The sequence below is a fragment of the Manis javanica genome, chromosome 2 (genome assembly GCF_040802235.1).
Source record: "Manis javanica isolate MJ-LG chromosome 2, MJ_LKY, whole genome shotgun sequence".
Taxonomy (NCBI): Eukaryota; Metazoa; Chordata; class Mammalia; order Pholidota; family Manidae; genus Manis; species Manis javanica.
In genome coordinates, this window is record NC_133157.1 from 210804897 (window position 1) to 211650197 (window position 845301).

At 38.5% G+C, this 845301-nt stretch overlaps 6 protein-coding genes, 1 long non-coding RNA gene, 1 other non-coding gene and 2 pseudogenes across 10 annotated transcripts; 6 read left to right on the plus strand and 4 right to left on the minus strand.

Annotated features, from left to right (window-relative positions):
• Nucleotides 1–107622: 107622 nt before the first annotated feature.
• On the plus strand, nt 107623–160740 carry LOC140845722 (serine/threonine-protein kinase TAO1-like). Its single transcript, XM_073220557.1, has 18 exons — nt 107623–107760; nt 109751–109933; nt 115224–115295; nt 117909–118010; nt 119277–119322; nt 119946–120042; nt 121563–121676; nt 124117–124208; nt 131868–131961; nt 133528–133609; nt 136042–136209; nt 138062–138262; nt 141749–141985; nt 149968–150096; nt 152593–152796; nt 154786–155025; nt 159309–159491; nt 160414–160740. The coding sequence occupies exons 2-18, from the start codon at nt 109802–109804 to the stop codon at nt 160738–160740; spliced, it is 2520 nt and encodes an 839-aa protein (XP_073076658.1). The 5' UTR covers nt 107623–107760; nt 109751–109801.
• A 22373-nt stretch (nt 160741–183113) lies between these two features.
• Nucleotides 183114–190864, plus strand: LOC140848035 (cullin-3-like). Of its 2 annotated transcripts, XR_012128490.1 has the most exons (5): nt 183114–183283; nt 184489–184659; nt 185182–185289; nt 188839–188963; nt 189570–190864. XR_012128490.1 is itself a non-coding variant. In XM_073230113.1 (4 exons), exons 1-4 carry the CDS (start codon nt 183164–183166, stop codon nt 189760–189762), a joined length of 546 nt encoding a protein of 181 aa, XP_073086214.1. In that variant the 5' UTR covers nt 183114–183163; the 3' UTR covers nt 189763–190864. The 2 variants fall into 2 exon arrangements, 1 of the variants encoding a protein (XP_073086214.1); XM_073230113.1 differs by lacking the exon at nt 184489–184659.
• A 6589-nt stretch (nt 190865–197453) lies between these two features.
• LOC140848037 (beta-1-syntrophin-like) lies at nt 197454–328230 on the plus strand. The gene is made up of 3 exons (XM_073230115.1): nt 197454–198362; nt 300728–300944; nt 327132–328230. The coding sequence occupies exons 1-3, from the start codon at nt 197789–197791 to the stop codon at nt 327220–327222; spliced, it is 882 nt and encodes a 293-aa protein (XP_073086216.1). The 5' UTR covers nt 197454–197788; the 3' UTR covers nt 327223–328230.
• Nucleotides 268816–673578, minus strand: LOC140848036 (serine/threonine-protein kinase TAO1-like). Its single transcript, XM_073230114.1, has 28 exons — nt 673539–673578; nt 606516–606588; nt 555341–555413; nt 425777–425959; nt 420345–420416; nt 417630–417731; nt 416318–416363; nt 415597–415693; nt 413963–414076; nt 411432–411523; nt 403694–403787; nt 402043–402124; nt 399458–399625; nt 397403–397606; nt 393672–393908; nt 385516–385644; nt 382816–383019; nt 381104–381343; nt 376631–376813; nt 375506–375737; nt 353667–357248; nt 352910–353086; nt 351528–351698; nt 350898–351005; nt 347226–347350; nt 270403–271123; nt 269328–269434; nt 268816–268928 (listed from the first exon to the last, which is right to left on the minus strand). The coding sequence occupies exons 4-21, from the start codon at nt 425906–425908 to the stop codon at nt 357229–357231; spliced, it is 2448 nt and encodes an 815-aa protein (XP_073086215.1). The 5' UTR covers nt 425909–425959; nt 555341–555413; nt 606516–606588; nt 673539–673578; the 3' UTR covers nt 268816–268928; nt 269328–269434; nt 270403–271123; nt 347226–347350; nt 350898–351005; nt 351528–351698; nt 352910–353086; nt 353667–357228.
• On the minus strand, nt 618038–618206 carry LOC140848118 (U2 spliceosomal RNA; annotated as a pseudogene).
• Nucleotides 665726–665833, plus strand: LOC140848103 (U6 spliceosomal RNA). Its single transcript, XR_012128652.1, has one exon. It is a non-coding gene; the product is annotated as a U6 spliceosomal RNA (small nuclear RNA).
• A 16494-nt stretch (nt 673579–690072) lies between the features above and the next one.
• LOC140848041 (uncharacterized) lies at nt 690073–698963 on the plus strand. Of its 2 annotated transcripts, XR_012128495.1 has the most exons (4): nt 690073–691076; nt 692577–692709; nt 693287–693443; nt 698264–698963. It is a non-coding gene; the product is annotated as an uncharacterized lncRNA (long non-coding RNA). The 2 variants fall into 2 exon arrangements; XR_012128494.1 differs by having other exon boundaries at nt 693287–698963.
• A 43041-nt stretch (nt 698964–742004) lies between these two features.
• On the minus strand, nt 742005–744743 carry LOC140848039 (adrenodoxin, mitochondrial pseudogene; annotated as a pseudogene).
• A 9218-nt stretch (nt 744744–753961) lies between these two features.
• Nucleotides 753962–757084, minus strand: LOC140845461 (prostaglandin E synthase 3-like). The gene has a single exon (XM_073219602.1). The coding sequence runs from the start codon at nt 756800–756802 to the stop codon at nt 756341–756343; it is 462 nt and encodes a 153-aa protein (XP_073075703.1). The 5' UTR covers nt 756803–757084; the 3' UTR covers nt 753962–756340.
• Nucleotides 757085–765562: 8478 nt separating this feature from the next.
• On the plus strand, nt 765563–817396 carry LOC140845723 (serine/threonine-protein kinase TAO1-like). The gene is made up of 19 exons (XM_073220565.1): nt 765563–765694; nt 770976–771047; nt 773641–773742; nt 775010–775055; nt 775610–775706; nt 777226–777339; nt 779737–779828; nt 780758–780851; nt 782387–782468; nt 784882–785043; nt 786852–787100; nt 790551–790787; nt 798742–798870; nt 801366–801569; nt 803581–803820; nt 804606–804643; nt 807153–807243; nt 808132–808314; nt 813604–817396. Exons 1-19 carry the CDS (start codon nt 765563–765565, stop codon nt 813928–813930), a joined length of 2691 nt encoding a protein of 896 aa, XP_073076666.1. The 3' UTR covers nt 813931–817396.
• The last annotated feature ends 27905 nt before the right edge of the window (nt 817397–845301 follow it).

An 845301-nucleotide genomic window follows, 5' to 3' on the forward strand; every position in this document is an offset into this window, starting at 1 on the left:
AACCCTGTCAAGTGTCCATAGCAGCTGTCTCTGGAATTGTATGACCCTAAGTGATAGGGATAGATAGGGAAGACGGAAGTGGTGCTGAGCTATTTCCACCTATCACCCCTCTTGTCAGAGAAGAAAATTTCATTGGATGCCAAGTTCTGTGTACTTGATCTGTAATCTCTGTGGCAGGGAGGAGCCTGAATTAAAAACAGAGCCCCCCCCCATTGTTTATCACCGCAGACTTGGGCTTCCTTGGTGGAAGAAACCTTGGAGATCTTAAGAGTGGAGAGCCCTGTATAAAAAGTCACAGATGAAAGGGTAGAAACTTTTATAGTCATGAAAACTTTTAAGTAATCTATAAAGCAGCCTTTATATCATGCATGTTGCTTAGTTTGAACATCCGTTTTTGAGCCTATAAGAGGTCTGTGGGTTAAATGTGATGTGAATATTGGCAGTTGCAGTAGGCAGTGTTGTACTGGAAAGCAACTTGTAGTTGTGGAAGTAGTTATTTGGGGGCAGAGAGAAAAATATATAAAATAATTCTGAAACTATAAATTTGGTATAACTCAAAAGTAGGCCATCTCTAATTGCCCTCACAATGTAAGCTACCTTCTTTTAAATACTTTATGGAATTGTGACTCAGTGAATATGGAAGAACAACATGGGGAAGTAAAGCAAGTCTTAATTTTAGGAGCTGAAATTCTTGGTTTTCTCAATGTTTATTTGTTAATTCCTTCATTTTATCAAATAAACACTGAGTGTCCATAAGTATGACAAACATTCCAAATATTATAGATATATGATGATAGGTAAAGTGTGGTAGACATTCCAAATGTTAAAGATATATGATCCTAGACAAGGCATTTGAATTCTGAGAGTTATTCTCTTCTAATAGAGAAAATGCCATATTTCTCATAATAGAGAAATCACCTAAAAGATTATGTGCATGTATATGTGTGTTTATACACCAAGAAATTTAGATATTGTTTAGGATAACAACTTATAAAATGTTATATTGCATAATATACACTAGAAGCATAACTGTCTTAAATGAAAACATCATTTTCCCTAGACTACTTCCCTAAAGAAACATTAGGGTAATACTCAATAGTATGTGTTTGTGTTGTTTGGATTGATTTTGCCCTTGAAGTCAGTAAGCTTTCCATTGGTGTATCTAGAAGAAATGAAGCTTTTCATCGGTGCATCTAGAAGAAATGTTCTTCTTTCTTCTAAAATGGATTCTGACTGCCTTGACCATGGATTCCCATGGCTGTTCCATTCCTCTTACTTTATTGATTGGATTTTCACTAGTGGCTTAATTCACAATGGATACACTTTGACTAAAATGACATTACTGATATTGGGATTATGGTTACTGTTGCTGATGGATCCCTTATATTGCAGATCCATTTATACTTAATTTTGGCTACACAGTTTCCTTCTTAAATTTGAGAGTTTAGGTCAGTTATTAGTAACCCATTTTATAGATGATAGAATTGAGGCTGAGTGTCATAAACCAGTAATTTCAGGAAAGGAGCTCAACACTAAAATTTTTCAGTGTTTGTTCCACTACTTAGTGATTCCAAATGAGATACAGTATTTCATTATAATTGTGCATTAGAATCTCAGTGTGTGGCAGTATATGAACAGTTTGAAAATATGAATTACAGTTTGGTTCAAGTATTTTCATTTGCTTTTAGTTGTATTTTAATTTATTTGGAAATATTAGCATAGAATAAAATTCTTATGTTTGTTAAAGGAGTATAGATTAAGCCATTCATATGCCTCCTTCATAAGTTTGTTCATGTAAATCTCATGTCTATATTTCAAGTTACTTGATATTTTTCTTCAAATAAGATTCTCTGATTTTGTTTAAATATATTTTTAAAAGAAATTTTATATCATTGTTGTAAATGAAAAGCTGGGTAACTTGCCATAAAAAAATTAACAGAGGAATAACTATCAAAATGAAATACAGATGTGTTCAAACACCTCATACAATTATCATTTATTTGCTTTACCTGGAATGAACCATACTTTAAGAAACTCTGCGTTTAAGAAGTCTGAGAACTATTGTATTGTTATACACTCACTCTCCTAATAACTTTCTACAATTATCATTTATTTACTTTACCTGGAATGAACCATACTTTAAGAAACTCCAGGTTTAAGAAGTAGGAGAACTATTGTATTGTCATACACTGACTCTCCTAATAACTTTCACTATTTCCATACCTCATTAACACTGACTTTACTTTATGGAATCCACAATTTTATGTGTTCTGTAATTTGTGAAAATTCCTTCTTTATTTATACCTATTGTGTGATGTGCTGTTTTATAATTGTTCTCTAAAATCCATTCTTTTATGTTTTTAATATTAGATCCCTTGCCGTGCCACCAAATTTTAATTTGACACATGGCTGGCTAACCATAAATTATATTTCCTAGTCTTCATTGCAGTTAGTTAGATGTGGTCATGCCACAGAGTTATGTCTGGTGAGATATGAGCAGAAGTGATATACAGAAATTTCACATCATCAGCTCAAAAGGAAACTAGCCGTATTCTGCTTTTCCTTTCTCTTTCCCACAAGCTGGGATATGGGCATGTATAGAGAAAGTGCCCTAGATAATCAGAGAATAAAAAAAGGAACTAGTTGTGAGATGACCTTGTGAGGCAGACATTTTCTTCCGGATTGGCTACCAGAATATATTTTCAGGTGAAAAAAATTAAACATTTGCTTTCATTAAATACTGACTAAAAAATTAAACTAATGCTCTGACTAATAAACATAGTATTCTCATTTTATTTAGTGGGAAGATATTAATGATTCAAGTTATGGATTTTATTTCAAAATTATTTTCTGTAGTGATTCATTTCAAACCTCCAGGTCTAATAGTCTTTGCTCACTGATGGCATGCTTATCTACATAGAATATCTAAAAAAATAGACAAAAAAAAAAAACCCTCCTGGAACTAATAAACAATTATAATAAGTTTGCAGAATACAAGGATAATACACAGAAGTCAATGACTTTCCCATATACCAGCAATGAACACATGATATTTCGAATTAAAAACATTTTACCACTTGCTTTAGCACCCTCAAAAGAAATACTTTGGTATAATTCTAACAAGGGCTCATGATGGAGGTAAATAAGCAGCAGTGCTATGGAGTGAAAACATCTCTAACTCACCCTGGGGGCAAACAGGTAATTAAGGCAAGCTTTGAGAGGGAGGCAACATATACAACAATATAAACAGATTGAGTAGAAATCAACTATATGCAGGAGGTTGGTATAACGTTGAAGTCCAAGAGGATATACATACCATTATCAAAATATCTTAGCCTTCTAAAGATATGCCTTATCTAAATGAGACCTCAGTGTTAGACTCTGATTTTTAAACTGATGGTTTTACAGAAAAATATTTATATGAAGAATGTTCCTGCATGTGTTTCAAGATTGCCCTTATTATCTTTTAAATAAAAATAGGATTAATTTTTTCCCAGGAAAATTTGTCTCTCTTGGTAAACTATAATGTTCAGTTATTCAGACTCTGAGTACATTTTGCCTACAGTGGCAAGAAGCCTGGAGCCAGATTTAATGCTCACTCATGATAGCTCTAACCTATGTTTCCTATCAGTTTATTTTCTCTTTGAATGTATAGTTTTCTGTTTCTACTATTAAATAATCTGATTATGTGCTTCTCTTTTATGATAAGCCAACACAAAACCTTTTTGAAGTAAGTTGAAGATAAACTATATATAAATATGCACATAAATACTACACAGTCCAGATGGAAAGCAGGCATGATTTGATGCTTTTGAGATACAAAAGTCATGTACATGTTGAATTGTAATGCATCTTAAGGTTCATATTTATGCAACTGTTGAATCATGGAAAAGCCCACTTGGCATTGTTGCTTCTAGTTTATATAAGCGTTTTGTTATTTGCTAATTTTAACTTCCTTTTCCTCTTTCATTAAATCACCAGATGTCTATTCTGCACAAAGTACTTTCTTTTCTTCCTCTCTTCCATGTCACCTACCCTGATTCTAAGGAATTCCACTGGTACCTCTATCCCCCGTCTCCCCCTGTACGCTTCCAGCGGTGTGGTTTCTCCTGGAGCCATCATGTCAGTACACCCTGACTCCCTGGCTTCAGATCGCGGGTGCACGGGCAGCTACTTTCTCCCAGATGGGCAAATAAAAACCTTTATCAGATTTGGAATGAGGAGTTCTAGTTCAGTGTAACTGCTCCCTAGTGGAAATGCAAACTCAGAAATTGTTGGCCATGTTCTGTTATGTGACAGGAAAGGTGGAAAGAGGGAAATAGCTGCACAGGATGGGATAGAGATGAAGGTGGTCGTGGTGATGTATGAGATTTCTGAAGTAGGCTTGCTGGCCTCAGAAATGAGGGTAGTACCACCAGGGAACCTATAGCACACACAGTAACACGGAACTAGAAACCAAATTTCATATGCCATGTTGTCACATGGCCACTTTCATCATTTTGGCACAATCCTCAGAGGTAGGCCTTCTGTAGGTAGACTCTGGACTGTCTGCCTAGGAAAGAAGGATTCTGATTTAGGTCATGGAAATATACTCCAGTAACAATATATTGTGCAAAGGAACACTCATTTCCTGATAAATAAAAATTACCAAACCTTTGCAGAGCACCAAGACATAAAAGTGAAGTAGTGAACCTAACAGAAGTACTATCTCATGAAACAGATTTAGTAAAAAAGGCACAAGGAAATACAAAAATAGGTATAAATAATAGTCTGAAATATTTCAGAGAATAACCTATTCTTAAAAACAAACAAAAATGGCTTCTTGTAAAAGGTATCATCAGTCTTCATAATTGAAAACATAAGCAACAAAATAAAAATGTAATATATTAGCTGGGTAGCATAAAAGACAAAGAAGTTTAAATTAGTGAATTCAAGATTCTTCTATTAGGTAAACAAATTTATCAAGTTCAGATAATACTATTTACATGACAGGTATCCAGAAGAAAAATAAAACAACACAAAGTGAAAAATAAAGCGTATGCTTTGTGAAATGTTAACAGAGGGAATGGCTATGTATGTGACAGAGTAGAATTCAAGGTGAAAAATATTACATAATGATTTATATAAAATATTGGAATCCATGAGGAGCATTTGTGTGGCTTATTTAGAAGTACATATTAGAAATATAATAGAAGAAACACATGCACATGCACACAAATAATATATATAGTAAAAGCTATTAGGAATATAACCAATAGAAAAATCCACACATTATAGGACCACACTTACGTGAGAAACCAATGAATTATATAGGCAAAAATAGAACATCTAAAATATATTAAGAAGATGGATGAATCATACTGGAAAGTTGATTTTATTTTATTTTACCTATTAGAGAGAATATATTTGATTTTGAAACTCAAACCAATAGAATAAAGATACCCTTTATGAGATCACAAAGAAAACTGAAGTAAATTTTAAAAACATTGTATAATCCATTCATTCAAAAATTGAATGAAATACAGATTAGCAACAAAAGGTAACAAATCAAAAATAAAACTCAAATACTTAGAAATTTACAGCAGAAACATGTCAAGTTCTTCTAAACTTTTGAGCTTAAGAGGAAATTAAATCACAGGCTATTTAAAAATGAATAACTGGTAACTAAAAGGATGCAAAGTGATACTCAAGAAAATTAATGGTTTTAGTTGCATCTAATGAAAATGGATAATTAATAAATTAATCAAGCTTTTACTTTTAGAAACAGAGAAAAAATTAAATAAAATGCATGAAAATAATTATTACATATAACACCATAAAGCAACAATTTGAGAACAGAATTAGTTCTTTGAAGAAAAGGTAAAATATGAAAAAAATTAGCCTGTCTGAGAGAAGCAGGAATTGAAAGACTGAGAGGGAGAGACTGAAAATAGATGAGGAGGCATATGTACAGTTACATTTATAGAGAAGATATTTTAAAAGAAAACTCTGGAAGTTCAGACCCCCTCTTGAAACAGGCAGTGGCTTCTAGGCAGCCCAGTGAATAGGTCTAAGGATATTTCCAGATGAACTATTCTGTGGTGGAGTGTTAGCAGTGTTTGCATAGCCTATGGCAAAACAGTGAATATTACTGTTTCCTCTCTATGCAAAAGCAAAATGCTTTTATCCTTCCTAAATGTGGGTTTCAAGAAGAATGCAGTCACAGATCAGAAGGTGCATACCGTGTACCACATCCCCCACAGCTGCGGAGACGGGGACTACCACCTCATTAAGATCAGAATAATTGACCATCTTCTGTGATGATTCATACTGCTTTTGCAGAGATGGGACAGGTGAACTGAATGGGGATACAGTGGGGATCATGAATCCTTCATTTTGTATAATTCTCTGGAGAAGTCTTTGATGGTGGAATTAAGGACAACTCCTCTCAGGATGAAATATTCTTTCTGATTATCTATATGGACTACGGGTGAGAGAGCATTTTCAAAGCTTCCATTTAGTCCTTCCTACCATAATGCTTTAATCTACAGGGCAGAGAATTGAAGCAAAGGTTCTTCTCCTTACTAAATATATCTATCCTAGTTATATACCCGACCAGGGAAATAACCACAGGGTATGGTTCTGAAGACCCATTAGAACAGTGTAAAATACATTTGGATAAGACTCCACTTAACACCTGGCCTCTGTAATATCCCTTTTTAGCAAGGGGAGCATAGTGGTGTTTTGGTTCACCTGGAATCTGTGTCAGCCCAGACACTGCACCTAACAGTTACGGAAAATTCTGAGTACTGCTCTTCTCCAATACATAGTTACCTTGGTAAATGGACATAGGTCACTTTGGCAGAAGGATTAAGGGGATATTTGCCACATGTTATTCTGTGACATTTCCGGGTTCTTTTGCCCCCTTCAGTAATTGGCTCAGCCTGTTACTGACTTACACATGACAAAGTCCTTTGTCAAAATCTGAAAAGTCGTATGTTCAGAGAATCTGAAGAAATTACAGTTTTTCATTATGACTGCTGACAGATCTTTATTCATCTGACCTTGATTTTTGTTTTTTAATTGTGAAAGTTGAGTGACATAGTAGTTGTCCTCTCTTGCCCTTAGGAACGCTATGAAACAAACCATTGTCAGATTTCTACAGGATCCTGCAAACCAATCTGGTTTATTATACATTAATAAAACTCTATCGAGTAATATTAACTAAAGTTTAAGTGTGCTACCTGGCCTATGCTATTCTGGAATCCACTTATGCCCACTGTCAAGATCTCTCACTATCTACCCTGCCCTACAGAAGATGACCACTGTCAAGCTTCTCAGAGATGATGGTGTACCCTGCATTAATGAGTTTTAGTGCAAGTAATGTCCTCTGATGCCTTCTGGTTTCAAGAAATAAATCCTTTCTGATATCTCTACCTCTTAGATTTTCAACTCTTTCTCAAAATTGTGCCAAAGACTTGGCATCTACTTGACCATCACCATGTCAAATTTCAAGAAATGTTCCTGTGCGACTTGTAGGATAGACTTCAGAGAGCTCTGTCAGATTGGTGACTCCAGGTCATGTGTGAGTGCTTCAAAGTCACTACCTCCCCCAAATGGGCCTGGTTTTCTGCCCCACCTTTCATTCTAACATCCTCAGGACACACTTCTACACCTGTTCTTGATTCCTATTAGTGTACATGACACAGCATATTAGTTTTTATTGCTGCTGTGACTGCGACAATTTAGTTACTTAAACAACTTTATTCACCATTTTGTAGGTCAGAAGTCAGTAGAGTTCTTGTTGAACTAAAAATAAGTTGTCAGCAAGTTGAGTTCCTGTCTGGAGGCTGTTGGGGAAAATAGTTTTTCTGCTCACTTGGTTGGTCGAATTCAGCACTGAGGTCCCATTTTCTCATTGGCTGTACAATGAGAACTGTCACCCACTCTAGAGGCTGCCATGTTTCTTGGCCGGTGGCCCTGTTCCTCTCTTTTCACAGGCAGTGAAAGTGAGCTGAGTACTTCCCTGCTCACATCTGACCTTCCCTTCTGCCTTTTTCTCCCTCAGCAGATTAAATTGGGCCAATCTAGAAAAATCTCTCTATTTTAAGGTTCTTAATCACATCAGCCAAATCGCTTTTGGCATGTAATATTCACAGGTCTCGTGCACAGACTATGGTGTGTCTGGCTGCAGTGGGATGTGAATTCAGGCGGGTGCTCCTGATGTGTGAAACTCGGTGAGGCAACCACAGATTTTTACTGTCTCATATATTGTTTCCTGCTGTGTGTCTGCAACTGGTTCGCCCATGTAGCAGCATCCATTCTCATTTGCACAATTCATGCACATTTTGCAAGTTCAGAATTTACCATTTTTTAAGAAGATGTGAGGAAAAAGTTTGGACCAAAGTGCATCTGAAGTTTCACAAAAATTTTACACACTGCGCTTGTCAATTACATGAGAACAGGTCTGAGAATCTTGAAATGTAATTTCAACTGTAAACTTTCGACAGTAATGTAATTTCAACTGTAAACTTTAGAACAGTTATAAAATTGATTAAAATTTTATTACCTGCTTGGGTGAACAAAGTTTTTCATCAGTGTTGACTACCAGGACACTTATAATTAGAGAATCCTTGATCACGAATGGCGTAGATTCATTGTAATAAGCAGTCTGCAAGATGACCACCAGTGATCTTCACCTCCTGGCACATGAACATTTTGGGAGGCCATGATTATAACACACTCAGATTTTCTAATTCCTTTGGTGTGTGTGTTTACTTCTCCTAAAGCCGGGGCTATAATTCTCTGCTTGATCTGTATGGCCACTGAACAGTACAGTGTCCCCAGGTAAAGGGAAACTCTTCTTTGTCAGGAGGGAAGGGACTGCTATTGCTGTTATGGATGGTCTAGGTAAATCTGGGGGTTCAGGATTCTCAGACTCAGATGAATGCATCAACTAATTGTGATATACACAGCAGAATGCTGTTTAGCAATTAAAAGGAACAAACTTTTAATATGTTTAACAAAAAGAATGAATCTTAGAAGTATTATGATAAGTGAAAGAATATAGAAATAAAAATCTTAACACTGTATAATTCCATTTATATGACATTCTAGGAAAGGTGAAGTGTTAGAAAATGGTCAGTGGTTGCCGCAAGCTTGGGATGGGGGTAGGTAATTTACCATAAAGGACCATGGGGGAGCTTTTTAGGATGATAAAAATATTTTGTATCTTGAGTGTGGTGATGGTTGCATGGGTTTATGAATTTGTCAAAACTCACCGAACAGCACACTAAAAGGGGCAAATTTATTGTATGTAAATTGTACTTCCATGAATCTGATTTAGCAAAGAAATGGAGTCTTTTAATCTTATCCATTCAATGTCCCCCTCTAGGTCACACAGCTGCACTTTTTCCTACCAGCTCTCTGACTTTGACTTAAGAGAGCTGTTGAGGATTATATTGAATCTCCCTTAAAGCTCTGCCACCCCTACAGTTAGATCAGGGGCCTGATTTTCAGCACGGTCTGCCCTGTAGCTGCAGGACATTAGGGTCTTTTTCAAACTTCCATGGAGGACATATGGCTTTCACAACATTCCCTGAGTTAAAATTGGCTATTATGATCCTATTTGCTTTTTTCAAAACTTCAAATAAAACAGTCTGTTCTATAATTATTATAATTATCATTAGCTTCATATGCCAGTACTGTGCCACAGCTACCATATAACCCAATGTCTTACCTTCTACCAGTACCTTATCCAATATAACTACAGGTTTTATAATCCTACTTCTACTGAATTCCAGTGATAATCCTTACCCTGATGACTAGTAGCAGTAGGTATCTGAATGGTGAGTGATCAGTCTCCAAAATTCTACCTGGAGAGGGTATTGTCTAGGTCCACTATTGTTATTAAGTCAGTTATTACCAAGTTCCCCAGAAAGCTGATCCTGAGAGAAAGTCTTGTGTTAAGTGACATGTGTTAAGTATATTTTGGAGGTGTGTGGTCCTAGACAGGAGGAATAAGGAACAGAGCAGTGAAGTGGGGATGAAGGGAGAGCTGATACACAAAGATGTATTATTGAGTTGGCCATTGCTATATGCTACTTGTTACTTAATTCTGCAGTACTGTCTAAGAATCCCTATGAAAACCATTTTAAGAGGAAAAAATTAATCTACAGCTTCCAGTCCTCACTGTATAAAGATTTGCCTGGGGATTAATTCCTTTTTATCTCTGGGTTGCATAAATAGGCATTGAGTTAGTTTAGTTACCTTGATGTGCTGCTCTGGGGCATCAAAAGAAATCTTGGAGATGGAGACAAAAAACAAATGGATGGTGCAATGAATTGAACATCTGTGCCCCCACCCAAATTCATATGTTGACATCCTAACCCCCCAATGTATGGAATTAGGAGGTCAGGCCTTTGGGAGATGATTAGGTCATGAGGGTGGATCCCTTATGAATGGGATTTAGTGTCTTTATAAAAGAGATTCCTAGCTCTTTCCATTATAAGTAGACACAACAAGAAGATGGGTACCCATGAACCAGGAATCAGGCCTCACTACAGGGCCTTGATTGGACTTCCCAACCTCCAGGACTGTGAGAAATAAATTCCTGTCGTTTATAAGCTGCCCAGACTTTGCTATAACAGCCTGAACTAAGAGAGGTGTTCTGAAGCTAGATGATGCTGCCAATTGTACAACATGAAGCTAGCAGGAATCCAGGCAGAGCTGTTTAGTATGGTTGTGGTAGAACATTGGGTGGGAGAGACCAAGAGAATGTGAAGTGGCAATTAGAATATTGCCTGGCATGTTGCATACATAGTCAATAAATCATCATTTATATTCTACATCATAGTGGACCCGATCAGGATATAGAAATTTGCTGATATTCTTTGATCTTTTTCCTAGTCACTGATGCTAAGAGATAGTCCATAAACTTAAAGCATACAGATCAAAACCAGGGAGAGATAGGGGAAGGCTTCCTGCCTGAGGGTTCTTTCCATGTGGTCTGAGCTTCGGTAAAAGCCTGTTAAATTTACCACAACCCTTTCTTGTAAATTAGCTATTCTTTAAGATCTACAAATCTATAACTTAATTTGTTTTTAGCAAGAATCTCACTGCCCATTGTGGTCCTTAGTGTTGTGGTTTTGCAAAAGGATAGTGTTTCCTAGTCATGCCAACCTTGAGGAACATTTCTAGATATTTATTCCAAGACAGCCCATTTCTTCACTGTGTGAGATTATCCGAAAATAAAGAAATAGAATATCTGACACTGTGAATACTTATATGGGAAATACAGCAAATTTTAGCAAACAAGGTAGAAATAATTTGTTTAAGGAGGAAGAAAAGGAATTGTGTTACTGTAATGATAGCAAACATTATGAAGCACTTACTGTATTATAGACTGTGCTGAGTATATGACACCCAGTATGTCATTTAGTCCCTGTACAACTTACAAATAAGTCTGGCTTATATGGCTTATCCATTCTTCACGACCAACAAGCTTTCTGGTTTATCAATGCCTGCACTATATTGGTCATTAAATATTTTGAATATCAGTCATGGAAGTAGCTATGTGTTATAATTTCCATTTCAAAGAACAGAACATAGAGCAGAACAGAGGACTTTGTAGAGTCTATCACTTAATAGATTAGGCCACTTTGTTATTAAGTGGCAGGATAAATCCTTAAGTTCCTATTACTTGGCTTGCAGAGCTTCTACCATATTCTGTTGCCTATGACCTAAATAGATCATGCTACTGTACAGGTGGTTGGAGCATAAAAAACATTGCAGGGTGGGGTTAGCCATGCATATGGGTGAGAATTAGGCTAATAAAAATTCATTGGAAGTGTTTTGCCCTGAAGAAAGCAAGGTGCTGGCTAGTTTTTGGAGTTTATGTGTTGGCAGTGTAAAGAACTGGTACAAAGAAGGTTACCTTGCTTCCAACTTTATAGCTTCCATCTGGTCAGGAAAGGAGTAAATTGCCACATCTGCTGCAAATCTGTGGCTGTGCTATTGGGCCTTGCAGCTTTGTCCCCAGTTCTCACAGACTCTTCTCCAGATCCAGGACACTGTATTCTGTACAGAAGTGTGCCCATGTTCACACCTCTGTACTCCTCTCCAGCATTCTTCAAATTCTATTATCTTGGGCCTCCATTCGGGTAGTAGTAGTTGGTAAGCTTTTTAAAAGAAGAGACAAATATTAAATCTGTTAGGCTTTGTGGGCCAATAGGAAAAATTGAGGATAATATATATGATACTACAAAACACACTTCTACAAAATATTTAATGGTAAAAACTCAAAATATAGTAATAGCAACTCAGTACTTTTTTTGGTAATATAAGTCTATGAGTAAAAAGAATAGATTTTTTTGGGGGGGATAACATTTTTAATTCGAGTTCAAAGTTAGCATTGCCTACTAAAAAACTGATTACAGGTGCTATCTGTAAAAAACATTCTTAACTCAGAGGCTATACCCAAACAGGTGGGAAGCCATATGTGGCTCACAGGACATAGTTTGCCACCTCTTTGTTTAAGAAAAGCTGGAATTTCTATTGCGAGACAGGCAAAATTATGCATATTTAATAAACTGATGCAGGAAGCCATCATGAGAAGATTTCTGTAAAGATTTTTATCAGGGCTTTGTGTGTGTAAATGAAAAGGAAGAGGAGTGGCTACTTTGCGGATCCAGTGAGACCTGTCTCATAGATTGGTTTCCAAGTCCATCTCCATGCTCTTGTTGAGGAGCTTAGTGTTACTCAGGAAGTATAAGTGTTTTTCCTTCAGTGACAAAATGGAGCCCAGAGTGAGGAAGGAGAGCTATTTCCCCCACCTTTTCATAAACACTGGGTGGCGAAGAACAATGAGGATGTAGAAAATACACGTTTGGGGACAGTGAAAGGCAGTCGCCTTGACCCACATATCCGTGGTTTTTATGAAGGTACTAGCAATGTTGGCCAAGAGTGGTTCCATTCTCAGCTAGCTGTGGGATAATCAGCATTGTGAAAAGTCAAGAAAGTACTAGTACATTCTGCAAAGTCAACTGGGAATCTTTTCAGTGCAAGGGTACTACATAAGCATTCCAGACTAGTCCCTGAGGTTTAATACTCTTACTACCTTGGAGCAGTTAAAAAGTAGCACATTGGTGAGTTCCACTTGTCCATGACAGCATGCTTACCCCCATGGACCTACTCCCCACCAAACAAGCAGAGCTGGCAAAAACTACAGAGATACCCGACATCTAAAGTCTGTATAAAATGATCTAAGGCAGGAACATTTATTCAAGGAAATCTATGAACTCTCCAAACTGTGAGTGAGGGTCAGTGGTATTGGAGCTGCAGCCTGCTCCCTCCCTCCCACACCCCTCAAGTTCAGCTCAAAGGAAGCTCCACTGTAGGTGGATGAAGCCGAGGCCAGGGGGCTCCTACCCCCCTCAGCTCTGCATCAAGGCTTACAGTCTCTCAAGAGGAGAGTCAAGCTGCCAGCGTTTCTCATCCCCTCCACCTCCAAGTCCAAGAGACTAAATGCCTGGCTAGTGCAGCCAAGAGGCTGGGTGCCCCTCTCCTGCACCGAGAGCCTGCTTGTGGAACAGAGTCTCTATTCTGGTCTCTTGTCAAGATTCTCTCTTTGTCCTTGTCCTTTAACAATTTGATCATAACTTGCCTCACTGTGGGTCTATGTGTGGGTCTATTCTTGGAGTTCATTGATCCAGTATATGTAGGATAGTGTCTTTTATCAGATTTGGAGGTTTTCAGCTGTTATTTCTTCAAATATTTTTCTAGCCCTTTCTCTCACTCCTCTCCTGGAATTCCCATTGTGCTTATATTGCTGTGCTTGATGGTTTCCCAATTTCTCTGAGACTGTTTTCTTTATTATTTTTTATTTCTTCTCCTTAGACTAGCTCATATCTTCCTTTAAGTTTGCTGGGTTTTTTTCCTGCCTGCTCAAATCTGGTGTTTTACCCTTCAATGAATTTTTCATGTCTGTTGTTTTATTTTTCAGTGCCAGGATTTCTATTTGGTTCCTTTTTATAATTTACATTAATTGATATTCTCTGTCTCTTCATACATTATTCTCCTAGTTTACATTAGCTCTTTGTTGATGGTTTTCTTCAGTTATTTGAGCATATATGAACTCCCAGATTCTTCTGAGTCTTTTGGGCTAGCAGAAGTGACCTCCTCCCCTTTGTAAAGATAGCCTTCCATTTATGCAGAATCTCATCTTGGGTAAATGCCCTACAATATGATACTTGTTCTCAATATCTACCCCTGTCTCCCTGCTTTGCTTGCAGGCCAATATAGGGGTGATCTCAGTTTAGCATGTGCAGGGGAGAGTATAGTTCCTGTACTGGAAGGATATAGTTTTTCTTAGTAATAGAATTGTAGGACCTGGCAATGATATCAACATCAAACAGAGGTACAAATAAGGGAACAGACATTGATGATGTTGGACTAGGGTTGGGATAGAACCTTGTGGTTTGAATTGTGTCTTCTAAAAATATATGTTGAAATTCTAACCTCTGATACCTGTGAACGTGACCTTATTTGTCACTGGGGACTGCAGATAGAATCAAGTTATGATTATACTAGATCATAAGAGACCGTACTAGATACAATGACTTTGTTCCTAAAGGTGGTGATATGAAGTCACACAGGCACAGAGACACATAGGGAGAGTGCCATGTGAAAATGGAGGCAGAGATTGGAGTGATGTGTCCATAAGCTGCAGAATTCTGGAAGGAGAATTCAAGGAAGGAGCCTCCCCTAGAGCCTTTAGAAAGCATGCTATGCCAGGGTCTTAACTTCAGACTTCCAGCCTCCGGAGCCGTGAGAGAATAAATTTCTATTATTTTAAGCCAGCCAGTTTGTGGTACTTGTTACATCAGCGCTAGAAGCTAATACAAAGTGGATAGTATATAAGGCCAGACAGGTAAGAGCTTGTTGGCTTAGGAACATGTCCGCATGACAATGGCTGTAACATCTTGGCAAGAATGACTGGAGCTGGTCCTAATTATTTGCTACAATGTCTCTTTAAAGCGTGGACATGGCAATAACCTAGACCTACAGTGAATTAGTTGGAGATATTTGGCAGTGTTCTGTGGTATCACAAGGCTCAGAGAGTTGGGAGTGTTTGAGTATATTTACTATGTGAGATGAGACAACTTGCAGCCTGACTATGTTCCCTTGTGAATCCAAAATATTCTCTCATCCTCTTCATTCTCTCTCTCCTTTCTCTTTCTCTCTCAGTCACAGTTAGCCGTGCAGATGCTGCCTTGGAACTTGGCTTCCTGATAGAAATGCAGATGATAGGACTTGGGAAAAGTAGAGGCTAAGTGACAGTACTTCATATCAGGGGAAAGGTGGTGACACACAATGGTAAATAGATTGTGTCATTCTTGGGGACAAGTAATGGGTCGGATGAATGATTGACTTGTGTAACTGGAAAAATTGAAATCAAGCAAAGAGAAGGTTAATGTTCACCAGTAAAATGGAGAATGGTGATTTCTCACCTAGTTTCTAAATCCGAGCCAGTTCTCAGACTCAGAGCCATTAGTTCCAGAAAGCAACCTAGAATGTTACTGCCAGCATATAAAAATAAATATTCCACCCATCCTTCCTCAAATGTACCTGAACCATTTATCAGAGTAACTCTATCCTAGGGGAAGGGCAACACCCAGGCCACCTGAGGGCTGATGAGAGCTGATACCAAGAGCCCCAGAACACCTTCATGCCTTCCTGCCTGAGTGACTTATGTAAAGGGAGGCCAAATGATACATGGAATTTAGGACTTAGTACATCCTACAGTAGGTCCAATTAGTCCATAGGCTCAGCTTGTGCTTCTTTCCTTAGTGCCTGAGTACATAATTGGGATGCATATACTCAGAAGCTTGTAGATCCATGATATTGGTTGTCTCACCTCTAGAGTGAGAAATGTCATGGTAAAAAATGCTGCCCTCTCCCCCATGTCAGTATCCCAAAGAAATTCTCACACATCTACATAAAGGAACATAGTGTGAGGAAGACCATTGCAGAATTATATGTGATGGGAATTAGAGACAGCTTGAATTGATAAAGTGGATATAATGCAACAATCAGAGACAACGTGTAAGTTGTACACATAACAACATGGAGGGGTCTCCAACATACAGCCCTTGGTGAAAAAAACTCAGAAATGGAATACATAATATAAAATGAGCAGCATAAACTCTGTAGTTTAAAAATACATTCTTACAGAATGTATACATCTTGTATAATACATTAACAAAGATGATATTAAACAGCATATAACATTTGCTTTTGTAGAGAGATTTAGGAGTGAGAAAAGGGGAGAAAAGGACATACATAGTTATGTGAATGAATGAATGAACAAATAATAAATAAATGAATAGGACTTGCCTGTATCAAGTCTGATGAACAGAGGAAAATGATGAACTCAACCTTCAGCACCTGAGGTCCATTAAAAAAAAGAATCCCCTTCAGGAAGCCCTTGTAACTTATGACAAGATTAGACTGTCCATAAGTGGAACAGAAAATCTGAAATGTGTCAGCTGGCTGACTAACAGCAAGTGTCTGGGGGCCAGTCTCTCATTTCCAGGGAAAGGTATTCCAAGGAATAATTGGCAATGGTTCCCTACCAGAAGATCCCACATCCTTTTGGGGCCTTCTTTGCATGTGGATACTGATGACCACAAGATAGGGCTGCTGGTATTAGAGGATCTTTGGTTTCTTCAAACTCTGAGGGAGAGGGTACTTTTAGAGGTAACATCCTGTCTTCCTCTCTGACATTTTAAACCATTCTTCATTATTACTCAGGAGAGTAAGACAGGAAGAAAATTGCATATAGTAGCTCAAAATTTCAGCCCTATGTATCTTTGAATGAGCAAGAGTTTTTCGCGTACAATCTCCTGAGCCAAGGAGTGGAGAGAGGAGGGGGATGGATCCAGAGTGTATAGTACTCTTTTGTGTTTCTTAAATAGCTGCTGATATAGTTGAACCCAGAGGGAAAGAGCTACTAGTAATAGGAGCCAGAACAGTATGGCTCCACGGAGGCAGGGAGTGCTGTCCTGAGGATATGGTGATAAACAGAATGAAGTGTGAGGAACTGACACAAGCTGGGCTGAATCCCTGAGGCTCTGTGTTTAATAGGGAAGGAGAGGCTGGTGCAGGGAGAACAGGTGGGAACAGCACAGGCCAAATTCATGTGACAGAAATACTGCAACTGCCAAAAGAACAAGCTAGAGAATGAAAAAGTGAACAGGAAATGGGGAAATTCCATTTGTGCAAGTTGTCTCATTTGCCACTTCTGCTCTGGAAGGAAACCTCAGCATCTAAATCTGAATAGTGGAAATTTTTTATCACGCTTAATATCTTGGTCTCACTGCAAGATCAACTTGTTTTATATTTCATCTAAATCCTGTTAGTTTTTAAAAATTTATCTTGAGCTACACTGTCCACTATTGGTAGCCACAAGCCACATGCAGCTACTGAGTGCTTGAAATAGTGTTAGTGTAGCCCAAGAAGGGGATTTTTAATGTTATTTCATTTTAATTAATGTGATTTTAAATTTTAAAGTGGAAGCAGTATAAAATAGTTCTCTGTTACACACGACTTTATTTTTTGTTGGACTGTGTTACATGTTAACCAATGGAAATTTAGTATCCAAACTGAGATGTGCTATCAAGTATAAAAATATATGAGATTTTGAAGACTTAGTTCAACAAAATAATAAAAATCTAATAACTTTGTATGAAGTAGTGGAACAATACTATTTTGCATAAATTGGGTTAAATAAAATATATTATTAAAAATAATTTACTTTTTTTTTTTTTAATATGACTACCAGAGAACTTAAAATTACATGTGGCACTCATTGTTTGTATTAGATAATGCTAATCTAGAGCATAGATTATTCTAGAATTGCATTGTCTAGTACCAGAACCAGTAGCCATAAGAACATTGAAGTTTAAATCAATTAAAGGAAAAATTAAATAAAAAGTTCAGTTCCAAAAAAAAAAAAAAAGTTCAGTTCCTCACAACTAACCATTTCAAGCACCCAATAGCCATATGTGGCGATGGCCACCCTATTGGACCACACGATGACCTTGAGGTAGACGGGATTGTTGGCCCTTATTTTTGACCTCTTCTCCAGTTGTAGCCTTTGCCAGGTAACCTTTCTGTTTCCTCCACCAATATATTAAAGAGCATTTCCATCATTGCAGAAGGTTCCCCGGGAGAGTGCTGCTCAAGTCTCACTGGAAAAATTCATTTCACAATTACACCAAAGTATGAACAAGGGTTAGACTGCCAGCCCCAGAGTGAACTATAGCTCTTGAACAACTCTTCATTGACTGCTAAGCAACATCTAGAACCCTTGGTATGTCCTTGATAGTATGGCCCCAGTTCTGTTTTCATCTTCAAGGTCTACTTTGTCTCCTTGTGCCCAAGGATGGCTATGCTAGTATATTCTCTTATGGAAGCCTTCTCACCTGCATGGAAATGATAACTTTCCCCCAACATACAAAGACAGGTAACGTAGGGGCATAAAGATAAACTCCAGGGAGTTAGGGAAGGGATCTACATGACGGTAGGTCTGGCCCCACTGACATTTGAGTTCTTCCATCAAGTTTTCTTAAAACTGTATCCAACAAACTATGCATGTTCTCTGTGATAATTAGAAGGGGAAAATACACCTTCAATGAATAACTTTTAAAAAGCTGTAAGCAGTCATTAATAGTGTTTTGGCTTTATTTGGAGATAATAGGTCAGAGGAGTTAAGCAGGATTTTTTTTTCTATTTATACTTAATTCCTGGCCAGAGACAGTTCCTGCACATAAGTAAACACTTAATACATATTTACTATTGCTTTTCCTTGCAAGATAGATAAAACTCTGGGATCTGCAAAAGAGAAACAAAAGTGACAGGCACCTGGCCGAAGATGAAGAACCAGCCCTTGAGATGACCTGAAGGAGGTTCTTCTTACAACAATATTTATTGTATCATTTCCTACTACAATATTGATGAATTACTATATTCCAGGCATTTAAGATTAAAGGTAAATAAGACAACTCTGCCTTGAAGATATTTACATTTTAGAGTGAGTTTCAATTCATAGAATTACTGACATTTGGGGCCAGATAATTCTTTGTCGTGGGGGCTTGTCCTGGGCATTGAGTGATGTTTAGCAGCACCCCTGGCCTCTGCCCCCCAGATGCCAGTGTCATCCCCCCCGACCCTCCGCCCCTGCCAGCTGCAACAACCAAAAACATCTCCACGTATTGCTGAGTGTCTCCTTGTTGAGAATCACTGTTCTTGAGAAAGAATGAAGTCTATAAATAGGGAAGGGTTATGATATCATAGCAGCATGATAGAAATGCCAACAGGGTAAAATGAAGGCATTAAGAAAGAGTTTTCCTCCCTGCAAATGTAGTGGATCAAGACGGGTTTCATAAAGGTGTCGTCCGAAAGACTCCCAGCCTAGTGCTTTCCCTGTTTACCTGGAACCCTGCCCCAGGGCAAAGGCTAAGGGCATAAATGTATGTGCATGTTTTAAACAGTTGTAACTCCAGCCATGTAAAATCACATGTGTAATGTCTACCAATATGAAACTCACGTCATGAATTAATAGGAGCTTTAAGAAACTATTTTAAAAAGGTCAGAAGTCTCAAATCTAAAATTTGACACCGTAATCTATTACCTTTGAACAGATTTGACACTGTAATCTATGACTTTGAAAAAGTTTACTGTCTTACCAATCAGTATTTTTACCCATCTATTTTCTGTAGGTTCTGTTAGAGAAACCCAATGGCATAAGACTATTCTTAGCTAAGAGACATCCCATAATCTAGTTGTGAAGTGAAGCTATATATAAGTAGAGGAAAAAATTAATAGCCATATGGAATATAAGAAATGTAATGGGATTGGGTTTCACCTTTCTCCAGTCCCACCCAATTTCCAGAACTGAACTTTACATTGCCCATCTCTCCATGTCATTTCCTCGGAGTTAAGGTTTAAAAACCCACTTTTTATTTAGCTAAATAAGGTAGGAAATCGTTCCTTCTGGGCCATTTCTACAGCATCATGCAACAACTTTCCTACTGTCCTGGACCACTGACAGAGGGGTATGGTCAGTTCCAGTGGAGTTGAGGAAAGCCTCAGGGCCTGGTGGATTTCCTTTGTCTGGACGAATCATTGGCAACTAAAGAGGACAGTTGACAGGTGGTCCACACTTTTCTGCAATAAAGTCACTCTAATGTGGCTTCTCCCTTAGGGTAATAGGACAGTTCCTTGAATGACCAAAATTGTCCATGCATCACCTTGGCATGGGCCTCTCATGCTGGCTGGCTGTCCCCAGGTGCTCTTCCTACTGGCATGTCCACATAGGCCACCACCAATTTCCCTTGAGTATAGATGTGGGACTTGGGGAATGGATTATCTGGTTCTTCTGTCATTTCATTTCCAATTTATTTTCATAACCTATATTTTACTTGGTACATTCTTTGGACTCAGAAGCCTATTTTGAAAGGTGAAAATATGAACAAACATTAAGCCTTTTTTACATTCTTCTATTCTCGCTGTAAAATCCTACTTTCACTCAAAGCATTCTAGGCAGGGGGATATGTGTGAGGAAAGATCTGGAGGCAAACTGTGTTTGGCAAGAATAGACCAACCCAATTCTAATATGATGGAAGGGCCAGGATTACTCTTTCCAAAGAGGCCTAGTAGGCTTGTGGTCTGAAGTCCAGAGACATGGATGTGTGTGTATCTCAGTCTGGTGCTTCATAGCTTTGAGACTTTGGGTAAGCAGCATCAGGGTCTTCAGAAATGTTTAAATACATTCTGTTCTGCCCAGCCCACAAATCAAATGAGCTCCTGGCAAGAAAGGGCTCTGTGCCTTCTTAAGCCCTCTGAAGTGGGAGACATCAGTTTGCTACGCAATTACCATATTGTTAAAGGTGTTCAAATTATAGAACTCTTACGATATCTCCATTTGTGAAATGAAATTAAGAAATGAATTTTCTTTTTCAATGGCAACAAATAAGACTTGTAGAAAAACTTAATCTCAAGTATTCTTTGCCTTAGGTTCATTCTTCATTTGGGAACCCAAATTCTATGTCAGGCCCCCCAAGGTCCATTCAAGGCCCTGCCTAAGCTGCCCCTGCTTATAGTGTCATCTGTATCTGCCATCTCTTTTGCATGCAGGCCTTGCAGTCTAGCCATGGCAAACTATTTCAAATTGCTCCTTAATAAAAGTAGCTGGACCTTAGGAAAACACACCAGCATTCCAGTGTGTCTTTGTATCTATTGTTAATTTTGCTTCAAAGTCAGTTCTATTCCTAATCTACCTGAATAGTAAATCTTGAAGACCTTAAGTATTATGTCTACTAGTAAGCTTTATCTTAGAAGTCAGATATTTAAGCTCCTTCCCCATGTGTAAGTACTAGCCTAGTCTTTATTTAGTAACAGTCATGGCAATAGTACTACCCTTTATAAGATGCCTGTTATGTATCAGGCAGTGAGTCAGGTTCTTTATAAATGCTCTCAGTTATCCTCACAGCAGTCTCCTGAGGCATTACTTATACTTCTTTTACACTTGTATCTGGTTTTTTTTGCATTCTCATTTCAGCAATTATGGTCTTTTTTACAGCCATCTATACATTTAATATAGTGTCTCTTCCTTTACTACCTATTCTTAAACAGGGTTTTTTAAAATCAGTAATACTTCTAAATCAAGGTACTATCCTCTTGTCCCTATTTCCCAGATTGGAAAACCTATGTCTTAATTCTGTCTTCACTGTGGGTCTGAACACAGAGGACATAGAGGTGAATGAGGCTAAAATACTTCCACTTGAAAAATAAGCCAGTATTTTCAAAACAATGAGATTAATTACTAAATGGAAAAGTGTGAAATAGTGCTGGAAAAAGCATGGGCTTGGGAGTTTAATGTTAACTGGGTTCAGGTTCTTGGTTTGTCCCTTAAAAAAATAGGTGACTTGGGCAAGTTACTCTGTGTTAAAGTCGTATTTATTTCTTTAAAGTAATCAGTCTCATCCTTTCGAAAAACACTGGCTCATTTGTCCATTATCCCAAATACCCCAATGAACTGGACAAATGGAGGAACTGACCTTGCCCATCTCCGTTCTTTCTGTGCTAGCCCACAGACCCCTGATGGGCCCTGGACAAATATCTACTGAGTGAAGGAAGGGATTGTCTTCTGTCACTGTCTTTGTCACACTGTATGGGAAAAGCGTGAATAAAGCAGAAAACATTCCTTAGCACTCATTCCCCTCAGGAGAGCTAAGTAGCCAAAAAGTTGGTTGCTGAGTGTTCAGACCTCTTAAACAGAGGTAAAAGATGGAGGAAGGAATTTTCTTAAGAACAAGACTACTTACCATTTTGTTTTGAGTGTTCCAGGAACAGGAAAGGCAGGAAACGGTGCAAGACAGAACTTTCTCATAGTCTGCCCACCTCCTCCTGGGGCTTGAGACTGCAGACCTTTCTGGAACACCACCATATGAAAAACAGCTGCAGTTTAAATGTGGAAAAGCTAAGTCCAGTCTCGTTGGGAAGTAGTTTTGATTAACTGCAGAAAGAAACATCCAACTTAACTGCCATTATTAAATCTGCAGGAGAGAACAGAGTGGGTCCAAAGCTGCTTTCTCAAATAGGAACAAGTACACTTACATTGAAGCTAGAGTTCTCAGCCTATTACTGATGTATAATTGTCATAATTCTTAGCTCTATATGAACTTTACTGTGAAACCTAATGAATCAGAGAAACAGGAAATAAAAAATAAGTGAGCCTCACTGAATTAAGATCCAGCTACTTCTATTAAGGAGCAACAAAGAATCTAAGGGAAGTAGCAGTTGTTTTGAATTATCCACTCGTAGGAGAAACTCATATCAGAATAATGAGATGTTAGTTCATTACACAAGGCTTATGAAGCCATCTGTGGCTGCTTTTCCAACATAGGCTTTTTTTCATAATTCACTTTAAATAGAATTCAAACACCAAAACTCTGTCAACGAAGTCAAGGACTTCCTGTTTTGTCACTAAAGTAAAATGCAACTAATTTAAAGTTGTTAATGTCTTCATCATCCTTGTTCTCACACTGTAGCCCAAAGTGCACCGGCTGGAGGACACATGCCAACCGAAACTGTTCCCTGAGAAAATTAGGAATCATTGGCAAAATTGACTTGAAAGAGTCTACAAATAATTTTGTCCTGTATTTTTTTCTTAGCTAAAATTACCAGCCTTAGCAAATTTTCTAAAATTTACTAACTTTTTCTCAGACTACCAAACTAAAATATGGTGGTTCTGTGACATCTGTGTCAATAACGTGAGGCCTAAAAATTCTACAAATTCTACAAATTCAGAAATAAGTAGATATCTTGGCTTGTTGATTATCAGGCAGGAATGAGGCTGCAAACTATTATGTGCCCCATGATTCTTGCCATTCAGAGTGTTTACACGAAATTGATTCTCTAGCCCAAAGCTTTCCCAAAAGTGTGCCAGTCATATATGTACCGTAGATATAGATGTCTTTGGTCCTTGCGAAGGAGGTAGGGGCTAGGTGGCCCAGTCAGTTACCTTGAATGGCAAGCATCTTCCTCCAGTATGTAAAAAGAACTTGTGTGTGTGTGATTGAATAAGAAGTACTCCCAAGAGAAACCTGCAAGAGAGTGGGGGAAACAGCATAGAGAAGGGGAAGAAGCTGAGCTTTCCTACTCCGGCAATAGTCAGTCATTGGCTGCAGGCTGCCTCGGAAGGACATGAATGCTGAGCACTACTAGTTCATGGTAAGTGAGGGCAATGGGAGTGATCAGCAACAGTAGCTCCGGGGTAATCCTCTGAGTAAAGCTGCAGGAAGGATCCTAAGAAGCAGAGCCAATAAGAACAGGGATGGGAACAGAACCATAAAGAAGATCTGTGTTTCAAAATGGAATAGCAGTAGTCTCTGCTATATCCTCAGACTGTAGTCTTTGAAGAGTGGGATCTGGCAGTAATCTCCCAGTGTTCCCAGGCACAACAGAAAAGTTGGAGAGCAATATGTGGTTTTTAGTATTAAACTTTGTTTTAGAGGACTTGGATCAGCAGCATCAGCAGCATGTGGGAGCTGCACGAAAATGTAGAATCTTAGACCCTGTGCTTGATTTACTTAATCAGATACTGGATTTTAGCAAGATGCCTGGGCAATCTACATGCACAATAAAGTCAGAGAAACACTAGTGATGAATGTGCTCAAATAAGTGCTTTGCATCTTGGTTACATTCTAGCAGCAAGTTGTGAAGTAGTCGTGAATGAGAGGTTTTGGAGCTGCTGGAGAATTTTATGTCCTAGGTGCCCAAGGAAATCTGGTGCACAGACTATGGTGTGTCTGGTTGCAGTGGGATGTGAATTCAGGCAGGTGCTCCTGATGGGTGAAATTCGTGAGGCAACCACAGATTTTTACCTTTTCATATATTGTTTCCTGCTGTGTGTCTGCAACTGGTTCACCCATGTAGTAGCAGCATCCATTCTCATTTGCACAATTCATGCACATTTTGGAAGTTCAGAATTTACCATTTTTTTTTTTTTTTTTTTTTTTGAGAGGGCATCTCTCATATTTATTGATCAAATGGTTGTTAACAACAATAAAATTCAGTATAGGGGGGTCAATGCTCAATGTACAATCACTAATCCATCTCAAGCCTAATTCTCGTCAGTCTCCAATCTTCTGAAGCATAACGAACAAGTTCTTACATGGTGAACGAATTCTTACAGAGTGAATAAATTCTTACATGGTGAACAGTACAAGGGCAGTCATCACAGAAACTTTCGGTTTTGATCATGCAATATGACCTATAAACCATCAGGTCAAATATGAATATTCATTTGATTTTTGTACTTGATTTATATGTTGATCCCACATTTCTCCTATTATTATTATTATTTTTATTTTTAATAAAATGCTGAAGTGGTAGGTAGATGCAAGATAAAGGTAGAAAACATAGTTTAGTGCTGTAAGAAGGCAAATGTAGATGATCAGATGATCAGGTGTGTGCCTATGGACTAAGTATTAATCCAGGCTAGACAAGGGCAGCAAGACATCCACGGATGCAGAAGATTTCTCTCAAAGCAGGGGGGGTGAGGTTCTGAGCCTCACCTCTGTTGATCCCCAAATTCTCACCTGATGGCCCCCCTGCGACTGTGCCTGTCTTAGGTTGTTCCTCCCTTGAGGAATCTTACCCGTCTCTGGCTAACCAGTCATCTTCCGGGGCCATACAGGGAAATGTAAAGTTGGTAAGTGAGAGAGAAGCCATATTGTTTGCAAAGGTTAGCTTTTTACTTCTTTGCAGATTTATGCCCTGTGGCTTCTATGCCCAGCACTTGTCTCGAGGTATCTTTACCACCTGGAGGAATTATGATACTCGGTAAATTCGATATGAGGCACGAATTCTATTTAAAGTTTGTAATTAGGAAGGAAGAAGAAAAGCTATAGATGTAGCATATGAAGGAAACTTGGGAGGATTGATTATTTCTTTGACATATCTTCTTGTATAGTACCTTAAGTATGTATAGGTTTTAAACTACTAACTAATTTGCACACACATATTGACATAATAGGAATACGGTGACATAAACAAAGCAAATCTATAATCACCAGCCATCTCCAGTGAAGCCAAGAAAACCATTTAGGCACCCTAGGCATTTGTGAAAATTTATCTATGATATGATGGATATTTTCCAACTGTACTTGAACCATCAGATAAATTAAAGCAGCCCATTTCTGGGATCTGTTCACATCCCATATGTTCTTTTAACCATAGATAGTCTATAGTCATGAGATTTTGGGGTGCTACAACTTGCACCCCTCCCAACTCCTGGTTGAGTTCCAACAGTACAGATCCAGTCAAATTCGTTGTCTCACTGTATGCACATGCCAGCCTAGACATCTCCCTCCTCCTTCTCATGGCAAGTCCAGGAGACGGTGGGCTGGATGCAGCCACAACCGCAGCATCGTCCGGATCCCTGTGGAGGCTTTTTGATGATCATCCCCCGGCACGAGTCCTCCAGAGAGTGCTGATGCCGGAAGCTCCTCCTCATATCGTATCTTAGTTCATTTTCTGGGTATCCGAGCTAGGCCTTGATCTTCTGCGTAGAAACAAACAGACCCTTTGCCCACACTTTGACATGCCCTCTATACCACTGTGCAGAACTCATTGGAGGTCAGCACACAGTAACTGCTTTTTTTTTTTTTTTTTAATTAAGAGAAAGGAATATTATCAGAAAAGAGTACCTCCATAGCTGATCATCTGACACCCTTTAAGTGATCAACATTAAGGATATTTAAAGCATGCGTTGATCTTTGATTTACCAATAGTTTTATCCTGTTAAGGAGTAATCCCCCTTTTCTTTCTTTCTTTCTTTTTTTTTTTTTTAAATTTTTAATCTACACTTACCTGAAGAATACTATGTTTACTATGCTCTCCCCTATATCAGGTCCCCCCTAACAACCGCATTACGGTTACTGTCCATCAGCTTAGCAAAATGTTGTAGAGTCACTACTTGTCCTCTCTGTGTTGTGCAGCCCACCCTCCCCTTTCTCCCTCCCCCCCATGCATGCTAATCTTAATACCCCGCTTCTTCTTCCCCCCCCTTATCCCTCCCTGCCCACCCATCCTCCCCAGTTCCTTTCCCTTTGGTACCTGTTAGTCCATTTTTGGGTTCTGTAATTCTGCTGCTGTTTTGTTCCTTCAGTTTTTCCTTTGTTCCTATACTCCTCAGATGAGTGAAATCATTTGGTATTTCTCTTTCTCCGCTTGGCTTATTTCACTGAGCATAATACTCTCCAGCTCCATCCATGTTGCTGCAAATGGTTGGATTTTTCCACTTCTTATGGCTGAGTAGTATTCCATTGTGTATATGTACCACATCTTCTTTATCCATTCATCTACAGATGGACATTTAGGTTGCTTCCAATTCTTGGCTATTGTAAATAGTGCTGCGATAAACATAGGAGTGCATCTGTCTTTCTCAAACTTGATTGCTGCGTTCTTAGGGTAAATTCCTAGGAGTGGAATTCCTGGGTCAAATGGTAGGTCTGTTTTGAGCATTTTGATGCACCTCCATACTGCTTTCCACAATGGTTGAACTAATTTACATTCCCACCAGCAGTGTAGGAGGGTTCCCTTTTCTCCACAGCCTCGCCAACATTTGTTGTTGTTTGTCTTTTGGATGGCAGCTATCCTTACTGGTGTGAGGTGATACCTCATTGTAGTTTTAATTTGCATTTCTCTGATAATTAGCGATGTGGAGCATCTTTTCATGTGTCTCTTGGCCATCTGTATTTCTTTTTTGGAGAACTGTCTGTTCAGTTCCTCTGCCCATTTTTTAATTGGGTTATTTGTTTTTTGTTTGTTGAGGCGTGTGAGCTCTTTATATATTCTGGACGTCAAGCCTTTATCAGATCTGTCATTTTCAAATATATTCTCCCATACTGTAGGGTTCCTTTTTGTTCTATTGATGGTGTCTTTTGCTGTACAGAAGCTTTTCAGCTTAATGTAGTCCCACTTGCTCATTTTTGCTGTTGTTTTCCTTGCCCGGGGAGATATGTTCAAGAAGAGATCACTCATGTTTATGTCTAAGAGGTTTTTGCCTATGTTTTTTTCCAAGAGTTTAATGGTTTCGTGACTTACATTCAGGTCTTTGATCCATTTTGAGTTTACCTTTGTATATGGGGTTAGACAATGGTCCAGTTTCATTCTCCTACATGTAGCTGTCCAGTTTTGCCAGCACCATCTGTTGAAGAGACTGTCATTTTGCCATTGTATGTCCATGGCTCCTTTATCAAATATTAATTGACCATATATGTTTGGGTTAATTTCTGGGGTCTCTAATCTGTTCCACTGGTCTGTGGCTCTGTTCTTGTGCCAGTACCAAATTGTCTTGATTACTATGGCTTTGTAGTAGAGCTTGAAGTTGGGGAGTGAGATCCCCCCTACTTTATTCTTCTTTTTCAGGATTGCTTTGGCTATTCGGGGTCTTTGGTGTTTCCATATGAATTTTTGAATTATTTGTTCCAATTCATTGAAGAATGTTGCTGGTAATTTGAGAGGGATTGCATCAAATTTGTATATTGCTTTCGGCAGGATGGCCATTTTGACGATATTAATTCTTCCTAGCCATGAGCATGGGGTGAGTTTCCATTTATTAGTGTCCCCTTTAATTTCTCTTAAGAGTGACTTGTAGTTTTCAGAGTATAAGTCTTTCACTTCCTTGGTTAGGTTTATTCCTAGGTATTTTATTCTTTTTGATGCAATGGTGAATGGAATTGTTTTCCTGATTTCTCTTTCTATTGATTCGTTGTTAGTGTATAGGAAAGCTACAGATTTCTGTGTGTTGATTTTGTATCCTGCAACTTTGCTGTATTCCGATATCAGTTCTAGTAGTTTTGGAGTGGAGTCTTTAGGGTTTTTTATGTACAGTATCATATCATCTGCAAATAGTGACAGTTTAACTTCTTCTTTACCAATCTGGATTCCTTGTATTTCTTTGTTTTGTCTGATTGCCGTGGCTAGGACCTCCAGTACTATGTTAAATAACAGTGGGGAGAGTGGGCATCCCTGTCTGGTTCCCGATCTCAGTGGAAATGCTTTCAGCTTCTCGCTGTTCAGTATAATGCTGGCTGTGGGTTTATCATATATGGCCTTTATTATGTTGAGGTACTTGCCCTCTATTCCCATTTTGCTGAGAGTTTTTATCATGAATGGATGTTGAATTTTGTCAAATGCTTTTTCCGCATCTATGGAGATGATCATGTGGTTTTTGTCTTTCTTTTTGTTGATGTGGTGGATGATGTTGATGGATTTTCGAATGTTGTACCATCCTTGCATCCCTGGGATGAACCCCACTTGGTCATGGTGTATGATCCTTTTGATATACTGTTGAATTCTGTTTGCTAATATTTTATTGAGTATTTTTGCATCTACGTTCATCAGGGATATTGGTCTGTAATTTTCTTTTTTGGTGGGGTCTTTGCCTGGTTTTGGTATTAGGGTGATGTTGGCTTCATAGAATGAGTTTGGGAGTATTCCCTCTTCTTCTATTTTGTGAAACACTTTAAGGAGAATGGGTATTATGTCTTCTCTGTGTGTCTGATAAAATTCCGAGGTAAATCCGTCCGGCCCCGGGGTTTTGTTCTTGGGTAGTTTTTTGATTACTGTTTCAATTTCTTTGCTTGTAATTGGTTTGTTTAACTTTTGTGTTTCTTCCTTGGTCAGTCTTGGGAGGTTGTATTTTTCTAGGAAGTTGTCCATTTCTTCTAGGTTTTCCAGCTTGTTGGCATATAGGTTTTCATAGTAGTCTTTAATAATTCTTTGTATTTCTGTGGAGTCTGTCGTGATTTTTCCATTCTCATTTCTGATTATGTTGATTTGTGTTGACTCTCTTTTTCTCTTAATAAGTTGGGCTAGAGGCTTATCTATTTTGTTTATTTTCTCAAAGAACCAGCTCTTGGTTTCGTTGATTTTTGCTATTGTTTTATTCTTCTCAATTTTGTTTATTTCTTCTCTGATCTTTATTATGTCCCTCCTTCTGCTGACTTTAGGCCTCATTTGTTCTTCTTTTTCCAGTTTTAATAATTGTGATGTTAGACTATTCATTTGGGATTGTTCTTCCTTCTTCAAGTGTGCCTGGATTGCTATATACTTTCCTCTTAAGACTGCTTTCGCTGCATCCCACAGAAGTTGGGGCTTAGTGTTGTTGTTGTCATTTGTTTCTATATATTCCTTGATCTCTATTTTGATTTGTTCATTGATCCATTGATTATTTAGTAGCATGTTGTTAAGCCTCCATGTGTTTGTGAGCCTTTTTGTTTTCTTTGTAGAATTTATTTCTACTTTCATACCTTTGTGGTCTGAAAAATTGGTTGGTAGAATTTCAATATTGTGGAATTTACTGAGGCTCTTTTTGTGAGCTAGTATGTGGTCTATTCTGGAGAATGTTCCATGTGCACTTGAGAAGAATGTATATCCTGTTGCTTTTGGATGTAGAGTTCTATAGATGTCTATTAGGTCCATCTGTTCTAGTGTGTTGTTCAGTGCCTGTGTGTCTTTACTTATTTTCTGCCCGGTGGATCTATCCTTTGGGGTGAGTGGTGTGTTGAAGTCTCCTACAATGAATGCATTGCAGTCTATTTCCCTCTTTAGTTCTGTTAGTATTTGCTTCACATATGCTGGTGCTCCTGTATTGGGTGCATATATATTTAGAATGGTTATATCCTCTTGTTGGACTAAGCCCTTTATCATTATGTAGTGGCCTTCTTTATCTCTTGTTACTTTCTTTGTTTTGAAGTCTATTTTGTCTGATATTAGTACTGCAACCCCTGCTTTCTTCTCACTGTTGTTTGCCTGAAATATGTTTTTCCATCCCTTGACTTTTAGTCTATGCTTATCTTTGGGTTTAAGGTGAGTTTCTTGTAAGCAGCATATAGATGGGTCTTGCTTTTTTATCCATTCTATTACTCTATGTCTTTTGATTGGTGCATTAAGTCCATTTACATTTAGGGTGACTATTGAAAGATATGTACTTATTGCCATTGCAGGCTTTAGATTCGTGGTTACCAAAGGTTCAAGGTTAGCTTCTTTAGTATCTTACTGCCTAACTTAGCTCGCTTATTGAGCTGTTATATACACTGTCTGGAGAGTCTTTTCTTCTCTCCCTTCTTATTCCTCCTCCTCCCTTCTTCATATGTTGTGTGTTTTGTTCTGTGCTCTTTTTAGGGGTGCTCCCATCTAGAGCAGTCCCTGTAGGATGCCCTGTAGAGGTGGTTTGTGGGAAGCAAATTCCCTCAGCTTTTGCTTGTCTGGGAATTGTTTGATCCCACCATCATATTTAAATGATAGTCCTGCTGGATACAGTATCCTTGGTTCAAGGCCCTTCTGTTTCATTGCATTAAGTATATCATGCCATTCTCTTCTGGCCTGTAGGGTTTCTGTTGAGAAGTCTGATGTTAGCCTGATTGGTTTTCCTTTATAGGTGACCTTTTTCTCTCTAGCTGCCTTTAAAACTCTTTCCTTGTCCTTGATCCTTGCCATTTTAATTATTATGTGTCTTGGTGTTGTCCTCCTTGGATCCTTTCTGTTGGGGGTTCTGTATAATTCCATGGTCTGTTCGATTATTTCCTCCCCCAGTTTGGGGAAGTTTTCAGCAATTATTTCTTCAAAGACCCTTTCTATCCCTTTTCCTCTTTCTTCCTCTTCTGGTATCCCTATAATACGAATGTTTTTCCTTTTGTATTGGTCACATATTTCTCTTAGTGTTGTTTCATTCCTGGAGATCCTTTTATCTCTCTCTATGTCAGCTTCTATACGTTCCTGTTCTCTGGCTTCTATTCCTTCAATGGCCTCTTGCATCTTATCCATTCTGCTTATAAATCCTTCCAGGGATTGTTTCACTTCTGTGATCTCTTTCCTGACATCTGTGATCTCCTTCCGGACTTCATCCCACTGCTCTTGCATTTTTCTCTGCATCTCATCCCACTGCTCTTGCATTTTTCTCTGCATCTCATCCCATTGCTCTTGCATTTTTTTCTGCATCTCTGTCAGCATGTTCATGATTTTTATTTTGAATTCTTTTTCAGGAGGACTAGTTAGGTCTGTCTCCTTCTCAGGTGTTGTCTCTGTGATCTTTGTCTGCCTGTAGTTTTGCCTTTTCATGGTGATAGAGATAGTCTGCAGAGCTGGTACAAGTGACCGCTGGAAGAGCTTCCCTTCTTGTTGGTTTGTAGCCTTTTCCTGGGAGAATAGCGACCTCTAGTGGCTTGTGCTGGGCAGCTGTGCGCAGACAGGGCTTCTGCTTCCTGCCCAGTTGCTTTGGGGTTTATCTCCACTGTTGCTGTGGGCTTGGCCTGGCTGGGGCTGTTCCTCCAAAATGGTGGAGCCCCGTTAGAGGGGGAGCAGCCAGGAGACTATTTATCTCCGTAAGGGGCCTCTGTGCTCCCTGCTGCCCAGGGGGTTAGAGTGCCCAGAGATCCCCAGATTCCCTGCTTCTGGTCTAAGTGACCTGTCCTGCCCCTTTAAGATTTCCAAAAAGCACTCTCCAAACCAAAACAACAACAGCAACAATGAGAGAGGGAACAGAAAGGAAAAAAAAAAGAAAAAACACGCGATTTTTTTTTTTTTTCCTCAGGTGCCGGTCCCAGGCACCCGCGCACTGGTCCTGCTGCCCTGTCTCCCTAGCACCAGGGTCCCTGTCCTTTCAAGGCTTCCAAAAAGCACCCACCCACCGGTCCCGCAGGGAAGGAACGCTCAATATTCTTTGTCCTCAGGCACTGGTCCCACGCACCCGCTCACCAGTCCTGCCGCCCTGCCTCCCTAGCACCGGGGTCCCTGTCCCTTCAAGGCTTCCAAAAAGCACTTGGCAAAAAGAGAGAAAAAAAAGGGGAAAAACGCGCGATTTCTTCCGTCCTCAGGTGCTGGTCTCAGGCACCCACCCACTGGTCCCACAGGGAAAAATGCGGGATATTCTTTGTCCTCAGGTGCCGGTCCCAGGCACCCGCTCACCAGTCCCGCCGCCCTGCCTCCCTAGCACCGGGGTCCCTGTCCCTTTTAGGCTTCCAAAAAGCACTCGCAGAAAAGAGAAAAAAAAAAGGGGAAAAACGCGCGATTTCCTCTGTCCTCAAGTGCCGGTCTCAGGCACCCGCCCACCGGTCCCGCAGGGAAAAACGGGGGATATTCTTTGTCCTCAGGCGCCGGTCCCAGCCACCCGCTCACCAGACCCGCCACCGTGCCTCCCTAGCACTGGGGTCCCCGTCCCTTCAAGGCTTCCAAAAAGCGCTTGCCAAAAAGAGAAAAAAAAAAAAGGGGAAAAACGCGCGACCTCCTCCGTCCTCAGGCACTGGTCTCAGGCACCCGCCCCCAGGTCTCGCAGGGAGAAACGCGGGATATTCTTTGTCCTCCGGCGCTGTTCCCAGGCACCTCCTCACCGGTCCCGCCACCCTGCCTCCCCAGCAACGGGGGCCCGTCCCTCTAAGGCTTCCAAAAAGCGCTCGCCAAAAAAAAAAACTGCTCCGGTTTCTCTCCACCCGCCGGGAGCCGGGGGGAGGGGCGCTCGGGTCCCGCCGGGCTGGGGCTTGTATCTTACCCCCTTCACAAGGCGCTGGGTTCTTGCAGGTGTGGATGTGGTCTGGATGTTGTCCTGTGTCCTGTGGTCTCTATTTTAGGAAGATTTTTCTTTGTTATATTTTCATAGCTCTATGTGTTTTTGGGAGGAGATTTCCACTGCTCTACTCACGCCGCCATCTTGGCTCCCCTCCCAGAATTTACCATTTTTTAAGAAGATGTGAGGAAAAAGTTTGGAGCCAAAGTGCATCTGAAGTATCACAAAAATTTTAAACACTGCGCTTGTCAATTACATGAGAACAAGTCTGAGAATCTTGAAATGTAATTTCAATTGTAAACTTTTAAACAGTTATAAAATTGATTAAAATTTTATTACCTGCTTGGGTGGACAAAGTTTTCATCAGTGTTGACTACTAGGACACTTATAATTAGAGAGTCCTTGATCATGAATGGTGTAGATTCATTGTAATAAGCAGTCTGCAAGATGACCACCAGTGATCTTCACCTCCTGGCATTCACACCCTTCTCTACCCCTTCCACCAGAGTGTAGGCTGGACTTACTGACTCACTACTAAGTAACTGACTGCAGCCAATAGGAAAAGTTGTCATTTTTGAGATGAGGTTGCAAAAATACTGGTTTGCATCTTGGCCATCCTCTCCTGCTTTCTTGTTTGACTGCGCTGAGGGAAGATGGCTGTTTCATTGTGAGCTGCTCTATGGAGAAGCCCACCTGGAAAATAACTGAGGGAAGCTTTTTTCCAACAGCCATTGAAGAACTGAGGCTCTCAGACCAGCAACGTGAGAGGAACTATATCTTATCAAAAGTCACAAATGTGACCTTATAAGTGGATTTTCCCCCAGTTGACACTTCAGATGAGACTGCATCCCTGGGTGCTAGCTTGACAGCAACTTCATGAGAGACTTGAACCAGAGATGCAAACTTTGCTGAGACTTACCACAGAAACTGTGAGATAGTAATTAGTTAAGATGAGGTTAAAGGGGTGGGCCCCTAATCCAATATGTTTGGTGTCCTTATGAGCAGGGAGAGTTTGGGCACAGGGATTAATACAGGGAGAGTGCCATTTGAACATGAAGACGGCCATTTTATAAGCCAAGGAGAGAGGTCTGGAACAGATGGTTCACTCAGTCCTCAGAAGTTGCCAATCCTGCTGACATCTTGATTTCAGATAATTTTTGTTGCTTAAGTTGCCCAGTTTATAGTATTTTTTTATGACAGTCCTAGCAAACTAAAAACAGCCCTTTAGTTAAACACTAAGAACATAATGTCAAAAACAAAAGTTAGATCATGGAAGGTAGTCCAAATGGGATGTCTTTGTCATCTATTTATTTATTTATGCATGATTTTAACAAGCAATTATGAAGGCCTGGTAGGTACCAAAGGGTATGGCAAGCGTAGGAAATTCAAAGGGTGAATAGTCCCCAAAATCCATTCATCTCCAAAAGAAAAGAGCAGACCCCTAGCCAACCCACTAAGGACCCACACTGGGTGACAAATTAGAGTGACAAGTCTTTGTTTCACTGACCCCTAACATCTTCTTGTTACTGTTTTTTCTTACTGCAACAGAATCTAGCCCATCCTATAAGGCACTAATATATTTCGTTTATTTATTAGGCTATCATCATTCTTTGACATTGGACTGAAACACTTAGGTGGAGGGTAATGTCTGTTTTGTTTCACATGCAACAACTTGTGCTCAGCATGGTATGTGACATACAGCAGATTTTCAATAAACGTTTGTTGATGAAATGAATCTATAGGAAAACGGGTAAAAATAACTATAATTTAGCCTAATTTGAGCACATCTCTGTTTCTGCTATTTTTAAACCAGCTCACATACTATGCCAAATTTCCCCAAATATGTAAAATGCATTTCAGTTACATGGAGTCTTAGAAATCTCCATGTATATATTTGCATTAGAAGAAAAGCCTTCATCATAAGAAAGGGTGGAGCCAGTGCTGGCTACACCGCAAATACACTGGCAGAGGAAGTGGACTGGATTATACTTTAAAAATAACTAATGTAAAACAGCTTTTGAGATTTATGAATGAGAAGATGAAAGGAAATAAAGTGAAAGCTGAAGAGAATATTTTGCAGTAGATGATTGGCAAAAGGAAATCTATTGAAAACAGAAGGCCTTACACCCCACAAAGCAAAAATGGAATTCATTTAAAAAGGAAAAAAAAACCCCTAAATGTCAAAATAAAAGATAGCCTAGTACAACAGGTGTGGCGTTTGGAAGTCGGGGGCTGTGAGACTGGAGGGGGCTCCGATGGGCACGCTGGGGTTCGCCCGACCTCCAGCAGGGTTTGAAACATTCCTGTGTTCTGGAAGATGGGCTGCCCTGGGAGGAAGTTGGCAAGGCTCAGCCACTACGGGGTGGATGAGGTGTTCTTTTTGTCACGTGACCTGTTATCAGCATTGTTCTGAGACTTACTAGTAACAGCAGTTGTAGTGGAGGTAGCTCAGTAGAGGGCAAAAGTCCTGAAATATCAGTATGGAAATGAAGAGCAAGTGACGCCAAGGGCAGAAGTATAGGTACTTGTCTAAACTGGCTGCCAAATGCTTATCCTATTTTTCCTCAGACAAAACAGCACCATCTCTGTGGCCTTGTGTGTGAATCAGTTAGAGTTATCCACCTTGGTGAAAAGGGCATAGGGTGGAGGTGCCTGGAAATCTGAGGTTATGATACAATTGGAGGAGGATATGTTTACAAAAAAGAGAAAGAGATGAGAACACGTTCTCTGGCAATCTTGTGAGGGGGATGAAGGATAACTTGAGGTCCTGGAGGAAATCCTAGAAGATAATCCTGACAGCAATGGCTTGGGTCCCAGAAGGAAATGAAATGAATGAGCGTAATTACTGTGTGAGAACGGGTATTAAGGAGCAAGTTTAGGAAGAAGGAAAAGGAGGGGAGGTGTGGGAGTTGGGTAATCAAGACCTTGGATGGTAAGGCCAACAAGGATGATGGCATCAGTCCTGTTTATGTCATGAAAACAAGGATTATAGACATTTAACAACTGGTCCATGATGACAGAGCAACCAAGGAAACCCCTCTCTGCTTTCTTCTAGTCTTTTTCTATTTAAAATAGGTTTTTATTGATTAATTTACATTGTGAATTTCTTCTTTGACTATTAATATTACTACACCTGATTACCAATACTGAATATTTGTTGAGTCAATACTATATTCAAGGTATCTTTCTAAATACTTTACATGTGTTATTTCCTTTACTTTTTACAACAATCCCATGAGATATGCCCATGGTTACACAGTCGGTAAAGGGGTGACATAAAATTCTCAGTCTGGATTTGAGGCTGTAAAACTCTGCCAGTGTTTGGCCTTGGTGTTGACTCAGTCTAGCTCTGTGACTTTGGGTGAGTCGCTTTGACTTCTAAAGTCTCAATTTCCTCATACGTCAAATGAAGATAGTTTAAAATGCCATGGAGGATTTTATTTGAGCATTAAATGAGATAGTAAATGTGAAATTGCATTGTGAGCAATAATATGAATTATAAATGTCAGTTGTTCCTACCCTTATGATTATTCTATATTCAAATTAGAATACCCAAGGGGGGTTTGTCTTGATAAATTGGTTGTCAGAAAAAGGACTCTGTTATGATCATTAATGCTGATTGAGAATCATGAGAGATGCTTCAGTCAGGGCTTTATTAGAGAAACAGAACCATTGTGATTTATTAAAGGGTTTGCTTTTGACCTTAGGCAATCATGGGACCTGGTTGAGTAGTTTGTGTGTAAATACGTCTCTTACCCCAGTTTCAGAGGCTGCAGCCTGAAGTCACTGGGGGTAGGGATCAGGGAGTGGAGGTGGGAATGAGGTGTGGGAAGCTAATTTAACTGAAGCCTGTAAAGATGAGCTGGAACCCCTGAGGAGAGACTGGAACCTACTTTGGTGGCTCACCAACAACCAGCCTCCAGTTTCAAGAACTGGTAGAAGTTACCACACAGCTACACAGGAATCTGGTACAGGATTTGGAGAAACTACAGGAGGAGACCCAACAGAAGCTGGGCAGCTACAGTTCTGGCTGCTGCCCCGAGCCAGCGAGGTGGGCCAGCAGACCTCCTGTTGAGCTGCAGCAGTGCCTAATACCCACCTTCCAAATCTCATGCAAAATTCTCTATCGCCAAACCTTAACTCTGAAACATGTGGAAAAGGAATTGTGGGAATTATAGTTCCAGCTTAGCTAGATGGACGCAATACAAAGTTCCCACAATAGCAAAGGTGGAAAAATCAAATGCCTACAAGGGTCAAGTCATTAAAATTAGTAAATGAAGCAAGCTGTACTTAAGAAAGCAAGCACAGGCCTTTAAGAAAGGGACACACCATTTGGGGGAGGGGCTGGTAAAGTGATGTTTTCTCCTTGCTTTGTGGAAACTATGTATGTTTTGTGGAGATTAGACTCTTGCAAATGTATATATCCTTTTTTTCCCTCAGAATTTCTTGTATTTGTTTTTGACTTCTCTTTTTGCTAAAATTTTACTAATATTTGATCAGCTTTGTCAATATTTTCTTAATATGGCTTATGTTTTGTGTCATACTTAGAATAACTTCTCTAAGATAAAAAAAATTCTATGTTCTTTAAAGGGGAAGGAATGGTGATAACATAAGCCTCAGTTTATGTTAGATTCATTGGGTTTATTTTAGCTTTTTTGAGTACAGTGTCACAAATTGGAAATACAGATTTTCATGTGAAGTGTCCTAATTGTTCAATATTGGCAACTAATTCAAATCCACTTTTGAAACTAAGCAAAACAGATAAACCTTTGTGCTTACTTCCAGGGCACATCCCCTTACTCTTCCGATGTCTGTTACATGCTGTCTGTTTGTGAGGTGTGGGTTAGTAAACCAAGAATTCAGAAAGGAAAATGTGATTCCGTCTGGTCCTTCAGGACCTCACAAATGAGTGGGCAGATATTTAAACAAATAATTACCAGGTGCTAAATGTACACAGCATGACAGGAGCACAGGAGTGCAGGCCTCAGTGGGGGTGGGGAAGACTTCATGTGCCAGTCTCTGGAATTTCTTCTTTAGGGGAAGCAGCGGGGAAAAAAGAATGAGGGAATTTCAAGCACTGAGTACAAAACAGATTTTGAAGTGTTTTAAGTGTTCAGAGCTTCCTTTATGCTTTGTTTTCTAAGCTTAATATTTCCCTTCAGAAACCCTCCATGAGGCAGCAGAGAGTAAAATAGGTTGGATGGGGCCAGACAACATATATGTGACTTCAGATCCCTTAGTCAGAAATCCATAAACCTACTATTTACATCGGTCACTTGAGCTGATGGTTCTGTGGCAGCAGCTGCCTTGCTCTTTGAGGGGGAGAGCACTATGAAAACTACTTAATCCCCCCATCCCCTCTCCCCACCAGGGAATGATTTTACCATGTCCTTTCTGGAGAACAGTCTTAGATAGAAGTGGGGGAGACTAGGAGAACCCTGGGGCAAGAAGATTGGGGTAGCATGTATCATGCATGTGGGGAAAAGTACAAAACTTACGGACACTTTCCATTACACTCTTGAAGCGGTCTTAATGGTGAAACCTTTTCTCCATGATACATTACAAATTAACCCAGACTTTGCCTAGAATCCCCTTTGCCAGTGTTCCTGGTTCATTTCAACGTGGTTTTCTGAAATCTGTGGTCAGGATGGGATCATTGCCTCCTTCTCCATTTCAGGGTCAAAGACTTTGCGTATCCTCAGTCTTTTTCCAGATGCAGAGACAAGCCAACTGGTAGTGCAAACACGTGGGCTCAGTGCTTAAAGCCGCTTTGCTTCCCATTAAGTCCACAGATGTTGCCAGATGAGTCCTCCTTCCAGCACACCTTGACCAGAGTGAATCTCACCGAGTCCTGGAAAATGGCTGTAACATATTTTATCATCAGAGGGATACAGAAATTGGAAAATTTGATCAAAAGCATTTGTGTGCCCTGGTCTCATTAAGAGAGCTATCACATGTGTTTTAGGAGGCTGACATAAGGCATAGAGTCTATGGACCAACAAAGTGGAATTTTTACTTTGACACTTTGTTTTTGCCATGATCAGATTTTCAAAAAGTTATTGTCTGACAATCGAGGTCATACACGTGATTACCTTTGTCTAAATGCGTATATTGGTTCTTTTTTTATTTTTTCTATTTTATTTTGGCATCATTAATGTACAATTACATAAGCAACATTACGGATAAAAGACTCCCTCTATTATCAAGTCCCACCACATACCCCATTACAGTCACTGTCCATCAGCATATTAAGATGCTATAGAATCACTACTTATCTTCTCTGTGTTGTACTGCCTTCCCCATGTGCCCCCCTACATTGTGTGTGCTAATCATCATGCCCCTTATTCTCCTTATACCCCCCTTCCCACCCATCCTCCCCAGTCCCTTTCCCTTTGGTAACTGTTAGTCCATTCTTGGGTTCTGTGATTCTGCTGCTGTTTTGCTCCTTCAGTTTTCCTTTGTTCTTATACTCCACAGATGAGTGGAATCATTTGGTACTTGTCTTTCTCAGCCTGGCTTATTTCACTGAGCATAATACCCTCATGCTCCATCCATGTTGTTGCAAATGGTAGGATTTGTTTTCTTCTTATGGCTGTACTATATTCCATTGTGTATATGTACCACATCTTCTTTATCCATTCATCTACTGATGGACACTTAGGTGGCTTCCATATCTTGGCTATTGTAAATAGTGTTGTGATAAACATAGGGGTGCATATGTCTTTTTGAATCTGGGTTCCTGCATTCTTAGGGTAAATTACTAGGAGTGGAATTCCTGGGTCAAGTGGTATTTCTGTTTTTAGTTTTTTGAGGAATCTCCATACTGCTTTCCACAAAGGTTGAACTAATTCACATTCCCACCAGCAGTGTAGGAGGGTTCCCGTTTCTCCACAACCTCACCAACATTTGTTGTTGTTTGTCTTTTGGATGTTGGCCATCCTAACTGGTGTGAGGTGATACCTCATTGTGGTTTTAAATTGCATTTCTCTCTGATGATTAGTGATGTGGAGCATCTTTTCATGTGCCTGTTGGCCATCTGAATTTCTTCTTTGGAGAAGTATCTGTTCAGATCCTCTGCCCATTTTTTAATTGGATTATTTGCTTTTTGTTTGTTGAGGTGCATGAGCTCTTTATATGTTTTGGATGTCAACCTTTTATTAGATATGTCATTTATGAATATATTCTCCCATACTGTACGGTGGCTTTTTGTTCTACTGATGGTGTCCTTTGCTGTACAGAAGCTTTTTAGCTTGATATAGTCCTACTTGCTCATTTTTGCTTTTGTTTCCCTTGCCCAGGGAGATATGTTCATGAAGAAGTCACTCAAGATGTTTTTCTTCTAAGAGTTTTATGGTTTCCTGACGTACATTCAGGTCTTTCATCCATTTCGAGTTTACTTTTGTGTATGGGGTTAGACAGTAATCCAGTTTCATTCTCTTACATGTAGTTGTCCAGTTTTGCTAACAGCAGTTGTTGAAGAGGCTGTCATTTTTCCATTGTATATCCATGGTTCCTTTATCATATATTAGTTGACCATATATGCTTGGGTTAATATCTGGACTCTCTATTTTGTTCCACTGCTCTATGGGTCTGTCTGTTCTTATGCCAGTACCAAATTGTGTTGATTACTGTGGCTTTGTAGTAGAGCTTGAAGTTGGGGAGTGAGATTCCCCCCCCCCCCCTCCCCACTTTATTTTTCCTTCTCAGGATTGCTTTGGCTATTCTGGGTCTTTTGTCGTTCCATATGAATTTTAGAACTATTTGTTCCAGTTTGTTGAAGAACGCTGTTGGTATTTTGATAGGGATTGCACTGAATCTGTAATTGTTTTAGGCAGAATGGCCATTTTGACAATATTAATTCTTCCTAGTCAAGAGCATGGGATGAGTTTCCATTTATTAGTGTTCTCTTTAATTTCTCTTAAGAATGTCTTGTCGTTTTCAGGGTGAAGGTCTTTCATTTCCTTAGTTAGGTTTATTCCTAGGTATTTTATTCTTTTTGATGCAGTTGTGAATGGAATTGTTATCCTGATTTCTCTTTCTGCTAATGCATCATTAGTGTATAGTAACGCAACAGATTTCTGTGTATTAATTTTGTATTCTGCAAGTTTGCTGAATTCAGATATTAGTTCTAATCATTTTGGAGTAGATTCTTTGGGGTTTTTTATGTACAATATCATGTCATCTGCAAACAGTGACAGTTTAATTTTTTCCTTACCAGTCTGGATGCCTTGTATTTCTTTGTTTCATCTGATTGCCATGGCTGGGACCTCCTGTACTATGTTGAATAAAAGCAGGGAGAGTGGTCATTCTTGTCTTGTTCCTGATCTTAGGGTAAAAGCTTTCAGCTTCTCGCTGTTCAGTATGATGTTGGTTGTGGGTTTGTCATATATGACCTTTATTATGTTGAGGTATTTGCCCTGTATACCCGTTTTGTTGAGAGTTTTTATCATGAATGAATGTTGAGTTTTGTTGAATGCTTTTTCAGCATCTATGGAGATGATCATGTGGTTTTTGTCCTTCTTTTTGTTGATGTGGTGGATGATGTTGATGGATTTTCGAATGTTCTAACATCTCTGCATCCCTGGGTTAAATCCCACTTGGTCATGGTGTATAATTCTTTTGATGTATTTTTGAATTCGGTTTGCTAATATTTTGTTAAGTATTTTTGAATCTGTGTTCATCAGGGATATTGATCTGTAGTTTTCCTTTCTTGTGGTGTCTTTGCCTGGTTTTGGTATTAGAGTGCTGCTGGCTTCATAGAATGAGTTTGGAAGTATTCCCTCTTCTTCTATTTTTTGGAAAACTTTAAGGAGAATGGGTATTATGTCTTCTCTAAATGTCTGATAAAATTCAGTGGTTTTGTTCTTGGGTAGTTTTTTGATTACTGACTCAATTTCATTGCTGGTAATTGGTCTGTTTAGATTTTCTGTTTCTTTCTTGGTCAGTCTTGGAAGGTTGTATTTTTCTAGGAAGTTGTCCATTTCTTCTAGGTTATCCAGTTTGTTAGCATATAGAATTTCATAGTATTCTCTAATAATTCTTTGTATTTCTGTGGTGTCTGTCATGTTTTTTCCTTTCTCGTTTCTTCTTCTGTTCATGTGTGTAGATTCTCTTTTTCTTCTAATAAGTCTGGCTCGTGGTTTATCTATTTTGTTTATTTTCTCAAAGAACCAGCTCTTGGTTTCATTGATTTTTTTCTATTGTTCTATTCTTCTCAATTTTATTTATTTCTTTTCTGATCTTTATTATGTATCCCCTTCTGCTAAGTTTGGGCCTCATTTGTTCTTCTTTGTCTAATTTCAATAATTGTGACTTTAGACTATTCATTTGGAATGTTCTTCATTCTTTAGATAGGCCTGGATTGCTACATACTTTACTCCTAGAACTGAGTTTGCTGTGTCCTACAGAAGTTGGGGCATTGGCCTGTTGTTGTCATTTGTCTCCATATATTGCTTGATCTCTGTTTTAGTTTGGTCATTGATCCATTGATTATTTAGGAGCGTGTTGTTAAGCCTCCATGTGTTTGTGAGCCTTTTTGTTTTCTTTGTACAATTTATTTCTGGTTTTATACCTTTGTGATCTGAGAAGTTGGTTGGTAGGATTTTAATCTTTTGGAATTTACTGAGGCTCTTTTTGTGGCCTAGTAGATGGTCTATTCTGGAGAATATTCCATGGGCACTTGAGAAAATGTATATACTGCTGCTTTTGGGTGTAGAGTTCTGTAGATATCTGTTAGATTCATCTGTTCTAGTGTGTTGTTCAGTGCCTCTGTATCGTTGCTTATTTTCTGTCTGGTTGATCTGTCCTTTGGAGTGAGTGGTGCGTTCAAGTCTCCTAGAATGAATGCATTGCATTCTATTTCCTCCTTTAGTTCTGTTAGTATTTGTTTCACATATGTAGGTGCTGCTGTGTTGGCTGCATATATATTTATAATGGTTATATCCTCTTGTTGGATTTCCCCCTTTATCACTATGTAATGTCCTTCTTTGTTTGTCTCGTTACTTTCTTTGTTTTGAAGTCTATTTTGTCTGATACTATTACTGCAACACCTGTTTTTTTCTCCCTATTGTTTGTGTGAAGTATCTTTTTCCATCCCTTCACTTTTAGTCTGCGTATGTCTTTGGGTTTGAGGTGAGTGTCTTCTAGGCAGCATATAGATTACTCTGTATCTTTTGATAGGTGCATTCAGTCCATTCACATTTAGGATGATGTTGATAGATATGTACTTATTGCCATTTCAGGCTTTGGATTCATGGTTACCAAAGTTCAAGGGTAGCATGTTTACTATCAACCAGTCTGTTAACTCACTTATTAAGCTATTATAAACACAGTCTGATGATACTTTATTTCTCTCCCTTCTTTTTTTCCTCCTCCTCTCTTTATATGTTAGGTGTTTTATTCTGTACTCTTGTGTCTCCCTTGACTGATTTTGTGGATAGGTGACTTCATTTTGTATTTAGTTAGTATTTGGTTGGTCTGCTTTGCATGCTGTGGTTTTATTTTCTCTGGTGACATCTATTTAGCCTTAGGAGCCCTTCCGTTTAGAGCAGTCCCTTTAAAATACACTGTAGAGGTGGTTCATGAGAGGTAAATTCCCTCAGTTTTTGCTTATTTAGAAATTGTTTAATCCCTCCTTCAAATGTAAATGATAATCTTGCTGGATACAGTATTCTTGGTTCAAAGCCCTTCTGTTTCATTGCATTAAATATATCATGCCACTCTCTTCTGGCCTGGAAGGTTTCTGCTGAGAAGTCTGATGATAGCCTGATAGGTTTTCCTTTGTAAGTCATCTTTTTCCTCGTTCGCTGCTTTTAACACTCCATCCTTGTTTTTGCTCTTTGCCATTTTAATTATTATATGTCTTGATGTTGTCCTCCTTGGATCCCTTTTTTTGGGAGATCTGTGTAATTCCATGGTCTGAAAAAATATTTCCTTCTCCAGATGGGGGAGGTTTTCATCAATTATTTCTTAAAAGAGACTTTGTATCCATTTCTCTCACTCTTGTTGTTCTGGTACCCCTATAATGCAAATATTATTCTCTTTTGATTGGTCACACTGTTCTCAATATTCTTTCATTCCTAGAGATCCTTTTTATCTGTCTCTGCCTCAACTTCTCTGTATTCCTGTTCTCTGATATCTATTCCATTAACAGTCTCTTGCACCTCATCCAGTCTGCTCTTAAATCCTTCCATTGTTTGTTTCATTTGTTATCTCCCTCCGGAATTTGTCTCTTAGCTCTTGCACATTTCTATGTAGATCCATCAGCATGCTTATGACTTTTGTTTTGAATTCTTTTTCAGGAAGATTGGTGATTCTGGTTTCACTAGGCCCTCTCTCTGGTGTTGGATGGATTTTGGACTTAACAAGGTTCTTCTGCATTTTCATGGTAATACAAGTGATTGCTGGCGAGTGGCACATATGTCAGCTGGGAGAACAAAGTCCCTTCCTGCTCATTGGTTTCCTTGCCTGTCTCTGCTGCCTCTGCCAGTCAATCTCACACAGTGAGCAGCCTCTGGGTTAATCCCCTGAGCCACCATTGGCAGGGAGGCCCTTCAGGATGGCCAGGGCACTGGCAGTAGTTGCAGGTGAGCAGCATGTGTTTGCTGTGAGAACAGAGCCCCTATGTGCCTTCCGGACTCTGCGCTGGCTTCTTCTGCTTGTGTCAAGCAGCTGGGTGCCAGGGGGAGCCTCTGGGTGAATCCCCTGAGCTGCCATGGGCAGGTCGGCTCTCGGGATGGCTTAGGGCACTGGTGGGGGTTGCAGGCGAGCAGTGCGTGTTTGCCATAAGAATAATGTCCCTTTGTGCCTTCCGGATTCTGCATCAGTCTCTCCTGTCTGTGCCGGGCAGCTGCGCCTGGCCGACAGTCTCTGGGTCTGGCCTGGTTAGCTTCGTGCTGGGAGAAGACTCTGTGTAGTTGCTGTGGGTGGGGCTACTCCTCGGCTCCTCCACAGCAATGACCAGGCAGCCGGTTTGGTTTCAGTGCTGGAGGGGGGCAATGAATGGCAGGCTGCTTATTGCAGTGATGGGCTTCAGAGCTGCATTGCCACCCAGGGGGTTAGGGCGTGTGAATTCCTTAAAGTTTCCAGCCTGCTGGGCTGAGTGTGCCCAGACGATTCTGTGCACCTGTTGAACCCTTGTCCCTTTAAGACTTTGAAAGCACTAGCTTTTCTTTTGTCCCAGGGCAACCGGCTGTGGGGACCTGTTCGCAGTCTTAGTCTCAGATTATGATTTTCTCTTCCTCTAATATCCGGTACACCATACAGTGTGTGTCTGTGCTCCCAGTACAGATTAATAGGGCTAGTTATTTAGAAGTCCTGTGCTTCCACTCCTTCCCCACTCTTTCTTTTCCTCCTGCCAGTGAGCTGGACTTCGGGGAGTGCTCAGGTCCTGCAGGTTCATGGCTTTGTACCTTACCCTTTTCTGTGAGATGCTGTGTTCTTGCTGATGTAGATGTAGCTTAGCTGTTGTACTGTATCTTCCGGTCTTTTAGGAATAGTTGTATTTGCTTTATTTTCAAAATATGTATGGTTTTGTGAGAGATTTCTACCACCCTACTCAGGCTGCCATCTTGAGAATCCTCCATATATTGGTTCTTGAAAGTAAAATTGTTGGAGTTTTTATGTTCTTAGTACCTCTTCTTCTTTTTTATTAAGGTATTATTGATATATGCTCTTATGAAGGTTTCACATGAAAAACAATGTGTTCACTATATTCACCCATATTATTAAGTCCTCCCCACACCCCATTGCAGTTACTGTCCATCAGTGTAGTAAGATGCCACAGAGTCACTGCTTGTCTTCTCTGTGCTACACTGTTTTCCCCATGATTGCCCCCACGCCATGTGTACTAATCATAGTAAATCCCTAAATCCCTTTCTTCCACCCTCCGCCGCACCCCTTCCCCTTTGGTAACTGCTAGTTCCTTCTTGGAGTCTGTGAGTTTCTGCTGATTTGTTCCTTCAGTTTTGCTTTGTTGTTATACTCCACAAATGAGGAAAATCATTTGGCACATGTCTTTCTCTGTCTGGCTTATTTCACTGAGCATAATATCTTCCAGCTCCATCCATGTTGTTGCAAATGGTAGGATTTGTTTTCTTCTTATGGCTGAATAATATTCCATTATGTATGTGTACCACATCTTCTTTATCCATTCATCTACTGATGAACACTTAGGTTGCTTCCATTTCTTGGCTATTGTGTACCTCTTCTAATGTTTTACTAACTAGCTGAGTCCTAGAGTCAGAGTGATCTTGGATTGAACTCTAGTTCTGCCGAACTCCATTCATATGACCTTGGGTAAGGTGCTCTTTCACAGTCTCAGTTTCTTCCTCTGTAAAAGAGGAATATTTATGTTTTCTGTTCAATAGCATTGTGTGGGGGAAAATCAAGTAAGGATATAGAATATCTAGTAGAATTTTTGGTACATAATAAACCTCATACATGGTACCTATTGTCATGGTTAACATAAAAGGTTCTCTCGTAGCCTTATGTGTTAATTCAGTCCTACAAGGTAGGCAGAGGTGTTGTTACTGCCACTTTTAATGTTTTTAAATGAAGAAAAAGAAAATGGAAATAAGGACACTTGCCATGTATTGCATCCCAATTTGGTAGCAGACCTGAGGCTCCAACTTCTCGCTTTGAATTCCAGACCATCTCACTATACCACTGATCCAATTTGCCCATGAACACCAAAGCCTCAATTCAGGTGAACTTCAAAACCTTCGTTAAAAAGGAAGAGGTACTGAGTATGGTATTTCACTAACAGATATGAAAGTGTTTTGCAATTTCAACTACTGTCATGTAGTGTGGCCATCTAAATATCACTTTTACGTATATCATTTCTTATGATGAAGAGCTTCAGGAATTTTAGATAATTTCCATTTTCAAGATCTCTGAGTCTCTGGCAAAAGGGTTAATTTCAAGAAATTAACCTTTAGTACCAATGCATTATTGGAAAGTGGAAAATAAGACAAAACTAGAAGATTCTTTCCTTTTTCTTTTCATCAAGTTTGTCCCATAGAGTGAGTCACAGCCAACACTGTTATCCTTTAGTGCTCTAAGTCACCAACCTACAAAAAGGTATCTGTTCTTTATCTATATCCTGATGCAAAATAAATTTGTGGAGTGTTATTAACAACCTTTAAGCTTCTCAGAATCATCTGTTTGGATATTTGATGCTTTCACCATTCCTAGTTTTATAGGAAACTTTATAATATTTAGTCCTTAGATCATGTGAAATGGCTAAGAACGATTATGTTTTCTCATGGTGAAAGTAGGGCTCTGCTACTAATGGGGGTACTGGATAGGGATTCTAAGAAAAGGCAGAAAGAGAGAAATAGGGAACGCTATCCATGTTGGTATTGAAAATAGTTCAAATGTAACCATATGTTCTTCCATATTATTACTAAGATAAGTGGTGCGATTCCTTCCTGTCCTCTTTGTGTGGACTGCAAGCAAACCTTCTTTGGCTTGGTCCCCTGTCAGTCCCTCCTTTCTGTGATACTGTGATTTATAACAAGAAATACATATTTGATCTTTGTCCCCATTCCTGGCACAGGGCTCCTAAAACCCTTAGGATTTCCTAAATGATAAAAGTGATAAAATTGTCTTGATATTCAGAACAAGCACCTTTCAAGCGCACCTGAGTTTATGTTAATGAGGTGACTTTTGGAAAGCACTTAAGCTTGGGGGTTGGTTGCTGGGGGAATTAACCACATGATTAGAGGGTAGGAACTTTCAGTCTTACGTGCTCCCACTCTGCTCCCCCTCACCCCGGAACTCCAGGGTAGAGGGAAGGGCTGGAGGTTGAATGAATTGCCAATGGCCAATGATTTTATCAATCATGCCCACATAATGAAGTCTCCACAAAAACCCCCAAAAACAGCATTGGGAGAGCTTTGGGTTGGTGAACACGTGGAGCTCGGGGGAGTGGTGTCCTCTCAGAGAAAGCATGGATGCTCCAAGCCCTACCTCCACTGCTTGCCCTCTACCTTGCCCAGTTCATTGTATCCTTTATAATACTCTTTATAATAAACTGGCAAACATGAGTAAATGTTTTTCTGAGTTCTGTGAGCTGCTTTAACAAATGAATTCAACCCAAGGAGGAGTCCATGGGTAACCTCGGATTTGTGACCACTGGGTCAGAAGCATGGGTGACACCTAGATTCATGACTGGCATCTGAGGTGGGGGAATCTTGTGGTACTGAGCTTTGCATTGTGAGAACTGACACCAATGCCAGGTAGTTTGTATCAGAATTCAATTACTTGCTTGATGGTGTTGGAAAAAATATACATATAAGACTTTCACATAGGGGCTTTGAGGTTAAGGGTAGAATAATATAGGTTTAAGAGTAAGAGGAAATAGATACAGAGTCTTGGCCATAGCAACACTCAATAATTGCTGGAAAAGTATATGGATCAGATTTAAAGAAACTGCTCTCAAATACTGGTAAACACACAAATCTTGATATTTCGGTAGCCATTGAATTATCCTAAATCCACGTGTGAATTTTGAATGTCTTTGTTTAGTGCATGTAGCAGATCATACTATTGTTCCACATATTTATTGTACCTCTCTGGGATATTTTTTATCCCCACCAATTTCTACCTCATTGATGTTGAACTTGGCCATGAAACTTGTCTGGCCAAGCTACATTCCTTGTGTGAGTGGAAGTGATGTGAAACTCCTTGCGGAACATCTGAGAACCATTGATAGTTCAGCCTTCATTCAGCTTAGACCATGGGGTGAACAGAGCTGCTACCAAAGCATCACCAAAATGTAAGGCAGGAAATGAAATTTTGCCTTGATAAAGACTGTCATTTTGGAGCAGTTTGTTATTTTAGTGAAACCTAGTGAATGCTGACTAATACACTGAAAGCAACAATGAAATAAGAACTTGGAATGCTTCCATTTTTTTCCTGGACAGTTTTTTAAAGAAGACCTGCACTTTCACATCATCTCCTATCCAGACTGTTGCATAAATGATGAGACCAGTTTAAATTTATGGCCCTATGAGACTGGGTAGTCACTGAGCTTATTTCATGAACAAATGATTGGCCGTTTGTCTTATTTTCCCTTCTGTATGGATCCATACATAGTGCAGTAGAGTTATGAGAGCCATATTACTCAGGATATTAAGCCTTATTAATTGGGCTGTGATCTTGACTTTGATGGGACTTAGAACTTAACAGTTTGCAAATAACATAACCTCACTTAGCCTCAAGTTCATCCTCTGTAAGATAACTATAATTGTACATTTCCTACCTCAGCTCTTGGCAGAGGCTGTTCCTGTTGCTTGGCATGCTCTTATTTCAGTGCACCCCTGGCTGGCTTCTCACGCTCAGGTATCACCTTGAGGTCCCATCCTTGTCTGATTCTGACCACCTTATTTAACCTAGCTCGCCATGCCTCTTCTGGCTTTAATAGCCCTGTTTGGCTTCTTTACAGCACATATTTCATTTGTAAGAATTTTTTGTTTCCTTAGTTTGTCTGTTTTTCCAAGGCTTCATGCTCCTTGAGAATAGATGTGAATTTTATATTGTGTATTACTGTAATCGATGCTCAGACCAGAGTGCATGGCATAGAGCAGGCACTCAGATATTTTGAGTGCATAATTAATGACTCATAGTTATATCATACTTAACATATGTAGGCACTGGTCTTAGCATCTTATGTACATTACCATCTTTATTCTCAAAGCACCCCTATGAGGCAGCAGCTATTATTATCCTCATTTTAGAGATGGAAATAGAAGCCCAGAGATGTTATGTAACTTTCTTTCCTGAGATCACACAGCAGGACAGTGACAGAGTCAGGAATTAAATCCAGTAAGTTAGGTTCTGGAGCATGTGTGTGCCCATTGAATATATACTTCTTGTTTCACAGGACATTGTGAATTAAATTAAAGAAAGTAAGTATGTGAGAGTGGTTTGTATAAAGGCTAACACAAGTATCATAAAATACAGTTATTTGTAGCCAACTTACTTTTAGCTCCTTTACTGTACCCCAGCTAAAAGCAGAAGATGCTATCTAGAGCTCTTCTTTCAACAATTTGTTTTTAAACTTTCTGAATCAAAAATAAAAAAGCCAAGGTTTACTTTGAATGAAGTATGGAATTGTATTGATGCCAACACAGGAAGTAGTTTCTGGTAGCCCTGTTCAACATTTTTTAAAAAACGAATGCTAGATATGACACAGGATCAATTCATCTAAAATGTTTTTTTGTACATTAAGTGTGTTGGGTTCTAGAAATTCAGAGCTGAGGAAGTGATAGGGTCTAATGTTAAGGAGTTCACAGTTGAAAATGAAATATTCAAGAATAATACTCTTCTTACTCAAAATGTGATCCATGACCAGGATTATCATCATGACCTGGGAACTTACAGGAAATGCATATTTAGGTCTCACCATCCCAGGCCAAGTTAATCAGAGTCTGGATTTTACAAGATTCCTAAGCGATTTGTATGAACACTAGACTTTGACCAGCTCTGAGTTTTAACTGATCTGAGAAGTGGAGTATTAGGACATACATGTAAATTATCATGGATGCACAGAGAGTGGAAGACCAACCCACGTTGGGAGGTTGTGCATGTGGGTTTGTCCAGAGAAGGCTTCCCAGAGGAGCTACAGTGCGGCTGAGCTTGAAGGATGAAGAATGATTATCCAGGGAGACTGAAGAGAGAAGTGCATCCTCAAACGAACTGCAGAGCTAGGCCGCTTGGCAGTGGGTGTTCATGGAGTCGTCAGGACTTATGAATAGTTCAGTACATTTGGAGCTCAGGGAGGATGTCTGGTAGGAGCTGAAGAGGAAACAAACAAGGGGCAAATTGTGAGAGTCCCTGAGTTCCATGCTAGGCTACTTGTCCTGATGGCAAGCCATGTTTAAATTGTGTGTGGGTGGAGAATAAGATCAGATATTGATTTTAGAAAGATCACTGGTTGCCATGAGGTAGATGGATTGGATAGAGGCATACAGAAAGAGAGGATGTTTGTGAAATTTTCACATGACCTAAAGCTGGGTGGAGTAGTTGGAGTAATAGATGACAGAAGCAAAATTCATAATGATTTCACCAGATTTGAAGATTGAATCCAATAGGATGAAATTCAACAGGAAAACATCGTAAAGTTCAGCATTTGAGTTAAAAAAAATCAGTTGAGAGAGTGCAAGAGGGAGGCAGAATGGTTTTGACATAGTTTGTAAAAACTTCTCTAGAACTTTTGGAGGTTGATGTGGTAATGATTTAGTTGACCACAAGTTAAATCAGTGCCAGCAGTGTAACAAAGAGCTGAGTCTTTGGCTTTATGGCTAGAAACAAAATGTCTGGCCTTTGGGAAGTAACTGTTTCTCTTGCCTGACAACCTTCCCTCATTTGTGCCTTTTCCCACCCTCTATTCTACCACTTTCTCGAAAGGCAGATCTATTATACTCTGATGGTTAAGGAGCCAGCACAAGTTTACACTTGGACTGGGTGTCAGGAAAATGGAAGTTTTCCTCATAAAGACTTTTTTATGTATCAAAGTTCTATACAGGCTTGTCAAAATGCATCCTAATTACATGCTGTCTCTTGTCTGCCACCCCTGGAGAGAGAACAGAGAACCTTTTATAGAAATATATTCAATTCTTTCTGACATATCTAGTTCCCAGCATAGTGCCTGACACAGTCCACACTTTTAAGAACAATGAGGGAATGAATGAATGGATGAATAAATAAAATGAGTGAACAAGGAGAGTTAAACAGAACATTCATATGAAAGAGTTGAAGAGAAACCTGTAGATATACATTCCACGTAAGGGTCTGGAGAGCAATTGTATCATGACTTAAAGAGAAAGTGCACAACCTGTTACTGTCTTTTCTGAGAAGTAAATGGTTCATTAGCAACCCTTTACTTCTTTCTATAATCTCAAATCTTATGTGTACACCCAGGACAATTTCCTTACTGAGCTCCCTTGCATCCTTGGCTGCCTTTTTCTGGAGCCTTCCTCCCCAGGGATATGGGAGGGACTTGTGTCCCTCCTGGGGATTGTTCCCTCGGAGAGGTCACTAGAGCAATGCCTCCAGAGTCCATTCACCTGGTGTGGTTACAGCTAGGCATCAGGTGTCACAACTCCAGTATGGATAAACATGCGGTCTCTGTCTGTTCAGGTTAGAAAGCTGTGAGTGCTCCGCCTGGCAGCCAGAATAAGGGACTGTAAACCAAAAATACATGATGAAGGCTCTGGTTAAGGGATGAGCCCTGCGGTCCATCCTGAGAGTCAGTGGCATTGCTGTCTGAGAGGCCTTCTCTGCACAGCTTTGTATGGAAGACAAACGAGGCCTGGAACTGTCTGCTCTCCTGTGAGGGACAGCCATTCCTATATTCTACCATCCTGCCTGTAAAGTGCTTTAATACCAATCAGTCTCATTTCTTATGTTTACTTGATAACATAAAATGAAAGTAGGGAAACTAAATATATTTTATGTGACATTTTAAAAGCCATGCAAGCAAAATCATAGCCAAGCAAGAGAGAATCTCCCAGTGGACATGTAGTGAATTCCTGTTGGTCCAAGAACTGGTATAAAATTCCTTAATGTTTAAAATGATACCATTTGTGTAAGAGTGTTTTGACAGTAGAGTGTTCCTGCCTTTTTTGCATAGAGGATTAAGAGTGAGGCATTTCTTGGCTTTTAGAATAAGCCAAGCCCGTAGACACCAGTACCCCGGGAAGATGGGTTTACTTTGTCCTAAGAGAGGCTAGAAAAATCTAGAACTACATTTTGGGAGGATGAATAGACATAGCCACAAAATATATTCTCTACCCTTCAACACTGGAGATGTCCGGGAGTTTGTTTTCCTTTTTATTTTTCCACTTGGCCTTCATTTCATTATTTTTTACAGCCTGTTTTTGCTCATTAGAATAGTAAATATAACTGGTCTCAGTTACCATATTTGCTGTTGGCAGTAGTAGCAACAATTCCCTGTATTGGGTAGTTACTCTGTGTAAGCAATGTGCTGTGAAACTTAAAACAATCTCACATGATCTTACAAAAATCCTACACTTAGAATTTGACCTACTCATGATCAGACTTACATCATCACAGTACCTCAGTGTGAATATTTTCTACCATCATGTCCACCAGTAGCACAGCAACAGGAGTTTGAAATAATGGGTTTTGCTTGCATCTAAGTAGGATGACATATTGGTTCTGAGTCATCTCTAATTTCTTTAAAGGGACTATGTCAGACAACTGCCTGCTGGCAGTCAGCCTCAGAGCAACTTTACTTTACTCCCCTTTGTTCTTCTTGGGATGGAAGCCTGAAAAGTGCGTTTCCTAGATTCTCTTGCCAGTTAGGTATGAATAGTCACAGTTTGCCTGGGACTGAAGGTTTCCAGGGATGCCAAATCCTGAGAAGTATTTGTCATATGGGGATGAGTTGGTCACTTTATCTGACAACTGTATTGCCATGTGGTAGTAAGCTGTTGCATGGCATCAGAAGGTCTGAGGAAGATTGATGCTAATTCTACTACTGGTATTGGCATTGACACGTATATGGACTTGGGGTCTTCTGAGCCACAGCAGTATCCTGAGTGTTATTTGGCATGCCAGCTCCTGCTATCTGTAGTGAAAGCAGAGGCTCCCTGTAGTTACAGACATCTGGGTATCACTCACTTTCTTCTTGTATTTCTCAGTCCTTCTAAATATTTTATAAATGAACCCCTGTATTAAATTCCTCTCTGCCCAAAATAACTCAGCCGTTTCTGTTTCCCTGATTGAATACTGACTAATAGACAGCCCCAATGAAAGACTTCTCCTGGATGAAGGGGAAGACAAGTATAAGGAGGGAAGTGAAATGCTAATCAGAGAAACTGTAGTCCAATAAAATGGATTTCTCCCAGATGGCAGAATGTCAGGAAATAGGAATGATGTAACTAGGAGAAGACATGGAGAACCAGGTTCCAGCACTGTAGCAGCAATCTATTCCAGTCTTCTTAGGTCTTTAACATAAGCTTTGGGTGTCCTGAGATTGACCAGGAATCCAAAGGGTCTTAGACTGATTATTGGGACCCACTAACAATAAGAGGTGTGAGAGTAAAAAAGGAACATTAGATTGATTCCACATCTTTGCTTCTTCCACAGTTTAGATATCATTTACTCTGACAGGTCAGTGACCTTCTGAATTGCTCCCTGGAAATAGCCTTAACACAGATTCGTCATATGCAACAGTGTTTTGACAACATGCCTGTCTCCAATATTGGACTGTCTGCTCCTTAAGAATGCAGTGTTACATCTTCACGGCCAAATAGTGCCTGCCTGGCCTTCACGCCAATGGTATGGTGTTCAGTGGTTTCCCATTTCGTTCAGAGTAAAATTCCAAATTCTTACCAAAGGGCCCACATGGCGTGAAGTCTGACCACTGCTCTAAACTCATCTACTGTTTTTACATTTAATCACTTTGCTTCAGCCACACGGGTCTCATTGGTATTCCTCAACGATGCCAACCTTGCTTTTACTGTGTGTTCTGTGCACTTGTTTTGTGGTCTGTGCACTTGTTTTCTTTTTATCTGCCTGAAATACTTTTAAACCAGATGTTGAGATTTCTTCTTCCTTACTTCCTTCTGTACAAATGACATCTTTGTAATGGGTCCTCCCTGACCACCCAGTATAAAAACTAATTAACTAACAACTCAACCACAATAACACTTGCTCTGCTAACTCTCCTGGGGCTGTTTCATTTTTCTCCCTACCACTTTTCAGCATTCAACAGAATAGACATTAGTTACTATTGTTTCTTCCTTTTAGTAGCATATATTCTGCATCTGAATACAGGTAGGAGATAATTATGTAGGTTGGCACTTAGGGGTTAAAGGCAGCTAATTTCCAAACTGAATCTTGTTACAGATAAAAGCAATTATAACTAACCGCTTCTAAGTCATTTAGCACTCAAATACAGATTCCTGGAAAGGGCAGTTTAAACTTCAATTCTAAAGAAATCGTAAGTAGTCTTGATAAAATGCAGTTTTCCTTGACACACTAATACTCCTGGCCCCTTAGGTTTTACAGAAATGAGGTGGTATATCCATGCATTCATACATGCATTCTTTCATTCATTCCACAGGAATCTAGTGAGTGCATAGTGTGTTGTGGGCACTATACATGCTGAACAAGAATAGATACAATTCCAATTCCTGCCCATAAGTCTAGTAGGAGAGACTAGTGATCAAATCATCACATAGAGAAACAAGAAACTGATGTTCTGAGTACACTGATGGTGAAGTACGACATGACCTGGCAGTGGGAAAGGTGTCCCTAAGAGAGTGATACTAAAATACATGAATAAGAGATAACTAGATTGAAACAAATCTGACAGCCACTCTCTAAGACAGGAAACACTGACAGAAAACCAACTCATGTGAAATGATCATAATTTTAATGCTTTAGATATGTGGGGCAGGTTCTGAGCTGTATTAGTAGGGGTGAAAATTAGTGCTCAAATGTTTTAAAAAGCATAATGTGTTAACAAAGAACATGATGCTTTGAAAGAGAAAACAGTAGAACAAGACAAATATTTTGATAAGGTTTAGACTATGATGGTTGGAAAAAAATCCAGTTAGAGGGGTGTAATTTAAATCAATGAAATTTGCAAGACTATGGAGCAACAAAATAAACAAGGGATATATGAGAAAATATCAGAATGAATTAGTCTATATACCATAAATACAGGGTAAAGAAAATGGAAGTGAGACACTTATTTAAAAAAAACTCTGGAAGACCTTCACAGAATTCATATATTCTGATGCTCTTCTTCAAATGCCTAGCATCTTCTTCAGGACTATTAGGAGGGAACACTTCTCAAATTTTAATATTTCTTTCTAGGCTAAGAAAAATCCTTAATGTCACTTATTTATGTCTTCTTCGTATCTCTTCCTCAACTCCAGAGGACAGGGAGTGATTTACATCATCTATAACTTTGTAATGATAAAAGTCGCCAATAAGGTAGACTTGGGCTCTAGGACGCTAGTGGAATAGGCTGTCCCAGGGAAGTACTGCTGAGTAGGTCCTTCTGATTTTGGCTACAGAATTAAGAAGCTGTTTGACTGTGATATTAGAGTACATTCTCCAATGACTCCATAGTAGTGTGGCTGCTACATAGGCTTAAAAAAATTTCTGTGTCCTGAGAATCTGTATAAGAAGGTATGCTATTAATGAGCTTCCTATGAGACTGCCACTGTGTCGGACAAAATAAATTGAAAAAGGGTACACATACCTAGGCATATTCTCATTATTTATCAGAATTCCAAAAGTTAAGAGAAGCTCCTAAAATTTTCCAGACTAAAACAAATCACTACTTCCGCAGAACATTAATCAGACTAATATGGTTCTCATCAACAATACTGGATACAGAAATTAACAGAGCAATTTATTCAAATTTATGAGAAAAAAATATTTCAGTGTTGGCACTCTATGCCTATAAACTCTTAATCAAGTTGAAGAGTATAATAAAGGCATTCATGATTCATATAGCTTACTTCTCATGCATCCTGTCTTAGGAGGTTACTTCACAAAACATGAGAGAGAAAAAAAATATGATGAATGTCTGAAGTAAAAACTTTATGAAAGAGGGAGACAGGTTATTTTCAAAAAAAAATATGATGAATGTCTGAAGTAAAAAACTTTATGGAAAAAGGGAGACAGGTTATTTTCAGTTGAGGGCCTCGGAGAAAGTATCACGGACAAGGCAGGAACACTGGGCTATACCTGAAAGATATGCAGACAGAGGTTTGGATTGTGGCCAGACATTGTGAGTATGGAGAACAGTGTGGCAAAGGTGACACATGCTACTAGAAGGGGAGCGGGGAATGAAATGTTGAAAACATAGGCCTCACTCATAGATGAACTTAAGTAACAGGTAAAAGTCAGTGCTATTAAAAAGTTTGGACACAATCAGACATTGATGTGAGGAAAATAAATTCACCATGATGTGGAAGAAAATTTTCAGTAGGAAAACTAGTAGTGGGGCAAAGAAATGACTGGGTATGCTATTGCTCCAGCCGAGGTCAATGTATAGATCAGGCAAACAGAAAGGATATCCAGAAATATTTTATTATTTATGTAGGAAAGTACAAATATTTAACTTTGTTGAGAGATAGAAAATAGAAATTACCTTGAAAATCATTGAAAAGCAGTCACTCTAGAAGAGTAGGTGAGGATCTTAGAGTTCTTTGGGTCATCAGCCCTATTAAAATTATAAATCATCTTTGAAGGACTGAGAATGGCATCATCAGCATGATGGATGGGAGCATGACTAGGTCACTGAGAGTAATACCAGTCAGTGGTATGTGTTAGGTCATATTTCTCCTGTGTGTGTGTGTGTGTGTGTGTGTGTGTGTGTGTGTGTGTGTGTGTGTGTGTGTGTGTGTGTGTGTGAGTGGGGCAGAGGGAAGGTGGTGGGGTGGGGGAGAGATAGAGAGACTATATAAAAGAAAAAATGGCCAGATTCCAGAATCATGGGGGGAGGGCTAAGGGCAGGTAAGGGTACACAGTGGGGGTATATTAGTTTGTACTTAAGTGAGCTTTACTAACAAAAAGACTGCAAAATATGATTTCCTGGATGCCCGGAGATATCTGGGTCAGATAAGTATCTCTGCTCCGTGAGATCATCCAAGAGCCCAGATTGCCTCACCCATGCTGCCGTACTGTCCCCTATGATACCGTGCTCATCTGCATGGTTGAAGCTGGCTCACTGTCGTTTGCGTGGTCTAGTTTATGAGATGGGAAGGAGAGGAAGAGGACGAATGATTTCCTTTCCCAGCATGGATGCAGAGATTGCCAGTATCACTTGTGTTCATATTCCATTGGTGAGTACTTAGTCATAGGGCCACACAAAAAACCTGCAAAAAAGACTAGGAAATAGGTTCTCTCTCTGGGAGACATGTGCCTTTAAAAATCTCATTGTGTGCCACTATAGGAAAGGTGGCCAGGACTCTGGGTTCTTCAGGTGAGAGGCCTCTCTTGATACCCTGCTCTAGGCTGAATTCTGCCCAAGAGAGCCAGGGTCTATGGATTAAGGAGAGGACAGCTGTGAATGGGCACTGTGCAAGGTTTGGAAAGGTTAAGGGATAAAGAAACAAGCCAGCCCTGTTTCAACATAGGTCTTTCTCAGTTTAGCTGCTTTCTGCAATTTCATCCTTGCTCCTTCTATATTTGGTGACAGTATTGCTAACACTGCAGTGGTTGGTTATTGCAACATAGCGTGCCTCAGCAACACAGGAGGTGACCTTTGGACATTTGCATCCGAGGTCTATGCATCTCAGGAACTTGGGGTGGGGCATGCATAAGAGAGATGAATGGGACTAAACTGATATTTCAGATAGACAGAATTATAACTTCTTTTTATATAGGAAAAATTTGTATTTGGAAGAGCAATAACCAAAAGCAATGGGGAATAGAAGGGTTATGTTATATATTCATTAAGAAATTACAAACCACCATTTTTGAGGGGAAAATGAGCCAAAACTTACTATATTCTCTATTTAGTATTTATTTACTGTTCCTCTACTTGCAACTTTTCTAAATTGGGTAATATATTATAATAAATAGTGATTATGTTAATGATATTTATGTGATTATATTTAATTTATTCTAATAAATAATACTTATATTAAGTATATTCATTATTATGTTCATATTTATTATGTGTACATACATATAATTTTTAAAATCTTAGACCTACTAAATGTAGGTCTCTTGGGGTTGGTTCTGCCCATTGTTGTTCAGGAAAAAAACTCCACATATGATTCTCTGCATTTATGGAATATGACCACAGATACCTCAAAAAAGCTACAAATGGATTAAGGAGTTAAGTATAAAGTAAAATGAAATCATGGAGTAATTAGTAGAAAATAATTTTGAGTAGTTATTAGATCCCTGGTGAGGCAGCATTTTAAGGAATAAAGTAAAATAAAACAAAGGTCAAGTGATCCAGTCACAAAACTTTGAAACTTGGAAAGAACAAAAAGCAATACCTTGTAAATTTATGTAAAATTATAAAGGTTTTGGTTCTGCATTACACAAAACATTAATAAAATTGAATAGACTAAAAAACAGGAGTTTGATGTTTAAATAAAAAACATGTATGAGGAAAAAACTAACCTTTTCAAAGAATATTGCTTCTCTCTCACTTACTAACTTTACATTTCCCTGTATGGCCCCGGAAGATGGCTGGTTAGCCAGAGACGGGTAAGATTCCTCAAGGGAGGAACAACCTAAGACAGGCACAGTCGCAGGGGGGCCATCAGGTGAGAAATTGGGGATCAGCAGAGGTGAGGCTTAGAACCTCAACCCCCCCTGTTTTGAGAGAAATCTTCTGCATCTGTGGATGTTTTGTTGCCCTTTTCTAGCTTGTATTAATACTTAGTCTATAGGCACAGACCTGATCATCTGCATTTGCCCTCTTACAGCACTACATTATGTTTTCTACCTTTATCTTGCATCTACCTACCACTTCAGCATTTTATTTAAAAATAAATAAGTAAATAAGGGAGAAATGTGGGATTCACATATAAATGAAGTATAAAAATCAAATGAATAATCATATATCTGACTTGATTGTTTGTAGTTCATCATGTGTGATCAAAACCGAAAGTTTCTGTGATATGACTGCCCTTGCACTGTTCACCATGTAAGAACTTGTTCACCATGTAAGAACTTGTTCATTATGCTTCAGAAGATTGGAGACTGTTGAGAATTAGGCTTGGGGTTGATTAATGATTGTGCATTGAGTCCCCTATACAGAATTTTATTGTTGTTAACAACCATTTGATCAATAAATATGAGAGATGCCCTCTCAAAAAAAAAAAAGGGAGGCAGCCTGTAGGCTACAGTTTGCCTACCTGTGTTCTAATAGCCTAGGGACCTCATCATTTCACCCCTGTGTTCCTTGAGTTTAGCAAAAATAATGTACATATTGGAAACTCAACAGATGTTACTTTGTTTAAATGATTTAAGATCTCTCCCCTAGGATATAGATGGGCACATCCTCTCTGGAGGATGATTTGGCAATTGCTCTTAAAATTGGACCAAGCAATCGACTTCTAGGAATTTATGGTCCAGCTGTATTCTGTTGAATTGTCTAAGGAATGTAAACAAAGGTTTTCACTGCACCATTGTGGTCATAGCAAAACATTGGAAATCACCTTAATTTCTTTCACTAAGGGAGTAATTAAATAGTTTCTTAGTGCTTTGATCAAGGCGTGAAAACCGTATCTTAGTTGGGGTTTTTAAAGGATGTTGCATAGATATTTCTATGAACATTAGAATTCTGAAAAGCCATCTGAGTGATTGGTAAGGTTCACTATCTTTGGGTTATTGTTGTTGGTCAGGAATATGGAGTTATATTTTTCTGTATATTTCTCCCTAGGCCCATGTATTTTACAATGTAAAAAGAAAAGTTAAATTTCTCTCATGTAGAATTTTGTGCCATATGCTTATCTTCACTGTTGCATATGAACTTAAAATATCCACGCTCTTGGTTTCAGTAAGTCTACAGCTGGCACTCATAACTATTAGAGGCGATAGGAAAATGAATACTAGTATATTTATTTCAACATTATGATGATTAAAAATAAATAAAAACTTTAATGTTCAGGACTAGGAGAATAGCAAATAAACTGTACATCCATAAAAAGGGGACATTTTATCACTTAAAATTTTACAGTGGGAATCTTGTAATATGGAAAATACTTGTTACTGAAAGAAAATATACAAAATTATAAATATGGCATCATCAAAACCATATGAAAGAAAAATGTACCCAGAAAAAAGAACACAGAAATACATAACAAATCATGCAATGTAATATTTTTAAGGCATAAAAACAGAGGTGCCTTTATTCAGAAATGGATGATTGTGTGATATGTTTCTTCTTCCCTCTTTCACTTTGCTGCTCCTTTCTCTAATGAACATTCTGTCTCTAGTATGAGCTACAAGATTGTTTGTACATCCATTACAAGGTTCAGGTCAATGGATATGTTTATGATAAATGAGAGAGAAAACACTTAGTACATTTTATCCCTCATTAATTCACAGCCATCATGAAACAGGGCATTTTGGGTTGAAAGGAGAGTCACTGTGTTTTACTAATGAGTACCATGTTAAAAAAGAATAGATCTCACAGTTACTTTCTTTCAATTCCTACAAAACCACACTCTTTAGGGGTGTTTGTAAAACTGAGCATGTTTCAATCTCTTCCTCCAAAGTGTGTTTAAAATTTCCCAATTGAAGGGCAGTAGCAACTTGTCTTTGAAGCATGAAATTCAAGAGACAGATACCCTAGAGCAGGGGTGGCTCACACTGTGCTCACTGCCTGTTTTTGTGAATGCAGTTTTATTGGGCCATGGTCTGTTCATTTGTTAAGATATTGTTCATGACGTTTTTGGGGGCTTTAATGGCAGAGCCGAGTAGTTTTGTGGTCAACGAAACCAAAAATTCTTACTACCTTCCCTTCATAGAAAAATTTTTTCCAACCCCTATTCTAGAGATTTGGAGGGAGGAGTGAAAAAAAGCTCCAAAACAAACTAAACTCAGTGATACAGCGGAACAAAGTGACCGTGAACTCTTCTTTGTCATAAATGATTCTGCCCTACCTTAGTTTGGTTAGGTTTTAGCCAGATACTAGAAAATATTTGGAGTCCAAATCAAAGTCATCCTGTATAGAAGTAAGAAGAAGTGCAAATGGACAGTCACTGTTAAAAGATGTTTTTAATGGTAAAATAACCACCTTCATACATATATAAAATGAACATGGGTTACAGATTTTAATTAACTCATTATTTAATAAGATGTTATGACCTGTCCAGAGATGAATCCAAAGAGCACACAAATATAATAAACATCAAGAATACTGCAAAATAAAATTACAAACAGATAGAAAACTGGTAAAATTGTTCAGTATCCATGGGCAACAATCGATTGCATTCCACTGAATACAGTTTCTACTTCAATGGACAAAAACCCTTTGTCTTACTACCAGTTCTTTATCATTTATAGGATTGCAAAATAGCTCCAAGATAATGAAAGACTGAGATCATCTGCAAGCTGAGTAAGACAGGATATTCAATAATTTTTTTGATTCATTTCATACTTTTCTCCTATTATGTAAAGCTGAATATAAAATGCAACACTCAACCTAATTATATAAATGTGATGTCTTTCTTCAGGAATATGTGTTGAAAGTAGATAAGGCTTCTGATTGTCATATACCTGAGTGGTGGGGGCTTAGCTTAAGCCTGCCTTGTGAACCCTGCTAAGGACCTAGGGAAATATGGAGAACACAGTCGTACCAAAAATCTTATACTCAGGAACAACTGAAGGCTCTCGTGGAATGAACTCATCCTACGGAAAAAGTAAGCTAAGCAAGACTATAACAGAGAGGTAGGCATTGAAGTAGAGGGCTGATCCTGATTATGGGGAAAAAAGTCTGTTTCTCTAATTTGTTTCTGGCTTTTTCCAAAATTATATTCACTTTGGCCCTAATGATAGTGTTCTAAGTAAATTAAAACAAGGAATTTAGTATAAAACTTTGTGATACATGAGACCCAAGTTGTTGATGTTGAATGAAGTCTAACACAAAAAGGAAAAAGATACTCTGCCCACTTCAAATTTTCACGTTAAAGATTCCAGTGAATTGATAGCTGAGAAGATAAAACATGAGGAGAAGAAAATGTCATTGAATAAAGAAGAACAGTTTGAAGAAACTATCGGACGTTAGGATCCATAGCCATAGCATCCACTAAGTTGTCTAATATTTTAATTGAGGGAATATTGTATGTCAGAAATGCAGAAGAATGTGGAATATGATACTACATGAAATCAAGCTACCCAAATTGTGAAACACACACTATGGTTAGGTTGGACTCTAATATAAAAATTGCAAATTTAAATATTTCTCAAAATCACTCATTTCTTCCGACTTTCATCATAATCATCCTAGACCAAACCACCATCTTCTCCCACTGGTGCTATGAGGACAGGTCTCCTCAGAGTGAAAAGAACAAATCGCAATCTAAAAACTGCTTAAAATTTTCAGTGGCTTCCTATTGACTTATAAGTAAAGTTGTAACGTACTCTAGAAAACCACGCTTCATCTCACCCAGGCTTGCCTCTCTATTCTTAGCTCATACCACTTTCTCTCTCCCTTAATTCACTGTATGCATCTCTCAGTGACTGGGATCTGCCTTCATTTCTCCTTTCTGGATGACTGGTTTCTCTGGTTCATAGTGAGTAGGAGTTAGCCAACAAAAGAATGGGAAAGAATGTGCTAAGCTAACGCCCCACACCCAGGCTAGATTACATGGTCCCATGAAACTACACTTTGCAATCCAGGTATTATTTTTATAATTCAGTTTTCAGTGTCTGTCTCTCTAGACTTTATGTGTGTAAAGACAGGTAGGTATGCATGACATGTAATAGGCAGGAACTAAATAAAATACACATTAATCGAAAGCAAAGGAAATAATTGAGCACCATCTCTTAGAGATATCCACCATTCTCATATCTAATTATTATATCCCATCCAACCATTCTCTTATGGGGCAATATTCTGTTTGCTTTCACTTAGGTGTGACTTCCCTGCATTGGGTTATGTGAAAACTCCTTGAATCAGGTCAGGTGTGTGATGGATGCTCTGTAGTAATAAATTCTATTTCTTCATTCTTCAGTACTGTGCCATACCCTCACCCATTTCCGAACTAAAAGAAATGTTGTAAGTCATCCAATCCTAAAATTACAAACTGAGGTCATGTGAGCAGGGATCAGGCTTCCAGATGTGTTTTGTACGTCTCGTACAGTATTTTAAGCACTCCTCAGTCGCATGTAAGAATGTAGCCAGTCATTCTTTGAAAAATTAGATGAGCTCATATTGCCCCAAAACAGCAGTGGGGTGACTGGAGAGTAGTGGCGTCCCTTGCCCGGGTGCCTCACTCTGCTGAATACGTGGAACCCACATAGTTATTTTGTGATGCTTCCTCTAACCCTGTCATCTCATTTCACAATAAAGAAGCCATCTCTTTCTGGGGATGGTTTTGGGGATGAGAAGCAGGGTGAGATGACAGCAGAGTAGTGGCAGAGTTGGGACGAAATCCCAGCCCATTGCTCTTTCTACATCATACTGTGGGTATCTCCGCTAGGAATCCAGGGCCTTAGAGGGTAGAGTAGGCAGATGCTCCCACTCAAAGTTATCTCACCAGAGAGGTTAGTACCTGTCCCAAGGTCACACTGCTTATAAACAGATGAGACTGATTCATCCTGTGGTTATTTCTGCATCCCACAGAGTACCTAACAGTGCAAAATATCATACTTAGGAATTGAATTGAGTTAGATTGAATGGGTGCAAACAATAGTATTTTGGAATTGAATTGAGCTAAATCGAATATCCTCTGTGAAGATGTCTTATCACTGAATTTTCTGAATTTTCTTCCTCCTCTTTTTCATTTAGTTACATTGAATCCAGCTAAAGGCATTAACCAGATGAGCAGGGTTGCACATTGTTTTCACAGGAAATCCTCCCTTCCTCCTTTAGTTTACCTAAAAGGATGGGAAGTGGGGAGGGGAGTTTGCCAGTGTATACACACACATGCCGATGTATATATTTACACACCACACATATCCATACACACATATGTCTGTAAAACAATCTGTGCTCACTGCAGCATCTGGCTTTCTGTGAAGTCTTGACCTCTGCTCCCTCACAGCTGTGTTGGCTCAGAGTTTAGAGCGAGACTTGCAAGGCTCCCTGAAGAACAGATGTTTCTAAGCAGTTTCCTTGCTCTCTGTCCTTTTTTTCTTTTGCAGAGGGAGTCACGAAAGGTTACCACCTAGGACCTTGTTCTGGTAGCCCTGCTTTCCCCAAGGAATTCCTCATGGTTGTAGGAATCATCCACTCAGGAGAGAGTTGGTGTGAAAAATCATGCTCCATAATCTTCCCAGCTTTCCCACAAAAGAGTTGGTAGTGTTTTGCTTTTTAATTGCTTATGATCTTCCTGTTGACTGCTTTGTCAGGAAAAAGGAGTTGGCAATTTTGGACAAAAATTAGCGTCGTTGTTTCAAAGTAGCAGTGAAAGAATTGAGTGGCAATCCAAGATGGGCTGATTCTTCTGCAGCACCTTGGCCCTGTGACCTCTATAGGCGCTATCTGTGTAGACCTGAGTCTGGCTTGGTGAGTTTTGGGAGGTCCACCTTCATTTAAAATGGACTGCCATGTTACTTGGTGCAGCCCCTGCACGCAGGTGGGACGCAAACACCAGTGAACAAACAAGTGCTCTGATTTCTGTGGTGCTTTTGTTCGGGGGGAACATCATATATTTGATGTTTTAAATGGCTATGTGATAAAATAATTTTAATGAACTAAAAATATATTTAAGGCGGTGTGCTTTAGGAGGGCGCAGCTTGGCCTCCCGGGTTTTATAAACTAGGTGAGTTTACTTAACATTGCTTGAGACCTTTGGGTTCCACCAGCTGAGAACTAGGCATGACTGGAGGGGAGTGGAAGGAAGTACATCAGTTCTGTGTTCACAGCGTGCTGGATTCTGGACGCTCAACCCGCCTCCTTTCTCCACTCCCAAACATCTTCTCCTCTGGTCTTTCCTAGGTCAGTAAAACATTTGGAGGGTTCCTTGGTTTATCTTTCTCTTAGAAAGTGTATCAATTCATTAAAAATATCCAGTTGGCTTTATCTGCAAATTATAAACAGGGTAACTTCTTAACAACATTTTGATTTATATCTGCCTTTTATCACAGCTCAGGAGAGAGTAACAAAGGCATTAGAAGTCACGTATAGCTTGGAATTATTGCTGTCACATCCTAACTGATCTTGTTCCTAAATTACCCTCTTAAAACCTATTCTTCAAACGGTAGCCTCAGGGATCCTTTAAAAATGTAAGGCAGATCTTGCTTTCCTCTATTCTGAATCCTCCAGGGGTTTCACACACCATTCAGTGCAAAAGTCCAAGTCCCGGTTTACAAGGCTGTAGTTGATGAGCCCTCATCTCTTCTGTCACCTTACCTCCCAGGTGTCAGAATGACTTCATTCCTCTCTTGCTTAATCTAGGTCAATATTAAAATACCTTAACACTATGTGACATATGTTCAATTGCCTGTTTTTTTTTTTTTTAAAGAATGGTATTTATTTGTCAATCAAGTTACAAGATATCATGTTGCCTAAACATTTTTTCATTTTGTTATCATTAATTTACAATTACCTGAAGAACATTATGTTTACTAGACTCCCCCCTTCACCAAGTTCCTCCCACAAACCCCATTACAGTCACTGTCCATCAGCGTAGTAAGATGCTGTAGACTCAGTACTTGTCTTCTCTGTGTTGCACAGCCCTCCCCCTGCCCTCCCCCCGCATTATACATGCTAATCGTAAGGCCCCCTTTCTTTTTTGCCACCCTTATCCCTCCCTTCCCACCCCTCCTCCCCAGTCCCTTTCCCTTTCGTAACTATTAGTCCATTCTTGGGCTCTGTGATTCTGCTGCTGTTTTGTTCTTTCAGTTTTTCTTTGTTCTTACACTCCACATATGAGTGAAATCATTTGATACTTGTCTTTCTCTGCCTGGCTTATTTCACTGAGCTTAAGACCCTCTACTCCATCCATGCTGCTGCAAATGGTAGGATTTGTATTCTTCTTATAGCTGAATAATATTCCATTGTGTATATGCACCACATCTTCTTTATCCATTCATCTACTGATGGGCACTTAGGTTGCTTCCATTTCTTGGCTATTGTAAATAGTGCTGCGATAAACATAGGGGAGCATCTGTCTTTTTCAAGCTGGGCTACTGCATTCTTAGGGTAAATTCCTAGAAGTGGAATTCCCAGGTCAAATGGTATTTCTATTTTGAGCTTTTTGAGGAACCTCCATACTGCTTTCCACAATGGTTGAACAAATTTACATTCCCACGAGCAGTGTAGGAGGGTTCCCCTTTCTCCACAACCTTGCCAACATTTGTTTTTGTTTGTCTTTTGGATGGTGGCGATCCTTACTGGTGTGAGGTGATATCTCATTGTGGTTTTAATTTGCATTTCTCTGATGACAAGCGATGTGGAGCCTCTTTTCAAGTGTCTGTTGGCCATCCGAATTTCTTCTTTGGAGAACTGTCTGTTCAGCTCCTCTGCCCATTTTTTAATTGGATTATTTGCTTTTTGTTTGTTGAGGTGCATGAGCTCTTTATATATTTTGGATGTCAACCCTTTATCGGGTCTGTCATTTATGAATATGTTCTCCCATATTGTAGGGTACCTTTTTGTTCTATTGATGGTGTCCTTTTCAGCTTGATATAGCTTGATATAGTCCCACTTGTTCATTTTTGCTTTTGTTTCCCTTGCCCGGGGAGGTATGTTCATGAAGAAGTCGCTAATGTTTATGTCCAAGAGATTTTTGCCTATTTTTTTTTCTAAGCGTTTTATGGTTTCATAACTTACATTCAGGTCTTTGGTCCATTTTGAGTTAACTTTTATGTATGGTGTTACGCAGTGATCCAGTTTCATTCTCTTACATGTAGCTGTCCAGTTTTGCCTCTTTGTTGTTTTATATATATTTTATAAGGAGAGGGACTTTGATTCACTGCTTACACCCAGTTCATTATATAGTGACTGGCTCCAAATAATGTTCAGTTAACATATATTGAAATGGATGAATGAGTTGGATTGGCTGCATCACTAAGTGGGGACTCACAGAGGCCATGGCTGAGCTTCCTGGAGAATATATAGGATGCCCCTCATCCCAGGTCTGGAAGGTGGTTAAATGGATGAAATTGAGGCCCAGAGGGGTCAAGCTGGTAAAATTACAACCAAATTAAATTACCAATTCAAGGGAAGCAAAGGAGTCGCCAGAATATAGAGGAAACCCAGCCAATGCTGAGCTGACTGGCCCTGAGCACTTACTACACATTTGTATTGGTCTCCTAGGGCTGCTATAATGAAGTACCAGGAGTTCCGTGGCTTAAGACAACCAAATGTAGCTTCTCAGACTTCTGGAGGCTGGAAGTCTGAAATCAAAGTGTTGTCAGGGCCACGCTCCCTCTGAATGCTCTGGGAAAGAACTCTCCGTTGTTCTGTCCAGCTTCTGCTGGCACCAGGCATTGCTCGGCCTGTAGCACGGTAATTCCAATTTTCAGCTCTGTCTTCACATGGCCTTCTTCTGTCCATCCCTGTGTGTCCTCTTCTCTTCTTGTAAGAACAAGTGTTGAATTTAGCTCCTACCCTAATCCAGTGTGACCTCATCTTAACTCAATTATTTCTGCAAAGACCCTGTTTCCAAATAAGGTTTCATTCTGAGGTTCTAGGTGGGCATAAATTTTGGTGACACTATTTAAGTCCTTATAACACTCAAACCCTTTATTTGGTCTGTATCCCCACACTTCTGAGATAATATTATGGGCAACATTTTACTAACACAGAAACTGAGGCTCAGAGAACTTCAGTAAATTGCCTAAGGCCACATAGTTAGAAAGTAGATTCAAACCTAAATATCTGACTCCACAACCCATCTATTTTGATACTTTGACTATACTGTGTTGACTCCAATCCTTACCACAATAATATGTTTGGAATATATTTGATGGTTAGGAAGTACTGATTTTAGTAGCCCTGTATTTAAAACCGTGGAACTGGGCCACTTTGCAAATACAGCCAACACTTGCAACTGCTCACTGCACTTCTACAAGTCACTGAACAAAAGCCCACAGGTCAGGAAGGTGGGAGAGACCCAAACCCAGGATTCTCAGGCCTGAGATCACTGTCCAGGGAAGTGCTGGCTAGGGGTCTGGGACGAAGGAGAGTTAAAGCCATTCCCCAAAGAGACACTGAGGACTCAGTGCAAGAACAGACTTCAACTTTAGACAGAGTGTGAAGTCAAAGATGGTTATTAGGTGGACTAGGACCACCTTGGGACCTGCTTGAGGCTTGAATGCACACATCAGGAACTACAGCTCCTTACGGCATGGCAATCGTATCTGCTCAGAATGACATAGTCACTGTGGCTGGGTTTGTTAGTAGTAAGAAGACAGGAAATGATGTTTTTTTCCATGACTTTTATAAATAATGTGCATTGACACTACAAGCAAACTTTTTCATGATTTCTCCTGTGAAATACTCCACAACATTCCAGCCTGGGAATATATTTCCTTCTGTGATTTAAATCCTCACCCTGGTTTACGTTAGCTTTTACCAAACCTCTGGCCTAGAATTTATCATTGGTTGAAAACCAGCTGGTCAACGTGGACATTTAAGAGTTTTAGCCTGTGTTTAGTTTCCCCTTTCTAGGAATTTAAGCACAAAAGGAAACACTTCACACACTTCACTTTTCTGAATTGACATGTCTCTCTCTCCCTGCTGCTTTTCTCTGCTCCCTTACCCCTTCTTCCCCTAGGCTGCCTCCCTCTCCTCCTCTTCTATTATTTCTCTTCCCTCATCCCTGTCTTTTTCTCTTCTTTCTCTCCTTCCCACCCCTGCCCAAACCATCTTTCTTTATCTTTATCCCCTGTCTCCAGTCTTTCTTAATCATTTTGATACTTGTCAGATCCTTGTGGCTTTATTAAGTTAAGCAATTAGGATTTTTTTTTGTCTACTGTCTTAAAAAAATAATTTCTGCCAACTCCCTAGCTTCCAGTGTTCTTTGGTGCCAAGACCGTCCACAGTGTTTACAATGCTGAGAAAATTAATCTCGGCTTTCAGGCAGAAACATGCTCAACTTCCCTCCCAACTCCTCTGGACTTTTGTGTGGGTCCACACCCATCCCTTCTGTCCTCTCCAGTATTTCAGAGGCAGAGATGTTTATCTCTTTTTAGCTTCCTCAATCATCTCCTCTTTAAGGTTTTTTTCCTTCTACCTAGAAACATTTCTAATTGTCTCGTACAGTAAAAATATCTCTTAATAGAAAAGACCCTTCCTTTCCTTCCTTCCCTTCACTCCCATCCTTCTTGAAGTTGTAGACTTTACTCCCTGTCCTCTCTCTCCCACTTCCCTGTCAGTCCCTTATACACTAAATACTGATTTCTGCTATCCCTTCCCAACTCACCATTTTTCAAAATTTGCTTTTGCAAGATTAATCAAGTATCTGCTATCAATGAATCTGAAGGTCTTTGTTTTACATCCCCAAAGTAACACCACTTGAATATTCTGCAGTTTAATGCGTTTACTGAGCAATCATTTCAACTTTCTTAAAACTCTTTCCTCTCTCAGCTTGCATGACACAACCCTTTCCTGGTTCTTTGAACGCTATACTTCATAATTCTTGTTCTTCCTCAGGTTCCTACAAGTGCTTCAGTTAATCTGTTCCATTCCCTATGCTTTATTTCTGTTGATGCCGTCCTTGATAGCTTGTTTTCTCTTCTTTCCTTTTCTCCCCTCTTTTCTCCACCTGTCTCCTCCCACTAGTTCGTCCCAGGAGCTTCCAGAACTTCAGTTATTACCTTTGCACTCATGTTTCCTAAATACAAATCTGCCCCAAAGTCTGGGAACTTTTGGAAACAGAATTTTCATAGACACCATCTGCCACAGTGGCAATAGATTTCGGTTGTGGTTGGGTGATGGGAAATGAGGAACTTACGTACATTTCAGATATACATGTCACTTTCTAGCACACCCAATGAGAGGTGGGTAGGGATGGCAGGGAATTTTCAGGTGGCTGGAGGTATGTGTTATGCAGATTGGGGCAGGAAACTTAGAATACTGTGTAAAATATCATCTTACGCGGACCTGCAGTTTGGGTAAAATCAGGTCACACTGGAATTTTTACAGATATGTAAATCAGTGCCCTTGGAGGACTTTAGGCGGCATAAAAGCATCCTGGCTGCAAGCGCAGTGCACAGCTCATAAAGTCCTATAAGGAGAGCCGCTCATTTTCCAGCTGGAACTGCTACATCTAGAAGGCTTGAGACCGTACCAAATCTTAGATGGCAGGATTGTATTTTTCCAGGCCGGTTGAGCCTTGTCCACCATTGAGAGGGAGAGAATGTGGCATGGCGCCTCGGGCCTTCCTAGGAAGTCTGTGCCCAGGTGGATTTATCTGACCTGGACATATCTTCAATTCTGATTTTGTCTTTTTGTCAGTTATTTGTTTTCATCATGGTGGTCATTATTCATTTGATTCTGAATTTTTGTTTTATTTTAATTAGTTTTCTCACTGACACTGACTTGTATCACTAAATGCATTCAGACTTGGTGTCTTCTATAGCTACCTAAGTACACGTACTTTAACTTATACCTCAAATGATGATGCTGGAAGATGTTTTTCCAGCAAAAGAACCAGGACTTTGCAGTGTCTTACCACTTGTGATGCAATGTTCCTTATGATCTTATAACTTTAACTGAAATTTTTCTAGTCCAGTGAACTCAAACTTTAGGGTACATCAGAATCACCTGGAGGATCTGTCAAAACATACATTCTTTGGGTTCACCCTGGAATTTCTAAGTCAGTGCATCTCAGACAGTATGTGAAAACCTGCACCTCTAGCTGATTCCCAGGCGATGCTCATGCTGCAGGTATTGGGATCCCACTTTAAGGGGAAACTGCTTCAGTATATGATGTCCCTTTGAAGAATACTACATGTCATGTCATTGTTATCTCAAGTACTAGAGATTAAATATAAAAAAATTTTAAACAATTTTTCCTTACTTTTTTTTTTTTTTTCTGATTTTTTTTTTGTTCTGTTTTCCCCTCTTTCCCTCTGTCATCTCCTGCCTTCCTTCCTCTGTCCCCAGAGAACACTTTCCTGCTGTCCAGATAATGTCGGTTTTGGGTATGGAGGAATTAGTATCCATTCATTCCTGGGCTTTGGACCCAGAAATAGAAGACTCTTAGAACTCAGATAAATGATGGATCTGAGTGAAATTTCTGAGTTTTTTAGATCCCAAATGAATTAGTTTGCTTTTCAAAGTCAAAGTAACTGCATAATCTATAGGAGGGTTTTTGCAGTTGAGAACATTTACCCTGTTTCAAAACAACTCATTTCTAGGCTGGGAATCTGAACGTACTAAAATTCAGAATGGATCTCCCAAGTTAAAGCACATGTATTGACAGTGAACCATTTCTTGAAAATATTGCCCTTTGTCATCTATCTGTCAAGTATAGTAAAGCCTTGATTAATTATATGAAACCCACCAAACTGAACCATTAATTGCCTGGATTTTTTTCATAGCATGTGAAGAAAGTCAATCAGAGCAAACAAACTAATTTCAGACACTTATTAAAGATACAGGAAGACGGACTTTGGGGCCTTTTCACACTAAGCTCAAGCTCTTACATCTTCTTCATATATAATTTTGGGCAACATAATTCAGAATTACTAATACTCAGAAACACCAAATTAAAGCTTCAAGCATTAAAGAAAAAAAAAATGCATTGGAGTTCACTACTAAAGGCAGGAAGGAAGATGACTCATTGTTAGAACAAACAAACAAAAATAAGTATCTAAAACAAATGGGAAAAAGGGTTTTCCAGTTAATCCTTATCCAGGAAATATAATAACTGGAATTTAACATTTGAGAACATTTTGTTTAACTAAATCTTACTCTGTCATATGTCTTTCAGCTGCTTAGATTCAGATTTAGCTCCTAATTTAGGAGCATTGCTAATCTCAAATCCTGAGCGAGGTACTTTCAAATATATTACGTGTTCATCCTGAGAAGAATGCTGAGAGGCTTGGTTGCAGCCACTGGATGGCTCTTGGATATATTGCTGCATCTTCTTTCTAGCTTTGGATTTAATATCATTTGTGAAGTATTTTGAATATCAAAAAAGTATTGTTATTGATGACCCTTTATAAAATGTAAACACCATAAAATATTGTGATCTCACCTCCTTGCATTTATGCCATTGTCTAATTGTTTTCTCTTGTGTGAGCTAGACATAGTGACTGGCTTCTAATAAGTAGAGTATGACAAAGTGATAGGATATGCCAAATTAGGTTACAAAAGACTGTTACTTTTGTCATTCTTTCTCTCACTCTGCTCTTCATGCTTACTCACTGTGATGAAGCGAGCTGCTGTGGTGTAAGCTACCCAGGGAAGCGGCCCACGTGGCAAAGGCTGGCAGGCTTCTTCCAGCCAACCCCCAGCCGAGTCCTGAGGCCCTCAGTCACACAACTCATGAGATATTAAATCCTGCCAGCGACCACATGAGGGAGCATAAAAATTGAGCCTTGATTTGTCTAGCCGCATTGCAGTCTTGGGAGAGACTTGGTATTTGAGGCAAAGAACCCTTGAAATCCACACCCAGATGACTGATCTGCAGAAATTGTGAGACAATAAATGTGTGTTCTTTTAAACAACTGTGTTCTCAGGTAATTTGTTATGTAGTGATAGATAACCAGTTACAGAAATGAAAGGTGTTATCATTTGAAAATTTACATCTCCTTTTTGGAGAATAAGAAGGGACTAGAAAAGGAAATGAGTATTTACTCATTCTGTGCACACTCTGCAGTGAAGAAGTTTGCTAGATACTTAAAGCATTACTCTCTTAAGTCATATAGTTACATTACTGTCCTCATTCTTCAGACAAGAAACCGAAATACAGCATGTTGAAATCATTTGATCAAGTTACAGATGCAGGCAAGTAGCAGGGCCTTGAATTAACATTTGCACTGGGCTTTCAGATCCACGTGTTTTCTGCTACATTCTGTGCTGGAGACAAGTGTGTGTTTACCAAATGAGCTGGCATATCTATCATCTGTCTGTCTGTCTGTCTGTCTGTCTGTCTGTCTGTCTGTCTGTCTATCTATCTATCTATCTATCTATCTATCTATCTATCTATCTATCTATCTGTTTGTTTATTTTTAGGAGAGCAAGGCAGAGGCTTTTATTTAGAGATAAAGAGAGAGGACAGAGCTCCTGGCTCAGGCCAGGAGAGGACAAGAGAGTCCCAGGGTGGTGTGTTGTCTAGGGGTTTTATAGGCTGTTGAGAGACGAAGGGCTAGGGATGTACACCTAAGTGGTCCCAAAATGTTTATCTTTGAAAAGAGATTAAGTTTTGTATTAGTCGTCTGGTTATTTATAAGAAATTTACTGCTTTGATTTCCTCCCAGGATAGGAGCTTCCTGATCTGGGAGCATATCACTTATGAGCTGGGATCTTTAATGCAGTAATACAATGCATCTTTTTTTTCCTCCCACAAAAGGTGGGCTTCTCAATCAGTCATTCTGTCTTTTGTCTGGAACCAGTTTTGACTTGTCTGATGAGCTACTGAAGGCCACATGGATCAGTGATCCTCAGGGGTTATAAATATATATACAAGATATGCTTCCCTGCACGTTGCTCTCATTGCTGGTATGTAGTCAGTTATTTCACAATAGCAACTAGAACAAAGGTTATCCAAGGTTTGGGAGGGATTTACAAGGAAATATTATCCAATAGAGTAAAAAATGAGCCCCAATTTAAGCCAGAACACTGATAACTTCCTGGACGGCTTTAAAAATTGTGTACATCTGAAAACTGTAGAGGTGGAAGGGGACTCTATTTTCATTTGTTCCTATTCTGAAATTAAGGCAGGGATCTTCTCCCACAACAGTCCTGGAAAGACGTCCTTGAATATTTCTAGTGATAGGGAGTTCTCTGCTGAGCCATGATATCATTCAGTTTGTAGCTGTCTCTGATTGGTATGGGATGCCTTCTTTTTCAGAGCAGCACCTGATTTCTCTTACCAAAACAGCCCATTTGGCAGGTCTAAAAACTGGAGAACAGTAGCATAATCCAGAAGTATTAAGATATATATATATATAAATTGGTCCTGGTCATTTTTGTAGATAAACCTTTATGTCTTTGAGGAACAATTTATCTCAAAGGTTAAAAGCCTACTTTTTGTAATGAGAGTAATTTGGATTCAAGTCCTTATTTCAAAATTAACTTAGGTAAGTCATTTCTGAAAAGCTATTGAAGGAGACAATTTAGATAATACAAACTTTAACACTCCATGAAACAGTCTCTTTTTGGGGAACTGCAAAATGGGGTGAAATGCAGGAAGCTTTTTTAGGATAAAGAATGAAGAACAAGGGAGACAAAAATAGAAAATATCTGATTTGCTGGGGCTACATAGTCAACCTTTTTTGGGGTAAAAACGCCCCGTGTTGGCTTGGTGTTTGGGGATTAGCTGACTAGATATACTGTGTTTCTGGTCAAGCACAGGGTTTATTAGGACAGGAGAGTTATCTAAGTGTCATTTTGCTGGTCTGGCACCCTGGGCAGGGGCAGCTCTATCCTGAGCATAGGAATTAATTTCAACATTTCTAATATCACCATGAATTTCTTTTGTCATGTTTATAATGGGACAATCATAGCCACTCGGTTGGGTTGCTATTAATCTTAAATATAATACCAGTAGTCACACATCAGAAGGGATTACTGTAGTGCCAACCAGTAGTAAATGTTTAATGATATCCATACTTTACATGAATTCTCTCTGAAACCTCCTGCTTCAGTGGTGGTCCTCTTATAGATTCGTAGGCTGATGCAGGTCAGAGAGACTTTTGCTTTAAGATGGAGTGAAAAAGGGGTTTTGGGTGGGAATAAATTGTTGACTCTAGTGAGGCTGCTGATGCTTTGAGCCTCCCCTTGTGACCAGAGCGCTGTTTCTCAAAGTGGAGCACAGAAGAGCTACACTTGTTAACATGGAGGTTCTTCAACCTTCCCCCCTCTATATCCTCTACAGTGGTGTATATATACATGTACACACACACACACACACACACACACACACACACATATATTTGGTCAAAAGTAGTAAGCTTTATTTAAACTTCAAAAAATAAAATGACACACAGAGGCAGCTTTAGCTTTGTTCCTCCCAAGGGTCTGAGGTAACAACCCAGAGCAGGTACTGTTCCTAAAAGTTAAAATACCTTTTGTCCCAATGAAACCATAGGCAAGGAGGGATCCTCAATTTGGGGACAGGTCTGGGGTGGGTGGGGGTGGTAAGGAGAATGCCACAGCCATGTGTGTATATATATATATCTTAGTAGAAGGCAATGATTTCAACAGACATGCCATAAAAAATATATATATATGTGTATGTAATAAATATATATATTTGGTAAACATTTATATATAACATTAGTTTATAAATAAATATATAATATACAAAATATATGTAAGTGTATATGTGCTTATATATGAATTTTATATAAAATATAAATATATATATGGCTAAACACATGAAAAATACTCAACATCAGTATTTATCAGGACAAGACTAACTGAAATGACAGTGAGATACATACCGATTAGAAAGGCTAAAATGAGCAAGGCTAACCACACCACACCAGGGCTGTCATGGAGGTGGAGAACAGGAATTCTCATATATTGCTGAAGGAAAGATAGTATAAGTAATACTATGGAAAACTAAGTTTCTTAAAAACAGCAATTAACTTTAACAGTTTAACTTACATTTACGTTATGGTGTAGCAAATCAACTTGTAAGTATTGCTCCAAGAGAAGTAAACCATATGTCCACTTTGGCATAAGAATGTTCATAGCAGCTTTATGCATAATATTAAGAGTCCATCATTAGGAAAATGGATAAATAAACTGTAGAATATTCATATACTGTTTAGCAATAAAAAAAAGAATTTGTGATACAACGCACAACATGAATTTCAAACACAGTTGGCTGAGTGGAAGAAATGATAGGCAAAAACATTTCTTCTTTCCTTCCTTCCTTTTTATGTGATTACACTGAGATGAAATCCTAGAAGGTGAAACACTTGCATGGTGATAGAAACCAGAACGTGGCTGCTGTTTCATGTGAGTGGAAGGAAGGGTGGAATTGGTTGGGAAGGGGTGGGAAGTAAACTTCTGGGATGATGGACACATTCTGTATCTTAATAGAGATTTGGGACATGTGGGTGTCTGCATTTACCAAAACTGACAGAACTATACATTTAGGACCTGTTTATTTTACTTTATGTAATTTCTATCTAAATGTTAAAGATAATGAGTTTGAGTAAATGCAGGTTTGTGCGAGGTTTTGAGAGGGAAGAGGAGTGTGTGTATGGGGAGGGTGCTTATCTTACAAGCATGGGAGAAACATGATGATGATTATACAATAATGCCCAGTTGGGAGAAGAATCAAAAAAGAAGTCACTAAATAAAACATTCCCTTACTTTAAAATTTTCCCCAAATCCCTAAAAGCACAAAATGTTTTCACTAGGAACACATAAAGATAAGAATATTGCTTTTTACTTTGATCTAGATTCTTACTTGACAATCATCTATGTCAGGAGTACCAAACATGACCAGATTTCTCTACATTATAGAGATTGTTCAGCAATCATTTGAAAGTTTTAAACATCCCAAATGTTACCACTATAGGCAAGCCTAAGATGTAGGTGTTATCTTACTATCCTGTGACAGAAGAAAAAAATGCAAACTTTTATTTTTTACCTTTGACATTAATCTGGTCAGTTATGTAGAGATGCAAAAGAAGTTTTGCTCAATCTGCTTTAGTGGACTGTGTAGATGTAACACTGTTGGTTAAAACCCTATGTGTGAAAAAGTTACGTTTTGCTGATCCACTGATTTCTTCTCTTTATAATCCTAAAATGTAGCATTGGCTGTGGGGTTGTTGCTGTGCTTGCACTGATGCTGGTGGTTCACCATTAGTGGAAGCATTCAGATGTGTGTGGGTGGACTTGAGAGAGGATGGCAACAGAGAGCAAGTGGTCAGTAAAACAAAGCCAATATTGTGCAGTAAAAGCCCAAGCGCAACTAAAATAGATCTTTCCATGGAGAAAGTGGGTTTTTTGAGCCTCAGCTGTTATGTTTAGTCTGATTCTGCAAGATATCAAGGAACAAAGCTTGGATATATTCGACTGCGATGGGCATTTGTGGCTTTTGTTTTTTCTTGCTAAATAATTTTTTGGTATTTGCTTACTATTATTACAAGCTCAATTAACTGTGGATTCTGGCAGTAGAATCCAAATTCTAGTTGGATAGGAATTTTAAATGGAAAGCAATCAACCAAGTCAAATATTAGAATTCAGTAAGAAAGTTCATATATTTATTGCTGTTTTATTTTTAGTAGCCTTGAGACAGTGATCAATATTATTCATTGTTTGATTATTGTCCATTCATAGCATTATGGAATTTCGACCATGTCTGTACTGGGAAGTTGAAGAAAATAGAATTAGAGCTAACTCTGAGTGTATGGGTAGTATATCTGCAAAATGCTAACATAAATTCAGTGATCACTATTTCGCTAGCATTTGATCCTCCCCACAATATTCTCTACATTTTATAAACCATGTACATATAAGGAAATGAGAGCTTAATTGATTTATGCCATGTTCTGTATCTAGTAGGTGACAGATTTGGGATTTAATTCTAGGATTTGATTTTGAAAACTCATGATATAATAGAAAGCAACCACTGAAAATTGTAGCATGCCAATGATAATTTGCTCATTCAATCTGCACACTCACAACACTGATTAGACTCATATAGTTCTCATCAGAGAGTAAGTAGTTGGACTATAGGAGCTGAAATATGATTCAGTGAAAACATGAATTAACCATGAGTCTAGGTATGTCCTCTTTCCTTCATGGCTATTATTATTATTATTACATCAATTTACCTACACACAGCTTTTAAAAGTGTCTTCACAAACATAATATTCCTTTTTGAATGTACCAGCAACCATAGGCAGAAAATAGGATAGGCATTATTACTTGCATATGACTGTTCCTGTTTTACAGATGAGGAAACTGAGGTCCAGAGAGCTTCAGTAACTTCCCAAGATCAAACAACTAGTGAGTGGCAGTTAGAGGTGATACAGGTTAGATCCACTGTCCTCTTTCCACTATACCTCGTTGAGAAAGCCACTAGGTACAAATGCTGTAGCTGTTTCTTATAATCCCCACATTATTGCAGGTTAAGAGAGCTGTTTCAATAATTCCCATATTATTGCAGGTTAAGTAGCTCTAATGAGCTCTCGTCTCCCGAAAATGTTCATTTCTCATTGTCTGTTGTCATTCATAGTGACAAAATGGAACTGCTGCTTTCTTACATTCTTGGATTTGTGGCAGGGAAAGATCATTTTAGTTAAAATAAATGTTTATTTGGATATAGTTAGCTTAAAAAATACCCAAACATTTCGCTAAGTCCAGACATTTTTTTGAGGTAATTAAAATGAGTTTATAGTTGTACTTCAAAGAGAGTCAAGGTAGTAGACATCCTGGTAATGAAAATACTCAATGGGAGGTGTCCTTGGCATTGGGAAATTATTTAAAGCTATTTTCATCCCACCATTTCATTTGGTGTTTCTCTATTCAATGGACCGTTTAAAACTGTCAGTTTTGTGAAACCCATTAGGGACAGCCCTTAAGGAACTCTCAGTCATGTAATTACCATAGCTTGCCAGATAGCACAGTAATCTATTTTCCTTTAAATCCTCAGGTAAGAGGACCCATAATACAAAACCTTTGTCTCTCCCCTGCAAGAACTGCGATTTGTGTCTGAGGCTCATCTTTAATAAAGGTCCTTAGTTACCAACCACCAGCTGAATGAACTGAGCTTCTCCATCATACAAGCCAAATCAATCCCCAAAGCAAAGGTCCTATTTTTTCCTCTGATTTTTTTCTTCACTTTGTAACCTGTCTTGAAGTTCATATCATCATCATCATTATCAAAACCATATATTGCTGATGGGCAGTACAGTTACAAAGACAGGGAAATAGGAAACAGATTATTTGTAATGTAAAAGAACATTTGGTTGGCAAAACCTCTAATTGGTTTTCCCTGAAACACCACACCCTCCCCACCCCCTGCTTGCCCTGCCTTTTTCTAGGGAGCATTTATATGTCCTGATTTTGTTGATTAGTCATTCCCAAAAGGGGAACAATTAATGCCAGAGACTTGTTAGAGATGTGGTAGCACATTCAGGAATGAGCGATTTCTTCAATCAAAGAAATTGAAGTCATAGAGAGAGCCAAGGAGGAAGAACACAGCTGAATAATATGAGTTTCAAAGGAATCATCAAAGACCCAGGACAACAAATGGCTTGTGCACATAGATCAGATACGGTAGGCACAGTGCTGAGAAAGAATCTAAAATCTTCATAACTTTTGTGGCAGTCACTGTCTTGATTGATTTTTTTTTTTCTCCAGGAGGAAATGAACAGATTCTAAACACAAGGATTAATTACTCTAAATAATGTTACTTACTCCTTGGAAATTAGAATGTGCTGTTCTGCTTCCTCTAAAGCAGTGTTTCTTAATCTTGGCCCTATTGACATTTCAATCCAGATCATTCTTGGTTGTGGGGCCTGTCCTGTGCTCTGTAGAGGGTTCAGTAGCGTCCCTGGTCTCTACCTCCTAGATGCCCACATAGCTGCTCCCCAGCTGTAACAACAAAAAGTGTCCCCAGCATTGCCAAATGTTCCCTTGGAATGCAAAATTACCCCAGTAAAGATATAAAGGAAGAAAATACCAATTGCAAATTACACCAGACCATCTATTCTGTGTGTGACTCTGGGTTTTAAGTGGAGTACACCCGTGGTAATAATTGTTGGACAGTTTAATAATTTGCCCAATCACTGAACACATGTGTTGTTCAGGAATCTTTGGTTAAAAGCACAAAAACAATCCTTTGGCAAACATAAGCAAAAAGAAAACTTAGAAGTTCAGTCTTATGAAATGAATCATAGGATTGAAGAGAAAGCTAAGGAACCAGGTGTCAGAAAGGACAGGAATCAGTGAAACTCCTGTCCTTTATGAAGTTCTTATCTTGTAAGTCACAGGAAATGATGAATTATCTCAGGGATCATAATCAGGAAGTCATCGCCAACCTTATTTTCAGTCTGTTTTTGTCACTGGTTTTGAAATTCCAATTCGAAGAAGAAAGTCTGATGGGCCTAGACAGCGTGGCACAACACCCACTGCCCAGTGAGATGCTACCTTGATTATCAGTACGTGATGACCTTACCTAATGGGGCCAAGTTAAGTCCTATCACCCCAACAAGGTGCAAATGTATTCTGGAAAGAAAAAACAACCCAAATCTCCATATGGCATTGTTGGTATTCCCTTCACAAGGTTGGAGAGTAGGTATTAACACTGTTTACAGATAAGGAGATGGACATTCAGTGTGTAAGTAGCTCATACCTGCTCACCAAATTAGTAAATGGCCAAAACAAGATTGAAACCCAGATCCATTTGACTTTGACCTCTCTCCTCCTGCCTGCATAGCTGATTGTTTTTTGTTTTTGTGGAAATTCGTAGTCTCCCATTTATTTGATCAATCACAGTCAGTAAGTAGGTGTTTACTGAGGGCCAATGAGACCCAGCTTCATGATATGCAGGGAAAGTACTATGAACAAATTACTGAATAGTTGCAGCTCCACGTAACCTGCATCCTAGTTGGAGAGACAGAGTTAACCATGAGGAAAGATTGAATGCCAAATTTTGTAATACATATAGCTAAAACTCAAGGAATGTGTATATTAAGCTACTAGTTACACTGAAAAAGGAGTTGGAGGAAAACAAGGCTGATGTAAATTAGCTTTATTAGGCAAGATTAGAGAAGTGAAACTTGAGGTAATTAATAAATGAGTTAAATTTATATTTATATAGTTCCTAGGGCTATCACAACAAATTACAGAAAAATTATTCTCTCACAGTTCTGGAGTCCAGAAATCTGAAATCAAGATGTGAAGGGCCATGCTCCCTCCAGGCTCTAGGGAAGATTGTGTTCCTGGCATCTTCCAGCGGTGGTTAGTTGTCCTCCGCTGTGGCCCCTTCACGCTGGTCTCTGCCCCTGTCAGACGTCGCTTTCTCCTGTGTGTGTGTGTCAAATCTCCCTTCATCTCACTCTTATAATAGCTCTTATCCTTGGATTTTCAGACCACCCAGATAATCCAGGATCATTGCCTCATCTTAAAATCCTTAACATAAGTATATCTGCAAAGACCCCTTTTGCAAATAAGGTAACATTCCCACTTGTTGGAATTATGTATGAGCATATCATTTGGGGCCATTATTAACCTCCTACACACAATTTGGTACACTTGATGGCTCTACCCTTAGCTCTGGATTTGTTCCTTGGGGAGACAGAGCCCACAGACTTAGAGAAAAATATAATATAGTAATGAAGTTCACAAACCCTGGAAGTAGAGAGTGCCTGTTTGTAATTCTGACACATACAAGCTGCATATAATTGGGTTATTCCTGACTTCCCAAAGCCTCAGTGTCTCATACGTCATAGTCACCACAATGGTTATTGAATGTTCATTATGTGACATCACCTGTATGTACATTTCACACATCATACTAAATTTTAAATCTTTTGAAGGAGGTGTTACAAATATCCCACCTTACTGTTGAGGAAACTGAAGCCTTATCGATGTTAAGTAACATGCCCAGAGTCATAAGTTAGTAAATGGCATCAAACCCGTATCCATGTACTATAAATGTCTTAATATTCAGCTATAACAGTGCTTGACTAGAAGATAGCTGAAGGTGTACACAAGTGCCTTGACACATGGTCATTACTGAAGCTAGACTATAACGCCTTACCAAAGATTACATACAGATGTAAAACAAGCATATGAAAAGGCACTCCCTGTCGCATGTCCCCGGGGTCTTTGGCACACACAGTGCCCCTCAGAGCTGGTCTTCTTGGGAGCCTCGTGGTGTATCAGGTAGTCAGAGTTTGCAGGATAAGGGAATTAGATGGTGAACATGTAAGAAAGTGGCAGGCGAAGAGAGAAGGCAAGCAGGAGACCCTCTGTCATACTTATTTTAGTTCTTTTACACGTGCATTGAGTACTTTACACATTCCAGACTGTGCACTAAGTGTTTGCATACATTCTCTTTGTAGTCTTTGCATCAATCTCTGAGGGTGGGGATGTTTAGCTGTCATTTTCTGCTTGGACCCAGGCCCTACATTTCCAACAAATGAGCAGATGTCTCAAGAAAAAAGCAGTAGAGGATGTGGGTCTCTTTTTTTTTTTTTTTTTTTTTAGGAGAGCAAGGTACAGGCTTTTATTTAGAGATAAAGTGAGAGAATAGAGCTCCTAGAGAGTCCGTAGTGGTGCATTGTCTTGGGGGTTTTATAGGCAGCTGAGGATTCTTCGAGAACATGAAAAAACTTAGGGGTGTGGACTTGTTAAGTGGCCCTGAGTATTTAGAATTAACTTAACACAAGTAACTTCCTCTGATAATTTCTCTCTGACATACCAGCATCCTGGTCTGGGAGCATATGAAACAAGGCCACCTGCTCAGCCCCCAAGGTGGGCCGAGGTATTGTTTGCTAAAGAATAAGTTAAGAATTTCTAGCATCTTAACTTCTTGGGTATTAAAATGCAGTCTTATCTTTAAGGTGGAATCCTTCCTGCCTTTAACTGTGTTGTTTATGCCTGGGCTTACTTGCTAAATTAGTTGCCCAGTTTGCAAACTCACTTCATCAGATCTGAAGGAGGAAAGACAGCACATAGGCCTGGGCCTTTTAGTATGCTAAAGAGAACCTTACACATGATTATAAATGGTTAGCATAATAAAACATGTGCTTCTCTTCTTTATCTGGGGAACATTAACTGATTTCCCTGAAGAATGATTCTAGAGCTCAATGTTTAACATAGAGTTTAAGCAGGGGGTAGGTACATTGGTCTGACTGCAAATATCTCACCCTGCCCCCTCCGGAGGCCCTCACCCTACTGTGACTACATCCATGGTCCCTGTCTCATTCCCCCCTCTACAGATAGAGACCCTAGCTACTGCTAGGGAAAGGGGGCGATGATCGCTCTGGTTGCTTCATGCTGAGAGGAGGCGCAGTAAGGGGTGCAGCTAGGCCTCCATCAGTGGTCATTCAAGAGGGCCTCGGAAGATGGGCACTTTTATTCCAGGTTCTATTTCTATTTGCAGTTTTGTGGCTTCTAGGCAAGATAGAACAAATTGTGTTATTAGGTTAAGTAGCAATATCTGGAGTTGTATTTTCCATTCTGGAAGGACAAACTTGAGATTAAGAATGCATGGTTGAATATGAGAACTAGAAATAGTAAAACTTTAATTGCAATGATAGGAGAAAACTAAAACATCTAGAGAATCATAGCCAGATATTTTGAAGAAGCTAGAATTCTGGATCTAGTTTATGTCTCAATGACTATTACTAGGATTTAGTATGGACAAGGCTGCATTATTGAAACAGTACTTTTCTCCAAAATCACCCTCATTTTTATTAGAGGTAACCAGATTAATGTGGGGCCCATTTTAATGTCTTTCTCTTTGCTTGAAGGATGTGCCCCTCAAGTCTGGACTGTCTTGGTTTTTCTCTGATGTCTGCAGTTAATTTGTTTTTTGTATTTTATCCTATTCTGTAATTGTTTTCTGGTAGAAAGGTGAGTTTGATACAAACAACTCCAGTTTACAGAAAAAGGAACTGAGGCTCAGGTCATTACCCAAGGTGAAGCAGCTACTAAGCCACAAAGCTCACGTTGCAACCCAGAACACTGATTCCAGCGAGTACCCTCTTAACGCATTGGTTTCGCTGAACTCACTGGCTGCTTGCAAATCTCAGAATATAGTGGACATTCTATGTTCCAATTGGATATTTTTATGAAATAAGGAGTAGTTGATTCAGTTCTCCCATAAAATGTAAATACCACTGCAAAATAAGATCTGATGTTTAAATGACCTTTCTTTCTTCAAACGATTATCTTTTTCTTATTTGTTCTATTTTTAAATTAGATCAGCATAAAAATAATGCATATTCATTCAACATAGTAACCTATACTTAGTGATAAACATTTGGCAGTTCTTAAACAAACACAAGGAATTACTAGGACAACTGAAATAACATGAGCTTGCAACATGCCAAGAGGTCATATGCATTGAAAAAGATTGGGAAAAACGAGTCTGTATTGTTTACCCCCACCGTTGTTGGAGTAAACTCTGGATGAGCAATTTTTCCTATAAAGAACTGTGGTTTTGCTAGTGGTTTTTATGAATCTGGACAGCATATAATTGATGGTTTTTCAGTTATGAGGAGAATTAGTAATATGTACCCAAGCACACTTTATGAGGGTGAGAACATTTAAGCAAATAGAGTAGAAAATTAGGAAATCAGAAATATAATAAAGAGACTAGAGGAAGAATTTGCCTTCTTAACATTTAACTTATGCACAGTTTCTAGTATGCTTTAGTTTTTTTATAAGACTTGATTTTCTTTAGAGTACTTTTAGGTTCACCAAAAAAATCAAAAGGTACAGAGATTTCCCTTAAACCCAGAGCTTCCACCAATGCATAGCCTCCCCCATTACCAACATCCTTCACCAAAAGGGTACATTTGTTACCCTTGTGTAGCCTTTATTGACACATTATAATCATCCAAAATCCATAGTTTACATTAATAACTCTTCATGTACCTTATATAGGTTTGGTTAAATGCATAATGACATGTAGCCACCATTATAGCATCAAACAATGTTATTTTCATTGCCCTAAAAATCCCATGTTCCACCTATTCATCCTCCCTTCTCAACCTCTGGCAACCCCTGCTTGTTTTACTGTCATCATAGTTTTGCCTTTTCTAGAACATCATATACTTGGATCAAGGATCATTTGTAGCAGGGCTCAGCCACATTAAGCACTAGATTTGGGAGCAGGGTTAAGCAATCCACATGAATGTCTCTTAGAAGTTCTAAAACATGTTTGCAGTTTTTTGTACACTTCTGCAATTGAGAGAGAATTCCTTTCAATTTGGGCTGACCTAAGTGACTCACTTGTCCTAGCAAAATGTACCACAAATGACACTGTGTAACTCCCAAAGCTAGGTCATAAAAGGCTATAGTTTCCACATGGTTCTCTTGGAGCACACTCACCTTTGGAACCCCGAAACCTGCTGTAAGGAAGCTCAAGCAAGAGAGTCCACTTGTAGGTGCCCCAGCTGACAGCCCCAGCTGTGGTCCCACTTGACAGCATCAGACACCAGGGATGTGAATTATGATACCTCCTGATAATTCCTGCCCCAGTTGTCTGGTCATCCCTGGCCTTGAGTTTCTTCAACTGAGACCCCAGAGATCGTGGAACCCTCTCTGAATTCCTGACCTTAGGAAGCTTGAAGTTAATAAAATGGTTGTTCCATGTCAAACAGTTTTGGGGCAGTTCATTAAGGAACAATACCAATGGGAATGGTTGACAGACTCTCTTCCCTCCTGTTCCTAACTCTTGTGTTAGTGATAGGTTAGGTGCTTAGGGAAGTAATTAAATTAGTAGCACATCAAAGGGGGATCAGTGTACTCTTAGCAGTAGATATTCAATAAGGCTTTATTGAACTCCATAGATGCTATAGTGGATCATGGCTGACTTGGGATGTATCAAGTAAAAAGCAAGACTTTAATATTTGGGCCACAATTTCCTTCTCTACCACATATACTTCTGATATTCTCAGGGCTGAAGAATCAGTGCAAATGACCCATCCAGCTCTATTCTAAGGCATCTTTACTTACCCAATATTCCACTTACCATATCGTCATCAGGAATCAGTCCACACCAGTCTCTTCCAGGTTTCACAGCTACATGTTCTTCCACCTCAACCAACTATTCCTTGTCTTTCCATTTGTTTCTCTGTCTGTCCCCTCCTGCCTTCAGTTACTTTACTAGTCAGCCTAGACTTCATGGTTAATCATTGACACAGCTTGAATGCCAACTCTTGGACTCTTTTATTTCTAAAGCACTTGGTTTGCAAACTAGGACCCTAGATCAACCCATCATCTGCCTTCTCACCTCCTCCAACTGCGCTATAAAGAAAACTGCAGGAGAAGAATCACTATATTACATGAATTGGTGCCACTCTAAATGTATGCTTTTTCAACTGCTCCCAAACATTCATCTCAGCCAGTGAGTCCATCATTTCACTATCCTTAGTCATGCTCCATTTCTTTCCCTCCGCAAATGTTCTGAAGTTCACTTCTTTCCTAAACTTAGCACTTGCACTCCCTTCCTTAGATGTCTTCACCTTCTACACCTGATTTCTTTTTCTTCTATATAATAAGCCATTTTAATTCTACTGGCTCTTCCCCCTGTACTCTAGCTTATATTATCAAAAAAAATTTCATAAACCTTCCATTGATTCTATCCTAATACATTCTTTTTCTCTCCACAGTTCTTTTATTAAGATGTCACTGATATTCAATTTTATGAAGGTTTCACAGGAGCAACATTGTGGTTACTACATTCACACCTATTATCAAGTGCCCCTGCCACCCCATCACAGTCACTGTCCATCAGTGTAGTAAGATGTATAGAGTCACTACTTCTCCATGTCATGCTGCCTTCTCCTTGACCCCCCTACATTATGTGTGTTAATCATAATGCCTTTTAATCCCCTTCTCCATCCCTCCCTACCCACCCTCACCCACCCCTTCCCTTTGATAACTGCTAGTCTATTCTTGGAGTCTGTGAGTCTGCTGCTGTTCTGTTCCTTCAGTTTTGCTTTTTTGTTATACTCCACAAATGAGGGAAATCATTTGGCACTTGTCTTTCTCTGCCTGGCTTATTTCACTGAGCATAATACCCTTAAGCTCCATCCATGTTGCTGCAAACAGTAGGATTTGTTTTCTTCTTATGGCTGAATAGTATTCCATTGTGTATATGTACCACCTCTTCTTAATCCATTCATCTACTGATGGACACTTAGGTTGCTTCCATATCTTGGCTATTATAAATAGTGCTGCAATAAACATAGGGGTGCATATGTCGTTTTGAATCTGGGATCTTGTTTTCTTAGGGTAAATTCCTAGGAGTGGAATTCCTTTGTAAAATGGTATTTCTATTTTTAGTTTTTTGAGGAACCTCCAGGTTGCTTTCCACAGTGGCTGAACTAGTTTACATTCCCACCAACAATGTTGTGCCCCTTTCTCCACATCCTCGCCAGCATTTGTTGTTTCTTGTCTTTTGGATGTTGGCCACCCTAACTGGTGTGAGGTGGTAATCTCATTGTGGTTTTAATTTTCACTTGCCTGATAATTAGTGATGTATAACATTTTTTCATGTGTCTGTTAGCCATCTGAATTTCTTCTTTGTAGAAGTGTCTGTTCAGAACTTCCACCCATTTTTTAATTGGGTTATTTAGTTTTTGGGTGTTGAGGCATGTGAGCTCTTTACATTGTATGAATGTTAACCCCTTGTCAAATAGTTGCTTACAAATATATTCTCCCATACTGCAGGATGCCTTTTTGTTCTAGTGATGGTGTCCTTTGCTGTACAGAAGCTTTTTAGTTTAATGTAGTCCCATTTGTTCATTTTTGCTTTTTTCCTTGCCCTCAGGAGATGTGTTCAGGAAAAAGTTGCTCACGTTTATGAGCATTCTTTGCCTATGTTTTCTTCTAAGAGTTTTATGGCTTCATGACTTACATTTAGGTCTTTGATCTATTTTGAGTTTACTTTTGTGTATGGAGTTAGACAGTAATCCAGTTTCATTCTCTTAAATATAGCTGTCCAGTTTTGCCAACACCAATTGTTGAAGAGGCTGTAATTTCCCCTGTGTATATCCATGGCTCCTTTATCATATATTAATTGACCATATATGCTTGTGTTTATATCTGGGCTCTCTATTCTGTTCCATTGATCTATGGATCTGTTCTTGTGCCAGTCTCAAAGTTTCTCAGTTGCTGTTGCTTTGTAGTAGAATTTGAAGTTGGGAAGCATAATCCTCCCAGCTTTATTCTTTCTTCTCAGGATTGCTTTGGCTATTCAGGGTCTTTTGATCCTAGAACTTTCCATTCCCTGTAGATTAAGCTTCTTGGGAATGTCTTCTAACATCACTATCTCTGTTTCACTTACCATTCATTCCTCCACATTCATTCATTTACCCCATCTTAAAATATGAACAAACTTCTGTTTACCATATTTGCCCTGCAAACATGTCCAGTTTCTTTATGCCCATTTATATAAACATTCCTTGAAAGAGTTGTTTCCAGTGAGATTCTCATCACTACCATTCCAGTGAAACTTCTTTTGTCAGGTTCGCTAATTACTTCCATGTTGTAAAATCCAGTTGTCAATTTTCAGGCCACAGCCTGATGTCTTGATAGCATCTTACATATTGAAAATCATTCCTTCCCTCCTTCTACATATACTTTGTACATTCAGCTTATAGAGTTCCATGTTTTCTTGGTTTTCTGCCTTTCTGTGTCTTCATTCTGGCTTAGTAGTCCTCCTCTCATCTATTCTTTCTGTGTTATTGGTCTAAGCTAGTCTCATGGCTTAAGTACCTTCAATAGCCTCTGACTCCCAAGTTTATAGCTCCAGGCTTGGTCTGTCTCACAAACACCAGACTCATATTACAACCACCCTCCTGAAATGTCCTTTTGAATATCTAGGGTTTATCTCAATCTTAATGTATTCATTAAGTCCATGTATTCTGTACTCCCCCTAAAATCTGCCCCTTTTTCTGTAGCCTTTTCCATCTCAGATGATGGTCATTCCATTTTTCAAGTTTCTCTGGCTAAAACCACTCGAATCCTTGACTGTTATCTTTCTGTTACACCTGCATATAATTTATAAGGTGATCCTATTGGCTCTACCTTTAAAATATGTTAACAATTCAACCAATTCTTAATTCCTCCATTCTTACTACCCTAGTTTGAGCCAGCATTACCTTCTGCCTTAGTCAGGTTCTCACTGGTAACCCTGTGTCTGCTTTTGCCTGCCCTGTAGCCTCTTATTTCATTCCTCTGCTTAAAACTCTGCCCTGGCATCCCAGTTCACTCAGAGTGAAAGCCAGAGATAAGACAATGGCCTGTAAGCATCTACATGACCCTCTACTATCACTTCTTTGACCGTATTTCTCTCAGTCCCCCACGTTCCCACTCCATCCCAACTGCACTGACCTTTTAGTCCCTCAAACTTTTTTGGCATTTTCCAGGGGCTTTGTATGGTTATGTTTCTTAGGCCTGGAATAGCCTTCTCTCAGATACTCACATGGCTAACTCTTTAAATTCTTTAGGTCTTTATTCAATGTTCACCTCCTTAATGTGGCCTCATCTGACTATGCTGTTAAAAAGATTCTCTACTCTCTTGACATTTCTGGCTTATTTTATAGGCTCTTATGTTTTCCCCTCAAGTGTTGGAGCATCTCAGGACTTCATTCTTGCCCTATTTCTTTTTCCTCTCTTCATGCAGTTTCCTGATGCCTACCAGATGCACATATCTAGCCTGAACATCCTTCCTGTGATTTAATTATATGCTAAGCATATGGAAAGATCCTTAAGGAAAAGTTTGAATTAAATATCCTCCTATCTCCTCCCTCCCTTTCATCTGTATTTTCTACTGCTAGACCACTAATATCTATGATTCCTCCCTCCAATCAATTTGTATCTAGCTTATCTAGCTGAAGTCATCCTTCGTAATACAGAGAACCTCTCCTGAGAAGCACTTGACGCTGTGCATATCAAATGGGAGATCCTTATCCTTATGGATATGTGGTAATATTGGAGCTACAAAAAGCCAGAGCATGACCTTGACACATACTCATACAGCATACGTTATTCTCAGGTGCTGGTGAAAAAGAAGTCATTAAAATAGTATTTCTATATTAAAACAGACATAGCAGGTGAATATTGTGCCCAACAATCCTCTGAAAGAAAATATTATTTTCTTAGGAGTACTTCTCTGTAGAATTAAGAATAATGGAAGAAAAATGGGCTTGTGCTGTCATCCTAGCTGGAGTAATGTGCACAGTAACTTGGGATTGCTATAGAACAGTACACCATGGAAACAACATGAATAAATCTCCATGGTGAAAGAATTATAGGTGCCACAATTAGAAATGGGAGAGAAAAATTTAGTTGGAGTTTTTTCCACAAAATTTAGGACCCAATTCTTCCTCTGGGCATGTACGATTGACACGTAAAAATAAATAGCAATGAAATAAAGTCTTAGGAGTAATCCTAGAGCCCTCTTTCTCTTTCTCTTGTCTCTCTGCTATACTCTCATCCAATTCCATGTCTTTGGCGTCTTGTCCCTGTCCTCTCCTGTCTACCCCCATTGCTACAGTTTGCACCCAAGTTTCCTGGATTTTCCCTGAAACACTGCAATCGTCTCCAACCTCTTTTCTCCTTTTCCAGCATCATCTGCTCTAATTTATTCTCCACACTGATCCAAAATAGCTTTTCTAAAATGTCAATCTGACCATGTCGTGCTTCCTCGAAAGATCTCTCTACGTACAGCGTAGATGCAGTCATCAGTGTCACATACGTTTGCTGCGTGATCTTGTCTCTGCTGTCTCCTTCACACCTTCGACCTCAGCCACAGTGCTCTGCTTCATCCATCTGTTTTGCAGCCGGGCTTCTTCTCATTTGGTTGACTATTCACATCCTACTCATGATGTGTAGAGGGTCCTTTCTTCCTCAGTCCTGTCATTTAACCTGTACTTTTCAGGGCTCATATCAAGCATCCCCTTTTTGTGGCATTAACATCCCAACTGACTTGCTTTGTACCCTGACAGAATTGCATGTGTATCTTTATTATAGTAAATATTGCTCAATTCTATGGTATGTGATTTTATTTGTACTCTCCTGGACTAGAGCTGTCTGTATTTAGGAGCTACAGTTTTCAACTCTGTACTGGTAGAGCGTAGTGCTGTAATAGCCTAATAAATACAGAGGCCATATATAAAGGCAGGAAGGTAGGAAGGAATAAAGGAAAAAAAGAAGAGGAGGAAGAAAAAGAGGTAGGAAGGGGGGAAGGAAGGAGGGAACAAAGGTAGAGAAGAGGGGGGAAAGAACAGGGAAAAGTTTTATTGTAGAGATAATCATGAGAGTTAAATAACTATGTTCTCTGATCTGAGCTTTTCTGCAGATAATTCAGGCTCCTGTCACTTTACTACTGTGGCATAAGGATTTTTATCTGGACAGTAGAGAAGCTGCAAAGAATTCTTTGGCTTTGGGGGTTGTGGTCATTTCTTTCTAAACACATAAGAGAGGAATGTCAGCTGCTATACTGTTTGAAGTCCCCAGTGAGGGGATGCTGGATTCCACAGTGGCAATTTGGGGGCCACAAAGAATTGTTTGCTGAACTTGATGTTCTAGTTGGTAAGTTTAACACGTACTCTACTCCCACATAATTGGAATTGTTATGATCACATCATACCAGTAGCCCTGCCATTATTACAGAGGGCTTTTTTTCATGGTAAGAAGGCATGGGTAGCTTCCTTACAATTATAATTTGGGCTAGCTTCCCTTTTGCTTAGGCTCAAAGTAACAGTGACATGTTTGAGAAATTTATTTCACTAGGATTTTTTTCTAGGTTTGATATTACTAGCTGCATATCTGCTTAAAGGAGAAACATTGCTTCCCCACTTTCAGCTTCTTGCTGTTGGAAATTCAGTCGACTTATAATCATTTCATTGTCAGAAATATCTTATTGATATGAAACATGGAGATGTAACACTATTTCTTCTATTTAGAGTAAGAAAACTTAAAGAAATCCTGAACATTGCCTGGTTTAAGTTCCTCATATTACCTTTAAGGGATCCAGAAAGCAGAGCTGTTCAGTGACCTGCCTGTAGGCACACATTAATTAGCAGAGGAGCTGAGATTAAGTTTCCCAAATTATTGCTCTTTTCAGCTCTTTGTGTTACAGCCAAAACTTGTTTAAAGCACTCAGTGTTTTCTTTTTTTCCCAAAATAAGAATATTCCTTTATAATCCAGTGATGAAAATAATGCATGCCCATTGTAGAGAGATGTCAACATACCTAATGAATGATGATTGAAAGAATGAAGCCACTTTTGAAGATGGGTTCTAGTGATGTGAAACAGGGTTCCATCCTTAGCCTTGTTCTGTTTGACATCACTGGCATTATCTTGGATGAAAGCATGGAAGGTGTGCTTATCAAATATGCACAAGATATTAACCTGAGAAAGGGAGGCAATGCTATATGGTTTGCTGTAAATGAGAAGTCAATCAATAGGTAATGAGTAGCTATGATGAGCCAGGTATAAATTTAATCTCCAAAACAGCCGTATAAGGTAGGTATCCTGTATCAGTCATACTCCAGTCAGGAACCAGGACCAGAAAATTACATTAGGTATTTTGATGGGAAGAATATTGGGAATTGGGAGTCTGCAACAGCAAAAAAGGAAACTCTGAGGTCACATAAGAAGCAGCTTCCATCCCTGGCTAGGAGAAAAAGGGAAGAGGTTGGGGTTTTCAGAACCTAGAAACTCAAATGCGAAACTTTGCAGAGCCAGGATCTCCATCTCTGGGGAGAGGAAGCTAACTGGTTGGTACCACTTGCACTCAGGAGCTCACGGGAGTCCCTGTGGAGCTAAGGACTCAGGCCTCTGGGGAGGGGTACCACCTGGCTGATGTTGATTCCTCAAGGGCTTGGAGGAGAGGCCTCACAGATTTGGGGCTGCTGCTGTTGAGAGAAGGGTTGAATGGGATGGCAAGCTCAAGGAGGAGGTGCTCTCCCCTCTTCCCCCATCCAGCTCCCCCTAGTGTCCCCTACTGATAAAACCTGTATGAACCCAACAAGCAAAGGAAAAGGAAGCTTTCACAGTCTCATCTGCACAACACAGCATAAAATGTAGAAGGGAAAGGCGTTGTTGTTCACTTGGACTTTCAACACATTTTGGTGCCTACCATGTGCCAGGAATCACCCTTGGCCCTATACTACAACCTCAGTTTCCTATCTGTAAAATGGGAATAATCATGCCTGCCTCAGAGAGAGAAAGATTAAATGATAGAAAATATTTGAGGACTTTGCATGGTGCCTGATAACTATTTCTACTGCAGCACAGTGAAGTCCATCAAGTCCTTGATGTTCATCAAATATTGCTGATACTCAAGATACAGTAGACCTCTATTTAATTCCACCATGATGTTTAAATGCTGTAATTCTGAATTTCACTAAATGGAGAATACACTCTCCAGTCTCTGTGCCTCCATCTCTCCACATTGCTAACATCTTCCTGTTTCACACATTTAATTCTGGCTTTCAGAGGCTTTTGAGATTTGAGGATCTGCTCTAGAAAGTAATTCCGTACTTTGTCTCTTCCCTCTCAGGAAACTATTTCCATATTTGAACAGTGTTGGTTATCAATTTTTAAAATTCCTTCTTACTCCATGTATATATATCCTTTTCAACCAGTGAAAAATTAAGGAATTGCTCCTACTCTCTTCAGTAGAATAAACCAAAATCCATTGAGTAAAAATCCTGTCGGCATTGTTTTTTGTAAATTTAGAGGTAACAAAGAACTTTAGCATTTTACAGTGTATTTAAACATGAATTTTACATGATTAGATTTGAGTGTGGTAATAGCTCTAGGATTTTTTTTAGAAGTATACTCTTTTAATCTTTGCCATATTGTCAATTAATATTTAAATGCTGTCTTGTCAGTGGGTTTCAGCCCCTGGCAAGTTTGCTATGGATTCAATGTGACCAAAGAAATTGATAGCAAAACGTTCTTTGGGGTGAAAGGGTTTATTTATTACCCGGCTTGTTCTCCCAGCAGTAGGTCGAGTACTAGCATCTCTGCCTCCACCCAGAGCACTGGGCCGAGCCCTCTATATAGCGCAATAATAGCTTATTGCCTAAAGGTGTGGAAGCGGTAGCCTAGCAACAGGCCAGTTACATCATCTGGTGGTTTAAGTTCAGTGAGGATCCTGGCCATAGGAACCCCAACTTCCCCACAATACCCTGTGGCCCAAATATGTCATTCCTACATTGATTTATTTGGGAGCTGATCTCTAAATTCTTGGCCACTGAAATCATGCTAATAAAGGACTGTATTGAAATGTTCTGTTCTTGTATTTTTGAGGGTTTTTGTTAGTTATTTTTATTTAGGAAACATTTTCGAGAACAATGAACCATAGAATAATCAGGTGACCTGTAGTTTTCATGAAAAATAAAATGCTTCCAGATGGTGTTGGACACATGGAAAAAGATGTGTTATTCAGCCTACCCAAGAATGTTCTTAAAAAGCCAGTTCTGGTTTTTGTAAGGCAGTGTTTCCAAAGTTGCTACCTGTTCCAAGCATAAGGGGGACAGGCTTATAGGATATGAAGTGGCTAAGTATTGGAAACAGCTGGGACTAACTAGACACTATTAACGTAACAGATTAAGCAGATCTGTGTGAGAAGAATTCTGCTTTTAAAATAGGCTAACTGGTTCATAGATTAAATTGGGGGAAAGCAGGTGCAAACCTTGGTTTTGAGAGGTTTATGCCACAGTGGGTCTCTGTTTACCTTACAGAAGTGTCTACAATCTTGAGCCATTTCCTGGGTACCTGAAGCCATCTTGCTTCTGGTACTCTACTGGCCACAATATGCAAAAGTAACTTTTTAAGAAACAAAATGAAACTCTCATTATCAGGGATTGAAGAAACAGGCAAATCAAAGGTGCGAAATTCTCCAATTGTACATTAAGTCTTGTGCCTTTAGGTCAGTTGACCTGTTCCCATTCCTTAAAGCCCACACCCAGTTCAAGAGCAAACCCATGCACACCTGACTTTTTCCTCATTGTCTGTCTGCTAATCATTTGATTCCTTCCAACTGCCCCAATTTACTCTGATTCCAGAAGTTTCTGACTTTTTCAATGCCTTTTTCTAAAATATGTATTTTTTCAATCACAAGGTATTCATGGCAAGTATTGGTAGCAAGATGAACATACCTTATGCTTTTGTAACATTACAGTACTTGGAATTCAGGGTACTATCTATACAGATAGGATAAGAATGAGAGAAAAAGACTGAAGTAGAAAGTATTGAAAGAGATTAATTGAATAAGAGGTTGGCAAATGCTCAAATCAAAGTTGGCAAACACTTAAATTTTTCCAGATCTCTCTATCACTAGGATTCTTTTTGGCCATAGCCCTGACTTGGGATTTGTTGGAATAGATGATAGCTGTGGACAGAAAGCACTGCCATGTGCCCCAATCAGCTAGAGATGGTCTGAGATTCTCTGGGCGAGATCAGCCAAGATGCTTTGAAAAATAAATGAGAGAAATGGGAAAACAGTTTAACTATCCTTCTGTTAACTCTGGCAGAGGTTGCTTGTTACCCCTGTACACTGTTACACCCCAAACACTGCATACTTCCTATAGACTGTTTGGGGAAGAGAGTTTTTGTGTCTAATCATGCCACAGAGAGCTTCTCCGCTCTCACCTGGCTACCTACCACTAGCCTCTTGATCTCTGGATTGATGTACATTGTGGAAAGCTCCCAAAAGTACTTTTACTTAATATGCTACTTTATCAGCATGGTGGCCCTGGTAAGGGAAGTGTGGGGATGGCTGCATGACTGTCAGTGAAAGTGGTTAACAGTGAAGGTTCAGGTTCAAATTCCAGTTCAGCTCTTACTAGCTATGTAACCATGGTCAAAGCATGCAGTCTCTTTGGCCCTTAGTTTCCACAGGAAAAAACATGGACATAATAAAAGCACCTACCTTCTATGTTTGTTGTGAGAAATATGTTGTATGTATTCACGTATGCTTAGGTAACGTACATCGTAGCTGAGGACAGTGATCAGCGCAGCGTGAGCACCTGGTAAGTTTCAGGTATTAGAACTTGCTGACCTGTTCTATGTGTGGCCAGAGCTTGTGAAGCACGTCTGATATGTGTGATCGACTTGCTTTGAATTTGAGGATGGCGTAAGAACTTAACAAAATAGAAAAAACTTAAACGTCAGTATTATGTATCATCTCTTCCAAAGTGCAAGTCCCATTCCCTCATGTAGTCATGCAGGCCATCGTTGCCCCAGGCCTACTCATCTCAAACTTCGGACTCCTCTCTCTCCAAGTGTCCAATCAGTGATCCCAAGTTCTCTTTTTCTGCCTCTCTCTCCACTTAAAATATAGAGAAAACAAGAAAACAATTAATAATAGAATATCTCCATGCAAGTAAAACTCCAGTGTGCTTTATTAGGTGGATCAGTTTAGCCTTAAACTTCCCAACTCCATGTTAGGTTTCCATAATCTGAAAGCACATTGATGAATTTCCCCAAACCTAACAGGACTTTACTACCCTCAGGTAATGCTTTAATTATCCTAAATGAAAGAAACTGGCAGTTTTTATGATACCTATGATTGATCTTTCATCTCCTTAGAAACTGGAAAATATAATAAAGAAAAAGAATTTTAAAAATATTAAAATCATCCTTCAAACCTTAGAACACTATTCGTATTTTCCTGGCCTTGAGAGATTATTATGAGCTTTGGAGTTCGAGAGGCCAGGTATTGAAAAACTGGCTCAGTTATTTATGAGTCATGTGCTGTGGGGAAAAATCCTTTCCTCTTACCCTGCCTTTGTTTCTACTTCTGGGGATAGTAATTCTGACTTCACTGGCTTGTTTTGATCACCGAACAATATAAAATGTGTAATTGTCATGCAGTAGATACTCATAATCTTCCTTTCCCTCTAAAAGGGAGAATTGGTTTTATTTTCTGCCCCTCAAACCTACATGTTCATGAGATCATACTTGGGTGTGTCTCAAATTTAAATTACATTTATAGTCTGTGTGATCGAACCCAGTTGACATAATGACGGTTTGTTGTGTTAAAAACATATAAAAAAGAGAAACACTTCAGGGGATCAGACCCAAGATTCATCTAAATAACACTTCTGAATATTTGGATATTCAAGAGCATTCTCATTCTCCTTAAAACTCTTTCTGGGTGGTTTCCTTTACTTTGACCTCAGTAAAGTTTACGAGAAATGTCCCATAGTATAGATAATGATCATTAACTGGAGTATTTGGTAGAAATTCCATTCTGTACCTTTAATTTACCTCTCTTAATATTCAAAATTTTATTTAATTCTAGTTACGTGGCATGTAGCAAAAGTCCTGGAAATCATAAGTGGTTATTGAATGGATTAATTTTATTCAGATACTTCCACAGAACTCCTTCAGTATTAGAACACAGTGGAGAAGAAATGGAGCTCTTGGCAAAAAGAGAACTGAGTTGGCATCCCACCTCTACTGCTCACTGGCTATTGAACAAAGAACCATTTTTGTGGCCTTTCCACGCATTACTTTTTGTGACTATCAATTGGAGGGAATACTAGTGCCTACTTTTCAGGGTTGTTAGGATTATGTGAGCTATGCAGGAAGCAGAGAGCTCTGGGATGTTAAGTGTGTCTCCTCCTCCTCCTCCTCCTCCTCCTCCTCCTCTTCCTTCTTTTTCAGTCATCTTTCCAAATAGAAGGGCCGCGTTATATCTTTTGGCCCATACAATGGGCTCTCTATTTTGCTGATCATTTAAATTCTGATGATTTCTTTCTTGAAGGAAGTGGGTCTGGCCTATGTGTGGTATTCCAGAAGAAGTAATAGGGTGAGAGAATTTTATGCAAGGGGTAGATAATTTCTTGTGCTCTATTATGATCAGCTTCTCTATTAAAATGTATAATCTTGCCATTCCTTTCAGGGGGGCATCCTGTCACGTTGCGTTGATTTTAATGAGATCTGTCCTGAAGGTAGACCCTTTTGAGGGTTGTTTTATGAAACACCAACCCCAGCTGTTTTATATTCTGCAGGTGCTATGTAAATGTCAAATATTAATGTTTTACTATCTAGCCAAAGAGATGAAATAAGATTTCTTTGCTGCTTGTTTCATTGGCTGCAAATAAGACTGGGTCATTGTCCTTTTGGTTATTCAGCTGCAAAGTCTCTTGCTTTAAAAAAGCACAGTGAAAATAACTGGCAGGAATTATATTGTATTAATGCCAAGAGTTCACACAGTTAACTTTTAGGTACCAGGACCTATACTAAGGCCTCTGTGGATTGTATCTTCTCATCAATACAACACCCTATGGGATGAATAGGAATCCTAACTTCATGTTGAGAAAAAGAAACTCTTATTTTAAAACATAAAGGGATTTGTTTGTTAGTATGAGCCAGTGGGTGGCTAAGTGGAGATGTGAGTCCACATCTGTTTGATACCAACAGTCATAGGAAATGATGGAGTCCCTCAGGGAACTGGAGAGGGTCTGTGGATTATTGTTATTATTATTTGTTTTCTAATAACCTTTACAGGAGGAAATGGGACAAGAGATCATTAAGTTTTCATGGAAGCTGATAAAAGGATTGGGCAGGAGATCTTAGCAGAAAAGCACAGGGTGGGAGACTCCGTTTCTGAGCCTTTCGGTAGCCTTCATTAAAACCAGTGTCCAGGAGACTGGTCAAGGGTCTGTTCTGCAGAGTGACTAGAGCTTGTAAGTCTAATTCTTATCACAAATAAAGAAGGCAGAGTCAAGAAAAGTACTCTCTTTCAATTAAATAATCCATACAAAGTGTTACTGTAAATAAATGAAAATAATGATTCTTACATATTAAAAAAAAGTAAACATAACATGTATCTCTAAACAAGTGTCGTTAGGTACTTGAATCCTTTGGGGGCTGGTAGGAGACGAATGGTTCTCTCAAAGTGGATTATTTGATGAGGGTCTACAGGATATTTAGGGACACCACAAGTTAAGAGCATAATGTCTCTAGGATGGTAACATCAAAGAGCTGTTACCATCTTAACCTGTAGTCACAGAAATCTGGAATGAGTCACATGGGCAGGGCTACCTTGACAAGAGCTGTGGCTTTCAGCTGAGAGATACAGTCAACCCCTTGGCAATCATTCAAGAAAATGGTTCAGCCGGGGGGACTATGCCCTGATCTCAATTCCCTTCCAGTCCCTGTCGGTGTTCCCATCTGGAGCCGGAGGACGGAGCACCCATCAGTGTTATCCAGAGCAGGGAGGAGAAAATGGAATGCAGGTTTGGAAGGGCATATCAATTCAAGCTGGTCCTTCTACAACTGACTATGGAGTGGCTCGAGAGGATGCTATAGACTGAATGTTTGCGTTCCCCCCCAATTCATATGTTGAACCCTAATATCCAATGGGTGGAATTTGAGGTGAGGCCTTTGGGAGCTGGTTAGGTCATCAGTGTGGAGCCTTCATGACTGGGGTTAATACCATTTTAAAAGAGGCCCCAGAGAGCTCCCCTGCCGCTTCTAGCATGTGAGGTTACAGTGAAAAGACAACTGTCTGTGTACGAGGAAGCAAGCTCTCACCAGGCACTGAATCTGCCAGCACCTTGGTCTTAGACTGCCCAGTCTCCAGAGCTGTGAGAAATAAATGCTTGTTGTTTATAAGCCACCCATTCTGTGGTATTATGTGATAGCATTAACAAAGACGGGAGTGAACAGCTCCCCTTTAAAGTGAAAGTGCACTTATTGGGAATTCTGGTGTATTTTCTTTCCTTTGCCCTCCTAGTGCAGAGATTCAGAATAATGGCAAGTTGCTTTTCTTTCTACAACCCAACCTCCTCCCCATCACCAATTCTGTACCCACCCCTACTCGGCCAAATGTGAATTTCTGATACTTATTACCCAAGCCTAGTTGGCCAAGTTGGAATCCTTCCCTGGTATAAGTTGACATCATGTCCATATTTGCAGGGTACGTATCACCTACCGTTTCTCGTTTTGCTGCACATAGGTATTAGTTGAGGTAAAGAAAAATGATTATTAAATAAATCACTTAATAAATGGAGAGAATGTGATTTAACTATGTGGTCAGTCTTTAGGAATGCACTACATAGTAATAATACTATTTCATAGCATTTTAGAGTTTGTAAAATGCCCTTCATATTATTTTTGCTTCACTTCTAAAACGTGATGACCCAAACTCAAAGAGGTTAGGTGGCTGGCCTAATATCACAGACCTACTATGTAGAAGCATCAGGACTTGAAGTCACAAAACTATGCAAATGCATAACTGTGTCTACTACACCATATTGGTGTACATGGTGTGGACTGAGGATAGCTGAGCATCTTCTTTCAGTCTACAAAAGCTCTCACTTTCATGTGTCCACTTATATGTTTCTTTGAGATAAGGTCTTGAAGACTCCTATTAAATTGACCATGCTGTCAGAGAGTGGAGCTGTCTATGGATTATTGTTATTACTATTTGTTTTCTAATAACCTTTATAGGAGGAAATGGGACAAGAGATCATTACATTTGCATGGAGGCTGATAAAAGGATTGGGCAGGAGATCTTAGCAGCCATAGGATGACTTGGTACCCAGACATCTTGGGGGAGCTTTGATCAATGAAACCAAAGGGGACCGACTCATCCTCCTTTATCTGGTACCTTTGGATTTTAGCACTGAAAGTCCCACATCCCAGGAAAACCCTCAGACCTAGATAAACAGGGATGTTGGTCACCCTACAGCTAAGTTCTCTATAATTCGCTATTTGCAGAGCATTACTTTCATGAAGGAATCAGCACTTCTGTGTGCATTTCCCTGGACAAAGCATATCACGTGGACTCACATGGACACTCCTGGGTTCCATAACATAGAAATAACAAGATCATTCCACTGGGAACAGCAAAGGTGCATTTGGCCAAGGGTAATACAATTCACCATGGCTGGTAAGTTGTACATCTCACGATCCAACCAAGAGGGAGTAAGGAGAAAGCATGGGAAAAGCCTCAGAGCTCTAACTTCTACCTGTCACGGAGTCCCAGGTTATCAGTCACCTGCATCCTTTACCAGAGTTTAGATTTTGGTTTTAGAACTGAAAGGGACCACAGAGAACATCTGGTTCAACCCTGTCTTTGGACTGGTAAGGTGTGACTATCACTGTTTTAAAGGTGAGGCATCTAAGGCCCAAGCAGGTGGATCCTTGGGGTGTTCTTGACAGGGAGTGGTAGAGGTAAGGGGATGGCCCAGTCTTTCTGTTTTATAATCCCTCTTCCTTTTTCTCTATTTACTGTTCCATGGATTTGAATTTGGCTCAAGGTCCTTTTGTTATTTCTCCAATTTTTATTCAATAGTTTTCACATTTAAAGTGAGGCCAGCAATATCAAATCTCATAAAAGTAAATAGCCCAAATTATAGCATTCCAAGCAAAGCTGTTTTCTTGGCTTACTTTTCTTAATTATCCTAGAGATTTTACATGTGAAAACATGACATGATTATGTCATTGGGGTCATCTCCTAGTTAGTATAAGACACATTGCCCCCAAAGAAATGATACCAACTATTGCCCTGATATCATAATTGGCCTTGGACATAAAGTTAATTATTGGATATTGCATGAATGTTTTGTTTAGGTATCTCACTTTTTATTTTAAAAAATTCTCCAATTGTATTGCCTTGAATTAGATCCAGGGAAGTAATAGGAAACTCAGGTGGTCAGGACAGAAAGCTCTTGTGAATTCCTGAATCTAAGAGGTGAGGAGAGAGAAGAAAGGCCACTCTTCCATCCTCTGGGCTAGATCTTCAAGCCAAAATAGATGGCATGCTTACATATTTGGCCTTCAATGTCATCCAAGAACCATGGAAGATATTTTCAAAGATAATAGCTAAGAACTGTATCATTCTTAAATTATTTCCTTTTTGATCAATTTGGAAGCTAGAGTGACACAGTGGGAATAAATGACAAACTATGTACTAATAACAGCCCCCAAAGTCTTCTGCCTGCTTACATATTACTGGTTCTCATACCCTTCTACCTGCTCTAATTCCAATTCATTCATTATTTTTCTTAAAACATTCCCTTGCCAAAGAGCCTAATTGGCTCTTGATTTCATTGTACAATAAAAATAGTATCTATCCTTTGTGGGCTTTGAAACCCTCATAGCTTAATCTCACCCCTATTCATCTATCCTTTTTCTTGGTGTAGGTAGGAAAGTGTGTGTGTGTGTGTGCACGCCTGCGCTTGTTCCTGGTCTCTCTGTATCACTGCCCTCTACACTGGGAGAACATAGCCTTACCTTATTTAGTGAGGTTTTGGAGGGTCTGGCATTTATTGAGCTGAATTCCATGTGTGTTCACGGCCTCAAAGCCAGCATGGTTCAGGCAGTCTCCAGTCATTACATCTGGGAATAGAGATGTGGAATCCTCCAGCTGCAATCAGGAAGTCCACTAGAGGTGTGCTGAACACCGTTGGCCTCACTGCTCCATGGGCAGTGTTGAGCATCGGGTAAACTCCATTAGACAGGGCCCCCTCTGAGGATGCCGCACCGCCCAGTGACAGCTTCCCTGCTCAGCTCAGCCAGCTCTCCACCCTGCGCCGCCGTGCGTCCCATGCCCCCCATGCCCCCTGCTGCGCCTCCAGCCCCAGACACCCGTACTGTCATTGTGCCTTGTTCTTTTTGGCAGCAGTGCGCTGAGGGCCATGCTGTAGGGACTGAGGCCGTGGAAGCTGGTGCCTCCTTGAGGTCTGAGCCTGAGACCCTACAGTTTGTTATCTGGGTGGAGAGGCAGCTCTCCATTTCTTCTTGAGTGAGTTTTGGTATTTTATAAGTACCACTACCAAGTAATTTGCCTATTTCAGCTATTTTGTCAAATTTACAAGTTTAGAGCTGTTTATTGTATTTCCTTATCCTTTTGATGTCTTTAGGAATATAGTGATACGCCCTCTTTTGGGTAATTTGCTCTTGTTTTCTTTGGTTAGCTTGGCAGAGTTCTTTCAGGTTTATTGACATTTTTTTCCCTGCAAAGAACTAGCTTTCGATTTAACTGATTTTTTTGTCTAGTTTCATTGATTTCCATTCTGTTCTTTAGTATTTCCCTCTATACTTATCTTTGGTTTTATTTGCTTTTCTCTTTCTAGATTTTTAAGATGGGAGCTTAGATTATTCATTGGAGTTTTCTTTCTACTATGGTTTAGTGCTTTAATTTCTGTGTAAGAATCCTGTATATTTTGTTATATTTCTATTTTCACACAATTCATATTATTTTCTCTTTGCCCTTGAAATGTCTTTATCGACTCATGGGTTACCTCGAGGTGTATTTAATTTCCACACTTGAGGTCCTGTTTTTTTTTTTTTTAACTGTTTTGTTACTGATTTTAAGTTTATTACGCTCTTATCAGAAAACATTTTGTATGAATTGAAATTTTTTCCCTTGTTAAGTTTAGCTTTATGACCCGGTATATGATCTCATGGCGTATGTCATAATGCACTCTTGGGAAGAATGTTCATTCTGTGGCCAGGCTGCATACTGGAATGTCACTAGGACCTGTTGGTTGGTAGTGTTGGTCTGTGGTGGTGGTGTTCTAGTTACAGAATTTTCTCTTTTCAGTTGTGTCAGTTTTTCCTTCGTGTATTTCGAAGCTCTTTTGTCAGGTGAGTATACATTTAGAATTTGATGAAGGAAATCATAACATTATGTAATGTCCCTCTTTACTCCTTGTAATTTTCCTAGCTCTGAATATTTTGTGTGGTAGTAATTATAGCCTTTAGCTTTCTTTTGTTTAATATTTGATATATCTATTAATGGAGGTCAGATTCTCTTAACTTTCCATCATCTAAGTGTCTCTCTCTCTCTCTCTCTCTCTGTCTCTCTCTGTCTCTTTCTCTCTCTCTCTATTATTTTTGCATTCATTTCACAAAACTTTTGCTTAGATAAAGGATTCTTTTCTGGGTTGGCAGTTCTTTACTTTCCTCACTTTAAAGATACTAATGAACGTTCTGTGACCTCCATTGTATTTTATGAGAATTCTGTGATCATTCAAATTTTAGTTTATCTTTGCTTTTTAGCATTATGACATGTTTAGGCTTATCAGACCTAACTGTTCATTACCGATTTTGAGTTTCCGCCTTATTGGGCCTAAACTCTTTGAATTTGCCATGTTTGGGGCTTGTTGAGCATTTTGAATTTCTTAATTACATTTTTGTCAAAGCTGAGATATTTTCTGCTTTTAGTAAGAATTCTTTACATAAAAAATAAGATTTTGTTTTCTTTTATAGAACACCTATAATGTGAAATTTAGACAATTTGATACTGTCCCACAAGTTTCTAAGGATGTATTCATTTTTCCGATGTTTTTTCCTTTCTTTCCTTCAGTGTAGATAATTTCTGCTGCTCTGTTATCTTCAAGTTTACAGACCCTTCTATCATCTCTGTTCAGTGGTTGAGCCCATGCAATGTCTTTTGTAATTTTTGGTAATTATATTTTTCAGTTCTAAATTTCTTGACGTGTATCTTTTTTTGTAGTTTTTATCTTTCTGCTAGAAGTTTAGTCTTTCCAATTTTTAAGAGTATTAAGCACTACCATATTTAGTATGGTTATCGTAGCTGCTTTAAAGTCTTTATGTGATAATTACAACATGAGACATCTCAAAATAGGCATCTGTCCCCCTTTCCTTGAGATTTTGTCACATTCTTCAATGGCGTGTGTATGTGTGTGTTGTTTGTTTTAGCATGTGCAGTAAATTTTGGATTTTATTCTGGCTATTTTGAATATGATCATGTCATTTCTGAGTCATGTTTGTGTAGGTGCATTCAGAACATTTACATTTAGGCTGATTATGGATAGGTATGTACTTATTGCCATTGCAGGCTTTAGATTCGTGGTAACCAAATGTTCAAGGGTAACATCCTTACTATCTGAGAGTCTAATTTAACTCAATTAGTATGCTATTACAAACACAAGCTAAAGGTTCTTTTTTTTTCTCTCCTTTTCTTCCTCCTCCATTTTTTATATATTGGGTATCATATTCTGTACTCTTTCTCTGTACATTTTTATTACCTCTGGTGACAGCTAACCTTAGGAACACTTCCATCTATAGGAGTCCCTCCAGAATACACTGTAGAGACGGTTTGTGGGAGGTAAATTCTCTCAGCTTTTGCTTATCTGGAAATTGTTTAATCCCTCCTTCAAATTTAAATGATAACCTTGCCAGGTAGAGTATTCTTGTTTCGAGGCCCTTCTGCTCCATTGCATTAAATATATCATGCCACTCCCTTCTGGTCTGTAAGGATTCTGCTGGGAAGGCTGATGACAGCCTGATGGGCTTTCCTTTATGTGTGATCTGTTTACTCTCTCTGACTGCTTTTAATAGTCTGTCCTTATCCTTGATCTTTGCCATTTTAATTAGTACACGTTTTGGTGTGGTCTTCCTTGGGTCCCTTGTGTTCAGAGATCTGTGCACCTCCACGGCCTGAGAGACTATCTCCTTCCCCAGATTGGGGGAAGTTTTCAGCAATTACCTCCTCAAAGACATTTTGCCTTTTTCCCCTCTCTTCTTCTTCTGGTACCCCTCTACTATGAATATTCTTCCATTTGGATTGGTCACACAGTTCTCTCAATATTCTTCCATTCCTAGAGACCCTTCTTTCCTGTTGCTCTTTCAGGATTAGTTGTGTGTTAATTATATTCTCATACCATATGTGGTTTTGGGAGGAGGCCTCCGTCTCACCTCTCATGCCACCCTCTTCAAAGCAATTCTGTCAGTAGTGTGGCTTCTTTACACTGATGTCATACTCACTTGAGGGCAGGGGTCAACTCCTCCATGGTTAAGTGTACTCCCTTCATTTTGTGGTGCTGCAGAGCATCGGGGGCAATATCTGAGATGAATTTATGGGCAGCTAGGGAGATGAGCTGAATTCCATGTGTGTTCACGGCCTCAAAGCCAGCATGGTTCAGGCAGTCTCCAGTCATTACATCTGGGAATAGAGATGTGGAATCCTCCAGCTGCAATCAGGAAGTCTACTAGAGGTGTGCTGAACACCGTTGGCCTCACTGCTCCATGGGCAGTGTTGAGCATCGGGTAAACGCCGTTAGGCACGGCCCCCTCTGAGGATGCCACACCTCCCAGTGACAGCTTCCCCGCTCAGCTCAGCCAGCTCTCCAGCCTGTGCCACCGTGCGTCCCATGCCCCCTGCTGCGCCTCCAGCCCCAGACACCCGTACTGTCATTGTGCCTTGTTCTTTTTGGTAGCAGTGCGCTGCGGGCCGTCCTGCAGGGGCTGAGGCAGTGGAGGCCGGTGCCTCCTTGACGTCTGAGCCTGAACCGTTAGTTTGTTATCTGGGTGGGAGAGGCAGCTCTCTATTTCTTCTTGAGTGAGTTTTGGTATTTTATAAGTACCACTACCAAGTAATTTGCCTATTTCAGCTATTTTGTCAAATTTACAAGTTTAGAGCTGTTTATTGTATTTCCTTATCCTTTTAATGTCTTTAGGAATATAGTGATACGCCCTCTTTAGGGTAATTTACTCTTGTTTTCTTTGGTTAGCTTGGCAGAGTTCTTTCAGGTTTATTGACATTTTTTTCCCTGCAAAGAACTAGCTTTCGATTTAACTGATTTTTTTGTCTAGTTTCATTGATTTCCATTCTGTTCTTTAGTATTTCCCTCTATACTTATCTTTGGTTTTATTTGCTTTTCTCTTTCTGGATTTTTAAGATGGGAGCTTAGATTATTCATTGGAGTTTTCTTTCTACTATGGTTTAGTGCTTTAATTTCTGTGTAAGAATCCTGTATATTTTGTTATATTTCTATTTTCACACAATTCATATTATTTTCTCTTTGCCCTTGAAATGTCTTTATCGACTCATGGGTTACCTCGAGGTGTATTTAATGTCCACACTTGAGGTCCTGTTTTTTTTTTTTTTAACTGTTTTGTTACTGATTTTAAGTTTATTACGCTCTTATCAGAAAACATTTTGTATGAATTGAAATTTTTTCCCTTGTTAAGTTTAGCTTTATGACCTGGTATATGATCTCATGGCGTATGTCATAATGCACTCTTGGGAAGAATGTTCATTCTGTGGCCAGGCTGCATACTGGAATGTCACTAGGACCTGTTGGTTGGTAGTGTTGGTCTGTGGTGGTGGTGTTCTAGTTACAGAATTTTCTCTTTTCAGTTGTGTCAGTTTTTCCTTCGTGTATTTCGAAGCTCTTTTGTCAGGTGAGTATACATTTAGAATTTGATGAAGGAAATCATAACATTATGTAATGTCCCTCTTTACTCCTTGTAATTTTCCTAGCTCTGAATATTTTGTGTGGTAGTAATTATAGCCTTTAGCTTTCTTTTGTTTAATATTTGATATATCTATTAATGGAGGTCAGATTCTCTTAGCTTTCCATCATCTAAGTGTCTCTCTCTCTCTCTCTCTCTGTCTCTCTCTGTCTCTTTCTCTCTCTCTCTATTATTTTTGCATTCATTTCACAAAACTTTTGCTTAGATAAAGGATTCTTTTCTGGGTTGGCAGTTCTTTACTTTCCTCACTTTAAAGATATTATTGAATATGTTTTTTTCTCTCTTTTCAAAATTTTGACAAAATTTTATGTAAGGTAATGCTTGTAAAAAAGGTACTATAATTTGATAATTCAAAGTTCTTAAATAAGGTCTTAGGTACATTGAAGGCTTTTTGTTTTTCACAGGTGTATAAATTGAATGGGAACACTTTGTATAGAATTTAGTTTGATCTCCTCATTTTAGGAGTGATAAGTTAAATGACTTTTCTGTGGTCACATATTCTTAGAAGAATTGTAATTGAAGCATTGTTCCAGGGAACTATATTCCAGTGCAGAGTGATTGGTAAAAGTGAAGAATATGGTGCAGCCTTGAAAATCTTAGAAAAGGAATATAAACTCGTAGTTTGAATTTTTCTGCAATGTAGTATTAATTTAGGGAAGTGCAAAAGATATGTAAATGTGTTTTATGTAGTTATAAATTTAATAACAGGCATTATAATTGGTTCAGTTGAATTCACTAAAAATGAGATGAGACACAAATTCTCTTCTCATTTAAAAAATTTTTGAAATTAATAAAATTAAAAACATTCAAAAATTTTAAAAATATGCTTTGGGCATGGCGAAAACTGGCTAGAGCTTTATTTTCCCTTATTAGTTTAATGAAATCAAATTCAGGAGTTTTTAATTTTAAGTGGTAAATTTAAGGAGGTCATGATAACTAACATTTAATGTACTGCTTACTGCTCCTGAGTACTAGTCTACACTTAACATTCATTAACTCGTTAAACCCTCACAGATACTCTAGGAGGTAGGTTATTTCTTTCATTTTATAGATTTGGAAAATGAGGCTACCCAAGTTCATAGTTGGTAAATAATTGTTGTCAGGATTCCTATCTAGGCAGTGTCATTCTAGAACCAGATTCTGAAGCCTCTCATTTATAGCAGCCATTTTTGAAATTTGGTAATCTGATACAAAGGAACTGATACCAGAACCACCAGGGAATTCTGTAGTGTATCTACTTACATAATGAAGCAGATTTGGTAAGGCCATATTTTAGTGTGAATCAGGTTATGGAGGAAACAGTTGTCTATCTATGTTAAATTCATTATTTTCTCCCATTGCATTTGAGTATCTGTGTTAGAGTTGATTAAACGCTGCCAAGTAGTATCTGAAAGGAAAAGAAATCTTACTGAATTAAATCTATTATCTATTTTCTTGCATTTGAAGGTCATTAATAGATGGGAATCTTCCTGTTGTTAGAAACGTATTATGGGTACATTTTGAGTTGTTGGGCATGTTTTTAATGGTCTTCCTACTGTATTATCTCTTTTGCTGATGAGCTTATTGCATCAGAGTTAGATAAATCTTTAAGTACTGACACAGAAAGCCTTCCAGTACATGACGATTGATCTAATTTTTAGAAGTGTATATATAGTATGTATTTACATACTATGTATAGTGGGAATCTTTTTTTTTTTCTAAGCAGCACAGGTGATTGTGATGATGAGCTGGGTTTAAGAGTCCTGCACTAGTAGGCAACACTTTTTCAGTGGAATTCCACATCTAAGATAATTTTATATATGCAGTCAGAAAATGATATACTAATTATTCTTAGCAACTTTTTCTTTTCCTTTTTTCTTTTCTTATTTCTCTCCAATTGTTTATGCCAACGTGGCTTCATTCATACCAATTTCCCAAGGTTTGGGAGAGCAGCATAAAATTAGAGTCAGACAGCTGATTGCCCAGCAGGATGTCGTCAACTATCCCAGCACAGACCCTGAAGGACCCTGAGATTGCAAAACTCTTCTCCAAAGAAGATCCAGGGAAGCGCTTCAAAGATCTCATAAAAGTTGGCCAGGGAGGCTTTGGAGCAGTGTTCTTTGTAAGTGTTAAAGGCTTAATGTCAGTGACCAGCATTTATTTAATATCCAGTCCTGGCAGAGTAAAAATCAGCAATACAAAAAGACATAGGCAATAGTCTGTTTTACAGTCACTTGCATTAGGTGTATATAAAAAGAGATCATTTTATTTATTGAGCTTCTTAGATTATTGAAAAAATGGGAAAGATATTCGGTTTTAATTTCCATGTTGTTTACACTAATTTAGCAGTTTTATAACTTACATTGTAATTGAATCAAATATTGCAAAACACTGACTTACATAAAGTCCCATACACACATTTCATTATTATTCATTCATTATTTCTTCCTATTAAGATTGCTTTTTTTTTCTCAGCAACAAGTTTTGTATAGATGTTTAATATTTTGGTAATATTACAGATTTAGTTTTTTCATTTTAATGGGTACCTTAAGAATAAAAGAGAAAATGTGTTCCAAATTCTTAACAATTTGAACTTTTCACTTATTTCCTATTCATAAATTAGAGGTAAAAGTAAGGTAGTAGAAACTCCCTCTGCAATTTTCCTACCCAAAGGCAGCTGCTGTTAACATTTAAATAAACATCCTTGCAGAGTCTTTTTGTGTACACATGTTTTATGTGTGTGTGTGATGTAGGTTATGTTTGTTTGATTTCTGGATTGGACACAGAATAAGGGAAGAGGCACTCAGAAAACAGGTATTTCATAAACAACCTTTTTTTCTGTGTTACAGTTTTGTCTGAATGTAAGCTTCTCCCATTGTTCTCCTTAATACTACTCTGGAGAAATATAGAATAAAAGAGGAAAAAAATATACAGACTCTTAGAAATGGGCCCAATAAGAGAAGCTGTTGAAAATATCTCTGTCATGTAGCCATTCAATGTGTGTCAGTAGTATTTTTTAGTTGACTTGTTTTATTAAGTGTAATTTATATACAGTAAATGCAGATATGTTAAATGTACAGTTTGATGAAATTAGATAGTTATACGCCATACAACCAACAATTCAAGATACAGAATGGTGATAGTTGTGGGGAATAGAAAGAAGTAGAAAGAGGATAGAATGATAACTTGTTTTACCTCTTTTGATAATAAATATTTAGTATATTAAAAGTTAAAATTAAGTCATTATGTATGGGGGGGGGGAGCCGCTAATAGGCAAGCCAGAACAATGAATTCAACTGTATTTGGGCTATAACCACATTGGAGTAAAAACCAAAATTAATACGAGTAACTTTCATACACAGTATTTTAGCTGTATACCCTCTGTCTGGTTGGGAAGAGGAAAGTGCAAACAAATCTTGAACTCTTCTCCGTAAACTTGTTTCATATTGGTATGGGTGTGACAGTTCTGAAACTGTGTGTTAAAAGATTGAGCAGTGAATAATTTTGATGTCATTTTGGGCTCAGATCCTAACTGAAAAGAATGATAGAAATAGGAAATTGGCAAATGTAATGAAGAACCACGTGGGACTAGATAGGTATTGCATAGGAATTTGTGGCATTAATATGAACTAATTACATGACATATATATTTCCTAGCTCTCTCTTCTGTAAGATTCTAGTTGCGTTGATACCCTAGTAGCAACAAGCACACTTAGCACTCAGATCTTGGATTCCTCACTACATGGATCAAGAGCTCTTGCAGTAATGGTTCATTCTATTGTGGGGACAAGGATCATAAAAGATAAGCTTTATAACTTGAACCAGAAATGTAAAAAATGCTTTTAAATGAAAAATAGGACCTTTCAAGAGGATGCTAGAACCAGCTTGAAGATGCTCCCACTGGCCCCATCTGGAACAATTTGAGCATCAATGTAGACATCTACTGATTATAACCCATTGAATAAAATAGGAATTCCTAATTTCCATGACAGATATAGGATGGATAGATAGAAAGGGAGGGCTTTTCTTTATAATAGAATGCTGACTGGTAAATGTGAAGGGAATTGTAGAGTTGGGAAAAACCAGCATTTTGAAATCATCATTGCAAAGATTGCTCAGGGCTAGAATCTTCAGTGGTTGCTAAACCTAGGGGGAAAGTTTGATGAGCAGAATATTTATATAGTTTAAAAGTATCTCTGCACAGGTTGCTAGATACAAAGTAGGAAACAGTGGTTATAACTATATACATTGGAAAGAAACAGTTACACACCTTGAGTAGGTGATGAAAATTTGTAACCAGTGATAAACAGACATTGTATGCATCCAGATATGATACCCTGAAAAGGACACAATATTACTCATGTAGTATTTCAGCCAGAGATATGTAACCAGAATCTAATCTTGAAGAAGCTTCAGACAAACACAAATTTAGTAAGGTAAGTACTGCTGTGTAGTCTCAAAAAATGCCAGTGTCATAAAGGACAAGGAAGAGTTGAGGAAATTGTTCCAGATTAGAGGAGATGAAGGAGACATGGTAAGTAAGCACAACTCATAATCCTGAAGGGACAGAGAAACATGACTGTGGACATTAAATATTTTTCTGTTGGTTTTTGTGTGTGTGTGTGATAGGCAAAAGTAATCTCATCTCAATCTGATTTAATTTTAATGTAATCATCATTACTAATGAGTTTGGATTTTAATAAATTACAGTCACTTTAACTTACTATTTTAAAGTAATGCTAGAGCTACAGATTTTGCAATAATAGAGTTTGCCCTATAATGTTCACCCAGATCCTTTAAAGTTTACAAGTTTCATAACCACAGAACCTTTATCAAAACTAATAAATCAACATTGATACACTGATACTATTAACTAAACAACACACTTTATTCAGATTTTCCCAGTCTTTGTGCTCTTTTCTGTTCCGGAATCTACTCCAGGTGACCGCACTGCTACCCACTTTTGAACTTTATCTTGTGCTAATTAGAAATGCAGCTCTTTAGCAGAACAATGAAATTAGACCCTTACCTCATACCATATGTGAACATTAAAATTATAAAACTCTTAGGGTAAAACTGCATGACCTTGGTTTTGTCAAAGGATTCTTAGAAATGACAACAAAAGCATGAACAAAAGAAAAACATAGATATTGGATTTGATCAAAATGTAAAACTTCTATGCTTCAAAACTGAAAAGACAACAATAGAATAGGAGAAATTATTTGTAAATCATATGTCTGCTAAGGGACTTGTGTCTAGAATATATAAATAACTCTTACAACTTAATAAAAAAAAGGCAACCCAATTTTTAAACGGGCAAAGGATCTGAATTGACATTTCTCCGAAGATGTAGAAATGGCCAAAAAGCACATAAAAAGATGCTCAACATTCACTGGTCTCAAATCTTGAAAACATTACTAAGTGAAAGAAACCAGTCACAAAAGACCATATATTATATGGTTCCAAAGTGTACAGAATGGGCACATCTCCAGAGACACAGAAAGTAGATTAGTTGTTCCTTAGGGCTGAAGGGGTGAGGAATAGGGATAGGAGAGTGATAGCTAAAGGGTGTGGGGTTTCTTTTCTCTGTTTTTTTTAATGGGGAAAAAATTTGAGGTAAGGTACACATAATATAAAATTTACCATTTTAACCATTTTTAAATGAAACAATTTGGAGTTTCTCTTTAAGGTGATGAAAGTTCTAACATTGTAGTTATCGGTAAATTGCATATATCTGTCATATTGATCAGTATTGCCATACATCTGTTAGTGCACTAAAAGGTATAGAATTACAGACATTCAAATGGGTGAAATGTGTGCTATGTAAATTATATCTCATTAAAACTGTTAGAAAAGAATATAGCTGGTTAGACCTATTGACTAAAATCAAGGGGCTCACAAATTGATGAGTAGAGAACATTTTGGAAAAATAAATTCATATTCGAGATCTTATGCAGATAGATCCACTTCACCCATTATGTTAAGTGGTGCACGTTTTCCTAACTCTAGTCTGCTAGTAATTGAATTTGGAAGGTCATTAGTTGTTCCAAGGAACCACTTAAAAGAATATATATATATATATATATTTTTTTTTTAAGGAACTCTATTTACGTATACTTTACATACCTGCTTGTCTAACTTTTTAACAGCTTTTTTAAGATTTAAGTTACTCTCAGTTCACCAATTTTAAGTGTGCATTTCATAGATTTTTAGTAAGTTAGATTTTTGTAGCCATCACCATAATCTAATTTTAAAACATTTTATCTTTGGGAATTCATTAAAGACTGAATTGAAGATGAATTCTTCCACAGATGACTAGAGATGATTAACCCTTCTTACTGAACTCATATGAAATGTTTTGCAGCTATCCTCTTGTGCCTTCTTTATATATCATCTTTTTTTTTTAAACTCATAATGAGAATTTGGCTCTTACTTTCTAAAGGGTTAACTTTCATGTTTCTGCTTTTGCTTTTATTTTTTAATCAAAATTCCACAGCAGTGGTAAATAGTAATGGTGATACCATTTTAGCTGTCTTGTCTTAATTCTAGTTAATAGCTGTTTACAATAGACATGATTTATCATGTTGAGGAATTACCTTTCCTGTGTGGGTTTTCTAAGAGTTTGGTCTTCCCTGCATTAAATACATTTAGAGTTGGACTCTTTCTGCATTTTCAGCATTTATTAAGCATTTATATGTATAAGTATATATTTTCCCCTTTGATTTGTAAAAAAATATGGCAAATTATGAAATGTTTTCCTGTATCAAAATTTTGCATTTCTGTGGTAATATATTTTATCCAAATGAAATATTCTTTTAATGCCCGGTAATATTTGGTTTTAAAATTTTATTTAGAGTTCCCTTGTCTACATTTATAAGTCAGATTGGTACCTAACTTTCTATCTTGCGCTGCTTGTGAGGGTTTAGTTGTTGGGTTAGACTGCCTCCTTACAATTAATGGGGTAGCTTTCCTTTTTCTCCCCTTTTATCCTGGGAAGTTCCCCTAGAGAAACTGCTCCACTCACAACAATTTTAAAGACAATTAGTATTCTTTTCAATCTTCCACCACTGTTTTACTCAAATTATTCTCTAGATCAATTTTAGTAGTTCTTTCCTAGAGAATTGTCCATTTCATTGAAATTTTGACATTTACCGGCCTACCATAGATTGTACTAGTCATTTTGTTTATTTATAGTTCTATTCAAATTTCTATATTTTTCCTCTCAAGTAGCTCATTCAAAGATAAACATGCATTATTTTTATTTCTAAAGTACCAGCTCCTTGATAATTTGATATGCTTTTTGTTATCTATTTACTTATGTTTTTAATGTTCTTTAAAAGCAGTTTTGGTATCTTTTTGGACATGGTAGTTTATAAATGTTTATTTTTACAGTGGTCTTCTGTCTTTTTTAGGCACGAGATGTGCACACCAGTGACGTGGTGGCTATCAAGAGAATACCTTATAGTGGACAGAACGCTGTGGAGGTAGGTGAAATATATATGTTTGTATTGGCATGTTAAAGAAAGCCATACCGTTTTTAATTGGGGATAGGTGGGAATTTTTTCAAAAAATGTTGAAAAATATACAAATACTAAGGTTTATCTCAGGGAATTTTCTTCCACAGACTCAATGTGCCCATTTAACCTGTACCTAGAGCCATAAACAACATTCCTGACATCCCAGAAACCTCCCAACTGTATCCCTTCCTTTTAAGTTTCTTAGATATGTGCTGCTGACACGAGTTTAATGTTTTAAATTGTTGTTTAGCAGATTATTCTATAATAGAGGGATTATCATGTCTGAGAAAGTAAACTAGAATAAGGTACATTTGACAGTAAGTATACTGGATATAAATTTTTAATGGTTGAGAAATTATTTAACGGCTGTTTCAAATAATCATCGGCAGCTACATATCAAGTCTGAAAAATAAGGCAGTGGATAATAATCTGAAAAATAAAATTACTGATACTGTATTGCATGTACTTTAGTTCATCAGTATTCTGATTAGTTCTTCCTTAATTGTGTAAGGTTATAAAATTACTTTCTAAGTCTGTTCTCTTTGTCTTTCTTTAATTCTTTAAAAAATTTATTTACTTTTAATTGTGGTAAAGTAAACAAAACAAATTTACCATCTTAACCACTTTGTGTAAGTTCAGTGGTGTTAAGGACATTCACATTGCTGTGCAACTATCACCACCATTCATCTCCAGAATTCTTCAATTTGCAATAGTGATATTGTACACCCATCAAACAATAACACCTCATTCCCTCCTCCCCGCAGCCCTTGGAAATCACCTCTCCAATTTCTGTCTCTATCAATTTGACTACTTTAGGTATCTCATGTAATTGAAATTATGCACTATTTGTCATTTTGTGAAGACTGGCTTGTTTCACTTAATATAGTGTCCTCAAAGTTCATCTGTGTTGTAGTGTGACAGAATTACCTTTGTTTTTAAAGCTGAATAATATTCCTGTGTCTGTGTGTGTGTAAAAACACCACATTTTGTCCATCTACCATTTGTAAATGGACACTTAGTTGATTCTACCCCTTGGTTATTGTGAATAATGCTGTTATGCACATAGGTATACAAGTATTTCTTTGAGTCCCGGCTTTTAAACTTTAGGGTATATGCCCAGAGGTAGAATTGCTAGATCAGTCTTTAATTTTTAAAGGTTTTGGCTTTCTACATTTCTGTAATCTCTGTTTTGTGGTAAATATTGTTTTTTGTGATAATCATACTTATGGGTATGATAACACTGTTGTGATTGATCACTGTTCCATTATGTCGATACCTAAAAATCTCTTAATAGTTTCTAAAACCCCTAAAAAACCTCCGTTTTTTACAAGTTGAATTTTATTTGCCATTCTACAGTATAACATTAAAACCAGCTTTCATAGCAGACTTGTGCTGGAGTCTGTTTAATTAGTCATGCCTAGAACAAAAAGTTTCACCTAGGGCATCATCTTCTCTCATGTAATATTGTGTCCTTCCTGGAAGTTTTTTTTACATTGAAGAATACAGGTTTTAGCTTGGTTTTCTTTTGAGAGTTTGCCTCCCAGAGCACTCAAATTTGAAATGTAAAGCCCATAAAACACTTTCTGAAGTTAGCATCTTACAGCTTACACATTTTACACTGTGAATATCTTGCTCTATTTTCTTGAGGGCTTATGAAATAACATAGGAGATACAGGATCTTAAAATCCAGTGCAAAACATTTTTTAAAGTTCTGTATTCTAGTTCCCCTACCTTTAGAAATATGATACAAGCCAGCGGTAAAGCTTGGAAAAATGGAAACAAGAACAAAAAACAGATTCCAAGTTCCCATCCCACATCCACTAAGCCTCTAGAGTCTCTGGGTATGGACCCAAGTACCTGTATTTTCAGTTCCCTGATTGCTTCTGACAAGTCACCCTACTTAGGATATGGCCTAAGTTTCTGAAGTTGTCATAGAGTAGCTTTTATTGCTGAAGGTTTATCTGTTACTTACTAGTAGGCGTCAATGGGAAGGTTCTTCGGGAAATCCTGTAGGAAAATGTTTCCATGCTGCTTGGTTTTTCTGTGAACTTCCCTCTGTTATAACCTAAGTGTTCACTAGCATTTTAGAATATGTGCATTTAGGAATTTAGGTAATTACTTGATTTGAGTTTAAGCAGCAGAACAAACATAACATTTGGTAGACAATATAAGCCAAAAACACAACAGCTGAACTTTAAGGTATGTAAATTACACCACAATAAAGCTGCAAAAAAAGAAGGGGGAGGTTGAACTCTTGAAGAAAAACCACTAAATATAGTATATAGTTTTTAACCGGCTTGGTGTGTGGTTGTAAAATTTTTATAAGACTCATAGATAATAAATTTTATGAAAATAAAAATATGTCCTACCGGGAATGAATTTTATGTTATTGGGTTGTAAACTATATGAATGTAATTTCTTTAAAACATATTAGTTTGACATTTAAATGTTACAAATAAAGCAAAGTTGTATGTTCTTGTTAACTTTTTAATCTAATAATTACTTTTGTACTTATATAGTTTTCTAAGGAAAGGCAACTGTTCCTAATTCTTTCCTTTATTCTTTTTTTTCTCCCCACAGAGATGGCAGGATATTATTAAGGAAGTCAGGTGCCTACGAACATTAAAACATCCCAACATTGTTGAATACAAAGGCTGCTATTTACGTCAGCAGAGAGCATGGGTAGGTATCTGCTCTCCCCTTGCTGTAATTTTAGTAGGTTTAGTTTATAATTAAGTCAAAAATGTCTCAAAATAGTTGTGTAAAGCCACGCACAAACACCTTGAAATGTTAGCTCATACTGAGAAAAGAGGAGCAGCTTTTCCTGAAACTCTTAGGCAGTAAGAGATAACAGAACTTTTGCCGGTTGACTGCAGAGATTCAGCTGACCGTTACGTGCACGGGAAAATGTTCCGATGTATGTTAGCGGTGTCATTCTTCAAATGCTTTGTCAAACATTTGTTGAGAACAATCCTATCAAAGGATGAAAATCAGCATTTATTTTTGACATAAATGTATTGTAAGCTATTTAACCGCAAGGGTCTTGGTTGGAATATTGGTGGTGAATCCTGGTGAAATCTGAACTGATTGTGATTCTTTGGCTGAATAATACTGAAGGTAGAAAATTGGGACATTTTATTGTAGAAAATGGAGATTAATTTTGCCCCGTTGAAACTAAGATAAGGTAGTAATCTTACAATGGTATAGGCATAGTAATTATGTCTTTTCAGAGAAAGGCTAATTTTTCTTTAAACAGGAATGACCTTTTATTTTTAATAAGCTACAGCTGATTATCATTTTAGTATACAGAACTTAGATTTATTTAGATTTGTAATGTTTGGTTTAATTTGATGGTAATGGTACTCCTAAATTTGAGGCTGTGGTAAAAGAAAAAACAGTGGCAGAGAGGGTAGACTGCCTCTCTGTCTTCCAGGTTTCTGCATCTGTAAAACAAGGATGATAATAGGGTCTCCTTCCAGAGGCGGTTATGAGGATTAAATTAGTTAATATATATAAAATACCTGGCACGTAAGAGGTGCTCTGTGTTTGCTTTATAGGAAAGATTTAAACTGTAACCGAAACTTTGTATATATAGTACCAGAGGACGATTTTCTGCTTCCTAACAATACCAGTATTGCTACTATAGGTTAATATTAATGGAATATGTATATTCCTTTATAGCTTTAGTTAGTAATTATATGAAACACACATCTTCTACAAGCAGTTATATGTCGGCATTATAAAAGATTAATGTAGCATTGGTTTAACTTCATGTATGCATTTAACAAGTTCCAAAATGTATACTTATATTTAAAGGTAATTGATAACTAGAGTTTGTTTCACTTCAAACTATCTTCTTGATCTCCTTGGTGAATTTATTTTATCTCATATAGAATCTTTTTATTTTAATAGTGTATTTTAATGTTTTTATCATTTTTTCCCCTGTAGCTTGTAATGGAATATTGTTCAGGATCTGTTGTAGATTTGCTGGAAGGTAAGTTTCCTTTATTTATTAAGAAAAGAAAAGTATTTATATAATAAAATGAGAGTTCATTCCCTAATAGATTTTTTTAATAATGTTACAACTTTCCAGGAAGAGACAATCGTTTTTGCTCTTCCTGGAAAGTTGTAACATTATTAAAAAAATCTCTTAGGGAATGAACTCTCATTTTATTATACTAAATTCTAGAGTCTCAGCGTGGTATGCACTGTCCTCATTAAATACTATGTTTTAGCATAACAGATGAGTTTTCTTTCATTATGATTTAAGAGGCATTTTTCTGCATTCTTTATCATTTAACTTGATTTGTTCCTTCTGTTCAGAATGAAGATATGTAGGAATATAAAAAGGGAAAGCTCCTCTTTCATTGTTTTATAATCATGAAATAATTGTTAAATGTTAACTTAGAGGAAAATTAGCTGTGAACTATAATAACTAGGCACAACTGCGCACTTATTAAGTTCAATTGCTTTGTTTTATTATCTTGGAAAGCAAAAAATTCCTTCTTCTAAATGTTACTTTTTTTAAATTTGCCCATATATTAGATATGTGTATATATATTTTAAAATAGAAGTGTTCTATAGAATAATTATTTTCAAATAAAATCTTATTTTAAGTTCACAAAAAGCCATTACAAGAAATGGAAATAGCAGCAATTATACATGGTGCTCTTCGTGGATTAGCCTACTTACATTCTCGTTTCATGATCCATAGGTAAGTACTTTAAAAATTACCATATATTAATATGCAAATTTCTCAGACCTAGAATTTATTAATCCTGAAAGCTTTGTTGGTTTTTGCTACATAAAAGTATTCTGGAGTTTTGCAAACTCATATTTTTTTAGGTTATCCATGTCTTAAAATGAATATACTAATTTATTTGATCTCTCTGTTGAGAATAATTTTTATCTTTTTCTACACATGCTGCTGGACTTTCCGAAGTATGTGCACTTTATAGATTTGTGATAGAAATTTAATTATAGAAAAGTTTAATTTGTGAAGTGGAAAAGACGATAGGGATTATGTATTCTTACTTGTTTCATTTTACAAATGAAGAAACTGATGCCCCAATTTGTGACTCACTTCTCAAAGCTGATGAAGGAAGATAGATCAGACTAGAGCTAACCTAGACCTTTTGTCCTCCTGGTGACTCATAATGCCGGGTTTGTTCCATTGATACCATGACAGAGACAAGTAAAAGCTACTTAACACTCTATGCTTTTGAGATAATCCTTGATAATCCTTGATAATGGATAGTAATTTAAAGATTAAACCATCATAAACTACATTTTTAGCATTGGTACTGGTTTTGCCTGTTTTTAGAAGGAAGGTAGCATTTTAAAAATTATCTATGTGAACCAGACAATACATAGTAAACTTACATAATAGAGTCACTGCAAATTAATGGGTTATCAGTTTTTTAGATGAGGGTAGTAAGGTCCAAGAGAAATCCACATGCATAGTAAATAAGAGAATGAAAGAGTTGGAAGCAGAATCTAAGGTCTTCTCAACTTCAAAGAACCTTCCATTTTTAAAAAAAAACAAATGGAAGAAAATAGATTGACATAATATTATATCCATTATAATACTATATAGTATGAATTGACAAGTGCTTAGAAATTTTTTTCTTTTTGAATGTTATAGTGCCCATTGTGCATACAATACCATTATAATTTTCTTAGTTCACATATACATTGCTGATTTAGAAAAGAGTTTAAAAGTAAATTTGGGATCATTGATATTACCTTACCCATGTGTTTCAGTTTTCATTTCATATTTAGGTAGGAGAACTATGATAAAATTTGGAATGATATGAGTAATTTTAAAAAATTTGGGGCATCAGGTTCTTTTTTTTCCATTTTATTGTTAAGGCTATACTCAGAGATCTTACAGTCATATAAGAATGTTCAGCTAAATTTTTAAAACCATTATTTGTACCAATAAATAGGCACTCAAATATCGAGTATGTGCTATTAATTACCTAATTTTTTTCTTCTGTTTCTGCTATTTTATCTTCTCTTTTAGAAAACTGTTACTATATACTTATAGGAATTCTGTGTATCTCATTTCTTAGTTTGGATCTTAATTCTCATTATCCCAACTGAGAGATTATCCAAGGCCTTAATTATTCTGATTTCTCCTTCCCTATTTTATAAATTTTTATATGATTTTATCATTTTCAGTATAATCTTACAAAGGAAAGACAAATAATTTTCTGTGTTCCTTAAACCCAGAGACATCAAAGCAGGAAATATTCTTCTGACACCACGAGGCCGGGTGAAACTTGCTGACTTTGGATTTGTTTCCATGGCCTCTTCTGCCAAGTCTTTTGTGGGGACGCCATATTGGTAAGCGTAGTCCTATCTGGTATTGATCCTCATAATTGAAATGGGCAGTGTGTGGTTGTACTTTTATCAGGTGCTTTATGTTTCTCCTGGAAATTCAGTGCTGCTTTAGATATTACTCTAAGCACTGTAGTTTCAGATACAGATTTGGATTGCTGCCCTTGTATCTCCTATTGATTTATTTGTCCCTTATATGTTTCTTTCCTGTTATCATCCACATCATGTATTGAGGGTAGGAGTGAAAACATTTAAGTCTTTAAGAAGGGAGAAGATAGAAATGCTAAGTGGAAATTTTCTTTAGATTTATACTTACTGTGTGTCAGGATCTTCTTAATAAGAGTACCTGAAGACTGGTAGCTGATTAGGAACTTTTGTTTTCATTTTTTATTGTGGAGAATTTCAAGTATACAGGGAAATAGACAAAAATATAACGAAGGCTTACACAGCGGTCAGCTCAGCCTAACAGCACCTCCCCAGGGCCTGGCTGCCCTGTGTACTTGATCTTCTTGCCCTCCCTCCCACCTCCAGTTATTTGAAGTGACTTCTAGACATCATCTAATTTTTTTCATAAATAATTCCATATTAATGTCAGCAAGTCTGTAGGGAATTATTTTCCACATCTTCAACTTCCATAGATGTCCTCTCTCTGTATATGTTGAGAAGTGTCTTAGGTCTACTGCATCTTCTTTTCCACCTACCTTTCAAATCTCCCAACGCCCAGTTTGTTAAAGAAAGGCTTCTCACCCATCCTGACGAGTAGAGTGATGCATTGTTCTGAGAATTAAAAGCCTCAAACCGTCACCAGAGGGACAATCTGAGAACATGTAACATCTAGAATATATAGCATCAGAAATATTGAAGAGTTAGGACACCAAGTTTTGGCAAAGGGCCTTCTGCCTTCACAGTCATCTCTCTTCAGTTCCTTTTACTCCTTACTTTTTCTTTTCCCCAATTATCTTTCCACCCATCTTTTTTTTTAGTGAATCACAAATTATCTCATTTACAACGGGGACATTTGTCGTGAGGACACATTCACGTGTTATTTACAATGAAAAATGAAGTTTGGCATTTCCTGACAGAAAATAATTCTGATTTGAATTGTTGATATGACCGTGCAGACTGGGATTGCTAATCAGGATATTATACAGCAGTGTTTTTAATGAATGAGTGAGGTCCTCAGCTCCAAGTTGTAAATATCTGTAAAGCACATATACAAAATAATGTATATACATATGTGTGCATTATATCCTTTGCAATTATTAAGTTTATAAAATTGAGATACCAACTCAAAAATGTACAAGTGGATACATTTTTTTAATTAATTCATTGGAAGTAAGAAAATAAAAACTTTGAAGACTACTGTTCTGTATGACCAAATATTTCTTATGTAGAACCCTAGTTTAGATAGAATCCTCTTCCCCTGTATAAAAAAAGGGTTCTTTGGACAAATAATGCTTCTTAATGGTCCCCCTCTTTAAAAACCAGTGGTCAATATTAGATACTAGAAAGGAGCTAGAAAGTTGTGCGTTAAAAACAAAACTACTTTTTTAACTTTGTTGAACTTAGTGGCTCCCCAACCTTACTTCAACATCTTAACACATTGCAAGCCCTCTATTATTGGCAATTGAAACTTACATATGTACTAATTTGTATATGGTATATTAGGAACACAGCACTATGTACATATTTACATATTTTTACACACAGGAACACACATACGCCTGGTGAGAATCTTACTGAGCAGAAACTTCTAAATGTTTGTCTATGCTTAACAAGTACAAAGGAAGTATAAGGTGAAGCACCAGTGAGAACATTAGAGTCTAGCTGAAGATGCGAACTAGCGTTTCATTTTATAACCAAGACGCCTCCAGAGTTAATAATTGTATGATTTATTTAGTTATGGGTGGCGGTCCTAGCCACTTTTATCACAGAACACTACTCCTATTTGCAAAAAAGACTGACAAACTGCTTATTCATTGTTGGTTATTGTGGCAGATATTTTCTCAGCTAAATGTAGTGAGATTGTTTACTTCAAGAAAACAAGTGCCAGTGACAAAATGCCCTCTTTCGAGCAAAATTTAGACTTTTGTAATAAGATGCTGAAACCGAAATGTTTGAGAACCACTGGCATAAAGGATATACAATATTACAATCTGCAAACTTGAATTGATGCAGAATGCAACCCTGCTCTGGGGAGTCTTTCCTCCAGGATGCTGGTATGTGATCATGAGAAATGGTGAGAATAAGTCTAACACTGTATATGCAACGGTAAATATTTACCTCACAACCTGTAATGCATTTATTTCCCATTATAAGAATTCTTATGTCCAGGTATATCATCTGGAATTCACACAGGTATTCTCCATGTGGACGGTCATTACGTTTTTAAAGAATAGTATACTTTTCTTTTGTTTTTTAACTTAAGTAACATTTTATGTTTTAGGATGGCCCCAGAAATAATTTTACGCAAGAATGAAGAAAAATATGATAGGAAAGTAGATGTATGGTCTCTGGGAATAACATGTATTGAAATAGGTAAGCATTGCTCTTTATTACTGTATAGTAAGTTTGATCAATGTTTTACCTCAATTTCTGTACCAAATAACAGATTTTTATTTTTATGTCAGTGTTTAAGGGGAGCAATAAATCTATGAAGGTTGTCCCTTTGGTTATTTGGCAATTTGTGTGTGTGTGTATATATATAATATATATATATTATATATATATATGTTAGTTTAGGTATATTATATTTGCTGTATTTAATTAGGTCTAAAATAGTTTCTACTGTGGTATTAATTTTGTGGTATCTGTGTCTAATATTTAATGAGTATTTGTTAAACACCTAGAATATGTCTATGGTTATAGATTTACCATCTATGAAGGGTCTCTAAAGCATTCATGAATTACTTACTGCTACTATGGTTACCTAATACTTTGTGTTAGGTATGAGGATTAGATTATCAGGCTGCATACCTTATTGTACAGTTTGATTTTTTTTTTGGTATCATTAATCTCCAATTACATGAAGAACATTATGTTTACTAGGCTCCCCCCTTCACCATGTCCCCCACCTCATACCCCTTCACAGTCACTGTCCATCACCGTAGTAAGATGCTGTAAAATCACTACTTGTCTGCTCTGTGTTGCACAGCCCTTCCCGTGCCCACCCCACACTCTACATGCAATTGTAATGCCTCCTTTCTTTTACCCCACCCTTATCTCTCCCTTCTCACCCATCTTCCCCACTCCCTTTCCCTTTGTTAACTATTAGTCCATTCTTGGGTTCTGTGATTCTGCTGCTGTTTTGCTCCTTTAGTTTTCCTTTGTTCTTATACTCCACAGATGAGTGAAATCATTTGGTACTTGTCTTTCTCTGCCTGGCTTACTTCACTGAGCATAATACCCTCTAGCTCCATCCATGTTGTTGCAAATGGTAGGATATGTTTTTTCCTTATGGCTGAGTAATATTCCATTGTGTATATGTACCACATCTTCTTCATCCATTCATCTACTGATGGACATTTAGGGTGCTTCCATATCTTGGCTATTGTAAATAGTGCACTTATTAACATAGGGGTGCATCTGCCTTTTTCAAACTGGAGTGCTGCATTTTTAGGGTAAATTCGTAGAAGGAGAATTCCTGGTTTCAAATGATATTTCAATTTTGAGGATTTTGAGGAACCTACATATTGCTTTCCACAATGGTTGAAATAACTTACATTCCCACCAGCAGTGTAGGAGGGTTCCCCTTTCTCCACAACCTTGCCAACATTTGTTGTTGTTTATCTTTTTGATGATGGCGATCCTTACTGGTGTGAGGTGATATTGCATTGTGGTTTTAATTTGCATTTCTCTGATGACAAGCGATGTGGAGCATCTTTTCATGTGTCTGTTGGCCATCTGAATTTCTTCTTTGGGGAACTGTCTATTCAGCTCCTCTGTCTATTTTTAAATTGGATTAGTTGCTTTTTGTTTGTTGAGGTGTGTGTGAGCTCTTTACATATTTTGGATGTCAACCCTTTATTGGATATGTCACTTATGAATATATTGTCCCATACTGTAGGATAACTTTTTGTTCTGTTGATGGTGTCCTTTGCTGTTACAGAAGCTTTTTAGCTTGATATAGTCCCGCTTGTTCATTTTTGCTTTTGTGTCCCTTGCCCGGGGAGATATGTTCATGAAGAAGTCACTCATGTTTATGTCCATGAGATTTTTGCCTATGTTTTTCTCTAGGAGTTTTATGGTTTCATGACTTAATTCAGATCTTTCATCCATTTTGAATTTACTTTTGTGTATGGGGTTAGACAGTGATCCAGTTTCATTCTCTTACATGTAGCTGTCCAGTTTTGCCAGCACCATCTGTTGAAGAGACTGTCATTTCCCTGTTGTATGTCCATGGCTCCTTTATTGTATATTAATTGGCCATATATGTTTGGGTTAATGTTTGGAGTCTCTATTCTGTTCCACTGGTCTGTGGCTCTTTTCTTGAGCCAGTACCAAATTGTCTTGATTACTGTGGCTTTGTAGTAGAGCTTGAAGTTGGGGAGTGAGATCCCCCCCACTTTATTCTTCCTTCTCAGGATTGCTTTGGCTATTTGGGGTCTTTTGTGGTTCCATATGAATTTTTATACTATTTGTTCCAGTTCATTGAAGAATGCTGTTGGTAATTTGATAGGGATTGCATTGAATCTGTATATTGCTTTGGGCAGGATGGCCATTTTGACGATACTAATTCTTCCTAGCCAGGAGCATGGGATGAGTTTCCATTTGTTAGTGTCCTCTTTAATTTCTCTTAAGAGTGTCTTGTAGTTTTCAGGGTATAGGTCTTTCACTTCCTTGGTTAGGTTTATTCCTAGGTATTTCATTCTTTTTGATGCTATTGTGAATGGAATTGTTTTCCTGATTTCTCTTTCTATTAGTTCATTGTTAGTGTATAGGAAAGCTACAGATTTCTGTGTGTTAATTTTGTATCCTGCAAATTGGCTCAATTCCAATATTAGTTCTAGTAGTTTTGGAGTGGAGTGTTTAGTAGGGTTTTTTATGTACAATATCATGTCATCTGCAAATAATGACAGTTTAACTTCTTCTTTACCAATCTGTATTTCTCGTATTTCTTTGTTTTGTCTAATTGCCATGGCTAGGACCTCCAGTACTATGTTGAATAACAGTGGGGAGAGTGGACATCCCTGTCTTGTTCCCGATCTCAGAGGAAAAGCTTTCAGCCTCTCGCTATTTGGTATGATGTTAACTGTGGGTTTATCATATATGGCCTTTATTATGTTGAGGTACTTGCCCTCTATGCCCATTTTGTTCAGAGTTTTTATCATGAATGGATATTGAATTTTGTCGAATGCTTTTTCAGCATTTATGGAGATGATCATGGGTTTTTTCCTTCTTTTTGTTGATGTGGTGGATGATGTTGATGGATTTTCGACTGTCGTACCATCCTTGCATCCCTGGGATGAATTCCACTTGGTCATGGTGTATGATCGTATTTTGTTGAGTATTTTTGCATCTATGCATCAGGGATATTATTCTGTAGTTTTCTTTTTTGCCGGGGTCTTTGCCTGGTTTTGGTATTAGGGTGATTTTGGCTTCATAGAATGTGTTTGGGAGTATTCCCTCCTCTTCTAATTTTGGAAAACTTTAAGGAAAATGGGTATTATGTCTTCTCTGTATGTCTGATAAAATTCTGAGGTAAATCCATCTGGCCCAGGGGTTTTGTTCTTGGGTAGTTTTTTGATTAGCACTTCAATTTTGTTGCTGTTAATTGGTCTGTTTAGATTTTCTGTTTCTTTCTGGGTCAGTCTTGGAAGGCTGTATTTTTCTAGATAGTCCATTTCTCCTAGGTTTCCCAGCTTGTTAGCATATATGTTTCCATAGTATTCTCTAATAATTCTTTGTATTTTTGTGGGGTCTGTTGTGATTTTTCCTTTCTTGTTTCTGATTCTGTTGATGTGTGTTAACTCTCTTTCTCTCTTAAGAAGTCTGGCTAGAGGCTTATCTATTTTGTTTATTTTCTTGAAGAACCAGCTCTTGGTTTCATTGATTTATTTTCTATTGTTTAATTCTTCTCAATTTTATTTATTTCTTCTCTGATCTTTATTATGTCCTTCCGTCTGCTGACCTTAGGTCTCATTTGTTCTTCTTTTTCCAGTTTCAATAATTGTGACATTAGACTATTCATTTGGGATTGTTCTTCCTTCGTTAAATATGCCTGGATTGCTATATACTTGCCTCTTAAGACTGCTTTTGATGCGTCCCACAGAAGTTGAGGCTTTGTGTTGTTGTTGTCATGTTTCCATATATTGCTGGATCTCCATTTTGATTTGGTTGTTGATCCATTGATTATTTAGGACATGTTGTTAAGCCTCCATGTGTTTGTGAGCCTTTTTGCTTTCTTTGTACAATTTATTTCTAGTTTATACCTTTGTGGTCTGAAAAGTTGGTTGGTAGGATTTCTATCTTTTGAATTTACTGAGGCTCTTTTTGTGGTCTAGTATGTGGTCTATTCTGGAGAATATTCCATGTGCACGTGAGCAGAATGTGTATCCTGTTGCTTTTGGATGTAGATTTTTATGGATGTCTATTAGGTCCACCTGTTCTAGTGTGTTGTTCAGTGCCTCTGTGTCCTTACTTATTTTCTGTCTGGTGGATCTGTCCTTTGGAGTGAGTGGTGTGAATACATTGCATTCTATTTCCTCACTTAATTCTGTTAGTATTTGTTTCACATATATATGTGCTCCAATATTGGGTGCATATATATTTATAATGGTTATATCCTCTTGTTGGACTGAGTCCTTTATCATTATGTAGTGTCCTTCTTTACCTCTTGTTTCTTTCTTTGTTTTGAAGTCTATTTTGTCTGATACTAGTATTGCAACACCTGCTTTTTTCTTCCTGTTGTTTGTATCAAATATCTTTTTCCACCGCTTGACTTTTATTCTGTGCATGTCTTTGGGTTTGAGGTGAGTCTCTTGTAAGCAGCATATAGATGGGTCTTGCTTTTTTATCCATTCTGTTAATCTGTGTCTTTTGATTGGTGCATTCAGTTCATTTACATTTAGGGTGATTACTGAAAGATGTGTACTTATTGCCATTTCACGCTTTAGATTTGTGGTTACCAAAGGTTCAAGGTTCGCTTCTTTACTACCTTACTTTCTAACTCAACTCGCTTATGAAGCTATTATAAACACAGTCTGATGATTATTTCTCTCCCTTCTTATTCCTCCTCCATTCTTCATATGTTGGGTGTTTTCTTCTGTGCTCTTTTTAGGAGTGCTTCCATGTAGAGAAGTCCCTCTAAGATACCCTGTAGAGGTGGTTTGTGGGAGGCAAATTACCTCAACTTTTGCTTGTCTGGGAATTGTTTAATCCCTCCTTCATATTTAAATGATAATTGTGCTTGATACAGTACATATACACAATGGAATATTATTCAGCCATAAGAAGAAAAGAAATCCTGCCATTTGTAACAACATGGATCAACCTAAAGGGTATTATGCTAAGTGAAATAAGCCAGGCAGAGACAAAATACCATATGATTTCACTTATTTGTGGAATCTAAACACAAAACAAAAGGAACACAGTAGCAGTAGACTTATAGACACTGAGTAGTGACTGGTGGTTACTGTGGGGGAGGGATTGGGGTGAGTAGTTGAGGGTGAGGGCAATAAAAGGGCACTAAAATTTTCAGTTATAAGTTGGTCACCGGGATAGTAGTATCGCATGGAAAATATAAGCACTGCTTCTGTAACATTTTCCTATGTTGACGGTAACTGCTGTAGTGGGGGTGAGGATTTAATATGGGTGACTGTTGAACCACTGTGTTGTATACTTGAAACTAATATGAGGTTCAATATCAATGATACCTCAATTAAAAAAATATTTGAAATGAAAATATCCTTTGAATCCACTGAAGGCTACTGCAGTCTAAATTTAGTAAATCTCCATGGTTTTTAGCTAAGTTCAGTGTTCTTTGAGTAAATAGAGATGTTCAGCTTTATAGTAAATGACAGATCAAAAATCACACTCTGGTTTGACAGATCAATGGTACACCACTTAGAATTTTTGAATACTTTTATAAATCACAGTAGAAACACGAGTCATTTTATTAAGAATTTCTTCAGTAATCCCTTCCCTTTCCTGGATCAAACTACTCATTCTTAAAGCTGTTGGGAGGACAGTATAAAGTAGGTGTCCATGTCACCTGCTGAGCTATGGTAGCCCGGCATGGCGTGTCAGAGTCCTGTGAGGAGAGGAGGGAGTTCCCACAGACAGAATGCCTTGTATGTGGAAGCAGAACCTGTGCAGGGAGGGCGGCAGTCAAGTTTGGAGATTCAGAGTCCTGGTGGGGTAACCAAAGCATTCAGACCTGGAAGTAGCCCAGCATGGGGTGTCAGAGGCCAAGGAGCACGTCCATATTTGGGGTTGGGTCACGTGACACAGTGGCAGTGCCTGATTGAAAGGAAGGGGGCTTCCCTCCTGAGGGCTGATGAGGAGGGCCTCACTGCAGAAAGTGATCCAGTTTATATGGGGTGTCAGAAACTGAGGGGATGAAGTGGACATTCACACTGTAGACAGGCTTGGAATGGGGTTTGAAAACTTGAAGGGGTAAAAGGGAAAGGGTGGTGGCCAAGATGGGAGACTGGCTGTGTACAGGGGCGAGTCATCAAATATATTAAGGATAATGAGAGTGAGGTTTCTTACTGTCTGAGAAGGGTGCTACAAATAATGGAAAGAGAAGGCTTGAATAAATAGTACTATAGCATTGGATTTGAGATATTGTAGTGAACTCAGTTGTTTTCAATAAACAACTAAAGATATTTAATGTGCAAGTATGAATACAAATAGATGAGGGACGTGTGTGTTCCCTTCCTTTATCCACTGACAGGATCTAAGAGAAGTGACACGGGCAGTAGCAGTGAGCACACTGCCTGCCACAGCTCCTTGGAGCCGTGTCCACAGTAGGGAAAGCATAAGATGATTCTGGAACATCTTAGTGGGCCAGAGAGCAAGGAGCTGAGCAGGGAATGATGGAGCCATGCCGGAAAGGCAGAAGTCGGCTAAAAAGATTCTCAACTGCTCAAAAATGAAACAATTTCAACATCAAAATAAATGATAGTAGCAGGTTATAAATTATTAAATGAAGAATCTAAATCTATACAATAAGAGAATAAAATGATCTTTATGCAAAACAGAATATTTATATAGACTCAAGTATCTTTTCACAAATACTTAATAATTACAAAGGAAAAAAGTGAAACTTCACCATGATACCTTGTGGAATGGCCGTAAGTGATCAAAGTGATCACCAACAATGACAAGACGATCTGAAACCATGGACCTGTTCTATAGGATCATCGTAGAATACACTGAGAAAAGCGTGACACTTCTTCTGTGATATTCCTGCCAGAGATGTGGAAACTAAATTTAATGACAGCACAAAGCCAAACTGAGGGATATTCGAGAGTCAAAATTGTATACTTGTGAATTGTCAAGGTCATGACTTCAACTGTCACCTTTAGAGTAGAAAAAGAAGGGCAATTTCAATCCACAGTAAACAGAACAAAGAGACCCAAAAAGATCAAAACAGAAATCAATTAAATAGAAAATGAAAACAATAGAGAAAATCAATGAGATCACAAATTAGTTCTTTGGGAAAATTGATGAAATTAATAAACCTCTAGCTAGTTTGAACAGAAGGAAGACACAAACAACCAATATCAGGAATGACAGGTGACATCACTCCAGATTTTACACATATTGAAAGGATTATAGAAATAGTTTATGAACAATTCTGTGTAAGTTTAAAACTTAGAAAAAATGGAGAATTTCCTTTAAGCATGCAGATGATCAAAGGTCATTTTTGCTACAAAGGACATTATTGGGACATTTGATTGAAACTACAATAGAGCTTGAGATTAGATAATAGTGATGTGTTCATATTAATGGTCTGATTTAATGACTATTAGGTTCTCTTAGAATGTTCTTGTTTATTGGAAAATTACACTATTTAGAGATGTGCATCAGGGCTGCAATTTCCTCTCTATTGACTCACTTAACTAAGTTCTCTGAACGCTACTTGCAACTTTTTTCCTAAGTTGGGGTTTATTTGAAAAAAAAAACTAACAGTGCTTCCATGCTTCTGTATAACAGGCACATATATAACAGGAAGTTTTATTTCTTTTATAGCGGAAAGGGATCCTCCTTTATTTGATATAAGTGCAAGGCATGTCTTATATCACATTACCAGAAATAACCCCCCTACATTACAGTCTAATGAATGGTGAGTATGGTTGAGAGATATATTGTTCAACATGGTAAAATTTAAATACTTTTTCATAATGTTATCAAAATGATTTCATGTCAATGAGGTGAAGTGTATACAACCTGAAAAAATATTAAAATAGCTTTATTTTATCCTTACATCATGTTTATCCTTTGTTATCTCTACTTTTCATAGCATATATGTGACTCAGTTCAGAAATAAAAGATAGATGATGGTACATGGGAGCAAAAAGTATGGCTTTTGTATAAAAAGTAATATATTTTTTGTATCTTAGTGACACATACAACCCTGATTTTATAATAAATAGCATGATTTAAACATTCATATTTTAAAACTGCAATATATATATTGCCACAACATGTACAAATATTTGATTGGGGAAGGGTTTATGATTGATATGGTATAAAACTTAGGTAAAAATGATTTGATAATTTATCAGAATTACCAGATAATTCATAATTTTTGGATGATTCTAATTGTTATTATTTATTATTCCAAATGTGCTTTGATGTTGCATCTCCTAGTGCTTCTTTGATAATACTGTTATTCATGTAAAGAAGTTTATTGAGAACAGATGGACAATTTTAGGAAAGAAGGATTTTTATCAGTGATAGAAAATTTTAATGGGAAAGTCTTCAGGTGTATCTAGCATTTGAAACATTCCTGGGGGACTACCTACCGTACTTAACAAATACTTAACAAATACTTTAAAATTCACAAGTAAGATGCATAAATTAGGAATAATTCATTTTTTATCATTACATTATTAATGCAAGTTCACAGGTCTTTGCTGCTTCAGGTAGAGATATTTTGAAGAAATCTTGGCTCAGAGTTTATTATGGTACATCTGAATAATATATACACGAAACACAGGCTGTCTTTACACTGATACTTTGGGGATTCAAAACAGAATTCTTGTATAAAAGAATTAAATCTTATTTGAATATTGATGACAAACATTGATGAAATATTTTTTACTTACTGCCTTACTGAACTCTCATCAGTAACACTATACAATAGTATGTTACAAAATTCTAATTTTTAAAAAAAAATTTTTATTGTTTTCTGGAACTTTTGTCCATTTGCTCAAGGACACTAACTACTTATTTATTAAAAATTGTTCTCTCCAAACCAAATAGCGTGAAGTTCTGAAACATGATATATGGAAGATGTTCTAAGGGCCAATCAAGAACGAGATGTGTCTAGAGAAAAGAAAAAAAAATACTAAGAAGAATATTATCTTAGATTTGAATGAAAAAGGAAAATGACGACTTCCATAATTTACCGCAACGTAGAATGAGTTGTGATACTTAAGTATGTGAGAGCAGGATTTTAAAATAATGTGTGCAAAAATACCATTTTCTATCGAAAATGGTAAAGATTCATTAGTTGCTTTGCATAGCTTTTTATATACTTACATGATGAAATATATAGTGTATTGTGTCTGCTTTTTTTTTTTATGATTTCTATTCTCCCTCCCACCCATAGGGACATGCCTTGATTTGTGGATGTGTTTTTAAAGGAAATAGCAATATGTTCACTTAATACTTTCCTTTACAATAGGTCCAGTTCTTTTCGCAACTTTGTAGAGTCTTGCCTCCAGAAAAACCCTAAAGATCGCCCTACATCAAAGAAACTTTTAAAGGTCAGTTATACTCTGTTTTGTACACCTAAGAAATTATTTTAAAGAATGTGTTTTATTCTTCTTTGATTCAGAATCAATATTAAGTATGCTGTACTGGGCTTTGCTAAAATACTAATTTCATAATACCATTCTTTCTTGGAAATTTTCTTTGTTGCTAAGGTTTTCATTTGTTTTTCAAAATTAACTGCTTTTACCATGTCTGAATAGAATATATAGTTAAATATTCAGTATAGTAGTACTAAATGACTTAATTTTTATATGTGCAAGAATATATTCATGAGTTACAACTACAAATTTTAATTCATGTGGAACAATATCATTTCAGAGGTGGCAAAGCATAGTTTAACTTTGGATTTAATTTTTGTATCTACCATACTTTATATATCAATCTGTCCTATATAAAGTAATATGAAAGGAAGAGAAATGATGTGTAATAGATTTACATAAATACTGTGGGAGAAAAGAGATTTCAAAAGAACCGTAAAAAATGGATATCACATTTTTGTTTCCTTTTCAGAAATATGTTTTTCTAACTTAGCAATGAAAATATTTTAAAAGTAACGTGAATTCTATTCATTTCTCAATAGGTTTGGTTATCTAATTTAAATAAATTATTAGTATATGCTTTCTGTTCTCAAAAATGTTTTCATTTAGAGGTTGACATCTTATTAATAGGAATAATAGTATTGTTCGACTTAATATAGTTATTAAAACATCTAGATAAGGCATTAGTGAGTAGCAGTTGACTATCTTTTTGTGACCCTAAGGAATTTGGTGGATTTTTCACTAGAAAATTAGACTTTCAGCATGAATGTTTTAGAATTTCAAAGAAGTTCAGTTTATTTTCACCTACACACAGTTCAATATGCAAGGATATTGAAAGGATCCATGTACATATTCAGTAGGGTTATTTGTACCTACAGTATGTAGAAGAGCAGTATAAAGTTTCAGTAACACTTAGGGAATTCTAGGCCTTAAGCACACTTACAGTCTCAAATGAAAGCCAAAAAACTAGGTATTCACAATAGCAACAAAAGGTTTAGTATAGCTATGAATTATAGCTATACTATAGTAAGTGAAAAATAAGCAGGATCCATTTGTAGAAAACTATCAAATAACTTAGAATTACAAGATATATTATTTTTGGATAAAAAAGACCGAATATTATAAATAGTGGTACATACCAAGCTAAGGCTCAGGAAAAGGAAGAATGTGACTGGCTTCTTACATTTGCCTAATGAAGGCAAAAGAAGCTCTTTTGGTAATAACCCAACCCACCAGGAATGGATACTTGACCTTGGGTGATCCCAAACCTGCATATGTATTCATGTACCTGGTCCATTTTGTATATTGACATTATGGGAAGTGATAGGAAGAATCTGTCAAGTGCATCCTTCCCTTTGGCCTAATCACATTTCTGTTGCAGTCTGTCATAAGGAAAAAAAATAAAATGGAAAAAAGTGACTTACTGTGTGAAGGTATTTATCTCAGAATGAAAAATTGAGAATAATTATCCAGAATTAGAATAATGGTTATGTAATTTTGGCATGAACCTTTGATGAAATAGTCTGTAGGCATTATGAGTTGAAATAACATAATACTTATAGCAATAAAAAGAGAATAATATATAGTTACAACTCTTCAGAGAAGAAATAAATTTGAGCTAATAAAGGAGGTAAAAGTCTTAAAAGAGTTCAAGATCATCTCATGAACTCCAGTGCACAAGTCATCTTTCTGCAGTCTGTGTGCTAACTACAAAACAAAATCTATACACAGAAAATTTCTGAGAAGAAATAAATATCCAAAAAATACCAAATGTAACAATGATAATCTTATAGTAGAATTGTTCTTTCTACTTTTCTGTACTGAATAATCTTAAGCTTTATTAAATATTAATGGTAAAAATCACTAATACATAATGTCTTTTAATCAACTGCTAGTGTTTTATGAAGTTTCATTTAAGCAACATAAAGAACCCATTATACCCAAGTAGTATGTTATGTGATTCACCATCAGTAAATACATTCCTGTTGAAATCTAACGTAATTCAGAACTGATAGTGTCTCCTCTATGAGACCAGTTCTAAGAATTTGTAAGCGTTTACTTAGGGCTCTATTTGGACTTAATTCTTAATGTTTACTTAGACTCTGATTATTTCAACTCTGCCCTTTCATTTGGCCAACAAAGGTGTCATGTTCAAAGTTTTCATAAAAAGTACAGGGGAAGTTATGTAGGCACAGAGTGTATACATGTAAATTAAATTTTATGAATATAGGAAGTAAAAAGCATAGCAGAATTAGATAACTATAGATTACATGCATTGTCTATAACTATTTAGGATAGTAACTCTAGGGTCCAAGAAGGGATTCATTTGTTCTGAATGAAAAAATATATAGGTCTCAACCTGACTTTTGCCTTCTACTCTTAACCAGCACCCGTTTCTTCTTCGGGAGCGCCCTACAGCAGTGCTAAGAGATCTCCTTCGAAGGGCAAAGGAAGAGAAAAAAAGAGTGCTGGACAATCTGCGCAATCAAAAGACAAAGAAGGTCCTTTCCCAGGAGGCACATAAAGGGCCAGCAGCAGAAGCACAGGAAGAAAAGGTAATAACTTAGAAACGGCTCAAGTATTGGGGTCTCCTTATTGGCTTCTTTCCTTATGGAACTTTTCTTGCCAGGAATCTTTTATATCAGTGGTTTCCGGATTGTGTCTTCACAGTGATTCTCTAAGGTCCCAGGTGGAGAAAAAGGTTTTGCATTCTTTAAACCAACCTCTTGGTAGTGTACATTAGCTAGTAAAGCTCTGTGAAGTCTTTTATCAGAGAAACCTGTTCAACTTTTATTTAATCTAGTCCCTCCCTAAATTCTGGTCTACTGAACACTTTTTTGCCTGATTGTCTGATGGCATGGGACACGCTTTTGGATGTATTTGAAATTACAGGCTTTGGAAGTTGACGGTGCTCACAGAGAAGTCATTAGAATTACCACCTATTGTCCTTATCTTGTTTATTGTATAAACCTTTCCCCCAGTGCCTTTTGTGTAATGTTTGATATATGTTTATTAAATTGGAAATTTCTTGCTTTTTTAAAAATAAGTAAAAAAATAAATAAAATAAACATGTGACTTAGCTAAATTTATCCTGGGGGAAAAAAATTACCAAGCATTCTTATTCTGTTAGTAAGAACACTTCATTCTTTTCAGTTGTGTATAGGGATTCATTTCCCTACATGGTTCTAAAATACTCATTTTATAGGTGAGGAAAATAAGGCTCAGAGTGGTTAACTAACTTACTGTAGAAGCAGATGGGTTCGGATTCATATATTACTCTTGAGACCAAGTTGTTTCCAAGTTGCCATGTTTCCAAATTTGCAGTAGAAATGTTACAGAACTTCCTCAAAGGAAAATATAAAGCTTATGATTTGTGGAGCTATCTTTTTTAGTCTAAGTATTTTCTGTTTTCTTCTTTGCTCATGTCCCAATGCCAAAGCTTTGATTCTTTTTTATTGCTTTCTATTGAGAAAGATCCCTGCATTCTGAAAACAGGAGTAGTAGTTACTTTTCTTTTTAATAACACTACATAATTAATGAACTATAAAATAGAAGACTTTCTTACATACAGTTTTGGTATTTTTGATACTGTTTTTTACTTCTAAGAGTAGTCACTAGAAAATTGGGGCTATTTTAGGTATATGAAATGCTTTAGTAAAGTGAAATTAATAAAATTCTAATGTCATTAAACATTAGAATAACAGCAACTTTTTAAGGCTGTGGATGTAAGAAAAGATCCTCTATATACCATGGGTCTGTATTTATTATTCTGCATATCTTAAAGAGGTTTGGTATGGTAAGACTATAATATTGGTGCCCAAGTACCAAAGCTTGCTGGGTTTCTTGGGAAGAACAGTCTTCCAATTATGATTAAATATATATACAATATTTAATTTTACATAAAAATAGATAGGAATTAATATTAAATTACTTAGTGGAAGAAATTTAGGCTAAAGACTACATTCTGAGAAGAAAAGAAATATGAAAGGCTTCAATAGAAAATAACTAAAAGGGATGTTTATACGATTAAAAAAAAGGTTGGGGTTTGTTTTCACCATTGGAAGCATTGAGAAATGAGCGGCATCTCTGTGTATACCCCATGAGATGTGTAGGAGAAATGGATTTCAAGGTAATGTCAAAAATTTTAGAGAGAAGACTACACTTTGGAAATAACTCTGATTAACTTTTTCACAGACTTGGTTTGGCTTTTTGGTATTTACTAGTTGGTCACATTTTTAATCTGTCAACTAACAACTGATAAACTTTCTGGTCTTGGCAAATACAAGGAATTTCTCAAAATAGACCACTAACATTCTGAAGACTGTGTGTGCCAAGCGGTGTGCTAGGTGCTAATAATAAAAAATTCAGGAGATAAAGATACTTGAGTCTAATACTCTTTTCCCTCAGGACCAAGATCACGGTGTTGGACAGACAGCAGTGCACAATATTGGAAGTCATCAGTCTATTCCCTGTATGTCCAACAGGACCAGGAGTCAAAGTGGTAGGGTTAACATTCTTCAGGATGCCTCAGAAAGCAAGGATGAGCTACACGTGATGGAGCGAATCGAAACAATTATGACTAATAATTCTGCCATCCGTTCAAGACCTGTGAGTATTTGGATTTCAGTGAAAAAAATTTCACCTTTGGTAACTAATTTTCCTAGTCTGGTTAGTTTAAGAGTTTGGGGTTTTTTTCCTTTGATGTATCAGAAGTTTGGAACATAATTTAGGCAACTTATTTTAAAATGGCAAAAGGCTTTTTAATTCCCAGTTTAATGTCTGCATTTAGGAAACATGTTTTGAGAATGCAAAAAGAATATTTTAAAAATCTTACAATAAATAAATAAATAAATACCATATAATGTATTATTTGAAGTTACTTAGATGAAAACGAAGGTATTTTAAAATTGTAAGTATACAACATGATATTAGTGATAATGGTTGCCTTTGGGATGTGGAGAAAGGTTTAAGGTGGGTGATAATGAAAAGTGATTTTTGCATTTTCCGTAATGTTTACATTTTAAAAATAACACTGGGTGTAATTGTAGAAAATTACAACTTCTCAGTTTGGGAAATGTGGATGTTTGCTACACTTTCACATGTAAGATTTTAAATTTTCTTGAAAACATTGGAAGGTCAGGTAACTCCTTTTCACAATTGATAGGAATGCTTCCTTTTTAACTTCACTGCTTTCAGTATCACCAATACTAGGCACAATAGCTAAAAGATGGAAACAACCCAAGTGTTCATCAACACATGAATGGATAAACAAACCATAGTGTATGTGTATACACACACCACACACACACACACACACACACACACACACACACACAATGGAATATTATTCAGCTGTGAAAAGGAACGGTGTTCTAATATATGCTACAATGTTAGTGAACCTTGAGAAAATACTAAATGATATAAGTCAGACACAAAAGGAAAAATATTATTAGAATTCCACTTATACGAAATATCTAAAATAGGCAAATTCATAGAAAGTAGATTAGAGGTTGCTATGGGCAAGTGGAAGATGAAATCAATACTTTTATTTATTATTTTATCATTTTGGTGTCATTAATGTATAATTACATGAGCAACACTATGGTTACTAGACTCCCCCTATTACCAAGTCCCCACCACATACCCCAGCACAGTCACTGTCCATCAGCATACTAAGATGCTACAAACATGTATATGTCTTTGAACATGATGTTTTAATTTCTGTGACAAATACATAGGATAAAATGGCTGAGTCATAGGGCATATGTATGTTTGACTTTCATAAGAAAGATACAGGTATTTTATCTCAGATATGTCCTGCAAATATTTTTTCTCCGTCTGTGATAAATTAAAATTTTTAGTTTTAAAATCCAATTCAAACAACCCACTAAAAATGAGTAAAGGCCATGAAAAAGCTAAAAGCTTTTCCTCTAAAATCAGGAATAAGACAGGGATGCCTACTTACAACACTTTTATTCAACAGAGTATTGGAAGTCCTAGCTACATTATCAGGCAAGAAAAAGAAATAAAAGGCACCCACACTAGTAAGGAAGAAGTGAAATTGTCATTGTTTGGAGATGACCTGATACTACATAAAAAAGCCCTAAAGACTCCACCAAAAACCTATTCAAATTATTATATAAACTACACCCCAATTTTAAAAAAGGTGTTAAAGACTTGAATAGACACTTATCCAGAGAATATATACAAATGGCCAACAGCACATGAAAAAATACTCAATATAATTAGTCATTAGGGAAACGCAAATCAAAACTACAATGAGTACCACCTTACAGCCACTAGGATGGCCGGCTATTTTGTTGTTGTTGTTGGTAAGGTATCATTGATATACAATCTTATGAAGGTTTCACATGAGCAACACTGGTTACTACATTCACCCATACTATTGAGTTCCCACCTAACACCCCATTGAAGTCACTGTCCATCAGCATAGTAAGATGCTATAGAATCACTGCTTGTCTTCTCTGTGCTATTACTGCCTTCCCCGTCTCCCCCTCTACACTATGTGTACTAATCATAATGCCCCTTAGTCCTCTTCTCCCTCCCTTCCCACCCACCCTTCCCACCCCTTTCCCTTTGGTAACTGCTAGTTCCTTCTTGGACTCTGTGAGTCTGCTGCTGTTTTGTTACATGGCTAGCTATTAAAAGAGAAAAACAAAAACAAAGATGGAAAATAACAACTAGGGAGCACGTGGAGAAATTGGAACTCCTGCTGTATACTGCTACTAAAAATGTAAAATGTCAGCTGCTGTGGTAAACAGTTGATGGTTTCTCAAAAAGTTAAACATAGCGTTGCCCCATGACTCAGCAATTCTACTTCTAGATATATACCCAAAACAATTGAAAGCAGGTACTTAAACGAATGCATATACACAAATGTTCATAAAAGCAGTATTCACAATAGTCAAAAGGTGGAAACAACACAGAGGTCCAGTGACAAATAAATAGATAAACAAATGAGGGTATGTGCATACAGTGGAATATTATTCAGCTATAAAAAGAAACGAAGTAGTGTTACATCCTATACAAGATGGATGAACCTTGGAAACATGCTAGGTGAAAGAAGCCATACACAACAGGTCACATGTTATATGAAACATCCAAAATAGGTAAACCCATAGACAGAAAATAGATTGGTGGATACCAGAAGGGGAGATTAGGGAGCAACTGCTTAAAACATACACGGTTTTCTTCTGAAGTATTATATATGTTTTGTATCCAGATACAGGCAGTCTTGAAGAACATCATGAATATACTAAATATTACTGAATTGTTTACTTTAAATGATTAATCATACATTATGTGAATTTTGTCTCTAAGAATCCAGTTTGTACATTTTTTTCTTTACAATGGGGCAGTGGTTGCAGAATATCATGAATATACTAAATGCTACTGAATTGTTCACTTTAAATGATTAATCTTACATTATCTGAATTTTGCCTCTATTCCAGAATCCAGTTTGTACATTTTTTTCATTATACTCAGTGTTTTTTCTGTCATACCCAAGAAATATTTGCTGACCCCAAGGTCATGACAATATTCTGTGTTATCCTCTGCTCCATGATTCTGGATTTTAGGTTTAGGTCTAGTGACTCTTTTCAAATTAATTTCTGTGTATAGCATGATTAAGCATTTATTTATTTTGAATACAGAGAACCAGTTGTTAAAGCAGGATTTATTAAAAACACTTTCCTTTCCTCTTTGAATTAACTTGACATTTTGGTAGCAAACCAATTGACTGAATATATGTGGGTCTGTTTCCAGATTTTACTGTGTTCCTTTGCTCTATTCAGCCTGTCCTTATACCAATACCACACTGTTTTGATTACTGAAGTTTACATCTACCAACTTTTCATACCTCCTCAAAACTTTGGCTATCCCAGGTCCTTTACATTCCCACTTAAATTTTAGAACCAGCTAGCTTGTCTGCTTTTTCAGATAAAATTTTATTAGAAGCTGTTGAGTGGGATCTCCTACATGAGTTACCTACTTAGTTGATAGTAGACTGGTCTAAGATGGTTTTGAAATAAAAAAGTTATGCTTTAATTCATTCTTTCCTCTCCATTGTTGTAGGATACAAGGGAAATGCCAGAACATGAGCAGGAAAGTCAGCTCAGAGAACAAATGTCTGGCTGTAAGAGAATGACACAGCAACATCAGAAACAGCTCATGAATCTGGAAAAAAAGTTAAAGGCTAAGATGGATGAGCATCGCCTCAGATTAGAGAAAGACCTTGAAACTCAGCGTAACACCTTTGCTGCAAAAATGAAGAAGCTTCTCAAGAAACATCAGGTGGCAGTGGAAAAAGAGGTAGCTGACCAGTATTACTAATGTGTTTATTCTCCCTTGTGACGATTTCAGAATTAACCAAGATGGCATTGTGATGTTAGGGTATCTGTTCCCCAGAACCAGCAAGTCAATTGGGGAAAGGGAGAAATATTTATATAATAGGTAAAATATCAAGTGCTGAGTCGATATGGAATTATTTCCTGATAACTTGACAGTTTTATCATGTAACAGTGTTTAAAGTCAGGTAGATCAGATTGAAGATGACGATCTGAGAGGTGAGACAGAGGCCTCCTCCCAAAGCCACATATAATATGAAAATATTGTTAATGCAACTAACCTTAAAAGATCAACAGGAAAGAAGGCAGCACAAGACTGCTTACACCTGGAGAAAAGAACAGACCTCAAAAAATGTAACATACCAAAGCCATGATCTGGAGGTACCCACGCTCTTCTCCCACCCCAGCTCACTGGAAGAAGGAAGAGAAATGGAGTGGAGACGGGGTGGAGGCCTAGGACCGCTGAACACCCAGCCCTGGAGATCTGCTGTGGGAGCAAGATCCTATATTGCATGGTGCTCAAGATTAGTGGGGTTGGAAAGCTAAGACAGGAGGAATAGTTGGACAGACTGAGATTCCAGCTGTTGTGGAAAATGGATTCACATCCAGCTGCTCTGGGACAAAAGAAAGGCAGACAGTATGAGAGACTTCCTAACAGTGAGAGGGCTACTAAATGGGCAAGGATTGCACAGGGCTTGCAACTCAGAAGAAAGGACCAGTAGACAAAATTGTCCAGATGCACTCTGCGCACCAGGTTGGGAACTTTTCAAGAACTTCAGGTGCTCCATCCCCCTGGCTGGCTACACAGCTCCGAAGCCTTCCGCCATGATATGCAGCCTGCTGCACCTTCCAGCAGGTTGGCACTGGCTTACAAACCAGCTGCCCCTGCCCTGGTGTCAGTCCATCCAGAGGGAGGTCCTGCCTACAGCAGCTATAAATGCAAGGCATAGAGGGTTACACCTGTGTGCTCAGCTGACTAGTCTGGCTGTGGAGAGATGCAGGGTAGCCGGGAAGCAGGAAACAGCTCTTCCCAACCCCCAGTCACCAGTGTCGCTCTGGTGAGACCCTGACATCACTCCATCGGCTAAGTAACTCCAGGGAGTATGCCTTCAGGGTCCTAGAGGGTGTCACATACAAAATATGAAGTGCCAAAGGAACCTGGTTCAAACCAAAGTCCCCAAAACACCAGAAAAGAGGTCAAGTGAAAATGGACTCATCAATCTTCCTAAAAGAGATTTTTCAAAAATCATAAACACATCCATGTAGGTACAGAAAAATACTCAAGAATGCAGGAATGAATCCAGAACAGAGATCCATTCATTACAGAATACAATGTGGGGATTTAAAAGCAGATTAGATATGGTGGAGGAGACCATAAATGAAAAAAATTTGAAGAAGAGGAATGCAAAGAAGCTGAGGCACAGAAAAAAGATCTCTAGGAATGAAAGAATATTGAGAGAACTGTGTGACCATTCCAACCGGAGCAATATTCGTATTACAGGGGTATCAGAAGAAGAAGAAAGAGGAAAAGGGAAAGTGTCTTTGAGGAGGTAATTGCTGAAAACTTCCCCAATCTTGGGAAGGAGATAGTCTCTCAGGTCATTGAGGTGCACAGATCTCCCAACACAAGGGATCCAAGGAAGACAACACCAAAACATATAATAATTAAAATGGCAAAGATCAAGGATAAGGACAAAATATTAAAAGAAGCTAGAGAGAGAGAAAAGATCACATACAGAGGAAAACCCATCAGGCTATCATCAGACTTCTCAGCAGAAAACATACAGGCCAGAAAGGAGTGGCAGGATATATTTAATGCAATGAAGCAGAAGCAAGAATACACTACCTGGCAAGATTATCATTTAACATTGAAGGAGAGATCAAACAATTTCAAAATAAGCAAAAGCTGCGAGTATTTACCTCCCACAAACTGTCTCTGCAGTGTATCTTGAATGGACTGCTATAGATGGAAGTGTTCCTAAAGCTAAATAGCAGTTACCAGAGGTAATAAAACCACATTAAAGAAAGCAGAACAATTAATTACTAAGCAAATGCAAAATTAAATCAGCTATCCCAAAGTAGCTTAAGGGATAGACAAAGAGTACAGAATATGATACTTAATATATAAACAATGGAGGAGGAAGAAAAAGGAGGAGAAAAAAAAAGAATCTTTAGATTTTGTTTGTAATAGTACACTAAGTGAGCATAGACTCTTAGATAGTAAGGAAGTTTCCCTTGAACCTTTGGTAACCATGAATGTAAAACCTGCAATGGCAATAAGTACATACCTATTGATAATCACCCTAAATGTAAATGGACTGAATGTACCAATCAAAAGACACAGGGCAATAGAATGGATAAAAAAGCAAGACCTGTCTTTATGCCACTTAAAAGAGACTCACCTCAAACCCAAAGACATACACAGACTAAAAGTGAAGGGATGGAAAAAGATATTTCATGAAAACAATAGGGAGTAAAAAGCAGGAGTTACAGTACTTGTATCAGAGAAAGTAGACTTCAAAACAAAGAAAGCCACCAGAGCAAAGGAGGACATTACATAATGGTAAAGGGGTCAGTCCAACAAGAGGATATAACCATTATAAATATCTATGCACCCAACACAGGAGCACCTACATATGTGAAACAAATACTAACAGAATTAAAAGTGGAAATAGAATGCAATGCATTCATTTTAGGAGACTTCAACACACCACTCACTCCAAAGTACAGATCAACCAGACAGAGAATAAGTAAGGAAACAGAGGCACTGAACAACACATCACAACAGATGGACCTAACAGATATCTACAGAATGCTCCACCCAAAAGCCGCAGGATACACATTCTTCTCAGGTGCACATGGAACATTTTCAAGAATAGATTATATACTAGACTACAAAAAAGAACATCAGTAAATACAAAAATATTGAAGTTGAACCAACCAGCCTCTCAGACCACAAAGGTATGAAACTAGAAATAAGTTACTTAAAGAAAATGAAAAGACCCACAAACCCATGGAGGCTTAACAACATGCTCCTAAATAATCAATGGATCAATGACCAAATAAAAACAGATCAAGCAATGCAAAATCTGTGGTATGCAGCTAGGGCTGTGCTAAGAGTGAAGTATATGGCAATACAGGCCTGCCTCAGGAAAGAAGAAAAATCCGATATGAACAGTCTAAACTCACAATTAATAAAACTAGAAAAAGCAGAACAAATGAGGCCCAAAGTCAGTAGAAGAGGGACATAATAAAGATTAGAGCAGGCTTAAATAAAATCCAGAAGAATAAAACAATAGAATCAATGAGAGCAGGAGCTGGTTCTTTGAGAAAATAAGCAAAATAGAAAAAACCCTAGGCAGACTTATCAAGAAAAAAAGAGTGTCTAGAAATGAGAAAGAAAAAATCAGTATGGGCACTACGGAAATACAAAGAATTATTAGAGAATACAGTGAAAAATTGTATGCTGAAAAACTTGATAACCCAGAAGGAATGAACAACTTTCAAGAAAAGTACAACCTTCCTTGGCAGACCCTGAAGGGAACAGAAAATCTGAACAGATCAATTACCTCAAGCAAAACTGAATTGGTAATAAAAATCTACCTAAAATTAAAACTCTTGGACCAGATGGCTTCACTGCTGAATTTTATCAGACATTTAGTGAAGACTTAATACCCATCCTCCTTAAAGCTTTCCAAAAAGTAGACAAGGAGGGAATACTTCCACCCTCATTCTATGAGGCCAGCATCACTCTAATTCTAAAATTAGGCAAATACACCACAAAAAAAGAAAATTATAGACCAATATCTCTGGTGAACATAGACGCAAAAACACTCAACAAAATCATAGTAAAAAATATATCAAACAGATCGTCTATCATGATCAAGTACAATTTATTCCAAGGATGAAAGGATGGTACAACATTTTGAAATCCATCAGCATCATCCACCACATTAACTAAAATAAGGACAAAAAGCACATGATCATCTCCACAGAAGCAGAAAAAGCACTCGACAAAATTCAACATCCATTCATGGTAAAAACATACCAACAAACTGAGTATAGAGGGCAAGTACCTCAACATAGTAAAGGCCATATATGACAAGACCATAGCCAACATCATACTTAACAGTGAGAAGCTGAAAGCTTTTCCTCTAAGTGGGGAACAAGAGAAGGATGCCCACTGTTTCCACTTTTCTTCAACATAGTACTGGTGGTCCCAGCCACAGCAATCAGACAACACAAAGAAATAAAAGGCATCCAGATTGGTAAAGAAGAAGTTAAACTGTCACTGTTTGCAGATGACATGATATTATACATAAAAAATCTTAAAGAATCCACCCCTAAACTACTAGTACTAAGAACTGAATTTAGCGAAGTGGCAGAATACAAAATTAATACACAGAAATCTCTTGCATTCCTAAACACTAATGATGAACTAGCAGAAAGAGAAATCAGGAAAACAATTCCATTCCCAACTGCATCAAAAAGAATAAAATGCCTAGGGAGAAACCTAATGAAGGAAGTGAAAGACCTTTGCACTGAAAACTACAAGACATTTAAGAAAAAGAAGATACTAATAAATGGAAATAACATCCCTTGCTCATGGATAGGAAGAATTAATATTGTCAAAATGACCATCCTGCCTGAACCAATCTACCGATTCAGTGCAATCCCTATCAAAATGCCAACAGCATTTTTCAGTGAACTAGATCAAATAGTTCTAAAATTCATATGGAATCACGGAAGACCCCAAATAGCCAAAGCAATCATGAGAAGGAAAAATAAAGCAGGGGGTGGATTATGTTCCCCAACTTCAACCTCTACTGCAAAGGTAATTTGGTACTGGCACAAGAAAAGACCCAAAGACCAATAGAACAGGCTAGGGATCCCAGATATAAACCCAAGCAAATGTGTTTAATTAATATACAATAATGGAGCCATGGTCATATAATGGGGAAATGACAGTGTCTTCAACAACTGGTGTTGGCAAAACTGGACCGCTACATGCAAGAGAATGAAATTGGATTATTGTCTAACCCCATACACAAAAGTAAACTTGAAATGGATCAAAGACCTGAATGTAAGTCATGAAACCATAAAACTCTTAGAAGATAACATATGCAAAATCTCTTGAATATAAACATGAGCAACTTTTTCCTGGATGCATCTCCTTGGGCAAGGGAAACAAAAGCAAAAATGAACAAATGGGACTACATCAAGCTTCTGTACAGCAAAAGACACCATCAGCAGAACAAAAAGGCATCCTACAGTATAGGAGACTATATTTGTAAACAACATATCCGGCAAGTGATTAACATTCAAAATATGTAAAGCGTTCACATGCCTCAACACCCAAAAAGCAAATAACCCAATTAAAAAATAGTCACAGGATATGAACAGACGCTTCTCCAAAGAAGAAATTCAGATGGCCAAGAGGCACTTGAAAAGATGTTCCATATCACTAATTATCAGGGAAATGCAAATTAAAAGCACAATGAGATATCACCTCATACCATTTAGCATGGCCAACATCGAAAAGACTAGGAACAACAGATGGTGGCTAGAATGCAGAGGAAGGGGATCCCTCCTACACTGCCAGTGGAAATGTAAACTAGTTCAACCATTGTGGATAGCTATATGGAGGTTCCTCAAAAAACTAAAAATAGAAATTCCATTTGACCCGCGAATTCCACTCCTAGGAATTTACCCAGAGAAAAAAGTTGTGAGATATAAGAAGACATATGCACCCTATGTTTATCACAGCACTATTTACAATAGTCAAGATATGGAAGCAACCTAAGTTTCCCTCAGTAGATGGATGGATAAAGAAGAAGTGGTACATATGCACAATGGAATACTATTCAGCCATAAGAAAGAAACAAATCCTACCATTTGCAGCAACATGGATGTAGCTAGACAGTATTATGCTCAGTGAAATAAGTTAGGGAGAGAAACACAAGTACCAAATTATTTCTCATATTTGTGGAGTATAACAATGAAGCAAAACTGAAGGAACAAAGCAGCAGACTCACAAACTCCAAGAAGGGGAGGGGTGCGGGAGGACGGTTGAGGAGGGAGGGAGAAGGGCATTGAGGGCTATTACGATCAGTATACATGGTGTGGGGGTGATCATGGGGAAGACAGTGTCGCACAGAAAAGACATGTAGTGATGTGGCATCTTACAACACCGATGGGCAGTGACTGCAATGGGGTATGGGGGGAACTCAATGATATATGTGGATGAATGTAGTAATCACATTATTTTTCATTTGAAACCGTCATAAGAGTGTATATCAGTGAAAGCTTAATGAAAAATAAAGTCATTAAGTATTCTGTTCTAGGCCTTGGGTACTTTGGTTATCTGAGAAGTTTGATAAATCAGTTAGTAGGTGATTTAGGTGTCAAAAAACATTCATCATTCTCTATGTACTTTTTGGAAACCTTAAATTTTTAGTAGCATTTTTATATCAGAAGAATTGAAGAGTACTGTTATATACAGAGAATGTTAAATTAAGAGGAATTAAGAGGGTTTCAGATTCAGATTTAACCCATTTGTTTACTACAAATAAGTATCATTCTACTGTATGATAAAGGTGCATTTTTTAGGAGTCTTTTGTGAAAACTGGTTTCTAATTTCCCAGGTATCCCATTAGTTTCAACTTATTTTGATAATCACAGTTGTCAAATAAAATGTAAACTTCTCAGTAAATTTACACCATATCTTAAAATATGTCTGGCTAGTCTGCCCTGGGGCATTTATAGCTCAAAAAAAAGAAGAATCACTCTCTCACAGGAACAGAGAATTTAGCAAAATAATTTCTGTTGTAAATGAATATTTGATTTTGAAATAATTTGGTGAAAGAATGTAGAAATATTTAGAATCCTGTTTGGTGTTGTACTTTCTTGAATACTTTGTAAAGAGGTAGATACTAATATTTTTGGGAAAGGAATTCATGAAACAGGATGTACAATGTGATTTTAGATTTGTTTTATATATTTATATCAATATCTATACATGCCTAGAGAAAAATAGGAAGGGTATGCACCAAAATGTTTATATTGGTTATATCTGGGTGGTAAAATCATGCAAGGTTTTTCTTCTTTGTGTTTTTCTGTATTTCCTAAATGTTCTACAATGGATATGTATATTTCACCCTCGAATAACATAGGGTTGAACTGCACAGGCCCATTTATACACATTTTTTTTCAATAAAGGTCTTGGAAAATGTTTTGGGAGACAGTTTAAAAGATCATTTTCTTTTTTCTAGCTTTCCTTATTATAGAATACAGTATAGAATTTATACAACATACAGAATATGTGTGAATATCTGTTCATGTTGTTAGTAAGGCTGCCAGTCAGCAGTATGCTTTTAATAGTTAAGTTTTTGGGGAATGAAAAGTTATAGGAGGATTTTTTTTTACTCTGTTGGGAGTCAGCACCCCTAATCCCCACATTGTTTAAGGGTCAACTATTGCATGTATCATCAGAAATAAAATAATAATATACAAGTATTTAATATTTAACATTATTTAAGATACAAATTAAAAGTCAGGGTTTAATTTGAAGATGAACATATTACATTGTTTAATACACAAGTCAAGCTAGATAAAAGGTCATAACTTAATTACATTAGTTTTGTTTTATTAGTGGGGTGGGTCGGGCAGCATACTCCACTTAACTGGGGGAAATAAGGTGGAAACACTGAGCATGTAAAAGATCAGCATTTTAAAGATGAGTTCCATTTTAGTGGTTCTCTGAAATTCAAATCATAAGGATGCTGAGTAACACTTGTTAATAATTTATTGGATATTCTTGTTTTGGTAATGATTATATTGATTTTATATTCTTAGGTGGGAGGAAATATCCTTGCTAATGTGTATTAAACTGCTGCTTTGAAGCTTATCTAGTTAGCTAATTTGATCCATTTAAAAATTTTCCTATAGGCTAAAGTGATGTCCAACGAGGCGAAAAAATTTCAGCAACGTATTCAGGCTGAGCAGAAGAAAGAACTGAATAGCCTTTTGAAGACCCAGAAGAGAGAATACAAACTTCGAAAGGAACAGCTTAAGGAGGTATTTACTTTATAAAAATTTTCAAGCCACTTACCTGCTTACTGGTTATATCCAATATTGATCTACTCATAGAACCATTAAGATAAAATTTTCTTTTTTTGTGGCCACCAACAATATATCAGTTTAAGTGAGGATATTGATTATAACCTATTACTTTTCAATGGCTGAGATCCTCAGTTGAGTGGGATCTAAAAAGTGATCTCTTGAAAATGTGAATTATTTTATAAAGCTATTATTTAGTAGCTTTCTTAAGTAATTGAGTCACTGGAAATAAAAATATTTTAGCTGTGAAAAAGAGCCATACATCTCTTCCTTTAAAAGTAAATCATACGTTCTTACTTTGGGCTCAGATTACAATAATTTGTTCTTATTCTGATTTTAACACAGAAGAAGGATAAGAGGCATTTCTTCTCATCCCATTTTCTTTAATACGAAAGCATGCTAATTATGTCTTTATGGCTACAGGATTTCATGTGTGTTTGCCCTTTATGTGCTGCTTTCTTGAACTTATTTTTATCGCAGATCTAGTCTAACTGTGAGGAAAGCCATGTTGTCCTAACGCAATTTCTGAAAGGGGATTATTATTCAGGATAGTGGTCAGGACAGGAAAATGATATGTGTCAACTACAGCATATTTATTATCTTGCAGAGAATATAAATCAGCCATCTTTTGTAGGTATAAGATGATTTTTCAGAGACTATTGACCTTATGGTTCTTCACCTATTATTCAAGAAAGAAACCAATTCTTTATTACTTTTGTGGATAAGATACTCAAACACATAAATATAAAAAGCACATGAACTTGTAGTTCTCAACTGAAGGATGTCAATGAGAAGACAGAGAGAATACAGGCATATACACAAAGAATCATTTGACTATGTTTTCCAAAATCTTTTGCCAAGAAAATTCCCCACCCACCAAGACTTCCCCAGTTTACACCCTCTTTTACAGACTGATGGACTGAAATTTTTAGTCCATGTAATTAATTATTAGCACACAGATAAATTAATCTAGATAAAATAACCATAATCTCTTTGGTATAGTGCTTTTACGTGTGTAGGAACTTGACCTATATTTAGACAAATAAGTCTTATTAAGAACATTGGTGGCACAAAGCCTTGTTATATATACCCTGCTGAGTGAGGTTCATTGATAAGATTTTTCTAAGTTTGAAGAATATAACCTGCTATGTATTCCCATTACTGTAATCTAAAAGCTAAACTCAATACTAGAACATGGGATTTGAAAAGATGGTAAATAGGATTCCCAACTGTAAATAAATATCCAACAAAATGCAGTTCTATAGTTGCTTCCTAGTGAAACCAGGTTTTAGTTTTATAAATGAATATGTTGTTTTAGATAATCCTTTAAGCATATAATTCATAGTCTAACTAATAAGTCCATTTTCTTTTAGAAGGTAGTTTTGTGTCTGCGTATGTCTGTGTGTGTGTGTGTGTTCATTTAGAATGATTATTATCAGTGTAGAGGAAGAGACATACTATAGTCCTGTGGGTGGGAAATTTCCTTGGCAAAAGATTTTGAAAAACAGCCAAGTGATTCTGTATATGCCTGTATTATCCCTGTCTTCTCATTGACATCCTTAAGTTGAGAACTACAAACTTATGTGTTTTTTATTTTTATGTGCTTGAATATCTTATCAATGAAAGTAATGAATAATTGGTTTCTTTCTTGAACAACAGATGAAGAACCATAGGTTAACAGTCTCTAAAAATAATCATCTTAGACCTGGGAAAGATGGCTGATTTATATTCTCTGCAAGGTTCATGCATTTTAGGTTGAAATATACTAGTATTAATTAACATCCTCGGGTTTGCATCATTGAATGTATTGTCAATATTCTCATCTTGTCCAGTATAAATACATTCTTTTTAGGTAGTTTGTGAGATGATATTTGAAATGCTGTAGAAAAACATTGGTCTTGCCTTTTTCAGTGGTTATAGTGCTGAATCTATTCTAAAAGGTCTCTGTTTTCCTTTTGTTTTGTTGATTTTTCCATTTAATTTCCGGTCTTTTATACTGAACCCATCCTTAACTTTGCCAAAAACTTAGCATTTCTATTGTTGAAACCAAGAAGTGAGCCATAACTATATTTTAACCTTAATTTTAATTCATGTGTGATTTTAACTTGAAAGCACTGTCTTGTTCCCTTTTTTGGAGACCTTTAAATAAAGATGTTTTACTTCATTCACCAATCATTGTGTGCTTTCAAAGCTACGAGCCATCCTAAATATAGCTGTGCAAAGCTAAAAAGTATGCGTGTTTTCTAGTGTATGTTTTCTCTTTTCTTGTCCTACTTCATGGATAACTCCAGAAACAGAAAAATACTACCTACCTCCTTTAAGGTCATTGCCCTGCCTGCCCATGAGAGAGGGCACAAATTAAGTAGTTTAACTGAAGATTACCAGCCACCAAATAGTATATTCATGTAGTTAATTTTTATGTATTTTGATCTCAGTTGTTTTTTATCTTGCCAGGAGCTGAATGAAAACAAGAGCACCCCAAGAAAAGAAAAACAGGAATGGCTTTCAAAGCAGAAAGAGAACATACAGCATTTCCAAGAAGAGGAAAAGACCAATCTTCTTCAGCATCAGAGACGGTACCTAGAGCTACAATGCCGTCGCTTCGAAAGAAAGCTGTTACTCGGGTGCCATAACTTGGAGCAGGACCTTGTCAGGGAGGTATGTGTAAATGGTGTGAAATCAGAATCTTCCTGAAAATATGTCAGTCACATCCCACCCTCAGGGCCTTAGAGAGCCTCTGCTTGCCTTTGCCTAAGTCCTTCTTCCCTGAAACCCAGCCCACACGGTTCACCTTCTCCCTCACTTCATATCTCCTCAATTCTGATCTCCAAATCCTCCTCCCTTCTTTAAATATTCTTGCACTCCTCTCTCTCTCTCTCTCTCTCTCTCTCTCTCTCTCTCTCTCTCTCTCTCTCACACACACACACACACACACACACACCACACACATACACATGTACGTGCACACACTTTTTATGGGGATCTCTCTCTCCCCAAGTAGAATGGAAATTAGATGAAGTCCCAGGTTCTGTTCAGGGCTTTTATATCCAGTGGCTAGATATATCCAGGCCTTGTAGCTAGTGGCTGGCCCATAATAGGTATTCAATAAATATGTATTAAGTAAATATATAATAAATATTAATTCCATGAAAGAACTGTTAATTTTTAAATATGAGAAAATTAATTGGATAACTTATGCCTTTTCATCTGAAATGGGTGCCATGAAGGTATATACTACCATTTAACATAATTGTATAATCATGAAATTATTCATTGGGAATATGTAGAAACTTATGCCAATGAAAACAACAGTTCTCATTATCAAGTATACCTATGAGCATAGATCAATTTATTTCCAAGAGTGGCTTAAAATAAACTTCAAGTATAACATAATTATTCAAATTCACTAATAATTAAAGAAATTCAAATGAAAACAATTGCATCAATTAGATAAGATCGGTCTAAAAACTTGGTAAGTCCAAGTAGTGGCATGGTAAAGTGGTCAATGCCGGTAAGAATATAAATTGACACTGCCATTTTGGAGCATAATTCAGCAGCTTTAACCATTTAATTTGCATGTATCTTCTACCCATCGAATCCGCTTCTAGAATTCTATCCTAAAGAAATAGTAACATAATTATATGGTGTATTATGTGTAGATGTTTATTGAAAATTTGTCATAAAACAAGAAATAGAAAAACTATGGCATCAGAAAGCACAAGCTTCCTATAAAAAATTTTTTAAAAATCTGTATTTGTCCATTATATTTTTAGGTAAAGAAAGCATATTATATGCCTATAATATATATTGTTATACAATTGTAAAACTGTATGTTTTTGTGTAATAGTTGTGTCACGATAAGCGTGGGGATGCTTGGGAAACATGCACCAAATGTTGGCCCCTGGAGAAGGGGTAGCAGAGGCAAAGGGGGTACGTCTGACTTCCTTCTACATAGAAAAAGAGAGAGAATGTGTGTATGTGTGTGTGTTGTACATTTAATCTTTTAAACTGGAAAAAATTGTAGTAACATTTATTGATCATGAGGTAGGTATTCTGAGAGCTTTCCACTTATGAACTCATTTCACTCTCACGTTAATTTTATGAAACAGCTATGTTATGGTCTCCATTTGAGAAGTCATGAAATGGCAGCACAGAGAGTTTAAGTAATTAACCCAAGGACTCACTGCTTGTCAGTAGCAGAGCCAGGATTCAGAAAGCAGGCAGCCTAGCCCTAGAGTCTTGTGTTCTTAACCACTGCACTATACTGGGTATACTGCATGTAATAGAATTGAATGTATACTCTGAAGAAATTCAAAGGATGACTTAGAAATCCTGTTCAATACAAAATTAGGAAACATGAATGATGGAAAGAGAGTACAAAGGACATTAAGTCTCTTGGGACAGATTTGATATGTCTTAAGCTTATTGCTAAAAGCAATATAAATAGTAAATGAACAGATAAGGCAATTGTACTACTAATTGCCCATTTTCTACAGTTCCAGTAATTAAAGTCTAATATTCACTGTGCAGCCATTATTAAATCAGAGAATTACATCAATATATCCTGGTTATTCTGTTTCTTAGGATTTTTTTTCTCCTGGCATTGTACATCAGCAAATTACACCTTTGTCTTTTTTTATGGATTAGGAATTAAATAAAAGAAAGGCTCACAAGGACTTAGAGCATGCAATGCTGCTGCGACAGCATGAGTCCATGAAAGAACTGGAGTTCCGCCACCTCAACACAGTGCAGAAGATGCGCTGTGAATTGATGAGTCTGCAGCATCAAACCGAGCTCACTGACCAGCTGGAGCGTAATAAACGGAGAGAGCGAGAACTGAGGCGGAAGCATGTCATGCAGGTTCGACAGCAGCCTCAGAGTCTGAAGGTACATTTAGCCTAAGCTTCTTGGCAAAGGAGAACAGATAAAAGGCATCATGTAACCAGTAAAAGTCTAAGCCAGATGCCTGTCATCAAGAAATTAAATAAGCTTTTTTCTTTTCATTTTTAGCATGTTTGGTTAGTGTTGGTGTAGAGGGTCTATGGCTACAGACTTCTGCTTGTGTATTTCTCAGCAGAGTACCAAAAAATGGCCAGAACTTTTTAACTGTGGAAAGTGTCATGAATAAGATTCAAAATTCTCATTTTAAGTGTACTCAAGTGTCCAGTGTTGAAACTACAGTCTACATATCAACATACTAACCTGCTGGCTTCTCTCTGTTGTTCCAAGTTTTATAGTTTTGGAATCTTATTTCTCTGAATGTGATTTGTATCCAAAAGAGTCAGTAAGTTCTTAATTAGTACAGAAACCAGTGAATGAAAAATGCCTTTTTACCCCCTCTCCCTTCATTGTCAATACTCATCTTTAGAGGAATAGTGGAATTATCACACTGTTACTCCCATTCTTTCTGTGTTTGGTAACATAGGTAAGACCAGGGCATGTGTAGTTGGAGTGTATTTTTAATTAGTACATCAGAGTGAAGCAAGGTATTATATGCTGTCTTGTAGACAAATAAGGAAAGACAAGTGTTGGTGATATATAATATCAAAGGACTTTAAATTTTGTATTTGCTTTGATAGAGAAATTTATTTATATGATACAAAATTCAAAAGATGCCAAAGTGTATTTATTATAAAGTTAAAGGTTTCCCTCTCCTTGTTCTTTAGGCCACCTGGTCCGGCCCCCTCTACCAAAATCAACCAGAGTTAACAATTCCAAGGAATTTTCAAATTTTATAACTTGTAATGAATATGTGAAGTATAATCACATGAATCTTAATAAACAAAAAACCAAAATGACCCACTATATATGTTGTCACCCACAGTAGTACCTCAGTTAATCTGTACATGTCTGCACATTGTAAACTTGTGTTTACATCCAATAAAGCCCCGGTTCCACACTATCTTCTTTACCCCTTTTTCAAACTCTTTGACCATTTAACTATAAAACTATCAGGTAACAACACTTACCTGAATAACTCTCCTAAAGTGAAGTGAAATTCACTCACAGAAGTAATCTGTGTCCAAACCAGAAGCTAAACCACACCTAGTGGTGTCTCTGATTCCTATTCAACTCCATTCATACAAGTTGTCCTGAACAAAACACAGAACCAAAGCTAAGATTTGCCCTTTCCTTGTGAATCTAAGTCAAATTTTATACTTTGCTGTATCTTCAAAACAGCTAATGAACATTGTTTACAGAGTGGCTCGTACGTTGACTACCCTCATAACCGTCATTAGTTAATGCTTATCACAATCAGAATTCATAATGATTTTCCAGATTTACTTTGTCTTTGTAGTGGGTACATAGTAGGGTTTCCCACCAAAAGATATTTAAAGCATGTCTATAAAATGAATTACAGTTTTAAAGTGAGCAGCGCCCAGAAGTAAACCAACCTGAAAGCTTGTTTAGTTTTCTTTGGTCAGACCATAAATCTGATATGACTTCATTTCTCTGGGGCTTGGAAGAGGTTAGTTGTTTGCTGTTTAGCCCTTCCTTTTGGTTCCCTGCTGTGGCAGCCTTCTCAGTTTGAATGCTTGTAGACACTAGTCTGATTTTCACAGATACTGTTAAAAAATCGAGGGGAAAGATAACGTCTCACAATCGTAGTCAGACTTCAGATAGGAAGCGTCCCTCTCATGATACATAAGGTCAAGATTTTCCATAAAAGAGATTGTTCTGTTACTTTAGTCGGAAAGAAAATCACCATGTTCCTCTTAGTTGTATATATCTATATACTTGCACAATTTGAACAAAACAGACTATTTTTTTTAAATTAAGGTATCATTGATAAACAATCTTAAGAAGGTTTCACATGAACAACATTGTGGTTTCAACATTCATTCATACTATCCAGTCCCCCCCAACCCACTGCAGTCACTGTCCATCAGCATAGTAAGACACTATAGAGTCATTGCTGTCTTCTCCGTGCTGTGCTGCGTTCCCCGTGACCTCACTATATTGTGAGTGCTAATGATACTGCCCTTAATCCCCTTCTCCCTCCCTCCCCACCCACGTTCCCCAACCCCTTCCCTTTGGTAACCCTAGTCCCTTCTTGGAGAAAACAGACTCTATTTTAACATCATGTCATTTCATTTACGTAAGTAATAGTTGTAACCTTTTTAGGTAAATTTGTACTTACTAAGTAGTAGTTCAACTTCAATAGCTGCAACTATTCCAACTTTCTCCAAGACTTTAAGGGGGATAGGAGGACTTCAGTTTGCACACTTAGGTAAGCTGACAGTATTTGTAGACATTGGGGCACCATTTCTGAGGAATACCTTGGGTAAACACCTATTGTTTATCTGCCATTTCTTCAGCTGCCATCAGGTGATGTTTTGTCAGTATTAAGTGATTAAGAAACAACTGGAACATGTTTATCCTGCTTTCACTTGAGTGAAACATTGAGGAATATAGTTTGTTCTTGGTATAAGTATTAATCTTGTCGAAAAAATTTTCCAGGGCATTCCTTTTTGTCATTAGCTAGTGATATGGAGTATTTAAAAGGTTTTTAAAGAATGGAGGCTGTTACACAAAGTCAGAAGAGAATTCTAAATTTCATTGTTCCATTTCTGGCTAACTTGGAGGAATTTTATTAACCAAGGGCAGTATTTAAGAGCAGTGCTAAGAGTAACTAAACCAAGAGTTTGTCTTTCTTTCTAGACATTTCTTGACCCTTCACAGAATAAAGGCACATGACTATGACTTAGTACCTCAATTGGTGTAAAATGCAGAAAAGGATATATATTTGATTTTGTAGTAATGGAGCAAAGAGGGTGGACTAGTTTCCTGACAAGAGTGTTTGGTCATACATGCATTTGCAGACTTAGTCAACCATTCAATATCTGGCAGTATATATATTGAGGTAAATAATTTCAACTGTAGGTTCTGCCTTTGTGTAGCAAATGAGTGTTGTTACTTGTAGGCCTGATGGGTACACCTTATCAAATAGATCTCATCTTGCTAAGTTTTGTTCTATGAAACTTGAGTTCATAGAATAATTAACCTGTGATTTAAAGCCAGAGTTATTCTGTTTCTGAACTCAAATTATTTTATCTCAAAAATGTTTATGTAGTTCATGTCTGCTATCATTACCACAAGAAGGGTTGTCCCTTCCCTTGCCTTATAACTTTTCTTTGACCTTTGAAAGATTAGTTAGCTGACTTTCAGGTTTTTGTTCGTGGTGCTAAAGAGTAAACCCTAAGGAGAAGCAGACCCAAAACTTAGCCATCTTAACTGAGCGGTATGACCACAACATTAATGAAATGCTCTCCACTCGAGCTGTAAATTTATTTTACTTAGGCAAAACAAATTTAGTGCCCCTTTCCTTCCACCGCCTGAATATAATCCTAACAATTGAAATATTAAGTTGGAAATGAAAACTCTGCTGCACCTTGGGAAATAGTCATGGTGGCCCATATTCTTCTTGTTCTCAGCATTGCTTGGAAATATGCATGATGCATATGTAATTCTCCTTGATACATTTGGACATGAGGCTCCACATAGGCTCTCTGCTGGTGCCTTGCAGACGTTCAGTTCATATACCAACAGCGCATCAAGATTGGAGAAGCAACTTTGTTAAGCAGTGTTCAAAAAGTAGTACTTTATCGGGAATCCAGATGGTCACATTTGAGTGCAGCTACAAAATAGTTGCTATGTAAGTTTACACACTTTTTCTTAATGGGCCAGATAGTAAATATTTTAGGAGGAAAAGTTGAGGTTATTATGTGGGTATTTACATAGCCATTTAAAATGTGACCATTTCAGAATGTAAAAAACCATCCCTAATTAGTGGACTATTGAAAAACAAAAACAAAAAATCAGGTAGCTGTTCAGATTTGGCCCATAAGCTGTGGCGTGCTTGTCCCTGTTGTGTAGTTATTTCCATTGGAGAGAAGAGATTCACAGTCTTATATCAATCAGAGTCTTTGTTTTTCTTTAAAAAATAATGATTTTTTAGGCATCATCCAAATAGCTTATGATAGCTTTATCCTTATAACTCCGTCATTGGTTGCTGTGTTTTCCTTTTCCAGAGAGGTTTACTCCAAGATGTAAAAGAGAACAGTTGTGCCCTATGGAAGAGTAGTCTGTCTTCACTTACACCTCCTCCTTTCCATAGGTCATGAGAAGGTAGCTCACAGGAGGATATATGTTTTCTTTCTCTCTTTCAGCGGCATTTGGATGAAGCACAGGAGGCAGCGTGCCAGGCTTTGAAAACGCAGCTGCAGCAGGAACTGGAGCTGTTGACTGAACTTCAGAGCAAGATCAAAATGCAGGCTGAGGCACAACACGCCCAAGAGCTTCGGGAGCTTGAAGAGAGGGTCTCCCTCCGCAAGGGACTCTTAAAACAACAGGTATACTTAATAGGAAAAAGTAATTGTGCCAGTATTTGCTTTCATCAAAGTCATTTCATAAATATATTTTCATGATGACAGAGGTGGCATTAGATTGTCTTGACAATACCATATTTCCTTAATTCTAGTTTTGGTAGTGTTTTCTTTTTCTTTAAAATTACTGATTCAGTAATGAACCTTAAAATTAATGAGTGTGATATATTAAAGGAATATACTTAAGTAGTAATTGCTAGAGGAATGATGTGGAGTTATGCGAAGACAGTTGAATTGTAAAAGGATAGCTCTGGCTCCGGCTTCCTCACTTCTTTGTGTACCTAGTTGTACCTAAAGAAATTGGAGAGAAACTTGGATAGTGAAGGAAAAAACTTTAGTAATTGCTTGAGAGAGACAAGGAAAAAGGATCAGGAATATACTTTACTCATTCATCCCTGGTCTCAAACTGTACAGATTGATGCATTACTAGAAAAGAGAACGTAAAAGCAGTTTTACACAGATGAAGAGTCAGGCTGAAAATATTATTTCTAGATGTAGCTTTATTTATTTTACTTATTCTTTGTCATATATATTAGAACATGAATCCCTAAATTCACTTGTGTCCTTTAAGGTACTGAGGCTGTATGTATGTGTGTGTGTGTGTGTGTGTGTGTGTGTGTGTGTGTGTGTGTGTGTGTGCGTTGACTTATTGTTTCAATACATTATTACCTTTGCTTTTAAGAACTTGATTTTACACATTTTAGCAATATAAGTTATATATGATTTCTATAGTTGATCTCTTTGATTTTTAAATGTACATCCTTTAAAATAGCCAGTGTGGACATTTTTATGATTCACTTTAAACCGTAATAATTATTGTTTCTTTAGTTGATAGATTTTTTAAAATAAATGAGCTTTCTTTTTGCTTTCCCCCACCAACCCACAACAGATGGAAGAAGAGATATTGACATTTCAGAATGAGTGCACTGAAAGGATACGAAGCCTGCTGGAGCGTCGAGCAAAAGAGATGAAAGCTTTCAACTCTGAAAGCGAAGGACTAGGTTTTAGAAACGTCCTTTCTAACCTTGCCCCTGAGGCATTCAGCCACAGCTCCCCCGGAGCTCCTCACAGGGGGCATCCCATAGGTGGCCTATCACAAGCCTGGGGACATCCAGTGCAAGGTGAGTCCCCAGCCATGCAGGTCACCCTTCTCAGCCAATGCATGGGGTACCCCGAGGTAGCAGTATGGGAGTTCGCAATAGCCTTCGGATTCTGAGGCGACAGCTACCAAGGGATGGACAGAACAGGGCATGAACAGAAGCACCAGCGTCACTTGACAAATATCCAATGGGTCACACATGTCTTACATGTAATTTAATAATTGAGATTGGCAAGGAGGAGCCAAGAGAGCGTTGTGAGTAGGACAGCAGAAATCTCCTCCCAAAAACATATATATTTTTAAAAATACAACAAATACAACCATTCCTAAAACAGAGACCAGAAGATATAGTACAACAGCCAGGCTACATCTACATCTGTGAGAACCCAGTGCCTCGCAAAGGGGGTAAGATACAAGCTGTGGCCAGGAAGGACCAGGGCGACCCCCACCCCAGCTCCTGGTGGGAGGAGAGGAGTCAGAGCAGGGAGGGAGAGGGAGCCCAGGACTGCTAAATACCCAGCCCTAGCCATCTGCACCAGAGCACAGACACACAGTGCATGGTGTGCTGGATACTAGGGAAACTGAACAGTAAAACCTGCAAGCAGGTTCCTGCAGCCAGCGGACCTGGGACAAAAGAAAAGTGAGTGCTTTTTGAAGGTCTTGAAGGGACAGGGGCCTCACAGCTGGACGGAGGCATCCCATCACACTCAGCCTAGCAGCTGGGAATCCCGGGGAACTCCAGGCGCCCAGGGGGTTGACAACACAGCTCGGAGGTCCCTCACAGTGATAAACAGCCTCCCGCCCATTCCACCTCTGGCGTGGCTCCCCGACAGCAGAGCAGCAACCTAAAAGTGGCCACGCCAACAGCAACCACATGGAGCTTACTCCACAGTGGCAGGGCAAGATTCAAAGACCCCGTTTGCACGCAGCTGCCCAGTAAAAGCCGCTAGGGGTCACCGTTCTCCCAGTAAAGGAAGGCCAGGAGCAAGTGGAAAGGGACTTTGATTTCCCAGCTGACACATGCCCCAACTGCCTACAACTACCTCTATCATCATGAAAAGGTGGAAGAATTTGATACAGATCAGACTAACCCAGACATCCTCCCCAGAGAGGGAATCTGAGGAAATAAATTTAACCAATCTTCCTGAAAAAGAATTCAAAGTAAAGGTCATAACTATGCTGCTGGACTTGCAGAGAAATATGCAAGAGCTAAGGAGGGAGAATACAGAAATAAAACAATCTCTGGAAGGTCTTAAAAGCAGAATGGATGAGATGCAAGAGGCCATCAATGGAATAGAAATCAGTGAACAGGAACACTGAGAAGCTAATGCAGAGAGAGACAAAAGGATCTCCAGGAATGAAACAATATTAAGAGAACAGTGTGACCAATTGAAACAGAACAATATCCACATTATAGGGGTAGCAGAAGAAGATGAAGAGAGGAAAAGGGGATAGAAAGTATCTTAGAGGAAATAATTACTGAAAAACTTCCCCAAACTGGGGGAGGAAATAGCCTCTTAGACCATGGAAGCACACAGAACTCCCAACACAAGGGGACCCAAGGGAGGACAACACCAAGACACATAATAATTAAAATGGCAAAGACCGAAGACAAGGTATTAAAAGACAAAGTATTAAAGGCAGCCAGAGAGAGAAAAAAGGTCACCTACAAAGGAAAATCCATCAGGCTATCATCAGACTTCTCAACAGAAACCTTAAAGGCCAGAAGAGAATGGCATGATATATTTAATGCAATGAAACAGAAGAGCCTTGAATGAAGGATACTGTATCCAGCATGATTATCATTTAAATATGAAGGAGGGATTAAACAACTCCCAGATAAGCAAAAGTTGAGGGAATTTGCCTCCCACAAACCACCTCTACAGGGTATTTTAGAGGGACTGCTCCAGATGGAAGCACTCCTAAGGCTAAACAGATGTTACCAGAGAAAATAAAATCACAGCAAAGAAAGTGGAACAATCAAATATTAACTAAAGGCAAAAATTAAAATCAACTACCCTCAAAATCAGTCAAAGAAACACAAAAGAGCACACACACACACAAAAAAAAAATCTAACATACAAAGAATGGAGGAGGAGGAATAAGAAGAGACAGAAATAAAGAATCATCAGACTGTGTTTATAATAGCTTAAGAAGTGAGTGATGTTAGACAGTAAGGTAGTAAAGAAGCTAACCGTGAACCTTTGGTAAACAAAACCTAAAGCTTACAATGCAATAAGTTCATATCTTTCAATAATCATCCTAAATGTAAATGGACTGAATGCACCAATAAAAAGACACAGAGTAATAGAATGGATAAAAAGGCAAGACCCATCTATATGCTGCTTCCAAGAGACTCACCTCAAACCCAAAGACATGCACAGACTAAAAGTCAAGGGATGGAGAAAGATATTTCATGCAAAAAACAAGGAGAAAAAAGCAGGTGTTGCAGTACTAGTATCAGACCAAATAGACTTCAAAACAAAGAAAGTCACAAGAGATAAAGAAGGACATTATATAATGATAAAGGGCTCAATCCAACAAGAGGATATAACCATTATAAACAGATATGCACCCAGTACAGGAGCACCAACATATGTGAAACAAATACTAACAGAATGAAAGGAGGAAATAGAATGCAATGCATTCATTTTAGGAGACTTCAACACACCACTCACTCCAAAGGACAGATCCACCAGACAGAAAACAAGTAAGGACACAGAGGCACTGAACAACACACTAGAACGGATGGACCTAATAGACATCTATAGAACTCTACACCCAAAAGCAACAGGATACACATTCTTCTCAAGTGCACATGGAACATTTTCCAAAGTAGACCACATACTAGGCCACAAAAAGAGCCTCAGTAAATTCAAAAAGATTGAAATTCTACCAACCAACTTCTCAGACCACAAAGGCATAAAACTAGAAATAAATTGCGCAAAGAAAGCAAAAAGGCTCACAAACACATGGAGGCTTAACAACATGCTCCTAAATAATCAATGGATCAACAACCAAATCAAAATAATTGAGAATGGTCTTTTCACTGAACAGTCCACCAAAAGAAACTCCCTATAGACATCATCACAAGCAGCCTCCTCACTTGGGTACTACCATGTGGAGGCTGAGTACATATGGTATATTTTATTCATATTTGTAAAGCGTTCTGTTTTGTGTTTACTAATTGGGATGTCATAGTATTTAGCTGTCAGGTTTTGTGTTTTGTTTTGGTTTTAACTTTTGGGGAAATTTTATGTAAAGGGGAATTGGTGTGTATGTGTGTTTATCAAATACGCACACACGTGCACACATACAGTGCACATGGTAAAAAGAAACTGTTAGATGAGGGTATTTTCTGAAAACTGCAAAAACAATCCAGCAACGTGGCTTGAGTCATCACTTTTGGACAACTCTATCCTAAGAAATTTGTGAAAAGATCTAAAGCCTTTCTCTGTATACCCCAGGTTCTTATGAGCCGCTCACAGCAGGGAGCGTGTGCTAAAACAAGTTATTATGGAAGCACACCTGTATACCCACACCAATGTAGTTTGTTTATTAAATAAATGTATTTTGTCTGACTTTTGTTGATAAAATTGGCCTCATTTGGAGTAGGAAAAAAGTGGAAATCCATGAACACTAAAGGGTTGCATTGACTCTTTCAGAGAGTAGAAGACAACCTAATTCTTTTTCTGAATGCTGCAAGCTTGTCAGTGATTTTTTTTTTTTTTTGTCTATTCAATTGTGCCTTCTTTGTGGCATGGTGAGATGGAGGTGCTTCAGGAGACCACAGGTTTTGTGGAAATTGCATCATCAAACCTGTGAGCCTCCAACGGGGAAGAAAAAAAGGGTGAGAGGGGCCCCTGAATGCTCATATGATGGGTTTGTTCAGTAGCAGAGTGTGGAGATGAAGCCTATATATATGCTGACGTTTTGTTGCTTATGCTGTGATATGTCATCCTAGCTGAGCTAAGCTCTGTTAACTTCCAAGACCCCAAACAGTACTTTTACTTTGTTTATAGGAAAACAAACACATTTAGCCAATACAAATGAAATGCCGGAAGTATTTGAATGATGCCGTATTTACAGACCGCCATCTCCTGGAATTCTCATCACACTACTTAGACATAATTTGATTACCCCCTTTTGGTTTATGGGGTTTCCTGTTTACAAGTAGAATAGCCCATTATTTAAGTGCTTAGTTGCCATAGTGAGCCAGGAGTCTCTGAGCCTGTGACTTTACCAGCTGCTGACTAACCCTCAGCACCACTGTAGGTTTTGCTGTATGTGCAGGTCTTCTTCTTTTTTTTTTTAATTGCTTTTTTTGTTGCTGCAATACTTTACAAACTTCCAGTTCCTTGAGACTTAGTGATTGCTTGGCATCATGTGAACATCACATGACAGAAACACCACTTCCAGAAGTCTAAAGCCTCGGTGCTAAAGTACTACTGAAAAGGAACCAGCAAGTTTGGCAAATTGAAAAAAAAAGCAAAAACTAAAGTCAGTTATGGTGGTCAGGAAATCTCTTGACGAAAGCTAACTTTTTTTTTCCAGAGAGGGGTATGTTTTGTTTTATTTTGTTTTGTTTTGCAATGAAGGATACACCCGATGCTGACAGTCAGATGTGACTTGGGGTCCCACCGCTAGTGTGGAGACTGAGCTGCAGGCGGGTGGGGAGCCATGAATATGACTTGAAGGGAAAAAATGTCCTTCCTGGTGAGCACTCAAAGTTCCTTTCGGTCACTGTCCTGCCCTCTCCCCAGTTGTCTTGAAGAACCAGGAGCCCTGCTGCTGACAGATTCCTGCTTTTCACAGAGGGCTCCCAGGTCGAATTCTCCACGGCCTCTCAGTGATGCTCTCCGCCTAGACCAGACTAATCACCATTGAAATCTTGGTTTTCTCAACCAATGTAAGTCTTCTCCAGGCACGTCAGTCCAGTCTGCCTGAATCCACCCCTTTAGGAGTTTCTAGCTTTCCTTTAAAGAGAACTGGGAGAAAAATTAATATTTTAGTGTAAATATTTTTAAAACCAAGTCACAGTAGAATTCACACACAGTCATAGGCAGCGTTCCATGTAGCGCTCTGGTCCGTCGTCCTCTTGGCCACGGTTCAGATGACCAGTTTTTAGGTGGACATAACATGTACTTGATTCTACTGAAAGGGACTTTTAATTATTTCAATGCCTCTTCTGCATTCAAATATTGTACAGTATCTCCGACAAATTGAGATATCTACATGTTTAGAGGAAAATGAGAGGACCAAGCTTTAGAATTTATAAAATGTCCAAAAATATAATGGAATTTGATACCTTTTAAAAAATTCTTACTACATCTGGCTCCTTTACACTACTGAAGCAGACCAGTTTTGCATATAAAACTCTAAAATCGAAATGGACTTAAATCAGTCAAACTGAATTACTGAGTTCATGCAGACTATATATATGTACTTGTAACATCGTGATTGAATACTGAGTCCAAATGTCTGTCCAGTAGGGCTTTGTTTTTGCCACACAAATCTGATTGAATTGTGTGGCAACCAGTTTTACATCACTATACCTGGATTATTCCATTAAGTTAATTTGAATTAAATATATATAGTTTGCAAAAAGATTCAAATCAGTTCAGTTTAATCATTCAGATTGGTTTGTGTGTGTTTGTAAGATTAACTTCTGAGGAATCTCAATCATGGTAGGAATCATGAAAGAGTAAAAGCAGGAAAATTTGAAAGATTTTGAAAAGATCCTGAAGAAAGAAGCAGGCACTTTCTCAATCAGTGTACAAATGTCAACCTTTGTTTAAACTAATACTACCTCCTCCCCAGTGTTGGTGTTCACTTAATATATGTGTGTTTAAGAAAATAAAAAATATGGGAAATTTGTCCAGCATGTCAGAAATTTGTAAATGCTATATCTGGTATCCAGAACTTGGCAGTAAAAAGTTTCCTGTGTTCACTATCTCTCCCTTTTTTTAAGTTAACATTTTGAAAATGTAAAACCTCATACCTTGAGATATTCCTTAATTGGGTTCCCTTCCATTCATACATATTTTTCTCCCTTTATTAAAATCAGCTTTATCCCCAAATTACAGTATCTACAGGTATTTTCATTGGTACATAAGGTTAGCTGGAAAATGTACTTATATTATTTTTATTCAGAGCTGCCATTCACTTTTCGTAATTTCTACACCTGGAGATGAATAGCCCTGCATTTAAAGCCACACCCACAGGTATAATATGCTTAGTACTCTAAGCCAAGGATTTACCAGTAAATTGAACTGTTTAGCATAATCCTCATGATGTTCAGCTGCCTAGACATCAGGTAAACACCACTCAGCACACTAAGAAACTGTCCTTGACACTCCTTCCCACTCCCGCCTGTTTCCTCACCCCCTTTTCAAAAACCAAAAACTCTGTTATGAGTGTGTCTGAAAAAGACTTTAGCAACTTTCTGCTTGAAGTACGAAATGTCTGGCATTTTTAACTTTCATAGAGTACATTGTGTTGGACATTGGAATAATACTCTTTATTTTCATTTTCATCTGTGAAAAATGACTTTATTGTACTTGAAACATCTCTTTTGAATTTCTCCATTTGTGCCATTCACTAGTGGAAATAAATTGTATTATACCATGATCTACTGGCTTTTTAAAAAGCTGTTAAGTATGCACATTTTTGGTAGAGCTATTATCATTTGTATGTATATATTATATATACACATGAGTGCGTATATGTGTGTATAGATAGGTGGATGTATCTCATACTGTACACTTCCATCAGGGCACTTAAGGTTCTGTTACTTGGTTATTTCTGTCCTCAGTTAAGGCAAGAATGCATGTGTTTCTTAAGAGTGAGTACTCTGGGTTGTTATTTATGTAAAAGATGGTCATTAGATGCTATCTTTTCTTTTTTAATACCCTCTTAGCACTTGTGTGGGTGGAAAGAAAGTTGGGTAAAATGTGGATCCATAAGTTGCAATGCAGTAAAATAGTACTGGGGATGGAGCCAGTTAGTGTTTCCATGGGTCTGTATCATGATACAGTAAAAAATAAGTGATGCAGAGAGAAATGAACCATGGAAATTGAAAAACACTGCTGGCGATTCCTCTGTAAAGATGATAACCAATCACATAATCTTCATGTGCGCTATCTCTACAGTTTTCTTAGTGATGCCATTGATCCTTGTACTTCCTGTACTCCATTAATACTAATAACTATTAATTTTGCTGAGGACCAAAACAGGCAAGAAAGGAATTACTGCTCAGGCATCTAAGGGTCCCCTAAACTAAAATCAACAGGCAGTGGCCACTGGGAGAGGGATGTGGTGTTGGCAGGGGGTTTTCTCTCTCCAGCTGCCTCTTCCTGGTTGCTAATAGTTCTTCATGCACCCTCTGCCCCTTCTGAGCCACTACCGTATAAGCACAGGTTTGGCCTAAACAGCAGCCCTTTCCTAGGAATTTTACATGGTCCTGCATATTTTTGTCCCATTCTCCCAATGTAAAGTGTCTAGTGTGTATTCAATTCAGGAAATCATATGTTTAAGTATATAAGTGTGAATCTCTATTAGTGATGTAAGGAGGTTTCTGTTCTTTAGATAAACTTCTTCCTCTAAGGGGAAAATTCACATCTTGGGTTGCCATCTTTGACCTGCTTACCAAAATACAGATCATTATTAAAGGAAAACAAATTTGCTATTTTTCCTCATCTAACGTGATAGTGCTCCCACCAGTTTGTAGCATTGCCTTTGAAAAGGCCCTCTGAGTTGGGAAGAACTGGAAGTTTCTCAGGCTCAGATTCCTTAAAATGATGAAGAGTGTGCTGTACATTTAGCAGACTTGCCTCTAGTGCACAGGGATTACTGATTGAAGTCTATTTTACTGTGTGTCTGGTTTTGTTGTCTGAACTTTTATGAAATCACTACAATAGGTCTGCATTGGAAATGATTCTTTGTGAGAAACTCATTTTATTGAACACTGTCTAGAAAAAGAAACTGAAGCTGAGAACTCTTCCTTTATTGACATTTATAATTTCTACTGAATTCTGGTAGCCCTCTTTAAAGTCACATTGACTGATTTTTCCCTCATTTGTATTCAGATTTACAAAATCTCACTCATACAAGGGAAGAGAAACCATTTGGCCTCATGGTAGTCTTCAGATCACAAGTTACCAAGAAAGGACTTACAGTTACCAAAGGGAAAGGGACTGGGGAGGATGGGTGGGAAAGGAGGGATAAGGGGGAAAGGGGGCGTTATGATTACCACACATAATGTGTGTGGGGGGCCACGGGGAAGGCAGTATAGCAACCACAATGTTGTTCATGTAAGTGTATATTAATGATACCAAAAAATAATAAAAATAAAATAGATTTAAAAAATAAATGTGCGATGTAGGAAACTGAAACTCATTACATTGCTGATGGTAGTGTAAAACTGTACAACTATTTTGGAAAACTTTAAGAGATGCTTATCAAGTTAAATAAACATTTACTATGATAGAGCAAGTTTTAACTAGTTATCATTTACTCAAGAGAAATTATAACACTCGCACACAGGATCTAGTAGAGAGCAGCTTTATTCATAATTGCCCCAAACTGCAAATAATACAAATATCTATCAAAAAGTAAATGTATTATAGAATTATGGTATATTCACACAATGAAATACTATTCATTGTAATAAAAAGGTGTAGAGTACTGATACATGGCTGCAACACAGGTGACTATGGAAAGCATTATGTTCAGCCAAATCCAGAAACAAAATAGTACATACTATACAATTTCCCTAAATTCTCTAACAGGTAAAATTTGTCTAAAGTGATAGATCTATGGTTGCAGCTAGTAGGGGACAGAAAAGGGTATGTGAATACAAAAGTACCCACAGGAACTTCACAGGATGATAAAATATTCTATGTATTATTGGGATAGTGAATTATGCAAGTGTAGACTTTACAAAACTCCAACTGTACACTTGTGGATGCATTTACTGCATGTAAGTAATACCTCAGTTATATATATATATTGAAAACTTATGAACAAAGTATGGAAGGATCTGTATGAATTGCTAATATTGCTCTCTTAAAGTAAGTAGGGCTGTGAAGAGCATTACCTGTTAGCCCAGACATCTGTATTACCTAAATTTTTGTATCAATCACTTTCATAAATTTAAGAAATTTTGTTCTAAATTTGAGAAAAATAAAACAGAATATTTTTAAAACCCCAACACATACTCTGATTAGGGGGACTATCCAAATGGCTATTAGCAAAGTTTTTTAATCTACAAAAGACTAACACATTTAAAAAATTTCTATGTCAAAAAATTTGAATCAAACACAAGAATGCAAACATTCTGATTAAGGGTTAATTAAGGGTTAATATTCCTTAAATATATACATATCATTCAAATCACTCAGAAAGTACCTAATCCACCAATATATAAATGGCCAAGGGATATCAACATTCCATAAACAGGTAATATAAATAATTGGGAGGAGAAGTCAAAACCTGAAGCATAATGGGTGTAGTCATGAGTTTTCTGATTCTGTTTTCCTCTATCTCCTGGCTTTGGCCTAAGAGTTGCCTGAGTAACTATTTTGATAGTGCTGATGACAAGAAAACCCTTCAGAGGAGTCCCCTTCTTCTGTCCCAAAGGGGACCGACCCTGTGATCTGGAGATCATGAGGAAATATGCTAGTTTTTTTCCTGTTCTTTTACCTCTTAGCCCTAGACTTGCAGTGCCAGAGGAACAGGAAAAACCTTTCTCTCTGGCCAGAAAAGCTAGAAACAGGGCCTCTGTCATCCAAACACTATGAGGGGAATTGCCATTATGTTTTTTTTCCTTTTCTCTCTTCTTTCTGCACTTTATGCAAGGACAGCCCCAGTTATGGGGGAACTGTACAATGCAGAAGTCCAAAGGCATCTGTGTCTTTCTGATCAAAGTAACTGGGAAAAGACCACTGGAAACTGAAGAGAATGGGAGAAATCATGGAGAAGAAAGAACTTGAAAAGACATCCCTATTCTAGGTATAAAGTAATACAAATAACAACTTGTGTTTTTTAAATAGACTCATAAAGTATAGCAAAGGCTATGAGAAAGAGAACTAATAATGTATGATATATACTACTGCCTAAGTCCTAGACTATCACTGAGAGACATAGCACAGGGCAAATGCAAAGAGCACAGGGAAAGTTTTGAAAGTAGAACTGGTATTAGAACCACCACCCACAGGTGAGACAGAACGTGTCATCTACACTGGTTGGTGTCTGCTAAAACAAACAAATCAACCTTCTCCAGAAGATGCAAACATGACTCAGAAATGACAATATCATATTCAAAATGACCAGAATAAAATCCAAAATTTACTGCACATGCTAAAGCAAACAACACACACATACACCACTGGAGAATGTGACAAATTCCCAAGGGAAAGAAAGGACAGATGCCTATTTTGAGATGCCTAATGTTGGAATTATCTCATAAGACTTTAAAGCAGTTATTATAACCATAGTAAATGCGATAATGGTTAACACTCTTGAAATAATTGGAAAGACTGAAGTTCTTAGCAGAAAAATAAAAACTATAAAAGAAGATCCACATTGAGAAATTCAGAACTGAAAAATATGATTACCAGAAATTACAAAAGAAATTGCATGGGCTCAACCACTGAAAAGACATTATAGAAGGGTCTGGAAACTTGAAGACAATAGAGCAGCAGAAATTATCTACACTGAAGAAAATAGAGGAAAAAACATTGTAAAGAATGAATACATCCTTAGAAACTTGTGGGACAGTATCGAATTGTCTAAATTTCACATTATAGGTATTCTATAAAGGAAAAGATTTTATTTTTTAGAGAAAAGTATTCTTACTAAAAGCAGAAAAGACCCCAGATTTGATAAAAACATAAATTTAGAGATTCAGGATGCTCAGCAAGCCCCAAACAGAGAAATTTCAAAAGAATGTAGGCCTGATAAGGCGTAAACTCAAAATCAGTAACAAACAGCTAGGCCTGATAAGCCTAAACATGTCATAATGCTAAAAAGCAAAGATTCGCTAAAATTTGAATGATCACAGATTTCTCATAAAATACAATGTAGGCCACAGAATGTTGAATGATTAAAGTGAGGAAAGGAAAGAACTGCCAACCCAGAAGAGAATCCTTTACCTAAGCAAAGTCTTATAGAATGAATGCAAAACACGAGAGAGAGAGAGAGAGAGAGAGAAAGAAAGACTTAGATGAAGGGAAGCTAAGAGAATCTGACCTCCATTAGGGAAATGTAAAACATTAAACGAAAGACAGCTGAAGGCTATATTAATACTACATGAAATATTCAGGGCTTCAGAGCTAGGAAAATTACAAGGAGTAAAGAGACATTACATAATGTCATGATTCCATTCATAACATTATTTAGGCCAGCTCTAATCTTTATTATGTCCCTCCTTCTACTGATTTTGGGCCTCATTTGTTCTTTTTCTAGTTTTGTTCATTGTGAATTTAGACTGTTCATATCATATTTTTCTTCATTCCTGAGGCAGCCCCGTATTGCAATATACTTCCCTCTTAGCATGGCCTTTGCTGCTTCCCACAGATTTTGCAGTGTTGAATTAGTGTTATTATTTGTCTCCATATATTGCTTGATCTGTTTTTATTTGGTCTTTGATCCATTGATTACTTAGGAGCATGCTGTTAAGCCTCCAGGGGTTTGTAGGCTTTTTCATTTTCTTTGAGTAATTTATTTCTAGTTTCATATCTTGGTGGTCTGAGAAGCTGCTTCAATTTCAATATTTTTTAATTTACTGAGGCTCTTTTTTGTGGCCTAGTGTATTGTCTATTCTTGAAAACGTCCCATGTGCACCTGAGAAGAACATGTATTCTGTGGCTTTTGGGTGGAGCATTCTGCAGATACCTGTTAGGTCCATCTGTTCTAATGTGTTGTTCAGTGCCTCTGTCTCCTTACTTATTTTCTGTCTGGTTGATCTGTACTTTGGAGTGAGTGGTGTGTTGAAGTCTCCTAAAATGAATGCATTGCATTCTATTTCCATGTTCAATTCTGTTAGTATTTGTTTCACATATGTAGGTGCTCCTGTGTTGGGTGCATAGGTATTTATAATGGTTATATCTTCTTGTTGGACTGACCGCTTTATCATTATGTAATGTCCTTCTTTGTCTCTTGTGACTTTCTTTGTTTTGAAGTCTACTTTGTCTGATACAAGTACTTTAATTCATGCTTTTTTCTCCCTATTTGATGCATGAAATATCATTTTCCATCCATTTATTTTCAGTCTGTGTATGTCTTGGGTTTGAAGTGAGTCTCTTGTAGGCAGCATATAGAGGGGTCTCTATGTCTTTGGATTAGTACATTCAAACCATTTACATTTAGGGCGATTACCAATAGGTATGTACTTATTGACATTGCAGGCTTTAGATTCATGGTTACCAAAAGTTCAGGGGTAACTTCCTTACTATCTAAGAGTCTCACTAAACTCACTTAGCATGCTATTACAAACACAATCTAAAGATTGTATTTTTTTTCTCTTCTTTTTTCTTCCTCCTTCATTCTTTATATATTAGGTATCATATTCTGTACTCTTTGTCTATCCCTTAACCTACATTGGGGTAGTTGATTTAATTTTGCATTTACTTAGGAATTAATTGCTCTGCTTTCTTTAATATGGTTTTATTACCTCTTGTGACAGCTATTTAGCCTTAGGAATACTTCCATCTATACCAGTCCATCCAAGATACACTGCAGAGACAGTTTGTGGGAGGTAAATTCTCTCAGCTTTTGCTTATCTGGAAATTGATCTCTCCTTCAACGTTAAATGATAATCTTATTGGGTAGAGTATTCTTGCTTCTGCTTCATTGCATTAAATATATCATGCCACTCCCTTCTGGCATGGAAGGTTTATGCTGAGAAGTCTGATGATTGCCTGATGGGTTTTCCTTTGTATGTGATCTTTTTTCTCTCTCTGGCTTCTTTTAATACTCTGTCCTTACCCTTGATCTTTGCCATTTTAATTATTATATGTTTTGGTGTTGTCTTCCTTGGGTCCCTTGTGTTCGGAGATCTCTGCACCTCCAAGGCCTGAGAGACTATCTCCTTCCCCAGATTGGGGAGGTTTTCAGGGCTTACCTCCTCAAAGACACTGCCTTTTTCTCTCTCTTCTTCTTCTGTTACCCCTATAATACGAATATTATTCCATTTGGATTGGTCACACAATTCTCTCAATATTCTTTCGTTCCTAAAGATCCTTTTTTCTGAGCCTCAGCTTCTTTGTATTCCTCTTCTCCAATTTCTTTTTCATTTACCATCTCCTTCACTGTATCTAATACACTTTTAAATCCCCCAGTTGTACTCTCTAATGAATGGATCTCTGTCCTGAATTCATTCCTGAGTCCTTGAATGTTTTTTCTACGTCCATGGACATGTTTATGATTTTTTTTTGAAATCTCTTTCAGGAAGGTTGATGAGTTCATTTTCATTTGACCCTTTTTCTGGTGTTTTGAGGATTTGGGTTTGAACCAGTCTCCTTTGACATTTCATATTTGTATGTGGCACCCTCTAGTGCCCAGAAGGTCTACTCTATTCGGCTGCTTAGCCGATGGAGCAATGTCGGTGGTTGCTGGGTCTGGTGCTGGTGACTGGGGGTTGGTAAGAGCTGTTTCCTGCTTCTGAGCTACTGTGTCCCTCTCCACAGACAGACCAGTGGGCCAAGTACACAGGTGTAACCCTCTGTGCTTTGCCTTTGTAGCTGCTGTAGGCAGGGGCTCCCTTGGCTGGACTGATGCCAGGGAAGAGGCAACTGGTTTGTGAGCCAGTGCCAGCTGGCCAAAAGTTGCAGCAGGCTGCATATCATGGTGGAAGGCTTCAGAGCTGAAAAGTTCCCAACCTGCTGGGCAGAGTGCACCTGGACAATTTTGTCTACCTGTCCTTTTTCCTGGGCAGCAAGCCCTCTGCAATCCTTCCCATTTAGTAGCCCTCTCACTGTTAGGAAGTCTCTCATACTGCCTGCCTTTCTTTTGTCTCAGAGCAGCTGGATGTGGATCCCTGTTTTCCACAAGCGGCTGGAATCTCAGTCTCTCCAAATATTCCTCGTGTCTTAATTTTTGAACCCCACTAATCTCCAGAGCACAATGCAATATAGGTTTGTGCTCCCACAGCAGATCTCCAGGGCTGGGTGTTCAGTAGTCCTAGGCCTCCACCCCCTCCTCACTCCATTTCTCTTCCTTCTCCCAGTGAGCTGGGGTGGGAGAAGTGCATGGGTAGCCCCAGATCACAGCTTTGGTATGTTACCCTTTTTGAGGTCTGTTCTTTTCTCCAGGTGTAAGCAGTCTGGTGCTGCCTTCTTTCCTATTGATCTTTTAGAGTTAGTTGTATTAACTATAATTTCATATTATATGTGGTTTTGGGAGGAGGCCTCTGTCTCACCTCTCACATCATCATCTTTAATCTGATCTACCTGACTTAACCATTGTTACATGATAAAAGTATCAAGTTATCAGGACATAATTCCATATCTACTCATTCCTGACTCAGCACTTGATATTTTACCTGTTATATAAATATTTCTCCCTTTCCCCAATTGAGTTGCTGGTTCTGGAGAACAGATACCCTAACATCAAAATGCCATCTTGGTTAATTTTGAAATAGCCACAAGTTAGAATAAATACATTAGTAATATTGGTCAGCTACCTCTTTTTCCACAGCAGCCTGATGTTTCTTGATAAGTTTCTTCATTTTTGCTGCAAAGTTGTTATGCTCAGTTTCAGGATTTTTCTCTAATCTGTGATGATGCTCATCCATCTTAGCCTTTAGATTATTTTCCAGATTCACCAGCTGTTTCTGATGTTGCTGCGTCATTCTCTTACAGCCAGATATTTGTTCTCTGAGCTGTTTCCTGCTCATGTTCTGGCATTTCTCTTGTATCCTACAACAATGGAGAAGAAAGAATGAAATAAAGCAAAAACTTTTTCTTTCAAAACCATCTTAGACCAGTCTACTATCAACTAAGTAGGTAATTCATGTAGGAGATCCCACTCAACAGCATCTAATAAAATTTCATCTCAACAAGCAGACAAGGTAGTTGGTTATAAAATTTAAATGGGAATTTGAAAGACCTAGAATAGCCAAAATTTTGAGGGGGTTAAAAAGTTGGTAGATATAAATTTAGTGATCTAAACAGTGTGGTATTGGTATAAGTACAGGCTGAATAGAGCAAAGGAACACAGTAAAATCTGGAAACAGACCGACATATTTTCAGTCAATTGATTTGCTACCAAAAAGTCAAGTTAATTCAAAGAGGAAAGGAAAGTTTTTAACAAATCCTGCTGTAACAACTGGTTCTCTGTATGCAAAATAAATAAATGCTTAGTCATACTATATATAGAAATTAATTTGAAAAGAGTCACTTGACCTAAACCTAAAATCCAGAATCATACAGCAGAAGGAAACACAGAATATTGTGATGACCTTGGGTCACCAAATATTTCTTGGGTAAGACACAAAAAACACTGACTATAATTTTAAAAATGTACAAACTGGATTCTTAGAGACAAAGTTCACATAATATATGATTAATGATTTAAAGTAAACAAGTCAGTAGTAATTAGTATATTCGTGATGTTCTGCAAGACTTCCCGTATCTAGTTACAAAACATATATAGTATTTCAGAAGAAAACCCTCTATGTTTTAAGCAGTTGCTCCCCCATCTCCCCTTCTGGTAACCACCAGTCTATTTCCTGTCTATGGTTTATCTATTTTGGATGTTTCATGTAATATGTGACCTGTTGTATCTGGCTTCTTTCACCTAGCATGTTTCCAAGATTCATCCATATTGTATAGGATGTATCAGTACTACATTCCTTTTTATAGCTGAATAATATTCCATTGTATGCACATACCCTCATTTGTTCATCCATTTATTTGTTGCTGAACCTCTGTGTTGTTTCCATGTTTTGGCTATTGTGAATACTGCTGTTATCTTAAAGATACTGAAAACGGAGCCAGGTGTTGAAGCTTTGATTATTGCTTTTTTCTCCCCATACATTTACCTGTCCATGTGATTTTCTCCCATACTTTCTTCTGTGATTTCCCCACTCCAACTATGTGGACATTTTGCCACCATACCCCTCCCTTTTTATATGCCTCAGAAAAGTTAGTACACACACACAAAATTATAAACCAATCTCTTTGGAGAGCAAGAGTTAGATGAAATAATAACAGCTCCAATCAGTCAATATATAATAAGAATAACATGAATTATCAAGATGGATAAATTTCAAGAACACAGGGATAATGTAACATTAGAAAACTGGTTAATATTAATGAAGTATATTTCATAGATCAAAGGAGAAAAATAGGACCATCCTAGTTTTTCAAGTCTTAGTAAACTGAATCTTAAGGAATACTTCCTTTGCATCATAAAAATTTATATTTAATTAACACTTATTAAGAAAGAGCATATGCAAGGCATTGTATTATGTTTTAGTGATTCAAACATTAAATAAAGCAAATCCCTGCTCTGGAGAACCTAAAACGTGGTATTACTCACAAAACATTCACAGTCTCCTTTTCTGCAGCAGACTATCTCACACATGGGAGTTAATCCAAAGGAAGTAATTCAAATTAAGATACTTTCATAAGTTCATTGCAGTGTTATTTTTAGGAGCAAAATCTCTTAACCTTAATGTCCCACAATAGGGGAATAGTTGTGGAAATTTCTTCACATTAACTCAATGGACTATGATGCATCCATTAATAAGTTTCCTTCAGTACCCACAATGTGCCAGCAAGCTAGCACATAGACTAAATTAGTTCAAAGGCCCTGCAGTAATACTGAACTCTATATGTGAAGTAATATAAGTTGTACAAAGTATAACAGAGTTTTACAACTGCCGCGTCACTGACATTTTGGATCAGGTAATGCTTCCGTGGGGTCCAGGGGTTTGTCCTGCACACTGCAGGATATTTCACAGCCTCCCTGACCTTCACCAGTGGTCCAGCACACCCTCCTGCTTGGTTTTGGTAACTGAAACCATCCCACATGTTCCCACATGTCCCCTGGGGGGCAGGCTTGCTTTGGTCAAGTATATTGTGTATTTGACATATAACACAGTATTCTATATATAGTTTGACTACAACTATATAAAAACCAATATTGAAAAGAATAAAAGTTGGGAGAAACAATGAGGAAATATTGCTTCCTATAATTATTTGATGTAGGGCAGGGATATGGGACAAGCATCAAGATTAAATTTCCTAAAAATGCTGAGATAGAAATAGTATAGGAAGAACAGGAGGAACCTTTTAGTCCCATGAGATGGAAATCTGTGAAGTGGGTACCACGTGGGCTGTGCTGACCTAGGCAGGCAGCGGGCTCTGGGGAAGATGTATCGGGCAAGGATTTGGGGCTCATGCCTCATCTGTCTCTGATTATGTGATCTTGAGAGGATCACCGCCCCTCTGGGTTTCAGATTCTGTCTTTTGCTGGCATTTAGTGAAACCTGAACTCGTCTTAATAGTCCAGACTTTCTACTTTTTCCATAATTATCCAGCCTCTATACTCGCTGTCTCCTAACACCAATATACTGGGTGCTCACTTTATGCCCAGGAAAGCACCAAGTGTTTTAAAAGATGCAATTAGTGGAAAATGTAATCTTTGCTCTGGATGCATTTATAATTTGGAGAGGGAGAAAACAAGCCTTAGGAAAACAATTTAACACATTTTACATCTTACACTAACTGTTTCACATATGTTGGTCTTGTTGGCCCAATTATATGCTTGAAAAAAAAGACACCCCAGGATGGCAGAACACATACCCAAGGCTGAGAACCTCAGAGGAGGCTTCACTTTCTAGGGGTAACAGTCTTCACTACACTGGTCCCTTCAGTTACTAAACAAGTAAGCAAACAATAGCAAGCTCAGGAGAGGGGGGATTCCAGAATTTTTATGACATATTGCCCGAAATGCCTGGTTATTAACAAAGAAATATGAGACACATAAAGAAATAGGAAAGTGTGACCCATACCCAGGAAAAAGAGCTGGCAGCAGAAATAGTCTGTGAGAGGGACCAGATGTTAGATTTAACACAGACTTCAAAGTAGCCATTATTAACATGTTCAAAGAACTGAAGGAAATTGTGATAAAAGAGGTAAAGAAATGTGTGATATCAACATCACAACAAATAGAAACTATCACCAAAGAGCTAGAAATTTTAAATGAAATGGAAATTCTTGGGATGAAAAGTACAATCATTGAAATGTACCATTTATTAAAGGGGCTCAACACTATCTCTGAACTGAGAGAAGAAGAAACAGCAAGCTTGATGATAATTCAATAAAGAGTATGCAATCTGCAGAAGAGAGAGGAAAGGGAATGGACAAAGGTGAACAGAGCCTCAGATTACAAAAGGTTGAAGAGTAACTTGGAAGTTACTCCTAGTTCCCTGTTAGGAGAGGCCAGCAGATGCCACCCTGGTCAAGTGATCTAAGTGAACATCAGCAGGAGCAGGATCGACTGAAGTCGTGCCCCAGCCGATAGCAGCAATGAGAAGGACACAGCAATACTTCCATGGTATTTCCTCCCTAGATACCCCACCTGACTCACATCATGAGGAAACACATGAAACCAGATGATGAACACTCTGTGCACTAACTTGCCTGTAATCTTTAAGGATATCAAGGTCATGGAAGTCGAGAGAAGAACTGTTCCTCACAGAAGGAGAGTAAACGGCCTTGACAAGTAAATGCAATGTGTGCTTCTGAACTAGATCCTTTGGCTGGAATCACTAACAAAACTTGAATGAGTTCTGAGAATTAGGTAGTGGTAATTGCCACTGCCAGTTTCCTGATTTTAACATTTATATTTTGGTAATTGAACATAAGTAAATGCTTATAATTCTACCAGGTTCTCAGTAATTTTTTTTATTTTCCTATAATTAAAATTACTATAAATGCCCTATCATTAATTTCTCACTATTTTTACTTTGATAAGTTTTAAGAGTAAAACTTTATGTTTATGAGAATTTTAGGTATTTCTTGTGAATTGAATTGGTGCTATTTTTTCTTTTTTTCATCTTATATTCCCTCATTTTGCATTTTAATCCAGAGGCAAGTCTAGTATTGTTGGTGACGCCCATGAGCTCCTCATCTACTCCTGTACTCTGTTTTCATAGGCCATAGGGTTTGGGCTCCCTCCATTCCTGTATACGCTCCTATAATTTTTGTGATTCTTTGAAAATCTGAATTTCTAATCTCGACATTTTTTCTTTCTTTCCTTTGGGAGTTAGTTGTGATGAGATACCAAAAATGCTTCCATGTCAGTGTATTTAGATAAATTGGTGGATTGGTTTTGGGAACCCTGAAGAACTCTGAAGTCAAAGACTAAAAAAGGAGAAAAGAGAATTACATAAAAATAAACATTTGGAGTAACTGTAGCCTTTACTCTTTGGGAACATTTCCCTTTACTTTTCTGAAAAGAATATTTTTGTGGCAAGTACTTCAGAAGAAATTGTAACTAGAGTAATTAACAGTGATGTCTTCATTCTTAATTTTCTAAAGCTTTGTTTTAAAACTATGGCTCTTTAAATCACTGATGTATAGTATTAAAAAATAAACATGATACTCAAACTCATTTCCTGCTTCTTAATGAAGTGTTACTGTTTTAGCCACTCACTTCTTATAAATAAATATACCTAGGGAATGAAAATAAAAATTTTAAGTGAGAAAGAGAGAAGTATATAAGAGAAGGGAAAAGAAAACTTGTGGAGAGGTTGTACCTCTAGTGGAATCCTAGCTTTGTGTTTTGAAGAGTACTATTTATATATTTGTGTTAAGTTCCTGACAAGTTGTATACAAATTTGTTGCTTTATTAAAACAGAGAAAGTTACATTTTCAAAGACCCTTCTGCTGTTTTGTAAAGCAAACAAAAACAAAAATCAGTCATTTTTAAGTATGTTTGTCATGTTTTCTTGTAGATGTCTAAGGTCTAAGTTGGGTTGCACACAAGTTTTGCAAAGGGCCAGAGAGCAAATATTTTAGTCATGTGGGCCATATGGTAAACTACTCATCTCTCCTGTAATAGGAAAGAAAGGAGGCATACACAATAACACAAATGAATAAATCTCCACTATGTTCCTATGAAACATTATTTGATTTCTTCTTTCAACCACTCAAACATGTGAAAACTATTTTTAGTATGTGAGCTGTACAAAAACAGGCCGTGGGCATAGGTCCATGGGCTGCATAGTTGACCTCAGTCTAAGTGCTTGCTGGCAGACTAGGACTTTATGAAAAGCCATTTCCTCAAATTAAAGAATTAGAGATTGAGTAAATTTTCTAACATACTTTTTGGTAATTGAGTTAATGTTCCCTTACATACTTTAGAGAGCTGGGTGGGGAAAGATTAAATGGGTTGAAGATTAGGAAACTAGGTAATGTTTGATGGAGAGGTTGTTGGGCATGCCTGAATTTACAGCAAATCTGTAACCCTGCATGGAGACTTGTGGCAAAGGCACTGAGTTTGCCTAACACATGGCAAGCACTTAGTAAGTATGTAAATGTAGAGTTTGCCTACCCACATGGGAAGCACTTAGTAAGTACATAAATGTAGAAATAGCAGCATAGCTACTTACTGTAGTTCTCTATTTAGTACTAAATATTTTCAGCAAACTAACCAGTTGCCTGTGATTCTAAATTAAAGTTTTAAATCCTAGTTCCAGTTGTCCTAACTTTCCACTGGCAATCTAAGTGCAAAATGTCTTAGTTGTGCTAGGCCATGCTCTTGAGCAGTGTGTCAAGGTATTACTACCTAGTACTTTATAGAAAAAATCCTTGATCTGGTAACCACTGTTCTAACTCCCATTTTCAAAAGTTCCTGATTGTAAAACTTTTTTATATGATTGTCAAGTTCTGACACTATAGTCTCCCAGTAAGCTCTTACTTTAGAGAAACACTAAACATATAGAAAAGTATTTTAACTCCATATTTTAATCTTGTGAAAAATGATTTAAAAACATGGACAGAGTCCAGAGTTTTCATTTTAAATAAAAACAATATAGTGAGATAAACCATTTTTTAAAAAACAGATGTTACTGGCTTAGGTCATTACCTGGGAAATAACTAGGAATTACTCTGAGGAACATATTAAAGAATAGGAACTTATGCTTTAATTCATAATTTCATATAGACTTTACCATGATGTATAATGAAATAAACCTTTGTATATTTTTATTTGTTTGTTGTTCCTGGTTGGTGTTTGAACTTGTGAGATAGGAATGTTGAAAAATATCTGTAAGATTTTAATTTGGTTTTTAAATTCTTCCTTATTAGGTTGACTATCAGTTGTACCATAATTAAAGTTGTCTTTTTGATTGACATTTTGTAGAATAACCAGGTTCTAGATTAGAATTATATAGGATAAATTACATAGAAACTCAAAACAGTTTTCATTTATTTGTGGCTTTATTGTTTACAATCTTTTGGGCATCATCTTTGTCATGTAAATGAATTTAGTAATTTATGATATTTTATTGATATTTAAAAGCACTAATCTGAAAGCTGCATTTCATGAGTTGAAATAATAATCATTAGCCCTGATTTTTTTTTTCCCTTTCCAGTTTGGTGGAGGTTTTTTTCTTTCCTTTTAGTAGTGTTTTCCTGTGCCAAGGCCTCTTCAAGTATCACAGATCAACATGATGAGAGATTAACATATTTTTCTCCTAATCTTTAATATAGCTGGTTTTTTGTGTTTTCTGATTACAGACCTTGCTTGCATGTACAAGTTATTTAGTTGTGTGCCAAATGGTTTGAAGACCATGTGTGTGTGTGTGAGTTCCTGCTTGAGGGAACAAGGTAAAAGCCCTTGTTTCTGAGGAAGGAAACAGAAAGAACCCCATTGATTATATTCAGGTCAGTAAATATAGAAAATTCTCTATAAGTTTATGACAAAGTGGTTTTGACAAGTGCTAAAAAGGTCACTTTTATTAAGCTATATATTATGTATTTTTTTACTTTGTCCCAAGGGTAAATTAATATGTGTAAATTATCCTAAATATTTTAGAATTTTGCAAAGTAGGCCTATTTATATCAGGTAGCAGGACTCAGCTGCTCTTTTCACTTACTCAAATATTTGATGAAGCCCTTATATGCCTTAGTGTTCATACACCTCCTGTGTAGGAAGAAAAACTGTTTGTTACTGTTAGTTTCAAAATGGTTTTGCTTTCAATTAGTATTATGAATAAATTATGCTGCAGTTTTCCATTTTTTAAGTATAAATAAGAAGCTTTTTTTGAATATTTTTAAAGCTCTTGTTGGATTCACCCATTAGTTGAGACAATGAAATGAAAATAAGTTGAAAACAAAACAGAATCTATGAGTTTAACACTGAATACACACATGTATCAGCAAAATGATAATAATCATACATGATCACCAGTATATTGTTAATAGAAATATTATTAATAATATATACTAAATTTCTTTTGTTTTTTGAAAGGGCTTATTGGATCTGAAGAGTAGGTTTGATTGCTTCCTCCAGGAATCATTTAATAATGACCGGCTCTTTAAACAAACTATTGCAGGTGACTTGGAATATTTTCTCAACTGCAACTCCAGGTCCCCTGAGTTTATCATTATTTATTGATGATAAGCTAAAAAAGGGAGTAAAAGGGGTAAGTATAAATGTGTGTGAAAACACATTAAATTTTATTTGTAAATACAAAAACTGTATTTTGTAAGTCTGAAATTAAGCATTCATTATTCTTTGCTGTACTGTGTACTTCGCTTACATGTGTACTGTGATTTTTGAAAAGAATTGTTTAAGTATTTGATGCGGTAAGAAGAACTTTGCCATTTCTCTTAATGTGTAATTGACATAAAAACAAAGAACTACATAGCCATAGTTACTGACCAGTCTATAGACAGCAAGAGTCAGATATGCTATAGAGATGTAACTAGCAAACAGCTATCTGCAGCATAGAATGTTGTTTGCTGTCATCTGGTCTGGGGTCTGTGTATCAAACAATACCTGGATGCAGAAAATTTGAAGGCATAAACCAGAATGGCTATCAAAAAATAGTTTGAAAGCATATGTTGAAGCTCATTTTTAAGCCTTTATTATATATACTGGGACCTTGGAAGCTCACCACAGCATAGAAAATCATATTAAGCATATTGTGATCACACATAAAATTTATTATTTTTTTAAATTCATTTTGGAACTTATGAAGCAAAAAGGAAAAACAAATGTCTGTAGGTTCTCAGGCAGGCAGCTGCAACAAAGAAACAGGAAGAAGATGACCATGGACACAGAATAGAAAAGACACATCTGTTTGGTCTTCCATAAATTTTAATACAAGCTTTATACCAACTGCACCACTATCATCTTGTCTTTCCTTAAAAGATAAGGGCAACAGGCAAGGGGTCTTTTGACTCTTTTAATTAATAAGAAATTATTACCCTTCTTTGGGAAAATTTAGGTTTCAATTGAGTTTAAATGAAAATAAGCAGTCCTTTTGGTTGTGTAATTTTCTAAAGTTGTTGCAAGATTTTTGTGCTTAAAATTTCATTGCATCTGTTTAAGTCACCCTTTAATCCTGCTGCGTGTCACTGCATGCCTCCATCTCAGCGGAGCCCTGGGGCCTGGAGCTCCACTCTGCCCCCGGATGAGGGCTGTGCTGGGCGGGGATGTGGGAGCTGTGCTCGTGCTGTCTGAAGCAGGGGGCCCTCTCTCAGGCCGGTTCCCTCCTCCTTAGAGTTCTCAACCCGATGATTTGTTACCAAACAGTACTGGTTTTAAATATAGATGAACTATGGTGCTATTTTGGTAGAACTACAATGTTTTAATTGTTAAATCTTCTTTTCATTGATTTTTCAGCAAACAGAACAAGAAGTAGAAACAGTATTGGATAAGGCAATGGTCCTTTTAAGGTTGATGCAAGAAAAAGATATATTTGAATGTTATTATGAGCAACACTTGGCAAGGAGACTTCTCACAAATAAAAGTGTTTCTGATGACTCTGAAAAAAATATGATATCTAAGTGAAAGGTAAGCGGTACACAAGATGGAATGGAGTCTGTCCAACCAACTGATGTTTACCACATGATTAAACACTAGTAGCATATGATTAGAAAATACTTAATTTAGTTAAAATCTTTTTTAATTAGCAAAGGTAGATTTTTTTTTTTGAGCAGGTTATACTTTTGTACAGGTTCTGGGACATTCAGAGTTGGCTGGAATTTCTCTTGGTATGACAGGGCACTTTCATGGAAATGGGGAGTATCACCGTATAGTTCTGTTTCACAAAGTGTGGTCCATAGACTACCTTTACCCATTACCGCCTGAGATGCTTGTTAAAAACAGAGTTCTGGGCCCTACCATCAGGAAGGCATATCAGAATCTGAAAGAGTCTGGGAATCTACATTATAAAATAGAATCCTTGGGTTATTCATAGAGCAACTCTTGGAAAGATTTAGAAAAGATGGCAGTAGCTTGGAATAGTTTATTTCTTTGTACATTTTCTCATCCCAAAATCCCTCATTTATTTATGTTTGTGTTTTTCCTTCATAGACTGAATGTGGATGTCAGTTAACATCAGAACTGGAAGGAATGTTTAGGGATATGAGCATCTCAAGCATAACTATGGATGAATTCAGGCAACATCTACAGACAACTGGGGTAAGATTCTCCACTTATTTCTACTTTTAAATGAAATTCATTCATTTAAAGTCTTTTTGTTTTTAATTAAAGCATCGTTGATAACAATATTACATTGGTTTAAAGTATATGACACTGTTATTCATCAGCTCATGTAGTCTTCTGCAGTGGGCATTTTCATCCATTATGAGAATTGAATTGCTGGGGTTGGTTCCTTAAATGTCATGAGAGACAACATATGTATTGTCCGAGTGCTTTAAAAATCATTTTCCCCCAGATAAGCTCTTCTTCTAACTATCAATGTTAAAATACTTATTTCTTACTCTTCTAAAACTAAGTTTATCCTCCCTACATGAAGGAACGCACTGAACATTTAATGAACAGTGATTCTGCTGCTGTAACCATTCTAGATCACGGAAAGAATCATGGGCCGAGACAGGCGTCCTGAGTTTTAGTGCTCTTGCTTTCACTCGCCCTCAGCACCCAGCGCTGTGCTGTAGGAGACTTGTTTCCCCGCTATCCTGTGCCTCAGTCTCCTCATTCACATCTGTAAGATCAGCCTAAATGGGCCTGATGTCTGACGAACTGAATATTAAACACTGACACCAGTGCATTTTAAATGTGATTTTGTATTGTGACTCCCAAAAGGCAGTAAGCTAGAATCTATACAGCTTTGGAGTCCAGCGGGGGTTTTTGTGAGGATTCAGTGAAGTTCAGAATTTTGTTTCTTTCTTACTGTTTTTCAACTTCACCTTTAACCTTAAGTTTTAGAGAACTCCAGCTTTTCTTTGACATTTTCTCTCTCAAATAGTATATACTGCTTTGTAATTAAGACATGTCACACCCATGAAAGAAATTTGGAGATCTTTCTGCTGATATTTAAATATGAGATCACTTCTACTGGTTCCATAGTCTCTTCACAAGTAAAATAAATGAAAATACCTAATTCTATAGAAATGGGCATTTATATATATTAAGGCATTACTGGGACTTCTGGTCCCTCTCTATTTTAAATAGTTGTATAATTTGCCTCATATTTGTAGTGTAGATGAGCTGAGAGCAGAAAAGATAAAAGTCTACAGTAAATAGAAATTCGGTTGGGGAGAAACTGAATAATGTGATGATCCTAGATACTTTTGTCTTTTTTAGATTGTTTAGGGATTTGTAACTTTAATACATTGATACATATTTTCATGTGATTCAGTTTTTTTTTCTGTTCATTCTTATTCTTCGACTAACTTTACATATATTGAGAGCTACAGCGAGACAACTAGTTGGAATAAATACTCTGTTGAAACTACCTGTAAGGGAAGGTTCAACACCCTTACTGTTTTAGGTATTGTTGAAAATTACCTGGCCTGTGATCTTGAAGGCCCTTTGACAAGAAAATTAGGTTCTTTGCTCTTGACTACTTTGTTGGGGTTGTCTCATTTAAAAAGAGGGAGAGAATGATTATTCAACATAATGATTTCATCAGATCTGTTTGCCTTTCAGTTGTTTAAAGTTTGTGAGTTTTCCAGACTTAAATCTTGATTGTTCAGACATACCTCTCACTCTGGTAGAGTATTTGTTTAGTAATTTGTTAACTACAGTAAGGAGAGTACTTATCAAGATGCTCCATTTTTTCTGCTAATTTGATTGCAGCTTCTACTTAACTATAAAGCCACTATTTACAAGGAATTATTAGCTTTCTCATAATTGTTTATGCTAAGGACCTTAAGCTCTAAATTTCCTATACCTCAATCTGCATTAGACAAATTTGATGAAAAGTGACAGATTAATCAAAACAGATCTTGAGCTTTCTGAAATCTTCGAGCCCTTTTAAAATATCACCAATCCTGCAGCTGATGATTCTTTGTAACTTTCTTAAAGGTTCTCGGTCTGCTGAAATATACCAAGACACTGGCTCTTCACTTTCTTTTAGAAGTCATAAAATAAGTACTTTCTTGAAATTCTTATAATAATTGTGGTATATTTTACTTAGCTAAATCTTAAGCTGAAATAAATTTAAGTATTTGTCCATTTTTACCTCTGTTTTTATCTTTAAAACAGGGACATGTAAGGAAAACCATCTTACAATCATATTTCTGTTTATATCACAAATCACATCAGATCCTAACAAACTTTTCTGGTACCTCTGTCTGTGTATTTGCCCCTGTCATGTGCTATCTGAATATAGGCTAAGTGGCCTCAAATATTGCTAAGATAGTTAGAAAGAGACAATACAAACTTTTAGTAAAAGTTCTTTAAGGTTTTTTTTCCCTTCTATTTAACAAGTAATTCATCAAATGTTTTCTGTGCAAAGCATTGTTGTAGAAGTGGGTATACATAGCAGAACAAAATAGACACAAATCCTGCTATGATGGAGCTTACATTCTGATCTGGGAGACAGATAATGAACCAGATAAATAAACATAGCACCTTAGCTGCTGATAGGAGCTGCAGAGGAAATCTGCAGCAGGGAAACGTGGTTAGGGAAGGCCTCCTTTAGAAAAAATGACATTTTGAGCAAAGACTTGAATATTAAGGAATTGTGTGGATATATGGGAGAAAGATAAAAAGACTTCATTGTCTAGGATATATTGAATCAAGTTGTGACCCCCCACTCCCAGTCCCCAATTTCAACAAAAACAGTTATCCGACCTACTCTTTTCATCCTCTGAGAATCTCTGCTATGATCATCTCTCCTATGCATCATCTAAGATTTCTAGTTGCAGTTTTTCTAAAGTGGAGTAAACAATTAGTAGATATGTGGGGAGAAATCTGACTGTGGAAAACTTCTTTATATTATAGATTTAATTTCTCTCTTTTAAGAATCCGTTATCACCAAATCATGAAGGTTAGATAAAAATGGCGTAATGGTTTAGAACAAGCTGTGAATATCAATAATAAAGATAATACTTCACCCTTAAAAATTCCTATTGATACACTTTATTGTTTTCTTTAAAATTAAATTTGTTCAAAGAATAAATAATTGTGACAGTATTTCTAACGTATATTTTCTAGAGGTAGTCATACATTATACAAATATTTAGATCACCTACTATGTAGGACTGGATATACAGTGTCCCGTGGAGAGGTTGTTAAAATGTGAACTACATGTAAAAAACAAGTTTTGTCAATGTAGTTGAAATGTGAATGGTATACTAGAAATATGTTGTTTGTATGTTAAGATGGTTTAAAAGATTTAAAAGCTGAGATAAAAGATACTATCATAGAAATTTCTTTAAAATGATGGTGATATATGGTCCCTTGATATTTTATCTGTAAATCAGCTTACAAGCCATAATGTTACACTTCTCAGTGACACCAGTAAGACTTTGTTCACATGCATAGAGTTATCCTTTGATTAGTTTTTTATAAAGCCAACAACATAAGCAATAATTATAAATATTTCCCAAGATAGTTAAAATTTGGAATACACTGGGATAGGTCTAACCTTTAAGAAGAGTTATGTGCTAGATATTGGACATGGAGCTAACTACTTTGATAACTCTAACACAGTGTCAATGTGGAATGGGTAACAAATCCTAGTTAATTGGGGGGCATATGTCTTTCTCTTCTGCACAGGTATCTTTAGGTGGTGTTGACCTCACAATCCGGGTGCTAATGACAGGATACTGGCCCACTCCATCAGCCACACCAAAGTGCAACATCCCACCAGCCCCAAGACATGCTTTTGAGATATTCAGAAGGTAAACAGAAATACAACTTTGCTTTTCTGAGTGCAAATAATTGTCCAAAATTGAAATAAATTTGAGCATTGGTAGTGTCCCTGATTGAGGCTATACTCCATTTTTAACCTCATGTTCTAAAGGAGAAGTTATTATCCCTATGCTTTTCAACTTGTAAGAAAGAGCTGTATACATTCTTTTCAGAGGAATGTTTATTAATGTCTTTTCTTCAGCATTCAGTGCATGGTTAGGAGTATATTTTGTGTTGTTGATGTCTAACAGTGGCTTAGGGTGAATTGATTATGAAGAAAGGTAGTCTTCAGAACAGCAGTGACTGAGCAGAGGCCAGGGGCAAGTGTACCAGTAGAAATTTTTTAGTATGCTATGTTTGTCATTTAATACCTAGCGGAATCACTTAAGTCTTTTTCCCTCTATCTCCGTCTCCCTCCCCCCTCCTTTTATTGTTTCCTTTTCTGTAAGTTACTGGAGCTGAGCTTGATTCCTGAGATTTCCTTGAGCTTTCAAAGTCTCCCTTCCAGACACATTTGTTAAAGTTGTTATCCTGTGGTTATAGTTTCCCACGTATAAATTGCATGATTCTCTGAAACCTGATTTGATTTGCTGAAGGTTTTACTTAGCCAAACGCAGTGGCCGACAGCTCACGCTCCAGCATCATATGGGTTCTGCAGACCTCAATGCCACCTTTTATGGACGAGGTAAGAAGGTAAAAATTGATAGTTTGAACATATTTATATTAAGTAACTTAAAAGCAGTCTGTAGAAGTGATTTGTGGATTTTTTGGACATGCATAAATTATTAAAAATAATTTTTAGTAATTATTAAATAGGGTATATTTTTCTGTTTCAAATATTAAATGGGGGGAACATAGCTCTTTGATTTACTTCTATTCCTTCAGTTATTAACTTAATTTGACAGTATAAAGACTACACCAGCAATCTTCCTTAAGGAAAAAATAATAGATACTTACACATTTTATTTATGTGTAAATTATTAGACTTGAAATAGTATTGCATAAAATAAAATGGAAATTGATTTGATGGATACAAAACTATGAGTCTTTTTAAAATTTTCAGTATCCTGTAATCCTTATTGCCAATAAATAAAAATCAGGAAAGTTAACACTTGAGATTTGTGAGATGTACAAAATGTTACTAAAGTGAATATTTAAAAATTAACAATATTCTAGTGAATTGCCTTATTTTTACAATGTGATTGCTTTTTCATATCTAAAATCATGAGGTTTAGAGTAATAATTTACTTGTATTATTTGATGTAATCAGTCATTGACCTTCAAATAGAAAAATAGTAGCTTTAGCCTTGAAAAGATTTCAGAACTCACTGATTATAGTGGACTTTATGGGACAGAATCTAAGTTCACTCTAAGTAGGTTCTATTGAGCAAAATAAAATTCCCTCTTAAAAAAAAATAAGAAAAAGTAGGAAAGAAAAAAATGAAATCTCCAACAATCCCAAAATGAACTGATCAGTTTCTTGACTTTGTGGAAAATAAATGAATGGACATAAACTCTTTTTGCATTCGTGCAAAAATAGGACTCGCTTGCTCTGACTAATCTGAAGCTGCTTTTACTGCGGGGCATTGGTGTCGGGGACACTCAGAAGAATGGTCACGGTTTTTTAACCTTTCAGAAAGCCTGTGGGTGAGAGCTTAAAACACAGCAATGCTAAGGCTGCTAAAGACTCACTCTCTGGAAGAGAGGTTCATCCTCCTGGGGGCTTCCCTTTAAAAACAATTTTAAAGGCTCTCACTCAGAGGAGCACACATGTAAAATCTAAGTTTCAGTTAACTGAAGCCTAAAATGTGGCAAAGATGGCAGGGTGACCTAGAGGCAAAGGGACATGATGTGAAGTTTGTCAAACTCAAGTCTGAGTTCCTATCCTTCTCTCCATATTGATGTGACCTTGAACTGGGCTTTCTACAGAGTTGATTGAATATTGCACAGGAACCATAAAAATGGCTTTTTGTAAGCACTTTCAAATGTTAGTTTCTGATTCTCTTTTATGTTTATGTGTATATGTGTAATAGTGACAGCCACCATGAGACTGGAATGCTTACTGTTTTCCAGACCACTGCCCCTCAACCTGAATTCCTGTTTTCCCCTGCTTATAAGGTGACTCCAGTCCTTTTCCAAAATTTTATTTTATTTATTTTATTTTATTTTATATTTATTTATTTTATATTTATTATATTATGTATTTATTTTATATATTTATTATTTTCTTTTCTTTATTTTATTTTATTTTATTTTATTTTTTCTTTTCTTTCTTTCTTTCTTTATTTTATTTTATTTTTATTTTTTAATTTATTTTATTTTTATTTTTCATGTTTTATGCTCCTAGGGGTCATTCTGGTGAAAAACGTCATTTAGTTGTTCCTGGACCAGCTCGTTGGCTTCCAACAAACGCCGAGGCACCCAGGCGGGAGTCAGTCCCCGCCGGGTCGTCCAGCCGCACACGCCCAAACGTTCCGGCCGGCCGTTGGCCACGACTTTTTTTTTTTCAATAAGACAATTTTAAAATTAATTTTTATTTTTAAGATTAAAGCATCCTCATTGACAGTTCAGCAACAGTCCTTGCTTACACTAGAGCAGGGGTCCTTATCACTTGGTTTGGCCCAGCCCTCTTTGCTGCCTGCTTCTGGTAAATACATCCCTTTCTTTTGGTGAATTGCTTATCATCCCCATTCCAGCCATGGGGCTATTTTGGGGGCTGCCCATCATGGTATCTATGGCTACCAGTGTGGACATGTGATCCAGGCTGGGCCATCCATCTGAGCTCTTTCTTCCTTTGGATGTTTTTTCTTAAGCGAGATGAAGAGAAGCTGAGCTGGGCACCGTGAACTTGGAGCTGCCCGTGGCCATGGTTGGGCCTTGTGCGGTCTGAAAGACTGAGGTATGCTCGTGTCCGCTCCGGCTGTGCATGAGGCTAGCCTTTCTCTTGCCGTTGGCGGGTTGCTTATGTGACTCATGTGCTTCCCATTTGGTGTCTTTAGTGTCAGTTGGGAGTCTAGCATGTGCAGCCAAGCATTCTGATATTAATACTATTTTTTCATCAGATCCCTGTCTTATTTCTTTCCCGAATCCATCTGAGCTGATCAATCCCTTGCTCAATGAACATAATCTGCACATCCTTTGTTCCTGCCTCTGGCCCAATTGTTTTCCCTGCTAGGAATGTTTGTCCTGTCTTACCTCGTTCTCTAAAGCCTCACTTCCTTAAGTCACTCTTCCGTGAAACTTGGTTTGTCCTCCACAAGTTCAAGAGAGTATTTCTTTAGCTTAACATCTAAAGTTTAGATTCTAAAACCTGAAAATCACCCGATATTATTTACTAATTGGTATTCATCCTTGCTATGTATCTACCCAATTAGAATAAAAATTTCAAGCTCAACTTAAGTATAGAACTAAAGGGACTAGTTTCAAATTACAAACCCGGTGTGGGGTGGAATTCGTTGAAGTTTCTTTCCTTAAAGATACTCATGTCTGACTGATGGTAATAGAGGAATGCATTACAATGGAAAATGAGAGAGTTTAAGCCATTCCAAGTCTCTAGATTGTTAGGGGTTTTGGGGAAGAGACAGAAAGTAATTTAAAGAAAGTGTTGGAGTTTGCTAAATGATAAACAATGGAAAACCATAAGCATTCCATGATCTAGAAACATAAAAAATGTCACTAGAACCTTTGAGAGATTTCTGGAGCAAAGAAGATCATGCTGTAGCCAGGTAGTGCAGTAGGGTGGAGATGTGGTATTTGAGAAATAGCCCAAGTTTAAGCTAGAGTTCGGGAACAGAAGGGATAGATGGGAAATCAATCTAGGATCAAAGAGGGTCTTCACATAGCCACAGCGATGGACCGAGAGTTCAGTGCAGAGAGTTAACAGGGAGATTATCTAGGGGAAACTGTTACAGCACGAGGGAGTAAATTGGGTGATGAACAGAAGTGGGCTTTCAGGGTGTGCGGCAGAGTACACGAGGAAGTTTCTCATGAATCAGGGGAGTGTATATGGGAATGATTCACAAAAAAGAAGGTGGACATGTGTAAAAAAGAGTTAGAGTTTCCCTCACATACAGACAGACCTCTGATTCCAAAGGGTTTGAAAGTAATTTAATAACAAACCTCATTTGGAATTTGAAGGAGAAACTAGCAAGATCCTGAAATAGTTACTTGAAATTTGAAGTCTTTTTCATTTAAAATTATTCTAAAGATGCCTATGGAAGAAACTGGTTTCTTATTCCTCCTCCCCCTTGCACCAGGGCATCCCATATGCCTATTTAGGCCAACTTGCTCAAGTCCCCCGTATGTGGGAGGATACCTTGCCTATTAGGCTTTCAACATGTGTTTACTACGGAATCTAACCTGTCATTCTACAGTTCTGAAGAAGAGTCAAATGTGTATTACCTCAGGAAAAATGACTTAAATTGACATGACAGATATTAAAAGACTGGTATAAGATTTATTTGAACAGCAGGTTGTTAGGGAAGGGAGGCAGAGGGAGTACAACTCATAAGAGAAGGTGGAAGATAAACACCTAAGTACTTTAAATTCTGCCTTGGGCTAGCCTTGCTCCTAAAAAGTCCTTACCACAGCAATCTGAACGCAGTGAGCAACCAGATAATTCTCACCTGACCGGCTGGCTGGCTCCAAGTCTGGCTGGTGGTCTATCTAGTTTACCAAGGACCCGCCCAGGTACATGCAATAGAGGGTGTTTGCTAACCTTTTTAGAATTGATGATGCCCCTGTTAGCCAAATGGGGAACACCAGAGGAGAAAGACCCTACTCAGCCTTCTGTTCATGTGCCATCCCTGGTCTCAGTGCTTCATCTTTAAAATGAGAATCTTTAACCCAGCATTGTGATTTGGAGCCCAGAGGCTGGCTCCTTGCCCCGTTCTCCCTGTGTACTCTTTGTGAACATGCCTATGTCTGTCTTCCTCTCTTAATCATCTTTGCAGCCTTGGTGGGGAGGGGGGCCTGCTTCCAGCATTTTCTCAGTTCTTTACAAAAGCAGGTCCTCAAGGAGCGTTCAGTCCCACGTGTATTTCTGTGGCTAGGACTCACCTTAGGAATGTTGCATTTCAAGCACCCCTCCTGCACCTCTCTCCTCCTGTTCTCTAATTTTCCCACAGGTATCAAGGAGCTGTTTCCTCTTCCTCCCTCTCCACCTTGTACGCACATAAATCTATTCACCTTGTATCCTCACAAAAGCTTTCCTTAACAGCCACCTCTCCCATTGTCCCTGGCCCCTAGTCACTCTTGACCCCGTTGCTCTCCATTCTTCTCTTTTTAGCATTTACTTCTCCAGCAAACTGTCTTATGTGTTTGTAGTCTTTCTCCACCACCATCCTACCACCCACTACAATGTCAGCTTCACAGGGCACATCTGTGCTAGTTTATCTGCTCCCGTATCCCAGCACCTACAGCAGTGCCTGGGACTTAGCAGGTGCACAAAAACCTTTGTGCAATGACTGGATGAGCACAGTTCTGTCCGCCACTTGCAGCTGCCTGCTGCCAGATCCTCGGCTCGGTGGAGTTGAGGGTTGTGTGACCTGCTCCTGCAAACCTGAGTCCACCAAACTTGTGTAGGAAAAGGTACATCCCACAGGAAAGGGGCACACATGAGGATCCCAGTTTTGGCAGAATGGGAAATGGAAGTCAATAGTTTAGGACAAAAGGAGGAAATAGAACATGGGACAGAGCTAAGCAAAAAAAAAACCTGGTTTAAAACAAAATAGGGAGGGGAGCTCCAGGTGTAATTTCTGGAATATTTAAGTTGGACTGGTAGGCATAATTATTCAGTTGCAGCTTTCCACAAACACACTCTGTGGCCTTGGGTCCGTCATTGCTAAACTCTGAGCTTCCAATGTCAAACTTAAAAAATGAGGAAGCTGGATGTCTTTTCAGCCCTTTCCAGTGGCCCTTCTTTAAAAGAGGAGTCCCAGGAGAGTGTGATCTGTCCTAATGCTAAGTGTTAGGGATTAGAGTGCAGGAATCCCAAGTCGACCGAGACCTAAGAAATGAGATAAGTAAGGCTTACCTTGGAGTGTCAGCATTACTAATCAGAGCCCAGATACGCAGAGCTGTCTGAGGTATAAGATAAGGTTTCTAGGCCAGTAAGACCATGACAGTCACCAGTTTCACTATGTTAACATGTCTAAAGAAAAAAAAAGTGTCAATAGGGGAGGGCAGGGTGTTCTCTAACCTTGGAAAGACAGAGAGGCCAGAGGCAAAGACTGGCCCTGCCTTGTCATATGCATCTAGGAGAAGGGCCTTAACCCTCTGTGCTCCCCTCCCAGTAGAAAGGCTGGCGTCAGAGCGAGGTAACATGCAGCTAGTGGGCTCTGAGTATTTTCAGGAGACTGCAGGACAATGGTTAAGAATCCAGTCTCCATAGCTGATTTTAAATCCTGACTCTGTCATTTACTGGCCATGTGACCTGGGCAGAGTATTCAACTTGTATCTCTACTTTTTCACCTGTGAAATGGGAGTGATAATTATAGTAAATATTCCCAAGAATTGCCAGGAGGACAGAGTGTAAAGCACTTAGAATGGGGTTGTTATAATTCCATTGGCAAAACCATTTCCTGCTAGTATGCATGTCTCAGACGTAATGATAGTAGAAATTTGTCTCCCTTCTGTTGACACTTTCAAAAAGCAACCTATTCCTTCCCATGTAGGTTTGCTTACAGAGAAAAAAAAAATGTGTTTATCACAGGGATTCTGAGGAATTTCCATCCTAAAGCTTGTAACATCTTATGGCAAATTGATAAATTACTCCTAGTATACCTGGGACTCACAGATTGCCTGACCACGGAGACAAGATACAGGTGTGATGCAAATGGAGAATTTTGGTGCAGGGACAGGTGCTTGTTGAAATCTTAATCGCCACACTGGCATTCTGGTGCCTGTCTCCCTCATGTGAGTTTGGGTTTGCACACGGACACTCAGGCTCTGATTTCCCTGCAAAGTGATATGCACGAACCTGCAGCCTCCAAAGAAGAGGTCAGGTCCAGCTGGCTTTCCCACCCACCGTGGTACACCCACATCAGCTCCCTGTCTGATCCTGCAGCTGCTCTCCCTGCCGTGGGTACCTTTATATGACAGAATAATGAGCTTTTGGAAAATGGTGGGTTAAAAGTACAGGAAAGACAGGAGCTGCAAGCAGAAACACTGATCCAAGGGTGCCCACTGACCTGCCTGCAGTGACTTCCCCTCCTCAAAAAACCAAATGTTTTCATTTCATTCTGGGACCGTGGTTTTCAGGCATTCCTCTGGGCTTTCAGTTATTCTCAGTGAAAAGTATGAGTCATTCTGGAAGGGTTAGAGAACGTTCAGTGATGATTCCCACATCGGTTGGAATCTGTTCAGTAAGATTTCTTTCCTCCTGACACCTTGCTGTGTTGGGTTAACCTTTAGGAATTAACCGATTTGTGAGTTTTCTTTTGTGAGTTTTCTTTTGTTATTGAGAGGGGAAAGAGCTGAAAGGCGAGGTGCATGGGAAGCATAATACACTTAAAGAGGTCTATGAAAAATGGTGGGTGGATAACCTGAGGGGTTCAAGGACCAGGAGGACTCAGGGCGGCTCAGCTTTGTCATGGGTTCTGCTAGCATTTTCTAGACTGGCCTAGGAAGGTAACTCAAGATTATATTGCTCCCCTGGAAAAATGCAACTCGAGCTCCAAGTTAGTAACTTCTAACGGAACTTTTAAGACATGATCCATTGAAGCTGAGTTCTTAAATGGTGGACTTCCTATATTGGATCTTGGGAAAAAAGAAAGAGTCCCAGGAAGCACTGGGGAAAAAATGATTAAGTCAGAAGCACAGACATACCATGCGTTGGAGCTAGAACATGTGTCCCCGAGGTGTGGGGCAGGCCGTGACCTCCCGAAGACCCTGGCAGGACAGACACCTCTCCAGAGCCGCGGCAGAAAGATGCCCTGCATTTAAAGAAAGGAGGTTTGGGGCACTAGGGTTATGCTGACGTCTGCCTCCGGTTTCCTGGGACAGCCTCCCCTCCTGACTCTCAGAGAGCCCTGGGCCTCGGTCTGAGTCCACCAGAGAGTTCTTACGCCAAGGAGAGACCCGTAGGAACTCAGCAGGGGAAGCCAAGCCTTGGTGTGAGGAAGCCAGAGTGAGGAGACCTGGATCTAGACACCCCGTGGGGTTAGGCCTGAGGGACAGTCAGCGGGGGGTGTGAAAGGCAAGGGGGCTCCGGAGTATGAGTGAGGGGCCCAAGGCAGGCCGCCCCGACCCGGCAGGGGGGCGGTGTGGGCGCCGGCTGAGAAGGGAGTGGAGCAGAGCGGGCTGGGGCGGGGTGGGGAGAAGGCGCTAGGGGAGCTGCCCCCGCGGCGACGCGCGCTCCGCGGAGGGGGGAGGCCAGGGTCTGGGGTGGCGCGCGGCGGCCGCCGAGGCTGCGGCGGCCGGAACAGGTGAGCGGCGGCCGGGCGTTCGGTCCCCGCCCTTCCCCGCGCGAGTGTCTCCTCCTTCCGACGCTCCCCGGCGCTTGGCCGCGCCGCGGCCCCCCTTGGTTCGGGGTTTTGCAACCGGCCGCTGGCCTTTTTTCCTCCCCTGTTTCTGTCTCTCCTTCTTCTTTTACGTTGCTCCACCCCGCCCAGGATCAGGCGAGGGGAACCAGCCGGGCTGCGGCGGGCAACTCGCGCCCGGCGCGCCCGCGAACTCCGGGAGCCGAGCCCCGCGCCCAGCCTGCTCCCAGAGAGGCGCGCTCTCCTCGCTCCCCCAGGCCCCGCGTCCTCCCCCCGCAACCTTCCCCACTTTTCCCCCTTTTGCAATCACATGGCATTTTAAGAATGCCGGTAAGATGGCGGTAGCGGCGACGGCGGCGGCAGCGGCGGGGCCGGCCGGCGGGGAAGGCGGCCGGGCCCAGCGGAGCGGGCTGCTGGAAGTTTTGGTGCGGGATCGCTGGCACAACGTTCTGGTGAACTTGAGCGAGGACGCCCTGGTTCTGAGCTGCGAGGAGGGCGCTGCGGCGTACAACGGCATCGGGACCGCTACCAATGGCTCGTTCTGCAGGGGCGCTGGAGCCGGGCACCCGGGGGCCGGGGGCGCGCAGCCTCCGGACTCGCCCGCCGGGGTCCGCACCGCCTTCACCGACCTGCCCGAGCAGGTGCCCGAGTCCATCTCGAACCAGAAGCGTGGCGTGAAGGTGCTGAAGCCAGAGCTGGGCGGGTTGGGCATCAGCATCAAGGGGGGCAAGGAGAACAAGATGCCCATCCTTATCAGCAAGATCTTCAAGGGGCTGGCGGCAGACCAGACCCAAGCCCTGTACGTGGGCGACGCCATCCTGTCTGTGAACGGAGCCGACCTGCGGGACGCCACCCACGACGAGGGGGTGCAGGCGCTGAAGCGCGCTGGCAAGGAGGTGCTGCTGGAAGGTAAGGGGTTAACGCCGCGCGCGGCGCGCACACACCCACCCTCCGGCTCCCGCGGCCTCACACCCACCCGCCTTCACACCCCAGGAGGCCCGGGTGTGTGGGTGGCATGGAGTTATGACAACTCTTACACACCTGGGGGCAACTTGTCCCCACCCTATCGTCGTTACAGGCTCGGACCCAGCAGGGGTGTGTGAAAGGCTAGGCGAGCGGGGTTTCTTGAGCTCCTGCTGTGCGCCAAGCACGGGTCGAATGCTTCCTGTACGTTGCCTCATTTTTACCTGCGGATATCCAAGTGTAGCACAGAGGCTGGGACGTCCCCCTGGAAATGAAGGGCAGCCGCCCACGTTACCCGGCGAACTCCTTGACTAATCGCAACTCTGATAATCAGTTTTCTGCTTTGGCACAAGTTTCCCTTTACAAGCCTGGGCAACCCAGCCAAAAGGGTTGAATACTAAAGGGGCCAGAGAGGGGTGGCAATGTTTGAACGCCCCGGACTGCCGACCAGCCTTCCCAACTTCTCTCCGTGCAATTTGGAAACTGGGTTTGTAGCTGGGGCGTCGTGCCAAGGGCCAGGAAGTATGTTGCAGCTCTCGGCATAAGTTCGCTTCTGGTGCCAGGTGTTTGGCCGGTCAGTCTGGATTCCAGGTTGCTGTGGGTGGAGGGCTGGTGAAGGGCTTTCCTGCCTGCCTTTTCCGGGGATTTTTCCGGAGTGGTGTGGAAACAACTTTGCTTTGTAAACAGTTCCCACTGTGTGAGGCACCTTAGAAAGTACTCTCTTGAGAGCTACTGTCCCGGTCCCCTAATGATCGGGTAGGAATAGAATAGGTAGCAAGGTTTTTGTCCCCTTTTGTGGTTAGGTGGTGTGTGGGCGGGAGAAGGACAGTAGGGTATTAAGTGGATAATGTCTTCTCATTTCCCATTACGGCTGTGTTTTTCACTTGCTATCTACCTCTCTGCCCCTTAGCTTGCTTTGTGTATACCTCTGTCAGCACTAATGTCGTGCAATTATTTTGTCTATTTACCTGGCTTCCCCATAACTGTATATTGAGTGCTGAGTGAATTAATAAACCAGAATGTTTCAACTGAGACCTTGTAAACTGGTGGTTGATTTAAGTCCTAAATTAAGGACTTGTCAATTTCCTGCTCACCAGCTGTGATGCTGGTGTGTGAAACTGAGAAAGTTCAAAGTTGGGAAACCAAGTTTGTTACATGTGACAGCTGATGCCATTCTCTGGTACATGATGGCCCACCTCCTGGCCTAGAATGCAGTGGGTTTTTCCCCCTTCATTTGTCTAGAGGATTTGTGATGTCTTCATATTTAATTGCTACCCTGGATCCAGAAAATGGGAGGCTATTTGCTTTGGCTTGATGATTAACATAAGTAAATAGAAAAAAGTTTTCTTGACTCAAGTATGTGTTGGTTCCTGTGACAAGGGGCAGGTGAGATCTGGGGCAAGTGTAGTTTGGACTATAAACAGCTGGACACCTGCTCAGCTTGCAATATTTACCATAAATATCAGGGAGGACAAAAGGCAGATTATTTTATCTCAAGGCACTACTCTTCTTTACGTCTCTTCTTGGTTTCACTTTAATGTGAAACTTGAAAAGTTTTTTAAAAAGCCTCTTAAAATGTAATGACTTGGCAAGGAACTAAAATATATCTTTCACCCAAAAAGAGAAGAAATGGTGACTCCCTGTAGTGAAAACCACACACACACACACACACACACACACACACACACACACACACACACACACATATCAAGCAGTTATGTCTTCATTGATGCAGCAACTGAAAAGTGAGTTTTGTAGAAACCTCTAACATGACATTCTTACAACTGGGTTGTCCTGTATTGCAGGCAGGACCTCTGGGGGAGGAAGGCCTGCGGGACTCCTAGACACGAACCACTTAGGCTTGGGGTAGCAGTCTTATTCCCAATCTGAGTTTTCAGAAATTGACTACTATAGAGAATTATCCTAATAGAGAAGCAAGTGGAGTACCCCCCTGCCAACCCCTCACGCGCCCTGCAAAACAGTGTCTCTTAATTCTGAAGTGAAGTGTTGGTCCTAAGTGTGGTAGCAGTGATCATATACCATCAAATCAAGTATCACACATCTCGTCTTTTGCAGCGAGGCCTAGTACCTGGATTCTCCACTGAAGGGTCGCATTACCACCATCGGAAGGGCTTTATAAAATCACAAACACCCTGGCTCATATTCTGAGATGCAGTCTTTATCCAAAATTTCTACAAAGGAATGGTCTTGTAGGTGTAATCTGGTTGGACAAGAGGGCTAAGAAATGTCTTCAAGACATGTTTATATGGCAAATACACTTTTTAAATGGAGATTAGTCCCTCAACCATGGCCAATGCATACCCCTTACAGGGAATGCGCCCTCTAGTGGAGAGTCGCTTACCTCTACTAGTGTCACTACCTCAACATTGAATTGCAGTGTTCAACACCAAGTTTCATGCCTGTGTTCAAGCTGTGAATTCTGCCCCAGAATTATCTTAACATCCTTGAGCCCCAGTGTCTTCTTAAAAATAGGAATAGAGAAACTGGCTGACCATGCTTACTTTACAGGACTGCTGTATGGAAAAGCACTCTGAGAAGTTAAAATTAAAAAAGGCGTGTATCAAATGCCTGCTCTGATTAGTTATTTTTACAATTCAAATGCAGTGAAGATGAAATTGGCCTCTTAAGGGATAATCCTTTCCTCTTCCTTTACTAGAGTTTATATTCTCATTTTTATTCTACTTTTTTTTGTTACTATAAAATTATAATGTTAGAAGGCCGTTCCTCTGGGGAAAGAGAGTCATCACAATAGCTAACATTTCTTGAACAACTCAAGTGCCATGTTACTTGCATTTGTTCATGTGACACTTTCAGTAACTCCATGAGGCTAGTACTATTGTTCATTTCACTGATGAGAAAACTAAAGTTTACAGATGGTAGGTTATTTGCTCAAAGTAACATAGCTCGGAGACTTCCAGGTCTCTATGGCTTATGACTTAAAAGCTCATACTTGTAACCTCTGGGTGAAATTGATATTCTGAGCTGTTCCTTCAACTACATACATCAGTGGAAGCTTCATCAGTTATTGGGCTCAAGATGTTCTGCCCTGCTCCTCAAATATGCTGAAGTGCTTGGGACAACTTAGAATAGGAAACAGCAGTTTTGTAGGCTACTCAAAAGGAAGGGACAGGAAAGGGGACTGAGTCTTAAGACCCTAATGCACAAGTATCTGGCTACCAAGAGGGAGCTGCTGTGATATGGCCAACTTTACAATGAGACAGGGCCTCCATGGTAGGACACATGGCCAGCAAGGAGACTAAATTGTAATTCAAACTTAAATAGTGAATAAATGGTGCCAAGTTAGTGTTTAACCAAAGATGAGAACAGAAGTCTTCACACTTTGACCCATTTCCCATTTTAGGGAGTGGGAACAGGAACCCTGCTTTCAGCCATGCAGACATTGAACCCCATAATTCCCAGGGCACCATTCAGGTAGACTACAGTGTGAATGGCGCCCTCTGGAGTTGTGCAGGGCACACCTGCATAAATATCCTTAGTAGCTCTGGGCTGGAGGAGGGAGGAAATTTTTGTCCTTAGATTAATAGTAAAACAGTAATTTGAAATATATCAACTTTTTGTCCTTGAAGTTACACTAACATTAGTTTCTCTATAACTATGTTGAGATCAAGGAATGTAGCATGCTCTGGTCGTCTCATATTGGGATGTGGAAGTTGGGGTAGACTGATCACCTCTGGGTCCAAAAGGCCTCCTATGGAACTGGAGGGGAAAGAGTGAAAACACAAAGGTGAAAGTCAGAGAGGGTTGTTGATGTTAGCCCTGCTCATCAAAGCTCTTCCTCCCTCCACTCCCAGGAGTGCTTGACCATAGAGATCATGTAAAATGACACTTTCACAATCACTTGCTCCAGTGGTGGAAGTGGGGATGGTGTGGCTGGAGCTGGGGTCCAAGGGAAGGGAAAGTGATTTTGCTGGCAAAGAATCGCAGGATTAGAAGAGAATTTGAATTTTAAAGAATTTTACTTAATTTAGATGTTCAGATTCTAAAGAATACCCAAGAACTCTGGAATTAAAGTCTTGAAACTTGGGCTGTTATCTTTCAACTAACACTTTTTTAACAGAATGCTCTATCTAGTTGGGCCTTGATTTTCTTCAATGAGAAACTAGGAAGCTGGGTTAAGCTATCTCTAACCTTTTACACTTCAAATCCTATAAATTCAGACCCGACACACTTTTAATAACAAATCTAGTACCCCTTTATTATGAAACAAATTTCATAAATAATATAACCTAACTCTATACTTAGAAATCTATATAAAACTTTATTACATTAATAAAATGGAGATGTGAAGTCATTTAAAAAAAAAAGATTTCAATGGATAAATGCTTGGTACAGCCACACCAGAGGTCATGATGCAGGAGGCAGATGCTAGGACCTGTATGTAAAATTACCATCAACATGTAGCTACAAATGAAGATGGTGGGGAGGGGGTGGTATCATTTGGGATCTGGAAAAGTCTTGCCCAGTGGCAGACTACCTCCGAGGCTGCAAGAGGTCCAGGAGCCCTGGCTGCTATCACTAAACGCTTGTGCCCACCACTCCCCTTGACCTCTACAATGCCTCCATAAGTGCCCCAACTGGTATGGAGGAGGGGATCTATAAGAACCAGTGTTCTATAAGAATGCAAATTCTATTTTACCATTTTATCTAATCATCCCCAATGATCCAAGGTTTTGGGTTCACTTCCTGGAGTTTTAGCTACCCAGGGTCAACGGCTGCCATCTGGAAACATACTTACGGATTGTCAAAAGTCACTAGTAACCTAACGCCACACCACAACGCCTCTGTCATCACCTTACTCCTTCTCATCGCACATCATCACAAGAAGAATGAGTGCAGGACAATAAGATATTTTTGAGAGAGAGAGAGATAAACCACATTCATATCACTTTTATTGCAGTATATTATTACAATTGTTCTATTTTAGTATTAGTTTTTGTAGTTAATCTCTTACTTAGTTTAAAAATTAAACTTTTATCATGGGTATGTACTATAGGAAAATACATAATTCATAAGGTTTAGCATTATCTGAGGTTACACGCAACCACTGGGGGTATTGGAATCTATCTCCTGTGGATAAGGGAGCACTGCTGTAATGCCTGACCTTTTGCAAACTCTTTTTATATATGTAATGAACCGTAGAATATCTTTGTGATATACTATATATAAGAACATTATATTATATACAGCACTTATATATATCACTTATACATGTATATAAAACTTAGCTTGTGCCAGATGCTGTTCTGTGCACTTTCAGTCACTTGATTCTCACAATAACCCAATGCTATCAGTATGTCTATTTTACAGACAAGAACACTGAGGTACAGATTATTTGAGTCAATTGCCAAAGACACACAGTGAGGAGGCACTGAGGCCTTTCAGCTTCTGTTCCTCATTAACAGCTTTGTGAGATACGCAGATGGGGGACGCTTGTCCTCAGTTTGCCTATTAGGAAAGCGAGGCTTCAAGAGGAGGAATGACTTGTCTTAAGTAGGCCCTCTCCTTTCTTGTCTAGCATATTAGTGTCCTACTGCTGCTATAACAAATTACCAGAAACCGTAGTAAATGAAAACACAAAGTTATTATCTTACAGTTTCTTAAAGCCAGATGTCTGATAACAGAGGTCATCAAGCTAAAATCGAGGTGTCTGATTGCATTCCTTTCTGGAGGCCCTAGAAGAGAATCTATTCCCTTGCCTTTCTGGAAGCTTCTAGAGAACATTCATATGCCTTGGCTCATGGCTCCTTTCCATGTTCACGCTTGAATCTTCCTCACTTGGAAACATTCCAATCTCTGTTCTGCCTCCTCTTATATTTTTAAGGACCTGTGATTACACTGGCCGCAACCAGATAAACCAGGCTAATCTCCCTATTTTAAAGTCAGTTGAGTAGCAACCTTAATTCACTTTACGACCCTCATTTCTCTTTGCCATGTAAGATAACATATTCTCAGGATATAGAGACCAGGATGTGGGCTTTTGGGGGTGGGATGTTTTTCTGCCCACCACATCTAGTTTGCTGAAATTGTCATGGTAGAGTTCCCAAGTAGTATTTCAAGAATATACTGAGCCACAGTGAACAATCACTTCCTGGATCATTGCAAAGGAATTCCTCATTCATTCATTTATTTAGCCATCTAAGAGGTAATTTATTGAGTGTCTTCTGTGTGCCACATAGCACGGGCACTGCCCTCAAGACACAATATTCTAGTGACAGACACAGACACATAATGCCTGTCCATACAGGCAACTGCAGGATAGGGTAAAAAGTGCTGCATCAGAGGCATTATGGGATGCTGTGACAACCTGAAGGGGATCTGGCCCATTCTTGGACAGCCACAAAAGAGCTTGGGCATCATCTGTAGCTCAGTGTGGCTAAGCAGACAGCATGTGACCTTCAGACCTTGCTGAGGGTCAGGAATGAAAAAAAACAGAGAATTGAGCAGGGACCAAGACTTAGAGGTCTTGGGGCAGAGGTGGATTTCATCCTCAGGGTAAAATGTTTTTAAGCAGGGAAATGTCATGCTCAGTTTCATATTTCAAGAAGACACCTCTCTAGAGGCATGCTTCTAGCACGGGGTTGGCAGGGCTCTAGAGAAATGACCCAGCTGCCTGAACCTTCCCCGCAGCACTGGTGTTCTGACAGTTGACCCTGAAGTATGCTTAGGAACACCTTTCCAAGCAAGGCTTAGCTATGTAAAATGGCTTCCCTCACATTATGAGTTTGTCACCAACTCGAGCCTCTGTGGATGGTTGGACTGGTGTGATGATCCCCCTTTGGGCCAGGAGGAAATGGAAGGGACAGATGGGTGACTGGTCTGAGGTTGCCTTGTAAGTGAGACAGCTGGACATCAGATTAGCTAAAGCTCCATCAAGGCCTTCCTGCTACATGCTGCAGAAATCAAGATATTGTGCAGTGGACAGAAAGAGGTCTAAGAGGGATGAGGCAAGGCCTCTGCTTGCAGGGAGTTCACAGGAATTAAGGAGGGAGGGCATTTGTGGCTGATGGTGAAGGACTTGAGATGAGGAATACAAATAGTGTCATTTGTACCCTGGCATGTATAGCTAAGTACTTGGCCCACATTGGGCTTTTCACATGTGTTAGAAAAAAAAAACCCAGAAGGACAGACTGAAGGGAGGTGGGAGGGAAGGAATGAGGGAGGGAGAAAGGGAAGAAGGGAGGGAAGAACTGAAGAAAAGGAAGGGAGGGAAAGAAAGAAATTCAGGTATTTAGTGACCCATTTTGATGACTCCTGTCCTCCAGCACTCCATGGAGAGGAAATCTGGCATCTGTTAATGAGAACTAGACTTGGTTCTGTAGAGAAGAGAGACGAAGAGGAGGCTTTATAGCTCTAGGAAGCACTTACTTATAGCCCAGTCTTGAAAAGACAGTCGACGAAAGAGGAGCCAGACACGATTTTAAAAGTTATGGGAAAATGTAATTATCCTTTTAATGTTGTATTTATAACCACCTTTCTTTTGCCCCCTGTGGCTCAGGGGCCTACAAGTCTGAATATGTAAGAACACTTTCTACCTGAGGAGATGAAAACTCTTTGCTTAGATATTTTAATTGTTTCTTTTTTAAGCTTATGTATCAGCCTGAGGATTCAGACCACCCTCCGTAAATGAAGCCTGTGGATCCTTCAATTCCTTCTTTCTGCTGGGGAGGGGAATGCTCTTCATGCTCAGCAGGGCTTTGTAGCAGTCACCCCATGGAGAAGGCATTAAAAATAACTCCCAGCTCCACATCTGTGAAAGGCATCTGGCCGCAGCTACCACTGGTCTGTTTGGTGAAGGGAAATTATTCTCTGGCAGCTAGTGGCCTACTAAGAATTCTATTTCAAATGATGCATTTCAAAGCAGTTAGTGTTAAAGAAAAGCCAGAATTTCCCCTGCATTTATACCAAATGTTTTATATACCAAACCTCATTACCCACTTCACTGGCTTTGATCTGTAATAATGCAGCCTTGAGCTCTGGCCTGCAGAGTGAGACTTAAGAGAAAATATGTAATACACACCACGAAGTCAGCGTCCTAACAGACGTGTGCAAATGAGCCCTCCTCCCAAGGTGTGTTAGGCAAGATGGAAAAGTTCATGATTAGTAGTGTTATAGTGGAAATTAAAATGCTGACCCATGTTTTAGCTCAGTACTTTTTAAAACTACTCTTCCCTGTGCTTTGATGTGGGAACATTCTTAGCATGTAGTTAAATGTGGCGGCTCTATCTAAAATTTGACTGGCTGCCGAGTATCACTGCAGTTGACATACCGGCTTATTTGGTTTCTGTTCAAGCTGCCATCCTTTCTTCCTGTCAGAATTTCTCTTTTGAAGCAGTGTAGTGCAGTGGTTTACAAGGAGGGTCTTGGATGTACTCTGTCCGGGCTTACATTCTTGTGCTGCCTCTTTTTTTAGCTGTGTGATCCTTGGCAGGTGCTTAACTACAAGTCTCGGTTTCTTCATCAGTAGGTTCATTGTGAAGAGTAGAAGGATTATGTCTCTAAAGGGTTAGCTCATTGCTGGAACATAACACTAAATAATTCCTAACTATGTAATATGTCACATCTCATGCTTAGCTAAATAATATTTTCAGTTAGAGGGTTCAGTCATGTACGTTAAATGAAGGGTTCAATCATATGTTGTATAAAGCCTTTTGGGAGCACAGGGGACAGTTTGGGACTGTCCATGTTAGGGGACTGAAGGATGTAAGCAATGGCCTAAGAGACTTGTTAGAGGTGAACTATGATCCTGCAAGGGTATATACCTCATTGATGATTTTTAGTAGCATGCCATGTTTTCCGTCCACCAAACCACAGTAGGCTGCTGTGGTTTTGGTGGACCAATGTGCGCTATGTCTTCAAAGGCTGGTATGCAGGAACATGCGGAAAAGTGTTTCATAAGGGGAAAGTGGTCAAATGAGGATTTCACCTAGACAGCAAAATTCAAAATTCTTTGAAAAAGTTTCTCGTAATTCTAGGAATGTGGAGATCTTTTTAGCCGAAAGAAGCCCAAATGTTTCTTTTATTAAAAATCTGCATTATTTACCTAATTCTTACTGAGCTGGCCTTGTATTTTTGGTTTTTTTCTATTGCTTGTACTGTATTTCCTGGGATCCAAGAGACTATTCAGTAGATGATATATTATTTTTCTTAAGTAAGAAACAAATGTCTAAGATGGGGAGTCTAATATGATACCTGCTTGAAGGTGGAGCACTAAAGGGCTCTCCCTTCAATGCAGAGATAAATGAAATACAAACACATCATACAGGCAGAGACAACAAAGGAACCCACGTGTTTCAAACTAGGCACTAGTAGAAGAAACAACATCCCTTAAGATTTTGCATTGTACATCCATTCTAATAAATATTTAGGTCTGAATTTACAATGTCAGTGTGAGTGAAAAAAATACATAGGCAGAGAAGTGATCTCAAACCGGGAGGGCCCCTGGTAGGGGCAGTTGTAAGTACTCTTTGCAGGAACTCAGCTTCCATCCAGGCCTCCAGTGATTTTAAGGCACATCCCCCAAATCTGAGATGATGAAATGTGAAAAAAATAGGCAGTTTGAATTGAGGAGATATGCTGTATAATAATTAAATAACTAGTGACTGAAATAATTTTTCTTTTAATGTTCGTAAGGTGAGACCTTGATGATAGATTGAAGCAAAGAATCTAAAGAGGGCTAAGATGAAATTCCTTTTCTAAAATAGAACAGTCCAGAGGGGACCGATATAGAGTGATAAATTACATATATATAATTTCAATAATAATAATAAAGTATAAAGGAGTCAATGCTGTCACGGAACTTATGGAATAGCTGAAGGGACTAAGGATAGCTGAAGGAGAAAGGAGTGCTTCACACAAGAAGTGACTTATCCAGTAGGGTTAAATAGGCAAAGTAAGAAGTCGTTTACCATTCTCATTCTCTTTTATGTGCAACCTGTTTCTTCCTTCTGGAAACTTTTAGTACTTCTTTTTATCATTGGTACTCTCAGTTGTGTATGGTGATTTGCCTTAGTGTGGGATTTTGTTAGTTTTCTAAGCACTTGGTGAGCACTAATAGGCTAAGTCCATGGTTCTCAAACTGTGTTCCAAGGTGCACTAGGGTGCTCATGAACTCACAAGGGTGCCGTGAAACATTTTAAAATTTCAGGGAAAACATAGCACCATCTGTTGGACATCAGACAAACAAACCATTAACTCAGGAGTTTCAACATTAGATCGCTACATTCCTTTAATGATGTCAGTATCTTTACAAAGCTGCGTTGTCTTCAGCAGCTGGGACTAAAAATAAATAAATAACACAGGTGTCACCTAAATAAATAAATAACACACGTACTTTGGGACAGGAAGTGAGGGAGGCTGTGTCCCATATGAATCTAAGGTTTGAGAAGTTGTATAATGCCTAATAGGTGCTCAATTTCTAGGACATCAAGATACACTACATTCTTGGACTTAACAACTTAAAAAAACTGAATTGGTAGGTATTTCTTTGGGCCTAGAAGTGTCATAAAAAAAATAACTGAGACATTAAGGGTGCCATTTACTGAATAAATTGGTACCTGTATTTGACAACTGTTCCACTTCAGTTCTGGGGGATTTTCTTGTGTTAGTTCTTTGATAATTCCACTTCTCTATTTTCTTTGTTTTCTGTGTGTGGAAGTCTGATTAAATGGTTATTAGATCTGTGTATTGGTACATAATAAACTGATTTTTGTTGGTGTGTTGTTTTTTTCTCCATTGTCCTTTGTTTTTTATTTTTGTTCTTTTTCATGGAGAGTGACTAGATTTTTATCTACAACTCTTATATTGATTGTTTTTTTTTCATTTCATTTGTCATATCGCCAAGTTCCAAGAACATTTTCTTGTTTTCATTGTTCATTTTTAAAATAGCATACTCTTGTTTTATGGATACAATAACTTTGCTGATCTCTGAACAGATAAATAATAGCTTTTAAAGACCTTTTTCGCAACAGTATTGACTTAGATGTCTCCACATTCTTTCTCTCTGCTTAATTTCTCAGTGTGCTGTGCATATCTGATAGCTTCTTATATCTTGAGATTTGTTCCATTTTTGTGTTTCCCTAGAGGCAGACCCTGGGATGAGGATCACAGTGTAAGAAGTTTATTTGGGATATAATCCCTGGAAATACTTGTAGTTGGGTAGGAATGTGAGATAGTGATGGAAATGAACCCATAAAGGCCCCACTTTGAGTTGCTCTGCAGCTTAGCAAATGCCAATTGAGGGGTGAGGAGGTGGGAAAAACATATTAACCAATTCCCCACCCATCACTTTGTTCAAGGCTACTGCTGGGGGCATTACCTCTCTGGTACTTTCTGGCTGGCATCTCTATGAGGATCAGGAGTCCTCCCCTGCCAAAAAGCTGCCCTCAGGCAGAGAATTGCAGGTATTCGCTGTAAGCAGCCTTTTGCATGTAGAGTTGACTGCAGAGAGACATACGGTGCTAACTTAGACTTCACATTTCCTAATTTAAAAATGCTCAGAGGAGATTGTGGCGAAAGATGTACTGTGCTTAGGTCTGGACATACTTCTATCCCACATCTGTTGTAAGGGTGGTTCAGACATGATCAAGATGGAGTATGTTATCCTTGAAAAGTCTCACAAGACAACTGTTTGGCCTCCTATACCTGATTTTTAATTTCTTTAATGTGTGGCTAGCCGAGAGTCTTGCCAATCCAGTTAATTGAGTGCAAAGTTCCTGTGAGTAGGTTATGCACAAATTAGATTAATTGAACTGAAGGGGAATATTGTGTTTCTCTACCTCAGTGCTGTTGACATTTGGACTAGGTAAGCTCTAGGCATGAGCGAGATGGACAAACTAGCTTTGTGACCTTGGGCAGCAGCCTTATCTGCCTAGAATTCAGTTTTCTTATTGATAACATGGGGATAACAATAGTACTTTCTTTATAGGACTGACATGGGAGTTAAAAGAGTTAATACAGGACTGAATACCACGTCTAGTATGAAGAGTTCAAAGTGTATTGTTTATTACTCTGATATATTTGTCTTTTTCCTCCAGAGTTTTTGATTCTAAGAGCAGGGCTCAGGTCTTTTCTGTCTTAAAACTTCAGTGAAGGGAATAGAATTGACCCCCTGGTGGTTGTCTTTTGGTCATTAGCCATGGCCCTAACACAGCAGGATTGGGTAAAAGTAAGAAAGTAGTAGCTTTAGTTGGTATGATTTATTGACTGTAAAATAACGTACATGGCAGTGGGTCAACAGCTCAAGAGTGTCTCCCGGGCATAGGCCTTTATCATGGCAATGCCTGGTTGAAAGAGGGCCTGAATTAACTAAGCCAGCTATGTTATTCTGATCCTCATTTTGAAAACTTAGACAACAGAATTTTGAAATAGATTTCTTGGTTTTCAAATATTTTAAACACTTTAAAATTTTTATTCAGGTACATTTTATTTTGAATCATAACTCCTACTGCAGAATCATTATTTCTCATTTTGCCAGAACTTACTCACACTTTGCCGGAAAATTCATCTTTGCCTCAGTAATTAAGAAATGATAGGAAACCATGTTCTTCGTATGGTATGTTTAGCAATCTGTAGCAGGGAAAAAGTATGAATGTAACTTTATAACTCTTCCCAGTACTCAATGAAGTTGTGTATTCTTTGAAAATGCCCATAAAGCCTAGAAGAATTATCTGAAAGAAGAAACTTTTTAAAGAAGAAATCTGACACTGATTTGTAAAATTCCATTTTCACCTACTTATTTTTTTCACTGTTTGTATTTATATATTGTGAGCAGTGTAAAAACATGCATAGCAAATATACATTGGGAAAATCAGAAGTTTCCCTGATAGAGTTACAGAGACAGTGAAAATGTACATGACTTTATATGACAGCTTCGCTGAATGAATGTTACAGAGAGTAAATGCTACACATTACACATATAATGAAGGAGGGTTCCTGAAAGTTGGGGATGATAAAGGGGTGTATTTGCAGAGCCAGGGCCTGAACTGTAGGATAAAATATAGTTATGTGATGCAAATAATTTTCCTCAGTGTAAATATATCCCAGATAATCATTCTCGTCTGCCAGTGCCTCCTTCCACACAGTGGAGAACAGCATGTCTGCCTTGCGGAGCAGCTACTAAGTCTGTTACCAGCTTTTTCCCACCAGGGTGGAATAATTGGCTCCCAGGTCCCAGGAGTCTCCCCCTTCACACATTCTTTCTGTCAGTTTTCATATTCAGACCTGTTTTCTCCAGTCTTTCTAACACTTTTACAGATTTATCCCCGATCAGTTGAAGAATGTGTCCCCTCCGAATCTGTATGTTCAAATTCTAACCCCCAGTACCTCAGAATGTGACATTTGGGAAAAGGCCATTGCAGATGTAATTGGTTAATGTGAAGTCATAATGTAGTAGGGTAAGCCCTCGTCTCTATGACTTTCATCTTCATAAAAGAGAAATTTGGACACACACACACACACAGAATACCATATGAACCGGAAGCTGCAGTTGGCAGTGATGCGTCTGTAAGCTCAGCATCTCCAGAGGTTGCTGGGAAACCCGCAGAAGTTGGAGGAGGCCGGAACTGATGCTCCCTCACAGCTTCCTGACAGAAGACCCCCACCCAGTCTTCAGGCACCTTGTTTTCAGACTTCTGGCCTCCAGAATTGTGAGAGAATAGATGTCTGTTGTTTAAAACCACCCAGTTTGTGGTATTTTGTTATGGTAGGTAGCCCTAGCAAAAAAATTATACCTCCTATGGGAGGTTTTGGAATAAATTTCATAAAAATTTGGCAAGGAGTTTAAGGAATGAGTGAGTAAATAATTGACTTCTGGCACATTTGTTTTCTCTTTGTCAAGTGTCCAATGAGATCATCTGTCTTTATAAATTTCATATAAATTCCTTATCAGCTCTTAGTGTCTGAGGCAGCACAGAGAGGGCAGGGCTTGGTGGATGTTGACAGGCTGATCTGTGTTCACGAAATAGTGGGGACCAGCTCTCTCTGATGATGCTTACAGCACTGCTAGATTTTGCTCTCCCACATGTTAGTTCTTGCTATGAGTTAGTCTTGCCAACTTGGGTGCAATTTCTCTACTTTCTGTATGAGTCAAAACCTGATATCCGTGCTTCTGAAATCATTACTGTAGTTCCTAAAATATTCCCATGTAAGGTTGTAGGATAAAATACAGTTATTTGATAGAAATAATTTTCCTAAATATGTCCCATGTGTGACCTGGGACATACTTAACGCTAAAAAGTATGTGTTGTTTATCTGAAAGTCATATTTAGCTGGGCATCCTACATTTTTATTTACTAAAGCTGGCAACCCTATTTGCATGGCTTTTGAAATTGCAGCCTTGCAGCCAGCCAGTGCAAACTGGTGAGCACTAGAGATAGACTAGTTGGGTGGGTCAGTGGAGGATGGATTTGTAAAGATAAAAAGTAAATCAAGAAGCTGCTCAGAAGGTGTGGCTGCGGCTCTTTGGAGAAGACAAGAGCAGCAGGTGGAACGTGTAATTTCTTCTCTGAAGTTTTTGTTCCTTATCCCCAATTTTAGAGGGTCTGGAGTAGGGAGCAGCAATTGAGAAATGGCGACAGTGGCAAAGAATAAGGTGACTGTGAATCTAGAATCAACACTGACTGAATTACTAGTAAAAACTAGTGTTACCAACATGAGTGAAAGTATTTTCACCTGAAAAACCTAAGGACTGGTTGGCCTTTTGATGCTGTAGTTATAAAACAAAGTGACAAGATAGGTATTAATAATGGCTCCCCGTTATATAATTACTCTGCTCTCTTTCTAGCATATCATAGTACATATTTTTGCATATTCCAGTTTGTATGTGTATATTCAGTGTGTAGTGTATGTTTCACATATTGTTTATTGTCTCTCTCCCCCTGTACAAAGCTGTATTCCCAATGCCTTAGAGGATTACTTGGAACTCAGTAAGCACTGAATAAATACTAGTCGAATGAATGAATGAATAGCTTTCTTTAAGTAACCTAAGTCTTTACAGAAGACCCTATATTTAGACAAAGAAAGGGCTTACCCTCTGAGGTTTCAGCGTGAAATTCTGAGATATTTCTGCTCTTGCAAATTAACTTGGACTGGTGGGGGCTGAGAGCGGTCATGCAGGAAGTATAGAGAGGGAAGATCTTTAAAAAAAATTTCTGGCATTCTGTTCTCAATTACTGAGTCATGTTAGACTTCAGAACATGGTATGGCAGTCTAAAGGATTTCTCGAAATCTCTCGAGGTTCTTGCTAACTCGTAGTGAAGTTAACCTTCCTCATACTGAATTCACTAGCTGTTCGCTTGTCCCTCCGGTTTGATTCATGAAGGGGGTCAGAGACACATGGAAGAAACTTTCATTTCCTGAATCTTACCCCATTATGGTCCTAACTAAACCAGTTGCAGGATTTTTTCCTTCACATGGCATAAAAGTTTTTTTTATCATGCTTGACCTCTATTTAAAATAAGTTGAACCATGTATTTATCATTGAGAAAGACACTATGAGCTAGTCACACTTAACAAAAGTTCTTTCATGTGCTTCAAATAGCCCATTTAGGAAGATGAACAAATTAACTTCTTTTGTTCTTTGGCAGTAGCATTGAAATTCAGAGTAAATATTTGATTGTGATGTGTTCTAGAATCCTGTAAATAGGATATTTTTTTATCACCTTAGGAAAATACATATTTGACTAGTTGAAACAATGGAAGGGTTGAAGTTAAGCAGGCTGATCTGCAGTGCAGAGCTCCTTGGCCCCTAACTGCCCAAATGTTCAGAATTCCGGTCATCAGTTGCCCCAGGACTCTGGAAGAAAAAAAAAAGTTTTGAATTGGAATTGGTCCTGTGAGTGGCACACCTGGTAAACTGTATGCTGATACATTACATTTGGGAAGTTCTTTTTTTCGTGGGCAGACTGTGTCCTCTTAGCCCTCAACTTAACTTATCTTTGTAGCAGCATGATTAAAGTGCTTGCTGCAATTGCTGTGGAAAAATCTACCAGGAGGTTATTATATTTAATTTTTCAAAAAACTTCCTTTTGAAGGTGATAACAGTATTTCTTAATCACTGAGCTGTTGGGCAAGCACGGGTGTATTGCACACCATTAAATTACTCCATCCTTAAGACATAATGTGGTTCTTTGAAAGTGTCTGGCTCTCTCTCACTCCACTGCTTTTCCTCTCACGTCCTCATTATATCTAAGAAGGCACATTTCCCAGACTTACTCTCCACACCTAGCATGGTATCCTTCCAGATATTCTGAGTGATTTTTTTAAAAATTAATTCCACTCTAGTTCCATCTCCCAGCTCAGGACACATGTTTCTTATGGAGATCTGTTCTGCACACACTGGCCAAGCACCTCCCTTGTGCCGTGCATTGTAGCAGATGCCAGAGGAAGAAGCATTTTAACAGAGCACCAGTTCTCAAGGTGCTTATAGTCCACTGGGGGCAAGGACCTAGAGAGAGGCCAGGTTTCTTTTCTTTTCTTCCGGTAGATTTTGCCTTGCACTGAGTCAGGGAGAACTGACTCAATCCTAGATAGTTCAATCCTAGTAATGAAAAGGGTGGGTTGAAATTGTACTTCGGTCAGTTTGGTTACATTCAAACTATGAGTCTAGAAAAGCAAGTGATGGAAAAGCAGAGAACTTCTTGTTGTGAATCAATTAAACATTTTGTAGTACCAGCTTCCTTTTCATTTTGGCTGTGGGACAAGACCCAAATCTTTCATCTGCCATGAGAACCTGCTACAGTTTTAGCCTCAACCTACTTTTCTAACCTCTTACCTCCTGTAAACACTTTACAATATAAGACCGGCCACAGAATATGACTAGCGGCAGGCAGTCAGTAAATATTTGGAGAATGAATGAAGGAATGAGTACAAACATACGGATTTCCTTTTCCATGCTATTTTTAATACCATTTTTCAAGGGATTCTGCATCAAGGATATTTCAATTCTAGTCCTGAGAGAGGGACTCTGATTGGGGTAACATGGGTCACGTGTGGCTGCTTGGTCCAGGTGGTGTGTCCAGGCAATCAGACCATGTGGCCAGGTGCTCCCTCAGCAGGGATTTCCACACTCTCTGAGCATGACCTGCCCCACCTCCTTATTGGAACAGCTTGAGGAGCAATGTTCATTGAGAGATTTGCGGGATCAGGTTATCTGGCAGGAACAATAGAACAAGGCATTTGCTGATTTTTCTTTTTGCTTTTGAATTTGGGCAGAGGTTGAACGAGTGGTCAGACCTGGAAAGAGTTACGCAGGAAGTGGTATTCGCAGGGGAAAGCCAGGCTTCCGTTAGGGCAAGTACAAAGAGATGGAGGGAGTGTCTGAAAAAAGATTAAAGATAAGGAGAAATACTGTTTTTCATAGGAAACTATAATTCATTTTACTCTATGCCTTAATTGCAGGTATTGACATGTTTTTTTCCCATGATCTCATTATGATTAGGTAAGCATCTAGCATTTATCGAACGTGTAAGACCAAGTCTACGTGCATAACGTTGCTTTTATTTTAAGCATTGCATTCCAGTTCCAAACAGTAATATTATAAACTTAAGAAAAGTAACCCACTTTCAGACTTGGATTTACCAGTGATCATTGAATGACTACTCAGTGGTAGGTGAGTGGGGAAAAAACATAAACTAAGAGTGAGAAGTAGCTGTACTTGGAAAACTATCAGCTTTATGTCCTTTACTCTCATGAGAAATATTTGCAACTCCCTGTTAGTTTGCTGCCAGGACTCATTTTTAAAATTAAGCCAGAGTAGCTGTCCCAAGTTAGATAAACACATTTGCAAAAGCTTTTCAAGCAAATAGACAATTGCATTTTACAGCAGGATTGTTGATTAGATAGACCTAATAAGAAGAAACTTTTCCCCTTTTAAACTTCCTGTGGAGTGTCCTTGCTATAAAGACCTGTACAGGAAGAGTTGCCTGGAAATCAAAGGAAACCTATCATCCTTCTTTTTCTTTCTGAGTGAAAAGCAAAAGGTAAATATCATGGTTGAATGGAAAAGTAAATTTCATTTAAAATGTTTATGTGTGTTTCTGCAAGCTGAGGTGCTCAGACTTCATTCACTAAACAGTTATAATTGACAAGACCCCGTTATAGTGTGATATAGTCACTTGAGAGCAAACCTTTTTAATGTAGCTATTGGGTGAATGAATGCTTTTACATTATTGGCTGAGGACTTTGTCGTGTAATGCATATACATTTATAACCTAACATTATATATATGTGTGTGTGTGTGTGTGTGTGTGTGTGTGTATGTACACACACGTGTGTATAAATGTGCATGTGTCTTTTTATGATTTAAATTATTATTACTTCTTTTGATCCTAAAGCACTCTAGAGTATATATTCATTTTCAGGAGACAATGTTATGGTTAGCATTCTCTATTTTATTTAGCAGAGGACTTAAAAATATGTAAATGCAAAATGAATTTTTAACATCTCTTGTTTTCTGATTGATTTTAATTTTTAATCAATGCGGTATATTCCCAGGAAATGAAAACTTTCAGCAAACTCTAAATGTTTGTAGGTCCACTGCCTTAAAAGACGTCCTTATTGGAAACTGTGTTGTTGCAGATGTAAATACTGGAGTAGGGTGAGCCCACAATCTAGTATCACTGGTATTCTTATAAAAAGGGGACAGGCCATGTGAAGAGACACAGACAGAAGAGGGTTTTCTGCCAGCCATGAAGAGAGGCCCAGAACAGATCTTTCCCTCACAGCCCTCCCGGGGAACCAAGACTGCAGAGGCACCTGGACTCTGGGCATCTGGTCTCCAAAACTGGGAGACAGTAAATTTCTGTTGCTTAAGCCAGCCACTTTGTGACATTTTGTTATGGCAGCTCCAGCACCCTGATACGCCTGGCTAGCTAGTCACAGCAGTGGTGGCCACACTGGGTGCCATAGTTCCCCTCTCCCTAGAAGCTGACGTTCAGTTTAGAAATTCCAATTCCATAGCCCAGTTTCTGGTACTTTTCTTCTTCTTCTTCTTAACATTAGACATTTATAATGTCTGATTGAGGCCAAGCTGTGATAGAATAATATCCTAGGGGGACCTTTAGTATAGTCTGAAAATTCCCGAATAGGAATGAATCCATTACTATTTTGTGAAATTTGTTTAAAGAAATGACAGCCCATGAATGCGTGGGTGAAATAGAGACTTGGTGAAGAGGTGGGCTTCTTGCTTTGGCTGTACGCTCTGTGGCCTTAGGTAGCTCACTTAACTTATTTGGGTCTCAGCTTTTTAATAGTAAAATAGAAAATAATCTGTCTTTTTTTGTGACTTTGTGAACATAAATCCAAAAATCTATATTACAAAAGACAAATTAAGCATACATGTAGTAACAACATTTAATTGCTTTTTCCCACTTTGATATTATCCAAATAAAAATGCTGTTGGTTAAACAAATTGCAAAGTACACGTCTTATAATGAAAAGCACAGTCTCTTGCCTCAGCCAACTCCACCCTCTTCAACTCCCAGCCCACTTCCCAGAGGAAACCACTTTGCACAGTTTCCATATTTAGCTCTTTTAGTGCTTACCACCCTAATTTTAATAATATGCTTATGCGACATTTCCTTGATGATCAACTCTAGACATTATCTCTTCACTCCCTGCCACTTACTAGTTTTAAAGTGAAGAATCACTGATTCAGCAGACATTCGTGGTAGCCTGTAGGTCAATAGGCCCCTTTAGGGCTCTTACTCTCTGTGGATCTAATTTGAGAAAAGAGCTTTAGCTTCAGTCAAAGGGAAACCAGGGACGAGAAGATTTCCATGGGGCATAACACAAGACAGGAAGGAGTTTGGTTTGATTACTCAAGTTCATGTTAGCCTCGAGTTGTTATGTTTTTATTCTTTTATACTTTTTGGTCTGCATATATTTATTTTAAATGAAATAAAGTAAAACACCAACTGAACTGAAAATATCAGTGCATATTGCTTTTATAAAGAGGAAGAATGTCTATCCTGATAGCTCATCACTTAAAAAAATGCACAGATACTTAGCAGGTAAGATGCCTTATTCTTTGACCTTAAATACTAACCAAACTGCTAGGAGAGTGTCAGTTTGTTAATTGGTGGCTTTAGCTTGATTTGGTCTTGCAGTTTTCCTCTTCCAAGAAACTTGAATTTGGTTATTCAAAGAGTAAGACACAGAATCGAAGACACCATTACTGTTTCTTGGAAACATAGCATTTCTGCATTCAGAATTTTTTGGAAATGCTGTTAAGTAAATGACTGACTTATAATTTAGAAAACCTCTTTGTCATCCATGATGGCAATAAAATACATTTTACAGAGGTTTTCACATTGACCATATGGTGTTTCTTTGAGTCCATTCAAATAATCTGACACATGTCTGCTCCTCCTTTCTAACTCTTGATCACGTTGGATATCTCAGCAAAGGGGACACAGGAAACATCTGTGTTAATGGAATTTCAGGCTTAACTCATATGTGCCACAGTCACAGATACATATGAAGGCATAACCTAAATGGAGATGGAGGTATTAAAGTATGTGTCTGCAAATGAGACAAACAAATTTGGTGATGGAGTGAAAAGAAATATAGAAGGAATTATGTCTTTAGTGCTTTTTGCTACTTACCAGCCCTCTTTCTGGAAACTCTCTTGCTTTGCTGACTTCATAATAGCACACTTTCCTAGTTCTGCCACATATCTGTTTTCACTAGAACATCATCCCCCATGTTTCTAATAAGCTTGGTAAGATTCCTTCTGTAACTTACTTCTTTTTCCACTTCCACAGTTTCAGCTGTCTCCTGTTCGCATGTAACTATCAAAATCCCTTTCTCTAGTTGTTGCCTCTGTCCTGAACTTCAGGCATGCCCATTGGACAGTCCTGTGTGAGTGAACCAGAATTTTCCCAAAACTTGACATGCCCCAAGCCCAAATCATCGTCTTTCACTCCCCTGCTCTAACTTCCTTCCTCTCAGTGCCCCTCAGTTGAGTGGCAGACTCACCCCACTCTTTCCACTTACCTGAGGCAGGAAACTGAGACTCGGGCTGCGTACCTGCCGGTCTCTTAGAGGTCAGTTCATTCTTGTGCTACAGTCTGCAAATCCTTCTGCTTCTCTCTGTGCCCACTGCTCTTGTCCTATTCAGGTCTTGCCCTCCTGTTTCTAGGGTGTGGCAATGTCTTCATAGTTAGGCTGTCAGTTATCAGCTTCTCCCCTCCTCCATCTTTTCATTTTATTTTTGGCAGGAGCTATTTTACTTAATAGAAGGTGTGATCATGTCATTTGCCTGCTCTGAAATCCTTGGCTGGATCCCTAGCAACTATCAGAATATGACCGAAACTTTGCAGCCTGACAGCCACCACTTTTTCATCTCTCCACACTGGGCTTTACTCGGTATAACATACCTAGGGCCCCATGTGGAGTGCGGCACACAGTAGAGGCCTGATGCATAAATGAACAAGTGGCTCAACAGGTATTGTGTCTGCTAAACATGTGCACGTCTCACGCTACCAGGAAAGCTATTTCCTTTGAACATGGGTGAAATCCTCCTATTCAAGATGTCATTTTTGTGAAGTTTTTCATGACTGTCCAGTCTCAGTCAATTTCCTCTCAGTTTGTGGCTTGGGGACATTGTATGCATGCTGCAGCCATAGCAAGTAATACAAGTCATGGTTATGTATGCATGTGTTGGGTGCTCACACAGCTTGGGACCCTTTATGGCAGTGAAGACTCAGCTGCTAACACAAAGCCTGACAGACATAGCAAAGTGGTGCCCCTGTGAATTGCCACCACCACCAATTTCTCCTGAACTTCTCCGATGTCTTCATAAATGTTTCCCCACCTCCATTCTTTCATCCTAAAATCTACTCTTCATAGCCTTGGTAGGTTAATTCTTTGTCCTGAAAATGAAAATGCTAGAACAATGATTAAGTTAGGGGTCAAGACTCCTGAGTTGGAGGTCATGGACTTCTTAAAAAATATCTGGAGTTTTCCCCTTTTTGGTGACTCTGATCATTTGAAGGTTTTAGGCACTGTCAGTTGCAGAATAAATAGATTACATTTTGTGGGGTATGGGAAATCTTTCAGTATATTTTAGCAGCCTAACCATTTCACAGTGTTTGTGCTTTGAGAGTAAATATAGAATTAGGAAGAAATGTTCCTGGCAACAGGAAGGAGACATATTTAAGCCTAAAGTGAATTTAATAACTGTATTTTCCCTGCTAACAGGAGTCTTAGAAACCACCTGAGTTTCACCAAATAAATGCAATTATTGCAGGTTGACTAGATTATGTTCATGTGCACATAAAGTCTGGATGCGGTCAAGGTAAATGACCAGCCCCTGTTAACAGAGCTGTGGTTTACAAAACAGTACATAAGTTTTAGACTTGCGAAAGGCAGAGAGTTCAGAGAAATGTCAGTCTAACCAAAGCATTTCTGCTGCAGCTGCAGGTGCCACTGGTAATTGGAATTGCTTATCACTTCAGTTACCTCCACTAGTGCTTTGGGGGATACTATTCTCTTCATTTTGTCTAAATTTGTCCCATGGATGGACAACCTCCGGTATTTTAACAGGCAGCCTATTATCTGGTCGTAGGCATCTGGTTTCCTGTATTAGAAGTAGACATTGCTCCTGGGATTTGACCTTCTGTTCAAAGCCTGAACCACTGTAGTAGAAAAAAATGTGGTCCTAATAATGTTTGCCAGTCACCTGTGGCTTGCAAAGTACTTAATGCTTATTAATTCATTAATCCTCTCCGTGAACCCTGTAAGGAAGGTGGATGTCAAGTGATGTTTTCTTTCTTCCAAGGGCTGTGAATTTGTAGCAAAATTTGCACAGGCTCTTTGGATGCATCCATGGCAAATCCTGGGAAGTTACCTACCATAATGAGATGTCCGAAACCAACATTTAGCAGCTGATTTTTTTTCCCCCCTGTAATTCCAAGATGGTTCTCTACTTTATAGTTACCAACCAGAAGTTCTTTTTGGGCAAATCTAGCAGGAGATATTGGTTTAAAAACAAAACTTTGGGAGCAATAGGAACTGCTTGGTTGGGTGGGGAATAGATACTTGTAGCATCCAGGCCACAGTGATGCATGATCTAGAGTTTTTTCCAAATTCAACATGTTTGTCAGTCTTTTCAATCTTCCATTTAGCCATGGGGTAAGGGTTTGACTAGGCTGCTTAGCCAACTGTTTCTCCTAATCCCCTCAAAAACATTTATGAATAATACCATGGCACATGTTCTTTTCAAGGGACCCAATCTCTGGCTTCTGGAGAGTTCTGTCCTGCCTCATTCTAATTCTGTGAACAGTAGACATGTATCCTACTTGAAGATTGGTATTGGGTGCATTTAGCTGAAACCTGGTTATTATTCCCACTTCTAGATAAGAGTTGTATTTCTGTCCCTTAGATCTATAGACTAAGGGTGATTTCTGAGGATCTGCCCAGTCCTAGGGCCTGACTTTAATCAACATGCTTCTCGGATAACCGTATTGTCGTCTTATTATTTTCCTAATGAAGTATGCAGAGCCCAAGGACATGCAGACTGTTTATTCATCCATGTGTGCATTTATTCATTTAGCAAGTACTTCTTTATTATCCACCATGTGATGGTGATGTGCTAAGCTTCTGGCGGTACTCAAATGACCAGATTTATGAGGGAAGAACAGGTTGGCCATTTGGCCTTGGGCCTCATGTTTTATAAAAGGCCTCAATTGAGACTCTTGACATTGTTCCCAAATGGAGTTTTATCTTGGTTGTATATAAGGGTAATTGGTGAAATGCAAGCATTTTAGAATATATGAGCCTTTTGATAATCCTGCTTTGGCATTCCTTAACTTCATAGCATATTGGGAGTTTCACAAAGTGACCTGAGCCCCCTTACCACCTCTGAGAGTTTGTAGAATGGCTCAGATACCCTCCCTGGCTCTCATTACCCCCATAGGAGATCAGGCATCCTTCCTGCTAGGAAGGAAAGAAGGTGGGATGTGGGATAAAACAGCAGCTCCCGGAAGCAGCCATGGCATATGAATGTTAGAAACCCGGAAAGGGCTGGAGACAGGTTCTGGGGAATAGACCAGAGAAGGTGCAGGGCATTCTAAAGCCCCACAGCAGTTTATAGCACAGTGAGACTAGAATGAAGGATTCTGAATCCCATTTGCTCTGCTCTTTCCTCTGGAGAAGGGGACCCTCAACAGAAGATCTTTACCTTCCTACCGGTCCCCTGCATCACTGCTTGGATCATAGGCAGACATCACATTAGTTTCTTAATTTCTTTTCCTCCCTCCCTTCCCCCCTTCCCCCCTTCCTCCCTTCCTCCCCCCGTCTCTCTTTCATTCTCTCAATCTCTTTCTTTTTTAATCAAGTACATCCTAGTTTATACTTACTGGCAGTGTCGTCTAGCTACGCTGCTCCGCTGTTCCTACCAACAGTGGAGGTTGGCCCACATCAAAAGCAGAAAGTTTGGTTTTCATCAGAACAATATTGGCACTGTGTGCTTTGATCTTGACTCTCCTGCCCGAGGCCAGAGCAGGACGTCACCGCAACAGCGAACTCAGGCCCTGTGTTCTCTCTGGAGCTGGGATCACGCGGGTGCAGTTATCCTGTTGCAGAATGAGTATCACTTGGATTAAAAGCCTGCAACCAGTGTTTTTCAGTAAATCCTGACTATGTGAGGAAGAGGGGGAAAAACCCGCAAAAACAAGCAAGCAAACACACAGAAGCCAAACTAGGCCAGAGTAGCTATTTCCCTGCTGACCTTGTTCTTACTATTTTTTTTCCCTTTCGGGTGTTAGGCAAGTGCAATATGACAAAAGTTTAACTCCGTGTTTTCCCTGGAGTTCCAGAAGTATCTCTGAGCTGCCTCGTGGACCACACCACTCAACATGCCAAAAGCTTTTCAAACTCTACATGCCAAGACTGAATGTTCCATCTTCCCTAGAAACCTCTTTCTCTACAGTTTTTATAATCTGCCATCAAGCTCCCAGGCTAGATACCTTGAATTTGTCCTCTTCTCCTGTCTCTCAGTCACAGGTTCTGTCAATTCCTCTTAATAAATGTCTGTGAATCCAATTACTGCTCCTCTTCCAGGGAGATCTTTCTAAAATGCAAATCAGACTCTACCATCCTCCTTGAAAAGCTCCAAGGATTTCCCCAGACATAGAGCATCACATCCATTCCTTTAAACAAGGGATAGCCTCTGGGGCCTGCACCTCCGGGCTGCACCTTCTTCCCAAGGCAGCCTTTCCGGAGCCACACTGTGTAACCCTTTCAGGAGCCACATTGGATGTCTGACCGCGCCTTCAGGGGACGTGCTCTAAATTCCTCCATATCTTTGCTCCTCTTGGTATCACCACCGGGAATATTCTTTTATAGCTGCTCATATCCTGCTCTTTATTTCAGATTCAACTCAGCTCTCTCCCCTTGTATCAGGTCTCCCAAGGCCTCCCAGTGAGTTGGTGACTCCATCCTTTTGCCTGGAGTATGGCTTACTAGGTCGAGCGTGGACTTCAGAATCAGACCAAACAGATGCTGAGAACCAGCTGCAAACCGAACCTTAGTCATCTCATCCATCCCGTAGACACAGTGCCAACTTCATAGGGGCATTGATAGGATTAAACGAAATAGCACTGCTTCCAATAAACATTAGTTTCCTTCCCACAGCAAATTGTAGAGAACTGTAGTACAGTGGTTAAAAGAATCCAGAGAACATGTGGCTTTAAGACCCAGCCCCACCCACTTACTTATATCAGTGACCTTGAACATTTGCTTAAACAAATTCCTCTCCTTTTAGTGTCCTCAGCTGTATAGTCCTTACTTCACAGGGTGCTTGGGAATATTAAATGATATGAACCTAAAATGACTGTACTTAACATGAAGTAATCATGTGATAGACATAGGTTTTTTTCCTGCACTTGCTGTACTGGATGGTCATTATTTGTTTACATGGCTCTTTCCCTGTTAACTTGAGGATTCCTAAAGGGACCAGACTGTGTACCCTCAGCTACTACCATGAAACTCAGAATAAGCATTCAGAATAGATAAAGCCAGAAGCATTTCACCTCAAGTCCTGCTTCTGTGCTACAGTTAAATCTGGGCTTCTTCCAGGACGTGAGCCCATTCTCAGCCAAGTCAATTGCCCTTTAAGGTCCATTCAAAATAGGCTCCTCCAAGCAGCTTTCCCCCACATTACCCCAAGTCCATTCAGATCTTTCCTTTAGATCTTGGTTCTTGTTGCTTTATTGGTTTTTAAAGAATCTATTATTATTGTGGATCCTCTGTGGGACCATAGACTTGAAAATCTCAGGGACTGCCTTCTTCCCTGGTTTGCGAGCGGTGTTCGTGTGGCACCACTGTGGCACCTTGTTGGGGTGCTGTTAATGAAAGGTGTTACCTGTCAGGCTGCTTCTTCCAGCACCTTCTTTTGTCCCCATCCCCTTCTCTTCTTCTCTTCCCACTCCGTCCAAGGACCCCTCCAGCTTTGAGTGAATGTTGTTGATGGCTGCTGTAACCTGGAGAACTTCCATTCCTGCTCTGGACCCTGAGTCTCTCAGCTTAAGTCCCCTTCTCTCCTCTGTCGTGCTTGTGTCAGCCACACACACATTTGGGTATCCCTACCCTTCTCGTCTCAACTTACTTGACTCCAGTGGTATTGGACGCTAGGAGACATTTATCAGCCTTCTTTGTTATACTGTATATTTTTTAAAAAAAACCATTTCCTTAACCTCGTATCTGGGAGGCAATCCAGAAGATTCTTGACAGAACAGAAATATAACATGTATTGTAACACTGTTCCCAATAGAACTCCAGAGAACAACATATTTTGGAAGATCTCTGTTAATAGTGCCAAATTCTGTTTTAAAGGTACTCTGGGAGCTTGATTAAAGCACTGGTGTTTGGGGCTAAATTTCAAAGAAAAGCAAGCATGGTTTTATTTTGTTTGAAGCATGTTTTTCCATTGTTTTCAAGTTAGGCCCCCGAGTTGAAAAAGATTCGTGACTGGGAAGAAGACAGAAACCAATTAAAGGCTTCTCAAGTCCAAACTGCTTGACTGCTAGAAAGAAATGTAAGCATATGCCACTTGCATTTAAATAATCTTAGTCATATTCACTTCTTAGCAAAGAAATTTAAACTCATGTGATCTAATAGAATAGAACATACTTACATATTTTCCCCTAAATCTGTCCTTTTCTTTATTTTTATACAGAAACAGTTTTTTTCAGGTGCTTTTTTGTATAGAATAATTGTTTTTCCACTCTTCCGATAACACAAATAATGGAGACTGAAGGAGAATACCACCCATGTTTCCTTCCTTTCCATAAATCTGATCTTCTTTTATCTCATTCTCCAGATTCTAATTTTTGAATGGATTCCTGGACCTTGCTCTTTTCCCAAAACCTTGTTAACCTCCCTCTGGGACAGAGCAGTTTCCTCTCCTGGGGCTATGGGGCTGCTGGTTCCATTCTATTCCAGCCACAAATGCAGGGGCACTGAAGCCAGTCTGGTCTGCCCACCCTCCCCACATAATGACTTTACTCACCTTTCCATTGAGGGAACAGTCTGGAAACAGACAACCCAAAGTGACTCTTGCTGTTTGAATTCCAAGGTCATTGCTCTTCCCTACCTCTACTTGTCTTTTCTCTCTCCCAGATAAACTGAAACGTAGGTAAAGATTGGAACCAGCAATAAACTTCTTAAGAAAATAAGCACAGTCCATTAGATGATTCTATGGTTAAAGTCTGTATTTTAAGAGGTACATTTTGCACACAGGATTTATATTCTCCCTTTTAATATCGAAGGTTAAGTTGTTTGAAGGTCCAGTTTTTTCAAGAAACACTTGAAATCAGGCAAAGAAATGCCTTATGATTAGGCACAGCACATATCACGATGGCAGCGATGAAAGTTAGGGGGTGAGGTGAGGGAGGCTAAGGAAAGGATCTGTGCTGAGCTCACTTTCTGAAGAATGAATGGTAGTGGTTTTTTTTCTTGTCCCTTTGTGTGAAACCAGGATCAGTGTTTGTTGGGAGGAAAAGCCACCTGGCAATGTAGGTTTAATAGAAGGCATCCCAAGATGGTTCCTATAGGGTCAGATGTTGAAATGGTTATAGATATAAACTGGTAGGAAGAGATGCCTTTTGTGATCGAAAACACAGCTAGGGTGCATAGGAATGTTTGCTGCAAAATACAGCAGCTGATTATAAGCAGCAGAACACTGACTGGAGGGCCAACAACTACATGTAGGAAGAGAGCACTGTACGAGGAGTGCAGGCCTGCCTGGGCTCTAGACCTTCCCTGCAGCGGGTTTGCCAGGCGAGTTTGCATGCATCACTAATGATAAAGGCACCCCATGTTAGGAATAGACTGAGCATTCGGTCGGGCATTTTAAATGTGCTGGTTACCATCCAACACTTCGTAATTTAAAACAAAAATATTATCTCTAACAATTCAGGTGGTTGAGGTACTCAGCTGAGACGTTCTCTTTTGGGTGCTTCCTTACAATTGCAGTCAAATTTCTGAAGGCTTTAACCATGTCTGCAACTGAGGCAGAGATGGCTGGGTCATCTGAGGATTCCTCTAGCAGCTCTCCCTTGGCAGACTCCCTGTGCGGCTAGCTTATGCTTCCTCATGGCGTGGTGGGCTCAGAGTCGGACTTCTTAGCTGGCTGCTGGTGTCCCCCAGAGCGAGTTTCCCAAAGGACCATAAGTGGAAGCTGCCAGTCTCTTAGGTCTGGGCCCAGAAACTGGCACACCACCTCACTTCTGCCATACAGTCTATAGATCAAAGCAGCTCCCGAGCCCACCCAGATTAATGAGGGAGAGAAATTGACCCCTCCTCTCAATGCAAGAGTGACGCAGAAAGCAGCAGCTGCCATGTATCAGCCCCTCCTGGCTTTAGGGTACCCACACATGGCCAAGGGCTGTTTCTCTGGAACTTGAGCAGCATGAGGACAGTGTGTCCATGGGGGACTGTGGTGCAAACACACAGGTTAGGTAGTCTTGGTCCCAGGTGAATTGTGCTGGGCTTTGCTGCTCTTTTCTGTGGCAGATTTCCCAGGCAGGAACAACTGCTCTTATTTCTATCTTAGCACTTAGAACATCAAAGTGCCTTTTTGGCTCTTGGGAAGATCAACAAACCAATTGAATGCAATTGCACTTAAATGATGGACACCCTGGGAAGGTACCACTGCTTGGCTGGGGTAGGACCATCTTCCCTGAGTGATCCCAGCAGGACTCTGGGGAGAAGTAGAGAAGTGATTTCTCCTCGCATCCCTCACAGTCCTCACTTAACGCTTATAGGGAGCCGGAGTGGTTAGTGTCGGAAAGTGCAGAAAGGCACAAACTGCAGTTACCGCTGTATTGGTAACGCCACCGCGCTCAAGAAACAACAGATCCGGCTAAAACCCTACAAATGGAAGAAACATTTTATTGAGACATCCTGGAAGGGCTGTATATGTTTTATCAAATTGAAGGCTCAGAACAACGCTCTGTGGAGCTCTTCCCTATTTCGCAGATGAGAAGGTTGAGGCACAGAGATGATCAGTATTTAGCCCAAGGTCACACAGGAATAAGTGACAGAGCCCAGATTTGAAGCAACATAGTCCCATTGTAGAGCCTGTGTTCCAAGCATCTTTACCACTAGATCCTTCTACGACCTTTTGTTGTTATTGTGAACATTTTCAAGGTCTAAAGAGTGTATAAGCAAACCAAGTAATACATCTAAATATGCAAACTCTTTGTGTTACGGACTAGAAAGGCATGGTGTGCCTATGAACAATTTATATGCATTGTGTGCAGCTATAAAGTACCCTAGAGTGGGAAGGGATTTTAGAAGCAGCTTGTTCCAGCTTCCCACCCACCACAGGAATCTCCAGAGAGTCATCATTCAGCTTTGCCTGAACTTTAAGGTCAGGTGAATAAAAATGCTAACAACGGCCAGCATAAGAACCGATGCTAATAATTGCTGTAACTATGGAAACAAACTAGAATACAAAGAACAAAAAACGTTCTTAAAAAGGAATAACACACACACACACACACACACACACACACACACACACACAGTAATGACTAGGTTTGGAAACCCAGATAAATTAATAAATGCTGGGTAATAGAGGAGAGTGGGGCTGAAAGACGTATACCAGAAGTATATTTCTGGTAATCTATAAAACATCCTCAAATACTTTCTTGTTTATTTATTAGTTTTGATTAGATAAATGAGACATTTTTGTATTTGTGAAGAAACACTGTGATGACTGTTCATACACTTAGCAATAGGTTGTCTGACTTCTAAATGGACACAAGATAAAAAACAGCCTATACAGAAAAAAAAGTAGTTGGAAAGAAAAAGCAAGGAAACAAAAAAACAGCAATGCACCCCAAAGTGTAGGCCTTATGGCAAATGCGTAGGGTTAAATTCTTCTATTGAAACATGAGATATTTCAAAGTGGATGAAAAAGCAGTGTGACATCATTTGCATTCATTACCCAGTGAATAAACATAATCTAGCCCATTGTTGCATTATGCAGTATTTTTATTAATTAATAACTGCTCTAATTACCTTAGAGACAAACTTTATGCCTTACTTTGGTATTGCCAGTGTATAGTTAGTATATGGTTGATGCTCAATATGTGTTAAATGATTTAATAGTAAAAAAGATAATAAGTGGATGAAAGTAAGAGAAAAATAGTATTAATCAAAAAGTATTATACACAAGAGAGGGTGGTGATTTCACATTGCTAAATGATGTCATCAGTGGTGAAAATAGATTAGAAACTTCTGTGCCAAAAAGCTTTGCTATAAATGTATTGAGCAGAAACTGTTAGAAATACATAGATAAATTGGTGGTAAGAGCTTGGATTTTGTAATCAGTCACACCTGGATTTGCATTGTGGATCTGCTATGTATTATATTGGGTCAATTGTTTATCCCCATTTTCATCATCTGCAAAAAATGACGATAACCTCATGGTTGAGAGGATCATATGAGTGCAGGTAAAATACTGGTCCTTCCCTCTTAGCAGGTCCTTTAACTTTCAATGAAGAAGGGCAGAAAGGAAGGAAGGAAAGGGAGGTGGGAGGAGGAGCCTGTTCCCAGTAGTTGCAGAGCTCTTGGTCAGTAAATATCCTGGGCCAAGCACCACGTCCTTGTCATTTTCACAGTCTCCCAGTGCCAGTATAAAGCCTTACTAAAGCAGAAGTCAGATGTCTGCTGCATACTGAATAATTTTAAAAGAAATGCATCACTTAAACTCTATTTGCTTGGTAACAGAGATCTGACTATCGTAGCTTTAAAAAACCAGGGGTTTATTTTCTTACGTAAAGCGCAGACGTAGGCGGTCCAGGGGTAACTCCATGAAAGACTCCTGTCCTCTAGTCCCACCAACCTTAGCACTTTCCTTCCGTACAGAATGGCTGCTGAAATTCTAGCCATTATATCCACAATCCTAGTCAGAGGATGGGGAAGGGAACAGTAAAAGATACTTTTCCACCCCAAAGTTACCTGTCTTTGAAAGCGCTCCTGGAATTCCCACTCACAAATTCTGTTTATATCTCATCCTAGCCACCATTTCCTACAAGGAAGGCAAGGAATGTGTGTTTTTTAGTTGGGTACCTGGCCCCCCTAAATCAAATACAGGTTTTAGTGTTAGTGAAGAAAGGGAGAATTGATACTGGGAGGCAACAAACTATCCATCAAAAGGGTTATTGGTTTTCTTGGATGGGAACTTCCTGCATCACATATGAAACTCTATACTTACAAATGCATTGGTTTGCCTCCTGGTAGGTTTATTCCAAGTGGGCAGGGCCTGGGGTGAGGGTCAGAAGCGACCACGGTGCTTTTTGTGTGGGTTCAACTTGATGCACATTCTCTGAGTTTAGAGGTTTTAGGGCAGTGAAGGGTCGCTAGGGATTATTGAAGGATAAATATTAACTCAACTGTATAAAACATGTAAAAATTCAACAGGTACAACTGAAAAATAATTTCTCTCCCACCTTTGGCTTCCAGTCACTGAGCTCCTTCCCAAGAAGCAAACACTACTGCTAATGACTGTTAGGATTTTACAAAGATTTCTGGATGTAGTTTCTGCGTTTTCTTACACATATGGGTACATATTCCGGGTTACTTTTCTTAAACAAATGAGGCCATACCAGACACCCAACCCTACACATTATTTCACTAATCTGTGTTTCTTGAATATCTTTCCAAGTCATACTCAAGAAGCTGCCTTACTCTCTTTAACAGCTGCCTTGTATATTACTGCATAGATGTATCATTATTTATTCTCTCGATGAGATTCTGTGTACCATGATTTACTTAACCCCACCTTCAATAGGATGTTGGGTAGTTTCCATTATTCTGCTATCATAAACATGACTGTAATACATATTCTTTGAGGTATGTCCTGTGACATATTGTAAAAGTATTCCAAGAATTAGAATTTATCCTGAGTCAAAGGTTTTTGTAATCAAAGGCTTTGAGAACATTCCCAAATTAGTCTCTGTAGGTATTGTGAGTCTGCATTCCACAGCAGTGTATTGAGAGGGTGCTTCTCCTTGTACCCTTGCCCGTCACATTGTGTTATCAAGCTTTTTGGTCTTTGCTTATCTAATTGGTGAAAAAAACAACCTTGTAGCTATGATTTGTATTTCACTTATTTTGAGTGAGGTTGAATATCAGATTTTAGATTAAAGAGCCTTTTGATATATTTGCCTGTTCATATTCTTCATCCATTTTTTGTTGGGTTGATTAAGTCTTGTAAATGTTCTTTATAGTTTAAGAGAATTAGTCTCATATTAGTTCCAAGTATGTTTCCCATTTGTCTTTTGACTTCGTTTGACTGTGAATTTCATTTAGAAATTTTTTAGAGTTTTTATATAGTTAAGTTCATTAATCTTTTTTGAAATGGTATTTTATGTCATGTGGAAAGGGCTACTTCATTTTAAGATTGTTCTAAAGGTCATTTTTCTTCTAATATTTTATGATTCCATTACTTAAGTTTCTATCTTGATTCATCTGTAATTTATTTCATTTTGTTGAAGTTGCATTGTTTAAAAATGCCCTATAGATCTTATATACTAAGAACAAGTTTTACCATTAATACCTTGCTGTTTGGTGTCTAAAACAAGTAAAGGGAGATCAGCCAGAAGATTGTTGTAAAGGAGTAGGTCATTTGTGTTAGAACAAAGACCAGTGTAACTACGAGTTACCAGGAGCTGAAATCGGGGTGTCAGCTCCCCAGGAAGAAAGAACATTTCAAAGATTAGTCCAACAATGGAATTGACTTCTTGTTGAAGTTTTCTTTGTGGCCTAGTAAGCTAACCATTTTTCTGAGTATCCCAGGAAATCTGCATTCTTTTTTTCTGTAGCCCTCTGTCTGCTTTTCAAAACCAGCTCTGCATTTTACAATGGACATCATTACCAAGCAGTTCTTGGAATATAAGTACATAGAGTAATGAGATATGTAGGACTCATAATGTCTGAATATCAAAAGAAACTTTTTGATTTTTGTGAGCTCACAGTCATTGTACTAGATATAGAAGTTTCTGAGATAGTTCAGTGTAGGTAAGAGACTGGCTTCAGTGTCAGAGGGGCTATTTTAGTCCCCGCTGTGTGCCTGGGTGTGTACCTCTGCACCTCAGTCTCCACACCTATAAAATGGGGATATTAATACTGCCTACTACAAGGGCATTGTCGTCAGGCACTCTTGAAAGATAAAATGCATAATAAATATCATTTGTTTTTACTATTATTCTGCTTAGGTTAAATTCCATTGCTTAGGATTTTCCCAATTCAGCAGGCACTTACTGGATGCCCACTGTATACTTAAACACTGTATTGGATACTGGGGCACAAAAAAAGAACATTAAACAAGGACCTTGTTCACAGGCTTAGTTTGTACAGATGTATGGGTACAAAATACTAATAAAGTCCACTATTTGATCAATAAGGCCCAAAGCACTGTACATTATAATGTAAACCAGAGAATGAATGGCACATATGGCAGAGTAACTTAGGTGGGCAACAAGCCAGTGTATGAATAGCAGCTGGATTGGATCATCAAGTCGAAGCCGTCCTTCCCCCCTCCAAACCCAGACAATCCCCTCCTTTCATGCAGGTAACAAGAGATGACAGCCCGGGGATCATGTCCTAATGCACGGCCTTTCATGAGCCCCGTCCCTCTTTTCATCCTGATTAGGGGATAAAGGAAATGGGTTTCCTGGCTGGTCTCATCCTGGTAAACATTTTGCCTGCTTTGCAGAACCACCACACTTGTTAGCGCTGTTTGCTAGACCTGCAGATGGTTGAAAACAGCAGGGCCTTGGGTCAGTGAATAGAACTGCAGTGACAGGGAGGACATTTATAAAAATGCTGGTGTGTCTCATGCCCCGTGCCAGCTGGTGCTGGTAGTGCTTTTTTATGTGACTCTTGAAATCCACTATAATCAGTCCTTAAAGTCAACTCAGGGCATAATGTGTAATCAAATTCAGCTCTCGGCAATCCACACTTGTGGTAGCTTCTAAACGTGGATATGGTCCCACTGAAAGATGAAAACTTCTGAGAAGTTGAGAAAAACAGGTTGTTCTTGAAAATATGTCAGAGATATTTGTGTGAAGAATCACTAGGGTTCTTTTCCAGATGTTTTATTGTTTTTAGGAACCAGCAATCCATAAGCTGAAGGACATGCGTCTTAGTCTGTTCCAGCCACTATAACAAAATACCATAGACTGGGTACCCTATAAACACCAGACATTTATTTCTCACAGCTCTAGAGGCTGGAAGGCGGGTGCCGGTGTGATCAGACGCGGCCCTCTTCTGGGTTTGCAGACTTCTCATTTTATCCTCACATAGTGAGAGGACAAGAGAGCTCTTTGAGGTTTCTTTTATAAGGCACTAATCCCATTCCCGAGGGCTCCACCCTCATGACCTAAGCACCTCCCAAAGGCCCAACCTCCTATAATTATGACCTTGGGCATTAGAAGTTCAACAAATGAATTTTGTGGGGAGACGCAGTCAGGCCATTGCAAGATGGATAGCTGGAATCCAGCCTTGATGTGAATCCTACATCATAGTTTGAGTTATGATCTGGATAAAAAGAAACACATCTACTGAAAGTCTTTGTTCCACCGAATGTCCTATGCCCACTCAAAACTATGATTTTAAAGATTGTAGAGCTGCATAGAAGAATGTGTGGGTACTGATTACTAAAAAATGCCAACTCTGGCTATGTTTACCTCATGTTCATGGCTATACAGATGAAATCTAGAGGAGATCTCTTCAGTTAACAATACTTGACAGGTTTGGGTTGTGGAATGTGTTCAAAGTGTTCTCTCTTTTTAAATTTTGTGTGCTCTTAACAAACAATAAAATATGATTAGAAATAAGTAAACTAGGGTTGGGTAAGCCTACAGGCCAACTATCATTCTCCCTTGTGGGTAGAGTCTAGGCCAACTTTCCCATGTGGGCCTGAGATTCCTATTTGCTAATATAGAGATGTGTGGGATGTCTGGAGCAGCCGGGAGGCAGTGTGGTGGCTGTAAGGGTGTTGAAACCAATTTAGAATTTGGCACCCGGGTTGGTTCACCATGGCCTGTTGGCCGATTCTGGTATACCAACTCTTTTCTTGTTTAACTGCCGAGGAGTTAGGCTGTGTTTATTGCTTGCTGTACCTGTGAATTTTAAGAGGTGAAGTTTCTGCTGATGTCCTTGTTTTTGCCTTCCCTGTTGTCTTAGGTTTCCCTAAAGACTCCTTTGTAAATAGAATCTGAGACTCATGATTCTTTTCAGCTGTAATCCCCTATTATGATAGAAGAGCCCTAATGAGGTGGTGTTATGATATGAGGGGAGTGGAAGTACTCTGTCACCCAGAGATTAGGTCTCTGTCCTTAGTGGGTCTCTATCATTGTAGATTTAAGAGCTTTTAACTCTCTTTCCTGTTTATATTCTTTGCCCATGTTTCTGTTGAGTTAATTAACTTTGTAGGTATTCTTTATAGTTTAAGGAAATTAGCTTCCCATTAGTTGCAAATGTGTTTTCTGTTTGTCCTTTGACTTTATGATTTTTTTCTATCGGAAAATGAATGTAAGATTAATAAATTTGACTATGTAGAGTTCTTCACAAGTGCTTCTCAGAGTTTTTTTTCACCCCTTAGGTGAGACAGGAAGTCTAGAAGGGGCTGAAGTTGGATATTTCCCTTCCCCCAGATCAGTTAGGCTCTGATGAAACCTCAGCAGCTTAGGCTCTGGTGATACAGCTTCTCTTGAGGGCAGGTCTTGAACAGTCTGGGTATATTTAAAAATGGTTATGTTTCCTTCCCCTGCTGGAGCATGAGAGGATTTTCCTCCAGTCTTCATAGTGAAACCTGATGGGGCTACTGGAGATAAAACTCAGGAAAGTGAGGAGGCCCGCTCAAGGCCAGTCCCCCAGGAATCCGTAGTCTCTCAAGCCAGGCCAAGCCCAGAATCCAGTAGCTAGTAATTAAAAGATAATTAGCCAGTCACCCTTCCAGTATTCCTGCCCAGTGCTGACTCCAACAGGGTTTCTGCTCCAGGAAAGATGTGGTTCTCTGTCTGCCTGTCTCATCAGTTTTGGGGGTGTTGATTTGCTCTGTGACCTCAATTCTCTAGTGGACCTAAGACGAGTTGTTGATTCTCAGTTTTTCAGCTTTCTGTTGTGAGGATGGGAGTGACAACGTGTCAAATGAGAAACTGAAGTTCAACGGTTATTGTATTATTAAATGGTTGAAAAGAATAAAAAAAAGAATAGTATTTTGTGACGTGAAAATCATATCAAATTCAAATTTCATTATTCAGAAATAAAATTCTGTTGGAACATAATCACTCTTTGTTTATTTACCTATTGCCTGTGGCAGAATCGCGTAGTTGTGACTGAGACAGTATGGGCAGAAACACCTGACATGTTTACCATGTGACCTTTTACAGAAGAAGTTTGCTGACCCCTGGGTTAGCACACTCTGGACCCAGGTCTTGGTTAAGTCAAAATCCTTTGACACTGTGCTTGAGTGGAAAATCCATGGTTATTGAACTACGAAGTTTGAGAGGATCATTGCATTCAGAGATGAGTGAAGACAGAGGCCTGCCTCCCAGGAAAGCTCCTGTGCGGGCCTCTGCGGGATTTTGGCGGGTCAGCCAAATAAGCATTTACTGGGCTGGTTCAGAATGGAAGACATTGGAGTTAGTCTCAGACAAAAGAGAGTACTTGGAAGGCAGCCTGTTTGGTAGAACAGGAAGTACTGGCTGATGGGCCAAGGGCTGGATCTTGGTGCCAATGTCAGGAGGACATTGGTGCGCTGTGCTTTCTGACTCAGTAATGATCGTTGTCAGTTACATTCACCCGGTGACGGCCATGGCCACCTCAGTACTGCAGTGCCACTTTCAAATATGCACAACTGTGTTCAGTGTGATTTTCAGTTAGAAGTTACCAAGGAGTATGCCCCTCTGGGGAGGGAGTGGGCTCACTTATCAAAAAAATATTCCGAGAAGACCACCAACCTATCTCAGAAAGTAATGACCAGTGACCAGGAGGAGTTTCCTACACATTTATAAAATAACAGGTAGAAATGCTTGAATATTGCTGGATTGGTCTTAGCTTTGTTGCTAGTGTTTGCCACTCAGTCTGACCTCTGAAGCCTGCTTTGGATGTCATGTGGAAAGGAAGCTAAACAACAAACTGTGTGTGGAGCTCGTGTGTATCCTGTAATACACAGTGTTCTGGTATGATCTCCATAGAGAATAGGTACTTTAGAACTCTTGGCCACAACCTGTTGTAAGCTCTCTCAGCTGTAAGACATCAGGACCACTTCCTTAAGGGGGTTGGTTGATGCTGAGACTTACATAATAAGGTGGATGCAGGCAGCAAGTAGGTATACAATCTGGTTTTCCCTACTCCTTAGGGACAACTTCCCTGAGGTCCAGTGTCTTTAGGAGAGTGGAGTGGCTACACCAGCCCATGGAGTCCTCTTTGGAGACAGACCATCATATATAAGAGGTGGTGGTTATGATTGAGAAGCAGCTTTGAGTCTTTCTGACCATGTCCTCAAACTGCAACCCTGATTGCATTCTGTGCTGTGGTTTGGCATGGAAACAAAGGTAATTCTTAACCTTCTTATATTCTTTATCGGAGTGATTGTGAAATCTCCCCAGGAGGTCTTACAAGTGGGTTATCTGTAAATACATTGCATGTTAATGGAACTGGAGAAATAACGAAGCAAATGACCCATGCAGAAGTGACTGAGGCACAAATAAAGAGCATGTTCTTGACAGTCTTGCAGCAATCATATGACGTGACATGACAGGGACCTCCAGGTCACATGAAGATTACCTTACTAAAAACCTGTGTCTCATTATCATCATCCAGGCCCTCCTTAAATATGTCTGGAGGTGGGGCACTTAGGCCCTCGCCTGAATCCACGTATGTTAGACCTTGCTAATGACTGTGTTAGGGATCGTGTGTTCACAATGGCAGAATCCAAGCCAAACCAGTTTAAGAAAAAAAAATCAACAGTTTTTAGCTCTTGACAAAAGTTAGTAAGCACAGGTTTCAGGGATGAGTAGAAAGTAGGTTTGAACACTGGAAATCAATCGATTTCCTTTTCTCCTCTCTCCCTGTCTTCCTTACTTTCCTCTCATCTCTGATTTTCTCTGTTCTTCTCCTTCATTCTTTCAGGTTGGCTTTCTCCAGTTAACGGAAAACATGGCCACCAGTAACTTCCCAAGCTCACATATCCCTGCCTCACAGTGAGAAAGGGTTTGGTATGTGTTCTTTGTGTTTCCCACGTTCCCTGGGTGAGGGAGAGATCTGGTTAGCTCCCCTTTCATCTGGTGTCTATACCTATGTGGTCTGGACAGGAAGGCCACCCCCATGTTATGGTTACAGTTGAGGAAAGTTTTCCACAGAAGAAGGGAAGAGTGTTAGGCCTGGGAAACTAGGGATGGTCATAAGGGACATCTTTGGTGAGTGGGAATGCTTTCATGAGTGAATACTGAATGCTTGTACTTACTAATTTTGCCTTCTTTTGAAACATAAAATGAATCAGCTCTTTCTTCTTTGCTGACCTTTCAGATACTTAAGTACAGCTGCTGTGACGGGCCCCGTGGCCTATTATGACCATCTCCTGGCCGAGGTCTCCTGCTGCTGGGTTACCTGCACCCTCCCTTGCAACTGTCAGAGGGCCCTCTTAGACTCTCCCTGCTTCCTCTTTTTCGTTAGCCTCCTTAATCCCTGTCCTTCCACCTCACTCTGCTGAGTCCCCAGCATTCCCCTTAATCATTCATTGCTCACTGGCCTTGGTGGCTCCGGATCTGTTACCCAGGATCTATCTTGTAGGAATGCAGTCCTCTCGGTGGAAAACAGGTTTGGGAACCTGATAGATCTGTTTTGATTCCACCTCTCCTGCTGAGTAAACGGGGGACCTTAAGAAATTGACCTTTTGCAATGTTGTTGTAAGGATTACAGACCAATACCCAGCACCTTGTCTCCAGCTCAGCCTGGCATATGAATTGGCACTCACACCATAGCTGTGGTATTGTCTTCATTAGTATTATCTCAGTTCCTGACATGCCACAGGAAAGGGACATGTCGTTAGAGTCCTATGCCCATGGAGAAAAAGATGAGATTCCTCTGATCCTAGATAAGACGATCTGAAGATGTGACCTGACTGCACAGGCAGGCAAGAATTGGACTCTGAGACTCAGTTTCTCTCCCCCGCAGGGCTTCTAATCCAGTCTCAGAGCTTAGGTGTGGGAGGATAGCAGCTGATTTTCTCTTGTTTCCTACTTCAGGTCTTAAGCCAGTTGTCTTGAGAGACATGAAAGGCCCATTATCCCAAGCTAGGGAATTGGACAGAACTTGAATTCCATCTGGGTCAGCTAGTAGAGACCCTGCAGGTAGAGATGCCTCTTCTCTGGGCTTTCCTGGGCATGCCAGCTCAGCTTGTTCAACTCAGTTGACGAGTTACTACTCTGGCTAAATGTTTTGGCATCTGTGGCTCTCCAAATTTTGGCTCTAGCTTCCTTATCCAGTTTCAACTCTCTTTATTTTCCTACTCACCTTCTACCTTTTCAGAAAAGGTCAATTGACAGTCCCCAAAGCCTGCCCTGTGAAGATGCACCCTGAAATTTTCCTACATCTTTACCTAAGTGGGTGTCTTGCACCAAACTAAATCCATCTTTACCACTCTGTGCATCCATCCATCCATCCACATCCATCTGTCCATCCATTGAATAAATTAATATTTGTTCTATCATATTATTATTTTTCTTTTCCAGGCTTTAGGGATCCAGATGTGAACAACAAGTTCTTGGCCTCATGGAATTTACATCCTAGTGAAACAGAAAACAAGCACATAAATAGATACCTTGATGCTTTAACGCTAGATATGTTAAGTATTATGCTGGAAACTAGAGCAAAGTAATTAAATAGGAAATGATGTTGGGTGTGTGTAGGGTAGAGAATTGACTATGTTAGAAAAGCTCATTCAGGATCCTAGAATCAATGATTTGGAGGACAGGGAGGTGGAAGGTCATCTAGTCCAGAATACCACTTAATTCAGGGATGCCTTTGACAGTATCTCTGAAAGATGACTACTCACAGAGAAAATAAACCATTGCTCTCAAGAACATGGGCCTTGGAATTGGGTTAACTGGAATTTGAATTCTAGCTCAACCACTTGTTACCACTTTCTACCATCTCAGAGATGAGATTTTTAAATGACATGTATTCAATTTTTATTTAAAATTATGTGTAATATATACATAAACATATATGTGTGTGTGTGTGTGTGTATATATATATTTTTTCTAATGCCAGTGTTTATGGGAACTTCAACTTTGCCAAGCTGTCTGACCTGAGATCAGATTGGATTTTTCACTACCTTTTTGTCTAATGAACCAAATAAACCTGCCCTTCTTATTAAGCTTGGCTTTTGTTGATTATCTCTTTAAATCTGATGTTTTTCTTTTCTCTGTATGTATGCCATTTTTAATGAGACAAATACATGAGACAGTGTTTTGGAGAGGTTTACAGGCAAGAATAAAACAAGACCATCAACAACAATGAGTAGCAGGTTATCATGCCAAGATTGCCTGAAACAGTTGGCATGGCTTGGTGAGCTGTATACTCAATTGCACCAATTGTGTTTAACTGCTTTAAGCTAGAACAAATGGGCGTGGTAGGAGAAGCTACCTGATCATAATGGCTCATTTACTGAGCACCCATTGTGTGTGGACACTGAACTTAACCCTTACAAGGTATTTAGCTTTTAATCCTCATACTGTTCTTATCCCCATGTTACAGAAAAAGAAATGGAAACTATATAGAGTTTAAGTAGGTAGCTCAAGATGATGTAACTCATAACTGTTGGAGCTGCTTGGGTTGAGAATTTTCGTCTTTTTTATAAAGTAGTTCATTGGCTCCCAAAGGAAGAAAACTTTAATCATGAGCCAAATGCATAAGGGGAAAAGAAAAACTGGGGCTGACTGTATGACCAGACATTTTCTTCCAGTGCCAATAACAATATTACCACCACTGCAGGTAGAGACACAATTATGGGGAGAGACTTCTCGGACATGAAATCTAGCTTTTATGATTTAATCTGCATGGATATTTGAAGGGGCTGTATAAAAAAGAAGTGGGAATAAACACATAGAAGGGGCTACATAAAACCCTCCTGTCCCAGATTAACTCCTCTTCCCAGTTGTCATGTCTGAAATTGCTCCACTGGTGACTAATATCCTTGCATAGTTTTCTAGGTGTCACCTTAACATGGGCAGTACAGCCAGAGCCTATCAGATTTCATCGAAATTCTGAGTTTGTCGTTTCACATTGTCTCACCCCCGTTTCCTACCCTGAGATAACTTAGTGTCCTCACCGGCCTGTTGCTTCTATATTGAGTCTCACTTCGTTGCCCCTCCATCGGACCTCCATTCTGTGACTCTGTCCCTCACCCCTTTGTTGTCTAAAGCTGACAGTGGGTGATAATCCATCAGTTGTTAGGTGGAATCCCTTAGATAATGTGAATTCTCTCTTAGAAAACAGTGCCACGATATTTAAGCAACAGGCTGATTCTGTGAGTTTTCAGCGTTTGAATTGTAGTGTATGGGGTTAAAGGGCAGTTCAAGGAAGGGGGCAGAGATTTGTTTAATTTGCTAGGAGCGTTCCCACATTCTTAAGTCATGGTTCCTTCTGTATGTATAAAGCTGGTTCTGCTTATAAAATGGAAGCTGGCCCTTCATTTTCTGCCTGACACCTCATGACAGATGGAAATGTCCCATCCGCTTCTCATTCTTATGTCTCAGCATCCTTCCTCTCTGAACAAATGAGCATTCGTGACCCTTACTGAGTCAATTCCATTTAAACAGAAGGCCAGATACACCCCAGTGTATTCAATTATTTTATAATCAATTCCCTTTCCTGCCGCATCTTTCTTCCAAGGGTCAGGGAGCACTTTACAAACTGTATCGGCAGCAGTCACAAGTCAGAGCACAGTGACCAGCATCTGAGGACAGTGATTTAGGAGAGAGTGGATATGAAAAGACAATTTTGATTTTGATCAATGAATGATAAATACTTCGTGTGTTAGTTGCAGAGGTGGTGACGAGATTAACAAATAAATCACTAATGGAGGAATTTCAGCCTGCTGGTGTTGGGGGCAGTTAGCAGTCCAGCAACTCATTTCACAGTGCGGACACTTAGTAAATCTCTACTGAATGATTAATTATGTAAATGTATTCATTCAAAATATTGTGGAGCTCCTGCTGTGTGTCAGAGACTGGACTCAGCCGTGGGGACACAGAAATTTGGGGATGTTGCAAAAGGATGCAGTAGTGAATGAATATACCGCTGTACTTTGCCTTGAAGATGCTTACGTGGAAGCACATGAGATAAATAAACATAATAAAGATGATTAGGAGAGACAAGAGAACAAATACACCATGAGGATGAAACTTACCAAGCAGAGGTTACAAATTGGAATATTTATAATGGTGTGCTCAGAGTTTTAAAAGTAAATATTCTTTTGTGTCAGTATTGAAAAACTGTAGATCACAAATACACACACATACCCTCACAGATGCTCACATGCACACATCCCTCAGATTTTGAGCTTCTTTGGAGTAGTTCATATCTGTTAACATTAGGCTCGGATTCCCCCTGTAGCAACTAGTTGAAGCCGAGTAGCTTCCTAGGGCAGTCTGCCTCTCATAAGCCGTGGCTTCCCACCTGCACCCGTTCGCAGCAAAGATATGTTCACTTATACACAAGTGACCTTCTTTTGCACGTATGCCTCCTTGCCACTCTAAGCATTTAATCTTGACAATGCTGCTGTTAGGGTGCAGCGGGCAATGAAGAAGGAGGGTGTCAGTCCTATTTTGAGAGGTGTCAGAGAGAAAGTGACTCTTGAGTGTTGTTAAAAGCTGAAATGTTAATTAGGTAGAAAATGGTAGATGGGCCTTCCATGCAGAGGGGATTAGAAAACGAAAGGCAAGCAAGTGCATGAAGTCTTAGAGGAACTGTAAGGTTTTGCCTGAAGCCTAGTGCTGGGGAAGGGATGGGAGAGAGAAGGCACAGCCAGCTCATGCAGGACCTTGCTTGGCAAGCTAAGGGCTTTGTACTCCTTTACAGCCTCTTTCTTTCTGCAACACCCTCTACCCCAAATGACTAATACAGTCAATTACAGTTCTAAAAACAAGTTAAAGATATAAAGCCATTTAGTTACTAAGGCCAAAATCCTACGCTCATCCTTGATTCTACTGTCTCTACTCTTTCATGAATTTATTATAAAGTCCTGCCAATTCCGCCTTCTAAATATTCCTCGATTTCCACTCTTTCCTACCTTCATCCCATAACACTCTCTCTCTTGTTCACGGCCTCTTTTCCATGCCCTTCCCTCGGTCCCAGATGTTTCTCTTCTCCACTCAGGGCTTCCTATATGCGTCTCCCCACCTACATCTCAGTTTCCTTGTGACAAGCTCCCGCCCACTCCAGGTCCCAGCCTAGTTGTCACTAACTCAGGGTACCTTGCCCTGACCTTGTCCTACTCCCTGTTTCTTCTTGCACAAGATAAGGCCTCCTTACATATGTTCTTGAAACATCCTGACACTTCTCTACCTTAGAACTTCTAGCAATTTTATTGCCTGTATAATTATCTGTTCAATTATAATAGAGCTCCAAGAGAACAAGGGCAGGTCGTGTTTGTCTTGCCCATCTCACCTGCCCCAAACCAAGCAGTTAGCCCTGCGACTGACACACTCTATTGGTCACTTTATCACTGTGGAGTAATACTTATAAAAATAACTATAGAAAACCAGTGCTTTGCTTAGTAATAATACTGAGGAGTAATGACACAGGGCTGGCTGTATTAACAAAGGGACCTTGTTTATTCATTCCAACAGTGTATTTTGGAGGCTCATCAGGTACCTGCTGTCATTGAGGATCCAGGGGTAGGGCTCTCCCTGACTTTGTGGAGTACACGTGGAGGATTCATGAAGGAAAGAGGAAGGAAAGGATGAACAGAAGGGAAGGAAGGAGGGAAGGATAAAAGGAAGGAAAGAAGGAAGGAAAAGAAAGGAGGAAAGAATGAAAGTTGAAAAGAAAGAAGAATTATTAGCCTAAGTAATGAAATCATTTGCGTCCAGTAGAGAGGGCTGACCTTGAAAGACCAAAAGAACTTTCTTTATACTTCTTCATTATGAAAATAATCAGTATATGGTCGATTCAATTGAAAAACTGAAGGTGGAAATTTCTATTCACATCCCTTGATTGCTAGTAATTAATTAGGTGAAAACTTTGAAACTTGGAAAGAACCACACAAGGGGTTTGATACAAAGACCTAGACAGTCTGTTTACCCAAAGAAGAAACAGAATCTAGACTCATGAGGAGTAAGGTAAGTTCACAAATGGGCACTTAGCAGAGAAATCCCAAGACCAGCACAGAGCTTTCCATACTAATGTTCAAGCCAACCCAAATATTGCCACTGCTGAGCCACACCCTAGGCTTTCAGCGCAAATATAAAGACAGAAAAGATATTTGGCTCCTAACTTCCCCTAAGTCTATTTCAGTTTTCTTCTTTTTAACCCTTTATCAACACATTTTCACAAGACTTTCATAATAACCAAAACACTCAACAGTCAACCACGAGAGGACAACCACAAGATCCTACCAGAGAAATAGAACAAAGTGCACTAAGTGGATACACACAGGGGCTGTAGTGGTTTATGTAGAGTATATTGATCCAACTCTTAGATATGGAAAACAATCAATAAATTTAAGTAGTCTTAAAAAAAAAGAGTGGGCTTCTCAGTCAGCAGTCTGGACAGGTGCTAACATACAATGAAAGGAATCATTTAAAACTTGGCCTCAGTTGCAACCAGATTCTGCAAACACATAACGAAGAAAGAGAATGCATTTCCTTTCTCTTTTAATTCTTCCTGCAACCAGTGGACTATTGAAGGTTTGCCCCAGTTAATTTAGAAAGTTGGAGAAAACTAGCTAGAAATCAGATCTGATGCAGACTTCCTAACTAATTCCTGGAAGGCTGTTCTCTGCATTTCTTCAAATTCTTCAGATGCAGAATTTGAAAAATCAAGCAAACTAGAAGATTATATTATAAACAACCAATATTAGAAAGGATAATATTTTTTTCCTTATGCTTATGTAACTAGTAAAATAGTTAGCCTTTATTATTTCCTTTTTGGGTGCCAGCTACTTTACTACCCATTGCATATATAATAACTAGCAAGAACAAAATCACTTCAAGGTTGGTAGTAATATTTCTATTATTTTTACAAAAGGAAATTGAGGTCTAGTGAGAAGCAAATGACTTGACTCACAAAGTCCCACAGCTGTGAAGTTACCATGGCTGGGGACTTAAATGCTTGAGTTTGTCTGCCTCCAAAGCCTGGGCTATTTCCACTGTATCAGTCTTCATGGAACCAGAACACTGCCCTACACACTGAAACAAAGACATATCACTAGTGCCATTCTAGTCTTTTGCTGGGCACTGAACGATTAACAACATTGCCCCTGGAAGAAGTTGTCATATTTATTTTTACTTTGGCATTTTCCGCCTTGCAATTACATAGCAAATTCAAGAACTAACATGTTTCCCCTTCTCTGGGCTTCTCCAGAGTGGGGTCCTGCGGCCTCCTGATGCAGGAATTTGGTTTTCCCAGATAGCAAGTCACCTCACCACCCCCTTCCTCTCTCATCTTTACCAGTCCTGCTTCAGAAAACAGATTGTTTGTATTGAATTTCCAGACCACAATTCCCAGACCACGGAAGGATGAGGACCAAATTTTTTTTCTTCCATCATCTCTATTTCTGTGGGTAGATGTATTTTTAGAGCCAGTTACAAAGGAGGAGCAAAAACCCACTCCCAGACTACTCCCTAATCTAATACAGAGAATGCAGCATCTTCACGCTCAGCAGAAGGGACAGGATGTCAACTGTTGCTACAGCAGAGCTTTTTTTGAACCGAGTCAGAGTGTAATTTGTTCGAGAGAATGCCTGATTGCAGAGGAGAAAGGAGAGCAAGAATTTGGGTTAGTTAGAGAAGCCAGCAGTTGTCCTTCAGAAGGCATCAGTTAAAACTCTGGCAAACAAGTCCATTCAAGATCTCATCAAACAGAAAATGCCTATCAATGTGTAAAATGTATTTTTTGGTGGGGAAGAAATAGAGGGAGCAAAAAGGAAAAATAATTACTTCTTATTTCTCCACCCAGAGACAGACATGTTTAAAAATTGATAGGTTGTTCTAGATTATATTTGTTTATAGATATACATGTATGTACATGGGTATACCTATATACATATTTTTTAACAAAACTAGGGCCATACTACATAATCTTTATTTTCACATGTATTTTTTTTACTTGAAAACACACTATAGATAGTCTATCTGGTAAAAAAAAAGTTTTTTTTTTTACATTATTTCTCATTGCTTCAAAGTATTCCTTGAATGGATATGCAACAGTTATTGGCTATATATGTTGCTTTCTATTTACTTATGACAAACTAACCATGTTGACATCCTTGTAAGTAAAAATCCTAATCCAATACTTAACTAATTTCCTTAGGAAAAATTAATAAAAAGGGCATTAATGGGCTAAAAGCTCTGTACATATTCAAGATTAAACTGCCCTCAGAAAGGGCTACAGTCTGAATATAGAAAATATTCTTCACTAATACTGAATATCTATGAGTAATAAAAAAATAATCTTTAAAAGATGGCCACTTATTCATTTTGGTTGGTATCCTGAAAAATGTCAAAATTTATCTTAAGACTACAAATTTTATTTAGGAAAATAGCTGCTTGACTTTTTTTAGCTGTGAAAGGCCAGACTTGAGGTTGGCAAACTTTTTCTGCAAAGGTTCAGATAGTAAATATTTTAGGCTTTGTAGGCCATAAGGTCTCTGTCCCAACTACCCAACTCCACAGCAGCCAATGTGGCTGTGTTGCAACAAAACTTTATAAACACAGGTGGATTTGACCCACACGGCTGTGATTTGCCAACCCTTGGACTAGACCTTTGGGTATGGTCTTTAAAGAGAAGACTGAGATAATGACAGAGCAATAGTACCTTGCGAGATGGAGTAACTGATACTTGGGGAGCTCTTGGTAGGAGGGGCCGTGGTTAGAGGGGGCGAAGGCTTGGTGGAGGCAGGAGAGGCTCTGGGGCAGGAGAAGGAAGCTAGGAAGGCTGGAGAAGCCTGCCAGAGAGCAGCGCCCAATGGTGTGGGTGTCTGAATAGGCTTGGCTGAGGAATTTAGTCATGTCTAAGATTAATTTTAACATTTCCTGTTGGCCACAGGAGACAGGAGTCCCCTTGCATTTTTCTCAAGCCTTCCATGAGATTTTGCCATATTATGTGCTGTGGAAGAGTGAGGGAAGTGGGAACAGTTCCCTGGGTCGAGTAGGTGGTAGAATGAACCTGGGCAGGGGCACTGTGGTGAATGGAATGCTTGAGAATTAATCTGGGAGAAGGAATAAGACCAAGTGTAGCAAGAGAACATTATTCTGCTTGTCTCCTGGTGCCTTCTGAAGTCTGGGGAACGCTCTACTTGTCCCAGGCTGTGGGATGGGGCCGTATCATGCAGGGTCCTGCAGGCAACAGAGTGCTGGAGCAGGCACGTGGGCAGGGTTACAGGACATCCAAGATGAGGATGGGCCCTGGGACCAGCAACAGCAGAGCCATCAGTGCCCCTAGGCACGGGGAGGTAGGAGAGAGAGCCACGTCACCAGAGGCTGATGAGAGCCAGAGCCAGGGAAGAGGAACCTCCCCTTGCTGGTACCTGTGGCTGTGTGCAGCCAGGATCAGAACGGACACCTAGGTGGTCAGGGCTGTTAAAATAATCACTCAGATCTCTTTCTTCCCATCTTTATTCTCCTGCTTGGGTGCCCAGTGGCTGGACTAAATGGTACTAGGGGCAAAGAGACTGGGCAGTGAAATCCACAGAGGTCAGTCTGTAGGATCTGAAAAATCAAAAGTTAGCATAAGTGCATAAGTACAGCCATCTTAAAGGCTTAAACACCACCCTCTAACCTAGGAGAAAAAAAATTTTTAGAATCTTGAAAAACAAGTTAGTCAGCCAGTGTTAGTAGTGACCTTCAGTTAGCTAACCTCAAATCAGTTAATCATGAACACCAGGTGGTGGGCAGCTGCGGCCTTCAGACTGCTAACCTTGGTCAGATAGTCATGCATACCAAGCTTATCTTGCTAAAACACTGTGTAAGAAAATACTGTCTTTTTGAAAATGCTATGCTATAAAAACCTCTGGCTTTAACTGTTCAGGGTCCTTGTTGAGACCCGCTGCGTTGGGCTAACTTGGACCCCAGCTAGCTGGTTCCTGAATAAACTCCTCTTGCTTGTTGCATCAAGAGACGTCTTTCGTGAGTGATTTGGGGCGGCGTCCTCCTCTGGGAGAATCCAACAAGTCTCCCAGGACACCAAGGAGGGCAGAGTAGACTTGGGCCAATGAGTAGTAGTGGTGAATGACCAGCCATTTTATTTGGATTATAAGAGAAAGGACATCATCAGAGAAGTGGAAGACTTGGGATATCTGGGTTTAAGAAAATCTGCCAAATTATTTAATGAAAAATAATATTGTGTAATTTTAATTCTTTTTTTTTTAACATGGCAACAATACCAGGTGATTTGGACATAGAGATTGGCACAGCAAGTACGCATGCTGTTTGCGATTGCTGTTTACTCTAGTTTGGTTTCAGAAAGCTGAAATATGCCCCAGATTAATCTGTGTGTGGCATGTATTCAGTTTATTTTGTACAGAAAAACTCTACCAACACTATTCAATTAAAAGGAAAAAGGTATATCCATTGAGTCCTGTGTAATTACAACAATATGTTATATTTACTATTTAAAAAGGAACCTTAAATTTATGCCACATAAAACATATTAAGACTAACTGAAAAGTTTAGTTTTGTGTTCTGAAGGAGTGAGAATGATCCTTCATTTTCAGAAGAATCAGCCTCCAGGGCTGGTGGAGGAGCTGAGACAAATGACAGCTCAGAATCACCTTCTCGGGCAGCTCAGGGCACCTGTTCATCCTCCTATTGTGCATTGTTAACATCGATCTTTGCTTAAATGGATCCATCAGCTTTTAGAGGGAAGTGGGAGGTACTCGTAGAGTAAGAGATGTAGATGTGCCTTGCTCCACGGGTTGGTTTAATCAGCTTCTCTTCCTAATGAAACCAGAAATAAATGGAGATGAAGACATGAATTTCCCCAACACATTAGCTTTTTGTAGGAAGGATTTCCCAACCAAAAAAAAGTAAGCTATTTTTTTTGAGCCCTGTGGTATGACAGTAGTGTGCTCTGTGCTTTAGTCTGAGACACATAATTTCAGAAACATTTAATCTATTTCAGCACCACCTGCCAACAGAATAGTGATGACACTCACACAAGCCCTGCCCCTCCCAAAGTGCCTGAGCCCCTAGACTACCTGCTGTTAATTGAATGTTTTATTCATAGATTACAAGAGGGCCTTCCTTTATCAGGAGATAGGGAATTGTACTTGCACCTTTGCTGCAAATCAAACTCCATTTCCTTTGCTAATATACATCCTTTTAAAACACAGACCTTTGCCTGACCCTTCACTCAGCTTCCCGTTAATACAGTCTGATCACTCCTGCTTGCCTTGCCAGATATGCAGCTGCAGGGATGCTGGCCAGGCCTCAGGAACGTTGATCAAGGAAAGGATGTTGAGCATGTTTTTGTAACTACCTCTGTGTTAGGTGCAATTTCCAGACTCCAGGTGATAATGAAACACAGTCAGCCACTCAGGTCACTGTAAGATCCGTGTCCTTCCAAGATGAAGCATCTTTGGGATCGCCCTTGCATACTTTGCCCCTACTAATCAGAGGTTTCCTTGTAGTACAATTGAACAGCAAGACCCAAACAAAAAGAATTTCTGCTTCCATAGTACAGTCACTAACTCAGAACCCAAGGGTGCCAGAGCAAGTTGCCAACTCCATACCTTCTTTAATACAACAGAAAAGCAAGTCTATTAATTTATATTAGGGTTGTATTAATAGAATGACCAGAAACCCAGCAGGCAGGTAAGAACATTTTAGACTTTACCTCTCTTCGAAGAATAGCTAGAGTTTTGATAGTTATCACAAAGGAAGAATAGTTCTATTTTCCAGACATCTGCTTGTAGTTTTTGGCCTTTTCTTTAGGAGTTGTTGTTCCAACCACTTGCATGTGCATAAGAATGACTTAAGAATTTTGTATATACTTTGAGAAATTTTTCAGCCATAATTTTGGCCCTTCGGGATTTTTGCCTAATATTTTAGAATGCCAGCCCCTGCCGTCTGCCGAAGGTAAGCTTTCACCCTTGTTCAGCAGAGTGATTCTGTATCATGGCTGTGCGTATATTTGGGTCTCTAGTACCCTGATAAGTAACTATTGATTGTTCTCTTAGTCTGTTCAGGCTGCCGTAACAAGAAACCATAAACTAGGTGGCTTATAAACAACAAACATTTATTTCTCCCAGTTCTAGAAGCTGAGAAGCCCAAGATCAAAGTGCTGGTACATTCTGTGTCTCCTGAGAGCCCACATCCTGGTTCACACCAGTGTTTTCACTGTGTCCTCACGGAGCACAGGGGACAAGGGAGCTTTCTTGGTCTTCTTTTGTAAGAGCGCTGATCTTATTCATGAGGGCAGAGCACCTTCCGAAGGTCCCACCTCCTAATATCATCGCCTTGGGAGTTAGAAATTCAACGTACGAATTTGAAAGGGACACAAACATTCAGTCCACAGCAATTGTAAAAAAAAAAAACAAAAGGCTTTTTAGTGGTTTCCTTTTTTTTCCTTTATTTTGGTATCATTACTGTACAATTACATGAGCAACATATGGTTACTAGACTCTCCCCATTATCAAGTCCCCATCACATACCCCAATATAGTCACCGACCATCAGCGTAGTAAGACGCTATAGAATCACTACTTGTCTTCTCTGTGCTATGCTGCCTTCCCTGTGCCCCCACCCCTATGTTATGTATGCTAATCGTAATGCCCCTTTTCCCCCTTATCCCTCCCTTCCCGCCCATTCTTCCCAGTCCCTTTCCCTTTGGTAACTGTTGGTCCATTCTTGGGTTCTGTGAGTCTGCTGCTGTTTTGTTCCTTCAGTTTTTCTTTATTCTTATAGTCCACAGATGAGTGAAATCATTTGGTACTTATCTTTCTCCGCCTGGCTTATTTCACTGAGCATAATACCCTCTAGCTCCATCCATGTTAGTCGTTTCTTTTTAAACCACTTTAGTTATAGTATTTAATGGTTATAGCCTATAATAAGTATGACGTCTATGATGTGGAGACCAAAAACAAAACAAATTGTTTGCTAGGCTCACCTTTGTGCCCTTCTTAGGTGGTGCCTTTAGGATACAACTTCCTTGCTCCTTCCACGCTTTTCTGGGACCCTGGGGATGGCTCTCCATGAGGATGGCTCCTTAGCCCTTCTCTGCGGTTGTCCTTTTTCCCTAAATGAACTACTTTGCTTTGGGGAAGAGGCAGCCCCTCTGGCGACCCCCTGCAGGGCCTCAAGAGAGCTTCCTGTAGTTCACCCCCATCTCACTTTACATTCTGTCCCATGTCTTATTTTTTGTACACTTGAAAATCTCACCACATCCCCTCTTCCCATATGTTATTATAAATCTGAGGCTTGGCATAGGGCTGATCTCTGGGGCTCACTATTTGTTTTCACTGTAGCCCACCCACGAGATGTGAGTTGATCTGTCCTCCCTCCCTTTTACAAGAGCAACTAGAAAGCCCTCACTTGGTCTTGAGAAATTCATGCTGTGTTTGGGGCCTCCTCTGACATTTGTGCGGGGTTCCACTTCTAAAAAATACCTATCAGTCTGATAATTTCTAGAAAGAGGAAGGAAATTTCTTACTCTGAGAGGTAAATAATAATTTCTGGTCTTTGAGGGGATCATTTAAAGCTCCTGAATGTAACAGCCTAATGAAATGCCACCCATGTGGCTTGAAATAGTTAACAAATGTCTAAAAGGTGCAGAATTACTCTAGGAGTAAAGTATGCCTAGGAGTCCTGCAGCCGGAGAAGGATGCTAAAGGGCTGAAGGATGCTAAAGGGCTGTCCTGTCAATCAATCCCTCTGCCTCTTAGTAAAATAAATGGCCTCAGGTAAGTGTGATGGTTTCAGTTGAAGCCATTCTCAGGAAAATGGGAGCCTGTTGCTTCTCTCAATAATTTATCCCTTACTAAATAATTGTTGGTTGGTACATTTTCCTTATATCTCATGAAAATCCTTTCTATTGCTTTTCAAACCAATGTAATACAATGCCCAGGAGAAGACGAAAAATGTTTTTTAAAGTCACAGTTTTCTACCTCAGAATGTCTTCCCTTAAGCCAGGGGCCATAAATTGGCAGGTAGCATTTTATTGCAAGGCAGAGGACTTCCTTTTTTTAGGATTATTTTTAAAATTTGAATGCCTTTGATTTTGTTCTCTTGTTTCCACAGGCTCTGTCATTTCTCATGTTTATTTTTTTTATTCAGCCCATTCACATGCGTATTCTACTTGCCCAGCCCCTATGGATATTTGGGTTTGTGATTCTGGATTTAAACTCTTACTTTCTCAACTTTTTTTGTTGAAGATAATATTTATATGGTCACCTCTATCTCCTACACATACACACACCCTTCTTCATTTCTGACACTACGATGTTTGTGGAGATTAAGTTAATATGATGTATTTTTCTCCCATCTGGTTAGGTAGAATGTGGTAGTGTTTGCCAGTGTCCGTGGTGTAAATCCTCCCACCATGGCTGACTCCAGGCCACCAAGGTACGATCATCAGTGCTGATTTGGGAGGATGTGCACTTAATCAGCCATGCAAGCCAGCTCCGCACTCCACTGATTGTGGTGCCGTCAGACCCTATCATCTCCTTCTGATTTATTTCCTCAGGTATGAACTAATAAAATGAAAAGGATATCTGATTATGAAATGGACACAGCAAAATGCCCAGAAAAAATATAAAATGCATTTTTCTCATAAACTTTAGAAATTAAATAAAATATGAGAACAGCATTTTTTTCTATAAAAGACCAAGTAGTAAATAAGGTAGGCTTTGTAGGTCACATACACTCTTATCACATGCTTCCTTCCTCCTCTTCTTCTACCTACTTTCTTTTTCTTCTTTTCCTTCTTCTTCTCCTCTTCCTCCTCCTCTTTCTTCTTCTATTTTATTTTTACAACTTTAATAAACAGAAAAAGAAACCTGTTCTTAGCATGCAGGTCATACCATCCAAGATTCAGATTGGCCCATGGGCTGTGGCTTGTACACCCTTGATATAGAAGAGTAAAAGTAGGGAAGATGCTCAGATTCATATATTTAAAAATTAGGAGGGGCTAAAATACCATATTGCATAGTTAAAATTTTAACCACATATATCTGAGCACCAGTATGTAGAACATGAATCAATGTTAACTAAACATTTTTAATACAAAGATAAGACCAATGAGTAGTTGCCACCAAGGCCTGGTAGACTTGGACTTCCTTCTGGAATGTGGTCATGCAAGGATGATGCCTCATCCAAAAGGCAAAGAGCTGTAAGAAGTGCAGGTGGATGCACTGAACACCAAGATGAATTCCCTGTGTGCAGACCCACCGCCCAGCATTAGGGTTTGGACAGAAGGCTGTTAGGATGTTATTGTGCCTAGGGATTAAGAGCTTGATCTGTGGTTTCAAATCCTTGCTCCATAACTGACTAGCTGTGGTGTAACCAGTCTTAAACTCTCTGGGCTTCAGTTTCCACATCTGGTACTAACCATGGTGCTGTGAAGATTGAGTGAATAAATAGATTTAAAGTGCTTGAAATGTGTTCGGCACATGGTAAATGCTCTGTAACTATTAGCTGTTATTCCTGCTGTCATTATCATTGTTTGGCTGCAAAACCCAATACTAAAGGACGTGGATGATGTTTTCTTGAGAGATCATTCTAAGGAAGAAAGATATAGAAGTGATGGGAGAACCTGAACTTGAACACTTACTCTATGTAAAATAAAAATACAGCACAGACCTAGTTGCTGACTGTCACCGTTTAATGGTTGTGAATGTAGAGAGGGTCATCAGGGCAGCAGCCACTATGGACTTACTCTTGTCTTCAGCTGTATTTATAAGTGGTACATCACTTTCCTTCCCTTCTACCTCTCCTCATGTCACAAAAATTAAAGAATCTAAAAAGGAAAAAAACAAAAGAATCCAATGTCTTGCTTATGAAAAACACAGGTCAGAGAAATTTTCTGTATGTCTTTATATGGTGACATATGGTAACTACATTTACTTTTGTGAGCATTTAATAATGTATATAACTACCGAATCATTGTTGTATATCTGAAACCATTATGATATTGTATATCAGCTATATTTCAATAAGAAAAATTTTTTTAAATGAAAGGAAGCAGGCAACTGCTATCCTGTTGGATTCTTTTTTAGGACCATGGAATGATTTCCTCTGAGTCTGGACTGGTTACCCTAGGAATATGGGTTTATGCACGACTTTATCATTTTCACTCATGACAGCTCCAACTCTACCATTAACTTAGCTGTAAGTCACTTGGCATCTGTGATCCTCCACTGCCTCTCCAATGAAACAGTAGTAATAGCAGCGCTTCCCCATTGGGGCAGGAGAAAAAATTTGAAGAAGAATTAGAAAGCACTCTACAAGTCCAAGTGCTTTGTAAATATTTAATACTCAGTAGTCAAGGTAAATGTCAGGAGCGTGTAACACCCAACATTAACCTTTTCGTCATGACAGCTCTTTAGATGTGTTTAATGCCCCCAGTCCAAACACTGGAGACCCTGAACTTCTCTGACCTTTCACCTTTTCTTACTTTTTCTCTTCACTGTGCCCAAATACTTCCCGCCCAACATCCAATTACAATTCATTCTATTGCTCTGCAGAAGGTAATTTTAGCTCCTTAGGAGCCTCAGTGTGCTGCTCTCCATCTTGGGTTCCTGAGTGCCTGCATAGAAGAGCTTAGGCTTCCCGGGAACTTCCCGTTTAAGACAGAAGTGCCCCTGTGTGTTTGAACTGAACCGAATGCCTTTGTCCCAGAACAGTGTCCACTGTGGAAATCCTCTCTTCTCATTAGGCTATTCCACAGATAGGCTAAAGTAATTTCCCTTCAACTTCACAGCCCTGCTGAGTTCTGGTAACTAATGAGGCCCTATGTCTGCTGCTATTGGTAAGGCTTGCTGGTTGAAGATACAAAGGATGTGGGTAAACTGGGGAGGGAGAGGGATTATTTTAAAAATACTTCTAGTAATGCACGGAGCTCTCTCCAGGTTAACTCTATTCTTTCTCTTGAAGTTGTAAGAGCTTTTCAGTAAACATATTTTTAGACACAGTTTCACAGGGGAGATTTGCCACACTCGGAGAATGGCTGTGACTCCGTTGTTCATTGCTGTGCCTGTGTCACACCCACGTTAGCTGCCAAACAGCAAGACAGTTCTTATGAACAATGATTTGCAATCTTAGTTTAGTTTATTCCTAAATTGCAGAAGTGGTTGATGAGTGAAGTTGATGGAGCACAGATTCAGGAATTCTGAAGGCTGCCATGTGTTTGATGAAAAAAATGAACACTAAAATCCTTTTTGTTTCAAAAAAAAAAAACCTAAACTAAACTAAAGGTGACATGTGCAGTTACCTGAGACTGGCTTATATTTGTAGTGAGTTTTGTGATTTACATAGGACTTTTATATTCATGATCCTCTCAGCTTTAAAGCATAATTTTTGAGACTTTTGGTTGATGGTCAGAGAGACTGCTGTAGAGCAGCGAGCTGGATGAGTGATTGGGAGTTGTTGGGAGGAAGATTTCTGTAACATTTCAGAAGGAAGGAGAAGATGTGTGGAGAGAGAGAAGGAGAAAAGAAATCAGTCACTTAAGCCTCTCTAAGACTTGCTTTCCTTATTTGAAAAGTGAACATTATTATAGTCTTTATAATATTTATCTTATAAGGTCTTAGCTCACCCATGGTAGAATCACCCTGGAAGTCCTCCTTCATCCCCAAAGTGACTTAGAAGTTCTGGTTGGTATTGCTGCTTACATGATGGTGATTCTACCCAAAAACTGTTCCACCCAGAGTTGTTTTGCTTCCTGGCTGACTGCCCTGGGAAGTTCTGCTCTTCGGGTAACACAGTAACTCCATAGCCCTCATCAACACATCCGCTGGATTGGTTTAGCCACTTACGTGTTTGTCTTCTGAGGGGACTGAGTAGGGGTGCAAAGTGGGATTATACATTATGGTAAACAAGAAGGGGTTGAGAAAAGTTCTGAATCAGAGAATAACAAGGAGGAAATGCATTGTGTTGCTGGGTCGAGAGCATGTTGAAGCCATACTTGATGAAGACAGTCCTCGAACAGCTAGCCCTGAATCCACCCTCAGCAGTAAAAGGCTGTTCCCCTAAGTGACTTCAGAACTCTAGTGTCCCCCAAATCTCTGGATATTGTGTTAGATCTTTCTGAGTTTATTTTGGTTTCTATTTCTTCTATGAAATACTGCTTAGTTTATAGGAGATAATGTCAGGCATGGACACAAATTACCTTCCCTTCCCTTCTTAGTTCCAATAGGAGCATATCCTATACAAGTCATGAGATTAGCTTAAACTGAGAACAGCTTAAAATGAGAACAAACACTTCTTTGGTGCTTCATAGTTAACAAAATAGTTTTTACATGTTACATGATTTGTCTAGAGCATTAATTCTGTGATTTAGGTATCCTAGGTATTTTTTAAAAAAGGAAGGTAGTAATATATACCTGTCTCACAAGATTGAGAGGATTAAATGGGATGTTTGTAAAGGACTTTGCATAGTCCCCTGGAATACTAAAATCATTTATTTCTAATGCTTCTATTTTATGGATGAAGAAACAAATTCAGAAAAGTCATGTGATATGTTCAACGTCACCAGACGAGTTGAAGGTGATCCATCACTCAGACTGCCACTCCACCAGGCTCACATGTCAATGAACAAGTAAACCACTTGACACTTAAACTAGGATTCCATATTATAAACTATGGAGAAAGAGAGACAGACAGAAGAAAAGAGAGAAAGAGAGGGATATAGAAAAATAGGAGTGAGCACTATTCTCGTTCTGAATATTTGTGAACAAATAATGATAGTGAACAGATTCACTATCTGAATTCATATGTCCCCACCAAATCTGTCCCCACCAAACTCATATGCTGAAATCCTTATGCCCAGTGTGATGGTATCAGGAGGTGGGCCTTTTGGGCAACTGCTTGGGTCATGGGGATGGATTGCTCATGAATGGAATTAGTACTTTATAAAAGACCACACAGAGCTTCCTGGTTCCTTCCACCATGTGAGGACACAATGAGAAGTCTACGATCCAGCAGAGGGCCCACACCTGACCTTGCTGGTGCCCTGATCTTGGGCTTCCAGCCTCCAGAACTGTGAGAAACAAATTTCTGTTGTTCATAAGCTATCCAGTTCATGAACTTCATTACAGCAGCCTGAACAGACTAAGATGTGGAGATTTTAAAAGGTTGACTTGTTAGGACAGATGAGAGAGTATGAATATTTCACCCAGGTGTGATGTAGGATATCTTGTAAAAATTACATGTGCCTGGGCCTCAGGTATGGTAATGTAATCAAAAGGGCTTATGGGAATGAAGTGCATTGAATTTTCCTCCAGCTTCTGGTTTCCAAGGCTCCCATGTTTTAGCCCTGCCACATCAGTCCTTGCATGTTAACAGATGGTTGACATGGCAACCCCTGGGGGGCCAGGGCAAGGGAGCGGTCCTCTAATAAAATCCAAGCTGCTTCAGTTGAAGAAGTTTGTGAAGCCTTTTTATATCTTCTTTGCATCTTGACCTCACATCGTGCATCATGGAAATGTTATTTCCAGCCACAAAAGTTTCCGACTTAAATGAAACCATCCCTTGATAGAATTCTGAGGTGAGCAGATTCGTGTGCATTGGCCCCCTGCTTTTCCTTAGGGCCCCCCTACCATACTTTCGAGTGACACCTGCCTGCTGCAAAGCCTTATACTTATCTCAGTCTCTTCAGGTTATCTGGGGCCTTGGCCATTCTTTCTCTAATTCTCATGATCCACCAGGCTAAGGGCTACTTCAAAAGAGCATAGTTGGCAAGAAAAATCCTTGGAGGAATGTGAGCCGCCTTTGGAACTGCTTGAACCAACCTCATCCAACTTCTTGATGTTCTTCCACCTTCTGAGGAGAATGCCAGAGCGACTCATTTGTTCCCTTGTGTGTAAGTGTGCTAGGGCTGCATTAACAAAACCCCACAGACTAGATGGCTTAAATCCTACAATTCTAAGGTCGGTGCGCCTGTCTGGTTTCCCTGAGGCCTCTCTCTGTGCCTTGCCGGTATTCGGATGGCCACCTGCTTGCTGCCTCTGCCCCAGTAAGCACAGAGCCCTGCTCCCTGCCCCAGGTCTTTTGTGTGTGTCCTGATCTCTTTTCTTGTAAGGACACCAGTCACGTTGGCTTGGGCCCAGCCCAACAGCCTCGTTTTCACTTCATCACCTCTTTAACGGCCTTGAATCCAAATAGTCACATTCTGAGGTACTCGGGGTCAGGGCTTCAACATACAATTTTGAGGGGGACACAATCCAGCCCATCATACCTCGTCAGCCTTTAAACTTTATGCATCGCTGCCTCAGTTTTCTGTTGCTTTCGTATCTTGTGGTTTCCATTCCTCCAGCCGCACCTCGTCTTAGGGGTCGCCTCATGGCGGTGTTGAGGCTTCCTCCAAGCTCCCTTCAAGCTCTGGCTCCTGCAAAGTTTGCTGCGTTCCAAGCAACTCAGGGGTTTGTGGAAACCCTGTTGTACTGACCTCATGTTCACTACTGAGTTGGGCTCTGGTCCCTTCCGCCAGAAGACATAAGAATGGGCAGACTTGGATTTTCTTTCTTAAATGTTCCTGAGTATTATGACTGCTTTTCCTAACTCACTCCTTCTATTTTATATACTCTGTCTCTTAGAACTTCGCATGTTCTCTATATGCGAGATCACAAGATCTCTACTGGGATGTGTTTAGCTTCAAAGCTTCCCTGTCAGTTTACAGCCAGTCATCCTAGAATCATTGGGAAACTCCGGATCTCTTATGCCGGGGTGGAGGGTGGGGCTTTTTTCTCCCCCAACACTTTGTGGGCGGTTGAAAGGGCACCATTGTTCAATCTAGGGCTGGTCACAGGCTCCAAATATTCCAGTCACTCTCTTTTTTTGGACATTCCAACAACCTGTATTAGAGCATGTAGCAAGGGTTTCATCTCTCTGGCTCTAGCTGGAACCCTAGAATTGCCATCTGCTTGTTCGATAACCTAAGGAGTCTTATTTCCCAAAAGTCTCAATTTCTTCATCCAAAAAGTGGTGAAAATGAGAGCACCTAATTCCTAATGTTGTTGTCAGGCATTAAATAAAGTAGCATAAAGCCTTGTACATGGTAAGCACGCAATAAATATTAGCTTTCATGACTATTATGCAAATAAAACAGTGACAGTCTTGAATTTCTTAAGTTATAATCTTCCTTCCTCTTCTTTATGTGTCTCTTATTTTTATTCGACAAAATATTTATCAAGTATCTGCTGTGTTCTAAGCACTGTGCTAAGGTCTTTATGTGCATTGATCTTATTTCCTCACAGTAGACCTTGGAATTGGTATTAGTACTAACAGAACTTTGCAATCCTAGGGATATAGCCTTGAACAAGACAGATGTTGTGCCCTTCCTGCCAGAGCTTACAATATAGTGGGAAAGCCAGATGTTAGACTAGTAATCACAATAACGGAATCTTACCAGTGTTCTAGTCCTCAGGGCAGCACTGACTTCTCCATAGTGATTACTGGTCACAGGCTCCAAATACTTTTTTTTTTTTTTACACCAATGAGAGGACAGTATTTACTACAGCACTATGAGAATACAAAGGGTCTACAGCTCTCAGAGGAGTCACAAGTCATGGAGTGGCCTGTACCCACACCCATAATTACACCGTGTACTTCGGACATTGGGCAGCAGCGCCTGTCCTGAAATTTCCTGGCGTGGTGGCTGTCACGCCTGATCTACAGACAGAAAGTTCCAAATACTTTTAAGTACAGTTTGCCTTACTAAGTGCTGCGCATTGTGAAATTGTATCACCAAACTCTTGCGTCCCATAGGGGTCTTGTCAATGAAAGCTCTGAAAGCTTAGAGTTGGAAGAGAATGGAAAGCATATGATTGTTTGTATTTGGTAAGTTAGAGCTAATTATTTGTCATTACAAGAGACACAGACCCATGCTCCATTCCTTCTTTCAGAAGAGACCAAATAGCTTAGAATTCCCAGCCAGCATCCTCACGAAGGGGGTTGAAGAAGGACAAGGGTTACTTGGTTGGCTCAGTGGAAGTTTACAACAGACCTGTTGACTTGGAGATCCAGAGTCACTGAGCCCGGGCCCTGCAACTCTGCAAGCAGTGTGCTGCACACAGAACCTGTGTTTTAGGGTGAAAAATGATAGAGTTGCCTAGTATGTACCACCAAAGGCCAGCTCCAGATACCTTTCCTAGCCTCCGATTGAAAACCACAGCCAGACTTTTTACACGGATAGACCTTCTTATCTATACAAAGTCATCCCTCAGGTTCAAGGACTCACTCCAAGAAGAGGAAAGGTGTGGACCACTCAGGGATTCTGAAATCAGTTACTGTATTTTTTTTACCACTCTGTGAGTACTTCTCAGAGATGATATTTGTCTACCTAATACAATGCATGTATATATAATTTTACTCCCAGTGAGGGCCTATAGGGTAAACTTGGTTTTCTTTGTCACCTCTGTGATATTTGTCATGTGGACTAGCATTCTGGATATTGCCTAATAGCTCCAGTTCTAATTGCCCGTTGAAACGGATGTGTTTTACCTCGAAGTAGAACCTCCTGGAAGCATGAGCAGACAGAGTTGATTTATGCCTGTTGGTAAGCTGCCATGCCCTTTCAGTTGGCAGCCTACAAGTGTCTCAAATAAATGTTTTATGTGCTCCCTATTCATAGGATATTCCTTTGTTCAAAATGAAAAGGATCAACTGTGAACTGAAGTAAATGGCATAATGGTCTGAAAGGAAAAGAAAAACTTGTCATGCTCAAGAGCCCAGATAGAACCCACATCCTCAGGGTGAGGTTTCTACTTTTTTGGTTAAACATGAGGAGCAACTGGAAAAATCTACTTTAAGGGATGAGTTCTGCTAGAGACAGCAGGCATGCTTTTGGTTTGTCCTTGCTTTTTTAAAAAAAAGTCATAAACTGTACAGCTGTCTTCCTCTCAGTGGATCAAGGTTGCAGCAATGAGCCGAGTTAACATACAAGAAGTAGGAAGCTATTTGATAAATAAAGGAGAGGTGAAAAACATAGCTTGTATACCAAGAACTCATATGAGTGCTTTGAAGCACAGACACACTTTTAGTATCCTACTAAATGTGTCAGTAGTAAAAGTCTTTACAAAGGTTTTGAGCTTTTCAACTTTTAATTTTCATACCCTAAGGAGAGATAAACATCTTGAAAAGAGCCTAATTGCTTCCTATGGCTGTCAAAGGCAACTCCAGTTTTGAAACACTGCTTATGTAGTCCCCTCATTTCCATGAAATAAAATCATTACACCATTCGCCTCTGCAGAAATCATACAGCATTGGGGAGTGCTGAATGTTTTCAGCTGAAGTTCAATTTAGGGGAAGTTAAAAATTTAACAAGTCATAATCATTACCCAGAATTGAACCCATGGTGTCTAGTAACAGCTGGGGTGCTGACGGATAGAGAGCAAAGCTCTGCTGCTGGCAAATGCAGGGTTAGCTTCTGGTTCTGGGTTTGGTTCTTGCTTGCTAAACGAGTGAGGAAAATCTCGTGGGTTTCAGTTTCGTCCCCTGTGACATGAATCTGACGTCTGCATGCCCACCGAGGTCCTTTCCTGTGCTGACATTCTGGGGCTCCAGGTGAGGGAGCTAACCTCTAATGAAATTGTAAGCAGTCTGAGAAGTCTGAGAAGTTGTCTTTTCCAAACCCAGTCCACCCAGCATTTCATAAACTGGCCCAGAGAGATAGTATTGATCCTATTGATCCATTTCTAATGTTCTGCCACTGACCATCTTTCATTCTGGAGCTGAAAAGGAGTTGCTGCTCTCGTTTTATGGACTGTTGTATGGTTCCTTAATATTGCAATTGTGTGGTTTATTTACTCTAACTGGTGAGCAGAAAAAAAAAATGAGTTGAGCATTCTTGTTTTTCCCTCAAGCAAACTAAAATAGGGTGTAATTTGACTTGGATTTATAATTGCAATTTACTCATTTAACTGAAAACAATTGTACTTTTCTTCTTAGCTATTATTTATTAAGCTATCCCATGGTAAGCTAAGCTCACTTTCTCTACATATATACTATTTAAAATCCTTAAATCAGTGTGAAAGATCAATGTCATTATTCCCACTTTACAGAAGAAGAAATTGAGGTGCAAAGGTATTAAGTAACTTACTTAGAGTCATTCAATTTATGATGGCCTGAGATTCTGACTCAGCCCAGTGCTCTAACCATAATACACTATATGTACTAGGTATGTATGCCTGTATAAAACATTGAAGAGACATAACAAGGGGATAATATTATTGTTTGTCAAACAGTTTGTTGCAAAATGAAGCTCATTTTGAAGTCCTTTCTGACAAGCTCACTGCCCAGATTTAGAGTATTTATTAGAACAATCCCTGGTATATAGTAGGTTCTTGATTTGGTTGAACATTTACTTAGCTTTATAAAACTGGAATTTATGTATGGGACATCCCTATGGGGTTTGTGATGGAATTGGCAGTGCATTTATTCAGTGTTGAGTTGAGATCATTGATTTTACAGACTCCATGTTTGCACTCTGACCTGATGCCATAAGTCCTTGGCTCAGTGGCTGTGGGGCACGAGACATAGAGTCCCAGAACATTAACCTATACCCTCTGCTTAAAAATACAAAGGTGGAAAGACTTAATCCAACAACACTGGATTTCACTTGAGGTATGTTTTTCAGGAGCACCGTTATTTTATGAGGTTGACAATGAGTTAGGCATGGCCCTGTCCTGCTCTGTCAACCTGCTCCAAAAGTGACAGGGCTTTCATTATGATAAGGATGGAGCCTGTAGGCAGAACATGGATCTATTGACTGTAATCAATGATCATAGATACATAGGAAAATAGTACTTTAAAAATAATTTTGAATAATTAATGCATGCTTGGAGTAAACAATTCAACAAGTACCAAAACATTTCACCTCCAGCCCTCACTCTCATTCATCCAGTTCCCCTCCCAGGAATGACCATAAATATGAATCTCTTCTAGAATGTTCCAGAAATATTTTACACAAATACAAGAACCTCTGTATTTATGCATTTTTTTTCCACAATGCACAGCACATTTTGTACAATTCTGTACCTTGCTTGGGATATAGGGTTTTCGCAAAAACAAATTTTTAAAGTGTCCGAACGTATGGGTGAGTTAATAAATATTTTGTTAAACAAATTAATTCACCAAGGGAACAGATAAGAAGGAGGGGGTGCGAGAAAGAATATTTCTATGGTAATACCATCCCACAGTAAAGCTTAAAAAGATTTGCCCAGGAAGCTGACTTCACATCTCTATTTGTTCTCTGTGCTCCAGTAGGAAGCTATGAGATGTAGCTAAAAGACCACAAGGCTTGGAAGCAAACTCACACAGAATTTGTTAGCCATTTATTTGCCCAGTGATCAGTAAATTGAGAATTCTTCTAGGAAACCACCCATCCCAGTGCTGGGCACATGGTGAAATAGTAAAAACTTCTTCTCAGTCATATGAATCTCCTGTATGGTATTTCGGCTCTACTTCAACCTGGGTCTTGTTGCAGTATTCTACATACTGTGAGAAAAAATCTGGCAGTAGTTTTCCTCATCTCTGAAAGCTGTGGCCAGTATTTATTGAGTAATGCTCTGTGCTGGCTGCTGTATGAGCACTTTGGTGCACATGGTCACATTTAAGGCTCACAGCATCCCTACGAAGTAGTTACGGTTATTGCCATTATTTTTTCAAACCTGAAATTCAGCCGAAAAGTAACATAATTTTCCCAGAGTCACACTGCAGGTAAATGGCAGCTATAGACCTTGACCCCAGCATACATGCCCCTCATGCCCCTTGTCTGGACTGGTTTTTTTTACACTGTGTAGACACATCCCTTGAGCAACAAAGAGAAGAAATGAGCATGTTGCTACCTCAGCCTAGTTCTCGGCACACATCCCTGAGGATGTTTGCAGCTTTATAGAGCTTTTTAATCTATGGCAAATACAAATAACAAGACGAGGCACACTCTGCCCCCATGTGTCAGGGACCCCATATTAATCCTTCCTGTGTTGATCAGCACGTAAGGAATTCTACTGAGATGCATTTTCTGATGTCTCCCACTCCCATTTTCCAGCCCCCTATCCAGGAGACCCTTCCTGCCTTCTCATCTCTTGATCACAGCAGGCTCCGTACCATTCCTGCAGCGTAATGCTTTAAAAAGAAAGGCGGAAGAGCGTTGACTGCGAATTCTGGAAACGTTATTTAAGCTGAGGAGGAGCACTGCGGAGTGACTATGAGACTATCAGTGCCCTCAATGCCCAGACGCTTTCTTGTCGGCATTCCAGTTTCAGATCTTCATGACTGTTTAATTACACCACGATTTCACATTGCCAGGACGTGCCTCTTCAAAACACTAACGGAAGGAGGTTCAGTGCCGATCGCAGCCAGCTTCGTGCGCTGTCTATGCTGCGGATCTTTAATGGCTTTCCTCATTCTGTGGCTCCGTCACAAATAGTCCAGATAATGGCTCAAATTCTCCCTCTTAGAACTCCTATTTTTTTCCTTATGTACCATGGGGGGGAAAAAACGAATGGAACTGTTTTCTTTTTGTTGAAGAGTGATTTTCCTTATTGCCATTATTACACAAGAATTGCTTCAAATGTCCACCCTCATCTTACATGTAATCTGAAATTCATTCATAAATTTATTTAGATATTTTGAGTAATTCTGGGAATTACGCATTTGACATAGATGTTGAAAGAGGAGTTTAATTCATAGAGGGTGATTTTATCAACCACATAGTTTTGCTATGGAAATACAAGGTTCCTTTCTGTTACAGAGCAACAGATCAAATCCTTATCCAATAAAATTTACACTCATTGGTCAACAATGACTCTTAAGAAAATCTAAAAAACTAGAGAACGGATAATCTGAGGGTAAACAGTATTCAAGTTTTTAAGTGACAGCTAATGATTTTTTAAGGATTGTAGTTAAGAAACATATTTTCTAAAGTGAATAAACACAGAGTCCTTAAAAAAGGGTGTGCGAAATAGTTTTGCTTATGCCTCCCCAGTGAGCAAGGAGAACTTGAGTTGCTGCTGAATGCATAAACAGAAGCCCTATGTAAAGGAGAGAGCTGTAGATTCAGCATAGTGACCACTGACCTCACATGCGGACATCCCACACGATCATCGATCAAATTCATCAGACTGGTTTATAACAGGTTAACAGTAATTGACCACTTTTCTCAGGCTTTTGGTACCAGTGACCTCATCCATTATTAGTGATAATGATAATTCTTACCTTCATAGACTTTGGTGGTGATCTGGAGGGGTTTTCACATAGCAGCTTTTAAGAATGTCTCTCCTGTCTGACATAATGAAGTAGCCACCTTAAGGCAAGAAGACAGACTAGATGGTGTGTTAAGATTCTGTCTTACGTTACTATGATTAGTGTTGTGTGTCATAGGAAGCACACGGGCATAACATCTATTCTCTGTTGCGGCCGCTGCTGTCACCATCAACTCCTTCCTTCAATCCTCGTTTAGTTGGGGGTCCCCTGAAAGCAGAGTTTGAGACAAGGTGCAAGTAGTTTATTTGGGAGGCAATCTCAAGAAGCTGGAGTGAAAGCAGAGAGATTGATACTGAGAAGAATGGAAAGCCCTTAAAGAGCATAATGTTGAAATACTGAGCAGGTTGCCATGTTGGGCAACTGGGGCTAAATCTCACTGGCAACCTTTTGAGGAACAGTTCAGAATGCACCTAGAATAACTGTCTCCCTCCCTCCTGCAAAGATTTGAGGGCTGGAGCATTATTCACAGCGCCTCCGCCCGCCTCCTGCTCCCTCACCCCACCTCTCGCTTCCCTGCCTCACATCAGTTCCCCCAACACTGGGCTGAATGGCTCTGGCAGCTTTGGAGGAAGTTCTGAGTCAGAGCTGCTGAGAAGCCTGAAGGGGAGAAGGTCTCCGGTTCTGAAGCAACCGTCCACCACAGCCGGAGTGGAAGTCAGAAGTGGCTGGAGGGACGTGCCCTGGAACCCCGTTAGCAGCTGGCACAGTATTCTCCCTCTTTTTCCTCACCTGCTTTCATCTCCACCTCCCGGCCAGCTTCAGCACTGTTCACTCTCTGCCTCAGACCCCTCGTTCCATTGGCTTCAGTGGCCCCCAAGTCTCCTCGCTTCACTCCGCACCCCCATCTCTACTCCCACCTGTATTCTTCATTTGACTGTGTAATTCTGTCACCCCTGCTTTTCTCCCTGTCTAGCTGATAACATCCCTGTGTGTGGGCCTTGGCTTTCTTATCTGCTCACTCTTTAGTCAAAGCAACAAAACACCAAAAAAAAAAAAGTGTCTTTCAAAGCTCACACTTTATACTGGGCTAGAGATTATACAAGATATTGTGAGCTAATTTGCAGATATATCTTTAAAATCAAGTGCTTCCTTTCCATCAAATTACTCAGACCTCTTCCCTGTTCCACGTTCCCTAGAAGGGAACAGCTGCTGAAAATAGCTTTGTGAGTTTGAAAGGTGGAATGTGGTGTGGGTTGAGGAGTTCAGCTTGCTGGGTAGAGAACTTTGTTCTGAGATCTGCAGGAGACACGTATCCCTGCTTCACAGGTGACACAGATGATGGCACGCCACGTTCTGTAGCACCAGCGGGGAAATGTATGCCGACTACAATTAACTGACGTGGGCAGGCCTGGGCCCGGAGCTGTCACTCTATGCCCAGACCTTGTCAGGATGTCCAGAGCTCTGACTGGCCATGGTACTCACACATGTCTAACGTCCCCTGAAATGGGTGCCTTTGCAGGGCACCCAGACTGCGCCTTTAGCAGAAAGGCTGACCATCTCCAAAGCCTTCTGCTACATGCTGTTTTTCCATGGGTTACCTTTCCAGCTTCAGGGGCCCAAAAGATCTTGGCAGAGCCTGACATAGTCACTTGCCTTCACGGTGCATAGGCAAGCGTTTCAGATTTCCTGCCTCTAACCCCATCAAGCATGCCACCTTTGCATCCCCCAAACAGACTGTCCACCTTCTGTGGCAGTGATGATGGGGCTGTCACGTAATTTATCTGTTCATGTGTCTGTGCCATCCTCACTAGACTGGAAGCACCTGTGGCAGGAAACCGTCATTTATTGGACATGCAGTATTAATTAGCTAGGCATAGCACTAAGGCCATAGCACATTAAATTTTCTTTGCAATAGATAGTCCTGCTGGGTAGACATGATTATCTTCATTTAATGATGAGAAAATGTGAGGCTAAGGTAGGTCCAGAATGCAGGGATATATGGCATTTGAAGGATAGAATTAGAACCTAGACCCAATTACCTATACGTCTACCGGTGCACATGACCAGTGAGCTGTCTGAACTCACTGCTTATATACATGTGTCTTTTTGGCCAAGCAACCTACTAGGGGTGAATAAAGGAATACACAGAGTGGACTTAGCAAATGCCAGGCTCATTTTACACATTTATATGCTTTCTGCATTTGTGAGTAATGCCAATTGGACCCATCTCTCTACACCAAGAAAATGTCATGTTTCTTTGCTTTGCTTTCTAAAAATAATTTAAAATGGTTCTTTGTATAGTTTATAACATTGACCTATACACTTCAAGTCTTTGCTAAGCATATGTAATGTGTAGTGTATATGCATATATGTGTGTGTATGTATATAGATAGATATCTTGCTGTATATTCTCCTTTGAACTTCTTTTGTTCGTTTGACAACATAACACCATAAACATCTTCAGCATTAAAATTTCATTTCTCTGATATAGTTGGAACAAGTGGTGTGATGAAATAATCAGATTGGAAGGGATTTTTTTGAAGTTACCACCCGCCTTTATCTAAATCAGCATCTCAAACTTATTTTTAACCATGATGTATTTTTTCCCCAAATAGCATAAATAACAAATTTTCCTAAACACAGAACTAACATGGCATTCGTGTTATATTTGTATGAATTTATTTTGTAAGCATAGCTTGACAGAGTCACTTGTAGGAAGCCAGCCATTAGAATAATAAGGCTTGTTTCAGTTAGACACACTTTGGAATTGGACGTTAGAGCCGGTGGCTGCCGTTCCCTATTTGCCTCAGCAACTTGTTTTGATTGTGTGGTGATGGGAGGATCATGGCCTGCACAGGTAAGTGTTTGTAAGTGGTCATCATTATTTAGCAGATGCTGCTGCAATTAGCAGAGGGCGTGCTGCCAGAGAAGCTTGATTTCAGGGTCTGCACGCAAATGAACTGGCTTTGCCGTGGCAGGCCAAACCTTGACGTGCTCCAACATGTCAGACTTTCACATAAGACACAGTTGAATACATAAGCACCACTTTTTATCCCCATTTTTTAAATAGTGGAAAGAAACTCTCCTTTCAAAAAGTGAAATCTTAACCAGATACATGTGGAACCTCTTAAAACATGCTTTGTAGAAATGTGGGATCCCATGACAGTTCTCCGGAATTTAGCTAGCAAACCACTGATTTAGCATCCAAAGAAAGTCTTATAAAAATTATAAGAGCTGGGAAACAGGCAGGCTACCCAAGACTGCCTCAGAAATAAACCCAAGTAGTTAAATCCCCTAAAATTCTTCCTTTTGCCTGACTCAAGTCTCTGAAGCTGCAGCCTAAGCTTAGCACAGTGTAGGGAAGGCTCTTGGAAAATACTTGATGACTGATAGATGGAGGCTTCTATGGAGGGATAAAGTCTTTGGACCTTCTCACCAAATAAATATATTTATTCTCTTACCCACCCCTGACTGGCATTGTGATTACCCGTGCATAGGCAGCATCATTTTCTGATTAGCTTATGTCCTGATAAAGCAGTAATGACTTTTTAAAGTCATCTCTGCATAGAAGACATTTGACTCTATTTTTTCAGAATTTGGGTTTGTAAAGGATGCTGGTCAATGCCCTTCGTAGTCCTTATGTGTGTCTCTAAAACATCTTGACATAACTTAGTCTGGGACAGAGGTGATTTAAGTTGGTCAGGCAGAGAGGAAGAGCCAGTAATTTGCTTTGTGCACTTGAGCTGATTGTTTGGGAAGTTGGATTCACGTGGAACAGATGGGAATAGGATCTGGTAGCAGATCTGAGGAATAAAGGAAAGATCCAGTTGTCAGATGGGATCACAAGGTCAGAGAGCCATGGGGACTTGATACTGACTGGCTATGTGTTGTGCTGAAGTGCTTACATCTATCCTTTCTGACTCACGTCGGGCTTGTGTGAGAACCAGGCTGCTGGACCCTGGTTCAAGTGGGGAGCCGGGGGAGAGGAGAGCTTCCAAGTTTGGGTGCCAGGCAAGGTCTAAAATGCTTAGCATCTAATATGCTTACCCCAGAGGGCAAAGGGGGATTCACCTCCACAGTCTTCTGGTATAGGTGGCGTGGCACACCAGGAGGTGACTTAAATTCCCCAGCGAGCCCTTTCTTATCTTGCTGCCTGCTCCTTTGCCTTCACACATATATTTACTGCAACAACTACTGCCAGAAAGAGTGGGGGTGGCCCAGACTTCTAAGGGAATTTGCTGCTGTGTTCCAATCCTGTAATGAGTATAAAATTTTTATTGAAACATGTGGATAGTTTGAAATGGGTTTACAAACAGGAAGATGAGCTTCTGGCTGTCTGAGCCTTGGCCACTACTCGTGTAATTGGATTCCTGCAAGAGAAAGAAGAAAGGTCAGCACTTCCCACGGTAGAAGGAATGATGTGAACGCAGGTGAAAGCTGGGTGAGAAAGTAAGTTTGGCTTTCTCAAGCACACTGTGTCGGCTTTTCTCCCTCCCCTGCTTCTCTCTCCCCACATCCTCGTTTGTGCTTCTTGGAATCATGTCTCAAATAAGCCACCTGCACCCAAGTCCTTGTCTCAGGCTCTGCTTCTGGGGAGGAGCCAAACTAAGACAGTGAGTTCAACAACGAGACTATCTCCTTCCACCGGCTGTACCACAGCTTCGGGCAGCCAGGGTATGGAGAGTGACAGAGGGCAGGAGCGTCAGCCAGATCTGCCATCTCGGCCTGAGCAAACCAGAGAGAGACTAGACCCAGCCGGGTGTGCATACCTCCTGCAAAGGAGGAGTGTGCTGGGAGCAGGGCACTTGTCGGGGTGCAGGGAGGGAGGGTGAGGAATGGTCACTTGGGACCCAGTTGTCATATTTTCAAAGGAGCTCTGGAATACAGAAGTCAAGGCAGAAGAGAACATTCTTTTCCTTTGCTGTACAAAATTAGCACTCTTGCCTGAGTAACATTTAGAGTTTACAGAGAACCACAGGGGAAAAGGTGCTCTATGTTGATCTTTCTGGGGATTTTAATTTCCCTTAACTTCTTAATTCCTCCTAGTAGCTCCATAGTGTGTCCTACCCAGCCCCCCAACACCCTCACTTCCCACCTCCCAAATAATTCTTAGTCTTTCTTTCCCTTTCTCTCCCAGAAGTAGTCAGTGGGCAGGGGTGTGTCAGAACCAGGCCCACTCCAAGTATTTTTGCAGCCCTGGACAGAAGCACAAATGGAGGTCTATATTCTATAAGTCTAAATATCTTAACATAATCAACCAAACTTGTAAACATTAAATAAAATATATTCATTCAGCCACCTCCTGCACTGGGTTATATTTAGAATTCCCGACGCCTTGGAGTTCTACTCCAGAAGTAGGAGAGGGAAATCTGGGGGAAGGCCCGGGAGCAGGGGCTCTAGCCTGAAGCACATCTCTCCTCTTCCTACCCCGGGCTGCTCCACAGGCAGCACATGTGTGGACACCCCAGCTCACACAAGCTCTGTTCACACCCTGCCCCTGCAAACATGTGCCCTTTTGTCCCTCTTGAGCCTAAAGTTTGGCATATTGTGGCTCAATGACCCTCACAAGGATGGACAGGGAGGACAGATGCCCACATGCCCTGGAGCCAGCTTGGAGTCATTTAGACAGGAAATTCCAGGGTCCTGAGGGGGAACACAGACACCAACTGGGTACGTCCCCATGGCCTGGAGAATGCCTCACCCAGGGGAAGGGGTGTGGGCAGAGAAGGACCAGAGCAGAGCCCTCTAAGAGTGGAGCGGGGCAAAGGCCTCTCTTGCCTGGTTCAAAGAGCAGGACAGCTCTGGGCTGAGGGATGGACACATCTCGCACCTCTTTTCCCCTACCTTAGTCCAGTCTCCAGGCACCATGGAAGTGCTCTCTTCTTTGAGCCCTTTGAGGAAAGAGGGTTCTGTTTCCCATTTTAGTTTTGTTTTCTCTAAAATGTCCTGAAGATCCTCTCTCTAAAAGTACGGGGACTGAATAAGCAGCTTCGGACCCTGGCCCTGTTTCTGTGTTTGAAACAACATAAAAGACAGTTTACCTGGACCCTCCCTGGCTCCCCTGCACCCTGCACGTGTCAGCCACTTACTGTCTGCACCCGGGGAAGGACCCGTCCAGCAGCACACACCAACCATTGCAGACTCCTGCCCAGCCTCTGCAGCAAGGCTGGAAACCTCCCCATGGTGGAGGAGGCAAACCTTGGTGCTCTGGCAGCTTAGAGCATTTGCTAGCTGAGAATTTCCATCAGCAAAAGTGAAATCAGAGGGTGTGTTGTGGCAAAGTTGAGACAAAAATGCAGCTGATGAGCCGAAGTTTTAGTCCCATTCCCTGGGCCATTGGGGTCACCCAAGCATTATTTTGTATCACCTTTCTGTAAGGAATTGGTGTCTTCCCTCTCAAGTTGTGCCGAGAGAAAACAGTGCAAACGCCGAGCGGGCCTGTTTGAGCAGGGCTCAGTGGGCTGCATCCCGGGCTCTGAGATAGCAGGTAGTATTTCATGTGGTCCAGGCAGAAATGAAAGGAATATTAAACTGCATTTCCATTATCAGTGAGGTCCTTAGTGGCCTGAGGATCAGAACCAGAGCATTCTAATCAGTCTGCTTAATGTTTTCCTGGGCAGCTGCAGGCCTGTGATGAGTTTGCCAGGAAGGCTGAACCACCTTTCATAGGCGAAAAAGTGAGTACAGGAAAATCCAAAGTGTTGAGCCAGGAGAATATTCAGTGACAGGTTGAACGGCCTTGTACTATGAGCAAAAGCGTCCCTTCTGGGGAAACCTAAGGGTTTCTGCCCTGAGGATTGACTTCCTTGGCTAGAATATGAAAGTCTGTGAAAACCACTACGAGGGGGCAGTAAAGAAATTACTGTTCAGACCAGGCTCTGGTCCTCTTGGCCTTTGCCCTTGAGTGGATTATTTAGCAGTCCCCAAAACTACTTCATAGTATCCCCAAAACTGCTATTTCCATGTTAAATCTTCACATTTTCAAATTTCAGATTGAAGAAGTCAAAGGCATCTAAACTGAAATCGAATGTCAGTTTCTCTCCATGGTGGTGCCCAGCAGACTTCCAGCCTCCAGTGAGGGGGACTCAGCTTGTAGCTGTGGGCTTTCCGATTGCTGTAAGTTTTTCCTATTATTACCTATCAAAATCCTGAACATCAGCTGTCCGCAACCAGAGATCTCTATCTTAACCTCTAGCATCCTCCCCACGGGACAGACATGTATTTGTAAAGTCAGCTGCTAGAATAGATGATTAACTACAAGCGTGGACCTTCACAAAATAAAATAGTTTGCCTAGAAGAATCTTGGTGGAATCAGTTTTGTTTTGTATGAATGTGTGAAAAAAATAGCAATATTTGTGTGAATATCTTAAGTAGGGCTGTAAGGTAAGGCTACTAATATGTGAAAATTTAAAGTTACTACCAATATGTGAAAATATGTTGATTTTTCACTAATGTGAAAAATAAAAGATTACAGATATGGGAAAATATCAAGGTTACTAATATGTGAAATACACTTTGAAGTCTATTTCAAATGAAAATTCAAATGAGAATTCTGCACAGAGTATATTCTTTGTTCTCAGGCAGTCAGTCTGTGGCAGACAGGCTTGAGATAAGAAAGTTTATTCCTTTATTCATTCATTCATTCATTGATACATACATTCATCAAACATTTATTAGACCCCAACTATAAGCTCAGCCGTAAAACACCAGATGAAAAACCTAAGTTTTTTCCCCTATGAAGGATCCCATGTTCAGTGGGAGAGATGATGATTAAAACCACTCATTATGGTTCACTGAGGAGAGGACTCCCAGGATTCTTCCAGTACTGAGGACCTGTACCTGGATTAAATGAGAAGGAATTTCCCACAGTAAATGGGACCATCACAGATTGATGTTGCTGGCTCTTTCATTGCTGTCAGAAACCCTGGTTTCTTAATGAGTAGAGATTTTGCTTTTTGATTAGTCCAGTCTCTGATTAGTTTCTTAAAATATTTGCCTCACTGCTCAATGCAGCCAGGACAGCAGCATGAATACAGGGAGGGCTTAATAAATATGAAACCAGGAGGAGGAAGAGAAAGAAAGGAGAATGCCACCACCTCTCTGTTATTTCAGCCTCCAGTAATGGGACCCTCTGGTCTGTGTCAAGTCCCTCCATCTCAGGTCTAGACATCATATGAATTGGGCACAGATATTTCATCAAAGTTCATCCACCCTCTTTGTTTATCATACTTTCTAGGCATCTTGTTTTGTTTGTCACTCCTTTAAAGGGGACATCTTTAAATCACGGAACCCAGCTTTGTCTTTTTCTCTTTTTAACTCATCTTCTTCCCCAGATGCACAACTCATGTGATCCACACTAATTTGCTGGTGTTTCCTAGGCTCAGTTGAGTAACTGCCAACCTCACATTTTGATGAGAATCAGGAAACTTCAGCATTGGATAAAAATTAAATGTATGGAACCACAAAAGACCCCAAAGAGCCAAAGCAATCCTGAGCAGAAAGAATAAAGCTGGGGGGATTATGCTTCCTGACTTCAAGCTCTACTACAAAGCCATAGGAATCAAGACAATTTGGTACTGGCACAAGAACAGAACCATAGACCAATGGAACAGAGTAGACAGCCCAGATATAAACCCAAGTATATACGGTCAATTAATATACAATAAGGGAGACATGGACATAAAATAGGGAAATCACAGCCTCTTCAACAGATGGTGTTGGCCAAACTGGACAGCTACATGCAAGAGAATGAAACTGGATTATTGTCTATCCCCCTACACAAAAGTAAACTCAAAATGGATCAAAGACCTGAATGTAAGTCATGAAACCATAGAACTCATAGGAGACAACATAGGCAAAAATCTCCTGAATAGAAACATGAGCCACTTTTTCCTGAATGCATCTCCTCAAGCAAGGGAAACAAAATAAAAAATGAACACATGGGACTACATCAAGCTAAAAAGCTTTCTGTACAGCAAAGGACACCATCAGCAGAACAAAAAGGCAACCTACAGTATGGGAGAATATATTTGTAAATGACATATCTGACAAAGGGCTAACATCCAAAATATATAAAGAACTTACACACCTCAACAACCAAAAAGCAAATAACCTGATTAAAAAATGGGTGGAGGATATGAACAGACAATTCTCTAAAGAAGAAATTCAGATGGCCAACAGGCACGTGAAAAGATGCTCCACATCACTAATCATCAGGGAAATGCAAATCAAAGCCACAGTGAGATATCAGCTCATACCAGTAAGGATGGCCAGCATCGAAAAGACTAAAAACGACAAATGCTGGTAAGGGTGCAGAGAAAGGGGAACCCTCCTACACTGCTGGGGGGAATGTAAACTAGTTCAACCATTGTGGAAAGCAATATGAAGGTTCCTCAAAAAACTAAAAATAGAAATACCATTTGACCTAGGAATTCCACTTTTAGGAATTTACCCAAAGAATACAATTCTCAGGTTCAAAAAGACATATGCACCCCTATGTTTATTGCAGCACTTTACAGTAGCCAAGATATGGAAGCAACCTAAGTGTCCATTAGTAGATGAATGGGTAAAGTAGAGTGGTACATACACACAATGGAATACTATTCAGCCTTAAGAAACAAATCCTACCATTTGCAACAACATGAATGGAGCTAGAGGATATTATGCTCAGTGAAATAAGCCAGGCAGAGAAAGACAAGTACCAAATGATTTCTCTCATTTGTGGAGTGTAACAGTGAAGCAAAACTGAAGGAACAAAACAGCAGCAGACTCACAAACTCCAAGAAGGGACTAGCAGTTACCAAAGGAAGGGGTGGTGAGGGAGGAAGAAGGGGATTGAGGGGTATTATGATTAGTACACATGGTGTGGGGGTGATCATGGGGAAGACAGTGTAGCACACAGAAGACAAGTAGTGACTATGTGGCATCTTACTACACTGATGGACAGTGACTGAAATGGGGTATGTGGGGGGACTCAATAATATGCATGAATGTAGTAACCACATTTTTTTTTCATGAGAAACCTTCATAAGAGTGTATATCAATAGCACCTTAATAAAAAAAATTAAATGTAAGCCCCACTTAAATATAAGCCATTTATCCTTCATTAACAGGATAATGAGCCAAATTCCTGTTTCTCTTACAAAGATATTGCAAGCTTCCTGAGATCAAATACATGCTTTGACTTTCATATATTGAATCTAAACTTGTTTTGGAGAAGTGAATGGGTTAAGATGAGACTGAATGACCTTGAATATACATTATTAAAGGAAATGGACCTATGCATGTAGAGGAAAATGGACAGAAGATGGTAAGATGAAGGTTATATATATATATTTTTAGAGCGTCATGCTTGTGTATTGAAAGAGAATTTGACCATGATGGGGATTTATGTCTTCTGGGTACGTGATACTTCTCCAATTTCTGCTATTATGTAGCTCATCTTCTCAGCAAAATCCAAGACTTCTGACAGATCAAGAGGTGTAACATTTCAGATCCTTTAAGCTTTCAGCAAATGTAATGAATATCAGAGGTGGCTTGTGCTGAATGTAAGAACAGATTTTGTTTCTGCAGGAAGCAGGGTAGAAACTAACACCCACAGACTTGTGGTAACTTTAAGGAGTTTTCTTCCATATCTTGCTCTAAATGTGCTTGATAATTTTCATATACTTTGTATACCTTGAGGTTTCCCTGTAGGACATCCTTCTTGCCCAAGTTGCCATCTGAAAAATGGGTTATTTCCAAAGCTCTGTTTTTTCTATTAACAGGCTTCTGAGCTTTTTACTAGATTTCAGGACCATGCTTGTAGGGAAGAATGCCTCTGCTGGAAAAAGGGGATTTAAGATATGCATCTCACTGAGTCTGTCTCCTTCTTAAGTATGGATTTATTTATTGTGGCTCAATGACCTTCTGTGAAATGCAGTGTTAGTGTCATACTGGTGAGGCCCAGACTCCTGTTCCTTCAGGAAAACTGAATTAAACAGCTGACCAGAACTGAGAGCATAAGCTTTGGCTGCTGGTGAAGCCTAGTGTTATGGATGGCTTTGCACAGGCTGATCTCTCCAGTGTAATCTGAAGTAGATGGGCCTCCCATTTCCCTGGTGGGTAAAAGGGAATGTTCAGAAATACACTGGGAAGGGATTCTATCAAAATTGTCTCTGCACAGCAAAATATTAACTTCTGGTCTGGTAGGCTAAACTCAATCCAGAATTCCACCCAAATGCCAAATTATGTGTTCCTGGAATTGATGTCCTTACACATATAAAGAATGTGATTTGAGAGACACAAACAACAAACCCCTTTCTCCAAATATACTCCTGTCTGTGATAGATTTAGATATTTCTCCTCTTGGCTCTACTACTCTTCCATTCTTGGACTTCCTTTATTTGAATAGTAACAATAACAACTATTTTTTTGGTAGAGCCTTTAATAGGTAATAGTGTACATTGTCTTTTAATATGTTTAGATGAAATTATTATTATAAGGTATGAGTTATTATTACATAACATGGGGAGGGGAGAATCTCAAAAATATTTTGCTGAGTGAAAGAAGCCAGAGACACACAACAAAACTACTGTATGGTTCCATTATAGAAAATCCTTGAGGGAGCAAATCAGGCTGCTTTTCTTTGGAATGGGGGTGTGGGAGGATTGACTGGACAGAAGCATGAGGGAAATTCTAGGCCAATGGAAATGTTCTGCTTTAACGTGCATTTCTTAAAACAGACTGAGAAATACACTTAAGATCTGAGCACTCTACACCATGTAAATTATGCCTAAATTTTTAAAATCATGATTTCTTTTGGAATGCATAGATGAGGAGGCTAAGCTTTAGGAAGATTAAGTGAGTTGTCCATCGTCATGCAGCTGAAGGAGCTAGTGGAGCCTCAACCCAGGTGAGCTCTAACTCTTTAAGTCTGGGTTTTTTTCATTCTAAGACAATTTCCAAGAATGATAGCATTTTCATTACTCCACTATGGGGTCAATACATTTGCAGAGGCTTTTCTTTCTGGGAACAGAGATAGATGGGTTTCTAAAAGCACATGAGTGGGTACTGGAAAGAGCAAAGAGAAGGGGGCTAAGACCCAGGTCTGCAGCATGGATAATTGTTAATGGCTAGTGCTGGAATCTTAAAGCAGGTTCACATTTCCACTCTGCAACTCACAGTGCATGTGATGTTGGGCAGGTAAACCTGTCTGAGCTTCAGCTTTTTCATAAGTAAAATGGGTTGTTGTGAGGCATAAATGTGATCGTTCATAGAGAGTCTGTAAGTGTCAATGATTTATCGATGAATGCTTCTTTCCTATTACTATTCACAGTTCTGGTTAAAGAAGGCATCAATGACACAGTTTTACTGTGTCATTATGTCTTACAGTGTGGAATGTACTGTGCCTGTACTGCACCTTTCCAAGTGGCTACATAATTTACCATCATATTAGAGAAAAGAACGTGAAGCTAAAATCACTAGTTCCAGGACTTCTTTCACTGACCTTCTCATTTTGGCAGCAGGCATTGTTGAACAGTTTAGAATTGTATGCACTTCATTCCCTATGTGAAAATGTCATATATTTCTAAATTCCTTTAGAAAATTCATTCCAAGTGTAATTCACTTAGAAACCTACAATTCCATGAATTTTGGGTATGATTCACTGAGCTATATCTTAATGTTTGTAAATGATCATAGAACTAGAAGGAACTATTCTTGGAAGTGATTAGTATAGTATAGTTTAATGTGGGTGGACTTTCTTAAGCAGAATATCCATTTAAAATGTTTGGGCATTATCCAAGGATTTAAAAAGAAGAAAGAATCCCCTCCTCTCTTCCTCCCTCCCTCCCTTTCTTCCTTGACAAGCAGAATAAACTGCCTCAATGGAAAAATTTGTTTTTTGGGTTCTGCTTCTGTTATTATAGATAGCATATTAGACTGTAAATTTTTTATTATTATGTCTCAGAGCCCTCTTAAGCCTGCTTAGGTCACAGATCCTGCATGACATGTAGGCTTGTTCTAATGGTAATATATTTTACTATCTGTTAAGCAAAAAAAGAAAGAGGAGCAAAAACTTCAGAGCTTAATATAAAGTACTTATATTTTTCCATGTAGAAATACTTTGAACACTGGTTCAAGGTACCTGACCCCATGTGCAGCTACTGTTTCCATGGGAAGTTTGCATGGAGGGAAGCCTGGATGTCCAGGATGATGCATGATGGACAGTGAGAGTGCTCAGTTTGTAATTCACAGCCAGCATTTCTGATTTTGCAATACTGGAGGTGTTGGTTATATTAAACCAGACAACGTAAATATAGTGTCTGGTGTTTAAAAAAAGAAAAGAAGTGTACCATAAATGGTAACCCCCTTTGTCCTTTCCAGCCCAGGCAAACCTCTCCAAAACAAAGGGAACAAGGAAAGAGGGAGCTTGCAGGTGTGTAATTCCCTAGAATCATTTTAGGGGTTCCAACCTTCACGATATTTTCTTATGTTCTAAGTTATCCATATCTCCCTCCACCTATGAGCCAAGCAAAGGGCAAGAGGTAAAGGTCAAAGGGAAGTAGCTGTTGAACTGAACAGATGACTTAAACCCTTCCTCCTGTTTTCAAATACTGTGCCTGTTCTGTGATCTCATCTGGGAACAGGAATGAGGAGGGAGCAGGGTGTGGGTGTTGTGTAGGAAAAGCTCAAACGAAACAGGAAGCTTGATGGGTTATTCAAGCACCAGGATAGTTTAGCTAAAGGATGAGACTTCAGTCAGACCAGCCTGGCCTGTGCTCCTGGTTCCTTCACAGATGCCCCCTGGAATGCTTCTGCCCTCCTTAAGCCTGAGGATCTGCAACTCCTAAGTGGAGCTAAGAACAAATAACTCACATTTGCTATAAATATTCAACTGGATAATATTTAGCACATATTCAGAAATGTTCTAAAAGGCAACTTTCCCTAGATACTAACATGAATCTTAAAACAGTCACTAGAAAATGTTAAGATATATCTGCCTGCACTTAGAGAAGAATCTAAAACAAAAATCTTTTGGGTTTGAACAAGGGACAAACCATTGTGGTGGAATATTGGAACCCAGGTATTCATTGGCAGAGACTAAAACCAGAGTTTTAACAAGCCTGTGGCAAGCAGCCTGAAAAATATCTCAAGTGTTTTGTGATTTTGGATTCATGATGTAGCTTACAAACAAATGCTGCTATGGTGATACGGTTTACTGACTCTAGGCATGAAACCGAACAGTTTTCTATAGACTGAGAGAGTACTTGAACTGTATTAATGTAAATAACACCTTTAAATATTGTATAATTTAAAAAAGAATTTAAGAACATCTTCATATACTTTAAATTTTGTTGCCCTAAGGCAAAATCCACCCTACCCCCCTCTGACGCAAGGTCCCACAGCTGCCCAGACCAAAGCTGTACTGCTTTTGTATATAATGTTGGACTAGGTTAGCTAATATTTTGTTGAGAATTTGTGCACTTATATTTATGAATAAAATGGGTTGGCAGTTTTCCTTTCTGAAACTTTTTTTTGTCCAGTTTTGTTACTAATGTTTTATCAGCAACATAGAATAATTGGGGTGGCTCTTTGTCTATTTTATGAAATAGTTTGATAAGATTTTAATGACCTATTCTTTAGAAATATGGTAGAGTTCACTAATAAACTCTGATTCCGATGGCGTTTTTGTTTTTTTGTTTTTGTGTATGTATGTGGGGGGGTGCGGGGGAAGAATATTAACCAGTGTTTCCATTCTTTTAAGAGTTATACGACTAGCCATGCATCCTATTTCTACTTAGGTCAGTTTTATTAAGTTTATTTTTGTCTAGGAATTTGTGCATTTCATCCAAGTCTTCAAATTTCTTATCAGTAATATGTTAAAAGGGTTATTTTATTGCCTTCTTACCTCTTTTATATCCATTATTTCCAAATTCTGATTCTGTTACTCTATTTCATCAAATTCTTCAGGTGTCGGTTTTTTCAGTCTTTCCTATACCACCTTTAAATTTTTCCCTTATGACAAATGTGGAATTTTTTGATAATTCAAATTCTGATGTAACCATTACAGAGTTTCTTTATTAATTTAACCCCTCAGCCAATGTCCATAGACTTTCCCAGCATCAATTGCAACTGATTACTCATTAGCCTCAATAATCTAATCCATGTTTCCATGTCACATGAACCAGTTGTATTGTTACTGCTGTGGTCATTAGATTTATTTTTTTAATTATTTATTTGTTTAATTAAGGTATCATTGATATACCATCTTATGAAGCTTTCACATGAGCAACATTGGTATTAGATTTATTAGATTAGTGATTAGATTCAGACCATGAGGGATCAAATTCCAGGTCCACTGCTTACCTGTGGTAAGATATTCAAACTCTTTGGGCCTCAATTTGTCCACCTTTTGTATTGTTACATTTTCCTGTGGGTCTGTTTATTATAAAAAAAAAAGTTGTATGTCTTCAGTAATGCTCACCATCATTCCCTCTTTACCTCCTTAAAAGGCAAACAACAAAAATAAGCACCCTATCTTGGTGGCTGTTCAGAGTCCAGTGAACTCCTGAAGGTTTAGAGGAAAAACTTAGGAGGTTTTATCTTCTGACTCTGACAGGCCCAAGAAGCTTGCTCAGACCTCTTTTCCATCATCCTGATCTAATTCTTGTAGTTGTTGGCAATCAGTCTTCCAAGAGTCGTTAGCAAGGCCATGCTGGGTTTGGCCTTTAGAAGAAAATCCAATGCCTCAGGTGAGTCCTATAGGCATTAGTTCTGTTGAGCAAGACTTTGTGTGTGTGTGTGTGTGTGTGCACGCGCATTAGTTCTGTTGAGCAAGACTTTGTGTGTGTGTGTGTGTGTGTGTGTGTGTGCACGCGCATTAGTTCTGTTGAGCAAGATTGTGTGTGTGTGTGTGTGTGGCGCTTGGGAGGGAGTAGAATCTGGCGGGGAAATGAGGCTCTTCCTTCCTGAGCATGGAAGTTTCACCAGACTTCTGGTTCATGCATAGTTCAGAAGGAGGTGACAATAAGCATGAAATGGGATCGTGTACATGGACGTGTTTTAAACTGTAAAGCAGTTTTCAGAACAGCAGGTAATCATAACATTGTCTATTTTGATGGGCCCTGATGTTTCAAACCTCCCCCCCATCGCCCTCCACCCAACATCTCCCTTACATTCATATATCTCTGTGATTGCTTTGGGTCGGCAGCACATCCAAGCTAGGGTGAAAAAAATTTTCAAACCTGACCTGAGTCTGCCCTTGGTAATGATATTTGATTTATTTAATGTAGTTTCCTTTGGAAAAGCTTTATGACTCTGGGCTTCTGCCATTGAAAAGTAACTCCAAGTTTACTGAGTCCCACGTTTGACTTGCAGGATGTTATTGCTAAGCTACACCTGGAATAATTTTCCATAGATGGTTTATTTTCCATAGATACCTGTAAAGAGGAAGTGAGAACGTAACTTCCTGCCCTTTGACGTGAAGTCCTATTAACATACGATATTCTGTCTAGGAAAGAGTAAAAACAATATTAGGACTTGACTGTTCGGACATCCTTTCTGCTTGTTACTCACTTCCTGTCTTTAGATGTTAGGTTATAGCTGTTAAAATAGTTACTGGATTTTCCCAAGGAAGAGAAATTATGATTATTGGCAATGGTGAGGAGCCTGCTGGCAAAGTGTTGAGGGAGCAAATGTGTAGACATCATTCATCTGTGTCCTCTCAGCGCTTACTACTATCTGATGAATACACTTTGGGTTGTTTGTGTGTGCGTTGAGTTATATTCTATAGCAGTTCCCATGTTTTTAGTTTTCTCCAAGCAGGAACTTGTCCGTCCCACTGATTATGCATCTTGCAGTGCCTAGTCCTCCACCATGCACAAAGTAGGGGCTTAACTTATGTGCAATGAATGAGATAATACTTTCAAGCATTTATGATTTTGATGATTCCTTGAGTTAGAAAACTAAGATTGGTATTCTTGCATATCATTTTCCCTTTTAAATCTCATAATAGCAATAACAGCAATAACATAATACTAATAGCTAAGTCTGAGCACTAAGTATATGCCAGGCATTGTTCTAGGAGCTTTGTTAAAAAAATTATTTAACCCTTACAATAATTCTATGAGATAGGTCCTGTTATTATCAGGTGAGGAAACTGGGATACAGAGAGGTTACATACCTTGCTCAGAGAAGCCCAGCTTCTATGTGGGAGATTTAGGATTTGAGCCTGATCCTCTGATTCTGGAGCTCATTTATTAAACTACTACACAGTATTGCTTCTAAGTAATGCATTGTTTTCCTCACTGTGTGGATGGGGAGTCAAGGACTCAGCTTATCAAGCTGCCCCATTGTCACATAACTAATCTGTAGGTATAAGCATATTATAATAAAGAAATGTACAGCACAATTTGACATGGTATGCAACTGTGACCTCCTTTCACTATATTGGAGTCTTTGGATTAGGTATCTTAACCATATTCCAGAAGGAACATGGATCATGACAGTTTGAAGGGGTTTCAATCTTTTCATCCACAGAGTAGAAGTACCCTTTCTGCAGCGTGGCTGGGTGATTCCTCATCCAGTTTCTGCTTGAATGTCACTAGCAATAGGGAACTTATTATCTCATAGTGGTTTTTTATACTGAATCCAAATATTATCATTGTGATTTGTATCTACTAATATGGCTCTGCTCTGCAGAGATACACAAGATAAGTTTAGCCCAATTCTGCATTATTTAGTTCCCATAAATCTTCTCTTTTCTAGGTTAACTCCTAATAATGGTAACTGATCCTTATGTTTTTAACTACAAGTTCCTTATCAATTTTTTTACTTACATTAACTCATTTCATCCTCACAACAATCCTATGAAATAGATGAAAGAACTAATACATGCAGAAACTAAGTGCTTTGCTTAAGGCCACAGAGCTAGGTGATATGAAAGCAAGGAATTGGACCCCAGCAGTCAGAGTTTATGCTCTTTGCTACCATGCTCAAATGTTTTTCATTTAATTTGTTTATTCCTTGAAACTTTCAACAACCTGGTCACCCTCTCACCCTGATTTGAGCACTGTTATACTTACTTGGGCTTCAGGTATGGGCTGATCAAGGAGTCCTCTCCTTTTCTGAACATTATACTTCTCCTGGTGGAGCTTAATGTCCTACTGCTTTATGATGACAGCCACAGCCATGGAACACCCTAGAGCCTTTCTTCACACAAACTGCTTATCATATAGTTCCCCCTATCCTACATGTTACAGTGATTTTTATTTTGAATACACAGTGGCAGAACTTCCCATCTTTATTTTATTTCATCTTTTTAGTTTGGGCCTGTGTGAAACTCTTAAAATCTTAGTTTTGCCGTCTAAGGCCATTGGTGGCTCTCCCAGCAGCTGTCTAGGGGCCTGAAGTAGTAAAAGCAACATTCTATCATACCTGCCACACATTAGGTTCATCCATTATCGCCATCAGACTCTGAGAGAATGTGCAGCAGGAGCCCCATAACATCTGGTTGCCAAGTGAGCAAGGTACCCATAGTTCTCATCTCCTTTTAACCTGGCTTGTCTGTTTCTTTATGTAAAGCCCAACGTTTATGTTTTATCAGTTTATAAAGTGCTCAGGATGCTTTGTGTATCGCTGTAGAGTCCCAAGCAGTGAATACAAACTACAGGGGAAAGATTTGGTTCGATATAAGAAAAGGAACATGCAGAAACATTTCAGATAAGGAAGGTCTTTCTAAAATCACGATTTTTAATATTTTCCCGGTTAAACAAACAGGATTGAGACAGGTGGAGACAACATCCAGGGCACAGGAAAGAGCATGGAAAAGGAATTAGAACTGGAGACTTTGGAGCTGGACTGCCTCAGTTCAAACCCCAGCTCTGCCAATTTCTGCTCTGTGACCTTGGGCAAGTCACTTCTGTGCTCCATGTCACAGCCCCCTGGCTTTTAAGATAAGCATAATAATATTCCTACTTGATAGAGTTGCTTTTAAATGAACTACTATACTTCAGACATCTAGAGCAGGGCCCAATGCATTGTAAGTCGTCAATAATTGCTAGTTATTGTTATTGTTCTAACACCCACAGGTCAAATCCAGTTGGAGTTTGCTTTTGTAAGTAAAGGATGCAGCCATACTGATTTGTTGACATATCGTCTGTGGCTCTTTCATGTTTAGTGGCAGAGTATAGTAGCTGTGGCAGAGACTCTAAGGTCCACAAAGCCCCCTAAACTTTTCTGTCTGGCCCTATACAGAAAAAGCTTGCCAACCCTCAGAGAGGAAATGGATTTCTGACCTTCATCTGTTACTTCTTTGTCTTGAAACCTTGGACAAGTGACAGATACTCTCTAGCCTCTGCTGCTTCATTTGTAATACTTCTCCTGCTCAAGAGAAAAATCGGTGACAAATTTTATCTTGGCGATCCCATTAATACTGTCATTCATTTGCTCAACAATTCCTTATTTTATAGTCAGACATTTGTGTTAATTGCTTGGATGTAGATGTATTAATTTTTTTTTTTATTTTTCTAATACTAATGAGCACTCAGCATGTACTAGGCACAGTTCTAAGCCCTCTGTGTGTGTTAGCTCATTCAGTCCTCATAGCAACTTTATGAGGTAGACATTTCTATGCATCCCCATTTTATAGGTAGAGAAATGGAGGCATTAAAGGTTAAGGAAATTTAACCTAGCAGTTCACTGCTCCCATTGGCAGGTGGCTGAGGCAAGATTTGAAACTATGTAGTGTGATTTCAGAGTCTAGAGTTTCAAACTCTACTGGAAGTAATCACTCAACTTTGAGGACCTTATGATTCCACCAGAGAGACTTATGTGCAAATAAATAACCACATATGACATGTAAGTGTTTAAATGTTTGTAAGATGACCAGCACCTTGCATGGCATAAGCTATCATCACCATGTTTATGTCCTGACACTGTTGACATCTGTGGACATTGCCACAGGTATGGTTGGAGCTTAAGGGGAACATGCCTGGAGGACTGTAAGAAGGAGGTCTTACCTGAACTGAGACTTTGATCCAGCATGTAGAGAGGAGTTTCACAGAAAGGGTTGCATGCAGAAGAGATCACATGCTCAGAACAGAAGCAGGAGAGCACACGGCATGTTCAGAGAATTAAACAGTATTCCTCTGGCTGGCATTTGCACTGGCGAGTGGGGACTAAGAGGTAGTTAGCTGAGGTGAAGACAGGAGGTGGGCCCAGACCCAAGTCCTCTAGAGTGTGTCTCTTTGAGAGCAGTGCCCTATATTTGTGTATCGATTTATTTTTGTTTGTTTGTTTTTTGTCGATTTATATTTATTTTTGCCTGTCTCCTGCCTGGCCCCCAATATACTAGGCACCTGGAATGTGAGAGCACCTCAAGGGCAGGCACCCATGCTGTCTTGTTTACAGGGATAACCAACACTCAGGGTCTGGCCTGGAGCGGAAGCTCATGCAACGATTGTTGAATGAATAGATAACTAAACCAATCAGTTTGCTGCTGGGTTGGGTCGCTGGAGGCATCTCTGGGGGCAGTGAGCTTGCTTCATTGAAGAGTCACATCACATCAAATGACTGTACTATCTGAAGTAGGATAATTCTGAGGTAGTTTTTAAGTTGGAGGCCAAAGATTACTCAACAAATTCATACCCAGTGTAATTTGCGCGAGACTCCACGTAAAGCTCAGCCCCTTACCCAGAATGTCCTTATGATCTCATGAGAGCTTTTTGGTTATCCTTCAAATGTCTCTTAAATCCTACCTTCAAGGTCACTTGGCAGAATGGAAGAAGAGAAATAAATATTGGTAAGTGATTGAAAACAATAATTCTTCTAGACAATGCCGACAAACCAGAGAACGAGGAATTTGAGTACATAATCTCAGCGTAGGCTTATTTTCATTTTTGTCAGGTGCCTATGAGGCTTGGTTAAAAGTCAGAGGACACATCCTGCCTAAGGCCTAAGAATTTGGAACACATTTTAACTGAGCTATTTGTTGGCAATAACACAAACAGCAAGATGAGGTAAAAAATACTCTTCTTTTTAAGTTGTTAAAAGAGACAGCTTCCCAGGGAATCATAGAATGTTTGAAAGATAGGGGCCTTACTTCCCTCCCTTGACAGGTGAGGAAAATGAGGTCTGGGAGGTGAAGTGACTTTCCGAGGGCCGGAGAGCTAGTTAGCAACAGACCTGGAGCTGTAATCCGGGTCCCTGACTCCCAGGGCCAATTCTCTTTCCACCTCACCACTCAGCCTCCTGAGAAATTAGCTATAGTTTCCAAGAAGCTTATATTACCTCTTTCATCATTTCTTGGTCTTTTTTGAAACATTGATGATCTCCCTTTGCATCTTCACTCTCTGAGGTGACCTAGGAAAATGCCATTAAGGGAAGCCTTACCTTGCATTTGGTCAGCAAATCCCACTGTCAGCAATCTGTCCCAAACTTGAAAGTTTCACCAAAGGTTCAAATACCTAGGTTTCTTGCCTTCCCCTTAATCACAGTAGAAAATGCACGTGCTGCGTACACATCCCCTAGAGTAATCAAATATTTATTTTCCTTCCTGTAATTTGGCAATCCCTTTTTTGTTGTTTCTGTTATTTTTAAGAAGAAAACTTGTACATGTCAGATTGACTTGCTGGCTCCTCAGCAACCAAACCGGTAGGAGAATTGATTGGATTTGTCTAAAGCATTTCCTCATTAGTAGCCCAAGTGCGCTTTTCCTTTCAACTGTCATCTGGCCGCCTCGACAAAGATTTAATTGTGGCAACTCGGGGGCTCCACGAACTTGGGCTTTCCTGAATGTTCTTTTGAAATCTTCATAACAGCCTAGCCTTCAGATGCAAAACTAGAAACATATTGAAAGTGACTTGGTGGGTTATTGGTATGAAGACCACTTCTTGCTGCTCTCCTCCCCTTTTTCTGCAAATGAAGATTGGAATTTTAATTGCTCAAACACAATTCTAATTCATGATGCTCAGAAAGGGCATGGTTTATTAATTAGTCCTGATTAGGAGGCAGCCTGAGCTTAGGCTGGGCTGCTCCTTGATCAGTTTCAACAGCTCTTTGCCTGAAATTACTGTCTGTAAGCACATGGAGGTGTAATTATGCAGACACTAGCTGTTCAGTTCTGCCAGGTTAAACCCGCTATTATGAATACATATTACAGTGTTTTAAAAGACATTTATTGAAATGCCATAGTTTAATAGCTCAGGCTTACAAAATCAAGCTCTCTTTATGTTACAGGCAATAGCCATTTAATTGGGTGTTTTCTCCTAGCACATAAAAATATCGACTTAAATACACACACACACACACACACATACAAGTAATTTTATTTATTTATTTATTTATTTATTTATTTATTTTTTTTTTTTTTTGAGAGGGCATCTCTCATATTTATTGATCAAATGGTTGTTAACAACAATAAAATTCAGTATAGGGGGGTCAATGCTCAATGTACAATCATTAATCCATCTCAAGCCTAATTCTCGTCAGTCTCCAATCTTCTGAAGCATAACGAACAAGTTCTTACATGGTGAACGAATTCTTACAGAGTGAATAAATTCTTACATGGTGAACAGTACAAGGGCAGTCATCACAGAAACTTTCGGTTTTGATCATGCAATATGACCTATAAACCATCAGGTCAAATATGAATATTCATTTGATTTTTGTACTTGATTTATATGTTGATCCCACATTTCTCCTATTATTATTATTATTTTTATTTTTAATAAAATGCTGAAGTGGTAGGTAGATGCAAGATAAAGGTAGAAAACATAGTTTAGTGCTGTAAGAAGGCAAATGTAGATGATCAGATGATCAGGTGTGTGCCTATGGACTAAGTATTAATCCAGGCTAGACAAGGGCAGCAAGACATCCACGGATGCAGAAGATTTCTCTCAAAGCAGGGGGGGTGAGGTTCTGAGCCTCACCTCTGTTGATCCCCAAATTCTCACCTGATGGCCCCCCTGCGACTGTGCCTGTCTTAGGTTGTTCCTCCCTTGAGGAATCTTACCCGTCTCTGGCTAACCAGTCATCTTCCGGGGCCATACAGGGAAATGTAAAGTTGGTAAGTGAGAGAGAAGCCATATTGTTTGCAAAGGTTAGCTTTTTACTTCTTTGCAGATTTATGCCCTGTGGCTTCTATGCCCAGCACTTGTCTCGAGGTATCTTTACCACCTGGAGGAATTATGATACTCGGTAAATTCGATATGAGGCACGAATTCTATTTAAAGTTTGTAATTAGGAAGGAAGAAGAAAAGCTATAGATGTAGCATATGAAGGAAACTTGGGAGGATTGATTATTTCTTTGACATATCTTCTTGTATAGTACCTTAAGTATGTATAGGTTTTAAACTACTAAGTAATTTGCACACACATATTAACATAATAGGAATACGGTGACATAAACAAAGCAAATCTATAATTACCAGCCATCTCCAGTGAAGCCAAGAAAACCATTTAGGCACCCTAGGCATTTGTGAAAATTTATCTATGATATGATGGATATTTTCCAACTGTACTTGAACCATCAGACAAATTAAAGCAGCCCATTTCTGGGATCTGTTCACATCCCATATGTTCTTTTAACCATAGATAGTCTATAGTCATGAGATTTTGGGGTGCTACAACTTGCACCCCTCCCAACTCCTGGTTGAGTTCCAACAGTACAGATCCAGTCAAATTCGTTGTCTCACTGTATGCACATGCCAGCCTAGACATCTCCCTCCTCCTTCTCATGGCAAGTCCAGGAGATGGTGGGCTGGATGCAGCCACAACCGCAGCATCGTCCGGATCCCTGTGGAGGCTTTTTGATGATCATCCCCCGGCACGAGTCCTCCAGAGAGTGCTGATGCCGGAAGCTCCTCCTCATATCGTATCTTAGTTCATTTTCTGGGTATCCAAGCTAGGCCTTGATCTTCTGTGTAGAAACAAACAGACCCTTTGCCCACACTTTGACATGCCCTCTACACCACTGTGCAGAACTCATTGGAGGTCAGCACACAGTAACTGCTTTTTTTTTTTTTTTTTTTTTTAATTAAAAGAAAGGAATATTATCAGAAAAGAGTACCTCCATAGCTGATCATCTGACACCCTTTAAGTGATCAACATTAAGGATATTTAAAGCATGCGTTGATCTTTGATTTACCAATAGTTTTATCCTGTTAAGGAGTAATCCCCCTTTTCTTTCTTTCTTTCTTTTTTTTTTTTTTAAATTTTTAATCTACACTTACCTGAAGAATACTATGTTTACTATGCTCTCCCCTATATCAGGTCCCCCCTAACAACCACATTACGGTTACTGTCCATCAGCTTAGCAAAATGTTGTAGAGTCACTACTTGTCCTCTCTGTGTTGTGCAGCCCACCCTCCCCTATCTCCCTCCCCCCCATGCATGCTAATCTTAATACCCCCCTTCTTCTTCCCCCCCCTTATCCCTCCCTGCCCACCCATCCTCCCCAGTTCCTTTCCCTTTGGTACCTGTTAGTCCATTTTTGGGTTCTGTAATTCTGCTGCTGTTTTGTTCCTTCAGTTTTTCCTTTGTTCCTATACTCCTCAGATGAGTGAAATCATTTGGTATTTCTCTTTCTCCGCTTGGCTTATTTCACTGAGCATAATACTCTCCAGCTCCATCCATGTTGCTACAAATGGTTGGATTTTTCCACTTCTTATGGCTGAGTAGTATTCCATTGTGTATATGTACCACATCTTCTTTATCCATTCATCTACAGATGGACATTTAGGTTGCTTCCAATTCTTGGCTATTGTAAATAGTGCTGCGATAAACATAGGAGTGCATCTGTCTTTCTCAAACTTGATTGCTGCGTTCTTAGGGTAAATTCCTAGGAGTGGAATTCCTGGGTCAAATGGTAGGTCTGTTTTGAGCATTTTGATGCACCTCCATACTGCTTTCCACAATGGTTGAACTAATTTACATTCCCACCAGCAGTGTAGGAGGGTTCCCCTTTCTCCACAGCCTCGCCAACATTTGTTGTTGTTTGTCTTTTGGATGGCAGCTATCCTTACTGGTGTGAGGTGATACCTCATTGTAGTTTTAATTTGCATTTCTCTGATAATTAGCGATGTGGAGCATCTTTTCATGTGTCTCTTGGCCATCTGTATTTCTTTTTTGGAGAACTGTCTGTTCAGTTCCTCTGCCCATTTTTTAATTGGGTTATTTGTTTTTTGTTTGTTGAGGCGTGTGAGCTCTTTATATATTCTGGACGTCAAGCCTTTATCAGATCTGTCATTTTCAAATATATTCTCCCATACTGTAGGGTTCCTTTTTGTTCTATTGATGGTGTCTTTCGCTGTACAGAAGCTTTTCAGCTTAATGTAGTCCCACTTGCTCATTTTTGCTGTTGTTTTCCTTGCCCGGGGAGATATGTTCAAGAAGAGATCACTCATGTTTATGTCTAAGAGGTTTTTGCCTATGTTTTTTTCCAAGAGTTTAATGGTTTCGTGACTTACATTCAGGTCTTTGATCCATTTTGAGTTTACCTTTGTATATGGGGTTAGACAATGGTCCAGTTTCATTCTCCTACATGTAGCTGTCCAGTTTTGCCAGCACCATCTGTTGAAGAGACTGTCATTTTGCCATTGTATGTCCATGGCTCCTTTATCAAATATTAATTGACCATATATGTTTGGGTTAATTTCTGGGGTCTCTAATCTGTTCCACTGGTCTGTGGCTCTGTTCTTGTGCCAGTACCAAATTGTCTTGATTACTATGGCTTTGTAGTAGAGCTTGAAGTTGGGGAGTGAGATCCCCCCTACTTTATTCTTCTTTTTCAGGATTGCTTTGGCTATTCGGGGTCTTTGGTGTTTCCATATGAATTTTTGAATTATTTGTTCCAATTCATTGAAGAATGTTGCTGGTAATTTGAGAGGGATTGCATCAAATTTGTATATTGCTTTCGGCAGGATGGCCATTTTGACGATATTAATTCTTCCTAGCCATGAGCATGGGATGAGTTTCCATTTATTAGTGTCCCCTTTAATTTCTCTTAAGAGTGACTTGTAGTTTTCAGAGTATAAGTCTTTCACTTCCTTGGTTAGGTTTATTCCTAGGTATTTTATTCTTTTTGATGCAATGGTGAATGGAATTGTTTTCCTGATTTCTCTTTCTATTGATTCGTTGTTAGTGTATAGGAAAGCTACAGATTTCTGTGTGTTGATTTTGTATCCTGCAACTTTGCTGTATTCCGATATCAGTTCTAGTAGTTTTGGAGTGGAGTCTTTAGGGTTTTTTATGTACAGTATCATATCATCTGCAAATAGTGACAGTTTAACTTCTTCTTTACCAATCTGGATTCCTTGTATTTCTTTGTTTTGTCTGATTGCCGTGGCTAGGACCTCCAGTACTATGTTAAATAACAGTGGGGAGAGTGGGCATCCCTGTCTGGTTCCCGATCTCAGTGGAAATGCTTTCAGCTTCTCGCTGTTCAGTATAATGCTGGCTGTGGGTTTATCATATATGGCCTTTATTATGTTGAGGTACTTGCCCTCTATTCCCATTTTGCTGAGAGTTTTTATCATGAATGGATGTTGAATTTTGTCAAATGCTTTTTCAGCATCTATGGAGATGATCATGTGGTTTTTGTCTTTCTTTTTGTTGATGTGGTGGATGATGTTGATGGATTTTCGAATGTTGTACCATCCTTGCATCCCTGGGATGAACCCCACTTGGTCATGGTGTATGATCCTTTTGATATACTGTTGAATTCTGTTTGCTAATATTTTATTGAGTATTTTTGCATCTACGTTCATCAGGGATATTGGTCTGTAATTTTCTTTTTTGGTGGGGTCTTTGCCTGGTTTTGGTATTAGGGTGATGTTGGCTTCATAGAATGAGTTTGGGAGTATTCCCTCTTCTTCTATTTTGTGGAACACTTTAAGGAGAATGGGTATTATGTCTTCTCTGTGTGTCTGATAAAATTCAGAGGTAAATCCGTCCGGCCCCGGGGTTTTGTTCTTGGGTAGTTTTTTGATTACTGTTTCAATTTCTTTGCTTGTAATTGGTTTGTTTAACTTTTGTGTTTCTTCCTTGGTCAGTCTTGGGAGGTTGTATTTTTCTAGGAAGTTGTCCATTTCTTCTAGGTTTTCCAGCTTGTTGGCATATAGGTTTTCATAGTAGTCTTTAATAATTCTTTGTATTTCTGTGGAGTCTGTCGTGATTTTTCCATTCTCATTTCTGATTATGTTGATTTGTGTTGACTCTCTTTTTCTCTTAATAAGTTGGGCTAGAGGCTTATCTATTTTGTTTATTTTCTCAAAGAACCAGCTCTTGGTTTCGTTGATTTTTGCTATTGTTTTATTCTTCTCAATTTTGTTTATTTCTTCTCTGATCTTTATTATGTCCCTCCTTCTGCTGACTTTAGGCCTCATTTGTTCTTCTTTTTCCAGTTTTAATAATTGTGATGTTAGACTATTCATTTGGGATTGTTCTTCCTTCTTCAAGTGTGCCTGGATTGCTATATACTTTCCTCTTAAGACTGCTTTCGCTGCATCCCACAGAAGTTGGGGCTTAGTGTTGTTGTTGTCATTTGTTTCTATATATTCCTTGATCTCTATTTTGATTTGTTCATTGATCCATTGATTATTTAGTAGCATGTTGTTAAGCCTCCATGTGTTTGTGAGCCTTTTTGTTTTCTTTGTAGAATTTATTTCTACTTTCATACCTTTGTGGTCTGAAAAATTGGTTGGTAGAATTTCAATATTGTGGAATTTACTGAGGCTCTTTTTGTGAGCTAGTATGTGGTCTATTCTGGAGAATGTTCCATGTGCACTTGAGAAGAATGTATATCCTGTTGCTTTTGGATGTAAAGTTCTATAGATGTCTATTAGGTCCATCTGTTCTAGTGTGTTGTTCAGTGCCTGTGTGTCTTTACTTATTTTCTGCCCGGTGGATCTATCCTTTGGGGTGAGTGGTGTGTTGAAGTCTCCTAAAATGAATGCATTGCAGTCTATTTCCCTCTTTAGTTCTGTTAGTATTTGCTTCACATATGCTGGTGCTCCTGTATTGGGTGCATATATATTTAGAATGGTTATATCCTCTTGTTGGACTAAGCCCTTTATCATTATGTAGTGGCCTTCTTTATCTCTTGTTACTTTCTTTGTTTTGAAGTCTATTTTGTCTGATATTAGTACTGCAACCCCTGCTTTCTTCTCACTGTTGTTTGCCTGAAATATGTTTTTCCATCCCTTGACTTTTAGTCTATGCTTATCTTTGGGTTTAAGGTGAGTTTCTTGTAAGCAGCATATAGATGGGTCTTGCTTTTTTATCCATTCTATTACTCTATGTCTTTTGATTGGTGCATTAAGTCCATTTACATTTAGGGTGACTATTGAAAGATATGTACTTATTGCCATTGCAGGCTTTAGATTCGTGGTTACCAAAGGTTCAAGGTTAGCTTCTTTAGTATCTTACTGCCTAACTTAGCTCGCTTATTGAGCTGTTATATACACTGTCTGGAGAGTCTTTTCTTCTCTCCCTTCTTATTCCTCCTCCTCCATTCTTCATATGTTGTGTGTTTTGTTCTGTGCTCTTTTTAGGGGTGCTCCCATCTAGAGCAGTCCCTGTAGGATGCCCTGTAGAGGTGGTTTGTGGGAAGCAAATTCCCTCAGCTTTTGCTTGTCTGGGAATTGTTTGATCCCACCATCATATTTAAATGATAGTCGTGCTGGATACAGTATCCTTGGTTCAAGGCCCTTCTGTTTCATTGCATTAAGTATATCATGCCATTCTCTTCTGGCCTGTAGGGTTTCTGTTGAGAAGTCTGATGTTAGCCTGATTGGTTTTCCTTTATAGGTGACCTTTTTCTCTCTAGCTGCCTTTAAAACTCTTTCCTTGTCCTTGATCCTTGCCATTTTAATTATTATGTGTCTTGGTGTTGTCCTCCTTGGATCCTTTCTGTTGGGGGTTCTGTATAATTCCATGGTCTGTTCGATTATTTCCTCCCCCAGTTTGGGGAAGTTTTCAGCAATTATTTCTTCAAAGACACTTTCTATCCCTTTTCCTCTTTCTTCCTCTTCTGGTATCCCTATAATACGAATGTTTTTCCTTTTGTATTGGTCACATATTTCTCTTAGTGTTGTTTCATTCCTGGAGATCCTTTTATCTCTCTCTATGTCAGCTTCTATACGTTCCTGTTCTCTGGCTTCTATTCCTTCAATGGCCTCTTGCATCTTATCCATTCTGCTTATAAATCCTTCCAGGGATTGTTTCACTTCTGTGATCTCTTTCCTGACATCTGTGATCTCCTTCCGGACTTCATCCCACTGCTCTTGCATTTTTCTCTGCATCTCATCCCACTGCTCTTGCATTTTTCTCTGCATCTCATCCCATTGCTCTTGCATTTTTTTCTGCATCTCTGTCAGCATGTTCATGATTTTTATTTTGAATTCTATTTCAGGAGGACTAGTTAGGTCTGTCTCCTTCTCAGGTGTTGTCTCTGTGATCTTTGTCTGCCTGTAGTTTTGCCTTTTCATGGTGATAGAGATAGTCTGCAGAGCTGGTACAAGTGACCGCTGGAAGAGCTTCCCTTCTTGTTGGTTTGTAGCCTTTTCCTGGGAGAATAGCGACCTCTAGTGGCTTGTGCTGGGCAGCTGTGCGCAGACAGGGCTTCTGCTTCCTGCCCAGTTGCTTTGGGGTTTATCTCCACTGTTGCTGTGGGCTTGGCCTGGCTGGGGCTGTTCCTCCAAAATGGTGGAGCCCCGTTGGAGGGGGAGCAGCCAGGAGACTATTTATCTCCGTAAGGGGCCTCTGTGCTCCCTGCTGCCCAGGGGGTTAGAGTGCCCAGAGATCCCCAGATTCCCTGCTTCTGGTCTAAGTGACCTGTCCTGCCCCTTTAAGATTTCCAAAAAGCACTCTCCAAACCAAAACAACAACAGCAACAATGAGAGAGGGAACAGAAAGGAAAAAAAAAAGAAAAAACACGCGATTTTTTTTTTTTTTTTTCCTCAGGTGCCGGTCCCAGGCACCCGCGCACTGGTCCTGCTGCCCTGTCTCCCTAGCACCAGGGTCCCTGTCCTTTCAAGGCTTCCAAAAAGCACCCACCCACCGGTCCCGCAGGGAAGGAACGCTCAATATTCTTGGTCCTCAGGCACTGGTCCCACGCACCCGCTCACCAGTCCCGCCGCCCTGCCTCCCTAGCACCGGGGTCCCTGTCCCTTCAAGGCTTCCAAAAAGCACTTGGCAAAAAGAGAGAAAAAAAAGGGGAAAAACGCGCGATTTCTTCCGTCCTCAGGTGCTGGTCTCAGGCACCCACCCACCGGTCCCACAGGGAAAAATGCGGGATATTCTTTGTCCTCAGGTGCCGGTCCCAGGCACCCGCTCACCAGTCCCGCCGCCCTGCCTCCCTAGCACCGGGGTCCCTGTCCCTTTTAGGCTTCTAAAAAGCACTCGCAGAAAAGAGAAAAAAAAAGGGGAAAAACGCGCGATTTCCTCTGTCCTCAAGTGCCGGTCTCAGGCACCCGCCCACCGGTCCCGCAGGGAAAAATGGGGGATATTCTTTGTCCTCAGGCGCCGGTCCCAGCCACCCGCTCACCAGTCCCGCCACCGTGCCTCCCTAGCACTGGGGTCCCCGTCCCTTCAAGGCTTCCAAAAAGCGCTTGCCAAAAAGAGAAAAAAAAAAAAAAAGGGGAAAAACGCGCGACCTCTTCCGTCCTCAGGCACCGGTCTCAGGCACCCGCCCCCAGGTCTCGCAGGGAGAAACGCGGGATATTCTTTGTCCTCCGGCGCCGTTCCCAGGCACCTCCTCACCGGTCCCGCCACCCTGCCTCCCCAGCAACGGGGGCCCGTCCCTCTAAGGCTTCCAAAAAGCGCTCGCCAAAAAAAAAACTGCTCCGGTTTCTCTCCACCCGCCGGGAGCCGGGGGGAGGGGCGCTCGGGTCCCGCCGGGCTGGGGCTTGTATCTTACCCCCTTCACAAGGCGCTGGGTTCTTGCAGGTGTGGATGTGGTCTGGATGTTGTCCTGTGTCCTGTGGTCTCTATTTTAGGAAGATTTTTCTTTGTTATATTTTCATAGCTCTATGTGTTTTTGGGAGGAGATTTCCACTGCTCTACTCACGCCGCCATCTTGGCTCCCGCCCGCATTCTGTTTTTTGATTCATCTTATGTTCCTGGTTCTTAAGTTATTTTTAGCCAGTCATGTCCAGCCCCTGATCTGTGGGTCCCTGAGCTGCTCAGACAGGACCCCACTCAAGGCATCTTTCCTCTCATGTTTAGAAAATACAGAGATAAGATAAGTAATTTTATTTTTTAACTGTGAGAAACAGTATTGCTTCACGGTAAAAGTAAGGACTCTGGACCAGGCTGCCTGGATTTGACTCATGTTTCTGCCTTTTCTAGCGCTGTAACCTGGCATATGATATAACCCTTCCCTTTTGCAGTCGAGTAAAATGGTATGATTGAAGTCCTTGTATTGTAAGATTGTTGTGAGGATCTAATGAGTTAGTACATAAAAAACACTTAGCAAAGTTCACGGAATCTAGTTTTCGTGTCTTTTACTGACTGCTTCAACACATTGACTTGTAGTTATGTGTTACAAAATCTAGGTGTGTTTTAGCTAAAAGAATTAGGGATTGCTCTCTGTGGCAAAAGCTGAGAGTTGTTCCCTAATACGTATTCTTTTCTTCCACATTAATAGCCTCCTCTTCCCACTAGTTGGCACAGGGCCATCCAGAGTTAAGAGTAAATTTCTTTCCCATCTAGAAGTGGCCACGTGACTAAATTCTGGCTGATGGGCTATAAGCAGATATAGGGTGTTAACCTCTGAAGACTGTTGTGTCCTTTATTTCTTCCTCCTTTCTAGTGAAGGGAATTTGGTCATGATGGCTGGAACTCAAGCAGCCACCTTGGATCATTAGATGGCAGGTTAGGAATGAAGAACAGGAAGGGAGCAAGGGTGCCCGGGCAGCCCTTTTCTTTTACTATAGACATTTGGTAAAAGAAAAACAAACCTGTATATTATTTAAAACACGGTAATTTGGGGCACCTGTTGTGCAGTCAACTCTAGTCTTAGGTAATACCTTACCCTCCCTGAATTAGACCATTATTTTTATTGCAATATGTAGAAATTGCAGGATGCTAAGGCACAAAGAACCATGATAGGTTTCACACACTCTGTTTCCTATAGAGGCCCTGCCTTATCACTCCTAGACGGGGCTGCGCTGCTCTTCCTCCATGCCCAAGGCGAGAGGGGACTGAGCCTCAGGCAGCGGGTGATGACTGAAGAGGGACTGCTGCACAGGAGAATTATGCTCACAGCTGATGGTCAAGCCTTATAGCAAGAAGGGATATTCTGGCAATTCTATTACTTCCCCTGGACAAGAAATTGTGGGCTCTTGGAGAAGTCCAATGGCAATTTTCTTTTGCTTTCTTTGTTATTCACAAGAATAAGGTTTTCCATTTTCTATACATGTCAAAAAGGAACAAGACTCCCGAACAAAGGGTCTGTATGCAGGGACGTGTTGAGGTTGCTGGTCCATTCTCAGGATGAAAACTTGTTTTCTGATGGTGCTAGAGATCTCTGGACTCATTTATGGATTTTGCTGAGGCTTCGTCACCAAACAAGTAATGATTCGTGGGGACTTTTTGAAGCCTAGGAGGAAATTGCCTTTCTCAGGAAGGAGCTGCCTTTGATTCTGCCAGGCCTTTAGAGGCTTGTCCAGCTTGGAACCTCCCTAAATCAGGTTTAAGGTTTAACACAAGAACTCCTGTCATTTACTTGCTTCCCTTCCTCCTTTTCTAGACTTAAACTTCTTTTAAGGATGTACCATTTCTTATCATCTCTCTTAGACAGCACCACCCTCAGCACATGAAAAATGACAGATGAAGTTTGGCTGAATGAATGAATCTAAATGGTCATACCTGCCTTATTAACTTATTTTTTCTTTGTTTTCAGTTGGTCAGTTAAAGGAATTAGTCTGTGTTGAATACCATTTCTAAAAGGGTGTCCTTTCTTCAAGGCATTGCTGTCTTCTCTCATATGTAAATTCCCCAGTTTATACCACATAGGATGTGGTTACCTCTAAATATTTGCTTCCATCCTAAGACTTGTTGTACTCCCCATACTTCTGCCCATGATGGATCCAGCCACACATTTCTGGGGTTCCTCGCCCCTTATATGGGTATTTTGAATGTTGCTTAGGTTATCTCCCACAGTAACTCCCTCTGGTCATGTAAGGAGCGGATCTGCCTCTAATATCTTTTCCCTTTAGGACACCCAATTTCACCTCCCTGTCCCTGCTCCTATGAGGACACCGTGGCTGTCACCTCTGCCAATAGAATAAAGTCCAAACCTATAAGCTTATCATTTTGCATCCTTCGTCTAGGCAGGGGAGGCAGATTTCATGAAAGAATATGACCTTTGGGAAATCAAATTCCAGCTCCACCCTTTACTAGCCATCTGATGCCACATACGCTAAACTTCTGAGCATGGGTGTGCTGATGTGTAAAATAATAGTAGTCTTGCAACAAATAATGTATGTAAAGCTCCTAGTGTCCATCAGAATTAAAGGAATCCTACAAGACATTGCAGGGTCTGAAAGGGACAGCGATTTATTCTTTTATTGTGGATACATGGATTCTCAATAAATGAAAGATCCCTTACCCATCTTTTCTCTGAACCTTAGTTGTCTTTATATAGGGTGGTACCTTAAATGGTCATTCTGATGCTTAACTTTGGGAAGCTATGTAAAGCAGCTGGTTCCATAAATGGCACATTATTAGGTGTATAATAATGTTCCTTCTTTATCTGCCTTTAAGTTGAGGTCCAACTTTTCTTTCCTATGGACTTGCAACAAAAATTGTAAATCAGAGTACATCATATGAAAGGAATATTGTTACCCTTATGTCTACTTTTTAAAGTCCTATCTACCCTTTTAAGGCCAAGTTCAAATGACACCTACTCCATGAAGCATCCATAGATTCTCACTTCTACAACACCCATTTCCTACTCCAGCCAGAAAGATAATAATGCAATTAAAGGAGAATCTTCAAACCATCTCAGCCGTTATTTGAATTTCCTGTGTATCGGTAATTGTAATTCTACAGTGTACAAAGCTGAGCAATGTTCTCACTTTTATTAAAACATTTTTAGAGTTAAAAAATTCAGTGTCTTCAGAAAGGCCTGTTTAGTCTAGCTTTGGACAGTTTCAACCTGTCCCCCTGAATTGTTCTTAGGTATGTCTGTGTTATTTTTTAAGTATCTTGCCAACAAATAAAATAAACAGTATTCCTTAAGATACATTGCCTGCAAATACCGCTTCTTCTTCTGTAACTGTAGCTTGTGCTAACATGTTTGCTGCCACTCTGGAGCCATTTTCTCCTAACTGCACTTATATTCTGTTAAAGCCCTGAAATCTTTTCAAATAGATGTTGGTGCTAAATGACATCTCTGTCTTGAATTAATATGGCTGTTTTTGATATCTATGTCTATGATTGAGTTCCCTAATATATCCATATCACATGCAATTGGGTATGCTTATTAATTTGTTATGGACCTAATCCATCACTCCATGTTCCCAGATCCATTTTCCTCATGGGTTCTTCCAAGGTGCTCCATTCCTGTTATAAAACTTAACTAATTCTGCTTTGTGCCATAGTTTATACACTTTGTGTCACTGTCTTAGATGGGATCCCAAGAACAAGACCCTCTGCCTGGGGGATTGGGCAGCAAACTCTATAGCCTCCCAGGCTTAGTGCCCTCTTGGCCAAGAGTGGATTTCCAGATTAGGAAGGGTAGGGGGCAACTGAGAGTTATTCACAACTGTAGCAGCTAGGATCTGATGGGGCATGAGTGGCATAGATGACAGTTACCCATGACTTTGTAACTCTTTTGCATATGGAAACTATGTATTGTTTATTAGTACAGTCTCCGTAAACCCAGCTCTATGTCTTGCACAGTGAAGATGCTAATTTGTGGAACTGAATCATCAAAGATCTAGAGTAAATAAACGTCCCCTGGTTTGCACCTATTCCAGTCCACTGCCATTTGTAACAACAGATGGGCCTTAGCCAAATTCTCCCCAAACAGCAGGGAACCAGACTGTGTGAGTGATGGAGAGAAGGATATGGAAGTTTATATTGCGTGGTCCAATAGTCTAGTTGCCCTGTGAACTCAAAAGCCATCTAAGGATCAAATGCTTAAATTCAGGGTTGGCAAATAACTTTTTAAGACCAAGCAAATACAGCAAAGAGCAAAATTTCAGTCTGCTCCACTCAGCTCTTAAAACATTTTTATTTTTTTTAATTTGTAAAAGTAATATGTGCATATGGCTAGACATAAAAATGGTACAAATGAATAGTAAAGGTTTGTTTCTCCATCAACTTGACTTTTATTTCCATTCCTCAGAGCTAACTATTTTCTTGTGTTACTATCCAGAGATTGTTGTAGGTTTACAAACATTTATGATTTTATCCACAAAAAGATTAAAGTGTATGTACTTCTCTCTACTGTTTTTTTAAGCTAACAATAGATCTTTCAGGTCTTCCTACATCAACACATCTCTGTCTATCTCATTTTAAAAAATTGACTATATACATGTATTAAATGCATACATTTATCTATATACACTTATTTGTTTTGTCTTTTTTTTTCTAGTGGATATCTAGGTTGTTCTTAGTTTTTAGCTCTTACATATAGTATGTTTGCTCTTACAAATTTTTGTCATTATAAAATAAGTATTTGTCTTTGTATATATGTTCTTAGCACTATTAAATTGAAAAGCTTTTCTTTGCTTCTCAACAGAAAAATGGTGACATGGATAGTGAATATGGCTACCAGATTCTGTACTTATATACTGAATAATTGTATATCTTTTAGCCTGAGATAGGATTTCTTATTCTCTGCCCATTTGTTCTTTAACATCTTTCCCAACATGTAACTTATAATCAGAAAAGATAAAAGTTACTATAGTTGAAAAAACTGAAAATAATTCTCATATTCAGATCACCATAATATAATAGCAAGTTCTAAAGACCACGATGATACAGAATGTAATGCTTCGGTATAGAATTTAAATAACAGAATAACTATTTTGAGAGGAACGGAAATTCTGAATCTGGTTCAGAATTTACGAGGCTCAGTATTAAGAGCTTGTCTCATGCAGGTTTCAAAAATTCAATCGACTTGCCAGAAATTCCACCCTCATGTACTTAAAAGCACTTTTTGTCTTTCTGCTTGCAGTGAAGTACATGCAAGAAGCCACACCCTATGTGAAGAAAGGCTCCCCAGTATCCGAGATTGGATGGGAAACGCCTCCACCCGAGTCCCCTCGGTTAGGGGGCAGCTCCTCAGACCCTCTGTCATCACAGTCCATCTCCTTCCATAGAGATCGGAGAAGCATCCCTCTCAAGATGTGCTACATCACCCAGAATATGTCCTTGGCTGACCCTGAGAACAGGTAAAGAGGCCAGTGATCTCCTACATGTCTCAGCAGCTCTTCAGCCTCTGAGGTTAAAAGAGGACTTTGCTGGGGCTGTGCCCGTGTTCTGAAAGCACTCAACGGTTTCCAAAGAACAGGCTGAAAAGGCCCCACTGAGAGAACGTATGTGTTCAAGCCAGGCCTCCCTCCTCTCTTCTTCGTCCTCTGTTCCTTTCTTTTATGCTCAAGGAGAATCCGTATACTGGGCTCTGGTTCCGGAAAGAGTTGAAGAACTGGATGTGGGATCCTGAATGTCCTTCTTAGGTCTACCATTGCTACTTTTTGTGACTTTGGGCAGATTTCTAACACTGTTAATCCTCACTTTTGTTATCTGTAAAATGGGAATAATTGAAATGGATGCCTCATTGAGTTGTGAGGATTAAGTGAGGAAATCCATGTGCAGTGCTTAGCACAGGAAAACCTTCCATGAATATAAACTGCAAAAATATTTATTTTTAGTGTCAGTTAGTGATAAGCAAATCAGCCTCTCTGGCATTCGGTGCTCTCAGCAGTGTACTTAAACGGTTTGATGAGAGGATCCTTAATGCTATTTTCTGCTCTAAACCTCTCCTTATGCCCCAGAGAGGAAAAGGAGTGGCTTTGAAACCAACCTGGAATGCCATTTCCCAAAGTCTGTGCATGACTTCTCATGCCACTGGGTAGACATATCACCTAATCCAGGGTGATTATAAGGGATCCAGCCAAGACAAGCAAATATTTGGGGGTCCCCCTTCCCTCAAAACCTTACTGTAACTCATCTGACCAGAAAGCATGCATCTTGGAGGAAAACAAGAGATATAGAGATATAGGGAGGAGAGGAATTGAACCAGTGAATCTTGGTGACCTTAGCATCCACATTCAAATGCTAAAAATAGGAACCACTCCACTGGCTCTTATTTATAACATCTGTGGGGCAGCTGCAACCTACCCGAGTAGGAAGTATTTTGCTGGCTTCAGAGTTGCCACTGGGAAATGCCGAAGGGAATAGGGGCAGGGAGGAAGTTGCGGGGCAGGGAGGAAGTTGCCTCATTGGCTCACAGCTCCAAGAGTTTTCTGTTCTCTCCCAGTAAGCACGCTCTAAGGAAATTGCTAGCACTTCTGAATCCCACCAGCTGCAGGACCTGCCCCACTCCCCCTACACTTTCTGTGTCAGTTAAATCTGTATAGGGGTCAGAGCTTGGCAGTTGTAGAAGAAAGCCAGCGAGTATCAGCAAAAGATGAGTCAGCGCAGGCCAGCTGGCAAGAGTCAGGATTCTTCCATGAGCCACTCCAGCATCTCTGATTTGTCCCCCTTGAGTTCTGCCAATTTCCTGGGCCTACAGTGGCTGTCCTGGTTACTCTGAGCTTCCTCTTCCCTCTTACACACCCAGTCAAACAAGTATTTTCTCTCAGGAGACTGATGTCTTAAGTTTTCAAATCTGATGAATTCTTAGTATATCGAGTGCCTGTCTGGTGCTGGGCATGATGCCAATTGCTTCAGACCAGAGAATACAAAGTGACAGCCTGTGTGCCCAGCCCACAGGTATCTGTGTGTGTGTGTGTGTTTTAATGGTCTATCTACTGTTTTAAAGAAATTTGAATTAGTTGCCACATTGACAAGTTGGGAAATTTCACATTAAGAAAGCAGATTTCTGTTTTTCTAGAAAAGCTGGAAGATCTGGTGATATTTTTTAGGCCCAGGTTGCAGTAAGTAGGGCTCCAATGTATAGGAGTCAAGTGAAGGCATCTCCTTTGACAAGAGAATGAGCTCACCTCGACCTTCTGATTTGCTTCACAGTTTGGGTATTCAATTAATTGCCTGCCTGGCCCTTAACATTTCCTGCCTAGTCCTTGTATTTGTGACCCTGCTTTTTCTCATTAACAGCCCTCTGAGTTTCTAATTATTGTCCCCATTCTACAGATAAAAGGCTGAGGCTCATGCTTATATAAGTTGCAGACATCATACAGCCAACATATGGTATAGCTGGGCTTCAAACTCATACCTATAGAGCAGGCAACAGTATCAGTTTACTGTTACTAGAAAAACACAGAGACTAGAAAATCTGGGATATTATAGAAGCTATCAATGCACTACAGAGAGAATTTGAGTTAATGAAATAGTAACATACTAATTTTAGGTGATTAAACTAGTACTCTCAGGGAAAGTAAACAAAAGATAAATAGAGATGTGAGAGATCCAGACAACATAATTAATAAGGGGGATCTGGATACATCACAAATTTTGTACCCTGATAATGAAGAAAATGTTTTCTTTTCAAATCCACATAGAACGTTTGCAAAATTAACCACAGATTAGGTCACCTCCCAAAAAATGTGCTTAAGTTCCATAGGTAGAAATAATACAAGTAACAGCCCCTGACGATAGTGAAATAAAACTAAAAGATCCTTAACAAAACTACAAACAAAACCAAATACTACAAAATCAATAACAGAAAGGCACAGAAAGCCTTTCTTCATGGATTTTTAAAAGCTCTTTATGAAATAACTCTCAGGTCAAAGGGGAAATAGAAATTGAAATTGTAGCATTTGTAAAAAATATAATGAAAATAATACATCTATTAAATATAAAGGAGAAAGGGAGAATGTTAACTCTGGACAAAAAGTTTGTTTTAATGAGCTTAAAAAACGTTTTCATAGCCTTGTTATTTTTAAGAAAATCTATTTCCCAAAAGATGAACTTCAGTATTCATCCTCATTATCATACACTTTTAATCAGTGGGAGATGAATTAGTAAGGTTTCCCTGGCAGTGGTAATCTAGTTAAAGAAGGAATTTAACTGTCTTTGGTTTGCCTTGAGAAAAAGAGTTGAGGAGAGGGCTCATCAAGCCTGGTTCTGTGATTTCATCAATGTACAATAAAATGACTTCATTTTAGTCCATTCCCATGTCTCTCAGCACCATTTCAGGAAAATCTCAGTTTACCCTCTTAAGATCATTTCAAGAGGCTGAACTTGATCATCTGGCTGCTGAGAGATTTTTGCTAATATTGACTCTCAGTATTTAGGGCTTGATCCTTTGCTTTTGATATATTAATTGAACTCCATTTGGTTTGCCAAACCTGTCCAGGATTTTCCAGCTGAGATAATGAAACCTCTGAAAACAACTCCAAGACTGTCATATCGGCTTCCTCTATTCAAGCAGGCATCACCTATCCTGGGAAGGAGAGAAGGGGGCAGGGGGCTCACAGAGCAGTGTCTGCCTCACTTCCTTTGACACAGGCCTCGGATTTTATTTTCCTTAGTGAAGGATGGGTTTAGGACACAGAGAGCTGCAGGTACATTTAGAACATCTCCTTGGACATTCAGAGGCCCGTGTCTGTTGACAGATACTCCCTTTGCTCCTAGATTATACCGGAATAAGAATTTTGACATTGTTGCCCAGAAAACCTGGTTGAAATTTCTTTCCTTCTTTTAAATTTCAGTGGTTAAATAGTTTCGACCATGGAGGTTCTTTCCTAAGTGCTGAGGCTGAGCAGTGACCAGGTTCTTGCCCTGACGTAGCTTACTGTCAGGGAGGGACTGTATAAGCTGGTGATTACAAGAATACTGTAGGAAGGTGCTGAGGGAAATAAAGGATGCTGCAGAAGCTTCATCACAGGAAAACCACTGAATGCAAACTTTGTTTTTGGAGGCAGGTGGGTGGTGGCAACAGGAATGATTGTCAGAGGAGGTGATGTGTCTGCCAACACTTGAATGATAAAATAGAAGTTAGCCAGGAGGGAAGGGTAGGAAGACAGTGAAGGTGTCCACAGCAGAGGAGAGAGTATGAGTCTAGGAACCACGCTGGGGAAAGACAGAGTTCTGTTAAGGAACCGGAGGAAGCTCAGACTGGGAGGCAGGCTATAAAGAAGGGGGAGCGAGTCTGGAGAGGTTGTCACCATCAGAGCTACGCCATTTCATGGCTTGGACTCTATCCTACGAAGGGCCTAAAGCAGTGGGATGACGTAACAAAGAGCCTTTGGGTTTGGCTTAAAGCATGGACCGGAAGGAGGCAAGACTGGAGGCTAGGGAGGCAGCGGACAGTCGTTGCAGAAATTGAGATGAGAAACCATCCTGCCTTCTGCTAGAGTGGGACAGGAGCACGAAAGAAAAGTTGGGTGAAGTTGAGGGATTTTAAGAGATACAACCTGCAGGAGTTTGTGGTGAGATGGCATTGGAGGCGTGAGGCAAAGGAGTCCAGGACCAATTTTGCTGTCATCCGTGGACAGAGAGCCATGGTCTGCCACACACCTGGCCACTGTTTCCTAGATCATTACACTGGCCCTGTGTGAATGGGACCGAAGACCGGTATGTCTGGGTGGAGGGCAGGGTCACAGGACAAGTTTAGGTCTTGATATTGCCTTGATTGACAGAGTATGATGTGCTTTTGATGATTTTATGTCCCTGGCTAGATTCTCAAGCAGGGTAAGGACAGCAGTGTGTCTCATTTATCTTTCGTGTTTGCCACACTTCTCAGAACAGCGCATCAAGATCACTTACAAAACACCGAAGGGCAATTGCAGTGATGTCAGTTGGGGTCCTGGTGGGGCTCAGATGTCACCCTGGAAGGGCTCCTGAAGAGTGTTTAATGAAGGGCCTATTTACAGCAGAGCAGGGTGTGTTAAAGGAACTGGCATTGGATGGAGAGGCAGCCAGGGCTTAGTGGCAGTGCTGCCCCTGGGACGGAGGGGCAGAGGGAGAAAGTTCCTGCAGCCCAGTGAGGACAAGAGCCCTGGAAGAGGAAAAGTGGCCCAGAGACAGTCAGAGGCAGGTCAGTATCCGAGCCTCCCGCCCTCGGGCCTCTTGTCAGTGCTTCCGATTGGCTGCATGCACCCGGGAGCCAGCGGCCAGAGCGCCTGAGTCATGCCATTTAGTACACAGAGTTTGACATGTTGGAGCACAGAGCACGGCAGAGAAGGGAAGAGAATGAATCTGGAGACAGAAATAGAAAAAGCAATCACAAAAATGTATTGACATTGTCTCTTTGAAAATAAGTCTGGTATGTATATGACAGGTGAGAACTAATTATAAGAAAATGTGGTTAATCCAAACACGGCCATTTCCTGACCTTTGATGATCAGTTATTCTCTGCATAGAATTCAACTATTATTTAACATAAGCATGTTTGTGTATATGCACATAAACACATCTCATACAGGATCGTTTTTATATTTCTCAACCATATATCACTATGGCAAAAAGCAATGTGTTTTATTTTATAGGCAACATATAAAACCTTGAAACTCATCCAAACCTATAATTATCTGATAATCTCTTTTCCTCAATTCAGGATATGAAATATGTTCACATCTGTTGTAGATTCATTTATTGGACTTGATTCTTCATGTCTTTGCCATAAAGTTTTTATTCCTCTACAGGAGGAATATGCTTTCCTGCCCCTTCACTTTGAGATCAGCCATGTAACATCTTTGGTTAACAGGATGTTAGAAAACATGAGAGAGGCAAGGGCTTATGGTATACTTCTACATTTGAATATTTGCTCTGGCACCTCTACCACCACCATTCAAAAAACATGTACAGCTGGCCTGATGCTCCAAGAAAGATAAGACATAGAACACAGCTGCCGCAGCTGCCACAGACACCCACATTAGAAGCAGAGCGGCCTAGCAGAGCCAGCCAAACTCTAGTGAGCGCATAAATCTGTGAGGATGCTTATTACTAAGTGCTACTGAAATACCAAGATGGTTTGTTATAGACCATTACTGTCTATCAGTTCACTGATACAATGCATTTCGGTTGTAAACTTTTTTGTTCAAGATCTATGATCCCCACATTGTTACAAAAATCACTTTCTTTTTCTCCGGGAGGCATTCTCCCCTCTGAATTTTTCAAGAACATTTGGACTTTCGTGGTTTAAGTGGTGATGGATTAGTTGTCCTTTCAAATATAGGTAATAAGACTCTGTAGAGTGAGGTCTGCCCACTACAGCTGGTGCTGCCTGCTGCCATCAGTTGCTACTGAGGACAACCAGCACTATCCTGAAAATATCTGTGGTAGTATTTTTGGTGGAGATTCCTGTACTGACCATATGATTCTTGAGGTTTGGGTTTTAAGAGTATTCATTGTTCCTCACACTTCCCTCCTTAGCGTTGTTCCTCAAGCATACCTCCACCTCAGTGCAGCAATAACTTCAGCACATTATAGCTGGCATACTCCCAAAATCTTTGGGCCCATGCCTGATACATTGTCTACAATGAAGACTCATTGTGCTTTTTTTGGGCATTTTCTGCCAGTTAAATCCACTCCAAATCATCAGAGAGCTTCTAATAATGGGGGAGATCAATGTAAAGGAGATGCTGATATTCATCTTCCTTGAAGTCATTGCTCTTTGCACATTCTATCCAGCCTTCTCCAAATTCTCGCTCTTATGAGCAAAGAATAGTTTTGAGAATTTGTATTTTTTTTCAGGCCACAAAAGTTTTGTTATATCCTTCCTCCAGTGCATTTATGTACCTGCTCACTATATCTAACATTCTGTTTTAAATATTATTTAAGGGAAAATCATTCAGGAGAAAGAACTGTAATGTGGAAGGATTTAGGGTTAACAGTATATCAGGGCTTGTTATCATATTGCTTGCAAATTATCAGCCAAAGTCAGTCTTCAGCCAAGGAGCTTGCAGATAGATTTTCCTGAGCCAGAAAATGTCTTAGGTAGGAAATGGCTTCTTGATTTTAAATATCTGTCATGTCCAGTTGCTTTACAGCAGACAGCTTCTCTGTTTGGTCATTTCTCCCTTCCTCTATCTGTATGTATCTAAAGACATTTGAATTCAGGATCTCTGTTAGAGATTAGCCCTCTCTTTTTAAATTTGAAGAAAGTGACGTCCACCTAGGTGATGTGGTTTATTTGCTGACTGGTGGAGTCAAAGGTGGAATCTCAGCCTCTGAACTCTAAGCCTTGGACCTTGGGATTCAGAACTCAAGCATATTAAAAAATGAATTGACATGAGTTGAGCTCTGAAGCTATTATTCTCATTCCAAAGTAAAAGTCAGTGTGTCCAGGTGTCAGGCAGGAGGCTAGATTGCAGGGATGATGGAATAGCTATGGCCAGAATAAAGCCAAATAGGGCAACGGGAAGAGAAACAGGACTCTCCACTTTTTCCTCCAGGACTGAACAGATGCTGAGGGACAGTAAATGTTTCCTTTCTGGAGTTAACTCTGAATGAATGAACTAAAGGTGCCAAAAATATAGATGAAAGGAGAAACATGTAGACATTAAAACTGACTCTCTTTGCCCAAGTAAAACAGATGGCTGGAGAAAAGTCAAAGAAGCTGGGTTGAAAGCTAAATGGGGGATCCCACGGGACAGAGATGCTGTCTTCCTGACTAGTTTTGGAACATGGTCCACAATTTAAAAAATTGATTCAGATCATCCTTCCTGGGGTCTGCTATTAAACTGGCTGAATGAGGACGTAGGGAGACTGCCAGCGGAGCCAGTGAAAGGAAAAGAAAGCAAGAATAATAATAGATGCCAAGGGAAATGGGAACGAGAAACCAAGAATTCCTTGTATCAGTGATTCCTGTTTGATAAGAGAAAGAGGAAAAACAATTCAAAATCAGTGGCCACTCACCAAGTGGGAGAGGGAGAGAAAACAAGAAACAGTATTTACCCCAATTTACCCCAATATGTAAATACCATGTATTTTGGCATCTCAATGGGAGGTAGATTGGGAGATAGGAAGTACAGGGAATGGAAAGGCATATGGGTGAACAGGGCTTTCTTCTTCCACAGGAAAGGAGTGGTGATGGCCAGTGGTATCAGTCTTTGTGATTAAGGCTTCAGGGTCATTGATCCAGCAGGTCAGAGCTGGTGGAAGAGTCAAGACTACTGAGATCTCCAAGGAGCAGTACCTTTTGGAAGCTGGGGTGGGGGCAAGATTGAAGAAGAGTGCTAGTTCATAGCTGGGGAGAGAAGGAGGGTGAGGAGCACAGAGTCCAGGCTCTAGATAACAGAGAAGGTGCTAGAGAGGGATGATTGGGTGGTTGAAAGATCAGGAATCCACACTAGTTAGCTGAAGTAAAGACCAGGACTCCAGATAAGAACTAGATTCATCAGAAGGGATTGGGACAGAAACTCAGGTACTCACTCTGCCCCCAAACCATAGGGAGTAGAGTGTAAGTGCAAGCCTGGTGGCCTGTTGTAAAAACTGACCTACAGATGTATTTCATTTGGTACCTAAGATTTTTCAATATGTGGGGTCTTTACCAACATCTCAGAATCAGGATGTTTTCATACAAAAAAATTTGAACTTCTGGTTTCTCTTTAAAAAGTAGAAAATCAAGCAACACTGGTCATGCGATTTGTGGGGCTCCAATAAGTAACACTTCTTCCTTTCTTACTTGAGTTGACAAATAAATTGAAGAATGAAAACAATCAGGGCAGATGAAATCAAAATATCTCACTTACTACTGACAAAGTCTAAGATTGAAGATGTGGCTTAGTGAGCAGAAACAACAGGCTTCTTATTACCAAACTCCAAGAAATGTCAGGTCCCTCCCCCGTCACAGGCAGCACTGGACTGCTGCAGGCCTTCTCACCTGGGGCCTGACTGTAACACTTGGCATGTGGAGGAGCAAGTCAAAGCATGCACCTTCTCACACAGGCAAATGCCAGAGACACACGGCAAGAAAGAGGCTGGGCTGTCAAGTCCAGGTCCTCCTCCAAATTTAACTAACTTCATCAGTCACTTATCTCTGCATAGGAGTGGATGACAGCATGGAGAGAGGTCCGGAAGTCCCCCCACTTAGAAAAAGGGGAAAGAGGCTCCCTGTCTACCCATGGGCCTGTTCCTCATGTGGCAACAATAGCTCCCAAATCTGTGGTCATTGACCATGGGGTTTTTCACGTCATCATACATCCTGCTACTTGTTCCAATCATAGCCAGCTTGCTTCACTCATTTACATGACCTGCCTTGCTCCACTAATATTTGTTTGCAAACATAAGTACTGTGAGGTATCTATGTGGTCATCACACCACACAACTGGGTAGTGAAGTAAAATGGTTCCAGCTCCAACCTCTTGTGAGTAGGACCTAAAAACAAGAAAATAGAGGCTATAGGTTTGTCATCTTCAGCACAGGCAGCTGAAATGGACTGAGCTGAGCGGGTATATATGGCATAGCTATATTTTACACTCAGAATCTACGTACATGAGAATAATTAATGCTACTGGAAATGGGGCCACAAGTATATTGGGGAAACACAAAACTTTAGGCAGAAAGCAGAAGGCAGATGAGGAGGGGAAAAAGAAAATAGAAGGCCCTCTTTATACTTGCCTTCTCATGGCCCTTACCCTACTGCGTCCTAATGGCCTCCATGTTTATCTCACCTATGATTCCATTCTACATGGTGTGCACACGGGGAAATACATGAACATAAAAATCAAGGAAGATGACTTAAGGAAGAAGCTGTTTAGGATAAAAGGAAACATTTATCAATTAGGAGGTTATTGTTGGTCATGTATCGGAAGGGGAGAGAAAGAAGATAGAGGATAGCATCTTACACAAGCTACAATTTCTTTGCAAGACCTCCCTTGATCTTCCCACCATCCTAACCCAAAGCAAACTGAGCAAACCCTCATCTGTGGTCCACTGTTGCTTACGTCATACAAGTATTTATCACACAGTGTAATTTATTAAACAGAATAAAGTAAATGGTGTCTTACATATTAAAAATAGACACACTCCTCTTAAAAATTCACATTCAGGAGGAGGGATACAGGCAACACACAAATAACAGATGAACATAGCAGGTTGTTATAAATGCTTTGAGGCAAACTACAGGGAAACTTTTGAACACAGAAATAATATTCTTTGATGATGTTCTATTGCCCTTCTGATAACAGATGCTAGGAGGAAAGACTGGAAGCTGACAGACCAGTCAGGAAATGATTACAAAAGGTAATAGTGGCTCAAACCATGCTGACAGTCGTGGACATAATTAGAAGAGGTTGGATTTTTTTAAAAATATATTTTCTTGGAAGGATAATGGATTTGCTGACGGTTTAGACGAGGATTATAAGAAAAAGTCTTAGTCAAGGATCCTAAGATCCCAGGCGGGGCAGATGGTTGAACAGAGTGTCCAATTACTGAGCAAGGGAAGAATGTGACTGGAAGGATTTGGTAATTAACTGTTTTCTTGTCTACTTTCTGCACTATATATTGCAGACTCCTCGACGACAGAAGCTTTATCTTCTTTCTCTTCACATCCACAGCACCTAGCACAGTGTTTGATCCAAAGGGGGTGCTCATCCCTTTTCTTAATATTGAATGAATGAATGAATGAATGACTTGGAAATACACAATAATACTTTTTCATTCTTGAATTCTCAACACTCTAGGCTCCCTTGGGGGTGTAGATTTTATCACCACTGAATCCCCAGCATCTAAAATCAACCCAGCACAAGTGTTGCAGGATAGATTCTTATTCGGTTCTTACTAATGTGTCTGGTCTTTGTATCTGGTTCTGGTTAGTCTGAAGGAATTAAAAGAGTAAATGAATATGGGTTTTTGGTGTACATTTTTATCACTTAATTGATGAAAAGTTGCTTTGGAAAACAAAATCCATATTTCTTATTACCGACTGAAGTCCTGAATACTGGCAAACCTAACAGTTTCTAATATCAAAATTTCTCCTTGAACATTTGGTCCTTACATGTCCTTTTCCCATTTTATGAGAATTTCATTTAGAAAGTCACTAGAATGTCAAGGAATACTTCCAAGCACTGAAAACGTGTTCCTGTGGTTTAAAAGAACAGATAACTGGCTCTGCATTTAAATCTTATTAAGATGCTAAACAAATTATTTATTGAACTGATTCTAATTTTCTATAGTTTAAAAATCACTTTTAAACATCCATCTTTGTCCTGGACAGTTGCCAAAACTAGCAAATGCATCTCATCTGGGGAACAAGCTGCCACTTCTTTCTTCAGATCCCCTTTCAACCCCAGAGACTGGTTCCCACATGGTGAGGAACTAAAAGTCAGACCTGTCCTTGAATAGGCCTTTTATCATGGGGCAGATTTTCAAAATGGCCCGTTTCAGAGCACCACAATCTGTGTAAATGTTTTGGAACTGAGGTTTACTCTCTTTGAGAGACTAATAATGCATTAAAATACCCTGAGGTTAAAAGAAATCAACTTTAAATCCAGTGCTTCACAAACCCACATGACTACAGAATGCTTTTATAATGGGTCATCATTAACAGGTTGTGGGAACTGGGGGTTAGAAGGTCCAGCTCTGTGAGTGCTCTCCTAGAAGCAGGCTGAGCTAGACAGAAGGCCCTCTTTTCTCATAAGTTCAAATTCTCTGGACTCCTTCCCTTCAGGAACTCTTCCCTGGAGAAAATGAAAACTCTAGGCTAGGCGCTGGGGCCTGCCAGAATGGGACAGCAGGATAGTAGGAAAAATGGTTGATTTGAAATATACACCAAGCTTTTGTCTTGGCTCTGTCACTTGCTATTTATATGATTTTTTAGTAGTTCTTTTATATTATCTGACTCAGTTTTCACATTTAAAAACGAGGAATGATAAGATATACCCTACTCTGGGAAGGGAGGGATAAGGGGGAAAACGGGGCATTACGATTAACACACATAATGTACCAGAGGGGGGAACACAGGAAAGGTAGTATATACAGAGAAGACAAGTAGTGATTCTACAGCATCTTACTACACTGATGGACAGTGACTGTAATGGGGTATGTGCGGGGGACTTGATAATAGGGGGAGTCTAGTAACTATAATGTTCAAGTAATTGTAATTGTGCATTAACGATACCAAAATAAAAAAAATACCCTACTCATCACACAAGATTGCTAAGAGAATTAAGTTTACAGAATTACATAAGAGAAATGTAATAAAGTGCTACAGAGTATACAAATATAAAGCATAATTGTAAAATTCCCAGAGGGTTTCTCTTTATCAACACTGTTCAATAGAGATATAATGTGAGCCACATATGTAACTTTAATTTCCAAGTATCTACATTTGATAGGTAAAAAGAGGTGAAATTCATTCTAACAATAAATGTCATTTAACCCGACATATCCAAAATATTAATATAAGCTAAGCAATATAGTCAGTTTAAAAATAATGAGATATTTTACATTCTGATTTTTTTGTAGCAGGTCTTTGATATCCACTGTGAGTACAGTACATCTCAATTCAGACTAGCACATTTCAAGTGCTCAATAGTACATTTTGCAAGTGTGACTAATAGCACTCTATACAAAATCTTTGCAGACAGCCAGTGCACTTATTCTAGCAGATATTAAAAAGCACCACCATGAATATTTTCACCACTCCTAACTGATAATCAATTTTAACTTCTCCTACCTCCCCAGTTAGTCCTGACACAGGGCTGGAAATCACATAGTTTCCAGTTTCTTGGTAATTTTAAAAAGTATCCCTACCCATGAATATTTTCACCACTCTTAACAGATAGTCAATTTTAATCACTCCTATCTCCCCAGTTAGTCCTACCACAGGCCTGGAAAACTGGAGTCTGGGTAGGGAGGCAGGTGTGTTAAATAGAAAAATAGATATGAGCAGGGCCCAGCACAGCCCGTGTCTTCATTGTGTCAATGAGATCATGCCATTGTAAGATTTACCTTAGCCTGCTACAACGAAGGCCCAGCCTGTTCTTTAACTTAACTTATGTGCTGTTTTATTCCTCCTCCTCCAGCCCCTAATCAAGTAATTTGCAACCTGGGCAGGAGACAAGTATTATGATTAATTTTCCAGAGAAGCCCAGATACAAACATCATAGTAAAAACAGGAAAGATTCCATCTGAAAGCTAAGATTGCATTTTAAAACCCAGGAAGTTAAGAAGTAAGATTCTTCACATATTCTTTAACAAACAGAAAATAACTCAGCTCACCATGCGGGCAGGGCAGGCAGTCTTGATTGATATGCTCCCAGAGGGAAGCTGCTATCCTGGGAAGGAACCGGATCAGTAAATTTCTTGTCTTAAGTTAATTTTGCAGAATTACCTGGAGGACTGGTAATAGAAGAGACGAGACGTAATGTCTCTCATCAAAGATAAAACATCTTGGGACCACTTGACAAGTCCACACCCCTAGCCCTTTGTCACATTCCTGAAAAATCCTTGAGAGGGGGAACCCCCAATCTTCCAGCACTCCTCTTGGGTAGCGTACACTCCCCTTTCTCTGAGTGTGCACCTTTTTGCCTTAAATAAAACTTTCTCTCAATCTTTCAGGGCACGCCTCCTCTCTGAAGTCGCCCACACTTTTCCTCTTTAACTTTGTGTGGCAGGGACAAGAAACCAGGAAAATAAACAATGTCCCCCCAAACAGGTATATGGTTAATTTCAACTTGCTTTTGTTACTACCTCTTCCCACACCAATAGCTGCTATTGCCCATCTCACCAGGCTCACGGAGGAAGAGCACTATTTTATGGGCTTGAACCTCTGCCATGGTGCCCTTTCGGGCCAGATGCAATTACTGGCTCTTTCTTTCATTGGCTACTTGTGAGGGCTCCCTGAAGATCCCCCACCAGGAACCTCCACCTGTAGTCTCCATGACATAGTCAGTGCCCCCCCTCAAGTAGCTGCTACAACTCCCCTCGCAGTCCTGGGGATCCAGCATTCCTCCCCTCTGTTGGGGTCACAAGGGTCCTCCAGGCAGTGAAACTGGACAGTTGATCCCAGGTTAGTTCCTTTCCATGGTGGAAATGCAGTTTGCTCTCCAGGCTGCCCTTAGAGCAATGCAGTCACGGTTTAAGACATGAAGACTTTCTAAGCCTGACTCATTAATACTTAAGTTCACCAAACTCCAACTGTGTGAACCATTCTAAGTGATCTCCTTAAATTCTTTCCATTGGCTTAAGAATAGATAAAAGAACACTTTCCCCTGGGAGGATATAGAGCAGCAAGAAAGCATAAAAGTACCACTTTTCAAAAGAGTCACATTGCTGCTTCATACCAGCCTAGACTTGGATAGTGGGATAAGATTGAGCAGAACTTGGGTTGCAATCTAGTTTTATGGCACGAAGAGGCAGTCAAGCACTCGGCTTTAGGAATGGCTCTTGGCACCTATTGAATTGCTCTTGGTCTTTGGTGATTCGGGTGGAAAGTGAGATATACCGGTATCTATGTATTAAAATTCTTTATAGTCATGCAAGGATAACAGAGCATTTAAACAAATTTCTAGTGTAGAGAGCTCCACCCCATGATCTTATTTTAAACCACTGAAATACATAAACCTTTCATTTTACAACCAAGGGAAGAGGAGGAATCTGAGTAGGGGGCCATGTTGGAGGAAGAGTAAATAAGGATAATGAGAAGTATGAATACTTTCCATCCCATTCTAATCCCTTGTGCTCCCATCCTTCTTCCCTGGTATGTACAAGGGTGTGGACCAACACATGGGTGAGATATTCTGTTGAAGACCCTGGTCACAAACAATGCACACCTGGAACCAAGTTGACAAATCTTACTACACAGTGGAAGAAAAGACAACTTTCTCACCCTGCTTAGGACCTAGGACCACTCTGCCGTTCATTCTAAGAACTGGTGGCCTCAAAACTGAGAGATGGCACCCCAGACATAGACACTGTTATTCTCACATGGGCATGAAAAGCAGTGGCAATGGGTCAAGGAGCCCACACCAAATCTAAATTAAAGAGAAAGATTAAGTAGCTCCTGCCTGCTGACTACATGCTAAGGAATAAGTAAATTCTACATGCTAAGGTAGGAAGCTGAGTGGTGTGGACTAAGTTAGGAAACTTTGGGTTGTTAATATTAACATGACTACATGTGAATCCAAAACTGGAAAGGGTAGGGACATTTAGGGTATGTAGGATTTTATAGTTTGCCATTAATAATAATATTAATGCAAGTAACTAAAGAATAGGTAGAGTGTTAATCAAGTTAGATAAAAGACAAATTATAAAACTATCACTTTTAGGCATAAAATTTTGCCAAGCCTTTATCTCACTGAAGTGACCATGTAAGATTTCTTTCTTATTTTAAATGACTTATAACACAGAAAAACTTTTCTAGATACAGGATTGCGTTTTTCAGTTTTTCTCCAGATATTCAACACAACACAGCAGAGCTCTGTTCTGAATCATTATGGGCAGGGATCACTAGACTCAGACACACATACATTACCCATCTATTCTAACCTTGCCTTTGATAACATTTAGATCATCTGCCTACCACCCAGGAACCGAAGGACTTGGCAGAGAACAGAGAATGCATAGGGCACTAAACACCCTATGTGTTTGAGGAATAGGGAGAAAGAACATGAAAAAAGAAGAAAATATAGAAAGAAAGAAAGAGGAGGGACTGGCACATTTTCAGCATTAATAAACATTTTGAATAGACTACCTTTTTCTTTTTTTCTATTCAAGTATCATTGATATACAATCTTATGAAGGTTTCACGTGAACAACACTATGGTTTCAATATTCACCCATATTATCAAGTCCTCTCCCCTCCATTGCGGTCACTGCCTATCTGTGTAGTAAAATGCTATAGACAGACTACCTTTCTCTTAACGATTATTAAATGTTCCTAAAACTGTAACTGTTCACCTCTTGTTTCTTTTGTATTGTGTATTTCTCTGTATCTCTGAATCCCCAAACAAAAAAATGTGCATAATGTCTTAAATCCTTCTGAGCTTATGTCCTTCTTTTCATGTTGAATATCCTATTAGCACACAAATAAGTAATAATGAGACCAACAATTACATTTATTGAGCACTTACTATTAGCAGTACTATTCTAACAGTGTGCCATTTTTTAAGTCACGAATTCTCATTCAAACCTCTGAGGCAGGTAGCATGAAACCCATTTTATAGATGAGAACACTGAGGCACAGAGTGAGTGGTTAAGTACCTTACCCAAAGTCACATGGTTGACACACTTTCATTGAATACAAGCATTTCATTTGATTATAAAAGCAATGTTATGAAGTAGGTATTATTACATAAATGTCACAGGAAACTGGGGTTTATAGAGGTCTGCCTCCAAAATCTTTGTTATTTGCATAATACAATGCTTCCTCTCATCTATGGGTAAAAACACAAGCTTTTTTGTTAGACTGAAATTTGGGGGCTCTCACACTTAATTTAGTATTATTTTCTCTTGTATTTTTATGGTGTTTTTAGTGGGCTGGCCAAATGATGACACTATGCAGGCTTAGGTTACACATTTTGTGATGTGCCTGTTGCAGTACAATGAGCCAAGGTAAATGGGTTTGTAAGAACAACTAAATTATCAATCAGTTTGTGACATCCAACTAGCATAGTTCTGACAGCATCATTGGCTGCAATAAATTTTATATGATATCCAGTCTATGGACACATAGACAGTTTCTAATCTTTAGGTAATGTTTCCAGCTATGCTTTGAGAATCAATACCTGAAACATTGTTTAGAGCAACTGATTTCACATTTTAGTTCTCCTATTTTTAACATTTTCTTCTGAGTAAACAAGTGTTTGTCTATGAACACGGACATTTTGGCCATAGCGCTAATAAGAGGTATTTCCCCCAGTCCTGCAGGAGGCTGCTCTTGCCGCTTCTAGTGCATCAGCTGAAGAAATCAACCACTCAGACTTGACACAAACATACTCACTTTTCTAAGCTGGTCACTTTTTTCTAGGTAACTAAAGATGACATTTTGCAGCTCAGTGTTAAAGATCAAAACAAGAAAGTGAAATCCCTGCTCAGATATTGCTTTATGTAAAATTGTAAGGCTACAGATTCACCAACAATGTCCTGTGTTTTAGTCAAAGGCCAAAAATGAAATAATATATTCAGCAAAAAAGGAAAGAAAAGCCAACTATGAAAGTTTTCTAAGAGGTTATAGATAACTTGAAAGTTTAGCAAGTGCCTCTTTCAAGCATTATTGTTTGAGAACGATGCTAGTGAGGGCCAATGGGCTGTGTGCACTTCAGTTAACTCCCATGGTAATTACTGGCAGATGTATCATAGGATTTCTAGACCAAATTTCAAAGCAGGAATATTTAGTTCAGTTCTGTGGATAACAATGAACTTGGGCAGCAACCATACTTGTAGATACTGGTTTGTATTGGTGAGAGGTGAAAAGGTCCATTAAACCACAGCAGAGACCACAGCTACCTCTATACCAGGCCTTTGTCTTTAAGAAGTCCTATTTCTGGTGAATGGTGCTTCTATTCTCCCATCAGTGTGCTCTAATCTTCATTCACCTTTGAACCCTTCTGCCCCTCCCTACACATTCACCATACAAGTCTTACCCAGTCTCTTTCTGTCACTCTCGTTCCCTCTCCCTGCTCCAAGATTAGGATTTCATTATATTTTTTAATAGACTTTCCTTTTTGCAGTTTTTAAAAAGGTAGCTGGATTACAGTCCTAATATTCACGATTGAACAAATATCTCTAGCTATTTTTCTGGCTTTCTAACAAAACTATAACAATCATAAAATATTTTAAGGAGGAAAATCTATCTCTATCTTACTGTCCAAACATCTCAGCACTCATACAAGACCTCTACCAATTCTAATGTATATTCACAACTGTATATCTATATAATTAGCTCATACACATCAAACTATTTTTCTACATTTTGACTAGATATTTTTATACAAAATGGTATGTAATATAAAAATTATATTAGGCATTGCCATGTATGACTGCATGGTATTTATAATTTTCATTTTTAATGGTAGTATGCTATTCATAAGGTTAAGGTATCCTTTTTTATTTAACCTGCTTTCTTACTATTGGATAATTAAATTGTTTTAAGTTTTTGTTACTAAAAATAACAGACCATAATTTTTCATGACTCTTTTTTCAATAGTAGTAGGTCAGAGGACAGGATTTGTCATATAAATTGCCAAACTGCATGTCAGACTGTTGCATCAATGTATGCATTTCAAATGTGTGAGTACATGAGCTATATTAAAAAAATCAAAAGCATGACATATTTACAGTGAAATTTTTAAATTGTATATACTCCTTATAAATTCCTCATACATGTTTGTTATTTAACCATTGAAATTCTGTATTTTAGTCTAATGAATTTTATTGATGTTTTGTGTAATGCAGAACCAAAACCTTTATAATTTTACATTAATTTACATGGTATTGCTTTTTGTTTCTTGCAAGTTTAAAAGTTTTGTGACTGGATCACTTGATCTTTGTTTTATTTTACTTTATTGCTTAAAATGCTGCCTCACCAGGGATCTAATAACTACTCAAAATTATTTTCTACTAATTACTCCATGATTTCATTTTACTTTATACTTAACTCTTTAATCCATTTGTAGCTTTTTTGAGGTATCTGTGGTCATATTCCATAAATGCAGAGAATCATATGTGGTTTTTTTTTCCTGAACAAAAGTGTACAGAACCAACCCTAAGAGAACTACATTTAGTAGGCCTAAGATTTTAAAAATTCTATGTATGTACATATAATAAATATGAATGTAATAATGAATATACTTAATATAAGTATTATTTATTAGAATAAATTAAATATAATCACATAAATATCATTAACATAATCACTATTTATTATAATATATTACCCAATTTAGAAAAGTTGCAAGTTGAGGAACAGTAAATAAATACTAAATAGAGAATATTGTAAGTTTTGGCTCATTTTCCCCTCAAAAGTGGTGGTTTGTAATTTCTTAATGAATATATAACATAACTCTTCTATTCCCCATTGCTTTTGGTTATTGCTCGTCCAGATACAAATATTTCCTATATAAAAAGGTTATAATTCTGTCTATCTGGAATGTCAGTTTAGTTTCATTCATCTCTCTTATGCATGCACCACCCCAAGTTCCTGAGATGCATAGACCTCAGATGCAAATGTCCAAAGGTCACCTCTGTGTTGCTGAGGTATGTTATGTTGCAATAACCAACCATTGGAGTGTTAGCAATACTGTCTCCAAATATAGAAGGAGCAAGGATGAAACTGCAGAAAGCAGCTAAACTGAGAAAGACCTATGTTGAAACAGGGCTGGCTTGTTTCTTTATCCCTTAACCTTTCCAAACCTTGCACAGTGCCCATTCACAGCTGTCCTCTCCTTAATCCATAGACCCCGGCTCTTGGGCAGAATTCAGCCTAGAGCAGGGTGTCAAGAGAGGCCTCTCACCTGAAGAACCCAGAGTCCAGGCCACCTTTCCTATAGTGGCACACAATGAGATTTCTAAAGGCACATGTCTCCCAGATAGAGAACCTATTTCCTAGTCTTTTTTGCAGTTTTGTATGGCCCTATGACGAAGTTCTCACCAGTGGAATATGAACACAAGTGATACTGGCAATCTCTGCATCCATGCTGGGAAAGGAAATCATTCGTCCTCTTCCTCTCCTTCCCATCTCATAAACTAGACCACGCAAACGACAGTGAGCCAGCTTCAACCATGCAGATGAGCACGGTATCATAGGGGACAGTACAGCAGCATGGGTGAGGCAATCTGGGCTCTTGGATGATCTCACGGAGCAGAGATACTTATCTGACCGAGATGTCTCCTAGCATCCAGGAAATCATATTTTGCAGTCTTTTTGTTAGAAAAGCTCACTTAAGTACAAACTAATATACCCCCACTGTGTACCCTTACCTGCCCTTAGCCCTCCCCCTATGATTCTCGAATCTGGCCATTTTTTCTTTTATATAGTCTCTCTATCTCTCCCCCACCCCACCACCTTCCCTCTGCCCCACTCACACACACACACACACACACACACACACACACACACACACACACACACAGGAGAAATATGACCTAACACATACCACTGACTGGTATTACTCTCAGTGACCTAGTCATGCTCCCATCCATCATGCTGATGATGCCATTCTCAGTCCTTCAAAGATGATTTATAATTTAATAGGGCTGATGACCCAAAGAACTCTAAGATCCTCACCTACTCTTCTAGAGTGACTGCTTTCAATGATTTTCAAGGTAATTTCTATTTTCTATCTCTCAACAAAGTTAAATATTTGTACTTTCCTACATAAATAAGAAAATATTTCTGGATATCCTTTCTGTTTGACTGATCCATACATTGATCTCGCTGGAGCAATAGCATACCCAGTCATTTCTTTGCCCCACTACTAGTTTTCCTACTGAAATTTTCTTCCACATCATGGTGAATTTATTTTCCTCACATCAATGTCTGATTGTGTCAAACTTTTTAATAGCACTGACTTTACCTGTTACTTAAGTTCATCTATGAGTGAGGCCTATGTTTCCAACATTTCATTCCCCGCTCCCTTCTAGTAGCATGTGTCACCTTTGCCACACTGTTCTCCATACTCACAATGTCTGGCCACAATCCAAACCTCTGTCTGCATATCTTTCAGGTATAGCCCACTGTTCCTGCGCTGTCCATGATACTTTCTCTGAGGCCCTCAACTGAAAATAACCTATCTCCCTTTTTCATAGAGTTTTTATTTCAGACATTCATCATATTTTTTTCCCTCTCATGTTTGTGAAGTAACCTCCTAAGACAGGATGCATGAGAAATAAGCTATATGAATCATGAATGCCTTTATTATACTCTTCAACTTGATTAAGAGTTTATAGGCATAGAGTGCCAACACTGAAATATTTTTTCTCATAAATTTGAAAAAATTGCTCTGTTAATTTCTGTATCCAGTATTGTTGATGAGAACCATATTAGTCTGATTAATGTTCTGCGGAAGTAGTGATTTGTTTTAGTCTGGAAAATTTTAGGAGCTTCTCTTAACTTTCAGAATTCTGATAAATAATGAGAATATGCCTAGGTATGTGTACCTTTTTTCAATTTATTTTGCCCGACACAGTGGCAGTCTCATAGGAAGCTCATTAATAGCATACCTTCTTATACAGATTCTCAGGACACAGAAATTTTTTTAAGTCTATGTAGAAGCCACACTACTATGGAGTCATTGGAGAATGTACTCTAATATCACAGTCAAACAGCTTCTTAATTCTGTAGCCAAAATCAGAAGGACCTACTCAGCAGGACTTCCCTGGGACAGCCAATTCCACTAGCATCCTAGAGCCCAAGTCTACCTTATTGGCGACTTTTATCATTACAAAGTTATAGATGATGTAAATCACTCCATGTCCTCCAGAGCAGAGGAAGAGATACGAAGAAGACATAAATAAGTAACATTAAGGATTTTTCTTTGCCTAGAAAGAAATATCAAAAATTGAGAAGTGTTCCTTCCTAATAGTCCTGAAGTAGATGGTAGGCATTTGAAGAAGAGCATCATAATATATTAACTCTGGGAAAGTCTTCCAGAGTTGTTTTTAATAAAGTGTCTCACTTCCATTTTCTTTACACTATATTTATGGTATGTAGACTAATTCAGTCTGATATTTTCTCATACATCCCTTGTCTATTTTGTTGCTCCATAGTCTTGCAAATTTCATTGATTTAAATTACTCCTCTCTAACTGGATTTTTTTCCAACCATCATAGTCTAAATCTTATATTTGTCTTGTTGTAGTATTTTCTCTTTCAAAGCATCATGTTCTTTGTTAACACATTATGCTTTTTAAAACATTTGAGCACTAATTTTCACCTCCAGTAATATAGCTCACAACCTGCCCCACATACCTAAAGCATTAAACTTATGATCATTCCCCATGACTAGGTTTTCTGCCAGTGTTTCCTGTCTTAAGAGAGTGGCTGTCAGATTCGTTTCAATCTAGTTTTCCCTTACTCATCTCTTGGAATGTCACTCTCTTAGGGACACCTTTCCTACTTCGGTGTCATAGCCTATTTCACCATCAGTGTACTTCTTAGAACATCAGTTGCTTGTTTATCTGTATGATGATTTGATCAGTAGTCTCTCCTACTAGACTTATGGGCAGGAATTGCATCTATTCTTGTTCAGCATGTATAGTGCCCACAGCACACTATGCACTCACTAGATTCCTGTGGAATGAATGAAAGAATGCTTGTATGAATGCATGGATATACCACCTCATTTCTGTAAAACCTAAGGGACCAGGAGTATTAGTGTGTCAAGGAAAACTGCATTTTATCTAGAGTACTTAATGATTTCTTTAGAATTTAAGTTTAAACTGCCCTTTCCAGAAATCTGTATTTGAGTGCTAAATGACTTAGAAGTGGTTAGTTATAATTGCTTTTATCTGTAACAAGATTCAGTTTTGGAAATTAGCTGCCTTTAACCCCCCAGTGCCAACCTATATAATTATCTCCTACCTGTTTTCAGAGGCAGAATATATGCTACTAAAAGGAAGAAACAATAGTAACTAATGTCTATTCTGTTGAATGCTGAAAAGTGGTAGGGAGGAAAAAAAATGAAACAGCCCAAGGAAAGTTAGCAGGGCAAGTGTTATTGTGATTAAGTTGGTTAGTTAATTAGTTTTTATACTGGGTGCTCAGGGAAGACCCATTACAGAGATGTCATTTGTACAGAAGGAAGTAAGCAAGAAGCAATGTCAACATCTGGTTTAAAAGTATTTCAGGCAGATAAAAAGATAACAAGTGCACAGACTACAAAACAAGTGCACAGAACACACAGTAAAAGCAAGGTTGGCATCGTTGAGGAATACCAATGAGACCCGTGTGGCTGAAGCAAAGTGATTAAACGTAAAAATAGTAGATGAGTTTACAGCAGTGGTCAGACTTCACGCCATGTGCGCCCTTTGGTAAGAATTTGGAATTTTACTCTGAATGAAATGGGAAACCACTGAACACCATACCATTAGTGTGAAGGCCAGGCAGGCACTATTTGGTCATGAAGATGTAACACTGCATTCTTAAGGAGCAGACAGTCCAATATTGGAGACAGGCATGTTGTCAAAACACTGTTGCATATGACGAATCTGTGTTAAGGCTATTTCCAGGGAGCAATTCAGAAGGTCACTGACCTGTCAGAGTAAATGATATCTAAACTGTGGAAGAAGCAGAGATGTGGAAACAATCTAATATTCCTTTTTTACTCTCACACCTCTAATTGTTAGTGGGCCCGAATAATCAGTCTAAGACCCTTTGGATTCCTGGTCAATCTCAGGACACCCAAAGCTTATGTTAGAAACCTAAGAAGACTGGAATAGATTGGTGCTACAGTGCTGGAACCTAGTTCTCCATGTCTTCTCCTAGTTACATCATTCCTATTTCCTGACTTTCTGCCATTTTGGAGAAATCCATTTTATTGGGCTACAGTTTCTCTGATTAGCATTTCACTTCCCTCCTTATACTTGTCTTCCCCTTCATCCAGGAGAAGTCTTTCATTGGGGCTGTCTATTAGTCAGTATTCAATCAGGGAAACAGAAACGGCTGAGTTATTTTGGGCAGAGAGGAATTTAATACAGGGGTTCATTTATAAAATATTTAGAAGGACTGAGAAATACAAGAAGAAAGTGAGTGATACCCAGATGTCTGTAACTGCAGGGAGCCTCTGCTTTCACTACAGATTGCAGGAGCTGGCATGCCAAATAACACTCAGGATACTGCTGTGGCTCAGAAGACCCCAAGTCCATATACGTGTCAATGCCAATACCAGTAGTAGAATTAGCATCAATCTTCCTCAGGCCTTCTGATGCCATGCAACAGCTTACTACCACATGGCAATACAGTTGTCAGATAAAGTGACCAACTCATCCACATATGACAAATACTTCTCAGGATTTGGCATCCCTGGAAACCTTCAGTCTCAGGCAAACTGTGACTATTGATACCTAACTGGCAAGAGAATCTAGGAAATGTAGTTTTCAGGCTTCCATTCCAGGAAGAACAAAGGGGAGTAAAGTAAAGTTGCTCTGAGGCTGACTGCCAGCAGGCAGTTGTCTGACATAGTCCCTTTAAAGAAAATAGAGATGACTCAGAACCAATATGTCATCCTACTTAGATGCAAGCAAAACCCATTATTTCAAACTCCTGTTGCTGTGCTACTGGTGGACATGATGGTAGAAAATATTCACACTGAGGTACTGTGATGATGTAAGTCTGATCATGAGTAGGTCAAATTCTAAGTGTAGGATTTTTGTAAGATCATGTGAGATTGTTTTAAGTTTCACAGCACATTGCTTACACAGAGTAACTACCCAATACAGGGAATTGTTGCTACTACTGCCAACAGCAAATATGGTAACTGAGACCAGTTATATTTACTATTCTAATGAGCAAAAACAGCCTGTAAAACATAATGAAATGAAGGCCAAGTGGAAAAATAAAAAGGAAAACAAACTCCCTGACATCTCCAATGTCAAAGGGTAGAGAATATATTTTGTGACTATGTCTATTCATCCTCCCAAAATGTAGTTCTAGATTTTTCTAGCCTCTCTTAGGACAAAGTAAACCCATCTTCCCGGGGTACTGGTGTCTACGGGCTTGGCTTATTCTAAAAGCCAAGAAATGCCTCACTCTTAATCCTCTATGCAAAAAAGGCAGAGACACTCTACTGTCAAAACACTCATAAACAAATGGTATCATTTTAAACATTAAGGAATTTTATACCAGTTCTTGGTACCAACAGGAATTCACTGCATGTCCACTGGGAGATTCTCTCTTGCTTGGCTATGATTTTGCTTGCATGGCTTTTAAAATGTCACATAAAATATATTTAGTTTCCCTACTTTCATTTTATGTTATCAAGTAAACACAAGAAATTAGACTGATTGGTATTAAAGCACTTTTCAGACAAGATGGTAGAATGCAGCAATGGCTGTCCCTGCACAGGAGAGCAGACAGTTCCAGGCCTCTTTTGTCTTCCATACAAAACTGTGCAGAGAAGGCCTCTCAGACAGCAATGCCACTGACTCTCAGGATGGACCGCAGGGCTCATCCCTTAACCAGAGCCTTCATCATGTATTTTTGGTTTACAGTCCCTTATTCTGGCTGCCAGACAGGACACTCACAGCTTTCTAACCTGAACAGACAGAGACTGCATGTTTATCCATCCTGGAGTTGTGACATCTGATGCCTAGCTGTAACCACACCAGGTGAATGGACTCCGGAGTCATTGCTCTAGTGACCTCTCCGAGGGAACAGTCCCCAGGAGGGACACAAGTCCCTCCCATATCCCAGGGGAGGGAGGCTCCAGAGAAGGGCAGCCAAGGCTGCAAGGGAGCTCAGTAAGGAAATTGTCCTGGGTGTACACATAAGATTTGAGATTATAGAAAGAACTTAAGGGTTGCTAATGAACCATTCACTTCTCAGAAAAGACAATAACAGGTTGTTCACTTTCTCTTTAAGACATGTTACAATTGCTCTCCATACGCTTATGTGGAATGTATATCTACAGGTTTCTCTTCAACTCTTTCATATGAATGTTCTGTTTAACTCCCCTTGTTCACTCATTCCAATTATTCATCCATTCATTGATTCCCTCATTGGTCTTAAAGTGTGGACTGTGTCAGGCACTATGCTGGGAACTAGGTATGTAAGAAAGAATTGAATATATTTCTTAAGAGGTTCTCTGTTCTCTCTCTAGTGGTGGCAGACAATAGCCAGAATGTTATTAGTATGCATTTGACAAGCTTGTATACAACTCTGATATATAAAAAAGTCTTTATGAGGAAAACTTCCACTTTCCTGACACCCAGTCCAAGTGTAAACTAATGCTGGCTCCTTGACCGTCAGAGGCTAATAGATCTGCCTTTTGAGAAAGTGGTAGAATAGAGGGTGGGAAAAGGCACAAATGAGGGAAGGTTGTCAGGCAAGATAAACAGTTACTTCCCAAAGGCCAGACAAAGACTCAGCTCTTTGTTACGCTGCTGGCGCTGATTTAACTTGTGGTCAACTAAATCACGACCACATCAACCTCCAAAAGTTCTAGAGAAGTTTTTACAAACTATGTCAAAACCATTCTGCCTCCCTCTTGCACTCTCTCAACTGATTTTTTCTAACTCAAATACTGAACTTTATGATTTTTTCCTGTTGAATTTCATCGTATTGGAGTCAATCTCCAAATCTGGTAAAATCATTATGAATTTTGCTTCTGTCATCTATTACTCCAACTACTCCACCCAGCTTTAGGTCATGTGAAAATTTCACAAACATCCTCTCTTTCTGTATGCCTCTATCCAACCCATCTACCACATGGCAACCAGTGATCTTTCTAAAATCAATATCTGATCTTATTCTCCACCCACACACAATTTAAACATGGCTTGCCATCAGGACAAGTAGCCTAGCATGGAACTCAGGGACTCTCACAATTTGCCCCTTGTTTGTTTCCTCTTCAGCTCCTACCAGACATCCTCCCTGAGCTCCAAATGTACTGAACTATTCATAAGTCCTGACGACTCCATGAACACCCACTGCCAAGCGGCCTAGCTCTGCAGTTCGTTTGAGGATGCACTTCTCTCTTCAGTCTCCCTGGATAATCACTCTTCATCCTTCAAGCTCAGCCGCACTGTAGCTCCTCTGGGAAGCCTTCCCTGGACAAACCCACATGCACAACCTCTCAACCTGGGTTGGTTTTCCAATCTCTGTGCTTCCATGACAATTTACATATATGTCCTAATACTCCACTTCTCAGATCAGTTAAAACTCAGAGCTGGTCAAAGTCTAATGTTCATACAAATCGCTTAGGAATCTTGTAAAATCCAGACTCTGATTAACTTGGCCTGGGATGGTGAGACCTAAATATGCATTTCCTGTAAGTTCCCAGGTCATGATGATAATGCTGGTCATGGACCACACTTTGAGTAAGAAGAGTATTATTCTTAAATATTTCATTTTCAACTGTGAACTCCTTAACATTAGACCCTATCACTTCCTCAGCTCTGAATTTCTAGAACCCAACACACTTAATGTACAAAAAACTATTTTAGATGAATTGACCCTGTGTCGTATCTAGCATTCGTTTTTTAAAAATGTTGAACAGGGCTACCAGAAACTACTTCCTGTGTTGGCATCAATACAATTCCATACTTCATTCAAAGTAAACCTTGGCTTTTTTATTTTTAACTCACAAATTTTAAAAAATTGTTGAAAGAAGAGCGCTAGATAGCATCTTCTGCTTTTAGCTGGGGTACAGTAAAGGAGCTAAAAGTAAGTTGGCTACAAGTAACTATTTTATGATACTTGCATTAGCCTTTAATCAAACCACTCTCACATACTTATTTTCTTTAATGTTAATTCACAATGTCCTGTGAAACAAGGAGTATATATTCAATGGGCACTCACATGCTCCAGAACCTAACTTACTGGATTTAATTCCTGACTCTGCGACTGCCCTGCTCTGTGATCTCAGGAAAAATAACATCTCTGGGCTTCTGTTTCCATCTCTAAAATGAGGATAATAACAGCTGCTGCCTCATAGGGGTGCTTTGAGAATAAAGATGGTAATGTACATAAGATGCTTAGAGCAGTGCCTACATGTGTTAAGCATGATATAACTATGAGTCATTAATTATGCACTCAAAATATCTGAGTGCCTGCTCTATGCCATGCACTCTGGTCTGAGCATCGATTACAGTAATACACAATATAAAATTCACATCTATTCTCAAGGAGCATGAAGCCTTGGAAAAACAGACAAACTATGGAAACAAAAAATACTTACAAATGAAATATGTGCTGTAAAGAAGCCAAACAGGGCTATTAAAGCCAGAAGAGTCATGGGGAACTAGGTTAAATAAGGTGGTCAGAATCAGACAAGGATGGGACCTCAAGGTGATGCCTGAGCGAGAGAAGCCAGCCAGGGGTGCACTGAAATAACAGCATGCCAGGCAACAGGAACAGCCTCTGCCAAGAGCTGAGGTAGGAAATGTATAATTATAGTTATCTTACAGAGGATGAACTTGAGGCTAAGTGAGGTTATGTTATTTGCAAATTGTTAAGTTCTAAGTCCCATCAAAGTCAAGATCACAGCCCAATTAATAAGGCTTAATATCCTGAGTAATATGGCTCTCATAACTTTACTGCACCATGTGTGGATCCATACAGAAGGGAAAATAAGACAAATGGCCAATCACTTGTTCATGAAATAAGCTCAGTGACTGCCCAGTCTCAGAGGGCCATAAATTTAAACTGTTCTCATCATTTATGCAACAGTCTGGATAGGAGATGATGTGAAAGCACAGGTCTTCTTTAAAAAACTGTCCAGGAAAAAAATGGAAGCATTTCAAGTTTTTATTTCATTGTTACTTTCAGTGTTTTAGTCAGCATTCACTAGGTTTCACTGAAATAACAAACTGCTCCAAAATGACAGTCTTTATCAAGGCAAAATTTTATTTCTTGCCTTACATTTTGGTGATGCTTTGGTAGCAGCTCTGTTCACCCCATGGTCTAAGCTGAATGAAGGCTGAACTATCAATGGTTCTCAGATGTTCCGCAAGGAGTTTCACATCACTTCCACTCACACAAGGAATGTAGCTTGGCCAGACAAGTTTCATGGCCAAGTTCAACATCAATGAGGTAGAAATTGGTGGGGATAAAAAATATCCCAGAGAGGTACAATAAATATGTGGAACAATAGTATGATCTGCTACATGCACTAAACAAAGACATTCAAAATTCACACGTGGATTTAGGATAATTCAATGGCTACTGAAATATCAAGATTTGTGTGTTTACCAGTATTTGAGAGCAGTTTCTTTAAATCTGATCCATATACTTTTCCAGCAATTATTGAGTGTTGCTATGGCCAAGACTCTGTATCTATTTCCTCTTACTCTTAAACCTATATTATTCTACCCTTAACCTCAAAGCCCCTATGTGAAAGTCTTATATGTATGTTTTTTCCAACACCATCAAGCAAGTAATTGAATTCTGATACAAACTACCTGGCATTGGTGTCAGTTCTCACAATGTAAAGCTCAGTACCACAAGACTCCCCCACGTCAGATGCCAGTCACGAATCTAGGTGTCACCCATGCTTCTGACCAGTGGTTACAAATCCGAGGTTACCCATGGCCTCCTCCTCGGGTTGAATTCATTTGTTAAAGCAGCTCACAGAACTCAGAAAAACATTTACTCATGTTTGCCAGTTTATTATAAAGAATGTTATAAAGGATACAATGAAAAGGGCAAGGTAGAGGGCAAGCAATGGAGGTACGGCTTGGAGCATCCATGCTTTCTCTGAGAGAACACCACTCCCCCAAGCTCCACGTGTTCACCAACCAAAAGCTCTCCCAATGCTGTTTTTGGGGGTTTTTGTGGAGGCTTCATTATGTGGGCATGATTGATAAAATCATTGGCCATTGGCAATTCATTTAACCTCCAGCCCTTCCCTCTACCCTGGAGTTCCGGGGTGGGGGAGAGCAGAGTGGGAGCACGTAAGACTGAAAGTTCCTACCCTCTAATCACGTGGTTAATTCCCCCAGCAATCAACCCCCAAGCTTAAGTGCTTCCCAAAAGTCACCTCATTAACATAAACTCAGGTGCGCTTGAAAGGTGCTTGTTATGAATATCAAGACACTTTTATCATTTTTATCATTTAGGAAATCCTAAGGGTTTTAGGAGCTCTGTGCCAGGAATGGGGACAAAGATCAAATATGTATTTCTTGTTATAAATCACAGTATCACAGAAAGGAAGGGCTGACAGGGGACCAAGCCAAAGAAGGTTTCCTTGCTGTCCACACAAAGAGGAAAGGAAGGAATCACACCACTTATCTTAGTAAAAATATGGAAGAACATACAGTTACATTTGAACTATTTTTAATACCAACATGGATAGCCTTCCCTATTTCTCTCTTTCTGCTTTTATTTAGAATCCCTATCCAGTACCCCCATTAGTAGCAGAGCCCTACTTTCACCATGAGAAAACATAATAGTTCTTAGCCATTTCACATGATCTAAGGGCTAAATATTATAAAATTTACTATAAAACTAGGAATGGTGAAAGCATCAAATATCCAAACAGATGATTCTGAGAAGTTTAAAGTTTGTTAGTAACACTCCACAAATTTATTTTGCATCAGGGTATAGACAAAGAACGGATACCTTTTGTAGGTTGGTGACTTAGAGCCCTAGAGGATAGCAGTGTTGGCTGTGACTCACTCTATGGGACAAACTTGATGAAAAGAAAAAGGAAAGAATCTTCTGGTTTTGTCTTAATTTCCACTTTCCAATAATGCATTGGTACTAAAGGTTAATTTCTTGAAATTAACCCTTTTGCCAGAGACTCAGAGATCTTGAAAATGGAAATTATCTAAAATTCCTGAAGCTCTTCATCAAAAATGATATAAGTAAAAGTGATATTTAGATGGCCACACTACATGGCAGTAGTTAAAATTGCAAAACACTTTCATATTTGTTAGTGAAATACCATACTCAGTACCTCTTTCTTATTAATGAAGGTTTTGAAATTCACCTGAATTGAGGCTTTGTTTTTCATGGGCAAGTTGGATCAGTGGTATAGTGAGATGGTCTGGAGTTCAACGCGAGAGGTTGGAGCCTCAGGTCTGCTACCAAATTGGGATACAATATGTGGCAAGTCACTTTATTTCCATTTTCTTTTTTTTTCATTTAAAAACATTAAAAGTGGCAGTAACAACACCTCTGCCTACCTTGTAGGACTGAATTAACAAATAAGGTTATGTGAGAACCTTTTATGTTAACCATGACAATAGGTACCATGTATGAGGTTTATTATGTACCGAAAATTCTACTAGATAGTCTATATCCTTACTTGATTTTCCCCCACACAATGCTATTGGACAGAAAACAAAAGTATTCCTATTTTACAGAGGAAGAAACTGAGACTGTGAAAGAGCACCTTACCTAAGGTCATATGAATGGAGATCTGCAGAACTGGAGTTCAATCCAAGATCACTCTGACTCTAGGACTCAGCTAGTTAGTAAAACATTAGAAGAGGTACACAATAGGCAAGAAATGGAAACAACCTAAGTGTCCATCAGTAGATGAATGGATAAGGAAGATGTAGTACATATACACAATGGAATATTATTCAGCCATAAGAAGAAAACAAATCCTACCATTTGCAACAACATGGATGGAGTTGGAATATATTATGCTCACTGAAATAAGCCAGACAGAGAAAGACAAGTGCCAAATGATTTTCCTCATTTGTGGAGTATAACAACAAAGCAAAACTGAAGGAACAAATCAGCAGAAACTCACAGACTCCAAGAAGGAACTAGCGGTTACCAAAAGGGAGGGGAGGAGGGTGGGGTAGAGGGAGGAAGAAAGGGATTGAGGGGTATTATGATTAGTACACATGGTGTGGGGGTGATCATGGGGAAGACAGTGTAGCACAGAGAAGACAAGCGGTGACTCTGTGGCATCTTACTACACTGATGGACAGTAACTGCAATGGGGTGTGGGCAGGACATAATAATATGGGTGAATGTAGTAAACACATTATTTTTCATGTGAAACCTTCATAAGAGCATATATCAATAATACCTTAATAAAAAAAGAAGAAGAGGCACTAAGAATATAAAAACTCCAAAATTTTACTTTCAAGAAAAAATATATGGAGGATTCTCAAGATGGCAGCGTGAGTAGGGTGGCAGAAATCTCTCCCAAAACCATACATATTTTGAAAATAAAGCAAATACAACTACTCCTAAAAGACCAGAAGATACAGTACAAGAACTAGGCTACATCTACATCGGCAAGAACACAGCATCTCACAGAAAAGGGTAAGGTACAAAGCCATGAACCTGCAGGACCTGAGCACTCCCCCAAGTCCAGCTCACTGGCAGGAGGAAAAGAAAGAGTGGGGAAGGAGTGGAAGCACAGGACTTCTAAATAACTAGCCCTATTAATCTGTACTGGGAGCACAGACACACACTGCATGGTGTACGGGATATTAGAGGAAGTGAAAATCATGATCTGAGACTAAGACTGCAAACAGGTCCCCAACAGCCAGTTGCCGTGGGACAAAAGAAAAGTGGGTGCTTTCAAAGTCTTAAAGGGACAAGGGTTCAACAGGTGAACAAAATCGTCTGGGCACACTCAGCCCAGCAGGCAGGAAACATTAAGGAATTCAGGCACCCTAAGCCCCTGGGTGGCAACACAGCTCTGAAGCCCCTCATGGTGAAAAGCAGACTGCCATTCATTCTCCACCCCCAGCACTGGGAGCAAACTGGCTGCGTGGCCATTGCTGTGGAGGAGTTGAGGAGTAGCCCCACCCACAGCAACCACACAGAGACTTCTCCCATCACGAAACTAACCAGGCCAGATCCAGAGACTGTCTGCCACGTGCAGCTGTCCGGCACAGACAGGGGAGACTGATGCAGAATCCGGAAGGCACAAAGGGGCATTATTCTCATGGCAAACACGTGCACTCACCTGCAAACCCCACCAGTGCCCTAGGCCATCCCAAGAGTTGACCTGCCCATGGCAGCTCAGGGGATGCACCCAGAGGCTGCCCCTGGCACCAGTTTTTTGATACAAGCAGAAGAAGGCAGCACAGAATCCGGAAGGCACATAGGGGCTCTGTTCTCACAGCAAACACACGCTGCTTGCCTGCAACTACCACCAGTGCCGTAGGCCATCCTGAGGGCCTCCTTGCCAGTGGTAGCTCAGGGGATTAACCCAGAGGCTGCTTCCTGTGTGCAGTTGCCGAGCAAATGCAGCAGAGATGGGCTCAGAGTTCAGAAAGCAGAAAGGGGCATCGTTCTCATGAGAGAACACACGCCACTTGCCTGCAACCCCTGCCAATGCCCTTGGGCATCCCAGTAGCCACCCCACCCACAGCAGCTCAGGGGGTCAACCCAGAGGCTGCTCACTGTGTGAGACTGACTGGCACAGGCAGCAGAGATGGGTGAGGCAACCAACAAGCAGGAAGGGACTTTGTTCTCCCAGCTGACATATGCACCACTCGCCGGCAATTGCTTGTATCACCATGAAAATGCAGAAGAACCTTGTTAAGTTCAAAATCCATCAAACAGCAGAGAGAGGGTCTGGTGAAACCAAAATCACCAATCTTCCTGAAGAAGAATTCAAAACAAAAGTCATAAGCATGCTGTTGGATCTACAGAGAAATATGCAGGAGCTAAGAGATGAATTCCAGAGGGAGATAACAAATGAAATAAACAATGGAAGGATTTAAGAACAGACTGGATGAGGTAAAAGAGACTGTTAATGGAATAGAAATCAGAGAACAGGAATACAGAGAAGCTGAGGCAGAGCGAGATAAAAGGATCTCTAGGAATGAAAGAATATTGGGAGAACAGTGTGACCAATTCAAACAGAATAATATTTGCATTATAGGGGTACCAGAACAACAAGAGTGAGAGAAATGGATACAAAGTGTCTTTGAAGAAATAATTGATGAAAACTTCCCCAATCTGGAGAAGGAAATATTTTTTCAGACCATGGAATTACACAGATCTCCCCAAAAAAGGGACCCAAGGAGGACAATCTCAAGACATATAATAATTAAAATGGCAAAGAGCAAAGACAAGGATGGAGTGTTAAAAGCAGCGAACAAGAGGAAAAAGATGACTTACAAAGGAAAACCTATCAGGCTATCATCAGACTTCTGAGAAGAAACCGTATAGGCCAGAAGGGAGTGGCATGATATATTTAATGCAATGAAACAGAAGGGCTTTGAACCAAGAATACTGTATACAGCAAGATTATCATTTACATTTGAAGGAGGGATTAAACAATTTCTAAATAAGCAAAAGTTGAGGTAATTTACCTCCCACAAACCACCTATACAGTGTATTTTAAAGGGACTGCTCTAAATGGAAGGGCTCCGAAGGCTAACTAGATGTCACCAGAGAAAATAAAACCACAGCACAAAAAGCAGACCAACAAAATACTAACTAAATGCAAAATGAAGTCACCTATCCACAAAATCAGTCAACAAAAACACAAAGAGTACAGAATAAAACACCTAACATATAAAGAGAGGAGAAGGAAAAAAAGAAGGGAGAGAAATAAAGTATCATCAGATTGTATTTATAATAGCTTAATAAGTGAGTTAACTTAGATGGATACATAGTAAAGATGCTACCCTTGAACCTTCGGCAACCATGAATGCAAAGCCTGCAATGGCAATAAGTACATATCTATCAATATCATCCTAAATGTAAATGGACTGAATGCACCTATCAAAAGATACAGAGTAATAGAATGGATATTAAAGCAAGATCCATCTATATGCTGCCTACAAGACACTCACCTCAAACCCAAAGACATACACAGACTAAAAGTGAAGGGATGGAAAAAGATATTTCACACAAACAATAGGGAGAAAAAAGCAGGTGTTGCAGTAATAGACAAAATAGACTTCAAAACAAAGTAACAAGAGACAAACAAAGAATGACATTACATAATGATAAAGGGGGCAGTCCAACAAGAGGATATAACCATTATAAATATATATGCATCCAACACAGGAGCACCTACATATGTGAAACAAATACTAACAGAATTAAAGGAGGAAATAGAATGCAATGCATTCATTCTAGGAGACTTCAACACACCACTCACTCCAAAGTACAGATCAACCAGACAGAAAATAACTAAGTATACAGAGGCACTGAACAACACACTAGAACAGATGGATCTAATAGATATCTACAGAACTCTACACCCAAAAGCAGCAGGATACACATTCTTCTCAAGTGCCAATGGAATATTCTCCAGAACAGACCATATAGTAGGCCACAAACAGAGCCTCAGTAAATTAAAAAAGACTGAAATTCTACCAACCAACTTCTCAGATCACAAAGGTATAAAACCAGAAATAAATTGTACAAAGAAAACAAAAAGCCTCACAAACACATGGAGTTGTAACAACATGCTCCTAAATAATCAATGGATCAATGACCAAATTAAAACAGAGATTGAGCAATATATGGAGACAAATGACAACAGCACAATGCCCCAACTTCTGTGGGATGCAGAGAATGCAGTTCTAAGAGGGAAGTATATAGCAGTCCAGGATTGTTTAAAGAAGGAAGAACAATCCCAAATGAATAGTCTAAATTCACAATTACTGAAAGTGAAGAAGGAAAAATAAATGAGGCCCAAAGTCAGTAAAAGGAGGGACATAATAAAGATCAGAGAAGAAATACATAAAATTGAGAAGAATGAGAGAGGCGGAGCCAGAATGGCGGCATGAGTAGAGCAGTGGAAATCTCCTCCCAAAAACACATAGAGCTATGAAAATATAACAAAGAAAAATCTTCCTAAAATAGAGACCACAGGACACAGGACAACATCCAGACCACATCCACACCTGCAAGAACCCAGCGCCTTGTGAAGGGGGTAAGATACAAGCCCCGGCCCGGCGGGACCCGAGCGCCCCTCCCCCCGGCTCCCGGCGGGTGGAAAGAAACTGGAGCGGTTTTTTTTTTTTTGGCGAGTGCTTTTTGGAAGCCTTAAAGGGACAGGGATCCCGTTGCTAGGGAGGCAGGGTGTCGGGACCGGTGAGCGGGTGCCTGGGACCGGCGCCTGAGGACAAAGAATATCCTGCATTTTTCCCTGTGGGACCGGTGGGCGGGTGCCTGAGACTGGCGCCTAAGGACGGAGGAAATCACGCATTTTTCCCCCTTTTTTTTTTTTTCTCTTTTTGGCGAGTGCTTTTTGGAAGCCTTAAAGGGACAGGGACCCCGGTGCTAGGGAGGCAGGGCGGCGGGACTGGTGAGCGGGTGCCTGGGACCGGCGCCTGAGGACAAAGAATATCCCACGTTTTTCCCTGCGGGACCGGTGGGCGGGTGCCTGAGACCGGCACCTGAGGACGGAGGAAATCGCACGTTTTTCCCCTTTTTTTCTCTCTTTTTGGCGAGTGCTTTTTGGAAGCCTTAAAGGGACAGGGACCCCGGTGCTAGGGAGGCAGGGCGGCGGGACTGGTGAGCGGGTGCCTGGGACCAGCGCCTGAGGACAAAGAATATCAAGCGTTCTTTCCCTGCGGGACCGGTGGGTAGGTGCTTTTTGGAAGCCTTGAAAGGACAGGGACCCTGGTGCTAGGGAGACAGGGCAGCAGGACCAGTGAGCGGGTGCCTGGGACCGGCACCTGAGGACAAAAAAAAAATCGCGTGTTTTTTCCTTTTTTTTTCTTTCTGTTCCCTCTCTCATTGTTGCTGTTGTTGTTTTGGTTTGGAGAGTGCTTTTTGGAAGTCTTAAAGGGGCAGGACAGGTCACTTAGGCCAGAGGCATGGAATCTGGGGATCTCTGGGCACTCTAACCCCCTGGGCAGCAGGGAGCACAGAGGCCCCTTACGGAGATAAATACCCTCCCGGCCGCTCCCCCTCCAACGGGGCTCCACCATTTTGGAGGAACAGCCCCAGCCAGGCCAAGCCCACAGCAACAGTGGAGATAAACCCTATAGCAACTGTGCAGGAAGCAGAAGCCCTGTCTGAGAACAGCTGCCCAGCAAAAGCCACTAGAGGTCGCTATTCTCCCAGGAGAAGGCCACAAAACAACAAGAAGGGAAGCTCTTCCAGCGGTCACTTGTACCAGCTCTGCAAACTATCTCTATCACCATGAAAAGGCAAAACTACAGGCAGACAAAGATCACAGAGACAACACCTGAGAGGGAGACAGACCTAACTAGTCCTCCTGAAAAAGAATTCAAAATAAAAATCATGAACATGCTGACAGAGATGCAGAGAAAAATGCAAGAGCAATGGGATGAGATGCAGAGAAAAATGCAAGAGCAGTGGGATGAGATGCAGAGAAAAATGCAAGAGCAGTGGGATGAAGTCCGGAAGGAGATCACAGATGTCAGGAAGGAGATCACAGAAGTGAAACAATCCCTGGAAGGATTTATAAGCAGAATGGATAAGATGCAAGAGGCCATTGAAGGAATAGAAGCCAGAGAACAGGAACGTATAGAAGCTGACATAGAGAGAGATAAAAGGATCTCCAGGAATGAAACAACACTAAGAGAACTATGTGACCAAGCCAAAAGGAATAATATTCGTATTATAGGGATACCAGAAGAAGAAGAAAGAGGAAAAGGGATAGAAAGTCTCTTTGAAGAAATAATTGCTGAAAACTTCCCCAAACTGGGGGAGGAAATAATCGAACAGACCATGGAATTACACAGAACCCCCAACAGAAAGGATCCAAGGAGGACAACACCAAGACACATAGTAATTAAAATGGCAAGGATCAAGGACAAGGAAAGAGTTTTAAAGGCAGCTAGAGAGAAAAAGGTCACCTATAAAGGAAAACCCATCAGGCTAACATCAGACTTCTCGACAGAAACCCTACAGGCCAGAAGAGAATGGCATGATATACTTAATGCAATGAAACAGAAGGGCCTTGAACCAAGGATACTGTATCCAGCACGACTATCATTTAAATATGATGGAGGGATTAAACAATTCCCAGACAAGCAAAAGCTGAGGGAATTTGCTTCCCACAAACCACCTCTACAGGGCATCCTACAGGGACTGCTCTAGATGGGAGCACCCCTAAAAAGAGCACAGAACAAAACACACAACATATGAAGAATGGAAGAGGAGGAATAAGAAGGGAGAGAAGAATCTACAGACAGTGTATATAACAGCTCAATAAGCGAGATAAGTTAGGCAGTAAGATATTAAAGAAGCTAACCTTGAACCTTTGGTAACCACGAATCTAAAGCCTGCAATGGCAATAAGTACATATCTCTCAATAGTCACCCTAAATGTAAATGGACTTAATGCACCAATGAAAAGACATAGAGTAATAGAATGGATAAAAAAGCAAGACCCATCTATCTGCTGCTTACAAGAAACTCACCTTAAACCCAAAGATAAGCATAGACTAAAAGTCAAGGGATAGAAAAACATATTTCAGGCAAACAACAGTGAGACGAAAGCAGGGGTTGCAGTACTAATATCAGACAAAATAGACTTCAAAACAAAGAAAGTAACAAGAGATAAAGAAGGATACTACATAATAATAAAGGTCTCAGTCCAACAAGAGGATATAACCATTCTAAATATATATGCATCCAATACAGGAGCACCAGCATATGTGAAGCAAATACTAACAGAACTAAAGAGGGAAATAGACTGCAATGCATTCATTGTAGGAGACATCAACACACCACTCACCCCAAAGGATAGATCCACCGGGCAGAAAATAAGTAAGGACACACAGACACTGAACAACACACTAGAACAGATGGACCTAATAGACATCTATAGAACTCTACATCCAAAAGAAACAGGATATACATTCTTCTCAAGTGCACATGGAAAATTCTCCAGAATAGACCACATACTAGATCACAAAAAGAGCCTCAGTAAATTCCAAAATATTGAAATTCTCCCAACCAATTTTTCAGACCACAAAGGTATAAAAGTAGAAATAAATTCTACAAAGAAAACAAAAAGGCTCACAAACACATGGAGGCTTAACAACATGCTTCTAAATAATCAAGGGATCAATGAACAAATCAAAATAGAGATCAAGGAATATATAGAAACAAATCACAACAACACTAAGCCCCAACTTCTGTGGGACGCAGTGAAAGCAGTCTTAAGAGGAAAGTATATAGCAATCCAGGCACACTTGAAGAAGGAAGAACAATCCCAAATGAATAGTCTAACATCACAATTATCAAAACTGGAAAAAGAAGAACAAATGAGGCCTAAACTCAGCAGAAGGAGGGATATAATAAAGATCAGAGAAGAAATAAACAAAATTGAGAAGAATAAAACAATAGCAAAAATCAATGAAACCAAGAGCTGGTTCTTCGAGAAAATAAACAAAATAGATAAGCCTCTAGCCAAACTTATTAAGAGAAAAAGAAAATCAACACAAATCAACATAATCAGAAATGAGAATGGAAAAATCATGACAGACTCCACAGAAACACAAAGAATTATTAAAGACTACTATGAAAACCTATATGCCAACAAGCTGGAAAACGTAGAAGAAATGGACAACTTCCTAGAAAAATACAACCTCCCAAGACTGACCAAGGAAGAAACACAAAAGTTAAACAAACCAATTATGAGCAAAGAAATTGAAACGGTAATCAAAAAACTACCCAAGAACAAAACCCCGGGGCCGGACGGATTTACCTCGGAATTTTATCAGACACACAGAGAAGACATAATACCCATTCTCCTTAAAGTGTTCCATAAAATAGAAGAAGAGGGAATACTCCCAAACTTATTCTATGAAGCCAACATCACTCTAATACCAAAACCAGGCAAATACCCCACCAAAAAAGGAAATTACAGACCAATATCCCTGATGAATGTAGATGCAAAAATACTCAATAAAATATTAGCAAACAGAATTCAACAGGATATCAAAAGGATCATACACCATGACCAAGTGGGGTTCATCCCAGGGATGCAAGGATGGTACAACATTCGAAAATCCATCAACATCATCTACCACATCAACAAAAAGAAAGACAGAAACCACAAGATCATCTCCATAGAAGCTGAAAAAGCATTTGACAAAATTCAACAACCATTCATGATAAAAACTCTCAGCAAAATGGGAATAGAGGGCAAGTACCTCAACATAATAAAGGCCATATATGATAAACCCACAGCCAGCATTATACTGAACAGCGAGAAGCTGAAAGCATTTCCTATGAGATCGGGAACAAGACAGGGATGCCCACTCTCCCCACTGTTATTTAACATAGTACTGGAGGTCCTAGCCACGGCAATCAGACAAAACAAAGAAATACAAGGAATCCAGATTGGTAAAGAAGAAGTTAAACTGTCACTATCTGCAGATGGTATGATACTGTACATAAAAAACCCTAAAGACTCCACTCCAAAACTACTAGAACTGATATCGGAATACAGCAAAGTTGCAGGATACAAAATTAACACACAGAAATCTGTAGCTTTCCTATACACTAACAATGAATCAATAGAAAGAGTAATCAGGAAAACAATTCCATTCACCATTGCATCAAAAAGAATGAAATACCTAGGAATAAACCTAACCAAAGAGGTGAAAGACATATACTCTGAAAACTACAAGTCACTCTTAAGAGAAATTAAAGGGGACACTAATAAATGGAAACTCATCCCATGCTCATGGCTAGGAAGAATTAATATCGTCAAAATGGCCATCCTGCCCAAAGCAATATACAGATTTGATGCAATCCCTCTCAAATTACCAGCAACATTCTTCAATGAATTGGAACAAATAATTCAAAAATTCATATGGAAACACCTAAGACCCCGAATAGCCAAAGCAATCCTGAAAAAGAAGAATAAAGTAGGGGGATCTCACTCCCCAACTTCAAGCTCTACTACAAAGCCATACCAATCAAGACAATTTGGTACTGGCACAAGAACAGAGCCACAGACCAGTGGAACAGATTAGAGACTCCAGAAATTAACCCAAACATATATGGTCAATTAATATTTGATAAAGGAGCCATGGACATACAATGGCAAAATGACAGTCTCTTCAACAGATGGTGCTGGCAAAACTGGACAGCTACATGTAGGAGAATGAAACTGGACCATTGTCTAACCCCATATACAAAGGTAAACTCAAAATGGATCAAAGACCTGAATGTAAGTCATGAAACCATTAAACTCTTGGAAAAAAAATAGGCAAAAACCTCTTAGACATAAACATGAGTGACCTCTTCTTGAACATATCTCCCCGGGCAAGGAAAACAACAGCAAAAATGAGCAAGTGGGACTACATTAGGCTGAAAAGCTTCTGTACAGCGAAAGACACCATCAATAGAACAAAAAGGAACCCTACAGTAAGGGAGATTATATTTGAAAATGACAGATCTGATAAAGGCTTGATGTCCAGAATATATAAAGAGCTCACATGCCTCAACAAACAAAAAACAAATAACCCAATTAAAAAATGGGCAGAGGAACTGAACAGACAGTTCTCTAAAAAAGAAATACAGATGGCCAAGAGACACATGAAAAGATGCTCCACATCGCTAATTATCAGAGAAATGCAAATTAAAACTACAATGAGGTATCACCTCACACCAGTAAGGATAGCTGCCATCCAAAAGACAAACAACAACAAATGGTGGCGAGGCTGTGGAGAAAGGGGAACCCTCCTACACTGCTGGTGGGAATGTAAATTAGTTCAACCATTGTGGAAAGCAGTATGGAGGTTCATCAAAATGCTCAAAACAGACCTACCATTTGACCCAGGAATTCCACTCCTAGGAATTTACCCTAAGAACGCAGCAATCAAGTTTGAGAAAGACAGATGCACCCCTATGTTTATCGCAGCACTATTTACAATAGCCAAGAATTGGAAGCAACCCAAATGTCCATCGGTAGATGAATGGATAAAGAAGATGTGGTACATATACACAATGGAATACTACTCAGCCATAAGAAGTGGAAAAATCCAACCATTTGCAGCAACATGGATGGAGCTGGAGAGTATTATGCTCAGTGAAATAAGCCAAGCGGAGAAAGAGAAATACCAAATGATTTCACTCATCTGAGGAGTATAGGAACAAAGGAAAAACTGAAGGAACAAAACAGCAGCAGAATTACAGAACCCAAAAATGGACTAACAGGTACCAAAGGGAAAGGAACTGGGGAGGATGGGTGGGCAGGGGGGGATAAGGGGGGGGGAAGAAGGGGGGTATTAAGATTAGCATGCATGGGGGGGAGGGAGAAGGGGGGTGGTCTGCACAACACAGAGAGGACAAGTAGTGACTCTACAACATTTTGCTAAGCTGATGGACAGTAACCGTAATGTGGTTGTTAGGGGGGACCTGATATAGGGGAGAGCATAGTAAACATAGTATTCTTCATGTAAGTGTAGATTAAAAATTAAAAAAAAAAAAGAAAGAAAGAAAGAAAAGGGGGATTACTCCTTGATGGGATAAAACTATTGGTAAATCAAAGATCAACGCATGCTTTAAATATCCTTAATGTTGATCACTTAAAGGGTGTCAGATGATCAGCTATGGAGGTACTCTTTTCTGATAATATTCCTTTCTCTTAATAAAAAAAAAAAAAGCAGTTACTGTGTGCTGACCTCTAATGAGTTCTGCACAGTGGTATAGAGGGCATGTCAAAGTGTGGGGAAAGGGTCTGTTTGTTTCTATGCAGAAGATCAAGGCCTAGCTTGGATACCCAGAAAATGAACTAAGATACGATATGAGGAGGAGCTTCCGGCATCAGCACTCTCTGGAAGACTCGTGCCGAGGGATGATCATCAAAAAGCCTCCACAGGGATCCAGGCGATGCTGTGGTTGTGGCTGCGTCCACCCCACCGTTTCCTGGACTTGCCATTGGAATGAGGAGGGAGATAGCTAGGCTGGCATGTGCATACAGTGAGACAACGAATTTGACTGGATCTGTACTGTTGGAAATCAACCAGGAGTTGGGAGGGGTGCAAGTTGTAGCACTCCAAAATCTTATGACTATAGACTATCTACGGTTAAAAGAACATATGGGAGGTGAACAGATCCCAGAAATGGGCTGCTTTAATTTGTCTGATTTTTCTCAGACTGTTCAAGTACAGTTGTACAATATCCATTATATCATAGACAAATTTTCACAAATGCCTAGGGTGCCTAAATGGTTTTCTTGGCTTCACTGGAGATGGATGGTAATTATAGATTTGCTTTGTTTATGTCACCATATTCCTATTATGTTAATATGTGTGCGCAAATTAGTTAGTAGTTTAAAACCTATACATACTTAAGGTACTCTACAAGAAGATATGTCAAAGAAATAATCAATCCTCCCATGTTTTCTTCCATATGCTACCTCTATAGCTTTTCTTCTTCCTTCCTAATTACAACCCTTAAATAGAATTCGTGCCTCATATCGAAGTTACCGAGTATCATAATTCCTCCAGGTGGTAAAGATAGCTCGAGACAAGTGCTGGGCATAGAAGCCACAGGGCATAAATCTGCAAAGAAGCAAAAAGCTAACCTTTTCAAACAATATGGCTTCTCTCTCACTTACCAACTTTACATTTCCCTGTATGGCCCCGGAAGATGACTGGTTAGCCAGAGACAGGTAAGATTCCTCAAGGGAGGAACAACCTAAGACAGGCACAGTCGCAGGGGGGCCATCAGGTGAGAAATTGGGGATCAACAGAGGTGAGGCTCAGAACCTCACCCCCCCCCCCCTGCTTTGAGAGAAATCTTCTGCATCCGTGGATGTTTTGCTGCCCTTGTCTAGCTTGGATTAATACTTAGTCCATAGGCACACACCTGATCATCTACATTTGCCCTCTTACAGCACTAAACTATGTTTTCTACCTTTATCTTGCATCTACCTACCACTTCAGCATTTTATTAAAAATAAAAATAATAATAATAATAGAGGGAGAAATGTGGGATCAACATATAAATCAAGTACAAAAATCAAATGAATATTCATATTTGACCTGATTGTTTATAGGTCATAATGCGTGACCAAAACCGAAAGTTTCTGTTATGAATGCCCTTGTACTGTTCACCATGTAAGAATTTATTCACTATGTAAGAATTCGTTCACCATGTAAGAACTTGTTCGTTATGCTTCAGAAGATTGGACACTGACAAGAATTAGGCTTGAGATGGATTAATGATTGTACATTGAGCATTGACCCCCCTATACTGAATTTTATTGTTGTTAACAACCATTTGATCAATAGATATGAGAGATGTCCTCTCAAAAAAAAAATTGAGAAGAATAAAACAACAGAATAAATCAATGAAATGAAGAGCTGGCTTCTTTGAGAAAATAAACAAAATAGAGAAACTCTTACCCAGGCTTATTAAGCAAAAAAGAGAATCTATACACATAAACACTATCAGAAATGAGAACGAAAAAAATGACAATGGACACCACACAAATACAAAGAATTATTGGAGATTATTATAAAGATCTATATGCTAATAAACTGTATAACCTAGAAGAAATGGACAACTTTCTAGAAAAATATAACCTTCTAAGACAGACCCAGGAAGAAACAAAATCTAAACAGACCAATTACTAGCAATGAAATTGAATTGGTAATCAAAAACTACCCAAGAACAAAACCCGTGGTCCAGGTGGGTTCACTGCTGAATTTTCTCAGACATTTAGAGAACTCATAATACCCATTCTCCTTAAAGTTTTCCAAAAAATAGAAGAGGAGGTAATACATCCAAACTCATTCTATGAAGCCAGCATCACTCCAGTACCAAAACCAGGCAAAGACACCACAAAAAAAGAAAACTACAGACCAATATCCCTGATGAACATAGATGCACAAATACTCAAGAAAATATTAGCAGACAAATTCAAAAATACATCAGGAGGATCATACACCATGATCAAGTGGGATTCATCTCAGGGATGCAAGGATGTTACAACATTCAAAAATCCATCAACATCATCCACCACATCAATAAAAAGGACAAAAACTACATGATTGTCTCCATAGATGCTGAAAAAGTATTTGACAAAATTCAACATCCATTCATGATAAAAACTCTCAACAAAATGGGTATAGACGGCAAGTACCTCAACATAATAAAGGCCATATATGACTGACCCACATCCAACATCATACTTAACAGTGAGAAGCTGAAAGCTTTTCCTCTAAGATTAGGAACAAGACAAGGATGCCCTCTCTCCCCGCTTTTATTCAACATAGTGCTGGATGTCTTAGCCACGGCAATTAGACAACAAAAAGAAATAAAAGGCATCCAGATTGGTAAGGAAGAAGTCAAACTGTCACTGTTTGCCGATGACATGATATTGCACATAAAACAAACAGGATGAGATCAAATAACCACAGAAGACAGGGGAAATAAAAAAAACTGTCCTCTTTAAAGTCTGTTTCTGCTCTATAGTTCATGAAGTAGAAAGTAGAAATTTACATCTTCAATAATTAACAATTTAATTGTTTTTAAGACCCTGTGATCTGTTATTAAAATTTCCAAAAATAACATGATTGTTTAGGAAAAAAACCTCTCCTTTAAAACAAAAACAAGCAATAATTGAAAGCTAAGTTCTTCAGTATGAACTTCCCATTTACACTTGAATATATAATATTGTCAAACATTATTCACCTGAATGAATTTTTAGGAATATTTTCCATTTTCATTAAATATAAAAATTAGAATATATATATAGACATTTCCAATAATGTCATGTAAAAGTTTTTCTTTAATGTTTTAATAGTTTTTTTTATTTTTCTATTTTTATGGTCAATGACTGATTACATCAAATAATACAAGTAAATCATTACTCTAAATCTCATGATTTTAGATATGAAAAAGCAATCACATTGTAAAAATAAGGCAATTCAATTCACTAGAATATTGTTAATTTTTAAATATTCACTTTAGTAACATTTTGTACATCTCACAAATCTCAAGTATTAACTTTCCTGATTTTTATTTATTGGCAGTAAGGATTACAGGGTACTGAGAATTTAAAAAAGACTCACAGTTTTGTATCCATCAAATCAATTTTCATTTTATTTTATGCAATACTATTTCAAGTCTAATAATTTACACATAAATAAAATGTGTAAGTATCTATTATTTTTTCCTTAAGGAAGATTGCTGGTGTAGGCTTTATACTGTCAAATTAAGTTAACAACTAAAGGAATAGAAGTAAATAAATCAAGGAGCTATGTTCCCCCCATTTAATATTTGAAACAGAAAAATATACCCTATTTAATAATTACTAAAAATTATTTTTAATAATTTATGCATGTCCAAAAAATCCACAAATCACTTCTACAGACTACTTTTAAGTTACTTAATATAAATATGTTCAAACTATCAATTTTTATCCTCTTACCTCATCCATAAAAGGTGGCATTGAGGTCTGCAGAAACCATATGATGCTGGAGCGTGAGCTGTCGGCCACTGCGTTTGTCTAAGTAAAACCTTCAGCAAATCAAATAAGGTTCCAGAGAATCATGCAATTTATACGTGAGAAATTATAACCACAGGATAACAACTTTAACAAATGTGTCTGGAAGGGAGACTTTGAAAGCTCAAGGAAATCTCAGGAATCAAGCTCAGCTCCAGTAACTTACAGAAAAGGAAACAATAAAAGGAGGGGGGAGGGAGATGGAGATAGAGGGAAAAAGACCTAAGTGATTCCACTAGGTATTAAATGATAAACATAGCATACTAAATAATTTCTACTGGTACACTTGCCCCTGGCCTCTGCTCTGTCACTGCTGTTCTAAAGACCACCTTTCTTCATAATCAATTCACCCTAAGCCACTGGCCGACATCAACAACACAAAATATACTCCTAACCATGCACTGAATGCTGAAGAAAAGACATTAAGAAACATTCCTCTGAAAAGAATGTATACAGCTCTTTCTTACAAGTTGAAAAGCATAGGGATAATAACTTCTCCTTTAGAACATGAGGTTAAAAATGGAGTATAGACTCAATCAGGGAAACTACCAATCCTCAAATTTATTTAAATTTTGAACAATTATTTGCACTCAGAAAAGCAAAGTTGTATTTCTGTTTACCTTCTGAATATCTCAAAAGCATGTCTTGGGGCTGGTGGGATGTTGCACTTTGGTGTGGCTGATGGAGTGGGCCAGTATCCTGTCATTAGCACCCGGACTGTGAGGTCAACATCACCTAAAGATACCTGTGCAGAAAGAAAGACATATGCCCCCCCAGTGAACTAGGATTTGTTACTCATTCCACATTGACACTGTTAGAGTTATCAAAGTAGTTAGCTACATGTCCAATATCTAGCACATAACTCTTCTTAAAGGTTAAACCCATCCCCGTGTAGTCTAAATTTTAACTATCTTGGCAAATATTTATAATTATTGCTTACATTGTTGGCCTTATAAAATACTAATCAAAGGATAACTATGCATGTGAACAAAGTCTTACTGGTGTCACTGAGAAGTGTAAAATTTTGGCTTGTAAGCTAATTTACAGATAAAATATCAAGGGACCATATATCATCGTCATTTTAAAGAAATTTCTATGATAGTATCTTTTATCGCAGCTTTTAAATCTTTTAAACCACTTTAACATACAAACAAACTTATTTCTAATATCCCATTCACATTTCAACTACATTGACAAAACTTGTTTTTTACATGGAGTTCACATTTTAACAACCTCTCCATGGGACACTGTATATCCAGTCCTACATAGTAGGTGATCTAAATATTTGTATAATGTATGACTACCTCTAGAAAATGTATGTTAGAAATACTGTCACAATTATTTATTCTTTGAACAAATTTAATTTTTAAGAAAACAATAAAGTGTATCAATAGGAATTTTTAAGGGTGAAATATTATCTTTATTATTGATATTCACAGCTTGTTCTAAACCATTACTCCATTTTTATCTAACCTTCATGATTTGTTGATAACAGATCCTTAAAAGAGAGGAATTGAACAATATAAACAAGTATTCCGTGGTCAGATTTCTCCCCACATATCTACTAATTGTTTACTCCACTTTAGAAAAACTGCAACTAGAAATCTTAGATGATGTATAGGAGAGATGATCATAGCAGAGATTCTCAGAGGATGAAAAGAGAAGGTTGGACAACTGTCTGTATTTGTCAAAATTGGGGATTTAGAGTAGGGGGTCACAACTTGATTCGATACATCCTAGACAATGAAGTCTTTTAATCTTTCTCCCATATATCCACACAATTTCTTAACATTCAAGTCTTTGCTCAAAAATGTCATTTTTTCTAAAGGAGGCCTTTCCTAACCACATTTCCCTGCTGCAGATTTCCTCTGCAGCTCCTATCAGCAGCTAAGGTGCTATGTTTATTTATCTGGTTCATTATCGGTCTCCCAGATCAGAATGTAAGCTCCATCATAGCAGGATTTGTGTCTATTTTGTTCTGCTATGTATACCCACTTCTACAACAATGCTTTGCACAGAAAACACTTGATGAATTACTTGTTAAATAGAAGGAATAAGAAACCTTAAAGAACTATTACTAGAAGTTTGTATCATCTCTTTCTAACTATCTCAGCAATAGTTTGAGGCCACTCAGCCTATATTCAGATAGCACATGACAGGGGCAAATACACAGACAGAGGTACCAGAAACGTCTGTAAGGATATGACGTGATTTGTGATATAAACAAAAAATGATTGTAAGATGGTTTTCCTTACCCTGTCCCTGTTTTAAAATTAAAAACAGAGGAAAAAATGGACAAATACTTAAATTTATTTCAGCTTAAGGTTTAGCTAAATAAAATATACCACAATTATTATTAGAATTTCAAGAAAGTACTTATTTTATGACTTCTAAATGAAAGTGAAGAGCCAGTGTCTTGGGATATTTCAACAGACCAAGAACCTTTAAGAAAGTTACAAAGAATCATCAGCTGCCAGATTGGTGATATTTTAAAAGGGCTCAAAGATTTCAGAAAGCTCAAGATCTGTTTTGATTAATCTGTCACTTTTCATCAAATCTGTCTAATGCAGATTAAGGCTTAGGAAATTTAGAGCTTAAGGTTCTTAGGATAAACAATTATAAAAAAGCCAATAATTCCTTATAAATAGTGGCCTTATATTTAAGTGGAATCTGCAATCAAATTAGCAGAAAAATGGAGCATCTTGACAAGTACTCTTCTTACTGTAGTTAACAAATTACTAAATACTCTACCAGAGTGAAAAATATGTCTGAACAATCAAGATTTATGTCTGGAAAACTCACAAACTTTAAACAACTGAAAGGCAAACAGATCTGATGAAATCATTATGTTGAATAATCATTCTCTCCCTCTTTTTAAATGAGACAACCCCAACAAAGTAGTCAAGAGCAAAGAATCTAATTTTCTTGTTAAAGGGCCTTCAAGATCACAGCCCAGGTAATTTTCAACAATACCTAAAACAGTAAGGGTGTTGAACCTTTCCTTACAGGTAGTTTCAACAGAGTATTTATTCTGACTAGTTGTCCCCCTGGAGCTCTCCATATATGTAAAGTTAGTCATAGAATAAGAATGAACAGTAATAAAAACTGAATCATATGAAAATATGTATCAATGTATTAGAATAAAGTTACAAATCCCTGAACAATCTTAAAAAGACAAAAGTATCTAGGATGATCACATTATTCAGGTTCTCCCCACCCAAATTTCTATTTACCATAGACTTTTATCTTTCCTGCTTTCAACCCTTCTACACTACAAATATGAGGCAAATCATACAACTATTTAAAATGGAGAGGGACCAGAAGTCCCAGTAATGCCTTAATATATATAAATGCCCATTTCTATAGAATTAGGTATTTTCATTTATTTTACTTGTGAAGAGACTGTGGAACCAGTAGAAGTGATCTCATATTTAAATATCAGAGGAAAGATCTCCAAATTTCTTTCATGGGTGTGACATATCTTAATTACAAAGCAGTACATATTACTTGAGAGAGAAAATGTCAAAGAAAAGCTGGAGTTCTCTAAAACTTATGGTTAAAGGTGAAGTTGAAAAACAGTTAGAAAGAAACAAAATTCTGAACTTCACTGAATCCTCACAAAACCCCCGCTGGACTCCAAAGCTGTATAGATTCTAGCTTACTGCCTTTTGGGAGTCACAATACAAAATCACATTTAAAATGCACTGGTGTCAGTGTTTAATATTCAGTTCGTCAGACATCAGGCCCATTTAGGCTGATCTTACAGATGTGAATGAGGAGACTGAGGCACAGGATAGCGGGGAAACAAGTCTCCTACAGCACAGCGCTGGGTGCTGAGGGCGAGTGAAAGCAAGAGCACTAAAACTCAGGACGCCTGTCTCGGCCCATGATTCTTTCCGTGATCTAGAATGGTTACAGCAGCAGAATCACTGTTCATTAAATGTTCAGTGCGTTCCTTCATGTAGGGAGGATAAACTTAGTTTTAGAAGAGTAAGAAATAAGTATTTTAACATTGATAGTTAGAAGAAGAGCTTATCTGGGGGAAAATGATTTTTAAAGCACTCGGACAATACATATGTTGTCTCTCATGACATTTAAGGAACCAACCCCAGCAATTCAGTTCTGATAATGGATGAAAATGCCCACTGCAGAAGACTACATGAGCTGATGAATAACAGTGTCATATACTTTAAACCAATGTAATATTGTTATCAACGATGCTTTAATTAAAAACAAAAAGACTTTACATGAATGAATTTCATTTAAAAGTAGAAATAAGTGGAGAATCTTACCCCAGTTGTCTGTAGATGTTGCCTGAATTCATCCATAGTTATGCTTGAGATGCTCATATCCCTAAACATTCCTTCCAGTTCTGATGTTAACTGACATCCACATTCAGTCTATGGAGGAAAAACACAAACATAAATAAATGAGGGATTTTTGGATGAGAAAATGTACAAAGAAATAAACTATTCCAAGCTACTGCCATCTTTTCTAAATCTTTCCAAGAGTTGCTCTATGAATAACCCAAGGATTCTATTTTATAATGTAGATTCCCAGACTCTTTCAGATTCTGATATGCCTTCCTGATGGTAGGGCCCAGAACTCTGTTTTTAACAAGCATCTCAGGCGGTAATGGGTACAGGTAGTCTACGGACCACACTTTGTGAAACAGAACTATATGGTGATACTCCCCATTTCCATGAACGTGCCCTGTCATACCAAGAGAATTTCCAGCCAACTGTGCATGCCCCAGAACCTGAACTACAGTATAGCCTGCTCAAAAAAAAAAATCTACCTTTGCTAATTAAAAAAGATTTTAACTAAATTAAGTATTTTCTAATCATATGCTACTAGTGTTTAATCATGTGGTAAACATCAGTTGGTTGGACAGACTCCATTCCATCTTGTGTACCGCTTACCTTTCACTTAGATATCACATTTTTTTCAGAGTCATCAGAAACACTTTTATTTTTGAGAAGTCTCCTTGCCAAGTGTTGCTCATAATAACATTCAAATATATCTTTTTCTTGCATCAACCTTAAAAGGACCATTGCCTTATCCAATACTGTTTCTACTTCTTGTTCTGTTTGCTGAAAAATCAATGAAAAGAAGATTTAACAATTAAAACATTTAAGTTCTACCAAAATAGCACCATAGTTCATCTGTAATTAAAACCAGTACTGTTTGGTAACAAATCATCGGGTTGGGAACTCTAAGGAGGAGGGAACCGGCCTGAGAGAGGGCCCCCTGCTTCAGACAGCACGAGCACAGCTCCCACATCCCCGCCCAGCACAGCCCTCATCCGGGGGCAGAGTGGAGCTCCAGGCCCCAGGGCTCCGCTGAGATGGAGGCATGCAGTGACACGCAGCAGGATTAAAGGGTGACTTAAACAGATGCAATGAAATTTTAAGCACAAAAATCTTGCAGTGACTTTGCATAATACTTGGGTAGAAACTTTCATAGCCAAAAAGACTGCTTATTTTCATATAAGCTCAATAAAAACCTAAATTTTGCCAAAGGGTAATAATTTGTTATTAATTAAAAGAGAAGACCCCTTGCCTGTTGCTCTTCTCTTTTAAGGAAGGGCAAGATGATACTGGTGCAGGTGGTATAAAACTTGTATTAAAAATTATGGAAGACCAAACAGATGTGTCTTTTCTATTCTGTGTCCATGGTCGTCTTCTTCCTGTTTCTTTGTTGCAGCTGCCTGCCTGAGGACCTACAGACTATTGTTTTTCCTTTTTGCTGCATAAGTTCCAAAATGAAGTTTAAAATAAAATTTTATGTGTGATCACAATATGCTTAATATGATTTTCAATGCTGTGGTGAGCTTCCAAGTTCCCAGTATATATAATAAAGGCTTAAAGATGAGCTTCACTATATGCTTTCAAATTATTTTTTGATAGCTATTCTAGTTTATGTCTGCAAATTCTCTGCATCCAGGTATTGTTTGATATACAGACCCCAGAACAAGATGACAGCAAACAACATTCTGTGCTGCAGGTAGCTGTTTTCTAGTTACATCTCTATAGCATATCTGATGCTTTCTGTCTGTGGACTGGTCAGTAACTATGGCTATCTAGTTCTTTATTTTTATGTCAATTACACATTAAGGGAAATGTCAAAGTTCTTCTTACCACTTCAAATACTTAAACAATTCTTTTCAAAGATCACATTACACATGTAAGGGAAGTACATAGTACAGCAAAGAATAATGTATGCTTAATTTCAGACTTAGAAAATACAGTAATTTTGTATTTACAAATAAAATTTAATGTGTTTCACACACATTTATACTTACCCCTTTTACTCCCTTTTTCAGCTTATCATCAATAAATAATGAGACGTATTCAGGGGACCTGGAGTTGCGGTTGCAAAAATACTCCAAGTCACCTGCAATAGTTTGTTTAAAGAGCCAGTCATTATTAAATGATTCCTGGAGGAAGCGATCAAACCCACTCTTCAGATCCAATAAGCCCTTTCAAAAAACAAAATAAATTTAGGATATATTATTAATAAAATTTCTATTAATAATATACTTGTGATCATGTACGATTATTATCATTTTGCTGATAAATGTGTGCATTCAGTGTTAAACTCAGATTCTATGTTTTGTTTTCAACTTCTTTTCATTTCATTGTCTCAACTAATGGGTGACACGAACAAGAGCTTTAAAAATATTCAAAAAAACTTCTTATTTATACTTAAAACATGGAAAAACTGCAGCATAATTTATTCATAATACTAACTGAAAGCAAAACCATTTTGAAACAAACAGTAACAAACAGTTTTTCTTCCTACACAGGAGGTGTATGAACACTAAGGCATATAAGGGCTTCATCAAATAGGTTAGTAAGTGAAAAGAGCAGCTGAGTCCTGCTACCTGATATAAATAGGCCTACTTTGCAAAATTCTAAAATATTTAGGATAATGTACACATATTAATTTACCATTGGGACAAAGTAAAAAATACAAAATATATAGCTTAGTAAAAGTGACCTTTTAGCAGTTGTCAAAACCACTTTGTCATAAACTTATAATCTTCTATATTTACTGACCTGAATATAATCAATGGGGTTCTTTCCTTCTCCTTCCTCAGAAACAAGGGCTTTACCTTGTTCCCTCAAGCAGGAACTCACACACACACACATGGTCTTCAAACCATTTGGCACACGACTAAATAACTTGTACATGCAAGCAAGATCTGTAATCAGAAAACACAAAAACCAGCTACATTAAAGATTAGGAAAAATATGTTAATCTCTCATCATGCTGATCTGTGATACTTGAAGAGGCCTTGGCACAGGAAAAACTACTAAAAGGAAAGAAAAAACCTTTACCAAACTGGAAAGGGAAAAAAAAATCAGGGCTAATGATTATTATTTCAACTCATGAAATGCAGCTTTCAGATTAGTGCTTTGAAATATCAATAAAATATCGTTAACAAATTTGTTTACATGGAAAAGATGATGCCCAAAGACTGTAAACAATAAAGCCACAAATAAATGAAAACTGTTTTGAGTTTCTATGTAATTTATCCTATATAATTCTAATCTAGAACCTGGTTATTCTACAAAATGTCAGTCAAAAAAACAACTTTAATTATGGTACAACTGGTAGTCAACCTAATAAGGAAGAAATTTAAAAACCAACTTAAAATCTTACAGATATTTTTCAACATTCCTATCTCACAAATTCAAACACCAACCAGGACAACAAACAAATAAAAATAAACAAAGGTTTATTCCATTATACATCATGGTGAAGTCTATATGAAATTACAAATTAAAGCATAAGTTCCTATTCTTTAATATATTCTTCAGAGCAATTCCTAGTTATTTCCCAGGTAATGGCCTAAGCCAGTAACATCTGTTTTTTAAAAAATGGTTTATCTCACTATATTGTTTTTATTTAAAATGAAAACCCTGGACTCTGTTCATGTTTTTAAATCATTTTTCACAAGATTAAAATATGGAGTTAAAATACTTTTCTATATGTCTAGTGTTTCTCTAAAGTAATTGCTTACTGGGAGACTATAGTGTCAGAACTTGACAATCATATAAAAAAGTTTTACAATCAGGAACTTTTGAAAATGGGAGTTAGAACAGTGGTTACCAGATCCAGGATTTTTTCTATAAAGTACTAGGTAGTAATACCTTGACACACTGCTCAAGAGCATGGCCTAGCACAACTAAGACATTTTGCGCTTAGATTGCTAGTGGAAAGTTAGGACAACTGGAACTAGGATTTAAAACTTTAATTTAGAATCACAGGCAACTGGTTAGTTGCTGAAAATATTTAGTACTAAATAGAGAACTACAGTAAGTAGCTATGCTGCTATTTCTACATTTATGTACTTACTAAGTGCTTGCCATGTGTTAGGCAAACTCAGTGCCTTTGCCACAAGTCTCCATGCAGGTTACAGAGATGCTGTAAATTCAGGCATGCCCAACAACCTCTCCATCAAACATTACCTAGTTTCCTAATCTTCAACCCATTTAATCTTTCCCCACCCAGCTCTCTAAAGTATGTAAGAGAACATTAACTGAATAACCAAAAAGTATGTTAGAAAACTTATTGATTCTCTAATTCTTTAATTGGAGGAAATGGCTTTTCATAAAGTCCTAGTCTACCAGCAAGCACTTAGACTGAGGTCAACTATGCAGCCCATGGACCTATGCCCACGGCCTGTTTTTGTACAGCTCACATACTAAAAATAGTTTACACATGTTTAAGTGGTTGAAAGAAGAAATCAAATAATGTTTCATAGGAACATAGTGAAGATTTATTCATTTGTGTTACTGTGTATGCCTACTTTCTTTCCTATTACAGCAGAGATGAGTAGTTTACCATATGGCCCACATGACTAAAATATTTACGATCTGGCCCTTTGCAAAAATTGTGTGCTAACCCAAATTAGACCTTAGACATCTAGAAAACATGACAAACAGACTTAAAAATGACTGATTTTTGTTTTTGTTTGCTTTTACAAACAGCAGAAGGGTCTTTGAAAATGTATATTTCTCTGTTTTAAGAAAGCAACAAATTTACATACAACTTGTCAGGAACTTAACACAAATATATAAATAGTACTCTTCAAAACACAAAGCTAGGATTCCACTAGTAGTACAACCTCTCCACAATTTTTCTTTTCCCTTCTCTTATTTATATACTTCTCTCTTTCTCACTTAAAATTTTTATTTTCATTCCCTAGGTATATTTCTTTTACAAGAAGTGAGTGGCTAAAACAGTAACACTTCATTAAGAAGCAGGAGATGAGTTTAAGAGTATCATGTTTATTTTTTAACACTATACATCAGTGATTTAAAGAGCCATAGTTTTAAAACAAAGCTTTAGAAAATTAAGAATGAAGACATCACTGTTAATTATACTGCTTGCAATTTCTTCTGAAATACTTGTCACAAAAGTATTGTTTTCAGGAAAGTAAAGGGAAATACCCCAAAAGAGTAAAGGCTACAGTTACTCCAAATGTTTATTTTTATGTAATTCTCTTTCCTCCTTTTTTAGTCTTTGACTTCAGAGTTCTTCTTCAGGGTTCCCAAAACCAATCCACCAATTTATCTAAATACACTGACATGGAAGCATTTTTGGTATCTCATCACAACTAACTCCCAAAGGAAAGAAAACAAAAATGTTAAGATTAGAAATTCAGATTTTCAGAGAATCACAAAAATTACAGGAGCGTATACAGGAATGGAGGGAGCCCAAACCCTATGGCCTATGAAAACAGAGTACAGGAGTAGATGAGGAGCTCATGGGCCTCACCAAGAATACTAGACTTGCCTCTGGATTAAAATGCAAAATGAGGGAATATAAGATGAAAAAAAAGAAAAAAATAGCACCAATTCAATTCACAAGAAATATCTAAAATTCTCATAAATATAAAGTTTTGCTGTTAAAACTTATCAAAGTGACAATAGTGAGAAATTAATGATAGGGCATTTACAGTAATTTTATTTTTATAGGAAAATAAAAAAAATTACTGAGAACCTGGTAGAATTATAAGGATTTACTTATGTTCAATTGCCAAAATATAAATGTTAAAATCAGGAAACTGGCAGTGACAATTACCACTACCTAATTCTCAGAACTCATTCAAGTTTTGTCAGTGATTCCAACCAAAGGATCTAGTTCAGAAGCACACACTGCATTTACTTGTCAAGGCCCTTTACTCTCCTTCAGTGAGGAACAGTTCTTCTCTCGACTTCCATGACCTTGATATCCTTAAAGATTACAGGCAAGTTAGCGCACAGGATGTTCATCATCTGGTTTCATGTGTTTCCTCATGATGTGAGTCAGGTGGGGTATCTAGGGAGGAAATACCATGGAAGTATTGCTGTGTCCTTCTCATTGCTGCTATCGGCTGGGGCACGACTTCAGTCGATCCTGCTCCTGCTGATGTTCACTTAGATCACTTGGCCAGGGTGGCATCTGCTGGCCTCTCCTAACAGGGAACTAGGAGTAACTTCCAAGTTACTCTTCAACCTTTTGTAATCTGAGGCTCTGTTCACCTTTGTTCATTCCCTTTCCTCTCTCTTCTGCAGATTGCATACTCTTTATTGAATTATCTTCAAGTTTGCTGTTTCTTCTTCTCTCAATTCAGAGATAGTGTTGAGCCCCTTTAATAAATGATACATTTCAATGATTATACTTTTTATCCCCAGAATTTCCATTTCATTTATAATTTCTAGCTCTTTATTGATAGTTTCTATTTGTTGTGATGTTGACATCACACCTTCCTTTACCTCTTTTATCATAATTTCCTTCAGTTCTTTGAACATGTTAATAATGGCTACTTTGAAGTCTGTGTTAAATCTAACATCTGGTCCCTCTCACAGACTATTTCTGCTGCCAGCTCTTTTTCCTGGGTATGGGTCACACTTTCCTATTTCTTTATGTGTCTCATATTTCTTTGTTAGTAACTGGGCATTTCGGGCAATGTGTTATAAAAATTCTGGAGTCCCCCCTCTCCTGAGCTTGCTATTGTTTGCTTACTTGTTTAGTAACTGAAGGGACCACTGTAGTGAAGACTGTTACCCCTAGAAAGTGAAGCCTCCTCTGAGGTTCTCAGCCTTGGGTATGTATGTGTTCTGCCATCCTGGGGTGTCTGTTTTTTTTCAAGCATATAATTGGACCAACAAGACCAACACATGTGAAACAGTTAGTGTAAGATGTAAAATGTGTTAAATTGTTTTCCTAAGGCTTGTTTTCTCCCTCTCCAAATTATAAATGCATCCAGAGCAAAGATTACATTTTCCACTAATTGTATCTTTTAAAACACTTGGTGCTTTCCTGTGCATAAAGTGAGCACCCAGTATATTGGTGTTAGGAGACAGCGAGTATAGAGGCTGGATAATTATGGAAAAAGTAGAAAGTCTGGACTATTAAGACGAGTTCAGGTTTCACTAAATGCCAGAAAAAGACAGAATCTGAAACCCAGAGGGGCGGTGATCCTCTCAAGATCACATAATCAGAGACAGATGAGGCAGGAGCCCCAAATCCTTGCCCCATACATCTTCCCCAGAGCCCGCTGCCTGCCTAGGTCAGCACAGCCCACGTGGTACCCACTTCACAGATTTCCATCTCATGGGACTAAAAGGTTCCTCCTGTTCTTCCTATACTATTTCTATCTCAGCATTTTTAGGAAATTTAATCTTGATGCTTGTCCCATATCCCTGCCCTACCTCAAATAATTATAGAAAGCAATACTTCCTCATTGTTTCTCCCAACTTTTATTCTTTTCAATATTGGTTTTTATATAGTTGTAGTCAAACTATATATAGAATACTGTGTTATATGTCAAATACACAATATACTTGACCAAAGCAAGCCTGCCCCCCAGGGGACATGTGGGAACATGTGGGATGGTTTCAGTTACCAAAACCAAGCAGGAGGGTGTGCTGGACCACTGGTGAAGGTCAGGGAGGCTGTGAAATATCCTGCAGTGTGCAGGACAAACCCCTGGACCCCACGGAAGCATTACCTGATCCAAAATGTCAGTGACACGGCAGTTGAAAAACTCTGTTATACTTTTTGCAACTTATTTTACTTAACATATAGAGTTCAGTATTACTGAAGGGCCTTTGAACTAATTTAGTCTATGTGCTAGCTTGCTGGCACATTGTGGGTACTGAAGGAAACTTATTAATGGATGCATCATAGTCCATTGAGTTAATGTGAAGAAATTTCCACAACTATTCCCCTATTGTGGGACATTAAGGTTAAGAGATTTTGCTCCTAAAAATAACACTGCAATGAACTTATGAAAGTATCTTAATTTGAATTACTTCCTTTGGATTAACTCCCATGTGTGAGATAGTCTGCTGCAGAAAAGGAGACTGTGAATGTTTTGTGAGTAATACCACGTTTTAGGTTCTCCAGAGCAGGGATTTGCTTTATTTAATGTTTGAATCACTAAAACATAATACAATGCCTTGCATATGCTCTTTCTTAATAAGTGTTAATTAAATATAAATTTTTATGATGCAAAGGAAGTATTCCTTAAGATTCAGTTTACTAAGACTTGAAAAACTAGGATGGTCCTATTTTTCTCCTTTGATCTATGAAATATACTTCATTAATATTAACCAGTTTTCTAATGTTACATTATCCCTGTGTTCTTGAAATTTATCCATCTTGATAATTCATGTTATTCTTATTATATATTGACTGATTGGAGCTGTTATTATTTCATCTAACTCTTGCTCTCCAAAGAGATTGGTTTATAATTTTGTGTGTGTGTACTAACTTTTCTGAGGCATATAAAAAGGGAGGGGTATGGTGGCAAAATGTCCACATAGTTGGAGTGGGGAAATCACAGAAGAAAGTATGGGAGAAAATCACATGGACAGGTAAATGTATGGGGAGAAAAAAGCAATAATCAAAGCTTCAACACCTGGCTCCGTTTTCAGTATCTTTAAGATAACAGCAGTATTCACAATAGCCAAAACATGGAAACAACACAGAGGTTCAGCAACAAATAAATGGATGAACAAATGAGGGTATGTGCATACAATGGAATATTATTCAGCTATAAAAAGGAATGTAGTACTGATACATCCTATACAATATGGATGAATCTTGGAAACATGCTAGGTGAAAGAAGCCAGATACAACAGGTCACATATTACATGAAACATCCAAAATAGATAAACCATAGACAGGAAATAGACTGGTGGTTACCAGAAGGGGAGATGGGGGAGCAACTGCTTAAAACATAGAGGGTTTTCTTCTGAAATACTATATATGTTTTGTAACTAGATACGGGAAGTCTTGCAGAACATCACGAATATACTAATTACTACTGACTTGTTTACTTTAAATCATTAATCATATATTATGTGAACTTTGTCTCTAAGAATCCAGTTTGTACATTTTTAAAATTATAGTCAGTGTTTTTTGTGTCTTACCCAAGAAATATTTGGTGACCCAAGGTCATCACAATATTCTGTGTTTCCTTCTGCTGTATGATTCTGGATTTTAGGTTTAGGTCAAGTGACTCTTTTCAAATTAATTTCTATATATAGTATGACTAAGCATTTATTTATTTTGCATACAGAGAACCAGTTGTTACAGCAGGATTTGTTAAAAACTTTCCTTTCCTCTTTGAATTAACTTGACTTTTTGGTAGCAAATCAATTGACTGAAAATATGTCGGTCTGTTTCCAGATTTTACTGTGTTCCTTTGCTCTATTCAGCCTGTACTTATACCAATACCACACTGTTTAGATCACTAAATTTATATCTACCAACTTTTTAACCCCCTCAAAATTTTGGCTATTCTAGGTCTTTCAAATTCCCATTTAAATTTTATAACCAACTACCTTGTCTGCTTGTTGAGATGAAATTTTATTAGATGCTGTTGAGTGGGATCTCCTACATGAATTACCTACTTAGTTGATAGTAGACTGGTCTAAGATGGTTTTGAAAGAAAAAGTTTTTGCTTTATTTCATTCTTTCTTCTCCATTGTTGTAGGATACAAGAGAAATGCCAGAACATGAGCAGGAAACAGCTCAGAGAACAAATATCTGGCTGTAAGAGAATGACGCAGCAACATCAGAAACAGCTGGTGAATCTGGAAAATAATCTAAAGGCTAAGATGGATGAGCATCATCACAGATTAGAGAAAAATCCTGAAACTGAGCATAACAACTTTGCAGCAAAAATGAAGAAACTTATCAAGAAACATCAGGCTGCGGTGGAAAAAGAGGTAGCTGACCAATATTACTAATGTATTTATTCTAACTTGTGGCTATTTCAAAATTAACCAAGATGGCATTTTGATGTTAGGGTATCTGTTCTCCAGAACCAGCAACTCAATTGGGGAAAGGGAGAAATATTTATATAACAGGTAAAATATCAAGTGCTGAGTCAGGAATGAGTAGATATGGAATTATGTCCTGATAACTTGATACTTTTATCATGTAACAATGGTTAAGTCAGGTAGATCAGATTAAAGATGATGATGTGAGAGGTGAGACAGAGGCCTCCTCCCAAAACCACATATAATATGAAATTATAGTTAATACAACTAACTCTAAAAGATCAATAGGAAAGAAGGCAGCACCAGACTGCTTACACCTGGAGAAAAGAACAGACCTCAAAAAGGGTAACATACCAAAGCTGTGATCTGGGGCTACCCATGCACTTCTCCCACCCCAGCTCACTGGGAGAAGGAAGAGAAATGGAGTGAGGAGGGGGTGGAGGCCTAGGACTACTGAACACCCAGCCCTGGAGATCTGCTGTGGGAGCACAAACCTATATTGCATTGTGCTCTGGAGATTAGTGGGGTTCAAAAATTAAGACACGAGGAATATTTGGAGAGACTGAGATTCCAGCCGCTTGTGGAAAACAGGGATCCACATCCAGCTGCTCTGAGACAAAAGAAAGGCAGGCAGTATGAGAGACTTCCTAACAGTGAGAGGGCTACTAAATGGGAAGGATTGCAGAGGGCTTGCTGCTGAGGAAAAAGGACAGGTAGACAAAATTGTCCAGGTGCACTCTGCCCAGCAGGTTGGGAACTTTTCAGCTCTGAAGCCTTCCACCATGATATGCAGCCTGCTGCAACTTTTGGCCAGCTGGCACTGGCTCACAAACCAGTTGCCTCTTCCCTGGCATCAGTCCAGCCAAGGGAGCCCCTGCCTACAGCAGCTACAAAGGCAAAGCACAGCGGGTTACACCTGTGTACTTGGCCCACTGGTCTGTCTGTGGAGAGGGACACAGTAGCTCAGAAGCAGGAAACAGCTCTTACCAACCCCCAGTCACCAGCACCACACCCAGCAACCACCGACATTGCTCCATCGGCTAAGCAGCCCCATAGAGTAGACCTTCTGGGCACTAGAGGGTGCCACATACAAATATGAAATGTCAAAGGAGACTGGTTCAAACCCAAATCCTCAAAACACCAGAAAAAGGGTCAAATGAAAATGAACTCATCAACCTTCCTGAAAGAGATTTCAAAAAAAAATCATAAACATGTCCATGGACGTAGAAAAAACATTCAAGGACTCAGGAATGAATTCAAGACAGAGATCCATTCATTAGAGAGTACAACTGGGGGATTTAAAAGTGTATTAGATACAGTGAAGGAGATGGTAAATGAAAAAGAAATTGGAGAAGAGGAATACAAAGAAGCTGAGGCTCAGAAAAAAGGATCTTTAGGAACGAAAGAATATTGAGAGAATTGTGTGACCAATCCAAATGGAATAATATTCGTATTATAGGGGTAACAGAAGAAGAAGAGAGAGAAAAAGGCAGTGTCTTTGAGGAGGTAAACCCTGAAAACCTCCCCAATCTGGGGAAGGAGATAGTCTCTCAGGCCTTGGAGGTGCAGAGATCTCCGAACACAAGGGACCCAAGGAAGACAACACCAAAACATATAATAATTAAAATGGCAAAGATCAAGGGTAAGGACAGAGTATTAAAAGAAGCCAGAGAGAGAAAAAAGATCACATACAAAGGAAAACCCATCAGGCAATCATCAGACTTCTCATCATAAACCTTCCATGCCAGAAGGGAGTGGCATGATATATTTAATGCAATGAAGCAGAAGCAAGAATACTCTACCCAATAAGATTATCATTTAACGTTGAAGGAGAGATCAATTTCCAGATAAGCAAAAGCCGAGAGAATTTACCTCCCACAAACTGTCTCTGCAGTGTATCTTGGATGGACTGGTATAGATGGAAGTATTCCTAAGGCTAAATAACTGTCACAAGAGGTAATAAAACCATATTAAAGAAAGCAGAGCAATTAATTCCTAAGTAAATGCAAAATTAAATCAACTACCCCAATGTAGGTTAAGGGATAGACAAAGAGTACAGAATATGATACCTAATATATAAAGAATGAAGGAGGAAGAAAAAAGAAGAGAAAAAAAATACAATCTTTAGATTGTGTTTGTAATAGCATGCTAAGTGAGTTTAGTGAGACTCTTAGATAGTAAGGAAGTTACCCCTGAACTTTTGGTAACCATGAATCTAAAGCCTGCAATGTCAATAAGTACATACCTATTGGTAATCGCCCTAAATGTAAATGGTTTGAATGTACTAATCCAAAGACATAGAGACCCCTCTATATGCTGCGTACAAGAGACTCACTTCAAACCCAAGACATACATAGACTGAAAATAAATGGATGGAAAATGATATTTCATGCATCAAATAGGGAGAAAAAAGCATGAATTAAAGTACTTGTATCAGACAAAATAGACTTCAAAACAAAGAAAGTCACAAGAGACAAAGAAGGACATTACATAATGATAAAGCGGTCAGTCCAACAAGAAGATATAACCATTATAAATACCTATGCACCCAACACAGGAGCACCTACATATGTGAAACAAATACTAACAGAATTGAACATGGAAATAGAATGCAATGCATTCATTTTAGGAGACTTCAACACACCACTCACTCCAAAGTACAGATCAACCAGACAGAAAATAAGTAAGGAGACAGAGGCACTGAACAACACATTAGAACAGATGGACCTAACAGGTATCTGCAGAATGCTCCACCCAAAAGCCACAGGATACATGTTCTTCTCAGGTGCACATGGAACATTTTCAAGAATAGACAATACACTAGGCCACAAAAAAGAGCTTCAGTAAATTAAAAAATATTGAAATAGAACCAGCTTCTCAGACCACCAAGGTATAACACTAGAAACAAATTACTCAAAGAAAATGAAAAAGCCTACAAACCCCTGGAGGCTTAACAGCATGCTCCTAAGTAATCAAGGGATCAAAGACCAAATAAAAACAGATCAAGCAATATATGGAGACAAATAACAACACTAATTCAACACTGCAAAATCTGCGGGAAGCAGCAAAGGCCATGCTAAGAGGGAAGTATATTGCAATATGGGGCTGCCTCAGGAAAGAAGAAAAATATGATATGAACAGTCTAAATTCACAATGAACAAAACCAGAATAAGAACAAATGAGGCCCAAAATCAGTAGAAGGAGGGACATAATAAAGATTAGAGCTGGCCTAAATAATGTTATGAATGGAATCATGACATTATGTAATGTCTCTCTTTACTCCTTGTAATTTTCCTAGCTCTGAAGCCCTGAATATTTCATGTATTATTAATATAGCCTTCAGCTGTCTTTCGTTTAATGTTTTACATTTCCCTAATGGAGGTCAGATTCTCTTAGCTTCCCTTCATCTAAGTCTTTCTCTCTCTCTCTCTCTCTCTCTCTCTCTCGTGTTTTGCATTCATTCTATAAGACTTTGCTTAGGTAAAGGATTCTCTTCTGGGTTGGCAGTTCTTTCCTTTCCTCACTTTAATCATTCAACATTCTGTGGCCTACATTGTATTTTATGAGAAATCTGTGATCATTCAAATTTTAGCAAATCTTTGCTTTTTAGCATTATGACATGTTTAGGCTTATCAGGCCTAGCTGTTTGTTACTGATTTTGAGTTTACGCCTTATCAGGCCTACACTCTTTTGAAATTTCTCTGTTTGGGGCTTGCTGAGCATCTTGAATCTCTAAATTTATGTTTTTATCAAATCTGGGGTCTTTTCTGCTTTTAGTAAGAATACTTTTCTCTAAAACATAAAATCTTTTCCTTTATAGAATACCTATAATGTGAAATTTAGACAATTCGATACTGTCCCACAAGTTTCTAAGGATGTATTCATTCTTTACAATGTTTTTTCCTCTATTTTCTTCAGTGTAGATAATTTCTGCTGCTCTATTGTCTTCAAGTTTCCAGACCCTTCTATAATGTCTTTTCAGTGGTTGAGCCCATGCAATTTCTTTTGTAATTTCTGGTAATCATATTTTTCAGTTCTGAATTTCTCAATGTGGGTCTTCTTTTATAGTTTTTATTTTTCTGCTAAGAACTTCAGTCTTTCCAATTATTTCAAGAGTGTTAACCATTATCGCATTTACTATGGTTATAATAACTGCTTTAAAGTCTTATGTGATAATTCCAACATTAGGCATCTCAAAATAGGCATCTGTCCTTTCTTTCCCTTGAGAATTTGTCACATTCTCCAGTGGTGTATGTGTGTGTTGTTTGCTTTAGCATGTGCAGTAAATTTTGGATTTTATTCTGGTCATTTTGAATATGATATTGTCATTTCTGAGTCATGTTTGCATCTTCTGGAGAAGGTTGATTTGTTTGTTTTAGCAGACACCAACCAGTGTAGATGACACGTTCTGTCTCACCTTCTGTGGGTGGTGGTTCTAATACCAGTTCTACTTTCAAAACTTTCCCTGTGCTCTTTGCATTTGCCCTGTGCTTTGTCTCTCGGTGATAGTCTAGGACTTAGGCAGTAGTATATATCATACATTATTAGTTCTCTTTCTCATAGCCTTTGCTATACTTTATGAGTCTATTTTAAACAAGCACAAGTTGTTATTTGTATTACTTTATACCTAGAATAGGGATGTCTTTTCCAGTTCTTTCTTCCCCATGATTTCTCCCATTCTCTTCAGTTTCCAGTGGCCTTTTCCCAGTTACTTTGATCAGAAAGACACAGATGCCTTTGGACTTCTGCATTGTACAGTTCCCCCATAACTGGGGCTGTCCTTGCATAAAGTGCAGAAAGAAGAGAGAAAAGGAAAAAAAACATAATGGCAATTCCCCTCATAGTGTTTGGATGACAGAGGCCCTGTTTCTAGCTTTTCTGGCCAGAGAGAAAGGTTTTTCCTGTTCCTCTGGCACTGCAAGTCTAGGGCTAAGAGGTAAAAGAACAGGAAAAAAACTAGCATATTTCCTCATGATCTCCAGATCACAGGGTCGGTCCCCTTTGGGACAGAAGAAGGGGACTCCTTTTAAGTGTTTTCTTGTCATCAGCACTATCAAAATAGTTACTCAGGCAACTCTTAGGCCAAAGCCAGGAGATAGAGGATAACAGAATCAGAAAACTCATGACTACACCCATTATGCTTCAGGTTTTGACTTCTCCTCCCAATTATTTATATTACCTGTTTATGGAATGTTGATATCCCTTGGCCATTTATATATTGGTGGATTAGGTACTTTCTGAGTGATTTGAATGATATGTATATATTTAAGGAATATTAACCCTTAATTAACCCTTAATCAGAATGTTTGCATTCTTGTGTTTGATTCAAACTTTTTGACATAGAAATTTTTTAAATGTGTTAGTCTTTTGTAGATTAAAAAACTTTGCTAATAGCCATTTGGATAGTCCCCCTAATCAGAGTATGTGTTGGGGTTTTAAAAATATTCTGTTTTATTTTTCTCAAATTTAGAACAAAATTTATTAAATTTATGAAAGTGATTGATACAAAAATTTAGGTAATACAGATGTCTGGGCTAACAGGTAATGCTCTTCACAGCCCTACTTACTTTAAGAGAGCAATATTAGCAATTCATACAGATCCTTCCATACTTTGTTCATAAGTTTTCAATATATATATATAACTGAGGTATTACTTACATGCAGTAAATGCATCCACAAGTGTACAGTTGGAGTTTTGTAAAGTCTACACTTGCATAATTCACTATCCCAATAATACATAGAATATTTTATCATCCTGTGAAGTTCCTGTGGGTACTTTTGAATTCACATACCCTTTTCTGTCCCCTACTAGCTGCAACCATAGATCTATCACTTTAGACAAATTTTACCTGTTAGAGAATTTAGGGAAATTGTATAGTATGTACTATTTTGTTTCTGGATTTGGCTGAACATAATGCTTTCCATAGTCACCTGTGTTGCAGCCATGTATCAGTACTCTACACCTTTTTATTACAATGAATAGTATTTCATTGTGTGAATATACCATAATTCTATAATACATTTACTTTTTGATAGATATTTGTATTATTTGCAGTTTGGGGCAATTATGAATAAAGCTGCTCTCTACTAGATCCTGTGTGCGAGGGTTATAATTTCTCTTGAGTAAATGATAACTAGTTAAAACTTGCTCTATCATAGTAAATGTTTATTTAACTTGATAAGCATCTCTTAAAGTTTTCCAAAATAGTTGTACAGTTTTACACTACCATCAGCAATGTAATGAGTTTCAGTTCCCTACATCGCACATTTATTTTTTAAATCTATTTTATTTTTATTATTTTTTGGTATCATTAATATACACTTACATGAACAACATTGTGGTTGCTATACTGCCTTCCCCGTGGCCCCCCACACACATTATGTGTGGTAATCATAACGCCCCCTTTCCCCCTTATCCCTCCTTTCCCACCCATCCTCCCCAGTCCCTTTCCCTTTGGTAACTGTAAGTCCTTTCTTGGTAACTTGTGATCTGAAGACTACCATGAGGCCAAATGGTTTCTCTTCCCTTGTATGAGTGAGATTTTGTAAATCTGAATACAAATGAGGGAAAAATCAATCAATGTGACTTTAAAGAGGGCTACCAGAATTCAGTAGAAATTATAAATGTCAATAAAGGAAGAGTTCTCAGCTTCAGTTTCTTTTTCTAGACAGTGTTCAATAAAATGAGTTTCTCACAAAGAATCATTTCCAATGCAGACCTATTGTAGTGATTTCATAAAAGTTCAGACAACAAAACCAGACACACAGTAAAATAGACTTCAATCAGTAATCCCTGTGCACTAGAGGCAAGTCTGCTAAATGTACAGCACACTCTTCATCATTTTAAGGAATCTGAGCCTGAGAAACTTCCAGTTCTTCCCAACTCAGAGGGCCTTTTCAAAGGCAATGCTACAAACTGGTGGGAGCACTATCACGTTAGATGAGGAAAAATAGCAAATTTGTTTTCCTTTAATAATGATCTGTATTTTGGTAAGCAGCTCAAATATGGCAACCCAAGATGTGAATTTTCCCCTTAGAGGAAGAAGTTTATCTAAAGAACAGAAACCTCCTTACATCACTAATAGAGATTCACACTTATATACTTAAACATATGATTTCCTGAATTGAATACACACTAGACACTTTACATTGGGAGAATGGGACAAAAATATGCAGGACCATGTAAAATTCCTAGGAAAGGGCTGCTGTTTAGGCCAAACCTGTGCTTATACGGTAGCGGCTCAGAAGGGGCAGAGGGTGCATGAAGAACTATTAGCAACCAGGAAGAGGCAGCTGGAGAGAGAAAACCCCATGCCAACACCACATCCCTCTCCCAGTGGCCACTGCCTGTTGATTTTAGTTTAGGGGACCCTTAGATGCCTTAGCAGTAATTCCTTTCTTGGCTGTTTTGATCCTCAGCAAAATTAATAGTTATTAGTATTAATGGAGTACAGGAAGTACAAGGATCAATGGCATCACTAAGAAAACTGTAGAGATAGCGCACATGAAGATTATGTGATTGGTTATCATCTTTACAGAGGAATCGCCAGCAGTGTTTTTCAATTTCCATGGTTCATTTCTCTCTGCATCACTTATTTTTTACTGTATCATGATACAGACCCATGGAAACACTAACTGGCTCCATCCCCAGTACTATTTTACTGCATTGCAACTTATGGATCCACATTTTACCCAACTTTCTTTCCACCCACACAAGTGCTAAGAGGGTATTAAAAAAGAAAAGATAGCATCTAATGACCATCTTTTTCATAAATAACAACCCAGAGTACTCACTCTTAAGAAACACATGCATTCTTGCCTTAACTGAGGACAGAAATAACCAAGTAACAGAACCTTAAGTGCCCTGATGGAAGTGTACAGTATGAGATACATCCACCTATCTATACACACATATACGCACTCATGTGTATATATAATATATACATACAAATGATAATAGCTCTACCAAAAATGTGCATACTTAACAGCTTTTTAAACAGCCAGTAGATCATGGCATAATACAATTTATTTCCACTAGTGAATGGCACAAATGGAGAAATTCAAAAGAGATGTTTCAAGTACAATAAAGTCATTTTTCACAGATGAAAATGAAAATAAAGAGTATTATTCCAGTGTCCTACACAATGTACTCTATGAAAGTTTAAAATGCTAGACATTTCGTACTTCAAGCAGAAAGTTGCTAAAGTCTTTTTCAGACACACTCATAACAGAGTTTTTGGTTTTTGAAAAGGGGGTGAGGAAACAGGCGGGAGTGGGAAGGAGTGTCAAGGACAGTTTCTTAGTGTGCTGAGTGGTGTTTACCTGATGTCTAGGCAGCTGAACATCATGAGGATTATGCTAAACAGTTCAATTTACTGGTAAGTCCTTGGCTTAGAGTACTAAGCATATTATACCTGTGGGTGTGGCTTTAAATGCAGGGCTATTCATCTCCAGGTGTAGAAATTACGAAAAGTGAATGGCAGCTCTGAATAAAAATAATATAAGTACATTTTCCAGCTAACCTTATGTACCAATGAAAATACCTGTAGATACTGTAATTTGGGGATAAAGCTGATTTTAATAAAGGGAGAAAAATATGTATGAATGGAAGGGAACCCAATTAAGGAATATCTCAAGGTATGAGGTTTTACATTTTCAAAATGTTAACTTAAAAAAAGGGAGAGATAGTGAACACAGGAAACTTTTTACTGCCAAGTTCTGGATACCAGATATAGCATTTACAAATTTCTGACATGCTGGACAAATTTCCCATATTTTTTATTTTCTTAAACACACATATATTAAGTGAACACCAACACTGGGGAGGAGGTAGTATTAGTTTAAACAAAGGTTGACATTTGTACACTGATTGAGAAAGTGCCTGCTTCTTTCTTCAGGATCTTTTAAAATCTTTCAAATTTTCCTGCTTTTACTCTTTCATGATTCCTACCATGATTGAGATTCCTCAGAAGTTAATCTTACAAACACACACAAACCAATCTGAATGATTAAACTGAACTGATTTGAATCTTTTTGCAAACTATATATATTTAATTCAAATTAACTTAATGGAATAATCCAGGTATAGTGATGTAAAACTGGTTGCCACACAATTCAATCAGATTTGTGTGGCAAAAACAAAGCCCTACTGGACAGACATTTGGACTCAGTATTCAATCACGATGTTACAAGTACATATATATAGTCTGCATGAACTCAGTAATTCAGTTTGACTGATTTAAGTCCATTTCGATTTTAGAGTTTTATATGCAAAACTGGTCTGCTTCAGTAGTGTAAAGGAGCCAGATCTAGTAAGAATTTTTTAAAAGGTATCAAATTCCATTATATTTTTGGACATTTTATAAATTCTAAAGCTTGGTCCTCTCATTTTCCTCTAAACATGTAGATATCTCAATTTGTCAGAGATACTGTACAATATTTGAATGCAGAAGAGACATTGAAATAATTAAAAGTCCCTTTCAGTAGAATCAAGTACATGTTATGTCCACCTAAAAACTGGTCATCTGAACCGTGGCCAAGAGGACGACGGACCAGAGCGCTACATGGAACACTGCCTATGACTGTGTGTGAATTCTACTGTGACTTGGTTTTAAAAATATTTACACTAAAATATTAATTTTTCTCCCAGTTCTCTTTAAAGGAATGCTAGAAACTCCTAAAGGGGTGGATTCAGGCAGACTGGACTGATGTGCCTGGAGAAGACTTACATTGGTTGAGAAAACCAAGATTTCAATGGTGATTAGTCTGCTCTAGGTGGAGAGTATCACTGAGAGGGCCTTGGAGAATTCGACCTGGGAGCCCTCTGTGAAAAGCAGGAATCTGTCAGCAGCAGGGCTCCTGGTTCTTCAAGACAACTGGGGAGAAGGCAGGACAGTGACCTAAAGGAACTTTGAGTGCTCACCAGGAAGGACATTTTTTCCCTTCAAGTCATATTCATGGCTCCCCACCCGCCTGCAGCTCAGTCTCCACACTAGCGGTGGGACCCCAAGTCACATCTGACTGTCAGCATCGGGTGTATCCTTCATTGCAAAACAAAACAAAATAAAACAAAACATACCCCTCTCTGGAAAAGAAAAGTTAGCTTTCGTCAAGAGATTTCCTGACCACCATAACTGACTTTAGTTTTTGCTTTTTTTTTTAATTTGCCAAACTTGCTGGTTCCTTTTCAGTAGTACTTTAGCACCGAGGCTTTAGACTTCTGGAAGTGGTGTTTCTGTCATGTGATGTTCACATGATGCCAAGCAATCACTAAGTCTCAAGGAACTGGAAGTTTGTAAAGTATTGCAGCAACAAAAAAAGCAATTAAAAAAAAAAAGAAGAAGACCTGCACATACAGCAAAACCTACAGTGGTGCTGAGGGTTAGTCAGCAGCTGGTAAAGTCACAGGCTCAGAGACTCCTGGCTCACTATGGCAACTAAGCACTTAAATAATGGGCTATTCTACTTGTAAACAGGAAACCCCATAAACCAAAAGGGGGTAATCAAATTATGTCTAAGTAGTGTGATGAGAATTCCAGGAGATGGCGGTCTGTAAATACGGCATCATTCAAATACTTCCGGCATTTCATTTGTATTGGCTATATGTGTTTGTTTTCCTATAAACAAAGTAAAAGTACTGTTTGGGGTCTTGGAAGTTAACAGAGCTTAGCTCAGCTAGGATGACATATCACAGCATAAGCAACAAAACGTCAGCATATATATAGGCTTCATCTCCACACTCTGCTACTGAACAAACCCATCATATGAGCATTCAGGGGCCCCTCTCACCCTTTTTTTCTTCCCCGTTGGAGGCTCACAGGTTTGATGATGCAATTTCCACAAAACCTGTGGTCTCCTGAAGCACCTCCATCTCACCATGCCACAAAGAAGGCACAATTGAATGGACAAAAAAAAAAAAAAAAAATCACTGACAAGCTTGCAGCATTCAGAAAAAGAATTAGGTTGTCTTCTACTCTCTGAAAGAGTCAATGCAACCCTTTAGTGTTCATGGATTTCCACTTTTTTCCTACTCCAAATGAGGCCAATTTTATCAACAAAAGTCAGACAAAATACATTTATTTAATAAACAAAATACATTGGTGAGGGTATACAGGTGTGCTTCCATAATAACTTGTTTTAGCACACGCTCCCTGCTGTGAGCGGCTCATAAGAACCTGGGGTATACAGAGAAAGGCTTTAGATCTTTTCACAAATTTCTTAGGATAGAGTTGTCCAAAAGTGATGACTCAAGCCACGTTGCTGGATTGTTTTTGCAGTTTTCAGAAAATACCCCCATCTAACAGTTTCTTTTTACCATGTGCACTGTATGTGTGCACGTGTGTGCGTATTTGATAAACACACATACACACCAATTCCCCTTTACATAAAATTTCCCCAAAAGTTAAAACCAAAACAAAACACAAAACCTGACAGCTAAATACTATGACATCCCAATTAGTAAACACAAAACAGAACGCTTTACAAATATGAATAAAATATACCATATGTACTCAGCCTCCACATGGTAGTACCCAAGTGAGGAGGCTGCTTGTGATGATGTCTATAGGGAGTTTCTTTTGGTGGACTGTTCAGCGGAAAGACCATTCTCAATTATTTTGATTTGGTTGTTGATCCATTGATTATTTAGGAGCATGTTGTTAAGCCTCCATGTGTTTGTGAGCCTTTTTGCTTTCTTTGCGCAATTTATTTCTAGTTTTATGCCTTTGTGGTCTGAGAAGTTGGTTGGTAGAATTTCAATCTTTTTGAATTTACTGAGGCTCTTTTTGTGGCCTAGTATGTGGTCTATTTTGGAAAATGTTCATGTGCACTTGAGAAGAATGTGTATCCTGTTGCTTTTGGGTGTAGAGTTGTATAGATGTCTATTAGGTCCATCTGTTCTAGTGTGTTGTTCAGTGCCTCTGTGTCCTTACTTGTTTTCTGTCTGGTGGATCTGTCCTTTGGAGTGAGTGGTGTGTTGAAGTCTCCTAAAATGAATGCACTGCATTCTATTTCCTCCTTTAATTCTGTTAGTATTTGTTTCACATATGTTGGTGCTCCTGTACTGGGTGATATCTGTTTATAATGGTTATATCCTATTGTTGGATTGAGCCCTTTATCATTATACAATGTCCTTCTTTATCTCTTGTGACTTTCTTTGTTTTGAAGTCTATTTTGTCTGATCTAGAGTACTGCAACACCTGCTTTTTTCTCCTTGTTTTTTGCATGAAATATCTTTCTCCATCCCTTGACTTTTAGTCTGTGCATGTCTTTGGGTTTGAGGTGAGTCTCTTGGAAGCAGCATATAGATGGGTCTTGCCTTTTTATCCATTCTATTACTCTGTGTCTTTTTATTGGTGCATTCAGTCCATTTACATTTAGGATGATTATTGAAAGATATGAACTTATTGCATTGTAAGCTTTAGGTTTTGTTTACCAAAGGTTCACAGTTAGCTTCTTTACTACCTTACTGTCTAACATCACTCACTTCTTAAGCTATTATAAACACAGTCTGATGATTCTTTATTTCTGTCTCTTCTTATTCCTCCTCCTCCATTCTTTGTATGTTAGATTTTTTTTTGTGTGTGTGTGGGCTCTTTTGTGTTTCTTTGACTGATTTTGAGGGTAGTTGATTTTAATTTTTGCCTTTAGTTAATATTTGATTGTTCCACTTTCGTTGCTGTGATTTTATTTTCTCTGGTAACATCTGTTTACCCTTAAAAGTGCTTCCATCTGGAGCAGTCCCTCTAAAATACCCTGTAGAGGTGCTTTGTGGGAGGCAAATTCCCTCAACTTTTGCTTATCTGGGAATTGTTTAATCCCTCCTTCATATTTAAATGATAATCATGCTGGATACAGTATCCTTCATTCAAGGCTCTTCTGTTTCATTGCATTAAATATATCATGCCATTCTCTTCTGGCCTTTAAGGTTTCTGTTGAGAAGTCTGATGATAGCCTGATGGATTTTCCTTTGTAGGTGACCTTTTTTCTCTCTCTGGCTGCCTTTAATACTTTGTCTTTTAATACCTTGTCTTTGATCTTTGCCATTTTAATTATTATGTGTCTCGGTGTTGTCCTCCTTGGGTCCCTTGTGTTGGGAGTTCTGTGTGCTTCCATGGTCTGAGAGGCTATTTCCTCCCCCAGTTTGGGGAAGTTTTCAGTAATTATTTCCTCTAAGATACTTTCTATCCCTTTTCTCTCTTCATCTTCTTCTGCTACCCCGATAATGTGGATATTGTTCTGTTTCAATTGGTCACACTGTTCTCTTAATATTGTTTCATTCCTGGAGATCCTTTTGTCTCTCTCTGCATTAGCTTCTCAGTGTTCCTGTTCACTGATTTCTATTCCATTGATGGCCTCTTGCATCTCATCCATTCTGCTTTTAAGACCTTCCAGAGATTGTTTTACTTCTGTATCCTACCTCCTTAGCTCTTGCATATTTCTCTGCAAGTCCAGCAGCATAGTTATGACCTTTACTTTGAATTCTTTTTCAGGAAGATTGGTTAAATTTATCTCCTCAGATTCCCTCTCTGGGGAGGATGTCTGGGTTAGTCTGATCTGTATCAAATTCTTCCACCTTTTCATGGTGATAGGGGTAGCTGTAGGCAGTTGGGGCATGTGTCAGCTGGGAAATCAAAGTCCCTTTCCACTTGCTCCTGGCCTTCCTTTACTGGGAGAATGGTGACCCCTAGCGGCTTTTACTGGGCAGCTGCATGCAAACGGGGTCTTTGAATCTTGCCCTGCCACTGTGGAGTAAGCTCCACATCGTTGCTGTTGGCATGGCCACTTTTAGGCTGCTGCTCTGCTGTGGGGGAGCCACGCCAGTGGGGGAATGGGCGGGAGGCTGTTTATCACTGTGAGGGATCTCCGAGCTGTGTTGTCAACCCCCTGGGCCCCTGGAGTTCCCCGGGATTCCCAGCTGCTAGGCTGAGTGTGATGGGATGCCTCCGTCCAGCTGTGAGGCCCCTGTCCCTTCAAGACCTTCAAAAAGCACTCACTTTTCTTTTGTCCCAGGTCCGCTGGCTGCAGGAACCTGCTTGCAGGTTTTACTGTTCAGTTTCCCTAGTATCCAGCACACCATGCACTGTGTGTCTGTGCTCTGGTGCAGATGGCTAGGGCTGGGTATTTAGCAGTCCTGGGCTCCCTCTCCCTCCCTGCTCTGACTCCTCTCCTCCCACCAGGAGCTGGGGTGGGGGTCGCCCTGGTCCTTCCTGGCCACAGCTTGTATCTTACCCCCTTTGCGAGGCACTGGGTTCTCACAGATGTAGATGTAGCCTGGCTGTTGTACTATATCTTCTGGTCTCTGTTTTAGGAATGGTTGTATTTGTTGTATTTTTAAAAATATATATGTTTTTGGGAGGAGATTTCTGCTGTCCTACTCACACCGCTCTCTTGGCTCCTCCTTGCCAATCTCAATTATTAAATTACATGTAAGACATGTGTGACCCATTGGATATTTGTCAAGTGACGCTGGTGCTTCTGTTCATGCCCTGTTCTGTCCATCCCTTGGTAGCTGTCGCCTCAGAATCCGAAGGCTATTGCGAACTCCCATACTGCTACCTCGGGGTACCCCATGCATTGGCTGAGAAGGGTGACCTGCATGGCTGGGGACTCACCTTGCACTGGATGTCCCCAGGCTTGTGATAGGCCACCTATGGGATGCCCCCTGTGAGGAGCTCCGGGGGAGCTGTGGCTGAATGCCTCAGGGGCAAGGTTAGAAAGGACGTTTCTAAAACCTAGTCCTTCGCTTTCAGAGTTGAAAGCTTTCATCTCTTTTGCTCGACGCTCCAGCAGGCTTCGTATCCTTTCAGTGCACTCATTCTGAAATGTCAATATCTCTTCGTCCATCTATTGTGGGTTGGTGGGGGGAAGCAAAAAGAAAGCTCATTTATTTTAAAAAATCTATCAACTAAAGAAACAATAATTATTACGGTTTTAAAGTGAATCATAAAAATGTCCACACTGGCTATTTTAAAGGATGTACATTTAAAAATCAAAGAGATCAACTATAGAAATCACATATAACTTATATTGCTAAAATGTGTAAAATCAAGTTCTTAAAAGCAAAGGTAATAATGTATTGAAATAATAAATCAAGGCGCACACACACACACACACACACACACAGCCTCAGTACCTTAAAGGACACAAGTGAATTTAGGGATTCATGTTCTAATATACATGACAAAGAATAAGTAAAATAAATAAAGCTACATCTAGAAATAATATTTTCAGCCTGACTCTTCATCTGTGTAAAACTGGTTTTATCTTCTCTTTTCTAGTAATGCATCAATTTGTACAGTTTGAGAACAGGGATGAATGAGTAAAGTATATTCCTGATCCTTTTTCCTTGTCTCTCTCAAGCAATTACTAAAGTTTTTTCCTTCACTATCCAAGTTTCTCTCCAATTTCTTTAGGTACAACTAGGTACACAAAGAAGTGAGGAAGCCGGAGCCAGAGCTATCCTTTTACAATTCAACTGTCTTCGCATAACTCCACATCATTCCTCTAGCAATTACTACTTAAGTATATTCCTTTAATATATCACACTCATTAATTTTAAGGTTCATTACTGAATCAGTAATTTTAAAGAAAAAGAAAACACTACCAAAACTAGAATTAAGGAAATATGGTATTGTCAAGACAATCTAATGCCACCTCTGTCATCATGAAAATATATTTATGAAATGATTTTGATGAAAGCAAATACTGGCACAATTACTTTTTTCTATTACGTATACCTGTTGTTTTAAGAGTGCCTTGCGGAGGGAGACCCTCTCTTCAAGCTCCCGAAGCTCTTGAGCGTGTTGTGCCTCAACCTGCATTTTGATCTTGCTCTGAAGTTCAGTCAACAGCTCCAGTTCCTGCTGCAGCTGCGTTTTCAAAGCCTGGCACTCTGCCTCCTGTGCTTCATCCAAATGCCGCTGAAAGAGAGAAAGAAAACATATATCCTCCTGTGAGCTACCTTCTCATGACCTATGGAAAGGAGGAGGTGTAAGTGAAGACAGACTACTCTTCCATAGGGCACAACTGTTCTCTTTTACATCTTGGAGTAAACCTCTCTGGAAAAGGAAAACACAGCAACCAATGACGGCGTTATAAGAATAAAGCTATCATAAGCTATTTGGATGATGCCTAAATAATCATTATTTTTTAAAGAAAAATATAGAATCTGATTGATATAAGACTGTGAATCTCTTCTCTCCAATGGAAATAACTATAGAACAGGTTATTTATTTAATGCTACAGCTTATGGGCCAAATCTGAACAGCTACCTGATTTTTTGTTTTTGTTTTTCAATAGTCCACTAATTAGGAATGGTTTTTTACATTCTGAAATGGTCACATTTTAAATGGCTATGTAAATACCCACATAATAACCTCAACTTTTCCTCCTAAAATATTTACTATCTGGCCCATTAAGAAAAAGTCTGTAAACTTACATAGCAACTATTTTGTAGCTGCACTCAAATGTGACCATCTGGATTCCCGATAAAGTACTACTTTTTGAACACTGCTTAACAAAGTTGCTTCTCCAATCTTGATGCGCTGTTGGTATATGTACTGAACGTCTGCAAGGCACCAGCAGAGAGCCTATGTGGAGCCTCATGTCCAAATGTATCAAAGAGAATTACATATGCATCATGCATATTTCCAAGCAATGCTGAGAACAAGAAGAATATGGGCCACCATGACTATTTCCCAAGGTGCAGCAGAGTTTTCATTTCCGACTTAATATTTCAATTGTTGGGATTTTATTCAGGTGGTGGAAGGAAAGGGGCACTAAATTTGTTTTGCCTAAGTAAAGTAAACTTACAGCTCAAGTGGAGAGCATTTCATTAATGTTGCGGTCATACTGCTCAGTTAAGATGGGTAAGTTTTGGGCCTGCTTCTCCTTAGGGTTTACTCTTTAGCACCACGAGCAAAAACCTGAAAGTCAGCTAACTAATTTTTCAAAGGTCAAAGAAAAGTTATGAGGCAAGGGAAGGGACAACCCTTCTTGTGGTAATGATAACAGACATGAACTACATAAACATTTTTGAGATAAAATAATTTGAGTTCAGAGACAGAATAACTCTGGCTTTAAATCACAGGTTAATTATTCTATGAACTCAAGGTTCAACAAAACTTAGCAAGATGAGATCTATTTGATAAGGTGTACCCATCAGGCCTACAAGTAACAACACTCATTTGCTACACAAAGGCAGAACCTATAGTTGAAATTATTTACCTCAATATATATACTGCCAGATATTGAATGGTTGACTAAGTGTGCAAATGTGTGTATGACCAAACACTCTTGTCAGGGAACTAGTTCACACTCTTTGCTCCAATACTACAAAATCAAATATATATCCTTTTCTGCATTTTACACCAATTGAGGTACTAAGTCATAGTCATGTACCTTTATTCAGTGAAGGGTCAAGAAATGTCTAGCTAGAAAGACAAACTCTTGGTTTAGTTACTCTTAGCACTGCTCTTAAATACTGCCCTTGGGTAATAAAATTCCTCCAAGTTAGCCAGAAATGGAACAATGAAATTTAGAATTCTCTTCTGACTTTGTGTAACAGCCTCCATTCTTTAAAAAACTTTTAAATATTCAAATATATTGCCAAGAAAACTATAGTCACTCCATATCACTAGCTAATGACAAAAAGGAATGCCCTGGAAAATTTTTTCAACAAGATTAATACTTATACCAAGAACAAACTATATTCCTCAATGTTTCACTCAAGTGAAAGCAGGATAAACATGTTCCAGTTGTTTCTTAATCACTTATTACTGACAAAACATCACCTAATGGCAGATGAAGAAATGGCAGATAAACAATAGGTGTTTACCCACGTTATTCCTCAGAAATGGTGCCCCAGTGTCTACAAATACTGTCAGCTTACCTACGTGTGCAAACTGAAGTCCTCCTATCCCCCTTAAAGTCTTGGAGAAAGTTGGAATAGTTGCAGCTATTGAAGTTGAACTACTACTTAGTAAGTACAAATTTACCTAAAAAGGTTACAACTATTACTTATGTAAATGAAATGACATGATGTTAAAATAGAGTCTGTTTTCTCCAAGAAGGGACTAGGGTTACCAAAGGGAAGGGGTTGGGGAGCATGGGTGGGGAGGGAGGGAAAAGGGGATTAAGGGCACTATCATTAGCACTCACAATATAGTGGGGTCACGGGGAATGCAGCACAGCACGGAGAAGACAGCAATGACTCTATAGTGTCTTACTACGCTGATGGACAGTGACTGCAGTGGAACTGGATTGTATGAATGAATGTTGAAACCACAATGTTGTTCATGTGAAACCTTCTTAAGATTGTTTATCAATGATACCTTAATTTAAAAAAAATTGTCTGTTTTGTTCAAATTGTGCAAGTATATAGATATATACAACTAAGAGGAACATGGTGATTTTCTTTCCGACTAAAGTAACAGAACAATCTCTTTTATGGAAAATCTTGACCTTATGTATCATGAGAGGGACGCTTCCTATCTGAAGTCTGACTACGATGGTGAGACATTATCTTTCCCCTCGATTTTTTAACAGTATCTGTGAAAATCAGACTAGTGTCTACAAGCATTCAAACTGAGAAGGCTGCCACAGCAGGGAACCAAAAGGGAGGGTTAAACAGCAAACAACTAACCTCTTCCAAGCCCCAGAGAAATGAAGTCGTATCAGATTTATGGTCTGACCAAAGAAAACTAAACAAGCTTTCAGGTTGGTTTACTTCTGGGCGCTGCTCACTTTAAAACTGTAATTCATTTTATAGACATGCTTTAAATATCTTTTGGTGGGAAACCCTACTATGTACCCACTACAAAGACAAAGTAAATCTGGAAAATCATTATGAATTCTGATTGTCATAAGCATTAACTAATGACGATTATGAGGGTAGTCAACGTATGAGCCACTCTGTAAACAATGTTCATTAGCTGTTTTGAAGATACAGCAAAGTATAAAATTTGACTTAGATTCACAAGGAAAGGGCAAATCTTAGCTTTGGTTCTGTGTTTTGTTCAGGACAACTTGTATGAATGGAGTTGAATAGGAATCAGAGACACCACTAGGTGTGGTTTAGCTTCTGGTTTGGACACAGATTACTTCTGTGAGTGAATTTCACTTCACTTTAGGAGAGTTATTCAGGTAAGTGTTGTTACCTGATAGTTTTATAGTTAAATTGTCAAAGAGTTTGAAAAAGGGGATAAAGAAGATAGTGTGGAACCGGGGCCTTATTGGATGTAAATACAAGTTTACAATGTGCAGACATGTACAGATTAACTGAGGTACTACTGTGGGTGACAACATATATAGTGGGTCATTTTGGTTTTTTGTTTATTAAGATTCATGTGATTATACTTCACATATTCATTACAAGTTATAAAATTTGAAAATTCCTTGGAATTGTTAACTCTGGTTGATTTTGGTAGAGGGGGCTGGACCAGGTGGCCTAAAGAACAAGGAGAGGGAAACCTTTAACTTTATAATAAATACACTTTGGCATCATATAAATATATTTCTCTATCAAAGCAAATACAAAATTTAAAGTCCTTTCATATTATATATCACCAACACTTGTCTTTCCTTATTTGTCTACAAGAGAGCATATAATACCTTGCTTCACTCTGATGTACTAATTAAAAATACACTCCAACTACACATGCCCTGGTCTTACCTATGTTACCAAACACAGAAAGAATGGGAGTAACAGTGTGATAATTCCACTATTCCTCTAAAGATGAGTATTGACAATGAAGGGAGAGGGGGTAAAAAGGCATTTTTCATTCACTGGTTTCTGTACTAATTAAGAACTTACTGCCTCTTTTGGATACAAATCACATTCAGAGAAATAAGATTCCAAAACTATAAAACTTGGAACAACAGAGAGAAGCCAGCAGGTTAGTATGTTTATATGTAGACTGTAGTATCAACACTGGACATTTGGGTACACTTAAAATGAGAATTTTGAATCTTATTTATGACACGTTCCACAGTTAAAAAGTTCTGGCCATTTTTTGGTACTCTGCTGAGAAATACACAAGCAGAAGTCTGTAGCCATAGACCCTCTACACCAACCCTAACCAAACATGCTAAAAATGAAAAGAAAAAAGCTTATTTAATTTCTTGATGACAGACATCTGGCTTAGACTTTTACTGTTTACGTGATGCCTTTTATCTGTTCTCCTTTGCCAAGAAGCTTAGGCTAAAGGTACCTTCAGACTCTGAGGCTGCTGTCGAACCTGCATGACATGCTTCCGCCTAAGTTCTCGCTCTCTCCGTTTATTACGCTCCAGCTGGTCACTGAGCTCGGTTTGATGCTGCAGACTCATCAACTCACAGCGCATCTTCTGCACTGTGTTGAGGTGGGGGAACTCCCGTTCTTTCATGGACTCATGCTGTCGCAGCAGCATTGCATGCTCTAAGTCCTTGTGAGCCTTTCTTTTATTTAATTCCTAATCCATAAAAAAAGACAAAGGTGAAATTTGCTGATGTACAATGCCAGGAGAAAAAAAATCCTTGAAATGAGTTCATAAGTGGAAAGCTGTCAGAATACCTACCTCATGATCAATAAATGTTACTACAATTTTTTTCAGTTTAAAAGATCAAATGTACAACACACACACATACACACATTCTCTCTCTTTTTCTATGTAGAAGGAAGTCAGACGTACCGCCTTTGCCTCTGCTGCCCCTTCTCCAGGGGGCCAACATTTGGTGCATGTTTCCCAAGCATCCCCCACGCTTATCGTGACACAACTATTACACAAAAAACATACAGTTTTAAAATTGAACAACAAAATATATTATAGGCATATAATATGCTTTCTTTACCTAAAAATATAATGGACAGATTTTTAAAAAATTTTTATAGGAAACTTCTGCTTTCTGATGCCATAAGTTTTTCTATTTCTTGTTTTATGAAAAATTTTCAATAAACATCTACACATGATACACCATATAATTATGTTTACTATTTCTTTAGGATAGAATTCTAGAAGCGGATTCGATGGGTAGAAGATACGTGCAAATTAAATGGTTAAAGCTGCTGAATTATGCCTCCAAAATAGCAGTGTCAATTTATATTCTTACCAACATTGACCACTTTACCATGCCACTACTAGGACTTACCAATTTTCTAGACCGATCTTATCTAATTGATGCAATTGTTTTCATTTGAATTTCTTTATTACTGAATTTGAATAATTATGTTATACTTGAAGTTTATTTTAAGCCACTCTTGGAAATAAATTGATCTATGCTCATAGGTATACCTGATAATGAGAACTGTTGTTTTCATTGTCATAAGTTTCTACATATTCCCAATGAATAATTTCATGATTATACAATTATGTTAAATGGTAGTATATACCTTCATGGCACCCATTTCGGATGAAAAGGCATCAGTTATCCAATTAATTTTCTTATATTTAAAAATTAACAGTTCTTTCATTCATGGAATTAATATTTATTATATATTTACTTAATACATATTTATTGAATACCTATTATGGGCCAGCCACTAGCTACAAGGCCTGGATATATCTAGCCACTGGATATAAAAGCCCTGAACAGAACCTGGGACTTCATCTAATTTCCATTCTACTTGGGGAGAGAGAGATCCCCATAAAAAGTGTGTGCACGTACGTGTGTATGTGTATGGTGTGTGTGTGTGTGAGAGAGAGAGAGAGAGAGAGAGAGAGAGAGAGAGAGAGAGAGAGGAGTGCAAGAATATTTAAAGAAGGGAGGAGGATTTGGAGATCAGAATTGAGGAGATATGAAGTGAGGGAGAAGGTGAACCGTGTGGGCTGGGTTTCAGGGAAGAAGGACTTAGGCAAAGGCAAGCAGAGGCTCTCTAAGGCCCTGAGGGTGGGATGTGACTGACATATTTTCAGGAAGATTCTGATTTCACACCATTTACACATACCTCCCTGACAAGGTCCTGCTCCAAGTTATGGCACCCGAGTAACAGCTTTCTTTCGAAGCGACGGCATTGCAGCTCTAGGTACCGTCTCTGACGCTGAAGAAGATTGGTCTTTTCCTCTTCTTGGAAATGCTGTATGTTCTCTTTCTGCTTTGAAAGCCATTCCTGTTTTTCTTTTCTTGGGGTGCTCTTGTTTTCATTCAGCTCCTGGCAAGATAAAAAACAACTGAGTTCAAAATACATAAAAATTAACTACACGAATATACTATTTGCTAGCTGGTAATCTTCAGTAAAAGTACTTAATTTGTGCCCTCTCTCATGGGCAGGCAGGGCAATGACCTTAAAGGAGGTAGGTAGTATTTTTCTGTTTCTGGAGTTATCCATGAAGTAGGACAAGAAAAGAGAAAACATACACTAGAAAACACGCATACTTTTTAGCTTTGCACAGCTATATTTAGGATGGCTCGTAGCTTTGAAAGGACACAATGATTGGTGAATGAAGTAATACATCTTTATTTAAAGTCCTCCAAAAAAGGGAATAAGACAGTGCTTTCAAGTTAAAATCACACATGAATTAAAATTAAGGTTAAAACATAGTTATGGCTCACTTCTTGGTTTCAACAATAGAAATGCTAAGTTTTTGGCAAAGTTAAGGATGGGTTCAGTATAAAAGACCGGAAATTAAATGGAAAATCAACAAAACTAAAGGAAAATAGAGACCTTTTAGAATAGATTCAGCACTATAACCACTGAAAAAGGCAAGACCAATGTTTTTCTACAGCATTTCAAATATCATCTCACAAACTACCTAAAAAGAATGTATTTATACTGGACAAGATGAGAATATTGACAATACATTCAATGATGCAAACCCGAGGATGTTAATTAATACTAGCATATTTCAACCTAAAATGCATCAACCTTGCAGAGAATATAAATCAGCCATCTTTCCTAGGTCTAAGATGATTATTTTTAGAGACTGTTAACCTATGGTTCTTCATCTGTTGTTCAAGAAAGAAACCAATTATTCATTACTTTCATTGATAAGATATTCAAGCACATAAAAATAAAAAACACAAAAGTTTGTAGTTCTCAACTTAAGGATGTCAATGAGAAGACAGGGATAATACAGGCATATACAGAATCACTTGGCTATGTTTTTCAAAATCTTTTGCCAAGGAAATTTCCCACCCACAGGACTATAGTATGTCCCTTCCTCTACACTGATAATAATCATTCTAAATGAACATACACACACACACAGACATACGCAGACACAAAACTACCTTCTAAAAGAAAACGGACTTATTAGACTATGAATTATATGCTTAAAGGATTATCTAAAACAACATATTCATTTATAAAACTGAAACCTCATTTCACTAGGAAACAACTATAGAACTGCATTTTTTTGGATATTTATTTACAGTTGGGAATCCTATTTACCATCTTTTCAAATTCCATGTTCTAGTATTGACTTTAGCTTTTAGATTACAGTAATGGGAATACATAGCAGGTTATATTCTTCAAACTTAGAAAAATCTTATCAATGAACCTCACTCAGCAGGGTATATATAGCAAGGCTTTGTGCCACCAATGTCCTTAATAAGACTTATTTGTCTAAATATAGGTCAAGTTCCTACACACATAAAAGCACAATACCAAAGAGATTATGGTTATTTTATCAAGATTAATTTATCTGTGTGATAATAATTAATTACATGGACTAAAAATTTCAGTCCATCAGTCTGTAAAAGAGGGTGTAAACTGGGGAAGTCTCGATGGGTGGGGAATTTCCTTGGCAAAAGATTTTGGAAAACATAGTCAAATGATTCTTTGCGTATATGCCTGTATTCTCTCTGTCTTCTCATTGACATCCTTCAGTTGAGAACTACAAGTTCATGTGCTTTTTATATTTATGTGTTTGAGTATCTTATCCACAAAAGTAATAAAGAATTGGTTTCTTTCTTGAGTAACAGGTGAAGAACCATAAGGTCAATAGTCTCTGAAAAATCATCTTATACCTACAAAAGATGGCTGATTTATATTCTCTGCAATATAATAAATATGCTGTAGTTGACACATATCATTTTCCTGTCCTGACCACTATCCTGAATAATAATCCCCTTTCAGAAATTGCCTTAGGACAACATGGCTTTCCTCACAGTTAGACTAGATCTGCGATAAAAATAAGTTCAAGAAAGCAGCACATAAAGGGCAAACACACATGAAATCCTGTAGCCATAAAGACATAATTAGCATGCTTTCCTATTAAGGAAAATGGGATGAGAAGAAATGCCTCTTATCCTTCTTCTGTGTTAAAATCAGAATAAGAACAAATTATTGTAATCTGAGCCCAAAGTAAGAAGGTATGATTTACTTTTAAAGGAAGAGATGTATGGCTCTTTTTCACAGCTAAACTATTTTTATTTCCAGTGACTCAATTACTTAAGAAGTGCTTAGGAAAGCTACTAAATAATAGCTTTATAAAATAATTCACATTTTCAAGAGAGCACTTTTTAGATCCCACTCAACTGAGGATCTCAGCCATTGAAAAGTAATAGGTTATAATCTATGTCCTCACTTAAAAAGTGGTGGCCACAAAGAAAAGAAAAATTTATCTTAATGGTTCTATGAGTAGATCAATATTGGATATAACCAGTAAGCAGGTAAGTGGCTTGAAAATTTTTATAAAGTAAATACCTCCTTAAGCTGTTCCTTTCGAAGTTTGTATTCTCTCTTCTGGGTCTTCAAAAGGCTATTCAGTTCTTTCTTCTGCTCAGCCTGAATACGTTGCTGAAATTTTTTCGCCTCGTTGGACATCACTTTAGCCTATAGGAAAATTTTTAAATGGATCAAATTAGCTAAGTAGATAAGCTTCAAAGCAGCAGTTTAATACACATTAGCAAGGATATTTCCTCCCACCTAAGAATATAAAATCAATATAATCATTACCAAAACAAGAATATCCAATAAATTATTAAGAAGTATTACTCAGCATCCTTATGATTTGAATTTCAGACAACCACTAAAATGGAACTCATCTTTAAAATGCTGATCTTTTACATGCTCAGTGTTTCCACCTTATTTCCCCCAGTTAAGTGGAGTATGCTGCCCGACCCACCCCACTAATAAAACAAAACAAATGTAATTAAGTTATGACCTTTTATCTAGCTTGACTTGTGTATTAAACAATGTAATACATCATCTTCAAATTAAACCCTGACTTTTAATTTGTATTTTAAATAATATGAAAATGTTAAATATTAAATACCTGTATATTATTATTTTATTTCTGATGATACATGCAATAGTTGACCCTTAAACAATGTGGGGATTAGGGGTGCTGACTCCCAACAGAGTAAAAAAATCCTCGTATAACTTTTCATTCCCCAAAAACTTAACTATTAAAAGCATACTGCTGACTGGCAGCCTTACTAACAACATGAACAGATATTCACACATATTCTGTATGTTGTATAAATTCTATACTGTATTCTATAATAAAGAAAGCTAGAAAAAAGAAAATGATCTTTTAAACTGTCTCCCAAAACATTTTCCAAGACCTTTATTGAAAAAAAATGTGTATAAATGGGCCTGTGCAGTTCGACCCTATGTTATTTGAGGGTGAACTATACATATCCATTGTAGAACATTTAGGAAATACAGAAAAACACAAAGAAAAATCTTGCATGATTTTACCACCCAGAGATAACCAATATAAACATTTTGGTGCATACCCTTCCTATTTTTCTCTAGGCATGTATAGATATTGATATAAATATATAAAACAAATATAAAATCATATTGTACATCCTGTTTCATGAATTCCTTTCCCAAAAATGTTAGTATCTACCTCTTTACAAAGTATTCAAGAAAGTACAACACCAAACAGGATTCTAAATATTTCTACATTCTTTCACCAAATTATTTCAAAATCAAATATTCATTTACACCAGAAATTATTTTCCTAAATTCTCTGTTCCTGTGAGAGAGTGATTCTTCTTTTTTTTGCAGGGAAGGGTGAACAGGACAGGTATAAATGCCCCAGGGCAGACTAGCCAGACATATTTTAAGATATGGTGTAAATTTACTGAGAAGTTTACATTTTACTTGACAACTGTGATTATCAAAATAAATTGAAACTAATGGGACACCTGGGAAATTAGAAATCAGTTTTCACAAAAGACTCCTAAAAAATGCACCTTTATCATACAGTAGAATGATACTTACTTGTAGTAAACAAATGGGTTAAATCTGAATCTGAAACCCTCTTAATTCCTCTTAATTTAACATTCTCTGTATACAACAGTACTCTTCAATTCTTCTGATATAAAAATGCTACTAAAAATTTAAGGTTTCCAAAAAGGACATAGAGAATGATGAATGTTTTTTGACACCTAAATCACCTACTAACTGATTTATCAAACTTCTCAGATAACCAAAGTACCCAAGGCCTAGAACAGAATACTTAATGACTTTTTTTTTCATTAAGCTTTCATTGATATACACTCTTATGAGTAAGATGTGTACTCATAAGGTTTCAAATGAAAAATAATGTGGTTACTACATTCATCCACATATATCATCGAGTTCCCCCCATACCCCATTGCAGTCACTGCCCATCGGTGTTGTAAGATGCCACATCACTACATGTCTTTTCTGTGCTACGCTGTCTTCCCCATGATCCTACCCACACCATGTATACTGATCGTAATAGCCCTCAATGCCCTTCTCCCTCCCTCCTCAACTGCCCTCCCGCACCCCTCCCCTTTGGTAACTGCTAGTTCCTTCTTGGAGTTTGTGAGTCTGCTGCTTTGTTCCTTCAGTTTTGCTTCATTGTTATACTCCACAAAAAAGGGAAATAATTTGGTACTTGTGTTTCTCTCCCTAACTTATTTCACTGAGCATAATACTGTCTAGCTACATACATGTTGCTGCAAATGGTAGGATTTGTTTCTTTCTTATGGCTGAATAGTATTCCATTGTGCATATGTACCAATTCTTCTTTATCCATCCATGTACTGATGGAAACTTAGGTTGCTTCCATATCTTGGCTATTGTAAATAGTGCTGTGATAAACATAGGGGTGCATATGTCTTCTTGAATCTGACAACTTTTTTTCTCTGGGTAAATTCCTAGGAGTGGAATTCGTGGGTCAAATGGAATTTCTATTTTTAGTTTTTTGAGGCACCTCCATATTGCTATCCACAATGGTTGAACTAGTTTACATTCCCACCGGCAGTGTAGGAGGGATCCCCTTCCTCAGCATTCTAGCCACCATTTGTTGTTCCTAGTCTTTTCGATGTTGGCCATGCTAAATGGTATGAGGTGATATCTCATTGTGCTTTTAATTTGCATTTCCCTGATAATTAGTGATATGGAGCATCTTTTCAAGTGCCTCTTGGCCATCTGAATTTCTTCTTTGGAGAAGCGTCTGTTCATATCCTGTGACCATTTTTTAATTGGGTTATTTGCTTTTTGGGTGTTGAGGCATGTGGACGTTTTACATATTTTGAATGTTAATCACTTGTCGGATATGTTGTTTACAAATATAGTCTCCCATACTGTAGGATGCCTTTTGTTCTGCTGATGGTGTCTATTGCTATACAGAAGCTTGATGTAGTCCCATTTGTTCATTTTTGCTTTTGTTTCCCTTGCCCAAGGAGATGCATCCAGGAAAAAGTTGCTCATGTTTATATTCAAGAGATTTTGCATATGTTATCTTCTAAGAGTTTTATGGTTTCATGACTTACATTCAGGTCTTTGATCCATTTCAAGTTTATTTTTGTGTATGGGGTTAGACAATAATCCAATTTCATTCTCTTGCATGTAGCGGTCCAGTTTTGCCAACACCAGTTGTTGAAGACACTACCATTTCCCCATTATATGACCATGGCTCCATTATGGTATATTAATTAAACACATTTTCTTGGGTTTATATCTGGGATCCCTAGCCTGTTCTATTGGTCTTTGGGTCTTTTCTTCTGCCAGTACCAAATTGCCTTTGCAGTAGAGGTTGAAGTTGAGGAGCATAATCCGCCCCCTGCTTTATTCTTCCTTCTCATGATTGCTTTGGCTATTTGGGGTCTTCCATGGTTCCATATGAATTTTAGAACTATTTGATCTAGTTCACTGAAAAATGCTGTTGGCATTTTGATAGGAATTGCACTGAATCGGTAGATTGGTTCAGGCAGGATGGTCATTTTGACAATATTAATTCTTCCTATCCATGAGCAAGGGATGTTATTTCCATTTATTAGTATCTTCTTTTTCTTAAATATCTTGTAGTTTTCAGTGTATAGGTCTTTCACTTCCTTTGTTAGGTTTGTCCCTAGGCATTTTATTCTTTTTGATGCAGTTGGGAATGGAATTGTTTTCATGATTTCTCTTTCTGCTAGTTCATCATTAGTGTTTAGGAATGCAAGAGATTTCTGTGTATTAATTTTGTATTCTGCCACTTCGCTGAATTCAGTTCTTAGTACTAGTAGTTTAGGGGTGGATTCTTTAAGATTTTTTATGTATAATATCATGTCATCTGCAAACAGTGACAGTTTAACTTCCTCTTTACCAATCTGGATGCCTTTCCATTTCTTTGTGTTGTCTGATTGCTGTGGTGAGGACCACCAGTACTATCTTGAATAAAAGTGGAAACAGTGGGCATCCTTCTCTTGTTCCCAACTTAGAGGAAAAGCTTTCAGCTTCTCACTATTAAGTATGATGTTGGCTATGGTCTTGTCATATATGGCCTTTACTATGTTGAGGTACTTGCCCTCTATACTCATTTTGTTGGTATGTTTTTACCATGAATGGATGTTGAATTTTGTCGAGTGCTTTTTCTGCTTCTATGGAGATGATCATGTGCTTTTTGTCCTTATTTTAGTTAATGTGGTGGATGATGCTGATGGATTTTCAAATGTTATACCATCCTTTCATCCCTGGAATAAATTGTACTTGATCATGATAGACGATCTGTTTGATATATTTTTTACTATGATTTTGTTGAGTGTTTTTGCGTGTATGTTCACCAGAGATATTGGTATACAATTTTCTTTTTTTCTGGTGTACTTAGAATTAGAGTGATGCTGGCCTCATAGAATGAGGGTGGAAGTATTCCCTCCTTGTCTACTTTTTGGAAAGCTTTAAGGAGGATGGGTATTAGGTCTTCACTAAATGTCTGATAAAATTGAGCAGTGAAGCCATCTGGTCCAAGAGTTTTAATTTTAGGTAGATTTTTACTACCAATTCAGTTTTGCTGGAGGTAATTGATCTGTTCAGATTTTCTGTTCTCTTCTGGGTCTGCCAAGGAAGGTTGTACTTTTCTTGAAAGTTCTTCATTCCTTCTGGGTTATCAAGTTTTTCAGCATACAATTTTTCACTGTATTCTCTAATAATTCTTTGTATTTCCATAGTGCCCATAGTGATTTTTCCTTTCTCATTTGTAGACACTCTTTTTTTCTTGATAAGTCTGGCTAGGGTTTTTTCTATTTTGCTTATTTCGTCAAAGAACCAGCTCCTGCTCTCATTGATTCTATTGTTTTATTCTTCTGGATTTTATTTAAGCCTGCTCCAATCTTTATTATGTCTCTCTTCTACTGACTTTGGGCCTCATTTGTTCTGCTTTTTCTAGTTTTGTTAATTGTGAGTTTAGACAGTTCATATCGGATTTTTCTTCTTTCCTGAGGCAGGCCTGTATTGCCATATACCTCCCTCTTAGCAGAGCCCTAGCTGCATCCCACAGATTTTGCATTGCTTGATCTGTTTTTATTCGGTCATTGATCCATTGATTATTTAGGAGCATGTTGTTAAGCCTCCATGGGTTTGTGGGTCTTTTTCATTTTCTTTAAGTAACTTATTTCTAGTTTCATACCTTTGTGGTCTGAGAGGCTGGTTGGTTCAACCTCAATATTTTTGTATTTACTGATGTTCTTTTTTGTAGTCTAGTATATAATCTATTCTTGAAAATGTTCCATGTGCACCTGAGAAGAATGTGTATCCTGCGGCTTTTGGGTGGAGCATTCTGTAGATATCTGTTAGGTCCATCTGTTCTAATGTGTTGTTCAGTGCCTCTGTTTCCTTACTTATTTTCTGTCTGGTTGATCTGTACTTTGGAGTGAGTGGTGTGTTGAAGTCTCCTAAAATGAATGCATTGCATTCTATTTCCTCTTTTAATTCTGTTAGTATTTGTTTCACATATGTAGGTGCTCCTGTGTTGGGTGCATAGATATTTATAATGGTTATATCCTCTTGTTGGACTGACCCCTTTATCATTATGTAATGTCCTCCTTTGCTCTGGTGGCTTTCTTTGTTTTGAAGTCTACTTTGTCTGATACAAGTACTGTAACTCCTGCTTTTTTCTCCCTATTGTTTTCATGAAATATCTTTTTCCATCCCTTCACTTTTAGTCTGTGTATGTCTTTGGGTGAGTCTCTTTTAAGTGGCATATAGATGGGTCTTGCTTTTTTATCCATTCTATTGCCCTGTGCCTTTTGGTTGGTACATTCAGTCCATTTACATTTAGGGTGGTTATCAATAGGTATGTACTTATTGCCATTGCAGGTTTTACATTCATGGTTACCAAAGGTTCCAGGGAAACGTCCTTACTATCTAAGAGTCTAAGCTCACTTAGTGTACTATTACAAACACAGTCTAAAGATTCTTTTTTTTTCTCCTCCTTTTTCTTCCTCCTCCATTGTTTATATATTAAGTATCATATTCTGTACTCTTTGTCTATCCCTTAAGCTACTTTGGGATAGTTGATTTAATTTTGCATTTGCTCAGTAAGTAATTGTTCTGCTTTCTTCAATGTGGTTTTATTACCTCTGGTGACTGCTATTTAGCTTTAGGAACACTTCCATCTATAGCAGTCCATCCAAGATACACTGCAGAGACAGTTTGTGGGAGGTAAATACTCGCAGCTTTTGCTTATTTCGAAATTGTTTGATCCCTCCTTCAATGTTAAATGATAACCTTGCCAGGTAGTGTATTCTTGCTTCTGCTTCATTGCATTAAATATATCCTGCCACTCCTTTCTGGCCTGTAAGTTTTCTGCTGAGAAGTCTGATGAGAGCCTGATGGGTTTTCCTCTGTATGTGATCTTTTCTCTCTCTCTAGCTTCTTTTAATATTTTGTCCTTATCCTTGATCTTTGCCATTTTAATTATTTTATGTTTTGGTGTTGTCTTCCTTGGGTCCCTTGTGTTGGGAGATCTGTGCACCTCAATGACCTGAGAGACTATCTCCTTCCCAAGATTGGGGAAGTTTTCAGCAATTACCTCCTCAAAGACACTTTCCCTTTTCCTCTTTCTTCTTCTTCTGATACCCCTGTAATACGAATATTGCTCCGGTTGGAATGGTCACACAGTTCTCTCAATATTCTTTCATTCCTAGAGATCTTTTTTCTGTGCCTCAGCTTCTTTGCATTCCTCTTCTTCAAATTTTTTTCATTTATCGTCTCCTCCACCATATCTAATCTGCTTTTAAATCCCCACATTGTATTCCGTAATGAATGGATCTCTGTTCTGGATTCATTCCTGCATTCTTGAGTATTTTTCTGTACCTACATGGATGTGTTTATGATTTTTGAAAAATCTCTTTTAGGAAGATTGATGAGTCCATTTTCACTTGACCTCTTTTCTGGTGTTTTGGGGACTTTGGTTTGAACCAGGTTCCTTTGGCACTTCATATTTTGTATGTGACACCCTCTAGGACCCTGAAGGCATACTCCCTGGAGTTACTTAGCCCATGGAGTGATGTCAGGGTCTCACCAGAGCGACACTGGTGACTGGGGGTTGGGAAGAGCTGTTTCCTGCTTCCCGGCTACCCTGCATCTCTCCACAGCCAGACTAGTCAGCTGAGCACACAGGTGTAACCCTCTATGCCTTGCATTTATAGCTGCTGTAGGCAGGACCTCCCTCTGGATGGACTGACACCAGGGCAGGGGCAGCTGGTTTGTAAGCCAGTGCCAACCTGCTGGAAGGTGCAGCAGGCTGCATATCATGGCGGAAGGCTTCGGAGCTGTGTAGCCAGCCAGGGGGATGGAGCACCTGAAGTTCTTGAAAAGTTCCCAACCTGGTGCGCAGAGTGCATCTGGACAATTTTGTCTACTGGTCCTTTCTTCTGAGTTGCAAGCCCTGTGCAATCCTTGCCCATTTAGTAGCCCTCTCACTGTTAGGAAGTCTCTCATACTGTCTGCCTTTCTTTTGTCCCAGAGCAGCTGGATGTGAATCCATTTTCCACAACAGCTGGAATCTCAGTCTGTCCAACTATTCCTCCTGTCTTAGCTTTCCAACCCCACTAATCTTGAGCACCATGCAATATAGGATCTTGCTCCCACAGCAGATCTCCAGGGCTGGGTGTTCAGCGGTCCTAGGCCTCCACCCCGTCTCCACTCCATTTCTCTTCCTTCTTCCAGTGAGCTGGGGTGGGAGAAGAGCGTGGGTACCTCCAGATCATGGCTTTGGTATGTTACATTTTTTGAGGTCTGTTCTTTTCTCCAGGTGTAAGCAGTCTTGTGCTGCCTTCTTTCCTGTTGATCTTTTAAGGTTAGTTGCATTAACAATATTTTCATATTATATGTGGCTTTGGGAGGAGGCCTCTGTCTCACCTCTCAGATCGTCATCTTCAATCTGATCTACCTGACTTTAAACACTGTTACATGATAAAACTGTCAAGTTATCAGGAAATAATTCCATATCGACTCAGCACTTGATATTTTACCTATTATATAAATATTTCTCCCTTTCCCCAATTGACTTGCTGGTTCTGGGGAACAGATACCCTAACATCACAATGCCATCTTGGTTAATTCTGAAATCGTCACAAGGGAGAATAAACACATTAGTAATACTGGTCAGCTACCTCTTTTTCCACTGCCACCTGATGTTTCTTGAGAAGCTTCTTCATTTTTGCAGCAAAGGTGTTACGCTGAGTTTCAAGGTCTTTCTCTAATCTGAGGCGATGCTCATCCATCTTAGCCTTTAACTTTTTTTCCAGATTCATGAGCTGTTTCTGATGTTGCTGTGTCATTCTCTTACAGCCAGACATTTGTTCTCTGAGCTGACTTTCCTGCTCATGTTCTGGCATTTCCCTTGTATCCTACAACAATGGAGAGGAAAGAATGAAGTAAAGCATAACTTTTTAATTTCAAAACCATCTTAGACCAGTCTACTATCAACTAAGTAGGTAACTCATGTAGGAGATCCCACTCAACAGCTTCTAATAAAATTTCATCTGAAAAAGCAGACAAGCTAGCTGGTTCTAAAATTTAAGTGGGAATGTAAAGGACCTGGGATAGCCAAAGTTTTGAGGAGGTATGAAAAGTTGGTAGATGTAAACTTCAGTAATCAAAACAGTGTGGTATTGGTATAAGGACAGGCTGAATAGAGCAAAGGAACACAGTAAAATCTGGAAACAGACCCACATATATTCAGTCAATTGGTTTGCTACCAAAATGTCAAGTTAATTCAAAGAGGAAAGGAAAGTGTTTTTAATAAATCCTGCTTTAACAACTGGTTCTCTGTATTCAAAATAAATAAATGCTTAATCATGCTATACACAGAAATTAATTTGAAAAGAGTCACTAGACCTAAACCTAAAATCCAGAATCATGGAGCAGAGGATAACACAGAATATTGTCATGACCTTGGGGTCAGCAAATATTTCTTGGGTATGACACAAAAAACACTGAGTATAATGAAAAAAATGTACAAACTGGATTCTGGAATAGAGGCAAAATTCAGATAATGTAAGATTAATCATTTAAAGTGAACAATTCAGTAGCATTTAGTATATTCATGATATTCTGCAACCACTGCCCCATTGTAAAGAAAAAAATGTACAAACTGGATTCTTAGAGACAAAATTCACATAATGTATGATTAATCATTTAAAGTAAACAATTCAGTAATATTTAGTATATTCATGATGTTCTGCAAGACTGCCTGTATCTGGATACAAAACATATATAATACTTCAGAAGAAAACCGTGTATGTTTTAAGCAGTTGCTCCCTAATCTCCCCTTCTGGTAACCACCAATCTATTTTCTGTCTATGGATTTACCTATTTTGGATGTTTCATATAACATGTGACCTGTTGTGTATGGCTTCTTTCACCTAGCATGTTTCCAAGGTTCATCCATATTGTATAGGATGTAACACTACTTCGTTTCTTTTTATAGCTGAATAATATTCCACTGTATGCACATACCCTCATTTGTTTATCTATTTATTTGTCACTGGACCTCTGTGTTGTTTCCACCTTTTGACTATTGTGAATATTGCTTTTATGAACATTTGTGTATATGCATTCGTTTAAGTACCTGCTTTCAATTGTTTTGGGTATATATCTAGAAGTAGAATTGCTGAGTCATGGGGCAACGCTATGTTTAACTTTTTGAGAAACCATCAACTGTTTACCACAGCAGCTGACATTTTACATTTTTAGTAGCAGTATACAGCAGGAGTTCCAATTTCTCCACGTGCTCCCTAGTTGTTATTTTCCATCTTTGTTTTTGTTTTTCTCTTTTAATAGCTAGCCATGTAACAAAACAGCAGCAGACTCACAGAGTCCAAGAAGGAACTAGCAGTTACCAAAGGGAAAGGGGTGGGAAGGGTGGGTGGGAAGGGAGGGAGAAGAGGACTAAGGGGCATTATGATTAGTACACATAGTGTAGAGGGGGGAGACGGGGAAGGCAGTAATAGCACCGAGAAGACAAGCAGTGATTCTATAGCATCTTACTACGCTGATGGACAGTGACTTCAATGGGGTGTTAGGTGGGAACTCAATAGTATGGGTGAATGTAGTAACAGTGTTGCTCATGTGAAACCTTCATAAGATTGTATATCAATGATACCTTAACAACAACAACAACAAAATAACCGGCTATCCTAGTGGCTGTAAGGCGGTACTCATTGTAGTTTTGATTTGCGTTTCCCTAATGACTAATTATATTGAGTATTTTTTCATGTGCTGTTGGCCATTTGTATATATTCTTTGGATAAATGTCTGTTCAAGTTTTTAACACATTTTTTAAAATTGAGGTATAGTTTATATATTAATTTGAATAGGTTTTTGGTGGAGTCTTTAGGGCTTTTTTTATGTAGTATCAGGTCATCTCTAAACAATGACAATTTCACTTCTTCCTTACTAGTGTGGGTGCCTTTTATTTCTTTTTCTTGCCTGATAATGTAGCTAGGACTTCCAATACTCTGTTGAATAAAAGTGTTGTGAGTAGGCATCCCTGTCTTATTCCTGATTTTAGAGGAAAAGTTTTTAGCTTTTTCATGGCCTTTACTCATTTTTAGTGGGTTGTTTGAATTGGATTTTAAAACTAAAAATTTTAATTTATCACAGACGGAGAAAAAATATTTGCAGGACATATCTGAGATAAACTACCTGTATGTTTCTTATGAAAGTCAAACATACATATGCCATATGACTTAGCCATTTTATCCTATGTATTTGTCAGAGAAATTAAAACATCATGTTCAAAGACATATACATGTTTGTAGCATCTTAGTATGCTGATGGACAGTGACTGTACTGGGGTATGCGGTGGGGACTTGGTAATAAGGGGAGTCTAGTAACCATAGTGTTGCTCATGTAACTGTACATTAATGACACCAAAATGATAAAATAATAAATAAAAGTATTTATTTCATCTTCCACTTGCCCCTTAGCAACCTCTAATCTACTTTCTATGAATTTGCCTATTTTAGATATTTTGTATAAGTGGAATTCTAATAATATTTTTCCTTTTGTGTCTGGCTTATATCATTTAGCATTTTTTCAAGGTTCACTCACATTGTAGCATATATTAGAACACCGTTCCTTTTCACAGCTGAATAATATTCCATTGTGTGTGTGTGTGTGTGTGTGTGTGTGTGTGTGTGTGTGTGTGTGTGTGTATACACATACACTATGGTTTGTTTATTCATTCATGTGCTGATGAACACTTCGGTTGTTTCCATCTTTTAGCTATTGTGCCTAGTAACTTTTGGTGATACTGAAAGCAGTGAAGTTAAAAAGGAAGCATTCCTATCAATTGTGAAAAGGAGTTACCTGACCTTCCAATGTTTTCAAGAAAATTTAAAATCTTACACGTGAAAGTGTAGCAAACATCCACATTTCCCAAACTGAGAACTTGTAATTTTCTACAATTACACCCAGTTTTATTTTTAAAATGTAAATATTATGGAAAATCCAAAACTCACTTTTCATTATCACCTACCTTAAACCTTTCTCCACATCCCAATGGCAACCATTATCACTTATATCATGTTGTATACTTACTATTTTTAAATACCTTCGTTTTCATCTAAGTAACTTGAAATAATACATTATATGGTATTTATTTATTTATTCTACGATTTTTAAAATATTCTTTTTGCATTCTCAAAACATGTTTCCTAAATGCAGACATTAAACTGGGAATTAAAAAGCCTTTTGCCATTTTCAAATAAGTTGCCTAAATTATGTTCCATACTTCTGATACATTAAAGGAAAAAAAAACCCAAACTCTTAAACTAACCAGACTAGGAAAATTAGTTACCAAAGTTGAAATTTTTTTCACTGAAATCCAAATACTCACAGGTCTTGAACGGATGGCAGAATTATTAGACATAATTGTTTCGATTCCCTCCATCATGTGTAGCTCATACTTGCTATCTGAGGCATCCTGAAGAATGTTAACCCTACCGCTTTGACTCCTCGTCCAGTTGGACATACAGGGAATAGACTGATGACTTCCAATATTGTGCACTGCTCCTGTCTGTCCAACACCGTGATCGTGGTCCTGAGGGAAAAGAGTATTAGACTCAAGTATCTTTATCTCCTGAATTTTATATTATTAGCACCTAGCACACCGCTTGGCACACACAGTCTTCAGAATGTTAGTGGTCTATTTTGAGAAATTCCTTGTATCTGCCAAGACCAGAACGTTTATCAGTTGTTAGGTGGCAGATTAAAAATGTGACCAACGAGTAAATACCAAAAAGCCAAACCAAGTCTGTGAAAAAGTTAATCAGAGTTATTTCCAAAGTGTAGTCTTTTTCTAAAATTTTTGACATTACTTTGAAATCCATTTCTCCTACACATCTCATGGGGTATACACAGAGATGCCGCTCATTTCTCAATGATTCCAATGGTGAAAACAAACCCCAACCTTTTTTTTAATCTTATAAACATCCCTTTTAGTAATTTTCTATTGAAGCCTTTCATATTTCTTTTCTTCTCAGAATGTAGTCTTTAGCCTAAACTTCTTCCACTAAGTAATTTAATATTAATTCCTATCTATTTTTATGTAAAATTAAATATTGCATATATATTTAATCATAATTGGAAGACTGTTCTTCCCAAGAAACCCAGCAAACTTTGGTATTTGGGCACCAATATTAGAGTCTTACCATACCAAACCTCTTTAAGATATGCAGAATAATAAATACAGACCCATGGTATATAGAGGATCTTTTCTTACATCCACAGCCTTAAAAAGTTGCTGTTATTCTAATGTTTAATGACATTAGAATTTTATTAATTTCACTTTACTAAAGCATTTCATATACCTAAAATAGCCCCAATTTTCTTGTGACTACTCTTAGAAGTAAAACCAGTATCAAAAATACCAAAATTGTATGTAAGAAAGTCTTCTATTTTATAGTTCATTAATTATGTAGTGTTATTAAAAAGAAAAGCAACTACTACTCCTGTTTTCAGAATGCAGGGATCTTTCTCAATAGAAAGCAATAAAAAAGAATCAAAGCTTTGGCATTGGGACATGAGCAAAGAAGAAAACAGAAAATACTTGGACTAAAAAACATAGCTCCACAAATCATAAGCTTTATATTTTCCTTTGAGGAAGTTCTGCAACATTTCTACTGCAAATTTGGAAACATGGCAACATGGAAACAACTTGGTCTCAAGAGTAATATATGAATCCGAACCCATATGCTTCTACAGTAAGTTAGTTAACCACTCTGAGCCTTACTTTCCTCACCTATAAAATGAGTATTTTAGAACCATCTAGAGGAATTAATCCCTATACACAACTGAAAAGAATGAAGTGTTCTTACTAACAGAATAAGAATGCTTGGTAATTTTTTTCCCCCAGGATAAATTTAGCTAAGTCACATGTTTATTTTATTAATTTTTTCACTTATTTTTAAAAAAGCAAGAAATTTCCAATTTAATAAACATATATCAAACATTACACAAAAGGCACTGGGGGAAAGGTTTATACAATAAACAAGATAAGGACAATAGGTGGTAATTCTAATGACTTCTCTGTGAGCACCGTCAACTTCCAAAGCCTGTAATTTCAAATACTTCCAAAAGCGTGTCCCATGCCATCAGACAATCAGGCAAAAAAGTGTTCAGTAGACCAGAATTTAGGGAGGGACTAGATTAAATAAAAGTTGAACAGGTTTCTCTGATAAAAGACTTCACAGAGCTTTACTATGCTAATGTACACTACCAAGAGGTTGGTTTAAAGAATGCAAAACCTTTTCCTCCACCTGGGACCTTAGAGAATCACTGTGAAGACACAATCTGGAAACCACTGATAGAAAAGATTCCTGGCAAGAAAAGTTCCATAAGGAAAGAAGCCAATAAGGAGACCCCAATACTTGAGCCGTTTCTAAATTATTACCTTTTCTTCCTGTGCTTCTGCTGCTGGCCCTTTATGTGCCTCCCGGGAAAGGACCTTCTTCATCTTTTTATTGTGCAGATTGTCCAGCACTCTTTTTTTCTCTTCCTTTGCCCTTCGAAGGAGATCTCTTACCACTGCTGTAGGGCGCTCCCGAAGAAGAAACGGGTGCTGGTTAAGAGTAGAAGGCAAAAGTCAGGTTGAGACCTATATATTTTTTCATTCAGAACAAATGAATCCCTTCTTGGACCCTAGAGTTACAGACAATGCATGTAATCTATAGTTATCTAATTCTGCTATGCTTTTTACTTCCTATATTCATAAAATTTAATTTACATGTATACACTCTGTGCCTACATAACTTCCCCTGTACTTTTTATGAAAACTTTGAACATGACACCTTTGTTGGCCAAATGAAAGGGCAGAGTTGAAATAATCAGAGTCTAAGTAAACATTAAGAATTAAGTCCAAATAGAGCCCTAAGTAAACGCTTACAAATTCTTAGAACTGGTCTCATAGAGGAGACACTATCAGTTCTGAATTACGTTAGATTTCAACAGGAATGTATTTACTGATGGTGAATCACATAACATACTACTTGGGTATAATGGGTTCTTTATGTTGCTTAAATGAAACTTCATAAAACACTAGCAGTTGATTAAAAGACATTATGTATTAGTGATTTTTACCATTAATATTTAATAAAGCTTAAGATTATTCAGTACAGAAAAGTAGAAAGAACAATTCTACTATAAGATTATCATTGTTACATTTGGTATTTTTTGGATATTTATTTCTTCTCAGAAATTTTCTGTGTATAGATTTTGTTTTGTAGTTAGCACACAGACTGCAGAAATATGACTTGTGCACTGGAGTTCATGAGATGATCTTGAACTCTTTTAAGACTTTTACCTCTTTTATTAGCTCAAATTTATTTCTTCTCTGAAGAGTTGTAACTATATATTATTCTCTTTTTATTGCTATAAGTATTATGTTATTTCAACTCATAATGCCTACAGACTATTTCATCAAATGTTCATGCCAAAATTACATAACCATTATTCTAATTCTGGATAATTATTCTCAATTTTTCATTCTGAGATAAATACCTTCACACAGTAAGTCACTTTTTTCCATTTTATTTTTTTCCTTATGACAGACTGCAACAGAAATGTGATTAGGCCAAAGGGAAGGATGCACTTGACAGATTCTTCCTATCACTTCCCATAATGTCAATATACAAAATGGACCACGTAAATGAATACATATGCAGGTTTGGGATCACCCAAGGTCAAGTATCCATTCCTGGTGGGTTGGGTTATTACCAAAAGAGCTTCTTTTGCCTTCATTTAGGCAAATGTAAGAAGCCAGTCACATTCTTCCTTTTCCTGAGCCTTAGCTTGGTATGTACCACTATTTATAATATTCGGTCTTTTCTATCCGAAAATAATATATCTTGTAATTCTAAGTTATTTAATAGTTTTCTACAAATGGATCCTGCTTATTTTTCACTTAATATAGTATAGCTATAATTCATAGCTATACTAAATCTTTTGTTGCTATTGTGAATACCTAGTTTTTTGGCTTTCATTTGAGACTGTAAGTGTGCTTAAGGCCTAGAATTCCCTAAGTGTTACTGAAACTTTATACTGCTCTTCTACATACTGTAGGTACAAATAACCCTACTGAATATGTACATGGATCCTTTCAATATCCTTGCATATTGAACTGCGTGTTAGTGAGAATAAACTGAACTTCTTTGAAATTCTAAAACATTCATGCTTAAAGTCTAATTTTCTAGTGAAAAATCCACAAAATTCCTTAGGGTCACAAAAAGATAGTCAACTGCTACACACTAATGCCTTATCTAGATGTTTTAATAACTATATTAAATCAAACAATACTATTATTCCTATTAATAAGATGTCAACCTCTAAATGAAAACATTTTTGAGAACAGAAAGCATATACTAATAATTTATTTAAATTAGATAACCAAACCTATTGAGAAATGAATAGAATTCACATTACTTTCAAAATATTTTCATTGCTAAGTTACAAAAACATATTTCTCAACAGGAAACAAAAATGTGATATCCATTTTTTACGGTTCTTTTGAAATCTCTTTTCTCCCACAGTATTTATGTAAATCTATTACACATCATTTCTCTTCCTTTCATATTACTTTATATAGGACAGATCGATATATAAAGTATGGTAGATAACAAAAATTAAATCCAAAGTTAAACTATGCTTTGCCACCTCTGAAATGACATTGTTCCATATGAGTTAAAATTTGTAGTTGTAACTCATGAATATACTCTTGCACATATAAAAATTAAGTCATTTAGTACTACGATACTGAATATTTAACTATATATTCTATTCAGACATGGTAAAAGCAGTTAATTTTGAAAAACAAATGAAAACCTTAGCAACTAAGAAAATTTCCAAGAAAGAATGGTATTATGAAATTAGTAGTTTAGCAAAAACCAGTACAGCATACTTAATATTGATTCTGAATTAAAGAAGAATAAAACACATTCTTTAAAATAATTTCTTAGGTGTACAAAACAGAGTATAACTGACCTTTAAAAGTTTCTTTGATGTAGGGCGATCTTTAGGGTTTTTCTGGAGGCAAGACTCTACAAAGTTGCAAAAAGAACTGGACCTATTGTAAAGGAAAGTATTAAGTGAACATATTGCTATTTCCTTTAAAAACACATCCACAAATCAAGGCATGTCCCTATGGGTGGGAGGGAGAATAGAAATCATAAAAAAAAAAGCAGACACAATACACTATATATTTCATCATGTAAGTATATAAAAAGCTGTGCAAAGCAACTAATGAATCTTTACCATTTTCAATAGAAAATGGTATTTTTGCACACATTATTTTAAAATCCTGCTCTCACATACTTAAGTATCACAACTCATTCTACATTGCGGTAAATTATGGAAGTCAGTCATTTTCCTTTTTGCATTCAAATCTAAGATAATATTCTTCTTAGTATTTTTTTTTCTTTTCTCTAGACACATCTCGTTCTTGCTTGGCCCTTAGATCATCTTCCATATAGCATGTTTCAGAACATCACGTTATTTGTTTTGGAAAGAACAATTTTTAATACATAAGTATTTAGTGTCCTTGAGCAAATGGACAAAAGTTCCAGAAAACAATAAAAAATTTTTTTAAAAAATTAGAATTCTGTAACATACTATAGTATAGTGTTACTGATGAGAGTTCAGTAAGGCAGTAAGTAAAAAATATTTCATCAATGTTTGTCATCAATATTCAAATAAGATTTAATTCTTTTATACAAGAATTCTGTTTTGAATCCCCAAAGTATCAAACAGTGTAAAGACAGCCTGTGTTTCGTGTATATATTATTCAGATGTACCATAATAAACTCTGAGCCAAGATTTCTTCAAAATATCTCTACCTGAAGCAGCAAAGACCTGTGAACTTGCATTAATAATGTAATGATAAAAAATGAATTATTCCTAATTTATGCATCTTACTTGTGAATTTTAAAGTATTTGTTAAGTATTTGTTAAGTACGGTAGGTAGTCCCCCAGGAATGTTTCAAATGCTAGATACACCTGAAGACTTTCCCATTAAAATTTTCTATCACTGATAAAAATCCTTCTTTCCTAAAATTGTCCATCTGTTCTCAATAAACTTCTTTACATGAATAACAGTATTATCAAAGAAGCACTAGGAGATGGAACATCAAACCACATTTGGAATAATAAATAATAACAATTAGAATCATCCAAAAATTATGATCTGGTAATTCTGATAAATTATCAAATCATTTTTACCTGAGTTTTATACCATATAAATCATAAACCCTACCCCAATCAAATATCTGTACAGGTTGTGGCAATATATATATTGCAGTTTTAAAATATGAATGTTTAAATCATGCTATTTATTATAAAATCAGGGTTGTATGTGTCACTAAGATACAAAAAATATATTACTTTTTATACAAAAGCCATACTTTTTGCTCCCATGTACCATCATCTATCTTTTATTTCTGAACTGAGTCACATATATGCTATGAAAAGTAGAGATAATAAAGGATAAACATGATGTAAGGATAAAATAAAGCTATTTTAATATTTTTTCAGGTTGTATACACTTCACCTTATTGACATGAAATCATTTTGATAACATTATGAAAAAGTATTTAAATTTTACCATGTTGAACAATATATTGTTCTCAGCCATACTCACCATTCATTAGACTGTAATGTAGGGGGGTTATTTCTGGTAATGTGATATAAGACATGCCTTGCACTTATATCAAATAAAGGAGGATCCCTTTCCGCTATAAAAGAAATAAAACTTCCTGTTATATATGTGCCTGTTATACAGAAGCATGGAAGCACTGTTAGTTTTTTTTTTCAAATAAACCCCAACTTAGGAAAAAAGTTGCAAGTAGCGTTCAGAGAACTTAGTTAAGTGAGTCAATAGAGAGGAAGTTACAGCCCTGATGCACACCTCTAAATAGTGTATTTTTCCAATAAACAAGAACATTCTAACAAAACCTAATAGTCATTACATCAGACCATTAATATGAACACATGACTATTATCTAATCTCAAGCTCTATTGTAGTTTCAATCAAATGTCCCAATAATGTCCTTTGTAGCAAAAATGACCTTTGATCATCTGCATGCTTAAAGGAAATTCTCCATTTTTTCTAAGTTTTAAACTTACACAGAACTGTTCATAAAATATTTCTATAATCCTTTCAATATGTGTAAAATCTGGAGTGATGTCACCTGTCATTCCTGATATTGGTTGTTTGTGTCTTCCTTCTGTTCAAACTAGCTAGAGGTTTATTAATTTCATCAATTTTCCCAAAGAACTAATTTGTGATCTCATTCATTTTCTCTATTGTTTTCATTTTCTATTTAATTGATTTCTGTTTTGATCTTTTCGGGTCTCTTTGTTCTGTTTACTGTGGATTGAAATTGCCCTTCTTTTTCTACTCTAAAGGTGACAGTTGAAGTCATGACCTTGACAATTCACAAGTATACAATTTTGACTCTCGAATATCCCTCAGTTTGGCTTTGTGCTGTTATTTCCACATCTCTGGCAGGAATATCACATAGAATACGCTTTTCTCAGTGTATTCTACGATGATCCTATAGAACAGGTCCATGGTTTCAGATCGTCTTGTCATTGTTGGTGATCACTTTGATCACTTACGGCCATTCCACAAGGTTTCATGGTGAAGTTTCACTTTTTTCCTTTGTAATTATTAAGTATTTGTGAAAAGATACTTGAGTCCATATAAATATTCTGTTTTGCATAAAGATCATTTTATTCTCTTATTGTATAGATTTAGATTCTTCATTTAATAATTTATAACCTGCTACTATCATTTATTTTGATGTTGAAATTGTTTCATTTTTGAGCAGTTGAGAATCTTTTTAGCCGACTTGTGCCTTTCCGGCATGGCTCCATCATTCCCTGCTCAGCTCCTTGCTCTCTGGCCCACTAAGATGTTCCAGAATCATCTTATGCTTTCCCTACTGTGGACACGGCTCCAAGGAGCTGTGGCAGGCAGTGTGCTCACTGCTACTGCCCGTGTCACTTCTCTTAGATCCTGTCAGTGGATAAAGGAAGGGAACACACACGTCCCTCATCTATTTGTATTCATACTTGCACATTAAATATCTTTAGTTGTTTATTGAAAACAACTGAGTTCACTATAATATCTCAAATCCAATGCTATAGTACTATTTATTCGAGCCTTCTCTTTCCATTATTTGTAGCACCATTCTCGGACAGTAAGAAACCTCACTCTCATTATCCTTAATATATTTGATGACTCGCCACTGTACACAGCCAGTCTCCCATCTTGGCCACCACCCTTTCCCTTTTACCCCTTCAAGTTTTCAAACCCCATTCCAAGCCTGTCTACAGTATGAATGTCCACTTCATCCCCTCAGTTTCTGACACCCCATATAAACTGGATCACTTTCTGCAGTGAGGCCCTCCTCATCAGCCCTCAGGAGGGAAGCCCCCTTCCTTTCAATCAGGCACTGCCACTGTGTCACGTGACCCAACCCCAAATGTGGACGTGCTCCTTGGCCTCTGACACCCCATGCTGGGCTACTTCCAGGTCTGAATGCTTTGGTTACCCCACCAGGACTCTGAATCTCCAAACTTGACTGCCGCCCTCCCTGCACAGGTTCTGCTTCCACATACAAGGCATTCTGTCTGTGGGAACTCCCTCCTCTCCTCACAGGACTCTGACACGCCACGCCGGGCTACCATGGCTCAGCAGGTGACATGGACACCTACTTTATACTGTCCTCCCAACAGCTTTAAGAATGAGTAGTTTGATCCAGGAAAGGGAAGGGATTACTGAAGAAATTCTTAATAAAATGACTCGTGTTTCTACTGTGATTTATAAAAGTATTCAAAAATTCTAAGTGGTGTACCATCGATCTGTCAAACCAGAGTGTGATTTTTGATCTGTCATTTACTATAAAGCTGAACATCTCTATTTACTCAAAGAACACTGAACTTAGCTAAAAACCATAGAGATTCACTAAATCTAGACTGCGGTAGCCTTCAGTGGATTCAAAGGATATTTTCCATTTCAAATATTTTTTTAATTGAGGTATCATTGATATTCAATCTTATATTAGTTTCAAGTATACAACACAGTGGTTCAACAGTCACCCATATTAAATCCTCACCCCCACTACAGCAGTTACTGTCAACATAGGAAAATGTTACAGAAGCAGTGCTTATATTTTCCATGCGATACTACTATCCCGGTGACCAACTTATGACTGAAAATTTTTGTGCCCTTTTATTGCCCTCACCCTCAACTACTCACCCCAATCCCTCCCCCACAGTAACCACCAGTCACTACTCAGTGTCTATAAGTCTACTGCTACTGTGTTCCTTTTGTTTTGTGTTTAGATTCCACAAATAAGTGAAATCATATGGTATTTTGTCTCTGCCTGGCTTATTTCACTTAGCATAATACCCTTTAGGTTGATCCATGTTGTTACAAATGGCAGGATTTCTTTTCTTCTTATGGCTGAATAATATTCCATTGTGTATATGTACTGTATCCAGCACAATTATCATTTAAATATGAAGGAGGGATTAAACAATTCCCAGACAAGCAAAAGTTGAGGTAATTTGCCTCCCACAAACCACCTCTACAGGGTATCTTAGAGGGACTTCTCTACATGGAAGCACTCCTAAAAAGAGCACAGAAGAAAACACCCAACATATGAAGAATGGAGGAGGAATAAGAAGGGAGAGAAATAATCATCAGACTGTGTTTATAATAGCTTCATAAGCGAGCTGAGTTAGAAAGTAAGGTAGTAAAGAAGCGAACCTTGAACCTTTGGTAACCACAAATCTAAAGCGTGAAATGGCAATAAGTACACATCTTTCAGTAATCACCCTAAATGTAAATGAACTGAATGCACCAATCAAAAGACACAGATTAACAGAATGGATAAAAAAGCAAGACCCATCTATATGCTGCTTACAAGAGACTCACCTCAAACCCAAAGACATGCACAGAATAAAAGTCAAGCGATGGAAAAAGATATTTGATACAAACAACAGGAAGAAAAAAGCAGGTGTTGCAATACTAGTATCAGACAAAATAGACTTCAAAACAAAGAAAGAAACAAGAGGTAAAGAAGGACACTACATAATGATAAAGGACTCAGTCCAACAAGAGGATATAACCATTATAAACATATATGCACCCAATATAGGAGCACATATATATGTGAAACAAATACTAACAGAATTAAGTGAGGAAATAGAATGCAATGTATTCACACCACTCACTCCAAAGGACAGATCCACCAGACAGAAAATAAGTAAGGACACAGAGGCACTGAACAACACACTAGAACAGGTGGACCTAATAGACATCCATAAAAATCTACATCCAAAAGTAACAGGATACACATTCTGCTCACGTGCACATGGAATATTCTCCAGAATAGACCACATACTAGACCACAAAAAGAGCCTCAGTACATTCAAAAGATAGAAATCCTACCAACCAACTTTTCAGACCACAAAGGTATAAACTAGAAATAAATTGTACAAAGAAAGCAAAAAGGCTCACAAACACATGGAGGCTTAACAACATGTCCTAAATAATCAATGGATCAACAACCAAATCAAAATGGAGATCCAGCAATATATGGAAACAAATGACAACAACAACACAAAGCCTCAACTTCTGTGGGACGCATCAAAAGCAGTCTTAAGAGGCAAGTATATAGCAATCCAGGCATATTTAACGAAGGAAGAACAATCCCAAATGAATAGTCTAATGTCACAATTATTGAAACTGGAAAAAGAAGAACAAATGAGACCTAAGGTCAGCAGATGGAAGGACATAATAAAGATCAGAGAAGAAATAAATAAAATTGAGAAGAATTAAACAATAGAAAAAAAATCAATGAAACCAAGAGCTGGTTCTTCAAGAAAATAAACAAAATAGCTAAGCCTCTAGCCAGACTTCTTAAGAGAGAAAGAGAGTTAACACACATCAACAGAATCAGAAACAAGAAAGGAAAAATCACAACAGACCCCACAAAAATACAAAGAATTATTAGAGAATACTATGGAAACATATATGCTAACAAGCTGGGAAACCTAGGAGAAATGGACTTCCTAGAAAAATACAGCCTTGCAAGACTGACCCAGAAAGAAACAGAAAATCTAAACAGACCAATTAACAGCAACAAAATTGAAGTGCTAATCAAAAAACTACCCAAGAACAAAACCCCTGGGCCAGATGGATTTACCTTGGAATTTTATCAGACATACAGAGAAGACATAATACCCATTTTCCTTAAAGTTTTCCAAAATTAGAAGAGGAGGGAATACTCCCAAACACATTCTATGAAGCCAAAATCACCCTAATACCAAAACCAGGCAAAGACCCCGGCAAAAAAGAAAACTACAGACCAATATCCCTGATGAACATAGATGCAAAAATACTCAACAAAATACGATCATACATCATGACCAAGTGGAATTCATCCCAGGGATGCAAGGATGGTACGACAGTCGAAAATCCATCAACATCATCCACCACATCAACAAAAAGAAGGAAACAACACATGATCATCTCCATAAATGCTGAAAAAGCATTCGACAAAATTCAATATCCATTCATGATAAAAACTCTTAACAAAATGGGCATAGAGGGCAAGTACCTCAACATAATAAAGGCCATATATGATAAACCCACAGTTAACATCATACCAAATAGCGAGAGGCTGAAAGCTTTTCCTCTGAGATCGGGAACAAGACAGGGATGTCCACTCTCCCCACTGTTATTCAACATAGTACTGGAGGTCCTAGCCATGGCAATTAGACAAAACAAAGAAATAGGAGAAATCCAGATTGGTAAAGAAGAAGTTAAACTGTCATTATTTGCAGATGACATGATATTGTACATAAAAAACCCTAAAGACTCCACTCCAAAACTACTAGAACTAATATCGGAACTGAGCCAATTTACAGGATACAAAATTAACACACAGAAATCTGTAGCTTTCCTATACACTAACAATGAACTAATAGAAAGAGAAATCAGGAAAACAATTCCATTCACAATAGCATCAAAAAAAATGAAATACCTAGGAATAAACCTAACCAAGGAAGTGAAAGACCTATACCCTGAAAACTACAAGACACTCTTAAGAGAAATTAAAGAGGACACTAACAAATGGAAACTCATCCCATGCTCCTGGCTAGGAAGAATTAGTATTGTCAAAATGGCCATCCTGCCCAAAGCAATATACAGATTCAATGCAATCCCTATCAAATTACCAACAGCATTCTTCAATGAACTGGAACAAATAGTTCAAAAATTCATATGGAACCACAAAATACCCCAAATAGCCAAAGCAATCCTGAGAAGGAAGAATAAAGTGGGGGGGATCTCGCTCCCCAACTTCAAGCTCTACTACAAAGTCACAGTAATCAAGACAATTTGGTACTGGCTCAAGAAAAGAGCCACAGACCAGTGGAACAGAATAGAGACTCCAAACATTAACCCAAACATATATGGCCAATTAATATACAACGAAGGAGCCATGGACATACAACAGGGAAATGACAGTCTCTTCAACAGATGGTGCTGGCAAAACTGGACAGCTACATGTAAGAGAATGAAACTGGATCACTGTCTAACCCCATACACAAAAGTAAATTCAAAATGGATCAAAGACCTGAATTAAGTCATGAAACCATAAAACTCCTAGAGAAAAACATAGGCAAAAATCTCATGGACATAAACATGAGTGACTTCTTCATGAACATATCTCCCCGGGCAAGGGACACAAAAGCAAAAATGAACAAGCGGGACTATATCAAGCTAAAAAGCTTCTGTACAGCAAAGGACACCATCAACAGAACAAAAAGGTATCCTACAGTATGGGAGAATATATTCATAAGTGACATATCCAATAAAGGGTTGACATCCAAAATATGTAAAGAGCTCACACACACCTCAACAAACAAAAAGCAACTAATCCAATTAAAAAATGGACAGAGGAGCTGAATAGACAGTTCCCCAAAGAAGAAATTCAGATGGCCAACAGACACATGAAAAGATGCTCCACATCGCTTGTCATCAGAGAAATGCAAATGAAAACCACAATGCAATATCACCTCACACCAGTCAGGATCGCCATCATCAAAAAGATAAACAACAACAAATGTTGGCAAGGTTGTGGAGAAAGGGGAACCCTCCTACACTGCTGGTGGGAATGTAAGTTATTTCAACCATTGTGGAAAGCAATATGTAGGTTCCTCAAAATCCTCAAAATTGAAATATCATTTGAAACCAGGAATTCTCCTTCTACGAATTTACCCTAAAAATGCAGCACTCCAGTTCGAAAAAGGCAGATGCACCCCTATGTTAATAAGTGCACTATTTACAATAGCCAAGATATGGAAGCAACCTAAATGTCCATCAGTAGATGAATGGATGAAGAAGATGTGGTACATATACACAATGGAATATTACTCAGCCATAAGGAAAAAACATATCCTACCATTTGCAACAACATGGATGGAGCTAGAGGGTATTATGCTCAGTGAAATAAGCCAGGCAGAGAAAGACAAGTACCGAATGATTTCACTCATCTGTGGAGTATAAGAACAAAGGAAAACTAAAGGAGCAAAACAGCAGCAGAATCACAGAACCCAAGAATGGACTAATAGTTAACAAAGGGAAAGGGAGTGGGGAAGATGGGTGAGAAGGGAGGGATAAGGGTGGGGCAAAAGAAAGGAGGCATTACAATTGCATGTAGAGTGTGGGGTGGGCACGGGAAGGGCTGTGCAACACAGAGCAGACAAGTAGTGATTTTACAGCATCTTACTACGGTGATGGACAGTGACTGTGAAGGGGTATGAGGTGGGGGACATGGTGAAGGGGGGAGCCTAGTAAACATAATGTTCTTCATGTAATTGTAGATTAATGATACCAAAAAAAAATCAAGCTCTACAATAAGGTATGCAGCCTGATAATCTAATCCTCATACCTAACACAAAGTATTAGGTAACCATAGTAGCAGTAAGTAATTCATGAATGCTTTAGAGACCCTTCATAGATGGTAAATCTATAACCATAGACATATTCTAGGTGTTTAACAAATACTCATTAAATATTAGACACAGATACCACAAAATTAATACCACAGTAGAAACTATTTTAGACCTAATTAAATAAAGCAAATATAATATACATAAACTAACATACATATATATAATATATATATATTATATATATACACACACACACAAATTGCCAAATAACCAAAGGGACAACCTTCATAGATTTATTGCTCCCCTTAAACACTGACATAAAAATAAAAATCTGTTATTTGGTACAGAAATTGAGGTAAAACATTGATCAAACTTACTATACAGTAATAAAGAGCAATGCTTACCTATTTCAATACATGTTATTCCCAGAGACCATACATCTACTTTCCTATCATATTTTTCTTCATTCTTGCGTAAAATTATTTCTGGGGCCATCCTAAAACATAAAATGTTACCTAAGTTAAAAAAGAAAAGAAAAGTATACTATTCTTTAAAAACGTAATGACCGTCCACATGGAGAATACCTGTGTGAATTCCAGATGATATACCTGGACATAAGAATTCTTATAATGGGAAATAAATGCATTACAGGTTGTGAGGTAAATATTTACCGTTGCATATACAGTGTTAGACTTATTCTCACCATTTCTCATGATCACATACCAGCATCCTGGAGGAAAGACTCCCCAGAGCAGGGTTGCATTCTGCATCAATTCAAGTTTGCAGATTGTAATATTGTATATCCTTTATGCCAGTGGTTCTCAAACATTTCGGTTTCAGCATCTTATTACAAAAGTCTAAATTTTGCTCGAAAGAGGGCATTTTGTCACTGGCACTTGTTTTCTTGAAGTAAACAATCTCACTACATTTAGCTGAGAAAATATCTGCCACAATAACCAACAATGAATAAGCAGTTTGTCAGTCTTTTTTGCAAATAGGAGTAGTGTTCTGTGATAAAAGTGGCTAGGACCGCCACCCATAACTAAATAAATCATACAATTATTAACTCTGGAGGCGTCTTGGTTATAAAATGAAACGCTAGTTCGCATCTTCAGCTAGACTCTAATGTTCTCACTGGTGCTTCACCTTATACTTCCTTTGTACTTGTTAAGCATAGACAAACATTTAGAAGTTTCTGCTCAGTAAGATTCTCACCAGGCGTATGTGTGTTCCTGTGTGTAAAAATATGTAAATATGTACATAGTGCTGTGTTCCTAATAAACCATATACAAATTAATACATATGTAACTTTCAATTGCCAATAATAGAGGGCTTGCAATGTGTTAAGATGTTGAAGTAAGCTTGGGGAGCCACTAAGTTCAACAAAGTTAAAAAAGTAGTTTTGTTTTTAATGCACAACTTTCTAGCTCCTTTCTAGTATCTAATATTGACCACTGATTTATAAAGAGGGGGACCATTAAGAAGCATTATTTGCCCAAAGAACCCTTTTTTTATACAGGGGAAGAGGATTCTATCTAAACTAGGGTTCTACATAAGAAATTTTTGGTCATACAGAACAGTAGTCTTCAAAGTTTTTATTTTCTTACTTCCAATGAATTTATTAAAAGAATGTATCCACTTGTACATTTTTGAGTTGGTATCTCAATTTTATAAACTTAATAATTGCAAACGATATAATGCACACATATGTATATACATTATTTTGTATATGTGCTTTACAGATATTTACAACTTGGAGCTGAGGACCTCACTCATTCATTAAAAACACTGCTGTATAATATCCTAATTAGCAATCCCAGTCTGCACGGTCATATCAACAATTCAAATCAGAATTATTTTCTGTCAGGAAATGCCAAACTTCATTTTTCATTGTAAATAACATGTGAATGTGTCCTCACGACAAATGTCCCCGTTGTAAATGAGATAATTTGTGATTCACTAAAAAAAAGATGGGTGGAAAGATAATTGGGGAAAAGAAAAAGTAAGGAGTAAAAGGAACTGAAGAGAGATGACTGTGAAGGCAGAAGGCCCTTTGCCAAAACTTGGTGTCCTAACTCTTCAATATTTCTGATGCTATATATTCTAGATGTTACATGTTCTCAGATTGTCCCTCTGGTGATGGTTTGAGGCTTTTAATTCTCAGAACAATGCATCACTCTACTCGTCAGGATGGGTGAGAAGCCTTTCTTTAACAAACTGGGCGTTGGGAGATTTGAAAGGTAGGTGGAAAAGAAGATGCAGTAGACCTAAGACACTTCTCAACATATACAGAGAGAGGACATCTATGGAAGTTGAAGATGTGGAAAATAATTCCCTACAGACTTGCTGACATTATTATGGAATTATTTATGAATAAAATTAGATGATGTCTAGAAGTCACTTCAAATAACTGGAGGTGGGAGGGAGGGCAAGAAGTTCAAGTACACAGGGCAGCCAGGCCCTGGGGAGGTGCGGTTAGGCTGAGCTGACCGCTGTGTAAGCCTTCGTTATATTTTTGTCTATTTCCCTGTATACTTGAAATTCTCCACAATAAAAAATGAAAACAAAAGTTCCTAATCAGCTACCAGTCTTCAGGTACTCTTATTCAGAAGATCCTGACACACAGTAAGTATAAATCTAAAGAAAATTTCCACTTAGCATTTCTATCTTCTCCCTTCTTAAAGACTTAAATGTTTTCACTCCTACCCTCAATACATGATGTGGATGATAACAGGAAAGAAACACAGAGGGGACAAATAAATCAATAGGAGATACAAGGGCAACACTCCAAATCTGTATCTGAAACTACAGTGCTTAGAGTAATATCTAAAGCAGCACTGTATTTCCAGGAGAAACATAAAGTACCTGATAAAAGTACAACCACACACTGCCCATTTCAATTATGAGGATCAATACCAGATAGGACTACGCTTACCAATGCGGCGTTCCCAGAAAAGACTTGGCAGAAGAGGCCATGGAAGCAAATCCAAAGTCAGCAAGTTTCACCTGGCCTCGTGGTGTCAGAAGGATATTTCCTGCTTTGATGTCTCTGGGTTTAAGGAACACAGAAAATTATTTGTCTTTCCTTTGTAAGATTATACTGAAAATGATAAAATCATATAAAAATTTATAAAATAGGGAAGGAGAAATCAGAATAATTAAGGCCTTGGATAATCTCTCAGTTGGGATAATGAGAATTAAGATCCAAACTAAGAAATGAGATACACAGAATTCCTATAAGTATATAGTAACAATTTTCTAAAAGAGAAGATAAAATAGCAGAAACAGAAGAAAAAAATTAGGTAATTAATAGCACATACTCGATATTTGAGTGCCTGTTTATTGGTACAAATAACGGTTTTAAAAATTTAGCTGAACATTCTTATATGACTGTAAGATCTCTGAGTATAGCCTTAACAATAAAATGGAAAAAAAAGAACCTGATGCCCCAAATTTTTTAAAATTACTCATATCATTCCAAATTTTATCATAGTTCTCCTACCTAAATATGAAATGAAAACTGAAACACATGGGTAAGGTAATATCAATGATCCCAAATTTACTTTTAAACTCTTTTCTAAATCAGCAATGTATATGTGAACTAAGAAAATTATAATGGTATTGTATGCACAATGGGCACTATAACATTCAAAAAGAAAAAAATTTCTAAGCACTTGTCAATTCATACTATATAGTATTATAATGGATATAATATTATGTCAATCTATTTTCTTCTATTTGTTTTTTTTTAAAAATGGAAGGTTCTTTGAAGTTGAGAAGACCTTAGATTCTGCTTCCAACTCTTTCATTCTCTTATTTACTATGCATGTGGATTTCTCTTGGACCTTACTACTCTCATCTAAAAAACTGATAACCCATTAATTTGCAGTGAGTCTATTATGTAAGTTTACTATGTATTGTCTGGTTCACATAGATAATTTTTAAAATGCTACCTTCCTTCTAAAAACAGGCAAAACCAGTACCAATGCTAAAAATGTAGTTTATGATGGTTTAATCTTTAAATTACTATCCATTACCAAGGATTATCAAGGATTATCTCAAAAGCATAGAGTGTTAAGTAGCTTTTACTTGTCTCTGTCATGGAATCAATGGAACAAACCCGGCATTATGAGTCACCAGGAGGACAAAAGGTCTAGGTTAGTTCTAGTCCGATCTATCTTCCTTCATCAGCTTTGAGAAGTGAGTCACAAATTGGGGCATCAGATTCTTCATTTGTAAAATGAAAGAAGTAAGAATACATAATCCTTATCGTCTTTTCCACTTCACAAATTAAACTTTTCTATAATTAAATTTCTATCACAAATCTATAAAGTGCACATACTTCGGAAAGTCCAGCAGCATGTGTAGAAAAAGATAAAAATTATTCTCAACAGAGAGATCAAATAAATTAGTGTATTCATTTTAAGACATGGATAAACTAAAAAAATATGAGTTTGCAAAACTCCAGAATACTTTTATTTAGCAAAAACCAACAAAGCTTTCAGGATTAATAAATTCTAGGTCTGAGAAATTTGCATATTAATATATGGTAATTTTTAAAGTACTTACCTATGGATCATGAAACGAGAATGTAAGTAGGCTAATCCACGAAGAGCACCATGTATAATTGCTGCTATTTCCATTTCTTGTAATGGCTTTTTGTGAACTTAAAATAAGATTTTATTTGAAAATAATTATTCTATAGAACACTTCTATTTTAAAATATATATACACATATCTAATATATGGGCAAATTTTAAAAAACTAACATTTAGCAAGAAGGAATTTTTTGCTTTCCAAGATAATAAAACAAAGCAATTGAACTTAATAAGTGCGCAGTTGTGCCTAGTTATTATAGTTCACAGCTAATTTTCCTCTAAGTTAACATTTAACAATTATTTCATGATTATAAAACAATGAAAGAGGAGCTTTCCCTTTTTATATTCCTACATATCTTCATTCTGAACAGAAGGAACAAATCAAGTTAAATGATAAAGAATGCAGAAAAATGCCTCTTAAATCATAATGAAAGAAAACTCATCTGTTATGCTAAAACATAGTATTTAATGAGGACAGTGCATACCACGCTGAGACTCTAGAATTTAGTACAATAAAATGAGAGTTCATTCCCTAAGAGATTTTTTAAATAATGTTAAAACTTTCCAGGAAGAGCAAAAACGATTGTCTCTTCCTGGAAAGTTGTAACATTATTAAAAAAATCTCTTAGGGAATGAACTCTCATTTTATTATACAAATACTTTTCTTTTCTTAATAAATAAAGGAAACTTACCTTCCAGCAAATCTACAACAGATCCTGAACAATATTCCATTACAAGCTACAGGGGAAAAAATGATAAAAACATTAAAATACACTATTAAAATAAAAAGATTCTATATGAGATAAAATAAATTCACCAAGGAGATCAAGAAGATAGTTTGAAGTGAAACAAACTCTAGTTATCAATTACCTTTAAATATAAGTATACATTTTGGAACTTGTTAAATGCATACATGAAGTTAAACCAATGCTACATTAATCTTTTATAATGCCGACATATAACTGCTTGTAGAAGATGTGTGTTTCATATAATTACTAACTAAAGCTATAAAGGAATATACATATTCCATTAATATTAACCTATAGTAGCAATACTGGTATTGTTAGGAAGCAGAAAATCGTCCTCTGGTACTATATATACAAAGTTTCGGTTACAGTTTAAATCTTTCCTATAAAGCAAACACAGAGCACCTCTTACGTGCCAGGTATTTTATATATATTAACTAATTTAATCCTCATAACCGCCTCTGGAAGGAGACCCTATTATCATCCTTGTTTTACAGATGCAGAAACCTGGAAGACAGAGAGGCAGTCTACCCTCTCTGCCACTGTTTTTTCTTTTACCACAGCCTCAAATTTAGGAGTACCATTACCATCAAATTAAACCAAACATTACAAATCTAAATAAATCTAAGTTCTGTATACTAAAATGATAATCAGCTGTAGCTTATTAAAAATAAAAGGTCATTCCTGTTTAAAGAAAAATTAGCCTTTCTCTGAAAAGACATAATTACTATGCCTATACCATTGTAAGATTACTACCTTATCTTAGTTTCAACGGGGCAAAATTAATCTCCATTTTCTACAATAAAATGTCCCAATTTTCTACCTTCAGTATTATTCAGCCAAAGAATCACAATCAGTTCAGATTTCACCAGGATTCACCACCAATATTCCAACCAAGACCCTTGCGGTTAAATAGCTTACAATACATTTATGTCAAAAATAAATGCTGATTTTCATCCTTTGATAGGATTGTTCTCAACAAATGTTTGACAAAGCATTTGAAGAATGACACCGCTAACATACATCGGAACATTTTCCCGTGCACGTAACGGTCAGCTGAATCTCTGCAGTCAACCGGCAAAAGTTCTGTTATCTCTTACTGCCTAAGAGTTTCAGGAAAAGCTGCTCCTCTTTTCTCAGTATGAGCTAACATTTCAAGGTGTTTGTGCGTGGCTTTACACAACTATTTTGAGACATTTTTGACTTAATTATAAACTAAACCTACTAAAATTACAGCAAGGGGAGAGCAGATACCTACCCATGCTCTCTGCTGACGTAAATAGCAGCCTTTGTATTCAACAATGTTGGGATGTTTTAATGTTCGTAGGCACCTGACTTCCTTAATAATATCCTGCCATCTCTGTGGGGAGAAAAAAAAGAATAAAGGAAAGAATTAGGAACAGTTGCCTTTCCTTAGAAAACTATATAAGTACAAAAGTAATTATTAGATTAAAAAGTTAACAAGAACATACAACTTTGCTTTATTTGTAACATTTAAATGTCAAACTAATATGTTTTAAAGAAATTACATTCATATAGTTTACAACCCAATAACATAAAATTCATTCCCGGTAGGACATATTTTTATTTTCATAAAATTTATTATCTATGAGTCTTATAAAAATTTTACAACCACACACCAAGCCGGTTAAAAACTATATACTATATTTAGTGGTTTTTCTTCAAGAGTTCAACCTCCCCCTTCTTTTTTTGCAGCTTTATTGTGGTGTAATTTACATACCTTAAAGTTCAGCTGTTGTGTTTTTGGCTTATATTGTCTACCAAATGTTATGTTTGTTCTGCTGCTTAAACTCAAATCAAGTAATTACCTAAATTCCTAAATGCACATATTCTAAAATGCTAGTGAACACTTAGGTTATAACAGAGGGAAGTTCACAGAAAAACCAAGCAGCATGGAAACATTTTCCTACAGGATTTCCCGAAGAACCTTCCCATTGACGCCTACTAGTAAGTAACAGATAAACCTTCAGCAATAAAAGCTACTCTATGACAACTTCAGAAACTTAGGCCATATCCTAAGTAGGGTGACTTGTCAGAAGCAATCAGGGAACTGAAAATACAGGTACTTGGGTCCATACCCAGAGACTCTAGAGGCTTAGTGGATGTGGGATGGGAACTTGGAATCTGTTTTTTGTTCTTGTTTCCATTTTTCCAAGCTTTACCGCTGGCTTGTATCATATTTCTAAAGGTAGGGGAACTAGAATACAGAACTTTAAAAAATGTTTTGCACTGGATTTTAAGATCCTGTATCTCCTATGTTATTTCATAAGCCCTCAAGAAAATAGAGCAAGATATTCACAGTGTAAAATGTGTAAGCTGTAAGATGCTAACTTCAGAAAGTGTTTTATGGGCTTTACATTTCAAATTTGAGTGCTCTGGGAGGCAAACTCTCAAAAGAAAACCAAGCTAAAACCTGTATTCTTCAATGTAAAAAAAACTTCCAGGAAGGACACAATATTACATGAGAGAAGATGATGCCCTAGGTGAAACTTTTTGTTCTAGGCATGACTAATTAAACAGACTCCAGCACAAGTCTGCTATGAAAGCTGGTTTTAATGTTATACTGTAGAATGGCAAATAAAATTCAACTTGTAAAAAACGGAGGTTTTTTAGGGGTTTTAGAAACTATTAAGAGATTTTTAGGTATCGACATAATGGAACAGTGATCAATCACAACAGTGTTATCATACCCATAAGTATGATTATCACAAAAAACAATATTTACCACAAAACAGAGATTACAGAAATGTAGAAAGCCAAAACCTTTAAAAATTAAAGACTGATCTAGCAATTCTACCTCTGGGCATATACCCTAAAGTTTAAAAGCCGGGACTCAAAGAAATACTTGTATACCTATGTGCATAACAGCATTATTCACAATAACCAAGGGGTAGAATCAACTAAGTGTCCATTTACAAATGGTAGATGGACAAAATGTGGTGTTTTTACACACACACAGACACAGGAATATTATTCAGCTTTAAAAACAAAGGTAATTCTGTCACACTACAACACAGATGAACTTTGAGGACACTATATTAAGTGAAACAAGCCAGTCTTCACAAAATGACAAATAGTGCATAATTTCAATTACATGAGATACCTAAAGTAGTCAAATTGATAGAGACAGAAATTGGAGAGGTGATTTCCAAGGGCTGCGGGGAGGAGGGAATGAGGTGTTATTGTTTGATGGGTGTACAATATCACTATTGCAAATTGAAGAATTCTGGAGATGAATGGTGGTGATAGTTGCACAGCAATGTGAATGTCCTTAACACCACTGAACTTACACAAAGTGGTTAAGATGGTAAATTTGTTTTGTTTACTTTACCACAATTAAAAGTAAATAAATTTTTTAAAGAATTAAAGAAAGACAAAGAGAACAGACTTAGAAAGTAATTTTATAACCTTACACAATTAAGGAAGAACTAATCAGAATACTGATGAACTAAAGTACATGCAATACAGTATCAGTAATTTTATTTTTCAGATTATTATCCACTGCCTTATTTTTCAGACTTGATATGTAGCTGCCGATGATTATTTGAAACAGCCGTTAAATAATTTCTCAACCATTAAAAATTTATATCCAGTATACTTACTGTCAAATGTACCTTATTCTAGTTTACTTTCTCAGACATGATAATCCCTCTATTATAGAATAATCTGCTAAACAACAATTTAAAACATTAAACTCGTGTCAGCAGCACATATCTAAGAAACTTAAAAGGAAGGGATACAGTTGGGAGGTTTCTGGGATGTCAGGAATGTTGTTTATGGCTCTAGGTACAGGTTAAATGGGCACATTGAGTCTGTGGAAGAAAATTCCCTGAGATAAACCTTAGTATTTGTATATTTTTCAACATTTTTTGAAAAAATTCCCACCTATCCCCAATTAAAAACGGTATGGCTTTCTTTAACATGCCAATACAAACATATATATTTCACCTACCTCCACAGCGTTCTGTCCACTATAAGGTATTCTCTTGATAGCCACCACGTCACTGGTGTGCACATCTCGTGCCTAAAAAAGACAGAAGACCACTGTAAAAATAAACATTTATAAACTACCATGTCCAAAAAGATACCAAAACTGCTTTTAAAGAACATTAAAAACATAAGTAAATAGATAACAAAAAGCATATCAAATTATCAAGGAGCTGGTACTTTAGAAATAAAAATAATGCATGTTTATCTTTGAATGAGCTACTTGAGAGGAAAAATATAGAAATTTGAATAGAACTATAAATAAACAAAATGACTAGTACAATCTATGGTAGGCCGGTAAATGTCAAAATTTCAATGAAATGGACAATTCTCTAGGAAAGAACTACTAAAATTGATCTAGAGAATAATTTGAGTAAAACAGTGGTGGAAGATTGAAAAGAATACTAATTGTCTTTAAAATTGTTGTGAGTGGAGCAGTTTCTCTAGGGGAACTTCCCAGGATAAAAGGGGAGAAAAAGGAAAGCTACCCCATTAATTGTAAGGAGGCAGTCTAACCCAACAACTAAACCCTCACAAGCAGCGCAAGATAGAAAGTTAGGTACCAATCTGACTTATAAATGTAGACAAGGGAACTCTAAATAAAATTTTAAAACCAAATATTACCGGGCATTAAAAGAATATTTCATTTGGATAAAATATATTACCACAGAAATGCAAAATTTTGATACAGGAAAACATTTCATAATTTGCCATATTTTTTTACAAATCAAAGGGGAAAATATATACTTATACATATAAATGCTTAATAAATGCTGAAAATGCAGAAAGAGTCCAACTCTAAATGTATTTAATGCAGGGAAGACCAAACTCTTAGAAAACCCACACAGGAAAGGTAATTCCTCAACATGATAAATCATGTCTATTGTAAACAGCTATTAACTAGAATTAAGACAAGACAGCTAAAATGGTATCACCATTACTATTTACCACTGCTGTGGAATTTTGATTAAAAAATAAAAGCAAAAGCAGAAACATGAAAGTTAACCCTTTAGAAAGTAAGAGCCAAATTCTCATTATGAGTTTAAAAAAAAAAGATGATATATAAAGAAGGCACAAGAGGATAGCTGCAAAACATTTCATATGAGTTCAGTAAGAAGGGTTAATCATCTCTAGTCATCTGTGGAAGAATTCATCTTCAACTCAGTCTTTAATGAATTCCCAAAGATAAAATGTTTTAAAATTAGATTATGGTGATGGCTACAAAAATCTAACTTACTAAATATCTATGAAATGCACACTTAAAATTGGTGAACTGAGAGTAACTTAAATCTTAAAAAAGCTGTTAAAAAGTTAGACAAGCAGGTATGTAAAGTATACGTAAATAGAGTTCCTTAAAAATATATATATATATATATATATATATATATATATATATATATATATATATTCTTTTAAGTGGTTCCTTGGAACAACTAATGACCTTCCAAATTCAATTACTAGCAGACTAGTTAAGGAAAACGTGCACCACTTAACATAATGGGTGAAGTGGATCTATCTACATAAGATCTCGAATATGAATTTATTTTTCCAAAATGTTCTCTACTCATCAATTTGTGAGCCCCTTGATTTTAGTCAATAGGTCTAACCAGCTATATTCTTTTCTAACAGTTTTAATGAGATATAATTTACATAGCACACATTTCACCCATTTGAATGTCTGTAATTCTATACCTTTTAGTGCACTAACAGATGTATGGCAATACTGATCAATATGACAGATATATGCAATTTACCGATAACTACAATGTTAGAACTTTCATCACCTTAAAGAGAAACTCCAAATTGTTTCATTTAAAAATGGTTAAAATGGTAAATTTTATATTATGTGTACCTTACCTCAAATTTTTTCCCCATTAAAAAAACAGAGAAAAGAAACCCCACACCCTTTAGCTATCACTCTCCTATCCCTATTCCTCACCCCTTCAGCCCGAAGGAACAACTAATCTACTTTCTGTGTCTCTGGAGATGTGCCCATTCTGTACACTTTGGAACCATATAATATATGGTCTTTTGTGACTGGTTTCTTTCACTTAGTAATGTTTTCAAGATTTGAGACCAGTGAATGTTGAGCATCTTTTTATGTGCTTTTTGGCCATTTCTACATCTTTGGAGAAATGTCAATTCAGATCCTTTGCCCGTTTAAAAATTGGGTTGCCTTTTTTTTATTAAGTTGTAAGAGTTATTTATATATTCTAGACACAAGTCCCTTAGCAGACATATGATTTACAAATAATTTCTCCTATTCTATTGTTGTCTTTTCAGTTTTGAAGCATAGAAGTTTTACATTTTGATCAAATCCAATATCTATGTTTTTCTTTTGTTCATGCTTTTGTTGTCATTTCTAAGAATCCTTTGACAAAACCAAGGTCATGCAGTTTTACCCTAAGAGTTTTATAATTTTAATGTTCACATATGGTATGAGGTAAGGGTCTAATTTCATTGTTCTGCTAAAGAGCTGCATTTCTAATTAGCACAAGATAAAGTTCAAAAGTGGGTAGACTAAATGCAGTGCGGTCACCTGGAGTAGATTCCGGAACAGAAAAGAGCACAAAGACTGGGAAAATCTGAATAAAGTGTGTTGTTTAGTTAATAGTATCAGTGTATCAATGTTGATTTATTAGTTTTGATAAAGGTTCTGTGGTTATGAAACTTGTAAACTTTAAAGGATCTGGGTGAAGATTATAGGGCAAACTCTATTATTGCAAAATCTGTAGCTCTAGCATTACTTTAAAATAGTAAGTTAAAGTGACTGTAATTTATTAAAATCCAAACTCATTAGTAATGATGATTACATTAAAATTAAATCAGATTGAGATGAGATTACTTTTGCCTATCACACACACACACAAAAACCAACAGAAAAATATTTAATGTCCACAGTCATGTTTCTCTGTCCCTTCAGGATTATGAGTTGTGCTTACTTACCATGTCTCCTTCATCTCCTCTAATCTGGAACAATTTCCTCAACTCTTCCTTGTCCTTTATGACACTGGCATTTTTTGAGACTACACAGCAGTACTTACCTTACTAAATTTGTGTTTGTCTGAAGCTTCTTCAAGATTAGATTCTGGTTACATATCTCTGGCTGAAATACTACATGAGTAATATTGTGTCCTTTTCAGGGTATCATATCTGGATGCATACAATGTCTGTTTATCACTGGTTACAAATTTTCATCACCCACTCAAGGTGTGTAACTGTTTCTTTCCAATGTATATAGTTATAACCACTGTTTCCTACTTTGTATCTAGCAACCTGTGCAGAGATACTTTTAAACTATATAAATATTCTGCTCATCAAACTTTCCCCCTAGGTTTAGCAACCACTGAAGATTCTAGCCCTGAGCAATCTTTGCAATGATGATTTCAAAATGCTGGTTTTTCCCAACTCTACAATTCCCTTCACATTTACCAGTCAGCATTCTATTATAAAGAAAAGCCCTCCCTTTCTATCTATCCATCCTATATCTGTCATGGAAATTAGGAATTCCTATTTTATTCAATGGGTTATAATCAATAGATGTCTATATTGATGCTCAAATTGTTCCAGATGGGGCCAGTGGGAGCATCTTCAAGCTGGTTCTAGCATCCTCTTGAAAGGTCCTATTTTTCATTTTAAAAGCATTTTTTACATTTCTGGTTCAAGTTATAAAGCTTATCTTTTATGATCCTTGTCCCCACAATAGAATGAACCATTACTGCAAGAGCTCTTGATCCATGTAGTGAGGAATCCAAGATCTGAGTGCTAAGTGTGCTTGTTGCTACTAGGATATCAACGCAACTAGAATCTTACAGAAGAGAGAGCTAGGAAATATATATGTCATGTAATTAGTTCATATTAATGCCACAAATTCCTATCCAATACCTATCTAGTCCCACGTGGTTCTTCATTACATTTGCCAATTTCCTATTTCTATCATTCTTTTCAGTTAGGATCTGAGTCCAAAATGACATCAAAATTATTCACTGCTCAATCTTTTAACACACAGTTTCAGAACTGTCACACCCATACCAATATGAAACAAGTTTACGGAGAAGAGTTGAAGATTTGTTTGCACTTTCCTCTTCCCAACCAGACAGAGGGTATACAGCTAAAATACTGTGTATGAAAGTTACTCGTATTAATTTTGGTTTTTACTCCAGTGTGGTTATAGCCCAAATACAGTTGAATTCATTGTTCTGGCTTGCCTATTAGCGGCTCCCCCCCCCATACATAATGACTTAATTTTAACTTTTAATATACTAAATATTTATTATCAAAAGAGGTAAAACAAGTTATCATTCTATCCTCTTTCTACTTCTTTCTATTCCCCACAACTATCACCATTCTGTATCTTGAATTGTTGGTTGTATGGCGTATAACTATCTAATTTCATCAAACTGTACATTTAACATATCTGCATTTACTGTATATAAATTACACTTAATAAAACAAGTCAACTAAAAAATACTACTGACACACATTGAATGGCTACATGACAGAGATATTTTCAACAGCTTCTCTTATTGGGCCCATTTCTAAGAGTCTGTATATTTTTTTCCTCTTTTATTCTATATTTCTCCAGAGTAGTATTAAGGAGAACAATGGGAGAAGCTTACATTCAGACAAAACTGTAACACAGAAAAAAAGGTTGTTTATGAAATACCTGTTTTCTGAGTGCCTCTTCCCTTATTCTGTGTCCAATCCAGAAATCAAACAAACATAACCTACATCACACACACACATAAAACATGTGTACACAATGGAGCAGTGAGGTCAACACATAAAACATGTGTACACAAAAAGACTCTGCAAGGATGTTTATTTAAATGTTAACAGCAGCTGCCTTTGGGTAGGAAAATTGCAGAGGGAGTTTCTACTACCTTACTTTTACCTCTAATTTATGAATAGGAAATAAGTGAAAAGTTCAAATTGTTAAGAATTTGGAACACATTTTCTCTTTTATTCTTAAGGTACCCATTAAAATGAAAAAACTAAATCTGTAATATTACCAAAATATTAAACATCTATACAAAACTTGTTGCTGAGAAAAAAAAAGCAATCTTAATAGGAAGAAATAATGAATGAATAATAATGAAATGTGTGTATGGGACTTTACGTAAGTCAGTGTTTTGCAATATTTGATTCAATTACAATGTAAGTTATAAAACTGCTAAAGTAGTGTAAACAACATGGAAATTAAAACCGAATATCTTTCCCATTTTTTCAATAATCTAAGAAGCTCAATAAATAAAATGATCTCTTTTTATATACACCTAATGCAAGTGACTGTAAAACAGACTATTGCCTATGTCTTTTTGTATTACTGATTTTTACTCTGCCAGGACTGTATATTAAATAAATGCTGGTCACTGACATTAAGCCTTTAACACTTACAAAGAACACTGCTCCAAAGCCTCCCTGGCCAACTTTTATGAGATCTTTGAAGCGCTTCCCTGGATCTTCTTTGGAGAAGAGTTTTGCAATCTCAGGGTCCTTCAGGGTCTGTGCTGGGATAGTTGACGACATCCTGCTGGGCAATCAGCTGTCTGACTCTAATTTTATGCTGCTCTCCCAAACCTTGGGAAATCGGTATGAATGAAGCCACGTTGGCATAAACAATTGGAGAGAAATAAGAAAAGAAAAAAGGAAAAGAAAAAGTTGCTAAGAATAATTAGTATATCATTTTCTGACTGCATATATAAAATTATCTTAGATGTGGAATTCCACTGAAAAAGTGTTGCCTACTAGTGCAGGACTCTTAAACCCAGCTCATCATCACAATCACCTGTGCTGCTTAAAAAAAAAAAAAGATTCCCACTATACATAGTATGTAAATACATACTATATATACACTTCTAAAAATTAGATCAATCGTCATGTACTGGAAGGCTTTCTGTGTCAGTACTTAAAGATTTATCTAACTCTGATGCAATAAGCTCATCAGCAAAAGAGATAATACAGTAGGAAGACCATTAAAAACATGCCCAACAACTCAAAATGTACCCATAATACGTTTCTAACAACAGGAAGATTCCCATCTATTAATGACCTTCAAATGCAAGAAAATAGATAATAGATTTAATTCAGTAAGATTTCTTTTCCTTTCAGATACTACTTGGCAGCGTTTAATCAACTCTAACACAGATACTCAAATGCAATGGGAGAAAATAATGAATTTAACATAGATAGACAACTGTTTCCTCCATAACCTGATTCACACTAAAATATGGCCTTACCAAATCTGCTTCATTATGTAAGTAGATACACTACAGAATTCCCTGGTGGTTCTGGTATCAGTTCCTTTGTATCAGATTACCAAATTTCAAAAATGGCTGCTATAAATGAGAGGCTTCAGAATCTGGTTCTAGAATGACACTGCCTAGATAGGAATCCTGACAACAATTATTTACCAACTATGAACTTGGGTAGCCTCATTTTCCAAGTCTATAAAATGAAAGAAATAACCTACCTCCTAGAGTATCTGTGAGGGTTAAACGAGTTAATAAATGTTAAGTGTAGACTAGTACTCAGGAGCAGTAAGCAGTACATTAAATGTTAGTTATCATGACCTCCTTAAATTTACCACTTAAAATTAAAAACTCCTGAATTTGATTTCATTAAACTAATAAGGGAAAATAAAGCTCTAGCCAGTTTTTGCCATGCCCAAAGCATATTTTTAAAATTTTTGAATGTTTTTAATTTTATTAATTTCAAAAATTTTTTAAATGAGAAGAGAATTTGTGTCTCATCTCATTTTTAGTGAATTCAACTGAACCAATTATAATGCCTGTTATTAAATTTATAACTACATAAAACACATTTACATATCTTTTGCACTTCCCTAAATTAATACTACATTGCAGAAAAATTCAAACTACGAGTTTATATTCCTTTTCTAAGATTTTCAAGGCTGCACCATATTCTTCACTTTTACCAATCACTCTGCACTGGAATATAGTTCCCTGGAACAATGCTTCAATTACAATTCTTCTAAGAATATGTGACCACAGAAAAGTCATTTAACTTATCACTCCTAAAATGAGGAGATCAAACTAAATTCTATACAAAGTGTTCCCATTCAATTTATACACCTGTGAAAAACAAAAAGCCTTCAATGTACCTAAGACCTTATTTAAGAACTTTGAATTATCAAATTATAGTACCTTTTTTACAAGCATTACCTTACATAAAATTTTGTCAAAATTTTGAAAAGAGAGAAAAAAACATATTCAATAATATCTTTAAAGTGAGGAAAGTAAAGAACTGCCAATCCAGAAGAGAATCATTATTTAAGCAAAAGTTTTGTGAAATGAATGCAAAAATAATAGAGAAAGGAAGAGGGAGAGACAGAGACACTTAGATGATGGAAAGCTAAGAGAATCTGACCTCCATTAACAGATATGTCAAATATTAAACAAAAGAAAGCTAAAGGCTATCTTACTACCACACAAAATATTCAGAGCTAGGAAAATTACAAGGAGTAAAGAGGGACATTACATAATGTTATGATTTCCTTCATCAAATTCTAAATGTATACTCACCTGACAAAAGAGCTTCGAAATACACGAAGGAAAAACTGACACAACTGAAAAGAGAAAATTCTGTAACTAGAACACCACCACCACAGACCAACACTACCAACCAACAGGTCCTAGTGACATTCCAGTATGCAGCCTGGCCACAGAATGAACATTCTTCCCAAGAGTGCATTATGACATACGCCATGAGATCATATACCGGGTCATAAAGCTAAACTTAACAAGGGAAAAAATTTCAATTCATACAAAATGTTTTCTGATAAGAGCGTAATAAACTTAAAATCAGTAACAAAACAGTTAAAAAAAAAAAAACAGGACCTCAAGTGTGGAAATTAAATACACCTCGAGGTAACCCATGAGTCGATAAAGACATTTCAAGGGCAAAGAGAAAATAATATGAATTGTGTGAAAATAGAAATATAACAAAATATACAGGATTCTTACACAGAAATTAAAGCACTAAACCATAGTAGAAAGAAAACTCCAATGAATAATCTAAGCTCCCATCTTAAAAATCCAGAAAGAGAAAAGCAAATAAAACCAAAGATAAGTATAGAGGGAAATACTAAAGAACAGAATGGAAATCAATGAAACTAGACAAAAAAATCAGTTAAATCGAAAGCTAGTTCTTTGCAGGGAAAAAAATGTCAATAAACCTGAAAGAACTCTGCCAAGCTAACCAAAGAAAACAAGAGTAAATTACCCTAAAGAGGGCGTATCACTATATTCCTAAAGACATTAAAAGGATAAGGAAATACAATAAACAGCTCTAAACTTGTAAATTTGACAAAATAGCTGAAATAGGCAAATTACTTGGTAGTGGTACTTATAAAATACCAAAACTCACTCAAGAAGAAATAGAGAGCTGCCTCTCCCACCCAGATAACAAACTAACGGTTCAGGCTCAGACGTCAAGGAGGCACCGGCCTCCACTGCCTCAGCCCCTGCAGGACGGCCCGCAGCGCACTGCTACCAAAAAGAACAAGGCACAATGACAGTACGGGTGTCTGGGGCTGGAGGCGCAGCAGGGGGCATGGGACGCACGGTGGCACAGGCTGGAGAGCTGGCTGAGCTGAGCGGGGAAGCTGTCACTGGGAGGTGTGGCATCCTCAGAGGGGGCCGTGCCTAACGGCGTTTACCCGATGCTCAACACTGCCCATGGAGCAGTGAGGCCAACGGTGTTCAGCACACCTCTAGTAGACTTCCTGATTGCAGCTGGAGGATTCCACATCTCTATTCCCAGATGTAATGACTGGAGACTGCCTGAACCATGCTGGCTTTGAGGCCGTGAACACACATGGAATTCAGCTCATCTCCCTAGCTGCCCATAAATTCATCTCAGATATTGCCCCCGATGCTCTGCAGCACCACAAAATGAAGGGAGTACACTTAACCATGGAGGAGTTGACCCCTGCCCTCAGTGAGTATGACATCAGTGTAAAGAAGCCACACTACTGACAGAATTGCTTTGAAGAGGGTGGCATGAGAGGTGAGACGGAGGCCTCCTCCCAAAACCACATATGGTATGAGAATATAATTAACACACAACTAATCCTGAAAGAGCAACAGGAAAGAAGGGTCTCTAGGAATGGAAGAATATTGAGAGAACTGTGTGACCAATCCAAATGGAAGAATATTCATAGTAGAGGGGTACCAGAAGAAGAAGAGAGTGGAAAAAGGCAAAGTGTCTTTGAGGAGGTAATTGCTGAAAACTTCCCCAATCTGGGGAAGGAGATAGTCTCTCAGGCCATGGAGGTGCACAGATCTCTGAACACAAGGGACCCAAGGAAGACCACACCAAAACGTGTACTAATTAAAATGGCAAAGATCAAGGATAAGGACAGACTATTAAAAGCAGTCAGAGAGAGTAAACAGATCACACATAAAGGAAAGCCCATCAGGCTGTCATCAGCCTTCCCAGCAGAATCCTTACAGACCAGAAGGGAGTGGCATGATATATTTAATGCAATGGAGCAGAAGGGCCTCGAAACAAGAATACTCTACCTGGCAAGGTTATCATTTAAATTTGAAGGAGGGATTAAACAATTTCCAGATAAGCAAAAGCTGAGAGAATTTACCTCCCACAAACCGTCTCTACAGTGTATTCTGGAGGGACTCCTATAGATGGAAGTGTTCCTAAGGTTAGCTGTCACCAGAGGTAATAAAAATGTACAGAGAAAGAGTACAGAATATGATACCCAATATATAAAAAATGGAGGAGGAAGAAAAGGAGAGAAAAAAAAGAACCTTTAGCTTGTGTTTGTAATAGCATACTAATTGAGTTAAATTAGACTCTCAGATAGTAAGGATGTTACCCTTGAACATTTGGTTACCACGAATCTAAAGCCTGCAATGGCAATAAGTACATACCTATCCATAATCAGCCTAAATGTAAATGTTCTGAATGCACCTACACAAACATGACTCAGAAATGACATGATCATATTCAAAATAGCCAGAATAAAATCCAAAATTTACTGCACATGCTAAAACAAACAACACACACATACACACGCCATTGAAGAATGTGACAAAATCTCAAGGAAAGGGGGACAGATGCCTATTTTGAGATGTCTCATGTTGTAATTATCACATAAAGACTTTAAAGCAGCTACGATAACCATACTAAATATGGTAGTGCTTAATACTCTTAAAAATTGGAAAGACTAAACTTCTAGCAGAAAGATAAAAACTACAAAAAAAGATACACGTCAAGAAATTTAGAACTGAAAAATATAATTACCAAAAATTACAAAAGACATTGCATGGGCTCAACCACTGAACAGAGATGATAGAAGGGTCTGTAAACTTGAAGATAACAGAGCAGCAGAAATTATCTACACTGAAGGAAAGAAAGGAAAAAACATCGGAAAAATGAATACATCCTTAGAAACTTGTGGGACAGTATCAAATTGTCTAAATTTCACATTATAGGTGTTCTATAAAAGAAAACAAAATCTTATTTTTTATGTAAAGAATTCTTACTAAAAGCAGAAAATATCTCAGCTTTGACAAAAATGTAATTAAGAAATTCAAAATGCTCAACAAGCCCCAAACATGGCAAATTCAAAGAGTTTAGGCCCAATAAGGCGGAAACTCAAAATCGGTAATGAACAGTTAGGTCTGATAAGCCTAAACATGTCATAATGCTAAAAAGCAAAGATAAACTAAAATTTGAATGATCACAGAATTCTCATAAAATACAATGGAGGTCACAGAACGTTCATTAGTATCTTTAAAGTGAGGAAAGTAAAGAACTGCCAACCCAGAAAAGAATCCTTTATCTAAGCAAAAGTTTTGTGAAATGAATGCAAAAATAATAGAGAGAGAGAGAAAGAGACAGAGAGAGACAGAGAGAGAGAGAGAGAGAGACACTTAGATGATGGAAAGCTAAGAGAATCTGACCTCCATTAATAGATATATCAAATATTAAACAAAAGAAAGCTAAAGGCTATAATTACTACCACACAAAATATTCAGAGCTAGGAAAATTACAAGGAGTAAAGAGGGACATTACATAATGTTATGATTTCCTTCATCAAATTCTAAATGTATACTCACCTGACAAAAGAGCTTCGAAATACACGAAGGAAAAACTGACACAACTGAAAAGAGAAAATTCTGTAACTAGAACACCACCACCACAGACCAACACTACCAACCAACAGGTCCTAGTGACATTCCAGTATGCAGCCTGGCCACAGAATGAACATTCTTCCCAAGAGTGCATTATGACATACGCCATGAGATCATATACCGGGTCATAAAGCTAAACTTAACAAGGGAAAAAATTTCAATTCATACAAAATGTTTTCTGATAAGAGCGTAATAAACTTAAAATCAGTAACAAAACAGTTAAAAAAAAAAAAAACAGGACCTCAAGTGTGGAAATTAAATACACCTCGAGGTAACCCATGAGTCGATAAAGACATTTCAAGGGCAAAGAGAAAATAATATGAATTGTGTGAAAATAGAAATATAACAAAATATACAGGATTCTTACACAGAAATTAAAGCACTAAACCATAGTAGAAAGAAAACTCCAATGAATAATCTAAGCTCCCATCTTAAAAATCTAGAAAGAGAAAAGCAAATAAAACCAAAGATAAGTATAGAGGGAAATACTAAAGAACAGAATGGAAATCAATGAAACTAGACAAAAAAATCAGTTAAATCGAAAGCTAGTTCTTTGCAGGGAAAAAAATGTCAATAAACCTGAAAGAACTCTGCCAAGCTAACCAAAGAAAACAAGAGCAAATTACCCAAAAGAGGGCATATCACTATATTCCTAAAGACAGCAAAAGGATAAGGAAATACAATAAACAGCTCTAAACTTGTAAATTTGACAAAATAGCTGAAATAGGCAAATTACTTGGTAGTGGTACTTATAAAATACCAAAACTCACTCAAGAAGAAATGGAGAGCTGCCTCTCCACCCAGATAACAAACTGTAGGGTCTCAGGCTCAGACCTCAAGGAGGCACCAGCTTCCACGGCCTCAGTCCCTACAGCATGGCCCTCAGCGCACTGCTGCCAAAAAGAACAAGGCACAATGACAGTACGGGTGTCTGGGGCTGGAGGCGCAGCAGGGGGCATGGGGGGCATGGGACGCACGGCGGCGCAGGGTGGAGAGCTGGCTGAGCTGAGCAGGGAAGCTGTCACTGGGCGGTGCGGCATCCTCAGAGGGGGCCCTGTCTAATGGAGTTTACCCGATGCTCAACACTGCCCATGGAGCAGTGAGGCCAACGGTGTTCAGCACACCTCTAGTGGACTTCCTGATTGCAGCTGGAGGATTCCACATCTCTATTCCCAGATGTAATGACTGGAGACTGCCTGAACCATGCTGGCTTTGAGGCCGTGAACACACATGGAATTCAGCTCAATAAATGCCAGACCCTCCAAAACCTCACTAAATAAGGTAAGGCTATGTTCTCCCAGTGTAGAGGGCAGTGATACAGAGAGACCAGGAACAAGCGCAGGCGTGCACACACACACACACACTTTCCTACCTACACCAAGAAAAAGGATAGATGAATAGGGGTGAGATTAAGCTATGAGGGTTTCAAAGCCCACAAAGGATAGATACTATTTTTATTGTACAATGAAATCAAGAGCCAATTAGGCTCTTTGGCAAGGGAATGTTTTAAGAAAAATAATGAATGAATTGGAATTAGAGCAGGTAGAAGGGTATGAGAACCAGTAATATGTAAGCAGGCAGAAGACTTTGGGGGCTGTTATTAGTACATAGTTTGTCATTTATTCCCACTGTGTCACTCTAGCTTCCAAATTGATCAAAAAGGAAATAATTTAAGAATGATACAGTTCTTAGCTATTATCTTTGAAAATATCTTCCATGGTTCTTGGATGACATTGAAGGCCAAATATGTAAGCATGCCATCTATTTTGGCTTGAAGATCTATCCCAGAGGATGGAAGAGTGGCCTTTCTTCTCTCTCCTCACCTCTTAGATTCAGGAATTCACAAGAGCTTTCTGTCCTGACCACCTGAGTTTCCTATTACTTCCCTGGATCTAATTCAAGGCAATACAATTGGAGAATTTTTTAAAATAAAAAGTGAGATACCTAAACAAAACATTCATGCAATATCCAATAATTAACTCTATGTCCAAGGCCAATTATGATATCAGGGCAATAGTTGGTATCATTTCTTTGGGGGCAATGTGTCTTATACTAACTAGGAGATGACCCCAATGACATAATCATGTCATGTTTTCACATGTAAAATCTCTAGGATAATTAAGAAAAGTAAGCCAAGAAAACAGCTTTGCTTGGAATGCTATAATTTGGGCTATTTACTTTTATGAGATTTGATATTGCTGGCCTCACTTTAAATGTGAAAACTATTGAATAAAAATTGGAGAAATAACAAAAGGACCTTGAGCCAAATTCAAATCCATGGAACAGTAAATAGAGAAAAAGGAAGAGGGATTATAAAACAGAAAGACTGGGCCATCCCCTTACCTCTACCACTCCCTGTCAAGAACACCCCAAGGATCCACCTGCTTGGGCCTTAGATGCCTCACCTTTAAAACAGTGATAGTCACACCTTACCAGTCCAAAGACAGGGTTGAACCAGATGTTCTCTGTGGTCCCTTTCAGTTCTAAAACCAAAATCTAAACTCTGGTAAAGGATGCAGGTGACTAATAACCTGGGACTCCGTGACAGGTAGAAGTTAGAGCTCTGAGGCTTTTCCCATGCTTTCTCCTTACTCCCTCTTGGTTGGATCGTGAGATGTACAACTTACCAGCCATGGTGAATTGTATTACCCTTGGCCAAATGCACCTTTGCTGTTCCCAGTGGAATGATCTTGTTATTTCTATGTTATGGAACCCAGGAGTGTCCATGTGAGTCCACGTGATATGCTTTGTCCAGGGAAATGCACACAGAAGTGCTGATTCCTTCATGAAAGTAATGCTCTGCAAATAGCGAATTATAGAGAACTTAGCTGTAGGGTGACCAACATCCCTGTTTATCTAGGTCTGAGGGTTTTCCTGGGATGTGGGACTTTCAGTGCTAAAATCCAAAGGTACCAGATAAAGGAGGATGAGTCGGTCCCCTTTGGTTTCATTGATCAAAGCTCCCCCAAGATGTCTGGGTACCAAGTCATCCTATGGCTGCTAAGATCTCCTGCCCAATCCTTTTATCAGCCTCCATGCAAATGTAATGATCTCTTGTCCCATTTCCTCCTATAAAGGTTATTAGAAAACAAATAGTAATAACAATAATCCATAGACAGCTCCACTCTCTGACAGCATGGTCAATTTAATAGGAGTCTTCAAGACCTTATCTCAAAGAAACATATAAGTGGACACATGAAAGTGAGAGCTTTTGTAGACTGCAAGAAGATGCTCAGCTATCCTCAGTCCACACCATGTACACCAATATGGTGTAGTAGACACAGTTATGCATTTGCATAGTTTTGTGACTTCAAGTCCTGATGCTTCTACATAGTAGGTCTGTGATATTAGGCCAGCCACCTAACCTCTTTGAGTTTGGGTCATCACGTTTTAGAAGTGAAGCAAAAATAATATGAAGGGCATTTTACAAACTCTAAAATGCTATGAAATAGTATTATTACTATGTAGTGCATTCCTAAAGACTGACCACATAGTTAAATCACATTCTCTCCATTTATTAAGTGATTTATCTAATAATCATTTTTCTTTACCTCAACTAATACCTATGTGCAGCAAAACGAGAAACGGTAGGTGATACGTACCCTGCAAATATGGACATGATGTCAACTTATACCAGGGAAGGATTCCAACTTGGCCAACTAGGCTTGGGTAATAAGTATCAGAAATTCACATTTGGCCGAGTAGGGGTGGGTACAGAATTGGTGATGGGGAGGAGGTAGGGTTGTAGAAAGAAAAGCAACTTGCCATTATTCTGAATCTCTGTACTAGGAGGGCAAAGCAAAGAAAATACACCAGAATTCCCAATAAGTGCACTTTCACTTTAAAGGGGAGCTGTTCACTCCCGTCTTTGTTAATGCTATCACATAATACCACAGAATGGGTGGCTTATAAACAACAAGCATTTATTTCTCACAGCTCTGGAGACTGGGCAGTCTAAGACCAAGGTGCTGGCAGATTCAGTGCCTGGTGAGAGCTTGCTTCCTCGTACACAGACAGTTGTCTTTTCACTGTAACCTCACATGCTAGAAGCGGCAGGGGAGCTCTCTGGGGCCTCTTTTAAAATGGTATTAACCCCAGTCATGAAGGCTCCACACTGATGACCTAACCAGCTCCCAAAGGCCTCACCTCAAATTCCACCCATTGGATATTAGGGTTCAACATATGAATTGGGGGGGAACGCAAACATTCAGTCTATAGCATCCTCTCGAGCCACTCCATAGTCAGTTGTAGAAGGACCAGCTTGAATTGATATGCCCTTCCAAACCTGCATTCCATTTTCTCCTCCCTGCTCTGGATAACACTGATGGGTGCTCCGTCCTCTGGCTCCAGATGGGAACACCGACAGGGACTGGAAGGGAATTGAGATCAGGGCATAGTCCCCCCGGCTGAACCATTTTCTTGAATGATTGCCAAGGGGTTGACTGTATCTCTCAGCTGAAAGCCACAGCTCTTGTCAAGGTAGCCCTGCCCATGTGACTCATTCCAGATTTCTGTGACTACAGGTTAAGATGGTAACAGCTCTTTGATGTTACCATCCTAGAGACATTATGCTCTTAACTTGTGGTGTCCCTATATCCTGTAGACCCTCATCAAATAATCCACTTTGAGAGAACCATTCGTCTCCTACCAGCCCCCAAAGGATTCAAGTACCTAACGACACTTGTTTAGAGATACATGTTATGTTTACTTTTTTTTAATATGTAAGAATCATTATTTTCATTTATTTACAGTAACACTTTGTATGGATTATTTAATTGAAAGAGAGTACTTTTCTTGACTCTGCCTTCTTTATTTGTGATAAGAATTAGACTTACAAGCTCTAGTCACTCTGCAGAACAGACCCTTGACCAGTCTCCTGGACACTGGTTTTAATGAAGGCTACCGAAAGGCTCAGAAACGGAGTCTCCCACCCTGTGCTTTTCTGCTAAGATCTCCTGCCCAATCCTTTTATCAGCTTCCATGAAAACTTAATGATCTCTTGTCCCATTTCCTCCTGTAAAGGTTATTAGAAAACAAATAATAATAACAATAATCCACAGACCCTCTCCAGTTCCCTGAGGACTCCATCATTTCCTATGACTGTTGGTATCAAACAGATGTGGACTCACATCTCCACTTAGCCACCCACTGGCTCATACTAACAAACAAATCCCTTTATGTTTTAAAATAAGAGTTTCTTTTTCTCAACATGAAGTTAGGATTCCTATTCATCCCATAGGGTGTTGTATTGATGAGAAGATACAATCCACAGAGGCCTTAGTATAGGTCCTGGTACCTAAAAGTTAACTGTGTGAACTCTTGGCATTAATACAATATAATTCCTGCCAGTTATTTTCACTGTGCTTTTTTAAAGCAAGAGACTTTGCAGCTGAATAACCAAAAGGACAATGACCCAGTCTTATTTGCAGCCAATGAAACAAGCAGCAAAGAAATCTTATTTCATCTCTTTGGCTAGATAGTAAAACATTAATATTTGACATTTACATAGCACCTGCAGAATATAAAACAGCTGGGGTTGGTGTTTCATAAAACAACCCTCAAAAGGGTCTACCTTCAGGACAGATCTCATTAAAATCAACGCAACGTGACAGGATGCCCCCCTGAAAGGAATGGCAAGATTATACATTTTAATAGAGAAGCTGATCATAATAGAGCACAAGAAATTATCTACCCCTTGCATAAAATTCTCTCACCCTATTACTTCTTCTGGAATACCACACGTAGGCCAGACCCACTTCCTTCAAGAAAGAAATCATCAGAATTTAAATGATCAGCAAAATAGAGAGCCCATTGTATGGGCCAAAAGATATAACGCGGCCCTTCTATTTGGAAAGATGACTGAAAAAGAAGGAAGAGGAGGAGGAGGAGGAGGAGGAGGAGGAGGAGGAGACACACTTAACATCCCAGAGCTCTCTGCTTCCTGCATAGCTCACATAATCCTAACAACCCTGAAAAGTAGGCACTAGTATTCCCTCCAATTGATAGTCACAAAAAGTAATGCGTGGAAAGGCCACAAAAATGGTTCTTTGTTCAATAGCCAGTGAGCAGTAGAGGTGGGATGCCAACTCAGTTCTCTTTTTGCCAAGAGCTCCATTTCTTCTCCACTGTGTTCTAATACTGAAGGGGTTCTGTGGAAGTATCTGAATAAAATTAATCCATTCAATAACCACTTATGATTTCCAGGACTTTTGCTACATGCCACGTAACTAGAATTAAATAAAATTTTGAATATTAAGAGAGGTAAATTAAAGGTACAGAATGGAATTTCTACCAAATACTCCAGTTAATGATCATTATCTATACTATGGGACATTTCTCGTAAACTTTACTGAGGTCAAAGTAAAGGAAACCACCCAGAAAGAGTTTTAAGGAGAATGAGAATGCTCTTGAATATCCAAATATTCAGAAGTGTTATTTAGATGAATCTTGGGTCTGATCCCCTGAAGTGTTTCTCTTTTTTATATGTTTTTAACACAACAAACCGTCATTATGTCAACTGGGTTCGATCACACAGACTATAAATGTAATTTAAATTTGAGACACACCCAAGTATGATCTCATGAACATGTAGGTTTGAGGGGCAGAAAATAAAACCAATTCTCCCTTTTAGAGGGAAAGGAAGATTATGAGTATCTACTGCATGACAATTACACATTTTATATTGTTCGGTGATCAAAACAAGCCAGTGAAGTCAGAATTACTATCCCCAGAAGTAGAAACAAAGGCAGGGTAAGAGGAAAGGATTTTTCCCCACAGCACATGACTCATAAATAACTGAGCCAGTTTTTCAATACCTGGCCTCTCGAACTCCAAAGCTCATAATAATCTCTCAAGGCCAGGAAAATACGAATAGTGTTCTAAGGTTTGAAGGATGATTTTAATATTTTTAAAATTCTTTTTCTTTATTATATTTTCCAGTTTCTAAGGAGATGAAAGATCAATCATAGGTATCATAAAAACTGCCAGTTTCTTTCATTTAGGATAATTAAAGCATTACCTGAGGGTAGTAAAGTCCTGTTAGGTTTGGGGAAATTCATCAATGTGCTTTCAGATTATGGAAACCTAACATGGAGTTGGGAAGTTTAAGGCTAAACTGATCCACCTAATAAAGCACACTGGAGTTTTACTTGCATGGAGATATTCTATTATTAATTGTTTTCTTGTTTTCTCTATATTTTAAGTGGAGAGAGAGGCAGAAAAAGAGAACTTGGGATCACTGATTGGACACTTGGAGAGAGAGGAGTCCGAAGTTTGAGATGAGTAGGCCTGGGGCAACGATGGCCTGCATGACTACATGAGGGAATGGGACTTGCACTTTGGAAGAGATGATACATAATACTGACGTTTAAGTTTTTTCTATTTTGTTAAGTTCTTACGCCATCCTCAAATTCAAAGCAAGTCGATCACACATATCAGACGTGCTTCACAAGCTCTGGCCACACATAGAACAGGTCAGCAAGTTCTAATACCTGAAACTTACCAGGTGCTCACGCTGCGCTGATCACTGTCCTCAGCTACGATGTACGTTACCTAAGCATACGTGAATACATACAACATATTTCTCACAACAAACATAGAAGGTAGGTGCTTTTATTATGTCCATGTTTTTTCCTGTGGAAACTAAGGGCCAAAGAGACTGCATGCTTTGACCATGGTTACATAGCTAGTAAGAGCTGAGCTGGAATTTGAACCTGAACCTTCACTGTTAACCACTTTCACTGACAGTCATGCAGCCATCCCCACACTTCCCTTACCAGGGCCACCATGCTGATAAAGTAGCATATTAAGTAAAAGTACTTTTGGGAGCTTTCCACAATGCACATCAATCCAGAGATCAAGTGGCTAGTGGTAGGTAGCCAGGTGAGAGCGGAGAAGCTCTCTGTGGCATGATTAGACACAAAAACTCTCTTCCCCAAACAGTCTATAGGAAGTATGCAGTGTTTGGGGTGTAACAGTGTACAGGGGTAACAAGCAACCTCTGCCAGAGTTAACAGAAGGATAGTTAAACTGTTTTCCCATTTCTCTCATTTATTTTTCAAAGCATCTTGGCTGATCTCGCCCAGAGAATCTCAGACCATCTCTAGCTGATTGGGGCACATGGCAGTGCTTTCTGTCCACAGCTATCATCTATTCCAACAAATCCCAAGTCAGGGCTATGGCCAAAAAGAATCCTAGTGATAGAGAGATCTGGAAAAACTTAAGTGTTTGCCAACTTTGATTTGAGCATTTGCCAACCTCTTATTCAATTAATCTCTTTCAATACTTTCTACTTCAGTCTTTTTCTCTCGTTCTTATCCTATCTGTATAGATAGTACCCTGAATTCCAAGTACTGTAATGTTACAAAAGCATAAGGTATGTTCATCTTGCTACCAATACTTGCCATGAATACCTTGTGATTGAAAAAATACATATTTTAGAAAAAGGCATTGAAAAAGTCAGAAACTTCTGGAATCAGAGTAAATTGGGACAGTTGGAAGGAATCAAATGATTAGCAGACAGACAATGAGGAAAAAGTCAGGTGTGCATGGGTTTGCTCTTGAACTGGGTGTGGGCTTTAAGGAATGGGAACAGGTCAACTGACCTAAAGGCACAAGACTTAATGTACAACTGGAGAATTTCGCACCTTTGATTTGCCTGTTTCTTCAATCCCTGATAATGAGAGTTTCATTTTGTTTCTTAAAAAGTTACTTTTGCATATTGTGGCCAGTAGAGTACCAGAAGCAAGATGGCTTCAGGTACCCAGGAAATGGCTCAAGACTGTAGACACTTCTGTAAGGTAAACAGAGACCCACTGTGGCATAAACCTCTCAAAACCAAGGTTTGCACCTGCTTTCCCCCAATTTAATCTATGAACCAGTTAGCCTATTTTAAAAGCAGAATTCTTCTCACACAGATCTGCTTAATCTGTTACGTTAATAGTGTCTAGTTAGTCCCAGCTGTTTCCAATACTTAGCCACTTCATACCCTATAAGCCTGTCCCCCTTATGCTTGGAACAGGTAGCAACTTTGGAAACACTGCCTTACAAAAACCAGAACTGGCTTTTTAAGAACATTCTTGGGTAGGCTGAATAACACATCTTTTTCCATGTGTCCAACACCATCTGGAAGCATTTTATTTTTCATGAAAACTACAGGTCACCTGATTATTCTATGGTTCACTGTTCTCGAAAATGTTTCCTAAATAAAAATAACTAACAAAAACCCTCAAAAATACAAGAACAGAACATTTCAATACAGTCCTTTATTAGCATGATTTCAGTGGCCAAGAATTTAGAGATCAGCTCCCAAATAAATCAATGTAGGAATGACATATTTGGGCCACAGGGTATTGTGGGCAAGTTGGGGTTCCTATGGCCAGGATCCTCACTGAACTTAAACCACCAGATGATGTAACTGGCCTGTTGCTAGGCTACCGCTTCCACACCTTTAGGCAATAAGCTATTATTGCGCTATATAGAGGGCTCGGCCCAGTGCTCTGGGTGGAGGCAGAGATGCTAGTACTGGACCTACTGCCGGGAGAACAAGCCGGGTAATAAATAAACCCTTTCACCCCAAAGAACGTTTTGCTATCAATTTCTTTGGTCACATTGAATCCATAGCAAACTTGCCAGGGGCTGAAACCCATTGACAAGACAGCATTTAACTATTAATTGACAATATGGCAAAGATTAAAAGGGTATACTTCTAAAAAAAATCCTAGAGCTATTACCACACTCAAATCTAATCACGTAAAATTCATGTTTAAATACACTGTAAAATGCTAAAGTTCTTTGTTACCTCTAAATTTACAAAAAACAATGCCGACAGGATTTTTACTCAATGGATTTTGGTTTATTCTACTGAAGAGAGTAGGAGCAATTCCTTAATTTTTCACTGGTTGAAAAGGATATATATACATGGAGTAAGAAGGAATTTTAAAAATTGATAACCAACACTGTTCAAATATGGAAATAGTTTCCTGAGAGGGAAGAGACAAAGTACGGAATTACTTTCTAGAGCAGATCCTCAAATCTCAAAAGCCTCTGAAAGCCAGAATTAAATGTGTGAAACAGGAAGATGTTAGCAATGTGGAGAGATGGAGGCACAGAGACTGGAGAGTGTATTCTCCATTTAGTGAAATTCAGAATTACAGCATTTAAACATCATGGTGGAATTAAATAGAGGTCTACTGTATCTTGAGTATCAGCAATATTTGATGAACATCAAGGACTTGATGCATTTCATTGTGCTGCAGTAGAAATAGTTATCAGGCACCATGCAAAGTCCTCAAATATTTTCTATCATTTAATCTTTCTCTCTCTGAGGCAGGCATGATTATTCCCATTTTACAGATAGGAAACTGAGGTTGTAGTATAGGGCCAAGGGTGATTCCTGGCACATGGTAGGCACCAAAATGTGTTGAAAGTCCAAGTGAACAACAACGCCTTTCCCTTCTACATTTTATGCTGTGTTGTGCAGATGAGACTGTGAAAGCTTCCTTTTCCTTTGCTTGTTGGGTTCATACAGGTTTTATCAGTAGGGGACACTAGGGGGAGCTGGACGGGGGAAGAGGGGAGAGCACCTCCTCCTTGAGCTTGCCATCCCATTCAACCCTTCTCTCAACAGCAGCAGCCCCAAATCTGTGAGGCCTCTCCTCCAAGCCCTTGAGGAATCAACATCAGCCAGGTGGTACCCCTCCCCAGAGGCCTGAGTCCTTAGCTCCACAGGGACTCCCGTGAGCTCCTGAGTGCAAGTGGTACCAACCAGTTAGCTTCCTCTCCCCAGAGATGGAGATCCTGGCTCTGCAAGGCTTCGCATTTGAGTTTCTAGGTTCTGAAAACCCCAACCTCTTCCCTTTTTCTCCTAGCCAGGGATGGAAGCTGCTTCTTATGTGACCTCAGAGTTTCCTTTTTTGCTGTTGCAGACTCCCAATTCCCAATATTCTTCCCATCAAAATACCTAATGTAATTTTCTGGTCCTGGTTCCTGACTGGAGTATGACTGATACAGGATACCTACCTTATACGGCTGTTTTGGAGATTAATTTATACCTGGCTCATCATAGCTACTCATTACCTATTGACTGACTTCTCATTTACAGCAAACCATAGCATTGCCTCCCTTTCTCAGGTTAATATCTTGTGCATATTTGATAAGCACACCTTCCATGCTTTCATCCAAGATAACGCCAGTGATGTCAAACAGAACAAGGCTAAGGATGGAACCCTGTTTCACATCACTAGAACCCATCTTCAAAAGTGGCTTCATTCTTTCAATCATCATTCATTAGGTATGTTGACATCTCTCTACAATGGGCATGCATTATTTTCATCACTGGATTATAAAGGAATATTCTTATTTTGGGAAAAAAAGAAAACACTGAGTGCTTTAAACAAGTTTTGGCTGTAACACAAAGAGCTGAAAAGAGCAATAATTTGGGAAACTTAATCTCAGCTCCTCTGCTAATTAATGTGTGCCTACAGGCAGGTCACTGAACAGCTCTGCTTTCTGGATCCCTTAAAGGTAATATGAGGAACTTAAACCAGGCAATGTTCAGGATTTCTTTAAGTTTTCTTACTCTAAATAGAAGAAATAGTGTTACATCTCCATGTTTCATATCAATAAGATATTTCTGACAATGAAATGATTATAAGTCGACTGAATTTCCAACAGCAAGAAGCTGAAAGTGGGGAAGCAATGTTTCTCCTTTAAGCAGATATGCAGCTAGTAATATCAAACCTAGAAAAAAATCCTAGTGAAATAAATTTCTCAAACATGTCACTGTTACTTTGAGCCTAAGCAAAAGGGAAGCTAGCCCAAATTATAATTGTAAGGAAGCTACCCATGCCTTCTTACCATGAAAAAAGCCCTCTGTAATAATGGCAGGGCTATTGGTATGATGTGATCATAACAATTCCAATTATGTGGGAGTAGAGTACGTGTTAAACTTACCAACTAGAACATCAAGTTCAGCAAACAATTCTTTGTGGCCCCCAGATTGCCACTGTGGAATCCAGCATCCCCTCAGTGGGGACTTCAAACAGTATAGCAGCTGACATTCCTCTCTTATGTGTTTAGAAAGAAATGACCACAACCCCCAAAGCCAAAGAATTCTTTGCAGCTTCTCAACTGTCCAGATAAAAATCCTTATGCCACAGTAGTAAAGTGACAGGAGCCTGAATTATCTGCAGAAAAGCTCAGATCAGAGAACATAGTTATTTAACTCTCATGATTATCTCTACAATAAAACTTTTCCCTGTTCTTTCCCCCCTCTTCTCTACCTTTGTTCCCTCCTTCCTTCCCCCCTTCCTACCTCTTTTTCTTCCTTCTTTTCTTTTTTCCTTTATTCCTTCCTACCTTCCTGCCTTTATATATGGCCTCTGTATTTATTAGGCTATTACAGCACTACGCTCTACCAGTACAGAGTTGAAAACTGTAGCTCCTAAATACAGACAGCTCTAGTCCAGGAGAGTACAAATAAAATCACATACCATAGAATTGAGCAATATTTACTATAATAAAGATACACATGCAATTCTGTCAGGGTACAAAGCAAGTCAGTTGGGATGTTAATGCCACAAAAAGGGGATGCTTGATATGAGCCCTGAAAAGTACAGGTTAAATGACAGGACTGAGGAAGAAAGGACCCTCTACACATCATGAGTAGGATGTGAATAGTCAACCAAATGAGAAGAAGCCCGGCTGCAAAACAGATGGATGAAGCAGAGCACTGTGGCTGAGGTCGAAGGTGTGAAGGAGACAGCAGAGACGAGATCACGCAGCAAACGTATGTGACACTGATGACTGCATCTACACTGTACGTAGAGAGATCTTTCGAGGAAGCACGACATGGTCAGATTGACATTTTAGAAAAGCTATTTTGGATCAGTGTGGAGAATAAATTAGAGCAGATGATGCTGGAAAAGGAGAAAAGAGGTTGGAGAGGATTGCAGTGTTTCAGGGAAAATCCAGGAAACTTGGGTGCAAACTGTAGCAGTGGGGGTAGACAGGAGAGGACAGGGACAAGACGCCAAAGACATGGAATTGGATGAGAGTATAGCAGAGAGACAAGAGAAAGAGAAAGAGGGCTCTAGGATTACTCCTAAGACTTTATTTCATTGCTATTTATTTTTACGTGTCAATCGTACATGCCCAGAGGAAGAATTGGGTCCTAAATTTTGTGTAAAAAACTCCGACTAAATTTTTCTCTCCCATTTCTAATTGTGGCACCTATAATTCTTTCACCATGGAGATTTATTCATGTTGTTTCCATGGTGTACTGTTCTATAGCAATCCCAAGTTACTGTGCACATTACCCCAGCTAGGATGACAGCACAAGCCCATTTTTCTTCCATTATTCTTAATTCTACAGAGAAGTACTCCTAAGAAAATAATATTTTCTTTCAGAGGATTGTTGGGCACAATATTCACCTGCTATGTCTGTTTTAATATAGAAATACTATTTTAATGACTTCTTTTTCACCAGCACCTGAGAATAACGTATGCCGTATGAGTATGTGTCAAGGTCATGCTCTGGCTTTTTGTAGCTCCAATATTACCACATATCCATAAGGATAAGGATCTCCCATTTGATATGCACAGCATCAAGTGCTTCTCAGGAGAGGTTCTCTGTATTACGAAGGATGACTTCAGCTAGATAAGCTAGATACAAATTGATTGGAGGGAGGAATCATAAGATATTAGTGGTCTAGCAGTAGAAAATACAGATGAAAGGGAGGGAGGAGATAGAAGGATATTTAATTCAAACTTTTCCTTAAGGATCTTTCCATATGCTTAGCATATAATTAAAACACAGAAAGGATGTTCAGGCTAGATATGTGCATCTGGGAGGCATCAGGAAACTGCATGAAGAGAGGAAAAAGAAATAGGGCAAGAATGAAGTCCTGAGATGCTCCAACACTTGAGGGGAAAACATAAGAGCCTATAAAATAAGCCAGAAATGTCAAGAGAGTAGAGAATCTTTTTAATAGCATAGTCAGATGAGGCCACATTAAGGAGGTGAACATTGAATAAAGACCTAAAGAATTTAAAGAGTTAGCCATGTGAGTATCTGAGAGAAGGCTATTCCAGGCCTAAGAAACATAACCATACAAAGCCCCTGGAAAATGCCAAAAAAGTTTGAGGGACTAAAAGGTCAGTGCAGTTGGGATGGAGTGGGAACGTGGGGGACTGAGAGAAATAAGGTCAAAGAAGTGATAGTAGAGGGTCATGTAGATGCTTACAGGCCACTGTCTTATCTCTGGCTTTCACTCTGAGTGAACTGGGATGCCAGGGCAGAGTTTTAAGCAGAGGAATGAAATAAGAGGCTACAGGGCAGGCAAAAGCAGACACAGGGTTACCAGTGAGAACCCGACTAAGGCAGAAGGTAATGCTGGCTCAAACTAGGGTAGTAAGAATGGAGGAATTAAGAATTGGTTGAATTGTTAACATATTTTAAAGGTAGAGCCAATAGGATCACCTTATAAATTATATGCAGGTGTAACAGAAAGATAACAGTCAAGGATTCGAGTGGTTTTAGCCAGAGAAACTTGAAAAATGGAATGACCATCATCTGAGATGGAAAAGGCGACAGAAAAAGGGGCAGATTTTGGGGGGAGTACAGAATACATGGACTTAATGGATACATTAAGATTGAGATAAACCCTAGATATTCAAAAGGACATTTCAGGAGGGTGGTTGTAATATGAGTCTGGTGTTTGTGAGACAGACCAAGCCTGGAGCTATAAACTTGGGAGTCAGAGGCTATTGAAGGTACTTAAGCCATGAGACTAGCTTAGACCAATAACACAGAAAGAATAGATGAGAGGAGGACTACTAAGCCAGAATGAAGACACAGAAAGGCAGAAAACCAAGAAAACATGGAACTCTATAAGCTGAATGTACAAAGTATATGTAGAAGGAGGGAAGGAATGATTTTCAATATGTAAGACGCTATCAAGACATCAGGCTGTGGCCTGAAAATTGACAACTGGATTTTACAACATGGAAGTAATTAGCGAACCTGACAAAAGAAGTTTCACTGGAATGGTAGTGATGAGAATCTCACTGGAAACAACTCTTTCAAGGAATGTTTATATAAATGGGCATAAAGAAACTGGACATGTTTGCAGGGCAAATATGGTAAACAGAAGTTTGTTCATATTTTAAGATGGGGTAAATGAATGAACGTGGAGGAATGAATGGTAAGTGAAACAGAGATAGTGATGTTAGAAGACATTCCCAAGAAGCTTAATCTACAGGGAATGGAAAGTTCTAGGATCAAAAGACCCTGAATAGCCAAAGCAATCCTGAGAAGAAAGAATAAAGCTGGGAGGATTATGCTTCCCAACTTCAAATTCTACTACAAAGCAACAGCAACTGAGAAACTTTGAGACTGGCACAAGAACAGATCCATAGATCAATGGAACAGAATAGAGAGCCCAGATATAAACGCAAGCATATATGGTCAATTAATATATGATAAAGGAGCCATGGATATACACTGGGGAAATTACAGCCTCTTCAACAATTGGTGTTGGCAAAACTGGACAGCTATATTTAAGAGAATGAAACTGGATTACTGTCTAACTCCATACACAAAAGTAAACTCAAAATAATCAAAGACCTAAATGTAAGTCATGAAGCCATAAAACTCTTAGAAGAAAACATAGGCAAAGAATGCTCATAAACGTGAGCAACTTTTTCCTGAACACATCTCCTGAGGGCAAGGAAAAAAGCAAAAATGAACAAATGGGACTACATTAAACTAAAAAGCTTCTGTACAGCAAAGGACACCATCACTAGAACAAAAAGGCATCCTGCAGTATGGGAGAATATATTTGTAAGCAACTATTTGACAAGGGGTTAACATTCATACAATATAAAGAGCTCACATGCCTCAACAACCAAAAACCAAATAACCCAATTAAAAAATGGGTGGAAGTTCTGAACAGACACTTCTCCAAAGAAGAAATTCAGATGGCTAACAGACACATGAAAAAATGTTATACATCACTAATTATCAGGCAAGTGCAAATTAAAACCACAATGAGATTACCACCTCACACCAGTTAGGGTGGCCAACATCCAAAAGACAAGAAACAACAAATGCTGGCGAGGATGTGGAGAAAGGGGCACAACATTGTTGGTGGGAATGTAAACTAGTTCAGCCACTGTGGAAAGCAACCTGGAGGTTCCTCAAAAAACTAAAAATAGAAATACCATTTTACAAAGGAATTCCACTCCTAGGAATTTACCCTAAGAAAACAAGATCCCAGATTCAAAACGACATATGCACCCCTATGTTTATTGCAGCACTATTTATAATAGCCAAGATATGGAAGCAACCTAAGTGTCCATCAGTAGATGAATGGATTAAGAAGAGGTGGTACATATACACAATGGAATACTATTCAGCCACAAGAAGAAAACAAATCCTACTGTTTGCAGCAACATGGATGGAGCTTAAGGGTATTATGCTCAGTGAAATAAGCCAGGCAGAGAAAGACAAGTGCCAAATGATTTCCCTCATTTGTGGAGTATAACAACAAAGCAAAACTGAAGGAACAGAACAGCAGCAGACTCACAGACTCCAAGAATAGACTAGCAGTTATCAAAGGGAAGGGGTGGGTGAGGGTGGGTAGGGAGGGATGGAGAAGGGGATTAAAAGGCATTATGATTAACACACATAATGTAGGGGGGTCAAGGAGAAGGCAGCATGACATGGAGAAGTAGTGACTCTATACATCTTACTACACTGATGGCCAGTGACTGCGATGGGGTGGCAGGGGCACTTGATAATAGGTGTGAATGTAGTAACCACAATGTTGCTCCTGTGAAACCTTCATAAAATTGAATATCAGTGACATCTTAATAAAAGAACTGTGGAGAGAAAAAGAATGTATTAGGATAGAATCAATGGAAGGTTTATGAAATTTTTTTTGATAATATAAGCTAGAGTACAGGGGGAAGAGCCAGTAGAATTAAAATGGCTTATTATATAGAAGAAAAAGAAATCAGGTGTAGAAGGTGAAGACATCTAAGGAAGGGAGTGCAAGTGCTAAGTTTAGGAAAGAAGTGAACTTCAGAACATTTGCGGAGGGAAAGAAATGGAGCATGACTAAGGATAGTGAAATGATGGACTCACTGGCTGAGATGAATGTTTGGGAGCAGTTGAAAAAGCATACATTTAGAGTGGCACCAATTCATGTAATATAGTGATTCTTCTCCTGCAGTTTTCTTTATAGCGCAGTTGGAGGAGGTGAGAAGGCAGATGATGGGTTGATGTAGGGTCCTAGTTTGCAAACCAGGTGCTTTAGAAATAAAAGAGTCCAAGAGTTGGCATTCAAGCTGTGTCAATGATTAACCATGAAGTCTAGGCTGACTAGTAAAGTAACTGAAGGCAGGAGGGGACAGACAGAGAAACAAATGGAAAGACAAGGAATAGTTGGTTGAGGTGGAAGAACATGTAGCTGTGAAACCTGGAAGAGACTGGTGTGGACTGATTCCTGATGACGATATGGTAAGTGGAATATTGGGTAAGTAAAGATGCCTTAGAATAGAACTGGATGGGTCATTTGCACTGATTCTTCAGCCCTGAGAATATCAGAAGTATATGTGGTAGAGAAGGAAATTGTGGCCCAAATATTAAAGTCCTGCTTTTTACTTGATACATCCCAAGTCAGCCATGATCCACTATAGCATCTATGGAGTTCAATAAAGCCTTATTGAATATCTACTGCTAAGAGTACACTGATCCCCCTTTGATGTGCTAATAATTTAATTACTTCCCTAAGCACCTAACCTATCACTAACACAAGAGTTAGGAACAGGAGGGAAGAGAGTCTGTCAACCATTCCCATTGGTATTGTTCCTTAATGAACTGCCCCAAAACTGTTTGACATGGAACAACCATTTTATTAACTTCAAGCTTCCTAAGGTCAGGAATTCAGAGAGGGTTCCACGATCTCTGGGGTCTCAGTTGAAGAAACTCAAGGCCAGGGATGACCGGACAACTGGGGCAGGAATTATCAGGAGGTATCGTAATTCACATCCCTGGTGTCTGATGCTGTCAAGTGGGACCACAGCTGGGGCTGTCAGCTGGGGCACCTACAAGTGGACTCTCTTGCTTGAGCTTCCTTACAGCAGGTTTCGGGGTTCCAAAGGTGAGTGCTCCAAGAGAACCATGTGGAAACTATAGCCTTTTATGACCTAGCTTTGGGAGTTACACAGTGTCATTTGTGGTACATTTTGCTAGGACAAGTGAGTCACTTAGGTCAGCCCAAATTGAAAGGAATTCTCTCTCAATTGCAGAAGTGTACAAAAAACTGCAAACATGTTTTAGAACTTCTAAGAGACATTCATGTGGATTGCTTAACCCTGCTCCCAAATCTAGTGCTTAATGTGGCTGAGCCCTGCTACAAATGACCCTTGATCCAAGTATATGATGTTCTAGAAAAGGCAAAACTATGATGACAGTAAAACAAGCAGGGGTTGCCAGAGGTTGAGAAGGGAGGATGAATAGGTGGAACATAGGATTTTTAGGGCAATGAAAATAACATTGTTTGATGCTATAATGGTGGCTACATGTCATTATGCATTTAACCAAACCTATATAAGGTACATGAAGAGTTATTAATGTAAACTATGGATTTTGGATGATTATAATGTGTCAATAAAGGTTACACAAGGGTAACAAATGTACCCTTTTGGTGAAGGATGTTGGTAATGGGGGAGGCTATGCATTGGTGGAAGCTCTGGGTTTAAGGGAAAGCTCTGTACCTTTTGATTTTTTTGGTGAACCTAAAAGTACTCTAAAAAAAATCAAGTCTTATAAAAAAACTAAAGCATGCTAGAAACTGTGCATAAGTTAAATGTTAAGAAGGCAAATTCTTCCTCTAGTTTCTTTATTATATTTCTGATTTCCTAATTTTCTACTCTATTTGCTTAAATGTTCTTACCCTCATAAAGTGTGCTTGGGTACATATTACTAATTCTCCTCATAACTGAAAAACCATCAATTATATGCTGTCCAGATTCATAAAAACCACTAGCAAAACCACAGTTCTTTATAGGAAAAATTGCTCATCCAGAGTTTACTCCAACAACGGTGGGGGTAAACAGTACAGACTCGTTTTTCCCAATCTTTTTCAATGCATATGACCTCTTGGCATGTAGCAAGCTCATGTTATTTCAGTTGTCCTAGTAATTCCTTATGTTTGTTTAAGAATTGCCAAATGTTTATCACTAAGTATAGGTTACTATGTTGAATGAATATGCATTATTTTTATGCTGATCTAATTTAAAAATAGAACAAATAAGAAAAAGATAATCATTTGAAGAAAGAAAGGTCATTTAAACATCAGATCTTATTTTGCAGTGGTATTTACATTTTATGGGCGAACTGAATCAACTACTCCTTATTTCATAAAAATATCCAATTAGAACATAGAATGTCCACTATATTCTGAGATTTGCAAGCAGCCAGTGAGTTCAGTGAAACCAATGCGTTAAGAGGGTACTCGCTGGAATCAGTGTTCTGGGTTGCAACGTGAGCTTTGTGGCTTACTAGCTGCTTCACCTTGGGTAATGACCTGAGCCTCAGTTCCTTTTTCTGTAAACTGGAGTTGTTTGTATCAAACTCACCTTTCTACCAGAAAACAATTACAGAATAGGATAAAATACAAAAAACAAATTAACTGCAGACATCAGAGAAAAACCAAGACAGTCCAGACTTGAGGGGCACATCCTTCAAGCAAAGAGAAAGACATTAAAATGAGCCCCACATTAATCTGGTTACCTCTAATAAAAATGAGGGTAATTTTGGAGAAAAGTACTGTTTCAATAATGCAGCCTTGTCCATACTAAATCCTAGTAATAGTCATTGAGACATAAACTAGATCCAGAATTCTAGCTTCTTCAAAATATCTGGCTATGATTCTCTAGATGTTTTAGTTTTCTCCTATCATTGCAATTAAAGTTTTACTATTTCTAGTTCTCATATTCAACCATGCATTCTTAATCTCAAGTTTGTCCTTCCAGAATGGAAAATACAACTCCAGATATTGCTACTTAACCTAATAACACAATTTGTTCTATCTTGCCTAGAAGCCACAAAACTGCAAATAGAAATAGAACCTGGAATAAAAGTGCCCATCTTCCGAGGCCCTCTTGAATGACCACTGATGGAGGCCTAGCTGCACCCCTTACTGCGCCTCCTCTCAGCATGAAGCAACCAGAGCGATCATCGCCCCCTTTCCCTAGCAGTAGCTAGGGTCTCTATCTGTAGAGGGGGGAATGAGACAGGGACCATGGATGTAGTCACAGTAGGGTGAGGGCCTCCGGAGGGGGCAGGGCGAGATATTTGCAGTCAGACCAATGTACCTACCCCCTGCTTAAACTCTATGTTAAACATTGAGCTCTAGAATCATTCTTCAGGGAAATCAGTTAATGTTCCCCAGATAAAGAAGAGAAGCACATGTTTTATTATGCTAACCATTTATAATCATGTGTAAGGTTCTCTTTAGCATACTAAAAGGCCCAGGCCTATGTGCTGTCTTTCCTCCTTCAGATCTGATGAAGTGAGTTTGCAAACTGGGCAACTAATTTAGCAAGTAAGCCCAGGCATAAACAACACAGTTAAAGGCAGGAAGGATTCCACCTTAAAGATAAGATTGCATTTTAATACCCAAGAAGTTAAGATGCTAGAAATTCTTAACTTATTCTTTAGCAAACAATACCTCGGCCCACCTTGGGGGCTGAGCAGGTGGCCGTGTTTCATATGCTCCCAGACCAGAATGCTGGTATGTCAGAGAGAAATTATCAGAGGAAGTTACTTGTGTTAAGTTAATTCTAAATACTCAGGGCCTCTTAACAAGTCCACACCCCTAAGTTTTTTCATGTTCTCGAAGAATCCTCAGCTGCCTATAAAACCCCCAAGATAATGCACCACTACGGACTCTCTAGGAGCTCTATTCTCTCACTTTATCTCTAAATAAAAGCCTGTACCTTGCTCTCCTAAAAAAAAAAAAAAAAAAAAAAAAAAAAAAGAGCCCCACATCCTCTACTGCTTTTTTCTTGAGACATCTGCTCATTTGTTGGAAATGCAGGGCCTGGGTCCAAGCAGAAAATGACAGCTAAACATCCCCACCCTCAGAGATTGATGCAAAGACTACAAAGAGAATGTATGCAAACACTTAGTGCACAGTCTGGAATGTGTCAAGTACTCAATGCACGTGTAAAAGAACTAAAATAAGTATGACAGAGGGTCTCCTGCTTGCCTTCTCTCTTCGCCTGTCACTTTCTTACATGTTCACCATCTAATTCCCGTATCCTGCAAACTCTGACTACCTGATACACCACGAGGCTCCCAAGAAGACCAGCTCTGAGGGGCACTGTGTGTGCCAAAGACCCCGGGGACATGCGACAGGGAGTGCCTTTTCATATGCTTGTTTTACATCTGTATGTAATCTTTGGTAAGGCGTTATAGTCTAGCTTCAGTAATGACCATGTGTCAAGGCACTTGTGTACACCTTCAGCTATCTTCTAGTCAAGCACTGTTATAACTGAATATTAAGACATTTATAGTACATGGATACAGGTTTGATGCCATTTATTAACTTATGACTCTAGGCATGTTACTTAACATCGACGAGGCTTCAGTTTCCTCAACAGTAAGGTGGGATATTTGTAACACCTCCTTCAAAAGATTTAAAATTTAGTATGATGTGTGAAATGTACATACAGGTGATGTCACATAATGAACATTCAATAACCATTGTGGTGACTATGACGTATGAGACACTGAGGCTTTGGGAAGTCAGGAATAACCCAATTATATGCAGCTTGTATGTGTCAGAATTACAAACAGGCACTCTCTACTTCCAGGGTTTGTGAACTTAATTACTATATTATGTTTTTCTCTAAGTCTGTGGGCTCTGTCTCCCCAAGGAACAAATCCAGAGCTAAGGGTAGAGCCATCAAGTGTACCAAATTGTGTGTAGGAGGTTAATAATGGCCCCAAATGATATGCTCATACATAATTCCCACAAGTGGGAATGTTACCTTATTTGCAAAAGGGGTCTTTGCAGATATACTTATGTTAAGGATTTTAAGATGAGGCAATGATCCTGGATTATCTGGGTGGTCTGAAAATCCAAGGATAAGAGCTATTATAAGAGTGAGATGAAGGGAGATTTGACACACACACACAGGAGAAAGCGACGTCTGACAGGGGCAGAGACCAGCGTGAAGGGGCCACAGCGGAGGACAACTAACCACCGCTGGAAGATGCCAGGAACACAATCTTCCCTAGAGCCTGGAGGGAGCATGGCCCTTCACATCTTGATTTCAGATTTCTGGACTCCAGAACTGTGAGAGAATAATTTTTCTGTAATTTGTTATGATAGCCTTAGGAACTATATAAATATAAATTTAACTCATTTATTAATTACCTCAAGTTTCACTTCTCTAATCTTGACTAATAAAGCTAATTTACATCAGCCTTGTTTTCCTCCAACTCCTTTTTCAGTGTAACTAGTAGCTTAATATACACATTCCTTGAGTTTTAGCTATATGTATTACAAAATTTGGCATTCAATCTTTCCTCATGGTTAACTCTGTCTCTCCAACTAGGATGCAGGTTACGTGGAGCTGCAACTATTCAGTAATTTGTTCATAGTACTTTCCCTGCATATCATGAAGCTGGGTCTCATTGGCCCTCAGTAAACACCTACTTACTGACTGTGATTGATCAAATAAATGGGAGACTACGAATTTCCACAAAAACAAAAAACAATCAGCTATGCAGGCAGGAGGAGAGAGGTCAAAGTCAAATGGATCTGGGTTTCAATCTTGTTTTGGCCATTTACTAATTTGGTGAGCAGGTATGAGCTACTTACACACTGAATGTCCATCTCCTTATCTGTAAACAGTGTTAATACCTACTCTCCAACCTTGTGAAGGGAATACCAACAATGCCATATGGAGATTTGGGTTGTTTTTTCTTTCCAGAATACATTTGCACCTTGTTGGGGTGATAGGACTTAACTTGGCCCCATTAGGTAAGGTCATCACGTACTGATATCAAGGTACCGTCTCACTGGGCAGTGGGTGTTGTGCCACGCTGTCTAGGCCCATCAGACTTTCTTCTTCGAATTGGAATTTCAAAACCAGTGACAAAAACAGACTGAAAATAAGGTTGGCGATGACTTCCTGATCATGATCCCTGAGATAATTCATCATTTCCTGTGACTTACAAGGTAAGAACTTCATAAAGGACAGGAGTTTCACTGATTCCTGTCCTTTCTGACACCTGGTTCCTTAGCTTTCTCTTCAATCCTATGATTCATTTCATAAGACTGAACTTCTAAGTTTTCTTTTTGCTTATGTTTGCCAAAGGATTGTTTTTGTGCTTTTAACCAAAGATTCCTGAACAACACATGTGTTCAGTGATTGGGCAAATTATTAAACTGTCCAACAATTATTACCACGGGTGTACTCCACTTAAAACCCAGAGTCACACACAGAATAGATGGTCTGGTGTAATTTGCAATTCGTATTTTCTTCCTTTATACCTTTACTGGGGTAATTTTGCATTCCAAGGGAACATTTGGCAATGCTGGGGAAACTTTTTGTTGTTACAGCTGGGGAGCAGCTATGTGGGCATCTAGGAGGTAGAGACCAGGGACGCTACTGAACCCTCTACAGAGCACAGGACAGGCCCCACAACCAAGAATGATCTGGATTGAAATGTCAATAGGGCCAAGATTAAGAAACACTGCTTTAGAGGAAGCAGAACAGCACATTCTAATTTCCAAGGAGTAAGTAACATTATTTAGAGTAATTAATCCTTGTGTTTAGAATCTGTTCATTTCCTCCTGGAGAAAAAAAAAATCAATCAAGACAGTGACTGCCACAAAAGTTATGAAGATTTTAGATTCTTTCTCAGCACTGTGCCTACCGTATCTGATCTATGTGCACAAGCCATTTGTTGTCCTGGGTCTTTGATGATTCCTTTGAAACTCATATTATTCAGCTGTGTTCTTCCTCCTTGGCTCTCTCTATGACTTCAATTTCTTTGATTGAAGAAATCGCTCATTCCTGAATGTGCTACCACATCTCTAACAAGTCTCTGGCATTAATTGTTCCCCTTTTGGGAATGAGTAATCAACAAAATCAGGACATATAAATGCTCCCTAGAAAAAGGCAGGGCAAGCAGGGGGTGGGGAGAGTGTGGTGTTTCAGGGAAAACCAATTAGAGGTTTTGCCAACCAAATGTTCTTTTACATCACAAATTACAAATAATCTGTTTCCTATTTCCCTGTCTTTGTAACTGTACTGCCCATCAGCAATACATGGTTTTGATAATGATGATGATGATATGAACTTCAAGACAGGTTACAAAGTGAAGAAAAAAATCAGAGGAAAAAATAGGACCTTTGCTTTGGGGATTGATTTGGCTTGTCTGATGGAGAAGCTCAGTTCATTCAGCTGGTGGTTGGTAACTAAGGACCTTTATTAAAGATGAGCCTCAGACACAAATCGCAGTTCTTGCAGGGGAGAGACAAAGGTTTTGTATTATGGGTCCTCTTACCTGAGGATTTAAAGGAAAATAGATTACTGTGCTATCTGGCAAGCTATGGTAATTACATGACTGAGAGTTCCTTAAGGGCTGTCCCTAGTGGGTTTCACAAAACTGACAGTTTTAAACGGTCCATTGAATAGAGAAACACCAAATGAAATGGTGGGATGAAAATAGCTTTAAATAATTTCCCAATGCCAAGGACACCTCCCATTGAGTATTTTCATTACCAGGATGTCTACTACCTTGACTCTCTTTGAAGTACAACTATAAACTCATTTTAATTACCTCAAAAAAATGTCTGGACTTAGCGAAATGTTTGGGTATTTTTTAAGCTAACTATATCCAAATAAACATTTATTTTAACTAAAATGATCTTTCCCTGCCACAAATCCAAGAATGTAAGAAAGCAGCAGTTCCATTTTGTCACTATGAATGACAACAGACAATGAGAAATGAACATTTTCGGGAGACGAGAGCTCATTAGAGCTACTTAACCTGCAATAATATGGGAATTATTGAAACAGCTCTCTTAACCTGCAATAATGTGGGGATTATAAGAAACAGCTACAGCATTTGTACCTAGTGGCTTTCTCAACGAGGTATAGTGGAAAGAGGACAGTGGATCTAACCTGTATCACCTCTAACTGCCACTCACTAGTTGTTTGATCTTGGGAAGTTACTGAAGCTCTCTGGACCTCAGTTTCCTCATCTGTAAAACAGGAACAGTCATATGCAAGTAATAATGCCTATCCTATTTTCTGCCTATGGTTGCTGGTACATTCAAAAAGGAATATTATGTTTGTGAAGACACTTTTAAAAGCTGTGTGTAGGTAAATTGATGTAATAATAATAATAATAATAGCCATAAAGGAAAGAGGACATACCTAGACTCATGGTTAATTCATGTTTTCACTGAATCATATTTCAGCTCCTATAGTCCAACTACTTACTCTCTGATGAGAACTATATGAGTCTAATCAGTGTTGTGAGTGTGCAGATTGAGTGAGCAAATTATCATTGGCATGCTACAATTTTCAGTGGTTGCTTTCTATTATATCATGAGTTTTCAAAATCAAATCCTAGAATTAAATCCCAAATCTGTCACCTACTAGATACAGAACATGGCATAAATCAATTAAGCTCTCATTTCCTTATATGTACATGGTTTATAAAATGTAGAGAATATTGTGGGGAGGATCAAATGCTAGCGAAATAGTGATCACTGAATTTATGTTAGCATTTTGCAGATATACTACCCCATACACTCAGAGTTAGCTCTAATTCTATTTTCTTCAACTTCCCAGTACAGACATGGTCGAAATTCCATAATGCTATGAATGGACAATAATCAAACAATGAATAATATTGATTACTGTCTCAAGGCTACTAAAAATAAAACAGCAATAAATATATGAACTTTCTTACTGAATTCTAATATTTGACTTGGTTGATTGCTTTCCATTTAAAATTCCTATCCAACTAGAATTTGGGTTCTACTGCCAGAATCCACAGTTAATTGAGCTTGTAATAATAGTAAGCAAATACCAAAAAATTATTTAGCAAGAAAAAACAAAAGCCACAAATGCCCATCGCAGTAGAATATATCCAAGCATTGTTCCTTGATATCTTGCAGAATCAGACTAAACATAACAGCTGAGGCTCAAAAAACCCACTTTCTCCATGGAAAGATCTATTTTAGTTGCGCTTGGGCTTTTACTGCACAATATTGGCTTTGTTTTACTGACCACCTGCTCTCTGTTGCCATCCTCTCTCAAGTCCACCCACACACATCTGAATGCTTCCACTAATGGTAAACCACCAGCATCAGTGCAAGCACAGCAACAACCCCACAGCCAGTGCTACATTTTAGGATTATAAAGAGAAGAAATCAGTGGATCAGCAAAACGTAACTTTTTCACACATAGGGTTTTAACCAACAGTGTTACATCTACACAGTCCACTAAAGCAGATTGAGCAAAACTTCTTTTGCATCTCTACATAACTGACCAGATTAATGTCAAAGGTAAAAAATAAAAGTTTGCATTTTTTTCTTCTGTCACAGGATAGTAAGATGACACCTACATCTTAGGCTTGCCTATAGTGGTAACATTTGGGATGTTTAAAACTTTCAAATGATTGCTGAACAATCTCTATAATGTAGAGAAATCTGGTCATGTTAGCTACTCCTGACATAGATGATTGTCAAGTAAGAATCTAGATCAAAGTAAAAAGCAATATTCTTATCTTTATGTGTTCCTAGTGAAAACATTTTGTGCTTTTAGGGATTTGGGGAAAATTTTAAAGTAAGGGAATGTTTTATTTAGTGACTTCTTTTTTGATTCTTCTCCCAACTGGGCATTATTGTATAATCATCATCATGTTTCTCCCATGCTTGTAAGATAAGCACCCTCCCCATACACACACTCCTCTTCCCTCTCAAAACCTAGCACAAACCTGCATTTACTCAAACTCATTATCTTTAACATTTAGATAGAAATTACATAAAGTAAAATAAACAGGTCCTAAATGTATAGTTCTGTCAGTTTTGGTAAATGCAGACACCCACATGTCCCAAATCTCTATTAAGATACAGAATGTGTCCATCATCCCAGAAGTTTACTTCCCGCCCCTTCCCAACCAATTCCACCCTTCCTTCCACTCACATGCAACAGCAGCCACGTTCTGGTTTCTATCACCATGCAAGTGTTTCACCTTCTAGGATTTCATCTCAGTGTAATCACATAAAAAGGAAGGAAGGAAAGAAGAAATGTTTTTGCCTATCATTTCTTCCACTCAGCCAACTGTGTTTGAAATTCATGTTGTGCGTTGTATCACAAATTCTTTTTTTTATTGCTAAACAGTATATGAATATTCTACAGTTTATTTATCCATTTTCCTAATGATGGACTCTTAATATTATGCATAAAGCTGCTATGAACATTCTTATGCCAAAGTGGACATATGGTTTACTTCTCTTGGAGCAATACTTACAAGTTGATTTGCTACACCATAACGTAAATGTAAGTTAAACTGTTAAACTTAATTGCTGTTTTTAAGAAACTTAGTTTTCCATAGTATTACTTATACTATCTTTCCTTCAGCAATATATGAGAATTCCTGTTCTCCACCTCCATGACAGCCCTGGTGTGGTGTGGTTAGCCTTGCTCATTTTAGCCTTTCTAATCGGTATGTATCTCACTGTAATTTCAGTTAGTCTTGTCCTGATAAATACTGATGTTGAGTATTTTTCATGTGTTTAGCCATATATATATTTATATTTTATATAAAATTCATATATAAGCACATATACACTTACATATATTTTGTATATTATATATTTATTTATAAACTAATGTCATATATAAATGTTTACCAAATATATATATTTATTACATACACATATATATATATTTTTTATGGCATGTCCGTTGAAATCATTGCCTTCTACTAAGATATATATATATATATACACACATGGCTGTGGCATTCTCCTTACCACCCCCACCCACCCCAGACCTGTCCCCAAATTGAGGATCCCTCCTTGCCTATGGTTTCATTGGGACAAAAGGTATTTTAACTTTTAGGAACAGTACCTGCTCTGGGTTGTTACCTCAGACCCTTGGGAGGAACAAAGCTAAAGCTGCCTCTGTGTGTCATTTTATTTTTTGAAGTTTAAATAAAGCTTACTACTTTTGACCAAATATATATATGTGTGTGTGTGTGTGTGTGTGTGTGTGTGTGTGTGTGTGTGTGTGTACATGTATATATACACCACTGTAGAGGATATAGAGGGGGGAAGGTTGAAGAACCTCCATGTTAACAAGTGTAGCTCTTCTGTGCTCCACTTTGAGAAACAGCGCTCTGGTCACAAGGGGAGGCTCAAAGCATCAGCAGCCTCACTAGAGTCAACAATTTATTCCCACCCAAAACCCCTTTTTCACTCCATCTTAAAGCAAAAGTCTCTCTGACCTGCATCAGCCTACGAATCTATAAGAGGACCACCACTGAAGCAGGAGGTTTCAGAGAGAATTCATGTAAAGTATGGATATCATTAAACATTTACTACTGGTTGGCACTACAGTAATCCCTTCTGATGTGTGACTACTGGTATTATATTTAAGATTAATAGCAACCCAACCGAGTGGCTATGATTGTCCCATTATAAACATGACAAAAGAAATTCATGGTGATATTAGAAATGTTGAAATTAATTCCTATGCTCAGGATAGAGCTGCCCCTGCCCAGGGTGCCAGACCAGCAAAATGACACTTAGATAACTCTCCTGTCCTAATAAACCCTGTGCTTGACCAGAAACACAGTATATCTAGTCAGCTAATCCCCAAACACCAAGCCAACACGGGGCGTTTTTACCCCAAAGAAGGTTGACTATGTAGCCCCAGCAAATCAGATATTTTCTATTTTTGTCTCCCTTGTTCTTCATTCTTTATCCTAAAAAAGCTTCCTGCATTTCACCCCATTTTGCAGTTCCCCAAAAAGAGACTGTTTCATGGAGTGTTAAAGTTTGTATTATCTAAATTGTCTCCTTCAATAGCTTTTCAGAAATGACTTACCTAAGTTAATTTTGAAATAAGGACTTGAATCCAAATTACTCTCATTACAAAAAGTAGGCTTTTAACCTTTGAGATAAATTGTTCCTCAAAGACATAAAGGTTTATCTACAAAAATGACCAGGACCAATTTATATATATATATATCTTAATACTTCTGGATTATGCTACTGTTCTCCAGTTTTTAGACCTGCCAAATGGGCTGTTTTGGTAAGAGAAATCAGGTGCTGCTCTGAAAAAGAAGGCATCCCATACCAATCAGAGACAGCTACAAACTGAATGATATCATGGCTCAGCAGAGAACTCCCTATCACTAGAAATATTCAAGGACGTCTTTCCAGGACTGTTGTGGGAGAAGATCCCTGCCTTAATTTCAGAATAGGAACAAATGAAAATAGAGTCCCCTTCCACCTCTACAGTTTCAGATGTACACAATTTTTAAAGCCGTCCAGGAAGTTATCAGTGTTCTGGCTTAAATTGGGGCTCATTTTTTACTCTATTGGATAATATTTCCTTGTAAATCCCTCCCAAACCTTGGATAACCTTTGTTCTAGTTGCTATTGTGAAATAACTGACTACATACCAGCAATGAGAGCAACGTGCACGGAAGCATATCTTGGATATATATTTATAACCCCTGAGGATCACTGATCCATGATTGGCCTTCAGTAGCTCATCAGACAAGTCAAAACTGGTTCCAGACAAAAGACAGAATGACTGATTGAGAAGCCCACCTTTTGTGGGAGGAAAAAAAAGATGCATTGTATTACTGCATTAAAGATCCCAGCTCATGAGTGATATGCTCCCAGATCAGGAAGCTCCTACCCTGGGAGGAAATCAAAGCAGTAAATTTCTTATAAATAACCAGACGACTAATACAAAACTTAATCTCTTTTCAAAGATAAACATTTTGGGACCACTTAGGTGTACATCCCTAGCCCTTCGTCTCTCAACAGCCTATAAAACCCCTAGACAACACACCACCCTTGGGCCTCTCTTGTCCTCTCCTGGCCTGAGCCAGGAGCTCTGTCCTCTCTCTTTATCTCTAAATAAAAGCCTCTGCCTTGCTCTCCTAAAAATAAATAAACAGATAGATAGATAGATAGATAGATAGATAGATAGATAGATAGATAGATAGATAGACAGACAGACAGACAGACAGACAGACAGACAGACAGATAGATGATAGATATGCCAGCTCATTTGGTAAACACACACTTGTCTCCAGCACAGAATGTAGCAGAAAACACGTGGATCTGAAAGCCCAGTGCAAATGTTAATTCAAGGCCCTGCTACTTGCCTGCATCTGTAACTTGATCAAATGATTTCAACATGCTGTATTTCGGTTTCTTGTCTGAAGAATGAGGATAGTAATGTAACTATATGACTTAAGAGAGTAATGCTTTAAGTATCTAGCAAACTTCTTCACTGCAGAGTGTGCACAGAATGAGTAAATACTCATTTCCTTTTCTAGTCCCTTCTTATTCTCCAAAAAGGAGATGTAAATTTTCAAATGATAACACCTTTCATTTCTGTAACTGGTTATCTATCACTACATAACAAATTACCTGAGAACACAGTTGTTTAAAAGAACACACATTTATTATCTCACAATTTCTGCAGATCAGTCATCTGGGTGTGGATTTCAAGGGTTCTTTGCCTCAAATACCAAGTCTCTCCCAAGACTGCAATGCGGCTAGACAAATCAAGGCTCAATTTTTATGCTCCCTCATGTGGTCGCTGGCAGGATTTAATATCTCATGAGTTGTGTGACTGAGGGCCTCAGGACTCAGCTGGGGGTTGGCTGGAAGAAGCCTGCCAGCCTTTGCCACGTGGGCCGCTTCCCTGGGTAGCTTACACCACAGCAGCTCGCTTCATCACAGTGAGTAAGCATGAAGAGCAGAGTGAGAGAAAGAATGACAAAAGTAACAGTCTTTTGTAACCTAATTTGGCATTTCCTATCACTTTGTCATACTCTACTTATTAGAAGCCAGTCACTATGTCTAGCTCACACAAGAGAGAACAATTAGACAATGGCATAAATGCAAGGAGGTGAGATCACAATATTTTATGGTGTTTACATTTTATAAAGGGTCATCAATAACAATACTTTTTTGATATTCAAAATACTTCACAAATGATATTAAATCCAAAGCTAGAAAGAAGATGCAGCAATATATCCAAGAGCCATCCAGTGGCTGCAACCAAGCCTCTCAGCATTCTTCTCAGGATGAACACGTAATATATTTGAAAGTACCTCACTCAGGATTTGAGATTAGCAATGCTCCTAAATTAGGAGCTAAATCTGAATCTAAGCAGCTGAAAGACATATGACAGAGTAAGATTTAGTTAAACAAAATGTTCTCAAATGTTAAATTCCAGTTATTATATTTCCTGGATAAGGATTAACTGGAAAACCCTTTTTCCCATTTGTTTTAGATACTTATTTTTGTTTATTTGTTCTAACAATGAGTCATCTTCCTTCCTGCCTTTAGTAGTCAACTCCAATGCATTTTTTTTTCTTTAATGCTTGAAGCTTTAATTTGGTGTTTCTGAGTATTAGTAATTCTGAATTATGTTGCCCAAAATTATATATGAAGAAGATGTAAGAGCTTGAGCTTAGTGTGAACAGGCCCCAAAGTCCATCTTCTTGTATCTTTAATAAGTGTCTGAAATTAGTTTGTTTGCTCCGATTGACTTTCTTCACATGCTATGAAAAAAATCCAGGCAATTAATGGTTCAGTTTGGTGGGTTTCATATAATTAATCAAGGCTTTACTATACTTGACAGATAGATGACAAAGGGCAATATTTTCAAGAAATGGTTCACTGTCAATACATGTGCTTTAACTTGGGAGATCCATTCTGAATTTTAGTATGTTCAGATTCCCAGCCTAGAAATGAGTTGTTTTGAAACAGGGTAAATGTTCTCAACTGCAAAAACCCTCCTATAGATTATGCAGTTACTTTGACTTTGAAAAGCAAACTAATTCATTTGGGATCTAAAAAACTCAGAAATTTCACTCAGATCCATCATTTATCTGAGTTCTAAGAGTCTTCTATTTCTGGGTCCAAAGCCCAGGAATGAATGGATACTAATTCCTCCATACCCAAAACCGACATTATCTGGACAGCAGGAAAGTGTTCTCTGGGGACAGAGGAAGGAAGGCAGGAGATGACAGAGGGAAAGAGGGGAAAACAGAACAAAAAAAAAAATCAGAAAAGAAAAAAGAAAGTAAGGAAAAATTGTTTAAAATTTTTTATATTTAATCTCTAGTACTTGAGATAACAATGACATGACATGTAGTATTCTTCAAAGGGACATCATATACTGAAGCAGTTTCCCCTTAAAGTGGGAGCCCAATACCTGCAGCATGAGCATCGCCTGGGAATCAGCTAGAGGTGCAGGTTTTCACATACTGTCTGAGATGCACTGACTTAGAAATTCCAGGGTGAACCCAAAGAATGTATGTTTTGACAGATCCTCCAGGTGATTCTGATGTACCCTAAAGTTTGAGTTCACTGGACTAGAAAAATTTCAGTTAAAGTTATAAGATCATAAGGAACATTGCATCGCAAGTGGTAAGACACTGAAAAGTCCTGGTTCTTTTGCTGGAAAAACATCTTCCAGCATCATCATTTGAGGTATAAGTTAAAGTACGTGTACTTAGGTAGCTATAGAAGACACCAACTCTGAATGCATTTAGTGATACAAGTCAGTGTCAGTGAGCAAACTAATTAAAATAAAACAAAAATTCAGAATCAAATGAATAATCACCACCATGATGAAAACAAATAACTGACAAAAAGACAAAATCAGAATTGAAGATATGTCCAGGTCAGATAAATCCACCTGGGCACAGACTTCCTAGGAAGGCCCGAGGCGCCATGCCACATTCTCTCCCTCTCAATGGTGGACAAGGCTCAACCGGCCTGGAAAAATACAATCCTGCCATCCAAGATTTGGTACGGTCTCAAGCCTTCTAGATGTAGCAGTTCCAGCTGGAAAATGAGCGGCTCTCCTTGTAGGACTTTATGAGCTGTGCACTGCGCTTGCAGCCAGGATGCTTTTATGCCGCCTAAAGTCCTCCAAGGGCACTGATTTACATATCTGTAAAAATTCCAGTGTGACCTGATTTTACCCAAACTGCAGGTCCGCGTAAGATGATATTTTACACAGTATTCTAAGTTTCCTGCCCCAATCTGCATAACACATACCTCCAGCCACCTGAAAATTCCCTGCCATCCCTACCCACCTCTCATTGGGTGTGCTAGAAAGTGACATGTATATCTGAAATGTACGTAAGTTCCTCATTTCCCATCACCCAACCACAACCGAAATCTATTGCCACTGTGGCAGATGGTGTCTATGAAAATTCTGTTTCCAAAAGTTCCCAGACTTTGGGGCAGATTTGTATTTAGGAAACATGAGTGCAAAGGTAATAACTGAAGTTCTGGAAGCTCCTGGGACGAACTAGTGGGAGGAGACAGGTGGAGAAAAGAGGGGAGAAAAGGAAAGAAGAGAAAACAAGCTATCAAGGACGGCATCAACAGAAATACAGCATAGGGAATGGAACAGATTAACTGAAGCACTTGTAGGAACCTGAGGAAGAACAAGAATTATGAAGTATAGCGTTCAAAGAACCAGGAAAGGGTTGTGTCATGCAAGCTGAGAGAGGAAAGAGTTTTAAGAAAGTTGAAATGATTGCTCAGTAAACGCATTAAACTGCAGAATATTCAAGTGGTGTTACTTCGGGGACGTAAAACAAAGACCTTCAGATTCATTGATAGCAGATACTTGATTAATCTTGCAAAAGCAAATTTTGAAAAATCGTGAGTTGGGAAGGGATAGCAGAAATCAGTATTTAGTGTATAAGGGACTGACAGGGAAGTGGGAGAGAGAGGACAGGGAGTAAAGTCTACAACTTCAAGAAGGATGGGAGTGAAGGGAAGGAAGGAAAGGAAGGGTCTTTTCTATTAAGAGATATTTTTACTGTACGAGACAATTAGAAATGTTTCTAGGTAGAAGGAAAAAAACCTTAAAGAGGAGATGATTGAGGGAGCTAAAAAGAGATAAACATCTCTGCCTCTGAACTACTGGAGAGGACAGAAGGGATGGGTGTGGACCCACACAAAAGTCCAGAGGAGTTGGGAGGGAAGTTGAGCATGTTTCTGCCTGAAAGCCGAGATTAATTTTCTCAGCATTGTAAACACTGTGGACGGTCTTGGCACCAAAGAACACTGGAAGCTAGGGAGTTGGCAGAAATTATTTTTTTAAGACAGTGGACAAAAAAAAATCCTAACTGCTTAGCTTAATAAGGCCACAAGGATCTGACAAGTATCAAAATGATTAAGAAAGACTGGAGACAGGGGATAAAGATAAAGAAAGATGGTTTGGGCAGGGGTGGGAAGGAGAGAAAGAAGAGAAAAAGACAGGGATGAGGGAGGAGAAATAATAGAAGAGGAGGAGAGGGAGGCAGCCTAGGGGAAGAAGGGGTAAGGGAGCAGAGAAAAGCAGCAGGGAGAGAGAGACATGTCAATTCAGAAAAGTGAAGTGTGTGAAGTGTTTCCTTTTGTGCTTAAATTCCTAGAAAGGGGAAACTAAACACAGGCTAAAACTCTTAAATGTTCACGTTGACCAGCTGGTTTTCAACCAATGATAAATTCTAGGCCAGAGGTTTGGTAAAAGCTAACGTAAACCAGGGTGAGGATTTAAATCACAGAAGGAAATAAATTCCCAGGCTGGAATGTTGTGGAGTATTTCACAGGAGAAATCATGAAAAAGTTTGCTTGTAGTCTCAATGCACATTATTTATAAAAGTCATGGAAAAAAACACATGGAAAAAAACATCATTTCCTGTCTTCTTACTACTAACAAACCCAGCCACAGTGACTATGTCATTCTGAGCAGATACGATTGCCATGCCGTAAGGAGCTGTAGTTCCTGATGTGTGCATTCAAGCCTCAAGCAGGTCCCAAGGTGGTCCTAGTCCACCTAATAACCATCTTTGACTTCACACTCTGTCTAAAGTTGAAGTCTGTTCTTGCACTGAGTCCTCAGTGTCCCTTTGGGGAATGGCTTTAACTCTCCTTCGTCCCAGACCCCTAGCCAGCACTTCCCTGGACAGTGATCTCAGGCCTGAGAATCCTGGGTTTGGGTCTCTCCCACCTTCCTGACCTGTGGGCTTTTGTTCAGTGACTTGTAGAAGTGCAGTGAGCAGTTGCAAGTGTTGGCTGTATTTGCAAAGTGGCCCAGTTCCACGGTTTTAAATACAGGGCTACTAAAATCAGTACTTCCTAACCATCAAATATATTCCAAACATATTATTGTGGTAAGGATTGGAGTCAACACAGTATAGTCGAAGTATCAAAATAGATGAGTTGTGGAGTCAGATATTTAGGTTTGAATCTACTTTCTAACTATGTGGCCTTAGGCAATTTACTGAAGTTCTCTGAGCCTCAGTTTCTGTGTTAGTAAAATGTTGCCCATAATATTATCTCAGAAGTGTGGGGATACAGACCAAATAAAGGGTTTGAGTATTATAAGGACTTAAATAGTGTCACCAAAATTTATGCCCACCTAGAACCTCAGAATGAAACCTTATTTGGAAACAGGGTCTTTGCAGAAATAATTGAGTTAAGATGAGGTCACACTGGATTAGGGTAGGAGCTAAATTCAACACTTGTTCTTACAAGAAGAGAAGAGGACACACAGGGATGGACAGAAGAAGGCCATGTGAAGACAGAGCTGAAAATTGGAATTACGGTGCTACAGGCCGAGCAATGCCTGGTGCCAGCAGAAGCTGGACAGAACAACGGAGAGTTCTTCCCCAGAGCATTCAGAGGGAGCGTGGCCCTGACAACACTTTGATTTCAGACTTCCAGCCTCCAGAAGTCTGAGAAGCTACATTTGGTTGTCTTAAGCCACGGAACTCCTGGTACTTCATTATAGCAGCCCTAGGAGACCAATACAAATGTGTAGTAAGTGCTCAGGGCCAGTCAGCTCAGCATTGGCTGGGTTTCCTCTATATTCTGGCGACTCCTTTGCTTCCCTTGAATTGGTAATTTAATTTGGTTGTAATTTTACCAGCTTGACCCCTCTGGGCCTCAATTTCATCCATTTAACCACCTTCCAGACCTGGGATGAGGGGCATCCTATATATTCTCCAGGAAGCTCAGCCATGGCCTCTGTGAGTCCCCACTTAGTGATGCAGCCAATCCAACTCATTCATCCATTTCAATATATGTTAACTGAACATTACTTGGAGCCAGTCACTATATAATGAACTGGGTGTAAGCAGTGAATCAAAGTCCCTCTCCTTATAAAATATATATAAAACAACAAAGAGGCAAAACTGGACAGCTACATGTAAGAGAATGAAACTGGATCACTGCGTAACACCATACATAAAAGTTAACTCAAAATGGACCAAAGACCTGAATGTAAGTCATGAAACCATAAAACGCTTAGAAAAAAAAATAGGCAAAAATCTCTTGGACATAAACATTAGCGACTTCTTCATGAACATACCTCCCCGGGCAAGGGAAACAAAAGCAAAAATGAACAAGTGGGACTATATCAAGCTATATCAAGCTGAAAAGGACACCATCAATAGAACAAAAAGGTACCCTACAGTATGGGAGAACATATTCATAAATGACAGACCCGATAAAGGGTTGACATCCAAAATATATAAAGAGCTCATGTACCTCAACAAACAAAAAGCAAATAATCCAATTAAAAAATGGGCAGAGGAGCTGAACAGACAGTTCTCCAAAGAAGAAATTCGGATGGCCAACAGACACTTGAAAAGATGCTCCACATCGCTTGTCATCAGAGAAATGCAAATTAAAACCACAATGAGATATCACCTCATACCAGTAAGGATCGCCACCATCCAAAAGACAAACAAAAACAAATGTTGGCAAGGTTGTGGAGAAAGGGGAACCCTCCTACACTGCTCGTGGGAATGTAAATTTGTTCAACCATTGTGGAAAGCAGTATGGAGGTTCCTCAAAAAGCTCAAAATAGAAATACCATTTGACCCAGGAATTCCACTTCTAGGAATTTACCCTAAGAATGCAGTAGCCCAGCTTGAAAAAGACAGATGCTCCCCTATGTTTATCGCAGCACTATTTACAATAGCCAAGAAATGGAAGCAACCTAAGTGCCCATCAGTAGATGAATGGATAAAGAAGATGTGGTGCATATACACAATGGAATATTATTCAGCTATAAGAAGAATACAAATCCTACCATTTGCAACAGCATGGATGGAGCTAGAGGGTCTTAAGCTCAGTGAAATAAGCCAGGCAGAGAAAGACAAGTATCAAATGATTTCACTCATATGTGGAGTGTAAGAACAAAAGAGCAGCAGAATCACAGAGCCCAAGAATGGACTAATAGTTACGAAAGGGAAAGGGACTGGGGAGGAGGGGTGGGAAGGGAGGGATAAGGGTGGCAAAAAAGAAAGGGGGCCTTACGATTAGCATGTATAATGCGGGGGGAGGGCAGGGGGAGGGCTGTGCAACACAGAGAAGACAAGTACTGAGTCTACAGCATCTTACTACGCTGATGGACAGTGACTGTAATGGGGTTTGTGGGAGGAACTTGGTGAAGGGGGGAGTCTAGTAAACATAATGTTCTTCAGGTAATTGTAAATTAATGATAACAAAATGAAAAAATGTTTAGGCAACATGATATCTTGTAACTTGATTGACAAATAAATACCATTCTTTAAAAAAAAAAAAACAGGCAATTGAACATATGTCACATAGTGTTAAGGTATTTTAATATTGACCTAGATTAAGCAAGAGAGGAATGAAGTCATTCTGACACCTGGGAGGTAAGGTGACAGAAGAGATGAGGGCTCATCAACTACAGCCTTGTAAACCCCGACTTGGACTTTTGCACTGAATGGTGTGTGAAACCCCTGGAGGATTAAGAATAGAGGAAAGCAAGATCTGCCTTACATTTTTAAAGGATCCCTGAGGCTACCGTTTGAAGAATAGGTTTTAAGAGGGTAATTTAGGAACAAGATCAGTTAGGATGTGACAGCAATAATTCCAAGCTATACGTGACTTCTAATGCCTTTGTTACTCTCTCCTGAGCTGTGATAAAAGGCAGATATAAATCAAAATGTTAAGAAGTTACCCTGTTTATAATTTGCAGATAAAGCCAACTGGATATTTTTAATGAATTGATACACTTTCTAAGAGAAAGAGAAACCAAGGAACCCTCCAAATGTTTTACTGACCTAGGAAAGACCAGAGGAGAAGATGTTTGGGAGTGGAGAAAGGAGGCGGGTTGAGCGTCCAGAATCCAGCACGCTGTGAACACAGAACTGATGTACTTCCTTCCACTCCCCTCCAGTCATGCCTAGTTCTCAGCTGGTGGAACCCAAAGGTCTCAAGCAATGTTAAGTAAACTCACCTAGTTTATAAAACCCGGGAGGCCAAGCTGCGCCCTCCTAAAGCACACCGCCTTAAATATATTTTTAGTTCATTAAAATTATTTTATCACATAGCCATTTAAAACATCAAATATATGATGTTCCCCCCGAACAAAAGCACCACAGAAATCAGAGCACTTGTTTGTTCACTGGTGTTTGCGTCCCACCTGCGTGCAGGGGCTGCACCAAGTAACATGGCAGTCCATTTTAAATGAAGGTGGACCTCCCAAAACTCACCAAGCCAGACTCAGGTCTACACAGATAGCGCCTATAGAGGTCACAGGGCCAAGGTGCTGCAGAAGAATCAGCCCATCTTGGATTGCCACTCAATTCTTTCACTGCTACTTTGAAACAACGACGCTAATTTTTGTCCAAAATTGCCAACTCCTTTTTCCTGACAAAGCAGTCAACAGGAAGATCATAAGCAATTAAAAAGCAAAACACTACCAACTCTTTTGTGGGAAAGCTGGGAAGATTATGGAGCATGATTTTTCACACCAACTCTCTCCTGAGTGGATGATTCCTACAACCATGAGGAATTCCTTGGGGAAAGCAGGGCTACCAGAACAAGGTCCTAGGTGGTAACCTTTCGTGACTCCCTCTGCAAAAGAAAAAAAGGACAGAGAGCAAGGAAACTGCTTAGAAACATCTGTTCTTCAGGGAGCCTTGCAAGTCTCGCTCTAAATCTCTGAGCCAACACAGCTGTGAGGGAGCAGAGGTCAAGACTTCACAGAAAGCCAGATGCTGCAGTGAGCACAGATTGTTTTACAGACATATGTGTGTATGGATATGTGTGGTGTGTAAATATATACATCGGCATGTGTGTGTATACACTGGCAAACTCCCCTCCCCACTTCCCATCCTTTTAGGTAAACTAAAGGAGGAAGGGAGGATTTCCTGTGAAAACAATGTGTAACCCTGCTCATCTGGTTAATGCCTTTAGCTGGATTCAATGTAACTAAATGAAAAAGAGGAGGAAGAAAATTCAGTGATAAGACATCTTCACAGAGGATATTCGATTTAGCTCAATTCAATTCCAAAATACTATTGTTTGCACCCATTCAATCTAACTCAATTCAATTCCTAAGTATGATATTTTGCACTGTTAGGTACTCTGTGGGATGCAGAAATAACCACAGGATGAATCAGTCTCATCTGTTTATAAGCAGTGTGACCTTGGGACAGGTACTAACCTCTCTGGTGAGATAACTTTGAGTGGGAGCATCTGCCTACTCTACCCTCTAAGGCCCTGGATTCCTAGCAGACATACCCACAGTATGATGTAGAAAGAGCAATGGGCTGGGATTTCGTCCCAACTCTGCCACTACTCTGCTGTCATCTCACCCTGCTTCTCATCCCCAAAACCATCCCCAGAAAGAGATGGCTTCTTTATTGTGAAATGAGATGACAGGGTTAGAGGAAGCATCACAAAATAACTATGTGGGTTCCACGTATTCAGCAGAGTGAGGCACCCGGGCAAGGGACGCCACTACTCTCCAGTCACCCCACTGCTGTTTTGGGGCAATATGAACTCATCTAATTTTTCAAAGAATGACTGGCTACATTCTTACATGTGACTGAGGAGTGCTTAAAATACTGTACGAGACGTACAAAACACATCTGGAAGCCTGATCCCTGCTCACATGACCTCAGTTTGTAATTTTAGGATTGGATGACTTACAACATTTCTTTTAGTTCGGAAATGGGTGAGGGTATGGCACAGTACTGAAGAATGAAGAAATAGAATTTATTACTATAGAGCATCCATCACACACCTGACCTGATTCAAGGAGTTTTCACATAACCCAATGCAGGGAAGTCACACCTAAGTGAAAGCAAACAGAATATTGCCCCATAAGAGAATGGTTGGATGGGATATAATAATTAGATATGAGAATGGTGGATATCTCTAAGAGATGGTGCTCAATTATTTCCTTTGCTTTCGATTAATGTGTATTTTATTTAGTTCCTGCCTATTACATGTCATGCATACCTACCTGTCTTTACACACGTAAAGTCTAGAGAGACAGACACTGAAAATTGAATTATAAAAATAATACCTGGATTGCAAAGTGTAGTTGCATGGGACCATGTAATCTAGCCTGGGTGTGGGGCGTTAGCTTAGCACATTCTTTCCCATTCTTTTGTTGGCTAACTCCTACTCACTATGAAACAGAGAAACCAGTCATCCAGAAAGGAGAAATGAAGGCAGATCCCAGTCACTGAGAGATGCATACAGTGAATTAAGGGAGAGAGAAAGTGGTATGAGCTAAGAATAGAGAGGCGAGCCTGGGTGAGATGAAGCGTGGTTTTCTAGAGTACGTTACAACTTTACTTATAAGTCAATAGGAAGCCACTGAAAATTTTAAGCAGTTTTTAGATTGCGATTTGTTCATTTCACTCTGAGGAGACCTGTCCTCATAGCACCAGTGGGAGAAGATGGTGGTTTGGTCTAGGATGATTATGATGAAAGTCGGAAGAAATGAGTGATTTTGAGAAATATTTAAATTTGCAATTTTTATATTAGAGTCCAACCTAACCATAGTGTGTGTTTCACAATTTGGGTAGCTTGATTTCATGTAGTATCATATTCCACATTCTTCTGCATTTCTGACATACAATATTCCATCAATTAAAATATTAGACAACTTAGTGGATGCTATGGCTATGGATCTTAACGTCCGATAGTTTCTTCAAACTGTTCTTCTTTATTCAATGACATTTTCTTCTCCTCATGTTTTATCTTCTCAGCTATCAATTCACTGGAATCTTTAAAGTGAAAATTTGAAGTGGGCAGAGTGTCTTTTTCCTTTTTGTGTTAGACTTCATTCAACATCAACAACTTGGGTCTCATATATCACAAAGTTTTATACTAAATTCCTTGTTTTAATTTACTTAGAACACTATCATTAGGGCCAAAGTGAATATAATTTTGGAAAAAGCCAGAAACAAATTAGAGAAACAGACTTTTTTCCCCATAATCAGGATCAGCCCTCTACTTCAATGCCTACCTCTCTGTTATAGTCTTGCTTAGCTTACTTTTTCCGTAGGATGAGTTCATTCCACGAGAGCCCTCAGTTGTTCCTGAGTATAAGATTTTTGGTACGACTGTGTTCTCCATATTTCCCTAGGTCCTTAGCAGGGTTCACAAGGCAGGCTTAAGCTAAGCCCCCACCACTCAGGTATATGACAATCAGAAGCCTTATCTACTTTCAACACATATTCCTGAAGAAAGACATCACATTTATATAATTAGGCTGAGTGTTGCATTTTATAATCAGCTTTACATAATAGGAGAAAAGTATGAAATGAATCAAAAAAATTATTGAATATCCTGTCTTACTCAGCTTGCAGATGATCTCAGTCTTTCATTATCTTGGAGCTATTTTGCAATCCTATAAATGATAAAGAACTGGTAGTAAGACAAAGGGTTTTTGTCCATTGAAGTAGAAACTGTATTCAGTGGAATGCAATCGATTGTTGCCCATGGATAATGAACAATTTTACCAGTTTTCTATCTGTTTGTAATTTTATTTTGCAGTATTCTTGATGTTTATTATATTTGTGTGCTCTTTGGATTCATCTCTGGACAGGTCATAACATCTTATTAAATAATGAGTTAATTAAAATCTGTAACCCATGTTCATTTTATATATGTATGAAAGTGGTTATTTTACCATTAAAAACATCTTTTAACAGTGACTGTCCATTTGCACTTCTTCTTTCTTCTATACAGGATGACTTTGATTTGGACTCCAAATATTTTCTAGTATCTGGCTAAAACCTAACCAAACTAAGGTAGGGCAGAATCATTTATGACAAAGAAGAGTTCACGGTCACTTTGTTCCGCTGTATTATTGAGTTTAGTTTGTTTTGGAGCTTTTTTTCACTCCTCCCTCCAAATCTCTAGAATAGGGGTTGGAAAAAATTTTTCTATGAAGGGCAGGTAGTAAGAATTTTTGGTTTCGTTGACCATAGAACTACTCGGCTCTGCCATTAAAGCCCCCAAAAACGTCATGAACAATATCTTAACAAATGAACAGACCCTGGCCCAATAAAACTGCATTCACAAAAACAGGCAGTGAGCACAGTGTGAGCCACCCCTGCTCTAGGGTATCTGTCTCTTGAATTTCATGCTTCAAAGACAAGTTGCTACTGCCCTTCAATTGGGAAATCTTAAACACACTTTGGAGGAAGAGATTGAAACATGCTCAGTTTTACAAACACCCCTAAAGAGTGTGGTTTTGTAGGAAATGAAAGAAAGTAACTGTGAAATCTATTTATTTTTAACATGGTACTCATTAGTAAAACACAGTGACTCTCGTTTCAACCAAAATGCCCTGTTTCATGATGGCTGTGAATTAATGAGGGATAAAATGTACTAAGTGTTTTCTCTCTCATTTATCATAAACATATCCATTGACCTGAACCTTGTAATGGATGTACAAACAATCTTGTAGCTCATACTAGAGACAGAATGTTCATTAGAGAAAGGAGCAGCAAAGTGAAAGAGGGAAGAAGAAACATATCACACAATTATCCATTTCTGAATAAAGGCACCTCTGTTTTTATGCCTTAAAAATATTACATTGCATGATTTGTTATGTATTTCTGTGTTCTTTTTTCTGGGTACATTTTTCTTTCAAATGGTTGTGATGATGCCATATTTATAATTTTTATATTTTCTTTCAGTAACAAGTATTTTCCATATTACAAGATTCCCACTGTAAAATTTTAAGTGATAAAATGTCCCCTTTTTATGGATGTACAGTTTATTTGCTATTCTCCTACTCCTGAACATTAAAGTTTTTATTTATTTTTAATCATCATAATCTTGAAATAAATATACTAGTATTCATTTTCCTATCGCCTCTAATAGTTATGAGTGCCAGCTGTAGACTTACTGAAACCAAGAGCGTGGATATTTTAAGTTCATATGCAACAGTGAAGATAAGCATATGGCACAAAATTCTACATGAGAGAAATTTAACTTTTTTTTTTACATTGTAAAATACATGGGCCTAGGGAGAAATGTACAGAAAAATATAACTCCATATTCCTGACCAACAACAATAACCCAAAGATAGTGAACCTTACCAATCACTCAGATGGCTTTTCAGAATTCTAATGTTCATAGAAATATCTATGCAACATCCTTTAAAAACCCCAACTAAGATACAGTTTTCACGCCTTGATCAAAGCACTAAGAAACTATTTAATTACTCCCTTAGTGAAAGAAATTAAGGTGATTTCCAATGTTTTGCTATGACCACAATGGTGCAGTGAAAACCTTTGTTTACATTCCTTAGACAATTCAACAGAATACAGCTGGACCATAAATTCCTAGAAGTCGATTGCTTGGTCCAATTTTAAGAGCAATTGCCAAATCATCCTCCAGAGAGGATGTGCCCATCTATATCCTAGGGGAGAGATCTTAAATCATTTAAACAAAGTAACATCTGTTGAGTTTCCAATATGTACATTATTTTTGCTAAACTCAAGGAACACAGGGGTGAAATGATGAGGTCCCTAGGCTATTAGAACACAGGTAGGCAAACTGTAGCCTACAGGCTGCCTCCTTTTTTTTTTTTGAGAGGGCATCTCTCCTATTTATTGATCAAATGGTTGTTAACAACAATAAAATTCTGTATAGGGGACTCAATGCACAATCATTAATCAACCCCAAGCCTAATTCTCAACAGTCTCCAATCTTCTGAAGCATAACGAACAAGTTCTTACATGGTGAACAAGTTCTTACATGGTGAACAAGGGCAGTCATATCACAGAAACTTTCGGTTTTGATCACACATGATGAACTACAAACAATCAAGTCAGATATATGATTATTCATTTGATTTTTATACTTCATTTATATGTGAATCCCACATTTCTCCCTTATTTACTTATTTATTTTTAAATAAAATGCTGAAGTGGTAGATAGATGCAAGATAAAGGTAGAAAACAATTTAGTGCTGTAAGAGGGCAAATGTAGATGATCAGGTCTGTGCCTATAGACTAAGTATTAATCCAAGCTAGAAAAGGGCAACAAAACATCCACAGATGCAGAAGATTTCTCTCAAAACAGGGGGGGTTGAGGTTCTAAGCCTCACCTCTGTTGATCTCCAATTTCTCACCTGATGGCCCCCCTGTGACTGTGCCTGTCTTAGGTTGTTCCTCCCTTGAGGAATCTTACCCGTCTCTGGCTAACCAGCCATCTTCCGGGGCCATACAGGGAAATGTAAAGTTAGTAAGTGAGAGAGAAGCAATATTCTTTGAAAAGGTTAGCTTTTTCCTCATACATGTTTTTTATTTAACCATCAAACTCCTGTTTTTTAGTCTATTCAATTTTATTAATGTTTTGTGTAATGCAGAACCAAAACCTTTATAATTTTACATAAATTTACAAGGTATTGCTTTTTGTTCTTTCCAAGTTTCAAAGTTTTGTGACTGGATCACTTGACCTTTGTTTTATTTTACTTTATTGCTTAAAATGCTGCCTCACCAGGGATCTAATAACTACTCAAAATTATTTTCTACTAATTACTCCATGATTTCATTTTACTTTATACTTAACTCCTTAATCCATTTGTAGCTTTTTTGAGGTATCTGTGGTCATATTCCATAAATGCAGAGAATCATATGTGGAGTTTTTTCCTGAACAACAATGGGCAGAACCAACCCCAAGAGACCTACATTTAGTAGGTCTAAGATTTTAAAAATTATATGTATGTATACATAATAAATATGAACATAATAATGAATATACTTAATATAAGTATTATTTATTAGAATAAATTAAATATAATCACATAAATATCATTAACATAATCACTATTTATTATAATATATTACCCAATTTAGAAAAGTTGCAAGTAGAGGAACAGTAAATAAATACTAAATAGAGAATATAGTAAGTTTTGGCTCATTTTCCCCTCAAAAATGGTGGTTTGTAATTTCTTAATGAATATATAACATAACCCTTCTATTCCCCATTGCTTTTGGTTATTGCTCTTCCAAATACAAATATTTCCTATATAAAAAGAAGTTATAATTCTGTCTATCTGAAATATCAGTTTAGTCCCATTCATCTCTCTTATGCATGCCCCACCCCAAGTTCCTGAGATGCATAGACCTCGGATGCAAATGTCCAAAGGTCACCTCCTGTGTTGCTGAGGCACGCTATGTTGCAATAACCAACCACTGCAGTGTTAGCAATACTGTCACCAAATATAGAAGGAGCAAGGATGAAATTGCAGAAAGCAGCTAAACTGAGAAAGACCTATGTTGAAACAGGGCTGGCTTGTTTCTTTATCCCTTAACCTTTCCAAACCTTGCACAGTGCCCATTCACAGCTGTCCTCTCCTTAATCCATAGACCCTGGCTCTCTTGGGCAGAATTCAGCCTAGAGCAGGGTGTCAAGAGAGGCCTCTCACCTGAAGAACCCAGAGTCCTGGCCACCTTTCCTATAGTGGCACACAATGAGATTTTTAAAGGCACATGTCTCCCAGAGAGAGAACCTATTTCCTAGTCTTTTTTGCAGGTTTTTTGTGTGGCCCTATGACTAAGTACTCACCAATGGAATATGAACACAAGTGATACTGGCAATCTCTGCATCCATGCTGGGAAAGGAAATCATTCGTCCTCTTCCTCTCCTTCCCATCTCATAAACTAGACCACGCAAACGACAGTGAGCCAGCTTCAACCATGCAGATGAGCACGGTATCATAGGGGACAGTACGGCAGCATGGGTGAGGCAATCTGGGCTCTTGGATGATCTCACGGAGCAGAGATACTTATCTGACCCAGATATCTCCGGGCATCCAGGAAATCATATTTTGCAGTCTTTTTGTTAGTAAAGCTCACTTAAGTACAAACTAATATACCCCCACTGTGTACCCTTACCTGCCCTTAGCCCTCCCCCCATGATTCTGGAATCTGGCCATTTTTTCTTTTATATAGTCTCTCTATCTCTCCCCCACCCCACCACCTTCCCTCTGCCCCACTCACACACACACACACACACACACACACACACACACACAGGAGAAATATGACCTAACACATACCACTGACTGGTATTACTCTCAGTGACCTAGTCATGCTCCCATCCATCATGCTGATGATGCCATTCTCAGTCCTTCAAAGATGATTTATAATTTAATAGGGCTGATGACCCAAAGAACTCTAAGATCCTCACCTACTCTTCTAGAGTGACTGCTTTCAATGATTTTCAAGGTAATTTCTATTTTCTATCTCTCAACAAAGTTAAATATTTGTACTTTCCTACATAAATAATAAAATATTTCTGGATATCCTTTCTGTTTGCCTGATCTATACATTGACCTCGCTGGAGCAATAGCATACCCAGTCATTTCTTTGCCCCACTACTAGTTTTCCTACTGAAATTTTCTTCCACATCATGGTGAATTTATTTTCCTCACATCAATGTCTGATTGTGTCAAACTTTTTAATAGCACTGACTTTACCTGTTACTTAAGTTCATCTATGAGTGAGGCCTATGTTTTCAACATTTCATTCCCCGCTCCCTTCTAGTAGCATGTGTCACCTTTGCCACACTGTTCTCCATACTCACAATGTCTGGCCACAATCCAAACCTCTGTCTGCATATCTTTCAGGTATAGCCCAGTGTTCCTGCCTTGTCCGTGATACTTTCTCCGAGGCCCTCAACTGAAAATAACCTGTCTCCCTTTTTCATAAAGTTTTTACTTCAGACATTCATCATATTTTTTTCTCTCTCATGTTTGTGAAGTAACCTCCTAAGACAGGATGCATGAGAAGTAAGCTATATGAATCATGAATGCCTTTATTATACTCTTCAACTTGATTAAGAGTTTATAGGCATAGAGTGCCAACACTGAAATATTTTTTTCTCATAAATTTGAATAAATTGCTCTGTTAATTTCTGTATCCAGTATTGTTGATGAGAACCATATTAGTCTGATTAATGTTCTGCGGAAGTAGTGATTTGTTTTAGTCTGGAAAATTTTAGGAGCTTCTCTTAACTTTTGGAATTCTGATAAATAATGAGAATATGCCTAGGTATGTGTACCCTTTTTCAATTTATTTTGTCCGACACAGTGGCAGTCTCATAGGAAGCTCATTAATAGCATACCTTCTTATACAGATTCTCAGGACACAGAAATTTTTTTAAGCCTATGTAGCAGCCACACTACTATGGAGTCATTGGAGAATGTACTCTAATATCACAGTCAAACAGCTTCTTAATTCTGTAGCCAAAATCAGAAGGACCTACTCAGCAGTACTTCCCTGGGACAGCCTATTCCACTAGCATCCTAGAGCCCAAGTCTACATTATTGGCGACTTTTATTATTACAAAGTTATAGATGATGTAAATCACTCCCTGTCCTCTGGAGTTGAGGAAGAGATACGAAGAAGACATAAATAAGTGACATTAAGGATTTTTCTTAGCCTAGAAAGAAATATTAAAATTTGAGAAGTGTTCCCTCCTAATAGTCCTGAAGAAGATGCTAGGCATTTGAAGAAGAGCATCAGAATATATGAATTCTGTGAAGGTCTTCCAGAGTTTTTTTTAAATAAGTGTCTCACTTCCATTTTCTTTACCCTGTATTTATGGTATATAGACTAATTCATTCTGATATTTTCTCATATATCCCTTGTTTATTTTGTTGCTCCATAGTCTTGCAAATTTCATTGATTTAAATTACACCCCTCTAACTGGATTTTTTTCCAACCATCATAGTCTAAACCTTATCAAAATATTTGTCTTGTTCTACTGTTTTCTCTTTCAAAGCATCATGTTCTTTGTTAACACATTATGCTTTTTAAAACATTTGAGCACTAATTTTCACCCCCACTAATACAGCTCAGAACCTGCCCCACATATCTAAAGCATTAAAATTATGATCATTTCACATGAGTTGGTTTTCTGTCAGTGTTTCCTGTCTTAGAGAGTGGCTGTCAGATTTGTTTCAATCTAGTTATCTCTTATTCATGTATTTTAGTATCACTCTCTTAGGGACACCTTTCCCACTGCCAGGTCATGTCGTACTTCACCATCAGTGTACTCAGAACATCAGTTTCTTGTTTCTCTATGTGATGATTTGATCACTAGTCTCTCCTACTAGACTTATGGGCAGGAATTGGAATTGTATCTATTCTTGTTCAGCATGTATAGTGCCCACAACACACTATGCACTCACTAGATTCCTGTGGAATGAATGAAAGAATGCATGTATGAATGCATGGATATACCACCTCATTTCTGTAAAACCTAAGGGGCCAGGAGTATTAGTGTGTCAAGGAAAACTGCATTTTATCAAGACTACTTACGATTTCTTTAGAATTGAAGTTTAAACTGCCCTTTCCAGGAATCTGTATTTGAGTGCTAAATGACTTAGAAGCGGTTAGTTATAATTGCTTTTATCTGTAACAAGATTCAGTTTGGAAATTAGCTGCCTTTAACCCCTAAGTGCCAACCTACATAATTATCTCCTACCTGTATTCAGATGCAGAATATATGCTACTAAAAGGAAGAAACAATAGTAACTAATGTCTATTCTGTTGAATGCTGAAAAGTGGTAGGGAGAAAAATGAAACAGCCCCAGGAGAGTTAGCAGAGCAAGTGTTATTGTGGTTGAGTTGTTAGTTAATTAGTTTTTATACTGGGTGGTCAGGGAGGACCCATTACAAAGATGTCATTTGTACAGAAGGAAGTAAGGAAGAAGAAATCTCAACATCTGGTTTAAAAGTATTTCAGGCAGATAAAAAGAAAACAAGTGCACAGACCACAAAACAAGTGCACAGAACACACAGTAAAAGCAAGGTTGGCATCGTTGAGGAATACCAATGAGACCCGTGTGGCTGAAGCAAAGTGATTAAATGTAAAAACAGTAGATGAGTTTAGAGCAGTGGTCAGACTTCACGCCATGTGGGCCCTTTGGTAAGAATTTGGAATTTTACTCTGAACGAAATGGGAAACCACTGAACACCATACCATTGGCGTGAAGGCCAGGCAGGCACTATTTGGCCGTGAAGATGTAACACTGCATTCTTAAGGAGCAGACAGTCCAATATTGGAGACAGGCATGTTGTCAAAACACTGTTGCATATGACGAATCTGTGTTAAGGCTATTTCCAGGGAGCAATTCAGAAGGTCACTGACCTGTCAGAGTAAATGATATCTAAACTGTGGAAGAAGCAAAGATGTGGAATCAATCTAATGTTCCTTTTTTACTCTCACACCTCTTATTGTTAGTGGGTCCCAATAATCAGTCTAAGACCCTTTGGATTCCTGGTCAATCTCAGGACACCCAAAGCTTATGTTAAAGACCTAAGAAGACTGGAATAGATTGCTGCTACAGTGCTGGAACCTGGTTCTCCATGTCTTCTCCTAGTTACATCATTCCTATTTCCTGACATTCTGCCATCTGGGAGAAATCCATTTTATTGGACTACAGTTTCTCTGATTAGCATTTCACTTCCCTCCTTATACTTGTCTTCCCCTTCATCCAGGAGAAGTCTTTCATTGGGGCTGTCTATTAGTCAGTATTCAATCAGGGAAACAGAAACGGCTGAGTTATTTTGGGCAGAGAGGAATTTAATACAGGGGTTCATTTATAAAATATTTAGAAGGACTGAGAAATACAAGAAGAAAGTGAGTGATACCCAGATGTCTGTAACTACAGGGAGCCTCTGCTTTCACTACAGATAGCAGGAGCTGGCATGCCAAATAACACTCAGGATACTGCTGTGGCTCAGAAGACCCCAAGTCCATATACGTGTCAATGCCAATACCAGTAGTAGAATTAGCATCAATCTTCCTCAGACCTTCTGATGCCATGCAACAGCTTACTACCACATGGCAATACAGTTGTCAGATAAAGTGACCAACTCATCCCCATATGACAAATACTTCTCAGGATTTGGCATCCCTGGAAACCTTCAGTCCCAGGCAAACTGTGACTATTGATACCTAACTGGCAAGAGAATCTAGGAAACGCACTTTTCAGGCTTCCATCCCAAGAAGAACAAAGGGGAGTAAAGTAAAGTTGCTCTGAGGCTGACTGCCAGCAGGCAGTTGTCTGACATAGTCCCTTTAAAGAAATTAGAGATGACTCAGAACCAATATGTCATCCTACTTAGATGCAAGCAAAACCCATTATTTCAAACTCCTGTTGCTGTGCTACTGGTGGACATGATGGTAGAAAATATTCACACTGAGGTACTGTGATGATGTAAGTCTGATCATGAGTAGGTCAAATTCTAAGTGTAGGATTTTTGTAAGATCATGTGAGATTGTTTTAAGTTTCACAGCACATTGCTTACACAGAGTAACTACCCAATACAGGGAATTGTTGCTACTACTGCCAACAGCAAATATGGTAACTGAGACCAGTTATATTTACTATTCTAATGAGCAAAAACAGGCTGTAAAAAATAATGAAATGAAGGCCAAGTGGAAAAATAAAAAGGAAAACAAACTCCCGGACATCTCCAGTGTTGAAGGGTAGAGAATATATTTTGTGGCTATGTCTATTCATCCTCCCAAAATGTAGTTCTAGATTTTTCTAGCCTCTCTTAGGACAAAGTAAACCCATCTTCCCGGGGTACTGGTGTCTACGGGCTTGGCTTATTCTAAAAGCCAAGAAATGCCTCACTCTTAATCCTCTATGCAAAAAAGGCAGGAACACTCTACTGTCAAAACACTCTTACACAAATGGTATCATTTTAAACATTAAGGAATTTTATACCAGTTCTTGGACCAACAGGAATTCACTACATGTCCACTGGGAGATTCTCTCTTGCTTGGCTATGATTTTGCTTGCATGGCTTTTAAAATGTCACATAAAATATATTTAGTTTCCCTACTTTCATTTTATGTTATCAAGTAAACATAAGAAATGAGACTGATTGGTATTAAAGCACTTTTCAGGCAGGATGGTAGAATATAGGAATGGCTGTCCCTCACAGGAGAGCAGACAGTTCCAGGCCTCGTTTGTCTTCCATACAAAGCTGTGCAGAGAAGGCCTCTCAGACAGCAATGCCACTGACTCTCAGGATGGACCGCAGGGCTCATCCCTTAACCAGAGCCTTCATCATGTATTTTTGGTTTACAGTCCCTTATTCTGGCTGCCAGGCGGAGCACTCACAGCTTTCTAACCTGAACAGACAGAGACCGCATGTTTATCCATACTGGAGTTGTGACACCTGATGCCTAGCTGTAACCACACCAGGTGAATGGACTCTGGAGGCATTGCTCTAGTGACCTCTCCGAGGGAACAATCCCCAGGAGGGACACAAGTCCCTCCCATATCCCTGGGGAGGAAGGCTCCAGAAAAAGGCAGCCAAGGATGCAAGGGAGCTCAGTAAGGAAATTGTCCTGGGTGTACACATAAGATTTGAGATTATAGAAAGAAGTAAAGGGTTGCTAATGAACCATTTACTTCTCAGAAAAGACAGTAACAGGTTGTGCACTTTCTCTTTAAGTCATGATACAATTGCTCTCCAGACCCTTACGTGGAATGTATATCTACAGGTTTCTCTTCAACTCTTTCATATGAATGTTCTGTTTAACTCTCCTTGTTCACTCATTTTATTTATTCATCCATTCATTCATTCCCTCATTGTTCTTAAAAGTGTGGACTGTGTCAGGCACTATGCTGGGAACTAGATATGTCAGAAAGAATTGAATATATTTCTATAAAAGGTTCTCTGTTCTCTCTCCAGGGGTGGCAGACAAGAGACAGCATGTAATTAGGATGCATTTTGACAAGCCTGTATAGAACTTTGATACATAAAAAAGTCTTTATGAGGAAAACTTCCATTTTCCTGACACCCAGTCCAAGTGTAAACTTGTGCTGGCTCCTTAACCATCAGAGTATAATAGATCTGCCTTTCGAGAAAGTGGTAGAATAGAGGGTGGGAAAAGGCACAAATGAGGGAAGGTTGTCAGGCAAGAGAAACAGTTACTTCCCAAAGGCCAGACATTTTGTTTCTAGCCATAAAGCCAAAGACTCAGCTCTTTGTTACACTGCTGGCACTGATTTAACTTGTGGTCAACTAAATCATTACCACATCAACCTCCAAAAGTTCTAGAGAAGTTTTTACAAACTATGTCAAAACCATTCTGCCTCCCTCTTGCACTCTCTCAACTGATTTTTTTTAACTCAAATGCTGAACTTTACGATGTTTTCCTGTTGAATTTCATCCTATTGGATTCAATCTTCAAATCTGGTGAAATCATTATGAATTTTGCTTCTGTCATCTATTACTCCAACTACTCCACCCAGCTTTAGGTCATGTGAAAATTTCACAAACATCCTCTCTTTCTGTATGCCTCTATCCAATCCATCTACCTCATGGCAACCAGTGATCTTTCTAAAATCAATATCTGATCTTATTCTCCACCCACACACAATTTAAACATGGCTTGCCATCAGGACAAGTAGCCTAGCATGGAACTCAGGGACTCTCACAATTTGCCCCTTGTTTGTTTCCTCTTCAGCTCCTACCAGACATCCTCCCTGAGCTCCAAATGTACTGAACTATTCATAAGTCCTGACGACTCCATGAACACCCACTGCCAAGCGGCCTAGCTCTGCAGTTCGTTTGAGGATGCACTTCTCTCTTCAGTCTCCCTGGATAATCATTCTTCATCCTTCAAGCTCAGCCGCACTGTAGCTCCTCTGGGAAGCCTTCTCTGGACAAACCCACATGCACAACCTCCCAACGTGGGTTGGTCTTCCACTCTCTGTGCATCCATGATAATTTACATGTATGTCCTAATACTCCACTTCTCAGATCAGTTAAAACTCAGAGCTGGTCAAAGTCTAGTGTTCATACAAATCGCTTAGGAATCTTGTAAAATCCAGACTCTGATTAACTTGGCCTGGGATGGTGAGACCTAAATATGCATTTCCTGTAAGTTCCCAGGTCATGATGATAATCCTGGTCATGGATCACATTTTGAGTAAGAAGAGTATTATTCTTGAATATTTCATTTTCAACTGTGAACTCCTTAACATTAGACCCTATCACTTCCTCAGCTCTGAATTTCTAGAACCCAACACACTTAATGTACAAAAAAACATTTTAGATGAATTGATCCTGTGTCATATCTAGCATTCGTTTTTTAAAAAATGTTGAACAGGGCTACCAGAAACTACTTCCTGTGTTGGCATCAATACAATTCCATACTTCATTCAAAGTAAACCTTGGCTTTTTTATTTTTGATTCAGAAAGTTTAAAAACAAATTGTTGAAAGAAGAGCTCTAGATAGCATCTTCTGCTTTTAGCTGGGGTACAGTAAAGGAGCTAAAAGTAAGTTGGCTACAAATAACTGTATTTTATGATACTTGTGTTAGCCTTTATACAAACCACTCTCACATACTTACTTTCTTTAATTTAATTCACAATGTCCTGTGAAACAAGAAGTATATATTCAATGGGCACACACATGCTCCAGAACCTAACTTACTGGATTTAATTCCTGACTCTGTCACTGTCCTGCTGTGTGATCTCAGGAAAGAAAGTTACATAACATCTCTGGGCTTCTATTTCCATCTCTAAAATGAGGATAATAATAGCTGCTGCCTCATAGGGGTGCTTTGAGAATAAAGATGGTAATGTACATAAGATGCTAAGACCAGTGCCTACATATGTTAAGTATGATATAACTATGAGTCATTAATTATGCACTCAAAATATCTGAGTGCCTGCTCTATGCCATGCACTCTGGTCTGAGCATCGATTACAGTAATACACAATATAAAATTCACATCTATTCTCAAGGAGCATGAAGCCTTGGAAAAACAGACAAACTAAGGAAACAAAAAATTCTTACAAATGAAATATGTGCTGTAAAGAAGCCAAACAGGGCTATTAAAGCCAGAAGAGGCATGGCGAGCTAGGTTAAATAAGGTGGTCAGAATCAGACAAGGATGGGACCTCAAGGTGATACCTGAGCGTGAGAAGCCAGCCAGGGGTGCACTGAAATAAGAGCATGCCAAGCAACAGGAACAGCCTCTGCCAAGAGCTGAGGTAGGAAATGTACAATTATAGTTATCTTACAGAGGATGAACTTGAGGCTAAGTGAGGTTATGTTATTTGCAAACTGTTAAGTTCTAAGTCCCATCAAAGTCAAGATCACAGCCCAATTAATAAGGCTTAATATCCTGAGTAATATGGCTCTCATAACTCTACTGCACTATGTATGGATCCATACAGAAGGGAAAATAAGACAAACGGCCAATCATTTGTTCATGAAATAAGCTCAGTGACTACCCAGTCTCATAGGGCCATAAATTTAAACTGGTCTCATCATTTATGCAACAGTCTGGATAGGAGATGATGTGAAAGTGCAGGTCTTCTTTAAAAAACTGTCCAGGAAAAAAATGGAAGCATTCCAAGTTCTTATTTCATTGTTACTTTCAGTGTATTAGTCAGCATTCACTAGGTTTCACTAAAATAACAAACTGCTCCAAAATGACAGTCTTTATCAAGGCAAAATTTCATTTCCTGCCTTACATTTTGGTGATGCTTTGGTAGCAGCTCTGTTCACACCATGGTCTAAGCTGAATGAAGGCTGAACTATCAATGGTTCTCAGATGTTCCGCAAGGAGTTTCACATCACTTCCACTCACACAAGGAATGTAGCTTGGCCAGACAAGTTTCATGGCCAAGTTCAACATCAATGAGGTAGACATTGGTGGGGATAAAAAATATCCCAGAGAGGTACAATAAATATGTGGAACAATAGTATGATCTGCTACATGCACTAAACAAAGACATTCAAAATTCACACGTGGATTTAGGATAATTCAATGGCTACCGAAATATCAAGATTTGTGTGTTTACCAGTATTTGAGAGCAGTTTCTTTAAATCTGATCCATATACTTTTCCAGCAATTATTGAGTGTTGCTATGGCCAAGACTCTGTATCTATTTCCTCTTACTCTTAAACCTATATTATTCTACCCTTAACCTCAAAGCCCCTATGTGAAAGTCTTATATGTATATTTTTTCCAACACCATCAAGCAAGTAATTGAATTCTGATACAAACTACCTGGCATTGGTGTCAGTTCTCACAATGCAAAGCTCAGTACCACAAGATTCCCCCACCTCAGATGCCAGTCATGAATCTAGGTGTCACCCATGCTTCTGACCCAGTGGTCACAAATCCGAGGTTACCCATGGACTCCTCCTTGGGTTGAATTCATTTGTTAAAGCAGCTCACAGAACTCAGAAAAACATTTACTCATGTTTGCCAGTTTATTATAAAGAGTATTATAAAGGATACAATGAACTGGGCAAGGTAGAGGGCAAGCAGTGGAGGTAGGGCTTGGAGCATCCATGCTTTCTCTGAGAGGACACCACTCCCCCGAGCTCCACGTGTTCACCAACCCAAAGCTCTCCCAATGCTGTTTTTGGGGGTTTTTGTGGAGACTTCATTATGTGGGCATGATTGATAAAATCATTGGCCATTGGCAATTCATTCAACCTCCAGCCCTTCCCTCTACCCTGGAGTTCCGGGGTGAGGGGGAGCAGAGTGGGAGCACGTAAGACTGAAAGTTCCTACCCTCTAATCATGTGGTTAATTCCCCCAGCAACCAACCCCCAAGCTTAAGTGCTTTCCAAAAGTCACCTCATTAACATAAACTCAGGTGCGCTTGAAAGGTGCTTGTTCTGAATATCAAGACAATTTTATCACTTTTATCATTTAGGAAATCCTAAGGGTTTTAGGAGCCCTGTGCCAGGAATGGGGACAAAGATCAAATATGTATTTCTTGTTATAAATCACAGTATCACAGAAAGGAGGGACTGACAGGGGACCAAGCCAAAGAAGGTTTGCTTGCAGTCCACACAAAGAGGACAGGAAGGAATCGCACCACTTATCTTAGTAATAATATGGAAGAACATATGGTTACATTTGAACTATTTTCAATACCAACATGGATAGCGTTCCCTATTTCTCTCTTTCTGCCTTTTCTTAGAATCCCTATCCAGTACCCCCATTAGTAGCAGAGCCCTACTTTCACCATGAGAAAACATAATCGTTCTTAGCCATTTCACATGATCTAAGGACTAAATATTATAAAGTTTCCTATAAAACTAGGAATGGTGAAAGCATCAAATATCCAAACAGATGATTCTGAGAAGCTTAAAGGTTGTTAATAACACTCCACAAATTTATTTTGCATCAGGATATAGATAAAGAACAGATACCTTTTTGTAGGTTGGTGACTTAGAGCACTAAAGGATAACAGTGTTGGCTGTGACTCACTCTATGGGACAAACTTGATGAAAAGAAAAAGGAAAGAATCTTCTAGTTTTGTCTTATTTTCCACTTTCCAATAATGCATTGGTACTAAAGGTTAATTTCTTGAAATTAACCCTTTTGCCAGAGACTCAGAGATCTTGAAAATGGAAATTATCTAAAATTCCTGAAGCTCTTCATCATAAGAAATGATATACGTAAAAGTGATATTTAGATGGCCACACTACATGACAGTAGTTGAAATTGCAAAACACTTTCATATCTGTTAGTGAAATACCATACTCAGTACCTCTTCCTTTTTAACGAAGGTTTTGAAGTTCACCTGAATTGAGGCTTTGGTGTTCATGGGCAAATTGGATCAGTGGTATAGTGAGATGGTCTGGAATTCAAAGCGAGAAGTTGGAGCCTCAGGTCTGCTACCAAATTGGGATGCAATACATGGCAAGTGTCCTTATTTCCATTTTCTTTTTCTTCATTTAAAAACATTAAAAGTGGCAGTAACAACACCTCTGCCTACCTTGTAGGACTGAATTAACACATAAGGCTACGAGAGAACCTTTTATGTTAACCATGACAATAGGTACCATGTATGAGGTTTATTATGTACCAAAAATTCTACTAGATATTCTATATCCTTACTTGATTTTCCCCCACACAATGCTATTGAACAGAAAACATAAATATTCCTCTTTTACAGAGGAAGAAACTGAGACTGTGAAAGAGCACCTTACCCAAGGTCATATGAATGGAGTTCGGCAGAACTAGAGTTCAATCCAAGATCACTCTGACTCTAGGACTCAGCTAGTTAGTAAAACATTAGAAGAGGTACACAATAGCCAAGAAATGGAAGCAACCTAAGTGTTCATCAGTAGATGAATGGATAAAGAAGATGTGGTACACATAGATAATGGAATATTATTCAGCCATAAGAAGAAAACAAATCCTACCATTTGCAACAACATGGATGGAGCTGGAAGATATTATGCTCAGTGAAATAAGCCAGACAGAGAAAGACATGTGCCAAATGATTTTCCTCATTTGTGGAGTATAACAACAAAGCAAAACTGAAGGAACAAATCAGCAGAAACTCACAGACTCCAAGAAGGAACTAGCAGTTACCAAAGGGGAAGGGGTGCGGCGGAGGGTGGAAGAAAGGGATTTAGGGATTTACTATGATTAGTACACATGGCGTGGGGGCAATCATGGGGAAAACAGTGTAGCACAGAGAAGACAAGCAGTGACTCTGTGGCATCTTACTACACTGATGGACAGTAACTGCAATGGGGTGTGGGGAGGACTTAATAATATGGGTGAATATAGTGAACACATTGTTTTTCATGTGAAACCTTCATAAGAGCATATATCAATAATACCTTAATAAAAAAGAAGAAGAGGTACTAAGAATATAAAAACTCCAACAATTTTACTTTCAAGAACCAATATATGGAGGATTCTCAAGATGGCAGCCTGAGTAGGGTGGTAGAAATCTCTCCCAAAACCATACATATTTTGAAAATAAAGCAAATACAACTATTCCTAAAAGACCGGAAGATACAGTACAACAGCTAAGCTACATCTACATCAGCAAGAACACAGCATCTCACAGAAAAGGGTAAGGTACAAAGCCATGAACCTGCAGGACCTGAGCACTCCCCCAAGTCCAGCTCACTGGCAGGAGGAAAAGAAAGAGTGGGGAAGGAGTGGAAGCACAGGACTTCTAAATAACTAGCCCTATTAATCTGTACTGGGAGCACAGACACACACTGCATGGTGTACCGGATATTAGAGGAAGAGAAAATCATAATCTGAGACTAAGACTGCGAACAGGTCCCCACAGCCGGTTGCCCTGGGACAAAAGAAAAGCTAGTGCTTTCAAAGTCTTAAAGGGACAAGGGTTCAACAGGTGCACAGAATCGTCTGGGCACACTCAGCCCAGCAGGCTGGAAACTTTAAGGAATTCACACGCCCTAACCCCCTGGGTGGCAATGCAGCTCTGAAGCCCATCACTGCAATAAGCAGCCTGCCATTCATTGCCCCCCTCCAGCACTGAAACCAAACCGGCTGCCTGGTCATTGCTGTGGAGGAGCCGAGGAGTAGCCCCACCCACAGCAACTACACAGAGTCTTCTCCCAGCACGAAGCTAACCAGGCCAGACCCAGAGACTGTCGGCCAGGCGCAGCTGCCCGGCACAGACAGGAGAGACTGATGCAGAATCCGGAAGGCACAAAGGGACATTATTCTTATGGCAAACACGCACTGCTCGCCTGCAACCCCCACCAGTGCCCTAAGCCATCCCGAGAGCCGACCTGCCCATGGCAGCTCAGGGGATTCACCCAGAGGCTCCCCCTGGCACCCAGCTGCCTGACACAAGCAGAAGAAGCCAGCGCAGAGTCCGGAAGGCACATAGGGGCTCTGTTCTCACAGCAAACACATGCTGCTCACCTGCAACTACTGCCAGTGCCCTGGCCATCCTGAAGGGCCTCCCTGCCAATGGTGGCTCAGGGGATTAACCCAGAGGCTGCTCACTGTGTGAGATTGACTGGCAGAGGCAGCAGAGACAGGCAAGGAAACCAATGAGCAGGAAGGGACTTTGTTCTCCCAGCTGACATATGTGCCACTCGCCAGCAATCACTTGTATTACCATGAAAATGCAGAAGAACCTTGTTAAGTCCAAAATCCATCCAACACCAGAGAGAGGGCCTAGTGAAACCAAAATCACCAATCTTCCTGAAAAAGAATTCAAAACAAAAGTCATAAGCATGCTGATGGATCTACATAGAAATGTGCAAGAGCTAAGAGACAAATTCCGGAGGGAGATAACAAATGAAACAAACAATGGAAGGATTTAAGAGCAAACTGGATGAGGTGCAAGAGACTGTTAATGGAATAGAAATCAGAGAACAGGAATACAGAGAAGTTGAGGCAGAGAGAGATAAAAAGGATCTCTAGGAATGAAAGAATATTGAGAACAGTGTGACCAATCAAAACAGAATAATATTTGCATTATAGGGGTACCAGAACAACAAGAGTGAGAGAAATGGATACAAAGTCTCTTTGAAGAAATAATTGATGAAAACCTCCCCCATCTGGAGAAGGAAATATTTTTTCAGACCATGGAATTACACAGATCTCCCAAAAAAAGGGATCCAAGGAGGACAACATCAAGACATATAATAATTAAAATGGCAAAGAGCAAAAACAAGGATGGAGTGTTAAAAGCAGCGAACGAGGAAAAAGATGACTTACAAAGGAAAACCTATCAGGCTATCATCAGACTTCTCAGCAGAAACCTTCCAGGCCAGAAGAGAGTGGCATGATATATTTAATGCAATGAAACAGAAGGGCTTTGAACCAAGAATACTGTATCCAGCAAGATTATCATTTACATTTGAAGGAGGGATTAAACAATTTCTAAATAAGCAAAAACTGAGGGAATTTACCTCTCATGAACCACCTCTACAGTGTATTTTAAAGGGACTGCTCTAAACGGAAGGGCTCCTAAGGCTAAATAGATGTCACCAGAGAAAATAAAACCACAGCATGCAAAGCAGACCAACCAAATACTAACTAAATACAAAATGAAGTCACCTATCCACAAAATCAGTCAAGGGAGACACAAGAGTACAGAATAAAACACCTAACATATAAAGAGAGGAGGAGGAAAAAAAGAAGGGAGAGAAATAAAGTATCATCAGACTGTGTTTATAATAGCTTAATAAGTGAGTTAACAGACTGGTTGATAGTAAACATGCTACCCTTGAACCTTTGGTAACCATGAATCCAAAGCCTGAAATGGCAATAAGTACATATCTATCAACATCATCCTAAATGTGAATGGACTGAATGCACCTATCAAAAGATACAGAGTAATCTATATGCTGCCTAGAAGACACTCACCTCAAACCCAAAGACATACGCAGACTAAAAGTGAAGGGATGGAAAAAGATACTTCACACAAACAATAGGGAGAAAAAAGCAGGTGTTGCAGTAATAGTATCAGACAAAATAGACTTCAAAACAAAGAAAGTAACGAGACAAACAAAGAAGGACATTACATAGTGATAAAGGGGGAAATCCAACAAGAGGATATAACCATTATAAATATATATGCAGCCAACACAGCAGCACCTACATATGTGAAACAAATACTAACAGAACTAAAGGAGGAAATAGAATGCAATGCATTCATTCTAGGAGACTTGAACGCACCACTCACTCCAAAGGACAGATCAACCAGACAGAAAATAAGCAACGATACAGAGGCACTGAACAACACACTAGAACAGATGAATCTAACAGATATCTACAGAACTCTACACCCAAAAGCAGCAGTATATACATTTTCTCAAGTGCCCATGGAATATTCTCCAGAATAGACCATCTACTAGGCCACAAAAAGAGCCTCAGTAAATTCCAAAAGATTAAAATCCTACCAACCAACTTCTCAGATCACAAAGGTATAAAACCAGAAATAAATTGTACAAAGAAAACAAAAAGGCTCACAAACACATGGAGGCTTAACAACACGCTCCTAAATAATCAATGGATCAATGACCAAACTAAAACAGAGATCAAGCAATATATGGAGACAAATGACAACAACAGGCCAATGCCCCAACTTCTGTAGGACACAGCAAACTCAGTTCTAGGAGTAAAGTATGTAGCAATCCAGGCCTATCTAAAGAATGAAGAACATTCCAAATGAATAGTCTAAAGTCACAATTATTGAAATTAGACAAAGAAGAACAAATGAGGCCCAAACTTAGCAGAAGGGGATACATAATAAAGATCAGAAAAGAAATAAATAAAATTGAGAAGAATAGAACAATAGAAAAAAATCAATGAAACCAAGAGCTGGTTCTTTGAGAAAATAAACAAAATAGATAAACCACGAGCCAGACTTATTAGAAGAAAAAGAGAATCTACACACATGAACAGAAGAAGAAACGAGAAAGGAAAAAACATGACAGACACCACAGAAATACAAAGAATTATTAGAGAATACTATGAAATTCTATATGCTAACAAACTGGATAACCTAGAAGAAATGGACAACTTCCTAGAAAAATACAACCTTCCAAGACTGACCAAGAAAGAAACAGAAAATCTAAACAGACCAATTACCAGCAATGAAATTGAGTCAGTAATCAAAAAACTACCCAAGAACAAAACCACTGAATTTTATCAGACATTTAGAGAAGACATAATACCCATTCTCCTTAAAGTTTTCCAAAAAATAGAAGAAGAGGGAATACTTCCAAACTCATTCTATGAAGCCAGCAGCACTCTAATACCAAAACCAGGCAAAGACACCACAAGAAAGGAAAACTACAGATCAATATCCCTGATGAACACAGATTCAAAAATACTTAACAAAATATTAGCAAACCGAATTCAAAAATACATCAAAAGAATTATACACCATGACCAAGTGGGATTTAACCCAGGGATGCAGAGATGTTAGAACATTCGAAAATCCATCAACATCATCCACCACATCAACAAAAAGAAGGACAAAAACCACATGATCATCTCCATAGATGCTGAAAAAGCATTCAACAAAACTCAACATTCATTCATGATAAAAACTCTCAACAAAACGGGTATACAGGGCAAATACCTCAACATAATAAAGGTCATATATGACAAACCCACAACCAACATCATACTGAACAGCGAGAAGCTGAAAGCTTTTACCCTAAGATCAGGAACAAGACAAGAATGACCACTCTCCCTGCTTTTATTCAACATAGTACAGGAGGTCCCAGCCATGGCAATCAGATGAAACAAAGAAATACAAGGCATCCAGACTGGTAAGGAAAAAATTAAACTGTCACTGTTTGCAGATGACATGATATTGTACATAAAAAACCCCAAAGAATCTACTCCAAAATGATTAGAACTAATATCTGAATTCAGCAAACTTGCAGAATACAAAATTAATACACAGAAATCTGTTGCGTTACTATACACTAACGATGCATTAGCAGAAAGAGAAATCAGGATAACAATTCCATTCACAACTGCATCAAAAAGAATAAAATACCTAGGAATAAACCTAACTAAGGAAATGAAAGACCTTCACCCTGAAAACGACAAGACATTCTTAAGAGAAATTAAAGAGAACACTAATAAATGGAAACTCATCCCATGCTCTTGACTAGGAAGAATTAATATTGTCAAAATGGCCATTCTGCCTAAAACAATTACAGATTCAGTGCAATCCCTATCAAAATACCAACAGCGTTCTTCAACAAACTGGAACAAATAGTTCTAAAATTCATATGGAACGACAAAAGACCCAGAATAGCCAAAGCAATCCTGAGAAGGAAAAATAAAGTGGGGAGGGGGGGGGGCGGGGAATCTCACTCCCCAACTTCAAGCTCTACTACAAAGCCACAGTAATCAACACAATTTGGTACTGGCATAAGAACAGACAGACCCATAGAGCAGTGGAACAAAATAGAGAGTCCAGATATTAACCCAAGCATATATGGTCAACTAATATACGATAAAGGAACCATGGATATACAATGGAAAAATGACAGCCTCTTCAACAACTGCTGTTAGCAAAACTGGACAACTACATGTAAGAGAATGAAACTGGATTACTGTCTAACCCCATACACAAAAGTAAACTCGAAATGGATGAAAGACCTGAATGTACGTCAGGAAACCATAAAACTCTTAGAAGAAAAACATCTTGAGTGACTTCTTCATGAACATATCTCCCTGGGCAAGGGAAACAAAAGCAAAAATGAGCAAGTAGGACTATATCAAGCTAAAAAGCTTCTGTACAGCAAAGGACACCATCAGTAGAACAAAAAGCCACCATACAGTATGGGAGAATATATTCATAAATGACATATCTAATAAAGGGTTTACATCCAAAATATATAAAGAGCTCATGCACCTCAACAAACAAAAAGCAAATAATCCAATTAAAAAATGGGCAGAGGATCTGAACAGACACTTCTCCAAAGAAGAAATTCAGATGGCCAACAGGCACATGAAAAGATTCTCCACATCACTAATCATCAGAGAAATGCAATTTAAAACCACAATGAGGTATCACCTCACACCAGTTAGGATGGCCAACATCCAAAAGACAAACAACAACAAATGTTGGTGAGGTTGTGGAGAAACGGGAACCCTCCTACACTGCTGGTGGGAATGTGAATTAGTTCAACCTTTGTGGAAAGCAGTATGGAGATTCCTCAAAAAACTAAAAACAGAAATACCACTTGACCCAGGAATTCCACTCCTAGTAATTTACCCTAAGAATGCAGGAACCCAGATTCAAAAAGACATATGCACCCCTATGTTTATCACAACACTATTTACAATAGCCAAGATATGGAAGCCACCTAAGTGTCCATCAGTAGATGAATGGATAAAGAAGATGTGGTACATATACACAATGGAATATAGTACAGCCATAAGAAGAAAACAAATCCTACCATTTGCAACAACATGGATGGAGCATGAGGGTATTATGCTCAGTGAAATAAGCCAGGCTGAGAAAGACAAGTACCAAATGATTCCACTCATCTGTGGAGTATAAGAACAAAGGAAAACTGAAGGAGCAAAACAGCAGCAGAATCACAGAACCCAAGAATGGACTAACAGTTACCAAAGGGAAAGGGACTGGGGAGGATGGGTGGGAAGGGGGGTATAAGGAGAATAAGGGGCATGATGATTAGCACACACAATGTAGGGGGGCACATGGGGAAGGCAGTACAACACAGAGAAGATAAGTAGTGATTCTATAGCATCTTAATATGCTGATGGACAGTGACTGTAATGGGGTATGTGGTGGGACTTGATAATAGGGGGAGTCTTTTATCCGTAATGTTGCTTATGTAATTGTACATTAATGATGCCAAAATAAAATAGAAAAAATAAAAAAAGAACCAATATACGCATTTAGACAAAGGTAATCACGTGTATGACCTCGATTGTCAGACAATAACTTTTTGAAAATCTGATCATGGCAAAAACAAAGTGTCAAAGTAAAAATTCCACTTTGTTGGTCCATAGACTCTATGCCTTATGTCAGCCTCCTAAAACACATGTGATAGCTCTCTTAATGAGACCAGGGCACACAAATGCTTTTGATCAAATTTTCCAATTTCTGTATCCCTCTGATGATAAAATATGTTACAGCCATTTTCCAGGACTCGGTGAGATTCACTCTGGTCAAGGTGTGCTGGAAGGAGGACTCATCTGGCAACATCTGTGGACTTAATGGGAAGCAAAGCGGCTTTAAGCACTGAGCCCACGTGTTTGCACTACCAGTTGGCTTGTCTCTGCATCTGGAAAAAGACTGAGGATACGCAAAGTCTTTGACCCTGAAATGGAGAAGGAGGCAATGATCCCATCCTGACCACAGATTTCAGAAAACCACGTTGAAATGAACCAGGAACACTGGCAAAGGGGATTCTAGGCAAAGTCTGGGTTAATTTGTAATGTATCATGGAGAAAAGGTTTCACCATTAAGACCGCTTCAAGAGTGTAATGGAAAGTGTCCGTAAGTTTTGTACTTTTCCCCACATGCATGATACATGCTACCCCAATCTTCTTGCCCCAGGGTTCTCCTAGTCTCCCCCACTTCTATCTAAGACTGTTCTCCAGAAAGGACATGGTAAAATCATTCCCTGGTGGGGAGAGGGGATGGGGGGATTAAGTAGTTTTCATAGTGCTCTCCCCCTCAAAGAGCAAGGCAGCTGCTGCCACAGAACCATCAGCTCAAGTGACCGATGTAAATAGTAGGTTTATGGATTTCTGACTAAGGGATCTGAAGTCACATATATGTTGTCTGGCCCCATCCAACCTATTTTACTCTCTGCTGCCTCATGGAGGGTTTCTGAAGGGAAATATTAAGCTTAGAAAACAAAGCATAAAGGAAGCTCTGAACACTTAAAACACTTCAAAATCTCTGTTTTGTACTCAGTGCTTGAAATTCCCTCATTCTTTTTTCCCCGCTGCTTCCCCTAAAGAAGAACTTCCAGAGACTGGCACATGAAGTCTTCCCCACCCCCACTGAGGCCTGCACTCCTGTGCTCCTGTCATGCTGTGTACATTTAGCACCTGGTAATTATTTGTTTAAATATCTGCCCACTCATTTGTGAGGTCCTGAAGGACCAGACGGAATCACATTTTCCTTTCTGAATTCTTGGTTTACTAACCCACACCTCACAAACAGACAGCATGTAACAGACATCGGAAGAGTAAGGGGATGTGCCCTGGAAGTAAGCACAAAGGTTTATCTGTTTTGCTTAGTTTCAAAAGTGGATTTGAATTAGTTGCCAATATTGAACAATTAGGACACTTCACATGAAAATCTGTATTTCCAATTTGTGACACTGTACTCAAAAAAGCTAAAATAAACCCAATGAATCTAACATAAACTGAGGCTTATGTTATCACCATTCCTTCCCCTTTAAAGAACATAGAATTTTTTTTATCTTAGAGAAGTTATTCTAAGTATGACACAAAACATACGCCATATTAAGAAAATATTGACAAAGCTGATCAAAAATTAGTAAAATTTTAGCAAAAAGAGAAGTCAAAAACAAATACAAGAAATTCTGAGGGAAAAAAAGGATATATACATTTGCAAGAGTCTAATCTCCACAAAACATACATAGTTTCCACAAAGCAAGGAGAAAACATCACTTTACCAGCCCCTCCCCCAAATGGTGTGTCCCTTTCTTAAAGGCCTGTGCTTGCTTTCTTAAGTACAGCTTGCTTCATTTACTAATTTTAATGACTTGACCCTTGTAGGCATTTGATTTTTCCACCTTTGCTATTGTGGGAACTTTGTATTGCGTCCATCTAGCTAAGCTGGAACTATAATTCCCACAATTCCTTTTCCACATGTTTCAGAGTTAAGGTTTGGCGATAGAGAATTTTGCATGAGATTTGGAAGGTGGGTATTAGGCACTGCTGCAGCTCAATAGGAGGTCTGCTGGCCCACCTCGCTGGCTCGGGGCAGCAGCCAGAACTGTAGCTGCCCAGCTTCTGTTGGGTCTCCTCCTGTAGTTTCTCCAAATCCTGTACTAGATTCCTGTGTAGCTGTGTGGTAACTTCTACCAGTTCTTGAAACTGGAGGCTGGTTGTTGGTGAGCCACCAAAGTAGGTTCCAGTCTCTCCTCAGGGGTTCCAGCTCATCTTTACAGGCTTCAGTTAAATTAGCTTCCCACACCTCATTCCCACCTCCACTCCCTGATCCCTACCCCCAGTGACTTCAGGCTGCAGCCTCTGAAACTGGGGTAAGAGACGTATTTACACACAAACTACTCAACCTGGTCCCATGATTGCCTAAGGTCAAAAGCAAACCCTTTAATAAATCACAATGGTTCTGTTTCTCTAATAAAGCCCTGACTGAAGCATCTCTCATGATTCTCAATCAGCATTAATGATCATAAGAGTCCTTTTTCTGACAACCAATTTATCAAGACAAACCCCCCTTGGGTATTCTAATTTGAATATAGAATAATCATAAGGGTAGGAACAACTGACATTTATAATTCATATTATTGCTCACAATGCAATTTCACATTTACTATCTCATTTAATGCTCAAATAAAATCCTCCATGACATTTTAAACTATCTTCATTTGACGTATGAAGAAATTGAGACTTTAGAAGTCAAAGCGACTCACCCAAAGTCACAGAGCTAGACTGAGTCAACACCAAGGCCAAACACTGGCAGAGTTTTACAGCCTCAAATCCAGACTGAGAATTTTATGTCACCCCTTTACCGACTGTGTAACCATGGGCATATCTCATGGGATTGTTGTAAAAAGTAAAGGAAATAACACATGTAAAGTATTTAGAAAGATACCTTGAATATAGTATTGACTCAACAAATATTCAGTATTGGTAATCAGGTGTAGTAATATCAATAGTCAAAGAAGAAATTCACAATGTAAATTAATCAATAAAAACCTATTTTAAATAGAAAAAGACTAGAAGAAAGCAGAGAGGGGTTTCCTTGGTTGCTCTGTCATCATGGACCAGTTGTTAAATGTCTATAATCCTTGTTTTCATGACATAAACAGGACTGATACCATCAACCTTGTTGGCCTTACCATCCGAGGTCTTGATTACCCAACTCCCACACCTCCACTCCTTTTCCTTCTTCCTAAACTTGCTCCTTAATACCCGTTCTCACACAGTAATTACGCTCATTCATTTCATTTCCTTCTGGGACCCAAGCCATTGCTGTCAGGATTATCTTCTAGGATTTCCTCCAGGACCTCAAGTTATCCTTCATCCCCCTCACAAGATTGCCAGAGAATGTGTTCTCATCTCTTTCTCTTTTTTGTAAACATATCCTCCTCCAATTGTATCATAACCTCAGATTTCCAGGCACCTCCACCCTATGCCCTTTTCACCAAGGTGGATAACTCTAACTGATTCACACACAAGGCCACAAAGATGGTGCTGTTTTGTCTGAGGAAAAATAGGATAAGCATTTGGCAGCCAGTTTAGACAAGTACCTATACTTCTGCCCTTGGCGTCACTTGCTCTTCATTTCCATACTGATATTTCAGGACTTTTGCCCTCTACTGAGCTACCTCCACTACAACTGCTGTTACTAGTAAGTCTCAGAACAATGCTGATAACAGGTCACGTGACAAAAAGAACACCTCATCCACCCCGTAGTGGCTGAGCCTTGCCAACTTCCTCCCAGGGCAGCCCATCTTCCAGAACACAGGAATGTTTCAAACCCTGCTGGAGGTCGGGCGAACCCCAGCGTGCCCATCGGAGCCCCCTCCAGTCTCACAGCCCCCGACTTCCAAACGCCACACCTGTTGTACTAGGCTATCTTTTATTTTGACATTTAGGGGTTTTTTTTCCTTTTTAAATGAATTCCATTTTTGCTTTGTGGGGTGTAAGGCCTTCTGTTTTCAATAGATTTCCTTTTGCCAATCATCTACTGCAAAATATTCTCTTCAGCTTTCACTTTATTTCCTTTCATCTTCTCATTCATAAATCTCAAAAGCTGTTTTACATTAGTTATTTTTAAAGTATAATCCAGTCCACTTCCTCTGCCAGTGTATTTGCGGTGTAGCCAGCACTGGCTCCACCCTTTCTTATGATGAAGGCTTTTCTTCTAATGCAAATATACACATGGAGATTTCTAAGACTCCATGTAACTGAAATGCATTTTACATATTTGGGGAAATTTGGCATAGTATGTGAGCTGGTTTAAAAATAGCAGAAACAGAGATGTGCTCAAATTAGGCTAAATTATAGTTATTTTTACCCGTTTTCCTATAGATTCATTTCATCAACAAACGTTTATTGAAAATCTGCTGTATGTCACATACCATGCTGAGCACAAGTTGTTGCATGTGAAACAAAACAGACATTACCCTCCACCTAAGTGTTTCAGTCCAATGTCAAAGAATGATGATAGCCTAATAAATAAACGAAATATATTAGTGCCTTATAGGATGGGCTAGATTCTGTTGCAGTAAGAAAAAACAGTAACAAGAAGATGTTAGGGGTCAGTGAAACAAAGACTTGTCACTCTAATTTGTCACCCAGTGTGGGTCCTTAGTGGGTTGGCTAGGGGTCTGCTCTTTTCTTTTGGAGATGAATGGATTTTGGGGACTATTCACCCTTTGAATTTCCTACGCTTGCCATACCCTTTGGTACCTACCAGGCCTTCATAATTGCTTGTTAAAATCATGCATAAATAAATAAATAGATGACAAAGACATCCCATTTGGACTACCTTCCATGATCTAACTTTTGTTTTTGACATTATGTTCTTAGTGTTTAACTAAAGGGCTGTTTTTAGTTTGCTAGGACTGTCATAAAAAAATACTATAAACTGGGCAACTTAAGCAACAAAAATTATCTGAAATCAAGATGTCAGCAGGATTGGCAACTTCTGAGGACTGAGTGAACCATCTGTTCCAGACCTCTCTCCTTGGCTTATAAAATGGCTGTCTTCATGTTCAAATGGCACTCTCCCTGTAATAATCCCTGTGTCCAAACTCTCCCTGCTCATAAGGACACCAAACATATTGGATTAGGGGCCCACCCCTTTAACCTCATCTTAACTAATTACTATCTCACAGTTTCTGTGGTAAGTCTCAGCAAAGTTTGCATCTCTGGTTCAAGTCTCTCACGAAGTTGCTGTCAAGCTAGCACCCAGGGATACAGTCTCATCTGAAGTGTCAACTGGGGGAAAATCCACTTATAAGGTCACATTTGTGACTTTTGATAAGATATAGTTCCTCTCACGTTGCTGGTCTGAGAGCCTCAGTTCTTCAATGGCTGTTGGAAAAAAGCTTCCCTCAGTTATTTTCCAGGTGGGCTTCTCCATAGAGCAGCTCACAATGAAACAGCCATCTTCCCTCAGCGCAGTCAAACAAGAAAGCAGGAGAGGATGGCCAAGATGCAAACCAGTATTTTTGCAACCTCATCTCAAAAATGACAACTTTTCCTATTGGCTGCAGTCAGTTACTTAGTAGTGAGTCAGTAAGTCCAGCCTACACTCTGGTGGAAGGGGTAGAGAAGGGTGTGAATGCCAGGAGGTGAAGATCACTGGTGGTCATCTTGCAGACTGCTTATTACAATGAATCTACACCATTCATGATCAAGGACTCTCTAATTATAAGTGTCCTAGTAGTCAACACTGATGAAAACTTTGTCCACCCAAGCAGGTAATAAAATTTTAATCAATTTTATAACTGTTTAAAAGTTTACAATTGAAATTACATTTCAAGATTCTCAGACTTGTTCTCATGTAATTGACAAGCGCAGTGTTTAAAATTTTTGTGATACTTCAGATGCACTTTGGCTCCAAACTTTTTCCTCACATCTTCTTAAAAAATGGTAAATTCTGAACTTCCAAAATGTGCATGAATTGTGCAAATGAGAATGGATGCTGCTACTACATGGGTGAACCAGTTGCAGACACACAGCAGGAAACAATATATGAAAAGGTAAAAATCTGTGGTTGCCTTCACGAATTTCACCCATCAGGAGCACCTGCCTGAATTCACATCCCACTGCAGCCAGACACACCATAGTCTGTGCACCAGATTCCTTGGGCACCTAGGACATAAAATTCTCCACAGCTCCAAAACCTCTCATTCACGACTACTTCACAACTTGCTGCTAGAATGTAACCAAGATGCAAAGCACTTATTTGAGCACATTCATCACTAGTGTTTCTCTGACTTTATTGTGCATGTAGATTGCCCAGGCATCTTGCTAAAATCCAGTATCTGATTAAGTAAATCAAACACAGGGTCTAAGATTCTACATTTTCGTGCAGCTCCCACATGCTGCTGATGCTGCTGATCCAAGTCCTCTAAAACAAAGTTTAATACTAAAAACCACATATTGCTCTCCAACTTTTCTGTTGTGCCTGGGAACACTGGGAGATTACTGCCAGATCCCACTCTTCAAAGACTACAATCTGAGGATATAGCAGAGACTACTGCTATTCCATTTTGAAACACAGATCTTCTTTATGGTTCTGTTCCCATCCCTGTTCTTATTGGCTCTGCTTCTTAGGATCCTTGCCTGCAGCTTTACTCAGAGGATTACCCCGGAGCTACTGTTGCTGATCACTCCCATTGCCCTCACTTACCATGAACTAGTAGTGCTCAGCATTCATGTCCTTCCGAGGCAGCCTGCAGCCAATGACTGACTATTGCCGGAGTAGGAAAGCTCAGCTTCTTCCCCTTCTCTATGCTGTTTCCCCCACTCTCTTGCAGGTTTCTCTTGGGAGTACTTCTTATTCAATCACACACACACAAGTTCTTTTTACATACTGGAGGAAGATGCTTGCCATTCAAGGTAACTGACTGGGCCACCTAGCCCCTACCTCCTTCGCAAGGACCAAAGACATCTATATCTACGGTACATATATGACTGGCACACTTTTGGGAAAGCTTTGGGCTAGAGAATCAATTTTGTGTAAACACTCTGAATGGCAAGAATCATGGGGCACATAATAGTTTGTAGCCTCATTCCTGCTTGATAATCAACAAGCCAAGATATCTACTTATTTCTGAATTTGTAGAATTTGTAGAATTTTTAGGCCTCACGTTATTGACACAGATGTCACAGAACCACCATATTTTAGTTTGGTAGTTTGAGAAAAAGTTAGTAAATTTTAGAAAATTTGCTAAGGCTGGTAATTTTAGGTAAGAAAAAATACAGGACAAAATTATTTGTAGACTCTTTCAAGTCAATTTTGCCAATGATACCTAATTTTCTCAGGGAACAGTTTCGGTTGGCATGTGTCCTCCAGCCAGTGCACTTGGGGCTACAGTGTGTGAACAAGGATGATGAAGACATTAACAACTTTAAATTAGTTGCATTTTACTTTAGTGACAAAACAGGAAGTCCTTGACTTCGTTGACAGAGTTTTGGTGTTTGAATTCTATTTAAAGTGAATTATGAAAAAAAGCCTATGTTGGAAAAGCAGCCACAGATGGCTTCATAAGCCTTGTGTAATGAACTAACATCTCATTATTCTGATATGAGTTTCTCCTACGAGTGGATAATTCAAAACAACTGCTACTTCCCTTAGATTCTTTGTTGCTCCTTAATAGAAGTAGCTGGATCTTAATTCAGTGAGGCTCACTTATTTTTTATTTCCTGTTTCTCTGATTCATTAGGTTTCACAGTAAAGTTCATATAGAGCTAAGAATTATGACAATTATACATCAGTAATAGGCTAAGAACTCTAGCTTCAGTGTAAGTGTACTTGTTCCTATTTGAGAAAGCAGCTTTGGACCCACTCTGTTCTCTCCTGCAGATTTAATAATAGCAGTTAAGTTGGATGTTTCTTTCTGCAGTTAATCAAAACTACTTCCCAACGAGACTGGACTTAGCTTTTCCACATTTAAACTGCAGCTGTTTTTCATATGGTGGTGTTCCAGAAAGGTCTGCAGTCTCAAGCCCCAGGAGGAGGTGGGCAGACTATGAGAAAGTTCTGTCTTGCACCGTTTCCTGCCTTTCCTGTTCCTGGAACACTCAAAACAAAATGGTAAGTAGTCTTGTTCTTAAGAAAATTCCTTCCTCCATCTTTTACCTCTGTTTAAGAGGTCTGAACACTCAGCAACCAACTTTTTGGCTACTTAGCTCTCCTGAGGGGAATGAGTGCTAAGGAATGTTTTCTGCTTTATTCACACTTTTCCCATACAGTGTGACAAAGACAGTGACAGAAGACAATCCCTTCCTTCACTCAGTAGATATTTGTCCAGGGCCCATCAGGGGTCTGTGGGCTGCACAGAAAGAACAGAGATGGGCAAGGTCAGTTCCTCCATTTGTCCAGTTCATTGGGGTATTTGGGATAATGGACAAATGAGCCAGTGTTTTTCAAAAGGATGAGATTGATTACTTTAAAGAAATAAATATGACTTTAACACAGAGTAACTTGCCCAAGTCACCTATTTTTTTAAGGGACAAACCAAGAACCTGAACCCAGTTAACATTAAACTCCCAAGCCCATGCTTTTTCCAGCACTATTTCACACTTTTCCATTTAGTAATTAATCTCATTGTTTTGAAAATACTGGCTTATTTTTCAAGTGGAAGTATTTTAGCCTCATTCACCTCTATGTCCTCTGTGTTCAGACCCACAGTGAAGACAGAATTAAGACATAGGTTTTCCAATCTGGGAAATAGGGACAAGAGGATAGTACCTTGATTTAGAAGTATTACTGATTTTAAAAAACCCTGTTTAAGAATAGGTAGTAAAGGAAGAGACACTGTATTAAATGTATAGATGGCTGTAAAAAAGACCATAATTGCTGAAATGAGAATGCAAAAAAAACCAGATACAAGTGTAAAAGAAGTATAAGTAATGCCTCAGGAGATTGCTGTGAGGATAACTGAGAGCATTTATAAAGAACCCGACTCACTGCCTGATACATAACAGGCATCTTATAAAGGGTAGTACTATTGCCATGACTGTTACTAAATAAAGACTAGGCTAGTACTTACACATGGGGAAGGAGCTTAAATATCTGACTTCTAAGATAAAGCTTAATAGTAGACATAATACTTAAGGTCTTCAAGATTTACTATTCACGTAGATTAGGAACAGAACTGACTTTGAAGCAAAATTAACAATAGATACAAAGACACACTGGAATGCTGGAATGTTTTCCTAAGGTCCAGCTACTTTTATTAAGGAGCAATTTGAAATAGTTTGCCATGGCTAGACTGCAAGGCCTGCATGCAAAAGAGATGGCAGATACAGATGACACTGTAAGCAGGGGCAGCTTAGGCAGGGCCTTGAATGGACCTTGGGGGGCCTGACATAGAATTAGGGTTCCCAAATGAAGAATGAACCTAAGGCAAAGAATACTTGAGATTAAGTTTTTCTACAAGTCTTATTTGTTGCCATTGAAAAAGAAAATTCATTTCTTCATTTCATTTCACAGATGGAGATATCATAAGAGTTCTATAATTTGAACACCTTTAACAATATGGTAATTGCATAGCAAACTGATGTCTCCCACTTCAGAGGGCTTAAGAAGGCACAGAGCCCTTTCTTGCCAGGAGCTCATTTGATTTGTGGGCTGGGCAGAACAGAATGTATTTAAACATTTCTGAAGACCCTGATGCTGCTTACCCAAAGTCTCAAAGCTACGAAGCACCAGACTGAGATACACACACATCCATGTCTCTGGACTTCAGACCACAAGCCTACTAGGCCTCTTTGGAAAGAGTAATCCTGGCCCTTCCATCATATTAGAATTGGGTTGGTCTATTCTTGCCAAACACAGTTTGCCTCCAGATCTTTCCTCACACATATCCCCCTGCCTAGAATGCTTTGAGTGAAAGTAGGATTTTACAGCGAGAATAGAAGAATGTAAAAAAGGCTTAATGTTTGTTCATATTTTCACCTTTCAAAATAGGCTTCTGAGTCCAAAGAATGTACCAAGTAAAATATAGGTTATGAAAATAAATTGGAAATGAAATGACAGAAGAACCAGATAATCCATTCCCCAAGTCCCACATCTATACTCAAGGGAAATTGGTGGTGGCCTATGTGGACATGCCAGTAGGAAGAGCACCTGGGGACAGCCAGCCAGCATGAGAGGCCCATGCCAAGGTGATGCATGGACAATTTTGGTCATTCAAGGAACTGTCCTATTACCCTAAGGGAGAAGCCACATTAGAGTGACTTTATTGCAGAAAAGTGTGGACCACCTGTCAACTGTCCTCTTTAGTTGCCAATGATTCGTCCAGACAAAGGAAATCCACCAGGCCCTGAGGCTTTCCTCAACTCCACTGGAACTGACCATACCCCTCTGTCAGTGGTCCAGGACAGTAGGAAAGTTGTTGCATGATGCTGTAGAAATGGCCCAGAAGGAACGATTTCCTACCTTATTCAGCTAAATAAAAAGTGGGTTTTTAAACCTTAACTCCGAGGAAATGACATGGAGAGATGGGCAATGTAAAGTTCAGTTCTGGAAATTGGGTGGGACTGGAGAAAGGTGAAACCCAATCCCATTACATTTCTTATATTCCATATGGCTATTAATTTTTTCCTCTACTTATATATAGCTTCACTTCACAACTAGATTATGGGATGTCTCTTAGCTAAGAATAGTCTTATACCATTGGGTTTCTCTAACAGAACCTACAGAAAATAGATGGGTAAAAATACTGATTGGTAAGACAGTAAACTTTTTCAAAGTCATAGATTACAGTGTCAAATCTGTTCAAAGGTAATAGATTACGGTGTCAAATTTTAGATTTGGGACTTCTGACCTTTTTAAAATAGTTTCTTAAAGCTCCTATTAATTCATGACGTGAGTTACATATTGGTAGACATTACACATGTGATTTTACATGGCTGGAGTTACAACTGTTTAAAACATGCACATACATTTATGCCCTTAGCCTTTGCCCTGGGGCAGGGTTCCAGGTAAACAGGGAAAGCACTAGGCTGGGAGTCTTTCGGACGACACCTTTATGAAACCCGTCTTGATCCACTACATTTGCAGGGAGGAAAACTCTTTCTTAATGCCTTCATTTTACCCTGTTGGCATTTCTATCATGCTGCTATGATATCATAACCCTTCCCTATTTATAGACTTCATTCTTTCTCAAGAACAGTGATTCTCAACAAGGAGACACTCAGCAATACGTGGAGATGTTTTTGGTTGTCGCAGCTGGCAGGGGGGGCGGGTCGGGGGGGAGACACTGGCATGGGGGGGGCAGAGGCCAGGGGTGCTGCTAAACATCACTCAATGCCCAGGACAAGCCCCCACGACAAAGAATTATCTGGCCCCAAATGTCAGTAATTCTATGAATTGAAACTCACTCTAAAATGTAAATATCTTCAAGGCAGAGTTGTCTTATTTACCTTTAATCTTAAATGCCTGGAATATAGTAATTCATCAATATTGTAGTAGGAAATGATACAATAAATATTGTTGTAAGAAGAACCTCCTTCAGGTCATCTCAAGGGCTGGTTCTTCATCTTCGGCCAGGTGCCTGTCACTTTTGTTTCTCTTTTGCAGATCCCAGAGTTTTATCTATCTTGCAAGGAAAAGCAATAGTAAATATGTATTAAGTGTTTACTTACGTGCAGGAACTGTCTCTGGCCAGGAATTAAGTATAAATAGAAAAAAAAATCCTGCTTAACTCCTCTGACCTATTATCTCCAAATAAAGCCAAAACACTATTAATGACTGCTTACAGCTTTTTAAAAGTTATTCATTGAAGGTGTATTTTCCCCTTCTAATTATCACAGAGAACATGCATAGTTTGTTGGATACAGTTTTAAGAAAACTTGATGGAAGACCTCAAATGTCAGTGGGGCCAGACCTACCGTCATGTAGATCCCTTCCCTAACTCCCTGGAGTTTATCTTTATGCCCCTACGTTACCTGTCTTTGTATGTTGGGGGAAAGTTATCATTTCCATGCAGGTGAGAAGGCTTCCATAAGAGAATATACTAGCATAGCCATCCTTGGGCACAAGGAGACAAAGTAGACCTTGAAGATGAAAACAGAACTGGGGCCATACTATCAAGGACATACCAAGGGTTCTAGATGTTGCTTAGCAGTCAATGAAGAGTTGTTCAAGAGCTATAGTTCACTCTGGGGCTGGCAGTCTAACCCTTGTTCATACTTTGGTGTAATTGTGAAATGAATTTTTCCAGTGAGACTTGAGCAGCACTCTCCCGGGGAACCTTCTGCAATGATGGAAATGCTCTTTAATATATTGGTGGAGGAAACAGAAAGGTTACCTGGCAAAGGCCACAACTGCAGAAGAGGTAAAAAATAAGGGCCAACAATCCCGTCTACCTCAAGGTCATCGTGTGGTCCAATAGGGTGGCCATCGCCACATATGGCTATTGGGTGCTTGAAATGGTTAGTTGTGAGGAACTGAACTTTTTTTTTTTTTTTGGAACTGAACTTTTTATTTAATTTTTCCTTTAATTGATTTAAACTTCAATGTTCTTATGGCTACTGGTTCTGGTACTAGACAATGCAATTCTAGAATAATCTATGCTCTAGATTAGCATTATCTAATACAAACAATGAGTGCCACATGTAATTTTAAGTTCTCTGGTAGTCATATTAAAAAAATAAAAAAGTAAATTATTTTTAATAATATATTTTATTTAACCCAATTTATGCAAAATAGTATTGTTCCACTATTTCATACAAAGTTATTAGATTTTTATTATTTTGTTGAACTAAGTCTTCAAAATCTCATATATTTTTATACTTGATAGCACATCTCAGTTTGGATACTAAATTTCCATTGGTTAACATGTAACACAGTCCAACAAAAAATAAAGTCGTGTGTAACAGAGAACTATTTTATACTGCTTCCACTTTAAAATTTAAAATCACATTAATTAAAATGAAATAACATTAAAAATTCCCTTCTTGGGCTACACTAACACTATTTCAAGCACTCAGTAGCTGCATGTGGCTTGTGGCTACCAATAGTGGACAGTGTAGCTCAAGATAAATTTTTAAAAACTAACAGGATTTAGATGAAATATAAAACAAGTTGATCTTGCAGTGAGACCAAGATACTAAGCGTGATAAAAAATTTCCACTATTCAGATTTAGATGCTGAGGTTTCCTTCCAGAGCAGAAGTGGCAAATGAGACAACTTGCACAAATGGAATTTCCCCATTTCCTGTTCACTTTTTCATTCTCTAGCTTGTTCTTTTGGCAGTTGCAGTATTTCTGTCACATGAATTTGGCCTGTGCTGTTCCCACCTGTTCTCCCTGCACCAGCCTCTCCTTCCCTATTAAACACACAGCCTCAGGGATTCAGCCCAGCTTGTGTCAGTTCCTCACACTTCATTCTGTTTATCACCATATCCTCAGGACAGCACTCCCTGCCTCTGTGGAGCCATACTGTTCTGGCTCCTATTACTAGTAGCTCTTTCCCTCTGGGTTCAACTATATCAGCAGCTATTTAAGAAACACAAAAGAGTACTATACACTCTGGATCCATCCACCTCCTCTCTCCACTCCTTGGCTCAGGAGATTGTACGCGAAAAACTCTTGCTCATTCAAAGATACATAGGGCTGAAATTTTGAGCTACTATATGCAATTTTCTTCCTGTCTTACTCTCCTGAGTAATAATGAAGAATGGTTTAAAATGTCAGAGAGGAAGACAGGATGTTACCTCTAAAAGTACCCTCTCCCTCAGAGTTTGAAGAAATCAAAGATCCTCTAATACCAGCAGCCCTATCTTGTGGTCATCAGTATCCACATGCAAAGAAGGCCCCAAAAGGATGTGGGATCTTCTGGTAGGGAACCATTGCCAATTATTCCTTGGAATACCTTTCCCTGGAAATGAGAGACTGGCCCCCCAGACACTTGCTGTTAGTCAGCCAGCTGACACATTTCAGATTTTCTGTTCCATTTATGGACAGTCTAATCTTGTCATAAGTTACAAGGGCTTCCTGAAGGGGATTCTTTTTTTTAATGGACCTCAGGTGCTGAAGGTTGAGTTCATCATTTTCCTCTGTTCATCAGACTTGATACAGGCAAGTCCTATTCATTTATTTATTATTTGTTCATTCATTCATTCACATAACTATGTATGTCCTTTTCTCCCCTTTTCTCACTCCTAAATCCCTCTACAAAAGCAAATGTTATATGCTGTTTAATATCATCTTTGTTAATGTATTATACAAGATGTATACATTCTGTAAGAATGTATTTTTAAACTATAGAGTTTATGCTGCTCATTTTATATTATGTATTCCATTTCTGAGTTTTTTTCACCAAGGGCTGTATGTTGGAGACCCCTCCATGTTGTTATGTGTACAACTTACACGTTGTCTCTGATTGTTGCATTATATCCACTTTATCAATTCCAGCTGTCTCTAATTCCCATCACATATAATTCTGCAATGGTCTTCCTCACACTATGTTCCTTTATGTAGATGTGTGAGAATTTCTTTGGGATACTGACATGGGGGAGAGGGCAGCATTTTTTACCATGACATTTCTCACTCTAGAGGTGAGACAACCAATATCATGGATCTACAAGCTTCTGAGTATATCCATCCCAATTATGTACTCAGGCACTAAGGAAAGAAGCACAAGCTGAGCCTATGGACTAATTGGACCTACTGTAAGATGTACTAAGTCCTAAATTCCATGTATCATTTGGCCTCCCTTTACATAAGTCACTCAGGTAGGAAGGCATGAAGGTGTTCTGGGGCTCTTGGTGGCAGTATCAGCTCTCATCAGCCCCTCAGGTGGCCTGGGTGTTGCCCTTCCCCTAGGATAGAGTTACTCTGATAAATGGTTCAGGTACATTTGAGGAAGGATGGGTGGAATATTTATTTTTATATGCTGGCAGTAACATTCTAGGTTGCTTTCTGGAACTAATGGCTCTGAGTCTGAGAACTGGCTCAGATTTAGAAACTAGGTGAGAAATCACCATTCTCCATTTTAGTGGTGAACATTAACCTTCTCTTTGCTTGATTTCAATTTTTCCAGTTACACAAGTCAATCATTCATCCGACCCATTACTTGTCCCCAAGAATGACACAATCTATTTACCATTGTGTGTCACCACCTTTCCCTTGATATGAAGTACTGTCACTTAGCCTCTACTTTTCCCAAGTCCTATCATCTGCATTTCTATCAGGAAGCCAAGTTCCAAGGCAGCATCTGCACGGCTAACTGTGACTGAGAGAGAAAGAGAAAGGAGAGAGAGAATGAAGAGGATGAGAGAATATTTTGGATTCACAAGGGAACATAGTCAGGCTGCAAGTTGTCTCATCTCACATAGTAAATATACTCAAACACTCCCAACTCTCTGAGCCTTGTGATACCACAGAACACTGCCAAATATCTCCAACTAATTCACTGTAGGTCTAGGTTATTGCCATGTCCACGCTTTAAAGAGACATTGTAGCAAATAATTAGGACCAGCTCCAGTCATTCTTGCCAAGATGTTACAGCCATTGTCATGCGGACATGTTCCTAAGCCAACAAGCTCTTACCTGTCTGGCCTTATATACTATCCACTTTGTATTAGCTTCTAGCGCTGATGTAACAAGTACCACAAACTGGCTGGCTTAAAATAATAGAAATTTATTCTCTCACGGCTCCGGAGGCTGGAAGTCTGAAGTTAAGACCCTGGCATAGCATGCTTTCTAAAGGCTCTAAGGGAGGCTCCTTCCTTGAATTCTCCTTCCAGAATTCTGCAGCTTATGGACACATCACTCCAATCTCTGCCTCCATTTTCACATGGCACTCTCCCTATGTGTCTCTGTGCCTGTGTGACTTCATATCACCACCTTTAGGAACAAAGTCATTGTATCTAGTATGATCTCTTATGATCTAGTATAATCATAACTTGATTCTATCTGCAGTCCCCAGTGACAAATACGGTCACATTCACAGGTATCAGAGGTTAGAATTTCAACATATATTTTTAGAAGACACAATTCAAACCACAAGGTTCTATCCCAACCCTAGTCCAACATCATCAATGTCTGTTCCCTTATTTGTACCTCTGTTTGATGTTGATATCATTGCCAGGTCCTACAATTCTATTACTAAGAAAAACTATATCCTTCCAGTACAGGAACTATACTCTCTCCTGCACATGCTAAACTGAGATCACCCCTATATTGGCCTGCAAGCAAAGCAGGGAGACAGGGGTAGATATTGGGAACAAGTATCATATTGTAGGGCATTTATCCAAGATGAGATTCTGCATAAATGGAAGGCTTTCTTTACAAAGGGAAGGAGGTCACTTCTGCTAGCCCAAAACTCAGAAGAATCTGGGAGTTCATATATGCTCAAATAACTGAAGAAAACCATCAACAAAGAGCTAATGTAAACTAGGAGAATAATGTATGAAGAGACAGAGAATATCAATTAATGTAAATTATAAAAAGGAACCAAATAGAAATCCTGGCACTGAAAAATAAAACAACAGACATGAAAAATTCATTGAAGGGTAAAACACCAGATTTGAGCAGGCAGGAAAAAAACCCAGCAAACTTAAAGGAAGATATGAGCTAATCTAAGGAGAAGAAATAAAAAATAATATAGAAAACAGTCTCAGAGAAATTGGGAAACCATCAAGCACAGCAATATAAGCACAATGGGAATTCCAGGAGAGGAGTGAGAGAAAGGGCTAGAAAAATATTTGAAGAAATAATAGCTGAAAACCTCCAAATCTGATAAAAGACACTATCCTACATATACTGGATCAATGAACTCCAACAATAGACCCACACATAGACCCACAGTGAGGCAAGTTATGATCAAATTGTTAAAGGACAAGGACAAAGAGAGAATCTTGACAAGAGACCAGAATAGAGACTCTGTTCCACAAGCAGGCTCTCGGTGCAGGAGAGGGGCACCCAGCCTCTTGGCTGCACTAGCCAGGCATTTAGTCTCTTGGACTTGGAGGTGGAGGGGATGAGAAACGCTGGCAGCTTGACTCTCCTCTTGAGAGACTGCAAGCCTTGATGCAGAGCTGAGGGGGGTAGGAGCCCCCTGGCCTCGGCTTCATCCACCTACAGTGGAGCTTCCTTTGAGCTGAACTTGAGGGGTGTGGGAGGGAGGGAGCAGACTGCAGCTCCAATACCACTGACCCTCACTCACAGTTTGGAGAGTTCATAGATTTCCTTGAATAAATGTTCCTGCCTTAGAACATTTTATACAGACTTCAGATGTCGGGTATCTCTGTAGTTTTTGCCAGCTCTGCTTGTTTGGTGGGGAGTAGGTCCATGGGGGTAAGCATGCTGTCATGGACAAGTGGAACTCACCAATGTGCTACTTTTTAACTGCTCCAAGGTAGTAAGAGTATTAAACCTCAGGGACTAGTCTGGAATGCTTATGTAGTACCCTTGCACTGAAAAGATTCCCAGTTGACTTTGCAGAATGTACTAGTACTTTCTTGACTTTTCACAATGCTGATTATCCCACAGTTAGCTGAGAATGGAACCACTCTTGGCCAACATTGCTAGTACCTTCATAAAAACCACGGATATGTGGGTCAAGGCGACTGCCTTTCACTGTCCCCAAACGTGTATTTTCTACATCCTCATTGTTCTTCGCCACCCAGTGTTTATGAAAAGGTGGGGGAAATAGCTCTCCTTCCTCACTCTGGGCTCCATTTTGTCACTGAAGTAGTCACTGAAGGAAAAACACTTATACTTCCTGAGTACCACTAAGCTCCTCAACAAGAGCATGGAGATGGACTTGGAAACCAATCTATGAGACAGGTCTCACTGGATCCGCAAAGTAGCCACTCCTCTTCCTTTTCATTTACACACACAAAGCCCTGATAAAAATCTTTACAGAAATCTTCTCATGATGGCTTCCTGCATCAGTTTATTAAATATGCATAATTTTGCCTGTCTCGCAATAGAAATTCCAGCTTTTCTTAAACAAAGAGGTGGCAAACTATGTCCTGTGAGCCACATATGGCTTACCACCTGTTTGGGTACAGCCTCTGAGTTAAGAATGTTTTTTACAGATAGCACCTGTAATCAGTTTTTTAGTAGGCAATGCTAACTTTGAACTCGAATTAAAAATGTTATCCCCCCCCAAAAAATCTATTCTTTTTACTCATAGACTTATATTGCCAAAAAAAGTACTGAGTTGCTATTACTATATTTTGAGTTTTTACCATTAAATATTTTGTAGAAGTGTGTTTTGTAATATCATATATATTATCCTCAATTTTTCCTATTGGCCCACAAAGCCTAACAGATTTAATATTTGTCTCTTCTTTTAAAAAGCTTACCAACTACTACTACCCGAATGCAGGCCCAAGATAATAGAATTTGAAGAATGCTGGAGAGGAGTACAGAGGTGTGAACATGGGCACACTTCTGTACAGAATACAGTGTCCTGGATCTGGAGAAGAGTCTGTGAGAACTGGGGACAAAGCTGCAAGGCCCAATAGCACAGCCACAGATTTGCAGCAGATGTGGCAATTTACTCCTTTCCTGACCAGATGGAAGCTATAAAGTTGGAAGCAAGGTAACCTTCTTTGTACCAGTTCTTTACACTGTCAACACATAAACTCCAAAAACTAGCCAGCACCTTGCTTTCTTCAGGGCAAAACACTTCCAATGAATTTTTATTAGCCTAATTCTCACCCATATGCATGGCTAACCCCACCCTGCAATGTTTTTTATGCTCCAACCACCTGTACAGTAGCATGATCTATTTAGGTCATAGGCAACAGAATATGGTAGAAGCTCTGCAAGCCAAGTAATAGGAACTTAAGGATTTATCCTGCCACTTAATAACAAAGTGGCCTAATCTATTAAGTGATAGACTCTACAAAGTCCTCTGTTCTGCTCTATGTTCTGTTCTTTGAAATGGAAATTATAACACATAGCTACTTCCATGACTGATATTCAAAATATTTAATGACCAATATAGTGCAGGCATTGATAAACCAGAAAGCTTGTTGGTCGTGAAGAATGGATAAGCTATATAAGCCAGACTTATTTGTAAGTTGTACAGGGACTAAATGACATACTGGGTGTCATATACTCAGCACAGTCTATAATACAGTAAGTGCTTCATAATGTTTGCTATCATTACAGTAACACAATTCCTTTTCTTCCTCCTTAAACAAATTATTTCTACCTTGTTTGCTAAAATTTGCTGTATTTCCCATCTAAGTATTCACAGTGTCAGATATTCTATTTCTTTATTTTCGGATAATCTCACACAGTGAAGAAATGGGCTGTCTTGGAATAAATATCTAGAAATGTTCCTCAAGGTTGGCATGACTGGGAAACACTATCCTTTTGCAAAACCACAACACTAAGGACCACAATGGGCAGTGAGATTCTTGCTAAAAACAAATTAAGTTATACATTTGTAGATCTTAAAGAATAGCTAATTTACAAGAAAGGGTTGTGGTAAATTTAACAGGCTTTTACCGAAGCTCAGACCACATGGAAAGAACCCTCAGGCAGGAAGCCTTCCCCTATCTCTCCCTGGTTTTGATCTGTATGCTTTAAGTTTATGGACTATCTCTTAGCATCAGTGACTAGGAAAAAGATCAAAGAATATCAGCAAATTTCTATATCCTGATCGGGTCCACTATGATGTAGAATATAAATGATGATTTATTGACTATGTATGCAACATGCCAGGCAATATTCTAATTGCCACTTCACATTCTCTTGGTCTCTCCCACCCAATGTTCTACCACAACCATACTAACCAGCTCTGCCTGGATTCCTGCTAGCTTCATGTACAACTGGCAGCATCTAGCTTCAGAACACCTCTCTTAGTTCAGGCTGTTATAGCAAAGTCTGGGCAGCTTATAAACGACAGGAATTTATTTCTCACAGTCCTGGAGGTTGGGAAGTCCAATCAAGGCCCTGTAGTGAGGCCTGATTCCTGGTTCATGGGTAGCCATCTTCTTGTTGTGTCTACCTATAATGGAAAGAGCTAGGAATCTCTTTTATAAAGACACTAAATCCCATTCATAAGGGATCCACCCTCATGACCTAATCATCTCCCAAAGGCCTGACCTCCTAATTCCATACATTGGGGGGGTTAGGATGTCAACATATGAATTTGGGTGGGGGCACAGATGTTCAATTCATTGCACCATCCATTTGTTTTTTATCTCCATCTCCAAGATTTCTTTTGATGCCCCAGAGCAGCACATCAAGGTAACTAAACTAACTCAATGCCTATTTATGCAAACCAGAGATAAAAAGGAATTAATCCCCAGGCAAATCTTTATACAGTGAGGATTGGAAGCTGTAGATTTATTTTTTCCTCTTAAAATGGTTTTCATAGGGATTCTTAGACAGTACTGCAGAATTAAGTAACAAGTAGCTTATAGCAATGGCCAACTCAATAATACATCTTTGTGTATCAGCTCTCCCTTCATCCCCACTTCACTGCTCTGTTCCTTATTCCTCCTGTCTAGGACCACACACCTCCAAAATATACTTAACACATGTCACTTAACACAAGACTTTCTCTCAGGATCAGCTTTCTGGGGAACTTGGTAATAATTGACTTAATAACAATAGTGGACCTAGACAATACCCTCTCCAGGTAGAATTTTGGAGACTGATCACTCACCATTCAGATACCTACTGCTACTAGTCATCAGGGTAAGGATTATCACTGGAACTCAGTAGAAGTAGGATTATAAAACCTGTAGTTATATTGGATAAGGTACTGGTAGAAGGTAAGACATTGGGTTATATGGTAGCTGTGGCACAGTACTGGCATATGAAGCTAATGATAATTATAATACTTATAGAACAGACTGTTTTATTTGAAGTTTTGAAAAAAGCAAATAGGATCATAATAGCCAATTTTAACTCAGGGAATGTTGTGAAAGCCATATGTCCTCCATGGAAGTTTGAAAAAGACCCTAATGTCCTGCAGCTACAGGGCAGACCGTGCTGAAAATCAGGCCCCTGATCTAACTGTAGGGGTGGCAGAGCTTTAAGGGAGATTCAATATAATCCTCAACAGCTCTCTTAAGTCAAAGTCAGAGAGCTGGTAGGAAAAAGTGCAGCTGTGTGACCTAGAGGGGGACATTGAATGGATAAGATTAAAAGACTCCATTTCTTTGCTAAATCAGATTCATGGAAGTACAATTTACATACAATAAATCTGCCCCTTTTAGTGTGCTGTTCGGTGAGTTTTGACAAATTCATAAACCCATGCAACCATCACCACACTCAAGATACAAAATATTTTTATCATCCTAAAAAGCTCCCCCATGGTCCTTTATGGTAAATTACCTACCCCCCATCCCAAGCTTGCGGCAACCACTGACCATTTTCTAACACTTCACCTTTCCTAGAATGTCATATAAATGGAATTATACAGTGTTAAGATTTTTATTTCTATATTCTTTCACTTATCATAATACTTCTAAGATTCATTCTTTTTGTTAAACATATTAAAAGCTTGTTCATTTTAATTGCTAAACAGCATTCTGCTGTGTATATCACAATTAGTTGATGCATTCATCTGAGTCTGAGAATCCTGAACCCCCAGATTTACCTAGACCATCCATAACAGCAAGAGCAGTCCCTTCCCTCCTGACAAAGAAGAGTTTCCCTTTACCTGGGGACACTGTACTGTTCAGTGGCCATACAGATCAAGCAGAGAATTATAGCCCCGGCTTTAGGAGAAGTAAACACACACACCAAAGGAATTAGAAAATCTGAGTGTGTTATAATCATGGCCTCCCAAAATGTTCATGTGCCAGGAGGTGAAGATCACTGGTGGTCATCTTGCAGACTGCTTATTACAATGAATCTACGCCATTCGTGATGAAGGATTCTCTAATTATAAGTGTCCTAGTAGTCAACACTGATGAAAAACTTTGTTCACCCAAGCAGGTAATAAAATTTTAATCAATTTTATAACTGTTCTAAAGTTTACAGTTGAAATTACATTACTGTCGAAAGTTTACAGTTGAAATTACATTTCAAGATTCTCAGACCTGTTCTCATGTAATTGACAAGCGCAGTGTGTAAAATTTTTGTGAAACTTCAGATGCACTTTGGTCCAAACTTTTTCCTCACATCTTCTTAAAAAATGGTAAATTCTGAACTTGCAAAATGTGCATGAATTGTGCAAATGAGAATGGATGCTGCTACATGGGCGAACCAGTTGCAGACACACAGCAGGAAACAATATATGAGACAGTAAAAATCTGTGGTTGCCTCACCGAGTTTCACACATCAGGAGCACCCGCCTGAATTCACATCCCACTGCAGCCAGACACACCATAGTCTGTGCACGAGACCTGTGAATATTACATGCCAAAAGCGATTTGGCTGATGTGATTAAGAACCTTAAAATAGAGAGATTTTTCTAGATTGGCCCAATTTAATCTGCTGAGGGAGAAAAAGGCAGAAGGGAAGGTCAGATGTGAGCAGGGAAGTACTCAGCTCACTTTCACTGCCTGTGAAAAGAGAGGAACAGGGCCACCGGCCAAGAAACATGGCAGCCTCTAGAGTGGGTGACAGTTCTCATTGTACAGCCAATGAGAAAATGGGACCTCAGCGCTGAATTCGACCAACCAAGTGAGCAGAAAAACTATTTTCCCCAACAGCCTCCAGACAGGAACTCAACTTGCTGACAACTTATTTTTAGTTCAACAAGAACTCTACTGACTTCTGACCTACAAAATGGTGAATAAAGTTGTTTAAGTAACTAAATTGTCGCAGTCACAGCAGCAATAAAAACTAATATGCTGTGTCATGTACACTAATAGGAATCAAGAACAGGTGTAGAAGTGTGTCCTGAGGATGTTAGAATGAAAGGTGGGGCAGAAAACCAGGCCCATTTGGGGGAGGTAGTGACTTTGAAGCACTCACACATGACCTGGAGTCACCAATCTGACAGAGCTCTCTGAAGTCTATCCTACAAGTCGCACAGGAACATTTCTTGAAATTTGACATGGTGATGGTCAAGTAGATGCCAAGTCTTTGGCACAATTTTGAGAAAGAGTTAAAAATCTAAGAGGTAGAGATATCAGAAAGGATTTATTTCTTGAAACCAGAAGGCATCAGAGGACATTACTTGCACTAAAACTCATTAATGCAGGGTACACCATCATCTTTGAGAAGCTTGACAGTGGTCATCTTCTGTAGGGCAGGGTAGATAGTGAGAGATCTTGACAGTGGGCATAAGTGGATTCCAGAATAGCATAGGCCAGGTAGCTAGCACACTTAAACTTTAGTTAATATTACTCGATAGAGTTTTATTAATGTATAATAAACCAGATTGGTTTGCAGGATCCTGTAGAAATCTGACAATGGTTTGTTTCATAGCGTTCCTAAGGGCAAGAGAGGACAACTACTATGTCACTCAACTTTCACAATTAAAAAACAAAAATCAAGGTCAGATGAATAAAGATCTGTCAGCAGTCATAATGAAAAACTGTAATTTCTTCAGATTCTCTGAACATACGACTTTTCAGATTTTGACAAAGGACTTTGTCATGTGTAAGTCAGTAACAGGCTGAGCCAATTACTGAAGGGGGCAAAAGAACCCGGAAATGTCACAGAATAACATGTGGCAAATATCCCCTTAATCCTTCTGCCAAAGTGACCTATGTCCATTTACCAAGGTAACTATGTATTGGAGAAGAGCAGTACTCAGAATTTTCCGTAACTGTTAGGTGCAGTGTCTGGGCTGACATAGATTCCAGGTGAACCAAAACACCACTATGCTCCCCTTGCTAAAAAGGGATATTACAGAGGCCAGGTGTTAAGTGGAGTCTTATCCAAATGTATTTTACACTGTTCTAATGGGTCTTCAGAACCACACCCTGTGGTTATTTCCCTGGTCGGGTATATAACTAGGATAGATATATTTAGTAAGGAGAAGAACCTTTGCTTCAATTCTCTGCCCTGTAGATTAAAGCATTATGGTAGGAAGGACTAAATGGAAGCTTTGAAAATGCTCTCTCACCCGTAGTCCATATAGATAATCAGAAAGAATATTTCATCCTCAGAGGAGTTGTCCTTAATTCCACCATCAAAGACTTCTCCAGAGAATTATACAAAATGAAGGATTCATGATCCCCACTGTATCCCCATTCAGTTCACCTGTCCCATCTCTGCAAAAGCAGTATGATTCATCACAGAAGATGGTCAATTATTCTGATCTTAATGAGGTGGTAGTCCCCCATCTCCGCAGCTGTGGGGGATGTGGTACACGGTATGCACCTTCTGATCTGTGACTGCATTCTTCTTGAAACCCACATTTAGGAAGGATAAAAGCATTTTGCTTTTGCATAGAGAGGAAACAGTAATATTCACTGTTTTGCCATAGGCTATGCAAACACTGCTAACACTCCACCACAGAATAGTTCATCTGGAAATATCCTTAGACCTATTCACTGGGCTGCCTAGAAGCCACTGCCTGTTTCAAGAGGGGGGTCTGAACTTCCAGAGTTTTCTTTTAAAATATCTTCTCTATAAATGTAACTGTACATATGCCTCCTCATCTATTTTTCAGTCTCTCCCTCTCAGTCTTTCAATTCCTGCTTCTCTCAGACAGGCTAATTTTTTTTCATATTTTACCTTTTCTTCAAAGAACTAATTCTGTTCTCAAATTGTTGCTTTATGGTGTTACATGTAATAATTATTTTCATGCATTTTATTTAATTTTTTCTTTGTTTCTAAAAGTAAAAGCTTGATTAATTTATTAATTATCCATTTTCATTAGATGCAACTAAAACCATTAGTTTTCTTGAGTATCACTTTGCATCCTTTTAGTTACCAGTTATTCATTTTTAAATAGCCTGTGATTTAATTTCCTCTTAAGCTCAAAAGTTTAGAAGAACTTGACATGTTTCTGCTGTAAATTTCTAAGTATTTGAGTTTTATTTTTGATTTGTTACCTTTTGTTGCTAATCTGTATTTCATTCAATTTTTGAATGAATGGATTATACAATGTTTTTAAAATTTCCTTCAGTTTTCTTTGTGATCTCATAAAGGGTATCTTTATTCTATTGGTGTTTCAAAATCAAATATATTCTCTCTAATAGGTAAAATAAAATAAAATCAACTTTCCAGTATGATTCATCCATCTTCTTAATATATTTTAGATGTTCTATTTTTGCCTATATAATTCATTGGTTTCTCAGGTAAGTGTGGTCCTATAATGTGTGGATTTTTCTATTGGTTATATTCCTAATAGCTTTTACTATATATATTATTTGTGTGCATGTGCATGTGTTTCTTCTATTATATCTCTAATATGTACTTCTAAATAAGCCACACAAATGCTCCTCATGGATTCCAATATTTTATATAAATCATTATGTAATATTTTTCACCTTGAATTCTACTCTGTCACATACATAGCCATTCCCTCTGTTAACATTTCACAAAGCATACACTTTATTTTTCACTTTGTGTTGTTTTATTTTTCTTCTCGATACCTGTCATGTAAATAGTATTATCTGAACTTGATAAATTTGTTTACCTAATAGAAGAATCTTGAATTCACTAATTTAAACTCCTTTGTCTTTTATGCTACCCAGCTAATATATTACATTTTTATTTTGTTGCTTATGTTTTCAATTATGAAGACTGATGATACCTTTTACAAGAAGCCATTTTTGTTTGTTTTTAAGAATAGGTTATTCTCTGAAATATTTCAGACTATTATTTATACCTATTTTTGTATTTCCTTGTGCCTTTTTTACTAAATCTGTTTCATGAGATAGTACTTCTGTTAGGTTCACTACTTCACTTTTATGTCTTGGTGCTCTGCAAAGGTTTGGTAATTTTTATTTATCAGGAAATGAGTGTTCCTTTGCACAATATATTGTTACTGGAGTATATTTCCATGACCTAAATCAGAATCCTTCTTTCCTAGGCAGACAGTCCAGAGTCTACCTACAGAAGTCCTACCTCTGAGGATTGTGCCAAAATGATGAAAGTGGCCATGTGACAACATGGCATATGAAATTCGGTTTCTAGTTCCGTGTTACTGTGTGTGCTATAGGTTCCCTGGTGGTACTACCCTCATTTCTGAGGCCAGCAAGCCTACTTCAGAAATCTCATACATCACCACGACCACCTTCATCTCTATCCCATCCTGTGCAGCTATTTCCCTCTTTCCACCTTTCCTGTCACATAACAGAACATGGCCAACAATTTCTGAGTTTGCATTTCCACTAGGGAGCAGTTACACTGAACTAGAACTCCTCATTCCAAATCTGATAAAGGTTTTTATTTGCCCATCTGGGAGAAAGTAGCTGCCCGTGCACCCGCGATCTGAAGCCAGGGAGTCAGGGTGTACTGACATGATGGCTCCAGGAGAAACCACACCGCTGGAAGCGTACAGGAAGAGACGGGGGATAGAGGTACCAGTGGAATTCCTTAGAATCAGGGTAGGTGACATGGAAGAGAGGAAGAAAAGAAAGTACTTTGTGCAGAATAGACATCTGGTGATTTAATGAAAGAGGAAAAGGAGGTTAAAATCAGCAAATAACAAAACGCTTATATAAACTAGAAGCAACAATGCCAAGTGGGCTTTTCCATGATTCAACAGTTGCATAAATATGAACCTTAAGATGCATTACAATTCAACATGTACATGACTTTTGTATCTCAAAAGCATCAAATCATGCCTGCTTTCCATCTGGACTGTGTAGTATTTATGTGCATATTTATATATAGTTTATCTTCAACTTACTTCAAAAAGGTTTTGTGTTGGCTTATCATAAAAGAGAAGCACATAATCAGATTATTTAATAGTAGAAACAGAAAACTATACATTCAAAGAGAAAATAAACTGATAGGAAACATAGGTTAGAGCTATCATGAGTGAGCATTAAATCTGGCTCCAGGCTTCTTGCCACTGTAGGCAAAATGTACTCAGAGTCTGAATAACTGAACATTATAGTTTACCAAGAGAGACAAATTTTCCTGGGAAAAAATTAATCATATTTTTATTTAAAAGATAATAAGGGCAATCTTGAAACACATGCAGGAACATTCTTCATATAAATATTTTCCTGTAAAACCATCAGTTTAAAAATCAGAGTCTAACACTGAGGTCTCATTTAGATAAGGCATATCTTTAGAAGGCTAAGATATTTTGATAATGGTATGTATATCCTCTTGGACTTCAATGTTATACCAACCTCCTGCATATAGTTGATTTCTACTCAATCTGTTTATATTGCTGTATATGTTGCCTCCTTCTCAAAGCTTGCCTTAATTACCTGTTTGCCCCCAGGGTGAGTTAGAGATGTTTTCACTCCATAGCACTGCTGCTTATTTACCTCCATCATGAGCCCTTGTTAGAATTATACCAAAGTATTTCTTTTGACGGTGCTAAAGCAAGTGGTAAAATGTTTTTAATTTGAAATATCATGTGTTCATTGCTGGTATATGGGAAAGTCATTGACTTCTGTGTATTATCCTTGTATTCTGCAAACTTATTATAATTGTTTATTAGTTCCAGGAGGGTTTTTTTTTTTGTCTATTTTTTTTAGATATTCTATGTAGATAAGCATGCCATCAGTGAGCAAAGACTATTAGACCTGGAGGTTTGAAATGAATCACTACAGAAAATAATTTTGAAATAAAATCCATAACTTGAATCATTAATATCTTCCCACTAAATAAAATGAGAATACTATGTTTATTAGAGCATTAGTTTAATTTTTTAGTCAGTATTTAATGAAAGCAAATGTTTAATTTTTTTCACCTGAAAATATATTCTGGTAGCCAATCCAGAAGAAAATGTCTGCCTCACAAGGTCATCTCACAACTAGTTCCTTTTTTTATTCTCTGATTATCTAGGGCACTTTCTCTATACATGCCCATATTCCAGCTTGTGGGAAAGAGAAAGGAAAAGCAGAATACCGCTAGTTTCCTTTTAAGCTGATGATGTGAAATTTCTGTATATCACTTCTGCTCATATCTCACCAGACATAACTCTGTGGCATGACCACATCTAACTAACTGCAATGAAGACTAGGAAATATAATTTATGGTTAGCCAGCCATGTGTCAAATTAAAATTTGGTGGCACGGCAAGGGATCTAATATTAAAAACATAAAAGAATGGATTTTAGAGAACAATTATAAAACAGCACATCACACAATAGGTATAAATAAAGAAGGAATTTTCACAAATTACAGAACACATAAAATTGTGGATTCCATAAAGTAAAGTCAGTGTTAATGAGGTATGGAAATAGTGAAAGTTATTAGGAGAGTCAGTGTATGACAATACAATAGTTCTCCTACTTCTTAAACCTGGAGTTTCTTAAAGTATGGTTCATTCCAGGTAAAGTAAATAAATGATAATTGTAGAAAGTTATTAGGAGAGTGAGTGTATAACAATACAATAGTTCTCAGACTTCTTAAACGCAGAGTTTCTTAAAGTATGGTTCATTCCAGGTAAAGCAAATAAATGGTAATTGTATGAGGTGTTTGAACACATCTGTATTTCATTTTGATAGTTATTCCTCTGTTAATTTTTTTATGGCAAGTTACCCAGCTTTTCATTTACAACAATGATATAAAATTTCTTTTAAAAATATATTTTAACAAAATCAGAGAATCTTATTTGAAGAAAAATATCAAGTAACTTGAAATATAGACATGAGATTTACATGAACAAACTTATGAAGGAGGCATATGAATGGCTTAATCTATACTCCTTTAACAAACATAAGAATTTTATTCTATGCTAATATTTCCAAATAAATTAAAATACAACTAAAAGCAAATGAAAATACTTGAACCTAACTGTAATTCATATTTTCAAACTGTTCATATACTGCCACACACTGAGATTCTAATGCACAATTATAATGAAATATTGTATCTCATTTGGAATCACTAAGTAGTGGAACAAACACTGAAAAATTTTAGTGTTGAGCTCCTTTCCTGAAATTACTGGTTTATGACACTCAGCCTCAATTCTATCATCTATAAAATGGGTTACTAATAACTGACCTAAACTCTCAAATTTAAGAAGGAAACTGTGTAGCCAAAATTAAGTATAAATGGATCTGCAATATAAGGGATCCATTCAGCAACAGTAACCATAATCCCAATATCAGTAATGTCATTTTAGTCAAAGTGTATCCATTGTGAATTAAGCCACTAGTGAAAATCCAATCAATAAAGTAAGAGGAATGGAACAGCCATGGGAATCCATGGTCAAGGCAGTCAGAATCCATTTTAGAAGAAAGAAGAACATTTCTTCTAGATGCACCGATGAAAAGCTTCATTTCTTCTAGATACACCAATGGAAAGCTTACTGACTTCAAGGGCAAAATCAATCCAAACAACACAAACACATAATATTGAGTATTACCCTAATGTTTCTTTAGGGAAGTAGTCTAGGGAAAATGATGTTTTCATTTAAGACAGTTATGCTTCTAGTGTATATTATGCAATATAACATTTTATAAGTTGTTATCCTAAACAATATCTAAATTTCTTGGTGTATAAACACACATATACATACACATAATCTTTTAGGTGATTTCTCTATTATGAGAAATATGGCATTTTCTCTATTAGAAGAGAATAACTCTCAGAATTCAAATGCCTTGTCTAGGATCATATATCTTTAACATTTGGAATGTCTACCACACTTTACCTATCATCATATATCTATAATATTTGGAATGCTTGTCATACTTATGGACACTCAGTGTTTATTTGATAAAATGAAGGAATTAACAAATAAACATTGAGAAAACCAAGAATTTCAGCTCCTAAAATTAAGACTTGCTTTACTTCCCCATGTTGTTCTTCCATATTCACTGAGTCACAATTCCATAAAGTATTTAAAAGAAGGTAGCTTACATTGTAAGGGCAATTAGAGATGGCCTACTTTCAAGTTATACCAAATTTATAGTTTCAGAATTATTTTATATATTTTTCTCTCTGCCCCCAAATAACTACTTCCACAACTACAAGTTGCTTTCCAGTACAACACTGCCTACTGCAACTGCCAATATTCACATCACATTTAACCCACAGACCTCTTATAGGCTCAAAAACGGATGTTCAAACTAAGCAACATGCATGATATAAAGGCTGCTTTATAGATTACTTAAAAGTTTTCATGACTATAAAAGTTTCTACCCTTTCATCTGTGACTTTTTATACAGGGCTCTCCACTCTTAAGATCTCCAAGGTTTCTTCCACCAAGGAAGCCCAAGTCTGAGGTGATAAACAATGTGGGGGGGCTCTGTTTTTAATTCAGGCTCCTCCCTGCCACAGAGATTACAGATCAAGTACACAGAACTTGGCATCCAATGAAATTTTCTTCTCTGACAAGAGAGGTGATAGGTGGAAATAGCTCAGCACCACCTCTGTCTTCCCTATCTATCCCTATCACTTAGGGTCATACAATTCCAGAGACAGCTGCTATGGACACTTGACAGGGTTGAAGTAAGTATAATGCATAGAAGGTTAGATGGAAAACTACAGTGAATTTACCCTAAATTTGAGTGACTTTGATGTTCGTCAAATTTTATTTCTTGTATATGTAGATACTATTAGATTTCTATTGTACCCTACTCAATTAACTGTCAAAAGGAAGATTTTAATGCAAATATTCCTATTATTTTCAGTATGATGCTCAGTATTGGGCTTCTGCTCATCTCTAGGTGGCATGGAGGTGATGTGCTCCAGTGACTTTCTGGAAGCTCCTGATTTTGGAGCTGACTAAATGATCAAATTACTTTTCATATTAGGTAGTCCTATTGATAATCACCTTTCCATTAAGACTACAGCTGACCAAGAATGCAACCTTATTTATGAATGTCAAGTAACTAGAAAAACCCAGTCTTGATAGAAAAGTCTATCATTAAAAGAATATCAAAAAAATGAAGCACCAAGAGAAGGTGTTATTAAGACATGTGGCAAGGAACTTTCTGACTCACTCACTGCTCCCTCTAGCGGGAGTGCTAGTTATCCATTACCAATCAAGAGTGGTCCTGAAGGTGGACTGGGTTTTTTGAAATAGTGGGGTAAAAAAGATGATCAAGGGCTCCTTCCAGAGAAAAAGATGGCAGCATGAGAAGTGAGGCAGAAACCTCCTCCCAAATTCATACATAACATGAAAATACAGCAAATACAACTAATCCTGAAAGAGTGACCCAAAAGAAGACTGCAGCAGAATGCTTACATCTGGGAAAAAGAGAAGACCTCACAGCAAAGGGTAAAGTAGCAAAGCCATAATCCAGTGGGACCCAAGGCCTCCCCACACCCCAGCTCACAGGCAGGAGGAAGAGAAATGGAGTGGGGAGGGAGTAGAACTGTGCTAAACACACACTGCTGGAGATCTGCTCCAGGAGCATGAAACCACATTACATGGTACTTGGGGAGATTAGAAGGGTTGGAAAGCAAAGACAGACAGATTACTCAGAAAGACTGGGACTACAGCTGTTTTTGGAGAACAGGTACCCACAACCAGCCACTCCAGGACAAAAAAAGGGTGGGCACTTTGAAAGACTTCCCAACAGTGAGAGGGGTGCTAAAGGGGCAAGGATTACACAGAGCTTCCCACTCAGGAGAAAGGATAGGTGGACAAAATCATCCTGGCACAACGAGACCATCAGTGTGGGAACTCTCAGGAGCTTCAGGTGCTCTATACCCATGGCTGGCAACAATTCCAAGGACCACCACCATGATATATAGCCTGCCACTCCTCCCAGCAGGCACTGATTCACAAACCTACAGCCCCCGCCATTGCACCAGGCCAGCCTAAGGGCAGGACCTTACTATGGAAGCTACAGGGGCATAGCACAGAGGCTCCTCCCTCTGTGCATAGCCCATTGGCCCTGGCAGTGGAGACAGGCACTGCAGCTGGGAAACAGGAAAGAGCTCTTTCCTCCCAGAAGGCACTAGCCCCAGGTACCTGCAACCCCCCACCATCACTCTAGGTGAGGTGATGGGCAGCTTCAGAGAGTAGAGCCTCTGGGTGCTAGAAGGTGCAACCTACACAAAGTATTAGTCCATAGCAATTATTAGAAATATGGAATTGCAAAAGAATCTTATACAATCCAAAATCGCTCAAACACCAGAGAGAGGGCTCAGTGAAACTGAAATCACCAATCTTCTTGTTAAAGATTTCAAAACAAAAAATCGTAAATATGCTCACAGAGCTGCAGAAAAATATTCAAGATGGTAGGGAGGACTTCAAGAAAGAGACAGAAACATTGAAAAATACAGTATCTGAAATGAAACATACAATGGAGAGATTTAAAAGTAGATTAGATGACGTAGAGGACACAGTAAAGCAAATAGAACAGAGAACAGGGATACAAAGAAGCTGAGGCACAGAGAGAAAAAAGATCTCTAGGAATGAAAGAATAGTAAGAGAACTGTGTGACCAATCCAAACAGCACAATATTCACATTATAGTAGTACCAGAAGAAGAAGAGGGAGGAAAAAGGGACAGAAAGTCTCTTTGAGGAAATAATTGCTGAAAACTTCCCCAGTCTAGGGAAGGAAATAGTTTTTTAACTCACAGAAGTGCAGAGATCTCCCAACATAAGGAACCCTTGGAAAAGAACACCAAGACATATAATAATTAAAATGGCAAAGATTAAGGACAAGGACAGAGTATAAAAAGCAGCCAGAGAGAGAAAAAAGATCACATATAAAGGAAAACCCATCATGCAATCATCAGACTTCTCAACAGAAACCTTACAGGCAAGAAGTGAGAAGCATGATATATTTACTACATGGAAGCAAAAGGTCCTTGAACCACAAATGCTAGATGTGGCAGGATTAACATTTAAATTTGAAGGAGGGATTAAGCAATTTCCAGATAAGCAAAAACTGAGAGAATTTACCTCCCACAAAGTCTCTACAGTGTAATTTGGAGAGACAGTTATAGATGGAAGTGCTCCCGAGAGTAAACAACTGTCACCAGAGGAAATAAAACCGTAGTAAAGAAAGTAGGCAAATTAATTACTGAGCAGATGCAAAATCAAATCAACTACCCCCAGAGTCAGTCAAGGGATAGACAAAGAGCATAGAATATGATACCCAATATATAAAGAATGGAGGAGGAAGAAATAGGAGGAAAAATAAAAGAACCTTCAGATTGTGTTTGTAATAGCATACTAAATGAGTTAAGTTAGACTGTTAGGTAGTAAGAAGTTACCCTTGAACCTTTGGTAACCACGAACCCAAAGCCTGCAATGGCAATAAATACATATCTATTGATAATCAACCTAAATGTAAATGGACTGAACACACCAATCAAAAGAAACAGTTACAGAATGGATAAAAAAGCAAGACCCATCTATATGCTGCCTACAAGAGACTCACTTCAAACCCAAAGACATACACAGACTAAAAGAGAAGGGATGGAAAAAGATATTCCATGCAAATAATAAGGAGAAAAAAGCAGGAGTTGCAATACCTGTATCAAAACAAAGAACGTAACAAGACACAGAGAAGGACATTACATAATGATAAAGTGGTTAGTCCAACAAGAGGATATAGCCATTATAAATACCTATGCACCCAACATAGGAGCACCCAAATCTGTACAACAAACACTAACACAATTAACAGGGGAAATAGAATGAAATGCATTCATTTTAGGAGACTTCAACACTCCACTCACTCCAAAGGACAGAGCAATCAGACAGAAAATAAGTAAGGAGACAGAGGCACTGAACAACACATTAGAACAGATGGACCTAACAGATATCTACAGAAAACTCCACCCAAAAGCAGCAGGATGCACATTCTTCTCAAGTGCACATGGAACATTTTCCAGAACAGATCACATATTAGGCTACAAAAAAAGCCTTAGTAAATTCACAAGGATTGAAACTGTGCCAACCAGCTTCTCAGACCACAAAGGTATAAAACTAGAAATATATTATGCAAAGAAAACAAAAAAGTCCAGAAACACATAGAGGCTTAACAACATGCTCCTAAATAACCAATGGGTCAATGACCAAATAAAAACCAAAATCAAGCAACAAATGGAGACAAAAGAAAACAACAGCTCAAAATCCCAACTTCTGTGGGATGAGGCGAAAGCCAGTTTAAGAGGAAAGTACACTGCAATACAAGCCTACCTCAAGCAAGATGAACAATCCCAAATTAACAGTCTAAACTGACAATTAATGAAACAAGAAAAAGAACAATAAATGAGGCACAAAGTCAGTAGAAGGAGGGACATAATAAAGATTAAAGCAGAAATAAATAAAATTGAGAAGAATAAAATAATAGAAAGAATCAATGAAACCAGGAGTTGGTTCTTGGAGAAAATAAAACAAAATAGATAAACCCCTAGCCACACTTATCAAGAATAAAAAGAGTCTACACACAGAAACACAATCAGAAATGAGAAAGGAAAAATCACTATGGACCCCACAGAAATACAAGAAATATTAGAGAATACTATGAAAAATTATATGCTAACAACTTGGAGAACCTAGAAGAAATGGACAACTTTCTAGAAAAATACAACCTTTCAAGAATGACCAGGAAGAAACAGAAAATCTGAACAGACCAATTACCAGCAATGAAATTGAATTGGTAATCAAAAACTACCTAAGATTGCCAGATGGCTTCACTCCTGAATTTCATCAAACATTTACCATCCTCCTTAAAGTTTTCCAAAAAGAGAAGAGGAGAGAATACTTTCCAACTCATTTTATGAGGCCAGCATCACACTAATACCAAAACCAGGGAAATGCACCATGAAAAAGAAAATTACAGACCAATATCCCTGATGAACATAGATGCAAAAATACTCAACAAAATCATAGCTAACTGAATTCAAAAAGATCATCCATCATGATCAAGTAGGATTTATTCCAGGGATGCAAGGATGGTACAATATTCAAAAATCCATCAACATCATACAATACATCAACAAAAAGGACAAAAATCCCATGATCATCTGCAGAGATGCTGAAAAAGCATTCGACAAAATTCAACATTAATTCATTATAAAAACTTTCAACAAAATGTTATACAGGGCAAGTACCTCAACATAATAAGGACCACATATGACAAACCCACAGCCCACATCATACTTAATGGCGAAAAGCTGAAAGCTTTTCCTCTAAGGTCAGGAACAAGACAGGGACGCTCCCTCTCCCCACTTTTATCAAACATAGTTCTGGAGGTCCTCACCACAGCAATCAGACAACACAAAGAAATAAAAGGCATCCAGATTGGCAAGGAAGAAGTAAAACTGTCACTGTTTGCAGATGACATGATATTGTATATAAAAAGCCCTACAGAATCCACCCCAAAACTACTAGAACTAATAACCAAATTCAGAAAAGTTTCAGGATACAAAATTAATACACATAAATCTGTTGCATTCCTATACATTAGCGATGAACTAGCAGAAAGAGAAATCAGGGAAACAATTTCATTCACAATTGCATCAAAAAGAATAAAATACCTAGGAATAAACCTAACCAAGGAAGTGAAAAAAACTATACCCTGAAAACTATAAGACACTCATGGGAGAAACTGAAGAAGACATCCAATAAATGGGAATACATCCCATGCTCATGGATAGGAAGAATTAATATTGGCAAAAATGGCCATCCTGCCTAAAGCAATCTACAGATTCAATGCAATCCCTATCAAAATACTGACAGCATTCTTTGAGGAACTGGAACAAATAGCTCTAAAATTCACATGGAACCACAAAAGACTCTGAGTAGCCAAAGCAATCCTGAGAAGGAAGAATAAAGCTGGGGGGATTACATTCCCCAAATTCAAGCTCTACCACAAAGCCACAGTAATCAAGACAATTTGGTACTGGCACAAGAACAGATCCACTGATGAATGGAACAGAATAGAGAGCCCAGATATAAACTGACACATATATGGCCAATTAATATACAACAAAGTATAAATGGATATACAATGGGGCAATGACAGCCTCTTCAACAGCTGGTGTTGGCAAAACTGGACAGTTACATGTACGAGAATAAACCTGGATTATTGTCTAACTCCATACACAAAAGTAAACTTAAAATGGATCAAATACCTGAATGTAAGTCATGAAACCATAAAAGAAGAAAACCCTTAGAAGAAAACATAAGCAAAAATTTCTTGAATACAAACATGAGCAATTTTTTCCTGAAGTTATCTCCTTGGCAAGGAAACAAAAGCAAAAATGAACAAATGGGATTACATCAAACCAAAAGGCTTCTGTACAGCAAAGGATACCATCAGTAGATCAAAAAGGCATCCTACAGTATGGGAGAATATATTCATAAATGACATATCCAATAAGGGACTAAAATCCAAAATATATAAAGAATTCATACACCTCAAAATTCAAAAAGCAAATAACGGGATTAATTAAATTGGTTGAGAATCTGAACAGACACTTCTCCAATGAAAAAATTCAGATGGCCAACAGGCACGTGAAAAGATGCTCCACATCACTAATCACCAGAGAAATGCAAATTAAAACCACAATGAGACATCACCTCATGCCAGTTAGGATGCCCAACATCCAAAAGACAAGGAATAACAAATGCTGGCGAGGATGCAGAGGAAGGGGAACCCTCCTACACTGTTGGTGGGAATATAAATTTAGGTCAACCATTGCAGAAAACAATATGTAGGTTCCTCAAAAAACTAAAAATAGAAATACCATTTGACCAAGGAATTTCACTCTCAGGAATTTACTCTAAGAATGCAGGATCCCAGTTTCGAAAAGACATATGCACCCTTATGTTTATCGCAGCACTATTTACAATAGCCAAGATATGGAAGCAACCTAAGTGTCCATCAGTAGATGAATGGCTAAAGAAGAGGTGGTATATATACACAATGGAATATTATTCAGCCATGAGAAGAAAAAAAAATCCTGCCATTTGCAACAACACAGATGGAGCCAGACAGTATTATGCTCAGTGAAATAAGCCAGGAGGAGAAAGACAAGTACCAAATGATTTCACTCATTTGTGGAACATAACAACAAAGCAAAACTGAAGGAAAAGAACTGCAGCAGACTCACAGACTCCACAAAGGGACTAGTAGTTACCAAAGGGAAGGGGGTGAGGAGGGTGGATGGGGAGAGGGGGAGAAGGGGAATTAAGGGGCATTATCATTAGTACAGATAATGTAAGGGGGTCACAGGGAAGGCAGTATAGCACAGGAGATACTAGTAGTGATTCTATAGCATCTTACTACACTGATGGACAGTGACTGCAATGTGGTATGTGGGGAAGACTTGATAATATGGGTGAATGTAGTAACTACAATGTTGCTCATGTGAAACCTTCATAAGATTGTATATCAATGATACCTTAATAAAAAAAAAAGATGATCAAGGGCAGTTACACTAAGACAACTGCGCTTAGTACATGCATTATGAGCTCTCAGAGTAGAGGTACTATGCCATATTTTAAAATCATAGATGCAAAGTCAGTTACTAAGCCAACTGTCACCCCATTCCATCTGTATCATGCATAAAGTCTGAAATACTTCAGATGCTCTAATTTTATCCTAACAAGTCCAAGTGGCACCAAGGATTGTAAATGGCCATGTGCTTTCTTGGGAGAGAGTAGTAAGTAGCAGTTAAAAACAGCCATCTTGACTTAACACTGCTAAACTTTGATGCCACTTTTACCTAATTACATGTCACTCCATTGACTTGACTTCTGTTTGAAATGGGGTTGGTGAAAGTTCCCATCTTAGATGGTTGTGAGGAGGATTAAATGAAATGAGGAATGTAGAGTGCACGGTCCATAGAAGGCATTCGGTGAAAGCTGGCTTTTAGTTGGGGTTCTTGGAAATACTTCGAAGCTTTGTTTACAACTGTGAGTCGTATTTCTGTTAGCTGGAAGGACAGTCATGAGCAGCAGGAAAAGGAGAAGATGAGGCTCAAAGAAGAAGCCACCCAAATAGATTCAAAGCAAAAGCCACCTAACCTCTGTCCAGGCAGGGGGTCCAACATGAAAACAACAAAGGCTTTGCAGGGAGTAACTTCCTCTCCAACCAGATGCCAACACGGGGCACAATCAAATGGAACAAAGAACTGCCCAGATCACACCTCAGCATAGGGAAAGGACATGCTCACGGAGAGGGATGGCTATACAGAGAGACCTGTAAATCAAATAACCCCACCTTGTCAGGGGAAGAGGCGCCTCCTAGCCAGAATGCAATATACAATCCTCCTGCCTAACAGGCTGTTTACAATAAGACAATCGAGGCCTTTGTCTACCTTGACTCTGGCCTGCTCCTCCCTTGGCATGCATTCAAGTAAAACTTTCCCTGTGCTTTGCTATTGTGTCTTTGCCTTACAAGTTTTTGCTGTGGTGGGGAAAAGAACCAAGGAGAACAAACTCAACCTGTAACACTTCCATATCATAGGCAAATACTGTAGTTTGTTTACAGATGCTAAAATCATGTTTCCTGGGCAAGCCTTCCTTATTTGACCTCATGATTGGAAAGCTCAAACCTTTCTTATTTTTCTGTTCCACTATAGATTTCCATATTACTCCTCCTCATCAACCATTCTCAAAATAATGTATGTAAATAAAATCAATCTCAGAAAGTTCCAGCATTTTCCTATATCCTGCAAATAGCTAGATGAAAGACATGTCACTGTGGACAACTTTTCTAAACATCTTATGCTCATCTAAAATCCTTGCAGCTGATTTCACCTCATCCTCACATTTGCTTCTCACTTGTTCGATAAATACCCTGCTTGCAGATTCAACCTTACACGAGGATTTTATATATATATTTTCCCTAGGAGATAGCCTTCATTTTTATATTGCCATGAAGCAGCATGTACTAGGCCTCACAGAGGGCAGTCCAAGCCTGCCTGGCTGGTCTTAAAAGCACAACTTCTGGAACTCAAAGAAGAGTTCACAGACCCTGCTGTGTTCAGTCCCATTCCTCTTACCCCAGATAGACAAAAAAATTCTGCTCATTTTTCATGATCCTTCAACACTTACAAATATAGTCACACTGCCTTAAATCTCACTAATCAAATGTTAATTTGTTGCAAGTTATATATAATTCAATGCAATAAATTGCTACTCCCCGCATGACCAGATCCACTCATTCTCTTTGCATTCAGAGTCCCTTAATATTCATGTGCCATTTGAAGTTAATGAAGTTTTATTGTAGTCGAGCCATCTACATGAAGGGTGGTCAGTTTATATAAGGGCTCATTCTATGAGATGTGGTTTGCAATGAGGCTGTTTTCAATAAGACGACTTTCATGTTCCCAACCATATGTATCAGGATGATCATGAGAATAGGATCTGTGAGGAGAGCTGCAATCATGTTTGGTATGTGAGGCCAAACTTCTAACACACCATGGTGGTCTACTCTCAAAAGCACATGTGTGTGTGCAAGTGTGTGCAAGTGTGTGTGTGTATAGGAAATGCATAGATGAAAGAAATCAAATCTGGACCTCATTTCTCTTTCAATTTTTTTTTAAATGCAAAACAGAATTTGCCAAATATTAAGAATAACAGACAAATTACAACACTACACAGGAAACAGCTAAAAAGTGATATCTAATTTCACTATTCCTTAAGTCCACAAGCATTTCTCAAACAGGCACCTCTCACAACTCATCTCCCAAATGCCTGGATCCTCCACCATACACAGAAGTCATGGTCCACTCCTTTTCCAGAAACTTCTTCCTCCTTGAGCCCTCCAAACTTATAGCCCAGAGCTTTCAGGGCTAGTATTAATATTAATAGTCATGTCGCCTTATTATTTGAAGCAATTTAACTCAGCATTTTCACAAACTTACACTTCCAGAAATAGGCCTGATCTTTTCTGAGCATATTTTGATGGTAAATTATTATGTGCTTGATCAAGCTTGCTTTTTTTTCTTACCCAAATTAGGTATAAAAAGATCACCAGCTTAAAAAGGTTAGTTTGGCAGCAATAACTAAAAATTGTCTATATCAAGCATTTAACATGGTATTTTAATTTTCTATTGCTGTATAACTAATTAATACAAACAGCACCTAAAAACATCACGTATTTACTATCTTGCAGTTTCTGTAGGTCAGAAGGCTGGGGACCATGTAAAAATTGGGTTCTCTGCCCCGTCTCACAAACCTGAAATCAAGATGTTGGCCAGGTTCAGTTTTCATCTGGGGCTCGGGGTCTTCTTGCAAGCTCAGTCAAGATGTGGCAGAATCCAGTTCTTTGTGGCTGTAGATTTGAGATCCCTGTTTTCTTGCTCGCTGTCAACCAGAGGTGGGGATGGGGGTCCTTTCTGCTCCTAGAGAACCCTTCAGTTACTAGCCATGTGACCCTATCACAACAGAGCAGCTTACTTCTTTAAGGCCAAGAAGAAAGCCAACAAGATCATCTCTTTCATTGGGATTCTTTTTGATTTGTTTTTAATTTTACTTAATGTCTTTATCTCTTTTTTAATTGAAGTATTGTTGATATATAATCTTATACTGGCTTCAAATACACAATACAGTGGCTCAACAGTTACCCATATCCTTAAATCCTCACCCCCTCTAGGGTGGTAACTATTTGTCTTTCTGACCTATTTTTAAAGCCCACCTGATTGGGTTAATCTCCCCGAATAATCTTTCCTGATTAACTCAAACTCAAATGATGAGAGCCCTTAATTATATCTGCAGATCCTTGTCCCTTTGCCACATAGTGTAGCCTAATCACAGGAATAACATCCCATCATATCTACAGGTCCTGCCAATAGACACCAAAGGGCAAAATGTCTGAGACCATCTTCTTTCTATCGTATGCAGCATCATGCCAAGGGGTCATTTCAGAGAGACATAGTTCATTTTTGCTACACCCATAAACGTACTCTAAGGTGCAGACACAATTCCTTGTAATTGCAAAAATTCACTGTGTTCTTCTTTTCATTCTTCTTTTAGACATGCTGTTTCATCTTTGTAAAACAGCATGTTCCCCAAGCCCCTCTTCCCAACTTAGCTATTTCATATCCCTCAAGATCCAAGTCACACAACTTATAAAACCTTAATTAAAACCTACTCTAGGTCAAGCTCACAAACTCCCTCAGGGTGTTACAGTCCAGTAGAAGACACACACACAAGCACAGAGGAGGGGTGGGAATTATAGGACCTCTGGTTTTAAGGTGGCAGAACAAACACATTGTTAAATGTCATATCCTTCCACCCACCAGTGCAAAACAAAGAGAACAAGAAAAAAATAAACATTAGTTCCTTGTTTAATGAGCTATTGATGGCTGAGGTTATGAGGATATAGCAGAGGAGGTAAAGGGGCAGAGAAAGATCAAACCTGAAGGTCAAACTGAGGGCCTCACAGTTGGGGACACAGATGAGAAGTCAACTGTTTGTCCACGTAATCGTTGAGAAATTCTGGGATGTAAGGCACCAGATACCCATAAAAGAGAAAAAAGTTTGAAAATCTGCATAAAGGAAAATTATACACCCATATCCTCCAGCCCCACTCCAGGAAGAGTTGAGTCCAGTTGGAATGATGGGGGTTATAGTATAGGTAATAATTGAACCAGAGGGACCCTAAACTTGGGAACACAGGCCGAGAGGAGAGGAAGGGAGAGGGCCTAGGTTTTAAAAAAGGAAATAATGATAAGCTACACATTGGACAGTGAGATAACCAGCTCCCACCTGGGTGCAGAACACAGGCAATCAAACTATCATGCAACCTCCTCAGCCCAGCCCACAGGCAGAAGACTGGAGGAAGTATCTTCAGAAAAGCTGGACCATTCCTGAGGGAAGGTCTAGAGATGCTGATGTTTGCTGGAGTTACTGGGGGCAGTCCAGAGAAATAGCCAAATTCAACATTGACACCTCTACCATCCAGCCAGCCCTATCAACCATCACATTTTACTACCTCCCTGTATGTAAAAACAGACAGCTACAACCTAGTAAGTAATTTCAACACTTCGAGTAGTTCATGGCACACAGAGAGTGTGCCACGGCCATCTGTTGAATGGGTGAATGAATGGCTTTCACAGCACGGTGAAATGGTAAGTCCCACTAGCTTCTCAATCTTAAAATTTACTTAAAAAAAGAGGAAGATAGCCAAGAATTACCAAACTGTTGAGAAAAGCCCTCAACATGTAAATAGTTTAAAAAAAGTATTAAAAGGTGGTCGAAGGAAACAAAGACACAGCCACAGCAGAACACTTAAAATGAAACATGACATTGCATCCCCAATAAGAATATGACATCATAAAAATTAGTAATGAATAACCAGAGAATAAGAATTAGCCCTGCTAGTTATAAAATAAAATTATCAAAACTTACATTCAGGAGAAAAGAACAGAAGACAATGACAGGGAAATATTCCAGAGAGAGAACAAAATGATAAAGATACCAAAACTAGGAAAGAAAGGATAACTCAAGGATCAGTACAGAAAGCCCAACATCAAACTAAGAGCCCAAGAAATGAAGCATCAAATAAATCACGCAGAAGTCATGGTCCACTCCTTTTCCAGAAACTTCTTCCTCCTTGAGCCCTCCAACCTTATAGCCCAGAGCTTTCAGGGCTAATATTAATATTAATAGTCATGTCGCCTTATTATTTGAGGCAATTCAACTCAGCATTTTCACAAACTACACTTCCAGAATTAGGCCTGATCTTTTCTGAGCATATTTCGAGGTTTCCAATAAGGTAACAAGAGTCCACCACATTTTAAGGAAAAAGGAATCCACACTAGGGTACAGTATCTTGAAACTTCAGCACATCATAACTTTAGGAGAAATTATAAACAAAAAGGTCACATACAAAGAATTAGGTATGAGAATGGCCTAAGACTTCTCGAAGAAATAAACACTGGCTACAAGGCAATTTAATATTCTAAAGCAATAGCAATTTTTGACTTGAGAATCCTAAAGTCATTCAAGGATGAAATCAGAATAAAGAAATTTTTAGATACACTCATCAAAACTGCCTCCCACGGACCCTTTCTCGAGAAGTTACTGAAGATGTTAATAACACAAGGCAATAAATCAAGAAAGAAGCCCTTAATTTTAAAATATGAGTAATATTTCATAATAGTAATAGCAAAAGCTAACACTCATTTAGTATTATATTGCAGACATGATGGTAAGGATTATATATAGACTAAGAATTACATATATATATATATATATATATATATATTTCCTCCTTTAATCTTTGCAATGATCCCATGGTGTAAGCACTAGTACATTCAGATGAGAAAACTAAAGCCCAGGGCAGTTAAGGCACTTGCCCAAATTCTCCCAGATGGTAACTAGCAGGGCTGAGAAGTGAAACAGTCTAATCTGAGGACAAAACATGACAAAACACATGCTCTTAGCTATGCTGCCTCCTTTAATAAAAGAAGCTGCATAAGAGATTCCAGGCAGAGGGAAAGATACGAGAGACAAGCATAGAGGATGGCAGAACAAGCTTAGCAGGAGAAGCTGTAGAATATATTACAGAGCTGAAGAGAATGCCAGTGAGGGGAAATGAGGCTAAGACCCTGACAAACTGGCTTGCGTGTAGGCAAGGCCTTTAAATGTAGGAGTGCAAACTGTACATTAAAGGACTTAGAAAAGGAGAAATAGTATGGTTAATAGGAAGAATCACCCTGACCACCATGGAGACAATGGACCAGCAGGTGGACAGACACACAGACCATTTAAAAGGCAGCTGCAGTAATGGTGCAGAGAAAGCCAGATTTAAGGCAGGGGCTGCAGAAGGGAGAGAGGACAGTTATTTTTGAGATATTAATGTAGTGGAACTGGCAGGATTTAGTGCCCAAAAGGATATGGTAAATGAACCAGAGAGAAAGGATAAGGGTATTGGTGTGCTGGTAAATGTTTAGCAACCAAATTCCTGGGGGTGGGGGGATGAAGGGGGACAATAATACCCAAGTTTGTAGCACTTGCCAATGCCCATGGTATAAATACTGAATGTGGAGTAATTCCATCATAGAGACACAATAGAAAACCTCAAGAGCATGAATTATAGCAAAATGTAGAATAATAAGGAAGTGATGAGCTTTGAACATTTGTTTCCTTTGTTTTTAATAAAACTTATTCAGTTGTAAATTTACATGATTTGACATTTTAATGATGGCTGTGTTTAGCAACTGGTTCACAGAATTCCTAAAAATTTGACTACTGGCTCTCATGAGCCGGTGTAAACCATCTGTAGCATTCAACTGGGATACACTTAAGATTCTGGCTAAGGTGTCACCTCCTCCAGGAAGCCTCCTTTAATCCTACCAGAGCAAGAAGAGATGTCCTTCTCTAGCATGGCACTTTGCAAAGAGTCTTACCATTGTTTATTTCACACCAAGGTTTTAACTATTTGAGTCTTATCTTCTTAGTGGTGACATTCTAGTGCTTAGGAAATCAGTCAACTTTTTCAAAAATATTTCTGTGCCAGACACGGTTTGATCCTGATGTCCAAATATAAATAAGAGATTGTTCTTATCTTGAAGAAACTCAACATCCAGGATGAGAAACAGGCAGTATATAGAACTAAAACCCCCTTGTATTAAGCCTAGGTACAAAGCTGAGGTAAACATAGGTACAAAGAAGGCACAGATGGGTGCCCAAACCAACCGTCGGTCAGTCAGAGAAAAGATCCATGGGGTGTTAACATCCCATGCGCAGGATTTTCTCTACATATTCAGACATACACATAACATTTGTTAAAATATATTTTAAATTTCAACAAAAAAAGAAAAAAATAGCTGTGATATTTACAGCAGCTAATTAGAGCTAACACACTGAAGCCAGTTTTAGAGGTAATGGAGAAACGGCCTTCCAAGCATTTTTTCACTCTGAATATTCTAGGTATTTAAAACAGTCCAGATTTGCAGGTGTGATTTTGCAGTCCCTAGTTTTACAGAAGGAACTGTTGGCTTGAATCAGGAAATGGTTTCTGAATTCTCTAAATATGGGAGTGAGTCGAGGGAGGAGGTGTTAATCTTCTCCCAGTCTCTGTACATACTGTCAGGCCCTAATGGAAACAAATCTGTAGGAAACTCCCTTCCAAGTCTGTTTTCTTGCCCTCCTTCCACAGTCTGGGGCATAAGTTGTTGGACTGCCACCTTGAACAGAGATCCTCTGGGGTTGTTCAATCACCACTAGCACTGCTCCAGATGGCCTCAGCCAACATTTAGTGGCTGACGGCCTCAGCAGGGTTCTCCACAAAATCTCAGCTCCAAAGTGAAATGTCATTGGTCCCTGAGAGTGACAGCTCCCTGGGGGTTGTGGACAATGAGCCGCCATCCATCCAAAATACATTCCAATCTGGGAACTTTGAAGTGTCCAGTAAATATTTACAGCTACTGATTTTTTGCATGTGTGTTTTGTCATATGAATAGGGACCACCTTTCCAGAAAGCTGTGACTACAATGTAGGTGGGATATCATTGTTACTAAGTCAGTCAATTATTTGGTTTTTGAATTCACAAGGTCTGTTTTAAATTTCTCAACTAGGTTTAAGGGCTAGGGATGCCATCAAATAGTTTCCTAAACTTCAAATGTCTTTTAAATTCTTTGAATCTGTTTCCTTCTATTAAATGGGAATCACTGTCTTACAAGACTTTTGTTATAAAGATTAAATGAGATAATACTGAATGAATAAATGAATGTTTCTAAGAGTCTTGGACTAGTATTTACTAAGCTAGAAACACAATGTAGATATAATGTGTTTTTTCCCTCAATATTATTACTAATGCTAATAAGTGGTAATTATTTACATTACATATCTGTCTCCGTAAACTTTCATACAAGGATTAATTATAATGTTGATACAAAATCCAGAAAACATAAAAAGATTGACAGTCTTTAAAACAAAAAAAATTTTAACTACAATTTCTTTTAATCATAAATAAAGCTAAGAGCCTGTGGGTAAAATTACAGTATTTCCAGAATCTCTCACCTGGCCTTAGTGCATCTTCATATCAATAGGTGTTTCCAAGGGGTGGAGAGTAGGCCATCTCCATAACAATAGGTAATTACAAGGGGATGCAAGGGCACATCTGTACCAGAGAGGTTGGATAGGGTCCCTTTTTGCAGCTGGGTTGCAAGAGACACTGGCGATTAGAAGTGGACAACTGCTTGTAAGCAATGAACAGGTTTCTCCCACTTTATTTCTCCCTTTGACTGATTTTAGTTTCAAAGGTATTTTGCCCTGGACTGGGAAAATATTTCCCCCACTGAGTTACAGAGATGAATAACCACCTGAGAAATAGTATATAGTATATTGAAATTATATTTCTTCATATATACAATAAAGACATACAATTAAACATATAATAATATGTAGAAATAAAACTTGTTAGCAAATATATTCAAGTTCTTTCAAAACAATAGAAATGATGAGATGGTGAAATGTAGAGTTTTTTTATTATTTTGGCAAAGGTTTAAAAATTGATAACACACTAGGCAGCAAGCATGGGGTAAGAAAGATCCTCTCAAACCCTTTTCCCAGCAACAAATTAATACAGCTTTTCTCAAAGGCAATTTGGTGAAATATACAGCAACATTTAAATATGTTTATCCTGAGACACATCAAGTCTCAATTTCTAGAAGTTATCTTAAGCAAACAATTAGACAAGATAAATAAAATATGCGTATCATCATGGTTTTAAAATATAGAAAAATTAGAATTAAAAAATATCAGTGTTCACTAATATAGTGCTCATTATATAAATTATAATATGGTTTATATTTCATTTAATGAAATATATAGCTATTATAAATATTCACATGCTTGTATATTCTTTGACATTTATGATATATTAAGATGTTCCTGGTATAGTATGGTATATTTATGACAGTTTAACAAAAATAATTCAATTAAATTTTATAATATACCATGGTAGATGTTACTTTGTCTTGGTAAGAATAACAGTTGATGTTATTAAACTATTTTTCAATAATCCCATATTATTTTTATTGTAATAAAGGAAAAATTAGTTTTAATTTTTTTTCTGTCTCTGCTCTTTACCCAACTAAAATGACAGACATTTCATCTTTATGGTAAATCACCTTTTCCTCACCTGCTCCTAAATTTTCTCTGGCCACCTGTTGCATTCAATGTTTGCCACAACTGGCCTTCATCATAGCACTTGTGGCATTACAAAGTCAGGACTAACCCTGAGTTGAGGTCATAGTGACCCTAAAGGAAAAAGCCCTCTATATAAAATACTTTCTCCTTAACCAGTTTATGGAAGAAAATGAAGGTGGAAGGAAAGAAGGAAATTTTAAAGGTGAAAAATAAAAAATCATTTGTATGTACACTGACGATATGTTGTTTTATTTCATTAATCAAAATGGCCAGTAGTATATGTAAACAAGGTCAGCACACGCATATGTCCCCATGTAATATGTTTTGTATCTGAAAGAAAACTACATTTGGAAAACACGACTTAATTTTCCAGAAATGTGAGCCTAAATCCTATCAGTCACCAATTTGGGGTTCATCTGTAGGAAATCTTTACTTTAGGAACACAGACTAGATTAATACATAAGGATTCACTCAAGTGGTCTACTGAGATACACTAAGCAGAGAAAGAATATGTAGTGAAAGGGAAAGATAGGAGCTGATTCTAAATGCTTTCACCGATGTGTTCTAGAGATCCATTTCAGCTTTCCTTTTTCCTCTGTCTGTACAATCTCCCTTGAGTATTTCACTTACTCTTATAGCCTCAATTTTTAGTTAAGAAATGGGCTTGCACACAATTATCAATAACAAAATGAACCCACTTTGATACATGTAGCAAGAACAAAGGCAATCAAAGAAGAAATTGCATCTGATGGTGGAATCCAAGAAGGGGCATTGTTTCTGAATGCTTAGAAATGGGAAAGATTTCCTGGACAAGGTCAGAAACGGGGAGGGTATTACAAATGTGTAAGGGGCGGTGCATAAGGAAAGATAAGGAGAAGATAACTTTCAAAAAAGTAAAATAAAGCCAAAAACATAGTTTAACTAAAGTAAAAAATATATGTTATGAAATAGGAGGAAATGAACTAGAGCTGGATTCATGGGAGTCTCAAATGCCAAATTAGGAATCTTAGACAATGGAAACACAAACCATTTAACCATTGATGATATTTTTTCTGCCTGTTGTCTGTTGCATTTTTGCCTTGATTTAATCATATAATTATTTCTGATAATGTTCTTGCATCAAACAGTGATTATTACATTTTTTGAAAAGTGAAAAACTAAAAGCCCATCATTAATTCAACAGAAAAATTGCTGTCACTTTTAATCTTCTTAATTTACACAGGTTGAAAAGCATTACTAGGAGATTTGGCAACATATGGAAAAAGAGCCATTCAGAGTTAAGAGTAGTAAGTCCAAATGATACATGATTTTCAGGGAATTTTTCCTAAATCTTACCAATAAGAATAGACATGGCCCATTCTTCATCCGGGCATGTTGACTATTAATGTCACAATCAATTTGTAAAGGGAGTTAATTTTCAAAGCTAGAACAGATTGCTAGTAAAGGCTTAATGACCAAAGGTCTCAGAAAACTTGGCAACAAAATCCTAAATACTCTTACTGAGTCCAAAGAGAAAAAGTTGTAATTAGTGATCATCAAAGCACAGAGAAAGGGTCAACACACCTATTTAGCCAATGTCTCTTTGAAGTAAAGCTATTATTGGGCTACTGATTTCCCACACATCCCTGCAAACAGGTAACCATGCTTCCATGTTGATTCACATTGCTTTTTCCCTTCCACGTGTGATGAATAGTTTGCCAAGTGGAAGGAGACCTGCCAAGACACGGAGCTGGAACACAGACACACACTTCTCAAAACATACATGGCTTAAAGTGCCCAGTAAAACAGTGAGCTGATCCTAAACCAATCTGACTCGGTGTTGAAATGCGCTAAAATTGTTCCTACATCCTACTTTTTAATTGCCATTCTTTTCAGGATCAAAGAATTTTATTTTACTTGATCTGACTTCTAGCCCAAGGAGATTTGGCTCTTCTCCCTCTGGATAAGGTCTTCCTTGCCAGAGAGGCAACTCTGTAGGGTCACTGGGAGCGAAGAAGGAGCAAACGTATTCCTAGGAGGAAAGGATAGAGTATACGCCATGCTAGTAGGCTTGGCCTATTCTCCTTATTTCAAATCTTCTCCATCAGCTCAAGATTTCATTAGAAATGAATTTAGTTGAGTCTTATTAAAGTTCTCCATTCTTTAGACTATACCTACTAAAATGCAAAGATCTCTGAAAGCACTAGCACCTCAGGATTCATAGGCTGGCCCCTTCAGGGGAATAGGATGTGGGTTGGATAACTGGTTTGGAGCAGGGAGCTAAGAGTAGAAAAAAAAAGAGACATTAAAAGTAATAGTAGAACAACAAAGACACAATTTTCCTCTTCACCATTCTGTATAAGAATGGAGGAAGACATCACTGTTTCTAATTTAATCTTCTCTCCTTCAATTCAGACTCCTGACATTCTTTGGATTCGCATAACCAGCCTCAACTAAAGAGAACACTATTAAAAGCATCAAGAACGCTACATAGTGGGAATAAAATCATGACATACTTGAAGCACATTTAGGTTAGAAGCAAACAGTTGGAAACTTTCATGTAACTTTCTTGGAGTTAAGTTGGGTCGGGTAGTACAGGGGGCAAGAGATGCCATGTGTGATCACTATGTGCTGTAGTTTTTCTGCAGACATAGGTTTTCATTTTTTCTGGGATACCAGTAGTTCAGTTGCTGAATCCTATGGCAAGTGTAGGTGAAGCTTTCAAGAAATGGCCATACTGTTTTCCAGAAAGCTTGTATCATTGTACAGCCTCACCAGAAACATAAGAGATCAAGCTTTGCTCCATTCTACGCAGAATTTAGTATTGTCACTATTTTTTTTATTTTATTTCGTGCATACACATTTAGGATTTCTACGTCATTTTTGTGGAATAACCCATCTATTATTATGGAGGGACCCTATTAATTTCTTTGCTCTGAAGGCTACTATATCTGATATTAATATGATCACTTCTACTTCCTTTTGATTAATGTTTGCATGGTACTTTTCTATACTTTTATTTTCAACCTACCTATACTATTATATATGAAGTGAGTTCCTTGTACAAAGATATAATTGGATCTTTTTTTATCCATTCTTCCAAACACTCTCTTTAAATTGCAATTTTAGACCATTTATATTTAGTGTATTGATATGTTATGGCTTAAGTCTGCCATTTTATTTTTTTGCTTTTTTCCTCCTCTCTGTCCATTCTGTTTTTCCTGCTTTCTTATAGGTTAATTGAGCATGTTTTAGAATTCCATTTTAATTTCTCTATGCATGGCTTTTTTAGTGATTACTCTAGGTATCGTATTCATAACTTATGCAAGTTAACTGATGCCAACATTTTGCCTAGACTCCCCACTAGAACTCTGCTGATATTCCTGGGAGCAGGGAGGGAGCTTCTTGGTGCTAATCTATAAGTGACATCCACTTTCACTGGCAGGGAGAAGGGAAAGAATGGCCATATTACTCCTGGCTTTCCACAAAAATTGAGTTTTCCAAGAAAATTCTGACAACACCCTCCTGGAGAAGGGGAGAAGTGCCTTGTTATTTTATGTGAGGAGGGTGGAAGTCTAGACTATCCCTATGGTCTGCACCAATGGAAGGTTTCATTAGAGGTGAGCAGTATGAAAGTCAGGACTTTTTCCATCCTTCGCCTTCTCTGACACCACCTCAGAGGTAAGGAGTAGGGGGGTGGGCTGGCGTGCCTCCTTATATACAGGCAATAATAGAAGTATAGCTCTTCAGTTGACCTCTACTAGCAGGGAGAGAATGTAAGCAGAATTTTCTGAAGTGTTTGGCTGGAATAAAATGGGCATTGCCTATTGAATATTGTCAATTTTTTTCTTGCTAGGCCATCGCTTGTCTTGTCCTTTGGCTAAGGGGAACAGGTTTTGCAGTTTTTGTCTGCATCCATTGGCATTTCTGAGTCACTGGCTTCTCCAGTATCCAGTATCTGCAAACATGATCAAAAAGAAAACCTAGGGAACTCACCACCATTTTGTTCCTTGGAGCATGGGGTCCCTAGCTGGCAGCCTTCTCTTTAACTTTCAGGCTTCATGTGCAGGTTTTATATGTAATGACCAGGGTTTTCAGTTAAACTTACTGGAAGGAATAGGGGAAAGTATGTCTACTCGGTCTTTACAAAAGTAGAAGTCTAACTGTTATTTTTTAATGTATAAATAAATATTTTAAGGTACTGTTTTAATTTCAGATATGTTATATATATAGTAGATATAACCCACATAAATAAAAGTATTTTGAGACTCTCTAAAATTTTTTAATGTTTAAAGTGATCCTGGATTGGATTAAAGATGGCAACATGACAGGCAAGACAGAGGCTTCCTCCTAAAACCACACATAATATAAAAATGTAATTAATACAACTAATCCTGAAAGAGCAGTAGGAAAGACAAATGCACCAGACTGCATACACCTAGAGAAAAGAATAAACCCCATGGAACAGGGTAATGTACCAAAGCCATGGTCTGACAGGACCCAAGCCCTTCCACCAACCCAGCTCACCAGTGGGAGAAAGAGAAATGGGGCAGGGAGGGAGTGGAGGCCTGGGACTACTGAACACCTGCTCTGCAGTTCTGCTCTGAGAGCACAAACCTACATTTCATGGTGCTTTCATGATACTCTCATGATTAGGGGACTTGGAAAGCTAAGACAGGAAGAATACCTGGAGAGACTGAGATTCCAGTCGCTTGTGAAAGCAGGGATCCATATCTGACTACTCGGGGACAAAAGAAAGGCAGGCAGTCTGAGAGACTTCCTAACAGCGAGAGGGCTGCTAAAGGGGCAAGGACTGCACAGACCTTATTGCTCAGGAGAAAGGAAAGGTAAACAAAATTGTCCAGGTGCACTCTGCCCAGCAGGCTGGGAACTCTCACGATCTTCAGGTGCTCCAGCCCCCTGGCTGGCTATGCAGCTCCAAAACCCCCCCTCCATGACACTAAGCCTGCAGCACCTCCCTCCCGATCAGCCCTACCTGGCTTACAACGAAGCAAAACCTACCCTGGCATTAGGACAACCAGAGGGAAGCCACACTTAGAGCACCTACAAACGCAAAGCACAGAGGCTTATACCTGTGTGCTCAACTCACTGGTTCTGCCAGTGGAGACAGGGATAGCAGCCAGTAAGCAGTAAGCAGCTCTTTCATTACCCCTGGCACCAATAACACTCCCCGGCAACCCCTGACGTTTCTCCAGGGGCTGAGCAACTCCAGAGAGTGGAGCTTCTGGACACTAGAGAGTGCCATATACAAATTTCAAATGCCAAAGAACCTGGTTCAAACTAAAATTATGAATACAACTCCTGAGAAAAATGACATTGACCTCATGAATCTTCCTGAAAGAGAGTTCAAAATAAAAATTATTACCATGAGCATGGAGGTACAGAAAGATATTCAAGAACTCAGGAATGAATTCCAGTCAGAGATCCAATCATTGAAGAGCACAATGAAGGGTATTAAAAGCAAATTAGATACGGTGGAGCTCACAATAAATGAAACAGAAACTAGAGAAGAGTAATACACAGAGGCAAGGAGAGAAAAAAGGATCTCTAAGAATGAAACAACACTGAAAGAACTGTGTGACAAATCCAAACGGAACAATATTCGCATTATAGGGGTACCAGAAGAAGAAGAAGAGAAACAAGGGATAGAAAATGTCTTTGAGGAAGTAACTGCTGAAAACTTCCCCAATCTGAGGAAGGAGTTAATCTCTCAGGCCATGGAGGTGCACAGATCTCCCAACACAAGGGACCCAAGGAAGACAACACCAAGATATATAGTAATTAAAATGGCAAAGATCAAGGATAAGGAAAGACTACTAAAAGCAGCAAGAGAAATAAGATCCCATACAAAGGAAAGCCCAGCAGGCTATCAACAGACTTCTCAGCAGAAACCTTAGAAACCAGAAGGGAGTGGCATGATGTATTTAATGCAATGAAGTAGAAGGGCCTGGAACTAAGAATACTTTACCTGACAAGACTATCATTTAAACTTGAAAGAGGGATTAAACAATTTCCAGAAAAGCAAAAGCTGAGAGAATTTACTTCCCACAAACCATCTCTACAGTGTATTTTGGGGTGACTGCTATAGATGGAAGTGTACCTAAGGTTTAATAGCTGTCAACAGAGGTAATAAAACCACAGTAAAGAAAGAAGAACAGTTAATTACTCTGCAAATGCAAAATTAAATCAAATACCACCCAACTCAATCAAAGGATAGACAAAGAGTACACAATATGATACCCAATATATAAACAATGGAGGAGGAAGAAAAAGGAGGAGAAAAAAAGAACCTTTAGATTGGGTTTGTAATAGCATACTAAGTGAGTTACAACCTCCCAAGGCTGATCCAAAAAGAAACATAAAATCTGAGCACACCAATTACCAGCACTGCAATTGAATTGGTAATCAAAAAAACTACTACCTAAGAACAAAACTCCTGGACCAGATGGCTTCACTGCTGAATTTTATCAAACATTTAGTGAAGACCCAATACCCATCCTCCTTAAAGCTTTCCAAAAAGTAGAAGAGGAGGGAATACTTGCAAACTCATTCTATGAGGCCAGCATCACTCTAAGACCAAAACCAGGCAGACACCAAAAAAGAAAAGAAAATTACAGACCAGTATACCTGATGAACATAGATGGAAAAATATTCAACAAAATACAAGCAAACTGAATTCAAAAATACATCAAAAAGGTCATCCGTCATGATCAAGTAGGATTTACTCTGGGGATGCAAGGATGGTACAACAATCAAAACTCCATCAACACCATCTACCATATCAACAAAAAGAAGGACAAAAACCACATAATCATGTCCGTACATGTGGAAAAAGCATCTGACAAAATTCAACATCCATTCATGATAAAAACTCTCAACAAAATGGGTATAGAGGGCAAGTACCTCACCATAATAAAGGCCATATATGACAAACCCACAGCCAACATTATACTTAATAGCAAGAAGCTGAAAGTTTTTCCTTTAAGATCAGGAACAAGACAGGAATGCCCACTCTCCCCACACTTACTCAAGATAGTTTTGGAGGTCCTAGCCATGGCAATCAGAAAACACAAAGAAATAAAAGGCATCCAGATTGGCAAGGAAGAAGTTAAACTTTCCCTGTTTGCAGATGACATGATATTGTACATAAAAAAACCCTAAAGAATCCACTCCAAAACTACTAGATCTAATATCTGAATTCAGCAAAGTTGTGGAATACAAAATTAATACACTTAAATCTATTGCATTCCTATACACTAACGATGAACTAGCAGAAAGAGAAATAAGGAAACCAGTTCCTTTCACAATTGTGTCAAAAAGAATAAAATACCTAGGAATAAACCTAACCCAGGAAGTGAAAGACCTATACTCTGAAAACTACAAGACTCTCACAAGAGACATTAAAGAAGATACCAATAAATGAAACACATCCCATGCTCATGAATAGGAAGAATTAATATTGTCAAAATGGCAATCCTGCCTAAAGCAATCTACATATTCAATCCAATCTCTATCAAAATACCTAGAGAATTCTTCAATGAACTAAAGCAAATTGCTCTAAAATTCATATGGAACCACAAAAGACCCCAAATAGCCAAAGCAGTCCTGGGAAGGAAGAATAAAGCAGGGGGGATCATGCACCCCAACTTCAAGCTCTACTACAAGGCCACAGTAATCAAGACAATTTGGTACTAGCACAAGAACAGAACCAAAGACCAATGGAACAGACTAGAGAGCCCAGATATAAACCCAACCATATATGATCAATTAACATACAATAAAGGAGCCATGGACATACAATGGGGAAATGAGAGCCTCTTCAACAGCTGGTGTTGGCAAAACTGGATAGCTACATGTAAGAGAATAAAACTGGATTATTCTTTAACCCCATACACAAAAGTAAACTCAAAATGGATCAAAGACCTGAATGTAAGCCATGAAACTATAAAACAAAACTCTTAGAAGACCACATAGGCAAAAATCTCCTGAATATAAACATCAGCAACTCATTCCTGAATATATCTCCTTGGGCAAGGGAAACAAAAGAATATAGGAATGAGTGGGACTACATCAAACTAAAAAGCTTCTGTACAGCAAAGGGTATCATCAGCAGTACAAAAAGGCATCCTACTGTATGGGAGAATATATTTGAGAATGACATATCCGACAAGGGGTTAACATCCAAAATATATAAAGAGCTCACGCACCTCAACACCCAAACAGCAAATAACCCTATTTAAAAAGTGGGCAGAGGATATGAACAGACAGATTTCCAAAGAAGAAATTCAGATGGCCAACAGACACATGAAAAGATGCTCCACATTGCTAATCATCAGGGAAATGTAATTTAAAACCTCAATGAGATATCACCTCACACCAGTAAGGATGGCCAACGTCGAAAAGACTAAGAAAAACAAATGCTCGTGAGGGTGCAGAGAAAGGGGAACCCTCCTACACTGCTGGTGGGAATGTAAGCTAGTTCAACCATTGTGGAAAGCAATATAGAGGTTGCTCAAAAAATTAAAAATAGAAATACCATTTGACCCATGTATCCCACTCCTTGGAATTTACCCAAAGAATAGAAGTTCTCAGATTCAAAAAGACATATGCACCCCTATGTTTATTGCAGCACTATTTACAACACCCAAGATATGGAAGCAACTTAAGTGTCCATCAGTAGATGAATGGATAAAGAAGAGGTGGAACATATACACAATGGAATACTATTCAGCCATAAGAAAGAAACAAATCTTACCATTTGCAACAACATGGATGCAGCTGGAGAATATTATGCTCAGTGAAATAAGCCAGGCGGAGAAAGACAAGTGCCAAATGATTTCCCTTATTTGTGGATGGAGTATAACAACGGAGCAAAATGGAAGGAACAAAACAGCAGCAGACTCACAGACTCCAAGAAGGGACTAGCAGTTACCAAAGGGGAGGGGTGTGAGAAGAGAGGTGAGGAGGGAGGTCGATGGGGATTGAGGGGTATTATGTTTAGTACACATGGTGTGGGGGATCACGGGGAAAACAGTGTAGCACAGAGAAGGCAAAGAGTGAATCTGTGGCATCTTACTACACTGATGGAGAGTGACTGCACTGGGGGATGGGTGGGGACTTGATAATATGGGTAAATGTAGTAACCACATTGTTTTTTCATGAGAAACCTTCATAAGAGTGTATATCAATAATGCCTTAATAAAAAAATTTTTTTTAATAAAGTGATCCTGACCTCAAAACATTAGGGTACCACTGTTATAAATACATTTTTTAAAATTATTACTGAAAAATGTCCAGGGTCTTAACCAAAAGTAACCCTTTGTAGTCCTTGGAGATGTGGAAGAAATAGCCAAATCTCTTCTTTCTTTTCCCAACAGTCTGAGAACAATCTGTAACATACAGGGTGACCATACGTTCTCCTTTGTCTGGGAAAGTCTACGCTTACACCTGTTTACAAGGCATAATTATTAATAGTAATCTTTGAATCTCAGAAGTATCCTGTTTTGTGTGATAAATTATATTGTCACCGAGATTATACAGAAAAATCAAGATTGTGCCACCATTTTTCCTTACTCTCTGTCCTGGATAAACTTTTTAGACATCAAAGTTTCAATTATATTAGGATACATGATACAAATATTATATTTAATTTTTAAACCACCTGTTGATTCTAACAATGCCAATACAGAACAAGTAATCACCCTCCCTGAGTCTCTCTCCAAGTCTTGACTGTAATAAGAGTATGTATTCTATAAGTTTCCCATGTAGCCTTAATATTCAAGCTAAGCATGTCCCATTAGTTGTCACCTGGGACCACCCCAAGCAAGCATAAACTCTTAACGACCTCCCAGCTCCATGGCAATGTGTCAGCCATATTTTCTCACTGCTACTGTGAGCTCATATTCTCCAGCATGGGGATCAAGAAAGGAAAGAAAGAAAAAACAACTCAGCTGTGATGGAAATACTAGAAAAGTTCCAACATTTGGGTGGCTAATGCTAGTGACAAAGCCAATTCACTCTTTATCCACTGAAAAAATAATTTACTGGGAGCCAACTATGTACTCCTCTCTTCAATTATATAATGACAGAGACTGACATATAATGTAAAACAAACTGAAAAATATTTCCTTAAAAATATTCTTATCAGATACAGTTTTTAGAAGAAAAAACCAATCATAATTTTCCATTTTTTTCTTTTTATCTTTCCTCTTTTATTGGAATAAAGTTGATATGCAATGTTGTATTGGTTTCAGATGTATAACATAGTGACTCAATAATTATATACACTACTAGATGCTTGCCACAGTAAGTATAATTATCCCGTTACATCCCAATATATTACAATATTATTGGCTATATTCTCTATGTTGTACTTCCATTCCTATGACTAATTTACTTTACAATTCACTGTTTGTACCTCTTTATCCCCTTCATTTATTTTACCCAGTCTTCCACTCCCCATTTCAACATATCTTAGAATATCTTCTATATACTAATTTCACTATGAAGAAACTATATGTTTAAAGAACAAAAATCTTAAATATAACATTAAGAATTCATGCAGCAATTGCTTTAAAAAATTATGTGAAAGGGAAATAATTTTCCTGAAAATATGAATTTGAAAATGGTCTCATTTCTATGTAGATTCTTACCAAACATTCAGACCTTGAGTTATGGGATCAATTCCTAGGCAGTCTCGTAGATGTTAGATGTTCTTCTCAATCAGTAAATCTGAACTCAAAAGAAAATATAGGAGTCTAACTTTCAGATTTTAACAAAGGAAAACACCACCAAGTTAGGTTCGTCTACTGTGAAGGAGAAAACTCCTATTTCAGAGATCTACAACTAGGGCAAGCCCTGAGAAGCAAGTGAATTTAAACAGCCCTAACTCTCTGCTCCCACGCCACCCCCTGCCCACCTCACCCTGTGGCACGCCCCACACATGCCACTCCTGGCGGTGCTCTGCTGCAAAACAGGCCTGAGAGATGGAGGGGGACGATAAAGCACTCTTCCCACGAGAGGGTATAACCTCTTGAGAAGAACAGGATCTGAGAGGCCATACTGATTAGACTACCAACAAATACCACCAGTATTAAAATTTATTTATGTAGACAAAATAGTAACATAGGGAAAATTTTTCTCTGTCATGTGGCCAACTTAGCTTTCCTCTTTATGAAACACCTTTTACTTCCTCTGAAGGCCCATGATTTGCTTTATCTGCAGGGAATTTGCTTACAACTGCCAAACCATTCCTAGAAGTTATGGAGAGTAACATGTGGCAAAGTCAACACGCATCCCGCTACAACCCAACTTTGCCATCACAGCATTCGTTGCCCTGGAGCCCAGATTTAGTCTCAAAATCCTCCAAAACACAGTACCGAACATACTCTCTGTCACTGGCCCTAGGTTGACACAAGAATCCTATTTTTTTTCTAAGCCATAAGGTATAAGTTAGACCACGTAAAAATATTTCTGTTTCTAGCCTGTGTCTCCTTAATTACTCACAATCATATGCTCCATTATTGTCTCTCATTTCCTTCCCCACTTTCTCCCCTCTGCCTCCTCTTCCTTTCTCTGCCTTTTCTCAACACATTTCATCATCATTGAAATCTATCAGTTTCTTTTGACCAACCTCAAAATCCAGCAGCTCCACAGAGCCTTCCTTATATTTTAATCAAAGAAATCAAGTATCTTAGCTTTATTATAGCCAAAGCCCAAGTTTGTGAAAATTTGCCTTTCAATGTCAACATCCCATGTGTACGCCCTCATCAGCCCAACAGACAGGCCAGCATATGACCTGCTGCATGGGTGCCCAGTAAGTGTATGAGAAATCTGGGTACATACCACATGCTATTAAAAACAAATGAAGCATTCTGCTCAAGTATAGTGAAATCCTCCAATCAATTAGCTGCTTACCTGCACAGTTTCAGACTCGGAGAAGTGGTGGACTTTTCAAGTATCTTTCTTTACAGAGTAAAGATGGCAGTATCTAAAAAAAAAAAGATGGCATTGATAATGTGAATCAAAACATAAAATGCTTATGATATGTTAAGAAAATATGCAGAGCCTATAATAAAGACATCTCTGAACTTTTACTGAGGCCATAGAAGAACAAAAGAATTAGAAACACTCCTTATTTCTTATTATTTCAAGATATTTCATGTTTCTTGAATTATATAATCACAGAGACTATAAAACAAAGATAGTCATTTCCATAAAAATATTCTTTTCAGATAGTTTTTAGAAACCAAACATAATTTTCCATTTCTTTTTTTTTATTGGAATAGAGTTGATATACAATGTGATATTGGTTTCAGATGTGCAACATAGTGACTCAATAATTATATACACTACTAGATGCTCACCACAGTAAGTGTAGTTCCCCATTACCATACCAAGATATTACAACATCATTGGTTATATACTCTATGTTGTACTTCCATTCCTAAGACTAATTTACCTTACAATCCGTATTATGTACCTCTTTATCCCCTTCACTTATTTCACCCAGCTCCAACCCCGTTTCAACATATCTTAGAATATTTTTATACACTAATGCCCCTATGAACATCTAGGTTTTAAAAGAACAAAACAAAAATCTTAAATAGAACATTAATAATGCATGTGGCATTCGCTTTGAAAAGTTATAAGGGAAATCATTTTCCCTGCTAAGATGTCACCTCCTCTAAAGGTAGTTTGTTGCCTTAGCACAATTCTGAACAAACTACTAACAGAGATTTTTGAGAGGGAGTAAGTAACTTGGTGAAATAATTTTAAAGTTAAGCTAAAGGAACAATGTGATTCAATTAAAATTTGGAAAAAAGTAATATAATGTTTAATGTTAAAGTTAGATGACTTCTGTTACTTAAAACATTGAGATACTAATGATAATACAGTGTAGAATAATACTAATAGTTATTGAGGGACTATAATGACAGGCTTTGGAATAAACACTTTAGCACATTATTTAATTTCCATGTACATGATTTAATTGTGAGTATGCTTGCTTTACAAATGGGTAGGCTAAATAAACCACTGGCCAGAGTTGACATGTGGAGGTAGAACAGACAGATGGATAGGTGCAGTCTCTGTACTCCAGTCTCAAATGCATCCCTTGTTAGTTTGGGGAATTTGAGCTTGTAAATTAAATTCCTGAGCCTTCCATTCCTAACTTACAGCTTGAGGATGATAATAAACACCTTATAAGACAATACACAAATGAAACAAGATATAAGTATGCTTAACAGAGTTCCCATCTCATAGCTGATGTTGAATAAATGCAAACTTAAAAATGCTTTCTTTAAAAAAACACATGGTTAGACAGATACTGAAGTGCAATATTAATAGCTAACATATAGTAAGCACTTCTAAGTTCCGAGTATTTTCTTTTTAGTGTTTTCCATGTATAAATTCACGTTAATTATCCTAAGTGTGTGTGTGTGTGCGTGTGTATGTGTGTGTGTCTGTGTCTGTGTATTAGTCACTAATATAACCCCCATTTTAGAGATCATGAAACAGAGGTGCAGAGAGATTCAACACTTTTCCAGTGGCACACAGCTAAACTGAGGCACAGCTGAGATTAAACACAAGTGGTGCTCTTGGCCTCCACAATCTACAGCACTACCTCACGTACAATCATGCTGACCTCAGGCAGAGAAGGAAATGGATGGAGTAGGGAAGCCTGAACACAGGTTGCAGGTAGGATACCATTAAACAGTCTAGGCTTAAGTCAATGAGAACTTAGACAAGAATAGAAACAACAGGGTTAAAAGGTAGGGAACTAGTGTGGCACCTTTTTTTAGGAAAGAAAAAAATAAAAAGATTGAAAAAGAAAAAAAAACAACCACTGTAGATGAGGGAAGAGTCCAACTCCCAAGTTTGAAATGGGAGAGAGATGATATCCTTCATCAATAGTTGGAAGGCAGAAGAAGGTTCTTTTATTCATTAACACACCCTATAAAATGTCTGGATATATTGTGTGATTACAGCATTCCCAGGTATATTATATTAACTAGAAAATTTTCTATATAGGCATCATTATCAAAATACTTAAAAGCCCAAATCGCCTTTTTCTCAGCCCTTCTCACCTCTTTTCCTAATCCCATGTGAATATGTGGACACACCAGGACTTGTTCTCCATACCACAGGGAAGACGTTACCTAAAATGTGTTTGGCACATACTGGTTTATTTTGACAGTGAAAAAGATGTCCCCTCTGTGTCACAGAATCTCACCCCAGATTAGAATGCTGTCACCAGCTTGTTGACCTGTGAGTCCCACCTCTTAACGTCTCCAAGGAAAAGAGGGCAAGATTTATAAACTGTTCCAGTGCTCCAGGGAAGAGGAAGAGACAGCGCGGGTTACCAACTGCCAGCTGGTGCTTAAAAAAATCATGTCTAACAGAACACAGAACTAATTCTCCTCTTTATTCCCATCGATACCACTATCATCAACAAGCCAGTGGGACCTGGAGAGTTCTTGAATTCTTTTCCTCAGCAAAGCTGTCTTTCAGACAAAACACTGGGGGAAAAGGAAAATCTCATTGTATGGGAACAAACAACCTTTTGTACTCAACTTCTGAGCACTCATTTGTCTGGCCAAGTTCACTTAAACTCTCTGAGGTTAAATTACCTCATCTATAAAATAGAGGGCTGGGTGAAAAGGTTCTAAAACCTAGGTGCAGTGTAATGTTTGACTGCTATTCTACCTCAATGTGGATTAAAATGTTTTTATCCAGAAAAGAAGAATACAGAAAGAAAATGCTGACTGGACTCTCCAAGCTGACCCTGCACTTCATGGCCTTCTCTCCTGGAGTGAGCCCACCACAGGCTAAGTTGTAATAATGCACAACAGCTTACAACTCCTGTGACTGCTGCTGCTTTTCTGGAATTCTCCTGAACTCTTCTCTCCCTTCCCCCTTCTTCTTCCTTTAAAAATTTCTGGACCCTAACTTATGAGCAACACATGGTGCATAAAATGGACACAGAACCATCCCAAATGGAACCCAGGATTTAAAACAAGTTGGTTCTTACAGGCATAGCATAAGGTTATCATACAGTAACAGAGCTAATATTCAAGGATGCAAATTTGACGGGAATTCTCACCAAAACTCATAACTGCATAGAGACTGGAAGGGATTTTGAGATGTCAGTAATTCTAACTTCATATAATCACATGGAAATCCCTAATCGATAGTTACTCAGCCTCTCTGTGAGCGTCTCCAGCAACTCGGCACTCACTCCTCACAGAACAATCCATTCCACAACATCGGAACCTTGTAATACATGACACGTGACTTTCCTTTTCACCAAGAGACATGGGCAACGCCCTTTTTAAAGGGCCAGCATGCCCCTGGCAGGACATTTTGTAATGCATCCCCAATTATTTTGGAAGGTCATTTAATAATCCTGGTAATTAAAAACATGTAGCTTGAAATGATTAATATCTTGTATTGGGACAATAAATATTTCAAGTATAACAAGTATCTTTAAAAAGGATTTCCTTGGTGGTTATGCAGCAGTTCAGGTTTAATGTTTGGTATCTAAAGAGAGAAAACGTAGACAGGATTTAAATGTTTTCTTTTAATTGTATTGATGGGGAAAGAGTACATTTAAAATATGTACATACTGTGGGCTTTTTGGAAAACTGAATACATTTACCTACTTTTGCTGTCTTCTAAAACCTTATTAAAATGATATGTTTTACTTAACACATAAATTCACAAAAATGAGGAGAAAATGATAGGATATTTGAAGATGGCAAGAAGATTAATATGAAATGCCTTAGTGAATTCAAGAAAACTAAATCTTAATACAGAATTAAGAAAAGCTGTAGTCCAGCTTGGTTTGCCCCAAGTTCCCTAAAGGCTAGGAACTGCTAACAGTTCTGAAAGTGGGAGTAAAGAGGGAGGCATAATAAAGAGAGCTGGTAAAAAGTCAGTATGAGGAGCAGATAGTCAGAGCTTGTTCCTAACTGTCCACAGCTGAGGACCAGCCAAACTGTGGAGGGGTGTTCTCAAGAAGTGCTAAAGAACATCTGAGGAACAGCAGGTACTTTTGTGAGCAGAGGTATCATTCACAAAAGAGGAGAAATAAGTGGACCCCATCAAACAAGCCTTAGGGAGATCCAGAGACCTACCCAATAAGCACACAGGTGTTTCTAATCTTGTGAGCCTGAGAATTGGGTCAGAGACATATCCTGGGCCTGACTGGCTTAGGGCTAAGTGTCAGTCAAGAAGACCACTGCAGGTAAAAGTAGATCCCACACAGGAGAGAAACAAGGGAGTCCTCCAAGAGACAGTGTGAAAGTTAGGCTGAGGGGTCGACCAGTCCAAATGAGGGCAGAAAAAATTTTCTGGGAGAAATTCTATCAGGAGTGGAAATTGGTAGAACAGCCAGTGTCTCAATTTGGGGTTCATTGTACTGAGTACATAGAAAACTAAAGAACTAAAAACTTCAGGAAAAACAAAAAGGTTTTCAGGAAAAAAAAAAATACCATAGACGATAATGTAGGAAATTATGCCTTGATCTCTCACTTAAGATGGCCCCTAACATATGTACATACTATGAGGCACACAGACTATCAAATCCAAGTCCATTGTGAATATTATTTTCATGTTATAAAATGTAAACATTAGCTACTGAATTGACGAAAATAAAACAATCATACTAAGAGGCAGTTCGCTAGGAAGGCAGAGACAGTAAATGTATAAAGAATGCAGAGGGAAGAGCGAAATCCTCATTTTCCATGACAGGAAACCAGTTGATAGTTTCAAAAATTAAAACGTTAAGGAGTAATACAAGAAAATTACTTAGAGATTCACAGGCAAATACTAAAGTATCAGTAAAAACATTTGAAAGATGTTGCCTCTGGAGAGGACAAAATGGGAAGACAGCAGAGAGGGGATGCTGATTTTCGAAACAGTGAGTACTCTTTTCTCAGGACCAATTTGCCTTGTTAAACTGTATAAATTTGACTTTTGATCCATATAAATGAGATAATGAACCAAGAAAAATTAATGGGTTCCATACACAGCTCCAGAGCATTTGCTCACAGCCAAAAGAACCAAAAAGCAAAGCAATTCCCCAGACAAAAACTCAAAATTCCACAGTTGGCAGAGCCTGCACTCACCAAGCTGGAAATGGACAACCCAACATCTGGGTCCCAAACACTGACCCCACGTTTCACCTCCTTCCTACCTGCCATGTCAAAAATCTAGAGGCTGTAAAAGCATTGTGCTTTGGGTTGAACTTCATTGCCTGTTTTTATTTATAGCACATGTAGGCAGAAACCCGGACTTAACACGAAGAAATGTGTCTCAATATTTTCCTTTGGAAATCCCTAATATACTGTATTCCAAGGTTATGTCAGAATCAAGTTAAATGGATGACAGAGGAAATTAAATTAAGGCTACTGATGCCCAACCAAATAACATAAGTAGCCCCAGAGACCAGCTGTCAATCCATGTCTTCAAAATGTCATGGAATCCTTTCTCTCTGCTAACACACAGACACACACACACACACCTCGTTCCTCTCAAAACCTAGCATAAGCCTGCATTTCCTATGTTGTGAATCCTGTTTCTTGATGTAGACTTCAGAAAACATCCTTTCAATGCAAATGCAAACTTGTGACTTCAACATCCTTCCAATCTGATACAAATATGAGACTAGAATTTGGAATGCCGTAATGACCTACAGCTGTTTCATTCAGGGAAACTGATCTTTACCAAACTAGAATGGAGCAATTGAATTCCTCAGAAATACCATTTGGTTGGATGTACTTCATTCTGCCCTGACTGACAAGGGCTGAACAACAACGACCATGAGAAGATCCTCCCATATTATCCTACAATGTACCCGATTTTATAGCTTAAGTCATCTCTCTGCACCTTCTAAATGACCATTAATAAATTATTTTTTTAACTAAACTAGCCAGGGATAACTCTGCTGTTTGCAAGTAGGTACCCCATCGATATATATGGAAACAGGAAAATGCTGTCTTTTGCTATGTGGGGAGAATGATTCCTATTCCCAGTATAAACCAAGGTCCCCTGGAACAGGACCACCACTTGAACAGGTGGACAGGAACTTCCTCACAGAATTGGATAGTCCAAATTTCTTCATTATCTCTGCAAGACACTTCTTTGCAACACATATTCTTTTGGTTCACACATCTGCTTGCTTTCATTCATTCTCTGCTGATCAAAGCCCTCAGCACTTCTTCCTAAGACAAATGCCACAGTTTTCCTGCCTGTGATTGTAACAATGTTATCCCCTCAGGCTGCTGCCTGGACAGATACCATCTCTTCACTACTCAAGAACTACTCACTGACTGCAGGAAAAATTCATCACAATGTGGTCCTAAGCTACTTTTCTACCTCATCCCAACTTAATCCTCAGATCTCCTGCCCATCAACCAAGAGATTCTGAAAAGTGTCCTCGGGGTCATCTCACAATGGAACACCCTTGTTCAGCCCACCACCAGAAATGCCTCCCACCCTGGCACATACAGAAAACTGGAAGGAAGAAAAAGAAACTCTTTCATCCTTCATAAGAAATTCAAATGCTACCTCGGTAGGAAGCATTATTGATCCCTCTGGGGAGATTCATCACTCTCAAACCACTGTGTACATCTCTGACAGCATCTACTTCTATTTGCTTGTATTATTTTATTTCTTTGAAGGTCTCCACACACATTACATTATAAGCTCTTACAGAGCAGGGCTCATGACTGAATCATCTCTGTAAATCTAGAGCAACAGTAAAATCTTTTGTCTCTAATGAGTACCCCAAGAGTGTGAACAGATCGAAGAAAAGAAAATAGCTCTGTGTAAAGTAGAACAGATGATACGGAACAGAATACACATACCCTCAAAGTTTAAATTTCTCTGCCTAGACCCCCACAGCAGCAACAAATTTCTTTCCACATGGCAGAGAAATCTATAGAAACTGATGAATGAAAAGTATTTTCAGGAAAGTTCTGATTGCTACGATGCCTTAGGAGAGAAAATACTCAATTTCGATGTGCATATTTAGACTGTAGGCCATTAAATAGCCTCGAATGTTTGGAAAACAGGAAAGGAGTGAAGTCCAGCCTCCTCCCTAAGTGTGTTTTCACCAATGTTAGATTATTGATAAGAAAATTACTTATGTCACCTTAAAATAAATTATCCTTAAAATAAATAAAGGTATGATGTCACCTCACCTGGGCTATTCTGTAAAACACAGTCAGACAAGCATTTCTCTAAACACGGAGGAAAATATAATCTAATGGATTCTAGTTCAGTGAATCTGGACCGTGTGAGGACAACCGCATGAGTCCGGAGGAAGTAAAGCAGGTCATTGTATGACTCTGTACTTGACATCTTTGTCCAAGGCAACAGAATTCCCCTGCCCACTTCAAACAAATCAATTTGTTTAAAACTAAAAATTCAGTCATTAATTGTTTGATTTAAACGTTATTCAATTCCAATGATTAGCAAAGGCTGCAGAACACAATAGGCATTCAAAAAAATTTGTTGAATTATATCAAATTGCAAATGAATTAATACCTCTTCTCCTCCCTCCCCCAATGCATGGATAAAAAAAAATTCACCAGCTACTCTGGTTATTCTATAAATATATAATCACCTTGAACTGTCATCATATAGCCCAAGTTAAACTTTGTGTTCTTATGATGCCAAAAATTTCATACTTATTTTAGTCAAGCAGTTCATCATCCATCTTGACTCAAACTATTGACTTAATTGACTATATTTTACTGACCTAAAAACACAGCCCATGTTCCCTTTTGTTGCCTTCTTTTGTTTAAATTTCTTCAAATTTGGCCTTCCTGATGAGGTGAGAATATATATCCTTCATGTATTTTGAACTCAATCCTTTCCAAGTCAATCAGTTTACAAGTTCTTGATTTCTGCAGTGCTAAAATGTAAGGATAAAACTCCCCTTAAATTAAAATGAGAAACTGTCTAGAACTAAGTAAAAGTTGGAGAAGCCTTCAGAAGTTATAATGCAAGCTATTATTCTTTATACTAAAATTAAATGCAATGGAGAAGGAGCAATGAGTTCTCAGACACCAACAGAGGGGATATTAATTCGTGTTTCAATCTCAAATAAAGTAATATTCTCTGGGGGCAATAAACTTTTTTTGTGAACTTCATTTGTAATTCTTGGCAAAATCAAAACGTAATATAAAGGAACAGTCAAATAAGAAGGTTACAGGCTTTTGGAAAATAAAAGGAGACATCGAAGGAGTCATGATTAATACAATAAATGATTGAGGAGAAAGCAAGTTAATGAAGCAGCTGTCCCATTTTTTTTCCTTTTTTTTTTTTTGCCTCTTCTGGATATAAATATGAAAGTGTATATGCCTGTAAAACAGAATAATTTTTCCTTTCCCTAGAGTGAAACAGAATCTTTTTATGTTTGTAATTGTACTGAAATAAATAGCAATTCATCGGCTATCATTCAGTTTTAGAAGATGAAGGAGATTATTCATCATGAAAATATTAATCCCTTAGTAGTACTATGTAAAAGAGACCCAAATATAATGGAAATGGGACAAAAAGCTCGAACTACCCCTCATAAATATTTATGAATATTAATATTTTCAGTCTATATAATAGGGAAAGGATCCTACCTTACCTGACCATCAACTGAGCAGTATTGCGCCTATTCACGGACAAAAAAAGTATTTCACTAGAAACAACAACCAAATTTTGAAAAAAATTTAGATCCATTGTTCTCAAATCCTCACTTCTTTGCTGAAATCTTCACTGTATTTCATTGACAATTATTAGGAGCAAGAAAATGAACTTCACACATGTGTAAGGCCAGAGAGGGGGCAAAGGTATAATCTGACAGCACAATTCAAGACTTGTTTCCTTGAATCATTCCCTAGATGCCCTATTTAGATGGGCAAACATAATAGCTAGTTAGGGGTGAAGGTAAGAAAAGACAGCAACCCCACCGTCACTCCCAATGCAAGCTGCTGGGCGTACGTGGGCTCCAGGTGGAAGCAGGGAAAAAACTAACATTAAGTGAAGTTCTGTATTTTGCTTCTTTTCTGGACTTAGAAATTCATGTTTAGAAACTGAAGTGTGTTTACAATTTGAAGTGTTATTAGAACATTCGAGGTGACTGCAAAGTCATGACCTCTTTTTCTCTCTTTCCCACAAAGCAGACACCATGTGGATTAACTGATGCCATAGCTGTAAATTCCAGAATGTTCTACTTAGCCCCCACTGGGACCACCTAAAGCAACCTTCATACAGCCTGCCTCCCACCAGCTGCTGATTATCAGATAATAATGTGTAAAGATGTGGAAGGGCTGAAAAACAAAATCAGTGCCTGAGGGATAAAGACAGTAAGGCCGGGTCAAGTGTGTGATAAGGAATGAAACTGTTCCAAGAAACAAGGGAAGAAAATAAAATCGCCTGTCATCACCAGCCAAGGAAGTGCCCACATCAAAATGCCTCACACTGGGAGGATGGCCTAGAATGCTTCTCAGCTGACAGAAAAGAAAAAAATTGCAAGATGGCCACACACAATAGAAAATGTTTAGGTAGGAAATTGCTTAGGTATGGATATATTTGTAAAAGAAATCCTATGGCCTATTCTGTTATTTTGGTGAAGATACTACTTTTGTATTTCTGCAAACCAACAAATGAGGGGTACCTCTAGGGGTAATTTGAAAGCCCTCATGTATATTCTCGTGCCAGATACACAGTAAATATTCAGTATTTGAATGAATGAATGAATGAATGAATGAACGAATGAATGAATGAATACAGGTGTAAAACTGACAATGACTATAATACTATTACTTTCATTACAATACAACCTCTGGATTTTTGTTTGAGTGTTTGTTTCATTGTTGCTTTATTGTTCCTGTTCTTCATAATTTAAAAGACTAAAGAATATGCTTCCTGTGGCCTTAACTTCTCAGGCTTGAAACACAAGACACCAATACAATGCCAACAACAGCCTGTGAAGCAGAGAACAGTGGGGCATGGGAAAATCAACTGCCAGAGACCTAAGCACACTTTCTTTATACACACCAAGACGGAAGACTACAGCCAGTGGACACACACAGTTATAAATGTGAACGCCCTGCTCAGATCCCTCACTGAGGGGGCTAATGAACCGCTGCTCCCAGCCTGGGCTGGCTGGAGGGGCTCAGGGGAAAGGCCCTTTGCTGGGAGTCAGGGGACTCTGTGGCAGGTCAGTTGCTAAGACTTCCCATCTGCCTGGAACTGCACTGCTGGCTTGGAGTCTTCCTCCCAACCAACTTACTTCCTTCTCTCTTTCCATCAAAGGGTCAAAGGACCAAATCCGTGCTGTGATCTGACACTCTCCTGCGCTCTCTTCCCTTCTCCAGGAAAGTGCTCTTGCAAATCTGACCTAATTTAGCCACGGGGCCCTGAGGAGCCAGAGGACTAAGAGAGGGTGTGCCCAGGCCACTGCCGGGGGTCCAGCCACAGCTCATGGGAGCCCTGCAAGAACGAGACCCAGTGTTGCAGAATATTTCTGCGGAAACTGAAAATCCGTGTTTTCTTATGTCAAGTCCAGGATTTTTAAATATTCATTCAGATTTTTCTAAACAAAGATCATATTTGCCCACAGCCAGCCAGTCTGTAGCTTCCACTCTATATCAATGTAATTTTTTAACCACCTCTGCTACAATGTGCCTTATTTTCCTTTCTCACTGTTCTAATTTCCCCACCAAGGAGAGAGGATTCTAGGAGTCAAACAAAGGTGGCCTCAAGCTGTGGATGGGAGAGGAAACGGCTTAGTTCCTAGAGAAGACCTAAGATGTGGAGACACTCAGAGGGACCTGTCGCCTCTAAAAGAAACAGAAAGAGGGTGAAGACCTATTTCTTTCCCCAGTTCAGACAGCGCTTAGACAGCCCTGCCCCCACCAGTGGTGGTGTCTGACCTCCCATTTAAATGTGCTTTCAAAAGGCCTTTGAAATTTGAGAAGGCCACACAGTACCTTTGCTATAAATATGAAGTCTTTGCTTAGCCTGGAAAGCATGTCTTTAATGGCAGTCTAACATCCTTAGGACAGCTACTGTAAGCCTTCTCAGTAAATCACTACTGCTTGGGGGTTTAGATTCTACTACAGTCCAGTTAGTCTTCATCAGTGTAAGAAAGTCTGATTCATCTGGTTTTCAAATTCAAAGTTTCTGTCTTACTGGAAGATGAAAATCAGTATTTTATTTGCCTTCTGTACAATGTTAGCACATTGGAGGTCCCCCAAAGTCCATTCATTTCAGTTGTGCAGAGACAATTAGAGAATATAATTAAAATGGATTTCGAGACCACATTTGTGGTGAGATTACAATAACACACCTGAGTTAATGAAATTCCCTCCCACTCTCCAAGCTCTGAAACATCCTCTGACTTCCCTTATGTATTATTCAGCCTTAGGGAATATGAACACAGGCCATGTCATTTTTAATCAGTAACAAATGCATTTCACATTATCTGCCTCTTTCCTGCTCTCGTCAACCATACTGTTGAAAGTCCTTTGAATTTGCATCTTTAAAGAAGGCCACTGACAAGATTTCTGGGACTTCCTAGCAAGTAAGAATTGGCAGAACCTAAAGGGTTGTGCACAGATTTAGATGCTGGTGTCAGGAGTAGCATGTCAACATGTGCGTACAAGGCTCTTTAATGTAAGAGAGAAATGTGATAGGAAAGAGAAGCGGATGTGCCACAGGCCACGTGTTGGCTATCCATGCCCTGCTGCCGTGAAATGCCAAACGAGTTTCAGGAGTCTAAATTCTAACTTGCACATAACAGGTCATTATGAAAATATGTTTTTTTTCAAGAGGATAGAAAAAATGTTATTTAATATTTTCTTAGCTAGATTTATAATTTTTATATGACATGCATTATAAGAATTTTTTTTTCTACACTAGCCCGATCCCACCCACAAACTGTGTATGTACGGGAGCCTCGTTATCAAACAGTCACAGGTTTTCCCAGGACAGGCTCCTGGCTCCTTTGATACCAATATCCCCTCACAATCTTTGTAGTCATTTGACCTATTTGCTTCCAGTTAGTTCCCTTATGGGCAACCACAGCCAAAATTTTCTTCCCATTCCCCTTTCTCTCAATTCAATTGTATCTACCTTGAAATAATTTGAAATAATGGGTTTAGGTGGGTAGACAACATTGTTTATCTGATCTTTGTCACTAGGTGTGTCTCAATTTCTGTGTGACATGTAATGAGAGGGAAGCATTAAAGGCTTGAGGCCCCATCCCTGTAAAAACGGTTTTATCAGCACTACTAACAACTAGCCTGACTTCAACTTCCTGTTACAGAATTTTGCTAAACGTAGCCAAAGCAGACAGCACACATCAACATTGTAGCTGTTTTCCAAGTAAGTTTGGCCAGACAGAGACTCTATTGGCATATAGTCTGCCTCCCGACGTATTGCAGATGAGTGTTATCGAATGTTTCACTAAAACATAACACAGATCAAGCATTCCAGCCTATAATATGTGTGCCCCACTCCTGAGGACCAAATGATTAGCTAGTGGCATATATTTTACTTTTCTGTTAAGGCAGTAGCCCAGTTCTAAGTATCAAATTCTCTATTAATTGTAGAAAACAAACTCAAAATACAGTGCTTAAGCAAGAGTCAAGTTGATCTCTCTTACAGAGCAGCCCAGGGTTTGAAGGGCAGCTTTGACATTTTCACTGTGCAACTTCCAAGTCTAAGTCTAAAAGTGTTCCACTTCTCACCACCTCCCAAGTGAAAGAAAGAAGAGGCAAAGCAGCACAGACTCCTTCATTTTAATGATGAAACATGGAAAACAGCACATTTACTTCCAATTAGACAGGACTTAGTCACATGACCATACCAGGCTGCAAAGACAGCTGGAAAATGTAGTCCCTACGTGGGTAGCCATCTGTATAGTTAAAACCAAGGCATTCTCCTATCAGAGAAAGGGGATGTATAGTGACAGATAATTAGCAGTCTCCATACAATTACCCATCAGGTCAGAAGAAGAGCTAGGAGAGAAAGAGGAAGGAAAGAGCTCACAGAAACAATATAAAGGATCAGGTAGGGACCTGCTCCTGTGCTCAATTGGGTCTGATACCCTGAAGCTGTCAGTTCTTTAGGAAGAGCTCCCTCTAGAGAGTCCTCCCTTTTGCCTACTAACAGGATACTGCAAACTATACAGAAGCCCATCTGCCACTTGGAGGTTTCCAATGATTCCTCTCCTTCTCCATTCTTTTGTTAGACCCCTTCACTGGAAATAAGGAGGCTTTCCTGCGTGTGTGATGTAGGAGCTCCAAAGAGCTCAGAGGAGGCAGAAATAATGAGCATAATCTGGAATAGTTTTACCATAGAGGCAGGACTTGACGTGAATGTAAAAGGAATAAAGGGCAGATGAAGAGTCGGGCTTCTGTGAGGATTGATCAGTGGAGTCGTCCCTGCTCCTCAGACTTTGCAGGTCTGCCCAACCTCAGAGAGAAGGACTCAGAGCCAGGGGGATTAGGACTACCACCTACAATAAGAATCCCAGGTTGAACTTGAACTAGTTACTTAACTCCCTGTTCCTCAGTTTCCTCATCGCAAAATGTAAATAACATTTACCTCATAGGGTTAATGTGACGATTTCAATAAGAGGATGTATATAAAGCACTAAGGCACTGTTCCACGCACATGGTGAATGACTAGTAAATGTTACCTAGAATCATGTATCTTAGTGTTCTCATTCAAATCATAATAGACAAAGGACAAAAAATATAGTTCAATTCAGAGTGATTTTTTTTTTTACTGCCTCTAACACTGAGCCTGGAACACAGCAGACATTCAATAAATGTATGAATATTCATTCATTTCAAAATGAAAACATTTTGAAAGCCAGTCAAGTAACCAACCTACACAAGGTTTCCCTGACTTCTCAAATTTCTTAGTGGTTCTTAAATAGCAGCTCAAAAATGAAAAATGTATGTTGGAAATGTGCATAATTCTATCAGAAAAAAGAATGTCAAAACTGCTTATTAATTTACAGTGAAGCCAATATTGTCAGTCTAGGAAAGCCAAAAATACGGCACCACTGAATTTTCTAGAACACACACACAAAAAAAGAAGCCTTAAGTTTCTTTAGGAGAACAGAGCCAACTACGGGCTTATCAATTTTCCACCAAACCAAACTCCTTCTTTGAATTTGAACAGAATGGGAGAGACTTTTCTTTAATTTCTTATTACTTATTTTTATTTCTTGTTACTTTCATTCCTCTTCTTCCAGGTATATAGCTCTAGTCCCAAAGCATATCCAGAATATGACCACTTTTCACTGCCTCAACCACCAGCTTGTGTCACCATCATTTCTCCCTGGGTCACTGCAATAACCTGACTAGTCCCCTGATTCTGCTTTTGACCCGTTATGACCCCCCAGGCGTAATAGGGTCAGAGGAATCCTTTCAAAGTAAGTCACTTAAATATCTGCCCAACAAATTAAAAAAATAACAAAAAGGCATACACAAGTCCAAGTATTGGTGAAATGGTAATAGACATTGTGCCTGTTTCGTCGGGAAAAAAAACAAACAGAAAAGCCTATGGAAAAACTCATTATATACTCTATAATAAACCTAAGAGCAGAATAAATGATGAGGAATGGTACAACTAACTCCCTTAAAAATAAGAGAGCATTTAAGCTCGTTCTTGAAGGACGAGTAGACTGATTTTTGATCTTTTAGTTGAATAAGAGTATTAGGAATCATGTAAGAGCTGCCATTTATCGAGGGTTGACTACCTACCAGACCCAGTGCTAAGTACTCAGACGCGTGATCTCACTTCATCCTTATAACCACCCAAATAACTAGATTTGTTATCCCATTTTACAAAGGAAGAAACTGAGACTTACAGAGCTTAGGTAATTTGCCTTGGGATACACATCTAGTCAACAGTGGAGCTGAGAGCTGAATCCACTGAGAATTAGGAAACACTCTGTCAATGAAAGTCAGAGATCCTGGTGACAAACTACTGCAACAGAAAGAGGATTCTCCATATCTCTTCTGCAGCCCTTTCACTGGCCAGATTCCAGTCTCGAGCTTTAAAATGATTGTAATACCATTTGACCCAGGAATTCCACTCCAGGTTCTGTTAGTATGTATGTATATTGATACTGTATCCTGCAAATCTGTCTAACATTACTTAATAGCCTTACTGGCTTTTTTGTAGATTCCATTACTCAGTAAATGAGTAAAAAGGTCACAGATCAATTAAACAATAGTTTTAAAACATTTGAAAATGTGTGCATTGTTTTATCAATATAAAATATGTAATTAGGGAGAACAATGTTCTTTTATAGTGAACTTTTCTTTTCCCAGAAATGTTCCTCTACGTTTTTCTACACAACAAAATAGTGACTACATAATTCTAACATGGGAGTATGCAGGGAATTCATTTTTGAATGGAAGAACAAGCAAAAATTATCTATAAAATATTAAGCATCCTGTGCAGAAGGAAAAAGTCTACTCAGAGGATGTACTGAATTCTGAATTATAAAAGTTAATTGTCACAGCACACTTGTTCCATGTGGACTGACATTACAATGATCCAGTTAAAAGAGACAGGTGTGTGATGTTGGGACTTCTATGGGAAAATGTTTATCAGCATCAGATGGATATCTAAGGAATACTACATTGAAGTCTCTCAAAGGTGATGTGGTTAATCTTGGAGTGTAAAATTTAGTTAATGGGATCAGTGATCCTTAATTCTTTTATCAGAACTGAGACAAACTAACTTGTTAGTTATAAACCTCAAATTTCACTAAAGTATATAAAGTAAAATTAGCTGAAACTGAAACTTCAACTGAGGTATGGATTGTGCCAGAGAAGTGGAATGTGGAAGAACTTTGTGGCTGGTAAACATTTTAAGTGTGGACCAAACAATAGTATGCATGTGTATGTTTTCTTTTTTTCTTATAAGTTAGAGTAAGTAATGTCCAAGTCCTTGTCATTCTATTTTCCTGTGAGAAATAGGAAAGGGTATTTCCCTCGAACTACGTAAAGACATCATCACAGTGAGCATAAATGTTAACAGTGGCTAAAGTGATTGAGATGTTTAGGGGCATTTTCACAAAAACCTCAAGGTCTGTATGGTTATCCTGCTTAAAAGGATTTTTTAAATCTACATAGGAATTTGGAATATTTGCATTTTTATATGTGCTAGAGAATGTAGGAAAAGGATCATCTACAATTTGTCATGTTTATCAGGGAAGCACCAAAGTGAAATTGATGTTACAGGGACATAACAGTGCAAACTAATAAACAACAGTGTTGAACAAAAATAGCTGGCATGTTGTATTGCTACTTATTTATGACAAGGGAATGAAACGGCCTTGTCACTAAATACTTAAGAAATAGACATTCAACAAAAATTCCAAATGAAGACTTGTGAATCAAGTTTTGCTTATTTGTACACTTGAGTTAACACACATCAAAGACAGAACAGAACTTACGTAGTAATTCTGGACTTCACTTATGATAAAAATATTTTAAGTGTTTTCTATATTTCCTCTTAGAAACATCTCAATTTCCATTTTTATCAATATATATATTTTTTATTGATGTTCTATATATGTATATCTCCAATATTTTGCTTTACAACCAAAAATTTGGATGCTAATGAGACAAAGTAGTTTTTCTGAATATCTATACCAAAAATAATACATACAGAAAATCACTAACAAATCAAATTTCTAAAAGTTTAGCAATAAATATGCCTTTTCTAAATTCCCAATCATAACATTCACTTGACATCCAATTGTCTCACCTTATTTTCAGTCAATTGGTAAATATTCTGAGTACTCTATGAAAATGACCATGTGGATATAAATACATATTAAAAATTGTATCCTACTTTATTCCCAGCTTTTAACTATGTGCATCTTATTCCTTTTAAATCACTTTCTCTATCCAAGTACATACTGCAAACATTTTATTATTTATTCCCTACGTAAGTACTAAGCAACTGCTATAGCCCAAAATAGGTACTCAAGGTACTCAGTAATTAGTTTTATAGGAAGACAAATAATTTTATAACAAGACAAATAAGTAACAGAGTTACACATACACCACTGGTATGTGTGTGAGTTTGAAGGTTCTTGTGAGCTAACACGATGATGATTTTAGCAAGTCAAAATAAAGCATATATATTTGTTAAATAATTGTTCTACAATATATGGGTGGCAAGCTGAAACTCAGAGACTCATAGTATATTTGAATGACTAGAATATATTTAAAATAAAACTTGTAATGCTACCTTTTATTCCCAGAATTAGTGAATTAGTGGTTATTTACTTTCCAATACTTTTATCTTGTGTATTATTGTTTGAGAAATCACATCAAAGAATATTACCTTCTTTACTTTAAAAACAATGAAATTTTGTTATTCTACTATGTCTGTATACTCCTAAATAGGCTGCTAAATTTAAGTCCCTTAATTTAAATATGATTATATACTGTTTGGTTACATGCTGTTCCATAATAAGCCAGTTGAAGACTTAATGGCTTAAAATAGGTGTTGACAGAGTACTGCCTACAGCCTGTGGCCTGGTTTTGTATGACCTGTTACATAAGAATGTATTTCAAACTTTTAAAGGGTTGCAAGAAAGGTTCCATACATATATGGATCACAAATCCTAAAATATTCAATATGTGACCCTCTGCCAAAAGCAGCTGTCAACATCTGACTTAGAGCAGCCATTGTATTATAGACTGCAGTTTGGATGGGGCTCAGCTGGATGACTTCTTTGCTGATCTGGTAGGTCTCTCACATGGCTGCAGTCATACAGGAACTGGTCTCACAGCTGAAGGTGGTTGTTTGTAAACTTGTACTTCACCAAGCAGCATTTCTTTATAGCTGGTACTTCATCATACGGACTTCTATTTACCGGGTAGCCTGGATTTCCTGCATGATGTCTTAAAGCTCCAAGAGTGAAGAAGAGGAAGCTGTCTTAATGATCTTAATGCCTGGATTCAGACCTTCCAAATGCTACTTCTTCTGCATTCTTCTTGTCAACTTAGTCACTCTAGCCTGGATTCCAGTGGAGAGTCCTAAGTTCTACCTCCTGATAGAAGGAGTGTCATTTGCATGCTGCCAGGGATAGAAGTTTTGAGACCATTCATCCTCTGCCTATAACAATTTCCTTCTATATGCCAAATATACCCATTCCCTTACTAGAACACCAAAAATATCTCTCTACAGGATCAGCTTGAATTCTAAAATTCCCTAGTTAAATAAAGACCAGTGTGGGTGAGGTTCTTCTGATGTGATTTCTCAGGTTCACCTCCTTGGATAGTGTCCCTTTTGAGTGAAGATCTCAGAAATACAAACAATTTTTTTTACCCCATTCTCTCAACATACAACAGTGAGTAGGGGCAGAGAATCTATAGTTGGCTCTCACTCAAATAAGGGGAAAGTGGTAGGAAAAGAGGAATAAATATCTCATAGCAATTTTCATATCCAGCTGAGAACATATTATCTAGTTCATTGATTAGATTTTCCAACTCCATTGACATGGCTTCCCTTAGACGTTGGTACCATCCTCCTGGATTTTACTTTGCCCTCTAAGTTAACCTCACTTTTATATAAAAATTACTTATGTTTGCAGTTTAGTAGCACTTTCAGTCTGCATCCTCCTAACAGATTTTGAGGGCCCAAGGAGGTCTTTGGAGGTCTTTTCATTATGAATCATGACTCTTCCATTCAGTCCAACATGATACAATTCCTTTGGATTTTTATGTATCAAATTATAATAAATTCCTTTAGGTTAAAAAAAATACCTCTCATATTTCCTTCAAAGTCATACTCTTTACCTTGGATCTTCTGTGAGGCTTCTGAGGTAATATGACCTTAATATTCTTGAAAACCTTATTTTTGACCTAGAGCCCTTTTTTCCTAGGTGAAAATGCCTAGTACTAACAAATGATATTTTTCTAAGGCTTAACAAAAGGGTTTGCACTAATCGTAGGCATAAGATTTACACTGAGGTCAGGTTTTACTGGCATTGGCCTAAATTTGACCTTTACTCTGAGGGTATTTCCTACTTTATTTCTTTTTGGCCTTCTAGAAAAACAGAACAACCCAGTTTTATTTTTGAAGCCAAAGCATTCTTACTTCTTTATGTTTCACTAAATTATCCTGCCAAATTGAGTTCTATTTTTAGCTCACCTGGCTTCTCCTGTACTTCACTGATCGGTTTTTTTTTTTTCTAAATCAAACCAAAAAAACAAAAAACAAAAACAGTTCACACTATGAAAATTCTGCCTAGAAATCTCTTTAGCCAGACCAGCAACATCTTTAGGTACACATTCAATCTTTTGTGATGGCTGGGTTAACTGTTTTGTTAATTATTTTGCTTTTATTTAACTAAGACCCCTTCTTTCCCAGCTCGAGTAATAATTTCCTTCCTTTCTTCAAGCTAATAGTCTCTCAAGGTGCTTCCAGCTTCTACTCACCACATAGTCCCAAAAAATGAATGGCATACATTTTATGTTTTTTTGCAACTATAAAATGACACTTCTATATAACAAATTCTATTTTCACTTCAATACTGTCAAATAACAAATATCTTCAAACTTTGGTGGCCTAACCAACAACCATTATATTTTATCTCATGGTTCTGTAGGTTGGCCAGAACAGAGCTGAAAGGCTGTTTCACAGATCTAGCATGAGGTCTCTCATATAGATACAGTCGGATGGTTATGGGCATGTTTCCTGGGTCTGGATGTTTGGTGCTTCTGTACTACTCTATGTGCCTTCTGTGTTGTGTCTAAACTTCCAAATTCTCTTCATGTGGCTCTCTCTAGCAGGCTAACTTGGGAGTTCTTACATGGCACCTTGGGGCTCTGTGACAGAGGCTGCTAAGTCTTCTCAATGCCTGGGCTCAGAAGCCCCCAAACCTCACTTTGTCCACATTCTATTGGCAAAGCAGTCACAGGACTCGCTCAGATTCAAGGGAGGAGAAGCATTCTCACTCCTGATGGCAGGTAACAAAAGCACATGTAGGGACTGATAGGTAGGTTTCACACTATCTTTGGAAACTAACACATATAAGGGGTGTGTGTGTGTCAGATTCTTTGTATTTGAAAACAAATCAAATTGTTGAAGCCAGGCTTATAAACTATTGTCTTTTCTGCCTTTCCATTTTGAAGAATAAAAGAGATGCTGGTTCACCCATCTCCTCCACCCCCAAATAAAATGGTTACAAGAAATAAAATGAGGTAATGTATAAACTAGAATACGTTTTGTCAGTTTGTACAATTTTTGGAGATCACTTTTATTAATCTAATTGGAAGACCTGTCATTTAGAAATTTGTGGTAACACTGGAGTTGATAACAGGATTTGCAATATATCCTATCTCTTTTCTAAGAGAAGTGTGTGCTAGGTAAACGATATAAATTTGCCTTGGAAAGATGCAACCCCAAAAGCTGGAAAACAAGCAAGACCACTGAATATCACAAATGATATAAACAGTAGAGCTGACATTTCTGGAGGATTTAATGTCTCAGAAATAGCAACATCATAGTATGTACAGCCTAAATCCTGGTCCCTCATCCTGGTTACACAAATTAGACACAGAATATGTCCAGTAAGCTTCTAACACTGTGTAAATGGGCTATTATGGCTCATACAAATAACAATCATAATTATCCTTTTAAATAAATCATTATTTGGTTAACTGTTCATATTTGAGAAACATTCTACCAGTGAAATTTGATGTGCAGTTACTTCATCTCTCTTACAGTAAAAACAACACTTTGTTTTTCTTTGGACAGTTACATTGGTATAATTTTGTGAAAGTTTTGAAAAAGAATAGACAAACTGTTGAGAGTATACTTATTTTCTATGTTTCTTTAGGGAAAGAAGTTCAGTTTTCCATCTAATATTTTTAGCCATGCTGATGTCTCACATACAAATGTTACTCAGATAATACTGTCGTATCATATACTATTACTGAGGTGCTGGTTTCAACAGAAAGTAAATTATGAGTTCTCAGAATTTGAGTTTATGCCCAAATTAGGTTTACACAACTGCATATGAAAATTATTCATGTCAACTGTCAACTCAAGGTTACTGTGACCTTTTGAAACTTGGCCAAATTATTAAATTGAATATTCTCATATCCCCTCACTGTAGTGAAAACACCTGAACAGTGATTTTATACTTAGGCAGTATTTCATATACATTACCATTTTTAAAGTAAAAATATGTGAATTTACTTTAAAAGTTGAACAAAATACCTATTTTAATGTAACCTCCCCTTGGGTAATTACCTTATGAAGACTGTGCATATATTTCTCAGTTCTTCTCATTTATCATGCTGCATATTTGTATGGATCCTAAAAGACATGGGAACTCACTCATTAAAGTCCCTGCAAGCTGTTAGTGTTAGTCTACGTGAAATTTATACTCCTTGCATGGAATTGATCACTGATTATATCAAATCTCTTTGGACTCGGGTAGACCCACTTTAGAACAGTAACCATTCTGTACTTTCTAAACAACTGCATTTTGGTTCAATATGTAAATTGAGCTTCAGAGACATATTTTTCTGAACTCCAATGTGTAGTAGTGTAGCCACATAGTAAACTTTGGAATACCATACCAGCAAATTGGTTTCTGAGCAACAATAGAGCAAATGGTGACTCAAAGGAGACAAACAGATGGTGAATAATTCAGACAAAGACTCAAAATATTCCAAACTTTGAAAAATAGTAGTAATAAATCACAAGCACAATATGGAAAGGGCTGGGGGCTCATGTGTACTTTTACGCCATAGTTCAAATAGCTTTATATGTGAAGAAACCAAATTTAATACAGATAGCTGCCTTAGTCATTAAAATTACCGGTTATTTAAATACCTCTTTAGTCTCGCGGAAGGTCAATATATTTCCAGTATGTTGACAAATACCTATGGCTTATGATTTCATGTTTCCCTCTGGTTCCAACCTTACTGCTACTGAATATTCCCTCTTACTCATCACTGCCATATCTTAGTTCCCTGCCCAACACTAACTGAAATACGGAGCATGACAATTTTTCCCTTGCTATCTTTTATAAACCAACTAAACAATATAGGCACCTTTAGATAGCAAAAGGTACTCCAAATCTATGGGAAAATTGTTCGCATTGCAACACACATCACAGACATGGTAAAGCTAAATGTTTGATTTCTCTTAAGCTTTACTTGTTTACACACCTTGAAAAGTTTTCCTAGGTGACACTACCATGCATTATATCTCCACTATGATACATTTTGTATTAACCTATTTTAATCTGCTCCTAACATTTAATATTCCTAAGCAATTTAGATGTATAAAGGAAGTGAGATAGCTTTTAAAAAGTGGGTAAAAATGTCAAAGCAATCTTGAGAAAGGAGAACAGAGCTGGAGGTATCATGCTTACGAATTTAAAACCATGCTGCTGTAAAGCTATAGTATTGTGCTGGCACAAAAACAGAAATATAGATCAATGCAACAGAATAGAGAAAAGAATATTTCGTATGAAATACGTGAAGGAGATTGAGACGTACAAACTTCCAGTTATAAAATAAGTAAGTCATGGGAATGTAAGGGGTAGCCTAGGGAATGTAGTCAATAATATTGTCATAACTATGTATGGTGACAGATGGTAACTAGACTTGTTGTGGTGAGCACTTTGTAATGTATGTAAATGTTGAATCACTGTGCTGTACACCAAAGCTAACATAATATTGTATGTCAACTCCAGTTCAATTAAAAAAGAGTGGTAAAATCTGTGAAAAAATTATCCATAGGGGGATGATAGCATTTGGACAAGAGTTGTAGGGGTGTTCTTTGATGAAATGATGATGATTTAACCTATTTAAAATATTAAAATAATAAAATTGAAAATTGATGATACATAACTACCATTAGATTTTAGTGTATTCCTTCCTACTTATTTCATATATACTAAATGTTTCTTCATCCATAGGAAACCTCACCTCACATTACAGCTTTCTTTTTAATAATGATTTTTACTGGCATATTTGACACTATGGAGGACAAGAACACCATATTAACGTGTAAAGATAACATTTAGTGGACCTAAATGCAAGATAATATGAAGAGACTTGGTGAAAGGAGTACGCTCACAGTAGATGTGTCAGGAAGGAAAGGACAGGGCTCGGAGTCACAGGGAAGTCAGATAGAGTCAGGCGACAGACCAAAGTCAAGAGCAAAGTACGTTTTAATGCACTCTGCATAGAGTCAGAGTGGGCCTAAGATAAAACAGGCATAGCTTTTGGAAAACACTCAACTAACTCTCAAACAATAAACAGAGGTGAACTTCTTCAACTAAAACAGGCACCTATAAAAAGCTACTAGACATGGGAAGGTGAAAGAAAAATGCTTTCTCCCTAAAATCAGGAGTGAGGAAAAACACTCTTGCTCACCACTTGTACTCAGTATGGTACATGAACTTCTAGCCAGTGCAATCAGCCAACCAGGCAAGATAAAGAGAGAAAAGGTACCTGGTTTTGCAACTTTATTCACAAGCAATATGGAAATGTATCAAAATCCTAAGAATTATTCACACACACATACACAATCTATGAAAGCTAATGAGCATAGCAAGGATTTAGAACAAAGATCAACATACAAAAATCAAATCTATTTCCACATACTAGTGAAATTAAAAGAGCAAGTAAATACATATAGCATCAAAAAGAATAAAGTACTTAGAAATGTTCTTTGACAAAAGTACCAGAATTACAGAAAAACCACATATTTTCCTGAAAATTTAAAGATCTAATTAACAAAGTATATTATATGCATGCACTCAAAAGCTCATTATCATTATGTCTATTCTTAATCTACAGATTTAACTTGTGCAGTCTCTATCAAAACCTAAGCATTTTCAAATGTTACATTTTATATATATATATATATATATATATATATATATATATATAAACAAAGGACAGAGAACATTTTTTTAAGTATTAAAAAAAAGAATACTGACTTTTACACTGCTTGACTTCAGAAGTTAACATAAAGAAGAATGACATTAGCAATAACAGTCGGTAGCTTCCAAGACTCATCTCTCCACAAAAATGGGGGAAAAAATGTGCAAAATGTGTCAGAATCACCATGTAGCACTGGAAAATAGGCTTACAGTAGTGAACGCTAAGTCAAGGCAAAGCTACCTTAAAATGGTAAAAGAGCTTTGCAGCATTTTCCCTATTCTCCGCCACCACACCTCCGACTCACCAGCGGTCTTGAAGACGGCAGTCCAGGTTCCCGGGACACAACCGCGGTTCCATCCAGACAGAGCGGCCGACCTCCTCAAGAAACCGGTCCCGTTTAACACAGGCCTCGGCCGCCAAAAGAACGGATACAAGGTACTTCGCTGGGTTACAACCAAATTGGATTCTGTCAGGGCGGTAAGGGAGCCAAGGCTCAGGGCTCTCAAGACAAATGAAAAAACTCTCTGCTGCCCCGGACAAAAGATTTCAGTTGAGGTAAAAAGTAAACATGAGAGAGTCCGGGAGGGGAAGCCGAGGAGAGACGCTCGTCGGGAGCGGTGGCGTACTGAAAGCTTCCAGAAAGGACTCGGGAATGCGTCACGGCGTATTAAAAAGCCGTGCGTACGCATGCTCAGAAAAGACTGCGCCCGCGTGGGGCTTTTCCCTCAGGCGAGGCTTTTCCCTCAGGCGGCTCTCGAGGCTCACCAACCGGGACATGCGCGCTAAAGTGGAGCAGTAGAAAGCTTAGCTAAACGTCAGAAGAGGCACCTAGCACAGAGCCAGCTGAAATGGTATGTGATTTCTTACTTATCTCTTTTGTTTTGTTTTTCTTTTGCTTCAGGCCTTTAAGGAAACCTCTATCAACATGGTGTCCTGACCCTGTTGCAGAGCCTTCTTTAATTGCAGGCTTCTCTCAAAATCGTTGCTTTTAGACCAATCTGTAAATGGGCCAGAATAGCACACCTGAAATGACGTATATGTTATTAGACTAAAATAACAGTTTCTTTCCTCAAGGGAGGCCTTAACTCTATTCATTCATGTGATTCTGAATCTGATCATTGGCTCAAGTTTTGGACTTGATTGAGGGGCTGTGACTATATTTTTTTGATAATTCAAGTTAGAATTCTGTTAGAACTGAACTTAGAACTCTTCCACTTACATAGATTAAGTAAGAATTTAATACACTGAGCATCTGTTTTCTAGGTGCATCGTGATAACTTAGCCAATACCATAGTTCTCTGCAAGTCAGAGTGTTCTGATTACTGCATTGGTTGTCTGTAGCCTGTTAGCATTCACCTTGTCAACTTATTTTGACAATTAAGTGCCATAGCGAGGACACTGGTCTCTGGGCTTCCATTATTACCATTACATTTTAGGGGTCACAGTTTGATGATAGCAGTTCCTACTCTACTTTCTGGCCTACCAGAAGCTACTACCACAGAAATTTTCAAGAATACTGGGACTTCCCTTACAGGTACATTTCTCATAGTCAAGGTGAAAGGTTTGTGCTTTGGACCCTCCAGGGGAAATTGAGAATATCTATATGCTAAGTACACTCTAACATTACAATATCCCTAGTCCTTGATTACCTGCCTCTACTTTATGCCAAGCCAAAGTTGTAGCATATTAACTTCATTTAAAATAGGCCATATTGTTGCCCTCTCAAACATATCAAGTTAAAACATCAAATCCAGGATCTCTCCTTAGTGGCCAATATGAATAAATTCAGGTCGAACCCTATGTTCTTTCCATGATGATTCCACACCCATGTGACCTAGTCCACCCATATTCACCAGATTTTATTCTACATAAATTGTTTTAAAAAATCAGTTATTTGGGTGTGTAGTGCCCTTCACGGGTCAAACTTTGTACCTCACCCTTTGGAACATGCTGGAATTTGAGTCTAATTTCAGTCTTACAGCAAAGAGAGATTATTATAGGTTCTTCATGCAAAAAATGGTTAATCTTTTGTAGGGGAACAATAGGTGCTTCTATAGCAAAGAAGACTGAGCATAATTGATAAGTTCAATGTCTTCAGTTTTACTGGGATCTTTCCATATCTCCTATTCAAAATTTCAGGGTCCTGTTCCTTCCTAATCAGTAACTTTGCTTTATCCTAAGATATCCTATGGAGGTGATAATTAAAGTTGTGTTGTAATTCAGCAACTTGCAGGATGAGAAGGGGTTTGGTGTTCAGAAATTTCAGTCCAGCAGTTACAGGAGATAAGGGTTGCTTTTAGGACACAAAGAGATGATTTAGGTCACTAATGAAGAGTTAGACTTGGGAATTTGAATCCCTGAGCTCCTTCTTTTCATTACCCATTCTCGCCAGCACCGTTAGGAGTAATGATCCAGTCTAATTACTCCCTAGTTTGAATAAAGTGTTCTAAGGTAGTTAATACATGATCATGCAGAACCTTGCTTTCTATAAGTACTTGATTAGGAATATCCAATGGCAATATTTTCATATCTCTGTAATCACATCATGCCATTGTGTGCCCATCAGTGCCCTTTTTACTACTACAAATATAGCCATTAGTGCCTTTAAATTTAAGCAGAGTAGAGAACCAACTCATCCCAGAACTATGCAGGAAACTTGTGTTTAAGATTTCATACTCTAGAACTATATCAGGTACCAAAATATGTATCATCCCAGGTTCACCCAAAGAAGCAGAACAAGGAGAGAATATATTAAGGTATTTATTGCAGTTGATTGACTTATATGATTGTGGACATGACTAGGCCAGTGCAAAATTCCTAGTGAAGAAGGTTAGGAACTCTTGGGTATAAGCTAATGTTACTGTCCACAGACAAATAACTTCTTTGGGAAGCCTTAGCTCTGCCCTTTCAACTGATTGAATCAGACTAACAAAGATTATCTGTAATAATTCCCCTTAATAAAAGTTAATTGATTACAGACTTACAAAATACCTAGATTAGTGTTTGATTAACTAAGTGGGGACTGTAGCCTAGGTAAATTCGCATGCATGAAGGCCAGCTCATGTTTTATCTATATATACGTATTTTTTCCTTAGAATCTTAAAGGAATAAACAGAAATTTTTATTGTTAAACATACCATGTGTATGTCAAATTTATTTGTAAAATAATGGATTCCTAGCTTTTCAGATAGGGGACAAGATAAGGCTAATGCTATCCTTGTTTAAATATTACCTTACTGTTAAAATTTTAACTGATGCAACTTGAGATACCAAAATTAAGAATGGTTGTAATTAATTTGAAATTTAATGTATTATTACCTTCCCAGCATAAAGAAGGACAGTGGACAAAATGAAAAATTACCAACTGAAATTGAACGTTAGCATGTATATACCAATTATCTCATTCATTACTTTGAGAATGTATCATACAGATTTTTAAAATGTACTCAATTGATCCAGCAAGTCCTTTTAGCTTAATTAGATAAACAAGATATGCCCAAATCATATGTAAAAAAGTTTTCATAGCACTAGTTGAAACCATAAACTTTGCCAGAAAAATGTAATTTTTCTACTTTTGCAAATATTTACTAACTTTTATTTTTTAATCAGTGAACTTCAAAGACGTGATTTACATCTTAGGCTCCTAGAATTGAAAGACAGGAGACCTCTGTGTAATTTCTAAAAGCTTAACTTTTAAATAACAATTAAATGTTAGTTAAAATCAAATTATTTACAAATATATGATCGAATGAAGTATTGTTGAAAAGCTAGTGCAAGAGAATATAATTCACAGAACACTACATAAACCACAATATTAAATAATATTAATTCATTTTTCACTACTCTCAGTTTGGATTCAGTTCAAATCATAATCCTTTCTAATTTTTCTTAATTTTTTTATTGCATTTTGGATGGCACTTTTCTTTTGAGAGAACAATTAAATAATATTGAGGCAACTCATGTGTCAAAAAATCCTTTACGGCATAGACAATTTATATAACTGACTCCAGTTTATTTGGAAAAGTATTAAATAATTCAAAACATTCCTAAAACTGACTTACTTCCAAAAGACTGTCTTGCCAACCATGGTGATTCATTGGACCACTAGCTGATCAAGAATCTGGAGCTATTAATTGCATGGTCTTGAATAATTTGCTTACTAAAAATAGGAGAAAGGCATAGAAAGACTGTCAGTGACAATTTTACTTGACATTTTTCTAATTTTCGATGAAGCATACCTACTTAAAGGGCTATTTTAATAATTTCAAAATATCATAAAAAGATACCATACCTGGAAACAAATATTTTTTTCTTACTTAAATGAATTTTATGGAAAGGCATCTGATTACCCAGTAACGGTAACCTTTGCTCAGTCCCATTTTTCCCCCTAAAATATTACCTTTACTGTTCTATTTAGAAATTATTATAGTCTCATTTCTATAATAAATATAATTTTACTTTATAAACTGAACAAATGACTAAAGATTTTTAAATTAAAATCTTTCTTAGTCTATGTTACCCATCATTTTGAGAGATGGAAGATGGCAGATGTGTAATTGGTAATAACACATCAAATGAAAGATTCGTGTCTGCTATGAATATTTAACACTAAAGGCTAGAACACCTTTTCAGGAATATTTGTTAGTTACAAAGTTCATAATGAAGAACGTTTTAATTTTTACAGGTGGGAAATCATGACAGTACTAATAAGTAAATTAGGATAGACGTTACCTTCTGCAGTAATTTGACACATAGATATGGCAGATCCAGAAAAGTACAAAAAATTCAATAAAAATAAGATCCCAAGATCACATTCTAATATTATAAAAAATTGTAATACTAAACCTGCATTTTGGAAGTATAATATGTTCATGAAATTATATAAATATTATACCATTTAAGGATAATTTGACTGAAAAGTTTTCAAAAATAGCATAAAGGTACACCTGAGGTTACATTTAAAACTATGTTATTGTCATTATTTTGAGTTCTTATATGAACAGTTCATATGTTAGCATAATAAAATTTTCAAATGCTATGTTATCAAAGACCAAAAAGTACAGAGAATATGAAAAAAATTAAAACGAGAGTCCTTCTGTAGTATTCACTAATAATGTTATGAAAGCAATGAATTTATACTAATTTTTTTAGCATAATCCACTGCAGGGCAAACAAATAGCATGACATAGGTATTTAATAAAAATTTACAAAATGTCTGAATTAAACACTAATTCAGAGAGATTTTTTTTCCCAATTGGATTTGGACTAAATGACAGAAATAATTTTGCAAACCCATTTTCATTCATTCTTAAATTATGTTATTTAAAATTTACTTATTAAGCATGATATATGAATTCTGTTTTGAGCCAGAACATTGGGATTAAACACTGAATAGAATATAATCGCTTACTATCAAAAATAACCCAAATGTTAGTGGGGATGGAGATGTATTCATTTGTAACAAATTGTCACAAACTTGGCGGGTTAAAACAGCAGAAATTTATTTTCTTACAAATCAGGAGGCCAGAAATTAAGGGGTCAGAAAGGCCACACTCCCTCTGTAGGTTCAGAGAGAATCTGTTCCTTGCTTCTTCTAGCTTCTGGTCGATGTCAGCAATTCTTAGCTTGTGACTACTTCAATCCAGTCTCTGCTTCCACCTTCACATCTTCTTTGCTGTGCACCTAATCTCCCTCGGCCTCTCTCTTGCACGGAATTTGTGATGGCATTTAAATTCCAACCTGATAAATCAGAAATATCTCCTCATCTCAAGATTCTAACACAATCACATCTATAAATATCCTTTTTCTGAATAAGGTAACATAGGTGCTAATGCTGTAGGTAAACATAATTCACAACTGCAATATAGATATGAAATAAAGGTTTTGTTGACACCACAAGGATGATAAAAATATGGAATGGCTTATGATTTTGCGTGAGTTGGTCATAGGTCATAGTTTTTTAAAATGTCAGAATTGGGTTGAAATACCAGTTCATACTGTGTGTGAAACTTTGGACATGTTACATAATCCCTCTGAATCTTGTTTTCTGAATTGAAGTAGCAATCCATGGGAAGATGATGAATACATAAGGAATAATGGTGATATTCTCCAACACAAGGAACACTAAATGTAAATGAGTTTTAGGGGAAAAGATCAAGTTCCATTCGCTTATGTTGAATTAAGACTTATTCAGTTGACATCCAAGAAGATATTTTAAATATGTAGTTAGATGTTTTAGCAAGGAGATGAAGATACAAATGTGTGGGTCTTCTGAGTATAGGTGTGAATTTAAATCAGAGGCATTTTGGTATTCTATATTAAGATGAGATGGGGAAAGTTAAGTGGCTACAGGGCCAAGCCTTGAGGGTCATTTAATAGTACAATAACAGAGCATGAGTTTACAAAGGAGAGAGAGAAGGATTGTCAAGAGAATGAAAAGAAACAAGGAATACTGAATATTGAAGGAAATAATGGGATATATTGTTTAAAGGAGGAAGTGACAAGAATTGTCTGATTATGCTTAGAAGTCAAAAGAAATTAATACTTAAGAAGGTCCACTGGATTTAGCAATATGTATGCCATTGCTCTGGTCACAAGTTAGGGAAGATGGGTGAGGAAATCAAACCAAAATATTGGAGTACTTAATAGGAGGTTAAGAAATAAGGATTGGAAACACAAAGTCCCCGTAATAATTTATGAGGAGGTCAGAAAGGCTGTGACTGTAGGGATATATGGATTTGTTTTGTATTTTATTTAAATGTTTTAAATAACAGACTTACGTGTGAAAAGAAAACATTAATGGGGGAATCAAAATGAGAGTGTATTGGTATATATAAAAATGAAAGAGCAATTGATAGTTTCTGTGAAGTGAGAGTGGAAACCTCAGGACAGGATGTTGTTTGTCCTGAAATAGGTGATAAGCCATCCCTTTATTTCAACTAGAAGGTAATAAAACAGTCTACAGGCAGACACACATTATGTTTGCAGTTTGGCACCAAGAATATGAGGTGTTTCTGACAGTCCCTTTTGTTTGTCCATTTTGTTTGTCCATCTACATGTTTGCTATTTTTATCTAGTGAAAGCATACAGAAGGGGTGGGAAAGGGTTAAGAAAAAAATGCTAAGGAGCAAGAAAAAGAGAAAAGGTGTGAAGTAATTTTGAAATGACCTTAACTAATATAAAAATTCAAGGTACCCTTGAAGGCCAACTGTGTAAGCAGTCTTCAGTATACGGTGTGACTTTTCCATTAGAACTCACTCCTCCAGTATATGTGATAGCAAGGATGTTTATTTTTGTGAGGTGGAAGCTCATCCAGAGAGGTAGGAAATATATTTCCAAAAATTCTGTAAATTAATTATGGAAGAGCCTGGTAAGACATTCCACTTAGAGTAATTTGATGAATTAACTGTAAAAGAATCCAACTATAGAACACAAAGTGCTGGATAAAGTAAAACACATGTCTTAGTTAATCTTGCAATAAAGTAAGTGAAATGATCAGGGATCAGAAGCAAAGCAGAATCAGGATTCCAAAGTGGAAACATAATTTTGAGACTCTAGTTCATGTAAGGTCCTTTGCCAAAACCCAGTACCTCAGCATTACATTTTAGTATTCATACAGAAAAGACAAGGTCTTGGATTCACTAATTGTAGAAACTCCTTTATGAGTATGAATCTTCAATGGACAGAGCATTAGTGAAAGTGTGGGCAGGAAAATCTTGGCACCTTTGGAAGGAGAGAAAATTTTCTTAAACTCAGGGAAGTTTTCTATATTGGGAAAATACATGGTAATGAAAGGTTCTGCTACAAACCCATAATTTCTATGCTGCAATCACACTGGTGTAGGTTTAATATTATACTACCTGAGTGATGTGGCGGAGAAGCTAAGTTAAAGTGGTCTCAGGTTGGTAGTAAACACATGCACCTGAATAATGCAAGAGTAAATCCTCTCTGGAAGAACACAGATCTATTCAAATCCTCATGATCCCTGACAATGACATCAAATATGAGTTTACAATAAAATATTTTTAAATGGCGGTGGTGGGGCAAGTTGATATAAACAGGAACAAACAATCATTCAGTCTGCAAGGATTTGAGAATTAGAATTTCCACATACCAATGATAGAACATAAGTATTATGTGGAAAAAAATATACAAGGTAAGTACTAATAATAAGAAAGCTAATACAGCTATTTTAGTGTGAGGTAAAACTGTGGTTAAAGGCATTGAAAGAGATATGGAGAATATTTAATGATACAGAGTTTAATGCAGTAAGAAACTACACTTAAAACTTGACAAAAAATACAATTTAAAACTTTCATAAAACATGAAAAATATCCTCAATTTATGAGACAAAACTTGGCTGATGAGTGGAAAATTGACAAATCCATCTTCATGTATGGTGATTGTGGGTAACATTGAAACATTTCCAGAATATCTCACCTGGCTTTAGTATATCTGCATATCAGTAGGCGTTCAGCGGTGAAAAGAAGTATGGCTTTAGTGCATTTGCATCTTTCCACAGGGGTGGGAAAGTTCATCTCCATATCAATGGGTGATTACCTGGGCAACAGAGGGCTTATCTGTACCTGAGAGGTGAGGGGGGGGGCCTGGTGATTCCTGCTTGAGGAGAAGAAAGACAGTTTGGGACTGCAGTTTGTGAGCTATAAACGGGGTTTAACTTTATTTCTCCCTTTGACTGATTTTGGTTTTTAGAGGTATTATGCCCTGGGATTTCCTTTCCCCAGACTTACTATTGGCATAGTATTGGCAGGATTCCTGTGAAACCGAAAGCTGTCACAGATAGTGAGTGCAACCTTTGGGATGGCCGCCCCTAGAAATGATGGGGAGAAGCGGTGCTCGCGCTGAGGGACATGTGTCTACACTCGTGTGGTCATGGATGCGTCACCACCACCGCTGGCCACACCGACCCCGGCCCGTGGCCCAAGCGTAAGGCTACTGCTTCTGCCAACTGCTGCTGCTCTTGCTGCCAGCTGGAGCCTAGCCAAAACCATAAATTTTTTTTTTTATCAGGCCTCAAAGGTATCCTGTGAAGCTGTGGTGCAGGGGCCAGAGAGCACAGGGCCTGTGAGCAGAGGTGCAGGGGCCAGAGAGCACAGAGCCCGATGGGATGGAGACCTGGAGCAACGCCAGGATTGGGGACTCCAGAGAAGTCCTGATGCAGAAGCCCTACTTCTTTCTGTCAACTGTGGTCAACTGTTGAGAGGCTAGGAGCAGAACAGCAGGACCCCAGTTTCGCTAGAAGAAAACTACTCTGGTCTCATTTGTGTACAAGACTGACTGGGAGGAGGCTGGCAGCTCTCAGAAGTTGTAACTGAGTACCTGCTGTGTCCTTACATAGCCAACTGCTGCCCTTCACACCAACCTGTCCCTTATGTCCAGTTCCACTACCCTTCACCACAGGGCTGTGAAGTCACTCATCTGAAGTCACTCATCTGGTGCACACAGATAGTGAGCAGAGAGGCACCAGTGTTTTATAACAGTTGCACTTGGAACAGTTGCTCCATGGAAAGGAACAGAGGTCTGGGTCACCTTGATAGAAAAGCAACTGGCTGCTGTGTACCATGCCTTGCTGGCTACAGAGCCCATCGCCGGAACAGCTCCGACCAGTGTAATAACCTCCTATTCCATCGCGGGGTGGGTGCAAGACTGGACACAAAGGCCACGGAGCAGTGTGGCACAGACACCTCAAAAGACAATGTGGGCCCATCAGTGGGGCTTGTCTTTCACCTTTGAAGAAGTCAGCCGAGCCCGGAAGGAGTGCCCTGCACGTTGTGCAGATCAGCACACCACCAAGAGGGGCCTAGAGCATCTCTCTGCAGCCTATGGTCAGTTGCCGGTTACTGAGAGCAATCGAGGTACCCACTTTATTGGACATGTGTTGCAAGGATGGGTGCAGCAATTAGGAGTAAAATGGATGTGGCCCTGGACATTTCAGCACATGGATTGGCAATGGCTGGCTCTTCTGGCACCTTGGGAAAAAAGCCTGAAAGCTGGCCTTCTGTGTATTCCTGTAACAATAGCAAATTGGCCCATGACAATCATGGTTATTTGCTTCTACAGCCTTTGTGTCCTGGATGCACCCCCTGGCTGCAGCTGCTGTGTGATGGCTGGAATGGATGAGCTTTGGACTTAATCTTAATGGGCCTTTGAACCTAGCTGAATCCTCTGGCTTGAGAATTGTGATTGTGTTGCAGATGTCAAGAAAATAATGTTTAAAGAGAGGTTTGACTTTGTCTTATGTTTGGTAAAACTTTTGTGAGCAATCTAGCATGATTGTTAGGAATCAGTAAACAAGTGTAGAAACGTATTTTGTGCTTAGTGAGAGATTGTGCTGTGAAGTACATTTACTTAATCTGCATAGGCTGAATCCTCTGGCTTGAGGATTATCAAGATTTTATTGCTGTTGCTATCGCATGTTACTAGATTGGTGGGAAGAGGGAGATCGACTAAATTGTAAGGCGAGATTTCTGTAAGGGTGGATTGTGGGTAAAATTGAAACATTTCCTGAATATCTCCCCTGGCTTTAGTATATCTGCATATCAATAGGTGTTCAGAGGTGGAAAGAAGTACAGCTTTAGTGCATTTGCATCTTTCCTCAGGGGTGGGGAAGTTCATCTCCATATCAGTGGGTGATTACCTGGGCAACAGAGGGCTTATCTGTATCTGAGAGGTGAGGGGGAGGGCCAGGGTGGTTCCTGCTCCAGCAGGAGAAGAAAGACCCTTTGGAACTGCAATTTGTGAGCAATAAACGGGTTTTAAACTTTATTTCTCCCTTTGACTGATTTTAGATTTTAGAGGAATTTTGCCCCGGGATTTCCTTTCCCTGGACTTAAGGTGATGTAAAAATTTCTCTGGAGCAATTGATAGATTAGGCAGATTAGTAAGGATCAAATAACTTAAAAGTATAACTCATGAGCTTGATCTAAATGCATAAACATATGCTTATACAACAAATATTTTAAAACTGACTTTCAAGTACATATTAAACAAAAACTGATCACAAATTGAAAGGATGTAAAACCAAACTTTTATAACTCTAATAAAATTAGTTTGGAAATAAATTTAAAATTTAATGAAAACTTTCAAAACAAGTGGGATTCAGCTAAAGCATTAGAGTAAATAATTTAAACATGCTCGTATATATATAAATAAAAGGCCTAAAAAGTTAATGACCAACAGACACAACCTAATAATTTAGAAGGAAAGGCCAATATAGCCGCTAAAAGACAATAGAAGGAAAAGATACAAATAAGAACAGAATTATATAGCAGAATATTGTTTCTTGAATGCTAATTATTAAAATGAATTTGATATGTTGAAAAAGAAAAAGATATTAGAAAGTGATAGAGGGCATATTTACAAATGAACATTATATAGCATTAAAAAAAGTAGAAACACAATTGTGCCTTTAAATTTAAAATATAACTTAATTTTTATTTTTAATCTTAATTTTATTTTTTTTTTTGAGAGGGCATTTCTCATATTTATTGATCAAATGGTTGTTAACAACAATAAAATTCAGTATAGGGGGGTCAATGCTCAATGTACAATCATTAATCCATCTCAAGCCTAACTCTCGTCAGTCTCCAATCTTCTGAAGCATAACGAACAAGTTCTTACATGGTGAACGAATTCTTACATAGTGAATAAATTCTTACATGGTGAACAGTACAAGGGCATTCATCACAGAAACTTTCGGTTTTGATCACGCATTATGAACTATAAACAATCAGGTCAAATATGAATATTCATTTGATTCTTATACTTGATTTATATGTTGATCCCACATTTCTCCCTTTATTATTATTATTATTTTTATTTTTAATAAAATGCTGAAGTGGTAGGTAGATGCAAGATAAAGGTAGAAAACATAGTTTAGTGTTGTAGGAGAGCAATTGTAGATGATCAGGTGTGTGCCTGTAGACTATGTGTTAATCCAAGCTAGACAAGGGCAATAAACCATCCACGGATGCAGAAGATTTCTCTCAAAGCAGGGGGGATGAGGTTCTGAGCCTCACCTCTGTTGATCCCCAATTTCTCACCTGATGGCCCCCCTGCGACTGTGCCTGTCTTAGGTTGTTCCTCCCTTGAGGAATCTTACCCGTCTCTGGCTAACCAGTCATCTTCTCGGGCCATACAGGGAAATGTAAAGTTGGTAAGTGAGAGAGAAGCCATATTGTTTGAAAAGGTTAGCTTTTACTTCTTTGCAGATTTATGCCCTGTGGCTTCTATGCCCAGCACTTGTCTCGAGGTATCTTTACCACCTGGAGGGATTATGATACACGGTAATTTCGATATGAGGCACGAATTCTATTTAAGGGATGGAATTAGGAAGGAAGAAGAAAAGCTATAGAGGTAGCATATGTAAGAAAACATGGGAGGATTGATTATTTCTTTGACATATCTTCTTGTAGAGTACCTTAAGTATGTATAGGTTTTAAACTACTAACTAATTTGAACACACATATTAACATAATAGGAATACAGTGACATAAACAAAGCAAATCTATAATTACCATCCATCTCCAGTGAAGCCAAGAAAACCATTTAGGCACCCTACGCATCTGTAAAAATTTGTCTATGATATGATGGATATTGTCCAACTGTATTTGAACAGTCTGAGAGAAATCAGACAAATTAAAGCACCCATTTCTAGGATCTGTTCACATCCCATATGTTCTTTTAACCGTAGATAGTCTATAGTCATAAGATTTTGGAGTGCTACACCTTGCACCCCTCCCAACTCCTGGTTGAGTTCCAACAGTACAGATCCGGTCAAATTCGTTGTCTCACTGTATGCACATGCCAGCCTAGACATCTCCCTCCTCATTCCAATGGCAAGTCCAGGAAACGGTGGGGTGGACGCAGCCACAACCGCAGCATCGCCCGGATCCCTGTGGAGGCTTTTTGATGATCATCCCCCGGCACGAGTCCTCCAGAGAGTGCTGATGCCGGAAGCTCCTCCTCATATCGTATCTTAGTTCATTTTCTGGGTATCCAAGCTAGGCCTTGATCTTCTGCATAGAAACAAACAGACCCTTTGCCCACACTTTGACATGCCCTCTATACCACTGTGCAGAACTCATCGGAGGTCAGGACACAGGGACTGCTTTTTTTTTTTTTTTTTTTTTAATTAAGAGTAAGGAATATTATCAGAAAAGAGTACCTCCATAGCTGATCATCTGACACCCTTTAAGTGATCAACATTAAGGATATTTAAAGCATGCGTTGATCTTTGATTTACCAATAGTTTTATCCTATCAAGGAGTAATCCCCCTTTCCTTTCTTTCCTTCTTTCTTTTTTTTTTTTTTTTTAATCTACACTTACATGAAGAATACTATGTTTACTATGCTCTCCCCTATATCAGGTCCCCCCTAACAACCACATTACGGTTACTGTCTATCAGCTTAGCAAAATGTTGTAGAATCACTACTTGTCCTCTCTGTGTTGTGCAGCCCACCCTCCCCTTTCTCGCTCCCCCCCCATGCATGCTAATCTGAATACCCCTCTTCTTCTTCCCCCACCTTATCCCTCCCTGCCCACCCATCCTCCCCAGTTCCTTTCCCTCTGGAACCTGTTAGTCCATTTTTGGGTTCTGTAATTCCACTGCTGTTTTGTTCCTTCAGTTTTTCCTTTGTTCTTATACTCCTCAGATGAGTGAAATCATTTGGTATTTCTCTTTCTCCGCTTGGCTTATTTCACTGAGCATAATACTCTCCAGCTCCATCCATGTTGCTGCAAATGGTTGGACTTTTCCACTTCTTATGGCTGAGTAGTATTCCATTGTGTATATGTACCACATCTTCTTTATCCATTCATCTACCGATGGACATTTGGGTTGCTTCCAATTCTTGGCTATTGTAAATAGTGCTGCGATAAACATAGGGGTGCATCTGTCTTTCTCAAACTTGTTTGCTGCGTTCTTAGGGTAAATTCCTAGGAGTGGAATTCCTGGGTCAAATGGTAGATCTGTTTTGAGCATTTTGATGAACCTCCATACTGCTTTCCACAATGGTTGAACTAATTTACATTCCCACCAACAGTGTAGGAGGGTTCCCCTTTCTCCACAGCCTCGCCAACATTTGTTGTTGTTTGTCTTTTGGATGGCAGCTATCCTTACTGGTGTGAGGTGATACCTCATTGTAGTTTTAATTTGCATTTCTCTGATAATTAGCGATGTGGAGCATCTTTTCATGTGTCTCTTGGCCATCTGTATTTCTTTTTTAGAGAACTGTCTGTTCAGTTCCTCTGCCCATTTTTTAATTGGGTTATTTGTTTTTTGTTTGTTGAGGCGTGTGAGCTCTTTATGTATTCTGGATGTCAAGCCTTTATCGGATCTGTTTGACCTACTTTTAAATTAGGTACTTTGTTTTCTTACTATTGAGTTTTAACAATTCTTTCTATATTTTGAATAACAGACCTTTATCTGATGGGTCCTTTGTAAATATTTTCTCCCCATCTACAGCTTGTCTCATTCTCTTGACAGTCTCTTTCATAGACAGGAAATTTTTTAATTGCATGAGGTCCCAGATGATCAATTATTTCTTTTATGGATTGTAGCTTTGATGTTGTATCTAAAAAAAGTCATTTCCAAACCTGTAGTCATCTAGATTTCCTTCCACTTTTTTGTAGTTTTGTGCACTGCATTTAGGGATGTGATCCATTTTGAGTTAATTTTTTTGAAGAGTATAAGGTCTGTATCTATGTTTTCATTTTTGTTCTTTGCATGTGGCTGTCCAGTTGTTCTAGCACCATTTATGGTAAAGACTATTTTTACTCTATTGTGTTGCCTTTGTCCATTTATCAAAGATTTGGAGTCTACATTTATGCAGGTCTATTTCTAGATCCCATTCTGTTATATTTCTCTATTCTTTTACCAATGCCACACTGTCTTGATTATTATAGCTTTATGGTAAGTCTTGAAATAGGAGAGTGTCAGTTCTCTAGGTTTGTTCTCCTTCAATGTTGTTTTGAGTATTCTGGGTTTTTTGCTTTTCCATATAAATTTTAGAGCAAGTTAGTTGATATTCACAAACTAATTTGTTGGCATTTTGCTGGGATTGCATTCAATCTATATATCAAATTGGGAAGAACTTACATCTTGACACTATTCTGTTCCTGTCCATGAACATGGAATATCCTTGTTTATTGAGTTCTTTGGTTTCCCTCATCCGTGTTTTTCCTTATATAGCTCTTGTATCTGTTTTCTTAAATTTATACCTAATTAACTCATTTTTGTGTGTGCTCTTGTATATGGTACTATGTTTCTAATTTAAAATTACATTGGCTTATTGCTAGTATATAGGAATGTGATTGTGTATCTTGTAGTCTTGCTATACTCTCTCATTAGTTGCAGTTTTTGGTTGATTCTTCCAGATTTTCTCTATAGAAAATAATTTTATCTGTGAACAAAATTTTATTTCTTCCCTCCCAGTCAGTATGTATTTTATCTCTTTTTCTTGTCTTAGCTTTTATCTAGGGGTACAACATAGTGTTGAAAAGGAGTGATGAGAGGGGACATCCTTGTCTTTTTCCCAATCTTAATGGGAAAGCTTCAACTGTTTCATTTTCAAGTCTAATGCTAGCTGTAGGATTTTATTTTAGATTTTCTTTACCAAGCTGAGAAAGTTTCCCTCTATTCCTACTTTATGAGAGTTTTTATTATGAATGGGTGTTCGATTGTGTCTAATACTTTTCCTGTATCTGTTAATATGCTATTTCTTCATCTATGTGGTTTTTCTTTTTTTGAATGTTGATATCATTAAATTAATTGATTTTCAAATGTTGAATCAGATTTATATACTTGGGATAAATCCCAGTTGGTCAAAATGTATAATTCTTTTTATGCATTGTTGGATTTGACTTCCTAATCTTTTGTTGATGATTTTTGTACAATGTTCTTCAGATATACTGTTCTATAGTGTTATTTTTTGTAATGAAGGCCTTTTTATGTTTGTTTGTTTTTGTATTATGACAGTATCAGCCCATAGAATGAGTTAGGAAGTATATCCTCGGTTTCTGTCTTCTGAAAGAGTTTTTAAAGAATTGATATAATTTGTTCCTTAAATGTTCGGAAGGAATTTATACTGTAAATTTAACAATATTCTGGCTACTTATTGATCTGTAACAAACCACCCCAAAATCTAGACACTAAAACACAATAAAGAAAAAAACATTTAGAAATATTTTCTACAATTTTGTGGTGGAGTGGACTCAGATGGAAGATTCACATGTAATTAGACAGAAGCAGTGACTGCAGTGATCTAAAGCTATACCAGCCTGGGTTGAAATCTGAGAGGTGGTAGTTAATACTGAATGTCAATTGGATGCTCGGAGAGCACTATTGACCATGGGTGTTTTCACATAGCTTGAACTTTTTATGATGCCAGAGTTCCTAGCAGAGTATCTATGACTTTGCCAGTTAAGTCCCAGAATATCACTTCTGCTCCATTCTACTGAACAAGTTAGTTAGAAATGCTGGCCTAGATTCAAGGTTTCTTTCGTATGCTGGCCTTCATTTATGAAGAATATAGATAAAGGATGAGACTGAAACTATTCATTGTTTATGTTGGGAAATTATCATCATAAACAACCCAGAAATCCTCTTCACCAAGGTAATAGAGAAATAAAATGCTTTTTATTATTGAATAAGCATTAAATCTCCACCCATTCTTCCCCTCCTTGAAAATATACTGCTACTAGGAGATGAGATTGTAGAATGGCATACAGAGGGAAATCCTGAAGTTGCAGTTGATCTTACTTACAAAGTACACACCCACATACACACAAACAAAATAAAGTAAGCCTATCTGGTCACTCAAGTCAACTAGTTACTTTGTGTGTGTGTGTGTGTGTATGAATGTGTGGATGTACACAGTTTACTTTTAGTGTGTATATAATTGTGAAAAAATATTTACACAGTTTTATATTAGTTATCAACTGTCTCTCTAACAAATTACCATACATTTTTGTATTAGGTCAACAAAAATTTACTTTCATATACTTGATAGAAGTCAGAAATCTAAAATGGGTCAGCAGGCAACCTTTCTTCTGGAGGCTCGAAGGGAAAATGCAGTGTTTCCTTGCATTTTCCAGCTTTTAGAGGCTGCCTACATTTCTTGGCTCATAGCCCTGTTTCGCTTTGACCTTTGTTTCCATTATTTACTCTGCCTCCATCATCACTTCATCTTCTCTAATTCTGACCCTCCTGTCTCTTAAAGAGGTCCTTTTAATTACACTGAGTCTAGGATAATTTAGGAAATTGCCCCATCTCAAGTTCTTTAACTTAATTACATCTGCAAAGCTCCTTTTTCCCCGTAAGGTAAGATATACAAGTTTGGAGTTTTGGACATAGACACATTTCGGGAGCCAATTATTCAGCCTGCCACAATTTTGAAGAACATTAACCTAAATTGCAAATAAAAATTGCAAATAATAGTACAAAAATATCAGTGCAACAACCAATAACAAAGGAATAATATTACTTTATAACATATTCAGGATATGGAGATGTGTGTGTGTGTGTGTGTGTGTGTGTCTATAAAATGGAATATTATAGATAAAGATACTTGGAGCACCTCCTTACTTAATTTCTCCTGTCCTCCTCCCCTGAGTCATTTCCCAAATTGAATTTCTCAAGTAAATGTCTAGTTTACATTAATGGAATTTTTAACATGGTGTTGATCTTTAATTTTTATTTGAATTAATAAAGATGTGTAAAGCGAAACATTGGAGGGTGTCTATCAAAGACAATTGCTTACTTTTTGAACATAATTGAAATTGAGCTTTTTTCCCTTCCTGAAACTAACTAGATGATAACATGAGGTTAATATTTTATCTTATTGGGAACATCAGTGTGAATATAGAAAAAAACTGAAATATTAAAAATAAAACTATTAAATATAAATAAATAAAGATTGGACCAGTGAGATATTTAAAACAATTCTGCACAATCACTTTCTTTATGTAATACTTAGATTTTACATATACCACTGTCTATGACAGTTATTCTAATTTAAGATTATAGCTTTCTTTTTAAAATCAACTGCTTTATATTAATGTTACATATGTAACATTATTATTTTGATTTAAATGTAACTAGTTTCTTGTTCTTTCTTATTTCTGTTACCGTTTATTTTTTAAACAAATATTCCTTTATTTTCTTCCAGACTAGTATTAGAAACATTTTTTAACCTTTTTCAAAATAATAAAAAAATAACCATTTGGCATTTGTATTAGATTGCATCAAAATTAATAATTTGCCTTTTGAAATATTTATGTAATACACCTCCTGAAAAATCTTTTGTCTCTCCATTTTCAAGTTTTCCTCTTTGAGAAAAGTCGTGTCATTGTTCTTTGCTTGTCTTGCTTTCAAATACCGTAATTAATATATTAATAGATTTTAGGGAACTATTGACAAAGGAGATGCAACAACCATAGTTGCATATGAAGATAACTAAAATAATAGAAGAGAAATATGGTTAACTTACTATTCAAGAAAAACAATGAACTGAATCTGTATATTAAAATAATGCAATGCCTTTGAAAAATAGACACAGGGATGTGTTACTAAATTTAGACAACTTAGTAAAAAGACAACCTGAGTAATGGGACAAAGTGTTTGTAAACCAACTACCTGATAAGGTATCATTGCTCAAAATATAAAAGGCACTCCTACAGCTCAATAGCAAAAAGCAAAACAAACAAAAACAAATATTATTTTTCAAATTGGCTAAGGGTTTGCACAGACATTTCTCCAAGAAGACATACTAATGTCCAACAGGTATATGAAAAGATGTTCAACATCACTAATCATCAGGGAAATGCAAATTAAAGCCACAATGAGATACAGCCATACATACATTAGGATGGTTATTATAAAAAATGAAAGGTACCAAGTGTTAGCCAGAATGTAGAGAAATTAGAAATCTTGTATATTGTTGGTGAGAATGTAAAAGATGCAAACTGTAAGGAAAATAGTATGGAGTTTCCTCAAAAAATTTAAAAATTAGACCTACAACGTTATCCTACAGTCTCACCTCTGGATATTTATCACAAAAAATTTAAATCGGGATTTCAAAGAGATATTTGCTCTCTCATGTTCATACAGCATTACTGACAGTAGCCACGTTGTGGAAGCAACCCAGATGTCCATGAAGGGATGAATGGATAAACATCATGTTATATAAATACAGTGGAATATCATTCAGCCTTAGAAAAAGAAGGAAATCCTGTCATTTCCAACAACATGGGCATACTTCTAGGTCATTATACCAAGTAAAATAAGCCAGTCACAGGACAGATATTACATGGTTCCATTTATCTAAAGTAGTCAAGGTCGTAGAAGCGGAAGCTAGAATGGTGGTTTCCAGGGGCTAGAGGGAGTGGAACATGGGAAATAGTAGTGCAATTTTGGTTATGCAAGATGAGGAAGTTCTAGAGATACACTGTAGAACGTGTGCTTATATGTAACAATACAACAGTTTAAGATGATAGATCTCATATGTCTTTTACCACAGAAAGTATCATTTAACTTATTTATTAAAAGTGTTAGATAGTGAAACATCTCTAATATTTTGAATGACATAGAATACAATGTAAGATTGAAATATCTCCAACATCATTATCATTTCCATAATCATTATAATTAGTACTACAAAAATATCAAATGTATAGGTATTAAGGATAACTGATTATATATAACATATATTACATACATAATATTTATGTATAATTCAGAGTAAGTTATTTCAGTGTGTTAAGAGGCTTATACCTATAATTTCTAAATTTCTTTTAATATGTAAATATTTTATAGTTTAGATTCACATGTTATAGTATTGTAAATTTCAAGGTACTATAGAGTAAATTTCAAAATTTTACAAAGAAATAATACAAAAATGATTGATGGCACTGAATTATGATATCAGAAATAAGCAGTCAAATCTAGTAGACTGGTTATCATAAGGTGACAACTTTAGTATGTAATTCACCTAGATATAATTGTTCAAAATGATATATTTGGAAAATAAAGAAACTATTTAAGTTGGAACACTGAAATGAGTTTAAGTGTCTAAATGAACTGGTAAACTGGGACCTCAAATATGTTTATTTTCATATATAAAACTGAAGATAATATATAGTTGTAATCTGTAAAATAATGGTGATAAAAAGAATTCTAAACAATTTCTTACAATTAAAAGCAGTATATATTTACCCATTCTGCAACTACATTACTTGGTAACTATGAACCTTTTCATCTTAAAGGAAGTTTTCAAGAGTAAAATTTTTGCTCTTAGACTCTAAAAAAATAATGTGCTGAACTGTTGACTATCTAATCTTTAATATTTAAAATTGAAGCAATACACATCAGCTCCTAAGAGACCCATGTCAAATTCATTTTGAAATTCTAACATTCTAAAATAAGCCCATTGTTTATTTATATTTTCAAAATTGCTATTATTTATAATGGAAAGATACTTTTTGTATAATTTCCCAAGAACTTCATACTCACAGCTACAAATTACATGTGAATATTAACAGTGTATGGTATATATTGCAATATAATGCTGAAGTAATTATGTGAAACGTAATTAAATTATATAAAGTAACTCATAGCTAATACAAATTCATAATGAGGGACACGTTAGTACATATTTTTTGTGATGCTTGGTGATAGAGAAGTGGGAGAGAAATAATTATGATTGTCCCAATCATTTTAGGAAGTACTTTAGGTGGTAACAATGTTAGAAGGAAGGATACATATTCTAAGGTAGATTTTTGGGAAACTGGAGCTAATAGAAATACAACATTACATAAACTTGATAGATCACAACTTGGAAGTTCACTATAAGAAAGTATCCATCTTGTCCTTCCTGCAGCTTTCAAATAGGGATCTCCTTATGAGTTACAGGCCTGTTCACATCTGCTATTCCTTCATGAGTGCATATTGGTAGGTTTTGTGTTTCTAGAAATTTATCCATTTCTTCTAGGCAATCCTAGAAGAATAAGGAAAGACTACTAAAAGCAGCCAGAGAAATAAGATCCCATACAAAGGAAAGCCCAGCAGGCTATCATCAGACTTCTCAGCAGAAACCTTACAAACCAGAAGGGAGTGGCATGAAGTATTTAATGCAATGAAGTAGAAGGGCCTGGAACTAAGAATACTTTACCTGAAAAGACTATCATTTAAACTTGAAGGAGGGATTAAACAATTTCCAGAAAAGCAAAAGCTGAGAGAATTTACTTCCCACAAACCATCTCTACAGTGTATTTTGGGGTGACTGCTATAGATGGAAGTGTACCTAAGGTTTAACAGCTGTCAACAGAGGTAACAAAACCACGGTAAAGAAAGAACAGTTAATTACTCTGCAAATGCAAAATTAAATCAAATACCACCCAACTCAATCAAAGGATAGACAAAGAGTACACAATATGATACCCAATATATAAACAATGGAGGAGGAAGAAAAAGAAGGAGAAAAAAAGAACCTTTAGATTGGGTTTGTAATAGCATACTAAGTGAGTTACAACCTCCCAAGGCTGATCCAAAAAGAAACATAAAATCTGAGCACACCAATTACCAGCACTGTAATTGAATTGGTAATCAAAAAAACTACCTAAGAACAAAACTCCTGGACCAGATGGCTTCACTACTGAATTTTATCAAACATTTAGTGAAGACCCAATACCCATCCTCCTTAAAGTTTTCCAAAAAGTAGAAGAGGGAATACTTGAAAACTAATTCTATGAGGCCAGCATCACTCTAATACCAAAACCAGGCAGAACCAAAAAAGAAAAGAAAATTACAGACCAGTATACCTGATGAACATAGATACAAAAATATTCAACAAAATACTAGCAAACTGAATTCAAAAATACATCAAAAAGGTCATCCATCATGATCAAGTAGGATTTACTCCGGGGATTCAAGGATGGTACAACAATCAAAACTCCATCAACACCATCTACCATATCAACAAAAAGAAGGACAAAAACCACATAATCATATCCATACATGTGGAAAAAGCATCTGACAAAATTCAACATCCATTCATGATAAAAACTCTCAACAAAATGGGTATAGAGGGCAAGTACCTCACCATAATAAAGGCCATATATGACAAACCCACAGCCAACATTATACTTAATAGCAAGAAGCTGAAAGTTTTTCCTTTAAGATCAGGAACAAGACATAAATGCCCACTCTCCCCACACTTACTCAAGATAGTTTTGGAGGTCCTAGCCATGGCAATCAGAAAACACAAAGAAATAAAAGGCATCCAGATTGGCAAGGAAGAAGTTAAACTTTCCCTGTTTGCAGATGACATGATATTGTACATAAAAAAACCCTAAAGAATCCACTCCAAAACTACTAGATCTAATATCTGAATTCAGCAAAGTTGTGGAATACAAAATTAATACACTTAAATCTATTGCATTACCATACACTAACGATGAACTAGCAGAAAGAGAAATAAGGAAACCAATTCCTTTCACAATTGTGTCAAAAAGAATAAAATACCTAGGAATAAACCTAACCCAGGAAGTGAAAGACCTATACTCTGAAAACTACAAGACTCTCACAAGAGACATTAAAGAAGATACCAATAAATGGAAACACATCCCATGCTCATGAATAGGAAGAATTAATATTGTCAAAATGGCAATCCTGCCTAAAGCAATCTACAGATTCAATCCAATCTCTATCAAAATACCTAGAGAATTCTTCAATGAACTAAAGCAAATTGCTCTAAAATTCATATGGAACCACAAAAGACCCCAAATAGCCAAAGCATTCCTGAGAAGGAAGAATAAAGCAGGGGGGATCATGCACCCCAACTTCAAGCTCTACTACAAGGCCACAGTAATCAAGACAATTTGGTACTAGAACAAGAACAGAACCAAAGACCAATGGAACAGACTAGAGAGCCCAGATATAAACCCAACCATATATGATCAATTAACATACAATAAAGGAGCCATGGACATACAATGGGGAAATGAGAGCCTCTTCAACAGCTGGTGTTGGCAAAACTGGATAGCTACATGTAAGAGAATAAAACTGGATTATTCTTTAACCCCATACACAAAAGTAAACTCAAAATGGATCAAAGACCTGAATGTAAGCCATGAAACTATAAAACAAAACTCTTAGAAGACCACATAGGCAAAAATCTCCTGAATATAAACATCAGCAACTCATTCCTGAATATATCTCCTTGGGCAAGGGAAACAAAAGAATATAGGAATGAGTGGGACTACATCAAACTAAAAAGCTTCTGTACAGCAAAGGGTATCATCAGCAGTACAAAAAGGCATCCTACTGTATGGGAGAATATATTTGAGAATGACATATCCGACAAGGGGTTAACATCCAAAATATATAAAGAGCTCACGCACCTCAACACCCAAACAGCAAATAACCCTATTTAAAAAGTGGGCAGAGGATATGAACAGACAGATTTCCAAAGAAGAAATTCAGATGGCCAACAGACACATGAAAAGATGCTCCACATTGCTAATCATCAGGGAAATGTAATTTAAAACCTCAATGAGATATCACCTCACACCAGTAAGGATGGCCAACGTCGAAAAGACTAAGAAAAACAAATGCTCGTGAGGGTGCAGAGAAAGGGGAACCCTCCTACACTGCTGGTGGGAATGTAAGCTAGTTCAACCATTGTGGAAAGCAATATAGAGGTTGCTCAAAAAATTAAAAATAGAAATACCATTTGACCCATGTATCCCACTCCTTGGAATTTACCCAAAGAATAGAAGTTCTCAGATTCAAAAAGACATATGCACCCCTATGTTTATTGCAGCACTATTTACAACACCCAAGATATGGAAGCAACTTAAGTGTCCATCAGTAGATGAATGGATAAAGAAGAGGTGGAACATATACACAATGGAATACTATTCAGCCATAAGAAAGAAACAAATCTTACCATTTGCAACAACATGGATGCAGCTGGAGAATATTATGCTCAGTGAAATAAGCCAGGCGGAGAAAGACAAGTGCCAAATGATTTCCCTTATTTGTGGATGGAGTATAACAACGGAGCAAAATGGAAGGAACAAAACAGCAGCAGACTCACAGACTCCAAGAAGGGACTAGCAGTTACCAAAGGGGAGGGGTGTGAGAAGAGAGGTGAGGAGGGAGGTCGATGGGGATTGAGGGGTATTATGTTTAGTACACATGGTGTGGGGGATCACGGGGAAAACAGTGTAGCACAGAGAAGGCAAAGAGTGAATCTGTGGCATCTTACTACACTGATGGAGAGTGACTGCATTGGGGGATGGGTGGGGACTTGATAATATGGGTAAATGTAGTAACCACATTGTTTTTTCATGAGAAACCTTCATAAGAGTGTATATCAATAATGCCTTAATAAAAAAAATTTTTTTTAATAAAGTGATCCTGACCTCAAAACATTAGGGTACCACTGTTATAAATACATTTTTTTAAATTATTCTGAAAAATGTCCAGGGTCTTAACCACAAGTAACCCTTTGTAGTCCTTGGAGATGTGGAAGAAATAGCCAAATCTCTTCTTTCTTTTCCCAACAGTCTGAGAACAATCTGTAATATACAGGGTGACCATATGTTCTCCTTTGTCTGGGAAAGTCTACGCTTACACCTGTTTTCAAGACATAATTATTAATACTAATCTTTGAATCTCAGAAGTGTCCTGTTTTGTGTGATAAATTATATTGTCACCGAGATTATACAGAAAAATCAAGATTGTGCCACCATTTTTCCTTACTCTCTGTCCTGGATAAACTTTTTAGACATCAAAGTTTCAATTATATTAGGATACATGATACAAATATTATATTTAATTTTTAAACCACCTGTTGATTCTAACAATGCCAATACAGAACAAGTAATCACCCTCCCTGAGTCTCTCTCCAAGTCTTGACTGTAATAAGAGTATGTATTCTATAAGTTTCCCATGTAGCCTTAATATTCAAGCTAAGCATGTCCCATTAGTTGTCACCTGGGGCCACCCCAAGCAAGCATAAAGTCTTAACGACCTTCTCAGCTCCATGGCAATGTGTCAGCCATATTTTCTCACTGCTACTGTGAGCTCATATTCTCCAGCATGGGGATCAAGAAAGGAAAGAAAGAAAAAACAACTCAGCTGTGATGGAAATACTAGAAAAGTTCCAACATTTGGGTGGCTAATGCTAGTGACAAAGCCAATTCACTCTTTATCCACTGAAAAAATAATTTACTGGGAGCCAACTATGTACTCCTCTCTTCAATTATATAATGACAGAGACTGACATATAATGTAAAACAAACTGAAAAATATTTCCTTAAAAATATTCTTATCAGATACAGTTTTTAGAAGAAAAAACCAATCATAATTTTCCATTTTTTTCTTTTTATCTTTCCTCTTTTATTGGAATAAAGTTGATATGCAATGTTGTATTGGTTTCAGATGTATAACATAGTGACTCAATAATTATATACACTACTAGATGCTTGCCACAGTAAGTATAATTATCCCGTTACATCCCAATATATTACAATATTATTGGCTATATTCTCTATGTTGTACTTCCATTCCTATGACTAATTTACTTTACAATTCACTGTTTGTACCTCTTTATCCCCTTCATTTATTTTACCCAGTCTTCCACTCCCCATTTCAACATATCTTAGAATATCTTCTATATACTAATTTCACTATGAAGAAACTATATGTTTAAAGAACAAAAATCTTAAATATAACATTAAGAATTCATGCAGCAATTGCTTTAAAAAATTATGTGAAAGGGAAATAATTTTCCTGAAAATATGAATTTGAAAATGGTCTCATTTCTATGTAGATTCTTACCAAACATTCAGACCTTGAGTTATGGGATCAATTCCTAGGCAGTCTCGTAGATGTTAGATGTTCTTCTCAATCAGTAAATCTGAACTCAAAAGAAAATATAGGAGTCTAACATTCAGATTTTAACAAAGGAAAACACCACCAAGTTAGGTTCGTCTACTGTGAAGGAGAAAACTCCTATTTCAGAGATCTACAACTAGGGCAAGCCCTGAAAAGTAAGTGAATTTAAACAGCCCTAACTCTCTGCTCCCACGCCACCCCTGCCCACCTCACCCTGTGGCACGCCCCACACATGCCACTCCTGGCGGTGCTCTGCTGCAAAACAGGCCTGAGAGATGGAGGGGGACGATAAAGCACTCTTCCCACGAGAGGGTATAACCTCTTGAGAAGAACAGGATCTGAGAGGCCATACTGATTAGACTACCAACAAATACCACCAGTATTAAAATTTATTTATGTAGACAAAATAGTAACATAGGGAAAATTTTTCTCTGTCATGTGGCCAACTTAGCTTTCCTCTTTATGAAACACCTTTTACTTCCTCTGAAGGCCCATGATTTGCTTTATCTGCAGGGAATTTGCTTACAACTGCCAAACCATTCCTAGAAGTTATGGAGAGTAACATGTGGCAAAGTCAACACGCATCCCGCTACAACCCAACTTTGACATCACAGCATTCGTTGCCCTGGAGCCCAGATTTAGTCTCAAAATCCTCCAAAACACAGTACCGAACATACTCTCTGTCACTGGCCCTAGGTTGACACAAGAATCCTATTTTTTTTCTAAGCCATAAGGTATAAGTTAGACCACGTAAAAATATTTCTGTTTCTAGCCTGTGTCTCCTTAATTACTCACAATCATATGCTCCATTATTGTCTCTCATTTCCTTCCCCACTTTCTCCCCTCTGCCTCCTCTTCCTTTCTCTGCCTTTTCTCAACACATTTCATCATCATTGAAATCTATCAGTTTCTTTTGACCAACCTCAAAATCCAGCAGCTCCACAGAGCCTTCCTTATATTTTAATCAAAGAAATCAAGTATCTTAGCTTTATTATAGCCAATGCCCAAGTTGGTAAAAATTTGCCTTTCAATGTCAATATCATACGTGTACGCCCTCATCAGCCCAACAGACAGGCCAGCATATGACCTGCTGTATGGGTGCCCAGTAAGTGTATGAAAAACCTGGGTACACACCACATGCTATTAAAAACAAATGAAGCATTCTGCTCAAGTATAGTGAAATCCTCTAATCATTTAGCTGCTTACCTGCACAGTTCCAGAGTTGGAGAAGTGGTAGACTTTTCAAGTATCTTTCTTTACAAAGTAAAGATGGCAGAATCTAAAAAAAAAAGACGGTATTTATAATGTGAATCAAAACATAAAATACTTATGAAATGTTAAGAAAATATGCAGAGCCTATAATAAAGACATCTCTGAACTTTTACTGAGGCCATAGAAGAACAAAAGAATTAGAAACACTCCTTATTTCTTATTATTTCAAGACATTTCATGTTCCTTGAATTATATAATCACAGACTATAAAACAAAAATACTCATTTCCATAAAAATATTCTTTTCAGATAGTTTTTAGAAACCAAACATAATTTTCCATGTCTCTTTTTTATTATTGGAATAGAGTTGATATACAATGTTATATTGGTTTCAGATGTACAACATAGTGACTCAATAATTATATACACTACTAGATGCTCACCACAGTAAATGTAGTTCCCCATTACCATACCAAGATATTACAACATCATTGGTTATATATTCTATGTTGTACTTCCATTCCTAAGACTAATTTACTTTATAATTTGTATTATGTACCTCTTTATCACCTTCACTTATTTCGCCCCGCTCCAACCCCATTTCAACATATCTTAGAATATTTCTTATACACTAATGCCCCTATGAACATACTAGGTTTTAAAAGAACAAAACAAAAATCTTAAATAGAACATTAATAATTCATGTGGAATTCACTTTGAAAAGTTGTAAGAAAGGGAAATCATTTTCCCTGCTAAGATGTCACCTCTTCTAAAAGTAGTTTGTTGCCATTTGGTACTGGCACAAGAACAGAGCCACAGACCAGTGGAACAGATTAGAGACTCCAGAAATTAACCCAAACATATATGGTCAATTAACATTTGATAAAGGAGCCATGGACATACAATGGCAAAATGACAGTCTCTTCAACAGATGGTGCTGGCAAAACTGGACAGCTACATGTAGGAGAATGAAACTGGACCATTGTCTAACCCCATATACAAAGGTAAACTCAAAATGGATCAAAGACCTGAATGTAAGTCATGAAACCATTAAACTCTTGGAAAAAAACATAGGCAAAAACCTCTTAGACATAAACATGAGTGACCTCTTCTTGAACATATCTCCCAAGGCAAGGAAAACAACAGCAAAAATGAGCAAATGGGACTACATTAAGCTGAAAGCTTCTGTACAGCGAAAGACACCATCAATAGAACAAAAAGGAATCCTACAGTATGGGAGAATATATTTGAAAATGACAGATCCGATAAAGGCTTGACGTCCAGAATACATAAAGAGCTCACACGCCTCAACAAACAAAAAACAAATAACCCAATTAAAAAATGGGCAGAGGAACTGAACAGACAGTTCTCTAAAAAAGAAATACAGATGGCCAAGAGACACATGAAAAGATGCTCCACATCGCTAATTATCAGAGAAATGCAAATTAAAACTACAATGAGGTATCACCTCACACCAGTAAGGATAGCTGCCATCCAAAAGACAAACAACAACAAATGTTGGCGAGGCTGTGGAGAAAGGGGAACCCTCCTACACTGCTGGTGGGAATGTAAATTAGTTCAACCATTGTGGAAAGCAGTATGGAGGTTCATCAAAATGCTCAAAACAGTTCTACCATTTGACCCAGGAATTCCACTCCTAGGAATTTACCCTAAGAACGCAGCAATCAAGTTTGAGAAAGACAGATGCACCCCTATGTTTATCGCAGCACTATTTACAATAGCCAAGAATTGGAAGCAACCCAAATGTCCATCGGTAGATGAATGGATAAAGAAGATGTGGTACATATACACAATGGAATACTACTCAGCCATAAGAAGTGGAAAAGTCCAACCATTTGCAGCAACATGGATGGAGCTGGAGAGTATTATGCTCAGTGAAATAAGCCAAGCGGAGAAAGAGAAATACCAAATGATTTCACTCATCTGAGGAGTATAAGAACAAAGGAAAAACTGAAGGAACAAAACAGCAGTGGAATTACAGAACCCAGAAATGGACTAACAGGTACCAAAGGGAAAGGAACTGGGGAGGATGGGTGGGCAGGGAGGGATAAGGGGGGGGAAGAAGAAGAGGGATATCCAGATTAACATGCATGGGAGGGGAGGGAGAAAGGGGAGGGTGGGCTGCACAACACAGAGAGGACAACTAGTGATTCTACAACATTTTGCTAAGCTGATGGACAGTAACCATAATGTGGTTGTTAGGGGGGACCTGATATAGGGGAGAGCATAGTAAACGTAGTATTCTTCATGAAGTGTAGATTAAAGAACAAAAAAAAAAAAAAAGAAAGAAAGAAAGAAAAGGGGGATTACTCCTTGATAGGATAAAACTATTGGTAAATCAAAGATCAACGCATGCTTTAAATATCCTTAATGTTGATCACTTAAAGGGTGTCAGATGATCAGCTATGGAGGTACTCTTTTCTGATAATATTCCTTTCTCTTAATAAAAAAAAAAAAAAAAAAGCAGTTCCTGTGTGCTGACCTCCAATGAGTTCTGCACAGTGGTATAGAGGGCATGTCAAAGTGTGGGCAAAGGGTCTGTTTGTTTCTATGCAGAAGATCAAGGCCTAGCTTGGATACCCAGAAAATGAACTAAGATACGATATGAGGAGGAGCTTCCGGCATCAGCACTCTCTGGAGGACTTGTGCCGGGGGATGATCATCAAAAAGCCTCCACAGGGATCCGGACGATGCTGCGGTTGTGGCTGCATCCAGCCCACCGTCTCCTGGACTTGCCATAGGAATGAGGAGGGAGATGTCTAGGCTGGCATGTGCATACAGTGAGACAACGAATTTGACCGGATCTGTACTGTTGGAACTCAACCAGGAGTTGGGAGGGGTGCAAGTTGTAGCACTCCAAAATCTTATGACTATAGACTATCTACGGTTAAAAGAACATATGGGATGTGAACAGATCCCAGAAATGGGCTGCTTCAATTTGTCTGATTTCTCTCAGACTGTTCAAGTACAGTTGGACAATATCCATCATATCATAGACAAATTTTCACAAATGCCTAGGGTGCCTAAATGGTTTTCTTGGCTTCACTGGAGATGGATGGTAATTATAGATTTGCTTTGTTTATGTCACCGTATTCCTATTATGTTAATATGTGTGTGCAAATTAGTTAGTAGTTTAAAACCTATACATACTTAAGGTACTCTACAAGAAGATATGTCAAAGAAATAATCAATCCTCCCATGTTTTCTTCCATATGCTACCTCTATAGCTTTTCTTCTTCCTTCCTAATTACAACCCTTAAATAGAATTCGTGCCTCATATCGAATTTACCGAGTATCATAATCCCTCCAGGTGGTAAAGATACCTCGAGACAAGTGCTGGGCATAGAAGCCACAGGGCATAAATCTGCAAAGAAGTAAAAAGCTAACCTTTTCAAACAATATGGCTTCTCTCTCACTTACCAACTTTACATTTCCCTGTATGGCCCCAGAAGATGACTGGTTAGCCAGAGACGGGTAAGATTCCTCAAGGGAGGAACAACCTAAGACAGGCACAGTCGCAGGGGGGCCATCAGGTGAGAAATTGGGGATCAACAGAGGTGAGGCTCAGAACCTCACCCCCCCTGCTTTGAGAGAAATCTTCTGCATCCGTGGATGTCTTGCTGCCCTTGTCTAGCCTGGATTAATACTTAGTCCATAGGCACACACCTGATCATCTACATTTGCCCTCTTACAGCACTAAACTATGTTTTCTACCTTTATCTTGCATCTACCTACCACTTCAGCATTTTATTAAAAATAAAAATAATAATAGTAATAAAGGGAGAAATGTGGGATCAACATATAAATCAAGTATAAAAATCAAACGAATATTCATATTTGACCTGATTGTTTATAGTTCATAATGAGTCATCAAAACCGAAAGTTTCTGTGATGACTGCCCTTGTACTGTTCACCATGTAAGAATTTATTCACTATGTAAGAATTCGTTCACCATGTAAGAACTTGTTCGTTATGCTTCAGAAGATTGGAGACTGACGAGAATTAGGCTTGAGATGGATTAATGATTGTGCATTGAGCATTGACCCCCCTATACAGAATTTTATTGTTGTTAACAACCATTTGATCAATAAATATGAGATGCCCACTCAAAAAAAAAAAGTAGTTTGTTGCCTTAGCACAATTCTGAACGAACTACTAACAGAGATTTTTGAGAAGGAGTAAGTTGGTGAAATAATTTTAAAGTTAAGCTAAAGGAACAATGTGATTCAATTAAAAATTGGAAGTAATAAATAATCTTTAATGTTAAAGACAGATGACTTCTATTACTAAAAGCATTGAGATAATAATACAGTGTAGTATAATACTAATAGTTATTGAGGGACTATAATGACAGGCTTTGGAATAAACACTTTAGCACATTATTTAATTTCCATGTACATGATTTAATTGTAAGTGAGTATGCTTGCTTTACAAATGGGTAGGCTAAATAAATCACTGGCCAGAGTTGACATGTGGAGGTAGAACAGACAGATGGATAGGTGCAGTCTCTGTATTCCAGTCTCAAAAGCATCCCTTGTTAGTTTGGTGAATTTGAGCTTGTAAATTAAATTCCTGAGCCTTCAATTCCTAACTTACAGCTTGAGGATGATAATAACCACCTTATAAGACAATACACAAATGAAACAAGATGTAAGTATGCTTAACAGAGTTCCCATCTCATAGCTGATGTTGAATAAATGCAAACTTAAAAATGCTTTTTAAAAAACACATGATTAGACAGATACTGAAGTGCAATAATAATAGCTAACATATAGTAAGCACTTCTAAGTTCTGAGTATTTTCTTTTTAGTGTTTTCCATGTATAAATTCACGTTAATTATCCTAAGTGTATGTGTGTGTTTGTGTGTATTAGTCACTAATATTACCCTCATTTTCGAGATCATGAAACAGAGGAGCAGAGAGATTCAACACTTTTCCAGTGGCACACAGCTAAACTGAGGCACAGCTGAGATTAAACACAAGTGGTGCTCTTGGCCTCCACAATCTACAGCACTACCTCACGTACAATCATGCTGACCTGAGGCAGAGAAGGAAATGGATGGAGTAGGGAAGCCTGAATACAGGTTGCAGGTAGGATACCATTAAACAGTCTAGGCTTAAGTCAATGAGAACTTAGACAAGAATAGAAACAACAGGGTTAAAAGGTAGGGAACTAGTGTGGCACCTTTTTTTAGGAAAGAAGAAAATAAAAAGATTGAAAAAGAAAAGAAAACAACCACTGTAGATGAGAGAAGAGTCCAACTCCCAAGTTTGAAATGGGAGAGAGATGATATCCTTCATCAATAGTTGGAAGGCAGAAGAAGGTTCTTTTATTCATTAACACACCCTATAAAATGTCTGGATATATTGTGTAATGACAGCATTCCCAGGTATATTATATTAACCAGAAAATTTTCTATATAGGCATCATTATCAAAATCCTTAAAAGCCCAAATCGCCTTTTTCTCAGCCCTTCTCACCTCTTTTCCTAGTCCTATGTGAATATGTGGACACACCAGGACTTGCTCTCTGTAAGACAGGGAAAATGTTATCTAAAATGTGTGTTTGGCACATACTGGTTTATTCTGACAGTGAAAAAGATGTCCCCTCTGTGTCACAGAATCTCACCCCAGATTAGAATGCTGTCACCAGCTGGTTGACCAGTGAGTCCCAACTCTTAAAGTCTCCAAGGAAAAGAGGGCATGATTTATAAACTGTTCCAGTGCTCCGGGAAGAGGAAGAGACGGCGCTGTCTACCAACTGCCAGCTGGTGCTTAAAAAAATCATGTCCAACAGAACACAGAACTAATTCTCCTCTTTATTCCCATCGATACCACTGTCATCAACAAGCCAGTCGTCCAAACCGCCTTTTGGGGACCTGGAGAGTTCTTGAATTCTTTTCCTCAGCAAAGCTGTCTTTCAGACAAAACACTGTGGGAAAATATCATTGTATGGGAACAAACAACCTTTTGTACTCCTGAGCACTCATTTATCTGGCCAAGTTCACTTAAACTCTCTGAGGTTTAATTACCTCATCTATAAAATAGAGGGCTGGGTGAAAAGGTTCTAAAACCTAGGCGCAGTGTAATGTTTGATTGCTATTCTACCTCAATGTGGATTAAAATGTTTTAGATGGGAAAAGAAGAATCCAGAAAGAAAATGCTGACTGGACTCTCCAAGCTGACCCTGCACTTCACGGCCTTCTCTCCTGGAGTGACCCTACCCCAGGCTAAGCTGTAATAATGCACAACAGCTCACAACTACTGTGACTGCTGCTGCTTTTCTGGAATTCTCCTGAACTCTTCTCTCCCTTCCCCCTTCTTCTTCCTTTAAAAATTTCTGGACCCTAACTTATGAGCAACACATGGTGCATAAAGTGGACCATCCCACATGGAACCCAGGATTTAAAACAAGTTGGTTCTTACAGGCATAGCATAAGGTTATCATACCGTAACAGAGCTAATATTCAAGGATGCAAATTTGACGGGAATTCTCACCAAAACTCATAGATGCACAGAGACTGGAAGGGATTTTGATAAGTCAGTAATTCTAACTTCATAGAAACACACGGAAATCCCTAGTCGATGGTTACTCAGCCTCTCCGTGAGCGTCTCCAGCGACTCGGCACTCACTCCTCACAGAACAATCCATCTCACAACATCGGAACCTTGTAATACATAACACGTGACTTTCCTTTTCACCAAGAGACATGGGCAACGCCCTTTTTAAAGGGCCAGCATGCCCCTGGCAGGACATTTTGTAATGCGTCCCCAAGCAATTATTTTGGAAGGTCATTTAATAATCCTGGTAATTAAAAACATGTAGCTTGAAATGATTAATATCTTATATTGGGACAATAAGTATTTCAACTATAACACGTATGTTTAAAAAGGATTTCCTTGGTTACGCAGCAGTTCAGGTTTAATGTTTGGTATCTAAAGAGAGAGAAGGCAGACAGGATTTGAATGTTTTCTTTTAATTGTATTGATTGAGAAAGAGTACATTTAAAATATGTACATACTGTGGGCTTTTTGGAAAACAGAATAGATTCACCTACTTTTGCTGTCTTCTAAAACCTTATTAAAATGATGTAAGTTTTATTTAACACATAAATTCACAAAAATGAGGAGAAATAGGAGAGGAAAAACATGATAGGATGTTTGAAGATGGCAAGTAGATTTATATTAAATGCCTTAGTGAATCCAAGAAAACTAAATCTTAATACAGAACTTAGAAAAGCTGTAGTATAGCTTGATCCCACACAGGAGAGAGACAAGGGAGTCCTCCAAGAGACAGTGCGGAAGTTATGCTGAGGGGTCGACCAGTCCAGATGAGAGCAGAAAAAATGCTCTAGGAGAAATTCTATCAGGAGTGGAAATTGGTAGAACAGCCAGTGTCTCAATTTGGGGTTCATTGTGCTGAGTACATGGAAAACTAAACAACTAAAAACTTCAGGAAAAACAAAAAGGTTTTCAGAGGAAAAAAAAATACCATAGACAATAACGTAGGAAATTATGCTTTGATCTCTCACTTCAGATGGCCCCTAACATATGTCCATATTATGAAACACACAGAATATCAAATCCAAGTCATTGTGAATATTATCTTCATGTTATAAAATGTAAACATTAGCTACTGAATTAACTAAAATAAAAAAATCATACTAAGAGGCAGTTAGATAGGAAGGCAGAGACAGTAAATGTATAAAGAATGCTGACGGAAGAGAGAAATCCTCATTTTCCATGACAGGAAACCAGTTGATAGTTCCTAAAACTAAAACATTAAGAAGTAATACAAGCAAATTACTTAGAGATACACAGGCAAATACTAAAGGATCAGTAAAAATATTTGAAAGATGTTGCCTCTGGAGAGGACAAAATGGGAAGACAGCAGAGAGGGGATGCTGATTTTCAAATCAGTGAGTACTCTTTTCTCAGGACCAATTTTGACTTTTTAAACTGTACAAATTTGACTTTTGATCCATATAAATGAGATAATAAACCAAGAAAAATTAATGGGTTCCATACAAAGCTCCAGAGCATTTGCTCACAGCCAGAAGACACAAAAAGGAAAGCAATTCCCCAGACCAAAACTCAAAATGCCACAGTGCCTTGCGTTCTAGTCCAGCTGGCAGAGCCTGCACTCACCAAGCTGGAAATGGACAACCCAACATGTGACCCCACGTTTCACCTCCTTCCTACCTGCCATGTCAAAAATCTAGAGGCTGTAAAAGCATTGTGCTTTGGGTTGAACTTCATTGCCTGTTTTTATTTATAGCACATGTAGGCAGAAACCCGGCCTTAACACGAAGAAATGTGTCTCAATATTTTCCTTTGGAAATCCTTAATATACTGTATTGTCAGAATCAAGTTATGTCAGAATCAAGTTAAATGGATGACAGAGGAAATTAAATTAAGGCTACTGATGCCCAACCAAATAACATAAGTAGCCCCAGAGACCAGCTGTCAGTCTATGTCTTCAAAATGTCATGGAATCCTTTCCTTCTGCTAACACACAGACACACACACACACACACACACACACACACACACACACCTCGTTCCTCTGAAAACCTAGCATAAGCCTGCATTTCCTATGTTGTGAATCCTCTTTCTTGATGTAGACTTCAGAAAACATCCTTTCAATGCAAATGCAAACTTGTGACTTAAACATCCTTCCAATCTGATACAAATATGAGACTAGAATTTGGAATGCTGTAATGACCTACAGCTGTTTCATTCAGGGAAACTGATCTTTACCAAACTAAAATGGAGCAATTGAATTCTTCAGAAATACCATTTGGTTGGATGTACTTCATTCTGCCCTGACTGACAAGGGCTGAACAACAACGACCATGAGAAGATCCTGCCACATTATCCTACAGTTTACCCCATTTTATAGCTTAAGTCATGTCTCTGCACCTTCTAAATGGCCATTAATAAATTATTTTTTTAACTAAACTAGCCAGGGATAACTCTGCTGTTGGCAAATAGGTACCCAATTGATATATATGGAAACAGGAAAATGCCGTGTTTTGGTATGTGGGGAGAATGATTCCTATTCCCAGTATAAACCAAGGTCCCCTGGAACAGGACCACCACTTGAACAGGTGGACAGGAACTTCCTCACAGAATTGGATAGTCCAAATTTCTTCATTATCTCTGCAAGACACTTCTTTTCAACACATATTCTTTTGGTTCACACATCTGCTTGCTTTCATTCATTCTCTGCTGATCAAAGCCCTCAGCACTTCTTCCTAAGACAAATGCCACAGTTTTCCTGCCTGTGATTGTAACAATGTTATCCCCTCAGGCTGCTGCCTGGACAGATACCATCTCTTCACTACTCAAGAACTACTCACTGACTGCAGGAAAAATTCATCACAATGTGGTCCTAAGCTACTTTTCTAGCTCATCCCAACTTAATCCTCAGATCTCCTGCCCATCAGCCAAGAGATTCTGAAAAGTGTCCTCGGGGTCATCTCACAATGGAACACCCTTGTTCAGCCCACCACCAGAAATGCTTCCCACCCTGGCACATACAGAAAACTGGAAAGAAGAAAAAGAAACTCTTTCATCCTTCATAAGAAATTCAAATAGTACCTCGGTAGGAAGCATTATTGATCCCTCTGGGGAGATTCATCACTCTCAAACCACTGTGTACATCTCTGACAGCATCTACTTCTATTTGCTTGTACTGTTTTATTTCTTTGAAGGTCTCCACACACATTACATTATAAGCTCTTACAGAGCGGGGCTCATGCCTGAATCATCTCTATAAATCTAGAGCAGCAGTAAAATCTTTGTCTCTAATGAGTACCCCAAGAGTGTGAACAGATCGAAGAAAAGAAAATAGCTCTGTGTAAAGTAGAACAGATGATACGAAACAGAATACACATACCCTCAAAGTTTAAATTTCTCTGGCTAGACCCCCACAGCAGCAACAAATTTTTTTCCACATGGCAGAGAAATCTATAGAAACTGATGAATGAAAAGTATTTTCAGGAAAGTTCTGATTGCTACGATGCCTTAGGAGAGAAAATACTCAATTTTGATGTGCATATTTAGACTGTAGGCCATTAAATAGCCTTGAATGTTTGGAAAACAGGAAAGGAGTGAAGTCCAGCCTCCTCCCTAAGTGTGTTTTCAGCAATGTTAGATCATGGATAAACAAATTACTGATGTCACCTTAAAATAAATAAAGGTATGATGTCACTTCACCTGGGCTATCCTGTAAAACACACTCAGGCAAGCATTTCTCTAAACACAGAGGAAACTATGATCTAATGGATTCTAGGTCAGTGAATCTGGACCATGTGAGGTCAACCGCATGAGTCCGGAGGAAGTAAAGCAGGTCATTGTATGACTCTGTACTTGACATCTTTGTCCAAGGCAACAGAATTCCCCTGCCCTCTTCAAACAAATCAATTTGTTTAAAACTAAAAATTCAGTCATTAATTGTTTGATTTAAACGTTATTCAATACCAATGATTAGCAAAGGCTGCAGAACACAATAGACATTCAAAAAAATTTGTTGAATTGTATCAAATTGCAAATGAATTAATACCTCTTCTCCTTCCTCCCCCAATGCATGGATAAAAAAAAATTCACCTGCTGCTCTGGTTATTCTATAAATGTATAATCACCTTGAACTGTCATCATATGCCCCAAGTTTAACTTTGTGCTATGATGCCAAAAATTTCATATTTATTTTGGTCAAACAGTCCATCATCCAGCTTGACTCAAAGTATTGACTTAATTGACTATATTTTACTGACCTAAAAACACAGCCCATGTTCCCTTTTGTTGCCTTCTTTTGTTTAAATTTCTTCAAATTTGGCCTTCCTGATGAGGTGAGAATATATAGCCTTAATGTATTTTGAACTCAATCCTTTCTTTTTTTGCCTTCTTTTGTTTAAATTTCTTCAAATTTGGCCTTCCTGATGAGGTGAGAATATATAGCCTTAATGTATTTTGAACTCAATCCTTTCCAAGTCAATCAGCTTACAAATTCTTGATTTCTGCAGTGCTAAAATGTAAGGATTAAACTCCCTTAAATTAAACTGAGAAACTGTCTAGAACTAAGTAAAAGTTGGAGAAGCCTTCAGAAGTTATAATGCAAGCTATTATTCTTTATACTAAAATTAAATGCAATGGAGAAGGAGCAATGAGTTCTCAGACACTGACAGAGGGGATATTAATTCGTGTTTCAATCTCAAATAAAGTAATATTCTCTGTGGGCAATAAACTTTGTTGTGAACTTCATTTGTAATTCTTGGCAAAATCAAAATGTAATATAAAGGAACAGTCAAATAAGAAGATTATAGACTTTGGGAAAATAAAAGGAGACATCGAAGGAGCCACGATTAATACAATAAATGACTGAGGAGAAAGCAAGTTAATGTAGCTGCTGTCCCATTTTTTTTTTTTTTTTGCCTCTTCTGGATATAAATATGAAAGTGTATATGCCTGTAAAACAGAATAATTTTTGCTTTCCCTCGAGTGAAGCAGAATCTTTTTTTTTTTTTTTTTTTTTTTTTCGTGGAGTGGACGGAGCAAGCTCCTATTCCATCTCCCTGCTCCAAAAATCCATTTGATATATTGTCCTCGGATAGAGGACGTATCAGATACTACACTTGATCTTAGCCAAAAGGCCGAGAAGCGATGAAGCAGAATCTTTTTATGTTTGTAATTATACTGAAATAACAAGTAGCAATTTGTCAACTATCATTCAGTTTTAAAAGATGAAAGAGATTAATCATCATGAAAATATTCATCCCTTAGGGGTACTATGAAAAACAGACCCAAATATAATGTAAATGGGAAAAAAGCACCAACTACCCTTCATAAATATTTATGAATATTAATATTTCCAGTCTGCATAAAATAGGGAAAGGATTCTACCTTACCTGACCATCAACTGAGCAGTATTGTGCCTATTCACATGACCAAAAAAAGTGTTTCACTGGAAACAACCACCAACAGGTTGAAAAAAATTTAGATCCGTTGTGCTCAAATCCTCACTTCTTTGCTGAAATCTTCACTGTATTTCATTGACAATTACTAGGAGCGAGAAAATGAACTTCACACATGTGTAAGGCCAGAGAGGGGGCAAAGTTATAATCTGACAGCACAATTCAAGATTTGTTTCCTTGAATCATTCCCTAGATTCCTTATTTAGATGGGCAAACATAATAGCTAGTTAGGGGTGAAGGTAGGAAAAGACAGCGACCCCACCATCACTCCCAATGCAAGCTGCTGGGCGTACGTGGGCTCCAGGTGGAAGCAGGGAAAAAACTAACATTAAGTGAAGTTCTATATTTTGGTTATTTTCTGGACTTAGAAATTCATGTTTAGAAACTGAACTGTGTTTACAATTTGAAGCGCTATTAGAACATTCGAGGTGACTGCAAGATGTGAATTTTCTTTTTCTCCTCTGGATTCAGGAGCAAAGTCATGACCTCTTTTTCTCTGTTTCTCACAAAGCTCACACCATGTAGATTAACTGATGCCATAGCTGTAAATACCAGAATGTTCTACTTAGCCCCCACTGGGACCACCTAAAGCAACCTTCCTACAGCCTGGCTCCCACCAGCTGCTGATTATCAGATAATAATGTGTAAAGATGTGGAAGGGCTGAAAAACAAAATCAGTGCCTGAGGAATAAAGAGAGTAAGGCCAGGTCAAGCGTGTGATAAGGAGGGAAACTATTCCAAGAAACAAGAAAATAAAATCGCATGTCATCACCAGCCAAGGAAGTGCCCACATCAAAATGCCTCACACTGGGAGGCTGGCCTAGAATGCTTCTCAGCTGTGAGAAAAGAAAAAAATTGCAAGATGGCCACACACAGTAGAAAATGTTTAGGTACCAAACTGCTTAGGTATTGATATATTTGTAAAAGAAATCCTATGGCCTATTCTGTTACTTTGGCGAAGATACTACTTTTGTATTTCTGCAAACCAACAAATGAGGGGTACATCCAGGGATAACTTAAGAGCCCTCATGTATATTCTGGTGCCTGATACACAGTAAATATTCAGTATTTGAATGAATGAATGAATGAATGAATGAATGAATGAATGAATACAGGTGTAAAACTGACAATGACTATAATACTATTACTTTCATTACAATACAACCTCTGGATTTTTGTTTGAGTGTTTGTTTCATTGTTGCTTTATTGTTCCTGTTCTTCATAATTTAAAAGACTAAAGAATATGCTTCCTGTGGCCTTAACTTCTCAGGCTTGAAACACAAGACACCAATACAATGCCAACAATAGCCTGTGAAGCAGAGAACAGTGGGGCATGGGAAAATCAACTGCCAGAGACCTAACCACACTTTCTTTATACACACCAAGAGGGAAGACTACAGCCAGTGGACACACACAGTTATAAATGTGAACACACTGCTCAGATCCCTCACTGAGGGAGCTAATGAACTGCTGCTCCCAGCCTGGGCTGGCTGGAGGGACCCAGGGGGAAGGCCCTTTGCTGGGAGTCGGGGGACTCTGTGGCAGGCCAGTTGCTAAGACTTCCCATCTGCCTGGAACTGCACTGCTGGCTTGGAGTCTTCCTCCCAACCAACTTACTTCCTTCTCTCTTTCCATCAAAGGATCAAATCCATGCTTGATTACTCTCCTGCGCTCTCTTCCCTTCTCCAGGAAAGTGCTCTTGCAAATCTGACCTAATTTAGCCACCTTGGCCCTGAGGAGCCTAGAGAACTAAGATGGAGGGTGTACCCAGGCCACTGCCGGGGGTCCAGCCACAGCTCATGGGAGCCCTGCAAGAACGAGACCCAGTGTTGCAGAATATTTCTGCGGAAACTGAAAATCCGTGTTTTCTTATGTCAAGTCCAGGATTTTTAAATATTCATTCAGATTTTTCTAAACAAAGCTCATATTTGCCCACAGCCAGCCAGTCTGTAGCTTCCACTCTATATCAATGTAATTTTTTAACCACCTCTGCTACAATGTGCCTTATTTTCCTTTCTCACTGTTCTAATTTCCCCACCAAGGAGAGAGGATTCTAGGAGTCAAACAAAGGTGGCCTCAAGCTGTGGATGGGAGAGGAAACGGCTTAGTTCCTAGAGAAGACCTAAGATGTGGAGACACTCAGAGGGACCTGTCGCCTCTAAAAGAAACAGAAAGAGGGTGAAGACCTATTTCTTTCCCCAGTTCAGACAGCGCTTAGACAGCCTGGCCTCCACCAGTGGTGGTGTCTGACCTCCCAGTTAAATGTGCTTTCAAATGGCCTTTGAAATTTGAGAAGGCCACACAGTACCCTTGCTATCAAGTCTTTGCTTAGCCTGGAAAGCATGTCTTTAATGGCAGTCTAACATCCTTAGGACAGCTACTGTAAGCCTTCTCAGTAAATCACTACTGCTTGGGGGTTTAGATTCTATTACAGTCCAGTTAGTCTTCATCAGTGTAAGAAAGTCTGATTCATCTGGTTTTCAAATTCAAAGTTTCTGTCTTACTGGAAGATGAAAATCAATATTTTATTTGCCTTCTGTACAATGTTAGCACATTGGAGGTCCCCCAAAGTCCATTCATTTCAGTTGTGCAGAGACAATTAGAGAATATAATTAAAATGGATTTCGAGACCACATTTGTGGTGAGATTACAGTAACAGACCTGAGTTAATGAAATTCTCTCCCACTCTCCAAGCTCTGAAACATCCTCTGACTTCCCTTATGTATTATTCAGCCTTAAGGAATATGAACACAGGCCATGTCATTTTTAATCAGTAACAAATGCATTTCACATTATCTGGTTCTTTCCTGCTCTCTTCAACCATACTGTTGAAAGTCATTTGAATTTGCATCTCTAAATTTCAGAAGGCCACTGCCAAGATTTCTGGGACTTCCTAGCAAGTAAGTATTGGCAGAACCTAAAGTGGTTCCCTTCTCATTTTTAGCCACTTAGAAAAATGCCTTTTTCTCAAAGAAATCCATACACAACTACTTAGAGTTTCTTTCTGTGCAATCTCTCAATCTATAGCAGACACTGAGTCCTAGAGTTCAGCTCTATAACAGTTTTCTCAGCCAGATTTCTAAATGGAGATTCACACAGAGAGAAAGTTATTCTATCCATAGATTAATGGGGAAAGATTTGACTCACTTTCCAGGGGCATGGATTGTTATTACAATCCTGTCTTTAACAGGTGATTATGAGAAATAAAAAATTATCTCTAGGCCTGTTCTTTTTTTTTTTTTTTCTCATCTGTATGATAACAGTGTTGAACCAAATATCTAAGTCCAGGAGCCACTTCAGGTTTGATGAGGCCTAAAGTGTATACAATTTAGGGACCGTTTATAAGAAAAACAAATCCAAATTATAAATACAAAGTTAGATATAAGAGAAAACATTGATTTATAGTAAGAATAACAAAGGATGACAAATACCTCAGACATCACCAAACAGAGAAAAAGAAAATAATATTTTTATTAATTTCCTGCCTGGTACATCTCCATAGTACTTATTTTAGCTGCATAGTCTTGACTGACTCTTCATTTAACAATTTTGTAATATTGTCTACAGGGAGAAGACAGACAATTCATTCTTCCCTCTAGCAAGGTTGATCAAAGTTTGTGCTGTTTATGGATTATTGTTTAGAAAAGTTTCTCCCAGTTTCACAAATCCTTATTAGAAATCCCATGTAAACATTTAATATGTTGTCAAGTTTGGGGAAACCTCAATCCAATGTCTTTGTATAAAAGCTCTAAGATTCAGAAGAATCTTCCATAGACCAGCTTCTGGCTCCATATGTTTGAAGCTTTATATCTACTCCAGTACCCGTGAACTGCCAAGACAGATGCTCTGCACACATCTGTAATGCAACATTATTTCAGGCACCTTCGAAAAATGTTCTTGAGTGAATCAGAAAAGTGGTTGGTAGGAATATTCCTGAAAGCCATTCCTGTAATGAGATGGCTAGCAATTATTTAACAATACCTGGAAGAGATGCAAATCACATAAATATAACCCATTAAACCTGAACTGCGCTAAGTGTCTCTTACTTTTTTTCTAATTTTATTTAAAAAACATATAACCATGTGAAGATATTGCCAAGTATCCTCCCAGGATCTTAGAAATATATCCCATATAAGTGAGGTGCCCTAAAGCCTCAGCTTAGGTATCTTTATGATAACTCCATTTCTAAGACTTCTGTAATTCCAAAAATGGTTCTGAGAAACTAAAGTACCTAAAAACAAATATGTTTGGCTTAGAAAAGAAAAAGAGGAAAAATAAAAAGAGGTGAAGGATTAGGAATAGTAAATGCGTAGGTATATGGTTTAAATTATTTCAAGATTATACATTGATTTCAATCACTTCTAGCCCATTTCCACTTAACTACAAGCAAATAAATTGGTTAGAAAGTCCTCTTGTCAATTAAATTAGGTAAGGTTATAATCTGTCTTGTACTATTAAGGACTGAGTTGACTTTGTTCTGAATACAGTTTGGACATAGCTTACATTTAGTAATTAAGTATTATTTACTAAAGTTACTACCTTTAATTCTTACATAAGATTACATTTAAAAATAGGCAGTCTGGCAAACAGTTGTCAAGGAATTGTTCCTTGTTCATTTGGTTTGGTTTTATCATTATTGAAACTTATAATACAAGTTTTGTAGTAATCCCTGAATTATCCTAGATCTAAAAGCACAATTATAAGCTGAAAAACTTATCTTTAAGGAAATGTTATTAATTAATGGGAAAAGCCCTGGACTCTTTACCTATGCATTCATTCAGCAAATCTTTATTAATATTTAGTAATAAGTGCAGGCACTGTACTAGGCAGAAGCATGTATACAATTTGTGACTCTGATAGTCTTTTCCTAATTCTCTGTGAATGTTGGTTCCATTTTTGCCTCTCTGAAATTTCAGAGATGGTTGGTGGGAAAAAGAAAAACTAAAACAAAGATGCTTCCGATTGCCATGGGATCCTCCTTCCATTGAATTATATAAGACACAAAATTCTTCAACCTGTTCAACCTGGAGTTAAAACCCTGGCTTTAATTTTCTTTTCTGCTTAATACTGTCTGTGGAATTAGGTTGGTAGTCTTCAAATGTTTTACTTATATTCTCCCTAGAACACATGAAATTTAAGTTGATGTCTCAATTTTTTAAAATCAAAAGACTAAACAGGTAAAATATCTATGATATTTTATATGCTTTAAAAATTGATAGTTTATAACAATATGGTTATAACACCCTTTGAAATGTGTCCAGTAAATCAAAATACCATAATGACAGATACTTGTAATCACACAATTAAAAAAATACATGAACAAGGTCTTCCTTAACATTTAGGAATTTATCTCATTTCTTTTGGCCCTGAACCCGTTTCCCATTCTACTTCGTTCACACACACACAAAATACTCTAGCAGAACATATTTAAACGGTTATCTTATCATACTTGTCCTACTTTCCATACTCTACAACAGAAATATTTATATAAACTTAAAACAAAGATTTTAGACTTTAAGCATTAAGAAATTTTGGCTGGATTCTGTCATAATTATCATTATTCCACAAACAAAAGAACAAACATATTAAAATTATTAATAATTAAACATATTAAAACATATTAAAAACTCATCAGACAGAAACTTATTTTTGGAAGTTCATCTCTTAAAGAGATCACTTTTTACGATTAGCTCATGTGTCCATGGATATATTATCTGTTACTAGAATGAGAGTTTTCAGTACCATATCTATTATTTTTCATTTTTACTCAGAAAATTTGTTCTTATGATAAGCCAAATAGGATGCAAGAACTTTTCTACTGTAATATCATGACATTTCTTTGAATCTTCTCCAAGTTATGTGCCAAAATTCATAAAATGATCTATCATCTAAAATTATTTTTAATAGTCTCTCTTAATAGTCTCTCAACTAACAACTTAGTTATTTCCTCCTTCAATTTTGTTGAAAGCCAAGAGCTAGAAAGTACCTGACCTGTTAGATGATTTGTTATCCAGTCATGAAAGTCATTCACTTCCTCAGGTTCTGGGAAATGTACCAAAAGGTTTTACTGAGTCTTTCTAAATGAGTCTTGGTTTTTCACACAGCAGCACCTTGTTTAACCCAATATCCTCAGAGAGGTGTGAGGAAATCAAAATATTGTTATTTTCAATATACTTTTGGCAGTACTAATTTTTAATAAAATAATTTCATCTTATCATATGGCTTAAATATATTTTCATCAAAACTATAATTGAAACCCATTCAGTTTATGGAAACCATCCACTATATAGCTTCACTGGCAAAGCCAGTCTGCACTGTCTAGCTGATTTATTGATCCCAGACTTTCTTTCTGTAAAAAAAGTTTCATTTTAGTTAGCAAAAAATAAGTGGATGAATTTGTGTCCCTAATGATCATCAGTGAGCTAACTTCTGAATTATTTTCTAAGATAAATACATAAACAAACCGTAGTGCTTTTTTTTGGTGATGCTTATGAGACACCCCCTCAAGAACAAAGAATATTTGATAATAACCAGATGCATAGCAGACTAATAAAAATTAGAAAGCTGACTAATGTCAAAGGATGGTTAGGATATCACAGTCCTTGAGCCCTGCTAGTGCAACTGCGAGACCAGTGCAGCCACTCAGGATGAAAGATGGCAGAACTTGGTCCAATCACACAGACTCCCCTGTGACTCAGAATTTCCACTCTCAGATCTAGATCCCAAAGACGACGTGGGACTGCAGGTGAGGATGATCACTGCGGGACTGGGGTAGAGGCGGAGGGTTGGAGGCTATCAGATTGTCTGTCACTGGGAAGAAAGATATAATGTGGGAAAGGTTCACCCTCAGAGGGGTGGATCTCAGTATCACTATGCTGGTAAAAGCAACAGCAACAGCAGAATAGATTTTATAATATTTACATGAATTAAAAATACCTGTACATCAACAGATGACTGGATGAAGATGTGGTACACATACACAATGTAGTATCACTCAGCCATAAAAAGGGGAATCTTGCCATTTGCACGGATGAACCTGGAGGGTATCATGCTAAGGATATACATAAAGATAAGTACCATCTGATTTCACGTACATGTGGAATCTAAAGAACAAAACAAACAAAAAAGAAATAGACCCACATATACTAACAACAGACTATTGGTCTATTAGTCACTACAGGGAAAGGGTCTGGGGGTCTGGGTGAAATCAGTGAAGGGATAAAGAGGTATAAACTTCAAATTATAAATTAATCATGGAAATGGAAGTACAGCACAGAGAATATAACCAACAATATTGTTATATCTTGGTATGGTAATAGGAGGTAACTACACTTACCATGGTGAGTACTTAGTAACATGGATTATAAAATCACTATGTCGTACATCTGAAATCAATACAATATTGTGTATCAACTATATTCCAGTAAGACAAAAAAATACCTGTACATTAGACAATACATACCTGAAGAAACACACATGAGATGCCAGACATTAAATACATTACAATTGTTGTTCCATTGTAACTTAGTAAACACGGACAGACTGGTACTTGTGTATCTTGTGTAAGATGCGGTCATCATTCTCCTCCTGCCTTCTGATACTGTTCCACCCGCAACAGGACCAGCATCTACACTTAATGATAGTCTTTTGCTCTCCCTTGAGTCTTTCCAGGCAGGATGGTTGGGGAGAACGTTCCAAGGTAAAATAAATTATCCAAGAGGAAGGAAATGTCAGCCCTTATAAGAATGGATTTAGTCTTAGAAGAAAAGAGGGAGTTGAATAGAGGAAATCTGTCCCTTGATGGATAAAAGTGATGGGGCTCTAGGGGAAAGACTAAGAATTGGGCCAGGGACCCTCCCTCTCTCGTCCCCTCTCGACCTCTAGTCCCCATCACATCCTCCTCTTGCTCCTTTCATATGTTCCCACTCCGTGACAACTCATCAAGGACATCTGAGGTAAATACAAATGACTAATAAGCAAAAGAAGATAACTTGTTATAGACTGAATGCTTACCACCCCCTCCCATTCATATGTTGAAGCTCTAACCTCTAGTGTGCTTGTATTTAGAGATGAGAGCCTCTAAGGAAGTCATAAAGGTTAAATAAGGTCATAATGATGGGGACTTGATCCTATAAAATTAGTATCTTCAAAGAAGGAACACCGGAGAGTTAGCTCTCTGCCTGTACACATTTCGCCCCTTCTGCCCCCCACCCCCACCCTCCCCCGTGCACACACAGACACGCCCACGCTGAGGAAAGGCCATGTGAGGGCACAGCCAGAAGGTGCCAGCCATCTGCAGGTCTCACTAGAAGAGAAGTCTCACTAAAAGCTAAATCAGCTGGAGCCTTGATCTTGAACTTCTATCCTGCAGAACTATGAGAAAATATATCTCTGTTGTTTAAGCCACCCAGTCTGTGCTATTTTGTTTTGGCAGCCTAAGTAGACAAGCCTCAAGCATATATATATGGAAATTGAAATTAAAATAATAATAGTATACTCTAAGAAGATTTAAACAGGAGAGGGTTATGAGTCCCAGTGCTTTTGAAAGAAGATTAGATAGATAGATAGTAGGTAACTTGATTCAAATTTTTAATTCAATATACAACTCTATAGTTGCATCTCAAGATATAAATGATTCAGCATAATGATTCTTGAATATAAAAATTATGATATAATAAAAACAAAAATAGCAGTATTTGTTCATTTTTAAATAATCTGTTATACCAGTAGACTGAAAACAGAACAAATATTACAATATTATAACCCCTAGTGATTTAAAAAGAGGATATATAACTCCCAAATCATGGTAAGTAGAAACTGGGGAAGAAACAAATTAAATCTCAGTCAGTTCATTAGTGCCAATGAAAGGTTAAATGCCTTTATTAAAAGTAGGGGGCAAAATAGGCAAAAGGTTTGAACAATTACTTCAAAAAGGGAGATAAGTGAATGGACAATAAGTACATGAAAAACTCTTCAACATCATTACTTGTCAGGGAATTAAAAATTTAAGGACAAACCAGATACTACAATACACACACCAGAATGGCAAAAATGAAAAAGAATGACAACACTAATGTTAGCAAGGATGTGAAGCAACCTGAACGTTACAACAGAGATGGTAGGAATGTCCAATGGTAGGGCCATTTTGGGAAAATACCTGGTAGTTTGAAAACAACATCCACTTTTTCTGTGACATCTAGATATTTACCCAAGAAATAAAAGTGTATGTCTACCAAAATCCGAAGATTTACTCTGAATGGCCAAGAACTGGAAACAATGCATATATCCACTAGCAAGATAAGTAAACAAACTGTTGTACATTCAAATACTAGAATGCTTCTCAGCAACAGTAAGAAATGAATTAAAGATAAAGGCAACAGCATACCTGAATCTCAGAAATGATTTATGCTAAGTAAAGTAGGGCTGGAACAACAGTAAATAACTGTAGGATCCCATTCATATGAAGTTTTAAAACAGCCAAATAAAGATCTATAATGAAAAAAATTCAGGACAGCACTTGACTCTTGGGTGGATGAAGGTGAAGATTGGCTGTGAAGGAGCACAAACGTGGTTTCCAGTTAGATACCTTATATCCTAGAGCCGCTTTGCAACTACTCTGTAGGTTCCACCCCTGAAAGTCCCAAGGTGACTTTGGAAATTACATTAATTCTTTGGAATCCTGGCTGTCAACTTTGTAGATACAACTCTGCAGTTAGTACATATAGATGCTTAAATAAACTGCATATAAAACTAGAGTGGCAAAACTATAAACATCAATCCAAGAGTGAACTACGCTTTTATTCCCAATTATACAACCTCCTTTCCTGTCAGAGGATTACATGCCCACCCACCACCATGCGACTTGCTCTGGCCAATGGCTTTTGAGCAGATGTGACAAATGCCCCATCCAAAGGAAAAAAATTAGACTGGTAAGGGCTGAATAGTGTCCCTGAAAATCCCTATGTTGAAGCCATAGTCCCCAGTACCTCAGAATGTGGCTGAATTTGGAGACAGAGCCTTTGAAGAGGTGAATCCATTAAAAGGAGGCCAGTAGGATGGGTTCTAATCTGATCTGACTGGTGTCCTTACAGGAAGAGGAAATGTGGACACACAAAGAGACATGGGGGACAGCTGCTCACTGAGAAGAGACCGTGTGAAGACACAGTGAGAGGGTGGCAGTCTACAAGCCAGGAAGAGAGGCCTCAGAAGAAACCAAACCTGCCAGCAACCTTGATGTTGAACTGAAGCTTCAGATCTAGGACAAGAACAAGAGCCTGCATATCACACATCACAGCTACTACTTCAACTGGGAGCCCACAACTTTTCAGTTCTGGGACATGGAGCCATATCAGTTAACTTGTAGTTGCCAGCATGTACCATGAGAATAAATGATTATTGCAAGACACACACACAGAGGTGTGTGAAATATACTTTTCAGCAGAGTGCCAAAGATCAAAGAGTTAAAATCAATACCGGACCACAGCTTAACACGAGGTGAATCACCATCACGGAAGGAACCTCTGATATACAGAAATAAATCTGAAATTCTTTTCCAATTTATCAGTGTTATTATTATAATTTGAATATTAACTATTGCAATGGTGGCCAAATTTTACGAATTTGACATTATAGTGTGGGAACAGTGAGTCCACGGCCCTGTAGGCTGCTTCATTTGCACCCATGGTCACTGAACGCACTTCAACCTTACAAAACAGAAGCTTACTTTCAGTTGCCTCCAGTGAGGAACAATTTGGCTGGCACCTCAGTACAGAGTGCTACTAATGGTAAATTGCCACAAAATTATTAAACTTTTCTTCCTCTCCATCATAACCAAAATAAAGCCTCCGTAGACTCAAAAAATACGGTACATTTGCCTAATAGTATTCTTGTATAGCCTGTTGCTTTGAAGTTTGAGTTGAGTGAACAAAATGTGGTTTAGTATGTGTTTTCTTCTGATCCTTTTCCCTCTAATGACTGAAGATTTTACTTTTACAATAATGCATATACATTTATAGTTCAATGAATGGTTAAAATTTCAAGAAATAAAGAACTTTTTTCTTCCTGTCCTTAACATTTTTATTATGTTTGGATCAAAGATATGTATCCCAGATGTTTTAGGAATGAGTTTCAGATCTTTCCAACTTTTAAAATTTTGAGGTAACTAAATTGATATTCATTTACATTTGGGAATAATCCCCAGATGGTCTTCTTTATCAAGTAATCCATATATTAAATGAAGTAACTAAAAATTAAATGTTTTCAATAATTAATTGTTTAACATTAAGAACACTAATACATCTCATAATTTTACAGTTTGGATTAAGATATAATCTGTTATATGGATTTATATTTTTAAATATTATATATATTTTTGATTCAAAAATAATAAATTTTTCCAAGTTTTGCAGTGTAAATGTTCTCAATGTTCATATTAAAAGCCAATCTTTTTAAAAATTATTTAAAGTTAATAATTTTTTAACATTAAAATTAACACCATAATTATCTGGTTTGAAACATTTTCATTTTATAATAATGTATATACATTTATATTTCAGTGGGCTTTAAAATTTCAACAAGTTGAGCACTTAGGGAGATTTTTCACAATAAGTTACATCTAGCTCGATAATTTATTAGCTGACATCGAAACATATATTTGGATATTAATATTAGGTATAGTTAGATATTCACAATAAATTCAAATATTAGTGATAGTATCCCACACAAATGCCATAAACACTCATACTCCAGGGAAGGCCAACTGTAAGTTTTCCGAACAGGAGCCCTGGAACTCTCCCCTAAAGTCTTTCTCTAATCACAGAAGCCCACTCAGCCAGTGCACAAGGTTGACCAGAGGTACTGAGGAGTAAGTAAGACACCCTCTCTACCCTCAGGAACCCTCTGTCAATAATTGATGGGATTTGGTGGATAAATACCTCAGCTATCCACCTCTCATCTGGGATAATGCTGCTTAATATCTAAATAATTCTACTCTATTCACCAGAGTTCTGTAGCAGAACTCAGACCTAGTTGTTCAGTGATATACTTTTATTGGCTTCCTTTCCTTCCTGGAATCATTTCCCATTCATCTACTAGCACTTTATGGACTCACCTCCCAAATAAACAACTCACACCCACATGCTTTACATCAGGAATGCCAGAAATGACACTGAAGTGGGACCCTCTTTATAGATCACTAGCTTCAGGTTTACAAAGATGGACTTTCTTATTGTAATCTGAAAAATTTTTTTATGTGCATCAGTTGTGTATTGCTACATAACAAATCGTTCCAACTCAGCAACTTGAAATGCAGTGATTTATTACTGATCACTATTCTATTATTTGGCTGTGCGATTGTCCTGCTAGTGTCTCCTGGGTTCACCCACACAGTTGCTTTCAGGAGGGGAGTCAGTGGGCTTGAAGTTCCAAGTCGACCTCAAACTTCATTTTCCTGCACATAGCCTCTCACCAACAAGAGGACTAGTTAGCTTCCTTACATGGAAGTCCCAGGACAGCTTTCCAAGAGAACAAAGTCAAACTACAAGGCCTCTAGAAAGCCAGGTTCTGGAACTAGTTAATGCCACTTCAACCATATTCTATTGGTTGAATAGAACCAATATTCTATTCAAGGCTCTCCTGGGTTGAGGAGTAGAGTTATAGTCTTCACCTCTTAATGGAAAGAGCTGAAAAATATTATGGCTTTGTTTTCAACATAAACCCAACTGTCTTTGTGGCAGAAAACAGCTACATGCTCACCAGACCTAATCCTACTTTGTGGAGATGAAACAGGACTACATTTCCCAGCCCCACGTAGGTAGGTTGAACCCGTGCTCAGGTTTCTGGCACTTCCAGGCACAGCACATATTTCATGGTCCATCGTCTGCTAACCCAGCAACAGCACGTGCTGAATATAGCAGCAGCACAAAATGGAAGCAGCATGAGCCCCTCAGGGTTTTCTGAAGGAAAGTCATCTGACTTTCTTTGAACCCTGGTATGAACAAGAAATAAACTTGTATGAAGTCGCTGAGATATAACCATATTTCATTCTAACATTCCGTGACTAATAAAGCCTTTGAGAAATGAAAGAATGAATCTCACATAATTGAAATGGTAGAACTCTGGTGACAGAGATATTTTCTTGCTGTTTTCTTGGGGACTGAGGAGAACACTCCCCTACATTTTATACCATGTTAGCAGTCTTCTCTCTACTTACCAGAACATCTTCCCTGATGGTGTCTATTAGTCCCTAGGGCTTTGTTAGTTTCAAGGAAAACGCAGATGAACAGCCTTCCTACTGTGGCAGAGATTCACTAGCACAATTCATATTTCTCACAGGTAAACTACTGCTATCCACAGGGAAGAGATGGCCACTGGGAGCATATGCAAACATCTGGGACGATGAGCTCATGACTAGCTTACAAAGATACTACCTTTGATGATAGTGTCCAAAATTTTTTATTTTTTTGTACTCTCACACTCTCCTTATCTCTAATCTCATCCCTTAGTCAAAGCCTTCTCTATTGGAACAATATCTGTAGAATTTCACTCTGAAAGACTTGCTAACTCCTTAAGATGCTAGTTTTTCCTTTAATTCTTAGCTGAGGTGACTCAGTTACATGATAAAGGATCAAGTAGGTCACTCGGAAATTTTTACCCACTTTCTGGAGCAAAAATTCCTCCAAGTGTTTTAAAGCTGTAACCTGTGCCTTTTCATGTCTGGCAATGACGCTGATGATGAGGAAAACCTTCCCAGACCAGGATGATCTATCCATGATCTATTTATTTTTCCATAATCCCTCTGTTTATGTGTTCTCAAATGACTAATGAGGCCAGTCTGGAACTGGCAGATTTTGCCACAATTTGGACAGATGGTTTCAGTATATGTGCATAAAGAAAGTAATACTGGAAATGTGACAATAAAGATATATTTCATACCATTTCAAGTTTTTCTAAGAGAACAAGGATAAAATGACAAGAGGTATGGAAAGGTTTCAGTGTCACTAAACCACACAGTGTGATCTTCTTACCTTAGAAGTCTCTGAAATTCAGAAATAACTGAGAATCACTGTACTAACAGAGAAATGGTTTCTTCAGCCCAAACACTTGGGAAAGTCTAAACATATGCTCTAGTTATTGCTTTAGAAAGCTTATACAAGCAATATTAAGTGAACTGTTGCTGATAAAAATGTGACCTCACTCCAAACCTGTGCCCGTCCTAGAACTGAAGCAAAACCAAGTATTTCTGGGCAATTTGAAATATAAACAGGGCTGGCCATTTTTCAGGTTTTTCCATGGATGACACATTTCTGAACCATCTATTCTTATTCTAGTCATCCAAATTTTAGTGTGGTCTCTTTTAGAGAGGAAACTGTAAAAGTCTTGGTACACTTCCAGCATATTACATCGAGCCTAGTGAAATAAAAACACACTCATTCATTCATGCACTCATGTATTCTCAATACTGAACGCCTACTTTGTGTAAGACAAGATAATTGATGCTGCAAAATTCTGACACGAATACACCCATCAGTCGCATCTTCAAGAAACTCACAAATTTTACAGATGTATAAACAAATCATTGTGAGACCATATGATTAATGTATAGCTTCTTGGAGAATAAAATGCACATATTTTTGCTGCCGATGGCTACAGTGGTAAAAACAATAAGGAAAAAATGAAAATGGAGAAGAGAAGGAGGAAAAACCCAACTATTACGGTTTGTTCTGAGACATATACCGAGAAATGTGTCACATAGTAGCATTAAGGGTCATTGGCTGAGCATTTAAGTTGTTTTTAGTGAGAGACAAGGGTTGTGCACAGATCTCAGATGCTGGTGTCAGGAGTAGGATATCTACATGTGCGTACAAGGCCCTTTAATGTAAGAGAGAAATGTGATAGGAAAGAGAAGGGGATGTGCCACGGGCCACGTGTTGGCTATCCATGCCCTGCTGCCGTGAAACGCCACACGAGTTTCAGGAGTCTAAATTCTAACTTGCACATAACAGGTCATTATGAAAATATGTTTTTTTCCAAGAGGATAGAAAAAATGTTATTTAATATTTTGTTAGCTAGATTTATAATTTTTATATGACATGCATTATAAGAACTTTTTTTTCTACACTAGCCCGATCCCACCCACAAACTGTGTATGTTCGGGAGCCTCGTTATCAAACAGTCACAGGTTTTCCCAGGACAGGCTCCTGGCTCCTTTGATACCAATATCCCCTCACAATCTTTGTAGTCATTTGACCTATTTGCTTCCAGTTAGTTCCCTTATGGGCAACCACAGCCAAAATTTTCTTCCCATTCCTCTTTCTCTCAATTCAATTGTATCTACCTTGAAATAATTTGAAATAATGGGTTTAGGTGGGTAGACAACATTGTTTATCTGATCTTTGTCACTAGGTGTGTCTCAATTTCTGTGTGACATGTAATGAGAGGGAAGCATTAAAGGCTTGAGGCCCCAACCCTGTAAATACGGTTTTATCAGCACTACTAACAACTAGCCTGACTTCAACTTCCTGTTACAGAATTTTGCTAAACGTAGCCAAAGCAGACAGCACACATCAACATTGTAGCTGTTTTCCAAGTAAGTTTGGCCAGACAGAGACTCTATTGGCATATAGTCTGCCTCCCGACGTACTGCAGATGAGTGTTATCAAATGTTTCACTAAAACATAACACAGATCAAGCATTCCAGCCTATATATGTGTGCCCCACTCCTGAGGACCAAATGATTAGCTAGTGGCATATGTTTTGCTTTTCTGTTAGGTCAGTAGCCCAGTTCTGAGTATCAAATTCTCTATTAATTGCAGAAAACAAACTCAAAATACAGTGCTTAAGCAAGAGTCAAGTTGATCTCTCTTACAGAGCAGCCCAGGGTTTGAAGGGCAGCTTTGCCATTTTCACTGTGCAAATTCCAAGTCTAAGTCTAAAAGTGTTCCACTTCTCACCACCTCCCAAGTGAAAGAAAGAAGGAAAGGGGTAAAGCAGCATAGACTCCTTCATTTTAATGATGAAACATGGAAAACAGCACATTTACTTCCAATTAGACAGGACTTAGTCACATGACCATACCAGGCTGCAAAGACAGCTGGAAAATGTAGTCCCTACGTGGGTAGCCATCTGTATAGTTAAAACCAAGGCATTCTCCTATCAGAGAAAGGGGATGTATAGTGACAGATAATTAGCAGTCTCCATACAATTACCCATCAGGTCAGAAGAAGAGCTAGGAGAGAAAGAGGAAGGAAAGAGCTCACAGAAACAATATAAAGGATCAAGTAGGGACCTTCTCCTGTGCTCAATTGGGTCTGATACCCTGAAGCTGTCAGTTCTTTAGGAAGAGCTCCCTCTAGAGAGTCCTCCCTTTTGCCTACTAACAGGATACTGCAAACTATACAGAAGCCCATCTGCCACTTGGAGGTTTCCAATGATTCCTCTCCTTCTCCATTCTTTTGTTAGACCCCTTCACTGGAAATAAGGAGGCTTTCCTGTGTGTGTGATGTAGGAGCTCCAAAGAGCTCATAATAATGAGCATAATCTGGAATAGTTTTACCATAGAGGCAGGACTTGACGTGAATGTAAAAGGAATAAAGGGCAGATGAAGAGTCGGGCTTCTGTGAGGATTGATCAGTGGAGTGTCCCTGCTCCTCAGACTTTGCAGGTCTGCCCAACCTCAGAGAGAAGGACTAAGAGCCAGGGGGATTAGGACTACCACCTACAATAAGAATCCCAGGTTGAACTTGAACTAGTTACTTAACTCCCTGTTCCTCAGTTTCCTCATCCACAATATGTAAATAACATTTACCTCATAGGGTTAATGTGACGATTTCAATAAGAGGATGTATATAAAGCACTAAGGCACTGTTCCACACACATGATGAATGTCTAGTAAACGTTACCTAGCAACATGTATCTTAGTGTTCTCATTTAAACCATAACAGACAAAGGACAAAAAAGATATTTTTATCTGCCTCTAACACTGAGCCTGGAACACAGCAGATATTCAATAAATGTATGAATATTCATTAATTTCAAAATGAAAACATTTTGAAACCCAGTAAAGTAACCAACCTACACAAGGTTTCCCTGACTTCTCAAATTTCTTAGTGGTTATTAAATAACAGCTCAAAAATGAAGAATGTATGTTAGAAATGTGCATAATTCTATCAGAAAAAAGAATGTCCAAACTGCTTATTAATTTACAGTGAAACCAATAATGTCAGTCTAGGAAAACCAAAAATACAGCACCACTGAATTTTCTAGAACACACACACACACAAAAAGAAGCCTTAAGTTTCTTTAGGAGAACAGAGCCAACTATGGACTGTATCAATTTGCCATCAAACCAAACTCCTTCTTTGAATTTGAATAGAATGGGAAAGACTTTTCTTTAATTTCTTATTACTTATTTTTATTTCTTGTTACTTTCATTCCTCTTCTTCCAGGTATATAGCTCTAGTCTCAACGCATATCCAGTATATGACCACTTTTCACTGCCCCAACCACCAGCTTGTGTCACCATCATTTCTCCCTGGGTCACTGCAATAACCTGACTAGTCCCCTGATTCTGCTTTTGACGCGTTATGACCCCCCCAGGCGCAACAGGGTCAGAGGAATCCTTTCAAAGTAAGTCACTTAAATATCTGCCCAACAAATTAAAAAAATAACAAAAAGGCATACACAAGTCCAAGTATTGGTGAAATGGTAATAGACATTGTGCCTGTTTCATCGGGTAAAAAAACAAACAGAAAAGCCTATGGAAAAACTCATTATATACTCTATAATAAACCTAAGAGCAGAATAAATGATGAGGAATGGTACAACTAACTCCCTTAAAAATAAGAGAGCATTGAAGCGAGTTCTTGAAGGATGAGTAGACTGATTTTTGGTCTTTTTATTTGAATAAGAATATTAGGAATCATGTAAGAGCTGCCATTTATCGAGGGTTGACTACCTACCAGACCCAGTGCTAAGTACTCAGATGCATGACCTCACTTCATCCTTATAACCACCCAAATAACTAGATTTGTTATCCCATTTTACAAAGGAAGAAACTGAGAGTTACAGACCTTAGGTAATTTGCCTTGGGATACACATCTAGTTAAGAGTGGAGCTGAAAGCTGAATCCACTGAGAATTAGGCTACAGTTCCTCAATGAAAGTCAGAGATCCTGGTGACAAACTACTGCAACAGAAAGAGGAGTCCCCATGTCTCTTCTGCAGCCCTTTCACTGGCCAGATTCCAGTCTGGAGCTTTAAAATGATTGTAATACCATTTGACCCAGGAATTCCACTCCTAGGAATTTACTCTAACAATGCAGAAGCCCAGTTTTAAAAAGACATATGCACCCATCTATTTATCACAGCAATATTTACGATAGGTTAGTTCCATTTCCTAAGTGTCCATCAGTAGATGAATGGATAAAGAAGGTGTGGTACATATACAGAATGGAATATTATTCAGGCATAAGAGAAAACAAATCCTACCATTTGCAACAACATGGATGGAGCTAGAGGGTATTATGCTCAGTGAAATAAGCCAGGTGGAGAAAGACAAATACCAAATGATTTCACTCATCTGTGGAGTATAAGAACAAAGAAAAAACAAGGAACAAAACAGCAGCAGAATCACAGAACCCAAGAATGAACTAACAGTTACGAAAAGGAGTGGGACTGGGGAGGATGAGTGGGAAGGGGGAAAAGGGGCTTTATGATTAGCACACATGGTGTGGGGGGGTGCACGGGGAGGGCAGTGCAACACAGAGAAGACAAGTAGTGACTCTATAGCATCTTACCACACTGATAGATAGTCACTGTAATGGAGTATGTGGTGGAGACTTGATAATGGGGGGAGTCTAGTAACCATCATGTTGCTCATGTAATTGTACATTAATGATACCAAAATAAATAAATAAATAAATAAAGACATTGCTTGTCTCTCTAGCTCCTGCTTCAGCATTCCTCTGCATTTGGCTGATTCTCAGATAGGTTCTCATTAGGAGCCAGGAAAAGTGGCTCCCAGCACCTTCTGACTTACTTCAGAATTACATCTACTCACTAACAAGGCTGGTAGATAGGGGCCTTTTTCCCAATCAAGCCAGTTGATAAATCCTAGGATTCCCTCTAGTTGACCCTCTGTGTGTCACATGCCCATCCCTGCACCTACTGCTGTGGCCAAGATCACACAGCCATTTCTCTGCTGAGGACTGAGACACGCACCTATGGCTGGTGTCCAAGGATGGGGCCCAAATGATATAGTCTAAGGGTGGAAGAGAACTGATTCTCTAAATATAACTTGATGTTTCTTTTATCAGAACAAAGGATGCTGGGAGAAGGAGGGGAGGGCCAGAAAGGGAAAGGGAGAGGCAAGGAGGAAAGGAAGGAAAAACAATAATGGAGAAAAAGATATGAACAGAAGCTGAAAATATGGAAAAGCATGTTGAACGTGGCCTGACTAGGATGGACCCCTGACTGAACTGGCTTAGGGGTGGGGACTGGGAGAGGAGAACAGAACAGAAACCAGTCACTAAGCATTGCACCGAGGAGGAGGAGTTGGACCAGGTTGTGAACGAGTGGCCTCGCTATGGAAGAGCATCACTGCCTCTCCCACTGCGGGTGGTTGTGTGAATGTGTGCGTGGCAGGGCGAATGCAGGAGTAGCCAGATGCACAACAGCTTTTTGAGGTAGGCACTATTTATCCTGTTTAACAGTTAAAGGAAATAAGGTAGAGAGGCTGAAGAGCCTAGTTAAACTCTTGTAAGTTATCAACTAAGGAATTTAGCTGGGGGACCAACCTCTAGGTCACCATTCCTATGTGATCTAAAAGTGGGGTGCATTAAAATACAGGCTAATTATTGTGAATAATTCTTAAGCTAAAATTCAAAACTGTGACAGGCACTTTCATAAGACAAATACAGCTGAAATCTGGATTTTGTCTTTCACAAGCCAAAGAATTTTGGAATAATTGTTTCATTTCTCTTAGCCTCTGTTACCCCTTGTAAGATAATGATAATAACACACCCTTTATTGTGGATATTAAATGAGACACCTATGGGAAAGCACCTAGATAACATTTGTAAGAGTAGATAATGTAACACAAATTATATGAACATGAGATTCTTTTTAAAATAAAACAGAAATCATGGTCCATGCTTTAAAATAAAACAGAAGACAACCAAAACAATAACAGCTTAGTCTGGCTTTCCCACAATCACAATTTTAAATCATCTCACTGTTCCTTAACATAATTGTGTACAAGGAAAGGAAGAGGCACTTACTAGGCATATAATGCATAAAATATGGCCTCAGCCAACTCATCGGAGGCTGAATGCAACGTCGGTTTGGTTTTACACCATCTGCAACCTCTCAGACATCAGAAGCTTTGAATCAGCATGGCACCACCTTGCCATAGACTGGGCACACACAGAAAGAAGAAAAATCAAACCATAACTCTGGGCCCCATCCAGGGTCTTGTCTTGAGGTTAAAGTCTTGAGAAATGTCTGTCTTCTGCAAAATAAAGGAGCAATCATATCCTTGCCCATGTCAGACCTCCACAGCCTGCACAATGTTTTCCTGTTCTGATATAAACTCCCTGACCCCAAGTCATGACCCCTCTAGCCTGCAGAACGTTCTTCCCACACGGCTCCAAAGATATGTCCTCATTCCCTTCAATTCAGGTAAACACTTCTCACTTCCCTTTTATTTCTACCAATACCGTAACTCTATCCCAAGGGTCTTCCATCCTGCATATGCAACAGGACAAATAAACACCACAATAAAGTGAAATATTGACAAACTGAACTTTGGTGAGATTAAAAACGTCTGTTCATCAAAAGATATCATTAAGAGAGGGGAAAAGCTGCAAAAAATACATATGCGTTACATAAATCTGACAAAAAACTTGTATTTGGAGTTTTTTAAGTCTGCTATACGTAATAAGAAAGGATAACTCCCTTATTAAAAATAGGCAAAAGACTTCAATAGATAGTTCACAAAAGAGAAAGTCTAAATGATAATACATTAAAGTGTTCAATATCATGAGTCATTAAAGAACTGATTACCCCCACAATGAAAAAATTCTATACATCCACAAAATAACTACAATTTTAAAATAACAACTGAACAGATCAGTGTTAGAGAGTAGGCCAAAACTGGAAATCAGATCTTGCTGGTGGGAGTAAAAATTGGTGTGACTACTTTAGAAACTACAGACAGTATTTACTAAAGCTGGGTAGATACATATCCTATGAACCAGCAATTCTTCTGCTGGGTCTATTCCCAAAAGAAATCCATGTGTGCATGTAAGTGCAACAGGTATATTTAAAGGTTCAAAACAGCACCACTGTAGTAGCCAAAAATAGGAAAGAATGCAAAAGCTGTAAATGGTGGACAATTAAATTGTGGTGGTATATTCATATAACAGAATATCAAGTAATATTAAAATGGAATTAACTACTGCTATACATGATATGAATGAATTTCAAAAACAATGTTGAGCAAAAATACGTGTGTTAGGACTTCTTTCATATAAAATTCAGAGGGAATAAACTAATCTAGGGTCATAGAAGTCAATATAATGGTTACCTTTGGTGGGAGGAGAAAGATTAGGGGGGATTTTGTGGTGCTGGCAATGTCCTGTTTCTATCTGGATCATCACTTGGGAGTTACACAAATGTTCACTTCTGTACAAACTTATCAAGTTGTAACTGAAAGATCTGTTCAGTTTTCCAAATGTAATTGGTACATTTATAAAAAGTACAGAAAGAAACCCACATCTTTGTTCATAACTCTAAGACTTATGAATTCCATATAACCAATTCTGTGACTTTAGAGTAAGCCTCTAAGTATGATTGGAATTCACCATCCACATAGAACACTTTCATACTCTACACCCACAATACCCACATACCCTTTCTAAAAAAAAAGTTATATTTCATTGTCTGCAGTTCAGCTTTCTCTGGGTGATGGTTTTTGGGAATCATCATGTACAGAAACAGGAAAATGAAGATGATCGATCTTCTTCAAAAAGTTACTGAGTTAATGAAAATATCTGTAATCTTAAATCACAGCAGTTTAGGGGTTTCTATTTATTTCCATTTGTTTGCTTTCTTGTTTTTACCACCGGGGGGCCTGGCCTCTGTTGCCTGATGCACTTTTGTTTTCTGTGTCTTTTCTAATCCTCTCAATAGCGGTCCTGGAAGGCATTGCCGAGAGGTGACTGACTTAAAGAGCACTTAGTCTTTAAGTTAAGGCTCTTCATACATGTATTCACTGCCCTCATAATAGCAGCAAATATTGTATGAATTACTTGCTGTACATTAAGCAATGTGCTAATGACTTAGGTATACTATTTCATTTAATTCTCTTTGTAAACATTTGAAATAAGTGCCCTTAGTATCCCCATTTTAGGGGTTAAGGAAACTGAGATCCTGAAGTGTTAGGTATCTTGTCTAGGCTGACACGGCTGACAAGTGGCTTGAACCGGGATACTACTCTGAGCATGTCAATTTACCATGTCAACTCCGTGGACACTAGCCTACTCTGCCCTCTTCCTTACGAGGCAAAGGGGCATAGAAAGTGGGAGATAAATTCTCTCCTCCCTCCACCTAGGGAAGAACTTCGCAGAGAGAAGACAGAAAGAAAACAGTTTAGGCATTTCATTCAGAGCTCCATTCTGGCCAGGAGCACACAGTGCAGAACAGGGGGAGTCCGCCGTGTGGGAGACTCTCCGCATGATGAACAGGAAGAGGACACACAGGCTTTGGAGTCTGAGAGATGCCACAGCGCTCCCTCCTGCATGCTCCTGGGCAAGTCTGTTTCTCTACCTATAAAATGAAGATGATCGATCTTCTTCAAAAAGTTACTGAGTTAGTGAAAATGTCTGTAATCTTAAATCACAGCAGTTTAGGGGTTTCTATTTATTTTTGTTTGTTTGCTTGCTTGTTTTTGCCACCGTGGGGCCTGGCCTCTGTTGCCCGATGCACCTTTCTTTCCTATGTCTTTTCTAATCCTCTCAATGGTGGTCCTGGAAGGCACTGTAGAGAGGTAAATAACTTAAAGAGCACTTCGTCTTTAAGTTAAGGCTCTTCATACATGTATCCACTGCCCTCATTCCTTCTTATGTAACTGAACCTGAGCAGTTCGGAAGAACATTCAAGTATCTTTCTTTCTCTCCCTTTAAACTTAGAACCAGTACTAAGATGCTAAATTTCTGCTTCCTTCCATCTAGATCTTATCCTGATGCTTTCAGCAACTGAGAATCAAATAATTACAGCTGCCAGTTTAGGAGCACCTCCTTCGTGCATGTCTAAAGCTCCAATCACTTTTTCCCAAAACCTTGTTATTCTTTCCCTTCCTTTTTTCACATTTTTCTGCCATTATCCACCCACTTTCCCACAATTAAGACCCTCAAAGTCATCCTTGCTTCTCTTCAACCCATAAAATCTTTGTTTCAAGATAGATTCTGAGTTTAGCCCACCACCTGAAACCTTTCGTACCCACCTGGAGTTTTAGACGTCTGGGTCTTTTTACCCTCTAGTTGTACGTAACATCTTCCCAACTGGTCCCAGTACTTAGCACTATATTGGCATATATTGCTGTTATGATTAGAAAAGATATCAGAAAGGAAAGTATATACAGGGTGAATGAATGCAGTTTTACAAATCCACGGCAAAATGTCCAATTTAAAGAGATAAATTATAAGATACAAATGTAATAGCTGCAAAGAGAATGAAAATCTGATTTAAAGAAAGTGCACCAGATTAAGAATCCATCCACCTGGGATATTGTTCTGTCTATGCCACTCACTAGCCATGTGGCCAGGAGTGTAAAGGTAATACCCCTCAGGACAGTTAGACTCAATGGTCTCTAATGTCCCTTCCTACTCTAAGATAGTATAAGGCTTGAAAGAGAACAGCAAGCTAACCAACCACTGAAGTCCTTCTCTGTGTGTTGTAAGAGTTAATTCACATGCTAATGAAGTTCTACCTTACACAAATCCCTTTCCTTACTGAGGCCCCAAGAAAAAGCTACAGCATTTCTAAGCAACAGTTTTAAGGACACACAAAGAAAGGAATACTGGCTCAGAAGGAAAAAACAAAGGATACTCCCAGGATGTGGGACAAACCACACAAAATAAGAGAAAATACTTTTTTATGAGAAGATTCAAGCCAACCTCCCAAAACAAAGCAAAACAAAACAAAACCCAGGCGAATTAAAAGTCCATTCTAAAGCAAAGCAGTTCAATTTAGGGGAAGTCAAGTGATTCAGAGGTCTGAATTGGACCTAGAACCTGTACACTCAGAACAGACAGGAACTTTAACTTTGCACGCATGGCTTTGCTATTGCTAATTACCGATCTTCATAATTAGCCTCGGTTGTCCTTTCTGGCCTGTGTTATTTTTTTAGTTCAAGAACGGGAATTCACTGGTTGATATTTTTGGAATGGGGGAGGGGTGGTTTTGAAAGGATGCATAGAAGGCAGGCTGATGAGCATCTTATCTGCACTGTCAGCATTAGGAGAGCAAAAAACAGCCAAAATCAAGTTTCAAGGGAACCCAGGAATAACCACCAGGATGGCCTCACCAAGGCCAGAATGTCATGTGGGAACAGAGATTTCACTTTGCAACATCTCCAGCAGTCAAGGAAACTGCTGGTATCTTCGGCAGCTCATTTTTTAACCCATACTCTACCATCCACTGTTAGCAATGACTCAGTTGTATCTTTGCCCCTTTTTCTGTGTGGTTTTCAACTTCTAAAAACTCATATGCTGTCTCCTTATATCTCTAGATCAGATATTTTCCAGGGAAAGGATCTGAATACTCCAGTGTTAACATCTTCTCTGACTGTCATAGCATTTGCATAATGCCACTAAGGAGGTGCTGGCCAGACTTGTAGACTATTCACACTTGAGTCTCCAATATTCTGTCAGCTTGGCCAGAGGAGAATAATCAAATGAATCAACACTGATATTTAAATAAAAAGAACCCTTGGAAGGATATATTTGAGTGAGGCAGGCACTGAGATTTGGCCTCTCTGGGGCATCATCACAAAGCCCACTTGGATAGCTTTCCTTGTTTTAAATTGGAAGAAGCTACCATCAAGTCCAGATACCTCCGAACATATCTTTAGTGTTCAGCTGTCACTGAATGGCCATTACTTATGTCAATAAAGGCCACTTTCAATGAGTTTTCTGCACCAGTCAGCTGTACTGGTTTGACTGCTGTATTGGCTGGCTGACATGTGCTGTAATGACAATAGACCGCAAAATCTTAGTGGCTTACAAAGGGCGATTTCACTCTCGCGTGTCCATTATGGTGGCTCTGGTTTTGCTCCATGTCATCTTCTCTCCAGGAACCATACTGTCAAAGCAGCCTTTATCTAGACTATACTTTCCAGTTTATCCAATTACATCCTAGTTTATGCCTACTGTCCCAGAATAATTATTAATAGCACAGCTTTTCACACTCAATAGTACACACTTTCATTTTCAAAAATGCCTGGTTTGGACAGTAAATTGTATGTCACCTTTCCTATCTAGGTTATTGATGATTTTCTGGCAAAGAAAAAAGATGTGGCAAAACCACAAGCTGGTTCTTAAAAGTGTCTGCTCAGAAATGGCTCACGTCGTCTGCCCACATTTCTTTGGCTAAAGCAAGTCACAAATCCAGTCCTGAGTCCAATAAGGTGAGAAAATGTAATTGCTCCCAAGGAGGGGCAGGAAATGCTTTGAATATAGTTTGCCACAGTGAACAACGGCAAACATGAGAGAAAATTAAGTGACATAAATGGTTTACCCAAGGCATGTGTGTAGAGGGTAAAAGGGTAGAGTTTGAAGTCACTCTAATTTGGAGTTTGTACAATTTTATCAATTTCCTAGGCTTGTCCAAAGCCCTTATTTTATGAGATGGAAATAAAAACTGGAAGCCGAGGGATTGGAAGTTAACTTGCCCAACGTCCTAGAAGGGTGTGGATCTGTCCGCGGGCTGCCAATGTGGGAGTTTAGGAGTGAGGGAAGGAAAAGAAGTTCAGCGATAACGTAAGCCATCCATGTGTAAATACAAAGCAATCCCAAGCCATTCCAGTTGCACAGCACGTAGGTAGATATAAAACTGGTGTGGCAAAGAAACAGTAAAGGAGAGCGTGCCCAGTGACCTGAGAAACTTTGCAAGGACTTGAACACAGTGAAGCTCCTCTTTTATGAGGGATAATTTCAGATAAAGTTCTCACTGTATATTCAGACATGAGTCTTCCCTCCTTCTCGTCACTCGGTGGCCTGACTACCTCCTTCTGCTCCAAGGCCCAGATGCATGGAGGTCAGAGGCTCTCAAATTTGGCTGGAACCCTCCTGCCTGGCTCCCACCCCTCCCCAAAGATTCTGATTCAGTTGCTGGGAGGAGAGATGCTGATAGTGCCTGGGTTACTTTACGTCTCTGGATATCACTTTCCCATCATAAAGCTCCCAGGTTATTCTAATTTATACCCAGGCTTGAGAATTGCTAACATAGGATTTTTTACAATATTTCATGGACTAGGGCAATAGATTTTTGTCTGATAAGGAGATTCACATACTATTTTTTACAGACTGAATGTTTGTGTCCACCCCCTACCCCAATTCACATACTGAAACCCTAACTCCCAATGTGATGGTGTCAGTAGTGGGGCCTTGGGTAGTAATTAGGGTTAATGAGTCCATGAGGCTGGGGCCTGCATGATGGGACTAGTGGTTTATGAGAAGCAACACCAGAGGGCCTGCTTCGTCTCCCCCCACTCATACAAGGAGGTCAGGAGAGCACAGAGCTGATGGTGATGGTCTATAGGCCAAGGGAAGACGCCTCAGAATGAAACTAGATTGCCAGCAATTGATCTTGGACTTCCCATCCTCGAAAACTGTGAGGAATAAATGTCTGTTGTCAACCCCCAAGCTGTGGCACTTTGCTACGGCAGCAAGCTGACTAATACGTACCATTTCTCTTCGAAACTCCCTGATCCTATTTCTCACCACCAGCACTTCCCAAATACACTCACATACAAACACCCGCTTTGTGTTTCATTTGTTTACCTATAATGCATTTTTACTTCAAGGTAACATATAATTTATTATCACCTGAACCAGACACTTTTGAAAGGGAAAAACTATACTATTTTTTCCAAAAATTCTTTGGTGTTTTAGTGTAAAAATTCAATGTCACTAATGAGTATATGGTTAGAGGTTAGGAGATCTTTGATCCAGAGCTGGTTCTTCTCCCTCACTGGCCACTGGACGTTGGCTGGGTTACTTTACATCTCTGAATATCACTTTCCCATCATAAAGGAAAGAAAAAATCAAAACAGATGGTTTTGTAAGGTGTTCGCTTCCAGGGCAGGAGTCACACAACCACCCGTAAGACACACTCTCGAGCACTTTATAAACACACTGAACATGCCAGGACCCAGCTCTCTCCTCTTCTGCCAGGACCAAAACAGGTTAATTGGTCCTGAGCAGGTGAGGCTACTGTGTTGGCATCGTTCTAAAACCACTCCAGGGGATTCTAATGAGCACCCAGCACTGAAAACCATGAGCTATTTCACAAACCTTTGCCAGTGAGGATACAGACTCAGGTGAAGTCATTTGCTCAAGATCACACAGCTTTCAAGCGGCAAAACCAGAACGTGAACTCTGGTTGTCTCGCTGTAAAACTCCTTCCATTCTCTGTGGCACAAGAGCCCCTGGCACATTATCAGCTGCCTGATGCTACTTCCAGAGCGTTGGCTGTTCCTTTCGAAAGTATGTTTGGCTGCCTCATCGATCACAGGTGTCAGGGGCAGACACTTTGGTTTCACTGGGGAGCTGGGGCAGAGGTATTTTTCCAACTGTGCCTAGAAGGAAATACTAGTCTTGATCTGGGGGTAAAAGGAGCATAAGATGCACTGAGATTAATGGTGAATCATAAATAACAATGTTTATAGACAGCTCTGGCTTGCGTTTCCTCATATAACTATATTTTCTGGTACATTACATTGGCATTTTGATTAATGTTACACTCTTGGCTTGTTCTTCAGTTGCCACAACACACAGATTGCTGTCTACATGTACTATTAACTGTCGTAGGAGCTTCCCACTCAATGCAGCTGATAATTACCCATTCTGGAAGCCGAGTGTCACAACCAATTAACTTGACAGGCTCCACTGATTCGGGTAAAATGGAGGCTATACAGATCTATTTTGTGGTATTTCAGTATAAATAGAGAAGTAATTAAGTGCAAGGACAGTAAAATAATACCAGCTTAAACCCAGGCACCTGAGGAGCAAGTGAAATGATTCTGAGTTTTATAGCCAAAGGGACCAAGTTCACATCCCAGTTCTGCCACTTACCAGTTGAATGGCTTTGCACATGTTACTTAGTCCTGCTTTTATTTGTAATTATGCATCTACCCCCAAGTTTTCAAATGTGTGTTAAAAGAATATAATAAACAATTCTATGTTCAACAGACTAGCATAAGAAACAGAGCTGACTAGCACTCCTGAAGCTCCTAGAACTTTACCCATTCTCATCCCCACTTCTCTCCAGGGGTGACTCCAAGCCTCTCTTAGTCATCCCTTCCTTCCCTCCATATATCCCCACCTGGATATGTATCCCTACGTATACTTATATTCTTGTCTTGCCAACGGGTTTCAGCCCCAGACAAGTTCACTATGGATTCAATGAGACTGAAAAATGACAATGGAACATTCTTGGAGTGAAAGGGTTTATACCCAACTTCATTCCCACGGTGGCAGGTCAGTCACTAGAATTCCGTCCACTCAGAGCAAGTCTGCACGCAGCAAGCCGGTCTCCGCCTCTGGCCCCCTCTGACCCCCACAGCCGTCTCAGTCTCTGTCCTCAGCACTGCCACCACTCCAGCCCCTGCCCTCCTGCAGCCCTACAGCCCAGAGCACTAGGCGGAGCTTCTTTATATAGAGTCAAAAACAATGTATTGCCCACAAGTATAATGACCAGGGCCAGGTGAGAATCCTGGCCATAGGAACCTTCACTTTCTCCACATTCTGCTTAAATATTCTGAACTTTAGTCATGTCATTCTGTGGATCTTCATTTCCTTACTTTGTTCTTCCTTGTGTCTGGGATTAGCTCGCATCAGTACATGTAGCTGGAGAGCATCTCTTTTCACCACTGTACAGCATTCCACTGACTGAATATACAACATATGCAACCATTCTACTGGTGATGGCCATTTGAGATCCTTGGTGTTATAGATAATATTAAAAGAAGCATCTCTGTACAATTTCTCCTAGTGTATCATTGTCAATATTTCTACAGCAGGAGTCAGAAAATTATAGCCCAAGGGCCAAACCCAGCCTGGCATCAGTTTTTATAAATAAAGTTTTATTGGAAAATAAACATAGCCATTTGTTTATGTATTGTCACAGCTGCTTTCCCACTCCTACAATGCGAGATCCCATTTGCGCTCCTGAATGGCTCCTTGCCCGAGTCCTCAACACAAAAATCCTATATCCCTTCACTCAAAACATCTAGTTTTCTTTTTTACTTTTTCAACAAAACCATAATCTTTACAGTCTCTTAAAAAACAAGCCTAATTATGAACAACTACTTTAAAAGAATAATTTCCTTTTCTTGAAGGCAAGAACATTATCTCTCAAAAAGTGTGAAAGCTAAAGGGAAGTCATTGTGTTCATCCTGGGATAGAAGTTTAGGCATGACTGGCAGGAACAAGGGTAAAGAATTCTGTTTGGAAATAAAATCTTGTTCTTTCTACAGATTTCTCCTTCTGCTTCCTAGACCTCACACTTGTTCTCACTCAGAGGCAGTCCTTCCTAGGAATATGCCCATACCTTCTCCATGGAGCAGCTTGGTCTAGAAACAACTGAAAAACAGTTCTTCAGGAAACCCACTTGTGTGGGCTAGTCTGGCAAAATGTGTGGCTACTACAAGAAGAATGCCAAGAATCTCACATTAAGTGAGCTTCTAGAAGGGAATTCATTGCCTCCCATCTTTATAAGAGACTCCAATCCCATGCCTCAGAGCTTCACTCAGCAGTCCCAGGGGTAGCCTCATCTCGAAGCCTGTTATTTGCTTCTGGTAGAAAGATTGTACCTCCCTAACAAGCAGGAAGTGTGGTTTGCAGAAAACCCTTGGAACTCAATGCCATAGTACCTAGATCTTGGGAAATCTTGTATCCCTTGATATACAGACTTCCCAGATAGTTTCAAGCCTATTTTTTGCTCTGACATGTTTTAATTAAGCAAATCATTCGGCTACTCATTTCCCTTTTTGTTTTCAACAAGCATTTAAAAATAGGCAGCAACTAGGGAAAGGCATATAGTGGTACAGGTAAAGATGGATCTGAAATAGCCCCTATGCTTAGGATACTACTACCTACAAAATTTGCAAGACTCCCATTGCAAAATGAAAATGCAGGGCTACTCGTTTGAAAATTCTTAAGATTTCCAAGATATCAGTCAGAGGTAGCATTGCATTCAGCCAGGTGTGAGGTCCCTTAAACATGGACACTGTGCAGCACATGCCCATGAAGCCAGCCTTCATAATCTAGTAGATGAAGGACACACAAAAGTAGCTACCTTATATATCAAGAAAGAATGACAGTTACGTTAAACATTTATACAAGTAATGGGTTATAGGCATGTAATTCTAAAGGATAATCAAGGTAGGCAATCCACCCTAGCAGGAATTTAAACTGAACCATAAAAGAGTGAACAAATTTTTACAGGTTGAGAGAATCACCAAATGCATTTGTGGCTGGAAACATTACAAGGAAAATTTTGTGATGTGAGAATGTTGGCTTTGATAGAGAAGAGGCAGGAAGGCCGTAGGGGTTAGAATGCAGCCTGCTCTAGGAGATGTGGTAGCCATGACCCTAGAGAGGTCACTTGAGGTCAATCACTGGGATGTCCTGGGACCCTGAATTCCTTAAATTTGGATTTCATCTTGAACTGGATATACTGACCTTTCCAAGAGTGTTAAGTAAGAGAATGACATGATCAGTTCTAGAATTCCGGAAAGAAAACTCCAGTTGTAATGTGGCAAATGGACCAGACTGAAAAAGGGACCAGAGAGAGAGGGAAACCAGGAAATCATTAATGACGCCCACGGAAAGGTGATGAGGTTCTGTACTACGGATGTAAGACAAGAGTGCAGTGGCCCCTCCTTCTTTGAAAAAGAAAAAGAGAATTGCTAAGAATTTCTTTCTTTTTTTCTTATGTTTTTTTAAACTACTTTATTGAGGTATGATTGAGATACATATTTAAGAGATACAACTCGATGAATTTGGGGATAAATATACACCCATGAAACCATCATGATCATCAAGGTCATAAGCATATTCATCACCTCGCAAAGTTCCCTCCCACCCCTCTTCAGTACTACTGCTGTGGGAGGTGGGGAGCGAGGGGAGTAAGAGTACTTAGAAGATTTACCCTCTCAGGAGATTTTAAGTCTACAATACAGTATTGTTGGCTATAAGCACTACGCTGCATGGATCTCCAGGACTTATTTACCCTGCATAACTGAAGCTTTATATCCTTGGACCATTACCTCCCCCAGTTTCCCCTCCTCTACCTGGCAACCACTATTCTACTCTCAGCTTCTATGAAGTTGACTATTTTAGTTTCCACATATAAGTGAGGGGTGGATAGAATATAAATATTCATGCAGCACTCCTAGACCACTCAGTGTGCCAAGCTTAGAAGGATTGTTCTTGGGCCCTGCCAAGCAATGAACAAGCACAGACTCCCCACTAACATGTTCTAAGCAGGGGAGCTGTCAGCAAGGTGAACTCAGGGATGTCCTGGTGGAAGGCAGAAGATTTACCCTGAGCTGCCCATACCACTGTATGTTTGTTCCAGTCAAACTGCTGGGCTTTGCCTAGATGGGTCTGAAACATTTCATCCTTGCCGAGAGTTGGGCAGGCTCAGATAAACTCACTCAGAAAATTGTTTTAGTATTTTCCATAAAAGACTTGGGAAACCTTCAATTTTTAAATTGATGGATGGGGAGGAATGAGAAAAATATTTTTTTAATGACCTTACAAGATCTGTTTAAATACCCAAAGCATCACTTTGTCTAGGGGACATTTTCAACAAAATGTAAAATTTTTGATACAAAAAAGAAGACAGACATTAAAATACTGGTGTCGGGCCATGATTCAAATCAAGGTCACTAGTGTATTAGAGTTAGAAAGGTTGTATAAAATGAACTTGGTTGGAATCATGGTTCTGCAACTTATTAAGGATCTGATCTGACCCAAGTAAGATATAGACTTTATATCTTTGAGATTTTGTTTCCTCATCTTGAAAATGAACAAAACACTTTGCAAACTTCCCAAGGCTATTATTTAGGGCAGAAGATGGGCAGGTACACGAAAAGCCTTAAGCCTTGTAAGGCTCCAGTACTCTCAGAATATAAGATCTTATTTGCAGTATCTACACACCTTAGTGGTCTGTCATTTTGGTTCTAGTTTTAATTTACTTCCTTCTAGCAAATACACTCCCAAGAAAATGTGCAATAGAAACCACTTTAATTCTTGCATGTATATATTTTGTTTGTTGGACAAACATATAACAAATATTATCAGACATCATAATAAGAGACCACAGAATGCAAGGAGTAAATAGGAAGGCCTGCCAGACCCTTCAGAATGTTTTCATGTATGTTGTCTTGTGAGCATATGGGAAATGTTAAAATAAGTGAACCCAACAAATACTTGTAAATCACATTTGTTTCTCTTGCTTCCTTGCCCCCCAACGAGAAAACACTCACAAGTCATCCACTTCATGTATAAGCACAGTTGTTACCTCCTACTTGGCTCCTTTTAACTGTGCAAACTGCCCATGTAAGTCCGAGTGTTCCTGGCATAAAGAGGTCAGCTGGCTCTGGCTATGATTTGTGTTAGGTTCACGAAGTCTTTAAGTCTCCCTCTCCCACTAGAAAGAAAAGGCCAGGAGGGCAGGGACTGACTTCTTTGTTGTATCCTCAGCTCCCAGCCCTGTGCCTGATAAACTGCAGATGCTCAATCAATGGTGAAGGAATGAAAAGGTGTTAAGAGTTCTCCTAACAGTATGCACAGCCAGGCTTTCTTCTCCGTACGACTATCGAACTTTCATGGGTAGATGTTTTTCCTCTGCTATGGGTATTTTCCCAAAGAGAACAAAGATGAAGGCATCCTTTTGTGTTTTTTAAGGACACAATTCCACCTACTGCACAATTTCAATCTTGACACAGTTATAGTGAGTATTAAATGGGTTTATACATGTAAAGAGTTTAGTGTTTACGGGATACATCCTCAATAAGCTAAAGATTATGTTACTTGTTCATTTAGGAGAGGCAGAATAGTGCCTCTGAAGTCAGATTACCTGGAATCACATATCAGTTCTGCTACTATTGCTGTGTGACCTCAGGCACATAACTTCCCATTGCCCATTCCACAGCGGGGAAGTACTACTACTCACTTCACGGCATTGCTGAGAGGCTCCCAGGAGATACTACGTCTGAAGCCAATACAAGAAAATGGAACATATGCATGCATGGCGGTGGGAACACAGGAAGCGTTCAATAAATACTAGCAGGTAAAACCCAACATTTGTTTACCACCTGCTATATATACAAGAAACTCAGCTAGCAGCTATGGAGGGAAGCGACAAGGCCCAATCCCAACTTTCATGGAGTTTAGATTCTAGGGAGAAAGGCTCTCAAACTGGTGAATAATTGATAACAGAGATAGTTAGACTTTCCCTCTATTGTTTCCCAGAGTTCTGGACCAACACTACTGAACGAAAAAAGACATTTATAGCAGCCGCACAAATGGACCATTAAATGCCTTCCAACACTTCAGCTCTTGAACGTAAGTTAAATATAAATAATAGTAGTAATAGAATAATAGTAACCTGATCATGCTGAAAATTTTATATTTGATCTCATTTAATCCTCGCAACGAAATTGCAAAGTAAACATGGTTACCCTCATTTTACAGATTGAAGTTCAGAGAAGATAAATAATTGCCCAGGTCACATGCCAAGTGCATCCCACAGCTGCGCTGACCGTGCCTGGATCCTGTCCCTGGCCTTTTGCCGGCACTCGGCAGCTTTCGCAGTGAATTCCGCGGGGGTATATTCTCTCATCATGAATTTTCCCTAACTGGGGGCTGCCCTGCTGCTGGGCTGTCCTCGCTGCTGCTCTCCCTTCTGCTGGGGTGGACGGCCCGCGGCATTTCTACTGTTTCGCCGTCCCACCCGCCTCCTCCTCACTCTCCTCCCTTGCCGGGGACTCCCCCGCCCAGGGTCCTCGTCAGGCTTTGTCACAGCGCTGGGTCCTTAACCCGCACAGCTTGCGCCCCCTCAGCGCTGCAAAACGGCCCGCTAAGGTCTCCCAAGTTACCATCCTGCTCTGTCACAGAGCAGTGGACGCCCGCACATCCTTCTCTAATCCCAGCTCTCCATCCAGCCGGACACCGCTGGCCAGCCCGGCCCCCGGAGATGCCAGTCCGGCCCCCGCCCCGCGCGTCCCCGCTCTGCCGCCCTGCACCCGCGCCCTTCCTCCAACAGGCGTCAGGCCCGCCGCGTTTGGGGGCGTCCCTGCACTCACATGGAGGTCCAAGGCATCTAACTTCCAGGCCAGCCCTCCCCACACAGATGTCAGTGGCAACCCAGGCTATCCCCAGAGAATGCTTCTTCCCCGGGCCCATTTCTTCCATCTCCTGGCTGGCTCACCAATGCTTGGTTTGCAACCTCAGGAATTTCCCAGACGAAGTTTTAAATAACATCCCCACCCACACATGGAAAGTGGGGAAAAACCGAAGACAGACTCAGGCCACTCCAGGTAGACAGGTGGCGGTGATAAGAAGGAAGGAAACTTACTTAGGAGGCTTGTCTTGGGCGGCCCCATGTCGAGGGGATCTCTATACGCGCAGCCAGAATCTTAGAAGTTTATATAGAGAACTCAAGGGGGTCCAGAGACGCGTACCAGCCACATGGTCCCCGCAGCACCTCACTCGCAAGGCTTCTACCTCCAAACGGTTCCGGCTTTGGGAACGGTATTGAGAAATGCACAAGGGCAGGGGAGGGGCCAGGAGCCTCCCACCCAGCCCTCGGGTCCATGGGCGGTCACGGCCTTTGGATGACCTCCTCCGGCATCAAGTGCAACCAATTCACGCACCAAGTGTAACTGATAACCAACCCTAACCTAACGAAAAGACGCGAAATTGCATAATGGCACAAACACAATAGAAATTTTTTTCTTGCCTATGCAATAACACTGGGTTGTTGAACAGGAAGGCAGAGATCCAGGCTGCTAGAATCTCTGCGAACATGGATTTCTAAAAAAAATAGGGAGGAGAAAGAGGGTGGAGGAGACTACATGGTAGGTTTAGTGGCCAAGCCTGTAGGTGGTGCACGTCACTTTGCTACATTTCCGTAGTCTAGAGTGCATTCGGATAGTGATCCTTAACTCCAGGCAGAAATGGGAAAGGTAGACCTTGGCTGGGCAGCCACCTCCTGGCCATCACTCTACTCTATGGAATGAGGAGCATATATAGTCATATATCTTCAGCCTTCTCTAGACAGAAAGGTAAGAACCAGATCCATGCTTCCTACTCAGATCTGTCTGCCTCCAAAGTCTATGCTTCTGGACACTGATGATTCTAAAAGCCACCTATGGGCCCAGGATTGCCCCTTAGTATGTCCATGTTTCAGATCATTTCATTCTCAAAGCAACTCTAAGTAGTGAGTTCTGTCATCTGTTTGACAAAAAAAAAAAAAAAAAAAACATGCCCAGAAGAATTAAACAGCATGTTCAGTTCTTTCATGACGATTAGGTGGTAAAGGATGTGTTTGATCAGGGCCTGCACCACCCAGTCCCTGATGTCGACAGCACCCCAGGACCATTTCAGCTCTGTATGCAACCCGAGAGCCAAGTGCTGAGATCAGCCTCGAAGAAAGTCTTCTGCCAGTTATCCCAGGAGCAGAATGGAGCCGGCTGTCCCCTGGGGTGGCACCAAAGGCCCCAGGACATCCTATGGGCTATTATTTTGGCTTATATAATGCCCTCGCCAGATTATCTCACTTTCCATTTAATCCTTGCTGTGGGTTATCCCAGAATTCTACAAGAAAACACTCGGCTGAGAGAAAAAAGTTTTGGCTTTTGACCCATAGACCTAATGAACTTGCAGCTTTTGAAACACAATATTTCTTCCAAAGACTCAACCATTTGTCAAGACTAAAGAGCTATAATTCTGTTCACATACTACTTTGAAGTTGAAAACTAAAATTGCATTTACTAAACATAGATTTTAAAACCTCTATTTTCAAAATAACCACAGACCAATTTTTCTATAGAAGGGCTTTAGAATAAATTTCATAGTGGTTGCTCCTTCTAAAAAGATTTCATAGGATCATGTATACGAGCCCAGGTTTTGAAGCCAGTTTGCATATGTTTAAACCTCAGCTCTGTCAATTCCAGCTCTGTGACCTGGGCAAAGGTACTTGATTTCTCTAAGCCAGTATTTCCCAATCTATAAAACAGGGACAAATCCAGTCCCCTATATTAGAATTCTACAAAGAGTAAAGGACTTAATATGTTGGATGTTTTCCCTGAGCAGAATGCTTGGTCTGTGGGAAGCATTCACCAGACTGTGTAAGGTAGTGAGATATTTTATTTTCTTGGATTTAGAACCCCTCATGATGAATCAGACAGAAATTTCCTGTAACCTCCTGAGCTGAGCAGTCAGCCTGTGGGTAGAATCTGCCTCTCATCCTGTATGAAAAAGGGTAGCTCCCTGGCTCCAGAATGTGTATCCCCTCAACTAAATTTATAGCTGGCCCAGTACATGTGGTCATTTGCACCTCCAGAAGTAAAAGGAGAAAAAGGCTTTATAGTGCAGTTGTTAAAATTTTTAGCTCAGTTTGGGGGTCAGCTAGACTCTGTCCTATGCCTTCTATACACACTCAAGAATTATTGATCCAAAGAGAATGTTGAAAGGAATTTATTTTCCAGTGAAAAACCAGATTGTCCAAATATGAATTCCAACTACAGTTTCCAACATAATAAACAGGGACAAGTGGCACAGAAGGAGCTTGCATGACCCACTGAGACACCAGGCTTGAGTCCTTCTGCCTCCTCTGTGCTGGGAGCTTTACCGTAGCTGTTCCCTTCAGCTTTCAACTGGCTTCTATTACCTCTAGATTTAGCTTCAGCAACAAAGTATTGAAAACTCAATTTTCCATTCTTCAAAGTGCATTGCTAGACAAAATGAAGTACAAAGCAACAAAGAGCATTTGATCATTAGGATATCGCCCCTTGCTGTGGCGAAACCACATGGCTGGGCCCACCTCCAAGGCTGGAATTAATGAAAGAGCCAAGATTCTCAGGGACAGCCTTTAACTGCAGCCTGCTTAGCCCACAGAGCCTGCGCCTTTTACTGCTCTTGGCATGTCTGCCTGTGTTTCTAATGGATCACCTCCCCTCGGGTACATGTACAGAGAGAAAGGCACAGCCTTACGAATTCGTGTTTTCTTTTCTTCTCTACTCTTTAGAAGCAGACTGAAGGAGATTCACTTATGCTGAAGCAGAAAAGTCTGGAGTCTTAAGACTAAGATAGCGATCAGTTGTGTTCCTCCTCTGCCATTGCTCAGCTGCGGGAATTTGGCACTTGCTCGTGCCCGTGGTGCTGGGTTACGTTATCTCAGCACTGAGTTCCCTAGAGGTGGACCTCATGGGCCCTCAGAACATCAGGATTGCAAGTCCCTCTACCTACCCTCACTCTTCTTGAGAAGGTGGTTTTGTTGAGTTCAGGTCTAGGGCAGTGCTGGACACCAAGGGGATGGAACTTTGTTAGACAAGAAAGGTAGGAGATTTCTGGTTTTGATCCTGGGGGTCCTCTCCCGATTGCTTCTGTCAGGCTCCCCTTAAGCTGGGACAGGGAAACACAAGCATGATGCTCCTTGGTGACACTCATTGTGGGTAGGCCACCCAAGATCTCTACTCTTATATGAATGTTGCCCCAATTCCTTTCTGGGGCCTCCCTCTACCCTCTCCAGACTCAGCCTGGCAACTGTCAGTGAACCATGTCCATCTCCAACCAAGGGGCGAGAGCATGAGCCGGGGCCACGTATGTTCTCTCCCCCCAGTGTTAATCTTCAGCAGAATGATTATTTTAAAAAAAACTGGCCACAGGTGTTTCTCATGGGGAAAAGGAGTGTTTAGGGAAGAATCTTTTATCAGTTCCTGCTGTAAGGCATCCACTCCTCCACCTCTGACTGCCCCAGCACACACAGACAGCTGGGGTCCTTGTTCCTGCCGCCCCCCCCCACTTCTGTTCCATGAGCAACTCCATATCCTTCCAATAAATTCCCTCTTTGTGTTAACCAGGGTCAGTTTCTGTTACTTGAAACCAGGCAGCTGCAGAATAGGTCCAATTTTTCTCAGTTTAATGAAGCCAACTCAGGTTATAACTAAGACCTGGTCTCTAAAGATGGTCTATGATTGCAGTTCTTCAAGAAAATCTTAGTAAATGTAACTTCTACTTGTGTAGCGATTCACAGCTTTAAAAACGCTCTCTACACACACACATACATGTGTGTGCACATACATATAGCACAGTCTCATGTTTGTGTGCATATATATAATTATAGAAACAGTGAGAATCATTCTCAAATGAGACCAAGAAACACAAACAGCTCTGACATAAGTAGCTATTGTTCATAGAAGTTATTAACTAAAACACAGAGAAAAAGTGAGTTGCTCAGAAAACTAGTGGGATTATAAAAGTGTTCAGAATCTCTAGCTCCAGTACAGAAGGCATTCAAGTAAACATACAACAGGATAAAACTAGATGTTTCAACACTTACTGATGAGCCATTATAGACGGCCAGCTCATTTAATCCTCTTCATAACCCTCAAAGATGCTGTTAGGCTAATTTAACACTATGAAGCAACTGAGCATGTTAAGTGAATTGTCCTAGCCTTCAGTCAGCTAATTGCAAAGGTGAGACCATACCAGCCCAAGGGAGCAGGGGCTTGGCGCTCACTGTAAAGTCTGCGTCCTGCATGTACACCTTGATGCTCTGCAAAGGGGGAAACATAAACCCTTCCTGGATTTAAATCAGAATAAATGTTCAGTAAATGTTACTTGATACTTGGTTTAACTGTGGATGGAGTAGATCCCTACCACGAAACATAAATCAAAATCAGCTCAAGGTAGATTAAAGAGTTTAATGTTTAAAAATGAAACAATAAACTAAGTAGAATAAAACACGGGCAAGATTTTTCTGATCTCAGGGTAAAGAAAGCCTAAGCAGAAAAACAAAGGAAGCTTCTTAAAGTAAATTATTGATATATTAGACTGCATACCAATTAAAACTGCCTGTAATAAAAGAACTATGAATTGAATTCAAAGACGAACAGGAAAAATATTTCCAAAACATATTATGTAAGATGAACAGTCATAGTATAAAAACATTTCATTTAAAACAAAAATTAGCACCTATTTTTAAAAAATAGGCAACAGTCTGAAGTTTGTACATCTTTATCCCCTTGAATTAGTCCAGGAGTGGAAGTACAACATAGAGAATATTGTAATACCTGCTTTGGTACTGAACTTACCATGGCACGCATTTAGTAATTATCAAGTCACTATGTCATATATCTGAAACCAATATAATAGTGTATATCAACTTTATTCCAATAAAAGCAATAGGCAGCACTTGTAAACAGATCACAAAATAAGTAATACATGGACAGAAAGCATCTAATAAAAATGGAGGTTCTCTTACATGTGTATTTATAAATGGAATTTTTTAAATGTATGCACATTTAAGTTTGAATGTATAAGCATATATGTGCATTTGTTTATTGAGAAGTGGAAACTCAGTGGGATATAAACAGATTATTTCATTCTCATCTTATTCTGTGAAATCCCCCCTCTCCTTCCATGCTGACAGCACTAGGCCTAGTCCACAGTTTCTGGACACTTTCAGTTATTAGGAAACTCAGTGCTATTGTTTTAAAACAGAATTTCTTCTCTGATCAGGGTTGTGCCCTGCTCCAACCTTGTTGAGTTCAGGTCTAGGGCAGTGCTGGCCACCAAGGGGATGGGGACTTTGTTGGACAAGAAAGGTAGGAGATTTCTGGTTTTGATCCTGGGGGTCCTCTCCCGATTGCTTCTGTCAGGCTCCCCTTAAGCTGGGACAGGGAAACACAAGCCTGACGCTGCTTGGTGACACTCATTGTGGGTAGGCCACCCAAGATCTCTACTCTTATATGAATGTGGCCCCAATTCCTTTCTGGGGGCTCCCTCTACCCTCTCTAGACTCAGCCTGGCAACTGTCAGTGAATCGCCATGTCCGTCTCCAACCAAGGGGCGAGAGCGTGAGCCGGGGCCACGTATGTTCTCTCCCCCCAACTTTAATCTTCAGCAGAATGATTAAAAAAAAAAAACTGGCCACTGGTGTTTCTCATGGGGAAGAGGAGTGTTTAGGGCACCCTAAGGTAGAAGGGGGACGTGGCCTGGACTTTTTCTAAGTTGGGGTGGGGATGGAGCAAGATTTGCCTCTGGGGCATAGCTAGGTCCCCCTCTTTTGGACTAAGGTCTTCTTTTCAGGGGACAAAGAGACAACAGTAGATAGATGGATAGATAGGTACATAGATACATAGATAGATGGATGGATGACAGATGGATAGATACATACATACATACACACATACATAGATGGATAGATATAGATAGATGATAGATGGACGGACGGATGGATAGATGGATAGGAAGAAAGTACTGGGACCAGCAGTTCGAAGCCTCACTTTGCTGGTTTTCCCTGCCTCTCTGGGACACCGAGGGATGGTGGTGGCCCAAGGGTGCTGCCTAGGAGGTTCCCAGGTGGCCCTGCAGAGCCCCCTTCTCACGGCTCCTGATCTGCAGGCTTGACTGTGCATCGGCCCTTCCACCCCTGTTCCCGCACACACAGCTCCGACGTTCCCCGGAGCCTGGGCTGCTGGGGCTCCTACCAGGGCAACTAAATCACTCTGGCAAGAAGCCTCTGGGGCTTCCCCGCCATGGGGGGCTAAGAAAAGGAGTTAGAATGGAGAGAAAGCAATATACACCCTCACCGTGTGCCCGGGCCCAGCTCCCTGCCGCCCGCTCCTCTCCGCTCCGTCCTCTACCCTTCAGCTAGAGGACTCTTCCTGAAACTCACATCCCTAAGTCACTCAAAACCCTTTCGAAGACTTCCGGCACCCTTAGGATGAGCCCGAACCTGCTGACAGAGGGCGTGGCTGTGGCCGGCACCTGGCCAGGCCTCACCATCAACCGCTTTGCCGTCCCCTCCTCTACCATCCTGGCCACACCGAATGGCCGCCCATCTCCAGTGAGCTGCCCTCTTTCCGTCCGGGCTTTTCCCGTGAACTTCCTCCTCCAGCACGCTCTCCACCCTCCCCAGAGCTACCGCACTTGCCTCCACCCTCCATCCGATCAACGCCTGCTCATTCTTCAGATTTCAATTTAAACCGAACTCCCTCAGGAAGCGCACACCCCCCCCCCGCCCCGCCCCATCCGCAGAGAAAGCCAGGCACCCAGGTCCCCTTCCTTCACCTCCTACACTTCCACACGACTTTCTAGTCATGGACTTGATTGCTGTGCTCCCTAAAAGGCAACGCTTTCACTGGGAGCTGGAACTGCACCTCGCATGTTTACAGGGCTTTGCATCCACAGGACCAGCACCTAGTCGTTCGACCCACAATAAGCACTTAAATATAAATGAATTCAGAAACTCGGACTGAAGTCTGCTGAAGAGTCTCTGTGGAGTTCTCTGCAGGACACCGACTGAATAATCCAAAAGGTTCGGTCAAAGAGGAGTGTTTTCAGAAGAGTGGGTATGGCTTAAGGAAAGCAGCAACGGCGGCCCTGGGGACATGAACGTCAGGTAGCTCTTTGCACGCTGACGCATAAAGGGGAAGGCGGCGACCCTCAATCAGGATCACCTCAGAGACGGGGCTGTAAGGAGAAGGGTGCCTGAGCAGAAGCACCGCTGACAGGAGCCTGCAGTTCAGGTGGGAGGGAGTCAGGGAACAAATACCGCAGCCCCTCCCTCCACCCCCTCCCAGAGGAACGGCAAAGAAATATTGTTTCTATTTGGGGTTTCAAACCCTAAAGGGAAATTTGTATTTCCATTCCAATTCCAAACCAATCAAAAGCCACAGGGTGAGGAAGCAGTGATGTGATCCACCTAAACCAGATGGCCAGGGCACAGGGCAGGGTGGGGAGAGGGCTTGGAAGGGGACACCGTGACCAGCTGAGGCAGGACTCACCTCTGCATTTCTTTGCACCCACGCCCACTGTCCACATAATAGACAGCGGGCCCTAAACAGTCACGTAAATGAATAAACGAAATTGAATTGAATGAAACTGAACTGAACTGAATTATTTCGAACGGCAGAGTAGTTTCCAAGTCAGGAGTTGCCTCATCATTAAGTTAAACTCACAGACATTGCACCCCGGAATTCCAGCGTGCTCACTCTAAGCCTCCTGGTTTAGCAGAGTTTGGAATGCACCACATCCCATGTTGCAAGCAATTCCACTGAACCCTGCAGCTCCCTGTTACAGAGCATTTTTACGACTTGATGTTTTATCTTTAATTACTGGGTCTCCTTCCCCTCTAAGTTGCAAGCACAATAATTTGGGCAAAGAAATATTATTTCTATTTGAGGTTTCAAACCCTAAGAGGCAGTAAATTGTTAAGGGTTTATACATGTGTATTAAAAAAAAGAAAAGTGCAATTTTTACGTGGGATTTCAAACATTTTGCAGCCCTGTCTGTCCAGGCCTCCAGGTGCTGGTATTAGCTTGCACACAGCAGATGCTCGTGAACATGCAGCTGGTAATTTACCGACACGACTTCTCAGAGCGCAGAGCCGTGCGAACAGCAGAGAATGCTGGGCAGGCAGCACGCCAAAGTCACCCACATCCCGTTAGGAGGGCAGTTAACAGAGTCCTGGGGTGAGAAGAGTCATTTGAGCAGAGTCACACTGACTTTAAAATAATGTGTCCGAAAACCAGTCATCTCAGTGGGGAAACTTGCAGAACTTCTCATTTCAAGGAACGACCAGCTGATTGGACTGTCCACTGCTTACCAATCATGTCATTTTAGTGGAGACCCAGTGTTAAGAAAAGTACCACTGACACCCAGGAATTAAATTTGAACCCAATGCAAACAGTCTGAAGGGTCTTTGGTGTATCCAGAGTTGGGAACCGAACCCCAACTATCTGTTATCAGAGAACTATCCTTTGTCAGACTTTGAATGTAATAATGAAAATCATAATAATGATTTCACCCACAGTTAAAATCCTCTGTGTAAGTAGATGAAGCTATGATGGGATTAGAGCAACTACACATAGGCTTAAAAATCACCTACCTTGATACCAAGATCCCCTAAGGCTGTACTAAGAGAGCAAAAAAGACCACAAACCACCCACAGAATAACTCTTTTACGCAGTGAACTTAATTAGCACAGTGATCTGATCAGTTGTATAATAAGGCAATTAAGAAAAAACTACAGTATTCACTAAAACCAGAGTAGTCTGCTCATTCCAGAAAAAAAGGTAAGAAAAGAGATGAAAACAGAAAAGAAAAATCCCGTGAAAAATACAGAAGCGGAGACGGGCACAATTCAGTTAAAAGACAAACCAAGAAAAATACGGCAGGGTCACAGAAACACGCTGGGGAAATGAAGGCGCTAATTTCTGTAGGATCGGAGCGCCATCTTGTGGAATATAAGAATACTGCAGCTGAGGGTTACGGATCCTGATGTCTTTTTCTCAACTATATACAGTAATTGCAAACAGTATCATCACTTTCTTGGTACATTTGCAATGAACTGAGTGGAATTAAATAGATAGAAAGGTCCAGTGTATGGACTGAAGTTCCCTTATTCTTCTTAGGAGAGACATAGAACATTCCAAACATTGAATGAAAAGATGGGGCACACATGAAAACATTCAAAATAAATCTAAAAATAATGAAATTGTAAGTGAAGTTTTCTGAATATTAAGTTTTCCCGTGACTTAGTTCTGTTTCATTTGCCCCAAGTAATTCATTTATTCATTTGACAATGAATATTTATTGAGCATATATTATGTGCCCAGATTCCACAGTAGGAGCTGGGGATACAGCAGCAAACAGTATCAAGTCCCTGTTCTATAGAGCTTTTATTTCAGTGTGAGATAGATAGTCAAGATAAGTGCACATAGGGATAAGTGGCAAATGGTATTTGATGTTATGATGCCAAACTAAATGGGACATGGCAGACAGGAAGTGGGGGATGAAAAAGGAGAGTGCTATCTTACACAGGGTGGATAAAGTGAATACTGAGCAGAAACATGCACTATGTGAAGGGGGGAGTCATGTGGTTATTGGAGAGAAGTAGAGCCAAAGAGGACTAATAGACAGAGGTGCCTGGGCTCTGGAGTCAGGCACACCTGAGCTAGAATCGCAGCCAACCATTAACCAACTGTGTTTCTTGATCTCTCTAAGCTTCAATTTCTTCATCTCCAAAATTGAAACACTAAGGCTGTCTTTGTTACACTGTTGGAAGACCAAATGGTGATTAAATTTTATAAAGATCATAAAGGCTAAAGGCCTCTAAAGTGCCTTGCACAGTGCCTGGCACGTGGCAAGTATACAAGAAACATTAGCTAACACCTAAAAGGATAAGGTTTGACCGTATGCAATAATAAATACAGATATTTGAAAATACCTTCTTGATTCTAACATTTTTATGGACCTCTCAGTAATAATCGCTAATATTTATTGAATGCTTACTGTATTTACCTTATGTTAATTTTTGCAGTATATCAAAAGGAGGTGACAGTATTTATCATTTCCATTTCACAGGTGAGAAAACTGAGGCCCAAAGAAGTTAAATGACTCGGCCATCTTCATTCACACAGCTGCTGTGAGCCGAATTCAGACCCAGGCGATCTGACTGCAAAATCTTTGTTCTCAGCTAAATATGAATCTGTCTCTCAGCAAGCTGTGCACAAGAGGCAAGTGTTTGAAGCCAAAATCTGAACTCAGATTTCTTATTTCTTCCCACTCCCTGGAACTCTCATTCAGAACCACTTGACATAATCATACTGAGATTCAAATCAACAGTTACACAAAAACTGTACCTGTATGATGCCAAAACAATTGGTCAGTGAAAAACAAGATTTCAGATCACCTACGCCAATTGTTTCTCAATCCATTAGGGAGTTGTGAAATCAGTTGGTCAACCACAACCAGCTCCTTTTAAAAAATGGAATAGATAAAATGGGAAGGATAAGTATTTTTAAGCAAGCTTTTGTCTCAGGTGTGTGTGTGTGTGTGCACACGTGCCCACATACCTAAGAACTTAATGTTCTCTGCATTGTGATGTAAAATGCATTTCTTACAGTGGGTCTCAATCTAAGTATCTCGAAAAACACTGATCTAAGGTGATACTCTTTTATCCTTTCAAAAATATTATTGTTTGCCCAGTTACACTTTTTGTGCTCCAATGTACTCTGTCAAAATCATCTGTGTACACCATATGGTAAATCACCAAAACAGATCTTTTGTTCTTTGTTCAGACACGTTGCTGTCACAGACTGGCCAAGACGTTACCTATATGTTGTCAGCAAATCTGAAACAGAAGTAAAATTTTAATTTTCTTGGTGGTTATTCTTCTCCCCAAAGACCTGTTGGATTTGTTCTTTCATTGAGGAGACAAGTCGTTTTAGCATCATCTATACCTTCTCATTTTGATGATTATGAAATGTGTGTCACACATTGAAAAAAACCCAAATTACAGTCCTTAGAGAGACAGGCTGGGTTTTAACTGGTAGGGGAATTTGTAGACCACATGTTCAGCTGTCCTCAGGCACTTTTCAGTTAGACATGTCAGGCATTTATATGGTATATTTGTAAAGCACTAACAGTAATTGGAACATTATGGTCTGATTATTTGCTAAAGTAATAAATTTAAGCAATTCAAGTGGTTGAAATTTAAAGGTGCAAAAAATATCATGTGACACCAAATAAAATCTTGTTACTGTTTTTGCACTTACAGAATTTAGACATCTAGAAAAAATTTAAAAAATAGCTTCCTCCCTTATAACAAAGTCTCATACTTTCATAGACATAACACTGGGAAAAAGAAGGTTTTGATAGCATTAGAATTTTCTGTACAAAATCTGCTTTGGAGCCAAAAATATCAGTACTGAAAAATAAATGATAATCCAAACTAGCAATCAGTTCTGGTAGTATGGAGAGCCGAAGCCAAAGCAAAACAAAAACACAGAAAAACAGAAAAGGTTAAATATGTCCAGTATTTTAGTCCTGGAGTGGCCTAACTTGGTGTCTTTCAGGGTCAGAGAAATTTCCAGAACCAAAGAACAGAGATGATCAGACCTCTGCTCCACTCACGCCTTCCATATTACCAACACCTTTAATTCTCCTATTTCCAGCATACAGAATCTTCTGCGGGTCCCTGAGGCTTGCCATCAGCCCATCAGCCTTCACTTAGGTATCCTTTGCTTCCCTCATGTCCTCTGTGTCTCCACAATTCAATCCCAAACCATGAAAATTGGTTCCCAGGATAAACTTAACCATTTCTATGGCCCTGACTTTTCTGATCATTTCTTTCAAATACTTTGCCCTCCAATCCTCACAAACCGGTTCACATTGTCTCTCACTCCCACCATGCCACTTCAGTGACAGGTGTCATTGATCAATCTTTCCTGCTGAGCCTAGAAACAGCTTCAGAATCCTCCTCAACACTGCAGCTTGGGTAGCCATTACCACCTGAATTGAGTTCATATGAGATTAAATGTATTTGCCCTTCCTATCATTAACCATCACAGTGTCTAAAACCAACATTTTGGGGTCCAAACTCTGTATGTCAGACTTGCCCCCGGCACTTGAAAGGGGAATGAAAATCACTGTCAGACAACATGTTTGGTTTTAAGGTTTGGGCAGCAGGGTCACAACATACTGTGTAACAAGAAAACAAATGCCTTCCCTGAAACAAAACAGCCAGGATTATCATGACCAAAAAATAGAAATCTGGTAGTCTCCATTTTGTGTGCTTTGCTCATTGATCAACCAAAAATCAAACCTTTTGTTAAATCAATAGATATTGATTTGCTTAGAAAACATTATATGAGTTTCTTTCAGAAGGGATGGGTTTAAAGAATACATGGTGCTCACTTCAGCAGCACATATACCAAAACTGGAATGATACAGAGAATGTCAGCATGGCCCCATGCGCAAGCATGACACACAAATTCGTAAAGTGTTCCATGTTTTTTAAGTGAATGAATAAAATAAAGAATATATGTTGGGTTGGGCAAAGCAACTGGATTCCCCTCCCCCAATTAACGACACTAAATACCAGAAACTGACATGATCCTTTAGTAAAATAAACATAACTGAGTTAATAACAGCCTTGCAACTTACATGCTGTGTATTCTGTCAATACATCAACCTGTCTGAGTTTTAGTCTCCATATTACAATGGAATAGTTCTTTTGAAGATCAGAGACAATGTACACAAAAAATCCCTAGCGCATAGTAGGTGCCCATTAGTAAAACAGTCATAGGCTTTTTTTTTGTCATTGCAAGGCCAGCCAAACAATTCCGGGGGGCTCCATTCACATCCTGATCCAGATGCCAGTCCACAGAGGTACACAGTTGCACCTTCATCCTACCGTCTGGCACACAGAGCTATTGTTTCCTCAAGACCAAAAAAAGCCCCTGAATCAGACATCCATCCACAGGTGGTTTTCCGGAGATAAAAGATGGAGGAAATAGTTTGAGGTTGATTCTATGAGTAGCAGAATCCCTCTTCACTGACATTCTCAGCTCCCAGTGGCATGCCCTCTGCTAGGGCAGCTAAGAATGTTAGAGCACAGACCCTGACGAGCCATGCCCGGGGTGGTCTGGAGATGGTGGAGGTCTCATCCTTAAGAGACCTCATGAGCTTATATAGGACTAAGCACAGGGGGGGCCATTTCCAAGTCTTCTTCAATTATATGGGCCCTTAGAATATTTTCCTAAACTGAGAGTGGAAAAGGACCCCCCAAATCCTAAGATTTGGTTTTCTGCTGGCCAGGCTGGGGTAGAGAGGTAAGATTGCTTGAATTGACCATACGTAATTTAAAGATATAAGCACAAGTGGCATTTCTTACCCTTGAGTGTTGATAAGTAAAATTTATACCATTATTTAAGGTAAAGACCAAATCCGAGTCCCTGAATTCTCACCACACAGCCTAGTATTGCTCTGTACACCAGCACTGCCCACTTATTCATTCGTTCACAGACTTCCAAAGAGCAACGGGATGTGCCAGGAGCAATATCCAGTATGCACCCCACACCCAGGCGAGGACAGACCTGCTGCTTGAAATGCTAACTCCCCACCCAGAGAAAATCCCCAGGCAATAGTGTTTGGTTGCCTGATGATGCCCTACTGGCCATAGATGATTGGCAGGGCCGGATACCTCACTCAGCCTGAACCAATCAGATTCTCTCTCAAGAGAAATTAATCTAATGGACATAAAACTGGTGTGGAAGCTCAGTCATATCAATGGAAGAACTTTCTATTGCTCATACTTCCTTTCAGTTTATTGACATGATCATACTTGTTCCCACACCCAGTCCTCTTTTTCCCTCCCACTGTGATTGAATGGATATCTCCTCATACGTCAAGCTTCTTCTTAATTGGCATTTCCCCACCAGCCTGCTTACCAGACCACACTATCCACTGAGATGCCTCATCCCACCCATAGTGCTCTCTTACCAGACCTTGATCATTTCCTTCACAGCCCTTATACAAATTTGGAATGCTTTGTTTTGTACTCCAGGAAAGCCATAAATACAAGGACTGTGTCTGTGCTACTCACCATTGCATACCTAGATGCTAGCACAGTAGCTGGCATGTTGTAGGTCCCAACACTTGCTGAATGAATAAATGAATGAATGAGTATGTCCCAATCCAGTAGAAACAGATTTTACTATTTCTGCCCCCATAGAATTCAAATCGAACCACAAGTTATTTCAAGTCCCTTTGTTTACGACTGCTTAAATTTGAGATGTCAAAAGATACCACAGTCTATGGTTTTATAAATTTGTTAAGTTTCCTGTATGCTTTAGCAAAACAGCCTGCTGAAATTCTTGCCAATACTCTGGAATTTTTCTCTGTCTCCTGCTGCAGCATGAATGGGGGTTTGTAGACCCTGCATGATGCTCAAAAGACAACAACTTTCAGGTGTAATCTTTGGAGCTTCTTTCCCTTTAATGCCAACAAAAAAAGTACACTTTGATTAGTTCCTTTCTTGCAATATTAAATACTTCCTTCCTACCCCAGTCTGTCCCAGCCCAACTCTCCATCATGTCAGAAGCCTAGATTTCATGACTTTGCTATTGGGGTACACTAGATCCCTTTTCAGATGTGTAGCCAAGATGATTTTTATTCCTAAAGCCATTGCCTGTGTTTTCATCATTTCATATTATGTAATGACCTGTTCCATGTACAGCTCTAACCACTGCACCTTGATGTTCTTCACTGTCCCTTTAATATTCTTTCACCCCATAATAACGTTTTGATGACAATAATGATAACAATGTAAATCATTCATGGCCCACTCACTTCCCCTGATGCTACTCCACAGAAAACGAGGCCCCAGTAATTCTTTGGGTGAAAAGACTGTCACAGTCCAGCTGTAGTCATGGTCTTTTAATAGAAGAGGCAAAAACATTCCCTGGGGATATGACAAAGAAATTGCTGTGATAAGGCTTAAGCTATCCGCATGGATTGTAATGCTAGTTCCAAATCTGTGAAGCCAGGCCTCGGTATATATATAGATAGGTAAGCCAAGATTATCAGGAAATGCCTATGTGCTTGCTATTGGCCAGATTCTGCAATCATGGTCTCTGGTAATCCCTTCTGACTCTAGCAAGAATTGTGAATAGACAGCTTGTCTGGTTACATTTATAGATATTGAGAATTAATGCCATACTTGGCCTAAATTTATTTGGGGAAAAACAAAACAGGGTCTCAGCAACCTGGGGTTGTATTTGAGAAATAAGCCATTTAAACCTAAAGTAGATCATCAGTAATAGTGGTTCAATCCAAGACATGTGAGGAATTTCCTTTGGTTCAGGAGATTACTCCAACAGAAAATTCTCAAGAGCTGCTCAGCAGGAACCAAAAGATGAATGTGCACAGGAAAAGGAAAATCCACAGCAATAAACAAAAATAAAACACACAGAGAGCTGTGGGAGAAGGAAATGTGGGACCAGCCAGGAACCAGGATGAGGCAAAGGGATAGGACAGGGTCAAGGTTCAGATAACTCCTACCTCTCCTCCTATGACCACCCACAATAGCATTACCTGACCCCTGCATATGTGCTCGGCACTGTCCCAAAGGCTCTACCTGTGATTAATCCTCACACCAATCCTGTAAGAAATGTTATTGCCATTTTACAGATGAAGAAAAGAAAGCAAAGAGAGGCTAAGTAATTTGCCCGAGGTTACCTAGATTGCTCTGAAACAGTCAGTGTCTGACACCCATCATGCATACGTCCACTTCAGTTTTATTTCTGGGCCAATGACATGATAGAAAGGTGACCCTCTTAGCTCTGTTTGAAGACAGAGACCATGCCATTGTTAAAGCTTATGCTAGGTGGGGAAGGAATCCCATTACCTATTAAGAAGCCTAGATTTAGAATCAGAATACTAGTCTGTCTCTGATGTGTTAGCTATGTGACTGAGCATTGCTTACTGTGTTGTAGACTAAGTTCTCCTTTGTAAAATGGAGGTTCTTACTTTCAGTTTCCAGTTCCACATGTAAGGACTGTGGAAGTCACCACTCTATCCTAACAAGTAAAAAGCTAAGCGAACTGAAAAATCAACAACTCTCATTGGAAATGTAAGAGGGGGAAGGACGCAAGATAAACCGCTGCCCCCAAGACTGGAGAGACCACAGGTGAATCCAGGGAGTCACGGCTCACAGCAGACCCTCAGGTGGGAGCCTCGGGGGGAGCCGGGGCCGAGGTGGGAGACCTGAACCGGACTGGGCGGCTGCTGGGCTCGGTGCGGACGACTCTGAGAGGCAAAAGCTCCAGGGAGGGCAGTCATGGCGGCGGGGAGGCACAGTTTGCTGTTTACCTCCAGGGCCTCAGTTAGGTTCTCATGGTAAGTATCAGAGGAAACCCCTCCAGCTTCTGGCAGGAGGGGCAGAAATTTTGAAATACCCATAAGAACTCTGTTCTGAAGAAGGCCTGCCCTAGGGGAAGCTAGGTAACTGGAGCCTAACCCGCTGACCTCACGGAAGGAAGTAAACCGCTCCAGCTCCAGCGCCACCTAGGGGTGGGGACGGAAACCACTGAGAAACGCGTGGGAAGTTCGCAGTCCAGCGGCATCCGCTCGCTCAGGTGGCGGTAGGGAAGCCTGCCCGTGGTAAGCGCTCAAAAACAAAGGCTGGATGAACGCGGAATTGGCCGACCTTCCTTCCTTCATTGCTCCCAGCACCAAAGAAGACAGGACACAAAACATGTGCTCAGCAAATCTGAACAAACACTGTTGATCATTGTTGCCATAGAAATAAATATCCTTTTAGCCTTTTAATTTGTGCTTTTACTCTTTTTTTTTTTTTGCCATATTATTGCTCATTCCCAAAGAGCTTGAAAGGAGGTTCTACTGATTGTGTGTGTATATGATGTTCACTGTAATGGTTATAATTGAGCCCTACCAAACATCTAGACAAGAACTGAAAATTGTGATCAATTATTCCCATATTCCCAGATATTAGTTATTAGGAGCCTACCTACTTGGTAGAATTAAGCAAGTGAAATTTTGAATTTACTTTCATGAATTCCTAGTCAATATATCTCCAGATTTTTTTTAATCTTCATTTATAAAATGCATTTTTTTCCAGTGGAAAAAGCTTCTACCAATAAAAGAATAAGTTAAAAATATATTAAAAATTCAGTTAGAGACCAAACAGATCAACTTGTGCACATATATGCATAGATATATACACATATATGTATTATAATGTACTTAACATATACAGTGCACATGTATTTTATACGCACACATATAAATATGTAATTTGTACATGCACACATAACCAGATATTCAGCACTTGCTATTAAAAGCACATTATTTATTAAAGTAAAACTTGAACTTCTACCCTGAAGTTGATTATGAAGCCATAATCTCCAAGGCTTGGAGTAGACAATTAGCTTTAAATCATTAGCGAATTCTAGTAATCAAATTCTGTTAGCAAGATTTAGAGGAGGGGACTGTGGAGGAAGGCTTTACCTATTCTATTTAAGAGAGCAACTTTTGTCAGATATAATAGGATCTATCTGAACACAAGATGTTTTCATCTGCACATATAGAAAGTATTCATTATGGTATGCAGCAAAATAACATCAAAAAATGGTTAGTGATTTTAATGCATACGTAAATACTTGGCACACACCACAAATAAATAATAAATACCTTTGTGAAAGTGAGTGTAATATAGAACAGGTTGGCTATTACTTATATTTGCATATACATCCCAGGATTTTTAACCTTGGGCATTTTTTTCTTGCTAACCAGCACAGGCCACTTACTGCTTTTTTTCTCCTAGGAGAACCAGGGGGATGCAAAATCATTTTTATACAAGCTAAAGAAAACAATTATGAAATGGAAATTTCCCGTGTCCAAATCATTAATATAATCCAAAAGCAATTATTAAAGATTTGAATATTGTCTACTTTTTAAAAATTAAATGCCCCATTACTTCTGTCCACTGTCATGGATTCCTGAGAGTAGGTAGTTTCACACTAATTTAGGATTATTCACAACACATAACGCCAGAGACAGCCCTTCTCACTTGTCCTTTGAAGAATGTAGTCCATTGACATTTTTACATATGAGAACCACTTACATGTTAATGATACTGCTATCTGTTCAAGATCCCCACAAAGGCAGAGAATATCGTCTAAAGAGAATATCTGCTCTACCCCAACACCAGCACTACTCTGAGGGAGAACAGGTGAGTTTCTAGAAGGTTTCATTTAAAGACTATCTGTTTGGGTTAGATTTAGGGGCAGAGGGGGAGTAACTGGATTTCCTGCAATTAATGACACCAAATGACACTGACATGATCCCCTAGCAGAATAAACATACTTGAGTTAAGTACCAGCTCTGCAACTTACAGGCTGTGTTGTGTGTTCTTGGCCAATATAGTTAACCCGAGTTTTAGTGTCTGCATGCTAAAATGAAATGAAACTTGTTCTGAGGATTAGAGATGATGTACACAAAGTCCCTATCACATAGGAGTTGGCATAAATGGTAGCTTAGTAAAACTGTCATTGGCTAATCCACACAGGTTCTTCTCTTCTTGGGTGAAAATATACTGGACAATAGAGAAAACTTTCTTCCTCCATCACACTTAGAATTTCTCAGAACACATTTGATACTCTGGATTCCCAGAGATGAGTATTGATGAAGTGAGAAGGAGTATACTGCAAGGTCTTTTTACAAACCCTACCACACTCATATATACACAAACTCAGAATCTTGGACTTTGCTCTTCTAAATTCCAAGAATGGGCATCTACCCTGTGCTTTCCCCCTGGTAAACACCTTATAACAAGATAATGTCCCTAGCTCTCAGCCTTAAATGTAGTGAGGAAGTATCTTAACAGGAGTGTCAAGACACATAGATGCCTTATTCTTTAAACCCTTCAATCAACATCTGCAACCTTAGCTCTCTCTTGAGAAGACTGCAATATCAGTAGCTAATCCCAAACTTCTGATACTGCTGAAGTCCCACTAAATGCTGCTTACTCACCTCCTCCGTACTGGTGATGTTTTTAGAGAAATGACTATAGGCCTTTCCCTGCCCGATGAGCAAAAGAAGGCAAAGGTCATTTTAGGTGGCAAGTCCTAATTCTATAACTGACCTGCTCAAAGAAGTGCATAATGCATATGTCCGCTCACCAGCAGGGCACCCACAGCTAAGAGCTTTGCCGCTGGCCAGAGTTTGGATGGCAGCTCTGGATCAGCTGTGCAGCCGCTTCGGAGGAGGGCCTGCCAAGGAGGCTCTGAGACCACCGGCCAGCCTCTGGTGTCTTACCTGTTGCGGGTAACACTCCTGTTTCTCAAGTATCCTTTAAATTAAAAGTAATGACTCTCCCTGTGATACCACTGTCTTCAGCAAATGCACATGGCATGGAATGGAAGAATGACCCAAATACTAAATCCAGGATCTAATTACTTAGCAGCTGGGTAAGAGTGAAAGAAACGGATGCCACACTTTGGAGTTAGAAACCATTCTACGTATTTCCAAAAGAATATACCATGTTAGCCAACAATTTCTGAGAGAAAACTTGAATATATCCTTGCTGATACTTTAAAAAATAGCTCAAGTTCCTAGAAGAGAACCCAGTAACATACCGACTTAGTAGGTATTTGCTATAATTATTATAATGTCAGGCAAAAGAACAAATGTATTAAATTCAATTATTTGAAGTTGTTTCCAGATAGGAAAACTAAATCATGTGTTTGACTCAGCTGATAGAACAATTCTACTATTTCTCTAATTTCCATTTTTTATCAGCTTTTTTTTCTTTATAGTCCACCTTTCTTATTTGGGAACTATCCAGCTATTCCCCTTTCTTACTAACCCAAGGCTATGTGTCAAGGGCTGAGATCTAGTCAGGAAAGGTACCAAGGACCTAACTCCCTGGGTGGTAGACACATGATCCATGGCTTCCAGCTAAACTTTTCGCAGAAGAATATCTTTCAAAGTTCAAAGAAGTGTCAGCTAATTTGAATGGGTGACAGTGTTGTCTCTTAACAACACAACCAGTTTGGAATCTGTTTCAGGTAAAACATATTCTATTCAAACCAATTTGTTCAGCCATAGATTCAGTCCAGTATTTGTGGTCATTAGCAAGTAATAAACACACACACACACAGAGAAACTCTAACTCAGCCCCTCGCCCCCTAACTTACCATGTTGTCCCTCTGTAGTCAGTAAGGTGTACATGTGCTGCCCGACCAAGCGTTCTAATAATGCCTGGAAGTAATAAAAGAGGAAATTAGATGTTTGCAGCAAAGCAGTAGAGAGAAAGGAAATGTGCATTGGTGACACGCGGGGCTACTGAGGTTGTTTCTCCAGGAATGGGTGTGTACTGATCCTGCCCCGTGCCTGCCGCTGAAGTCACTTAGCTGTCTCCAGGAAGTATGAGGGCCCTGTATCCTTCCCGAAGATGATAGGCTCAAAATGCAGAGCTAAGAAATAAAAGCCCAATGCTGATCTTCCAGGCACTAATGGTTACAAATGTGTTAGAGGGAGCACCCGGCTTTCCTATCACCCTTGAAATCATACCATGTAGTCAGTTACCTCCTCCTCTTGAAGTCCAGTCCAGCACTGTTCCAGGGAACAGAGAAACACCCTGGATTGTCACTTCGTCCTGTTACTAAAAGATTCCACTAGGTGGCAGCAGTGTCAAATGACTGTGTCGTCCAAGCTAGGATTATTTATTATTTTAAGGCAAGAACGGAGCCACACTTGTAAAAGTAAAGCAGTTTTGATGGTGGAAGGTGAGAAGTATACAGAAATAATCTTTCAATACGCTTCAATTTCATTTTCCTCCACTGTTCCCCAGTTGGTAGCCTGCTTGGGAGAAAACACTTCTGGGCATTCAGTGTGTGACGATTCCCGAGAACAATCGACCAACAGACCCTAAAGAACGGAAGGTGATAAAAATGTTCTTCCCACGCTGTATCACAGGCTCTTGATGACTCGAATGATAGTGGAGGTATTTGAAAAATACTGTATCAAATATGGTTTTGCAGCAGATCCAGTTTAAGATACGGCAAGTAATGGTTTTAGGTACATCATCTTTTCGTTTACTGAAAGAATTTTACCTCCGCCAAGAAAGCATTTTACCTCCGTCAAACTTTGACATAAACCACTTCACTGGGCAGGACTTAAGTTCACTCCCCTTGTGGGGAGCCAAGGACAATGTCACAATAAGGAGGAGAGACGCATTTTCAGAAGTAGAACTACATGAAATAAAGCCCTTGGGAGAAGGAAAAAAAGGGACTTATCTCAGACAGCATAATTGGTACCTGCTGCTTCACAGCCAACACTCTGCTCTAATGACTAATCACAATTGTCCCTCTGAGAGAAAACGAGCACGCAAAAAGAAAGAAAGAAAGAAGCCTGTGTACAAGCAACCACACAACCCTTGACTCCTTTTCTCTTTGAAGGAAAAAGAGATCAACAAGTTTCTGGCCCTAGGGTAAGCTCACTGCGCATTGCACGGCCAAGCACTTGACTCACATCATCTCACCTTGTACACCCAAGGACTCTAGTTATCGTCTTCGGTAGATAGAGGAGAAAATTGAGGCTGAGAGAGATTAAATAACATGTCCAGGATGAAGTCGAAGAGACTCGGGCTGAGGGCTTTGCATTCAACCCAGACAGACCCCCTGTCCTTGCCGTCCTGTGGGTGGTTCCCTATCCTGTTCTGCTGATGGAAAGGATCGGGAGAGTGGGAGGTGAAGAAGTGTGGGTCCTACCCACTGCCAAACTCAGACTACAAATCTGCAACTACTCCCTACCTCCACCCAATGTGACCGGGAGGCTCCTGTCCCTGGTTCCAAGGGAGAAAACCATTTTGTCCAATTGCCCTGTTTCTGGTGGTATTTAAACTTCCCACTGTTCATTTTGTTTTGAGTATTATGAGGCTAGTTCCACTGTAAAGTTTCTCTCATCAGTCTTCACTTAATGGGTGTTGGCAGACAAGGATGACTGTTGTTTACATCTATTATTTCATCAGTGTTAGCAGAAAGGAGTTGTCCCCAGCCCGCCAACCCCCCGGCTTCACTGAGGTATAATTGACACACAACATTGTGTAAGTTTAAGGTGCACATGTTGATTTGGTACCTTTATATATTGCAAAATGATTACCACCAAGAATGGAGGGTTTTTTAAAATCATACCTATTCCTCCTACTTATATCAGAATTCTTCAATAGGGAATTTTCCCTCAACAGTTGTTTGATTACCTGAAACAAACAGATAAAGCAGCATAAATGCCTGATATTTTTTCCTTTTATGTATCTATTTTCAGAATAGTGAACGCGTGCCCATGCACCTCCAACTGAACTTGTGGATTTTGTGTATTTGATGTGTTTCAATATATTGTAGTCATTATTTGCTTTCATATTCTTCCCGAATTTGGCCAGTGGGAGTGCCTTCAAGTTGGCTCCTGTAATCTTGTTTGGGAACCCGGCTTATCTCAAACACTTCCTGTCCCAGATCTAGAATTGGCCGTTTCCCCAAGGAGCCCCTGTTCCTTTAAGATGGTCCTTAGATATTATAATCTGGATGCCCACAGTGATCATTAAAACTGAGTTAGTCGTACTTCTAAGCCTTTTCAGAGGACAGAAGTAGGAAATGTGTAGCTGTTAAAAAGAGAAAAATAAGTCATAAACTCATATGGATATTTCTCATTCAAATCAAAGATTATAGAATTATTACTTCATTTATTTTAAACTCATCTTTTTCTTACTCTGAAACTCTTATCTCCTGAGGATAACTTCATTACTTAGCTGCTTTACCCTACTGTATATACAATAGCATTCCAAAAAATACTGTAAATATCACGACTAACAACTAGCTAAAAGAATTCAGTCTAAGATGTCAGTACTTCCTTTTATCCTCAGACTGTATCTCCTTAAGGATACACATCCAAATATGTGCTTTAAAATCACTGGAAATCATTCAAAATCATTCTTGAGGTGGTTTTACCACAGAATTGATATAAAATTAGGTTCATTTCTGTTTAAAAAATTTTTTTTAATTTTTGCTTAAAATTTTTAGGATTTGTTTTGGTTTAGTGTTTTTCTTTGATTTAGCTTTGTTTTTAATTATGTAAAACATTTACATGACCCCAAAGTCAAAAATAAAATAAGGTTTATAGAAAAGTCTATCTCCTCTTCATATCCCCTATTTCCTGTTCCTTCCTTCCCATTTTTAATTAATTTTTAGTTTATCCTGCTACTGAAATTATAAATGTGTACTTACTAATTCTCCTCCTTTCTTAATTGTAGCATATTTTAAACACTGTTTGTTACTTCACTTTCTATCAGTGCATAGATTCCCCTTACTCCTCTCCACATCTGCGGAGTATGCTCCTGTGTGGATATTCCAAAGCTTATTTAACAAGTCTCCCTTTGATGAGCGTTTGGACTGTTCCTAGCCGTCCGCTAATTGGTGTTCTACATTTGTCTTATTTAGCACTCCCAAAAGCCCATTTGGTTTGGCTGTTCTTATTTTCTAGAAGAAACTGCTGCATAAGCAGATAGGACTTGACCAAAGTCACAGAGTTAAGTGGGGTGGAGGGGAATAAGGATTCTCCTACTTACATAATTTCTGTTCTTTGCACAAGTCTATAGAATTCATACCATGGTGTAAATATCTGTTAATACCTCTATTTTAGAGTTGGGGGAGGGAGAGGGAAGCACGTGCTGTGGGATAGATTACGGAGGAAAATTTAGCCTTCAGTTCAAGGCTGGAATTTCGGGTCTCAGGCAGCCTGTGGGAAGAGTATCTGAGGGAACAGCTGGCTTTCTGGCATTGTCCCCAGTCCAAGGAATGCCAGACATCTACAGGCAGGTGGGTCCATTTTTGGCAGAAGGACCTTCTCAGTGCCTACTAAAATCACATCATGTCCCCTTCTGTCACAGTGCATTTTGCCTCTCTCGTAAATCCACTAAGGACTCCCTCTGAAGATACAGAACAACCCATCCTGGACCCCTCCCCCATGAGTGATTAGCCCCCTTTCTTCCTCCTTTCTTCTCTGCAGACCAGTGAAAGGCTACACTTACTACACCAAGCATGGCAAGCACAGTTCTAAGTAAAAATTACAGCCTTTTTAAAGAAGAAATTAAGTTGAGATTGAAAAAAACCTAGGATTTTTACCAGAATTTTCATGAATTTCCCCTTTCTCCATCATTCTATTTCTTTAAAAGAGAAAATTGCCAATTCTAAGGGAAAATAAGTCTGCATCATTATGTTAGTGTTATAATGAGCATCTGAAAGGAGAGGCTCATCTCCGAAGACTTTCAGCCCAGCCTCCTCCTACGTGCCCTCCCCCAAATTGTCATGCTTAGCATAAAGTCCACGGTAAGATACTGCGGATCAGCTATTTCAATTTCAAGGCACAAATCATACCCACTTGCATGGTCCTTAGCAAGGCAGAATGGATGGCCACCACATTTTATAGATATTTTCCAAAAGGGTTTAAACAAAAGAGCTTTCTAGTCCTTCTCAGTAGTTGGAATACACCATTCCCTGAGTAGCCTTGTTAATAAAGGTTTTATTGTGCCATTGCTAAGCTTCTGAAACCAAACAGCTCATGCAAATTAGCCACAGTATCACCATACTACAGACTGAGTCACAGTGGCTGGTTGATCATGTAAGGATGTGATCTTAATGCTTCCCAGCTGTCCTGGCACAGGACACTCCACACTCAGCTGTGTGGACCTGCTCTGATAAAGCCAGTACGCCATAACTCCCATCTGTGTCTTTTCAAGACACACACACAAACTTTGACATGTGAGTCAATGCCTGAAGGTTCACTCACTCAGCAGATACGAACTTACTTTCTGCTATGAGCCAGGGATGGGGAAGCCTGTTGTGAGCAAAACACACACTCCTTGCTCTCCAACAGCCCTGGGGAGACATGTGGACATAGAAAAATAATTCTGTACAAGTTAAGTATTCCATTATGACTTTGAGTATATTCTTAAGCTATTGGGGGCTCAATTTACTCACTGTAAAGAAGGATTTTAAAAGTAACTAAATCACAAAGTTTTTGGAAGAGTAAAACATCTAGAATGTGTCTGGCACATGGCATGTGATCCATAAATATTAGATATAATTAATTAGTAAGGATTAACCCCCATGAATTTAAAGCTAGATCTTCTCCTTATCCTTCTTAAAGTATATCTTTCTCCCCCAGTATTTCATTTAATTAACCCAACAAACCTGTAATATAGGTGTTACCCACGTTTGAAGTTGAGCCCACAGAATCAAATGGATTTACTCAAGTCATTCACTTCACGTGTAGTAGAGGTGGGACCCAGATCAATTCATATCAATTCAGACCGCAAATTCCTTATGCTTTTCACCGATATCTTATGCTACCTTCCAGTTATACATTGCTGCATAACAGATGACGCCAAAAACCTAGCGGCTTAAACTAATCATAATCATTCCATTCATCACAAATCTGCCATTTGAGCAGGGCTTAGCAGGGCCAGTTCATCGCTGATCCATGCGGCATTGGTGTGGGAGACTCAGTTAGAGGCTGGAAGATCCATTTCCAGGACGGTTCACTCACATGGCTAGTTGGCATTGGCTGCTGTCTAAGACCTCAGCTCTGGCTGTGAGCTGGGGCCCATGTGGATATTTATACAGACTGGTTTCCTCACAGCACAGTCGCTGGATTCCAAGAGCAGGAGTCTAAAGAGAGAAGCAGCAGTGCATGGCATTTTCTATGATTTATCTCAGGAAGCAAAATAGCATCTTTTCAGCTCTACTCTATTGTTTGAGACAATCACAAAGTTCTCTCCAGTTTCAAAGGGAGGAGACACAGAGTTGACCTGTTAGATGGGGAAGTGGCAAGACTCTAGAAAAGTGCTTGGAATAGGAGCTATGGTTGCAGCCATCTTTGTGATTTATAATTACTACACAGGGATATATCAGTGTACTGGTGAATTACAGTACCTACCCTCAGGAGGCTCAGACAGAGGGCAGACAGACCCATATGCGTTTTTAAAAGTGGCAAATTCAACAATGGGGGAGAAAATGTTAGGCTGAGACCAAATATCTATTGCTACACTTAGAATTTGGCAGCTTAGCATAACAATCAGCTGCTTTCTCACAGATTCAATGGGTTAGGAATTTGGGAGTGACTTGGACGGGTTATTCTGGTTTAGAGTCTCTCCTGAGGTTGCCATCAACACATCAGCCTGGACTGTAATCACTTAAACTCTTCACTGGGGCTGGAGAATCTGCTTCCAAGATGGTTGTTGGCAGGAGGGCTCGGTTGTTTGCTGTGTGGACCCCTCCTTCATGCTGCGTGAATGTTCTCACAGAATGACAACCGGATTCCCCCAGAGTGGGCCGTCTGAGAGGCAGAGCTAGAAGGAAGTCGAAATACCTTTCACGACCTGCTCATGGAAGTCACACACCATCACTTCCGTTATAATCTACTCATCAAGCCCACCCTCAAGGGGAAAGAATTAAGGTCCACCTCTTAAAGGAAGATACAGTGAAGAATGTGTGAACATGTATTAAAGCTAGCACATTAGACCTTACTCATCATGCAATGAAAAGTGATCTAGGATTGAAGTAACAACCTGGTCAGATGTACTGAAGGTGGGTCACCCTTGTGGCAATATGCTGGATAGATTTGAGAAATAAAGACTCAAGGCAGGCAGACGAATTAGGAGAATCCTGAAATAGTCCAGGGGAGATCAGACAAGTCTGAGTCAGGGTAATGGGCAGTGGCAACACAGGAAGAGATGGACTGGAAAAAGAGTATGGAGGCAAAATCATGTTATGAGAGAAAGAAAAGCATCTTGAAGTTAAATGTCACATTTTAAATGAGTGTCTGACTGGCATGATGGCTACCAATCGGGATAGAAAATCCACAAGACAAATGAAATTGAAGAACAAGAGTAAGTTCAACATTGAAAATTTTGAGTTTGAATTTCCAGGTTTAGTGAATAGTTGTTTTTTAGATTATTGTTGCTATTTATTCTTTCCTTGTTTTGATAACAGCCTCTCTTTTGAGGGGGATCCCTCCCTCACCCACTGTTTAAACAGGGCTATCCCCAGTGGGGGTGACCAGGGCTGGCAAACCAGCTTTCCAAAATAAATAAATAAATCCCTAATTTTTTATGTGAATACTCCCACTTTTCCAATTTAATGCTACCCACAGTTTAATAACCAGTACAGAAAACTATTGAAATGTTGTAATTGACTGGGTCCAGCACAGCAGGGCCATATCCGTGGCTCAGAAAGAAGTCACATGACCCAGACAATGACTTTCTTCTGGTTACGGTGATGGGCTCAGAAGTGGACTTTCAGCCAGGCCCATGGAGATGCAATGAAATTCTTGCTCTACATCCTGGGAAAAAGTTTTCCCTTTCCCCTGATACACGTAATTAGGAGGTGATGCAACAGCAGTATTGCGCCATGTAAAGTCCCAGACTAGAGCCAACCCCATGCAAAACAGACCTGAGAGATGGAAAGAAAGTAAATCTAGGTGACATTATTTGAGCCATAAATCTACCTGTAGTTAAAACTAACTCTATTCATAGACTTTTCAGTTGAGTGAGCCAATAAATTCTCTTACTTTTTCTTCTTTTTTTTCTTACTCTAAGTAAATCTTGTTTTGCCTTTCCTTTACTGAGATTTGGCAATCTCAGCTGATCTGCTGTCTGACATCCAAATGCTTGGTTATATCGATCTGGAGCTCGGCGGACAAGTTCAGGGTTGACAGGATTTAGTGCAAATTTAATCCATAAGAAGGAATAAGCTCACTAAGTGAGAGAACCATCCTGCTATTCATAATTTTCTTAAAATGTTATAGAATTAGAGATATGGGAGCAACACCAATCCAACTCCTTGTTTTAACATATGAAAACTGTACCCCTAAGAGTTTCAATACCTTGTCCAGGGTTACTTCATGACAGAGCCAGGACTAAACCCCGATTTCCTGCCCCCCACGTATCCCTTTTCCAAATCATTGCCAATGCTGAGGTAGTAGGATCTAATATAACTCAACAGTTAATTATGAATAATGAAATGTATAAAATTTTGTAGTTTAATAGTTTAAAATTTACTTACACCTGAAAAAAAGAAAAGAAAGCACTCTACTATTTCAAAGCACCTTGTATAATTTAATCTTTTTGCTAACCCTACAAATTAAGTGGGACAAGTATTTTAGAGACAGGAAAATCTAGGCTTGGAGTGCTTGAATGAATTTTCCAAGGTCAAATAGCCAGTGAGGAGTAAAGCCAGTACTAGAATCTAAGACACATGATTGCTTCCTCCAATTATATCCCTTCTCCTCTCTTTCAAATTAATGATGCTTCCTTGCAAGTGCTTAAAGTGTAAATTAGATAGCACAGCCTTCCAGGATTTGAGAAGACTTCTCATAAACTTCAAAAAAATATATTCTAAGATGTTCATATTCTGCACCATTTCTACAATTCTTTAGGCTGATAGAACTCAGTATACTTTGTTGTCAAGGCATCAAAACAGATGGTTTCACAGGAGGTATATTAGGTTCCAGGGCCGCTGAAAAAATACCGAAAACTTGTTGGCTTACAACAATGGAAATTTATTCTTTCATAATTCTGGAGCCCAGAGGTCTACGGCCAGGGTCATACCCCCTGCAAAGGCTCTGAGGGAGAATTCATTCAATGCCTCTTCCAGCCCCCAGTGGTAGCTGGCTTCCTTGGCTTGTGGGCACAGTACACCAATCTTCCCCCCCTTTTTCACATAGACATCTCATTGTGCCTGTCGCCTATATGTCTCCAATAAGGACACATGGCTTTGGACTGTGGGTCTACCCAGATAATCCAACATAATCTCCTTACCTCAATATCCTTAATTTAATTATATCTGCAAAGACTTTTTTTCCAAATAAGGTCACATTCACAGGTTCTGGGGATTAGAACATGGATATAGCTATTGAGAAGTCACCATTCAGCCCACTATGAGAGGTAAAGCAGAATTTTTTTTTTTTAGAAAAGGTTTTATCCGAAGTTCAGAGGCTTTACAAGTGGAATGAATCAAAAATCTGCACCACTAGCGATGACAAAGAATTCTTTTCCAGAGGTGGTCTTCAGCTCCCTTACGTAGTTTGAAAACATACAAGTGGTCCACAGTGTGTTGTCTGAAAGGATGCTCTGCCATCATCTTTGTCAGCTAGCTGTGGGTCATGGGCTACTGGCTGAAAATGTAGTGACTTGCCTACATGCTTGGGCATGTGCCCTGTTTATATGACACCCTCAGCCAGAGTGAGCACTGTGCCAACAGGCAGACTTGAAAAGCCACTGTTGAAACAAGAGCTCCTGTTTATCTCTGACCAACATAGTGAGCTCTCTGCGTCACTCACTCTCATGGAGAGAGTCAGCCCCTAGACCAGCTGTGCTTCTCCTGCTGTCCTTTCAAAGACTGATACCTGTTTGTTTTCAACCCCAGAGCTTTGTCTGTGTTGTGTCACGATCTGCACAACTCACCTGTAAGGTACCATCTTTCAGAGACTAGCAACACCTCTACAGCACATTTATTCTTCCATGGGAAAGATACCCTCTTGTCCACGCTATTGGGAAAGAAGAAAGAAAGAAACCACTGAGCATGATGGACATGTTCGGTTTGCCCCCAGAGCCACTCTCCATCCCTCTCCGCTCTTCTCCACAGCTCACCTCCTGTGACCTTAATGGACTCCCACCAAAAGACTTCAAGGTGGGTTTGGCCAATAAAGTCTCCTGAAGGAATCGGAAGGATAAAAGGAGAGAGGGAGGGAAGCTGCACTCTTCATTTCCCAGCCCCACCTAGGTTGCGGGGCACCTCTCCACACGGGGTCTCCGCATTTCTCTGGCAGCTCTCTCGACAAGCCTTCTCTGTCTCCACATCCAGGAAACACCCCTGTTCAGACCTTCAGGCCTGAAGGGGGTAGCCTGAGTATTGCATTGTCTTTTGTGGTTTTCTTACACCCTGTCTATATATTTTAAAAAATATTCCTGCTATTATACTTCCCTCCAAGTTTCCTAATTTGATGAGCTGTTTCCTAAATGGACTCAGCCCCTTTATCCCAGTGATTACAACAGCCCTACAGTGTAAGCACTCTTAACCCATCCTATAGATGAGGAAACTGAAGCCGTAGAGGAGATACGACTTGCTCTAGGAGTTAAGATTCAAACCCAGATCTGTCTAACTTCATACCCTGGGATTTTCAGCTATTTTTTCCCAACACTGAAGAAATGTCTTAAAGGAGAAACAGAGAGTTTCAGGCACAAAAATGTCAGAATGGCTTAAGGGCTATATTCAAAGTTAAACTTCATAAAGCCATTCTGTGGTTCTAATTCTTCAGTGTATTGCATACAAACAAAACAGAACACAAAAACCGACAGAGCAGCCACAATAATTGGAATGTAATTTACACCCTTACTATATCCTCCTAAAGAAGGTCACGAGTAAATTACATTTATAATGCAGAGTCAAACTTCTTAACAGCCTCTTTCTTTCCTTCATCATCCTTTATGTCTATGCATCTCATATATGGCAGCTACCCACAAAATCTTTTTCCAATCCACCTCCAAGCTCTCGAGATTTCTCCCAAGAGAACTTCTAGTTCCTTCATTCTTTCTGGGTTTTTCCCCCGTCCTGACAATAACTCTCTGCCTTTCTGGTGAAAATTCCCCTTGTCTCTTCCAGGCTTTTCCAGATTTCCTTTGGACACTTTGTACAATTAGCACAAGTAAAGAGCTATCTGAGCAATGTAAGCATCTTTTGGGGAGAGTGGGAGACTTCTTAATATTTTAAAATATTTGTTCTGCCATACAAGATAGATTTACTCAGTTTTCCATGGGGAAGATTTTGGTATTTCACATGAAATCTACACTTAAGTACCTGGCACAATGGAAGGGGAGTGGGAGAGAGTGAATGGGATATTCAATTTATATCATATCATTTCCTCAATCTCCCAATGGGCTTATATAATACAAATATTTGTTTCAATTCAACTGTTTGGAACTCTACATATTTTATTTGAGAAACATCATTATAGACTACTTTTTTTATCCATTATAAATTGTGTTTGCACATAAAATTATAATTCTTAATTAATACTGATTACCCTATTAACAAATTCACCATCTCTTCTTCCAAGTCCCAGTCTCTAACCAGACAACTGCACAGCCATCCCAATGGGGCCCGAAACAACCTTGACCTCTCAGACTGTGATTGTAAGAACCACTTCCCTTCATTGCTTTTTGAAAACACCTTAATCGGTAGAAACTCAGTAAAAAGTAGAATAAATCTGCAGTCAAGGCAAGCTCTTTGCAGCAGAGCCCTTAAAAAATAACATTTATGGGTTGAAAATAGTTCATGTGTAAGTATTCTCTTTGGCAAGGCAAAATGGAGAGAAAAAAAAGATTGATTAGCTGTAGGACTTAGAAGACAGACGCTCACAGGAACATGAGATAATAAACCAACTCATTCTCAGTCCATCTACATACAGTTCATAGGTACGACAAGAATCTTCATTTTCCTGGCCTTAAGAAAGATGTCAGCTAAAAGTGAGAAGCAGACAGTTTGTTGTTTTTCTAGGGTCCTGAAGGGTAGGGAGTAGGGAAAGCGGGAAGAGTATTGTTTTGCTGAGCCCCTGCTGTGTGTGAGGCACACTGAGTAAGTTTGGAACTTTCCCTAGTTCACAAAAAGTAGGAAATGCGGAGGCTGGGGTTTGAAAATATGCATATGTATATTGTCTGGTCCCTCGGCTCCACCGTCCTACTAAATTGTCATGTCTGTAGAGCAGGTAGCTTGTCTGTTGCTGAATCCCCAGAGCCAAACATAAAAGGAGCTCGATAATATGCCAAATAAATGAACAAATGAATTCTTTCTGACTTCAGAACCGAGGGTTATTCTACTCCACCTTATTTGTGGCAAGAAAAACAAAATTCAAACAGCGGTTGCTCTTAGACTTTGAGACATCTGCTTTGCAGTGTATTGGTATTTTCCAAGGGTAGAATTTCTTCCTTTACAAACCAACCCTCCCTTGCCCAGAGAAGTTATCACTGAAAACTGCACAGTGCCATCAAACCGGAAAGGAAAACCACTTTTCCTGTTAGCAAACAAACCTTTTACCCTTAGTGATGATACGACCACTTAACCTCAACCCCCAGTTAAGTTGGGAACAAATTGGAAACCATAAAAAAGTTCAGCAGAAATAACTGCATTATAATGAAAATTCCCATAAACACTACATGCCACTTTAGGTTTGTTTTGGGCTGTGCTTGGGCCAAAACCCAGTCAATCAACCAATTGTTAGCCCTACACGACACCAAGAGAATGGTTTATGTCTGACTTTTTTATTTTTTTCATTGAATTGATGAATTGCTTTGGCATCAGGTAGCCAGCTTTTATCTTGGGAAATAATCACCTGCTACTGGGAGAGCTACTGAGCTGTGTGGAAGCGCTCTATCACCAGCCATGCAGAAGTGGTGCTGTCTGCAATTTGATAAACGTGCACAGAGGCTCAAAGGTCCACAAACGCAAGTCTGATATGTAAACACAATCAAATCATGCTATTAGCCAAGGGAAACAAATTGTGATTGTTCATCCTTCTCTGTCTTTTTCAACTCCTCAGTGAAAAACCCTCATACCTCATTTCACGCCAGCAAAGTGAGGGGCGTTTTTCTTGGATGGCACTAGAATAAACGTCAAATAGTTCCCACCTGTTAAAAATGGAATTTTTGATTGCAGAAAGCCACATTAAAACAATTTCACAAGCAACTAGAGCAATATCAAAGACTCTGAAGCTCATTTTGAAATATTGCAGAGTACCTAAGGAATGCGGAAGAATAGAGCATTCTTTCAACTTTTCTCTACCAAAGCCTTTAGAATCAAAGAACTTCAGGATATGAAGATGCCATAGTTCAGGTCAGAAATGCCACACATACATACACACACACACACACACACACACACACACACACACATACACACAAATCCCTTCTCTAGACAACTAAGGACTAAAGTTAATTTTTCAACTTAATCTTTGCCAGCACTTGTAAAGCAGACAATATTATCTCCATTTTAAAGATTACAAAACTGAAGCAGAAAAATGAAGCACCTTGTTATGATATGTCCTATTTTGGTAAGTGCCAAAACTGGAACCCAATTTCACTTCTGAGTCTTAACTACTACACTGCCCCTCCTGTTTCTGTAATATTCCTGCCAATCTATGCTTGAATTCCTTATCGGACCATGAACTCAGCCCATCCAATCTTTAGACAACTCTGTTTGAATCAACTATTCTATGGAGCGAATTAAAAGTTGTCGTTCTATAACTCCTACCTACTGATCCTAGATCTGGCCTGGGTCCTTATTGAGTGAGTGCAATCCCTCTTCCAAGTGACAGGGTTTTGAATACTTAAAGCTCACAATTGTATCACCTGGAGCTTTCTTTCTTCTGGGTAAATTTTCCCAGATCCTACAGCCATCTCCCATATAATATGTTTTCCATTTCTTGTTTTCTATGTCATATGAGTTTATCTTTAAAATGATTCAGCTCTCGTCTGGATTCACTACCAAGCAGAAATCTCACCATCCTCAGTCTATGAATGCAGCAAAAATATAATCAAAATTTCTCTACTCTTTATCAATCCCATGATTTTTAAACACAGACTTGTTTAAAGTCTTGCCTCTAAGCCCCCCAACCCTTACACACAGTGCCAAATCTCTAACAATGCTCTCCTAAAATAAAAATGCTAAGCAAATCCTACAGGAAATTAGTCAGAACACAGAACGGGACTCTATATCATGAAACTCAATCCACTTAAAGGTCCTGCCTCTCTCCCCAAAGCCTCATGGCCCAAGGATACCTTATCTCTAAGGAGTTCATAAACTCTTAAGTGCCTCCTACAAACCCAGTCACTTTCCCAGGTAAGTGGTCCCAAATGGCTTTCCTCACCAGATTCATCATTATTGTTGATAAAGTACAGCCACCCATCACCCTTGCCATCACTGAGGAGACCTGCACATGGTCAGGCAGCTATTGTCAACTACAGAGAAGAGGATGTGGTCCTTATCAAAGGATGTGAAACAACTTCATTATATATTCTTCTTTAGAAAACATCTAAGAATGTTAGTCCTCAAGCTAATATGTATGAGAAATATGCTTGCTTTAATTTCTGAACTTCATTGCTATTTTAAGTTCCCTTATTACTGGAGGTTTAATCTTAAGGCAATTGAGGGGTCCCTCTCCTTTTTAAGGGGTGACCTGTAATTTGGGAGGAGTTTATAGGGAGCTAAGGCACTGTTGGCATGTGTGCTGGTGCTATTTGACCTCCAGCCATCTGTTGAGCCGGGTCCCTCCTGAGTCCTCCCTCCTGGTTTTCAGCCATTGATTCACTCACAGTTGGAATGTGTCATCTCCATTCTTGACCACAGGCTTACTCCTGGCCAACTTCCTAAGCAACCGGGATCATTCTTTATTCTCCTGCCACACAGAATTACAGGAAATTCAGTAAGGCTGCTTATATCTCATTCTTTATTTGCATTGTCCCCAAAAAATCTGGGGTAGTCTGTTCATACACACCCTCTCAGTTTCCCTTGGAATGCCTCGACTTTTGAAATACAAAAACAAGGAAAGACTCTCTTTCTCCTTCTGATGCACCATCATTTTCTTGAGATGTTGAGCTCAGCCCCTCCTTTATGTTACCTCAATAGCAGAAAGAAACACTAAGAATATAGACATTTAAATTGACATTCCAAAAAGCATCAGTCTTTGCAAGTATAAATTGAGGGCAAGTATAAATTTCATAGCTGACCAGACTAAGAGAGGTTAAGTGAAATGCTCAAAATCACATTCCTACTAAATAGCAGAGTCAGAATTTAAAACCAAAGTATCTGACCCCTGAGCAATGCATTTAACCACCTTAGTGATGAGGTAAGAATGCAGGAAGAAAAGCCACAATGCAGGGCCACAGTGAGCTGTTACGCAGAAACAGAAACTGTATTGAGCCCAGGAGTGTGCAATGAATGCGGAGGGGAAAATGACAGGGCTCTGATCTAATTTTAAGAATACCTCTCTCTGGAGAAATGACATTTGAGCTGAGATCTGAAAGACTGTATAGGAGCTCACCAATCACCAGGAAGTTAGAATTGCACATGCAGAAGCTGTGAGGCAATGCTGATCACAGCATCCTGTAGATAGAAAGAAGGCCGAAATGCCCGGAGCAGAGAGTGCCAGGGAGATTGGTGAGGGCTGAGGCTAGAAGCCAAGCAGAAGCCACCTCTGGAGGGACCTTGGAAGGTGTGTTGATGAATTTTTCTGGAAAGGCCTACCTCACAAGAGCCTCAAGTCCTGAGCATCTGAGCATACATCCCCTCTTCAAGCTTTCATCATGAATGAACTAATATGATTTCAAACTCACAGGGTATAGCATCTGGTTGGCTCAACTCGGGATAAGTGTCCCCTGCTTATCCAGTCAGCAGAAGGGTCAGGGTCACATGGTCCCCAGAGTCCATCAGTGTGAGGAAGGAGTGTCTACTATAATCAAATGACATGTATCAGCCCACAGATTCCTGCACTGACCAGCATCTGGGGAATTATGAGATTCCCAGACATACTTGGTTTACCTTAGTCAATGAGTTTTACTGTAAAGATAAAATGGGACATTAAGAAAACCGTGACATTCATTCAGTAAACAACTTTAGCTCCAGCAAGCCACTGTACACAGCACAAATGACAGCCAGTCTGACTTGTGATCAGCTTCTCAGAAGCAAGCACCCAATTTAAACTCTCTGCCTTTAATGTTTCTTGGTGAGTCTCAGGCTCTGCTTCTTCTTCTCCGGTTATTACAACTTAACTCTCTTTGTGCCTCCTGTTCCAATTCCCCAACAGTAAAGACCAGATTGAACTGAAGTCACTTTCTGGTACATGATTTCCCTGTGGAGGAGGTCGTTTACCAGGACCAGGTAATTTCTGGGGATTAGCTAAAGAGGGCTGCCATCACTCCAGCCATTTCGTCTCCAATCGGTGCAAAGAGGCACAGTGCTGCCAGTACAGTACTGAACCTCTGTGGAATTTTTTATCAGTTTTAAGTGAGGAGATTTCATGAGAAAATCCAGATTTTCAGTTTTCCTTGAAAAACTGGAAGCACTGGCTAGCTACAGTCAACCGGTACTAACCAGCGACCGACCCCTTCAAAAGGCCCCTGATCTCTATAGTTCAACATAGTCCCTAAATGTCCCTACTGTCAAGTGGCTTCACTCATTTACTTTCAAGCCTGATCCCTAGAGGCATTTAAGTTGGTAAACACTAAAGGAAGTGGTTATGTGCAGCCACTTTTCTCAAAAGGGAGTCTATGCTGAGGAAGGTATTTAAAAGAGTCACTAAACTATAGGACTGTCACAAGTTCAAGTTCAGAAACCATGCCTCATATAATTTCAGTGCTTCTCCTCTGGGAAGACTCAGAGATAAGTCTGGGAACACACTTGGCCAGTGTCCCTGCAACCTGCTGCCTTTAGGAAGCGATCCTTCACTCTACCATGGTAGCCTAACTGGACTTGGCCTGAGCATTATAAAAAGGGTAAGGAGAGAGGAATGTTTGCCAGACAGTGGACCAAAGCCATCCCTCCTCTTAGGCCATCCTCCTCTGCCCTAATGATGCCTGTTACAAAACACAGTAACAATAGGGTCTCTTTGCCAAGCCACATGCTCCTTCTGGTTATCAGATGGCCCTGCAGGACGGATACCTCATGCGGGTAAGATTAGGCGCTCACAGTCTTACACTAGCACCTTCATGCTTCGGTCTTAAGAAGAAATGCCATGACTTGTAAAAACACATTTTCCGGGCCAAACTGGTGTCCACTTGCCTGCCAACAATACGACCTTGGGCATGTCACTTAATCTGTTTCAGCTTCCATTTCTTCATCCACAAAATGTAGATAAAAATGTGACCTCAGGGAATACTCTGAAGACTAAATGCAATGATGTGTGTGTACACTTCCCTCTTCATCCATGTAGGCTGTAAAATAACTTCAAACCAGCTGTTGCAATATTTAAGTTAAATTAACCTCCACAACCCCAGCCCTCATCTTGTCATCATGAGAAGTTCCGACCTCCCCCAGGTCCCCACTTCCCTTCAGGCCTTTCCCAATCCAAATATTTTGCCCTGGTCTTGTGAAGAAAAGAGCTGCTCAGTCTTACACGCGGCTGGAGGACTTCAACGTGGCTGCAGCTGTTACTGTTTCAGGGTGAATGCCATCTGGCCTCCTTGGCGAGTTCACCCCACAGGCATCTCCCTGGGCTGCCACGCGTCGCCGATCCCCCATCATTCACACCAAGGAGGGGCCCAGCTCGGAGCAGCTGCTACCATCAGCAGGCGCCGGCCTGGGTGCAGAAGGAACGCTTGTTGAGACGAAGAGTCTCTCTCCCCTGGAGGTACGCTGCTAGGGAAGCCTTGCCTGCCGCTCCCACCTCTTGGGTGGGTTCTCGTATCGCAGACTTGCAGTCCACCAGCCACCGTCGCAGAAACACGCTCTCGGGCTCTCGGCCGTTCTCCCAAAGCCCACCGCCCATCTAGCGCGGCGGAGTCGGAAAGCATTTCCAAACTCAACAGCACGCTGTGACAGAACCATCCTCTCTTGTGATTCAAGCCCCCCAGGCCTCTGAAGGGAGGGAAAGACCCTCCCTCTCACACTCTGAAGCCATTCTCCTACGACTGGGTGAGTCTGTTCCATCCACGGGAAAACCACACCCCAAGGGAAGGCCCAGGACCAGTGCCTGGCACAGAGTGGGTGTCCTCGCCACATGTCCTTGTGATCACAGCCACCCCTGCATTCCACTAGTGCCGCACACGTTTCAAACCACCCAAGAGTGACTTGAGACAGGCTAACATGGGGGCTATTTGCCCACTCAAGTTTGTGTTTTGTGGCTATTACATAGGAGAGGTGTGGCTATGGTGTCCTGACCTAAGGAAGATGGTAAAGTAGGTGAAGTAGGTATAGCAGGGGAGGGCCAGAGACTGGCTAAGAGCATGGATGCTGATCAACTAAGGCCGGGTCCCACTTATGCCATTTCCTGGACCTTGTGACCTTGGGCAAGTCACTTAATCTCCCTATGCCTTACTTTCCCCATTTGCAAGATGAGACTGACATGAGGCTTGTATAAATTAATATATGTAAAGCCCTTAGAATAGTCCCTGCCATCCAAAAAGTACTAAGTAAGTGATATATATATATATATATATATATATTTTTGGGAGGGGGTGGGGGAGAATTCCTGACATCCTTTTCCTCCAATCCCTAGCTTGCATATGATGTAGAAACTTCCATTGAGAAGTGCTAACATGTCCCTTTGAAAATGGGAAAGAGGGAACTTCAGACGCTGCAATCAGCTGAGAAGACATGGCTTCCCAAATTATAGGCAGTCCTCATTTTTACATTGCACCAAAGCCAAAAATACGTTGTCCATTTTGATGTCTGCCTGTAGTTTTGAAATACATTCTTGTCTGCTTGTTAATAAGAGGGAAGTTTCTGTGACTACTGAAATTGAAGGAGACCCAAACCAGATCAGCAGGCGCTTGCCTGGGTGGGTGCAGAAAGAAAGCTTGTGAGCACCAGGAGAGTCTTTCTCATCCAGTACGAGGCTCCACTGAAAGAGAGTCAGAGAAGAGTCAGGTAAATGAGGGACAAAATGCCAGATTGAATACAGATAAAGCTGATGCAGAAATGCAGCTTACACATACAGCTACACTGTTTCCTTCTGTTAAGCCCCGGAACTAGGACTGGGCAGATGCCTTCATGGCAATTCTGCTCTACCTCAGATCTCCTTCCTCCAGGATACGGCGTTTGCTGCTAAGATCACATGAGAGCCCAAAGGAAACAAGAAATTGGGGCGGGGGTGGGGATGGGTGTTGGCAGCATTCTGGCAGTCAGCTCCCAAAGACAAGGGAGCTATGCAATGCCCCGTTTCTCTTCCAAAATCACCAATAAAATACCACCCCTCCATCCCCAGGTAGAGTGTCTAAGAGAGAAGGAAAGACGCTAATTGATGTCCCTCCATGTGGAGACGTGAATGGGAACAGTGTTCTTCCCAACGGTGACATTCATGTGTGACTCTTCCCCTTTCCAGCCACGGGAGCTCAGCCACATGATTTAACCTTGCTGAACCTCATGACACTTCCAATGACACAAACAGCTTCCACTTCACTTTTTGTTTCTCAGGTCCTCTCTGCCTCTGAAGGGGTCAGAGGCTCCTCAGTTTCCACAAATCCTCACAAAGGCCAGTGTTTCCCAGGCCCCTCTTCTCTTGGCTCTCTTCTTGCTCTGGACAGGCTTTCTGGATGGCCGTAAAAGTGTGAGTGGTTTCATGAAGCATTTATATTTCTTGTCCCATTTCTTGCCGCTGAATGTCAGGCTCATGTGTCTCAGTGAGAATCTCGCCTTCCCTGTCCCCTCTGCTTCTCATGAGGGCCTCAGATTTACCTCTGCATTTCCAAGTCTCAAGACAGTGACACAGAGTAGACACTCAAAAGAAAAAATGGAGAAAGGTGACTGAAAGGATGCAACAGAGAAGGAAGGAGCAACGCAGATAGGGAAGAAGAAAGGGGAGTGGGAAGGGAAGCAAAGAAACCCAAAGTGCATTGTCTTCACTAGTAATGGAAAGGCGGAAGCATATATATGATATTCAGGCATGGTGCCAGTATGTAATGGCTTTCTGATCTTGGGACAGCTCCTTAAGCTTCTGAACTTCTATTTTCTCATCTATAAAAACGAGGTTATTCAATACATTACTATTTCAATGTATTGGTTTTAGAAGTAATCAAGCTAATGTTTGTGGAAGTGCCTAGTACATGTAATAAGCACTCAATAAATGTTAGTTTAATGTAGGTATAAGTCATCAATGTTCTGTCAACTGCTGCATTTTTTTAAAGGCTTCATTAGACTGCACCCCGGTCTTGAAAACCCTGAAACCAATGAAGATGCATGGATGGGTCCACAACAGTCACCATACAGAGGTGTTCAGCTGGGACTCTTCCTACAAAACCACATCGAACATATGAGTGTGGGCTGGCTCCAGTCTCTCGTCCGGTGAGTGGGGCACCACACACTCAGTGCTGCAATCACAGGGCCAGCGGTGCAGTGGAGCAGCTCAGTGCTTACCTGATATCTTGACAATTATAAAGTGAGAAATGTAGTCCTTAATAGCTTCTGAAAATTCTACGGCACAATGAGGATGCTAGAGATCACGTCAGTATAGCTACCAAAACAGTTTCCCTTTCATGATTGAAAAAAAAATTAACTTCTTGATCTGATTTCCCCATTAAAATTCTCTGCAATAGAATGAGTTTCCGAATCTCTCCCATTACTGTGAGTCTTGGATGCCAAAGCCTGGAATCTGGCTTGGAGATAGGAAAGAATACAACCAGGAATCAGGCACCCCGCCTCCTGTGCTGTCTTCCCCTCATTTGCAAACTAGTCTGGTGGGAAGCAGAAGCCCTCAGTATTACATGTTACCTTCAAAACAGACAAAGGGTATAACCCCTAGCCTTCATTCTAAAGAGGATATTGTGTCTGAGCTCCTGGAAGACAAAATTGCCTTAATATCTTGGAATCCTCACTTTGTCCCAAGACTAGTGACCAACACATTAGGTGTAGGTTGCTGTCTGATAAAAGCATGAAAGAAATATCAAATAAAGACTTGGAGAAATAACAGAATGAATAGCTGATTGAGTAATAATAAATAAATGAAAGAATTTGGAGGGGAGGAGAAATGCTCAATAGGGCTTTTTGAAGTTCCTGAAGACTTACAGAAGCATCTAAGCCTTGGTGTACAAATTCAGGAACTAGATTTTATCTGGAATGATGGTATGAGATTCTCAGGGTTTTAACCCATTTAACTTGATTCATAGATCAGTGACTAATTAATCAGAATGTCAAACTGCTAATTTACTATGAGAAATCTTAACTTTTGGCATACAAAGTTGCTTAGCCCGATTTCCAACTCACAGGAGGCACACAATATTATTTATTGACTATTCATAATATTTAGTCAATTCAACAAATATTTAATGAGTGCCCACTGTGAGGCAGGCCCTGAACTTAGCATGGAGGATAAGTGGTGAGCAAATGTATTAGGTGAGGCCATCGGGCAAGCTTCTCCAAAGGGAAAGCCTGTATGAGAAACTTCATTAAAATGGAAAGGTTGCTTGTTACATATAAAATCAAAGAAAATTGAACTTGATGATCTTAATGGGAAATGTCCCCTAAATCTGATGGGCTGATATTTACATTTTTCTAGTCTCCTTGACCTACTGTGTCACTTTAAGAGATGGTACTTGGATCATGAATGTAATATTTCATCCTGGCTGTGCTCTTTCTCTGGGATCTCTTTTCACTTCAAGCAGAATGCTGCATAGCATCTGCTCATTTTACTCATCTCTGCATCTTCTGAAACATCAGTGCAGTACCTGGTGTCTACTGAACATCAGCAGATCATGAAAAACTACAAAACAGAGGCCATATATTCAGAGCCAGGGATGCATATGCTCTTAAGTGTGGAAGGATTTATAAAGATAACAGCATCATTGAAATCTCAACTGTTAGTATAGTGGGAAAAAAACAGGCATAGAGCTACTGAAACCAGACATGTAAAGTGGGGACCAGAATGAACTGCGATTCACAAAGAAATGAAATGCTAAATAAGACAATTATACAATAACTAAGACAATAAGACAATACATACTTGTATCTACATCAATATCAATTTCTATATGTGCAGTAGTTTGTGAGGGCCGCTCTAACAATACCCTACAAATGAAGTGATTTATGCAACAGAAACTTATTGTCTCACAGTTCTGGAGACTGTAAGTCCAAAATCGAGATGTTGGCAGGGTTGGTTCCTTCTGAGGGCTGTCGGGGGTATCTGTCTGTGCCCCTCTCCCCTTGCTTCGGGTATTTGTTGGCAATCTTTGGGCTGCCGTGGCTTATAGGAGCGTCATCAGCCCTCACTGTTCTCAAGATGACGCTTTCATCTCATCTTCATATGGCTTTCTCCCTGTCTGTCTCTGGGTTCAAATTTCCCCCTTTTTATAAGGACACCAGTCATTTGGGTTAAGGCTCACCCTAATGACTTCATTTGATTATCTCTATAAAGACAGGTTTTCCAAAGCAAGGTCATATTCCAAGGTACTGGAGGTTAGGATTCCATGATAACTTTTTCAGGGGATATAATTCATCCCACAACAATATGTTTGTCATTCATAGAAAATTTCTGCACAAGTATTCAAGAAAATATCAACAGTGATAACCCCAAAGGAGTTGGACTGAAGGAGAGGATTTTTATTTTTTGCTTTCTACTTTTCAATACTATTTGAAAATTTAACTATGAACATATATTATTTTCCTGGTTAAAAAGTTATCATTTAGTGGCTAATTGAGTCTTTCTTCATTATGTCATTAGAAACAGGCAACAGAGCATTTAAGAGGAAACACATTTCATGTGTGAAACACATACTTCAGGATTTGGATAAGTAGGAGAAAATCTAGATTCTGCTTCCAGTGAACATAGTGCTTTACTAACCCAGATAATCGAGGTTGTAAACTGCCTGGACCTGGACTAGTTTAATCCCATTTTGGACACAATGCCCAGTATGTTTCTGGCCTTCTACCTAGGCAAAAGGCAGTATCTGTGACCCATTTTTGAGTCACTACAGTTTATGGGCTAATATCAAGCATCTCCTCTGTTCTTAAAAAGTGGATTAATGTGGAATTTGCTGTCTGTGCTCTAATCCCTTAAAAGGGCTACAATTACAGAGCCAAGCAAGGCCATGGGAGGCAAAGCTCATTGTTGCTGTTTGTACGCTTGCCAGTTTTCTCTGAGTGGTTCCCCTGTGCCATGCCTGTAAGGCCACAAGTGTGCATCCCATGGGGCCCAGCCAAGGCACTTCTGTTCAAGGCCAACACCACACAAAATTTATTTCAGCTGTCGCACAACTCAGTTTTTGAGAAGAATCAACTAATGGAAACTTTTGATTTCAGTGTCACTATGTGATTGCTGCAAGAGCAGACTTTAATGTAAACCTAGAGAGGACCTATTTAATTCATCAGTCAACAGCAGTTTTTATTTTCTCTATGGTTTTGCTAAGTGCCTGATTTAGGGCAGCATGTGAGTGCATGATTAGTAACATGAGGTTCAGAATCAGAAAGACTTTGATCTGAGTACTAACTCCATCAAATATTTAAGATTGAACCACATGATATTTTCAGTATTCAATCATTCTGCAATGTAACTCAAGGCAGTGAGCAGGTGTAGTCACACTGCCATAATAGAATACTCTGCTGGCTGGCGCAAACAACAAACATTTATTTCTCATAGTTCTGGAAGCTATAAAGTCCCAGATCAAGGCACTGGCAGATCCAGTATCTGTTGCACACAGACATGTCATTGTATCCTCACGTAGCAGACAGTAGGGAGAGGGGATGCACACTCTCTCATGTCTCTTCCTAAAAGGGAACTAATTCCACTCATGAGGGCTCCACCCTTGTGACCTAATCACTTCCCAAAATCCTCACCTCCTAATACCATCACACTGGGGATCGGATTTCAACATACTGAATGAATTTTGGGTGAATACAAATATTCAGTCCATGGCAAGCATTTTTCTACAGTGAAGTCTTGAATGGTGTCTTTGTTCCTAAGTATCCCAGGCATGATTTACAACTCATACAACATGTGGGACAAAGTCCATGATCCCTGCTCCAACATTTCACTGCTAATCTGTTAGATTTTTATCCAGGTTCACACCAAGACATGTGGGCACTCTCAGAAGCTAACAGTCAGGTGTTATTTCAAACTAAGCTTCAATACTTATTTAGTTCAGAAGTAACAAATTTTTTTTTCAATAAAATTTATACTGAAATCAATTCACCTACTAATTCAAATTCACTTACCAAAGCACTAAATAATTTGGTGATATCATTTTCTTTTCTCTGCAGTTCTTTTTTCTCTTTTCTTTTCTTTTGATACTTAAAATATGAGACACCTTCTTGAGAGTCATATTTATGTGCAAAATTTAGATAATAAAATTCTGGGACACAGCACTCTATCATACATTATACATTTTTAGAATTTCAACAGACTTTCAGCTCTGTCTGGACATCTGAGTCACAACACTCAAAAGAGACAGGTAGGTGATAACAAGGAAGCCTCTTCTTTTTTTCCATTTGAGGAAGCTTTCTATTTTGTCAGGAGAAGAACTTATCAAGCCTCACAAGTTTCATGTGGTAGAAACCTCAGACACCATAGTTCTGATTTACTCAGGATGCTTTACCCTCCCTCACTTCCAGTCTCTGACTGGATTCTAACGTGCTCCCTTTCTGGTATGATCCTTTAAAATGATTAAGCTCTCAGAGAGATCTAAGGCATCCCCGTTCAGTAAAACAATAGAGCTTTAGTAAAACAAAGGGATTTAAGACTACTGTCCTACAGCCATCTCAGCAGAAGTTTAAGGGAAAGAAGATATTACTATAAAGGTGTTTGTAAAGGTAGCTTTTGTCTAATGTAGTGAATCCCAATAAGATTCCCAGGAGACTCATAGAGTTTTTAAGAAAAATGAATTGGCAGAAATAGCAACAACTTGGATTGAAAGGAAAAGACACAAACAAAATGTAAAGAAGTCTTTAGAACCCCTGAAAAAGCCACAAACCTGAAAACATGTTTACACTTCATGAAAGAAGGATAACTCAAAGGGTAGACAGAGAGCCCAGAAAGTGCAGCCAAGGGTTAGGAGGAATTATTCCCAAATTTTTAGTCCTGCTCAATGAACTACCAACTGGTGCCCTACTGACTCTCAGAACTGCTATGACCTTATGACTTCTATATGCCTCCCATTTCTTCCTTTTTTGAACAGGAACATCTATAGCAACTGTCCCACAGGAGTCCCACCATTGAATATTGGGTGTGGGGAGAAGACAAGTTATCTCTTTACTTCACAGATCTTCAGCTGGAAAGGAAATGTACTTAAGGAACATCCTAGAAGCCTCATTCACACCTGGATCATCTAAATAATGAAGAGACTCAGGCCTTTGAGCTGATGCTGTTATAGGATAAAACTTTTGGTGGCCTCAGAAAGGGCTGAGTGTGTCTTTTACATGTGTGAGAGTTGTAAATCACTGGGAACCAGAGAAAAGACAGTAGTTGTCAAGCTTCAACAAATGATTCCCACCCCTGATATTCACGCATTTATGAAATCCTTCCCAAACTGGGTAAGGTTGGCTTGTGTAGCCCATAGAATAAGGCATAAATGATGGAAGATAATTTCTGAGGCTAGGTCACAAAAGACATTGTGACTTTCAACTGGCTCTGGCTTAATTCACTCATTCTTCTTAAGTGCACATGGAACAAACGATGCACAGGAGAGACTCTCTGTTAGGCAACAAAACAAGTCTCAGTAAATTTTCAAAGATTGAAATGATGAGAAATAGCTTCCCAATGACAATGGGATGAAATCAGAAATGAAATCAGAAGGAAATCTGGAAAATTCACAAATACATGGAAACTAAACAACATATTATGAAACAACCAAGAAGTCAAAGAAGAAATAAACTAGAAAATACTTTGAGATAAAAGAAACCAAAAACACAACATACCAAAATTTATGGAATGCAGTGAAAGAAATGCTCAAAGGGAAATTTATAGCTAAAAATGACTACATTAAAAGAGATCTTAAATCAATAACCTAGCCTTTTACCTCAAGAAACTAAAAAAGAAAAGTCAAGTAAGGCCAAAACAAACAGAAGGAAGGAAATAATAAAGATTAGAGATAAACAAAACCAGAAGTTGGTTCTTTCACAAAATCAACAAAAATGATAAACCTTAACCTAGACTTATCAGGAAAAAGGGAGATAATATTCAAATTCCTAAACTTAGGCATGAAAGCAGGGACATTAAAACTGTGCCAACATAAATAAAAAGATAAGAAGAAATTACATAATCTGAATGATATGGATAAATCCCAGAAACACACAAACTACCAAACAGACTCAGAAAATTAAAAATTAGAATAGATCTGTAATAAAGAGATTGAATCAGTAATCAAAAACTTTTCAACAAAAATTCCAATTCCAGATGACTTCACTGGTGAATTTTACCAAACATCTAAAGAAGAATTAATGTCAATCCTTCCAAAACCCTCCCAAATCATAGGGGTGGAAGAAACACTTCTTTCCTTATTGTATGATGCTGCTATTAACCTGATGCCAAAGCCAGACAAAGACACAACAACAAAACTACAGACTAATACCCACTATCAATTTAGATGCAAAAATCCTCAACAAAATACTAGCAAACCAAATCCAGCAGCACATTAAAATGATTGTAGAACATCACCAAATGGGAATGCAAGTTTTAATGCCCCAAAATCAATTAATGTACTTTTAATAATAAAAACCACATAATCATTTCAAAAAATGAAGAAAATAATTTGACAAAATCCAACATTATTTCATGAGAAAAACATTCAACTAACCAGGAGTAGAAGGGAACTTTGTCATCGTAACAAAGGGCATCTACAAGAAATCCACAGCTATGGTACTTAGTCCACAAAGAAGCTATTAATACTCATAACCTAGTTCAGCAAAGTTGCAAAACACAATATCAGCATACAAAATCCATTTTTATATTCTTTTTCTTATTTTTTTGCCTGCATACTATTTGTACAGTTATCTCTTCATATGACAATAATTTTTACTATCATTTTCTATGGAGAGAAGAGAGCAATTCAAATGCATTTTTAAATGCCATTATATTATATTGAGCTGCATAATTGTTTAACAAAATTATCCCTATACAATACTATGTACAGTAACTTATGGATGAATATGTGTGGGAATTTTTCCAGGAATATTTAGGCTGCTTTGCTGTGATGTTAGCACTTTGTATATCACCTTTTTCTTGAATTGCCATGCTTCATCAAGACAAGGTGCATCAGATATACTAAGATCAGTTCAATATATTGAAGGCACAAAAATGCAATGTGGGTGCATAAAATGCAACTCCATAATTTGTAATATTGCTTTAGATTTGTGCTGTATAAACATAGGAATTCTGATAAATTCTATTTTGCATTGTTTCTTATTTAACAAGTATATTAGTGGAGGAAAAAGTCAATGGGGAAGAAAAATCATTTAGACCAACAACCTGTAAGGGCAAGAGATAAAAAAAAAAAAAAGAGCATTATTAACCTACTCAGTGCATGTAAAGACTATGGGACTCAAAGAAGAGAAATAATAACAATAAATTCATTAAGAGGAGGCATAAATACATATTCACCCTTTAATCCAATTATCCAATTTCTGACCATTTATTCTATAAAAATAATCCAGAAGAAGAAAGATGTTGTTTGCATGAAAATTTTTACTTTAACTTATAAATGAAAAAAAAAGGAAAAAAGATAAAAGCTATAATCAACTTAAAAGCCTAATGGGAGGTAGAGTGACTTAAAAAGTACTCCAATGCAATTATGTGCAATGATGTAACAAGTGGGAGATACAGGCCTGCAGAGTGTAGAAAATATGATACAGTGTTAAATGAAATAAAGCAGATGCAACATAAACAGTATGACTGTAAATGTGTGAAAATGCTTCTGTCCCGGATTTGGGGGGGGAGGTTAGCACAGGACAGTAACTATTTCATATTAGGCCGAGCAGCCTCATGGAAAGGTGTCCACTTGTTAATATGAATAATCATTTATAACACCCCCTTTCATTCTCAAGAGGGTCACAGAAAGCACATAAATTGTATGGTCATCATCCTATGGGAAGAAACTTTACCCTAAGAGAGGATCAAGCCCATTAGACCCGACAATGATTATCAGTCATCTGAAAGGGGAAACGGAAACTTTGAGCAAGAGGAGGGAGGCTTCTCAAATTGTCTTTCAGTCTGTACCTCACTCCATCTCCTAAACTGCTGAGGATATTGAACAAATTAAATTAAAATTTGAAGGTTAGAAATGTTTTCCTCTAATAAATTGAGATCACAAGAAGAGTTATGTTTTTGCTGTAACAGAGCAGAGCACAAGAGCGTGGAAGGGACGTTTTACCCATTTCCATGATGAGTCTTGCAGCAAGGAGTAGATATGCCAGAGGCCAGCTGACCAGGAATGGAAAACCAGCAGAGAGAACATCAGATATAAAGTTATGTTCGAGGTAAGGGAGTCAGGGCAAAAAATAAATCGGTACCTAGGGATGCTTAAGCTTTTGTTTGAACTTGCATTTCTGTTTTAATGTGTTCCTGTGGAAAAGGACAAGAGCATTAAGTGCAGAAGCCAAAAACAGCTGTTTTAACATAAGGGGATTATGTCTTGTTCCCTTTATCTAAAAAATTTTAAGTGATTATTAATTTGTGACTTTGTCATAATAATACCTTTCTCTAAAATGTTTCTACTTGTATCCGTGCACAATCAGGGAAACAGGACATATACAAGTTTGTACATACACATAGATACATACATACATTTGTTACAGGACTTGACCTACACAACTGTGGGAGCTAGTGAAGCAGTCACTGTAAGGTTGCTGTCTGCACTTCTGATAGCAGAGTTTGATGTCTACAGGGCAGACAGTCAGGAAGAGAGGATGTACGTAAAGTGGGGCATGGGCAAGAAGGATCAAGCTGGACCCCACAAGCATGAGCCGCAGCCCAGCAAGGCAGATCGAAACCCAGATCAGTTCTGTCTGCATGGGGGTCATTGCAGAGCTGAGGTCCTTCCTCCCACTTAAGCACACACAGCTGACCTAAGAGTTGGAGAAATTAGAGGAAAATCCAGAGGAAGGTGCAGCAGTTGTGTCTTGCTCCTGCCTCACACCAAACAGGTGAGCCAGCTGATAAGTGGCAACACAAGTGACCTAACAAATGGCAGCTGTGTCACATCACTCTCCATATCTCAGCCAAGAATATCTCTTTTGGGCAACCCAGGCCACAGACATACCATAAATGGGAATATGGGGAAATGTAGGTCACCTTAGCTAAGTTGAAATATTACAAAGTCACCATAAAGTCAACATGTGCTTTTAGTCAGGAACAATAGATTGTGAAAATCTGAACTAAGACGAATCTCTCTTTTTCCAGGCTATCTTTGGTATTTATTCAGAAACATTTTATTTACCCTCATTTACTCTCTTTCTTCATTGTAAAATGGGGTTGTAAATAATATCACCTGTTTTAGACAGGTTCTTAGTTGTAAGTCACAGAAACCAACTCATATGAGATTTGAGATTTCTCAACTTCAGCACTTGACATTTTGATTATACTATTGATAATTCTTTGTGATGGGGGACTGTCCTGAGCACCGTAGAACATTTAGCAGCATCCTTGGCCTCTACCCACCAAATGTCAGCCCTGTCCCCAAAATTTGATAACCAAAAATGTCTTCGGACGTTACCTAATATCCCCCCGGGGTGGAAGTGGGGCAAATCATTTCCAGTTGAGAACCACTGTTCTGATAGATTCAGGCAGAAAGGCAGTAACAGAAATTCTTAACTGGACCAAACTTTAGTCAGGCTCCTGAACCTACTCCTAGGCCCATCTGTGTACTTCCTTATAAAATTCAGTTTTAGTAAGAACCCTGCTAAATCAGCTAAGCCAAAATCCCCCCTCCTCAATATCTGATCCCCCTTGATATCTAATTGGGTTCCTTACCTTCAACTGTGCCCCAGGTGATAGCTGATCACTCTGGCCTGTCTTCATCAAGAATCTTCTTAGGTTTAACCAGAATCCGCTTTACCCTTGATGTTTCCTCCTAGTAATTTTCCATCCACTGACCCCCACCCTGGTCCTTGTTTATGAATTCCCACTCACCCAGGCTGTATGTTGAGTGAAGCCCAATCTCTCTCACCCACAGCAAAATCCCATCACAGGTGTCCCTAAACCCATCTCAATAGTCCCTCCTCCTTGAATAATGCCTTTCTTACCATAATTTAACAAATGTCATTGATAATTTTTTTCTTTAACAGGAATTCATTATAAAATGATGTTGAATAACTTCACAGAGTTGCTGAAACAATAACCACGCAAGGCACATTGCCCAAAATTATGCCACAGAACTAGTCTAACGAAGAAATTATTGCTGCTTCTTCTAAACTCTGCCCCCTGTAATTTGCACTGTCAACACATGACCCCGTGACCTGTGAAACCCCAATAGTTTCACTTTCTCTGCTGTTAAGACAATCTTGCTCCCACCATTGCTGCTGAAAAATCAGTTTTCTGTGGTCTCCATGTTTTCAGGTCCGTAACTGAAACCTGTCACTGGCAGGTTACAAGTCTGCAGAGAATGTATATGATCAGAGAAAACTGAGTGTATGCCCACTCACCTCTTAGCTTCTGGGGAAATAATGATCTAGCATCTTTCTGAGTCTCACTGAGTGGGGTATTCACACATAGGATGGATTTCTAAAGCTGGCAGAGCAAAAGAATGACAATATCCATTAGACATACCAGACCAATTGATTTCAGGATTGTCTCCACAATGAACGTGAAGGTTCATAACTGTGGAACATCTCCTGCTCGTTGAGGAGGACACTAGACAAAGTGTCTGGGGGGGGCGGTCAGTTGGGTCAAAGGAAGTCAGGGTCCTGAGCTCTAAGAAATTACAGTCAACCCCCAAAATGCAGATCTGACCTTCCCATGAGGTCACATAATCACTGCCTCGTGTCCAGGGAGAGCAAACTCTACCTTTGGTTTCAGAAGAGCTCATTATTGCTATTGCAAAGAACATTCTGGTCAGAGATAAACAATGGAATGTTTCCATTTTCTTGTCTGGAAAGCTATTTAGAGAAGAGGGAAGCGAGTGAGCAAGGGTTTATGGTGATGTGATGGATGATAAAAGGCTTCTCTCCAACCTGCAATGGCCCAGAAAAGGCAGCAGTCATACACGCAACGCTCATTACTGCTAATCGGAGTTGGGTCTGGCATCCAGAGGTGAACATGCCCTTGGCGCTGAACTCCCCTCTGTGGACAAATTGACATTGAGGGAACCTTTGTCATAAATAATCCCTGCCATTCAAGAGAACATTTAGCCCATTACTGCAGGGAGAAGACAGGAGAGTCACTGAAGTTTCATGGATGCTGGGAACCTCTTCAGGAAGTCTATCAAAGGCTGGCAGGCTTCCGTACTGCAACCGTGGATAAAAGGGATAAAGAAGAAGTTCTGAGTCACTGGTATGTGCGATGGCTATAGAACATGGATAATGCCAAATATCCAGGAACAAAATGCAAAACTCAGCTACTGTTGCCAAAAACAGTAGTCTACTGCTCTGGGTAGCATTTAAGAAAAAACAGACAAAAATAGAATAAAAAATAAAACACTGTCACAATCCACTCAACCAAGGATCCTGTCCCTGGAGGATTATTTAAAGGTGTTTTGGTAAAGGGGAATGTTGGTCCACATTATATAAATAATAAATGAGTAAATGAATAAATAAACCAACAAACTCAACGGCCAGCTTCATTGGAATAGTCCAACTGTTGTAAAGGTAATCTCAAAACCTCAGTGGCTTAAGATAATAGAAATGCATTTCTACATTTGGGCTCTGCTCCATGCAGCTATTCAGGGACTCAGGCTCTTTCCATTGATCCCAGTGGCCTTTGGAGGACTCTACTGGATCCTCTGCACCCAACCAGGAGATGGAGAAAAAGAAGGAATACTGTGGGCTGAGCAGGAAGTTAATGGGCCAGGCCTACAGTTGGCCCTACATAATACATTATCACATCTCATTGGTGAGAACTCATTCACAGGACCATATTTGACTGCCGGGGAAGCCAGGAACATAATCTAAATATGTGCCCAGAAACAAAAGGGAAATAGTTTTGTAAGCAGCTAAGTATGTTCAACCATGTTGATCTGGTCCTTCTCAAACTATTTTCCAGTTTGAAGAATCCTTTACTTTTGTGCTTTTATTCCCTTAACTGCATGTCCATCCTCCCCTGTAAATTCTCCAACTCAGTGAAGCTTCTCATTATCTGAGACAACAGAACTACACACCAAACACAGAGATGAGAGGGGAGGTCATGGAAGGAGAGCAGAGAGCTCCCGAACTCAAAGGACCAGAGGGGGAACACATCTCCAACACCTCGTTTCACAGAAGAGGACACTGAATCCCAGAGAGGAGAAGGGACTTGCCCAAAGCCACACATCAGAGTATAAAACTGGCACTTCAGCCCAGCTCTCTCAATTTTCTGTTCAGGATTCTTTTGAATACACCATTATTCAAATGTGTGTATGTCAAAATTTGGTACAAAGATATAACATTTCCATGTAATTTCCAATACTCTGTGGCTGCATAATAATGTTTAACATTTCGTTGGTAGTTTTAACCTAGTAGGTACACATTTGATAAACATTCCTAGAGTCCAAATTAACAGTCCAAGCCCTTCCTTTGAATTATTACTGTTAAATATTTACGAGGATGCATGTTATGCTCTGATTAGGCTTCTGAAAAGGAATATTTGGAGATAGTTTTGTCTTTGTTTTTGTTTTAAGTTCTCTCCTACTCGCTATATCAGAATTCTTTCAATTGCAAACTATGGAAAACAACTCAAACTGGCTTAATGTTTAAAAAGGAATCTATTCAGTTGTGTAGATACTGCAAGATTCAGGGATATAACGAATATCATCAGAGCCCTGTTAGTCCATTGCTCATTTTTAATTTTCTTTCTAGGTTGCTGTGAATCTCTCTTCTTGCAGACAGGCTATTGCCACATGTCGGGAATGATAGCCACTGGCAATGGCAGCCAGGCAAGTTTTAACTTGAGATTTGGAGAAGAGAGAGCCTTTTTCCCTACAGTGCCAACAGAAAAGTCCCAAAGTGGACTCTAACTGACCTACCTTCCATCACCTACCTGCCTTTCAGTGGATTTGGGTGGGGGTGCAGGAAGGAGGAGCAGAAAGTATGATTGACATCTCCCCTCAAATCACAAGGAGTGGGGGAGGATTTCCCTCGCAACCAGAGAGGGAGCTACAAAACATGTTGAGCGGAGAAAAATATTTGCTATCACAGTCTACTCTGCTTGTTGGTTAGGAAACAGATATTTAGTATAGAAAAAAAATGATCGCATTTTTAATATACAATAAACACCTATAAAATACATGCCTCCAGCCTGTCAAAGAGCCAAGACTCAAATGCAGGATATTTCCCCTCCTCATTTAAATTAAAAATTCAGAACAGTACATAGCACAAGATACAGCCTCTCTGCCAATACCTTCCTGTTATTTACAGGGATTCAATGAAAAATATCAGATTTACAGTTAATTTGGTTGCTTATGTAAAAATTAATCATTAGCCTACCACCTTAGAAAAAAAGTGGAGTTAAGTAGTGGGTTTGGAAAAGGGCTATGAACTTGTCTAGTCCATCTTTCTCTTTCTGCAGATAATGGATTAAAGACTGGAGAGGTGAATTTCCTGGATGAAGTTATGCAGCTCTTTACTGAATGAATCCTGGGTTGCAATTCAAGTTTCCTTCCAGGCAGTGTAGTACTTTTTCCATTCTACACCATTGTTCAAATTTTGAACATGCTCTTCACGTTGCAAGATTTTTCCAAAAAAGATGTGATGTGAAAGCAAATAGACAATTGTCAACTGAGAAGAAAATGTATTGGATCTGTCAATCATTCAAAAAATTTTTTAAATTTTATACAGCAAGTCTTAATCAACATTCTCCTCTGTCCACATGGAACGCACAATTCTATCATATCTGGGAAAAAATGATGGCTTCTATGAACACCAAAGCTCCAACTGTGTGATAAATGCTGGCAAAAATAATTATCCATGAAATCAAAGTGATATGCATTGTGAGGGATGCCTCTCCAACTTGGCATCAGAATTTTTTTTCAAAAAAGTCTACTTCCTACTGTGTCTTTATGCAATTACACACTGTGTGATTAGATGGGAAAAAAATCCCTAAACACCATGAACAGCTAAAATAAAGTTCTAATCAATTTACTTGATTTTAAATTGTTTCTAAACATCCTGGATACTAACATGATCATCCTTATCTTTTCTTATTTTAGTGGGAACTAATTTCTTTTTTTCTTGACCAATACAAACTTTTGCTCAAGATAAAAATGTTGATATCCTTGAAACCCTAACTGAAAGATTAAACTGAGTTACTTCCTTTTGCCCATCAGATTGGTGATGCTTAAGAATGAAAGTATCTAATCCAGCAAGAATGTGAGAAAAGGGGAACTCTCGTATACATCTAGGGCAAGTGTAATCACTACACTTCAGGGCAAGTATAGGCAATATAATCCTTTTGCAGGCAAGTTGGCAATATATACCTAGAACCATTAAGAAATATTCATGCCCTTTAATTCAGCAATTCCATTTTTAGTAATTTGTCCTAAGGAAATTATCAAATATATATAAAAAATGTTCATCACAATATTATGTACCATGGAGCCAAAAAAATGGGAGACCACTAAATATCAGAAAAGAAGGTGTGGTTAAATAAATCTTTGATAACAAATATGATAGAATTTTTTCCAACCTCAACCAAAAACAAAAGAGTGGCAAATAGACTTTGGTGTATCAGTATGACAGGATACTAGACTGATTTTTTTTTAAAGGTAGAAAGATGTTACAATAGTAATCCAATTCTCACAAACTTTGTATAACATATGTATAGGTAGCTGTATAGACACACACACACACACACACACACACACACACACACAGGAATAGAAATACAAATACTTTAGAAGTATACCCACCCAAAAATATTTGCTGAGGTTAGCTCTGCGTGAAGATAATATCTACTTCAAAATGTTGCTGTCAGGTTCAGTTATATAATACAAAGTATATATTATTATTTATTACACATATTCATTCAAAATATTCCATATATGATAATATATATATAACTTATATATGATCCCTACAGAGCACCAGGAAAATAGTAGCCATTCAAAGAATGCTAGTCACCTTCTTGTCTTTACAATGTTTTTCACACGGGACACCTACCCCACACTAGTCAATGTTGAAAATGACTTGCTCCAAGAACAGAAGCAGGGGTAGAGAAGTATCTTGGGAAGGGGACTAAATCAGGCAGAAAACTAATAAGCCTCTGGAACTCTTTGCAATCTCTCCGCACATATCCTGCCAAGCCAAAGCTTTAAACCAGAGTCAGTTTTCAAACGATAACAAAATGACAGGGCTTCATCACCCAGTGCATGAAAGTCTACCTTACTGATGAACATAGACTAAAGATAAACTCTTTTTCATAAAGTGTTCTCTTATTACCTTTCAAAAGCATGAATCAGACCCTGGAAAGGCTTAGGTTCATTACTTTAAAATAGCAATGCGGAGGAAATCACAGCCCTATATCGAAGCCTAACGGATCTTGCCCCCTGAAAGAGGTATAATTTGGGGCTCTCCTTCCAGGTCCCCATTAGGTTTCCATGGGAACAAATGTGTGGGGGTCTCAGGGTTGGGAAACTATATGAATGGGTAAGGGAGACAGAATTTGTCCTCTTTGGTAACTGATTGGGTCTAACTGTGGGCATATATTTGGCCATAACAGAGGAACCGAAGGGCCTTATGTGATAAGGGATTTTAAGGCCAGAGAAGTAAAAGCTTCAAAGAAATATGACAAAATTTTTACCCCCTCCAAATTGCTACCTAGCAAACTGTTCCTTGACCACCTTTATTTTATTCTACTTTTTTTTCAAAGAAAGGGTAGATGGTATCTTTTCAGGCTATTCAACACAAAGGAAGAAAGGATTCTCAGATCCCATCCTGCAATATGATTTAATGGAAATAAAAGTCAAACTGAATTGAGGTGTTAGTTCATTGTGAAATAAAGCTCAAAACACACAATAACCTACACTACTAGTTAACTCATTGCAAATGTATATTCCAGTAGGACCACCATTCTCCACCCAAGCAAGTGCACTAGAATGCTAAGGTAGGCTTGAACCATGAGTCTGGAATGAGGACTTCAAAGGCATTCTACTGGCCAAAGTAGCAGACATTGCACTCACCTCCTAATTCCAGGGAATATCTAAAACATGATCAGAGATGCTAGATGTAGGTGAGAGAGAGAGCACTTTGAGACAGGCCAAATTCCATCTAGAACTTTCTGGTGAACATACCAGTGAAAGGTTTGTGTGAATCAAGTCCTAATTGTACTAAATACTTGTCATTAACACACACCTGCTCTTTTTATATGGACCCAATATTTGTTAACTCATCTCGTCACCATGATACCTAACCTCTCAGGAAGGAGGTGTTTGGACAAATACAGCTTTTCTCCTACAATTTAATCTATGAAAAGATTTGGCATCTATTATCAAGGTTCATAATATCAACTTCAAAAAAAAAAAGCAAACCACCTTTTGTTAACACCCACATATGTCTATCATTAGTGACACATATATCAAGTGTATGATGTCTCCAGAAATGAAGAAAGTAGTCCTCAGTGGCTGGCTTGCCTTTTAGAGAAAGAAGGAGAGAAAGGTTTGATATGTCAAATTGTGACCTTAAAGACAGAATGAATAAGTGATTTGTAGAAACTAAAAATAGAAATACCATTTGACCCAGGAATTTCACTCATAGGAATTTTCCCAAAGGAAACAAGATCTCAAATTCAGAAAGACAGATGCACCCCTATGTTTATCGCAGCACTATTTACAATAGCCAAGACATGGAAGCAACCTAAGTGTCCATCAGTAGATGCATGGATAAAGAAGATGTGGTACATGTACACAATGGAATACTATTCAGTCATAAGAAGAAAACAAATCCTATCATTTGCCACAACAATGGATGGAGCTAGAGGGTATTATGCTCAGTGAAATAAGCCAGGTGGAGAAAGACAAGTACCAAATGATTTCCTCATCTGTGGAGTAAAAGAACAAAGCAAAACTGAAGGAACAAAATAGGAGCAGACTCACAGAATCCAAGAAGGGACTAGAGGTTACCAAAGAGGCAGGGTTGGGGAGGGTGAGTGCGGACGGAGAGAGAAGCAGATTGAGGGGTATTATGATTGGTACACATGGTGTGGGGGGGTCACAGGGAAGACAGTGTAGTACAGAGAAGACAAGTACTGACTCTGTGGCATCTTACTATGCTGATGGACAGTGACTACAATGGGGTATGGGAGAGGACTTGATAATATGGGTGAATGTAGTAACCACAATATTTTTCAGGTGAAACCTTTGTAAGAGTGTGAATCAGTGATACCTCAATGAAAAAAAAAGAAAACAATAGGGCAATGAATGGAGTTTTAAAGCTGGTTGTGGTCAGGGAAAACACAGTGGGAATTTTCTTTAATACTGCATTATGGAATTAAATGGACAATCAGAGGGAGTAGCAAACTAGGAAACATAATATTGAACACTTTATGTTATTTCCAAAAGCAGAGAAGTCTTAGATCCATGAAGGCATATCTGAAGATTATTAGTGCAAAAAAGCAATCTGGTTACAGAAATTATTTGGAAGAAAAAAAAAGCTTAAGTATATAACCTAAACTAAATGAAGGCCAAAAGACAGAATAAAATCATCAGTTTTTTGAGCTAACTAAATCTTTGAATATATATTCTATGTACTGTACTAAGAATGTAACTGATGTTATGTCACTCAGTCCTCACAAACAACCCTTTCCATTTCTCTATAGAGAAATCTGGAGACAGAGAAAGAAAGGTTAAGACACACAAATTAATCCAACTCCTTAAACTTTCACTTTACTTCCATTGTGTGGGGTTTGGAGAAAAGGAACCAAATTTCAGATTTCACTTGAGAAAATCTGTGCTTGAGTGTGAAGGCAGAATTATAAAGTGTCCACCTATCCCCTAAGATCAAATGACTTTTGTATGATTTTTTAAAGGAAAAGGTTTAGACAATAATTCGAGCATGATAAAGCTTGAACACTCACTGATATTTGAACTTGTTGCTTGTAACAGTCGAAGGACAGACATCTCAGAGAGTTTAATGGAGAAGAATTTATAGAAGAGGCTATTTCCAGAGGGTAGGACACAGTTAAAGGAAACTAAGAAGTTATGGGAAAGACCCCAGTGCTAGCAGCTCCTCAGCCGTGAGTGGCATCCTAGAGTAGCTTGTCAAGAGCAGGTAATGGGTCTGAGGGAATGGAACATAGCAACACATCAGACATACCTTCAATGCTAATGGTGAGACAACATCTGAAAGAACAAAATGGGACACGCTCCAAGAAGAGCACCAAATTTAAAGCAGAAATGCCAAGGCTGTCCTGGATTTTTGGTGGAAACTAGCATGATAACATGAATTTTATCATTGAAAGATGGTATCTACCATTTACTCCAACTGATTATTAAGAAAGTGAGATGCAAGTACAATCTACCTGTGTTTGGAATAATTGTGAAGCAAAAACATCCCAGAGACTGGATCATCTGATCATGTTAAGGGAACAGAGACAAAACCCAAGAGATACTGAGTTTTCTGAACTGAAAACTCCTCCTACAATTCCTCATTTTAGGAGGGAAGAAAGTTAAGGCCTAGAGAAGCAACGCTAAGGTAAAGCTAAATACACTTTCATAAATACTGATTATCTAGGATGAAAACGTAGCTCTAAGAGGGCTGGCTACCAGTCCACCAGCCTTCCCATTAACTATACTATCATTACTGCCTGGTGTCATTTTTCCACTGCTTAGTAATAACATAGTATTACATAGGATTATTTAAGTGTCTCCAAACTTAGCTAGTATAAAACAGAAGAACTTGATCCATAAAATACAACCCTTATAAGGTTGGTGGCTTCACCCATTTTCAAAACTACCAGAAAAGTATAAAACTAATAAAAATTCAAAACAAAAACACATAACTAACAAGTCAATGGTAGAAATATGGTAAAGTCATATAAAATTAATTTAGGCAAGAAAAGAAGTAAAAAGCAACAGAGAATAGAAGGGACAAGGAGAAAACAAAGTGAAACTTGGTAGATTTAAATCCATCTATCTCAATAATCACATGAAATATAAACACCACAAAAAAAAAGAAGAGATTGTCAGGATGTGTTAAAAAAAAACATGATATAACTTTATGTTGTTTAGAAGAAACCTTCTTTACACATAAAAACAAAAAGAGGTAAAAATAAAAAGATGGAAAAGTATGTCACATAAACACTAATCAAGATAGCTAGAATGACTATATTAATATTTCAAAGCAAGGAATAGTACCAAAAATATAAAGGGGCATTACCTAATGAAAAATGAACCAATTTGTTAAGAGGGCATAACAATTCTAATTGTGTGCGCAGCTAGTAACAGATTCAATACAGATAAAAGAAAAACTTTTAGACTGAAAGTATAAATCCACAATTACAGTTGGAGATTTTACCATATCTCTTTCGATGTTTGAAAACACAAATATAAAGACAATCAAAAGGTTATAAAAGACCTAACCGTATATTGATCTTAATTGAAATTTATCAACACTGCACCCAAAGAAAGCATAGTACACATTCTTCACAAGTACACATGGAATATTGACCAATATAGACCACATGATGGACCCAAAAAGTTTCCATAGATTTATAAATATTGAAATCATATAAATTACATTGTCTGACCACAGCAAACTAAACTGAAAATCAATAACAGATATCTGGAAAGTTCCCAAATATTTGGAAATCAAATACTGTACTTCCAAATAACCCATTAGTCAAAGAAGAATCCAAAAGGAAAATGAGAAATTACTTGGAATTGAGTGAGAATAAAAATACAACATATCAAAATATATGAATGCGGTTAAGATAATGCTTAGAGGGGAATTTATAGCTTTGAATGCTAAAATAGAAAGACCTCAAATCAATGATCCAAACATATATCTTATTAAACTGGAAAAAGAAAAGAACAAATTATTCCTAAATACAGAAGTGCAGAAAATAATAAAGGAAATAAAAGTAAATGGAACAGAAAATATAAAAAACAATAGAGACCATCAATGAACAATGATCAATGGATCGTAGGATCAGTGGAGTTGATAAATCTCTAGCCAGATTGATGAAAAGAAAGGACATAATTTTTTAATATCAGTAAAAAAAGAAGATCACTAAAGAGCCTATAAATATTAAATACAGCAAGTGAACATGCAAACATTTTCACATTAATATAGTCAACAACATAGGTGAAACATAAATTACTTAAAATACACAAATTACTCAAAAAGGAATAGATAACCTGAACAGCCTATGATCAAGAAATTCCATTTTTCATTAAAAACTTCTCACACAGAAATGTCCAAATGTCCAAATGGCTTCATTGGAAAATTCTACCACATACTTAAAGAAGAAATAATATCAATTCTATACAAACTCTCCCAAAAAGGAAAGGAACATTTCTCAACTGGTTCTATGAGGCCAGCATTACCTTGATAATTAAAATAAAACATAGATGTTACAAGAAAACTGTAGACCAATATCCCTTATGAATATTGATGTGAAATATCTTTTAAATTTTTTTAACAAATACAAGTCATCAGTATATGAAAAAGATAATATATCATGACCAAATACTTATACCAGGAGTGCAAAGTTGACTTAGCAGTTGAAAATCCGTCAACATAATTCATCCTACCAATAGACTAAAAAAAAAGTATCATCTCAGCACATGCAAAAAAAGCATAAAATTCAATGCTTATTCATAATTTTTAAAAATTGAACTCTCAGCAAACTAATAGAGTGAAACTTCCTAAAAAATGATTAAAAGTATTTACAAAACCCTATAATTAACATGATCCTTCATGCTTTACCCGTAATGTTAGAAGACGACAAAAATATCTTCTGTCCTACATCTATGCAGCATTGTTCTGGTGGTGCTAACTCATGCTATAAAGCAAGAAAAAAAAATGCTTGCAAACTGGAAAGAAAGAAGTAAAATTTTCCTTATTTGCAAACACGTGATTACCTATGTAGAATAAATACACCAAAAGAAAATACCAAGTTTAGCATGGTTGTAGATAACAAGGTCAATACAGAAAAAATCAATTGTATATTCTATATCCTATTCAAATTGAAAATGTTAACAAAGGCACAAAAATATGAAAAGAATATAAATAAATTTAAGAAAAATATGCAAGACATAAGCTAAAAATGACAATATTGCTGAGAGAAATTAAAGATCTAAATAAGATGACTAGTAGTATTAAGATGTCAATTCTCCCCTAATCTATAAACTCAATGCACTTTTGTTCCAATAGTCACTTTCATAAAACTGGCAAGTTTATTCTAAGATGTGTATGAAATGACACAGGAAATAGTATAGCCCACAATAATGACAAAGAAGAACAAAGTTGGAGGTCTTACATTACCTGATTTTAAGCTTAGTTCTAAGGTACAGTAATCAAAGTAGTGTGATGATATTGTTGTAAAGATATATATATGTATCAATAGAACAGAGACCCCAGAAACTGGCTCATGCATCTATATGGTCAAATAATTTTTTAACAGAGATGCCATTGCAATTCAATGGGGAAATATTTTCAAGAAATAATGTTTAAGAAATTAAATATCCAAATGAAAAAGAAAGAACAAAAATTAACCTTAGCCCTTGCATCATACCATTTATAAAAATTAATTCAAAATGAATCATAGACCTAAATGTAAAGGCTAAAAAAAACGAGCTTCAGGAAAACAACAAAAAGAAAAAAAATCTTAGCAACTCTGTATTCAGCAGTGATCAAACATGTAGAACAAATAGGACCCAAAAAGCACAGAATATGAAAGAAAAAGTTGACAAATTTGACTCCATTGAAATTTAAACTTTTGCTCTTCAAAAGACACTATTAAGAAATTAAAAGGCAATCACAGACTAGAAAAAATATTCACAAAGAATGTATCTGACAAAGTGTTGCATCCAGAATACATTAAAAATGCTTACAATAATGAGAAGACTGGTAACCTGATTAAAAAATACATATGGGCAAAAGATTATACTTTACCAACATTAGGTATACAGATGGTAAATAAGCCCATGAAAATATGCTTATATCATTCATTATTACAGAAATGCAAACTAAAACTACAATGAGATTATGCCATTCCACACCCATTAAAATGGCTGGAAATAAAAAGATTTGACAATACCAGTTATTAAGTATGTGAAACTACCGGAGTTCTCCTACTTCATTAGTGAGAGTGCACATTGGAAAATAGTGGCAATTTTTTAAAAAGTTACACATACCCTTACCATATACCCAGAAATTCAACATCTAGGTATTTATCCAAGAAATACAGAGTGTTTACACTCGTACAGAAAAATTAACTTTTTCATAATAGCCCCAAGCAGAAAGAATACAAATTTCCTCAACACCTGGAGAGCTAAAACAATGGTAGTACAGGTATCCCCCACTTTTCTAAGTTCATGTTACAGCACTTTACTATCACGACCTACATCAGTACCTGCTTCCACTTCCCGAAAGAAATCTGGAGAGGATGTTCGCTTTTACGACAGAGGGCGGAGAGCGAAAACTGCGTCCAGCGGCTGTTTCGCCGCAAGTCAGCGAGGCGGGAGCCCAGAGTGGCCGGCGGCCTCCCAGGCTCCTTCCCAGGGCCGCGCTCGCGGCACCAGCGCCAAGCCGCCAGAGCTTCGGACTGTCTGTGAGCATCTCTGCTTTATCTCGGTTTCTTTAGTGCATCCGTTAGCAAGATGTGTCCTAAGGTATCACAAAAGCCTAAGAGGCGTGTTTTTTAAATATGGGAACCCTCAAGACTTTTCCCATATAAATTAATGGTAATTACTTCTCTTTTTGCCGTTTTCTGGGAATCATTTTGGCTTGCAAAAGCTTTCTTAGGAACACTATGCTTTCGGAGAGTAGGGGAAACCTCTACATGCATACACTGAAATACAACTCAGCAATAAAAAGGAATGAACTACTAATAAAAGCAATAATGTGAATAAATCTCAAGGACATTCTGCTAAGCAAAAGCATCCGGACACGAAAGTACTGTATGACATCATTCATGCAAAAATTATAGAAAAAACACAACTATAGTAAAAGAAAGTAGATCAATAGCTACCAAGGACCAGGAGTTGGAAAGAGGGGAATAAGTTCAGAGGACTTAAAGGATGTTTTTACGGTGCTGAAAATACCAATTACTATAGAGGTTACACATCTGGACACAATTATCAAAACTCAAAAACTTTGCACTTGATAAATTTTATTGTGTGTGAATTACACTTCAATAACGCTGACTTTTAAAAAATAAAGATGCCTATAGCCCTTGATTTCATTGTCAATGGAAATTTTTTGTTGTTGAAATTTCATTGTAGATGGAATTGCCTAATGAAATGTAATTTTTTGTTAATCAACAACTTATCTGTTATCTGACACATGATATGTTAATGAATCAGTGTCCAAAATACAGATTATTCTAAAGAGTCAAGGTAAATACCAAGTGTCAATGAGGATATAGCATAACCAGAAGTCTCATACACTGCTGTGGGAGTGTAAATTGCTATAGCTGCTTTGGAAATTTCTTTTACATTATCTATTAACCTTAAACATACCCATACCTTATGACCCAGCAGTTTCATGTATAGGTATGTATCTGATAAAAATAAGCTTTTATATCCATCAAATAAAATACACAAGAATTTCACAGATGCTTTATTCATAATACCCCCAAACAGAAACCTCATGAAATGGCCAAAAATGAATCATGGGGAAATAAACTAGTATATTCACAAAATGGAATACTATTCAATAATTTAAAATGTAATACTGCTAGCCACAACAATACAGAAAAGTCTCACAACACTGAACAAAAAAAGCCAAACCCATAATTCCATGTAAATTAAGTTAAAACCAGACAATGAATCTTAAATTGGTGGAAGTCAGAATGGTGCTATCTTTGGTGGAGAGTTTCGTGTGGGAGGGCATGAGGGAACCTTCTGGAGTGCCAAAAATATTCTCCCTTGATCTGGGTGGTGGTGACACAGTTGTATATACATGTAAAAATCCATCCAATTGCACATTAAAATTGGTACACTTTACTGTATGTGAATCATACCATAATTTAAAAGTTTTTGAAAGCTTAAATCATGCTCTAAAAATTCATGAAAAGCAGAAAAAAAATCACAATATATCATAGCCTTAGAATACTAAATATATTCTTATTGTGTGGATTAGGGGCTGTGGGGGAGAATGCATTTGAGACATTTTCTTTGTAAAAATCTCTCTGGAGGATATAAGGGAATTCCCAGGATCAGATAAATGAGGCTTCAAGCTTCTGAGAGAAACAACACGTTCTCAGTTAAGTTAATCAAAATGCCAACACTTACTCTACCTGTGGTTATTTCTTTTTAGTTTCCCATAAGGGTTGACAGTGGACAGACCTGGCCTGACTGGGAATCAGCAGGTTATACTTTAAAGCTGCCTTTGCTTCTCAATAGTGGTGGGTGCCTGGAGGGGTCGGTTACTCCTCCTGTGATTTCAGATTCCCAATCAACAAAAATATTATTAGCAGTAGTGAGAGTAACTCCTGTCTACTGAGTATTTTTTATGAGCTGGACAGTGTGCTGATCACTCTGAATGCAGTCTCTCCAACCTGTACGGTCGGTCTCATTTTTAAGACAATATAAGAGGATGTTTTCTGGTGTCCCTGAGCTAAAAATTTGGTTTTGCTTCTTCTCAGATATATAAACATGGGCCTTGGTCTCTTCATCTGAAACTGGGAATTAAAAAGAAAAACACCTTCCTTCCAGAATTGTTGCTAGGATTAAACAGATTACTATCAAAGCATTGAGAATATGCCCAGCCCATACTAAAGACTATAAACATATTTGCTAAATGACAAAAATCATTTTAAAGATGAGAAACTACAAGCTGGCGGAGGCATTCACATACTAAGCGTGGAGCAATGAGAATGCTACACTCCAGGTGGGAACAATGAGGGAGCACATTGTGTGCTGGGTTTTTGTTTTTATAGGGAAAATAAGACTTTTTATTATTATCATGTCCTGGCAATTCAAAACAAAGCCAGAGATAAAATACTTCCCAGTTGTTCCCAGGCTACACCCACTTTGGACATCCCTGCATTGAGGTTAAATAAGTTGCCCAACTATAGGTAATGGGGCTGAGATTCAAACCCATATCCATCAAATTTCAAAGTCTCTACTGACTAAACTTCCTCTAAGGGCCATTCTTGTTCTTAGAGTGCATATCCTAGGATCCCTGTCTGCTGTATATAGTGTCCATGTCTTCTTTGAAATGTTTTTTATTCAAGAAACAAACAGTAGCATCTACCAGGTACTGGGTTCTGTTCTTGAACAGAAAGTTAAGCAGTGAACAAGTCAATGTTCTTTTTCTCTTGGAGTTTACATTCTAGTAGGGTGAGACAGAAAATAAATAAAACAAAGACATATTATTTTCAGATGCTAGTAAGTGAGGACATAAACAAGGCTAATGGGCAGAGCTGTGCTGCCCAATACAATAACCATTAGCCACAAGTGGCTACTGAGTACTTAAAATGAGGGTCATCTCACCTGAAATGGGATGTAACAAAAACACACATGGATTTCAGGTACTTAGTACTAGTACTAAAAAAAAAAAGTATAAAATACCTCATTAATAATTTTTACATATTTATTACATGTTGGTAAGAAAAATAATTTTTAAAATTAAATTATATTTACCATTTCCAGTCTTTTTTTTTTTTTCAAGTTTCAAGATTGTATCTGGTATTATTTTCCTTCCACATAAGAAAACTTCTTTTAATATTTTTTAATAGTGTAGGTCTCCTGGTGAACTCTCTCAGACTTTGCTCTTCTGAGAATGTCTTTATTTCTCTTTTATTTCTAAAGTTATTTTCACTGAACAGAGATTCTAGGTTGATAGCTTTTGTTCTTTTGGCACTTTGAAGATGTCATTCTATTGTGTTCTGACCTATATTGTTGCTGATTGGAAGTCCACAGATTCTTATCTTCTACAATGTTTTTAATGTGTAGTCTCTTTCTCTGGCTGCTTTCAAAATTTTCTTTATTTTTATTATATTGGGCTTTCTAAAATTTTTATTGTAGTATGTGAGGTTTCCTTGGCTTACCTTGCTTGGGGTTCTGAGGAGTATCTTGAATATGTGGATTGACCCTATTTTCACCCTATTTGTGAAAAAGTCACTGCTTCTTCAAATAATTTTCTGTTTTCCTCTCCCTTTTATAAAACCCTAATTACACATGACACTTGATATTGTCCCCTGGCCACTAAGGCACTAAGATATTGTCTTTCTTCCCTCTGTTTCAGGGCATAGTTTCCATTGCTATGCTTTCAAATCAGTGATTTTTTTTTCTTCCTTCTTAGTGTCTAATCAGTTGTTAATCCCTTCCAATGGAATTTTCCATTTCAGATGGTGTTTCATGTCTAGAAATTCCATTTTTAAAAATCCTTCATTCCTCTCCTCATTAGGCTTATGTTTCCCTTTAAATCCTTGAAGGGATTTATATTAACTGGTTTAAGATACTTATCTTCTAATTCCATTACCTTTGTTATTTTTTATTTTGTTTATGATTAATGCTTTTCCTTGTAGTAGTAGGTTGTATTTTTTCTACTTCACATCTAGTACTTTTTTTATTAGATCCTAGACTATGCATTTTACAATGTTGATGCTGGAGTTTTAAAAAATATGCATTCCTTTAAAAGGTATTTGACTTTATTCAGGCAGGCACTTAAATTACTTGTTCCACTTAAGCTTTTAAAGTTTTCTGATAAATTTGTAGGGCCAGTTCTGAGGGTCCTTGACTCCAGAGCTAGTTTATTCTCTCTCCTAAAGCATGGCCCTTCAGTGTGTCCACTGAGTACCTCAGAGTTTCAACAAGGACTCTTTACTACAATTGACCAATATGTAAACATCTCCCAGTCCCATGTGTGTTCTAGAGACCCCTCAGTTCACGTGTGTGATTGTTTTCTGCCCTGCTTCATGGAGTCTCAGCCTTCATGTCTGTGTTCAGTATTTAACATAATATTCCCAGGGGCCTTTATGCAGATTTTCAAGCTCTTTCTTCAGGCAGCTCCCTCCTCCCCATAATTCTGACCCTCAAATTTTCAAACACCTCACTTGTCCAAAATTCCAACCTCGTCTTCTCCTTTGCTCTTGAGATTGCCCTCCCTTCACTGCAGTCTGGATAGTGCCTCCATACAGTTGAACAGAAAGTCCACGCTGCTTACTTCTCCTGTCAGTCACAGTCCTATGCTGTCTATTGTTTAATGTCCAAAACAGTTGCCTCATATATTTCATCTGCTTTCTCCTTGCTTACTGTGAGAGGGTATGTCCAATCATGGTTACTCCATCAAAGCCAGAAGCAGAAGTAAGCCTGTATGAGATTTGGCAATTTATAAAAATAAAAATAAAAATAAAAATCCCTCCAGTTGCTTGTATGTCAGTGTAAAAAAACAAGATCACCCCTAAAAATGAGCATGGTGGAGGAGCTAGAGGTTTGAGAAGACAGAGGGCAGGATACAGGCATTCAGGAGACAGGAGTGGACTAGGAGAGTAGATCAAGGGACTGAGAGGCCAGGGGTGTGGAAGGCTCATTTACACGGGTATTGAAATCAATAACTATGATAGAAGTAGTGTAAGACAGACTGATAGAGCGGGGTGGGGGCAGTAGATGGCTGCCTGCTAGCTCCCTCTCAAGTTCCTGCTCACTGCAAGGATAGCGTGCTCCCCGGCATTACTGGTTCTGCCATGTCTTGAGAATCATTCCCAGAAGCCCAGACCAGAGTCCTACAGTCTTTCCAGTAACTTTGTAAATATCTAATTCAATAAATAAATTCCTTTCTGCTTAAAGTTTTTAAAAAATAAAATAAAAATGTTTTCTTTTAGAAAGAGTAAATGGATTGCAAGAGCATCTTGTCACGAGAAACTTGTACTCTCCTGTACTGATTTTCAAACTTAGCTGCATGGTGCAATAACCCGGAATATCACTCCCAGGGTTCCTGAATTCAGTGGTCTGGGATGTCACTTGGGCATCAGAAGCTTTTAGGCCCCCTTGGTGATTCTACTATGCAGCAAGCTTAAGAACCACTGATTGGTGCACTCAAGTATTTACTGGCTGACCTTACACTACAGGGGAGTGGATGCAGTGTCTTTGTGTGGGGGGTGTTTGTGTGCACACACAACTGAGTGTTCATGTGTACATGGAGTATACTCTCCACCTAGCTCTCTAGATCAGGAGTTCTCAAACATTGTTACTGCAGAACCACTGCTCAAGATAAATGCCTAGCAAAGGATATGGTTCCGGCTCAGGATGCACCTGGCCAGCCCTAAGAAAGCAGCAGAGAGAGCTGTTCAAGTAGTTGCCACCCCAGGAGCAGCTGTGTATAAATGAGTAAGGGCCCATATTTCACAGGGTGACCATTTGATCTCCTGCTTATTCATGTGGGTCAGAGTGGCCACAGCCGAATCCCCCTGGAGAAGGCATCTGGTGGGCACGTCAGAGCAGGATTCATAGTCCTCTCCTCCACCCTCCAGTTGCTGCAGTTTTTCAGACGAAAGCCACCTGGGAATGACGGATGGTTAGTCTATCTCTACTGAATCAGAGATTGACCTGGAAAACTTCAGAGACTAAACGGCATTTTCTTCTCTGAATATACTGAAAAAGAAGGAAATACACATTTATTAATAGCCAGGTATGTTACATGTACAATCTCAATAATAGCACCAATGATCTATGGGATGGGATAGCTCATTTTAAAGGAGAAACCAAGGAAAGCTTTAGAAACTTCTCTATTCAGTGACCAAAGAGGAAAAATAAAGTGAAATACAACCGACTAAAGTACATCTGCTCTCAATGAGGCAGATGAGCATGTCCAAGGCCAGTCCCACATTTCTTTGCTCCTCGTGGAACCCAGATGCTTCTGAGTAGACCTGCTAGGGCTCCACAGAGCACAGCATGAAAAGTGTTTATAGAGAAGGACCATTCCAGCTCTTATGTCCTGTGATCCTGTAATTACAGCTTCTTGCCCAGGTTAGACAGTATATAGAACATAACTTTTTCTTTCATCATCTCACAGTAGGATCCCTCCCAGCTAAAGACATTAGTCCCTAATTTCCCCCATGAATGCTCATTCAGGCTGGTGGTCCTCAGAGGATAGACATTGGACAGGCCTGGTTCAAATCTCAGAACCAACTATGTTTAGCTGTATAAGTGGACATGTTACATAAAAATCACTAACATTAACTCATCCCATTTATAAAATGGGAATTAAAACATAGTACCTGCATCAGTCAAGATAACAATAGGATAGTCACGACACCATACATTTGGTAATTGATAAGAATTTAATACAGAGGTGTGGGCAGGGTTTGGAGGATGCTGCAGTATGGAGCAGTGACAGCACTTGGCCTGACCGGGAAAGGGGCCACTGGAGCCTAGTCATATGGGGAAGACTGCCTTACAGAAGCTGTTTGAGGGGAGCGGCTTGGTCAACCCACAGTGACCCAGAGAAACAAGCACCCTAACTCTCCTTGCCTTCCAGTTGTGTGTCAGTGCCTCCCGCTGACCAAGCCCAACAGGAAGCTAGAGGGCAAAGGAGAAGGGCAGAGAAGGACAGAGAGTAGAACTTGGAAGGGGAGGGCATCGAAACAGCACAGTGCCTACTAATGGGCTCTGCGGGTTGAACGGAATAGCCAGGCTATCGTAGATGTGTGATCTGTGCATCACTTCCTTTCCCTCTGGGCCTTATTCCCCTTCCTCTCAGGCCTTCTCTCCTGCCGTTCCTCTCCTCTTCCAAATCTCCCCCAGTCTAACTCCCCCCAGAGGCCTGGCTCCAGCCCTGAGCATCCAGCCTTTACTACCTCCATCTGTTCTTGACATACTTACCTTTCTGGAAGAAGAAGTGTACACTTACCCGAAGTCAGTGTGCCTCTGGCCAAGCCCACCTTCTCCCCTACCCTGAAAATACCCACAATGGAATTAAATGGGAAAAGGGATGAGTTCAGGCAAAACAGAGTAAATAACCCTTATTAAAATGTGACTTTACTCAGCAAACACAAGGCCCTGGCCACATTTTTTAACTTGTTCAGTTGTCTGTTTTTCAGGCCAGAAAGACTTAGCACCAGCAAAAAGAGAATAAACCCATAAAAGAAGAAAGAAAGAAGCCACAAACGTGGCAGAAGTGATGACTGAGATTCAGAGGAACAGAAGAACCAAACAGGAGTTCCAAGGACATTCATGAACAGAATAATGATGTTCCAATCCTAGGACAAAGGTAAAATCATATTCAAAGTTGTCTGGTTAGGAATGTGGGAAATAATAGGATATCCTAGCGAACGGTTTCTCTTCTCAAAAGATGATGGAAGTCAAAGTGGTGTTGAGCCTTGCAGAAGTATTAAGTATTACTTCAATCACCTCATGTGGCATGCTCCATTCTCGTGAGGACAGAGATAATTCAGAAGTTAATATACTGTCCTACATTGGTCAATATTGTTTCTTGTATTTGATCTTGTCTCCTCCGTTCTTTGAGGGTAGAGTTCAAAGACTCAGCATTTGTTGGCTCCCTTCAGAGGCTACCAAGCTGGTGAATACATGGAAGACCTTCAGAGCAGAAGAAATATAATGGAGTCAGACAAGCTTGAGTGCAAATCCCAGGACAATCCAACAGCAGTTAAGTCTGAATATGATTAACCGCAAGTTGCTACAAACTAAAGGGAGAAAAGGAGATAAAAACTGCTTCAAAACTTGTCTTTACAATGTACACAAGATACCTCCACCATACATGAATTCATTTGAAAAACCACTATTGCAAGTCATCTATTTTTCACTCAGGCATCCCTAGCATTTAGAAAACTTTCTGACACATTTTTTTCAATAAGTATTTAGATCCTGGGGTTCAAAGACAAATATGATGGGTCACTGTTATCTAAAGTTTTTTGGAAAACAATGAGGAAGTCTTTGTTTGGACTAACTCCATCCTTTCTCCCATCCAGGTCCTGAATATCTCCCCATCTCTCCTTGTATGTAAGGCTGAGTGTAGAGCCAAATGCTGTAAGACCCCTCACCTCAGGGGTTTTTGAGAGATGTGGCTATTTATCAACATTATTTAAGGATTATGTCTTCTTATGAGTAGGTCTGCTTTGTCCTAATATATGATGAGCACCTTTTATCAGTTGCTTCCTATCAGTGTAAGGTGTGTAATCATATTTAAACCTCATGAGATATTATTATGTCCTAATAGATAATATTATCCCGATTCTACTGATCTGAAAACTTAGGCTCAAAGAGGCTAAATAATTGTCAAAAGTTATGCAACTAGAAATAATAAAACAAACATTTCAACCAAAACATCTGCCTTTCAGATATTCTAATGTTCATATCACAGGCACGACAGACCAAACCAAGGGGCTTCCCAGAGAACCTTGGACTGGGGACCAGGCACAACCCTGAGGCCCCAAGCCCTCTTCAACTTGTTCAAGTCCAGATGCCAAGCAAGGTGACTAAGACAGTTGTGACCAGAGCAGTGCTTACAAGAATATTCACCACCAACCAAATCCTAAGGGTAGTAGCCTGCTGTAATGGGAAGAACACTGCCTGGGAGTTGAGACACCTGATTTTAGACCCAACTGGATCAACTAATGTTAAATGGTGGTACAACTACTATGCATTATACTTGTTAGGAAGCTCATGAGACAGTGTAGAACAAATCACAATAACCATGTGATTAATTCCCTTATTAAGAGAAAAGTGAAGAGAGTCTAAAGAAGGTACTGTTTAGCCTCTTAGGAAAAGGTTTGGTGGAAGCAGAATTTTAGACCACTGATTACAGTGAGTTTTCTCTATTTTGGTTTTATTATTCCTGCTCTTTTTTTCTTCTTCTATCATTTATTAAAAATGAATCATTAAGTTCTAGTTCAAGGTCCTGCATAAACCTGAATATTCAGTATGATCACAACTATGTTAAAAAATGAATGATTCATTTAAAAAAAGACACTGGAAGGAAATACATTCAAATGCTAACACTGATTATCATTGAGTGATGAGAATATAGATGATTTTTTTCTTTTCATAAGAGCATTCTTTTCATAATGAGCAAATATTGTTTTCTGAGTGAAAAAAATAATGCCTGCCCATTTGAAGTCCTGTTAGTACTCTTCCAAGTGTGTGCCTTGACACAAACAACAATGAAGTAATTAACAGGTAAATAAAGTCTCAAAAAGCTCTTATCTGTAATCATGATCTGCTTAACAATAAATCAAAAATGAAGGGCCAAAGATTATTCTGCAAAATGTAGCCATAATTTCTATAACCATGATTATATTTATGTAAGCAGTATGATCTGGGGGAGGTACCTATCCTTGAATGTGAAGGTAGGGACTTCTCCATAGGGTACTTCAACATTGTAAAATGCCTCAAAATATTGCTCACACAGAATTGTACCACAAAACAGAATAACCAATAATCAGCACAAGCTATGAACTGCTCAGTGATAACATCTGAATATCTACTTTAGCCTGGGTTTTCTTGTGAATTTTCATTGTTCTGGGCAGTACAAAGTTAGACAGGCACATGTTTGAAGTCTCCGTGTATAGATTACACTTACTTGGAATACAAGAAAATATTCACAATCCAATCAGATGGACAAGTTCAAAGTGTCTACCCCTGCTACACAAATACACCATTGTGTTACATACTGAACATCAACTGATGCCCAGGCTTGTCAAAGTCTAGCTGAGGTTCTTCATCTACTCACCACTCCTTCATCAACTTCAAGTATTTGTTCAGCTGCTACTTCCCAGCTTAAGCCATTTTTCCAGGAGAAAGAATCAACAGAAGATTGGATTTAAACCTAATTGTCAAGTGTTCTGAATGCTGTAGTGGCCTAAATGAAATAAACCGAAAAGACGCAAAGTCATTGACTGGTAACATACTTCAGTGATGTCGCCATATTGTGAACAATCCACCTTGTCACAATTGTCCACCTTGTAAACAGTTCACCAGTGTCAACTCATTCCTTTATGATACATAAAGAGGTTCATAATATCTTGTCATTTTTTCTGTTTGGCAATTGGTTTGTTACTTTCCCTCTGACTCTGTTGTGTTCTTCCTGATCAAGTATCTTTTCTCAGCAACTGTTTGGAATAAGGCACTGTCATCTGTTGTGGTAAAGGGAATTAAGGCTAATCTGTTGTGCTTTTATCTTTCTTAGCCTCCTAAGGGAGTATGAAGCACATGTGAGTCCTCTTTTAGGTTTATTTTACTTGTCATTCCTACAGTCCACTTCCATCATTCCTTAATAATGACAGTGATAAAAAAAGTTTTTAAAAAATGCTTCCCATAATTTTCTCACAAAATACCCAGAGGATTATTACTGGTTACAATTCATGATGCAGAGCTATTGTAGATGGCCAAACCAGGCCTATAACTTCCAATCATTCTGTAAATGTGAAATACTAGGGAGTAAAAGCCCTAGAAGGTGAGCCTTGACCAGCAAAAGACAGGAGACAAGAAGGAACCTTGTGATTACGAGTTCAAGATGGTGATGTAGCAAGATCCTGAACTTACTTCCTCCTACAAACACATTGGATCTATAGCTTTGTATGGAACAATTTCCTCTGGAAAAAAAAAAGCTAAAAACTGGTGGAATGATTCCTTCACATAAGGAAAACAAGAGGGAAACCATATCAAAATGGGTAGGTAAGGCTGAGACACAATCTCACTGTAAACCCCACCCCCAGTGATGTAACCCACAATCAGGAGGGAACTCAAAACTTGAAAGTTCTCCCTGAGGAGAGGAGGGTTTGCATCCTACACCAGGAACCCACTTTTAAGACTAGCACCTGAAAGACAAGCCATGCAAAATAGCTTTGAAGACCAAAGGAGCGTCTGTCCATGAGACCCAAGGGTCTGTGGCAAACAGGGACATCTCCTAAAGGGCCCATGTGCAGCCTTCCCCAACCCAGGGCTCAGCCCAGTAGCAGTACTTTGAAAAGTGCTCAGACTCCACCAAAAACCATTAGAACTAATAAATGAATTCAGGGAAGTTGCAGGATACAAAATCAATATACAGATATCTGTTGCATTTCTATACGCTAATAACAAACCATCAGAAAGAGAAATTAAGAAAACCACCCCATTTACAATTGCATCAAAAAGAATAAAATACCTAGAATAAATATAACCAAGGAGATGAAAGACCTGTTCAATGAAAACTATAAAACATTGGTGAAAGAACTCAAGAAGAGACAAAGGGAAAGATCTTCTATGCTCATGGATTGGATGAGTTAATATTGTTAAAAGATCCATGCTACCCAAAGCAATTTACAAATTTAATGCAATCTATGTCAGAATTTCCAATGGTATTTTTTATAGAACTAGAGTAATTCTAAAATGTATATGGAACCATGAAAGACTCAAATAGCCAAAGCAATCTTGAAGGAAAAAAACAAAGCTGGAGGCATCATGGTCCCTGATTTCAAGCAATATTACAAAGCTATAGTAATCAAAATAATATGGTGTTACTACAAAAACAGATGCAGAGATCAATGGAATAGAATAGACAGCCCAGAAATAAACCCATGCACATTGGTCAATTAATTTATGACAAAGGTTACAAGAGTATACAATGGGGAAAGGATAGTCTCTTCAATAAATGTTGCTGGGAAAACTGGACAGCCACATGCAAAAGAATGAAATTGGTACACCATCTTCCACTATACAAAAAAATTAACACAAAATGGATTAAAGACTTGAATGTAAGACCTGAAACTATAAAATTTCCTAGAAGAAAATATAGGTGGTAAGCTCCTTGACATAGGTCTTGGCAATAATTTTTTGGATTTGACACTAAAAGCAAAATCAAAACAATTGTGACTACATTAAACTTAAAAGCTTCTGCACAGCAAAGGAAACCACCAACAAAATGAAAATGCAAACTATTGGATGGGAGAAAATACTTCCAAATCATATATCTGATAAGAGGTTAATATCCAAAACATGTAAAGAACTCTTACCACTTAATAGCAAAAGAACCCGAACAATTAAAATTAAAAATGGGCAAGGGGACTGAATAGACAATTTTCTAAAGAAGACATACAAATGGCCAGCAGGTACATGAATGTTCAGTATCGTTGGTCATCAGGGAAATGTATTAAGTAGCCATTGGGTAGACCTATGAGACAATGCCCCAGAATGACACTGAAAGAAACATAGTCCTCTTTGCCCTGTTTCTAAATTAGAAAATTTTGAGAACCAGAAGCAGATTCTATGGGCTCATCTATTACAACTATACTTCCCCACCTTCAGGAAAGGGAAAAAGGGGGGTTAAAGAGAATTAAGTCCTCAGTACAAATATAAACCTGGATCTTACATAGAATATTTTATTTTAATTCTCACCCAACTGAGCAAAGTGGTTATTACTGAGCATATTTTTAAATGAAAAAATTGAAGCCTGAAAGCATAAAGTTTTTAACTAGTTTCAAAAAAGGAGCCATTAGTCTCAAATCCATATATGTTTTTCTAACCTTCAAGCTCTTCTCACTAGGCCACATGGCCACTCATGCAATTCACTGACTTGTTGAGCCATTCACTCATTGGTTAATTTGACAATAATTGACCACCTACGTACTAAGCACTCTTTCAGGCCCTGACCCTGCAGCAGATTCCATCTTCATGTAGCCTCTCTCTCACACAGCTCACATTCTTAAGGGGCCCCAAACCTTCATTTTAAACCAGTTGTCACCTCAAGCATTTCCCTGTGACATATTTTTTTAAAGTCTTACTCATGTGAAGTGGTTCCTTTTTCTTTTTAGAAGTGTGCTCCTCTCTCTGCCATCTCAGCCTACAGATGCCTGCCTTTTACCCAGCAGCCTCTGACATTTCTTGAGCCCTCTCATCTTTCCCTTCCAGAGCCATTTCATTCCCTTAGTTCAGAGCTGCAGAGCTTTCCTTGTAAGTCAGACAGACATCTCATACACTCTATCCAAAGGTTTCAGATGCCTAAATGTTGAGCAGGTGCTCTTGGGAAACCTGAGCCAGGAGCCCTTTTGAGCAGTCGGCTCCATGAATGTGTCTCCCCATGGTAGGCCTGGGATGAACAGAAAGTCATTCCGAGCTACAGCTCAACTTTCACTTGGACACATGTCTGAGGAAGCTGTTTCTATTACAAAATATAGTTACATGTCCAGCATGATAATCCAGGAATCTTTCTTGGAGGTCATTCACAATGGACTGAGTCACAGCTAACACAGAGCCCAAAGGCCCCTCAGTGCTCTAGATGTAGAAGGGCTCCCTTTGGCATTCAGTAAGAATACGAAACAGCAAGAGCTGTACCTTTATAACACACAGTTTCCTTACTTCCTTGGAAACTGGTAAAATGCATTTCCTGCCTTTGAGCTGCAGTGATGTGATTGCTCAAGGCTTAAAGCCATGGAATCCTAACCTTTCATATAAGAAAGGAAGGAAGGAAAGAAAGAATGAAGGAGGGGAGGAAGGAAGGAAGGAGGGAAGGGAGGAAGGAAGGAAGGGAGGAAGGAGGGAGGAAGGAGGGAAGGAAGGAAGGAAGGAAGGAAAAGAAAGAACGAAGGAGGGAAGGAAGGAAGGGAGGAAGGAGGGAAGGAAGGAAGGGAGGAAGGAAGGGAGGAAGGAAAGGAAGGAGGGAAGGAAGAAAGGGAGGAAGGAAGGAGGGAAGGAAGGAAGGAAGGAAGGAAAGAACGAAGGAGGGAAGGAAGGAAGGGAGGAAGGAGGGAAGGAAGGAAGGGAGGAAGGAAGGAGGGAAGGAAGGAAGGAAGGAAGGAAAGAACGAAGGAGGGAAGGAAGGAAGGGAGGAAAGAGGGAAGGAAGGAGGGAAGGAAGGAAGGGAGGAGGGAAGGAGGTAAGGAGGAAGGAAGGAAGGGAGGGAGGGAGGGAGGAAGGGAGGAAGGAGGGAAGGAAGGAGGGAAGGAGGGAGGGAATGAGGGAGGGAGGAAGGAAGGAAGGGAGGAGGGAAGGAAGGAAGGAAAGAAGGAAGGAAGGAGGGAGGGAGGGAAGGAAGGAGGGAGGGAGGGAAGGAAGGAGGGAGGGAGGGAAGGAAGGAGGGAGGGAGGGAAGGAAGGAGGGAGGGAAGGGAGGATGAAGGAAGGAAGGAAGGAAGGGAGGAGGGAAGGAGGGAAGGAAGGAAGGAAGGAAGGAAGGAAGGAAGGAAGGAAGGAAGGAAGGAAGGAAGGAAGGAGGGAAGGAAGGAGGAAGGAAGGAATGAAGGAAGGAAGGAAGGAAGGAAGGAAGGAAGGAAGGAAGGAAGGAAGGAAGGAAGGGAAGGAAGGAAGGAAGGAAGGAAGGAAGGAAGGAAGGAAGGAAGGAGAAGGAAGGAAAGGAAAGAAGGAAGGAAGGAAGAAGGAGGGAAGGAGGGAGGGGAAGGGAGGAGGGAGGGAAGGGAAGGAAGGAGGAAGGAAGGGAGAGAGGGAGGGAAGGGAGGAAGGAGGGTAGGAAGGAAGGAGGGAATGGAGGAAGGAGGGAGGGAAGGAAGGAAGGAGGAAGGAAGGGAGAGAGGGAGGGAGGGAGGAAGGAGAGGGAAGGAGAAAATAGTAACTAGTTGAGGTGATGGATATATTAATTAGCTTGATTATATTATTTCATTATATATACATATATCACAACATCATTGTATACCTTAAATATTTACAATTGTTATTTGTCAACTACACCTCAAAGCCGGGGGACAATATATGCCTCATTCTTCTGCTTTCAGGCAGGACTACCCCGGAACCGTAACATTCAAATCAGAGAAATCCCTAGTCATAGCCCAATGGGGGAAGGGGTGGAGGCTCCCACCTTTTCCCTCAATCACCCATCCAAGGTTTAAGGATACTCCAGTGCCAAACACGTTTTTCCTGGGGCCTTAGTGAAATCTCCCAAACCACAGCCTAATAGTTTGGGCTTCCTCTCGTTCTGTATTTGTGGAGATGGCATGAGACTGGTCACTACAGCCGCTGAAGTATAACCCACTGCAAACTTAACACAGCCTTCTCTTCTCTAAATATTCTCAGCCCCCAAATATCTGGATTATGTGGCTGTTATAGGTGAGCCATAAAGGTGAACTAGCATCAGTGCACTTGTCTCAGGATCTCCGCACAGCAGGCTCTACCTAACCCGTGTGAAAGGTATTTTTACTTCATCCAGAAGGACTGACAGGGTCAGGTCTATTCCTATTATTCCTAGACCAGAGGCCAGGAGACAAATGGAGGCCCACACACCATTTATCAATGTATTTAAAAAAGTATAAATCAAACTAACCATTAAAATAGGTTCTATTCTCCTTCCTTTAACCATATACCATCATAAGAACAAAATTGAAAAATAGGTCTAATATTGTTTATTTTAAGTGCCTGAAAGTCAATATAATATAAAAAATAACTGAATTTAAATCAAGTTGGGGCATTCTGCTGTTAAGCTGCCAATGTTAGAATGGGTTCTAAAGCAAAAACATGTAATTCATACATTTTTTTCCCCATAAAAGTATATTCTTGCCTCTATTTCAGTGCATCACTAGTTACATTGTTAAGATTTTTCACATGACTTGGGTTCTACTGACAGAGAAGCCAAATTTTACAAACTTTGTTGAGTCATTGTGGTTCTTAGTTTTTTAAATTAATTTCAACTTAGAGAAATTTTCCTCTTCTGAGGCAATAGCAACTGGAATTGTCAATGAATTCTTTAAGCAATTCTTAGATTCAGAAATTAACCATAATTTGACATGTTATGTTAAAACATTTTAATGTGGTCACATCTAATAAGTTATCATAAAAATGTCATAAAAAACCTTAATTTCATCACATAAGGCATAACTGCATGCGTAAGATCTGTTTCATTTATGTCTTCTAGAAAATATCATGTTATCTAAATTTAATTTAGTTGCTTTAAGAGCATTTAGTCATTATTTTCAGTGTTTATATCTAAAAATAGTTATGACATCAATCATGATGTTTTATCACACTGTCCCTCCTTTGACAAGTCCAGAAAACATTATATATCATCTCAGCATTGTTCCCAATGTCATTGCTATAAACATTGTTAAGAACATCCTTTTAATAAAAAATTCAAATTACATACTTACACAGCATACAAAATGTTGCTATATTTTGGCCAACATTCTATTTTGCACCTTTTTTCCTTACCCACCAAGTTTGTGCCATTATCCTAGGACTTTCATCAGTGATCTTTTAATTACTTAAGCAAGTTGAAATTTTTTTGAGAATTTGTTCAATTGTATTAAATATTTTTGTAAAAGTAAACCTATTAGCAATCCTACCTTCAGTAACGAATCTAATTGCTAAAGTAGAGGTGGCATCATGCCCCATGTTCTTTACATCTTGAGCAAAGCTGTCCAATAGACTTGGTGAATGTAATGACCAAAACGTTCTATCTCTGAACTGTCCAGTATGGTAGCCAAGCTCCACATGTGGCTACTGAGCCCTTGAAGTGTGGTGTGACTAATGACATAGATTTTTAATTTTGTTTAATTTCAGTTCATTTACATTTAAATAGTCACATGAGACTGGTGACTACCATAATGGCCAACACAAATCTTTTCCTAAATATAAACAAATTTAAAGTAAAATGAATGTTTCATATTGCAAAATACTTTTCAGTTGCCAAGACTGCTAATGCCGCCTTGTCTGTACTTGAAAATCCTATTTCATTATGCAAAATCTATCAACTTCATGCTGAGAAGGATTGTTATTTAATTTGTTTTCTTACTTAGTTCTGCCACTCAAATTATTCCCCCACTCCTGATATAGTGTCTGTCTCTACTGTATTGTCCTAACCAGGACAGAGATGTGGAGAAATGTTTTGCTGGGGCCTGAACTGTTTTTTCACTATATGAGATCTTCTAAAATGGAGTTTAGGTCAAGGGCTTACCTTTTCCATATCTAGAGTAAAACTTGTGGGCAAAGAAGGTCCTGAGTTGAAAAAGGAAGTGGAGAGAAGAGGAAGGGGGACGTGAGTAGGGCACAGAAATTGGTTTATAACTGTCCCCTTTGCTTATCTCCCAAATGTGGAGATAAATGACAATTGACAGCTTCCAACCACAACTTTGTTTCCATGGAAATGTTCATTGTTCTGAGGGAAGAGACCAGGACTTTGCATAATAAATATTCAATACATGATAAAGGCTTAAATGAATAAACAAAGCCACATCCATGTACACCACCTCCAACAACATCAGGAGGGACTTTGCAGTCACCCATTCTTTGGGACACAGTAATTTGATACATTTAACTACAGTCCTTAAAGGACCTTGGCTGACTGTATCAGCTCCCTGGGATTCAGTTTCATCTTTAAAAATGGAAAGAAGAACCCATCTTCTTGATCTTCACTAGGGTGTGTTAGGTTCCCTAACAGAATTGTTGGATGTGTGGCAAAAGATGACTACAAAAGTGGCACATCCAGGCATTCCTCTGTATAGGAGCACCACTTCAGGGACACTGTATTTGTTAGCTAGGGCTGCCTGAACAAAGTACCACAAATGGAGTGGTTTAAACAACAGAAAGTTACTGCCTCACAGCTCTTGAGGCTGGAAATCCAAGATCAAGTTGTCAGTAGGACAACACTCCCTCTGAAGGCCGAGGGAAGGGTCTGTCGTAGGCCTCTCTCCTAGCTCTTGGTAGTTCACTGGCTCAAGGAAACATGACTGCAATCTTCACATGATGTTCTCTGTGTGTGTGTCTGGGTCCACATTTCTTTTTATAAGGATGCCAGTCATATTGGAATTAGGGCCTATTCTACTCCATTACAACTTAACTAATTACACTACAAAGACTCTTTTTCCAAATAAGTCATATTCTGAAGTTCCGGGTGTTAGGACTTAAACACATGAATTTTGGAAAGACATAGTTCAACTCACAACATGCATGTTCCAGAGTCAACCATTTTCAAATATGTTGTTATATTGCATTCACCTAGTACTTTATTCATTTTCTAAAATTTTTATGTATTTTTCCAGGTAGATCATGTATCATTTCCATTCAACAGATATGAGGTAAGAAGAGATAAAGAAGGAAAGGAGAGAAAGAGGAGATAAAGAAGGAAATTGTGACATTCCTAAATTACACAATTGTTTCCATCACTGGTTTCCAAGTATCCTGAATTCTAGGCCAGTGATTTTATGATTTTACTCTAAGATTAGATTATCTTGCCTCTTCACCATACATTATTTATTTTTCTAAAGCTGCCTTTATTGCTGTTGCTCTAATTCCCACCCAAACTAAATGTTTAAAAGCCACCTGATCTTTCCTGTTTTCTGTGCCCATAAAAATTCCAACTTGATCCTTTGTTATGTCATTTGGTCTGAATAGTAAGATAAACTTTTCACAAAGATTGACACTGGGTTCTGGGTCTTCCTGGAGGCAAACCAGATAGTTTGAGGCAAGCCTTGGTTCCTCAGAGTAATGGGACTATTCTTGGGCATCAGGCTGATGGAATCTCTGGAATTTACCAGGGGCAAACCAAAGAGATAGTGGAAAATGCTGAGAGTTGGAAGTCAGGTAGGACCTGGCTAAAGTTCCACAATGGCCATATACTAGCTGTAAGTAACATCTCAGGCTTAATATAATCTCAGTAATACAATTGGACTCATCAAAATCCATATAAAAGCATTTTATAAATCATAAAACACTGTACAAAGTGACTGTAATGGGGTTTGTGGGGGGCACTTGGTGAAGGGGGGAGTCTAGTAATCGTAATGTTCCTCATGGAATTGTAGATTAATGATACAAAAAAAAACACTGTACAAATGCTAGTTCTTCATGTAATAGTAGGTATATTCCACTATTGTCCCACTGAGCACCCGAGCAGGTTGTTCTGGCCGTACTGCCACCTCCTGCCATCTAGGTGTTCAGTACTCTCCCCTCTGTTCCTCAGTATCCTGACCATGGAAAGTATTCTGCCCAAAAAGATGGGTCAAGGAAAGAGTAAGTAAATGTGAGGCACAAGTGGGCAATCCTGCTGATGACCAGAATGGAATGAGGAGGCTGTGGATGGGGGGACATGTCTGGGAACAATGACTGGACCCCATGCTCGCCCCAGCTCCAGACGTTCCTTACTCAGGGCTGGCACTGCAATTCTATCTTATCCATGCAGTTCTCTGTACTCTTCCCTTCATACCATGGAAACATCACCTACAGCAGGGCGAGTTTCAGTATGGTAGGAGAAGTTATACTGGGTCAAATAATCTTTCAGTTCTTTCTGAACTTTTCAAAGCTAAAGAGTCAAGAGTTTGACTGCTCTCTTCTCTGTTGACCTTCCTCAAGTTAATGGATAGCATATAATTAGATACCTGGCAATAAATGGAAAGGGCTTCAGGCCTCACTAAGAGGGTGGACTGGGCGATAGATAGATAGACATATTAGATAGATAGGCAGATGATAGATAGATAGATAGATAGATAGATAGATAGATAGATAGATAGATAGATAGATAGATAGATATAGATAGATGATAGATAGATAGATAGATAGATAGATAGATAGATAGATAGATAGATAAATAAATAGATAGATAGATGATAGATCTATATCAAGTCTTAAAAACCTTCTTATTAGGAATATTAGGTAGAAAGATAGACATGAGTAGCCAGGAAAGGAGAAGATAAGCCTCAAGAAGAAGCCACCTGGATAAGGGTCAAAGAAAAAGCCACTGAACCTCTGCCCAGGTAGGGGGTCCCATGTGAGAAGAGCAAAGGCTTTGCAGGGAAATAACTCCCTCCCCAACCAGACCCCAATGCCAGCACAATCGAATGGAACTAAGAACTGCCCAGATCACACTTCAGCGTGGGGAAAGGACATGCTCACGGAGAGGGATGGCTGTACAGAAAGGCCTGTAAATCAAATAACCCCACCTTGTCAGGGGAAGAGGCGCCTCCTAACTGGAGTGCAATATACAATCCTCCTGCCCAACAGATCGAGGCCTTTGTTTACCCTGACCCTGGCCCACTCCTCCCTTGGAGTGCATTCAAGTAAAACTGTCCCTGTGCTTTGCTATTGTGTCTCTGCCTTTCAATTTTTGGTTTCACTGGGGCCAAGGACTGAGGAGAACAAACTCAACCAGTGACACCATCATTCAAAAATCTGGTCAATACATATTTCATAGTGGAGACTTCTCTGCCCCATTATAAGGCAAAATCACAGGGTCAAATTCATTCTATGAAGGTCATGTAATATAGAAGTAGTCAAAGAGATTTCTATTGGGCAGCAGGGAATCTACTGACTACCATCTTGCTTTGCTAGTATCAACTGTGTGATCTGGGGCTGGTCCCTGAACACCTGTGATTAGCTGAATAACGGTTTACAAAGATACCAGGTTCTAATCTCCTGAACCTGTAAATGTTACCTTGTAAGAAAAAAGGATCACTGCAAATGTGATTGAACTAAACATCTTGAGATGAAGAGATTATCTTGGATGATCTAGGTAGGCCCTAAATGCAAGAATCTCTATAAGAGGTAGAGGGAGATTTCAGTTACAGGGAAAGAAGGTGATGGGAAGACAGAGCAGAGAGAGCTCTGAAGATGCCACACTGCTGGCCTTGAAGAAAGAGGAAGGGGCATCATTCACCAGCGAATGGAAGGAATGCCCAAAGCTACCAGATACTGGAAAACCCTAGAGCCTCCAGAGGGATCACAACTCTGCCAACACCTTGCCTGCTGCCTCAGTGATACTGATTTCAGACTTCTGGCCTCCAGAACAATGAAAGAATAAATTGCTATTGTTTTAAGCCAAGAAGTTTTTGGTAATAGAATCATCAGGAGAGCTTTAAAATTATCTTGATGTGGGTCTGGCACCAGAGCTCCTGTTTTAATAGTCTGGGGTGAGACCTGAGTATCAGTATCTATAAGAGTTCTCCAAGTGATAAGGTGTAGGAAGGCACGGTGTCTCTAGACTCGATGGTTCTTCCCAAATCAAAGATGCTTTGGTTCTGGGTCTTCGCACTTTAACACAATTAACTGTTTGAATGTGGGAGAATGGATCTCTGGGGAAGAAAGAGTAAAAACAGCCTCCAGGAGAAACTGAGACTGAGTGTTGATGAGAGTCTGAGGGACATCACACAGCACAGCGCCCATTAGCGTGCCTTTGGTGTTCATCGGCCTTCCTCTCCTGGGGAGGGTGAAACCACCCCTGGAAGAGAGGAAACACTGTAGAATGAGGTGACTTTCAGAAAGGCTCCATCAAATGGTGGGATAATTGAGTTCTGTGCTCTGCCAGAATAAAAATCAAAGGGCCAGCAGGAATTTAAAGGACCCTCTTTTTAAATGATTCATTAATCCATTTATGAAATACTTATAGGACTGCTTCCTTGTATGACATTCAACAGTATGCTATTCAGTCATTCAACAAATACAGGGTGCATACTGTGTATTAAGCACCCTTCTAGGTACTTGAGATCCAGACCAAATCCAGAAAGATCCTATCCTTTATGAGGTGCTGTGGAGAAATACATGCTGTGATGAAAGATAAATCAGGGGTTGGAGAAGGGAGAATGGGGAGGGAGGCAGTGTGCATAACTGAACAGGGAGCGGCTCACTGAAGATACAGTCCAGCAAAGCCCTGAGGTGGGTGAAGACAAGGGCCTTGGGCATTTACTTCAAGAGCTTCCCCAGCAATAATACTGGTGGCCACTTTTTCCAAAAATCTAGAGAATCATCTATTCCAGAACTTGATTACTTGATTCAAGAATCTATCTATTCTCTTCTGCTATGGTCTATTTAAAAATTACTTGGAAATGGGAAATATGAGAACCTTTTTAAATAAAGGGAGACTGCATTGGTGAAGAATTGGGTCTATCAAGAAGCCCCTTCTTTACTCTTTTTAGCAATGAAAAGAGCAAATGGAAACTTTTCAGGCAAATACCCCAAAAGCAAAAGCTGAGCCATTGTGGGGCTTCAGTCTCCAAAGGGCAAATTCCTTGACAAGAAGCTCAAGGGAAAATCAGTGACAGGGCAGTAGAAGCCACTAGGCTCCATGCTGATTTTCAGCACTGTGATGTGATTTCTCTTTTATCATTTTTGGACCAGTCCCCTTTCCAATTAGAGATCACAGCTGCTAAGAATAAAGTGGTGTCTGTTTAACTGGCAGAAGACACAATGGCCCACTCAGACCATCAATAGGAGTCATTGTTTTGGAAATACGACCATTGAGATTTTTAAAATGCTAATGCATTAATTTCTCTTTCAATGCTGATTGTCACCCAGTTCCTTTTTTAAATGAGGGAGATTTTTTTTTCTATATAGTGGGTCAAAAACTTTTTTCATGAAAACACAGTTTCCAAATTTTAAAACTTCCAGGAATCTTTGATGTTGTTTGTTTAACCAACTCATTTATAGGAGAGAATGCAGCCCAGAAAGGCTGAGTAACTTGGTTAAAGCTACACTGCTACTTAATGGGGGAGTTTGGAACAAGGAACCAGACTGCAGTCTCCATCCAGCATTCTTTCTACTATAGCAGGCTGTGCCCTCAGAAACATGAGGGTGATCTCTAACTCACCATTACATTTTCTTTGCAATAAGCAAGTGCCAAAGAAGCATCTCTTCCCAAGTAATTTGTCCTTAGTATTCAAATGTGAAGATGAGTAAAATTTCTCAGCCTTCTTGTTGAAGCACTGCTGCTACTTTTCCCACTGGAGGAAAGGAAGTACTTGCACACTGGGCAGATTGGGTGAATCAAAGGGATGTGTTATTCTTTCAGACATAGGCATGTTTCCTGGCGCAGCACGTTCTGTGGCTTATGTGGACTTTAGATTTCGAGTTTGCCTCCTTCAGGTGGCCCAACGCGTGGTTCGTTCCTGGTGAATTGCTCCTGCCAGATACCTGAGGATGCTTCAGCCATCTGAAGGCAGTGACCTGAAGGCTGCACACTCAGGAGTCTCATTTGGAAAGGGGATCCCTCTACCATTCTGGAAAATGCAAGTATGATTCAGTTCGCACCTAACATTAGGCAAGCTTTATTTTATCTGCATATCCATAATTCTGCTGTCACTAGCAGGAAACAGAACCCTGATTTAGATATGCAGCTTTAGCACCTACAGAGCACAGTGAACTTGGAGTTCAGAGAATTTTTGCTTTAAGTGCTGTATTCAATTTATTCAACAAAAATATTATTAAGATCTACTAAAAGCCAAGCCCTATACTAGGTGTTAAAGAAAAATCATTCATGACAATTGTTCAAGATGGAAAGCAGACTTCATTCAAAGGAGGACTGTGGAGATAGGTGTAGGGACCACTCTAGGTAGTTACTGCAGGGGGAAAAAGATTGGGCTCAACTCTAAACACAGCCTGGGCAGGGTGGGGGTCAGTAGATAGAAACTTACTAGAAGGAAACATCAGGGGTAAGAGGAGATCCTTGCTAAACCAACCTAATACGATTCTGGCTGAAGAAAGTCCAGGATGATCAGATATTGCTTGGAGGTTGAGGAGTGGGGCTGGAGAATAGGAAACCCAATTAGATATCATGGGTGATCAGATGTTGAGGATGGGGGGTTCTGGTTAAACCTACATAGGAAGACTCTTGCTAAAATTGAGAAAAGACTGCAGGAGTGCCTGAATAGTTTGGTCAAAAAAAGAATCTTTGTTAAAAGCAACAAGGGATAATGTTGAGCTATGACAGGTTTCTTGTTTTGTCATGACTTGCAGTGTGACCTTTGAGAAATCCATCTTACATCTCTCAGCCTCAGTTTTCTCATCTTTATGACAGACATTTTAATACTTGCCTTTAGATCTTCACATGCAAAATATAATACCTTATAAACTGTGAATCATGTTTCAAATGCAAGCAAGGATTTTAAATATGTCCTGGGGAATGTTAGTTGATAACAATAGTGTGCCAAGCACTGTACTAGGATCATTTCATCATTGCAACATCCTGCTAGGTAGGCAGTACTATTTCCTTAAAACCAGCGGTAACTGAGCTCAGCGAGGTGAAGGGCTTGCCCAAGTCCCCAAGGTCAGGAGATGGAGGATATGGGATTTAAGCAATTTTTGCTGCTCAGAAGGCTCTAAAGTGAAGGCCATACATATGTGACTTCCTCAGAATGGACCTGACTTCAATTTAGCAAGAAAAAAAACAAATGGCTGTCAAGCTCTTGGAGTAAACTAACTGTTAGATAGAAAGACATGAGCAGCTGGGGAAGGGGAAGATAAGGTTCAAGGAAAAACCTGCCAGCCACTGAAGGAAACAAAGGCTTTGCAGGGAGATTACTTCCTTGCCTATTGGGACCATGTTAACTGGTCCCAACCAGATCACAACATAGGAGCAATGAAACAAAACTAAGAACTGTCTAAACCACACTTCATCATAATCTCATTAAAGTAAAATTACAGTTTTGCTCACTGCCTCTCCCCACTCCCCTACCACTCTACATACCAAGGGCTTTTCTGTGTGCATTTTGGGACAAGACATGCGCATTGAGAGGAATGGGTGTATAACTGGAACTGTCAATCAAATGACCTCACCCTGTTAATCAAAGGGGCACCTCCTGGCTAGGACATGATAAATAGAACCTCCCCTAAAAGTTTGGTGCCTTTGTCTGCATTGACTCAGGCCCACTCCTCCTCTAGAGTGTATTCAAATAAAACTTTCCCTCTACTTCACTATTGTGTCTCTGCCTTTCAATTCTTTGCTGTGGCAGGGATAAGAACTGGGAGAACAAACTCAACATGCAACATATTTGGTGCCCTGACATGGGTTGCAACTCCTGCCATTAAGGTGTGCTAAATAAAAACCTCCTGCAGCTTAAACTTTATAATGTGTCTCTTAACTGAACTCTTTCCTTCAAGAAGATAAAAACCAAGGAATTCCACAATCCACCTCCCACTAACAACCAAACTGGTTTGTAAAATTTTATGCACTTCCAGCGACATACATCCCTAGTCCCCCAGCAATAGAAATTGTCTTCTAGACCACAGGTCTTACGTCCTGATACAAATTACAGAATCACCAAAAGCAATCATTGAAATCATACACCTAGGCCAATCAGTCTACAAACTTGACAACTTAGTCAAGAGATATGTAGTCTCCACTGTCAAAAAAATTTTTGTGTGTGTAGGCCCAAGCAATTTCAGTATGATAAACTGCGATAAATAAAGTTTACCTGGGGCTCATACAAAGAATTTTAGGAACTGACCTTTGTAGGTCTAGACACTGCTTTTTTATTTTTTTAACCACAAGTAAAAACATCAAAATCAAAACAAACCTAAAAACTAACAACAAAAATTTCTAAATCAATAACTGTTCTTTAGAATACTAAACATCCAGAAAGAATTATCAGGAAAGAAAACTTTCTGTGAGTTTGTTCGCATCTTTTTTTTTTTTTTTTTTGGCTCTGCTTAATTTTATAACATTATCAAATCAAGTCTAAAAATTAAATAACAGATAATACACCCAGATATAAGAAAAGCAAATGGGAGTCAAAAGAAGAGTAAGACATTGATTAAGATGATTTGTTAGTAATAGTTTTTTTAAAAGTAATACCTCTCACTATAAAGATCTTTCCATCAGCTTCTCTAAGTTGATTCTGGTAAATTTAAATTATCTTTTAACTCCCGGTCTCTGTTCTGTCATAGCCACATTTGTGTTTACAAGTAATCACGCTTTCCTCCTGACAGCTGGTTTTCTAATTTTCCAGTTTCTAAAAACGTATAAACAGAAGAAAATCTGATAAAAATAACTCAACATCATGTGATATGTTGACACATTAAAGAAATCCTGTTGTTGCTTAACCAAGGTCATATTTCTATTCTTAAATATTCCCTAACAAGAAACAAAATTTCTATGCAATGTCTGAATATCTTTGGTTTACACTTAATGTCTCATATGCTATTTTTAGAAATGCACATGTAATACATTATTTTCTATTTTCTTTTTCATTATAGAGTGATAAGTTATCTAATAAATAAGCCATCTCTCAAACTCTGATCCAAAATGTGATTTACCACAAAATTCAAGTAGTTTAAGGTAGGGAAAAGCAATTAAAAGAGTTGTAAAATGGAAGAAAAAGAAAAGATGGGAAAATATATAATGAACCTTAACTTTCCATTAGAAAACAATTTTTCAAGTGAAACGTAATTTTTCTAAATGCTGAATGACTGTTATAGAAACCATGTGCAACACTATATGGGTACTTAAGAAAACAGGAAAATTGTCCCTTAAGACAAAAATTCGACAATATTTTCACAGTGAAAGTTAGGCAAAAGGTTTGGAAATTTTTAGAATGTTTCACTTAAACTATTCAGCAGTTTTGAATTACTTATGTAGTAACAGGATGGTTTACCTGTGAAAACCAAATACTGTATTAAGTTTCAGCACATATTCAACAATTATACAGAGTACTTTACAAAAGGAAAATGCCTTTCTTGATAGCAAAATGACAGAGAAATGTAAACTAAAATTACACAGCATTGAAAGGGAGCCTACCATTATTCCCTCTTATTTAAATCAACTGTCAGGAAGAAAACTGTTGGGAGTCATGGAATAAAACAAATGAACCATCATAACAAAGAAGACACAAGAATATTTCAAAACATAATGCAAGAGTAAAATCTAGCCCCTCTTAAAAAGTTTAGAACACACTGTTAGTTCACAGGCAATAATATGCCAGGTTAACCTGAAAACAGTTGTAGTGGCTTTAAAACATGTATGCAAATTCTCTGACACCCAGTCTTCAAATGATGGGCCAGACTTGGTGCCTCACTACCAATAAAAAAAAGTGGCATAAGGGATACTGTGATATCCATGACTCGTTGAAAGAAAGGACCCAGCTTTTGCCTGGTGTACGAGTTCTCTCTTGGGGCACTATTAAAACCCAGCCACCATGCTGTGAGGGAGCTCAGGCCATAAAGAACTATACTTTTAATTTAAACAAAATTTTGAAATATTTATTTATAAGATAATAACTGTCTTTGAAATTAAGCAGTTTACTGAGCAATTAGTTTTGTCCATACACATTTACATGTTATTGCTGTAAAGAAGATATTTGTAATTTCTCCAGTTTCAATGTGAACATACAATTTGTAGTAACAAGATGCAGATTCAAGTACAGATCTTCTAATTTTTTGTTCTATTTTCACCCACATCTAATAGGAATAATAATACCATTTTTTCAACTTACTTTATAGGTAGCAGGCATAAGATTCATATGAAAAAATTTGCCAAAATCACTAAACATAGGGTAAAACACATAAAGTTTTATAATATTAACTATGTTCTAACATTTTATTTGCTTTTTATAGTCTAACCAAAATAATGATTGCATACTTTCAGGGCTATGAAACTCAGTAGTTAGACAAGGTGAATTAAAGTAGTAAAACTAGTCATAATAATAAACCAATTCATCCATGTTCTCAATTACATTAATAATAATAATTGTAAAAAAAGGTTAACATCTTGTGAAAATACTCATATTTCTTTAGGAGTTCTTGCCCATATCAATGGACTGTCTGGCATCAGCCACGGCATCAGGCACTCGGACAGTCATATTGTCCATAGATTTTGTCAAACAGATTTGGCAGCCCAACCAGTATCAAAACCATCAATATCTAGATTATTTTCAACCACAACATCTAGTAGAGAGTCACCAACTTTTCCTTTGGCTGTTAATGTTACACCATCACGGTTTACAAAGTGGACTGTTACTTTATCTTCTGAGCTGCGGTGCGCCTCCGCCGACGCGCTCAGCGCCCGGTGCGCCCCCACACGGCCCCCCAGGCCCCGCTCGGCGCTTCCGCCCGCCCCCGGCCGTCCGGGAGGCTCCCGGCTCCTGCGAGAAGCAGCCGCCGGTGGGCCGCGCCGCCGAGGGCCGCGGTGGCGGTGCGCAGGAGCCGCGCGCCCCCCGCGGCGGCCATAGCCCGCGGTCGCGTGACTCCCAGATGCGACGCGGGCCGCGAGAGCGTCCGCGAGCGCGGGAGGAGCGCTGCGCCGACGCCCGAGGGCCGCCGCGGAGCGTGCGGAGGCCGGCGGGCCGGCCGGGGCGTGGCCTGGACGGGCGCTGTTCGCATCTTTCTTTTAAGGTGACACGAGTGGTCCTGTGGCACATCCACCAAGTTAAGAACACCCCAGATGGACAGAAAAAACATCTAAGACTAAAGCTGAGGCCAAGGCCACACAGCGGCAGTTGAACTAGGTCCCAAATAACTGTCCACACCAATATTACATCACTCTTTATTAACAATACTCTGGCTTTTATTTGATTAATTAAAATAATTAAATTGTTGTTAATCAATACAACACTCAAGGGATCGTTTAAGTAATTCATTAAATAATTCAATTATACTACTTTTAAATTTCTATTTTTAAGATTTGTGTGTATGTGTGTGCTCTGTGTAGTCTTTCTGCCAAACTGCAGAAAGAGTGCTCCCTTAGGCATAATTCCTCACTTGGCCTGTATATATGCCACATATGCTATATTTATCATACCACATAGTCCAAATCGGATATAAATGTGTTGATGATAGTGTCATGAAATGTATAAAGACATCTATCTGTATTGCTTTGTAGTCCTGTCTCTTTCTGTCTAGCCTTAAAAAAATCCTGCAAGGTATGTTAAAAAGGTACTATTGCTCCCATTTCATAGGTGAAAAAACAGACTCCAAGAGTGTAAGCGACTCACTTGATAAAGCCTAATAGAGTCAGTGTCAAGTTGTAGGAAGAGGGCTTGGGAGCTGAGCCAACCTACTGCTTATACTTACTACTGGCTTTGCCTTCCTCTCTTCCCCCATCTTTCCCTTTCTGTCAGTAGTCAATAATGATTGAACTTCTTGAATTCAGTAAGGCATTTGGTCCAGCCATTGATAAATTTGTGGCCATCCTCCCATTCCAGTAATCTACATCTGACTTGTGCCAAACTTGTAATTTTAGCCCCATCAAATCTTCCAAAACCAGGTGTTACCTTACATCCTAGCTATTATAGATGCTTTTGTTGGCTGATACAGATAAACATGCATAGTGTTTAATGGAACACAAAATTTGCACTACAACTATGTTGTGATAATATAAATATTCCTTCCTCTGCAAGTTTCCTTGAGAACAATGATTTAGGGCAACAAAGTTATGTCAGGTAGTCCTGGACAAGACACCCCTTATCATCCACCCACCCCTTTTCACCAGATGGTAGAACGTACCCCCAAACCCTCCTGTTTATGGTAGAGTCTCCTGCCTTATCAGGGTCTAACAAGATGTAAAAAGCCCAATAGGGCTTTGAGACCACCAGCTTGGGTTGGCACCTGGGCTCTAAGACCCAAAAGGTGACCCAGAGTTACCTCAGGATCATAATAAATTTACATTGCAATTTTGGCCCCACCCCATGGGTTTGCTTAGTGTGGGTGGGCGTCTGTGCACTGAGAAAGTTATATAACCGGAAATTGTCAATCAATATGTCAATTGAATGATGTAAGACCTGGGGAAGGAGTTACCATCTGTGGGTAAAATTGCAATATTTCCAGAATCTCTCACCTGGCCTTGTTCATCTCCATATCAATGGGTGTTTCCAAGGGTGGAGAAAAATAGTCTATCTCCGTATCAGTAGGTGATTACGTGGGAGTAGTGAGCGTATAACTGGACTGGAGAAGTTTGGAGGGGTCCCTTTTTTGCAGCCAGGGTATGAGAGACACCGTGAACTGCAGTGGATGACTGCTTGTAAGCAATAAACGGGTTTCTCCCACTTTATTTCTCCCTTTGACTAATTTCGGTTTCAAAGGTAATTTGCCCCAGGCTGGGAGAAAGATTTTCCCTCCTGGAGTTACATTATCATTTAAAAAATCAATCCTAACCCTAATAATGGGGCTGCTTCTTGTTTCCAGACAGCCGGCTCTCCACCCTTCTTTGGAGTGTACTTATGCTTTGTTTAATAAACTCCTGCTGCTTAAAAGTGTCCTAAGTCTGTCTCTTGATTGGATTCTTTCCTTTAAGAAGACAAGAATCAGAAAAATGCATTGCATTCCACCAGTAACAGTTTGGGGTAATCAACAACTGAGCAGACTTCCATAAAGGACAATGACTCACTGGAGGCTTAAGGGATGAGGAGATAGAAGTTTCACCCCATGTCTCCAGCAAGCCCACCATTCTGTTATACACCCTTACAGTGCAGCTACTATTTTTTATTTTCAGTAATAATGCAGTATCATTACATTGCCCTTAATCGCATGACCTCAGGCAAGCTTCTGACTCCTCCATCCTTCATTCATGAAGTGAAGATACATATCAATTGTTTCATTGTAAACTTTGAATGAGACTGTCTGAAGGCAATCAACATTTTTATGATTAACATCATTAGGAGAGGTCAGTGGGCTGTGGAAATGGGAGGTGGAGAGTGAAAGGACAAAGAGAAAGGAGAAACAGTAGCATGGGAAAACTACAAAATCCTACTTGTAAGTCAATTACCAATTTCCGCATTTAGTTCCTCCTTAAAGGGAGAAAACTAGTCTTTCCCAGAGTGTATGTAAAGACACGCTGTTAAGCAGGCTTGATCACAGAAAAAAAGGAAGCAGAGGAGGTAGGTAAGTAGGTAGGTCAATACTGGGCTAAATAAAATGTGGTTTTTATATTTTTAAACTTTAATAAGTGAATGAAAATTATAAGACAAGTAGAGAAATGTTGGTTTTCACAAGTTTGTATGATTGTGGGAATATTTTCTCACAGTCTGTGTCACAGAATGTTCTGTGAAACACATTTTGCTTATATCTATAAAAAAAAGAGAAAAGAACTCCAGATAAAATATAGCTGAATTTCTCACATTTACATAGCAACTTTCAGTTTATCAATTACTTAATTGACATAATCTCTATATACGACATTTTGATGTCACTGCCCCACTGAATTTTACCTAATTTCACATGACTGAGATTAAAGCAGCTTGTCACCCATGTAAACAATAGAATTCTTTCTTGCTCTCCCTCGAGTTCCTCCCATTCTTTTCATTCCTGTGTCCTCTCCTTTTTCTCTAAAGACTAGATATAGGTCCAGAGGGATCCCAGGTTCAGCATTTTCTTCTCTGCCAGTAAGATCCTAAAGAGAAAAGGAGCCCTAGGAGTGCAGCTAACTTTAAGTTCAACTGGTCACTGAGTATGTACCACCTTATCCCTTACTAGTTGGTGATGTTAAGGATACACCATGCTCCCAGAACTTGGAAATGTTGGGAGAGAATAGCAGCAAATCAGGACTATATGTATATAAAGGTAAATAAAAGTTAGATTATTATGTCCCAGTTTAATTGCTACTGTTGGACAAGAGAAGATATGGGAGAAGTTGTCTTTTCCCACTTTATATTAGAGACATTGCTAGTATCAATAAAACATAAAAATAATTATCTGATAGCCTTTGTGTCATTTTTACCAACATGGCATCTGTAGGACACAGTTGATACATATTTTTTGGCTTCTCACAGCATCTCTTTCTTGAGGAAAGTCATACCTTCTTCCAACTCTTGGTTCAGATGATGTAGAAAGGAAAAATTCCACCCTGCTGATGGCTGGGTGAGGAGCCCAAGGCCAGACAACTCCCTCCTTTGGTCAAAGGGATCAGCTGAGGGGTGGGCACATGACATCAGCAGGTCAATTAGTGTTGACCCTGAGGACTTCTGCTGAAATTCACAGGGAAGAGCAGTTCTTTGTTCTCTGTGATCACTAGCTACAAGGTGATGCAAGTCTAGAAATTCTCGGGACTCAGTTAACCACCACAGTACTGTAGTTTGATGAGAATGAATTCAAAACTGAGGAAAGCAGTGCCTTGATAGAAAGGAGAACAAAACAGTTTACTCATGGCATTATTTGAATAACTGGATCCAGCCCTCCTGAAACTAGAAACACTTCAGAAGTTCTAGTTTTATAAGCCAAGAAATTCCTTTACCTAGAAAAATTCTTTATGCGATGGTAACTAAATGGATTTTGATTAGCACACTTTAGAATTCTAAGTCTTTACAAAGAAACTGAAGAATGTATCATTTTACCATTTTGTCAAAGATGATTGGAAGGAGTTAACTAAATGTTTTCCTTCTTTAGAAACCTAATATACAGTGACATTCTAATGATTTTATTAAATTTTACTTAATTTTACTTAGTATTTTCATTTTAATTTTAAATTTGAAAATTCAAATTTCTAATGAAAAATTATTTGACCATTGTTTTAGTAATTGTCCATTTTCTCTAATTTTAAAAATGTATTGGCATGAAAGTATTCCATTTTGCTTTCTTTTAAAAAACTCTTTGTTGTCCATCTGTACCCTTTGTCCCACTCCTGCAGATCAGTGGATTTGTATATTCTCCCTTTTTTTTAATCAGTTGGTTCATGGGTTTCTCTGTCACTACTCTTTACATTGACTTCATCTGGGGATCACTGATCTGCTCTGATTTTTGTTTCCTACTTCATTTCTTTGTTTTCTACTTTATTTCTGATTTTTAAATTAATTCTTTCTTTCCTTCTATTGTGTTTTACCTGATGGGTTTTTTCCCCCCTAATGCTACAAATTTCCCTGTAGTAGTATTTTAAAATTTTGATATGTAGAAAGTTCATATATTTCAGTTTAAAATATTTTCTGAATTCCATAATAACTACTATTCAGTCACTAGGTAATTAGGAAGTTTAATTTTTTTACTTGTTTGTTTTGCTTTCTAACCACATCTGGCAATTTTCATTTTCTTTCTGTTACTGTTTTCTACTTACACCGTGGTTATAGAAAGGAGTTAGTACATCACTACTTAAACTTTGGTTTTCAAAGAAATGCACTTTGGATGTAGATAGATACATGACTGGTTTTTGAAAATGATCAGTGTATGTAATTGTTAAGTACAGTTTGATATAAGTCAGATCAAGATTGTTAGTTGTGTTTTAAAATTTTTCTGTATTTCTCACCATTTTTATTTCAGCTTCATTCATTCATTCACACATTCATTTACTCAATAGATATGTATTAGTGCTACTACTACATGCCAGGAACTACTTTAGAACCTTGATATACAGTGAAAACAACTATAAAAATAAAAGCTCCTCTCATCAGAAAGCTTACTTTCTCAGGGGGAGAAGTAAGATGATTAATGTCTTGCTAATTTAGAAAAGGGAAGGAAAGAAAGAATGAAGAGGTATATACAATTTCAGGTAATGATAAGTACAATGGAAAAATAAAGAAGAAAATGGATAAGGAGTGCAAGTGTGATAAAGAGAACGGGCTGGAATTTAAGTAGGATAGATAAGAAAGGCTCATTGGGAGAGTATGAGCCATGGGGATATCTGAAGTCAGAAAATTAGCAAGTACAAAGGTCCTACAGTGGGAGCATGCTTACTGTGATCAATGAATATGAGGGGGGAGTGAAGCTACAGTGAAACAATAAGGGAGAAAATAGGAAATGATGAGTTTAGTAGCACAAGACACTGAGTTGAGGGTGGGGAGAGATCATGTGGGGACTCTTAGCTCTTTTTCAGACTTTGGCTTTTATGCTAAGTGAGATGGAAATCCATTGGAGAGAGGTGGAGTGATAAATATGAATATATTGTAACCAGGTCATTAGGATATCATTATTATTTTGCAGGGTGGAAATGGGGAGACCAACTCCAGTAGGCAAAGGGCAGAGCCAGAGAAAACTGATGGAAGGTAACTAAAATGTATATGCAAAAAATGATTGTGGCTTGGACCAGGACTGTGTGAGTGGAGGTGGTAAAATGAATGTCTTCTGAATATGGCTTCAAGACATAGCTGGCCAGATTTGCTAACAGATCAGACTTGGAGTATGAGAAAAAAGAAAGGAGTGAAAATATGACTGCAGGAAAAGTTAATCTCTTCCCTCCTTCCACAACACCAAAAAGATTTTGAAAACTTTTACTCATCAGGCCTCTCCTTTGTATGTGTTAGTTTTGTAGTATTTTACCTATATCTTGCTTTGAACTATCCAAGTGAATCATTGTTACACTTACTGTTTTATAAACAGCTATTGCCATTTAGATTTGTCCACAGTAATATCTGTTGTTTTTCTGGACTCACCTAACTTGTAGCATACCCCTTCCTTCTGTATTCAACTTCCTTTTATCTAAAGTTTATTATATCAGCTATTAATTTATTGCTTCTCAGATCCACATTCTCCTTTCAATATTCGCTCTGCAATCATGGAAGAAATTCCTTTAAGCATTCCTTCTTAAAGTTGAGTGTGATTCAAGCTTTCTCCATAGAGGGCATGGAGAGGTACTGCAGTAGAAAGGAGTTGTGCTGTTTCTGGATGCACCTGTCAGTCAGCCATGTGGGTATGAGGACATTCAGTGGTGCACTGCCCCAGACACACAACCGGAACATACGGTCCCTTGGCAGTCTTGTAGCTCCAGCCTGGCCTGATGATCACCTTTCGTGGTCCTCTCAATAGGGGGACTGTGAGTGCTGCCCACAGTGGCCCTCTGAACACGCACCCCCTTCTGCAGAAGTTTGCCTCCCATGATGCTGGCCTGTGATTTCATGCTTCTGGCATCTTGACTTCTTCTGTTTGCCTCTGTTCTGGGAGGTTTGTCTTCTGTAGCCTTCCTGATACTACCACCTTCCCAACAGGAACAACACACAGTATGCTGAAGACCTCTTGCCCACACCAGTGCCCCCACCTGCCCTGTACATCTGCATGACTGGCCACTACCTGTGACATGCCAGTGGTTTGCTTCTGCACCTTGGAGTGTTTTGAAGGTACTCTTGTCATTTTCACTCTAGTCGCATTTAAGATCTTCTCTTTGTCTATGGTGTTCTGCCATTTGACAGTGATGTTTCCAGCCCCTCCCAACTCCTATTAGGTTCTTCTTGCATGTCTAAATATGAGAATCTATGCTCTTCATCAACTCTAGAATATTCTCATCCATTTTCTCTTCAAACATTCTCTTTTCCTTATTCTCCCTACCCTTTCCTCCTGTGCTCCTATTAGATAAAAGTTAGGCTTCTTTCTAATCCCATTTTTGTAACCTCTCTTTCATATTATCTATCTGTTTACCTTCTGTGTTGATAATTTCTTTGGATCTACCTTCTATTTTCCCCAATTCTCTCTTCCAAGCTATTAATCTGAAATTTAATCCAGCCATTGATTTCCTAATATAAATAGCTTCAGGTTATATTTCCAGAAGTTCTATTTGATTCCTTTTCAAATTTACCTGTTCTTTCTTCAGTTTCTTATTCTTTTATCTTTTACTAAAGTCCTTTTGTAGTTCTTTAATCATTCTAAAAACACTTATTCTGTAACTTTTGTATGACAATTCTGTCTGTGCTTCCTGCCATTTGTTGTGTCTGCTGAGTCTCCTGATGGAAAAAAATTTTCCTCAACTGCTTTATAATTTTTCATTGGAAGTTTTCCTTCATAAAGGATTTCTCCATAAAAATGCCATATGTCATAGTTGAGAGTACATCCTTCAGAAGAAAAATTTGGCCTCCTGAAAAATGCCCAAACCATTTTTTATGTTAGTTTGTCACCATGGAATTCTGAAACCATGCAGATAGTAAACAGTATGATCACTTATTCAAGGGAAAAGATGCCAATGGTTTAATTTATCAGAAGGAACTTTGTTCCCACTTAGAGTCCAGGCTGATAGAGAAGGTTCCTTGTTATCTCACTGTGGCAGGGGGCCATTTATGTCCAGTCTATCCTTTCACTAAAATGGTAGCCCTTGAAAGGTCAGACTTAATACAGTGGTCTTATCTATAATCCTTTGTCTCATGTGGGCCGACACCACCCTAGGCTAGTATGACTGTCTACCATCCATTCTAGGACTTCCACAGTTCCACAGTACCAACTCACCTGTTCATAGGTCTCTTGGTACCCTGTGTCTTCCATTACTTATTGATGAATTATGCATTCAAAAGGATGTTATCTATATTTTTTTTTGAGAGGGCATCTCTCATATTTATTGATCAAATGGTTGTTAACAACAATGAAATTCTGTATAGAGGACTTAATGCACAGTCATTAATCAACCCCAAGCCTATATCTCAACAGTCTTCAATCTTCTGAAGCATAACAAACAAGTTCTTACATGGTGAACAAGGTCTTACATAGTGAATAAGTTCTTACATGGTGAACAGTGCAAGGGCAGTCATATCACAGAAACTTTCAGTTTTGATCACGCATCATGAACTATAAACAATCAAGTCAGATATGATTATTCGTTTGATTTTTATACTTGATTTATATGTGAATCCCACATTTCTCCCTTATTATTATTATTATTTTTTTAAATAAAATGATGAAGTGGTAAGTAGATGCAAGATAGAGGCAGAAAACATAATTTAGTGCTGTAAGAGGGCAAATGTAGATGGTCAGGTCTGTGCCTATAGACTAAGTATTAATCCAAGCTAGACAAGGGCAACAAAGGATGTTGTCTATATTTTAACTGGCATTTTGAAGTGTTTTTTTTTAGGAGAGTTTTGGTTTATCTATTCTATTGTATTTCCAGAGATAGAAGTATGTTTATTATTTTTAAATATTTCCCATAGTAAAATGTAGGTTGTCCTCATTCTGGCACAAACAATTGTAAAAAAACACTGCATTGCAACTAGTATTACAACTGGCAGAGGAGAAATGTAATTTTCCTATTGATAACCCTTTGTTTCCCAAAGTGTTTCTGTTGAACTAAAAGTCTAAGCACAGAGAACACGTTTTTATTTAAGTCTTCTGATCATATTAATTAGTGAATATTTTCAAAGTGCTTTTTGAGATGAAACCATTATTCATCAGCAAACCCAATTTTTTTTTTTATAATGATGACTCCTTTTAAAGATGCTAATTGGCCCACCTGCCATGAAAGAACGATTTCACCTTTGCATTAATGACTGAAACAACATACCTAGGGATCCTATTTATGAATTCATAAGTGAAATCTTCATAGGCAAGAAATATATACTTTTACTGTTACAACAGGAATGCAAATTCATGGCAATGAAACTGAATGTTTTGGCAATGCACTGCCTGAAAATGGAATGTTGCTTGTGTGGGAGCCGCAAGAGAAAACCCATTGTTTCTGTATATGTGAGAAATATTTCCATATCTCTCAGCAGAATAGACTTTACTGGCATAGTCCATTCTCAACATCTGTCTTGTAAATATTGTTTTATGCTATTTCTATTCTGTTCCTAAAGGGAAGAAAATTATTAAGTGGTATTTTCACCATTTAAAGGAAAATAACAGTAATAAGTAATTATCAGTGACAAGAAGAAGGTTTCTCTCAGGTTCTTTTCTAACATGCAAATAGTGTATATTATATTCTCTATAATGTTATCCAAATATTTCTTGGCACTTTTTTCAAAAGTATATTTTTATCCATGCTGTACTTCAGGGGATATCAAATGTTTAATATGGCATTTAAATTGACTTGATTTTTTTCCCAAGGGCTAAAATTATTTTTTATAAATCTTCCCTACAGATTCAAAACTATTTGGAAGGCAGCATTAATAGCCCTCTCATCTGAGAAATGTGAGAGGGCTATAAAAATCTTGCATGGAAAGCCAAATACACTACAGCTCTCATAAACCTTAAATCTAAAAATAAACCTTTTCATGACATTTGTTTGAAAAAAGAGTTGTTCTCAGAGAATATTCTAGAAATTAATATAATCCAAATGTCTCATTAAAAGGAAATTAGTTTTGAAGTCTTTGTTCCATAATAAAACAATCTAGTATATGAACAATGCACTAGTTGTCAAGGAGGCATTTGGAGATAGTGGGTTAACTCTTTCATGGGCCCAGGTGCCTTTGAATGGACTAAACCACTCATTTATTAAAGCGATACCCCAGGGTCAGAAGAGCTAAGGGATGGTGCTTAAATTATTCTCAGCAACCAGATTCTATCACAGGATAGTCTGATTCATTATATAAAACGAATCCAACAGGAATTTCAAACATCTGATGATATACATAATATTGAGAATTTGGTGTCTTTTTTCTTAATTTAAAAAATTGGGTTGTTGGTTTATGGATTTTATACTATATAAGCTTTGCTGTGTCTAAATAAAAAGTTTCAAATATCTAGACAAAGAAACTCCTTACCACCAAAGAAGTTAATTAGATACATTTCAGGGGGCTGCAGGTATGTGTATAATTTAAGATTTGGATGCTTACCTTTATGTATTGTACTAGGTGGTGGGAACATTAAAGGTCAATATAACACTGTCTGTGCTGTCAATAGTCCCAAGTCCAGAAGGGAAGCAGACTCATAAATCTGTATTTATAAAATAATGTAGTAAAATGACAGTATACGCTTCAACGTGCCTTGATGGCAGAAAGGAAGGAGTGATTAATTCCACTTGGAAAGCTTAGAGAGGACTTCCTTAGGAGGTATTTGTATGAAGATTGAAAGCTAAGGAGGAATTGTGTAGGTAGATAAGGGGAACAAAAGTCATCCCAGCAGATGTATGAAATATGACAGCAGATTAGGAGAACTGTAAAAAGTAAGTGTAACTGGATCACGACGTATACCCAAGAAAATAGTGGAATTGGGGTTCCAGAGACATATACAAACATATATTATACTTGAATATTTCAGCTATTTTATAAAGGTACCCAAGGGTCAGATTATGTCAAGAATGGCGTATTTTGTAACAAATTACAAATTGAGTGCCTTAAAACAACACACATTTATTATCTCACAGTTTGCATGGGTCAGGATTCTAGACATGGCTTAGCTGGGTCCTGCATTCAAGGTATCACAAGGATACAGTTAAGATGTCTATTGTCTGTATTTTTCACCTGGAGGCTTATCTGGAGCAAAATTCACTTCCAAGCTCATTCAGGTTATTGATAGAGCTAATTTATATGCGGTTGTATGAGTAAAGTTCCCAGCTCTTTGCTAACTTGTTAGCTAGAGGCTGCTCTCACATACTAGAGGCTGCCCACAGTTCCTTATCATGTGGCTTTCTCCCTAGGCAGTTCTCAGTACAGCAGTTTCCTTTTTCAAGGTCAGTAGAAAAGTATCTCTCCACTTTGGTAAGACAGAATCTTATATAATGTAGCCTAATCAAAGAAGTGATATCCCATCACCATTACCATATTCTATTGGTTATAAGGAAGCCACTAGTTTTTCCTCCAATCAAAGGGAGGGAATTATACAAGAATGTAACTCATTCAGAGGTCACCATAAGATATGCCTGCCTCACAGGGCTTGGAGGGATCTTTCAGTAGAATCAAATAGAAACTGAGTAAACTGTTTGGTTTTTTTTAGTCTTCCAACAGTTTATTAGAAAGAATGTAGACATTAAAAAAAATCCTCCCTGTCATGAACATAAATTGAGGTTTTCAGCCCTGGGACAGCTGAATCAAAAAAAGAAAAAAATCCAATAGTGTATTAACATTTTTTTCACTCATTTGCCATACTGACAGTGTAAATACAAATTCGGTCTCAATGTAGACTCTCAAACAACAATGTACAGCTTTTCTTCGTCCTCCATGCTAAGAGATGTAAAAGTTTAAGGGTCAAACAACACCAAATGCACAGGCTTCAGGAAACCATCTAAGTTAGGACATTCACTAGTTTTAGCTAAGATGTATCTGAAACACTGACAAGGTTATCACTTGTGTAGTTATGTGAAGTGAATTTTTTGAAAAATAAAACCTTAGTGGAATAATCCTGAGGGATACAGCAGAGGAACAACAGGTTACCAGTTTAAGTGTTCTGTTTTCAGTTATTTTGAGCCCATGTTCCAAGATCTAAAATTTAATTATCTTTCCTTAATCTGGGCACTTTCTAGCATGTCAGTATCTATATTATGAAGTAAAGAGATTGAGGTGAAATGTTTTTAATCATAACTGCTGTTATCAATTGCCTGGACCTCAGTAGCATCATGGAAATCTGGGAAATGTTCATGTGAAAGGTTACTTACTGCCTTAGCTGACTTAAAATTGCCCCATACAATGGTACATATCGACCCTTAGTGAAGCCGTTAAAAAAAAAACAGGTTGAAAAATGGGTTAAAGGAGGCAAATACAACATCTGCCTTTAGAGCTATCAACTTGGGAATTCTCTCAATTACAAAATCCTGCAGAAGTTATTTTTCTTTCTCAAAATTCGTTGACAACATTCCTTACTCCAGGTCTGGCATTTTTTCATCGCCACTGTCTTGTGAATTGTCATCTGCTCCATCTACTTCTGGTAAATCTACATCCTCGTCACCACCCATGTTGTTCATCATCTCAGAGAAACGGTCAAAATTAGACATCTCTTCATCTGAATCATCTCCCCAGTCTTTCCAATTATTGAAGTCCACACTAAGCCAATTAAGCTTTGCCCGTTCTTTTGTTAACCTTGGCCACGACTGGCCAGATTCTCCTTTTCGTAAACAACATAAAATTGATCTGTCAGTTCTTTTATGCTTAGAATCATTTGGATCAATACACTGAGAAAGATCGATTTCATTTAAATGTTTAAAATGATCACTTCCTCCAAGACAACTGAATGTAAGTTTGGATTTTTCAAAATTTACATTAACATCCTTACTGTCTTCAACACAAAATGCAATAAAGACATAGTCCCTTGCGGGCTGCATCGCAAACCGGGCGGGGGACGGGTGAACGCGTGGGCAGGCCTCTCCGGCGGCGACAACTACGGGGCAGTCGACTCCTCTCTGGTGACGACTGCGGAGCTTTCTCCGCGGTCACGGCCTCCTCTCGCTTCCCCCGGGCGACGGAGACGGCGACGGCGCACTCGACCTGGGTTCCCACAATGCACCGCGCCGAGAGCCGCTCCTCAGGCCGGGGAGGAGAGAAGTGTAAGAAAAGCGGCGCGAGGACAGAGGACGAGCGTGTGTGCGTGCGTGTAGGCGAGCAGCGCGGAGCTGAGTAAACTGTTTTGATGATCATTTTCAATTCCTAATTTTCCAACGACTTGTGCTACAAAAATGGAGGTTAATTCCTTTGGAAAAATAACTGGCCCTAATATAAAACAACATGACACATAGAAACATAAACATTCTCAAATCAAAATAATAAAGAGAAAATGAAGACTTGATGAACTAATAATGCTCCAAATAGGTCATAAACATTCAGACACTAGAAATGAAATAATGTAAATTCTGTATTTGATAAAACAAACTTAATATCTAAAAGAAAGCACAAATGATAGTGCCACATGAGATTCCATCATTCCAACCCTTCCTTCCATGGTTCACAATTGAGTAACAGGAGCTGAGAGCTATCCAGCACATTGTGGAAACTATTTGGCTTCTGGGAATGATCACAACTAAGTGAAGTATGAAATAAAGCAAGAGAAATGGCAATCCAAATGCAGAATGTAATAACACGGAGTGAATTTCTTACTAAAACTAGAGAAGAGAAACTTAAAAATTCCATTATTTATGCAACAAATTGGCACTCCCACATGCCAGGCACTGTAAAAGGCACTGGGGACATAATGACAATCAAGGGAGACTCAGTTCATGTCCTCAAAGAATTCTTGACCTTGTAATGTGCAGGTATAAAGGGAGACTCAGTTCATGTCCTCAAAGAATTCTTGACCTTGTAATGTGCAGGTATAAAGTGAGCTCCTCTAGATTTGCCCTGCTAAAATGTGTACATAATCTGATTCTCTCCTGGATGATGGAGGCTTAGGCTGTACTTCCCATGGCTGCTCAGAACCAGATCTGCTTGCCCCTTAGACTTTGTCCCTGCCCCTGGGTTAAGCCTGCGGTAGCTAAAGCTAATTTCCAAAATATAAGGGACATTTGTGGGGAGCAAAATCCAGGTACGTACCCAAAAATGTTCTCTAGCTTGACTACATTTACAGAGAAAATAAAGTGTAGAGAATTCTGGAACTCTTATAGATTTAAATAAACTCAAATTTCCTCTCTATACAAGTCCCATTTTTAGTGTTTTTTGGATTATGTTATTTTGGTTTCTTTTCATTTGTTTCTTCTGCAAATTTGTAGACAACTGGGAGTTTGGAAAGAGGTGGAAAATCACTATCTAATAGCCTTTTGGTGCCTTTTTTTCAATAACCTAATGTAAAAGTATCTAGTTTGGTGTTGAACCATCCAGTAGAAAATATAATGTCTACCACCTTATTCCTGTCACTACTCTGGGCACTGGTGTAAGCTGAAAGAGGACACCATGAAGCAGAAGGAGGGCCAGGGGGCCAGTTGCCGAAAAACCTGCCTTGTAGCGTTGCATTCATTATATGAGCAGGGAATGATAGTTCTTAAGCTCAGAGATTTGATTCTATGAGAACATGAAATTATATCAGGGTACTGAGGGGAGGCTTAGCATATGCAAACTTCCCAGAGACTGATAGAAAAATCTAGATCTCCAATTCAGTTACTTACATTGGGACGTACAAAGTCAGTTCCTAAAAATAAATTCCAGCATACGAGTCTTTGGCTTGCTTGTCTTTTTAAATTCGCGGGGCTAAATGATATTTTACACAGTTTTGAGCCAAGTATTTTTCCCAGCATAATTGAGATGAAATTGACATATAACACTGTACGTTTAAGGTGTGCAACATGACAATTTGATATATGTCTATATTGTGAAATGATTTCCACAGTAAGGTTACTTAACACATCCATTGCCTCACGTAGTTACCTTTTTGTTTATTTGTGGTGAGAACTTCCCTTAGCAACTTTCAAGATGCAACACAGTATTGTTAAGTATAGCAGCATTCTATACACTGGATCCCCAAAACTTACCCATCTCATAACTGGAAGTTTGTACCCTTTTACCACTTTCACCCATTCCCTCCCCTCCCTGATCCCTGACAACCATCAATCTGCTCTCTGTTTCTATGAATTCATTTTTTTTAGATTCCACATTTGAGAGGGATCATACAGTATTTGGCTTTCTCTGACTTGTTTCACTTAGCACAAAGCCCTCAGGTTTCACCCATGAGGTCACAAATGGCAGCATTTCCTTTTTATGGCTGAATAATATTCCACTGTGTTGATGTATTTATGCATCACACATTTTCTTTATTATTTTATTTATCAACACTGAGTTTGTTTCCATATCTTGACTATGTAAATAATCCTTCAGAAACATGGGAGTATGGCTATCTCTCAAAGATGGGTATTTCATTTCCTTCAGCTATAATCCCAGAAGTGAGATTGCTGGATGATATGGTAGTTCTATTTTTAATTTTTTGAGGAATATTTTTCACTGTTTTGTTACTGATTTTAAGTTTATTACGCTCTTATCAGAAAACATTTTGTGTGAATTGAAATTTTTTCACTTGTTAAGATTAGTTTTATGACCCAGCATATGATCTCACAGCATATGTCATAATGCACACTTGGGAAGAATGTACTTTCTGTGGCCAGGCTGCACACTGGAATGTCACTAGGACCTGTTGGTTGGTAGTGTTGGTCTGTGGTGGTGGTGTTCTAGTTACAGCTTTTCTCTTCTCAGTTGTATCAATTTTTCCTTCGTGTAATTTGAAGCTCTTTTGTCAGGTGAGTGTACATTTAGAATTTCATGAGTGAAATCATAACATTATGTAATGTCCCTCTTTACTCCTTATAATTTTCCTAGCTCTGAAGCTCTGAATATTTTGTCTGGTATTAATATAGCCTTTAGCTTTCTTTTGTTTATATTTTACATTTCCCTTAATGAAGGTCAGATTCTCTTAGCTTTCCATCATCTAAGTCTCTCTCTCTCTCTCTCTCTCCCTCTCTACTATTTTTGCATTCGTTCCACAAAACTTTTGCTTAGATAAAGGATTCTCTTCTGGGTTGGCAGTTCTTTTCTTTCCTCACTTTAAAGATACTATTGAACATTCTGTGGCCTCCATTGTATTTTATGAGAATTCTGTGATCATTCAAATTTTAGTTTTTCTTTTTAGCATTATGACATTTAGGCTTATCAGGCCTAACTGTTTGTTACTCATTTTGAATTTACACCTTATTAGGCCTAAACTCTTTGAATTTGCTCTGTTTGGGACTTCCTGAGCATATTGAATATCTAAATTTACATTTTTGTCAAAGCTGAGATCTTTTCTACTCTTAGTAAGAATACTTTTATCTAAAAAATGATTTTCTTTTCTTTTATAGAACACCTATAATGTGAAATTTAGACAATTTGATACTGTTCCACAAGTTTCTAAGGATGCATTCATTCTTTTCAATGTTTTTTCCTGTCTTTTCTTCAGTGGAGATAATTTCTACTACTCTGTTATCTTCATTATCTTCACATTTACAGACTCTTCTATCATCTCTGTTCAGTGGTTGAGCCCATGTAATTTCTTTTGTAATTTTTGGTAATTATATTTTTCAGTTCTAAATTTCACGATGTGGATTCTTTTTTATAGTTTTTCTTTTTTGGCTAAGAACTTTAGTCTTTCCAATTTTTTAAGAGTATTAAGCATTACCATATTTAATATGGCTATAATAGTTGCTTTAAAGTATTTATGTGATAATTCCATCACGAGGCATCTCAAAATAGGCATCTGTCCCTTCTTTTCCTTGAGAATTTTTCACATTCTCCATTGGTGTGGGTATGTGTGTGTTGCTTGTTTAAGCATGTACAGTAAATTTTGCATTTTGTTCTGGAAATTTTGAATATGATACTGTCATTTCTGAGTCATGTTTGTATAGGTGCATTCAGACCATTTACATTTAGGATGATTATGGATGGGTATGTACTTATTGCCATTGCAGGCTTTAGATTTGTGGTGACCAAATGTTCAAGGGTTACATCCTTACTATCTAAGAGACTAATTTAACTCACTTAGTATGCTATTACAAACACAAGCTAAATGTTCTTTTTTCTCTCTCTCCTTTTCTTCCTCCTCCATTCTATATATTGGGTATCATATTCTGTACTTTTTGTCTATACATTTTTATTATCTCTGGTGATAGCTATTTAACCTTAAGAACACTTCCATCTATAGGAGTCCCTCCAGAATACACTGTAGAGATGGTTTGTGGAATGTTAATTCTAGCAGCTTTTGCTTATATGGAAATTGTTTAATCCCTCCTTCAAATTTAAATGATAGCCTTGCCAGGTAGAGTATTCTTGGTTCGAGGCCCTTCTGCTTCATTGCATTAAATATATTATGCCACTCCCTTCTGGTCTGTAAGGTTTTTCCTGGGAAGGCTGATGATAGCCTGATGGGCTTTCTTTGTGTGTGATCTGTTTACTCTCTCTGGCTGCTTTTAATAGTCTGTCCTTATCCTTGATCTTTGCCATTTTAATTAGTACACGTTTTGGTGTGGTCTTCCTTGGGGCCTTGTGTTTGGAGATCTGTGCACCTCCACGGCCTGAGAAACTATCTCCTTCCCCAGATTGGGGAAGTTTTCAGAAATCACCTCCTCAAAGACACACTTTGCCTTTTTCACTCTCTTCTTCTGGTACCACTCTAATACGAATGTTGTTCTGTTTGGATGGGTCACACAGTTCTCTCAATATTCTTCCATTCCTAGAGACCCTTCTTTCCTGTTGCTCTTTCAGGATTAGTTGTGTTAATTATATTTTCATACTATATGTGGTTTTGGGAGGAGGCCTCTGTCTCACCTCCCATGCTGCCATCTGCAAACCAATCCTGTCAGTACTGTGGCTTCCTTACACTGATGTTATACTCACTGAAGGCAGCAGTCAACTCCTCCATGGTTAACTGTACTTACTCCCTTCATTTTGTGGTGCCACAGAGCATTGTGGGCAATATCTGAGATGAATTTATGGGCAGCTAGGGAGATGAGCTGAATTCCATGTGTGTTCTCTATTCCTTCACGGCCTCAAAGCCAGCATGGTTCAGGCAGTCTCCAGTCATTACATCTGGGAATAGAGATGTGGAATCCTCCAGCTGCAATCAGGAAGTCCACTAGAGGTGTGCTGAACACTGTTGGCCTCACTGCTCCATGGGCAGTGTTGAGCATCTGGTAAACGCCATTAGACAGGGCCCCCTCTGAGGATGCCCACCTCCCTGTGACAGCTTCCCCACTCAGCTCAGCCAGCTCTCTAGCCTGCGCCACCATGCATCCCATGCCCCCTGCTGTGCCTCCAGCCCCAACACCCATACTGTCACTGTGCCTTCTTCTTTTTGGCAGCAGTGCGCTGAGGGACGTGCTGCAGGGGCTGAGGCAGTGGAGGCCGGTGCCTCCTTGAGGTCTGAGTCTGCGTCGCCACAGTTTGTCATCTGGGTGGAAGAGGCAGCTCTCTATTCCTTCTTGAGAGAGTTTTGGTGATTGATAAGTACCACTACCAAGTAATTTGCCTATTTCAGCTATTTTGTCAAATTTACAAGTTTAGAACTCTTTATTGTATTTCCTTATCCTTTTAATGTCTTAAGGAATATAGTGATATGCCCTCTTTTGGGTAATTTGCTCTTGTTTTCTTTGGTTAGCTTGGAAGAGTTCTTTCAGTTTTATTGACATTTTTTTCCCTGCAAAGAACTAGCTTTTGATTTTACTGATTTTGTTGTCTATGTTCATTGATTTCCATTCTGTTCTTTAGTATTTCCTTCTATATTTAGCTTTGGTTTTATTTGCTTTTCTCTTTCTAGGTTTTTAAGATGGGAGCTTAGAGTATTCATTGGAGTTTTCTTTCTACTATGATTTACTGCCTTAATTTCTGTGTAAGAATCCTGTAAATTTTATGTTCTATTTCTATTTTCACACAATTCATATTATTTCCTCTTTGCCCTTGAAATGTCTTTATTGACCCATGGGTTACCTTGAGGTGTATTTAATTCCAACACTTGAGGTCCTGTTTTTTTTTTAACTGTTTTGTTACTGATTTTAAGTTTACTACCCTCTTATCAGAAAACATTTTGTGTGATTTGAAATTTTTTCACTTGTTAAGATTAGTTTTATGACCCGGTATATGATCTCACAGTGTATGTCATAATGCACACTTGAGTAGTATGTACATTCTGTGGCCAGGCTGCATACTGGAATGTCACTAGAACCTGTTGGTTGGTAGTGTTGGTCTGTGGTGGTGGTGTTCCAGTTACAGACTTTTCTGTTTTCAGTTGTATCAATTTTTGCCTCGTGTAATTTGAAGCTCCTTTGTCAGGTGAGTGTACATTTAGAATTTGATGAAGGAAATCATAACATTATGTAATGTCCCTCTTTACTCCTTGTAATTTTCCTAGCTCTGAAGCTCTGAATATTTTGTCTGGTATTAATATAGCCTTTAGCTTTCTTTTGTTTAATATTTTACATTTCCTTTAATGTAGGTCAGATTCTCTTAGCTTTCCATCATCTAAGTCTCTCTCTCTCTCTCTCTCTCTCTCTCTCTCTCTCTCTCTCTCTCTCTCTCTCTCTCTCTGTTATTTTTGTATTCATTCCACAAATCTTTTGCTTAGATAAAGGATTCTCTTCTGGATTGGCATTTCTTTTCTTTCCTTACTTTAAAGATAGTATCTTTGCTTTTTAGCATTATGACGTATTTAGGACTTATCAGACGTAACTGTTTGTTATTAAGTTTTGACCTTATTAGGCCTAAACTCTGAATTTGCTCCTTTTGGGGCTTGCTGAGCATCTTCAATCTCTAAATTTATGTTTTTTGTCAAATCTGGGATCTTTTCTGCTTTTAGTAAGAATTCTTTTTCTAAAAAAAATAAAATTTTCTTTTCCTTTATATAACACTTTAATGTGAAATTTATACAATTTGATACTGTCCCACGAGTTTCTAAGGATGTAATGTTTTTTCTTTCTTTTCAAAATTTTTACAAAATTTTATGTAAAGTCATGCTTGTAATAAAGGTACTATAATTTGATAATTCATAGTTCTTAAATAAGTTCTTAAGTACATAGAAGGCTTTTTGTTTTTCACAGGTGTATAAATTGAATAGGTACACTTTATATAGAATTTAGTTCAATCTCCTCATTTTAGGAGTGATAAGTTAAATGACTTTTCTGTGGTCACATATTCTTGGAAGAATTGTAATTGAAGCATTGTTCCAGGGAACTAACGTCCAGAGCAGTGTGACTGGTAAAAGTGAAGAATATGTTGCAGCCTTGAAAATTTAGAAAAGGAATACAAACTAGTAATTTGAATTTTTAGTGCAATGTAGTATTAATTTAGGGAAGTGCAAAAGATATGTAAATGTGTTTTATGTAGTTAGATATTTAATAACAAGCATTATAATTGGTTCAGTTGACCACTAAAAGGGAGACAGGCTTAAAAAATTCTCTGTCATTTAAAAAATTTTTGAAATTAATAAAATTAAAAACATTCAAAAATTTAAAAAATATGCTTTGGGCATGGGAAAAACTGGCTAGAGCTTTATTTTCCCTTATGAGTTTAATGAAATCAATTTTTGTAGTTTTAAATTTTAATTGGTAAATTGAAGGAGGACATGTTAACTAACATTTAATGTACTGCTTACTGTACTAGTCTACACTTAACATTTATTAACTTGTTTAACCCTCACAGCTACTCTAGGAGGTAAGTTATTTCTTTCATTTTATAGACTTGGAAAATGAGGCTACCCAAGTTCATAGTTTGGTAAATAATTGTTGTCAGGATTCCTATCTAGGCAGTGTCATTCTAGAACCAGGTTCTGAAGCCTCTCATTTATAGCAGCCATTTTTGAAATTTGGTAATCTGATACAAAGGAACTGATACCAGACCCACCAGGGAATTCTGTAGTGTATCTATGTACATAATGAAGCAGATTTGATAAGGCCATATTTTAATATGAATCAGGTTATGAAGGAAACATTTATCTATCTATGTTAAATTCATTATTTTCTCCCATTGCATTTTTCTTAGGAATGTCTGTGTTAGACTTGATTAAACACTGCCAAGTGGTATCTGAAAGGAAAAGAAATCTTACTGAATAAAATCTTTTATCTATTTTCTTGCCTTTGAAGGTTATTAATAGATGGGAATCTTCCTGTTGTTAGAAACATATAATGGGTACATTTTGAGTTGTTGGGCATGTTTTTAATGGTCTTCCTACTGTATTATCTCTTTTGCTTATGAGCTTATTGCATCAGAGTAGTACTGATACAGAAAGCCTTCCAGTACATACAGATTTATCTAATCTTTAGAAGTGTATGTATAGTATGTACTTACATACTATGTATAGTGGGAATCTTTTTTTTAAAGCAGCTCAGGTGATTGTGTTGATGAGCTGGGTTTAAGAGTCCTGCACTGGTGGGAAACACTTTTTCAGTGAAATTCCAAGTCTAAGATAATTTTATGTATGTAGTCAGAAAATGATATACTAATTATTCTTAGCAACTTTTGCTTTTCCTTTTTTCTTTTCTATTTCTCTACAATTGTTTATGCCAACGTAGCTTCATTCATACCGATTTCCCAAGGATTGGGAGAGCAGCATAATATTAGAATCAGCCAGTTAATTGCCCAGCAGGATGTCATCAACTATCCAAGCACAGAGCCTGAAGGACCCAGAGATTGCAGAGCTCTTCTCCAAAGAAGATCCAGAGAAGCGCTTCACAAATCTCATAAAAGTTGGCCAGGGAGGCTTTGGAGCAGTGTTCTTTGTAAGTGTTAAAGGCTTAATGTCAGTGACCAGCATTTATTTAATATCCAGTCCTTGCAGAGTAAAAATCAGTAATACAAAAAGACACAGGCAATAGTCTATTTTATAGTCACTTGCATTAGGTGTATATAAAAAGAGATCATTTTATTTATTGAGCTTCTTAGATTATTGAAAAAATGGGAAAGATATTCGGCTTTAATTTCCATGTTGTCTACACTACTTTAGCAGTTTTATGACTTACATTGTTATTGAATCAAATATTGCAAAACACTGACTTATGTAAAGTCCCATACACACATTTCATTATTATTCATTCATTATTTCTTCCTATTAAGAATGCTTTTTTTTTCTCAGCAACAAGTTTTGTATAGATGTTTAATATTTTGGTAATATTACAGATTTAGCTTTTTCATTTTAATGGGTACCTTAAGAGTAAAAGAGAAAATGTGTTCCAAATTCTTAACAGTTTGAACTTTTCACTTAATTCTCATTTGTAAATTAGAGGTAAAAATAAGGTAGTAGAAACTCCCTCTGCAATTTTCCTACCCAAAGACGGCTGCTGTTAACATTTAGATAAACATCGTTGCAGAATCTTTTTGTCTACGCATGCTTTATGTGTGTGTGTGATGTAGGTTATGTTTGTTTGATTTCTGGATTGGACACAGAATAAGGGAAGAGGCACTCAGAAAGCAGGTATTTCATAAACAACCTTTTTCTATGTTACAGTTTTGTCTGAATGTAAGCTTCTCCCATTGTTCTCCTTAATACTACTCTGGAGAAATATACAATAAAGAAGGGAAAAAATATACAGCCTCTTAGAAATGGGCCCAATAAGAGAACCTGTTGAAAAAATCCCTGTCATGTAGCCATTCAATGTGTGTCAGTAGTATTTTTTAGTTGACTTATTTTATTAAGTATAATTTATATACAGTAAATGCAGATATGTTAAATGTACAGTTTGATGAAATTAGAGAGTTATATGCCATACAACCAACAATTCAAGATACAGAATGGTGATAGTTGTGGGGAATAGAAAGAAGTAGAAAGAGGATAGAATGATAACTTGTTTTACCTCTTTTGATAATAAATATTTAGTATATTTGAAAGTTAAAATTGTCATTATGTATGGGGGGAGTCACTAATAGGCAAGCAGGAACAATGAATCCAACTGTATTTGGGCTATAACCACATTGGAGTAAAAACCAAAACTAATATGAGTAACTTTCATACACAGTATTTTAGCTGTATACCTTCTGTCTGGTTGGGAAGAGGAAAGTGCAAACAAATCTTGAACTCTTCTCCGTAAACTTGTTTCATATTGGTATGGGTGTGACAGTTCTGAAACTGTGTGTTATAAGATTGAGTAGTGAATACTTTTGATGTCATTTTGGACTCAGATCCTAACTGAAAAGAATGATAGAAATAGGAAATTGGCAAATGTAAGGAAGAACCACGTGGGACTAGATAGGTATTGGAAAGGAATTTGTGGCATTAACATGAACTAATTACATGACATATATTTCCTAGCTCTCTCTTCTGTAAGATTCTAGTTGCGTTGATATCTTAGTAGCAAGCAGCACACTTAGCACTCAGATCTTGGATTCCTCACTACATGGATCAAGAGCTCTTGCAGTAATGGTTCATTCTACTGTGGGGACAAGGATCATAAAAGATAAGCTTTAGAATAACTTGAACCAGAAATTTAAAAAATACTTTTAAAATGAAAAATAGGACCTTTCAAGAGGATTCTAGAACCAGCTTGAAGATGCTCCTATTGGCCCCATCTGGAACAATTTGAGCATCAATATAGACATCTATTGATTATAACCCATTGAATATAATAGGAATTCCTAATTTCCATGACAGATATAGGATGGATAGATAGTTAGAAAGGGAGGGCTTTTCTTTATAATAGACTGCTGACTGATAAATGCAAAGGGAATGGTAGAGTTGGGAAAAAGCAGCATTTTGAAATCAACATTGCAAAGATTGTTTGCGGCTAGAATCTTCACTGGTTGCTAAAACCAGGGGGAAAGTTTGATGAGCAGAATATTTATATAGTTTAAAAGTATCTCTCCACAGATTGCTTGTTAGGTACAAAGTAGGAAACAGTGGTTATAACTATATACATTGGAAAGAAACAGTCAAACACCTTGAGTGGGTGATGAAAATTTGTAACCAGTGATGAACAGACATTGTATGCATCCAGATATGATACCCTGAAAAGGACACAATATTACTCATGTAGTATTTCAGCCAGAGATATGTAACCAGAATCTAATCTTGAAGAAGTTTCAGACAAACACAAATTTAGTAAGATAAGTACTGCTGTGTAGTCTCAAAAAATGCCAGTGTCATAAAGGAGAAGGAAGAGTTGAGGAAACTGCTCCAGATTAGAGGAGATGAAGAAGACATGTAAGTGAGCACAACTCGTAATCCTGAAGGGGCAGAGAAACATGACTGTGGATATTAAATATTTTTCTTTTGTTTTTTTTGTGTGTGTGTGATAGGCAAAAATAATCTCATTTTAATTGATTTAATTTTAATGTAATCATCGTTACTAATGAGTTTGGATTTTAATAAATTAGTCACTTTAACTTACTATTTTAAAGTAATACTAGAGCTGCATATTTTGCAATAATAATAGAGTTTACCCTATAATCTTCTTCTAGATCCTTTAAAGTTTACAAGTTTCATAACCACAGAACCTTTATCAAAACTAAGAAATCAACATTGATACACTGATACTATTAACTAAACAATACACTTTATTTAGATTTTCCCAGTCTTTGTGCTCTTTTCTGTTCTGGAATCTACTCCGCGCGCATTTAGTATACCCTCTTTTGAACTTTATCTTGCGCTAGTTAGAAATGCAGCTCTTTAGCAGAGCAATGAAATTGGACCCTTACCTCATACCATATGTGAACATTAAAATTATAAAACTCTTAGGGTAAAACTGCATGACCTTGGTTTTTTCAAAAGATTCTTACAAATGAACAGAAGAAAAGCATAGATATTGGATGTGATCAAAATGTAAAACTTCTATGTTTCAAAACTGAAAAGACAACAATAGAATAGGAGAAATTATTTGTAAATCATGTGTCTGCTAAGGGACTTGTGTCTAGAATATATAAAGAACTCGTACAACTCAATAAAAAAAGGCAACCCAATTTTTAAATGGGCAAAGAATCTGAATTGACATTTCTCCAAAGATGTACAAATGGCCAAAAAGCACATAAAAAGATGCTCAACATTCACTGGTCTCAAATCTTGAAAACATTATACTAAGTGAAAGAAACCAGTCACAAAAGACCATATATTATATGGTTCCAAAGTGTACAGAATGGGCACATCTCCAGAGACACAGAAAGTAGATTAGTTGTTCCTTAGGGCTGAAGGGGTGACGAATAGGGATAGGAGAGTGATAGCTAAAGGGTGTGGGGTTTCTTTTTTCTTTTTTTTTTTTCATGGGGAAAAAATTTGAGGTAAGGTACACATAATATAAAATTTACCATTTTAACCATTTTTAAATGAAACAATTTGGAGTTTCTCTTTAAGGTGATGAAAGTTCTAAAATTGTAGTTATTGGTAAATTGCATATATCTATCATATCGATCAGTATTGCCATACATCTGTCAGTGTACTAAAAGCTATAGAATTACACACATTCAAATGGGTGAAATGTGTGCTATGTAAATTATATCACATTAAAACTGTTAGAAAAGAATGTAGCTGGTTAGACCCATTGACTGAAATCAAGGGGCTCACAAATTGATGAGTAGAGAACATTTTGGAAAAATTAATTCATATTCAAGATCTTATGCAGATAGATCCACTTCACCCATTATGTTAGGTGGTGCACATTTTCCTTAACCAGTCTGCTAGTAATTGAAATTGGAAGGTCATTAGTTGTGCCAAGGACCCACTTAAAAGAATATGTATATATATATATATTTTTAAGGAACACTATTTAGGTATAATTTACATACCTGCTTGTCTAATTTTTTAACAGCTTTTTTGAGATTTAAGTTACATACTCTCAGTTCACCAATTTTAAGTGTGCATTTCATAGATTTTTAGTAAGTTAGATTTTTGTAGCCATCACCATAATCTAATTTTAAAACATTTTATCTTTGGGAATTCATTAAAGACTGAATTGAAGATGAATTCTTGCACAGATGACTAGAGATGATTAACCCTTCTAACTGAACTCATTTGAAATGTTTTGCAGCTATCCTCTTGTGCCTTCTTTATATATCATCTTTTTTTTAAACACATAATGAGAATTTGGCTCTTACTTTCTAAAGAGTTAACTTTTATGTTTCTGTTATGCTTTCATTTTTTTATCAAAATTCTGCAGCAGTGGTAAATAGTAACGGTGATAGCATTTTAGCTGTCTTGTCTTAATTCTAGTTAATAGTTGTTTACAACAGACATGATTTATCATGTTGAGGAATTACCTTTCCCATGTGGGTTTTCTAAGAGTTTGGTCTTCCCTGCATTAAATACATTTAGAGTTGGGCTCTTTCTACATTTTCAGCATTTATTAAGCATTTATATGTATAAGTATATATTTTCCCCTTTGATTTGTGAAAAAATATGGCAAATTATGAAATGTTTTCCTGTATCAAAATTTTGCATTTCTGTGGTAATATATTTTATCCAAATGAAATATTCTTTTAATGCCCGGTAATATTTGGTTTTAAAATTTTATTTAGAGTTCCCTTGTCTACATTTATAAGTCAGATTGGTACCTAACTTTCTATTTTGCACTGCTTGTGAGGGTTTAGTTGTTGAGTTAGACGACCTCCTTACAGTTAATGGGGTAGCTTTCCTTTTTCTCCCCTTTTATCCTGGGAAGTTCCCCTGGTGAAACTGCTCCACTCACAACAATTTTAAAGACAATTGGTATTCTTTTCAATCTCCCACCTCTGTTTTGCTCAAATTTTGTTCTCTAGATCAATTTTTATAGTTCTTTCCTAGAGAATTGTCCATTTCATTGAAATTTTGATATTTACAGGCCTAGCATAGACTTGTACTAGTCATTTTTTTGTTTGTTTATAGTTCTATTCAAATTTCTATATTTTTCCTCTCAACTAGCTGATTCAAAGATAAACATGTATTATTTTTATTTCAAAAGTACCAGCTCCTTGACAATTTGATATGCTTTTTGCTATCCATTTACTTATGTTTTTAATGTTCTTTAAAATCAGTTTTGGTAACTTTTTGGACATGGTAGTTTATAAATGTTAATTTTTACAGTGGTCTTCTGTCTTTTTTAGGCACGAGATGTGCACACCAATAACGTGGTGGCTATCAAGAAAATACCTTATAGTGGAAAGTTGGCTATGCAGGTAGGTGAAATATATATGTTTGTATTGGCATGTTAAAGAGGGCCATACCATTTTTAATTGGGGATAGGTGGAAATTTTTTCAAAAAATGTTGAAAAATATACAAATACAAAGGTTTATCTCAGTGAATTTTCTTCCACAGACTCAATGTGCCCATTTAACCTGTACCTAGAGCCATAAACAACATTCCTGACATCCCAGAAACCTCCCAACTGCATCCCTTACTTTTAAATTTTTTAGATATGTGCTGCTGACACAAGTTTAACTTTTTAAATTGTTCAGCAGATTATTCTATAATAGAGGGATTATCATGTCTGAGAAAGTACACTAGAATAAGGTACATTTGACAGTAAGTATACTGGATATAAATTTTTAATGGTTGAGAAATTATTTAACGGCTGTTTCAAATAATCATTGGCAGCAATATATATCTAATCTGAAAAATAAGGCAGTGGGTAATCTGAAAAATAAAATTACTGATACTGTGTTGCATGTACTTTAGTTCATCAGTGTTCTGATTAGTCCTTCCTTAATTGCATAAATTTATAAAATTACTTTCTAAGTCTGTTCTCTTTGTCTTTCTTTAATTCTTTAAAAAATTTATTAATTTTTAATTGTGGTAAAGTACACAAAACAAATTTACCATCTTAACCACTTTAAGTGTAAGTTCAGTGGTGTTAAGGAAATTCATATTGCTGTGCAACCTTCACCACCATTCATCTCCAGAATTCTTTCATTTTGCAAAAGTGATATTCTACAGCCATCAAACAATAACACCTCATTCCCTCCTCCCCGGAGCCCTTGGAAATCACCTCTCCACTTTCTGTCTCTATCAATTTGACTACTTTAGGTATCTCATGTAATTGAAACTATGCACTATTTGTCCTTTTGTGACTGGCTTGTTTCACTTAATACAGTGTCCTCAAAGTTCATCTATGTTGTAGTGGGTCAGAATTACCTTTCTTTTTAAAGCTGAATAATATTCCCGTGTGTGTGTGTGTGTGTAAAAACACCACATTTTGTCCATCTACCATCTGTAAATGGACACTTAGTTGCTTCTACCCCTTGGTTATTGTGAATAATGCTGCTATGCACATAGGTATACAAGTATTTCTTTGAGTTCCCACTTTTAAACTTTAGGGTATATGCCCAGAGGTAGAATTGCTAGATCAGTCTTTAATTTTCAAAGGTTTTGGCTTTCTACATTTCTGTAATCTCTGTTTTGTGGTAAATGTTGTTTTTTGTGATAATCATACTTATGGGTATGATAACACTGTTGTGATTGATCACTGTTCCATTATGTCGATACCTAAAAAAACTCTCAATTTCTAAAACCCCTAAAAAAACCTCCATTTTTTACAAGTTTAATTTAATTTGCCATTCTACAGTATAACTTTAAAACCAGCTTTCATAGCAGACTTGTGTTGGAGTCTGTTTAATCAGTCATGCCCAGAACAAAAAGTTTCACCTAGGGCATCATCTTCTCTCATGTAATATTGTGTCCTTCCTGGAAGTTTTTTTACTTTGAAGAATACAGGTTTTACCTTGGTTTTGTTTTGAGAGTTTGCCTCCCAGAGCACTCAAATTTGAAATGTAAAGCCCATAAAACACTTTCTGAAGTTAGCATCTTACAGCTTACACATTTTACACTGTGAATATCTTGCTCTATTTTCTTGAGGGCTTATGAAATAACATAGGAGATACAGGATCTTAAATTCTAGTGCGAAACATTTTTTAAAGTTCTGTATTCTAGTTCCCCTACCTTTAGAAATATGATACGAGTCAGCGGTAAAGCTTGGAAAAATTGAAACAGGAACAAAAAACAGATTCCAAGTTCCCATCCCACATCCGCTAAGCCTCTAGAGTCTCTGGGTATGGACCCAAGTACCTGTATTTTCAGTTCCCTGATTGCTTCTGACAAGTCACCCTACTTAGGATATGGCCTAAGTTTCTGAAGTTGCCATAGAGTAGCTTTTATTGCTGAAGGTTTATCTGTTACTAGTAGGCGTCAATGGGAAGGCTCTTCGGGAAATCCTGTAGGAAAATGTTTCCATCCTGCTTGGTTTTTCTGTGAACTTCCCTCTGTTAAAACCTAAGTGTTCACTAGCATTTTAGAATATGTGCATTTAGGAATTTAGGTAATTATTTGATTTGAGTTTAAACAGCAGAAAAAACTTAACATTTGGTTGACAATATAAGCCAAAAAACACAACAGCTGAACTTTAAGGTATGTAAATCATACAACAGTAAAGCTGCAAAAAAGAAGGGGGAGGTTGAAATTTTGAAGAAAAACCACTAAATATAGTATATAGTTTTCAACAGGCTTGGTGTGTGGTTCTCAAATTTTTATAAGACTCATTGATAATAAATTTTATGTGTCCTACCTGGAATGAATTTTATGTTATTGAGTTGTAAACTATATGAATGTAATTTCTTTCAAATATATTAGTTTGACATTTAAATATTACAAATAAAGCAAAGTTGTATGTTCTTGTTAACTTTTTAATCTAATAATTACTTTTGTACTTATATAGTTTTCTAAGGAAAGGCAACTGTTCCTAATTCTTTCCTTTATTCTTTTTTTTCTCCACACAGAGATGGCAGGGTATTATTAAAGAAGTCAGGTTGCTAAGAACATTAAAACATCCCAACATTGTAATATACAAAGGCTGCTATTTACGTGAGCAGAGAGCATGGGTAGGTTTCTGCTCTCCCCTTGCTGTAATTTTAGTAGGTTTAGTTTATAATTAATTCAAAAATGTCTCAAAATAGTTGTGTAAAGTGATGCACAAACACCTTGAAATGTTAGTTCATACTGAGAAAAGAGGAGCAGCTTTTCCTGAAACTCTTAGGCAGTAAGAGATAACAGAACTTTTGCCGGTTGACTGCAGAGATTCAGCTGACCGTTACGTGCACGGGAAAATGTTCCGATGTATGTTAGCGGTGTCATTCTTCAAATGCTTTGTCAAACATTTGTTGAGAACAATCCTATCAAAGGATGAAAATCAGCATTTATTTTTGACATAAATGTATTGTAAGCTATTTAACCACAAGGATCTTGGTTGGAATATTGGTGGTGAATCCTGGTGAAATCTGAGCTGATTATGATCCTTTGGCTGAATAATACTAAAAGTAGAAAATTGGGACATTTTATTGCAGAAAATGGAAATTAATTTTACCCCATTGTTGAAACTAAGATAAGGTAGTAATCTTACAATGGTTTAGGCATAGTAATTATGTCTTTTCAGAGAAAGGCTGTTTTCTTTAAACGGGAATGACCTTTTATTTTTAATAAGCTACAGCTGATTATCATTTTAGTATACAGAACTTAGATTCATTTAGATTTGTAATGTTTGGTTTAATTTGATGGTGATGGTACTCCTAAATTTGAGGCTGTGGTAAAAGAAAAAACAGTGGCAGAGAGGGTAGGCTGCCTCTCTGTCTTTCAAGTTTCTCCATCTGTAAAACAAGGATGATAATAGGGTCTCCTTCCAGAGGTGGTTATGAGGATTAAATTAGTTAATATATATAAAATACCTGGCACGTAAGAGGTGCTCTGTGTTTGCTTTATAGGAAAGATTTAAACTGTAACCTAAACTTTGTATATATAGTACCAGAGGACGATTTTCTGCTTCCTAACAATACCGGTATTGCTACTATAGGTTAATATTAATGGAATATGTATATCCCTTTACAGCTTTAGTTAGTAATTATATGAAACACACATCTTCTACAAGCAGTTATATGTCGGCATTATAAAAGATTAATGTAGCATTGGCTTAACTTCATGTATGCATTTAACAAGTTTCAAAATGTATACTTATATTTAAAGGTAATTGATAACTATAGTTTGTTTCACTTCAAACTATCTTCTCAATCTCCTTGGTGAATTAATTTTATCTCATATAGAATCTTTTTATTTTAATCGTGTATTTTAATGTTTTTATCATTTTTTCCCCTGTAGCTTGTAATGGAATGTTGTTCAGGATCTGTTTCAGATTTGCTGGAATGTAAGTTTCCTTTATTTATTAAGAAAAGTATTAGTATAATAAAATGAGAATTCATTATATAAAAAAAATTAAGAGATTTTTTAAATAATGTTAAAACTTTCCAGGAAGAGTAAAAACCTTTGCCTTTTCTAGAGTCTCAGTGTGGTATGCACTGTGCTCATTAAATACTGTTTTAGCATAACAGATGAGTTTTCTTTCATTATGATTTAACAGGCATTTTTCTGCCTTCTTTATCATTAAACTTGATTTGTTCGTTCTGTTCAGAATGAAGATATGTAGGAATATAAAAAGGGAAAGCTTCTCTTTCATTGTTTTTATAATCATGAAATGTTAAAGTTAACTTAGAGGAAAATTGGCTGTGAATTATAATAACAAGGCACAACTGCACACTTTTTAAGTTCAATTGCTTTGTTTATTATCTTGGAAAGCAAAAAATTCCTTCTTGCTAAATGTTAGTTTTTTGAAATTTGCCCATATATTAGATATATGTATATATATTTTAAAATAAAAATGTTCTATAGAATAATTATTTTCAAATAAAATCTTATTTTAAGTTCACAAAATGCCATTACAAGAAATGGAAATAGCAGCAATTATACATGGTGCTCTTCAGGGATTAGCCTACTTACATTCTCGTGCCATGATCCATAGGTAAGTACTTTAAAAATTACCATATATTAATAAGCAAATTTATCAGACCTACAATTTATTAATCCTGGAAGCTTTGTTGGTTTTAGCTAAATAAAAGTATTCTGGAGTTCTACAAACTCTATTTTTCGGTTATCCATGTCTTAAAATGAATATACTAATTTATTTGATCTCTTGGATGAGAATAATTTTTATCTTTTTCTACACATGGTGCTGGGCTTTCTGAAGTATGTGCACTTTATAGATTTGTGATAGAAATTTAATTATAGAAAAGTTTAATTTGTGAAGTGGAAAAGACGATAGGGATTATGTATTCTTACTTGTTTCATTTTACAGATGAAGAAACTGATGCCCCAATTTGTGACTCACTTCTCAAAGCTGATGAAGCAAGATAGATTAGACTAGAGCTAACCTAGATCTTTTGTCCTCCTGGTGACTCATAATGCAGGATTTGTTCCATTGATTCCATGACAGAGACAAGTAAAGCTACTTGACACTCTATGCTTTTGAGATAATCCTTGATAATCCTTGATAATGGATAGTAATTTAAAGATTAAACCATCATAAACTACATTTTTAGCATTGGTATTGGTTTTGCCTGTTTTTAGAAGGAAGCTAGCATTTTTAAAATTATGTATGTGAATCAGACAATACATAGTAAACATATAGTAGAGTCATTGCAAATTAATGGGTTATCAGTTTTTTAGATGAGGATAGTAAGGTCCAAGAGAAATCCACATGCATAGTAAATAAGAGAATGAAAGACTTGGAAGCAGAACCTACGGTTTTCTCAACTTCAAAGAACTTTCCATTTTTTAAGAAAACAAATGGAAGAAAATAGATTGACTTAATATTACACCCATTATAATACTGTATAGTACGAATTGACAAGTGCTTAGAAATTTCTTTCTTTTTGAATGTTATGATGCCCATTGGGCATACAATCCCATTATAATTTTCTTAGTTCACATATACATTGCTGATTTAGAAAAGAGCTTAAAAGTACATTTGGGATCATTGATATTACGTTACCCATGTGTTTCAGTTTTCATTTCATATTTAGGTAGGAGAACTATGATAAAATTTGGAATGATATGAGTAATTAAAAAAAAAATTTGGGGCGTCAGGTTCTTTTTCTTCCATTATATTGTTAAGGCTATACTCAGAAATCTTACAGTCACATAAGAATGTTCAGCTAAATTTTTACAACCATTATTTGTACCAATAAACAGGCACTCAAATATCGAGTCTGTGCTATTAATTATCTAATTTTTTTCTTCTGTTTCTGCTGCTATTTTATCTTCTCTTTTAGAAAATTGTTACTATATACTTATAGGAATTCTGTGTATCTCATTTCTTAGTTTGGATCTTAATTCTCATTATCCCAACTGAGAGATTATCCAAGGCCTTAATTATTCTGATTTCTCCTTCCCTATTTTATAAATTTTTATATGATCTTTATCATTCTCAGTGTAATCTTACAAAGGAAAGACAAATAATTTTCTGTGTTCCTTAAACGCAGAGACATCAAAGCAAGAAATATCCTTCTGACACCAGAAGGCCGGGTGAAACTTGCTGACTTTGGATTTGCTTCCATGGCCTCTCCTGCCAAGTCTTTTGTGGGGACGCCGCATTGGTAAGCGTAGTCCTATCTGGTATTGATCCTCATAATTGAAATGGGCAGTGTGTGGTTGTACTTTTATCAGGTGCTTTACGTTTCTCCTGGAAATACAGTGCTGCTTTAGATATTACTCTAAGCACTGTAGTTTCAGATACAGATTTGGAGTGCTTCCCTTGGATCTCCTATTGTATCATTTGTCCCCCCTACGTTTCTTTCCTGTTATCATCCACATCATGTATTGGGGGTAGGAGTGAAAAAATTTAAATCTTTAAGAAGGGAGAAGAAAGAAATGCTAAGTGGAAATTTTCTTTAGATTTATACTTACTGTGTGTCAGTATCTTCTGAATAAGAGTACCTGAAGACTGGTAGCTGATTAGGAACTTTTGTTTTCATTTTTTATTGTGGAGAATTTCAAGTATACAGGGAAATAGACAAAAATATAACGAAGGCTTACACAGCGGTCAGCTCAGCCTAACAGCACCTCCCCAGGGCCTGGCTGCCCTGTGTACTTGACCTTCTTGCCCTCCCTCCCACCTCCAGTTATCTGAAGCGACTTCAAGACATCATCTAATTTTATCCATAAATAATTCCATATTTATGTCAGCAAGTCTGAAGGGAATAATTTTCCACACCTTCAACTTCCATAGATGTCCTCTCTCTGTATATGTTGAGAAGTGTCTTAGGTCTACGGCATCTTCTTTTCCACCTACCTTTCAAATCTCCCAACTCCCAGTTTGTTAAAGAAAGGCTTCTCACCCATCCTGAAGAGTTGAGTGATGCATTGTTCTGAGAATTAAAAGCCTCAAACCATCCCCAGAGGGACAATCTGAGAACACATAACATCTAGAATATATAGCATCAGAAATATTGAAGATTTAGGACACCAAGTTTTGGCAAAGGGCCTTCTGCCTTCGCAGTCATCTCTCTTCAGTTCCTTTTACTCCTTGCTCTTTCTTTTCCCCAATTATCTTTCCTCCCATCTTCTTTTCTAGTGAATCACAAATTATCTCTTTTATAACTGCGACAATTGTTGTGAGGACACATTAACATGTTATTTACAATGAGAAATGAAGTTTGGCATTTCCTGACAGAAAATAATTCTGATTTCAATGGTTCATATGACCGTGCAGACTGGGTTTGCTAATTCGGTTATTATACAGCAGTGTTTTTAATGAATTGAATGAGCGAGGTCCTCAGCTCCAAGTTGTAAATATCTGTAAAGCACATATACATATGTGTGCATTATATCCTTTTCAATATTAAGTTTATAAAACTTAGATACCAACTCAAAAATGTACAAGTGGATACATTTTAAAATAAATTCATTGGAAGTAAGAAAATAAAACGTTTGAAGACCACTGTTCTGTGTGACCAAAAATTTCTTATGTAGAACCCTAGTTTAGATAGAATCCTCTTCCCCTATATAAAAAAAGGGTTCTTTGGACAAATAATGCTTCTTAATGGTCACCCTCTTTACAAAACTGTGATCAATATTAGATACGAGAAAGGAGCTAGAAAGTTGTGCATTAAAAACAAAACTACCTTTTTAACTGTTGAACTTGGTGACTCCCCAAGCTTACTCAACATCTTAACACATTAGAAGCCCTCTATTATAGGCAATTGAAATTTGTATATGGTATATTAGGAACACAGCACTCTGTACATATTTACATATTTTTACACACAGGAACTCACATATGCCTGGGGACAATCTTATTAAGCAGACAGAAACTGTTCTAAATGTTTGTCTGTGCTTAACAAGTAGAAAGGAAGTATAAGGTAAAGCACCAGTGAGAACATCAGAGTCTAGCTGAAGATGCAAATTAGCATTTCATTTTATAGCCAAGACGCCTTCAAAGTTAATAATTATATGTTTTACTTAGTTATGAGTGGCTGTCCTAGCCACTTTTATCACAGAACACTACTCCTATTTGCAAAGAAGACTGACAAACTGCTTATTCATTTTCGCTTATTATGGCAGATATTTTCTCAGCTAAATGTAGTGAGTTTGTTTACTTCAAGAAAACAAGTGCCAGTGATAAAAATTTAGACTTTTGTAATAAGATGCTGAAACCAAAATGTTTGAGAACTGCTGGCATTAAGGATATACAATATTTCAATCTGCAAACTTGAATTGATGCAGAATGCAACCCTGCTCTGGGGAGTCTTTCCTCCAGGATGCTGGTACGTGATCATGACAAATGGTGAGAATAAGTCTAACACTGTGTATGCAATGGTAAATATTTACCTCACAACCTGTAATGCATTTGTTTCCCATTATAAGAATTCTTATGTCCAGACATATCATCTGGAATTCACACAGGTATTCTCCATGTGGATGGTCATTACATTATTAAAGAATAGTATACTTTTCTTTTCTTTTGTAACTTTAAGTAACATTTTATGTTTTAGGATGGCCCCAGAAATAATTTTAGGCAGGAATGAAGAACAATATGATAGCAAAGTAGATGTATGGTCTCTGGGGATAACATGTATTGAAATAGGTAAGCATTGCTCTTTATTACTGTCTAGTAAGTTTTGATCAATGTTTCACCTCAATTTCTGTACCAAATTACAGTTTTTCATTTTTATGTCAGTGTTTAAGGGGAGCAATAAATCTATCAAGGTTGTCACTTTGGTTATTTGGCAATTTGTATATATATATATATATATATTAGTTTAGGTATATTATATTTGCTGTATTAAATTAGGTCTAAAATAGTTTCTACTGTGGTATTAATTTTGAGGTATCTGTGTCTAAAATTTAATGAGTATTTGTTAAACACCTAGAATATATCTATGGTTATAGATTTACCATCTATGAAGGCACTCAATTAAATAGAAAATGAAAACAATAGAGAAAATCAATGAGATCACAAATTAGTTCTTTGGGAAAATTAATGAAATTAATAAACCTCTGGCTAGATCAAACAGAAAGAAGACACAAACAACCAATATCAGGAATGACAGGGGACATGACTCCAGATTTTACACATATTGAAAGGATTATAAGAATATTTTATGAACAATTTTATGTAAGTTTAAAACTTAGAAAAAATGGACAATTTCCTTTAAGGATGCAGATGATCCAAGGTCATTTTTGCTACAAAGGACATTATTGGGACATTTGATTGAAACTACAATGGAGCTTGAGATTAGATAATAGTCATGTATTCATATTAATGGTCTGATTTAATGACTATATTAGGTTCTCTTAGAATGTTCTTGTTTATTGGAAAAATACACTATTTAGAGATGTTGTGCATCAGGGCTGCAATTTCCTCTCTATTGACTCACTTAACTAAGTTCTCTGAACTCTACTTGCAACTTTTTTCCTAAGTTGGGGTTTATTTAAAAAAAAAAAAACTAACAGTGCTTCCATGCTCCTGTATAACAGGCACATATTTAACAGGAAGTTTTCTTTCTTTTATAGCGGAAAGGGAGCCTCCTTTATTTGCTCTGAATGCAAAGCATGCCTTATATCTCATAACCAGAAATGACCCCCCTACACTGCAGTCTAATGAATGGTGAGTATGGCTGAGAGATATATTGTTCAACATGGTAAAATTTAAATACTTTTTCATAATGTTATCAAAAGGATTTCATTTCAATTAGGTGAAGTGTATATAACCTGAAGAAATATTAAAATAGCTTTATTTTATTCTTACATCATGTTTATCCTTTATTATCTCTACTTTTCATAGCATGTATGTAACTCAGTTCAGAAATAAAAGATAGATGATGCCACATGGGAGCAAAAAGTATGGCTTTTGTATAAAAAGTAATATATTTTTTGTACCTTAGCAACACATACAACCCTGATTTTATAATAAATGGCCTGATTTAAACGTTCATATTTTAAAACTGCAGTATATAGATTGCCACAACCTGTACAGATATTTAATTGGGGAATGGTTTATCATTGATATGATATAAAACATACGTAAAAATGATTTGATAATTTATCAGAATTACCAGATAATTCATAATTTTTGGATGATTTTAATTGCTTTTTATTATTCCGAATGTGCTTTGATGTTGCATCTCCTAGTGCTTCTTTGATAATACTGTTATTCATGTAAAGAAGTTTATTGAGAACAGATGGACCATTTTAGGAAAGAAGGATTTTTATCAGTGATAGAAAATTTTAATGGGAAAGTCTTCAGGTGTATCTAGCATTTGAAAAATTCTAGGGGACTACCTACCGTACTTAACAAATACTTTAAAATTCACAAGATGCATAAATTAGCAATAATTTATTTTTTATCATTACATTATTAAGGCAAGTTCACAGGTCTTTGCTGCTTCTGTAGAGATGTTTTGAAGAAATCTTGGCTCAGAGTTTATTATGTTGCATCTGAATAATAAATACATGAAACACAGGCTGTCTACACTGGTTGATACTTTGGGGATTCAAAAAAGAATTCTTGTATAAAAGAATTAAATCTTATTTGAATATTGATGACAAACATTGATGGAATATTTTTTACTTACTGCCTTACTGAACTCTATCAGTAAACTATATAATAGTATGTTACAGAATTCTACTTTTTAAAAAAAATTTGCTGTTTTCTGGAACTTCTGTCCATTTGCTCAAGGACACTAAATACTTAGGTATAAAAATTGTTATTTCCAAAACAAATAGCGTGATGTTCTGAAACATGCTATATGGAAGATGATCCAACGGTCAAATAAGAAAGAGACATGGCTAGAGAAAAGAAAAAAAATACTGAGAAGAATATTATCTTAGATTTGAATGCAAAAAGGAAAATGATTCACTTCCATAATTTACCGCAACATAGAATGAGTTGTGATACTTATGTATGTGAGAGCAGGATTTTAAAATAATGTGTGCAAATCTATCTTTCGAAAATACTAAAGATTCATTAGTTGCTTTGCATAACTTTTTATAGACTTACATGATGAAATATATAGTGTATTGTGTCTGCTTTCTTTTTATTATTTCTATTCTCCCTCCCACCCATAGGGACATGCCTTGATTTGTGGATGTGTTTTTAAAGGAAATAGCAATATGTTCACTTAATACTTTCCTTTACAATAGGTCCAGTTCTTTTCGCAACTTTGTAGAGTCTTGCGTCCAGAAAAACCCTGAAGATCGCCCTACATCTAAAGAACTTTTAAAGGTCAGTTATACTCTGTTATGTACACCTAAGAAATTATTTTAAAGAATGTGTTTTATCCTTCTTTGATTCCGAATCAGTGTTCAGTATTCTCTACTGGGTTTTGCTAAAATACTAATATCATAATACCATTCTTTCTTGGAAATTTTCTTAGTTGCTAAGTTTTTCATTTGTTTTTCAAAATTAACTGCTTTTACCATGTCTGAATAGAATATATAGTTAAATATTCAATATAGTAGTACTAAATGACTTAATTTTTATATGTGCAAGAATATCTTCATGAGTTACAACTACAAATTTTAACTCATGTGGAACAATGTCATTTCAGAGGTGGCAAAGCACAGTTTAACTTTGGATTTAATTTTTGTATCTACCATACTTTATATATCGATTTGTCCTATATAAAGTAATATGAAAGGAAGAGAAATGATGTGTAATACATTTACATAAATACCTTGGGAGAAAAGAGATTTCAAAAGAACTGTTAAGAATGGATATCACATTTTGATTTCCTTTTGAGAAATATGTTTTTCTAACTTAGCAATGAAAATATTTTAAAAGTAATGTGAATTCTATTCATTTTTCAATAGGTTGGTTATCTAATTTAAATAAATTATTAGTATATGCTTTCTGTTCTCAAAAATGTTTTCATTTAGAGGTTGACATCTTATTAATAGCATTAATAGTATTGTTCAATTTAATATAGTTCTTAAAACATCTAGATAAGGCATTAGTGAGTAGCAGTTGACTATCTTTTTGTGACCCTAAGGAATTTTGTGGATTTTTCACTAGAAAATTAGACTTTCAGCATGGATGTTTTAGAATTTCAAATTTCAGTTTATTCTCACCAACACGCAGTTCAATATGGAAGGATATTGAAAGGATCATGTACATATTCAGTAGGGTTATTTGCAACTACAGTATGTAGAAGAGCAGTATAAAGTTTCAGTAATACTTAGGGAATTCTAGGCCCTAAGCACACTTAACAGTCTCAAATGAAAGCCCAAAAACTAGGTATTCACAATAGCAACAAAAGGTTCAGTATAGCTATGAATTATGTAAGTGAAAAACAAGCAGGATCCATTTGTAGAAAATTATTAAATGACTTAGAATTACAAGATATATTATTTTTGGATAAAAAAGACTGAATATTATAAATTGTGGTACATACCAAGCTAAGGCTCAGGAAAAGGAAGAATGTGACTGGCTTCTTACATTTGCCTAATGAAGGCTAAAGAAGCTCTTTTGATAATAACCCAACCCACCAGGAATGGATACTTGACCTTGGGTGGTCCCAAACCTGCATATGTATTCATGTACCTGGTCCATTTTGTATATTGACATTATGGGAAGTGATAGGAAGAATCTGTCAAGTGCATCCTTCCCTTTGGCCCAATCACATTTCTGTTGCAGTCTGTCATAAGGAAAAAAATAAAATGAAAAAAAGTGACTTTCTGTATGAAGGTATTTATCTCAGAATGAAAAATTGAAAATGATTATCCAGAATTAGAATAATGGTTATGTAATTTTGGCATGAACATTTGATGAAATAGTCTGTAGGCATTATGAGTTGAAATAACATAATACTTACAGCAATAAAAAGAATAATATATAGTTACAACTCTTCAGAGAAGAAATAAATTTGAGCTAATAAAGGAGGTAAAAGTCTGAAAAGAATTCAAGATCATCTCATGAACTCCAGTGCACAAGTCATCTTTCTGCAGTCTGTGTGCTAACTACAAAACAAAATCTATACATGGAAAATTTCTGAGAAGAAATAAATATCCAAAAAATACCAAATGTAACAATGATAATCTTAGTGTAGAATTGTTCTTTCTACTTTTCTGTATTGGATAATGTTAAGCTTTATTAAATATTAATGGTAAAAAATCACTAATACATAACATCTTTTAATCAACTGCTAGTGTTTTATGAAGTTTCATTTAAGCAACATAAAGAACCTATTATACCCAAGTAGTATGTTATGTAATTCACCATCAGTAAATACATTCCTGTTGAAATCTAATGTAATTCAGAACTGATAGTGTCTCCTCTACGAAACCAGTTCTAAGAATTTGTAAGCGATTACCTAGGGCTCTAGTTGGACTAATTCTTAATGTTTACTTAGACTCTGATTATTTCAACTATGCCTTTTCATTTGGCCAACAAAGGTGTCATGTTCAAAGTTTTCATAAAAAGTACAGGGGATGTTATGTAGGCACAGAGTGTATACATGTAAATTAAATTTTATAAATGTAAGAAGTAAAAAGCATAGCAGAATTAGATAATTACAGATTACATGCATTATCTATAATTATTTAGGATAGTAACTCTAGGGTCCAAGAAGGGATTCATTTGTTCTGAATGAAAAAAGATATAGGTCTCAACCTGACTTTTGCCTTCTACTCTTAACCAGCACCCGTTTCTTCTTCGGGAGCGCCCTACAGCAGTGGTAACAGATCTCCTTCAAAGGGCAAAGGAAGAGAAAAAAAGAGTGCTGGACAATCTGCGCAATCGAAAGACGAAGGAGGTCCTTTCCCAGGAGGCACATCAAGGGCCAGCAGCAGAAGCACAGGAAGAAAAGGTAATAACTTAGAAACGGCTCAAGTATTGGGGTCTCCTTATTGGCTTCTTTCCTTATGGAACTTTTCTTGCCAGGAATCTTTTCTATCAGTGGTTTCCGGATTGTGTCTTCACAGTGATTCTCTAAGGTCCCAGGTGGAGAAAAAGATTTTGCGTTCTTTAAACCAGCCTCTTGGTAGTGTACATTAGCATAGTAAAGCTCTGTGAAGTCTTTTATTAGAGAAACCTGTTCAACTTTAATTTAATCTAGTCCCTCTCAAAATTCTGGTCTACTGAACACATTTTTGCCTGATTGATGGCATGGGACACGCTTTTGGAAGTATTTGAAATCACAGGCTTTGGAAGTTGACGGTGCTCACAGAGAAGTCATTAGAATTACCAACCATTCTCCTTATCTTGTTTATTGTATAAACCTTTCCCCCAGTGCCTTTTGTGTAATGTTTGATAAATGCTTATTAAATTGGAAATTTCTTGCTTTTTTAAAAATGAGTAAGTAAATAAATAAAATAAACATGTGACTTAGCTAAATTTATCCTGGGGGGAAAAATTAACAAGCATTCTTATTCTGTTACTAAGAACACTTCATTCTTTTCAGTTGTGTATAGGGATTCATTCCTCTACCTGGTTCTAAAATACTCATTTTATAGGTGAGGAAAGTAATGCTCAGAGTGGTTAACTAACTTACTGTAGAAGCAGATGGGTTCGGATTCATATATTACTCTTGAGACCAAGTCGTTTCCAAGTTGCCATGTTTCCAAATTTGCAGTAGAAATGTTACAGAACTTCCTCAAAGGAAAATACAAAGCTTATGATTTGTGGAGCTATCTTTTTTAGTCTAAGTATTTTCTGTTTTCTTCTTTGCTCATGACCCAATGCCAAAGCTTTGATTCTTTTTTATTGCTTTCTATTGAGAAAGATCCCTGCATTCTGAAAACAGGAGTAGTAGTTGCTTTTCTTTTTAATAACACTACATAATTAATGAACTATAAAATAGAATACTTTCTTACATACAGTTTTGGTATTTTTGATATTGTTTTTTAGTTCTAACAGTAGTCACTAGAAAATTGGGGCTATTTTAGGTATATGAAATGCTTTAGTAAAGTGAAATTAATAAAATTCTAATGTCATTAAACATTAGAATAACAGCAACTTTTTAAGGCTGTGGATGTAAGGAAAGATCCTCCATGTACCATGGGTCTGTATTTATTATTCTGCATATCTTAAAGAGGTTTGGTATGGTAAGACTATAATATTGGTGCCCAGATACCAAAGCTTGTCGGGTTTCTTTGGAAGAACAGTCTTCCAATTATGATTAAATATATATACAATTTTTAATTTTACATAAAAATAGATAGGAATTAATATTAAATTACTTAGTGGAAGAAGTTTAGGCTAAAGACTATATTCTGAGAAGAAAAGAAATAGAAAAGGCTTCAATAAAAAATAACTAAAAGGGATGTTTATAGGATTAAAAAAAAGGTTGGTGTTTGTTTTCACCATTGGAATCATTGAGAAATGAGCAGCATCTCTGTGTATACCCCATGAGATGTGTAGGAGAAATGGATTTCAAAGTAATGTCAAAAATTTTAGAAAAAGACTACACTTTGGAAATAACTCTGATTAACTTTTTCACAGAGTTGGTTTGGCTTTTTGGCATTTACTCGTTGGTCACATTTTTAATCTGTCAACTAACAACTGATAAACTTTCTGGTCTTGGCAAATACAAGGAATTTCTCAAAATAGACCACTAACATTCTGAAGACTGTGTGTGCCAAGCGGTGTGCTAGGTGCTAATAATAAAAAATTCAGGAGATAAAGATACTTGAGTCTAATACTCTTTTCCCTCAGGACCAAGATCACGGTGTTGAACAGACAGGAGCAGTGCACAATATTGGAAGTCATCAGTCTGTACCCCATATGTCCAACAGGACCAGGAGTCAAAGTGGTAGGGTTAACATTCTTCAGGATGCCTCGGATAACAAGGATGAGCTACAAGTGATGGAGGGAATCGAAACCATCAGGTCTAATAATTCTGCCATCCGTTCAAGACCTGTAAGTATTTGGATTTCAGTGAAAAAAATTTCAACTTTGGTAACTAATGTTCCTAGTCTGGTTAGTTTAAGAGTTTTGGGTTTTTTTTCCTTTGATGTATCAGAAGTTTGGAACATAATTTAGGCAACTTATTTTAAAATGGCAAAAGGCTTTTTAATTCCCAGTTTAATGTCTGCATTTAGGAACATGTTTTGAGAATGCAAAAAGAGTATTTTTAAAATCGTAGAATAAATAAATAAATACCATATAATGTATTATTTGAAGTTACTTAGATGAAAACGAAGGTATTTAAAACTAGTAAGTATACAACATGATATTAATGATAATGGTTGCCTTTGGGATGTGGAGAAAGGTTTAAGGTGGGTGATAATGAAAAGTGATTTTTGCGTTTTCCATAATGTTTACATTTAAAAAATAAAACTGGTTGTAATTGGAGAAAATTACAACTTCTCAGTTTGGGAAATGTGGATGTTTGCTACACTTTCACGTGTAAGATTGTAAATTTTCTTGAAAACATTGGAAGGTCAGGTAACTCCTTTTCACAATTGATAGGAATGTTTCCTTTTTAACTTCACTGCTTTCAGTATTACCAAAAGTTACTAGAGTTACTAGGCACAACAGCTTAAAGATGGAAACAACCCAAGTGTTCATCAACACATGAATGGATAAACAAACCATAGTGACACACACACACACACAATGGAATATTATTCAGCTGTGAAAACGAACGGTGTTCTAATATATGCTACAATGTGAGTGAACCTTGAAAAAATGCTACATGATATAAGCCAGACACAAAAGGAAAAATATTATTAGAATTCCACTTATACAAAATATCTAAAATAGGCAAATTCATAGAAAGTAGATTAGAGGTTGCTAAGGGGCAAGTAGAAGATGAAATAAATACTTTTATTTATTATTTTATCATTTTGGTGTCATTAATGTACAATTACACGAGCAACACTATGGTTACTAGACTCCCCCTATAACCACGTCCCCACCACATACCCCAGTACAGTCACTGTCCATCAGCATACTAAGATACTACAAACATGTGTATGTCTTTGAACATGATGTTTTAATTTCTGTGACAAATACATAGGATAAAATGGCTGAGTCATAGGGCATATGTATGTTTGACTTTCATAAGAAACATACAGACATTTTATCTCAGATATGTCCTGCAAATATTTTTTCTCCATTTGTGATAAATTAAAATTTTTAGTTTTAAAATCCAATTCAAACAACCCACTAAAAATGAGTAAAGGCCATGAAAAAGCTAAAAACTTTTCCTCTAAAATCAGGAATAAGACAAGGATGCCTACTCACAACACTTTTATTCAACAGAGTATTGGAAGTCCTAGCTGCATTATCAGGCAAGAAAAAGAAATAAAAGGCACCCACACTAGTAAGGAAGAAGTGAAATTGTCATTGTTTGGAGATGACCTGATACTACATAAAAAAAGCCCTAAAGACTCCACCAAAAAACTATTCAAATTAATATATAAACTATACCTCAACTTTAAAAAAGGTGTTAAAGACTTGAATAGACACTTATCCAGAGAATATATACAAATGGCCAACAGCACATGAAAAAATACTCAATATAATTAGTCATTAGGGAAACGCAAATCAAAACTACAATGAGTACCGCCTTACAGCCACTAGGATGGCCAGCTATTTTGTTGTTGTTGTTGGTAAGGTATCATTGATATACAATCTTATGAAGGTTTCACATGAGCAACACTGGTTACTACATTCACCCATACTATTGAGTTCCCACCTAACACCCCATTGAAGTCACTGTCCATCAGCATAGTAAGATGCTCTAGAATCACTGCTTGTCTTCTTGGTGCTATTACTGCCTTCCCCATCACCCCCTCTACACTATGTGTACTAATCATAATGCCCCTTAATCCTCTTCTCCCTCCCTTCCCACCCACCCTTCCCACCACTTTCCCTTTGGTAACTGCTAGTCCCTTCTTGGACTCTGTGAGTCTGCTGCTGTTTCTTAGATGGCTAGCTATTAAAAGAGAAAAACAAAAACAAATATGGAAAATAACAACTAGGGAGAACATGGAGAAATTGGAACTCCTGCTGTATATTGCTGGTAAGAATGTAAAATGTCAGCTGCTGTGGTAAACAGTTGATGATTTCTCAAAAAGTTAAACATAGCGTTTCCCTATGACTCAGCAATTCTACTCCTAGATATATACCCAAAACAATTGAAAGCAGGTACTTAAACAAATGCATATGCACAAATGTTCATAAAAGCAGTATTCACTATAGCCAAAAGGTGGAAACCACACAGAGGTCCAGCGACAAATAAATAGATAGACAAATGAGGGTATGTGCATACAGTGGAATATTATTCAGCTACAAAAAGAAATGAAGTACTGTTACATCCTATACAATATGGAAGAACCTTGGAAACATGCTAGGTGAAAGAAGCCAGACATAACAGGTCACATGTTATATGAAACATCCAAAATAGGTAAATCCATAGACAGAAAATAGATTGGTGGTTACCAGAAGGAGAGATTAGGGAGCAACTGCTTAAAACATACAGGGTTTTCTTCTGAAGTAACTAGATATGGACAGTCTTGCAGAACATCACGAATATACTAAGTACTACTGAATTGTTTACTTTAAATCATTAATCATACATTATGTGAATTTTGTCTGTAGGAATCTAGTTTGTACATTTTTTTCTTTACAATGGGGCAGTGGTTGCAGAATATCATGAATATACTAAATACTACTGAATTGTTCACTTTAAATGATTAATCTTACATTATCTGAATTCTGCCTCTATTCAAGAATCCAGTTTGTACATTTTTTTCATTATAATCAGTGTTTTTTGTGTTGTACCCAAGAAATATTTGCTGACCCCGAGGTCATGACAATATTCTGTGTTTTCCTCTGCTCCATGATTCTGGATTTTAGGTTTAGGTCAAGTGACTCTATTCAAATTAATTAATTAATTTCTGTGTATAGCATGATTAAGCATTTATTTATTTTGAATACAGAGAACCAGTTGTTACAGCAGGATTTGTTAAAAATACTTTCCTTTCCTCTTTGAATTAACTTGACATTTTGGTAGCAAACCAATTGACTGAATATATGTGGGTCTGTTTCCAGATTTTACTGTGTTCCTTTGCTCTATTCAGCCTGTCCTTATACCAATACCACACTGTTTTGATTACTGAAGTTTACATCTACCAACTTTTCATACCCCCTCAAAACTTTGGCGATTCTAGGTCCTTTCCATTCCCACTTAAATTTTAGAACCAGCTAGCTTCTCTGCTTTTTCAGATGAAATTTTATTAGAAGCTGTTGAGTGGGATCTCCTACATGAATTACCTACTTAGTTGATAGTAGACTGGTCTAAGATGGTTTTGAAAGAAAAAGGTTTTGCTTTACTTCATTCTTTCCTCTCCATTGTTGTAGGATACAAGGGAAATACCAGAACATGAGCAAGAATGTCAGCTCAGAGAACAAATGTCTGGCTCTAAGAGAATGACTCAGCAACATCAGAAACAGCTCATGAATCTAGAAAAAAAGTTAAAAGCTAAGATGGATGAGCATCACCTCAGATTAGAGAAAGACCTTGAAACTCAGCGTAACACCTTTGCTGCAAAAATGAAGAAGCTTCTCAAGAAACATCAGGTGGCAGTGGAAAAAGAGGTAGCTGACCAGTATTACTAATGTGTTTATTCCTTGTGACTATTTCAAAATTAGCCAAGATGGCATTTTGATGTTAGAGTATCTGTTCCCCAGAACTAGCAAGTCAATTGGGGAAGAGGACAAATATTTATATAATAGGTAAAATATCAAGTGCTGAGTTGGGAACCAGTAGATATGGAATTACATCCTGATAACTTGATACATTTATCATGTAACAGTGGTTAAGTCAGGTAGATCAGATTAAACATGATGATGTGAGAGGTGAGACAGAGGCCTCCTCCCAAAAAAAAATATAATACGAAAATATAGTTAATACAACTAACCCTAAAAGATCAACAGGAAAGAAGGCAGCACTAGACTGCTTACACATGGAGAAAAGAACAGACCTCTAAAAGGCTAACATACCAAAGCCATGATATGGGGGGACCCATGCACTTCTCCCACCCCAGCTCACTGGCAGAAGGAAGAGAAATGGAGTGGAGACAGGATGGAGTCCTAGGACTGCTGAACACCCAGCCCTGGAGATCTGCTGTGGGAGCAAGAACCTATATTGGATGGTGCTCAAGATTAGTGGGGTTGGAAAGCTAAGACAGGAGGAATAGTTGGACAGACTGAGATTCCGGCTGTTGTGGAAAACAGGGATTCACATCCAGCTGCTCTGGGACAAAAGAAAGGGAGGCAGTATGAGAGACTTCCTAACAGTGAGAGGGCTACTAAATGGACAAGGATTGCACAGGGCTTGCTGCTCAGGAGAAAGGACAGGTAGACAAAATTGTCCAGATGCACTCTGCCCAGCAGGTTGGAACTTTTCAGGCACTTCAAGCACTCCATCCCCCTGGCTGGCTACACAGCTCCGAAGGCTTCCACCATGATATGCAGCCTGCTGCACCTTCCAGCAGCCTGGCACTGGCTTACAAACCAGCTGCCCCTGCCCTGGCATTAGTCCATCCAGAGGGAGGTCCTGCTTACAGCAGCTACAAATGCAAGGCATAGAGGGTTACACCTGTGTGTTTGGCAGACTAGTCTGCCTGTGGAGAGATGCACAGTAGCCGGGAAGCAGGAAACAGCTCTTCCCAACCCCCAGTCACCAGCGTCACTCTGCTGAGACCCTGACATCACTCCACGGGCTAAGTAACTCCAGGGAGGATGCCTTCAGGGTCCTAGAGGGTGCTATATACAAATATGAAGTGCCAAAAGAACCTGGTTCAAACGAAAATCCCCAAAACACCAGAAAAGAGTGAAAATGAACTCATCAATCTTCCTAAAAGAGATTTTTAAAAAATCATAAACACATCCATGGAGGTACAGAAAAATACTCAAGAATGCAGGAACTAATGCAGAACAGAGATCCATTCATTACAGAATACAATGTGGATATTTAAAAGCAGATTAGATATGGTGGAGGCAATGATAAATGAAAAAAAATTAAAGAAGAGGAATGCAAAGAAGCTGAGGCACAAAAAAAAGATCTCTAGGAATGAAAGAATATTGAGAGAACTGTGTGACCATTCCAACTGGAACAATATTCCTATAATAGGGGTATCAGAAGAAGAAGAGAGAGGAAAAGGGAAAGTGTCTTTGAGGAGGTAATTGCTGAAAACTTCCTCAATCTGGGGAAGGAGATAGTCTCTCAGGCCATGGAGGTGCACAGATCTCCCAACACACGGGACCCAAGGAAGACAACACCAAAACATATAATAATTAAAATGGCAAAGATCAAGGATAAGGACAAAATATTAAAAGAAGCTAGAGAGAGAGAAAAGATAACATACAGAGGAAAACCCATCAGGCTATCATCAGACTTCTTAGCAGAAAACTTACAGGCCAGAAAGGAGTGGCAGGATATATTTAATGCAATGAAGCAGAAGCAAGAATACTCTACCTGGCAAGATTATCTTTTAACATTGAAGGAGGGATCAAACAGTTTCCAGATAAGCAAAAGCTGAGAGTATCTACCTCCCACAAACTGTCTCTGCAGTGTATCTTGGATGGACTGCTATAGATGGAAGTGTTCCTAAGGCTAAATAGCTGTCACCAGTCGTAATAAAACCACATTAAAGAAAGCAGAACAATTAATTACTAAGCAAATGCAAAATTAAATCAGCTATCCCAAAGTAGCTTAAGGGATAGACAAAGAGTACAGAATCTGATACTTAATATATAAACAATGGAGGAGGAAGAAAAAGGAGGAGAAAAAGAAGAATCTTTAGATTATGTTTGTAAGAGCACACTAAGTGAGCTTAGACTCTTAGATAGTAAGGAAGTTTCCCTGGAACCTTTGGTAACCACGAATCTAAAGCCTGCAATGGCAATAAGTACATACCTATTGATAATCACCCTAAATGTAAATGGACTGAATGAACCAATCAAAAGACACAGGGCAATAGAATGGATAAAAAAGCAAGACCCATCTATATGCCACTTAGAAGAGACTCACCTCAAACCCAAAGGCATACACAGACTAAAAGTGAAGGGATGGAGAAAGATATTTCATGAAAACAATAGGGAGACAAAAGGAGGAGTTACAGTACTTGTATCAGACAAAGTAGACTTCAAAACAAAGAAAGCCACAAGAGCAAAGGAGGACATTACATAATGATAAAGGGGTCAGTCCAACAAGAGGATATAACCATTATAAATGTCTATGCACACAACACAGGAGCACCTACATATGTGAAACAAATACTAACAGAATTAAAAGAGGAAATAGAATGCAATGCATTCATTTTAGGAGACTTCAACACACCACTCACTCCAAAGTACAGATCAACCAGACAGAAAATAAGTAAGGAAACAGAGGCACTGAACAACACTTTAGAACAGATGGACCTAACATATCTATAGAACAATCCATCCAAAAGCCACAGGATACACATTCTTCTCAGGTGCACATGGAACATTGTCAAAAATAGATTATATACTAGACCACAAAAAAGAACATCAGTAAATACAAAAATATTGAAATTGAACCAACCAGCTTCTCAGACCACAAAGGTATGAAACTAGAAATAAATTACTTAAAGAAAATGAAAAGACCCACAAACCCATGGAGGCTTAACAACATGCTCCTAAATAATCAATGGATCAATGACCAAGTAAAAACAGATCAAGCAATGCAAAATCTGTGGGATGCAGTGAGGGCTGTGCTAAGAGGGAAGCATATTGCAATACAGGCCTGCCTCAGGAAAGAAGAAAAATCCGATATGAACAGTCTAAACTCACAATTAACAAAACTAGAAAAAGCAGGACAAATGAGGCCCAAAGTCAGTAGAATAGGGACATAATAAAGATAAGAAGCAGGCTTAAATAAAATCGAGAAGAACAAAACAATAGAATCAATGAAAGCAGGAGCTGGTTCTTTGAGAAAATGAGCAAAATAGAAAAACCCCTAGCCAGACTTATCAAGAAAAAAAGAGTGTCTAGAAATTAGAAAGGAAAAATCAGTATGGGCACTATGGAAATGCAAAGAATTAGTAGAGAATAGGGTGAAAAATTGTATGCTGAGAAACTTGATAACCCAGAAGGAATGAACAACTTTCAAGAAAAGTACAATCTTCCTTGGCAGACCCAGAAAGGAACAGAAAATATGAACAGATCAATTACCTGCAGCAAAACTGAATTGGTAATAAAAATCTACCTAAAAATAAAACTCTTGGACCAGATGGCTTCACTGCTGAATTTTATCAGGCATTTAGAGAAGACCTAATACCCATCCTCCTTAAAGCTTTCCAAAAAGTAGGGAATACTTCCACCCTCATTCTATGAGGCCAGTATCACTCTAATTCCAAATTTAGGCAAATGCACCACAAAAAAAGAAAATTATAGACCAATATCTCTGGTGAACATAGACACAAAAACACTCAACAAATCATAGTAAAAAATATATCAAACAGATCGTCTATCATGATCAAGTACAATTTATTCCAGGGATGAAAGGATGGTACAACATTTGAAAATCCATCAGCATCATCCACCACATTAACTAAAATAAGGACTAAAAGCACATGATCATCTCCATAGAAGCAGAAAAAGCACTCGACAAAATTCAACATCCATTCATGGTAAAAACATATCAACAAAATGAGTATAGAGGGCAAGTACCTCAACATAGTAAAGGCCATATATGACAGACCCAAAGCCAACATCATACTTAACAGTGAGAAGCTGAAAGCTTTTCCTCTAAGTCGGGAACAAGAGAAGGATGCCCACTGTTTCCACTTTTCTTCAACATAGTACTGGAGGTCCTCGCCACAGCAATCAGACAACACAAAGAAATAAAAGGCATCCAGATTGGTAAAGAAGAAGTTAAACTGTCACTGCAGATGACATGATATTATACATAAAATATCTTAAAGAATCCACCCCTAAACTACTAGTACTAAGAACTGAATTCAGCAAAGTGGCAGGATACAAAATTAATACACAGAAATCTCTTGCATTCCTATACACTAATGATGAACTAGCAGAAAGAGAAATCAGGAAAACAATTCCATTCCCAACTGCATCAAAAAGAATAAAATGCCTGGGGATAAACCTAATGAAGGAAGTGAAAGACCTATACACTGAAAACTACAAGACATTTAAGAATAAGAAGATACTAATAAATGGAAATAACATCCCTTGCTCAGGGATAGGAAGAATTAATATTGTCAAAATGGCCATCCTGCCTGAAGCAATCTACTGATTCAGTGCAATCCCTATCAAAATGCCAACAGCGTTTTTCAGTGAACTAGATCAAATAGTTCTAAAATTCATATGGAACCACGGAAGACCCCAAATAGCCAAAGCAATCATGAGAAGGAAGAATAAAGCAAGGGACGGATTATCCTCCCCAACTTCAACCTCTACTGCAAAGGCAATTTGCTACTGGCACAAGAAGAGACCCAAAGACCAATAGAACAGGCTAGGGATCCCAGATATAAACCCAAGCAAATGTGGTTAATTAATATACCAAAATGGAGCCATGGACATACAATGGGGGAATGACAGCATCTTCAACAACTGGTGTTGGCAAAACTGGACAGCTACATGCAAGAGAATGAAACTGGATTATTATCTAACCCCATACACAAAAGTAAATTCAAAATGGATCAAAGACCTGAATGTAAGTCATGAAACCATAAAACTCTTAGAAGACAACATATGCAAAATCTCTTGAATATAAACACGAGCAACTTTTTCCTGGATGCATCTCCTTGGGCAAATGAAACAAAAGCAAAAATGAACAAATGGGACTACATCAAGCTTCTGTACAGCAAAAGACACCATCAGCAGAACAAAAAGGCATCCTACAGTATGGGAGAATATATTTGTAAACAACATATCCGACAAGTGATTAACATCCAAAATATGTAAAGCGTTCACATGCCTCAACACCCAAAAAGCAAATAACCCAATTAAAAAATGGTCACATTATATGAACAGACGCTTCTCCAAAGAAGAAATTCAGATGGCCAAGAGGCACTTGAAAAGATGCTCCATATCACTAATTATCAGGGAAATGCAAACTAAAAGCACAATGAGATATCACCTCATACCATTTAGCATGGCCAACATCGAAAAGACTAGGGACAACAAATGGTGGCTAGAATGCAGAGGAAGGGGATCCCTCCTACACTGCTGGTGGGAATGTAAACTAGTTCAAACCATTGTGGATAGCAATTTGGAGGGTCCTCAAAAAACTAAAAATAGAAATTCCATTTGACCCACGAATTCCACTCCTAGGAATTTACCCAGAGAAGAAAAGTTGTCAGATTCAAGAAGACATATGCACCCCTATATTTATCACAGCACTATTTACAACCTAAGTGTCCATCAGTAGATGGACGGATAAAGAAGAAGTGGTACATATGCACAATGGAATAAGAAAGAAACAAATCCTACCATTTGCAGCAACATGGATGTAGCTAGACAGTATTACGCTCAGTGAAATAAGTTAGGGAGAGAAAGACAAGTACCAAATGATTTCCCTTATATGTGGAGTATAACAATGAAGCAAAACTGAAGGAACAAAGCAGCAGACTCACAAACTCCAAGAAGGAACTAGCGGTTACCAAAGGGGAGGTGTGCCGGAGGGTGGTTGAGGAGGGAAGGAGAAGGGCATTGAGGGCTATTAGATCAGTACACATGGTGTGGGGGGGATCATGGGGAAGACAGTGTAACACAGAAAAGACATGTAGTGATGTGGCATCTTACAGCACCGATAGGCAGTGACTGCAATGGGGTATGGGGGGAACTCGATGATATATGTGGGTGAATGTAGTAACCACATTATTTTTCATGCGAAACCGTCATAAGAGTGTATATCAATGATACCTTAATGGAAAAAAAAGTCATTAAGTATTCTGTTCTAGGCCTTGAGTACTTTGGTTATCTGAGAAATTTGATAAATCAGTTAGTAGGTGATTTAGGTATCAAAAAAACATTCATCATTCTCTATGTACTTTTTGGAAACCTTAAAATTTATAGTAGCATTTTTATATCAGAAGAATTGAAGAGTACTGTAATATACAGAGAATGTTCAATTAAGAGGAATTAAGAGGGTTTCAGATTCAGATTTAGCCCATTTGTTTACTATAAATAGTATCATTCTACTGTATGATAAAGTTGCATTTTTTTAGGAGTCTTTTGTGGAAACTGGTTTCTAATTTCCTTGGTGTCCCATTAGTTTCAATTTATTTTGATAATCACAGTTGTCAAGTAAAATGTAAACTTCTCAATAAATTTCACCATATCTTCAAATATGTCTGGCCAGTCTGCCCTGGGGCATTTATAGCTACCCTGCTCACCCTTCCCTGCAAAAAAAAAGAAGAATCACTCTCTCACAGGAACAGAGAATTTAGCAAAATAATTTCTGGTCTAAATGAATATTTGATTTTGAAATAACTTGGTGAAAGAATGTAGAAATATTTAGAATCCTGTTTGGTGTTGTACTTTCTTGAATACTTTGTAAAGAGGTAGATACTAACATTTTTAGGAAAGGAATTCATGAAACAGGATGTACAATATGATTTTATATTTGTTTTATATATTTATATCAATATCTATACACACCTAGAAAAAATTAGGAAGGGTATGCACCAAAATGTTTATATTGGTTATCTCTGGGTGGTGAAATCATGCAAGATTTTTCTTCTTTGTGTTTTTCTGTATTTCCTAAATGTTCTACAATGGATATGTATAGTTCACCCTCAAATAACATAGCTTTGAACTGCACAGGCCCATTTATACACATTTTTTTTTTCAATAAAGGTCTTGGAAAATGTTTCGAAAGACAGTTTAAAAGATAATTTTCTTTTTTCTAGCTTTATTGTAAGAATACAGTATAGAATTTATACAACATACACAATGTGTTTGAATATCTGTTCATGTTGTTAGTAAGGCTGCCAGTCAGCAGTATGCTTTTAGTAGTTAAGTTTTTAAGGAATGAAAAGTTATAGGAGGATTTTTTTACTCTGTTGGGAGTCAGCACCCCTAATCCCCATGTTGTTTAAGGGTCAACTATTGCATGTATCATCAGAAATAAAATAATAATATACAGGTATTTAGTTTTTAACATTTTCATATTATTTAAAATACAAATTAAAAGTCAGGGCTTAATACACAAGTCAAGCTAGATAAAAGGTCATAACTTAATTACATTTGTTTCATTTTATTAGTGGGGGATGTCGGGCAGCATACTCCACTTAAATGGGGGGAAAAAGGTGAAAACACTGACCCTGTAAAAGATCAGCATTTTAAAGATGAATTCCATTTTAGTGGTTCTCTGAAATTCAAATCATAAGGATGCTGAGTAATACTTGTTAATAATTTATTGGATATTCTTGTTTTGGTAATGATTATACTGATTTTATATTCATAGGTGGGAGGAAATATCCTTGCTAATGTCTGTTAAACTGCTGCTTTGAAGCTTATCTACTTAGCTAATTCGATCCATTTAAAAATTTTCCTATAGGCTAAAGGGATGTCCAACAAGGTGAAAAAATTGCAGCAACGTATTCAGACTGAGCAGAAGAAAGAACTGAATAGCCTTTTGAAGACCCAGAAGAGAGAATACAAACTTCGAAAGGAACAGCTTAAGAAGGTATTTACTTTATAAAACTTTTCAAGCCACTTACCTGTTTACTGGTTATATCCAATATTGATCTACTCATAGAACCATTAAGATAAATTTTTCTTTATCAGTTTAAGTGAGGACATTGATTATAACCTATTACTTTTCAATGGCTGAGATCCTCAGTTGAGTGGGATCTAAAAAGAGTGATCTCTTGAAAATGTGAATTATTTTATGAAGCTATTATTTAGTAGCTTTCCTAAGCACTTCTTAAGTAATTGAGTCACTAGAAATAAAAATATTTAGCTGTGAAAAAGAGCCATACATCTCTTCCTTTAAAAGTAAATCATACCTTCTTTCTTTGGGCTCAGATTACAATAATTTGTTCTTATTCTGATTTTAACACAGAAGAAGGATAAGAGGCATTTCTTCTCATCCCATTTTCTTTAATAGGAAAGCATGCTAATTATGTCGTTATGGCTACAGGATTTCATGTGTGTTTTCCCTTTATGTGCTGCTTTCTTGAACTTATTTTTATCGCAGATCTAGTCTAACTGTGAGGAAAGCCATGTTGTCCTAAGGCAATTTCTGAAAGGGGATTATTATTCAGGATAGTGATCAGGACAGGAAAATGGTATGTGTCAACTATAGCATATTTATTATATTGCAGAGAATATAAATCAGCCATCTTTTGTAGGTATAAGATGATTTTTCAGAGACTATTGACCTTATGGTTCTTCACCTGTTATTCAAGAAAGAAACCAATTCTTTATTACTTTTGTGGATAAGATACTCAAACACATAAATAAAAAAAGAACATGAACCTGTAGTTCTCAACTGAAGGATGTCAATGAGAAGACAGAGAGAATACAGGCATATACACAAAGAATCATATGACTATGTTTTCCAAAATCTTTTGCCAAGGAAATTCCCCAACCACCGAGACTTCCCCAGTTTACACCCTCTTTTACAGACTGATGGACTGAAATTTTTAGTCAATATAATTAATTATTAGCACACAGATAAATTAACCTTGATAAAATAACCATAATCTCTTTGGTATAGTGCTTTTTTATGTGTAGGAATTTGACCTGTAATTAGACGTATAAGTCTTATTAAGGACATTGGTGGCACAAAGCCTTGCTATATATACCCTGCCGAGTGAGGTTCATTGATAAGATTTTTCTAAGTTTGAAGAATATAACCTGCTATGTATTCCCATTACTGTAATCTAAAAGCTAAACTCAATACTAGAACATGGGATTTGAAAAGATGGTAATAGGATTCGCAACTATAAATAAATATCCAACAAAATGCAGTTCTATTGTTGTTTCCTAGTGAAATCAGGTTTTAGTTTTATAAATGAATATGTTGTTTTAGATAATCCTTTAAGCATATAATTCATAGTCTAACTAATAAATTTGTTTTCTTTTAGAAGGTAGTTTTGTGTCTGCATATGTCTGTGTGTGTGTGTGTGTGTCTGTTCATTTAGAATGATTATTATCAGTGTAGAGGAAGGGACATACTATAGTCTTTGTGGGTGGGAAATGTCCTTGGCCAAAGATTTTGAAAAACATAGCCAAGTGATTCTTTCTGTATATGCCTGTATTATCCCTGTCTTCTCATTGAAATCGTTGAGAACTACAAACTTATGTTTTTTTTTCTTTGTGTTTGAATATCTTATCAATGAAAGTAATGAATAATTGGTTTCTTTCTTGAACAGCAGATGAAGAACCATAGGTTAACAGTCTCTAAAAAATCATCTTAGACCTGGGAAAGATGGCTGATTTATATTCTCTGCAAGGTTGATGCATTTTAGGTTGAAATATACTAGTATTAATTAACATCCTCGGGTTTGCATCATTGAACGTATTGTCAATATTCTCATCTTGTCCAGTATAAATACATTTTTTAGGTAGTTTGTGAGATGATATTTAAAATGCTGTAGAAAAACATTGGTCTTGCCTTGTTCAGTGGTTATAGTGCTGAATATTAAATCTATTCTAAAAGGTCTCTATTTTCCTGTGGTTTTGTTGATTTTCCATTTAATTTCTGGTCTTTTATACTGAACCCATCCTTAACTTTGCCAAAAACTTAGTATTTCTATTGTTGAAAACCAAGAAGTGAGACATAACTATATTTTAACCTTAATTTTAATTCATGTGTGATTTTTACTTGAAAGCACTGTCTTCCTCCCCTTTTTGGGAGGACTTTAAAGAAAGATGTTTTACTTCATTCACCAATCATTGTGTGCTTTCAAAGCTATGAGCCATCCTAAATATAGCTGTGCAAAGCTAAAAAGTATGCGTGTTTTCTAGTGTATGTTTTCTCTTTTCTTGTCCTACTTCATGGATAACTCCAGAAACAGAAAAATACTACCTACCTCCTTTAAGGTCATTGCCCTGCCTGCCCATGAGAGAGGGCACAAATTAAGTACTTCTACTGAAGATTACCAGCTACCAAATAGTATATTCATGTAGTTAATTTTTATGTATTTTGATCTCAGTTGTTTTTTATCTTGCCAGGAGCTGAATGAAAACAAGAGCACCCCAAGAAAAGAAAAACAGGAATGGCTTTCAAAGCAGAAAGAGAACATACAGCATTTCCAAGAAGAGGAAAAGACCAATCTTCTTCAGCGTCAGAGACGGTACCTAGAGCTGCAATGCCGTCGCTTCAAAAGAAAGTTGTTACTCGGGTGCTATAAGTTGGAGCAGGACCTTGTCGGGGAGGTATGTTTAAATGGTGTGAAATCAGAATCTTCCTGAAAATATGTCAGTCACATCCCACCCTCAGGGCCATAGAGTGCCTCTGCTTGCCTTTGCCTAAGTCCTTCTTCCCTGAAACCCAACCCACACAGTTCACCTTCTCCTTCACTTCATATCTCCTCAATTCTGATCTCCAAATCCTCCTCCATTCTTTAAATATTCTTGCACCCCATTCTCTCTCTCTCTCTCTCTCTCTCTCTCTCTCTCTCTCTCTCTCACACACACACACACACACACACACACACACACACACACACCACACACACACACACGTATGTGCACACACTTTTTATGGGGATCTCTCTCTCCCCAAGTAGAATGGAAATTAGATAAAGTCCCAGGTGCTGTTCAGGGCTTTTATATCCTGTGGCTAGATATATCCAGGCCTTGTAGCTAGTGGCTGGCCCATAATAGGTATTCAATAAATATGTATTAAGTAAATATTTAATAAATATTAAATCCATGAATGAAAGAACTGTTAATTTTTAAATATGAGAAAATTAATTGGATAACTGATGCCTTTTCATCCAAAATGGGTGCCATGAAGGTATATACTACCATTTAACATAATTTTATAATCATGAAATTATTCATTGGGAATATGTAGAAACTTATGCCAATGAAAACAACAGTTCTCATTATCAGGTATACCTATGAGCATAGATCAATTTATTTCCAAGAATGGCTTAAAATAAACTTCAAGTATAACATAATTATTCAAATTCACTAATAATTAAAGAAATTCAAATTAAAACAATTGCATCAATTAGATAAGATCGGTCTAAAAAATTGGTAAGTCCTAGTAGTGGCATGGGAAAGTGGTCAATGTTGGTAAGAATATAAACTGACACTGCGATTTTGGAGCATAACAATTTAATTTGCATGTATCTTCTACCCATCGAATCCGCTTGTAGAATTCTATCCTAAAGAAATAGTTACATAATTATATGGTGTATCATGTGTAGATGTTTATTGAAAATTTGTCATAAAGCAGAAAATAGAAAAACTATGGCATCAGAAAGCAGAAGCTTCCTATAAAAAATTTTTTAAAAAATCTGTATTTGTCCATTTTATTTTTAGGTAAAGAAAGCATATTATATGCCTATAATATATATTGTTATTCAATTTTAAAACTGTATGTTTTTGTGTAATAGTTGTGTCACGATAAGCACAACTTATTGGGGAAGGTTGGGAAACATATGCACCAGATGTTGGCCCCTGGAGAAGGGGCTTAAGAGGCAAAGGGGGCACATCTGACTTTCTTCTATATAGAAAAAGAAAGAGAGTGTGTGTGAGTGTATGTGTGTGTGTGTGTGTTGTACATTTGATCTTTTAAACTGAAAAAATTGTAGTAACATTTATTGATCATGAGGTAGGTATTCTGTCAGCTTTCCACTTATGAACTCATTTCACCCTCACGTTAATTTTATGAAACAGCTATGTTATGGTCTCCATTTGAGAAGTAATGAAATGGCAGCACAGAGAGTTTAAGTAATTAACCCAAGGACTCACTGTTTGTCAGTAGCAGAGCCAGGATTCAGAAAGCAGGCAGCCTAGCCCTAGAGTCTTGTGTTCTTAACCACTGCACTAAACTGGGTATACTGCATGTAATAGAATTGAATGTATACTCTGAAGAAATTCAAAGGATGACTTAGAAATCCTGTTCAATACAAAATTAGGAAACACAAATGACAGAAAGAGAGTAGAAAGGGCATTAAGTCTCTTGGGACAGATTTGATATGTCTTAAGCTTTTTGCTAAAAGTAGTATAAATAGTAAATGAACAGATAAGGCAATTGTACTACTAATTGCCCGTTTTCTGCAGTTCCAGTAATAAAAGTCTAATATTCACTGTGCAGCCATTATTAAATCAGAGGATTACATCTATACATCCTGGTTATTCTGTTTCTTAGGATTTTTTTTCTCCTGGCATTGTACATCAGCAAATTACACCTTTGTCTTTTTTTATGGATTAGGAATTAAATAAAAGAAAGGCTCAAAAGGACTTAGAGCATGCAATGCTACTGCGACAGCATGAGTCCACGCAAGAACTGGAGTTCCGCCACCTCAACACAGTGCAGAAGATGCGCTGTGAGTTGATGAGTCTGCAGCATCAAACCGAGCTCAGTGACCAGCTGGAGCGTAATAAACGGAGAGAGCGACAACTTAGGCGGAAGCATGTCATGCAGGTTCGACAGCAGCCTCAGAGTCTGAAGGTACCTTTAGCCTAAGCTTCTTGGCAAAGGAGAACAGATAAAAGGCATCACGTAAACAGTAAAAGTCTAAGCCAGATGCCTGTCATCAAGAAACTGAATAAGCTTTTTTTCTTTTCATTTTCAGCATGTTTGGTTAGTGTTGGTGTAGAGGGTCTATGGCTACAGACTTCTGCTTGTGTATTTCTCAGCAGAGTACCAAAAAATGGCCAGAACTTTTGGAAAGTGTGGAAAGTGTCATAAATAAGATTCAAAATTCTCATTTTAAGTGCACCCAAATGTCCAGTGTTGATACTATAATCTACATATCAACATACTAACCTGCTGGCTTCTCTCTGTTGTTCCAAGTTTTATAGTTTCAGAATCTTATTTCCTCTGAATGTGATTTGTATCCAAAAGAGGCGGTAAGTTCTTAATTAGTACAGAAACCAGTGAATGAAAAATGCCTTTTTACCCCCTCTCCCTTCATTGTCAATACTCATCTTTAGAGGAATAGTGGAATTATCACACTGTTACTCCCATTCTTTCTGTGTTTGGTAACATAGGTAAGACCAGGGCATGTGTAGTTGGAGTGTATTTTTTTAATTAGTACATCAGAGTGAAGCAAGGTATTATATGCTGTCTTGTAGACAAATAAGGAAAGACAAGTGCTGGTGATAAATAATATCAAAGGACTTTAAATTTTGTATTTGCTTTGATAGAGAAATTTATTTATATGATACAAAATTCAAAAGATGCCAAAGTGTATTTATTATAAAGTTAAAGGTTTCCCTCTCCTTGTTCTTTAGGCCACCTGGTCCGGCCCCCTCTACCAACATCAACCAGAGTTAACAATTCCAAGGAATTTTCAAATTTTATAACTTGTAATGAATATGTGAAGTATAATCACATGAATCTTAATAAACAAAAAACCAAAATGACCCACTATGTATGTTGTCACCCACAGTAGTACCTCAGTTAATCTGTACATGTCTGCACATTGTAAACTTGTATTTACATCCAATAAGGCCCCGGTTCCACACTATCTTCTTTATCCCCTTTTTCAAACTCTTTGACAATTTAACTATAAAACTATGAGGTAACAAGACTTACCTGAATAACTCTCCTGAAGTGAAGTGAAATTCACTCACAGAAGTAATCTGCGTCCAAACCAGAAGCTAAACCACACCTAGTGGTGTCTCTGATTCCTATTCAACTCCATTCATCCAAGTTGTCCTGAACAAAACACAGAACCAAAGCTAAGATTCACCCTTTCCTTGTGAATCTAAGTAAAATTTTATACTTTGCTGTATCTTCAAAACAGCTAATGAACATGGTTTACAGAGTGGCTCGTACGTTGACTACCCTCATAACCGTCATTAGTTAATGCTTATCACAATCAGAATTCATGAAGATTTTCCAGATTTACTTTGTCTTTGTAGTGGTTACATAGTAGGGTTTCCCACCAAAAGATATTTAAAGCATGTCTATAAAATGAATTACAGTTTTAAAGTGAGCAGCACCCAGAAGTAAACCAAACTGAAAGCTTGTTTAGCGTCTTTGGTCCGACCATAAATCTGATATGACTTCATTTCTCTGGGGCTTGGGAGAGGTTAGTTGTTTGCTGTTTAGCCCTTCCTTTTGGTTCCCTGCTGTGGCAGCCTTCTCAGTCTGAAAGCTTGTAGACACTAGTCTGGTTTTCACAGATACTGTTAAAAAATCAAGGGGAAAATAGTGTCTCACAGTCGTAGTCAGACTTCAGATAGAAAGCGTCCTTCTCATGATACATAAGTTCAAGATTTTCCATAAAAGAAATTGTTCTGTTACTTTAGTGGGAAAGAAAGTCACCGTGTTCCTCTTAGTTGTATATATCTATCTACTTGCACAATTTGAACAAAACAGACTCTTTTTTTTAAATTAAGGTATCATTGATAAACAATCTTAAGAAGGTTTCACATGAGCAACATTGTGGTTTCAACATTCATTCATACTATCCAGTCCCCCCCAACCCACTGCAGTCACTGTCCATCAGCGTAGTAAGACACTATAGAGTCATTGCTGTCTTCTCCGTGCTGTGCTGCGTTCCCCGTGACCCCACTATATTGTGAGTGCTAATAATAGTGCCCTTAATCCCCTTCTCTGTCCCTCCCCACCCACGCTCCCCAACCCCTTCCCTTTGGTAACCCTACTCCCTTCTTGGAGAAAACAGACTCTATTTTAACATGTCATTTCATTTACATAAGTAATAGTTGCAACTTTTTAAGGTAAATTTGTACTTGCTAAGTAGTAGTTCAACTTCAATAGTTGCAACTATTCCAACTTTCTCCAAGACTTTAAGGGGGATAGGAGGACTTCAGTTTGCACACTTAGGTAAGCTGAGAGTATTTGTAGACATTGGGGCACCATTTCTGAGGAATAACTTGGGTAAACACCTATTGTTTATCTGCCATTTCTTCATCTGCCATTAGGTGACATTTTGTCAGTATTAAGTAATTAAGAAACAACTGGAACATGTTTATCCTGCTTTCACTTGAGTAAAACATTGAGGAATATAGTTTGTTCTTGGTATAAGTATTAATCTTGTTGAAAAAATTTTTCAGGGCATTCTTTTTGTCATTAGCTAGTGATATGGAGTGACTATAGTTTTCTTGGCAATATATTTGAATATTTAAAAGTTTTTTAAAGAATGGAGGCTGTTACACAAAGTCAGAAGAGAATTCTAAATTTCATTGTTCCATTTCTGGCTAACTTGGAGGAATTTTATTAACCAAGGGCAATATTTAAGAGCAGTGCTAAGTGTAACTAAACCAAGAGTTTGTCTTTCTAGCTAGACGTTTCTTGACCCTTCACTGAATGAAGGTACATGACTATGACTTAGTACCTCAATTGGTATAAAATGCAGAAAAGGATATATATTTGATTTTGTAGTATTGGAGCAAAGAGTGTGAACTAGTTCCTTGGCAAGAGTGTTTGGTCATATGTGTATTTGCACACTTAGTCAACCATTCAATATCTGGCAGTATATATATTGAGGTAAATAATTTCAACTGTAGGTTCTGCCTTTGTGTAGCAAATGATTGTTGTTACTTGTAGGCCTGATGGGTACACCTTATAAAATAGATCTCATCTTGCTAAGTTTTGTTGAAACTTGAGTTCATAGAATAATTAACCTGTGATTTAAAGCCAGAGCTATTCTGTTTCTGAACTCAAATTATTTTATCTCAAAAATGTTTATGTAGTTCATGTCTGCTATCATTACCACAAGAAGGGTTGTCCCTTCCCTTGCCTCATAACTTTTCTTTGACCTTTGAAAGATTAGTTAGCTGACTTTCAGGTTTTTGCTCGTGGTGCTAAAGAGTAAACCCTACGGAGAAGCAGACCCAAAACTTAGCCATCTTAACTGAGCAGTATGACCACAACATTAATGAAATGCTCTCCACTCGAGCTGTAAGTTTACTTTACTTAGGCAAAACAAATTTAGTGCCCCTTTCCTTCCACCGCCTGAATAAAATCCCAACAATTGAAATATTAAGTTGGAAATGAAAACTCTGCTGCACCTTGGGAAATAGTGATGGTGGCCCATATTCTTCTTGTTCTCAGCATTGCTTGGAAATATGCATGATGCATATGTAATTCTCTTTGATACTTTTGGATATGAGGCTCCACATAGGCTCTCTGCTGGTGCCTTGCAGAGGTTTAGTACATATACCAACAGTGTATCAAGATTGGAGAAGCACCTTTGTTAAGCAGTGTTCAAAAAGTAGTACTTTATCGGGAATCCAGATGGTCACATTTGAGTGCAGCTACAAAATAGTTGCTATGTAAGTTTACAGACTTTTTCTTAATGGGCCAGAGAGTAAATATTTTAGGAGGAAAAATTGAGGTTATTATGTGGGTATTTACATAGCCATTTAAAATGTGACCATTTCAGAATGTAAAAAACCATCCCTAATTAGTGGACTACTGAAAAACAAAAACAAAAAATCAGGTAGCTGTTCAGATTTGGCCCTTAAGCTGTGGCGTGCTTGTCCCTGTTGTGTAGTTATTTCCATTGGAGAGAAGAGATTCACAGTCTTATATCAATCAGAGTCTCTGTTTTTCTTTAAAAAATAATGATTTTTTAGGCATCATCCAAATAGCTTATGATAGTTTTATCCTTATAATGCCGTCATTGGTTGCTGTGTTTTCGTTTTCCAGAGATGTTTACCCCAAGATGTAAAAGAGAACAGTTGTGCCCTATAGAAGAGTAGTCTGTCTTCACTTACACCTCCTCCTTTCCATAGGTCATGAGAAGGCAGCTCACAGGAGGATATATGTTTTCTTTCTCTCTTTCAGCCGCATTTGGATGAAGCACAGGAGGCAGAGTGCCAGGCTTTGAAAACGCAGCTGCAGCAGGAACTGGAGCTGTTGACTGAACTTCAGAGCAAGATCAAAATGCAGGCTGAGGCACAACACGCTCAAGAGCTTCGGGAGCTTGAAGAGAGGGTCTCCCTCCGCAAGGCACTCTTAAAACAACAGGTATACATAATAGAAAAAAGTAATTGTGCCAGTATTTGCTTTCATCAAAATCATTTCATAAATATATTTTCATGATGACAGAGGTGGCATTAGAGTGTTTTCACAATACCATATTTCCTTAATTCTAGTGGTAGTGTTTTCTTTTTCTTTAAAATTACTGATTCAGTAATTAACCTTAAAATTAATGAGTGTGATATATTAAAGGAATATACTTAAGTAGTAATTGCTAGAGGAATGATGTGGAGTTATGTGAAGACAGTTGAATTGTAAAAGGATAGCTCTGGCTCCATCTTCCTCACTTCTTTTCTGTACCTAGTTGTACCTAAAGAAATTGGAGAGAAACTTGGATAGTGAAGGAAAAAACTTTAGTAATTGCTTGAGAGAGACAAGGAAAAGGGATCAGGAATATACTTTACTCATTCATCCCTGGTCTGAAACTGTACAGATTGATGCATTACTAGAAAAGAGAAGGTAGAACCAGTTTTACACATTTGAAGAGTCAGGCTGAAAATATTATTTCTAGATGTAGCTTTATTTATTTTACTTATTCTTTGTCACATATATTAGAATTAGAATCCCTAAATTCACTTGTGTCCTTTAAGGTACTGAGGCTGTATGTGTGTGTGTGTGTTGGAGAAAGAACAATGGGTAGAAGCTTTTGAGAAAGAAAGAGAGGAAAGGCATTTGTCCTGAGTAGTAGTAGAATATCAGTTGTATCCAGGACTGAATGCTATGTTCCAGAATTCCTGAGCCATAAGTTCCCAGCACCTGGCACAGTCTTAGGTCCATTGTAAGTTAACACGTGCCTAATGGTTTTGTCTATTAAAAATTGTCATTGCTTCTGGACCATTAATTGGCCCATAGATTTCCTCTACTTTCTACAGTTCTTGTGATAAAAATAGAATACCTCATTTCTATTAAAAAAAAATATGTTCTTAAAAACTCCACCTAAATAAGGTGTTGCTATTTCTCTGGCACAGCTGTCTTTATTACTGGCTCCTTTAAGAGTTACTTGCCTCTAAAAATTATCTCAATTGTGTTTCTCATTCAAGATGGGAAGGCAGAAACACATATAAATTTTTAGAAAAATGTAGTTGTCCCATGTACAGAATTCATAAATCTGCCTGATTTCAACTTGCATATTTAAAATTTAATCTAAAGTTCCATCTCTTATGCTTCAAAATTATCACTAAAAGAGGAACCTATAGTATTTCAGTAACAGTGTTATGAGAGAAATAGTGGTACTGTTTTATTTGTATTTTTAGCTCCACCTAGTGGCTCCGAGTTAAAAAGTGCTGATTAGTATCTTAGTTGTAGTCTTATTTCAATATATGAACTAAGGCCTTTATGTTCTACAAAATCAGGTAAAATGTTGGCATGGGGCTGATAGCATTGCCAGAAGTGCAGTGGCACTCTCATACATTGTTAATGAATTTTGGAAAGCAATTTGGAATTATATATTGATCTTTGAAAATGTTAAGCAAAGAATTTAGAGAATTTAGAGAAAAGAAATCCTGAGTACAGGAAAAGCAATACACATCAATATGTTAATTATGGCATAGTTTATAATGGTTTAAAACACCTAACCATCTAAAATAATTAAGTGCTTATGACCAAGCCACTTAATAAAATCTTACTCAACCATTTAAATAATGGCTATAAAGATAGTACTAATGTGGAAAAATGCTTATGAGGTGTTGAATAAAATAAAGACAAATCACACTTAAAGTGAGTTGAACTAATACTTATAATGGCTATATTAATATGGTAGATTGGTTGTGGTGGTTTGTATTTGATAATAGACATGCATAAGATTATTTAGTATTAAAAATAATAAAAGAAACAGTGGAATGAATCTACAGTGCTTTGAGTTGCTACTTGATTTTTAGGGCTCATGTTTATAATTCAAGTGAGGTGCATCACTATAAAGCAGTTTGGGGTCAGTCAGTTGGCAACTGCCAAGGCAGTGATATACCCATGGTATGATTTGAAAACATTGTAACATCCGTGTTTTCTGTACTTTGTGCCTACTGGTTGTACAGATAAAAAACAGTCATCTGAAAATAGAGGTGGAACCAGAGAGAATATTAGTTGTTTCTAGATGAATAATAATTCTGTTTGAAGATTGCTTTCAGCCTCCAAATGAACCAAGGACACCAACAGGACGCCTCAGTTGAGGCTCACATGAGGTCTTACTGCAACTTTCCTTGTGCTTCATTTACATTAAAGTTTCAGCAAAATGACAACATGACTATAAATGTTAAATTCTATGTGCATTTCATACATGCACAGGAAGTGGCAGTATTTCCAAAGTATAAATGGGCTTTTCTTTGTCTTAACATTTCTTTTAATTTTCCCTGAATATTTCACTTAATATCAACAAGATGGTTGGTAGTTTTTAAATAAGAATTGATGATTGGAATATCTTACAGGACCTTCCAAACTGAAAATATTCACACATTTGATTTCAGAGAAGCTAGGTTAGGAGAGAAGTCTCAGAAGTCTTATATCCAGTGAAACCACCTTTCTTATTTGCAGTAATAAATAAGATATTTTCAAAGGAATAGGGGTTAATATAACCTATCACAAATCTTAGTTTTAATTTTTATTGAAGAATATTCTGAGTTTCTTAAATGACAAAGCTAATTCAGCAAACAAAATTGAAGCTGTGTTTACTGGATAAAAGTGGATAAGCATTAATGTGTTTAATATTTTTATCATGAGTTTCCTTCAAATAATATATAGGGCATTCAAATTAGTTAAATACTCAGTACAAGCCTATCCTTTATTAGGTCCTTTGAATTAAATGTTCTTAATAAATGGATTTTTGAAATTTTAAAATAGAAAAGATTTAAAAGAAAAATTTGAAGTTATTTGAATCCTTTCAGATATATAAATTTAATTCTATAAGAATTGGGTATTTTATATGTAGATATTAAAAGAGTGGAAAAGTTATTTTATAAATACATATTTTTTTAACTTGGCAATTATACAGAAACAAATAGAAATTAAAATGTCTTTAATCTCACCACTCAGAAATTACCAGTTAACAATTTGATATCTTTCCCTTAGAAGAAGCATTGTGTCTAATCTAGGTTCTCTTTCAACCTTCATTAGGAAGTGCCCTCTCTCAACCTTTGTAACACTTTAGTTCTTAGAGTTTAATAATTTTCAAACTCACCCTACCAAAGTCCATTCTGGCCTATTTGTAATTCCACACACACATTTTATGATTTTGCATGTCTTTGCCCATGTTCCCTCTGCTGAAAATATCTTCCCCCTCCCTTGCCTTCTGGTAAACTTGTGCTTTTCCTTCTGAATCCAGCCAGTTTCTGTCACCTTCTCTGAGAAGACTTCTTTGCCCTACTCCTCTTCCCCTATAGAGTGAAGTACTCCATCCCTTTGTTTTTCTGCTTTACCTTATAAATCTGTTATTACATCTTATCATATTATGCGGCAGTTTTTTATTTGCATGTGTTTCCATGCTAAATTGTGTGTTTTTAAAAGGGCACTTTAAAAAACAACACATAAGAGAAGACTTGATGATATGGGTGAATGTTGTAACCACAATGTTGCTCATGTGAAACCTTCATAAGATTGTATATCAATGATAACTTAGTATAAGAAAAGATACATAAAAATTAAGCACATTTGTTGAGCTAGATTTCTGTGTAGAGAACAATGACTATTGGCTTAAGTCCTCAAGTATCTTGAAACCTAATTTAATACTTCTTTACAAATACTCTTTATTTCCTATTTTTTAAAAACTTCGTACCATGGAAATTTTCAAACATACATAAAAGTATTAGTGAAATTATTAAGAACTAGTATAATTAAGTCCCCAAATACTCATTACCCAACTTCAACAGTTATCAGTATCTTGTTTATATTTCATCTGTTTCCCGACTCCACATGCAACTTTTTAGGGGAGCAGAATAGGGGGCAGAGTATCTGAAATATTTTAAAGCAAATCCCAGCATAGAATCATTTCACTCCCAACACAGATAAGGAAATAAGGACTCTTTTACTTCAACATAGTCATAATTCTATTGTGTTAACTAACAAGATTATAATAAATGTTTAAGATTACCTAATATTCAGTCCATACTTAGATTTCCCTTTGTATCTAAAAAAAGTTCTTCTTGGTTTATTTAGATTGAGGCCCAAACATGGTGTAGACATTGCATTTGATTGTCTCTTAAGCCTTTTAGTCTCCCGTGCCCTTTTTTTATTATTGTGGACTGGCTCACTTGCTTTGTAGGAATTCTCGCATTTGAATTTGGCTGATTCCATCCTCGTGGTGTCATTTAATGCATTCCTCTTTACTTTGCATTTCCTGTAAACTGGTAATTAGATCTAGGGGCATGATTATATTTACTTTAATTTTTTTTCCTTTTAAAAATTTTTGCGAGGAATTTTCATAAGGGTTACTGCGTTACACTTCCTTTTGCATCACATCAAAAGATATATAATGTCTAGTTGTCCCACTTTGAAGTCATATTTGATGTGTGGGCTCAGATATTCTCATTCATTAACAATTTCTCCAACTTCTTCCCATTGTCATTGACTTTATTGTGTATTTTTTCACACTAAAAACTATTTCTAGTCAGCTATATATATTTGTAAACCTTTGAGTTGTCCAAAACTGATTCTGATGGCTACCCAACCACTGATTTCTAAGTACATAGAGTCTCCTAACTTTCTAATGGAACCTTTATGGTTTTTGTTTGTTTTCCACTTAATGCTCTGATCTTCCTGGAATATGGTATCAGATGAGTTTCCATTTTTATTTTCTTCCAGATGGTTAGCCACTTGTGCCTGTGTTGTTTTTCCCATTAAATTAATTTGCTTTTGTCCTGTATTAAAAACTTACAAACTTCATTGTGTTTCTATTTTACTAATTACTGGTTCCTATACCAATACCATATTTATTATATTAGAGTGACCTTATGGTGTATCTAATAAAGCTAGATTCTCCTTACACATTTTCTTTTTCAGTCTTTTTACCTAATGGATTTGGTAGCCATTGATGATAATTGCCCTGATTTATTGTTTCAATAGAGATTATTACCTTTGCTTTTAAGAACTTGATTTTACACATTTTAGCAATATAAGATATATGATTCCTACAGTACATCTCTTTGATTTTTAAATGTACATCCTTTAAAATAGCCAGAGTGGACATTTTTATGATTCACTTTAAACCAGAATAATTATTGTTTCTGTAGTTTATATATTTTTTAAAATAAATGAGCTTTCTTTCTGCTTCCCCCCACCAACCCACAACAGATGGAAGAAGAGATAGTGACATCACAGAATGAGTGCACTGAAAGGATACGAAGACTGCTGGAGCGTCGAGCAAAAGAGGTGAAAGCTTTCAACTTTGAAAGCGAGGGACTAGGTTTCAGAAACATCCATTCTAACCTTGCCCCTGAAGCATTCAGCCACAGCTCCCCCGGGGCTCCTCACAGGGGGCATCCCATAGGTGGCCTACCACAAGCCTGGGGCCATCCAGTGCAAGGTGGGTCCCCAGCCATGCAGGTCACTCTGCTGAGCCAATGCATGGGGTACCCTGAGGTAGCAGTATCGGAGTTCACAATAGCCTTCGGGTTCTGAGGCGGACAGCTACCGGGGGATGGACGGAACATGGCATGAACAGAAGCACCAGTGTCACTTGACAAATATCTAATGGGTCACACATGTCTTACACGTAACTTAGTAATTGAGAATGGCGAGGAGGAGCCAAGATGGTGGCGTGAGTAGGAAAGCGGAAATCTCCTCCTAAAAACATATATATTTTTGAAAATACAACCATTCCTAAAACAGAGATCAGAAGATACAGTACAACAGTCAGGCTACATCTACATCTGCGAGAACCCAGTGCCTCAGGAAGGTGGTAAGATACAAGCTGTGGCCTGGCAGGACCTGAGCACACCCCACCCCAGCTCCTGGCGGGAGGAGAGGAGTTGGAGCGAGGAGGGAGAGGGAGCCCAGGACTGCTAAATACCCAGCCCTAGCCATCTGCACCAGAGCACAGACACACAGTGCATGGTGTGCTGTATACTAGGGAAACTGAATAGTAAAACCTGTGAGCAGGTCCCTGCAGCTGGCACACCTGGAACAAAAGAAAAGCGAGTGCTTTTTGAAGGTCTTAAAGGGACAGGGGCCTCACAGCTGGATGGAGGCGTCCTAGCACACTCAGCCGAGCAGCTGGGAATCCCAGGGAACTCCAGGCGCCCTGACCCCCTGGGCAACAATGCAGCTCAGAGGCCCCTCACAGTGATAAACAGCCTCCCACCCATTCCCCCTCTGGTGCGGCCCCACCAGCGCAGAGCAGCAGCCAAAAAGTGGCCATGCCCATAGCAACCGTGCAGAGCTTATTCCACAGTAGCGGGGCAAGAATCAGAGACCCCGTCTGCATGCAGCTGCCCAGTAAAAGCCGCTAGGGGTCACTGTTCTCCCAGGAAAGGAAGGCCAGGAGCAAGTGGAAAGGGACTTTGATCTCCCAGCTGACACACATGCCAACTGCCTATGACTACCTCTATCACCATGAAAAGGCAGAAGAATTTGATACAGACCAGACTAACCCAAACATCCTCCCCTGAGAGGGAATCTGAGGAGATAGATTTAACCAATATTCCTGAAAAAGAATTCAAAATAGAGGTCATAACCATGCTGATGGACTTGCAGAGAAATATGCAAGAGCTAAGGAGGGAGAATACAGAAATAAAACAATCTCTGGAAGGACTTAAAAGCTGAATGGACAAGATGCAAGAGGCCATTAATGGAAGAGAAATGAATGAAGAGAAATGCAGAGAAGCTGACGCAGAGAGAGATAAAAGGATCTCCAGGAATGAAAGAATATTGAGAGAACTGTGTGACCAATCAAAATAGAATAATATCCACATTATAGGGGTACCAGAAAAAGAGAGAGAAAAAGGGATAGGAAGTGACTTTGAAGAAATAATTGCTGAAAACTTCCCCAAACTGGGGGAGGAAATAGCCTCTCAGACCACGGAAGCACACAGAACTCCCAACATAAGGGACCCAAGGAGGACAACACCAAGACACATAATAATTAAAATGGCAAAGATCAAAGACAAGGACAGAATATTAAAGGTAGCCAAAGAGAGAAAAAAGGTACCTACAAAGGAAAGCCCATCAGGTTATCATCAGACTTCTCAACAGAAACCTTACAGGCCAGAAGAGAATGGCATGATATATTTAATGCAATGAAACAGAAGGGCCTTGAACCAAGGATACTGTATCCAGCACGATTATCATTTAAATATGAAGGAGGGATTAAACAATTCCCAGACAAGCAAAAGTTGAGGGAATTTACCTCCCACAAACCACCTCTACAGGGTATTTTAGAGGGACTGCACTAGATGGAAGCACTCCCAACGCTAAACAGATGTCACCAGAGGAAATAAAATCACAGCAAAGAAAGCAGATCAAATACTCACTAAATGCAAAAAATAAAATCAACTACCCACAGAAGTAGTCAAAGGAAACATAAAAGAGCACACACACACACACACACACACACACACACACACAGACACACAAACACCTAACATGCAAAGAATGGAGGAGGAGGAGGAGGAATAAGAAGGGAGAGAAATAAAGAATCATTAGACTGTGTTTATAATAGCTTATAAGTGAGTGAAGTTAGACAGTAAGGTAGTAAAGAAGCTAACCTTGAACTTTTGGTAACCAAAACCTAAAGCCTGCAATGGCAATAAGCACATATCTTTCAATAATCACCCTAAATGTAAATTTACTGAATGCACCAATCAAAAGACACAGAGTAATAGAATGGATAAAAAAGCAAGACCCATCTATATGCTGCTTACAAGAGACTCACCTCAAACCCAAAGACATGCACAGACTAAAAGTCAAGGGATGGAGAAAGATATTTCATGCAAACCAGGAGCAAAAAGCAGGTGTTGCAGTACTAGTATCAGACTAAATAGACGTCAAAATAAAGTCACAAGAGATAAAGAAGGACATTATATAATGATAAAGGGGTCAATCCAACAAGAGGATATAACCATTATAAATATATACACACCCAATACAGGAGCACCAACATATGTAAAACAAATACTAACAGAATTAAAGGAGGAAATAGAATGCAATGCATTCATTTTAGGAGACTTCAACACACCACTCACTCCAAAGGACAGATCCACCAGACAGAAAACAAGTAAGGACACAGAGGCCCTGAACAACACACTAGAACAGATGGACCTAATAGACATCTATAGAACTCTACACCCAAAAGCAACAGGATACACATTCTTCTCAAGTGCACATGGAACATTCTCCAAAACAGACCACATACTAGGCCACAAAAAGAGCCTCAGTAAATTCAAAAAGATTGAAATTCTACCAACCAACTTCTCAGACCTCAAAGGCATAAAACTAGAAATAAATTGCACAAAGAAAGCAAAAAGGCTCACAAACACATGGAGGCTTAACAACATGCTCCTAAATAATCAATGGATCAACAACCAAATCAAAATGATTGAGAATGGTCTTTCCGCTGGAACAGTCCACCAAAAGAAACTCCCTGTAGACATCATCACAAGCAGCCTCGTCACTTGGGTGCTACAATGTGGAAGCTGAGTACATATGGTATATTTTATTCATTTTTGTAAAGCGTTCTGTTTTGTGTTTACTAATTGGGATGTCATAGTATTTAGCTGTCAGGTTTTGTGTTTTGTTTTGTTTTTAACTTTTGGGGAAATTTTATGTAAAGGAGAATTGGTGTGTATGTGTGTTCATCAAATACGCACACACACGCACACATACAGTGCACATGGTAAAAAGAACCTGGTTAGATGGGGATATTTTCTGAAAACTGCAAAAACAATTCAGCAACGTGGCTTGAGTCATCACTTTTGGACAACTCTGTCCTAAGAAATTTGTGAAAAGATCTAAAGCCTTTCTCTGTATATCCCAGGTTCTTATGAACCGCTCACAGCAGGCAGCACATGCTAAAACAAGTTATTATGGAAACACACCTGTATCCCCTCACCAATGTATTTTGTTTATTAAATAAATGTATTTTGTCTGACTTTTGTTGATTAAATTGGCCTCATTTGGAGTAGGACAAAAGTGGAAATCCATGAACACTAAAGGGTTGCACTGACTCAGAGAGTAGAAGACAACCTAATTCTTTTTCTGAATGCTGCAAGCTTGTCGGTGATTTTTTTTTTTTTTTGGTCCGTTCAATTGTGCCTTCTTTGTGGCATGGTGAGATGGAGGTACTTCAGGAGAGCACAAGTTTTGTGGAAATTGCATCATCAAACCTGTGAGCCTCCAAAGGGGAAGACAAAATGGTGAGAGGGGCCCCTGAAAGCTCATATAATGGGTATGTTCAATAGCAGAGTGTGGAGATGAAGCCTATATATATGCTGACGTTTTGTTGCTTATGCTGTGATATGTCATCCTAGCTGAGCTAAGCTCTGTTAACTTCAAGACCCCAAACAGTACTTTTACTTTGTTTATACAAAAACAAAGACATATAGTAGCCAATACAAATCAAAGGCCAGAGGTATTTGAATGATGCCGTATTTACAGACCGCCATCTCCTGGAATTCTCATCACACTACTTAGACATAATTCGATTACCCTCTTTCGGTTTATGGGGTTTCCTGTTTACAAGTAGAATAGCCCCTTATTTAAGTGCTTAGTTGCCATAGTGAGCCAGGAGTCACTGAGCCTGTGACTTTACCAGCTGCTGACTAACCCTCAGCACCACTGTAGGTTTTGCTGCACGTGCAGATCCTTTTCTTTTTTTTTTTTATTGCTGTTTTTGTTGCTGCAATACTTTACAAACTTCCAGTTCCTTGAGACTTAGTGATTGCTTGGCATCATGTGAACATCACATGACAGAAAACACCACTTCCAGAAGTCTAAAGCCTCGGTGCTAAAGTACTACTGAAAAGGAACCAGCCAGTTTGGCAAATTAAAAAAAAACAACAAAAACTAAAGTGAGTTATGGTGGTCAGGAAATCTCTTGACGAAAGCTAACTTCTCTTTTCCAGAGAGGGGTGTGTTTTGTTTTATTTTATTTTGTTTTGCAATGAAGGATCCACCCGATGCTGACAGTCAGATGTGACTTGGGGTCCCACCGCCAGTGTGGAGACTGAGCTGCAGGCAGGTGGGGAGCCATGAATATGACTTGAAGGGAAAAAATGTCCTTCCCGGTGAGCACTCAAAGTTCCTTTAGGTCACTGTCCTGCCCTCTCCCCAGTTGTCTTGAAGAACCGGGAGCCCTGCTGCTGACAGATTCCTGCTTTTCACAGAGGGCTCCCAGGTCGAATTCTCCACGGCCTCTCAGTGATGCTCTCCGCCTAGAGCAGACTAATCACCATTGAAATCTTGGTTTTCTCAACCAATGTAAGTCTTCTCCAGGCACGTCAGTCCAGTCTGCCTGAATCCACCCCTTTAGGAGTTTCTAGCATTCCTTTAAAGGGAACTGGGAGAAAAATTAATATTTTAGTGTAAATATTTTTAAAATCAAGATCACAGTAGAATTCACACACAGTCACAGGCAGTGTTCCATGTAGCGCTCTGGTCCGTCGTCCTCTTGGCCACGGTTCAGATGACCAGTTTTTAGGTGGACATAACATGTACTTGATTCTACTGACAGGGACTTTTAATTATTTCAATGTCTCTTCTGCATTCAAATATTGTACAGTATCTCCGACAAATTGAGATATCTACATGTTTAGAGGAAAATGAGAGGACCAAGCTTTAGAATGTATAAAATGTCCAAAAATATAATGGAATTTGATACCTTTTAAAAAAATTCTTACTAGATCTGGCTCCTTTACACTACTGAAGCAGACCAGTTTTGCATAGAAAACTCTAAAATCGAAATGGACTTAAATCAGTCAAACTGAATTACTGAGGTCATGCAGACTATATATATGTACTTGTAACATCGTGATTGAATACTGAGTCCAAATGTCTGTCCTGTAGGGCTTTGTTTTTGCCACACAAATCTGATTGAATTGTGTGGCAACCAGTTTTACATCACTATACCTGGATTATTCCATTAAGTTAATTTGAATTAAAATATATATAGTTTGCAAAAAGATTCAAATTAATTCAGATTAATCATTCAGATTGGTTTGTGTGTGTTTGTAACATTAACTTCTGAGGAATCTCAATCATGGTAGGAATCATCAAAGAGTAAAAGCAGAAAAATTTGAAGGATTTTGAAAGACCCTAAAGAAAGAAGCAGGCACTTTCTCAATCAGTGTACAAATGTCAACCTTTGATTAAACTAATACTACCTTCTCCCCAGTGTTGGTGTTCACTTAATATATATGTGTTTAAGAAAATAAAAAATATGGGAAATTTGTCCAGCATATCAGAAATTTGTAAATGCAGTATCTGCTATCCAGAACTTGGCAGTAAAAAGTTTCCTGTGTTCACTATCTCTCCCTTTTTTTAAGTTAACATTTTCAAAATGTAAAACCTCATACCTTGAGATAATCCTTAATTGGGTTCCCTTCCTTTCATATATATTTTCTCTCCCTTTATTAAAATCAGCTGTATCCCCAAATTACAGTGTCTACAGGTATTTTCATTGGTACGTAAGGTTAGCTGAAAAATGTATTTATATTATTTTTATTCAGAGCTGCCATTCAATTTTTAGTAATTTCTACACCTGGAGATGAATAGCCCTGCATTTAAAGCCACACCCACAGGTATAATATGCTTAGTACTCTAAGCCAAGGATTTACCAGTAAATTGAACTGTTTAGCATAATCCTCATGATGTTCAGCTGCCTAGACATCAGGTAAACACCACTCAGCACACTAAGGAACTGTCCTTGACACTCCTTCCCACTCCCGCCTGTTTCCTCACCCCCTTTTCAAAAACCAAAAACTTTTATGAGTGTCTTTTTCAGACCATAAGGCAGACTTTAGCAACTTTCTAATTTAAGTACTAAATGTCTGGCATTTTAAACTTTCATAGAGTACATTGTGTTGGACACTGGAATAATACTCTTATTTTCATTTTCACCTGTGAAATATGACTTTATTGTACTTGAAACACCTCTTTTGCATATCTCCATATGTGCCATTCACTAGTGGAAATAAATTGTATTATACGATGATCTACTGGCTTTTTAAAAAGTTGTTAAGTATGCACATTTTTGGTATAGCTATTATCATTTATATGTATATATTCTTTATACACACGAGTGCCTATATGTGTGTATAGATAGGTGGATGTATCTCATACTGTACATTTTCATCAGGGCACTTAAGGTTCTGTTACTTGGTTATTTCAGTCCTCAGTTAAGGAAAGAATGCATGTGTTTCTTAAGAGTGAGTACTCTGCATTGATATTTATGAAAAGATGATCATTAGATGCTATCTTTTCTTTTTTAATACCCTCTTAGCACTTGTGTGGGTGGAAAGAAAGCTGGGTAAAATGTGGATCCATAAGATGCAATGCAGTAAAATAGTACTGGGGATGGAGCCAGTTAGTGTTTCCATAGGTCTGTGTCATGATACAGTAAAAAATAAGTGATGCAGAGAGAAATGAACCATGGAAATTGAAAAACACTGGTGATCATTCCTCTGCAAAGATGATAACCAATCACATAATCTTCATGTGCGCTATCTCTACAGTTTTCTTAGTGATGCCATTGATCCTTGTACTTCCTGTACTCCATTAATACTAATAACTATTAATTTTGCTAAGGACCAAAACAGCCAAGAAAGGAATTACTGCTACGGCATCTAAGGGTCCCCTAAACTAAAATCAACAGGCAGTGGCCACTGGGAGAGGGATGTGGTGTTGGCATGGGGTTTTCTCTCTCCAGCTGCCTCTTCCTGGTTGCTAATAGTTCTTCATGCACCCTCTGCCCCTTCTGAGCCGCTACCGTATAAGCACAGATGTGGCCCAACACAGCAGCCCTTTCCTAGGAATTTTACATGGTCCTGCATATTTTTGTCCCATTCTCCCAATGTAAAGTGTCTAGTGTGTATTCAATTCAGGAAATCATATGTTTAAGTACATAAGTGTGAATCTCTATTAGTGATGTAAGGAGGTTTCTGTTATTTGATAAACTTCTTCCTTTACGGGGAAAAGTCACATCTTGGGTTGCCATATTTGAGCTGCTTACCAAAATGCAGATCATTATTAAAGAAAAGCAAATTCGCTATTCTGTTTTTCCTCATCTAACGTGGTAGTGCTCCCACCAGTTTGTAGCATTGCCTTTGAAAAGGCCCTCTGAGTTGGAAAGAACTGGAAGTTTCTCAGGCTCAGATTCCTTAAAATGATGAAGAGTGTGCTGTACATTTAGCAGACTTGCCTCTAGTGCACAGGGATTACTGATTGAAGTCTATTTTGCTGTGAGTCTGGTTATGTTGTCTGAACTTTTATGAAATCACTACAATAGGTCTGCATTGGAAATGCTTCTTTGTGAAAAACTCATTTTATTGAACACTGTCTAGAAAGAGAAATTGAAGCTGAGAACTCTTCCTTTATTGACATTTATAATTTCTACTGAATTCTGGTAGCCCTCTTTATAGTCACATTGACTAATTTTTCCCTCATTTATATTCAGATTTACAAAATCTCACCCATACAAGGGAAGAGAAACCATTTGGCCTAATGGTAGTCTTCAGATCACAAGTTACCAAGAAAGGACTTACAGTTACCAAAGGGAAAGGGACTGGGGAGGATGGGTGGGAAAGGAGGGATAAGGGGGAAAAGGGGCGTTATGATTACCACACATAATGTGGGGGGGGGGCACGGGAAAGGCAGTATAGCAACCACAATGTTGTTCATGTAAGTGTATATTAATGATACCAAAAATAATAAAAATAAAATAGAAAAAAAAAAAGAAATGATAAATGTGCCAGGTGGGGAACTGGAACTCATTACATTGCTGATGGGAGTGTAAAACGGTACAACTCTTTTGGAAAACTCTTTAACAGATGCTTATCAAGTTAAATAAACATTTACTATGATAGAGTAAGTCCTTAACTAGTTATCATTTACTCAAAAGAAATTATAACACTGGCACTCAGGAACTAGTACACAGCAGCTTTATTCATAATGGCCAAAAACTGCAAATAATACAAATATCTATCAATAAATTAATGTGTTATAGAATTATGGTATATTCACACAATGAAGTACTATTCATCATAATAAAAAGGAATAGAGTACTGATACATGTAAGCAACACAGGTGACTATGGAAAGCATTATGTTCAGTCAAATCCAGAAAAAAATAGTACATGTTTACAATTTCCCTAAATTCTCTAACAGGCAGAATTTGTCTAACGTGATAGATCTATGGTTGTCTGGGGCTAGTAGGGGGCAAAAAAGGGGACGTGGATACAAAAGGAGCCACAGGAACTTCGCAGGATGATAGAATGTTCTACATATTATTGGGATAGTGAATTATACAAGTGTACACTGTTCAAAACTCCAACTGTACATATATTTACTGCATGTCATACCTCAATTATATATATATTGTGCAAACTTATGAACAAAGTATGGAAGGATCTGTATGAAATGCTAATATTTCTCTCTTAAAGTAAGTAGGGCTGTGAAGAGCATTACCTGTTAGCCTAGACATCTGCATTACCTAAATTTTTGTAGCAGTCACTCATAAATTTATAAAATTTTGTTCTAAATTTGAGAAAAATAAAACAATATTTTTTTTTGAGAGGGCATCTCTCATATTTATTGATCAAATGGTTGTTAACAACAATAAAATTCAGTATAGGGGGGTCAATGCTCAATGTACAATCATTAATCCATCTCAAGTCTAATTCTCACCAGTCTCCAATCTTCTGAAGCATAATGAACAAGTTCTTACATGGTGAACGAATTCTTAGATAGTGAATAAAGTCTTACATGGTGAACAGTACAAGGGCATTCATCACAGAAACTTTCGGTTTTGATCACGCATTATGACCTATAAACAATCAGGTCAAATATGAATATTCATTTGATTTTTGTACTTGATTTATATGTTGATCCCACATTTCTCCCTTTAATAAAACAATATTTTAAAAACCACAACACATACTCTAATTAGGGAGACTACCCAAATGTCTATTAGGAAATTTTTTTTAATCCACAAAAGACTAACGCATTTTAAAAAATTTCTATGTCAAAAAATTTGAATCAAACACAAGAATGGAAACATCCAGATTAAGGGTTAATTAAGGGTTAATATTCCTTAAATATATACATATCATTTAAATCACTCAGAAAGTACCTAATCCACCAATATATAAATGGCCAAAGGATATCAACATTCCATAAACAGGTAATATAAATAATTGGGAGAAGTCAAAACCTGAAGCATAATGGGTGTAGTCATGAGTTTTCTGATTCTGTTTTCCTCTATCTCTTGGTTTTGACCTAAGAGTTGCCTGAGTAACTATTTTGATAGTGCTGATGACAAGAAAACCCTTAAAAGGAGTCCCCTTCTTCTGTCCCAAAGGAGATCCTGTGATCTGGAGATGGTGAGGAAATATGCTAGTTTTTTTCCTGTTCTTTTACCTCTTAGCCCTAGACTTGCAGTGCCAGAGGAACAGGAAAAACCTTTCTCTCTGGCCAGAAATGCTAGAAACAGGGACTCTGTCATCCAAACGGTATGAGGGGAATTGCCATTATGTTTTATTTCCTTTTCCCTCCTCTTTCTGCACTTTATGCAAGGACAGCCCCAGTTACGGGGGAACTGTACAATGCAGAAGTCCAAAGGCGTCTGTGTCTTTCTGATCAAAGTAACTGGGAAAGGCCACTGGAAACTGAAGAGAATGGGGGAAATCATGGAGAAGAAAAAACTGGAAAAGACATCCCTATTCTGGGCATAAAGTAATACAAATAACAACTTGTGTTTGTTTAAAATAGACTCAGAAAGTATAGCAAAGGTTATGAGAAAGAGAACTAATAATGTATGATATATACTACTGCCTAAGTCCTAGACTATCACTGAGAGACATAGCACAGGGCAAATGCAAAGAGCACAGGGAAAGTTTTGAAAGTAGAACTGGTATTAGAACCACCACCCACAGAAAGTGAGACAGAACGTGTCATCTACACTGGTTGCTGTCTGCTAAAACAAACAAATCAACCTTCTCCAGAAGATGCAAACATGACTCAGAAATGACAATATCATATTCAAAATGACCAGAATAAAATCCAAAATTTACTGCACATGCTAAAACAAACAACACACACACACACCACTGGAGAATGTGGCAAATTCTCAAGGGAAAGAAAGGACAGATGCCTATTTTGAGATGCCTAATGTTGGAATTATCACGTAAGACTTTAAAGCAGCTATTATAACCATAGCAAATGCGGTAATGGTTAACACTCTTGAAATAATTGGAAAGACTGAAGTTCTTAGCAGAAAAATAAAAACTATAAAAGAAGATCCACATCGAGAAATTTAGAACTGAAAACTATAATTACCAGAAATTACAAAATAAATTGCATGGGCTAAACCACTGAACAGAGATGATAGAAAGGTCTGTAAACTTGAAGATAACAGAGCAGCAGAAATTATCTACACTGAAGAAAAGACAGGAAAAAACATTGGAAAAAATGAATACATCCTTAGAAACTTGTGGGACAGTATCAAACTGTCTAAATTTCACATTATAGGTGTTATATAAAGGAATAGAAAATTTTATTTTTTTAGAGAAAATAATTCTTACTAAAAGCAGGAAAGAGCCCAGATTTGACAAAAACATAAATTTAGAGATTGAAGATGCTCAGCAAGACCCAAACAGAGCAAATTCAAAAGAGTGTAGGCCTGATAAGGCCTAAAATTAAAATCAGTAACAAACAGTTAGGCCAGATAAGGCCTAGACATGTCATAATGCTAAAAAGCAAAGATAAACTAAAATTTGAATGATCACAGATTTCTCATGAAATACAATAGAGGCCACAGAATGTTGAATGATTAAGGTGAGGAAAGGAAAGAACTGCCAACCCAGAAGAGAATCCTTTATCTAAGCAAAAGTCTTGTAGAATGAATGCAAAAAATGGAGAGAGGGAGAGAGAGAGAGAGAGAAAGACTTAGATGAAGGAAAGCTATTTTACATTTCAGGGAAATGTAAAATATTAAACAAAAGACAGCTGAAGGTTATATTAATACTGCATGAAGTATTCAGAGCTTCAGAGCTAGGAAAATTACAAGGAGAAGAGAGAGACATTACATAATGTCATGATTCCATTCATCAGATTATTTAGGCCTGCTCTAATTTTTATTATGTCCTTCCTTCTACTGACTGTGGGCCTCATTTGTTCTGCTTTTTTCTAGATTTGTTAATTGTGACTTTAGACTGCTCATATTGGATTTTCCTTCTTTCCTGAGGCAGGCCTGTATTGCAATATACTTCCCTCTTAACATGGCTTTTGCTGCGTCCCACAGATTTTGCAGTGTTGAATTAGTGTTGTCATTTGCTCCATGTATTGCTTGATCTATTTTTATTTGGCCTTTGATCCATTGATTATTTAGGAGCATGTTGTTAAGCCTCCATGGGTTTGTGGCTTTTTCATTTTCTTTGAGTAATTTATTTCTAGTTTTATACCTTGGTGTCTGAGAAGCTGGTTCAATTTCAATATTTTTGAATTTACTGAGGCTCTTTTTTGTGGCCTAGTATATGGTCTATTCTTGAAAACGTTCCATGTGCACCTGAGAGGAATGTGTATCCTGTGGCTTTTGGGTGGAGTATTCTGTAGATATCTGTTAGGTCCATCTGTTCTAATGTGTTGTTCAGTACCTCTGGCTCCTTAGTTATTTTCTGTCTGGTTGATCTGTACTTTGGAGTGAGTGGTGTGTTGAAGTCTCCTAAAATGAATGCATTGCATTCTATTTCCTCTTTTAATTCTGTTAGTATTTGTTTCACACTTGTAGGTGCTGCTGTGTTGTGTGCATAGATATTTATAATGGTTATATTCTCTTGTTGGGTTGACCCCTTTATCATTATGTAATGTCCTTTTTTGTTTCTTGTGAATTTCTGTGTTTTAAAGTTTACTTTGTCTGATACAAGTACTGTAATTCCTGCTTTTTTCTCCCTATTAGATGCATGAAATACCATTTTCCACCCCTTTACTTTCAGCCTGTGTATGTCTTTGGGTTTGAAGTGAGTCTCTTGTAGGCAGCATATAGACAGCTCTTGTTTTGTTATCCATTCAGTGACTTTATGTCTTTGGATTAGTATATTCAAACCATTTATGTTTAGGGTGATTATCAATAGGTATGTACTTATTGCCATTGCAGGCTTTAGATTCGTGGTTACCAAAGGTTCAAGGGTAACTTCCTTACTATCTAAGAGTCTAACTAAACTCACTTAGTATGCTCTTACAAACACAATCTTAAGGTTGGTTTTTTTTCTCTTCCTTTTTCTTCATCCTCCAATCTTTATATATTAGGTATCATATTCTGTACTCTTTTTCTATCCCTTAACCTACATTGGGGTAGTTGATTTCATTTTGCATTTCCTCAGTAATTAATTGTTCTTCTTTCTTTACTGTGGTTTTATTACCACTGGTGACAGCTATTTAGCCTTAGGAACACTTCCATCTATAGGAGTCCCTCAAAAATACACTGCAAAGACAGTTTGTGGGAGGTAAATTCTCTCAGCTTTTGCTGATCTGGAAATCGTTTGATCTCTCCTTCAATATTAAATGATTATCTTGCTGGGTAGAGTATCTTGGTTCCAGGCCCTTCTGCTTCAATGCACTAAGTACATCATTCCACTTCCTTCTGGCCTGTAAGGTTTCTGCTGAGTAGTCTGCTGATAGCCTGATGGATTTTCCTTTGTATGTGATCTTTTTTCTCTCTCTGGCTTCTTTTAATACTCTGTCCTATCCCTTGATCTTTGCCATTTTAAATATTATATGTTTTGGTGTTGTCTATCTTGGCTCCCTTGTGTTGAGAGATCTGTGCACCTCCACAGCCTGAGAGACTATCTCCTTCCTCAGATTGGGGAAGTTTTCAGCAATTACCACCTCAAAGACACTTTGCCTTTTTCTCTCTTCTTCTTCTGGTACCCCTCTAATATGAATATTGTTCCATTTGGATTGGTCACACAGTTCTCTCAATATTCTTTCATTCCTAAAGATCCTTTTTCTGTGCCCCAGCTTCTTTGTATTCCTCTTCTCCACATTCTTTTTCATTTATCCTCTCCTCCACCATACCTAATCCACTTTTAAATCCCCCTATTGTACTCTGTAATGAATGGATCTCTGTGCTGATTTCTTTCCTGAGTTCTTGAATGTTTTTCTGTATGTCCATGGTCATGTTTATGATTTTCTTTTGGAATCTCTTTCAGGAAGGTTGATGAGTTTTTTCATTTTCACTTGACCCTTTTACTGGTGTTTTGGGGATTTTGGTTTGAACCAGGCTCCTTTGACATTTCATATTTGTATGTGGCACCCTCTAGTACCCAGAAAGTCTACTCTCTGGAGCTGCTTAGCCCATGGAGCAATGTTGGCAGTCACAGGGGGGTAGTGCTGGCAGCTGAGGATTGGGAGGAGCTGTTTCCTGCTTCCCAGCTACTGTGCCTCTCTCCACAAACAGACCAGTGGGCCAAGCACACAGGTGTAACCCTCTGTGCTTTGCCTTTGTAGCTGATGTAGGCAGGGCCTCCCTTGGCTGGACTGATGCCAGGGAATGGGCAGCTGGTTTGCAAGCTAGTTCCAGCTAGCCAGTAGGTGCAGTAGGCTGCATATCATGGTGGAAGGCTTCGGAGCTGTGTAGCCAGCCAGGGGGATGGAGCGCCTGAAGTTCCTGAAAAGTTCCCAACCTGCTGGGCAGAGTGCATCTGGACAATTTTGTCTACCTGTCCTTTTTCTTGAGCAGCAAGCCCTGTGCAATCCTTGTCCATTTAGTAGCCCTCTCACTGTTAGGAAGTCTCTCATACTGCCTGCCTTTCTTTGGTCCCAGAGCAGCCAGATGTGGATCTCTGTTTTCCACAAGCAGCTGGAATCTCACTCTCCAAGTATTCCACCTGCCTTAGCTTTCAAACCCCACTAATCTCCAGAGCACAATGCAATATAGGTTTGTGCTCCCACAGCAGATCTCCAGGACTGGGTGTTCAGGAGTCTTCCACCCTCTTCCCCTACATTTCTCTTCCTTCTGACAGTGAGCTGGGGTGGAAGAAGTGCATGTGTTCCCCCAGTTCATGGCTTTGGTATGTTACCCTTTTTCAGATCTGTTTTTTTCCTCCATGTGTAGGCAGTCTAGTGCTGCCTTCTTTCCTGTTGATCTTTTAGGGTTAGTTGTATTAACTATATTTTCATATTATATGTGGTTTTGGGAGGAGGCCGCTGTCTCACCTCTCACATCGTCATGTTTAATCTGATCTACCTGACGTAACCACTGTTACATGATAAAAGTATCAAGTTATCAGGACGTAATTCCATATCTGCTGGTTCCCGACTCAGCACTTGATATTTTACCTATTATATAAATATTTCTCCCTTTCCCCAATTGATTTGCTAGTTCTGGGGAACAGATACCCTAACATCAACATGTCATCTTGGTTAATTTTGAAATAGTCACAAATTAGAATAAATACATTAGTAATACTGGTCAACTACCTCTTTTTCCATTGCAGCCTGATGTTTCTTGATAAGTTTCTTCATTTTTGCAGCAAAGTTGTTACACTGAGTTTCAAGATCTTTGTCTAATCTGAGGCGATGCTCATCCATCTCAACCGTTAGCTTATCTTCCAGATTCACCAGCTGTTTCTGATGTTGCTGTGTCACTGTCTTACAGCCAGACATTTGTTCTCTGAGCTGAGTTTCCTGCTCATGTTCTGGCATTTGCCTTGTAACCTCCAACAATGGAGAGGAAAGAATGAAATAAAGCAAAACCTTTTTCTTTCAAAACCATCTCAGACCAGTCTACTATCAACTAAGTAGGTAATTCATGTAGGAGATCCCAATCAACAGCTTCTAATAAAACTTCATCTGAAAAAGCAGACAAGCTAGCTGGTTCTAAAATTTAAATGGAAATGTAAAGGACCTAGAATAGCAAAAATTTTGAGGGGGGATAAAAAGTTGGTAGATTTAAATTCTGTAATCTAAACAGTGTGGTATTGGTATAAGGACAGGCTGAACAGAGCAAAGGAATACAGTAAAATCTGGGAACAGACCCACATATATTCAGTCAATTGATTTGCTACCAAAAAATCAAGTTAATTCAAAGAGGAAAGGAAAGTTTTTAATAAATCCTGCTGTAACAACTTGTTCTCTGTATTCAAAATAAATAAATGCTTAATCATGCTATATATAGAAATTAATTTGAAAAGGTCACTTGACCTAAACCTAAAATCCAGAATCATACAGCAGAAGAAAACACAGAATATTGTCATGACCTTGGGGTCAGCAAATATTTCTTGAGTAGGACACAAAAAACACTGACTATAATGAAAAAAATGTACAAACTGGATTGTTAGAGACAAAATTCACATAATGTATGAATAATCATTTAAAGGAAAAAATTCAGTAGTATTTAGTATATACATGATGTTCTGCAAGACTGCCCATATCTAGTTACAAAACATATATAATGCTTTAGAAGAAACCCTATATATTTTAAGCAGTTGCTCCCCCATCTCCCCTTCTGGTAACCACCAATCTATTTTCTGTCTATGGTTTATCTATTTTGGATATTTCATATAATATGTGACCTGTTGTGTCTGGCTTCTTTCACCTAGCATGTTTCCAAGATTCATCCATATTGTATAGGATGTATCAGTACTACATTCCTCTTTATAGCTGAATAATATTCCACTATAGGCTCATACCCTCATTTGTTTATCCATTTATTTGTTGCTGGACCTCTGTGTTGTTTCCACCTTTTGGCTATTGTGAATACTGCTGTTACTTTATAGATACTGAAAAAGGAGCCAGGTGTTGAGGCTATGATTATTCCTTTTTTTCTCCCCATACATTTACCTCTCCATGTGATTTCCCCCCATACTTTCTTCTGTGATTTCCCCACTCCAACTATGTGGACATTTTGCCACCATACCCCTCCCTTTTTATATGCCTAAGAAAAGTTAGTACACACACACAAAATTATAAACCAATCTCTTTGGAGAGCAAGAGTTAGATGAAATAATAACAGCTCCAATCAGTCAATATATAATAAGAATAACATGAATTATCAAGAAGGATGAATTTCAAGAAGATAAGGATAATGTAACATTAGAAAACTGGTTAATATTAATGAAGTCTATTTCATAGATCAAAGGAGAAAAATAGGACCATCCTAGTTTTTAAAGTCTTAGTAAACTGAATCTTGAGGAATACTTCCTTTGCATGATAAAAATTTATATTTAATTAACACTTATTGAGAAACAGCATATGCAAGGCATTGTATTATGTTTTAGTGATTCAAACATTAAATAAAGCAAATCCTGCTCTGAAGAACCTAAAACTTGTGGTATTGCTCACAAAACATTCAGTCTCCTTTTCTGCAGCAGACTATCTCACACCTGGGAGTTAATCCAAAGGAAGTAATTCAAACTAAGATACTTTCATAAGTTCATTGCAGTGTTATTTTTAGGAGCAAAATTTCTTAACCTTAATGTCCCACAATAGGGGAATAGTTGTGGAAATTTCTTCACATTAACTCAATGGACTATGATGCATCCATTAATGTTTCCTTCAGTACCCACAATGTGCCAGCAAGCTAGCACATAGACTAAATTAGTTCAAAGACCCTGCAGTAATATTGAACTCTATATGTGAAGTAAAATAAGTTGCACAAAGTATAACAGAGTTTTCCAACTGCCGCGTCACTGACATTTTGGGTCAGGTAATGCTTCCGTGGGGTCCAGGGGTTTGTCCTGCACACTGCAGGATATTTCACAGCCTCCTTGACCTTCACCAGTGGGCCAGCACACCCTCCTGCTTGGTTTTGGTAACTGAAACCGTCCCCACATGTTGCCACATGTCCCCTGGGAGGCAGGCTTGCTTTGGTCAAGTATATTGTGTATTTGACATATAACACAATACTCTATATATAGTTTGACTACAACTATGTAAAAACCAATATTGAAAAGAATAAAAATTGGGAGAAACAATGAGGAAGTATTACTTGCCATAATTATTTGAGGTAAGGCAGGGATATGGGACAAGCATCAAGATTAAATTTCCTAAAAATGCTGAGATAGAAATAGTATAGTAAGAACAGGAGGAACTGTATGTTAAGGCTAAGATTCCATTTTTTTTTAGAAATGTGGGAGTTAGGAGGTGAGATTCCTAATGTATTTTATGGTAATCAGTCAATAACTGACCCTATCTTAAGGCAGGGCAAGTAGTCCTAAATGATGTGTCCCCATTGCTTGAGGATAACCACTACCTTGGAGAAGAACAGGATTAAGAAATTCCCTGTGTTAAGTTTATCTCACAGAATATCTAGAAGATAGACTATAGATGAGGACACTCACCAGAGATAGACATCATGAGACCACATGTCAAGCCTGCACCACCTACCCCCACCTCCCTGTGCCCCAGTCTTGAAAGCCTTAAAAGACAGAATCCTAAGCCTTTAAGTCTGCCTCCTCTCTGAGGTTGCCCACACTCTCCTTTCTTCAAGTGTGTACTTTTTGCGTTAAATAAAGAGATCTCACCACTCAACTTATTGTGTCTTGTCTTCATGCTCTCCCAGTAGTAAGTGTTTTGGTTACTTGGCTATTTCATTCTATTTTCCAGACTGAAGTACATGTCTTCATTCTGTCTCTGTTCTACTCCAGACAAGAAAGGAAAGGCTACTGAGATTTCTGATTTGGGCTTACAAGTTACCGTCACCTGGGTGACCAGGACAGGACTGCAGCTGTATGATCATGCTCTTTAGTAGCCTGCCTGAAAATCTTTGACTTTTGGAAGCTCTTAGAACATAATCTCAGTCCATCCAATGCTCCATGGCTCCCCCAAATCCTGGGGTGGTGGGGCCTTTGTTCCCACACTGTGCAGATTCAAGCAGACCTGGATGCCAGGAGAGCCTGGCTTCACGAGTTAGCAAGGGATTTGCCTTATGCTGAGCAGGAATTCAGTGAGTATCCCTTTCCTCCCTCTGCTCTTCCTTGATCTCTATTACCTGCAGGGCGGCTGCTTTCACTACTATTCTCACTTTAATGAGTTCTTTCCTTACCTACACTCCTTCGACCTCTTTGAGAATTCTTTCTTGTTCAGAGTCATCAGCCCTCCCCACCCAACACCCCTAACCTCCTGTCCCTCCAAATCCCCCCCTGTCCAGGTTGAGGTTTCACCTAGTACTCAGGGAGAAACCTCACCAGAAGCAGCTTCCAGACAGCATATTAATAGAATTCTGATTGCAATTCCCTTCCTCAATTTTCTAATCATTTTAGCAGTAAACAGTGCATTTTTAAGATGTACTTTCTAAACAGTCCAATTTAGGAAGAGCTCTCAGCCCAAGGATACTAGCAATATTCTCTGGCAGTACCACTTCTCCCTGGTGGGCTGATGTGTGGTTCTTCATTTCCTTTATGCCTTCCCTGAGTCCTAGCACTCTGCAGAGGCCTTGGCTAGCTGCACATCTCCCTGTGTGTGTGTATCAAGATCATCCACTTCTGCTTATAGCCGTTTCCAAATGACTGTAATTTCTGGTGCACCTTTGATATCAACTGTGATGATTAATTCTATGTGCCAACTTGACTGGGCAATGGAGCACCCAAATGTTTGGGAAAACCTTATTCTGGGTGCTTCTGTGAGGGTTTTGGGGGATGAAATTAACATTTACATCAGTAGATTGAATAAGGCAGACTGTGTAATGTGTGTGAGCCTCAACCAATCAGTTGAAGGCCTACTTAGAACAAAAAGTCTGACCGCCACCTGAGTAAGAGAGGATTTTTTTGTTTGATAATCTTGAACTAGGACATCAGTGCTTTTTCTGTCTTGGACTCCAACAGAAACATTGGCTTTTTCTAGGTTTCAAGTATTTGAACTCAGACTGAAAACTAAACCATCAGCTTTTCTGGATCCCCAGCTTGCAAAATCACTCTGCAGATCTCGGGACTTGTCAGTCTCTGTAATTGCATGAGCAAATTCCTTATAAGAAATTATATATATGTTTGTTCTTCTTTGCAGAGCACTAGCTTATACACCAAAAAAGGTTTACCTCCAGGCCCAAGGACTGGGCCTTTCCAGAAAAAGTCCATGAGAAGATGTCACCGGCCTTGTAAATTCATCAGAATCAAACACAAGATTCACTACTCTGGTTTCCACATCTAGTTCTCAAAAGGCTTTGACCCTGGGCTGGCTACCATGTTGCTTAGCCCTACTCAGATCTGACCTTTCTCAATGCGCAAACCCACAGTGACCTTCCCCTTTGATTTTTCTTTTACTCTAAAGACATGGTTTTGGCAAACTCTCCATATATAACCTAGAAACAACTACAACTTGCCTGTGTACTGTTTTCACTTCACCTTCAGCGCTGGAAGCCGATAGAGATTGGCAATGTCCTTGCCCTGCTATGTGACTGAGAAAGGACAACTCTGTCTAGCTCATTGAGCATTTTTGGAAATGCAGCAAAAATGTATTCTGACTGATGCCTTTGCTCAAAAAGTGGCCCCTGTGACTAGATGTTGCTTTACCACCTGGTGATGGAGAAGGAGTTAGACAGGGCACAGCATATACCAACACAGCCAATCACCCAGGGGCACTGGAGCCTCAGGATGCCCAGGAGCTTTTGGGGGCAGGAGAACTTGCTTCAAGTTTCCAAATATCCAAGCGTTCCTGGAATATGTTACCTTGTGACATGGACCAGGAAGGAGTCTGGATTTAAATGATGAAATTATGGGATCATGGGTCTGAACATATTGCTCTTCGCAGAACCAAAAGAATTCTGACCAGGGTCATGTTGCTGAAGCAGACAGACTGAGTAATGAAGGAAAACAAACTTAGTCAGTCATGCTTAGTTTTCTCCTTGTCTCACCTATTCAAACTATTTTGTAGGGTGTTTGCAAGAATCAAATGAAATAATAACAATAATAGAAAATACTTACATAGAACTTAATACATGCTAGGCATTGTTTTAAGCACTTTACATACATTAACTTGTAACAGTGGTAAAACATTAAAACTTATAAAACTCATTCTGTGAAGGTAATACGCGATTATTAGAAATAAAATTACTTCTTATTGTTCTCATGCCCTTTTGCATGGGAAATTATATCCAGAGCAGGTTCTTGCTATAATGAGATATTGCTGTGACCACTGAGGTAGTAATGGTGACCAGGAAACAAATGATCTAGCCAGGCAGATGTGACAAGCTATACTAACTCTAGGAAGCCTCGTGGCCTTACCCACACGATATACTCTGCCTTCCCCAGCAGAATCGCACGACACTGACAAGCTGCCTAATGCACAGCTGTCAGACCTTAAATCGCCCAGGTTGTCATTTCTGACTATTCTCATCAGCCCATTACTCTCTGTCCTACAGAAGCCACATGGCTTTATCTTTCCTTCCTTTATTCTTGATTGCATCTCCCAAGTACTGACCATATTTCCCAAGCTTTGGTCTCCAAACTGATCAGACACAGTGGCACCAAACAAAAGAGAGAACTGGCTCCTCGTTACTTGACTCAATCAAGTCTGTTTATTGAACTGCGTGGCTCAAGACTAAAAAGTCACTCACTTTCAAAAGGAGAGTTGAAGATTTATGTCTGTTGCCAAAGAAAAGAGATGAACAGAGCAGTGTGCAGACTGGCCTGTCCCCCAGGCTTCTGCCCTGTGATTAAGGTGATTATTCATCAGTCCTGGGGTCCAGTTATTATCTCAAGATTATTATCCACAGAGCATTTCCCACTCTCCAAAGTGTTGTGGTTTGGGTGATAAATCATGTGGTCACTCCATTTATGATACTCTCTGGGATGCTGCATCTGGGGGTGGTGCAGACACACTGAGAGTGGGGGCTGGAGGACCAGGGCACTAAACCTGGCTCCACCACTGGCTCCAGGGGCTTAGGCAACTCCTTTTCCCTCTTGGATCCTCAGCTTTCCTGTCTGCAAAATGGACACATTTCCTGCCAATGTCTTCACAGATTTATGGTGAGGAATAAGTGGCATATTGGTATGAAAGCACTTGATCAGCTTTGGACCACTAAATTTAGATGAAAGATCTTTTTAGGATGACACTATAGATAGGGAGCCCATAATTTCATTCTATTATCCAATAACTTACTTGGAGGTTTTCCTGTTATGCAGTTGAGAAGAATCCATTTTAAAGGAGAGACTACTATCGGGAACAAATTACTTGTCTACACCTGACATTGTGCAGATGTCATACTGTAAGGCTTCCCACCTTTTACAAATTCTGTCTCCTTCCCATTCCCACCCTAATAAAGGGTCACCATGGAGTTTATCCCAAAACAACATGGCTGATATTTTTGCATACTATCAAAGAACTTGATGGTCCAAATGCTTTGTGAAGACATACATTCTTGGTTACTGGGCCTGAAGTTTTCTAGGACCTGTATTCTTCTGTGGCCAAGAAAAGTCTGAACATTGGTTGCTAAAACTCAGGGATCTGACTGCACAAATTTCCTAATAGAATTGTCTTCTAATGCCAAATCCTGTGTTCACCTTTTCACCATATAGGAAAGGAGTTCTGACTTCCTGTAATGATGTGATGTGCTTCTCTGGGCAGGTCTGCTAAGATCTAGTACCCATTAGTTCCCACTACTGAGAAGGGGTCAGCATCCATGGCAAAAATTCCTAGCTTTGCTTGCCAGAAACAAGCAAGTACCCAGGGCATTGGCTGTATTTTATCTGAGCATTTTCTGAAGAATTAGTGGCTCAGTGCCATGAGAGATGTCATTTGCCACCCTACAAACTTTGCAGAGGAAGTAAATTGGAGGGCAGAACAATGAGGAATAAGTCAGAGATGAGCCTGTCCTTAGACCTTCCAGGATGTGATTCTAAGGAGCCAGTTCTTGGGATTTCCTCTGCAAGCAGGGGAAATCCAGTTAATGAGCTCACAAGCTTTAAAGATAGCCTCTCTAATTAAATTACCTCCTGCTCTCCTTTTGATGTGGAAGGGAATGAAAAAAAAAGAAAACTCATTCGTTGATTCAATACATATTTATTGAGCTGCCAGGTACTGTTGTAGAGACTGAAGCACAGCAGTAATTAAACAGATAAAGGACTTCTTCATGGAGTTGACAATCTGGTCAAAGAAGAAAACAATAAACAAAGAAACAAAGACATATAAAATGGAATGTCAGGTAATCATATGAGATTAGGTGGCCAGGGAAGGGATGAGGGGATAATAGCACCTCCCCTCCGCCCCAAGGATCACTTTTTTAAATCTAAAACTCTTCACTTTCAGACAGAGGACTTCATCTTTCTGGAACTCCAATAGCAAGAACTCTGAACACCAAACCAGGCCATCGATATGCTAAGAAAATTAATTTAAATAATTGTTTCTCAAGACAAGAACCTGGGGAAGAATGTCAGTATTCTCTTGCAGCAAAACCTTATTTTTGAATGACAAAAGCTAAACATCACCCTGGTCTGTCACTTTGCAGTCCTTCAGTAAGGAGTCTTGATGTCCCCCCAAGGAGATGACTGGCTCATGTGAACTGAGGCAAAGGTAAAATGCCTAAGCACATGAATTGTTTTAAAGATATCACACCTCACAATTACTAAGCTTCTTTTGAGTGCCAGACACTGTGATAGTTCCTGGCAGAACAAAGTTGAATATATGGCATCTTCCCTGAAAGGCAAGTCTAATGGGGTCATCTGTAAGATGAAGAATCGGGACCAGATTGGTGTTTCTCCAGAAAATGCTGTTTGCATTTGGGGCAGGACAATTTTTTAGTTTGCAGAATTGCTGCCCTGTATTTTGCAGGGCATTTTGCATTCCTGTTCCTTGATATCTTTGTTCATTTGCTAAGGCTGTTCTAAAGATTCATTAATTTCCACATCTACTCGAAATAGTTACAAATCCCTGCCTGCCTGCCAATTTTGGCCATCATTTTCTGATGACAGGTGTGATGGGTCTCTGAGAAAAGTGCTTTCTTTACTGACTTCAGTGGAAATCCAATGCATTACTTGTACCATTAGGTAAAGCTGGTAATATCATCTCTCTTTCAGAGTTTGCTTGCCCTAAAGCAATATACTGTTAAACTCAGGCAGATAGACTTAAAAATATTATTTATACAATTGCCTACCTAGACTGAATACCTTTTTTGACAACTGACTATCATAAAAATCCATAACATTTTGTGCTGAGATCTAAACTAAAAAATATTTAATGAGAAATTTAGAGTGAAGAGGAGTCTTGGGGAACTGAAGATGTGTTCTGGATAGAAGTAAAGTATGACTCTCCAGCCAAGCTGCCATTATGATATGGAACACGTTATTAACCAGGAAGTATTTTGCATGTAATTTCCTTATAATACTAGTCCATATTAATACCAAGCACAGTCATATGAATATTCCATATATGCTATAATTTAATTGAATATTGTTAAAAGGCAATTAAAATGTAAGTATATTTCTGCAGCTCTTCATCTTCACGCAGACACGTACCTCTTGATCCAACCTGGAAACAGAGATCCACCTAAATGAGAAATGCTCGTGGACTAACCTAGGAGAGTGACAGTGGGAGTGAGGAGTAATGGACATATTCGAGACTTATTTAGGAGGTGGGTCAAAATTTGGTGACTGGTTGGTTATGGGGTAAGGGAATAGTCAAAGATGGTGTCCAGGGTGTGACTTGGGTAACTTGTCCCCTGGGCTGGCATCCACTGCAGTAGGAAATACAGGAGAAGGAATGGGTTCATGAATTCAAAAGAGAGCTACAGGACATGAAAATATTTTATTGAGGGCCTTCAATCCCTCTACCTCCTAGAGGCTTTGTAATTATCCTCAAATTCTTTGTGCCCTCAAAATGTGAGATTAGAATACTAAGCCCTATATCATATAGGGGTTTGTGGGGATGAGGTGAATATATTTGACAGTGTCTGGGCCCAGGAAGGCCTCACCAGATACTATTCTTCTTCACCTACTTTCCTGCTTCCAACTTCGGGCCTATGATTCCACAGATGCTGTTCAACCTGGCCCTTGAGAATACCAATATCTATAGGGATGGGTTAAGAGACAAAGGATAAAATGCAGGCGCTGAATGAGGGAACAGTTGGTAGATGCCCCCTAATGGTAGATCAATTTGAAACTGGAGGGCAGGGGGCAGAGTTGGAGGTAGGAGGTTGGTAAGAGAAAGCAGGTGAAATTGTCTTGGAGAAATTTTGCTGTTTTCACAGTTTATACCAGTAACTACTCTGCTTCCCAGCATTTGGTGTATTTAGAAAGGAATCGAGCCCTTGGGCCATGCTTTGTAACATGGACTCAAATTTCCAAATGGTGTCTTGTCTCACAGGTTCCTGCATAATTTGAGTCAAGTTTTGTAGGTTTCTACAGCTTTGTGGCTGCAAGAGCTAGAACTGGCCCTGAGAACTGGACTTCTCCATAGTCAGGAATGAGGCCTGCCTAATCTTGATCTTTAGTCTTCTGGAGGAAGATTGGTTTACATAGGGTGGGTGCCAAGATGAGAAAATATGAAGACAACTAATCTTAAAGAAAATATGTGGCCAAGGAGGAGGCATGACCCTTAAGATTCTGGAGAGTGGTACCTGGGACCCAGGACAATAGTGTCTATTTCCCTCCTCCGATAGTTAATTCCAAATGGCTCACATTGAGAGTGTCAGTGCTCATAATCCCGTTACATCCAGGTTCATACTTGTTCAGTCTAATTGGTACAAATATCACTTTATGTTTGCCTAAGGAGTGTTTGAGTTTATAGAAGGTTGGGTTGCTGAGAAGCATAATTTACCTTTTGCGGCAGTCTCACCAAACGGCTGTCTCTGGAGCCACCTGCTGATGCAGTTTAGAATCTTGAGCATTTAAAGGACAAAAAAGAGCCATCCAAGCTGATATGAGATGGGCACAATCTAGATTCTGCTTTGCTGATCTCTTTGACTTGCTGTAGTCCCAGAATCAAATGATCCTGGACATTTATTTCCCCTCCCAACCTCTACGCCTGCTTCCCCTGGCCACCTTCAAAAAAGATGGTGCAATCTCCTTGGTATCAATTTTGATACAGGTGATCCTTTGCACTGGGGCATCTATGGTTCTTGGATTTCTGATATCTTTGCTGCCCTGAGACAGCCTATATGCCCTCCCTAAGCCAAGTCTCTACTCTGACTCCACCCTGGAGGTGCCAAGTCAGTCAAACAGACACTTGGAGCAGCGATTGTTTTAGTAACAATTCTTTGTGTATAGTCCCAGGCCAAATAATGCAGGGAGAATTGGCAGGGGGATGATGAAGAAAAGGAGCCAGAGATCTGCTGAAAGCACCAGAAAGCCCACCACTCAAAGTGATCAAAATAATCCTCAGAGTTCTGGGAGATGGGCATCACTGTGCCCACATTCCTGAGGCTTGGAGAAATTCCTGCCACTTTAATCACCTTTGTTTCAAAACGCAAGCATCCCTGCAAAGGATATAACCTGACAACTGACAACCAAGTGCAAGGTGTTCTGATCATGTCATCAGACCAGAACTCTATTAGTAAACTTGAGAAGCAAAATACCATATCAAAATACTATGGACTTGTGGGTCGCTTAAAAAACAGAAATTAATTTTCTCACAGTTCTGGAGTCTGCATGTCTGAAATGAGGGTGACAGCACAGCTGGCTTCTGGCGAGAAGCTCTCTTCCTGGGCTGCAGACAGCTGCCTTCTGACTCGAGTCACCACTTGGGAGAGAAAGAGAGGGAGTGAGTAAGCAAACAAGGTCCTCAGTGGCTCTTCCTATTAAGGACACTAATCCCATCATGGAGCCACACCTTCATGACTTCGTCTAAACCTCATTATTTTCCAAGGGCCTCACCTCCAAATTCCATCACATTGGAGACAGGGCTTTAACATATGAACAGGCTGGGGGGTAGCGGGGAGCAGGGGTGCACACAATTCAGTCCATAGCAAGTACTATTGTTGGGGTAGGTCGGTTCAAAGACCCACTGTCTCTGAGACCCAGAATTCCTGGGCTTCTCAGTCCACCGTCCCAGGACTGCTTGCCTTAGACATTTCTTAAGTCAATACCAAGTCCTTACAGTTTAAAGCACTGTATGTCAGGTCTTCTGTACTGTGAAGCTAAAAACACTCACGGAGGATCCCACATGCAGACAGTTTCTGCTGTTACTCTCATTGACACTGATGTCTGGAAGCAGTCGTGGCTGGAGAAAGGCAGAAGCTCAATCTACCAGTACCCTGCATCAGCTAGCCAGGGGCCAGGCCGATCTATCTGTAACTCAGGGGGAAAATTCCAGGGCAAAATACCCTTGAAACCAAAATCAGTCAAAAGGAGAAATAAAGTGGGAGAAATGCATTTATTGCTTACAAGGAGTTGTCCACTTCTGCTTTCCCGTGTCTCTCCCGACTGGCTGCCTGGCTGCCAGAGAGGGGGCCCGGGGGCCCACCCAATCTCTCTGGTCCAGAGATGCTCTCTGCCGACCTTTGTAGTTACCACTGATATGGAGATAAACTACTTCTCTCCACCCCTTGGAAACGCTATTGATATGGAGATGGACTAAGGCCAGGCAAGAGATTCTGGAAATATTGCAATTTTACCCACACTATCCAAACTCCTGTTCAAGTTGACCTGTTCAGGAAGTCAATAGCAGGTGACACAAAATGTTTGTTGAATAAGTGAGTGAATAAGCAAACGAGACAAGGAAATAGAAGGAAAAATAATATTATTTGGTAAATTTTCCAAGCTGCACAATTGGATATGTCCCCAAAGCATACTAGATCTTTTATCCTAGGAGTTTATTTAACTATGCAATATTCACTATGTAAGTAAAATCGTAATATTTCCAGAAGATGTGGCCTGGCTTTAGTGAATCTGCATATCAATAGGCATTCCTCAGGGGAGGAGACAGGTTCATCTCCATATCCATGGGTAATTACCTGGGCAACTGGAGGGCTTATCTGAACCTGAGAGGTGAGGGGGAGGACTGGTTTTGTTTCTGCCTGAGCAAGAAAGAGAGATGGCCCCAGACTGCAGTTTGAAGGCAATAAACCAATTTTAAACTTTATTTCTCCCCTTGACCTATTTCAGTTTTATAGGTATTTTGCCCTGGGATTTCCTTTCCCAGGACTTACACATTGTTTCCTGCTATGTTCTATGTACTTGGACTGTAAGAATAAGATGAGGTTCCTGTGTTCAGAGAGCTCTCCTGCTAACCTGGGTTACATGTCTACATAGCTACTATAATATAAGACAATATGGTGAGCAAATTCACTCATGGCTTCATTTTTTAGTCCAGTCAAAGATGTTTCTTGAATGCCATCCTCAGGAAGTTTTTTGATGTAAAGGAAAGCCATTCTTTCCTGCTCCTCGTGTTCCTGAAACACATGAAATAAAAACTTATATTTTTGTGTAATTAGCGGAAGGCACCTTCTATCCTTCACCCCTCTGCCTCAGTCCTTACCCCTTACTCATTTATGGGGTCAAGAAAAGCAACTTATTTGCTAGGTGAGATGGGGCAGACAATGCTGAACGCATGTGTGTAGTTCAGCCCCCCTTGAGCTCTCTAAGTTCTTCTTGTTCATGGAACATTTGTCAGCTGCTCTCTGCTTCTTGTGAATGTGGTCATTAGAATTTCTGGGGCAAATGTTTTTCTGCCCTGCAACCAGGAGAGCAAAGCCTGTCTAATGCATGAGAAGGCATAGGAAGCCCTGGACCCAAAAGTTCTCCACTCCAGCTTTACCTGTGACAAGCTGGGGATTTTGAGCCTTATCTAATACCCATATCCATTTCTTAATTGGTCAGAGCCTATGGGTGTGTAAAATACAGTATGATGAGCGTGGTGCAAGTTGGGAAGGAAAATAGTCTAAGTCTTCCTGGGAGAGTCATGGGAGACTAAACCAGGGAGGTAATAGTACTTAAACTGAAATGAGGAGTGGGTGAGTTCTATACAGACAGAGGGAAGGTAGGGGAGAGGGAGAAGGGTAGGGGTGCCTTAAGCCATGACACTGTAGGAGAAACTAAAGGCACAGGCATAAAAAAGAACAAGCTGTGTTTAAATAAGTGTAAACAGCTTGGCAGCCAATGGGAAGAGCCTGGTGGCTCAAAACAAGGCTGAACAGAAAGGTCTTGAAATTGAGGTAGCCTTTTGCTAGTGTAGGAAAGGAAAAAATTATTTGCCTTCTGCCTTTTGAAGTTCTCAGCTGGGGCCTCTGTAACAAACAACAGACTGACAAAAGAAAAACAAACATGATTATTAACATGTATAACTCAGTTTTACATGTGAGAGACTCAGGGAAAGAGTAACTCAAAGAGGTGGTTTAGAAGTCTGGTCTATATTGCATCTTCTACAAAGAACAGTAAATCTGTAGAGAAATGTGAAGACAAAATAAAGCAGTTTTAGGTTTCCAAAGGCATCAAACCGTGGAAAATAAATATATGGGAAGAAACTCGTGCAGTGATATTTGTTTGCAGGTTCCTGTCATATTAATAGGAATAGTCTAGAACCATCTCCAATTAAGGAGAAATTATATTCTGCTTTTAGGCTGAAAAGCAGGAGGATAGAGAGAGCTTTCCTTCATTTGTTGTTTCTTAATTACTTTCAGGTTAAAATAATTTTTATGTTCCAGAGGCTTATTTTGAGATGACACATTCTGGTTTTCTTCAACAGTGACCCATGTTTGTGACTGAGTAGCTTTCATCACCTGTTTCCTGCCAATAAAATCTGGGGACTCCAAAGACCTCTTATCATGTTGTAGTGTCTGTCTCTCTCAGTCCCAGCTGATACAATACCTTCAGAAATCTTGGCACTCTATTAGATAAAAGTGATGCCCACACATCTTCATGTTATAACCCTTCTCTGCCTTGGCCTCTGTGTGGTTGTTGTGGGACAAGGTCCTTTGGAGTTTTTAGTCGCCCATTGTTTAACATTGAAGTTCATCAAGACACATCCTTAGGACCTGTAAAAGGACTTTGGTAATTTGCTGACCCTTATTTAAACCACAATTTCCTAGAAGTGCCTGAATTTTATCTTTTCCCATTTCTTAATTTTAACATTGTTTTCTATCTGGAGAGGCTGGGATGAGAGAGGAAATTTTTGTTTTCAAAGGAGCAGGTTCTAGCTCATATATTCAAGGATTCTGTTTGAACTTGTCTCTCTTCTCTTGCATTTTATCTTAGGCAGTGAGAAGAAGCAATGTGGCACTTTTTAAATTCTATCTTGAAACCTCTTTAGCTAGAACAAGGGTCAGCAAAATACTCCTGGTGGGCTTGCTGCCCAATTTTTTGTGAATAGAGTATTATTGCAGCACGCCAGTCCCTATTTGCTAGTTTTGCAGATGGCTGCTTTTGTGCAATTATGCAGAGTTGAGTAGTTAGTACAGCGTACAAGCATGAAATGATCACTTTCTACACCTTTACAGAATGGTGTCTCTCACAAGCTCCTCAAGGTCCGTAGTCTTCCAGTAACACTACTCGAGGAATTTCCCTTTCCTGCCTGCCACCTGTTCCCATAGGCAATACCACACTTTCTTTAGGTTTTTGTTAAGGCAGCACCACACATCAATGTACTAAATATGTCCGTGGTTGTATAACAAATTCATTCCAAAACCTAGCAGCTTGGAACAAAAAATAATCATTTTAGCATTTTCTCTCATAGTTCTGGGGGTAGACTGACTCTGCTAGGTGGTTCTCACTCCGGATTCCATGTGGTTGCAGTGTGATGATGATTGGGGTCTGAAGTCCTCTGAAGCCTTTCTCACGCAAGCCAGATAGCCTCACGTGGCTTCTGCGAGTGCCTGGGCTTCCTTGCAGCCTGGTGGCTGGTTCTAAAAGCAGGCAGAAGAATAAGTTATATTTCATCCCTTCCTCCACACTCTGTTGTTTGAGGCAGTTACACAAGGTTATGCAGGTTCAAGGAGAGGAGACATACATGAAGAAGTGATGTCTGAGCTGAAGTCTGAAGGATGAATGGACTTTAACTTGGTAAAGGGAGCTGACAGAATCACATTATTTTTTGAAAAGAACACTCTGGATTCATTGAAGAGACTGGACTAGAAGGGGCAAAGATGGACAGCTGTAGGATTGTTAGGATGCTGCAGAAATCCTTCAGGTGAGTGGTGATAGTTGCTTGAATTCAGGATGGCCCTGGTGGTTGGGAAAAGGGTCTGGATTTGAGAATTATGTATGAGTACACAATAGATGAAGCTTAGCTATGGATTGTATATAGGAGGTAAGGAAAAAGGAGGGACTTTTGTATAACTGGGTGGATGGTTGAGAGAATACTAGAAGAGAAACAGGTTTATTTTATTTTGTGTTTAATGTATATTTGGGAGAAGTAAGAGTAGATTTTGAATTTTGACATTTTGTTTTTGAGGTGGTATTGAGACCTTTGATATGAGATGTCAAGTAGACCATTAGTTACGTGGTGAAGAACTTGGATAGGTAGCCTGGGCTGGAGATATACACTTGCAAGTTGTCTGGGTAGCTAGTATTTTAAAATGTGGGAATGAAAGTGGTTGCCTAGAGAACATTCCAGGATAGAGAGGGTCTAGAATGGCCTTGAGGAACCTCAATATTTAGCGAAGATCAAGCTTGTAAGAAATTAACAGGACTGACTAGAGATGTTAGAGGGGAATAAAGAGTGTGGTGTCACCTCAAAAGAGTGTTTCTAGAAGAAAGTAGTTCTCAGCAGTGTCAAAACTCCTGGAAAAGCACTAGGGAACTGAAAAATACCAACTGCACTAACTACACAGAGGTCATTGGTGATCCTGGTGATTTATTGTTTTTGCTGCAGGAGACATGGATTAAAAGGTGTGTGGGAAGAGATAAAATGGAAACCTTGTGAGATTAAAAAAAAAAAAGGAAGTTGAAGGACTATTTTGAGATGGGCGTGAGAGAATGGTGCA

What these genes read in the sequence shown, in the direction of transcription:
- LOC140845723 (XM_073220565.1), top strand. Translation starts at nt 765,563, where the DNA reads ATGTCATCAACTATCCAAGCACAGAGCCTGAAGGACCCAGAGATTGCA. An exon ending in TGTTTCAGATTTGCTGGAAT is followed by an intron (nt 775,056 to 775,609) that starts GTAAGTTTCCTT and finishes TCTTATTTTAAG; the next exon opens with TTCACAAAATGCCATTACAA. An exon ending in AGCAGGACCTTGTCGGGGAG is followed by an intron (nt 801,570 to 803,580) that starts GTATGTTTAAAT and finishes TTTATGGATTAG; the next exon opens with GAATTAAATAAAAGAAAGGC.
- LOC140848037 (XM_073230115.1), top strand. Translation starts at nt 197,789, where the DNA reads ATGGCGGTAGCGGCGACGGCGGCGGCAGCGGCGGGGCCGGCCGGCGGG. An exon ending in CAAGGAGGTGCTGCTGGAAG is followed by an intron (nt 198,363 to 300,727) that starts GTAAGGGGTTAA and finishes TTCTGCTTGCAG; the next exon opens with TGAAGTACATGCAAGAAGCC. An exon ending in TTGGCTGACCCTGAGAACAG is followed by an intron (nt 300,945 to 327,131) that starts GTAAAGAGGCCA and finishes TTTCCTCTTCAG; the next exon opens with CTCCTACCAGACATCCTCCC.
- LOC140848035 (XM_073230113.1), top strand. Translation starts at nt 183,164, where the DNA reads ATGACCGGCTCTTTAAACAAACTATTGCAGGTGACTTGGAATATTTTC. An exon ending in AACATCTACAGACAACTGGG is followed by an intron (nt 185,290 to 188,838) that starts GTAAGATTCTCC and finishes TCTTCTGCACAG; the next exon opens with GTATCTTTAGGTGGTGTTGA. An exon ending in GCTTTTGAGATATTCAGAAG is followed by an intron (nt 188,964 to 189,569) that starts GTAAACAGAAAT and finishes GATTTGCTGAAG; the next exon opens with GTTTTACTTAGCCAAACGCA.
- LOC140845461 (XM_073219602.1), bottom strand. Translation starts at nt 756,802, where the DNA reads ATGCAGCCCGCAAGGGACTATGTCTTTATTGCATTTTGTGTTGAAGAC.
- LOC140848036 (XM_073230114.1), bottom strand. Translation starts at nt 425,908, where the DNA reads ATGTCGTCAACTATCCCAGCACAGACCCTGAAGGACCCTGAGATTGCA. An exon ending in TCTCGTTTCATGATCCATAG is followed by an intron (nt 414,077 to 415,596) that starts GTAAGTACTTTA and finishes CCTTAAACCCAG; the next exon opens with AGACATCAAAGCAGGAAATA. An exon ending in AGGTGGCAGTGGAAAAAGAG is followed by an intron (nt 385,645 to 393,671) that starts GTAGCTGACCAG and finishes ATTTTCCTATAG; the next exon opens with GCTAAAGTGATGTCCAACGA.
- LOC140845722 (XM_073220557.1), top strand. Translation starts at nt 109,802, where the DNA reads ATGTCGTCAACTATCCCAGCACAGACCCTGAAGGACCCTGAGATTGCA. An exon ending in TGTTGTAGATTTGCTGGAAG is followed by an intron (nt 119,323 to 119,945) that starts GTAAGTTTCCTT and finishes TCTTATTTTAAG; the next exon opens with TTCACAAAAAGCCATTACAA. An exon ending in TCTCGTTTCATGATCCATAG is followed by an intron (nt 120,043 to 121,562) that starts GTAAGTACTTTA and finishes CCTTAAACCCAG; the next exon opens with AGACATCAAAGCAGGAAATA.